The sequence below is a fragment of the Melozone crissalis genome, unplaced genomic scaffold (genome assembly GCF_028551555.1).
Source record: "Melozone crissalis strain CALT ecotype California unplaced genomic scaffold, PUWL_Pcris_2 ptg000042l_1, whole genome shotgun sequence".
NCBI classification, from domain to species: Eukaryota; Metazoa; Chordata; class Aves; order Passeriformes; family Passerellidae; genus Melozone; species Melozone crissalis.
In genome coordinates, this window is record NW_026535820.1 from 46,116,826 (window position 1) to 47,270,258 (window position 1,153,433).

At 35.5% G+C, this 1,153,433-nt stretch overlaps 1 protein-coding gene across 7 annotated transcripts; it reads right to left on the reverse strand.

Annotated features, from left to right (window-relative positions):
- Nucleotides 1-426,442: 426,442 nt before the first annotated feature.
- Nucleotides 426,443-907,559, reverse strand: CDH18 (cadherin 18). Of its 7 annotated transcripts, XM_054284627.1 has the most exons (15): nucleotides 907,245-907,559; nucleotides 799,757-799,851; nucleotides 706,376-706,461; nucleotides 596,817-596,893; nucleotides 579,637-580,117; nucleotides 547,606-547,900; nucleotides 540,997-541,116; nucleotides 486,913-487,080; nucleotides 475,028-475,215; nucleotides 471,033-471,286; nucleotides 457,967-458,103; nucleotides 445,722-445,843; nucleotides 439,181-439,298; nucleotides 428,899-429,150; nucleotides 426,443-427,700 (listed from the first exon to the last, which is right to left on the reverse strand). In XM_054284627.1, the coding sequence occupies exons 5-15, from the start codon at nucleotides 579,862-579,864 to the stop codon at nucleotides 427,198-427,200; spliced, it is 2,385 nt and encodes a 794-aa protein (XP_054140602.1). In that variant the 5' UTR covers nucleotides 579,865-580,117; nucleotides 596,817-596,893; nucleotides 706,376-706,461; nucleotides 799,757-799,851; nucleotides 907,245-907,559; the 3' UTR covers nucleotides 426,443-427,197. The 7 variants fall into 7 exon arrangements, with proteins under 7 accessions (XP_054140602.1, XP_054140604.1, XP_054140605.1 ...); XM_054284629.1 differs by lacking the exons at nucleotides 706,376-706,461; nucleotides 799,757-799,851; nucleotides 907,245-907,559 and adding exons at nucleotides 641,460-641,707; nucleotides 646,255-646,418 and having other exon boundaries at nucleotides 596,817-596,896; XM_054284630.1 differs by lacking the exons at nucleotides 706,376-706,461; nucleotides 799,757-799,851; nucleotides 907,245-907,559 and adding an exon at nucleotides 646,632-646,659.
- Between the last annotated feature and the right edge of the window lie 245,874 nt (nucleotides 907,560-1,153,433).

Here is a 1,153,433-nt window from a genome sequence, read left to right on the forward strand (position 1 = left end):
TGGACTCAGGCAGAAATGTTCACAAGTTCCAATCTGGACAAAAAGAGACATAAACAAGTTTTCTTAAATTGTTTTATGTTGCATGTTGGAATTTGTAAATGCAGATCATAGAGTATGCAACCACAAGTAAATCTGCTTATAGGGACTATTCCATCTTCTTGCCTCTTGTAAAATCTTACTTCAAATTAACTAACACTCAGTATTGATACTTGATCAAAATCCAAGTACCAGAAATAGGTTTATGTCAAGCAGTAGGTGTTCACCTCATACAGACAGAAAGAGATCTAAAATTTAAGAATTCACACAGATATTTTACTGTGTACATCCTTTCTTTCTACTCACACCTGATCATCTATTTTGTATTGGTACCTTCCATAGTATATCCTGTGCCCCTCAGCCATGGAGAAAAGAGATGAGAAATGAAACTATCTGAATAAAAATCCATCCCTGGGGGCCTTTGCTGTAAAAACTTTTAAAATGCGACTGCTGTAGCATTGGGAAGAAGGGATTAAGAAAGTCTGCGCTGTAAAATTGTCTTGTTCCTATCATTCTCACCACAGGATAGCACAGAGAAAATTAATTTAAAATCAGTTGGAAAAAATAATAAAAAAGGAAAAAAAACCCCAAACACATTTAAATAAAATCTGAACTTTGAAGTACTACTTTTTTAGAATAAACCCGTAATTTAACTAACACATTCTATATCCTAAAAGTCTCTCTTTTTTTGCCTGAGTTTAACTTTTTCCTTAATCTGTCAGTATGTTATTCTAAACCACTTTTCCCTTTTTAATTTTGGCATCTGTCACAATTCCATTTTGTCTTTATTAGATATTTATAGTGCAATAAGAAAAGATGTTTCTGTGAATATTATGCTCCTTGGAAAAAACGAAAAAACAGTAGCAGTCACAGTCAAATAAGTCATGTAGAGACAGAAGTCGAAGAGAAGATAAAAAATGAGGAAAATGAGTTTGACCAAAATATTATTACTTCCATTTAAAATGCTATATTTTCTGAAAGACATAGAAGATAAGATGACAATATATCTTATATGTGTTTTAGGTATCTCATTTGCTAAGTTTACATAGAGTGCCAAAAATTTGACATCAGTAAGAATTCTCCTTGTCTAGGGTAAGGCATGATCCATTATTATCCTGATGACTTATACTCCAAGAGCACAACTCTGAATAACTTTGAGAATAAAACTATCTTTTCCAAGCACATTTGAAGTATAAAAGACTGAAGCAAAATTGCAAAAGTAGTTCTAGCTGACACCTCTCTGACTACTGCAGCTTGTTTATTTAATTCAAGTTTGCTATTACTATGCAGCTCTATTGAGTTTCGTTTTAATGATATATGTATAATAAAGATTCCTTTCACTAGAATCTTCATCTCTGATGGAAATTCCTGTATATTTTTTTTCTTTTCTGTGCTTGGTAGTAAATTATTAAATTAGGATGACAGAATTATTAAGAGTAATATTTTCTTTTTGTGTAATTCAATATTCCTTCTAATTTATCTTCCTGTGTTAGCACTTTTAAAAATATGAATCCAGCTCTTCTGCTTCCAGAAGATCAGTTATTTAGCATGTAGCTGACAGCTACAATGATAGTCAACCCTTTTTTTTTTAATAATAAAAAAGAATTTGTATGGGGCCACATTAAAAATAGAATTTTGTGTCCTACTGATATTCATTAATGGATGCAAGATTAAAGGTAAGTCAGCTTTCTTGCTTGCTTTCTTTCTTCCTTCTTCCCACTTTTCTAAGACAAAATATTTCCCTCTGTTTTTTACTACATATTAAAGACTAGTTTGTTATATTGTTGGTGGATAATCCATCAGGGAAGAAACCTGATTTGGCTGGATTATGCCCTTAGTGATAAAATGTTTGTCACTATTTATGAGCAGTGAGTAGACTGAATGGACTCAGACACCAAAACAGTTCAATGAGTGTTATATAAGTAGTTTTGGGAGTCAATAACTTCCATGTTCTTTAAGGAAGATGGCATGAGGCAGAAAGAGAACAGCAAGGTGGGCCAGCCAAGAGGCAATATGCAGCTGGGACCTGGATGTTGGGTATGTGAAGAACTCTCTGGCCCTCTCCCCATGTTCTGTCCTGAATGTTTCTGTCTTTGATACCCTGGAGCCTCCCTCTGCTGACTGATGAAGTTGACTATGGGATTGGATAGGGAATACCCAGCTCCCAACTGGGTTACATGTTCTCAAGGCACTGGACACCAACCAGGCTGTAGCTGCTCCAAGACTCTCCACAGCTTTGCAACTACCGCAGAAAGTGGTGTATGCATGCTGCAGGAGCTCCTCTCTTGTACCCAATTGCCTTCCCTGGGCTATAGGGTTAGCAAGAGATTATATGCTTGATATCCTACCCTGGTGCCAGCCAGACCCGAGCCATGACAACCACCACAGTGCTGCAGTGCCAGGCTTAGGATGTAATGGATGTGTTTGATGGCATTGCCATTACCTGAACTATTTTTGCAACTTGTGTTCTGGAGATATTTAGTATTCTACATTGGGTTCAGTAAAGCATTTTGTCTTATTAAAGGGAAAGATGAAGGTAGGACAGATAAAATTAATTACTTAGAAGTTCATTCTGCATGTGTTTGGTTATTTCTTCCAGTGGCTCAGATTGGTATAAGAAATTATGAACCTTGATTACATGAGCTCCTTAGCTTTTATTTCTAAGGCAATCCTCTGATTTAGTGAACTTGCTGTGTCATGCATACTCTGTTGACAAAGCTTAATGGTGAGGTCTTGGGAGAAAATATTCTTCTTCCTTTCCAGTGTTCTGTTTACCTACTTCTTTGATCTTTGAGACTCTTTGTCTCTCTTTCTTTTTGATGTCATGTGAAGGAGGATGTCGCAGACATTTTTTCACAGAAATCCTTTCTTTCAGATTTCTGCATTTTCTGGGAAGCTGAGGGCCCCCAGAAAGAGAATGTAAACAATTGTTATCAGCTGCTGTGGAATGTAATAGGGTTCACCTTGATTGGCTCATTTTCTATGTTTATAATTAAGGGCCAATCACCAGTGCAAGCTAGGGGACTGAGTCCCTGGACACAACTTTGTTTTAGATTCTTTCTTTTCTATTCTTAGCCTAGCTAGCATCTGCAAACTTCTCTCTTTATTCTATTTAGCATAGTAATAATGTATTATATATCATATATCAATAAATCCAGCCTTCTGATCAAGAAACAAGATTCTCGTCTCTCTCACCACCAGCGACCCCACACAGGGTGCTGTAATAGGAGGAGGCAGATCAAAGAAATGTCAAAACAAGTATTGGAAAATTGACAAAGAAGTGGATCTACTGTGACAGAAAATAATATTAGATTTAATCAATAGTAGTATATACCAGACTCTTTCCGATGCTGATATAATGATTTTAATGGAGGGGACATGAAGGACTGGGCTTGTGGCTAAGTAGGAGTGATTTAGTTGTTAATCAGAGCTCTTTAAAACCATCCAGATACATTTGCTGGCAGTATCAGCCACCTTAGAGTGTGTACCGTCTTGTGCAGTGGATGGGTTGAAGTTTAAGGATAATTTTGAACTGTGTTATAAGGTATTTAAGTAATTTTTGTAAGTAAGAGAAGCAAAAAGCCATTAAATATTAAACTTACCTAAAATTAGTAGATAGGATGTATTCATTAAGAAATCGAAGTGTGTAGGAGATATAGGAGATGTAGCCATCACTTAGGAGTAGTTCAACAAAAGTGGTATATTGTGTTGGTATATTTCCATTTCACACCATTAGTTTAACAGCTATAAAGCAGCAAGGAACTCACTGTCAATGTAATCTTTGCTGTCGTTATGTTTTGGGATGCAGGTTTCTTAAATCTGGGTTTACACAGCTTTGCTTTCAAAAATTCTCAGACTTAAATTCTTAGTGGAGGCTGTAATGAGACTGTCACTTTCTGTTTGAATTAATCCACAGATTATACTAAATACATTTTTATTTTAAATCTGAGTCATTTTAATGTTGAAATTGCTTCAGTTGAAACAGTAGAATAATTTTTGAACCTCTCTTCCACTGTGTTCAGATTCCCATGGGAATTTAACCTTTACAAATATCACCATGTGAAGTGGGGGAAGCGTACTTAAACCACTAGAAAAAAAATCAGGAAGTCACAATAAAACAGTCATCCAGCAGCACTGTTTCATAATTCCTAATATTCACCTGACAGTCAAACTTGGATTTCATAATTGGCTTTTGTTGATAAGACTGCTATGTGGAGAAGAAGAAGACATGGGTAATTAAACAGGTGAAAGAAGCTTTATTCAGTTGCCTGCAGTTTCAAGAAGTGAAAGGCACACAAAAGAAAAAAACACTTTTAATCTACATACTCCTGTCTGAAATAAACCATGGTAATAATAGTAAAGAAAACCTAACCACTAAAAGCCTAGATAGAGGGATTTTAGTCTGTACAACTACCTGAAAAATAAAATGGGATTTCTAAAATAAATTCTGTTTTATAAAACTGTAAATAGATTGTGAATTTACATCATCATATTTAGAAGAGTATACTTAATAAACACCTAACTATGTAAAAAAATGTAGTGTCTTTTAAAGGTAATGCTAAATATAGGTTTTAAAAATGAGAGTTACAAAACATAAATTATTATTTTTCAGTGGAGATGATGATGTTTGAAATGTTGTTGTCTTTACATAAATTACAATGTGTAATTTGGAATTTGATTCAAAGGCATTTCAAATTAAAAAGCATCATAACTCCTTATCAACTGCAGTCTTACAAGAAACACAACTAGTACACTGTTGATCCCTTTTACATAGAGTGAGAACGTATTCATAGAAAAGGACAAATATTCCTACTTCATTCTCTTTTAGCAAGGTTACATATGATGGTAATATTATACATTGCATTCAGCAAATTTACAAACTCCCATGTATTCTGCCATCAGAGTTTTAGTGGAAGGGCTCTCCTTGTGCCTTCAGGAGGGGAGAAGAGAGGAGTCTGAAGTGCTTCAGGTATAAAAACAGAAGTGTGGAAGGGAAATAAGATACATTCAGAGTACAGCTCAATAGCTGCTAGATACAGTAAACCCCCTGGCCTTTGGCTCCAGAGTTCACAGCTGCAGCAACTTAGCTGACTTATCTGGGACTTAGTCTTCCAAAGTCTTTGCCAGACTCTGCACAAGGTTCAGGCAAAAGATGAACGCGTTTACGTTGAGTTTCACAAATTCAAAAAAAACCATTTTGATAACCATCTGTTATTAATTAGAAGTTGTTAATTTCTTTTTCTCTTCCATTTACAGAAATATCCTTCTCTTAACAATTCTATCTAATAATTATTCTGTTCATCTTGTATATATTCATGCATCTAGTGGGTCTAAACATCGCAATTCTCCAATTCATTTCCAGCTCACAATTGCTACTTTTAAATGCTATTATTAATCTATTTGAGATAAAAAGCCCAGATTTTTCTTCTGTTCCTCAAGCTTTTCAGATGAACTGTACCAAAATCACAAGAAAGTGTACAAGTCCCCATATTAATTGTATGTGATATTGAACAATTAACAGAAACCAACCATTTGCATTTTAATAACATTCTAACAATGTGGCAAATGAATCCATTAATCTTTATTAGCTGGGTATCAGACACTGGACTGCAGAGTTCACTGATGTGTATAGGTAAAAAGAGGAATGTAAATAATGTTTGGAATAATTTTTCCAGCAAAAAATACAAGTAGTAAGCCAAACTTGATTAACATGATGTAAGATACTGGTGTACACTCACATTAAGAAAAAAAGCAGAAGCTAGTAGGTTTAAATAGTATGATGTTTATCACAAAAAACAAGTGGCTGGGTCATCAAAGCAAAACTGATAATTACCATGTACCTTATGATACTAAACGAAAATAAAAGTTATGGAATTAGAATGAGGCTGTGCTCAGGAAGAAGGTCAGACTGCTGCTGATTTATCATCTAGAGTAAATCAAAGCTCAGCAGAAGAACAGCATGAAGTCTATATATTAATGTGAACAGATATTATTTTCTCCCACAGGCCTTGTTGCTGGGCCTGTTCTCTTTTATGCATTATAGTCAAAGTTGCACAACCAGAAGTTACTCACTAAATAGCCTATTTTAAGCTGAGGTCTTGGTTTCTGTAGAGAGTAGATCTTGATGTTTTGACCTCTAAAGATGAAATTTGACTGCATATATGATTGTTTACAGTGTTTGCAGCCATACTTATTATTTAATTACTGATTAGTTCTCAATTAATCTTCTCAGAGGAATTACAGGAGCAGCAAATTTTCAGCACTTCTGCACTACCCAAGGGAAGCAACTTTAGTCTCATTTCTTCCCTGATACTGAGATGAAAACTGAGTAAGTGGAGGACAACAGAAAATAACATAGCCTCACCTTTTTCCCTGAAAAGTTTTCTAGTCTTTTTTGCTCATGTCAATAATTAATAAGAGATCTCCCTCTGTTTATTTAAATCCACAAACTTTTCCAGTGGATTTCTCTCACCTTCCTCCATCCTGGAAAGGAGAGGGAGTGAGAGAGTGGCTGGGTGGGCATCTAGCAGCCAGTCAAGGTCAATTCACTGCGAAAGCTTGATATCTAATTTGTTTTTGAATAGCTATGGAATATGAAACCGGTGTTTTCATTGAACCTAAGCTGTTAAACTCCCTAAGTATCCTAACTGGTAGTGGCTTGCTACTAGTACATTATATATGGATCTTCACAAGCTTGAGAGGTGGTCCCATGGGAACCTCATGAAGTGTGAGATGCTGCAGCTGGTCTGGGACAGTCCCAAGCACAAATATAGGCTGTGCAGAAAACGGACTGAGAGCAGGCCTGAGGAGAAGATTGATGTGACCCAGAAATGTGCACTTGCAGCCCAGAAAGCCAAATGCATTCTGAGCAGCATCTGAAGAACCATGACCAAATGTCATGGTGATGTGTGGAAGTGGATAGAAGTGATTCTATCCTTCTGCTCCATTCTCAGGAGAACCCATATGGAGTCTGTGTTCAGCTCTGGGATTCTCAATGTAAGGACTTGGACCTGATGGAGTGAGTGCAGTGAGGGGCCATAAAGATGATCAGAGGGCTGGAGCCCTGCTGCTATGAGGACAGCCTGAAAAACTGAAGTTGTTCAGCTTGCAGAATTCAAGGCCCAGGGGAGGGCTCTTTTCAGCCTTCCAGTACCTAAAAGGGCCTACAAGGAAGCTGGAAAGGGACCTTTTAGAAGGTCATGTAGTGACACAACTAGGGAGAATATTTAAACTTGAAAGAGGGTAGGTTTAAATTAGATATATGAAAGAAATTCTTTACTGCAAGAGTGGTTAGAGTGGAACAGGTTGTCTGGAGAAGTAGTGGATGTCCTGTCCCTGGAAGTGTTCATGGTCATGTTGGATGAGGCTTTCAACAAGCTGGTCTAGTGAAGGTGTCCCTGCCCATGGAACCTGATGTTATTTAAGATGCCTTCCAACCTAAGCCATTCTATGATTCTTTGAAATTAAGACTTTAATTTTTTTAAATTTTGTGCATCAGTGTGTAACTCTTTTGAATTTCATCTGCCTCTTTGCTTCGGAATAATACATCTTTAGGCTCTTCCTGCAATTTTTCATGCCTGGTTTTCATTCTTCATACTCTGCATGATTCATTCATCAATGCTTTTTTTGACATTGCTAGTGAATAATTTTTTTCAGGTTATCTAAAAGTTATTTGATACGATCCACCACATGTCTCTCGGAAGGCCAATAGTGACTTCATCCACTGAAAGAAAAGACTACTTATTTCTAAGACTGGTTCCTTTCTTTTTACAGATTATTTCTCCCAATTGAACACTTTTGCCATTTTGACATGATTGCCTATTTTGCAGGAAGTTTATGCATACTTGATTCCTTTAAGATTATTTAATAAGTTGAGATCTCAAAAATGACCCCCATGATAACCTTTATAACTAAAGTTTAACTTAAAACCAATTCATATGTTATTAGCAGGTAAATAGTAACACATGACAAGAAAATAAAGCATACATTATTTTCCTGCAGGTTTTAGGATGGTTTCCTTTTTTTTAATTTTTATTTTTTTTCTAAGGAGAAAAAATGGGAAAGGTAAAGGCTCCCTTAATCATTATTTTTCTTCCTCATGCTGATTATTGCTATCCCTTCCAAAACAGTAACTGCTAAGTTTACATTTTTAACTTTTATATCTTTTGCACCCAAAAGTCATGGTTGTGGGGACATTATGTAAAATACTATGCCCTGACCTAAAAGACTAAATACAGGGATAAATACTTGTATGTATTGTTACTTAAAAAAAAAGAGGCACCAAAACACGGAATTTACCTGAAATTTTGGGTTGAGGCAGAATGGGGAAATTTGTCTCTATAGAATCTCACCAATCACTGTCTTCCTGTTTATATTTTCTTTCATATCAAACTCAGTATCATAATGATGTCAGGGCTTTAATATTGGATGTTACTTCAGTTTTGTAATGCAGAAGCAGACCATAAACATTTTGAAGAGAAAGCAAGAAATAAAGTGAAAAGTGTAATTTCTTTGTTATCTGATGACAATATTGTGTTGCATGCACAATCTGCCCAAGGCAAAATACTTTGAATATATTATTTTCAAAGCAAACATAATGTCTTTCAGCATGAAAACTATCATGAAATCTGAACTGAAATTTAAAATACTGGCAAGTAGCTCATTTTAGTTTTCACAGATTATGCACAATGCAACATTAGGAGGAATTTCCTTACAGGTGAAAATTTAATTTTACTCAATGCATGACATTTTCTAGCATCTTTCCTGACACAGTATTTCAGCACTTGTTATTGTGTTTATTGAATCATTGTACAATTTACTTGGGTAGCTTTACAGCACTTAGTGAGAGCTCAGCAGGAATGATTCTGATGCTAGAATGATCAGACTCCTAGAATGGATGCCATGGCAGCTCATACCAGCTGCTGGGCTGTGCCACTGGTCTGAGACAGAGTCACAGTGAAGTTAGTTTTATTCATCAGCATTCCTGTTGCAATTTTTCTTTATACTGCATCCCTGTCCTGGCTTCCTATGTCTGTTCTCAGTAATGCTTAATTTCTTTCCATGTTCTTCAGCAGCATTCAGATTCTTACTTCCATCCATCTTGAACCTGTCCAAAAGATGAGACATTAAATAAATGAGAAATTATGATGAAAGCACAATTTCCAGAAAGGCTGACCTTTCCAAGAACCGTCATGGTTATTCAGAAAAAGTTTCAGTAGATGTGACTGTCTTCCAAAACACTTTTTACTTTCTGAAGCATTTGTTCTTGTAATTGCTTCAAAGGTACTTAAAATTCAAGCAGACAAGGCATGGGATTCTGCTTCTCTCCAGTTCTGCACTGCATGTGAAAGAACCTGCCCTCAAAAAGAAGCAGTTTAATACATTATGTATGAGAAAATGTAGCAAAGTGGAAATTAGTGTATACAGTATGAACGTTTGAAAATTAAAACACCTGGCCATTTTAATGAATAGGATTTTACATAGCTGTATTGGGAAAAGATGTATTAAACAGAATATATTTTAAATATTCAAGTACAAATGCATTTTATACAGTGGGACTATAGAATAATGTGTTTGTATCTATTTTCTTGGAATACTATGTAATCACATGGCTCTGTAGAGAATCCTGTCCTTAGGATTCAGAAATATTTTTTTAAGAGAAAAATTAGTTTTATGTTTATTAGTAAAATTTTTCTCAGGTAGAGGTTTTCTCATGGAAATTTAAAAATTTTGAGAGATTTAATACTGAAACAATTCAGCGTTTTGACATGCTACAGATATAAGGAAATTTTTTAGCTAGCCAGAAGGATAAGATATATGTAATTTATGATGCCTCTACAGTTCATCCCATCAATAATGTCTGAAATTTTGTAAAAGTACAGAAGCATGTTTTCCACACATTTTACAAGGGTTTTAATGCATCTTGCCTAAAAGCAACTAGAGAAAGGCAAATTTTTGAGAAATATACAAGAATGTTTAATATAAGTATAGCTGCAAATTAAGAATGCTTCCAAAACAGGGAGTCTTACTATTAATGGTTAAGAAGCCTTCATGATGACATTTGCTCTGTAGAATTTTTGTGGCCATATTGTCAGTAGTGTGTGAAGGGCTAGCATCTTCTTATAAAATTATTTTCTGAAGTCTGTAATTGTTTGAAGCCATGGTTATGAGATCTTTGATCATAAGAAGAGGCCAGTTTTGTATAGCTATTAATTTATTTTTAGTAAGCAATTTGTGATCCTAATTTTCAATTTTGGCATAAAATTTTATGCTGATATTTTTCACATTTTTTTTTACTTTTCATCTTAATTTCCTAGTTTTCTGAGCTTGTTGCTAGTAGCATAAGTATTGTAGTAAAATATGTAAAAATCAAATCACTGCTGAATATATTTAGTTTTATTACAAAGAAGGGAGTATTTATTTTAGGGATTTTAACTACTTTCTGAAAAGCCATTAGTCTATAATGTTGTATAAAATCAAAATATGGTTAAAATTATCACTCCATTTCAGGTTATGTCAGTTTGTTTCCCTGGGAATGTGTGGGATTAAAAACATATCCATATATCTAACTGTTCTTCAGGAAGCTTATGAGAAGGGGTAACAATGTGATAGTATTTGTCAAAATATCTGTTGAAAAACACCATCCATTTCTTCCATGCACTCAAAACTCTCAGCAACATTTGCACTGATTTTGATTGCCCTTTTAAATGTTTTTGGACTGAGATCAGACCTGGAACATATCACCTGGAAAGGTTTTGCATGATAATGAAGCAGTAACTGAAAGAGTTTGATTATAATAAAAGATGAAATTCATCCATACTACATCCTTATTATCACAGATGCTATTGAGATCTGACTTACAATATTCTTTAGAACTCAAGTGTACCTGCTACGCGTTGCATTCATTACAAACGACATATTACTAATTTAATTTGAAGGAGGACTGATTCCAGTTATGATACCAACAGCTGTGAATGCAAAAGTACAGAGATGACTACATTATCATTAAAATTCATAGGAGGTGGGTTAAGCAGTTCACATTTTCATGACATTGTTTTCCTGTAGCAATCAGAATACTGTTAGACTTGATGAAAATGCGATATAGGAAAGAGCCTTAAACTGCCCTAGTATTTCACATTTTAAGGTGCCCAGTAAAATATTACAAAATTGATTATTTTTTAATTCCTTTTACATTTCTAGACAGTAAATCTAGAAAAGTCCAAGAATTCTTTAAATTGCCCAGTGTATGAGTGAAATGGGTCATCCTAATAGTAATTGGTGAAAATATAAATATAAATATAAATATAAATATAAATATAAATATAAATATAATATTGTTATATTGTTTCCATGCACCTTTCCTGCAAAGTTCAGGTGACTGGCAGTGTTTTATTCTATCTGCATTGGTGGATATTTTACATGTTTTAATGTTGAACAGGACTTGCTTCAACAAGTCATTTGCATTAACAGACTGATTCATTAAGTTGGAAAACACCAGAAGAAAGCTATTTATTTTTGAAAGAAAAAAGAGGTGTGTTATTGCAAAACTCTTGATTCCTTTCACACAAGACAGAAGCATCTCTAGTCAGTTTCATCCACACCAGCTGTTATTTTGATTTTAGCCATTCCCATAACATTGCTCTCCTTCTTTTCCCATTTGCATTGAACTGTTTAATTGGCCAGGGATCAAATCACTGTCCTAGGTCTATAATGCTAAACTGACCATTCTCAGGATTGTTATCCAGTGCTGCTGTCATCTGGTGTGGAATGGCTGTCAGCCATGCTGCCAAGCTCTCTTTTGGGAATGGTCCTTATCTGTGACAGCTCTTGAGGCACAACCAGAAATCGTTTGAGAGAGTGCTAGCTTGTTTAGGATGAAATCATGACAGGGACTCTTGAAACACTCTGAACATACACATGCACATAAAATTAACAAAAAAAAAATTGTGCCTATTCTGGCAGAGTTTAATTTATTAATATGGACATGGTAAAATAGAGTTGATGCTTATGGCACTGAAATTTACTGCCACTTGATCCCAAACTGAACCTTGCAACCAAGAGTTTTCCTCAAAGATCTTTGTCAATAAGGCAGAGGTATCAAGTGTCTAAGGAAACTCACTGCATTGGAAAATGAAATGCTGAAGAGAGGAGCATCCAGTCCTGAGGACAGAAAAGATGCTCATTCACTGCTGTGGGTCTCTTCCACATTGCTTCCTCCTAGAATTAGACATCGTCTTTATCTTTCAAAGACAGCCCCTTCTTCCCACTTATAGACCATGGAAACAGCAAGAATACAAATGAGCTGCTCTTAAACCTCTATATCTCCTGTTTCATAATACAGCAAAACTTTACACTAGCAATTTCATCCAAATCTAAAGTAGATCAAAACACAGCCTGTCTTTTAATTAAGCAGAGTAGATACCTGGTTCTAGAACAGAAATACATGGGCAAAAATTCTTGACCAAATTCTGCAGAGAGTAATCCAAAGTTAACTGAGTGGAAAGAGAAACCCCTCATGATTAAGATATTCACATACAGAAAAGAGGGAGGTCTGACATCCTGATTATACATATATATATATATATATATATATGTATATATGTAAATAACTAAAAGTTATAGGAACAGAAAATTTTAAGCTATGTAAAATTTTAAACTTATGGAAGCAATACATAGATTTTCAAAATATCCTTGTTTAGCTGAAGATAATAAATCTTACTTTCACAACACAGACAAATACAGGATGATCTACTGTAACTGCAATAAAGTTGCATTGCTTTCAAATGTTCATGCCCTGTTAATGAATACAAATGATATTTAGTGTGGGATGTCATTATGTCAACTACTGTTAAATTTCTATCAACTCTTCTACTCTGGAAATCAAATGAGCTATTCCTCATTCAAGTTTAGTCTTCCTACCCAGAATACCTCTTGCCTGAGACATCTTCCTCCCTAAGGAAAGGGACAGAGATGACTCTTACAGTGCAGTTCCTGTTGTGTTTCTCACACAAGATGGTCAAAACCCTTATTTAGCCAAAAATTAGGGCACTACCAATTAAGCCATATTTTTTGGTTTTATACCATGCTAGGGATAAACCACAATTGAATGATATATTAAATCAGAATTATTGTTATGTTAAATATCCAGTCAAGACCTTTATTTTAGAAAGCAGGAGGACAATATTTCACGATATCTGAATAAACCCAGGATAGCCTACTCAGGTCTCCAGCAAGGAATTTGAGCCAATGACAACTGTGAAATCCATTTTCCTCATCCCTTCCTGGTTTGTCCTTAGTATTACACTTGTGACTTCAGTGGAATTAAAGAACCAGTTGTTAGAGATAGAGTGAACAAGTAGCATCAGGCTACACAATCACTGTATACTGGTGCAGTTACTGAAAATCTGTAGTAAAATAATAATTAGCTTCCACACTTCTCAGGTACTACAGTATTATATATCAACTGTTAGATTAATTAGCTGATAAAGACAAAGAATTAGCAGTTCTTCAGTGTAGTCTGTTTGTCTAAAGGAAATCTCTTTAGACCTTTTTCTTACCTTTATTTGCTTCACTTCTTGAGTCTAAACAATCAAGGCTTTTCATCTTTGTTTCTGCTTCCTGTCTTCCTCAAAAGGGGAGTGATGGAGGGACACCTGGCATCCAGCCAAGGTCAACTCATATAGAACAGCTCAGCAGCTCTTACAAGGTGTATAGGTTCATTTTTAGAAAACACTTTGAAAATGTACTTTGCATGCTTGAAGACAGTGCTTAAATTTCTGACTGTCTTGGAATTCAGTGACAAAATATGAAACACTATTCTCAGAAATTTTAATTTAGAACTCTTAAAAAAAAATCAACAACCAACCAAAAAATCCCAACAACAACAACAACAACAACAACAACAACTAACCTCAACCCCCCCCCCCCCCAAAAAAAAAGAACTATAAACTTAAAACTCCTACAAATTCAGGGAAGAATATAAAGGTCTGGAAGATAATATCAGACCCTGAGGTCAGCTCATTTGGTCAGAGCACGGTGCTTATGACACCAAGTTTGTGGGTTCAATACTGTATGGGCCATTCACTGAAGAGTTGGACTTGATGATCCTTGTGGGTCCCTTTAGACCATTCTGTGATCTGATAAGAAGTCAAACAGCAGATGGAGAATTTCTAAAATAATATGCACTGTGGTTAAACTGAAAGCAAACATTTAAAAATCAGACAATTAGATTAGCTTGAAAATTTATTCATAGATTTATAGAAGTAGACACCAAAAGGATAAAGCTATTTTCATTGTGTTTGATCTTCTGTAGCTAAAGAATGACAATTCCTCACTTATGCAAGGAGGATAATTCTTTGTTATATAAATTGGAGAACAATATTGAATTCAATAACTCATGATTATGGAACCTTGTGTCTTAATGCAATGTAAATAATTTTGATTCTGGGAACATTTAATATAATTTATTTAATGCATAATGTTTGACAAAGGAAGATATCTTTTTGTGTCTTACAACTTTAGGTCTTACAAGTGCAAAAATGTATTTGCTTAGTCATAATATATTAATTCATTTAGTTAGCACATTTCTAAGTCAAAAGGCTCTGAAATTTTTTTGGGTAATGAGGGATGGAGTTTGCATATGCTGGAAAACTTTTCTATTTAATGTTAACATCAGTGAGCTAAGAACTGTTCTATTGCACAGTCTAAAGCTGGTGCAATTGAGCTTTTATTAATAAATTACTTTCAGTCCAATATAACAGTTGTTTTGTTTGATCTTTGATAATGAGCCCAAATAAACAATCTTCAGAACTATTTGAGTAGCACAAACACAATCACATAAAAATAAGACAAAGAAAATGCATAATGGATTATTAGAAAATCAATCTTTTACTAATTTTAAGTCTATTTCTGTTAAATATGTTACCAAAAGAGTTAACTTGGGCCCTCAAGTAGAATTGTTTAATGGGCTGAATGGTAATATTCTCCACTTATCCAGTAAGACTTCTAAAGAAAATTCAAAGGATAGGCTTCAAAAGCTTGGTCCAATATTGTAGGTCATGTTAGGAGAAAAAAAAAAAATCCATTGAATGGATGGAGTAAAATGCAGTAAATTTAGTTTTATTCTGAGGCTAATGAAATTGCTTTAGGCAATAACACGGCAGGGAGGATGTAAACATAGCAGAAGCCCCAAGGTCAATGCTATTATCCTTATGAAGGACTCATCCATAGTAAGAAGTCAGGGTACACTTGGGGCCCTACATGGATGGTGCAAATGTTCTGTGTTCTGGCTACCATGTGCCACTTCCCTGTGTACTCTTAACTATTTATTACTGGCAAAAAATGTACACAAACTTTTCATAGATAACTGAACTCACTAGGACCATATTTACAGCTCAGGCTGCAATGTAATGCAGGGATACTCAATCTAGCTTGGAATGAGCTGGCTTAATTACAAGAAATGTTGGAGCCTGAATAATAAAAGCAGATTGCGCTGTTCCATGGGCAGGGTAAAACAGTGATCTGTGAGCACCATGCTGGGAGGTGTATTGTTATAGGCATGAGGCAGGCATGATCTTTGCACACCACAAGTATGTGCTGTGGGTTCTTAGGAGCAACAGGAAACTAATTTACACTCTATTCACCTGTTCCTAAATTTCTGTGTGGGTAAATCCTAAAATTCCTGGGTAGGTACAGGTCTGCTGTTAAAAGGGTAAAGTCCAAGGTTCTTAACATTTTCTAAATTCTCAGAAAAAAAAAAAAAGAAATGCACAAATTGCCTTTGCTTTTCCATAGTTATTTTGTGACAGATATGGTGATTGAAGTCTTTAGAGACTTAACAAAGTAGTATGTGGAAAGAAGATGTGGCAGAAGTTTTATAGAGAATAGGCTAAACATTATAAATCTGTTATCAGCAAGCACCCAACAAGTCCATACCAATGAGGTAGGCCAAAGGTCAAACCAGAAAATCAAGCCTAGATCAAGGTGACATTAGATAAGGATGAAGATAGAGGGGCAATGCAGCCTTTTCTTGTTCAAGAAATTAACTAATATATCTTTTATTCCTTTCATAGGAAGGAAAGGAATAAAAGGAGTTTTTGGGTTCAAAAGCTCATCTGGTTGTTTTGGTTTTTCATTTTGTTTTTTTTTTACATTTCAGGGTTTTTTTCTTATTTTCACTTCATTAGTCCTTGTTTCTAACAGATTTTTGTTGGGCCTTCTCACCAAAACCAGAAGTTTCAGAATATTTGCAGCTAATTATTCTGCAATGTTCTAGTCTCAGTGAGAACATTGGAATGTTCAACATCTTGTATCCATATTCCTATTATATATCCCATATGATATTTGCCTTTTTTTTTTTTTTCCAGTGTTAACTGAAGTTGGTGACCCCCTGGAATACCTGCACCATTTTTCTTTTCCCTGCTCTATATAAGCAAACTTGACTGTTCTTTTAAGTGTATTAACTTTTCTCAGTTTCATTTGCAATACTCCCACCTTGTTATCCTAATGTTGTTTGTTCAGGGCTGCAAGTGGCTTTTTTATTTAACTCAGGAGGGTGTAGGAGCCTCCTGTTTATGACTTAATATATGAGCTAATTTTAATTAGGAGGCACTATGCCCTGCTGATTCATAGGCTTCAGCATCCCTGCAAGATCTATGTTTTTGTTCCTGTGATTGATATTACTTCTAGAATGTGACAGAAATCTCATTTTCGTCCCCCAAAAAATCAATTCCATTTAACTTTGCATACTCTATTTCAAGCTTCAGATAATTTTGAATTCTAATAGTCCTTTGATATTATTACAGTCCTCTGGTGCTGCTATTTCTAGCAATCATAATAAACACACCCTGAAAGATGGAATGCATTATTTCATGGATACTGTGTGAGGCAATAATTCACTTGTAACATAAACAACCCCCCCAAAACACAATACCTTAACATCTGAGCTGTATTGACAGTAACACAGATAGTATGTTGGAGGAAGTTTTAATGCACATTTTTAGCACTTTTTTGAGTGTTTCTGGAATATTGTATCTGGTTTGAGGCACCCCAAAATAAGAAATATGTTAATAAATTGGAGTAACCTGAAGTTTAGTGGGGCACAAAAGCACTGTTCAACTTCAAGAAGAGATGGCTACAGAGGCACATATTGAAAGAAACAATCCAAGCTTTCTACTATGGTGCATTTTCAGCCAAAAATGTGAGATTTACATTAGTAAATTTAAAGTGGTAGGTTCAGACTGGGCAGAAAAACAGATTGGATGTATTTCCCTGAGACTGGACTGGCTATTTTGGAACTTTTGGGGAATGCTGCACTTAAGACCTTCCATGTTCCCTTGTCTTCTTTGCTCTTCAGAGCTGCTCCTGTTTGATTCCACCTGCCTGCTCCCTGAACAAGCCTCAGGCTGTTTCCTTGATGCCTGAGGTCTGGGATCTGCTGTTTTATTTCTTCTTTGCCCTTGGGATCTTCATATCAATTCTTCATGCTCACTATGGCCAAGGCTGCCACAGATTGCTGCATCCTCACGGTATCATTATTCAACTTTAAACTGGAGCTCATCATAGTTGATGACCTTTGTGCTTTTAAAATTTGTACTCATAACAGAAGGAATACACTGAAGAGTATCTTCGGCACAGCTTAATATTAACTTATTTTTGGGGAATGTTTATTCATTTGTAGAAAATAGAAAAAAGTAAGAAAGTGACTGGAATTTAGATGTACACTTGTGGGTTTATTATATTTATTTGGTTTGTGATGGATTTTTATTGTTTTTTTGTTGGGGTTTTTGTTAGGGTTTTTTTTTAATTGATGGAGGATGCTAGATGAATATTTCTTGTAGCTGATGTAAATTTCCTCATCTTTCTCCAGCTTTTGAAGCAATGAAGTAGTAAGGCTCACGACTGTATGCATGTGCTGTTTCAATGCAGGAGGTCTCTGGCTTCTGCAGTCCTGTATCATCCTTAAATCATGTCTCCTTGAGATTGTGTGACCTGGCTCTCAAATAAATTGCTTTGTGTGGCAGGTAAAGCATGCTTGACATTGTTAATGACACATGGGGAGGCCATTAGAAAAGATAAGCACTGTTAAATAGACTCATAAATGGGTCTGGTTCATCCCTCACTCCAATTTTAATAATGTGTCAAAGCAGGAAACAATCTCCTGCATAAAACAGTGAGTCACAGATCATAGAATGCTAAGAGGTTCAAATGGACTTGAAGATCATCTGGTTCCCACCCCCCTGCAAGGGATGAGATGTTCATTATGAGTTGTTTGCTTTCCTGTTATACAAATTAAAACCATAACATTATCAGAATAGAAAGGTTTGGGAATTTATTCATTATAATGAATATAATGGGATCAGAGAATAGTATGTAACTAAACCAGCTTCATGGCCACTTGAATCAATTCAACACCTCCCAGCAATGTAGGAAAATTGAGGGCAAAGTTAAGTTTCTTTCTGCAGTGTTAGCTTGTACTAAGCTGCAACAGATTCTCTGTTATATATTGGGGATTACTGTCGTGGTTTAAAGAATTTGTGTATCATTAATTTCCTACAAAAATGTACTCTAGACAACTTTTGCTATTTAATTGCAGAATTTATTACAAATTCACGTGAAATACCCAGCTGATTCAGGTTCTTTTATGGTACCAAAACATCTGAGCATTCCTGATAAGCATTACTCCTTTAAAACTCTGGAAATAAATCAAAACTGTTCTCATTTTACAAGGGAGGTTCTGACTGACAGAGAAGTAAAGGGACTTACCACATTTTATATTAATAGGCCACGGATGAACAGCCAGCTAAGCCAAGTTTTCTAAGGAATTCCAGCACTCAACAGAGAAAAAGAACAGATCTTTGAACCATGAAAGAGTCCTTAGCAATATAAGATGTCGTGCTGCAGTAATTTTGTAGGTATATTGGCCTATATTTTCTGCATTTTGCTAAAAGTGGTCAGTGCCCCATTCTGCTACTGTACACTCCTATCTAGTGGTTCAACTAAATGTTTGCTTATTATAGGAGTGCATTTATCTAGTGTAAATGAATTGCACTGGTTTTAGTCATAATGTCCCCCACAAACAACTCCTGGAGCAAAAAAGAATATTTCTTTCATGGCAAAACACTCTTGCACATCTATCTCAGCTTACTCAGCTTGCACTTCTGCCTTTCTGGACCAACATAACTAAATCCTTCTCTGAGAATAGCCTATGTGAAAATATTCTGTGCAAATTGCCCTACTCTGTGGTGAATCCTTTGTGAACAGATGCTAAGTTATTCATCCGTGGGCAGCACTTTTCCCTCCAAGGTATTTCCTGATGATTTATGCATATTTGCCAGGATAATGCCACCTGCTTTCCTTGTATCCAGAGGGTAGATAGGCAGGGTAGGCAGACCCCTAACTCTTTCCTCCACTACAACCAGGATATCCGTTAGGATCACTTTTGTATCTATGTTCCTCCTTAAAGGTGCCACACATGATCCAGAATAAATCAACTTGATGTTTAGGAGAGTATTCATGGAACTGAATGTGAAGAATTCCCTTAATGTACTGGCAGCTGTGTTTTGCCTTGGTATGGCCAAAGGTAATAAATGAGTTAATTTCAAATTGTTTTCACATCGTGGAGGCAAGGGGACTAGAATAAGCAACCAGTGTATAATAGAAGTTCCCAATTTCTATATGCTGTTTGTCACTGCCAAAGAGAATGTGAAAGCATGTGTAGGAATGAGGTATGTGAAAACTAAACTGTGGTGTCAGAAGGTCATCATTACCAGTGACAGTGTTGTTTTTTTCTTGTTTTCAAAAATTTTCAGGAGTGGAGAGTGAAAGAATGGTTCTCAGGGAACAGTAGGACAGCCAGCTATGGATCATGTGCTAACTGTTAGGCTGGAATACAAATATACTTCCATTGATGAAGATCTATGTGTTTTCATTCTAATACTTAGAGGCTGAATTTCCTGAATTTTCAAAGTTCCTGAGTTTCATTTTCCATTTCCATCACCCAATTAAATACTCTTCAAGAAGGCAAATGGCTGTGGTGGACTGGTGTTTTGCAGTTTTCCTCTAAGTTAGGAAAGTTTAATCTTCCAGCTGGGAAGGGAAAAATCAGGGGGACTTAAGCTCACCAAACCTCATTAAAGGAATGAAATAACACAGAGAGAAATATCAGATACCTAATAATGTAATATTTGAATTTTAGGCTAATTAGTGATTTTAAGCAAGATCAAATAGATATCAAATTGCATAAAAAATAGCAGACCAATTTTTTTTTAGATGACAAGGTATAATTATATACTATTTCACTTTGTCCCTTTACCTAGGTAGTGCCAGTGGGTAGTCACTGCTTATTTAGTCACACAGCTTGTTCGGTGTATGAAGATAATTGCTTTTCAATGTGTAGGAATGTTGATTGTGCTTCTGTTGGCTTTGCAACCTCTGTTAAGTGCCCTGGGAATCTCTTTTCTTTGACAGTCTATATGTTGGCAGAGTTTGCCATATTGCCATGTTTTACATTCTCTATTTTCAATCTTAACTTTCTGGAAGATGGGAAGTGAAGTCAGAAAAACGCTGCGGGAGGGTCACTGCTAATGAATACATTATAAAGACAACCTCTGCTATGTCAGAAGTCTCTTACTTTGCTTCTAATGTCTCACATGTGCCTTGCTCCCATGGGTTAATGAAAACATTTTGTTGTAGTTGCTGAGCCTCAATTGTGAGGTGTTTCTTATCACTTTTCCATAAAGTGTAATGCTTTATAACATTAGAACATGAAAATATCCCTCTAATGCTATCTGTATACTCTGTTATCTGTAGCTATACTAAATTATTTTGTCTTCAGCTTAGAAAATCAGTGATTTTGTAAATATTTCATAGCAGTGAGTTTAGAATTATCTGAATGCAAATTGGAATCATCCATCACTGGATTCAACATTTGTTATCTGTAGAAGCTGGCTGTCTTATCGGTGAACTTTAAGGAGCAAAAGAGTTTAAGCAAACTGCTTCCTGAGATCTAATCAGTTTCCAATGGAGCTTTCCAAATTTCAGCTGTGTCCTCCATCTAATATAGCTGTGGAAACTAGCTATACCAGAGAGAAAATAAGGACATAGATCCTTCTTCTATTACATCTCCAGCTCATTTACTATTTCATTCACAAGACTATTTCCCCTGCCTCTTCTGCTGTGTTTTGTTCAACTACTGTTCCTGTTTTAAGTCCCTGAGAAGTGCATGTGTCAGAACTTTTGAAAATCAACTGTTAAGTGGTTTACCCATCTTTCAGAGGAGCACAGTATCTACCACAATAATCTCAGAGACCAGCTGCATATTTTTGAAATCAAACATCACTTCCCATTTGAAGGTTCCCGAAGCTTATATCAGTGAATATTATCTCATTGGGTGGCTCCTTTGCAATTGGTAATTGCCTCCACAAACAACCGAAATGTCAGGTGAGGCAGAAAAGGTGTTAATAGAATTTTTCTTTAAAGGAAACTAAAAATTGAATTAAACTGTTACTGGACAAACTAGTCAACATCCCTTAACACTTTTCACTTAAGATTAAGGCACTGAAAAAATACTTCGCTTTCACAGTTATTTGCAAAGCAGAGTATTTTCTCTTGTCTTGTGAATATTGGTGTTATTAGAAGTGAGAAAGCAAAGCACAGGAAGTGAACAGTGTTTTCTCTTTAGATCTTATTGTTATATATGTTGGGGTTTTTTTTAAATACTGTTAAAGAGTTTTAAGCAAGGGAAAACGTCTCAGTGATTATAGTATAGTTATCCCTGTCAGGGGAAGAAATTGCACTTCATCAAATACTTTCTCATGGATTTAGGGAATCTGTCACATTATTGTCCTTTCAGCCTCTTTAGCTGATAGTGAAATGATACATCTGGAGAGATGGAGTGCTGAAAGATATTTGTTTCTAAGCTTTTCTTTAAATATGAAAACAGAGGGAGAAAAGAAATTGAAACCTGCTTTGTGTTTCTGTTGTCTTCAACATGAAGGGCTACATCCTTTTTCTCTCCCATTTCATTTGCTTTCTACATAGAGGAAAAGCTATTTAAAAGCTGGAGACATACCAATGTTTTTGCTGAAATAAGTTTGCATGGTACATTTGGCAAATGGATTCAAATTTCATTCCCTATGTAACATTCTGTTGTGTTTATCCTAACTAACATGTAATAATGTTGGTTTTTTTCCTGAAAGTAGAATGAAAATGGTAGGAGAGGTAAATTAAGAAACGTGACAACTATTTATAATTTCATGTTGTTTAAGCATAAGCTAATTAGATCTTACTGTGCTTAATCCATCCATAAATGTGAGAACATTCACTGCTGATTAATTGCATCTCATAAGCATTCGGTTGCTGCACATTTGATTTAAAATGTCAAGGAACACAGTAAACATTTGTAAGTTTTCTTTTTTTGAACATGTATGCAATCCTTTTATAGAAGCAGCCAGAAGTTCTCTTCCATAGATAAAAGGACTACATTAAATATGCTTAGAAATAATTTTGAATATTATTCTACTCCTACCCTCTTTGATTAGCATATTGAAAGACTACTACCGTTGAAATATTTTCCTATTTTATGATCGACAAAATACTAACTATGCTAATCTAATCTCCTTTTTATGTTTTAATGAAGTTTTAGAGTGAGAGAGGTAGTAGACTAACATGGACATTCCTTCTTTCAGTTTAGAATAGCATATGAAAATGCTCAGATAGACTTTCTTATTGTGATCTTGGGAATATAATCCGTTCTGAACACCTCCAGAAGTGGTGAAATACTGACTTACACATACATTCAACTCTTAGACAAACTGTGTCCTAAGCTAATGGACTTCACTGTAGGAACTTTGTAAAATACTAATTTAGCTGAGAAGACTGAAAGTTTATTGGTTAGTGGGCAGAAGGCTCAGGAATGGCTCTTACTATTTTTGAACAAGCTCTACTCAAGAACAAAGCTGTTTGCATATTAGAGAAAAAAGAGGCTTTTAGAGGAAAACCTCTGTGGAGGTTTTTTGGTTGCTTTAGAGTTAGTATGCAGTATTTGTGAACAATAAGGTCTATACCCTAGTTATAAGTGATGACTAGTACCCCACCTCTCCATTTCCCTGGTTCTGATGAAAAAACCCAGTCTTCTTCTGAGAGTGCTATGCATGAATGAATTCTAATTCAGAGATATAACTAAAAATAATGATGAGAAATCCCTCTGTGGCCATACTTTCTTTACATGCATTCAAGGAAAAAAAAGTATGCTTCTAGATTTGTAAATATTGCCATAAACCCTAGAGTTATGGTGAAAAAAAATGCAGAAGCTGATATATTCCTCCTCATCATAATATTTAAATGTGTCGAACGTAATGTTTAGATGTCTGATTATTTGCTAAAGACAATGTTTTATTCTACCAGACATGAAACTATTTTTTACTCTCAAATAACTTCTTTACACTGCTTTCAAAGATTAAAAATTTATTAAAAATGTCATTGGAGAGTTAAAATTGAATTTACAAAAGTGGTAAATTTAATTATCTGAAAGTATGCATGCTCTTGGAAGAAATTATGAACAGCTATTGAGGTTTTCACTGATTCATATGCATACTTGCAATGAAGTTTTCAAGAAAATTAAACCAAATTGGTCATAGAATTATAAAATTACTTGGGTTGAAAGAGACCTTAAAGACCATCTAGTTCCAATTCCTTACCTTGGGCAGGAACAGCATTCACTAGATGAAGTCACTCAAAACTTTTAACCTGACCTGGAATATTTACAGTGATGGGACATTTACAGCCTCTCTAAGCAACCTGTTCCACTGCCTGACCATCCCTACAGTGAAAAATTTCTTTCTAATACCCAATCCAAACCCGCCCTTGTTCAATTTTAAGCCACTACCCTTGCCTTATTACTACGTATCCTTGTGAAAATTCTATCTCCAGCCTTCCTGCAGGCCCCCTTTAGGTACTGGGAGACCACAATAAAGTCTCCCCAGAGCCTTCTCTTCTCCGTATAATAAGCTGAATAACTGCAGCTCCGACAGCCTGTATTCATAGAAGTGCTCCAACAGTTTGATCATCTTTGTCACGCTCCTCTGGACTCACTCCAACCAGCCCACATCATACCTATGTTGTGGTTCCCAGAGCTGGACACATTACTCCAGGTGGGGTCTCATGAGATAGGAGTAGAGCTGGCAAAATCAGCTCCTCACCCTGCTGGTCATGCCCAGCCTGTATTTATGCCTGGGGTTGCCCTGATCCAGGTGCAGCACCTCACACTCGGTCTGGCTGAACTTCGTGAGGTTCCTATGGGCCTACCTCTCAAGCCTGTCATGGTCCTTCCGGAAAAGGGAACATCTGGGATCTCACACACTCCCAGAAGACAGAACAGGTGTCAAACCATCTGGCATGTTGTTGCTATATGTTGTTGTATAAGAGATAAAATGGGAATAAAGCACATGTCACTATATTCAGTCTAAAGTGGTCTCCAGACAGATGTTTCATATCTGTGCTACCTGTTTTACTCCTCAGTTTTCATGAAAGCTGTGTAAAGAGGGAGGTGGATGGTGGCTAGCTTTTCCTCCTGTTTATGATCATTGGCAAGAGAAGCTCAACAAAAACACTTCTGGTAGTGTTAGTTTACTTAATACAGAAAAATTTGATCATGCAATAATGTGTTTGCACAGAAAATAAATATTTGTGGATGATATTGTTGTTTTTGAGGTTTTAAGTAGGAAAAAAACCTAAACTGTGTAATAAGTGGAGAGAAAAAGGAATTTGTGTGGATAAAAGAGAAAAACATGATTTTACATCTGTTATGAATATTACCAGTGCAAAATGTTTTATGGATAATACAGAAATATTACTTTTCAATGTGTAGGTTACTGCCAAATTGGAAACCATCACTACAAAAAAATTTATTTTGAGCTAGCATTTTTTTATTTTTTAAGTTAATGGCTGAAGGAAATACTTTAAGAGAGTAAATGACAAATAATGTAAAAGTATAGTCTAGATGGGTTTCAGATCTCAATGTGGATACTCAAAGTGTCTGTGGGAATTAAATTCTATTCATGCAAGCCTATAGAATAGACAATTAAAGTGAGTAGGAGTATATCTCTTTGTGGAAATCTTTATGAACATTTATGTGTTTATGTGGAAGTTTTAGACTAACCAACCTCTCAGTTGCAGAATGGCATAAGAAATATCACAAAACTAATGGTACCTAGCAAAGTACAACCTAAATTGACAGTGCTGCTCTTCCTTAAATATTTTACTGCATCAAAAATTTTATGCAGTAAAGCACAGATTTCTGAAGCTCTGAGTAACAGATTTTAAATCTGGAACTGAACACAAACATTTCCTTGAAGACTACAAAAATCTTATTGATGTTTAGATCTATTTATGTTGAAAACAAATGAGGATGGAGTGTATGAAAAATGTCATTTAGCTGTGGTTGACTGTTTGAAGTGTCATTCCTCTTAAATTATGCAAAGTGGTGGAAAAGACAAAAAAAAAGTCAGTGTCAGACATGTTTATCATAGAAAAAACTTTTGGAAAAGGTATTTGTGCCTTTCCCTGAGAGTAACTGAGCAAGCTCATCTCAGATGGACCAACAGACTAATTTGGAGCCTGCAGAAGGAGTGAAGGAAATGGTTTTGTAGTAAGTAACATATTATCTGTGGTAACCAGAGGGAGTGTGCTGCAAGCAGAGGGGAGTGGGTAAAAAAAACCACTGTTTTTCTACACAGTCATCAAAGGGTAGACGTGATTTTCACGTTTTCTATTTTTTTCACTCTCATTAGGTTTTGACAGTCTCAGTCTTAGCTGTTTAATTACTTGCACTGAAAATCCATTATCTTTGAAAATTATCTCACCCTCTAAACCCCGCTTCTTGTGGAGTGTCCTGGAAGCTTTAAAAGAAAGGCTCAGACAATTGCTGCTCAGGCCCTGAAGCTGTGAGTCTGTATTGCTAGGTCTGTTAGTCAAATCATCCAGAATGGCTTGGAGCAAGTTAATAAATATTTCAAAACCAACAGAGGAATATTTTTATTTATGTTGCTGTTTGCAAACATATTAAAGAATTGTTCAGTGTCTGTCACAGACAACAGTATGCACTTTAGAAGAGTAGAAGAAAGGGTAGCATCATCTTTAGCTTGGTGAAAAGCTTCCTGGAGAAGTGGAGAAAATCCTTCTTCTTTGACTCTTCATAAAAGAAACAGAATTTCACAACTCTACTTTTTCTTTTCTAATCAGTCTTTCCATACACATAGTGCTTGTGGGATTTTGTTAACTGACTTATTGTTTCATCAGACTTTTAATAAATTTTTTTAGTAATAATTTGTCTTATTTCTGTTTTCATGTTGTGGAGTTCTTGACCTTGCTACTCTTTGTGGCTAGGTCTTAAATTTACAAGAAGTGAGACCATAATAGCTAAGCTGTCTTCAATAATGTTGAAAAATATTGTCTGCCACTTAGTTTAAAAAGCTGTTATAGTTTAAAAAGTTGTTATAGTATCTGTCCAGTTGTTGAAAACAATGAAGAAGTAGCTAAGCAAATAAGATATTGAACTCCACAGTGTTTGCTTTGAAACCAGGGTGGATGTTTTTACCATCTTGTCTGATGGTAAACTGGATTTGATAAAACTAGATTTCCACTTTCCCAAACTCAGATTGGGAAAAACATCAACAGTGTCCCTCACATGCTTTTCATTCACTTGGACTAACCCTAATTTCCAGCAGTCAGGGTACCTTTATCTGGAATAGCAGCAGTTTTTTTAACATCATATTTACCTTGACTTCCCATGTTGTCCCTTCTAAAAAATTTCCGGTGATTTTGGGTAGGAAACCAAGATTTACTTTAACATGGTTATCTTCCCTGTACTGGCAGTCTGGATAAGGAGCTAAGGACATTTTTTGGGCAGCCTTTCCCTCTTCTGTCTGTGACAGTGGTCGTTGCATTCTACCAGTGCTCTTGAGTGATGGCTGAGCCAAAAAGTGCTACTATTTACTAAACTTAAGTATTTTGCTTATGGGCTTTTAAGGCTTAAACATGGACTTTTAGTCCTCAGATGTTTTAGTGCCTCTGCTAATTTCTGCAATTGCAGCAGCTGAATAATAGATAAAACTGACCTGTGAATACACAGGAAAGGTTCTTTGCCACCCTGCGTCACATAATTACTCTAAAAGTAGTTCCTGGGAGATGCCCGTCTTAAAGAAAAAAATAACAAAGAACCCACAAAATCTGCACAAATAACTTAAACCTTTGTTAAGTTGATCAAACTTTGAACTTCACTAAGTTTTTTCTTTTTTTTTAAGTTCAGTAGAAGAGGAAATGAAATACAATGTAACATATAGCAGTATTAAAATACAACAGAATAAAGATCTTTGAGGCTTAGTTAAGCATTATCTGTTTGTTTTGGAGATTTGTTTATGACAGCGACAGCTGAAGTTCAACCTTGAGAGAAAGAATAAAAGCCAAACTACAAAGGTGAGTTTTTTTCTCTGGCACAGAATCAGTTAATATTGGCATTTTAAAGCAACTGGTAATATGATGAAGAAAATAGGTAGAATGCACTTCATGTTTACAAGGTACCTGCTCTCTCATTTTAACTCTGATTTTATTAAGATATGCTTTCTATCTGTAACTTACCCCTATGTATTTGTAAGGTTTATATCAGATCTTGTCAACATAAACTTTTGGAAATGCTGCAACACTACAGTATGAACTTAAACTCTTTAGGATGGCTGCAGTTTTACTGATAATGACATTTTTAATAGATGCATGAAGTACTAGTACAGAGATATACAGATGTGCATAGGAGGTCTGTACTTCTTTGACTACATCTGATATATTTATGAAAATCAGGCAGAGGTCAATTGCTTTACACACAACAGATAATTAATATGTATTAGCAAAACATAAGTTTTTCATTTTGGTTTTCCTCGCACAACTTTGTAGTGCCACAGAAATCTGCTGTTTTTCCAATATGTCATTAAAACATATCTGAAATAAAGCTTAAAGGATGAGCTAAAAACTTAGTCTGTAATTTACAAGCCTATACATTACAAAACACATGCAAAGAAGAGAGGGTCTCTTGTACTGAGTAAAGATTTAGTAGTATGGTCTTACAGGTTATAAGGCTACACCGGCTCTGGCACCTCAGGCAGCTTACTTTAAGTTACAAGGATGCATTGTTGGTTGGAGTGTGCTGAAGTATTATTGAAAAACCAGAAGAACACACACAGAGTACAAGAAAGTGTGTTAAAAGCAAGTAGTTAAAATATTTTTTTTTTAATTTTAATAAACTATTTTCACTGTTTTACCATTACTGTATTGTAAAGCCCAGTCCAGCTCCAACTCATGCCTGTGCTTCTCTTTGGAGTTCTGCTGCTTCTTTCAGAATAAATTCAAATAGACACTCTGGATTAAGTGTTACTTCATATCATTTTGCATCCCAGTTCATGACCTAGACCACATGGCTAGTCTAGAAACAAAATACCTTTCTCAGCTGTGCCTCTCACATGCAGGTTGAGCTGAAATATTTTATGTTTTCCCTCTCATCTCATTTTTGGAAAGCAATATTACTTTCCTGTATTACTGTTTTCCTTTATAAAATGATTACCACATCTCAATGAAATTAACTAGAATCACTGAAAAGTGTGTGAGGATCCATGTATTAATGCTGACATAAATATCAAAAGAGAATTGTGCTTCAATTTGTAATATGGGTTTAAGACACATGTTAAAAATATTGTAAAAATAAGGCTGGTTTTTCAACCCTGTACTGGTGAAAAATTGCAAATAGTTCTGGGGGGTCATTTGTTTGTTTGTTTGTTTTATTGTAGGCCACTAAGAAAGTTTTAAAGAATTTTATTGGATTAACTTCTATTACCTTTCTAAAAAAATCATCACTTAATTTACCTACTGATTAAACATCTTCTATGACTCTCTAAATCATTCTTAATTACAAAGGCTGTTTCCATAGTTACAATTTATATCTTAATTTCATAGTAGATTTCTTTCCATTTATTCAGCTCATTTCATTTGTCTACCTTATATTTTACTTGAACTACACATGAACTTCAGAGGTGCTTATCTCTTACAGCTTTTAGGAAGGAAAAACTGTATTAAGGCAGAGATAAAACTGTTTAGTATGCGGCAAGTTCAATTATCATGGATAGACTTCTTTCCTTAATACAAATACAGGCCTTTGAAGAGGATCTATAAGAAAATAAGCCAAAGAATCAATTAGATTCTCCTAGAATTGAATAAAAAGCCATAAGCAGCATTTAAAATGTGTTATAATTTTTATTAAATAGCCATGATTTTTCCTGTTTGTGAAAAACAGATAAGTCATGAAGGCATTTAAAACATTTCTAAACAACTTTAATGATCAAAGAAATCCATAAATATTTTCATTAAAGTTGAAAAATGTTGTTCTTTTCCCTTTATTAAGCATATTTCTTTACAAAGGGCAAATATATTTAGCCCAGGAGAGCCCTGGGCATGACCAGCAGGGTAAGGGAGAGGGTTCTGCCCCTCTAAGCCACTCTGGTGACTCCCACCAGTGCTGCATCAGCTCTGGGATCATCAGTACAGGAAAGACACGGACCTGTTGAAGCAGGTCCAGTGAAGGGACACGAAGCAGGAGCTCTACTCCCTCAAAAGATGAACAGAATGCTGGAGTAAATCTGCTAGATCGAAATTTTCTAGTCCGTAAACATTTAATAGAAATGATCCAGCAGCTCACTTGTGAAAAAAAATTTATTCTATGGCTGCACATGAAACCTTTAAAATCTGCTTCGTCCTTATTGTTACACAGTCATAGCCAAAAGGCTTTGAGGTTTTTTATTTGCTAAGTTTTTATACACTGAGTTCAGATTTGGCAGTCCCTGCTGTTTGTTATTGCAATGTTGAATTAGTCAAGAATGCTGGGAAAGAAGAGAAATGCCAAACTTGCAACAAACCTCCAACATTTTAAGTGATAGCTTATGACCAGTCTCATACTTGGCCAAAAAATAGACTGTGAAAACTATTTCCCACCATCCTTCTTAGTTTGAAAGTTGAATTGTTTCCTGGAATATCAAAACCAGTTGGGGCTAACCTTTTATCAATTTGTTGCTTAGTTAGCAGTGCTGAAATTACTACTGTCCTTCAGTATATCTGAAGGAGGGTGCAAAATAACTCTTTGGTTGCAAAGTTTAAGGTGTAAATTCTACTTTTTTCCCTTACTACTCAGCCAGTCCAGGGAGAAATCCTGTGCCCTGGAGCTTAAACTTTAGGAAATGTACAGACTGAACATTCACTGCAATCAGCAAACTGGCAAAACTGTGTGGTTCCAGAAGTCATATCAATCTAGCCATAGCTGGAATGTATTAAAGCTGGATCTATAAATGGCATGCTAGATTCTTTTTGTTTTTATGGCATTAGGTGACTGCATGATGTCAAAAAGGGTTTTCCGCACATTGATTGCAGACAATGCCATTGTGATGTTGTCTAAACTGTTTTAGTTTCCAGCACAGCAAGATGTATTTATTGTCTCTCTCTTCATTTTCCTCTTTATTCAGGTAGTTCATTCTGTGACACATTTATGAGAACTTTCCTTCTTTGAAGTACCTAGATTTTGCTTTAGGATATATCCCAATAAAAGAGTAAAGCAGTCTGATCCCTAAATTGCTTTCTAGACAGCAGGGAGTAAAGGTGAGGCAAAAGATAAATAAAGATCTTTTATTTAAGCTTGGCCAAAGGCAATGAAGAAAACACAGTGCATGCATATTTTGCTTTCACAGCATCCATGGCATTCTCAGAATTGCACATTTGCCACCATTTCATGATTTTGTGTCAACAGTGATGTATGTTCTAAAACCTTCTGGAGACAAATGAGGAATTCCTATTGATTATGATGGCTTTTTAAATGCTTGCACTTTCAGTTATTCTTGTCATTACGTCATGAAAAGATCATCTCCTTCTCCTGATCTCTCTTTTCCCAAAAAGGAAAAAGAAGTAGGTTTCTCCAAGGTAAAACCCTATAACTGATAACTTTCCTGAGTAAGGCTTTGACAGAGATATTTTTATTCTTAGATATTCATATGACCATTGTGAGTGTATAACTTATAAGTGAAGTTCAATTCTATTTAATTTCCTCCTCCTTGAGATTTGACTCCCAGATATTTTTTCTTTTTATTGGTAGGATTTGAAAGACTTTATATTGAATTGTCTGTTGCATGAAATTTAGGCAACACTCCATACTCTTTACCTTTCTAAATCTAGGTGACTTTCCATAATGAAGAGGCACTCTAAATCATCCTTCTTTATATATCTCCTCTCTGTGTGTTAATGTAATGTGCTTATTCTTTCTATGGATTCACATGAGAGTGAGTGATGTACTGGCAATGGAGTATGCCAGTGGCCCACAGACTACTTATATTGCCTGAGTCACTATCGAACATTGTTTTTATTGACTCGCAGTGAGGCTCTCTGATTGACAAAATGCAAGCTATGTGACTCAAATGTTCCCTAAAATAAAATAATCCAATGGAGGATAATCCATCAAATAGAATATTTACTTTAAATCCTCCAGAACTCGATTGCTTTTTGTTTTGGTTTTAAAATCACTTAAGAAAAATGAGGGAAGAGCTATATTCCCTCTAGCACTGAAAAAATCCTTAGATTTGATACTGATTTCCATGCATAATAATTATTTTAATTATTTTAATTTTTTTTTTTTTTGCAATGTAGAGTTGAGTTTGAATGTTACATGTGCAATACATATTTATTAAGGTAAGAGCTAGCATCTTGAAATACTTAGATTTGATCTATAAATTTAAAGCTTTCCAGCTTCCTTTTCATTATTGATTTTATGTAAGTGTAGAATATATGAGCATTTATCTGGTATTCTAATGAAACTGAAAAGGGGACTGGACTAGAGAAAGTAGCAAAAGCACTTTTGAAATGTTAATATGTGTTGTGGGTTAATCCCTCTGGCAGTTAAAACCCACACAGCTGCTTGCTCACTCCTCCTGCTGTAGGATGTGGGAGAGAATGGGAAGGATAAATGGGAGAACTTTTGGGTTAAGGTAAAGATAGCATTTAATAAGGAAAGCAAAAGCTGTGTGTGCATCAAAACAAAACAAGGAATTTATTCACTACTTCACATCATCATATAACCCCAAAATAGCAGGGCTTTATCATCCATAACAGTTAATTAAGGAGGCACATGCCGTAACTCTTAATATACCTCCCTTCCTTCTTTTTCGAGCTTTTATTGCTGAGCATGATGCCATTTGGTGTGTGATATCCCTGGAATGAAGCCTGTCTGCATAAATGGAAGTACTGAAGCATGATCCTAAAACAATGCAATTCTCCTAAGGGAAAGAAACGTCACATTTTTAGCCTCCTCAGCAAACCAGGTGGAGTCAGGTGGGCATCTGAGGTACAAAGTGGTTACTGAGTGTTGGGCATGTCCCTGGGGTGGGGGCAGAGTGTGACAGGATCCTTGCTTGCAGGAGGTGTGGGCTGGCTCACCAGGGCATGGGGCTGCAGGAGCAGGTATTGAGCCTCAGGGAGGATGAAGGGCTCAGGACCAACACAGAGGCTCCGTGGAGATGAACTCCTTAACCCCCAGCATCGCCCCACAGGCACAGCCAGAGTCTGCCCCAGGTCCCTGCTGGGCTTCCCTGTACCAGCTAAGCTGCAATGTGTGCCCAGCTGCGCAGGCAGATGGAAAAAGGACCACCTGTCCCAGACGTGTACTCTTCTAACTTCTTGCATCCCCCAGCCTACTCTATGATGGGGCAACAGGAAAAACCAAAAAAGATGCAGATGGTCTGTAAACACGGCTCAGTAACAGCTAAAATATCAATGTAGCAACAAAATCTCTAACAACGCCAAACCACTACTATATCAGCTGTATGAAGAAAACTAACTCTATCCCAGCCAAAACCAGTACAATCCTGCCCATAATATTGTATTTAATGTCTTGCAAGTAAAATGCTTGCTTAACCCAGCATAACATTCCCAAAATTTCTACCAATTATGCCTGAAAAATTGCATTCAGAGGACAACAACAAGGCTGGTGAAAGGGCTGAAAAAATGTCCTATGAGGAGCAGTGATGACTCTGAGCTTGTCTAGTGTGAGGAGAAGGAGGCTGAGGGGAGCACTTTGCTCTCGATAGCTTCCAGATGAGGGGAAGGGGAGACAGAAGTGCTTAGCTCTTCTCCCAGGTATCCAGCGGCAGGACACATGGCAATGGCTCAAAAAGGGGAGGTTGAGATCAGAGGTTCAGATTAGAGTGCAGGAAACATTTCTTTACCTAGAGGGTGGTCAACCACTGGAACAGGCTTCCTGGAAAGGTGACTGATGCCCCAAGACTGTCAGTGTTGAAGAGGCATTTGGACAAGACCCCTAAGTAATGTATGCTGGTCAGCCCTGAAGTGTCAGACTGCTGATTATTTAATATCTCTGGAATCATTAAGTTCTGTTCTGTTCTGTTCTGTTCTGTGAGTTCTTTGCTTGCGAATGTCACCATTTAGTTTCTCACACAAAGTTTTATTATTATTTGTCTACATTATCAGAATGCTCACAGCACTTATATCCTAAAACAGTTCCCTCTAAATCAGCCTGACTTATAATTAATGGACATTAAGGCAAAGACAAGTCTGCACCCTGGGTCTCAGTTTCAACTCACTTCTTCCTGCTCTCTAGGGCTGGAGTGTATGGAGTTATGTGGTCAGTCCATAAACCACTGGTCTGTACTGACACCTGATAAAGCAGGATAGGCTCAGGAAGAGAAAGTTTTGAGTAATTCTTCGTTTCTCAACTTAAGCATGTCTTAATGGTTTCCAAATGTATGCATTTATAATGAACATGGGGATTTCAGATGACATGAACTCAAGTTCAAAGGCTAAACTGCAGTCCCTATACCAAAGACCAGATTTATTCTAATGGAGATCTTCAAGTATTTAGCAATCTTCCCTTCTTGTTCCCCCACAGTCAATCTTGTTCTTAAAAACCTGAATTCTAATAAATGAATAAAGATGAGTGCTCCTCTTTCCTTCACAGACCTACACCTGGCCCCTCTTCCTCTGGCTGCCCCAATTTAGCTTAGTCAATATAAACGGAAGGGCCAAAACATGTCAAAGTCATCATGAAACACAAATAAAACCCTGTAATGAAAAACATTAAACAACACTAAAACATGGTCTAGCTTCTTTTTCTTTTTTCCCTGCTTTTAGAAATCTACTTGAAAATCTATATTTGTACTGCTGTCTTATAGCCACATAACATTCTTTGCCATTCTGTTATGACTTATTTTTATCTTTTCCCACAGGAATAAATGTGTATAATTCTATGTCCAGTTCTGTCAGTTCATTACTTTAAAAACAATTTATGTCAACAAGTTATGTATTTCAAAGCACCAAGCTCTTGCCTCAGAATGTTAGCACTTTTCTGGTCACAGACAGTTATCTTATACTACTGGCTAAGAAAAATCTGTCATATTGATCCTACTTGCTGTGATTGAAGTTGAAATATTATCTGAAGAGGCTAAGGAATGAATATGTCCTTATTGAGTTGCAAGTAGCAATTATGAACTGTCTTTCCTTGTTTGAGTAGAATATATTATCAGAAGAAAAAACTGAGACTTGTCCTCAAAGCAGCTATCATTAAAGTTTACTTCAAGGAAACAAACTTTCTCTGTTACCTGCTTCAGAGTGATGGTTGTAGCCTTCATTGCATTTAACTGCAGGTCTTTCAAGTTCAATTGACAAAACTGACATCAAAATGACAAAGAGAGTACTTTATCTATTTTGAGATGTAAGTAAGTTTTTTTGGGTTTTTTTTTTGTTCTAATAAAAAAGACATACTTTATGCTAAATGATCTCATAAATTCACTTTGTCTTATTCACCTTTTGCTATAATATTTTAAGCAAAGTGACATTTAAGGAGTCATATCTTACCTGCCAGAACAGATGAATTAGTTTAGAATGTACATTGAGCAGTTAATTTATAAAGGACTGCCTGTGTCACTGAAGAAAGTTGACTCTCATCCAGAAGCTCTATTCCCAGTATTAACCTGTACATGATGAAGTGTCTCATATTCTTAGCACATTAAGTTTCAGATATCATTCAACCTAATTCTCTTTTTCCTAACTTTTATAAGGATGTTTATAGTCCTTAAAGGTATAGCTGTCAATTTTCTCAGGCATGCAGTGAATGGAGGAATAAAATGGAAATGTGTGGCTTGACTACAGTTTTCAGTCACTTGCACTGTTTAGAGTAAGGATGCTGCGGCAGCTGGTGTGTCTAGGTCAGAAAGAACAATAGGAAAAAATGTTTAATTTTGCATACAAATTCCATAGATAGAAAGAAGTGCTTTTATTTATCTGTCTTTTTACTCTGCCTTGTGGAATAGAAATTTGAAATTACTTTTACTTGAGTGGTCTCTACAGCAATTTGTCTGCTATTTGGTAGTATAAACTCTGGAAGATAAATGAACTAGGGTCATGCCTGACGTTTTTCCTACTCAAGTGGGAGGGTTGAAGTACAATCTTGTCTATGTTCCAGATGTATTACATGCATATATGTGTATTAGAAATGAGAAAAATAGTCACAGTAATCCCAAAGTATTTCATAAGTCTTTCAAACATGGAGTGATACTTACGTGACACCATTTATTTGCTTTGGCTTACACACAATAGTTGAGCTGTTTTATATGGTCTTCACCAACACAAAATAAAACATGTTTATTTTAAGCATTAAAGTTCAGCTGACTAGTGAAAACTCATTAAGATACCTGGAACATTATACTTCGTTAAGATAGATGTAGAAAATCTGATACTTCATGGAAGGGGTTATGGGCTTAATGGAGTGATTGTTGAACCTCCTCATGAATTTACTTATCCTATAATTTTTTCCTGGAAAAAAAATAAATGTTTCTTCCCAACGCACCTTTTGCATGACTTTGAAAATGTGTTAAGGACCACTAAATTCAGCCCAAAAGTGATCATTTCATAACTGAGTCTTGTTTGCTGCCTCTCTCTTTCAATAAATGTTTTGAAATTATGTTAAAGGTTCCTCCTTTTCTTAGTGGGAAAGGCTGTTTACACATATTACTAAAGGTAAAATTATTGTTCCAGTGGAATAACTGCTTAAGATTTAAATGGTCAAAAAATGGCACAAATGCAAAAGTAAGAATTGAATGAGAACAGTAAAAAGTTCCATCAGAATTGCAAGTTATAAATTGTTAATGTTACACTAACAGGAGAATAAGTGCTCACCTTTGTAGTAAACCCAGTAAGAATTGTATTATTTTTCAGGATGTCTCTGGTATATGTCAGTTTTCAAGGAAAAAGTGCCATGTGGGAGAGTATTATAAATATTTTTTTCCTAGGTTGTTAAAGTGAAAGGACTAGATACTCTACAGCATCGAGTTTTCATTTCATGGTAGTTGTCCCAAAGTGTTAATTTGTCATGTTAGGACAAATAAGACAGGTATCTAGTCTAGTATTTGTAAGAAAGATGGTGAAGTCCATTTAATTCCTATTGCTGGTATGTTTTTGGACCTGAATTGTCTTTTTGGCTAGTTATTTCCCTTAGCTTCCCACAGTCCTCTCTACCCACTAATGCACTTGGTTATTTCAGGTGTGCTCAAAAATTGTAGTGTTATCAAAAGACAGGATGAATCACTGGACACTGAGCAGCAGGTGAATTTTTTTCACCGCAAGAGATGCAAAATCACTTAAAAACTGATGCTTTATTTTTCCACCTAAAAGTACTGAGTTTCATGTAGGAAAAAAAAATGTTATTTTGTTCCCTAACTGAATATAATTTGCTACTGGCTGACAGGAAACCTATCTACTGGGAAATAAACCTATCTTTTTTATCTTATTCTATGTTTTAGCCACACTACTTAATGGCAAAATCTTTTTTAGTATAATGAAATTATATACTAAATAGTCTGTAGTAATTAATTTTTTGGCAGTACAAATTTTGAATGCCCCAACAGAGGTCACATTGTTAGGTCACAGAATAAATTAAAGCTAGAACAGCATTCTAATCAAACCACTTCAATATTGGCCTTCAACACAGCAATGATAAGTGACCAGGTTGTTGAGACTGTAGATTACTTGTGCAGTCTAAATGAAGGCAGATGAAATTTTCCAGTGCAAGGTGCCATCCATGTTTTGGTCTCTGAACACTGCAGGGAACTCTGGGAGTGCACCTGCCAGTGTTAAATAATTTATGCCAATCTGAACCTGCATGGAACCAATGTGTGCCAGGCCCTTTCTGTCGTTATGAATTTCTCCATGCAACTGCTGGCAGTGCAGTGTTGGGGGTACCTCCCTTAATTTCTAAGGAGCCAGCTCAAGAATGAGAAGCTGCATTCTGTGCACAAAATCTGTGGTTAAATTGCCCAGGAAGTGTGTTCAGACAGCCATGGATAAACTACTTCTCCCTTTCAAGCCATCTGGGTTACAGCAAACACTGGTATTTCTGTGCTACAGTTAAAATTACTGTGTGAGGCCATTAAGAGATGACAAGCTGAGCATTAAGGCAACAATTTGCATCAAAGACTGAAGAACTTTCATGACCTTGATTTTACATAATACTACTTGGAACAAACTGAAAATAAAGCCCAGACTATGTGATATAATTAAGAAAAAAGTGAAAACCCCCCCCCAAAAAAAATTTAAAAAAACCAACCAAAAACAATATTGTGTTTTACTCAAATCTCTCTATAAAATGCTATTTGTTAATCATCCCATTTTTTGTGGTTCTTCTGAGAGGCTTTACATTCACATGGCTACACATTTAATTACATATATCAGTGGCATTTTATTAAGTCGTTTCTGATTTCTACCACTTGACAGCTTCTCTTTTGCTGTAGAAGATATTTCTTCTGAATAGTCCATAGCCATATTGGTGGGAAACTGCTTCTATTTCAAGGTGTGTAAAGGCCAGTCTGTAGATGCTCAGAAAGCTGGGATGGGTGCTGGATTTTTAAAGGTAAATTGCAGACAAAGGAAGATGTATTGCTTACGACACTGAGTGCACAGACTGTTTAATGTATCGTGGTTATTTTACTGCAAGGAGTTTTGTTCTGAATCGTTTTGTTTATTATCTGGATGTGTCTTTCAATTCCTTTACCATACTTTCTGGAGTTGACTGACTGCTCCTAAATTATGTTTGTCTCAGAAAAATAAAGAAGATTGAAGATAGAGATTCTAATTTTTAAACTGATCTGAAGTAATTCTGCTTATTATAGCCCTGATGCTGTATGTCACTTTTCAGTACTGGAACTGGTGTTTCTGATGTTAGTAATGTTTTGTTTATATTTATTTTGGGAACTTTTTCATTTTATTGCATTTGAGTCCTGTGCATTTAAAGATTTCCATGTTGCAGGGAAGTCTCTTTATTTTTTGTTATGCTTATTTAGGAGAGGGTTTTCTATTATCTGGGAGTGGAATCAACTTAGTATACTATCTTTATAAATCTAATTAACCACTTGTCTGCTTGATATGTACAATTACCAGGCTGATTCCATTTGTGAGAACCACAGTGGCCATTAGGTTTTTTGTTGTACTGATGTCTGTTGTATTTAGAAACATTAAAAGGCTTCTTCAGATAGATCTAAGATACTTTTCTTCCAGTTTCAATTGCTGCATCTCTGCTGTTGATTCCTGTTTAGTGTACATGAAGTGAGGAACAGCTTTTATTTTCCCCATGATTCCAGTCTTTCCTCTTAAACTGCAAACACCTGCTCCGAAGTGAAGTTTTATAAACTGAGGGAACTGAGGGGAAGAGTGAATTTTGTGATAGTTATTACTGGAATGAACATTGCTGCAAAGTTCTTTTTATTTATTTATTAATTCACTTATTATTTATTTATTTTATTATTATGTTGAATGGAATATAACAGGATTTTTTTAATGGCTCCACATAATTCTGAGGGCTTTCAATTTTGTTTTTTAATTTTTATTTTAAATTAAACTGAGAATCACTGAATTTGGACATCTGTAATACACAATTTAGACTAGTAAATGACCAGCCAACCAACCTGGTTTTAAGGCAGAAGTCTATTTTGAGCTGTTCATTGATGTGTTTGACAATTGCATGTTCAAAATCAAACCTTTTATACTTGGTGGTGATGACAGGTAACAAGGGAATGGTTTTCCACACAATTATTATTTGGAAATATATCTTCCACTCGTCTTCTGGCAGGAGTCACATTTAAATATTTAACTGTGACATTAGGATACTGTTGAATAAACAATGTATGAAGCAATTAAATTATGGTGCCTGAATGTGAATATTGGTCCTATCTCCTCAGTCAGCTGTCTTTTTCTAGGCTGAAGGAGCTTCGATGATTTTTTTTTGAATGTACAACGTCTCCTGATATCAAAGGACAAAAACTCTTGCAACAGTATTAAAATGGTAAGATTAGAAAGCAGTTATTTATTGGAAATTCCCAGGTGCCTCCCTAGTTATGATCTGTGGGCACACATGACACTGGATTACTACAGTCTTTATAAAGTTACCAAATTGGCATATTTAACAAATATTGTCCAATTAGAAAAGCACTTGGTTACATAATTTTCCCTTGGGTACTGCCCCACTGGAGTTGGCCCAGGGCTTCTTTGCCTCATTTCTTGTGTCTTCTCAGACTCTGGCTAGGAAACAACATGTTCTTCTTGTAGGTTGTCTTCTTGAAAATAAGACTAAACACTATTTCAGGAACATGTTAGAAGGTTAGCTTATTACTCTAAAGTCTAAGAGAGAGGATAGGAAAAATACCAGCAGCTATATAATTCCATATTAATAATCTACAGAGCTACAAATATATGAAAAATATGTAAAAGCTGAAATCTTTAGGCATCAACAGAATCTCTTCCAACTTTAGCTATCTTTTTCCACTCTTCTCTAAGCTTTATCCCCTCTGCTGCATCCTTTTGAAAGGTGGGAAGAGAATATTCACAGTTTACAGTTTGCAGCCACTGGAAACTTAAGCAAGCCCATAATGATATTCTATCTGTTACAAAGTTCCTTCCTAATTGTCCCTAAAACCCGAATTGCTTCTTAGACCACTGCTGGATCCTGAGTTGATATTTCCATGAATATCAAGCACTATCTAAGAGATCATAATCTTATTTCAGGGCAACATGACTTGGTGTTTTGGGGTGTGAATGTTTCTTTGACATTTAGGTATTTAATGTTCTACTGAATCCTACAGAAGTTCTTTGCAGTTCTTCAGGGATGACTTGTATTGTCCCTCTTTTGAACTACTTTATCATCATTCATAATCTTACTCTTCCCCTTTCTCAGTTTCTTTACAGTCTATACAACAGCACTGATCCTAGCATAAATTTGTAACTCTACTGGTGACCCTCTCTATGGTGAAACAAACAGTTTACTCTCACTTTCTCTGTTTTTTTGTATCCATTTTTATCCAATTTTTTAATCAATTACTTATCCATGCAGGTTCCTTTCTTCACAAGCCAGAGGCCCTTTACTTCCTAAAAAACACTCAATGAAAGCTTTCAAGTACAGTCTCATAAATTCAGTCTGCCTCTAATAATTTTGATCTTCATTATTCCTAGACTTGCTGAAATTTGCAGAGGAATCCAGTGATTCTGTGACAAATTATTATTATCCTTTTACACAAAAACTCATGTTCTCATCCCAAAATAAAATTTTTAGTCAGGTGACCAGACTTCTGGTCTTTTCATTTATACCTTCTATTATGATTTTCCCACTGAGCTTGTCAGGCTTAGAAACGTAGAGTTTCTTGAGTCTCTTTGACTATTTTACGGTTCTGTGCTCTGAAAGGGAAGAGGTCAGGTGTTAAGCTATTTCATTTTTAAGATCCCTAGATGATAACTACCTGGCCTCGGCAGTTTGTTTCCTTTTATTGATTTCTTCCACAACCTCTCTTGCCACCACTTCATCTTCTATTCTGCCCCTGCACATAAGGAAAAGCGCAGCAAGAACAAATACAGAAAAGTCCATTTCTGGTATGTATTTTCTTCTTACACAGCAGCTTTTATATTGGGATTTTTTACTACTCTTCCAGGTTATTTGGTATGCTTCCCTAGTAATTACTCATCTTTTGTCTCACGTGGCAACTGGAAAATGTGTAAACTTACCCAGAAATGAAAGAAACTTTAAACAGCCTCTGACATTTTATTCTAGGAAGGTGTAAGAACCATGACCATTACACAACTCTAATCTCTCCACTCTCCATGGTGACTTTAGTCTTACTGATTTAAGGTACAAATAAAAGATTCTATATAGAGGTCCGAGAAGTTTATTTTGCATATGTTGTGGTTGAACTCTAGCTGGAAGCTAAGTACCCCTCAGATGCTTGTTCACTTCCCCCACCCTCACCCATGCTGGGATGGGGAAGAGACTCAGAAAAGGGTAAAACACATAGGTTGGCATAAGAACAGTTTATCAATAAAAATATCAAAAGCAGGAGCATCAATAATAATAACAAGACAAAATAAGAGTTTTAAATAGTGTTTTTATTGAAGCACTTTGGTTAATATTGTGTATGCGTTTAACAATGTAAATAAATTATTCTTTGTGTGTATGACTTGGAGTATGTCTGCATAAGGAATTCTTGGGAAAAATATTTTAAGTTTAAAAAAAAATAGGAAGCTAACAGAGGCAACAGTATTAACTAACAGAAGCTTTTTCATCTTGCAGGAAATCCTATTAAAATATAAGAAGAAAAAAAACCCCAAACAACCCTGGTCAAATACTGGTATGGCTTTCTCAGTAAGGTTTTGGGATCTCCATCCTTGGATATATTCATAGCCTGAATGGACATGGTGCTGATCAACCTGCTCTGGATGATCAACTTCTTGCTAACAGGATTGGACTGGATAATCTCCAGAGGTCCCTTCCAATCTCAACCATTGTGTGTTTCTGTAGCAGAAAGTGTGATTACATTTCTTACTACAGTAGGCACATTGTGTTGTTTGTCTGATTCCTGTTATAGGGACTCAGTTTCAGAATTAATTAAGAAGAGGAAATAAAATTAAATGTGTTATCAAGAGAATATATTTTCTGAAAATGAGAAATCTGAGAGAGCTTACGGCAAATCCATTATTAAACAAATTTTGAATCTATGTTTTAATTTAAAATCTAAAATATAGTATGATTTTTACCTAAATCATCAAGAATTTGTGTTTGATATTTTATTTCAAATACTGTAAACAATATTATAGTTTTAGGCAAAAGCTTTCAATCTAGCATTGTTATGCATGTAGTTTATTTTGGTATGGAAATACAGATCCTGGTGCTATTTTCTGCCTTTGAAAAACCTGAAAGTTACGTTTAAATATTTATTTTATCAACTGAGGCTTTAAAATTATTTTTCCCTTCTCTTTTTTCACCTAAATAAATCATCATGGACAGTTTGTATTTTAATGTGCCTTTCTACCAAATCTGGATTTGCAGGGTTTTTTAAGAGGAGGAAGGGAGAAAAGTGCCTCTAAGAAGGAAGGTGAAGTGAATTAGTAATGATGAATGGTAGTTTTTCTTTAATGTTGTGCTATTTTAAAAGTAAAAGGAACAAGTCAAAGGAACTACCATGAAATTGAAATAAAATAAAAGTTTATAATGAAAACAGTAGAAAAATTGAGATTTTAATTTTTTTAGATTTACAGACAATTTGTTTTTTTACCAACCTTGGTCATAACTGATGCTGGATATTTTTTTTTCTTCTGTTGTAGTGTCTGAAATGCACTTTGCTATGCAATTGATGCTGTATGTGTGCCCTCTGCCCTTACACAAACTGAAGTATTGAATTAAAAGCTTTGAGTACTGTCAAGTTCTAATGTCATGGCAGGAAACATTTTCTTCTTTTGCAATCATGACACTTTTGTTACAGGGATAACGAATGCTTCTCCTGACAGATGCTCAAAATTCAAATCAGAACAAAAAAAAATTGTAATCTTGTAATTTATAATTTAAACTACTTTGGCCATAAATATTAGGCAAGGGCTCTAAACTGAAATAATTTAAATTTAATTGAACCATGGAGTTTGATTTGTTACCATAGTAAGCAGAGCATATTTGAGTGGTTTCTATAGTTTTGCTTTAGATAATGATGATATGCTTCATTTTTCCCCCAAGCAATGGGAAATTTTTGAACTCCTTGATTAGCTGAGTAGGTGTCTATAATGATAAAATGGTGTTAAGTGTATATTAAATGTATGACAATTAATGTGTAGGAGTGAAGTAGATTAAAATATGAAATTTGGAATTCTCTGATGTGGAAAATATCTTATTCATCTGTATTCTCATCATAATAACATCAGAACTCAGCTGATGGTGATTTGTTTAAAACCAGAAGAAGAATTAAACTAAAATGTTTGAAGTTCTAACATTCTCTCCATTTGCCATTTCTGTTCTTTAGACAAACTCTTGTGGGCAAGCCCTTGTTTGCTGCAAGGTAGTAGAAAAGACATGAAATGAAAGAAGACAACACATCAGTGATCCTCTACTGGGCTAAGAAGCAGGTGAGAGTGCATCTGGTACCCAAGGAAATATTTCCTGTATGCTTCCTGAGTGCTTCCCTTGAGTATCCTGTTGGTAAAGCAAACTCACTTGCTACAAGAAATTTTGGTAAAGGCACAAACCCACAAATCTATATGTTTCTAGAACTGATTTCATTTCTTTATTGCAGGCTGTTAATTTATTAAGATGGACAGGATGTTGGCTTGGCTGTTAGTTCAGGACCAACAGACCTTTATTTTTAAAAGAGTCTTAGAAGGTATTTACTGTCACATGTGTAGATTATTATTTAAGGGTATTTCTTTACAGTTGCAATCCTTAACTGAATTTTACATAATTCTTGAGTTTACCTAATCCTTGACATATCTTGGAAAAGTTCTAACTTCACTTTAGAACCATGTAAAAATTGTTTGAGATGAAGTAAAGCAAAGAGAAAGCACAGTCAAAATCACAGGCACTTTGATATTTCTTGTTAGTTGCAGGCAGAGTAGCAGTGTACTTAAGTAATCATAAAATCTTTGGAAGTCGGCATTTTCCCGTATATTAGGTGCAAGTTTTGGCAGCAGGTTGGGTTCTGCCGGCGCTGCCCGGGCCGGCCCCAGGCGGTGCCAGCGGCTGCAGCGGCCCCAGCGCAGGGCACGGCTGAGCCCCTGAGCCCCGGGGAAAGCCTGGGCAAGGGAGGGCAAAACGCTGCCCGGCAGCCGGGGCTGAGCCAGGGGAAGCGAGCGAGAAACAGCCCTGCGAGCCCCGAGGGGACAGCGGGAGCAGGGCCGGGGGCAGGAGAGAGCCGGCAGGGACGGCCCTGCGGCCTGCGGGAGAGCCCGGCCCGGCTGGGCCGGCCCTGCGGCCCCTGGGACCGAGCGTGCCCCCGGTAAAGCTGCGGCTGGCGGCCTTGTTGGGGGAATTCTGGACATACAGTGGTGTTCATGGCGTGCTTCTGGCGGTTTGGAAGCTTTGTGCACAGAGCTCTGTTGACCTAAATTCAGGGAACAGCAAAGTAACATGAAAGTAAAGCAAAGACCCTTCCTCAGAAATACACGTTTTCTGAGGAAGAGAGAATAAAGACAAATGAGGGGCAGAAAAAACAAGAAATGAAATGTCAAAGTAACATCTTGGGGTGTTTGATGACCATTTCAGCAGCAGCTGTATCCAACTCGCTGTTTCAAGGCAACATGCTCCCAGTGTCAATATTCCATTCTGTAATGCTTTTCTGCTGCACATTGCGCTGGTAAAAGTTAGATAACACATTTTTATGTCAATTGAATAATTTGCCTTACTGCCTCTCTTGTGGGATGATTATGACTAGTGATGAATTAATGGATTCTTTTCAAGTTAAGCAGCTTTTTAAGAAACAATCAAATGGTAACCTTCACCGGGGAAGAAAGCAGAACATTTTCTGTACTGAAGAAAGGGTACTCAATACTTTCAGAGGTGGCTTTCACTTAATACAAATACGTCAAGGAAATTACATTGGCTTCAGTGAGGCTGGAATCCCAGGGGAAGAGCATGTCATATATGAAATTTTATGGGAAGAAATACCCTAAAACCAAAAAAACCTGAAAACCACCAAATACCAAACCATGGCCAGACAATAAATAAAAACCAAAACAAGACCCAAGTTTTTAAGCTACTGCTGGGAAAATTACTGTTTAAGCTTTCTTTTGTATAGTTCTTGTAGCTCTCTGAAGAGAGTATTTGCCTTTGCATTCCTGAAAAGTAGGAATTCTGTCATTGAATGTGGGCAACATTTTTGGTGGAAAGTCATCTGTCGAAAAATATGTACTTTTAAACAAAAAACATTCCTAGTTTATTCAATGCATGAAATGGAGGGAATTACAACTTTTTGCATTTGGGATTATTTAATTTTTCTGTCTTGGAAGGATGGCTGAAAGATAAGTTCATCATGGAAAGTTCACGAAAACAGCTAAAGATTTAGAAAATTTCTCTTATAATTCAGTCTTTAAAAATTAAGTGGATATGTTTACTATGATTAGTGGGTTATTTGATGATAGTACTTCTATAGAGGAAAAAAAATAATTTAAGAGCTAAAAAAATAATTTAAGAGCTTCCCATTCTACCAGGAAAGAACATATAAGAGCCAGTAATGAAGCTAATGCTAGTTAACATTTCACATCAATATAGAATACAAAAATTTAAAGATGAGAGGAATAAAGAGAACAGTGTTTAGTCAGTTATATATCCTTTTGACTAACAGCTAATTTGAAGGAAAATACTACATTGAGACAGTTTCACTGTGACATTGTTGTCTGGTAAAGCAGAAAAGATCCCAATTCCTCAAGTAAAAATTAGTTTGGGAAAAAAAATGCTTTTCAGATATTTGTGCCAGAGGAAATTTAAAATTTGATTATAATTACAGCAACATAGCAAAAATAGATTAGTCACTGAGGGATCTTAGCTTTCTTGCAACAATAATATTTCTCAAGTACAAATTTTATTTTGCATTACTAATTTAGAAAAATCTATTAAAACTGAGCATTCAGCATGGATTTTACGTTAAAACTGGATCAAGAATTTATGAACATTTATTGTGACTATTGAAGCAGATAACGCTCTCCCAGACAGTTGCTAATACAATGCAACATTCTTTAAAATCATTCAATACATACATTTCCCCAAAGCAGACATTCTGTGAAGTATATTTGTCTGCAATCTTTTAATAAGTCACACAACTAGTTAGAGTCTAATGATTTTGCATAAGCAAATGTGGGCATGGAAGGTAGCCATGCCAAAGATATTTGGCCTTGCTTAATACCAATTCTTCGCCAGGAAAACTTGGACTTCAAGCAGTGAAATGTAATGTGGCCTTTCTCAGCTGCCACTTGAAATCTACATTCCCTGGTGCATGTTGATGTCCTCAGCAACAAAATTTTTCTTCAGGATTTATAGTCATGATACACCCCCAGATATGTGATGTGCTGACAAAGTGTAATGTTGGAGCTGTTCAGTAAACAACAATCTTGCAAAATGTGCTGAAAATTCCCTATTGCTCTTAAAAGTGGGCTCTGCAGTGCCATTACTGTGTGATACTTGCTGCTTGTCAGGATGCATGAGGAGGACACTGAGGACCACTGAGAAAAATGAGAAAAACCATAAACCGAAAATACTCTTTGATGATATTATTGAATTGTGGTCTCCTAATCACAAGACTAATTAGCAAAAATCAAAATCTTGACAGTGAAAGTGCCTTAAATACAAATGGAGAACTGCCAAGGATTAAGAATCAATCAGAGAGATTGCAGAATATCTCTGCAAAATGAAGAATGTTCTCTTGCCCAGGATACTTTCTGTGCCCAGGCAAGGAATTTGGAGCTTATGAAGTCAGAAAGAGCAATATCAGTGATCTGGATTTACCTCCCACATAATGCATTATATAAAAATGTCAAATATTAATTCCTGTTTGAAGCTGAGCATATTTGAAAAGTTTAAATTTCTAGACTTATTTCAAAAGTCTGCAGCAGTAGAAAAATTTGTAACAGTCACTGCCAGATTCAGGATTTTATGAGAAGAGGTTAACATAACTATTTAAATCTGCCTTTGCTATCTCTTGGTTCATTTGTTAGATACTTTTGTTGGAAACATGTCTCTCCCGTCACTTAAGTTTGCACCTGAAGCTCCTTACTGACTCTATGTCTTGGAAGACAGAGTTTGTTTTTCCTTTTCTTTTTCTATTTGACCTCCGATTAAAAGCGGGCTATTTTGATCTCTACCTCTAATTGCAAAAGAAATCATCAAAATGACACACTATTTTTAGCTAATACCTCATACAATTTTTATATTCTTTGATAATGCATGAATGGTTATTCATCTATCCATTAATGCTGGAAATCAGGTTTGAACATCAAATGAACCATTTGCTCTTTCCTAATTAAAATTTCTAGACAAATGCTACCAAAAAAACTTACGTGAAGTTTTGTTTACATGGAATTAAAAAGCATTACACCCAGAGTTGCTGGAAAATATTTTTAGTTTTAAGAACAATCACTAGATTTTAGACATTTTAAGTAGATTTAGCCATTCGATTTAGACATTTTTAGTAGATTTTAATCAGTAGACTTTAGATTTTTACTGTAGAGTGCGATGAGTATCAACATATTGTAAACATACTTGCCTTTAATTAATTCTTTCAAATACAACATCAGCAGAGAAGTGCATACATTTCTGTCAGAAATACCAGAAGAAAAAAAAAATGTATATTTTTAAAAAATGACAGTGATTTAGCACACTTTTAATTTATTAATATGAATAATAGAAATCTTAAGGTTCACTTAGACAAGATGTGTCATTTTTCTGACAAATAATGAATCCTTAAGGTATAAATCTACTTCTCATATCTGGAGAAGCATTTATGGCTAATATTAAACCTTTAAGAGTTAGAGGGGCACAGTAGGAAAAGTGGTGGAGAAGTATACATTTTAATCATATACATTTTAATTGTAAGAAATTAGTACAGAACAAATAATACTCTTGCAATAGAAAAAATAAAAACAGATGAGAAAAAACTAAATTCTTTGATGCTATTGCAAAAATATATTTTATAAGTAGTTTGGGGTCTGAATTCCAGGTATAATTAATTCAGAATATGTATTCAGATGAAGATTAGAGAAAATATTTAAAAGAATTGGAATATTTTACACTTTCTTAGATTTTTCTTATGAAGCCACATATAGATCAATGCTAATTTATTGTGCTTTGACATCAGTGCATGTGAAAAAAAAAGAGGCAGAAAAATATTTGAGGTTATTCAGGTCCTGATTTCTCTTTTTTCTTTCTTTTAAGGATATATATCTGAAATCAACACATAGGTATTGTTATACTGAGTGAAAGAAATATACTAAATTTTCTTACCCCTGACCTGCAAGAAATGGCTGAGAAGCTGTTCTGCAGAATTCCATATTTTTGGGGTACCACTGGGACTGCTTAGCAGACATTTTGATGTAAAGGTCAGGAAAGTTCTCAGTCATTGTATATTACATAAATATTTAATATGTAGTCTTTTGTGATCAAAATAGATTTAATTCCTCTATAATCCTAACTTAGTCAGTCTTTCTAAGCCTTTTCATGCCACTTACAGAAGACAACTTATGATTTTTATTTCTTTTAAAGTTATTATTCTACTCTATCTCTCTGGCAGTTCAGAATAGGGATTATTAGTGCATATGAAGTGGAAGTGATCTTTTGATTCTAGTTTTCCAACAATGTGTCATTTAGCGCACTTCTTGAACTTAGCAAATTCCAAGGAGCAGTCAGCTTTCTGCATGCCATTTACTCCTGCCTTTCTAGGTGAGAGGTTGTGTATATTCTTTCTGTGCTTCCACCTATTTCTGCCATATTTCTGTATAGTAATTCTTTCCTGTCACCTTTTGTGTCTCCAGGTGAAAACAGTCCTGTTCTTCTGGTCTTCACTTACAGGATAAGATTTCCATTTTCCATATTTCTGTTTGATGAACATGCATGCCCACAGCTGGACCTGATATTCCAAATAAGTCTCTAAGACCTCCTGCACTTACTAATTCTTGCTCTCTGATGAAAATATTTCTCCTAACATTAGGATTATATTTGTCTTTGCAACTGCACCAGAACGCTAATTTACAGTCATCCTATGCCATGTACCATGTTCAGTGCTTTTCTGTAATTTTCAACTCTAGAGCTTCATAACTGAAGGGTTTTGTGTTAACCAGAAAAGTGAGTTTAAATGTATTGTAGTAGATTTTTCTTTATTATTATTACAGACCTCGACAAGGGAGATACAAGAAATTTTGTGGCTTGACATTTTCCCCAAGCAAAGGAAGGAATGTTCAACACAAAGTCTAAATACATTTAATTGTTACTAGTGAAGTAATAAGGAGTTTCACATTTAATGCTGTTGTGATAGACCAATAAACAAAATAACTATATCTGATTAGAGATGAAGATGTACAAACTGAAAACTGCTCTTATAATATCCTGTATCTTTATATAAATATATATGTAGAATGAAATGGTCCAGCAATGCTCAAGTCTGGACTTTGAGTTCTTCTTTGGATATGAATGAAGTAAATAATCTAGAAGAGATTACTTGGTGCTGACAGAAAAAGTATTTTCAGAAGCAAGCATTAATTCTCCAAGTTGAGGCTGCTGGGCAGCTTTGACCACTGACAGTTTTATGCTCTAGACCTACCATGGTTTGCTGATAAAGATTTGGGGTTTTTTTCAGCCAATGTTAAATTCAAGAGCTCTAACAGATTAATTTAGTGTGCTATATGTAAAGCCTTCACAAATTATGTTGTTTTCTAAATATTTGTATATTATTGTTTTCAGAATATGTTTGAAAATATTTATTATCTTCAGTTTTCTCCTACTGCCCTTAATATTTCTTCTCCAAAAAAAATTGTTTGGTGACAAGTTGTATTCTTTCCAGATTATTTTGTCAATGTTTGTTCCTGAAGCATTTATTCTATGCAAAGGATACAAAGTGAAAACTTGGTTAATTGATGTTTTCTTAATTTTTAATTGGAACATTCTTCAGTAACCAGCATCAGTGGTCTCCTCCTGACATTCCTGAATTATGACATTCTAAAACTCAATTCCACACCCTATTAAAGTACTCATGTTTATCATGACTAGATATATTAAATGAGTTAATTTAGAAATAAGGCTTATCAAAGATGGGGTAAAATGTCTTATCCCTTGACTATTTAGAAGTGAGTGGAGGAGGAAAAAGAAATCATGAGTATGTCCATAAGTTTTTTCTTTGAGATAAGATTCTCTTTAAATCTTCTGTAACAACTTATAACATTTTTATTTCATCTGATTTAAAATTTAATGTCAATATAAAACACCTAAATGTCAAGTCATGGCCAACCATATTTAACAACTGCACAATTGAAAACTAGCTGATATTCCTATTTCAGCTCATTCTAAATAAATGGTCATCTGCACATCATAAACCAGCATCTCAGCAGGAAACAAAACAAGCGTGAATATATCTGTAACTGTATGCTTGGAAGGTTTTTTAATAAATAACAACACTGTGACAGAAATGTTGAATGTTTTCAGGACTTAAAAATGTGGTGTGCACTGTAACTGAATGTGTGTGTGTATGTATTTATATATATATATGTATATATATATATATTTGTGTGTGTGTGTGTATGTATACATCAGTGATTGTGGGATTGCCTTGATGGGGTGCCTGCAAGACTGACAAATCAAACCAATTAAAAAAGTTAAAACTGGATTGATTTTCATTAAGGGTACACATGAGCAGTGGTTTGTTTTTAATGACCATCAGTCATTAGATTCTCAGAGAACCAGTCCTTAACTATCTTGCTTGGATCAGTACTAAGTAAAGCTCACCAGGATTGATGCCGGCTCTCAATGCTGACTGTTGTCTTTGGTCCTCATTGGTCTTAGCCATGAACATTGAGGTCATCAGGCCTGAGAACTGGAAACAAAATGCATATAATTTTCCTTCATTTCCTTCCCTCACCCAGTGTAACGTTCTTATTTGGTTGGGTTTTTCCTTTTTTTGGTTGTTTTTTTGGGGGTGTATTTTTGTTTGCTTTCATTTTGGTTTTTTTGTTGGGTTTTTTGGTTGGTTGAATTTTTTGTACTTCTTGCATCCTCAAAAGAATAGAGGAAGATCCACGTGTTCCAGGACCTTTTTTGCTATTGCCAGATGTCTTTCTTGCTTCTTCCAACTCTTCAGTTCTTGAATTGCACATTTTGCAGCATACACATTTTTCTGTGCTCTGCTTGTGCAGCTGTAATGCTTTTTAATACAAGTTACTATGAACTTGCCTAATCAACATCTGCTTAGAGGGGCACCAACACCCTGATTGGTCTGCACTTGCTTTATGGAGCTCCTGGAGCTCATTCTCTGTGCCAAGGACAACAGGGACTACTGCTGTGCCCAGTATGCTGTGCTGACCTTGTCCCAGCTCTCCCGGGTCATGGCTACTCTGAATGTTGAAACAGAGGAAACTTTAAGTCAGTAATGAAATGAATATACTCAAAATCATCCACAGATTTAGAAACAGGACAAGAATTCCTCCTACATAATTTCAGTAGAAAGAAAGATTTTTTTGCCTTCACACACATATCGACTTCCATGCTTTTTTTTCTCAATTTGTTTTTATACTTATGTATCCCCATGGTATTTTAATGTCTTATGTGGCATTTGAAGAAAGTTGCAAATAGATCTAATATAGATATATAAGATATTCCTCCCTCAAAATATATGTCCTGTTTAAGTAGTCTACTACTACTGGTATTAATGGTAGCTGTGTTTCCTCTTTATTTTTTTTTGTCCTTTTCTTTCGTCCTACTCCTAAGGAGCAGTATCTGTGGTTAGTGTCTGAGAAAGATTATAGAAGAATTTAGGAATGAATACACTACAATAAAAAACTTTTTACAGTAGAGACAGTAATATAGATGAAATAATTATCTTGATTTAAAGAATATTAGACTGATTAAATACTGATGTAGTTTTCTTCACTCAAGAAAGCATAAAAAGCTTTTTATATAAGGCCAACTTTTTGAAAGTCTGCTTGAATTTCTTCCAGTCTAATCAGGTCCTTTGGAACTGTCTGACTCCTACAAAGAGAAATGTGTGTTGGATAATTTTTACTTCCATGGTTCCATCTCCTCTGTAAAATAGGAGTGCTGCTTCCTCAGACAGCTTTCAAGACTTTTTCAGGTATGTTATACACAGTAAATGCTAAGTAAAAAGCCTGGAGAATAAGATGTCAACAATATTAACCTCTGTGGAAGACTTTGTGAGGAATCATACCATTATAATCAGGTTAGCTGACAGTGACATGTTTTGGTTTATCCCAAGCTGGGAAAGGAGGGGTTTAACCCATCAACACTTCAGCTCTTAGGGCATTCCTGTTTTTCTTCTGTTTTTAGTAACAATATTACATCATGCATAATGTTGTCCAGTCATCTGGATGAAATTTAAATCAGGAAAGGAAAAAAAATATAAAATAACAACTTTGTCTGTGTTGTCATTTGGAAACTGTTCATGATTGGTTTGGGCAGACAGTGAAATTAATGTGTCAGAATGTTACCTGGATTTTTCAAAGCATCCTTAAAGTGGTTTCGAGCTTTAAATTCCAAGACACTGTAAGTAGTTCACTTTTAAAACTGACACTTGGGAGTATGAAATAATTAAAATTTAAGTATACTGAAGTTTTCCACGCAGCCTGGAATTTTTTCCATTCTCCTATGAAAATGCACAAATTTCAGAGATGACCAATAGGGTTTGATAAAGCTAAAAATTAAAATACAAAAAGAGGTAGGTTTAATAAATGAAAATCTAGCTGATTAAAATATAAAGACTAAGGATAAAATCCAAGAGGGCTTTATTTCCCATTACCTAGAATTGTAAAGGATTGTATGGAGAAATCCCTTTTCAAACTGATTTTTTAAGATTGATCATTCAGTCCTTTAGCTGCGTTGTAACTGATTGTGTACTTTAATGACATCCCCACCTTTTTGCTAGTTTTATTCTTAGCTTTATTTACTGTTTCTTGTTAGCCAGTGTACTTATTATCTCTTTCCTACAGAAACAGGCTTTTTAGATGAAATAGTAATCATAATTATTATATGTTATCATAATCTATCATTCTTCTCTTAAAGAAACAAAATTGGAGCTGTCCTTGTTGAAGAGGTAGTGGCTGTGTATTTCTAAAGAAAATGTCACAATGTATATACTTAAAAAACGTTTATGTCCATAATATCTACAAGACTAATGCAGAAAAGCATGGCTTCTTTTCCTCATCTCTCTGTTCAGAAGTATTCTCATTTGGAATATCTACAGAAATACCCTAAAAAATGAGGGAGACATGTTCAGTCTGAATTATTTTAATCTCAAAGTATGCAAACACTTTCTACTGTTGTTTTTCCAAATGTTCACCCAGCATTTCACTGGTTTTGCAGTGAGATGTGTTATTCAGTGGTGAGACAGGATAGAGTTAACCATCAGATTTGTCACATGTTTCTCCTGATAGCTCATTGCTCATATTTGTTTTCTCCTGTTATTACTAAATGGAAAATGCAAAATGTTATAACAGAGTTTAGAAAATGGGCACCGTATGCTTAATACTTTGTTTTTTATGACATGAACATGTGAAAAGTAACTAATGTACATGTAAACTAATGAACATGTAAAAAGTAACTAATCTTTTAAAAATCTATATATTCTGAATGAATGCAAAATTCTATGCTTCCTAGATCTTAAAGTGAGATCTTAAATGGTCTTTCATATTCCATCTTCAAAAGGAAACAAATAGAGGATACTGAGAAACGTAAAATTAACTGTTAACTGTAATTTCAGGTATGCTTTTTTCTCAAATACAATTCCATACAATACTTACTTGCATTATGTATGAGCCAAAGAAGTAAAGATAACATTTGGTGAATTTGGTAAGATTTTAAATCAGGAAAAGCAAACAAACAAATAAGCATTGAAATTTGTATTATTGGATGAGGTATAATAGTGGAAAAAATGGATGCCATTGATGTCAAGTCAGGAAAACATCCTAGGATATATAGTAGATAACCATATTTTTATTGAAATATGTATAATACTGTTTTTGTTAAAACATCAGGCTTTGTATAATAGTCTGTCTATAGTGCTTTTCCCCCTCTTTTAATGAATAAACATCAAAAAGTATACACTGTAACATATAACAGCTAGCAAAGTTTCATGTAATTTCTTTTGAATCAGGGAGGTGAGTTTTTCAGAAACATACCTTTATAGTTAGAAAAAGTGTTGTGTTTTCAAGGAATTTTCTTTACATAATTGGTTCTCTTTTATTTAATACAGTTTACTGCCAAAAATGACTAACAAATACGTTACTAGAACCTTTGATACAATTTTGTACTTGCTTGGTTCATTTGAATTCTGTCTGTTTCTAAATTCTATTTTTCTGTGGAGCAGAATCTTCTGTGCAAAGCCCAAATCTGTTGGGTTTTGTTTCTTAACTACTGCTTAAAGTAATGCTTTCCTCCCCTTAAAATAGTTTCCCTGTGAATTTCTATATGCAATTACTTGGGTATCTTTGAGTAACATTTTCAGTCTCACTCAGTTGAATTTATTTGCAGTTTCTTTATAAAGTAATGCCTTTAAGGTAAAGAAAAGACTTGGATATAAACTTCATTCCTAATCTGTCTATAGGGATACTATATTAACATATTTCATTTAAAAATTATATTACAGTTATATTAAAGTTATACTACATTTATACTACAGTTTCAGTACTGTTTATAACAATTTAAAAATATCATAATAAGAAAAATTTTTAAAAGGTATCTCTTTTACAAAAAATGCATCTGTCAGCTGTTGTCTGATTTGGAGATCATCACAGTTTGAAATTTATTCAATATATTGGATGTATCAGACAACAAATGATTCAAGACTTACTCTATTTTCCTCAGAATCAATAATTTATCTTTGCACAGAAGAAATAGATATTCTTAATAGTATATGTTTCTTAATGGAGATTTCTGACTCAGTGTGTTTAGGCATCTATTACATGAATGTATATTTCTGAAATGATATCAGAAAGCTGGTGTAAATTGCATGCATTAGAGGACTGGTGAAAGTTTAGTGGACATGCAAGGCTCAATGTCAAATAGGGTCCCAATATACCGCCCTTGCTATCTATAGATTGGATTGTGTTATCTTCTTTGTGTTCTTACTCCATTACCATTATCTCAACATTGAGGAAAATGCTTGTAATATGCATGCTACAAGCATCAAACAGTCTTTCTGAACCATCAGAAACTCAGTGGAAAACTCGTAATTTTAAAAAATGTGATGATTTTCATCAGCAGGCAAAATGCAATTGTAAAGGTATTGTATGTTGTTGGATTTAATATTCAAATTAACAGAAAAATATTGCAACTGTTCATAAAAGAATGTTGAATAAATGCCTTTTAATGGAAACTGTCACTGACACATCATTTTAATTTTGTTCATCTTGAGTAGCATAGAATCATAGAGGGCTTTGGGTTGGAAAGAGCATTAAAGATCATTAAGTTCCACATTTTCTGCCACATGAATGGACATTTCCACTAAACCATGTTGCTCAAACTCCCATCCACCCTGATTTTGAACCCTTCTGGGGACAGGACATCCACAGCTCATTTGAGCAACCTGTTGCAGTGCCTCAAATCCCTCACAGCAAAGAATTTATTTCTAATATTCAACCTAAATTCACCCTCTTTCAGTTTAGAATTTAGTTTATCCTCTCTCAGTCATCCTGTACAGTTTATTATTGTTACATTTTCAGTGGGTTTTGGGAAAGCTTCACAGGGCTGTTTGGTTTATTTGTGTCTGTTTGTTCTCTGAATGTTTTATACTTTGTGACTGAAAATCAAGAGAGAAAATCCAATCTATTGAAAAGGTAATAGAAATAAATTACACATTGACCAGCTTGCTCTTAAATACCTCAAAGAATATTTTGCACCTAGTCAGAAACTTTTACTTGGAAATGGTTCCCAATATCATGCTACTAACTATTCCAGCCTTAATACTCAGGCATTATTGCTCGTGGCCTTTCCACCTTTTACTGCCTGATATGACTCTTCATAATTTTTTGGATTTAGAGAGCTCCAGAGAATCCTAATGTCTTTGCAATTTGGAAGAAAAGGATGAATCCCTGAAATTATAGTCAGACTCATGTTGCCTGCTCCTATATTTTTCTAAACAACAACAAAAACCCCATATAACTTACATTTCTCTAATGTTTCATGGTTTAGAAACTCATGGATAACACCTATATTGAGAATTCATATAATGCCTTTATATTTGATTCTTTCAAGAGACAAAGTACTCTTGAAATTTCACACAAGACCATGCCTCTTATATTTGTTAATCAAAGAATCTGTGAAAAAATTAAAATGTGTGAACTGGAGTTTACAGGCAGGAACCTTATCATCTACTTAACAACACAGAGTTTTAATCTGACAGTCTTCCCCTGAAAAAAGAAATATTGCATGACTCGATGTGTCATCCTTAATCTCAATTTGATCCAGGTGATGTCTAACAAAAATAGGATTTGTTCCACATGCAAGGTGTATTGTGTATCATCACAGCCTGCAATATCTTTGTTCTGTAAAGATGTCATCCTATTTCTCTGAGAAAGTTTTTAAACTTCTGAATTTAAACTTTCTATTCATATCCACACTTTTGTTCTCTCCATATAAGTGTTTTTTTATTGGTTTTACATTTTCTCCTTATAGGTGTAATAGATATTTTGGGATAGAAGTAACCATATAATGGAAGCCTGATTTGGCTATTTTTTTTTCCTACATAGTGCCTGATTCTCAGAATAATTTGATTTGACTTATAATAAGGACTTCAAGGAAAATTAAAATTTATGAATTTTAGAGAAAAACCAATGTCTCCTAGGAGTGCTTTCCCCTCCAGATTTGAATATTAATGGCACAATAAATTACCAATATCCTATTAGTGCTTCAAAATTTGAATGTTTTGATTATATGGTTTGTTTACCAGAAAATAGTGGTAGTGGGCAAAAACCTTAAACAGTTAAATCCTAAAAAACAAAAGTGACAACATATCCTTGAATCAAGAGAATAGATTTATGGGTCTCTGGCGGGGGGGGGGGGGGGGGGGCGGGGGTTCTGAGATTTAGAGATTCTGTGTCCTTTTTATTTAGGCACTTTAATATCTAAAAAATTGAGAAGCAAAGCTTACACTACTGAAGGTGTAGTAGCAAGCTGAATCCACAGTACTTGCAGTGCTGAATCCACAGTACTTGCAGTGCTTCTAAAAATAAAAATATAAAAAAGATGATGTGTGGTCTGTGACTGCACTGCCCTTCTGCAGTAACTGTTTTCCCAAGAGAAAAATTGTAGTGAAGCAATACTATTCTAATTAATTGTTCTATTACTTTTTCCTTGTACTGCAGTCAGGGACTGACAATTCTCAATTATTTGCTCCATATGCACTCATAAGGCTTCACAGTAAGTACAGGGAACTTGCATTTTCTGGGACCTTATGGAAGGAATTCAATGAAAGGAAGTCTGAAATTTTCATTACAGGTTTTTTTTTTGCCTCCCCATTAAAATAATCAATGAGACTATAGCAGAAACGTAAATCCTAAAAGGAGAAAATAGCACTCTTTCATATAAGCAAAAGATTGTTAAAAATCAAATCCTCATTCTTAGCTGTATCCATATATTCTCTGCTGCTGTTGAATCTGTACCACTCTTTTTCCCAAATACTTACTGATGCATATATAAATGTATTTGGACACACTTTCTTTCATTGTATTTACCTTTGCAGCTTTAGAATCTTGACCTAGGCAAGAGACCTTTCAGAATATTTTGAAGAGGAAAAAAGTTTTTAGGAAGCTCACATACTAAATAGGTAATCAGCCAGTCATATTGAACCTGGGAATTTAGTATTAAACATTATTATTACCTATTGTGATGTACACTGCATTTATATGAAAACAAAATGTATTGGCTCTTCTTCTTGTCACATAGGTTAAGGTAGCAACTTTGGTGCTTCTTTTGGGTGTAGCTTTTTTATTAGTGAATATCATGAGAAGCACCAATCCAATGTACAACTTAACTCAGGCGAAAGGAAGAAAAAAGTGTCTTGTTTAAAGTCTCTTTTTATTTCTTTCCTTGTTGAAAAATGTAATTTGAACATAGCTGTCTGTGTAATCTCAGCTGAAGGTATCTAGATGAAATACTCAGGAAACATTGAGTTTCATTTTGGCAGTCCATTCATGCAAGCTGACACAGATAGGTTATTTTTCATATAAATGAGAAACTCTCTGGGCACAGAAAATATTTCCATTTTTCACAGGAATTCTCAAACTTCTGATTTGTAGTACAGAGTGGTAACAATGCATGTCGTCTACTGTAAGATAAGCAACTGCTCAGCTTCGGCATGAAGAAGCATACTTGTTTTAAATTATCAAACCCCTTGTAAACTGCTGTCTATTTAAAGTTGTCTTGTGTGCATTAGCAGCATTTACACAGAATTGCCTGTAATGACTTTACCTTGGCATTTTGCCACTGTAAACTATTTAGTAATTCTCCCTCTTAACCGATTGCCAATGGCAGCTGTCATGCTTATTTACTGTAGATGTAAGCTCCTAAAAGTTAATTCTAAAAGGTAAGTTGGTTCACCTCCTTGAGCAATTGAACAATTATTCCTCTTCCAAGAGCTTTGGTTCTGGTTCTGCACCTCCTGCCTGCAGTGGTAACTATCAGCATTTAGGCCTGCGCTTTAAAACTACAGTGTCTGTTTCTGGTTTACATAAAATCAACTTGTAATTATTGCTTCCATTCTTACTTCCATCTTTTACCTTCCTTATGCCTTCTATTCCATTCTTAAAGTTATTTCCCACTCATTAGCTGGGTATTTTCAGCTGGGGTGGAGAGACAGATATGAGGGTAAGCCAGAAAGATTCAACTCTCATGCTGATCCAGAGAGGCATAAAATGGTGAGACAGTCTAAAATAGCCAAGATCAAAGGAGAAAGCCAGGACATCTCAGGCACTTTGAATTATCCTTTTTTTTTGCTTAGAATTGAAAAACTGTCTTTAGGTTGATACAACAATATTATGAGGTTTTTAGTTTTTGTTTTCTTTTTTCATAATTTTTCCCCAGGTTACAGGAATTTGACAGTTCTTTAAGTTGAAATTTTGGTTATATATTATATTTTTTTTACAATGGACTATATTGATCAATGTTTAAATGGGCAACCTGACTCTTCTGTCCTTCCTTTTAAAAATGATATGGAGAAGGCAGAGGAAAAAAGTACTGAGGGAATAGTTTAGGCAAATGTTTTATAATTGCTTTGGTGAATAACTTCAAATTATCACCTTCTCAGATGTAAAAATTTTCATAAGGACTTAAAATTGCTACAGCACATTAAATGCATTATATTTGCAATGTATTAAAGCTTGATTTCTTTTTGGCCTAGAAGACGTTGTACTAATACAACTGGATATGTTTTAGGTTGGTAATCTTTTATAGTTACTAATATCCTTACTATTAGGATGAATTACTTTGCATCTCCACTACTCAGCGTAAAATTTTCTGATCATGTAATGAGATTTTCTGAGTTTTTCTATATTACTGAATCTAGCATTACTTGGAATATTTCATTATTGCTTTACAGACGTTTAAAGAGGGTGATGCATTTAATATATTGTACTCCCTTTTGAAAATTTTCCCTTATTATTCATTAATACTCATTGAGTCACTCAAAGGGCAGACTCCAAACAAATTTATTAGTCAAATTTTCACATATGTTACAAAGTTACATAGAGTTTAAGGAGCTGCAAACAAGTAATAAAAGTCAGCTGGTGAGATGATTATGGACATTAGAAGTTGTTACTAGGGAAATTATTTTTATTTCCACTTTTAGTAGTAGACTAGAAAATGTTAGACCTCTTATCCAAAAGAAGTCATGGAGAAGGAATTTTCAGACTTTTCTATTATGCCAATGGGCATCTGTTACAAATTTCACTGAAATCAGAAAAGTTTCTTGATCTTCTTTAGGTTTTCTAAGCTTCCTTCCTTATGATTTTCTTAGGCTGGGAACTGTGTAGGTTTTTTTTATCTGTGTTCTGTAGTTAGCGATACATTTTTTTGTTTCATCATAAATGAAGTCTGGAAAAAAGAGACTGAACGGGAAAAAACCAAAATATGTTGGCAGTAATGTGGAAATCAATAAAATTGAGCTATCAGCACCTATAAAAGTGGAAGAAATGTGCACATTTTTCCGTTACTCTCAGATTATATTGGACTCAAGGAAATGACATGAGAAACAAAGCAATTATTAGCCTATAAAATCATATAGAGATGGAAAAGATGCAGCAATGTGTTAATATTTCTGTTCAGCCTAGAGCTGAACAGTTTTTGATTGCCGCTAAGAGTTAAAGGAAGATGACAGGAAAAGCAGAGTACTGGAAAAGTTCAAATACTTCCACAACTGACAGTCTACAACATGATGTAGCAGTAAGAAAAATGTGTTTGTTATGTTGCTGGACCTTCATCTTAGCATCCTCACTGCTTTGGTGACCCAGATGAAGTGTTAACAGGATATATAGATCCTCCAGTAAACGTGTGAGAAGCCACACGGCATCTGTCACTGTCACAGAAAGCAAGTGCTGAGGGAAAGGGGTGGGGGTGAGCACTTGTCTTGCGGGCAGGCTCTGAACAACGCTTGAGGCAGCCTTGCCACGCCACTGGCGGCTGTTCGGGGGGTTTGCTCCTCAGCTGCACAGAGCTCTTCCAATCTCAGCAGTGACAGCCAGCTGACTCACAATACACACTTCACAGAGCTGGTATCTATCAGCTTTGCTCCAAAATTCAGTTACCATTTATTAAAAAAAACCAACAACAATAACAACCAAACTACCCCAGGAAGAATTTGTTTGAAGAGAGATGGCAGTTAACACAGGTATCAGGATGGGACATTTTGAAAAGTCTGTCTGTGTCTCAGACCAATATCTGATTCAGATGAACTTATTATTAATAATTGCATCTGTTTTTCCAGTCTAAAAATCCAAAGATACTCAGTTTCTTGATACTCGTATATTAAGTGCTATTGGAATACACTGGTTTCCTGTAGTTGTCAACAGTGGAAATGGGTTTATTAATTTCATTCATTTTTATAGTATAACTAACTGTAACCAATAGTGTTTTTGTATAACATTCATCTTTTGCTTTATATTATAAAATACCTATATATCCAAAGTTCAACCAAGTATTTTAATTGTACATATTTTAAAAACATGACGTTTTATTTTTTCAGGCATAGTAAAAATCCTTGTCTTCTCTGGAGCTAATTCTTATAATGGATGTGAAAAAAATTTCTTCAGAAGAATGCCGTATTCTCAGATAAAACTTACTTAAACTCAAATTGTAAACAAAAAATTTCCTGGAATGATGGCATCACAAGAGATTTTAAAAGCTGTCAATCCTTATTAAATTGAGCTTCTGAAGTTGATAAAAATTGGACCTTACTCCTACCAAAAAAGGTAATAATTGTTACCATAGTATTTTTTCCTACAAAATCTGCTTGATTGTAAATACTTGCCAGAAGAATAAATACATGCTAGAAAAACCTCTATCTGAAATATTTACCACAGCAGACAGCTAAGAGAAGTTACTCAGAAGAGCAGTCCCAGAGTTTTGCTCCATATAATTTTATAGGTAAGACTAATCTTTTTTTACTGTCTGTGTGGGGAGCCTGCAAAGTCTGGGTAGTTCAGTCAGGTGCATAAAATTGAGTAACATGAAACTCTTGATTGAAAGGAATAGGTAAAAATGCAATAAACAATGGCATTATGGATGTCACAGACACTTCAAAGTGTTTGATATAGCAAGCAAAAAAGGAAAGGTCACTAATATAAATCTGTAAATTTGAATGATCTTTTAAAAATCTGAGTTATATTCATAAATGGTTCTAAAAATCCTAGAATCTTAGAATAGTCTGGGCAGAAGGAGAACCTTAAAACTCATCTAGTCTAACTGCCCTGCAATGAGCAGGGACAGGGCATCCATTATTTCTGTGTGCAAAGTGTTCCAGTGTTTTAACACCCTCTCCATTAAAAAAACCCTCATATCTAAATATCTTCTAGTTCAAAACCATTACCCCTAGTGCTGTCACAACAGGGCCTGCTAAAATGTCTGTGCCCATCTTTCTTGTAGGCCCCTTTCAGTACTGAAAGGATGACATTCGGTTCCACTGAAGCCTTCTCATGGCTGAACAATCCCAGTTCCCTTAACATTTCCTCGTTGGAGAGGTGCTGCAGCCTCCTGATTGTTTTAGAGCCCTCCTCTGGACTTGCTCCTACAGATCTGTGTCCTTCCACCTCAAGGACCCCCAGAGCAGAGGGGCAGAATCCTCTCCTGAACACTGCTGGCCACACTGCTTTGGATGCAGCCCAGGACACTTTTGTCTTTCTGGGCTGTGAGTGTGCATTGCCAAGTCATGTCCAGTCTCTCCTCCACTTTCATCCTCAAGTTTGTCTTGGTAGGGCTGCTCTTCATCTCTTCATTCCCCAGCACCTATCGATACCAGGGATTACCCCAGCCCAGGAGTAGCACCTTAATAAACCTCAAGAAGTTCCCATGTGCCCACTTCTCAAGCTTGTCCAGGTCCTTCTGGATGGCACTCCATCCTTCAGGCTTATCAGCTGCAGCACTCAGCTTGGTGTTATCATCTGCAAATTTGCTGAGGCTGTGCTCTATCCCACTGCCAATGCCACTGATGAAGGCATCATCTGTTCCAGTCCCAGTGCAGACACCACTTGTCACGCTGGGACATTGCAACATTGACCACTATGCCCTGGATGAGACCATCCAACCAATTCCTCATCCCACAAGTAGTCAATATTCAACAATAACTTCTGATTCTTCAGTCATGCAGTGAATTTATATTTTTAAGCTTTCTTCCCTAAACAAAAGAATTGTCTATTAAAATGTTGTTCATATCTTGCAAATTATATTTAAATAAGTATATTTTTCATTAGTAAAGAATTGGTATTACTTTGCAGTAGTGGTTCAGAAGGTACTTCTGCAGGAACCCTTTTTATTTACATGTCAGGAAAGAGTGATCCAATTTTTCTCGTGTGTTCTGATGACTTGTCATAGCTAACCCTGTCAGAATTATGCTATATTTGGACTTAGTCCTTGAAGAAATGTTTTATAATCTTTCAGGCAATACTGAAGAGTCCTACTGCACTTTTAATGCTTTCATGAATTCATTGTAGCTAACACTTTTTGTCTTTACCCCTACTGAAAAGAGCATTGCTCTGACAGTGACAGTAAAAACAGACATTGGTGTGTCACTGTTGTGAATATGTACACTGTCTTGTTAGCTGCAACATAATTCTTAACATGTCTTCTGTCATTTATTTTACATGCCCTTAAAGTAACCTGGGTAGAGGCTCAATTCCTTACAGCTTGTGAACAGGGTGCATAAAAGAGTGGCTGCTATCCACACACTGCAGTCAACAGGAGAGGCAGAGAAAATGGAGTTGAGACACAATGCCCCTCTGACCCAAATCACAAAACAAGCGCAGCTAAACTAACATCATAATTTGTGCCACTAGAGGTCACAGCAAACTTACTACCTGCCCAGAGCAAAAGGAAATCAGAGAAAAAAATTTCAGAGACAATTATTTTCCTACTCTCTTTTCAGGACAGCACTGCTACTTGCAGACAATTCATAATAGGTTTGCTGCCATAGCCTCAGACTGATCATGTTGGAAGAAAATGAAAAATGAAAGACATACGCACCTTTTATTTCAGAACTAGAATGCCTAATTGCAATAAGAAAAATGTTACAGGGTTAATTGGGATGCTTTGGTATTTGGCCTTTACTATGCAACTTGAATAACTCAGAACTATAATGGAAAAATTGATCAAAAGACAGTTTTCTTCATATCTTTATAGCAGTTTTAGTTTTGACCTTAACTTAACTCTCTGGCTTTACTATAATAAAAGTTGACCAGGATGTTTTTCTGTAATATTTGAGTTTAATTATTATGGAAATCTGATGAAAAATAGGACCATTCTAGGTACTTTAAAGTAGACATAAAAAAAAAAAAAAAGTTCTATTAAAAGGTGAACCTTTTCGTTCACTTGTTTCCATTTGTTTTCTGCCATTTCTCCATGCAGTCTGGCAGGGCCTGCAATAAATTAATAATCTGTTTTCAGTTAATGGAAGCTCAGTATTTTACTTCATTTTTCCTTTGAATCACAAAATAATCTGGGATGGAGTTGGCTAACTCTCCATAGCTACTGCACACCAAAATTTCAATGTGAACAGAAGTTACAAGATGAAAACACCATACCTAGAGAAGAGACTACATTTTTCTGTGGAGCAGAAGCAAACAACCCCTGTTCTTGAGGTTGCCTAACTTGCCCTTAAGGCCCCGGATTTAGAGAGGTCTGAGTACTGTGCAGCACCACAAAAAAGTCACTGGACAAATGAAAGAACCTAAGCATAGAGGGTGTGCTTGATAAGCTTATAAAAACTAGCTCCTCAATAGGGAATTAAGCTTTGTTCTATTTGGCACTTTTAATTTTTTTTTAAATGTTCATTTCAGTAAACCCTTATTGTCTGCCTCACCCTTGATTGCTAAATATCTGTCTTTCTTCTTCCCCACACCAAACAGGTTTTACCTGTCAGATAAAAAAAACAGGAGAAGACTCCTCACACATTCAAAATATGTAAATATTTAATACAGAGATCAATATAAAATAATAATAAATCAGTCTAGATTAAGGGAAAGCCAAAGATTATAAACTTCCTGCCTCACCACTGATTTTTTAGAAAGGGGTATTGTCCATTCCCTTGTGCCCAACCTTTTTTTTGCGGAGAAAAACAGCTGACTTCCTCAGAAAGGAAATTATTTCCTTTTCTGATTTGAGAAAGTGAAAAGAGTAAGAATTTTAAAGAAGGTGGAATTTGGAGATATAAAGTTCTGCTGCTTGTTGAAAATTTAGAATAGTATGTGGGCTGACGCTGATTGACAGGATTTTTGTTTCATTTGGTGAATTTGCAACTTTCAAAATTGAAAAAGTTAAAGGAAGAATGGAAATGCATTCCTTCAGAGATATTAACATGGGACAAACGAGGCAGATTCTTTTAGGAGCTATCTGCATCTTGTTGCTTCTATGCATGTGCACTTTTTGCAAAGAACTGTAGCTCATTCCAAAACATATCTATAAGCTTCCCTCTTCCACTTGTTTCCTCTCAACCCTTTCCCTGACATATATATGCTATATATGCAAATGCAATCACATATGTTAAACCCACATCTGCATTTCTGAGTTAGGTATTAATGAAGTAACTCTCACTGCATGCAGAAACAGATCCAGATTGTTTGTAAACCCAAACAGATGACACTCAAAAAGTCTGTGCTGGGGAATTCTGCTTCATCCACATGTTGCCTGCAGAATAATTTCCTTTTATTTTCCTTCAATTTGGATCTTACTGGCTTAATACATTAAATTCTACTATTAGATGAGAGACAGAAACCAATTCTCTTCAATCTAGTGTTTATTTAGGATTCAGCTCTTTTACAGGTAGAAAAGTACAGTCCACTTTGCCATTCCCAGTGAGAAAATATTCCATAACTTTGTTCTTCTTACCCTGAATTTGCCTCTCTGAGCTTTTGCACAAGTTTTCAGATGGAACCAAGCTACACAAAGTTTTAAGGAGGCAGGTAAATGAGGGATTTATTATAAAACATAATTACATTCTTTTTTTCCCTCTGTCTTTTGAAATATTTCATAGGATTTGATTTGGATGTTTTGATTGATGTTAAACAGTAAAGTGACATTTCTCATAGAGCTCTACTTTATAATCACATTTCCAAGGTGGTCTCAGAGCTGGCTTTTTCTTCATGAAGTAAATACTTTTTTTCCCCAGATGGAATTTCTTCATATATGATGACTTTTACTTGAAGTTTTATTGTGTAGTCATTGACTTCATAAGTTTCTCACCTTAAGTTGTTCTCATTTGTTCTTGTCCATTCTGTTCTGAAAAAAAAAAAAAAAAAAAAAATTAGTAGAACACTTCTGTTCCTCACCCTGTTTTTCCAAATGTTAGGCACAACAAACCAAAGTGAAAATTGCCCAGTGGCCCTTCTCCACTCCTGCACTTTACTTCCCTACCTCCTAATCAATTATTTATCAGTGCAGTGACATTGCTTTTATGAGAGGGCTGTTTCATTCCTTTCAAAACCTTTTGTAAAGGCATTTTAGAAAAAACAGATAGATTGCATGAAATGGATGATCTCTGTTCCTGTATCTGTTGGACCCCCTGAGAGAATTCTAGTAGGGCTGAAAGTCATGATGTTTCCTTTATGGCCATTTTCATAGCACCTCTAAAAGATGCCAAGCCAGTTGTTACATGTCTCTCATGACTGAATCTAGGTCTCAATTTCTTCTCTTTAACCTAAATATTTCCAAAAAAAGTCACTGCTGATTTCTAATACTCTGATCTGTTTATTACACTCATTCAGTTCAAATAGGAGGATTAAGGTTCTTTTATACAGTTAAGGTTTCTTCTTTATAAGTGAAGTCTCTTTGATCTGCCTGCAGTAGAAACTGTTGCCCTTTTCACTTGGGCAGTAAAGAAGAGTCAGTATTGCACTTTTCCCATTTAGGCTCAGAATTTTCATTCATGTGGATTCTAACTTGCTTGTTGAGTTGTTAGTCTGCTCAACGAACTTGATTTTAATCTCTGTTTTAAAATGCAACAATCAAATACTTAATGTATTTCTAGACCCTGTTTAGACATATATTTTAACACACGAGCCCTTACGTCTTTAAGCAGGACATTTGTTCAGATCAACAGTCTGTGGGCTTAGTAAAGAAGAAAAAAAAATGGTTTTGTGATGATTATTGCTTCTTCTGCCTTTACGATATATCAATCCAGTTATCACACTTATTGCAGAGAATTGGAAAACAATCATTCCTTGTCATAGAAAACCCTCACCTTGTTCTCCAGTAGCACCTATCACCTAAGACCAAGGTCAAGCAAAGGTGGATTTACTTTTTTGGTGAAAGTAGGCTTATTTTGTTGATAAAGCTGTGCTATTAAGACTATCAGACTGATGGACCCAAAATAAAATTTGTGATTGAGTGATGTTTCTTTTCAGAGCATTTAGCCAGCAAAAGCCCTAGATTACAGCATTTGGTTCCAGTGCTTGCTTACATATATTGCACTTTACCCCATGGCTGATAAGAACAAGATGCATAAGCACTCCCTGAAGCAAGCAAATTTTTCTATTTACAGCAGAGATCCTGTCATCAGTGCGCCACAGAGTCAGGTTCTCTGCTTTTTGCTTCTCTTTCCTTGCTGTGCTTTGAAATGACTGGGGCCACTTTTCTTATGCATGATACCATAATCTGTGTTGTCTTTATACATGAATTTTGCTCTGAATACATTTTCTAAATAGGGCCCTGTGGGGGACTTATCTAAGTGGAGGCTTGTTTTGTGCATTTTGAATGATTTTACTTATGCCTAATATGCTCAGAACAGCCAAAGTAACATTGCTTTCGATATATCCAGTAGCGAAGCTTTACTAGCTTACATAATTGACACAAATAGAGGCAGCAATGGTTTCTAAAGCACCTAAGTTTCCAAGAGGGGATTCTGTGTTTGCTTGTTTGTTTGTTTTCCCTTTAGAGTTTGTCTAAACTCCCTATTAATATCTGTTGAAAATTCTTCCTATCATCATCAATTAAATTCAAGTTTAGCCTCCAATTTCCTGTTGTATTTGTGAAAACCTAACTTATTGTGCTTCGCTTGCTCATTTAGCAAATGAATGCACCATACAAATGCCCAGATTCTCTGCATGTATTTGTTTATTACTAGAATATAATGCAAATAGTAATGGTGACATTTTTTGTTTTACACAATATAATAAATTCAATGGTTCTGAATTTTAATGCATTGTTTTTGCTGTTTGTAAAACAAAATTTATGCTAAAAGAAAAGTGCCATTCTATTAGTTTTTTCATAGAGGGACAAAAGTGTCATGACATGATCTTGAGGTGGACTTTTCCTTGTCTTGCACCAACAATTTCATAGAAATAGCTGATGATGCAGAACCTAGAACACTTGTTTCTGTCCAGTATCTGTGCCAGACATCTCTCATATTCTTCTGTACACGCATTTCTAGTGTTCTCTTCTTGTCCTCCTCTAATTTAAAACTTTATTCATACTAATACTCTGAATGGTCCGATGATAATGTGTTGATGTTTATCAAATTCATTGTCTCTTACATGACAATCTCTGCAGAACAAATTGCTTCAGAAATTGCTTTTAGATGGTACTGATTTTCTTTGTGTATCTCTCCCCTTGGGTGATCAAACCTTACAGATGCTGTGCATTAATTTGGTGTTCTGCTGTGCGTACAACCACTGTGATACTACAGCACTGCTTTAACATTATTTTTTCTTCATCACAGCATGAATGGAAAAACCCAAACTATTTTTAAAAACCTCAGGAAGAGAGTAAGAATAAAAACATGCATTAGATATGAATCATGTGTTCTTACAAAGTAACTATCCTTGAAGTGAGAGGAAAGCTAAAGGGAGGGACTTTAAAGCTTTTTTCCATGTTAAAGTTGCTGGATTAGTCTTTAGATACTGAGTTAAGTTAAATATTTCTACACATCAAAAATTGTGGGCAATAGTAATATGAAGAACAAAATTATACTTAAGACAGCTCTGTGTGAGCGGATCTGTTTCAAATGTTCACCTGGCAAATATCAATGCTGGGCTATGTAGTGCTGCGTGAAAATTACACTGCCTCATTTTGAATGAGTTTCTACTTCTAACCCCAGGAGCAGGAAGGCATGGTCATGGTCATCTTGCTTCCATCACCTACATACTCACAACCACTGCTGGGGAATGTCTTTGTGATAATGTATTGCTGAGTGTGTCCTTGGGCATAATTTTTCATTGCGGTAGAAATACGACTTATGACCTTCCTGGCATTTCTCTGCCTTATTACAGATCACAATCTATTCTGTTTAATCTCTCACTCTCCTTTTGACTTCCTGCACTTTGTCCTCACTCTAGTGATGAAGGCTGCCATCGGCCTCTGCATGTGAAAGAGATGACAAGAAGCAGTGAACCCCAGGAAGATATTACTTTTACACTTCCAAAGTGAGGATTTGCTGGCATTTGTGCCTAGTCTTTGGCTCACCTCTGTCCTGCATTTAATGGAATCCTCCTCAACTGATTGATTGCCTTTAAAACTTGATTTTTCTCATCTGAATGGGAAGTCACCAACTGTGACCTCCTAAGGACAAAGTTTTTCCAAACATTTAAAGATGCATAGACGCATAGATGCATACATGTGTTCTTGTGCTTTCCAGAGTAAGGACAGACCAACCAAATTCCCAGAGTACATCAAATCAAAACGTAAATGGCAGCTCATAGCTGCATGAAGATAGAATAGAATTTGTTTTATTTTGTGTCATCTTCTAGGGCTTCTATAATGAATTATAACCTTCATTGTTCCAAATTTTTCTCAAATTGTTAAAAATAAAAAGGTACATCTCAGCATTCAATGAACTACAGTGTTCCATTTAAAGTCTCAAGGTCTCAGTGTTTAAGACATCATTTCTGCATGACTCATATAATTCTAAGTAAGTAAGAATACTTTTGACACACTATTATAAAACAGAAAAAGGGGAATGCATTCTCAAAAAAATATGTATGACTGAGTCTAAATACAGCCATATTAAGAATAAAAATGAACAGGAAAATATTAAATATGCTTGCCCTGAAGGAAATCCTTATTGCTAGTTTTTTTAAAGGATTTTCTGTTTGTATTTGATGAGAAGATGGTAAAACTATGCAGTCTTTTCCAAGAATTTCCTCTCTGTACATTTAAGAACAACATAGAAAATTGGCAAGTTTATGCTTTAATGTTTTGTTAAATCTGTATCAAAATCAGAGACTCTTTCATATGTGCAATCCATTTCCCTTTGCCCTAAAGGAGATAAAAATTAAACAAAACTCTATGCATTTAGATTTGTTTGTTTTCAATTTTCAGTACTAATAATTGTCTATGCTTCTTTGTCCATTTGTCCTTTATGAGTCTGACTTGATCGAAACATTTTTCCCTCCATCCTTGTTCCTTGTAAGTTAAAGATGGATCTGCACTATTCTTAAATGTTTGAATACTATTTTCTATTGCTTCTTTTTCATGTTAATAAGACAAATGCTTATAGATCAAGAATTTTTTTAAAGCTGTCTCTTTCATTTCTGATCGTAACTCTAAATAGGAATAGAGAAACAAATACAACCAAATTAATGCTACACAGGCTGGATTCTTTTAAGTTTTAATTTTGCAGAACTGAAAATAATTATGGGTAACCATCTAGAATCTGAAGCTGTCTGGAATAATGATACCATTTAAAATAATATTTTCCTAGTAAATGTCAAAAATCGGCATTCTGAGGTATGAAAATAAGAGTGGTTAAACACTCTCTTGTGCATTCAACCGCAAAAATCTGAAGAATATGAAGGCAAAAGAAAAGCAGAAATTAAAAATTACCAGCATGATTGATAAGAGCAGGGGAACAGTTATAAAAGGAACAGAACAATAAAGAGGGACAAATTATAAGACTATCTATTGTTTTTAAATTTTCTGTTAGGTACTTGTTAACTCTGCTATCTTTTTATAAAGTTGATAATAAAGTTTGAAAGAATCCTAATATTGCTGTAGATTCATTTCTTGACTGAGTTGAACAATACAATCAAAAAAAATGAAGGATTTTTCAATAAATTGTCGTAATGAAAGGTCATCCAATGTTTTCTGTTTCAACAATGTTTCAGAATGTTCAACAGCAGTGGCTATATATCAACATAAAAAAAATCAGGACACAAAGAGGTTTCTATCTAAAGTTATTTAAAAGTCTTTATGATTTTAAAAAGATTTGCTATTAATTAAAACTTATTTTTAAGAATTTTAGAAACAATGAGTAAGAAATAATATCTGTATTCCTTGTGGATGTCAAACCATGAAGTCCTCTTCTGATGTTCAGATAGGAAAGGCACAAGGACATCTGAAATAAGGGAAAATATTCAATCCAGTGAATAGATCAATAATTTCAATACTCTCAGACAAATAAAACTCATTTGCCTTGTATTTAGTGCTGAAGAGATAAGTTTGGAAGGTAGGCTGAATTTGCTAGGAGATAGCCTCTCTTTTTCTAGGATACAAAAATATCACTTACAGGACATCATTGATAGAAATAATTTTCATCTTTTCAACTCTGAAGCAATATAATATTTGTCACAACTGCATAATATTTAGTGTGTTTGCAGTTTTCATGATCTACTGAAATAATGTTAGGATCCCACTTGTGAAACAGTATTAGAGTCTGATTATTAAGGGATGATTTTTTTTGAATGAAGGTGCAAACAAGTCCTTATGCCAAAGTCAATAGTATGGATTTTATTTACCAGTATGTGAGGGAGAGAGGGCGATAGAGAGAGTGATAGAGATTATAGTCACCAGCATGTGAGTTTCACATCCCAGGTATCCAGACCCTTACATGAAGTTCTCACAACTTGGTGTGGCATGTGTGTATGCAGTTGCTTCCTTTCCTACAGTTTGCCATGGTGGGAATTTTTGTATGAATATATCTGCCAGATCTGCTTCATCAGGCCTGGCATCTTCCTCTTCCTCTGTCTGAGCTTTTCCCATAGTGTGCACAGTGGAATCTTGTCCAGTGTTTTAATTCCAAACCTTTCACCTCCATATAGGCCTGAAATTAGCACTTTCCTGTTTGCCATCTGAGACTGTTGAAGTAGCTCTTCTTGTGGGAACTTCCTTCTTTGTCACTATTTGAGACAATTATTGCATTCTTTAAGTGTATGAGTGACGGCTGTCTGTAGCTCCTTGCCAATGTGCTTCAGTTTCCACGAAGATTACTTTTGTCCAAAGACATGAGAGGATCATGATTTTTTTGTTGTTTTTGTTTTCTACCCTGATCTACTTTTTCTTCTTACGCCACCCTTCCAATTTCTTCTTCTCCTCTGTTTTTACTCTGCAGAAGCCGTACAAGACCCTGTTATGCAGCAGTCTCAATCACCAGCATCTCTATAACTTTCATGTCTCAAACATAACCAAGAGTGACAATGTACTTCAGAGGAAGTTCAAAAATTAAAAAGCATAAGTTTGCAGTGTCTGGCCTTAATTCAGCATCTAAGTCTGTTTTATTTTAATCAGCTCCACCTGCTTACTTTGCTTAGATTTAGTACCTTAACTTACTTTCTCAAATATACTAGAAGGGCGACATTTCTCCTATTTTGAATTACAGCAATATTGAAAATCATGGTTTTACAAACATCCTTTAAAAGAAAATGAAGAAAATCTCTTGGAACTTTCACTGAATTCTCAGACAATAGTGCTGAAATATTTATCCCTGCATTTTCCCTGTATCTTTCAGTAGGCTTTTTCTAACAAATAGGCTTTATTCAGTAAAGATTGCTGAGACACTACAGAAAAATTAAAATAGCCTGTTTGGAGTTGCTGGTCATAATTGCCAGGTAAAGGGAGCATAGATAACTCTTACATTTTTGCTAGTTAACTGCCTGCTACAATAATTTAAGACACACAATAAATATACTGTTCCAAGAGCACAATTTGTTGTGAAGCAGTGGGGAGAGGAAGACTTACTAAAGGCAATAGATAAACTCATGTCAGGTTTTTTAAGGTATAGATATTTAATTTTATTGCCTTGTCCTCATGAAGACTTTAATCAAATCTATGTTACAGTCCTCTTCTAATGGGAGGAAAATCCCAACATTTTGGGGTTTGTACTTTATTCGTCTTTTGGTCTTCCCTAGAACTGTTCATGCAGCTTAAAGAGGTAATTTATTTTTCCATTGAATCCCCACGATTTATTTTCAGCTTGGATTGGGTTTCTTAGCTTGTAGATTAACTGTAGGACAAAAAAAATCCAACTTGGATTAGCTTTGATTATTTTTTAAATATATTTCTATCAGCTACTTCTACTTTTCTTACATCATAGATCATAACAAAAAAACCCCCACAGGTATTGTAGATTAAGATCTAAAATCATATCCCAAAAAAAAAATTAAGACATTTCTGTCTTTTTCCATATAATTCATTATTCTGCAATATTGTAGACCTTATTGTAGAACTAATTTTGTTCTTGTCAAATCTTAACAACAAATTGGATTTCGAAGTGTTTAAAATAATTTTACATAAGGCATTTCTATATCTTTTTTTCTTCAAATAGCAAAAATATTATAAAAACTAGGATTATTTTTTTCCCTTTTCATCATCTTTTGCTTCTTCTGAAAACTGCTCTTGGGTGAAGGTACAAAGCATATTAGTAACATGGCATTTTTTGACAGTGAATATACTGTATCATTACCACATTATCAAAACATCTGTCTATAAGTTTTTAAAGAGTTAAAGAAGTAAAATTCAAAGTCCATGGATTTTTTGGCATTTTATTTCATTTTCCTGATTCCTTGAGAATTCAGAATGGAAATTTGCATTTAAAAATATAAAATTACTTCTGAGACACTAAAGTCTTATTTTCCACAACACTTTCATTTTTTTTTCTTTGAAAATATGTATTTGCTAATCAAACCAATTTGAAATACATCTTGAAAACAATTTTTTTGTAGATTGTTTACCCACCTCTGCCAAGATGAGTAGTCAGATTGAAATAAAAAGCTCAGTTTACACACTTGGAAAAATGAAGTATATTATACAAAGCCACTTATGGGAGTTTTTCTGAATTATCAGAGCTCAGTCCTTGGTCTCTATTTTTTTTTCAGCCTGTACCCTGATATTTTATCTTTGTTTGTACATTGGTGTCAGTTCTCACTTTGTTCTTATGGCTGTTCTGTGCAACAAACTGGACCCATTTTTGTAGTACATATAAAGTAATATAGCTCCACCCATTTCACTGCAAGGTGAATGACAAATGAGGATTTTCTTCCATCTGTCCATTTATTCATGCTCTTCTTTGCTTCCTTATTTGCACTCTGAATGTATTGGAAAAATCAAGCTGGTGACATTTTCAAAACGTCAAAAATTTGATTAATATATAATAGCAACAGTAATTTTTTCATTACATCAACACCAGCCATGTTCATATTTTATTTAGCTATCAGAGAACTTAACCAATTCTCCCATTTAGAAAACACGTACATATTGAAGTCCAGTCTCTTTAATTTTATTTTCCCTGGTTTGATCTCCACAAATAACCAATAATCGTAGAGTCATTTGGGTAGAAAAAGAAGTTTGTGATTATCAGGTCTAATCATTAATCCAGCACTGCCAAGTCCACCACTAAACTGCATCCCAATAGCCACATCTACATGTCTTTTTAATACTTTCAGGAATGGTGACTCCACCACTTCCCTGGGCATCCTGTTCCAATGCTCAGCAATCATTTCTGTGCGCAATTTTTTCCTCCTACTCAATCTAAATCTTCCCTTGAGCAACTATACGCCATTTCCTTTTGTCCTCTAGCTTGCCATCCGAGAGAAGAGACCAAAAACCACCTTTTGAAAGCCTTCTTTCAGGTAGTTGTAAAGAGTAACAATAATAATAGTAATAATAGTAATAATAGCAATAATAGTAATAATAGTAACAACAACAACAACAACCTTTTTTCCTCTAGGCTAAACAACCGCAGCTACTTCAGCTGCTCCCCATAAGACTTGTACTCCTGATCCTTCACCAGCTCAGCTCCAGCACATCAACACCTTTCTTTCAATGAGGGACCCAAAATGAGCACAGGATTCAAGATGTGGCCTCACCCTATTAACAAAAGCTAGTGAATGTAAAGCAGACTTCTTTAGTTTGGTCTAGATAGTTTAGAGAAATAGATTAAAACTGAAGATTAATTCTAAATTTGATACACATTCGCAAATTTGGGAGTTACTCCACTAACTTAGGAACACTGGGAAAGTTGAGGAAAGAATAACTACTGTGACACTTTGACTTTCTCTAATGTTTTTTACAGTCAGTTTTCAAGTCTCTAAGAAAAATTTTGTCCTAAAGGCTGATGTGAAGGAGAAAAATGAATCATGAATACACTGTAGCTAAATAAAATCAGGGAAGAAATGATGACAAAAAAGAATAGTGGAAAATTTTCCTGAGATTTCAAAAATCCTTTCAAACTGTGTAAGAATTGATTTCTAGTTCAGAACCTTTTTTCTTGAACTCATTAACTTGGGAGAAAGTAAACCATGGGTCTTGAGAGTGATTTTATGAAATTGTAGTGAATATGAACAAAAACCCCACAATAAAACAGATTGTTTTTCAAAAAAGATATGTCAAGTTTTCTGTATTCTAAGTCAGACTGGTGATAGTCATGAGAACACTATAGTGATAACTAAATTCCAAAAGTAGAGGGGTACATTGATACAAACAATCCTTCTGGGCAATGTAGGTTGATTCCTATTAGGAGTGCACAGAATTTTTTTCTTTTTACTGTAGTTTTTGAGATAAATCAAGTATTTTTTGTTATTACTTTAATTGTCCTGTATATCACATTTTGCATCTAAGTGGCTGAGTGATTGGGTTCTCTGTTTAGAGTGACATTACATTACCTTGGCTATTTCTTAAAAAAAACTACTTTTGCTTCTTTGGTTTAGATTAGAAAAAAAAATCAGTTCTTTCTGTATAATTTCTGAGTAATAGAATATCTTGCTACAAAAGCTGTGATAACAGGTCTTATCTATACTGCCATACAAACCTAATTATAAATACATTAGGGAAATGAGGGCTACTGTTCATGAACCTGGAGAATGGTGATGTGAAAAGAAAAATGCAGGGGGAAACTGGGAATGGTTTTGCCCAAATGTTTGCTATTCCCTTGCTATAAAAGCAATGACAGTCTGGGGTAGACATTTCCAGTAGAAAAAGTAGTACTGGGAAGCCTGGATAGCCGTAAAATTTGAGCTTGAGGTCAACTAATTCCCCAAAGTGATTTTATAAATCAGTCTTGCTGGAGCAGATTTCAAAGACTCAGGTGTTCTGGAATACTAAAACTTCATTTTCCCTATTTAGCTAATTACTCTCTTTTTAGCAGAGATTTTTTTATTATTGTAGTAATATGGGAAGTGAACAACACCACAGAAATTGTCCTGCATACCTATTTCATAGATATAAATATATCCCGCAAATACTATTTAAACAATTGGGAGACAGAAAATGAGATGATGCAACAAGATTATTTTGTAATCTCAGTTTTTGAGTTTACTTTATCTAAATTCTGTTAATAATGCAGTTCTCAGTGATCCTGAATGTCATCACTGTTACTTTGATAACTAAGATTGGCAGTTCTAACAAAAAAGCTGAGAGATGCATGCTTAATGAGACTGAACTTTTCCCATCTCTGGAGGTATTCCTCTTCAGGTCAGGACTTAGACACAAGGATAGGTTAGTCTAAGAGTGTCAGCATTATTGTTTCTAATCTAATACTCATTCTCTGGATTTACTAGTGCAGAAATTATTCTTCCAAGCTTTCAATTTGGCAAACCTCATTAGTACTAAAGATTTCTAATATGTATAGGAAAAAATATAAACCCTTTGCTTTCATTTACCATCTTGGTAATGTAGACAGAACAAGTTAAATACTGCAGAACAAGAATACCCTCCCAAAAAGTAACCTTTTCATGATAAATTCAGCTAGAATTGATAAGAGACTCCTAAAATCCTCCTGTTCCTTCCTGGTCAATCCTGCATCTACACCCTGGCAGAATTTTTACACATGCAAACAATTAAATTGCTCTTTTTAATTATTAGAGACCAAGCAGTGACCTATGATATTATTTATCCACCCAGTCCTGCCCTATGATTCCCACAGTTGCCACGTTCTAGCTCTTGAAGATCTGAGCAACACATTCCTCTCCCACAACCTTTACAATCTACTTTCATGCATTTTGGGAAGCACCCCTGAGCCATCACTGCATGCTTTACTCGATTTACAGTGTCCTCAGCACAAACTTGCTCCATGCAAATGTATTGAAAGTGTTCATTGTACATTTACCTGCTTGAGGAGAACAGTTTCACAAAAAATATTTTGAAAAAGCAATTAAATACATCAATTCCAATTAATTTCTGTCTTTAACATGTATGTTTTTTATCCCTGAATTGTCTATAGTAGACAGAATGAGATCAGACTTAAAAATCACATCTAAATTCATTCTTTCTCCATATTAATTTTATTCACCTAGGACTGGTTAAGAAGGGGTAAGGATGTACATCTCTTAAAAGCCTAAGATTTTTGAGGTGGCTCGTTGCCGCCACAATTAGAAAACTAGGAGAAAAGATATTGCACTGATCTCTGAGGCTTCTGGAATGGAATGAAATTGGTTGACTCGTGTTGTCCCAACTAATCCTAGTAAACCACTTCTATTCTTGGTACTGAGAGAACTGTGGGAGGCAAGCAGCTGCAGTGAATTTACCTGTGTGACCTGGAAGCCAATTTTCAATAGAAAATCAGAGCAAGTATTCTCAACTATCCTCAAGGTAAACACTAATAATCACAGGAATTTGGCGTCAGCTTACTGGCTTCATGTCTTCCAGTATCCTGTTGTAGCTGTGACCAGAATCTCCTGTTTAAAGCCTGACAAGAGAAGAACGAGACAGAATTTGTGAATCCATATTGAATTGCAGAGAGAAATGTCCTTACTGATCTAAGGTAGTCCCTTGCTACATCTAAAATATGTAGTATCTGACTGGGTTTATTTTTATCTCACCTGCTGACAAATCCTTTCTCCTTCCATCACAAAGTACTACAAGTGTAGTATTAAAAAGGACACAGATTCATCTTGTCTGCTACTACCTTTCTGTGAGTCATTTTTATGTATACGCTACTTTCTGATGAAACTGCAGGATGCATAATAGTCCAGTAGCAGTGGATAAAATCATTCAGTGCTACTATGTGTCATAGTTATTAATGTGCAAGAGTATTTTAATGCATAAGCAACACCACACAAATTGCCTCTCCTAAGAAGTAGGGCACTGTTCACTCCATTTAAACTTCAGCATAGGAGTAACGACACATTGGCATAATGGAGGAAATTATTCCTGTAAGTTGGGTTGCCTTAGAATGTCTAATGGGCTCTTTGAATATAATTGTCTTATTGAGTCTTCTGTTACCCTTCCTTCCTTCCTTCCTTCCTTCCTTCCTTCCTTCCTTCCTTCCTTCCTTCCTTCCTTCTCCACCCCTCTCTTTTTGCTTATGAATTATGAGAAGGGTAGTTTTTCCAGAGTCTGTACTGCATTAATATATAACTCTGAACTTCATATAAAGTGTCAAGAAGTTCTCTTCACAGTTTAGTTAGACAAAACAGTTATTTTTCAGCCCAGGAATCAAGGACATCATTGCGGCTTTGAGCCCAAAAAATATAAACAACAGCAAATAGAGGAAAGCAATCTGGGAGGATGGGAGCTTCAAAACCTGAAGGTGTAATTGGACAATTAACCCCAATATGTAAATGGACCAAAACTTATAGAAGTGTGAAAACTCATGAGGCAGTGTCCATCTTGGGTCCAGTGTCCATCTTTGGCCAGGCTCTTGTACTTCCTAAGGTGTATCCTTTGAAGACCATTTTTAATAAATACCTACTTTAACACTGTCTAGCCTCTGTTCTAGGTAGCCTCTGAAGGCATCAGTAGCTTTCCACTGTATTTATTTTTCAATTATCCTATTATGGATTTCTTGAACTTTGCTGGTTTTATCTGAAAGTTACAAGGATTTACACTGTCTTTATTTGCTCTGCAATGTCCTAGGAATTGCATTATATCAAAGACATTTGAGAAGAGACAGTAAAGTCCAAAGTAAGATCTGGGGCTCAAAGAAACAGTGGAGATTGTTAGAATGTTTGATTTTGATAAAATGAAGGTCAAACCTAAAAAGAGTAAAACATCATGGAAATCAGCTGAAGAATGCAGACTTCAGTGTCAACCTACAGACGCATACTTGCAGTCTGTGCTGGATTTCCAGTTGTGCCAGTTAAATAAAATTGTTTAAAAACTCAAGAATGGACTGCAATTGTCTGCCACTTCTCACCTGTACAATTGTAGCTCATGTTCACTCATAAACATTTCCTTTTAATGTATCACCAAATCACCTACTGAAAATCTGTGAGTTGGTGAAGGAGGGGAAGGTAACCCTTAAGGAACAAATGCAGGAAATGATGTTAAAAATTCCATGGAAACTGAATGTCTCCATGAGCCGTGGACAGCAACACTGGGCAGGACTGGGCACTGCTTCCTTCATCCATTCTGTTCTCAAATATTCTCAGTTCTGGCCATCCCCCTACCCTCCTCTCCCCTCCCTTGCCTTCCCTTGCCGCTCCCTTGCTTTCTCAAGTTCCCTTTATTGTCTTCATTTCTTGAGAGGGCATTTAAATATTTTTCACATTTTCCAATGTTTCCTGACTGTTCTTGAACCTGGTTATCTTTGATGACATAGAACAAAGTAAACTTTTTGGTTTTTGAGTCAATATTGACTAATTTCTGTAGACACTATGACATTTTCCCTGCATGTCTACATGCCAGCTCCTCATATGTGAACAGGAGGTGCTCACATATTAAAAATCTCTTCTGCCCTGCTGACAACCTATTTGTGCTGTATCTGTTGCTGCTGAGCTTACTGCTTTGTCTTTGTGAGTCGTTATTCTCTTTGATTCCTGTTGCTAAGAAGTGGCTGTAGTAAGCAAGCTGTTTATGTACTTGTGCTTGGAAAGGGAATCAGAACTGTTAAAAGTCTTTATTGTTTAAATCCTCCTGTGTAATATCATTCACGTCCCCTCATAATAGTGAGGATTATGGGATCTAATCATAACTCTATGGGCATGAATCTCAACCTTGATATATCTTGTAGCTGAGCTGCATAATATCTAAGAAGCATTCAGCTCCTGCTGTGCTCAACATCTGAGCAACAAGAGAAGTCTTCCCACAACTCATACGTCTATTGTTATCATTATTGATATTAAGACTTCATTATTTTAATGCTCAGGTAATGATTTTTTTCATTATATTGCTGCTCAATATACAGTTTCTGTCATCGTGGAGTTAATGTTTTTTAATCAAATAAGGGGAATCAGAAATTCTTTCTCATCTGCCGATTTTGGTATAATTAAGTAGTATATTTGTCTTTGGATGTTTTACTGCAAAAATGTGGCAGGCAGTCAAGTGTGCCATTTAGGAACATTAAATAATTCACTCCTCTGAAATTTTATCTAACAGCAGTCATTTTGAAACCCATTAGAAGGGGCTTCATCAATAAATAAATAGCATATGAGACAGTTTCCTATTATGCCAAAGGAACAATGTTATATTTAAAAGTGTTCAGATATATCTGCTTTCTGAATTTCATACATGAGAGATCTTTATGCTTCTCCATAACCTAGACTGCATTTTAATTTATTACATTTCTTGAAAACAGAGTACTTTTCTTATGCTTTGTCATTGCAGACTCTTCCTTAACTGTTATAACTACACAGTTGCCATTTCCAAATAGTCACTGTTTTTCATTAAAATCATTATTGGTGAAAACAAAAATCTAACTACTATGGAGTCCCAGACAAAATAATCAAAAGCAACTTTGAAACATTAGCCAGTTCAGTCCTTCTTCACTAGGAAAAGTTTTTCATAAATTTTCACTGGTGCTCCTTTCAATTATGAATTTTACCCTGAGTTTGTACTGAAACAAAACCGGACTTTTCAGCAGTCTGCCCTTGTCCACACACACACACACACACACACACACACACACACACACACGCACACACACACACACATACACGCAATTATGCAATTTGAACCCGTTTCAGAAGTTGTAAAAGAGCTGTACTTATTCTGGTTAGGACCACAGCCTGGATGTCTGGAGCCAAAGCCTCCAGGATATGCTGTGGCATTTGTATGCCCTCGGTCAACATGCTTATTGCAAAGGGCATGACAGTCAGATACAACACTACCCCACACACCTACCGTTCATTTTCTCTCTGCTTTGCCTATCATGACAGTACCAGTTGTAAGAGAACCTAAGTGGGAGCTGGCTAGCCTATCTCTTTTTCTGCACTGGAAAATGATTTTATCTGTGCTGAAGTAAGGTGGCAGCTCTCCTGTACAAGAAACAAATGAGGGAATAAGGAGTATGTGACCACTAGTCCTGAGTTGAACACGTATTGTCAGAAATTTAGATATCATCAGAGGAGTAGAAAACTGAATTAAGCTTGTCTATTTAATCCTTGTCTTCTGCATTATGCTTCACCAGGAGATGTCCAGGTCTAGGGTATTACTTTATAAGTATTTTCAGTATGAAGTTGTAAATCAATGATGAACAGAAACTTCAATTGAAAATTCAGTGAGAATTTGTAAGGTAAAAGGCAGATAGTAAACTTTGGTCAAAATTTGCACTTCTCTGCCTTATCAAAATGATATACCGTACTGGTCCTTTTGAAGATTAAGTTCCTTTACTTCTGTCCTTAAAAATGGTGTCTCATGAAAAATGCAAAACTTTTTTAAAATAAAGAATAAGAATTTGGCACCTATGACACATAATCTTGTATTCCTGCAGTAATACCTAGAAAACTGAAATATGCTGAAAGTTCTTCCTTTCCCAAATGTACTGGTAGGCTTCCAGAAGCTGGTTATAGATTTCTGAGACTTGTACATTTTTGTAGAAAATCGAATAACAATTTTTAAAGTTTGTAACAGTGTCTTTGAAGCAAAGCAATACTCTGCACACTACAAACTGACAAGAACAAACTGGGTTGTCACAGCTTTTATTAGCCTTTCTCCTTGACAGCACATCTCACTGACTGTTAGGCAACCTCCAAAATAATTTTGTGCATGATCTGAGATGTGATAAACTATCTCTCCCTGTTACTGATGTTCTCTCTCCGCTCAGAAGGGTGGTATTAAATCAGATGGAATCTGAAAGGCAGGTTATTCTTCAGCAGTACTAACACTCGGTGTGTCAAACAGTGCAAATCATGAGTTATGAAGAAGAGCATAACAAAAGGGAGTAAAAAACATATGCAAGGGAGAGAAGATTTGTTGATCACAGTAAAATCTCATACACTTGCTGGTGGTTTGTTTCTGTGGAGCCACTGAAAAGGGTATGAACTCTAAAGAAAAGGACGATTATGCATTGAATGATGTTTTAGAGTAAAAAAATGTATAGAGCATTTAGGTTTTTTTACTGGAGACAGCCTGATATACATTGGCTGTACATAGATATATATTGTAACTTAATGACCAGTCATCTCTATTGCTGTAAATCAAGTGTTCTTTTCAGACTCAAACTGATTGCCTTCTTTGGGGGAAAGTGGGGGCAGGAAATCAATTTCAAGGAAATTGATTTATTTACTGTCTTCTATTTTTTGGATAGTGGTAACATTTCTTCCCAAGACCGCAATTTTATTCTCCACTTGTATAAACTGGTAATAAGGCATTGCCTTACCGATTTTCAGAAAGAAGATTTGCAAATGATCTGCAAGTTACCATAATGTGATGGATATTTTGAAATTAGCCACGCTTTGCTCCTACACTGAAGTCTGTGATTAGTGCTGCTTTTGCCATCCTTGCTGTGTTGGTAAATCCCTTTAGACATACGTGGAATACACCAAACAATGTCACTCTGCCAATGTGGTTTATACCACCTTTCACAGTGATATACATCAAACAAACAATCTGCCTCACTTGTAAGCTTATCTCTTTACACATAAGTATGTTTTCCAGAATTAGCATGCATGAACTTCTCACATCTGCAGTAGCTGAGTTTCATATCATCAAAATTTCAGACTGCAGAGAGCACATTGCACAAACAGTCTTTGAGAAACTAGGACTCATTCTGTCTGATGGATTGAGGTAGGAAATCCAGTGTTGCCACTTCTGAACTCCTGGAAGGACCAGACAGAGTTTATGGTCACAGGTATTTGCTTCAGTGAATCTGATCCAGCACTTCTGTAGCTGATAAGCTAAGATGTGCTATGTTACTGTCTGCTTTTTTTTTTTTTTTTTTGTTTAAATTGTGAGATTATAATACCAATAATTTTATTAGAAAAGTAGGGGTTTTTGTTCCTTAATTAATATTGACAATGAGATATGCTGTGCCATTGATTTTTGCAAAGATTTTCAAAAATGAGTTTTTGTTAAAATAGCTCCATATGGCTGAAAAAAATTCCCAGCTGCAATTAAAAAGGATGAATGGAGTTTTACATATATTATATTTTTTAAATGGTAAATTTTTTAAATCTAAAATTTTATTTTTCTTATAAAAGTTCTAGGGATGCCAGGTGTAAATAGAATTAATCTAACCTATTTAAATATCGTTCTTACAGGTCAAACTGTTTCCTGTTATGGCATCATTTTTTATCACATTAACAAAAAGAACACAGAAATATTGTAAATGCAACAGTGATTGAAAATGCCAACAGAATCAAAACATGATTCCTTTTATGTCCTATTCTAGCTAAATTTCTTTCCATGTTTCCTTATATAAACAGACAAAAGAAAATTAATCTTACTTTACTGTTTCTTGTGGTTAAGCAATTAATTAGAAATATCCCTAAAATTCTAGACACCTAAATAAATCTTTTAAATACAAACCCATTTATTTTACCAGTCTCTGTGACTGTAATGTATACTAGGTTATTATGGAAATGTGCATTATTTCCTCAATACTTCTGTTGTTTCTCTTCCTGTCCTGATATGCTCAACAACAGGAAATGCCAAATCTTCTTTTAAGATTTATGTCATTTAATATCATATTTGTTTGAAGTTCAGTGCATACATGTTAAGTATAAACATATATCCCCTATAAGATCCGAATTTTCCATAATATTAACCTTTTCTTTGAGCTGTGTCGTCAAATCTGCAAAATAGCAGTTACTTGGGAGAAAATTTTGAGGAAAAATAAAATCTTCAGATTCAGAAGTCATAATTCTTATGTGCAATAATACAATACTCCTGTACTGAAGGTTTTAGACAGCCTGTTCCTACAAATGTGGCAAAAGCAAAATTGCCAGCATACTCTACTTATGCTCAAACACTCTGGATGTATCCAAAATGGCAGTTTCTCTTGGGTGTGCAGTGGCTTATGGAAAGGCAGCAGAACTGGTTGTAAGGGCAGACAGGGACCCTGAAAGACAAGCTGGTGACATAATTGGGGTTCTAGAGTGATTGAGTGCTACTCAATGGGTGCATCTTTCCTTTTTTCTGTAGGTTTGACCATGTAAAATCATCACTTCAATGCATTTTTGCTATGATTTCCTGCATGCAGCAAGTCACAGCTTCTAGCAGTATATTAACAGTGAATACACAGCTAACAGCTGACTGTAATAAGCAAACTTAAACAACCTGAAAGATTATGTATGGAAAAATGTACCTTCATAGTATATGTATCCATAGAGGGCACTTCATAAAACTAGATCTCAAGGAGGCAAGTTGTTTTAACAAGGCATTTTGCAAGCGTGTGCATAGTCATTGACTTGCAGTATATCCTTAACACATATTAAAGAAGTGTGTCTTAATTAAACTCTTTTTCATGACCATATTTGCATTTTAGTGTTTGTGTTCCTGCTTATGAAATAAAACAATGGATGTTTAATGTATTGCAATTCTACAGATGCACCCTTGTAGCTCTTTTATATTCCTGTAGTTAAAATTCCATTACCAGTTCTAATGTAATCTTCTAGTTTACACAAATGTTCACAGAACAAAATGTTGCAGTCTAGTATGCTGTCAATTAAAGTAACCACAAACTCAGTAAAAAATGCAATTGAATTCACCAGTTACAAGATTATTCCCATCTCTGATTTTTTTTGGTAGTTTGCATAAAAATACAAGCATAGTAGTAGAGCTCCACTGTTAACATTGTTTGCCCAACAGTTTGAACAGTTCTTTTATGAGGGTGAAAAACAGTTGTCATACTCTGTTGTGTGATCCTGCTTATGTATGAGAAGTAAAAATGCTTTTTATTTCCAGGAATGCCAGAAGAACGAGAAGGCACTAGGCAGTTACTGACTTTGATCAATTGTTAATAATATCATCTCTGTCTGCTGCCTCTCTTCTTGTTTACAACTGTTTCTTCATGTTTTCTAGTGTTTTTCTCTATCACAAAGATTTTATCCCTTATAGAAATCACTATGATGGTGTTCATTTGAGGGAATCTACTACCCTGTACAGTACTACCCTGTCATGTTTATAAATAGTTTTTATTGCTCTGAGTTCATTATCTGAAAAGTAGTCAAAATACTTCAAGACTTTAGAGAGAAGCATGATTCATTTTCAGATCAAAGTTAAGATAAATATATTTTTAATGCATACACTAATATTACATATTATGTAATATAATATATTACATATTATGTAATATAATTACTACATAATATGTAAACTACAATAATATGAATAATTATAGAAAATATATTGTAATATCTATCATGTTTAGTAAAAATAATAATACAGTAGTTGTAAATTAATATTAGATACATTATTATATATGTTTATATATTATATAATAATATATTATCAACCCTAAATTCCCAATACGCTATTCATAAGATATTCACACAAGCATATCAACTTCTGTAAGATACTTAATATTGTAGAACACACACAAAAAATGTATAAATAATGCTCTCTGATTATGATATTAAATATTTGAATAATAATTTAGTTCAAAATGTAATATACTTGACTGTGACACTTAAAAAACCCTCTCAGTGTTTCAGAGGAATAGAAAAAATGTGAGCTTTAGCCAAAAGATAATTAATTATTCAGAACTTAAATGAGGCAGCTATGTTTTCTCTATATATATTTTTCCATATTTCTTCCTCTTTCTCCAATTTATTATACTTTTACAGTCCTCTGTTACACATGATTTATATGAGAAACAGTATCCTGTGATTTCAGTGTTCAGCTGCTAGATAGTGATGTGTCCTAGGCACTTTCATCCATTTTTTCATCCATTTTCTCATATCTGTGACTCATGTATGTTTCTAATGTTTTTCTTCTAAGAGAGAAACAAACAAGCTTCTGTTTCCAGGGAAATGTGGTTCTCCTGTTTTCATTCATCTATTTCTTAAGGACAAGGAATCAGCCATTTAAACCCTTCCTGGGTGGCCTTTTTCAGGCTTTTCCATCTTTTAGAGTGAGACGTATGTTTTCAGCAGATATTTTCAGCAACTTTTTCATTTGCATTGGTCTGTTCCAATGAAACCAGAGGCTTGAAATTCCTCTATTAAAAAAAAAAAAAATGTTCTGTTTGGATTTAATATGCGCTTTTTAAATAAATGATAATACATATTATTTCTTTTTAAGTAAATAATTTTTTCACAAATGTTGCCCAAATGGCTAGATTCAATAGACTCATAACTTGTAGAGGAGTAACAAAAGGAAGAAAAGTATCTAAAACAGCTTGTTTGGAAAGGTTTCAAATATGGGATTACACATACAAAAATATAGAAGTTATAACTTCATAGGTGCGGGAAGCAAGACACCCACAGAGCAGTTTCACCAGGAGGAGAAGCAAAGAGGTTCAAGGAAAGAGTGCTACTCCATTTAAGAAAATAACTGGTTGTGGGTCTTGTTGATTGTATTGAAACTGATTAATTCAGGTCTATTTTTCAATTTAATTATTAACCCAGTTTGTGTTATGGAATGAGAAAAAAAAAAAAATTTTATTTCAGTGTTGTGGATTGCATTTCCAGGAGATTCATCTGAGTTGACAAAGTTCTTATTGATGTCTTTATTAGGGCTGCCAACATTGCTGCTTCCTTTGAAGTCTTTCAGGTTGATGGAACTCAGCATCTTTTACCTCTTCCTGTGTGCTGAGCATGGGCATGGGTCCTTCTGGTGTGGTGGTTCAGTCCTGGCTAGCAGACAAATGCCCACCCAGTCACTCCTTCAGAGGAGCACATGCAGGAAACAGGATGAACACAGGAAGATTATTTAGCAATTGTCATGGGGAAAACAGGGTCAACTTGCTAAAATTTGATTTACTCAAACAAAATTGATTTAATTTATTGACAACTGAAATAGAGTCAGATGGTGCAAAACACTTTTCCCCCCCAACCTCCATTTTTTCCCATGCTGAGCTTCATTTCTTCAATCCCAGTTCCTCTACCTTTTTTCTCCTGAAACAACACAGAGGGATGACTGAGGCTGGAAGGAACCTCTGGAGATCCTTTAACTAAATACACCACAAAAAAGTGAAAAAAGGCAACCAATTATTGAATCAATATTTGGTGCTTGTGGTTATAAAAAGAGACCAAAACAGAACATAAACAACGGTGGTGAGGTGTGAGCTATTCTTGCTTGGTTGGGAGTATTTTGGGAGTGGGGTTGTATTTGTGGGATGGGTTTGGGGGTATGGTTGACAGGGAGGGGTGGTATTCTGAAAATATTACCAGCTCTGTTCTCCGTTTTGCCATTTTTTTCTGCTTGTATTTTCCTAGCACCATGCTGACTTCAGCGACCAAACAGTGCTTACACTTCTTACTGGAGATCTGCTTTGCTCTGTATGGGGCCATCTGGATTAAGACACTGATTTTTTACAGTATCCATCCAAGAGGTTGTCTTCTAAGGTGAATTATTGGAGGCTTAGCCATCAGTGCAGTATGGAAAAAGGAGAAACTGAGAGCAGAAAGGTGGAGAGACAGTGAAATAGCGTGTAACTGAATGACAAATAAGTAGCACATCTGAATAGTCATGTTTGCAGATATATTGGAGAAAAGCAGAACTGGGCAGTCAAAAGCTCATGGTTTTCATAATGAAACATTTCTGGGCCAGCATCATGCTGATGTTCAGGATGAAGTTGATCTCAAGCCCTCTGGTCCTCAGGGATAAACCTGGCACACTGCTGACCCTCCAGTCTCAAGCCATGCTGGGAGTCAGTTGTCAATGGTTAGAAAAAAGGATTTCATACCATTTTCTGTGCACTATGATACAACAAGTCTTCCCCATGCAATCCCTTTCACCATAAAAACACGAGTACTGTGAAGTGACAAAGCAAGGAGATATCTATTACACTTTCCCTCATCTGATATAATGAATATGTCTGTAACTGGGGCCAATAGAATACATGAAATGAGAAAGAAACACAATTCAAATTAATGTTGCCATGTTTTAGTAATAGTAATTATTTTTTCACCAACAAATCCAGTTTGGATGGTTCCACTACACATAGTTTCATCATTCTTTGTTAACAATATGTTTTATCTATCCATTCTTTATACATCCACTGCAGTGACATATCATTCATGTTGTTATCTCCTCAAGAAACCTAGTCCTTTATCAATATTGGTTTAATGCTAAGTGTTTGTAGATTTTTTCTTGGCATTGAATGTATAACTTTTTTTCTCTTTTTTTGGCATGTTTCCAAACAATTTTATAATGATTTTTGACTATGCTAACTATATATAAACTATATATATAAGCTGAATCTTTTTTATAATCTCAAGTGTTTTCAAGGACTTCTCAATTATAGCTGAATTTTCCAAGTCTTGGATGTAGTAATTCTCCTGCATAATGTTCATCCAGGTGAATGAGCACAGATGAGTTATATTTAAGTCACTCATTTTAGAGGTGTGGGGGAAATCAAGTGTGGGGGAAATTTCCTTGAATAATTGTTTGTGACAAAGTTGCTGAAATTGTCAATGAACATTTCTCACAACTAGTTGCTTGAGAGTTGCACTTTATGCATAATTGTAGTATTCCTGCTGTATGCAATAGAAAGCATGGCTCACCATTATTTGCAGCACTTCTCCCAAAATGCATAAAAAGATAGAACATCTGAATGTATTCTCACGTATGATAGTGTCAAAGATATGTCTGGATTTTCATTCATTATAGATTTTAGAAGTACAAGTAGCTATAATTTCTCTGTCACAACCTTCACTTAACTCCTAGATCAAAACTTGGGAGAAGGGAATAGACAGTTTAAATTAATCTTCTCTCTAATCTCAGGTTTCATTTACCTTTGTCACTGTCCAGTAACTTTCTGGGTTTTAAAAGAGGAGAACTCTTTTTCCCTTTTTGCTGTGGGTGTCATACAATTAAAATGGGAAACATTCCTCTGGAATGGAGTAACTACAGTGTGTTAAGTTACCACGGTTTCTTCATTTGAAACCTAAATTTTCAACAAGTGTAATGAGGTTGCTGATTTATATTACTAGAGGAGAAAGCAATTATGAACGATGACCTCCCTAGGGCAACCTGCAAATGGGGAACCAATAAGTCAAAACTACTGGAAGAAGAAGGACAGTGTTTCTTCTCTTATTCTCAGGAGGATCTTGCACAGAACAGAAAGAAAGAAGAAAGAGACATCTCATCATCAGCCCTCTTTGTTTTGGGTTTTTTATTTTTAAGCAAGTTGGCTCATTTTAAATTGATGAGTCAGTTTCTCAGTTCTTTACTCTCTTTTTCACCACAAGTATCTCAAAAACAGAGATGAGGAACCACAGTGCTGCCTGTGCCAAACTGCAGGTTTGGGGAGAAGGAGGATAAATGAATAAAGACACAGAAGCAAAGACTTAGATAGGAAAGCAAAGGTGTGGAGTATATTTGATAGATGAAGGTTGAATTGTCTGGGGTAGAGCAAACACACTGGTTTAAAACTGTGGTGATTGTGGCACACATAATTTGCTATTTTCTTTAAAAATTAGAACAGAATGACTTTTCTCTAATTAGCCTTATAGGTTTCCATTTTTAATGAAAATAAATGCAGTGAATAGGAACACAGCCTTGAAACAAGACAGAGATTGTTACCAACTTCATTTCTATACTTAGAAAAACTGATATAATGAAGAAATGAGGCATTGGTCACTATATTTAGGTTTCTAAATTAAGTTGTCCTGAGTCTCAGCAAGTTGCTTTTGCCTCTCAGTGTTTTCATAGTGTGAAATTGAGCTGTTCTTAATCCTGGCTTGTCTTATTTTAAGCATCTAAGATATATAAGAAGAAATGCTGTGGAGAAGTCTTTCCTCTCAGGTGTCATTAAAGAAAGCACTGGGACAATCTGTCTTAGGCTTTTAAATGTGTAAGTGAACTCTGGTGTGATCCACTCAACCTCTTTCAAGATATTTAAGCAGATATCAAATTTTCTTTTCAGCTGGCTATTTAATTATGTACATTAAATCATTACCATGGGAAAAATAAAAATCATGAAATTAGTAAATTAAAAAAAAAAGCAATTGGAATCAATGGCATGGAGATTTCTCCGTAAAATCTTAACTCTTAAGTAAATAAAAAATTTAAAAATTGTCCTTGTCTCTAATGTTAGTTAGAAATAACTAGTAGGTGTCTGCTTCCTAAATTTTGTGCTGAGTTCTGGTATAGTTGTAAAATAACTATCACCATTTTCAGTTCTGACAACAAAAATAGCCTTTTAGGAGTTACTGCAAATGGGATGAAAGGGAAGACTTCTTTTTTTTTTCTCAATTAAATGCACTCTAAATTTTAGAAAGCTAAAAACCCCATCTTTTTCTATGAGTAGCAGCATACTTTCCCTTTTCAGCTTATTACCTTTTTTTTTTTTTCAATAGCATACAGCTGGAATTTGTAGCTTGTGGTTTAGATTTTTGCAACATTCATATTTTTAATTAAATATGGAATTCATCATCAAGACATGACAGTCTGCCTTTCTTATGAGAAGTGATAACGATTGATTTAGGTGTGTAGTTTTATATCATATGCTATCTTTCCAAAATGTTAAGGTGATTAGACTTTAATATTTCTTTTAGGATGTGCAGGATAAGAAAATCTTAAAAACACTGGCTTTTGTTCTCGGGAAAAAGACCTAGGAGGTATCACAGTAGACTGAAAATGTAATTTTCTTGCCCTACAAAAGTACATACAGCAATAATTCAGATTCATATTCCTGAAGCCCTAATAAATTGAACACAAAAATAATTGTTTCCCTCACGTTGCAGGATTGCAGATTTATTGACCTCTTAATAGTTAAAAATCTTCTTGTTTTAGTCAACATGATAATTCTACTTGTTGATCTTGGCATGCAATATAGTTCTTCCAGGTAGATGATAATGAAAAGTTTCTCTATCTTACTTTTGCTATATTTTTCTTTTATTTTATATTCCAAATATAGCACCAGTGCATTTATCTCTGTATGTAGTGCAAAAACCTAATTTGGTTGACTCAGTTTGTGAGTTATAACTCTGTATTACTTTACTGGATTTTTTTCTTGTCATGAAAGTTGGTTGGCTGTAGTAAGAATTCCTATTCCTACAAGGGAGAGTCAGGGGCACAAAATAGAAAAGTCATTCACTAAACCAAAGCTCAGCTTAGATATAGCAAGAAAAAAACTTGGTTTTGGAACATAAGAAAGTGAACAATAATATATTTCCTCTGTGAAGCATATTGTCTTTTTATATATGTAATGTTTCTCTCCCTTTTATTATTTCTTTTTTCATTTTACATAGAAGGAAATGAAAAAAAAAAAGAGACAGCAAGTGTGAATCCTCTGGCAAATCAGCAAGCAGATATATTTAATTTGGCATTTTAAAGTCAAGTTAAAAAAGAAAGTAAAGACAAAATTTCTGTGATGATTTTGTTGGAAGCTGCATTTAAGCTGCATCAGAAGGACTTTGTAAAATGATATATTTTGAATTAAAATTTGCTTCAGTTTTTTTAAGCCTGCTCTTCTTTCAGGTTTCTTGCACAGCTGAAATAATAGAATGAGGATACTCTAGATTGGATACACATAAAGGTATGGATACATGTGGCCTCGCCTTTCTTTTTTTTTTTTCCTAATTGATATTCCTATCTCCTTAACAATAAATTTCCCTTCTTCTAAATAAAGCTGAAGCTCTTTCAAAGGGTGCATTGTCTGACTCCACTAATGAAAAGCTGAATTTCTGTTTTGAAATGCTTGAGTCAACATGGATATATCACAGAAAGTTTAAGAGCTTCTTCCACTGTGATTAATAAAATCAAAGCTTTTTGAAATGTGCTATTCTCTGTGCAAATCATCAGACAGAAAATGGAGAGAGGAACTGGCAGCACCATCTGCCATGTTGCAAGCAGCATCAAATAAGGGTGACTAAAGAAAGTGAAAAGCAATTCATTTGCTCATCTCATCTTACCTCTCCTCCTTCTGCTGAGCAAAGTTGCTGATCAAACTATGCAACTAGAAAGATTAGTTGAAAGTGTGGTCTTTTCTCACCTGTCTTCTATTTCCGTATAAATTTTTGGTTATTTTATTTAGACTAGAATTTGACATGGTGAAAACAGTGGGAATGGGCACCTTCTTTGTTATCTGTTCCCACTGAACTTATGTTATTTCTTATTATTTAAAATAGGCCAGTCCTCTTAAATAAATGGCAAATGACTACATTTAATACAGACCTCCTTGGAATTTTACATACGTGAAGTACTAGGAGAAATTTTGTTAATGCATTAGAATACTGGAAGAAAGAATTCACTGATCTTGGAATTCATTATCCAGAAGAAAGGTTTTCAAGGGTACAGGAATCTTCCCAGGAATAGTTTATGCAATTAAGTACAGAAGAAAATCAGGATCACACTTCAGGCAGGGCTGAAATCAGTTCTTGTATGTCAAATGTGCATTTCTACTTGCACATTTTAAATACTGTTAAACTTTCTTAGGAATATAAGGCTATGCAATTCTTGATTTTAATGTGGATAGCAGGATTTATTGCAAGTAATCTTGATTAATACTGGTGATCAGATCAGGAGGCATTTTTAGAAGGGACACTTCTGGCTGGTCTATTAGAGATATTACTGCCAAAACACTGTTCAGAAGCCTATCGACTGGAGAAATGATTCTGAGAGTGGGCATAAGAAGCAAAATAAATGTTGTTCTCAGATTTGGTTCAAGGCTTGAGATTCAAGGGAAGGTTTCTGTTGACATAAGAAATGAGAACACAGCTATTCGTATGGTTTATGATGAGCAGTAGAATTTTAAGGCTGACTGATAGCCTTGATGTGAAGCAGGAGGTTTTAAATTTAAAATCTGTCAAGGAGAAGGTTAAGGCTTATGCTTTATTAGGAGTGAGGACAAGATACTAGAAAGTATTGTGTGTACAAATAGTGAGCCTATGCTTTGAACATGTTTTTCTGCATAACTTTTGCAGAAGTCTGACATCATGTTTTAGGGTAAAATAAAATGTCTCAGTTATTCTTTTCAATGATAAATGACATAAAAATTGTGAGAAAAGAATTCGTGTGAGAAAGATCATCAATGAGATCCCATTAGTTAACAAACTTTTGAAATTCCTTGCTAATTTTCTGAGTTACTGTTATGGGGTTTTTTGTTGTTTTGTATTTACAATTTATTTTAAGAGTAGTGCACTGTTTTTTTCCATTAGTTGTCACTGAGTTAATGTACATAAATATACAAAAAGTGAACTCTCCACATTGTGCACTTCTCACAATGGCAAACTTGACTTAAAAATTTCTTAAAAATTCCTTTCGGGGACATAGCACATATAACTTTCACTGTCCATAATTAATTACTTTCACTCTTTCTCTTTTATAGAATTAACATTTTTCATTGAATGCCAAGTAGTTATGTTGAAAATTAAAATTGATTAGAAAAGAGGATAAAATATCTGAAGCTCTTCAGCCATGCAGCTGTCAAATCTGAAATCTAGTGGAAAGTATTGTACAATTCCTGCATTTAAAAGAAATAAATGAAAGAATGTTTACATTGTTTGTTTGCATTGTCATCTTTACTGGTATACAGATGAGCAGACAGTATTTCAATTATAAATCCATTTCAACAACAATACCTATTCATTTTTGCTCATTAAAATAAAAAAAAACTTAATAACATATGATGTGACACTTGGATTTTTCTATAATTGCATATTTATTCATGAGGGACAATGCATATGCCAGATGTACAAAATAATAAGACTTTTTTTTTTTTTTGCATGGGTTTTAAAAAATATTTCTAGAAATAAAATGCATGCCTCTGTGTGTTTTTGTTTGTCACCTGTGTGTGTATAAATACAGCATGTGTGAGAGTATTCCAGACACATTCTTGTGTGCCTGCTGTCTGTTCATGTGTTTTCAAACTATTGTGATAATAAAGCCTAGTATATATTTAATGCTTTATAAATACAGCTTTGAAAGCAGTTAGCTGGACAGGTGGCATAGCAGCTGAAAGGTGTTGTTATAGGATGTGAACAAACAAAGTGTTCTTCAAGGTGATACTTAAAATCATACTCTAATGATCTATTGTGTTCACTGTTCTGAAAAACCTGTGGTACCTATTATTTTATTGTCCTTCCTTAGTGCTTCAGCCTTCTCAACTGTGATTCACAACTTTAGGTTGCATGCCAGATATTTAGAGTTGGTGAGATCAGCAATGAGATTAAAAATCTGAGCTCACATTATCTGTGTAGTGGCCACTCTTCCAGTATACAGAACCTCTGCCCTGACAAACCACACAAGAACTATAAAAAGCTGTATCATTCATGCCTTAATGGACTGTAGGGCATCAGAATAACAACATTAAACCCAGTCTGCTTCCTGAGCAAATGGCTTAAGCCTTCACTAGTGGAATTAGTTCCTTTCACTGGCAGAGGAAGCTGCCCGTAAACTGTGAATTTCTCCTTGGTTTTTATAACAGGTTTGTGGTTGTGATAGATTGATGGAAGAAACATTACAGAAGTATATGGCTGTGTTTTCCATCACTTTCACAGCAAGAAACTGGAAATCTGAATTCTGAACTTCTTTTCAGAATAGACTGCAGCAAGCCATCTTTGCTTCGTTCTCACACATTTGGTTTTGAGTGTGCCACACACAGACTGCTTAAATTTGATATTTGATAGCCTGAATAGATAAACTACAGAAATATATTAATATGGGATATCATGAAGCAAGGTGTAAGATTAATGCATTATGTTTTAAGAGTCTATGTATATTTGAAATTATTACAGTTCCTGTTCATCTGTGTTGTTTTACCTACAGAAGATGGGAGCAGGCATTTGGACATTCCTTAGAAGTACAAAAGCTCAACAGCTAAACTAACCTTAATCCTCCATTTCATTGGTTAAGAATTTAACATTGTTTTGATTTTATTTAGGACTGCTTTCTGTATGTTATTTTAGACATTCTGCAAGAAGAGATAATCTCTGACATAATATGAACTAGCTCTTTCTTTTTCCAAATAGCTCTAAGATGTTCCTTTAGGAGTCTCTTAAGACTTCATTTATTTCTTTCAGCCCTGTCTGATATTTGCAACTCAGATAGATGTGGAAAATGTACTTGCAATATTTGTAATCCTAAATGCATTTTTATTGGGTGAACTTGCTTTGATTACACATTAAATGATTCCCTAGCTTATCAGTAACAGTATCTTGGCTTCACCACCTACCTCTTGCTCATTTCAGGAACTCCATAGACAACCAGCTACCGTAGAATGTGTCCAAGTGTACTTGTCCTACACTCCTTCTGTGCCCCTATTTCTCACCATTTATTTGCAGAGCTGAAGCTCTGTTCTCAAATGGGGAACTCTTTGTGATGTACAGTCTTTGACTTTCCCTGAAACATTACTGTCATGGTACTCATTAGGTTCCTGGCAGTCCCCGTAGCACACACACAACATATCTCTGGTGAACTGACCTACACTGGAATGAGGCATGCCTTGCTCAAGTATCTCTGAGTCTCTCACAGCTCCATCTAATTTGTTTTGCTTTGTGTGCAGCTGAAGCACTGAGTGCAGCTGTAAACACTCTCTGGACCATAAATCCGGAGAGTGCAGCACATCCTGAGTTTTAATATGCCTGCTTTCAACAGCAACATCCTTACGTGACTGTTTTCCATATCATCTGCCAGCTGAGAAAAGGTAAAATTGTCTTGTAATAATGGTTTATTTACTTTATCCACATATTAATCTGCCTTCTGCAATCCAAAGAGTAGGTGAAGTGGCAGATGGACAGGGAAGGCTCTTAACTGCAAGGGTGCAGAGCAGCTCTGGGCATTTGTGATCTTTAAAGTACAGCCAATATTTTCCTCTGCAAATTTCTTCAGAGTCCCTGAGCTGTAACACCTTGCTTCACTGGAACCTCTGCTGCCAACCTTCCTTCATCAAGTGCACAGAATATTATGCCAAATCATGGCTAATTGCCTCAGAATGAATTCTTACTGTTTGCTTGCTTTAGTGCTTATATTGAAAATCCTGTCTTGGATGTGAAAGTATGTTAGCACCTTGTTAAAGACAGGAAATATTGCCAGGCACATATTTCCAGGTTATGAGGAAGAAGAGCAATTAGACATTTTTCTGTCACTGCAAAGTTCAGCATCAATAAAAGCTTTATCCCTGGTAGTTTACAGGCATGATCACATAAATACTTTGCAGGCTTATTACATTATCGGTTTCTAGCTGCTTGCACAGCCCTCTTCCTGGTAGGTGGAGAGTGAGAAGGCAGTGGGATTTTTCTCATGCATTTCATTCCATAACCTGGAAGTTACTTTGAGTTGTCACAAATCCTTTGCTTTCTCTAACACAAATTTGCAGACTTCACACTAAGATGTTAAAAGGTAAAGTAGACACTAGTTAATTTTAAGTTAAAGCCTAAGAGTTAATGTTAGCAGCAATAAAATCCACCAGAAAGCCAGGATATGCAGCTCTAGGCATCACCATGAGAACATTTTCTGAGTTTGGAGGATTATGCAGCATGAAACCTGGGGATTTCTGAGTAGGAAATCTGGTTCTGTTTAGTGTTTGTGAGTACACAGGGAATCATTTCTCTGTGCTGCCTTTACTTCACTCCCCCTTAATACCCAAAACTGCCACTTGCAAAGAGGTTATCCCCACCTATTAGTACCTTCTCACTTATATTATAAATTATTCCAGGAAGGTGTCAAATATTGACTAACTTCTTCCAGGAGTAGCAACACTAATAGTTTCTCGTAATTAGCCAGGCAGAAAAAGACAGGAAATTGGCTTGCAAATAATGAAAAGATGGGGGTATTTTTACATTTTGAAAAATATGACTGATTATGCCTTTTTTTCATCCAACCTATCCATGTAACTCCACTAAATTTGAGTTATACAGGTTTATATAATTTCAGGATTTTTTTTTCTCTGGAAAAATACATACTTCTGTTTCATTGTTCCATTGCTATTTCATATCAAATGGAAAATATTATGTAATTTATTAATCTAAAAATATGGTATTTAATATGCTCATATTTAGTTGTTACTACACACTATTTGAACAGACCAATACAATGAAATCTCATTGATATGAGTGCTTATGTTTCATTATATAAAAAAATGTAATCACAAACTTATTCTCATCTCATAACTATAGGTAGCTGTTAACATCCAGAATTATTAATACAGTGCCTCATACTAGTTTGTTTGTCACTATCACTACCACTGTGTTTTATTGCTGTTAAGGGACTTAAATTGCTTTTTCTTCTTGTGTTGTCTCATCTGTCAGTGCAAAATTTTTTATTTCTCTATTTGAATTTATTACAAATTCTCACCAAAGGTGCCTATAAAAGATTTCAGCATTCAAATATTTTTCTGTAAGTTCAAGTATTTGATACAAATTTGTTCTAAATTAGGCATGTTTTGATATTAAAGCTGCAGCCATCTGTATGCATTTTTAAATGGAACTTCTTCAACAATAAAGATTGATCATAAAATGTAAAACATGCGCTAAAATATGCATGATACCATTCTAAAATTAATAGTAAAATCTTATTTTGCTAGTCTCTGATTTATTAATTGATAATTCATCTCATCTTTTGTAAAAGCAAAGAGAAAAATTAAGCAACAAGGGCTTAAGCAAATTATTTTGATTAATTTTCTGTGTCTTTGGTTAGATAATAAAGCAATTCAAACAGCAAGGAAGCAGAAGGTTTTTTTATGAATACCATCTCATGGAGCCAAAAAATTCTTTGTCATGTGAATACATGTATAATACATGTGAATAAATATAAGAATTTATATTCATTATTGATGTTTTTAAGTTATGATATAAACAAGAGAGATAAAACAAATTAAGAAAGGTAAAAACAAAGCCTATATATATATTTTTAATATAGATATTCTCTATATAACTAGAAGTCATTGTATTTTGTTTGTCTCATTCCAGATATACTGGTAATTTTATTTAATTTGACAGTGTAAAAATAAATAAATAAATAAATAAATATCAGCATTGCATTTTTTTGTTTGTGGATCATATCATGGTATCTGAGTGTCTTACGACCTTTTGTTGAGTCTTGTGACTCAAAAGAAGCTTCTCCAGATCCAGATGTTGTATGACAGCCATGTTACTTGAAGAAGAGAGGAAAGAGTAATTTTATCACTGACTGTTTTACATATAGAATGAAAGACAGAATAGTATTTATTCTGATTCACATAATAATCTTATTATGTAACCAAATCTATGTACTTTGTGTCACCTTTCTCAATGATAGGTGATGTATAAACAAGAAACTGATTTATTCATCTTTTTTAATTCCAATAAAGCTGGTGCATGAATTTTTCTTTTCTTTCTTCTCAAAAGGTTATACATTAAAGAAAATGTCAGTTATCCTGGCTTGCAGGCATATGCTGTTCAGCTTTGCCTCAAAAGTAATCCTTTCTTATAAGTCTTCCTCCAGGATGCAGACAATTAGTTTAAGTGATTTTGAATTGTCAAGTAATGAAGGACTAGAAAGTATTATGTTTCATGGAGCTTATTTTTCTGCTAGCTATAAAAATTTACCATATATTGAGATTCAGTAGGAAAGATGAGAACAGAAGAAAGGACTTGAGGATATTTGTAGATGAAAAATTAGACATCAGCTCGTGGTGTTGACTTGCAGCCCACAAAGCCAAAAGTATCCTGGGCTGCATCTAAAAAAGTTGACAGCAGGTCAAGGGAGGTGATTTTCCCCCTTTGCTCTCATGTGAGACCCCACCTGGATTGCTACATCCAGTTCTGCAGTACAGGAAAGGCATGGGCCTGATGGAATGGATCCAGAGGAAGGCCACAAAAATAGTCAGTAGGATGGAACAACTTATAAAGAAAAGCTGAGAGAGTTTCCATTGCTCAGCCTGCAGAAGTGAAGGCTCCAAGGAGACCTTATTGCAACCTTTCAGTACTTGAAAGAGCCTTATAAGAAAGATGAAGAGGGACTTTTTCAAGCATCTATAGTAATAGGACAAGGCATAACCGTTTTAAACTGAAAGAAGGTAGATTTAAATTGAATATAATGAAGAATGTTTTTTGCTATGAGTGAAGAGACACTGGAAGAGGTTGTCCAGAGATATTGGGGATTTTCTCACTTTGGGTCAGGCTGGATGGAGCTGTAAGCAATCTGACATAGTGAAAGACATCCTTGGCCACAGCAGGGAGCTTGGAACAAAAGGGAACCTACAGATTTGCCAGTGTGGCCTCGGTGTTGGGGAGGGCCATGTGGCAGATGATCTTCCATGGCATCACAGGGCACATACAGGATAACCAGGTGATCAAGTCCACTCAGCATGGGTTTATGAGCAGCAGCTGCTGCTTGACTATCCTGATCACAGAATCACAGAATAATAGAGATTGGAAGAGACCTTCAAGATCATCTAATCCGACCATCAACCTAGCACTACCACAGTCACCCTTGGATGATCTACATCTCCCACACAGTGGATGAGAGAAAGGCTGTGCGTGCCATTTATCCAGTCTTTACTAAAGTCTTCTTCAAGAATAAGTATTTTAGGGTACAAAACTGTTGGAAAGGAACCATCCATATTAATAGTTTTTTTTTTACTCTTCTGTGGATAATAAGTTAGAAGCCAAAAGGAACATTTCCCTCACTAGAATATCAAATTGATATTTCAAACCTTGAGTTTTTCTTCCCTGTGATGCCTTTCATAGTAAATGGGCACTTCATAAGAAGTAATAAGGCAAGGTGTATTATATGAGCTATGTATATAATATGCACCTTAGTAGATGTAATTTTATTTCACTGCAGTAGAAGGGAGGGAAAATGGCATTTTCTTACCTATTGGGATCTGAATTAAGACATCATGGATTTCATTTTAGGTTTTATTTCAGGCTCAAGTTAACTACTGTTTACTGTTTCTTTTTTTTTTTTTTTTTTTTTTTTTTTTTTTTGCATTTATGCTGGTTTTCCATTTGGTTACCCAATGAGATACCAGAAACACTTCAATATGAACTTTGAAACCTCATCTGCATTCTGTGAAGGTCTTAGCCAAAGCTAACTATACCAGCTCTGAGGGAGGGTGAGAGAAGTCAGCAGTAAAATGTGGAGAGTGAAGTGGCACTATTCAGGTTGAAGAAGTGGCCCATGTTTGATTTACAAAATATTCAGAACTAAACATTGCTTTGAAAAACTGTCTCTTTCCTGCTGAACTCCTTTTAAGGGCTATATGATTTTGATATTTTTTAGTAAGAAGCAGCTTCCTTGAACTGTGTGTTGAGTTGATCTTTGACAAAGAACTGAGTACTTTCCAAATTTTGCTTTCCTGCTGGCAAAATAAAGTAATATTTATTTCCTGCTGGTATTACTGTTGTGTTTTAGGATACACGTGTCTGAGTCATAAGCCAAATTTCATGTTTCTCTGCTACTACTTCAAAATGATAGTGGTCTCAATGACATGTACCCATCCTTCTATCTTCCATTTTCCACTTGCTCAGCATGTCTTCCAATTACTTTTTTACAGTTTTCAGTTTATTCTCTCTTGTGCAGAAACTTTCATACCCAGGGAGAGTTCAAAGGTATTTGACAGCTGTGAATGTGTCTCCCTGCTGATGACAGAAAATCACAGTTCACCCAATTCGGGATGTGTTTCATTGACCTAAGCAATGCTAGTGTCCAGTCTAGCATGAAACTCCATGTTCCAGAGCAGTTCAGAAGCCTTATGCTTGTGATGATAGATAAAGCAGAGGACAAACACACATTGCCAATATCAGCAAGACTAACAAATATGCTAAATGAGACAGACCCAAGAAGAAATACTGAGCAGCTCCAGCATGATCTTGCAGTGAAACAGGCTTATAATTGACTGAATAGGGCCTTTCCACAAGGGCATGTAGTGATAGGACAAGAGGAAATGGCCTTTAGCTGAAGGAGAGCTGATTGAGATTAGGTATTAGGAAGAAGTGTTTTTTTTTTTTTTTTTTTCTGTGAGGGTCATGAGGCACTGGAATAGGTTTTTGAGAGAAGTTGTGGAATCCCCATCTCTGGAAATGTTCAAGGTCAGGCTGGATGGGGCTCTGAGGAACTGGGTGTGGTGTCCCTGACCACAGCAGAAGGGGTTGGAATTAGATGATCTTTGAAGTCTATTCAAATTCAGAACATCCTATTCTGTGGAAGCTGAAAAGTCTTCATGGCTCTGACTGACTTAGGTTTAAGCTGGAGAAAAATTCTTCCCTGTCCCCAAAGCTATTGATCAGGCTCTCATTGAGAAGGACACTGTGAGAGATATTACTACAAGTCCCATGTCTCAGACATGTCCATGTATCAGAGCACCTGCATGTCATTTCCTGGTCCTTTTTCCAGCTGTGCTGAACATCCTTTCCTTCACAAGAAGGTGAGAACTGATTGCTCTCATAATTTCTCTCATTTGAATAAGTTGACATGACAGCTTCAAATGTAGAAGATGGGAAGGAGAATACCCTTCCTTATCTTTGTAGAAGCAGCTGAAATCTTGAAGTGTGACATGAAAATACCATTTCTTTTTATATACCATCATGTTCAGTTTTCTTTTCCTGGGTTGGAATGGATGGGTGAACAAAATAAATAGCACAGTTCTGTCTTTGTCATTGCTTTACTTTGGTAAAAAAATTAAACTATCACACTATCAAAGAGTGCACTTTATTTTGTTAAGAAGTTAATGGGTTATCGTGGACCATTTGATGCTTAACAGCCAAAGTAAGAGTTAATAAGACTCCTAACTCAGTGCCAGACTTGAATACCTTAGGTATTGCATTACCCAGTGCATTTAGCAAAATAGAGCTTAAATTTGCACCCTCTGCTCATGAGGGCACGGACCCTGGGACAAGGGAAATGGAAAGGGCTTAGATGTCTTTTGACTTCTTTGACTTCATTTTCACAGGAAAATTGTACTCTCAGGCTGGCTGCTCAGAACCTTTTGACAGAAGCTGTGGGAATGATACACTCTCCAGAGCAGCAGGAGAAAGGGATAGAGTACCCAAGCAAGTTGAACATACACCTATGGGAGCAAATATGGCACTGGCAGAGCTCACCAATTGATGTGAGGCCCCTGATACTTAAAAGGTTACATGAAGTGAAGCGAAGTTTGTGATGGCAGGCCAAAAGCAAACATCTCACCCTCTTCAAGACAGGCCAAGAGGATGGGCAAAGAGACTACAAGACAGGAAATTTTTACACTTGTTTCTTTTCAATTTATATATTACCTTAGGCAGAACCAAATATGTTTCCAAATGACAGTACTCTGGCTACCTAATACTGGGTGTGTGTGTGAGAGTTAACATGCATGTATTCTGTTCTGCTCAAACACAAACTCAAGTAAACTGAACCTTGTGTGGTCTTTTGGAAATGTACTCATTCTAAGCGAGACAAGGAGTATTGCTTTCTGGGTTGCATTCCTAGCATACCTCTACTCTTCTTTTGGGAGCAGGAGAGATAGAAGGGTTGTTGCTAAGCAGCGGCTGTCACCAGAAAGGTCTATGTGTAATGCTGTGGTAGTGGATTAAGTGCCACTGAAGTACCTCTCTTCTGAAGACTTTCTGTCTGTTAACTGTTGATATAATTTACAGCCAAGGTATTCAGCCTAATGTGTACATCCACTTTCCCCTTTCCACCCATCTATATTGACTGTGATGTCTGGTGACTTAAGAGCTGTCTATATTTCTTGATGTTAGTATTCTGAGGAAGTCTGGCTCTAGAGCCAGGCTGGGCAGTGCTGGAGTAAAAGTCCACCTCTACTGACTTGCTACTCACTAATAGAATCCCCAGTCCTACCATTTTGTTAAGAAAAAACAGTCAGCTGTATGAATAACTCATTAATCCTTGTCTTTTTTTTCCCCATAAAAAATCTCTTTTCTTTCTCACAGACAGAGTTGTTACAGCAAACTCGCAAAATACTGGTTGCAGGAAATACTTCTGAGAACAATTTTTTTCTGCTCATGAGAAAGTTATTTCATTTAATGAAAACTCAAATCAGAACAAGTACTATCTTTCCCACAGGAAAATAAGCCTTGATTGGGCACCACCGACTTTTCTTAAACTGATTTTGAGGACTACAACCATACAGGCATGCTAATGCTGCATAGGTATTTTTAAAAGCTACAAAAAATATGATGTTATTTCTTACAGAACTTGTGTTCTGGTTTTGAATTACTGCCTACAAGAAATTCAGAGGTTTTATTGCATTCCGATGGGCAGAAATTACAGAAACACCCATGTAAGATGTAGTAATGTGCTTTGGAAAGAAAAACAACTAATGCCTTCTCATGCATATGGGTAGTTGTGACTAAGGAAAACCCTTCGACACTTGGAGACTTTTTAAGTTGTATTCAACCTTGATATTTGGCAGTGTATGTTGGAAAGGTGTGTTAGTTATGCACCATACCACAGATAAAATCTTGGAAAGAAATGAAACATAGAAAAAAATCACATCCATAGAGGATGCAGCTGCCTGAAATTTACCTGGGGAAGTGGTCCAGATGGCTATGGGAGTGATACTGTCCTCTGACTTGGAAAAGCTTGTCTTGCATTAATTGATATTGGGTGGTACAGACTGCAGGTGTGGATCTGCTTTCTAGACACCCCCTTATAATATATATTTTTTCAGCTCTGAATAGCTTCAACTATCGTTAAATTCTAAAACCCTCTTTATGGACAATTTAATGAGGACTGATTTTTTTGTTCTTCTTCTTCAGAGAATTTCTAGCTTGATCAGTTTTATCCTGAGATATGTTAAATTGCAGAACAAATTCCTCTGGAGTATGTCTGGCCACTGAAAAAAACCCCACAAAATATGGATACAATCGAAACCATGCTCTGAAATCTAAATTGATTTTACAGTTTAGTGTCCAGCAGCAAGTGCATAAAGACTTTGACAAATAGTGATTACAGTAGTTTAAACATTTTAAGACTCTGGTCTGCTGATTGATTTAGTCAGAACTTGGGGTGTAGTATCCCTCAGTACATGTTTCTGGAGGAAAATAGAAAGCAAGACCTGCATTTGGTTCCACTCCTGAGACACTGATACAAAAGGTGTAGTATTTCAGTCAAAGCTCACATCCTAACATGAGTGCAAAATATGTGTAAAATCTCCCGTTTTTAATGTCAGGGCAGTGAGAAACCGATAAACTGCATAAAGCTCAAATCAGATAAAATATATGTTATAGCATCTATCCTTAGTTAAATAATCAGTTATGCTGTCCCAAGGCAAGCTTAACTTGACTGAAGGCAACTGTAGTTGTACATATGTCTGGAAAAGGGAAAAGAGATAAGGAAATCTGATATGTGGAAATATGTGTTAAATTAGAGTTAGATTCTGCAGCCCACAGAGCTTTTTTTTTCTTTTTCCATTTTGTAAACCAATTTCTATTAATCAAAGTCCACATAAACAGTTTGCTGATTATGAGACCTTGTTGCAGCCTCTCTGTTCTCCCAAACATCGATCACCTTGACAGCCTTAAAGAAGATAGCGTGGTGAGTAAGGAACACTGAACAAACTGGCACCTTCCTTTCTGGTCGCTGGGGTGGCTCAGGCAGGGCAGGAGTGCACAGCAATAACATCAAAGGGCACTGGCACTCAGTGATATAAGAGATGTTTACTCCAATGCATACCTCCTGTTTTTTTAGTTTGCAATCCATCGTGCTTTACTACAACTTAGCTTTTTTAAACATTTTTGATATCACTATATTCACATTTTATTAAATTTGGGAAATTTTGCTTTAGTCAGTTTTTAGACCACAGGGACTCACAGGCTATGAAAGCTTATCTTCGTTTATCTAACTCTTTATTGAACAGAACTTATATATTTCTTTTAATTTAAATTGTCACTAGTATTGGGATCATCTCATCATTTAAATTTGAATTAAATATTTAAACAATTTCTCAAGCTGACCAATTTAATTTTTGCCTTAGGGATTGGGGCTTTAATGATGTTTTGGAACTTAAAATGGAGAAAAAAATTGAACTGAGCTCATGTAAAATAAGCCGAAGTTTTTACTTAAGACTTAACTTTTCTATTTAAAATAGTATAGTGTTAGCAAAAATGGCTACAGGTTTCTAATACTCCTTTTAGGGATTGCAGAGAGACATGACTAGCATATTAAAGATTGGCAGATTAGGATCTTTTGAAATTACAACTATGTTAGTGTGATTATTATTTATTTTGCAATACATTATGCATATATATGGTAATCTTTCCTTATATTCATCATTTTGTGATTTAATATTTAGATATATAATTCTGAAGTTATTTAGTGACAATATATTTGTGTAGAAGCAACACATCTCAAACTGGAAAATTATTGACTAAAATATAAAACCAAAATAGTAAGTTTCTTCTTTTCAACAACCAATTGAAATCTTTTTACTTTCCTGATTTCAATAAATCTTGCATCATTAAACTTCCTATGATTTTCTTTCTTCAGATTTGGAGGCAAAAGCTTTTTTACTTCCATTAGAGTTTGTACAAAAAGCTTTCAGTTATATTAATTTCAGTCATCCAAGAGCCATTCAATATTTACTTTTTCTTGTCATATTGAGCCATTTAATATTTACTTTTTCTTGATTATTCATTATTTATTATTATTGTTATTTCTTATTATTTATTATTTCTTTATAAATCTCAAATATTCAGACTTGGATATCTAAATATTTGAGACTTGGAGCTCTCATATTGAGTATATGATGGCACTGTGAAATGTCCTGGAGTATGTCTTTTGTTAAGGAAGGTAGGGCTAGAGGCTAGAGGTTACTAATATTTTGAGATCTGTGGAAAAGTATTGAAAAACCTCTAGTAAACCCCAAAAAATTAATAAATGAAAAATTTTTTTATAAAAGAAAATTATATTCTTTAGCTGTTGCCAGTGATAATCCATTATAATTTCCCCCTGTATATTTTGATGCACTTGATAAGGACAAGACCCTTACCTGTCCTGTCATGTCTAGGATGTGATGGTAAATCAGAGACGTTGAAGGTTATTCTGTGAGAAAGCTTAAACTGTACTTAACAAAACCCTTCCTAACTGAAGTTTAGGAGTGTGTGTGTGTATGTGTGTGTGTTTATTATTAATAACTCTGCAATTTCTCTATCTTTGCTTTAATTTCTCTGAAACCAGTGCAGCTCCTGGTAGCTCTGTGGAGTTTATTGTTGTTGCTTTTGAGAGAAAACCTGGGATAAAAAAGCCTTGCTGTGTGGTTCTTTTCAAGGAGATAATTTGGTTTGTTGCCAAACCAAAGCGGAAAATGACACAGTCTCAATGCCACGCTGAGCTCATCAGGGTGATATAGACTGAGTTCCAGAATCAGACACGTGTATCTGCCAATAAATGTTATTGAAAGCACAAAAAATGAAGGTAATAATATTAGATTTAATTTGAAAAATAGTAGCCATTCTTCTTCTGGTGTATCCACTCTATCCAAGACATAATTTTAAGGTGCTCTATCCTAGCATGCAACATTAACACAGGATTCTAACAAAGCATCAAAATATTCATTGCTCAGTTTCAGAAAGATGGTTTAAAATAAGATAGATATAGCAGCTTCCTTGCTGTGCAAAATTTCAGCTATGATTCTTATACTCTGTTCCCAGGTCTAAAAACTCTTCCAGTGCTCCCAGAAGCCCCTGTATACTCTCCTCTGGTGCAGTGGGATCTCTGCCTAAGCATTGTGTCTCTCTTCTGGGAGAGGCACTTGTTTCTCCCATGAGACCTCTTGATCAGGAGCAGTCAGACAGGATTCCCTGGACCAGAATTATTAATATTTTCGCCTTTATCTGCTATTCATGGAAATCTTTGGAAGAACTCTTGACTACCTCATGTGATTAATGGTATATGGATTGTGGTAGTTTGACAACAGGGCATGGCACGGAGATTTGTAATCCTGTCAGAACTGTAGTGGATCATACATGGAAAAGATGCATCTTTTTTTTTTTTTTTTTTTTTTTTTTTTTTTTTTTTTTTTTTTAAATTAAGGAACTGGAACTTCTCAGATATTAAGCTTGCCTTAAATAAATAAAGGCAATACATTGATTATAGAGTGAGAAGGTGATTGAAAGATAGAGCAAAAGCTAATCCACTTATTCTTATAGATGAGATCTGTGTACAGTTTATGACACTTTCACATTTGGTAAAAATATGAATGCAACTGTTTAACTCACCTTAAGACAAACAAGTATGTATGGCCACTTGCACTTTGCTAAGATGCTATACCCTCTTATATGGTCCCTGGCATATTTCACAGTTAAATTCTCTCTTGCGACATTGTGCAACTGTAATTTAACCTCTGTGATGCATATGTAGATTTTTAACAGTGAAAGAAGACTTCCTCTGCAATTCCATTTTCCACAGATAAAACAGTAAAGCTATCCTGCAAGTTGTGTGCTACCTATTCAATAATTATCTAGATATCTGAAGATGTTGATGTTTGAATAAGTCCTTATATATCAGATATCCAGCAGTTCCTTGTCTTGGATGTTTCTATTAGAGACTGTGAACTGGACCGTGAATTTAAAAGTCAGCACTACTGGGCAACTGATGGGAGTTAGTGAAAATCCCTTTCTAAATTCTTTGTGGTCTTGGTCTCTCTCCAGGTGCTATAACAATTCTGTTCAAAGGTGTTATTTTTTAAACCTGTATTCCCATGAGGTGGCATGTAGTTGCTGAGGGAGTGTTTTCAAGTTTAATCCCTCACCATGGAAAGCATTGTCATTCTTACATCTGGCATTCAGAACAGATTAGGTGGTCTGCTTTTCAAAAATCCTCCAAAAAAGAGGGAAATTACCAAGGGAAAATTTTGCTGGATAAGGAAAAATATAAAGGAAAACTGACAAAGATTAACAGACTTTATTATATATTAACATTATGTCAATTCCTGTGTTCACTTGTGTTTGCAAGTGCAAATGAAAATGGTAGGCTTTTAATTTATTCAGGTTTGTAGATTTTTTTAAAGTAATGGAATGCAATCAGCAAATGAGTCTTTGAATTAATGTTTAGTACACACAGAATACATCTGGAGACTTTGTAAGACTCATCAAAAGTAATTTTGAGCAGTTTCAGAGAAAATAATACCATCCAAGAATTTTTATTTTGGCTTTGTTGAGAAAATAAAATTATTGAGAAATAAGAAGAGAATGTGGTACAGTGGGATATGTAATTGACATTTATTTTGTTTTCTGGAAGCATTTACCAAAGTAGGTTAGTAATAAAAAAACAGCTAAAATTTTGATTATGTCTCAAGTGGTTTTCAAATTCAATATAGAGTACAAACGTGAAGTTGTCCACAGTACTTGTTAAGGTAAATACAATATTAAATAATTGAAGATAAATGTCCCCACAATTTTTTGATAACACTTTTTTTTACTAGGTGAGATAGTCTTTGTTTTCTTTTTCTACTTTCACTCAAAGATTTTTTCACAGAAACAGGATAAAGTGGAATTACATATGAGGTAGTTAAGCAAGATTATTCCAGTTTTGAGAAATCAAAAATATATTAATGTGCTTTATGTAACAGAATTACTTGCTTCGTCATAAATATAGTGTTTCCATTAGTATGAATATTAATAATGTCACTGACATGAATGGCAGTGACAGCAGAGAGTAGAGAAGATATTGGGTGCTAGACATTATTTTTGACCTGTTCTCATGTGGTTGTTTTCATTGGTGCACTCTGCTAATTCAGAACAGACACCAATAATTTTAGCACCACAGCTGGAAAGGGGGGAACTCCTGCTGCTCTTAGATGTAGAATACATCAGTGCATTGGGTCTGGCTGAGCTGTTGATTTTCTCTAATTTTACTACTCTTATCCAAACTAAATGCCAATATTAAAGAGTTCTTTTATTTTAATTTTTTTCTTACCTGAGATCACATTTAGAAATCCACTTTCTCACTTGAATCTTTAGAGCATTTACAGATTTTGTGTGTCAATATTTTTATTTTATTAGTAAAGGTTTCAAAATTAATGTCAGAGGAAAAAAATTCTGTGGTTGCTTCTTGCCTTGAGTAGTCTACTGCTCACTTTGAGAAAACTTTGTTTTCCTCCTCTGTCTGTAATAGAATTGCAACAGAACAGCACTGACTTGTCTTTCTTGTTTTGCTCATTGAATAGCCAATGTAAGATAAAAATTCACCTTATAGATTTTTCTCTTCCTTTGGACTATGTCTCTCTATTGCCTTTCAATGTTGAATTTTTATGAATGAAAACAAATTTCCCCACTTTTCTATGACTCTGTGTGTTTTTGTTTTCTTTCATGTAACTGCAGACACCATCTTCTATGTAGGGCCAAAAAATAATCAACAAAAAAAGAAGTGGCAATAATCTCTAGGTTAAAAGAGCAATACAAACCAGCTGTGCATGTAATTTTCTAATCCTTTTGGCTAAGAATACATTCAGATGTGACCTTGACCCTCAGCAGCACAAAAATTTGGACAAAACCATACCAGCCCCCTGCTGCTTTGTGTTCTGGGATCCATTATGGCTGTACTTGCTTGAAGTCTCAGTCAAAAACTATCATTATAAGGAACTATTGGGGTTTGAATCTGAGATACATCTACTCTTGCTTGGAATTCCAGAAATTCTTCGTATACTATGTCAGCTGTTGCATTATCTCCTTTATATTAAGTATTACTTTTGGTTTCCAAAAAAATTCCTGCAATACCAAGGAAAGAAAAGCTATTAAAACACAAACTCACTTGCATTTTGAACATTATATTTCACTAATTTTTTATGCCTTCAAAGTATGAAAGGAATTTTTATTCTTAGTTTACATGATAACAGTTTTTTTAATTAAAAATCACAAATTATATCCTTAGGTTTTTGAAAATCAAATAGCACAGAGAAAATATTTACAGTAATAAGCTTCTTGCCTCTACACAAAAAAATTTGTCTGAAATGCAAAGGTCTGCCTTTGTCACATTAAAAGACATTTTATGACTATCATCCTGACACAGCAAATGACAGCTTCTATTCAGAGATCTTAAGCTGACTGACCAAATCAGCTGTCTGAACAATTCTATTCACAGGAAAATCATTCCATTACTGCACATGACAACTCTTGAAATAATCAGTCACTATGAGGCCAAACAATCCATAGGTGGAGGTGATGGACAGTAGAAAAGCATAATTATATGGACTAAATGAAAATGTAATAATGGCTTTTGAAATAAAAGGACAGTTTTTAGTTGAACATGTTTATTTGAAAAAAGTTTTCCTACATTCTTGAGGGACTTACACAAAAGGAACAAGTAGTAGAGAAGCTGCATTTAATAGTGGATTAAAATCACAAATAGATATATGCTTTAAGCTACTCTTAGTCATGTGCATCTAATAAATAGATATATAAAGGACATCTTGTAGCTGAGAGAATGTACATATTATAACAGGACACCTCTCCTGTCAGTTTTTGTTCAATAACACTGGCAATTAAATGATTTCTGCTTTGTAAATTTCATGAAGTACTTCCGGAAGACAACTGCTAATCGAAATTACATATGAATATATGAAAACCTGAATGACAACTGATACTTGTTTATAACAGTTCTTGACATTTTTCCCTCCCCAATTTCTCTTGCCTGGTTCTGAGGCTATGTTTATATTTCTGAACTGATTATATTAATTAATGCTTTGAATGCAAATCAAAATCTGACATATTTGTCTTCCATTTTAGTGAAAGTAATATTGCATCTCAACTGCAGAGTAACTTATTTTATCAAGTTTGGAAATTAACTTTTTAAATATCAGATGTAGGAAGTAACATTTAAGGTACAGAGTAAAAACATGATAAAAAAAGTATATTCTTCTCCTTCTCCTTCTCCTTCTCCTTCTCCTTCTCCTTCTCCTTCTCCTTCTTCCTAAATTTTCTTACATAATTTGCCGAATCCCCTCCTAAACTATGTACAAAACCTCAAAGTTTGTTGTTTTCTCTAGAGAGTCATCCTGGCTCAAGCCGTGACAGAGTTAATTTTTGCAGTATCCAGTAAGGGGAATGACCAGGAACCAGAGGCTATTTTATGCCACCTTGCATAATTTTCAGGGGACAGGGAAATGCTGAATTCCTTCCCTTCTGAGTCAAGTATCATGGAAGAAGGAACAATCAGGGAATTTCCATGGAGGAGGAAACAATCAGGGAATTTCTGGGGAGCAAAGCCATCACATGTGAATCATTCACCTCTTTTCTTGTACAGTGTCATTACTGTCATTGCTGTTACTGTTAATTTTCTGAACTCATTGCTGTTTCCAGTAAATTGTTGTTATCTCAACCCATGATATTCCCCTTTTCTGAGTCCCATCCTCCCTTCCAGCCCACCACTGGGGGAGAGGGATGAGAGAACAGAGAATGAGCAAATGGTGCCTGGTTTTAAGTCTGTTTCAGAGCGAATGCTAAATTGGGGACTAGCGTTCCTCAATCACGACATAAATGGAAACACTTAAGAACACTCAGATTTCATCTTCCTTGCCTAACAGAGCAATTTCTCCCCAAAACAAGTCCAATAAGGTGAGTTCAGTAATGCATTTCTGAGATGCTTTTCATTCTCACAAAAGAGAACAAGCATTGTCATTACCATGGTCAGGGGTGGTGAACAATTTTCCATCAAAACTGTCTTTGTAAGGTCTTCAAAAGATTGAACAGCTTGTGTGAGACAAAATAGTAGCTCATATACACACATAAAGAAAAAAAATCCAAAATAACATTTTTTTGTGTTTGGAAGTCAGTTTCTCATTGAACTCTTTCAGACATAATTGCATCAAAAAGGTATTTGCCTTGCATGCTTGAGAAAGCTTATCCAAATCAACTGAGTGTGGAAATAAAAGGGATTTACCCAACATGTCAAAGTAAGATATCAATAAATGACCAACATGTTCCATTTCATTGCAAGACAATATCTTACATTGAACAATCCCCGGAGAAAGTATGGAAGCACAGGTAGCTGCTTTTAAATAAGTAATTCACTGTAGGGTTTTTTACAGTTTCTGCAGTCCCATGCATGTTAAATGCTAAATGTGCTAAAATGCATTAGCCCCAGTGTAGACACATATTCAGAATTAAAATGCTCCTAATTTAATTAAGATTAATTCACTTTGAAATCTGAAGTAGACTACATGGAATTAAAGGCATTGAAAATCTGAATAAAAGGATCAATGTGTGGCTTTAATTCATTTAATTACTCTACTTTAAAAGTTACTTCAGATTAACTTTCTTAAGTGTTTCTTGACAAATTCAATAGGTCTCGAGTCTTCAGATGTGACTTTATCATTAATTATGAAATTATCTGTTCCTTCCTTTGCAACCTAAAGAGCTTATGCACATGATGTAACTGTTCTGAAACCAACACAAAACAGAGAATAAAACCACAGAATTTTTTATACCCTGGCACTTCTTTTTCTCTGAAGATTTTCCAATCATTGAAAAGTAAACAGTAAATTTATTTGACAATAAAAAAAATAATCTATTAGTAGTTAGAATGTTGCAAATCATTCAAATTGTTTATCATCATTTAAAATGGGCTGTGTTTCACATGAATAAAAGGCAATATATGATATTTTTTATAATGATTTTCTCTCAGCAGATTAGGTTGTTTCTTAGTTTAGGGTGACAATGAATATTTGTATAATTAAATGTAGTGACAATATTTAGACCTGAGGCATAAAAGTGTCTTTTATATTATTTTTTTAAGTACACAAGGAGTTATTGTAACATTTCACATGACTAAACTGGAATAAAATTTGTGTTGCTGAAGTAGTGTCACATGAGTGGCAGAAGAATCCAGGATCATACCTCTTTTCAGGCTTTTGTTTAACCATGATTTCAAGGAAACATATTTTCCCCTTATTTGAATTTATTTGAAAGGCCTTATAATTTATTTAGGTGACAGAGATGAACCTTGTGTCAAATTATATGTAAAATCATAATTGTTAGCACCTGTTTCCCTTATGCCAAGGTAAGTCTCCAAAGGAATGGTTTAATGGAATTCAGATGGGTGTTCATCACTTTTTCTTGTAGGATGTCCTTTTCTGTTGTTTACACCATCATAAATCTATCAAGTCTTGACCTTAAATAGAGCTCCTGAGTGTCTCAGAGGATGTTCTTAAATAAAAGGACATTTTCTATTTGTTGGCTTTATAGCACGGAGGCAGCACTTGTTGGAAAATGTCATTTCCAGAGAGATAATAGGTGTCACTGTTAAAAGATAAGGCTATGTCAAATTCATGCTCTGCACATGTAGTTCAGAGCATGAATTTGCTTCATTGGTATTTGTTGGCCAGGTTGAAATATAAATGAAATATAAAATATGCTTACTAAATTTGAAGTTGAAACAAACCTGGAGAAAGCTGCGGGTGTGGAGGATAAGAAGATTAGAATTCAAAACCATCTGGATAGTTTGGGAAATGGCCTGAAAAACTGGAAGAATGTACAAAGTACTTTGCACAGGAATAATTAATAGCACATATACAGAAACAGGAGCAAAAGCTTGAGCAACTGTTATTTGAAAAAAAAATCAGAAAATTAGGATGTCACAAGGAGGTGAATAAATGGCAGCTACATTGAAAGAGGCACAAAGATTGTATTATGAAAAATATAAATAAAAAGATATGCAACAATGCATTTGAAATAAAGCTCCTATGGAAAAAAAATGTATGTAGACCCCTTCCACCGACACTGTGTAGCTTCAGAGAAGCCTAGAAAGTCTCTCTTTGCAGATATTTCATCCTGACCTGACTGTGCATGAGGGCCATATATACCAGAGCAACATTTACTCTTGAGTACACTCTCTTTGGCCTGCTCTGGATTGGTAATGCTTTCCTGAAAACACTACTGAAAATACTGGGGACTGTCCATTGAGAAAGAAGAGATTTGAACATTCCTTGGAAAATGTCCAATGATTTCACTAAAAAGTATGAGGGTTTGAGAGCATATCAAAAAATTAAATTTGTTACAAGAAAAAAGGGATACAGAAGGGATGAAGCACTCTCCAAGCATGTTAGAAGTTGATGCAAAAGGGAAGGGAAAGGTCCATCTTCAAAATCTACCATACCTAGAAACATGAAATAATGGACTTCTGTTGCAACAAAATGAAGTCAAGTAAAATATTAGGATAAAAAATTATCAATGAAACACTGAGTGTGCCTGGTGAAGAGGCAGTCACATCTCCATCACTAGTCATCGTAAGAAAAGGATGGGAAAGGGTCTGTGAGTACTGATGATGACTCATCTGGTATGGGGGAGGCAGTAATGCTGTCTCTTTGGAATGGGAGGAAAGAGTAATGCAGTCCACTTGCAATTTTTCATGTAATTTACTGGAACTTGCTGACACTTGCTTTGAAGCATACAGAAAAATGATTATGTTATTAAGTTTTTAAAAAGAATTTTATTTTCATTCAGGAGTGGTATTCAGCATTTTCTTAAATTCTTTTACTCTTTTTTTTTTTCTTTTTTGTACATTTTAGATACTTAGAACATATTCTCCATGTTTATTTATTTTAAATCCAGTGAAAATATTGATGTAACATAAAAGGTTTTTTTTTTCAACAGAGCCTCGCATTATAAAGATGAAGTTTTTTTCTTGGGTCTTTTTTTAAATTTTTAGATGAGTTCAACAGAAAGACACATTATTATTATGATATAAACAAAACATTAGGAGACCTATTTCAGGAGTAAGGATGTTCTGCATTTTTCTTACTCTTTCTTCCATCTTCATTTAGATAATTTAGATAACACATTGTCAGCTTTATTTACAAAATCCTGAAGCCATTGAAACAATTTTTTATTTGCAAAGTATCAGTGTTTGGAATGCTTTAGTTATGGATGAAGTATTTGAAAATATATTACTGTTATTTTCTTGTGTTTGGATTGCTTTCTTTGGCTCTGTCTTTGTTTAAATTAATTTATAAAAGTAACAGAAACCTCTTTTATACAAATGCCCATTTTGTTCAAATAATTTAAATGCTTGTACACCAAGATTATATTTTCTTGAGAAATTGGCTTTTATGCATAGACAGATAAATTATTTTAAATCCTTTTGCCAGAAATAACTTTTTGGCATTTTATAAGTTTTAATTTTAAAGATTATTTACTTATATTAAAAATACTATTATAGAGGAGATAAAAACCATGTAAAAAATTAACATGCAGTTATAGATCACCTGTAATGAGTATGGTTTCCTGAAAGGTATAAAGCACTGAAGTTGTGTCTGGTAGCTCTAAAGAGATTAACTTCTATTTCCTCGGATGTAACCCACAAGGTACTTATTACATAGGAACCTCTAATGACAAGATGGAACACTACTTCTTTTGAAATTTTACTTTAATTTGAGATTACATTGTCATCTATTGAAAAGGTGTATTGGATCAGAAGGTTAAAAACACACAGTTATAAGGCACTCCTTCTTCCAGAATACTTATACGCACAGAATACTTACACTTTCAATTTAGTGATAATGCAGATAAGTTTGAATACCAGGCTGAGTCATAGAATCTCTAATATTGTCTATGTCCTTTGTTTTCATCTAACCCAACGTGCTATCTGTCCATGAAAAAGACACTGGCTCTCCAACAGAAACCACAGATGTGATTATATGTCTCACTTTTCATGTTAGTTTTCCAGAAAAGTGCAAACCCAAATGCCAAACACATCTCCATAAATATAAATAAATGTCCTTCACAGAAATGCATTGTACCACACAAAGCAACTGAAGAATTATTGTCCTAGGTACTTTTATTTAGCAATCCATATATTAATAGGCAATTTTAGTCACAATGTTCATGAATCCATTCTCAGCCCATGAAATTGAGATGCTGCTATCAATTCATGCTTTGTACAGCAACAACACTCTTAAGTTATGTGTTGATTGACTTTGAATAGGAATTTTGAACAATCATTCACTTGTGGGGAAAAATGGCACACGACCTTTTAAACTGTAGCTGTAGCTGCAATGCAGTTGCAGTGGAGCCATAACTCTGTCACCTCCTAAATGGCATTTCTTTTGAGTTCTTGCTTTACATCCTTCTTCCTCTGAAACACTTTTGTGTTCTGAACTTTTTTAGTGTTGTATATAAACTGAATGTCTGCATCAATCATCCTGGTCAGAGGGAAAGGGTTTGAAAAGGCCAGCCAAATTAAGCATTAACCTTTTGTTTGTTAACCATTAAAAAATGGCTAAAAAAGCCACAGCCAGGAGCTGGACTAGGGACTTGCTTTGAGACTGCTGGTCTACAGCAGGCTGGTCAGGTTTCATCTGCCAGAGAAGAAGAAGAGCATCTTCAGCCATGGGCATGCCAAGTTGGTGAAGTGGGCTCTATCCATCCCACTCCTACCAGTTTGATGTTACTGCCAGAAAGTGATACCCTGAGCCTGGAAAGGGATCACAGGTCAGGAGGACAACACCTGAAGGGCAGTAGCCAAAAAAATTCCAGCCACCCCATCCAATAAGTCATTTCACTGGGAGCTCAACTTAAATTCCTCTATGCAAACTTGTATCTTGTGGGAAAAAAAAAAAAAAAAACAACAAAAAACCAAGAAAAGTTAGAGATGTGTATAGGGCTATTATCTTACTGGCATCATAGAGACATCATGGAATGGTTCTTGTGACTGGAGTGTTGGGTTGGAAGGATACAGGTTCTTTAGGAAGGACAGGCAGGGAGATGAGGAAGCAGTGTTGACATCTCTGTCCATGACCAGCTGGAGTGCATGGAGTGCTTCCTGAGTATAGATGAGGAGCTGATCAAGAGTTTATGAGTCAGGATTAAGTGGAGGACATGGACAGGTGGCATTATGGTGGAGATCTGCAAGGGGCCACATGACCAGGAATGTTAAATGGATAAAGCCCTCTATAGAGAGATAGAATCAACTTCACATTCACAAGTCCTGATCCTCATAGGGACTCCAAACACTAAAATATCTATTGGAAGGACAACACACAGGGCATAGGAAATCCAGGGGTGTCTTGAAATGCACTGAGGATAAATTCCTTCTCCAAGTGACAGAAGAGCCAGCAAGGAGAGGTGCTATGCTGGACCTTGTTCTCATCCATGGACATGATGATGAGGAATGTGGAGCTCAAGGGCAGCTGACCACGGAATGGGGACATTTAAGATTCTTAGGACTGGCAGGAAGTGCACAGCAAACTCATTCCCTGGACTTCAGAAGAGAAGGCCTTTGCCATTGGGGTCTGTTTGGTAGAGTACAATGGACTAAAGCCCTGCAAGGATGAGGGGTCCAAGGAATCTGGTTACTATTCTAGGATCACCTTCTCCAAGCTCAGGAATGATGAATTCCAGCAAAGAGGAAGAAAGGCAAAAAGACTGGGAAGCTTGCACGGATTAACAAGGAGCTCCTGGACAAATATAAACACTAAAAGGAAGTGAATAGTGGAAGGAAGGAAGGACAAGTAGTCTAGGAGGAATACAGAGAGGTAGTGTGAGCCATCAAGGATCAGGTTAGGAAAACAAAAGCCTTATAGCACTTAACCTGGCCATTCAGATAAAGGAAAAAAGGGTAAACTTCTATAGTTGAGTTGGTGATAAAAGGAAAACGGTGGAAAATATAGGCCCTCTTTGAAAGAAAACGTAAATCTGGTGACCTGGGACATAGGCAAGGCTGTCCCTTGACTCAATGACTTTTTTGCCTCAATCTTCACCAGTAAGTTCTCTAGCCACACTACTCAAATCCCAAAAAGCAAAAGCAGGGATTGGAAGAATGAAAAACCACATTTTGCAGAAGATCATGTTCTTTACTATCTAAGGAACTAAAGCTGCACAAGCCCATTGCACCTGCTGAGATGCACCCATAGGTGCAATGAGATGTACCTCATGGTCCTGAGAGAACACGCTGAGCAAGGTGATTGAACCAGTCATCTTGATATTTGAAAAGCTGTGGTAGTCCACAGTGAAGGACTTTTTTCCCCCCCTTGTCTTGTGCTCTGCCATTGAAGAGGTGCACAAAAGAAACTGTAAGGCACCATAGCTGATTGGGCACAGGGGACCCAAAGTTACCAAAAGGGATATTCCACACCACAGAATGCCATAATGGACACTTTTCTGTCCAGTAGCTTATTTTCACTAAAATATGTGAGATGCTATTTTTGTTTCCTATGTGTTTTTCCAGTGTTATTACAGTCAGCAGACATGAATACTGTGGGAAATGGAAGGATGGGCAGACATGGTTTGATAAACAGCGCATACGGAGAAACACAAGCTTAACCTCCAGCCCCTTTACAGACAGGAAATATCAGTTAAAGCAAAGTGGATTAAATTAATAAGTGCATCAGAATTTTAAGGCAGTATGAAATATATTACAGCATACCACAAAATGCATGCATTGCTGCAGTAAAGAATATCACTATGATTTCTGTCTTAGTCTGCAGAAGTCATACAACTCAGTATGTTTTACTTGTGAGTAATATAGGCCATTCCAAGAGAATTGTAATGAAGACTTATCATGCTATAAGACAGAAATTCTTATTAATACTTTACTTTTTCAGTTTTGGAGGGAATATTTCATCTCACTTTATTCTATGCCTTCAATGAACAACTGTGCAATGACCACAGGAGGCTTTGGAGAGCTTAAAATAGCTATTTTTGTATAAGTGCTGTTGTTTGATGTGTGTAGGTGAAATATTTGGAGGTCTGGAAGGAAATCCTTTTATGAATTATTCAAAAAATGAACTGCCTCTCCTTTTTCTGTAGGAAAGCTATACTGTACTAAGCAAAGAGATAATACATCTCTGGCTCAGAACAGAAACTTTGCTGTCTTAGGAACACACTATTTTTTCTGCTTGGTTGGTTGTTTGGTTGGTTGATTGGGTTTTAAATGCACAAAGAAATAATAAATGGTCTTTTTGATTTAACCTGCTCTGTTAGATGATTTGCTGTCAACTGAACTGTTCAAAATTACTGAAGTTCTAAGCATGTCCCAATGCTAGGTGATGTGCCAGTGCAAAGACAGGGTTTCTGAGCAGCCTTCCACCATATTTATCCATTTAAATGTTTAATCCATTTATATGCAGATTGCTAGCCTGGTCCTATTTTATCACACAGACTTAAACCTCCATAAAAACATAACAAAAATGAAACACTGAACAATTTAGGAGATTTTCCACTGTGTGAATATAAAGGCAGGTAAGCAAATCTGTGCTTCCACATACACATTCAAATAATGCATCCCAGGACAGATCTGGCTTGAAATTTGCATAAATAAATTAACATTTCTCTGTCACTAAAACAGTTGTCACTTTTCAACATACTGGGCTTATTAATGTAGGTGTAATGCCTTCATTTAATGTATGCTCTGATGGAATGACATTGATTTCCCACTTCAGTTTTAAACTTTTCAAGATAGATTTCTTTTTGTTTGTTTTGAGTAAAAAATTAGCCTAGCAATAGATAAATGTTATCTTTGTTGCATAAGGCACTATGTTAAAGGTACAGGAGTATGCAGGTTACAGAAAAGGGGTATTTACAGGACAAGAAATTTAATAATGAAAACATTTTTGTAGATTTTGTTGAGGGTTTAGCCATATTTATGAATGTCTATAATAAGAGAAAATTTATCTACTACAGTTCTTTCTCAGTTCATTTTTTTAATTCCTCAAGTTCATCTCCAAAAAACCTCCCATTTTGAAAACTTTTCCTTGAAATCCTGTTTTCATTAGTGGCATTGTTATCTCTGATTTTTTTTTTTTTTTTTTATATTGGGTTTCTACAGGAGTTTAGATGATTTTTGTTTATTCAAAATTTAATGAGAATACTAACACCATTGCCAATTTTAATTATTAAGCTTGAAAGGGCAAACATGATTTACATTAATTTTGCCCTCCTCATAACTAACTAGCATCTTAGCCTTGCGGCTATGCTTTCAGACATCTTTGCATTTCCATTTGACAGCAGAAGGCTGTTAGTCACTCTCTGGTGTGAAATTTGTTTCTTATTTTCTGACATTATAAGAGGGTCTTATGCTCTGAAGACTAATCAACCTTAACTACAGATTTCATACTCTGCACAGCTCAAAGCTTTAATTAAATGGCTTGCTAAAAAATATCGTTCATCACTGAGATTTTTTTCGATTCCTCCTTTGAATTGGTTCTGTGTTAGGCCAATTACTACTGGTGCATTGGTCAAGAATTTTATATATTAAAAATATACTTTATAAGGATCACAAGATTTCTGTTTATATAAACGCAGATAGATGATGCAGGATAACTTAAGTGGCAATTAACTTTTTTTCAAATATCTTCATTTCTCACAGCATTCATGTACATTCTAGCAGGAAAAAGTATCATAGACAGTTTTAGTTTCTGCACAATTAACCCATTGAGAATTTGCTACTATTGCTTGCAAAAAAAAAAAAAAGGCAAAAATATGTAGAAAAAAATGAACTCACACTATAGGTATGATTTTAATAGTTAGCATTAGAATGATGATAGCAGAGGTGACTTGTGGGTAGAGATAAACGGAGATGCCTAATAGGGGAAAGGAAAAGGGTTAGAGCCTTAACTCGAGATGGAACAAACAAGAAAGGAACTGCAAGGAAGCTGAAAATAACATAGTGCATGTGTGATAGCATAGCTGATAGTATGGAGAGAAACAGTGTATCTTAGACCCTCATTCTAATATGTGCATTTTTGATCCTATATTTTGGAGTAGCTTTTAGATGGGCCAGATAAAAAATGGTCTTGCAGATCTAATATTTTTTTTTTGGAACTGATTTCTTTTTTATCCTTTCTCTCCCAGAGAAGGTGGAAACTGGATGTCTCTGGTTCTGTGACTGTGTCTGAGCACATTTTCCCTTTTAGTGATACAGTCTGGGAATTCAGTATCTATGATTAATTTCTCTTTCATGGACATATCATCAATATCATCTTACTGACCTATTCTTAGGAAGAAGATTTCAGGTATGGAGTAAGTATGACTTTCCTTAGGTATATAAGTTTCCTAGAACTTATGGTTATTGTTATCACTTCCTAAGCAGCAGGTGTGACTAGGAATCCTTTTCTTTTACAGCTTGCACAGGTAGCTCTGCATAAAAACCATTAAACCTGAGGAAATTACTATGAACAAAGTGGACTCTATTAAAATTGGCAATTAGCATGAGTAACTGAGGAAAGGCACGGCACAAAAGGGAAAACAGGGACAGAAGTCAGCTGATAGTCTTTCAGATTAGCATCTGTGCTAGGGAGGGATATACTGACCTAATAACTCAATGATCATTTTATGATCTTCATAGCAGCCTAGCAATCTAAATAATGGACTGTAGCACTAAATCAATATAATTTGCAATTCTGCAATGTGACCTAGACTGCCAAGATAACTGACACATCAAGTTTCTTGGGGTTTGATTGGTTGGTTGGGTTTGTTTGTTTTTAATATTAATGAAAGAAATCCAATCTTTCCCATATGGTAAATAAATAATTGAAATAGAATGGTACTTACTTTGATGGGTGACTTTTATAAGTACATATTCAACAAAAACAAGGACGTTTTCTGAAGCAAATTCCTACCACAGCTAACCATGTAATTAGGATGTGGGAAAATTGAAGATTAAGGACCTTTAAGAGTATAAAGTTTGATTTGCTACTTCTTTTTATTTGCCACTCGTTTTCTTAAATAAGCATTTCTGTCCCTGTACCATTCCCATAACTAGCCATTTCTACCATTTATATTTATGTACTTATTTATTTCACTTAAATAAAGATAGCATTTAAGTCCCCTCATCTTTTCTCAACTCCTTCTCAATGCAAATCCTTACTTGCTTATTGTTCCTTAATATTTTATCTTCAAACACTTTCATGACATGGTCTTGAATTACAGAATCTTACTGATGTCACATTTCTGTGGTTTATTTAATCTTCAGCTGCCCCTTTGTACTTTTGGTCCTGTGCTCTTCTTTCTGTTTTGCTCATGTGTTTTCACAACTTCTTCTAACCTCATATTCTCTCTTGTTAGTGCTCCTTTCAGATTCTTTCTTATCTACCCTCTCACCCTTCCCACTGACTTAATTTTGTAGTTTTGCTTTATTATTTTTCTTAAATACTGTCCCAAATTTCAATCATAGTCTTGACAGATATTATTCATCCAGTAATCTATGTGTAAAGTTTCAACAGATTAAAAAATCTTTTTGAGAATGTTGTAAGATTTCCCTCTCTCTCCATTTTTCATTGTAATTTGCAGCCAATGGCAGATTTCCTAAGGGGGACAGATGCATGGCTTATATGTTTATGTGTTGTCTGTGTATGTCTTGCCAAGCTCACATCACTAATTTCATGAAAGGGTAGAATAACAGAATTGTAGAATCATTAGGCTTAGATGATACATTCAGTGCCATGTACAGCCATTTATTGAACACCTCCAAGGATGATGACTCCACCACCTCCTTGGGCTGAACATTTCAATGCTGAACAACCCCTTTCAGTGAAGTTGATGTCCTACCTGAACCTCCCTTGGTGCCACTTGAGGTTGTGTTCTCTTGTCCTGTTGCTTGCTGTCTGGGAGAAGATGCCGAAACTCAGCTGTCTACAAACCTCCTTTCAGGTAGTTGTAGAGAGAGATGAAGTATCCTCTGAGCCTTGGGTTTTCTCCAAACTAAATAAACCCACTCTCTCAGCTGCTCTTTGTAGGACTTACTTTTTCTACCCCATCACTCAAATCTAGGGCTAAACCAAGGTTCTTTTGCTCTGGATAAGTGTAAAGGAGAAAAGTCCAACCAAATATTCTCAAAAAGTAAAAATGCATGAAAGTTTACTGGCAAATTATAGAAAATTAAGGAACTTTGGCAAAAGAATAAATACTACATAACATCACTTATTAAAGCATAGACTGAGCCCATTGAACATAGAAAATCTTACAACTTAGTGGATGGTAATGTTCTGTGAGAAGAGAGAAGAAAAAGAAAGGGATAAAAACAGAAAGACGGGAAGGTTTTAGTAAAACAGACACATAGCTACCAACTCCTGGTTTAGGAGCATTGTAAAACTCCAAGATGAATGTAGGGTTAAAGGACAACATGCTCACCTTGTGGTGACTGTTCTTAAACCTTTCTGGCCCATCCTGTGCCTTCCTCCCAGGAGAGACTTCCAGTCTCTTGTCCACTCAGGCACTGGGTTGTGCAAATCTGGGGCTGCCTCCAGAGTGCCATGACAGATACTGTGGGGCTGGGGGGTACCAGGGGCAGGGTTCCACTTCACCACAGCAAGATCTGACTCACCCTCTACTACACATTCCAAGACCCCAAGATGTATTGAAACAGATCACATTTTCCAGTCTCTGAAACTTATTCACTAGACTCTTTGCCAGCTCTGTTGCCCTTCTCTGGACAGGCTCCAGCACCTCAAGGTCTGTCTCGTTGTCAGGGGCCCAGAACTGGACACAGGATTTGAGGTGTGACCCCACCAGTCCTGAATGCAGGGGGACAATCACTGCCCTGGTCCTGCTGGCCACACCATTGCTGATACAGGCCAGGATGCCTTTGGCCTTCTTGGCCACTTGGGCGCATGCTGAATCATGTTCAGCTGGCTGTCAACCAGCACCCCGAGGTCCTTTTCTACTGGGCCACTTTCCAGTCCGTCTTTCCCCAGCCTGTAGTACTGAAAGAATTCTTGTGACCCAAATCCAGGACCCAGCACTTCACCTTGTTGTACCTCATACAACTGGGCCTGGCCAATTGATCCAGCCTGTCCAGATCCCTCTGCAAAGCCTTCCTACCCTCTACCAGATCAACACTTCTGCCCAGCTTATGCCATCTGTGAACTTACTGAGGGTGGACTCATTCTCCTCATCCAGATCATTGATAAAGGTACTTAACAGGACTCACCTAAACTCTGAGCTCTGGGGAGCACTACTAATGCCCGGCCCCAGCTGTATGGAAATACATTTACCACCACTCTCTGTCCAAGCAATCCAGCAAGTTTTTAACCTAGCCAAGGTAAACACTGAATAAAAAGGAAGAGACTAGAAGAATCTTTCGAGTAAAAGTGTCTTTACAGGGCAGAATAAAAATCTAAATGAAAGAGAACATGGGCACTAAAATTTACAGAAAAGCTCTGTGTGACTGGATTCACATGTGTGCAAAAGTCAAGCACAAATAATTCTATACAGTTCATGTGTCTAACTTACAATGGAGAAACACAGCTACAATCGTTTATAGTACTTGTCTTTAAAGGATTTGCTGTGCTTTTTGTCATTAAAAGGATTTTCAACCTAGGACGCTGGATTTAATACCTATTTATGTCTTGTTATCAATATATATGACTCAGTATAGGGAATAATTTTCTTAAGCTGTGTCAAGTTGTTCTGATGAATGGTTGGTATCTGGGTAACTTTTATGTGTTCTTAAAGATAACACTTTGATTTATCACTAACTGAAGTGGGCATATGTAGACACGCTGGAGAAAATTAATTTCTTTTTGCAAGGACATGTCGAACAAATTAAAACATAAGAACAGCAGGCATATTTTGAAATATCTCTGTAAGTATTCTTAAGAAGTATAATTGTAATCATAAACCAGTTAAAAACAAATTATGTAGTTACACATCTGATACATAGACTATAGATATATATTTTTCGGTATTACTTGACTATGAATTTTGTAACAGCTCAGTAAATATTCTCTTTTGACTGGTGAAACTGTAGCCAGTGCTACAGAAAACATTGGAACACAAGAAAAAATATTTTGCTTTAATGAGGTTGTGCCTGTCTAATGAAAGACACTTCAGCATTTATACAGATAGCTTCACATCCAGCTACTTTGTTTGGTGATTAGAATCTGTAGCTCTAATTGGTTGTGCAGGACAGTTATCCTCCATTAACATTAGCCAGCACATTCTTCTGATATCCAGCATAAAAGAAAACTACAAGAGCTACTGCTTCTTATCATCCTGCCTACTGACTCTAAATTGGAATGGGTTGTATTATTTAATAAGTTGCACAAAGAAGTCAACAGTCCTCTTTCTCAAAGCTGGGTTTATCTTCCATAAAGCTTTGGATAATTTGGTTTATAATTTCTGCTTGGATTTTGCATATGCTGAAAATTTATTTTGAATTTAATTCCTATGCTGCAGATATACTCTAGATTAAAATGAGGAGAAAAGCAGAAAATTATAGCCATCTAAAGGACTAAACAGTGAATATGTTTCTTTTTTGGTTTTTTTTCTCCAACTGGTCAACATTCTACATTGATCCTACAATTGTATACAACCATAGCATTCTGTATCCCAGTCATTGGGAGAAACAGAAGATTTGTTTGCCCCCTTCTGTTTTGCATTTGAATGCAAAATCACTGCAATTACAGACACAGATGTGTACTTAGTCTTTTCAGTTAAAAAGAAGAACATCATGCTGTAAAAGATCCATGTTGGGGGGAAAATAATAACAAAAATAAGTGTTGTCAATTCAGTCCATTCAATTTGTAGAGTAGGTTGCTGGAATTCTCATAAATTTTTATATTCAAAATGTTTTTTAAAAAACACTGTTTGCACCAATGCAAACACAAGAATATATCATTAGAATTAAAATCTTATCTGTATAAAAAGAATTATTAATAGTTTGGTAACAGTGATAACAACATTTCATGGTCAAATTATGTAAAGTTAAAAACAGATGTACATGAAGTTTCTAGTGAATTTTTCTTTCTCTCTTGTCAACCTCATTTCACTTAGGTGTGAACCATCACTTTGGGGGAGCTTTCTCATCATCCTACATTCTTCATAAGCAGAGTATGATGATACTGTTAGTGGTTTCTCCTCACTGCAGGACATATTGGAGGGCACTTTATTTTTGCTAGCACAAGATGTCTTGGTCTTTCTTTATTGGTGTGTAAGTCCACATTATATTCAAATATACCATCTGTGATGTGTTTTTTTTTTTTTTTTTTATGGAGACTGGTGCTGCAAGTCTCCCAAGGGTGCCTTCCTTTTACCATTGATTAGCTCCTGGTGAATTGTTTAAAACCCTATAGACACTGCATGCCTGTAAATTCAGATCCCCTGCTGTAATCTCATGCTGGTTTTCTTCCATATTCTATTTTATCAGCATCATAGATATCTGTTCTCAGAATAGCTGCTGACAACAAATGGGCCCAACATCACACAATTGTACAAATCTGAACAAAAGCTAAAGAAAAATAACAGTAAGCTGGTCATTAGATAACTGCTAGTGCAGGTAAAAATAAATCTTCTGACATACACAGAATAGTCTGGGCAAAGCTTGACGAGTCCCAAGTCCTTTCTGTTAAACTATCACATTGCCTGTGTCCTGTTACAAACAATGTCAGAAAACACCATCAAAACAGAACAATAAACAAACTACCTAACAAAACCCCCATAGACTTGAGCTATTTTTTAATTCATTGTCTACTTCAGGGCATAGTGAGCTGTAAATTTGCTTCTTCTCTTCTCCAAATTTTGCAAGTACTGTCTAAACATCAAATTGATCATATTTGTCTCCTGGATGAGTGTTTCATCACTTTGAAGAAGCTGTGATGTGTACCTGACCTCAGTGTCAGCATAAGCTCATATATGGGTAAGGGGGGAGCGTGAGGTACAATTTTCCTTTGCTTTAGCTGGGCTTTCAACACCATCTCCCACAATTATTGTTTTAATCTGTTTTCATTGTAGGGTCTGGATTGCTAGACAGAAAGAGGGCTAAAAGATGTTACAGATTATTGGCCTCAGAGGGCAGTGATAAATAGGTAATGCTGGGGACACATAGAGTACAAAAATACATATCCAGTTTAACAGTGTTATCAGGGACTTGGAGGAGGTTACGGATAGCACAGTTACCAAGTAGGTGAAAAATGAGAAGTTCTTCCCCTGTGGAGCACCAGTGCAACAGCACAGGCTCATGCCTACCTGTCTGGGAGCTGCTCTGCTGGGAGGGACCTGGAAGCCTTGACCAACAAAAAGTGAATATGAGCCAGCAGTGTGCCCTGGCTGCAGAAATGGACAACAAACTGCAATCTGGACAGTATTCACAGTTGTACAGCCAGGACACCGAGAACTTTTTTGCTCTACTTGGCATCTATGAGATACCATCTTGGTACTGCATCCAGTCATGATGCCCGCATCCCCGTCCCTCCCAGGAAAGCCACCGACAAACTGAATCAGGCTTGGCAGAGAGACCTTAAACTGGTCAGAGATGGAGAAGTTTCCCTGGGAGAAGAGGCTGAGGCACTGGGACTTGCTCATTCTGAAGAAGAGGTTACACCAAGATGAACCCAACAGCAGCTTCTCAGCAGTTGTAAGGAGCTCATCAGAGACAAATTCAGGCTCTTTACTGTGGTACATGGTGGGAGAATGATAAGCAGTAGGCACTAGAAGAAACAGGTAAATCTTAGACTGGATGGAAGAAAAGGATTTTCTTCTCAAGGATATCAATCAGGAAAACAAATTTTCCAAAGATTTTGTATTTGCGATGTCAATATGAAGCTGGATAAGTGCTGAGCAATCTGACCTCAGACCTGACAATGCTATGAGAAGGAGGTTGGACAAGACACCTCCTGAAGTAATTTCCAACCTGAACTTTCCTGTGACTTCTGTATCTACTGTCTTAAACAACAGAACTAGAACAGTATTTACAGAAAATATTGTTATTAAACCTTGTATTTTTAGCCAAAATCAAAGTTATATCCTTAAAATTTGCGTATAGAACAATATCTGTTGGCATAAATGTATTAGTTCCATGTAATTCTAGCAATGGTCTGGAAAATATGTGGTTTAAGATGTGAATAAGTCTTTTATATTCTCTTCAGTCACTATAGAATGAAGTAATTAAAATCCATGTAAAATACCTGAGAGTAAAGTTCAATGAATATTCATAGCTTGATAATAAAGTCATTATATCTACTAGTTCTCAAAAGAGTTTTGCACATTGTAGCATTATGTAGTTTTTGATAAACTGGAATTTTATCCTATTTCTCTGCCTACATTTGAGCTTTTGCACTATTTTTGGGTGCTGTTGTAAGTAAAAACATTCTTCCTTCATGGACTGTTCATAAGCAAAAAAGATGATTTTTATGTGAAGATTCCAGCTTTTCACAGTTTGCTGGATCTACAGAACTAGAATTAAATATACACAACTGCTATTAAGATCTGTATCTGGAGAGCTATTAAAGGCTAGGTATTCATTTGCCTGTGTGCCATTGTAGTGGAATCAGCTGTGCAATAATGATCAGATTACTGCTGATACAGCTGTTGGGAGGAAAGGGTTAAAACTGAAAGATTTGGTGAGGAGGTAATAGTTTCATTCAAAGGCGCCTTGCAGCTGGGAGGGCTAAGAATATCACTGTGAGAAAACATGTATTGTGCCTACTGCTGATTATCCTCTGTCTGTTTTGAGAAGTAGAATTTCTGCAGAGATAACATAAATGTTATCAGATGCTTGAGAGGCATTTTCACAGACAGGCTTGAGCCTCCTGCTGGGAGAGAAAGCTCAAAAGCCCAGAGCTTGTAAAAGGCACAGAAGCTTTTTGATACAATGGGGCAAGCAGGGAGTCCCGTCCCCTGCCAGCCTCTGCTCAGGGCTAGGATGAAATGAGCCTAAGGGAGCCTGTGTCCCCGAGTGTCTCTGCTGTCCAGCACTGTTAGCAAGGAACCAAATCTGCTCTCTGCTTTTCAGTTGGGGCTTGGTGGTCACCCTGGTCACCTGCATGTGTTGATTCACACAATAATCAAACAATCACCTGTATGGGAGAAAGGACCTGGTATTAGACACTCACATAGGAGCCTACTTAAATTCATAAATACATGTATGTTGACTATAGCTTCACAAATACATTTGAATATTCTGCAATATTGGAAAAAGACATTTTGAAGTTCTCAGCCTTTGGTAACCTTCAGTAAGTGATGATATTCATGATATTTTGAGTTGAAAGTTATTGATCTACTGAATGATTGTGTTTAATAGTTCATTTCTGGCAGATATTAAAGGTAAGTGCATTAGGTTGAGGTGGAACTCTTGAAATACATTGCTTGTGAATAGGGTTTGTGTTTATGGACAAATCAGTGTTGTAAAGTCTGTATGAAATATTCTTATTATAATGTCCTTTATATATGTATGCAGAATTCTTATTCAGCCTATATTTAGTCCATCACAAATGAGGCAGGTAGTTCTTCCTTTCACAATTGTGGGCTGCAGGCCAGTGTTAAGTTCATAGGTCCCCAGACTTAATTGGGAATATGTCTGATCATAATAACTGTAAAATTCGATTTCGTCAGTTTGCAGTTGTGGTCCACGCTGTAAACCTGTCAGTGGAAACAGAGCAAGTAAGCACCCTGAGCTTCTTGTTCAGGGCCAAGATTTGATCACAGCTGCTGGGTGTTACTTCAAATTTTGCAGAAATCCTACTGTTGAGTAGCCTATGCTCTAACAATCGACACTAACCATCCTCATGTTAAAATTCCTTTATCTTTAGGTATGGAACTCATTTGCATTGAACATTTGTATGTGTTTCCCTCCCAGGAGCTATGGAGTACATTATTATATTAGTTGGGGTTGGTAGCACAGTTAAATGGAAAATTATGCTAGAGATAGACACAATATCAGTCTTTTCCATTAGGGGTGACATTTACAGTTAGACCTCAGAATAAACAAACAAAATAACTTGCAATACAAAACAGTCTAGAAGCCATTGTGTTAGAGTGTATTACTGAGTATATAGGTACTGTGAGACATTGCTAAATTCCTGGCTTTAGTTGCTAAGGGTATATCTGGTTTGGTGTAAGAAGTCACACCTTTAGTTTAAACATATTAGTTATTCAAAGAGGAATAGATAGGAAAAAAAAAATCTGTGCTACACTGATTGTTTATTAAATCTAAACTTCAAACTAGAGGTAACTGAATATTTTGATCATTACTCAAGAAGTTTATTGTCCAGTCCTGAAGGGAAAAACTTCAGTCATGAAACAAGGACTACAAACAGGAGTAGTAATGTAATCTGAAAGAGCTCATCTTTGGGTTTCATGGTGGGAAATGTAACCTTTAAGATCAAACAATGCCTCTAGGGTTTTCTTCCTAAGATAAGGCTGAAAGAGTAAACAGGTACAAAACAATCACTAAACTTGAAGTGATTCATGAACAAGAGCTGCAGACTCAGAGCAGAGGTAAAACACACACACATTTACTTACAGACAGAGTATCAGTTACTTTTGACAGCTGTGCTTGAAAAATGACCACACCAAACTCACTGCAGGTACTCAAGGCAGACACCTACACTGGGGTGCAGGGCTAGCAGGCTAATGTCTCTTGAAGAAGTGACAAAAAATTATTAATTCTGAGGCTAAATCAAGGTATGCTTTGCTCACAGAACAGGACTCATGATACAGTGCTCACTACTTCACATCTGCTGTTGCCAAGGAAAAGCTTGTTGACCAAAAGTATTTCAGTGAATACATTTCCTAGCATTACATTTCTGGTGTCTGTGTGATAAAGTATGCAAAATGATGCAGCTCGAAAGAAACTAATGAGCAGACACACGAACTGAATTACAAAGCAAATTTCAGGAAATAACTTCTTTCAAACACAGGCAGAATTGGGTAATCAGTCACAGATGACAAAGGCAATATTGCTTTTCAGAGTATGTACTGCATTGCAGCACATAATTAACACCTAACATTACAGAGCTCTAGAGGCAATTTTGCTACAGTCAGTGGAAAAGAAAAAATTGGTGATTTCAGACCTGGTCTGTGAACCTGAAATCTAATAGTATTTCTTCAGTGCAATAGGAAAAAATAAAGAAAGCGAATGCCTAGTTCCTTTGGTGCTAGCTACTTCTTTTTGTAAACTTACTTAAAGTCATGAAATTGTAATTTCTTCCAATTCCTATTCTAATCTTAGAAGTTTCTATATACATTTTATATGTAATCTGTCTTTCTCTGGGCCATTTATATCACAATCTATAATTGAAGAAAAGTGCTTCATTTTCTCCTCTTTCTCTTGTCCATTTATTTACCAGCTTGATTCCTGGATCAGGTATGAGATTTCCCTTGGAAGGCTCCAAGGGACATCTGTGAGGGCTTTTCCATCCTACTTAAAAGAGAAGTTCATAACTTCAGAGAAAATGGAATATCTGGCTATCAAACTGCAACCTAGTGAATAAGGGGTGAATTTCTCTAGTGTATTATTTCTTTAAATTTTTAATAGAAACTTAAATAAATATGTGCCAAATGAGGTTGATCCTAAGTTGTGATGGTCTAAGAGATGAAATAATTCAGACTGTTGATGAGGTTCTTTTTGATATATGGCAATATCTTGAACTTGCAAAAGTATCTATTGGAAAATGGAAAGGTATGTTTTCTTTCTTGAAGGAAAAGCATATATTGCATGTCAACAGTGAGGTCTACTGTGAAATTTAATGACAATACTCACTTGCATTTCAACACCAAAACCTCATTCTGAGTCATGCAGACTTTTCGACAGAGACTCACATTTTTGTACACTTCTTAAATTTACAAAGATACCAAAGATAACAGAATTTATGTCTTTTGTTTTTAAGGTGATTTCCAAAACATTTCTAAAGGAGTTATGTTGTCATTAATTCTGTATAGTATTTTAAGTATTTAAGATAATAATCTGAACGTTTTTAATAGTTAGGTTTGTTAAGACAAACCCTCAGAATTCCATAGCATTTGCATTTTCACATACTAGAAATTTACCTAGATCTGTTTACTCATGTATTTGGTTTGAATTATTTCAAGTTCTCAGAATTTTCGGTGTTCAAATGGCCATCTTTGGGACTCATTCGTGTTTATCTAATTTTTACCTTTTGCTTATTTCAAGAAAGAAAAGGCAAAGAAGAAAAATGAAAAATAAAAAAGTTTCTGTCAGAATAAGAAGGTTTAGACAGACATTCATCCTGGAGGTCAGGAAACCTCTCTCAAACAACTCTCCACCTTTTGTTGTCAATGTATTGACGTGTTGACAATTGGTGCCAATGGCACACCTCTGCAGTTAGCATCACCTCTACTACAGAACAGACTCAAAATGCTTTTGTGGGAATGTTTACACAGCTATGTATGTATGTATTTAAAGGCATATGACCAAATTTACTTAACCTGCACAAAGTTAAGAACTGGGAAACCACTTGAGAATGGAATCCAAAGTCTTCTCCAATCAATACTTGAGCATGAATATTGATTAAACATCATATTTAAGTGTCATTCATCAAGCTACCTTTCTGTTTTAACTGCAGGATTCCCAATGATATATGAACAGAATGCGAAGCGAAGTTCTGGAAAAAGAAATGAAATAAAAATTCAATCTATACATCTGTTAGTATTTTATTCATAGTGTGCAGAACATGATGTGGGGATAAGCTGCTTCTTCATTAAGTCCATCCAGTCAAGGACCTTTTGCAGTGCCAAAGGCAACAAGTAAAGAGGGAGATGATAACCAAAATCACATGGAGACGTAAGCTTAGTAAATCAGGGACAGAGGATACATGGTCAGATAATAAAGTCTCCAGTTACTAAGTGATAGGCCCTCAAGAAACTCAACATACAGCTTTGGAGAGGGCCACATGATAATTTTAACTGATAAGAAGAGGGAAATTAAAGGAATATTGAGGTTTGAGATATTCAGTTGACATTTATGGGTCCATGCAAAACTTAGGAGGAAATTTTTAAGCGAATGGTCATGAGGAAGAGCAAAGTTGCAGTAGTTTGGTGAAACTTCTCATTTCTAATGCTGTAGCTTTCAAAGGACAACTCTGTTTCTAACCAAAATGCCAAAGACCATACCAAAATTTTCTGGAAGAAGAACCTTTTCTCATAAGAATTTTTTTTCTTATTTAATATATTTGGTAGTGAAAAATAATGAATATAAAATAATTTAATGTCAACAAGAGAAGTAATATTAAAGTTCATTGAAAGCAAATATTTAATTAATTGACAGATAACAAGTATCAAAGGACTTCATCTCTTCTTACTCTCTTATTGTAGGGAAAGTCATATAGGTATATCCAAAATATACAATTTAAAAAGCTATATAACATCACAGAGTTTTTTTCCTGTGTTGAAGAATAAATTTCTCTTTGTATTTAAGACTTGTCATTTGTTTCCTAGTGCAGGAATCAATAAGTTCTGTAAAATTTAGTGTTTTCCTATAAAAGAGCAGTGGTCCTGCTGTAAAATTATATTCCTGAAAGTTGAGAAAAAGTTATTGTTTAAATAGTTGGGTTGGTTAATTGTTTTTTGGGGGGTGTTTTCTTTGTTTTTGTTTTTTTTTGGGGTTTTTTTTTTGTTTGTTTGTTTTTTGTTTTTTGGGGGTTTTTTGTGGGTTTTTTTTGTTTGTTTTTTGTTGGTTTCAGGGGATTTTTTTGTTTTGGTCTTTTTTGTTTTTTCTGGGTTTTTTTAGCTCTTTTTACATTTTTTTTATTAGGAGTTCTATGTAGACTTTTCTGGAGACAAAGTGAAATAGGTAACGTTTTACATTCTTTCAGACTTTGAGCAGAACCTGTTGCTTGTAGCACATCTTTCATTCTTTGATTTTTGGTGTTGAGACTGTAAAGCAGTTCAATGGAAAATTCTTTAAAAAGCGTTTGCAGCATTAAGAAATATCCAAGAAAATAGTTTGTAAAAAAGATATGTCACATAGTAAAAAAAGATATGTCACAAAGTATTCAATTAGAATTTTGCAACAATGGCTAGAATTTCAAAAATTTACCATTTTACTCCATCTTCAAACTCTTTTGAATTTGAAATCATTTCAAGTTTTCCCTGTCCTTCTCCTTATCAATTACTTTGTTGATACTGAAAATCCACTTTTTCAAGGGTTTTTTTTTATATGTTATATAATAAAAACCACTTTGCGTTAGAGTAGAATATCCACCTTTTTAGATTTTAAAATTGATAGATGTGTGAGGTAGAGCTGTATCTTTCTCGTGTTCTTTGTCCCAGACTTTAGATGCAAAATGAAAGCTTTATTATAAAAAAAATTCTCTCCTACAGCTGTAACTATTTTTTTTTTCTGAATCTTGTCAGTTATTGATGGCTTCATTTCTGAAAATGTTCATGTATTTTATAAAGTGAATTACTACCTACTTTACTTCTGCTGGTTGAACAAATTTGGAGGCAGTGAACAAATATCTAACATGCAATTTCTGTTGCAAGCACTTTTCTTCCACTATATTTTTTAAATAAAGAAATCATTATTAATCCAATTGTGCAAAATTGAACTCCTTACAGAATCTTCCTGGAGGTTTCTTCTTTCTATATATGCTGTTAATCCTGTTTGTGCAGAAAAAAGTGAATTATGCCTACAGCACTAATATTACTTAACCATGAGTAAAATCTGTTTCAATAGTATGAAAACAAATGCTCCCTTTTGAGAGTCAAAAGTGATCAAGAGTTAGTTTCCCTCATCCCTCATGTTCTTTTTGCTAAGTGGCCTATGCTACCATGAGAAATACTAAAAGCAGTGAAGTGAAGCCAGTGACACAAAAAGGAAGCATAAATTAAAAGACTGATAAGCAATGAAGTATTTACAATACATGTATTTTGTATGTCAGTTGTACCAGCTGGAAAGATGAGGTAAATTCTTTGCAAGGAGACATTGTACATTGACTTTAGTATTATTGAAAAATCACTTAAATGTGGTAAAATCCATACCAAACCAAACCAAATACTTACTGTAATGAAGTATTTTTTCTTCCATTATTTATGATCAGTACTTGTCTGCTGTGAGAGAACTGGGCTTCATTAGCCAAAATATTTTGATTCTATTAATTATTTATAAAGCTCTACAGGTGATTGCAAGGACAAGTCATTTTTCCAAATAAACAGATTTTTAAGTTTTCACATTCTTGCATTTTAAAGAGCATTTAAATCATTCTGAAATAAAAGGTGAAGATGGGATGAGTTACCTAGTGTGCAGATGAGTATTTTTTTACATCCAAAAGGACCCATGAGATTCTCTCACTCTCTGGAATTGAGTTGCATACAATTGACAATATTCATGGTTACAGATCTCCAGAAACCTATGAATTGCAATTTTTAGTTTTGTTACAAATTTTCATGTTTCCCTGTTTTAGTCCCCCAAATTATAACCTGGAGACAACCTTTAAAGTGCTTTGTGAGAAAAAGCTCTCTCAGTTATTAATTTAGTGTGGTACTGTGAGTTGAAACATATTTTGTTCAGAAGTTCCTATTGTGAATGTTTTAATTGTTCAGGTGTGTTAAAAGGCATTTGATGTTTTAAGGGATTGAGGGGAAACTAATGAAGTAACAGTGAGACTGAAGGAAGAGTAGTTTTAATTAGCACTTTTATTCCCACATTTGAGTATGTTCGGTCATGTTGTTGAATGTGACACTTTACCAAAAACTAGAATATTTTTGTTGAGCAAAATATGAATGTTCATTTTCATGCATCACCTCATGGCTTTCAGTCTTCTGAACAAACTGTGCACTGACTGGAGGACATTTATCTTTATGCATGCAGCATTTTCCATTGCCATTATTAAGCTTCACTTGTAGTTTGGTAGTGAGGCTATGGAGCAGCAGTTAATAAAATAACTTATTTCTTCAGTGTGACAATTCTAAATTCATTTTCTCTTACAGTGAACAAAAGTGAAAGAATCAACATTTAGCAACTCATAAGAATATCCATAATTGTAATCTTAGCTTTATGTGATGTACCTGTTGCTCACTTTTCAGTTATTATTGCTTATTCCCAGAAAATAGACTCCAGTTGTACCACTGTTCTAAATGTAGTGCTCACTGTTCTAAATGTAGTGCTCTTATAGGTGTATAATAAGTATAATTTCAAGTTAATATAATCAGTGTAATTTCAGGTCTGTTTATTCACAGAATGAGTTCACTCCACTTCAGTGAAATATGAAATGGCTGATCATATATTTTCATACTTCTTTCAGGACTCAGGTTAATTAGCAATATGAGTTCTTGTGAACATTTTATACCCATACTTCAAAGCTGGTATTTCACTGACATCCCATTCATGTCCATGGGTTTAGTGTCTATCTTTTCTAAAGCTATCTATGCTCTTTAAAGTGCTATTCCATCAGTTCACGGAGTGTTGTGTATTCCACAGCTACAAGAAAAATGAAGGTAAGCCTCAGGTTTCAGTTAATTTAAATCTCATAAACAACAACAACAAAAAAAGCAAATTGGAGTGAAGATAATTAGTATATAAAAGCAATTCATTTGGAAGATGGTAGACAACACAGTGACAGCCCTTTGTGGTTGTTTTGTCTGTTTAACATGTGGACTAATGTTAGAAAATAATACAATTTGGAGTGAATACGTCACTGGAACCATATCTAACATTTTGAAAAATGAGCCAGCACCTCTATAGTGTAGATCACAATAATTCTGTCCTGAGAAAAAAAAGGCATTGGTTTCAACTTTGAAGATTCATCATGTTTGACTCAAGAATGCTCAGATTATAGATGAATCACAATATAAAACATAAGAACATATGTTAAGCTGAAATCTAACAGACTCTTAAATATTTCAGAGAAACTTATAACCATGAATACTTTCTGGTGCTTATATTTACTATCTCATTCCTCCTGCTCCATTACTTTGAGATACAACCCTATAATAGATATTCTGGAAAACAGAGCTTTAAGAATCCATCATGAGCTACTTGCATCAGGTTATTACATTTTTTCAGTACCTCATTCCTTTCCAGACTAATGACCCCAGATTCAGACATTTCAGCTATGGATAAACCAAGGAAACAGGGCTAACACTCTGGGGGCACCACTTGGCATGCCCCTCCATGGCTGCTCTGCTTGCACTCACCCTGGGGTGGTTTTAGTCTCTGTCAAATTGGTGCACTCTGAAATGGTGCTCAGGCATGATTTCAGTGACCAGCACAGGACAGGGGCAATCCCCAGTTTGTAACATGGATTACTTCTGTCTGTCTGTTGTAGGAGAGAAAGGTATGTAGCTATATGAAGACAAGTTCAATTTCACTATTTGGCTTTACAGGCAGAGAACAGTTGCTGACCTGTTGTACTCAGTACCATGATTTTCAGCTTTTGTGGAAACATTGATAAATTCCTTTGAGCAATACATTTTAGAGTTTATCTCCTTTGTCCCACAACAGATTTTAATCTGAAAAGATAATCCCTGTGCCCTGTGTTTTCCGTCTTCCTCATGTTAAAAAAGAATTCCAACATTTACAGAAGAGGGTTTCCTTGCTTCTCTCTTATTGTTTTCAAGGGTGGCACATCCATCACCTCTCTGGGCTACCTGTTGCAATAATTCACCATCCCTATCATAAAAATATCTTCCTTGTATCTAATCTACCCTCTTCTAGTTTAAAGCTTTTATCCTTTGTCCAGTCACAACAGGTCCTGCTAGTAGACTTAATCCTTCTTACAGGGCTCCTCTAAACATTGAAAAGACACAATAAGGTCACCCCAGAGGCTTCTCTTCTTTCCCCTTCTACCCTGACAGACAGGCCTAGGCTGTATGTGAAGATAGGAAAGCCTACTTCCAGTGTGAACAGCCACTCTCAAGACTTTGCAGTTGAGGTAAAGAAAGCATGGACATGTTGGAAACTCTTTGAAAGAATCACTACTTGGAAAACTCCACTTTACTAAAACTTTGTGCTGTAGAACTATTGAAATGCTCATTTGTCGCCACATTTCTCTTCACAGAGAAAAGCAAGGCACAATTCTTCCCAAGGATATTTCTGGGTTTCACATTCTCTGAGTGTCAGAGAAAGGAAGAACAATTCTTATCATTTGCTGTGCTTGTGTTTTTGCCAAAGTAGAATGCAAGATGGAGATTGTTTACCCAAGGTGATGGTGTTTTCTTTCCTTGGCCTATGGGGGCCAAGCGTGTGTTTGTGTCGGGACTGTTGGCTGACAGTCACGAGATTCTGTGCAGTTGTGTGCAGAGTTGAGTGCTAGTCAGATTCAGTTTAGATGTAATGTAATATAGTGTAATATAGAATAGAAAAATGTAGTATGATAAAGTAATTAATTAGCCTTCTGATAAGATGGAGACAGATGCATTTCTCTCCCCTCATCTAGGTTGCCTGCAAATTCGATACTCATTGACTCTGGTATTAAAGAAACAAGTGTCTATAACCTGTTAAAGTTAAAATCTTTCTTTACAAAGTTTGATACGGATTCTTTGATGAGTGTTCTGGCCATGGATGCACAAATGTAAACCTCCTATGCTTAGATATTTGATCAAAGGAAATGTTCTTAGGTAAAAAGAAATTTTAAATTGTTTTAACTGATTCACATTGGTTATTAGTAGTCTCATTGCTCAAGGAAAAAAAACATACCAGAAAACTCATGGGGAGAGAGCCTTGAGGAAAAAGTAGTCACATGCTGATATTTGTTGGACAGCAGCAACCAAGGAATTGATGAATGAATATTATGAGATAAAACTTCAGAGAGAAGAATCAAATTAGCACAGAAAGAAGCAAATTAGAGAAATCTGATTATATGGTGCCTCAAGAATATATAGGCTTGAGAGAAGTCAGGATAAAAAAAAGCTTTTAGAATTAAATAGAACAATTTCTGGGCAATAGAAGCCATAGCATGTAAAGTAAATTTGAGCAGGAAAGTTCTTGAAATTAATTGGTCCACTTGGATGAACAACTGAAATCTGAGAGGAAAAAAATAGCAAAAATAAAATGTGTCATTGAAAGAAGCAAGACTAAAAACAACTTCAAGAAGTGAAACAGAGCCCTTAACTTGATTGTAGTGTCTAACCACATCAATTGGGAATGGATGCCAGCATTTCTGAAATGAAGAAAATAGTTCTTTAGTTCAGTAGTAGGTGTGAATGAAAAAGCCAGCCCCTAATCTACATTTATACACTTGCATATTAGCAAATTGACTCGTAACAAGGGCCATCAGTTTAAATATAAACAGATTTAAATATAACTTAAATTTAAATTTAAATATAATTATGCTGAGATTTAAGATACACTGCCTTGACTTCCACTGGAAATCAATTGACAACGTATTTAGTGATTAATACTTTCAAGAATTATTTATATTAGAAAAATTGCTTTCATACATCTAATATTTCTCTCCTGAACAGTAGGCATGAAGAACACTGTAAAGTACAAGATTTAAAATGTCTGACTGTGGTGAGGTGGTACTGTTAGGATGTATTTAGCTACATAACCCACAAGCACATCCAAGACCCAGATGCACACTACAAACTGACTTTTGCGAGAATGAAATCTGAAGATACATATTTTTCTCTATGATTTAGAAAAATAAAAGTAAAAGCCAGCTAGGGGCACGGTCCCAAACACACACTACTGGAAATGTTAGAACATTTCTGAACAATATTCTTAAAATAGCTGTTTGAGCATAATATACAGGCTCCCTAGTCTTTGGTAGCAGTAGTATCCAAAATGCCTTAGTACATTAAAGGCCACTTTATTAAAAGTACCTGGGAAATTAAAATTAAGAAAACTGACTGAGAATTCTTCAGTAATTGGATCATCATGTGCCAAACTGTGTACTCTCTTGTAAGTGACCCAGGTCAGGTCTTGTATAACAAAATTATTTTTCTTCATAATCTTCAAAAGGACAAAAGAATGTTGCTTTGCCTTATATATACACTTTTACTTTGAAGTGTCTGAAGTTTTCTTGTTTCTTTTGTCCCTATCCAATCACTTTTAGAGTTCATTGACTTTCAAGTGGTACTGTTACATGTAGACTCAATGACCCCATAAACTTATAAAGAATTTTCCAGAATTCTTATCTCTGTTCAATGAATCTGTTGGTAAGACCTACCATACTATGTGGTTCAGCCATGCAAGGAACCATCTTTTTCATAAGAATAAAAATGTATTTCAGGGACCATTAGTCTTTACCAGTTACCTTATAGGAGATAATTTTTTACCCCAAGAAAATTATAGAGAAGGGTGAATTCTGAGTACTGCTAGAAGGAGAGTAAAATTTTCTCTAGTGACTAGATGAAGCATTGCCTATTGGTTTTTTTTTGGTTTTTTGTTTGTTTTTTTTCAGAGGAACCAATTCCAGAGAATGAAAGGAGATACTACTGTATCTTAACAAGCTAATAACACCCAGTATTTTTCCTCATTATTCTAGATTAATATTTAACTGTTCTCAGAAAATTTCTGTCTTGCATAAGCACATGTGTACATTCTCTCCTTCTTTAAAAGAAACTGCTACGTGGTCTAGTTCTGATCCATCAATCTGCTTTGTGCAACTGCATCTAAGAAGAAAAACCTTCAAAAAGCAACACATCTGCCTACTGGTTTACTGAAGGATTCATCTTCAAAAAGAATCTTCAAATGTTATTTACAATTGCCAAGAAATTTGTATCCTGTTAATTTTCCTGTTCAGTTTTTTACTTTGTGGCAGGTTGCCACAATCTAAACCACCTTATGGTTAATGAGGTAGAGCTGATTTTCAAACATGGAAAATACTCATAAATATTCAAAAGAGAGAGATGTTGATTAAAGAGGAGTTTGGTAATCTATTCCATTACCTCCTATTGGGAACTGTAGTCCTAACACCCCCTTTACTTTTTTGAAGACCTGGCAGTTGGAGCTCAGTTAGTGACTTCAATACTCAGGCTCTGCTGTCTTTGCTGTTAAATTAGGCAGCACATGAAGGCACTATATTTTGAACTCAGAGTATATTTTAGCCATGTAAGCTAATTAATAAAGTGACATTTTAGTGGTACATTTTTTTCTTTGTTGTAAAAAATGTCACATGACTCTAGAACAAGGAATCAGCAAGATAATGAAGATAAAATTTTCAAATATAAGTAGAAAATAAATTTAATTTCATAGAATGGTAGATTTGTTAGGGTTTGAAGGGTCCTTAAAGATCATTTCATTCCAATCCCCCATCTCCCCATAGGCAGGGATGCCACTCACTAGATCAGACTGCTAAGGACTCCATCCAACACTGCCCTGGATACTTCCAAGGATGGGGCATCCACAACTTCTCTGGACAAACAGTTCTGGTGTTTCACCATCCTCTGAGTAAAGAATTTCTACCAAAATATATAAAGACATGAAATACAATCTCCAGTGTGCAAGTCCAGTGATGATTACTGATGTGGGGTAGAAATTTGTGTTTAAAGCAATTCAACCTTGATCCTCTATTGGTACACTATATTTAATATTATACCACATCTAAAAGACTCATGCTAATTACATATTGCCATTCAAACTAAGTGTGTGCACTATTTTCTGTAAATCAATAATGTTCCTCCTAAAATTGATTATATTTTTTTCTCATTGGACAAAACCAAAAATGTTCACACACATGTATCCCCTCCACCTATATCTGGCTATTTTGCCTATTTATAACTAGTAAATATCCCAAACTAAAAGCAGCCATAATTAGAATTAAGGTTTTAAAACTAATTTCACTATAAGATTTATGTTGCAGCTACATTTATGCTAAAATAATTGTTTGAAATCGCACAAATTAAAAATTGCTGTTTAACAGTAGTGTCAAAGAAAGCATATCAGTGTTCAAATGCTAAATAACATTAGCTTATTCAATTTCTTAGAGCCTGATTCAAAACTTTCCTGAAAAATTCATTAAAAGTCTCAGTTAATCTACTTTGGATTTATATTTATTTTTTGTTTTGTTCTGTTTTGTGTTTTTTAAAATTTTTTTTAATTTGTGTTTGTTTGTCTGAGGCTTTTTGATGTTTGCTTTTTTTTTTTTTTTTTTTTTAAATAAAGCGAGTTGAACATAATTCCGGTTGTCATAGTTGTAGTTTGAAGTTTTTGGGGGAGTACATTTTCAGTCAGGTCAAAATCTGAACTCTTAAGTGTAGTATTGTATATTTAGTATTATCTTGCTCACGAATCTTATTAAAACATCAGAGATTTTTAAATGTTTGTGTGTGCTGTGTGATATCACTAGTATTTTCTCCTTCCTTGAAGTCACAAATAATTTTATTATTTAACTGTGATCTTTGTGTAATTGTGTCAAATGTAAAACATTTAAAATTGCAATGTGTATAAAGAGTAAATTTTGCTCAGCCTTCTGGAAAGGTCCATGATAAGTAAACAAAGCTTACTTAGTGTTTTTAAGTTGCATTTCTTCTGAAATAAAATTAAGTAGGTTATGTGTTGGTCACAGACCTTTAGTTAGATATTCAATTTCTACTTAGAACTATTTCAATATTACCATTCTGTGCATTCAGTAGTCACATGCGCATATAAATGAGCATTTGGAAATGCAACACTTATAGTAACTGTATCTTAAATGTGTCTTTACATTTTTTTAGCTTCTAGTTAATAAAAAACCAATGTATATCTATACAGGGAATGACAGAATCCTGGTGACATCTTGCAAATCATTAAGATTTCTTTGCAATTGAAGCAATTTTTTTCTCATCTCTAAATACCTGTTTTCCTGACTCCAGAGCTGAACTGCATTAGCCAAGAGAGATAGAAGCCAGGTAGTCACCAGCTTTATATATATATATATAATGATACCTTTTTTTTTTAGGCTGTAACTGCTGGTCAGATTGCTCTGCTCTGCTGAGAGTCATTTCTCTTCCCATAGCTTGAAAATCACTCCTTTGATTTTCAAGCAGTTCCATTTCCAAGTTTCAAAGTGATAGGAACATAGAAAAATGTAGGAATGGCCATGATTAAAAGTTTATTTTTCAGGTGTACTTACTAGCATTGGATCTGCATTTACAAATGGAGCTGCATGTTCAGAGCAGAAATGGTTTGTGCCCCACTGGCTCAGAGCACAGGTGAAATTAGTATGACAGCTTCCTCATAACCCTACATTAAGGTCTTTTTTATTTTCTCATATTCAGCTGTAAACCTTTTTTTTACTTTCAGTGATTTTTTCAAGTCCACAGCATCTATTCTCTTCCACTGAATATGTTTCTGCAGATAGCACAGCACATTTCGGAAATAATATTTACCAATTTGAAATGAACTCAAAATGGACATGGGAAATGTGAGAACTTTTAAAGTTTGAAAATCACAATTTGTTCTCACTTTTGATCCAAGAGTCTCTAGTGAAAAAGATGCACAAAGTTACCATTGACTTTCTAACAGCTCTATGCTGAAATCCAATGTGTAGGCACTAAAGGCACAGACTGGTTAATTGCAGGTATGAAGCACTGATATATCTTGTGGTGTACAAAATTATGAAATTTTTTTTTGGTTTATACACAATTTTTTTGATCAAAGAAATTTAAAGATATGGTGTACCTGCTTTTTTCCCCCAAAATTTTTCCCTACATTTAAAATCCAAAAGTATTTAGAAAATTATTGTCACTCTGGATGCCTGGATAAGTGATAAAGTCATTGATTTCTGTGTATTTTTTCCCTAAGAACTATCATAACTATTTTCTTGAGTTATGATGCTAACTATGAAAACATCTGTATTGCATTGCAGGTAGTAATTATCCTAAGATTTCATTATTTTTAGCCACTTCTATATAAAAATCATAAGTAGACAATTGCAATTGTATGCTGGTACCTCATTTTGTGTTTCCTTTTTATTTTCTTTCTTTCCTTTATCTGATTTTAAAGCTTCTTTCACTGCAGCATCTTATTGCTATTAATTTTTTTGATGCAAACCTGTGTTCTTGGAAGGTCACATTTTAAATTTTGGAGACACTTTTCTGGCCATAAAGTGCAGTCTGCCATATTAAGGAAATATCATGGCATACAGTACTATGTGATTTTTTTTTTTCTCTTCATTATCAGTTCATTTTCTGAATTTCAGGGGATTATATCAGGTTCTGATGGCTCCAATTTAATATTTATCACAGCAGTAAAGGTGCACTGAAGTTCCTTATACATGAGAGGAATTTATTCATAACTGATTTCTGCCCTAATAAAAATGTTATCTGGTATTAGTACCCTTATATTTTGTATTTAAGGAGTCCAAAAATGCTTCCTGTGTGTTCTCCAAAACCAAAACGGGATAAACTAAGTCAATGGTTTTTTACATTTGTGCAGAATTTCCTGAGTTTGTCATCACAGAAGAATGCTTGCTCTTTTGTTCTGTGATTATATTTGAGTATTTAAATATTTAGTGCTGAGGTATTGACTGGACCAAAACCATGCTCTGACTGACTTACATCTGCAGAAATGCAGTATTTCTGCCTATTTTAACTGACAACAGCTTTCTCTCAATAAAAGAGCACTCTACAGAGAGATAAGACCTTTTTTCTGCCTTGTCTCTTTCACCTCCCAGTGCAAAAATGTGATATCTGTGGAGGTTATGACAGAAGTAAATAACACGATCTCCATTTTAATAACTCCTTGAAGCAGGGCCTGCTGGTTTTCCCATGCAAGGCACTTTCTTTTTTTGGATTTATTTTTTATGTCCTTCTTATCTGAAGCTAAACTATCTTCAGATTTTAGTTAGTGATTTTTGGAAATGGGAAGGATAACAATAGTTGTAATACACAGACCTGCTTTTAAACTGTGTAGGAAAGTTGTGGTAGGAAAGAAAGCGTCGAGGGGGATGAAATTTGAATGCTCTGAAAAACAAAGGGAAAGGAGAAAGTAAGGAGGAAATTCTGCCCTTTGGCTGTTATAGGTAATTTAATCAAAGTTGGAAAAAAGATAAAACTGCTTCTTAAATATTTAGTTGTAAAACGCACAATTAAAAAAGTTATTAAGGTTTAAATATCAGACAGAGTCCTCAAAACCACAATGAAAATCTTTAGGTATCTAATAGCTACCTGTAGGTACTTGAAATTTTGTCAGTGAGTTAGTGTCCAGACAATTTGCTTCCAAATCTTTCCCTATTTGGTAGCACTGAGGGGCTTAATGCATCCTGAATATTTGCCTTCAGCTGGAAACATCTGCATAGGCATTTCACACAGACCAATCCAGTAAGTGTGTCCAGAGTGAGAGAAGCAATGTGCATACCTCCTTTTACTAAAAAAAGCAAGTGGTGCTGCTTTCTCCTCCAGAATATCTGCTTCTACCCATACAAAATATAGTAATGAGCATTCAAAATCAGAATCAGTTCCTGTCTACTGTTGTTTGGACACTTCCAAAAAATTTCTTTTTATTCTTAAATTGACTCTCAAGTGGCTTACAACAAAATTGAACTCTGGCTAATGTTAATAAGTCTAGCAATACAAAAAAATTTTTGCTGTAAACATTTGCTATCATAAGTTTTGTAGTCACAAGGAAAAAAAACAAAAACTAATTCAGCTCCAGAACCACTGCCTAGAAGCAGTACAGTCTGATGCAAAACTATGATGTGATATGAGGATGGTTGAGATATGTGCATGGATGTTATTTATCTGAGATCACATAAAGCACAAAATGAGTTTACAGCATGAATGATCACTCTGACTCTGAATTACTGTTATTTAACTGCAACATCCTTCTGTAAGATTTTGTGGAGTTCAAAGGAATATATAGGCCTTTAGAAAGGACGTGGAAATGGAAAGTGATCTGTTATATGAGTGCAATCCATTGCAATAAAATGAAAAATTTTTAGTTGTATTTTGATGTATGTGATTGCAGCTTATGGGAATACATAGTTTTTCTAACTTTCCTGGTAGTTTTAGAGGCAGTTCCTCACATAATTGTTATCAAAATTATATTAAAAAATTGTATAATTTTATATTACTACAGAAAATTGTTGTTATTTAGATGGCTCTGGAGAATGGTCCAAACCTGTGCATTTCATCCCCCAAGTTTGTTATACACCCTTTGTACTCTGTTGACTTACTCTACCAGATGATTCTCCAGAATATTATCCAGTTTAAATTCCAAGAGTAGGGATGGTCCAGAGCATGCCTTTATCTACATAGTGATAAAGTGAATCTTTTTCATCTACAAAGTGAATCTTTGTCATTTCATATGCAAAGCTGCAGGTGTACTCCCTAAAAAATCCCGTGCATGGTACTCTACTTTTGGCTAATGAAGAACATTATTTGGAGGGCAGATATTCCTATGAGCACCATGTGTGTTGTTGCTGGTAATTTCACTGTGAATTTTCAGAATGATTCTAATCAAACCTACTATTCTAAACTTAAAACAATTTTTCAATGGGAAATTAGAGAAATATGATTAGTAATTTCTGGTCATTCTTAAATTCCTCTTCTACTACAATTCATCAAATTACAACAGTGTTTTATGCTTACTAATATTGGGGAAATCACAACCTCCCCATCCCAACTGAATCTTGAAGCAAATAAGAAGCAATCAAAACTGAGAAGAGTTCTCATGTTATTTTAAACTAGAAAAAACTTAATTATTACAAATTAATAATTTTTTTCTAATTGCTTCCTTAGATAGTTTTAATTGTTTGCTGTAATTTTTAGCAAATATGATTAAATATATAAAGACTGTCTCAGCTTGCTTCCATTTTAGTGTTTCTTTATTAAAGTAAGTGCAGATTTACCAATCAAGACAATTCTGCCAGACTGTCTTAGTGGTTTTAGTATTGAATGTCCTTGTTACAGTCCAAAGGCATAACACTTCAACATATAAATTTACATAGTTCATTAAGATAGCTGCATCCAACAGCAGAATTTTTTAATTTTACATATCTTTGTTACTCTTAAATTATTTGAAATATTGTATAAGGATAGAAAGAAGAAGAAGCAAGTGAAAAATTGCATTGGTCTTTGTACCTTTATTTCACATGCTATGTATGACAAACGTATTTTGTGGTTTTGCAAGAAAATAATGGCATGACAAATAATTATACTAGTTCTATTTTTATTTCTGGTTTTCCTCTCTGAATTTCTCTTTCAAACTCTTCCATTTCCCTGACCTGACCAGTTATGGTCATTTTCTTTTTCTGTGATGTTGCAAGCAAAGAGGTTTTTGCAATCGTTGTACAAAACATATCTCTTTGTGGTCACTCTCAATGTTAATTTGCTGCTCATGAGACAACATTGCCACTCAACAATGAATGGTTTGAGCAACACAAGGTTTAGGAGAACAAATTAATCAAGTACAAGAGCAGGGGTAACAAACTAAAAATAGCCTGCCTAAGAACTATTCCCCAGATCCATCTGAATAATTAAAGTCTTCCAGAGCAATATAACCATTGGCTAGAAATATTTTATAATAGTTATGTGAAGGATTTTCAATTAGCCTATTAATATATTTAGGAAAGTTATGCGTTTCTGCTTATTATCACCATGATTTCAGAAATTACGTTGCTTGTAATATATGCAGTAATATATGTCTATATTGTTAGCTGGGTGTGGGGCTGCTGATTTGCACAGAGGACTCTACCTTAAAAAACCCTGAAATTAAATGTGGGAAATATGTTTTACCTAGAAAAGCAGGTTTTACCCAGTTCAGTATGAATTCTGGATCAAGACTGACATGGTAGCAATTGAGTTTGCTCTACATTGGACACACAATTAGCAATAGCCCTTCTCTTAAATATTAATACAATTTACAGATTAGCTTCTAGTTATTTTTCTTAAGAAATATGTGTTCTGGATTGCAAGAGTAAAATGCCATACACGAGTAGCAACCTGAGCCTTGCCTGATTTTGGGAAAAAAAAGGCATCTTGTTTTTTCAATAGGAAGATTTTTGCTCTGTCTTAAGCTCAATATCTACAAGCATAGGCACCCAGTTACTAATTTTATAATTTTATAATTTGAGATTACTTTATAGTAACTAGTTTAGAGAATTCTGCACTGCTCATATTTGGTTTTTATTGCTTCTGGGTATATTGCTGTTGTCTTTTTGAGATGTAATTTATACCACATCACATCAGTAGTGCTTTCATGAGTGTTGGAACTATACAAAATAGAGTTGTGCTCTCTTTTAAGAAAGAAATCTGTCATCTTATTGCAATGAGAACTCAATATGAAAGGGAAAACCAGATTTTTTTTTGATAGAAATAATGTTTTCTTTTTCTGATGTTTACCAGGCAAAGATTTCATTTTAATTTCATCTGCTGTATGCTTTAAAACATTCCTACATGGGAAGAGATACTTGTACAAAAACTTTCTTTCTTTTATTTTCATAAAGTCATTGCAATAAACCTTCACCTGGTGCCAGTAAAGGTTTTCTAATACTCAAACCCCCGACTAATTGCTGCATATTTTATCATTGAACTTCAGACCAATTAAACAGTAGCGATATTTTTGCTGTTTCTAGAATTAGTCAAACAGTGGGATTCTCCTAGAAAAGACTGACACTGGGAAGTTGATCTCAATCATCACTGAGAAGGAAAAAAATGTTTTTTCAGTAGTTTGATGAGCTCAAATATTTTAATTGAGTTTGGGGTGTTTTTTGCAACATTTAAGCCCTGTATGTTGGAATTATTTTAGTGTATCAGAAATTTAACCAATACAGAATAATTGAAAACTTCATAAAATTTCCAATTATTCTGTTCATAAATTAGAAGATAGAAAACTATATAAATAATAAAGTTGAAAGAAAAATTATTAAGTTGTAAGTAATTACAATTAAATTTAGTAAATTTTAGTACTGTGTTTCTTTCATTTTCATTCATTTTTGGAAGACAGGTTTTAAAGTGATTCGAAGTGTCTAATTGTAAAATGAAGTTTGTGTATTCAGACTCAGACACGTATACAGTGACTGTTCTGAGTTGCAGGGAGGTTGATCTCTCTGTTTAAGAAAGGACATGTTAACACAATAATTTTTCAAGCATTCATGAGGATGTAATCACAAATAGAACATGATCTCTGATGTCCATGTAAAATGAAATCAGCAAATCAGTTCTAGGGAAACCATTTCTGAAGAGGAGTGAAATGTTTCCAACAAATCCCAAATTTTATTCTAAAAGTGTTGAAATAGGATTTTTCCCTAAATTTTCAGAACTATATGATTTCATTTTCTTGGTCATGGGTACACATGTATTAATGAAATATAACTAGTTTTTAATTACTTTAAAATTTGAATACATGCAAATACTGAAATATAAAATGTATTCCAGTACAAGGATAGATGGTGTAATGTAGAGGAAACCAGAGTTTTCCTCTATAAAACAGAAAGGACAAACAAATCTGTCAGCTCAGATCTACAGGAGCTGTATTTCTTTATTTTACTAGGTAAGGTATAAAAAAGTAGCTTTAAATATTTTATATTTTTTTTTTAATTTAGCAAGCGATTCTTGTAATTTCCCTCAGAAAAGTAGTATTGCTTCTTAAATAGAACTTGGGATATGTTTGAAATCACCAGTTCAACTCTCTTGATTGTTATTCAACATCATAACAACACTATTTCTTGCTACAATTTCTTGCATTCTTTAAAATAGCAATTTTGTCTTTTGGGCTTTCATCCTTCAAATGCTTATTGATTTCTTGTTTCACTCCAGGCATTAGACAAGCCAGAGATGTGTAATTTTCTAGAATTGTCATGGTTGTTTCTGAAGTCCCCACAGTTTACAAATGTTTATCTGGAAGATAGTTTCTTGAACTGAATCCCATATTCCAAGTATTAGTCCACTAGATATGCCCAGAGAAAAGTGCTGCCTGTTTTCTTTCTCTCAAGAAATCTCTGCATATCCAGCCCTAACTTGGAAAGAATTGGTTTGCCTTTTCCATCATCTCACATTGAAAACTTACAGTTCATTATCACAAGAACAAATTCTTTCTTTTTCTGTGGCTGTCCATCAGGGAGGTCTCCCTATCACACTGATAATTTGTTCTTCACATGGTTTCCTCCTCTTACCCTTTCAGCTCTCTGTTTCCAAGGTTGCATCTCAAAATTTCAAACATAAAGTAAATTAAGAAATAACAATTGTCAGAAATCCCAATACTCTGCATCATATATTGCCATACTGTAGCCATCACATGTACTCATTCACACAGTACATTGTAAGAGCCTTGAACAAAAATATGTCTTGGGAAAAACTCTGACCTACACATCAAAGAAAGAGATGTTGAGCCCCATTGAGCTGGCTCACTAAACCTGGAAATTTCTCTTGCTAATCTACAAAATAGGTAAAATTGCTTTCTGATTTTTTCAGACTGTGAAACAGAGAAAACACATCCATTACAGAAACATAACATGGTCTCCAACAAGAATTTCTCTCATTTCTCTCACACAGATTTTTGGCAAGCTAAAGCGGATAAGTAAAGATAACATCTTTTATCATATCAACTACTAGACTTATCACAAGTTAGAAAGGGTCCATAACTTTCAAAAGCATGCAGGTAGAAAGCAGCGATGGGAGCAGGATTGCACATTTGTTAAGGCATTTACAGATGTTTTGCAGGTCTGAGTCTCTGTAAAGCAACAGAAACATAAACTTAACAGCAAACACCCACAAAGCATTAAGGAGCCTTTGACAGAAACCAGAAGTTTTAATAGATGGCAGGACTAAAAAAGGGTCTGCCTTGGTTCAACTTCTTGTGATGTATGATTTAACTGTGCTGATTACAGAGCACAGCCTAAACCCAGAGAAGTAATTTGTAGCTATAGTCGTGACACAGAATGAAATTAAGATAGAACAGTAGTGATTTTCAGGGGAAACTGAATTCAATAAATAAAATGTCTGAATCTAGATATCTCCTGTGCAAAAAATACTTTTTATCTATTGACAGTTGTGGGCAATACAGATAAAATTATCCTAAACACCAGAGATTTTGCAGACTTTGCTGTCTTTACTGTTGCCAATTGAAAAGAAATGCCAAGCACAGTTTCAGGCCTGTGTGAAAACACTAAAAAACAATTTATTGTTCAGTGTTATTTTCTACTTGCATGCTTAAAAAACTAGTAGCGCCTGACCTTGTGCACCCTAAATGTATTTGTTACATGACATGTCTACTGAAGTTTTCCAAACTAATATTTCACTCTGTCTTTTTCACATGGAGAAATTTTATTTACATAGATAATTTTGGAAACTAAAGACAGATGGGTTTGCAAGTGGCCTCAATAAAAGAGCTATTTTTGACATGTAAAGTTTTTGTTAGATTTTAGCTTGTGTGAAGTAATAGCCTAAGGTGACAAAATACAGCTTTATTTTGCAATGTTTACAAGGTTTTATCATGTTGCATAGTACAATCCAAAGGCATCTTAATACCAAGCAAATATGAGAAATTAAACATTGACTTTTGTTCAGTTTGGAAAGAAGATGTTATTTATTCACTGGAACACTGGGTGTGGGGAGCGAGTACTAAGGGTCCAGTGTAAGACTCCCCCCTTGACTTCAAGTGAAATTTTGTCTATGATTTGGATTTCATGAGTTTCAAAACAAATGTAGTGTAATAATCACATGTAAAAGTAAGGGTGAGACTTAATGAATATTTAATGAAATATTTCCCCAGACAAATAAGAATTTCACATTTGTCTGGATTTGAATTAGTTTTGGGTTAGAATGCATAGCTTAACAAATATGTGCAAAAGCTCTGAACAAATTGCTTCTTGACATAAGGACAAAATAAAGATGGCCCCAAAATTGCTTATTGTAAGATCCTGTACTCTCAAGAATATGGTTGTGACTTATGTAAAAAGGAAATATCAATCCTCTTGACAAATATTTACAAACAAATCTGAATCTCTCTTTCCTCACATGTTAATGAGAAAGATTAATACACATGAGGAGTTGGGCATCTCTGTGTTTATCTCAGGACTCATGGAAGCTTTTTCACATCATGCAGTTGGTGATCTGGCAGCTTTTGTGATTGGTAGATCCCTCACAAAGGCAACTGTAAGGCAGATAGAAAGGTTTTAACATCTTTCTGACAAGCAAACAGCTGACAGCGTTCCCTGATGGTGTTGTTTGTGACATAGATTTGCCAAACACTGTCTCATTTACTTGAATATGTCAGCAGCTGGAACAGGGAACAAGATGGTGACTAATAATCCTGAATTAATTGTAGCTATTAATTTTAATTGGGGTTCAAAATGTTCCTATTTGGTGTACATTTAAATTTTAAATTTAAATTACTAATTAAGTTTCACTCTGTGTATATCTCATATGAAGCAATTACTGATACTTCTCTCTGAGATAAATACCTCAAAAGCAAACTGAAGAAAGATAATAATTTCCATCACAAACTGTATGCATTTAAATTTGGCATTCTCTTTATTCCAGTCAGGACTGGAAAGATTAAAAAAAAAAGCAAAACAATTGTTCTAATAAAATACATATTTTTATGAAGAAAAATTACTCATAATTTTCAGTACACTACACAATAATGCTTAGAATTTTAGGATTCTGGGGTTTGGTTAGTAAATTAGTTTTTTTGTTTGTAAAACAATTTGGCACAAAGGGATATCTCCTGATAGCCTGAAATCACATTAGTATTTGTCACCATTTTGGAAAAGTCAACCATCCGACCATGGAGAATTCTGTTATCTAGATGATTACTCCATGCATTTTGAACAATAAAAAAGGAGATTGCTAAAAAGGAATTGTTTTTGAACAGGATGAATTATGCACAGAAAAAAAAAAATATTTGATAAAATATTTACATAAAAAGAAAAGCAATATTAATTAAAAAAATAAACAATAAAAAATATAGTGGACTGTCATTACCTAAAGACTCCTAAGGCCCTAATAACATGTTTTTCCAAAAACTGTTGAGATATAAGTAATAATACAGTTTACCACTACAAGCAGCTCATCATATCATGCAGTAATATGGAGAAATGATCACCCTCTGAAAAGAAACAACTGAGAGTAAAAACATCCATGTTAAAATGTACAAGGTTATGTGGTGATACTGAGTAGAGATAGAAAACTAAACTCTTCCTTTCAGATCCTAGTAATCTAGTAGTAAAATCAAAATAATTGTCAGATGTTCTATATGACAGAACCCATCATATAGCTTGCATGTGAGATTTTTAATTTGTAGTAATATATGTCAGTCAATCAGTTAGTCCTTCTCTGTAGGTGACCATCTACTCATTTTACTATATCCAAAACATTTTTTCCTTTTTAATAAAAAATTCTATTTTTGCAAGTACCGCCATTAAAAAAATGTTGGTTTCCATGCTATATATCCAGAAAATTTAACAATAAAAGTTTTTTGCTAGAGAGAAATTTACTTCAGATTTTTGGGGTTGTTTTTTTGGTTTTTTTGGGTTTTTTTTTTGTTCAAAAAGTAAGAATGAGCTCTGTAACTACTCCCAAGTTGCTTATTAACTTTTTTCCCTTTGTATCTAAATTTACTAGAAAAAAGGTTGCAGAAGCCTTCCAGCTCATCTTCTGATTCTAGGTTGCTTGCATTTAACAATATATTTTTGTTGTACTGGTTTTGGCTAGGGTGGAGTTAATTTTCTTTGCAGCTGTTGTTATGGGGCCATGTTCCATGTTTGTGCTGAACATAGCATTGATAACAGGGATGTTTCAGTTCCTGCTGGGCAGTTTTGCACAGTGTCAAGGCCCTTTTGGCTCCTCACAGAACTCCATCAGCCAGGAGGTTGGGGGTGCAGAGGAGCTGGGACAGCCAGGACACCTGACCCCAGCTGAGCAAAGGCATATCCCAGACCACAGGAATACGGCATACAAAGGTAGGGGGGAAAAGAGGAAGGAAGGAAATTTGGAGTGATGTTGTTTGCCTTCCCAAATCACCATCTTGTGTGATGGAGCCCTGCTCTCCCAGGAATGGCAGAACACCTGCCTGCCCATGGGAATTGGTGAAGGATTCCTTGTTTCACTTTACTCGTGCATGGGTTTTACTTTCCCTATTATACTGTCTTTACCTCAACCCATTATTTTGCCCACTTTTACTCTTCTGATTCTCTCCCCCATCTTACTGAAGGGGTCAGTAAAAATGAACACTGGCATGGAGTTTAGTTACTTACTGGAGTTAAACCACTGCAAGCTTTTAGCAGGGACTTGTGCAGTTCTTTTATTCTGTTTATTTTATTTTATTTTATTTTATTTTATTTTATTTTATTTTATTTTATTTTATTTTATTTTGTTTGTGGAAACCCAGGGCACAGGGAATATTTCTTTGTCTGCTCTGAGGTGCCCTGTCCCCCAGTGGAGCCCTGACTTTTACCCTCATTCATGAAGAAAGTTTCCTAGACTTCAAGACTGCGTAGAATCCACAAAAGTGTGAAATAGATTATAGAGAGTAGTGTGGGTGTATCACTTGGTAAGAAATTTAAGCTTTGAGATTTTTAGTATGCTGTGGATGGAAGCAAGATGGAGGGCACAGGGTGTTGTCCTGGGTTTCTTCTTCCTGCTTCTTCTTCCTTCTTCTTCATGGGTGTGGGTGGCATTTTGTAATTGGGCAGAAAAGTCTGCATTGAGGGCTCTGTGGGACCAGTTATTGGGTTAAAAGGGAAAATAATCTGGGTGTCAGTTCTTAATTGGATAGTTTAGTCTTAAAAGACCTTGTAACAAGAGACTGTTAGCCATTTTGTGCCTTCTAATGAAAAGTTGCCAAACTCACAGTAGTGAGACTGTCTTGCTGTTAAGAAATAATAAACACTTGAGTCCAAACATGAACTACTGTCTCAAGTGCCTTCAATCCAGACCCAGGGAAACCGACCACTGGTACTGCCACATTTTATATTTTATTTTATTTTATTTTATTTTGTTTTATTTTATTTTATTTTGTTTTATTTTATTTTAATCTATTTTAAAATAAATATTAATGAAGTCATGATTATTTAATTCTGTACTGGGTCTTTATGTTCCTTATTTTTCATGCTGTAAATTTGGTGAACCAGTTAGGAATATCATTGACAACAGCTGAATTAATTTAAGAGCTTCTTATGCAAATTGTGAAGAAGAGCACACTGCCATGTTTAGGTTCAATTAAAAAAAATGATATTTTCTTTCCTTTCCATCTTGGGGTAGAAATAGAAAAATACAGATATATAAGAAGTAGGAAATGAAAACCCAGTTCTACCCCTGCTATATAGAACAAGTTCTTAATAGACTGTGAGACTAATACTGTGGGCATTAAGGAGTATATATGTATATGACATCACCAGTAGCATAGAAGGTTTTGTGACTGCAGGAGAAAATCTTATTTCTATTTGCTTGCAACATAGATTGATAGTTTTTGCTTGCTTGTTTACTTGTGGTTTTAAAAAAGAAAATAAATGTGGGAGTAAAAGTGTGATGGTGGCATAATGCTGAAATTGCAGGAATTTGCATATTACTGGGAATCTAATTAATAGGAATAAAAGAAATTAAGAAGGCAAGATGAATTCTGTTGAGAGAATGCAAAGTGTCCAGAGAAACCTAGAGAGTACTTTCTGCTCCTAAAAGACAAAAAATATACCCAGCTTATTTGTCTGTGAAGTTGAGTGGGTGATGACAGAATCAAATATAAAAACCCTTTCGTGCTACTGTGGAAGATGAACTGTGTGCTCCAGGCAAAACTCAAAACATACAAAAAGAAGGGCAGGTTTGATGAGGCAGAAGAGATCACAGATCTCTCCCTCAAACTGCTTTGTCACAAAAAAATCCCCCCATGCAAGTGAACCTGAATTTCAAAGATGAAAATTCAAGGAAATACAGTGTTGAATTAGAAAACATACATGAACAGCACAACCTAAATATCAAACTTTGCATTGATAATATCTTAAACCACAAGTGAATAAATATTTCTCATTTTATGGTTATAATTTGTATAATTAAGATTTTTTTCTTCTACACAGATTGTAAGGATCAGCTTATTATTGTCATTATCACCATCATTATCTTTATTCAGTCCTTTTCTGATGGGCACCAAATAAAAAAGCAATTTTTCTAAGGACAACATTAAATTATGAATGAATCAATATTTTATAAAAGATATTTTGGACTGAGAGACATTAGGACCCAACTAAGTCTCCTCTATAATTCTGTATTTTAAAGAAATTTTTGTATCACAAAAATATTATAAAAATTTCTATTTTCAATAGATAATTTTTGTTAATGAATTACCTTGGCTGAGCAGTCTCTATCTTGGAATAGCTTAATTTCATTTATTCTGCAAAATTACACCAAATATTTCAACATTAGTTGATTAAAATCTTGCGAAGATTCAACCATCTCTGGCTTCCATTTGTTTTTGGAGGTTTTTTTTGCATCAATCCATTTTCTTCACTTGTCTATAGGATTTCTACATTTCCAAAATATCTTAAGACATTATAGAAATAATTTTTAATTTATGCAATTGCATTGTGCAGGGTTCTATAAATAGATCTTTTTGCCTGTGGACCTAAAAAGTCTATTTAACAATATTTACCAAAAAAACCCCAAAAATAGGAAAATTATATTTCTCTTATTATGATTAGCAAAAAAGTTAGAGGCTGTAACTAGGGCACTGCAATGATTTAGTTCAATGAATAAACATCAATATTTACAGAAATGTTATAGAAATATCAGAAAAATTAATAGAAATATGAATAAGTATGAAAAAACTTAGTTTACTAAGATTTCTCAAAGGAAAGCAAAAATATCTTGTGACCAGGGTACAGCAAAGTAAATAGAAATTCTCAGAACTTCTCTTTTTTTTTCCTAGAGCATCTTGCATAAAGGCAGCGTTCATTAATTAGAATAATTGTTGGTAAGTATGAAAATGAGAATAAGAGGATCCATAGCAATAACAAAGCAATTTAGGTAGTTGCAGATTTTTTTTTTTTTTCCCACAGAATACCTGTTCTTAGACAAAACCAGAAATTCCAAACTTCAGAAAATTCTGAGCAAAAAATGCATTCTATGAAAATAATAAAGGGAGATCACACTCACACTAACAAATAGAAATTTCCATATTTGCCTGGAAAGAGATGTGAACTGAAGTATGGTCTGGAAGAAAAGATTTCACAGAGCCCAGAGGAAGACAAAGAAATATCCACTTTTATACCTACACCTGAACTATACACAGCTGAAGTAACTGAAATATTTTAGTGAGTGTTTGCACCAAAAAGTGATAGATGTTTCAGCTCATAAAATTATTTTTGTTTTGAGTGAACAATCCAACAAGAAACATAGCTAATTATTTCTCTACTATACTCACCTGTACTAGACATAAATTAAAAATAAATTAAATTAGAAAATTTTATTGGAAACCAGGGGAAAATAATGTCATATGAATTAATACTTCATTGTAGCTGCAATAAGATATTCTGACACAATCATTATGTTAGATCAAATGCTGTTTATGAACTCAGAATAATGATGTAAGAATCAATAAAAAGGTTCTGAATAGATGCGGACCACATTAGGAAAGAACAAACGAAAGCAACCCACTGAGTACAATAGAAACTTCTGCTTGTTGCTTATTGCATCTGATTTAATTGCTGATTATAATAAATACAAAATTACTTAGTGATTTATATGTAAGAAGTTCATCAGAAGATGAATTTTCCTAGGACTTACAATGCCATAAGGTAAATTAGACCAAAATTGTGGTAATGGTACTAATTAATTCAAATAGTGATAGTGATGACTGCGAATGGATTTTTTCATCATTCCCATTATAGAGTTCAATAAATTTCATTTCATTATTGTGTATAAAGCAGGTTTTTAAGGTTGTATAGCAACCTAATATTTTCTGTTGTCAAATGAGTTTGAAAATAAAAAGGGAAAGGAAAAGGAATGCAATTACTTTTGATCAAGAATTGCAGTGCTGTGGATCTCAATAAATCTGCACTCAGAACTCTTGATTTCTTCAATAATACAGTGATCATGGGAAGTCATTAAGAAAACTACATCAGAATTCTTCCAAATATAGATAGAGGTAATTGAGAAAAGCCATGGTCTCAATGATCTAGAAGATAATTGTTTCAAGTTTGGCACTGGTTGCGATGATCTTGAGAAAGACATTTAACTACTAAACCACTAACACTTGATGTTGGCTTTTCTGGCTTACATCACTTGATGCTGAGAATACTCTTAATTTATTTACATGATCATTGAATGTGTTGACTTTAATATAAATAGCATTTATCATATTTTATTTCAACACATATACCAAAAAGCAGTCAGAATTCATATGTAGATTATTCTACTTTTTTATGGACAAAACCAAAATATTCTTTCCTTTGCGCAAGAGGCCCAAGGAGATGTGCTGCTGAAGATGCTTGAAGAATTTATGCAGTTCTTGGTTCGGTGCCTTCTAGTGTCTTGACAAGATTGTGCCTCCAGCAAAGCAAGGGCATGCCTTCTGGAGGAGAGGGCAGGAGTGAGAGGCAAGGCACACAAAATTTGAGATATTAATATTTTAGTTGTGGGGTACTGCTGTGGGGTTTACATCTACTTTTGAAAAATATAATTTTGAAGTGCCAAATCAAAGGGTGCACTGCCTTTATTTACTCAGATAAATATAGGATAACTCATTATAAGACAAGTTATGGGCTATAGGAACCCTTCTGGCAGACCCAGCCCTGCCCAGATGTCACTGGAAACATCTCATAAAACATTGTCTGTTGCAAGTAACAGCAGAGTTACTGGGCCACAAGGTTATGTGTTCATTTAGTTCTGCTGTGGAGAGCAGAGCTATGAAGTTTTGCTTTCCATTTTCTATGTTTTCCCACTGATTCATCAACCCTCAGGTTGTCTGTCTTCCTTAAGTTCAGCCCTTTCCTTGAGACTTTGTTCCTGCCACCTCTCAGATATGGGCACACCTGCACAAAGATGATCCTCTCAGGCTTTGAAACATGCAGTTGGGATGGGAGACAAAATTGTTTGTAGGGATGATACCACTTCTGACATTTCCCTTGCCTACCTTCCAGGCAAGAAGATCATTTTCTGCCAAAATTTGACAGAATAGCACTTTTGTTCTTAAATAGTAAATGCTTCACTTCTATAGGAAAAAAAAATCCCTAGGATTCATCTATGCTCTTAATATCTCTGATAACTGCTATCTAACTACTATATATCTCTGCTAATATCTATCTAGCTGCTCCTAATATCTCAAGCTTTAAGTTCCCTGATGGTCACTTCAAAAGCTCTGAGAATGTATGCAACTATTTGCTTCTTTTCTTCCTTCCTTTGGTAGTTTTCTAGTGTTCTGATCAAAATGTTGAGTAAGTGATGTTGGATAAGAGAATTAACTAATTTAATTGCAACTATTTTTCCTTAATTATGGAGAAAATATTACTATGTCATAAATTGACAATTCAGTTTTAATTTTGATATTTATTTTCCTATGAGACACCTTTGACATTACTATTATTGATGAAATTAAAAAAAAAGATATATAACTTTTGTGGAAAGTGTGCTTATTTTAGAAGACAGCTCACAACAGATTAACGTATGAAAATATTGTGAGAATAATAATAATTCATCATTATATTTCATAAATAACTGGCAGCAGGATGGCAAGGATGATAAAAATGCCAGCTGTTCCCAATTAAGCATTTCATATGGGCTGAATTTCTGTTGATTTATTTATTCTGTAATTCACTTTTTTTTCCTCCAATTATGCAGTAACAGGAGCTGCAGTCCAACATGAGGAGCAAAGTCTGATTCTGCAATGCAAGGTTTCTTCTGTGGCTCTGAACCAGGTACACAGTGTGTCTCATGACAGCTATCATCCTGATTAAATTTTAATCCTCCAGCCAGGATCATACCTGAGGATTTGAAATCCTTTCAAAGTGTAAAGATATATTTGAAGATTTGATATCCTATGGACTTTTTCCAAGAGGGTCACATTTTAGTTGCTGCCGAACCCCAAATATTTCAGATAACGTAATGCTGTAAATCTATTCTTATTTAATTAAACAATTTAAATTAGCTGTCTCTGAAAAAAAATAGTAAAATTCTTGAGAGTATTTTTTATTTTGATCTTTCTGGTGGTTTGTTTTTTTGGGTTTTTTTTTGGAGTTTGGTTTTTTTGGCGCTTGTTTGCTTTGGATTTTTTAAGTTCGGTGAAGATATATAGCTATGTATGAAGTTTAAAATTTAAAGTATCCCTAACTTACTTTTTAATTGAGTTCAATGTACAAGTCTTGTAGGACAGGTTAATTGCATATCTCTTGGGACTGAAAACTATATGTATGGGTAGGTATATCTTTGCAACTAAGGGAATGCTCAAGGTGACCTGCTTGGTGGGAAACAATCTCCTTCCCCCCCCAAAAAAAAGATAAACACCAAGTAGGAGAAGTTAAGAAGTAACTAAAGGCAAGTAATAAGAAGATTTGAGATTCTGTATTTTAAGATTTATTTTGCAATTTAGAAAAACAAATTTTATTTTAGAATACTGAAAAATTAATTCTACAGTTTTTTGTCACATCTGTAATCCATTGATTCCTCACAGAAGAATTAAATGAAATAAAATTTTAAAATTATTTTTAAAATGCATTTCTGGTGTATGTATGCTATGTAAAGTCAAGACTAGTTTAATGGTTATCAAGTATTGTAAAAATGCTTGACATTAACATTACCTTCCATGGCCTCAATTGGTTATAAAGCAAAATGGTTTTGTAATAATAATACCACCTTCTTGACTAAAATTCTGCAGGATTTTTATATTGGATTCATACTAAATGTATAGGCATATTTCACTCATCAGTCAAATTCCAGGCAGCTAATTCAACATTAGCTTTGTAATAGAATGTCACATGCTGTTGCTCTGCAGAGCCCTCTGCATTTCCAGCAGTGTAAATCATTTATATGAGCTGGCAAAACAGTTGGTCAACTAACCGAATCCCAGGTTCTTATTTTCAGGCAATGCCCTGATGTCTTTGCATGTTTAACCATCAAGTTTTGAGCACAGCATATGGTGGCAATCTACTGCCAGTTTGAGTTTTTAACTGTTTAATTTATATGTTTTGGTTTTCAGTTATTGATTATATTCATTTCCCTGCAGAACTCTCATCAAGAATAGAAATCCTGTGTCCTATCCAGTGTTCAGATATATTGCATACTTGGTGGGTAACACATTTGAATTGAAATCAGAATTGTTTAGTGTTAAGTGCAACTTTTTCTGAATCCATTTCATCTTGTATCAAAATTACTGAATTTCATCTCCTATTATAAAGCACACTATGAATAAAAACATTTTACAAGACTTATAATGACAGTTGTCATTCTTTGTTCTTAACACAGTAAGAAAGAGTGGAATGCATATAATGTGGGGATGAATGCACTGAGTCCATACTCGCACACTTGCTCACTGGAAGAAGAGAGACAATTTTACCTTGCTCCTGGATTAATTTACAATAAAACACACTTTACTTCTCCTACATATGGAACCTTCTCAGAGTATGTCAAGATTTTTGCTGTGCATCCTTCAGTAATACTTCTGAAAATAGGTATGTGGGCCACTAGCTGATAACTTTACGATTAAAACAAATATGGATATTTAGAATTGAAACGTTCTTCATATTTTGCAGCATTTGAACTTTGTGTCTTTCCAGCATGTGTATCTTCTTTCAGTGATATTTTCAAGGAGATGCAATATTCAGTCACATTTTCCGGTGCCTTTTTGTTAGGGCATTGCTTCACTAACAAGCACTGAACCAGCACATCTACTGTCCTACAGCTCTAGGTCTGCTCCTTGCACTGTCAAGTCAGGCCACAAATCCTCATAGTTTATTGAGTTCTTTATAGCAACAGAAACTTATCAGCTTTTTCCAAATCCTTTAATACTTCTGAATTCAGATTAGTATCAACTCCAGAAGATTTGTAGGGAAGGCAGGGTAGTCTCCAAGTATTTGATTTTTAAGTAAGATGGTTTTCTCTGTAAGGGTGTTTTTAACTTTCCTTGGCTAGCACAAGGTTCAGAAGCCCAGTCAATGCAAAACCTCACATATGGTGAAATGACTGTCTATAACTGTTACATCCACACACTTTTCCAGTGTTTTTTAATATTTAGATTTAATTTTTTTCCCTTATTTACTATGTTCCTACTCCCAATTTAAGGTCTTAAGGTGATCTTTTCCCAATAAATAGCTGATCCTTTAAGCTCTTGAATGTAAAAACACAAAAAAACCAAGTACTCTCCCTTGCTTCCTGAATGGGCAATTTCATTTGAAAGGGATGTTTATATAGAGGAGTGATACTGAACTGTAAATTTCAGGTTAAGTGACCATTTATTTTGTTTTTCCATCTACTTCTGTTCCTCATTCCATTAAATGTAATGCAGATGCACTTGCTACATATAACTTATAATTGCAGTTTTATTTGTTTTGTAGTGGCCTTGCTATGATGTACTCTATTTGGAGTTTCACTGCATTGGCAAACTGATTAAAAATTATAAGGAATATGAAGGTATATGAATTTATTTTCTACTTGAAAGTTCAGTTTGGATATACAGAAGATGATTTTCATAATTTGTTAAGAAAATAGTCTAAAAGCTACTTAAACTCTTGTCCATATTTGTTGTCAACCAAAATGTGCCAATAAAAATGGTATTTTTATTCTAAATACATACACAGGTTTAGGCTAAGCAAATATTAATACAAGCATAGAAACAGCCTATTTAAGGAAGAAATAGGACCCAGATATTTTTTCTTCTAGTTATATTGCTAAATTTCCAATAATTTGAACAATATTTTATACAAAGTATATTCAAGTACCAATTAGTTCATTACTAGACTGAAATAATGTTTATCAAAACACTGTTTAGTTCAAGAAATTGCAATTTTTTTTTTATAAATAGTGATGCCTTAATGCATCAGCAGCTCATTGGCTGCATTGTCATTTTTTGTGGAATGACGTTCTAATACAAAGCTTCAGGCTGAGCCAAAATTTCTGACCATAAAAAAAAGCTTTAGTAGTCATTATAGAGTGTTAAGAAATTCAGTCAATGACTAAGTGATAGACCATCAAGGAGTAATAACATTAGATTAGAGGGCTTCAAGCACCTTTTTTAACTTCATTTTTTATTACAATGGATACCCAGCTGTTTTGCTCTGGTTCTCTCATGGTGTCACATGCTTTGTCTCATTCTCTTGCATTTCGAGCAAGGAGATCTGAAAAGACTTTTCGGACAGATGGTGATGTTGTGTCTGAGCTGTAATTCATATGCAATATCTGTCCAGAATTACATTTGTGCCATATGCACTGACTTTTACATTCCCTTTGGAAATGCTTTTAAGAGTAGGAACAAGCAAGATCTCAAAATATGTCATTCCTCTTCCCCCTATGGTTATACTAACTGCACTTCTGCAAGGTGCTAATGGACAAGGTGTCTCAAACCTCACATCACATCTCCATAAGGATGTGACCAGCCTCAACTGCTGAGGACAGGTCTCCTAGGATAACTAGTTGTGCAAAAGAGGGAAATTAACCTACAGTGAGATTTAATTGAAACAAAGTATTCAAATTTCAGCAAATATTCGCAGCCAGAAACATTATATCAATTGTCTTCCAAAAATCTATCCCTCTCAAAAATATTTTTTTTTAAATGTTATTTACAATGTCTTTTATGATACATTCTACCACTGCAAAACTTTAAGCAATTTCATTATTACGTGATGAAACATCAGGGCCAAAAAACATCATCCTGGATTCATCTAACAACATTTTTTCTGGTATTCAGATTGAATGTTTCTTTCAGAGTCTTGCTGAATAGAAATTTTTCTATTTGCATAGCAGGTAAGAAATAAATTAAATAAATAAATATTCTCTATGTATGTATGTGATAACAAATATATTCCATGGAAACTGACAGACTATAGTTTATGCTATTTTTTTTCTTGAGTGCAGTGAGAAAGCTGAAACTTCTATGTGCTAAATGCTTTTTGGGTGGCAAGGACATCCAATAAATTAATGGGAAGTCTCTAAAAAGAACAAGTGGTAAAGTTTTATCAGATTTTTAATCTTATTACAGTAATTTTATTTATCATCTTTTAATAATTGTCAGAATCTCTAGGGACTGGCATTTTTTTCATTTGTGGTCACATAATTTTTTGGGGGTTGTGTATTTATCCCTGATTTGTTTTTCTTATTTGTTTGTGGGGTTTTTGCACCAAGCTCAGCACTAAGGACCTTATCTCACCCTGGCCAGCCTCATGGAATCTGATTTTCTCTCTCACTGAGTTGATATGTATGAACTATTGCCAAGCCAACTTGATCTTTAATTATTCTGGATAGCAATGCTAGCATTATCCTGATTATGCATTTTGGGAGGAGGGATTGTGTGTATATATTATATTTAAATTACTTCAATTAAATTAAGAGAAAATGCATTCTTAATAATACAAGCTGCCAAAATCTATAAGGACAGAAACAAAGAAGGAATAAAACAAGATGACATTACTTCCAGCCAGTCATCTTTTGTTATTCAGTTTATTGTAGATACCATAGACTTTGCAAACATTTGTTTACATGTGTTTTGACTGCACATTTTTCCATCCGCCTTCTTCCTTCTTGGAAAGGAGAAGGAATTTCATAAAATCTGATCTCTGAAGTGAAAATAGTAAAGCAAATCCATGCTTCATTCTTTTATACAAGACTTTTCAAATTTTTCAGTGGTATTGCCTGCAAGAGATGTAAAGTATCAAGGAAAATTAGGACTTTTCATTAATGAAAATTATCTTGTAACCATTTATTTTCTGCCAAATTAGAACAATGTGTTCTGTAATTCTAACTATTATCTAAGTTTTATGTAAATATCCAACACGATTTCCCAAAAGGGTAAATTTATCATTGTACTAAGGATAGAGTTCAAAATAATATCTAATACTGCTTCTGCATCTGAAGAAAGAAAATGCACGTATTCTAGTGGCGTGAGTTTTTTAAAGCCACCTTAGAATTATTTATTAAAAAATAATGGCAAAATCTGGGAAATAGGGCAATCTACTAGATTGTTACTAGTTGTCTAGAGAAAACAACACGGATGCTAGTAGGGCACCTATAACTCAGTGGTTGATAATATCACCAGAGACAACACCAGAATTATTACCAGAGCAATAATCTCAGCAGAGTTCCACAGCTAAAATAGAATTTCTTGAATATTTAGGTAAATTCCCCTTTCATTATTGGAAGCATGCTGTTAGAAAAATTGAGAGCAAATACTACATTGTAACATTGACATATGGAATAATGAAGTTGGGAACTGGGAGCAAAAAGTAATGAGAAGCTAATGAAGAAACTGAAGCTTAATATACATTCATAAGTTGTGCTTCTGTGAACAGAAATAACCCACAGAACAGTACTGTAAACAGTAAATGATGAACAGAATTACATTTTAAAGCATCAGCCAAATTGCCTTTATTTAAATCAGAAACTTTCTAAATTCAAGGAAATGTAAACAAAGTTGTCATTAGCAGGGTGTTGCCCCAGTCAAGATTAAATAGATAGCTGTTCAATGAACAAAAGTTCAGATTTGAAATCATGAAGAGCTTGCTATTTCCTTTCTCTGTAGTGTTTCTTTAAGATAACATTCTGGCAGAATTAATACTGAGAATTGAAGTGGTAATGCAATAAACAAATGATGGTTAATCTAAACTCATACGTTGTATTTTAGGAAAGTTAAAAATATATTTTTAATTATGGCTGTAATTGAATAGTCGATGTCTGAAATGTTAATTTGGGAGATTCATAAGCTTATTGTAGCTGTATAAGGACATATGTGTTGATAGGAATATGTGGATATTTGAGAGGTGGAGTGTGGCTTGTTATTGAATGCAATATTGTTTTTACAGCATTATCATACTGGCAATAATGATGAGCCATAAGCCTTCACATGTTTGTGGAAAGAAAAGAAGAGTATTTCTAGTACTCAGCTTGCTGTTTTTCTGAAGGAGAAGGAAGAGTCTTAAATCCATAGTTTTACATACTTAATATGTTGGGGTTTTTAACCTGGATAAGATTACATAGAAATATATCTATACAAAATATGTCCCACTTTGAGAAATTATAATTTTATTTTACATTTTATTTCTCCCCAAAGTTGGTTGTATTGAACTGTACACTTGAACAGCTCTGTCAGCTCTAAATAAATATACACAGCAAAACTTTTTTAGTCCAAATAAAGTTTCCAAATGATATCCTTTCTCAGTATTCAAGCTGATAGGATACTTTGCAGGTAAGCATAAATAATCAGCTTTTTCCCCTAATGATTAGAAATTTATGCTAGGCATGCCAGAGAACATCAAACTCTACAAAGAGACGAAGCAAGGTGTAGAAGGTGGCGGATATGTCATAAAATAAATGGTAGAGTAATTTGTCAAAACTTTTTGTCACACTCAAAATATATGGATTTTAAGAGAAGGTCTCAGATGTGGGATGTTTTGCCAAATAAACAAGCTTTAACTGTGGTACATTATAGTGAATTTCTTCAGCATAGCAGTAAAGCATTCCAATTATGTTTGGATAGGAAAAAAACCTACAATGTCTATTATTTCTCCTGTTGATGCATATTAAACTATTGATTTAAATCTGCATCATTTTAACCAAAAAAACCCCAAACTTTTTTATAGATATTTGCATAGGATATATAAATGATTGGAATACGAAGACAAGAAAAAACGTAATAAGTGATGGGAAACATACAAAACATCCCTTGAATTAATTATTTTCATAATGGATAAATATTTCTATAAATGCAAGTATTTTAGATCTTTGACATGGAAATTCAGTGCAAATAAGAATAGCAATGGAAAGGGAAAAAAGGGAGATGAAATTAAGTCAGAAAAGAGAAAAGGTTCTGAGCAAATGACTGACTGAAACTAGTCTCATCAAAACATACCTAAATATGAAGTCTTGAAAAAAAACACTAAGGAAGTAAAGCTTATTTTGAATTGTTAGAATTTCACATCTCATTTGTCTTTGATATATTTTCTTTTTAATTTGTAGAAATAAAATCGTTTCCTTTTTTTTTTCTTTCAGTAAGTCTAACATTGAGAGATTTCCAACTGTTATGGGTAAATTCTTGCATACTGAAAAATTTTGGAGGTAAAAATGCATTTAAGAACTTTCTGATAAAACTATTCCCTCTTTGCCATCACTTTTGCTAAAATTGATCTCTTTCATCTGAGAACATGAATCCAATCATTCCCCTGATGAACCTGCTTCATTTTTCTCATGGAGGGTTAAGAGGTAAAAAGAGTCTTTTTTTTCTCACAGTGTTGAATATAAGCACTTCTGTCTATATGGTCAAACTTCTCACAAATGGTCATTCATGTATTCACAGGCATGATATTCTACCCTATTCTAGGAAAAAAAACCAAAACCAAACCAACTTAAAAACAAAACAAACTTGCTTGCAATAGTGTTTAGGTATAAATGGCTTGCTTCAAAAGGTTGAATATGATTTCCTGTCGGTGCTTCTCTGCCACGGATGTTATTGTTGCATCTACAAAATAATTTCAATTAAGGTAGCACTGCAGTAGTTTTTCTAAGAAGTCTTTGGTCTGGAGGAGGAGTTGAAATCTGTTGGAGATGGGCACACAATTGACTTTGTCTCTGAAGTACCACACAGTAAAGTATGCAGCATGGGGAACAAATGAGAGAAGTTTGAGATCTGTATGTTATACTTGCTTTGAGGTGAAAGAGATGTGGTGGGATAGGTCACACAACTGGAATGCTAGGACCTTGGATTAGATGATGAGCCATTTCAGAGTTCAGGATTGGTGGGCAGGCCATAACAGGTAGTCTTGCAGTGGGTACACCAATGACAACATCTGGCAGAGATTATTTAGGATCAGATGGTAAAAGACGCTCTTCTGAACTTGATGCTAAAGAAAAAGGCAGTTCTGGTGGGAAATCAGAAGGTTGGGTCAGCCTTGGCTGGAGATGATGAAGTTCAAAATTCTTCAGGAGATGGTGAAATTCAAAATTCTGGGATAGGGTGGCAAGATGGGAGTGGAAAACGAAGGTAACAAAAGCAAGATCACAGCCTTAAGCTTTTTTAGAAGTAGGTTTAGGCCTCTTTGGATCATTTCATTATATAAATTTGTAAACAGAAGAGGTGTCCAGGAGAATCAGATGGCAGATTGGTGGATGAATCAGTAGTTCTGATTGATTTTTGTGCAACTTCTGTTGGAAATTATGTATTTAATACTAGAAGTAGAGTGTCACCTGTTTTGCAGAAGATGAAAACATTACAGGGCAGAGTTTAAATGAAGGGCTGTTTTATTTTGATTAGGAGTTCCAAATGTTTGGGATTTTTCTTAGTCTGTTCTATCACAAACCCACACAAGGAAATAAAATATGCTGTGAAATTCAGTGACTCAGAGGTGCAATCCTGTCTCATTTTAGTGTGTCATAGGGAGTGTACATTTACTGTTTCAGAAACAAAGCAGAGAACTGCTGTTTAAACTTTGCATCTGAAAGAATGATAAAGGGTGAGTTGATGAACCTTCTTTTATGCATGACATTTATAGATATAAAATTCAGATGCTTTAAGCAGTTTCTCCATCATGATTGCAAATACCCTTGGAGACTGCACTATTGAACAAAATGGATTGTATATTCATAACACAATGAATAGCTGAATGTTACTGTGCTATATCACCATTCTTCCACATAGCAATATTCTCAGAATATTGCTTTGTACTTCCCTTGCTGTTAACCAGACTGAGGCAAACAATCATATATGCATTGATTCTTGCAGTGCTCCAGATCTGCAAAAAATAATGGATAATTTTTTGCATCTTGGATGACTAGATTAAGGACAGTACTCAGTAAAAAAGAGAGATTTGCCACAGTTGGCACTGACTGTCAGAGGCATCGAAGAGTATCTGAGAAATGTGGGATATGTCCAGCAATCTCAGGTAGTAGCGATGATGTTGATACAAAAAATGGAAAAAATAAAGTTAGCATATAAAACTACAGAAAAAACTGCCCACACAAAAAACCAAAAAATTAAAAATAATTACAGGACAGTGTTTGAAATATCAAATTCATGAAGAGTCTTTTACAATTTAAACTGAGGTCTTGATTTGAGGCAATAGTATTATAAACATGGGAGAGGATGAGGAACTCTTATGGCAATGCAGAAAACAATGCCTTTCTGACCTGACAATAAATTAATTCAAAGTAAAAATGATTATGTGACTATAGTCAAGGAATTTATTACAAGTTGAGTTAGTACCGAATAAAAAAAGAGAAAAATTTAACCAAAATATACAAAGGAAAATATAAAGGGGAGCTAGAACATCATTGTAAAAGCACTGTTAGAAGTGATTTGAACAGTGATGAAAATCTTTAGAAGGAGAACACTTGTTGCTTAGGAATTGAAAAATTTCTGAATTGCCAAAAAAATTCTAATGGGTTTTGAATGATTTAAGTAGTATCAGAACTTCTTAAGAAATGGAAGTAAAGAGATCTAGTAATGGTAAAATATAAAGTCCGTGCTGTCACATTTGATTTTACAGACAATCACCAAGATGAAAAGTTAATAAGTGTCAAAACACACGCATTAAAAAAACCCACCTGTCAACAGCAGGAAAAATGCCCTTAGCACGACAGGGGAAAAAATATCCAAAAACAGGGGCTATCCAAAAACATCAGAGTAGTAGAGATGAGCTGAGTGAACGAGCATAGATTTAACTGAAATATAAATGTATAAACTTCTGTATAAGGAGAAATCATAATTGGCAAGATTTTGGTCCTAGTGCCCCAGGCTAGTTTTGCTTTCATTACACTGAAAACAAAGCAGAGCAGGAAAACACTTGTTGAGTGAGTCCATGGCAGCTTCCAGAATTTGAGATGGAGCCAATCACAAACAGCACCTGAAGAGCTCATCTCCTACTATGATCATTGTTTTGAAATCCTGTTAAAGTTTTCTTTAAAATTGTCATACTGGATGGCTGGCTCTATCACTAAGACATCTTCTTCAGACCTGAATATACACGATATCTTTACATATACTGATAAAAGCCACAATACTGTATCTTTTGTTTGCCTTATATTAGCCAAGGTTTTGTACTGGGGTAAGTTGCTTAGTTTGGTGCAAGAGCTTCTATGTCAGGAAAAATATGTAGGCTTCAAAGAATGGAATAAGTATATATTTTTTACATTGACAAGGTTCTCCTTATGGTGCTGAAAAATATATCAGTTGTTGAAAGTAATATACTCCAAGTGTCATTTCAGTTACACCTCTAAAGAAAATTTTCTATGTCTCCTGTCACACAAAGAGTTTTCACATTGAATAGCACTGTTTTGTTCTAGGGAGATGCAGGGTTTCTATGTTCACAAGTAGTTTAATCCTTTTTACAGAATTCCATGTCAACAGAATTAGTTGTCATAGGTATCTCCAGCAAGACAAGTTAGTTTCAGGTGCTCTGAGAAGCTTAGATTTGTAGACATCTTACGTCCCAAATGAAATGTTAGAACCTGATTTTTATGTGTATTCTCAATGAGCAAAGAAATAGCCAATGGTAGAAGGTTCCTTTCCCCCTAGTGTGGCAGTGGTCCCTGCAGGCACTGTGGCTTTCAACAGTAACAGCAGCAGCAGCAGTGGCAGCAGCAGTAGCAGCTGCCCTTTCTTCCTTGACTTCAGCAAGAGTAGCAGCAATTGCAGTTTGATTCATGTCAAAAGAAACACTCTCTTTTTTCCCATAATGGAGGTGAGACTGGCTCCACTTCTGGCTTCTGAGGAATTGGCATTTTCTCCTGAAACCATGCCTTCTGCCATGATGTGAGTGGTATGGAATTAAACAGTGCTAGGAAACTCCACAACCTTTTTCCTCTCTACCCAGGACAACAGAGAAAAGTACTAATGTGTGATTCTGTGATTTAGTTTTTATAACACTTCCCCCTTAAACTTCTATAACGGGACTGTACTGCAGAACAACATATTTCAGTAAAATGATTCAGAAATATAAAGTGAAAGTTAGATACATTCCACAGGTTTTGTGCACCTGAACATCACCTAGAGAGTCTCTCCAGAAGTCACCACTTACTGCAGTAAGTAAAGACTAATTGTATTGCTTCTGGGTCTTATACAATAGAGAGACTTAAAAAATAAGCTCAGTTGATGAGGTATGCTCATTACATATTGAAATCAAATTAGTAGACAATTAAATCTATGAAGAAAGCACCTAAAATTTCATTGTGTAACTACTCTTTTCTATTAGGAGCAAAAGGGTATGATCTGCTATGAAATGCAATAATAAGAAAACACTATTTTTCATTGTTCCATAAAAGAAGATTTCTGTCTTACCTGGGAGCCTCTGCCAGTCATGGACACAAGCTGTGAAGGGTCACAGATCATCACAACACTGAAATCTGAGCTCAACAGGATGGATGTGTCATTCAGAGAAACAAACTTACCTCCCCCTCAAGAACAGTAGCTGTTGCAAGACAGCAGAATTTAGGGAGTGCAGAAATCATGAGATGTTCCATGATCTTATGCTCTGTAGGTCATGCCCCTCTCACCTATTTACCAGGTGAAAACAGCTTTGAACGTATTGGTGGCACCTCAAGGCCCTGCTGCTGTAACACTAACAATGACTTTGCTCTCTGACCTTTCCCAGGACTCAGAAACAGGCACCTGCTGAGTTACTGAGAGCACTCCATTTGGAACCAGGACCATGAATCAAGAAATAATCTGCATTCTGGATCATGCCATCTCATAAGGAATCCTAACAGGTTTGTGGCTTCCTCCTATGCATAAGGTCATCATAGATTTTTTTCCCTTTTATTCGGCACTCCAGTGAGACATGCTACGCTATTTAAACTCAGAATGCATTTCTCCACAAACATAAATACTTTAAAATGTCCTGTCTTTTTGAAGCAAAAGTAGACAGAAAAAAAAGCAGCAAACTTTATGCAAATGTGATGACCACAAAATTTTTACTGCCTAAAGGGGTAAAAGAGCAATAAATCTTTTGCAGTTTCTCTCAAACCATTAAAAGTAGCACTTCAAGAACTTTTTATTCAATGAAAAGCTTTTGCAGTGTGAGCACCCAGAGCAGTTCATGTGTTTAACTTATTAATTAGGCTGTGCAGGAGGGTGAGAAAAAGTGCCTTGAGAGGAAGGTAAAGGCATTCCACAGTCATGGCATAGTGTCAGAATGTCCACGCTTTTGTTCTAAATGGAACTAAATTAGATCAAATTATGCTGTCAAAGTAAAATGGAACTCAATTTTGCCTTTTCTTCTTTTTAAAACTATTTTCTTTATACTTAGTAATCATGACTTCAGAACATTTAGTTACAATTTTGGATTTACCAGAAAATATAATTTACTGGGAAAAGTTTACAATCTTCAAGGTTGGTAAAGGATGAGTTTTTGAACATTTGGAACACAGTCCTTGAAGAGGAAGCCCCAAAAGGGAACTTGAAGACAGGGAGTCCAAACTGCTGCTAAAAGCTGGTGAACTTGGACCAGGTTGCTCAAGGCTTTAGTTGCCTGGATGTGGAAAATTTGTATTTTATTTATTCTCTCCTGTTTATTTCTAAATATTTTGAAAATTGAAAAGCAATCAGAATTTTAAAGACTTTTTTACTTTAAGTTATAGTGTCTTCTAGTGTTATCAAATTTAACTGACAAACTAAACCTTCAGAGTCCCACCAATGAAGTTGAATGGATTCTCTGCAGAATGGAAAGTTCTCTTCAACAGATATTCTCTACTAAAAAAATACCCACAGAGAGTTGAGCTATTCCATTAAAACTGTCACAAAAAACAAAACATACAACAAAACCAAAAAAACCTACCACCACCAACAAAAAACAGTACCAACTACCAAAAAACAAGACAAAAAACAAAAAAAAACCCTCAAAAAACACCAGGAAATAATAGTTTATTTGAAGGAAATAAAGAACACCAAATTCCACTAAAAATTATATGTTTCCTTAGATAAAAAGTAACTAAATTTATGTTTTTGTTAACATACTGACACATTTTTCTGCAGCAGTACTGAATATGACTGAATATCTACTATAGATAAACACATACAATATTGAAAAAATACAACTTCTGGCATTTTACACAACTCTGTAGACTTGCCTCTAACCAGCTAACAATTTTCTATATTTTGAAAACATACAGTAAGTTTATTATAATAATACTAGACTAAAACCAAATAGTGAGCATAACAAAACCAAACAATGAACATAAAAAAACTACATATGAACACTGAATTAATTCAGTAGTGACCCATAGTAAGAATCTATTTGGGCCATGTAACTGACTTCCCCTTTTAAGGGTTTCTTCTTCTTTTTGGTCTAAAATGAAAAAGATATTTTTTTTCCCCCTGTAGGTCATGCCATAAATAATCTGCAAGGTACATGACTTCTGGTAAAGATTTGTATGTCCAGGTGACAATCAGTGAAGTTCTGTGTCATGTAGTGGTTTGCCCAGTTGGATGCAAGTGATTCAGGCATGAAGAGTGACCATCATTTGGGGAAAATTATGACTGGGATACATGGTTGTATGATGTGTGAACTACGGTTAATTCTCAACCGAAAACCTAAGACTTTGTTGATCGTGTATTTACTAAAGGTATCTAAAGCCATGTGCCTTCCTGCTATATTTATTTCAATTATTTCTTTATGCATGTATTAAAAGAAGACAAGAATTCACTTAGTAGCTTACTTGTCTTGATAGCTCATCAGTAAGAAATACATGAATTAAATGAACAGCAATCTTCATTGACATTATTTAAACTACGATGCACATAAATGAATCTACCCTTTCATTTGTCATTTAACATTTACCATTTTCTTTGACAGTTTCTGAAGTTGTTCCTGAATATTAATTATAACATCTTAAATATAATTTATATCTGTGTCAGAATGTTACTGTCATTAATATGAGCTTGTGTAAAAAGATTTTTTACTTTCATTTTTACCTAATGTCCATTTCCAGTTATCAAGTGTTAGAAAGAAAACACTTTGGGAGAAATAAGAGTTCAAATTGCCATTGTAGAAGACTTTATAGAGAATGAGACTTGTTTCCGCCTAAAATACAAATCACAAATTTTTTTCCTGGAAAGTTTCAATCACATCACCTTTGCACCAGTCCTGAATTTCCTTGAGAAAAAACAGTGATTTCCCATTAACTTTTCCTATAGCTCTGATTCAAGTATATTTCATAAGCCAGAGGGAGACCACTAGTATCTGCCAACACAGAAGAGGTTTGATTCTTATTTCAGATAGAGGATGAACCATTTAGAATATAAATATCTTTACTATGCAGTAAAACTTTACAAGCATTATGGTAGACTTTAAAATTGCATATATTACAAGCTTGATAATTGATAGAAGCACTTGAAAAATTTCACATTTTTAAATTTTTTATTTTGATAGATTTATTTTTTTTCTAACTCCATGAAGCATACAGTTTTCTGATTGTGAAAGTATTGTTGGTATCCACAGGGAAAAGAGAAACGTCTGTTTATACCTTTCACATGTGTTTCTAATAAAAAGCTTTCTTCTCTGTGAATTTTAGTCAAGAAACCATCCCAGGGAGATTTTATGAAGCTTGTATCCCCAGTCATCCATTCTGTTTATGATGGATATTGAGTTCTGTGCTTTTAAGACTAGATCTGAGAGGGAAGTGGAGGGGGAGAAGGAAAAGCAGTGGAATGTATTCACGGCTGTATTAAAAAACATAGAGATAAGAGCTAAAAAACATAGAGATAGAGATAAGAGCTTCAGAGCTCTCTCCCTTGGTGTATGTTGTCTCAGCAAGGACAGGGCATGGGAGAGAGCTCTCTTTTGCTCTAAGTTACATTTTTTAGCTAGCCGAGGCAGAGAAGTTCCCCTGACCATACCTTCTTATTTTCCTGGAGCTACTCAAACCTGCTCTGGACCGAAAACCCAGATAAAACCCTGTGAGCTCACGCCTGTGGCCCACTGGGGCCCAGGACACTGCATTCCAGCACTGGTGGGACTGAGAGATGCACAGTGAGCTCAGAAACACCCAGAGAGGATTCTCGCTGAACTACAGGACTTTCTGAATTTTCCACCTCTTCCGAAGAGTGAGAGGTTTCATTGTTTAATATGATATATTTTTTTTTATGTTTGTGCATATTTTGTTTGTTAAATAAACAGCTTTTTCCACTTTTCTCACAGGAGATTTATGTCACTCAAACTGGTGGGAAGAGAGGGCTTATTGAATTTGCTTTCTAGCAGGACCCCTTTGGAGGTTTCCTCCCAGATTTGTCCCAAACCAGGACAGAAACTTATCAAATTCTTTTCTTTCTCAATGAAGTAATGCATAACAATATCCAACTAATTAACTGCAATAATTTCAGAGAACATACTGACATCTTTCTGTGGTGCCTCTTCGTAAAAATGCAAGCCTATGGTCTATAACGTGAGAATTGTCAAGTAATACATTCGTGTTAATGAGAAGTTTGTAGGAAAGAGGCAAGGCCAAAGACAAGGATCATTATTTTTCTGTGACATTGTTCTCCACATAGGTCTTCACGTGTAATTATGATCAAAAATAACAGAACGTCAATTTCATTCCTGCTTGTGCCTGAAATGATATACCCATTCTGATGGTAATTGTACAGGCAAAAGCTATCCAATATAAGACATGAACATCAGGTAGCTGAATTCTATGGGGCCCTGGCTTATCTTCTACAGCACCAAGGAGGATACGACAAAACCATAAAAAATAACAATTCAAAATAATGTAAAACTACTAGAAACTAGATAATGTATGATTGTCTTAGAAGAAATATCCAACTCAACCAGGTGAGTCAATCTTCTCAGATCAAGGGCAGACTTTTCACTGATTTTGACAGGAGTTGAGTAAAGTCTACATAGGATGGTTTTCTTGCTGGTAGAAGTATGAAACATACAAGCAAAAATAAAAGTAAGGAAAAAAAGGTAAAAAGATAAAAGTAGGGAAAAAAATAAGATGAAACTGTTATGCCTATAGCAGAAAAAATAAGTGTCTCACTGAAATAAAAGACTGTATTGTAAGATGTTAAAATTTGCTCACTTAGTTAAAAGCCACAATAGTTAGGAAATTAAGCCTTTGCTGCCCTTTCAATTGACTAGGAGATGCTGGATGCAGTACTTTAGAGAAAATAATTGACATAATTGTTAAATTAATGACTGGAAGCCAACATCTTTTAAATTAATGCACGTAATTTGACAGCTATCTGTGCCTTGTATGTGTGTGTGTATTGCATTACAGAGAAGTTCAGTGAGTTCACAGCCTTCTGGGAGAGCTCTGTCTTCCATTTACCTGTATGTGAGGACATTAGCACTAAAAAGAAAACTACTTTGTCATTAACTTTTAGATAAGCCATTTTTATATTTTTGTTTTAATATGCTTATCATAGTTTTGTAAGCAAGCAAGGCTGGATAGTGCTAACAGTATCTAACTTAAAAAATCATATCCAATGAAGGAAGCATGCAGATAATTTTAAAATATTCACTGTATACAACAACAAACAAACAAACAAGCAAAAAACAAAATAAGAGACACAAATTACAAATAGATGTGTTTAAAAATGGTTCATTTTTTAGTTAGAAAAATTCAGGTTTTGAAACTTGTAATCCTGAATTCTATTTTTAATGTAAATGCCTGTAGCAATGTAGATTAACTAAAATCCTTGTAAAACACTTCTTATTTACTGCAGTTGCATCAATGAGCCTGTTTCTTCAAATGGCATCAGCATTTATCTATTTAAATAGATAAATATTATCAAAGAGCTGTAGACACCTATAAATGAAAGAATTATTTTGACATTTACGGGAATTTCTGTTTAATTTCTGAATAATTAATAGGAGCTTAAAAAAGTACAAAGATATCTAAATATAGCCTTCATTTTTGTATTGGGATACATACTTTTACCATATAGCTTTGAAGTGATTTTGTTATCTAGAATTTGTTTTAAAACCAAGCCAGGTCATTAATGACTAAAAATATCTGCTGTCTGTGATCAGACTTTAGTCAAAGGACTTGAATGTGAGTATTTCCAAATCCTGACTTTTCCAGGGATTAAATTATGCTAAGCTAGTATGATCACTTGCTCTTTAAAGATGATTCCACTAATACCTCAGATGAATTGGCAAGACTTACAATGTTCTACCATTCCTTTTATCTCTTTTGTGAACAGATGTGTAATTTCTTGCCTATGAGACAAGTGTGCTGTTTGTCAGGGCCACTGGATTCAGCTGAAATACAGAGACAGGGAAGTTCAGTGCACATGTAGAAGTAAATGAAGGATTTTAACATCAAATTTCTTTTAATTATGTTTTCCTAGCATTTTAAGAAAGGCATTGTAACATGGAAATAATAGAAAAAAACAGTCATTCATAAGCATATAATTAACCGGTTTTGAAACTGATCAGCAATGTGTGTTTTCTGTGTAAAATTTTTTGATACTCCAAAGAAAGAAGATAACATTTGTATAATGTTAGCTTATGGAATATCCATTATAAATGCAGTAGGGGTCGTTCAACGTGGAGCATGGTTGCATGTGAAACTGTTAATCTTGAAATAAATTTTTGAAGTCTCAACACTGGTCGTATTAAAAGCCAGGTTGGATAAATCCTGGAGCAACCTTGTCTGGTGGGATGTCATTTTTATATTGTGGCACCCAAAACTGGATTAAAGAGTAGCATGAAGAATTTTCTAGAGAGAGAATCTGAATAGAGCTGTGAATAGTTTTATGAGTAGGACTGCCCAGTGTGGAGAGAAAAAAATTTGTTATCTTAGGTCATAAGCAAAGGAAGGTTTCATATCCCACCATGAACCCTTATTGAATTACATCTTTGAATTTCTCACCAGAAAAAAAAGGTGACTAATTCAATAATGATTTTTTAAAATGTAATTGCACTACTTACTATATATGTATAAGCCTTCAGATCTAGTCTTGTAGTTGATATTAAGTCTTCTGGAATAAATTCTCTGCTTGTTGTACCAAGATGTGTGATGCTGAAGACACAGTGATGTGTGGCATGATGCTGTATGTATGCCATAAAAGCAGCCTGATGTGCTTACTTAAGGAAACCAAAGAACACGGATGAAATACCATGAAAGGGATCTCCCAAGAGAACTATATCTGCTAATATGTTAAACATAGGCAGAAGCTGGGAAATAATTTGTGCCACACTTCAGAGAGTCACTGATGGATGGGAGAGAGATGGTATAGACAAGTATATGCATTGGGCAAGAATTCTATTTAAAAAATGCATTAACTCTCACACTTTTCCTGCAAAAGCAGATGGCTGTGTAGCATATTGCAGTTCAAAGAAAACTCAGAGTGCCACAGGAGGATGTTCCCTTGAGTAATGAAGCTGGTTATATATTAAAAAAAAAAAAAGGATAGCTTACCAGTTGCCTGAAATAAAGCAGAAGGAGTGAGCCGTAGGCCTTATTAGAGACTGACTAATCTAATGTATTTGATAATGTCCTAATAAATGGCATTAAAGATAGTAGTGGATTGCTAACCTGCAACCCTGTGTTGTAATTTTATCTGCAGTTTAACATTGCCTTATCTGATGCCTGATGGAAGCTGCATCTTCCCTGAAATGCACTTTCAAGTTACATGTAATTTCTTTTTGAATAGATAAAGAGAAAATAACATTTATTTTTAAAAACACAAAAAATATATTCATAAAAATTCCATTATATTGAATTTAAGAGCAGGTGAAATGATGTGAAGCTGAGATAGTAATTGAATATACAAAAGCAAGATTAATAAGAAGATTTAGATTGACAGCCTTGAAAAAAACACAGCTGCCTGTTCACAATGTAAAGGGTCATTGGCTGTATTTATTGCAAACATAATTGTTTTGTTCTATGAAGCAAAGAAATAGCTTTGTTTATGAGTGCATATTTGGCAGTATTGTCTATGAGCATGGCAATAAAAAGCATACAACACATGAATTCCTTTCATATGTAAAACTTTTTTCACAAGTTTCTTTATCTATAAAATAATGAAAATAATACTAATAACTGGAGATAAAATTTGCCAGACAATGTAAAATAACAATGGTTCCCACATTTTCAGCTTCAAATTCCATGAGTATCTTTTGAATATATGTATTTGCAAAACTCCAGGATGAATAAAAGCATGCTGAATGGCTTTTAAAAAGTCACGGCATTCAGGTGCTACCCCCAATGACTGAAGAAAATGGAATGCTGCACACATTTTCAAACAGGATGATAAGGAGAACCCTGGGAACTACTGATCAGAAAGGCTCATCTTTGGAGCCATGAAACATGTCATCCTGGAAGACATGCTGAAGCATATGGAAAACAGGGAGGTGATGGAGGAAGTCATGGAGCACAATTCTCCCTCTTTTCTACACCTCATGAAATGTCACCTGAAGTAACAAATCCAGCTCTGGGATCCTCAATATAGAACAGACATAGACCTGTTGGAGTAGTTCCAAAGGAAGGAGACAAAAATTATGAGGGAGCTGGAGAAACTCCTGTGAAGAAAGGCTGGGAGAATTAGAGTTGTTCAGCCTGGAGAAGAGAAGACTCCGGGAAGACCTTATTTTGGTCTTTGAATACTTACAGGAGGATTACAAGAAATACAGATAAAGACTTTTTGCTAGGACATCTAATGACAAGTGCCATTGTTTTTAAATGGAAAGAGAGTAAATTTATATTAAATATAAGGAAGAAATTTTTTATTATGAGAGTGATGAGCCACTGGAATAGATTGTTCAGAGAAGAAATTAAAAAGTTATTTGGGAAAAAATGTATAATTGTTTTTTCCTCTAGCAGAATAGACAGAGAATTTCTTTTACCCTCCATAGAATCTAGACAGCTCTTGTCACAAAGGGTGATGGTTCACTAAGAGTTTAGTCCACTTAAAATGTTTTCCTGACTGTTTATTAAGTAATTAAGCAGAAGTTTTACTTCTTAGCCATTTATTAACTGTTAATTTAATGCAAATTGCTCCCATAATGTGTTACTATTTCCCATAGGTAAAGTTGAGCATGTGATAAAGTGGTCTAATTCCTTATAAAGTGGTTAAAAGCTGTGTTCCATTTCTCTGGGGTTTAGTTGTGTGTGGGTTTTTGAACTCCATTAACAAATTAGCTTTTCACATAAATCTGTGGTTACTATTGGTTCATGTTGTTCCTATTCATCATAATAGTTACTTCAATAAAAACTCTTTCCTATCTCACTAGATATTTGCTTTGTCACTGTGTATGTGGATGAAAAGCACTTCAGTATCATCTCAATGACTTTTACATGAATAGCTGAGTTAACAACCAGTACTGCACTCAGCAGGGAATGCCATTTGTTGTTTAAAAGACAATAAATTATACCAAGTCAGAGGTATGACAGAAATTCACTAACATAATACAAAAGTCATTAACTCACACTGAGACCTGGCTTATTTCCAGCGATTTGAGTGGAATTTAGCCAATGCTAAATTTGGCCCATTAACTTCTGCATGGTTTCTGCTGCACATAAGTTTGTTCATTCTGTATTCAAACATTTTATTACCAAGATTAATAGCCTCTTTCCTATTGCATTAATAATCCAATAGCATGACAAAGAATAGCTAGCACAATGTAAAATGCATAAACTCATTAAAAATAATGACTTTCACACAGTGAGTTGTGCTACTCAGGGATTGATTTCAAATCCTGGCTAAAATATATTGCTGTACTGGCAGAACGTCAAAGGTTTGTGGGATCTACAACAGACCCTGTAAACCATCTGAATATCATCATACATAGTATCTGTAAAGATTATCTACAGAATATCTTTCTAATTCTAAGAAATTACAACTTTTATTTATGTTATAAAAATTAACATATCAATATGACTGGATGGCTCCAAAATTCTTTGTTAGGTTATGAAATACTTAGCTTTTGATGCTATTTGGCCCAAAAGCCAGGAAGACTTTAATCTTCACTGGATTAGATGAAGAATTACTTGAATTAAATGTAGGCTTTCCTTTCTTCATTATATAATGTTTCTATTAATACTTTTTCACAAAAAGGTATGGTCCGTCTTGAGATAAGGTAATTGCTGAAACAGAATTTCAGGAACATATTGAGTATTTTTACCATGTTGATATTGGTCTTCAGTACTATTAAGTTTGCATTTCATTTTCAAAAAATGAGTTATCTTCATTTAGTTTTGAAAATGGCTTATCTGAATTTATGCTGATCTTGTATTTCTGAGCAGAACAACGCATAGCGGTAATGGTTATCAGGGAAAGAAAACAACCCCACAGGGTTCTGCACAGGGTATGAGGTAAAGCAGAGGGTGAAAATTTGTGCAACCAAAGCCCGGTTGGAGATAAAGCTGGTCGGAAAAGTGGGGTCAATAGAAAGGGTTTTTTTCAAATATATTAACTACAAAAGGCTTTGTAGAAATAACATCTGCCCCTTGCAGGAGGAGTATTGGTACCTCAAAAATAGGGATATAGGCAAGGTAGACGTGTGTAATGCTTTCTTTGCCTCTGTCTTCAGCACAGATGACAGACTAAGGGTGTCTCCGTGCCCTGAGCTGGATGATCCGTGGCTATGAGAATGATGAATTCATAGTGATTCCTGAATTTGCAGGGGATCTGCTGTGCCAGATGGATCCCTGAAAATCTATGGGCCCTGATAGGATTCATCCAAGAATGCTCAAAGACCTAGCTGATGCTGTTGCAAGGTCTCTCTCAAATGATGATTCTGAGTGATCCCTTCCAACTCAGCATATTTTATGATTGTTGTTCCTGTTTTGTATTAATTTTGCTTATCTGCATTGAGGGCCCAGAAAAAGGGCAAATCAAGTCTGTTTAATAATTTCTGATTACATTCTTATGCCATGGTCATGTTTTTAAGCACACATTTTGTTATAGCTCATGAGTTGGCTACAAAGTAACTTTGGTGGTCCCATTTGTGATATTGTAACAAAGGAATAAATGTATGGATTTCTTTACCTGTTCACCATAGCATAATTTGTGAATGTCTATTCAATTGCAATAATGTAATGAATGTGACAATGCAGTTTATCATTGAGTTCTACAATGAGTGTTTGCTTCTCATCACTTGAATGGAAGTAGAAATATTAAGACCTCAGCTGACAAAAAGACTGGTATGGATTGTGCAAAGCAGTTGACTTTCATGAACTTGCATAGTAATTCATCAAAAATTCTAAAAATCATGGGATTTCTTTTCCATTTCCCCAATTGTGTTGAAATAAAATACTTAAAATAAGAAGTCTTAAATTACATACTGTAAACGCAGTTCTTTTGCATGCAGTCATCACTACGATTCCTTAACTTGAAAATTGTAACACTATACGGGCTTGTTTATTAAGGAAAGGTTCAAAAAAGGAAAAAAGCTCAGCAGACAGAGAAAACATGACATGACTGCATAATACCCATACATGACAGTGCTTCACTACCACTTATTAAACTATAAAAACAGTCAAAAGGTCATTAGTTTCTAAAAAAACCAAATACCTAGCAGACAACCCCCTAGATGACCTGCCGGACTTCATTTCCAAGTTCTTTACTGTCATTAAAAGAGCTGAATTCAGTGTGATTAATTTGAAAAGCATTCTAGATCACTGTTAATTAGTCGTAGTATGCTTTTTACTCACCTGTCAGTGTTTCTTTCTTTTTGACTAATGCACTATGATGATAAGTAGTATGTTTTACCCCATGTTTTGCCAACTATGCTTTTCAGAATTTTAGTAATTTATTATCGTATATATTTATATTCCAGAGACACAGGTGTCATCTTGACAACCATTTTTCAGGATATAGCTTAGAAGGTATAGTGCTTAGCAGGTAGGCTTTACATTTTCAAATGTTTGTCCTCTTAAATCCATTTTCCAGATAAGATGATAACTTGAATCTGAACTCTTCTGAAATTGATGGGTCTTCAATTTTGTCTAAAAAAGTACCATGTAGGATTTGTAATATCAAAGACATTCTTAAGAAATATAGTCATGTAACATTTCTGTGGGAAGAATCAAGTATTATATCTAGATTTTTTGGCATGACTGAAAACCCAATACGTGTGTGAATAGACACAGAGTCCTGCAAAATGGATTCTGACCCAACCATTGCTCTGTCTACTGTTGTTTGTGGGCACAAGCAATGGGCATTAGAGACAGCTGGCCATGAGTATGATGAAAATAAGCTAACTGGTTGGAAGAACAGGGAATGTTCTCCAAAGCAGGTCAAAAATGTAGTACAGGTTAGCCAAAATCATGAGTAACAAGACTGTTAAAATGCTCAGACATACTTTCTAAAAGTGATGAGACTTTTGGCTGAAAAAGTAGAATATGGATGATGGTTGGAAATAATGAATGTCCCAGTGTTTTGAGGCATAACTGACTGGCTTTGATTAATATGAAGAATAGTTATTTTATTTAAACAGATTGTGTTAAAATATTTGGATATCAGTCAATTTATTTGCTAAGATCAGCTTTCTCCTGATTTTGACTTTCATATATATTATAAATATGGGCAGAGTGGAAGGGCTTTTTGTGTTTCACTGGACACATTGCATTACGTTTTATGACGAGCACTTGCACTTAAAATAATTTTCAAGTATGCCAACTACTCTACATGTAAAGTTCAAGCAGAGTATGTCACCTGTGGTGCAAAATCTATTCTGTTGATGGGACTTTCAACAGTAAGCAGCAAAACTGCATTTAGAAATATGGTTACCATTTAAAGAAATCTCAGAGAGATAAAGAGCATGTCTAATAATTTACATCTTCCTTACATGACAGTGAACAGGCATTCAAAGCATAACAAAGTTAAGTTGACATAATGAGGACATTGATCATTGAAGGTTTTCTGTAGCCAGATGCCTAATTTGATTTTTTGGTTTTGTTTTCTAAATGTATTACCCTAATTAGACATCCAAAAATGGATTTTGAAATTGAGTACCAGAGAATAATTCAAGGTTGATGATGAGTATTATGAACAGTTAAACTTTTTGTTCAGACATTTTGAAAATATGTATCATTACAGCTGTTTCTAAAAAGTGTAAAAAGGGGTAAAAAGGGTTAAAAAGGAGGAGGACTCTAGGAAGTATTGACCAATCATGCTCACCTCCATGCCCAATAACATAACAGAACATATCTTTCTGGAAAATATATTGAAATATATGGAAGATAGAGAGATGATTAGAGATGAGCTTCAAACTAAGCGTAGGTTTAGATTTCACATAAAGACAAAAATTTTTACAATACGGGTGGTGAGACAGTAGAGAAGCCATGATTTCCAGGTCACCAAAAGAGTTCAAAGTCAGGATGGATGGGGCTTTGAAGCAACTTGATCGAGAGAGTGATGTTCCCGGCCATAGCAAATGGTAGAACTAGATGATCTTTAAAGGCTGTTTTCAACTCAAACCATTCTGTCATTTTATACTATTCCTAAAAATTATATTTTTGTGTTGAAATAAATTGAGGAATTTAGTTAATCTCCACCATTTTTACTATTATTTAATCTAACTGCTAAGCACTGTAAAACAGTCTTGCTATCACTGGGGATAAAATGAAATTAATACATTAACTTCTACAAGTAGAGAGTGGAATAAAGAGTAATTGGAAGTTGTTAAAAAGAAACACTTTCAGCTGGTCAAAATTAATAGTTTATAACATGATCTTTTCTAATAATGATTGAAGAAGTTACTGAGCAGCAAATAAAATGTAACCTCTGACTACAATGGGCAGAAAAAGTAGAAGAATAATGGCCCCCTGATAATCATTTTGACATTGTTATTGTTCCAAATTAGAATTGAACTCGCTTTTCCTGGCAAAGTATTGCAGCTGTACTATAAATTCTTACACTTCTTACAAAGAGAATCAGTTTTTATAGTTTTAAAAATTTATTCAATCTTATAAGAGAATGCCCTGAAACGAATTCAACACTGTGGTCTCATAAAGATTAACATTAAATGTCCTTTTTATGGTATGGTAACAAAAGATAGACTTTGGCCCTGATTAAAACCATAGAAAGAACACATATGTTTACAGACATAAAACAAAACTGAGCAGAATTTCCTGGTCTGATGTCAGGTCTCATTATTATAGAAACATGGAATCATAGAACAGTTTGTGTTGGAAGGGACCTTAAAGGCCATACAGTTCCAACCCCACTGCTCTGGGCAGGGACACCTTCAACTGCAATAGGTTGTTCAGTGACCCATCCAAACTGACCCTAAACACTTCCAAGCATGGGACATCCACAGCTTCTCTAGGAAACCCAGTCCGATGTTTCACCATCCTTAAAGTAATAATTTCTTCACTATATCTATTTCAAGCCTATTCTCTTTCAGTTTGAAGCCATTCCCCTTTTTTCTGTCACTACATGCCCTTGTCAAAACTCTGCAACTTTCTTTTGGGCCGTTTTCAGGTACTGGAAAGCTGCTTTAAGATCTTCCTAGAGCCATGTCTTTTCCAAGCTGAACTTCCCCAGCTCTCTCAATCTGTCTTCATAGCTCTCTGATCATCTTTGTGACCTTCCTCTGGAGTCATTCTGAGGTATCCATGTCCTTCTCATGCTAATAGTCCCAAAGCTGAACACAGTTCTCCACAGCAGAGAAAGAGAATCACCTCCCTTAACCTGCTAGTCAGGTTTCTTTTGATACACCCCAAGATATGTTTGGCTTTCTGGTCTGAAATCCTACATTACCTGGTCATGTTGAGTTTCTTTTCAAATCACACATCCAAGTCTTTTTCTGCAGAACTGCTCTCAATCAATTTTCTGCCCAGTTTGGGACTTGTGATGGGGATTGCCCCGACCCACATGCAGGCTATTGCACTTGCCTTGTTGAACTTTATGAAATTCACACTGGCTTGTCTCTGAAGCCTGTCAAAGCCCCTGTGGACGGCATCCCTTCCTTCCAGCCTGTCAGTGAACAGATTTTGGGACTGTCAATAAATCTGCTGAGAGTGCACTCGATTTCACTGTCCTCGTCAGCAGCATATTAAACAGCACCGATTCCAGTATGGGTCTCTGAGGAACACCACTCATCACTACTCTCCACCTGGATCCTGAGATTTGACTGCAATTCTTTAAATGTGACAATACAGCCAATGTGATATCCACCAAGTGGATTATCCATGTCTCTCCAGTTTACAGACAAGGATGTCATGCAGGACCGTGTCAAATGGTACGCACTAGTGCAAGTAGATACTATAAGTTGCTCTTCAATTTCACCCTCCTGTACAAGGCCACTAACAATTTCAGACACACTATTTGTTGCAGACCAGCTTCTGTCTTATATATAGCCCTTTCAATTACACATTTTTTCATATGTACAAGTCCTTCTCTGTAAGCGAAAAAAAAATTGCCAGATTCCTTTGAGTGTCAGATTCCTTCCCTATACCAATATAATTCTTTAAGCACTAGAGACATTATTTCTGTGAAAGATATTTTTATCGGTGTTTGCAACTTATTGAAATTTAGTGTGTGCATTTATATGTTGGCAAATGTTTAAATAAGTGACTCCTCTATAGAAAAATTATTTACTTAAACGCATATGATATTATTGTTTTGTTCTGGGGAAAAAAATTAGTACAGTAATTTGGATTTTGCAATTGAAGTTAAAATATTGGAAGGAAATTGAATTTCTGTTATAAATTTGTCTGCATGTGCAGCCTTGTGTCATGAAAGATGGATGTCCTGAAAGTACATCTCCTGAATCCTATGCAAAGGCTGTTCTTAGCACTATCTCCCTTAACGCTTGTCTCAGAACTTATATTAAGAACGATTTATTCTATATAGTTCTGTATAGAATAAATATTCTATATATTCTTGCCTATACTGGATACTTGCCTCAGAACTATGTATTAAGTAAAGCTGAGGTCAAAATTGGGAGATAGATTCTGCCGTCTGATATACATGATATTGTTTCATTACCACTATGTGGGTCATCTACTTGCCTCTGAGGAGATTTTACTCAATCAAGTGACTTCACACAATATTACAGGAAAGGAAAATTTCCAAAATTTCAGGTACCAGAAATCTCTGGTTAGACTCAGAAGAAAAGGACCTGGAGGAAAGAACAGAGAGGGAACATAAAACTGAGACTGAGATAATGTGCGAGTGAGAAGTAAATCTGATGACCGAGGGGATGCATTAACCTCAGTAAACAAAGTTTCAAACCTGAAAACTAATGGATTGACAGTTTGGCAGTGAAAAAGAAGAGGAAAAAAAAATCTTGACAAGCAGACTGCCTGATGCATGAATGCTGGACCTTATATAATGAAAGTCATTAGAAGGAAACTTGGAATAAAGAGAAATCAATTGCTTGTGATGAAAGCATGGCAAGAATAGTTTGTCTTGATTGAATGAAGCACCTTGAAAATATTTTTTTATTAGAATCTGAGTGATGACAACACTATGTCAAACAGAAAAAAAAGCTTCATTACTCCTGAGGAACTGAAAAAAATCTATTAAATACGATCTTCCAGACAAAGAATGACTTTCTGGTAGATTTCCCACAAGTATTTTCAAGAAGTAACATACAGGTTTTTACTCAACAGATTTTCATAAATTTTGAGCAACTGTATAGCTGTCTTTTGGCAACATAAATGTACTATAAAATGTAATATTGGAATCTGGAATTACTTTTCCTTGGTGAAGTATCACAAACTTGATAATATTTCTCCACACAAAGATTTTAAATTTTCGCTTTTTGATCAACAATTAAAAACTAAATTGAGTTAATATATATATAAATTTTAAAAAACTGTAAACAAACAAATGCATACACTCTATTCTTTTTTATCTTTATTGTCAGTAGCATCTCCTGGTTGGTTTTGCATCTCTCTCTTTCAAAACAGAAGCAGTTTTCAGGCTGCTTTGTGCCTATATGCAGTCGTGGTGATCCATTCAACAGCACATGCTTACAGCTTTAGTGTTCAGTGAGCTGACACTCCTACCTCCTACCTAATTATGCCAAATAGGGCATAATTTCCTAAAAGGTGTGAAGTGCATATTGCATTCTGCTTTATCTTAGAAGAAAGTGTAGCAAATAATGTCTCTTTTTAAAGTCTGTTTGACATTTTTCATTGTAAAATATCATTTTCAATTGCTTAGATAAATTAAGGATCATGTGAGTGCATGGATAATCACATTTCTAAGAACTTGGTAAATTGATTCACAAAAGCAATGTCTTCCTAAACAGGAGCTCCAGATTTACAGAGAAATGGAACATTTCAGGGATGCAAGAATTGAGCAAAACTTCTCCTCTATTGACACGGATGATTCCCTGCTGAACTCTGCTTAACTTCAGTCTTGTTTTTGATTGTGCCAATGGAATGTGCTGGAGAAGCACCAAAAAATAAACTCATCTCAAATGTGGGGTGGGATGAGAATAAAATAATAAATGCAAGAGCTAGAAGTAAAGAGAAGGAAGGCAGAACTATAGAAAAACTGTGGGATGCCACTGGCAGAGACAGGAGCAAGAAGAGAGAACTTCATTTGATGTGAAAGGAGAAAGTAGTTGTGTGGTCTTGATGTATGGAAGTTAAAAAGATAGCTCTGTGTGTTGGTATGACAACAAGAAACAGCTTAGGAATATTCACCAGGAATTAATTTTCTTACAGTGTGTCTTTCTATCCTCATTCCTAAGTGGCTATTTGTACAGATTGCTGCAGTATGTCTGTTTGCAGTCCTGAATGTGAAATGTGTTTGCAGATTTGAATCTATCCTTGTAAGCTATTCCAGTACCTGGAATACATTTTCATGTTATTTTGTTTGTATTGAGGAAATAGCTGTGAAATCCTTTTCTAAAAGCATTCTACTTGCACACCCTTTAGAGGTCCAGTTGCTTAGAGAGTCTTTCAATGTCTGGAGGTATTAAGGTTTTTCATCATAAAAGTCTTCATTGTTGCACTTAAATTTTTAAGCCTAATGACAACCAGAAAAAAAAGAAAAAAACAGACAAAAGTCTGGAGTTTTTGGTGGTTTTGGGTTTTTTTTTGAAACGTGTTATTGAATATAAGAAATCACATTACAAATCTGTCATAAATGGATTTTGAGAGGATGAACTTAAGCACTCTAAAGATGAGATATAAAGCTACCTGTGTTATAACTTTTGCTTTTTCTTCCTTGTAAAGTGTATTCTACACTGAGAAGTTTCAGGTAGCTATAGAACAGACACAAATAAAATACCTTCAGTGTGAAAGTCTCACAGTTTTGATGCCTCATAATTATGCTGCAGGAAAGAAATATTATTTCCATTTTACAAGTAGCACATAAAAGTACAGAGATAAGTGTCTTGCCCAAAGCTGCAGAGGAAATCTGTGCTACAGGAGATAATTAAATGTCCCAATACCACTACTGGGCAAATGAACATTCTTCTGTTAACATTGTACAATATAATATTGGGATAGGTTCAGACGTTTACACACAAATCCTTATGCACATACAGACAGGACCTCTGGAAGGATTTATGTGCTGTTTAATATTGTTAAGCAAAAATTCAAAAAGTCAAAAGTTAAGTGTAACAGAAAAATTCCATGCTCTTTATTTAATACAGAGGAACCTAATCTCTTGTCCTACTATCCCACTTTTGAAACCTATGCTTTTTAAACTAAGGCACGATTTAACTGAAAGTCTCCTGTTGAAACCTTATACATGAATGCTGAGACATTTTAATCTATTAAGACAATAAAGTCAAAATTTATCCCACGAGAAATGTGTCAGGCAGCTACTTAGATCCTTCATTGTCTCAAAGGGAACAACTAAGATCACTTTCTGAATTGCAAATTTGCAGTAAATGTTACCAAGTTAAACTATAAATTTGTGTTTCTCGTATTTAAAGGATATCCTCAGTTGCATTGACACAAGTTTTTTGGGGGGCAATATGGCATGTTTAGGGAACAACTTAAGCATCCTAGAAAGAAGAAATTACAACAGAACAATTCGTACTTTAAACATTGCTACAGAATAGAAAATATATTATCAGTTCTTGTGTATGATAATCTCTTGCTGATGTCATTAAAATGATACAATCTTAGTGTTCAGGAAACAAATTTGGTTCACACAAAAGAGAAAAAGCTTGTCATATTTTATGCAGAGAGTAGTTCAATATTTGCTCTGTTCCCTAGTCTATCCTGCCTGGGAGATAATTCAATTAATTCTGCCCTTTTTTCTAGACTGTGGCCAATATTGACTGAAACAAGGAGGCTGAGATCAAGATTCCATTACCCATGTTTATGTGTCTGCAGTGCAGGCTAGCTAATTGTGTCTAAGCTCCTGCTGCAGTCCAACAGCAATAGAGAGTTAACACAGTCAATGAAGCAAAGAGAACTATTCAAATAGTCACATGAAAGTTATGGTGAGATAAGCGGTTCCCCATTGTCCACAGTCAACAAGATCTGCATCTGTAATAAGCAGCTAGCCTGCTAAAACTTATATTGTATGTACCTAAACTTGTGTGTGTCTGGATATAGAGCTGAATACTGCTCTAGGAGATCACAGTTACCAGGGAGCAAAGATTCTTCTAGTGGTGCATGCTTCAGTCTGTTGTGCATTTGTAGCCATCTTAGCCCATTGGCCACATGATTCATTGCCAGAGGAAGCAAAATTCCAGATGTTAGTCACTTTTGGAAGGTTTACATGTAATGTTACTGTTGTGGCATTAGAAAAGTAAAACAAGGCTCTGATAAGTCCAGGCCTAAGGACAACACATTGTTTGATAGCAGAAGTTCATCGATCTCTCAGGACTCAGGCTTTGGGTGACTTCTTTTTAAGACAGTGGCCGGATTTGAATATTATAGATTGTCTTCAGAAGTCCAAGGAAAGATGAATGCTGAATATACCTGTGTCCCTTCTCATACATAGTCTTTCTTCCTTTCCTAGGAGACCAAGATAGCAGACATCTGCACTTTTCAGCCATTTTTAGCCCAGATGCTGTCAATACTGAAGCATCATCTGTTGCCAAAGATCAGCATTTTGTTACAAGTATTCTGTTCCTTCTTCAAAGAAAGGGAGTATAAGTCTTACATGTCAAAACCTAGTTGGTACATAAGTTTTTTTTGTTATCTAACAGCTTTCAGTGCAATACAGTTAAAAACATGAAAGTGAATATAATCAAGTCCCATTGATATATTAATACTGAGGGGTGGAATATAAAAAGAAGATGCCACAACACTCACTAAAACCTTAAATAGATATAAAAATTCAACAGATTATTCTATAATATATATTATCAATATGAACACAGGAAATATTAAAACAAATTGAAACTACTGAATTGAATCTCTTTACACAAGTCGAGGTTTTAATCATCCTATTTTTATAACAATATAAAATCTCATTTTTCTTTTCATTTTGTAGGAGTATTCCAGAGAAAGGCCAAACATGTCAATTGCTATGTAGGCAGCAGTATTTTCAGATCTGAATATTTTATCTGGTTTTCTGGTCTTTATATTTCTTCAGATCTTCTCAGCATGTAGAATTTATACTGAGCACTGTGCTACTCCATCAGGATATCTCTGAAGTTAATCCAGAGTCATGCCATCATAATTTAGAGCAAAAAAATGCTTCACTATGCTCTCACAGAGGTTTTAAAAGGTCAGAATTCTCCATTAATTTATAAGAAATGTGGTCATTCTAATTCATGCCAATAAAGGTCTTTTTATTTCCATGTTCCAGTCTTATGCCATACAATAAGATTCTCTGAAATGTGAATTTATGGAGTAATAATTTATGCCTATATACTGTCATAGCTGTTGACCTTCAGCCTTACACTCAACACATTAACTCAGAATTACTGGGTAGTATGTTGAGCTTTATAGTGATTCATTTCTCAGCCGTGGTGGTGTAGGTGAGGGAAGGACCCAGACAACATCATCACAGTAAATTACTTCTCTACAGGTAAAAATACTGCATTGTTCTAGTAAATCCTTACTATTTCCTTATATAACTTTATGCATATAGAGAATAGAAGAGAAGGTTAGTTGAGAATATAAGAAAAGATTTGTCCTAGTGGTAACTGAAAATGTAAAATAAAATATTTTTGTTTAAGGCTTATATTGCTGTTTTGATTCCATCTGGGAGCTGAATGCTTCTCAGTGCTGATCCCACATGGGAAATGTCTTCCATCTTTACACTCATCAACAACAAAGCCATTTTCTTTTTAAGAATATATTATCAGCTAGAATTCTTTAGATGCAACTTCATTCTCAGAAAATAGCATTTCCACAGGTGCTACAAATATTTGTATAACATTAGCGAACTTTTAAAGCACCACCATAGGAATTCCTTCACCACTAAGTCTGGAAAGCTGTATTTCCTGCATATATATATGCATATATATATCCTTTATATGTTGAATTATTTTGCTTTTATATATGAAGTTTCCTTAAGTGAGTGATCATTTTTATATATTAACTACATTCCCAAATATGGTTTCCTTCATATCTAAAATTTTTTGGTCTCATATGTTGAAGCATAAACCAGATTCATCACGGATCACAGTACTTTAGGCAGTATGTGATCCAGGATATATATGTCTGCTTCTGTTCTCCTGTGTGAGATTTGGAAAACTTTCTCTCAGGAATGAAATTTCCTCTATCTCCCCAGATAAGTTAGTGGCAGGGCCCCGAGAGTGCCAACAGGCTCTGCAGACGTTCTCTACTGTGGATCTAGCCACCTGTGCTCCAGGCTAGCTCTGACTTGGTGCAGTTATTGGACTCTGCCTTCTGTGAAGGAGCTCTGAGAGTAAAATATTTGCCCCCATCTCATGGGATCTGTATGCGATCAAGGGCTCCGATCTTTTTCTTGAACTGAGCTGTGCTGTGATTGTGAGCCTCACTTTTCCACTTAGTGCCCTGATCACCTGCAATGAGACTTGCCTCATTCGCTTTGCTTCTCCTGGCCTGTGGCCACTCCAGCTCAGGAGGCCTTGTTGGGACACGGTGAGACTACATCCAGCTGGGCAGAGGAGGGTGAGGTGGGCGTCTGTGCAGCCCTTTGCACGAGCCAAGTTAGCACAGCTGTTAGCATAAACCTCGGAGCTGTAACCAACACTTTCTTAAGCAGAAAATACAAAATGTGGCCAACACCTTTTCCCAAACATCAGAATAAGCCTTGGATAGATTTTGTGTATTCAGTGAAATAGAAAGCTGAGCTATACAAACAACCTGCTGATCCTCCAGTCTAAACATGACCAGAAGTGTCCTGATCATCTTGATGACGGTACTGGCAATGGAAGCAACACATGAGGACACAACAGCACAAGCTGAAAACACTGGTTGTATGAGAGACTGGACTGCCAGTGTTCAATGACTCAATCAACCAAAATATTCTCAACTCAACCCCAACACTTCGAAAACTAAAGAGGACACTAAAAGGGGAGCGGCTGTGGAGGGAATCCAAAATCAAGAAGAACCTGAGAAACCTTGGGGGTTTATTATTTTTAGAAGCAGTTGTGCAATGTCTTTGTTTAGAGACTCATGGAAGATTTTCATAGTGAAATATAAAGAATTCCTGAGTATTACAGGAAATCTAATACTACCACAGTTTTAACTCTGCATTTCTTTTTCTTGTTGATACTGAGATAATTTTTTGTCTAGAAAAATGCAACTTGTGTTGCAATAAACATATTTAGGGAAGTAATGTTTTATAAATCTCATTAATCTACATTTCAACTAATAGCTAGTGTGGAGCTGTGTTTCATTTAGAAATGCATGAAATGAAAGTACAGTTCTCCAAGGAAAGAATATCACTGGCTTTAATATGGGTTAGGCTGCTGTGCTTCAAGGGCTTTGAATACCCATTTTAATTTTTTCTACAAATGATTTTTCATAGCAAAGGATATTGAATTAGGCTATACTTAAAGCAAAAAACAGAATTCTATGCTTTAGAACAAGTTAGATGTGTTAGTAGTAAAAGGATCTTTAGGTATTTTTAAATTGCTTAAATTGGATCACACATGCATTTGAGGTACCATTTTGCAAATTCTATATTTCATGAGAATGAAATAAATGTTACCCTACATCAATTTATCATTGTCTTCTAGTACAGCAATGCATTTAATCGTCACAAGAAGTAGCAACCCCTGATTATATTTTTAAGTGTAGATGGACTTTTAGATCTTCCCCAAGGGTTATATTTGCTGTGAGTATCAGCACCTTTTAAAAACTCTGCTTCAGTAGTTTGATGGTATCTTGCAGATATTGCATAAATTTCATAAATCTTATTCAGACCTAGAACTTCCTTGTTATTAATTTGAGAATGTTCAAAGACTAGATTAGGTGATTACAGACCATTAGAAGATTAATATCTTTCCAAAAGCAGCAGTTTCTCTCCCAGAAACACATCTGCCGGGACACCTCCTGCCCTGCTCCCGCTGTCCCCTCGGGGCTCGCAGGGCTGTTTCTCGCTCGCTTCCCCCGGCTCAGCCCCGGCTGCCGGGCAGCGTTTTGCCCTCCCTTGCCCAGGCTTTCCCCGGGGCTCAGGGGCTCAGCCGTGCCCTGCGCTGGGGCCGCTGCAGCCGCTGGCACCGCCTGGGGCCGGCCCGGGCAGCGCCGGCACAGCCCCGTGCCAGCACCTGAGTGTTGGCATTTGGTGCAGAATCAAATGCTGAATGGCTGAATATCACTTGCTTTGAAAATCCAAATAAACTGGTTCAGACACCTTCTATCATGGCCGCAAAACACCCCCAGCCCAGACTGTCCCTTCTTGGGGCTCCTAGGTCTAGTTTTACCATTCAAGTTCAATAGTTTCCATGGGTACATCATCAAAGCTGGAAATGGGGCTTCAGGCGATCAAACTATTACCTGCTATAACTCCTGTCATTGATACCCAATCATGGAACAGCCAAATTTCTTCCTGAAAATCTGTGTTTTCATTTTCAATTTGAAAGACAGATATAGCTATAATTTCAGTATTTAAATTTTCTTTATCATCCAACACCCAGCTGTGCCTGACACATTTCTGCAATATTTTTTTCCCTGAAGGAGGCAATGAGCTATTCAGTGAAATTTCTTGATTTCACAGCAAAGTAGCATAATCTCTGTAGAATTATTTTTTTTTCTTTTCTTTTCTCTTTTTTCTTTTTTAATGGGGAAAATCTCCTTCAATGCTCCCAGTGGTATTTTTTGCACAAGAGATGCATTTACTGAACAGTTTTGTAATTATCAATATTTATAAGACCATGGGAATTACTAGCACTCCATGGGGTGTTTAATTTCCACGTTCTTTAGCTTTTTATTTTTTGACTTTTTCAAGAGACTAGTGAGCTAGCTAGTGTGACTGGATCCACCTGAAAGATTTTTGTATCAAACAAAGGTGATGTCCAAATGTAATGTGGGCTGAACTACTTCCCCTTTTTATTTCTTCTGCATGATAAAAAGGAGTAAAACCAGAAGTGCTATTAATATGTATGGGAATAATGAAGCTTCAAGGAGGAAAACTTTATCATCCAAACACAAGTAAATGTGGTTTTCTTACCAAGTGATTAATATTTGAACAATATAAATTAAGGACAAGAAGAGTTCATTTGAGTTGCTCTACCTTCCCGATTATAAACAGAACAGACAAATAGAGAAGTTAATAGCAATGTCAAGGTGCAGTAGGAAAAATATTAAAGGATATTAAGCTGTCTCTGTGCTGAACAAATCAAAGTACAGCAAAATTGAGATGTGAAAACCCATGCTGACACAATATTGTTTAAGGGATTTGAAGCTCTAATTTTGTATTACTACAAAGAGTTCTAGATTACTTTTGGGAAACCTGTTTTGGTTTTTTTTTTTCAAAATATTTGGAAATTTAAAACAAGCTAAGGAAAGCCCGCTGTACAGAGTGAGGCTTTACATAGTTCTTTCAAGCTGATATCTCATATAAGTTATAAGCAAAAGAGGGCAGATACTGCTAACGAAAATAAAAAAAATGATAAATTTCAGTTCTCCTGTCAGTACTAGAAGAACGGCTAATTTTTATCTTTGATCTTCATTGAATCATTTTATGGTTAATTATATTATGATTAACAAAAGCCAATTAATTACAAATCAACCCTTGATTATAATTTGTCCTCCTCCTAAGGCTGTTGCACTGATTTCATTTTCTAAAAAACAATGATTGAGTAGAGGTAAACTGACGTTGTAGCGTAGAACTGAACTGAGTAACTGTTGGTTGTTCTGAAGTAATGTGAACTTCCATTGTGTTTAGAAAGCACATCCTAAGATAAAGATTAACCATATATTCAGAAATTGATGTTTTTGACAATGATTCTAAGTAGAAAGGTGGGGTCTTTTGACATTATTTTAATGCAGCACTCATGCATGTAATGCAACCTCGACTCTGAAGCCCTGGGGAGAGCTCAGAGTGTCTTTCTGATCTCTCTGGGTGTCCCTTGCCTCTCTTTTAAAGCCATCTTGGGCCAACCACCTCCATGAACCTGGGGTAACACATCCCAGTTTTGCTTCCAGCCCCCGGGTCTGAAAGAGACAGTGATGATCTAGGGCAGATCAGCATAGGAAACATATAGAATACCATACACATTTTTTTGGGTTACCCAGGACAAGTAACCCTGATGAGCAAAATCAATATTTTTCAGTGAGCTAAAAAGCTATTTTTTTCAGTCCTCTATTGAAGTTTTAAGAAAATGAAATGTCTAAGAACTGTTTTTAATAGTATGCTTTCATCTGTACTGTAAAGTACTTTCCACCTGGGAGTGAAAGCTGCCAGTTCTGCTAATAAAATTTAAAATTCCTTTTTTGTTCTAGAGGACCTAACTAGTTCTACAGCTAACATGAAGATCAGCAGAATTTTCCAAACACTCAGATGGTGAGTCTCCTACGGTTTCCTTGAAATCTGTCTCTGGAGAATTCCTTGAAAAATCACAGCCTTTATTTCAATGTGCATAAATGTTCCCAGTATTTCATTAGATGTTTGTGATAATATCATCAAGTCTGATAAAGAGAACTGATTATCTTTTAAAGACAACTTCAATTCCAATCTTATAGAAAAAAAGAAATGCACAGATAGTGAAATCCTGCTACCTCCGTTGCTCTTGTAGGAAAGCTCAGCAAAGCATCTGCCCATGTTACTGTGACTGCTTTGAAAACATAAAACTGCCAAAACTGTCTGTTGCTTCTTGGAGTTTTTTCCTTATTTAGGATAAGGATAACTATTCATCTCTTCCACTTTCCTTTCCCAGTGTAGTTCAGACACAAAATGTAACATTACTCTGTTTTCATTTTAATTCAAAGAAAGACAGAAGAAATTGATGTTACTTCATAGTTTATGGTGTGTCATAGAGGACCCTGTTATCCAAAAGAAAAGTGGAGGAACAATGATTTCGAGTCAGTTAAATTCTCCCATTATCTGAGCTTTCATTACAGTATCTTAGAACTCACAATTTCTGCATGATCCTTTTAAGGATTATCATGTAGAGGATGAAAATAAAAACTATAAATATATATAGTAACATATACATTTACCTTAATACTTTTCATTATTATTTTTTAAAGTATGGCTCTAATCTTCAGGGTGCTGGCAGTGTTGAGCTGCACATTGTGAAAGGAGCATGTGGTAGTGTTGAGTGCACTTCATGAAACAGCAGAAAACCCCATAGACATCAACCCTAATTAGATAAGATATGAAAATTGTCACCTTCATCACTACTAGGGATGGAAATTCTGTCAAAAATCTTCTACAGATATGCTAACTTGCAACTTGTATTGACTAATTAATTTCGCTTTCTGGTTATTGTCTTGGTAAATGATCATTAAGTATACATTCTAAAAAGATAATAGTTCCTATCTCTTTCAAAAGAAATCTGATGTCTAAAACGAGTTGCCTAATTGGAAAATTGCCAATTGTACTGAGTTCTCTCAAAGACCATAACTGGATGATTGCTACCTCTGTAGATAGATAGAAAGAAGAAAGATGTAATCTTTTTAGATAGTGGGTGTGCAACTGGCTCATGGGTGAAACACAAGAAGTTATACTGAATAGGGCTCTATTGCGTCCGGCAGGCAGTCATCAGCGGGGTTCCTCAGGGCTCCATTTTAGGCCCTTTGCTCTTTAACATCTTCATAAATGATTTGGATGTAAAACTCAAAGGAATTCCAAGAAAATTTGCTGAAAATAATTAGTTCGGAGGAGCTGTTGATTCCCTTAAAGTCAGAGAGTTCCTTCAGAGACCTCAACAAATTAGAGGGCTCAGCAACCACCAGTCACATAAAGTTTAACAAGGGTAAGCGCCAGATTCCACACCTGGAACAGGGAACCATGAGTGTATGGACTGATTGGGAAAGCAGAGGATGATGAATGCTGCAGAAAGGGACCTGGAGATCCTGGTCAGTGGCAAGGAGAACATGAGTCAGCAGTGCCCTGGCAGCCAGCAGGTCCAGCTGTGTCCTGGGGGGGCATCAGGCACAGCATCACAGCCAGGCAAGGGAGGAGATTTTCTTGCTCTGCTCTGCACTGGGATGCCCTCACCTTCAGTGCTGGGGGCAGTTGTCAAAAATAAAAAATGATTGTAATGGATCTACTGTTGCACAATAATTGCTAGTAGATATTTCTCTTAGCTATTAAATAGATAATCAACCAGTCTGAAATTCTCTGGGATTCTATTAATGTACTTTCTACCATCATGATTAACATTAAAATGAATGTATGCTACATGCAGGTGTTATAGAGTTTGCTAAGTTATTGGTTTGTGTCTTAGTGTCTCTTGATCTGTTTTTAAACATATTTATTATGCTACATAATATACTAGGGATTAGCAGAAAAGGCAGGATTACATTGCTGCTTCATGCCTCCATCAGTGTGTCCTTCCAGCTGGCCTGTGAGCCAGCTGCAATCTTTTCCTCAAGCAGCAACAGTCACTTCTTTTGAATAATTGATCTACCCTGCCACAGAAAATATTGGGTTTAGATGCTGCTGTTGAGTTTAAAATCAAATCAACAACAGTCACAGTTTCTTCAGTACAAAGGCCGTGAGCTCACATCAGGCACAGGAAGCAGCAACATAAAGATGTCAAGGCTTTAGCTCTCACAGCAGGTATACTGGCAGTGCATTCCCTCTCCACAGCACCTATGTTGGCTGCAACACTCCACGCCATAGAGAGCTACTGCAATTCTAATGGACCTGGGAATCTGGAAAGCTCTTGAGGTCATCTCAAGATCAATGTCATCTCCTAGTCTTTCGCCAACAGTGCTGCTTTCTTTTGTTCTGCTTGCCAGTTTTTAATGCCTGCAGCTTCTCATGATTTCTGTGCTACCCAGCTGAATTTCTAAAATACCTTCCCTTATAGATGAATCCTTCCTATTATAAACCATTTCTCCCACCTCTCTGAGCATGAGGATGAGAAACAGAGATGCCAGAAGGCTTCAGATGAAGACATGTATGCCAAAACCATGAATAGCTGCCTCAGCAAATGGGTACTAGGAACCATGGTAGCAATCACAGGATGACAGAAGCACTCACAGATCTTTTTAACGTAATTTTTGGACTCACACGTTTTTAGAAGACTGATACTCAACAGCAGCCATATAATTTTTGCATATAGCAAGCGGCTTTTCCCATGAGCTTGCCTTTCTATTTCAGCTCACAGACTCATGAGTGGGATCTCTTCAATACAGTCAGGGATGGGTTAAAGCTCTTCTTGACTGACACTACTAAAGTGTTGCAGACATCTTTTCATTAAAAATCCTCTCTTAGAATTTTTCTTCCTGAGAAGTTGAGAGGCTTCAGGAACAAAATGTAAACAATGGTTATCTGCTGCTGTGGAATGCAACAGGTCCATCTGTGATTGGCCCATCTTAGATGTATATAATTAATGGCCAATCACAGCCCAATTATCTTGGACTCTGTCTGAGACACAAACCTTTATTATTCATTCCTTTCTATTCTTAGCTTAACTAGCCTTCCAAGATGAAACTTTTTCTTCTATTCTTTTTAGTATAGTTTTGATGTTATATATATAATAAAAAAATAAATCAAGCCTTCTGAACATGGAGTCAACATTCTTGTCTCTTCCCTCACCTGAAAACCCCTGTGAACACCGTCACACACTACCTTTGGGAAAAATATGATCTTTCTGACTCATAGCAGAGAAACCAAGGACAATAGAAACCAAGATCATATTTAAAGCTGTAGATTAGGCAAATGACAACATTATAAAAAAGAATCCCTCTTGAAGTTAGCCTCAATACGGAGGATTTACAATTATTTAGTTGAAATCTAAGTCAGAAGATAAAGAAGGGCTTATGATAGTTTCTTTTCTGTCCATGGGACTGTCTTTTGTGAATTGATTTTTTTTTCTTTTAACACATGAAACTTTAAATCAATAGAACACACAACCATGAATTTTGCAGAACATTGAGTACATAACAATGGTACCCTAGTTTACCTTCTGAATTATACTTTTCTGAAAATATCTAATCTACAGTAAAACTGTAAAAAAATTAAATCAACCCAAAATTATCAGAAGTAGAAATGTATCACTTTTAAAAGCATGACTGTCCCCTAGACATATGTTTAATATAAACCAAAGAAGTTCCTTTCCTATGTAGTACTCAGATTTTTAGGCTCCATTCCAACTCATTTGAAAATTACTTGAAATATAATTCTCAATTATATTCTCTATAATAGCCCTGGTAGCCAGGACGGCCAACCCTGTCCTGGGGGGCATCAGGCACAGCATCATCAGCCAGGCAAGTGTTGTCCCACTCTGCTCTGCACTGAAGCGGCCTCTCCTCAAGTCCAGGGGGAGATTTGGGTGCCACAATATAAAAAAGAAATTAAACTCTTAGAGGGTGTCCAAGGGAGGGAAAATAGGATGATGAAGAGTCTAGAGTGGAAACTCTGTGGGGAATGACTGAGGTGAGTTGGAGTTCAGCCTGGAGAAGAGGACACTGAGAGGAGATCTCATTGTAGTCTTTGACAGCCTCACAAAAGGAATCAGAGAGGAAGACACTGATCTCTTCACCCTTGTGACCCATGATAGGACTTGACAAAACAGCATGAAGCTGATTCAGGGGACGTTTAGGTTGGCTATCAGAAAAAAGTTCTTCATCCCTCTGGGGTGTTTGGGCATTGGAACAGGGTCTCCAGGGAAGTGGTCACAGCACCAAGTCTGACAGAGTTCAAGAAGTGTTTGGACAATGCTCTCAGGAACGTGATGGGATTATTGTGGCGTCCTGCATAAGATCAGGAGTTGGACCTGATGATCCTGATCAGTCCATTCTGACACAGCATATTCTTTTATTTTGTGACTCTCTGATTCTGTTTCAAACATGTAGGATTTGACTGTTACTGTATTTCTTTCTGCATAAAAGAGAGTGGGATAAAGAGGCCAGGAGAAAATTGGTTTTTTGTTTTTGGGGTTCTTTTCAAGTAGAGTTAGATTATAAATGAGCATGAGAAGTACAAGTGCTGACTCAGACTTTGTTGGGTACTGTTGACCAGAAGAAGAGGCAGCTAGTTTTCCCTTTTCATAGATTGTAAACTACAGCAAAAACACTAATATTTCCTTAAATTATGCACTTATGGCAGAGAAATATCATTGCACTTTCCTAGTGTCCCTTGAATTCTTAAAATTGCCTCATTAATGCTTGCATTTGTCTTAAGTTCATTGATAGGGAGAAGGACAGCATATCAGCAGAGAGCAAAGAAGATTAATATTTTCTAATGAAGCAACATGAAGGACTATATCTAGGATGTATTTACCATATGTTCTGTAATGAATTCTTTTCACAACAGTTTTTTTTCAAAACATGGAAAATCTGAAATGGCATTTTAATTTTGAGTACTATAGAATTTAAATTACCTTCCCAAGGTATGGCTTTTCAATATTTAAACACTTCAGTGTTTACACAGTAGACACAAATTAGGCAATTTTGATCTGTTAAGTTGATGAAGTTGTAATGAAGCACACATTTTCATGTTCATTCACTTTCTAAATGCCTTTGAAGAAATATATGTGGGAAAGGTGCAAAATAATGTTTTTTCCTTCCCAGAAAATTACCACATTCTTTTAGAGAGGAAAATTTTGTTGGTGCTAAGCAACTATTTCAGTATTTTTGTCTCAATTTCTTTCTCTGCTACAAGTTTGCTGTGTAATTTTGGATATGCCATATAAAGATAGTTCAAAAGTTCTTCCAGCAGTAGCCCCTCTGGTGGAACTAGACTGCCTTCACATTCAATACAAAATTATGGAAGTCATTTTTTTAAGGGGGTCACCACTTCAGTTAACCATTAAGTAATTTTGTTTGTCCCTTAAGGTGTAGAAAATCAAACACCAGCAAGTCTGTTAGAAGGGCCATATCTCAATGCAATGTTGGTAAGGACCTCTGGGATCTAGTATCAGCACAACCTTCTTGAGACTTCTCAGCTCCAAACTCCTGTTGTTCTCCACAAAGTCTCAATGACTCAAGGCAACTGTGACTTCAGATGGGATTGCTAAAGGTTCCCGAGCCCAGCTGCAGTGCAGTTCTCTGCACTAATCCCAGCTACAGGCAGGCTCCTCCATCTTAGGCTAACCAACCTGCAGCCCCAGCAAATGTGACTGCTCCACTGCTGCAGAGACAGAAACACTAATTTTCTGGCTGTGATGTATTTGACAAATAATCCACATAGCATTTCCATGGATGTAGTTGAATTTGTCAGAGCAGTTGAAAGACAGACAGTGCATGTTTCTGATACCACAAAGGTGACTTCCTGACCTCAATTACTCTTTTTTTTTCCCCTCTAGTTTAATTCCCAGACTGCTTGGTAATTTTTCTTACCTTCTTGTCTCAGCAAACATTATTGTTTCTTTGTTGTTCTGGGCCAGAAATGAACTCTTACTGGTTTTTTGGGGTATCGCAATGGAATGTATTGCTTGCAGTTGTATTGCATCATTCATTTTAAAGCAACAGCTTTTAGAACTTTGTTCTTTATCAATAATAAAAAAAAAAAAAAATTCTGAAGCATTATTCAGGATCCATGGTAACAGATATTTATACACAAAATATGCAAGCAGTAATATCTGTTCCTGAGACATAATCACTCATTGTTGATTACATTATAAGTAAAAACTTACTATTTTCAATAACAAGTTTTTTATTATGAATACACATTAAATTTTATCAATGAGACCCTCATTTCAGTTACATAACAAAGGAAAATTAATTTTATGGGTTGAATAGAAACACAACAACATTTTATTTGCTTCTTCTATAAGGGAGTTTTCTACTCTCCTCCTGCTTTGCTCTGAATTTGCCCAAAGATATTTTATGCTGCAGAATTTGAGGTGAGTAACTAAAGAACAGACTTAGAAGGAGGAAGAATGATTACTTCAGAAGGCATTGTCTTCTGAGGAAACACAGAAGTTTTACGTATTCAAATTAATTTTATAATTCTGCTTTTTTCAGAGTAGAGATGAGACTAAGTCTGTATTGTGGTATATGTAAAACTTTAGGTTTATTTTGTATATCTTATTTTGGTAAAGTTCATAGAATATGCTGAGTTGGAAGGGACCCATCAGGATCAAGTCCAGTTCCTGACTCTCTGTGGGACACCCCAGGAATCACACCATGTGCCTGAGAGCATAGCTAAAATGCTTCCTGAACTCCGTCCAGCTTGGTGCTGTGACCACTTCTCTGGAGAACCTGTTCCACTGCTCAGCCATCCTCTGGGGGAAGAACATTTTTCTAATATCCAGCCTAAACGTTCCCTGACACTACTTCAGGCCATTCCCCTAGGTTCTGTCACTGGTCACCACAAAAGAGATCAGTGTCTGCCTCTCTTTTTCCCCTTGTGAGGAAGTTGTAGGCTTGATGAGGTCTCCACTCAGTTTCCTCTTCTCCAGCCTGAACAGATCAAGTGACCTCAGCAACTCCTCATACAGATTCCTCCACACCTTTCACCATCTTTGTTGCTCTCTCTAATGGTTTTTTATCTTTTTTATATAGTGGCACCCAAAACTTGTCAAATTGTATAATACCTGCATGCAGGAATCATTTTAATTTTAATTATGATAGTAGGAAGTAAGTGAATAGAATCCCAGAGAATTTCAGACTGGTTGATTATCTACTTAACAGCTAAAAGAAATATCTATTAGCAATATATACAAAATTATTGTGTAACAGTAGATCCATTACAATCATTTTTATTTATGACAACTGCCCCCAGATGAGGCCTCAGAGAAGGGCAGGATAATCCCCTCCCTTGCCCAGCTGGTGATGCTGGGCCTGATGCCCCCCAGGACAGGATTGGCCCTCCTGGCTGCCAGGGCACTGCTCACTCAGATTCAACTTGCCTCAGACCAGGATCCTGAGGTTCCTTCCCATGGTGCTGCTTTCCAGCCTCTCATTCTCTACGCTATACACACAACCAGGGTTGCCCAATTCCAGGTGCAGAATGCAGAAATTGCCCTTGTTAAACTTTATATAATATATTCCTACTATTATGTAGTATATAAGTTTTATATTGGTGCTGTGGTTTATCACTAGGTGAAGATGCAAATGTAGAGAATACGATTCATGTACTATAAAAATTGAGTGACACAGTGTGTTCTGTAAAATTAAAAAAGGGTATAAAGTTCAACTGAATTGTGAATGCACTTTTGATATTCTCCTAGTTGCAGCTATAACAGTGTTGTTAATTAAAAAATGTAAGCTTCAGGTACTCAGTGCCACAACTAACAGATGAATGTGTGATTAGAATCAAATGAAGGCAAATTGAATTAATTCCTCCTGGGGTATTATGGTGTATCTGGCATATACTCCATAGTCCCAAAGCTTAGAACATTGTCTGTTGCACTCTGTGAGACATCCCTGAAATGAAAGAATGTTTGGCAGAGGACCAGAAAGCCACAGGAGAACTTCTAGATTTAGCACTCAAAGAATGGCTGTGGTGCATAACTTTTTAGAATGCTTAAAAATTCTTTTATGCTCATGACAAGGAGTGTGATGTTTCCTCTGAAAAATCCATTCCAAGTTCATTGGGGTTTTTTGCTATTTTTGTTTTGTTTTGATTTTTTGTTAAGATGAGGGAAGGTGAGTAGAGTCTTAAATCTTTGCAACAATTCTGCTTATCCCAGCAAACAGAAGAAATGTCGACAGGCTGAATATACACTTTATGTCACTATGAACCCACGCTTTAAGCTGCTATTTACATGTAGTGATCACAGTGGTTTGTGTGATGATGAAAAAGTAGGTCAGATGTTAGTGTTGTTAAATCATGATTGATAGTGAGGCTACACAAAAAGGTAATCTGCTGATAAATCCTTGCCTCTGTAAAGAAATGAAATGTGGCCACATGGCTGGTAAGACTTACATGATGGTGTCACTCTATAATCTAGTTCCCTATCCAGTTAAGCATCTTATCGCCAAGCTGTGTCTTGGAGAGTCTCCTTCATTTCTATCTCTGAGGTAGGGAGCATTCATTTTCTGCCTCCCAGCTAGACAAGATTTTAAGTCAGAAAAGCTGAACATCTTATTGATTCATTGATCTAATGAGATCTGATTCAAATTCTAAGTTGACTCAATGCAACTCCAGTGTAAATTTGCTGAAGCACTACTGCTATTCTGTATTTACAAGACATAGAAGAACATGATAACATTATCATGTCAGGACTGAAACTTTGGTTGTACCCTGATACTTTTCTGCAGCTTGGACTTAGCAAGAAAGAAAATACAATCATATGGTTCCAAAGAAAGTAAACTACTTTAGTGGTGTGCACTTTTTATCTTTTTTCTTTAAAAGATAAGTCATTCAGTAGTCAATCAACCCATGATGATTATTCAGCATGATCCTTATTTGTCCCATTGGTTTCTTTCCATAGTTAAATAAAAGGAAAAATGAAAAAAAAAAAAAAAAAAAGAAACAGAGAGAAAAAGCCCCAAACAGTTAATGTTACGTATATTGTAATAATATATGAATATCACATGGCTGAGGCGCTCAACAATTTTTTGCCTCAGTATTCAATGGCAACCTCTCTCCCCACACTCTCCATCCCTGTGCCTGGAGAGCAGGGTGGGTGTTGGGGAAGCAAGGTTCTTCCCACTGAAAGTAAAGATCAAGCTCATGACCACTTGAAGACCCTGAAGGTACACAAAAGTTTGGAACCCAGAGTCTTGAGAGAATTGGTTGATTTAGTTGCCAAGCTACTTCCATAATATTTGAAAAGTCCCAGTTATCAGGTTAAGTCCCAGGTGACGGGAAAAATGGAAGCTTTGTGCCCATTCTAATAAAGGGTAGGATGGACGACTTGGGTTGGGGTAATCCCCAGTATCAACACACAATTGGGCATGAACAGGTAAAGAACAGCCCTTACAAGAAGGACTTGGGGTTGCTGATGGATGTGAAGCTGCATGTTAGCCATCAATGAGAGCTTCCAGCCTTGAAGGACAAGCTTGTTCTGGGATCCATCAAAAGAAGCGTGGCCAACAGGTTGAGGGAGGTGATCATGTTCCTCTGCTCTGGTGAGACCCCACCTGGAGAGCTGCATGCAGCTCTAGGGCCTCAGCACAGGAGGGACATGGACCTGTTGGAGTGAGTCCAGAGGAGAGATACAGAGATGATTAGAGGAATGGAAAATCCCTCCTGCAAGTAAAGCTGAGACAACGGGAATTGTTCAGCCTGGAAGGGGGAAGTCTTGGAGATAACCAAATTGCTGCCCTTCAGTACCTGAGGGAATGCTACAAGAAAACAGGTGAGGGACTTTTGACAAGGGTGTGTAGTGACAGGACAAGGAGGAATGCCTCCAAACTGAAAGGGAGTAGGTTTAGATTAGATATTAAGAAAAAATTCTTCACCGTGAGGGTGTTAAAACACTGGAACCAGTTGCTGAGAGCAGTTGTGGATGCCTCATCACTGAATTTTTCAAGGCCAGTTTGGATTGTTCAGTGAGAAACCTGATCTAATAGAAGGTGTTCTTGCCCACAACAGGGGTGCAGGAACTAGTTGATCTTTAAGGTCCCATCCAACCAAAGCCATTCTGTGGTCTACTTCATACCTATTGATAGTATTTGGACAAGCCATATGTTACTACTCTCTAACAAAATTTATTTTTTTCATGAACATAGGATTTCTATGCCAGCGAGTTATTTAATACCTTGGTGAGTGAAGGAAAGTTTAATTTTTAGTTTAATATATTTTTTGCCTCTGATAGTTTGTTCTGAAATTAGAAGGCAGCAAATGTCAAACATACCTACTTGCCTGATTTGTTATCAAGAGAGAGAATTGTGACTCACATTGCTATCATTTCCCAGTTGAGATTTTTCTTGGATTCTTATGACAACTATGAAAATGAACCAGTTATATGACATGTAAGTCTAATGGATTTGATAATATAATGTGTAGTACTAAGGTTCTGTTGCACTTCTATCTACTCAATCTACTTAAACTAGTTAAACTTCTGTTTTATTTCTAGTACACGTTTAGCTTCTACAGGAAACTCAGGTGGGTAAAACTGCATCTACGGCTGTGGAGAGAACTAACTAGTGTGCTGGCAAGATTGTTGTCTACAATCTTTGACAGATTGTGGAGATCCAGGGACTTCTCAATTTTTGGAGGAAGGAAAATGTTGCCCACGGCCAAAAGGATGATCTAGTGTTTGTTTAGGTCACCAGTCTCACTTCAGCTCTTGGGAACATCTTGCAGGAAGCCCTCTTGGAGGTCATTTCAGGGCACATGCAGAAGGGAAAAGTGACTGGGAAGAGTCAGCATGGATTTACTAAGGGTTAATCATATGAGATTTATTGCATTCTGAGATTTATATTGTCTTTAGCAGAGCTGTTGCAGTCTGGAGAACTAGACAATTAGGTGAGTAAAAATCTGGGTGGATGTTTGGCCCCCAAGAGTACTGCTTAAAGGGTCATACTCAACACCTTTGGCAAATGGAATACTATGGTGGTCTACGCTGGAATCTTTTTTGTTCAGTGTCATTGCCAACAGCTTCTATTTTTTCAGCACAGAATCACTGAACCAAAAGTGGGTTAATTAATAAAGTTAACTTTATGGGTCAGAGAACATTCACATTATCAAGGACCAGTGTCATCTCTGGTAAGTGTGACTAGTGATTTCAGAAACTGGTTTTACTGTAGACTATTAATTTATGGTATCAGACTAATGGGAGGTGTCTCACAACTCATAACAAATAGATGAAAGTCAGGACATCCAGTTGTTTTCTTTTGTTGGCCCAGTATCTTTTTTGAAGTATTGTTGTTGCATCTATGATTTAGTGGGTTTCAGTGAAGTTAGTGTTGTCATATAGGACATTTCAAAGGCTTCAGGTGTGCCTCTTTTGCTCATGTTTATTTGTTAACTGAAAATAAAGTTGCAAGATTAAATTGGTGTCAGTGTCTGAGATGTCCAGCTGTGTAATGTGCCCAGACCTGCATCCTAAAGATTTTTTTTTTCAAATGGGAATATATTTTTCTTCACTCCTTTCTTTCTTTCTTTCTTTCTTTCTTTCTTTCTTTCTTTCTTTCTTTCTTTCTTTCTTTCTTTCTTTCTTTCTTTCTTTCTTTCCTATTGATTAATTTGAAGATAAATTACTTTTCAGGTACAGTCTGTCAATGCAGTGTGATGAAAATGAAGCTGCTGCAGCCAACACTAGACACTACTGAAACAAAAAAGATAAATTAGTTAACAAACAGAAGGTTTTCTTTCTTTTCTGATGTTCTAAGGCAGAACTACATCAGAGAGTCCAAACAGATTTGGATAAAGGTATTTCTTTTTCATGTCCTATGTTCACAGGTAAATAATCAAGAGACCTATCCATGCAAAAAAGAAATTTGAAATGAAATATTTGTTTTTTGTAGAGGAATGATTTTAGGCTATTTTTCCAACTCTGCATGAAAACTCATGACTCATTAACTTTGCACAGTGCTTAGCTACAAGTACAGAGATCACACATTTTGCCTTTAGTTATTTTGGTTTTTTTCTTCATGAATTTTACAAAAAAAAAAAAAGAAAAGGCTTTTAAGAAAGTTTTAATTCAAAGACCCCATGAGTTTAAAAAAGATGGAAGGTATAGACAGAAATTCACTAATCTATTTCTAAATCTCTGTTGTAACTATACAATGACTATAAGAAGCATATTATATTATTTCCACCAAAATAATATGTTCTTTTCCAAAAACATAAACATGTTCTTTTCCATGCTTAGTTCTTGTTCTTTCAAAGTTGAGTTCTACTATTATCTCCTAGTGATGTCATCCATTTTCCATCACTGGAAGATTTTCTCACTACTCCTGAGAGTTCTTTTTTCAAGTAATGAGATCGAAGGTGAACAGATACTATCTTTAATACTCTTTTGGTACTACACTTGCAAACATGCTCCTCCTTCAGGTTAATTCCACTGACAAAATGCTTCTACTTTGAGGTATTTAAGGTATTCTTTTTTTCCTTCATTGTCCTAGATCTATTATACTGCATCACCACTTCAGACTGTTTTCCATATCAGGAAAAAAATACCCAAAATACCTTTTAGTGTCTTTTCTTCCAAGGTATATTCTAGGAGTGTTAAGACATGATAATCAGGTTTTAATAATGAATACTATATATTCTTGTGAGACTGTTAATAGCTTCCTTACTTTTTCTAAGAGACACATCATCTACAGTTCTCACATGGATATGGAACAATATCAAGAATAAGGTTTTTTTCATCTTGTTATCATGAGGAAATGATAAAATACGTTACTGGGATTTACCTACGGCATACGTTCCATCATGCCATTACCTGCAGCTGCTGGAGAAAAGCCCTGTAATGCTTGAGCATGCTTACCCTTATTTTCAAAAGCCTTGCTGGAGAGAAATGAAAACTCTGCCCCTTACTATATGAAGAAATGTGGAGAAGTTCCTTCCCTAAAAAAGAACTGAAAAACTGAAGAAAACAGATGAATTTTCCCTCGTTTCTCATTTAATTCATTGAAACTTGCACAACTTCTGTTGTGTCTACTAAGAGCTTCTCTGCCTAGTGCTTCCAAGGAGGAAGTAACTAAAAGCCTTCTGTTAATACTAACTAGTTAATTGTCATTGAGCAGTGGAAGCTTTTCCAAGTAAGAAGATTTTCATATATACTTTGTATGAAACATCTCATTATGACTGTAGTACTTAAAAAAAAAAATCAAACTGGGATTTTAGTATGATTTATGTTCAATTATCCATGAATACCTGGTAACTGACAAATGTTAACAGAGCAGAGCATAGCAGCAGCAAATGTAGTCTGCGACACAGATGCATCTATAGTCCACAGAGATTAGCGATTTCTTTGAGAAAACATCCAAGCAAGTCAACATAAAAAAACTGCCAGAAGGTCATGGCACTGGCTGCTGATGTCTGGCACTCCATGTGACTACTTTTTTGACCTTTCCTAACTGGCACTTAAGAACACCTTAAGTTCTAAGATTTCTTGACCTGTTGACCTGTTTTTCGTGTGGGTAATGCTCAACACCAAGTCAGTGAGTGAAGAGCTCCTATACTTATACAAACCTTAGACAACACAGCATTTTTTGTTTTGCTCAGGAAAGTTCTACAGCTTCAAGACAAATTCTATTTTCACAGAATAAAAAGTTTGTCCTCCTGCCCTTGACCTGCAGAAGCATTTTTTTGAAACTCACATTCCATTGAGCCTTGAAACCTCATATTATATCCCCTCTTTATGATTGTTAGTTCACATGTGGAGATGCTTGAATATCTCCTGATAGATTTTTTTTACTGTTAATACTGCACACTGCTCCAATGAAACTGAGATATTTTGTTGACACTAATAAAATAAATGAATAAGAAAAATTCAGGCAGCTGAAACAATTTTAGATTTGTGGAACTGAGGTTCTAAAGAAATAAATCAAATGTAAATTTTGATAGATTATAACTTTCTGCTCACAGAAATCATAATTTTTACTAAATCACCTCCATGCAAACAGATCCATTGAAGTGTTTGAAAGATCTACAAAATTATTTGATTTTTAAATTATTTTATGAGATTATAAATTAACTTGTGTGTTTTCCTAGGGCATAGATAATATCCTACATGTGAAGTAAAATTAATTGTGTGTAACAATTTTACCATTGAGATTTAAAATCAACGAACTTCACAGGAAACAGCTACAAGTAAGTGCAAGACAACTGCCTCTGAATGTCATGGCCTTTCCCAGTTGCTGTAGACATTCTGAATACTAGGTTCTTAGCTCCATTTTATTCTTAATGAAACACATAACTTGATTTCTGCCAGTACTAAAAACTATGTTACATAACAAAGGGGAACTATCTCTTAATTAGTTCATTTAATGGCTCACACTGTTGTTTCCAAGGAGCCCAATTCAACCAAATAAAATAAAATTTGCTTTTATCTTACAATATGTTGTCCTGCTTTTTAGTAAGTGACTAAAGATTGTTGAACAATGATACAGTGTCTCAGCATATGTATCCACAAGGAAATTCCACTGTAATAGGTGAAAAGGAATACATCAAAATGTCTATTTTTGACATATTTTCCCTTTTGCATAATTTGTCCATTTGATTTTTATTGATTTTTCAAATTTCATTATGTAATTAAAGTCATGTGCCACAGAAGAAAAAAATTAATGCCTAGAAGAACTGCACTGAATTCCACAGCTTTCCAATGGAGATATTAATGGTATTTGTTGAATTTATGAGATTTATCTGAGATGCATCTGATTTATTTATTTATTTATTTATTTACTCTAACTTGTATTCTTTTTTTTCTATAAGCATATCAAAATTTGCTCAGAATATGAAAATAAACTGTAATTTCAGAAATGTATCACCATCAATGTGACTCAGCCTTTAAAGATGAAGAGTTTTCATTGAAGCACATGTAGATGTCTACATGAAAAATAAACTTTAAAGAAGTACAGTTGTTTAATTTTGACAGTATAAATTATTATTCAAATCAGCTACTAGATGAACTATATTAAAGTATCTTTTAAACTTTTACTTTTCATGTTACAAATGCTGAACAGTTCCATTTTAAGCAGTTCTTTGATTTTCCCCAAGTTGTCTTGGTAAGTACATCAAAATATTGAAGAGATTTTAAATGTATGGAGGCTGTCAGATTAAGTCATAGGGCTTACAGTATGACCCAAAGTTGTATATCAAAGCAATGAAAGACAGAGCAATATCTCCACCTGTAAAAGAGAAAAAAAAGTTATAACTTTAATGAAATTTAATATTAATTAAATTTAATAAAATAATTAAAAACTAGAACACTAAAGGAACTGAAAATCTTATTTGTTTTCAGGAAAATTATAAGCAGAGCTATGATATTATGAAATGAAGAAGACCAAAGTTTAAAAAAAGAATACACTAAACACATGAAAGGAGCTCAAAATGGTTTCAGGATTTATGTAAATGACTACAAAAATTTATTATGTATTTAAAAATTTTAAGGATGAGTTCTATTTAATCCCTTTGTTGAGTGCTTTTCTTCCACAGCATTAGTTTTAGTGTCCTCACTTGACTTGATGTTGTTTTACAGTGTTATTACATGCTGATTTCCAGTAGATTTATTCTGTTTCATGCCATGGTAAATTAAATAGAAATCCATCTCACTAAGCTTCTTCATTGCAAGAAAGGCTACTAAGGAAGCAGAGCCCTTTTGCAAGTTATTTTAAATTTTTATCTAGCATCTATTATGTATGTCAGTAACATTTTTCCAATCTGAGTGTCACCCTTTGTCTGTAAAAATAACTTAGGCATGTTTTGTACATTATTTTCTCATAGAATTTTTGAACTGGTTGCATAAGATCAATATTGGCATCTGTATCATGTTGCAGCTTAGATTTTAACTAAGTATTTATTCTTCATGTTTCCCTAAGGATCTTTCTGTACTAAGGAAATAACTAGTTTTATTAAGCATTTGTTTGGTAGATACCAAGAGGAAAACCCAAATTATTTATTTGAGTCAAGTCCTATTAATGACATGTTTTTCTTTTCTGATTATGTTATGTGCCATTGCCACTTTTGATTTCAGATCCAATAGTAATAGTGAACTAAGTAAATATTTGCATCTGCTAGTAACAACCATAAATTGCATTCTAATTATACTCCATTTATAAGTCTTGAGAAGAATGCTAATGCATGCAGTTACATCAGACCTGTTTCAACAGAAACTTTTCATCACACAAATAAAGACTGGATGACAAAATCATAATTTGTTTAGCTTTATTTTGCAGGATTTTTTTTTTCTTTAATAAATTATGATAAAATTGAAATAAATGAGAAATCCAGTTGGGGGTGCATAGAATGATTCTACAACAATAGAAAATAAATATTAGGAGACAAATCTTCACAGAAAAGGTGGTTAAGCATTGGAACAAGCTTCCCTGGGAAGTGGTAGAATCACTATCTTTGAAAGTGTTCAAAAAACTTGTGGATGTGGCACTCAGGGATGTGGTTTAGTAGTGAATATGGCGGCTAATGGTTGGACTCAGTGATCTCAGGGGTCTTTTCCAGCTTTAATGATTCTATGATTTTATAAAATGCACACCCAAAAGACCTTGCAAATATCTAAAATTTTGATAATTGGAATCATTTTGCCTGTAGACATAGAATGATTTATCAAAAAATCTTCATTTGAGATTGGTTTAGACTAGATTTTGGCAGGTAATAAACACAGAAAACTTTACTATCTGCTTTCATTGAAGAGTCCTAGCTTGGGCTGTTCCGTCTGATTCTTTGATTTAAAGTGAGTCTTAAATTACTAGTGAAAAAAATCTCACAGTACTCATAACAGAACAACTGAACATATTGCAGCATTTTTTTTTCTAATTAGCTTTTTCTTGTTTAGTTGGTTGACTTTTTACTGGATTTAGAGGTCAGAACATATTTTTTTTTTCATTTTCTCTTTATGGTCTTTGTAACATAACCTTTTGAAACATGTAATATGTAGTTGTAAATAGCTTTAAAGTAAGTCTCTTAGAAATAGTGTTGCTGTCATAATGGCCTGAATTAATATAAAAGTAATCCTTATTAAACTGGAAAGAAATCATGAGTCCTTGATATAAAATGATCTGAAATAGAAGGAATTAACAAGATTTCCAAGGGGTTTTCCCACTTAACTCTTGTGTCATGTTAAATCTATAATTTTGTTTTCCATTGCAAAAAATATTGGACTTTGAGATTCTAATAGCAACTAAACGAGTACTATTTTTTCACAATGCACAATTGAGTAGGTATGTTTTAATTTTCCCTCAGAAAAATATTCTGTGGCTTCTAACCCTTCCTTCCTTCCTTCCTTGCTTCCTTCCTTCCTTCCTTCCTTGCTTCCTTCCTTCCTTCCTTCCTTCCTTCCTTCCTTCCTTCCGCCACTTCCGCCACTTCCGCCACTTCCTTCCTTCCTTCCTTCCTTCCTTCCTTCCTTCCTTCCTTCCTTCCTTCCGCCACTTCCGCCACTTCCGCCACTTCCGCCACTTCCGCCACTTCCTTCCTTCCTTCCTTCCTTCCTTCCTTCCTTCCTTCCTTCCTTCCTTCCTTCCTTCCTTCCTTCCGCCACTTCCGCCACTTCCGCCACTTCCGCCACTTCCGCCACTTCCGCCACTTCCTTCCTTCCTTCCGCCACTTCCTTCCGCCACTTCCTTCCGCCACTTCCTTCCGCCACTTCCTTCCTTCCGCCACTTCCTTCCTTCCGCCACTTCCTTCCTCCCTCCCTCCCTCTCTCCCTCCCTCCCTTCCTTCCTTATATGGAAGTACTATTTTTTGGGCGCACGAAGAGAAGCAGACAAAATAGACCAAGCTTCAGATATATGGCAGGTCAAAGTTTGTATGGACTTTTCCTATTTTTCCTTTCCAGAAATGTCAGTAACACAAAACCTACATACTTTTTATGCTTTTCTTGATTTTTTTTTTTTCTGGCCATCTGAACCAGGAACAGCTCAGTTGGACTTACTTCACGTTCAATCTGACCAGGAGTCTGACCCCTTGTTGTGGTTTAACCCCAGCCAGCTGCCAAGCCCCACACAGTCGCTCGCTCACTCTCCCACCAGTGGGATCAGGGAGAGAACTGGAAGAGTAAAAAGTAGAAAATTTGTGGATTGTGATAAAAAACAGTTTAATAGGGAAAACAAATGCTGCGCAAAAGCAAAGTAAAACAAGGGATTAATTCGCTGCTTCCCATGGTCTGCCAGGTGTTCAGCCATCTCCAGTAGAGCAGGGCTCCCTCAGGGGTAACAGCGACTTGGGAAAACAAATTCCAGCAGTCTTAATGCTGCCCCCTTCCGCCTTCCCTCCAATTTGTATATTGAGCATGATGTCACATGGTCTGGAATATACCTTTGGTCAGTTTGAGTCACCTGTCCCTGCTGTGTCTCCTCCCAAACACCCACAACTTCCTTGCCAATGGGGCAGTATGAAAAGCAGAAAAGGCTTAGGCTCTGTGTAAGCCCTGCTCAGCATTAACAAAACCAAATCTATCTCCATTCTGATTACTCTGTTCAAATCCAAGATCACAGCCCCATACCAGTCTCTGTGAAAAAAAATAACTCTGTGACAGTCAGAAACAATACACCTGTACAATATACTTGGGGGTAGCTTCAGTATTTGAGGATTTACCTATGGTACATGCAGTAATCCATTTTACAGTATATTTAGATGAAATTTGTATGCCCAGCAAAATTATATGAAAAAATAGATCTGTGGGTAACTATCATATGTAGAGAGAATAATGAGAGTGTCAAGGTAGTCATAGATATCTTGGTTCTACCCTGGAAGAAACTTAGTCTGCTAAGTTCTCAATCAATCTGGTAGAGTCAGAGGGTTTCTGATCTCTCTGTAAAATGATATTGAGAAGAGAGTCTTATAGTATAAGTACCCTTGGATTCAGGTTTATTAAATGTATGAAGTTGTGTAACTTTTATTTAATAAAATAATTGAAAAAAGAGCCAATCCATGCTTAACAAATATCTTCAGACTACATTTTCTCTCATTTATGCTAATGAATAATATGATGACTTTGTGCTTTTCATCTCAAACCTGAAGTATGAGTAAGGAAAAGGATTACAACTTTGTAATTTTTATTAATAAAATAGCTAAAATAGCTAAAATATCTTTATCGATATTTAAAAATAATGAGGAAGAACCCCTAAGATTATATAAAATTCCTGATCTATTAAAAAAAGTATGAGCATTTCCTGATATGTTTGACATCAGCATTTGATGAAAACAAATGAATGCCTACACATGCAAGAGCTAAGTCTGTGAAATAGGGGACATTTCTGAATTTACAAAAAAGAGGAAGTACTAGTGATTTGAATTATGCATTTTTTCTTTATTTTCATCAGCATTACAGGCAGTTTTGGCTGTTTTCAAGAAATAATTTGGTGCTTGGCTCATAAAACATAGACAAATGTAATAAATTTTAAAAAATCTTTGGAGAAATATTTGTCTGCCAAACAGTAATATAATTACTTAAATTTTAAAAAAAGCACTTCTACTGCACAGTGGAGAGAGGTGGATAAGGTTAATAATGTAGAAATAAGATAAGCATTGTTTATTGAGGGAAACTTACTACTGAGAAATTTGTTTTCACTCTAATAGTTGCAGAAAGATTTAAGCTCAATGTGATGAGAGTGCCGTTGAAAGATCTTCATATGGTAAAAATAATTAGATTTGTGTGGCTTTCAAATAATAGTAAAATTCTCTCATTTTCAATGCCAGTTTTCAGGTTGTTGATTTTTTCAAGATCAACTGTATCATTATCAAATTATAATAGAAGTACAGACAGAATAATAAAACACTCAAAATTTAACATACATTATATTGTAGAGCATAAGCAAAAATACCATCTTAACCAATTCAAATTTGAAATACTGGCTGGATGAAGCACTTAGATATAGTGTGTAATTATGGACTATATATATAATATAGAAAAAATATCAAACTTCTCAATAAGACTTTTCAAGCGAAGTTTTTTTGAACATAAATGCTATTTGGTAGATTTCATTGCAACTCAACTCACTTCTAATGAATCACACTTTCAGGTGCCCAGTTGGTCTCCCCTCTTTACCATCACCTTTATGAGCTAGCAGTCAATGCAGTCTCTCTTGGCTCTTTCCATCATGACAGACCATTGGATTTAACTCATGATGTTAATCACATGACCTCTTCCTAAGTTTTTGCATGATCATGTATACCGCAGCATTAAATAGTAGATTAATTTTCCAAAACTGGAAATTACTGTTTGCTTTGCACCATATAAACATGTAGAATGAATATGAATTTTGCATACATGACTTTGCTTCTCTATTTTTTCTTGATTCTTGTGTTCTCTTTTTAATATGTTTAATGATCATTCGAATTCAGCTTTATGAATTGGGAAATCCTACTGAATTCTTTCAGGAGAAAATAAATACAAATGGATTGCTGTTACATTCAGACAATGTTTGTTTTTTTTTTTATTTATCCAATCTTACAGGAAAATGAGTTGTTTGAATGAATTATTGAGTATTTCAGATGAAGATCCTATATTTTCCCACTTTTATTCTGTGGCCTGTTTTTTATTGAATTGCAGCTCTAGCAGTTCTCTTGGTGGTATCAAATTTACAAGGTGTGTTATATTGATAAATATTTTACTTATTTTTCTTAAGTGCTTATCAGATATTAAAACAATATTACCTCATTTAAGATTTGGTACAACCATTAAACAGAATATTGAACCATCATATATAATTTTAATGAATAAAATTGAGCACCTATATGTTAGAACTATCACAACTTGAACAAACACATGTCCAATCTAAATCAGACAACCTGAAAAATATACCTTGAAACTGATTATGGAGCACTTCTTTATTTCCCATTAATTTGAAACATTTCTTTAAAGATTAGCATTAGAATAAAAAACATGGAAGATTTCTCTTCAAATTTCTGTTTACTTCCAAATCAGGTTTAGTGAAGAGAAGTCAGAGCTTTTCAGTTTTGTTTACATCTTATTTGTGAATAAAGGGATGCTGGGGTCCAGCAGTTACTGTCATCAGAGCGCTGCTGATCTCCAGTAGCCCATGGCAGTTACCAGATAACCAGCCATCAATTGCTTATTGTCTTTCTTGTGGAAAATCAACTTTTCTATAAGCTGCTTAGTTCTTTTCTTCCCAAGCTATAAGGCTGCCATGCTCAAATAGAATCAGTCACATCAGTGCAGTTATATAGTTCATACTTAATTTAGAATTTAAGTGCTGCGTAACAAAATGTGATATATGCTTTATGTCTGTAGCATCTATTTTTTCCATAAAATGATTTGCACAATGTTTGTAATGCACTTGATCTCTTGTTCCTACATATGTGGCAGGAATGAAAGAACAAACATTTGAATGTGACAAGAAAAAAGTAGCACCAGCAACCCATCAACCAACTCACCAACCAACTAACCAACCAACCAACCAACCAACCAACCAACCAACCAACCCACTCCTCAAACTCCCCTCCTTCACCCCACTATTATAACTAGCAAGAGTGAAAACTCTTTTTTCTGTGTCAAAGAGGAGCAAAAAGAGTAGACATCCCTTACTGCAGAGGGAATGCTAGGAATTGCAAGGGTTTGTTGATATGTTGTGCATGGGGAAGAATATAAAAGTGCTGAATCAAGGTAGAATGTATTAATGTATAATGATGCATATGCTTTATAGTGTATTGATGTTGGAAGTTTTTTGATCTTAGCATTAACTTTCAAGATTTTTTTATAACAGTTTGCTCAGTGGAAGTCCCAAGAGCAAAATCTTCCTTTCCTCCTGCCTCATTTAAAACTACCACATTTGTCTTGCATTATTTTAAAGTATGTAACAGAACTGCATAGTATAACCAAAACTATTTTAAAAAAGATCCTACCATTGGGGATCAAATTCAGCAGTGTTTTTCTGTTAGTAATTCATACATTTTGCAACAGGCAATTGTTTGTGAAGTTCATTTGCATACCAGAAAGACCGACATTCCTTAAAGCGATTCCATTTTCCATGTCTTTTATTTTTGTGTTGCTACTATTGCACCTTGAGCACAACTGGCAATCTGTCATGATTATAATCACTAGATAAAATATAGCTATACCAAGTATTTTTGATTAAATAAAGGGGACAGAATGAAGACATGCATCCAAAGGAATGTAAAAGAATAACTTGAAATTAGCAAACTTGGAAAGTTTATTTTATACTCTGAAAAGAGTAAGCCCAAGGCTCACATTTTTAATTTATAGAATTCATTGAGGCAGGAAAGACATTCAACATGATTTCTCTCCTGACACCACATAATTTTCAGGTGCTAGATCCCTTCAAATTACAGCTGCAAGGTTGCCAGTGTGCATATGCCCCAGGCTTGGAAATATCTGAGTAAATTGGGCATACTCTAGAGATGAGCTTGCACATCAAGTTAACTGTGAGGTTTCATTATTTATTTGTGCCTGACTTGTCTTTGCTCAACTGCTTCCCACGCCTGCAGCCTTTGCTTCAGTTCTCCAAAGCTGACATACTTATCTATGGCTTTTTAAAATACAAATATTTTAACCAGAAGGGGGAAAAAGTAATTTAGGAATCCATCCCTGGTTTCTAATATTCTTAAAAAGCAAGTGTGTGAAAAGTTGGAGAGAGGCTATAGTGTGTTTTCTGCCTTCAAATAGGGAGGAGAAGGGTAAGAATAATGCCCTGTCCCACAGCATCCTCTCTTCTGTGTTTGATGTACAAAAAGATTTGATCTGTCACCCTTTGTCAGCAGGTGTGGCCATAGAAAGGGCTTCTGTAGGACTGCAGAGCTGCAGAAGAAGACTTAGCAGTTCAGTATTTTAATATAACAAATATAAATGCTGTGGACATGGCAGAAATGCAGGTTCAGATTGAAGCTTTGTTAAGTGCCAAATCATGGGAAAATAAAATCACATGCATACTCTTTTCCAGTTAAGTACACTGTGTTTTCATCTGTAGTCTCAGGATCCAGCTTAGTGATGTGCTCAGAACCCTCAAACATCCCTTTGATTGGGCCGCTCATCAGATTCACATGGCTAAAGCATGTCAGCTTCTGGAACCAGCAGGATGCCATCAATATTTTCAGCATCAGGTATTTTTGCTGTATGACAGATGAAGAAATTTACAAAAGCACATCAGCAGCAGAATAAATATGAGGAATGGTAGAGTTAAAAATAGGGGGATTCCCTACACTATTATCTTGCTGCTTATTTACTCAAATGAATGAGGAATAGTTTCCCATCTTGACCTTATGTCACAGCACAAATACCCACAGGAAGGAGATATAAAAGGAAAGAAAGGAACGGGAAATCACTCAGAAGGCATTACTTGCCCTAAGTCTTAAGAGATGCCTTTAAAATGCTGTTTACAATATATCACAATTCTATCCCCAGGTAGTCACATTTAATTCATTTTGGAAGCAGTAGAAACTGGGAATATTGCTTCTTCCACAAAGTTGCTTTATTTTGATTGCCTTATGCATAATTAGTTGTTTAGCAGATGTCCTAATTTTTTTCTGGCTTTTGAGGAACAAACCTATAAAATTTTTTTTAAGTGGGACCTTTCTTATTTTCCAGTTTTATTTGTTCCATAAGTTCTTTTAATTTGTTAGCAATTTTTCTCTTTGCTATCCATGCTTGTTTTATAAATGTATTCAACTTAATAACTGAGCTGTTAGAAGTATATGTGTACTGTCCAATTCTGATAAGAAACTCTGGCCTGGTAAACTGTAGGTCCTACTAAAGGAATACAAAGATGAAATAAGAAATACAGATACACAGTCTGTGCATTAATGATACATTAGGACAAACTATTACAAAAGTCCATTCAATAATAAAAAATTTGAAACAACTCAAAGGCATTCAGAGATACACAGTTGGAGAGTTTTATCCTTTTTTCCCTGATTGCTGTGAACCTTCTCTTGTAGTTGGCCAGGTCCTGCTGAAGCAGAGAATGCTGTAGCTGGAGAGTAGCATGTTTCCTCTTTGCTTAGGAGTTCAAACTTCATGTACACCGTCTGAGGTTCTAAAACTGAGATCAAAACCAGGAATCACCTTCTCCTTCAGACTTATATTAAATTTCACATGCTCAAATCTCAGCAGACATGTTTCAGCCAGTGTGGCTGCATAATTCTCCAACAGCATCATCCCAAGCCTTGTCTTCTAGTGAATTGATTAGATATAGCCTAGTAGAAGCCTGGGATTTTCACTCTGCAACCATTCCTTTATTGCTGATCTCCCTAACACTGGGAAAGATTGGAAGATCTATGCAAGCCTTTTGGTTAGATGGATCTGTTTCTTTTCTTTACACAGAAATTCTGTGTGATCATCATGTGCTTGCAGAAATAGCATATCCTACTATTTTATGCCAGCTTTTCTAGCTGAGAAATGTCACTTTACAGCAGATGCTAGAAAAGGAGAGCTATAGGAATCCAAAACACTGGAAACTTACTATACATGGTTTTGCTTCCACGGCAGGAAGCCTGACAGTCGTGTCTGTGACAGTGCTGGATGTATTAACTTTCCTTTGACCTCCATCCCAGAAGCCCTGAAGGTACCAAAACCTCTCCTTCTGTATTCCCAGGTCCTTCATGATGCCAAGAACATGCCACAGCTTTGAAAGTACTCATGGCTTGTGACTGGAATTTCAGATGACAGAGAAGTGTGGAGTGCAAATTCACTCATAGGAACCTTCCATCTTCATAATGTGCATAGCCAAACTTGGGAAACTGGACTTCAACCTGGACACATTTGACAAGGGCTACATCACGGTCTAGAAAGAGGGAAAGAGAAATATCTATTTGGGATTGTTTCAAGTGAGTTTGTGTCCATACTAAATCATTATCATAGACAAGCTTCTTTTTTCTTTTTTTTTTAAGACAGCTTTTAATCCTCATTTTGTAATGAGCTGAGATTGAAGCAGAGCTGTTTGAATAACGATTTATTAATTTCTGTCCCTTCCCTCACTTTTTATATCCTTAAAGATACTGAATCCTGGAGAGAATGTTGTGAAAGTATCTTTTCTTTCTAAAGCATTCTAAATTTAAATTGGAGGACAGGCAGTATTATGTAACATCAACTTCATGAAAGGCATGTAAAATTTTTTTTTTGTGCTATAACAACTAGGTATACTTCTATCCTTTTTGCACTGCCAGCGTGAGCTGGAGGAATGAAAGACTTGAGATGAGCAAAAATTTTCCTGAAGAAAAATATATACGCATATAACAAAGCAAAACTCCCAAAATTTTATAAAACTAATTAGTTTTAAAAAATCATTACCGAGCATAAGTAAACTTCCTCCTCCATATACACCATCCTTTTAAATCTTAACCTTTTTACAAAAAATTTTGAAGTAGGTGTATGTAGGAGTAAAATACGGTTACATTTGACTACATATGCCTAGCAGAAGCAGGAAATTATTTACTTTAACTGATCTGCTAATTATCTGCAAAAATAATAAAACTCATGAGTTAGAAATACAAATTCCCCAGAGTAATTTTCTGGAGTTTAGGCCAATTATAAGCTCATTATCATTTGTCTTCAGTCTCATAAAAATAAGGTGATAGGTAAGAAGAAGAAGGAAATAAAAGAGACAAAGAAACCAGTAAAGACAAAAATTTTCTTAGATGTGTGTTGGACTTGCTCTGTCAAATTATTAATAATTCTATGCCTTCTTGTTCCCTTCCTCCCTGTCTCTCCAGTAATTCTGATAACTAGTGATTATTTCTGTGGGAAGTCTAATGATGACAGAAATTATCTACAAAAATCCTTTAGACCCCATGCACTAGAAGGAAAATGAATACTGTGTAATAAATCTTGTTTTTCAGAGAATTCATGAAAAAAAAAAGTTTTTTAATAAAAAACATGAACTTTACAGTATGTATGCAACTGGTAGGAGAATGTTAGCATTTGGTAAAAATCACAAACTGTAAAAAGTTACAAAAAAAAATCAAAAATTTAACCTAATAGTATATTTAGACTAGATTTTATTTTCTTTTAGTCATTTTGTCAGTTTGCAGCAATCATGTGCCAGTTTGGAAGTACCTGTCTTATTTGCTTAGGCTAACTGACTAGCTGTCTGTAAAAAGTGCCTGGCAAGAATGAATCATTTTCACAGTTTGATTTGAGTCTCCTAATAAAATGTAACATGTTATTTCCCTCTGCAAGTGAAATACATTTAAAATTTAGGCCTGATCAAAGAGCAGTCAACTCTAAGGGATTTTTAATGGCCCGAAATATTTTCGTCTGCATAGCAGTTCTCTTTAATTCTGTGGTACAAAATATCATGCTACCAAGGAGATAACCCCCAATAGATTTGCTAAACCAAAACAGCAGAACCTTATCTCTACCTGAGCATGGTATATAATAAAAAAAAAAAAAAGGAACAGAAAAACAGAAACATAGTAACACAGTTAAAAAATTTAAAATAAATTTCACTGTGTGTCACAGAATATTTCAGGTGGCAGCTAAGCAACTTAGTAGCAGAAAATATAGCAGGCAAAATAAGTGATTTGATTTACAAAGGCATGCAAAAAATATACCTCAGCTCAAGTTTAGAATTTTCCCAAAGTTTTACCTTTTAAAAGCCAATAAGATTCAGATTTTGTTTGTGTGCTGGAAGTAAATACACAAAAAACCCACAGGTTTTGTATGTAAACTGTATTAAAAGCACAGTTTCATAGCTTTCTCCATTTAGAATCAGAGGTAAAAGGTTTTGCAGCATAACATGTTCATTATTCTGCAAAAAAGGAGCAAAGTACAGCTGCCAATGAGGTCCAAGATGCAGAGTGACGTTAACACTTCTCAATCAGGATTTGTTGAGAGTAAGGCCAGGACATGATTTTCACTTCTCAGGTATTGTTGACTGAATAATTAATTCTTAAATCTCTCTACCTGAAAAGTGAGAATTATTCTGCTCCTGTTGGTCTTCCTGGGTCTATAGAATTCAAATCATGACTGACAGAGTCCTTAGAGAGGGATATGCACTTATTAAGAGATAGACAAGAATAATGGGTAAATTGCTGTGGACAGAGCAAGATCCCCCCAGTCTGTGGCCATTCTTAATTGAGCTAAGTAATTTAAAGGAAACAAATGCTTGCATATGTTTAAAATCCCTTGCTTTCCAGACACAGAAGAATTTAAAAACTGTAAAGGAACCTCTCCTCCTCTCTAAGTCAGAGCTTCCCTTTCCTGAACATTTAGGAAAGTCAATCAGAATGGCACATCTGATTAGTTTAACAGTTCTAATCCCTTATTTCAGAATTTAGGGAGTTAATAAAGATAAATAAAATCTGTGTCCATACAAAAGTTTAGTGCAGTTAACCAATGAATTTTAAATTCACCCTTCAATTTAATTCAGCTTGACTTCACCAAGAGTCCCTGAAGATAGTAGAGATGTTATAAATCCCAGTTAAGAAGCTGATCTTCTGATATTTTCAGCCTACAGTGAAAAAATATGTTTAGGCAAAAATCTTGATTTTTATTTTGACTGAGGGCTGAGTGCTAAACTTTTGAGGGCCAAAGCCTTTTTATCCTGTTTGCAAAAAGAAAAAAACACCCTCTCCAAAAAAAACCAGCAACAAAAAGTCAAATCAAACCTTTCTAAGGTTATGAGACAATTTGAGACCACCTGAACATATAGGCTTTGTCTTTGTTTGCTTTGCTTTGTTTTTTAAATCTGAATTTTCTTTAATCTCATAGAAAATCAATACTGGCTTATTTAAGAGAGGTCCTGAGTGTTTGCCACTCACTTGAACTCTGTTGATTACACACTGGAAATTGAAGTTAAGAGTGTTAGGAAAATTAAAACTCTAGAGTTCAACTGTTGTAGAAATTCTCCTTTGCCTATGTCAACTGAATTAGAAGTAATGATCCTCATTTTGATTTCTTATGTGCCCTTTCCCTCCTGTTGAAAAATCAATATTTCTGCCAGATACCATCATGTAAAAATAAATATTAAATACCGTTTTCATGTAGGATTCAATATTTTACTTACTAACTTGGGAACATGAAAACATATAAGGGTAAGCTGTCAACTTGCTTGCAGATGAAACTAAATGAGAGGTTCCTTTGCTAGTTTTGTAGGTGTAATTTAATTATTTAAATATGTGAGGGGGAGATGGAGCTGTACATATATCTAACTCACACTTCAATACAGAAGGCATAATACTAAATTAATCCAGGATTAATGCTCCAATTGTCACTTTGTGTCATCTGCGCGTTTCTCTCTTCTGTTCAAGAGGGAAAAAGAATGATTGCATCTGTATAGCAGAGGCGATGCTAGAAGACATGTGGGTCAGCAAGAGGATGGAAGGAAAGGAAGGAGGCTGTGCCATCAGGAAATAATTTCCTATCCAAGAAAAAAATATGGGATATGGCCTCAGAAATGTAACCTCTAAGTGCATAAATAAGAATATTTATATTTTCACTCAATTTGAAGAACTTCAGGAATGTGGGAGGATTAGGAAAGTGAAATAAAGATGAGAGAAATAAGACTGCTTGCAGGTATCCTTGCAGCATAACTGTTTTTATGCAATTCCAAACTCTCACCAAGTTAGCAACAGATAACATAACCAAAGTTACCATCTCCATACTATTATCGAACATTGACATCTTTGGTCATTTGATATTCTTTGGTCAAAAAGAGAAAGCTTGGAAACTTTTATAGAAAATTCAATCCAATCTTTACAAATTGCATTAGTGAAAAGAAAAAGCAAGGGTAACTAATTAAGCAAAATATTCTCTATTAAAGAATCTACTGTTATTTAGAGAAAAAGCAACATAATTATTAAATAAAACATTATTAAACAAAAATAATAATTCATCCATGCTCAGTGTCTCAAATTAATGTAACTATTATTGAAGATGTTTTTGAAGAATCAGAGAAAATTTAATAATTAAGCACTTTGAATCCAGTGAAAAACTCCTAGTGAAATAATTCTTTAAAATAAAAATGTTTCAACTGCAAGAATCAGGAAATATTAAGTCTTTAAAAAATGACGTTTGCTGATAGTGATTTTTTTTGTTCTGCTATTTACGAACATTTCAATAGAAAACACTTTAGTTTAAAAGGAAGGGTTTGTATTACTTTAGTTTTACTTTACTAGAATGGTGAAGGTCTCCAAACATTAAAGTAAAAGTTGATAATAGAGTGCTTTCTGCAACCACAGCAGTGTTCAGAAGTACAAGTAATCATTATGAATTTATAGTCCCTGTGTTCTGTGCATGAAATATGAATTTTATATAGCAGAGAAATATTCATCTATGTGGTATACAATCATGTTTTCTATTTGCCATAAACTTTGTAGGAAATCTCAATGCTTTTTAAAAAACAAAAGGACATATGAGCACTCTGCAAGTTTTCTAGATCTACTTTTGCAGAAAGCTCAGAAAGCTAGGAGTATTTGCCTAGCCTTGACCACAGAAAGGTTATAAAATATAAAGTGCTCTTGAAAGCACTTTAAAAGGGAAAGGAGAAGAAAGTGGATTTTTTTGCTTCTTTTCCTGTATTCACTATGCATTGGTGCATAACCAAAGAGAAGACATCTGAATCAATCAATGATACGTGAATATATTTACACAATATTTGTTGAACGTGAGGAAATGGTTGAGTGGCCAAGCATGGAGTCTAGGTCTCATTTCTTCTGGTTCTTTACTGGTCCTTTCCCATTGCTTTGTAGAAAGCCTGTCCTACTGGACTGAGACATCCCTGAGGAGTGCTTTCTCTTCTGAGGGTAAACCTTCCCTGGAAAGAGACTTCACCAGTTCGTTCCCCTGCACTCTAATACCAAACTACTACAAGAAGTAAAGTTCCATGTGCACATGGATTCAACCCAGACCACAAAATGTTGGCATTGTCATGTCCCAAAAGACTATGGTAATGCAACTTCTGAAATTTCCTCACACTGTATGAAATGCAGAGTTTCATACCCTTGAGGCCTGCAAAAAAGAAGATATCCTAAGAAGACTTGAGATAGGGTTAGTGACTGGTTAAACCTCTGAACTTTTAGCTGATGATGGATGAATGGAAGATGTAGAATATGATCTGGATGAGGGGAGAGAGTAATGGCTAAAGGGAATGGACTCATACTTTGTGTAAAACAGCAAGAGAGAGAAAACTCATTTCAGCCACGGCTTATAATGGGCAATCCAGTGCTATCAAATCTGTGGCATTTGGGTGTACATGATGACTTTGGTTTTTAAACAGCTTGCTACATTTCCTGTGATGATAAGGATTTGTGATGCAAGGCTTGTCCCTTGAGAAATGAGGAGAATGATTGTATCAGCACCAGGGATGCACCAGAATTTTGCCTATTGTGCTCTCCCAAGGAATTTAAGTGAAATGCCCTCTTAAGTAGAGGGAAATGACAATGTGTCGTGAGATTCAGTCCTAGAAGTGTGACAGTCCACTCCTTCCTATTACCTCTGAAAGTTTTGCTATAAAATCCTTTGTCAAGTATTTGAGTACAAATTTGTTCCTCTCTCCAAAAGTCCTTGTTCTCTGGGAATATTGAGGTGAACTATTATTTTCCCAATTACACTAAAAAAGACGTTGGAGTGGTCATGGCAGAATATATTTAATGGGGAGGAAGAATAAATGGGAAACAGATGGTTACAGAATGTGCAGAAGTTGTCAGTTTTCCATTTTATCATTTTCATTGTTATCAATTGTTATGATTTATGAAGCAGAGAGTATGAAAGAATCTGGACATAAATTTGTTTATCAAAGATATCCAGGGATGTGATATTTGGAGTATTAAAGATTAAAATAATGAAATAGGGAATAAGGGTCTGGAAAATTAGCTTATGGAAGGACTATTCAGATCAGCTGCCATGAAGCAGGAATAAGAAATCCAAAATGCAAGTAAGCCATTCTGGTTTAAGCTTAGCTGCACAATTACTCACAGATAAATGTCACAAGAAAAAAAAAAAGAAAAGTCTTATGAGACCTTTTGCACAGAGATTTGCAAACTGATTACTTCACTCAGCTAGTCTTAGTAAAAAGCAAGTTGCTTTTCTGTCTGTCTAATGTCTAACCTTCTAGAGTATTATTATTAATAACATTTTTTTAAGGTGTATCTGAATTTGTTCAGGTCTATGCCTGAAAGCAATATACAAGTTTTAATTTCGACTCCTCCATTAGTATCCTCCATGTATCTTCTGGCCTATCACAGTTGTAAATTTCTAACACCAATCTTTTACTTAATTCTGCTCAAACACTTTTTCTGTTATCTGAAAAACTGATACTCAACTGCTGTCCTGGAAAAGGACAAAGAATTATTATCCCCACAGAATTCAAACATGGAAAGGGTTATGTGGAAAGGGTCATGGGGAGGGTTTTCTACATACTTCCAACTTTTTCCTTAAATGACAATAAAACATATTTCTTTACAAGATTAGGATAATATACAGAGTTGAATCTGGGATTCTTTTGTGTATCACAACTGCTATGTAAATCAGGTGCTGTGAATCTTTCCCTAGAGAGGTTTATTTCACTGAATATGAGAGTATAAAATTTTAAGCATTCTAGTGTTAGGCATTTTAATACCACCACTGTCCTACCACCTCCCCAGTTCATTAAGTGCAGAGCAAAACTGAGAACAACATGATGTAAATTGATGTAAACATGGTAGCAAGCAAAACTAAATTCTTGCTATGCATAGCAACATTTCACTCAGTAGCATCTTTGACACTTTAGAATTGAAATGTTCATCTGCTGCAAAGTCATTTACAGAGTAACAAAGCCAATGTTTGGTCTTTTCCCATCTGGAAGGGAATAACAATTTGCTCTTCTATCTTATCTCTTTGGATTAGTGCCCTGCATACCTCATTGGAAACAGTTAACACTTTCAGTCAAAGCTCTCTTAACCTACTGCCCAGGGATTCAATGAGTTTGAGTTTCCTATAACCTACTTTCTCACTCTCTTCCTCACACTGTACTAAATATGCACATCTTTCAAACTCTTCCTAAATATTTGTTTGGCAGAGAGGTGATTATAGTCATGACAGCATTTGGAAGTCTTCTGGGCTTTGATACTACTACCATCTGCCTCAAGTAACAACAGTTTCTGAGAATGTTCACTTATTCAATGCCATAGCAGCAGGCCAATATTGAATAAATATTCAGAGAAGGCAGCTTAAGTGATATGCCTGTATTTCACTCACTACTTTTATTGAAGCAACAGGTATTCTCAAGAAGAAAAAAACAGAGTGATGTCCAGATTGTGCTTTTATTGTTTTAAGTGAGTTTCCAAAATAATAAAAGTCTTCTGCTAGTCTGGAATGGTATAATAAACAAACACAATGGTTTGGCTCCAAACTTGACTGAAAAACTGAAAGTAATTCTGAGTGAGCGAGCAGCTGAAATTTAATCAACAAGCAAATTCAGCCACCGTGTGAATCCAAATGCCAATCTGTATACATCTGAGGGTTATTGAGAATACAAGGAATAGAACAACAAGAATGATGTAGGAATTGCTTGCAAAGTCAGTTGTCGAAAATTAAAAAGAATGGAGTAAGAAATATTTATAAAAAATACAGCTATTAGAAAGCAGTAAGTTAAGAACTTTATCTAAAGACTGACAGAGATGACTACAGTTTAAGGATTCAGAATAGTTTGCGCATTTCAAAGGTGATACACCCCAGAGAATTAAATTATTTTTCTGAGGTAATTTAAAAATTATTAAAAACCTAAAAATATAGAATCATTGCCTTTTATTTGTATAGCAGCTAAGATCTGGTGAATTTAGGTTCCTATAACAATGTACCTGCAAAACTAACTTGGAAATCAGTGATATGAATAGCAAAAATTTCCAGTTTCTGTGCGCAGACAGCAGAGAAACAGTTTCTAATTCTGTACAAAGCTCCCTTTTGGCTTGTATCCCCTTGTCTCAAGTTTTCAAATTTTATTTTATATTATTTGTTTTTAATTTTTTTTTAATTTTTATTTACTCTTTTACTGCTTTTACATTGCACCTAATTCCAGCTGAGTTCATGAGCTAGATACCCATGAGAAGGCTCCTGGGCACCTAGGAGCCTACATGTCAATCCACTAACAGGTTTTCCCTTACAAAATCCTCAAAGAATATTTCAGTCCTTTTTTGTCCATTGATGCAATCTACTTATGCTAGGCTCTTACACATGAAGATGGAACAGTTCAGTGTTTGGGGGATTAGTCTGGGGTTTGGGAATTGAGCTTTCAGTTTCTTCCTTGATCCTGTTAATATCTGAAGCAAAGCAGTTGGTCTTCCTGTGACCCAGGAGATTAAAATAATCATCTGGATGTTACACTCCAATCCTTACATATTTAAGTGTCTCAAAGAATGGAGCCATTATATTGTGAGAATAATTCAGCATCAGATAGGAAGCGCCGAATATTTCAGAAGGATCTGATGATTTCCTGCAGAATATGTTCATGCTATAAGAAAGGATGCAGACTTCCCTTATAAACCTTACCTTCTTCCACCTTTCTTCATCTGGCAATAGTATTAAGGGAAGTGATTGAGGGAATCCAGTGTGAGGAGAGAAAACAAAATTGTGAGCACAAAAATTATTTCAGAAAAAAGCCAAGCCTTTCTGTTGCTTACAGTAAAGCAACCCAGAAAGAAAGACAGTTATGAGAAAAGAGGCTTTGTAGCACAAAGAGGATCCAACTGCATTTCAAGCTTTCTTATATATTATTTTATTATAGTAACCCAGGACATGAACAGAATTTCTGGTCAACCTTAGCAGAGAACATGCTGATGTTATGCCATAAATAAGCGCTGTAATGTTTTTCATCAGAAGGTGAGCTGGACTTTCTTGGATTACAGTACCTCTCTCCTGAGGTAATTTCACTGGAGGTCTGCCCTGTAACCAAACAGAAGTTCCCATTGTGTGATGATAGTCTATTTAAATGAGAAAAAAAAAAAAAAAAAAAAAAAGAAGAGAGGAAGTTAAGCTGTAAAAAAAATCCACTTTATTTCATGAAGGTCCAAATATTGTCCACTGTTTGTGTACAGCTTGGTGATTGCAGCTATACCCAATGGACAGCATGGTGGAGGGTAAATTTATCTCCTTGTCAGAGCATGATTTTAACTTTTGTTGTCAAATTGCAGATTGCCTTTCATTAGCCTAGTATGGGCAAAAATAGCAAAGTAGCTGAAAGACCAGAAAACTCAACATGAGATGAAAAAACATCCTTAGGATGTATCTTGTCCCCATCAAGTTGTGTGCTGTCATGTCCATACTGTTCTGGGTTATTGGGCCAGAGAGTGGATAACTAACTTAAGTATGTCTGTGCATTTCCATTCCATATTGAAATTGTCAGTCTGCTCATTCAGAAGAAAATAAATATGCATTATTTCTTTTCTAGGAAGATAAAATTTACTTTGTTCCACGTCTCTGTTCTTTTAACCCAAATAAATAACTAGCACCATTAAAAAGCAAAAATAATATGTTGTCAATATGCCATTTATATATTCTCTCTGAAGAAAATATTTCAAATCATTGTGCTCTCTCAGTCTGCTGAAGTATAAAATTAATGAATGATTTGACAAAATATCTCTCCTAAGTTGGAGAATAAAGCAAAATCTGATGGATTGAGTTTACTGGGTTTTCTTCAAAAAAATTTTCATTCAATATATTCCAAATGAAAATAACCCATGTTTTATATGTGTATTTAGATTCAAAGACCAAATGAGAATAAAGTTTAAGGGTTTGTATGTTATATTCATTTATGCTGACCATTTTACTATCTGCTAGCTTTCAACTACATTTTTAGGTATGCCAAAGTTGCAAACAAACCCCAGACAGAGGAGGAAAGGCATTTATTTTCTATTACGTTTGTGTGAACAGGCAAGGGGAAATGGAAAGTCACATGCTGCAGAAAAGTTTGCTTCAGGAATTTCTTCTTATTATTTGTCATGCAGTACACAGAGTTCATCCTTGAAACAAAAACAGAGGGAAAATATGTTCACATGGGTGCATTTTTGACTTGAAAATGTATTTAAATGTTTACATTGAAGCCTTCTGCAGATATTTGTTGCATAATGCATAATCCCTTAAAATTATATCCATTTAAAAGATTACTCTTTAGAATAGTATCATTCTGATTTACCTTTCATAATTGCAGCTCTCTGTAACATTTCATGTATTTTTTTTAATAGCACCATGTTCAGTAACAGATTGCAGTGTAGATTGCACTGCTGCTCTACAGGCAGTTAAACACTGATAAGCACACAGCTGAAAGTTTTAATAACATTTGCTCATTTGTCTGGTTTTAATTTCAAAAATAAACTGTGTGTGATTTCAACCCAATTATTTGCTTTTTCATGAAATATCTTAATTGGTTTAGAGAGCTTAATGTATTGGTTAATTGAAATATTGCCTCACATTAACAATTCTATCAGATGCCCAAGAAGGCATTATTACACCATTTAAAAACAAAACAGAATAAAGAAGAAACTTAGCAAAGATCTGTGGAATGTATATTTTGTATCGTACAGATATTCCTAGGTTGCCCAAACTTTATAAGCACCTTTCAGCCAAGCTATGAAATGAGGGGGATGCTATCCATAATAGCAATAAGAAATGTGAAAATTATTGTATTCCTAGGTTTTCAGAGGTCTGTTATTTGTTATTAGTAACTCGTATAGAAGCTTTATTTTTGTTGCTTGTCTATGCTCATGTTCCTATTTCTGAGATTATTAGATTCTAAATAAAGACTTGCTGTGTGGTTACATTTATGGAATACTAGGATCCAGGTTTCTGATCCTACAAATAAATGTGCAGTGTTGTGCACGCCTGCTGACATCGAGCTCAAAAAGGTTTATGAAGTGCATTCCATACTGCTAGTAGAATGAAAACTCAATGCAGTCCCAGCAGTGCCCTGGGGTTTTGGCCACCTGGATCTCTTGTCCCTTCTGCAAGCATGGCTGGGTCAATAATGTACCAGTTTATTTTTTCCAGTTCAAAGATATCAGTTTTTTATCTAAACACCAGAGTTTCACATACAGTTGCAATAGCAGAAATTTGTTCATTTTTTTTTAAAAGAAATTGTAACTGCATAGTTACTTTAGCTCCTTAAGCATAGAAAATACTCCTGAGTTTAGGTGTAGTCCATATCTATACAGGTAACCAGTTTTTTTTTCCCTGCAGATATCCCTTATCGAATTTACTGACCTGATTGATTTCTTGATTTCAATGCAAACACTTAGTAGTAAAATATTGTGGGAATCTAACAACTTCTGTTTCCAGAAATGTCCTATATAACTGCTGCACTCAAAGATATATTTCCAACAACTTTAATCCACTAAATTCCAGGGAGTAACGTGGTGGAATGGCATCAGGCCAGTCATCCTCTGCTAGACAGTGCCTTACATTTGGAAATACCTGCTGCAGTCTCCTGGGAAAACAGAATGCTTGGCTAAGAAACAAGCAACATTTCTGTAAGATCTTTAGTTAATGACATCTGATATGGTCAAAAATGAAGGGTGAATTTCTTTATGCTGCAGAATTAGCACTATAATTTCCACTGATATTCAGCAACATAAAAAGGAGATAAGCAGATGTTATTTCTCTGATATGAATATACCTTTGCGTTTTCACAAGTACTTTCAACCATGAAATGTTTTTACCTCTCGGTGTGAGGGGACAAAAAGCAGAAATTCATTAACTAAATCTATATGAAGATGCAAATGAGAAAAAAGTGAGAGAAACTGCTGATTGTGGTTTGTGAGTGTTGAATATTTATAACTAAGCAAAAAATTGAAAAATATTATAAACAAAATCATCCCCTGAGGAGAATATATGGAAGAAGGAAGAGAAAGCCATAGCTAGAAAAAAAGGAGAGGCTGAGATATAGAACATGATATAATCATATAATCAATTTAATCAATTGACCAGTTCCCAGAGTAATTTGCAAACACTGATTTAGGTAAATTTTACATAACTCAATAGTTATTTAAATTGAAAAAAAAAAAAGAAAAAAAAGAAAAAAATATTAGGAACTGATTAGTAAAATTAAAGTAATATAAATTATACATATCACAATTAAGCATCAATCCAATTATCATAAAAAAAAGAAATCTTGTCAACTGACAAGCATAACTAAAGATTGAAATATCTCTCACTGTCTTCAAGAAGACAAAGCACATAAGTGATTTCTGTTATTAAACTAAAATTGTATATTTAATAATTTATCAACTATAAGTTTATATAGATTCAGCATGCATTCAAAAATATAATTAAACATAGTTCATATTTAAAAATCTCAAAGGGATATACAGACAATTTTAAAATAGCATATTATTGAAAAAATATTTTGAAGTCAGTATAATTTGAATTCAATTTATATATATATATCCCTTTTAAAGAACACTCCCATCTTTTTTAATAACACTTACACTAATATCACTACTGTGCTCCACAGGCAGAAAGGCCAAGAATCTCAAAAATAGATTCCTACAATGGGATGAAATATCTCCTGATTTAAACAAGACTATTTTCTCATTTAAAGGTTTTTATTCATGTTCATGATCTTAAGCTTTGCTATTGCTAGTATAAAGAGACAGACATTTATAAGGCGAGTTCATCTCACACAAAAGGAAATGTCTAAAATCAGTCAGATGACACATACCTTAACAACTTTTTTCCTCTGTTAACTGTGATCTTGGTTTACCAAGCATATACATATACAAGCAGCCACCACAGTTAACCCATCTGTTAGGAATACATAGAAAAACAGGACATATTATCTTCCCCAAAATCTTTTCTCAGTAATGCAAAAAACCCTGAAACTCAAGCAAATCACAAAAGCAGACAAATAACCCCAAAAACAAAAAGAAGGAAAAACATATTTACAGTTGAGATTTCTTTCCATTTATCAAAATGGAAAGAAGAAAGAATAAAATGTAAAGGGAATAAAAAATCCTGAGGCATTAGAATATCATACTTGTACATTTGCTACTATTCTGCTCTCATATTTTCATTTTGGTAATTATTTCTTCTAATTTTTTATTTTTGTAACATTATGAGTATTATTGTTAAAACATAAGATCTCTTATAGACAGTGTTCACTGGTATTGAGTGAATTTATTGAAATTTTTAATAAACATTAAACATATGTAATTTGTGAGTGACTTGTGAATTTGTAGGAAGCTGAGCATGAAAGAAGCCCGTAGCCAAACACAATATAATATATGCTGAAGTATATGCAATGTTTCTTCATTCCCAGGAAAACACCACATTAAACACAGTGGGCTTTTTGGTTGGTCTAGAGCAAGACAAGACTTCAATCTTTGGTCTTGAAACTGATGGAATTTGATCTTCTATGGCTCTGTTCCAATGAGATTAATGAATGATTAAATGAATTAATTGCATGTATTCATTAGTTAAAAAAAAGGCATGACCACATCAAATTATACAAGAATCTTTTCAAAATAATTGTAAGCTCCTTTATCATGTGCTCTCAAAAGTTCATTCTTTTTGAATCCATATTTTCAAACTTTTCCTATAACCATGAAGGCTAGAAATGTCTTTTTTTTTTAAGTGAAAAGTGTTTCTGGTATTGAAAACTCTGTGATTCTTGCCAGTGTGACAGGAAACAGTTCAGGAAGTGGGGCCTGCAAACTATGTTAAACTCCTCTCTACTCAAGTAAAAACTTTTATCTTCCAGGGAGTTTGTTCTAAAAGTCTGTAGGCACTGTTGGGACATTGTCAGTGGCTAATAGTATGGTGCATTCCAGTACCTAATCTCCACTGTGAAATCCCATGATATCTTGAACACTCTTGATCACAGGAACGAGATGGGAATCGAATTAGAAAAATGTAAAATGCAGAAATGCAAAATGTTTAATTCAAAAAAGATTATTTTGCTGTAACAGAACAAAACAAATGAATAAAAATAATATATAGATACACAGAATATTTAATGAAAGAAATAAAAACAAAGAGTCTGCTTTTAATTTTTTTCTTGTATTGACTTAGGTGTAAAAGTAGCAACAGTTAAATTCTTAATGAATTTAGAACTTTGACATGGCCAGTCTGGAAGAGATGAATCTCATTCAAGTTTTAAGTGTTGAGTTGTGATGACATGAAAACCTTCTCACATGTCCCAGTGAAAATTTCAAAATTAACTTAAATTTATTATTAGAGGAGCTAACCCCAGAACAGACCCCTTAATTTATTTTCTATCCGCATTGGTTACTAGCACGATGGAGTCTCAATGCAAGGCTAGAAATCCTAGGAATTGCTAAAAGGTCTACAGTTAAGTCTTCAAAAAATCTTCCAGGATGCTTATAAGCAGTCTGTCTCAAGGTGTGTGGCAGCATGCCAAGTGCCGGGCAGTGGCTGGGTTGGTGGCTATGCTCAGAGAGCTGGTGCTCCCCTGGGAGCAGAGGGTAGCTCAGCAGCACTTGGACTGCCCTTCCCCATGTGCTGTGTGGAGCACATGAAGGGCAAATATACTGCTCTTCTCTTAAACCCACTCTCAGGACACAGGACAGCATAGCCAAACTCACAAGGTCTCTTTACCAAAGCATCAGCTTTCACACATATAAAAGTGGAAGATGTGCTTCAAGAGGCATAGCACAGCACTGAAAGCCAAACAAGTAACCTGGAAATGAGATATTCTAGTTGTCTGTTGTGGAAAAAAAGTCAGATTAAAAAGCCTGTACATCAATCAGAAAAGAAGGGGAAGAAGTGGAGCACAAAGGATATTATCAACAATTAACAAACATATTTCAATGGCACAGGCAGCAGAACATAAATAATTTTTTCTTTTGTTAGTGCCAATTTAACAGTTTTTATGGATCCATAGATTTTGCATTGTTTCTGGCCATGCATCAAAATTTTCAGTGTATACCAAAATTGAACACCGGCTAGCCCCTTTAAGAACACTGTTAAAATCATATCCTTGCTCTAGGTGTTAGGTACCACAAAGTGATAAATGTGCCTTTATTTTTAGCACTTATGAAAACATATTTGTAAACAAAGTTATGTCTGGGAGCTATGTGGGCAAAAGACATGCAAACTGACTGATCTCAACCTCTTTCGTGAGAACATTGCTGAATGCTGGTGAAGTGAAAAATTGAGAAAAATGCAAATGATGTAAAATATTTCCTATCTCCTTGAACCAGCAACAGAACCTTCAGTGGCTAAAGCATGCTTATTGTCACTGAATGCCAATGGGAGTGCTCTGTGATTTGTTTGCACTTGTGAAATAAAATTTACATTTTTGGAATAAGGAGTGGATTCTATTGTTCTTTTAAGACAAGATCCCAGTTGTGAATTATAACTCCACAAGGCGCAATTCTGCCCAGATTCTTTTCATTGCTGACATGCAACTCGTAAGAAATTCAAATGTACTGATTATAACAGCAACAACACAAACCCTTAAACCTCTATATACACCTCTTTCTAGAGTACACAAACTATTTCTCAGTTGAAAGATACCAGCCAGTGGTTCTGAAAGAGACAGAAAACCGAATCCTAGGGTGCATCATATTCAGTGTAAACAGCTGGTCAACAAAATTGATTATTCCTTTCTATTCAGCAATGGTGCATCCTCATCTTGAGTAATATATGCAAGTCCGGGCCCCACAGTTTAGGAAAGATGTGGAAGTTCTTGAATTTGTCTGGAGGAAAGCAACAAGGCCGGTAAAAAAGTTGAAAATAATGCCCTATGAGGAGCAGATAAGGACTCTGGGCTTGTCTAGTTTGGAAGAAAGGAGCTAAGGGATGATGTCATTGCTCTATGCAGCTTCTTGAGGAGGTAGAGGTGAGAGGGAAGTGCTGACATCTTCTCCCTGGTATCCAGAGACAGGATGTGTGGATATGGTTCAAAGGGTGCCAGTGGAGGTTAGACTGGACACAAGGAAACATTTCTTTACTGAGAGGGTGGTCAAACTGTGTAGCAGGTTTGTTAGAGAGGTGGTGAATACCCCAAGTTTGCCAGTGTTGAAAAAGCATTTGGATAATGATTAAATTACATGCTTTAACTTTTGGATAATCATGAAGTGCTAAGACAGTTGGTCTAGGAGATCATGGTTCCATTTCAACTGAAATATTTTATTATTTTCTAAATGATATTAAGGAATATGGTTAAGTTGTCCTTAGTCACTTATTTTCTGGTATCTTTGACAAGAGTATTCATCTATATCAACTCGTTTGCTTTAAGTTGCATGGTGTGCATGTAAAAGTCATACAAGGTTATAGTTAGTACTTATGTAGATCAACACTAAATTTTCACCCCAGGGACATATAATCTGACATTTTCATTAGATTTATAACATTAAAAATTAATTTAGGATTGTAAGTCTTTATACAGTATCCAAGTTTCGTGCTTTGAAATGCTCTCAGCATCAGGAGCTGAAAAAATTTTACTGTGTATAGAAGACAGCATGAAGACTCATTTGTTACAGGGAAGAAGAAAAAGATTGAAGGATGTGTTGCATAATTAGAAAGAAATGGGATGATATCAGTGTTGTGAGGTGAGAGGAAGTTACATATTCCTATTTTCATGAGGATACTGGTTCAGGCTTTTCAGTGAAAGACTATTCAGGATTTTTTTTGTATTAAATTAAATTAAAATAAATCATCATGCTTGAGCCACTGTTCCTTCATATATGTCCATTTATATAAAACACTCAAAAAGTATTTGAAGGAGATAGACAATCAGAGAGACACACAAAGTAGTTATTAACCTTTTATTTTCTAGAAAAAAAAATTGCATTTGTTTTATTACATGCAAACTGAAAAATTAACCCATATAAGGTGATATCATGCAGGCTGAAGGTATGTAAAATGAAACGGTGATGTCTTGATGACTGTAGTGGGAAGCATAACTTACAAAAAATCTACTCTGACAGACAAAACAGGAATTTTCTTAGCCCTTCTTAATGTCCATTTGCCAGCATATTGAAAAATTTCAGCCATAGTCTATTTTGAAAAGTTCTATTTCTCGTTAGCTATTACAGCTCTGTTTCCTTCACCAGGACTGTATGACCAATAAGGATTTGAATTAACTATATCATTTATTTCTTAGGACCTCTGGCCAGGAGACATGTATAAGATCCTTAAAGAACTGTAGGCTCCTTTTTTTTTTTTTTTTTTTAATTATTAGGGATATTTTAAAACAGCTTAAATATTTAAGAATTCTTAAAATTAAGTCTTTAATTATAATGAAGAATATATATATTCTGAATATATATATTCTAAATACATATATGCATATTACAGTACATTCATTTTTCCCAAAATAAGTAAACATTTAGTTTATTATAGGGCTAAATTGTATACTTAGCTTGCTTGTTGCAATCAGAGAGGAAAAAAGAGAGCAAATACACAGTCCTTAGTTGAACCATTCTTTATCAGTATATACCTGTAGGCTTACCCTGTGTAGACTATGAAATCTAATCTTATTATACAAAATGACAAATGAAAACCTGAAAAGCTAAGTGTAGAAGATATTTTCTGTATTATGGGAGTGGAGATGGGGATGGAGGGAGAAAGGCAGGGCGAAAATGTAGGAGGAAAAGATAATTATAGTGTGTAGACAGTGAGGGAAATGTCAAAAAGCACACTATCAGTCCAAGATTAATAATTGCAGTTTAAAAAAACCCAAGCAACATCTCTCTTTTTTTCTTCATGTCTTATCACTCCTAGCTAGAAAGAGTTCTGATTATTTCTTAATCTGTCAAGAAAAAAAGAAATAATTATGTTTGTATCTCTAAGAAAAGAGGAAAACAAATACTTAGATTGCCCTTCCAAATGAGATGCTAGGCAAGGCTGGAAAGCAGAAATACAGCAATCATGCCAGTACAAGGTTTGCTGTGTTAAAAAAATTACTTACAGCAACTTTTGGGAGAAGTGTAGCAGGCTTGGTTCAAATGGGTTATAGTGAGTTGTTTTTAATTTATATCCATACTAGGATCCAATTCTCAAGTTTCACACAAGATATTACAATTGCATTACAAAACCAGCAGGATCCATGGTTTTGACTTAAGTCTGCAAGGTTCAGCTTGTCTTGAAAGCAAACTGTAATATATTTTGCTTCTACATAAGAAAAAAACCAACCAAACAAAATAAACCCAGATGACTCAGATCTACATAAAGAGATAACTCATTTAACAAAAGTAATGAAAGCAGTTTGCATAATCAAGCAATTGTCCCACCAATATATGGATATACTCTTCTTTTTGCAAATGGATCTCAGTTTATTTGACTTATTTGATACGGGCACGTTTATGGTGTTGTTAACATGTACATTGATTATAAACAGTGAGAGCATTTAGCATTTAAAATATTTCTGAAAGATAATATGGGAACATTGTTGGCTAATGATGTCTGTTCATTCATGTGTAGCTTTTATTTCCTGACTGGAAGCAACATGAAGATCTAGGAGGAAGTCAGAGGGTCTCTGGAGAGCTTGAAATTATTAACTACAAAGGAGAAGGTCATTTAAGAAATGTTAATTTTTTTTCTAGGTCAAAATTAGAAAAGACTCTTTAGACATGACAAGCTGTTGTGAACTTACCTGCTTAGTTGCATTTAACATCTTACCTACTTTTCAATGACTAACATGTTTGAGAAATAACCATTTGAGATCTACCCCTGAAGTGTCTTCCTGAGGTCTTAGAAACCCCCTCTGTTAGGCCCAACCTTAATTTCAGTCAAATACAGCCTCATCCTATTTCATGTGACAAAAATATTTATTTTTAAGGAAAACATTGATATCTTTGATTTCAAAATTCTTTTTCCAAGTGCGTGTGGTTTTGACTGCATAATGGGCTTGTGAGTAATAAATATAAGCACACACACAAAAATATATGTATTTATATATATGTATATATATACATGTGCAGAATACATTCTGCAAATATGAGGGTATGAACTATTTGTCTTGTACATTTAGTGGACAGGCATCCAACACCAGCTCATTACTTCTAATGTGACAGGGCTTATCTGGAAGACGTGATTATTCAACGATCTCATGTTTGCAGCAAAAAAACTTGTTCTTCCTAAACTTTCTCCATGTATATATGGGTGGAGATACTGTGTACTAGGTAGCATTTATTGGAATACAATATGCTGTGTGTTGCCAGAATTATTTGCTGTATTATGGTCCCACACTTTCGGCATTCACAGTGTCTCTGAGTCATCTGAGCTGTAGTATTATCAGGAGATGTGGTTTTGTTCAGCACGATAAGCCTGGCTAACTGCAGTGAAGCACCTCACCACTGTTTTTGCAAACTGGTCCAACCTCAACAGCAGGGAGAGATGAATCTCAATTTTGGACTCCCCTGCCCTGCCTGAGAGGAGAGGCAGTACTTGGATCTGTGCCGGGCTCGGGAGGAGTTGTGCCTGCAGACTTGTGATGCCCACTTCTGCCACTTCTGTTACATCTGCAACTTACTTATTGCCAAGCCATTCACAAGGAAAGGGATTTGGCTTTTGGTGTGAAATCTGCTTTCCAAACACCTGCTCCAATTTTTTTTTTTTTTCCCAGAAAACCAGCAGCCAGGTGGATGCTTATACCTTGTGGATGGGCTACAGCCATCAAGTCACCTGACGGGTGTCACTGAAAAATACCAGCCCCTAATGCTCATAAAAATATTCTGGATTTCTCAGAAGTTAAGAAAGACTGTCATTCCTCCCTGTCTTCATTTATTATCATGAATTGTGTGAACAAAAATTAAATAATAGCCTACAAAATTATGAATGCATAAGAAGAAAATGGCTACTGATATTAGAAAAAATTTTGATTCCAGCTTGTCAGTATTGTGGTCAGAATGATGATTTATAGTGTAGGTGAGAAGAAAAGGGTGAGGTGTACATACAAATAAAAATCTTACAGAATTGTGACTTCTGAAACATTTACTGTAAACAACTGCTCATGAACAGTCTTGCATGCATAACTATGAGGAGACAAGCAAACCAAAAATTATTACCATTTCAATCAGTTTTCAATTTGTTTCAATTCAGCTCAATCTATTTTTGTATAATTATTTTGAAATCCACTCAACTACAATAAAGGGTCTACTTGGTCAATTTCTCTGAAAATTGCCCTCTCTGCTCTTCCACAGTGCTGTTTGTGATTGCAGGAATTATTTTCACATAAAAAAATAATTTTTAAATCAGATTTTCAATGTTGGATTTGATTACCAGTGCAGTTCCTACTTTCCTAGCCTGTTCTCACAGACACTTCATCAGCCCTTGTGTCTGTCCTTCATTTCTCTGTCAAGGCACAGAAAATCACAACCACAGGAACGCTTTGCACAGCCACACCTGGCAGCTCACCTGTAGTTTGCTTCAATCCCCCAACAGAAGTTTTAGGGAAACTAAAACAAACCGATCCAAGACTACTTTTATTTCCCCACTTGAGCTACACTGAAATCATCAATCCTGCTTTGAATTTTCAGGTTGCAGTGTGGGATGAGTTCCCTGTGGACAGGTGAGATGCACACAAGGCAGAAGGCAGGTTTGCTAACTCCCCTGTGCAAGCACAGGCAGCTGTCTCTGTACACGTCAGTGAGCAGCCGAGCTGACGCCTTACCCATGACAAGGGTGTGTCTTCCTACCCATTGCCTGTATCTACTGCTTGCATTAGGTGATTAAGGACATAGTTAGTGTTTGCTGATCTAAACAGACTACATACAAACCCTTTATTACTCTAAAAGGACAAGCACTTTAAATTCCCCAACTGAAACCCCAAGGTTATTTAGACAGAGAAAATGTCCTCTCAGCAGCTGTTGCATGAAACGCTCTGTTTTGAGATATTTTGATGGCCCAGCTTAGAAGATGGGAAAAGTAGGAAAATGGAACTTTCTCCAGCATATATGGCCTTTGTTTAAAGGTTTATTTCTTAACTCCAATTCTTGCTATTAAAAAAAAAATAGCATGCCATAGGACCAACAAAAATCCATAATTAAGTCCAAATGGTTCACAATGGGCATAGCATTTCCACAGATGTAATTTTGACAATACCCAAAAGAAAAAAAATAGCTTAATCCCACATATGCCCTTAAAATGCCGGCAATAGGGACAGAAAACATTCCAGTTAACACACTGCACAACAGTTTCCTATTTATTGTTTTATACATTTGCAGAGAGTATATGCTATTTAATGTATTTTTGGCCTGTATTTAGGGCTGCTGACTGCTAACAATGTGAGGAGTCACATTCAACTCCTCTCTTGCTTAGTTGCATAATGTGCATTGCTCAGGGTGCAATGCACTTGGGCAGCCTCCGCAGCACACCGTTAGCATACCTAAAAATACACCAACTGGCAAAAAAGATGTATTCTTGTCCTCTTTCTGTGCTCGTTGTTTATGACATTATTTAGAAATCTAAAACGTGGATGTTTGTATTTTGCTTTTTTTCCCCAAATTTGCTGTACTATGGCAGGATTATTATCTACTGTAATATGCCAAGGAATCCTTTGCTTGTTGTTCTGCATTTCTTTAATCTGGATTTGTTCCTGGCTCTGTCTGGAGCAGAGCTTGCTTTCAGAAATTCCTCAGAAGACTTTGTTGCAGTAGCCTTTTCTTGCTCATACAGAAAAGATGCAGGTGTCTGTACTATCACTTCACTGTCACTGACATGCCAGCAGACACATTCAGCCCATTTTGATATTTCTTTGACAGGCAGGAGTAAAACCCTTCAAAATAAAAGCAGCTCTTTCCCCCCCTTCCCTGACTGCAGCAAATTTATTATTTCTTTAATAATAGTGGTGAATTTTTTCCTTTAAATTTTTATTTTCATCAACACCACCAGAAATGAAGAAGGTAAATAAAGCAGTGAGGTTACAAATGCTGATTTTGGTTTTTTCTTTATTTTTCTTTATTTTTTCTTTTTTGTTTTTTTTTTCCCCCCACTAGATGCATTTGCAGTAAACACAAGCTGTGATACTTTTAGCTTGTTGGTAATAATCCATTCATGATTTGTTTGGATGAGCCAACCTATTTCTAGGACTTTCTGTCCTCACATACTCCTAGCATTTATCCCCTGGGGATTCTGTACTTAAAAAAATCTTTAATATAATTTCATTAATACACTTTTCACTAGAGATCTCACCTTAAGCATTTTTAATAGATAAATAGAAAAACAACTTTTCTATACACCCTTGAATTTTTCCCTACATCATATTAACCTCCTTTTGAAGCTAGATCTGGGGATAAATAGTGCCTTTGAATTTCTAAATCAGATATTCTGCAAATTAACCTGTCATTTATGATCCCTTTGAATGCATCTGGGAAAATCATCTTCCGTCTCTCCATGGAATCCCAAAGGACTTAAACCACATTTATATCTCTAAACACATGCTGGAAACATAAGCCAGACTCCTTTGAAATCTCAGGTTTTTATAAGTTTTCTAGAATAGAACATTAAAGGCAAAAAATTATTAAAAGAAAAAACACCAAAAAAGCCAAACTAAAAGAGAGCTACCTGTGAACTTATAACCATATATACAGTCTGATAAAAAAAACATGCTTCATTTGATACTTATAAAATAATACTCCACAGACATTAATGCATTTCATATTAGCTGGCACATTGGTGGAGAAAGGAAAAGACAAAATAATTCCTGGAGAAAAAGGTTTTCTTTTTGGAGGAAATGGAAATACAAGCTACTACTAAAAGTTAAAATAGCCCTTTATTTTGCCCAAAGGCTGCTCCTATTCTTCTTGTATTGTGTTGGTCCCCAGAGCAGGTAAAATGCTTTAATATAGGTTGAAAATCCAGTGCATGCCAAGCTGCCTATAATGCCCTGTGTCCCAGACAGGTAATGCACAAACTCACCCCATGATGTCTCAGCATCCATGCACAAGCCTATGGCAATTGTGTGGAATTAGATAAAGAAAAATCAGAAAACCAACCTGAACCTGAGCAGTCATTCAATTATCCACTCACACAGCACACATATCTTTTCACAGTATATTTTCATGCTGAGTCCTGAAAAATGCAATATTTTTTTTTAGGCATGTGTTCATTATCCTTGCCATCGACTGATACAACAAAGATGTGTGGGAGGCAAGGCTTCTAAAAAACAAGGTACCTTTCACCTAATAAGTAGCCACAGTCAGGGAAAAAGATGTTTAAAGTGCTAAAATTGCATAAAGGTTCGAAAGGTGAACCAAAGCCAAAAAAACAAGTCAACAAAAAGATAAACAATTTAAATGAAACCAAATCATATACACACATAACACAAACAACCACCACCACCAACAAAATATACAACAGGGAGTGTGGGGAGAAAGAATTATTAGATCACTAAAAATGTGGATAGGATTCAGGCAGTCTCAGCTATAAATCACTAGAGACCAGCAAAGTACACTGGAAAATTGTCACCAGATGTTTCCCAGTTTCCTTTTTCTTCCAAAAGGTGCTCATTCTTTGTGCCATAAATAGAATAACAGGCTAGACCTCTTCTCCAACATACTAGAGCATGAGAGAACTAAGAAAAGAGATATGCAGGTCACAAATGGCAGTTTGGATTGCAAATATCACCGGCTGGGGTCTATGTACAAATCACAAACGGGACGGGACTGCTGAGGAACGTGGCTTGAGCTGTTTTATTTTTCAGCTTCAGTCCCATTACATGGTTATGACAATGGGAAGTGCCACCAGCTCACATCTCAGGCAGCAGATGAAGAACTTAATGTTACAAATGACTTTATAAGTTTTTTGACCAATCACACAAAGCAAAAGCATATTGACAGTAGCTCTATCCAACTACTATAAGCACACATACCTTTGGTTAAAACAATGCTTGCTTATTTCAAATACAATATCTACTTGTAAGCCTTAAAACATAGTGCACAGAGCTCCATTATTAAGCTTCAAACTTCCTAATATCTTGCTAGATAAAATTTTCTGTAGGTTATGGAGTTATTCTAGCCAAGCATTAATACACAGACCATTGTTCTATTTGTCTTGCTTTTCCACTTTTTAAATAATTTTTCTACTGACCTATCTCATGGCTGCTGCTTAGCTCTAATCACGGTTCTACTGTCTCTGAGGCCTGCCTTTTGCAGCTTTCCCAAAACCCTCCGATTTTGTGGATTCCCACAGCAAATTGAGATTATTGTTTCATGAATGAAATCAGTGATAAAGGATAATGAACGGTATGTGGGTGTGTAGTCACACTTGCTCTCACTGGTGTGTCCTACTAGTCTTAACCTCATCTATTTTAAGGTGGATTCCTGGTTTTCAGGTGGAGCTTTGGTCTAAGGACTGCCATTTAGCTTTGAAGCCACAATTTATACTAAAGACTTTTTTCTTCCCCTTACAACTTCAAAGAGGAAAAATGCTTTAAAATATCTTGCATACCATAATAGAGGAAAATGAAAACACATATTTATTTGGCAACAAATATATCAGATTATTTTCAAAACCAATCCAGAATATATTCTAATTTTATTTTCCAAACTGAAATCAGTATTCATGGACATTTTTGCATCTGTTATCTATAAAACTTCTTAGAATCAGATTAATGAAATAAGACAGAATTTGGAAAGACAACCCAGAGAGAGTATAGCATTTTCCCCAGAGTGTTGCCTGCTCTTAAAGACATTACCTGTTTTAGGTTACAATGTAAGATGTACTCAAAAGCATGTATTCTATCACCATCTTCATAAACTGTTTAAGCCAGGTAGGGCAGTGTTCCTCATCTCCTTCATGAATTTGATAACTCCAGGGAGATATCTTCTGTTAATGGGCCATTGAGTCTCACTCGAATGGATGACTCGAAATTACATCATCCTTTTGTGAGATGCTCTGCCCATGGGGAGGAAACAGCATCCCTACCTGGATATAATCTGAGATAACCTGGATATAATCTGAGATAACCTGGATATAATCACAGGCAGCCTTTTCCACTGTATTCCCAGAGGAAGACCAGACCCTTCTACAGGACCATTGCTTCAACAGAGCCACATCTATCACTCCAGGAGGCCTGCAGCTACCATTTAATTGGACTGCTACCAACCCTGACCAACAGGGTGTCATGTTGTTTTGTGACCCTGTTTTTTATACTATTGAATTTATTTTAATTTTCCTATTAAACTGTAGTTCTGACTTGAAGTCTTTCACTTGTTTGCTGTCAAACTAGCACACTGCCAAATATACTTTCCTCTTTAAAATACAGTTTTTTAACTGAAGCCACTTACTAGAAGCAAAAACATGTATTTTGAACTTTCAAAAACCTTAATTAACCACCTGGCTACTTAAACTGCACAGTAATGCTCACAGGAATCAAGAGGATTCTATTCTTATCAGGCGTGAGAGCAGTCATCTCCTCTACAGTATTGCCCTGTTCTACCTGCATATTCCATTCTTGCAGTGCAATAGAATTAATAGTTTCCTTAGTCGTGCAGGATGAAACAGGAATCTGAAAATGAGCTAAGAGTTTAGACTGTCCTTGCAATTTGGTACAACTGCTAACTGCACATAATTTTTCCCTAGGAAGAGTGTTCCCAGGTGCACTATTTAAAAATAGTTCCACTGGTTTATGTCATTACCATGGCTCCCTAAAGCTGCTCGTTAGTTGGATCAAAAGGTTTCCAGTGGTGAGAGCAAATCAAATTCTCTTAAGAAACTCATTCATAAGGCCAGAGTACTAGGTAAAGATCCAGCAATACATCCTTTATTTGCCCTAAATAAGGAAAGGTTAACAGGAGATATCACAGGGCCAGAACTTCACTTTGCAGCTTCTTAATAGCTTAAAGAGCTGCTCTAAAAAAGGTGATGTTTTAAAAAGGAAAGTTATCACACAGAGTATCTTTCCTCTGCCTACTTTTTCAGCTCCATCTTCTTCTTATCACATGGCACATATAAAAAATAGTCATATAAAGATGATGACAAATGAAATCTTTGCCCTAAACTGGGGTATATGGCTTGTCTTTTTCTTTAAAATCAGATTTCTTTTTTTCATAATCTTGACTGGAATTTTTATATTAGAAAAACTAAGTTGTGCACTAAAGACTTAGCATGCGGAAAGATAGCAGTGAGGGGAACAAAAGAGAGATGCAGATGGCTGAGCTGCAGAGATGCAATGGAAGAGAAGTGATACAAAAAAATACAGCAAGCATAAAAGATATACAGTAAAAAGAAAGGCAAATATATAATCACATGGGAAAAAAAAGGAAAAGTGTACCAATCCTTCTTCAAATATGTTTTTTGGGACCGAATCTTCCTGATGTGCTTACTTATATATTTGTATCTCACAATATCGGACTGGATTATCTCATTGATGAATCATCAATGTAAATAGCTTTGTATTCCCATATTCAATAGGGTCAAAAGTATGAAACACCTAAGTAATTGGTATTAAACTTTATACATTTTTACAAAACCAGATTTATAACCTCCAGTACATTAAAGGGAAATCAGGGAAATCATCAAAAGGCACTTTTTTGTGCTTGTTGGTGTGGGGATTGGTTTTTTCTTGTCTGTTTTTTTTTTTTTTCTGTTTAATCTTTTTGTCGTTGTGTTTGTCTGTGGGTTTCTTTAAGAAAAGAAAAAAATGTAGGAACATTTTTTATGCAGTGATGCTCTGAGTGCTACTGGACAAGGAATAACCAGACTAGCTGGATAATAACATCTCTATTTGCACCTGTATGAGGTAAGACCTCACCTTGAGTGCTGGGTCCAGTTCTGGGCTCCTCGGTTTAGGAAGGGCATTGAGATGCGGGATGAATCCAGAGGGCAGCGAGGCTGGTGAGGGGCTTGGAGCACAAGCCCTGTGAGGAATGACTGAGGGAGCTGGAGGTGTTCAGCCTGGAGAAAAGGAGACTCAGAGGTGACCTTATCACTCTCTACAACTCCCTGAAAGGTGATTGTAGTCAGATTGGAGTTGGTTTCTTTTGCCAGGCAGCAACTGACAGAACCAGAGGACAGAGTCATAAGCTGTGTCAGGAGAAATATAGGTTGGATATCAGGAAAAAGTTTTTTTACAGAAAGAATAATAAAGTTCTGGAATGGTCTGCCTTGGAGGTGGTGCAGCCACCATCCCTGGATGTGTTTAAAAAAGACTGGATGTGGCACTTAGTGCCATGGTTTAGTTGGGGTGTTAGGGCTGGGTTAGACTCAATGAGCTTGTAGGTCTCTTCCAGCCTTGTGATTCTGTGTGAAATCCCCAGACTGTTTCACCATACCAGTACTTGTGTTGACAGCAGTTAACGAGTACTTGACAAGGACAGTGGTTGTTTAAGTTAAGTTAACACTAAAGCAGAAACTTACAGGGAAAGAGAGCTTCAAGATCCTAATTCCTTTCTATTTGTAACTCTAGCATGATTTTATGTTGCCAACACACCTATACATGTACAATCAATAATAGAGTCCCTACAGAAAATTTATGAAATTCGTGAAGATGCATGCAAGATTATCTTAACTCTTGTTGGGTCATTTTATTCCTTTTGCATCATACTGCATTTTCCTTATTCTTATTCCTGTCACATTTCATTGCACTACTTTTAACATATTCACTTTTCATTGTAACTGGTCTGTTTGCAAAAAAGTTTCTCTGTTTAATCTCTAGAGATACCTGTCTCTTTAAAAGGAAACAAAATCCTGTCTAGGATTTGCAAAGAAATGAATAGATATTTTTATTTATTTAAAGATTTTATCAATATAGAAAAAAGAACACTTAGAAACTTAAATTGCATAGAAAAGCCTTAGTCACTACAGAACACAAGGATTTTGGATAACATTTATTGCAAGAGGCAAACAACTTAACAGATAACAGATGTAATAAAAGCAAAAAATACACAAAATATAATTTATTCCTGAATGATTACATCAGACTCTTCTCTACAGTGCTAACAATAGCCCACAGATCAGGGATCATTAGGAAGCATTTAGCTAGCTCAAGTGCCTAAACAGAGTGCCAGTGCTACTCTCTGCCCCTTACTGTACAACCAGCTGGTTCTCCACAAGGACGTGGGTATTCTCTTGGCTGTGCCTCACAGCCATGTGAGGATTTTTCAGACAACTAGAGCACCTTAAGTGGCACTGGATATCTGTGTTTGGGCAAGAGATTTGCTGCCCTCTGTCATGAAGCATATCACAGATACACTTTTACGACAGATGATAACATCTAATCACATTGACTGGATTTGCATTCTTAGAAGCAGCAATGTAAACAGCATCTGTATTTACAGCAAATGCAGCCTTCATCACACAGCCTTGGCTAAGCTATATATTCTCAGAAATCTCCCATGTTCTAGCTCAGATACTATGTTCCAGAGCCTGACTAAGGGCCCCTTAGAAAGCTCTGCAGTCCCAGCTACAGAAGAAATAGTCAAGAATTGGGTACTACCAAAGGGTTTCTTACAAAACTACCAGTTTCTTTTCTGTCTCTATCCTCCCTTCTTGCCCTCACAGAAGTCTGCCCCTCTAGTCACCAAAAGGTTTAAGGAAATAATCCTTAACTAGTGGGAGCAAGAAAGTGTCAAATGTAGAATAGGGAAAGAATCAGAAAGTATCTAAGGAGAAAAATTGGAAAAGACATGTTGTGGTAATTCTGACCTGAGTAATTTTTTTCCACACCCATATGTTTCCATATATGTGTCAACATTTATGCTATTGATCCAATACAGCCTATTGCAAAAGACTTGTGTAAACTTCTCTGCATCATTAAGCCATTTATATCAAGGGATGGATAAGAACTAACAGCATCAAAAATGAATATTCGCTTCCATAAAGAATGCTGGCATCTCATTAATATTTTTTCTTTGGAGATCATTATATTTTGAAATGAGAGTTCATCTAATATGACATTTTCTGTATGTTTCAATGTTTCCATTGTTTCTGGTCATTGCAAAGTATTTGTGCATAAGAAGAGTTTATTTTTCTTGTGTTCATTTGCTTCTACTGTCTTGTAATCATAACAGAACAATAAAATAGACAAGTGTCACAGTTAGTAGGTAAAAAAAAAAATTAAAATCTCCATACAGTTTTCAATTCTTCTGAGTGTAACATTCTGAAACACAGATGAACATACTCTTGTTGGCCATAGAAAAAGTATGGGAATGTTCACTGTCATTTTAGGGGGCAGCCTTTGGTGCTCTGCATGTCTGAATCTCACAACCCATCCAGGTGATTCAGTTCCATAGCAGACAACACTGTGGTGTGTGCAGGATCCCTCTGCTTGTGGGAACCTTCCTCAGTCAGATGAGCTTTCCCTGTCCTCCTGAGCAGAGACTTTCATCCACTTCATAACGTTCCTCATAGCATAAGAAGATTCCTTAAAAGAAAAGAAAGATGCTACAGTGGCACAGAATCAGCTACCAATATGCTGAAGTGTTTGTAAGTAGGAAATGTTTGTTAGCTCACTGCTGCTGGATCTCGTGGAATCATGGCAAGCTGATGCTTCAAACAGGAAAAGGAGAACAAGAAAATATCTGGGGAAGCTCTTCAAATACTTTGTAATGTTGTAATCTAAAAATCTGAAGCAAACTTTTCACAGAAAGAAAGCTATAGTGTCATCACCATGATATCTGCGACCATCTGGCTCTCAGAACTGCCCTGTATTCCAACCACACATAGCTGAATATTTTTAAGAAAAGCTCTGGGTGTTGTTGGACTGTCTCTGTTATTTGGTGTCAAGGACAATCTGTGCTGAAGAGGCCTTCCTGCAAGACTGCTATGTGGCTCCTGAATTATTTTCTGTATACAAGTCAAATCCTTGCTACTGGACAGGAGCCAGCTCTGTGAATGAATGAGTGAATGGCTCTGACAACAGCTTTCCAAACCTGAGAGCTGGAGCAGAAAGGTCAGTGTAGAGATATGGGTTATGATATGTGGATATAGAAGGGATGCTATTCTATGCTGAGAGAAGCATCACAAGTAATTTTGGTAACCATTCTAGATTAGGTTGGGTTTTGCTAAGTAGGAGCATGGACACTGTCCAATTTTTAATTTTATTTTAACACCGAAATGGTAGTAGTGAAGTGGTTAGTTATTAAAATCCTCCCATCTCCAATACTTAAAAGATTTATTTCTGACATTATTTACATAATCTAGCAGAGGACTGAAGATTTACCCCATAGCTGCAGTTTAAATAAGAGTTGTGAAGTTCCTTGCCTCCCTACTTCCTCAACAGTAGATGAAGCAACTGACCACTAAATCTGGAGCTGCTGTTATATTTCAGCATAGGCACAGGTTTTTCTATCCATCCTCCTAGAGCTGGTATTTGAAAGTCTCATTATGTGCAACAACTGTTCAACTCCACTTTCTAGTTAGTCCTTTGCTCCAGCCTTTCCATAAAAAAATAAAGATACTGGTAGTTGTATGTGAAGTTTAATCTTCCTTAGAAAGAATAATCAAAGACGTCCTGAGAATTCTTTTTTTTAACATTTAGTACATGCCATCCACTGTGATTGTGCTTTTTTGTAATAAAGCTTTCATTGGCATTAGTTGCTGACTTGATAATTGCACAGATACAATTCCAGAGGCTGAACTTCACAGCATTTTCCTCTTATGTGATTTATGATCATTGATAATTTCAGTTAGGAAAAGCTATTCATCTTGAAAGTGATCAGGAGAGAAAATTCCAGTCATTTTAATCAAGGAAATTGTCAAAAAGAGAAAGAAAATTAACCTCCGTTTTTCATGTCTGATCACAAGATAACCACAGGGCATCACATTTCAGGTTATCCTATTGCATTATTATCATCATGCATCAGATTGCTTGGGCACCCTTGTGAGTAACAAGAAGCCAGTGATGGTACTGTAATTTAACTTGTTTTTCATTCAGGTAGTAACTCAGAGTTACTTTTAGTAAATACTATTGTCCATTGGATTTCTGCCCCTATAAAATGCAAAAAGCCACATGCTGTTTGTGCAGAAAAAATAAAGATTGTCTACAACAAGGTTCAGTAAACATTTTTATTACCAGACTGATTTGATTTATTTCTAAATGATTTTTCTAATATTTGCATAAAATTTTTCATGTTTGAAGTTAGCAATGTATATAAAATGGTGAATTCGAACTTGTGATACTTGTGTTTTGGGGGATTCTTTTGTATTTTTATTTCTTTGTTTTTCTTGGGGCAATTTTAGCAACCTGTTCTTACTGATTTATAGCCCATCAAAAGACAATGAACTGTAACATAACAAATCTTGCTGTAACATAAGTCTGCATGTTATTTAAAACTACATTGAAATGTGATAATTATAATGAATATTAGGTTAATTAGCCTCCCTGTTCTATGTTCATTAGTAATATTTTTCTTCTGCAACTGTCATTATCAGTAAAGGCCTAGCCAGTTCACCTGTTGAGCAAGTATCTTTCCACTTCAGTAAAAATACAGAGCATGATAAATTACAGAAGACCAAAATATTTTGAGTTATGATTTATAGACAATAATTTAAAAAGTAAGTAGAAATATGAGATAGTTGTGACAATTAAAAAACCATGATTTTATTAAATAAGGGCTGGGTTGTCACATTCATCTTCAGATATTAATCCTCCTCACTAGACGCTTGAGCTCATTTATTTGGTTTAGAAATCTCCCCAAATTCAGATTTGTCTTCAGACAAGGATAAGAGAAGAGTGGGAGAAACAGAAAAAGTTATATACAACCTTCCTCTATGGGTCAAGAGTGACAGTAAAGGAAATTTTTCTCACATTTCAGTACATCCACTTACTCTCATGGTCAGAAAGAGATACAGCTGGATGAAAAACTGAGTACCAGTCAGTGTTGTGGGTTCAACTTTCTGGGTGTGCTCTCACGTTTCAGTCAAAAAAAAAATCTGTTGTAGGAGTTCTAGCAGTGCATGAATTCCAGTATCTCAAATATTGACAAATCACCAAATCTGGGAAAACAGTACTGTACCACTTTCAGGTATTCAAGGCAGCAACAGCACTGAGGGGTGCAGGGTCAGCCCCTGTGTGGAGCTGCCCCATACCTTACATAGTTGATTCCAGTGTCCCCCCAAAAATATTTGCAGAAACTTAATCATCATATTTAAAAATAACATACTCAACAAGTACAGGTATTCATGGGAAAGATAACTTGTAATTTGATAACATCCTTAACATCCTTAAGGATGTTATCAAATTACATCCTACATGTGGTTAGGATGTAATTTGATTGCCTCTTGAAGCACACTATAAACTTCTACCAGACAGTTTTTATAGGAGTTCCTATAAAATTTTTCTAGCCACTGAGCGGTGCACTTTTTTCTCATCTTTTAGGATTTATTAAATTTTTATGCAAAGGTTACTGCTTAAGTAGATCTAAGAAGGTCAAATTTCCATCCTGAAATTTGAGATCATAGGATGATAAGTTCATTCAATTTTGGACAAAATGAAAGTAGTCCGTGGCATGACAGGCAGAATCAGGAGCTGCCCACTGTAGACTATGCAAAGCCATCACTTCCAGAGCACAGCCTCACATAGCCCTTCAGGGTTTACTGCTGGTAGGTGGCTGTGGAGTTTGAGTGGGACCACAGGGCTTCTTTTACAATGAGCATTGCCCTGGTTCGCTTAGAGCACCAAAACAATGCTGCACTGATAAGTGTCAGTTCTCACTTTTAATTGTTTTTACAAGCATTCAAACTACCACTATTGAATAGATTAATTAACCTATTGCTTTTCTGAAGCAAACTTTTCTACTGCTGTTCAGGTGAATTGTAGATTGCTGTATCTCTACACTCTCTTCGAGTGCTTGCTTTGTAACTATAACTGTTTATGATGCTCTAAGTTTTGTTTGGTTTTTTTTTCCTGAAGAGCTGTAAAATGAGAATTGCAAGAGTGCTTGTGAAGCACAAACTGGTACACAAACACTGACTGTTTCTGAACTCTGCTTCTGTTCCAGAACAGTTCTGCTTTATTTTGACAGGCAAATTCTCATTTTACTATTTTGATAATAGCTTTGTGTATGCAAGTAATACATCCTGCTTGCTAGCAAGAGGAGTTCTTTGATAGAAGAAATGCGGAGCATAAAGGAAGGATAAACATTTGTCAGTTGTAGTCTGCTAATGTAACTTTCACTATTAAGTCTAAAATTTTATGTGATAGACATATAAAACATTTCATACAAACATAGTACAGTTATTCATATCCTATCCCCATCTGTGTTCAAGAATGTATAAATATTTGCACTTGTACCTTGCAATTCTCTGCGTATCTATCTATCTATCTATCTGTCTATCTATCTATCTATCTATCTATCTATCTATCTATCTCAATGTAATGTTGGCTATTTCCAAAACCATATGAGTATATCAACAATGTCTACGCCCACTTTGCCATTTTGTCCTTCCTAGATGTTTACTCTCAGAATTGTATTTCAAAGGATGAGTGTAAAAAATAGATATACATACACATATAAATGAACAAAAGACCATTTAATTAGTCAGGTTTATGTTTATCATGTTTAATTTATCTGAGCACGTACAAAAATTTATTTTGGTAACTCCTTCCCTCCTTAGAAAGTCATGTACAGCACTAAAATTTTCCAGAGAAAATTCGTTCATCACTTCTCATGGGTAGGCAAGTGCTCAGCCATACCCAGGAAAGCAGGACCTAATCACTAATTACAATGACTTGGCACGACAAATGTCATCACTTTGAATATCCCCCCCCTTCCTTCTTCCACCACCTTTATATGCTGAGCATGATGCCCTGCAGTGTGGAATGTGCTATGGTCTAGCTGAGAAGGCGGTGTTAGGTCATAGATTGGACTAAATGATCTCAAAGGTCTTTTCCACCCTCTTTGATTCTGTGGTTCTGTGAATATCTCTTGGGGCATCTGGGGTCAGCTGCTCTGGCAGTGTCCCTTCCCACCATCTTGTGCATTCCTGGCTCCCTCAATGGTGGGTGATGTGAGGAGCAGAAAGGGCCTTGACTCTGTGTAAGCCCTGCTCAGCAATACCTGAAACACCTTTGTGTTATCATCCCTGTTTACAGTATCAATCCAAAGCACAGCTCCACACAAGCCACTGTGAAAAAAAAAAACTCTATCTCAGCCGAACACAATACAACCGCAAAATTCTCTATACAGCCACAAAATTCTTACCTGAGATTACCACATTCAGGCATGTGAGAGGTGTTTTTTGCTTTAAAAGAAAATGAAAAATTTGATTATGTTTAACAGGCAGGACATACTTTTGCATTTTAAGAATCCAAGATTTAATTTCTAGGTGTCTTGCTTTGAGGATTCTTTTTTCTGTCAGCATATTCCACTTTACATGGAAAAACCATGAACTCTACAGTGTGCTTAGTGTTCATAAATAAACACCTTCTACCATCAGTGGCAGTCATGTTGCAAGCTGGATCATGAAAATGCTGACCAAAAAGAAGCCCAATGGCAATTATCAAAAATAAAGACATAAGTGCTGACTTTTAGTAAGTTGTTTTCATTTTATTTGGGAGGGTGTTGTGCTTCTGGTTTTTATTTTCTGCAACAAAATCTACCTTTCAAATTTTTCAGTGGGAAAAATAAATAGGAAGGAAGATTAAAAAAAATAAATGTATGTGTATGTATGTGTCCTTTTGCCTTCCAGGATCAATTCTGATATTCCAAGATCACATTCAGTAAGGCACATTCTGTTGTCAGTGTAATGATATTCTTTGTTCATACACAATCTATATATTTTTCTTTTTTTCAGTAAGTCTTCCTTTTTACACTGGGGTCAAAAGTACTCACATTGTGATTGAGGACTGGTTGGTTTCACAGCTTGTGAATTTAATGATGACCCATGTGAGGAATTACAGTATAACATTTATTAATTGTAATTTGTTGTTCACTCATTCAAGCCAACACTGCAGTGCATGGCAGTGTCTCTTGTCCATTTCAAAATGGAAAAAGGGGACTTCATTGTGGTGTTTGGACTTTAGATGGATTCCAGTTGCCCACCAAACTGCTCTATCCAAGCTCTATCTAACCCATCCACCACTGTTGATTTCAAGGATATTTCACTTTCATGGCTCTCTTGATTGCGGCATGTTTCCCTTTCATGGATAATCTGTGTAATGGCCTCTATGGTCAGGCCCAACTCTTTACTACAACCCCTTCTCCACGTGGCACAAAGTAAAGTAGCAGGAATGACATGAACCCAACAAAGAACGAATTTTTTGAGGAGCAAAGAGAACATGATGATGACCCCAGCTGGGCCAGTGTCGGTGTCCAAGGCTCAAATATGCTCTTTTCCTGCCCTGACCATCCATCCTGATGAAATGAAAGTCATGACCTGTTCCTGAATATCTGACGATGTGGAGGAAGCCCATGAAATGGGAAAATAGTATCTATCTGTGTAAGGATGGATGGTAGTAGCTAATGACAGTATAAATCTGAATGTTGGGTAGAGAATAAACTGTAATAAACCATTTTTTCTCCTTTTTTTTTTTTTTTGTTTGTGTTAATGCAAATTTTGTTTTCCCTTTCATAAACTGCTTTATCCTAACCTATGAGTCATTTTCCATTTCTCCCGTGTCTAGCTGGGAAGGTAAGTGATAGAGCAGCTTGGTGAGCACCTGGTGTCCAGTCAAGTCAAACTACCATACCTGTATGGAAAAGACTATCTTGACAGCATTTCCATTTGTCAAAAAGACACATAAATTGATTTGGTTTTGGTTTTAAAATAAATATGCCAACCATATTTGATAATGTCTAATAAAAATAATAGTTCTTATTCTAAGGAAAACTAATTAAAATATATATTAAATTGGGGAATTAATTCCTTTCTGTAAAGAACACAAAGTAGGATTCTGTACTGAAAAGGTTATATTTCTAATGAAACAGCATGTTACAATTTCTTGTGCATGTCTGTTGTACAGATGAGGAAGAAACATTTAATCAACCTATAAATAATTCGAAAAACATAAAAATCATACCATTCACAAAAAATGTAAAGCATTTTGCCCAAAATAAAATTCACATATGTCAGGTTGCATCTAAATTGCATTTCAATGCCTGAGATAAAAAACTTTAAAACAAAGTCTTATTATGGGAATACGTAAACAATTCTACTCTGTGCTGCAGTAACAGAGTCAATATTTAAAGCCATAATTAATTTACAAATTAAATAAAAATTATGTATTGCTCATAAATGTGACAAAATTCTAGCTAATGCTGTTACATTTGAAAAGCAGTGTCCTTCTTGGGTAGGTGAGGAGGATAGACTGGGGAAAACAGCTTATTCAGTGTTTACTTGCGTCTTGTGATCTCTAAGAGGGGCTACTTTATGTGGGTTATGGCATGCATTGAAAATCACGGTCTGCACTGTGTTGGAAATGTTTTTGTATCCAAATCCTCAGTGAGATGAAAATGGGAAATTAATATTATAGAGAAGTCTTGGAATCAGGCTGCCAGACCTGCTCCACAGCAATTGCTTTAGCTCTTGGGTTCTATTCCTGGGCCCTAAACACTTCCCAGAGAGATATTTTTCTGTCTTCTTTTCTAGGATATAGGTTAGGTTTTTCTCCAAACATATGTTCTATTTGCTTGTAGAAAATTTCTAAGTAAGGTTTTGGTATGTGAGCCTGTCATGCTCCAGAACAAAAGAAAACATTTAGGAAGGACCTTTCAGGGAAGTGAAAGGTATCCAGGTGGGACTCAGAACAACCTCAAAAAACAAAGTGAAAAATCTACACAGAGTGACATGCAATTGTTGCTTGACTGTAACTGATCTAAACCCAATCTTTTGTTTGCAGATATCAGGTCAGACTCCGCTTCAGTGAACTTCTGATAAAACAGGAAAGTGCAGAGGAAAGAATATTGTCAAGAGGCTGTTAAGATGTTGTTTTCAGAATGGATCTTCTGCTTCCTGAACCTTTGCAAAGATTCTTACAGCTGATTACAGTGAAGTAAGTCAGTTTATCTCAGCAGAATCAGTAGGAAAATATAAACAAACGTGCTGGTTTGGGCTGGGATAGAGTTAATTTTCTTCACAGTGGCTGCTCTGGGTTTGAGTCTTGGATTTGTGATGAACACAGGGGTAATAACAGAGATTTTTGTGTTGTTGCTGAGCAGGGCTTACACAGAGCCAAGGCCTTTTCTGCCTCCCATACACGCCACAGACATACATGTCAAGGATGTTGGGGGTGCTTGGGAGGTTGGGAGGAGGCACAGCCAAGACAGGTGACCCAAACCGACCAAAGGGATATTTCAGGCCATATTCAGTATATAAAATGGGGGAAGGAGGAAGGGGGAATGTTTGGAGTAATGGTGCTTGTCTGCCCAAATAACTGTTACACATGATGGAGTCCTGCTTTCCCAGAGATGGCTGAACACCTGCCCACCCAGGGAAAAGGTGAATTAACTGCCTGTTTGGCATTTGCCTTCCCTATTAAACTGACTTTATCTCAAACCATAACTTTTCTAACTTTCAAGTTTCCAATTCTGTCCCTGATCCTACTGGTGGGGAAAGTGTGTGACTGATAATGTAGTGCTTGGCTGCTGACTGGGATGAAACCATGACAATAATAAGTCATAAAAATAATAACAAATATCAAGAAAGACACAGAGATCTTGTTTTGAAAACACTCTCATGTTAATGCAGAATTGCAGAATCAAAACTTGTATGACATTTGGTAAATTCTGTACAGGTTAAAATATTGCAACATGCAAGTTTGAGGTGGTGAACTTGTTTGACTGACTACCTAAAGAAAATATACAGAACTGTTCTCTATTACACTGATTAAAGTTTAGATTAATTCAATCGTTCAAAACAAAAAAAAAAGAAAAAATGTAAACATGGCAGCTCATTAAAGGCTGAGAAATAAAATATTTTGCAATTCAATTTCAAAAGTAGGCTGTTTTGATGGCCAAAGCTGTTCTTGAACTATTTCTTGTTGTGGCTTAATGCATTCCTGTGTAGGAGCTGAAGGGTAAATGGTGATTAAATATGACTGAGACATTTTTCAGTTCATTGTTTTCCTCTGCAAAAGGTTATCACAGATAAAAGTTTCAGTCCTATGCTGACAGTCATGCCCAAGCTGGGACAGATGATCATTTCTAAAAATCAATAAAAGTAGAAATCTGGGCATTGACTAGACTAATATTGCAGGCTTGGCTTGCAGCTCCTTTGGTATTTCCAGTCGATTTATTAGCAGGTAATGGCACTGTACTCTCTGCAGTTCTCCTGAGCAATTTCACCATATCTCATCAATCAATCTGTCAGTGCATTTTAGAAATTCTACATATTTCTCATATAATTGCCCTTCACAATAAAGTTGCTAGAACATTCATTCATTGTCTTCCATTAAAGTCTAAGGACATCATTAGGATAACTTCCGAAATCCTTCAGGATATTTGCTTTCAGATAATGAGTATTAAATGCCAGCAGACATTCAACACATGATAAAAACTCTGGGCTGGGGAAAGAATGCAGAGAGGATAATGAATTTTAGAGAATGATTCCTGTGAGCAGCATTCATTTTGTTAGATTCTAATGAAAGAATATAGAGATAGCTTAGGCTGTTTTGTGTGGAACTTGAAAAGTTCTATTAAAGTAATATTTTAAAATATATTGACTCTGCATGAATCAAAATACTGATTCTTTTTGAACCAATTTAGGAAATTATGCATATACTTTTTTCTGAACTAGTAGTTTCAGTTAAAATTGGAGTCAGCTTTTGGCTACATGATTTATTTATATGTTTTTCTTTTCTTTTCTGATTCACATTCAAGCAAGCAGAAGCTCACACCTTCCCCTAACTGGTCTGCATAGATAAGTCAACACTTCCCAGAACTATGCTCTATGTATGACATCTTTTTTATTAATTATGAAGTCTGGCTTGCAGCCCTCATGGAGACAGCCATAGTAGAGTACACAGGTCTTTGTTACCACTCATGCTACTTTTCCTACAGAAATAACAATACCAAGAAACACACAGCAAAATATTTTTAATAAAATATATTTGAAATTAAAAGGGATCTGAAAGTTAAAGATGTATTAAAAATGCATAAACAATGTATCAAGATGTCTTGAAGATATTATTAAACAATTAAGAGCAATTTAACCTAAAATTGGTTTAATCATTTTTATGAGCCCAGAGGTATAGCTTTTTAAAAAAAAAATTTTTACATTTGTCACCTTTTCTGTCTTCTGATTCCCAAAGTAAAATATTATTATATCTTTTATTCTCAAAATTGTTCCTATTACATTAAGTAGCTATGAGCTGTTACAGTAAGTTCTTAAATATTTTTTTAAGTTGTCGACTTACCAGTGTTCTTCTCTGGCAATTTATAAAAAGAGACATTCAAATAACCCACAGGTCAAACTAGTCCAGAAATATTTTCCCCCGGTTAATAAATAGGTCTCTCTGCATTTGCTCACTGGGACATGACCAAAACCCTGAAAATTACATTTTCTATAGCAGGTTGCCCTTATTAGGTCTTTTTTAATGACTGAAATATGTGATTCCTTGCAGAATACAGACTCAGTGGTGAAAATGCTCTGGTATTTTACAGAATAGTGAGGGCAAATCAGTTTTCCTTTCACCTTGAAGTCTTATTTTTTGTGTTATCATAGTTTCCAACACTTCAATAATGGCACTGGTCTGGCATGCCTTAAGAGCTCACTATTATTTATCTTGGATGAAAATTAAAAAGGGTACAGATTTACACTGATAATAAATATAATCCTGCAAACTTAAATACTGTCTTTAACAGGTCCTCTAAATACAATCTGAGCATAAGGCTATGCTTATGGTCCGATTGTATTTATGCTTTTGGAGGGGGCTCGTTTGTTTTTTTGTTTGTTTGCATGGGGTTTTTTTTGGTTTTTTGTTTTTTTGTTTTATTCAAAATAACATGTTTGCTCGTTGAACTGAACCATTTAATTACATCTTTTGCTGAATGTAGTCATAATTAATGATCTGGATGAGGGGACTGAGTGGACCCTTTTTAAGTTTGCGATCATGTTGTTTGGGAGTATTGGTCTGCTTGAGGGTAGGAAGGCTCCACAGAGGGATCTAGACAGACTGGGTCAGTGGGTTGAGATAGAAAAGGACCTGGAGGTGCTGGTTGACAGTGGCTGAACAACATGTGGCTAGATGGCCAAGAAAGTTAGTGGCCCCCTGACCTGCACCACCAATGGTGTGGCCAGCAGGACCAGGGTGTGATTGTCCCCATGTACTCAGCACTGGTGAGGGCACACCTCAAATTCTGTGTTCAGTTTTGGGTCCCTCACTACGAGAAGGAGGGACTAGAACCAGTCCAGGAAAGGGCAATAGGCCTGGGGAAGGGTCTGAAGTTCAAGTCTGAGGAGGAGCAGCTGAGGGAGCTGGGGGTGTTCGGCCTGGAGAAAAGAAGGCTCAGGGGAGATCTGAGAGCTCTCTAAATCTGCCTGGAAAGGAGGTTATAGTGAAGTAGGGGATCAGTATCTTCTTCCAAGTGTCAAGCAAAATGCCAAGAGAAAATATCTTCAAGTTGCACCCGGGCAGATTTAGCTTGGATATTAGGAAAAATTTCTTCACTGAATAAGTGGTCAGACATTGAAACAGGTTGCCCAGGAAAGTGGTTTAGTCACAGTAAGATAATTAACATAGCAAGCTACTTACCTGATGATAGGTAGGCCAGTTTTCATTTTTCTGGAACCACAATAATACACTGGCCTCATATACCACAGAAAAAATGGAGAAAATGGTTCTAAACCTTTAGGCAGAGAGTTACGTAATTTTCCTTTCTTAAAATACAAATGACTTCATTTCAAGTTACAGAGAGAAATTCAGTAACACAGGTTAACTGGGCAACACTCAATGAAAATAACTACTGAGTTATTTTCTTGATATTTTACTATTTACAGCCCTCTTACCTGACTGTTTTTCATGGAACAAGTGCTGCACCAGCTACATGCTTCTGATTTCTAGTAACAGCTTGCATGTGGAGAATTTTGACCTACTGTGCCTTGCTGAAGCTGAATGATAATTTAGAAAATAGCTCTCTGACTGGATGGCAAGGAAACACTGCTTCTTGCTAGTAATTATGCCTTATGGGAAATGTATGTTTCTAAATTATCTGTAAAAGAAAACCAAATAAGAAGGCCCAGGACAATCACTGTGACTGTAGACCCATGTCCAATCTCTTTCTCAATGTGAAAAGCATCCACTTTACATACTGAGTTTAGATTCCCCAATCTGTTTTTGCAAGAATCACATCAATCCCCAATTCAATTAATAAATATAGCATTTGATGCATTAGAAATCCAACACTGGATCAGCCTGCAAACAATAATTTAAAAGCTATTCAATTACAGGGATCCCTAATAAAATCTCTTTTGTTTATGTGTCTTGAGAGGTACAAACCTTTCTGAAATTCGTAAATCTCTGCTTCAAAGATGATTACTACCTTTACCTTATAGAATAAAATGCCTAATACTAATTTTTTACAGCAAACAACAATCCATTTAAGCAGACAGTAAATATCCACATCTGCAATTAGCCAAACATAGATATTTCACAGTGAGTTCTCATGTTCACATGAATCTTTGGAAGTGACAAACTAATAAGCACTGAAAACATGATAGCAACAGTCATCACACCTCAGGAAATCAAAGAGCTCATTAGAGAAGGACAGTAGAGGAGGGACATTAGCAGTGAATGATATGAGTGGAGAGGATTCCTCTGCTACACGATCACTGAAGAAAATTTGGTGACACAGAAATGGGAACAGCTATTTTAAAGCAAGCAAATTACCAGTAAAGGAGTAAAGGATAAATCAGCAGTTTCTGCCAAGTTTGGGAGTGATTATTGACAGGGGCAGGGAGGACTGGGATGACACAGGCTAGCTGACGAGTGTATGAGCACCCACCTGACAAAAGTCAGGAACTGACAAGTCATTTAAAGAACCAGAAGAAAAAAATATCAGGACTGAAATCTGTCAGGACTCTATTTGAACAGCTATTCACTTTTCATAGAACTTTTCTTTCTAAAGATTATCTCACCAAACAAAAAATGTGAAAGAAGCTTCCTTTTCCAAATAACTTAGATTTGTCACTTGAAACACAGACTGAATGCCTGTGACCCTCTATGGGAATTCTTCATCATACTGTTCCACTTTTATAAGCCATTATTGTGTTCAGTTAGAAGATTCCAACGAATACAGTCTCTTTAGAACCAGTCTCTGTTTATTTTGTACTTTGCCATAACAAAACATTTATTACCTTGTACAATTTACAAGATAAGGCATTTGAAAAAAAGCAGACATCATAAAACATATCACAGAGCGTGTGTAATATGTACTTAGCACATGGAATCAGCATAGTCAGACTAAATGTTTGCAAATATTTACTGAAGAGGAGAGTTCTGCCCCAATCCTGCAATATTTGATTACCAATTGATTCAGTTTATGTTGACTTTTATGTTTTCTTTGGTAGGGACTACTCTGGCATAATGAAATACACATTATTTCCCCTGAGAAAAATTTCACATAAAATATTTATTTTCACATTTATTTTCACATTTCTATGTTAGTGCTCTATACTTAAAAAAAAACAACAACCTATAGTTTTGCATTCCTTTGTAAAAAATTTTGATGAAAAAATTAGGGAAAAGAATGAAAGACAAATATAAAATATCAAGGATATGTTAAAAATTAATTTAGGAATTAATTTGAACTTTACCAATTGTAAGATTTAGAAATTAGTCCTAAGTTGGAACAAGTCTAAATATGACATGATGACCTCCAGTTAACACTCCTCAAGTTTTCCTTTGTGAATATTTAAACCTTTTCATTTTCAGGGGAAGATTTTCAAAGGTTCTTCTCTCATTTATTTCCACTGCTACTGTTGAATCATGAAGATGTAAAGACGGATGGTAAATGGTTTCCATTTTGCAAGGCATACTGTGATAACATGTATTCATTGAATAATGTCTATGAAAAATATTTGGAAAAATAATTATTTTAGTTTAACTTTTATTATGGAACTTGGAATTCCGTAGTAGAACTAACACAATAAAATAGTTATCTTAAAGCAAGTTATGAGGTTTCTAAAATCCTCCACAATTTCTTTTGTGTTTTGTATGACAAGTCTGCCTAACTGGGTTGCTCATAAAGCAATGATCATGAAGCGTCAGATACTGCTGGCTGCAGTATACTGTGATATGCATTACTCTAAACAAATCTGCAGTTGTGATCCTGAATTTGGTGCAGATTATTTTGTATTTACAAACAAAAGAATCTGTTTCCAGTTTTCTTCATTACTTTTGTGTTATTTGTCCTATTTATTTACAGTAAAAGGTATGACATACCTCAACAGCTATAAATAGGTTCCATTTAATGTGTTCTGTGCAGTAAGATAACAGGATATATTCCAGGCAACCTGACATCAGCATTCAGAAAAGCTCCTAAAGCTCACATGTGCACTCCCTTGGAATCAAAGACAATACAGAAAAATTCTCGATGATTGAAGTGGTACTTGGTTATCTTTAGAAGCCTCCAAAATGAGCATTCTTTATAGGTGCATAGTGTTCCCTTCAAATTGACAGGCTGTATTTATGTTGAAAAGTTGAAAATGCTAATTTAATGTATCATTTCATGGAAAAATGTAACAAAACTGGTAACTGGTATGAAGCTGGAGAAGGATTACATTCCAAGAAGTTTAATGCTATTTTGCTTTTAACTTATGTAAAGTGTACACAACATCCTACAACTGAGACAAAAGCCTAGTTCAAATGCTACAAAATTCACAAGTCAAAGCTAGATATTGTCTACAAACACAAAGAAATACTGTGCTATTAAAAACCACAGGTATATAAGCTTCAGATAATATACTGCATGTCTGTGAATACACTCTTCAGAAGAACTAATGCTTAAAAATAATGTTTCATGGGCATATTAGGAAAAATAGTAGTAAGAAAACAGGCTATGTGTGGTGAAGTATTTAAAAGTGATCAATACTTGCTGAGAGAATTGTACAGAGAATTCTGTGGAGAGGTAGAGATCTCTTATGTTTCATTTGTTGATAGGTATTGAGTTGATGCATATTTTAATTTAAGAAAACCCAAACATTTTCTATTTGGGTCATGGTTATTTAAACACTCTTGTGACATGGAGCTTACAATATCTGAGCAGTGAAAAAAATATAAATTGATATAAAAGTAACCTGCCTGAGAAGACTAACAAAGTTTCAAACATTAGTTCTTCTATGGCCATTTTCTTAAACTTGTTTTGCCATTCATAAGCATCATCATAAAACAAATTAAGTTAAAAAGACCAGGAAATAAACATCATTTTTAGGCAACTGAAACACTGCAGAATGCATAATTTGATCATTTATCCTCCTCATCTTACTTTGGCAATAAATTTAAGTTTCCTGGACTTACAACCTTCTTCATCTTGCTGAACTGCTTGACACATATTTCTGCAGAGTTAATAGCTGCTTGTTTGCAATATTTTTCTCTTTCTATGTAAGGGGAGGTATTTTTCGGGCTGTGTTTTGTTCCAGATATAAGGTACAGTAAATGCATGCTCTTAAATAATTCCTTAAATGAACTCTATTTTTGTAAACTGGATTGGTACAGTGAAAGTGAGGTAGAAGAAAACTAGCCAAAGGACAGGAAGGATTTCTGAATAGTTTCCAAACTCTTAATGCTTTTAACCAGCCCAGCTGGATTTCTTTTTTTTTTTTTTGAAGTACTGATTCCTAATTGAACCATTGGCCTTTCTGGTGGAAGAACCATGGGAGAAGACTGGCACTAGTAAGTCTCCACTGTTCCTTTTGATCTGAAGATCTGTGAATGATGACATTACACCACCACAACTCATAAAGTTAGAGAACTGTGAAATCAAGACGTTGGGAAGACACAGTTTTAAGATTGGCCATCGAATAGAATTTTATCACATAAACACAGAATGGTTGAGATTAGAAGGGAACTCTGGAATTAATCACATCTGACCTCCTTTACATCTAGAGCCATTTGCTCAGAACCACATCCAGATGGGTTTTTTTAATACATACAAGGATGGTACCCCCACAACCTCTTCAGGAAACCAGTGTCAGTACTCAGTCACCCTCACAGTAAAAAAAGTGTTCCCTGTTGATCAGCAGAGTCCCCCATGATTCAGTTTGTAATTCTTAAAAGTCCCAATCACAAATTTGCCTGGAGAAGTACCAATCAAAGTACTCAGGAATTTGCTCCCCTTTATAATGCAATTTTCCTCAGCTATCTTTGATCAACATATTTAACACACAGACACACAGACACAAATATCAGTGTATATGTGTATATGATATTGCACCTATATGTGTACGTGTGCATGCATATATATATATATTAGTGTATATATAGGATACATGCATACATCACATATTTACAAATTTATACATGACCCAAAAGGTCCACAGCAGTGTGAGACTAAAGCAAAGGTGTGAACTGAAGACTGAGATACTGTTATTAAATTTTGAAGGAGAAAGTTTTTATGTAAATTCCTGGATACCCACACAGATTTTATGACAATTCATTTCTAAGGGTGCCAAGTCAATTTAAAAATATTTGATGGTATTAGAGTCAGGTGAAAAACTTTTAAGTAGATGAAAACTCTTTAAAACCCTAGATTCTTGTTAGCAGTGAGGTAAGGAAAAGTCATTGGTAACTGTATGTTTTTATTGGTAAATGCATCTTTTTACTGGACTATACAATTTATTTAAGCTATTTTAATTATAGTTAAATGATCACAGTATAAATATGTCATCAGTAACAACTAAGAAAAGGAAAGTCTGTAAAACTTAGTGTGAATTATGTTTACTGCTGTGCATTATTCTAGTACATTTACTTCAAAAAATAATCTATAAAATATTTATGAAATCCATTAAAATATATAAAGATGTACTGTGTGATATAAGCAGCAATAAAAGGAGGCTGCCTGTTGAAAATATATATATTTCAATTTTATAAACCATATTTCCAAGTAGAAATTAAAAAATCCATAATAAGCATAATTTAGCTGCACTTTGTGAATAAAATTGCCAGTATTTATTCCTCTATTGGTGACCACATTTGTTAAAATGCAAGCAGGAACCCATAAGTATGATCTATACAAATAAGTAATAATGTATTATTTAAACAAACTTGAGATCTCACTTTCATTCAAAATCTCTTTGCATTTGCTGTGTCTACATGTAGCTATATATTTAAGGCTCAAAAGAAAACTTGTTTTTCTTATATGTTATTAATAAATTTGTTTTATGTTTTACTCTATACACAGGAAGTACACAACAAACTTCTGTGAAAAGTAGTCTCAGTAGGCATATTAAATATGAGGCTAAACCAGATCATTAACCTTATCTAGTTTTGCCAGATATTTAAATCAATCATTAAATTAATTATTTTCTATTTATGCTAGTATCAATCAGATGAAAAGTGAAATTGAATCTACTTTTTATTTTATGTGAAGTACAGTTTTTTCAATTTGCTGAAAACATCTCAAAGACTTGGTTCTCTAGAGATCTGATTGCTATATAAAAAACCTCATTTGATTCTCCAAAACAAAGAGCAAAGACACTGAGAAATACTGAGATGTATCCGGCCTTTGAAAAATATACTAAATGTGACTTTACTAATATATCATTAATCCGACTTCACAACACTTAATCAAATCACAGCATTAGCCTGTTTCACAATAATTGAAATTATGCAAAATCATTTAAATGACCAAAAGTAATATAAAAACCAGATGGAAGTATCAGAAATGAAACACAGATTTCTAAGCTTCTGAGTAGAATCTCTGGCATCATTATGGGGCTTGAATCTTACTGTGATGTTCTGTAGTTCAAAGATGGTTGGATTTATCTTGTCTCAAGGCATCAAACTCTTTGTCTGCTTCATATTTCTTTAAATAATCTTAACTCTTTAATTTGACAAAGCTTTGTATAATACGAAGACATTTCAACAACTTTTTTTCTTGCATCATTTTTTGAAATGTCACATTTAAACCAGCATTTTACAGCTTCTTACTGTGCAACAGTCTTGGGTCCAGCTTGGGTCCATCAAGGCTACTAAATAAAAATGAAATCAAGACTTGTTCTCAATGTGATGACACAAGCAGAAACAAGGTTAATAGAAACTGAAGGCTTACAAAAATAGAACATAAAATTAGAAAAAATTTAAAAAATTAAATGCTTGGCCTGGTTCCCATTTGAAAGGATAGGTGTCATACTGTTTAATATTTTTTAAGGCTGGATAATCTGTAGGATTTATGCAAATGCAATGGCATATCTTTTGCTGCAATTATTCCTGCAGTGACTGTTTGTCAGTATTTATCAGAAGATCCAACCTTGTAAGATGTTTACAGCTTCTGATTGCTGTCTGAGAAACCCTAGATTTTGGTGGGGTTTTTCAGTGCCCTCTGAATTGAAACATATTTTGCAGAGCCAGCAGGTAGCATTGTTTTTCAGTTTGGGTTGTAGGCCTTGGAAAACTTGTCATGAGAAAGATGGCAACTTTGTAAATGAGGATGCAGTTTTTGAATTTCATCTAAGCCAGTAATATCATAAACCAGAACAAACCCACTAAAAACTGCACCAAGAGGGTAAAATTGTGAAAGACAAACTTGGCTGCCCATGGCAGACACGATAATTCTTCTGTTCGGCTGGAAGAGATTAGTCCTAGATCTCATCTGGGAATCAGGAAGTGACTGGTGAGGGCAGGAGAGCATTGTGATAAGCAAAATTGAGAAAGTCTTGATGTAGCAACAAAGAATGGCAAGAACCTGCACTCAAACAAGCTACTTTAAGTGCTGCCTTATTTTTAGTTGATGATGGGATAATTTTAATGGAAATTCTGTTTGTTGATTATGAAATGATACATTAATTAACTGGCCGATAATGTGTGTGTGATTTTGCTTTAAAGTGTCAGTCTTCAGTGTTGGGATAGCCATTCCCACCTTTTAAGAAAGGTAGTCCACATACAACACTAAGAGAGGTCCAAGAACAGACTAAAATAATTCTCAGATGATGGACACTGGTGCTCAGGCAACAAGGATGATTTATACAGCTCTTACCTCATCAATTAGGAAAGTCTGAAATTCATCACAGATCCATTTACTCAGTGACAGGTTACTCTCTTGAAAACCTGTGGCCATTTCTTCGGGTTTCAATCTTTTTCTGATAAAAAGTATTATTTCTGAAGCAATCTGTGCTGTAGTACTTTACAGCAGAAACATGAGTACTCCAGGTAGAATCATACTGAAAATAGTTTAGATTTGATGACAGTTGTGTGAACTTGAAATATTTGATGTCTCTATCCTATGTTCTATTATTGAATGTGATATGATGAACGGTGGACAACCCCAGACACCAGTTCCTTCCTAGTTTATTCAATGTACTTTTGTTCACTAACTTTGTTGCCTCCACTTCTAACTTAGTCAGATGATTTAAACTTACTGGTCCAAATAAAGAGCTCTTACAAAGGCTGATTTTTCTACAGACGGAGGAATTTTTGAATCCCACATTATTTTGTTTCATATGTTTCTGTTTAATATCACATCAGTAGTAGGTTTTAATGTAAACAGCTCATTTGCTTTGGATAAATGTTAAAATCAATATATATATAAAGATGAAATTTCCTTTTTACATCAATTTCAAAAGACATACTTGATGATACACTGAAATAGCATTATAAAATTTTACTGAGAGAGACTTGTTAAGTCTTAGCTTTTCAAGTTAAAATTAGATCATGATGTGAGTAAGGGCTTTTCTTTCCACATACAGTAGATGTAATCAATGATTATTAAATTAAACAAAAAAAAAAAAAAGAAGGCACCTATTTTAATGCCAAGTTGCCCTAAACACTCAGAATTTTCTTCACAATCTGTTTTAAAAATTTCAGTACAAATACATTTCAGTACAAATCTCAAAAGACTAAAATATGCAACACATCGTGGTAGGAGAAGAGACAAGATAGCTTACTGACCTGTCATAGACAGGAGATTGCATCAATATTTTCCCAGTTATTCTTCTCCGTCAATGCACAACTTGACATGTGCTCAATGGAGCACAAAGTACTCATTTACTTTTCAGGTTTTAAAAAGATGTGTATCTTTTCTATTTATATATATATATCACGTAGGTCTGCTTTGTATTTCAGAATTGTCACCTCTTCTTTTTTGTGACTATCCATAGTGGTTTCATGTCTTATAAAAATCTATGTGGTTATTTTGATTATATGTTTTTTGTGGAGGAATGTGTTCTGCTCAGAAGCTTCTAAAAAAGACACTTTTAAAGAATCCTTGTGGGTATTGTATGGCCTCTTCCATCCAAAACAAAATCTAAACATGGACACTATGAAGTCACTAGGCCAGTTGACATTTATCGGAATAAATTACATGAGACTCCATTTTCTTCATGGTGGAAAAAGCTCATTCTTTATTTACATAACTTGTTTTTATACAGTTTTAGAGACCTTGCATGTGGTTCCAATTGGTTAGTAGCTTTCTTGACAATTTCTTTATTGGTTAGTAAATGATATTTTATTTGCCTGTTAAATCTCTCTACTCTTGAATTGTTTGCATATTTTCTTCGCTGCTTCTCATGGGATAGATCTAATGTTTATGCAGGTGTGAGTTGTTTTTCACTTAGAAATAGTTTGTTATGTGAACGAACTGTTCACACCAGGATTGCTTTCACATGGGAACTTGCAGTGTTACCTTGACAAGGCTAGCCACTGACATGACAGAGCAGGCCTGATTTTATGAGACCTTTCATTATACTTTTTCTACCTTACTGCAACAGACATCCCTAATTTTTCCTGCTATTTTGGTTTGTCTGTGAAAAGGTACTTAATTTTACTCGTCGTCCTGTAAGTTTAGATGCTGGACCGTGCAGCAAAAACTGAGAATCAATCTCATTTAACAAACGAATAGATATTCTTGAAATAGTTCAAGTAATTTGTTGCAGTCTAATGGTGTCCAGTCTCTCTCTCACTCTTACCATTTTAAGACAGGGGAGAGAATTCAAAGTATAAAAGTAAGAAAACCCCATAAGTTGAGAAAAGGACAGTTTATGGAGAAAAAAAACCTTAAGCATGCACACAAACAAATCAAAATATGGAATTCGTTCACTACTTCTCATGGATAGGCAAGTGTTCAGCCATCTCCAGGAAACAAGGGCACATTACAGTTACTAGGGAAGGCAATTTTCATCTCTACTAATGTTTCTCTGTTCTTATTTTCCCATCTTTGTATTGTTGAACACTGGGTATGAAATAAACTTTTGGTCAATTGGGGTCACCTGTCTTAGCTGTGTCCTTTCCTAAACTCTTCTGCAGCCCCAGCCTACTCCATGTTGGGATAATATTTAATAATAATTCTTCATTAAACTATTGTCACCATTTTGTTAAGCAATAGAAAAATATGTGTTATGTATGTGTCTGCCCCAAAATCTCAACCAAAATCCAGAAAGAGCGCAAACAGAAAAAAAATTTTTACAAATTAGTAGTCATCTATTTCAAGGAATTAATGAAATAAATAAAGATAATAAATTTGAGCAAAATTATCAAGATTGATTCCTGGATTATTCATGAGAAGAAAAACTACAGCTCTTTTTTATAAGGAAATCTAAATTATTGTTGCCCTCCTTAAACTGTAATTACAGAACAATTTGGAGGAAAATATTTTATAAGGCCAGTAGAGCTATATTACAGACTACAGTTTCTGTCTAAAAAATATTATCTCTACCTGAATGGCAATGAGCTTATGCTTTCAGTGACTATGAACCAAATAATTTATCTTCACTAAGTTAGTGATTATTTTTTAAGACAAAATATTTTAGACCTATTGCTTTTTCAGTTTGTACCACCCCACAATTAAATTTCAAGCTTTGTTGTGGAAGTAAAAGTAAACTTAAAAAAAAAAAGAGAGCTGTGCAGCTCATTGCCTTTTCAGACTTGCCACCTCCTATGTGATTTCTGTGCATTTTCTGAATCGGTTATTTTCATGCAGCTGTGCAGATGATTCACACCAACTTTCAACCTTTGAAGAATATTAAGCAAAACAAAGCCATCCCTGGATGTTCTCATAGTTTCCCAGAGAAAAAATGTGCAAGGAGATACAGCAAAATGCTTTTACTTTCCATCGCATCATGACTAAATGGAATCAGAAGTTATCTGGGGTGATGCAACATAAGGCTACTAGAATAAAAGTGAAGGTCTTCATCAAGTTCTGTGCTACTACAACTGGACTGTGTCTGGTACTTAAGCATGAATAAATCTTTTTATTTTAAAGATCTATGCATAAAGGAGATATGCCTTTCTTATCAGGAGTTACATATAACCTCCATCTTTGCTTGTATCTTACTGGTACTCCATAAAGAACAGTTAAAATCTTCATCTATGGAAATACATAATATAATTTCCTATTCCCAAAACTGAATGAACTTTTTCCCCTAAAGCAATGCAACATTATAAGCAAAACTAATCAGAAATTGAAGTATTCTTTATATAAAATGTTCCTCTGCATTGCAGTACACATCCATGCTTTCTGTAGGAGTCTCTGTGGCTAATAATGATGCAGCAGCTCCGTGATCACCTAGGCACATGAAGTCTTTCTACTCTCCCTAATTCTTATTTTCAGAAAAAATCTAAACTCCATATCTTTGTTTGATATGCTGGTTTTCCAAAAAATTTAATCAATTAATACAGTTCTGGAAGGAGCTCAAAGGCTGAGAAATTCACACACCCTGAGTAGGCTAAGTCTGCATAAATGTAGGTGCAAGGGTACTGTGTTCTAGATCTGAGATCAAGTACCTCAGACTGCTACCAAACCTTTCCTATTACTGTCTGGACTGCAGCCCAGGGAGCACTACACAGGAGTTATATAATGTGTACTTCTTTCTCTTCTGTCTACATAATAAATTGCTCATAAATCAATAAAATTAAAGGTACTGGGTTGTCCCTTTAAAGTAGAAGAAGGATCAGAAAACAGATTGTTGCTAAATAAAAGGCTTAAGAAAATAAGACTTAGAGTCAGTACAGTCTCTTCAAACAGGAGTGAAACTGGCAAGAAAAGCATCTTCCTTCACTGCCTACACCCCGTGCTCAGGAGGGAGGAAAGCCTACTGCAGTGGAGGTGTTTTCTGTCCCTATTTTAACTTACTGCAAGTGAAAATCAGCATAGTAACTGCTATGTCCTGAACTGACTCGAACATCCAGAAATTGTCACAAGAGGATGTTTCTTCTCTTGCTCATCATTTGAATATTGAACTGTAAAAAGTGTTAAAATGAACACTGTGTATTTTATTTCAAGAGTTGAATCTTGAATACCATTTTTGCCTATTGGCTTTTGGAAAATTGATTTTGAGCGCTAGAGCAGTATTCTATGTAGATGAATATAGGCACAGTGAAACCACTTTTGCTGTTTTTAAAAAGATGCTGAAGCTATTCAGGACATGTAGTTAAAAAGCCATGTTTTTTCCTGCAGCATAGAAACAAAGGTAAAAAAAAATCCATAATGTATTTATAAAAGAAATAATGAGCTTTCACAGTTTTTATTTTGTGTACCAAAATCAGTGTGTCAATAATTCATTGTGGTTTCTACCAGGTCTGTGGAATGGTGTTCCCCAGTTTGGTGTTCTGATTGAAACACTTCAAACCATGCTCTGTTCACTCACTCACCCTACCCCTTCTCTTCCCCTGTGGTGGGATGGAAAGGAGAACTGGAGGCACAAAAAGTGAAGATCACAGTTTGAGATGAGAACAATTTACTGGGAGCAGCAGTGAGATGAGACACTGAGGGTAATGGCAGCAATGTTGATAAAAGTGTTCACCAGAAAGGCTTCCCACACGGAAACGGGTAATGCACAAAAGGATAATGCGCAAACTGCTGCAACTCTTCATGACCAAAGAGACCCTTTCCCCTTCCCCCACCAGTGATATAAGATTGTATAGGCTAGATCCTTCTGGCTGCTTCAAATATTCACCCTGTCCTGGCTGGAACCAGGACAAGGTGGTGTCCTGAACATTGTAAATTCAGATTCTTCTTGAAGACCTGCATTCTAGATGCTTCAAATGTGTAGCCTATCTATTTCTGTTTTTAATTCCTATGGGATTAAAAGGAGGGGAAAAAAAAAACAAAAGGTGACATTAGAAAGAAAAATTGAAATGCAAAATGTAATTGCAAATTATCTCTATAGTTAACAGTTTATTATTGATATAACTTTTAAAGGTAAGAATAATTTCTGGTAATACCTGGGAACAAAATAGACATGACACTAAAGTATACACAAAACCAATAACTTTATAGAGCAGCCCATGGTTTGTTGTATTTTTTTTTTTAAATTCTGTTCTTTTATTGAAATATTGGGTTTTTTTTCATATACATTTTTCACTAAAAACATATTTTCCTAGCTCCCTGGAGTATCTGAAAAAGATTATAAAATGCATCATCTGAAACAAACTTGTCACTTCTAGTTGAAAATCTATTATCAGTTTCTATAACACCTTTTGATGTAAAAAAAATAAAAAGATTCTTTTCACATCTCTCACATACACCTTTGCAAGCCATGCTCAATAAATTTTGTATTTAGCACATTGCTGTCTATAAGGAATAAATGAAAAAAATCTCTCTATATACAACCTTGATACTTTAACTATTTATCTTACAGAAAAACAGAACAAACTGAGAGAACACCACTTTGCCAATTAGCTTCTCACAAACACATCCACTACAGATATCTTGCCTAATAATTCAAGAATTATATATTATTTTTATACCTCTCTGACTAACTTATTTCTGTATTCATGATCTGTTCTCAAGATGGTAGTAAGGAACTTTCTTGAGTGTTTTTTTTTGGTTGGTTTTTTTGTGGCACTTGGGAATTTTAGGAAAGTTTTCTACTTAAACAGGTAAACAAGGAGCTATGTCTGTGTAATACTCATAGGGATACAACATTGTTTTCTTCTGTAAGGTTTCTGGAGAATAAAAAGTTCTGTTTGTTTGGAAAAAAAAAAAAAACCAAAACCAAAACACATATTTTGTCCGCAGCTTTCACAGTTATGTACTTGAATATCAAGTTATTATGGTATCTTCTCAAACTATAAGCTAGCAGTAGCAAGTTCTTAATGCATTCTGTATTGTGTCATATACTGACAAGTGTTTTTCATTGTCTCCTAGTGACTCTGCGATTTTATTTCAGGGCCTGATTTTATCCTCAAATAGTAGAATTAGAAACTTTGCAATAAGTAAGGAGATGTATTAAAGGAAAGAAGCTGTCCAGGGCTCTGAAGGCTATATTATTTTTAGTGAAAACTGAAGTCATGCTTCTCTGTGCACTCTAATTTTAGCAAAATTCAAGCTGCTTTGAAAAAAATAAAGAGAAAATGGTAGCTGGTGACCATGGAGGTTTGCTTTCACAAAACCATTTTCTTGACTATTTTGTTCCTGCTGTAATTGTTGTTAGTTCTGCAACAAATTAATTAGTGAAAATGGTAGTTCTCAATTTCACAAAGGGAATTTCATCTTGTTCAATTATTTTGAGAGCTTTTTGAGCTTCTTGGGCTTTAATGATCCAAAGATGTAATTTTAGGACAGAGGTTGAAAGTAGAAAATTAGAGCTGAATGGACTGTTTCAGAAAAATATGAGATTATTTTAATAAGCCACAATTAATTCAGCTGAACAAAACATAGATATCATTAATGTAAGTGTTCTGATTTACACTCCTGCAATAGTCATGCCACATGCTGGGTAATCCCAGCTCTCACCGACACAATTGCACCACAAGCTGCAGGATGGGTGGCATGGCTGTTTTCTCAGCTGCCACAGCTCACAGTCACACATCTTAAGGTAATAGGGAATGAGTGCCAGTGCAATTTGATATTCTCTTCTGGATTGTCATTTGTGTCTGCTGCAGATGGATGTTTTAACTGTTTGGCTAACATGGCCTGTTGTAGAGGGTGGGCAGGTAGGGAAATATGCTGCTTATAAAGCCCTTGCAGAGATTGACTGAGGTTGCAACTGAAAGCCTTTCATGCAAGAACAGGTTGACATTTGCATTATCACATTACAAGTGCACCCAAGAAAGCTTTATCATCCTAAAAGCAGCCTGTTTATCTAGGGAGGGAACAGCCCAGGGAAGTCAACACAGGCAGGATACTAGTAATACCTTTGCTGAGCAAGCAGCAGGTCTCTGTATGCACCTCCCTCTCCATTCAGAGCAGAAATTTGAAGTTAATGTAACTGAGACATTTCTTTACTCATAAAATATATTGCAATCCCATTGACCAAAATTGGAAGTAATCAATAAATATTTTATTATATAAATACATATTTAAAGATAATTATGTTAGTTATGAAGTAAGTTTAAAGTAAACTAAGTGTCAAAACTTAAATGTATTTCATAGATTCATACCTCTTTCTTGCTTCTGTCCCTATAGGACATACAGTATGAAAATAATGAAGCCTATGTAACTAATGACTTTAACTGTTTTAATAGTATTTATTCTATTTCAATCTGACACTTTGAAGAGTGTAACAAGAGAAATTCTTACAATTTGTCAGAAAATAGCATAGAAAATATCTGTAGTGTAAAGGCAGAAAATATTAACCTTAAAAAGATGTTTGGGAGATAAAATTGCAAAATTATGCTGATGAAAAATTCAATTAAAAATTAATTGAAAATAGTTCATATTCAGTATGTAGAGCTGCTAGTAAGAGGAGAGGTCTGTAGCCTCATGCATTCACAAATTCCCCATTGTTGGTGGAAGGAATCTGGAATCAATGTCACACTCACCTTCTGTCATGATTTTTCTGGCTTCAGGCCAGTGGTGTTATAGCATGTTGTGTCTATTGAATTCTTTTGAAATGGTGGACAGCAGGAACTGTCAGGAAATGGTTGCTGTCTTCCTGTCATGCTTGAATTTTGATGGGAACATAATTCTTATGTGATAAGAATATAATTCCTAATAAGCAAGAATGCAAACCTATCTCCATTAGCCATGACCCTTTAACTTAATTCATCCATGAGAAGTCCATCAGAGCAATTACTAACCAGTAAAGAATGATAACTCGTAAGTCCTATGCTGTTTGCTAAACATGTTAAATATGTAACAAACACCAAGATAGCACATTTCTGGAAACATATCTTCTGATATGAATTCATACATCTCTTATGCTTTGATTCTGCAAAAATTAGCATGTTTCAAAGGTTCATAACTGGAAACAATGCATTAAAATTTATATTTTAAAAAAATAATGTAAATTCATGCTTTAATTGAATGCAGCTTCCCACAGTACACGTGTATTAATATGCATATATATATGTATTTCTATATACATTGTATATAAAACTTAGTTGGCCTCTTGGCAGATGGTAAGTATAGACTTAATATTACTGCATTCTTAGGTTTATTTCTCATTTTGAATAGTGTCACTACAGCCTGCAAATGAAGAATAGGCTTTGGCCTTTGCAAAAGGTTTTTCTCTGTCTGTGGAAGCTCTAGATGTGCATTTCAACAGCAGCTACTGGGAAAAATGTTGTTATGCTTTGCTTATACTTTCTTGCCTGAGGAATACAGAAGCCTCTCAGAGTGGTGTCAACAGAATGGCTTTCAAGTTAATAGAAAAGTATAGTCAATCTGCTTGGTATTTCTGTCACAGAGCAAAAGGTAGAATTGCATTTAACCAAGCCTCTGTAGTGTTTATGCATGGTGTGTTCTAAGTGTCATGTCAAGCCCTAGATGAAAAGTAAACAGAAAGGTAAATGAAAAGGAATTCCTTAGAAAGAGTTCAAAACCACTCTGATTAAAAGCATTGCCTGCAGAACCCTGACAATGCAGTGCTGGGATGAAGCCTTTTTGGGCTCCAGTTAGGCAAATTCAGAAGTGTTCAGTTGACCTTGATGAAATTGTTGTCATCCTCAGATACTTTTCTGGGCTGCTATCTAAACAAACTCCAATGAAGTCACTCACAGTGTTCAAAGATCCTATTGATCTCACAGTCTGGAAAACTCATCTATCTTTACCATTTTAGGGTAACTTGGGACTGCTAATATATGATAGCTGAGCTACTTTTCACATGCAGATATTTTAAATGACAACGAGCAAGTCATCTGATCTGTGTAATTGTTGAGGTACAATGTACCTCTGTCTAAAATTGTCATATGAATAAATATCCTTTCAGGTCTCTTTGAAGGCTGCATACTGAAGCTAGATAACAAAGAATACCTTGGTAAAATTTACCAGATGGCAAAGCCTCTGTTCTCTTTTTATCTTTTTTGTCTCCTATCTTATATAATCCAAGTAATGAGAGTCATACTAAATATTGCAATTTGAAATTTTTATTTACAGACTTCAAATTTTAAGGTTATTCTTTTTTTCTTCCACTAAAGCATGCTCTGACCACCTTAATTTTACTAGAACATAACTTATTTCTGTGAACTGTAATCAAAACTACTGCTTTAGCTGTATATGCATTTATTTTTAATTCCCGTGTGTCTCTTTTACAAGCAGGAATTAGGCTTTTTATGGAGACACAGAAAGTTTACCTCAGTAAAGTTCTACTTGTGTGTCTTAGCCCACTAAATCAAATTCTATAAACTGACAAATGAAATGGTCTTCTTGAAAGCAGTGTCTCTACTGTTCAACACATTTTTTAACAAGAGGCATAAATGCAAATAATTCAGCCATTTCCTTCATTGTTATTAACAAAAGTATTTATTTTGCTCATAAAATTTTAAATACCTAGTGTATTATTGGCTTGCCTTATCAAGCTTGAAGTATGGGAGAAAAAAGCATATAATGGGAGACAAAAGGATATATATGGGAGAAAAAAAAGAATACAAGTTACAAATAGGATATCATGATTACAGATCCAAATACATTGTCATAAAATTATGCAAATGGGTCATATATATATGACAACAGGAATATGCATGTAAAATGCTGAATGAAAAAAAATTGACTCATACATTTGTCCTTAGATAATTCTAAAATCTTGAAAATTGACATGGAAAGTACAAATGTCTAAAAAGCACTTTCTACCTTCCCCCAAAGCATTAAGGGTGAGATCTTCTATCCATATTTTACTTGAACTTGACAGCTGCAATAGAAAGTCTGGATCACTTCTGTTGTCTTTCTCAGGGAAAAAAATATTGTGTTCTGGCTGGCTTATACACTATACTCAAGGCAACAAGCAGTGGGCTATGACACAGATCGATAGAGAACTTTTTATTGCACTCACCAATTGTCCTACAGTGTGGGAAGATTTACACAACACAAAGGTATTCATAAAATAAATAGGTTTTGAAATACTGCTTTTGTGTATCTGTAGATACTCTTATTTTTAATAAAGCAAAATTACTATTTAAGTAAAAATAAAACTAAGAATAAAGGTGACATTTCTTATTTATTTGGTTTATTCATGACCCATAAACGAATTGGAAGTGCACTATCTTGCTTTCATCAAATTGAGAAGTTATTTTGTCAAAGTAAAACATATATCATCCACTCACCAGAATTTTTACACTTGACCCATTATCAAGTAGGTTTTATAGATTTTGCTAGCAGTGTAGTCTCCTTGGAACACTTTGAGAGTCTGTGGGGAAGAAATTTAAAAAATACAAAACCTTACAGGCTTTTGTAAGAATTCTTTCATGTGCACAAACAGTAATAAACCAAAGGGAAGAAGAAAACCTGCAGTGCAACCATTTAGATCTACATGACTGTAAGCTTGTACAATAAAAACAAGCATAAATCTTGTACTGAGCTAAATGACAAACTGTGCTAATGTCATTAGGTCTGCATAGTGAATGTAAAGTGGGAAATTCACAAAGCTCTCCATGGTACCTCTTTTCAAATCATTATTTGCAATCTTCAAATCAAGAACACTCCAGTCAGACAAACAGGAATTATATTCACAGCTGTGCAATGTTATATGTGTGAAAGACTTTATAGATTGCAGTCTTTACATATTGATGGTATGCTAGCATGCTGCTCTTTAATGCACTATGCTTAGATGTTTGTTGCAGTGCCTGAATTAATGCATCATAAATGCACTTGTAATGTTGAATTTACTAAAAACTTTATATGGGCATCACCATTCTTTGCACCCTATGGCAGCTCGAGTTGTCAAGAGTAAATAATATGACAGGCAAGGGCAGTGTCAGAATAGTTTGGGAAACTGCCATAGCCAAGTGAAGGAAAAGTAAAAAGATAATGAATTATGAATGCAATGATTTAAAGTCCGTAGTCACTCAGGTTTTCTTAGGAGAACCTGAGGTACTTTGGATGATTTTCCTGTGCAACCAAGTTCATAATATTTGAATTTTCATAATCAAATTTGAAAAGATAAATGAATAAAAGTAACAGTGGCATTTAATTTAAAAGATGCAAAGGAATTACTGCAAAGTCAATTTAATGTGCTTGTCTTCAGCATGATAGAAAATTTGCTCTGTCAAAACTGGGATTATGAGAAAAAAAGTGACATTTACTAAATTATTTGATATAGCAGTGAAAGATAAGAACAGTCAAGTTCTGACAAGGAACAAATACTGATGGAGGAAAAGCTGATGTCTTAGAATCTATGTGTTCTCTGTATATAAGCTACTGATTAGGTAGTCAAGAATATAATTGTTTTCATTATTTTACAATGAAATCAAGGATTGTCAAACTGAATTCATGAGGAGAAAAGAGTTCCCCTAGCATATATGTGCATGTGTGTGTGCATGGATTATTTCCTGATTCCTTTTTCAACTTAGAAATGAAACAGCAGACACTTTTGACAAAATATTAATATTAAGATAGGAGGTAATATAAAAGTGGATTTTTTTAAAGCCTCCAGGAACAGTTATGGAAAGATGTCCACAAAAGCCCATCCATCATAGGAGTGTATACAGTTTTATAAGCTGGGTAAATTAGCATAAATGACAAAAAACCACCAATTATGAGCACAAGTGGTGATGCAATTCCCATCTCCCCAGGTCAAGCACCTTCTAAATCTTCCCCCTCTTGGATGGGACAGTACTTTGTTGATGAAAATGTGTCTGAAGAGCTGTTTTGCAACCTTGGTAGCCAGGACAAGATATCTAAGATAGAATAGGGATCCTTGGAATATGTCTTGTCTTTCTGCCCAGGGAAGGGACATGGAAAAGTGCTGGGAAAACTAGCTGGAGTACAATAATAGGCTACAGGGCTCCAAACATATGTGTAAAGAATATAGAGAATACATAAAAGAAAAAAAGACAAAAATCAAAATGACATCACCCCTGCTGCCACTTTTAAGCTTCTAGTCAATCAGTTTCCACTGTATTTGTTAGACATACAGCTCTCAAATATTGCCAGATTTCAAAACATTTCTTGGAAAGTTTCTGTAAATTTTTTAGTCAAGAGAAAATCCAGTTCTGTTTATTTCAGTGTTCATGGACCAAGTTGCTTTGGAAATATTTTTGGGTTTTCTAAAATTTGAATTGTGCCTTCAACACAAAATCAATTTAGTTGAGACGTTTATAGGTATTGTGTATAGGATTTGAAATCTAGAGCCTGGTCAAAGAGAGAGTAAATCATGCTAACTTCTTTGGTAGGGATTGAATAGTCTCAGTCTCAGCTGGGAGGCTGCCTATCAGCAATGGTGAACTTTCACTCAGAATTTCACACTTGTCTGAGACCCAAGGCACTCCAGCTCCTCTGAGGGGATCTGTACCATCTACCCTGGTGGGTGACGTCTCCAGCCAGAGGGAGATGGTGAAGGGAGAGTCTGCAATGCAGACCAGATCTGCCTCCAAAAGGTGTGCCCAAGTGAGGTACCTTCTGTCACAAGTGGCTGAGCATCAGGAGGCAGTGAGAAGACTGTGCAGGACCAAGGAGGCTGAGAAGGAGTTGGATAGCTGGTTCCAAGAGCAGTCTGCTGGACTGAACACGGACCCACAGCCCACGGACAAACAGCCAAAACCTCTTCCATCAAAACACACAGACAGGAGGAAGGAAGTATCCTAGAAGAATTGTAGCTTATAATGGCAAGGAGCTGCAGGAGGGAAGAGCCTCTTCACCACTCCTCAGATGGAAAATTAAAGACCTGTCACATCAGGAGAGCCACTGGAGCTGAATAAGGCAGCTCAATTTTCTCCCCCATGTAACAGCCAATGCAACTAAGGAAAGGTGACAGTTAATAGTAGCAGGCAACTCTTCTGAGAGGTACAGAGGCACCTATTTGCTGACCTGATGCAATTTCTGGAGAGGTGTCCTGCTTGACAGGGGCTTATATCACAGATATCACCCTGAGACTACCAAGCCCACTACACTCTGCTATTAGTCACTGCTGTTGTTTTATATTTTCCACTTCAAGATACATTTGTACTGAAATGTACTTTTTCCAAATGTAAGATTATTGTCCTTTGCTAGTTAGGAGTGTTCCCAAAAACCTCCACCTGAAGTGTCAGAATTCATCTGACAAAAGCAACACCATTCAGGAGACAATGTAGGTTATGACGTTTTGAACATTTAGGAAGAACAGGTACAAAAGGCAGCAGTTCCCATTCTTTCACAAGTCATATGACCTTATATTACGATGTGGTATCAGCTGTCTTCCACTCCTGAGCTGAAGGCAAAGTATATTTTTCTCAGCTGTGCTCCATTTGTGCTCTGCCTTATATTTAACCTAGTTAGATTTGATTGACATCCACCTTATTGGAGAAAACCCTGCACTTAGTTTAAATTTGCTGCAGGCCAGGCCAGGTCAATTACAAATGGTCCCAGAGATTTTCTACCTGAAAAAGTCACAAGTCAAACCTGGAGTTGGAATAATAACTCCAAAAAAGTGGATGTACATCTTTGATGTTGGGAAGGAAGTGCTGGATGTTGACTTGTGGCGATGGGCAAGATGGTTTCTTCTTTGAACAACCATGGACGGGTTAAGTGCAATAGAAAAAGGGATTAAACTATGTTTACTAATATTTCTTTGGTAACAGATTTATCAACAATAATGTACACAATCATAGTGTGACTTGGGTTGGAAGGAACTTTAAACATAATTTTCTTCCAATCCTTGTGTCATAGGATGCCTTCAACTAGACCAGGTTACTTGAAGTCCCATCTGACCTGGTCTTGAACTTTTTCAGGAATGGGATATACACAACTTCCCCCAACAACCTGTTCCAGTGTCTCTATAGCCTCACAGAGAAGGGTTATATTTAAACTAAATCTATCAGTTGAAAACTATTGCCCTTCATCCTTTCACTACACTCCCTGATAAAAGGAGTGTAAGACCTTTTTGTAAAAACCCTTTTAAGTACTGAAAGGATGCAATAAGGGCCCTGCATAACCTCCTCTTTGCCAGGCTGAGCTACCCGAACACTTAGCCTTTCTTCAAAGGAGACATACTCCAGCCTTCACTCATGTTCACAGCCCTTCTCTGGACTCACTCAAGCAGATCCATATCCTTTTTATGCTGAGGTCCCCATAGCTGGGTGCAGCTCTCCCAAGCAGGGTTTCAGGAGAATACAGCAGAGAAGGAGCTGAAGGCCATGCTTCATGACCTTCATCATCTCAAAAAAATTAAGAATTCAAACTTCTCATGTTTTCTGATATTCTATCTTGAAAGTAATTTTTGTCATTATATTGTTATTTATAATATTCTGATACTGACTTCTAATGTTTTCTGCCTTTGTAGCCTAATCTGAAAAATGAAAAATTCATTATGGGCAGAGAAACTTTGTAAAAAGTTCATCAAGAAAACTCCAATAAACAGCATAAATCAAGTGAAGGGCTGCGAAATTTGAATTTAATTTCTGTTCTTTAAAATGTATATATACTCTCATTTAGGTGTATGACTTAGGCAGCAGTTTATGCAAGAAATGTTTTACCTCTTTGGAACAATATTTCATTGTTATGGAGGAAAATATTTTTTCTTCAATACATTCCCTATTGTCTTTTACTTCAAAATAAAGTGCTTGTATATTATAGGCAGCATTTACAACATCATGTGAAGGAGAGCTATGTCAATTTTCAATACTAATTTCTACAATAACTTTATGTTGAGCAGCTTCTTGTAGGAAACAGCCTACAAAGTATGGGTATCAGAAGTTGACAGATTCATGTTGTAATGCTAAATCAAAATACAGGGAAATGGCACAGTACACAGTTAAGAAATTTATATTGAAGAAAAAGCCAACACCAAACCAAACAACAACATAACAGAAAATATTTCATCAGAGTAAAAAACCTCTTTTCAGTTTTCAGGCAGGAAATGGTTGATGCTATTGCAATATGTTTATTGATGCACATGTAAATTACTGATATCCATGTCAGAAGAATAGTTCTTATAATAGATTTACATAATATTTTTTCTTTTAATAACTAAAACAACTAAACGAAGAAGTAATTTCTTGTGAGAGGTGGAATACAGACTTCTGCATTCATTCTAAATTGTGGCTTTCTAGATTTTTCAATGTGACTGTAAGAAAATAAGGATTCAAAACAATATTTTAAAGGTATCTTAAAATTGAGACATTCATTTCTTATTGCACTGGATTGTGTTGCAATTTGCCTTGAAGGAAAAAGGATTATTTGCAAGGTGATTCTGGAAGATGTCAAAATATTAAAAGTGTCAAATCTACTGCCTGCACTAGTATTTTTCATAATTGGTGCAAAGTCAAAGACATCATTAGTTTTTTCTACACGGGAGGGTTCCACCAATATTTCACTGAAACACTTTGTGTTTAAATAATCAATAGCCTTTCTCTGAAATCAATTGACATTAATATATCTTTGTTAATGAACATGCTAATGTGTAACTATTCATTTAGATAAAGTGTTGCTGTGTAGATAAAGATTATTAATGCTCAGTAATGTAATTAAATTCTGTATGAAAATATAATGCCCTATTAACAATAACACAAGGAGACAAAGGTCTCACTTCTGTATTTTTTCTTTTAGCTTCAAAAAGTGGTAATGGGGTAAAAGATGCATTAAAATATAAGGTCATGATTCTGCAAACTCTTTCAGATATAGAGTAAATCATCATTGTCATACATGGCAAAAAATTACATTTTTTTCATTTTTAATGAATCAGAATGAATAGGTTTGTTTGGATGATCAATACTGAGAGTTTTAACTAATGAGACCCCATATCTTATAAATGCTACAATTAAGAAATGAAAGAATAAATGCATGAATAAATAATCTGCATAAAAATCCCAGTGTTCCTATACAAGCAAAAAGCTGTCACTCTAGATATCTAGAAAAAAATACTCTCATCATATAAATTGTGGAACTCAAATGCAATTTTTTTCAGGCTACTCTGTATGCAAAATGATTACAAACTATGCAGCAAAATTTCCCTATGTAGATAGGATATCTGCAATGCAGATCAGAGGAAGGAAATTCTGCCTACGTTTGCTATATATATATATATATATATATATATATATATATATGTATATGTATATATATATATATATGTTGATGCATGTTTATGCATTACTTACATGCCTCCTTGCAAAGAGAGCATCTTTCACAAAAATAGAGTATTTTTTATTTCATCTACACCTCTAAAAATAAGTGTGATTACTTTGGCACATGTCCACTGCTATAATCTCTGCTAATAGTTTCTATTCTTAGGCATTAAAGGCATGGAAAGTAGAAACATGTATTCTTTGATAATGCTTATTTGTTGAAGAGAGGCATAGTCTTTCACAGCTTCCCTTCTTCACCAACTATTTTGGTGATAGCTAATGCTCCCTCTCTCTGTCTTTCTATCCATTTAACTATCTGTTGCAGCTCTCATATATTCAAGGGTACTTACAATTATTATTCCCTTGACTTTACACTAGGTTTCAATGCTAAGGTGCCAGGCAGTTATTTCAGTTTCTTGAGTATAGCTATGCAAAATTAATGGCATCGAATAGTAGATTAGGTTTCAGAGTCAAAGTCTAGATTCCATTTCAACGGTTTAGATTCCATTTCAATGGAATTATTCATTACAACAATGACCTGAAACCCACCCCCCAAAACACCAAAGTGAAAGCCAACAAGAAAAAAAAGCCCATTTCATAAGCTTATCTTTTCCCCTCCAGATTTTCTATTCTCTTACAGAAAATTAAGAAATGCATGTTTCTTTCTGAAAAGTTAGAACCACTCAGAAAAGAGCAAAAGCAGCTTTTAATTTAGATTGCATCCAATATAAAAGCTACAACAGAGAATCAATAATCTTTCGAGGTTGCTGTGTCAGGCTGGATTTTTTCATCCTCAAATTGGAGATTGAATGCAGTGGCATCCTGAGGATTCCTCCTCTCAGAGAAAAAGGAGTCAAAGCATCTTAATTTCTGCATTTTGTCTCCGGGTGAAGCAGCAGACCCCAGAGTTTTTTTGCTGAGTTTGGACCTCCTGGAAATCAGAAAAAAAGAACTATTTCTCATAGATGCCACTGTCCAGATACTATGCTTCAGTGTTCTACTTCCTGTTTTCATTTAAAAATCTGCCTCACACAAATCCCTCTGTGCTGTCTTTGGTACCTGGACTGCCTGTTAGCAGCCCCTGCTATGTCAGCTGCTTGAAAACTTTCTCACCCTTATATTTAAAAACACTTAAACAATGAACTTTGTATTATCACCTTTCTCTTGTTGTTACCACTTTCAGATCCACTGGTGCTATTACAATGACATGGCTAAGTAAAGGAAGTTGTTGCAAGAAAAGCAGAGATAATTTAATTCAAATATTTATTTGATTGTGTTCTGTATTTTCTAATAATTTCTTCATTTCTTCTATTTCCTGTCATGCCCTTAAAACCCTTTTTTTTCTCCCTTGCACAAGATTCACTTCCATTTCTCATTGAACAGAAAAAATGCTGGGTTCAAAGTTTCAAGTTTATTGATTAGGTAGCTATTTATTACATTCTGGAGGGAATACAGGCAAGATTTACATTTACTTTTTCTTTACTAATGTATGTCTACTCACTCAATTTTTACTAGATTAATAGTAATAGAATATCTTTGACAACTCTACTCTCAGGAAGATTTAACTGAAATGACCAACAGATGCTAAGCAGATATTTACAAAAATACAGATGGAGAGACAATTTGGCTGCATGCATCTGATTGCTTCAAGAAGCTAGGGAGAAAATGCTGTGTTAAAACAGTTTGATACTGCAGATGGTTTACAAACCTTTTCTCCAAATCCTATTCATGGAGTTCTCTGGTAAAAACCTTACTGAAAATAGTAGATCAGAGCAACAATGAAATGAAAAATTCATATACCCATACAGATCTATGAATTCCTACCCCCAATTTAGAAATGTGCCTAGGTGACTTATTTCTGAGAGCACTAAAACTCTTCAGAAAGGGATAAAAGGATCAAAAATATCTTCTGCATGTTTTTTGAAATATTTGTTTATACTCTTCTACTTATGTTAATTTATACTGAGTTATTAATGAAGGGTAATTGACCAAAGCTTTCTTCAGATTAAAGAAAATATTAAACTGTATGAAGGGAAGCAGAGCACATGGTGGAAAATACGTTCCTTTGAAGACTTATGTACAATTGATTGGTGAGATCAGTAGCTGAAAATTCTGATTGGATACTGGTGTATCTATTCCAGTAAATTAACTAATACCAGGCACTGTTCCCAAGTAAAGAAAATCTGTTGTTTCTTTGTTTTGAAGTCATCAAAATTGTCCATGGCATTACTTTGGCTGATTGTGATTTGCATCCTTGCCAAAAGTTCCTGATTGTTTTTGCAGAGTCAACAAGGGGTATAAGCAGGTGAGGACAGGCTTTTTTAGTAGAGCCTCCTGCAATGGAGCAATGTGGTTTGGTTTTGAACAAGAAAAGGGCAGATTTAGATCAGGTATAAGCAAGAAAATTTTTGTGCAATGAGGGTAATGAAACACTGGAATGGGTGTCCCAGACCCAAAGATGCTCCATCTATGGAAACACTCAAGGTCAAGTTGGACGGGACTCTGAGCAACCTCAGCTGGTTGAAGATGTCCCTGCTCACTGCAGGGGGGTTGGACTAGATGACTTTTAAAGGTGACGTCCAATCCGAAATATTCTGTGAGTTTATGTCTCTTAAAAAGTAACTGTCAAAATAGAAATGAAGTATTCTTTCAAAGAAATCAAAAAATGCAAACTCCAGTGATATGATTGTTTCTGGATATGGGTTACATATCCATTATATGTCTGGATATCCATTACAACACTTCCTCAGTGGATTAAAATTTAATAGTCTTGAAGTATATGATGACTGAAGGATCCCAACACTGGAAAACTTGTTGGAAGAAGAAATCACTATGGAGTGCCTGTTTGACAGAATTGTGTAAATTGAAAGTGGCAATACTTATGAAATTGAAATGGCAGTAGCTTTGGGAAATTATTACTGACCTTTGGATGGGACAATATTACGTCTGCCAATCTCTTCCAGTGGATATCTTTGGAGTGAAGGATGTTTGCTTTAACCGTATTTTTTATCCTCTTAAGAGAGTAGAATAATGATTTAAGAATATAAAAGATGGCGCAATATAAAGATGATGCCCAGTTTACACCTTCTCAGATGTGTAACTCTTAGAAATAAAAGCCTAAAAAAAAAGCCATTAGCAACATGTTTCCAGCCACTCTGGTTTTTTAATAGTATAAATGTGGGTCATTTGGTTGTGTAGCTATCTGTGTATGGATCAGGACACTGGTTTGACCTCTGTGACTCTATGGGCTCATGAGATAATCGTGTGAGGAGCAGCCTTTTACTCACCATCATTTTTCCCCATTCAGAATGGCAGAAAAAAATTACTTTGAATAAACAGTAATAAGCAGCCATTATGCTTTCTTGATTCATCATGTGTCTCTTTTCATTCAAAATAGCTAAAATTTTGTAGCTGACTACTTTGAGTGATACTGTAAATCTGCTACATATAAGAATTAAAAATGAGGGGGGGGGGTGAGAATGTATATTTATAAGGTTTTTAAAGATTTAGAGTTCTATTAATGCCTATTTCAGAAACAGGTTTTTAGTATAACAACAATATTCATATGCATCAATGGTTCATAAATTATGTATACTGGGAGTTTTTTTTCTAGATTTTGATAGATTTTGTTACAGCAGTCCCTTTTAATAAATGAAAAATTATCTTCCTAGTACAGAAAGTCACATAGAACCTAGATATCATACTTAGAACATAAATCATAAACTGGCCCTCCATAACAGAAAAGATTTTATGTATCAAATGCTAAAGGTAATCAGTAATGTGTTAATGAATTTAAAAAAAATCCAAAGAAACAAAATCAAAGCAAAACCAAAACTAAAAATACCTAACAGAATGAAGGGCTTTGAGTCAATAATTCTTAGTCTTTATTTAAAAGTAAAATGAAGCTGCTTTGGCTTTGGAATTGAATATGCTACTGTTTCTAACTGTGAATCAAAGAAATAAAAAATGTTACAAAAATTATATCACTGTTTTCAAGTGACAGATCAGTATAACAAATTTGAAGTGGAGGATATAAAGTTCAAGAATTTTAAAATGTTAAACATTGACATTTGCCATCAATGTTGTTAAGGAAAAGTAACTTCCAAATTCATAAAAAATGTGTATGTGTCTACTAAATTTATTGTACTATGTTTGAACCCAGTACCTAATCACAGTAGAAGAAAAAAAAAGGGTAAAACCTACAAAATATTATCCCTCTCTGCAAGCTGAATAAAAGCTGGTGCCAAAAAGAGACAACACTGTAATGCTTCTATGTGGGAACTGCTGAATTGTGAGGTCATTTGTAATCCTCATTCATTTGAGTGCTAGTACGTAGGCAGCCAGGATATATTTACCAGGCCAGGTAATTGTAAAGTAGCTTTATATCAAGGATATGGCATTTACTTGACATGCAAAGAAAGACAGAGAGGAGGAAAACAGCTGGGGAGTGGCACCGAGATTTCTGGACTTGTGGAAGTGACCAGTGGTTACTCGGTCCTGTTTAGGGACCACAAGAAGGGATGCTTTCCACAAAGGGTGGCAAGACTGGTCCAATATCAGTGACATTGCACAGTGTCTTTGGTATGTAAGAACACCTGTAGAAAACAAAGCTTCATCAGTTCTGCTGTTTGGGGAGCAAGTTTGGTTTCAAATTGTTATGAACAGGGCTCAGTTAATAAACTGAAATACAGGTCTTCAAAATCAGTTAGTTTTATGGCCATCTGGCCACAAAAATCCAGACTGTGAGCACCATGACTCCTTCCTAGGGATTTGGAAGAGTTACTACTGCCACTCTTAATGCTGGGTGCTTGTAAGTAAAAAAACATACTGTTGAAAAGTACATTGCAATTGCTTTATCCAATGAAAGGAATTTATAGAAAATATATATAAACCAAAAAAACAACAAAATTGACTGGCTGGAATTAAACAAGTACAGTAAGAGACATGGACAGATCTGCAGGGCAACAATCTTACTGTCATCACTGAGACATAGTGAGATACCTCATATGGATGGAGTATTGAAACAAAAGGATATAGACCCTAGGAAGGTCAGGCAGGGAAGATGAGGAGGAATTGTCACTCTCTATGTCAATGACTAGAGTGTTCATTGACCTCTGCCTGAGGATGGATGAGGAGTTGAACCAGAGCTAATGGGTCAGCATAAAGGGAGGACAGGGACATTATAGTGGGCGTTTCCTATAGGCTGAGCAGTCAGGAATACTGAGTATGTGCAGCCCTCTATAAAGAGATAAGAGCAGCCTCATGTTCATAGGCCCCGACTTCATGTGGAATTTCAACCACACCAATATCTGCTGAAGGAAGAATACAGCAGGACACTAGTGATGCAACCCATTTCTGGAATGCATGGATGACAGCTTCCTTCCAAGTGGTAGAGAATCCCATGAGGAGAGATGCGATGCTGGAGCTCGCCCTCAGCAATGAGCAGGGATTTATCGGTAATGTGAAGCTTAAGGGCAGCCTTGGCTGAAGTGACAACAAAATGGTGGTGTCTCACAGTAAACTCACTCTCCTGGACTTCAGAAAAACAGACTTTGGCTCTTCAGGAGTCTCCCTGGTAGACTACCATGAAATAAAGCCCTGGAAGGAAGAGAGGCTGGAGAAAGCCAGTTGATATTCAAGAGTCATCCCCTCCAACCTCACCTGGCAAAGAGGAAGTCAGGCCAAAACACCAGAAGGTCTGCATATATGAATAAGGAAATCCTGGAAAAACCGAAGCAAAGATGAAGCCTATGAAGTGGAAGCAGAGAGAGGTAGCCTGGTGTTAAAATCTGACTACTGAGAGATGATTTTACCCAAATTAAGTTGCAAATGAGACCATATGCCAAAGTCAATAGTATAGAATTTAATTAACAGGAAAATATCAGGTAGAGAGATAGAAAGAAACAAAAAGGAGGGGGGTGGAGAGACAGAGTAAGCAGAAGATATCTGTCACCATGATATTTTCTGAAAAATCCTCTTTGCCCAGGATTCTCTCCTGGGAAGCTGAGAAGCCTCAGAGAGGAATGAAAACAATAATTATCTGATTGCTGCTCCTGTGTTTGCTGCTTTGGAAAGTGTCTTGGACATTTTTTTCCAGCAGGTGAATGTTTCATTGGTTCCATGTGAATTGTTTTAATTTCATGACCAATCACAGTCCAGCTGTGTCAAAGCTCTGAGGAGTCACGGGTTTTTATTATTCATTCTTGTCAAGATTTCTGATGTATTCTTTCTCTTTCTTTAGTATAGTTTTTTTATAGCATAATAATATGATATAATATAATATAATATAATATAATATAATATAATATAATACAATATATCATATCATATCATAAAATAATAAATCAGCCTTCTGAGAATATGGAGTCAAATTCTCATCTCTCACTTCATCCTGGGGGCCTCACAAACACCACAGATAGCCTCCACCCATGGATCAAATGGCATCTTGGTTGTCCTTTTTCACCCCGGTTTTCTTGGTGCTGTGAGTCCCAAGGTCATTCAAAACTTTTCACTATTTATATATTTTTGGACAGAAAGGAATTAATGTTTGTTTGCTACACACTTCTCTTATTCTATTGGTTAAATTATTCGGTTGCTTCTAATGCTAATTAGTCCTTTTGAGTCAAGGGGTTTTCTTGAGTCAGTGAGCCTCAGTGTCCCCCTGACATTATCACTTTTTACCTAAAATGATTTCAGCACTGTTGTTGAGTTTGTTTTCCTTGTGGATTCTTTGTGTCCATGATCAGTGATATATTCTTCTCTCCCAGCTTTGTTTAACCTCCCCAGAGGCTTGAGATAACACTTGGACAATAGTACCACCTTTATCTTATCACAGTGGCTTAATTTACAATTTTCAGGTATCCTTAGAGAAAAATTCAGCAGGTGGTGAGGGCTTCATGGGTCACAGGTGAGCAGTTGCTTCTTTACACAGCTTTCCACAGTGGGAGTTCTTTGGTGGAAACAATGATTGAGACAGGCAACTGTAATTTGAGACAGAAAACTCTGATCTCTTAAGTCTTTACACGGGGGAGGAATGGAGTGAGATTGTCTGAACAGACAGAGATCCAGTAAGCCCTGAAAGAATCAAACTTGGCCAGGGATATTAAGGTCAACAAGAAGGATTTCAATAAGTAACTTGGTGATAAAAGGATGATTACGGAAAAAGTGGGATCACTTTGGAAAGAAATATGAGACCTTTTTACCTGCGACATGGAGAAGGCTGAGGTACTCAATGGCTTTTTTCTCCTCAGTCTTTACTATCAAGTGCTCCAACCACACTACTCAAGTTTCAGAAAGACAGGTGCTGGTAGAATGAAAAACTGCACATTGTAGGAGAAAATCATGTTTGAGAACATTTATGGAACCCGAAGGTCCACAATTCCATGGGTCCTGGTCATATACACCCACAGAACTTGATGGAATTGTTGAAAGAGATGGATGAACCACTATCAATCATATTTAAGACATTTGGCATTCTGATGAAGCTCCCACTGGCTGGAAAAAAAAGAAACATAACCCCCATTTTTAAAAAGGGAAAAAAGGAAGATGTGGGAAACTATAAACGAGCGAGTCTAGTCTCTGTACCTGACATGATCATGGAGCAGAACCTTCTGAAAACTGTGCTGAGGCACATGGAAAACAAGGTGGTGGTTGGTCACACCCAGAATGATTTCACTAAAGGGAAAGTTTTCCTGAAAAACTTATTGGCCTTCTATGATGGAGTAGCAGCAGTGTTGGATAAGGGAAGAGTGACCGACATCATCTACCTTGTTGCACACAATGTTCTTATCTCTGAATTGGAGAGACATGAAATTGATAAATGGGCAATTCAGTGGGTTAAGGAGTTGTCTGGATGGTCACATTCTAAGAATTGTGGTCAAAGTGGAAAGGAGTAACAAAAGGAATTCTTTGGGGGTCATTATTGGGACTCCCACTTTTTAAGATCTTTGTCAGTGACACGGGCAGTGGTATCAAGTGCACTCTCTGCAAATTTTCAGACATCATCAAGCTGAGTAGTACGGTCGATGCGCTGGAAGGAAGGAATGCCATCCAGAGGGACCTTGACTGGTTTGGGAAGTGGGCCCATGCAACCCTCATGAACTTCAACAAATTCAAGTGTAGGGTCCTGCACATGGGTCTGGGCAATCCCAAGTACAAATACACGTTGGGAAGAGAACAGAGGAGAAGGGCTATGAGAAGAAGGGCTGGGGTGTGTTGGTAGATGAGAAGGTTGACATGATCTGGCAGTGCATATTTGCAGCCCAGAAAGCCAACCATATCCTGGGCTGCACCAAAAGAGGAGTGGCCAGCAGGTCTAAGGAGGTGATTCTCCTGCTCTACTCTACTCCACCCTACTCTCAGGAGGCCCCTCTTGGAGTGCTGCATGCAGCTCTGGACGGCCAAGCGCAGGAAGAACATGGACCTGTTGGAGCAGATCCAGAGCAGAGCCACCAAGCTGATGAGACAGCTGGAGCACTTCTTCTTTTGAAGACAGGCTGAGTGAGTTGGGGCTGTCCAGCCTGCAGAAAAAGAAGAGCTTCTTGAAGAACATTATAGCAACTTTCCAGTACCTAAAGGGGACCTTACTAGACAGCTAGAGAGGGACTTTTTATAAGAGTGTGTAGTGGTAGGAGAAGGGGCAGTGGTTTTAAATTTAAAGAAGGCATGTTTAAATTTAATATAAGGAAGAAATTTTTTACTGTGAGGATGGTAACTAATTTTTTTCTGTGAGACACTGGAAGAAGTTGCCCAGAGAAAGCCCTGCTCGGAAGTGTTCAAGGCTGGTTTGATGGGTGTTTGAACAACCTGGTCCAGCGGAAGGTGTCCCTGTCCATCATGGAGGTGTTGAAATGAGATTATCTTTGAGGTCCCTTTCAACCCAAACTGTTTTATACTTCTAAGATAGCATTGCCACTACAAACTGCTGAAAGTCAGCTTTCATACCCTGCATTGAAAGTACACCATGTTAACAATGGTTCTTTAATGATTTCTCACAAAATGGTCAGTGTTTGTTTTTAAACATAGCATATACATAATAAGCAAATTTCCAAGTTGCTTCTTAAATGATTCTGTGTTTATCACAATAATATAAATTGAATAAAATTGAATATGAATTTTTAAGCAAGAGATTTTTATCTACTATTTAGCTTTTCCACATAAACTCAGCTCACCTTGTTGAACGCATGGGGACTCTGTTTATTGGCTCTGTGTATAAGGTCTCTGTCAATTTCATATCAATAATCATATTTTCTACCACTCATTTGATTAATGGACTCTGTTCAGGCATCAGGAACAGATACCATGTAAGATCAGTCACGATCAGAGCCCAGTATTTGTCTGCCAGTGTAATCAACTATTCTTCTTATGATATATAAGAAATATTAATGGATACAGGCATATATTGGTGAAGTAAATGAGAGATTTTCCATGGAGCAATTGGCCTAGGTGCAAGTCCCATGATCTTGCCTAGACACTGTACTGATTGAAATCCTAAAATCAAATTAAATCCTAAACCAAAACTGAAATCCCAGAAACTGATCAGTCATGTTTCACCCACATATAAAGTCATTATGGATAGCTCAACACAGCCATACAAGCTTACACAGATTTATTTTTCAGCTGGTATCACAAGGTTTTAATTGTTCTTTTATATTGGGTGAAGAAATTGTTTACCTTTGTCTAGATAAGAGGGGTTTTTTAATCAAAAAGAGTACAAAAATACCTTTTCTGTGAACTGTCTTACAAGCTTTAAGCTCTGAATGTTTTTAGTTAGACTGTAGTTTCTAGATGCTTTTACCAATTGCACAAAGACAGAAAACAAATTAATTACTTTATAACAGAAGTAACTGCTGAATGATTAATATAATTTTTCCTCCAGTGTTAAGCCATTCTAAGAACACTGACTGCAAGACATTTTATTAGCTTTAGGTTGAAATGAAACATTACATTTTGCTTATTAATTATTCATGTATAGTGCTTATTTGTATTTGTTTATTTAATTACTTTAGAAAGGCATCTATTAATGTGGCAAATGGGAACCTCACGTTCAATTTGAGAACTTGTTTTTCCTACTGAGGATGCATTTAGTACATGGGGAAGATTTTAATCCATTGGAATAGAATAGACTGATTTTCCAACGCAGGACTAGAATGTGAGTAGGATGTAAGAGAAAAAGAATAAGTGGAAGGGACGTGTCATAAACCAGTTTGCCATGAATCCATCTCCTGAAAACTGGTGCTGTGACTGATACAAATGGTATCCTGCAGCAGGAAAATATAGGAAAATCAATGTTCAGCTTCTTGTCAAAACATATGGTTCAGTGTAGCAAAGAGTTTGCTAAAATTTGACTCCTGAACTCTTTTTCTTAAATCCAAAAAGTACATTTGAACATACAGTTTTGCAGTGTGCTGCAGACAATATAATTTAAGCTCACTCAGCCATTCAGGCTAATCAAGTTCTTTAGAAAAGATGATAATTTAGATAAATGCTAGATGGATGCTCTATATATTTTGCCACTTTTTGGAATTCAGCAATCAGTTAATGCAGTTAATTGGTACCAGTATTCAACATAAACCCTGTCATTTAAGAACTTTATTAGAACTTACTCAATGTTCTAAATAGCTATCTCCATTCCAAAATTAATTTTAATTAAGTGAAACCTAGTTGGCATAGCATTTCCAAGAAAGAGTTGTTTCCAAGTGGATGAAAATAATAACTATCATTCAGGAAACTGGAATCTAGGAAAGTGGCCAGGAATGTGTATAAGCCACCAAATAACTAACAAAAACTTCCCAGACAATTTTGCATCATGGGTCCTGGACATTCTCCTAACAATACAAAATTCTTAACAGCAAGTTCAGTAAGTGATGATGTATATACCAACGGTCCAGAAAATCTATGGAAGAAGATGGAACAATTTATTTCCTTAAGATAATAGTTGGAAAAGCAATGAACTTGAAAACTGTATTGGAATCTGGCCTTAAAACAGGAGATAATATTTAGAGAAGGCCTAGCAGCTGAGGACCATTGTTTTACTTTTAATTAATATTAACCTGTTATCACAGTAATTTCTTAAGCTTTCCATTAGAGTTTTAACTTAATTTGTACTACTGTTTATTAACAGCATAGAAAGACCAAGGGAGAAAATAACATTCTCTCATGTAAGAGTAATTTCTAAGTAACCTTGGGGTAGTTATCTTCCAAAAAAACACTTTTGTACAAAGCAAAGCAAATTGTACAGAGATTTAGTTAACTACTTCATGCAGCGCATATAAATACCCTTCAGACATAAATACAGACTTTAATGTCTATTATTGTTACTACAGAGCCCAAGAGCATGAGTTTGAAAGAGTTTTGGTATGACACAGACTACACACCAGGGATCCCTTCTAAGCATCTTTGTAAGCAAAGCAAGAGACAACTTGGTAGTTTTGATCAAAAATACAAACAGAAAAGCAAGCCAATTTTTAACGTCATGTTGAAATTTCCCTGTGGCATACAGAGAAAAAGTTCTGTTACAGTAAATGTGGTATATGTATCTGAAGCAGCAATTAGTGCAGAAAGAGATGTTCCACAATTTCCACAGCTTCACACTGCCAGCATGCTTTTCTCTGGCAATTAACAGCAAGAAATAATACCTTAAAAAGTGTCAAGGGGAAACAGAGACTTTGATAAAACTGCAAACAGTTTTTAAACAGGTTTGACACTATTGAAATAACCTTTCTCTTTTCCCATTTTCAATACTGTTATATTTTAACACCTTTTTGGTGTGCAACTGTGTCCTATCACGTTCAAATAACTAAATAAATCTGTTATATGTTAAGTACCACACTTCAAACATAAACATATTTCCACCAGAAAAAAATTAGTTGTGGAATTTTCTGAACACCAGGAATGTATCCCAAGGTGGAAAATCATTTTTAAATGTTACCTAGAGCCAAAAAAGCTTCAGTTTTTCTCCCTATATTTCAGGAACAGGGTGCTTAATAGTCAAGAACATTTCAGAATTGAGTGGTTAGCTCAGAGAACTTTCTCACTATGGCTATTCACCATGAAACGCTTCCAGATTCCAAAATGTTCATTCTGGGTTTATCTCCTAAACTCTTTCTCCAAAAAACAGTGCTACCTACATGTGGAAATAGCAATTGGTGTAAGAATATGAAATATAAGTAAAATTATTTTTGTGCTCAGTTCTTACACCACCATAGTCACTCTCTGAGTCAGCTATTTAAGTACAATATAATTTAGTTTATAGAGATCCTATGGGTATATGTCATCATAGTTATCTTCAAAAACACAGAGCTGCTCTACCTACTCCCTGCTCTGCTCCTCTGTAACTATAGCCCTCTTGACTTCACACTCTATTAAAAATGAGTGACCCTTTATGCATGTTTAGGTAGGCTAAATTAGGAAGGAAAAGAAGGGAAATGAACACAAGTGACAGAGAAAGACCAGGCAAGGCAAGGGACAAAAATGACATATATGGAGCTGCTGCATAGTATGGTAGCAGAACTCACTCATTCAAAAACTATATTTTCTGTCACAGGCTGAGTTGAAATCACAAGACTTCAAGAGGAGAGGAGGAAGTCAGGGATTGTTATCTGTCAGAATAGCTTATTCAGCTTGCAAACACTATCTGGAGGATCATGAGGCATTAAGGGGTAACCAAAATCTAATTACATTCCTTCAGAAGGCTGTACCTAGCACCATCCTTAGCCCATCCTATCATATACTCCAAAGAATTATCAAAAAAAGAGAATGGAAATTTTAAAAAGAGCTTTTAATAGAGTCTCTCCTTCAAATTGCTATGGATCTTGCATTAACATTCTAAAATGGATGTATATATTGCCCTATAATGATATTTATGTTAATATCCTCCCTTCAGCAGAAAAGGCTGAAGCTTGTACCCATATTCCACAGCATGTTTATTCTGAATGTAATATTGTTAGATTTAGTGTATTTTATTTTTAAATTTAGTGTATTTTATTAAAAAAGGGAAAGTCTTTAGTTTCTTCAATCATGTGTTGTGAACATTTTCATTCTTCCCTGTTTATAAAGAACTTTTTATCTCTTCAAAAAATAAGTTGACTAAAATACATTGTAACATTTTATTAACAACGTATGTGTTCCTTTTTCACTTCTAATAACAGGAAAAGAAAATTACACAGTGGCTAGTGTATCCACCATCTCTTTGTTTGGGTTTTGGTCTCTTTTTTTTAATAGGAGTAATTCCAATTAACATAATGAAGGATTTAAGAAAGCAATAAATTAGTATGTCTGATTTTTCCATGATGTTTTAAATACACATGGGGATTCAATCATCCTTTTATGGATGCAAATTAAAGACTTTTGAAAGCAAAGCAGAGTGGGGTTTTTTTTCTGTTTTGCTTGTTGATTAAATCATGGCTTCAGAATGCCTTGTATGTAAACCTCAGTTCTTCAAAACCATTAAAAAGCTGTGTATTTTTTTTTTAATTTAATTATATGTGTAGGTTGCCAAGGAATAAGAATAAAAGTCATAAATGAGAGTTTAACAATAAGAAAGAACATTTTCCAGCAAAAATTCTCAGAAGATTTTTTTTTCCTAGACATTGAAGGGAGGACAATTGAGAAAAAGGAAAACAGGACCTATTCATAATGATAAGAATGATCAGGGCAATATGCTTGCTGAGAAAAAAAAACCAAAAAAAACCAAACCAAAAAAACCAAAACCAAAACTAAACTTCCTAAGTTCTGAAATATCTCCCTGAAGAGAAAGTAAGCTAACAGTTTCTTATCTTGGTTTGTTGGTGAGGCAGAGAGTGGCAATGGAAGAACAAAATCAAGTCACAGGGGAATAAATCTATTTGCATTTAGATCCCTAAAGTCTAACTAAGCAACCGCTATGGGCCAGCCTTATCGTCAAAATATGAAATCTGCTGCCTTTTAAGAGATGGCAAATGCATTCTTGTGCATATGGCAGCTACAGTAGAAAAAGAGAAATAGTACAAAGAGCCAAGAAGGTATTACCATGCTAAACTTCATGTGAGTATGGGAAGGACAGATCTGTTTCACTCTTTCACCTAACAACAGAAATGTACAGAAAAAAAAAATAATGCAGAACGTGCAAATCAATATTTCTCAATCTGTATACCAGTGAGATAAGTTGCATCTCAAGACCGATGCTATCATTAGAATGGTAAAAGAATTCTGCAGTCAAGAAAAAAAATTTCTTGACATTTTCATTTGGTCTGCCACTTAGTCTACAGACAGATTAAAAGTCCAAGCACAGTCAAGTATGATTTTTCCATTTCTCCATGTAGCAGGATAAGGAACTAAGTAATATTATTCCTATACAAGTAGTTTTGATATCACACAGCATGAAAACATCTTCCAATGCACACTACTACAAAATCAATGTCCTAGGGTGACTCCTAAACCAAGAAAACCACTAAACCCAGGACTTTTAACAGATTATTTCTTTTCATTAGCTTTAGCCTCCCACTCTGTTTTCTCTTGGGAGTTCCTGGAAACTCCCTCTGCATCAATTTTTTATCATCCTTTATGACTTGTTTTCCCTCTCCATTGCATATCAATAAGTCTAGTCATAATGAAGTAATGGGGTGTACAGACAAGATCCAGGAAAGAAATTGATATTCCTCTGAGTCTCCAATTTACTTCTGTACTCTTCTACCTTCCAGATGTTAGCAGAAATTATGTCTTTGACTTGCCTCACCTTTTTTTCCCTTCTGCCAGCTAATCTGGAGCAGTGTAGCCCAGAAAAGAACTTCTCTATTTTATTCATCTGTGATAAAACTGTGAGCTTCTCTCCCCAGGAAAATTTAAAATGTTACCTGTACCTTTGAAAGTACCTTCCTAAGAAGTAGGAAGCTGTGACTCCTCAAAATACATTTTTTCAGGGTTGAAAAACATATTCTGGATGTTTTGAAAGTACCACCACCATGCTGGCACGTAAAAACTTGCCAGTTTACAGTTCAATAAGAGAGAGAAAAAATATGAAAGGAGTATGAGAGACATATACAGAACAAGCAGGTATAGCAAAACAGTGGCAGGATGGAGTGCAGAATATACAATGAATTACATGGGAGCATCTATATAGATAGAGAATTAGTGCATAAGAATGAGTCATCTCTTCAAACCTGGGAAATTATTATTTTTTTCAAACTTGGATTTGGTCTGCTGCATCTAATTTTGGGTAAATAACTTGTTTTCAGAAATTTGGAAGTAAAAATAAGATTTTGCACATTCATTTTTATCTCAAAACAGTTTAAGGAAAATCCTGGAGGCTTTTTGAAATTTGGTTTGAGACTCCAGGATGTGTTGGGTTCATGTTCACCTGGCAAAATGCCAGAAAATGCCAAAGCTTAGTGCAAAATAGATTTTACTATTTCTCTAAGGGACAGACTAAAGTACTTTCCAAGTGTTCTTTTTTATTCCAGAGTACTTTTGTAGGTTCTAAACTTATTTTCATCTACTGTACCAAAGTAAATACTCTCTGTTCTTTCCAAAGGAGCCCTATAAAGAGAGACAAGGGGAATTTGAGACCACAAAACATGTGCCTAATGGTAAAACAAAATGTGTATGGGGTGAATATTACCAGATAGAGAAGTGACAGCTTTGTGACAACTTGAAATGTGTCAACATGGAAATTAATTACATTGATAGTTTCCAGAAACAAAGCAAGTATCTGGTATAGGGAGGTGCTTCCTCATTCCCCTCTAGCATTACTACATTCAGATACCTCAGTAACAACCAAATGGATTATTATCAAACTTTTGAGGCACTTCACCTCTGGATTGGACACCAGTGTGAGAAATTTCTTTCTAAGAGTAAATGGCTTGGAAAGATATAAGCAGCAGAAATTAAGCACTTAAAATGGAAATTACATCTTAACCACAAACTGCTAAACTTGTACCTCTGTCACCTCAAGCTGTGAGAGCACATCTCAAAAAATATGCGACAACAGGCTGACTCAGTGCTCAGATGAGAGCCATTTAGGAAACACCCAAGCAGAAATTCAGCAGACAGCAGCATTCCCACTGGGCTGCTAGTGAAATAGTACCCATGACAGGTGTTTAACCCTTTCCAAGACAAGACATAGAATTATTGTCTTATCTGTCTAGTGATGTAGTTACTCTGACTGTACAGATGTGAAACCTAGTGTCTTGGATTGAGGCCAACTTACATAGTTTCTATCATCCCTCAACCTCATTTGGTTATGTAATTCTCTGTTTCTTGCTCTGGATGAGTCAAGGTTTAGCCATCAGTGGTCTACACTCTCATTTTGCAGCCATGCAGCAGGAGACTGCTAACTACAGAAGGCACTTCTCAGCCCTTGTCTTTGTCCCTAGACAAGGGATATCAAATCAAGTTTTCAGTCTGGTAGGCATGAAGTTGGAGTTTTAAACAAGACACCTCATTCCAATTATATGACTTTGACTGAAACAGAAAGGCAGGTCTGCTTCCTTTAACAACTTGATTGTCCAATGGGGAATCACATTTACATACTAGTAGGTAAATGGTATGGCTGAGCTTCAGTCAACCTGCCTAATATCCTTCAGCCTATTAAGATGACATAAAATTATTTTCCAATTTACAATGAACATTTTAATTTAACATCCATGCACATCTTTAAAAATGTCAGACTGTGACAATTATTATTATGTATGTAGAAAAGCTGTTAAAACATGAAAGAGATCTGGGGATCTATTTGCCTGTAATTTATTTTTTACATGAAAATGTGTCAAAAAAGTAAAGGACGTTTATAGAGTCTGATTTCCCCAATCCACAACAACTTCATCTGAAGTTAGTGTTTCTCTTTTTGAAAATATAAGCTCTGAATAGTTAATTCTGCAGTTGTACTGCTCCAAAATAGTCAGTAGTAAATTCAGTCTATGTTCAGGTGACAGCCTTAAGGCAAGGCCTTCCCACATGCCCTGCTATTTGTCTAAGCACTGGGCTTTTTCCTTTTTTTCTCTTTTGCATATGTTTTCTATGTCCTCTGGATAGTACTAGCTCAGAAGGACATTTCATAGAAATTTAATGGCCCTTGTCAAGTTGGTTGTTCCACAGACACACATACTCTCTTAACATGAACAAATGCTCATGCTGCTACTAAAACTCTTGGTTAGTATGCTCCTTAAATATCTGTAGACATTCTTGAACTTTGGCTTTCTGAGGAAATTAAACTTATACATTTGCATAGTTTATTCATCTGTCCATCTATCTCCCTATCCCTGATGCCTACTCTTTGGTTAATTTATTGATTAGTGTTCAACCACACTTGGCAACTGGAAAAGCCATTTCTAACATAAATAGAATTCTGAGCTCATAAACATTAGTCAGAGAGTAGAGCTGCAGTTACTGCAGGGACAGATGAAGTCATTGTTTGACTCTTCTACTAGTGAGAAAGGAATGAAATTAATTCACCCTACAATGTACATACCTCACATTAATCTTCTTTGGGTTCAGCAGTGAGAAGGAAATTGGGTTCAACAGGCCCTATATTTCTTCCTACCTCTTGACTGAGCAAGTTACATTCTGCTCTGCTGTGACTCTGTCTGCATTTTGGTCACCTTCTTCACTGTGATTTTACTCCTAAATAGAACTGCACGGTGCTAAATAATATCTGGGACCAGGGTGGTCTTTGGAAACTGGACAGGGAACATACAGTAAGACTTTAATGCCCTGGAGAAGTTACACCTCCAATCAATATTAACAGGATAAACCAACCATGACTCCTCCTCTTGTGTAAAGGATGGAGAATGAATTTTTTATGCATTTCATTAACTGTGCCACTTAAGCAAGTATAAGATGCGAGAATTCTCAGCCGCCAAAAGCAAGACCAGCTCTCACATATAGGATTCACAGTCACACTTCTGTTACCAGGGAAGCTCCTATGGCAATAATGGTCTGTGTTCACCCATTTGTCATAGCAGGCCGAAACCCATATATAAATAACTGAAAAAAACTACCCATATTTAAAAAACTTTAAAAAAACCCTACAATAAAGCACTTCAAATATGAAATACAAAACAAATCAAACAAAAAAAATCCACCAGAGAAATTTAAAAAGGTAGTCATCACAAATTATTTAGCAGGTTCAGCCAAAGCACTGTGGTGCACAGCCTGCATGTCAAAGCCATATGACTTATTTTCTTAAGTTCTGAAGAAAAAAGTAATGTAGCTTCAAACTGCATAGCTTTTGCTACAGGGACTTTATCTCACCAAGTGGTCTCAGCATTTCGATTCCATCTTCTAAAACCTAAAGCAGAACTTGATCAAATAACAAATTGATTTTAAAATCACTTCCATGACTTTCAAAAGCATTGCTCAATTTGGGATTCTCCGTTTATATTTATCTTCAGTTCCATTTCTGCTTTCAAATTCATGTTGCTGTTTGAGAATAGTTGGCCATTCTAAATAAAGGTACACACACTTGTCTTTGCAGTATGTGCTGACAAAAGGAGTGATTTCTGGCTTCAGGCTGAAATGCTCACTAAAACACAACCTAAATCTAACCCCATTTTACTTTCTGATGTTAGTTATTTAACATTATAGCAGAGTTTCCTTGGGTTTGTATTTAACTCTGCTATTCATGCTAAATGCTAGATATTGTGGAAAATAATTTCATTACATATAAAAATCAAGGTTTAATAATGAAAGAAAAAAGCGGAAGGAAGGAAGGAGGGAAGGAGGGAAGGAAGGAGGGAAGGAGGGAAGGAGGGAAGGAAGGAGGGAAGGAAGGAAGGAAGGAAGGAAGGAAGGAAGGAAGGAAGGAAGGAAGGAAGGAAGGAAGTGGAAAATTTTTCCCACAGCTTTTTGGTACACAGATCTCCTCCTAGCGAAGTTAATGACATTGATGCAGTACAAGGAAAATTATAACAATGTAGAATCTTTGTGGAACCATCAGTCAAAGGAAATACAGTTCCAGGATCCTCCCAGCTAGGAAGAGCAAACTTTCAGACAGAGACATTTCAAGGTATCATAAAAAAACAAAACTCAAGGAATTTGATTTTCATGGGCCAGGTTAGACTGTTATGATAATAGTTCATTACATACGTGCTATGCAGGGATAATTTTCATGTTGATAGAAAAGTTCATGGTAATTATAATTTTATGTTGAAATCTCAGCATTTTCTGAAAATATTCTAGAAAGCAAGCATGCCAGAGGGAGGAAAGAAAGTCATGTGCAAACATCATAGTCTTAATTTGTAAAGTGCAGTCTATACAACAATAAAATTAATTTAACACTGCTCTTCCAAGAAGATTAAACAAAAACTTCAGCCTGTATCCCAAGCTACTATTTTCTTTTTAATACTTGAGTTAAATGAGTGAAATTCAAGGTATTCTCAGGAGAAATAGTAAGGCAATTAGAATGCACTTGGAAATAACTGCATAGGTACCAAAAGACACAATTCCTGTAAGTAAAATCTGATTTGAAGAAAGCTAAAAATTTTGCAAAATATTTCAACATCAGAAAGGTATTTTCTTAGGCAAATAAAGGACGTAGGGATTTGCACACATCCTGGAGCAAGAGTAAATTATGGAGTCTGTGCAGCAATTGTGAGAGAGAGAAGTTTAGGTACTGTTTCAAAGTTTTTCACCCTTTCTTATATATTTTATCACCAAGGTGTCACCAGCCTTGCTGATGGCCTCAGCTTTGGCTACCAGCAGGTCTGTTTTGGAGCCGGATGGAATTGGCTCTGTACAACACAGGGGCGGCTGTGTCTTTCCACAACATCCACCTCTACAGTCTCTTGCTCATAAAAGCTTTCTGCATAAACCCAGTAAAAAATATCTATCACTCAAGTTTGAAATATCTTCTTATTAAAACCATGTACCTGTAAACAGAAACATAACTTCATTTTCTCATGAGCAACCTACATAGAGAAGGAGGAGAGACAACTGTTGCATTGCATCTGCAAAGTCCCTCAAGACAGAATAAATAAAAGAACAGCAGTAATGAGAAGTATTTATTCAGCCTGGTAGTTCTTCCTGCCTTCTTGGGGGCCAATGTGGATAAATGTTCTTCCCTCTGCATGTCTGTAGCAAGTTTCCTGAAGATGTGGACAACTCTGTAGGTTACAAACAAAATCTTTCTTTATTTGCTGTTTCAAAACTCAGGGGACAATATATGCATCAGCTCCTTTCACTAAGGTTTCCTGCTAACTGCTTAAATTATATTGTCTGGAAGATGAGACAATGTGAATGAGAAACTATAAAAGAGACTATGCTTTTTGGTTCATTACAGTGAAGGGCCAAATAATGGAGTGTGATTCATATAGCTGAACTCTATATAAAAGTTAGACTTTGTTTGCTGTTAGGGCAGTAATGCAGTAGACTGCTTATACAGATTTAATTGCACCCAAATGAAACAGCAGCCTTCAGAAAGATATCATTCACATCTATTTTTACATATGTGAAGGATGATTATGAAAAAAAGTCAAAAATAGAACAATGTGTGAGAGTAAAACAACAGGGTGCTGTTGCTGAGATGGCTTGTATCCAGCAACAGTACACACTTTCAAGTTATTCTTAAAACTGTACGATGCTATTTAGCATGTGTAAATATAGATGTACATTATATTCAGTATTAGGAAAGCAATACAGATTATGATAACAAAGAATCTACCATACTAAAACATCTGTTCATTGTATTGTATTAGTCCCATAAAGTTAGTTACAAGCCCATGAAAATCTCAGGCTTTTTTCTATAACCTGAAAATGTTTAATAAGAAAATTAAGGCCCAGGTTTCACATTATTGAAGCAAATAGAAAAATGTGCATTGACTTTGAGAGCATTGGTATGAATATTTCAAAATACTTGTTTGAAGCTCCAGATATTCAATTTTTTTGAATGACAATAACATTAGGATTAATATATTTGATATCAGAGGAAGGGGCTATTTTTGGAATAGCCTTGAAAAACAGCAATCTTTATTATCTATGACAGCTGAACATACCTCAGTGTTTTTAATTACATTCAGAATTAACATTTTCAAGTGTCAGATTCTGTTTTGCTCTTTTGATGTAAGCTTGATTATTGATTAACAAGCGAATAGATTAAGGAGCCTTTTTGATGTTCATTCAAATTCTTAGCTAAATATCATTGTCTAAATATGATGTATTTTTAATATTCCATTAATGTATTTGGAACAGAGGAGGGATTCATGTTTACAAAAACATTGAGGACTTCTTGCATTTTTAAGTAGACATTAATATTTAATATCTGAAGGTAGTCCTAGTGGTGAAAATAGGTATAATAATAATTCAAAATACTATTTGCAATGTCAGTTCCATTTTCAGTGGTGAGGGAAGTAGTGGGAAAGGAGAAAAAAGAGCTTTGTAGCAGCATATTTTTTACTTTTGTCACGCTAGGCAGTAATGGTCCATGAAGTAAGATTGCCATTGCTTCCTTAATATAATTCACCCTACCTTTCACTTGTACTTCCAGAAAATCAGTCTTGCTAAGTTACATAACACACAATAAGTGCTAGGCTTTTTACACAAGTAGAAAGGATAGTGATTGTCTCAGAGAATTTACTTCCTACTGTGTTTATTTCCACTGAAGCTAAAACAAAACTGATTGAAAAAAATAGAAGCTGGGATAATAGAAGAAATGAAAAGAAACATGAATACCAAAAAAAAAATTAAAAAATTGAAAGTTAGCAAGTTATGTAGTAGAGAAAAAATAAAAGTGTAAAAGAAAGACACAATCTCTATGTAAAGAATAATTATGGTACTGTCTCTAATGACCAAAAATTAGACACATCTCCTTGTCTATCAAAATAGGAGGGGAGGCTAGAGAACTACCACAGAAGCAGTGTCCTTTTTGTAGCTTCTGCTCCTAGTAAGTGCTGTTCTGAGGCTTCACCTTGTTGGTGTTTCATTCAACATCACTGGACAAGTTTCATCTCCCACAGCACCTGAGTGCTTTGCAGCATTATACATACTTATATCTTCACAAGACTTTCTCACAACTTACAGATGTTCCAAAAAAAGCAGCTGGCGATAAAATCAAAAATTTGAAGGAATTTTACTATTGAGAGTGGTTGTTCTGATCATTTAGGGAGGGAAATATATTTTCAGAGGGCTACTCAGTTATTGTCTACACAGAGCAAAGAGAGTGAGGTGGATGAAGGAATGGTGGGCACAGACAAGATGTTGGCAGCAGGTTATGCAGTAATGGTCCACTCTTTCTATTAGCTCCCACTGCCCACATGGGTATCTTATGCTGGATTGAAGATTCCTGGATTTTGGCATTGGTAGTAAAAATAGATGAAGGTCACATCCTTGTTTTCAAGTCAGAGAGAAATTTGTGCAAAGTAATTAGTTCTTTTGAAACAATAATCACACAAGATATCTGAATTTCTAATGACCAAAGTTCCTGAGGGTAATTCAAACTGGGAGCTTTTGGAAGTGAGGTAGGTCCCTCCTGTTGGGGGCAGAATGGGAAAATAATGATTCTATGAAGTACATTTCACTTAATTTTTATGATTTAGCTTAGAAAAGAAAAACACAATTGCATCAACTATAAAGCTTGGGAAAGCTAGAAAAGCAAACTATCTCTCTGCAATTTTTCACTTCTTTATAAACTGTTATTATGCTAGGAAGAGACAACACACAATAATCCACCAAGAAATAACAGTTTAATTTTCCTCTTCCAAATTCTTCTCTCTTTGGAAACAGAAGCTATTTCTGAACAAAAACATCCATTCTGTGATCTTAATAGCACATGCTTCTGTGCCAGCATGATATTATGAAAATTGCTTTCAGTTTCAGTAGGAGCTGCAATCCTGCAGCACCTCTAAAAATCCATCTGTTTTTTAACCTTAAAAGGAGAAACAATGTGCCCAATTCTGACTTATTGCAAATCAAATATATAGCAATGAATTAAGTAGAAATCAATATTCCTTAAAGCAAAAAATTAGAGTGTCTATATTCTGTAAAAACCCCAAACAAATTCACTTAGTTTTCACTGTACAAGAATAGTAACATGTGTTAAAAACTCTGTTATAAGAGAGGTTTACATTCAGAATTGACAGTCCTCCTTTTAATAGCCCAGTCATAGAGCAGCATGAGAGGAGGAAAATTACTAATATTTTTATTTTAGAGAGAAGGCAAAAACTACGGTGACTGATCTATTTTCAGTGGAGAGGAGATATTAATTATGAAGTCATGGTATAATATCATTCAGGGTATAAAGGCTATGATTTTAAGTTGTCAGCAGAAACACATGGTCTCAGGAAAGATAAGGAACAAACATGTTAGAAGCCTGAAGTTGACTTTATGAATACGTGTTCACTTCCTCCAACACCCTTCAACCTCAACCAAGAAAGAAGCAAATAAAAAACTAAACACTTATCTGGGATAGGAGCATTTCAGTAATCTTTTCTTGCTGCATTATACATACTTATATCTTCACAAGTATGAATTGTATAATTCATACTATTCTTCCAAATATGTCCTAAAACATCAGGAATACCCATCAAAAAGTCTCCTGAGATAGCTATACAATTGTTGGGAACTGTCACAAAAGTTGTGACACTGTCATACAGTGAAAAAATGGCTGTGGTATGCAGAACCAATCAAAGAGAAATTCTTTGTAATGCTAAGAAAAAGGAACTCTGTCTTCATCTGTTTATGGGGTTATTTCAGATAATTCAGCCACATTCTGAACTAAAAAGCTTAAAAGTTTTCAGCTAAGCTACAGAACAATCCCAGTCTAGGATTCCCATAGCCCAGTCACACAACAAGGTTTCTATACCTTAATTGTCATTTAAAACTGGGCATATTGCCCTAAAAGATTCACAAAATATCTGCCCCAGTCACTCATACACTTAGCTACTATTTCAGCAACTACCCAGGCCTCAGAAATCAAGAGAAATGGTTCAGTCCCTTGAAATTCCAAAACTCAATCAAGTTGTAGTAGCCGATATTGTATCTCAGTCTCGAATAGTATTAATTTTACCTTTGAAAAAGAGAGTAATTACAACTTAAGAGAAAAAATACTCTAGTTTCTGAACCTGATCCTCATTTTCAGCACTCAAGCAATAATTCAAGTAATATTTTCTTTCCACTTATTTTCATAATTGGATTTGTCTGTCAAGGTTTTGATATCCAGGGAAGGGGCTATGGGAGTGACTTCTGCAAGAAGATGATAGAAGCTTTCACCATGTCCCACAGAGCCAATGCCAGCCATCTCTCAGATGGACCCACTGCTGCTCAAGACTAAGCCCTTCAGCCACAGTGATAGTGCCTCAGGGATAACATATTTACATAGAGTGGAAAACAGTTGCATAACTTCAGAAGGACTTTGACAGGCTAGAGAGGTGGGCACAGAAGAATTATCTGGAATCCAACAAATGAAAATACAGGATCCTGCACCTAGTGAAGGATATCCCCGTGCACGAGGACTGGCTGGAGCTGAGCTGCTGGAAAACAGCTCTGTGGAGAAGGACCTGGGTGCCAAGAGCCAGAAGTGTGGCCAAGAAGCCCAAAAGTATCCTGGGGTGCATTGGAAGAGCTCCTCACTTTTGTGAGGACAGGCTGGGAGAGTTGGTCCTCTTCAGTCTCCTATAACCTGCATGTCTGAACAGTTATTTTCAGCAGGTTCACAAATTAGCATAAGTTCTTCTAAGCTTAAACTTTGCATACTGAGCATTTAAAAAAAGACTTTTAGACATTTTGTAATGGAATATAGCATTTCATTAGAAAACAGTCTAATTTGAGGAAATTTCTAATTTCTTTCAGTTAAGACTTTGTCATAGCAAGCCCTTGTTCATGGATTTGTTTGTTGGTTTATTGTAAACCAGCAGTAAATGGCTGAATATACATAAGAAAGCTACCTTTCTTCAGTAGATTGGAATTATAAATGCTATCATTTTAAACAAAGAAACCATATTCTGGCTTTGTCTCATAAGTATGAAAGTATTTTCTACTAAAGCATCTCCCTCCCATATATTCTAACTAAATGGGAAGAATGAGAATTATTAGCATAGTTTTGTACTCAGTAAATGACTACAATGTACCAGTGTGAGCAGGCTTTCATACTGATATCTATTATATGACTTTTTCTTTTTAAATTTAAACAAATTAGTGATAGTGTTATTATTCATACAGCATTCATGGTTTCAAATGCACTACCGTGCTTTGTTTTGTGTAAAAGTGTAACACTAGAGGAACCCTTTGGATGGAGTCCTGATATGCCATTGATTACAGTATTCTGCAAATCGCTTTTATTAAAGGCCACCTAACACAACCTAATGAACATCAAAGGTGGCTGAAAACATTTAAGCTGCAGAAGTTACAGCTGTCTTTAAGAATGGCTCTCAAACCCACAAAACATCTCTCAGCAGGGTAAGGAGGATGCTCAGGTTTTTTCCTTTGAATTGAAAAAAAAAATGGCATTAAAAATAATTTGCCTATTTGTCTTGGTCTGTACAAATATTATCAGGTAACTTCCAAGAAAATCTAAAACACTAGTATGGCTTTCTATTTTCAGCTTGAAATTGACAAATGCTTTAAATAACTACTTTCTAATTATAAGATTTTACAAGAATTCTCTTGGCAGGTTAATTTTGTCCTTTTTTGGTCAAGTTTTGAGTTCAAAACATCTGGAATGTTTGTGAAAGATTAATTTAAACATTTTGGTAAACGTACAAATTCAAACATGTTAAAAAAATCTAATACATCTTTCCATATGGTGTACGAATCGGTGGTGATTACAGTAGGTCAATCACATCTGACCAATATAACTTACAACTCAAAGTGCCACTTGAAAAAAATCAAACACTATGTCGCTATTTATTCAGTACACTAAAAATAATTAGTAGAAATTATTTTGATTTCAACACATTTACAAAAATAGAAAATTACAAGCAGTAAGGTCAACACCAATATAGAGCACCATTATGTATTTCATAAAATGCTGAGAGTTATTTGAAAAATCACGACAAGAAACAGAACTATTGCATTTCAGCAATATATTAATATGATTTTTAATAAGCAAGTTTTAAAAAGACACATAACTTCTATTACAAGAGAAATGAAAACAAATAGTCACGAGCTCTGTAAGTTCCATGTACAGTTTTCTATTTCATAATCATCCTTTACATTACCCTCAGTAGTCAAAAAGTTGTGCTCAGAACCGTGCCTTGACAATCATCAGATCTGAGCTCTTCCAGCACTGAGGAAGAGGGTCTATCCCAAGAATTTTTGCAGAAATCATTTTACTTACTGCTTGCCACTAAATAAGATAATTGTTTGCTTGTATACCGCATCTACTATGCCAACAGTGCAATGATGCCGGATTTCCACCAATTTGGAAAACAATGTACACTCGTTACAATTTTCCTGGAAGTTCATCCAAACATTTTGATGGTGAAATTAATAGCCCACCCAAAGTGCATCTGCACCAATGCAGGAGGAAGTTGTAAGTGACCTGCTGTGCCATTTAGGTACTTACAAATCTATGGGACTGGATGGAATACTTAGGGAGCTGTCAGAAGAGCTCATCAAGCCATTCTCCCCCATTTATAATAGTCCTGGTTAAGCAGGGAGGTCCCAGATGACTGGAGGTCCCAGATGACTGGTCACTGTGATGTCCATCTACAATAAGGGCCAGAAGAAGAATCTGGGGTACTACAGATCTGCAAGATTGACCTTGGTGCCAGGGAAGGTTACAGAACAGATCATCTTGAGCCCTGAATCACATGGCATATACAGGACAACCAAGGGATCGGATCTGGCCGGCATGGGTTTAAGAAAGTCAGGTCCTGCTTGACCAGCCTGATCTCCTTTCATGACCCGATAACCTGCCTAAGGAATGAGAAAAAGGCTGTGGATGTTGCCTGCCTGGACTTCAGCAAAGCCCTTGACGTTGTTTCTCACAGGAAAAGCTGTCAGCCCATGGTTTGAATAGGTGCACTGTTCACTGGGATAAAAATTGGCTGATGGCCAGTCTCAGTGGTCGTAAAAGGAATTCCACCCAGCTGGCATGCAGTAACTAGCAGTATTCCCCAAGGCTCTAAATTCCACCCAGTGCTGGTCAATATACTTATGGATGATCTGGGTGAGGGGATCAAGTGTACCCTTAGTAAGTCCACAGATGACACTAAGCTGGGCAGGAGGGTTGATCTGCTGAATGACACAAAGGTTCTGCTGAAGGGTCAGGACAGGTTGGATCAATGGTCTGAGGCAGTGTGCTGTTCAATAAAGTGAGATGCCAGGTCCTGCCCTTGTGTTGCAACAACCCATTCAGTGCCACAGGCTGGGGACAGTGGCTGGGAAGCAGCCAAGTGGAAAAGGACCTGGGAGTACTGGTCAGCAGTGGCTGAACATGAGCCAGCTGCACCCAGGTGGCCAAGAGGGCCAATGGCATCCTGGCCTATATCAGGAATAGTGTGGCCAGCTGGACCAGGAAAGTGATTTTCCCCTGTATTTGGCACTGGTGAGGCCACATCTCAAATCCCATGTTAAGTTTTGGGACCCTCAGTTCAGGGAAGATACAGTGCTGCAGCATGCACAGAGAGGGGCAACAAAGCTGGTGAAGGATCTGGAGAATGAATTATATGAGGGACAGCTGAGGGAGCTGGGGTTGTTGAGGCTGGAAAAAAGGAGGCTCAATTGTGACCTTATCGCTCTCTACAACTAACTGAAAGGAGGTGTTCGCAGGGTGAGAGTCAACCTTCCAGGCAATTAGCAGCAGGACAGGAGTATGTATCCTCAGGCTACATCAGGGGAGTCTCAGGTTGGAGATCAGGAAGAATTATTTTTATGTAAAGGGTTGTTAAGCATTGGAAGGAGCTGCCCAGGGAGATGATGGAGTCACCATCCCTTGAAGTGTTCAAGACACAACTGGACTCGGCACTTAGTACTAAGATTTAGTTGATGATAGTGTTCACTCAAAGGCTGGACTTGATCTTGGAAGTCTTTGACATCCTTAATAATTCTATGCTGATGTGTCAAAGAAGTAACTTATAGCCTATTAAAAAAAAAAAAAAAAGGCAAATCAGACATCATTAGCCTGCTTTTGTTATAGCTCCATTTTTTGTGTGCTTTCACAACACAAAGGAGAACACAAAGAAAGAAAGGGGGCCTAAACACAAATCATGGTTATACTTTACTTATCTATTTTTGTTCTGAAGTGAAATGAGGAAAAGGAGAAGGAATGATAACAGGCAAAGCAGGCACCTTTACTCTGGACTGAGAGCATTGTCAGTTCCAGGAATCAGCGCATTTGGTCACCAAAATCCCCAAACATTCCTGGCAATTCTTACAAAATCTAAATGAGAAAAATATACTACTGCAGAACTTCTAAAATTCTGGAGTTAAAACATGCTCATTTACATGTCAAAAAAGGGCAAATATCACTAGCCTGTAAAAGACAATGGAAATATAGACTATAATAATTTGCTTTATAATTTACACAGATTAAATAGTCCCTGACCCTACATGATACTTAATTTGATTAACACTATATATTTAAGTCCAATAATTCTGTGATAAAGAGAAAATATTCAACTTCAATATCATGGTGGAAATTAATCCTGTCCTGAGCATGATGTGTTATGTCATCTATATTACTCTGCTCCCTGTTTTTTAAGTTGTTCATCTATTTTGTCTATTCAGACATGAGCCAGGATCTGAATAATTGCATTTTTCACTATAGTTGAGGCAATGATATTATTCATTATTATTAGTTTTTTATTCAAATGAAGAAATGCAATTGGATATGTACCTTGTAAAAGAAAGAAAAGGGAAGCCTTTGCCCTATTACTAAATTATTTGCAATAAGATAAGGAAATTTAGATAACCCAAATTCTCATCATTTATAACATGTAAATTATAGCAAATTGAATATAATACTAGAAAATATAAAACACATTCTGGTTATGCCAGCTTAAAGAAAGAAAGATTTGTCTCAGCTAAATTTAATAAAGCAATCTTGGGTCTTCCTAACAAGTCAGACAAAGGAATATTAGAATATAGCATAGCTTCCTGAGGGTTTATGCAGGACATTGGACAGATTTTACATATTACTTGGAATCCCCTAAAACTATTTTTAAAATTCCTTTATGCAGTTAGCTTAACATTAAATCCCACATACCTATACAACCTTCAGCTATGCCTTCATATTTCATTTGTTAATATCTAAAGTATGATTATTTCAGACATTTCTAGTATTTCCCAAAAGAAGTTTCATAAACCCATCTGATTGCAACTATATATGGTTTAATCACATGTCTTTTCTCAGGCTAATCATTTGCCTTTTCCTAATAACCTTGTGGGCTACTGTTGATCTGAAAAAACAAGTTCCAGTTTGGCATGTTCCTCCCCTTGGGGTGGCACACTCCAGACTCAGTCATAAACAGTGATCCTTGTTGCCACCTCCCAAATGAAAATAGCACAAGCTCTTATCCAGTAGGTTGCCCCACTGCAGAGCCCTTGAGTTGTTAAAGATCATCTGCTTGACTAAGCTCTGAAACACAAGTATTCCCACAGTCAATACCATCCCCTTCAAAAGTTGCAGTTACCCACATCCTTTCTCTGCCTTCCAGCCTGAGTCATCTCACACCTTGTCCTGCAAGAACTTCAGACACTTTTGGGAGCGCTAGAGAGGAAGTCAGGGTTTAATTTGTGAATAAACAACAAATCTGACCTCAGATTCTACTTTGTGCAAGAGCATGCCTGGAAATACAGGCCCATCAGATGTTGTTTAATGTACCTAATGGTTTAATGCCAGATATTTGGATTGTTGAAAATCTGTTATGTCTTCTGTTCAATGTAAAATAGTTCATGACTCAGTGACCTTTTAAAATAACCCAGAATCAAATGCAATCCTACTTATATATTATCAACAAAACCCTGGGAAATTTCAACTTTGCAAGGCTTAAATATGGAACAAAAAGAATACTGTTGTTAAGGGGATTGTTTTGCCTGTAAGCCTATGATTATATTCCAATCAAAGCAGAACTCTCAGTGTACAAATTCATATAGATAAAATGTGACAAAGGATTTGCATGGACTCTTACCATGCAGGACTGCAGGATTTTGCATATCAGGTTCACAGGGTGTCACAGTGTGACTCATCAGGATTATGTGAAGACAACAGGCTCCTCATCTGCTGCAGCCGCTCTTTAGCAGTGACAGCCTGACTGAGTCACAGAAGCTACTGAAACCACAGCCTGCTTGGTATTAACAGACAGGGTGAGTTGTTTGGGTGTTTTTGTTATGCTTTTGTGGAGAGCACTGCCTCCTTACATAAGCCAAAGATACTCTAATGTTTTACTTTCTCTGGGGCTTTTAACAGAAGAGACCCTTCATCAAACCAAGAAGTCATCTGGAACTGAAACAAAAACTCATTTTGAGCTTTTCTATTTAGATTAATAGCTGAATCTAAAATGTTACTTTTAACTTAAATCATCTAATCATGTAGTACTTTCCACGTGAAGAAAAATACCTTGTCTGAAGATAAGAATAATTTACTTTGAACAAAATTAATAATTTTCTATAGTGCAGCACTGGCTAAATTGGATGAGGCATTTTATTTGCAAAAACTTGACAGATTAGAGGAACTTAATCTGAACTTCTAAACAATCTGAGAAACACTTTTTCTTTCTTTAAAACAGAGCTAAGCAAACTATTAATTTGAGGCATTTTATAATTTAACCAGATATGACTTAAAAAGAATTCATCATTGTCAGAAAGCCATTGTAATTATATGGAAATGACATCTTACACTCCTAGAAGGGACCATATCCATGAAGTGACTCTTACTATGTCTATGTTACGAAGTAATATGGAGGAATATGTGTACATCTGTGACCTGAGCAACTGGCACTCAGAACTTGATATTTCCCTGCTTTAAATGATTTAAACCTAACTCAGATCAGCCTAGGTCTGGGGACAAAATGCCCTCCGGAAAAAACGCCCAGGGGACAAAACCAGGTGCATTCCTGTGATTCATCTGCCAGTTTATTTTTCCAGATGGGAAATAAATCCATGTTCTTGAAGTCGATTTCATTATTGTGTCCAAAGGATGGTTCACGGGGGTACCTAGAATATTGATTTCTCCCAGTCCTAACTGTAGAAACAGCCACTACTTACTAAAGTGATTCAGTGTTTCAGGTATTCTCTCCATTTTCTTTTTCACATAATCCACTAGCATTTCCACACGACTCCCATGAATACTCACTTATAAATCGGAAAACATCACAGACCTCAAACGGGATATAAATGTTCAGTAAGGGAAAATTGTACTTACCTAAAATAAACATGAATTATCCTTCTTAAAAAAATGGAAAATATGAAAGTGATAGCAGCTACATCTTTAATTCAGGCTTTTGTTGGAAAACCTGGCCTTGCTGCTCACAGCTGGGTCTTGAAAGCCACTTTTGAAACCATTAGAGTTTCAAATGGTTTCAAAATTATTTCTGCCCAGTGGTAGACTGTGCTGTAAGTAAATATCTGTGTATGCATTTTTGTTTCTTCTTTCACGTTCATAAAACTTGGCTGATGAGTTTTAGTGTAACCTCTCTTTTCACTGAAATGTCCCCCTGTCTGCCTCAAAGCATTTTAGCTCCTTTGTGTCACAGGACTTGGAGAGGTGAAGAGAAGTGGGAATGGTGAGGCAGAGACAAGTTAAGTGGGGAACAAGGCTACACTCTCCTTGTAGCTGCCACTCCAGGCAGACGGACCTTTCCCTTTCTTAACATCAGTTTCTGGTATAAATCATAATTCACATACTGATTTGAATATGGCAAAAAAAAAGAAAAATATTCAAATTTGAATTCTTTCTCAGACATGTTGGCATGTATTGACAGCCACGGAGCTGAGTGAAACAATTTCCTACATGATTTAGATGGGAATATCATCATATATTTAATATTCAGCAGAGTGTTCTTTAACGCACAAAAGAACAGGACAAAATAAATGGTGATGACATGGAAATAATTGTCTGCCTGCAGGCAGTTAATAAACTAATTCAGTTTCTATTACGGCCTTAAACTTTCAGCAAGTTTTTACTTAATTTAATTAATACTCAACAAATAGCCTACAGCTAGGCAAATCACATCCCAGAGCAGCAATGCCAACTGGCATTTATTAATATATTTGCTGATGCCTACTTAACATCTTTAAAATAATTTCGGTAAAAAAACCACAGTAAACATAACCATCCCCTGTGACTATTCTGATTTATCAGGAATTTTGATTCAGTGGTCTTCCAACTGGAAACTTCTTGATTCTGCTCTTATACCTGTCCACTGCTAGATATGATAAAAACCTTATAAAATTATAGAAATCAGGAAATTTTATATGATATATATTATATTTATATGATTATTTATTATAATTTTCTTTGAAAAACTCATTTTAAGTTGCTCAAATATTCTTAGAGTAGGAAGCCTGGTTGACTTTTGTTTTTTATTTTTTTCTGCTAAGAAGAAAATCACATAATTAAAAAAACTTAAGTTTTTCTCTGTTCTTAACATCACTTTCCTGTAGTGAATTATTGCTCAACACATACATTTACATGTTGCCACCAACTGTATCTTCAATCTTTCCACAATTTCCTGCAGCATCTTGGTTAGCGTGACACATTTTTCGCAGTGCCAGAGATGATGAAAACCTGCAAGAAGGAACAACTAGTGCCTGTATTACAAAACTTGTCCTTGTTTATAAAACCTTTTCTATGTTTGTGGCAACCAGGCAAGTATCTCTACTTAAAGTAAAACCAAGTTCAGCACTTCAGCAAGGTTTATATTTTTTCCTTCCTTAACTGATGTATGGCTTACCTTCACTGAGATAAGAGCTCAAAAATTGTGCTCTTGATTCAGCATACACACAGAAGTATATTAGACAGGGAAGAAAACTGAAATACATTTGGCAGATTTAACTCCTTTAGCCTATCTCTTGCAGTTACGGGCAGTGCGTTGCATTGAAATTATTCTGTGAGGAAATTATGGTCTGGATTTTGACACAGCGTACATGAGGTATAGTGCAAAGTACAGAATCTGAAGTTTGGGGACTTTATGTAATATATTAAAGACCAGTATCCATAGGCTGAATATCTAAATAGATCAAATATTTTTGAATATGTTATTGATATTTGTCTCCAGCTACCACCAAAGTTCAACATGCTTCCACTAGTCCTGTCATTTCAAGTAAGAAACTTTGTGCCTTCATACACTACTTCAGTGTGTATCTGTATATCTATCTTCACTTGAATTCAATTGTTGAAACCCTTGACAGAAAACAGTGAAACTATAACTAAAGACTATTCTGTGTCTTAGTTATGAAAAAACACAGAACTGTGTTACATTCATATTCCTCTCTTTGCAGTAAGCACGCTCTTTGTTAAGTAAAGTTTTGCCAGCCTTTTTTTGATTTTCTTCAATCATCATAGAATTAAATGGATCCATTTAAACCTCCGTTGAATTTACTTTTGCATGGAGGGGCTTGACAGCTGGCCTGCAAGTAAAGCTGAGTTAATAGAAGAAATAGCAATTGGTGATTTTTGAGTGTATCCATAGAAAGGAAGAAGACAAGGCCATCAACATGGGAACAGATCAGAAAAGATACATGAAAATTTTTGTGAGCTAGAATACGTGCATAAATAGATGTGCATATGTGCCTTATTAAATTTCTGTAAAACTTTAGCCAATTTTATTGCTGCTAATTGCTTTGCACCAATGAATATAATAAGGTATTTGATGTAATTAATGACTGAAAATCCCACTTTGTTAAGAGTATATAAGCTGCAGAAGATGCAGAATAAAAACTGTTTCTTCTTGGACCCTGATCACATGTGTCTATGTCATGTCTGACCTAATGGTGACACTTTTATACGCTTATATGTATACATGCAGATTTAGGTGTCTTATAATATAGTTAAAACTTATTTGCTCAGGCTCTTTTGGCAAAATATAGTGCTTACAGTAGCAGCTTAGGCAGTATTGAAGTGAAGGGGAGAACGACCATCCTGGTAATGCATCGAACTCCAACTTTATTGATCAATCAATCACCTTAAATAACAGTGCTAACGAACGCCATGAATATTCTGTAATCCAATGTCATGATAGGCTAACAGAGAAACTTCTAACCACTCCTCTTGTTTTAGAATACCTACAATTGTTTATTAAAAACAGAAACCAAAACAGAAACCAGAAACTAAAACAGAAACCAGTGTTCCCAAAACTTCTACATCTGTTCTCAGGATGGCAGGCCTTCCCAGAGACGGTGTTCTGCTTGTTATGGGAAGACAATCTGAGAACTCCATTGTTTATAGAATGATGCCTGAGAGAGTCTAATTGTTTATACAAATCAGAAGGCTGAGAACTGTTAGAAACTGCTTTTACTTTTCCCCTATACTTTTCTCTCAATTGTATGTCTCATGGCCTTTTCTTTAAGTCAGTCTCCAACAAGGCAGGTGCACTGTGATTGTTCTGCTGAATAGGATTGCTTCAGTGTGAAGATCGAGATTTTCCTTTTCTTTCCTTCCTGCCACCCAGGCCCACACTTGCTCTCTTTAATTCTTAACATACTTTTGGTGCAGATTTTATTTAGCATGAAGCTATGGCATAAAGAAGCTCCACTGATCTCCAGTGTTACTAACAGTGTCTGTTAGTAGTATGATGAATGTTAAAATGCTGTGGAAACGCTAGGATCTATCTTTTATTACTTTCCATTTCCTTCCTGCAATATAATCCTATGGTGAGTGTATTCCTACCCAGTAAAGCCACATGAGAGGTCTAGCAGAGACATCTTCTTCACTTTGCACAGTCCCAGGATTTGATCAGGAGGTTCCAACAGGTTTTGCAACAGCCCAGCTGGATTTCTGGCATGTTTAACCTAACCAGGAGTCTTATTTGGTGTCGTGGTTTAATCCCAGCCAGCTGGCAAGCACCACACAGCCACTTGCTCACTACCCCATGAGTGGGAGAGGACTGAAAGGATAAAAAGTAGAAAATGCATGGATTGATACAAAAACAGTTTCATAGGGAAATCAAAAGCCATGCAGGCAAACAAAGCCAAATGGGGAGTTAATTCACCCCTCCCCATGGGCAGGCAGGTGTTCAGCCATCTCCAGGAGAACAGGGTCCCATCATGCATAATAGTTAAAAATTGCCCTCAATTTTTGTTTGCTTTCTTTTCACGTAAACAAATGAAGTAAGAGCATCTCAGGATCTCTCTTGGCTGAAAAGATGTATGTGAATCAACAATCTCTTCTTTCTCTCACTCCCTTTTGTTGTCATGGAAGTCTCTTTTGAAAGCACACTTTTGCTGCTTGACCTTAAAGACAAGCAAGCGTGAAAATAATCAGAGTTGCTTTGATATTTACATTATCTGTAATAAATTACCTCCACATTTCAAAACATCCACAGCAACACATTAAATACTAAAAGTTCAAAGCATTGGTCCTTTATATGTTCTGCATGCATAATAACACACAGGTTCACCAAGACACTATTTCAGTTACTTTAACTAATAGTAATGATACATGACATTTATAAAACTGAATGTTTCAAGCCAGAAAGGAACACAGTAGCTGGGACACATCGAAAAATGTTGAATTCCAAGGATGAAAACGGAGAAAGAGACAATCAGTCATTATTTATATTCTTAGCAGTAGAAATGCTAGGTACGAACATTTTACTGCTTTAAAAGGCACAGAATGCAACAGATATCTCATAGGTTGTTGTATTCTAAAGGGAACTGAGAAGAATATACTTAATTGCTACTTGTTAAGCAAAAGATGACAGTAAGAAAGAAGCGCTGCACGTATTATGCCTCTGGTTAATGAAAGGATTTCAGTAGTGGTCTTGGAGAGCCTTTGTGAAAGTTCAGCAGACTGAACTGAGAGTATTTGCAACAAGATTATACCATCAGATACCCTAACTAGATATTTTATCAATTATGTGGATATTTCAAGACTACTTTAAAGGAAAAGAGAATAGGTTTTCTAATTGTTTCATCCTCTCCATCATGCCTTTTAAATACAGAACTTGCTGTTAGAAGACAGAAAAGACAAAAAAAACCCTCCAAAAACAAAAACAAACAAAAAAACAAACAAAAAAACAAACAAAAAAACCCCAAAACAAAAACAAAAACAAAAACAACTAAAAAACTAAAAAACCAAAAAAACAAAAAACCAAAAAATAAAACCAAAACAGGATGCTATCAAACAGACATCAAATAGTGCAACTTAATAAGAAGGAATATATCTTAGAAGAGGAGCAATAAAGTGAAGAGAAATGGAGAATAAAACAGATTGGAAAAGCATATCAGGCTTATTTTTAATGGCAACTTGAGTTTTCAACTAAACAAGAATTTCCCAAAAAAATCTACTTTCTGATAAAAGCTTAGCTTTTCTACTGCAAAGTCAAGTCTTTCAATTGAAAAATACTCCTTAGATACCTTATTATTGCAATTTATACTCTCAGAGAGAACAAAACCCTGTATGTCATGCCTGCCATAATAAACTCTTCTATCAAGGAAAGAGATGATGCTGCTTTGATCTGATTTCAACAAAACCTCCTCCCATAGAAGGGAAATGGGAGCATATCTGCTTGAAAATTCCTTCAACATATCAAGGCAGGACTTCCAAATAATAACATTCAATTTTCCGACTGAGTTTTTAATGAAAAGAACTTGGCTTTGAGATAAGAAAGTTTTGCTGAATAAGACTATTTACTTTAGAGAGAGTGAGATTATGAAGAAAGGATACACAAAGTAGGAAACACTGTAAGTAAAACTACAGTGCTCAAAGCTTTCACCATATTGTTAATGCATTATTATTATTATGTAGTTTTACACAATTGGCTACAATGAGCTACTATCACAACTACAAAGAAACTATTCTAAAGGCAGAATGTTGTATCCTTACTGCTGATTTTACTAAAGACCTCAAGCAGAGAAAGGAAGAAGTTTCTGTAAAAGATGGTAAGCAGAGAAGGAGAAAGAGAATATACTTTGAAGGTCAAATCTGGATGAATTTTAAGATAAAGATCCATTATTGTTCATCAGAACAATATTGGACTTATTTCCAAGAAGGACATTTCAGGACCTTGCAACATGAAACATCATCTAGGACTTCTTATATTTTTGTTGAAAGATTTATGCAATCTTGATAGCATTGTTATAGCAACTGAAATTCTAGTCAGTTAGAAGCATCTAGAAACATTTTCAAGGTGAAACCTTGAAAAGCAAAATGAATACCTCTTCAAATGTTGGTGGAAAAACACTTGGATTTATAATTTGAATTTCATGCTAAACTTGAAAAATTCTGTCATGAAATAGTTCTTTTCACCAATAGAAGTTCTTTTCACTTCTCTTTTTCTCTGCAAAAAAAGAGAGCACATAACCTGGCTACAGCTTCTGAGTATTCTGACTGTAAAGAGAGTGTTCCCACAGTGAAGATGAGAAGACAATGCATTAATTTCCACTCCTTTTGTAATGTGTGGAAAGTTATTGGTTACAAAGGACCTCCATCTCTTTCTTCTATCTTGCTGTCACAGAGATGTTCTGAAAGTCTTAACTCTCCAGACTGCAGCATTTGCCTCTATGTGAAGGAATGCCTGACTGACTGAGCACTAAATCTACAACAGCAAGTTCTGCTTCACTTACAGTTCTATCAGAAAACTGTATTTCCTGGCCTCAACCAGGCCACTGCCTCTCACCTCTTACGGCTGTTCATAAAAGGAAGTCTGAATAGATCATGAAGCAGCTCCTGAGTCATTGCAGTTCTCTTCTAGATTATGAAGTTTAAATAAAGATTTTGCACTGAGATAAAAACTGTGCTCATTCAGGAACTGGTAAAGATTTCCCTTGGTCAATGCCTGAAAGCAGAGAAGAAAGCTTATATGAGCAGTAGCTATTTAAAGAGGAGAATTTTTATCCTCCTTAGCATCTGTAGGAGACCTTTCAAAAAAGCTACTTCAATAAGGATTCTCAGTGACTTCATAGTCCAGTAAGACGCAATGTTTTGTTCCTTTCTGTCATGTCAGCCCACTCAGCCACCAGTAAACTGACTGACAATTTTATTTGTACCTTCCAGATGATTTATTGACTCAAATACTTTGTGTGTTTTTATTAATAAATGCTGTCTACACTGTTAGTGTTTCTGAGTTTGTTAAGAATACCAAAAGATCTTTTTCCTCCAGTGTATAATATTATCTTGTTTTTGTGCACGGTTTCAAGTGGGACACAGAACAGAAAAGGAGTATATGAAGAAAAAAGAAATTACATGGAAAGTAGAGAACTCAGGCTGAATTAGGGATATCAAAGCAAGATTTTTCTGTCTGCTTTTATTACAAGAAAGTCAAGTTTAAAAGTTCTTGTATTGCTAGCAGCTCCAGGAAAATGTACAATTAATATTTCATACTGTCGAATATTATTTATAGAATGCCTTCAAGTTTAACATCATATTGCCTTGTCAGTACTCTATTTGGTTTGCTACAGCTACTAAATTTATAAAAATTAAGACTTGATTGAAAATAAAGTATGATGTAATAGCATCAAGTCCCACTATATACCAATTTGGGAAAAAAAAATAACCAACAGAGTTTAACTTCCCTTTCCTTTCTTCCCCTTCTTCTTTCTCTGCTTCACTCCTTCTGCACTATACTTTCCCAGATTATAAAGACCCTAAAAGTGAGAATTAGTTGGGGAAACTTGCCTCCTGTTGATGTAGACAGGATTGATCAATAGCTGGTTCTCCCACTTGTAATAATCTCATAAATGCATCTGTTTATGAGAAACTACGTCTGTCGATAAGGAAAGATTTTCCTATTTTCCTGGAAGCATGCAAGGGAAAAAGAAAAACAGAGGGTTTTTTACTAGTAATTAACATAATTTGACTATACACTCAGTACATTTATTTCAACCCCAAAGAACATAATTGCTTATATGACTAGCAAATCCTCCTCAGAGTTCTTGGGTACAGACTGTAAATATAATAAAGAGCTTCAAAGAAATTGATTTTTAGTTCAAAGTTTAGCAAAATAGTACCTCAAAATTATGCAGATTTAGCAGTTTCATACCATTAGTTCTATAGCTGAAAGAATGACCTCACTAGGAACAATGGTATAGACCCTGTCTGATAAGGCCCCTGCAGCGCCAGCCCAGGATTGCTTTGTGGCAAGCAGCCTAAAAGGAACACCCAGCACCTGCATCATTCTGACACTAAAATATCAACTGCTATTAATATAAACTTCGAGTTGTTTTTTTTTTCCTCCACTATCAATGTTATAAAATTTGTCACAATTTTCCAATATAATTTTCTTGCTCTTTTCAAGCAAAGTCAACAGTGGTCAGAGAAATTTAGCACTAAATTCTTGGCATCTTCTTGAGCAGTCAAACATACCAGCTAAGAGGCAACATTTCAGAGATGTTTAAGAGAATTTAACTTAACAGCTACTACTGGCTTTATCTGCAAGGTGCATGCATTAACACCTGTTCTGAGTTCTGAATGCTTGTCCTTATTAATATTTAGGTTATGTTTTACACCAAGAGTTCCCAGGGTAACTGCTTACATAAAAGGCCATACTCCATTTATTTCATCAGACATGTAGTGTGCATATTCGGAAATTTACAAATGCTTTGTAAATTTGCAATAGAATTGGAAGAATGTGTAAGGGTGATATCAACATTGACACAGACTTTTTGTAATATTTTCATGAAGGACTGTATCTTCAAACTTCTGAGAATATTACCCTGTTTTTCTGATCTGGTTTTCAAAACCCCAAGTAAGCATAAACTCAAGCCACAGAAGTTTATGGAGGAATTGAACTACTACCAACAAGGCAGGTAGAATTTTCCTGGCTAAGGAAAACAGCGATTGTTTCTCTCAATTCTAGTGTTTGGGAAGCTTCCCTGTCTGACCATCCAGGAGCCCCTCAGGCAGACACACACCAGCTCAGCTGGGACCAAGGGCCCTTCACAGCCCACACTCAGAGTCACACCAGGTCTCCTTCATGGCTAGACCCCAGATGTCCAAGAGCAGAGTCTCAGACATCCAGACCCTTCAGATGATTTAATCTTGGCCAAATAACAAAATAACAGCTCAAACTGAATGACTCCAAGGACGGAACGCGAACGAAGGAACTCCTTGGAGTTTATTCTCTTACAGTCTAAGCTTGAGAAATGTTAAGGGTTATTGGCTCCTGACTGCCTTTGAGTGTCCTGTGTCCAAGTCACAGATCCCTGGCATGGCAGTTCATGGCCCCTTGCTTGTGGCTCCCATCCAAAGCTCAACCTGCAGCTCCACTGCAGCTGCACCCTGAGCTACCTGGGCTAAATGCATTCCTCAACACTTGTCTGTATAGGAATTGACTACTTAATAATTCATTCTGATTCTTCTAAAACACATGACCTTTAAAAATCCTTATGTACCATGGTGCTAGGGTTAGAAGAATATGTTTAAACCCACAGAACTTGTTGTGTTGCAGAGTGTAGAGCTGCCAGAGGAAAGCATTTCAGTGGGCATTATGTTGTACTATCATTAGAAATTGAATTATTTTGAACCTTGTTTGAAGCAGTTAACACCATTTATCATCCAAGAAAAATACACAGGGACATCATGAGAAAAGTTAAAACAAATATTCAAAGTTGACATAGTAAATCTGTGCTTCAGAGTTAATTATCACTTGTCTTCTAAAACAAGCAGTTACCCAAAATTAAGAGCCCTACATGTTGTTTTTCTACAGATGAAATGAAAGGATGTGGTGTAACTTATATAAATCTCCTTTTAACAAATAGAGTATATAAAATCCTAGAACCTAGAAAGAGGAAAATATATTGTTGCTACCAAATCCAAGGTCCTTTACATTTTATAGTTGTTCATGTCTACCATTTTTCCCTTCTCAGTCAATGCTGATGGCAATTCAGAAATTTCCCCTGATATATTCCGAAGTGTTTGTCTTTCAATTTTATGGAATAGTTACAAAAACATGGGTCAACAAAAGTGTTGTTGTCAGGTTTTTTTCTCTTTTGGAATTCTTCTCTTAGGTGATGATCACTTCTCTTTTGAACAGGGTCATCAGGCACTGTTAGCTTGTTACAGCTGTGATAAATAAGGAAGAGTAATCCTACCTATCTGTACGCAGTAGCCTTAAATCAAAAGCATTTTCACATGCTATTAAGAAGAAAAACTTGCAATAAGGAGAAGATAATGGTGTTGGTGATATTTTCTCAGGCCTAATTTTTGAGAAGTATTATCATTGAAGAAAGCTTAAAATACTTAAGCACTGACTATCAAAGTAATTTTCCCTCATAATGCACCTATATCTCACTAAAAATATCACTTCTTCTTTGGGCTGGTTGCAGGCACACTGTGCATATGTAATTATTTACATGATGGAGAGTCTGACAGAACATTAGAATTACCAACATTGTATAAATTATTCAGTAATACAGGCAGGAATATTTTACCTGACATGCTGATATTGTGGAGTCCTACAAGGAGATTGTGGAGAGGAAAAGAAAAGCCACAGATCACTGTACAGAAGCAAAGAGAGGACTGATTAATACCAGATTAATTCAGTAGGAAACCAAGACAAGCTTTGTGTTCAAGAATGAAGAAAAAGCCTATTAATTTTATCTTCACAGTTATTTTGTGTTTTACCATCAGAGTGTCTTGATGACTCAGACACCAATGCATTTATCCTCACAAAACCCCAGAGACAGGTAGACAATGCTTTGAAAGCCATACCTCAGATAAAATGTAGAACATTTATGGTAAAAGCAGAACAGATCTGATGTCATCGCATCTTCCTTAAAAAGACCACCTCTTCTCATCCCTGTCTACTTCCACACATGAATTAAAATACATAGAACTGACTATTTGTTTCCTAACTGATTGACAATAAACTCATTATTTATTTTCCTTGTACAAGTACATAAGTGACACGTGAACAAGTGAAATAGCTTTGAATTCTGAAAAAAATTTCTTTTTTTCTATGTCTTTAGAGACAGCTACGGTAGTCATAACATAAAACCCATTGTACAGACTTTTTTCTCTAAAAAACACTTTAAATGAGAAATCTGATATTCTGTTCTAGCCTTGAGAAAATAAATAACTGCAAGCCTTCATGGGTACCAACATCACTGTCAGACTTGTTATTGGAAGAATGAGTGTTTGAATAGCTTTGCAATGTGGAATGATTTGTTTCTTCCTTGTGAAATTGTTCAGCATTGGAAAACTTAGCCCCAAATCCAGCTTCTAGTCTGCTGGAGATGGATCAGTTAATCGATGGTGTTCAGATTGTTCAGTGTGAATGTTCAGTGTAAATATTCTCATTCTCTTGCTAGGTGTCAAGTCCAAGGTACCTATACCTATGGAGTTAAACACCATGGAGACAAAATACAGCTGCTATTTCCAACAGAGACTTCCATTGCAGCAGCAGGACCTGATACAGCAATGGCTACATACCTGAAAACTGAGTGCATGTAAGGTAGCACCCCCTAATTGTTTATTTTTTCTAAAAAAAACCCCTGCAATAATGTACACGAATGACTGTATGTACACCAAATCTGTGGTATGGCTTTCAAAGCATTGTCTGAATAGCTCTGTGGGAGTGCAGTAATGAGTGAGGTGGTAGACAGCACGTTCATAGATCAGCTACATCATGTGCAACGGCAATGGTGGTAAACAAGGGGAAAGACAGCAGGGATATCAAGCAAGCGACTTGCTAACAGAAACTTTTTGGAGTAAAATGCTATTAGACAAAAAGAGGATGCTATAACCTATTGACTACAGTCTTCCTTTTTAATCATCTAAAATATAGTAATTATAGGGGATACTTGCTCCACAGTGGAAAGAAAAACAATAAACACCACAAAAATAACAAACCAATATTTACTGCACTATCCCTAAAAAAAAGTAAACCAGCAAATTGAACCCTTCAAGCACTATCTTACATTCAAAACTTCTTTGGTTTGGAATGAACAGAAGCCAGGAGAAATATCAAAGATCTCACAGTCAGGGGAAAAAAGCACCATTTGAAATAAAATCAGGTCTCCAATTTATATTTTCATTCATGGTCACATAGGCACAAAACAAAGTTTGGACACATTCAGGTCCTTTCAACATTAGCTCCAGTCACTTTATGTATAAGTTTGAACTCACAGCTCTCTCAAAGCATGTGGTGTGATTTCAGCCCATTTTCACAAATATTTTCTGAGGCACATCATGCTGAACTGCATTGCCCACTGTATGAACTTCCCTATAGTAAACAAGGCGATCCCCTTGGCAAGGAAAAAATGATGAGGAAGACTCTATATTATCAGAAGGCTAATTAATTATTATATTATGTTATTCTATACTATTACACTACACCTGAACTGAATCTGCACAAGCACTCAACTCCACTGAACAGAATCTCGTGACTGTCAGCTGGCAGTCCCGACACACATACACAGACAGACACACTCGTGGATTCACTTGGTTAATGAATCAAAACACTCACACCAGAATCTAATTACCAATTCCCTTCAGGTAAACAATCTTCTACAATGCATTCCACTTGTGAACAACAAGAGGAGCAGCAATTGAGATAAGAATTGTTTTTTCTTTCTCTGAGGTTCCTCACTGAGATTCCCAGAAATATCCTTGGGAAGTTGCGCCTTGCCTTTCTCTGTGAAGAGAAATGCGGCCCCACTTTCCAGTCTAAGAGTTTCATGCATTAAAAAGTGTATGGTTTTATTATGCTCTGATGAAATAATGCTTTCTCTTTGATGTAAAACTCTTCCCATTCTAGCTTCAGTTCTGGTTTAAAACCCTAAAACATGCAAGAAGACCTTTTTGATGGCTTCTAGTTTCATTGTCCTTTGTGCTTTCAAATAGAAAGAAAGAGATTACTGTTTGGCAGAAATTCTTATACATCTGTGGAATAGATATGGTTGTAAATTAGACAGAACATTACGATTATTTTCTATTTTCAAGTAGAAAATCTAGTTCTAGTACCATGAATGTCCATCCAATAAAAGCTACAGCTTTGTTTCATTGCTGGAAAAATTTACTATAATATTTGTTAACAAAAATAAAACTGTTATGTACAAGAAAGAAAACTGACAAGAGCTAAATCCAGGTAAGTTACACAAAGTGCAATTAGATTAAGATTTTAAGTGTATATTTTTTAAACTTTTTCATTACAGAGTAACTAAAATGTGATGAAATCTGCTTGTCAGATTACCTGGCATGATAGTTATTAATATATTATCTCAGTCAGAACTAAAAAAACCACAAATCTATGGCAATAAATCTAGAGACTCAGAACTTGAAGTGGAGGTTAAATTCAAATTTCTCAATGCAAATCCTTTTGTGCTCTCAGCCATGTGTCAGAGCTAAAATCAGAAGTCCAAACATCACACAGATTGAAATGTCAATGCTTCAGTTCATCTCTACTTACAACAGAATAAATGAATTTGATATTAAAAGATATGAGATGTTTTAAATATCATATTTCACATTAATATGCACTCCTCACCTTTCCTTCAAAGTGTATTTTTCACTCTTGTTTACAAATCAGTGGAAATACTGGGAATTCACAGAACAGAAAGAAAAAAAACCCAACAAAAACCACCTCAATGACAATGGAGATCATCAGCTGAGAATTTTACCAGCTATCTCAATTTTTGCTTTGACTCACTCATCTCAACAAAATAATTTGATCACGGCTCCACAGATCTTTCAAAAAAGCCTTTTTCTTTAGCTTATTTAAGTGATCAGGAAGAAATTTAGGACAAAGTTATTTTCTAGTCCTGAATGTTCATGCACAAGTTTGGGTTTAACAAGGTCTTAATATCATGAAAAAATATAATGAATCTCTTGCAGTAAGCACAATGATGATCATTGGGTTAGACGGGAGCTTTTGCATTTCTTTATACTTCCTGTGAGAGACAAACATCTGTGAACATTCTCCCTGTTACGAATCTTAAAAATTCAAATAATATTAATGTTATATCACATAAAACTGAAGTGATTTAATACATTTGGACTTCTAAAAGACAAAAATGCATCAAAAGCAGTGAAAGTAAAAATTATCTTGGAGTAGACACTATATTTCTGTATATTTATGCACAGACAATGTAATTTATTTATGTATCAATTGTATGCACATAAGAAAACCAGATCATTGAGAGTATAAAGCTCATATTAACTGTGTAATTTCTGCAAGGTTCCAATTATGGACCTACAACTTGTCTACAAATCAAAGAATTTGAAGCCTTTTAACCCAGATATAGCCATAACGCTGTAAAAATAACTGAAAGGGTAGAATTGTTTATTATTATATAACTCCATTGGTTAACAAGGACATTGTGTGGTTTCAGTGACTCTGAGAGGAGAAAAGTGAAAGTAGACAGGATTACAAGTCCACATTAGGACACAATGATTTTGGAGGCATCCATATACATATGTGTGTGTGTGTGTGTCTGTGTGTCTGTGTGTGTCTGTGTATGGCATTCATGCATATCTACATGAATTCAAAAATGAAAATCATATTTGCTTTCTACTGTTGAAGGAAATCTATCTCACCTTCTCCAACAGACCCCTGTTCCTTTATAGTATCCATCCTGGAATAAAATTTTTTCTATTGAACACAAGGAGGAAATGTTTTAAACCTGTGAGAAAAGTTCAGAGGAAAAGATGAAACACAAGCAAAAAAATCATTAGCTTCCACAAGCTCAACCACTGCTCTCTGATCATTCCAGATAGACTCTAGTGACAACATCTTGGCTTGCTACCACCAGAAATTGTCAGCCTACTCTTCTTCTGAAGGAGCCCCTAATTGCCTTCTGTTTCCCTTTATATTTTCAATATCTGAATGTGATAGTGAGAATAACAGGACAGTGATGTTTAAGATTCAGAGAAATATTTCATATTTTCCTGGCTACTGTGGAAATTATATAAATGATCATACAATTAAAATGGGTCTCTGAAAATTAAATTAATAATAAAGACCAAAAAATACATTTGAAAGCTGTGTTTGAATTTTGCAACATAAGGGAATGTTTAATTAAAAGATTCACAAACTACTTAATTAGTTCATGAGCTCTGTAAATAAAAAAATAACAGAAATCCATTTAAAAAAAGTAGCAAAAAAATATTTTGAAGACATTCAAACAGTTCACCTTTGTGCTATGTGGTTCAGTGGACTTCTGACCTAAAAGTTTGTGAAATGAATGCTTGTCTTTTTTACATAGTTCTCCTTGCAGTTCTGTATTTCCCCTTTCACATTTAAGCTTTTAGTACATCTGGTGTAAAGATAAATAGGGAAAGCTGTGAAAACAGTAGTCAGAGGATTAAATACCTCTTACTGGATTTAGTCTTAATCAGTATTTTCTAATTAATATTTTGCTATCCTTGTTGACATCATAAACATCTGCCCTCTCCACTCCTTGGCTAAATGGTTTCTGATTCTCCTGTTTCTAGAAACAAATTAACACAATTAAGTATGAAAGGTTGCTATCAAATTAGATATGTTAGTTGAAGATAGGAGCAATCTGACAGATGGAGCAAGTGACTCACTGAAAGTCCCTGCCCCAGTTTTCTCAGTAACACAAACTTTAGAGATTTTACTCTGAATTTCTCAACCCTATTTTTGTCCTAAACCCAATTTATCTTTCAGGTTTCTACCAAATAACTTCCAAATCTCCTTCAGTCTCCCCAGTAGCTCAGAACATACTCACAACAGATAATAATGTAGCCAATTATGGGATGGAAACTTTTTCTATTTATAAGTAGCTGAGACAAATTTCTGAGGAACTCCAGTCATGCCCCCTATCTAGAAAAGGCCAGATGCTCACTGTGGGTGCTGGATGATTATCTTGTTTCAAAGACCTAACCTCTACACAGACTTCCCTGGACTTTTGCAATAGAACACAGTAATATTCAAGTTTACTTTCTGTTTGCACAGCCATTACAAGTTTTCTTACATGTTTTTCGTTCCTTGTCATTTCCATGTTTCATCTGGAGAATCTTATTTTTAAAATGTAAAGTCACAAATATATAGCTGCATCAATGGCTGTCCTTTTAGGGAGGATGCTGGAATAACACACAAAAAAACTGTACTCCCACCCTTTTAAAGTTTTATGTTTGGATTTCTTTTTTTGTTAAACAACTGTGCTGAAATGTATGCAGAAGCAAAGGAGATGTAATCAAATGTTGCTGCCTCACATTGAAAAATAAGCTTGATTCATTGATTTGACTTTCTTTTTGTTTATTTGATGCAAAATAGAGTAACAATTTAAAATAGAGAGTTAGTCGCTACTTGTCAATAATTATTTAATTATTACTCCCTCATGATCTTTTACATAAAACAATATAATTTTAAACGCAATCATTTTGATTTGCTGTTTAGTCGTAATATCTTTCATATAGAACTAGTAAACTTAAACCTGAATTGGTCAAGCCTTTCATTATAAGACAGGAAAAAAAATTTTAGTTAACAAGAGATAGAGTATTTGACAGAAAAACCCCACTAATTTAGTTTAAAAAAAATCAACTTACTAGATGTAGGAGACCAATTCTGCATCACTGTGCTCTAAGTTACAGCAAAGGATAACTTAGATAAGGAATCAGGTTACTGGAAAAAATAATGCTGTTTGATATATGGATTCAGTTGTCTGTAAAGAGATCACAGACTAGTAAATGTTTACACCCACTTTTGTTGTCTTAATATTATTTTTAAGGTTGAGCTTACTGGCCACATGAAATATATTCAAAATTCTTTAATTATTTGGAAATTTTACCTCACAATTACTCTCTTAGTGTTCTGAGCATCAAGTTAACTAAATTACACGATACTATTTTCAAAGATCAGTTTTAACCAAGTGCTTCTCCCATTTATTAAGAAGCTGCCATTCCCACCTGCTAAGAAAATTAGTGTCCCTAGTTACAGTTTTTTACTTAGATTAGATATTAGGAAGAAATTCTTTACTGAGAGGGTGCTGAGGCCCTGGAACAGTTTACCCAGAGATACGGCACTTACCCTGTCCCTGGAAGCTGGATAGGTCTTTGAACTGCTTGGCCTGGTAGAAGGTGTCCCCTACCCATAGTGGTGCCTCATGTTTTAGCTTTTACATTTTTCAGACTCTGTGCTGCTTTAATGTGCAATTCTGACCTCCATATTAGGGGACAGTAGGCTCTCTTCACAGAATAGGTAGACAAAACAATTTCTTCTCTAGTTGGGGACCAAGGACAAATGATCCAAATCTCAGGGCCAAGAGCATAAACAATGGCAGAATGAAGAGAGAAAACAAGAAGGATGGGACTTCATAACCTAAAGCTATAATTGGACAATTAACTCCAATATTCAAATGGACTAGAACCTATAAAATTGTGAGACCCTGTGACCAGTCATCCATTTTGTGACCATTTTGGTTTCATCTTGGGTGTGGCCCTGATTGGGCTCTCGTGCTGCCCAAGGTGTAACCATTGATGCCTTTTAATAAATACCTATTTTATTCTTTAACTCTGTCTAGCCTCTGTTCTAGGTCAGCCTTCACAAGGCATCAATAGTAGGCAAGTGGGGAATAGGTGATCTTTGAGGTCCCTTCTAACACAAACCATTCTTTGATTCTTTGTGGTATTGATGGTAGCCATCTTTTGTCTCTTTGAATCACCCCAAGCAGGGTGTAGTTAAATATCTTTTTATTCCTCTAATTGTTATAATAATAAATTATGCTCAATAAAAGAAGAAAGTAGTTACGGAATATTTCAAAGTAGTTTTAGTGACTTAGGAAAATCAGTGTGACATAGCTAATATAAAAGCTTCAAAGTTCTGGGTTTTTTTAAATATTACTACTTAGAGATATATAGGACTTTGCCAACAGTAACTCAACAAAATTTAAAAGAATTGGCAGCTCAAAGGTTAGCTCCAAAGCTGCTTGCTAAAAAAGGCATTTGTTAAACTTAATTCTCATGCTGCTCTCCTGCCTTTGTTCTTCTTGACAGATCTTCCTCAGCCTCAAGATGATCCCACAACAGGTATGATCAGAATGTGTTTTCCTTCATCTTGCTCTCCCATACCCATGCCAGACCCCTATGACTGGCTCTTCCAGTTTGCATTTCACAAGGTGCCCTTACAGGTAATGGCTATGCAAGGTTTCAAGTTTGTTATCAGTAAATACTTTATATTTAAATCTAATTAATTTATGATGATTTGATTCACTTTTGGTGTGATTCATGTGACATTCATCATAAATGCTCTATGAAGAGAATTTTGCCGGTTTCTAGATACATATTCCTGAGAGTAGCTATATATTTCCATTTTAAAAAATATTGCCAGCTTAACAAAGAGAAATTTTGCCTTGGCTGACACTTTACTAATGGACTGAAATGAAAGGAAAAATCTCTTTAGTAAAGAACAAGCTCATTATTGAGGAAGTGGTTGGAGGTAGGATAGTTCAGATTAACTAAGGATCAAAACCAAATTCAGAAAAGCTGACAGAGAGGAAATGGTGTTTCTGTAGTGTCTTAATGGTTACCTCCTTTTTTTTGAAAAAAAAGTAACAGCAGTCATCACTTGAAACGTGAGTCAAATACAGAGTCAGACTATGTTTCTAGTGCAAATGGAGTTATTTGCATTTGGCTCTGTAAAGAAATAACCTTTTTTTAGGATTCCCCAAAATCCCCAAAAGTGAATGCTGATATCTGAGAATCTTTATGTTGGTCAGAAATGTTTTGTTTGTATATGCAGAAAAATAAAACAAATATGTAGATAAGAAAATGGGAGTCTAAAACTCTCAATTAGTTTCATGGCGAAGAGAATATAGAATCTCTATAATTATGTCCATACAGTCATCTAAGTTGAACAAAAAATAGAGGTACATAAAATATTCCAAATACTTTTTACTATTATCATCATTAGTGTTCCAAGCTTAATGCATACTTCATTATCTAGAAATTCATGTCATTTGCATTTTAATAGGATTTTATCTGGTTTTGCTGCATCCTTTCTTTGCCTATAATATTCAACAGCTAAAGAGAGCGAATAAAGATTATAGAATTCAAATATACTCACTTGAGTAACTTAGATTTCTTACTTCTTGTTAGTTAAATTTTGAAGCACCAAAATCTACATGACATGATAGTGATACAGGCAATTGATCAGCAAAATTATTTTTCCAAATTTTAAGGCAATTTTCATAATTTATATCAGTGACTTAAAATTTGTTTTCCTGAGAGAACACCCTACAGAAAAGAAATGGTTTTTTGCTTATTTATACGTTATCTGTGTACAAAGAGTACACAGCAATCACAAAATATCTTGAAGAATTTGCATATTTTTAATAGACCTCAAGTACACCATCAAATATATTCATTAATGTCTGCTTTGTAAAAAAGGGATGTTAATAGGCTTGCATTTTTGATAGCATCATTTACTTTTCTACTGAGAAGAAATGTATTTGAAGGAAATTAATGCTTTAAACAGAATTTTATTTTTCTATACTCTGATCCATTTCAAGATATTTCCTGTAACCCTTAAATCAGTGTTTACTCTTCTAAATCTGCAACACCTATTCCTGATAATATCAGTAATCTGAGTTACAAAAGAAATACAAAATCAGCACTTTATACTCTGGGCATCAAATTCTATAATTACAAGAGCTATCTCTGTATATGATTATTTTTATCTTAAAAAAAATCTGAAGGGAATGTACTCTGTTACATCAAAAATATGTTTCATTAATAAAAGATTCTTATCTTAAAAGTATAATCTCTATTTTTATCTGGTATCTTCTCTAAAATTATACAGCAGCTCTCATTGTAGATATAACTTCATAACAATGCTGAAGATGTTTTTTAATAGGGCAAATGTATCTGTTGCCAATGTTTAAAATTAATGACCTTTCTTATCTAGCTATAGCTCTTCATGGTAAAGAGGCATCAAAGTCATTAAACATTAGGGGAGTTATTGTATTCTCTAAAAGGTTATATTATTGCAGCATTGCACCATATATATACAGTCAACATTAGTTATTTCCACCATAAACTTGTCAGACACAATTTTTCATTAAAAAATCCTGAATACATATGAAGAAAATTTATCAAAGCAACCATTGAAAGTTAAGAATTATACAAAAGGCACCTTATTGTTTTCTTTATTTTTTCACCTGTGTTGAGTGAAAATTAGAAGGACTTTTCAATTTCTCTTATATTAAAGCAATGTTCTGACAACTTATTTCACACATTTCTTGGTGTGTTCTCCAATACTTTTCCCCCTTCCTTAAGGAAGCACACTAGTGTCTTACATATGAAATGAAAGCTTATATTTGGTTGAATAATTTGAAAGTGAAGGAATATCTCTCTTCTCTAAGTAACTGTAGCTTTCAGTCTTGTGTCAGCTCCCTAAGAATTTTGGAAATCTGTTTTTTAATCAGACACGTTATCATATAAAACCAGCATCTTTGTAAGTATGTAAAACGAATGATCTTCCTGTATTTGTTGTTAATGCATTGGTTACTGTGAAACTAGCAAAACCTAAGTCATGAAAGAATGAAAAAGAAATAATGCAACACGTTTTGGACCATTATTCTCTGTGCAATGCTTCTAGACAGCTTTCCTAATATGCTTACTTCTAGGTTTTCTACCTCAAACATCTTTAACATAGATAAAAATATTAAAGTTCTAAAAAAATCTGCAGATAAATGACACATGAACTCAGCATAAGGTACAGCAATATTTTATGAATTTGAAAGTGAGTTTTGAATTTCACCTATTACTTCTAACTGGTTTTAAATGGCAGAAGTCCTCATTGGAGAAACCACAAAAAAAGAATGAAGCAAAATCATCCAGAAAGGCATGTTTTACTAGATCATGGGGATTTTTGGTGGTAACTTCTAACTGAAATGCTAAAATTGGAAATTTATTATTATACTTCTTGACACTAGTGAGCATCATTAGGACAATACTCGACATCCAATCTGTTGGTTTCAGAAAATAATTGCCTGAGAAAGCTCAGTTTGGCAACACATGCTGCATGGTGTTTTTTGTCAAACCTTGTTCTTCACGGAACTTAAAAGTGGAGAATATCGCCAGTTAACTCAGAACAACTTTCTGAAGCTCACAGATAACAGTATTAAAATGATTTTCTTGAGATGTATATTTAATAGGAAGCAAGCAGCCTGACTGTTCTGAGGAACATTCTGTTTCTGCAATAAATGGGTTTTTAGGAGATGGTGCTTCTATGCTGTACTTAGATCCTAATTCTTTTTTCAAGTCGTAACATGAAAATCTTGCCCATGGGCAAGTCCAAATATGTTTACATAAATTTAATTCTAAAGTTTAAACATAATCCTTCTATGTCATATACTTGTTTACTGTTTATGATGCATCAATTTATTTATATATATCCTCCTATTTAATAATGATTTCGAGCTTTCTACCTCATCACTAAGGAAACATGACTGGGAATGAATTAATTATACTGTGGTGTCTGACTTTGAAAATTTACATTAGCCGTGCTCTCACAGTGTTTTGCGGAGAAAAGAAGAAACCTCACAACTTTATAAAAGTTGTAAAGCTCGGTGTGTTTATTATGGCGCCGGACACATGCGGAGAATGCTCTCCTCAAAAAAGGCATGCGTACCTCTGAGAACTTCAGATCTCCTTTTATCCCCCTCTCAAATACATATGCATGCAGTTTCACAATACGTTCATACATATTCATTTTTATGTGACTTTTACCACTAGTTCCTTTTTATCAGAAAGAATTCCGAGGTCAGGCTGGACAGAAGATGATAGAGAGAGAAGAAACTGCTGTAACTTCCTTACAGCAGTTCCTGTCTCCCTCTATCATCTTCTATCTCCTCCCCTTTATCTCTGTCCTTCGCTGAAGTACCTTCGCTGAGCTTAGGCCTTGCAGTCTGGCAAAATAACTACGATTTCTAACCACAGACTCAACTCAAAAATGTACATTTCACCTAAATTAAAATTAATTTCTATCCTGGAAAATTTTCACTTTGCTTCAACAGCATTTTCTTTTTAAAAAAGCAGTATAAATGCAAATAAAACCATAGACAATGGGATAAGACATTTATAAAACTTTACACATGAAAATTCTCCAGATTTAGGTGTATAGTTACTAACTAATTTTAGCTACAATAAATCAGTTAAAAGTAGGTAGTTAATGGAGGACAGTCAACTCAATATAGTGTTCCGTGATAGCAATTCTCCTGTTTCTAGAGTTGCAAAGCCTGATCTTTCAAAGTAGGTTAAGAAAACAGTAAGATCCCTTCCAGAATGAGAGAACAGCTGACAAGTACAGCTGCGGATTGCTTTGCTTTCCTGGGGCCTCGTTCAGATTTTACGGTTCTCTTGCTCTCTTAGTTGCTTTCCTTTCCTGTTGACTGAAAATGACTGAAGGAGTTGGTGTGTTAAAGAAACAATTAATGCATGAGAACATATGCTGCGTACATGAACCAAACCTGTGTAGAGCCCCACACTGCTTTAACTCCTTGTCATACCCCAGTATGGCTGTGGCAGGGGGAACACTGGCCTGTGCAGACAGCATTACTTCAAGACAGCGACCAAAATGTGGCTGAAGGGCAGCTGTGAAGCTGTTCTGAGATGATGCCAGGACAAGGGAGTATCCCTGGGCAGCACAGCACTTCAGAGTCCTCTTAGGGACAACAATTACAATTTCATCTGGCTGACCCACCTTCCCCTCTACTGCTTGTGAAATATGTCAGCATTTATGTTTAAATATGATCGCTAACAAAAGACTTCTTTCTGGAGCCTTGAGTTTCTTCTCATTACTTTGTCAGCACAGCTTCTTTCCACTCTTGCATGCTTTTCCCTTTCCTCTTTGAGGTGTGCAAACAAAGCAGCAATTCTGTATTTTCTTCTGCAGGCAGCTATAGGGATAAGGAGAGCCCCAGGCTCCAACTGTGAGCCATCCCTTATGATTTGTGACCCAGAGGTTCACAGCAGGGATTTAAATCTTGATCTTCCTATAACCCTGAAAATAAGACAGTCAATGCTGTAGTTATGTTGGGTTTTTTGTGTGTGTTTATTTGCACTTTGCTTCTTGTGGTTCTTCTCAATGTCAAGGCAAATTGACTGCTTACAGATCATAGTCACCTAGGTTTATGAACTTGCGCAGTGTTGTGCCAGGATACATTTATTTGATTTAACTATAGTCTTTCTTCTCTTTTTCTCAGAGTATTCCTGGCACAGACATAGATCTGGGTGCTGCGTTTTTAAGGCACTGAAGAGTATAATTTATCTTTATTTTTTGAAAGCATTTTTATACTGAATAAATAATATAAAACTGCTTGAACTTAAATTAATACAGTCATATGTAGAAATCTAGCACATAAGCAAAATTAGATTTAGAGCTTTGTTACAAATATAGCAAATAAAATTTGAATATCATTGCTTTAGAAAGAAAAGAGAACACTGTCAGAAATAAGATATATCCCAGATAGCATAGGTTTTATTTTTAAATCATCTAGTAAGAATTTTAGTAGGTATAGTTCAGCTAATAATTTATCAGATTTTTTTTTTAAATTTTTTTCCTGAAGGAACTAGAAATACATTACTTATAAATTCCTTTCTGTGTTATTCAAATAGTAAATTTAAGATATCCTGACAATAACTCAAACCCATGAATAATATAAATACTCTGATATCTGAAAAAAATACAGAAATTTTGTAGGAGAAAAAGCCTTCTCTACCTAAATGTTTTGTCAATCTTAATCTATCCTATGGAAAAGCTGAGAATATTCAGAAGAGCTAAGGCTTACCAACAAAACCATTAAGAATCATGCATGTGATTTCTTCTCTCTTTAATTCCTGTCCTTCACTTTAAAGAGATGACACACATAAATTAGGCTGCACCACATGTCTATGAGAGTCAAGGTCTTGGAAGTCTTGCCATATTTGTTTTTGGAGATATTCTTATGTGAGCTAAAGCTTAAAAAAAAGGTGTGCCATTATTTTCTTTCTATCCATACTTCTTTCTGAAGGTGGTAACATTTCAGTCTCACGATAAAGTACTGCCGCAGCAATTTACCACATTTTATGTCCTTTATGATCAGCAAGAGAGGATGCAACATGCGGAATTGTCTTGGTCTTTCTGGATCCTGTCAGCAGAGTCAAAAGTTCACAAAAGCACTAGCAAACTTCACAAAATCAAGCACCTTATCAACAAGCAATAATTTATTAAGCCAGTACACGTGCATCTTTTTTGGTAATGAAAAGTAGAATATTTACTTTGAAGAATGCTAGATAAATATACCAGATTTTGGATAAGAGCAAAAAGGTTAAAATTATTAATTTATTTCTATGATTATGCAGGTTCAGGTAGCTTAATTTAATGTGTAACTTAAAGGTAACTTCAGGTAACTTAATTTACATGTGAATGAAAACACATATTATTGTCTCTTTTTGGACTTATGCCTGGCTGAAAATCTAAAATCCTTCAATTATTGCAATCTTGTATTTACATATAAACTTTCTGTGGCATTTTCTTGAAATGCATATGCAGCTTCTTTTTTGGTAAAAAGAGGATCTGTGAAATTGCTCTTGCCCTTGCTACTAATGCATCAAGTATCTCCACATTTCTCACTTTTACTACTGATCTTCAAGAGCAAAATAAAGATTAAAAGCAATAACATTGCCTTCTCTCAGTTCCGCCTTAAAATTCATCTCATGTCACACCTGAAAAATATGGTATGAAATGTTCCATTGATTTAAAAAGAATTTGTCCAATAACCCACCCACTTAACTTGTGTATTTACTGCATTAAACTCTCTATGTTATTCTGTGGTATTCATTTAACAATCAGTACTGCTCTTAAGTAATTTGTTGTCCATCTTAGGAATTTTTCTATACACATTTCCTAGCACGCTGGAAATCTCATTCCTAAAGTCCTGAAAAGTATATTTTAGGATTACCACAAATCAAACAATGATCAGAAATTAATTTATTAAAATTAATTATTTAAATAGGGGACATAGTGGTATACAGTTATTGCATTCTCCAGAGTTTAAATTTAAAATATTACCCTCATCTACAAAAGGACTTGACTACCTACTTGCATAAAAAAAGGGAGAAAAAACCCAAATATATGAGTGCTCTCTGCCAATCATATAGAATATAGGTAATATCTCCCTTTTTATTTTCTTAAAAAGTCCAGGATTTTAATTTCTTCTCTATGCTTTAAGTTCCATTACAGTTCACACATCTGTAATCTGAATCTTTGTCATTAATAATTTTTATTAGCAGATTTATTTTTTATCCTCTTAATCAATATCAAAAACTCTGTGTACAAATAAATATCACCCCAGATACCAATCTGTGCATTTGTAATGATATTTTTTCCTGTAAGATTCATTTATGAAGATGTCATTGTAAATCCTTCCTTCAGCTATACTATAAATGCATAGTATTTATATGCATATACTTCCAATAGTTTGCCTTAAGCATATAATATCTGCCTGCAAAAATTATAGAGTGCCAATAAGAAATGCCTGCTGCTCACTTCATATATATATATATATATATATATATATATATATATATATATATATGCATGTGTTTTTGCATGCAACCCCATCTCCAAAACAACCCAATAATATAAAAAATATTAGAAAGTAATTCAAGTAACTGGAATATTATTTTCCTCAGTTAGGCCACAACATTTTTGAATATTTAGACATCTGATAAAATAATGCAGTCTTACTAAAAATAAATATACCACCATGTTACATGAGGAATTGACATGTATGCTTTGCTCTTTTCATCAGTTAGCTAACAGTAGCTGTTATTTGGGGTTTTAGATCAAAATGAACTTTATAAAATAAATGTTGCCTGTGGCAGAGGGAGGCAAGGGTAGTTTCTACAACCTCATTGATAATTACTGGTGATCTATTGGACAAGGAAGGAGAAGAAAGGAGATTTTAGAACTATAGACATCCTCCCTTATAAATTCCAACACAGTATCAATAGCTCCATATATGATAGTCCAGATGATCTGTTTTATACAGATTCTGCATTCAACTTGGTCTTAGCAGGAGATACTGCCTTGTATTTCCCTGGGTTAAACTTGGACTGCTCAGAATAATGAACCAGGACTTTTACAAAAGAATCCTAGAATACCATAAAAATGCCATAGGCCACCCAGAAGTAACAGATAAAAGAAAAAGAAAAAACCATCACTTTTCATAAGTCTTGGCAATGTTGAAGATCTGACATGTAACAGGTCCAGAATTCTCAATGCCCCTGTTACTTCAATTCCATTAAAAAAAAAAAAAAACACTTTTCATTACACAGAAATCATGACACAGTTTTGTCTTTTATCTCTTTAGCAGAAGAAAAAAAAATCAACTCTAACTCCTGTGAAGAAATAGATAGAAGCTCCTTTACTGGAGGCCAAGACACCCAGATCAAGATCTATTTCCAAAAACTGAGTCACTTGTTTGTCAGATCAGTAATAGAATTCTTGGAGACTCATTTTTTTTCTTCCTTTTTCTCATATAATTTTCACTGTATGAGTTAAAAGACTTTAATAAATCTAAGGTACGAAAAGGCTTATAATGAACCTGTCAAGGGGCTTGCTTGTAATTTGCCTGAAAGTATATTTTTTCCTGAGAATGTGATTCTGTCTTTATATAATTCTTCCTGAAATGTCCAATGCAGAACCCTGAAAATGGATGCTGACAATTTTGAATACCATCCACTGGTAGTTGCTATCCAAATATTCTGCCTGAAATGCCTTAGAATAGAGTTCAAGTGTAAATCAACTTCATCCTGCAAAGAAAAGTAATTTGATTTTTTTTCTGAAAAAAAAAAAAATCCTTTCTTCTGAATTGGTTGAACCTAGCAATGTACAAATGTATCTTTCTAATTGTTAGTGAGCTTTTAACACAATTTAAGTACTACTGTTCAAGGTACATCATTGTTTAAACCCTGATACTGTTTAGATAGTAATACAAATACTGTATCCCACAATCCATTTTACATAGACAATATCCAGCTGCTGTATGGATCTGTGATTATTCTTCACTACCTCTTTCAGTGCAGCACTTTGTTCAGCACACTTTGTTCTGAGAGCTTCTAGGGATGAATAAGGCTGGTGCTTCTCTCCCTAATATCCTCTGCAGGGAGTAGAATAATGGGAAGATGATCTGGTTTAGTGCAGCAGCCTTTACATTTTGTAAATCCCAAATTATACTCAGCAAGGAAGAGAACATGGCTGTTTGCCCTTGAAAGCAGTAGAGGGGTGATCTGTCTGGTTTCCTCTTGTTTCTAAAAGAGTAAAATAAGACAATACTTACTGTGTAGAAGTTCTCAGTTCACAAGATGCAGTGGATTTTTAGTTATATTTAACCCAATGATAGAGTCACCAGATCTAGTCCATAATTAAATGTCTTCAATTTAACATGGCTTCATAGGTGTTCTCAGCATGATGGATATATTTTCTTCATGTAATATGTTTCCTTCTATTCTAAGTTTTTATTGATTTCATGAAAAGACACTTTTCAAAATATTTTGATGGTTAAACACCTTTGATGGCTAATCACTGCTATTGAAAAATTATTGCCTCATCTTCTGTATTTTAGACACTGAGCAGTTTGAAGCAATCCAATGGCTACAGTGTAACTATCCTCTTTTATTACTAATACAACTGAGATTTCATTTATTATAATATGGAATAGCAGGATTTAAGATTATGATTAGTAATGCACTAATAAAAAAAAGCTTACCTGAGAAATTAAAATTAGATGGTTTATCTGATCTGCTCCAGAGCAAGATTTTTCAATATTTGGCTAGCATTTTTATCTCATCTCCCTATTCGGAAGCATGTATGAAGAATCATAGAAGCATATAATATATTGATTTCTGCAATTGCATTTACTTTGGTATTCATATACTAGTATATTAGATTTCCATGTTGCTTGCTGGGCTCCTGGAAAGTGATCCAGCATTAATTATAAAGCATCTGCACTAACAGGTGAAATATTTCTAAATGACATATTCTCTGCTTACTTTTCTCCCTGTAATATCAAAAGTTTGCCAACCAGTAATACAAACCACCCAAAATCTGTCTGGACATTAATGACCGAGCCTCTGGAAAGGTTAAATTTTTTCATTATAAGAGGCCTGATGGATCTCTCAGTTCAGACAATATATATCAAACACTACTCCTGAACACTGAACCAACTCTGCTGGGGTCACAACAGGTCTAAGAATATTTGGAAAAAGATTTAGAGCTTCTAGTGCTTTAAGAATATAAATTATTTTAAGGGACTACCAGAGATCTTTTCAAAAATAGTTTAGAATTTATTTATTTACTAGAAGATAAGTAGTTGTGAAAGTTTATTCCTCAGACACCTTCTTGCAAATGAAAGAAAGTAACATAACTACAAATATGACAACTCTAAGGGACACTTGTGAGGAGCCAATTCAGTTTTGTTGTCCTCAACAATGGTTGTCAGAGGCACATCAGGGAGGGTTGCAATGTGCCATGTCCAGGAGGCAGCCAGGAGAAGATGGAGGAAAGCCTTACCTCTGGGGGTCTGTGCCTGGTCACAAGTTCATATCTCACATGGGACAGTCAGTCAGCAGGGGAACACTGAAGGCACTGTACCCCAGAGACAGTCCCCAGTCAGACAGCAGATGTTCTCTGCCCACGGACTGTGATGGGACATCGGACTGAGCTGATGGTCTCCTGCCAGCAGGCACACTTTGGGAGGAGCCAGTGGCATAAAAAGTAACTGCACCCCAAGCTCCAGGGGCTGGTCTGTCCTTTGCCTTTTGAATTTTTGTGGGGCTTTTCCAACTTGCTTTTGGAGTCCTGCCTTTTGACTCTCCTGCTCTCGCTGCCTCCTGCTCTCCCTTGCGTCCCTGATCAGTGCCCTACTTCCTTCGTCCCAGTATCCCTGTACCTGCATCCAACCCTGCCCTCCTACAAGCCTGACCACAGCCCATCCTCCAGGCTCCTGGCTCTCCTGCCTGATCCCTCCTCACCTCGTGTCCAACTGCTGCAGAAGCAGTGCCCAGGCAGGCACCGCGCACAGCCTTGGGACATCGACAGCACTTGCTGACCTCTGGGGTTAACACTGTCTCCCCGCTCCCTCTCTCCCTTACATTTTTATTTCTCTTGCTCTGTCTTCTCTAGCCCTCTTTAGTAGAGTAACTCCTTTTATTTTGTCCTTTTTTGCTACCAATAATTGGTTCTCAGATACAATGTTTCCCTCATTTGGCCTAATTTTGTTCCCAACCATCCATCATTATCCTCACAGTCCCCAACATTGGCATGCAACAATATTATACTGTGCATTGATGCAATTTTTCAGCTGGGATTTTTTGCCTCTTGTGTTGAAGGATATTTTAAAAAATGCAGTGAAACAATAAGAAAAAAAAGGCCTTCAACCCTCTTATCCAGCCAATAGAAGGCAGCCGCACTTGCCCTCCCAGTTAGCCCTCTGCTGATCAGGAGAAGGGCCTGACAGACACTTCTGCACACAGATTTTTTTTATTAATTATGATCTTTGCTTAGATAATAACACTGAATATCACTGTGTCCTTTTTCTGATCCAAATAAAAATGACTGTAAAGTTTTTCTCACCTCCAATCTCAACTTAAAAGGGGCAGTTAGACAAGTCCTAGTTCACAGAGACTGGCCTGTCTGCTTCCTCCCAACAGCTGATCCATTTAAAGATTTAGATCCATTTCTAGAAAGTGGTAGTACCCTAGTTGTTTGACTTTGTTTTTTTGAGCCCCACTGAGAGCTGAGAGCTCTCATTGGGCCTCAAAAGTTGCTGAGAGCTACTATTGCCATGTCTTTAATATTATATAAAGTACACCTTAATAATTTGTAGCTGAGTAGTTCACCAAACTCCTAATTATAGATTATTGAAATGATAACACAGAAAAGCTTGCAGTTTTGGAGTATTTAGAATAGTTGTACCAAGATTATTTGTTTCATATTTTCTGACATTGTACTGGAAATAATGATATGCATTATTTATAAATCTTTCTAATTATCAAAGCAAAGGAATTTTTTTTTTCTTAGACAACATGTATGCTTAATTTGAGAGACCAATGAACTCTCTTGTACCCCATCCATTTGTGGAAGATTCAAATTTTCTGAAAGTCCATAGCTCTTATAAATCATTAAGAATACACATAATCATCTTCTAATTTATTTTGAAAGATCAGATCTTGGAAGTCTTTTCAGAATGTATATTCTCCTCTTTCCATGACAGCTGTTTCAAAATTTTTATTGTCCCAAAAGAAACAAAACTGTGCCTGGATTTTCAGTCCTAATCATATCACTTTGGGGCATGTGGAACAATCTGTTGCTTATTGTTCAGCACTAGCTAGTGGGATTTAGAAAGGATTGGAAAGATCTGTAAAGATGTTCACACAACCAAACTGATGAATTACTTGCACAAATATTGCAATACTGTAGTTCTTTATTTGCAGACAGATTAAACAAACACCAAGTAGATCAGTATCACTTGGTGTCCAGCTCTGGGCTTCCCAGTTTGGGAAAGATGTTGAGATGTTTGAACACATCCAGAGAAGGGCAACAAGGGTGGTGGAGAGCCTGGAACACAAGCACTATGAAAAACAGCTGAGGGAGCTGGGGTTGTTTACCCTAGAGAAGAAGAGGCTCAGGGAGACCTTATACTCTCTAAAACTACCTAAAAGGAGGTTTTAGCCCTGGTTGTGGTTGGTGTCTTCTCCCAGGTAGCCAGTGACAGAACGAGAGATCACAGACTTAAGCTGCACCAGGGGAGGTTTAGGCTGGAGATTAGGAAATAATTCCTTCACAGTAAGAGTAATTGGACACTGGAATGGGCTGCCCAGGGAGGTGATGGAGTCCCTGCCCATGGAAGTGTTTAAAAAATGACTGGATGTGGCATTCAGTGCCATGGTTTAGTTGATAATGTGGTGTTAGGTTTGAGGTTGGACTTGATGATCTCAAAGATGTTTTCAACGTGGTTAATTCTGTGATTCTGTGATCACAACTTAGCCAACCAAAAATATGGAATTTAACTCACTGTGTGTTACATTTTAATTAATACCTATTCTCCTCTTTCCCTTTGTAATGTGAGAAGCACCAAGAACAGCAACAGAAGAGCCCTACTGACAAGGGCCACGGCACAAGTCACATCCTCAGGTGGGTCAATACGAGAACTAGATTTCTCACAAAGGCTTCTTACCTTTTAGCCACACATGATTTGAAAACCTGAATACAGAAGTGTGTCATCATCATACGGAAGCTGTAGATAATGAAGTGATTAACAATAGCGTCAATTCTGAAGCATTTACTTTTCAAATGGGAAATGACATTATTTTAATGAATGGAGCTTTTTAACTTCAAAATGAGGAGTGGCAGAAATATTATGACTGATCAGGCATCATGCAAGTTGTGGAAGAGTAGATAAGCAGTCTCTATTCAGCACTCCTGCAAAAAAGTCACCGCTGTTTCTGTGAAGAACATGGTACCAGAAGAAGAGTCATAATTTCATTTGAGAAAAAGAGCTAACCATACATTGGGCAGATAAGAGAGCAAATGTTTTCATCACTTTTTCTGTGGTGACCCATTGGAGCAAACATGTAAATTAAAACACAGCAAAACACACTTTACTTAAAAAACACACATGAGACTACTGCCTCAACTGGGAATCTAGAAGAAAATGCATTTACACAAAAGAGAATTATATAAAGAAAGAAAAAACTTCTGTGCATTTTTAACATCTAGTTCCTATATTTTCTTTGTATTTTTGATACAATATGACTGTGGGTATAGAATGAAAAAAGGGAGATATCTGCTAATGTGAATATCACACATCATCACAAGTGGTTTGCTCTTAAACTGTATTTCACCAAAGAGGGAGAGAGAAGAAACATCATCTTCAAGGAAGATAAATCAAGCCTCAATCCAAGGCATGAGAGAAGCAAGGCTGATGCCATTCCATGTCCACAGGTTCGAATATTAGCATGGCTTGCATGAATACAGATATAAACAATGGTTTCATTCTGCTCTCATCTGTGTACAAACATGAAAAAAGTTCACTGGTGAAAATCTATTGATGCACAATGAGGATCTCTCCAGCAGCTGGGCTGAGTCTGTCCAGTTCCTGGGTCCTGCACCCCAGTCTCCCAAGCTGTGCTGGCCCTGGGCATAAAAAGTCCAACTCTGTTGCTGATATGGATTCTTGTACGCACACAGGCACACATAAACACACCCCTAGACCTGCCAGGGACTCCCTGGTACCCCACCTGAGCCCCTCTGCTCTCAGCTTTAGAGACGCACAGGTGCTCTCACACACACACACAGATGAGCTCTTATGTAACCTAAAACATTGCAACATGCAAATACTTATTTAAGCAGAGGGGAACATGAAAATGACGCTTTTGGTTGTTTGGTTTTCTTTTAATTTGGAGTAAAACACCAAAGAAGATTCCTGGGAAATCAGATAAAGCATAGCATTATAGAAGTGGGAGACAGAACTAAAGTGCTTTCTGTAAAAATAAAGAAGTTTTAAAAAAACAGAAAAATGTTGAGACTTCTATTTAATATAACATATGCACAATGCATTTGCATGTTAAAATAGTTTATGCAAATCTGGGCCAGTTATCATGTTCCTGACAGGTTTTTAATGTGAGATTAACTCAACAGCAATTCTTTGTACTGTAACATTATTTTTGCTATTTTGTCAGTTCTTTTATAAAAAAAAACTTGTCCGTTCCATTTCTTTAATATTTATATTTTTAATTAGGTCATAGAAATCATTGGTTTCTTTCAATAATGCATTTTCCCTAGAGTTTTCAATAAGAAGATAAAAAATTTACTTGTAAGGTTCCAACAATACCCAATTATACAATTCAAACTCTAAACTATAAATTCTTTTCAAAGTCGGGAGAACTTTGATTTAGTAATTTCTGCTCTATATCATTCTTGATTGTTTAGGCTACTAAATATCTACAAAGTCTCCAGGGAAGACATTATGCAAGTTACTTTTTTTCTTTCACCTTTGTAGGATGGCCTTTCACTAATTGTTCATACATCTGCTAATTGTGGCATTCCTAAGAGGCAAAAAGGTGACATCTGATTTGTGTCAGGTAGTGAATAGAAGTAAATGTTGCATGAGCACTGTCTTCTTGTTACTTTCGCAGAAATTCAAGTATCTTCCATAGAAAAATATTCATTCATTATAATACACGATAAATCCTTATCAGTTGTCTATCATTAATTAAAGGTTTATTCTTTTAATTCAACCTGAAAGACGTTTTTATTTTTAAAGTTTTAGTGATCATCCCAAAATAGCCCATCTTACATTTAATTTACCTTATATTGTAAATAGACTTGGAAACTTAGAAAAACAATTAATTGAACTCACACTCTAGGCCATTTAAGCAGGATTTGCCATACAAAAAACATGCATAAACACTAGGGTTCACATGATAAAAATTTCCAAAGCATGCTGCAACCTTCATCAGGGACTTCAGCCAAGGAGTCTTCTTCCTCAGAGTGCATCTTCCACCTCAAGATTTGTTGCTCCTCATCACCACGTCAGAAAGGCTGAAAGAAATTTTGTTAAAAGCCTAGCAAACCTTAATTGTTTGGGAGTATCTCTGACAGGCTGACTTTCTTTTTTTAAATTTAATATTAGTGTGGATTGATTAGTTATTTCAGAGAACAATGCTAAAGGAAATCAGAAGATTTTTTTTTATTATTAAATAAGTTTTTTGAAATTTTTGAAGGAGAAAACTCTATTGACATCTGCCTTAAAAATCATAACCTCAGTAAACATAAAAAAGGACTTCTGAAATGATAAACTTAAATTTTCTTTTCAGTCTTGGGCCTACTTAAACTCAACAACTAGAGTTATTTATATTTAATGTCATTTTGAGCTGATGCTACAGTTTATGCTAGTTCCAGGATGCTTATCTGAGAGCAGGCATCCACCTGTCCTGTGTTGGTGAGGATAGCTTTCGAGGATAAAGCAGAACAAATGCAGTATTAGAAAAGAAAGAAGCAGAGAAATACAAATTAGGTTTGGATATGAGTATGGGTTTGAAGGGCAAAGAAGGACAGGATTATTTCATGGGTACATTATCTCTCGGAAAAACATGCTTTCTCTAGCTCAGGAAATTCCTGAGGAGCTGGAACTGACAGGAACACAGATAATAAGAAGGATCACCTTAAAAAAACCATTGGTTGTTCTCTTTCTAAATATCCAACACTGGTCACTCTTCAGCAACTACAGGAGCGAGTCAAGGATTTGTTGGGCTTCATTAGGGTCTTACTGATCTGGCCAGTGGCTGTCCCTGCGGCTCAGACACTGGGCCCTGGGTTTGGCCTCAGCCCTCCTGGGCTGGTTGGAGAAGCCAAGGAAAAGGACAAATGGGTTTCTAGCAGCCTTTCCCAGACCCTAGGACAAAATGGGATCATACTTGAAGATATAGGAAAGAAGCATTTGTGTCTAGCAGAGTACAGCTCTGTTCAGAAAATGCTCTGCTCCAAACCCTGATCTTCTCCTGATCAAATTCTGTGAAATCTGCCAGAAAAGCGTTGCTTTTTGTTGGATTTCTGGGCTGTTTAGATGGTCTGGGAAAAAGCCCAAAGATGGCCTTGGGCCCCTGGGTTCGAAAGGACGAGAGGAAGCTTCAGATTTGTTCTCGGTCTCGGTGTTTATTAATTGCTTATCTAAAAGATTTTCTCTTGGCCTGACAGAGTTCTGCTCAGCAGTCAGCCATGGGCACACACTGAAAGCCCCTGGGGCGGTCACCTATCTTTATACCCGGAGTTACGTATACAATATTTATCATTTTTCTCCAATACCCTCTATCCTTATTAACCAGTGTTCCCCTAGTAAGGTCCAATCCTGGAGTGCCAACTCCACCGCAGAAGATGGAGGCCTAGAGGAAGAAGAAGAAGGAGAAGGGCACGCCCCAGTACCTCCATCTTGCCTCTCTAGACCCCCCTGTACAGGGATCTTAAACCCTGTATCTCACACTCCAATTAACTTATCCCTTCACCATTCACCCCAGTGAAATCCTCCCGTCCTCATACTGATGTCATCTCCCATGTGGGATCAAAGTCCAGCCACCAGACATTTCTGGCAACATTCCAGGACTCCCGAGCCCCCCAGTTCTGAGAGACTGAGATCCCACAGCTTTTCATAAAGCTCTTGTTCTGATCTCCATAAACACTTGTTATCAGGTTCCTTATTAGACCAAGTAGCAACATTCTGCATGCAGCCAAAGACTATAGCATTGCTGGTATCCTGTTAAGTATCAATGTAATGTTACGAAAACTAAGAAAATTGTTGTTTCGGTGAAGTTTTTAGAAAAAAGCTTAGGAAATGGCACACAAATTCTTTGTGCTGGAGTATTCACCACCCAGGGGAAAAGAAATGCAAGATTTAGGATCCTATATATTCTAAATTCAGAGGCCTATTAGATTTGCATCTTGATTCAGTCTTAATTATATGGTAGCAATGGTCTTTTCCCCTGTGTTTAGTTCTGTGCACTGGCAGGATAATGGTTAGTTAGCAAACAGCTGTTCAATATTTTGTTATGGTCTTGTGCATTTTGTTGATCTATACTGTATTTATTGCACAGTTTTCAAACTCTTTATAAACTCTTTATAAAAGAAATATTTATTTACCTCTGGAGTTTTGCATAAAACTAATCATTACACTATATTTAAGTGTTTCACAGGTATGAAACATTTTCACAATATCCCTGTGAGATGAAGGGCTGGTATGTATTATGCCATTGTTACAGATGGGGACAGACAATTTTAAATAAAAAAGTCTGCTTTTTCCTGGAGACCTGTCTGAGACACTTTGCACATGGTCTTTCAAAGTACTCTTCCTTTTCACTGCACTTTACACATTCAAAGCATAACCCCACCGACCTGGCCATATGTCAAACACCTTGCTGATCCCATCAGTAGAAGACTTCTACAGGAACTATACCCCTAGTCGCTTGCTATTCTTAACTCCCAGGCTTTTCTTGGTTATGTTTTGGTTTTTTTTAATTTTATTTTATTAATATATAAAAATCTCGTGTAGTCCTATATCTTTCCCTCTGACCTTTGTGTCATTTTTGTTGCCCTTCTCCTTAATTTCTGTATTAGAATTCTTGAGTTAGAGAACTCTAAAATAATCTGATATTTTTCATGCTTACATCTATGAGGAAGTGTAATTAATTTCATCCATTAAAACCCTTCATTATCTATATTAGATGGTTTTGTTTCTCTAGCAAATGAATCAACAGAGTAAATATATATCTACTTTTGTTTGTTTGTTTGTGATTGTTTGTTTGTTTGTTTTTTTTCTGCTGAAGCTTTCTAGATCACTTCTTTCTCTATTTCTCTTTATACTACATATTTCCCTATCCACCAAAATACAATGTAAACTGAATGATGTCTGTTGTACTGTGTTGCATATTCATTGCCCTTTTAATCTTACTGCAAAAATATTTAATTGATTGATTAAGACAAACAGCCCTAAACAGTTCACAAAATTGCATATACATTTGTCATTTGTGTGAAAAAAACCCAATACTAACAGGATTTTGAGTTTATTCAAACTTTTAAAAAACATGTATTTTACTTTGTTACACAAGATTTGTCAAACTTCATATGGATAAACATTTATAGCTAGATATTTACTGTTTTTAAATGCTGACAATATGGCCAGCACCTGAGTTAAACCCTTGAAGTCACTGAATGTTAGACTAACATTCTAATTGTAATAATGATGATAGTAGAATATTACTGGAAATTCAAGTTGAACCCGTGAAAAAGTGCATTTATATCTGGTCAATTTTTTTTAAGGATCGTTATCTTAAATAAGTCTGCTGTCTAAGTCAAAATCTAAACAACGTTTCCTGTAATACATATTTTATAAGACGAATTTTTAGATACAGTGTAAGATGCCGGAATGTTTCGCAGGGCTTATAGGATGTATAAAACTAGTTCTGTTGCATTTCAGTCAGGACTTTTTCTACTAGCTCTTTACCGACCAGAAAAAGTTTTAAATCTTGATTTTCTAGTCTCCACAGGTTTACTACTGCGTGTGACACATTCTCGTGCGCTCATTGCAAAAACCTGTCAAAAGACAATGACGGAGTTTTCTTCACCCTTTTCACGAGTGTATTTGCCTACAGAATGTGCATGCCACGATGAAACAGTCCTGGCATGTTTGATGTGACAGTGTGATCCCATATCCTTTCTCTCAGTGTGCCCTGCAGTTACACAGCTCTGTTTTTCCCTCGTATCATCAGCAGACACTTCAGTGGAACTGTGTGCATACCAAATACACATGGCAGCACAGGAATCTCAGCACAGTCCTGACACTGGCAAATTAAAGTATTATAACAACACTTGATTCACAGCAGGCCCTGCACTTTCAGACAATATTCATGGTGAAATTTTGGAAAATACAGTAACTTTCAAAAATTTCTCAGCATTTTCTGATTATTTTACTAGCCCTAGTTAATGTAAGGATAATTGTTTGAACTCAGGCAGCTTAAAGATGTTAAAAATTTCAGAGAACACAATAATGTGTACAACTGGGAGAACATAAAAAAAAAAACCCTATAATATGGAAATACACTGGTTTAAAAAGGAAATAAAAATAATAAAATCAGAAGCAGTCATTTTATTCGACATTCTTGAAATTCCCAGTTATCTGACATCTCAATAAATAACTGTCTTGCATCCCTTTATGAAAACTATTTGTACTCAGATATATAGTGACCTTCTTCTTAGTAGATCTGTACACATATTACTAAAGAGATAAACATCTTCATCCACAGATTACAGATTAATAGTGGGATACAATAATTTCCCTTCTTTGTTTAAGACCCATATACCAAACTTCAAATATATTCGTGAAAGAAATTGCTCAACTAGCAATATTTGTATAAAGCATTTTCCACATGCAAATTGCCTCAAAAACAGATATCTGGCTTCCAGTGTATATTGTTGTAAGAGCACCTATACTAATGGCAGCATCAAATAATCATTATAGGAAGTACTAAAGACAAATATATCCTTGCAACATTGAAAGAATGCTTTGGATTTCACATCAAAAATATTTTAGTTGACATGTTCATTACCTATTTCAATGAAAAATGGGTTATCTTTTATTTTCTGGCACTTTTTAAGTTCTTTAATTTCTCTTACCTCATCTTCCTATTATATAATTTTTTTATTGAGAAAATAAATATAGCAGAATCAAAAAAAAAGAGCCCAACAAAGGCATAAAGAACAGCATTTCCTGAAATGGAAAGGATTATTTTATATTGCATACATATATTCATAGTTCAGCCATTCAATTATTTTTTGCTTTTTTGCAGCCGCCTGTAGCCTGTTGGGAATGGCAGACACTACTGTGACTTGATACTTCTCTACTGATAAAAGGCAGAGATTATAACAATAAAATATTAAATACGCATATAACATTCATTAAAGAAAAATAATAATACTTTGAAATATATTTATATCAGATTTAAATAATCTAACACCTGAGAATTCAGTCAACCAAAAAAGCTATACAACTAAACATCATTCATGCCTTTTTCATGGCCTGTTCTTGTGAGCAAGTTGAAAGTGAATCAAAATTAGCCAATTTTAATGAATACCTTAGAATCATTCCACATTAATGTTAATTATTGCATCCATTTTGAAACATTTTCATCCTCTAAAACCTTCTGAATTGGAGAGGTCTGTAAACCCCTTTCAACTCCTCAACTCCAATTCCCTTTTACCATTAGTAAGACAGTTTCTCTATGACTTGACAAGAAGCTAGGGAGACTCCAATGGTCAGGAGTTTATATATATTGATAAAATGGGTTCTGGAGTCTGCTGCCTGATGACTGTGATCCATCTGCAGAGCTACACCTGAACAGCGAGTTGACTGTTCATGTGTAGCTCTGACAAGGGAGCATTTTTTTGAGTTAGCAAACCCATTGGATGTGTTTGTGCACACAGCGCCCTGCATGACCTGGGAGGTACACACAGGCTGTACCTGGAGCTGTGCTCAGTCTCAAGGCTTGGATAAGTGATCATCTGGACAGTCTCAGGGCATAAACATTCTAGCAGAATAGGCAAGGGTATGCACTTGAACAGAGGCATAGCTTGTTCTTTGCCTCTGGAGAGTAAGGAAGGCAGCTGTGAAATGAAAGTGTGATGAAACACGTTCAGCAGCTGGCATGGAGCTAAAGCCTGCTCAGTGCCAAGAATACTTCTGTTATTAATAATGCATGTCAGTGATGTGTGCACTTACCAATACCCTGACAAATTCTACTACCAGTATTGACTAATGGAAAAAAAAATTAAGATATTTAAAGTTTTCTTATTAATCATGTGCAGGAAATACCAAGTAAATGTTCCTCTAATGTATTGTTTGATTTGTCTTTTTTAACACTTTCATACAGCTGACTAGATATACAGATAACAGCTGGTTTTCTGGTTGCAAGCTCAGCAGCTGGAATATTAACCCTACCCACAGTGTGTGCTTTCAAAGGAAGGCTTCAGAGCTAATAATTTGGCAAGAAGGTGAGAGCAAACATGAGACTGCCAAAAGGTGTAATGTTCACTATCATACCCCTAGACAGCCTACCAAGCAGTAATGTCTGACATTAAATCACCATTGCTGTCAGTATTGTTAGGTTTAAATCTGAAAGATCTCTCAGTTAAATGGCTTTCATACTAATATGCATCCTGATTCAGTGGAGTCTGTCCCTCCAGAGACAGAGTCTGAATTTCTGATTTTTGTGATCCTATCCTTGTAACAGTCTTGATCCTGCAGCTCAGGATTAAGGTAGGACATCACATCTTACACGCTGCTATTTCTCTCTCTGTTGGGAGAGAGAAATACTGACTTGTTTCACCCAAAGGTTTAACTGTTTTTATACATTTGTTGGTGTGCATGATTTGGTGCTTCCAAGAAAACTTGAATTAAAATTTAAAGCAATAGTAGATAGATCCCAGGAAAACACTGTCCACTGTCCAATTTATATGTCCATATCTTCTATATATTATACCCAAATATTTGCAATAAAATGCTTGATATTGTTTCACCATTTTCAAAAAAAAAAAAAAAAAAAAAAAAGAGGTAACTGTACCAGAGAGGCAAAAAGAAAAAAAGAACCTGGCATAATGTTCCATAACGTTTCTATGTATTTTGTTGCTACCATAACATTTAAGAGAGATGAGGTCAAATAATATCTGCAGTGGAGCACATGGAACAGTAGAAAGAAGAATCCTTAAAATTTTTAATTCTACATTACTTAGAAGAACTATTATCAGTTAGACTTCACAATGGCTAGAGAGATTAGGAGCCCCTAAATCAGATGCAACACATGATCTTACTGACTTAAGTGGGTCTGCATTGATATATTAAATAAAATAAATTAATACCATTAAAAAGAAACTATGTAGTGATTAGAACATGACAGATGGCAAGACTTTTCTGCATGCTTCCTGGATTGCATTGAGCAAGTCTTCTGGCCTACCTCTAAAAAGAAAAGTATTATAAACTTTTAGAAATTATATCATTGCCAAAAGTTGGGGAGATTTGTATATAGACAACTCTTCAGTAAAAAACAATTCCTACTGCTGAACCAATGAGCCATTAGGATGTGCCATTTTAGTGTAGAAAAACATTCCTTCTCAATCTATTTGCCCAATTAACTTCTAAATTAAAGAAAATGAAAAATGCTAAACCTTCAACTAGACATAGAATTAAGTTTTTCTTTATTTTCTAGAGTTATAGTCAATCCATGACATTACAGGTGAATAAACTAAGTTGGTGGTCTATTTAAATGGACTCTCAGTGTTTCATTTCTTAGTCATTGTACTTTGTTATCAATTATTAATTCACATAGACACTTTGGATTAGATTAATTACACTAATAATATTAATGGTTATTATTCACATGAAGGGGATGGGATTTTGACGTTGTTTGAAGTTCTCTTTTGTTTTTGTTAAAATTTATTTTGAAGAGAAAATCATAGTTTCTATGATTTCCCCATTTTTAGCATTCAATGGAAGACTATTTGTCCACATGTCTTAGAGATATATGGCATAGTTTAACAGTATCAGCACTCCTGATGTTTCCAGTGTGTGAAAGCTATATTGATGTTTATGAAAAAACCTGCATGATATTCACTTGACAGCTTGGGTCGACCTTCCATGACACTTTTGACAAAATAGCTTTTCTTAAGGCTTTTATTTTGGAAATGACATCAGGGTGTAGCCAAAATAATTCAATATAATTGAAATAGCACACACATGGACTAATGCTCCATGCGTTCTCTGAGACAATGAGAAATCTGCTGACAAAGTAAGACTGACATTAGCAAAGTTAGTTAATTTGCTATGTTGTCCTCAGGGAGTAGTATTGATCCAAGCATAGTGAAGTGGATTGAAGGAGAAAGTATTTACAGCAGTATGCAGAGATTTCCTGACGTCTCAAGACAATGAATATTCTTGCAGTAATATTTGTCTGACATAAAGGTCTTCATTTTTGCTCACATTTCAATCATTACTCTTCTGACTGGTTTTTTCCTCTGCCTATGTGGTCTACTGGCTGAATTATTGCGTAGATATTGCATTAGTGTGAATCTGGACAAATGTCACACTTCACACACGGACTGTCCACTGTAGACCCATTACTGTAGGGAGCAGAAACACAATTTGTATAGGAATAGAGTTGGTATAGTGTCGCAGACATCTTTTCACGAAAAATCCTTTCTTTAGGATTTTCCCTTCTGGGAAGCTGAGGCCCCAGAAAAAGAATGCAAACAATGGGTATCTGCTGCTGTGAAATGCAACAGGTGCACCTGTGATTGGCCCATGTTGGATGTGTATAATTAATGGCCAATCAAGGACTGAGCTCTTTCTGGGACAGAGTCAGAGAGAGCTCCTTTGTTATCATTCTTTTCTATTCTATTCTTAGCTTAGCCAGCTTCTGAAGAAGGCTTTTCCTTTCTATTTCTTTTCAGTATAGTTATAATGTAATGTATATATCATAAAATTATAAATCATGCCTTCTGATCATGGAGTCAACATTCTTGTCTCTCTCTTCACCTGAAAACCCTTGTGACCACAGTCACAGTATAGGACCCATTCCTCACAGAGTGATCTGCAGCAGTCTCATAGTACGTGAGCAGGGTGAGCAGATCCAGTCTGCTCATAGTAGTCAGGTGTATGCAGGAGTCTACATCACCAGGCACGTCCATCCCAATGGGGCAGCTTTGAGTCAAGCCAGGAATCTGAGTTGGCAAGTCAGGGTCAGGATGTGCAGATCTAGAGGAGCAAAACTTACTGGTGAAGCATTACACTGTAACTTTGTTTTTCTTTGCCTGTTTTGAACATCAAGAGCATAAATCTGCACTGAAAATAGAAGAGCAAGCCATGGAAAATAAAATCTTGCATCTATATTACCTTTTGACAACCATCTTTGAGGTACACTTGCCCTGCTTTCTGTCCAGGTACAAACTCTTTATTTCCAAGACCCTGAGCAGCAATCCAAAACCCCTGGAGTTGAAAAGTAGAGAAAAAAACCTTTCATCTGGTGAGATAGTCCCCAGTCTGACATCTTCACAGGAGCTGTTTATGCTACTGTCTTGTATTATCCTGCTCTTAAGCCCACAGGATGGCAGAAATACATTTTGGCCTTGCAGTGAGTGCATAAAAAACCTCTGCATCTCTTGTTGTCAGCTTACACTTGACAGAGCTGAGCTTTTTGTTTGTTAGTGGGAAACCTGTCTTCAGCTTCTGCTGTTAGGGAAACCTGCAATCTGAGCAACCTGAGCCACTACTGCCTTGCCACCATGGACACATGAATGAGCAGCATACACAATGCCTAGATGGGCAGTTTGCACACATGCCTGATGTAATTTTATGTTTCAGCACTCACTGCTCACAGGTCGAGATCTCCATAAGTTCCCTGCCTCCATGACCCCCATGACCCCTTCAATTAGAGTGACCATCTCAACCAGCTGTGGTGGTTTTGGACAGGAAAATGTACAACTAACATATATACAAACAAGTAGAAAATACAGGCAGAACTTTTATTCTCTTCTTAAAAAGCATTTTCCAGACTGTGTGAGCTTATTTTTGTTACTAGTATCCAAACAAACACTGTCAAATTCCAAAGAGACAAGGCATGGAGCCTCTGACGTGTATACTTGAACTTTTAGAGTGTAAGGGAGAGGTAGCCTGTTCTGCTTTCCATTTATTTGGGTCAAGTCTTTGTATCTCAGTGGAACAAGCTCCAACATATGGGGACTGATAATCCCTCAAGCAGAGATCTCACAGCTCAGTATTGAAGGCATTTTTTAAGGTTGCATTTCAGTTGAAATTGCCTTTTTTTGCTTGCCTTTTCCTGTAGCGTTCTGGGAGATAACAGCATGAGTCACTCAGTGTCCTGTGTACAGTACTGTGTGTGGGATCAACAGGGCTGGGCTCAGTGACGGGCAGGTGTTATGGCAAGCAGGAAAACATGGTAAAGGCCTATTTTGGAAAAGATGCTGCCATCTTCCATAGCACCTCAGCCCAAAATACTCTGTAGGACACCAGAGACTTAAAAGCATTCAGTGGGAAAGCCATTAAAGTAATTCCTTCAGGCCAGAGCCACTTTATTACATGCAGGTTTTGTTAGCAGATACACAAATTTGCAATCTGAAAGAAATGTGTTCTAAGAGCGTCTAGATAAAACATGCAGTGCTCTTGGATGTTGTACCTTTAGCAACTCATTATGAACTGCTCAGTCTAGTTTTCAGACTTCTGAGTTTGGAATAGTGAAATAGAGTAGCTGTTTATCTGTGGAATACCAAACACTTAAAAGTTCACAGAGGTCTGATGCATGATTTAATCCTTGATTACAAATACATTCTAGCCTTAAAAAGAGAAGAATGAGAGCAACTTTTAACAACAGATCTTAAGGCATATGTCAAAAGGATTGGGCATGACTCATTTCTATGGTGCCAGTGACAGGACAAGGGGTAATGCGCACAAGGTAAAACACAGGAAATTCCAACTCAATATGATGAAAAACTTCTTTATTGTGAGGTTACAGAGCATTGGAACAGGCTTCTCAAAGAGGTTGTGGAGTCTTGGAGGCTTCTCTGGAGATACTCAAAACCTGCCAGGATGTGATCCTGTGTAACTTGTTCTGAGTGAAGATCCTTCAGCAGGGACTTTACACTAGATGACATCCAGACATCCTTTTCAATCTCAAAAATTCTCTCATTATATGGAATCAGAGAATATTATTGCAGTCTATTTAAGAGGAACTAGGACTCATTAATTTATAGGCTGTGATTAGTATACAAGATTCATTACTGCTGCTGAGAAGGAAAAACTGTAATTTAAAATCTAACAGTACGAAAAGCAGAGCAAATGAAAGCATTTTCCCAAAGGTGCATGATTATAAGATAAACGTACCTTGAGACTGAAATCATGCAGAGTTTTCTAAAACTTAATTAAGTGAAAGTCCAAGTGGTAGCAGAAAACCCAAATGGATAAATGACTTTTATTTTGGACCCTGCAGTGTTAGCTTACAGTTTCTTAAATATTAGCATACAGCGTGGTTTGTGTGCCAAAGAGGTGAAAATAGAGACAAACTTCAACAAATCTGCCTTCATTTCTGCAAGTTAACTATATAAAAATGCCAGAAAATCAGCTGACTTTTCCCTGTGACCAGTACTTTTCTGTCATGATTTATTTTTTTAATAAAACATAGCTACTATTTTCTCTATATGGTTTATTTAAATAATGAGAGCTGTACAAAAGAGGTGGGGCAAAAAGGAATAAAAAGAAAGAAAATTACTTTTCCCTTAAATTTCTAGGGGTCCCTAGGATGTGCATTTCAATCTCCAATAGGAAAAATTGACTCCTTATTCCGAAGGGAAACAAGAAAATCCATTATCTTTGCTAGAAAATAGGAATAGCTTAATCTTTTTCAATTTTAGCCAAGTGGTTCATTCTGATTGTTAACCAGTACATTGTACAGCCCATTGTTCTTTCTTGAAACTTTCCATCAAGCCTCCAGTTTTGATATTTTATATTCTGTCAGACTAATACTAGTGACAGAGTCTGTATTTTCTCATTTTCATCTAAAAATGTGCAAATACTAGATAAGAGAGTATTAGCCACAACTCTCTTCGTGTGTCTGGCTGACTATTGGTTTGGATAATGCTAATTTTGAAATCCCTGTAATTATGTAGGCATCTCCATGTACATTATGTTGCTATGACTTTGTTTCTCACTGTAGCCTTTTCTTCTGTTTCCCTTTTTCATTTATTAACAGCCACTGCATCATCCCATGTTTTTATTATACATTGAATATTATATATTGAATAAAACCAAATTATAAAAGCTTTTTAAAAATACATACACCTGTAAGTAACCTGTGGTTGCCTTTGCTCCTTCTGTACAATTCTTGACATTGAATAAATCACACATGAGGCTCCTTTTAAGGAGCAGATGTTCTCCTCCATGCACATACCTCCAGTATCCGTACAGGTGTCTTTCAGATCTGGTAGCTTCAAAACGAAGGAAGAAATTGTTGAGGTGAATAAAGAACTTCAAGAAAATCTTGGTCAACTACAACAGATCAGGAACAACAGCAGTAAGAGGCCCCATTATAACAGGTTTCTATCCAGTGAAATTAGAAGTATGGATGAACATAGGATTCTTATATTCTTATTTCAGATACTTCTTTTACACTGATTGTGGGCAGAGGAGGTAAATAATTCCCTGTATCTCTACAAGAGGCAAAAAATTCCTTGTATCTCTCAAGTATGTCCTTGATACGGGTGTAGAAATCCATACAACTATTCTAATTTTTTCCAGTACTTTTCTTATTTCAGCAAATATCTCATAATATCTTGGTTTATAAGGAATAGAGGAAGAGCATATAATTACTTATGCAATAATAAAATAATCACTTGCCTTAGAACTCACTGAGAACATTCTTCATTTTCTTTTCTTAAAAGTTAGAAAACCTGCTTATTTTTTCCTTCCCTGCAGTGGCTTAACTTCCTAACAAATCTTACCCTTTTGTACAGTTTATCTTTTCTTCTTCATCTTTTTGTTCTGTGCTTTATATCTGACATCTAATGGTGACCTTCATTTAAAGTCTGTACTGTGTTTAGTCTTTCCCTCAAAAATAGTGCTGAGAAGTGGATTTTAACAAAGTAAAGGATTTCCTTTGCAGCAATCCATTAACTTTACAAAGGACACAAAAAGCTGCTTACACTAATGAATGTCACTAAAGAGATAAAAAGAACTTTTTTTTTCCAATTCATAACATATGTGTAGCTTTGTTATCTCCAGGCCACTTATCAAGTTTCTGTCGGACATACAAAAAAAGGAAATTGTTTAAAAACGAAAATCGACAGGAAAAAACAGACTTTTTAGAAAGGTGATCTCTCTAAAGATTGGTATGAGGATTACCTGCATGACAATTTTTTTTTAATGAGGTGGTATGCTTTAATGTCAAAGGAATCTTTCGTGTGTCAAATCTTTCAATCACAGCCTCATAGAATCATTCAGGTTGGTAAAGGGTTCTACAAGCACCAAGTCTGATGCTAACCGAACACTGCCAAGTCTACCACTAGGCCATATCCCCAACCACTACATCTACAATCTTAATTTTTAAATACCTTCATAGTTAGTGACTCAGCCTGGACAGTCCATTCTGAAGATTAAGTTTTTTGGTTGATTTTTTCCCTAGTATCCAAATTAAATATCCACTGGCAGAATTAGAGTCTGTTTCCTCTTGTGCTATTGCTTGTGTTTTAGAAGAAATCAATACTCACCTCACTACAATCTTGTTTCAGGTACTTGTAGAGATCAATAAGATTTTTCCAATATGAAAAATATACATGAAAACGTGCTTTTTTTTCTGCCCAACTTAATCTGGGGAAGTTGCACACTCAAAATATATATAATCGTGAATAATATTTTCAATTCAGTATAAATAATAGCTTATGATATAAACATTGGTACAGTAAATTCTATGTGGTATACATTACCAAAAGTACTACAAAGAATATTTCTTATTTTATTTTATGTATGCAAGCAAGAAATTATTTTTGAGGGGAAAAAATAACAAAATTCTAAAGATAGTTACTTTGGAAAACAAACACTTATTCCTACTAAAGCTGAAATTTAGTCCTTAAATTTTAGATCTTAGCAGCCTATTACTAAACTAGTATGAGTACATTAAAAATGATAATAAGACAAAAGTAAAAAAATCGGTAAAGGACTGAAAGCAAACTTTTCTTTAAATAAATCTTATGTCCTCAGTCACTGAGAGAATTTTGTTTTAAGGTGTTCTGGTGACTTAAGTTGTTAGAAAAATCTGTGTTATCTTTTGGATTCTTCACTCCTGGAGTACTGTAAATAAGGAATCAGTTTTTGGATATGGAGGACATAGAAAAGAATGGAGGAGTTAAAAAAGAATGGAGGACATAGAAGAGTATGGATGACATAGTGGTCATATTCTAAGCATGCTTTTCCATAATCAAAAATCTACATCTGTATCAAACAATTCCTAGATTTCTAACCATCATGTAAAAACTGAGCATATTATACTGTATGCCACAATTCATTTTCGTGCACTAAACTCCTAAAACTACCTTAGGAAAGCCTGAGTTGATTCAGACTCCAGGATTCTCAGCTTAATATCATCAGTCTAAATGTTTTAAACTATTGTCAGAATGGGATAATGAGGATTCCATATTGATAACATAAGGCTCTGTAGAGGGGAACATCCTCCCCAGGGAAGTGGCCAAAGCACTAAGCCTGGCTTCAGGAAGTGTTTGGACAATGCTTTCGTATAGGACATTGCTTTTGCACATGGGGTGATTTTTGGGGTATCCTGCACAAGGTGAGGAGCTGGACTCAATGATCTTGATGGGTCTCTTCCATCTCAGCATATTTTATGATTCTGTAATTCTCTGAAATATTTTTCCATTGCTGATTGGTAAAGTACATGAGAAATTACTTGTGCTTAAAATATCCACCCAATAGATAAATTAATTTGATTGGTGTTTAGCATAGAAAGGAAGACAGAAGCTGAATCTACAATACAAATCCTTACTAACAGAAGCATAGGACAGTGCTTCCTGAGGAAGTGACATTCAATTTTGCAAGAAAACTACATCCAACACTTTTCAGACATGCTTTAGTTCTGGCTTTTTCTAATATATTTTTTAATACTGAACCAGACAGTGAGATGTAATTTGATTCTCACAGAAGAGAAGCATCAGAGTGAATAGTAAAAGCTGTAAATCTAGATAAAGCACCTCGTTACCTAAGGACATAATTTAAAAATTGTTTGAAAAAGCAGCATGACCTTTATCCTGGCAGGAAGGGAGGCTTTGGTTCATAGTAATGCTGGACTTGAATGGTTGTATGGCAGTTTTATCTCCTATTCTGCACACTTTGTTCTGTCAGGGTGTGTCTCAGTCTTTCAGCATCCAAAACTATCAGAAGAAGAGGAGAAGCAGATGCTCTCTCAGCTCTGACAGTTGCTTGAGCGGTTTCCAGTGATCAACTTAAATGGATGTGAGATAAAGATTTTGAGTTTGGCTGGGTGTTTCCTTCTTTTCTACAAGATCATTAATTTGTTTGGTAAGTACCCATAAAAACTGTATGGTATCGTAACCAGGGGTCCTTCACTGAGGTACTGAGTAGCAAATCAAGTAGCTTTTCTAAAGGTGGTCAGAAGGGAGTGGAAGGTATTTCCCAATCATTTCCTAAATGCAGGCAAAATTGCCTGTGTTTCCATAGGACATTAAGGCTTCAGTATGTTATTCAGTATGTTTTCGGTCATCCAGAAAAGGTTGTATTTTGGTTAGAATTGAAATACAATGTGTTTGATCTCTTGAAGTTACAAATAGACCTGAAATGTGGAATTAAAGGAGGATGACTCTAAGGAACTTCCTATAGCATTTGTCCTATCATTCAGATGTAGTTCAGATGGAATCAATGGAACTGACAGTGGAGATGGTATTTTCCTACTCTTCTACTCTATCCCTTTGTGTTAAAGCTCATAGCAGGTTTCCATAGGTCCTTACAATCTAAAACTATTTGCAGTCAGTGTCTGTAAAAAATGAAAAGCACCAGCACCTAGAAATACAGAGTAAGCGAGACAGAATCAGCAATATCTTTGTATTCCTCCCTTACAGAGAAGTAAAGACTGAAGTTGTTCCTGAGGTCCTGACTTCAAGGATAAAGAATAAAATCTCATACTTTAAAGGTCCAGGCACTTTTCTGAAAAGATTGAAAAAAAAGTGCTTCATCCACAGAACCTTAACTAGGAAGGTAAAGAGAGAGTGGTTTTTCAACTTCTCTTGAAGTATCAGATGGGAATCTAGAGGTAGAGGCAGGGCACTGAAAAAGGCAGAATCACGGTACTGGTGAAGTCCCAAAATTTTGGAAAATGGATACAAAGAATACTAAAGCATTGAGAACAAAACCTACCCTGTTTTCTCTTGGAAATATTTTTTTGAGGGTATAAATAAAGAAAGCAATTAGCTGAAAATTAGCTATATATGAGGTCATGCTGTCAGAATCCCTATATGTTAAACACCACTTTAGCATCTTTAAAGAAGCATGAAGAAAGGTATCAAAGACACCAGGTACAGGTTCATGTCCTGAGACCTCCTTGGGGATGAGGATAAATGAGAGGTTTTGTGGACACCAGCTGATGTGCCCTGAAAACTGAGCCATAGTCTTGATGAAGTTTCTGTGATCAGGCATGATGTATGCAAGGTTGTGAGTAGCAATTCTATCAACAGATGTTTGCTGAGTTCCAATAAAACCTTAAATGTCAACATATTCTGAAAGATTATAAAAAAAATAATTGCATCATGCTAGGCATCTCAATCAAAATAATGAATATGGGCTGACATCAGTGTTCATCTATGTCATCTGCAAATGCAGGTCTTACACAGGGCTTCTGTATTTCAAAATCCTAGACAGTCCAATAGAAACTAATATTTTTTCTGATATATTTATTCATTCTGTAGGAAGAAATTTTGCAACATAACATGCAGATTATTTATTTCCATGGAGAAAAACATGAAAAAACCTTAAAGGTTTTCATTTTCCCCAAAATGTTTTTATTCAATTGGTTTTGGTTTGCTGTCTGTTTTCCTTGTATATACAACAAAAGAGCTTCTCTTATCCAGTGTTAACTTTATTCTTTGACTAAAGTATGGATTTTTTAAAAAATTTATTAATTAGAGCTTTTTTTTCAATTCAGAATATCAGTAATTTTTTTTTTGTTTGTCTCTCTTATAATCACCCCTAGAGCTAATAAGCTAATTTGGTAACAGGAAGCCAAACTATTCACACCCAAAGGAAATTTAATTTCTTCCCCATTTACAAAAAATATATATGTACACACTTCTGGCACTTATTGAACTTATTTTTTGAAGTTATAAGGTGAGTTTCCCTTACTGAACATCCACCACTCTTCCTACATTTTCTTCACCTTTTTTTTTCTAAGTTATTATGTACTTTCTCAACTAAAAATACCAGAAAAATGTAATAATTTTCCTATTTATATTAAATGAGCTTCCAAAAGCTCAATCCTCTCCTGCAGGTGTTGGATCTAGGAAAGTGCATCAGTTGCAATGCAGCTGCAGTTAGGCAGCAAAGACACTGTATAGAAAAAAATAGAAATATTGCTTCAATTTCTATACTTTCATTTTAACATAAGTATTTTTTGCAGAACTTGTTTTATCACTATAAACAGGTATTTCAGTTGGAACTGTTAGGTCTTACTTACATTTGTTGTGAGATAAGATACTTAAAAAAATAGATTTGTCCATCTTTCCAGAAAAACATTTTGGCAATGTTCAAGGTAAAGAGTTGCACCTACAATTCAAGAGAGATGAGATATTTACTTATATTCTGTAGTTCCTCACTAGCAGTGTCATATCGTTATTCCAACTCTAGTCACAAAAAGCACAGTGGAAATCATTCTGCTACAAAAAAAGATTCTGCCATTTTTGTCACAGAGAATCACTTATTGTTTCTTACCCTCAGGGAGAGCCAGATTCCTCTAAAGGGTCTGATGAATCCCATGTGGTCTTTCCAAGCAAGACAAAACTCATTTATGCTCATTGCCTGCTAACTTTGCAGTGGGAACACAGGGCAGTCACCACGGGTCTCGTAGACCTTCAATAACTCATCACCATGATCCATGAACCTAAAAGAGAATTCTCACATTTGGACTGGAAAAGATACCATATAAAGTGCCTCAGCTCAGTACAGGGAAAAATACTCTGGGATATAGTCACACATTACAGCAGCAGCTTTGACTCACAGGTCAGAAAAACCATAGATTTCCATATAAATACTCGTATCCAGGCTAAATAAACTTAGTTACCAGAACTGCATGTCAATCATCATGTCTAGATTTGTAAAATACTAAATGGATATCAGAGCTATAGGAAAATTGCCTCAACTAGTGATCTCAAAATGTTTTAAGATCATTATGACTGATATTCATCTGGTGCTGATACTGGGACTGTTACTGTTCACCTTCTGAATTAATAGTCTGATGGAGAAGAAAACAACCTCAGGAAATACAAAGGTAATTCCAAGTTGAGGGTAGTGAATGATATGCTGAAAAATAGAGCTGTTATACAGAAAGCTCTTAGAAGCTGAGGGTTGAATGTACATCACACAATCAAACAAACCAAAGATATTTTTAGTTTTATCATTACCAATTTGATTTTTCTTTAGCATAATAAAATTCTGAAAAGTATTATTCTTTGTGTCCTAACCATAATTATCCTCATAAAGAAAACCATTTTAGTTCTGTGAGATATAGATTATGTGATCTGCTAATACTTTTCCCAATAATTGTGAAGCATTTGTCCAATCTCTACCACATTTAGCACAGAAGTAGAAAGCTCACGACTATTAAGTTCCAATAAGTCCCATGAAAACAGGCACAGGAATATAAAGATTATTGCCCCTACTACAAGAAAAAAGTTCTGTTTCAGCTCAGCAGGGCTGCCAGGCACACAGAACATAAAAGCTTTCATGGAGGAGAAAAAGTGTTGAGGACAAAAGCTAAGGTGCTAGAAGGCAAGATTGGAGACAGAGTAGTAACAGTTAGAGAAACAGCTAAAAAGCCTGTGTAATACATTCACATGAAATTGCATTTAGTCAGTTCTGCTCCTCATGAAATATCTTGGAGTTGGAAGTTTGAAAACATGTAGCACAAAGTGAGGAAAAGAACGGACACAGACTAAGCTTACAGAAAATGTAAATAAGTGACAAAGAAGAAACAAAGTATTCTCCCCATCCACAAAGAAAAAAGTACAAAGCCACTGTCATAAATTGGGTGTGAATCGTGATATTTCACAGAATCACAGAATATGGGGAGTTGGAAAGGACCCTCAAGGATCATCAGTCCAAATCCTGATCCTGCACGGAACACCCCAGGAGTCACACCATGTGCCTGAGAGTGTTGTCCAGACACTTCTTGAACTCTGTCAAGGTTGGTGCTGTGACCACTTCCCTGGGGAGCCTGTTCCAGTGCCCAACCACCCTCTGGGCAAACTTGTAATGTGTGATGACTGAAGAATCCCAATCCTGGAAAATTTATTGGAAGAATAAATAATTGATGTTACTACAGGGGCTCAGTATGATAAAATTGTGTGAAATGAAAGTGGCAACACTTGTACAATTAAAATGTCAGTAGCTTTGAGAAGTTATTACTGACCTTTGAATCAGCCAATATCACCTCTGCCAACCTCTTATAATGGAAATCTTCAGAACTGAAGAGCTTTTGATTTAAATATGGTATTTCTCCTCTTAAAGAGTGAAAATATAATCTGTGAAAGGAGTAGAATGTATACCTGATACATTGGATTCTACTTTTCCAAGATGCTACCCATAAAAATAAATTTTAAAAAAGTTAAAGAATAAAAAAGTGTTCAGAATTCTGAAATTTGAAATCCCTTGTTATCTTTCCAGCACACATCAGCATAGACTTTTAATCCTTTACACACATCATTTGCCTTTGCATGTTTCAGTTCTGTAGTCTGATCAGAGTAAACTTTCCTCTTTGTGGTCTACCAGAAATGACATAGCAGCTATGAAAATGTACTGCAAGTATCAGATACCTTTTCTGATGAAATGAAAGTACAGCTTGATTCAAGAAAATCATTGAAGTTTTTTAGCTCTGCCAGCTCTTGTCCTTCCTCCCTGGTAATTTAATTATTGTTCATGAGGAGATTCATCTGGATTTTTTAAAAATGGCATTCTTGGTTCAGTGGGCAATTGCAGGGTTAAAGCTGCATCTGCATCTTCATTCTGGCAAATGTCTATCCATTTTGTGCACCCGTAATGAAGCATGCTTTTTATTCCATGTTAGAAACACTGCAGCTTGCAAGATGGGAGAAGCAGATGTTTTCAGAAAGGTCTGGGGACATGTAAAATGAGCAAGATGGAATTAGAGTCTTTGAAGGAGGAACCCAGAATTAAGATCCTCAATTCCTTAAGGCTTTGTTTCAAAAAAATAAATATCAAGGCCTTTTCTTAATTTAGTACTAGAGGGTTTGAGCCACTACCCTTCTCCCAAGGTATTTAGTACCATCTTGGCTGATGAGGTCACCACAGATTGTGATAAGAAAATGTTTAGTGAAGTAACAGATGAGTATATGATTGGACGTGACAGAATGCTTGATTGTCTCTCATTAAAACATTTTCTGCTTTCTCCAATCTAAAAATTTAACTTTTACTGGTTTGAATTAGATGTCAAAACTAATGTTTGAGGCAGTCTATATGAAAGGGTAGGAGATATATTCAGATGACATAATGGACCACAGGATTTAATGTAAAGCTCCTATTTACTGGACTGCTTTGGATTATCAATGTGTAAAATTTCAGGGGATTTTTCCTAATAAGAATCAACCTTAGACAAAAACTTGCCACATTCTCAAATATTCCTTAAAAACCTATCAGGAATATTTCTGTGCTGAATTCAAACATCGTCTGCATTAGTAAGTTCACACTGGTGGAATTTACTTGCTCTTGTTCCACAGTGAACCTACACTGATATATCTTAAGTATGCTTACCTAAGGCTTTCAGTCTTGTTTAACTCCCTCAGAACAGTATAAGAGCAGATTTCTTTAAAGATAGTAACAATTAGTATTCTGCCAGACTAAGCAGAATAAAATAACAGCTAGGAAAAAAAATAATCCTTGACAAAAGCCCAAACTAAACCAGATGTTCACTGAATGAGATAGTAAAGCATGCTCATAATTCTGTCTTTGTTTCCAACACACCATGGCAACCTCAGTCTCCTGTAGAGTGATGTGCTGTCACTGTACAGCAAATGCTCTAATTTAGATGTCCTCAGTGCTCTCTTTGCAGAGTGCATAAAGTCATGAACCAAAGAAGACTCAAGGATGAATGTGGACAGTTCCCACGGTCTGTTCTACAGGCATTCTAGTCATGAACATGAGGCAGGTACTACACGAGGTGCTGGGAACACAACTCTACAAGAGGGAGAAGAATGAACTGCCTGGACACAAACTTCTACAAATCATTCTGTGTGTGGGCTGCTCAAGGACTCAGATGAGTGTCTTTATTAAGAAAGACATAATTTCTTTGTTTCATGCATTTTTAAATGTCTTTTGGAGATGAGATAGCCTACTCAAAATTGTTTTTCATTAAATATTCTTGAAGACAGGTAACAGTGATTTTTTCCTGGATTTGTCCAGATAAAGAGAATATCAGATGACATGAAAACATTGAAGACACTGACTTTAGGAAGATAAAGTCAGATATGTTTCTAATAATATTGCACATCAAGGTATTTATTGTGACACAAATTAATCAATCATTTTCCCAATTGATATCACATACTGGGGGTTTTTATTAAAGTTGCAATTCTGAAGGACAAAATAATAAAGAAGAAACTCCCTAGACAAAAAGAGAAGTTGTGGTGAAGCAGTACAATCCAATACTTGCTTGAAATCTTATGGATGATGCTCATTAGGGAGTGTCAGACAAGTAAGACCTCACCCAGAGATATTTGACCTTCAGGTAATTTTAGTGTCAATCTTGAGTTCTAAATATTAACTTCCAAATTTGTTGTAAAGATAACTGAATTAGTATAACAAAACTGTAACATCTTCACCTGTATTCCAAGAGTGAATGATAAAAAGATTAACTAATATCTACAGCAATACTGACAAATGAGAAATAAATGCTTCTAAATGATGTGCCTGACTTTCTGCCCCTCCATTAAGATGCAAATTGCAATTGTGTAAAATACGTTATGATGCATTAACATGTTTGCATGATTTTTCAAGGTTTCTAAGTAGTGCATGAGAGACTGAGTCCCAAGGAACAGTATTGAACAGTATTTCCTCTGTTCAGTCTTCCAGTGACAGAAATGGAAGGAAAGTGCAATCAGCACTGAAGGCATCATGGGGCTTTCAAAGACCTAGAGCAAGGCCTAAGGAAACAGTCCTCTACCAAATAGCAGTTTGTTGGTTTTTTTGTCTTTTTTTTTTTTTTTTTTTTTTTAATTTAGTAGTAAGCAATTATTTCCCAGGAAATCCTGCTGCAGGTTGAAAATTTGGAAGCAGAGCTATTACTGTTAGACTGGCTTTTCCTGCTCAAGAAAGAGTAGTGTTTCTTAGGCCAATTTAAAAAGCCTCTTTTAATTTTTGTCTGCTTCTTTCCTTTGCTCTGGATGGTCTTGTGCTTCAGTTGCAGGAGTCAGTTTTCCCAAAGTCTAGTTTCTACACACAGGAATGACTTGCATTAATAGTCCCTGACAAGGCAGGGCAGATTCTGGACCCCCTCTTCAGTGAGTGCTAACCTAGTGTAGCTTTGGCAACAGATGGAAGAATTCTTCTTGGACCGCTGCCTTCTTGCAATCTTATGCTCCTTTGCACGTAACACAGATTTAGAGAAGCATTTTATCAGGGCTTTTTTTTAAGTGTTCATTCAGCATATGAAATCATGTTCACTTGATCTGTTCTCCCTCAGATTTGGTTGGCTGATTGTTTTACTCATCTAAAGTCCACATCTGTTTGACACTGTGATGCAATTCCAGACCAAATATGTCCTGTTGAAGCCATTGAAGGATTGTCAATGTCCTTGTCAGCCTAGGATATCACTGTGAGAAAAGAAAAAAGGACAAATAAACAAACAGAAATATCCCACTTTTTTACAACACAGGTGTTTGAAGCATTTGCAAAAGGGAGCAAAATATAAAAAATTGAGACAGTAAAAGTCACTGCTATGAACTATATAAAAGGGTTCAATTGGTCAATTAAGGCTCAGTAGTTGTAAATAGTTGAAAAAAATCTACTAGTTTAATTTTGATAGGTACATTGAAGAAAGTATAAAAGTATTAGGTAGTTAATGTGATCATCCTTTTTTTAAAGTTACAGGCAGAAAATTGTCCTGCAGGTCATTCCATATCAGGCAATTCTGCTTTTGTTTCTAAGAAATTATGCTATCCTTCGTAAAAGTGCAGTTTGGGTCTATTTTTGCTTTCTGCTACGTGGGTGGCACTATCAAAGTACTTCCAACAGAATGTGATCTGAAATTTTATGTTTCAGTTGTTTTATATTTGTTTACTCTAGTTCTGAATTTTAGTTAAATATTTACACATTTTCCATAAAAATATTTATATCCACTTGCACTTGGATTTGTGGGGGAAGTTAAGCAATAAGCTTTTTCAGCAATAGCAAAGAATGTATAAAATATAAAATCAAATATATTTTTAAAATTTCAAAAAGAAATACAAATAAAATGAATTGTAGACCTTTTAAAGTAGGTAAACTTGGAATTAAATTACATATATTTAAACGTACCAACAGAAGGAATCTAGGACATATTTACCTATTTTCAATTTTTACATAAATAATTCTGATGTATTCCTTGAAGTTCTGACAAAACAACATGAAATATGGCTACAGATATTCCACATCACATGAATTAGGAAAACTTGCAAGGGCTGTTTTGCTGCAGAAACACATGACATTCATTGATCATTACTATGGACACTGTCATTTTAAAGAGAATGTCTTTGTCCTGCTCTTAACATTCTGAAAACATCTGAAAGATTGTCCCATAAGCACTGATTAGTTTCTTTGCTTATCAGCAGTTACTGTAAAAAAACCCCAAACAACAACAACAAAAAAAAACCTAACAGAGAAAACAAAAGAAAAGCAAAAAACACCCCCAGATATTACTGTATAGATATCAGTATATGTAGACAAGTTGCTCCATATCAAAAGAGTTCTTTCCAAAGCAGCTGGTAGGCATTGTCCTATCATGACAACTACTGGCAACTATTGGAATCTGCCAATATGGATAAAAAACCTGCTGCAAATGGTGCTTAGAAGTGTGGATATCCAGCAGGCAAAGGATAGCAAGCCTGACACTGAGGTGGTTTGTTTTGTGTTCCTGTGTAAAGCACTACATATTTGAAATTACCTATTCCATAGCAAAGAACAATGTTTTGTCCATTTTCCTATTATAAATGGAGTGACTCTGGCAAAACAAGAGAAAACACAGGATATTTGGAAAAGAGAACCTTGGTGCTTGACCTCTGGTGCCAAAATTGCTATTGCTTCCAGCTGGCTCTCATTTTTATCACAAAATATGTGGCAAGAAAAATCCTACAATGCATGAAATTAGAGTTAGGGCAAGGAAGATAAAATAACTGCCCATAAGGCTCATCAAGAGAAAATCTTGCTGTGATTTTGAGAGCAGTGTGAGCTGGATGTACAAGTGAGCACATTTATGGCTCATTTATCAAGTAATGAACCATCATATGATGTGATGAAGCTCCTTCTTCCCTTCAAGTCCACACAAATTGAAGAAGCTCTATAACAGGTCTTGTTTCCCAAAGCTTTTTCCTCTTGTCTAAACTTTCTTTACTTTGAAACATTGCCTACTAAGCAGCACAAACATCTCCTATGTTAAACATGATTACACTATTCATAAAATGAACGTTTCACAGACGGCTGCCATAGAAATTATATATTTAGAATCGAAATTGCTGCAATCAGACTGTACTGAAGTTTTAAATCCAACAGAACATAGATGTATTTTTCTCCTACTCCTGAAAAACAGAATTCACCTCAGAAAGAGCTATCTCAGTGAATGGACACAATTCTAAGTGCAAAGAGCAAGTATGGTTTTGTATACAACACACTTAATTTCCCTTCAAAAAACAGTTGGAAATATTGCTCTCTGTGATGGGTGGTATCTGATCTGCTCACAGTTAATATTTTCTAATAAAGAGCGTGGCTGGGCAGAAGAACTCCTGTTTTCCTTGCTCTGCCTGCTAACCTCTGCATCCAGCAAAACCCTCTAGAGAGCAAGGGCGAGTAATGCCTCTGCAGAGCATGCCTCACACTGCTCAAATGGGTGACTCTCCTATACACACAGGGGACAGGCAGCAACAGAAAATGAGCAGAAGAAACTGAAACACCTAAAGAACAATGGAACAAATAAATAGGCAAACGTCAGAAGTGACAGGATGGAAAAAGTGTTAGAGAACTAGACAAAGGGTGTGATTTTGCTGAAACAGAACAAATGGTAACTGAATATAGGACAAGTTAAAATATAAAGAATGAAGTGAGGAGATGGGATAGTTATTCTCAAGTCATTTTACTGTTTATCTTCCCATTAATTTGTCTAAGTGTCTGTGTTCAGAAAAGTGAAATCCTTTGTTGCAGTAAATCTTTATCTCCAGAGATGCAGAGCTGTAGTACATTCAATATATGGAAATGTGTATGAAAATTCTCTGCAGAATTCGGGCATAGTTCTAAAACCATGAACTTCAATACGGCCTATCCCTGATATGTTTAGAAGATTAGGTGACAGGAATATAAAAATCACGTCCCCTTCAAAGGAAAGAGTTAGTGTAAATGCTAATCTTGTTTCTCTCCCATAAAGGCACCAGGAATAATTGATTATGTCATGCTGCAGTAGTCTCCCTCTCTGTCAAACAAGACAAATATCCAAGTCATTTCTCAAAATTCATTATCAAAACAAACAGAGGGTCTGACAGTAATTTATAACACGTGACTGTATTACTGCAGTTTGGCAGTACATTCACCTTAAGAGTTTCACTTCCTTCCTCTGCTTACCTTTACAGTTCCCCTCACTTTGTTAAAATAGCTATAATCCAGACACCTGAATTGATCTTGGTTAAAAAAACAAACTCTGAAGGACCAAGGTTTGGGGAGGGATAGTGTTATTGTGGTATTCTCACTAAAATATTAACATTCCCTAGGTATCCATTTGGCCTCTGGCAGTGCAGAGTCAGCACTGAGAAGTGGTAAGAATTTCTTTATTTGGTGCTGCTGTTGAGTCCCTTGGCCCATGGAACTGCACCTTGAGGTAAGAGTCGTGGGACACTCACTTTGCAGTTTGTGAAGTCTTGATCCAGGGCAACACTGCTGGAATTCAGTGTTATTCACGGTATGGTTGTGTGCAACACCTGTTCAGCCCATCCTGAAGCGACTGATGGCACAAATAGGAGATGGAGGGGAAATTATACACTATTTAGACAAATTAGAATTTTATGAGAAAAAAAGAATGCTTAATTTCCTTATTCCATCTTAAATAACCCTCAGCTAAATGGCTGAATACTTTTAAGAAGAGCTACTTCAGTCTGATCTGTGATTTCTTTTCAGACAAACATCTGTACTAATAAACCCCCATATGTGTACAGTAAGACTGTGAAACCATGATGAACAGTGAATTTCCTTTTTCTTTTTTTTTTTGGTTCTGAATAAAAAAAAAAACAGTACAAAGGGTTTTTTTTAAATCACCATATTTCTGCAGGGAAAAAATATATCACTTATAATACAATTCTGTTCAGCTTTCCAACAACAAATCTAACAGTCCTTTCATCTTTCTCTCAACTAATTTTTATGCCCCCTTGGTTAGCAAGGATGTGCTTCGGAGTGTCAATTTTTGACCCTCTGTTCTTTTCAATTTAAAACAAGGTTTGGTGCTACTGGTCTTGGCTATTTGCCTTCTGTCCTTTGTCCTTCTAGAGGCAAATCAGGCATCAAGTGTTCTGCCAGCTGCTCCCCAAGGGAAGGTGAAAATATTGGCATTTTACCTGCCTTGGAAGAGGTTGTGAGAAGTTAATTGTTCAAGATCCCATGCACGGAAGGCACAGTAGAGATATAAATTATGAGTCTCTTTGCAGCAACAGAATGATAAAAGGCAGCGGCAAGGAGGGAGCGGCTGTGCAGATGTCTAATTGCTTGTATGCAACAGCTGTTTTGATTGAATTTGTGACAAGACCCTGGCATTAATGCAATGATTCTAATAACTGGACACACAAATGAAACCTAAATGAGGAGTTCCCATTGGCAGGACAAACTGAAACAAAAACTGAAATTAAATAACTCACCAAAGAAAAGAGAAATACCACATGAATGGCACTTAAAAAAAAAGAAAAAAAAAAAAAAAAAAAAACCAAAGACAAAACCAAGTTTGTGCTAGCAGCGTCACAAAAGATTAGAATTTTATTAAGTCTCCCGAGATTGAGAGTACCCTCCCACCTTTTTGAATGGGTGTTCTTCAAATTTCTGAAAATCATAAGTGGAACTCTGTGTTCTGGAACTGTTTTCAGAACAGGACAAGTCAAGTCCCAGTTATCTAGGTTCACCTAACCTCACCCATCTTAATGGAGAAGTAATCAATAGCTCCTTGCAAAAAATGTCCATTGTAGATAACTTTCAGAATGCTCTTCATTATCAATTTTCTTGACAGCTTTGATATAATGACAGTTTAGGTTTATTTTGAATAAAAGTTCTGGAAGTAGCAACTGAAATATAAGAAAAATTAACTAAACATACTCTTGATAGCTGCATATTGTCTGATTTTCAGATTATGTTTCTAAATGAACACATTTTTTTACTTGATCATAATTGGACCTGCATTTTTTTAACATAAAAGAAAAGAAGACTTCGATAAAATGTAAATAAGGATTCAGTGAAATACCAACAAAAATGTATCAGTGAAAATGAATGAGCTGGAGTGTCACTCTAGAGATAACATCTAGGATGTACTTAATTCATAATATTAATTATTGTTGGTCATAGATTTCCTAGTAAATATTTGCAATATTCAACTATAATTTTACTTTGGTGCTTTCCTTTGCTTCATTGTAAAACTTTACTTCATTTTCAAACTGTATCAATGCCAGAAGCTGCATTTTATGTTTATAAAAGAAAACAGGAAACCATATGATCTCCCCCAAAAAGAAAATCTAGGAAATCATTTAATAGTAGCTTTAATATAATAATTTTTTCCTAATTTTTAGGAAGTAGTATCTATTATTATATCATTTTTCTGTGCAAATGTTTTATTAGTACTTACACAATAATGTCTTTTCCTCTAGTAGGAGGGTGCAGCCTTACCCCAATGCTCAGTGATGTTGTGCAACAATCAATTTACCAGCTGGCAGTACTGCTACTACACCTAGAGAGGAGCCCCAGGTTGTCCAGGTTCCTTCTCCAAAATGCTGTGTCTGGCATCTATTTTCTCATGACAATGCAAATCTCACTGCAGAAAATACAATTTTGATTACCTAGGCTGTTTGTCTGCCAATGAGTAATTAATGCTGTTATCACCTAATCAGCTGTTGTTTAAATGCAGAATGCAAACTACCTCTGTCCTTGGCTTTGTTCTTTTCACTCTGAACACCAGTAAAGACAATAGGCTCTCCTATAAAAATTTCCCATACCTCAGACTCCTAAGCTATGGGAAATTTCAAGTGTTAGTACACAGATCAGGAAGAAGGTGTATTGTGAGAATTTACTTCTTGCTGTGCCTAAAGACTGAAACACTTAAGTATTGTGGTGTATGCATTTCCAAAGCTGCTTTTTCAAGACCTGTGTGAGAATATTTTTATTTGCGAGAATATTTTACTTACTGGTAAAGACTCCTTATAATACAAAATTATTTTAATAGACACTTCAAGGAACATTCAGCTCATGCCAGAAGACTGAATTTCTTCTGACATTACGCAGTTAACTTTTAGTTTATGCTGCAGTCTTCTCACTTATTTCACTTCAGAGAGCAGCTGATGGATTAGCCATTCCTGTGCCTTTTCTAGAGTAAGACCCAGTGCTAACAAAGCTGCAGTGATGAGGTCAGTGACAGCAGCATTAGCACTGGGGCAGCACATCCCAGGCTGGACACTGGGCTCTCACAGCACCCTCAAAGTATTTCCTCTGCAGCCTAAGACATATCAGCTGTCTGCTCAGTTTGCAGCAACACTGGCCAGGTTTTTAACTGTGGATCATCCTCTTGTGCTCTAAGAAGCTTCTTCCACCGACCTGATAAAAAAATTGATAGGCAACTCTAAGCTGTTCCTTTTCTCTTTTTTTTTCTCCTAGAAGTAGAAAGACAATATCTGTACAAGAAGGAGTCCTAGTTGGCAGTGTGGAAGACCCTGAGGGAAGATCATATTTTGAAGTTTTCTCACATTTTTTCTTTTATCTATTGATCAGTCAGAATTAGGTCATTCTCAATCTCTCATGCTAGGAAAAAAAGTAAAAAAAAAAACCCACCAAAATAATGAAAGTAACCTCTGTCATCTGAGAAGATCTGAGGCAGAACTTAGGTCTTCAATAACCACAATGGCTAACAGATCTATATGCTTTAAAAATAGTCTCTCTCTCTCTCACTCATCTAATCAATTAATTTGGTGCATTTGAATAAATGTATTTTTATATAGTTTGGAATTTTATTTATTTATTTGATTTTGGTTGTGGTTTTTTTGCTTTGGGGTGGGGGTTGTTGGGTTTTTTGTTGGAGTTTTTTTTTTTTTTTACAGAATTCTTGACTTTTTCCTTCCAAGCCTTTTCCAGAGGGATACAAGTAAGGAGCCTTTTCATCATCAAGCATACAGACAGTTACTGCTGGGAGCCTCAGATCAGATCTGTCTGGATTCCTGTACTACAGAGGTCTTTGACAGCTTTTCACAGTAAGATGCACTTCACCTCATGTTCAAAACCCTACTGTGTGCTTCAGTGCAGGTAACTCAGAAGGTCAGCCACCAGCAACAGGGTGAATTTTCATTATGCCTGGCCATAGGAGGTGACAGTAAGAGCTGGAAGATAACAGTAACAAACCCAAGATTTAACTGCTTAGTTGCATGTTAACGAGATACTTCAACTGAGTTTTTAAACACTGTAGACTGCCTCAGAAAAAAGACAGGAGTAAATTTCTGTTTAACTTCATTACTTATTTTAAGAGTTTACAGTAAAAAAGTTTTACTTTAGACACACAAGTTAAATATCTAAAATCAGAAACATAATCCCCATGTCTCACTGCTCCTCTGCACAAATACTTTTACTTTACTCTTATTAGTGAAGTAATGAATAGACTTCAAAATATTAGAAAAATCAGAACAATTCAACCACTGCAGACTCCCAGAGCTTGAACAAAGCTCTTAAAATGGCATTGACCAAAAGGCCAGCCTGTGAATCCTTCTGGGACCCAAGCTGATATCATTTTCATTTTTATTATCAGATCCGCAATTAGAAGAGCTCTTGGTGGTTTATTATTTTGGATTACAAAAGAAACCAAAATTATAAAAAACCTAATTTCCCTATGCATGTAAAAAATTTATCAAGTTAACTTTCAGTTAAAACACTGGTGATGTTTCTGACACCTTGTTTCTCTTGAAGATAAGTGTTTACTCTTATGTTCCATCCCCTACAGTATTGGAAATTGAAAGTAATTCCTGGTGGTTTGAGTCATATTTGGCGGTCTTAATAAGAACCACAGGTTTTTCAGTCTTGAAACTATTGAATCTGAATTCACCCTGGTACTGGTTGCTTCTCATCAGATCTAGTTTTACATAATTTACATTCTTTCTAGATACATGTTTGAAACCAGGTAAGTAACACTGGGAGTTCCTGATTTCCAAAACGGGTGAAAAAAATGAAAGCATAAAGATAGGAGTGTAAAAGTAAGACCCCCCTTGTCCACATATACAAGATCAACAGTAAGAAAAGCCTCCGTCCTACAGATTTCCTTTCAAATTTCTTCAGGAAATTCCAGCAGCTCTATATACAACTAGCACTACCTGGAGCATAAAACAATCTTTTTCTTTAGTCAAAAGACCAAGAGAGGCAGTCTTGTTTCAAAAGTTCAAGATACAATAAATTAAAATATTATGTGCTGAAAAAGACATCACACATCATAGTGTGGATGCCTGACCAGAGACTATTGCCTTCTCTTGCACAGTGTATTTCTTCAGTGTAAATCGGAACATTTGCTTTTATATTATATTTTAATATATTATATTAAATAATAGAAAATATAATAATATATATTATAATACATATTATAACATAAAATATATATTATAATATATAATATATTATAAATAATAATAATATATTTTAATATATATAATATATTATATTATAATATATTTTATTATTTATAAAATAGGTACTAAAATGCAGATATTATGTTTTAACAGAAAGGGTTACATCTTTATTGGGACTTGGATTCTGTTCTGCTAGCATACATAACGAGTAGTTTGATAATGATAATAATTGGCTAACTTACTCTTAAATAGGATCTTGACTAATGTCCATGGGCAGTTATTGGAAGAGAAAGTGTTAAGGAACCTTATAAAACCACAATTATGTGGACAAAGAAATAACCCCATAGTACCTCTATCCTTTCATTTTTTTAATTGGGCTTAGAAATTCCTTCAGAGTTCAGTGCCTGATGTCTGCTAATGAGATAGACTCTATTAACCGTCTCCTCATCATTAATATATTTGCTCCAGACAGAGTTGCTAAATTTGAAGAAAGTGTCATGTCAGAGTTCAACTTCCTGACTTTTTAATTTTTCTCCTGGGAAGAAATGATATGTGCCAGGCTCTTATCAGGCTTGATTGATAAGGATCCCTTGGTCAGTGTGTTGGAATGTTTTTGCTGACACAAAAAATGTTTCTAGAAACAAGCATTTCTATGAACAGCAGGAATAATGAAGCCTGACTTGATTTAAATTTATGGTTCAAAGGATTTTCTTATACTCACAAGAAGAGTCTCTATCGTGTGTTACAAAATGTCCTTATGCACCAGTGTTACTCTTTGGTGAGTTGGGGTGGATTATTTCCCAAACAGGGAAAGCTTAGCTCTATTTAGGGTATGTTTTTGTATCCAGGCATATAGTCTGATAAAGGAATTTTTAACTCCACTTGTTCACTTGTCAAATCTGGGGAAAAATCTTCATGTCATATCTCTGGTACCTGGCATAAAAGTGGTTGTGAGGCAGGGAAATATGCATAAACGTTTATCTCAGCAAGGGATACAGTCTCACTAGAGACTTGCTTTCTCTCTTTCTTAGAGACTCCAGCTTTAACCACCTAGCAATGGCAAAGCATCTAATGGGATGAAGAAAAATTAACTTTCTAAAACAATCTTCAAACATTTCCTTACCATTAAATTGAATTTTTTAAAATATATAATGCTTCATTTATTTAATTTTCTTTTGAGTTCTTCTTCGAAGCTTTCCTGGAGCTGAACAAAGGAATAAAAAATCCTCCAAATCCCTGAGTCAAATTTTTGCACTGTTAAATGGATCAAGGGAGGAACTCATTAAGCTAAAATTAATACTAAAGATCATATCTTAAAATCTAATATCTAATTTCCTTATCGTGGCATTCAGAGAAAAAAAGTAAATATATTGAGTCTCCTGTACCTCATTTGCATTATGTTGCAAAATAACAATTTTCAGTTCTATAAAAAGATGGAACACATAGACACTGCCGTCCGGTTTCACTAACTTAATTACAAATTTAACTAGAAATTTTGCAGTGCATACATCCTTAAGATTTCCTCTGCAAGACACCCTCAGAGACAGAACAAATAAGGAAGTGCCAATTTTTTAACCAAATGTTTAGAGCTAGCTGTTGTTAGTTGTTTAGGCTGTTCTTCATTTCCAGTTTGCCATATCTCAGCTGTCAGTTTCTGTCCAAGCCATCGTACTATGCAAAACAAAGTATTGTTATGGAGAATATTGCTTTATCCCATAATTACCATTTGTTTCACCATAGATCTTCATAATCCAGCTACTATTTGATTAAATGTATCAACTCCAATCCTTTATCCCCAGCTTCTCATCTTGTCTAGGAAATAAAAATTGCAAGTAAAAAAATAATGTTGCATCAAGCATTTTAAGAAACATATGTCTGACTAGACAGCATGAAATGCTATGGCAATTTCTGTCCCAAAATTACAAACAAACCAAACCAAACCAAACCAAACCAAAAAAAAAAAAAAAAAAAAAAAAAAAAAATACCCCAATCTCAACTGATTTTGGAACAAAAGATATAAACTTAGAACTAAAAATTGAAATTCCAAAACAGGAGTATTTCCAACATTCCTTTGGAATGTTGTTATTATTCAAAATAGTCTGCAGAAGGAGCAATCCATTTAAATCCTTATTTCTTTAATTTTTTTTTCTTTATTTGCTGTTCTTAGGTTCTGCATTTCTCTTTCCTTATAAGCAGTTGTTTGCATGAATGTCAGCAATTATCCTTATTTCTTTAAATAATACATTTTACAATAGTAGACACAATTTCGCATCCTCAGCTTACTTTTTTTTTTCAAAAGCTTCTCAGGCTTTAATTAGAGGAGGATGCGCAGACAGATTTTTTGAAGCAATTGAACTTAATATTTTATAAAAAATACTACAGCCCACAGGAAATGTTGCAAAACACAATTTTAAGTTTTATTGTGACAAATCATAATGAAAACATTAGATTGGGGAATAAGAGGTTCACACCACCATATCTGTTCTACAGACACAGTTTAAAAAACCTGATTTTTGAAACGCTAAGCTATTTGGCCAACTAATATTTTTGGCAATACTCTTTTGTATGTGCATAAAAGTTCTGCTTCCCATTCCATCCATTAAATAGTCAAGAGTAGGAATATATAGCTCATTTAAATTTAAAATGCAGTCACTATATCTCCATGTCCCTTAACCACTTTTGCCTCTTAACAAAGGCTGTTAAGTTCAGGAATATAAATGTATCCTGAAATGGATTAACCACACTCATGAGGAAAAATCAGTAAATTACCAAGTCTTTAAGATGGAGGGTGTCAATTTTTTATGTGAGAAGAAGGTTACACAGGAAAAATGAGTGAGGGGAAAAACAATGGTTGGGTGGATTTTCCTACAACTTTTACTTCCTCTTCCACATGATGCCCTGATGAAGTGGGCTACGTGTATCAGACTTATTCTTCTGACTGGAAACGTTATTATTACTACAAATACGAATGCAGAATTTTTTTAGAATGCTAGAATTTGTTTTTAGCAATTTTTAAGATAATTTGCTTAGAAAAGTATTACGAAAGTTGCAAGTCATTTCCCAAAAATATCTGACATAAAGCTTAAGAATTATTTCAATTTTTATATATTATATCTGTTCTAATCTGTATTTTCTCAGGAGGGCTTAGAAAGCCAAATTCAGCAAGTCCTTGATATTTTATTTCAACTTATAATTACAAACTTTTGAGTAAGTATTACTCTCTGTAATACAGTCACTCAACTAACAGAACGTACTCTTAAAAATACTAAAATCCTCCAGTTTCATTCCAACATAAAATTAGGGATTTTTTTATCAAAAGTTTCTTATTAGTGGAAATAGTTTGTTAGCTGTATCTGAGATAACTTCACTGCTTGTTTAACTGCAATTTTTCGGTCAGTGGCACTGTAAATATAGAATGAAGGTGCTAAAATACAAAAGAAGAAAACAAGTATGATTCCCCAGGTTTTTTTTTAAACTTTATGCTTTCTGAGTATGTATTATAGAAGACAAATTATTTGGTCTCACCATAATACACAGTATGTGACAGATGAAAAGTCTGCGTGATCAGACAAAAAGTTTTATTTTACCCAGTTTCATACATGTGAGAGTGAACAACTACAGTTAATTAAGGACAGACCCTTCTCCTCCTCTCTCTTTCTAACTTGTAGTTTGGAGTCTCCTAGAGCTTTGATTTTCACCTATAGTTTTATTTGCAAAAGTCACTGTTTGGTCTCTCCTCCATGTGCATGTTTAGTACTTTTTCAAATCAGTTTAGACTAAGCTGAATGTGGGGAAACAAACTTTACAGATTTTTTTAACATGCTCATAAATTATTCCTTACTGATCTTCTCTATGATGTTGCCATTTCTTATATCTAACAAATATTCCACATCCACCTTCCATGCTGAAGACACTTAGCCAGTGCAGGCTTTCCTCAAGAAACGTTTATTGAAAATTTATTAATTTTGTCGCTACTTCCTTTTTCCATGCATAATTGCAATCAATACATATGAGTAGGGAATTGTCATGCACATCATCAGTAAGATAGAATCACAGATTCATTAGGGTTGAAAGGGACCTCTGGAGATCACCTAATCAATCCCCCTGCCAAGGCTAAATCACTTAGGGCAGGTTACAACATAATGTGCTCAGGTTGGTTTTGCATGTCTGTAAAGAGGGACACTCCACAATCTCCCTGGGCAGCCTGTTCCAATGCTCTGCCACCCATAGAGTAAAGTTCTTCCTCATGTTGAGGTGCAGCTTGTGTTTTAGTTTATGGCCATTGCTTCTTCTCATGTCACTGGGCACCACAGATAAAGATCTGGCACCATTCTCTCGGCACCTGCCTTGGAGATATTTATATGCTCTCAGTCTTCTCTTCTCCAGATGACACAGGCCCACCTCCCTCAGTCTCTCCTCATCAGAAAAATGTTTCAGTACTCTCATACTCGAGGGGGTCTTTCACTTGACCCTCTCTAGTTGCTCCTTGCCTTTCTAATACTGAGGAGCTCAGAACTGGACACAGCACTCCAGATGTGGCCTCCTGGCCACAAAGACCTCAAACTGGATTTTACTCCTCTGATCATGACCCTCTGAGCTCTGTATTCCATTAGTTCTTGATCCACCACACTGTTCATTCATGTAACCCACATTTCCTGGCCTTGCCTATGAGGATGTTATGGGAGTAAGTGTCAAAAGCCTTGCTGAAGTCAAAGTAGACAACATCCACTGTTCTCCTCTCATTGACCTATTCTGCCATGACAGCCAGCCCAGCAGGCTGGACCTGGTTTCCCTGGCAGGTCCCAGTGATTTAAAACCTTGTCAAAACCCGTGGTTGTTTGAACAATGAGAAACTAATTTAAATGGATGCTGAAATTAACCAGAACTGAAGAGGACCTGTGGACAAACTGAGACACAATTGATGGAGACATCTAAGTGCTAGACCTGAAACAAAACAGAGCAGAAACATGGGAGCTCTGAAGGAGTTGGAGGCAAAATCAGAAGCTGAAATGAGCTGGAGCCATCCACAAACTGGAGCTGTCCATGACCTGGACCCAAAACAAACAGAGGCTCAAACAACTAACCCAAAGCTAACAGCCTGATGCCAGAGTTAATAATCAGAGCTGAATTCACTCTGAAGTCAGTTGTGATCATCATAAAAAAATGGTTGAAGTTAATTGCTCCTTAAAATATTTTCTGTTCTGTGAGCATCATGTCAATGGAAAGGTATACCAGTGAGCCAATGGATGAATGCAAAAAGCACAGACACTTGTATCTCACAGTCTAGGTTTCTTCCTGTGTAGTGGATGATGTGAAGGAAAGTTCAATAGTGTTTATAGAAAAAAATATGGAAAGATATCATGAATTGCCTTAAAGACGCTGTCAACCTGAAGTAGCTTATGATTCTTGTGTTTGTTCTCTAGGGTCAGAATAAGCTACAGACTTATAAAGATTAGCCCTTTTTATAACATCTGTTTGTGACCTTATTGAGAAATAGTCTATGATATTGATTCACTAAATAGAAATGCTTCATAAGACTGTGCATAAAAGGATGTCTCATTTTCTCACTAGGAAGTTTCTCAGGGGCTGTTAAATGGTTGCTCAACTTTAAGGTTGACCTTGCTTTGAATGGGATTTGGAACAGAGATCAAGGTAAATAGTTTTGTGACACTGTAGGAGAGGACAATTGTTCTGTCAAACCTCCCTTTACAAAATTGGTTTTCTAGCAACTCCCAAAGAAGACAGGAAGCTGTTAGTTTAGTTAAATGCTTCCCACAGTTCATCAACTTAATTAAGAGTGCCTACATATAGGAAATGGCATCTGCATATCTGCATATGAGATAGAGAGCAGTATCATTTGTTCTCTGTCCACTCAAAGTTTTCTCCTAAAACTAGGTTGTTTACATGGAGAAATAACACAGAAGATATAGGGTACAGAGTCCCTGCACCAGTGGATTGGGACACAAATCAATCTACACAAATCAAAAACATTTGGGAAAGATATTTCAGATCTAGTCTTGGTATAAAGAGTTTAAAGAATGATTTTCTTTCATTTCAGTTTCCAGCTGTGTTTTTGGAGTATAACATTTGTACTCAGCTGTCAAATAAAGGCTAAAATGCCAGACACCCTTGAAGTTGTTCAGCACATTATAGCTGCTGCTTCAACCTGTGACAAAACCTTTAAGGGGCATACAGAATTTCATCAGACCAACATTATGTGTAAAAACCACAAAACACTGAGACTGTCACATACTGTATACAGACAGATAGCATGGCATAGTGAGAATAGCAACTATCTCAGGACAAATGTTCCTAGAGGCTTTTGATTAGACCAAAAAAAAAAAGAAAAATATTTCAAAAATCAAGAAAAACTGCCAGTGCAGATTGAGAATGGAAGTGTTGATAAATGTAATGTTATCAACAATGATTACATCTTTCAGAGGCTACAGTAAAAATATATCAGTTCAATATACTACAGGCAACTTGAACTCTTTATGCTCATGTTGGAAAATGATGGGACACAAAACATTCAGTTTTCTGAATATGATAAGACACTCATGCTAACATACCTTGCCTTTCAGCAAGGTTGCCTTAGATTTAATGCCACTCTACCTGGCTTTTGAAACTCACACAGAGTTTGTTCAGGCAATATTTGTACTACAACATTTGGACATATCCTTAATGCCTTTCTCATGGGTAGTCCTCCAAGCCATAAGAGCAGTCCAAACAAGGAGATGGCTATGGTAAAACAATCAAAGGGAAGAAATAAGGAAGGTAACATTCTTGATAAGACAGCAACAAAATACCAGACATAACACAGAAAAAATTCTAATGAAATTGCACTGAAATTGAGTTTCCATCAGGGGAGAGAAACAATGGTACAGAGGAAAGTACAGAGGTAGACACTATAGGTAGGCTTATGCCTTAAGTTTTAGCTTTCATATTTTCCAAATTCTGTACTGCATTATTATATAACTCTGAACTTCATATAAAGTGTCAGCAAGTTTTCTTCACAGTTTTGTTAGACAAAACAATCCTTTTCCAGCCTGACAACCCAAGACATCACTGCAGCTTCAAGTCCAAAAAGTGTAAACAATGGCAAATTGAGGAGAGCAAACTGGGAGGATGGGACTTCATAAGCTGAAGCTGTAATTGAGCATTTAACCCCAATATGTAAACTGACCAAAACTTATTAAAGTGTGAAAACATGTGACCTGTCATCCATATTGGGTGTAGCCTCGACTGGACTCTTGTAGTGTCCAAGGTGTCCTTTGAAGGCCTTTTAATAAATGCCTGCTTTGTTCTTTAACTCTGTCTAGTTTCTGTTATAGGAAGCCTCTCAAGGCATCAAGGCCAGAGGAGAAATACTTGCCCATTTGCTGATGGTAAAGTGTCAGTTTACAAGGTCTGTGTGGATCTTTTCATTAACGTTTGGAAATTTCCTTAAAAATAATATTATATATGGTGAAATCAGACATACCTTAAAGGAATTCCTTTCATGAAGGGATAAACAGAGAGAAAGCTTTGCTCTTATCCCTGGGTCCTGGCAGAGCCCTGTGTCAAGAGATGAGCAGTACACATCTTGTATGTGTACACATCTTGCTCCTGCATAAGCGTTTTCCTCTTCCCCTCAATATGTCAGTAGCACAATGTTTCTGTTGGGCACGCAGAAGGCCAGACAGGATCTGGGAACAGTGGTATTTTGGGACATCATGTTTCTTGAGGTGAAGGAATGAGTGCTGCAGTCAGGTTTAAAAAAATATACCTAGAAAGACTGGCAAAAAATTTGGAGAATGAGATATAATTGAAATACTGATAAATGTAAGTAATAGTAGGAAAAGCCATTAAAATCTACTTGTCCTGTTTGCTATTCATGGGTACTGAAAGCACATCACAACATAACAGTTTGCTTGTTTTTGGAAATCTGTCAAAGGCCCTATCTGCCAGAGAGCACCAAAGCAGAGACTTTTAGGAGTTTTTTATTAAAACTGAACTAGTCCTTCAGGATGCAATGTGATGGGTGGAACTTAATCTGAAATTGGTGCTTTGCTACTATACTGCAATGTAAAGGCTCTAAGATTTGGAAGACATTCCAAGCTTATCTTTTTATTAGATTATTTAAAAAAAACCCCAAAAATAATAAAGTAAATAGGAAATTTTTTAATTTTCCCTGCATTTCTCAGTTTAATAAATTTGAGAGTGTTTTCTCACTCTTGCCTTCTTACTTATTCAATGTTGTGCAATACACATCATGAAGTAATTCTCCTATTCTATATTATTGTTTTTATTATGTCATTACATCTAGGTCCCCTTTAAAAATTCAGATTATAAGAAAATTTACAAATTTATGCAGGAAAATAACACAGAAGGAGCCTAATTGCATCATAGATCTTCCTACAGAGTTAGAAATAGCTTCATTACAACAGCCAAAATAAGATATCATGCAATTGGAAATTGATCTATATGGAGTTTTATCAATATTATAAGGAAGAATATTGATAAAACAGGAGAGAAAGAGCAAGAAGATCACTCAGAACACTTGGTTCCCCAGATAGAGTGAAGAAAATTAGTTCAAGTTCACAGCTTATGAGGCGGCACAGGGGTATTTGGGAGACATTGCCTTCAGACAAAGGAACTACTGACCAAAGAACAAGCAAGCTTACATTTGTAGTGTCAATATTATGTTGCCTGCCATGCATTAATTTAAAAATAGCTAATCCATGCTTCAGAGGTTTTACTCTCTACCCGATAAATAGAGAGGATCAGTAAACCTGTATTTACCCTGTTGTTCAAATCTTTTGAACAAAACTAGGGCTTTGAATGAGACTTCCCTTTTTTTCCAGTTTAAATTACATCACAAAAATGAGCCTCCACCTACTGTTTCATATATTGTATAGATTTTAGTGCACCATAAAAATTTGCCAAAGCCTTTAAAAAACGGTGTTTCAACAGGACTTTGTAGTTTAACTACTTAGTTTGAACTGCTTGGAGCAAAATTTTTCAGTCTTTTATGCATCTATCTTTTCTGCTTCTACTAGTGTTATCCCTGTGCCTCTAAGCACTGCAAGACAAGGAAATTAATAATATTAATTACTTAATGATAGTATGTTGCTTCTTATTTTTCCCCAATCTTAACATTATGACCAAATATTCCAAACTTGTCTATTTCTAGCTGATGAATTTTTCTTCACTGATATTCACCCTTACAAAGCATAATCATCACAGGAGAGAAGCATCCTTTCTGCTTTCATTAAGTACATCTGAGAGCAACTCTCTTTAAAATCCTAGGAGTAAAAACGCCAGTGTTGAAAGGAAAAAAGCATCTTATCTTTCAGAGAAGGCTTTCTTTCAGCTACTGACTGCTTGTTCCAGATTAATTTGAAGAATAAATGAATGAGTATGCAATTTTTAAGTTTTGCAAAATATTGGCTTGTATATATTTATCTATATAATGGAACCCTACTTTTTTTGTTACTATGTTTCATATACTGCTTAATGTCTTCCAAAAAAAATTACCCAAACCCACATTTATCCTATGCACCAAAATGTTTTCCATTCATAAGATACAACAGTAAGATTTTCTGCAGTTTTTGAGGATTTGAGTGATGCATGACAGTATTTTTGTTTTCTGTGCTAATATCATTGTACATCAGATTAACTACTGACCCTCCTAGCGGTGGAAGTATACAAATAACCTATTTTTTTTGACAGAACTACATCTTCTTTTGATCTTGCAATGATCACATGATTTACATAATTTCAAAAAAATAAATAACCAAAACCAAAAAAAACCACCCAAAATCCAAGAGAATAGCATCATTTTATACATACAATACATGAAGCATAAACACATGCATTAATAAAAGGTACCTTTTTTACTAGTATAATAATATCAAAGAACAACCAGAAATTCTGCACAGTTGGTTTAAAAAAAAATATGCACAGAATTTCTGCTTGTAATTTTGGATTACACTTTAAGACAGCAACAGATTTTAAATAAATACATTATTTCTTCCAGCTCCAGACATGTCATCTTCAACTACCAAGTTCACTTTTGAAGACAATAAATAGAAGAGGAAAATTATTATTTTTGGTGGTTGTTTTCAGGTCTCAACAATTATCTCTTAAGCAAGTACTAGGAGAGACAGAAAGCAGCTTTAATGTGTTTCCACTAGAGATCTAGCTCTGACTACTCTGTGATCCACCTCAGCTAAAGCAGACATTCTTAGTCTTTTTCTTCTAACTCAAAATCAGCTGCCAAGACTTCATGACACATGTATTTAGAGAAGACATCTCTTTTCAGAACTTACAAAAGTATTGCAAATTAATTTTTGCATTATTGCACCATATTTAAAAATTTTGCCATTAGTCTATCTCTCTTGAGCTCAGAAGACTGATGCTGAGATAAAAGAGAGACACAAAACTGGGAGCTCTGACTAATTGCTTGTCAGCAGAAATGCAGCAGTTCTTGATTGTATAGTTTCATTTTAAAAGATTAATTGAGTTGTCTGACTAGTTGATTTCCCCTAGTGACTTTTTTGAGGAAATGTTTTAGAAGCAAGATCATGTAGCACAAAAAAGTTAAAACAGGAATTGCAGATGAAGAATAGATTTGTCATGGTCCCAGGAGGTTAATTTAGTTCTGTATAAGAACAAGAAACTAGCATAAGAAAGTACTTTAATTTCATGAAGTCTTTTTTAAAAATATTTTTAATTCCCTGAACTATGCCCTTATTTGTCTAATGAGATATGGCAGATACAAAATGCATTACCTACTAATAGCTACATTTTTACAATAGAGCCATTGGCTTCCAAATTCCAGTGGGAATTGCAAAATAGTAAGCTGCAAAATAGTGAGCTAGACAAGTTGGAAAATTTAGATTTAGACTCACCAGAGAAATCTGAATGCCCGATCTATATAGTCACTGATTATAAAAATTCTATTTTTTCTTCTGGTAGACAGTATTTGCTGCAGCTGACAAGAATGAGATGCAATCACCCAACAAAACATGCTGTATATTTTATCAGCTACAAAAATAATACACAAAAAAAATAGCTTCTCAATAATTTTACTTTCCATTAACTAACTCATGCATCGTTGTTGTTTTCTATTCTACAGTCCCAGGTAATAGGGACTGTAGAATCCCTAGTCACTTCAGAGACTTCAATTTGGAGTCTTTGTCAGCAAATGGAATCCTCTGTGAGCCACTCAGGAAGGACCTGCAATGCATCTGCTGATGGGCTACCTCAGTTCCCTAGGAACTCTGCAAAATGCCATTTGACTGGAATATTCTAAAAGATCAGTAAAGTCAAATACAAGCAGAGTGAAGAGCTAAATTCGTATTAAACTGAAGATTTTCCTTTGCAACCTAAACTTTTGCTATCTTTAAATATCTTCTGAATATTTTCTTTCTTGGAGAAAGAAAGCTCCTTTTGCAACAGAACTGTTAACATTTTCTAAGAAGATTAAGAAATTTTCTGCATGAAGGGTAGAGTTTCAGGATCTAGGGACTGAATAAAATAATATACCATGATGAAAAAAATGTAAATAAGATTTCCCACATACACACACAAATGAAAAAGTTTCATCAAGCTGATATTTTGACTGTTTCAAAAAACCTTGCTTCCCCCTTATGCCCTTGCAGTAGCAGAGCCCTGAATTTTTCTCTTCATCCAGTTGTATTAAAAAGTAAGTTTTTTGCTGCTTTATTGTTTGAGATGTTGTATAACCCAAGGCAGTCATATATACAGTCCTAAAAATCTAGAGTCTTCAGCTCTATTTGGCTGCTGTGCACAGACTTGTCCTGTTCCTTATGCCTGATCATGATTCCTGCACTGTGGCAGCCAGAAACTGAATAGCAATTACTCATCCACCTGTAGGCATGGAGGTGGAAAAAAAGAAGCCTTATACCAGTATGCAGCACAGTGTACAGTTGTCTTTGAGCAGAGAAGGGTTCAGTATGTGGAATCTAATACCAAAAGCATCAAGTTTTTGAATCAAAAGTTGTGTATGCCCTGAGTCATGACAGTTGGCTTTAGGGCCAGCTATCTTCAAGATATCGTGTCTAAAAATACTTGAACTCCCTTGTCTATAACTCACTAATATCAATTGATTAAAAAAAAAAAGAAAATTAACAACACTATAAAAATTCATTTTTAAATGGATTAAAAACCACTAGAAATATTAAGAATATCTGCTGGGGTTTTGTTAGAATCTTTTCTCTGTTCATTCACCGTTGCAGTGGACATGCTCCCTTTTTCTTTGTATTAATATATTTTCTGCTTTCTTTGTAACAGTAGTTCATCCTACCTCATAAATTAAGGCATCAGGGAAGCATAACAACCCAACCAATTAATATGCCTAGTGGCTAGCCCTTCTAGGACCCATGTATAAATAAGAGAAAGAGCATCATCTAGTGAATGATTTGGGACACATAACTTCAGCTCCTATCTAAAATTACTCCATAGAGGAGTCTCTCTGCCTTTCAGCACTATCTGTGTATGTCAGACTCCAATCTCACAGTGATTAAAGTGAGCTGGTCTGAAACTCCCCTATGTTTTAAGGCAACACATGAAGCAAAAATCTGCAATCTTAACTCTGCATTTCAGTTTCAAAGCTATGTTTTCTGATTTTGATTAGTAGCTACCTAGGTTTAAATATGGGGCAGGGGAGTTATTTTGGTGAATTTTATCCCACAGCTGCTGAAGTATGACTTGGTGGTTGCCTAATGCTGCTAGGCCAAGAGTAACCAAATAGTATCAGTATATTACCTCCACATGATATGTTGCAAAAACCCCCTAGAAGCAAATCCTTCTTTTCTCCTGTCAGTATCTAGAGAACCAATTTCGAAGGAGAATTGCACTTTAACCTGGTTTTGTGAGGTCCTCACTCATGCACAAACATCTAACCTATCATTCCTGTAGTTACTTCCGAGACTCTAAATGCCTGGTGAACTTCGGATCACGTATATTTAATTATTGAAGAACTGTTTTGTTGATTGGCAGAGAAATGCTGCCTTGTCCCTTGATGTACTTCAGTCATACTGAGACCTCATACAGAAAATGAGAAGGTGCATAGGAGTTTTTACATAAACCATGAAAAAATCATTATGCAGGCACAGTACTGATCTTTTATTCCTTTTTCTTGCTGTTGCTGTCATTGTTTTCTATCTACATTTTTGGCTCAATCTCTTGTTTCTTCTGAATAATTGATTTTATGGTACCACATAATTCCAATGTATCCTCATTTCCTGCCTTTCCATTTAGAAGCTCTCTTATTTTTATTGTTTTCTTTCAAAATACTAAAAAGTCTTGCTTTTTTTTTTTTTTTTTTTCTTTTCCTACAGCCTTTAGTACTAGCCAAATAGTACCAACAAGTACTGCTCAGGGATGCTTGGACCAACAGTAAGAAGAGGAAAAGAAATCTTGGAAGAAAGGAGATAAATGCATTTTAATTTTCTGGGTCCTGTAAAGTTTCACCTCTGCTCACATTTAAAGCTCCACAGGCAAATGTGTTTTATTCCCAGAATCTCTACAAGTGTCTCTACACACAGTGAGGTTTCTGTCAAACATTCCAAGTGTCTGGTCTTCCAAACCAGAATGTAAAGGGCACTTTCAAAAATTAAGGTCTTTGTCAGCCTGCTTATTTCTAAAACATGTTTTGTTTGACTGCAAGAAAGTATTATTCCATCTCTGCCACTGATTGTGAATATGGCTTATTTCAGATGCAAATATTTTGGTATTATCAAGACTGAGTAAAGAAAACCAAGATAGTGCAGTGTAATTGTGGGTCAGATCAATTGTTTATACATGTAGTGCTATCACATGAAAATCATTCTAATGCCTGAGTGCCTCCAGTAGTGCATAAGCCATACATAAATGTTTGTCATATTTACCCTCTCAGCTTCAAGAGTTTGTCCACAGAAATGTTGCAGAATGGGGAAAAGAATATATTTGAATTTTTGATGTGAGCGATAGATATTTGGGATTTGTTAGTTTTTTTTAGCTTTCATTTTTAAAAAAAATTCAAGGATCTTAAAATTTAAAATTTAAATTATTTTAGACTGACTAGATCTGTCAGCCTTTTCATTTACTATATGTTGTCTTTCTCTTTCACACATTTAGTCAAGGAAAACTGTTGGGCCTATGTCTCATTTAATTTTTCTAGATAACATCTGGTCAAGCTAAAAAAATGTAGATATAACTTGCATGTAAAAGTAGTTCTCAAGAAATGCATTTTGAGATTGTTAATATTGTATTGTTAATCTCTTAAGAAAGGAAATTAAACGTTCTGTGCCTTTTCACTGATTTTTGCAAAATACGTTGTCACGTGTACAACCCTGTTTTGACCGTAAGAGTTCATGGCTTAGCTCATGCTGCTCTAAAGCAGAAAGCTCATAGAAAATGTACAATATATTTAGTCCTCCTATTTTTTTAAGTGGGATGGTATCTCTCCAGGAACATGACATGCAGCTCAATTGAATCCCTTATACTCTGCATAGTTAATGGTGAATTGTTCAAGTGATTAATTAGTAAATGTCACAGGCCAAGATTTGCAATTCCAGATAAGTCAAATCTGAATATTTAGGTGCTCTCAGTTACTTAGGCATTTGAAAATGAGATTTGGACTCCTGTGTCAATTACATGTTGCTGTTTAATTTGTCCTAAATATTTTTAAATATTTTGCCCAGAAATAGTGTGTAGCTTTTATAAATTATAGATTTTTTTACCTTCTTCATTAGTATTTCAATATATTTATACAGACATGTTGAAAGAATACTGAACTTCAAGTTACAAATAGTTTATTAGAATTCTATGTATTCATTACTTTACATAGGAGGAATATCTAGCTTAATCAGTAATTGCTGATATTTTCTGTATTTCATATCTGTCACTGTGCTAGCATAGTTCCTATATCATTACTTTTTGTTATGCCTGCTGACTACATCCTGACAAGTATGAATGTCATTTACTCATTAAAATTAAGAAAAAAAAAAATACAGTAGTGTATCATCCTCTATCTTTATTTCAATCTTCACACTGAGCATTTAGGGACTCTCCTGAATGAAAAAGTTTTTATGGTGTTATAAATGACTCACTGTTTTTTTTTCTGTTCAAAATATCAAAATTTCCTTTGTTGGGAAAAACAATGGGATACACAGGTATGTCACATAGATTTTATATTTAATACAGGATCTTACAACATTATTATGAAACATGCGAACAAAAACCAGATTAAAACAACAAATTTAAATGCCAGAAAGAAAGTAAGTAAATTATAGTAGAGTTTTTTTCTATTTGTAAATATTCTGAAAAAGTCTATATAATGCATCCAATTTCTGAGATGAAACTGAGTTGCATAATAAAAGGTACAACTGAATTCTGGGACACAGAAATGCAAGTGCTTGCAGCTACAATTCTAGAGAGATTTTTGGAAGGTTTAGACAGTAGTTTACCTTTCAGGAGCTTCTTACCACATCAGAGTATTGGAACACAGCACTCTGTATGAATTTAGATGTAGTATGACATCATAAATATTTAGTTTCCCAAATCTATTACTTTCTAAAGAAGCCATATGTCTTTGAAAAGGAAAGAAATATTCAATTTTTGTTCTTGTTAATCATGAAAAAATTGAAACAGAAGTATTTTAGGGTCAGACAATTCCATAAGCATATTTTTTTCTTTTATCCTGTTCGATCTGTTCCCATTAGAGCATTAACTTGCAGGTGGCTACATGATGCAGATGCAGATGTAGCTGTAAAGAATTTTGTGTTGGTTTCTATCTTTCAGCCAGTGAACATATGACTGAAATCAAGAGAAGGAGTTTTCTTTTATCCTTCTGTCTTACTTAAAGCTTAGGGATCAGGACTCTATTAGAAGTACACAGTAGGTGCACATGGGTAGTGATGGGAATTTCACTGCTTTCACTTCCAATATGCCCACAAGCCAAAGGCTGTGGTCTAGCAGAAAGCCAGTCCAGAAGGAAAGGCAAGATAAAACTCCCCCTGCCAGCCAGCAAAAAGGTGAGTCAAACCTATTAACTTACAGTGCAGAAACATTATCCTAGAACAACGTTACTCTCTTGGATGACACAGTCACCTCCCAGCTGAAGTTCTTCTGCTCAAGTATGAAAAAGCAGTGACAACTGAGTGAAACTAAATTCTGAGCTGCATTAGTGTTCATCACTAGAAAACTGGCCCATTTGTTTTTTCATTGCCAGAAACAGTTTATGACTACGTATAATTATGAGTCACCTTTGTCTAGAAGCATTTATGATTTTCTGCATACATATATTTATATATATCTATATATCTATATATCTATATATCTAGACATCTAGACATCTGTGTGTCTCTGTGCGTGTATGCATGTATATTGTATATATCTTGTGTGTGTGCAAGTGTGCATTAGAATAATCTGAAATAGGAAAAGTCTGTTTGTAAAAGCTGGGGAGAATAATGTAAGAAGCAACACATGAAAGAATTTTTAATAATTAGAGAAAGCAGGGGAGACTGGGACTTGTTAAGATGAGTCTTAGTGCAGTAAAGAATTGATAAAAGAGAATAAAAAATAAAATAGAGAAAGGACAAAGAAGAGAATGAACAATCATCCTCCAGCTCTATTTACATAGACTTAGAATCAGTGCATAAACCTTGGATGAGATGATTTTTAGGACAAAAGCTAAACAATGAAACCTCAGCCTCAAGGAGGTTATAATCCTAATAACATTTTTGTTATTAAAAATCTTAAAGAGGAGAACATTCACAAATATTGTATGTTTCTTCATGTGGAAAAAAAATCACTTTTGCAAATTTATTGGGTTTTGGGGAGTGCCATATTTTAGATCTTTCCCTCAGCAGGATAAGAGCAGTAAGATCAGAATGAGATTGTTGCACATTAGCATACCTAGGTAAAAATATGTACTGACATATTCATGTCTGATTTCTGAAGGTTCAGACAGTCAAGGGGGTTAAGGTCAATTCTGCAAGGTAGCTTAGAGGAAACATCTTACCACCTCTTCCTCCTCCTAGTCCTCTGAGGTACTCCAGACTTTTAAAATGCCAGGTGCTTCCTCCATGCTCCCTGGATTTATGTTCAAAAGTGTGTTATGAGCAAAACCAGAGCATATCTCATATACAGAACCATGGATTTACCAGTGATACTGGTGGCATTAATATGGCTCATATTGCCATATGGCAGAAGCCATTACTTTCTGAAGCAAAGTTATACCTACACAACACACCAGTAAGCAAAATCACTCAACCAAAATAAGAGGGGAAATTAATCACACAGTTAAATGATTAGTAGCGTACTTTACAGAAGTCACTATTACCTGAACTTCTTTCTCACTGTTTGGTCGCAAATGGTTTTGTGATCCCTCAGGCAAGTGCAGGTGAATGGAATCCATAATGGTCTGTCAACTACATGTTTATGGCGGAAACTTCTTCAGGTAATCTTCAAAATTTTTGATTTTTTTCTTCTTTTTTATGTTGGCATTTGTCAATATGCATCTTTTCCATTTGGTCTGCAATTCTATAGTGTAAAAATGCTTTTCTTATCATTGCTTGCTGGACCTTTGTGAGAAATGGTACAGGAAAGTACTGTCATATATGCTCTTGGTAAGCATTAGCTCAAACAATTAAGCATTGGATAAAGTAATTTAATAAAACAAGTTTGAATAAATGCAGAGATTAATAATAGTGAACAAGGTCTGTAGTTTAACAACAATCACCATTTTGTTTTTCGAGTCGACTTTAGCCACGCAAGTGTTTCATAGCTAGTGCAATAAAATATTAAAACAAATCAAGACAATTCCAGACTTCAATTTTACTTTAATATGTTTGGCACCTTCCCATGAGAGTACAGAGTTTCAGGGAAGAGATTTCATTTGAATTCACTCAGACTTGTGTTCTGCTAGTAATACGCGATATTCTGTCCTAAAAATTAAAAACAAGTGGATGAAACTGACTAAAGAAATCAAGGTTTACCCACAGTCTTTGGTGGGAATTACCATTATACGGGAAACATTAATGTTATGGAAAGTTTCTGCTAATATTTTGCTTGAGTGTGGTATTGTGTATCATCATCTGGACTTTAGTAGTAATATAATCAAATAAACATTATTTTCTAAAAGGCCACTGCCATCTGGTGATTAATGCCTGTTAAAAGCACAGTGATATTTCTTGTCAAGTGAGCCTTTTCTAAATCAATAACACTTAAGAAAGCCCATCTATTATAAATAACAACGTTTTACTTATTCAGTGTTTTCATTCCATTGAGTTTGTTGCAACTTTACTTACCATTTTAGCAAAGCTGGTCTGACATTCCTAACATCCTTGCTAGTGCATGCATAATTAATAGTAAGCAAACAAGTTCAGGAAAATTAATAGTGACAACCAAAGCGCCAAGACCATTTGCTCATCTCTTTTGCCTGTACACATCCAGAAATCTTTCTTAGAGACTAATGTAGACATAGCATGGTATCCTAGAATCTCATAAAAACAGGTCTGTCTCCAAGAGGAGAAAAGATTGGAAGGACTACATGGAAAGTTTGTCTGTGCTTTGGGTTTATCTGTACATATTACAGCTCTGGAGTAATTTCAATATCAACTCTAAATAGGTTCTTTCTCTGATTTTCTGGCTCCTAGAAAGAAGCCATTGTTGAGATATGCATTTCTTAATTTGTTAAATTTCTTAAATCTGAAAATACACAGAATTTCCACGTTTTTTTGGGTTTGGTTTGTTGGGTTTTTTTCTAATATGTTTGTCTGTATTGTTTTGGGATTTTTTTTTGTTTGTTTTGAAATATTGATGGTTGTATCTTTAGTTCAAAGAGCAGTTAAAAGATGGAGGACAAAATAAGAACAGGAAACATTTCTAAAAATCTTTAGATGCTGTTTAACTGCTTTGTGGTTTTAATGGAGGTCTTAACCCAAACCAGTTTGGTAAAAACAGTTCTCGTGACAAAATCTACCTGGGTTTTTGGAAAATGGTTTTGTGAAATATAAGATGACAGAAAACTAATCAGACACAAAGCAACAGGAATGCAAGACAGATCAGTGAGCAACTGCACTGGAGGCAGAGAATTTGTAAAGGAGTGAGGTATGAAGAATCAGTAGCGGGAGTGAGAACTACAGAAGGGTAAAATCCTTTTTCTACCACCAGACCCTTTCCACGTATTTTTGCATTGAAATGAGTTATTAAGGAAGAAATGGTGCCAGCAATGTCTGCAACTCTGTATCTAAATTCTCTTTGCCCACAGATTCAGGTCATTACTCCAGTCAATAATACCAAAAATTGCATGGTCTCATAGATTAGAACACAAATCTCTAGTGAATGTGTGTAAATTGCTGGATTTATTTATTTTTTATTATGATTTCTGGGCTATGGCAAAGTATTTGAGCTAATATATTTCACCCAGAAGTGTATTCCTAGAGAAGAATAGATGACTGGCAAATGAAGAACTTTAACCCTTCAGAAGTATGCTTCTGTGTATGAAATTATAAGTGTATAAAATAAAATAACATTTTTATTCACTTTCAGGTCTTTAAGTGAAAAGAATGACATGCCAGTATAACCTGTATGCGCATATATATGCCTGTATTTCACATGTGATATTTGCGACTTTAGAAAACAGTATGAAAAGCACTTCACTATAATGAAGAAGAACAAACAGCAAAACATTCACAAATATTAACTTCAAAAAGAGCTTCTGGGGTTACATATTTGCATTGAAATATCCATCTATTCAGCTGGCTTTTTTGTTCCTTACTTTTGAAAAAAAGCAACGAATTTTAGACTTGATTTCGATAGCCAAGTGAACACTTTATGAATTTTTAGGAAAACACTACTTTCTATAGTGCTTCAGAAACTTTTGTAAGTACCATGCATTTATTTTCTGATAATTCTTTGCATAATTTATAGCATAGATGTGGCGTCTACATCATCTGTAAACCAGCCTTATGAGGCATTTTTTACAGTTGCATCATTAATTCGACCTTATTCCAGGAAAGCATCTCTGATCATCAATGCAGTATATCTGTCACACATACAGTTTCACTTGAGCTGATGAGTTCCATGAGAACTTACACAATCCAGATTCATGAATAGTGCAGTTTATTGAAGCAACAGAGTAGCAAATGTTTCTAATTATTATGCAACAGTCAAATTGATTGTTATAGAAAATTCTATATATTAGGCATTCTCCTTCCTTTCGCTGAAATCATGTTTCCCACCAAGATTATAAACAATTTTTTGCACCTCTATGTTCAAGGATATTTAGTGTTCTTTAAATATCACTGTATTAGTTACTCTGGCTCTCACCCACTGAAGAAGAATTTGCATCACGTAGATATCAAATGCTTCAACCAATGTCATAAAAAGCTTGTTTTTAATAATATTCTTAAATTACTCTGGAAGGAGTAATGTGGGCAGTTTCTTTCTTGTGACCTGGAGCTCTAGTTTCTTATCAAAGATCTGAGGGTAGTGGTGGGGGACTACAGATGCTGCAAGCTATTGATGGAAAATACTAAAAGGCTGTAGTTATTTTCTACAAATCAAATAAATTTTCTTTATGCAACAAACTTTTCAAGATCAGCTGGCCACTCAGGAGGTTAAGTGAATTAATTGTCTAGCTGTGAGGGAAATGAGAGTTATCTATGTCAGTTCCCCCACAACCTCCCACTCCACTGAAGGATCTGCTTTAAATAACAACAAACAGGGTTTGGTTGGGTGTTTGCTCATCCACTGAGGCTTCTGTCTGATTTGTTTCTGACTGTTTTGCATAAAATTGTGCAAAATATCACTTGCATATCATTTTGTTTCTCCTTAGTTGATGTTAAAATAGAAATTAGTATCATAAATAGGATTTATACAACACTAATATTGAGTCCTGATGTTTTAGCTGGGCTTGCTTTAATATGAATTCTGAATATGAAGATACATGAAATCACAGTTGAAAAGAAGAACTCCATGAATTTTGATTTTTTTGGTAAAATATAATGAACAGATGACTATCATTACCAGCAGAATAAAAAAGAGAAAAAAAAATGCTTTGGCAATTAATTTCATAAAATAAACAAAAAAAAAGATGCTAGAATTAATGAGTTTTTATAATGCTGTCAATCACAAGCCTTTTTGGTTGCACTACATTTATGTAAGTTTTAAATTATTCAGGCTGTGCAACATAAAGTATTTCTAGAAGTGTACTCAAAACTTAATAGTCCAGTCCTACAAGTAGTTTGATTAGCCATGCATTATAGCTTAGTAAGTGTAAGACCTAAATTCCTGTAAAACATATAAATCAGTTTTTAAAATTATATTATTTATTCGTCCATGCTTAACTGCACAAGGCCAAAATTTTTGCATTTTCAAAAAACCATGATCTATTACTTTTTCAGCATTAAAGGTGAAATGAGAATTCTCTGTCTACTTGCATGAAAAGTTTTGTCTTCAGATAATAATCTAATCTGCAGAAGTCTGACTGCTTATGGAATTCGTGATCTTTTAAAGTGATCTTTTAGACAGAATTTGGTACTGTGTTGCCACACAGCTGCATATTGTTCTTTTGGATGCAAGCAAATGTTCCAACTATGCAGCAATAGTGAGACTGGATCAATCAGAGGTTTGCCTGTGTTCAGTGAAGTTCATTGTTTTCTGAACTTACACTACTTTCTTCATCATAAGAAATAAAATAGCACTGATATTTTAGGTAGATTTATGGCTGTGTAATACTTTTACACAGATGCTTCATCTGATATGGGAAGGCGTCCTTTAGTAGAATAGACACATTCATGGTTTTTTAAACAGCAAACGATAGAAATAGCTAAATAAAACCAGTCATATGTCAGAGATATATCTGGCAACCAGCAAAGGCTTTAAAAATAATTCTTGACTTTACGATTCAGAGAGTTACAGAATGAATAATTCAAAATTTAAACATTTGACTTATAATACAACTAATTTGTTAACTCTCTTGAGTTTGTCAAGTAAATATCAGTTTTTAATTTTAATCAATTATAAAGAAGTTTTATAAGTTGTCTTGAAATCAACCATGGTTCAGGTTTTCAGTACTGAATTTTTTAGATTTAGTGTCCCATCATAAGTATCTGATGAAGCAAGGACTCTACATCGTTCTGAACATTCTCTCTACTGAATAACATTACAATCTTGGCCAGCCCCCCTCCTGCTGATCTGGGCCGAAATCAAGACAAGATACAAGGCTTTGTCTTCTGAAAGCAAGGTTGGCAGCAGGCTATGAGCTTTGAAAAATGCAGGGAAAAATAATACACCATTTAAATTATAAAAAGAGTGACCAGTGCTGGAACAGATGTCTCGTCCACTTCCAATCATGTTTCTTTCCAATACACCTTATATTTTAATCTGAATCTTAATAATATTAAGGAATGTATCCCCATTCTACTAAGTTAATAAAAAAAATTCAGCTGAAATTCAGATTTTTTTAGTGAAATTTGGTATCATATCCTGTTGCTAGTGGGATCTATATGTATTATCTTTTTATATTGTGAATTCAGTGCTAATATGAATAATAACTTTCTTAATAATTTACTTGGTGTTTTCTTCAAAAAACATGCCACATTTAAGAAAAAAAAGTTAAAAGGTAATACTCTGACTTTCTTTTCAATGATCTATAATATCGAACAGTAGGTCTTCAGCTGCAGAATGAAATCTCATGCCATGCTCAAATACCAGCATACAAATAGTATAACATAACAGAAAATGACACATCATGGTTATTGCTGGCTCACTGGCTCAAAGAAAGAAAGAGGTGATATTAATTATAACCAGTGATGGTTTAGACAGGAGAGCTGCCAGGGAGGGGGAAAGTATACAGATACATAATGTCCAGAAGAGATCTAACATTGAAATAACTCCCTCTAATAAGAAAATTTGGCCTGTGACAAGAACAGTCCATTAGCTGACATGACCTGACTGGGTTTCTTCATGCTTCTAGCTGTATTATTAAGACAAATGAGAGACAGAGAAGCTATGACTGTGTAGTCAAGCAGATCACACCTGAGTGCATGTGCCAGATTAATACTTTTCACATTGCTTGACTAAAACAAAGGCCAAAGTTCAAGAAAGTCAGTCAAGCAAATGAGTGGATTATAGCTCAGGATGAAAAGATGGGGGAGAACAGGGAGGTATGATGAATGCTGTTTTACGAGAGGAATTACAAAAAAAATGTAGCTATTTTTAATAAAGTAATTAATTTTCCTTTTTGCCCCAGGTCATTTTACAAATGGAAAAAAAAAAGAAGTATATTTCAAAATATACTTCTTACCTTATAATTAAAGGCATGTGTTAAAACAATTACTGAGCTTTTACATTTCCCTCAATATATGAAAAAGAATGTATGCTTTGAAATGAGTTGGAGAAATAAGTGGAGGAAAATACAATCTATATTTCTCTAGGACAGGAAAGAAAAACAATAACGATATAGAAAAACTAAGAAAAACTGTAACTGTTAAAAGATTTTTTTCACTATTGATGCCAAATTAAAATCATATTCATAACATAATGCAAATATTACATAAATTGTTGTAAAAATCAAATTAGATTATTGTTTTTTCCCATTTAGACATGGAAACTTTAAACCAGAAGTAAAAAAAACACAGAGAACAGTGTTGTCAGCTTATTCATCAAAAACAACAGACAAGAATCAGTGTATTTATCTTTTTGCAGATAAATGTCACAGATTTTTGTAGTTCAAGATATGCTGCAGGGGTGGTGGTCAGAGCAGCTCAGGAAAGTCCAGAATAAAGAAACGAGATTTTTGAAAAGTTCCTCAGAATAAATAAAACTACTCTAGAATGAAAAATTATCAGATACATTCAAGAATTGCTAAAAAGAAACTATAATAAAAGCACAGCTTCAAAGTACCCCTTTTAAAAGAAATATGGGTGCCCTAATGAGAGATAAGATGTTTTTTCATGAACTGCAGATGACTATAGACAACTTACAAAGTGGATAATCACATCAGCTAAGGAAAAGATCTGCAGAATAGCATGCACATCAGGACCAAAAATCAAGGTAACCTCTTTGTTCCCTTCATTTGTCAGAATATTTATTAGGAAGTTCACTGACTACTTTTATGAGATAAAGCTCTTGCACAGCTAATGGTTCTAAACATTAATTTTTTATTTTGAAACGAATGGAAGATAAGTAATATCTCAGAAAACTAGAAATTGTTTAACTGGGGGATGAACAAATTCGCAGCAGTCCTGTTGAGAGGGATTTGAGGGTGCTGGTGGGTGAAAGGATGGACATGAGTCAATCACATCTTTTTGCAGCCCAGAAAGCCTCTCGTGTCCAGGGCTGCATCCGAAGCAGCATGGCCCTCAGGCTGGGGGGAGGGGATTCTGCCCCTTTGCTCCATCTCATATGACCTCACCTCGAACACTGCATCCAGCTCTGGGGTGCTCTGAGCAAGGGAAGATGATGGGGCAGGTCTAGAGGAGAGTGAAAAAAAATGATTAAGAGAATGGAAAACTTCCTATGAGAACAGGCTGGGACAGTTGGAGTTTCTCATCCTGGAGATGGGAATGCACCTTGGAAACCTTTTTGTGGCCTTTCAGATGTGGGAGTGGGCTTTAAAGAAACAAAGAGACAAAATTTTAGCAGGGCTTGTTGTGACAGAATAAGATGTAGTGGTTTTAAATTGAAATAGGATCAATTTGAATTAGATATTGAGGGTGGTGAAACCTCCATGTCCATATGTGGTAGATGCCTTATCCCTGGAAATGTTCAAAGGCAGAGTGGACTGGGCTGTAAGCAACCTGATCTAGTGGAGGATGTCCCTGCCCATTGGAAGATCACTGGAACTAGATGACTTTTAAAGATCCCATCCAACCCAAACCATTCTATGATTTTATGATTTTGCCTGTCTGAAACAATCAAACAAAAACACTCAAAATACTATGTATCAATCAGTTGAGGTCCAATTCATAGCAGAATTTTAAAGAACATAGTCCTACAACTTACTTATATCAGCCAAAACTCAGCTGGTGAAGAAATTTCTCTGTCTATCCAGTATTACACCTTCTACAATGCATTAGGTTTCATGAATAAGTAAAGACTGGGATGCTCTTTCGTGTGATATTCATGGGCAGGTTAGTGGAACATAACCTGACTGAAGTCTCAACCAAATGTATGCAGAACTTATCAGGAAACTGCTCAGAGAACAGCAAGCTGAACATCACAGTCAAAAGTACAAATAATGGGTTGAGTGCTTTTATACAGAAATTGGACCATAATCCTTTATTATTCACTATTTGCAAGCTCCATAATGATGGAATAGCAGGTACACTTAGCAAGTAAGCAAACTGCACCAAAACAGGAGATAATGAAAGCTGTGTTGGACAAGTATCCATTTTGTTCTGTTGTTTACACAGTTGTTAGATGCTCTGCTTCCAATGCCTACCATCGATGCTTTATGCACAGCCATGTCACAGTCACTGATCTGCAGACTGTAACCCTTCTTTTTCCTCTGCACTTTAGTCACTGAATGCTCTTTCCATGTAAATACTATACAGAAAACCTATAGTTCTGCTTCTGTTTCCAGAAAGGAGGGATAAGGTATGATGCAAATCACTTAAGGAGCTTTTACTTTAGTAATATCTTGTTGGGCTTTTCCCATCTGGTTTGTTTTTAGTTTGTTTTGGGGTTCAGGTTTTTTTTCATTAAAAGCCTTTATATGGATTAACCTTTAACTGAAATCCATGCTGAGTCACCATTTATTTTTCACTTGCATTTCTATATTTAAAAAATCAATATAAATTCTAGAATTAGCATATAGGCATGTCAAATATATTAAAGTACTAGTATATTCATGAAAATTCTGTAACTATACAAAGGGAAAAAAACTGAAACCTTTTAAAAGAGAACAACATTGGTTCTGATTTGGTTTAGTATTTAGTTGCTCAAATTGGGTAATGGCCAAGAAAACAGAGGGGAAAAAAGTACCCTGATGACCTGCTAATAAACTCTAGATCCTGAAATCAATGGCAGGCAAAGGGTCACTGTCTAATCAAGCCAACTAAAGGATTTTATAGCTTTCAGCTACTTTCAAAAACATGAGAGGCCACCAACTAAACAGAAAGAGAGTTTCAACTCTATTGACATAATGAGCAAAACCACTGTGTCTCCCTTTGGTGAACACATTAGTAAAACAGCAAGGAAATCAACTGATGCTTCAGCACAGAAAAAATATTTAAAGGAGCTGTAACTTTTCATGACTGTTCTGTGTGTCTATGTGACATGTAATCAATTCACAATGCCAAAGAAGAATATAGCACGATAGAGGGGTTTTTTTCAATTTGGTCTGTGCAAATCTGTACAATTAATTATTTCAAAAGTTACATTTGACATATTTGTACTCTTTAAGTCAGTTAATTTCAGAAAGTGGCTATATTTTCCAGAAAATGAAGTATGAATTTTCTTAGGAAAATTGTCTAAGAAATATAAAGCAAATTTTGAAATTTTATAGCAGGTTATTTCTAAAATTTTTAACAGGTCTGTACATACAAACAAGACAGTTCTTTCTAACCTACTTTTCTTTTCAAGTCTACTTTTGTCTTCAAGTTTAGTTTTAAAATTACAGTGGTTTTCTCAACAGTGAAGCAAAAAAATCCCAGATAAATTAGCACAAAATGAATTACATTCTAAAAACACAACTTAAAAATGAACTTACTCCCATTCAAACTGTAGGTGAATATTTAACACTTTTAAATACTCAGTATTACATCGGTATGGAACTTGAACACTCGACTGCTAAAGAATTTCAGTTGTCCCAGCTGAATGCCCCACATAGTTACCCTAATAATGCCTATAAACAGCCTTAGCTACCTGCTACCCAGAGACACTGTTCATGCACAAAGAATGAGCACTGAGTATGGACACCTTCCTTAAAATGCCTAACTGATGTGAGCTGAATGTGTACAGTTGCCAGTGTTTTTAATGGGAACTAACAGAACTAACAGTCCTTGGAAAGACCATAATCTGAAAAACTGCATTCCTTTGTCAGCTGCAGGAATAAATGTGATTTGGCAGCGTTCAACAGGTCATTTTAATGAGAACCCAAAGACAGGTAAGAGTCTTCACATTATCACAGTCAGCTAAGGGTACTAGGATGAAGTAGGATACAACCTGCTGAATGAACTTTAGATTTAGGGGGAGGAAAAGTATGTGAGTGATAAATGGATGCATCTGGATGTCACCTAACACTGTCTCTCAGATATAATGTTCTGAAAGTCATTTCCTCTATGGCAGTGGGTCAACACTATTAATGATGATTTAAGGTACAGAAAAGCAGCCTATATATCTGAGGCTTTTATTTAGCACACTTGCATAACAAAATTGAACTGATCCTGACAGAAATACTAAAAAATTTGAGTGAACTGGAGCGGTTTTTTAAAATGAAAGTTAGAGAATTTAGCCTAAAATCTGAATTTCATCACTCGTGGAGCCACTTTACTATGCATCGTTGACTCTTGACAGTGTTAACATATAAAGCCTTTTCCCTTCAGTGCAACACCTGAATTCTATTCAGAGAAGATATTTTTTATTTATGAATCTTGTTCAGGGGGAAAACATGGACTTTTAATTCAAGCTTCAAATGTGTTGCATGACTACTTTGCTAACACAACACATGGGAATAGTAATATCCATCAAGCGAAGCAAAAATGACTGAAACTATCTGAAAAGTGTTGCAAGAGCTTCTTTGAGCCTTGATCACTTCTGTGGAAAATATGAGGTAAAGGAGGCAATGTTTAAAATAGACCAAACAAAGAAATTTTTGATGTCTTGTTCTCTGTGCAAAACTACATGTGATTTTATACAATATTCTAAGCAATTAGATTTAAAGGCACAAGAAAATAGTATCTCTTTCTCTGCCTGAAATAAAATTTATATGGTCTTATGGCAAACACCATTACAAATGGTGATGTACAGTAACAACTTTCTCAGGAATTACACCATGTATTATGTTCCAAATACATATTATGCAATATTCATGATTTTGTCCTGCACATGCTGTGGAAGACTGTACAAAGAAATTTTTCAATACAGAGGGTTTTTTCTTGTGGGTCATAATTTTTATCATGTTATGTTTGAGACACTCCTCTATCTTCATTCACACTGAGAAATTGATCACACTTCTGTTTATGCTACTTCAGATTCAGTTTGAAGTTTATAGGAGTGGCAAAATCTAATGCCAAGGAGAGAATGACTTTTCCTCTCTGCAGTTCTCTTTGGCTTTCCTGCCAAGCAGAAAACCATTGAATATATTATCTGAGCTAGATGTATTAAATCACATCTGCTGCCCTCAAGCTATGAAAAGCAACAAAGTAAGAATAGCTAGGTGTTGGATGCCAGACACCAACCAAAACATCTCTATCACTCCCCTCTGCATCTGGACAGGGGAGAGAAAGTATAAGGAAGGATTCATAAGGTGAAGTAAGGACAGAGAAAGATCACTCATTATATACTGTCACAGAAAACAACAGACTTGAATTACAGATATTAATTGAATTTATTACTAGCGACAATCAGGATAATGAAAAGCAAAATAAGACCTTAAAAACTCTTCCCCTCCCACCCTCTCCTCCATCCCTTTCTCAGTGACAGAGTAGTAGTGGAGTAGAGGTTACAGACAGTTCATTACACGTTGTTTCTTTCTGCTGCTGATGGAGGGGAGTCCTTCCCCTGCTCTGGTAGTTCTTCACAAACTTTTCCAATGAGTCCATACCACAGGCAACAGTTCTCCACAAACTGCTGCAATATGGGTCATACTTCCATGGAATGCAGTCCTTAAGGCACAGTTCTTCAGGTCTATCAGGACCATTAGGTCATAAGTTCTACCTGGAAACCTCCTCCAGCACGGCCTCCACTCTCCACAGGTCCCTGCCAGGATCCTGCTCCAGCACCAGTGTCACACATGTTCATAGACTCCTCTCAGGCATTCTGCTGCTCTGGCCTGGATTTTCTCCATGAACTGCCGGTGTATTTCTGCATCCATGTGCTCCTCCATGGGCTGCAGGGGGACAGCTTCTTTACCATGGTCTGCACCACAGACCACAGGGGAATCTCAGCTCTGGCGCCTGCAGCACTTGCTCTTTCTCCTTCTCCACTGACCTCGGTGTCTGCAGAGATACTCACCTTACACATTCTCACCCTGCTCTGCTCCAGCTGCAATTACAGCTGCACAATTTTTTTTCTTCTTCTTCTTAAGTATGTTACCACACAGGGCTTACCATCATTTCTAATTAGCCCAGCCTTGGCTGGCAGTGGCTCTGTTCTGGGACTGTCTGGCATTTGCTCTGTTGGGCATGGAGGAAACTTCTAGAAGCTCCTCACAGAAGCCACCACCGTAGCCTCCCTGCACCTGCCCACACAAACCCAGTATGCTGAGCAAATGTTGCATCATCTGAAGCCATTTCTTGTCTGATCAGTAAACAGGTGGTACTCATAAGTTTACAGAATGCAAATTGTAGGCACAGTTAATTCAAAGGGCAGTCCAAAAAGCAGCAACTTTCTTATTGGCTTTTGTAGAAGTTAGCCTGGACAATATGAGATGAGACAGCCTTTTGGAAATAGCATAGAAGTCTCTGCAAAAGGAATGCAAGGCATGTTCAACTCATGGATGAGTCATGGCTGTGATGACCCTGGCCCAGATGTCCAGACTTTGACAGCAAGGGTGGGCTGCAGGGTTGATCCCTGGGTGAAGTGGACAGGATTGAGCCTGAGAGTGGCTGCTTAGTGGTGCCTGTAGCCGGGAAGTGCGGGGCTGTGGGGAGATGGAGACCATCCCTGATGCAGCATTGCTGGGACAGGGCTGACCCCTGTGCATGGTTGTCAAGTTAAATGCACAAGAACACATTAACATAAATCATTATGCAATTGTCTGCCCAAATATGATAGCAAAAATTAATCATTAAATTTTTGAAAGCCCTTGAGTTGCTAATGGTTTATTTTCCACAAATTGAACAATATAAGAAAAACAGAGAATTTCAGGAAGTGTTTTTCTGCTCTAGATTTCCTATTTGCTCATATTTCTGCCATGCCTGAGAGTCAAAGCATTCAGCAAGTTAAAATCAAGTTTACTTACAAATAAAAAACAAACTAGCCAGTGGAATTGTATTAGTGGAGTCTGGACCTTGTCCACCCAGTCTTGAAGCTAACAAAAGAAATCAAGCCTTCTATTAGGCAGAGGTCTAAGTGCCAAGCAACATAAACAAATACTTCAGCTCCAGGAGCACGGGAAAGCAGACCTTCTTATTCCCTCATGCTTATATTCCACGATAAGACATCAACAGCCATGACTCCCAAGTGCTGAACCGTGTGACTTCTTCACACAGAAACCTCTTTCTCAGTGCTGTCTCTCTAACAGCAGTGTGAATACACTGCAGTTGGATGTGTGACTCACAGCAAAAATTCATTTAGAAAGCCTGCCCTGCTGGGAAGCAGTTTCACTCCATCCAACAATATACAAAAGGTAGCTCATCATGCCGAGCTGCACAAAATTTAGAATTTAAAAGAAGAACTATTCTGATGTAGGTCAGGCTATCACTGTGTTTCTGCAGGACTGAAAGAGAAAACACATAATGATTTATAGGCAGTTATCTACATTTTGTCTCATATGTTAAAATAGAAATTTTTTGAATAAAGATGTTGAAATCTCACACATCAGTCATATTTTTCACATATATAATATTCTGAATGCTCTATAAGGCTCTTAGGTAATGTAGACGCATCAGTCATGACAAAAACATAGATTAGAACTGTGGCCACCTCAGTTAGTTTGAGACAGAAAATTAACTACCTCTGAGCATCCACCACCCACTGCCATTTCTACCCTAATATGCCCCCAACATCTTGTAATGCAAAACAATTTTTCTTCAGGAAGCCTATCAGGGTAGCACCTTTGAACAAAAAATAAAAATAAAAATTGAGTCTATTTCAAATGGAAACAGTAGAGCAAGGGAGCCATTCCAGAACAAAGGGCTCCCTTCAGTCTTGTGATTCATCCTAAAAACCAGACACATAAATATAAATACATCATACAGAAATAATCAAGCTCCAATATTATCCCAAATGGATAAAAAAGAATATCCCAGTCATTTAATATAAATCACCAATCAGAAAGACTTTTTTTCCATCTGATGGAAAAAAACCCCAACCTTCCTTCTATCAAATAAACAGAATAGTAAAGATGATGTATTGAAACTTTTTAGTGCAAGAATAAAACCTGTCTAGTTTGACACGAATGCGTGAAATTTGTTGCTCTGCTGTCAGTCTGCTTCTCTCTTCAGGCAACTGTTTCTTACTATTTATTCAAACCAAATTTGTAATTTTGCCATATATTTAATATGTTTAAAAGTAAACAATATATCAGGGAAAAGTATGTGTGCTGTGACTCTGTGGGAGGGGGGATTTGATTTACTGAGTAAAACTGGATCTGTAAACAGAACTTTGTAATATAAGGCTCTTACCTTAGAATACTAAGCTATTCTAAATGAAATGACAGAGTTATTTATTTATATGATCAATATTTTCATTTGCATTTTGTGTGAAGCACATTGCATACCTTATGCCTAACTGGGTTTTATGACTGTTTTGGCCAGTATATTGATGTGAGTTCTGTATAAATAAATAAGCTGTTAACCATGGGTGATAGCTGTCACACTTGCAAATGACATTGACAGAGGTAATAAAATGCTGTAAGTTAGATACAAGCCTGGGTAGAATGATGAACTTTAAAGACAAGAAACAAATAAATGTTTTACTGATCAAGAAGGAAAGAAGAAATAGATCACTGCAAAACAATCAACACCCCAAAGAATTTTTGTGTATTAGCTGTAAATGTATCGTAAGCAAAGAATGCCCTCTTCATTCTGTAAGAGGTAGTCAGAATTATAAGTTTTAATGTATTTACTTGATATGTTTACACACAGAAAGGCCTCCATAGAGCCATTTATAGTCCCAGTCCCATACATCTCTTTTACCATAATCAATATGATTATACTGTCTTTTGTTAAATGAAATGCATGCCTTTTTTTTTTTTCAGTAAGCAACAGGGTTTCTTTGTCTACAAAACAGTCTATTTTTTACATAAGCCCTATAAAATTTTATCAGTGAATTTAACTAAGAGTGATTTTTTAAAAAAGTTTAGGCTCTGGAAAAACGATAAGTAATTATAATAAAATCACTCACTAATTTACACGTAAGTAAATGTACTTTGGCTACACGTGTCTTGTCGTTCTGCATAATATGAATAATTTATTTGCTTATTACATAGACAATGTAAAATTTATAAGTTCATATGCTTCAAATATTAATTTCCTTTCTATCAATTTGTCATATTTGAAGAAAAAGATGTGATAGTTCAAAGTTTTCTTCTAAATTACCACTTTCAACAATGGATAGATTTAAATGGTTAGATTGGTTTACTCTGAATTTCTTAAATTTTAGCATATATAATTGGAATAATTAATTTCAAAGCTGGCTTTGAGGTATCCTAATACCAAAAAACACATAGCTGAGTTATTTTCTCAACAGGTATTTTGTCAGCTACAGTCTCATGCATAAAAGAGAAAAACCCCCTGAGCGTCACAGGCGATGTGATTAATAGTTGAGGAAGAGAGTGGTTCACATTTCTGCTCCTCTTTAAAAATTATTCTCTGAATATTTTATGTGGTTTGTCTGTAATCTCAGCTCTCAATAATTTAATTAAGCAATGACTCACTTCAGAGCATTTTGAATGGGATAATAGAAGCCGTTGGACTGTACAGGGTGAGTGGAGGCCAGCAGTTCATTGACTTCCATTTCATAACTCATTGGACTTTAAATGAACTTGTGGGTTCATTTTCCTGACTGGTATTATCTACGGATGAGCCAAGTCAGCTGAAGAAGGTTCATGAACTACTTCTGTCGCTGGGTGACTGGCAGATTCAAAAGATGCAGAAGAGGATGCAGGTAAGTATTACAGGGCTGGAAATTAAGTGATGGTTTCTTTGTATTCCAAACTGCTAGGCAGGACAATAGTTCAGTCAACAACACCGCAGCTAAAGAAGAAAAATGCAGTGTGACTTCCAAAGCCACATCTGTGATGGAAAAAAGACTGTATCGTCACTTGACTTTTACCACTTGGTTGTATGCCATGTAAAAAGCTATCTCTTTTTGTTTGTTTTGAATCTTTTAAATAAAAGCTTATTTTATAGGTCCTAGTTTTTTCTTTTCACTTTTCTATTGTGAAAAATAATAATAGTAGTTTTTTATTTATTTCCCACGTGTCAGCTGTAATTTTGAAATTTTTAACTTGTTAGATATTATTCCCATCACTCATTTCTTTTCCATATTGAAGAGCCCTAACTTTTAGAAACTCCTGATATGCATGCTGTTTTGCAACTATTAACCATTTTCTTGATTTCTGTGTGTTTCTCTTGTTTGTTGAATGTCACTAGCTTGTTTTACTGAGTAGTTGAAATATGGAATCACTCTGAATTTTTGAAATAGCATAATGAAACTTTTGTTTTTTCTCTTATTACCTAATACATTTTAATGCCAGATTTGTTTATATTGGTTTTTGTCACTACCTAGAAGATATTTAATTAGAAATAGTAACTCAAAATATTCTGCATGAGGAATAAATTTATTTTGAGTTCAAGGAGCAAGTGCCTTTTGGGTAGGTTTTGCTTTTGCCCATTACCTTGTATTTTTTCCATTTCAACCACAGCTTCAATTCATGCAGTAATAATCCACTGATTGCTTTTCCAGTAGTCACAATTGGGTTTTCTAGATTATCTTTGGCTATATCAGACAATTTTCTCCCTAAAAAAATGCCAAGCAGTACTCTTCACACTGAGAAACCTTATAAAGTAGACCTGTACTTTTTTTCCTGTTTTCAAATCTGTCTTTAAGATCATGTAGTTATAAGTTTGATGAAATATTTTTGATTTTTTATCAAAATCTTATTGGAAATCCAAATGACAAAATCATATTACCTTTATTCAAAGACTTATTGAGTCCTTCAAGAAAACCTAGAAGATTAACCTTCTGTATAAACTAGATTTACTCTTAACTTGCATGCCTAGGCATTGCCATGCCCACTTGATTTTGCTGTTTGTGGCAGTTTCTAGATGATTTCTAAGAATATTTTCAAAATAGAATGTGTAGGTTTTGGACCCCAGGTTCTTAAAGTACTTAACAAAACAGGATTTTCAAAGCAGAATATTAAAGTTGAGATTCTAAATCACTTAGATTTAAGATTCCATGTTATTGAGAAATTATGACTTGGAAGCTCCTGCAGCTTTTGTTTTAGCATCTTCTGTTCAGAGTACATTTATATATGGAGAGGGTTGATTTCAAGAAAGCATATATGAACAGTGAGGTCTAACTAATTCTAGACTGGAAAAAAAAAATCAATGCTTTACTAATATTAAGGTATTTTCTTAAGGACAGATAGGGAATGAATAGGAAAGTATATTTGTTTATGGATGCCTCATCATTTCTTTTTCATGGAACAGAATTTTGCTTTTAGTATAGTAAACTCAAGCAACAAGTTTTCTTCTACTGTACTGTTCTTATATACAAAATATTTGGCTTTGACTCTATATCATTGCATATACAGAGAGCTTTCTTATCAATAAATGAACTGCAGTTTCATGTCCATTATTACTGGATCCCTTATGGCTATTCCTCTTTCCTGTGTTCATTGTTTAGTTATCCTTTATCAATTTCAAAAAAGTGCAACAAGGACTTTTGCTCATCCATGAATTTTCCATCGTGAATAACCAGATATATCAAGCCACCCAGAAACATCAAGTTATTTATTCCACTTCTTCAAAAATGTTTCAATCTTATCTTTTCTTTAGTTCGTCTGTCTCTTGGCCTTCAATTACAAAACATCATCTATTTTATTTTTATTCATGTTGTTTCTGTCAACATTTGGATGAGAGTGTTTATCACCTCTTGCAGACGTTAAGGGTCCTGACGCAGCAAATTTCAGCTGGTGTTTGTTCAGCAGCAAGAAGTTCAGATCCCTATCACCCATAAGTTCTTTATTTCCACTGCAATCTGGGAACAACAGCAGTGATATAGCAAGGGTGGAAGCTGGAAATGGAATGTTGAGCTGAATACAGACATAATGCTTTTATGTAAAATTTGGATATGTCTGTTACAGGATTACTTGTCAAATCCCCATAGTCAAACAAGAGATTCAAAATAACTAGCAGCAGACAGGCATATGGTGATCATACTGAGTTACTATTTCTTTGGCACTGCCATCATGGAGGTTTTCTGTACCAAACCAAAGTGAGATTAGAAACCAATTTCCTGTAAAGTAGTCATTTACTGCTACCCATGTTTATATTTGACATTTCCATGTCAAATATGAACTTGTGATCTTGAAATGAAATGCTCAGAGTTTCATGTTGATTTCTTGAACCAAGTACATTTACCACCATACTCTTATTAAAAAGTCTCTCAAGAATGAGGTGCTTCCGATCAGTACCAGGGACCATGCAGCCTGCACCATCAACAGGAACTGCCCAAGGTGCAAATAGACAGATTGACCATCACAACCTCTCACATTCAGGATAAATCCTTTCAAGCAGTGATAATGTCTGTCATAAAATGCCTCAAAAATAGAGTGAGTCTTTTCACTTTCAGAGGCCAAAAGTTTTCTTTTCCACAGTAACACATAATAGCAGCATCTTCCTGGCTGTCAGAATAATGTAGAACTCTACCAGACACCAAGTATTCTTTCCACTCACTTAAATTAGGATGTTTCTGTCATCTGACCCATTTTATCAAAAGGTGTTCCTCCTTTCTAAAATATAACTTGAGAACAGACAGTTTGAATTCAAGTGTAAACTGCTGTCCAAAGTCACTCACATTTCAATTGACAGACTGCATCTTTGCATGTACACATTAAAACTATTAATTCATTGACCTGACAGTTGAGACTCCAGTGTGGAGGTTGAACATCCAAGACAGCCAAAGATTTTGCCCCTTTTCCTTTTAGGGATAAGTCTTAGACAGTAAGCTAAATATAGCATAAGGTCATGTATGGTGCATTTACGTTCTGTGTTTCATGCAATGTCTATATTTTTTGTGGGTTTATTTTTTCACACCTGGGTCTTTGGAACTTCCTTTTCACACAAGCTAAATAAAGTGTGAGCAACAAAGTAATATTAGAGTCACCTAACCTTAAATTTGGTTAGATTTGAAAGAAATAGAACAGAGTCAGCAAATGTTTTTCTTATGCACATCATGACCACAGCTTTCCCCAAAGCCTTCTGAGGTCTGAGAATATTTTGTGTGGGTACAAATCAGGCAAAAAGTAATAGATTCCTGTAAGTAGACACATAACTGTTTGCACCTGCAGCCATTTGGGTAGCTTTTGTCACTCTTCCTGCAATCTATAATCTTTATGAGAAAAATTAAAATCCTGCTCCAGAAGTAAGGAAGTTGTAGCAGCTTTTCATTAGAAAAGTACAGTCCAAAACTTCCTGCAAAACAAATGAAATACTTTCAATAATTCATGTCAAATTGAGAAGACAAGAACCTAGGTATACCATTGGGAATCTTCTTGTGTATGAGTGATCCAGTATGTTATTCGCAATATTGGAAAAAAAAAATTAGCATAACCCGAATAATATAAAGAAACACGATAAGAACCATATAAATAACTTTTAGTTATGTCCATTTTTCACTGGATTTTTTTCTGTATTTCCTAACCTATCCCAATTTTATATCACATATAATTTATGTTTGTATTAACTTGAAGGGGACTAGACATAAAATACTGCAATTTTCATTCATGAAATTAACAATAAAGATTGTAATACCTCACTGAATAATCTGACGTGTATCACTATGTACTTCATTTTGTGATACATTTCTAAAAATTTCTGTGTAATCACATCTGTCCTGTGGCATTTATTGTCTACTCTACTACTCTTCCATTGCTCTTCATGCTTCCTATAATTCTCTTTCCTCCCTTATAAGTCTTTACTTTGTAACATTGAAATCAGAAATCTTGCTTTTAAAGTAAGCAATTACTTACGGAAATAATATCATTTTCTCTGTGACCTCAGACACTAGAGTCTTGGACGATATAAATGCTAAAAACCAGCAAGATATTTTAAGTTATAATAAAAAGTTATTTGAATTTTGGAATATCATGCAGGGAAAAAAAAGGTAAGGAATTCAGCTGTGATGAAGTCCAATCTAAATGTTTGCCCCAGGGAAAAAAAATGAAGATTAGTACATCTGGCATCAGATACCATTGAAAAGTATTTCCATTTTTTCAGAGAGATAAATTCTTAAATTCCCTGGATATAACCTGAGTTATTATATTGCAGTGCTCCAAGCACTCAGTGCAAAAAGAGGGCCTTTGAGGGTAGGGGAAAAAAAAAAAAGGAAGAATAAAGCAGGATACAAAGTGAAAAAATGTATAAGCCATGTTTTCAGGATCCCTCATCCCCACAAATCTTGACTGAAAATAGGAATGTTGTTTTATTAAAAAAATAATCATTAAACAATCAGTAAAAATTCATTGAAACTTCTAATGGGATTAGAATTTCTAGTGGGATTATGATCAAGAAATACCTGAAGTGAGAGATCCCCATGTAACATCCTGCTCTGAAGTCTATTTTGCTCATCCATAATAAAGTGCTTTGACCAGTTAGTTATTGATTAATCACTTGCTGTAGTGTGTTCTGCTAGTTTATTTAATTACTCCCCCATTTTCTGTATCACTCCCCCATTTTCTGTAATGGTTCTGCTCTCCCAGTTTTTCCCGCCATTGTATTGTCTATAATTTGGTTACCTTGGTTACTCCTGCCACAGTTTATGTCAATCCTCTCTGTTATATGATTTCCCCTCCCCCGTGTTTCCTTATATGTGAATTTGTTCTTCTCCCTGGGCCCAGTCAATCACTCCCCACTCCTCCCAAGCTTCCAGAATCTTCTTTTACCTGGGAGTTATGATTGGCTGTGGCTCTGGGGCCCCTCCCTTCTAATGTAACTATTGGTTTCTCCCCAGTGCCTGTTATGTTAAGTCCACTCCCTTACCTTCCCCTATTGGTCCTTTGTAAACCCCCCTCCCTGAGATCCCTCCCCCCTTTATAACCCTGTTGCACCCTTTGTTTCTTCTCACTCTCTGGCAGATACGTTAGACTCAACGCCTGGGTGTCTGTCACTCCCTGGTTGACAATAAATCTGACAAGTCCCCAATGAGTGTCCGGACTCTTTACTCTCATCGGCCAGCAGCGATTCCGTCCGCTGTGAGCACAGCCCGAAGCCTTCCGACGCCGAGGGGTGCTCACACATTTGCAGTAGGGTGTTAGCCACCCTTCTGCTAGCTGGACAGACACCATATTAAGGCCACACCTTGCTGCAATCACTTGCAGATTTTGGTGAGAAGTTCTATCAAAGAACTGTTCTTCTGATACTGTTCCCATCAAATTCAACAGAATTGATTGCATAATATTCTGAGGAAATCACAAAAAGAAATTTTGTCAAAAAATGCAGTGAATCTTACAGAAAAAGTATAAAAACCCTATCGATAAATACATATGAAATGGATGAAATACATATGAAATGTACGTATGAATATATATATTTTTCAAGGACAAAATATCATGTGAGTATTACAGGCCTTTGTTTTTTAGCAGTAAATGGAATTGAATATGTTTATGTGGTGTTGGTTTCTGATACACTTATATAGCCTGAGTTTCTGTTTCACATACAATATTTGAGAGTTTTACTTTATATTTAACTTCCTTATCTCAGAAAATCACATGCTATACTTGCAGTTATATATAACCCATTTAGCCAAAACTTAAGGTATACTTTTGGCATCCTGCATTAAAAAAACCTGCTAAAAACAAGAAAGAAAGAACGGTAACATAATTATTTTTATTGATACCAATATCATATGCAAAAGAGTTGTTTTTCAGAGCTGATAATTCAATTTGCATCATAAAGAAATATATTTCCAAGTTTTCTTCTTTTAAATAGTTGGAGCAGCCAGAGATTAAAAAGATTTTGATCTCTCAATTACTATTCTCCATGTTACCATTTCTCAGATGAAAATTTGAAACTATCTGGAAAATGCAAATTTGATTTTTAAAAAAGGTAATATAATTTGCAAGTAGTACAGATTATGAGCTATGTTTACTTGTTTTTGAGAAATCCAAATGTGATTTATATGACATAATCAGGATCATACACTTTTTCACTTCAAGCATAGTTTTTGATCAATAGACCTAGACTAGCAGAAACAAAATAGTTTTAATAAGAGTGAGCTTTACTTTTCAAACAGAAGCAGTGTTTGATTTTTGCCCAGCTGAAATCCAATAATGAAGCTGGCTGTTAGATGTGTGTGCTTGAGCCTTCAAAACAGGGCTGAATTTTAATTGTAGGTGCTTTGTACCCAGATTGGTTCCAGAAAATAAAGGGAAGAATTGCTTTTAAATCAAAGATATAATTCAGATTTAAAGAAACAATGCATAATCTTAAGAATAAGGTAGGGAGAAATACAATTTGTTTCAAGACAGATAATGTGGATATGTAAAGTTGTGTGTAAAAACTTCAGAATATCTCAAAATTATGCTGACACTGTTAACCCCACAAATGTATTTATTAAGACCCATTTCTGCCCAGAATTCTAGCAGAAGAAGCAGCAGTTCTGATAATTGAGCAGTTCACTTATTTACATGTACCTATACAGAGCTTTGCATTGATCTCACCAGGCATCAGCGCATTGAACGTGCACGATGACAAGGTCCACTGTGGTGGGATTTCCTGTGGACCCTGGTTTTATTCAACTTTGGCTAGGAATTGATCACCTTCCAAGGTCTTTGTGCCCTATGATCCCCTAAGAGTGCTAATCCCAATGTCCATTTTTGCTTTGAGGGTGTCTCTGCTGGATGAGTATATTTCTGCGGGTACTGACTGCTTATCAGCTCTGTTGCATGTACTTCCAGAACAGACCAGATTATGAGACAGATAGCATGGAAATTCTGTTGGATCTTTGGGACTTCCTTGGTGGACTTGTGAGAAGTTGCAAGAACACAAAATGCCACATGGAATCGTGAAACCCACAGAAGAAGTCTGCTAAACTCACAAACCAAATGTTTTTGAAGTCTCTCTCCACCTAAGTATAAACAATACATTTGCCACGTATATAGAAGTAGTATAGACTCCAAACAAAAATCTAAATCAATCAACTAAAAATCAATTTCAGAATAATATAAGATGATAAAAAGCATTGTTAAGACAAAAAAAAAAATCAGGCTTGAATATAAAATATTTCTCAAAGTGTTTTTGAAAGTTTTAACACTTCAACTGAGGACTAAAACAAATACCACAAAACTTCCCTGAACTTGCTTTCAGATTCAGGCTGACAATATTTATCTTGCAAATACTATTTTACCATCTTTTTTTTTTGTTGTCTGTGTTTGTGGTGAGGCACTTGTGAAAATTGCTTACTGTGGTGGTACACAATCTTAATTGACTCATGGACAATAGAGTAAGTAGGGTCCAACAAGAAAATTCTACTTTTGTTCCCTCACTTCATGTTTGAATTTTATGACAGTTTGGGAAAGACAGCCTTGCTTGCAACAAGTTTGTTGTGAGCTATGGTGTCATTATTTTCTGAGATGTCATTTGTTGATAAAGTGTATTAATTCCTTTGAGAGAGAACGATTGACTCCTCTGCACTTTCATTACAGTTGCCTGAGCTTGAGCATTGTAAATGTCCTTGTCTACTTTTGCCTTTTGTGTCAACTTGGGATAACAACCATGACTTTTACCACCAATTTGGATTCATAGATGTGCAATTCCCCAATTCACTCATGTGGTTAATGTATTCGTCCTACAACACTGTATTTCAGTTTCAGGACAGTGATGGTTGGAGAGGAACAGTTGCCACAAGTAAAAGTAATGAACCATTTAGCAGCTATACTGCAGTCTGTTGTAAAGTATCTTATGGTGTCTCTCTCCATCCCCATCCATCTGTAGCAATAATAATGTGAGGCAGTCTTTGAAATAGTGGCACCACCAAGGGACAATACCAGGCATTTCATATCCAGTTCAAGTTCCCATATTGTTTCTGACATTGGCTCCATTAATACAACTGTGTCACACCCTGGTCATAAAATTGAGCGTCTGCAGATATTCCGGTTCCTTGGTGAGTGTAGGATACAGGAGTGAAGGCAAGATAACACATTCTGGTTGTGATGAGGAATACAATAACCCATCACCATAGCAAAGAGCACATTTTATTTGAAAAATACGAATAAAAGATTTTGTCCCTTTTGTTTATTAAAAGAAAATGTAACAATTTTCTATCAGTAACACTTGCATAAGGAGGTATACTTTACATTACTCTTTTGTTAAAAAAAATATATATATTTTTGGAGACTTTGGAAAAATAAGAATGGCCCAAAACTTGTAACACACTTCTACTGTTCCTTAGAATGCACCGTGCCATTTATACGTACTGCAAGTACAAGGTCTTAGCACTTTATAATCCACAAAGTAATGCTAGGCAGCATAATTTCATATTCTTCTTTGCATACAGAATATTCCCTTTGTTACCCTTGTGTGAGTTTATGAGTTTGTTTGGTTAATTCCAGACTGGTCCAATACTTATTTTTTTAAAGGATGATTTAAAAAAGTTTTAGACCACAAAAATTTTGTAATTCCTCTTAAATACCATAAATAATACTTTCCCATAGACATTTTCTTTCAGTATTCACAATTTAAACAATTGCATCAATTAGAATTAAAACTCAAAAATGTTTGCAGTTATTTTAGTTTTCTAAAAAGAATGCAAAAAAATAAAGTGCATAACAGAGTGAAATTACTTTCAACTTTTACAGTATTCTATGTGTATGTAATAAAAGGTAACACTGATAAACAAATTAATTTGTTTTCAATGTATGAATCTTAATCTAACGCCAGCTGAATTCAAGCTCTTTCTTGTCTTTAAAGTGCATTAAACTACATTTTTGACAGGTTTTAGTTTGACAATTAAGTTTCACATTTTTCAACTCTTATACTGACCATTTTTTTATTATTTTGACTTGTCAAGATTACAGCATACTGAGTGCCCTCACCATTACAAGAAAGAGGGTTTTTTAAAAGGAATGCAGCTAATTATTTTGGTGGAAATGTACTATTAGTTGAATGGTTGTTGTAGAAATCAAATTGTAAATAGAAAAGCCCTTAAGTATCACTTGCATGTGCCATTTAACTTTACTCAGTATTTTCAGTTTAAGTCAAACTGGCAGTTTTCAGCATTTAGTTGTTAAGCAGCAACAGGATTACTATTTAGGCTAATAGGAAAATACTTGAGAATATGAGTACACAAAAGATCCATGAAAGCTTTAAGCATAGTATATATAATCAGACTTAACCATAAATTGAGAAAAAGTTTGTCACAAAACTTTCACTGAATATGTGCTGTGTTTAAATCAGCAATGCTGCAATAATGATTGTGCCATCCAGTGTTAATTTTCTTTTACTTCAACATAGAATCTAGGTCAACAGCGAATTTCTCAAATATAGTTTAAATTTGGTTTTAGGATATAAACGACCAAAGGAAAAAAAAAATAAGATTGGGTTAATAAAATTGTAAACTTGTTATTTCTGCACTGTGAGGCCTTCTTCTGTGGCCCTGAAGATTTAACATTCTGTTACTTGTCATGCAAACAACACGACACTGTGATGTGTATTTGAGTAGAGCACAGTAAGCATAGCAAGCATGCAGACACATCATGATAGAAAAGCACATCTGGCGATCACTGTGGATGGGACGCACCAAACAGGACACACCGCAGCATCACAGAAGCAGCGTCTCAGTAACCCTGCAGCGTTTCAAAGGATTCAGGTTTCCTGGGGTGTGATGCATGTGCTGTGTAGCACCAAAGACAGCACCAGGAATGGCAAAAAGGGAAATATTTCTCTGAGTTATTATTAACTTCAACTGACCATTAGCATAAGGAATGACTATTTGCTTGTGTCACTGCACTTCTGTTGCCTGTAAGTCTGAATGTTCTGTGATGTAAATTAAAAAAAAACAATGGCACAAACACTGCTTTAAACACAAAATACAATTGATTTTCTCTGCTTTGGTGTAGGGCCAGAGGGAATAGACATAAAGATAACTAATACCCAGTTCTCAAAACTATAATACAACAATGAATGCAATTTTCATGCAGCTGTGATACAAAGTATTATGGTAGTAGTAATGCTGAAACATTTTGCTTTTAACACGCTACTCATACAGTATAAAAATTTAGATGTTGGCATAAAGCAAGTGTGACTTAAATAAAAAGAAAATTGCTCCTAATAAAATCACACAATACTACTTGCTTTATTTGGGACAAAACTGAAACATATCCTAGTTCTACCCCCAAAAAAGACAATAAAAGACAACCATTCTCAGCTTGTGTGTAACTCTTACTGCATCTAACTTCCCTCTACAGTAAGAATGCCTCCTTAAATGCTTTTCTAAAAGATTCTGTATTTCATAAAAAGCATATAAAAAATTACACAAATTATTAAACTACTTTCAAACCATCAGCAGAATATCTGAGGGTTCAGGTGTTTTTCCCTACTAAATTTTATGTGGGTTCAGATTCTGAAAGAAAGAAGAGTAATTACAAATTTTAAACAAAATAGTGTACAAAAAAAAAAGCAACTCTGGAACTACAGTACAATTAATACTTTTCAGAGTGTAAAAGTTGCTTACAAAGGTACTTGCTATTTTTTCCGGAAGGCTGTTTAAACCAAAAGCAGTCAACTACATCTCAGGAGAAAAAAAAAAATCTCTTCAAAGTAAACTGATCAGAAATTGCAGTCATGTCTAGGACCTATCCAACCATAGAGTAAAGAAAAGAAGGCTAAATTATCTAGTTCACCTGTGAGGCTCACAGTAGATCAGCAATAAATATAGACTCTTCTTTACTAAGCTGAATATAAGTGACATCTAAAATGCAGAGGGGGGAATCTAGTGCAGCATACAAATCTGTATCACTCTGCACTCCAGACAGCAGAGTAAGAAAAAAAGTACCCAGCTTCTACTCTGGATAGTTTTCCAATCAAATGCACACTGGAAGAAATCAATTTGCCTAAAGTGGAGCTAGAATTAAGAGCAGAGGACTGTTGATAATGATCGTGAGTATTATAGGTCACAATCTCTCATGAGATATTATGAGTTCCTGGTCCTCTCACAGTATTATCACCAGAAAGACAAAGAAAAGGTTAAAAATCCAAACAAAGGAAAAGAAAAATCCAAATCTGTTAGATGAGGTGCTAATCAGGCTGCTATGTTAAACAGAACTGTTTAGCAGTTCTGCTGCTGCAATGCTAAAAAAAGAAAAAAAAATTGCTGGATTAGGTGTTAAGCAGCTTGCTATGTTAAGGAGAACTATCATTTCTGCAATGCTTCGAAGTTACTAATGTAAAAAATCAATTTACTTTAATCCATAGGAACCACAGTAATGGTATATCTCTTTCACTGACTTAAAATGCTCTTGTTTCCATGATGCTTGAAATAGGGAAAAACCATCTTGTTCTGCTGCGGTGGCAAATGCTCTAAGAGAAATAAATATCAGTAGAATTGAATTTAAAAGAAAAACGCATCATCATCTTATTCTCCTTGCTTCAGTTTTCACTATCCCAATGTCTTACCAGCAGCCCTATTTTGCTTTTAGTCACACACAGAAATAGAAAAACATTGTGATTAAGAACTCTGGGTTTTAAACAGACTGTTGTAGCTTCTGGACTCAGACCAGCAAAAGATTTAAAAAGCTTCAGCTCTTGACACAAGTGAAGCACAGTGAACCAAAAAGCCATGTCGTTTAATGGTGCTGCCATTGTTGTTTTTACTGAAAAAGCCTATGCTTCATCTGCTTTGCTGCATAAAGTGTACTTTGGACCTATTCCATTTAGATGAATGATGTTTCCATGAAAAGACAAAAAAAAAAAAAAAGAAAAAAAGAAAAAGCACAACACTCGAAACAACTGCTCCTCCAGCACGCAGTAATAGAGCAGGTCTGGGGTTATGGGCTAGAGCTGAGTTTGAGATACAGATAATGATGCCCTCCATCTGTTAGCTGGTTATGGATGACAAGATTATGAAGGACATTACAAAATGACAGCTTCTCAATGCAACCTGCTAAGTCAATAAGATTAAATCATCAAAGGACCATTTATTTAAGAGGACAGGTGTGGCTTATCACCTCTGTAAAGGAAACAGACTGGTATCACTTCTCACACTGATAGTAAACCTCATTGTCTACCTCATGTTGGGATCACAAGGCCTAGAACACAGCTAGAAATGCAACATCACAACCACCTGCAAGACATTTGATCCTTTTTTAGCTCTCTTCTCAAACAGACATGACCATAAACTTACAGCAGCTTGGAGCTGTTATGCATATTGCAATAAAAATATCATTTCTTGGCTTTACTTTAGGTATTGTTGCAGATAAGGTACCAGACACTTTAATGAGCAATTAAAAAAAAATACACAAGGGACAATAGATTCTTTTTTCTGTATTTTCCAAAATTTGACTTTCTTTCAATTGGAGAACCCAGTTTCAAATATGAAAAGGGCACTTGTTCTACAGTAACTGCATACAACTTACTCAGTTCCAAGTACTGTATTCATTTTTTTTTTTTTTTGTTACCATTGTTGTCATTATCTGTCCAGTGGTTTAGGAACTTCTCTGTTCTGGGAATTACAACTAAGTTGTTCTTTCTGGTTCTATTTCCCCATAGAGTTCAGCTAGCTTCTTGAACTCGGGTCCCCAGTCTCCAAGGTAATTATAGTCCTGGTCAGAGTGTGTCGTTGCTGAATCCAGAGAGCTGATAGACCCAGCTTCTGATCGATGACCCTCATAGGCATATGTCTGCAGGGAGTCATATGGGGGCACGCTGGGGTCCAGATCAGCCTCTGCCAGTCTTTGATTAAGGAACTCCTGAACATCTATACTGTCAAGGCTTGAGGAGGGATGATGCCTGGACAGAGGCTTCACTTCAGGCCGAACATCCCTCCGGTATTTCAGCTCTTCAGCAGCAGATGGATTCCGCAGTGCTGTGATGTCAAATGCTTCCGTGTCTTCCTCTCCACCTCCCTCATCATCGTATGTCACAACATTTTCCCGGACATCTTCTTCTGAAATGATCAAAGGCTCCTTCTTGCTACGTCTTAGGGTGATGAAAAGGACCACAATTGCTAAAGAGAAAACTGCAGATATTAGAGTAGGTTTAAAGTTTCCATCTGAGTATGCTACAGAAATAGCAGATACTAAGTCAAAAATACAGAGGTGTAATATTTTCAGGCTGGTATTTTCAGTACTGGTATTCGGGATCATCTGCTACTTAGTTTAATAGGAATCTCATAAAGGAGATAAATGGAGATAACATTCTTTCAGGTAAATGAAAAATGAGCAACTAAAGTTAGCATTTTTCAGAAGCATAATCCAGGGCTTGCAGTGCTTCATTAAAACCAATGTTTAGCATATAAATTGAATTATTATGGAAAACATTTCTTTTTTTCTTATGAATATTCAATTTTGTGTAATAAAATACAAAATTACAAGATAAATGTATAACTGTATATTTTAAAATGGCCTTCTAACAAGAAAATACTGAAGCAAGCTGTAAAGAAAGTAGGTCTTAGAAAACGTAGTCTTTGGGGAAAAAGTCCTCAAAATATCCTCTCGGTTACAATGTAATTGCTATTATTTCTTGCCATCTCTGTGCAGAAAATCACATGAGTAGCACAGAGTCATGCACACAGCAAGTTGTGTCTCTGACAGGAAAAAACAAAACAAACCAAAACCAACCACAATATTAACTAATGGGTAACACAGGAATTGACCTGGAAAAATAAAAAGCCTAAAAAGAGTCAAGAGGAAATGCACTTGTAATGGCATTAATCTTATGAGTCTGCTTATAGCCTCCTATGTCCCTTGTCCCTGTGGATTATGTTGTGCATTGCTATCAGTTTATCCCACAATGGTAATTAAGAAATGGCTTTTGTAGAGTGCTAATGATGCTTCTTACAGCATAATGCATTTCAAAAAGCTTTGCCCATCTATTTTCTACAATTTTTCACTCTGTTCAAAACATGGTATTAGAGTCCTCTCTTTTTGAAATCTTTCCAAATTATGGATAAAAAAGATCTCCAGTGCTAATTACTTGATGGCCTCTGAAAAAATTTTCTACTGGATTCCAGATATTCAAAAATGTACTTTAAAGGCACTTTTCCCCTATGAACTCTAGCTAAACCTTTACCCTCTAATCACAGCTTTGTGTTTCTAATTGCCTCCTACTACCAGGCAACCACTGTTCCAAAAGCATGCCATACTGAAACCTTGCGCCCCGCCAGATTCCGAGAGGCATTGGAGGGACAGCACTACTTAGAATTGCAAATGGCTCACCAAGAAGGATGACAATGCAGAGCAGGATGGCAATTAAAGCTCCCGTGCTCAAGCCAGCTGAGGAGAGGAAAGCTTCAGCATGGCAAGTTCTCACTCGTCCGTCCCTCTCACAGGCACAAACCCGGATGGTGAGGGTGCTGCTGCTGCTGAGAGGGGGAACGCCGCCATCAGAAATCAAAACGGGGAGGTAATAGGTATCTTGGGTGGTTCGACTGTATCTCCTTCGTCTTGTCAGAATACTGGCCGTATTATCTACAATAGCAAAACAAGAACAACATTTCAGTGAAGTAGATGATGAAAAAAAACCAACACGTTATTTACTGTTTGTTTCCCATCAAATGGAAGCATGGGGCTTCCTAAAACTAGCAATCCCTAATCTGTGAAAACGCACAATCTAGAATTAAAATTTGCCAGGAGGCTTTTCTGGTCAATAGATGAGAAAGAGGAGGAGTTGAAAAGTAACTAACATTATATAAATAAGAGTACTTAACACTCTTGTCTTTTTATTGGAATCAAGACAACTTTGACAAACATTTTGGGCCCAATTTGCAAGTCTTTTCATGCTATACTATGCTGTTGGTAGCATATGAACCCTTGTCAAATTGAATACCTGGAATTATGAGGATAACTATTGTAAAATTTTTGCACAACACATCATCCAAAATCCTCTTGACACTCAGTAGAATATTTAAACTCATTTAGTAAAAATCTAAAATGAGACTTTCATGTTTTAGTATTTATTAAAGGTTTAAAAGTCTTAGTGAGCTTTCAGAAAACATCTGAAAGGACAGCGACCAAAGACACGTGCTTTGAAGAGGTCTGGAGGAAGAGGGACTTAATTGAAGTCCAATCAATTAAGATGCATAAAGAGCATGCAGGGGAAGAAATGTTGCACCAATAAATAATTATAGCCAATATTCATATGTGTAAAATTTATTTTCAGTTTATTACCACCACTATTTAATTACTAGCCTCTGAAAAAAAGTCCAAGATAAATAAAAAAAAAAATGGAAACAGTGAGAATTTGAAGCACAAGCAGTTATAGAGAGAGAGAGATGGAGCCTGATAGATGCAGAGACTTTAGAAGAAAAGAGATTTCTTCTTGTATTGCTTGTCACATGGTTTCCAAATTGTAGGGTTATGAGATTGGAGTATTTTAGCAAAAAATAGAAGGGTGATAAGTACTGAATACATCTGCCAGGTTCATCTTCCTATTACAAACAAACAAACAAGAAAATTTCTTATTTTTCCTTACCACTGTAGCTACACTATTAAATGGCTTTATCATAATCTATGGAAAAATGAAATCCATGTAACTCTGTGAAAATCTAGTGCAACAAAATAGCCAGTGTGGCATATATTTGCCCATTAGACTGCTGCACCCACATTTGAGTGAAAGAGTAGGGTTTTTGTTTAAACTGGATACAAGATCGGTTTCAGGTGGTTACTTTTTATGCTATACTTTCTGTCAAGCTCTGTGCAAAATTTAAAACATTAATTTTAACCCACTTTTGCCAACATTTTCTTTTGCATGGCATTTGACAGTGACATTTAGAAAAACTGGCAATATCACCCCACATTAGCATAATATCACAATATATTTGGTAACAGGCTTCACACAAGAAATACATATATGAGCTGGGAAATGATACAATTGCTGATAAACCAAGAACTCAGCACTGAAGTTCTTTAGCTCTACTTCTATACATAAGCAACACCCACAACACGCCTCCACACTCCCCCCTATTTTTGAAATATTGAATATCCGGCATGGTGAGTTTGTTATAAATTCATTAAGTGTTGTTCTTTTCACTTGGAGTGGGTGCAATATTCATTCAAGTTACAGAACCTTACTGCAACCACAATGAGGTGATAATTCTTTAATCTGAAAAATTTTGACAGAACATAAGACCACAGTGCTGTGGAAGACTATAAAATGTCCATGATATAACATTGCAAAGTTAATTGTTAGGTATACATCCTGCCCCCAAAATATTTTGCATTTTGTTGTTCTGGGCCAACTAGAACTCTCACATAACACCCGAGCACAGTCACTGTTATTAACATACACGAGTGACCCTTCTCATGCAGCATGGACAAGAGCGCACCAGGTTTTTTTCTTGCCTCAACATTATTCCAACAGTCTGCAGATCCTTAAGCATTCCTAAATACCTCATGCAGGCACCATGACACACTGTGGCATGTAAATTCCTTTTGCAATATGATAACAGTGTGTTGCTGAGCTGCAATACAAATTTCACATTATTTTGTAAATTCAGAAGAGAAAACCCCATTGATAATGAAGACATTGGGTTCTACAGAGTCAAGAGGAGGTGCAAGGCCGAGTGCTGTGCTTGTCACCTGTGAATTAAATTTTAAAAAGAGTGAATGATCCAGTGCACACTCCAGCAGCAGTGATGAAAATGCTTGCTGACAACAAAAGCATCAGAGACTGAGCATAATGAAGAAAAACTGAGGGCTCTTGATCAGGGATCTTGCAGTAATTTTAGCATAGAGACTATTGGCAAAGATGTAAAGGAAAGAACATTGAGATGTGAGAATGTATGCTACAAGGGTAAATGTGGACAGATGAGAGGAAAATTGTGAGGAAAAAATATTAAAGTTAAGAGAAAAAAGAAAAGAAGAGAAAAACATGAAGAAATGGGAAAATTATACAATTAAATTTTACAGTGAAAGAATGTGAAAAAAGCTATAATTAAACCTTGCTTATCTGGGAGGAAGGCCTTGTCAAAAAAAGAACTCATATTTTTATACTGTAAAGAATAAATACACATTTTTTAAAAAATAGACTTTTTTCTCTTTCAGAATTATATTTCTTTAATTCAATATTAAATTGTTTTTCTTGTACTTTTAACATTATACAACTAACTATAAGATACAATGAAATATTGGTATAAGACACAATTAAGGAAAAAGGGAACCAATACAAAATTTTTAATTTAAAAGAACTGACATGGTGAAGTTTGGTTTTTTAAATTCTCTTGGGTAGTAAGTAGATTTCTGTAGAAACAGACGTTGCATGAAATCCTCAGAAGTTTCTGTAATAACATGTCCCATGACAAACATTTTCAAAGAAACAGTGTGAAGTTTTTCCTTCAAATTTCACAAATTTTGACACAAATAAAATATACAAGTAAAATACTGGAAGGTACTATTTTTGTCTCATTAAATTTCTTAAAACCTTTTACAAAGGAGATATCTAATATTTTTTCAAGAAAGGAAACTGTGTCTGATTTTCCAAAGGTCACTGAGAATCAAGCATAGCAGATAATTATCAAAGCCAATCATATTGCCATAACTCAGAGATTATATCTCTGATGCTCTAGTCAGAACTCCATTCTTGAGGATAATCATATGCAAAGGTATACTAACATAATGAATGGAGAGAAAAAAGTTTCTTGCAGCCAAACTGCAATATTGACTGCATCCTGAAAACCAGCCAACATGCTGGTGTTCTGAGCTTTCAAATTTTAATTGCTTTTGTTCCTTGTCAAAAACCATTATAGAAACGTGTTGAGAGAAGAGCTAGAAAGACAGCAACTTTTAAGAGCTTTGCACAGAACAAAAATTCTCTCCATCTGTAAAAGCTATAGGAAGCCAAGTATAGAGTCTGACACTGATGACCTAGAAAAGAGTTTATTGAAAAGGGGAAAAAAGTTATATCAACAGAAGTAGTTTGAAAGGGAGCCAAGGGGTTATGCAGTGAGAAATTTCTTTGGTATCTGAAAAAAGATACAGCAAATAGTTGGGGAAGGCAAGCGTATAGAACAGCAGCAATAGCAATAGGATGAGGAGCTCTACAGATCTCATTCTTCTAGACCTGGAAGGAAAGATTTTTTTATCTCAATAGATTTAAATGGTGAACTTCACCCTTGGGGAGTATGATAAGAACCAGGACTCACTGGAGATTACAGGACTGACTGCTAAGGAAAATTAACTCTCACATAAGCAAATAAATATTTATCTAATACCCTGTGTTATACATTGCTCCATGTAATGATCTAAACTTTCTAATGATCTAAACTTACTCCTGTTTGGGCTGCTCTTTGTAAATACGTCAACTAGAAGTTAAGCTTTATCTTAAGTGAGTTTGAGGTTACCCATGGGAAATGCTACAGGGCTGTAACACAGCAACTCTTCACACTCTGAAGATGTCACAGTTTACTAATCCAGGCTGTACACTCTATACAAGGCTGTTATCACAGTCTTTTTTCCATAATCTCTGCCTTTTTACATTGAGCTTTTAAGCTAAATAAAGAAATGAGGGCATAGGAAAATCAAGGAAACAGAGATACAGTGGTAAGGCCATGGAAGCTGACTGCAGGAGTGCATCGGAGGATGCTCGTTTATTATTAACAATTTGAGAATTCCTTTGACACATTACACATTAAATGCAGACACAAGAGAAACGGAGGTAAAAGGAAAAAAAAGTAAAATCCTGTTTATGTCTTAAGGCATGTTTCAATTTTCAGTTCTGCTTGTGTCAGCAGTTCAACTACTATAAATTTTCTGAGAAGTCATAAACTAATTAAAACGAAAGAAGATATATTGGAATGATTTGCATTTCTTACATTTCTAAAGTTGGAGCTGCTAATTTGTTTATGTGAACTTCATGATATGCATTTCTGTTTCATTTCTTTATTGATAGCTCTTGTAAATATTTTTTCTCTTTTGCTGTCTTCAAAGCCATTGCCAATGGGCACGAAGCTATTGTAAGTTTCTAGTTCAGTGGGTAGCAAAAACGAAAAGTAACATAGAACTCATTTTTGGTCTGAAATATAGTTATTTGCTTATAGTTGGTGTTTGAATCACCAACAAGTTGCAGTCCAGAAAAGAAATGCAGATCCTCTACACTATGCACTAAAATAACTTTATGATCAGTCTTAGAGCTAAATTTTTTAAAATAAAAAAAATTTCAGAGATGTTCAGAGGCCTGAAGAGGGAAAATGTCTTCCCTCTACAGTAGCTGTTCCTGGTTTTCTGTTATAATCATGGTAGAATTCCTTTTTAACTTCCATATGTTGATTCTGTGATAATACCTACTCAGACACTTACTCCATTTACAGTAACAGTACTTCTGTGGACTGCACTTCAGTCACCATGTGTGATGTTAACTTTGCACTTTCTCAGATATCATTTCTCTCCAGTTACAACTTGTCCTCTTCACAGGATGATAATTTACAGAAGGTCAACAGTAATTCACAGTACCACATAACCAGAACAAGCACGACTCTGTGATGTAAATGAAAGCCGGAACTATGCGGGCGTTTTCCTCTTGTGATGGGTTGCAAAGTGGGGGCTTCAATCCAACCATTTTAAATGCCACTTTAGGTGTTCTAGAACAATTAAGTCATGGTCTGGTATCTGGCATTTTCATTTGCAACTTGCAAAGCTCTGAAGTTAATTCACAGGCACATTGTCCAATATGGTAGGAAGTAAGAAGGGCGGAATGATAAAGAGAAGAGTCTGTAAGAAATTCACACTGGGATGGAATCAATTACTCTCTGGAGGCTGTACTCTTTCTATATAACAGCAATGATGAGTAAAATTGATCTTTTTTTTTTACTATTTTTTGATCTGTGACACAGGGAGAAAGGTTAATATATATCACAGGCATGGGTGGATGAATACATTAAAAACTTCATTTTATACAGATGCCATTGAACTCATCATGCTCTAAATTTTACAGAAAAACACATCTCCACTTCTGTGGGTGTTAATGGATCTTCTGACATAAAATTAAGAAAACTGAATCTCCAGAATTATAGTATGAGAAAAATGGCATACCTTTATTCCAATTCCAGAATATTCTCCATCACTGGGCAATAATCATAGGGCCAGATCTTTGAGATAAGTGGGCAGAGGGGAAAAATTAATTGCAAATGCTTTTGTGATATGAAACCTTTGTCCTGAAGAAATAAAAGAAGAGGAAAACAAATGCTAAGCATTCTCTAGGGAGGTGTTCTTCATTGAAAGTAAGCTAAACTTAGACTGCTATCAGAAGTCAGCAATCTCAATTTATTGAAGTAAGAGAATGCACAGATCTCACTGGCAGTGTTGGGTGAATGTGTCCATTATCTGCATTAACCCTTCTTGTCTAGCAAATTTACAGTACCACTAAGCATCCATGGCAAATTGTATATCTTGTGATTAAAAAATTAGCACCAGCAAAACAGTGCTTTACAGTCAGAAATTTCTTAAATGTTCTAAGTGAACTGTTCTCTGAAGGTTCAATCTTTTTTCATCTCTTGAAAAATATTATGTAAGTTCTGAAAGAGAAGTTACTCTACATATTCGTGCTTGGAAATATGATAACAATGACACGTCCAGATGCATTTTCCATCAGACAAAAAAAAGAAAAAAACAAATATCTCCACAATTCCTTAGGTATCTGGAAAAATATTATTATTTTTAGGACAAGAAAAAAAAAGTACAATTCTAGAATTTGTAGAAATTGATCTATTGGGAAGAACTTCTGTTGCCTTTATTCTGATTTCCAAATAGAAAATGGATTTAGCCCCATATAGTTATGGAAAGTTTTTAATGGGATATGCAAAAGTAGATATTTTGGATTATGCAAAAAGTATAAGTTCATGATATTAGAAAAAGGATTACAAAATTATCAATGACAATATCCTAAAACAGAAAGTGAGAACAACACAGACAACAATTAAATGAGTTATGTAGAATCTGATTTACAATATAAAAGCACAGCAGAAAAAGTACTTGACTTTTCAGGTTTTAATAGAAATTGTAATCATTTTGTAGACAAAATAAATTGCAAAGAAACCTGTTTTCATTAAAAGAACTTCATAAGTACAATTTTCAAACAAAAAAGAAAGGCTTCCTCTGTGGGTTTGCTCTCTAAAGCTGCAGAAAATTATTACAACTTAATGCATTTTCTTAGCATAACAAAGAAATTCTATTCCAGCTCTTGTTCTGCCTTGTTTACATGAACACAGATACTGCATCATTTTGTTGTCTGTCCTCTTGTTCATACTTGTAAGCCTTTACTCTCTCTGAACACTACTTTTCAAGTATAGAATAAAACCTAAAGAGCAACAAAGAATCTCTTGTACCTTAAGAATACAGTAGAGAAAAACTATCATATTCTGTATTTTCCTTTTTTTTTCTTTCAAATGAAAATTGTGGCACAAGCAGAATACAGAAGGGGATCCAAGGAACTCTTAATTTTGGTGGATGTTATATTTGGTATAGCCCTGTCACTCTATCCTGACCTACATTTCCCTGAGGGTTTTAAACCCTGCATTATGAGGGTAAATATTCCACAAACAGAGATTTCATATTGTGGAGATTTTCATTTAGAAAATGCACAAGTTCAGGCCAAGAGATAAAAGCTTAACTGGTCAAATGATCAATTACAGAGACTGAGGCTTTAATACCTATTAAATTTGCTGAAGGCATAGAAGATTATTGAGCTGAATCAAAAACATGCTGGGATTGTATATTGCTGCAGTCTATACAGGTAGATAGGAACAAACTAGAGAATTTTCTGCTTGCACAAGCCATAGATTTCAGTCAAAGTGCCTAGATATAAGCATAAATATTTTAAGATCCAGTGCACTGCTGTGGAGTATACTGATAAGAAATGAATAGGGGTAAATACATGCAAAAGTGTATTTAGGGTTCAAGAACAAAACTGTTGTTTTGGGTTATGAAAACAAAGGGGGAAAAATGTCTATTGATATTTTTATGAAATTAAGGCCTTTTTCTGAAGAAATAAAAGAAGAAGATGACTTAGAATGAATGACTTAGGATGAATTAGAAGGTGACTGCAAGAGAAATATAATTTTGAAGAGACAGATACAGCTACTACTAACTACCACTTCCTATGTGAAAACAAGAATTTGGGTTTTATCATTCTACAAAACATTATAAAAAATTTTCTTAAGGCAATTTTTGTAGGTTTTTTTCTTTAAAAAAACATAATAAACAAACAAATAAAACCCTCCCAAAATACCAGCCTTTATATAATTTGGAAATCCAGAGCAGCTGTCTTCTGTTCAAAGTATTCTGATCATTTTTAATGCCTGATGCTCAAAAACATGAGTTTTCAAAAGTGCAAACTTTTCACAGACTTAAGAAATGCCTTTCCTGCCCACCTTCTTTCTGCTATTTCCTATAATAGAAAGCAACAGAAATACTATTTGTGAATAGAAGTAGATGAGAAATATGGAAGCTGTAAATGCTAGACAGCTGCATGTACTTCATAGGTATTTCACTACTTTTTTATGTATAGATTGTGTCATAAAAGGCAGTGTTTAAACAATAGATTCAAATTGCCTTGTACCAAGCAAAACATAATTATGTATTTACTTTTAAGATAAATTTCTTGTTATGTTTTGAGTTAAATAGTCATTTTTTAATTATATGGCAAATTTGGAAGTTGTAATTTTGGAGTTTCTGTATGTGTAAGAATGTTTATGCAAGATACTACAGGAAATGCATAATTTTGTACTTCCTTAGGTGAAATAGAAACACAATGCACAACAGGCTTTTGTCTTCAAAGACATCTTTTTCAGTTCCTTCCTCTACCCCTCCATTCCCATAAAATCCAATTTTGGGTAGTCCAAACAGTGCTTTCTGTTGATTGCTAAGTAATTTCTAGCTGATCTTGGGAAAGTAAATTAAAAAAAAAAAAAGCAACAAGTCCTTTTATCCAAAGTTGAATATTTCTATCCAAAATAGGACATTGCTGCATCAAATGTTTGTTAGAAGTTCAGGCTCTCTTATAAATCTGTGTAGTTAAATAATTTATGTAGCAATGAACAGACATAATACAGACCCAGCTTTAAATATGTTCAAAACTATAACACATCTACTTTGTCACAAATCACAGTTTTAGAAGAGCTATTCAAAAAAACTTCTTCATATAAATGTCTTGTATTGAAATGAACATGCACATGGTCTTTCGCATGAGAACACAGTCTAATACTCAAGGAGTTTATTGGAAACACAGACTAAAACACAGAAATATTTTAGTACCCCTCCATCATTTGAGGAACAAGAGTCTGGCTTTTTCTATAATGTTCCATCACAATATATTACTATTATATTATATTCCCAGATATATTAATCTGGGAAAGTGCTGGTCTCTCACTTAGGGAAAAGTTTTAATATATTATTTATCCCTTCAATATTTATGATTGTTTATTAATATTGTTATATATTTATTGATCTGTTTTGGAACTTGAATATGAAATCCATTTTTATATGCCAAATAAATGGCATTATTCTTTTTCTTCTGTAAGTATAGTTAAACATTGGAACAAATTCTTTAGGAAGATGATTCAATCTCCTTCCCTGATTGGTTTTACAAACAGATAAAAAATTCTGCAAAGAGTTGTTTCAATATCACTGTATGTACCAAATATAACAATGATGGAGCTAATGCATTACAGAGGACTTGTGATTTGTAAGATCTCAGAATGTATTCCACAGCAATACTACAAATACATAACTGAAAACAAGGCAAATCTCATACACTTCCACGTAGGCATACAAAGAAAGCCCCACAATACACACACACAAAATATCAGGAGGAAAATTTAGACAAACATTTAAACTTTACTCTTATTTTCATCAGGTTGCAAAGTGGAGATCACAAGGCAATATTTGATCAAGAGCAATGCTGAATTAGGTTTGTGTTTCAGAGGTTAGACAGTTTTTCATTCAAGAAATGTTCAGAAACACTTCTTGGGGAGACTCTGAGGGCTGTTTTCCATCTGGGACTACCTGCTATGAATTTCTGATTGCAATGTTTAGGAACAGTTTCTTAGGAAGGCATGAAGAAATAGACTATCATCCAGGGACCACAGAAGGACCTGCTCTTGATGTCATATCTGTAAAAGTAAGCATGAATTCCAATTTTTATGCCCCTTAATTTTTTTTCTCCTTTAAGCAATAATTGGCAATAACCTTGACAGTACGCAATCAGTGCTATTCACCTAAAAGCAGAACAAATTTACATGTTTTTCATTAATCTACTTTTCAAAAGCATTCCTGAAAGTATGAGGTATAAATGCTAAAATAAAGTAGAATATAAATACAAAATGCAATATATTATTATTCATAGTTTTCAAAATATTGTGTACATGTGTCCTTGATATCCAACAGCTCAGTGATGACATGTTTCAGTTTTCTGTTTCTGTAAGGAAATGCATGGAAATTGTTCTGTTCAATTCAGACAGCCCAGACAAAACAGAAGCCCATTTCTTTGAGATTTATATATTTGATTTACCTTCATTGTTCCTTAGAGTAAAGTTGGGATTCAAAGTAAGCCCTTCATCAAGAGAAAAATGGAATCTTGCGCCATTTGCAGAGTTATCTTTGTCAGTAGCAGTGATAGTCTGAATTACCTGAAATAAAAATTAGCAGTGAATGTGTTGAAATTTGAACTTGACCCACATAGTGCCTAACTTCAGCAGGATGCTCAAGTTTACCTTATTTTAATTTTCTACTTGACTGCTGCTGAATTCAACAGATGAAGTGACTGGGTCATTAACTTGATTTCTCTAGCAGGAAATATTTCAGAAACCACACTTCAGAACCAGGTAAAAGCATCTAAAGGATCTATATTTTCTGATCTTTTGATACAGTCAGGACCCAGTGTAGAGATTATCACCATCTGCATTGTATCCTGCTGACTTCCTGAATTACAGTTTTAGCTAAATGTCTGGTTTTATGGAGCCAAAATGGAGGCTGAACTGGGATGGTCTATGTGAAGTGTCATCTGCCTGCTGTCTTAATAATTGAATGTACTTCAATATTGGTAAAGAAAAACAACTAAAATATTTCTGCTAACCATATCTCTGCTTAAAATTTCCTGTTAAGAATCAGTTTTAAATTGCCAGAGAACAGAACAGGAAGAACAGAAGCCACTCCTGGTTTTAGTTTAGTTTGCCCAAAAGCAACAGAACTGGATGTAGCCAGAACCATGTCTGAGAGAGGTATTTTTGAAAGGTAGGACCTTTGCCTTCGAAAGCCCTGGTGGTGTTTTAAATTTACTTTCAACTAAAATTGATCTAAGTTCTTGGAATGTGGGACCAAACAGTATTTCTACCTCTGCTTTCATTTTCATGCTGTGTCTTGAAACTCAAGTGCGAAAGTGGAATCCAATAAAAGTTGTTCCTGTGATATAGGCAGTGAAGCCCACACAGACTGCTGCACAGAGCTGATAGATATCCTGAGGGAAACATAAAAGTGGGGAGGGAAAGTGCTCTTTTCATAAGAATTTTTCTGTTCAATGTTCTGCTATAGTCTGTCTGGACTGAACCTGAAACATACCCAGCACAGACTCCAGTGGCTTTGTCTGTTTTAAAACTGAAAGACACCTCAGAAATCTCTACCTCCATCAACATAAGAGAAGCGAAACAAATTTATTTTTTTAAACCATGTTCTGGTTTGGGCTGGGGTAGAGTCAATTTTCTTCACAGTAGCTGGTATGAGGCTGTGGTTTTAGTTTGTGCTGGAAAACGCGTTGGTAACACAGAGATGTTTCTGTCAGTGCTGAGCAGGGCTTGCAGAGCATCAAGGTCTTTTCTGTTTCTTGTAGGGCCTCACCAGCAGGGGCTGGGGGTGCAGGAAAAGTTGTGAGGCGGCACAGCCAGGACAGCTGACCCCAAGTGAACAGATGGGTTTTCCATACCATATGATGTCATGATGACTTATAAAGCTGGGGGAAGAAGAAGGAAGGAGGAGATGCTCTTCCAGAGATGGCTGAACTCCTGCCTGCCCATGGGAAGTGGTCATTTCCTTGCTTTTCTTTGTTTGCATGTGCGCTTTGGCTGTACCCATTACACTGGCTTTATCTCAGCCCACAAGCTCTCTCACTTCTACTTTCCTGATTCTCTTCCCAATTCCCCTGGTGGGGGAGTGAGTGAGTGGCTGTGTGGAGATGAGTTTTCACCTGGGGTTAAACCATGACAACTCAATAGGGTGTAATACCTATTCCATTTAATATATACAATAAAGTACATTGCATTGACTATACACATCTGAGACCAATTAACAGTACTTATGATGGTTGCCAATAATATTTTACTAGTTTGTCATAATACTTTTTGTTGAAGTGGAGGAAAGTAAAATCAATCTGAAAAAAATCTGAAATATCTAAAGGCATGCATATGACTTTTACCTAAGTCATGGCAATACTGATTGAAAATTTTGGCAAAAGCTAATTTTTCACTATTGAATTTTGCAAAGGTGGCACAACTGTTAGTAAAACTATCATGTAAAACCAGAAAGATAAGATTTTCTTAGCTATATATATTTAGTTCATAATGTTGAAATGATATTTGGCACAGCAAGGCAAAAAAAGGGGTGATGAAACACTATGTTCAAAATAATTGATTTCTGTTATTATTCAAATACTAAACATGTCATTAAATGCCATACAAATCTGTAAAAACTTCAGGTAAGACCATAGAAAAAAAAATTGTTTTGTTTAATATTTTTTGTAAATCCCCAGTGTTGTTTCTCAGTGAAATATAAGTCAATTTGCCATGCAGCTTCAGCTTTTATTTGACAGCATGGTGGATAAATTTTCATCCTGTTGCCCTATGCTACATAAAACATTCAGTGACATTTTACAGAATGCTGCTTGAAGAGCATGCCATTCTGCAACAAAAATACCTTTGATCAAGGAGCCAGTGACACATGACTTGTGTAAAAATTATTTGGTTTTAAGACAAACTTTATAACTCAAAATATACTGTCTATATTCCCTGATTTCATGCATGTAAATACAAGTATTCCCTGAATTCATGCATATATGTAAAAAGTATAGCACCACATAGTATAAAAGTTTTGCTTTTTCACCCAGAAAATAAATATTTTATGTTTACTAGGATAGGTCAAAACATTTTTAGAGGCCTGTTTTTAAACAAGAACTTCACACATTTTCAGAAAATATATCCAAGACATTCATTCACCAGTGAGAAATAAAAGCACACGCCATCTTGACACCCAAATGTACTATTAACCCTTTTCTAATTGATTGGCCAAGTACTTAATAGCCTATTAGCAGACTTTAACATGTACCATGCCAAGCCTGATTAAAATAAAAGACGTAATCTCAGCTTCAGTAAAGCCCAGCTGACAACACTGATAGGATGAAACTGAAGGGTCATGATATTTTTTTAAAGGCAAGACATGATGAGAAAAGAGAATTTCAAGAACTGAGGAGACCTAATTGAAGAAGACAGAGAGCAGGTGTTAAATTCTACTCAGAATCATTTTAAAATTGAATCAATAAACAAGCAAATATACACATGACAAACATAGCAGAGGCATTCCTTGCCAACTAACATTGATTTCCTTTTTAGAAGATGGCAAAATGTCATTTTCCTACATTGGCTAAATTTCACAGTCAATCACAAAATCAGTATATGTCAAGAAGTCAGTATTCTCCAAGTCTGAATGTCATCTAAGATCAAATCACAACTACTTTGTCTACTTTAATATAATATCCACCAAGCTTCACTTGGAATCTGTTGCAGATGCTTAGTCTCCCTTCTCACCTATATGATTACGAAGTGACCAAAGCTGTCACTTCAGCCTGGAAATGATTGTCTCCTCCTTTTGACATGCCTTAGGTTTGGTCATTTAGATTTAAGGCTTCAGCATTAAAAAGTTGAAGCTTTTTTTTTTTTTTTTCCAAAAAACAGAGCAGTGGAGTGGAAAAAGCAGGAGACAGGCTCTGCGATTAGATGATACCGTGAATTCACTCCATGAAAAGGTATTTTGATAATAAATAAGCAGAAACAAAAAGTCCTTCAATGACTGTTTACAGTTGAGTTTATCTCACACATAAAAATTTCAAAATAGATGTGCTAAGGAAAGAAATAGTGGATCTTACAGGACAGTGCAACATGGAAGCCCAAGTCAAGCAGATGTCCTTAGAAGTACTGAATTTGTTATTTAGGAATAAATCTTATGAAACATTCTCGTAGGATGATGGATAACTCAAAGTTATACTGTCTTTCAGTGATTCAGAGCCACCCAGCTGGGAACCCTTTATAGCATATGGAACACTTGTCTTCTTCTGCAATCAGTTTATTTGCCCCTCCCTAATATTTTTGAACACCATTTTATTTTTTTTTGGTTTTTTTTTCCTGAGATTAGGTTGTAACATCTGAGCAAGACACATACTTTTGTACTTGGTTTTGGCTTCTGTTTAGTGTTACAATTTTTCTGAAACCTTGTTGTGAATTGCAAATAAAAAATCTTTCATTACACACATGTGAAGGAGCCCTGTGAGTTGAAGAATACAACATGAAGCTGGTCCAGCCTTTGGTATTAAACTACAGCTTGCAGAGTCCCTCATGGCAGCACTAATCTCAGGTGTTAAATTGCTGTGTGGCTGAGGTCAGTGGTCATACAGACATACAACAGTAGCTCAGGGAAAAGCACAAGGCTGGCCCAAACAGTGAGCAAATGTTATTGTATCTCTTAAAGATCTTGCCCATAAATTATCATTTGTAAAACTGCTATTGGAGAATTAAAATTTTGCTACAAAACATTAGCTACTTACCAGCAACAACAGCCCCAGCAGCCCCAGCAAGAAACATTTCTGAGATAGCTTCAGATTTGCATAATTTACATTATTATTTATTAAAAGAATTTAATATTTATTGTTTAATAATGTATTTTTTAAAATATCAGGAAAAGTTGAATCAGTTGCAACTAATGCTTAAAAGAGATTTTTTTCTTACATTAGTTTTTTGCAAGTTCTAATTATTCTATATTTTCATTTATTTGAAGTTTTCAGAACATTGTTTTTAATTTAATAAGAGATATTCAGTTGACAGACAGACATACTTGGATTTTCCAGTGTCTCAATAAGAGCACTGAAGAACACTATACAATCATTAGATAAGAGGGAAGGTTCTTGCACACATAATTGCTCTGAAGACAGGAAATAGGATCTCTTCTGTAAATTGCATATTACACAAGGAGAGAAAGCCACAGTGACTTCCTGCTTACTCTGGACCACTTGTTGATCAGTGATCAATAATAAATGTCTTTTTATAAAGAGTGTGATTATCAGCCCACCAAATCTACTCATGATATTGAATTGTTCAAAGAAGAAAAGAGGAAGGGATGACATTAAAGACTTTGCAACACTCAGTAGCCAGGCAATACATAGACAGAGGAAATTCATTTTACATAACATAAAGTCTTAACTTCATACACATGACGGTGATCTCTGATCTGACTATTGCCTTTAATGATATTGGTGTTAGGGCAGGCATACTTTTGTGCATTCCATGCTTACTAGTGGTTAAAAAGCAAAGTCATTCTTAGAAATTGCATTGAAAATACTAAAGATCAAAGCAAAGATTATCCTATACTATGAAGCATGAAATATTACAAGAATTTTAAACCACTGCATACCTGCATCTTGAATCTTGATTCTGTCTCAAGGTGAATAGAGAGGAATTGGAGAAATTTTAGGGGAGGAAAAGATTAATGATCAAAAGTCTGGAAGGGCTTTATCATGGATTGCCCCAGCTAAGTAGGACTAACTCAGTCTGGACAAGAGACAGCTAAGGGACAATGTGCTAGAGATTTACGGATGGCACAGTGATAATAAATAGAGATCAACTGCACTCCCTCTTTCTCTCCCAAGAGAACTGGTAAATATTGATTGAAGGCAGTATGGAAAGATTAAAAAAAAAAAAGTCAGGTCTTATTGAAGCATGCAATTAAACTACAATATTTCTAGGTGCATGAAGCAGCAGATTCCAAAAATTTATGTTTTCTGTAGGAAAAGTTTGACAGGTTCATATGAGATGGTTATTAAAGAATTATTAAAAATACACAAACCATATTTAGATCAAGAAACGACCTGCAAATGTTCTCATACCAGGGAAGAATTTGTGTAAGTATCAAACACAACAGTTGGTCTTTTCTTTATTGTGCTTTAGGTGCCAGTTTTTGGCTGCTGGTGGAGTGAAGATAACTTTGATCAGGCTACAGTCAGATGATGTATGGCATTTTTATAGCCTCAGCTTTAAAAACAGAAATATGTCACTATGCATTTGTGTACACTCTTTTTAAGGATTTGATGAAAATAATGCTATTACTGGTAATACATTCCTCAGGAAACATATGAGCTCATAATTGAAACATACAACCTGTGCAATAATGTAAAACAAGCACAGTGCTGTGGGTAAGACTCAGTCTATGCAGAAAAGGAAAAGCACTTTGCAAAACTGTCAAACCCTGGGCTGCAATGACGTGCATCAATCAGAGGAGCAGTGGCTGGAGTATGATTCAGCTATTCAGTGGCAGTTCTGGCCCTCCCCATCCTCATAGTTGTGAAAACCCATTCAAGATCTTTTGTGTAACAACCCTTTATAGTCAAGGGCAACCAACAAGCAAAGTGAGGATGTGAGCCATGCTCACCAGCCACTTCAGTGAGCTGCATTTGAAACATTGCTACTATGTGGCACTTGGATGAGAGATGTTAAATCTGCTTTATTCACTTTGTTCAGGATAGTGGCTTGTCAAATTCTACCCCTTATCTGACAGGATTAAAGTTTTACCTGCCTTTACAGAAGATAGTTTGAGTATTTTTTTTGCAGCAACATGAAAAAGATATTGAACAAATGCCAAAATTTTCTCCCTTTTGCCTCATACAATTAAAATTTCAATCAAGTACAAAATGTTAAAGTAAAATCAGAAAGAGTTATGACATTTTCCAAACTTCTGACATATGTGACATTAACAAAGCAATTCTTCTTCTTCATTGTAAGAAATATAGCTGTGAGAGTTACCTGACCAGGCTTTGAATTTTCACAGACGACTACATCATAATCTCTGGCAAGCTCGGGAGGATTGTCATTGACATCCAGGATTCTAACACCAACTGGAACGTGGCTCACTAGCTCAGGATTGTCTGCAAAACACATAGGATGGTATTAAGTCTTTTAAAATACTCAATATTGCATGTAATCCTCAATTTGAAAGTGGTTTATTAAAACAATAACTAAATGAAAACTTGATGCATCTACAGAAATTTAGGTAACAACATAATAAAGCATGTTTGTTGCGCTTCATTAACTGTTTTGAAAAAATAGCAATTAAAATGAGTGGGAAGTACGGCATGAGTCAAGTCACTTAAATCAAATACAAGCTACTCTGGAAATGAAGTGGGAGGAAACTGTTGGACTTATACTGTTGCACTTTATGGTGAAAAATAATCAATTTCTTGCTAATTAATGTTAAACTGTCCTCATAGTATTGAATTAAATCTAATGCAAAAAATATGAAAGCATTTTTCTTTTTCACAGTTCCTTAAAGGGTTTAGAAAGTAAAATGCAAATATAATAAAAAAACACATAGGCATATATAAACTTTCCCTAAAATTGAGTTCTGGTTTCTCACAAGCTGCTATGACATTTCACACAGTAGTTAGTAAGTGTGGCTTTAGCAGAAGAAAAGAAAGTTCAGCAGAAGTGAGTCTGGTTTTTGCACAAAGAAAACAATATGTAAGTACCAATGCCCAAGGCTATGATCTGTACTTTAATGGCAGCTCACCCTCAGAAAGATTACACCCTCAAAAAAGCACAATAAGTAGAATCCTTTCAACAAGAATACACTTTCCATGAGAAAATGGAAAAGAATCACCACCACCCCGTAATTTCTTTCAGTCCATAACACCCTGTTCTTACTTCCAAGTACTAAGGTAATTTTATTTTGTTGAAAGAATTATGTATTTAAACTTTTTATGATTACCTAATACATGCCTTCTGAAGTCTGTACAAGTATCAATCAATTAGATGACAAACTTTATCTTGCATTCACCAACTAAATGAAATTATCAGTAGAAAACTGTAAAGTCAATCTTTCAAATGGAATAAAATGGAATGAGGTATTACAGATTGACATTTTAAAAGTTCATGTGTGTGCTCATGAGGAGAAAAAAGAAAAATAAAAGAGAGAGAAAAATTAGTAGTCAAAGCTTCATTCATGGTGAAACTTCATTCACCATGGTTATTTTGATCATAATTAATCCCTACCATGTTTCTGTTAAAAATGGTCATGTAGAAAATGCCTGATATTTGTCACACATTTAATGATCTCTGCTCAGAATTCTGGAAAGCATTGACTTGGCACATACTTGGCTTTAAAACCATCAGTGATGTAGGCTCCCAGTGAAGAAATATTTGAGAATGTTGAAGTTTTTAGAAAAATGAAGAGATCACTCTTTTTCTTTCATCACATGGGATTCTAGGCCAAGGAACTAGGTCTTAGAAGTTCCCTTAGATTTTTCACATTCTCTTTTTAAATAATATGTGCATATTCACACAATGTTTTTAATACTTTTGAAACCTAATAGAAAGGAGATAAAAAAAGTCAACAGAAGACTTAACTAACAGAGGAATGCTATTCCCAATTACCCTTAGCATTAGACATGCTCAGAAGGCATGTATAGGCTTGCAAATGCCATTATATTGCTGAAATTTTCCGTTACTTTGCAGCTTTACCCCAAATCTATAAATATCTTTGTAAAAGGTGAACTAGGAGACAAACTGGACTATCTCCACTGTTTTTGTGCAGGAATGAGGCTCTCTATTGCCATATAAAAAACACCTTTAGTAGAAAACTTTGAGGAAAGTTTAAATGCTGGGGATATATAAGTGAGGGAAGAATTACACTTGGCTGTCCACTAAGTATTTGGGAGAAGGGAGATATTTATCTATCTTTGCTGGTTTTTCTGAAGGAAGCAATCTTCTCTCCAGGAGTACATTCACAGTATGAGTAGTTATACAAAAAGATGTTTGTTCCTTTCTTGAAGGTAGGTCAAAAGACTGTGCAGAACAGCACAGGCAGTACAGATTTAACATTACTTACTGCTCACTTAAATTTAGCTTGCAACTCATTTAGGCAATGTCCTCTGTTAATGTAATCAGACAATGAAAATTAAAAAATCCTGTAATTACAATTACAGAATATCATATCTATGGCCCAAAGAAACTTTGGTTTTGAAATTTGTTGGGGAGGTTCTTGAACATAATTTGTAAGGTATATGAACTAGAAAGTTGTATACATGAAGGAAGACCACAATACACACAAAGAGACAAGATTCATAAACTATAATGAAAAATTTGAACATTTTAATACTACAGAAAATCTGTAAGAGTTTTAGCAAGAAGGCAACACAAGTTGTGATTATCAGATAATTGTAGGATTACTGAAAAATCTTAGTTGAAAGGTTTTTCTGGAAGTCACTGGTCCAGTTTCCAGCTCAAAGCAGGGCCATCTTCAAAGGTATGAGGGGGCAAAAAACATTCAAGAGGATGCAGAAAAAATCAGAGAGGGCACAGAATAGTGGGTACCATAGATAAAGGACTGCTCTGTAGGCCTGGCATATAGTTACCAGGGAAGAAAAAATCAAACTTTTTAGTCCAGTGCATGACAAAAAGAGTTAAAAACTTTTATTTCAGTACAGTGCTGCAGACCTCTTTGCCCTGCCTTGAATGTGTCCTCTCGTATGCCTGTCACCACTACCCAGAGCAATCTTATTCAGTCAGTTAGATTTGCAGTAGTTTTGGAGAGATATTTTATGGAGATTCAGAAAGTTTACTTTTATTTCTTTTGCAGCTGTTTTACAGTACGAAGAATTTATAAATACCTCATCAGTTCAAAAGAGCTCTTTACGCACAAGGATATATTAGTAACTCCCTGGAAGCCAGTACCTCATGGAATCCCTGACATTTGCAGGCAAATTTCCATACTGACAGGATACTCACTACAAAATGCTAATGGTACAGTATTAACACCACTTACCAAAACAGTCTTGAGCAGTGTGCATGCCTAAATTTGCATGCAAGGCGGCAGAACATTTTATAATAGGGGAAGAGAATGAGAAGGAATTGAAGGAAATAAATTTTTTTTTTCTCTTTCTTTTTTTAAGTTTTGATTTTGGGAATCAAAATATACTCCAGTCTTTTTCAAGAATACAATTCACCTGCAATGTCCAAACCAATCTAATAACTGGCACTTTTAATAGTACATTTTTCTTAGTAAGACAAATTTCTTGCAGTAGTATGGCAGATTTCCAGTTTCAAGATAATCATTGCTGACATACATTTCAGGCCTGTGCATCACAAAATATTCTGCGTCCTATTAGCATTTGCCTCAAGAATATATTTTTCGAAATGAATGCTCTCTGTTTTAAGGGGCAACTGAAGCAGAAACACTGCTCTGATTCACCTATGCTAGGGACTTATTTTCCTATGCTCGAGACTTTTCCCAGAATAAACAGTTCTTCTTCCAGAATACTAAACATCTGTAAAGTAAATAAATTTCATTATCCAGATCCTCATATTCAGATCGTCCATTGGCAAGTCCACTCTAAATATACAGAAGACCCAATTAAGAGCCAATGTGAAGCCTTGAATCTTCTCTTCTATTAGTTTCTGTGGGCAAACTTTTAAATCCCTATTTAGGAAGAAAGATTTTTAATATAGTTACTGATGACTGAGAATTTCTTTTCACACTAACAAAATTCCAATAGACTTCATAAAAAATATTTTATCTGAATGACTTTCAGAATGTAAGTCCTGACATCAACAAGCTTTTGGTTTGTTTGTTACTTGCTTTTTGATATAAGCCCATTTGACATCTTTTCAAGACTTTACAATGCAAACCAATACTTAGGAAATTCAGCTAGCTCTCTATACCATTACTTCTTAAAGAGAAGTACAAAAGACTCATCACATTCCTCTAATAAAGATTAGTTTTAACACATTAGAAGAATAAACATAGATGTAGGAAGTATAAAATATACTACCCAAAAAAACCCCTAAGTGATGTAAGAATGTCCAACATGCAAGTGGGAGTGGCAATATCAATAAAATACTGGGTTTAATTCAGGATGATGTATATGAGATAAACTAAATATTCTGGCAAGGAGAAAATTATGCAGAATCTAAGAATAAGTTTAATGTTCCAGTCTTTATTTTAAGGAAGTGGGTACTTCTAAATAGTGTTACCTGAAGATGGATAGCAAATGCTTTTATTTTTTTCTTGTAGCAAAATTTAACTTTTTACTAATAAATATAAAGTTGAAGGCACTGCTCACTTCTATCACAGCAGTAGTGATAGCAGCAGCAACTACAGAAGCAATAGTGATAATCATAGCACTGCAGTAGATCAAAAACATTTAGAGTTTTCAGGCTGGAAAACCTCTAATGGTGTAATTCAAGACAAATTCTCAGATGACGTTGGTGTTGACTGCCTGATTAGAACAGGGCACCACAAAACATCCAGGAATGTCACTTTTGACATTTCTGTCACAAAGCTTCAAAGGGAAGTAAATGCCATATGATTCCAAACTCTATCCCTTCTCTAGAGACTCACCTTGGTAGCTAAGAAGAGCCATGCCCTATTCCACTTTCAGATGACAATAACGTAGGAATATCTTCATTGTTGCTTTTCCCAAAGAAACAGGAGAAGAAACTCTAGCATGCCTAGAAGCCAATGACTAAGCCAATGTAAACAGGGAATAAGCATTGAAATTGGAATTAGAAGCATAATTCCTTGAGCAGGCTAGAGAACTAACTGCCTTTCAACAACTGTTAGATTTTTAAAATAGCTTTTTGGTAGGCCTTCTGTATTGCATTGGTAAGCACATTAAAAAAAAAAAACAAAAAACAGCAGAGGCTGCTAAATCCACATGATTTTTGAAAACGTCCAGAAATTGGTTTTCCGCCGCTTCTCTGGGCAGCTTGTTCCAGTGCCTGGCCACTCTGTCAGTGAAGAAATGTTTCCTAGTATCAAGATGGAATCTTTCCTGGTACAACTTAAAACTATTTCTGGTTGTCCTCTCACTTGTTACTTGGTAGAAGAAGCCAACCCCTACCTTGCTGGAACCTCTTCTCAGGCAGTGGAAGAGAGCAATAGCATTTTCCCCAAGGCTCCTCTTCTCCTGGCTAAATGGTTGGATTCCACGATCCTAGAAGTCTTTCCCACCCTTATAATACTATAAGTTCATATTGCTATGATGCATTAGTAGGCAGCTTGCCAAGCCTGAAAGTAAACTGTGCATCATTGCTAAGTTTGGACCGGGTACCAGTGCTGTGTCCAGCTCTCACCGGTAAAAAAGTAGCAGATATCCAGGTCATTGTCATTACACCATGACCAATACAGTCTCAAAACCCCGTAGTTTTGTTTTTAAAATCTACTTTAATCTCTTTCAGATTTAGGGAAATACTATTGGTGACATTTTTTTTTTTTTTCCAGATTCTATTTTCTGGAAAAAAAAATGTTACCAATACCAAAACTTTTTCTGAACCTAAACTAGAAGGCAGAATGCAAGTGACGTCAAAGATAAAGAATGAATGTGATTTTTTTTTTCCTTGTTGAAGTCAGGGTTTATGGTAATAATTTTATTTCTGTTTCTGTATTGTATCTATAATCATATCTATAAAAAACCAATACAAAACACAGTATTTCCCTCTAATGATACTAAAAAAAAATAATAAAATAGTGGATTTCATTCTTTAAGTCCATTCTCTATTGCTACAAAAAATTACTAGTTTTGAAAAAAAACAAACAACTGAGACCTAGATAAAAACCACTATGAGGACATTTTATATTTATTGTAAGAAAAAATTCAGTTCAAAATAAAACTGAGGCAGGAATCTTGCAACAAACTCACTGGTATGAAAAAATCATCCTGGTGTCCCCCAGATACAAATGGCTAGGAGTTTATAAAACTGCAACAGCATTTTGTTCTGATTTAGATGATTTCTTGAAGATATTGTAAAGAAAACATTTTCTAAAAACTTATTATTTGAGACAAGCTATTAGAGTCATTCTTGATTATGTGGAAAATTAAAAATAAGTTGACATAAATTCTTGTTCTCTTATTTTTAGTGTGCATGCCAGGAAGGTATTCCTCCAAAGACTTATTTCCTTCAGGCAATGCATATGTTTCTTTCATGTGTTTCTAAATAAACCAAAATCATTGTGTATTTCTGTCTTTTGATTTCACTTTTTGTAAAATAAATCAGCTTGCCTCAAAATACTATTAACAGAAATACTATTTATACTTTATGTCTCCCCTCCAGCTTCAGTGATCCTTCTCCATATGACAGCCTCATGCAGTGCTATCAGGAGTAATATATTTTTATACCCTACCCAAATCTTAGTAATTTCTTTTCTGCAAATATAAATTGTGAAAAAGAACTGCCAAATTCTTCTCATAACCTTGCTGTTTAATGATGGTAATATGGGTAGCAATATCCCTGTGATTCCTAATAATAGATATAAACACACCTCACAATAATAATACACTTTATCTGTTTATTTGTTGCAATTATAGGACTTCCATTATTCAGCAACTCAAGGGGGCTTATATTTCACTGCTGCATATTATTAGTTGTCTCTGTGGATGCTGTTTTCCTCTGAATTATGTAATTGTATGTTTCTGTTATCGTTTTTACCAAGACTTATTAAAAAACTACTTATGTTACAATTAGAAAAGACACTTTAATGTTATTTACTCTAGGTCTTTTTAAATGAAGGTTCCAAACTTTTATTCTGGTGAGTTATCCTAACTTTTCACATATTTAACTTCTGAGTAGGGTTTGTTGGCACTCTATTTAAATATGTCTAAAAGTTATTTCTTTGAGTAGTTTTTTGCAATTACTTTTTCCTGATATCCCTTCCATAGCACATAGGGTATTGCATAGTTTGTCATTAAATACTGCCCTACCTCAACCCCTTGGCATTTTTTCCTGTGAAGCTCATAATGAATGTTCATGGCAAAGTAAATGCAAAGACAAATATATTTGTTTGGTTGGGGTTTATTTTTTCCAATTTCTGATTTTTTTAACACCTTGGAGATATGTGGAATTTTTTTCTGTAAAATTGATTGCATAATGATGTCACTTCAGTATTTTGATTTCGAATCCATTACAGTGTCAAAGCTCTGTATATACAGGTTTCTTTAACGTGGTAATTTTTTGCTGACTCTTGATTGGATTTCATCAAGTTTGGGGGATGTGACAAAACCTGGCAAGAAACACCATTATTTCAGTTCTCTTCTATACAACCTCTCCACAGCTTTATAAATTAGGAATTCTTTATTGTCCCTTCAATCACAAGTTTTTGCACCCATTGCATTCAAGTTGGTCCTTTAAGTGAATAGAGGAAAATGATCTGATTTTCCATTTTCAGCCACTGCAGAGGATTTTGGAGACAATCAGGAGCACCTCAACTTGATTCCCAAACTGCTAATGATCTAATAAATCCAGAAAATCCATTCTACGCTCTGATATAATAACCAGCTACATAAGAGAAATATGTGACAACTTCCCAGTTAAAAGGTACCTTTAAAATATTTAAAATATAAGCACTTATCTTGTTTTTTAAAAAATCACGTTTCTAATTAGAAGCACAGTTATTATACATCTAAGTGTCAGTATTTTATGAACTCCGATAACCTTTTGATGTTAACATCACCTGAAAAACATATAAAGAAGCTGGTTTTCTCCATTTTCTTCTTTTATTTTCTTCTCCACATTAAAAAGATCCCAGTATCAAAAAATCAAAGAATTATTGATTTTGAAGGTGCCTCCATTGATCTGCAAGTCCAACTCCTTTGCTCAAAGCTGGATCTAGAGTGTACATTGCTCTGGCCATGTCCCATTGGGTTCTGAGTGTCTCCAAGACAGAGAATTCACAACCTCTCAATGTGACCTGTTCCAATTTTCGATCAATCTCACAGTAAAACCATTTTTCTTATTTGGTTTAAATGGAATTTTCTGTGCTTCAATTTATGCACATTGCCTCCTGTCATTTTACTGTATACTACTCAGATGAGTCTTTCCTGATGTTGATCATCTTTAGTCACCTCTTTGACTCCCCCTAACAGTTATTTAAACTTATTGATAAGCTCCTTCTGAGCCTTCACATCTCCAGGCTGAACAATCCAAGCTTTTTCAGCCTCTCCTCATATGACAGATATTCCAGCCTTCATGATTCTGCACTGGACTTAGTCCAGTATGTCCATGTCTTTTTTGGTATTGAGGAGCCCAGATCTGGAAGATTCCTTGTGTGGCCTCACCAGGGCTGTATGGAGGGGAAGGATCACCCCTCTCAGCCTGCTGACACCCACTGTTTTCTCACCCAGTGCAGAATGGCATTGGCCTCCATTGCCACAAGATCTCATCACTGGCTCACACCGAGCTTTCATCCACCAGGATCTCCACCATAACCTTCTTTCAAAAGCTGCTCATCTGCCAGTTGGCTGTGCATGTGAACTGGTGCATAGGATTATTCCTCTCTAAGTGTTCAACTTTGCATTTCCTATTATTAAATCTCTCTTCAAGATTTAATTTCCCTCTCATCAATCTCTCTTCATTTCCTGTTCAGCCATTTCTCTAACCTATTGAGATCTTTCTGGTTGTCAACACAACAGTCTGATGTACGAGCCTTTATTCCAGCTTTGTTTCATTTGCAAAGAGTGAGAGTGGTTGAGAAAGCACTCTATTCCACATATCACGTCATTAATGAGGAGGCTGTTATATCCTGCATAAGCCACCAGGAATAATTCCTAGTGATTGGACCCCACCTGCTAACTGGGCTGCTGGTTGAAGCCCTTTGAACCCGCCATTTCAGACAGTTTTCCATCCACTTCATCCTTCAGTTATCTAGCTCATTCTTCTATGTGTCTTGTTCTTACATGAATTTCTCTCAATCTTCCTTAATTCTTACCAGCTAGGGAGGTAATTTTGGAATTTGAATCACTTTGTATCATTGAGTGCTATCATTATAATGAATTCTAATTGACAGATTCTGTTAGTCCTCGAAATAGCTCAGCCTTAAGTTTTTCTACTTCCAAGGGACAGACTGTATTCTTGGTATTATTATGCTATGACTGTATTTCTTTCCTCTAAATCAGTCTTTCTTGTGTTATAAAACATTGTGCATTTGCTCTGTACTTTTCTATTCTCATCACTCTTGTCAAAGACTTGTTTAAAAACCTTTATTAGAATCAATCAAATTATATCTTCTCCCTCTTTCAAATAGACTTTTCTAATTTTTTTTCAAAGAATTCTAAGTCAATTAAATGGTAATCACCCTATATGAATCTGTATTTTAAAGTATTAGTACTACTCTTAGTATGACTTCTCCTTCCCCCATCTTAGATTTAGTCTTTAGATCCTTCAACATAAACTATAGTACTACTTTATCATCTTATTTCCTAATACTACAAAGAGATTTCAGGAAGCACTCCTATTGAGATAATCAAAGCAAATGCTTCTGAACACAAAAATGCTGCTGTTTAAGAACAATGCATGTTAAAGAAAGAAAAGGATTGCCCATTAATTTTTATAATAATGATGTGATTTAAGAAATAACAGCGCAAACAGAAAAAAGCCTGTGGATTATTACATCAGCATTACTCCTGCAGAGCAAAGTGGTAGGACTTCCTCAGATTTCAGAGGACACTTGACCAATGCAGACAGTATACATCACATACAGAGAGGAAAAGTGAAAGTAAATATCTTATGAAAGGTTGAGAAAGAATGAGGTTGAAGCATGAAGATATCACACAATTGGGGGTAGAAATATAATCTTGATTCTAAATTTCATTTATGTAAAATAAGCCCGGTTACAAATAGTGGCCAAAAGGATGATAGGTGGAAACTGAATTCTATCAGTGATATGTAGCACAAAGTGAAGAGAGGAAAACACTTCAAGAAAATAACTACAATCAACACTTTATACCCACAGAGCACCTCTTGTTGTTGAAGGGATACACTCTTTATGGGCCTTGGAGGTTCTGCTGTGTTCTTGGCCAAGCAAATGATGCCAGAAGCTGCAAATGCCTTCTGCTGTGTCAGATAAATTTGAGGAATACCAGCCCCACCGCTAAATAACACTTTTGTCATAGCCTTTGACTGATATTTCAGCTTTAGTCTTAGTTTTGCAGTACCTTGTGCTTGAGCTTAAAAGCAAAGACCATAAGACCAGATATGGAATAGGTAGCACTTAAGGGAAGAGCTTTGGCCATACACAACATATGCTCCTTGCTCCACCATAAATTCATTATTAAGTTCACAATGGATTTGGAAGAGAACAGTGTTGTAATTTCCAAATACGGCAAAAACCAAAATGTTTGAGGAAGTAGACAGAAGGAAATGCTGTCTGTCATTTAGGCTGCCTGTCAGTCTGTCTGTTATCCATCTCTTCCTCACTACTATATCTTCCTTTTTTCATAAGTGAATTGTTTTTCCAACTGACTCTATAGATTTACTTATTTTTTCAACCCCAACTTTAACTGTAACAAAGGCAGAGCAAGGGACAAAAAATCAGATTTGTGTTTTCCTGTAAAAATTTGCACCTGAAACAGAGACTTCTAAGCAGAGCACCTAACAAAAAAAAAAAAAAAAAAAAAATGACAAAGAAAAAGAAAAAGAAAAAAAAAAGTATAATTCCTATAATTTATTCCATTCTGTTTTAGTTTTAAACATAATCCTCCTTCTTCATACTATTCTCAGCATGATACATGTACCAGCACTCTTTTGATTATGTGAAACAAATAATGTGGAGAAAGCTATGTTTAAGTTTTATGCTATTGAGATTTTTTTCTGGAAAATTATATTTCAATGGTTTCCAAAAAAGGACTCATGAATACTCTTTTTTTTCAGTGTCCCTGTGTAGCTTTTAAATTTTGGTTGTTTTTTTTTTTTTTTTTTTAATTAACAGTATGCTCCTGGTTATGATTAAGCTTTAATTATATTTTATTTCATGCTGAATTCAGTTTTATGCTGAACTGAAATGACATTATACATATGTCAACACTGTCAAGCACACAGGAGTGTTAGTGTTTGCTTTTTCAAGGAGCTAATCATAAAATTCTAGATCCTATTATTTACTGTAGGGAAGTACTTAGCTCAAAATGTCAATTTATTCGTGAATGTAGGTATAATAATAGGAAACATTTTGTCGTCTTTATGAAATAAATTCATGCTTTTATTTTGTAGCATGTGCTAGTGCTGTAGTGGCAGAACAGATTAAATTTTAACCAAGAGTTGAAACAGATAAAAGCAGATCAGGCTAAATAATGTCAGTGGAACCTATTAGAGGTAAAACCTGTGTTTTATCATTAATAAAACAAACAAAAAAAAAAAGAAAATGAATATACATAAAAGTATTTCACAGTTTTGATCAAAATCACTGCCACTGAAAGATGGTATCATGAACAGTGCTTAGGAGGATTGAATCTATCAGTCCAGAATGGGACTTTTTTTTCTTCATTTGCCCTGTTGAGTTTTCTAAATTTAAAACTTTGAACATGGAAAAATGAAGACCCTGCAATAAAAAAGGTAAACTGAAAAGTTCTTTAAACTCTCCTTGCTTCAAGAAGAAATATTTGTCTCATCTCCTCAGCCAAATGGCTTTTGATCATTGCAGGGCTTATCTGAGGCAATGGAGATTCACCAAAGTTAGAGGACTTTCAAATGCACAGGTAAGTATTTATTATATCTTGGTAATTTGCCTATTAAAAGGCCAGAAACATAATCAGAAACTACTAGTCATTTGTGAAATATAACTTAACATGGGCATACAACTGGCATGCAATTTGCTAAAATAGTCGATAGTAGATACAAGAAGGAAAGATGAATTTCTCAGACAGTACTAAATATTGTTAACTTCTAAGACATATGAATTGTGAAACACCAATTGCACAAGCTGTTTATTTTAGGAGATTGAATGCTTAGAAATATTGCTGGGTAAGTTGGCAGCCTTCTGTCCCATGCAGAGAAATCTGGCAAATTTACACAGGTGGACTCACATAGGCATGTGATTTTGTTTCATTGTTCTGTGGAGTTAGAGTATTAACAAACACACAGAAAACTCTTCTTTATCTGGACTAGCTAAAAACCCACTGGTGTTCAAAAGAACATAACATATTAATGTAATCTTTCTCAAAATATGAGAGTGATTATTTTCTTTCTAATTTTTATTTTTCATACCATGTGCCAAATAAATTATTTACCTATCTCAGAAGCAGCCACTGTGATGTTGTACCAAGGTGTCTCCTCTCTGTCAAAGATCCTGGCAGTCTTAATGGTTCCAGTGCTAGCATCAATGGTGAAATACCTGTCTTCTTCTGTGTTATGATCAATGAAATATCTATGAGGAAATATAAAAATAAAAATATATTCATTGTAGTATATATAATCCAAAGTAACAGAAAGCTATATAACAATATTACTTTCAAGCTTTTAAAATCACAGACATTTAAAAAATAACCTGAAAAAAAAAAATATCATTTGGAGAAACCCAAAGTAATACCGTATTTAAGTTCTTTCATAATCTTTTATTTCTTTTGATATATAACAATATTTCCACCATGAGTGACTAAGATATAAATTGCTAACAGGTGGTATTTTGCACAGCAGTATCCTACCCTTTCAAAGGTAAAATACACAAGTATTTTGACTAAAAATCATGAAATGGAAAAGCAGAAAAGAAAGCAGAAACTAGGACATTATTATTCGGCTTATTTGCCTGTCACTGCAAACCAGTGCCATCAGCCTTGGTTCCTGTTTCAAAGCATGCCTCTCTGACATTAACTCGATGACAAGGTGACACATAAGCCATTTGGAACATCACCATTACAGAGAATCAGAAACATCTGGTTCCCAGAGCAGCCATTGACACTAACCTAGAAGAAAAACTAAAATTCCCTGCTTTGCTCCCTTGGCTTCGTGGCACTTTGCTGAGCAAGGAAGCTAAAAGCCTTGAAGTGGGTAATGGAAGCAGAGGGAAAGAACAAAAAAGAAAAGATTGACAAGACTTTTCTCAAAGCTGGAATTATTTAAAATGGCTTTTAACAAATGAAGCAATTACTCAACCCTTCCAAGCCTTCTTGACTAACTCCAGAAAAAAATAATTTAGGAAAGGAAAAATATTATTTTATATACCATAACTACTTTTCCTGATAATTTTTCATTCCTCTTTTCATTCTGTGAAATTCCATATATATCTAATTCATGGAAGGCATATAAAGGTCAAAATGATTTATTTGTCCCATCCAATTGCTCTTATTTTTTCATTACCACAATGTAATTCCTCGCTAATAAAAAGAGTGGCACACATAAAATTTGCCAAGCATAAAACAATTAAAAATAAGTATTATTTCTCTCACAATGTACTTATTTATACCAGTAGTGTAAACAAAAAGCAAGAAAACAAACAAGTATTTAATTGAATGATATGTTAAAGGTGGAAGTGATGTGAAAAAACAAAAGAAAGAAAGCATGTAGAAGGGAAAGCAGAAATCTGAGCGAGTCACCTTAACTGGTCAAAGGATTGGAGACTCAGTGGAAAAGCCAAATAGGATTTGGTGACTTAGGGTAGATCTTCCTTACTGGAAAGAACCCGAACCCACCTACAAGAAGTATTTACATCTGCCTTACAGTATGCTAACTTGCCTTTTGGAACTCCAGATTTTCTTGCCATGCCTCAAGTATTTTCAGCAGCTGAGGAACCATAGTTCAGTCACTGGAAATCAAAGCATCCAAACCTAGGATAGAATATCTTTCTTTGCACCTGTTCTCCATCTTTCCTTTCAACATCATGAAGAGTGAAAGCCCTGCTGAATGACTGTTGGAATAGTTGGAGAGACAGCAGACCTCAGTTCCTACCCATTTTACATTTTTCTGGAGCCAGGATTGTCCTTGCTGTTTCTGATAAACTAAGTCAGAAACTATTTTGCAGTTCATTATTACCAACATTTGAAAATAACTCATTCCAAAATATATCAGAAGTACCCAATAATGACACTTTGGATGTGCAAGATGGCAACTCAAGTTGCTTTGAGCAAGTGGACTAAGAAGATCTTGATTATGTAGGTGATGGAGCAATCTTCAAGAGTTTAAGTCAGGAAAATTTTTTCAAAGGACATTATTCACTGTATCACTAACTGAATGGAAAAAAACAACCAAAAAACAAAACAGTGATGTTGCCAGAAAAAGATAAAAAAAGTTAATGAATTTACACACAGCTGTCATTGCAGACACACTTCTGAAAGTTGTTGTGGTTCTCCATGCTTGCTAAACTCACGAGAGGAATTAAAAGAAAACTCCTGATGAACTTTCATCAGTCACTGATCATGAAATATTGGATGGTGCAGACATCCAAAGAAATTTATTTCGCTTTGAGGAATATTGGAATCCTCTGAGGATACATCCCAAAAAAGAACTAAAATGGACCACACAATTATCCTCTTGGCATTATTTTATATGGCCCCATTTGTACAAGCTATAATCACCTCTTTAAGACTGTGCCAGTCTCAGTGGAGAAGTTGTATCTCCCATGTCCACAGATAACATTGCCTTTAACTATTTAGAAAAACTTGGAGACAGAGTGGCATCAACCTCTAAAAATCCACAAAGCTGCCATATTTGCTACATCGTCATATAGACATCTGAACTTTGTCTAGAAGATAAATGTTTAAGGTGGAGAAATGCCCCCACACCTTACACCTTATGCTTGGAAGCCTAGGAAAACTGAACTAGGAAAATAGTTGGAATGTTTTGATCATAGTACTATTAATACAGAAATAATGAATGTTTGGTTGTGTTGGTCAATAAATCTACACAGTTACACAAGCATCTTGTACATGATGAACTAGAAGGTAAAAAGACAAAGTGTGGGGATCATAACTGTCCTTCAGTTTTCTTGGAGACCTTTTACTGGTAGAGATTACAAGTTATGCAAATATAAAATTTAATTATTTATCTCCTAGTATAGCTTTGTTTTTCTTGACTCTAGGAGCCTCCTGAGAACAACAAGGATTTGCTGAAAAAAAAAGATCAAATTATTTGCTGGAAAAAAGAAATCAAATATTCTTTCCTGACCTATTCTTATGGAATATGTACTGAAAATTCAATATGCACTGCAAATCCAAATCTTATAATGCAAGAGTCTTGTCCTGCAAACATTAATTACTCCGGACACTCTTTGCTTATTATCAACATCAGGCAGTGACTACAGTGACTATTCTGTTAGTCATTACTGTCATTAACCCCACAGGGCCATAAAAATAAGGCTATGTATTTTTTGTAGACTGTAGCTCAAAAATAGACAGAATTTCATATTGGGCTTCGATAAGAAAAAAACTTAAATCTTTATGAATGTCCAGCTGCTATTGTGTGTATAAGACTTATGACAAAATGTTACCTCTTCCTCTTAGCAAAGTACAGAAATAAAAGAAAAATATCTGTCCCAAAAATGAAGCTTGTGTAGAAAAGCTGATGCTTGATTTTTCTGATAAATTGTGATCATCTAACAATTCATTTTTCATAGACATTTTGTAAAAAATGGTATTTTTTTTTTTTTTAATATGAACATCTTTTTCCTAAATCAGTTATTTAAGTGTGTTCTACAGAAACTCAAATCTCCATTAAAGAATTTAAGATTGAATTAATAACTTCAATTGTATTTTCTGTGTCATTAATGAGAACAAAATAATCCTGTAGTAACTCATTGTACTAACACTCATACTTCAAATTTTGCTAGAATAATGAAATTTTTTACAAAATTTTCCACAGTAGCACTTCCCTTTCATGTGCTAACTTTTACATACAGTTTGAAATATTCACAGATTAACAATTCTTTTCTTCATCAATTAATGAATAAGGAGGTAATATTTTCTTAGGTTTTCCCATGATTAAAATATTCAACTCTTCTCCACTACTCCAGATTCTTCCTTAAAACTGTTTTGTGCATCACATCTAAAGTAGCTATTTGCACTTGTGTTCCCCAAATTTCACTAACATGTCAGTAAAGCAAGTTACAGAAGATATTCCCACACAGTAGAAAACCTAGGAATGCTAGTTTTGCTTCCAACTGCTTTAAAAATATTTTGTACAAGAACTCCCTTGGTAGAGCAACTCATTTTTGTCCTGCAAGAGGACATTTAGAACAAATTTCAATGCTTTTACAAAGTGATGAACAACTTAGATCTTTAAAAATATTAGTCACTCATTTATCTACATGTTGAAAATAAAGACCAGATATATCCATGAATAGAGCACAACCTTGAGTCAAGGATTCTTTACTTAAGCTTCTGAATTTACTTCATCTGATTAAAAAAATTATTTTCATCTGGATCATAGTGGCAACAGACAGTCATTCCCTTCTACTCCTACCCCTCCCTCCACATCTACTGATCTGCTTTTCAATGCTTTTTCTAGACCACAAAAAGATATAGTGCAAGTGTTGAATTTCAAGGAGTGATTTCAAGAGAGATTTTTCACCTTAAGTCAGTTGATGGCTTCTGCTCACTTAGAATGCATTAATTCAAAAATTAATTTAAAATATCAATTTGAGATTTTATTTATAGACATTTGCTCATGACAATGCCACATCATAGCATGCTTATAACCACTGCACATTAAATCTGCACATCAGAACTGCGTGACACATGTTAATAAAGAGACTTAATAACAAGACATGCCTAGATAAACAGCTCTCCAAAAACTATTTACATACAAACCAGCAACAAAAACCAATCTAATATAAACTTCATTAAAAAGAATCATGAATATATAAAACTTAATAGTCACACTATCTGAAGACAATCTGAAAAAAGTTAAATACCAAAACTGAATCCTGCTAACACTGGGAAATGCAACATATGCCATGTTTTTATTAGGCAATCTCAGTAAATGGAAGTGCATTCCCAGCTCCATCCATATCCTTCTGACCAAAGCAAGCCACTGGCTCTTCTGGCTTCGTTCCTCACCTCCTGCCTTTTAGTGAAGCAGCGAGCCAGTGATGACAGATATTCACCCATTTTTGCTGAAAACTGTCAGACTCCAATAAAGCAAAGATTTTAAAATAGTTTAGGAATATTAGTTCCATTTAGGAGGGCTTCTGAAGCTAAAAGGCATAAGCGTTTTCAGACTCTCTCTACCTAAATGATGTTTTAGTATTAACACCAGTCTATCACTGGACAGACAACTGGTATAGCCTGTTACTGTTCTGGCATGGCTCTCTCTAGTTACTGGGTTTTAAGGATGACCCTTGAGTTTGAACTTTTAAAATAGCTTTGAGATTTTAAGTTGCTTCTTTCTTTTTTTAATCAAATCTTTAACTTATCTTTTCATTGTGTTATTTTTCATTTATTACCCTATTTATCAACTGCAAGAATGAACTCTGTTACATATTTCTACCTTGGCTGCAAATCTCATATTGATAATAAACTTCCAAAGACAAATTTCAGCCAGATGTGAATTCAAGGAGCACAGTACTTCCTTGGACTTTTGAGACATAAGCAAATAGCCAGTTCTTAAATAACAAGTGGAGGTGCTTACAAAGAATTACTAAAAGAAAGTTCATGGGAATGGAACAGAACCTTGTCCAACCAGGCTGGACTATCTTCAAAGACTTATCAGTTAAAAGTCAAATGCCATTGTAAGGAAACCTGTTCAGTTAAAGATTTAAGCAAGAAACTTTACCCAAAAGAGATAAAGTACAGAAATTTTTATTTCATTTTACAAAATATCTTAGAAAAGGAAGAGTAAGCAATTGCATAGAGTGAGAAAAAGAGGTATACCATGACAAAGACTGAGAGAACCAACCAGCTGACGCTCTCTGTGTTTGACCAGCTGGTGAATAACAAGAAATGGCCCATGCTGGGACATAACTTGAGTGTGTGCCTTTTATCTTCTCTCTGCCTCCTGACAGCAGCACTCATGAGCCTGGGAACCAGCAGCAAAGCCTTGAAGCCAAATGAGGTGGTGGGGAGACATTCTGCTGCCATGACAGTCTTGCACTACAGTACATCCATTCCAGGGCCAATTTATTTCCCCATAGCTCAAACAAATTCAGCCAAAGCAATTGTGAAGTATGAGTCAGAAGTCATGCCAATCAGCAGGCAACCAATTTTCTCCCTGCAGCATGTCTGGTACATTAAGGAGACATTCAATGTTCCAGAGCTCCTTGGCTGAAGACTGCTACTGAGAGCTACAGCCCTCAACTGTGCTTTCCAGGTGTGAAAATTGAATACATTTGAAGATAGCTTGGAGAAGGTATCCCCTCTGTTTACTCTTCCTTTGCTTTCTTTTCAAACAGACATAGCATAACTTTGAGAAAGACACTGTTCCTCTCACAGCATTTAAAGGAAGCTGATTCAATATGCTGTTCCTGCTGAGTTCTCTCTGGTGCTGGCTGCCAGCTGACATCCACCAGCTGATCAGCAGTACCTTGTTGTTTCCATGCAGGACTCCTGGCTCACCTCTCATGCTGAAAGCTCAGCCAGAGTGGCACTTTTCCATGTCCTGGTCCTAGAGATGTGAGTTGCAGGATCCCAGGGGAAACAGGGGAATTCACAGCAGTGAAGCACTGCCTCTCAGGAGAGTCTCTGAGAGACAGTCACTGCTGGTTTGAATTTCATGCAGAAGTCAGCTTCGGCTCCAGTTCTTAATTCTATCCTCTAGCACACTGCTCACCTTGAGCACAAGAAATTTGAAACTCTTCATTTGAATGAAACAAATGTCTAGTTCTTTCTAGACACTCATCATTTCTAGCTGGCAGTTTCTCTCTGCATGTGTTAATCAGTGATCATTTTTCCAGCTAATTCTGCTAGTCAGTGTAGGCTAAGAACAGGCCACACCCTTCAAGGCATAATTCAGAATTCAAAGCAAAATAAATATTTGTCTTTTCACAACTTTATGAATTTCTTCACAGGATTATGACTGTCCAAAAGCATTTCAGGTAGATGTGTTGATGGCAGAACTATATTTTATTATATTTGGGTTGCTTGTTATTCAAAGAGATTAACATTCAGATGCTGATAAGTCAGTGTTACATGAGAAACACTTCTGTTTTCCCCTACAAGCTAGCTACAGCTACAGGTACTTCTCTAAACCTATGCCTACTTTTTTACCTACCAGCTAAAGAATGATATTCTACTTACAAACTATCTTATTTTCCCCTACATATTATACACTAAACCAAATAAAACCAAGATTGATATATTTATGCCTATTCAGGGAGTTGCATGAACCTATCAAAATGACTATACTCTAGAAACGTTTCAATATGAAGGCTGACTCCAAAACCATAAAAGATAGTAAATGTCTGAGACATTGTGAAGTCAGTAAAAATTCTAGAAACGTAAAGATAATGTTCTGGTATGAAAAATCTGTTTTTCATTGTCAAAAAGTTGATCTGAGGCATTTCCTCTCTCAGCACTCAGAGAGGGATGGAGGTGGCCCTGGTTGATGTGGGATTCTGACCACTATCCTAAGCTGGATTTTCCTAGTCAGAAGAGTTGTCAAAACACTTTACTAGTACCTGCTCGAGGACATGGACATGCTTGTTACTGGGAGACCTAGGATACATAATTTGACAGGAATCAAAACTTATTTGAGGCCTCAGGGGACAAAATAGCAAGAGACCTCTCGCCTCAACGCTGTAAAGAAAGGTTTTATAATATTTTCTCACTCTTTAATCAGGTGGAGTATTAGTGAAGAAAAATTCCCATCTCTCTCCAGCCATTCAAAATAAGGTGCTCTTCTTCTGTCTCAGTTTAATGACAGTTTTAGAGAGAACACTGGAAGATTATGAAGTTGTTGTGCTTTGAGGTCTTCTTTGAGGAGGGCAGATTTCTGCCTTTGTCTTCACCAGTGCAGGCCTGACAGGATCTGGAAAATCTCATATATTCTCCCCCAGGCATATGAATGAGGGATTATCCCTCTACATGATGGCACTGATCTCAGCGAGCTGCCCTAAGTGCAGCCTAGAGAGAATCATAGATTCATTTAATCATAGCCTGGGTTGGAAGGGATCTTGGATGTCATCCAGCTCCGACCTCTCTGAAATGGGCAGTGAGACCTTCTCCTAGAACAGATTGCTCAGAGCCTCATCCAACCAGACCTTATACATTTCCAGGTATGTGGCATCCACAACTTCTCTGGGAAACCTTTTCCAATGTCTTACTACCCTCACAGTGGAGAATTTTTTTGCTAATATCTAAGCTCTTTCAGTTTGAAGCCATTCTCTCTTGTCCTGCCACTACAAGCTTTTGTAAATAGTCCCTCCCCATCTTTCGTGTAGGCTCCCTTCAGATACTGGGAAGCAGCAATTATGTCACCCCAAGCAGTCTAACAGTCCACCCATTCCAACCATCTCGTCCCAGTTTAGAGAATATTATGTTGTGGGGGACTGTTTTAAAGGCTTTACAGAAGTCCAAATAAATGATATCTGTAACCCTTCCCTTGTCCACTGGTACAGTCACTCCATCAGGGCCACTAGACCAGTCAAGCAGGACTTGTCCTTAGGGAAGCCATACTGGCTGTACACAGGACAGCAGGAAATAAACTGGTTTTATTCCTCTTATATGCCATTCAAAGAGCAAGTAAGGCAAATTAAAAAAACTAGGATAAGGGGCTTCTGTATTTTCCAGAAGGGGAGCAGCCTTATCCCTTCTCTCTGCTGAGAGCATAGAGACTGAATTGATCTCAGAGAAGGGGGGAGGTGGGAGGGAACCTTAAAAATATAATTTAATTTTCAGCCCCTCCCTTAGGTCCTTTCATGAAGTTGTCTTGCACATCCCTTCAATTTGAATCACAAGTTGAGGTTTTATTCTACCTCTAGCAAATTTAAACTTTATATTAGAAAAGATTTTTTCCCAATATTTTATATCTTTAAGACTTTGAGAAATAATAACGGGAAAGCATAAAACTTATTGGTTATGTTCTTTCGTCTACGTATAAGCATGCCTCTTAAAATACCGTTTGCTAAAAATTAAGATTACTTTCCAAAGGCTGATGACAAAAAATATTCACCTTCAGATGAATCTAAAAGATGACTATCTTTTACAATCAATACAGCAAAAGTTGAAATAAGTTTCTCTACTGAATACAGGAATTGAAGACAAAAATCCTATACCATATCAATTGTTATAATCATATGCACCTGTAGCTCATTGATTTTTTAGTATTCTTACTGAAAGAAGGAAAGAGAAGTTTTTCAATTTAAATCAAAGTAGGAGAAGGGAACTATGAATTTATTGGAGCCTCTACATACCAGGTGTGGTGTTGGAAAGTTTTTGCACTCATTAGTATAAACATGTATTATAACCATTATGATATATCATCCATTTTAAGGCAACAACATAAGACCGTTAGAAAAGTGGGAAGCAGGATCATAGCTGAGATTATACTCTTATTCTTCACCAACCTAGCACAAAATTGAAAGTCAATTTTTAGGACAAAGAAATTGCAAATATTAAAATTAATTTTTAGTACAAAATTTTAAAAAGAAAAAAAGAAAACCAAAACCAAAGCAACAGTTTGGGTTTTTTTTCTGACTTCTGTTTTTTATAGCTGATCAATCTTTGTGAATAAAATACATTATAGTAAGACATACTACAACCTGATTAAGGTCCAGCAGAAAATTTACTTGAATTCCAAATTATTAATATAGCAAATCTGTCTTCCAGGAACAGAAAAAAAAAAAAAAAATATAAAGCTGTTTTTAGCCAAGCAATTGTAGACTTTCTGAAAAGGGAAGATGCTTATTTTTCTTATCGTTTGACACTGCTGTCACAGGCAGAGTCCTGATCAGGACCTGTACCCCATTCACCAGAAGTTTTCTGTTAGATACCAGGAAAAGAAAAATTCTTCCCAGAAATGCAAACAACCTAAGTTAAACATAATAAGTGGGTGTAAAAAAATTACTGGAGGGTGCAGAGGTCTTATCGTTAATGCTCAAAACAGTGATTTACCCCCTGCATCACTGCATGACAAAGTAGCACTCAAAGGAGTGATCTGATGTTACTGTATTTCTGTAATGGGGTGTCTTATTTCTCAAACACTACTCTTAAGTGTATAAGGTTAGCAAAAGCAAAGGCTTTCAGCTCTTCATAGTACATTATCAAGCCAGGGAGTTATTCTAGGGGAGCTGGTCTATGTCATGGAACTACTTTCACTATTGCATCAGAGCTGCAGAAAGTGTTATGGTCTTAAAACTACATCTGAGCTCTTTTCTGAATCACTGCCTTGGAGGTGGTTTGGGGAACAGCTACAGCATCACGTTCCCAAAAAAAAACATTCCCCTGGAAGCAGACCAGAGGCAGTTGGGAAGCTCCAAGGATCATGTGGAGGATGAGCTGTGCCTGGGCGGACCCACCACCCAAGGATCACCACCTACAGGAGGATGTCAGGGTTTCAGGAGGCGCTGCCCTGCCCTGAGGCAGCACTCACAGCCAGGTACCTTGCCAATTAAAAGCTGTTTGCACCCCTAATCGCCACACAGGTTTTCTGTGTATGATTACAGAAAGCAAAAAAGATAATTTCTAAGTAGATATACAGGGATTTAAAATGAATAATGGACTAAGAAAATATTGTAATTAGAGCATCTAATAGTCATGCTTTCTTCCACATTGTGTGGGAAGATATTTTTCAAGATCCACTTGCACATCAGATATTATTATAAGACGTGACTTAACGCTGACCTTTTCAAGCAACAAAAGATATGAGTATGGAGGCAGAATACTTGACACAAAGCAATGAAAGGGGATTAGTTTTTCATAAATGTTCCAACAGGGCAGTAATACCTGTGAATGCATGACAAATAAAGATTTAGACAATAATTTGTACGTAAATTTTTAAGTGATTTTCAAATTACTCAAAACTCCTTTATATTTAAAATTAATACATGATGAAGTTTTACTAAATTTATTTCTTATGCTTTCTATTATATCTTGCTTTTCGTATTTCAGTAGAATAATAATCTTATTCTAAAACAGAGCATTTTAAAAAGTTTCCCTGAAAATACATTTCTATATTTTTAAAGAAAAAAACCATCAATCAGCTTGAAAAGAAAAATCCTTTTGAACAGTCCAAATGGCCAGTGAGGTATTGAATAAAAAGACCCCATCGCTATTAGCTACATTTGTTATTACAGTTCTGCTAGGGTTTAAAGACTAAAACACTAGTACAAGCACTGGCAAAAAGTCAGTGCCTTCTGAAGACTGCTCAGCTCAGGAACAAGATGAAATCACTGTGATGAAATCGCACTGAGGAAATAAGGACAAAACCCACTTTGTCTCCCTTTACTGATAGCAGTAGATGATGCTATTTATTTTTGTGTTCAGTTCAAATAACCTAAAAAGATTTCAGCACTATTAATTACCTTAACTACACTTCCAACCATTATTCTGTATACAAGAATTGTTCCTGCCATCAAATTAAACTGTTATTTAATTAGGCAGTGAACAAATCAGATCACTGTATCTCTTTCAGCAGCTGAAGAGCAAAGTGAGATGGTTTCAAGTGTGTGTGCCTAAATGCTTCATCAATCTCATACACAGCAGCGAGTGTCCTCATAAAGTGGAAAGGATGCACAAGTGGATTGGGAAAGACTGATAAGCAAATCGCTGCTCTGTATCTTGCCCTGTAGCCTCACAGTATTTGGAGATGTATCTGAGCCATTTGGATAAGAAGTGCTGTTCTGTTACTCCCCCGCTACATAGAGATCAGCAGGTGAAGTCTTATCTCTGTCTATCTTCCCTGGAGATTGTGGTCTCTGCTTTCTATGAAAAGCCCTTGCAAAACCCCACCAATATGTAACTGAGAACTGGCTCCCTTTGGATCTTCATGGTTTGGTATACTACGTTAGCACTATATATTTTTCTCCATTGAGACATAGAAAAATGGAAAGAAATACTCAAAAATATATGTCAACTGAGGTAAAAACATGATTGACAAAAGTAAGAACAATTTTTTCCCTCAATTATATGAATAATATGGATACTTAATATTCTGTCCTCAATCACTAATTACAAATTCAAGTTTGGAAAAAAAAAGCAAATACAAAATCTCAGTATTGGAAAATATTTTTTCCTTTTGACCCCTCTATTTCCAGATTACTGCCTGTTTCCCCCAGAAAATCTACTTCTGACCTCCCTAGGCTTTGTACAAACTGCTGCTGCTTCCCTTTTGTCAGATTTATCTCTTTCTAGACAAAATTGTTATGGGAAACAGACAGCTGAATTATGGACCAGTTAGTCAAATATGCACTTGCCCTTCCTACTCCAAATTTCCATGACAATAATGGGTATGACTGTGTTAATAGCTTCAGCATCACAATATTAGAGCTACAGGAATTTGGCAGCTATTTTTAGCAAAATTTTATTATGTATGTTACAATTTAGGCACAAATACCATAGTGGAAATTTTTCAAAGGCAATAACTTGCCACTAAGAAATTGCATATATTGATCCTCTGACACAAAACATTTTGAATTTTAGACTATTATGACGAACCATAAAAATCGGATGTCTTCATTGCTATGAAAAGATTGTTTCACCTTACTATTACACATACCCAGCAGATTTCAACTCAGTCAGGAGACTAAATCTTCCTAACTAGCTGAGGAAAAACTGCTTTCCAAGGATATAATAAAATGATTTTTACAAAGGCTTTATTATTATGGCATGGAAAGGAAAAGCATCAAAAATCTTTTTGCAGATATTTTTCGGAGACTTTTTAGAGCCACTGCCACCTTTGACACATAAAGTTCTTACATTGTTCCGCAAAATTCATTATTGCACATATTTGATTCTTTTGACGCTCTACTGAAGCTGAAGCATGTTACAAAATATTGGGCTCACCCTCAACCAAAGTTTTGCAAAAACGATCCTACTTGTCTCTAAAAGGAAGATGTATCTAAACCTGTTGCTGTCTTGCACAAGCACCTGGGACAACTACAGTGAAACAAGTGTGCAGAGGGCCAGTGCAATTTTGACAGCAGGGGGAAAACCGTACTATGAAATTCTAAAGATTTACAGTAGGACACCACTGGAAAATCAGGCCTTTGCTCAGACCAGTGATGGGAATTATGGTGCAAATGAAATAAAGGCTGAAGGTTATGTTACTAAATCTAATCTATACAGACCGATCATGACACTGTTCCAACCTATGTTTTCCATTATGTACTAAAATAAACCATCTTCCTACATTCCAGATCTCATTGACCATTAAGCTTTTGAAATTCAATATCATGACTGAATAATTAATTCCTATAATTTGGATTTACTATACCTCACTAAACTGTTTGCAGCATCAGGATCATGTGCTGTTACTGTGCCAACAGGAGTCCCAATCTTTGCATTTTCATAAACTTCCATGACATAGGAAGGCATGGTGAAGAGCGGGGGTTCATCCACATCACCAACGATGACCTTCAACATTGTTACATCTTTGAATGGTCCCAGGTGCGAAAAGCGAAAATCCAGGTGAGTATTTGCTCCTTCTATATTAAGTGTATATGATTTCTTTTTTTCATAGTTGAGTGGCTGTTGGAAGAAAAAATAAATTCTCAGAGACATTCTGCTCTCCAGTTCAGCCTGCTAGCAACTTAACAACATCTTTTCTGTTTAACTTAAACATTTCTTCATGTCACTGGAAAGGCATGATATTCTCTGATATTCTGGCAGCCACTGTCATACCTTGTATATAGAAGGATATAAATGAAGCAGGATGGTTTCAATTTTTCTCTGCAACAGAATATTGAAAAAGATACTAGTTTTGGAAATAGCCCATGGTTTAGGATAAGTCTCAGATTCTACTTTCCTGATAATGTACTGTCTGAATTTTGTCACCTTTTGGTTTTAATCAGTAAATCCTAGGTCCTGAAAAAGGTAGAGACTGATGTAGACTGAATTAAAATAACTTCACGTCTTAAATAAAAAATGGTCATAGACAGTGACAGGGACGGCATTAAAATTCTTTTGGGCATCTCTTTTCTTCTCAACTGAATAAAAGCAACTTCTCACAGGAAAACACTTGCTCAATGTAAGAGAGCAGATGTAGACTGTCTATTTCCAATAGTTTCCAAACACAGTCATATCATTAAAGAAGTTGCATATGCACATATTTATTTTTAGAAAGAGAATTTTTATTTCCTCTATGGCATGGCAGAATTCCACTGATACCAGTATCATTCTGGCTTTTCATTGTCAGTGTGAATTTTATAGATGAAATCTACAATAAATTTTACTGATGGTGTACAAGAAAAATTCATCAGAATTTATATACACTTTATATATTTGTTTGATTTCTCCTTTGTATTGTTAAGGACAATTAATTCATTCTTTAAACTCTATCAGTATAAGGCTTTTGTGACCCTCTTATTCTCTGTTTCCCTTTCCTGAATGTAAAAATAAAAAGTTCTAAAAGCATGGAAATTACCTATAGCCTGGTAAATCTATTACTACACAAGAAAAAACAGCTAATTATCCTTCTCAAGTCAATTCATAACGAAATATACGTTTAATAAATTCTAACTCTGATGTCCATTAATTTATGGTGGTTTTGTTATGAGTAGCCAAATATTGACTAGTGATTTTCATTTCTCCATAGCATGCATATTCTAAGAATAAACAGGTTTAAAAAGGACTGCAACATTTATCTTTGATGTCTTTTTGGAAAACACAGTTTATATTGACAACAACTGAATTAACTCGTACAGGAAGATTCATTTATCTCAGAAAACACATGAGAGAAGACTACAAGACACAAAGTCTTGTAGTAACACAAACTCTTTATTTTATCTAGTTCTTTGATCAAACAATAACACTTTTTTAAAGTGAAAAATCTATTCAGATAATCAGAAAAAGCTGACATTTTAAATATAGTCAGATTAGTTTTTTGCTCTCATGTGCTTTTTTTCTTCCTATAACATCTCAATCATTAGCTGTAGATATAAGATGAAAGACAGACTTTTCTTGTGTCTCTAAATATGCAAAACATTTCTGTATTTACCTAAAATTATCCTTGAAGATCATTGTCTTCCCCGGAAAGAAAGCAAAACATTTATATTTTAGATTAATTAAAGAGAGTTTTTGTTCATGTTTTCTATTTTCCCAATTAATAACATCCTTTCATTACAATTACCAACATAACTTCAGTATGTAGTCATCGGCTATTATGATTTTTATGCCAAACTGAAAATGCCAAATGTAGCTCAAGTGACCACTTACAAGGCTAACTGGAATACGCTGCTCTGCACTAAACTGCAGTTTGAGTCTCTAATATGAGACTCCCAAAAGGAATCTCATATTAGGGTAACTGCAACTCCCAAAAAGAGTTACAGAATTTTATTGGAAATAACTGTTTCTTGAACATTTCCAATTTCATTACACAAAATTGAAGAGACATGGGCTGTTAGACACTTTTTCTGGGAAACCTGAATGATACTTGCTGACTTGAGGTCAGGAAAGTTCTAACACATGTTTCTGAAAATCTTGACAAAGGGGGGGCATGATGACCATTCTTTTTTTGAAGGATACAGAGAATAGTAGCTTTTACTGGGCTATTTTGTTTGGGTTTCCTCCAGTTTCCTACTCAAATGAGGAAATGCATGAGGTAAAGTGGAAATACTTCATGACAGTTTGTAATCAACCCTTAGTGGAAGGATCTTTGAGACTGAAGAATGGCTCCACAGGTTTGTCAGTAAGAAAGATAATGAAAGTACTGGATGTTTTGGGTCAGCCCAGAATGAGACTAAAAAAGATTCTAACACTCCCAGCTCTTGCATACAAGTAGAGGCACTGAAAAAAATTATTTATCCATCATAATCTTACATAAGGAAATCTTTAATATTTGGATGACGATTTCAGGTCATTAGACACAATAATATATTTACTTCTGGCTTTTCTGATGTGCCTACTGTAAATTCTTCTGCAGAAGTACTAGAAGATAAGTCATTCTATTTTACCGTTATAGAAGGCACTGGTATCTGATATGCAAAACCAAAACACTTCTGTCCTCATTTAAGATTATTTATTTTGGATGGGGTCTCAAAAAATTCAGCTTGAAACCCAATCTAAATTGAAAGCAATTACAGCACACAGCATATAATATACTTATTTAACTGCATACAAAATCTGAGTAAAAAATAAGAAAATAAAGTAAAAAAAAACCAAGGTCAATTTTTTAATACTGTACAAAGGGATAAGGTATCCAAGGAAATAACAGAGCTATTATACACAAATTTATGTATCTTTCAAGTGCCAAAGTTCTGCTCAACTGGAATATAACATTTCATGAGCAAAACTTACCTCCTCTTGTCTTGGTGTAAAAAATTACCTAAATTATTGTCATGTGTATGTAAAAGAACAGGCAACCCATGCTTTTGTCATATTCTAAATAATAGTGAAAAAATTTTTGAAGCTACTTTGCCAAAACTAATAAATGTGATTTAACAAAGTTTTCTATGTCTTTTATTTTGTTGGTAATTCTCCCTTTCTGCTTCATGTTTTGTATATTAGTAAATGTTGTAGTTAATGAACAGCACCCATGGTAAGGGTATAATGCTTATTTTAAAGAAGAAATACCAGATTAAATTTTTAGCTATAACAAGGCTATCATGAAATAAATTAAGCTTTACAAAAATGACAGTTTACTTATATGTGGTTGTAAAAGGTGCGTATTACATAACCTTTACAAAAGACACTGAGTTAAAGCTTTTTAAGATACTGAAAGAGATCTTTTAAATATTTATGAATCATAAAAATAATATTTCCTTGAGTAAGAAACTATTTTTGATATCTTAAGTACATATATATCAATGCGGAAGCAAAAAAAAAAAAATCATGCTTTAGATAGTTTTTATTTATTCTCCTCTTTCATATTTTCTCAGGATTTCATTTATCCAACCATTAATCAAGACCAGAATTCATATTAGTAATTTTGAACATATACTCACTTTTGATTTTTAGGGTGTATGGTTACATATATATATATCTACAAGACTCAATAACAACAAACCCACATAAGAACTCTCAGCTGACTGGGACAAATATAGGAACTACATATAAATGATAACCCTGCAATAGCTTGCCAAGTAACATTTTAAGTCTTTAGCACAATACTGGATCATTTAGATACCAACTGGAAAGTAAATCAAAGAATAACAGTCTATGAAAACTGAATTACACATTCATTGCCACTGATAAAATTTCTATGGCAAGATTTAAGCAGGCTGGGGACAAAAGTAGAATTTTCACCCAAATTTTACATCTTCTATGGCTTACCTTCTTCAGAGAGAGAATTCCTTCCCTGGTTTCTTTGTCAGTAGATATGGAGAATACCCCAGCGCCATCACCATTTATAATCGTGTACTTCATGTCTGCATTTGAGCCAGTGTCTGCATCATTTGCTTTGATTTTGCCAACTGCCGATCCAACTTGAGCCGACTCAGGAACATACAGTTGATAATGTTCTGAGGGGGAAAAAAAAGCAACATAATAGCTTGGACATTTTCTAGTCAAACTAAATTAGAGAACCATTACCTACTTGATAGATGTCTGACTCTGGAAGAGTATTTATGTATTTCATAAAGTGACAAATAAACCTATGAATCTATTTAAAACCCTGGAAGAATTCAAAAGTGAATTATATTTTACTTGGGATGCCTTCATTCCCTATTCAAGATTAAAATTACCTAATGTAAGATTTTAGTTTTCACAGCTATTGCTGTACATTGCATAATACAGAAGTCACTTCATAATAGTATTTTTACAAGTTTATATTCTCCATAACCAAAATATATTTATTTCACCAACTTACAATTAAATGCATGGTCAAGTGAGTAATTTTGAATTGAAAAATATGTTGCATTTTTTCCCAAAAATCCAAATATTTTTGCAACATTGCATCAAAATTTTCAACACATGATTTTTAGTAAAGAAAAATATAATAAATCTTAATTTTTTACCATTTGCACAAAAATGTCCACTGTCATCCACAGTAAATTAAAATAAACATGATGGGTACAAAGAAGTACTACACATTTAAGCTCAGAGACATTTTTCTTTACAACTCTTGCTCCTTTCAGTGTTTTTGCAACATGCTAGGTTAATAATTAGTAAGTGAAATATTTTTTGAAAGATAATTTTCTTAACTGTCTCTATGCTTTTGTGTGAAGTTTTCTAAAAGGTACAAAGTTTTCTGGTGCACAAGAAGCCACCACATGGAAATAAAAGTGGCAAAGAGACATAATGTCATTACGTAAACCTCAATTTCCACCTGCAACTAGGCCAGAAAAACAGCTTCAAGAAGATTTCCCCAATAATGCTACCCTTATAATATAGCAGGGATGATGAAATCTACCAGAACTGAAAAGAATAATTCACATCCAATAGAAGGTGTGCACATACCAACAACATGCTAATTTCCAATCTAATAAACCCCAATCCAAATGCCTCCCTAACAGTCTGCAGAGTTTACGTCACAGCCCAACCACCAACACAGTAAAAAAAGAAAAATAACTTCTGTCAATACAGATCTGAAACTCTACCGGGTTCCTTTTATGTTCGTTGAAGGCATTCTGTGGCAGCCAGTGCAATAGTGCAAAGCTGAGCGGCAGGACAGTGGATCAGCAGATTTGAAAGGGGACATATAAAAGTTAACATATTGTTAACTGTTTACTGGGTTGAAGCCAGGTAGCATGACTGCAGAAGTGCCCTTGTTAAGCATGTATAAAAAGAAAGGCAAAATTTAAATTGAATTCAGAGATTAAACCTGAGGTGTGGCAGAAACCCACTACTTGTTGGGTGGATTGAAGAAATGATCAACCTACAGAAGTGGCAATTGGAAAGGGAATAGATATCATCAGTAAAATACAAATGCCTTTATCATCATCTGCCAGAAAACTGAAGATTAATTATACATTTATATAATTTCTTGCACAACAGCTCCTAAACCTATTTGTTGTTTTGAATTAATTTTTTCATAGTAGTCCATAGGACTAGTAAACAACTAGCCGTGTGATAAGTGCACTAATCTTTATTAGTCTAAAGGAAAGGAGATTTCACAGAAAAATAAAAAAAAAATAGTCATTATTCATTTGGAAATCTAAAGGAACATAAGAAATGTCCAACAGAACAAGAGAAAAATTAGAACTTAACATGTAAAAAATAAAAATATCAACACTGATGTAACAGGACAATTACTTAATTCAATAAAAACTCATAGTTATTCTTTTGATGCAATTCTTTGATATGCATGTAAAAGCCACCTACACAAATTTCCAAATAAATGCCCTGCAAAATTTAGTGCTTACAGATGATGTCAACTGACACTTTTGTATTGCTGGTTGCTTTTTTTCATACATAAAATTATAATAATGGGATGAGATTAATTTCAAAATTTACTTAGTGTTAAAATAAAAGCAAAATATGTTTTTTTGAAATTTTTGCTCTTCCAAAAAGGAAGAGTTTAAGAATATTAGAATATTAAGAATACGCTACAAAATCAAGTCACATCAGGAACTGGACATGCTATAATTCATATAATAGGGTGAACTACTTGGAGACTTTCAAATAGTTAAGCTTGTGCAAATATATTTATATACACGACACTATGCTCTGCTTTATAATCACACTCCAAGTGTTAGCCATCTGTTTCAGAAATTTGTTTTACTGATACCTGCTTCAAAGATTCTGAAATACTAAAACTTCAAGCAAAATGAATATTCTAAATGACTCATGAATTATGTCAGTTTTTGTAGAACTGTAGAAATGTTAAAGAAAAATGTAAATAGAATTAAAAGAAAGCTGTTGAAAAAATAAAAAAACTCTTAGGTCAGAAATGTCTCCCAACAGGTGTTTAACCACTGTTTCATAGAGACAGGCTGACAATATCTCATAGAGACAAATAGATAAATACAAAAAAATATTATCTAAAAAGACCAAACATGCAAGAAGATAAAATTAAGCAACATGAAGGTTAAACTATATTGCATACTCTTTTTTTAGGCTAGTGGTAAAATTGGAAACGTTAAATACTAAATAGTTATAAACTTTACTGTTAGCAAGAGGAACTGACAAAAGGCTCAATCAAGCACTGAACAGACTTCCCAGAGAAAAGGTCACAGTACCAAGCTTGTTTGAGTCCAAGATGGATGTGACAATGCTCTCAGGCACATGCTGTAACTCCTTGGGTGCCTGGGAGCATTAGGTCTTCCATTGGACCTATTGACTCCCATGTGCTCTTTTAAACTCAGCACAACCTGTGATTCTAATCCTATGAATGTTTCCTTGGGCATTGGATAAAAGAAGTTTGATAGGATACTGTAAAATATAGGATGTGTATACTGTGAATTTACAGTTCTATACTGCAAACTATGAGTCTGTATCAACCCTCTAAAACAATTGATTGGGAAGATAGGAGCCCTGAGGATCAGGTATAACCAGCTTATAGCATAACTTTTCCACCAAATCTGACCATGTTGAACAGATTTTTCTTATTCTTCCAGCATTGCAGACTTCCAGGAGCTGTTGTGAAGCAGAAATCTTTTGGGGATGGTCTAATTTTTTCTAGAGGAGATGGCCTGTTTCTTACAGATCAAAAATCTTGGCTGATTCGGTTCTCAGCTTTTATCACATTCATTCACATGCCTTCCCTTTGCTCATGATATGAGGAATTTAATACTCTTTTCCAGGTAATGCACTGTATAGGGTACCACTTTTCAGGACTTTAATCTATGCTAATTGAAATGTTTTCCAAATTCAAGTACATGATTTTCATCTTTCAATAAACTTTACTGCCTATCTGTCATTATACTACAGAAATAATTTATTTATCTTTAGAACAGTAGACTTTAATTTCAGCCTACAGGCAACCTCCAATGCTGTATCTTACTCTCAGAAAAGAGAGTTCTCTCTGTCTGAACCTCTCAAAAAAGAAGTGTAACAGTATTTAATGAAAATGAATTAGCATACTATTGAAATTATTGTATTTATTAATCTGTTCTATTCTGTTGATAATTTTGATTTACTTTTATAGGTTACAATGTCTTGAACAGTAGACATTACCATATTTAACAATGGGAGGGAGAAAAGAGAGTACGAAACACCAACTTGGGAAAAAAGTGTTAATCACACTGGAGGGCAGGGCTGCTTCTCAGAGGGACCTGGACATGCTGGAGAAATGTCCTAAAACAACCTCATGACATTCAGAAAGAGCACCAGGGGAGGAATAATGCCGTTCATCAGTATGCGCTGGGGCCAGCCAGTTGTAAAGCAGTTTTGCAGAAAGGGACCTACAAAGGACCTTTCAAGGCTTTACTAGACAAGACTCTAAGTGACTTGATCTAACTGAACCTCCTTTAAACTGGGCTTTGGGTACTTTTTCGAGTCTCATGTGAACCTATGATCCTGTCGTTTACAAAGGTCTGTCTCTCATGTTTCACTGCCTGCCAAGTTTGATAAAACTAAAGCAGAGCTTCAGCTGTGGACTGTGCTCAATCTTCCTTGGTAGCTATCTTTCAGAAATCGCTATTCTTCATTCAGAGAGCTGCTTGTTTTCATTACCTGTAATAGGTTATTCTGGATTTCTCTTTAGCAACTGCAGTCTTTTTAGCAGCCTATTTGTCACAGTATGTCTTGGACATATGTCACATATTCCTTTACTCCACTTATTTTTAATGTAATAAAACCAATTTTAATCCATCATCACTATAAGTACAGAAACCTTTATGATTGCAGAAGTTCAGACAATTTTATATCTACTAATTTTGGTCTGAATATTTTTTTTGGTGACAACTTCTCTTTAATGAAACTAAACTAAGAAATTTTCAAGAGGTATGTTCGGCTTACTCCTCTTCCCTGCCAAAACCCCCAATGCTATTGCACTTTCTAAATGTATTTGAATTATAAGTGACGTTACTTTTTATTTGCAAATAAGACCATCAAAAACTTCAAAACTCAAACCCTTCAAACTTCTGCTTGCCTTGAACATCTGAAGAACATAGAAACCTTGGGTCAGTTTAGGAAAAAAACCCCAAATGTTCTTCTTTGATTCAAGAGACTTCTTTGGCTGAAACAAGACTTATAATCTCAATGTCTCTGCTTCTTACATCTCAGTGTAAAACAGGAGTTAGGATTGTGATTAAGATTTTAATCAGTGATGAGTTTATGTTTCATGACACTTTGCCTTTAGAGACAATAACTGAAAGTTCTTGAAAGCTTTCTGACTTCAGAATACTGAACTTTCAGTCTTGGAGAACAAAAATATTCTGCATTCTTGTAAAAGTTGTGATGTTTATGCTGCTCATAGCTAAAAGCAGAAACATAAAGAAAACTGACTTTCTCCAGGATTTTCAGATTTAACTACTTGCCTTTATGTATTGAATCTCCAAATACATATTTTCTTTGCAAATGACATGGGAAAAGCAACATATGCACTACATAATAATCGCTAATGGGGAACTTAATTGTTGGATGTGATCTGTAGCAGTCTCTAGAGGTTGTGCTCTGTTCAGCATATTTTATGCTATTTAAAAGGGAACCATGGCTGCATCAGGCAGCTTGGATAAAGCAGAGAGCAATAGCAATACCTGTATAAGGGTTAAATTCCATTTGGACTGTGTTTATTTTGTGGTTTGTATGCTTGCTTTTCCCTGGCACTAGCACAGCAAGGATTGTAAGTACACTGGGGTTTAACTTCATAAAGGACATGAAAATTAAGGCTTTCCAAAGAACACTCCCCAAAATGGAGCAGTCCTGCTCCCAGTTCTCTACTCTGAGAGAAAAACAAACAACATTCCCTCATTCCCAAAACCATTACAGTCATATTCAAAAACCCATAGAGAAATAAACAAACAAACCAATAAAACCTGCACATTTTTTTTACTATCTAGAGTGTTTTGAAATTATTTTTATATGATGATACATGTAATTAATAATGGATCTGGTACACAGAAATCCTTATGAACAATATTCAATAAAATGAAATAACACGCCATGGTACTGTTATGAGTAAAGATGATGCACCTAGGTGGTGCTAAAACTTAGTATGTAGACCACATATTTATTACCTTAATAATTAAAAGTCAGATTAATATTTAAACTGACTTTTACATAAATATATTTTTTCCCCCATCAAACTTCCTGGAATATTTAAATTCCATAAAAAATTCTGTCACCAAATTTTATTGTCATTAATTTTCATTAAAAGAGACTTTTATTATAAGATATTCAATACTCTTGAAAAGCATCGTATTTAGTTAATTATATTTTATAGTAAAAGCTGATTACAGAAGTCACACTTATTCTGCTCAGGAAAGAGAACATCATGAGATTTCCTATGTGATCAAATGTCATTAAATAACTCATGTCAGATTTCAGTGACATATGAAATAATTTGGTAGTTTTAACTTCAAATATTGTGCAAATATCACAGCGTACCATTCTTCTCACAAAAATAAGAAGGAAAAAGAAAATTAAACAAATCACTTTAGATAACATTTTCCAGTCTATGGAAGCATACACTCATTTGTGTACATTTGTGTACTTTTATTTCATATGTCTTAACTCCCTTTTGAACCAAATGAACATATCTCAAGTCATGTATTTCTCATATTTCCAAGGCAACCCCTAGATGAAGGATTGATTCTAGCACATTACAGAGATACACTATCTCTTACAAAGAGAGAAATTTTAAAAAATCACTTAGCAAGGCTTGTCTCTTTTACCACTCCCTAAAACAGCTTGTCATTGGGTAGCAGTCTTGCTAAACAGGTGATTTTAAATACTTCTAGAAAATCAAGCCCAAACATACTTCTCTGTTTAAAATTAATGCGTTCACCAGGTAATACAGGCACACAATGGCAGCTTTCCCCTGTTACCTTTGCTCCTGGCTGTCACAGTCAGGAGGAAGTTTCTGAAAACTGACAGAAAAAAAAAACTCTGATACCTGCACCTCATTCTGTTTCTAATGTAACACTTTAGCTACTTAAAAAAAAAAAAAAAAAGTCAGAGGCATTGGGATGATTCCCTGTAAAGTCAGAAAATCAGTATACTGAACACCAACTGTACTCACAAAGGAAGTGTCACTCACTAGGCATCCACTTTGAAACCTGAGCACTGACTTTGAAACCTCAATCAATTCAACATATATCCACCTTTAAAAAGATGCGAGAAGAAAAATACTTTTCAGCATCACAATTATGTTGTGCATCAAAATGTAATAGTCACACAAATGAGAAGTGATGAGCATCAAATAAGGAAAAGATATTAGTCTAATTATAATGAAAAAATCTTAATATATAAGCAACATTTAAAAGTAGAATAATTTCTGGACTGAAATTATTCCTAATACTCACTGGATACTGGATCATTGCTGGACTCATCCACATATAGAATCATAGAGTCACAGAATGGCTTTGGTAGGAAAGCAGCTTACAGACAATCTGTTTTTAACTCCTCCACCATGGACAGGGACACCTGGGTGCTCAGAGCCCCATCTAACCTGGCCTTGAACACTTCCAGGTATGGGACATCCAAAGCTTTTCTGGGCAACCTGGTCCAGTGCCTTCTGATATCTAGTCTAAACTTACTCTCTTTCCCTTTCAAAAATGCCCCCCCCTTCTGATATCATTACCTGACTATGTAAAAAGTTACTCTCCATCTTTTTTCTAAGTCCTTCCTATGTACTGGAAGGCTGCAGTGAGGCTGCTCTCTTGGAGCTTTCTCTTTTCCAGGCTGACAACCTGAGCTCTTTCAGGTTGCCTTCACCAGTGAGGTGTTCCAGACCTCTCTTCACCTTCATGGCCTTCCTCTGGACCACTCTAGCAGGTCCACATCCTTCTTATACTGAGGACTCCAGATCTGGACACAGCACTTCAAGGGGGGCTTCACAAGGGCAGGGTGGAGGGGGAAAATCACCTCCCTTGATCTGCTGGGTGCAAGTCTTTTGATGTAGCCCAGGATGCAGCTGGCTTTCTGGGCTGAAAGTGCACATTGACTACTCATGTCCAACTTTTCACCCACCAGAATCTCCAAGTTCTTCCCCTCAGGGGTGCTCTCACTGAGATCTTCTACTCTCTTTTCATGCCTGCGATTGCCCTGACCCAGGTGCAGACCTTCCACTTGGACTTCTTGAGCTGCATTAGGTTCATATGTTCCCACTTCTCAAGCCCATAAATGGAACAATGAACAGGATCTTGATTATACTGGATATGCAAAAAATCTAATTTAAAGAGGTACAGTTGATCAGATGTCAGCCATCTTATGAGAAACCAGTTATCGTGTCCTTATTTTACTTAATATCTGAGTTCCTGGGGACACAAAACTTTTGAAAACCTTTTAACTCAATACTCTTCAGTAATTTTTAACCCTTGTCCAATATCAGGCCAATCTAGTACAAGGACAGAGACCTAAAACTCATTATGATTCTAAAAGCCTCTTAGCCGCTACTGGCTGAAAAAAGGAGAAAAACCTGCTAAAAACAATCAGAGAAAATTTTTCTTTCCTCAACACATCGGGCAGGAGCCCAGTTGTAAAAGAGAAGGCAGACAGCACTGGATTCATCACCAGGTAGGGCAGGACAGGCTGCAGCACATGGCAGTGAGGAGTGAGAGGATGTTGACTTTTCATGACAGGAAATCATGACAGTTGTCATGACAGGAAATAATGAGGACTAGATGTATTACATGGAACTGGAGACACAGAAGGGACCACACTGGAGTATGACTTTCAAAAGAAAATGAGTAGCAGATACTTTTACACTAAGTTAACTAATGAGTTATGTAAACAAGGCCAGATAGTGGATACCTCAATAGCACTGAACAGAGTTGATGTCTCCTTCTAGGATGTGAGTTTACTTTTTCAGAACTAACAGGAGCGTCTTCATATCACATTCCTATTTAAACATGGCTGTGCACTTTTCATACAATGACATACAATTGTAAAAAGAGAGGCCAAACTAATTATGCATATGCATAATTTCACATTATGTTTACTATTGCCATGAAACTATCAAGCTTCAAAAATCAAGCTTTATAAAAATTGTTTTAAGCCATGAGTTGCATTTAAATTCTGCTTTATCATAAGGAACTGAGCTATTTGTATCAAAAACCAAAATCTACAAATTAGTGTAGACACAGCAACTCTAGATCTTCTACACACTGGCCAGAACATAATCATTAGCACTTGATGTACAAAGCATTTCAATAGAAGCCTTTGCTTAGTGTGATGGTCTTGATGCTATCAGAATCTCTTCATATTAAACAAAACACAGAGAATTTATTCATCTTAAGCAACACCAGAGAGAATTAATGAAAGAAAATATACAGAACATTCTGATGTAGCTCAAGGCTGATAACAGTGCTATTAGAAGATGGAATATCTTCTACCAAATTATGAAATAAATTTATGACTATGAAATTAGGGCCCTCAGTCATCAACCACACAGATCCATCAGTGATGAAATTAACAAGAACTGAGAGATGCAAAAATCTTCCTATGCAGAGCACTGTCTGTCAGCTTACATTGAATAGGTAATCCATTTATTATTTGACTCTCAAAGGAAAGGAAATTTATTATGATGTAAGAAAAACAAACCAGTATTATACAAGAGGCACAGGAAGTAATTGATAAGCAAAAAATATGTGAGGTTTCAGACTATTCTCCTGCTGAATTCACATTCCCCTTCCTACTTTTGAGACTACTGTTTTGCAATCAGAATTTTTCAGGTGTGTTTCCTGTACCAGAAATCAGACTGATAAAATTATCCAGTCCTGTTTCATATTATTCCTGCAAGATTTTTTTCATATATGGGAAAACTATTGCTCTTCTGTTAGGACTTTCTTTGAAAGAAAGTCAGGTCTTTTAGAATGAATGCAGAGAAAAACACAATAAACCCTTTCAAGCAGATATATTTATAACCCTTATTTCTGAGTTTTAATTAGGGATTTAAAGTGTTTCTTTAAGGGGAAAATTCGTGCATATCTTACTGCTGTTGCATGTCTAATGAACACTGATCTACTAAAGCCAGAAAAATATATCTTTTCAATATATACAACAAAGTATTTTTGTAAATAAAACAAATAATAATAGCATAAATCAGATGTACTTCCCAGCACGTTCTCAAGTAAGGTACTCATACAGTTAGAATCAGATTCAAAACTCACAAGTATGGTAACGGAGAAAAGGAAACTAACCAAAAGAAAGTCTGTGGTTTAGCTGAGGCTCAGCCTGTCCCAAGGGTTATACACTCGATATAGGCAGTTTTGGTTAGCACTTCCCTGGAATTCAATTCTGAATGTGACAAGCCTCAGTAAGTCTCATTTAGCATTCCGTCTAATAAGGAAATTGAAGAGAAATTTAACTGAAAATCATGGCACACAAAGGAAACAGACGAAAAAATAAACAAAGAAGTTATTTCTTTTAGGGTAAGACTCATGTATATAGTTCATGATGGTAAAATGGCCTTTTTAAGATCAACTGGATTTTCATTCTTTATTATTAACATGTAGCTACTGCTCATTGCAAGGGGTGTTCTTGAAAAGAAGTAAAGAAATAATGTCACTCATAACTGTGCATAGGAATCTTCTGTAAGGAAAGAAAGCAATGTTTGTATTCCACAAGAATTGTTTTAGAAATAATATTTTATCTTAAAAAGCATAAATATTAAAATACAATTTAATTCTGTCTGAATAAATTTTCATTAAATCTGAAATGTTTTGTCATTTTCAACGATATTAGAATCCTTTAGAATATATAAATTTTTACATGAACATTTTGTATTTCTTTGATTTCTGAAAAAATAATAATACAGATAAATAGACATGGCAATGTACATTTCTGCCTGCCAATCAATTTGCCATCTAAGTCCTTCCATTCAAAATAAAACAGGCCAGTTCTTGAAACCTAATAGATAGGGATCCATTCCTGCATCCATTGAGTTTGCAGAAAACTTAGGGCATTCTTTCTTTTTAATTCAGCTCTTGTTCAAAGATAAGCTTTTCCTTTTGCCTTTCAAATAATTAGGAAGTATTAAATATAATGATGAATGCAATGAAGAATTTGTGGAGCATAATATCAAAAATATTTTACTTAAGGGTATATTTCAAAAGCTTTATGTTTTCAAGTCTTTGTGAGGCACAGAGAAGATGCTCATTTCTGCAACACTCCTAATAAGCCTACTTGCTGTTTGGCCAGATTTTATACAATGTGTATTGCCAGGGAGCTTTGTTTTTCCTTGGAGCCTTGCGATCTCTACTGTTGTTTTAAATCTTTTAATTCAAACAGCTTAAAGCACTTCCTTGTGGATGTACCTTGACCTTCCAGCCCATTATGTTCTACAACAGCTCATGCGACGTCTGAGACCAGATTACAACATTCTCATTGGCCTTGAGCCAATATGCAGAGAAAATGCATTTATGTTCCAGAAGATTTTTACATAAATTGTCGGCTGAATTCAGAATTCCTACAAGATCCCAGCTACTGTGCCAGATCAATGTGTATCCAATGAGCTGAATAGAAATTAACTTCCTATTAGTGGCCACATTATGATATTCTATTCTGGTATTTACTCTTCATATATTCATGTGATAATATTGTTTGAAACCAATATCAGCAACTATGATAAAGTCAGGCTCCACCATTGCTTAACTATAATGAGAAACATCTTAGATTTTGACCATTTGAAATGTAATAATTGACCTTAAAATTTTGTTTGATATAGAGTAAGCAGAAGAAAAAATTTTGATAGATACATATGGAAGCAGCCAAAGGCATGTCAAATATTTTAATGAATTGCCTTTTGCTGTTATCTACCATAGGAACATCCTAATTACCTCATGGGATCAAAATCACACAATTTTCGAAATATGCATTTAACAGGGGCTGGAGAATAACTCACACATGAGAACAGTATACCTTTGTAACCCATCTCAATATTATTTAGCGGTTAGACTGAAAGAAATCTTTACTAGTTTCAGTATTTTAGCTATGCCATCTCTGTGTTTTATCCAGAAATGCTGGAAAATTAAAAAACATTGGTGAACCCAAATGCTTTCCAAGCTGCCTTTTTGCCATGAATTTGACTACTAACTGGATTTCACTAATAGCTTCTTACTTCACTGAAAATCAACATGATTTTCAAATCAGTTATATGTTGAAATTGTACATACTCTGAGGAAACCTGGGTGGATTGTCGTTGACATCTGTGAGTGTGATATTTACAGTTGTTGACCCTGACAGCCCTCCGACCTGCCCAGCCATATCTTTGGCTTGAATGACAACGGAATAATGCTCTCTGGCTTCCCTGTCCATATTGTGCAAGGCAGTTCTGATGACTCCTGTGAAGGAAAGAAAACAAACAAACAAACAAAACATCAGAATTAGCTTGTTCAAGCAGGAGCAAAGGCTGGGCATAACTTTTCTTTAAAGGAAGGGTGGAGCTAAGAGGTTAGTTGTTTGTGTCATATATATACGTTTATAAAACACAACTCCAGATGCCTCTAGACAATGTCTGCTGCATAATATGATGACATTGAAAAGTATTTGCTAAATCACTTATTATATAATTAAATAATTAATATAACCTATAACTTTCCTGATTCAAAGTTACATTGCCAAAATAACAGTGTTTTCTCATATAACTCTTCAAATACCTACTTAATAGAAAAACAATGAATTGGAACTCTTACCACAAGGAATAAGACATAAGGTATTTTCTAACAAAAGGTAATTTCTTAATTAATATCTCATGTATCTCTTAAAACTATCCAAAAGCTTGATTTTCCTATTTGACAAATCTCAAAAAAAAGTATTTTTTGGTTTTGGTACATGACAATAATTTTTTAGTGTTTGGCATCATTAATAATTGTAAAGTAAAAGATAATATTTTTATTGTTATTACTATGTTAGAGAGAAAAAACCAAAATGGAATGATCCTAAAGCTGCATTATTTTTTATCCATGATCATCAGAATTGCTTTTCACATTTAGTTACCCATACATGTAGAAGCAAAGATTAAAATAAAAGTAAGGAGAGACAACTTGATGGGCACAGCTTCAATTAGGAGACATTTTCCACCTGTGATGATATCTGTAAATTAAACCTGGCTAATTTCTTTGATCACAGACTGACAGAAAAGTCATGGAATTAAGTAAAGAGAAAGGCAGGAAACTACTGCATTCCGTGGACAGACCAGCTGGGAAGAAGCTTTTCAGAAAAGAATCTGGTGTGGGTCTCAGGCTGAACATGAGCCAGTGAAGTGTCCTTGCAGCAAACAAGGCCAGCATCTTGAAATGCATTGTCAGCCAGTCAAAGGAGGGGATCCTTCCCCTCTGCTCATCAAATCTGGAGTGCTGGGTGCAGTTCTAAGCACACCAGTGCATAAAAGATATTAATAGACTGGAGTGAGTTTTATAGAAATAAATAAAGAAATATGTAAAATGCCCAATTTATTAACATTACATTTTTATAGAGCTAAAATTTTAGCATAACTTCTATTGAAATCTGAAAGTGAACTCTTGCCACCAATAAGTAAATAGCATAACACCATCAGATTTTGCTTCTGGGTAAATTTTAATCATATAATAATTACTAATGCAAAGAATATTAAGTAGAGCCTTACTCTTTAAGAGAACTTTATGTATAGCACAATTCTCAAGCTTTTTTGACTCTCACAGTTTCAGATAATGTAAAAAAGTATTTTCCAGAGCATTATCTTTCTTGTATTTTAAAATTACATTCTTTGCATTTCTTCAATAAAACCATTTAAACATTACTACATACAAAATGGAAAATTTCATGTAGCTTATACCATTGTGTCCATTCACTTCTGAAAGCAAATCACACAAAAACAAGGAGATCTGTGCACAAAGAATTTTTTTAAGCATTCACGAAGTTTTAGAATTATTTTAACACAGTTTTGCACTGTAAGTTACTTTCCATCAGAAGTGTAGATTGGGACAAGCTGGCTAAAAATAGTATACAAGTCTGGTTTAGCTCATCAGTGTTTTTTTCCTCAAAATGATACTGTTTGCAACAGATATTTATTTTCAGAAATTGCAACATGATATATTGAAAATAACCACAACTTATACACATTGTAAATTTAGAAAAGAAAGTTTACAGAGTCACTTAGATAAAAGGAACTGCTATAATTTAAATATGCATTTTCATAAAAATAAATATGGTTTACAAAATCTATTACTACTGTTCTGAAAATATATTTTACTGATAAATAGGAATATGAGAATATCTTAGAACTGAGAATGTCCTGCTTTGACTTTTCAAATGAATTGTTTTGTTTTTTTACATTGAAACCAAAAGTATCATGCCTATGCATATGCATGTAAAAAATATGGGACTTTTTAAAAGAACCTTCCATTTCAACTTGTAACAGACCAAATGTAACATAGTAGAACATGCCTTCTACACTATCCTCCCTAGTACTAGCCACTTAATTTAAACAAACAAAAATTACCCTGATTTATGATTTCTTTTCTTTGCTTCAAGGGGTATGACACTTAATCAAGGCTTGTAGATAGTTAATTAGGATTTGTGGATGACTAATCATGACTAATCATTTCATCTCTCTCACTTGCAGAAGATTCCTCTTCTCTGAAAATTGAGAAAATTAAGTTGGGCCGGCTTTTAGTTTCAAAACCTTTTATGTAAAGTTTAGAGAAAGAAAACTAGTTTTAAAGTTTTGATGGGCTGCAGGCAGGGGGTGAGAGAAGATTTAGTTTCCTCTTTTTCCTGGGTTTCAGATCCATTTATACATCCTGAAATCATATCATCAGTATGAGGTATGTAACTAATGTGAGGACTCTAATGCTCTGTCCTTGTCACTAGCAGCTCCAAAAACTTCTGGCAGGGCAGCACTAAAATCATGCATAATCTCAAGTTTCACTATTGATCCCAAAATGTGTGAGGAGAACTTAGTTGCCTTTTCCACTAAGATAAAATTAAATGATCCAGCAGTTTCTTTTAAAGCAGGAATTGCTCCTAAGTATCTTCTGTATGCTTGGCAAGGATTGGTTACATCCCACAAGACAGGAAGTTAATCTTAAGAAAGATATTTTCCTGACTAAAACATTTACCAAAAAAAACTGAAAAAGAAAGCTGTCACAGGTTTTTTAAATTTAAACACAGTCCTAATTTTGCCTCATATTTTTTAGGCAGCACTGTGACCCTGTTAACCAAGTACTTCTCAGCTATGCCTTCAGTATTTATCCATCTTTGGTTGGAAAGGAAAAAAAAATAAATAAACCCCAAGATGTAGACGTCATTACAGGTACAACCCATATTATTTCTGGTATTAAGTAAAGAATTTCTACAGAAGTTTGACTGCTATGCCAAAAATCAAATACAACATATGGAAGGGTCAATCTATTGGAATGGAGCTGGGAAGAACACACAGGTTTGGACTTCTGCCCTCACAAATCCTCATACCTATTTCCATCTTAAAATTTTGAAAGATGGTTTTTTTCCCACATGAAAGGCTCTCCCAAAAAAACACATTTTCTTCTAACTTCTTTTATAAGTTTATTCGCCTCTAAAGCACACCAGTTTTGCTAGGGTTTTTAAATTTTAATATTTTTTTTTTGTTTGTGTGTGACAATTTCAATAGTTTTGGAAAACACTTTTTCCAATTTGAATTTATCTTTCTTGACCATATATGATGAGAAACCTACTTACTTTCCAATTAAGATTTTAATAGCATCTTTTTCAATTGCAACATTTTTATTTTTTATATGGACTACATTACATTGATGATTGATCTTTAATTGACTAATAAACCCATGGTATTTTTCCCCAGTGATACTTCCAAATGAATGAGATGAGAATTACTGTAGAACCATAGAATCTCTTAATGTGAATAGGACCAATAAGGATCAAGTCCTACCCCCTGTTACTCACAGGAATAACTAAAATGAAACAATATGTCTTGTAAGCACTTTTACTATCTAATGCTGTTAAACTTGATTATGCTTTTCTTGCTCTTGCCCAAAACTACATAAGCCTCCTTCTCAGTACTGACAGTTCTTCACAACCTATTGCAGTTAAGAAATTTCTTCATGATGGTCCTGTATTTATCCTCAAAGTATCAGATAAAACTGAGAAAAAAGAACTCTGAGATGAAATATTGGTATATCTACTATTGTGGATAGCTCCTTTTCTTTCCTTTTCCTCAACACCTCTGGATTTCAGAAAGCCCTGAAAATGACTTCATTTTTGGCAAGTTTTAATTCCATCTCAGGCTCTCTGAATTTATTCTTGTTACTGAATTGCAGTAAATACCTTTTCTTTTATACAAAATTTTAATAAAGGTACTTGTATGCTGTGCAGCATCTGACAATGTGTTAAGTTGTCTTTTTTAGCATTCTATGAAGAACCATTTAACTTACATAAAAGAAAAGCTACAACAGAAGGATCCACTGCAACTTAGACTGCAAAAATCAAGACTTTTTAAAGTTGATTTGTCTTCAAGTGCAGACAAATACTAAGAAAATATCTGCCACAGCCAGGTGCATAGCTACACATTTACTGAAGTATTTTAATATGTACTTACCCATTAGTCTGGTACATTTTAAAGAATTTATCTTATTACTTACACAAAATGAGAACTCATTTACATTCAGTAACCACCTCAGAATTTTAGTCATCTTTATTTTACAGCCTACTTCTGCATGATGTCTGAATTGCCCCAGATAAAATATGGTCTATTTTAATATTTTGAGCTCAGAGGATTTCTATCTAGTGGGGAAAACAAAAAGAAAACAGTCACACAACTCCACTTTAATGGCAAACTGTGTTTTGTCATGGGGAAGTATTTTTTTGATTGGAAAATTTTCATTCTGTTGTTGAAACATGAGCATGGTCAGTAGATATTTGATGAAGGGCCAGAAAGTCACATTTGATTCCCCATTTTCTAGTTTCTTATATATCTGTCTTGCCATGGTCATAGACAATTATGATTCAAATGCAATTCTAAATATCTACTTAATAGCCAACTAAATGTGGGAGTTTACAATTTACTGAGGGATTTGAAGTATTGTAGATGGTAATTTTATTAACATTATTCTTTCTTTTGGAATAAAAGCACTATTTTTATCACTGCTTTTTCTAGGGTATGAATTTAGCCTATTTTATTGTAACTTAATATTCTGAACATCTTGTATGTATTAAAACACATTTCAAATTCTAATATTATTCTACCTTGAAAGAGAAACCAATTTTTTCCATTTTAAGACAGATACTAAAAAAGTCAGAAAATACACTTTTTTTCTTAAAATTTCAAAATAAAATTAAAATTTAGAACTCTCAATAGACATTGACTAGAATTTGTGATTTACTTCAAAATATAACTGTAAGCAGAAATCTGCAATATAAAGCTTATGGTCTTAATCCACATTCTGAATTCTTCTATAATAAAGATGTTTTTTAATCCAGCCCTTTGACTCAGATCTGCTTTATATAACTAACATTTTGTTCCTTTACAAAGACATACCTACACACTTCATGGATGAAAGTCACAGCACTATAGAAATGACAATTAGTGGTCAATTTTCTTCTCTGGTCATGACTATAGTACTGAAAGACTTCCTTAAAGAAAATTAACATTGAAATGAAATACATGAATCCAACATTTAAGGACAACTGCTAAAAAAAACCAGTACTTAAAAATAAGAATACTTTAAAAGGAAAATAATAAACATTTTAAAGAAATAGGCTAGAATAGCATTGATTTGGTATTAAAATAAGGGGTGGGTTGACCAGACTCATTGTACTACAGTGAATACCCCAAAAGAAAAAAAAATCTTTTAAATAACTGTTAGTAAGAATAACCACCTCTAACATCTTCATGAGTAACAGACAGAAATTAAAAAATAAAAAAAGTATTTTGTTAATGCCTCCTAAATTAAGGAATCTGAAGAAATTTTCTCTAACTGAGTGAAAATACACCATTTTATGAGGCAATTGCATGGATACCAAATGTAATCACAGCACCTCTCAGTTTTAGTATTAGAACAATCACATTAATTAAATTAAAATTTTGCTGCCACAACAACCTCCAGAAAGAAGGGAATTGCACATTCCAATGTGCAATATGCAAGTGCTGTAATCAAAGGGATATCTATTACAGAAATCGTCATCCAAAATTTTTGCCAGTGGTTGTCTTTTGTTTATTTCTAAGCCACACAGAAAGAAGTTGAATAGAATTGGTCTTACACTGATCCCTGTAGAGTCCTGGAGGAATCTCTTCTTTTCATGACAATTCTGTCTTGGTGATAACTTTTTTCCTACCTCCCAGGTAGCCAATTCATAGCCATTTAATATGTGGCTTGTTGCTACTACTAATTGCTATCTATTTAAATAGAATTGCATGTGGCATGGCAATTATCTTCTCAATATAACCTGGCATTTCAAAAAAGAAAGAAATCAGGTTTGTTTAGCATGACCTATTTTCCAGAAAAACACATGGAAAGACATTACCGTTATCCCAATATTTTTAATTGGCTAAATCCTTTCTAATTTCTCTGTTTTTTCTTTTTTTTTCTCTTTGCCTAAATTTGCCAGCCTCATATTGCAAGTTTGTTTTGCTTGGCCTTTCAGGAACCTGACACACATTTAAATTCTGCAAAATTGTTTATCTACTTTACTCTGGGAGAATCTACTACCCTTCCTGGATTTGGAACTGAAAAAAATTATAATTGCCCCATAAATCTAATTCTGTTCCTAAAAAATCAACAATTCAGAGTCAAGAAAAAGAAATTCTGCCATGTTTTTTTTCATGTGCAAATTCTGCAAAAGAATCTGCAAAAAATGTTTCATTCCTCAGAAACTATTTATCAATATGCTAAGTCCTGAAAATGTGCAAGTAGTTTCTTTTGGAGTACAAATTGCACACAACTTCCTATGATGTTTCAGACACAGAAATACAGTTAAGCATTCTTTCAAGCAAATCTCCTACCTGAGTGGTTTTGACCTCTTTTAAAATTGTTTTTGCACTTTTGAACAGACTTTTTTTCCAACAAAATTGCTGAAGATGTGGTATGGAGAAGCAGAAGAAAGCCTAAAGACAGACTTAGAATAAAAACATTCATGTGTCTCGGTAACCTGACACTATACATTAATTCTCTGCATAATTGTGCTTGATTTACTAATTGTATTTTCATAGAAAAGATCTTGGTGATTTTGCACAGACTCATGAGTTCTTTGGAATTAGAACCCAAATTATTGGCATTTCTATAGTTCTGAAGAAACGTGGCTGGGAGCCAAAAGGGATAAATGGTCAGGGCCTCCACCTGTACCAACACGATGCCCAAACTCTGATATGTTCCTGCTGATGTAGTAGGCATGTGTTTGACATAAGGCCTGCAGAAGTATGATGCTACTTCTCTGTTGAAAATAGGTCTTTTTGAGTATTAATTTAAAAATGCACTTAAAAAAGCAAAGAAGAACCTGAACCTCAACGGACAGGGAACAGAATAATTGTTTGCTGAAAGATGGTAACAAGTGATGGCTGATTGTATAACAGAATGAAATGTTAGGCCAAGATAGCTGTGGAACCCACCTAGATACAGATATACATGATTAACATTTATCTTAATGCCATTTAGATATTGAGGCAGTCTCCACAACAGTTTACTTCTCAGATATGCAAGCAGAGGAACCGAGCAAATCATATCACTGTGGAGGCAAGGGCAAAGAATGCTGGAAGAGATTACTCATTCAGTGCAATTTCTTCAGATATAAACTTCTTATAGGTGTATTTAATCCTTTGTGAGAAGGAACAACCTAATGACACGTGACGAACAAAGCAATTAGGTAAAAAGGGGATGCATTCTGTAACACCTGAACAAGCAGATTGGAATTAGTACAAGAGTCTTCTCAAAGGAAATCACATTTGACAAGAAAGAGCTTAAAACAACCTAAAAACTAACTACTTATATTCACAAACATGTAAATCCTGCTCTCTTAAAATAGAATAGACTGCTGGACTGCTAATATTGAGCATTTCTTCTTGTAATCTTACACATCTTCTGGCTTACACAAAGCTATATTTAATCTACAGTTTGAATGAAAATTACAAAGGAAGATGCAGATGAAGATTAAAGCTGCTAATATTCCAGTAATAATCCAAAGCTCCTTATGACTTCCTTCATAATGAAACAAAATAAAGATGAAGCCACAGACTTTACTTCATATTTCCCATCTACTATTAGTAAATTAATTTGCTTTAATGCAAATTAAATTTTTTGTCTTTAATAAGTACATAATAATATATCTAAATAATTGGAGATAATTAACATAATTGCCCATGATTTCAAATTATATTTTGGCTTTTTTTCAAAGTAGATCACCTTGATAAGAGGTCAAGCAGAGAGACAATCACTATAAGCATAAATTCCTCCTTTCTAATAGGTTCAAAATAGTGTCCAGCTAATAAAAAAAAAAAAAACAAAACTGAATTCAACATACAGTCTTGAAAAGATTCCACAACTGGACTTTTTTCTGTTGAATAATTTGATTACAACTGACGGACGAGGTCAAGACATACAATTCAGATTATCTGTTAGTAAGAAAACCTGCTTAGCCAACACACCAAGCATTTACACATAGATTGTGTTCTTTTCTCCCTGGGATGCTCACTCCTCACACACCCACGGAGCATTCTACTGTGCTGCAGTGCTTCACTGACCTTTGCATAATATGTTAAGGACAGCAGTATGGCATCACATATAATTTTTATAAGTCACTTAGGGAGCAGCCTTACTGAGCACTTCAGCATGCTTCTCTGCAGAGTGTGAGTGAATTACATTGAGACTGGTGTCAATACACGAATGTGAATCATTTTCCATCTATCCCAAGTACCTGGATTACAAGGAAAACCATGCAGCTAATGTCCTATGACAGTGGCCATGCAAGCTAATACCTTTTCAAAGAAAAACTTTAATAAATTCAATACCCAGCAGAATTCCATTAATAAAAAAACCAATTCTTAATTGTGGGAAGTGCTAGATTTTGTGCATCAGAGTGTAAGTATGTATATATGATACAACAGCTGCCTTAAAATATGAGTAATTGGTTTCCTTAGAGGTCCTTGAAAGAAAAATTCAATTATTTTTTCCATATCTATGAAAAAAAAATTATCATTATGTTCTCTTGAAAAGCAAAATTAATGACCAAAAAAATTTAGAAATTCTTTGAAGCTTCCATACTTGTATAAAAATCCTTATCTATTCATGCAATAAAAAATATTAGTTCAAACTCTGCATAAGAGAAAAATATCTAAGAACTGTACTCTGGATAAACAGAAGGCTGACCAAGGAACCATGGCAGATAACACATAGATATTTTTGAATGCTGAAAATGTGTCTCTGGTAGCCTTAGGTGAACCACAATTTTCAGAATTTTCTTATGGACACAAAAATAATTGTGATATATAAATCAAATTTAAAGGAATCTCATAAAGGATGTGAAACATGTTCACAAATGATATTTTCTTCCACAGACCTGACATCCACAAAATCATTGTGTATTAGGTGACATAATAGGTGCCTATTGACCTCTGTAGAGATTCAATCAGGAATTATTGACCTGAAGTCAGATCAATCTAGTCAGAGAAAAGATAAATTTCTACCTGGAAGTACAATAAATCTTACAATTGGCTGAAAACAGCAGTCTTTGTTGTTCATTTGTTACAGTACACTGCTATCAAGAAAATGATTACTGGATTACTGAATTACTGGTGTAACTCGTCAAAAAGAGGTACCGTCACACTACTCCCACAATAAGTTAAAAAATTTTACAATAAGGTCACACAGAACATAAAATAAGACACAAATCAATTTTATACAGCTATTTCTCTTTCTAATTTGAGTCAATTCATTATTCAACAAAATGGTCAACTCCTGCTGTACCTATTAGTATTGAACACCTCTTGAAACAGGCATTGTCTGCATTTGAAATTATTCGGAATTTAGAAAAATCAAAAAATTGTAAATACCAGCTCTGACTGAGAAACTCGTACTGGAGCAAGACTTAGGAATAACTCTGCATATATTTTGTTATTTGTCCTGGAAAAGACATGACTTTGTCACCCAGACTGAGAGAAGTTATACCAGAACCCAGCCTCATGAATCCAATCACAAGTACCATAATTTCAAGCACCATATATTGCAAACTTCCAGGCTGGGTTCTGTAAAAAATAGGCAAGGAAAAAATAATCTTCTTTCCTTTTCTTGTTCCTACTTACCATTCTCATTTAAATTTTCTAAAAGTACATCACTCTTTGTTTTGTACCTTCAGGCTTAATTTTCTCTATGAGAAAAGAACAAAACCTACCAACTTAAGACTCAACTTACTTGCTCAGTCATCAATAAGCTTAATAAACATAATGCAAGGAAAGACCAGTAGCAGTGTCAGAGAGGTTTCTTCCTCCCTTGGGGTTCTATGTTGTTAAATTTCTTGCCCTCTGAGGACCTGGAATAATTTTTAAAAGTGGATCTCAATAGCCTCAGTCTGTCCTTTCCAAAGCAAATAAAATTTTATTAAATTATTTTCAAGTTCTCCATTTCCTATAAAAAATTAAGAGCAGGACAACACAGATAATAGGCCTACCTTGATTTACAGTTTGGTGCAAAAAGTCAGTGATTACTCTAAGTGCATGTTCTAAATAATGGCATAAAGATTCATTGAAACTTATTCAAATGTACTTGTAAACTAATCACTAAGAAATAAACTTTCAATTACAAAAAGCAAAGCCATGTTCCTTAGTGTGGCTGACCTTAAATTAATCTATTACTGCAGTTTTTAAATAGAAATGAAAAATAAAATAAAAAAAAAACCAAAACAAAACTGATTCCCTACTCTACTAACATTTATGAGGAGAAAGATTATTTTTTAAAGTTCTTGAAGAAGAAGGCTGTTTATTTAATATCAAATCACTCTCTGTTTTTAACTACCTATTGTCAAGCTAAATTATTATTCCTGGCCTAATTGTTCTTAACACCACTCCACAGGATATATAAAAATGCCCTGTTTCTAATTCCATGACAAAATGAAACAGCAATTCAGAGCAGTATACAAATTTTCATTCTGAATTCTTTCCAGCATTCTTCTTTAAATGAGTGAAGCACAGAGACATTTTTACCCAGCGTTTTCTTTATATATGTCTGTATAAGTCTATCCTCTACACTGAATCTACTATAATAAGCATTTCTCTGAAGACGTTGCTCCAGTTTCTAAATCCCTAGAATGACCTGAAATAATATAAAACAGCATAAGAAATCTACCTAGATAAGAATAAGATACCTACATATCTGATATGTAGTTGAAAAAAATTTATTTCATGTATTAGAATAAAAAGTAAAAATCCAGGGTACCAGGATGAATGGGGAGCCCCAAACAGAGTGGGCAGGAGGTTTTCAACTGCAGATATTGCACCTGTTATCACCTGTCATATTTGGAACTGCCAAATACTTTTCCTGTCCATCCTTCTTAAGACCTTCTTAAAGTACACACCCAATGAGGGTGAGCAGCATCTCATATTGTCAAGTTTGATAAATCCAGATACTTCATATCAAGGTAATGAAGTGCTGCTGATTGCCACCAGTAAAGAATCTTATCTGGTTTTTTTAGGCAAAAAAAGCTTCTTAGTACGATTAGGACTAAGTTGTAAATCCAGTCATCTAGCTGATGAGTTTTTGCTCCACAGGTGTTACTGGTGATGGAAGTTCACATCAGGGAAGAGCGTCTTCTATGAGCAAGGCTGCTGTTACAGTTCTGGAGAATCTGGATAATAATTATGTGTTGTTTATATCATAATGTTAATAAAATCACAGGCAAAGAACAAAATACCTATTTGAATCAATGTTTTGAGATCAAGAACAGGATACAGAGACAGCAATATTTGGGCTATTTGCTTCCTCTTAGGAGCAGGCAATGAAATTAAAATCTCTCTACCTCTACTTTCCATCATACATTTTAGACTCTCCAGAGTCTTTTACCATCTTGTCTTACTGGAGAAAGTTCAGCCTGCAAGTGAAGCACATTAACTGGTACAGGGTCACAGTGATGCTCCAATATACAGCATGCATTGATTACAGAAATAAGCTTTATGATTTGTGTACTTCTACCAATGAAATTGGACAAATGAACTGCATCTTTTGAGAAAATATTTAAGTAAACAAACACTGTGAGTGTGAAATAAAATTCTGACTTCCTAAAACTCAGCTATTTTAAATTCAATCAAATATTGAAAATTAAATAAATCTAAGTCAAGAGACAACTACAGAGAACCATGTATTTCCTGAATCTAGGACAGTTATTTGCAAAAAATTAGTTGTGGCAACTCAGGAAACTGAAAATTACAATGGAGCAGGTGTACTTTAAGGAATTTCACATTTGTACAGATGTTGTAGATATTTTTCTGCTGTATTTAAGTAGCTCTGCTGCTTCTGTAAGAAAACTTCTAATATATAATTGTCCATGACGTGAAAAAGGTGCACGGTAGCTGTTTTAGCATAAGTAGACACTGCCCATTTGTGTCAACAATAATTTCTAAATTTGTTTAGAAAATCTTGCTTTTTTTTTTTTTTTTTTTTTTTTTTTTTTTTTTTTTTTTTTGTGACAAACATTCTCCTGTGTATGGGATAATCTACAACTTGAACCCAGAGGATATACTATCCTAACGAATCCTTTTAAATACTTCCAAAGACATAAAAAAATTTGCATTCTGATTTTCAGGAGACAAAAAAGTAAACCTTAAACTTATATTTTGACATGCAGAAAACTTTCTCAGGGTGATCCATAACAGTAATACAATATCACATAGGGTTTTTTGTGAAATGTATTACAGAAGTCATTTACAGAAAGATTGAAGAACAGACTTTTAGTACCCTTTTTTAAAGATTTCATTTGTCAAAGGAAAATGATAAACATATCCTCAGGATCTTAAAATAATTTAATGTCCTATATATACATAGTTTGGAAAAGACATTACTATATTTCTCTGCTTGTAACAAATTCTCTTTTTTCAGGACAAGATATTTGAGGTTTCTAAAAGTTTTCTCAGAGCATTACATCTACAATTTTTGTTCTAATTCTGAAAAAATTGAAGCCCTAGCAAGATAATTTTCTTTACACAATAGCAAGACAATATAGATAAGAGGTGCAATTTTCAACTGTAAATGCCTTAAGTGGTCATTTGAAAACATGGCCTGCAATTAAGTGTGCTCACTTGTCTCTGCAAAATCAGCCCTAACCCTGGACAATGAAATTTTAAATAATTTTCTTCATCTTTAGATTCTTGTATCTATAAAACTGATTTGCAGAAGAATAAAAAAGCTTCATTCTTTCTGTAAAGAAGAGGACAGCAATTACACTAGGGAGAAAGAGAGGTTTGATCATTTATTATGTCCTGGCTAATACTGCTGCTTGTAAACTACTGAAAATTTATGACTGCCTAAGTGATATTGACCAAATAGCCGAACATTTAGGGCCAAAGTTCCAGCAGTCCAGTGTTGGTCTATTATTTGTCAGACAGTTCATCTTCCCTATCAGTGACAGGTGACAATCAAAACCAGGACCTGCCATGTCCAGGGAAATGAATGCATGTCCACAACAAACCCAGTGATTCACAGACCAGTAAATGAACTGACTACTTAGGCACACACTTGCAATTTTTATGTGCAATACATATCATGATGCATAGCAAATATTTAGGGATGATTAGCAAGCAGTCCAGGCCAGCTGGTTCCAGAGCAGCACCTTTGACCTGTAGCAATACTCGCTTTATATTTTCAAGTTTTTGAAAGGTGCTGCTTGGACTATGACTGTTGATATGCATATTGTATGTATATAATTCAAACACAGATTACCATTCCATTTTGGTTTCAGGAAAAATGCTTTACTTGAATGTGCAGAGGCACACAATATCTTCCCTTGCACTCTCTATGGTTGCAGCTCTGTGCCTTTTACAAGTTCTCACTATTTATTTGAGTTTTACAAATCCAGCACATACGGAACCTTTTTTGAAGTCATTGCAATTCCACATAGTTTTTTTTAATATATTTTTGAAAGCTATTTCTAGCAAAGGACTGAAGATATGTCTGTGTATGACAATCCTGCATAAACACTATAAATTCTCATAAATCTGTCAAAATGGATTTTTTATTTTCTTTTCTAAGACTATTGTTATTATACAGGCATATGAAAAGACTGACTTGTCACACCAGGGGTGTATGAATTAAATTCATACTTGATAATGGCACAAAGGATATCTTGATAATTATATATCTGTTTACTGAATTTAGTGAACACTATTCAAAGGGACATATTGAGCAAACAGTGACAAAATATATGAAGAACTTAACCTTTTCTCATACCTTAAAATGTGTTTAATTTTTTTTTAAATGCCAGCCCTGCAACTATGAAGTCTGAAAGCTACACAATGCTTTTTTTGTATTTGTGCCTCATTATTAAGACTACACTTTCACTGGAGGAAATATGGTCTCTTTTTAGTGGTGCAAAATGGATTACTAACAAATATACCGATATACTATACAGATATTTTACTGAGCAATACAAACCAAATGATGATGCCTGATGTTCTAAAGGTGCTTATGAAAATGCATTTGAATTTCCACCAACTTTCAGTGTCCTTCAGCTTTACATTGAACAATTCTTGAGTGTCAATTGAAGTGAGCTTGTTTAGGAACACATCACATTTCAAGAAATCCCCTGAAATATTCTAAACATTTAGTATAGATTTTTTTCACATAAGAACCCTTATTAAAGGTTGTTTTAACACTGAACTACACCATCATCTGTGAGTATTTCTGTATTGTTAAAAGGACTGCATTTTCTTCTTGTTTTTCTTTTTTTATTTCCTGTGTTGTGGTTTTTTTTTTTTTCCTGTGGCTACCTTAGTTTGCAGCGTGGTGATGTTCCCACTTCTCTGTTTAGGGACAATAAAATGAGTTTAATACAATAAACTTCTATGATCAAAGAGAATAATGGCTATAGCATAGAAATGCAAGAGTTGTCAATGACTTATCCAACAAGGACTCAAATAAAAAGGAAGAGAGAAAGAAAATAAAAGAAGGAAGAATATTTCATGCTCCTTTCATGCTGTATATGCATGTGTGTGTACCTGCGTAGTGTTCAATCCTTTCCTCCCTCCTTTTGAACTGGGGAAACAAAGGTTATGAAAAGAATACTTTTATCATGTGACAACCTAGCCTCTAATGTTCAGATTTACATAAATTAGAATCTTACACTGTAAACAATGTTGTAAAACTATACTAAAAACATAGACAAAAAAAACCCAAAAAAAAAGCCAATTTCTAACTAATGTTTCTATCCATCCTGGGTTTTTTTTCAAAGGTACATTCTGTATAACCTGTCCAAAACTTCATCCTGACAGGCTTTAAGAATTCTGTGCATTTTTCCCACCCATACACAGCAAATCTAACTAGCTGATGGTCCCAGTATAATATATTCCAGTTTAGATTTACTGTTGAGGTACTAAATAGATAATAAGCACCTACACAGCCAGTGTCATACACCCAGGGACTAAAGAGATCTTCCACTGTAAATTGAGTCTCTAGATGCTCCATGGTTTGGTGCATCCTGAAAGTAAAGAATTTACTGGCAATGCACAGAGCAACCGCAGTTTGTATACACGTAGGTGTCTAATACAGATGAATATATACTTCTGAAAGTACAAAATAGAAACAGGAGACTCCTCCCTCCAGTGAGTGAGATTTGTGTTTCTGCCTCCTAGTATATCTGTGTTTTGTTCTTTAACTGCTTTTCCCAGAAATCCATTCAGCCCATTCATTAATAACGGCTCAGGAGCAAGTAGCTTCTTTCCAGGCTAGGCTAATTCTTGCATCTTGAGAGAATATTCATCAGTCTCCTCAATAGTTCTTGACTGATTTTCTTCTGATATGTTATAGACTTAAATAAAAAAAAAAAGTTTGAATTTCGCATTTCTAATGAAACAGTTACATTTTCCCAGAAAAGAAACCCCAAACAAAATAAGTTTCACTTTTCCTCGGAGATGAGAAATAATCATTTTACGGTGAAAATCACTCTGGAAGCAATGAAATTATCATAGTCTATAACATTCCCTCTCCAATATATTTACCAGCCTGAATTAATCTTTAATTTCTACAGGAATACATTCTACAAGGATAATACCAGTTTAAAGTACTAAATCTTACTTCTGTAAGTGTATCTGCCCAAGTATAAAGTAAAACAATCACAGAGAAACAGGACTTCCTCTCCTAAGGAAGGATTAGCTGTGTTTGAACTATTACTGGCACATTTTGATCTGACAGGTTTTAAAGACATCTTTTAAGAAGATTGGTATTTCTTAACAGGCAATGCATTCCAGTGCTTTAAAAATCCCATTATAATTTTTCCTATTGACTAGCCTTAACATGTCTAGTAAAAGTTACAGTACAAATTCATTGTATCTTGTTATATTTTCCTTGAAACTGAAATTCAGTGAGATACAGATGGGTTAAAACACACATCGCTGACTATAAATATATTTTATGGGGTTATTTTTTAAATTTTTTATTTTCAATTTTATTAAAACGAGATTCAGAAAGTTAAGTTTAAGATAAATAGCTTGCTAAAAAAATCTATATATAAGCATACTATCATTAAATAGTATTACCCTCTTTTAAAAAAGTTATTTAATGAGAAGAAAAGCCATTTTTATATGTTTTTTTACAGTGTACTATCTATAACTACATTTCACCCCATTCATGGTTGTGTTAACTGCCAAGAATTTACTGCACCATACACTACAGTGTCACATACAGCTTTTGAGCAACATTGAAATAATTTTCCAGACCATTAGGTGCATTCCCCACTTAAAAGACTGAGATGCTTATAGTAATGCAGAAATAATTCAAACAAGTACACACAGCTGTAAACCCCGTCAAATGGCAAAACACCGGAAGGAAAATGAGTTTTCCTTCATCACTTACAATCCTCTACTTCAATGCAGTGTTTGTGTTTAGTATATGTATTTCTGACCAGATGGCATAATATCGCTTGACAACAACAGAGTATTTGCAAAGCCTAAAGAATAGAATCAAATTCTGGTTAAATAAACTGACTTCAGAAGGAATTTTGAAGGGAAGTGAAGGAGGCGTCATCACATGTTTCAAGTCTAAATGATATGTTTTCTCTGATTTTGTGGAAAATTGCCAGAGTTGCTATGGAATTGCTTTAAGTTAGTGAAGAACTGATAAGTCTTTGTGAGAAAAACATGAGCTAGGCCCCTTGGTGGTCTCATACTAGGCTCGGACCAGGCCTAACATTGGAAGGATATCTGGGGTGAAGAAGAGGTCTAAAAGCCTCTCAGTGAGGCACAGCAGTGCCTCACTGAGGAAGAAGGAATTTGGGGTAAAAAGACAGAGAAGGGGAAAAAAAGTATTTCTGGTGGATCAGTATGAATTGATGAAATCCATCTCTCCCAATCTTCTAAAGGGACGACTTTAGGTGAGCTTTGTCCCTCCAGCTGCATTGGAACAGACAAGGGAATAGTTTTTACAGACATTTATATGTATATGTAAATATATATATATTTATATGTATAGTGCTAATAGATCTGTTACTATATTTTGTCTCAAAACGTATAACACTCTGTAGTTACTGCATTCATCACCAGCAATCCTCAACCTGCCATTCTGTTGCTTCAATAAACTGCAGCACTTGTGAACCTGGATTCTGTCAGTTCTCATTGAACCTGGGCAGACCTTTGGCATCAGATTGGCAAACTGCACTATTTGTGAATCTGGGATTGCACGAGTTCCTATTGTATACAACCACATCTATAGTGACAAAACTGTGGTATTTGTGATTCTGTGGTTGTGAAAGCTCTGACTGAACTCCAGTAGACTTACAGTACGAGACTGGCTGTAATCAGAAACTAAGCCCAGCTTCTCACAGCCCCTCTCATCCCTGAGAACCAGCTGAAATGCAAAGGTTTTATTTTCTGCTACGCTTCTATAGCCTTAATGCAAGATGCATAAACCATATAGCTATTTTATGTGAATAAATGAATAAGAAAGTCAACTAGAAACTAAAATAATTTGTTTCATGCACAAATATGGCTTTGTGCCATTATCTCTATTCATCTCTGCGGTGATTTAAAACATGAAAAGGAAGTGAAATATCTTGACATATACACTTATGAAGAAACAAAGCAGTAGCACTCAACTTTGTGTATGTCCAAAATGATAAGTAGTAAGAATCCCCAAAGGGATAATTCCTCTGAAGCTTTCCCAGAGACACTTACTAAAGCTGCTTTAACACTAGGGGATTTACAGATTCCTCCAAATTTCTGAGGATCTAATAATTAATGTGCAAAGCATCCTAATTATTATTTTGCAAGGGATATCACAGCAGTTGAAACACTGAAAATTTTAGGCAGAAACCTTAATTTGTGCCTTCTAATGCAATTTGTTAAAAGTTAAAGAATGAAAGAAAAAAAGGTTTTTAATGACTGTAGTCTTTACTTTCTTTTTCATAATATGGTAGTGTTAGGTCATCAACTGGACTCAATCATCTCAAAGGTTTTTTCAAATCTAGTTAATTCTGTGATTCTGAGATTCTGTGATTCTGTGACTGTATGAAATGTTTTGATTTCAGTTATCCAAGATTTAAAAAAACCCAAAACATATCTTCTAACATAACCGTTGCCAACTGTGACGGAAAATTACATATACCCAAAAGCTTGAAAGGGATTTTTTTCTTTCACAAAATTCTTATTTTTACATATTGATGACTTTGTGAGGGAAAAAAAAAAGTGTGTGCGTAACTAAAATTCTTGATTATTGCAATATTCTGCCAGAGGTGACTGTTGGAAACTGTACAATTTTTTTTATATCTAGTACAGAATATAGCATGCAGCCTTGAAAAACTGTTCAATCATCATGCCTGTCTTTCAGGCTGACTGCCTAGAATGTGGTAGAATAACTTTAAATTGTTCAAGTTATTTTTTGTTAAAAGCATTTGATAGCATAGCCCCTAGCAATCTGTCATACTTCCTTCTTGAGTGGTGTCCTGAGAAGGAACTGCTTATATAAACTTGCTCTCTACAGATCACAGCTGAATCTCCTACTGCATAACAACAGGTGATTTTATCTGTGCTGACACATTTGCTTAGATTTGTCATTCCTATCACTTCCACTTCCACTCACCCTTCCCCATCTTATAATTATAATAATTTTTGTTACCAACCATAGCATTTTTTAATAAGCCATCTCTGACACTGAAGTGTGCTGACTGCGAGTTTTGCTTAGCTTTTAAATAGTTTGTTAAAACAGTAGAATCATTGACACATTTGTGTTGGAAGTGGCATTTAAAAATCATAAAGTCTAATCTCTCTGCAATGAGCAGGAGATTTTAACACAGATCAGTCTGTTCAGAGCCCTGCCCAAACTGACAATAAATGCCTCCAAAGGTAGAACATTCACCACCTCTCTGGGCAGCACTTTCCAGTGTTTCCCCACTCTCAATGTACAAAATTTCTTCCCTATATCCAGCCCATATCTACTCTCTTTCTGTTTAAAATCATTGCCACTTATTGGATTGAAAGAGCTTCTGCTAAGAAGTTTCTCTCCCTTTCTTATCAGCCCTGTTTATGTACTGGAAGGTTGCTGTAAGGTTGCCTTAGAGTCTTCTCCTTTCCAGCCTAAACAGCCCTATCTAAGTCTTTCCTTACAGGAGAGTTGTCCCAGGCCTCTGATCATCTTGATGATCCTCCTTTGGACTCATCCTAACAGGCCCATGTCCTTCCTGTGCTGGGGATGCCAGAGCTGGGTGCAATACAGCAGCAGGAGTCTCACCAGAGGAGAGCAGAGGAGCACTGTCACCTCCTTTCACCTGCTGGACAAGGATGGTTGGTTTTTCGGGCTGCAAGGGCATGCTGCCAGCTCATGCCCAGATATTCATCCACCAGTTAGGAATACATTGTCAGTACAAAATATTTTTCTTACTAGAGGTGAGACATAATAGAAGTTGCATTGGAACTTTGCATTGGAACTAAATATTGGAGAAATATAAATTTATAACCAGAGCTTAGCTTTGCAGCTAGATCCTATTCCTGTCTCTGATAACAAATACACTTCAGAACCAGAGGTCCAAGACATAGTTAAAACTAAGCTGGTGCAATACCCTTCAAAGTGATTCCATCAGGAACAAATTCAACACAAGTGCACAGATGTGCACCTATATAAGTCTGGAAAAAATGAAACAAATGAAAATTCAAGGTCTGCATAAGCTTACTGCTTACTGCAGAACTGGACATGAAGTGCTTTACAAATGCAAAAGAAAAGACTCTTTTCTGGTCAACCATGTAAAGGTTTCAAGTGGGAGGGAACAGACTTGCAAAGCCATTTTATCTTGTTTATTCCATTATATAAGTCTAATTTCAGCAACATTTGGCTTCATGGCTTCATTTAAACTTTCCTTGGTGATATATGTGTACTTAGTCAAAACCATCAATATTTTTTTTGGTTTTTTTTTTCTGTTATTAGCAATGCTTCCATTTTATTTATTAGAATCTGGAGGTATGTTAACAAGAAAATGAATGTGTTGCCCTCCACCCCACCCATCTTCCCTCCCTCACCACCCCCACCTATGAGAACTGCATCTACAGAATATGTTTTCTTTTTCGTCCATTATAAGGCAGGGATGAAGAAACCATAGGTATTGGATAACTGTCAAACACAGCAAGAGAAGATGATCTTTTAAACCAGCATGATCAGTTCACAGAACTCTGCTCTGTACAGTGTAGCTATTTTATGTTTGTCAAAGAAAAGGAGAAATGAAAAGGGATTGATAAGAGACGGATGAATTTACTCATTCTCCACTAGACAACATGGTACTGGAACTGAGGTTTTGAACAAGAAAAATTTGGTATTTGTTTACAGAATACATAGAATCTTAAACAGGTCTTGAATCTTACATAAGCATCATTTGGATAATATGCAATATCAGCCACTGGTTGCTAAACAATGGTGACAGTAACTTTACTTAAAAAAAAATGGCTTTCATTTTCTAATACTGTAGCGATAGTTTCCAACTAACCCTTAGTACTGAAGATCATTTTTATTTACTCTTTTCATTGTCTCTCATCTACACTCTGCTTTTCCTCCTAAGCCACTAATGCCTTTGCTCTAAAATCCAGTAAGTTAACCAAAGGCAGGCACTGGCAGATACATTCATCATACTAATTATGTGTTGCATGCTGTTTCTCCCATCAAGTGCCTCCCACATATTTGACAAAAACCTTTCAAATGAAGAAGAAGAAAAACGAAACCAAGTCTCAAAGCCAAGCTGTGCGATTGAGAAAATCACTTAACCTAGTGTCACTGAACTACAAAATCAATTAATGTATTCTATCATCTTCAGAAAGTGCTATCTAAAACCTGCAACAAATTATACTAGATTTCAATGGAAGTAATTTCTTCCATTTAGGATTAGAATGTAAGTAAATTGACCCATTCTCTACATGTTCACAGCATAAGGAAATAGGTCAGTTTTCCTCTGCAAGCCTTTCAAAAAGGTTTTAAATGGCATGCTAGGACTAACCAAAGTATAATTGGAATTCTGGTTCAGGAACACACAAAGGAATATTTAACTGAGGTGTAATTTCTATGTAAAGTAACTTTCCCTAGATGCATTAGGGAAATATAATTGAAATACATATAATTGAAACAGTAAAACTGACCACGCATGTAAACAGACTTAAAGAAAAAGTCAACCCACACGGTGTCTTTTCAAGTAAACAAATCTTCACAGTTATTTCATTACCATATTCAGTATCTCTGTTTTATTTCTGCTTTGGCTTTGCAGATATGAGCAATTATATTGGTATCAATTAGATGTCTGATTCTTTTTTCACACCACTTTGCCAAAATTCACCTGAAAGTGTATCTAAGCTTCACAGTGCAAACCACATTGTATGGATTATCCCTTGTCCCTTTCCTCTATTGATTTGTAAATATAGTTATTTTTAGAGTAAGCAGAAGCAGATTGTTATTATGTCCTTTAAAAAGAAAAGGTCTAAAAGCCAGGAAAATAATTTTACTGGACTCTCAGTGGGGCTTGTGCTAGATACTTAGCTCCAAATTTTGAACATGACTGCACTTCTATTTTACTTTGAATATTGTTGGAAGGCTTTTTGTTTCTCACTTGTTTCTGAATGGAACTCAAGCAGGTAATTTTTAGCTGTAACTCCTCACAGCAAAGGTAGAGACCATCTAAAGAATACCTGCTTTTAATAAACATTTTAGTTTGCTGAATTATCTAACATCGCATTTATTAACTTGAATAAACATAGGAGCTAAAAACTGGTAATTTTCAGGAGGAGATCTTGACTGAAAGCTACACAAACCAAATGTGGTTTTGCTGATGCATATAAAGTGCTGCAAAGCCACTTGAAAAAAACTTTACTTGGGTGTTAACTTATCTAAGACACTGATACCTAACTGACACTGTGAAGACTAATATTCTATTCTAAAAAAGAGAAAATATTTGAGCACAGATTTCTTTGCATTCCTTTCTTCTAAACAGGGCCTACACTTTTACTTCTTGCCAGAACCCATTTTCTTGCAGTAACTTCTATATAATAGCACTGATGAGATTGCCATTGACAGGTTTCATGATGTTCTTCAGTCTTCACTCTCTCTTAAATAAAGAGAAAAAAAATACCACTGCTCCATACCTTATCTTGGTAGGCAGGGCAAGGAACAGAATATGGATTCATTTCTTCTGCTGGCTCCTGAAGTGCCACACTTGGGGATAGCTTAAATATATGATCCACTAACATTGTATATGTCTAAATTCATTGCTAAATAAGGAAGTACACCAGTCCACCTTTGATTAGTTTTAAAGGGACAGCTACCTCACTTGGATTATCTAAACTCAGAACAGTAAAATTATTTCTAATATAATAAATATGCTAAATATCCTGATACAGATCAAAAATACATCCAAATAAGTACAAATTTAGCAGCTAGAAAAACACAAAAAAGACAGTAGATTTCAGAATCCTTTGTATAAAAATTTTGAATATGCTATTTGTGCATTTGGTGTAGCTTGTCCTTGTGTAGACAGTACATTACTATCCCAGGAATGGAATATAAGCAGACCAAAAGCAACTTAAAAGTTCTGACTTAGATAGTCAGATTAGATAGTCTTGAAAAATGTCACAGGGGAGAAAAAAAGAAGACCGTATCCAAAGGAAGTTTAAAAGTGCAATTTTTTGCTTACTTCAAAAATAAGCAATGGTTTATGGAGCTCTGTAATTCCTCCTTCATTCTCCTTTCTTCTATCCCAGAGGCCCCATATTACTGTGACCGCCATCCTAGATAAAAGAGCTTTGACACAACTTCAGGTGTCTGCCAGAAAAGAGTATTCCCAAGCCCCAAGGATAGATTCAATTTTTCCACAGTAGTGAATATTTATATGTTCAAAGGGGATTTGCTGCAGTTGAACAAGGAGGGAAATACTGCTATGTATTTTTTTGCTTTTGGAAGATTTTTTATATTCATCAAAAATGATGTTCACTAATCTGAATGAATCAGTAAAACAAGTAATGCATTTCAATTTATACACAAGCTCTGATCATTCACTTTAGAATCACTCCTGCATGAAAATCCTGTAATAACATTCCATCCTATTTTGAGCCATTGTATCTATTCTTTACATACATACATACATATTTAGAAACAAGTCTCAACACACTTATTTTCCTTCCTTTTGATACTTTTAAGAAGTACCGTCTATAAACCTTTACATAAGTATGGAAGTGTGAAATGGTAACTGTGAAAAACTATATTAGGATTAAAATCCTTACATCTTTGTGTTTTCTATGTGAACATCTGCAGGAATGCAAAAACAAGGGATATGAAAAGTCTACATGATTGATTGCTTAACTGTGAAGTGGATGCCACCCACATCAACAGTTGGCAATTTATTCTTAGTACAAATAGCTGGCAAGTCACATTTATGTTGGGCGGTTTCCTGTGTAGACAAACACTGCGCTGCGCTGATCTTGTTTACTGAGACCTAATGCCCCAAAAATTGTTTGTTGTTCATAGTTTGATTTTTGTTGTTACTGTTTCCCTTTGTTTATTTCTTTTCCTTTAATTTTTTAAGCTGTGATAAGATATGAAGTGATACAGTGGGAATATTTATCTTAAGAAAACACTTTTCCTCATCAGATGAGGCTCCATCTTTTTGAGAACTGGCTACTTGACACATTCATAGCCAGGAATGAATTCTTTACTCAGAGGGATGTACACTAGAAAATCAGGCAATAAATCTAAATGCTCTCCCTTGATGTAAAGGAGAAAAAACTCAGTATTAAAACAGTAAAAGTAAAGTATTTACTTTTGTGTTTTTATTACTGGTAAATGCATACACCTTGGATAGATTAGTTAAAGAGAGCAGTGCAGCTTACTGGTCCTATTCTTTTTGCCAGCGAAGGTCTGGTCTCTAGTAAATAATCAACAAATTGACAATCTCATGGTGTAAAACTACTTGATGGATCTTTCATTTTTCCACCATGCTGATGGAAAAGTTATCACTGTGAACATAAAGCATCACTGAGAAAACAGAAACAAACATCGATTTATGAACTATTTTTAAAATGCCTGTTGACAGAATATACTATTTTTTTTCTTAAAAGCTATCTATTCAAATATTTATGTGGCCATACCATAGAACTGAAATAAAGACATGCTTGATAGAGACATAAAATATTTTAAATTTCCCTTCCTGTCCGACCTTTATTGGCATATGGTAAGGTGTGTAACACTCTAGGCTGGTGGGCTTCTGTGCAGCAGCAGAACTGCTCTTCTGCAAGAATACTCTCAGTATAGAGACATCACTCATACTGTGAGCAGTTCAAATACTTATTCCAAGTAAACTGTTCCTGTATTCTTTATGACAGCTCAGATAAACCAGGAGAAACTATGGCATTACATGTGAGTAGCCTGTTTCTCGTTTCTCATGCTGCCATTTCATGTGTTGCCTGATCATTGAAAAAAGCACCCCTACTAAGAAGCTATGTAAATTGCATACAACAAATCATGTAGTTGTTGAATTAAATTAATTTACTAATCTTTCTATTCTATATTCTGTAACTTTTTTTAGAATTTTAATATCTTATTCTCAAATTTGTTCATAAATGTTGTTGTTAGTCTGCTTTTCCTCTCAATGCTGATATTATTGTCATATTAAATATAAATTTTATAAAGTTCATCTAAATGTCAGTTGAAAATATTTCTGTAAAGAGCATGCCACTTTCAGTACACGGCATATATATATATAAAGTTCTTCATAGTTTCCCCATTGCAGCTGTGGGGTTTTTTAACATTTGTAGCAGAATGCCTCGTAGCTACTCTTTTACTCTACAAGTCCTAAAATCATAGAATCATTTTGGTTGGAGAAGACCTCTAAGAACGTTATGTTCAACCATGAAGCCAGCACTGCCATGTCCACCAATAAACCATGTTCCCAAGTACCATATCTACGTGTTTTTAAAATACATCCAGAGATGAGGAGTTACTGCTTTGTGTTCTATTCAGTGAGGAGATTTTTTTCCTAATTTCCAATCTAAACCTCCTCTTGTGCAACTTGAGGCCATGTCCTTTTGTTCTATTTTTTTGTTAGAGACTGACTCACACCTTCTACAACCTTCTTTCAGGTAGTTATTGAGAGTTACAAGGTCTCACATCAGCTTCCTTTTCTCCAGGATAAACAACTCCAGCCAGGTAGCTTGCTCTGCAGTTCCCCCACTAGCATCCCTTTGAGCTTGTGTGATGGTTTTATCTGGGTTCCAAATCCTTTTGAATAACATGGATAACTTGGATACTGTTTGGCTGAGAGGATTTTCTCTTCCCTGTAAAACCTAAGTTGTGGCAACTATTGGTTTTGGATTTTTCCTTATTTGATATTTGTTTTGTTTTTCTTGCATCTGTGTTTTTTGTTTGTTTATTTGTGGGTTTTGCCTCTTTTAAATTCATGAAGCCACAGAACAGCTTGTGTTGGAAGGGACCTTTTACAAGTCATCTAGTCTAAACCCTATACAATCAAGAGCAGGGGCATCTTGATCCAGACACTGTCCAACCTGACCTTGAATGTTTCCAGGGATGGGACATTCAGCACCTTTCTGTACAACCTGTGTTAGTGTTTTACCAGCTTCACTGAAAAACAAACAAACAAACAAACAAAAAACCCCTACCCAATGAAAAAACCTTCCTTATAGCTAATCTAAACAAAATATGACATTTTATGGAATCTGGGAATCCACATTAATTAACTTTTCCATATGCAACAGACACAGAAAGCAATTTTCCTTTAGCTACAGTCTTTTTTTTGGATATTTGAGGACTCTTACAAGATTTATTTTTCCAGTCACTTCCTTCTGTGAAAAGAAGGACAAGGCTCTCAATTTGTCTTTTCAGGAAATGTTCCCTGAAATCTTTATCCTGCTTGTTAGTTTTACTGAACCCTTTTAGCCTCCATCATTTTTTGAGTACCAAGAACTTGGTGCAAGATTCAAGCTGAGGATACACCAAGGTCAAACAAAGTTGAAAGACTAGTATAATGGGTCTTCTAGTCATTTAATGAAAGCTTTTGTTAAGGGGGAGTGTTACAATGTAACACTTGCAGTCAACATTATATTCTAAGTTTCTACTAAGTTAATATTTTGTAACCTCTGTATTATACACAGTACTGATTACATTTTTTTTTTTTCAAACAGGAAATTTCAACTAAAATATAGCATCTTGGAAGATATTCATACAGGTATGATCAGAGGTAGCTTTTACACTTTCATTCAGATATGCAATCATGCTATCTTCTAAGCAATGAAATATCTTTTCACCTGATGAAGTGAAACCTTGCCTCTGGGATGCTGTAGATATTTCAATGGGACAAAAAGTGACAGAAGTACCCATTTCCTTCAAAGAACCATAATAGAACTCAAGACTGAGTAACAAAGATGCAGAAGGACATATTTAACTAGATGAACATATACAAACAATAATTTCAGAAAAAAACTTTCTATAGGAGAAGGAAAATTAGAATCAGAGTAAAAAATGTAAGCTATGCTGAAAAATTTATATTTTTGAGGATTTTAATGTTCCACAGACTCATCAACTTGGGCATGAAAGAGAAAAATTTTAATCTTTTACATATCTTTTTTCCTTTGGCATTTCTAATGGGAATTTTCTAAAGCCTTTCAAAATAGTACATTCTTCTAGTGTAACAAGTAAATATGGAAAAGGCAAGCAGTTCTCCTAATTAAATTATTCAATTAAATAATTTAATTTGTTTATCATCTAGGTCATATTAAAATTTTTTAAAGTGTAGAAAGCTAAGCTGTAAAGTTCTAGAAAAGCCATGGAAAAAGAGAAACTATGAGTTTGATTTGCTAACAAAGAGCAGGCTAGAGATCACTGTTACTCATTCATTCCTTGAACTCCAATAAAATGTAATCTATAAGGAAGTAATTTTTTTTTTAATAACTCATTAAAGACTGTTAAAGGATAAAGACTGTGGGCTGTTGGATATCTCCAAGGTATTTTTTATAAATAGGAGGCTTTGAATTTCTGCAGCAAATTTTGAAGTGAAAAACATTATACTTCAGTCATTCAAGTGAAAATACACCTGTCACCCAAACTAGTTTGGACCAGTACATGCTAAAGCCTAATGTAATTCTCCTCTCCATGTTAACTGGGCATTTGTGTACTCATCTGATTTTACTTTAAATGCCTTCAATAGTTAAGCTTGAGCTGGTTTGTCTAGATTTTCTATCAAACTAAAACAACTAGATCTAGGATTTTTTAGATGTTTTGATGAAATGAGAACTCACAGAAATTCTCATTTTCCCAAAACATGAAAGGATTTGAGACTGACTAGCTCAGACAAAGAAAGGTGGACTTGAACAATATTCACATTCTGCGAATGTGAATATTCACATTATAAATGTGAACATTCAATATTACAATATAAATGTGAACATTCACATTAGCATACAGCAATTTCTCAGCTGTTCCAGATCACTCTTTCTGGGTCCATTCTCTGTGCCATTTCCCACTCTGTTTGTTAGTATTAAGCAATATTCAATTTATTCAATCTACTAATAAGTTTTTGCTAATTTACTGCAAAAGGATCATATAAAGATCTAGCACCCGAACAAGATCCAACACCATGTTGTCAAACCTACTCGACAACATCTGCTGCTATTGTACCTTCCAGAAACAGCTAAGAAAACCTGAAAGATCAATAGCTGAGGTTTGCAAGAGTATTCTATAGCAGCAATAGTGGTGCAAATGTTACACTGGTCTGCTTATATGTCAGGAAAGCTGGGAGGTGAAAGGGAGGACTCAGTAGGCATATTTATGTTGTTATCAGGGATGTAGAAAAATGCAAAATGGATGCTCTGGCGGATTGCTCATGGCTTCACAGCAAGGAAACTCAAGCCCAGGGTCTCCATGGAAAACTGCCAAGGTGGTATACAAAACCTGAGATGCAGGTAAGGATTTGTGATCTCTCTATGTGGATGATAGTGTAGTGTAGATAGGAAGAATTTTTCAAACTGGAAGTAGGGAACTTTTTGAGACAAGAGAAACCTAAAGAAAACCATCTGTGTCTATACTTTATTAGTAATGGAGCCAAGCTGCTGGTGCTGAAAACTAAAAAGGTCACAGAACACCAACTCCTGCAAGAAGTTTTATAAAAACTTATAAAAACCTGGGCAGAAAGGTGAAAGATCAGCTTTAGTGCAGGGAAAGGTACAGTAATAAACCACAAAAAATAACCTAAACTTTGCCTATGTGTACTTGTGGTTACAACTGAGGAAAGCAAAGGTGTTAGTTAATGTTGGTGGGTTTAGATCACAGGAATAATGGCAGCTGCAAAAGAGAATTAAATTTTCAACACGTTTGGATATGTATTACGAATAGAAGAGAGGATGACATTGTGCCACTCATTATATCTTAATGTATCCATATTTTAAGTACTGAAGAAGTTCTGGCCTTCAAGTACAAAAACACACATCTTACAGTCCAAGGAAAGTCAGGAACAGAAATGAAGCAGTAGATTGATTGTTCAGTGTAAGTACTTTACAAGGAGGAACTAGAGAGGCTTTTTTTCTTTGATCTATTGACTGAGAACTGCAGGAAGATACACTCAAGGTTTATGAATGGGAAAGCTAATGCATTTTGCTGCAAGAAAACTAGGATTGTTATATCATTTTGTTTGTTTTTTTTTTACTGTACTATTATTCCGTATTTCTATCAAAGACAAAGGAGTGAAATCTCAAAGTCAGAAGACAGCACTAAGTTCTGCTGGGTAATAAAATGTAAGAAAATAAACACTAAACTGTTGTTCAGCAAATTCAACAACATTATAATTGAAAACAGCAAATGAAACTCCTAAGAGAGGCTAGTTTGAAAGAGGTAGAAATTACTTTGAAATGCAGGTAGTGAACTTTTGGAACTTGCTACCACAGAAGAGTAGTAGCAAGTTTAGAAATTGCTAAAGTTGCAGACAATAGATTCATAAAAAAGATATTGTAAAGACTAGGGCAATATGTGACAAACCCTTATAACCCTAATGCAACAGCTATGGATGCTGGGAAAGTATTATAGGAGCAAAAGGTGCCCAAGTTACCCTACTGACACTGTCATCCCTACTGTCAGTGGCAGGATACTGTGCTAGATGGACCACGAACCCAGAAAGCTTTTATAATATCTTGATTATTTAAGATGGCTTTGTTCAATAGGATTTTCTATTTTACATCTTTTCAGTCAAGACTGAATTATTCATGCATTCATGGTTCAGGTAAAATATAATCAAATATATCTAATAAAGTACAGGCTTAGGTCTGAGAGGTAAGTTCAGTTCTAAGAGATTATGGCAACTATTGCCAAAGGCAAGACTTACATAGATTTTCAATTCCACTCACTCAGGAATCAAAAACTCTGTGATGTTTTATAGTAATGTAAAAACTACTAACAACATACAAGACAAAGGAATACACACATACACACAAAGAGACAATAACTGAAGGCTTAAATGTCATGAGTGGGCAAACAAAGAACACTAGAATAATAGAAACAGAGGACAATCTGAAAGAAGATTTTATCTAACTCTTTCCCTTGGGTAGCTACTATGTGTGAAATGATAACCCAGGAACTTTGTTTTCCAGAAGCAGCAGAAGCTGGTAGAGAAGCAGTTGAGAATAAAAATGCAGCACAAATTACAGTAAACATGGCAGAGTTATTATATAGGACTTAAACACAGAAAACTGTTATTAATTTTGTTGAATGGATTTGCTTGTTTAGTTCACATGTATTTAAGTCTTCACTCTGTCAATAATCAATGCAAAAGACATCACCAGTTTAATCAGAAAGAAATTAATTTGACTTGAGGTGAAAATCAGAGTGTGAAAGGATACTGAATTCAAAATAGAAATAAATTGTACTCTCTCCTTCTACCTACATTTTTCTATTTACATGATTTAGTCCAGTACAATCCTTATTTTGGGAACTGAAATTTCAAAACCTTGTTTTCTAAAAAATATTTTGATGCTAAGGACCACTGAATTCATCACTTGAAGCAGCACATCTGTCATGAAGCAAAATCTTAGAATTTCTTGTATTCTACAGTTCAGAAAATCAGTTAATGACAAAAGCTAAGAAATACTGAAAATTTAATATATCAGTTTTTAATATATTCTAAAGAATAAAGATTAGTTTATAATTATTTATTTTACAGTAAATTACTAAATTATGATGATTATGACTTTTTTATGGAGTACTGCACCCAGCTGTGGAGATCTCAGTGCAAGACATGGAACTTTTGGAGTGAGTCAAAAAGAAGACCATAAAAACTGCAAGAGGGTTGAAGCACCTCTCCAGTGAGGGCAGGCTTTGAGTGTTGAGATTGTCCAGCCTCACTGTGGCCTTACTGCAGCCTTTCTTGAAGGAGGCCGAGAAGAAGGGTGGGGACACATATTTTAGCAAGAGTTGTAGCAGTAAGATGTACATAGCCATGGGAGTTTAACATTTTCACAAATTCAGAAGGAATAGAGGATACAAGAGAATAGAATGGACTGTTTCAGTTGGAAGGGACTTCTAATGATCATCCAGTCTAACTGCCTGACCAGCTCAGGGTCAACTAAGTTGAAACATGTTATTAAGGTCATCATCTAAATGTGTCTTCAATACTGACAAGCTTGGGGCATCGACCACCTCTCCCAGTCTAAAGCTTTCCTTGGCCAGTTTTGAACCATTGCCACACATCCTGTCACTGATTTCCAAGGAGAAGAGCTCAGCACCTACCTCTCTCTTTCAACTCCTCAGGAAGCTGTAGAGAGCAATGGGGTCACTACTCACCCTCCTTCTCTGCAAACTAGACAGAATCAAACCCCTCAGCTGCTCCTCACAGGACATCCCTTCCAGCTCTATCACCAACTTTGTTTCCTACCTCTGGGCACCTTGAATGACCTTCATGTCCTTCTTAAATGGTGGGGCCCAGAAGTTCAGACCGTACTCAAGGTGAGGTCACACCAACACTGAATAAGGTGGGATAATCACTGCTTTTACTGGCTGGAGATGCCCTTTCTGATGCACCCCAGGATGCAGGATCAGTCACCTCTGGACTGCCAGGGCACACACTGATGACTCATACTGAGCTGCTGCTGACCAGCACCTTCAGGTCTCTTTCTACAGGACTGTTCTCCAGAAAATACTCTCCCAGTTTGTAGCTGTGTCCAACATTACTCCATCCTAAATGCAGAATCTGATACTTGAACTTGTCAAATTTCATCCCATTAACCACTGCCAAAAGCACCAATCTGTCTAGATGACCACTGTAGAGCTTCCTGTCCCTCAAGAGAGTCAGCAGCACCTCTCACTTGGGCATCATCAGCAAACTTGCTAAAGGCGCATTCATTGGAGATGATTGATAAACAGATCAAATAAGATTGGCCCTAGAATTGCACCTGAGGAACATCACTGGTGACCATTAATGAATCATCAGCCAGATGTAATGCCATTTACCACTACCCTTTGAGCTCTGGCCCTTCAGCCTGTTCTTCCCCCAAGACACTGTGAACTTGCTCATGCCACAGCTGGGGAACTTCTCCAGAAGGATGCTGCAAAGGACAATATAAAAAGCCTTACTATGGACACATGGACTTGTCAACATTCATTTGATGCGGCTGATCCCTTACAATTTCAGCATCCACAAATGAACAGTCACTGTTCCCACACTTGTTGGTGCCCCTCTATTCTTCCTTTGACTGCCCAGTCTATTTTTCCTCTCCTTTTCCTTTCATGACCACACTCTCACAAATATCTGAGGAGTACTACTTTTCAGAAGAAATGTTTTCTTTGGAGATATATTTTCAAGGAACTGTACTTTGAAATGTTAAAGGTGTTACTCATTGGAAAACAATTCCATTAAGGATACAAAGCAAACATAGTTACTAAATAAAGACAGATCTTTTTTTGAGCGAGGGCTTTAAAATGATAAAAAAATTGCACTTCCTTATCATAATATATTTTTTAAATTTCATTAAAAAAAATTCCAATTTGCTGTCTGATTATGGTTGTGTCCAATAAATCATTAATAACTCACCACTCGTTGCAGTGCTGTTTCAATAATTTAAAACGCTTTCAATAAACAGTTAATTTTAAATGTAAATATTATCAATTTAATTAATATTACATATTTGGCTACTCTTTCTGAATATAGAAAATGTGGTACAAACCTACTGTAATAATAACAAAAGGTTCTAGAATCAGAACCGTTTCTTATAAATGCCACAAATGTCCTTTTCAGAGAAGAGCTTTTCAGAGAGGACAAAACAACCCTATGTTTGCCCTTCAATATAAAATATTTCATGAATAGTGAGTGGAATGGGAATCTGAGTTGGGACTTCCATCGCATGGGCATATTTTAGTAAACAAACTTTTAGATAAACTAATTTCAAAATGGAGTTAAAAATTTTCTTTGTAAAGGTATCAAAACAATAAAATTGCACTGTAGAATATTTTCCTTCATTTTGGGCAAAAACAATCATTGCCACTTCCATTTTTTAACCTGAAAGTGCAGCTAAACAATAACAGTCTGGTCTTTTTAATGATATTCTTTGTATGCAAAGCATAGGCTCAAACACCCTAAGCAAAGGAAAATATGAAACTCCATCTCCTACCTAATTCCCACTAGATAAAATGGACAAAGAAATCATCATCTTTCTATTGGCACTGTTGTAATTCCACTCCTAAATTTCTCAATTTTATTATGAATGAACTAATTGTATGTTTGGTGTCACAGGTTCTGAACCAATGACTGAACAAAAATATTTGATGGTTTATTTTCACTGAAGAATGGCGTTGAAAAAAAATCAGTTTTACGTTAATTTCTTCCATCCTTTTCCCAACTAATTATGCAATCAAACAAAATAAACAAATAACTCCCTTAACATTAAATTATCAACATTGAAAAGACCAATCTTTTTTCAGGCTCACTGCAATGTCCTGCTGTGGTGGCTACACTCACTGATGATATCATTTGGAGAAGCTAAACAGAGACACATGATCTATGCAAGTGTAAAAAGTACTCAATGTGTTCTTTTAGAATTAATTCCACATGATTTTTTTCAAAATTAAGCAGAAGTGTAGCTAAATGAAAGAAAGAACAAATAATACATTATTGGTATTAACAAAGCTGTCAAGCCAATAACTATAACAGCACAAAGTCATGACTTCATAGCTGAGAAAAAAGGCTTGACTCAGCTCCAGCTTGCACTGCTGTAATACTTACCATTTAACACATAAGCTAGAGTTTTGTCAGTATGACATCCCACTCCTACTGCCTGGGATGCACATCCCAAAATAAAGAGGTTCCTTCATCAACATACAGTGATAGCAGCCAAAACCACTGCTCCATAGCACAGCAGAAGATTTTCATTATGTTAGTGATATCAATTCCAAATTTGTTCTCTATTAGATAATTTAGTAAATGTGCAAACACTACATTTATTATCTTTATATCAGTGAGATAAGAATCAACAAAGTGGCAAGCTAAAGGTGTATGTATCTTCATATTGAGCTACAAAACCCCCTGAATCATAGAATCATAGGATGTTAAGGTGTTGGAAAGAGCTTCAAATATCATCCAGTCCCAATGCATTGCCCTGGGCAGAGACACCTCTCACTAGTCCAGGTTGCTCAAGCCCTTATCCAACCTGACTTTTAACACTGCCAGGAAAGGGGCAGCCATAACCTTCCTGGCCAGCCTGATCCAGTGCCTCACCACCCTTACAGTAACAAATTTTCATCCTAATATCTAAGCTAAATTTTCCCTCTTTCAATTTGTACCCATTACCCCTTGTCCTATCACTACAGCTCCTGACAAAGAAATCCAAGCTATTGTTTTTCAATGGTCTCATTAAAATTACCAGTCATTCACTTGTCTGGTTAATAAGAGTCACAAGATGGAATCACCTACTATTAGCATAAAATATGAATGGTAAAGATGATGGCTATCATCTTTTTGATGGCTATGAGGTTTTACAGGAGCATATGTACTATGAATAATTAAGAGCAAATATTGTGAAATCAGAGTAGTGAGATCATGCCTGGGATATACTAGCATGACTCTATTGGCTTTATTAGTATTGTGAGCTTTTTTTTATTTGTCCATGTGTAAATGGAAATAAGTCACCCCTTTTTAATGCAAAAATAATTAGACTATTTTTTACTTAACACAAAAAAAGACCCACATAAGGTGGTGAGTGAGAATGATGATGTTCTAACACATTTTCCAAGAAATCAACAATCAATGATTCCTTAAAATGTCAGACAAAATCACTACCTGGGTATAATTGGTATAATCTACTGTATGTTCCAATCATACTGAAACTTTTCCTGACCTGCTAAGATGCAAAAGAGTATGCAATTGCTCATTACCAAAGAGAAGAATGTCATGTCCAAGTAAAACCATTTCTGAAGAAATGACATTTGAATTATTAATAACAGAAAAGGGGAACATTTCTATAACGTGTATAACAAAAAATGTGCTGGGATTGTCAACAGCAACACATAAGGTAAACGTCTGCAATAAAATAATGAATGCCTACATGGGACTTCCCATGTCACACAGCCAACATAACAGTGTCCACTCACACAGTAAGAATCAAAATGGGGTATCTGGATTTTTGCTATTTATTAAATACACTTCCTGTCATCAGAGAATAAGAATATGTCAGGAAATAAGATACCAGAATATTTAGTATGATCCACTTTAAGTCCCTATAAGGACACCCAGAAGCAGAACAAGAACATTTTTGGTGCCAGTGAGATATTTCTTTTGTACCAGTTCTGATAGGAAAAGATTTTGTGAGGGCACATGGTTTCAAAACCAGCGAATATTAATTTCAAAGAAAGGTATTGCTTACATAAATACAGTCCTAAGGTCTTTACAGATGTAAAAGTCATAGACATTATAATGAAATACTACAATTCTACTTCAGATATGATTGTCACCCATTATTTCATTTTGTCTTGCCTAGACTAATACAGTAATTTCTCTAATGGCTTCTGCAAATTCCCATTTTTATAAAGCAGACTCCCGAAAGACACACAGTTCATATCTACCCCTAAGATTATTCTTATTTTTCTTCAATATCTCATTAAAGATAGTTTTAGCTCTTGCAATCCTGAAAATAAAAGTTTTCTAAATTTCTCAAAAAGTATTAGATGTTTTTCCTATTTTCTTATTTGCCAAACACCATTTTTTTCCTTAAATATAGTCATCTTGTTACTGGCAATATCTGATATTCCACCCTTTTGAAAGAACTTTTGCATTCTTTTGTACCTCATGGTTTCTTTTTTTTATAAAACCCATGCATAGTGTTTTATCTCCTATTAATAGCTTAGAAGGAAGAAATTTCTAAGTCAAATAAAAAAAAAAAATCATCTTTCACTTGAAGGATATCAAGACTTCATGAAGTGTAGGGGTTCACACATGTAAAACCACAGATTGAAACAGTTAAAAAATCCACTTGCACTATCTTAATCTATTTCATATACATTAGGACATTAGCCAATGCAAACACAGGTTAGTATTAAAGCTAAGCACGCATACAACTGTTTACAAGATCAGTTTTATCTTGGAGTTGCAGAAATTAATACACACAAGGAATAACAGTACAAAAAAAAAAAATCTACATTTACCAGTTCAAATAGGTCTGGATTATGAAAGTCATGAACTATGATTGTTTACCACTGATAATCAGAGCTATTTTTTATTATATTTGTTGATTTATTCTATCATGCTGAGTATAAATGTAAACACAAAATCTCATTTGAGAGAGTAGTTCTAGGTAGAGATTTCATAGCAGGTATTATAATCACATTGTATTGTATTTCACAGTCTCTAGTAAGGCTCTCTGATTGCTATCAGTTTTTGGCTGTTCAAGCCAGCATCGTCAAAATACAGAGTAGTCTAGGAGAAATCAAAAGGGAATTCAGGGCTCTGAGATGATTGGTTGAAGAAACAGGAACACAGATATCTTTTAACAAGGAATAATACTGATAGGAATAAGCAAATCCATCAGGTCAATGTGTGGCTCTGAGGCTGATGTAGGCAGAAAAATTTGGGGGTTTTTGACTGTGGGATGACCTATTCAGTACCGGTCCGCTGACATCATGCGGCTTTCTCAGAGGAGGAAAGGAGCTCTAGCACAAGAGTAGCAGAGCTCATTGACAGAGCTTGGAAGGGAGAAAGGGAAAATACCAGGCTTGCTAGTGGTAAACAAAAGGATGACATGCCAAATCCTGAGGAAATGAGCACTAATAGGATATCTCAATCTGCTGCACAAGGTGTTGTCTACAAAGTACCACACCTGAAATGTTTATACACTAATGCACACAGCATGAAGAACAAACAAGATGAGTTCAGAGCTTTGGCCCAGTCCCTGAGATTTGATATCACTGACATAAGTGAAACTTGTGGGGATGATTCCAGTGACTAGATTTCCCTGTTGGATGGTTACAGGCTGTTTAGGAGAGATAGACAAGGCAGAAGAGGCAGAGGGGTGGCATTGTATGTAATAGAAGGGTTAGAGTGTAGGGAGCTCACTGTTTGGTGCAACCCAGGCCAGAAGATGCTTAAAAAACTTAGATTACAGCTTTTTTGGAGCAGGTCCTAAAGGAGCCAATTTGGAAAGACGCCCTTCTTAACCTGCTGCTTGTCAACAGAGGGCTCTTAAGAGTGAAATTGTGGTCAGCAGCCATCTTGGCCACAAGGACCATTAAGTGAATGAGTTTAAAATCCTTGGTCAATGGAGGAAAAGTGCCAGAAAATGTTCAGCTCTAGACATGAGGACAACCAACTTCAGGCTGATCAGGGTACTAGTGAGTAAAGTCCCTGGGAAAATGTTTTTGGAATTGCTAGGGTTCATCAACGATGGTTACTTTTTAAACATCTCCTTCTAGGGGCACAGGATCAGGCTATTCCCAAGTGTCAGAAGTCAAGCAGGCAAGGCAGAAGGCTGGCTTGGCTAATTCTCTTGGAATTTAGATAGAAAAGGAAAATGTATGTCCAGTGAAAATCAGGTCACGTGTGGGAAGAATACAGAGATACTGCTTGTCACTGTAGGGAGAAAATTTATGCAGCCAGAGCTCAAATAGGAAACTAAGCTGGCCACAAATTTGAGGGACAATAAGAAGAATTTTTCATATATATTAATGCTGAAAGGCAGTGTAGAAATAACATCTGCCCATTACAGGATGAGGATGGGCATCTCACAAACAGGGACATAGACAAGGCAGAGATGTCTAAGGCATTCTTTGCCTCTGTCTTCAACACAGATCCAAGACAACTAAGAGCCTTGAGCTGAATGACCATGGTTGCAAGAATGACCACCAAGCTGAACATGAGCCACCAGGTGCCCAGGTGGCCAGGAAGGCCAATGGCATCCTGGCTTGTGTCAGCAATAGTGTGGCCAGTAGGACCAGGGCAGCAATTTTTCTCTGTACTTTGCACTTTGAATCTTGTGTTCAGTTCTGGCCCCCTCACTACATGAAAGACACTGAGGTTCTGGAGCGTAACCAGAAGACAATAAAGTTGGTCAAAAGTCTGGAGGTAATATGTGGAAGAGTTCAGTGGATTGGGGTTCTTTAGCCTGCAAAAAAGTTGGCTGAGGGGAGACCTTAGTAATCTCTACAGCTACCTGAAAGGAGGTTGTAGCCAGGTGGGTTTTGGTCTCTTCTCCCAGGCAGTCAGTGATAAACAAGAATAAATGGCCTCAAGAAAATGGCCCGTGCATCATGGGGGATGTAAGTTGGATATTAGGAAATTTGTTTGTGGAAAGGGTTTTCAGTCTTGAGAACAGGCTGCTAAAGAAATTGGCTGAGTCACCAAAATAAGTGTAGTTGTGTCATTTAGGGTCATGGTTTAGTGGTGGATTTGGCAGTGTTATGTTAATGGCTGGACTAGATGTTCTTATAGATCTTCTTCAACTTATAGAAATGTATTCTAAGGGATTCTAAATAATTATATAATCATATACTAGTGTCTTTCCCATTTGGATCTTGCTTTTAGTTTTGTTTTTTGGTTTTTTTTTTTCCTTTAACAGTGGCAGAAAAGTTATTTTGAGCATTCTACAACTTGAGCAAGTTTGTACTTGCTAGATTTTGTCAATTTTTCAGATTCACCTCTGATTTCTAGGGCTGACCTACTGCAGTTTCTGAGTCATGGTATCCATAAAGACCTCCAAAGATAGATTTTTATAGATCTTAATAGTAAGCCTATAGAGCTTTTTCTGAAATAACACAATCACCAGACATAACAGCTATATAATAGACCATTTCAGCTTAAATAACAAAATGTATCAAAGCCTATATGTCTCATAGTGGAACTGTTACTTAACCTCAATCATAGGTATTGTTATAAGCTCTTTTCAGAACACAGTACAAAAACCCCAAACATCTGAAAGCTGATCCTTTTTTCCAGTTAGGAGAATTTGCACCTTACATAATTAATTCAGAGTTAACAGCAGTCTAACCTACCACCTGCCACTAGCAATTTCTAACTTTAAACATCTTACTTCTTATGTTATGTTCTCAGCATTACACCCACATTTCCAACAAGCAGAATAGCAAAATTAGATCATTACGTATTACTTCATCAACAGTTACTGAATCATGGAACACAAACTAAAAATATATATGAGAATGGTCAGTAACATAAGAAATATATTCAAAAGACAAACTATGAGCTTATCTAAAGGTTTTCTGTAGAAGTTATTTTTCAAAGATAAATGCACCTTCTAATACACAAGGATGCTTTTCTGCTTTTTCTTGGGCAGTAAAGCGGGTGGTTGAGCAGAAAAACTTCTTCCTTCTCACTTTTCTGCTAGACAGGAATCCCTTCCACTTAACATCTTACACTAAACTATCTAAAAAATAGCAACTGCCAATCTCAACAGAAATTAATGCAAATCAGAGCTTTCATGTTGGATCAGACAAATTTTATTTAATTATTTCATAAGTGAAAATTTATCCCTACTAAGCACACCACAAACAATTCCATTTTGATTCAGAAAAAATCTTTTTACCACTTCTTGTAAGATAGTTATTCAAATTATCCTCATCAATAAACAGTTATCTTTAGCTAAAATTATAAGGATAAAAAAAAATCTCCATAATATTTATAAAATATGTTATCATGTGATATTTATAAAAGGATTGAAAAAAAAGGAAGTTTTAAAAAAATATTTCTTCTTCAAATAGACATTTTTTTCTATCTGTCAGTATTCCTAATGACAGAAAGGAGACACTGTAACAAACCAAACCACACATTATGAAAATAAAGTACAGTTAGATCCTGCATTCTTGTCTTAAAAATTTCTGCTTCAGTACTGAAAGGTTAGATTTCAGGAGCTTAATACAAATTTCACTGAATAGCAAAAGAAAATCCCTTTGAAATGAACAGAATTTAATCAGATTTTCTACCACTGACTTCTGTTACAGCTAAGTCATTGAAGTAGGCCATCAATGGGCAATGAAAAAGGAGCAATGCCATCATATTATATTTTGGATTAGACAACAGTTTACTAAGTCATTCTCTCAGAACAGTATCATTATCTATCTGTCTGTCTATCTATCTATCTATCTATCTATCTATCCATACATCCATCCATCCATCCATCCATCCATTGCTGTGAAATTAAATCTATATGAAACTGATTTGGACTGGAAATCAGAAGACCCTGCTATGGAACCCAATGACATTACAGTGTTGCACAGGCACTGTGATGATTATGACTGCAGAGAAGACCCTTTTTACCATAGAAATGAGGACCAGTGATCCTCAGACAGACTCCCTTGCCATTTGATGTATGCTGAAAGGCAGATGTATGCTGAAAGCCTCAGTGTCCATGTTATAAGAAACTGGCCAGCACAAACAAGTGCTAACATGGAGTGCAAGAATCATGCAGGCTGGGAGACCTTTAAGATTAATGATCTTAAGCACTTTAAGACTGTGGTCTGAACACGACCTGCTTCTTTCCACCTTGACCAGTCGAAAAGAAAAATGCCATCAAAGCCTTTTTCTGATCTTCTGTTGACTCTGTACCAGGCAGGGTTCTGCAAGCAGAGAATGTCCACAAAAGCCCACAGCTGCAGGGAACACCAGTTCAAAGGCTGGTTGGTCCGTTCACAAGCCTCTGCCCCCAGATCCTGCTTGCTCCTGAGGACAGGAAGGACAGATGTGGTCAGGGGACACTGACTGGTTGGAATGTGCTGGACTGTCCTTATGCGTATGGAAATTAAGTGAGCCCTAAAGAAAGTCCCAAAGTGAATTGAGATAACTATGGCACTCTTGGAGACAGATACTCTGATATTCTTTTGAGCCACAGGCACCTTGCAGCACAGCCAACATCATTGGCTGGGTTTTAAAAGTACCACAAAAGTTGCAAGTACTGCAAAAGGCATGTGTCTGGATATTCTTCAAGTCTTACATCCTGTAATAAAAAAATATTTTCCTCTCCATATTTGCACCAATGAGTATTTCAACTCATGCTCTACAAGGAGACGTTATTTGTCATAAAATGAATGGTACAAGATTCCTAACAATCCATAAAAGATAGATAGTAATGCAGATAAAATGTAAGGTAGATTAAAAAATCTTAAACCTTACATGAATTTAAAACTACGGTTACTTTTTAACCTATTTTTATGTTCTTATCATGTAGTACAGCCCTATCAAAAATGAAATTTTTAGTTATAATTTAGAATCTTTTAAGAAAAATGGCTGACTTAGGAGAAAATGTAAAGGACATTTCGTTTTGATTTGTTATTCTGCTTCTACCTAGGAATATGTGTCAGCAGCTGCATGAATCATTTTTAATTTCAAGGCCTTGAAATTCACCCTGAGGATTTCCATCAGAAAGGATCTTCAGAATGAAAAGAAGAAAAAATTTAAAATGCCACAGCATTGTGGCTGTAATTTGGCAACATCTGTTAGTTGTATTATTAATTGAAAATGAATCAAGAAGAAAAAAAAATCGTACTAGATTTTACAGGCAATCTAATGCAGTACTTGATGAATACAGTAGATCACCTACAAAAAAGGTTTGTGGAAGTTAGGGTGTTCCTAAAGTCTTGCCAGGTGGACAAAATTCCTGGGAAGCCAGAATAACCCACTTTCAAATGAAATATATTTGTGGGCATTTCACCTCTTGTATGGTTAGCTGGTCCACAAAAAGAGTCAGTTCCATGTATCTCAGTGCTTGTTTTGGTGGTAATATGTATCTGATATATAAACACTACAAAGTTCCCAAACAAGGGAACATATAAACCCAAACAAGTTCCTATACCAGGAGGCCATTCCTATGAGGAACCAGAATTTATAACTCTTCATATCTTTAAAGAACAATGCATCTTAAGAAAAACACATGGATGGTAATTATGTATCACCCTCTTTTCACCCTGTAGCAAAAAGTCACAGACTAAGCAACTCTATTTAAATTTTCATTTTTTAAAACAAAATTATTTTATATCTGCTCTTTTCTGAAAAGAAGCAACACCAGAAATGGATGTTTCAAAATTTATTAAAATAACAGATACTGATTTTAGGTATATTTGCTTAATGTTTTTGCAGCACTCCAAATTAAAAATTCATTTGCAAGATCTTTATCATGGAAAAACTATCAGCAAAAAAGAAGGTTCTACCTCAAGAAAAGCAGAAATACAGAATTTAAAAGAATGATGACTATCCAAAACCTATGTAAAGAAAAAGAATTTTAAAAAATGTTACACAAGTCAAATTAATTTGTACTACAAGTGCTTCATATTGCATTTTACTCACTCTTAGTTTCCTTAAAAAATGGGATATTAGCTGAACAAGAAGATGGTGTGATATGTGTTATTACATTTTTTAATTAATTGTATTATTTCTAATAGCTCAGCATACATTGCAACTGCTGTTTACCAGAGCATTTTGAAACTCTTGGACAATGTACTGCACTACATAAATATGAGGTTAGAAGAAAAAAATTGAGTACTTTAAAAAAAATTATGTAAAATGCATCTTTTTTTTTTTTTCAGAATCAGAAAATGCAATAATTAATATATATTATCAGGATTCTTGAGAATCTCTTGAAGGCAGTATCAGATCTGAAACAAATCTAATCAACTTACTAAAACAGAGGATTATAAGGAAAAATCCAGAAGCATGATTATATAGGAGTGCAAAGTTGTGTTGAAAAACTTAAAAACTTTGTTTAATTGGCCTAATTTAAAGCAGTATTCTTTTTTGCATTCTCTTCAAAAGGGCAAAGTAAACCAGAAACGGTGTCCCCTTTGAAAATAAAGGATTCCTCTTTAAAGCACAGAAGAATATTTTAGCAAATGTGAAGGGTTACACAAATAAACTTATATGTATTTCACTGATGCAGTTATTTTTATAGATGATTTTTACTGATCTATTTTGCCATGAATGTAACTTTTAATCAGAACTGATATTAATTGGATTAAAGCCTAGACTTGGGACATCCATTGAAGTGAAAGGTTCTATGCTGTGATACCAGCTGTTGCCATTTCAAGTTGAAGACAAAGAAAACAGAGAAAAAGAAAACCTCATCATAAGAGAGATTTCTGAGGAAGAAACAGCCTAAGCTTCTGAAGTCCCTGACTGTATTTTCATCTTCAGTTCAAGTAAAGTGAAGTCTAACTGACATAGTGGTTAGATATACAGGGAATTGTTGCATTTTCTGTTTGGACACTTTTAGATGCAATCTATTGATCTAAAATGCATTTCTTGAAAGAAGAGTTTGGGAGAGAAAAAAAATCTCATTTAATCTATCCACTTCCCTTAGGATTGATCCCATGATAGCTATATCTGCTTCTGGGACTGCAAGTGGTTCACCAAATTCCAGACAGATTTCTACTCTTGCACCTTTCCTAGTGTTACAGATAGAGTTGAATCTTTCCTTGAAAACATCATAAGCATGTTTTGAAAACTCTATGTAACAAAAATACTGAGACTTAGATAAGGAAATAGGAAGGAAATAAGGGCCTGCTAAGGAAATAGAAAGAGGATCAGCAAATTTAGAATACCTTAACATTGAATCATGGTCATAAATATAATAAAAAAATTCATGCTTTAGTCCTGAAGAGTGTAACAAGAGAAAAACAAGAAAAAACTATGTGAAAAGAAAAAAACCACATCCTTAGGGACCTAAATTATAGACTGCAGACAGAGCTTTACTTCTCTGCAATGGGTAGTGAACACAGATCTGCTTCTGCCTCTTCTAGCATGAGAATTTTCAGGGGCTTTACCTAAGGCTTAAAATATTTCATAAGCAATGTACTGACTGTGAATTTGAAAACCTCTGCGTTTTTTTTTATTTTTTTTTTTGTTTCTTTATTGACTGAGGGATGGATTTTAAAAATTATTTTGAAAATGTGAAGAAAAGCATCCACCTTACAAGAGTTTGTTGACAAGCAGCCCTTGCAGCACTGTCAGGGCACCAGAGGGCCTGGCAGCCACAGCCTGTTCCATCCCCAAACAGGGGCACTGGAGCAGCCCCAGTGCCAGGCCTTGGCACCTCCTTGGACCTGGGGACAGGCACAGGACCACCGCAGCCAGGCTGATACATTATGACTAATCTAATTCTTATAAAAAACCAAACCAAACAACTAATACTTACTATCATTCACAAATCAAGTTGCAGTATGTAGGTGTAAGCAAAGATAAGTTTAAAAAAAATTAAAAAAGAAAAAAATAAACAGAATCCTTTACTGGAAATACAGCCCCAGTGTCACAGGAAGTCTGGTTATAGTGTCTCCTAAATTTTACTTTTAGAAATATGATGGCAACTCATAAAGGCAGCTACAAAGGAGTGAATTTGCTGGTTACTGAGTTTGATCAGAGCCTATCTTCAGTCTCAGAGACCAGGGAAAGTCTATTTGTACTGATTCTGCTGCTGCTCCTGGGCTTGACATAGTTGGCAAGGGAATGAAAACACACTCCAGAGCCCATTCAGAAAAGATGGACACCACCAAGGGAAACAGAATAAATTTATTGCAAGACTTCACGTTCCCCACTTGCACAGGCATTGATGGTGGGAAGGTGGCGAAGTTGAATATTCAAAAGAAAAAAGAAATGCAAATAGAGAAGACACAACTGGCAAATGTTGAATTTCCAGAATAGGTCACAAGTTTATTGGTGTTTTCTGAAAGTAATTTATTTTTCCCTTTCTTGTCAGATATGAACTGAACTATAAGAGTCTCCTGTTGCAGACATCTTTGCATGAAAAATCCTTTCCTTAGGATTTTTCTTCCTGAGAAGCTGAGAGGCCTCAGGAACAAAATCCAAACAATGGTTATCTGCTGCTGTGGAATGCAACAGGTGCATCTGTGATTGGTCTCATCTGCTTGTTTGTAATTAATGGCCAATCACAGTCAGCTGGCTCAGACAGAGAGTTTGAGACAGCTGCCTTTGTTATCACTCTTTCCTATTCTATTCTTAGCTTATCTAGCCTTCTGATTAAACCTTTTCTTCTATTCTTTTAGAATATTTTTGATGCAATATATATCATAAAATAATAAATCAAGCCTTCTGAAACATGGAGTCAACATTCATGTCTCTTCCCTCATCTAAGAACCCCTGTGAACACCATCACAGTCTCCAAATGTCATCTTGGTGGTTATCACTGTAAAACTGGTGTAAAATTGGTTTAAATACATATTGTACTTCTTAGTTCATGTATATGGCAAATAGATATGGAGGTTTTGTTAAATTTATAAAGGTTTTGTTCAGTTTTTCTTGAGAGGCATCTCAACTGCAGAGGGATTATTTTTTTCTGGTTAATATTTCTTGAGGAGCATTTTCTTTATACATATTCTTTGGCAAATAATTGTCATCGTATTAGTTTTTTGTTCTGTATTACAAGACAAGGCATTATCAGACACATTTCTTCAAATTGTCACTGAAAATGTATGCATTGTTCTAAGAGATAAGACTGATGGGAAACCAGATGCTTACATATTTATTGACCTAATGTAAATTATTCATGAATTCTGAGAGTAACTATATTTTTAAATCACAGGATTTGTAAGAATTACAAAATAAAATAAACTTATTAATAAAAATTATATAAAAGAAAACAATATCCTCAGTCAGTTCTACATTTGTAATTTCCTTTTCACATGTCTACCACCACTGGTCTTGTCCATTCTAATATGAATTAGTATAAAATATCAAATATGAAAGGCAAAAATGTGACCTCAATGAAGCGTATTATTGAAACAATAACATTATTAACACAATATATCTGAAAAACCCCAACTAATAAGCCAAAAAATTAAAACAACATAAATCAGAACTTCAAGAAATTAGGTCCTTTAAAAATATATTTAACCAGTGTATCACCAACCATAAGCAGACATTTTACCATTACCAAATCAGTAGATAACAGCCCCTGGAATAGAACCTCAATGACACTTTGCCTCATTTTCACTGCCACCGCAAAGTTCCATTGTCACCTCTAACTGCATTTCTGAAATTATCATCCTCAACTATAGCAATATCCATAACAGTTTACAAAAGGGAAAATTAAACTGGAAAAGGGAAATGTGGATCAAGAAGGAGAGATAAGTATGAATCAAGACGCCTGTGTGAAGTTTAACTTAATGCCCGTTTCTGTATCTTGATTTCATTTCTGTAGCCAAAATTTCAAGAGTGTGTGTGGGAAGAATTTTTTTCAATGCCTTGGTGATTCTTTCTTCTAGAACTACATATGTAAATAATAACCCCTTGTCTAGAAAAAGGACACCTGTTACCTGGATTAAAGACAATAAAGCCTTTTTTCCACAACAGTAAAGATTGATATGTGAAAGCATTGTCAACATGTGGACTGGGGCAGAGCCTTTTTACAATCTAGTGCATTAATCTTCTCAGTCAGTGTCCTGATTCTGATCCCAGTTGAGCTAAAAATTACAGTAATGTATTATTTGCTTTAGGGTGAAATTTTATTCATTCCCTTTCCCTAAAGTTAAACACATTTTATCACACATGTAATTTTCATACTTTGTTTGGATGAATAAGTTTTCTATGTTTAAAAACAGAGAATTTAAATTATTGGTTCATATCTCCCTTGTGTAAAGTTCAAAGACACAGAGATAAACACATGTTTATAAAAATAGCTCTACTCTGGAAAAACAGACATTTTACAGGCACTTGCAATGTAATGTTTTCCTCATATCAAGATCTTTAACTTTTTCTAATAGATGCAGCATGGTATTTTAGACATATAAAATAGAGCAAACTCCTTACAGGCCTCAATGCCTCTGAAAATATGTGAATGCTTGGAAGTATGAAAAGCCAAGCCTAAAAAATATTAAGATTAGGAACCTTTTCCAATGTCTAATACAAAGTAAAAGCAGACTTTAAATGGTGAACAAAGACCAATTTTACATCTAAGAGAAAAACCATAAAAGATGTGGTGACAGAATCTATCCTACATGATTATGGATGTCTCACTGCTTTCAGTTCAGGGCTTTCAGTCTGGTAACACAAATAAAAACAGTGCTTCACCTGTGTGCTGACCTTGATTGGGATAGATAATTTTCTCCATAGCAGGTCATATGGTGCTGTTTTGGATTTCTGACACAAACAGTGCTGATGACACAGGGATGTTTTAGCCTTGTCAAGGAGTGCTTACAGCAACATGGACTTTTCTGCTTCTCACACCACTCCACCATTGACAAGGCTCAGGGTGCACAAGGAGCTCAGAAGGAATACAGCTGGAAGAGCTGACCCAAGGGACATCCCATATCACATGAAATCACAATCAGCAGGAAAAGTGGGGAGAAGAAGGAGAAAGAAAGGGCACTCAGAGTTGTGGCATTTGTCCCTGGCCACTTTAATGTGTGGTGGAGCTCTGCTTTCCTGGGGAGAGCTGAATTACTGCCTGCCCATGGGAAGTGGTGAATCAACTCCTTACTTTCCTTTGCTTGTGTACATTATTTTTACCTTCCCTATTAAAATGTCTTTATCTCAGTTGCACCACTTCTTTTCTCTCCCCCATTGCATTGTGTGGGGAGAGTGTAAGATGTTGTGTGTGGATGAGCTGTCTACTAGGCTTAGCCCAGATGAAGATATCATTATGTTTTAAGCGGAAAAACATGTCTGTGTATTTACAGATGAAAGATTAAAAATATATACACACGTAAATAAAAGCATGTCTACCAACAAAAGGAACACAGTACAGTAGTCGAATTCAATCTCCAAAACAGAGGGTTTATCTCACAGGAGAAGAAAAACAAGGTTAGAACATCAGGCAATCTTTTTTTCCCAGTTTGCTGCCTCTTATGCCTGTCCTTTTTAACTATATGATGAATGCTGGGAGAGAAAGTATTGGTAGATATCAAACAAAGAAAATACAGTGCCAGAACACTGTTCCTGACGTGTGACCAATCCATCTTGTGCCCTAGAAAGCCTGCTCCACAAAGTTTCCTGGAAGTGGATGCCAAAGATTGCATAAGGATATAAAAGAGGGATGATATACCACCAAATATCAGTAATCCTAAGAGTAAATGAGCTAGATTGAACAGAACATTCTGCCCCTCCTCTTTGTACACTTTTGATTAGAAAAGGACTTTCTGCATTGTTTCCATGATAATGGAAAACAAGGTCTAAGCAACAAGGTTTTTAGTGGAACCAATGCCCTCAGAAAGTCTCTGACTGTATCAAAATGTTGTCCCCAGAAACCTAAAAGAAGCAGCAGATCGTTCTGCTGTCTGATGGCTTGAGTTATTCTCCAAATGACTCTTGGGAAAACAGTAAGAGTATATCAATGTTTTGAACACAAAAGAAAACTGTGAGAATTAAGTCCATTGTTCAGAGAAGTTTTTTTTAAAGTGTCAGAACTGTAGGTGTAGAAAATTCAATATTTACTTTAAACTGAAAGCAAAAGACATTACAATATTTACTCTTAGCTTAGAGCTGACAGATGACACTCTCAAACAAGTGTTCATGACAATATTTTTAGATGATGCACATATTTCTGTTCCTGTAGGAATGGAAGAGCGCACTGCACAGTACCTGGTGGAATTAGAAAAACAAGGTAAGACTCTTTCAAATTTTGAGTTTGAATTCCTAGTGATCCTCTTGTCAGTGAAGTGCAGACATTGGAAAAGGTCTACACTAGAGAGGTAATTTCTGTTACAACATTTCAGAAATTCCTTGAGGGAAATCAAACCTATGTAAACCTGAATATGAAATACAGTTATTAGAACTTCAAGATAAAATTTCAGTAACTATGTAAAAAAATCATGTTATTTTAATCCTACACACTTTTAGAAAAATGTAACACTTATTACAATAACTAAACTTTCAAACTGATTCTTGACTGTGACCAGTCAGTATCAGTACCCTTGATACATACAATGGAGCTTTCACCAATAGCTATAAATAAGTGTTCTGCAATGCAAGAACATTTAAAATTCAGAAATTTCATCACAGGCATTTCTTTATCTAGCTCAAGCAGAATGTGTCATTAGTAAAATTTTATGCTTGACAACCCTTTCGGTGAAGATTTTTTTTCCTTAATATCTAACCTAAACCTTGCCTGGCCACTTTGTGGCCTTTTTTTATTGTCCCATGACTTGTTACTTGTGAGGAGAGACAGACTTCCACCATGGTACATTCCACCTCCTTTCAGGCAGTTGTAGAGAGCAATCAGATTTCCTCAGATCGTCCTTTTCTCCAGATAGGGCAACATAATTTCCCTCAGCTGCTCCTCACAACACTTGTGCTCCAGACCCTTCACCAGCTTCATTGTCCTTTACACACACATGGTGTCCAATTACAGTTTAAAAGCCCACCTGCAAAAACTGTGGGTAGATGAGGCAAAGTACCCTATAAGATGTCTACAGGAGCCTGGGAACTGGCTGTCGTGCCTTAGTTGTGGATTTTGGGCATTGTCATAAGATATTCCTTCAGATCAGAAGCATTCAACCTATGTTAGATACTGCTATAGCACTGTAAGGTCATTTAAAAATTATTGGAGCCTCTGAGCAGAAAGCAATGAGATTACTAAACAAAATTCATTTTCACATTCACTTAGCAGTCCAATATGAACTAACCTGCATTTCAGCAGGGAATCACTAAACCCAGTAAACATGCTTATTAAAGAGATGTTACTAAGATATTTCAACTAAAACAAGTAAGAATTCTTCATAAGAAAAATAGGGATGCTTGTTCAAGAATGTGGCAGAAATTGATTTTTTATAGTATTTTCTTGTGATATGATTTTCTATGTATGCAGGGACATAGGGTCATGAAATATCATTATTCCAATTAGGACAGTAGATTCTTATCTGGAATACCATGACAGGCTGTTCTACTAATGCATAAAAAGAGTGCTCTTGTTTTTTGAACTGGAACTCTTGTTTTTGGAACATGTGTATTTAGGCATTTCAAAAGATGCTCAGAATTTGAAGACAGGTAGCGTAGCAGATGCATATGTGAAAATGTGGGAGTACGAGAAGGGAGAACCATATTAAAACACTAAGTATCTGAATAAATTATTTGCTCTCCTGTAAACTAAAAACTTCACTTTTTATTTTCTCTTTACAGAGAAGTTAATGATACTATAAAAGTATAAGCATTTAACCTTTTCTAGGGTTCCCTGAATATTTTGATTTAAGAAAACATACAATCTTATATGAATAATCTTTGCAAATGTACATAAGATGTAGACATTTACTCCTTCCCTCTCTCTTGCCATAGTTACAAGAACATTCTTATTTATAAAATTTCAGCTGAGTGCTTTGCTGCAGATGGGGAGGAAAACAAATAGTAAACACTAGAGGCTATTGCAGGTAATTATTAATTACATAACTAGTTACTATTACACTCCACAGATAATTACCAAAAGTAATTAATAAACACAAATAGAGAGCAATTAATAGAAAGCCATTCAATATCAATTGATTTTGAAAGTCTTAAAACTTTAGGTTATGCATGGAAAGTAGTTTTGACACTCACAGCCAAAATTGCATAGTTGCAGCAAATTTCTATGCAGAGAATTCACAAATTTTCCCCAGAGGAAAACAAAACAAAACACAGGTCTTGCAGCAAATCAACTGATAAACTATATTGTTGGCAGTCTAATGGAGATGAGGTTGCTGCACCTTCCTATTTTTAATCCATGATTTAGAAGCAATGTCAGGTCAAGCGCTGTTCCCATAAGGCACATTCACAGATGCAAAGCGCAGCGGGTGACACGCCAATGGGACGGTTCAGCACTCAAACACAAACAGCACAAAAAGCCTCATTCTTCTCCAGCTGACCAGAAGGAAGGATGATTTATAATTGGAAATATACTCACAACAATCAGCATGGATTGCTCCTGTAACTTGCCATATTTGGTCTATCCAGTAACCTTGCACTTGGCGCCATCTGGACATCCAGCTCTGGGGCCTTCAGCTGCCCTCCAGCTCCAGGTACACATCCCCTTTTTATCCTGGACATTGTCCCACATCTCCACTCATCCCAGTACACTTATTGATCCCTCACAGCCTTACACACTGAGTACATCCAGTAGCAGTACCTTGACCCCTTGGGCACTCAGTTCCCAATGCCATCCAGCTGCTCCTGGCTCCCTGGTCTCCCCTTGCCTCACGCACAGAGATACACAACTACAAACAGGACTACCAAACCACACACCACACAGTTGCTCTAGATAACTGTGGTCTCGGCTCCTCCGACAGTTAACTCCTGAGCTTTCTGGTCTGGACATTGGGCCAAATGGACATCCATCACCCAAACCACTCATCCAGACTGCTGACCATGTAGTAATACCATACTGTAATACACCTACAGTCTGCATTTACCAGTTTGCTGACACCAGACGCACACCAGACCCCTTTAACTCATTGTTCTGCTCCAGCAGCCAGCGCTTAAATCTCCACTCACACAGGCATGCAAGAGCGAGACCTTTTACTCAGGAAATGGAGCATAATAAAATACAGAACAGACTGCTGATCCAGGGCAGGGCATGGCCAGATAACAGTGCTGAGCAAAGCCTGTTTGCATATGGCTGGCCCCTTTAATCCTCTTACCTCTCCATTCTCTCTTGCTTTTCTCTCCCCAGTCCATCTCAGTCATCCCTTTCCCTGTCCATGGTCCTTCCTGTAGATATCCAAGAGTAAGTCTGTACGAGTCCCATAATCTGCATCTCCTAATGTGTCCCAGAGCCCTATTAGCAGTAACTTTCTCAGTAGGAAGAGTGGTCAGAGCAGTGTCTCTTTTTGGTTCCTCCTGATGGGTTTCAGAACTGGTCCATAGGGTTGAGGTTGTCCTGGGTCAACCCTAGGGGGAGCTCAGGCTCCAGTCTGTTTAGGGCAGGAGTTTTACTCTCCCTGCACTGCTCCTCTGCCCCACTTTGTGTGGAGAAGAGCCTTTTATCAGGTAAGCTGACAAAGCTCTTCTGCCAAAAACACTTTTCCTGCTTCAGAGTTTGTAATTTGGTGCTGTTGCTTTATTACACTTTAAATGTATGAATTCTATAGCCTTATTCTATAATCTTATTTAAACTATTCTAACCTAGGCTTCTAAAAATCCATAACTTTATTGTCTTCAGATATTAAGTTGCTTAAAAGCAAGTATAGGCAGTACTAAGCTAGAAGTAGCAGACTTTTTAAGATTAGTATTCACATTAGAGCTTGATCTCTATTTCTGATAGCTTCAAGAAACTTTACTGATCATGATACCAGGCTGCATAAACAACATTCAGTCATGAATGTTGGGACTCTCCTCTTTGCCGTTTTTGGACCTCCTTTGTTGTAAAGGAAGTTCGTGCATGTAAGTGTAAATTCAGAACACTTCCAGAAAGTATACTTAAGCTGGAATTGAACAATTGAGGTATTAGGAAAAAAGGCAAAGAAATGCTTGAAAATTCAGAAGAGTGATGTTGTAAAAAATGAGTCTTAAACTCCAAAAATTCAAAGTGAAATTTTATCGTGAAAAATGCTATTCATCAAGAATTTCCCATCTTTTCCAATATTATTCTTCTTCCCATTTCATCATGGCAAATTAAATTAACTGCTGTTCTACAATTATAAAAAGGCAACATAAAAACCAAAAAGCTTCCTCCTGTTTTTTCATTGTCACACTATTTATCTCATTTTCATTTTTTCATAGACTATGGTATCGGGATAATTTTCATATTCTACACAAATATAAAAAAGAGTTTAAGTTCATAAAGTGTTATTAAATCCCTGTCAAAGCCTAAGGCTTGAGGAGTGAAAATAGACTACCATCTGTTGTTTCATTATACATACAACAATGCTATTTCTTGTGTGATATAGACTTGATACAGAGAATTTCCATTATGATTCCTCACTGACTGAATAGCAGCTCCAGACTACAAGGTCTATACCATTATAAAAATAAAAAATGCAGGTTATTGCTTCAGAGTGCCTAAACGGTTTTAGAAATATGAACTAGTTATATTTCTAAGGGCAAGAAGAATGTGAGGACTGTACCACAGATTTTCCATTCCAGGCCTTTCTTACATGACCCCCCAAATTTTTAGAAAATTTTAGGTTGAGACAGACCTTCCTCTGAGGATCAGGGAGTTTGGTCTCCTTATCAAAGCAGCGCTAACCTCAAAGCTCTCTGAGATGGCACAGATACACTTCTCTTGTAGTGAAACCAGGGTACATCTCCAGGTACCACAGAGACCAGTGTACACAAGCCAAGAAACTTAAGTGCAAAAACAGTAAAATGGAAACCATTTACACTATAGTTAATTCACTCCAGCACATTTAAAAAATCGATATTATTCCCTACAGTTAACTAGGGGAAAACGACACTGTTCAGTGTGCTTTTTTTTCCCCCCTCAGTATTAAAGCTTTGATATAGACAGGGAAAAACAGTCAAAATTTAAATAAAAATATACTCCCTTAAATTATATTTACCAATTATTGAGGACTTCAAATACACACTTAAAATGTATAATCATGTTAATATCATTATCATAATAATGCTCTTCAAAAAATCACAAACTAATAACAACTCCCATCCCCAAAAGAGATTTTTCCTCTCTTTAAATAAAACAGTTTGAATACATTATACATGACTTACACTTTATGGGAAAAAAAAAGATGATGCATAGAGTTTAAGCATAAATATTTAAGTTCATTATACTTCTCAAATCCTAGAATTAATTTTCAGTTAAATGGCAGTCCTGAGGTTTTATAAAAAACACAAATTATAACAATTTATATTGGCATGTGCTGAAGCATACATCCAATAATCCTCCCAAGCCTATCCTTCAGACAAAACAAAGCATTGAAAATCATGTGTTAGGCATACTTGAGTCACTTCCTAAACAGAGGCTTGAAAAGATGAAAGAGTGCTATTGCAGTTTGGCTGAATGTTTCACATCATGACATGATGCAGAATTAATTCTGTACACAGCAGGCTCATTTTAGTACTCAGCAAAACATAGCACCTTATAAATTTCATAGTGCTAAAGAAAGAAGCAGCCTACAAAAACACTAAGAAAAAAATCCACATATCTGCATTGTGTACATTGCATTTCACCTACCAAACTTAATTAACTTATGCAACATAATAGCTAAATCACTTCAACAGAAATATAAAATACCCACCTGTTTTGGGGTCAACAGAGAAATATGGCTGTCCCTGAAGAATACTGTACACTACTCTGGCACTGTTTCCATATGTGGGGTCATCTGCATCTGTGGCTGTCACCTGTAGAACAGATGTACCTGTATATATAAGAAAATAAACATTAACTTGCAATAAATAAAATTTTCCAACAAATATTTTCAAATACATTTTAAAAAGCTCCAAAATCCTCACATTCTAAAAAATAAGAGATTAATATCATGCTACCATTATATAATTTTTTAAGGAAAAATAATTGCATCAATTTGAAAAAAAATTGTCTTTATATGTGTATGCATAAATTGGTTACACACATACAAACTTAAACAGAAATTACAGAGATGTAAATATAAATAAATAGTAACTACATATTACACATATTTACATATGTTCTATACACATAGATCACAAACTTGGATATTGACTTCTAAATAACAGATTTATGGACTTCAGGATTATCTTTATGCGCAATACAAATTAATGTTGAAGTATTAAAAGTAACTTGTAAAAATGCCCCCAAATGAATAGAAGTTGCTAAATAAATATAAAAATTCAGCTATTAGAAGGCATCAAAGATGTGAAAATGAAATAACTTCTAGAACCTGTTTGGGGATGCAAATTAGAAATATGAGTTCAAAAGAAAATTATTTTTTATGCTAGTAATAAAGACCACTAGAAGAATAAAATCACAGTTTCTAGCATATCACTAGGTGGGATAAGTTAAGAGCAACCCTTTTGAGAAAATGAAATGCATAAGTACTGCACAGATAGAATGGAGACAAGTGATTTTTTTTCATTTTAGTGTATTTTTCAAGGCATGTAATGATGAAGCTTTGCTATCACTGCCAAACACTTCCCATAAGAAATCAGTGCATGTAAGACTGTGAGTTAATAAAGGCTCAGACTTCATTCTATTTGTTTATCTTTATGCAGACACAGCTTTATACAGGCTCCTTGGTCCAGCATTAAAATACCATGATAATAGAACAGGCTGCTCTCACATAACTTGGCATCTGAAAGCAGATTCTCATCTAAATTAACCACTGAGGTATCACATCAACTCTGAGGTGTTCAATTTCACATTTAGTGGAGAGGAGAAGTGTGTTTCTGAATTGAAACCCTTGATCTCCTTCATTTGTTGCACTTTGATTTTCCTTATAGAACTGTTTCAGAGCATGCTACCTAAATTTTTTCAGATGCGACTAAACCAGGAGATGTGCTTTAGCGGCACATCTGATTTATTCTGACTGCTAATAGGCACATAATCTCAGAGACCAGGCAAGAGCTAATCTAAAACAAGATTTCACAAATATATGTGGCATGGACATCATTTTCTCTTGTTCCAGTTGTTCAGCCTCTTAGATCAATTTCCATTGTACAGAAACATTTGTTAATGTGCACGTCCTCAGTATGCACTTGACTTAGAAGTATGCAAAGTCATGGAGTCTCACTTCAGGTGCAGCAAACTAACCATACAAACATCCACAGATTTGGTTTCTACCCTCTTTGAAAACTCTTCCTTCACTTTTACCATGTTAACTTGGACACCAAGAGCTGCTGTTTGTATCACTACTAGAGACTTAGTAAAAGTGTATGTAAGTGCTCTGCATACTTAAATACAGTGTCTCCTGCTTTCTGAAAAGCCCAGGTGTATTCAGTCTCACAAATAAATGTATTAACAAACCAAGTATAGGGATCCTTGCATGATTTTGAAGTGGAATACTGTAATAAAATCAAGCTGGAGCTAGTTGTATGTTCACAATTATTGAGATGTAAATGGTATAGGTAACTAAACTACTGTGTTTGTGTTCCTGCGGAAAGGTAAACAAATGTGAATGAAAGTTTGTTTTCTCTTGAAATGTTCCAGAAATCAGTTCAGGCCTATTTATTTGCTATCTAAACATAAAAAAAGAGGTCACATCCAGGAGCAGACATTTCCTCCTGCTAGTCCATGACATTGGAATGCTGTAACATATTTCTGCAGCCCAGTTTGCAAATAATTTCTTGCTTGAGAGGAACTTGTATGGTTCAATCTTGTGGAATCACTGAAGATTAATAGTTTATGGATGCAGAATGATTTTATTTTGTAGTCATGTAAAACAAAAGCATATCCATTCAAGTGGTATAGTCAGTCACCTACCCGAGTTTACTATCCAGAATGCTGGGCAACCTCTGTACCTTTTTGTCTATACTTTTTCCTTTTTCCAGGAAAACAGTTGCCAACAGTGTGAGTTTCCATTAGCACTTTTCCCCAGAATTCTAGGAAATCAAGATAGCTCTTGAACTTGATAAAAGTATTTCGGCTATTTCAGAACAAAAAAAAATCAGAAATATTGTTTTTTCATAATTCTCTCCTTCTTTGAAGACTTTCTTCTCTCTCCTTATTTTAAAAGAATCTTAGCACTTGTATAACTCATTGATGTGAGAGAAAAGAAACAAAATGAGTGAAAGGTATAATCTGACATAAGCAGCTGACTGGTGTTTTTATCATGAATGGAATGCCATTGTATCCAAAATTTGCCACAGTGATTTTTCTAATACAACTGTATTTCTCTCCCATGAAACACCTGATAATAGCAATTTAGCATCAAATAGTGGCAAAGTGCTCTCTTTCTACCTAAAAGAACCCTTAGAATCTCAAATTTTAACTCAACCTCTCACCCTACCTCAAACTCTCATTCAGTGGAATGAAGCACTTGAGAAGCTTAACTTCTTCACTGTCTCACACGAGCACACTCAGCATTTTATAAGATATCCCCATACCATCCTTTTGCCCAGTTCTTGTGTGATTTGCTGAGCACTGAGGAAAGGCAGTTTGTGAGAGCTGCAGGTTAGAATGCCTTTACAAAAAAAAAAAAAAAAAAAAAAAAGGAAAAGAGGGTACTTTTACCTTCCAACTACTTCTTTCAAAGTTAGTATCATTCAGGTTCATCATGATAGGCAAATCACAATTCTGGTTACATTTGTATCATTTAGATGCAGCATAATTTTTCGTTGTTGAGCTAGGTGTCATTAAGGATTTAGATAGAGAATTACACAGCAGTGCTCTTTTGCTATTTTAAATGTTAAAAAGTAAAAAAAAAAAAAAAAAAGTAATCAGCTACAAAAGATAAGGATCTAATTTCTCTGGACACCACAGGAGAGATATGAACATCAGATCCTTACCTTCTATTCTTCCTTTACCAACTTACTGCGAAAATTCCTGTCAAGAAAGTTTTGCTATGAAAGAAGTTTGTCACTCCAGTTAGGAAATAAAAGTGACATTTTTCGCCCAGCTGGAGTCTCTGCTTATTCAGAGTACAACTAGCATTTCATGTGCTCTCTGGCCACATTTCAGAGCTTACATTTTGGGCATTCTGTTTTCGTAGTTAATGCTTTATAAAGAGCTGTAAAAATGTTTGTATGGTCTGAATACCACTTTGTATGTTTTTATTTTTCTCCTAGTATTAAAAAATAATAAAATTATTCAAATGGGGAACAAAATTGTAATTTATTTCAAAATATCTCCATTTGGTTTTTCTCTTTTTTTTTTTTAATATACAGTTTGCAAGAAAAAAGTTTATGAAGTAGTATTTTCAAGAAAAGCTGAAAGGGAATACTGCAATTTGTCTCTCTGAAGACAAATTTTTGATTTTTAATGAGGCAGTTCCATAAAATACGTCTGTTGAGAATGTAAATATTTATGCATTACTTTTAATAGTTTTATATACTATTGAATCTCAAATGGATCAATATTTAACAAAAAAATTAAAAGAAATTATAAAAAGGTGAAGTTTAATAAATGCAGAGATAGTCTGCCTAACTAAAGGAATTCTTAGTACTGTCAGAAAACACTAACGAGTCAATGAAATGTGATTGAATTTCACAATATAGGAAGTTAAATAGGCATTTATAATAAAAATCATATTTATGAACAATATTGTCTTCCAGATTATCTGAAATTATGACTACCTCACACTGGAATACTCACAAAAGAAGTTTGCAAATGTCTACTGTGCCTATTAATTTCTTGAGCAGAATGTATTGAAAGTATCTTCTTATCAGAGAATCACAGAATTGTTAGGGTTGGAAGGGTTATCAGGAAGTCATTTAGTCTCACTTCTAAAATATCTCAGCATTAAAAATTTCCATGGAGATTTTCGCTCATTTTGCAGTTAACAACACATCTGGAAGTCTTTTACAGACTGAAAAATATTCTTATTTTCTTTTAATTTATATAAAGATGAATTTCATAAACCTTAAAGCAGACTACAGAAATCTCAGTGTAACTGAGTTTTTCACACTACCGAAGAAACAATTTCAGATATAAATTTTGGTTCTTGAGCCAAAGTTAATGGAAAAAAATCATTGAAGGCAAGGAATAGACATTTTCTTTCATCTCTCCCAGAATAGTACATAAACCATAAATAGTATGTTTATTTTGTGTCACAGTGAAAACTGTAGTCTAATATTTGCCAAAAACAAATTAACAAAACTTTTCTCTACTCACTTGTCAGTGACTTGAAAAAGAAAAGCTATAAAGGTCTTAAAGTTTTTTCAACTAAATTCAGTTCAAGTTGTGGGGAAAATACCAGCTAGGATCTTGAGGAGACAAACAAGAACCTGCTGTTGAAACTGTGCAAAATAATGGAGATCAAAAATAATGCCACTTAGCATGAGAACTGCTGCAGAGAGACAGTACCTTTGAAAGATTTTTAAATGATAATATAAAAATGAGAAGATATACTCAGAGTGAGAGCTCCTTAGAAATTCACAGAATAACATCAACAAGTTCAGTTATGTATAGACTCCACAGCTAAATGTCAAAAATTATGCTAATTATAGAATGAATAAAAGTGACAGAGGTATCTGCATCATTTGACACAAAGAATGCATCCTGTGGAGGTAGTAATAGAATTAGTCTTCCTGAAATTGCAGACAATAAAAATGCTTTCAGAGAGAGGAGAAAAAAGAAAATGGAGATAATAAATCTGCAATGAAAATGTAATGTATATCTACAGAATGCCTATATGCTAGAATATGAAAACTCAGGTTTATTCACAAAACACAAAAGTCTTGTGGAATAGATATTTTAATGATTTGCCTCAGGTACAACCAGTAAAGTATTTTATTTATAAAACATTGTCGTTGTTTTGGCTTGCTAATTTCAAATTTGATTAATTTTGAGGTTTCCTGGTTAATGTACTGATGAGTCTGGTGGTTTTCAGCATCAACATCAAAATGTTTTATGCAAAACATAAGCATTAATTCTCTATTTTACTAGTAAAACTTCATTGGTTTACCATAATCCACCCTGTTTTACAACACAAAATATCATCCCAGACTATTCAAATCATTCTTTGGAAAACAGTACCATGTCTGATGTAGCTGAACAGTAATATCAGTTTCTGATTACTGCAGAATTATGACTTACATTTATGGAAAAATGCTCAATATTGAGAAGATGAAAGAAAAATAAAAACTTCATGAATATAATACAAATAAAAAATTATTACATCAGCTACTTTGATTTTGAAGATAATATTGATCTCTCTTCCATTATCTTTCCTCCAATGCAGAAAATAAAATGCCTCTAAAGGTGAAGGATATAATCAATTAAAATGGTTTCCATTAAAGACAAAGAAAACCAAAGAAAGAGAAATATAGAGTTACACATTTTTGGAAACAGTTGGTAAAGGAAATTAATTCCTCATTAAGACAGCTTGTGGTGTAATGGGAGATAACTGAGATAAAAGCTTAGATGATACTGAAATGAACCGCAACTCTAGCAGTAAAGCTTTGTGCCACAGTGAATTATCAAAGACAGCTGAAGTGGTTTTGTGCAGAGCCAGAAGATTCTTACTGGAAGCTCTATGCATTCACTGTAGTAATTCACACAAACATGTATTGTTTGCATTGTCCTGGATTTATGATATTACTCACAGAAATGCTGCACTTTTGTCCTTGTAAAAAATTCTGCTGGCAATTCTTCTATTAGAGGAAAGTTATAAACTAACCCCAACAGCAGAGAAGTATTAAATAAAGAAAGCTGATTGCATAATGCAGCACCTCATAGAATAACAATATCTGAAGGATGTAACAGAGAAAACCAAAGATTGGTATCTTTTTGAACTTCAGTTCACTTTATAAGAAACTTGATATGTAAATATATGCCTAAAAAAATCTAGGGATCTACTGTTCCTTTGTGTTTAATTCTGTGAATTGTACAGGCTGCTTATGTAAACCTAAGAGAATGCCTTAAAGTTTGCAGTTGAATGAGGATATATGAATACACCTTTTTTCTAGAATGGAAACTACAATTTGCCAAAGAATGTATGTTAAAACATATATTAAAACATGTATATTAAAACAGTCAAGATTAATAGTGACTCTTCTCTTACAACCAGCATGTGTGTGTGCATACTGTTTCCTCACTGTGAATGTCACAACATATGGGTTGTATTTCATGTCTTGTTATCACCTCTTCTTCTCATCTCTTAGCTCCAATATATTTAACATACACTCAATGACGTGATGATAACTTTGGCAAACAGTACGTGGCATTTGCACTGGTTAAAAGACTGTTGAATGGCACAGTTTGTTTTCCTTACCCATTTCAGACATCTCTGGCACAGTAACAATGTATGGTCCATCTGTAAATTTTGGTGCATTGTCATTGATATCCTGCACTTTGATAATGAACTCAGATTCAGGCTCGAGTGGCTTGTTTGTCCGTCTGTCAATAGCTTGGGCATGAAGCACGTAGTGTGTCTTCTGCTCTCGATCTAAGCTTTTGGTTGAATGGATGTCTCCAGTTGTGTCATCAATAATAAATATAGTCCCTGCCCCTTCTCCAGTAAGAATGTATTTGACTGATCCATCACCTTTGTCGGAATTGGAATGCAGCTGGAAAATAAAAACACATAAAATCATATAAAACAAATTAATTATTTCATGAGGTATAAAAACTATGGTATTACTGTCAGCACCTTCCTATTTTGTTGTGACATCTCCCAGTTCTTGCCATAAATTGTCATATGATTTTTTTGGCAACACAGTCACTTTGTTGAGGGTAATTTTCCACCCAGCATAGTTAATTTCTTAAACTGGGATTTCTTGGGTTATGCATCCATTCTAGAAAACTTCCCTAAGTCAAGAATATTCTAGTAACTGTGATGGTTTTAGTTTTATTTGGTTTTCATTTTAGTCCTTTTCATCATTAGTTTGCAGCATTTATTGCTTGAAACCCTGTCTTAACCACTAAACCAGATGCATTCCCACTGAGAATTGTCTACTGCAATGACAGTAATTCAGTCCCACCTACATTTTCCTCTGTGGCCCAAAGGACAACATCATTTACTGTGAAAGGAAACTGCACACTGTGCCAATGGCAGATGTCTGTCCAGAATTACTCTATTCCACAAGAAAATATTGGCATTTTCTTTGGATTATGTTTGTTAATTTTTAGCTAGAAAGATATCTAACTTGCTTGTATTTAAACTGTTTATTGTTAAATGATGAAGTTTGAGAGGGACTTTCAACATGTTCATTGTTCATAATACCTTGTGCTATGAAATATAAATTAAATATATTATACTCTTCCTTTAGTACAGTAAAGTGTTATTTTGTTGGGGAAGTGCAGGGTGGGTGGAAAGAAAACCTGGTAAGTAGATTGGTATGTTAAAAGATAACATGAAATGGCTTTCCACTGCCTCACCGTTCCTAACATGACTTTAAAGAATTGCCTGTTTATAACCACATGAACATGTGTTCTTTGATAAGAAAGGATGATTTTTGTATAAACTGAGTTTTGCGAATTTGTTTTATTTTCATTTGAAACAACTTTAAGAACATAATGTATTTATTGAGGAGCATAATAAGAACAAAGTGATAGTGCAGAAATGAAAAGCCTCAGGTATTGTGCAGTTATACTGTGATGTGAAATCAGAAGGGAAACTTTCTTATTTTAAGAAGACATTTTTATCCTTATCCTACTGCCCTGAATATTTTTAATATCTGCAGTGTGTCATTACAAAATTTTGATATAGCACCTGAGCAAAGCAGAAAGAAAATAACAGATATTTTTAATTCATAAGATGCAAGGTGTTACTTTCCTGTTTTCATTCTCAGTTCAAAAACCATAGAGGGTTGAATAGAAAGGAAATAAGATTTGTGTGGTAGAAAACATCTTTTTCTTAAATTTAAAACACATGATACAGAGTTGATGGTATTTTCTCACACACAAGGTGTATCTTTTTTTCTGAGTCTTTGTCTTGCCTTTGAAACTATCTGCACTGTCTTTTGTAAAAGGAGTAAGCATATGGTTCTTGATGAGATTTTTAATATTTTTAAATAAATTCATGAAAGTATGGTGTTGCATATAATTTATATATTTTATGGGAGGGGCTTGGAAAAGGGAAATTTATAAATTGAAGGTTTTCAACTCATAAAAATTTCATCACAACTTCAGTCAATGCACTATATACTTATGTGAGTCACATGAAGATCTGACTGAATAACCAACACAAAACTGGGTCACTACTGTGGACCCTTTTTATTCTTTTCTTAAGTCAAAAAAAGAAAGAAGTAGCAAAAGGGTCTATTTGTTTGGCATGTTTTTATAGGGCAGCAGAACAGTCTTATACATTTCACTTACAGTAGTTATTGGCAAAGTATTGCTTCCTAGCCTTAGAATAACACTGTATTAACAAAGGAATAATTCACTCTATATAAAATACCAAGAACACAAACTTCCTATAGTCTGAATGTTATTTGATGTGATTTATTTCTAAAAGTAAGAGTAGTGGGTATTCTGGTATTCTAGAATAGCTTTACTGACACTTTAATTTCTCAAAAACAATTAGCATTGTAGGATCCTTTTGGGATAAAATGAGCCCTCAATGCTCGTGATTGCAAATGCCAACAGTAAGATGACAAATTTGAAAAGTTTATAAGGAGCTCAAAACTAATCCAAACTGAAAAAGATCTGAATGTTTTCCATCATACTTCTTTCCTTTTACCTCTACAGGGATATATGTAAAAGTATATTCAGGTATATCAAATAGAGATCCCAGAAAAAAATCACTGCATCTATAACTGGAATTATGAACACATGAATCAATTAAAAAATTGCCTGGTAAGTAATACACAGAATAAGGAATTGCTGTAGAATATAAAAAGTAAGGTTCTTCAAAACACCAAATATGAACATATGCATGCCATTCCAATCCCATACTGCATAAAGGCACATTCAGAAATTTGCTATGATGGCACGAAATGCATAGACCATTTCAAAAATTAATAACATTGGCTATTTTTTTATTGTGAAGAAATCACTCTTTACTTGTCATCAGTGAAGAAAATACAGATTTATTTTAAGTCAAGGTTTTTGCATCTAAAAGAAAAGTTAGGAAACACAAAAGATACTCAGCTGCTTTCATGGTCAACAAATTATTTGCTAAGCCTACTAAACATTGCCTTACTCAATAAACTTCAACTGAAAAATATAGGCAAGAGTATCATGAGAATAAACTATCTGCATATTAATAATCACTGAAAGCCTTCCATTTACAAATAGGAATTTTAAACTGCAGTTGTAAGGCAACAACTGAAAAGAAGTAAAAGCCAAAAGAATTTCCTGCTTCCTTACTTCCAGATATGTCTTATATTGTTTGAAATATAACACTTTGATTTATGCCTTTTAACTTTTAATGCTGAATTTTAAACTCACAAAGGGGGATTTTGCATAGCAAAATGGTATTTTCTTTGTCAGTTGTTTATATTTCAATTTTCCTGCAAAGTAAAGATTAAAGAACTGTTTGTCTTCTTTAATTCTTCCATCTTAGTACAAATTGGTCCAAGTGGAAAAATATCAAGACTTCTCTCGAATGCTTATTTGCAATATGTGTTGTGCTGAGAGAGCCCCTGGGAATCTCGACTTCAGACAATGTTTACTAGATTAACTAGAGATTTATGTCCCTGAGCATGGTGCACTTCTCTCTTTTCTCTCTGTACTATGAAATCATCTCTACAACAAGAGGTTTGCTCCACAAAAACATTTCCAAATAGAATAAATGTTATTCACCTCTTAGGTTACAAATACATGGTTTGGGAGAGCATATTTCTGCAGTGCTGCCCATAATAGTTTCTAAAAGACATTGAGGGGGCAAAATCCAGCTGAACAATAGTGGCCTTTCTCTCTGCTTGGAACTGCTATAGCTATTTCTCTTTCAGATTAATTTGGCACAGAGGAGAATGTCGTTAAGCAGTACAAATGCAAGCCAACCCATGTTTTGTTCAGACCCAACTGGTGTGACCTGGGGAATTCTTCTCAAACCAGATCCCTATAAAGGGTATGGCCCAGTCATGAGCCACTGGGGGAGTCTCCAGTGTCCCAGTGCCAGGGCGCTTCCTGACTCTGCTGATCTCTGACAGCAATGTCTCCAATTCTCCAAACTGCAGTCAGTGCAGAATTCTGAATTCCCTGTGGAAATGTGAACTCTAGTCTAAGTGATGGGCTGGAAACATTCTGCAAACACTAGCACTGATTTGGTTATGCTTCCAACAAGAATATATCTGTTTAGTATTCTGAATCTGTCCACAACCAGAAGCTGCCAGAAAGTATTCAACTTTCATCCCCTTCAGTCATTATTCTTGTCTTTATTTCTCTGATTTTTTTAGGGAAAGAAGAAGCTGAAAATGATAGCAGATGGACATATCTGGAATATCCCCTTTGCCAACCCAGTGACCTACGCTTCGTGACATATTTAGTAGCAAGTTGCATCCAGGAAGATTTATGATGGTTCCTCAGTCTTTAACTATCCCATATCAGCAGTGTATGACTGATTTTGCAGAAGAGTAACCAACAGTGTCCCTGTTTTGCTAAGACTTCAACATTTTTCTTCCATCGGTCCATTTAAAAACTCATTTTCTTTTCAAATTCCTGCAGAAACTGCAGAAGAGCTACATTAATCAACTGCATGATTTGCAGATAGATGCAAATATTTCAGTTAATAAGTATATTCTTTATATTCCTTTATTAATTTTGATGCTATGAATCCTTAAATACCTTTTTTGATGTGCTAGCATATTAACTGCTGTAAAATGAATTCACAGATTGAGGGTAATTACCCACCTAGTAAAGTGTTGTTACTGTTTGTAACTGAAAAATGATCAAGTGGCTAAAGCCTAATCACAGCCCAAGGGTCAGGTGACTGCTGCTTGGTCAGTGGCCTCATTCACTACCAATCCACTTCATGCACCTGCATTGTATTGGCTCATGCTTAGCCACGTCATACATCCAAATATTTAAACATACCTATTTGTCAAGCAACAAACCACACGTAGGCAGAAACTACTGGACAATAGGAAAGAGGCCCAATGGGAATAAAACACATCAATAGGAACTGCAAAACCAAAACTCAATCCAAAAATTGAGAAGAAAGCCAACATCCTACTTCCCCTGGGAATGCGGAATGTTAATAACTCGCAGTGATCACCATGCTCCCCTGCACTTGCCTCAGGAAAACAAGCTGCACCCAGGAAACCATGCATGACCAGAAGAGAAAAAGCCTGGATAAGAGGGGAATTTGTAAAGCAGAAAAGTTATCTGTTACTGATTTAACTGCATGACTGCTTGCTCCTGTTTGCTTTAGTTGAAAAATCTGCATTATTGGAGTGTAATGTGGGTGGCATTTTAAGTGGACTGCTTATGACTTTTACTGTATTTCCTAATTGGACTATCAATAAATTCTTTATATATGATCTGGATATACCTTGTTCTGGAAGCAAAAATATTATGAAGAATTTCCTTATATGAACTAAATTAAAATCCAAGGCTGATTTGAAAAAATCAAGAACTTGCACTAATCTAATGAATTTGATCTGAGCAAAAGTGGTTATGTACATAAACACTTAAAGTATTTTGAAACAACTGTAGATAATTAAAATTATTGTTGCAAAATAACAAAAAATAAAATAATTTGTACAGGATTCCAAAAGCAAAGACTGAATTATGGTAGTAACTCCCATAACTACCATTATGTCCCGAAGAAATATTGTGTTCAGTTCTGAGAGCACCACATTCTTTCAAGGAAAGCAGGAGAATCTCCCCCTCTTATTTTTATTGTCACTGTCAATAGTTTAACTTGACAAGAGGGACCCAGCACAACACTTCTGCAGTTATGTCTACCAAGGAGTGCCCAGCCCAGAGGAATGACAAAATTAGCTCAACATGAGGTATGAGCTTTAACAAAACATAGAGGATTGTATTAAGTTACTTTGCTTCTGTTACACAGAATGATTTATTGCCTCACTAAAACATCAAAATGTAGAGAGATATATAAAGAATTAATGGCAGAGCACTAACACACTGAGTAAAAATATTTTAATCTTCCCTCTAATAAGAACTACAATCATACTGACCTCCTTTGACGTTTATATAGACAAAACATTTAATTTAAAAGAAATGTTATAATTAGCAGTAAAAACTGCATTTAAAATATTTCTTAATGGTACACACTACAAAAGCAGTCTAGCTGATACTACTGAAATGTTCATTGTGTCTATGCAGTAAAAACATTGTCAGATTTGCTGCTGACTTGCTTCCCTTGGTCTCAACTATAATATATATTTTAATGAAAGACACAGCTCTGGGCAATGTCACACATTTTGATGGAATTTTCAGAGGGAATCATTAGTCAAGGAGATAAGTGTACTATCTGTAGCAGTGTCCACAAATTGACAAAAAAGTTATTCCAAACCCTTGTCAAACAGAGGAAGAACATAGAAAACCGCAATTTCCCCCATCTGCAGAATGAGTTTTCTGAGATAGAAGAAAAATAATTGGATTGCAATCATCCAAGAAAAACACAACTGAAACAATATTAACTTCACAATATAACACTATAGCACACAAACATCTGTTCTTGCAAGATGGTTCTGTTTGCAAGCGGCTTCTCTGAAGTCTGCTGCTTTGCTGCAGCCATTAGGGAGGCTGCAATGGCAGAAGTATGCAGGTGCATAAGCAACCACATCTGAAACAACATCAGGCGTACTAAAGCAGCCACAAGTGGTCAACACCAGCTTCTGTTTTCTCTCTAAACAAAAGAACTCCGGGGAATGAAAAAGAAAAAGGAAAAGAAAAAAAAAAGATAAGTAATTCTAAAACAACTCAATAAATTTTTTATGTATAAAAACCCTGTCATTTTGTTTTCAAAGAACACTACATATTTTTAAGAAAAATAGAATCCCAAATTGTTCTTTTAGTGTACTATGTGTCCATACTGAGAAATTTTTAAGATTGTGCAAAAAAACCAGGTTAGCTACTGTCCAATGGCTTCTATTTCAGGTGAAAAAGTTATTTCATTCTGAGGAAACTGAAAAGAATGCACTACCATGTGTCATCAAGGACTGCATATATCATTATACATACATCATAAGAAGGATTTAATCTCCATGTTTTTGTGAACTCCTATCAAAACATAATAAGGCATTTTCCAGGTAAAATATATACATGTTTTTATTATTGAGATTATTTTTTTTCTTTTGGTCATTTTATTTGTTAAGACTTCTTTGTTATATACTGTTGAAATATTAGGAAGTAGTATCATAACATTGAGTATCAGGATATTAACATATTGGGGTATTGATTCACTGCTTATGCAGTATTAAATCATGTTCTGGTTTTGCATCTGGAATGTTATTTCATCCCTTTCATGTGGTCTACAGCTTTCCTTGTTGTTGGGTGTAATTTATATTTGTAAATAAACTGCTTCTGCATAGATTTTCCATTACAACTCTCACATATGATCACTCTTCTTCTGCATCTCTCTTAAAAAAGAGTTTTTTTGGATTTTTTTTTTGTGTTGTTTTGCTTTTTTTTTTTTTTTTTTTTTTTTTTTGTGTACAGACACTTTCCTTCTTCCTCTAATGTAGAACTCTTCCTGTTTGCTAGAAACAAAAAGTACTACATGGCACAGTAAAAAAAGATCCCCAACATCACGTTGAGGGAACAAGTGAATGCTTCCATAAATTTGAAAGATAATCTGTGCCTGAAAATCCATTGATAATGAAAAATCCCAGCTCTGCTACTTTGAACACCTTTTTTGTGTAAGTCAGAGGGTTCATGATCAGAGCAGAAGCTTGTCACCAGCCCTCTCCACAGATATGTCATATAATGGCTGCAATAACAAAGTGACAAAGTGATCCGGACTGTTACAAAGATGACTATTCTTTCACAAGTAGGAAAAAAAAAATTGAAACTTATAAATGTCAGTGAATGGGAAGGTAAACAACTTTCCTTAATTTTACCATGCTTTTTGTGGACTGTTACAAAAACTTTTTGGATCCCATATATGTGTAAACTGGGGAAATTTAAGAATCTTTTCTATTTCCCTACTTCACACAGGCATTCCCAAGAATAAATGCAACTTCTGAGCTCGTGTGTTTTTTAATCAGGTAATTTTTACTATTAGCACATTTTTTTCAAAATGTTACTGCTTTTTTGTCTTTTTGTCTTATTTACCATAACCCACTGCACTCCATAAAAACTTGAACTGCCACTAACGCAAGTTTTTGATTTTAAGACATAACAGACCCCTCATTTTCACATTTACTTCAGTACAGCTTCCAGACTAGTAAAACACAAGTTCTGAAAATTTTTTAAAACAGTTTTATATAACAGTTATTGACTGACTGGTGTTTTGAACCAGCCCTCATGTAGAGGCCTGGTGTAATGTGCAAAGTTTTGCTGCATTTTGCAGCTGATAATACACTTGCAAGTTCTGCATGAAATCTTTTCACCACAGTATGGACAATTTCCATCTTTTCATGGACAGCAGCCATTCTTCATTGTGACTGACAACACATAATTTAACAATGGGAATAAGAAAATATGCTAGACTTTTTAAATAGCAACCAAAGAGACCAAGCCATCCAAATTTCTAGAGACTCATAGCTAAATTTGGAATATACTTAATTTGTCCTGTGTTTAATCCATGAAATATATGTTTTTAAAAGCAGTTGTAAAATATATTTCTATAATGAGATGTACAAGAAGTATCTGCAGATGACATAATGATGTAAAATTGTGCAACATTTGGTGTTCTAGCATTGCTCTAGTAAAAGAAATAGCATTTACATGAACGTTGCCCCATATGTTAAAAAATTGGAAAGCATGCAGAAGAATTTATCTTACATAGCTTTGGAGAAATGGATATTTTAAAATTAAATAATATATTCTCCTCAAAGTTCTACTTTTCTCACTGAAAAATACTTATGTTCTTTGCTGTCTATTGTAAAGTCACATATGTGTCATGCTTGAACTTGTTCTCCTTTTTCTGTAGGACAGATATATCTGGAGCATGGAATTGTCTTGGATTTAACACAGGAAAAATGTAGCTGAGAACTACTTTCTTCCAGTTGCCCTTTGACAGTGTTTAACAGAAAGTATTTCAACAAAGTAAGTCTTATTGTTTTACTAAAATGAACAGCAATATAATCTATCTGCATATTACTTTTAATACAAAATCTATGTTTCTGATTAAGAAAGAACTAAACTATGTTCGCTCTCATCTAATTCCAATAGGTAGCACCAATGTTCTCTTTCTGTACATTAAAGAATCCCAGACATGATGTTTCATTCACTGCTATCACTAACTAAAGTAAGGGATGAAAAGACATCTGTTAAAATTTGATCTCTCTCCAGGGCCAGTATTCAAACTATATTAAAAGCCAGAACCACACTATTCACACTTCAAGGCAATATATTCCTCTCCTTAGTGTTTCTTGTGGCTGTGCTGGTACATCAATATAGATGTAATTTATCATGAACATTTCGATGATTTCTCTCTTCAGAGATGCTCTGACACCTTCTCCCTTCCGAAAAACTGCTCAGGCAGAATAGGATTGCAATCCCTAAAACTATTGGCTGCCAATAAATGCTTACGTACAAATTATTCTTTAAAAAATATGTAAAATGACAGGGAAAATAATATAAAAATAGTTCATTCTGGGAGGCCATTAAAATGAGCATTTATAGATGTTCACTATACATTTTTTTTACTACACATTCTTGCTAGCAGTACAAGAGAGTGCCAATACAGAGCACATAGAGTCTTCTTTGGATGTAGAGTTTATTCACTAACACATTTTCCATAACAGACTGTTTTCTTTACATTTAAGTGCCTCAGGAGGAAGTGCACATATGTCGCAGCAGAAGATCCAGGGCTATGGTTCTGATGTTCCAGTGTCTTTTTTTTTTCTAACCTAATACTGTGAGGTCCAAAAATATTTATTCTTTTTAAGGAAAAAATGAAAATAATAAAACCATATTGCTTGATATTTCAAACACCCACTGAATACAAGTTTTCACTTAGTCATCCTAAAGTGAGTAAATATTACTCATATTGCCATAATCCTATGTATTCCATGTAAGGAATAATCTAGCAGGTTGCTATGTTCAGTGGTGCTATAGAGTCCTAACATAAGAATTCAGGGCAACAAAGATGACTACTATTTAGGCAGCAGAAATAAAAATCTGATTTTGACAAGAGGTCAACTTTTTTTCCCCCCTCAAAATATAATTTTCAAATTACATAATCAACTGGAAATATGTTCCTTGTGACCCAAACAATGTTGTGCTCTTAGAACTAAAGTAAACCCAGACAAATGTTGGAAACATAGGAAATATCCCTTTCTCTGAAGGCATGCTCAAGAAAACTCTGGGTAAAACCAGGAATGACTCCTGCTTCCCACCTCTTCTGTTAAGATATATAAAATTTTTGTTCAGATGTAAATTCACATCTTGGAGAATTTCACATATGTGTGAGAGGAGCAAGCTACAGAATAAGTATTCAACATCACAACAATACTGACAGTAGGAGTAAAACAAGAAAGATTACATCAAAACAGTTCCTCTGTAAATGCCAACGAAGTATATTTTTTCTTTCTTAGACCTAAGAAGGATAAATTTCTGACTTGATCTAACTTGTAGAGAGAAAAAAAAAATCTACATTCTAAAGGACACTTATAACTTCCCTTAGAGATTAGTAACACTAGCACTGCAGTAGTTTTACTTGGGAGTAACTTTTTCATCTATCTGGCTCACAACTAATTCCAAACGAAATTATACTAAAAATACTGCATGTCTTCTACGACTTGTCATAATGGATAGGAGATCAGCTTCAAAACTACATTTTGTTTCATTACTTAATACCTGACTTTTTTACAATACATAAAATCAGAAAAAAATTGATGTATTTTAAATGTTTTTATATATATAATCATCAAATGGATGCACATAAAAAAATCATACTAAAAGCTTATTCATACAAGTATCCTGTAGTCTGAATTACAAAGGTCGTTTTGGCTTACATACAGGAGAAGAGTTGTTTCTTCTTTAGATCCAAGTTTAGATTCAAATTGTATGGAAATAAACAAAAAGAGATAATACATTCTATTCTGAAGATGAGGCCTATTGAGCCAACCAGTGATGGTCCTTCAGCTTCCAATGACATCTGCAGACATCACATAGTTAAAATACTACTTAGTTAATACGTAGTACAAGTCTCCAAAGTTTTAATTCACACCAGGTCATGAAGGGCAGGGTAAGATGGTTTTTCAAAATGGTTATTATTAAATGAATTGCTTACTCAGGCTCAGCTATCTGTGTAAGGTCAGGGCAGGAGCAGTGAGCACTCAGGCAAGCTGCAGACTACTCAGTGGTACAGGAGATCAAAGGGAGAAGCTTTCTCAAGACTTCCAATTTTTCAGACCGGACTTACTTTTTGGGTTTTTTTTTTAAATTTTGTAAATTGGAGGTGGATTTTTTTATTGAACCTTTACTCCAAAGAGGGAAATCCCACTCCTCAGCCCAGAATATCACATCCTTATCTGATCAAGCTCTTTTCCTCGGGCTATCTTGCACCCCTCTGTTTTTTAAAAAGTTTGACCATGCCTCTTCACTTTCCCTTTTTACACTGTGTTCTTTTGTGCATCCTAGTGCAAACACTCTTGTTTGCATGTTCCATGTGCACTGCAGTTCCTACAATCCCACTTCCTGCAGCATTTACACTGAATGCACTGATAGACTGTCGTGACAATGACATATGAAAATTTTAAAATAAGATTTTGGCAGTAAAATTTTTTGCTGAATGATATGGAGAATTTTGGAAGGATCATTGGGTGCAAAACTCTGCAGTGAATAAAGAGTCATAAAACATATGTATGTTTTCAAATAGAAAAAAGTCCAAAGCTAAAGCTGTTTGTTTAAGAATTAGGGCAGCCAATGCGGAATTTTCATTAGAATAAGTAATTCAAAGTTAAGGAGACCTCTGTTTCAGGATCATCTGTGTTTCAGCTTTTCCTAAACAAATCCAAAGGCTCCACAGGCAGGCAAAAAATGCATTTTCAGTTTAAAAACACAACCTGCCCCTTCCCACCAGAATATCCACATTTAGATCTGTGAAGACAGGTGTACACATATTTATATATACAGCACACATACAATCTCTGTGAAGTTGAGAAAGACAGCTTAGATATCCAAGCATTTTAGAATAATTCACTCCCATTTTGTGGGTTTTTTTGGAATGGGGAATTAAGACATTTTCCACAATTCTACATAAATTTCTAATAGAAAGAAGAAAGCTTCCAGCAGTCATCTTAAAGCATTTGATATGGCTGTGATAACAGCTCTGCAGAAAAACACCAAGGACACATTCAGTAGAGCATGAGTTTGCCTGCCATTTATTTTCTCTCTGGAAGTGGTCCTTTCAGTATCATGCTGTTATTCAAATTAACATGTGAGGGGAATAGTTGCTTGCAAAATTCTGAAAATGCTCAAGGACAAATGAAGTCTTGTGAAAGCATAATTTAATTAATGACAACAACCCAGAAAGTGGTTTCACAGCCCAGAGTTGGGATTAGTACACCTAGTTTCTGACTAATTCCATTTATATCTTACAGCAGTAATGCTGTTGCTCTACCTCTGTCTATCTTTACCTCTTACACTACACGCAACTCGGGCTTTGTTTTATGAGTTTTTAAATTCTTTTCCTTCTCATGTAAATAATTATTTTTCAAGTTCCATTTGAACTTAAAACTTTTTTCCAGGGAAAATTGAAGGCCTGTGAAATAGGAACAAATTTCTACCTGATATTAAATCAGTAAATTTCTTTCTAGTAAATATGAATTTTTCCCACTTTCTCCTGACACACTGCAAGCACAGCTTACTGTATATGAATGCACCTAACAAAAGATTTTTCAGCTGGCCTTCAATGTCAGTTCCAGTATGTATTTAATAAGCAATAAAAGATTTTTTCCAGACTAGTCTGATCATGAAAAATACCAATTCTTGACAATCTCTCCAATAATAATGACAATATTGACAATAAAAATACTATTCTTTATGGTAGAGGAATCATTTTTTTTCACAGCTCTGTTCCCCTGACTCAAGCAAAAAGAGGAGAAAGGTGATATTTCAAAATCTTGGCTGGTGAGGTATCCAGGCTAGATCATCAGAAATACTCCCTACTAACCAAGTATTTAAAATAACTGGTTTTGGACACTCTTATAAAGGACTTCTCCAAGAAGCCTCTGCATGGAACAGACACCTCTCTGTGCAAAAGATGCATTGGCTCAGGGGATTCAGAAAAAAAATTAAGTGGGCCCTGGAATGTCCAGCATTAGTGTTATCACACCAGGAAATCTTGTGACATTTTCTGATGTCCTAATAATAAATATACACCTAAAAATCATGCTAAGATAGATAAAAGTTTCAATCTGATTAGTTATGAATGATTTCATTTTAGTTTGCAAAGATTCTACTTATTCCCCTAATAAATCCCCAACTCAATAACATAGTTTCAGTAGTTAATATACAAGTGAGTCTGGCTTATGGACAATTGTCTTAGACATAATTAAAAAAAAAAATTACAAAACAACCCACCAAATAACCACCCAAAATAATCAAAAAACCATCAAACAACAACCCCCAAACAGAGCAAAAAGCAGAATAACCCCAGCAGAACCCCACATCCCCCAAAAAATCCCCACAAAAACACAAAAATGAAAACATGAGAGAAAATGAATGAACAAATGAATAAAGAAATGAACAAGATGATGGAAAAGATTACTGATTAAATGAGACAGGGTAGACAAAACCCTGTTAGAAAAGGTTTGGTGTTAGCTGGTTCCATAACAGGCTATCATTATGGAATGAATGGTCTTTTGATGTTTCTTCCTGACCTAAAATTCTGTTGCTTTCTAATTTTTAAAAAGCATTTTGGCTATTTCATGTATAAATCATCTCCTTTCAGTCGGTTATCCTTCCTTGATTAGGGTAAGGTAAAGGTTCAATTCTATTAATAAATTAGACTCTAACTTTTAAAGGTAGCATTTATAAAGGGTAGAAAAGGGGTCTATTTTTTTCAGGGAATCATTATTTCATTACACATTAGCAACACTTAATTTATCTTGCAGACAGGAGTGCTGAAATACAACATATTTTCGCGATTCAAACAAAATCTTCAAGAAAAACCCACAAGCATAGAAACAAGGCAGCTAGTTTCTACTTCAAATTTCTAAAGAGGCGTAAGGCTTGAAAAATAACAGATTTATTCATTTTCTTATAGTTATTGAAATAGATATTTATGTTTAGGATTAGCCCCATATGAATTAAGGGCTTAAATACAAAAAAAAAGTGTGATCATACCACTAATGTTAGAGAATTGTCATGTGTTACTTCTCAGTTAGAGAATTTATCATGTGCTAATTATTTGTCTTTCTGAATCATATATATTGTATATACACATAACAGACAATATTCTGCTGTACTCTGCAAACACACAATACAAGGAAATCAGAAGAAATTCATCATTTGTGGAAAATACAAAAGAAATTTTTACTGAGGTGACATCTATGGAGGAACTTTTAAGTAAAATAGTTCATATAATAGTTAATAGTTAGTATGTAAAATAGTTACATACTTGCTATATGTGTAATTTTATCTCCTGCCCATCATTTCAACAAAGTGGGGAAACTTTCCTAAATAATTGGGAATCCTCCCATTTCGATGAGTTTCATATTTTCTCATTTTTCAGCAAATCATAACAAAAACTTCTTTCCCCTTTGGAGCTACAAAGCAGAACAGAAAGGAAAAAATCTAAAGCTCTTGGATATTTGTACACTGCTTAATACCCTAAACCTGGTATTTTATATTTTTTAACTTTTTGTAAAAAGGCAATATTAAAACTGTGAAAGGTAATGCCAGTCAGTAGAATTACTCAACTAATAGATACGATTGAAGATATAACAGTACCGAGATTTATTTAATTAATAATCCTTTCCATTGTTCTGGAAATCCAAAGATTTCAGAGACCTACAGTGTAATTTAAATTATGGTTCAATTATGGCTAAATTATGGTTCAAAATTGCAGTGGGTAACTTAATGGTAAATAAATGGTGAAGCTAAAACTGACTTGAAGTCTTACTTTCCTTTCACAGTCCTCATGCCTCCAATTCTGGCTGTTATTTCCAACTTGCCAAGTTATTTTGCACATAATTGTTCCTTGTTCTCTCTACCTGTCTTGTACAATGACTCACTATTGATCACTGTGGTGTTGTTCTGGCTGCCCTGAGCTATGAGAGAATGCACTTCTGCACTGCTCCTCACGGCAGGCTGAGACCCAAGAGTCTGCTTAGGGACTCAGCAGTGTCCTTTAGCAGTGCTATCTGCTGCTCCACCTTCTGACTCCAGTTGCTGCCTCCCTCCACTGCCACCCTGTACTCAGAATAGCATATAAACCCTCAAGGCAGAGGAAGAGGAAAAATATTAACAGGCAGTTTAACTTATTTTAACATGATGAGCATTTGTGAAAACAAAAGAGGAAACAATAAAAGTAAGCATCCAAAATTTAAAGACACCGATCAGCAAAATAAAGTAGCTCTACAGAAGATAATCCAATGTAAAAATGTCATGTCAGAATCTGACCCATAAAAATATTCTTGACACCTTTGACAGAATGAGAAACAAAAAGGAACAGTAAAACCTATGCAGAATGTGAAACTGGCCTTCTTGTCACACATGTTTGTTTAGTTTCAGCAGGAAAAGAAAAATTCTCCTCCTAAAATATGCATTTAATTTTGCAGTCATATAGTTAAATACAGAGTAGAATGGGGGCTTATTTATCCTCCCTCATGTAGAGATTCATAAACATGTACGAACTAATGTCTTTGGTTCTCAATTTACCTCCTTGTCAGGAAATAAAATTCACCATTAAAGGCAATAAATCAAGACATTTTCAACTCTCATATTCAACAAACATGATAGTTAATTAATTAATCAAGTTCTATTTGTTGTATGTATCACATGCACAATTAATCCAGCCACACAGCTTCTCAGCGTGTCCTCTGCTGGGCATCCCACCTCTGCAGAATGGGTGAGAATTGTTCCTTTACACTCTGAAATTCCAACTGTATGAATAGCGCAGATTCTTTTATCCATTACATCATCCAGATCCTGCTACTGCCACATAACAAAGACCTATCAAACAAAAGTCAATTCCAAATTTAGCTTTTGACTGTCAGCTGAATGTTAACAAAACCATAAAGCATTGATTTGATGCTTAGGAAATTTTCTCAAGTTAGTCAGGGTTCTGTGAAATTCTCAGAAATACTGATTATGATGAAGCCCAAAACTTTAATATTTTAATTTTATTTTTTCAGAACTCTAATACCTCAGATTTGCACTTTTGTTTTAACTTGAAAAGGAACAAGGAAAAACATAAATCTTAGTGATCTGCAGATATGGGAACTTCAAAGAATTACAAAAATTGTTCTCCATAGGTGTTAAACACAAGCCATCCATTTTATACTCATAGGTAAACATTTTAATCTGCTTCAAAATTCAAACATCTCCTATAACTAATACAAAGACTAAAGACATCTTCTGGCAAAAGGGACAGGACTTAAAGCACTGACCCGAAGCAGAAGGCATTCAAGAAAGGGATGGGATATCTCAATCGAACAAGTTTACTGCCATTTCAGGCCTGAAATCTGGCTGATCTGAGATTACATTCTACAGACACTGCATAGTGACCCCTTGGGTCTTTCCACACTTGCACTTTGTCTTGCTCCTGTAAGCTCTGTTCTGTATTTCCAATGCACTTTTTCTCCACATGTGATATTATTCAATGGCTAGCAGAAGAGAAACCAAACTCTACATGTCACCTTATAACAACATATGCTTCCATAAGACATCTTACTATACCAAGTTGAGTCATGTTTTCCCCTCTGGGAGAGCTTCACATGCTTAATTAATGACTGGTTTCTATCAAAAATGCCTCAGAGGGTGCATGAAACAAACACCAGCTAGTACAAGGATTTCAACATACAATTACATTGTATACAATTTCCTACAAATGTGTCAAAATCATACAATACAATTTAGAGAAAAACATCCAATGAATTGCTATTTTTTGCCATCTGAGAAGCCAGTCTGTGAAATTCAGATTATTGTCACATTAGGGTAGATTGCTAGAGCTTTCTCAGAAACTCAGTGTACCTGCATAAAATTCTATAATATGTTAATGGTACATTAGATGTTATTAATTATCATAGGGGATGCTACACCTACTCTCTAGAAAGCTGCAGATCTCCAACACTTTAGTGCTTAGGTTCTCTTAACAAGACAATAGAGATACACCTTTCTCTCTGCACAAAATCTTCACAAAGAAGAAGAACACAAGGAAATGGGAGGTGCAGAGCTCCCTTTTATCCTGCATGACTACCTGTTAATTATAGGCTTCAGTGGAGTGATGAACACTTCAGGATAAAACTCTGCTTGTTAAAGTCCCTTGTTTTGTGTTATTGGTTTATGCCTTCAGACATATTAGAATAGACACAGGTAGCAAGCCTGCATCTGTCTGATGTAAAATATATTTGTCTGTTGTGGTGACAAAATCCAGGAAAATAGAAGCCACTCAATGTGTACACATTTTAAATTTTTTTTCCCTTTTATATAATAGATGCTGGAATGGGGAGAAGGAGTTTCTTGATATAGGTGAACTAATCTTAAAATTAAGATTCAGAAAAATGCTGTGAAGGTGAATTAATTGATATTTCCCATGAATCTTTGGATGCAAGACTGTAGGCAATACAAACCAAAATCATTGCTTTAGCTATTCCTTTAGCCATTCCTGCTCCCCTTTAGCAGTACATGTAGCTTTAATATATTAATGCAACATACAGTCTTGAAACATACATTATCTTCCTATTTAGTACTTTTCAGAATGAAAAAGATTTGAAGAAAGGTGCATTGAATAGCTTTCCTTCAGCTTCTGGTGCCCACACACATAATGCTCACATATTTATATAATCTTACAAAAAGTGCCAGGGGAGCTGCAGTAATGTGAAGACTGAATCCTCTTAGCCTCCAAAGGGCCCACAAGAAGTTAGAGCAAGGTGATCCTTTGGAGTTACACATGAAACAAGGCAAAGAAAGATAAGGAGAAGGAATCTGGAAAGTGGAAACTGCAATGTGAGAAATTTTATGTGAATGGAATCCAGCTGAATAATGAAGGCTGAGGACAAAGCATTTCTGCAGATTATGAACAGACTTTTAATTTTGCCTCCACTTCCTTGATAGTACTGACAATGGGGGAGGTATGCAGGTGTTAGAAAACAAAGTAACTGGCAACAATTCAACAGAGGGGAATACCATGAGAAATTAGAAACATTTCCAAAGAAGTTTATTCAAGGTAAATCAGGAGGGCTGACAAACTGGAACACCCTCCCACACAGAGAAGATTCCTTTTCTGCACTTGGTATTCAAGAACTGAAACATTACAGATAATTTTTTTTGAATAAGAGTATTGTCTTATTACAGTTGTAAATTCTCAGGTTGTTGGTTGTGTTTTGTTTGGTTTGGTTTGTTTTGGGGTTTTTTTGGTGTGTTTTGTTGGCTTTGGTTTTGGTTTCTTTTTTTTTTTTTGTTGCAGGGGTGGGAAGGAGGGGAGGAGGATGGGAAGGATATTTATTATAGATATCAGAAATGGGTCTATCAATTTTCAAGAAATTTAACTTACTCATTATCTACTGGGCCAGAAGGGAAACTTCTACATTCCCTCTGGGTTGCCTGTGTGGCTTGATACTTGCATCACATTTCTACCTAGGGCTTTTTAAATCATGGTTTGCTACAAAGGGCTGACAGAGAAAAATATTTCTACTTAATAACTTTTTTTGTGAAGGAATCAGAAACATTACCCATCTGATTTCCACTCAAGTACACTTGTATATGCTGCCTAATTAGGTCTTATGCATACCTTCTGCACCTGGAATGGGGAAACCCCGGATGTTTAGACAGACTAGGGAATGAAATGCTGGAAATCAGTGCTGCAGAAAGAGACCTGGAGGTCCTGGTTGATGGCAAGTCGGACATGAGCCAGCAGTGCCCTGGCAGCCAGGAGGGCCAAGTGTGTCCTGGGGGGCATCAGGCAGAGCATGGCCAGGCAAGGGAGGGGATTGTCCTGCTCTGCTCTGAGCTGGGGCAGCCTCACCTTGAGTGCTGGGGGCAGTTTTGGGTGCTGCAATGTAAGAAAAGCATGGAGCTGTTAGAGAGTGTCCAAAGGAATCTATGAAGATGATGAAGGGCCTCGAGGGAAAGCCGTATGAGGAGCAGCTGAGATCACCTGGTCTGTTCGGCCTGGAGAACAGGAGACTGAGCAGACACCTCTTTGCAGTTACAAATTTCTTGAGGGGAAGAGGAAGGACCGATAGTGATCTCTTCTCTGTGGTGATCAGTATCAGAACCTGAGGGAATGTTCTGAAATTGTGTCAGGGGAGGTGTAGGCTGGATATTAGGAAAAGGTTCTTCACTCAGAGGGTGTTGGGGCACTGGAACCATTCCCCAGGGAAGTGGTCACAGCACCAACCCTGACAGAGTTCAAGAAGTGTCTGGACAATGCCCTCAGGTACATGGTGTGACTCTTGGGATGTTCCTGTGCAGGACCAGGAGTTGGACTAGGATGATCGTAGTGGGTCCCTTCCAACTCAGCATATTCTGTGATTCTGTGATTATATTAACCACATTAATAATTATCAATATCCCCATTGAAGTTAGGGAAGTATACTTGAGGGATGCAGCGGTGTCTCTTTAATAAAAACTATCACTTTCTGCAGTTGATTCACCAAAAGAAAAGTAATACATAGTAGATGAAAGACAGTAGAGTCTAAGGTAAAAGTTAATAGCTCTATAAGTAAGAAGACAGCCAAAGCTAAGAACAAATTACAGACTTTTCCCCTAAAAGGGTTTTTATTTTGAATAAATACATAGAAGTAAGTGGACTCTGGGTGTCACTGGTTTAGGGTTCATATACAGAGGCTTCTCAGTGGCATCTGATTTTCTAACTGATACCCAAAGTCAAAACTGGAAAGAAACAAATCAAACAAGATAACAATATTATTTAATTCCTAAACAATGCACTCAACTGGAGCTACTGAGTATCACTAGCACTTGTGAGACAGAAGAGTTTTTTTGTTTTGGGTTGGACTTTTCATTTCCCCAAACACTGTTGTCAATATTTAAAGAAATACTACCATATACTGCACATATTTCAGCCTTTACCTGTAACCTACATTAAAATTTTACACTGTCTTTATGATTAATGATTAAATAAACTTTGGATGAGTAAATTGTAAGTTTTCTTTAAGTATGAAAACTATTCCTTGAAATAAAGGAATGAAAGAATCCTTTATTGAAGGAAAGAATCATGTCACTATGTTTTCATGCAATGAAGATAGAAAATCCAGAAACTATTTCTTCCGAGTAAAATGTAAAACAAGACTTCCTAGTAGTCTTTTAGACATGTAGAGGAAAGGTTTTCTAAGAAAGGAGGATGGACTGGAAATTCTGAATTCATCACTGATATTCTCTGACACAGTCAAGCTTGGAATAATATTTAGTATCACAACAAACCCTTGTGATACAGGTGTGTGACAGGCAAAAGTGCTTTTTGTTAACATTTATCTGAGCTATCTGTATTTGTGGACATACTGCTCTGATTTATTGAATACATGGCCTTTCTGTCAATGTGCCATAATTTTTACCTGATGACTTACCTCAATTCATTATTGAGAGACTAATTAGGAGCACTGATGTGTCATTAAATATCGAATAATGCTATACTAAGCAGTTTCACAAATTTCATACATACATGAACAACTGCATTGTTTACTTTATTTTTGGCTGTCAACCTTTCTTTTTTTTAGTTGGTCTTTTTTTTTTTTTTTTTTTTGCTTTTGGGTTTTATGATTTTGGCAGCTTAGTTTGACTCTTACTGCTTGTTGGAGAGAAGGGAAAGAAAGTAAAAAGCCATTCTTGATTCATATTACTATATTACTTAAAACTGCTTAGGTCACTACCCAACCCACTTAATTTTATTTCAGCCAGAAGGGTTCTCCCCTATTCAGGTGTTTATTATACTACTTCCAAAGCCATAATTTCCCATAAAAAATCCTGTACCCAGGAAAAAAAACAGCTACAAAAGCATATAAAAACTCCAGAAATGAAGTTGCTAATTGGAAATATGGATTTTATCAAATAATGTGGCTAATAATCTAATTAGTCTCTTCTCATACAGAGACTGTTCTATACTTTACATCAGCCTGGTAGCTCTTCTCTGAAATATTTCTTTTGCTGTGGAAAGAGATAAGAATATGAAAACCACAATTTGCATTTGAGGTACAGGTGCACTGTGGTTTTAAAGAGTTACTGGTGGGGGATTTTTCCCTTCCCAATAATTTCTAATATTCAGTTTGTTCATTGGATTGTTTCCAAGTACTTAGCTGATGGAGTTTTATCTTAGAGATCATAGAACGTCACAGTTCTTTCAATGAGTTGTAACTGTTAATGCAGTTAAAACTACTCAACTCAGTTGCTGCTCATGTGCCTCATTCTATCTTTATCTGCACTGAATTTCAGTCATTCTTGGAAGGTCTTTCTGCTAGACTTCATTATGGTTGGTCCTTCCCTTTTTCTTCTCAGTAATAAAATTTGTCACCTAGCTATTTGTCACCTACCTGCTTCCCACAAATAGTTTAAAATGTTAAGTGGTATTGCTTTTCCTCACATGAAATTTTTGGGGAATCTTTTGAGATTGTTTTTTGTTTGTTTACTGTGTTGCCATAACTGCATACTTTGGTCCTCAGGCACCAAAGTAGTTTTATATATCTATATGCCAAAGTTATTTGGTTAGGTATTTCTTCCTGGGTTACTGCAGCAGGTATGTGTGATAATTACTGTTCATTTGTTGATTTTCTCCAGAGTCTCTCCGACAATGCCCCAGTTTGAGACTTCACCTTTGATACATTCCTCATAAAATAACTGTTCAAGGTCTCCTGAAGAGATTAAAAAGCATTCTTTTAGCTTTTCTGCAACAGTCTCGTTTTGTTTTCTTTAGGTTTTTAATGTCTCAGAAGTGTCTTCTGTTACAGTAGCCTCTGGTAGGCTTCCAGATCCTCATATTTCTAAAGAAGAATTTTTATTGCCTTTGTTTTTCCTCAAACTCACTTTAATGTGTTTTTTTGCTTCACAATTAACATGTAACATTTCTCAATCCTTTCTATTTCTCTCATTTGGAAACAGAGTTTTTTTAAAGGCTACACCTTTATTTGCCCTCACTACTGCATGATTTGGTCATCCCAACCTCCTTTAGCCCTTCACGTCTTTGTGTTGGGTATTTTGCATTAGCTTCATGCATTGCTTAAATTTTGATTTAGTTCCTCTTTTTTAGATTGATGACTAGATAACTTCTGAGGCAGATATTTTTTATGCCTATGACCTTTTGATATTAGGGTTCAAGCTCAATGTAAAATTCAACCTGTGTTCCAGGGAGTAAGTGAAGTCTCCCATCATTGCTGCAATTTTCCTGTCTTAGAATCTATCTGAACACTCAACACATCATCAGCAACTTTGTTATTTCAGTCAGCAGGATAATGATGATGTTCTCACAGTTTTAATACTGAAACATCTGAAACATCCATACAGATGTCAGATGCTGTTTAATTTGTTGAAAGTTGTGTTGCCATGATTTCCATCCAAGGTATTCAGAGAGAAAGTATTCATATATCTAGGGTGTGCAAACATTGCTTCTGTAATCTTTCCAAATTCAGAATTATACTTCTTTAAGTCACTATTGACTTTTACAATTAAGATTTATAGTTAATACTAGGTAGTATTACATACATACATATATATATATATGTATAAATATATATATATATATATATAAAAGGTAAAAATCTACCATATATTTCAAAATGGATTGTTATTATGGGCATTTATATTTAATGGAAATCCGTATTAGTTATAAACATTTATATTTGCTTTGCAACCTTATACAGAAATCCTTTCCTGAGCAGGCTTTCTTAATGTAAAGGAGGACGTTTGTTTGTTGGATAGCACCTCTTTTATCAGTATCACAAGAATGTCTCAAGTGGGACCTTTGAATATTATGAAAAGATCTCTTCAGTAGAACTGTAGTTATTAGTATGTCTTTCATATGAAACCTTGAAAAGCTCTCCTTTTTTATACTGATAACTTAAGTATCCATTATTAAAATTCACAGGAAGACAATAAAAAACCCCACACTTTGGCAACAGTTAAGGTTACACATATCTGACAACAAAACAGACAAGGACATGCAATGATCTCATGCCACACAAATTAATTGTACACTAAGGCTGACTTAAATCCAAAGTGTGAGTTTACAAATACAAGCTATTAACTCTGATGATTGGAATTTTTGTTTTGTTTGTAATCTGATGAAAAATTAAAAAAATATTAGAAGAGCTAAAATGAAGACCTGATACAAAGATATTTCTAGAACAGTTCTATCTCCTGTCTTGAATAGGTCCATACAGGCAACCTATCTTTTAGAAAACCTCAACAAAATTCTGGAGAGAACAGACTTTTTAGCAAATGGTCCCAAGATCACAAGAATACAAAGATGACTTTAAAATTATTCTGCTCTAATCTCAGATGTAAAGATTTATCACTGCTCAGGTTCTTGACTGTAAACCATTGTGCATAATCTGGATAACCTCATCTCTGCACTTTTTTTCCAAACAAAGAGGCTTGAGTTCTTCTTACTGTTATTTAAAGTATATTTAAATTGCAGATGATAAACTTGAGGGAATAACTATTTAAATGAGAACCAACTGCTTTCCAAGGACCAACCAGAGCTAATCCAGCTAGGCAAAAAAAAAATGTAAAAAAAACCATTCTGAAATAGTACTTTCATTTTTTACAGGCCAGAGATTTCCACTACAATAAGGATAAAAACTTAGAGTATTTTAGAAATTAAACATTTACAAAAATATTTAATCTCAATATTCATCACTGTGACTTTAGTTCCATAGACTGCATGTTATATGATTAGAAATGACAGAGAACTCTTAGATTTAAACCTTAGTTCTCCTACTTTACTTGTTATTGTCTCTCACATTTTTATTGCCATTAAAAATGTGCATGTGTTCTAGAACAAAAGAAATTACAATTTGGCATTAGATACAAATTTTCTATGAGAATTGAAGGATAACATCTAGCCAGTGTAACTTCTAAGGCAAAGAAGCAATTGCTGAGAAGGCACCACATTCAAAATCAACAAAACTGAATAATTATCTTTACAGCTGTACAGAATATGGTATACAAATCACCCTTGGCTACCTCCACTGAGTCTAGGAATATTGCAGTCTCATAATTGTCTGCTTCTCAGACATTTTGAGAGTATTTAATAAACTACTAGACCTGAAATTCCTATTCTGTTACAGCATTTTCACCTTAGAAAAGCAGGCCAGAAAAGCATGTTCTGCATGGTTTCATTTGTCACATAGGTATATCTAGATGAAAAAAGGCCTAATTTTGATGTTCAATTTACTTCACCTTTTTAAACTTTTGTAGCTTGTTATGCAGTAAATGAAATTATTTAGACTACAATTTGAATCATTCAACAGAAGTGTTCCTGTCAGTGTTTAAACAAGCCACGTCCAGATAATATGTATAATATATAATATAAAATATAATATATAATTTTACAAATACATCCTGAATGAGTTGATAAACTATATTGAATAGCAAATTGATGTAGCAAAATTTTTTAAAAGACAACAAGGCATGTAGGTGTTAAAAGTTACACAATGAACATGAATGAGCACCTCTCTGAAAATAAGGTCAAGAAGATACTTGAGAAGGAACTGGCATGCTAATGAACACTGGAGTTTATCAGCATACTTTCAGCTTCATTATCTATTGATTTACAGTTAGATGGTAAATATCCTTTAAAAACAAAGTTACTAAGATCATAATTAATATAAAAATATGCAGAATTATCTTTGTTTCCTCATTGTTTCATCTGATGGATGTAATTGGTGTAAAACCACTTTTCTTATGTTTTTGTTTATTTGTTTGTTTTTCTGGTTTGGTTTTTTTTTTTGGTTTTTTTGTTTGTTTGTTTGTTTTTGGTTTTTTTAACAGACACCAATTATATGGCCATCTTACATAGTTTTCATATAAAGACTGTCAGAGGCTAAGAGGTTATGCATTCAGAGTATGTAATGAGTTAAAGATGCAATTACAGAGCAGGCATGTTGTACCACATCATCTTCATGGTGAGTCAGTATTGGCTGACTCCTAATCACCAACCCAGCTGCTTCTTTCTTAAGATCACAGAGGGAGAAAATAAGATGTAGCAAAAATCATAGACTGGGAAAAACGGGGAGATCACTGACTAGTACCTATAACATGTTTAACTAGGGAAAATTCATTTAAATTTCCTGGCAATTAAAATAGAGTTGCATGTTGAGGAAAAAAAAAAATGCAAAAAAATTAGAAACAACTTCCCCCCACACCCAACTTGTTCCCAAGTTCACGTTCAGTCCTGACTGGTCTCTCTCTTCTCCCCTGGGGGCACAGGCACAAGGGGAATGGGGGTCAGCGGGCAGCCCACAGCAGCTCCCCTCTGCATCCTCTCTCCTCACATTTTCCTCTCCCAACGTTGAGTCCATTCCAGGGGCCGCAGGGCCGGCCCAGCCGGGCCGGGCTCTCCCGCAGGCCGCAGGGCCATCCCTGCCGGGTCTCTCCTGCCCCCGGCCCTGCTCCCGCTGTCCCCTCGGGGCTCGCAGGGCTGTTTCTCGCTCGCTTCCCCTGGCTCAGCCCCGGCTGCCGGGCAGCGTTTTGCCCTCCCTTGCCCAGGCTTTCCCCGGGGCGCAGGGGCTCAGCCGTGCCCTGCGCTGGGGCCGCTGCAGCCGCTGGCACCGCCTGGGGCCGGCCCGGGCAGCGCCGGCACAGCCCCGGCACGGCCGCGGCGCTGCTAGTACTTCGAAATGTTAAACCAATTCATGACCAGAGTAAGAAAAAAAAAAAAAAGAAAGGCGGGAACAAGGCTAGATTTTCTCTCAAAAAAATTACTGCTAAACCATTTAAGTGAGAAGTGGCAGTTCCACACAAAATATGTTGGTTTCATCAACGCCATTGTTCAGCGTAAAGAAGATTGGCTACTGGTGAGGCAAATTCATGAAGGAATGAGAAGTAAAAAAAAAAAAAAAAACAAAAAAAAACACCACCAACAACAACAAAAAAAAACCCACAAAAAAAAACCCACAAAAAAACAACCAGTTCTTCAGTCCATAATAGCTTCATGGAAGATTAGATCACCTTGACAAAATTATTTTGAACCGTTAATTTAAATAACAGTCTTCACATCAAGAGCTGATGTTTTGCAATATAGAACTGACAGACTCTATAAAGCTTCCTTAGAAAAACAGTTATTACTTTGACATATTAGACTTAATGTAGCTGTTTTGACTTAAAAGAGCCAGTTTCTTTTTGGTGCAATTTCATGTTGACTTAAATGAAGTTAAACAAGGTAAACACTTTATCCTATGTCTTTGGACTAGGACTGAACTTCAATATTTTCATGCTTTTCTGTTTCCTTGGTTGGTCTGTCAAGTCAAAATGCCCCTGTCAGTGCCATGCTTCAGGAAACCTGAGATATAGCTGGGCACACTGGAAGAAAGTCAGACTGATCTGGCTGATGAAAGCTCCCTCTTCTCTTGGATGTGATTTTCCCCCAGATGACCTTTAAATATTTAGAGATGCCACTTAAAAAAAACCCAACCCCCCCAAAAAAGGTCCACAGTATTTGTGGACTTGTAGAATTCAAGTACTATGCCTTCAACTTTTAAATGTGAAACCAAATGACATTTTTCAAATGAAGGTAGGAGGCAGCAAAGTTGTCTGTGCAAACAGAACTCAGGACAAAACAAGTACATATGCATGTCTTTTTATTTGGGAATGCTTTGAGTTTGGAAAGAATATTGAGTTAGCTTTTTTGTAAAAATTACAAAAGAAAAGGAGATGGCTAATGTGATATGGGGTCATATAATGTTGTGCTATACTGACATCAGGTTTATTATTCATGTTGTTCTTGCTACTACATTTTCCCTAGGTATAGAGGAAAATTATTTTATATAAATATATTATTTGTGAAGCTAGCAACCCAAAAGGTAGAAAGTGAGATGCATGTCATTTGAGAAGTTGTTTTCATTGCTGATGACGCTTGTCTACCTTACAGAGGCATGAAAATGGCTAACAAATCATGTGCAAATATTTAGACTATGTCATCCAAAATTTCCTTTCAATTTTCTCTGCTATAAAATAAAACTCCTTTTCATCAAAATAAATTTTGGAACTATTTGCTTGTGCTAAAAATGATGGAACATCTGATTTATTTTTTTATGTAAACATCTAGAATGGAATAAAAATGTTTTAATTGTTAAAAACCAATTTTGTTTTTTCCTTGGCACTTATTCTAAAACATACATGATGCCCCCTTACTGTCATTAAATCAGAGATGGGAAATTCTCTTGATCTAGTCAGGGAAGATTAGATTCACTTTCTTGTATCAGAACTAACTTATTGCAATAACATGTCACATATTACTTTGAAAAAATAATTTTTAATGTCAAGTCTGTTATGCTGTATTTATATTTTCAAGAATAAAATAATGAATTAAAAGAATTGCTATCTTGTAAATCCAATATAACACCTGGAATTCCTTTCCTAATCTAACTTTCAGTAGAAACATTTCAAGGCATATTAAAAATTGTTACTTTCTTCTCCCCTTTCCTATATTCACACTAATTTCCAACTGATCTATACTTCCTTATCTCTATCAATATTAATATCAAACTGTTTTTGCACTACAGGTAAACATGTAAGAACTAAGTGAAGTGCCATCCCCCAAACTAGGGAAGAAAAAACCACTTGAAAACCAATGCAGATCTGAATACCTGAACAGTCTTTCTTATTTACTGTTCAGAAGTCATCTGAAATGGATTAAGAGGTATAGGTTTGGTATTTCAGAGATCCAAAGGGTTCACAGATAAATTTTCAGTCGTGTGCATCATATTCTTCTGCTATTCAGTCTTAATAGCATGACTCACTCAGCCCCAAATCCACAGTGACCTTCATTTTATCACTGCTTATTTACTTCCCTCTCCAAAGAAAAAGCACAGCAAATGTGTAGTTATGACTTGCTTCCAGTACAACTGATTTTTAGAAATACCCTTTTAAGAAGGAGCAGACCCTCTGGAGACAGAGGTGTGAAGGTTCAAAATGAAGAATGTTATGGATGGAAACACATAGTCTTCTTCATTCATTTCCTAAAATTCTTTATTTGCTATTTTTTTTCCAAATGTTGAGATATGAGTTATCTAACCTAGAAACAACATGCAGAAAAGGCAAGAGAAATGTAAACGATATCAGCTATGACAACTGAGAGATGTAAAATCTTGCAGTATTACAGCCCAAATTTTTCTAGATTTCTAGAGGAAAATCTTCATTCCTCTGATCTGGTGCAGTAGGTAACTGACTCATCGTCAGATCCTAGTGCATTCACTAACCTTGCCCGTTTCTGCACTCATGGCTATTATTTCATTAGAAATTTACATCAGTGACACACAAAAGATAAGAAGTCTCATATGACTGAAAGCTCAGTCTATGCATTCAAGTTACTTATCTGAGGCAATGATATTTTATCTTCCTTTCTCAAATTTCCACAGATTCTGCATCGCAAACACACCCACACAGACACACACACACACATACTTTCACCTGCAGATGAATAGTTTCTCTGAATTAACACTTCCAGATACCACTGATCATTCATAAGTTTTCCAGAAACCATCCACAAATAATTATTAATTTTGGTAAAAGAAGTCACTGTGGTTTTAAACACTTTAAAGATACCTTTTTAAACACAAAACTATTTTTTTGGGTTCTTTCATCAGTGAAACATATTTTGAAACACTGAAGACTTACCCCATGTGCAACAGCAGGGAATCAGCCTCAATAATCTCAGAACCACAGACAATATCTACAAAAGGATCATTTTCCATTTCTACAATAAGCTAATCTTTCCAGGACCTGTGTCTCACCAGGTTCCTAGAAAAACCTTGAGTATGGTTAATAGGGATTAATTTTATACAGAATTCTCCAAATAACATTTTCTTCAAGAAAAGAAAAAATGACTGAGAAATGGGAGGATGCTTTATATTAAAATATAATAATAATTTGTTGTCCTAACACTGTTTTTATGATGATGGCAGTGAATTAATCCATCCTCTTGACAATCATTTCACAGTAAGAATGAGAAAGCTTCGCATTTTCACAGCTGGCCTACCCTATTCTTGTCCTCACTGTGCATTTCCATGACAATGACTGTGAGCATTATAACACCATGGTACATCATGACTCTGCTTTCTGTGATGTTACTCCCAAACTGGGTGTGAAATATGTGAAAGGACAGATCTGAAATGGAAGAACTGTCACCAGTGAAGCAGAGTAGTCTACAGAATTAATAATTGACTGAATTGACAGCATGCTACCACCCAACAGAAATCTGGAATTGAAGGGCACTGACTTCCTTTATAACTGAGGGGCTTTGTGTCATAATTACTTGTCAAATTAAAGGTGTGTAAAATGAGAACTTGATCAGGTGTGTACAATTTAGTGCAAAATTAGTAAAAAATATATTTTTCTAAAATGTCTGGGGTTTTGTGTTAAATGACCACTACTGAAATTTTGGTAACTATTGATATTATGACAGTCTCAGTTCAGGCTTCCCCCCTCCTTTTTTTTTTTCTTTTTAAATGAAAGTATATGCCTGAGCTAATATAATTGATCTTTTCTTCAAATCAGGTCATCAGAATAATCAAACCAAATGAAAAATAGAGTACAGTTGCTTTAAAGTTCCCCAAAGCTTTTGCAAAGACAAGCTTACTAATGTTGTGAAATACTCACAGTAGAAAATTATGAGCACCAGAGGGAATTATTTGAGGAAAATGGGAGAAAAACTGGTAAGTATAGAGGGATAAATGTTCTCAAACAAGGCATGCAGTCACATTTTGACCACAAAGGATTGAAAGAAATTCTATTCATTGATCTCTGTAAATGTGGCATTAATAGAGTGGTCAGAGGATGAAAGGAAATATATAATAGTTTCATGAGAACATAAAATGGAAAGGGACCATGCTTTAGCTCACTGAATCCAGGCTTCTGTTCTGGCATGCAATCATGTCTATAAATGCTTTCATAAAGACAAATATGCTGTACCTTGAAACACCTTCAGCTTTTTTTTTCTTTTCTTTTCCTGTTAGTAACCTCTTTCAGAATCTGATTTATTCTTGTTTTCATTCTAAATTTACTAAACATGAATTCTAAATTAACTCACAGTCACCAAAACCTTATTTTTTCAAGTAAAATTGCAATCAATCTAAATAATTTTTATTTTTCATTGTGCTTTATTTGGAGGTGTATTTATAGACTATCATGTACCCACTTCTATTATTTATGGAAATAATTAAACAAACATATTTTATTCTCCAATACTATCCCACCCATAATGTTCAATTCTTTCTGTACAGCTTCACATATAAATCATTTTTCTTGGCTGAAAGTAACCAGAATCGCATATAGGTCAACACTATTTTCCACAGTGTCTTCAGTGCCCTTTATCCCTTTTTTTATATATATCAGCTTTTGCAGCTTAGTATTACATTCACCTTCTTTAAGACTTGACACTAGATCTGGTAACCAGTTCTTTCTCTTCCTCTCTCAGTTACAATAAATCACTAGTGATTTACAATAAATCACAGAAATTCATCACATTGTTTTCTATTCCCAAGGTTTATTCTTTATTTCTATATCCAAACCATATTCAAAATATCTAGCTCTTTCCAGACAATGTTTTCATTCTTCTGCAAAGCTTTGCATCAACAATATTTTTGCAACATATTTTTCTATTCCAAAATAATTTATGAAAAAGTTAAGTAGTGTAAAGCTGTCTGAATGCATATCTCCTCATCCCCTTAACCCTTTTAAAAGCTTCTCTTTCAATGCAAATCATTACCTCCATTTAGAAAGGTCCTTTCTCAGTTTACATTTTCTTCACATAGCTCAATAATTTTTGGCATTCTGAAATACTTAATATTTTACTAAGTTTGGTATAACAGAACATTTTTTTCAGCCTTTGAGTTAACAGACTCTTAAATAAAGTTGTTCCACTTCCTATTTTTAGTTCAGAAGATACTATTCAAATTTGGAAGCCCTCACTACCAGATATGTGTGATTTCAGAGGCTACTGGTTCCCTTGCATCACTTTCTACAATATAATTTTCAGAATTCTAATTTCAAGGGAAACTAAAATGAATTTTTTTTTCCATGCCCTCTTCCCCATTAACCATCTTACTTTACCCCTAATATTCTATGTATTTCTCTGATTTCATTAAGGAAATTAAGACTCATGTAGATTATCTAATAAAAAAATTCTGTCATAATGCAGCAAGAAAGTCTTCAAGGAGAGCAAAACTTCCTCTGTCATATATCATGGGTCACAGTTATATAGAGAATTGTGTGTTATTTAATGCAAGTTAAAACCCAAGCTCTACAGACAGCATTACATATGATGGATCAGACTTCAGCTGCCCAGGCTTCAGTTCAATTACATTAGTCTGAACATTATATGTGAAGCTCACTCTATATATCAGAATATAAATGCAGAGCTTGTTCTTACAGACTTTTGAGGAACTCTAAGTAACACACCTTGTATCTCCTAGTATGAAAAAAGCCACAGAGGATTTCCTTTTGGAGACCTTTTCCACACTCAGAGTGGAATGAATACCCTATGGAGCTTAGACTGAATTTGTAATATTCCCTGAAGCAGAACTGGAAACAATTCTGAAATAATCTGGAAAAGCCATTAGCAGTGACCCCATGCATTTAGGATTCTGGAAATTGATGTAACAGGATCAATTGCACACACTCTGTTTAGCTGAGCTCAGAATAAAAACTATTTTATCATATTTTAGAGTCTTCATCCTATATACTTTTATTTATCCTTTTGATAATAAACAAAGTATTCACAGGTAACTGGCAAGTTCACTGTAAATCTATGTGGCAATCCAAGAGGTGTCTTCCCTCAAAAGAAGAGGTGCCATCTAAGGACATAAATGATCTGCCTCTTATCAGTGCCACATTTCTGGGAATGGGAAAATAACAAACCAAAACCAAAGGAGAACAACCACCTTACCTTTCCTACATACTGAGGATCTGGTCCCATGTGTTCTTCTAAAACAAAGAACTGATTCCACACCCATCCACGCTTTGGACGATGATGCACTTCTGTTTCGCCTTCTATGTGTTTGGTTTGATTTCTGGTCACCTTGATGGAGCCATGGTGAGCAGCTCCACAACACCTCTGTACAAAACAGAGACAAACTAGGACTGGGCAGATACAAGATGTACTTGTAATTCTCATTGTAGGATAAGATTCCTGTTCAAGGTTTTCTTTCTCTTGTCCTTTTAAGCTGTAATCCTTCAATAAGTTCCCGAGAGTGAAGGCGAAGTCTGCTTCAGAAATACAGTCCAAATTAGGTTTTTCTGCTTGTTCATGGTTTAGCTGCCCATTTGGGAAAGCTCAAATTATATTTACATTATGAAAAGCTGACTGGAAAAATTGATATTTCTTCTGAGGTCTTCACAATAGAGTTCCACGGCCGACCATTTTCTATCTAATATGAAAAGGAAAGAAAGACACTTACTCATCATTAAAACCAGCAATTTTTAGTTTCTGACCTTAGATTACACTCAAAGTTGTACTAAGCACTCAGTCAAAGACTGCCATTGGAACTAAAATTTCATTTCAATGCTTCCTGTAAAAGTATTTCCTGATTTTTATGTTAAAATACAGTAAGACAGCATGACTCCCACAAGCTGTGAAAACACTCCTAATTAAAACCTGGATGATTCAGAACAGTTGCTTTGGCTTTTACCTACAAATCATTGACCTGGTCTGGCAGTAGAACAAAATCACTGCTACAGTGTCATTAAATAGTGATCGCTAAATCATTTCACATGAGTTTTTGATGTTCTATACACCACACAGATATCCAGCTTGATGAAAAATATCTAGTCTATAATGGGTTTTGAAAGAATGCCACCAAAATGGGCTTTTAAAATTCTGAGTCAATACTACAGCATACTGACAGGAAGCTTCAGTCAAAATGTGCATTTTTACACATTTTATATAAAGCACACCTTGTGCTTTATATAAATTCAAACCAACATCATCTAGGACATCATAAAATTATGTCATACTGACAGGAATTTCATGTTGTTTTGATATCAGTATTCTCAGTATATTGGCAATATTTTCTCAGCCTCAAAAAGGAAAATGTAACCTCTTTTATTACAATAATAAAATGTGAATATATGTGGAAGTTGATGTAGTGCTTAAAGCCAAGTACCTTGAAAGTAAAATATTTCTTCAACCTTAGAGAAACAGTTACATTAAAGTAACCATTTGTTCAGTTATCTGATGATGTCAAAGATTGTCTCCATATCAGTCAGTCCATCAGGAGTCTGAAAACATGCAATTGAAACTACAAAAATTGGACTCTTCCTATATTGGTCTTCTTTGAGTATCATAAAGCTACATAAACATAAACATAAACTACATAAACAGAAACAAAATTAAACTAATTTTCTTTCTAGGTTTCATAGGAACCCAACAGAATAAATTCAAAATCCCTAAAGAAGAACCAAAAAAGAATTTAGAAATCAGACAGAAAAAATACTGCAGTGGAAGAAAATTTATTAGTTGTCTTTTGGCTGAAATTTTTTTTGAACTTATGTTTCTCTCAAGTCCATAATAATAATGGAATCCCAAACCTCTTAGCTGGAAACAATTCCTTATCAGAACAATGGAAGAATACTTCAAGACCACTGTACATTAGAAATAGACAGAAAAGACGTTATTTTCTCCTACTAAAGGTCTAGAATAAGCATTTAATAAAGACCTGACACCCACCCCAAAAGAAACCTCAAATCTACCTTGAAGACAGCAGAGTGTGTCTGCAGGGGAAAGTTCAGACGGAAACAGCTCACACAGTTAACACAGAGGAGACAGAAAAGCAAAGACTAGGCAAGAAACAGAAGAAAAACAGAGGAGAAAAAAAAAAGAAATGAACTTTCTGAAATCCTTTGAATTGAAGCTAACATACTAGGATGCTGCCTGCTCATTGCTCTTGTCTGCAGCTTCAGAGTCAGTGTCTTGATTTATGACTTTTGTTATAAAGATTCATGCAGCTGCACAGTAGACTTGTGTTATAGCAATCTCCTGGGAGCCCTCATGAAAATGAGTTGTGTAGCTCAAGAGACTGTCAGAGTGAGTTAAAATTAAAATAATCAAATAAGGTGAGATGGGAAAGTTCCAACAACATTGCTGGAAATGATTACAGCACAGTAGTTACTGCTTAGTGTAAGACCCTATAATGAATTCCCAGTAAACTAACAGGAGCACAGTGATGCAAAATGTGTATATTTCACCACCACAAGGAGATGCATCTTTTGTAATGGATCTTGCCCTGAATCTCAGTGTCCTCTGTCTTCCATCAAATTGAATCCCATTTGAATTCTTCTGAATGATCGAGTTTTGCAGATGCACATTTAGCACAATTCCACTTATTTTTTATACATCCCTTTTAAGTTCCATGGTGACCGAGTGGCAATTAGCTATGGAGCTTGTAATAATTAAAATTGTTTATATGCTTTCTGACTTCTCTCTATGCCCTCTGCCCTGTAAATCTCCTCCTATCAGAAAAAAAAAAAAAATTGACTATCAAAATCTGAGCAGTTTCAAATCGCTATCATTTATATTTAAACACCCCAAAAAAAATCTTACGTCCTGGACTGCCTGTGTTTATTGCCTATTGCCAATATTTTATCCTTCAGCATGGAAGAAACAATGGTGTATTCACCTGGAGATCAAAGGCAGAATAATGCACTAGGGTCAGAAAGGAAAATTGAATGTGATTTTTTTGTTACATCCTTTGAATAAGAGTTTGATAGATTGCCAAGAGAACATACAGTACTCCTGAAGACCTCAGGTAGCTGGCAGAAAAAACAGTGACATTTCTAGGTAGATGAAGGAAAGTTGTTCATCTGTAGTTGATCTCCATTCTCTATTTCCAAGGCTGGTAGAGCTGAGCTATGGGAAGTTACACAATAAACTGAAGCACCAAGTTCTTCTCAGCCTAGGTAATAGAGAGACAATATAGAATTGTCTGTCTTCTGCACATGCTAGTCAATCTAAAAGAAGTAGTGACAAAACTGTTTTGGAATGCATTTAAAACTGTATTACATGTGACTATTTTGCCTTTTTGTTGTTTTAGTTGCACCTATGTGTATGAGACTGAAAACTAAGAAAACTAATTAAGAAAATGCTCTTGAAATACTTAAATAGTGATTCCAATAACCAAAAAATGTTTTAACTATAGTTCTATATTGGCAGACCTTCTAGAAATGGGAAACTGGACTCCCTTTTTATTTCAATAGTGTAAGGAAATTTCCATTAATTGGTAAGATAATTGCATGAGATATCAAACTCCTAAATTATTGCTAAATTTATTTGTAGGTATATTACTATTCTGAAACATAGTCTTTATCACTCTGGAAATTGATCAGTTTCCTAAAGAAATATAAAGAAAAAAGCATTGAATGCCCGTCTCCTCAACTCTTTAAGCCACCAATTCTAGCTGATGGCTGTACAGTGTTGAGGGGGGTTATTTCTTGTACCACTTTTTCACAGTTACACACAGCATTTGATAAAGAACATATCTATCAGTAAAAACCCAAAAAATGTCTGTAGTAATCTAATACCAACTATTAATTTACCTATTAAATTATTCTACATAAACTCCCCTGTACAAAATAAATAGAAACAACAACCAAAATAAAAAAAACAATAAAGGCACCTCCATGAAAAATAAAAACTGTTCTTTCATATATGGCAACAGAAATTCTCTTGTGTGAACAAAAGAGTGGATAGGGGAATAGAAAAAAAAAAAAAAACAAGCCAAAAAACAAACAATCCAACATTATAAAAAAAGAAAACAGCATGAGAAAAAATAAGATATAAAAGAGACACTGAGAAATCACTGGAAAACAAATCAAGACAGAGACGCAGATTGGAAAGTTCAAGTGGAAACAGCTGAAGCTGTAAGAGAAGATGTAAAAAATCCAACAGTACAGTGTTTATGAAATGTAAGAAATATATTTAATGCAGTTCAAGAGAAAGACAGTTGAATAAAGGAAATATGAATTGGGAACAAAAATTATGGAACAAAATTCCACAAGGAATATGGATTTCTGGAAATGGTATGCTGAAAATGGCAAGGGAAATAGAAAGCTAGTATATTTTTCCCTACCATTTTTATATTGCATACCCAAAAAGCTCTTATAACTTTCACATTTTCGCATATAATTCACAGATTAAGGCAACTGCTAACACATTTGATATAAAAAAATTAAAAAATATATACCATATGAAGAAATAAAATAGTATAAGAACAACTGTAGAGGCTTAATGACTACAAGTTGTTATGCAGTATGTGCAAAAAGCTGGGATATTCTTAGATTCAATTTACAATCAGAGAAACACATTATACAAAATTAATTACTTAGATGAGTACATGACTCTTGCTGACATTGCCCAAATGAAAATCAAGAAGAGGAAAAGAAATGCCCTCCTTTTTGTTTTTTTTCTTACCCATTATCTCCTATCTACCTACAAGGAAAGAAACACTTATACCTAAAGCTCAGGAAGAAACAACAAACAGCAGACATATCCTGAAATGCTATTAAAGGCAAATCACATATTTTTTGGCATTCTAAAACAGCAAAACCAAAACAACAGAGAAATCTTTCTCATGGGTAGGCAAGCTAGCTGGTCCTCTGAAAAGAAGTTTACATAACAGAAAGACAATTTGGCATTACAGATGTGGGTTTTACATGCCCTAATGTTGTAATTAGATACCAAAAAATAGTCACTGCAAAGGTAAAAATAAGTTTCTCTGCCCATGGGATTTTTTAAAGGTAACAGTAGAATTTAGCTGCAGAGTCATCATTAAGTTGTTTTAAATTATTTCAGATAGCAAAGTGTGATGGAATTTTCAACACCATCCTGACTGACATATACACATCAAATAATCCACACTTATGAGACTCCATTCCTCTTACTGCCTTGGAGCTCCATGGAGAAAATGTCAGAAGACTCCATAAATTCTACAGGTTGTAGCACCTAGGATTTCTTCCAGAAGTGTTCATAATCCAGGCTATTTTTTCAAGCGTAAAGCCTTTCTCTTTTTCACTTTCCAATTTTTCTTCCATTTGAGGCATATACTATTTTCAAATATTCCTTTTACCTTCAGTTACATATTACATAAGGTTTATTGATAATTATTTTTTTCTAAATTAATATTTCTTGTTTAGTGACTCAGCTCCAGTAGCTTTGAAGTGACAGAAACTGATATATTACTATTCCGTAAAGACCACAGAAAATAAATCTTAGCCATCTTTTTGGATTATCAACTGCTGAATAAGTAATTAGCTTATAATTATTTCACTAGTTTTCAGAGGTTTAATTGAAAGATAGTGGATTTGTTCATATTTGCACTGTTTGGTTTTAGACAGCTTGTACCTAAACCTCTAACCCAGCACAAGTACGGATTCTTCTTTCTTTCTAGCACATAACGTTAGTCAGATGTTTTCCTTTGTAAAAATATTATATTGTGTTAATAATATCTTGAGACTAAAAAATGAAGAAGATAAGACCAGAGATGACTTTCCATTCAAGCATTAACACCCTGAATTTTCTAGGGTGTTTTTGTTGTTGGATTTTTTTTAAGTTCTACTTTGTCAAGGTGAAATAGAAAATTTCAAACTTTACTTTAAAATCCTAGCTGCAGCCCTAGCAATCAACCAGAATTGGTTTAAGTCCTAGATAAAAGTTAATTTTCTTTTTCTTTTATTTTTATCTCAAGTATTAGAAATAATTACACTTTTCAGAGTCTAGACTGCCTGTTAATTTACTAAGCATTAAAAACTTACCTGGTTGGCTGGAACAGGTTGCATCAGTTAAAGCTGGGGTCACAAAAGAAAATAGACATCATATGAATAAGAGCTTTTGCAACCTCATTACTGTCTACAACTTCCTCACAAGGGGAAGCAGAGGGGCAGACACTGATCTCTTCTCTCTGCTGATCAGTGACCTGAGAAAATGATGTGTACTTGTCAAGGAAGGTCACAACCACCTGAGGGATGGTTGGGCACTGGAACAGCCTTCCCAGAGAAGTGGTCACAGCATCAAGCCTGTCAGAGTTCCAAAAATATTTGGACCATGCTCTCAGGCACATGGTGTGACACCTGGGGATGTCCTGTGCAGCGCCAGGAACTGGAGTTTGGTGGTCCTTTTTGGTCCCTTCAAACTCGAGATACTCCATGATTCTACAATTAGTAGTAGAAGTAGTATCACATTCCTTAGAGAAGGAAGCATGAACTGTAGCTCCAATTTTGTTATGAAGAGAATTTTAAGGAAAGCCTAGCAGCACTTGCAATTAAAAGAGCGCAGAAATGCTGAACCAGTGCAAGCAGTTCTGGCCAAACACCTTCCCGCCTGGATTAAAGGAGATTAGTCATGTGTTTTATCTAGTTGGGCTTCACTGGGAAAGAAAACCCACTGGAATCCTACCTAGCTGTATCATGAAGATGAATGAAGTGTGAAAAGCCAAAAGAGGCTTAGAAGATAAATAGTCACCAAAAAAAAAAAAAAATCCCATATTCGGAAGGTTTTTATGTTGGGAAAAAAACTCCTGAATATTTACTGGGCTAACATCTGATTTATCATTCCTTTTTTGAAAAATAAGACAGTCAAGACTGTTGTTTACCAATGTCTTAAAATAGCAGATTTAATAGGAGTTCAACAAATTTGTAACAATAAATGTGGAGTCATGATCAGGGTACTTTCTTCTGGGACTGTGCATAGCTTATCACTAAACACAAGCTTTAATGGATTTCTTAATGGATAGCATTAACTGAAGCACCACTCACAAAAATGAAAACCAGCCACGTTACACTAGGTGACTAATCCAGCACCTTACATGGCCAAGGAGATTCATTCTAAATAGTCCAAATAAAGGATTCTAGGCACACTGACTCCCAATATAATACAACAATTAAAAACCAAAAGAAAACTACAAACACAAGGAAGGAACAAACCACAAAACTCTCTAAATATTTCAAAAAATGTTATTAAAAGAAAAATGGTTTTGCTTTCTTCAATAACAGGAATAAAATTTTTTTATAAGTTGTGGGGAGGGGGGGTTCTAGTGTTTTTTGTATACAAAAATATTACATTTTTATATACAAACAATCCATGCTCCATAACAAAACACTATCAGCCCTTGAAATTTTCGTTAGAAGCAGGTTTATCATTGCCAGGCCCAAACAGATGGGTCACATAAGATCCTTACCTGCTGAAAATATATCAGAACGACTATGCAATCAAAGTTGTGTTGTCATAGTAGGATTTTTAAAAGTTTAAGTTTATATAATTGATACTTTGGTTAGATGATGCAAGACTTGCTTTGGAGCAAGATGAGCTGTGCTCTGCTATGCTGTCTTTTACACTAAATGTGAGTGGTTAACTCTAGAGATTATTTATGACTCCTTTATTTTTGAAAAAACATATTGAAGATGGCTATTAAAAAGCATTCTTATATTCATAAATAGGTACAGGAAATTATTAAACACTACTAAAAATCCATGGATTTGGCGCCTTGATGACCAAAGACATTTTACGAAAGAGAGTTAAATGAGTTACGAAATAGATCTTTCTTGAACAAAAATGGATTTGAAAAGTTTGCAAACAAGTTTGTAAAAGTTCTTAATCTGCAAAGAGCACTGCATGTACACAGGCAGATAATGAGCACTGCATGTACACAGGCTATAATGAACAGATAATCTAAACATGACATTAAAACAAGATTAAGGGATGCAGTACCATCCTCAGTTGGCATAAAAATTGTTTTGCTTATCATAAACAGGGATATGGAAACTACAGGATAAAAGAAATGAAATGGCATAACCAATGACTGAAGAAATATTTTTGCAACTCGACCCAAATGATTTGCACAGAGAGTGACTGTCAGAAGCACAACACAGTAACAACACAATTAGTCAGATAAAATCCAGCCACTGTTTCTGTAAATATAATTGCACACACAGTCATGCTAGCCATTACCTGCTGTGAAAGGAACAACTGTGAAACACAGAGAGATGATTCATTAATCTGACTCATGTATCTCTCTGTTCCTCAGCCAGAGAGGAAACTATCTACATTTATATCTGAGGTCCATGTACTAGTCAAGGGTAATACAGGCATGCAAGGCAGTGCAAAGGTCCCATTTTATTCCCAAAGCAGCAGAGGCTTTTCATATGTGCTATTTCTCTTCCCAAGGAACTTGCTAGCAGAAAAAGATCTCACTGATTTCTTGACTCATTCCTCTCATATATTAAGGTCAGGTCGCCAATCAGGGAACAAAGCAAATACATGAGACACTGATGAAAATTACTTAGTTTAAATAGAAAGAACTTGCAATAACCCACTTCTGTACAGTCCACATGTACTGTTTGTCTTAACAAATTATTTCTCAAAAATGAATAGCAAGAGCTCCTCTGAGCACTATGGTAGCATCCCATTGACTAGCAAAAAATAGATGGAAGAGTGATCTGATGCAGATGTTTGAGGCTTCAGAAGCAGTAAAAGGCGTTTACCTCTTGTTCTTTGCTAGCACTTCAGCACTGCCCTTTAAACTTCTCAAAATCATGTACACTATTAATAAAAATCTTGTTACAGAAATCTTAATAATACATAATGTACAGTATTTTTTTTGGGTTTCTAGGCTGCACACAACTGTTTAACTGCAGAGGAATTTGTTGTCTGGGTTAGGCTAACTGAATAAGTATTCAGAAAACAGCAAATATGGCAAAAAAAGAGGCAACAGATAAGTCAGAGACAGAGCCAAGAGGAATGGCTTAATTTCACAGAGACCTGTGAGAGAAGCAGATGAATTCCACAGGTCATCCCAGAAGCATATGGGGGCTCTTTTGGACAGTCAAGTCTTGCAAAGTCCACACTGCCCAGATGACTATCTGAGTATGACTCTCTAAAGCTGAGACTATCTAGGTAATGCTACCAAAGAGACTGAGCTTCAGTGTACTTGTAGAAAAACTAAGGCAAATAATGAAAAGGTAATTATAGGCCCTGGTTATCACATAACACTTTAACTCAGATGTCCTTAAGTCTGTGATTGCTCCTGTGAAATTTCTTCGGCCAAACATACTAGAATCTGTTAACCACACAACTTCACTACTCTGATGTCTCCACTAGATATGCATGTCGTACAGGTGTGTACCTATGTGAACAAAATTACTACAAGCTTCCATCTTTCAGGAGTTGCACTGGTCTGTTTCACTTTAGAAATAAATCTTCCCTGATTAATTAATTTTTGCCCAGTTTTCCATTTCCAGTACTCAAAGCTATGGACACGAAAAAAAAAAAGAAAAAAAAAAGAAAACTCCACAACCAAAAACCTCAATCATAAAAACTGTTTATAGGCACTATCAAGAAGAACTTCTTTTTTTGAGGGTGACCAAGCACTGGAATGAATTGCTGAGGAGTCTGTGTACTCTCCCTCCCTGGAGATATTCAAGAACCATCTGGAGAAAATCCTGTGCAATGTTCTCCAGGATGACATTGCTTGAGCTGGGAGGCTGGACCAGACAACCCACTGTGCTTCATTCCAACCTGGCCCAGTCTTTGGTTCTTAAATCTTGCATTTTTTCTGTCAGAAAGTGAAAATTGTCTTGTATGCATGCTGGTTTGTATTGTATACATATATGAATTTTTTTTTTTCTTTCTTTAAGTGGAGGGGATCCATAAGCAGAATGAATGGAATGCCTTCTCTGTCTTAAGAAACTGTGCATTAGACAACATGGTATTTGTAAAACAGGTAAAAATAACTATAAAAATGACAGTGTACTTGTTAAATAACAATGTTCAGTTATCAGTGGAAGTCAATATTGACATAAGAAAGACAGTGACATTTTCTTGTGTTTGTCTGACTATTTGATACCTTGTTTTTTCTAACATCTATGCATATCGTCACAACTTTTATTCTCAGGAAGACAGGATGACACCAAAACAACAACAAAAAATTCAACTCTCAATTTTTATTCATGTAACAGTGTCTATGAACACATACTATTTCATTATATTAATTAATTAATGCTGTTATATTAATCTTTAAGAAATTAGTTTTGTGCTAATACTAAAACACACAAAATCATGTTCATTCTTACTCATCTTTTCAGAGCAGAAAGACTTATTTTTATTTCAGATTGCTTTTTACTGTTTTTCCTAAGCTTCTTTTCTGAGGCAGAGAGACAGTTCCTCATTCCAGCAAGGTAGGCTTTTATAACTTTTGTGTTACTCTTTTTTTTTTTTCTTTCCTAGATATGTCACCTCAGTTCTTCCTTAAAAAGTTCTATGTTATTCTAGAAAAGTTGTTTTTAAATTAAACAAAGTCAGACCTTACTAATGGTCTTAAGATTCATTTGAGTTTCACACAGTGGACAATTTTCACAAACTAGTTTAAAACTTAAATAGCAAACTGTGTTAAATATACTAATCCCACGGATGGCCATAGACTTTGTATATGCAAGTTTATTTCACGCTTGTGAAAATTTTAGCTTTCATTCTTGTCCTGACTACTTCACAGGAATGTATAAACAGGTAGATAAGCAGAGATTTAATGTTCAAGACACAACACCAGCAAATCCTCAGAAACAGAAGGGGAAGGAGAATCTAGGTTAATCAGTAGGATCATGTCTTAGGTTCTGATTGAGCAAACAAAAAAAGAGCTACTTAAATCTAGGCCTATTAAAGAAAAGCTCATTCACATTAATTGGCTTGTCTGACTAAAACTTAGCTTAAAATGGAACATTTTAAAAATCATATTATTGGTATTTTATGGTGCTAGAAGAACAGTTTCTATGCACAGATAAGATTATAAGTATAAATTCACCAGGAAAAATAAGGAATGCAGAAATCAAGTTTCAAAATAAGTCTGTCTTCAATTATCACAATAGTAGTCTAATGACAAGTGAAACCTTGTAAGATCATTTTGATATTGTCCATAAATGCATGGTATTTTTCATAAAAGCACGGTACATGATACAAGACTTTCTACTGTGAGTTGGAGACCTTCAAGAAATCATTCACAGTGTGCTTAATAGGAAAAAAAATTGGACTCTGCATTCAGAGAGAGCCTCAAACGGTAACCTGCATGTTTTCTGGAGTTAGCCTTTTTTCTGCAAGTGAGCAGGATGAGGGTTTAGTGATGTTGAGCATCACTAAATGAGCATCAGAAAAAGAACTGAAGGACTAGCAAAACTGCACTCTCACTTTAATGGAGATGGAAAGCATTTCACAGCAAGAATCCATATCTGGGCAAGGACTTGTATCTCATTCCCATTTTGAGCCTTATTCAACAGTTCTTACACTGTGCTCAGAGAACTCTATTCAAGCAAGTCATGAAAATGGTGGACTGAGATATCTAAATAAACATGAAAACTATCTTGAATAAGTTTTAATAAGTTATATCCTACTTATGAAAGCAGTCATCCAGCAAAGTTACTAGAGAGAGAATAATTTAAAGAGAGATAGAACAATGAAAAAGAAATTTTAATGTGCAACAGCTTCCCAGTTTGTTTTTGATTTTTTTGTGTTTTGTTTTTTTTTGTTTTTAAATGAGGCTTGGAATGTATGGAATGGAAACAATCAAGACAAATAATAACTAAAATTGTGTACCTATAATTTCACCTGTAACCTGCTACTTTTGATTTAATTTAATAAATATTTCATTGTCAAAAGTACATGAATTTCCTCATATTCTAACATAGAGCTACTATTACTAGATATGGATTGGGTTGTTTGTGAGACTACTAGCAAAACCCCATCAGCCTTTAGGAATAAAAAGGATTCAGTTATCAACAAGCAATAATCTTCAGACAGACAGATCATTATCAAAAAAAAAAAAAAAAAAACCAAAACAAAAACAAACAAACCAAAAACTAACCACAGTGATTAGAAAAGCTTAAAAAGCTAATAAAAGTTCATAATCCTGATCTGATGCAGATTTAATAGTATTAAAGAAGCTTTAAACCTCTTTCTTCTTCATAGAGAAATTGCATAGGAGGCTAAGGCAACTTAGCAGATAGGAGACTAAGGGGGCTGCTCTTTAACCCCAGCTGATCTTTAACCTCAGGTGACAGCTGATGGAATATGAGCTTGAATTGCAACTATCTTTCACTCTAAGACCCATCCTATGCAGGAGAAACAGCCATGAAATATTTTGTTTGTTTTCTGAGGCAACATCACTTCTCAAGGAGCAGAACAAAGCTGAATTTTTTTTTCGTGGTTATGAAATCACCTCCTACACACCATCATCACCAGAAACATCATGCAGCTTGCTGTAAATTTAAAACTTGAATACAAGGTTTTTTTTCTAAAACTCTGAATTGTGAGGTGCTGACTTTATTGGGTTTGTACACATCTTGATATTGAACAGTCTGTAAAAGATACCTGTGTCAGATTTAAGCAACACTGACAGGTGTTAAGCACTTGTGCCTGCCCCTTGCACGAAAATGAAGAGCTCTTATATGATTGTTGCAATAATGCAGATTTGCACATGAGAAGGAAAAGAGGCACATGAAAAGATACATACACTGAACAAAATATCCAGTAAGAATATTCCAGTAAAGAATATCCAGTGCTTAATCCAAAAGTAATGAAAATAAATAATACTGAAGAACTAAAACAATTCTGAATTGACACTGATGAATTATTAGAGTAATAATATTTTGTAGTATTTCCCCTAAATAACGGGAAGCAAAAAAGGCAGTTATCTGTTTTACTATTCCAAAGGATTAAATATTCTGTTTCTGTAATCTAAAGAACCTATTTCTACAAGGTATGAAATTTATAAAATAGTGAGTTCTATGTTTTCTAGATTATATTAGCTTTTGTAGCAATTTTCCTAATACTTTCTACCACATTTCATGAAAACAGATATTCTTGACTTCCATTAGTTATACAAATAGAGAGAAAATAGTAAAAAGGAGTTCAATGTTATACTGCACTACAACCATTACTCTTGGAAAACACTGGGGAAAGGACTGAAATTCATTAAACTGAAGTCTTGTCTTCTACAAATGTTTTCATAATCAATTGTATTGATCAGTTTGGACTCCAAATTTTAAATTAATAAAAAGTGTGTTGTGCGGGGTTTTTTTTAGATTTTCTATTTCAAAATCTGAGTTTATGTTTTCTTTAGAAACATACAAAGCCCAGTTGAATTACAAAATGTATATATAATTAAAAATAAAAAGGACAAAAAATAAAGAGGAAAAACTTAATCAGGATTCAAAATACATCCAGCATAACTTCTTGACGTTTATATTTCCAGTTATTCTGTCTGTAAACAGGAAATATGGATAAGAGCAATTCTTTTTGGGAACAGAATCTCTCCAGCTCTGACAGCAAAGGACAGAGCTTGAGCTCCACAATATGACCAGGCATTTGGGTTAAAGGCCAGTGCTCTCTGTACTGTGCTCAGACACCACATGTGCACTCACACATGTGTAAGCCAATTTTCTAAGAACTCATCCCAGTGTATTTGCACTATACCAGGGATTTTGTCAATCAGGGACATCTCCTGCTGTAAAAAAAGGTTAAGAACAGACCAATATATTATCAAGAGGCAGAGTTCAACCCTGTTCATTTCAACATGTGTTCAAACAAATGTCTAAGAAACACAGCCTGCTATGAGGAAACAGGAGTTTAATGCATGAACAAGGACATTTGGTATGTAGTTTTCCCATTTAAAAGAGATTATTAAAGGATAAGTATATGCTATATATAGACTGTAAGATGCCCTTAACACACCTTGGATAGAAAATCATTCAAATATGCCATGTTCATAGACTACTGAAAGAAACAATTAACTTATTTTAGCTAACAGATAAAAATAAATGCAAAGCACTCATATATGTCAATAATATTTGGTCCTGAACACTACCTAGCCATAATTTCTTCCAGTAAATATCCTAATAATTTTTACCACACCCTCCAAGTCTTTTGCCTTATATATACATGAAAGAAAGCAAATTTTCTACTGTCAGTAACTAAATTTTACCAAAAACTTAATTATATAGCTAAACATCTTGTGGATTGTAGTGAGGTTTTTTCCTCCCTTTCATCTTCAACCCTTCACTGTTTTTATTATATGGACTGTAATAAATCAAAATGTTTTTTTATGCAATCTGGTTATATACATACATGATCTTATCCTAAACACAGGCATTCTAAATACAGGGAAAAATCTCTCCGCATTTCTAAAATTCACTTTCTGATGCACATCTAATTTCTCTTGATAGCAAAGAAAAAAACCAAAACAAAAACACCACCTCTTCATAAAGCAATATTTTAGAATAAAGAAGTTATAAACAGGAAGGGTTCCATCTCATCTCCTACAGCTGCCTTTAGCAATGGTGTTATGAAAGTAAGGTACTAGAGGCCACACTTTTTTCTAATTCATTTTTTTATTGCATTTTCACCAGGGAGAAAGAAAATGAGACTCCAGGGAAGCTGACTACACATTCTAGTGCTAAGACACAACCTACAAGATGAGAATTGTTTGATATGTAAAAAAATAACTGAAAAAATAACTGACTGAAAGCAAACAATTTATAGTACAGCTCTACTTCTACCTATTTCAACACTCAACCATAAAATCCAATGCATCAAAAATTTACATGTCAAAATATCATGAATCACCAGAATAACATCAACGCAAAAAAAATCCAGCTCAATTTAGTTTATCAGTATTTCTTAAATAAACACAGTAACAGCTATGTACTACTGATGTCAATATACTCCCACTCTGCACAATTACAGACCATCAGAACAACTGTTCATCACTGACTGAACACTCTCAGTAATCATGAACCTTCTCATATGCACAGGCAAGGCCTCAAACAGCTAATGTCAAAGTAATCAGTCTTTATCCCTCACACAAACAAACTCATCGTACGTGTTGTGTCCTGAAAAATAATCTTTAGGGAAATACAGGAGAAAATATTGTACATGCCCATAACACAAGTACTTTGTAGCATCTCTTCAAATAAATTCTTTAATAAGAGCATAATTAGTGCCAAGTGCGTAGGAAAACATTTAGATAGCAACTCCTCTGATCCTGCTAGGCAGGGCAAGATTTCTACAAGTAACCTAGGATCAGAATTTTGTTTCTGACAATAAGATCACCAGCTATTTACTGCTCACAAAATTCTGGTAAAGGGATTATAAGCCTTGCAATCGTCATCATTCTCTCCAATATCTTACTGAGATCTTTTGGTTTCACTTCTACGATACTTGCAATTCAGTGACTGACTGCTGTGTACAACGCAGCCTTGACATTGATTACTAATGCAGTATTGCAGCTACATCCCCATGGCAACTTGCTTTCAGATAATTTCTATAAGCCATATTTCTACCAACCACAGGAGATGTCCTATAATATCACAGTGATTCCTAAAATATGAAATATTTATTTAAAAAAAAAAAAAGCAAAACACGCCACTTATTGTTCCATTAAAATCCCACAACCCTTCTAGCTTGTGTAATTTATCAATTTTCTCACTTTTTCAGTTCCACTCTTCCTCTCTAGCAAACCAGTATTCATCACTTAGCAGCTGAAGCTAGCTTCCATCCAAAACCCAAGGAGACAGCATAGGAAGGTGTGCAATCCCTCAGAGGCAGAAGTATTGAAACTAAATTTTGTGGATGGAAAAACTTGTAGCTAGACAAGACAGAGAATTTCTTTCAACACTCTGAAATGGTCAAATTTGTGGTCCCCTTCCTCTGGTTTTCCTCTCATTTCCTGCCATCTCTATTCAATCTAGTTCACTTAATGGACAGAAAACCCTTCATCTCTTTTAGCTGAATCAGTATTTCTCTGGCTATTGTGCTGCATGTGACTTCCCAAGGAAAAAAATGAGCGCCAGACATGGTACAAAAATGAGAGAGAAACATAGCTGAGAGCCATAAATATACTAACAGTGAACAAGAAGATTGATTTGACTGGGTCTAATCTGCTTCCTAGGTATATCCACTTTAAAAAAAAAGAAAATACTCTACGCTCTTTCCAGCTAGTCCTATTCCACTAAAACATGACACTGTTCTTTTAATTTCCTACATGCTGTTTGCTGCTGTAAAAGGATCAGTATTCTGTGTATTCAAAAATATGCAGGGAGCAGTTTGTTCCACTGTCAGGGGGGTCTTATGGCATTCTCCTTCCCTGCACTTGTGTATAAACAAAATACCCTAGAGTATATTAAAGCCATGTTCATATTTCCTCAGCTAACAGAAGAACAACCTAGTGCTATGAACTTCTGTCTCCGCTGCTGTAATATTTTTAATTGCAAAAAAAGTAAAACTTTCATTTTAAACTAATTTGTTCAATAATCAAATTTTTAATGCATTATATACTAAGTGTAAGGTTTAAATAGTTTTCTTGTGTTACTATCCTCAAACAACAGTTTAAAAGCATAATACACTCACAAATATGTTTAAATGTTTCTAAGGCCGAGCTTCATTGATTAGAGTTCATTAGGATAGCTCAGCTTCTCACATCCAAATCTATCCTGTAATATTCATTATTATACAGTGCTTTTTGCTAAAGAGATAGTTTCTGCTGTGGAGAAATTGAAAGCAGTTAACACCTGCATTTTGAAATTGAAATTTTAATTTGACATTAATCAAAAAAGCATTAAAATTAACAGACAAGCATGCTGCAAACAAAGCTGACAGTCATTTTTAGTATATAGAGTGCAGCGTTTTTAATAGCATGCAAATACTGTTGACAGGCATGTCTTTATTCAATTAGTTCCTAGTTTCCAAGGGCAGAGTAGTGTGCACACATCCAAACTGCGTTTTCTAATTTTAGAGGCTTTGTATATTGAATATTTCAAACTACTTAGTATCCAAATCAATTTAACAGAATGCCACTTAAGGTACTTTTCAGTTTTGGCTTTCAATAATTTACGTTGTATACCTCAACACTGCTCATGACCTGATCCATAATTACATCCAAGCAGATCTCTTGGCCTTCTTTTTGAAGTATTTCAGAGTAGTTATACTTCTAGGTGTGCACATTTTTGGATGCCTCTCAGTATTATAAAAGTTTTGTGCCAATCCATCTGCATATCCTATTTACTTCTGTGGCTAAAATAGCAGGTAAAACTGGCACTTACTGTTCAATGGTTACAGGGCACTTCTCCACTCCTCCTTTTCCAAATGGTTTGCCAAATCAAACCTACTGCCTCCTTAGCTGCTGGGAAACAAAAACAAAGAACCCACACACACGTCAGAATTCAAGGAACTGAGGGAGAGGGTATTGTACTAAAAAAATCTCTTAGGGAAAGGAAAGAGCAGTGTAACAGCGGTATTAACACCAACTTTTTCTCATAACAGCTAACAAGAATGTGAACAAAAGATCTCAGGAGAGCTGTGGTGGGACACAGTCAACATCTTTAGGCAACAAGAACAAAAAAATACCAAAAAATTATATTAAAAATAAAAAAAAGAAGCATAAAGCCAGCTTAATTGTTTGTCTTTTTACCAAACTGTGAACTATCAAGAGCTCAAAAATTATTTATATTTTTCTAATGCATTCTCCTCTGGTCAACTGTATTAAAGGATTAGCCAAGGTTTGTCTACAGCCATCAATCATATCAGTATCTTTTTTTTTATTTGCAAATGAAAATGTTTACACCTAGATACAAAATAAAGCTTCTTTGAAAATGCTTTTGCTTTATTTATTTTTTTATATAAAACCTGAAAATTTCCACTGGAGAAAATGCAATTAAAAAAAGGCAATTGTAAGAAACACATTTTCTGAAGTACCTGAAAGCTGCTGATTGCTTAACATTCCCCAGGGGTTTGAGTAAGCAATGCAGTGCTAACATTGGCTATTCAACAGAGTTATTAATAGTTGTGATTCTAGCACAAATAAATTGTGCTGGTATTATTCCTATAACACCTAGTGGGATGCAGGACCTACAATTTACAGTAAGCCTCATTTACAAAACTCCAGATAGCAACTTAAAAAATTAAAGTTTAAAGAGTCATTTCAAACATAACATATATTAGACATGCCACTGTGTTGAGCACAATTCTGTTTCACAAGGTATGTAAAATGCATCATGACTAAAACATGAAATAGGAACAGTCTGCTTTCTAAAAGTCAGTATCATTCTCACACTCTTGTCAAGACCACACCAGCTACAAAATGTTTTTCTATTCACAGCAGCTGGTGGCAATACTGACAGACAACATGAAGACCCCTTCATGTGTTGCACGGCACAATCACTCCTTGCACGCTGCAAAGAGACAGCCTCTGTACTGCAGAGATGGAAATGTATTTAAAAATGTACTAAAAGATGTATTTTTGAAGAGAAACCTTCCCTACATGAAAATAGCTATTATTTCCATATTAGAAGCAGAAAAATGAGGCATGCCCAATTTCATGAGGTAAAATCTACATGCAAGCAGCAGTCAGATAAAATGAGATCTGAATCTCTATTCCTTCTACTTGAGTAACTGTGCACAGGACAGAAACACAGATGAGCTGCTATCAACGTCATATCCTTGCCAAGCTACAACTAAACTTTTATCAAGAAAATAATTTATTTATTTTTCATTGGCAGAAATACTTTTTTCAACTTTCTGTTATTCACAATTGTATTCTTGCACTGCAGGAAACCTGAATTTAGAGATGAGAGATCCTGTTAAAAAAAAAAAAAAGCCTCTTTTCTGAAGATAGAGTACTTAATCAAGTGCTTAATTAATTTGCCTTCCTCACCTATTTCAATTTAATGTTATAATTCTCATCTCCAGAATGACACCTGCCAGTACAGGTGTTTTACTTGGCATTTCTGTGTGTGCTCCTGCAAAATGAAAACAGAGTTGGAGTTGGGACAAAATGGAGGGGCACAAATCAAGACATTATTGGAGTTGTTCCATGCTCTGATCCCCAAGTCTATTCCAGGGAAAATAAAATATTATTGCTACTATATTTTAGAAGAGACCTGGGAAAAATGTCAAGTAATAGAAAGGGTGAAATACTTTTGTATCTTTTTTATCAGAACTCCTAGAGAGAAAAAGGTGAAGGAATTTGCAAATCACCAACAGAAAAACCAAAGAGGAAAAGTAAGGCCATGGGGCTATGGACCAGTTTTGCCATTAGATCACAGGGAAAAGCACAAGTGAGATATGCTGCAAGACTCCTGTCTTCTACTGTAGATAACATTGAGTGATTATAAGAAAGGTGGTGACAAATCTTTTACTAGGCCCTCTTGATATCAAAAAAAGGAAGGTGATTTTAAACTAAAAGAAGGTAAATTTTGACTGGATGCAAGGAAGAAGCTTTTTACAATGATGTGGTGAAGCACTGGAACAGGTTTTTCAGAGAGGTTGTGGACACCATACCGCTGGAAACATTCAAGGTCAGGTTGGATGGGACTAGTAAAAAAAGCATGCCTCATTCCATCAGTGACTGTAACTACGCTTATTTCAATCAAATAGAGAAACATTCACCTTCTCACAGTGACAGAAAGAGATATGAGTTTATAACTTTGTTTAAAAGCATTAGGGTAGTTCCTGCAGGTTTTTTGGGTTCAGGTCAGTGATTTATCTGTTTGTCCTAAAATGAGAATGGGCTCCACAATTTCTACTAGACACTTTTGCAGCATCAAGTATCATCTGTCTAGTTTTTAGAATAATCCACTAACTTTGCTTATTTCTCTCTGGTCTCCAGCTTGCCTTCCTCATCCTGCATCCTTTCTTTATTATGTAAGAGTTTACTGATGTTACTGATATACTTACTAATCAAGAATAGACACCTTCCAGAAATGGCTTAGCTTTACCAGTGTATATTTTATTCTTGGGCAGAAATAAAAATCTTATTAAATGATTTCAGATACCAATTACTTTATTTGAAAACATCCATGTGTTGTATCTCTTAAAAGATGCTGAATGCTCTGTACTCCTACAGATGTTTTTCATAATCTTGCAATTTGTGTAATTCTTAATGAAGAATATAGTTAGTATGAACTGTCCATCTGCTTTGTATCATTATTAATATTTTATCAATTGTACTGTTGAAAATTACAGTGTAGCATCACAAATCCAGTTACAATACCCGTAATTATAATCTCTGCTGACAGAATGATCCAAAATGATCCTCTGGAAGTCTAAAACATTTATAAAATTTGGGCACAGGAGAAAGGAAAACAGTTTAACTAACAGATGTATTTTCAGTGCTTGCTGAGGAAAGATTCATATATTCAAATATTCATCAGTCCTACCAGTGACTGACAGAGGTAATTTTTAGGAAACAACTTCTGGGAACCAAATTAAACTGCTGAAATGCTGTTTCTGAAAAGGTTATTTAGATTATTTCTTAAGTCACGTCTCCCACTATACAGAAGTTATTATTACTAGGAAGAAACAAACACTGTATGTGCTTAGTCCTTTCACTTATGATTAAAGAAAAAAACAAGCGTCTTAAACAATTCAGTACATCTTTTGACCACGTGCTAGATAAAATAGGGTGCAATCAAAGCCTTGACTTGAAATGTGAGAGGCTTCATTCCTTGAGTGGCTTCAGTAATTGCAGTGGGCTTACTGGCGAAACGGGCTAAAGCTCATTGTACAGAGCAGAACACACAGCACTAAATTTTGTGGTCTGCTACACACCCCTGAGCAGAGCAAGGAGTTATATTTAACTCATATTTCAGTTGTGCCAACAAAAAAAGCTCCTGGCAGATTAAGAAAAGAAGTAAAGTTCAACACTACCTTCTGTGTCTTGAAGAAAATACAAGATACAGATAACAATTTAAAATAATATGACATATATTATCAAGTAAGTTTGAAGTGAGCAAGACAAGGTTTTTCATTTTTCTCTAATTCTTGCCTGAGATACAGCAGAGTAAGATCACTAAGATCATTTTCCTTTAGCAAAGCTTAAGGTTGGAAGCTTTCAGGTCTCTGTTAGGTGCTTACATCCCCCGGTGTGATGTTCTTGTTTCTATACTTAGCTGGAATCCCACTGAGCAAATGGATTGCATGTGCAAGTGCGGAACAAAGTCAGGCTATTAGTGTGACAACTTTCCTTCCTCCACTGGCTGGGAGAAAGGAAAAAAGATTTGAAGTATAAAAGAATAACTATAAATCATTTCAGGGAATATATTTGCCATGCAAATGTGCAGCAGGTTTTAGAAGGCCATTATCTAAGGGTTACACATAATCAACATTAACTATATGCTTACACAACATAAAACCATTAAATTTCAAGTACAGGAAATAAGCAAGTCACTTACAAGCTAAGTAAGTCACTTAACTCTCTCTTCAGTGTAGTTTAGTCACTGTGAGAACAGAACAAATAAAATTAGCTACCATCTGACATCAGTATTTTTAAATTCTCAGAGCAAGGGAAAAAACCAAAGTACATTGATGTAAAGTAACCTCTGAAACCTCCAGGCTGTTTTTGCATTCCTTGCACAGGAATCTTTAAACCCAATGGCACTTTGGTGCCTTATGCTATGACACTGACACATGAACACATGGTGTAGGCAGACTTCTAACTCCATGGATATAACACCCACATGGCCTGGAAAACCTGTGATTTACAACACTCTAATAGAAATTCAGGCAATGGTCTACAAAAACTTTCTATGAAATGACTCAAACCCAACATATTTCTGATTAAGTATTTGCCTTGAGGCAAATATGACTTCTGCAACTCTGTCTTTTTTGGAAAACTAGTCTTCAGGAATCACAAGCCTCTTTTTCCAATGGTAAAGTCTGGAGTAAGGAAGACATTGGTGGAAAAGAACCATATTAGGGAAAGTTTAAATAATCTGAACACACATAAGCCCATGAAGTCTGATAGAAAGCACCCACAACTATGTTGGGTTATTGTGTAGCAACCAGAAGAAGTTCTTGAAGACTGAAAGAAAGCAAATATCACTCCAAAATTCAAGAGGGACAAGGGGAAGATCCAGGAATTTATAGGTTCATCAACCTCACTTCCACCACTGGGATGGAGCATCGAATACTGGAAAATGTTTCCAGAAACGTGAAAGACAAATTATCGGGAGCAGTCAGCTGGATTTATGAAGTGGAAATTGTGATTAACCATCCTGATTCCCTCAATAAATGAGGAGACCAGCTTGGTGGCTGAGGGGGGAGCAGTGGGTGTTGATTACTTCATCCTCATCAGGGAGGCTTTTGACACTGCTGTAACATCTTCACAGACAAGCAGACAAAGTATGGGTTATGCAAGAGCACTGAGGTGGATTGAAACCTGGCTGATGGGCCAGGCAGAGAGGGTTGTGGTGAGCAGCACAGAGTCCAGCTGGAAGCCAGTGCTGTACCCCAGGTGCCACAGCACGATTTAGATCTTCGTAAATGACCTGAAAAATGGGACATAGTCCACTCTTCTGGAGATTGCAGGTGATATAAAACCAGTGGTGGGTGTGGGGAGCCTAGATGAACCAGATGGTTGTACTGCCACTCAGGAGGATGTCAACAGGCAGGGGAAATAGATAGAGAGCAATGCCAGGAATTTCAGCAAGAAAAAACACCAAGTCCTGCAACTGGGGAGGAATATATTCACACAAATGACAGATTATTCACAGAAAAAAAATATTTAATGCCCAATTCCCTTAGGTTGTTGTATAGAAGTGTGGTATATGCTATAAGTATGCTAGATGGTCTCTTGCGAACTGTTATGCTTGGATTCAAACACAGGAAAGTAATCTTGGTTTCTGCTGTTCTATGAGGGTTTTTTTGTCACATATTGAAAGTTTTCAAGTGACCAAAATCCCTCTGGCAATGCATACTAATGAATATAATGATTCATATAATGACATGACTTAGCTTTACCCTTCAAGAGCCAGGGCTGCTCTGTCTACAGAGCAAACATATGCATTCTCCTGATACAGAAATTGTAAACTAAATGTGCAGCCTTGCAGGGAATTCCAGGGACTTGTCCACAGGTAAAATCTTCTATATAGCTCTGATGATGCAAACCCTTAGTGAAAAATAGACTATATGGCTGAATGATTTCTCTATATCATAGATTTTAAACCTTCAAGAAAATATTGTACCAAGAAAGGGATTGGTGAAAGGGATTTGTTCTGATATCAAGAGTACAGAGTTAGACAGTAATTCAATCAAAATGCTTCAATTTCTCTGTGTAAGTCCTTCAGAATTAGACCCCTAACACGGTTCAGGTCAGCATTCTCAGCAGTAATGCCAATAAATAAGTACAAACTGGTAATTTCTTTATCAACTTTTTTGCATACTTTCATATATCATGAACACTTGCTGCTGTTTCTTGTGCTCCTGTTAGTTTACTTTCACATTATATGTAGATAGGGGTGATCTCGGCACGTAATACATCTGGTCCCAATGAAATATTATCATTCAGTTGTTCTACAGAGATATTTGCAACACACAGTTTTAAAGTACAGATTGTTATAGTGTTAACTTATATGCAAAGAAATGTGAGAGGCCACCAAGTGTGCTTTATAAATTACCTTACCAAACCTGTTGAGCAAGTGTAATTTGATGTTTAATACAAGCAGAAAGAGTGTAAGATTGCCTGCCATTCTGACATCATATATATAATTCAGTTCAAGGAATAAGGAACAAACAATTTGATGCAAGGCTTGTGCAGCAAGGATACTGCAACGCTCCTCACTTTAGCTTAATAAACTATGTGGTCTAGACTGTTTTGAATGCTATAGACAGATGCAAGCACTTGAATTTAACCTTAACTTTGCTTTAGTTAGGTTTGATTAGTGGCAACTGAGTAACAGAAGCTTTAATGTGTCTAAAGTGTATGAACCAGGTCCTGGAACAGCCTAACAAGAACTCCAGACACAGATTTCTTCCTCCTTCTCTGAGGCTGCAGTGAGGATGGATATACCAAGTTGATACTACAGGGCCAATGGAAACAGAAGCATCTCCTAGTGACTGCTGTTAACCTTGAGGAACCTCTGGAATGCAGTAAGATTTTCTGGTAAACACTTAAGCCTCTAGCTTTATGGAAGTATAACTGTTATAGATTTTGCATTGAGGTTTGACATCTAGATGCTTTAGAGCAAATAATGGAATTATAAATGGCAGTAAAGGTTTAAATCAGCTGCAAATATTATTCTTTTACACTAATCTCTACTTTCCCTAAAACAGGATTTACTTCAAAGAATTCAGAAAAAGGTAAGCAAAAACTTATTAATGGACATAGTCAAAGCTGGCTTTCTAAAATAATTTCAATCCCAAATGCACAATTGTTCTCTTGACAGAAGCGTTTCTACAAAAAATGTTGATCAGATACACAAAAATTAAATATTATCATTTTTTGTATATAGCAGGAAGAAATATTTTTAAAAATGTTCTTCAGCGGTGTAAAGTTTTCAAAGATGTTTGTGTAAATCCACAAACCATATACTTACAATCTCAAAGTTTTTACATCCTACATTTACAAGTGCTGCAATGCAGAAAGAAAGGACTACTCATATAAATTCAGGCTTGAATAATTAGGGGACAGGCTCTAAAATAATTCAAGATTATTTTAATAAAGATCACTTAGATAATAACTAAATAACATTATATAAGGTAGAGCTAAAAAAATGCTTTCCTGTTGCTAGAAAAGACCATCTGCAAGGATAATTAACTCACAAGGCTGGCTAACTGGGATACTTAACTAAGCACAATTAGTCATTAAAGAGGTTAAGTTCTCTTAGTCCTGCTTTCTCATTTTTTCCTTATTATTTTATATTGTTGCACATTTTTCCACTAAACAGTAACCTTCATTAATTTTCCAGTGTTTTCCATGCAGTCCTAAAATCACATGAAAAATAGAGATCTGCAAGGAAGATAGTTCAGTGACTTGACATGGTGCTCTTCGATGGCAGTCACCATTGTAATCTCAAGGATGTGGAAATAGCTCTTGTTTTTGTGTTAGGAAACTGCCATTTCAAACAACAGATGAGTTTCCTTGAATATTCACTGTATTGCTTCCCTTTTCTTTGCTACAGCTATGACACAACCTGTTCCTATTTAAACAGTGTGCAAGTCAGATGGAGGAACCTGGTAATGAGTTTTCTTTTGAGCTGAACACAGAGTTGCAGTTGGGATGCAAACGAGATACTGGTTTGAATGCTCACCTTGGAAGTTAACCTATCCTCCCTCCTAGTGTATATTCTAACACAGAGCTAGCCCTCAGAAAAAGCAAATGCTTTTGCTCAAACAGTTTCCCAAATAAGGACCTTTAGACATTATGTTCATAATTTATGATCAAAAAGAAGGGACAAAATGTTGACCAAAGACTTGAATAGCCAGTAACAAAATATGCTGGGAAAAAAAAAAAAGAAAAAAAAGAAAATAGCTCCTTTTTTCAATACAACTTCTGTGGTGCTTAGAAGAGAGATATCTGCATAGGTACCTCAAATAATTAAAGCACACACAAAAAAAGAAAACAAAAAATTTTACAAAAAAACCCCAAAACCAGAACAAAACAAACAAACAAACAAAACCCCAACAAAACACTACCCTGAAAAATGTATTCATTTACCTCTGTATTATGTACCAATTCACAATTGTTTAGTTGATTTTTAAGTTAACAGGGAGGGACTGCCATTCCTCTCTTGAGTATTTTAACTCCATCAATTTACCCCCAAGCCTGAAAAAAATAAAACACACAAAGCTTGCTCCAGCTTCTCTTGCTGTCTGGGTGGGTCTCTCCATAAAGTGATTCTCCATCACTGAAAATCATTATCTATTCTAATGTCAGGTCCCAGAGCCTTATAGCTCAACAGAGTAAAATAATTTCAATCTTAATTTCCCTCATAGGACAGATTCTAAAGGCATTCACTGTTTCTACCAAACATGTAATTCTCACTGATCCAGAAAACCATTCCTTGCCCACAGCTTACATCCCTTTTTGAGCTGGACATTCCCATCTCTCAGTATAACTCAAAGATAAATGCCCTTGAATTGTACAGCCATGTTTTTGCATCTGTGACTGAAATTGTTCAGGAAAAGAATTTGACATTCTTTTTGCAAAAGCCAGAGATGCTGCTGGTTCACACAGCATGAAGCTGACTTGAGCTCAATGAGAAAATCGTCTGCCAATTTCAAAATCTTCCCAACTCCTCCTCTCCACTCCACCCTCAAAGATTACTGCAAAGTAGTTGAGTCAATCAATCAAGTTTACCATTTTGTAAGAAATTATTAGAGGATTCTCAGGTACACCACATCCTATCATGTCTGAAAGTCATTAGCCTGCAATGTTTTGAGTAAAATAATGCAAACTGAAAATTGCAGAATACACAAGAATAAAACTGTAAAAAAATAATTATCACATGCTGCTTGATGTTAGAATAGCCCTTCAATATGTATAAGACTATTTCTTGTTTCATCTATGTTTAAATTATATTCATTCCATGGAGGGCATGTTCTTAGAAAATTTCCATTCACTTATGGAACTAAGTTTCATTGGCTTCAAAGTATTTATTTCCTCTCAACTGTATCATTACTTTCAAGTAACTATCAGCTGAATATGCTCAAATATGTAATTTTAGGCTGCACTATAAAGAAATCTGTAAATAGGACATCTTCCCAGCAGATTTTTAACTGACAGCTAATGGGAAGTAAAATTATAGCTACAGTCTGATCCTCTGTCCTGCACAAAGTCTTACAATAAATCTCGCAGTAAGGTCACCTCCCTCAGTCCATCTCAAGGTAGAAAACAACAACACCACAGCCATTAATGTGTCCCTGGCTATAATTTTGACAATTTTGACAGTCAAGCCTCTAAGGTTTATAAAGATGCTGTTGAAGTTGCAGTTAACACATAAAAATTTTGTATCTCCTCTACTTCAGTATCAACAATTATCAATAAATTTCTATAAATTCTTCTTTCTTTTAATTGGCATAAATAATGCTTATACTCCTTTACTGACATAATATAAATACATACATGTACTTCAGACACATCAAAAGAAATTAAGTTTTATCTAAAAAATTGTTAAAGGCTGGACACTAAGTACAGTACAATCATTAGAGTTAAAGAGAAACAGGCCTGTTTTGTTCTTAATAGAGAAATAAACCTCTAGCTATTATTTATGTATTTCCTTAGAGCCCAGAGTTCCTAGCAAATTAGCAGCATTGGAATATTTTGTCCAGATAAGAGTAGATTACTCAGTTCACTGGATTAAAAAAAAACCACAACAAACCAAACCAACAAAAAAACCTCAATGCCTCTGTTAAAATCCATGTCAGCCTTAATTACTACTGGGAGTTTATTTATTTATATCCTCAGATATTCAAATATTTTACTAGAAAGAAAATACACTTATACTGCTAGAAAAATTAGTAACTAAGAATGCTTACTGGAAATTCATTTTGAAGTTAACTAGGAATATTTTTGTTGTTTCTTTCTGTTTAAATTGTGCAGTGAAATGACAAAGTGATATTAAAATCCTGGGTCTACTTCCAATAAAGTCATAATTTTTTTTCATAAGAATGGAGAAAATGGTTTTCACTTAATGATGTTCTGACGTAACAAAAATATTTGTCATACAAAATGCTGTATTGATCTTTCAGCAACTGTGAAAAATCAAAATATGGTCAAAACCCCAGCACTATATGATTGGTTTTCATTCCATTAATTTGTGGACCCATCATAAATAATTAGCAAATATTGAATTTTTTTGACAGTAGAGTGCAATTCAGATAAAGTCAGAAGCATCTAAAGTGCTTATCTCAATATTTCTGCATACAGCATTTTTCTGAAAAACAGAAGGTAGAACTCAGGAGCTCCTAACAAGAGCTTTTCACACATCTATTTGCGCTAAAAACAAAGTGGCAGTGCTGCATTTCAGTTTCTATCTGTTTTTTTAGAAATACAGTAAAGTTTCACATTCAAACAATAAAGCAAACTTTAAGATTAAAAGTTAGGTGCTTTAAATATTTATTTTATACTCATGACACTTTGTTTTGTTTTTGTTTTTTTTTTTTTTACAGTCAATCTTATTTTAAGCAGTGTCCAAAGAGCAGTAGAGTTATGTAGTCTCATGGGACCTCTTTTCAAAGTAAGGACAAGGAGATCAGGTTATTCAGGTACTTGTCCAGTCAAGTTTAGCATATCTTTAATGTGGAGATTGCACACCACACTGGGAATCCCGTTCCACTATTTGGCTGTTCTCATTATATATATGTTTTTTCTGACCAAAATTTCTCATGCACCACCTGTACCCATTGTATTTTGCTATTTTGTCATGCACCATTAAGATTCCATCTCCATCTTTGTACACTTCTCTGTCATTTAGTATGTGAAGAGAGCAATAAGACCTTCCCTGCAGCTTATCTTCTTAGGACTGTACAAACCCAGCTCTCTTAACCTCTTCTCATTCATTCTGTACTCCGATCACCCCCACCATCTCAGTAGCTTCTTCAGTTTGCTCCAAGGCATCAATGTATTTTATGTAAATGGGGTGCTCAAACCACACACAATACTCCAGACCAGTCCCACAGGTGCTTAATAGAGGTAGAGGCTTACCGCCTCAGCCTACTGGCTTCTTTCTTACTAACATTCTGCAGAATGCAATTGTCATTCTTTTCGTGGCTTGCTTTACCAGGACCTGCCCATGACCTTCTCTGCAAAGATGTTTTCTGCCCTGCTGGCACAGAGCCCATACTGCTGCATGGCAGATTATTCCAACCCAGATCCAAGACTCAGCATTCACCTTTGTTGAAATTCATGAACTTTTTGTCAGCTTGACCTTTTTCATATCCTTTGTCACTAAGTCCTGTGCCCCATTGAGCAATGGGCCCAATTTTTTCTAGGCTGCCTTTTGCTGCCAATGTACTCACAAAAGTCAGTCTTGTTTCTTTTATAGTTCTTGATCCAACTGAGCTACTGCTTTCCTAACCTCACATCTACATGCTTGGGCAATAGTTGGCTTGGGCAATGTTGGTAATAACCAGGAAGCCCATCCCAGATTCTACCTTCTGTGTACATTCTAGTTTTGCTCATCTTCAGGCAAGATTCTGCTGTTCACCGCAATGGGTCTTCTGCAATACCTGTGTGGCTTCTTTCTGCACGCTGGCATAGACCACTCAAACTGGTGATATTGTCTTTAAAAGGTCAATCAGCTCCCCATGGTGATTCTGTTCTCCAGTTCAGACTCTTATGGGAAGCTGCCAAGAAGATTCCTGAACAAGCCAAAGGTGTTTCTCCCCAGGTCCATGTAATTCTATTTGCCTTGGTAATTTTGGTTTTTTTAGAATTTTAAACTTTGCAGTCTTGTGGTCACTGCAATTAAGGACCCTTCCCATCTTTAAATTGCTTGCACTCTGTCATGCTATGTTGCCCTTCCAGCAGATACCAAATTGGTAAGATTTTCCATGATTTTCCTAGTCACAAGACTTCCTTAAGCTGGTCAGAGAATTTATCTACTCTCTCCTTTTGGGCATGTGGTTTGTAGCAGATGCCTTCCACTATGGAACCAAGGCTAGTCTGTCCCATAACCACTACTGATGCTATGGCACAGCTCTTTAGTGGCTTGTGACTGCACCAAGATGAAGCTCTGTGCAATCAAGCCACTCCTTAGCACAGATGATTACAGCTACTTCTAACATAAAATGCCACAGTGCTCATTCGTTATGAAAAGAACTATTCCTGCACTAATTAACTTGCCTGAACCTCAAAGACTGTTCTAGCTTCCAAACACTTTTGCAATTCAAACAATTCATTTTAATCCTACAACTCTATGGGAATAGAAACCTCAGGTGCTGAGTTTTTTCTCTCTTTTTGATCCACTGCTTAAATACCATGAAATCACATAGATTTTTTTCTTGTCTCTCAGTGGATAAAAACATCAAAACTTTCAAACCTATTTCACATAGAATATGACAGGTAACATTTTACTCAGAGGTGTCATATGGTTAAACACAAGTGACATTTGTATCTGCTTCTATGTATGACTGAAAGATACAGAACCATTCATTTAATCTAAACTGGTTTGTTAAATCCTACCAGGTACATCACTTACCTAAACCAACTGGCTTTTTAAAATTTGTTATACCCCTTTATTTTCTTTTATTCACTCAACCCCCTCAAGTGGCAGGCAGATGGTCAACTAGAGAAATAAAAAGGATGATGGAGGTTTAGTTTTGGTGGTTTGCTTTTTTTTACAAATAAAATATTTTTCAGTATAAATATAATTGGGATGAAAAAAATGGATTTGTATAACACAGGGGAATAAATAAAAGGCAATGTAAATGGCAATAAATAAATGTCCCACTGTATCTTTATACTGTCTCATACACCGCATGTGCAGATATTCTCCCATGAGAAGCGCACATAGGTTTTTTTTTTTTTCCAGCTTCTCTTTCCTTCCCTTTTGCACACTAATTTAAAAATACTGATGCCTTTTGAATAGAAATATGGATTATCAAGATGGTGAATTTTGATGCCTGAAAGTTTTTGTAACTCTTACAGAAGCTAAGCTAACCCAGAGCACTAAATTATTGGAGGTCAGCTTTTTGAGAAAAAAAAAAAAGACAGCTACTTTTAATTTGGTTTCTGAGTCTGGAAAGTACAATTAAATAATGTTTTAGATCCTTCTTGCATGCTAAAGGAAATATCCTCTTGCTGTTATTTTTAAATTTAAGCTAGAATTCTAAAATAAATTTATCGTTGCCAGAAACTGGAGCTTAAGAAAGCACACATAACAGGGGAAGGAAGCATTGATGGAATGTTTTTCTCTCACACTTTCAGGAGCTGACTAGCCTATAGGCCAACTGACTCTTCTAGAAAACCTATTTTAAAATAAAAAATAAGAGGAACAGAGTGAAAGAATGTAAAAAGGCTACAAAAGTGAAAAAATGTTTATAAAAAATGTATAAACACATTACTTCCTCCTTTATTCTCAGGGTTGCCCCATATTCAATTTGCTGTTCATTCACCTGTGCAGGCTGGAACACATAGTCTCAGTCTTTGCTGTTTGCTTACATTCTGTCTTGGATAACCAAGACCCCCTGCATATGGATCTGCAGCTTGCTGCCATATAAATATTTGGTGGGTGGACTGGACTTTGCAGCTGGTCCAAAGAGATAGTGATCATGGCCACAGTTTAAACTGCACCCAAAATACATGTTTAGAACAGACAAGTCCACTCTGAACTCTAAATCCATAATTGGTGAACCCCATTAAGATCCTCCCTGGGGTTCTGCAGCACCTTCAGAGGCATTGTTCGTGGATAAGAAGCATGAAGATCACGTTTGAGGAAGCTGGATTTATTCAGCTCAAAAATGTTAACTAGGGAGAGAAGGATCATTACAAGTGAGCTCAAATAAAGCTACAACTGTAACCAAGGATGAAAGAAAAATTATTTTGCATGTTCTTCAGTGGACTTTTTTACCATATCTGCTAAAGACATAGCCATAAGCAAATCACCTCACAGTCACTTTTGAGTCCACAGATAGTCTTATTTATAATGAACATAACTTGCATGGCTTTAAATGTTGAGTAGAAAGCAGTGCTCAATAATAAGCTCACAGAAGAAAATAAAATTATCTTGCAGATATATTACTTGATGAAATACATTGAATTTTTCAAATAATAAGGAAGCTTATCAAATGTGAGATGCAAAGTGTAGCAACCATGCAGAGAGGTCAAATTATGTAGGCTTAGCCTTCTGTGTGTTTGCTTCTTTGGACTCTCTCTAAATTACAGAAATAAAAATTAATAATTTATTGTATCTATACAGGAATACAAGTTCTCATTCAGCTAAGCTAGCACACACTTCTTGTGGTTTGCTTTATTTTGAAAACGTTTATAAAATATTAACAAAGGCATCAAAAGAAATTTTTTTTAAAAAGCAGTGTTATTTTTAGGTCTTTGATATACTCACTTGAACACTCCACAATAAGTAAAGGGTAATGCTGACCATGTTTTCCCTGCTTAGAAAAGATTCACAGTGACTTGGGCATAATCACATCCACACCAGTAAGAAAATTTTCTCTTGTTCTCAAGGCTCACCATTAAGGCAAATTTTAGAAACAATAGTGTTGATTTGTCCTTCTTTAAGAACAAATTTCACAATCTGCTGCTGCCATAATTCCAGAAAAAAGGCATATGTAAAACAAAAAAATTCCTTCAAGAGGCAAACAATATTTTTCTTTGCTTTAACTTTAGCTTTTCCCTAGATTGTATCCTATAACAGAAATAAATATTTGTTTTGTCATCATAATATCTCTTTAACATCTAAGTCTGCATAACACCAAAGTAAATAATCATGTTTGCAGGACAACACCTGAAAATACAACAGCACACAAGATTCTGTTAATGTATTAAATCTAGCTCACAAAACGAGTTCAAGACAAAAGTATCCTCCATCAGAGAACCCATCCCCTCTCTGCAGCTTTTCTTATGTGCATTCATCATATATGACTTTAATTTGGGTGACAGCTGCTGTGAAATGAGATTATTAGAGAAATATCCTCAGAAGTGATGCTACTTGCTGAGAGAAAACAGCATGGTATTTTTGCTTATTTGGACAAAGCAAAGTATCTTGTGTGTGTAATACTAATTCACCAAAGTTACAAAACATAGATATAAATAACTATGATAACTATAGATATAATTAATGTGAATTACATAAATAGGCTGAAACAGTCCTTCAGACCTGGCTGTACAGAACAGAGAATACTGAATTAAAATAAAATTGGAATCTCTATGTACAACAGCACCTGTGTCCTTGTTGTCCACACACATAATAGTGGAAAACATGGAACTGGGAAAAGGTCACAAGAGAAGGAAGAAGTACACATTTTTTAATAGCCACTTATTTATATCTGGATATGCACGAGTTTCTATCCATCTATGTGTATCCATTATATATTATACATCAATTTTTTTCAGGTTTTGCCTTCTCACTGTATTTGTATTCCTGCATATAAATAGCTTTTCTGTACCTTAGAGTACTATTCTCAGTGGTTTCTCTCCCATTTCTTCCATTCAAATAGAGCAGAAAATATAGGAGCCCTCTGCATTCGAATTGGAGGGCTCATTTACAGGAATATGTAATTGAATTAAAGATACACTTTTTCCAGTTAATTCTGATAAAGTGGTTCAGTTGGGACTGCAGCAGTGCATTTCATCCACAGTGAACACTGCTGCACTTTTGGCAACACAAGGTTCAGGACAGGGTTCATCCTGCTTTCTCAGGGAGTTGGGTCTTAAAATCAGAACCCTGGATCAAAAGGGGTTCCTTCCACTGAGATCCACCTCAGGTCATTTAAAACCTGTCCATTGTTAGTCATTTCAGGAAGCTGAATGAGCAACACACATCCTTAGCCTGCTTCAGGAGTGACCATTTCTGTGAGGGTGTGGGAGTCACTACTACAAAGGCAGCACAGTGTGAGCAGACTGAGGCACAGACCTCTTACTGTAGTGCAGAGAAGACTTTTCCTATTTTCTTTTCTCTCTGCTAACACAAAACAGAGCCAACTGTTTTCACACTGGTTTAAAAACTGAATGGCCTTTGAAATAGTTTATATTACTGCAACCTTACCTTTTTTTTTTTTTTTTTTTTTTTGCTCCTGTGACTTAATATTTTAAGGGAATTAAAAAATTAGGACCCCTTTTATATATGTATATAGCAAGGTCCAGTAGAAAAAGGTCTTTCTTCTCCTCAGGCCATTGAAGCAAATTCTTCATGTGTGAAATGCAAATGGAATCAAATTCAAGTATAGGATCAGTAAGTAACTGACACTGTCCTTATGACAAAAGGATCAATATAAATCACATTCTATAAAAACATCTTTGATGATTTTGTGTGGTGAAGGCTTTGAGTGTTTTGATTTTTGCTTCTTTAAGTATCAAATCTAAAATGCAATGAGATAATCACATAGAGAGCAACTAATCCTTCAGCTTTCCCTGTTTACAATTATGCATTGCAGTTTGTGTATGGATTGACATGTAAAAAGTAGCAGAGAGAAGAATGGAAAATGGTAGGAAATAAGGGTCTGTGAGAACCACATTTCTACACAACATCAACAAGCCTCTTAACGCCTCAATATCCAAGAATCACAGAGAGGGTTGGGTTGGAAGGTACCACAGTGGCCATCTGATCCAACCACACTGCTCAAGCAGGGTCATCCTAGAGCACATGGCACAGGATTGTGTCCAGACAGTTCTTGAATATCTCCATAATTTCCATAGTTTCTTGGATGGAGTTATGGAACTGCAAACTCTGGACAATCAATTTAGTCAATATAGGATAAATAGAATTCCAGTGATGGTGCTGCCCAAGAAGACAAGCATTTCTTTAACAAAGGGGCAGAGCAATCACAGACAGTCTGAGGTGACAGCTGTGGTTTTGATGCCTATAATACAGGGGGAAGAAGGTTGTTTTTGGACCAATTAGTTTACAGGGTATTTGTTTGCCAAATCATTGTGATTGGTATGATTTAGGAAGCATCTTCTTCCATCCTTTTTTCTATATAGCCTGTAACTCCTAAGAACTCGAGAATTTTTTCTATGAATATCATAATAAACATGTTGTAAAAAGAGAAAAAATGGATTAATTTGAATTTTATGATCTGGTGGAGAAAACCAGGAGTAAATGCTTGTCATGTTGTAATCAGTTTTGTTGGTATGATTGACTTCATTAACATTAACTTAACATCCCTGTTTCTTGCGGTTTTTGTTTTCTTCCTCCCTCAAAAAAATTCTGAAGAAATAGCTCACAGCTTTTTAAAAAATGGAGGAGAAAAGACACATCAGAGCAAAATAAGTTACTAGGTTCATAAAATTCTTGATTCCTTGGAGAAAAAAAAGCCATGCAGATGAGGAGGACCCCTTACTTTGTGCTAGTGACAGTGAAAGAAATTTTGTGTGAAACTCAGGAAAATATAGTATAAGTGCAAATAGCCAGAGAAGTCCTAAACATTTCATGAATATAAAAGGAATTATTTTTGAGATTTTGCACAGGTAAAATACCCACTTTCCCTTTCAGTCATGCTCACACTTCCAAGTGGACTGAGGAGGGGATAGGAATGGGAGGAAGATTTTCTGAGAAAATCCCATGTATTGCAAGGTTCTTCAGGGTTCTAGGTTAAAAGACTCTGTTCCTCTGATGCCAGGAATCATGGCTGAATGTCCACTGGTCCCAGGAATTTTAGAAATTACTCTTGGCTGACAGATAAAAAGGAGCAAAACTCAAACCTCACTATAACCAAATTATTAACTAAGAAGGCAACCTGCCTAGATGTTTTCTTCTGTAACAGGTCCTGCAACTGCTTTATCACAAAATGTGTGATTTCAAATAAAAGAGAAAACGTTCAATGAAGCCTACTCTAATGAGCTCAGACAACTTGCATAGAACTGAGCTGAGCAGATGGAATTTCAGTTCTTGGCTGTAGACAACATTTCATTTCAATGGTCCTGTGTTATTCAAATGTAAGTCTATAATATTTAATCTTGAGGTTCCTTGAATTGCAAAGAAGGTACCTTAAAACATAAGTCTGCAGCATGCATACAATTTTTGCACACACACCTTAACACACACATTATACAGCAATGATTCATTACTTTTTAATTGTATTGTACATTCTCCTTTATCTGCCTCAAAATATTTCTGATTCAATCTGGATTATAAGGGCACAAAATCCAGAAGAGAAGCTCAAAGCATTTACTACATAAAATAGCAAAAAGTACCTAATTTCCAAGACAAAAAGGTGTTTTATTTTAAACTTCCATTCACCCTTTCAATTACCTTATTTCTCACTAACACATTAACACTATCCTAAAATTAAAGAACATGGTCTTTAAGAAAGAGTGGGAAAAAAAACCAAAATGAGGAATGCACATGTTTATATCAGTAGCAGTTTTATCATTCTATTATGCTGATCCCTGTAATATTCTCTAATATTAAAAAAAAAATTGTATTAGGTGGAGGCTGAAAAAAAATTTTGCTTCCATGCCTCTGAAACTGTAAAATTAAGGGATTTTGGTTTCCTCTTCATTTGACCTGAATTCCTGATTTTTTCACCTTCATGTTTGTTTGCTTTGGTTTGTTTTTTTTAACTACTAAGCATTTGCATGGAATTCCATCAACCTTAATATTTTTTAAATAAGCAGGCAATTTTCAGGTTTTTTACTAGTAATTAAATAAATGTTGTTCCAAATATTGTTCCATTGAAAATTTAGGGTATTGAGGAGCAATAGCTTAAATAACCATGAAGGATCATAGCCAAAGAAAATTCATGATCATAACACTATGTATTTTGCCAAGAGTCAAAGCAAATCCACCATCTTCACAAGAAAATTACTACAGAGAATGGGTCCCTGGTCCCAAGTCTTTCTGTTTTCTACTCACATAGCCACCAACTTCATCAGGTGAGAATATTTTTGTTGTAGAAAGCATGAATTCTGTAGAAAATTGCTGTTGTATACATCTACATTAGAATGTTACCTTCTTATTTTCAATTTTTTTCCAAAATATTTGAAAAGATATTTTTAAGCAAAAATCAATAATTTGATTATTTCAATTACTAGAAGCTACATTTTCCAGTTTTCATTTCATTCTAAGACAATATTTTCCCATTATGACCACCAAAAATAGAAAAAAAAAATTTATAAATCCAATGGTTCAAGTACCAGACATGGAAAATCAGAGTATAGATTTGACAATTGATAATAAAAAGAAAAATCAGAAACTTTAAATAACAACAACAAAAAAATCTAATTCTGTATAATATGTCAAATCTCTTGTACTCGGAAAGCGCCTCCTCATTGAAGTCTTATTTTACCAAGTAGTTCTTTTGTCACAGGCTAGCAGCAAGGTTGTATTTATTTATTCAGTAATGCACAAGAAAGTGTAATAATTTTCAAAATAAATAGTTGTATTCTATAAGACCATTGGAAGTCAGAGAAAAAGGCAATATAATAATACAAGGTGGGAAAAATGTGCTCCATTGTAGAAATAGCTAATCCTGCAAAACAAAACTCTATTAATAGGAGATGAATAATCAAAGAAAAAAATACTATCTACTTCCTTTGTTGTTTGTATTTGAAGCAAATATTTTATGGACATATATAAACTTAGAAAAATAAATTATGTTCAAATATTTTTCCTATTGAGAGCTAGGATGTAACATTATAAGAAATGTTCTAATTATATTGATGTTCTGATAAGAGAGAAAATTGGCTTCCATATGAAAATAATGCAGCTGTAGTTTTCTGTCAGGTTACAGGAAAACACCTGCTGTTTCCATAAGTGACCCCATTGACAATAGGCCCCTCTACTACAGCTTGGGATTTTGATGGTGATCAGAGCACCATACCACAACCCAGAGTGAGTGTTCCATGCTCCAGAGCAAACGGCCCAGCTGGATAAGGGCCCAGAGCTTAAGGTATCTGATTTCTATCTTCATGATTAGTGACAAGGTATAAATTGAATACTTAAAGGAGTGCAAATGTTCTCAGACTGATTCTTAGTATGCAAAAATCATCCTACTAAATTATCTTCTTGGCTGACATTGTGAAATGTGTGATCTGGCAGAAGGTACGGCTTTAGCTTTGCTTAAATGAATGCATCAACTTTCACAATGTTGTAGGAATGGAACTACAATATTCTGTGATGGTACTGAAGATAAAGTGTGTCATTGTCACTGTGAGTTATTTCATGCATAGGATGCAGAAAAGAACAAGACATTTGTACAAAATACTCAGTTAATTGCAGAAAAATTTCCACTCTCCAAAACAGAACAGATTATTTACTTTATTTATTGAGGAGGCAGATCAATTTTACTGCTGTGATATAATTCATATTTTTTCAAATAATAATTTTATAAAGGCATTATGCCTGTTTCTTCTCCCCCATTTTGCTTTGGAAGTTTCTGTACATACCTGTACAGAACCATGCACTTCCTATGATATACTAACAGTCATAGTAAATAATCAACTCAGCTATAGATAAAATTGAATTGCACAATGAAGAGTTCACTCACAGTACTAAATGCATAGCCCAAACTATAACTTTGTTTAAACTTGAGAAAAGACTCAGAGATAGCATAAGCCTTTAGAAATATATATGTACTTTAAAACCAATAGAACCAAAAGAAAAACAACAAAATAATACCAACAACAAACCAAACAAAAAAGAAATTAAGCAAGTAAACCACTGGAAATTTTGGAGCACATGATATGTTGGCTACTCTCTGCAGATGTTGTAGGTGAGAAGTCTCTATAAAAGACTGAGAGAATGTTGTAGAAGAAGTGGTAACTACAAGTTAGCCACTCATATTCTTGAAAAGATGTGATATATAACATTAAGAATAATCCACAAGGAAGAATATCCCCTTTTTGATATCTATCCTTGTCTTAAAAGTTTCCATTGCCACTACTAGATACACCATGCAGACTACATTTTTGACTTAGTGTTAGCCCAGCTACCCTGTCATTCAGTAGAACAGTAAATTGATGACAGGGGCTTTTCAAAATTTGGTTGAAGTGTTTCAAGTAGAGGCAGAGTAGTTGATCTCAAAAATGTAGCTGAAACACTCCCTGTACTTAATTCTGCTAATTTTTCTATGTTTGTTTCTATTACATTTCATGTAATACAGGACTAGCACCATGACCTCTCTCTAGAATCTTCTCTTCTCTCACTTTCACTATCAAGGACAATAACTCATAGAAGTAGGAATAATTTTCTCTCATTTCTGATAGCATTACAAAGAGTACTTAGGAAATGAATCTGTTTTGAACCACAAAAAATACATTTTTTATATGTGTGCATTTTATAGAAAACCATGTTCATAGTAAGCATTTAGGATATGAGGATTTCTCTTACCTTTTTATTTTTTTACTAAATGAAAAATATTGAATTTGACCTTACAAGTTAAACTCATGAGTTGCGATTACCTAAGGTATACTGCAGGTAAACACTTGTTTTTATTGGTTGCTATGAAAATTAAGTGGCAGGCTTATTACACAGTCCTTTCTGATTGTTTGCTTCTTGGTTTTTTCTTCTTAAGAAGAAAATTGGCCATAAATCACAATCTTTCTGCAAGTTTGTTTTTTTTTTGTGTGGTGACAACTTCTGGCTGATATAGAATTTGCCTATTTCCTTGTTTCAATATATCCATTTAGTTATGCTGGACAAAAAACCCAGCATATCCAGGACTATTCTTAAACTAATTTGTCCGAATAATAATTAGTGCTGTGTCCTAGAAAGTGATATCAAACAAGACTTATACTGACACATATCCTCTGATCACACTCACTTGCTAAATCAGAAGTTTCTATTTATCCCCTTTTACTTACCTATTAAGACTTCACAGTAGCTCTCACCAATCTATCTTTAACACATCTTTAACTGTGCAAGTACAAATCCAACATCCATTTCTCACTTCCTGAAAAGGAGTCAATGATACTACTCAGTCTGGTCAAGTAGAACTATAAGTTCTTAAATAATGGTAAGGAGAGGAAACTGAGGGCTTTATAATACTTTCAAATGATGAGGAGAAAGAAATAGCCCAAGATTTAAGAAAATTACCTTGCTTTCTGAAGAACAAGGAAGAGTCTCATAAGATCTATGGTAGCTGCAGATACAGAAAAAAAAAATTGAGCAAGGGAAACACTTGATTTAAACTCCTTTCCTGTAAGACCTTGCAGTCCATTGCAAATTTGCAGGGTACCCGTGTCAATAGTCTCAATGACAGGAGCTTAAACTTTGTGAGGCATTAAGTTCAACACTGTAGGATCCAGAAAGTATTTCATATGTAGATTCAAGTGCAAGTGTATTTTGGTTAATGATAGCTGGATATCATTCTGAAAGACTGGGGAATCACACATACACAATAATCCCTAACAGCCATAATGCTGTCAGATAAAGTTTTCCATTAGTATGTTTTGGTAGTAGTGCTGTTATGCATGCTATCAAGACACTGTTAAGTAGCTCTTGCCTATGTTAAGACAGAATATGTATAATTCATTGTCTTGAACAGAGTCTTTTGTTTGCATCTAAGAAAAAAAAAATATTTTTAAGCCATTTTTAACTCTGTAAATCGATATGTTTAAATAGGTATTTGACTGAAAATTGTGTTTCACATGATATAAATAATGTTTCCCTAACATCTTCCATAAGATATTAAAATTCTTTTTTTAACAGCCCATAAATTCTCATACCTCTGGCGGACTCCTTCTCTTATGTCCACATTCACCCCCTTCAGCTGGTATCAAAGAATAAAGCATTTCTACTTTTTTTCAATTTTGAGGTTTGTTTTCTGTATTTAAAGCACATTTTCTTACTGTGTTCTCATATCAGAAGGTTCTAAACACTTTCCATATCTAGAATTTGATTTCAGTTATCAGTATTCCATTCAGAATTATATTTTACTTCAGCTTCTGGATGATAAATTCTAATTCATTCAAATTACAATTCTAAAATTTGCTACATAGGTTTTCAGCTACTTCTAATGAATAAACATACTGTAAGAGAAGAAGAAAATAATCAAAATAATAATACTCCAGAAGTTTCAACAAAATCCGATAGAGGAAATAACAAAATCTCCTTCCATATGTACTAGCATAATTGAGGAATAACTTTACCATTTTGTGGAAGCACTCTGGTATAACATTAAATGGCTTCTAGTCCAGGAATGAATAAGAAAGAAAATTCCTTTCACAATTTTTCACTGGCAAATTAAAAACAACAACAACAACAAAAAAAAAAGACAAAAAAACCCCAAAAAACCAACAAAAAACCCAACCACAGATATAGAAGATATTTATAAAATCATACTTTTACAGGAGGAATAGCAAAAATGCATCATTTGAAGTCCGTTTTAATTCCCAACCATCTTAACTTTGAAGACTGTCTCTTTGTGATGCAATTAACACCTTTTTTCACAGCAGCCCTGGAAAGATCAGAACCACATAGCTATATCATAATATATAGCTAAATCAAAATAACTCAAGTTTTTTCCCGATTGTGAGATATTTAGTAGAAGGTGTTATCACACAGCAATCTTTTCTCCTAGAAGTAGTACTTATTTTTGTAAAATTGATAGGATATTTTACATCTTTGAGCCTTCTAGCCATCTGTGAAACTTGGCAAGAACTGGCCAATGGTTGAAAAAGTTGTTAGCAGTGGAGGAGGGCAGGATAACAGATAGACATACAGACAGTATGTATTATTAGATTAGGTGTTAGACCATACCTGAATTAGACTATGGGTGTTAGCAATGGTTTTATTACTTGAGAATTTTCCATGTCTGTTAGAAATCATCTCCATATGCCAATAAATGTAATTTTAACTAAAATACAGATTGCAACTCTTGCATCTGAGTGTCATTGTATGTGTGGTTCCCCTCCTTACAGAAGAAGCTCAAAATAAAATCCATAAAAGAAATTGAATTGTATTAAATTATCTCAGCTCAGGTATCAACCAAACATATGGAGCATGCAGTCACATTGGCTGAATCAAAATTAGGGTTAGGTCTTTTGGATGCATTCCTTTAACTGACAAAACACCCTCCTGTGTGCAACTAACTACTGTCTGATCATTACAACTGCAAAATAATCAGAGTATTGCTAAAAACTGCAATACTCAATGAGTACAAGGGTGTCTGGTACCCAAAGCAGTCTGTTCCCTATCCAGTAAAGGACCTAATTATGATCTTTATTATGCACAAGCTGCTTCTAGTAAGTGACATTTGGAAGTGGGATTAACTAGGAAATATATATTCAGGTCCTTGCCAAGAAACAGGTTCTGCTGGTAGAAGAAACATCATCTGAAATCGTATTTCAATACTGCAAAATAGTCAAACAAATGATAATACTATCTGCCTCACTTTGTTCATTAGCCAGTACAAACCTCATAAATTTTATACAGTTATTTGAGCAATCAGTACACACTATCTCAAGTTATAATTACCCACTAGATATTAGAAGTTTCTCTGTTCCAGGCAATTTAATTGGTTGAATAATGTTGGCTCTCTTTCATAGCGAAGATTCACAAAATTTCATCAAAATACATTCAGACAAACTCTGTTGTTCTTTAATGTCCAGGACAAAATGTAAGAACAAAGTATAAGGGGATTACTATTTTTCTGTTTCTTGGGAGTAACATATAGAAACATGTTGTATATATGTGACACCATACTACTGAGAGTACCTCTTTTGTTTTGTTTCTTTTTTTTCCTAAGAAAGAAATCAAAAATGTATAAATGGAAAATTTAAAAGTTATTAAGGAATAAAGAGGGTTAAGTATGTAAGGTGCTCCTCATAATTCAAGTCTGTATAAAGATGTACTACTGAATGACTTGAAGAAGATGCTTTCAGAAGTTAGCCCCAAGAGAGTAAGAAAAAGGAAGAGAGACAAACCATGCTGTGTGGTTAGTCCAACAGCTCAGGTGCATAACCCCAGTACAGATTTACACACACAACTTTAGTCTAATAAACTTTTTATGAACTGTGGAAAAGGAAAAGCAGTGTTATAAAAGAAAATAGGTTTTTAAAAAGTGTCAGGACATGCCTAGCCTTCAAAATTTCTCCATACAAAGGTATGTTGAATCCCAAGATTCTGTAGGGGTCAGGAACACTGCCTTTAACTAGTGTCTGGAAAATGCATTAAACTTCCCTCTCAAATGCCATTTCAACAATATTTTCTATCTACTATCAGTGAGAAAATATTCTTTGAAATAAACACTGTACAGGGTCATAGAGAAGAAATTTGCAGAAATAGCAACTACAGCAGAGCTAAGTTAATAAATTGGATGTTCCTGTAAATGATTTTTAAGTTTACACTTTCACTTTCCACCTCTGAAAACTGACATAATTTGCAAACTTTTTCTGCCAGAGATCTTGTTGTGCAACTCTTTTCATGTAGCAGCATTTGTCACAATCACAAGCTTTTCAGGCAAAAAAACCCCAAAAAAACCCCAAAAAAACAAACAAAAAAAACCAACAAAAAACCCCAACAAAACCAAACTCCAGTCTGTGTGACAAATAGCAGGATATTTCTTGTGGAAAAATCTGCAAATTACTTCCTTCCTGGATCTGATGACTCACAGGACACCACAAAACCCTTTTCCCAAGCATAGGAGACACAGCAAATGGAGAATAGCAACTTTGAAAAGGTGCAAATTAAGTGTTTTCATTAAGATCTGCTTATCAGAAGTAGCACAGTACTAAATAGCAGCATAGATTCTGCATAGCATTCACTCAGTGTCTTTTCATAACTCACCAGTCTCTTTTTGAAGGTAACCAACAATATGTCAAGAGGAAATGGGCTCAGGTTGCACCAGGAGTCGTTTAGACTGGATAGTGGGAAGAAGTTCTTCACTGAAAGGGTGGTCAGACATTGTAACAGGCTGCCCAGGGAAGTGGTGGAGTCATCATCCCTGGCAGCGTCAGGGTAATGTTTTGAATCAGTGATCTTGAAGGTCTTTTCCAACATAAATGACACTTTGACCTTTCAAGCCTTTCTCTAAGAAGTTACACATGTACCATCTGTGACCAGAGGCAACACAATGAAGATATATTTTCTATTAAATAAAAAGAAAAACAAAACCAAAACAATTTTCCACAATCTTCTCAGCTAATTCTCCCATTTACATATTACAAAATTCTGTAAGATCTGTCTGACCAAGGCCAACCCTTCCAGAGACACTTCCATCCCTAGATCAGTAAAAGGTAGCATGTTCCTTTCCTTTCACTGAAATTTTCATATTACTGCCATGCTACTAAGAGTGACACCTTAAGGCATCATGCTGACAAATACATTCAATTTTCTGTTACTCCTGATTCCATTGACAAACATTTGTTTTCCGCACCAACTATGCCATGATTTGGTCTCACTCATAAATTTTCTTTCAAACTCAGAAAAATTAGAGTTTTGATTCATTTTATCACTGTGCTGTAATTATGACAATAATATCAAGTCCAAATGAAAGCACTAGCAAGAGGAAATGAATTGGATTTTAAGTTTTCAATGGCATTTTATCTTTCCAGCAAAAGGAAAACTAGCAAATGATGCAATGTGGTGCACAGAAATTAAATTATCAAGAAGCCACTATATGTCTTTCCATTACTCATTTAACAAAGGATATGTTGGAAAGTTTCAGAGTTCTTATTAGCAGTGATGTGGCTGTTTATGAATATTGACATTATAAGCCATTCATTAGTCTCAGAACTAGGAGGGTGTGGCATCATATAACCTATAAACTTACTTAGACTGCAAAATTTTGCTAAGAATTTTTTATGAATTAATACTAAGTGGTGTCTTTCACAGCTTTATAAAAGAAATTATCTCTTTCTTTACTCCATTGAAACATATTTACTGAGTTATGGACTCCCCAGCATGAAAAATTTAACTGATTGAGTTAAAATTACTAACTATTGATTTCTCTTGACTTTGAAAACTTGGTGACATCTGTTGGCTGACATTTTCAGCTTGATAATATTTAAAGTGGCTCTGCAAAAGGAAAGACAAAATCCCGTAATATCCCATCCCTATTACATCCATGTCATTGTGTTGCCAGTAATGTTGAATGAGGTGATCCTTTCTCTCCACAGAACACTGGAGTGACCACACCTGGGCTTCTGGATCCAATTCGGGGCTGCCCAGTACAAGAGAGACATGGACATATTGGAGAGAGTTCAACATATTGAGAGACATGGAGAGAGCTCAACAAATGACCATGAAGACTGTGAAGGGACTGGAGCATCTCTCCTACAAGAAAAAGCTGAGAGAACCAGAACAGGCCAGCCTAGAGAAGAAAATGTTCAGACTGGATCCTAACAAGGAGTATAAATATCTGAAGGAAAAGAATGAATAAGAGGGAAACACTATTCTGAGTGCTGCCTGGCGACAGGGCAAGAGGTAACAGGCACAAACTGAAAAATAGGAAATTCCAAATGAACATGAGAAAACACATCTTCACTGCAGTAAGGCAGGCTGTTCAGTAAGGTCAAAAATCTTCTTCTGTGGAAATATTCACCATCCAACTGGACCTGTTCCAGGCAAGATGCTGCAGCTGATCATGGTTGAGCTGGGGGAGCAGACTAGCTGATCTCAAGAGGTCCTTTCCAACCCACAGGATTCTTTGACTCCCTAAATTTAAAAGGTCTTCTATCAAAGGCATTTCCAGGTACCCATACACACAGCACCACACTAAGAATTATATTTAAGTAACAAATGTTCTAAAGAACTATGACATGCAGCAAACAAAGGCTTCTTCATTTTAATTTCATCAGTACATTACCCCTCTCCTTGTATTGCACTAACAAGGGCCTGCAGGTGGTATCATAATGCAAAAAATGAATAAAAGAAAATATTAATGGCCATAAGGTGAAATATAAAAAAAAATAAAAATCTTGGTCAGCTTACCATCTGCCTGTGCACGTATAGAGGCAAAAGTGTGCGAATGTAAGTTTTTATATTGTTTGAGTTTTCTAATTTTTTAAGAACATCTCTATAAAACTCTAAGCAATAATGATCCAATGATTGTGAGCATGCAGTATAGTGAAAGAAAAAAGTCTTAAAATTTCTTCATAATTATCAGAATCCAGGTGAAATTTCTCTAAGCTTGGTTGGCATGCGCCAGAAGTCTTTCAAGCCATGCAGACAAGTTTTAGAAGTATACTTCTGCACAATACTTAACTGTACCACAGATAAAACATCAACAACAGCTCCTTACTGTGAGCTCCAGGCACTCAATTAGATTGTGCCTTTGGTATAATTAGGCTGATAGACATTATAAAGCAGTTGCACTAAAACTAATGTACACTATCCCAGCCTAACAGAACAGGAATAATCATTCTGATAAGCCTGACTCTTTAGACATCCTGAGGTAAAATAAATCATTCCTGTGGTAAAATAAAGCCTGCAGCCCCAAAGAATCTTTACATTTGAGAGTTTGACATAAAATTCTTCCAGTATAATCTCCTAGATTTCAGGCTCACATTTGCAGCTCTACTCCTACATCTCTAGAGGAGGACCTAGATTTCATTTTGATCCGGTGACTATAAAATCTGATTTATAGTTTTGTCAGTAAGTGATAAAACAAAAGAGAACAACATTTAAAATAAAGTGGGTGAACAGTGAAGATGTTTAGAGTTGTGGCTAGATATGTCTGTGATCTTTTGTGACTAAATAAACTTTTTTAGCATAAATACATTTCATTTATATATATGTACATTGACATCTCCATATATGAAATTCCATGCAGTCATTGACATAATTTAACACCCTTTTTGTCACACCAATCAAAGAAGACAAGAGCTTCAGAAGCTGACTCAAGATCCTACGCAAATATTTTACTCCTGAACTGGATAAATCTAATAATCTCAGACATTTCTGATCATGAACATACCCATTGTTTTTCAATTACAGTTTTACTAGACAGGAGGGATAAAAAAATCCACATAATTGCCATAACTACACTTTCAATCATGTGAATCTATAATTAAAGCTGTATGTTTATGCAGTTTTATTACAAAACCACTTCAAACATGAGCAGGTTTTCCTCTTCAGTGGGGAAAGACAATTAAGTAAAACAGACAACTTACTTAGGTTACCACTTCTACCCACACTTGCAAAAAGGCCACTTGCTGAATTATCAGAGTAGTGCAAGTTATGTACTTATTTTCTATCTTTTTATGTGTACACAAACACTACATCTCAGACACCATTTTGTGACAAAAACAGATAAAGGATGACATGAAGTGTCGACACCTTTCCATATGGTATTTACCAAAAAAAAAGATATGCTTTTATATATATATGGAAAATGTATCACATATACACAGACTATATTGCTCTTCAGCACCAGCAATCAATGGGGCTAAGAAAATCTATTCACTTTACATGTGCATGCCAACCTAATCAGTAGTAGGTAAAAGACCTTGCTGAAAACATATAAGATAATTGGGGAATGAGAAGAATGCAAGTTGTAAAAAAAAAAAAATTTAAAGTTTTAAGGCATAATAAAATGTACTTCAAAAGGCAAAACATGAAAACAAAGGTAAAGTGATTAACAGAGATGACTTTGAACATTTGGTATAGACTGCATCATTTTGCACAAACTGGCCTTAAAGCAAAGTTTGTACAAATCTAATCTTAGTTTGTATATTAAAATACAACTTTTTAATCTTAATGTTTATCTAAACTCAAGAAACATACTTTTTTCAACTTACCAAGCAGAAACAAAATGCAGGTTTCTGATATAGCACATCATTGCACTTTTGAGAAGACATTGTCAATTTTGAAGCCGTTAATGTGTTCTACAAGTTAGGTAAGAATGTATTAACAAACCACATAATTGGTTAAAAGGCAACAAATTGAATTTAAATAGACATCCTTTCCAAATGCCAACTAGTTAATCACGTCAGGACATAATATGTTTTTCACTCAGAAAATGAGAGCAAGGTGCACTTTTGAAATGTCTGTCTTTGGCTGTACAGCATGTAATTCGAAAGAACTGTATTTATGACCTACATTCAAGTAGAGAGGTGAAAAACACCATAAATCATCACAATTCACAGTAGTATATATCAAATATTTGATTAACTTCATTACATAAATGCTGACTGCCTTTCTGTCAATATTCTGTTCACTTACATGATGGAGTAAATCCATACAATGAGTAAACACCACACAAGATTACAGAAGCATTGACATATGTTATTGAATTGCATCACAGCTGCATGACACCAACACCTGAGAGTGTTAAGCTAGGAGCTTGCCTCCTGTATCTCAGGCTTATCTGAAATACATATCTCCATCAGCTTTACCCTTCCTTTCACGCAATGGAAAAAATCTATACAAAATTTAAAAATCAGCAAGAATGTCCACAGCCAGCATAATTCATAATCAGTCTTTATTAACCCAAAATTTAAGATCTGCTGACAATATATCTGTGACACGAAATGCACCTCTAATTTGAAAACCAAAATGTTGCAATCATAAAAGGTGCAGTCCCTTATTTAGATGTATCTAACATATTTAGTATTAAATTATCCTTCTTTATTATCCTAATGAGAAATGTTCGATTTTATTTTTAATGGTGGTGGGTGCTAGTTACTCAAAAATATAGTTTGAAGAGTTTTGAAAAAATGAACAAATGACTGGGCTAAATCTCTCAGTTCTAGATTCTTTCTAACACATTTTGAACAGTGCAATGGTCTGATTAACCAGCACAACAAAGGAAGAGATATCTAAATGAAAAAATATCCTTATAATAGTCCAATGTGTAATCAGATCATTTATCATTAGTATAAATATTAATTACCTTAAAAAAAAACATTTTATTTGGGGGATTGTTTTGTGGTTTTACTTTTGTTAAACACAAGAAGTCCTTCACAGAGTTACAAGAAAACTTCATTCATTGGTATTTCCCCTGGATGTGCCTTGCACAGCAAATCCTAAGGCCTACTCTAAGAGTGTAACTGAAATACTACAATTTCATACCAAAATTTTAATCTCTCTGACATAGGATATTTATGATAACAAAAATCATAAATATACTGCAGCCAAACCCTGAAATAATTACTGATTTTAAAATACTATGAAAAATATTGTTGCATGTATTAAATTATTAAATTGCTTTTAGGCAGCAGTGAGAAAATAATATAAGGTTCATTTTTCCCCCTTTCTCTTTTTTGATTACTTTGCTGCTCTTACTGACACAGTCTAATACATACTATATTAATGACCTAACCAAGAAAAATTTTCTAGATTATTAGCTACTTTCAGATTTTGAGACATACTTCTCTTTTTTTTGCTCCTTACACAACATTAAGTTTCAAGAATTTGGGTAATTTGAATTTCCTTCAGTGTTAACCTTAATCGAGACATTTGTTTTCCTTTAAAATATCCTATATCACAAAACATGTAAAGTGTCCCTGACACAACCTATGTCCTAATGTAGTGAGTCACATTCCTTTTTATTGACCACTTTGGCCAAAAAATTAAGACAATGGAAGTGGATAGGATAGTTGTTTAAACATTTAAAGATTCTACAGAAATATAAAAACCTTTTCCTATGTCCTGAATACTCACACAAGTCGTTGCATGTTTTTTGCATATTTAGGTAGACTCTTAACAATCACTGCAAGACTCTTTTTCCCTGGTAAGGTTTTCATACAAGTTCTGAAAGCAGCCTACATGAAATTTTTTACCATTGAAAGCTCTAGAGAGATCTCTTCTTGTGGTCATCTGCAATCCTGAGCCAGGACAACACACTCAACAAATCCAGTTTCTTCTTTTTTAGTTTTACTTTTTCAAATAAAACTAAAACACAACAAAACCAACAAAGCAGTAACAATAAATCTAATTATAAAATTGTACTTGTGAAAGAAAAAATGCTTAACCACTTTATGGCAAGGTTAAATCTTAACTACAGATGCCTTGCTTTAGGCTCTTCTTACATTGCTGGTTGATTTTTTTCGGACAAAACCTTGTCACTGTGTAAGCACTGCTAGTTTTCACAGCCAAACTGTACTTTGGACTTAGGTCCAAAGAACTTAATTTCTTTCCCTTTCAATATGTAGTCCTGAAAATAGCTTCTAACCTATCCAGAAGACATGCTTGACATCTTGACATTTTTCACTCTTTGGCATTCCTTTATCATTGTTTCGCCTCTTCAGATGTGACTTTGTTTGACAAGGTTATCCTACAACAAGCTACTTTTGGATTTGTGATAATAGAAAAGGAAAAAGAAAAGCCTTTCTTCTAAAAGATATAACAACAAAAAGATCTTCATGGAGGAAAAAAAGGGAAAGATTTAAAAAAATAAATATTTCTTTCACAAGTTGTAGTTGCTAAACCACCTATAGTCAAGGAACCATCCATTTGAGAAGAAAATATGACCTTCCACTCTCTGCCTTTTATCTTGGCCGTGCTTTGTGGGTATTTTTATAGATCTAACAACTGAACCTTTCCATTTCATGTCAGCTGTGTCACATATATTGTAAGGAAAGAAGCTACAACATTGAGTCTTAGATGCTCTTTTAGCCTTTGTCACCTATTTGCCAGCAGGTTACCCAGTTCTGATTCTCTGCGGGTTTATCTGGATGTCCAGCATTAGAGACTGACTTATTCCACCACTGGAACAGAATTGGACACACTACATAAAGTTAAGAATCCGTGAAAGTAGAGATCAATGCCTAGATCTTTCTCTCTTTATGATTTTCAGCAAGTCTGTAACACTTATCAAGTATGATCAGTAATAACTTTTACAAAGGAAATCTCTCAGATCTCTGGTACGAAACTAAACTTGATCTGCAGAGTAAACTTTCTGTGATTACAGTGATTGTCAAATATTTGTGTTCTGAAAAACTGTGACCTGAGTGCAAACATAAACATTGCTGCATCTAACTAAGGCATAAAACAGATCTGAGCCAGGAAAGAAATATCCTATGATTTTATCAGCTTCAACCAGTTACCTGCATCTACTGCTAAAATAAATGAAAATGTTACAGTCTCTCAAAAGTGTACTTTTTTAAGCTATAACCTTTTTTTTCCTTTCCCTTAATAACTAGACTGGTACATGTAGCTACAAAAACTTTTTCATTATTTAATGGGTCTGCTCTAGACCCATTAGAACATGGAAACTATATGTACAAATTTAGTGAATTTAATTTAAATTATTCTTATATTTATTAAAAATAATAATCATAGGGTGAGATAAAGACACACAGCACCTGTGCCTTTCCATATATTTTCTGTGAGAGTTTATCAGAAAGTCAGCCTTCATATGAGCTCATACAAGCATATGTCCACCAAGGTTTGTACCCTCTTTTATCTTCCACAGTAAGCATGCATTTCTGGAAGACACGCCAAAGAACTTTTAACCATATTGCCACCACAACATCACTGGAAGCAAACCATGACCAACGCCTCAGTAATTTCCAGGATAATATCTGACTAGCCAATTTCTGAGGAGAAAAAAAAAAGTAAATCTTTAGACTCAACATTAATTCAACTGCCCTGTGACCTACAGATACAACAATGACTTTTGAAAACAATGATGTAGAATTTCAGGTAACACCAGGAACTACCCAAAAGTAATTTAAAAAAAATCTGAAGAGAGATTTCTGGCCATGTTTTCAAGCTGTTTCCAAGCTACATTCTATGCAGCTGTTTTGACCTCACTGATGTTGCATCAGGAATTAATAAGCAAAATTTCTGGGTCATTATCTTCAGAGTTAATTTTTGGGAGACCTGTTCATTAAGCAGGGTTCTTTCCTCAGTTCTCTAAATTTATTTAAAATAAAAACTAATCTCCTATTGAGGCATCACTGCCCACTTGCTCACGGGCTAAAAATATAATGTTACAAGGAAGAAAACTTTCATTTGGATCCCATCACAGCAAGACAAAAGCAAAAAAGAAAATCTAGAAAGAAATATTTTTATCCTCAAATCTATGACATATTTTGCTAGTTTTCCACCCATCTTTTCACACTTCTAGAACTACACAGTTGTTGCTAGCTTTCTTTTTTGGCTGACAAAGTCAAAAAACAAAAAGTTACCATCCACAACATGCCCCAGTTGCTCGTTAACATCTCTCTTCTCATGGACCCTCAGGTCTACTAGCTTAACTTCATGCACAGTCAGAGCTGGTGCTGATCAAAATGCTTAGTGTCAAATTAAGCTTGGCTTTTCAGTTCAAGATATTTGACAGAAACACAGTAAAGAGAAGCTACAAATGCAATTCTACTGTCAGACAGGTGGCTATAATAATTTCTGTCAGGATGCAGTGAAGAGCAGCCGAGGTATGCTCAGAGCTGTAATCTTTCCACCAAGCTCAGTAGCAACCAAGTCAGCATTTCAGACCACAGCCTCAAAGTTCTGGAGTCCGATCAGAGGAAGGAGTGGCAGATTATCACAGAATCCTAAACCTTTTCAGAGATTGGCTATGGCTTAAGAAAAAACCTCTGTCTTATGAAGCTAAAAAATGAGAACAGAACTCCTTAGTTTTCCATATGGGCTCGCATTTATGGAATAATCAAAACCAGTAAAAATAGGCAACCATGAGAATTCTCACAAGGCAGATTTTTTCCAGGACTGGCTACATTAATACAATGCTACAGGAAGTAGCTGATGTGAAGCATTGACTGGACCCAACAGCATATAAAATTCACTTTGCAATTCTTCCCCTCCCTTGGTCATCTTATGGTTACAAAAGCCAGCTCCAGAGCTTATGTGTTGGGTACGTGCAAACACTGTCTCTGGGAACCCAGTTGTTGCCAAATCCCATAGACACTGGGTAAAAGCTAGGCAGTGGTTCAGTCCCTTTGGATATTTATCTAACAACGACCAATCATTAAACACAAGCAAATGTTGACTACAACACAAGCTAAAAATTTCTCTCTTGCAAGTAAGGAAACAGCAAATTCACCTTCTTCTTGGGCTCCAAACCCATGGTTTAGCCAAAACTATGTGCTTCCTCTCTGCTTACTTCAAATAAAATTTATTCTCTGCTAATTTCACAACAACTAAAAATAAAAAAGATCTTACTGAGATAGCAATGGAAATATTCATTTAACATAGTCACTTTCCAGAAACTGGATTAGGAGTTGTTTGCAGTCCAAGTTCTGTACAAGAGATCATAAATTTCAGATGGAAATATCAAAGGCACTTTCAAATGTTAACTCAGTAGTTTTAACCCTTCAAGCTAGATAAAAGACAGGCTGTCATTAATTAACACCAGAGAAATACTATGTTTCCTTTCTCCACGGTCTGCAATCTGTCATACATTCAAAATAAAACACACTGCTTCCATGGAAAAGAAAGAAAAGGCAAGAGTGAAGCTTTTACTTTGGTAATTTCTGTCTGGATTGAATACACTCTGATTTTTATGCTGGAAAGAAAACAAAACTCTAAATTGCTATTCTCACTCAAAAAGTAGAAAAGGAGTTAGGTGTCTCTAAGAGGCACTACAACACCAAAAATTATATACTCCTGAAGGTATGTGCTCCTTCCAAAAAAATAGAAACATTTGCTTATTTTGAAGTAGCTGGCCAGAGCTGGCAGTTTAACTCAATTATGATTCTATCAAGTGCCAGCTAGTACATTCAATATTATTTGAGAGAAGATGAAATATAGTAGTCCATGCAAATCAGAATGGAAAGGTCTCTCACTAAGCTGATGCTGAGCTGCACCTTGTCCATGAATAGGTCAAACATTCCAGATAAAGAAAAATCTAATGCATTAAAACTAAAGGATAAAATCAACTTAGCAGGATTTTTTAAAAGTCCTTTGTTTCAAAAACACACACTCCTGCAGAACTTAAAGCAGAAAAGCACATAACATAGTATCATTATTTTTGTAAAAGGTCACAAGTAATTAAAAAGATTATATTAATGTAATGTCTGCATTGTTTTCTGTGTCCATCTGCGAGACCTATTTTCTCTACACTATTTAGCATATGCTGGGAAGAGATAATAATAAGGTTGTTTGAGATTTCTCCAAAGGTTGCACAATGCACAAACATGTAACATTTATTTAGGATTATCAAAAGCTACAGTGAAAATTAGGAAATTATTAAATGCATACAGAAATGGAGCACTAGAGCTGGTCCTTTAGGGGAGTTGATGCTTCCTTATGCTTAATGCCAGCTAGGCCCCAACCCACTAAAAAAAGCACTACAGATTAGTGTTTTCTGCCAGGCCATTCTGTAAATTAACGCTCTTAATTGTACTGGCATGCTGCTCGAGGGGAAAAACTAATTCTAAACTCAGAGAAATCAGAAGAAGGACTTTAATTCCGCTCTACTAAGCAAGAGGGTTATCTTAGATAAGGAAATATTTTAAGAACACAAAGAATGTTCCTGTCATCATTATTTTCTAGAATGATCTGGTGTCCAGATGATCTGAGCAATTTTGTTTTAAGAGCTTAAACTTCATTCGTCCAGATAATAGTCCAGTGCCAAACAAGTCTTTGATTGTCCTGGCCATCACTTTTTTTTTTTCCTCTATCTTAACCCAAGATCATATAAATATTTTGCTTCACCTTCACAGGTTCATCCTTTCCTTTGGCCTTAATGATGTAAAATTCTATAATTCAATTCTACTCTTGCCATTATGAAAAACAAGATACTTACCCTTCTTTTGCTCCAAGTTTTGAATTCTTCCATTCACTTATGCTCTTGCCTCTCCACAAATACTCTTACGTTTCTCAAAACTATATTTTTTTGGAAGAAGGGTACTTGATTTAATAATCAGTGCACATAAAAAATATCCTCTAAAAAATAGCTCTATTTCTCTAACTTGGTTTCTCCAATTACTGAAGTTTGAAGTGGATGTTCACATCCAAAGTGACTAGAAATGAGCACTTAATAGATTCAATACATTTCCAAGTCAGGCAAATATAGTCCTGAAGACTTAGAACTGAATTTATCCCTGTGAAATCACCAATAGCTCTACAGACCTCTACAGATTGCTATTTCTAAAAAATAGCAAATGATAAAGTCAACACTTACTGCAAATAAGACTGCAGAGTGAGCAATAAGAGTAAAAATGTAGGTAGAAAGGAATTTTGGAGATCAAAAAAGTCCAGATTCCTCCCCAAGGCATGGCTACCTTCTAAGTTTTATTGGGTTGTTTTTGGGCCATGTCCAGATGAATTTTAAAACATCTAAGTCTGAAGGTCTCTCTCTGAGCAACTTGTCCCAGAGCTTAACCTTGCTCCCTGTGAAAAGCTACCTCTTCAAATTCAACAGGAATCTCCTTCATGGACACTTGTGGCCACCATCCTGTGCCCCATTGCTGTGCACCTCCCAGGGGAGCCTGGCTCTGACCCCTCCACTGCTGATTCTAGCTCCCCGCAGTGCCCTTTCTCTTGTCTCCTGGCAATACAACTGCCAGAAACTCAAGGCCTCCCACTCATCACTATATTTTCTTGACCTCCTTCTTCTTTTGGAGCCCTACAAATTTGGCACAGCTGCTCCACTGCAATAGAAGAGGAGAATTGTGTGCCTCAACTTTACCCCTGTGCCTGCCCTTCCTTGGTGTCAGGGCAATTTCCACCTGTAATCCATATCCCACCAGATTCCTGAGCCTCTTTCCATGTAACTATTGGCAGCTGGGCTCTATCACTGCACTGGGAAATCACAAATTAGATGCAGAACTTCTGCTGAGCTGTCTTTGTGAAGCATATTTATATAGAGTTTTAAGATGATACTCCTGTCCTAAGAAACTTAAGCCTAAACTAGGTGAGACAAGTAGGTGAGAAAGGATAAAAATTACCTGTTCAAGAAAGACTACTAGTTAAAAAGAAGGCCGGTTAAAAGTTCTGAGACAGATTCAGAGGGACCATGAAGACAAATGAAAATTCAGGAGCTTCTGTTCAAAGTGTGGGAGACAGATAACTGAGAAACTCAAATGCAGAAATGAGTGATAGAAATAAATAAAGCAATAATATTAGAGGGCTACCTCACTGTAAGGCATAAGAATAAAAGAAAGATTGAAAGCAAATTAAGATTATGTACAACCTTAGGCCTGCCACTCACATCTTCATTCAGCTATTTATTTTTTCACTTCTGAGATTCCAATTAAGCAACATCAAAGATACCACAGGGCACTGGAGGTACAAAAAGGTCTTCAAAAGGAAAAGTAGTACTGCAGTGTGTCTGTACTATCTGTCAAGGAAGAGTTCAATAAGCCTCTACTGCACTTGAACAATGAGAAGTGAAAAGTATGACCTTAAAATATAAGTGATGGAAAGAAGTAAGCATGTGCCTGAAAGGAAATCTCAAATTCATCATCCTAAGCTTTCAAAGACAAACTTTAAACAAAATGGAGGGAGCTGAAAATACCTATTCATTTTGCTTGTGAGAAAAACCAATCTCTCATGCCTTTAGGCAGTACGGAATTATGTGGTCTTTTGAGCTGAAATAGTGCAAACTGTAGAGGATCAGACTGAATAAATGTTAAGATACCAGTCTCACAGGACCTTTGGGAATCTATGCAATAACAATATTTTTGAGATGTCACACACAGGAATGGTGTATTTGTTGTAGTTATATACAACTTGCAGAGTAACCAAATAAAAATGAAAGGATGTGTATGCAACAAGGAATAGAGTAAAAGACAAAGGAAATATCTGCATGGGATATAGAAAGACCCATCATTTTAAGGTAAGTTGTAAAGAAAGAATGCAAAACAAACAAGCAAAGAAAAAAACCACAAACCACCCAAAAAACCCCCACACCAAACTGATACCTTTCAACTGAGCTATGCTATAAGAAACACTAAGTGGAAAAACATTAATCTATTTCAAGTGCTGAAAAGTTGCTCTGGTTAGTGGGGCTCTTTTCCCCAGTTTAGGTAAAGATTTGACATGCAGAATTCATTTAGTCCTTATAGCAAGAAAAAATTTCCTTATCCTAAATAAAGTAGACCGTTTCCTAAATCTGTAAATTTTTACACACCACTACTGTTACAGCCGATGCAGAGCTGTGGATATATATATATATATATGTCTGAAGAAGGCGTTTTGAATAAGTCCTCCTGTCGACCTTGTTGCAAAGAACTTCCTTCCTGAAGACAAATTTTTGGTGCACTTTACTCAGGCTACAAGAATGGTGGCAGCTGTGCAGAAGCCCTCTGGTCTCTGTGATGGGAAGCTTAATACCAACAGGGTCCACCTCTGCAGAATTTCTTTCTGTGCTGTTAAGCGGAAGTATCAATAAAAAGATGAGGGCTGAGGATCTCAGTATATCTCAAGGTTAAGATTCAGCTCAGTATGCAAATACATTTTGCCCTGGTGGGTGAGCCAAAATTAGGCAGAAGATAGGTATAATTTTCAATATCTAGTATATTGCTTATAATATCATAAAAAAGTATTTACAAACCCTGATTATTTGGTCTAAGCCTGTAATCCTCTTTAGGAGTAAGATATCTACTGCATAAATAGCTTCTTGAGGGGGAAAAAAATCAACTCCTTTATGTGGCAAACTGTAAAACTAACTACATCTTCTTGTGAAAAAAAAGAGATAAGAAGGCATAAAGGAGCTGACTCTAATTGACACCTTTCCTACAATAATCTGGAACAATACTTCAAGAAGAGCAAAAAACAGGTTTAGTCATGCCCTTCTTTTTTTGTATCATATGCCAAAAAAGGCTTCAATCTCTTTCTTAAATGACATACTTTTACTTCCTTATTGAATTCTTTATTTCATCTCTTTTATCCTTTACTTTCTACCCTTTTTTAATCAATTGCTAAAATTGGTCAGCAGAATTGCACATCAGGTACACAACACTTCCTTTTATTGGCATGAGATACATGGGAGACAGGAGTTGAAAAGGCCAGTCATTATGTGCAGTCCAGAAGCTATCATTTCCTGCAGACAATATATGTTCACAGTATAGCAGGAATGAGGCCAAATTTGATTTAAACTATCCATTTGAAGTTCCTTTTTTCTGCAATTATTCAAAGTCCATCTTTGTTCCAAATATAATGTTTTCTAATGTCCAGACTCTACAAAAATGGAGCAAAAGTACTTGGACCTTTAATGTAGCTACAGCTAAAATAAAGACAGATGTAAAAACATAGAGTGGGCAGTAATGAAAAAGCCATTAAAAAGTGTAAAGACATAATGGAAAAAGTGGGGAACTGGGAACATAAGAACTCAGCAGGAATAACAAATGCCCCATCCTCAGATGCCATGGAGGTTCACCATGACCTTCCTGAGTGTAGCTGTCTGGTGTTCAGGGACTCAGCAGGACCTCACACTGAAGTAATCAGGCATTATAACATTCTGCCTGTGAGTAGTTTACCTATCTAATGTTTCTATCAGAAAATAAATAATTGCTGTGTAGTCATAAATTCAGTAAATTTCTGCTTGCAAGTCTTTGGGGATGATAAGAGTTGTTCAAATAAAAGTGTCACAGTAGAGAAAGAGTATAGAAAAGAAAAGAATGGTTTGATTAAAGATTTATCTATCAGTTTGAATTTACTAACACTGAACTTTTTAGAATAAGAAAATGAAGTTGACCTTCAGGTTTGCAAAAGATAAACAACTTTGCCAATTCAGAAAATCAGTTGATATTTTTAAGTCTCAATGTTGATAAAACAGTATTTTTCAAACAGCCCCCTCAGTTTGAATCTATCTTTAGTGGCAACATCACAAAAGCATAGAGAAGAGCAAAGTGTTTCCTTTAGGGCTAACACTGCATGTAGATATTACAGAAATGTCACTATAAAAAGCTTTGTAGATTGCTGGTGATCTTCTTGTGACACCAAAGATTGACTAGACAGATTGACAGGCTAAAGACTTTGTCTGCAAGTCAATTTGCATGATATTCTTTTTCCAGTTCTCATTTTCCTGAACACAGTTCTTGCCAGAATATTGAAAACCTTCAGAACACAAAAAACAATTCTACATTGATGTGCCTCTAATTAGTTTGCAGATCCTATAAACCTACTTAAATATTAACTAATATTTTTCAAAAAACATAAGCCTGAATCTAAAAAGTGCAGATTTTTTTTTTTTTTGGGGGGGGGGGGATGTGGTGAATTACCAAATTTAAAAGCTGCAATTTAATACAAACTTTTTTAATGAAACCACTCATCTTTCACCTGATATAAAATGTGAATGCTAAATATACAAGCACCTATGTTTTGGGATTTTTCCAAAGTTAAGGAAAGTAATGTTCTTCTTTTAAAAGCAAAGTTATAGCTGTATGTTGCAAAACAGTATGTGCTCACAAGTCCCAAAACTTTTGACAAATCCAATTAAATGAATCATGTGCATGGAGACACTCTGAGTTTTGCTTTGTGGGGGAGTCATAACAGTCATTAAAACATATTAAGCTCCACAATAAATAGAGCGAGTGCTCATTATAATATAAGGAGTAAATTATCACACAATGGTTCTGTGGAGGAAACTCACTGCATTTCAAGACTGTTATGCCTCTTTGTAATTAAAAAAAAAAAATTAAAAAAACCAAAAAGAAAGCAAACAAGCAACAAACAAAAATCCAAACAAACACAAATGGGGACATCTCCTGTTTCAGTTCAGAACTAGAAAACTTATAGGTAGGTATAGCCATGTCATAGCATAGCAAACACACTACAATAGTGTAACAATATAATCCCACTGGCTTCAGTAGCACAGTAGGTAATAATAGCTTTAGGAAATCAGTCATCACCTGACCTATATAGTCTGAAAGAACTCAAGTTCATTAGCCTTCAAGTCACAATGCAAGGCTACATAGTCAGTTGTCTTCCTGCTGGCTTTCCTTGTGAGGTATTGATAAACCTCCTGAAAAGGTTTTCATCTAGGAGGCTACTTTTCAAAGGTTCTTACAAAGGAACATCCCTCTGGTCATCTTTTCCATTCATCTGCCTCATGGCTAAAGAAAGATTATCAAAATAATGGTGCCCTATTTTTCTTTCCCTGCATCCAGGCTGTTGTTCCCCTAGCTTTCTCTGCTTTAGATCCAGAACATGACAAACCTTCCTATAAAATGGCATAGCTCTCTAATCCAGCAGAAAATTAACCCAGGGGAAAAAAAAATTACTAGGGAAAAACAGCAACTTGTTGGCTGAATATTTTTGCATACATTCTCTGTAAGCTCCTTCATGCTCTCTTATGACGATCAATTCTCTGGTAACACATATCCATATACTAACTCCTCCTTAATAGACCAAGAGGTATCTAACATTATGTTTCTCTCTAATAGTTTAAAACATGGTATTAGAATGATGCAGTTGATTGAGTGGGATCTGATAAATATAAAGACCTCTTCCAGGAAAATATTCATGCAACGTGATCACTCCCCCTAAGTCCTCTAAACCTAATGTCCAATTTATAGCACACAAATGCCATGCACAGTCAAGCCAATGCATTTCTGCAGTCCCAGCAGAAAGTCGGAGACTGAACCACAGCACTTGGCCACTGTGGAACCCATTCCCTATCTAAAAGCTGTGCACAGTCTGCTTGTCCATAATGGGCCTGCTAAACACCTGGGAAGAGGCACCTGCTGCTTGAAGGGAGTTATGGCAGCAGGTCACATCATCTGTGCCGGGATCAGCAGCTATCTTCCCACTCTGCTGCCTCTTGGCACAATTCTGGCGCACCCACTCTGTTAATACACAGGGAATTATGCACTGTACACCTCGGACAGCTGTCCTGAGGGTACACAAGATAACACTGAAAGAAGCCCACCCGGCTAGAAATGTTGAGTTCCATTTGAAAACGTGTTAGCTTGCTGGTTGTCCTGACATTTTCCAAAATCACTTAGAAGGGTTTCTACTACAAAACTACACAGGACTTAAAAATGTTAGTTACCCATTCATTGAAAATGAATGAGTATAAGAACAAGCATTATACTTTTCCACAAGTTTTCTAGAATAAGTTTCTTAGATTATTCATAACTTAAAAAAAATAGAAAAAACCAACTAAACATGCAATGATAAATGGGCTGATTATTTTACACCTTCCCTCTTGCAAATAGAAAAATATTTAAGATCTCTCTAGCCTGAATAGTCAAGATAATAACTCTGAGCTCAAATTCACTAATATGAATGCAAGAATTCATGCTTTAATGAACAGCAAATATATAACAAATTTTCTTCATCAGCAAAGTGTGTGGAAATTGCGTGTAATAAATGATGCGTAGCTTTTTTCTTGATTTTATTACTCCAGTAAGAAAGCTTATTATTTATTGAAAGACCAAATGTAAAGAATACAAGAAATAGAGATTGAGGACTGTAGTCCAGGCATCAATGACTTTCCCAGTATTTTTATATATTGTCAGTTGCCATGAGCAGTTAATGGCTAACATGCTACAGTGCTCATATGCCCTAGTTTTATTTCACCTCTTCTGAAAGCCAAAATTTTACATTTAGAGCAGTCAGCACTTCCCAGGTGCTAATACAATACATCAGTGTTAAAAATAGATTTTTACACTCAAATTAAATCTTTCTCACCATTGAATGAGCTACAGGAGCTACCTCCCTTATAGGAACTACTGTTTTCTTCAAATATGCACAAACACATGCATATGCACTCCAACACCCCAAAAATTAATAGCAGCATTATTGGCCTGACACCATTACTAACCTACCAAATTTTTCAGTAATAATAGGAAGATTCTCTTCTGAAGGAGGACATGTATTTTACACATAGAACAGGACTTACAGAGACAGTCTGAAACTTGCCTCTGAATATTTCAAATACTTGCCCTGCAATAATAGAGATTTTATTCATGTTGCTATTTTTCAAAATTATTTGTTCTATCGCTTGTCATGTTATCAACAGCAGAGCAGGACTGAAAGTTTGAATACTGAAGCTTGAGATATGGGCTTCAGTATTCAATTCACCTCAACATGAAGCATCATCTTAAATCTCCTTCAAAGAGCTGCCCAATACATAAATGTTTACAATTCAAAGACAAATCAAGATTATTTTCTCTGGGCAAAGTATAATTACTGAAAATGAAAGCAACCATAGTGTCCTGAACCAAAAGGTTGTCCTTCACAGCTGTCATACCACCCAGCAAGAACAAGATGTAAAATAAACAGAATTCAAGCCCAAATGTATGACTTTGTAGGACAATATATTACTGATTTGGTTAAGTTGACAAATCATAGAATTCAAATAAATCATTTCATATAATAATGAAAATGCACATTCCCATCTGTGACCATAAGACATCTCGCGCCAAAAACTTGCTCAGTCTAGTGCCACACAATGTTACTCATAATTTTTACATGCCTTTAGAGTACCAAACATTGTACTTTTTAAAAGTTGATATTGATTTCTTTGTACCTTCTCAAAGAATATGTGCGTAAAATTACTATATATACACCCATAATTGTGCTGTAAGAGCTTAATGGCAATTATGAAACAACACAGTGCATGAGGGAGACACTGGAACAGGCTGCCCAAGGAAGGTGTCAATGTCCCATCCCTTGCAGTGTTCAAGGCTTTGAGTAACCTGGTCTAGTGAAAGATGGCTAAACCCGTGGCAGGGCAGAGCAAGTTGGATTAGAGGTTCTTCAAAAGTCTCTTTCAACCCAAACCATTTCATGATTCTATTATACACCTGGAAATACCAAAATGAAGAGTCAATCAAATAGAGTTGGTTGTTTTCAACAGAATACTGAACAGGGAGAAGATATGCTAGGAAGCATTTAGACCACCTATACTGAAGCATATACTTCTATATCACTAGCAGGGAGAGGCAGATTTCTCCAAAGAATGGTTCAAAGCAGTTGTTGTACATTAAAAACTTGAAGATATTTCATAAGGAAAAGACTGCTGGTCCTACCACATCACTCATCCCATCTGCTAAGTCAAGACAATGTGGCTGATCCCTTCTGTAAAGTACTTTCAGGATTCAATACTATAAAGTATTTTCAGGGTTCAATATTGCAGTGGACTGTGCAGTACTACAGTACAAGGAGAAAAGAACAAAATATCTCACAGATCCTTACTACAGTCCTAGCGCGTAGAAATGCAGCTGGTGCCTCAGCTAGCTTGTGTATTTTTATACCACACTTCACAAGCAGCCTTGAAAATTTGGCCTTGTAAGCACTGGATAAATTGTACTGAAACCTAGGTAAGGTGAAGTGAGAATGGAATAATTTGTCTGTGACCTAAATATACTCCCTTTTGCAAGAAGATCTGTTTAAAAGAAGCAAACAATTTCACAAGGAGTAGGGAGTAAAGTAATGCTTTGTCCTTTCTATAACAAACCCAGCTTTACCTCTACTCAGTTTTGAATAAATTCCATAAAAATATAAATGGCAATTGCCATCAAGCAAAACTGTATTTCTTACAGGCCTCAAGAAACTGCAGAATGTATTTTCATTATATAAGGACTGCAGATGTGCAAATGCTACCAAGTTGCCTGTCGATTACTTATAAAGCTTCATGATTATGTTATCCTGATTGTGTTCAGTCCACAAAGACATTACTTAAAAAAAAACCCCAGTCCCCAAAAGAAACCCCTGAAACAACAACTTCCTCCACATAAGCACAACCCCTAAACAGGAGATCAGCCTTATTCACTCCTTTCAACCTCAAACTTTTTTATTCTAAATTCTGTTGATTCTTAAAACCAGTCAAAAAAAAAAAATTAATGGTACATTATTAAAACCATTTTTTAAAACATTTCAGCATTAACTGTTTTCTGGATAAAGCCAGGTTTTGGAGGGAAAAAAAAATCTTATCATGCCAATCTTTGTTGTCCCTTATACGATACATTATTTGTTTAGCCCTCAATTCAGAAACTTCTTCAAAATTCCACTTCCATTCTTTGAATTTCCAAATTCCATGTGGCTTCATTTGCTGGAAATGGATGGCAAAATTGTGTATAATTCAAAACAGAAGGAATAGAGTAATGAAGACAATACACTTCAGTATTAGGTTCTGCAATTTTTTTTTAAACAGTATCATATAATATTCATTGTTCATTCTACACTTATTATGCAATGCTCACGTCATACATGAAGTTACAGAGTGATTTAGGGACTAGTCCAAGGCTGCCAATCAAGTATATGATGAAGTTTAAGCACTTTGCCCTGATTTATCACCAGATCATACACATACTATTTAAACTGCAGCTCTACTGATAATGGAAAATAAGTTTTCCACCATAATTATGCTAGTGAGATATATGTGCTGGCTTACATACACCTGTGCAGATTATTCTGGGGTTTTCATATGGAGTTTCTTCTTATGACGTTTGCACATGTATCATCTTCTCAGAAAAGATGCATAAAATCTCTTCTATGAATGCAATCACTTTATGTTGTTGGAGGGGGTTTGCTATGTATTTTGTGTACTTCCTGCCCTGTCAGCTGCCACCTTTATTTTGCATTGCCTATAAGCAATGAAACTGTGCCCCATGGTGTCATGATGGCAGATTTGAGGGCAGATTTAGGCCCCTTTGCAGGAAAGGTCTGCCAGGGCTAACTAGCTGTTAGCTGTCCAAACAGGAGCTCATGTTCATCTGCATGGAACAGATGACTCACTGGTATTTAGCTGGTTTTATTCAATCTGATAAGACTGATAATTTTTAGCACTAATTGTATTAACAGAAATGCAGCTCTTGACCAGGAGCAGGAGCTATAGTTAACAGAATTTTTCATACCTTTCAAGTTTCATTTATCAGCCAGAGATAAAGGTTGAAATCTTCCATATGACCATATTGAGAACTAGTAATTCAATTGCTCATATTTTTAATGTTTAGAGCTCATATGTTAAATGTTTAAGAGTTCAGAGACAAAATTGTTAAAAACAAAAAAAAAGTCACTTTTAAGTACAGATTATTCCCTGAAGGCCATTATGTAAATTTTACGCACCACAGGAATGTCAGTTCTGGTGCAGTAACAACTGTGCCTCTCTGGCATGCACACATGCACCCTCATACACTAATTTTGGATGTTGAAGACATTTATCCCCAGTTGTTTTATAACTTCGCATATGTTCACCAGAGCTACTACTATGAATTAGCACAGCATGCACCAACAAAGTGGCTGAGTTACAGTCTCTGCATTGCAGGACAAAAACACTAAACAACATTTTTTAATGTAGATAGTTAAGAACAATGCTCTCAAATTAAGCTACTTGAAGAATTAAACTAGACAAAGTATAAAAAATTTTGACTGGCATTTTGTCCTAATAGTAGAGCCAACAATGCTATCCTAGAAAGTCTTTCAGGATCTTCAGCACCTGCAAGTTGAAGGCATTTAGTTTTGGATCTCATCTGTAAATGGTTCAGTCAGCAGCACAGTGCCCCCTAAGACATGCTTGTGCACTGAATTTGCTCCTATTTAAAGGAAAGTGCTGTCTGACACACTATTTCTCCAGTCAATTAAAAAAAAAAAAAAGAAGCGGGTAAAAGTGAATGTGTTGGTTTGGTTGTTTTCTTGATTCATTTTGTAGGTTTTTTGTTGGATTGTTTGCTTTCTGTTTGATTGACATTTTCTAAGCAGAAAGGAAAAAGTAGGATGATTAGTAACTTTAACTACAAAAGTAAAACATTACATAGTTTCCATAGGTATACATAACAAGAAAAAAAGAGTCACACCTTAATTTGCATTAGGTAACTATGCCGTACTATGTCTTCTTCAGAAAAATATGAAATTAAATGAAATAAAATGAAATATTCTGTCAAAGGCAGTGAAGTAGGTTAAAGAAGCCTTTTGGTTATTTCTCTGAATCTTCTTACCTTTAGAGTTAGGCAAAATGCCAAACATGGCAAACTTTTAAATTAATTTTATATTTGCCCCAAAAACAAACATTTACTACTATTCAGTAGAAGGACAATTTATGCAGAAGGAAGGCTTCAGTGTTTTCACACAACTGTGTATGGCTGACTGCAGCACAGAAGTAAAGATTTGGAAAGGAAGGAGCTATGCCTAGTGTCTCGGAATGAAAAATACATTCTGTATCTTGAATATAGGAAGTGATTTTATCACCTGTACTAACTGAAGTCATAATTTTACCTGTGTTTTCCATTGTATTTCCTTTGATTGTGAAAAACTAATGGGGCATTGATGCACATGAAATTGAATTTATCCCAACCCCTAATCTGAATGATAAACTACATTGAAATATGAGAAATGCTCATACTGTTTTACAGAGATCCAGTCAGAGAAACACATGCAGGCATCTACGTTTGCCATATTTCATTGGCTTCTGTACCCTGTCCTCCTTGTATCTTGTCACTCCTGTACACAAAACAGACTCACAGGCACACACAGACGCATACACACACACACAGGTTCAGGACTATGTTGTTTTCAGAGACACACATTAGCAAAGTCATCCTAGGGAACTCCTTGCTTGCCAAAACACTCAGTTCCAGACCACTGACAGTTCCATCAGTCAAAATGTGGTGTGAACTAAAGGTACATGGGTAGTTTTTGTTCATTAGGTGAGGTACTATTGGGGTGGGCTAGGAGGAGATGAAGAGAGGATTTATTTCTGCCTGTGCATTATTTACAGTGCCCTTTACACAAAGTAAAGTTAGGTGACTGCTTAAGCTTTAACAAGCAGCTAAAGGCAAATCTGCAGGAGGTCTGCTTTTGCTGCAATTTCAATCCTCAGTTATCACATATAATGTTACAAACATGGGGGGGGGGGGAGGGGGGGACCCAAACCCCTGAAATTGCTATTCAAATACCAAGCTTAATGTTCTCCACATATAGTTCACCATGGCATGCGGTTTTATTGTATAAAAAGGCTCACACATGTGAGTTGAGCCAAAGAATAATCTGCCTGCCATCACCATTAAAATGCATCTGCACATTATCCCCGTAAGTTAAGGAGCAGAACTGTAGGTATTACGAACACGGTCACACACAAACACATACACAGAGCGCCGCTACCTTTCTACGCCTGTATTTTGCAGGTCCCTTTGCAACTGCCTCGGATAAGCAAACACGTTCCTACAGCACCACAAGGGTAAGGCTTGCGTACCAGCGGCAACTTTAACACAGACAAATTACAGGTTGTGCACCCACTACGACAGCATTATCGCACAAAATATTTTGCGCTACTTAGAAGGCTGTGTCAGCGGCACCGCTGTCCAGAAATATCCATGTTGCCACATATTAAAGTGTCATTTTATTTAAGCCTTACCTTGGCTGACTTGCCCTAACTGGTGACAAGGCACTTTAATTTATAAGAAGCAAATGGGGACTTTTCGCAGTGCTGGCGGCACAGCTGCTCGCCGTCCTCAGAGAGGTACCCGGGCCCGGCTCCGCATCCCTCGGAGCCCCGAGCGCCGCGCCGCCGCTCCTGCAGCGCCGGCAGCCCGGGCGATTGGCCGCGCCGCCGCCGCCCCCGCCCCGCTCCGCGCCCGCCTCCCCTCCCCGCCCGCCCCCGCGCTTCTCCCCTCCCCGCCTTGTTTTCTCCCTTGCCAGCACTTCGGGGATGCGAGCAGCCTCCTGCGCGCGATGGCAGCGCCGGGCTAGCCCCGGCTCTCGGGCAGATGCGCGATTCAGCCATCTACATACCGATCCATCCATCCATCCATCCATCCATCCATCCATCCATCCATCCGTGCATCCATCCATCCATCCATCCGTCCGTCCGTCCTCCCGTACCGATATAACCGGTGGGTTCGGGCACAGGGATATCTTTGTCCGGTAACTGCGCGGCGGCTGCGAAGCCCCCCTGTTCGTGCTTGAGGTGCAGAAGAAGGACGGCTCCAGCTTGGTGACAGCGAGCCCCTGAATTCGGTGCCGGGAAGGGGGGCCGGGAGCCGGGAGGGCTGGGCTGCCGAGCCGGGCGGGAGTGCACAGAAGGGGCGCACCACCGAAAGCGGGCAGTACGGTACTGCTGTGGCAAGCTGGCGATAAATTTTCCTATTTCTGTGCAAAGTCGTCACAGCCTGCTAAACATTCCACTGCTGGCTCGTTCATCAGCCGTCCACACGGTCCGGCTGTAAGATTCAGACTGAATGATGCCCTTTAATGCCTCTTTCCAATCGTGGTGGGGCACAGGAGGTGTCACGTTAGCAGCCCGTCCCCTACCAGATCAGTCCCACTCCTTTAAAGATTTCCTGCCCTCTGACATCCCTGTATTCATATCACTACATCAGTCACTGTAAGCTGGTGGATAATTTGTGCCCTTTCAGGCTGGTCTGGATCAAGGCAGGCTGGTTGATGCAAAAGTAACTCAAAAATCTGGACCTTGTATAACATCTTTACTCCAAACACACCTTATTCGGAATTAAGATTAATGGCATTCTCCTGATTCTGGGTTTCAGGAATGGGGCAACCGTGTCAGACTCTGCTTACTCAACCCACTAAAGCAGCATATTAAAAATGTAATTAACATATGAGTGAAAGCCCTGGCACATTCCCTGCTGGTGCAAAGGGGCTTTGCTTCCAGCCAGCAGGACATGTATCCTGGAGTGAGCCATGAAACCAGAGTGTGCCTGAGTCCCAAAGCTCCAGCAGGAAACAACAGGATGAAAGAAAAGAAAGCTACTGCCTTTTTTTTTTTTTTTTTTTTTTTTTTTTTCCTTAATGTATTACGGTCAGAAGCAGCATCTGAAGTATAAATGATAGGTACCCCATGTAAAAATGATCTAGATTTGAAAAGCAGAGCTGAAAAGAGTAATTCTGCAATTTAACGTAACCGGAAGGAAAGCTGTTACGCCAGATTAGATGGAAAGAACAACACTGCTCACTGAGATCACTTGGGCTGCTGGATTTTGAGAACTTTTCAAACAAAATCGCTCTGAGCTGCTCAGCGACATACATTAAAAATGATTTTGCTAGCAGGATAGGGAATTGAAGGCAAGAAGCAGCTAGTTGTTTGAATTTGGGGGATGTAAGCTCTTGGAGGGAATGAAATGGAAGCTGTTTCAATTTGCTATTTATACGTCCTCTGGCTTGCAGCTGCAGCACATATGAATCAATGCTTTAATACACAGTCTTCAGAGTGTTCTCTCTCATGCAACTTCTGTTAGGTAGTGCATAGCTCCAGATTCAGACAGATCTCATGATCTGGGGGATGGGCTGCTTCTACCCAGATGCTTTCACTATTTTACTGCACTATGGCAGAAGCAAATTTTAAATCTCTTTGCCAGGGAAGTAGTTGTGTTAGTAACAGGGAGGGGGAAAAAGGAATCAAAAAAGGAGTGAAAAGACACATTTCCTTTCATTCTCTGAAACTCCAGACGATATAACATGAAAACGAATTCATGTCAAACCATCCTCCAAAGATTCCCACCTCAGTGCATAAACTGAAAGAGATAAAATACAGGGTTACCTTTCAGCCTACCTACCCTTGGATGACATGCTGCTTAGGTGTAACAACCCAGGGATATGGCTGGAAACGCAGCATTTTATTTTAAGGTCTTTTCTCAGTAATTTCCAGTGAATAAGACAAAATTATGAATATTCACCAGATACTCAGAACATGTGTCATCAAATCATTTGTTTCTGCAATAAGATGTTTGACAAGCAGAGGGAAGTCTTGATGCTTCGAAAAGCATTTAGAAGGTGAAAATCTGCAATTCTTTCTTCATATATACATATAAAATAAATACATGCACATGCACTTGTATTGACATATTTCAGAGACTTCTCAGAGGCAAGAGTAAAGAATATCTGTTTAAAGAGATTATATCCACTGTTGCAGGCTAATTTGATATACAATGATCAAAGTTTTCGTAAGAATTCAAAATTATGCCATTTCAAGGAAAAAGCTGACAGTTTGAAAAAACTAGCCTCAATGAACTCTGACATTTCTTTTAAGCCTACATTTTAAGACTAAATACTGAGATTTGGTGTTACTGATGTTAGGTCAATCCTTTCATCAGTTTGAATGCTAAAAGAATTTGAATTTGTCATGGGGAAAAAAAGTCTGATGAAAAGAATCTCAAAATGAAGTTACTGTCTGGGACTGCAGCAGTATCCCCAAAGGGATTCCATGGAAATTTGGATATAACCCTTGAAGTCATTGTATGCATGGGTCTTGCCTAAGGAATCTAGCAAACTTACACAATTCTAGCAATATATCAAAATACAGAACTTCATCAATCACGTTCAATAAGTTCCCTTCCCAGACTGAAGAGCTCCTGACAATGATTGCAGGGGTAGAAGAGAAGAAGAGGCTCTTTTTGTCCCTTCTGACTTGGGGACTGGCTATGTTTAAAAGCAGTACTGAAAAGGACATAGACTAGTTATGAAGGAAATCTACAGCTGTACCAAAAGGAAGCTAGTTTCTGCAGATTAAAACAAAAAAAATGTTTTGCAGCTCCAGTTAATAGGTAATAGAATAAGCTCATAAAATCAGTCTCTCTTTGGGGGTGTTTAATGTGCTAAACATGAATTGATTGTCTTGCAGGTAACTGCTAGAGAACTATTCATCCAGCTAACAGTCAACCAATTAGAAAAACACTAAGTGGTTCATTTATACAAAAAGTAATGAAAATTCCAGCTCATTTATAGATTACAAAGTTTCTGTATGCAAGACAGATATATGAGGAATGGCTAAGATCACATTGAGATAATGATGTTGCAAAGTTTAAGTCCAACTCTTTCTTAAACTTGTGTACTCTAATAGCTACAGCTGCAGCTGAAGGAAATTTGCTCAGTCCCTGCCACGTACCTCTGCTCACACACTGAGAGCAATTGCACTGGGAATTTTCATATTCTTGTTCAAAAGCACCAGGGAATAACATAGTAATCCTTACTTCCAGCAGCATCTTCTTAGTCTGCTCAAAATTACAAACCCCTTCCCTTTTTCCTAGTTTTGAAAGAGTGAAAACAAAGGATTCTACAATTTCCTGCCAAAAATTTCACATTCACTAATCATTATTTTTCTTCTCAGCTGCAGCACATAAGAGCTGGTCCCAAATATATTTGACACTCTTCACCAATATCTGTTTCTTGTCTTAGTAGATGAACATTTTAATTGGCTTTTATTAATAAATATTTTCACAGCTACTAATTTATGCAGAAATGAATTTTCTTAAAATTTGTATGTGGTTTACTAATGACAATTCTTTAGAAATGGTCATCCCAAAATATATCACCAAGTGGAATTAATATTGGGCCTTGAGTTAAAAAGCATTAGTATGTCAAGTTGAATATAAAAATAATGTATATAGTTTGATGATGAATCACAATGAGACATAATTGACTCACCACACTACTGCTATTTCAATTTTGAAGAGGACTTAAATATAGTAAAATATAAAAATGCAAAAATAATTTTGACATCAAATTGTTACATTGTTACAATATTGTTACATTTTCATCTCTAGGTAGCTAACAGAAAATAATACCAGAATAGATCATGGCAGTAAAAGTTTTCATATTCTGATGCATAACAGTGAGACAGAAATTTTTAACTTGCCTAGTAAATGAACATACAACTGAGCTATCTTCATGCTCCTAATGAAGACTCTCTGGAGGTTTCTCATACCATGCCTCCATTTTATTTTTAATTTGGTAATGTGCACAATATTCAGAGGAAATACGATTAAGACAATTTATTTTGCATACTGCCTCTGAATATTCTGTAAGGCCTGCATTTCCTCTAGAAAATCTAAATAGTTGATTAAAAAAAGTAAATTTTTAATACAGGTTAGCAAATTCTACACTATACTAATTGCAGAGGGAATGACACTGCTGATACTGGCTTGGCTCCTTTCTACACTAAGCATCACTGGAGTATTTTCTAATAAAACAACAACAGCTGTTCCTAGATATATGATGCCAGTAACAGTTGCCAGTCACAAAAACTTGCGATAATATAGTCACTTGCCTTTAGTATTCCATGAAACAGCAGGCAAAATATACTGACAGGACTTGGAGAAAACAACATAATGCCTGGCATTTTGCTACCTGTTACCATAAAACTCTGAGCTAATCAGTCCTTTCTGAATGCAGGAAAGATGGAGAAAATATAAAGGGCCGCAAAAGAAGAGCATGGCGTGTCAATCTCTGTGTCTGCATGGAAACAGACAAGAAATAAGGCTCAGCTGAAGTCAGTGCGGTAATTAACTTAGACATTAGTAGACCTTTCTGCCCATCCTGTGGAATTTCACACTAATGTTTATAAGAGACACTGTTCAATCAAGAAACTGGCTTAATTGGGGTGTTTCCTGGGAAACTAATACAGTTGTGTAATTGTGGATCATGCACTGACCAGTGTAAAATGGGATACGTCTTGGTAATTGTATTATGTTTGTGTATAATGGGTGACATTTTTGTAAGTTTAAATCTGTCAATGAAATTATCTTGAAATTTGAAATTAATGTAGGCAAAAATAAACCTTTTTCATACACAGACTGGTATTAAATCCTCTCAAGATTCTCTCTGAATTGTTGCGAATGGTTATTCAGATACTCTGTATAAAACATCAGATACAAATATTTCCTATTTCAAATTATGAACACTGTATTTGGTGGAGTTTGGCTTTTACAGCTGGTAGTGAGATAAAACCTTCTTTTCCACTGCAACTATCGCTTTAATAAAGTATTGCTTAGTGGTAGAGAAATACTAACAAGCAAAGGCTTCTGGGACAATTTAGAGACAAGTTTTCATAATATAATCCAAAAGGACATTATTTCTGGGGCATATTATGTATTTTTTATCTTTACTAAGATGAAATTGCTTCTCAGACTCAGCCCACAGTATGCTAAGGGCAGATCAAAAAAAGGGTAAATATAATATGTTACAAGATGATGATGTGACTTCTACTGAAGTTGGAATATCCTTTCCATTGAAACCATAATGCTGAATGATGCTGAAGATATGTGAAGGAAAAATTGGGTAATTTTTGATATAGAATCTTCACTGAAACTTAGCAGTCCTTCTGTACTCTATCCTATTCTCCTTGTACTATAGCTGTATGTTTTTCCAGTCATTCTTTTTTAGCACTTCTTCCAGGATGAAGATGTGTACAGATGTCGTTTTGCTCCTTCCAAAAAGCTGCATGACCAACAACATACTTAAATATAGCAATATATGTAAATAGTTTCATGCCCAGGCAGTGGGCACCACTGAGAGGAGTCTGGTTTTCTCTTCCTTACCTCCCCTGCTTCATCAGGTATTTTTTACATTTTTACATTTACTCCCAGAGCCTTTTTGTCTCCTGGCCAAACAGCACTGCCTATCTGCTTCACCTGATATGGTGGATATTCTGATCCATGAATGAGGTACATGACTGCTTGCTGCACTTGCTCTAGTACATGATCACTCATGAGTTGGGTACTGAGGGGCTAAGAATGGGACTCAGCACTCCAAATGGTCTCACCAGGACCAAGGCAATGGACAACTCCCCTTAAGTTGCTGGTAATGCTTTTCTAATGCAGCCCAGGATTCTGTTGGCCTTCTTTGTCACAAGGGGAGAAATTTGCACTATATTTTAGTAGCCATGTTTTGTAATTATACTGAGCACTAACACAGGACAAAGTTGAATTTTGAAATTTGCTGAGCTTTGTAGTAGAGCTCCAGTCGTTGAATCACTTATAATTTGTGGGACAACAGTGTTTAGTGCATGGATGTAGAGGCAGTTAATGTCTAATTCCAGTGGTTCTCTTAACTGGATTAAACTAATTTACAATTAGAGTAGGAAAAAGGATTCATCTTTTTTTTCTGAAAGAGGAAGAAACAGCGGAAGTGAAACAAAGGATAAACTTCTTGGTCACTTCCAAATTCTGAAAGCTGTTGTTGGGTTGACAACATTTTTATTTAGAAGTGTCAAATGAGAAAATAAGATTAAAAGCCATATAATACCGTCCACATCAGCACCCTTCAGCACTGTGTCTGATGGGGATTCTTCCCCATGAAGGCTAATGTGTAGGTACAGCATCCTTCCTATTCTGCAGTGCCTAGCCTTGTGTGTCTATCCCTCTCCAGTGTGCTTGACACAAGTAGTAGATAATAAGATTATTTTGAAGGTTTAAAAATTCCAGTGGGGTTAAGTTTCTAGTATCACCAAAGTAAAAGCCCCTCCCTGCTGCCCCTCTGTGTCATTCCCCTAGCCAGGCAATATGACAACTGAAGAAATGGAAATGAGCGTCAAGAAGCAATTTGATTCTGACTCTCTTTATTTTTATGTTAAGAAATACTGCAGTTCCACAAGCCTACTACATGCTTCCATGTAGGTAATGTCATGGATGCCATTTATTTAATAGAACCACCATCTACTGGAATGCTTCTCAGGATGTGCTTTTCTTTTGCCATTTACTTATTAGTGCCCACTGTAATTAGTTAGAATTAAGAAAAAATCAAGTTCATGACTAGTATGATCTGTTTAATAGGCCAAATAAGCAACAAGAAATAACCTCGTGTTAGATGGTGACAAACAATGAAGCAGAGACATATGTTTGTTCTATTCCCCAAGCATAAACAGTACACAGAGTTTCCCTGACTAATAAATTTACTTTCATTTTAATTAAAACAGAACATTTAGTTACATTTCCTCTGTTCTGTCAAAGAATTAAATAGATAAATGGCTAGCAGGAGAAAAAATGACAACATTTTCTTTAGTGCTCCAACTGAACTCATAACCGATTACTACCCATCTGTTCACTAAAGGTGTAGGAAAGGCACATCATATAAAGTGTTATTCCCATAAAAAGGCTTACTGAAATACTTTGGTTTTGATCCCGTATCTTCCAAAATGAAAAAAAAGTTTTTGAAAAAGTAAAATTCGTCAATTCTGTTTTGATATAGCATTAGATAAGCTGTTGTCATTGTTTTACTCTTCTGATTCTTTCTACCATTAAATCAAAGCTCCTGGAGAGTGGCTCTCCTTGAGGAAAGGATTGCAATGGCAATTCTATAGATTCTAGCCAAGAAGGAACCATTAAGTGGCAGTCACATGCAAGACGAGACAAAAGACTCCACTCACTTTCTCTGATAGTAAGCCCAACAACTGAGGTTTGATTGATAAATATAGTGCAGGAAGGTTCTAATTTTGCTTTAAGAAACTGAAGAACTGAATTATCAGTCATTTCTCTTATAATTCTAATGGTTAACAGCTCCTGTATTTGGTAACTCAATTTACTGGCTTCAGGAGTTTTTAAGAAAATATGTTCCATCTGCTGATAAAATGCCTCATTCTTTCAATCATTTTAGAGGTGTGGAGGTAAACGGGAGAAATGCAAAATGGGACAGGATACATCCAGCAGTGTTGAATGGAGTGACTGTTGTCATTGGGGAGATACTCCCTGCTACAGAATAACTGAAAGGTTTGGTTTGGAAGAGACCTTTAAAGGTCATCTAGTTTAAACCTTCCTGCCATGGGCAGGCACAGCAGAAAGCTAGATCATGGTCCTCAAAGCACCATGTAAGATAGACTTGAATACTCCCACAAGTGAGCATCCTCAGCTTCTCTGAGGAACTTATGCCTGTGCCTCACCACCCTCCCAGTGAAGAAAAACCCAATCTAAACCTACCCTCTTTTCTCTTAAAGGCATTGTCCCTTGTCATAGTACTACATGCCGTTGCCATAATCTGCAGGCATCTTTACATACTGGAAGAGTGCAGTAAAGTCTCTCCAGAGACTCCTCTCCTGGCTGAACAACCACAACTCTCTCAGCCAATCTTCACAGGGGAGGTGTTTCAGCCCTTTGATCATCTTCATTTCCAAAAACAGTAAGAAGGAATATGCACAGAACCACAAAGCTGGTCAACCTTCCTTGCATCTCTATGTAATTTATAAAGCAAGTCCCCAGAAAGCTTTTCAGGACAGCAGCCTGACTTGGACTGGCAAGTATGGATTCATCAAGAGGAAATCTTTCCTGATGGACTTGTCCTCTCTGATGAAACAAGTAGATGTAGACATCAGGACAAATACCTTCCTTCAACCTGAGTAAAGCTTTTGACACGTTCTCTCCCAATATCCCCAAAGTCATACTAAGGACTTTATTGGTTGCATAGAACATAAGGTAGTGAAAGTCTGGCTGGACTGCAAGACTCTGAGAACCACATGGATCAAGAGTCAATATTGGTCTAGACACTATTTAGCACCTTTGTCAACAACATGAGCAATAGGATAGTATGCAAGTTGACAGATGAAGCTGTATTGGAGGTTTCTTTGAAACTGCAAAACCAAGCTAGATATTTTAAAAACAGACCAGGACTTCCTTTTTCCTTTCCTGTATTGACAATAGCAAAATATTTGACACATTAGTCACCTATAATAGCTTTGCATGCCAGTCACCCAATGAACCAGCCAGTCTTATTTCTCAGTGTGGTAAGAAATTATTGTCTCAGTTGGCTGTGCTAAAGACCATCAAGTCAAATTCTTATATTTATAGGATATGCAATGAGAAAAAAAAAAGCAGAAATTTTTATGTATTACTAAAAGGGCTAGACTTACCTGTATGGAAGCAAAAACCAGACTATGCATTAAGAAAACTACTGGGTTTACAATATTCATTTTTAGTGCAACAGAAAAGCATGATCTAAACGCATAGCGCCATTAAAACTTTGGCAAGGAAGAGTTAACAAGTTTTTCCTTGAAGAATTTTTAAGATAAAAATACTTAACACATTTTTTTCAAAGCTTAAAGTTTATTTCTTCTCTCTTTCTAGCCCTTTATAATATAGGGCTATAGATCACTGATCCTTTCTAATTCTTCAGAATTACTCAACAGAAATGGAGCTTTATTGCTGTAAATGAAAACTCAGTGTACACTATGCATAAATTTATGCATATAACATTTTTCTGCCTGTGTTTTAACACTTACAGTATGTGGACTATTGTATGTTCAGATGTTTTAAGCTTATACTAGGTAATATTAATTTCATTTAATATTAATTTGATTTTGACCTTACTACAAAATATTTCTGATGTTGTACCGCATCTAAAAATATTTTTATCAGTGGCATTTAATGGAATCAGTACATCACCATAAGCACCTAAATAAATAGGAAAAATCGATCTCCAGCACTGTTCTTTTTTGTCCCAATGCAATATCAGTATTAATAAGCACACATTATTAAATTCCAACACAGACATTATTAAATTTAAAGTTTTATTTCCATGTTCAAGACCTAAGTCCTTTAATATGCCTTTTAATTAATAATGTGTTTTTTAATTTCTTTATTTCTGCTGTAGCTTTTTTTAAGCCCATCTTCTGTAAAAAGATTCTTAATTATCACCAAAGTTGGAAGATAAACCACTCTTTATCTAATGTTAGTTATTAATGTGCCTTTGTTAATTTTATGGAAATCTAAGTTCAAAGAACCTGTTACAGAACATACATTTTCAAAACTAGTCAGGGGACAACTCAGACTTTTCTGCCTGGAAAGTGTTGAACTTTTCTGAAGTCCTCATATTACTAAGGGGAAAGAAGAAAGATCCAGAAGCAGAAACACTGCTTGAGAGCAGCTGCCTTTCAAGGTTGTCCAAAACCTTTCCCATGCCTAGAGGGGGAAGCACAAAGAAGATGATGCACAAAGTGCATCAGCCATCTGCACTGATGTGATCCCGAGGGGAGCTGCACACCTGAGGGCAGCAAGGCATGCAGCAATCACAAAATCTGCTGGCGCTGCATGCAGTGCTCCAACCACCGCAGGCCAACCCAGGGGTAGGCACGCAGGGGAAAGGTGCTTGAAGACCTATGGCCCAGGTCAAGGGCTTATACTTGCAAGACAATAACTGATACACAGAAATTTTCTTCTACTTTTTTTTCTCTTTGTTTTTAACCTGATCTCACTTTTACTTCCCATGAGTAGGGTTTGCTCCTTGTTTTTTACAGTGGAAAACAGCTCTTAGAACCTCCTGCTGAGCAGTGAGTTCAGCAGTACAACAGAACAGGGAAACACGCTACCCTTAGCTTCTTTAAAGGGTCAGCAAGCACTGGGGAAAGATCTGGAAGGGAGAACACATCAGAAGACAAAACCATCTAGCTTTCAGACCAGCAAAAGCCAGCTCCGCAACTGATAGATATGATAGCTTCAAACTGCTGATAGCAGGGAGAAGCATTCATATAAATGCCTGAATTTAAAAAGTGTACAGTCAACCTAAAAGCCTTGGTAGAACTTTGACAAGAGCTAGGAAAAGGGATTTTTAAATTTTTTTTTTTAAAAAAGTCTCATTTCTTTTACTATACTCTTCCCCCAAACAAAACCAATGATATATAATGCAAAAACTTTTTAGATAAAACCAAACACTAGTGCCTGATACAGGAAAGAGAACCATTTTATTTATAAACCTGCCATCATTTTAGCATTTTAAACAAATGCAACTGAAACAAAGTAATAACTATAATAATCACACACAGACAGGAAAATGTGCAAATAAAAACCATCACTGAATAGTTTTAAGAAATTATTTGTTTTTCAGCAAAAATTCACAGTAATTCCTGAAAATCAGTTTTCTTCTTAGCTATACCTAAGAAAAATCTTAGTTGTATTCTGCAATGGAAAGAAAGTCAATCATCTGTATGTTGAAATTGGTTCTAGTTTGGAATGTCTTCTATGTTATAGGGCTTATCAAAATAGGATCCCATGTCTTCACTGCTGATATGATCTTGTGAGTTTTCAAACAAAAAAAATCTAATAGACCTAGCTAGGAAAAGAATGAGCAAGAAATGATGTCTATTGATGCATAATATGCCAAAATTTAGGACTGTTAAATTGATGACTCATGTCAGTCTACTGTGACTAAAAAATGTTAATTGACTTGTAAAACAGATACTATTTCATAATGTCAAGGAAATACCAAGAACTAGTCATGACTGATTATTTTTAGAGATTCAAATTATATTAGTGGCTCAGAGATACCACCATTTTTGTGCACATGGAAGTTTCTTCCCATGCAGTTCTCAGGTAAAACAAAAACATTTCCTGAAGATATTACTGTCATACTTTAAAGTAGATAAAGTGTCTTTATAACATGGAAGGTATCAATATACTTTAAGCGCTGGTCTGTCTTTTCAGCTATCACATTTTCTTGAAAACTAGCATGTTGAACCGATGTTTTGAGTGAGAGGCTCTAGAGAAAAAATGAACAAAATGCTCTTCATTCACAATCTCTTAAACAATAAAATTTTGTTGATGATTTCAGAGATTACACTCCTGGCTTGCCTGATAAGTTGGATATAACTGCCAGTATAATAAAGTTTAGTCAGTGTCAATGATGACATCCTGAAAATTGAAGGCTCTCTAGACACTCTCCTCCACGTTTCATAGCTGCCAGATGAAAGATGCATGATCATCAACAATACACTTTTGCTTTTTCCTATTGAGATTGTCTTCAGACAAATTCTGAAATCAGTTTATTTCTTTCCTCTGATTTAAGAAGTAGTCAAAACAGACTGTAAGGCCTCCAATTATGAAATTCTTATTTTTATAGTATCTTTAGCTTCATTATGACCCTCTCCTTCTTTTGCCTTTTCCCACCATTTGTTTTCTGAGTATCAGAATGTGGGAAAATGGCTGGGGGGTTCAGAGAAAACTGAGAAGTTATATTCACACTCTAACAGGAGTTAGTGTAGAAATTTTCAGGTGAAATGCAGTTGCACTCCTGGATGGGACGCAGTCCTCATGCCTGATTTCCCCCCACAAGTCATGATAAGGGAAATGAAATGGAGGGTGGACTAGAGCGGATACACTGCAGCCAGGCTTTGTTAAAATCCTTGCGAGGGAGGGATCTTGGTAGCACCTTGTAGCTGATAATCCCCGTATGAGGATTTGTTAATCAAGGATACCGTTAACAACAGTATGAGGTGTTAATCAAGGGAGAAAAAAGATGCCTTGCTGTTGAACCAGCAACCATGGTGAGATCACAGATGTCATACTGATGCACACTTCTATGCCAAAGCTACCTGTCTCCAAGGTTACCACCACCCCTCACAGAGAAGCATTCTATATTTTATTGACTATATCTTAGAATTTTACACCAATCAGTGACAAACGCATGTACTACTGGAGTTACTCCAGCTCCACCAAGACTTAAAAAAATAGTATAAAAGTAAGTTAAGAACGGGACAAAATTAGGGAAGACTCCTTTTTCATTTTTGGAATCAATTGATGGGCTGAACCTCTCTTCTTCCCCTTCTATCAGGTAAGAACTGTACTCTTATGTGAATGATTATCTCAAGCCAGCTTGTGTTAGGGATTAGAGCTTCTCAGTATATTGCTTTGAATACATTTTTCAGTCAGACACTAACACTGACAATTCATGAACCTTAACTTGTCACAATCACATTAATAAAGAGTGTTCTGTAAACTTGGTTGGTGTGGGTGCTTCATGGGTGCTGGCAGTCGCTGTCAGCAGGTGACATACTCAAATAAAGATGTGGAGACCTAGGAGGGGGTCTCTCTGCTGGCTTTTGAGCCTGATCAAGTCAGTCCAACCACTCCCTGATCCAGAAGACTGTTTGGTGAAGGGTCCCCATAACTGCATGCTGACAGACTGGTTGGGCACAGGATCTAGGCTTTCTTGGGATGCTGACTGTCTTTATCAACACAGAAGGTTTGAGGAAATGCCTTTACAGAGTGTCTTTTGTATCTCCTGTATTCCATTGCTAATAGAAAATGAGAGCTTCAATATCATTTTTTCAATGGAACATGTGGTCATTATTTTTATCACTTTGTGAAATTTTAAATTTTTTTTATTTAAATTCCACTGATTTCAGGGTTATCATAAGCCACAAAAGAGACACTGGTGCTTTATACAGTTTTCATTTTTGTCATCATTACACCAGATTAGCCCCTGGATTCTAAAAACTTTCATATAGATGACCTAATTATTTGAGTGAGCAGCTTCTATGACTGCAGCGACTTTCCGTGTGCTTGCAGGACGTCTAAAAGGTTTCTGCTGATCTGCTTGCAATAGTACACTTTTAGAACATTTATATAGTTTACATTTTACAAATGTTATCAAAAACTTCACCTTTCAGACACATACCGCTATTTCCTAATTAGATAAAATAATGTTTTCGTGTTTTGCAGGAATCACTTGTGACAAAAAACCTTTTTGTTGGAATCTGTGTATTTCCTACAATGCTAAAAGAAAAATCCCCAGCAGCAAACTGGAGATCATTTTGTAGTGAACAGTAGAGATACACTAAAATAATTTATGCTTAATATTTTACAAATTCAAGATCAAGTCTAGTATGGTATTACACTGAGAAACCCCATAGCACATTCAATTCACTATTAACGTCACTGAATCTACAATAAGTGAGAGTATACCGACTCTTTACTTCTCAGCTAAGATTTAAATCATCTACTTTGAACTGTGTCAACATGATTAATTACAGAAAGAACTCATTAGTGGGACCTCCTAAAAATACAGAGATTAATGGAATGGGAATTGGGAATTAAATTCTGCTACTGTTAACAAATTTCACTGTTGTTTCCACATGCCATTTAAAAATTTACATTATCGTTGGTGTCCATCTAGCAGTTGGGTGACTATAGAAAGATGGAAATGTGTTAGCAGATTAAAGACATACAAAATAACACTTATATCTTCAGCATACAAATTAGAGATAAAATAGTCATGCTGTGGGGATTTATTTTCTGTATGTGAAAAGTATTACAGTGTTCTAGAAGCAAACAACTATCAGACAATGTAGCTCTACAAGGATACATGAGTATACATCTGATGGCCAAATCCAGAAAAAATACTTGGGATCACATAGTGATAAAATGAAGATACTGAGATGCACTCAAAAAAGGGACTCACTGAAATGATTTAAGGTAACTTCTCTCTATATCTGCCAAAGGATCTTATGCAATAAAAGGTATTTAAGGTTTATTTCATTATTTCTGTCGTATTGCAAGGGTTGAAACAGAGATATATTTTTATTTTATTCCCTTGAAAAATTATCCCATTCATTCCCTAGTCTTTTCTATACAGGCTACTTTTTGACAGAAATAGTAAAACTTTATTGTTAAGCCTTTTTGTCTGCCACCAGATCTTGCCCAATTTCAGTGAACTCCATGTGCACTTAGTAATAGAATTTCATCTTTATCTTTCAGTATTGATATTTTTAATAAGTGTTAAATAAAGGTAGGTTCAGAACTTTCAGATATTGTTGTTATTCATACTATATCCTCTTTGCCTATTTTTAGTATCAATGTAAAAATTCATCCCACTAGCTGTTTTTCATTCTCCTCTCTGCATTTTTTCCCTTTGTTCTCAGTATAGGAAATGCAAACTTGAAAATATTTACTGGTTTTTGTTGTTTTGTTGGTTTTTTTTTTTTCCCTGTGGATATTTCTTTCCTTTGCTCTAACATTTTGAAATTCACGCAACTTCTTACATGCATTTGTACTACTGGCACCTTATTTTTTTGGGGTTTTTTGGCTGAGTAAGGTTGCTACAGTGTTATGTTATTCCTTGAAGACCAAGAAAAGACCTCTTTTAGCTATAAAAGCTGTGTTGGAATAAAATTCATATTTTGGGCTCCTTACCTATGCTCTTCGTTTTCAAAGGAATGGGTAGATTAAAAAGTTAAAAGAAAAAAGTTCCATCCCTTTTCCCTCTTTGTAATTGTCACTTCAAACAATTGTTGCTGAATACGAAGATTCTTTAAAGTTGGCTGTACTGAAGACGAGGAGAATGTGATTGACAACTTTAATCCCCAAATACAATGGCCCATTCTATTGCCAAAGTACAGCAAGTTCTTTGTGGTCTCCACAGAGCTTTCTTGAGAATTGATGGGGACCATAAAGTGAGCTACTGCTTTCATTACATTGCACTTCAAATGAAAGCAGCTTCAGTCGCATCTTCTCTGATATAAATGCAAACCTAAATTTACTTGTGCAATTCTACACAAAATAGTACATCACACAAATGTTTGCAAGATAATGAGTGACAAAACAGCAAGAATGAGTGCTCTTTTTGGCATAAGTGAAGGCTACTACCAACATAAATGATTCTGAAATTGGCTTAGGGTGACTAGTCTTTGGGAAATGACCTAGCAGAAAGGCATAGAAAAATTTCCATGAATTCAAAACACATTAAATAAAAATTCTCAAGGGAAATGATTGACTGATAGGGCAAGAATGGAAATTCTTTGCTTCACAAGAAGGAAAGAAAGTTTGTTTGGGATGATCTGAAGAGACAGAAACAGATGAAGTCATCCCACATGAAACATTCTCTAAAATAACCTAGAGAAACAAAGATCTCAGCCTCCTCAAATATTTTTTTGCATCCATTTTTACTGAGCCTGACTGACCCTTCAGACTTGACTATCTTTTGCCCATTTTGCAGAGATACAACAAGAAGGATAAAAAGGTTACAATATAACAAGTCATTCTAACTTAAATTGAATAACTGAGAAATTTGACTTTTGATACTGTGGTATACCATGTTCTTCAGATTAAATGATGCAAATCAGATGTTTGGGATATTTATTATCTCTTACCCCCGTATATAATACTAAAGCTCATTCCTTGAAAAAAATGGGATTTAAATATTTCTTTAAATTCTTTGATGAAAATGCATATCTTCTTTTTAAAAAATAAACCAAAGGGGGGAAAAAAGCCTGTAAGGAAAAGTAATTTACAAGAAGCTCCTTCATCAAAATGAGTGCTAATTCCCAACTAGTCAGACACAATAGGAGCTGATGAAACAGCAAAATTATACAGTGATCATTAAGACGATACAGTTGTACTTTTGTAAGTAGATCCCATTTTCTATGCTTCCAAAGCACGGGAGCACAAGTTAACATACATACGTAGACAGTCTTGAAGGGAGGGTGCAAAGGGGAGGGAGCCCAGTGGTGCCTGGTGGCAGGACCAGAGGCAATGGTCACACACTGAAATGCAGGAGGTTCCCTTTGAACATCAAGAAACAATTGGTCAGCTGCGAGTGTTGTGGTGCATGTCCAACCATCAGTGATCTCTCTGACCCAGCTAGCAGCAGAGTGGCCAGAGGTGGGCTGGCAACAACACCCCAAGGGATCTGTGGGGCACACAGGGAAACCCTCTGGTCTTGGGAACACAATGGTGGTGGGGTTGTGTGGCACAGTCACAAGGAAGGGACGGGTACAGCTGAAGTGCCAAAACTGAAGGTATTTATTAAATAAATAAAAAGGCTACAAACGCAGGTGCAAAACAAAACATAAAGAGGCTGCTTCAGAAGAGCCTGAAGTGGGGCCAATGCACACATACACACACACGCACATATATATACAGATATAGATAGATATAGATGATAGATGTAGATGATAGATATAGATATAGATGATATATATAGAAATAGAAATAGAAATAGATATAGATATAGATATAGATATAGATATAGATATAGATATAGATATATTAAATATAGATACACACAGTCTCTCACAGAATGTTCTAAAAGCCTTCTGGCCAACCATGGGCTGTTGATCTGCATGGCCACTACCTCCCAATTGGTCAAAGAGTCCTTTGCTCCTCACTATAAGCTGCCTGGATGTCATTAGTTGAGGCTTCTTATTTCTTGAGGCTTGTTGTTGGTCGGCTGTGGTGTGGCTGTGTGGCCAATCTCCAGCCCATCCCCTCCAGGACAAGCTCACACTTTGAGAATGGCCAAACAGTGGCAAAGTTTTGCCAGAGAGATGTGAAGTAGCCATCCCTGTGAATACGCAAAAGTTGTCTGGACATGGTCTTGGAGAACAAGGTCCAGGTGTTCCTGCTTGAACATGGGTTTTGGATTGGGTGACCTTCAGAGGTCTCAGCAAGCTTGAGCTCTCCTAGGATTCTGGGATTCTGTTGCTTTGATCTAAAGTTGTTTCTGTTTGTTGCAAAGCATGCGCAATCTAATCAGTTTTCATGTTATATCAATTTATTGAATTTCAGCCGTTAGCATATAAAAGGCTATCCTCATCCTGGGCAGTTGCAGCCTCTGTGATGTGTGGTGTGTGCCTGATTCCCCTCCTTGTTCTGATGTTATCTCCCTCCCCAAAGTGTGAGGCAAACCTTTAGGAAGTATTCCACTAGAAATTGGTAACTGCTTCTACTTCCTGTCATTCCTAACATCTTGTGTTTTTCACTGTGTTTGGGCACCACTGCTCTTTTTTCAGTATTTATTATTTTCCTTTTTTTCCTTGTTACATTTCCATCAGTAATTACCCATCAGTTTCCCTGTAAAATGCCTCTTCTTGAGTCATTTAAAAATAAGAGGAAAACCAGAAATTTGATCAATTCCATGTATCTGTTCCCCTACTCTAAGTGAAATGCCAATACAGAAGTTATTTTACAGGGGGAATCTATCAACTAGTGCACTAGTTACTGCACCGGGGCAAGGAGGGCACAAAACAACAAGGCTCTTCATTTTAAGTCTGAGTAAGTCAAGCAAAAGTTGGAACCTAAATGTTAGAGGTGAAACCCTAACTGTGAGCTTTTTCCCCATATTCTGTCCTACTGACCTGGTGTTAAGAAATTCTGGTAAAAGTTTCTGAGAAAGAGATGTGTTCTTAAAGTTTAAATTTGTTTCAAGGTGCAGACATTTCCCAGGCTCTCAGATTGCTACAGAATTGAAGCTGTCAATTACCTTCCAATATTTAAATATAATTCATGACCTTTTTCATACTTTATCCATCCAATTTTTGAAATTTCAGGTATTTTAAATATAGTTCTATATGTTCTACACTATGACAGAACAAAGATACTATACCAAAAATAAACAAGGTTTAGGACAAAAGATTTGAAAGGGATTGTTTATTCAGCAATTATTCAATTGCAAACATTCCCTCTCATCCAGTTCTTGAACAATTCATATGTTGTGGAAATTCACACGTTGTGAAAATTCACACAATCTGAAAGATAACCTGAAAGACAGCACTGGATCTTTAGGAAAGCTACCCTGTCTTCTAGCAGATGGTTAAAATACTTTACCAATCAAAAGGCCCTTAGTGTGGAGAAAGCATAGAAAATTTAAAAGAACACAGTATTTTCATGACTACAGAAGTCATCAGTATTCTGTATTTTAGCGATGCTGATGTAGGGACTATAAAGTGCAAAAGCTGCAACCCATGGGCTCAAGGCAGTAAAGGGAAAAAATAAATGCAGTGGGAAGAAAAATAAACAAGTAATGACTGGTGCAGACAGGAAAGCACACACAGATATGCAGACTCTGAGCATGCTATGGCTGCTCAGTAGATCTGCATTATCACAGTCCAGCAGGAATCATTAGATCTGCTTCTCTGCTCTAAACTACAGGCCTGTGAGTGTAGAACAAATTGAATGAAATAAGTATTTTAAGGGAAAAAGAGGAAAAATACAAGATACAAACAAACAAAAAAACCACCCAGAAGTCTCCCACAATGTCCCAAACTAAAAAAACACGCCAAGAAAAGGATTAAAAATTCTCTTTTTGAAATCTACTTCATCTTTACAATAATCTATTTTCCTTGTCTTTATTAATTCAGTTTTATTAATTATCTTGACAGCTAGAATGTGTACAGAAGTAAAATGGTAATTTTGGACAACTTTCAATCACGCACATTGTCACACTTTGTCACTAAGGCTGGTAAAACCTGTAATTTTGAGCTATCTTGTCTATTGACTCTGTTCCTATATCTAAAGATCATGCTGGACTAGATTGAACTCTTCAACTCTCATTTCAGGGGACTTATTTTTCTCATCTTGGATAATTCTTTTACCTTCTTTTTAGAAGTGTTACATAGCTCTCCTCACATTGTTTTTGTCAATAAATTGACCTGAGAGATACATTATATTTTAATAGTGGCCTTTCTATGTATGCACAGAAATAATATCACTTTTTCATTTCTGTTTTTTGGTCCCATTCCTTCACATTCAAGGGGCAATTCAGCTTTTTTTCCTTTGTCATGTTAGGGTATTGTAACTTATTTTTGAGGCAATTTTCTGTGATGATTCATTAGCAGTTTCCAGAGAGAGCAATTTTCAGAAAAAAATGTGCCATCATAAGAGAAGACTGGATCATGAAAGAACTTAATTTTGGAGTATTAAATTTCCTTCTGTTGAATTGCTCTACTTTCATTAGGAGATAGATTAGAGGATCATTCTACTAGCTGTGTCTTGCCTTTCTCATAATTTACTTTATAACCAATATATATTTCACCTGTATGATCTCCCAGTATTTATTTGACCTGCAATTTACCAATACAAGATTATGGACAAATCCTAATTACTCAGACTTCTACTAAACATGAAAAAGTTGCCTCGATTCCTAGGTAGTTATTTTTCTTTTCCCTCAGGTAATTCTGAAGTTTAATGAACAATTTAACAATTTCATTTTTGAATCTGCCTAATATGAGATGGTACATAAAACAAGTTTTCTTAAATCAAAGTACTGCTGATAAAGCAGATAATTTAGAGAATTTGAGTAGGCTGTATGAACTCAAACACATGTTGATACAAACAATTCGATGTTTGACACAGACACCAGAATATCTTGTTTATAAACACATAATTTATGCAACTAAGGTGGGTTCACTTTGATGACATACAGTATTTCCTAAACTCTATTATGACACTCAATGATTTCTGGGGATCTGCATCAGAGTAACTAGTCTATACAGATTCCAAAGCTTTATCTTTTTCTATCTATCCCTTCTTCTAAGACTTAAACTTCTTTAAAAATAATACTAGCAGTTTAAAATAATTCAAAACACTCTTGAAAGATGTCATGTTCTCATGAAAGATGCCAAGTTTCTCATGGGTTCCTGTTTGAATACCTTTAATTTCAGCTGATGCTATGTCCTCCTTTACTACAGATGAAACTCTTCAGTTATTTGAGAAAGAGGGCATCTGTTCTTCTGTTTACAGAGGTTTCTGCCTAAAAGTAGTCTAATCTGGGGAGTAGTCTACATCTGACTACAGAATCTACAAAAGAATTGCAAAACCAGAACAGTTTCTGGGTTTCCCTAGGTCTGTCCAGTGTTAGTGTAGTAAAGCAAAAATTAATTCTGGCCTTAAGGCAGGGAAGAAGACCAGCTGTCAGTACAGAGATGGAATAAGCATTTCTAAGTGGGAATCAGTTCCTCTTCTACTTGAAGAAGGCTGCTATAAAAATATCCTAGTCAAATATATTTCTGTTCCAAGAATATATGGCATAAATTTTAAGAAGAGTCATCATATGAAATTGAGAAGACAGCTTTATACAAATTTAGGTAGGCAAGAAAATAATGTAATTAGCATATACATTTAGGATAAATTTTATGAATGTTGCATTTGTTTTCAAAATATGTTGACACTTTGCACGTACAAATTACAAAATTGAATTACCCATGTGTATAAAAAGCTACATTTAGGAAAAATATATTTCAATCCAGAATTCACTGTATAAAGTGTTTCTTTCGTAGGTGCCAGAAGTAATGCACAAGATGTAAGAAGCTGAAATAAAAATTACTGAAGTCAAAAGTCTTCCCCCATGCCAATAACAGAAAACAAAATATTTTTAATATGAAGAGTTCGGTCATTTTTTTGAAGGAGAATTCAATGTAGTCTTCAGTCAATCAAATTATGTTTAAAGGCAGGATATGCAATAATTTAAAAATTATAATTAAGTTCCACCTAATAAAGACTGTATGCACAAATTTTGAAAGAAATGAAGTATTGATATTCATCCTGTAGCTACAGAAATACTACAAAAATTGAATGTGACAGATCAAACTCTCAGAGTTGGTCTTCTCCTTATTCAACCCCCATTAGGCCAATTTCTGCCTGCAAAATATAAAGCAACCAAATTCAAATAATGACACACGGCAGAGATCTCAAAAAGAATGCTGGCTTACATATTCCTAAGTACAGACTCAGTTCTTAAAAAAAAATTAGGCTTAAAAAAAAAAAAATAGTATGAACTTGGATTTTAGCTACAGTTCTATTTTATTACAGCAATTCTTAAGACCTATTAGTCTCTTCCCATAATTTATTTATTTTATTCATAATATCTTGTCTTATATTTTACCTTCACAGTAGTTTTTATATTCTCTGTGTTGTAAGGAAAAGGTATTTTCAGGCTAATATGTTTTATTCCATTAGGTAAGGTATACCATTAACTGGAAGAAGGGTGTCAGTTCCTAATACTAACTGTCCAGTAGCTTGTGAGATTTCTTTTGGTAGATTCAGCTTTGATTTTTATGATCTGCAACATCTTTACCTTTAATACCTCTTGGGTGCCAGCATTTTTATTTCTATTGAAGAATAGAAAATGCAGCTATACGAGATGACTTTTTAGAGCTCTTTAAACCCTGTATTTTTCATTGTTCCAATCTAGTGGCTGAATGTTTATTATTATTGTTAATATGGGAAAGCAATAGAGGGCAGGCTAATTACCGCTCAGCACAGGTAAGGGTGGTTGTTATATATTGTTAAGCACCAGATGGTAGATGACATTTATGTTTGCAGCCAAGTGAGAAGTCATTAGCAGGACTGGTTCACTAGGCAGCACGAGGACTCTCTATCACTGCAGTGTCTACCTTCAGACAAGAAATAACACTAGGATTCCAACTTTCCCACTTAGGTGGAAAAGGGAAAAGATATGATGAAATGTCCATTAGATCTGTAGAATGCTTTTACTAAACTGTTCTGACCAAAGCAGAAAGACATAGGTATATCTGGCTGGATAATGACATCAGGATTAAGAATAAAAAGAAAAAACAGAAAAAAAGAAAAAGAAAAAAGAGACAGAGAAAGGGAAAAGTTAAGTTCTTACCAACGTAACACAGGCTTTCCAATTCTACACTTCCCATTTAAAAATATGGCTGTTACCACTTTTGCATTTTTTGTGACTTGCCAAAGAGAAATATATTGTAAAAGGATAAGGATCCAAACAGTGAAATATTGCACATATTGCAGAGTTGTCATAATAGCAATGGGCATCCATTTTATTTCACACGTAAATCTCTATACTACAAAGGCAAAAGGCTTGCTAACATTCTTAATGTAAGCTTATTTCTTCTCTATTTCTCCCAAATTCCTGGATGTTCTTCCTTCTGTTATCTTGAAAATATAGCAAGAAGTCAGGAAAGAGTACAACATGTAATCTCAAAGCAAGAATTGCTGCTAATATAACAGCAGTAAACACATGGTAATTTGGAAAAAGACTGGCGTCTGCTGTTTTTGATTATACTACTCTGGATTGCTTTGGATTTTGTTCTATGTCAAAAAACTGCTGAACAATGGAGCATAGGTTCTTTGGTTTTGATCAGTTAATTATTAAAATGACAAAGGAAGGGCTTTGTTTGAAAAGGATTTTGATAGCACATTACAATTTTTACTCCCACTTTCTTATTATAAGCAAGATTTTTCTAATTTCCAAAATCTCAGCAGATACTCCCTTGGAAACAGTCAAAATCAAAGCACATCCAAAGTGAATAGGAATTTAGAAATAAATCCAAACAGAAAATTCTTTTAGACATTTATTTAATCAAAAAACAATGTTTGTACTAATTATAGGCCAAGCAATTGTACAATTTCCCTACGTTCTGGCTAAAGAGACACTGCACTGGTAGAGATGTCAAAAACTAAAACCAAAGACTTTCCAAGCACTAAAGCTCAGCTAAACAGCACTAGTTCACAATTAAATAAAACAATTCAGCATATAACCCCAATTAGCCAGACATCTGGAAAGACATAATAAGAAAACTTTAGATAATTAGAGAAATCTGCTGGAAGGCCTATAAATTTCCTGATCCCAAACACAGAGTCCAAACTTGCTAACAGCCTCTCCTGCTTTTTTGCCAAGGCTCAGTGAATGAAGTTGCATTTGACACTGGAATGCATGCCTCATAAAGAGGATCAAATTCTGATGCAATGACTCAAGTTCATAAATTCCTCTATGGTCATGTCTCACTAGTCCAGTCTTGTGTTCTGAACTAAACATGAAAACCCAATTTTCTTTCTACAGATTCCTAACAACCGGGAGATTAGGAATTTGAAGAGATCAGGAAATGAGAGAGTTTAGGAAAGCAAGAGGGTGACAACAAATTACAGCCAAAATTATAGTGTTATTTAAATTTATGCTTTTTCTGACACAGCAAAAGCAGTGGAACTGAAATTCCATTCCTGGCGATCACTACTACCATAACTGATTAACTACGATTAGATTTCCAGATGTGTCAGGTACCCACTCACGTCAAACACACTGACCTGCACATAATCCCTATTTCTATGTGCTATCTACTATCCTTAGAGTACTCTATGTACTCCATTTGTACAAGACTCCTTCAGCCTACAAAGCTTTGCTTGTTCAATTTGGTTTGGAGGGAACTAGATGGCAGAGGAGGGAAGGAAAGGAAAGCCCAAAGGTCAAAAATAAAACCTAAGGAGACACTGTTCTATCAATTCCCCAGCAAGCCCACAAGTCACCAGCTGTCCAGTTTTGAGCAGAGACTGTTTGGCACCTCCTAAGGCAGATGACTGCAGAAATGTCAGCTTAGACTTAAAATTTTCTTCATAGTATAATCATCCCAAGCACTACCTTTCTGTTCAGTTTGGTAAATGTCCTCCATGTTTCAAAAAAGCCAGGCTCCTGTTAAAGAACAGAATTCTGCAAGCAAATGTTTTTCCCCTCCTGAAGAAAAGCCAGGGCTTTAGTGTTCCTCTGCTACTATCCAGAATCGATTTACCCTTAAGCCTCCCTTGCTCTGTCTGAATGATAACTTTTGATTTTTACTTGAGAAGTAAAAAAAAAAAAAAAAAAAAAAAGAACCAAAAAAACCCCCAAAAAACCACCCAAATCAAATGTGATTGATTGATTGATAGTTATGTAGATTATTTCATACCACTAAGTTAGGATGTGCCTTTCAATCCTAATGGTTTTATTGTATTAAAATACAAGGATGACAAGTTGCCATATGTACAACACATTCAGTAAATGAAATATCACTGGATGCTGATCTGTGTCACTCAGTGATGTAAATGTTGAGCACAAAATTCTCCCATTCACGTAAGGAGGATGCAACCCCTATGGCTTGATACAGTTATGGTGCAGCTGAGGAGACAGGCTGCACATGACATTTGGGATTGAGGAATTTGAAGAAGGCTGCTGAACTGTGTTGGGAATAAATGGGCTGATAATATATAGCTCAGAGGTAGAAGTGAGAGGCTAAATCCCTATAACTCCTTTCTAAATTACCTTGTCCAGTAAAGGTACATCTGCATACAAGACATCAAGCATGAGAAAATGAAGAATAAATTCAAATCATATTACCAAGTTTGCTCCTAAATACTCCTGGACTCAACACCAGACAACTGCCATATCCTTTACCAAAAAAGTCAGCAAACTTATCACATACGACTTAAATCCCTGTTCCTTTCCCACAGTTTTTTCTTAAAGTGACTGAACGCCATAAACTATGCCTGAATAAAGTGATTTTTGTAAGAGTTAAAAAAAAGTAATAGAAATTCTAAGAATCTTAATCTTAAAAAATTACAAGAATGTTTTTCCACCCTCTTGCTATTTTCTTGCTATTTCTGTAGTCCTGAAGTTGGTAGAAACAACCCACTTGATATATTCATTGTGAAGTTCACACTCAGTACACTTGGGTACAATTAACACTCAGAATTACCACTGCCAGAAGATTTGTATCAAATGATAAAGAATGGTATGTGCAAGATGTGATGTCTCTGCTTGCACAGAAACTTATTCACTGGACTAAGCCTGTTCCTGCTATCTCTAGGGAGAGCTGAAATTTAACATGCGCCAAGTACTGGAGAAGACTACTTTCGTTTTTTTAAGGTGATCAAATACATTTTAAGATGCAAACTGTCTGAATCAAACCAGAAGCAATGATCTTTTTCTTCCTCCGTGACTGGGTCACTGTCAGTGTTAAGTGAATTAAATGCATAATTTATTAAATGCTTTCTCTGAGCACTGAAATCTGCCAGAATATAAATAGATTCAGTTTGCCATCGTTATATCATAAGGAGAGGATCATTTTAATTATTTTCTTCCTTTTTCTGTTCAATGCTGTCCACAGGATAATTTTTACAGACATGCTTCAACTGCTCTTTTATGAGTGGAAACTAGTCTGTTTATTCCCACAAGATCCAGGTTTTGCAAGTCCTACCTCATAGACACTTGAGGAAAGGGCTCCCAAATACTTTGTGGGCATCATGTATTGATTGTCTCATTGATAAATGGTTATTTTGAAGGATGAGGTTCAGAATTTATCCCAAATCCTTATTCTACCCAATTCTCAAAATCAAATTATAGTCCTACTCCAAGACAAAAAAAGGAAACTTCAGGGGAACAACTCTTGCAAGGCTATAGGTTTCATGCTAAAGACGATTGACTCTGACAATGACAACATTCAAGAAAATGTGAGGCTGGCACAATGCACTAAGCCACAAATTGTTTTATGTAAACAATCCCTCCACGGGATAACTACTGTTCTTACTGTTAGTAAGAAAATTAACATAAATTTTTATTGCTGGTTTTAACTTCTCTGAGATTACTTTTGTCTTGCTGTCATGTAGGTAGACTTGTTTTTTCAGAGAGAACTCCCTGTCCCTGCAGAGTTGACATGCTGGGATCATCTGGGAAGAAAAAAAGAAAGAAGGGAAGCACACTAATTCAATTAGTGGGGACACCCAGGAGGACTGACACTGCCTTCCTTTGCTGAAATCTATTTTTCTCCTGTTGGCCTTTTGCCACCTCATCTGTTGGAAAGCAAAATTATGACCTCAGATCATTCACCTGTTTTCTAGTGTCTTAAAGAAATAAATTGATTTTTGGTCTTTAATGCAGATGGTGAAAAAAGGCAGCTAGTTTGAAATTAAGTTTTGAGATTCCTAAGAGCAAGTTCTAGCTTTAAAGGGTATGCATACACCCATACATTCTTCCCATAAAAAATTCAAGATAAAATTATTCTATATATGAAAAATGTATTTGAAGAGCATAAATGTGAACTTAATATTCGGTGTAAAGTTGACAGATTACACAGCTCTGTTTTCCTCAACACATTGTAAAGAAAAGACCTTAAAGGCTGAAAGAAAAAAGAGCAGAGGAAGAAAGACCAAGGGCTGAGGAATGTGCCTTCAGAGGCTGTGTCTTTCTTTCTTTCTTTGGGCTTCTACATGGCCTTCTTCCATCATCTGCAGCACTTGTAAACACCCCTATTAATGAGACAGAGCCAGCTGTGCAGAGTGGGTAAAAAATGTACCTTGTAACGTCTACCTGCTCCTCTGAAGCTCTAAAAATCTCTCTAAGGCCAACCCCTCAGCCCCAACTTCACAGATGAAGAAATTTTTCTTGAAGACATGAAGTTTTATGACTGAAGCCACATTGTCTTGCTTTGCCATTTAGAAAAGCCACATATTTTGCTCCCATTGCAAGCACCCTACCTTTAACGTTTTGTTCATCTTAATATGATGAGAATAAAATTTGAAATTTCTTAGCATATTGTTATTGGAATCAAAGATATCTCTACTAGAACTAATGATTAAGAGGTGGCAAAAGAATTAGAATTTCCTCTTTTAATTTTTTTTCCCACAAAGAGATGCAACTGTCTTCTCCCACACTTCTGTCCCCTTATAAACACCAAGACATCATCTGGCATTTTGCTGGGAGGGAGTTTTTCTTACTTCTGAGGGTAGGAGGAAAACAGAATTGGGGGATTTCTTTTCATGTCATTAAAACCAGAAATATATAGTGCTTTGGAAAAACCCAACAACCTTCACACATGAAGATGAAAGCATCTCAGCTTTATGACAGCTTGTCAATTTTACAGAAGGAGTAAAACAATATCACGAGATTACCTTTAATTGGCTAACATGTAGTATGTGTGCACAAATAGTAAATAAAAAAATATTGATATGAAGGGATTTTTCATTTAAGCAAATTGTAACTATTTAAATCTTGTTTAATTCCTCTACAGAGCACAGCATCATGCTTTCTGATCCTGTAGACCAAATTGAAGAAATTTATTTTCAACAGACAAATAAATAACACTTGACCAACAAAGTATATGTAATAGCTCCTAAAAATAGTCACAGAAAATGTAACATTTACATAGGATCTAGTCCTATCTCAATAAAAGCTGCTTCCATTTTAATTTTTTTTTTGTGATGAGCACTTTTATGTCATTAGGCACACATCTCTACCAACATTTTCACATTTGTGCTCCAGATGCAGGCAAACAGTGTCACAGTGCTTAATTAGAACCACAGCTGTAAAGTGATGGAGTATCCAAAAGTACAATTACTGTTATAGCTAGGGGCTACAGTAGTCCATGAAATTTGCATCCAGACACTGTAGCTGTTAATGAAGCTTCTGATTACCTATATTCTGCATTTTCTTTTGTGAGAAGCTGACTGCAGCAGGAATCACATCTTTGCATGTCTCTATTGCTCATTTATCCTATCCCAAAGTTCCTTCCTTCTACCCCCTGCAGTCCTGTAGGTTTCTAAAACACTAAGACAATTGTTCTTTTTTCAGACAAGGTTAACAATCTTTTCACAAATAGCGTTACTATTATGCTCTTCTGATATCATTATAGAAATGCAAATGCTATTATTCATTGCTACTAAGAGCGTCTTGCTGAACATGAGAAACTTTACAGGTGGTTTTCAGTTTGAAAAAGGAATACTGATTCACAATAGGGTTTAGATATCAGCAGTCTACTTCCAAGATTAATGAGAATATCAAATTAAAAATGAACCCTATCTACCAGTTTAATTAAGCAAATCATGCTTGCTGATTTTCTTCTCCACTTCAGAGGAGAACACGGTTGTCTTGCCCAATTTCACTTCTAGCAGCTATCCTCACTTAGTCTGAACACTGCTACTTCAATGAGATTGTCTCCAGCACACCATGCCATGCTCTGATATCAGGTCCACCATATATCCTAATACAGTAAAAATAATTCAACTGCATTTACTGATTTTTAGCAATTGTGGATGTATGAATACAGATACTACCAGTCCATCAACTGCCACGTCAGACACACACCTGCCCTCTCCACTCCAGATACAGAGCCCTGCACTGCTCATTGTAAAAGCCCAACTCTAGTGATAATTCCAATCTCTTGCTCGTGTTAAATCAAACCCCCAGTGCAGTGCTGCTGAAACCCCAGAGAAAAACAACATCATGGTAGTTGCCTTTGACTTTTAAAATTTTTTAATATTTTAAGCTTAGTAGAAAGAGTTAATCATTGCTAACTCCCTGCCCATCTGTAGGACTACTTTTGCCATCCATTTATACTGCATTTCTGTGACAATTATAATTCTTTACCTATGAAAGGTGTGTCTACAACATAGAAAACAAAAATTAGTATTATTCATGTCAGACATCTGTAGAAAATGAAATTTGTAATACCAAGCATTATCCTAAGAAATCTGCTCAAGAAGCCCTCCAAAAAAGAAATAGTGCTTTACCACACAATTTGTACGATGGATTAAAAAGTTTAATTCCACTCAATTGTCAAATAGCAGAAAATCTGAAAATTAGCCATCAGCAATTGGAAGTGAAGGAATTATTAACAAAAACAATTAATGTAATACAAATGATTCCCTGAACCTTCTGTGGTATTAGCATTAGATGTACACTGACAACCTGAAAAATCATATTAAATGAAGATGAAAAAATTGGCATGTTACATGATAAAATTAAAGTGTTACTGAATCTCCATCCAGGGGATCAGTTTAGCCATTTTAATCACATTTAAATAAATTAATGAGATTTTGACCATAAGTCAGTGTTTCTATAAGAAGAGTCAGAAAGAATTACAAGAAACAAGAAACAACCAAATCCAGGCAATTATGTATTTCAAAAGCACAATTTTGCGAAATACCTATTTTTAGAGAGTGGAGTGGTTACTACTGTGTAATATGAATTTTATAGTGGATAATGAATACATTACACAATCAATTAATGAATTCTCCATTACATTTTTCTTGCTTGTGTGTTTATTTAACCCAATAAAACATTTTTGATGTGTAAAAACTGAATAATAATAAAAAATATTTTTAAAACAGTGTATGCTTTAATATACAGCAATAATTTCCAGTATTAAATAAAGCAATGATACAGGCATGAATTTTCATAGACATTGATTCAATAAACAGCAGCATTCTGTATTCTGGATGCAGTGCCACAACTAAAAAATTAAGCAGTAGATGTGAAATATGCTTTTAAATTTCCACATATTAAACCTATGGAATGTTCTTCAGAGATATCACACTATGAAGCTGTGCCCAGCAAAATTTGAACCTCAAATAGGAGTTGAAGCATTTGATTGCTTAGAGCTCTAAAGCAGCACCACAGTCTGTCAATTTTCAACTCAGAAAACTAAATGCCTGCTCCAATCTAAGAAAATACTGAAATAAATTCAAAGCAACAGTTTTGTAATTGAGCTAAAATATACTGATTATTACTCTCAGATGTCATTTGGCAGCTTAACATAAATGGTCAAGATTTAGTAAATCCTTTCCTGGCAGTCCATAATCACACATGGGAATTTTTTTTACTGGCAAGGAAATTCTTATCTTTGTGCTGTTTCTGCTGCTGTTGGACGGTTCCTGCTATCCAGTTCTCTCTCTATTTTTGTATAACACCCAACAGACACTACATGAAGCATTTTGACCTAGTTAACAGAAAATATCAAGGAAAAAAAGAGCAAAGGGTGAGGGATAGGTGATAGGTTTTAATCTGTTTTCTGTTCAGTTTTTTAAACTATCCCATTGTGGTGCCAGAGGAATACCAATGCCAGCAATGAGGAAAGCAACACAAGAGTGAGACAAGAAGAACAATAAACCACTCTTTCAGCAACATCCCAAATTTTGCTCTTTGTTGTACTGTAAAAGTACACTAGAGAATCTTCAAGTACCAAGAGGCACATAAAGAGTAAGTGTGAAGAACACTTTCATCTTAATTCCCATGCTCTCAGTATTTCATTTTGCCATATTATGTTGCATATTTCTTTAATTTTTAATCACCAGAATGCCATATCTTTGCATTGGTAATTTAATTTTAAATAATCACAGTATTAAAACCATAAAATTATCTATATTACTGTTTAATTACTTAATGCTAAGTAAATTTTAAATATGCTGAGTATCAAGACACAAGTATAACTGCCTTGAAGATCTTGTGTTACAGCATTTTATATGAAGCTAGATATGTCAATACTTCATTTTCTCTACTAATTGATTGAAACGACATACAAAGAAGAAAAATTTCATAGTAAATAAGATTAAGCAACTGCCTTTTAAGAAAAGACTTAACAAGCTATGATTCCAGCTTTCAGGGACTTGAAAGGAGCACAACCAGGGTTTATTAACTCTTGCAGCGGTATGAAGAACATGCAGCTCTTACTTATTCTATCCTGACAAAACCAATGTACATGGTGCCTGACAAACTGTTTGGAGATTGCTTAAAGAAAGGGAAGAATGTGCCACTCTACACAGCAAGCACAGAATGGTTGAAAGGTGGAGCCGTGGAAGACTCTGAGAGCAAGATGTATTGCCATGCTCAAAAGCAGATCTGACAAAACTGGCAGATGAAGTCAAAAAGTGTTAACCCTGGGAGGGTCCACAGGAGATGGCCAAAGTCACCTGCCTTCCCCCTCTTCCCTTTCAAATATCTTCTCCTACCACCACTAGGAGAGCAGTGGTGCAGGAGAACATTTAGGCACTTCCAACTTGTCATGGTCCCTTCCTTGGGAGACAAAACTCTGAATGAAGGGAGCACTGCTCTGACAAATCCCAGAAATCCTGCTTTCTCATCTTCTCCTGCAGTGCTTGCCACAGCACTGAATTACTCTTTAATTGTTAGTTTTCCATAATGCTTGCATTTTTTAGATGTGACAGAGCAAAAGCAAAGATTACTTCAATTATTCTTAAGTCGAAGAGAAAATCTAAACTTTTCATTGTGAAATTAAGAACACATCTGCATGATATATTTCCTATTTGCATTAATTTAAATAATTTTCTACTTTCATTCATTGGTAAGACAATCATACAGACTGATAAATTATGGACTGTTATACCTTTGCATTTTTCACTGCAGTGCCATGCCCCAAACCAATATTCTCTTCCACTGTTTTAAGATAGCTCCTTCTAAAATGCAAACCTAGAATACCTTTACTGGTTTCAGACAGGTATAATTTGCTTATTTTTCAAAGCTGATACATATCCTTGTACAGTACTATTCATTCGCTAGTGGTTTTCTCTTAGACCATGATAAGATGGAAAATATTTCCATGTTTACAGGATTGATCTGCCTATTTCTATATGTGGCACTTTTTAATGGAAAATTAGCTGCATTTGTTTTGTGGGACAGCATAGGCTGTTATATTCCAGAGTGGGATTCTTTAACGTTACAGATACTTGTTCACTACTAAATTTAAAATTTGAATTGCCTTTGAAGCAATTGGTTTGGTAAAACTCCTAGACGAATTGGTAGGTGATTCTAGTTTTTAAAAAGGAGGTGTTTTCTCCTTCTAATTTTTGTGCTGGGAGTGATTCAATAAGCACACAAAGATAATGTGTAAGATCCCATTCTGATCCAAACACATTCTTCCAAATTCCTTCCATCTACAAACGTGGAGGTGTCAAATCTTCTTTCCATAGGATACTTTTCTTGGTCTTCCACAAATATTCAGAAAAGTGAACACTGTTTTCTATAGGCATGTTTATTTTTTTCTCAGTTAAATTGTTTTTATTTTTTTTAAGCCAGGTACTTGTCAAAGGTAAACAGAATATGGAAAGTTTAAAGTGCTACAAAAAAGCACGTGGAAATTTTCTTAGAATGATTCTATTACAATTTTTCCACTTGGTTTATCTATGAAATTCTTAGCAACTGCAGGAGCTGACCATAGTGATTGAAACAGGGTGATGTTCTGCAGAAGTCGCGCCAATAAATGTGTTTAATTCTGACAAAAAAAGACAAGGAAAGGTGAAAGAGTTTGTTTAATCATGCTTTACTCGAGCCCCAGTGCCTAAAATATCTGGCCCAGGAGAACATGGCTAAATTTTTGTTTCCTAAAAGGAGTACTGCACATCGATTGTCTGCATACTTTTCAATTTAAAATATATTACAAAAGTAAAAATTGTGAAATATGATTTACATTCATCACAACAATAGAAAGATTGTATTTTTGTGCCACAATTTACTCCTTTGACAATAATTGAAATCTTTAATGCAATTTCATAAGGAGTATTTGGCTCAACAATAGGAATATAGACTAGACAAACTAACCAGGAGAAGAGGAGGAAATCCAGTAGAAGAGGAAGAACTACAAGAATATAGTTTCTGTGCTTTCTGAAGTGTCTATACAATATGACCACTGGAAGCCGTGTTTTCCCTCTTCCTTATTTCCCAGTGATATTTCTAAGGACTATCTATTTCCAAATCTGCATGACTCAGGGACTCTGCCATAGGTTAAGAATTATTTCTGCAGCTAATTCTTGACACTGTTTTAGAGAGTACACTTGCATGAATTGTAGCATGCAAATTTCTATGAAACCATAGAAACTCTGACAAACTGTGTCATAAATAGAACTCATGAGATGGATGTCATCACCATAAATGATAGCTGAACATTTGAACTTGCTTTCTGTACATATTTTCTTTTCCCCCGTCTTTGCTCTGCAATGAATTATAGTATTCAAGAAGATTAGCTGGGAAACCACGAAGCCCAAAGATAAAGTTTAGAAAATATAACTGAAGCAGACTGTATTCTTCTATATAAGGTTATCCCATATAGAAAAAACTGTTCCCTTGCTCTATGTCCCATGACAACATCAATATCTGCATAGTAGAATTGGAGGCATTCATATCTGTCTTGTACCTCCTTAGTCTGCAGGAGAGGGGGAAGGTAAGAAGGGAAAGGAAGAAATGGGGAGGGAAAGAAGGGAGCAATACACAACACAGAACAATATAAAGAAAAAAAAATGAAACAGAAATTTACTAGCAAGCTCAGCAACATGACTGACTATACAGTAGATGCACTGATTTGACTGCACTGGTTTTAAACAAAATTAAAAAATAAAATCTTGCCAAAAGATACTCAATTATAATCCCACATGTTTAAAGAAATTACAGAAAACAGGTTTATTACCACCACTCTCACTCTTTAATAACTCTGCTTTAAGATGTCCAAAAAGATTTAGATATTAACATCAAAATAAAGAAGAGCTTTTTATCAACAAAATACCAACAAAATTGCCTGAAACCCCTGCAGACTTCTGGTTCCTTCTAAATAATTAACAAGATGCATGCTAGTAATCTGACACAGTTAATGGCATAAAAATAAATGTGTTCAAAATTTTATAACATTTTTCTAAGTCTTTCAAAACAACTAGGAATACTGACTTCTGATGTACCAACCAAAGTCAGTATTTGCTGAGCTCTAAAGGCAAGTATTTTATTTCCATCAATGCAGTGATTCTGACTATCAAAGAAATTCAAACCACGCTAAAGGAGATCAGAAAAACTACTGTCAGTGGCATTTCTTTAAACTTGTATTGATGTAACAGGATTAATATATCCTTGGGGATATGATCACGCCAGCTGTCTTTCACAAAAAAATATCCTACACAAAGCAATAAGCATGAATCTAATACCATCTGAAAGGACTGAGGTGTCCATTACTGTCCATTTTCTTCCACCTCTCCTGCCCAAATCACAAAACTGATTTCTAAGAGATGATTGCTAAAATACAATCTGCTGCAATGACAGTCTTTCTCCCATGAAATTATATGAATATGCCAGAAAACAGTATCCTGCATGCTTGAATGTAAAGCAGTTTGATGCCAGGAGCAATCCATGCCTTCATTGCCACCTTCTGATTCACAACGCTCTGTTGGTTCACATCCTGTGATTAAATTTCACCTGTAAATCTAGGGCTGAACGATCTGTCTGATTGGTTTACATTTCCCCATCATCCTCTTGGCATGGGGGGGTCTCTGTGGAGTGACATTCTCCATCAGAGGATTGAAATATTTCATTGCAACCAGCGCAGATACCTGCAGGCACCAACAGGCCTTAATTGCCCAGACCCATCTCAGCAGGGACCCTCATTAATGCCCCCATGCACATGGATCTGGTGCATCTAGACCAGAACTGAGCCAGGTGCACTTCTCAGAGGTACAACATTTCCCAGTCCTGCTCCTGCTTGTTCCTTCACTCTCATTAGGATTTTCCAGGCTGGCTTCAGGCCTGACTTGCTAACTCAGCTTTTTTTGGGTTGCTGACTGCTGGATGGTCTTGCCTGTCCACCAGAGGGGATTCACTCCCAGATTCCCCACTCTTGTGGACCAGTCTCAAAACCCATATTGGAGCAACATGAAGAGGGCTGCTCCTCCAGTAAATATAGTCTTATCACCATTTCATTATCAATGGGATCTTTCTTGATTTTCAGATCCTTTAAAGCAAGCATGTTTATAAAAAAAAGCCTTAAGGTATTTAGAACATCTGTGAAAACATAAGTAGACCATAAACGATCATATTTTTCTAGAGTCTTAAATGTATTCCTTCATTAGTTGATAAAAACAGGGAATATGCTTCCCTTCCATCCTCCCAAGAAATGTAAGCATCAAAGGGCATTCATATTTTATATGATCTTTCTTTTGCCTACTTAGTCCATGCCCTTTTTTCTACAGATATGAAAACTTTACTACATGAAGTTGTCTCTCTGTCCTTAATCACAGTGGGAAGTTTACTGTGATTCTGATTGCATTGAGAAACTTCCCTGTGAAGTTCAAGACAGCATCTTCTAAAGATTGTTCCCTGGTTTCTGCTTTCAACAAAACTACCCAGACAACCATAGAGGGGTTTTAGGAGTATTTGTACAGAGTACAATGACATCAGTCTTCAGCAATTTTATCTACATTTTCCCTTCTCCAGCAACACCACTCAGCACAAATAAGTCTAAAGGGCTGGGTGGAATTCACCCAAAGGTACTCAGGAAGCTGGTGGAAGTGCTCACAGGGACACTTGCAATAATTTACCCTCACTCTTGTCTAAATGGGGAAGTTCCTGTGGACTTGAGACTTGCCAGTGGGCTGTCCATCCATAAGGAGGGTCAGAAACAGGATCTGGAGAGCTGCAGGCCTTTCAGCCTGACCTCAGTGCCAGGAAAGATTACAAGTATCATCTAAAATGTCATCAGCACAGCATGTGCAGGACAACCAGGGAACAAGGCCTAGCCAGCGCGGATTTATGAAAAGCAGGTCGTGCTTGACCAACCTGCTCTCTTTCTGTGACAAAGTGACTGGATCAGTGGATGTTCTTTACCTGAATTTAAGCAAAACTTCTGACACTCTTTCCTGCAATGTTCTGGAGAAACTGGGTTCTCATGTATAGGTATACACTTCTCTGAGAAAAAAAAAATAGCAAACAACTGTTTAGGCTGGGCCTAAAGTGTGGTGGTGATTGTAATTAGGTCCAATTGGCAGCTGGTCAAAATTATTTTTCCTCAGGGTTCAGGTAAGGGGATAGGCAGTTTTAATATCTCTACCAGTGATCTGGATGAGGGAAATGAGTTCATCCCAAGTCAATTTGCAAATGACACCAAGCTGGGCTGGAGTGTTGTTGTGTTGGAGAATAGGAAGGCTCTACACAGGCTGGATTGATGGGTTGAGGCTTCAACAAGGCCAAGTGCTGGGTCCTGCACTTGGGGCACAACTCCAGGCAGCACTGCAGGCTGGGTGCAGAGTAGCTGAGAAACAGCCCAGTGGAAAAGGACCTGGGGACACTTAAAAGACAGTCCCGTCTTAATTGGAGGTTTTGAGGGATCTAGCGCTTCAGTTTCTTCATTATGTTCATATTTCTTCATCATTCATTAGATTTCTGAAACAAGGCAAGGGGTAAGACACTGGTTCCCTTGCCGGTATCCCTCCAATCTCATTTCACCTACTGAAGAATCGCCTTCTGTTATTTGATAATGCACTTTAAAAAAGTATCAAAAGTAAATTAAAATTACATTTTTTAATGCAAAATCTTGAAGAAGTTCAGGGGAAAAAAAAAGGTTTTTTAGAAAAATATTTAATATTGCAAACTTTCATAGAGCACTATTTGCATTCCTCAGTATAATCAGGACACAGATTGTTTCCAGAGATTTGTTTCTTGAAAATATGTCCAATTCCAACTGCATGTAACATCAGAGTAAAATTGGAATGTTGACCATTCCTGGTGGCCCAAACAGTATTTGAGAAAAGAGGAAAAATCCCCAACCACTACCAACAAAAAAGCCTCACCCTAGAGCACTTTGAAAACTTAATTGTGTGTTAGCAACAGGAGAAATTAAAAATATAAAATTTAAAATACATTATTAGTCTCCAGCAAATGAAAAATTATCACTTACAGTATGAACTTCATAGTTGCAAATTTATATAAAAATTATGCTTTGAAGAGAACAACATACAAACAATATTTGCAAGCAAATTAAAATCAATAGAACATGTCACTTTTAGTTTGAAGTTAGTCTCTAGACAATATTTCTACATAAAAATGGTTCAGGATCTTTTTGCTATTTAATGCAGAAGACTAACCAGATCTACTTGTAAATATTCTTAATTAAAATATTTCTCAAGTAATTACATAGCAGAGGGTCACTTTTACTGTAGCACAGACATATGCATCTCTAGCTGAGGATCACAACTACTTTTTTGATAGGGCAGAAGTATCAAAATACAATTAATCACTCCAAAGATATTTACATGAAGAAGTACACAAGCCATTTAGATTTTTGCATGAAATGGTTTAATAAATAAGCAAATCCAGAGAAATTTGGTCAATTTATTATGATGCACATGCACAATGTCCCCTATCATTAGGAGATGGTCAAGGTCTACAAAATGTAGTTACCACAAGTGGTCCTTTTACAAAACTACATCACTATCTTGTTGCTTGAAGCACAATGTCTTATCATGCTCAAATTCCTGTATCCAGGAAACAGGAATAAAACTATCTCAAATTGCACATACATTGTGATTATAGAGTACTTGGAGGTCTATAAATCAGAATAGTTTTCTACAGCAATTTGGAGATAGGGTGGCAATGCAAGGAAACAATGTAAATATTCAGGCCAGTGAAAATCCCCAAGTGTTATAAGAAGGAAATAGTCAGCTTTTGAGAGTTTGCAGCTTTATTTACAGACCACACACTGCATTCTTAAGTTCTAAGCCCTCCTGCTTGCATGGTACACTAGCAAGAACTACAGATACTGGTTACTTTAGGAAGAGGACTAGAGACAGATTACAAAGAGAAGCTATTAGTGTTGTGGACTCTACAACCACAATGTACATTTTTCATGACATCTACTTCTGATTTCATCCTGTGATGAAGCACCACATAACAGCCACAAAATGTGGGGCCATGCAGGGAAGACCTTTCGGTTTGTTCTTCTCTAAAATGGAATAATGTTGAAAGTGCTCAGTGATGCAAAGCAAAAAAGTGACAGTTGTTAAAAACAGACCTGCTTCAAACATACTCCCACAGATATTTTGCAAATAAACAACAGGTTAAATTTCAAATTGATGAATTTGAATGTAAATATATGTATGTAAACCTCTTAAATTTCACAGTGAACTTCTTTAACCCTTGTTAAAAGGTATAGGTGGGTAAGAATATCACCTTTATTGACATTCTCTGAATGTCTTTAAGTAGAGCTCAAATCTCTGAAAAGTAAACTGATGTCTACATTGAAAAAATTATCTAAAATTAGACAACTGAGTTCTGATATTTACTTAAGAACAAAAGAATTCCTCTCTAGAACACATCAAGGATTACCAACCTATCAGTATATATGTACTTAAATTTAGACATCTGACAGTGAAATGATGAAATGTTTTTTCAACTACTGCATCTAATTGGGTGGAAGGTTTGCAGATTTTCTACTCTGTCCTGAGAATATAAATATAATAAGTAAACATTCTCAATTTATTTAATAAATCCTAGAGAAAGATTATTAAATATTAAGAATTACCTTCCTGTACTGTGCTTAGGTACATTAATAGATGTATCTGGGTTTTCACAAAAACTGAGAAATTGAATGTGGCCTGTGATCAAAAATGTCTACAATAGGAAAAAATTTTCTGAAACTATTCTATATGATTTTATGGGTTTTTTCCCCAAAAAAAGTTTAAAACTACATTAGAAGTCAATACCCTATTAAAAAATTAAGTCCCCTACACAAGAGGAAATTCTCATTTACTTTAGCACATACCTTTTACTCTTTATAAGCTAAACTTAAAAGAAGAATGAAGAAACTGAGATGATGTGCTTATTAGGCATGTCAGAGGAGTTCAAAGAAGATCCAGGGGAAAACAACCATTTGAAAGCTAAATTCCAAATTCTCCAGAATTCTTAGAAAGTCACAGAGAATTTCAGCTCATATCTGGTTTCCAGTTCCTGAATCACTCAGTTTTGTCTGCAGCAATTTCAGAGGGATTTTCACTTGTCACAATTATGCAGTCTTGCATCTGTATATCTTAGCTGGTCAATAATTAAAAAAAAAACAAAAAAAAACCAAAACTATCCAACTATGCAAGTTTGTTTTCACTGCAATTATACAAAAATGTAAAACCTACTGTGGTCTTATATCAGGTTTTTCACTTTTATTTGTGAAAAATAGGCATTTTCACAAGTGAAACAGTGCCATCTTGTGTATTATGGACTTTTTTGCTTGTCAAATAAATATTTTTTCCCAAGGGACAATCATATATTTTTTTTTTTCCCCTGAGAATAATACCAAGTCCCATAGATAAATTTTGAAATTTACTGATGAAAATAGTAGCTCAAGTTTTACAGCAAGCCATATTAAAATCATGTCTTCCATTGAAACAAGTGAAATGAAACCAGTTTTCAAATTAAACACCACATGGAAGTTAGATTCAATTCTTCACAAACATATTTTAATCATGCAATTTCTTAGACTGCGGTCTCCCTCCATAATGGTTGAGATTCACTTTTTAGCAAGAACTTTTAACTTTAGTTTATATGGGATGTATCTCCATTTATTTGATGTTCCTTAGTACCTAGGTAAGTCCTTATCATACAATTTTGAAAGTATTCCTGGCCATCATTTAAATGAAAAAGGTAGCCAAAAAAAATTCTAATTTTCAGTTTATACGTACTGTTCTAAACTCTTATTGTTGTAGAATACTGGAAATATTATAACATTCATATATCATGTAGAAATGAGCAAGTAATAATTTTAATTAATGGTTCACATTTGCATTCCTTTGAATGTCAAAAAAACCTGAACCTCACAAAAAAGCCCTTTAAGAAAACTCTGTTTAAGAAATATTTTTATGGATTCAGAATATTAAATAATTCTAGAGCAGCTCTTGATTAATGCTTTCATAAGTTTTAAATTTTGTGGTGACATGTACTGTCTATAAATTGGGTAGTTGTCTTAACAGTTGACAATTCAATGCTTTTTTGAAATGTCAGTATTTCTTATATATCTTGTAAATTGGAACAAATTTAGGAAACTTTCAAAACATAAACAGTTTTGTAATCACAGAAAAACACACTGCATTATCCATACTTCAAATAAAAACAATTATTGTCTGAAAGGAAGATTTCTGGGGAATAAAACAATAGGCAAACGACAAGATTGAATGTCATGAGTTGAAATGCACCCTAAAGGTAATTATGACCTGAATCATGTTTAGATTAGGAAATAAAAACTGTATATCACAGGCATAATATCTGGAGTACTCCATGTCACACTTCTAACTTGCTGTGCTGAAACTGCTAGAAATGTTACTCTAGAAAAATTTGTATTCAAAGACCAAATATAATTTGACACATTGCATATCAAGGAGTTTACTGAGATTAAGGAATAAAGAATAGAAACCTTTATATCTTCTCTCTGTTTCCCATGCACTGCATAATAGACACATTTCCAAACCAATGAAACTAAGGTAATCAAGACTCATTTTCTGCTCACACTTTACTTGCAAATCACAACCCTTAAGATATTCTAAAATTTTCAGGCAAGAAATCTAGAATCTCACTAAGGAAAGCAAACTCTCAAAAGGTTCAAACTGATATTAACACATTTCAAAATATTAAATATGTCACTCAGCTCCTAGAAGCAATCCTGGTGGTGGGAGTTCTACGCCCCAGAACTGCAGAAGAGCACTGACACAGAGATGAGATTTCAACTAACTTAATCTTCTCTGGGCATAGCTTGACACAAGGGGTAAAAGGTACTGAAGTAAAGTAACACTGAAATGAACAGCAGCTGCTGTTAACAGAGAGAGTGCTTGCTGTAGGTAAATAAAATTGCTTTGCATGGAGGAGATGATGAAAGCAAGTGTCTCTAGGTGAAAACTTTAGACTCATGGGCTTAGTTCTCAGTTTTGCTAAGTTTTTATCGCTACAAGCGACATATCCACTATATATTTCTGCATATGCAAATGCACATAAACACACACATATACATATATGTGTGTCTTTTGTGTATGCATATTAGGTCAAAATGTAAAAATGTTACAACTTAAAGACTTTTTTTTTTCAAGGAGAGGTTGGAAAATTTAGGCAGAGAGCCTTAGATCTTAAGGTCCAAAGTCTTTTGAACAACTTGTTCAGTACTTTACCACACCCCTGTCCTACCTGTGCCTTTATTTTTCAAGAGTAGAAATAGGCTTACAAGTCCATATAAAGTTTATTATTTAAAAAGATGAAGTTTTAAAAGTTTCTTAGCATATCACTAGAACAAATCAAAAAGTCGTCACTAAAAAAAGTATCCATTAAAAGAAAGCCAAAGCATACCTTTGATGAAGGTAAGTTTGATTTTGCTTTTCAATCACATTCCAGTAATTTCCACACAGGAATTTTGTTATTGAAATGCAAAAGTAGATACTTAAGGATCAAAAGCCAACTATAATGTAGGTAAAAAATACAGATTTTTCTAGCTGTACTGCATGTACTAGAGGTCACTACATGCTAATATACTCTAGCTACTTTACATAGAATAAAAAAAAAAAACAGAAAAACCCCCCTAAACTTTACAGTCACTCAGCATTAAATACCATTTTGCTTTTGTATATAAGTTCAACATTAAATTGCATTTAAAATACATTATCGAAATATGCTTGTGTAGCTTGCATATTACTGTTTGAAAGTTGCAGAAATAAGAGTAATTCATTTATCTGATTATCTGTGATGATTAACAAGACACACAACAGGCATACACTAGAAAGAAAAGAGGTGTTACTCCATAAGCATATACTGACTGTATTCAGATTTCAATCAAGCTCACAAGAAAGTGAGTTCCATGTTATGATTATAACACACATTATTTTCTGCATTAGCTACCAAATAAGAACCCATCACAATAATAAGCAGTAAACTATAAGCTTTAAGAAGCATGCAAGTGCTACTACAACCTCAAAACATGAAATTCTAATATTTGCATAAATCATATTCAACCTAGTGTTTGTGTACCTGGGATATTTTTAGTGACAGGCAACCTCTTAAAATAAGTAAAATTTTTAAAAGGACTATTAGGAAACTCAAGAGCTGGTTTTACCTTTATAATTACATTATTTTCTTTTTATGTTTGTGCCTCATGTAGTAAAGATTTCTGACCATATAAATTAATTTTGTAGTTAGAGGAATTTGTATATACTTGCATTACCAAGGCTGTCTTATTAAAAATTCCTAGGTAAATCATTCAAAAATCTGTCTACCAGTCACAAAAAATCAATTTTGTCTAAGAAGTCAGAGTTGATTTTAAAAGAGTTTTCAAAACACTGCTGATTATTTCTTTACTTTTCTTTAGATTTATTTTACTTCTTTTTACATCCATGGCCTGAAAACTCAGGCAAATTGGAAATAACTTGTAAAAACAAGTATGTCTGTCTCTTTTTAAAAGTAAAAAATGCTAAGACAAGAGGAAACAGTCTCAGATTGCACCAAGGGTGGTTTAGACTGGACCTTAGGAAAAAATTCTTCCCAAAAGGATTTTCAAGCACTGGAACAGGGTGCCCGGGGAAGTGGCAGAGTCACTGTCCCTGGAGGTATTTAAAAAGAGTGTAGATGTGGCACTCAGGACCTGGTTTAGTGATGAACTTGGTAGTGCTGGGTTAATGGCTGGACTTGATCTTAGAGGTCTTTTCCAATCTAAACAATTCCATTGTTCTAGGATACTAAGGTAAGATTGTGGCGATAGAGAAGCAAATGAGGCTTCACCAGCTAATAGATTATATCCTTTGTCTTAACTTGAGTAGTAAATTATTGGAAAAATACAGTTTAAGTATGAGAACTATCAGGAGAAATTCTTTACTTCCAACTAATTTACTACCTACATACATCCACTGTGTTCATTGCCTAAGGCAGACAGATGCTCTTTCACACATTTTCTAAGTCTAATCTCCAGTAAAAACAAATTTTTTAAAAGTCAGGTTTGGGCAGGAGGTTATTAAGAGGGAACAGTAAAATAATTTTTCCATGTAATGGAAATGTAGTCTTTCAGTCACAGCAGGTAAGATCTTGGTTAACAAAATAATACTGCAGATATTGTGAAAACAGATTTCAGAGCAGGCTGTCAATGAGCCACACACTTCAGAGGAAAAGGTATAATAACATTGAAACCCACTAGATTTAGAGGAGAGAGATATTGCCTGTAATCTCACCTGCCACTAGATAGAGAAGTGGGTCATATCCTAGTGTGACTGATTAGTAAGCTTCAGCTTTAACTTTTAGGTTTGGTTAACTATTGACTAATAACTTTTCTAATTATATTATTTACCAATATTGTGCATACAACATGTCTTAAAACTATTTTGTAGCCTGTAAAATGAGGGCAACTCACATACTTGTAACAAATAATGTACATCTAAGGAATATGCTCATTTATTATTTCAATATTTTGTCAGATAAAATAACCATTGAGAGGACTTCTGAAATTACAATAGTACAATAGAACTGGAATCTAGCTTCTCATATGTTTTTCTTCAATATTTACTTTTTTTTCCCCTCTTCAGTATCATAAAGCACCAAGAAAGAATTAAAATCTTGCATAAAAACCTTATGTGAACTAATACTGTTGACTCAGTAAGATGCTGCTGGACCAGATTACATCAATTGGCCCTCTTTCGTTACCCATCCTTAAAATGTGTCACCATCTTACATTAAATCAGATCATAATGCCTTTAAATTAAGCTCACCATTCAGAATCATTGTGTTTTTTTTTAATTAGTAATAGAATCGGATGAGTTGCAGGGGATCCACAAGGATTACCATGTACAACCCCTGGCCCTGCATAGGACATCCCAAAAATCACACCTGAGAGCACTGTGCAAATACTGCTTGAACTCTGTCAGGCTTGGTGCTGTGATCGCTTTCCTGGGGAGCCTGTTCCAGTACTCAGCCATCTCTAGGTGAAAAACTTTCCCCTGACATCTAACCTAAACCTCCTTCAGCTCAGTTTCATGGTGTTTCTTCAAGTTCTGTCATGGGTCACAAGAGTGAAAAGATCAGTACCTGCCCCTCTGCTTCCCCTTGAAGTCCACAGTGAGGTCTCCCCTCAGTCTTCTCTTCCCCAGGCTGAACAGACCAAGTGTCCTCATCCACTCCTTGTACATCTTCCCCTCCAAGCTCTTCACCATCCTTACTGCCCTCCTTTGGAAGCTCCTTAGCAGTTTAATGTCATTTTGTATTGTGGCACCCAAAACTGCACACAGAACTCTATGTGAGGCTGCTCCAGTGCAGAGCAGAGCAGAGAGGGACCAGTATTAGGTAGCTCTGTTCTCAGAAATGGTTCTTAAAAACTCTGCTTGAGTTGGGAAAAGTTGTACAGACAGTAATAATTCATCTACAGAGGTACCCCAAACAAACAAACAAACAAATAAACATTCCAAAGAAAACAAAATTCTAAGAAACCAAACAGATATTCTGGTTTGAATGAAAGTTCAGCGCTCAAATTTTGTGCTCTTTCATTTAATATTTTCCCTCAGGAGTAATGATCAAATTGTTTTCACAACTCCAGTATAAACAAGTATCAACATTTTTTATCAAATAAAATATGTAATAAGCTGTCTGTTCTCACTAGGTTACTCGTCAATGAAGACTAGGTGTGTGAAAACCGAGTGAACACTACACCTGAATATTGGGAAGCCCAATTTGAAGAATGATCAATCAATGTGATTTCTAGAGTGCAAGAGGGAAAGACTGGTAGCACTTGCAGTGCTTTGCTGGTGCAGGGACACGACTGGACCTTCACAGCCTTCCTAAAGAGCACTCACCTCATGCAGTCCACTACATTTTGGTGAAGAGGACAACACTGAGATTATGATAATGTTGAACTCCTCTCATGTCTATTAGCCGGTTTTCCACATAAATATCTTTCAAAATGCTGAAGAATATGTATGTCAACCTAATTTTCTCTTTTTATCTGTGTTTTGATAACACAATTATCAGCCATTGCTATGGTGCGTTTGATCTGGCATTTTAAGGAGATTCTAATGAGATGCAATAAAGCTTAGACACTGCAGATGATAAACATAGCTGAGCCAGTATTTCCAATCTCCTCATCTACCATTCACAACATATCATGTGCAAAGATTGCACAGCACTACACACATAAGTGAAATACTTGAGATCAAATTAGTTCTCATAACAAACACACATACAATTAGGACAAATATGCTGATTATTGGAAGAACATCTGCAAAAAAAAAAAGAAATAAAACTCTAGGCAATTAAATATTTAAAATATTCATGGCAGAGGAAATAGAAAACATAAACACTAAGACCAGCATTGCTGCTGACTTGAAATATCTTCAACCCAGACTGGTGTGTTATGTCACTGAATATATATAGAAACAGTATATCATAGTTACTATCATTAACTTTGTATTTCATAAGGAAATTGCTGTTTAGATCTTACAATTAAGATAATGACCTACTTATTTTAGAAACAGGATGAAGAGGGAGAAACCATAGCATTTCTAAATACATTTGTGAACACAATTTTTTTTATCTCATATAAATATAACTGAACTAAACCCAAAAAAATTAATCTTACTGCCTAATCTATATCTTTTGCAATTATGAAACTGGTCCAGTTTCTCTAATCTCACGAAATTTGGTTCTCTACAAGCAGAGAATTCAAACTTAATTCTAGCCTCATCACTCATCACGGCACATTTCTTGAAGAACAGTACCAGAGGAATATCTTCTCAAAAGGTATTTTTTCAATGGAAAGACAGAAATGTGAACCACAAAACCTTAAGCAAGGTATTAAGCGGGGGGGGGGGGGAGGGGGGGGGGGGGCGAAGTGATTCAACTTTTACATTAGAATAAAAGAGACTGGAAGCTCCAAAGTATAGGCTGTAACAAAAGATGTAAAGAGCTAAATGTTCTTCACAGTGATGTATTTAAACTACTCTCCTATTATATAATTTTATTCACTAAAGGAAAGCAAATTGGAGCTCTAGCTGGTGTTCAAGTGCACCTCTAAAATGGGATTCATGCCGTGTTATCATTCACATTTTTGTAAAGGTTCCAATGTCTTGCTCATCTCACTTTATCATCTTCACGTAGGATTTTTTTTGTGTGTATTTTAGTAGATAATGTTAATAATATAGGCTTTTAATATACCATAAAATTCAAGTTCTGAAAACATATTGAAGAGTTTCAAATGTGCCATAAAACAAATTATCTGTCCAATTGTTCTACTTCCCAAGTAAAGGGCTTCACTTATCTCACACACTATAGCAACTCCTGCTTTGGGGAAGCATTTCTTGATATTTAGCTTTGTATCTCCTATTACTGCAGTGTGCCTAAGTAGTTAGTGACAATTTATCATTTCAGGAGTCCTGAATGTTACATCTTTTATTCAAATTAGTGCTTGTTAACAGTCTGTTATCCAAATATCCATGCCTAAAATCATCCTTATTTATATCATTCATGCTTGAGACAATTGACTGCTGTCACTGGAAACACATAGTAGGTAGAGCTTTAATGAGACATGGTAAAACAGGTCGCCCATTCATTAGGATCTCTGAAAGTCAATTTTAAAATTCCCTGAGGCCTCTCACTATGTAACAGAATACAAAATCCACCACATATGATGAAGACGGCTTCTCCAGATGATTAAAAAATAAACTCCTCAGACATGTTCTGATGTAACTCATCCTTTACTATACATATATGTTTAGGTGTAATAATTAAAGTATAAGCCCACTGATCAATTTTATGCAATAAATTTCTGAATATTGAATGGAATCTTTCATACCAGTATTTCAGGATTAGTTAAGTTTTGAAAACACAGGCACTATCACCATTTGAACTATTCAGTGTGTCCTATAGCAACTGTTCCAACAGGGCCACAATCACACACTAGACTTTGGGATTCTTGGTGTCTTGCTCCCCTTTGTGGAGGTGGACAATCAAGGGTGTCCTGAATGACACACATCATTGCTGAATGGAGTCCCAGTGGGTCAATGGACTTAAATACTGGTGAAGAGGGCAGTGAAGAAGACAGAGCCTGGCTCATCTCTGTGGTGCCCAGTGACAGGCCAGCAGATAATGGGCACAAATTAAAGTGCAATAAAATATATTTAAACCTAAGAAATAACAAAAATTTTCACTACAGAGGTTACTAAACTGTTACAGATTCTGAAAATATTAATATCCTTGGAGATATTCAGGACCTGAGTAGACACAGTCCCAGAAAAACCTGACTTAGTTAATCCAGCTCTACACTTTCTACTGCACTTTTTTCTCCTCCTTATCCTTTGTATTCTTTATAGAAATCCAAATATCTCAAGAGATTTGGGCACCAGCAAATATAAAAAAATTATAGGGAGCGAATTCCTTGCATACTAACAACTTCTGAAGCAGTTGTTATTAGCAGGTTAGCATTAGCCAGTGTAGTTACATTACCAAAGGACCTGGTCAAACTAGTGGAAAAATATTTTAGAACTTCTGCACAAATCTTCCAGCACTGCTACCACATAATGAAGAGCTTTAAGTTTAGGCCTGATGCCAAAATTCTTTGAAAAATATGAAAAGTGCTTGTCAGTTACTAATTGCCTTTATTCTTCTTTTTCTCCTTAATACAAAAAGTCAAATGTCATTGTTTTGAACCTGAGTTACTAAAGTTTATTAAGAAGGCTATGGCTCAAAGAAAGGTGGAACTTTCTTCCTGAAGACCATTTTAACTTTCATTATTTTTAAGATTCAATAACTTGTCCCTAATATCAGGGTATGCCACCTCTGCTCTTAGGTTTTTTTCACTGCTTTGAAAACTGGCTAATATTTAAAATGTGGATCTGTGAAAATCGCAATGTATCGTGTCAAAAGGATGTGTCTGTTGAATGCTGCTGGGATGAGTGCTAGGTCATGTTTTAATTAAGTTCCTCATTAACAATGTGAAAAAAATAAAGTATAAAGGCCATGCTAATGAGATTAACAGATCCAAAATGGAATGTACCTTACATACCAAGCAATATAGGAGTGTGTGGAATGTTGCAAAGGAAAATATCTTGTTGATTTGGAATAGTTTCCATTTTCTGGCAGAAATTTGAAAAATCAAGAGCAGAAATAAAATTTTAACTCAATGGGGTTTTTTGGGCTTTTTTTGGTTTGTTTTTTTTTTTTCCGAACCAATGTAAAAATGACTAAGAAAAAACAGTAATTGAATGGATAGATAATTGAGATGCATGAAGAGCATAAAAAAAGTATCCTAGATTTAAACTGGCATTATTGAACTAAGAAAGTTTATAGCACTCCAAGAGGCATTCTATTACTGATTTTCAACATACTTTTTCACTTACAAGAGAAACATTAGGAATTAATTAGGAATTAATTCTTCATCAAGATATGTTTGAATGCCATAATGAGAAAAATGCTATGGCAATAGTAAGAAAATACTTTCAAGAGTTAGGTGAAAAACATGTTTCTCTCATGCAGATGTATCTAAGTAAATACATGAACCAAAACCAAACATTTTTAAATTTACAATAGGAAACAGACCTTCCATGTTTCCTTATTATATTATCATTATATGACCCAAATATTTCTAACATTTTTGTTGAATTTCATCTCTACTGAAATTGAGGGGAAAGCTTGTTGGCCCTTTGATTTTTAAAACTTTTTGAAAGTTACAGTTTGGATGAAATGCAAAACTTGGCACTAGAATTAATAAAAGGCCACCAGTTTTTCCTGAGATACTGAGCAATTATTTTTAAATTTAGTTCACTTTTAGAATTTTCCTTCAAAAAATAAAATTTGAATCAAAGTCCATGACAGTTTCATAAGCGTTTGCAATAATATTAACTGTTATAGAAAATAAAAGAAAATAAATTACAAAATGCATGAAAGCTATATAAACTGTATTGATATATTAAATACATGCTTTCTTTTGCTATTGGTGCCCACAGATGATGAAAATGAATTTTAAATTTTCTTGTCAGTTACAGTTAATGCAATCTGATTCATGTTACAGGAATGTGGTTTGCGCTTAATTTACCTTAAGCAGAGGCTAAATTTCTATAACCTTTGCAGTTCTTTTAACACTTTTTCTTACTCAGGAACCTTAATGAATTCCTCTTTCTATCACTAAATTACATGGATCTGCATTTAATTATGAGAGCACTTACTAATTTAAATAGAGGATAAATGAACTCTCATTTAACCTTAACACCACTTGAAAACCGTAGATGTCAAAGATGAATAATAAGTGTTCAAAGCTTAAACCTTCTTCCTCTGGACCTGCTAGAGTCACTCTATCAAGAAGAAACACAATTAGATTGTGAGAATTTGGCGGACTATGCAACTATGACCAAGTAACTTCTTGTTCCGTAGATCGTTGATCATGTAATGTAACAAAGTGTAAATTATATAGGCAATTGAAAAGTACCACATCAGAGAATTTTCAGATCACCTGAGGAAGACCTTGTAGAAGGATAATTTTAATTTGATCCATGAAATGGAAGCCTGGACATTATATGTTAATTAGAAAACTCCCCATCAAGAGAATAAAAAAGAATTTTTAAGAAGTGATTTCACTAAGTTGATTCAACCTTCAGAGGCTGTCCTTAGTACACATGCATTTCCCCTTTTACTTCCCTTAGCAGTAAATATAACAAAAGACGGAATTTAAGAAATTCAATGTATCCCAGAAAAGGCAGAATGAAACAATGCTGCTCAATACCAGTGCTTTCATTATTTGATTTGCTTTATCTTCTTTAAGATATTTATTTAGCTCTGTATCATATTCTGATTGCAATTTATAGGCATTCCAGTCTTCAAACAAACAAAAAAAAGAAAACCAAAAAATGGCAAAGACCAAATCAGACACCCCTGACTTGTTACACAAAAAAAAGTCAAATCTCATTCAATGAAACATCATACTCACTGTCAAATTCGAAACCAATGACCTTTTAAAGAAAAACTTCCTGAAATACACAAACAATAACAAAAAGGTTTAAGTACAATATGTCTGTTGTATTTCTCAAGCTGAAGCTATTTATACACATAACATTCCACACACTTTCAATTTACTATAGAAAAACATATGGCAACATGTTTCCTTCAAATTCTGATCCCTTCTAAATGAAATACCATTCTGCAATTTTTGGGGAAATGGGACAAGGAAGGACTTTGTGTCGTGCCTGGAATATTATCAAACCACACATTCTCAAACTAAAGGAAAAAAAAAAACAACAACAAAAGCCAATGGAGATATAAACGACCCTCTCTTCTCAACCATCACTCACTGGAAGGAAAGTTACCTATAATATATTGTCACTTTAAAAGAGTCAGTTCAATGTTACTTAGAAACAGGAATTAATATATTAGTGAAAGATTTCTGGGATGGATGAGATTTTCCCCCTTCACATGCTTTAGCTACAATGTTCAGTCCTCTGTCAATTATATATTATTAAAAACATAATCTAGCTTGATTGCAGAAGGAGTCTAGGTATATTTCAACAGCGAAGTCATGTGCATATAGAGCCTTGAGTGGGTGCTTGCCTGAAAATGTTTCTATTCTACCCTCGTCTTTACCAGTGACCTTCTGTTTCTCAATTCCTGCATGTCTATTTTTAAAACCTCAAGTAATGTGTTGTTATTATCTGTGCTTTTTATTTTAGAAACTTACTCCTTTATTACCTTTTAAAATTAAGATTAGTCAGCCTCCCCAAAAATAGTCACTCAACCTTTGACCCACAACAGTCACAATTGTAAGATGATATATAAATCACCTTGGACTATAAATAAAACACATCTGCTTTACCCACTGATAAATTGGATTAATTTTATTTTTTTTAATTTACTGTAAACATTCAATGTAACAAAAATTTGCATCCCATTAGGAAAGATCCTAAGAATAATTATGCATTGTGAAATTTAGCAATTCAGATTTACACTAAAGGATCATATCCACTGCCAATGTTCAGTATAAATTTTTTTAATAGGGATTATTCATGTCTATCAATTATTAAACTCTTCATGTATAATGCATTTCTTTTTCAAATTTTGATGATGTATAAGCCTGCTTTCGAAAAAGTTACTTTTGTGTATCCACTTATTTCTGTATATTGAAACATGAGGTCCAGTTGAATTCAGTGGGGCTAAGAGGGGCTGAAATCTATGCAGTCCTCTTCTCTTTTCTAGGTATCAATAATTATTTTACTAGTGTAATATAGCACATTGCAGGGATGCACAACGCCTTTTAATTCAGCCATCTTGAGGAATTTTGGGATCTAAATAATGAGGAACTAAAATCTTCCATATATTCTGAAAAAGTTTGATACTAATGAAAATAAAAGGTCCTTACTGCCACTATGTGCACAAAATGTAAACCAAACAGTTCATAAATAGATCACCGGTTTAATTCAATTAGAAAAATTACTGAAATATTCAGTGAAAAGTTTGGCATGTGATTTTTTTCAACTTAAAATTCTTCATTGCATCAAGGAAAAATGGATTAACCTATAGCAGAAGGTTTAATAGAAATAAGTCCTGAGGAGTCACATAATCATCTCAAGACAAAAAAGATTAAAAAAAAAAAAAAGGAAAAAAAATAAAGAAAACAAAATCAGCATGAAGAAATAGTCAACACAATTGCAAAGCAGTCTGCCAGTAAAGGATAGTCTAGAAAAACTAAGGATTTCTAAGAAAATAAAACTCTGTCCTGGGACTTGCTCTTTGCAGAGCTGTACTGACACCAGCCAAAGTCAGTGACGAAAAGACATTGGGATCCCTTTAAGAAAACTTTAGGCACTGCTATAGAAAGTGGGTTAAAAAATAACAAGCGTATACAAAGACCCACCTACATGAGACTAGAGCAAAACTAAAAGTAACTGACTGCTTAATTTATTTCTGAAATGTTGGTACAAATTCTCCTGAATAAAAGGTTTTAAACAGACAAGTAAAACTTGTGGGAGCCGACCAGCAGATATTTACAGATAATTGTGAAAGACCAATGATTTTTCTCCTCGCTGACACGTGCTTCAGGAGAGGAGGAAGGTGAGAAAGGAGAGTGAGAAATCTCCCATCCACATGTTTTAAAATCTGAGGAAAAACATGGAAATTTCTTTTTTCATTTGTTTTGTTTTGTTTTTTAAGGTGGTAAGGTGGTTTTGTTCTTAGGCTTTTTTGGAATTTTTTTTGGTCGGTTAGTTGGTTGGGTTTTTTTGTTATTTTTGTTAAGGTGATCCTACATACTTCTGAAAGCCACAGGAACAGAACTAATGATGACATAGATGTATCTAGCTCTTCATGTGAATATGTCTTCACAGCATAAAATAGAAATGTCCAAATATTTATATTCATCTCATTAGACCGCATGAAGTATCAAGCTTATCTCTCTTTTATCCATTCAAACTACTGTATGGCTGGAAATTTTGGACAGCAGCTGTGTTTTCACTCATTGGTCAATTTCTGCTCACAATTTTAACTCTGGAAGAAAATAAGATAAAAACCCCTGGCTAATGATGGCCTGTGAAGGGTTGTTAGTATCTACTACTTTTCTTTTTTAAATTATAGCTCATTTCTAGAGACATATGTTGCAAAGAAACACAAGCAATTTTAGAAGAGACTACTTTTTGAAGCATGGGTGTTTAGCTAAATTAATTTCTGCTTTCTCTCCCTCTACCTGATGAATGGTAACTCATGAGATTTGGATACATTCAGATTTATTACTGAGCCACAAACTAACAAAGAATTCAGTCTTTAGAGTTGAGCACAAAAGAAGGCACTTTGGAAAACAATTTTTCCAATGATTCTAGCCTTAAAAATCAAATGGATTCAGGTATTAAAAAAAAACCAACCCAAAACTTTGAGACATGCATTGTATCTAATTTCTGCTTCTTCCCCTGTTAGATCAGGCGCCAGTAAGCCATTCATCTTGTTCATTACAGCTTCTGTATAATTTTGGATTAGAGCTTTCAGTCTTGGATTAAGCCTATTCTTAGTGCTTCTAAATCAGTGTATTTGATTTTCTTCTTGTCAGGAGCAATACTGTAGCAGAATTTCATAGGGTGTCCCTACTATTTTCTATGTGTCATCAAACATGACACTAAGACCTCTCAACAGAAACAACTTCAAGACTTACACAGGCGTTAATTTGTCAGTGCATTTTATGATACTCAGGACTTACAAATGGCAAATAGTAGATGAAAACCTGTATGTATGGAACAGCATCAAAATGTTATTTACACAATGTTTCCTCATTTATTTGAAAGCAAATATATATATATATATATATATATATATATATATGTGTGTGTCAATTTTTACTTCTTGCAGATATGTCTGTCTGAGGACTTTTACAGGATATCAAAAGGACAAGCAAATCTTTACACATGGCACACATGAAATAAGTTCTTACTCACAATTGTAATAGAAATCTCTAAGATTAATCTCATTCATAAGTATCACTTACCAAAAAATTGTACAAATCTTTATTCTATTCTCACACCCAGGTATTTATTTTCATGCTGCAGCCTGCTCCTATGATCAGGTCTGAGTTCTTACAGACTTGTCCAACCTTACTCCTTGTAGCCCTCTCAAGAATAACGGTAATTTTATATCACTCAGCAGTCTCTCTCAAGCACACATATATCTTATGATATAATGCTAAGAAAAATATACTTCCCTGTTTTTTTCATTCTTAACAACAAAATTCCTAAAATCTCAAAAGTCATGTTTTAAAAAATTCATCCTATAAATTTAAATCAATTTTGAGTAAACACTGTCTCCAAAACTTAAAAGGAAATTTAAAAAAAAAGGAAGAGTCTCCCTAGCAACAAAATAATAAAAAGCACTAATGACTGCATCAATCTCTTTCAGCTGCAACATATAGTACCTCAATCATAATAGATTTTATAGGGACGAGTGAAAGGTTCTTGCTGTGTTTTGCAGTGTTTCACAGAGGCAGCCTTGTATGTTCAGTTTAAATCACAGCAAATTTTTTTAAATAAAGGACCATTCTAAGCTGTGTCCTTTGCTGGATTTATGAGCTTTCTATATATAGATATATAAGGAACTAATCTCATTATTTCTTTCCGTTGATCTCTTTGAATCACATGCTCTTTGGATCATGCCAAGATCTCTGCCCATTTGACCATGCATTACAACATCTCTTTCCCTGCTTAATCTCAAAGTATCTTGTCAGTATTTAGATTTACTTTTTCTGCCTAAAAATTTTAAATGCACCATCATTTTACTCACAACAGGTCCTGTTCCAGACTAGTTCTAAAATAGTTTCTTTAAATTAGACACATGGACTGCAAGCATGTCTGTTTCCTTATGTGCTCTGTGTTCTTCCTTCCTATTAGTCTCCAGTTGGAGATATATTTATGTGAGTATATTGGTAAATAATTCAGACAGTGTCAAGTCTACAGCTTGTTTAATTAGTTACTTTTCCCAGTCCAGGAAGCAGAATTTTCTATGTGTCAACATCTTAATCTCTATTAAGTAATGAAGCTGAGGGTGATGTCACCTAGGAAGCTAAGTGCTGATATCAATCAGTCCTGTGACCTAATTACAGACCCATTAAAACTGACACAGAATACAGAACACAGACAGATGCTCTGTGTCTAGTAGATATTTCCTTTCTGGTTTTCCCTCTTTTACCTCAAGTTAATTGTGTGCTATCTATAGATGGCTGAGATATTATCTCAAGAGCAGGGACTGATCAGCTTCAGCATTCAAAAACTGATCCATTAAAAATAAATAGAAGAAATTCCCTGGAGCATAAGCCAAATCTGGACACTGTGATTTTAGAGTAGTAGGAAAAAATAAAGCTAATCCATATTTCTTTTCAGACAACCTTACAACTTAATTTAAACACTGTTTTATTTGAACATGAATGTCTTTTAGAATTAAACTCACTTCACAGTAAGAGAAGGACAAACTATTCTTTCCATCAGAAGAGACATTCTTTTTAAAATAATTTCATATTTTGAAAGAGTTATACTACACTATTTAGCTGTTTCATAAGAAAGCAATGTAAGAAACTCCAACCTTAACTGTAAGAAGCAAGCATCAAAAACCACAAGCAATTATTTGTTGGAAAAAAAAATCATATTACTAGCAAATCCATAAAACTAGAAGACAGAAATAAAAAAAAATTGGGTAAAAACGGATGTTTGTGGATTTGTATATACTAGAATTCAAGTGCTGTTAGTCGTATTTGCTAAGTAACTCCCATATATTTTCTGAAAGAAAAAAACCCATATCTGCAGTTTTTTCGCTTCCTGCAATTTCCTTGGAGCAGCTGAAAACCAATAAATACTTTGAATTATATATGTCAAGGAAAAACTGGCAATAGAAATCTGAATGTCTGTGTTTTTTTGGATTTATTTAAATAAATTTTAAATAAATTAAATTACTAGAAATAGATTTTAAATAAATTCTTTAAACCAAAGACTGTGAAAGCACAGACAGCAGATCAGCACGTGCCCGTGGTAGCCAGTTAGAATCAAACTCCTGTGTACAAACTGACCCCAGCTGATCAGATCACGCCCGGGGCACACTTTGCAGGTGAGGAACAAGCCTGCCTTTCACTCTCAGGGTGCTCCCAGGCATACAGCTTTCTCTCTGCAGCAGAGCCCAGCCAAAGCAGTGCCCATTGCCAAGGGCCAGGACGGGACCCTGGATCACCACTGGCTGCCCCCGGCAGCCCCAGGGTGGTGGAGCTGCACCCCTCTGCCTCTGCTTGAAGGTGCACCGCTTCCACACAGGCAGGTTGGCATCCTGGCCATTTCAGGTTGGAATCATATGCTACTTACATCAGCTGAAAAAACAGTGTAATTAATTCTTCCCCTTCTTCCTGATTCCTCCTGCTGCTGCATTTCACGTGCAATCCTCACCTGCACTTCTGCTGCTTTAGTCCTAGAGTGGAAGCACCTGCCACTCCATTTACAGAGGAAAGCTATCTGATGAGTATATAATGATTTTCTTTATGACTCCAAAAGGGAGCACACAGGCTACTTTGAGCTGTGACTGGTTTCACAAAATACTTAGCTTTTCTACTTTTAAACAAGAATGGTTGCACAAAAGAAAACTGCAGACAGGTTCCAAATAATCCAGCTTCTTGTTCAGACTAGTCATAGCAATGACTGACTTTTCACTAAGTTGTGATCTAGTGTTTAGAAATTTGCCTTGAAATCCTTCTCTCATATTTGGATGAGATGGTTGAATATCTACTATTTTAATACTTTTTCAAGAACACTTGCATATTGTGGTTGTTACACAACCAAATTAATAATATGTTCTGACACACATAAGAAATATGAAATGGTCTCAAAATATTTTCTTTTCTCAAGACATACAGTGTGAATTTTTTTTAATAATTCCACTGCCTTTTACATTATTATCTCAAATTAAATCAAATCCTTTTAAACCTGAGAATAATATGGATCAATTTATACTGATTTTGAAGTCAGAAATTATTTTGAAGACAGACAGAAATTTTTTTGCAACATAATTTCAGTTTTTAAATTACTTTCAAAGTGGAAAACCTTGAAAAGCTCATATAGTCAAAATTGAGGTTGGCAGTTTTGTGTACACTTCAGTAAACTTCTTGATTTAAAATATTTTTCAACTCCATTTCACAAAAGACTCATGACATTTTGCAATATGTATGAATTTTCTGGGAAGTAATATACAAATCAGTCTTGCAGTAGGCTGAAATCCAAGGTTGACACAAAGTACATTACTCTAGGCAATTAATTTCTTCATTTCTATCTTGAAAAGTAAGGCAAACATCTAGCAACACCTGCAAGAAGGCTGAGTTCCTTTAGCCCCATCATAATTACACATCTGTCACAAGGTAGCTCTGAAACTTTCATTTGCATTTATCAAGTCAGGCTTTTAAATAGACATGAAAATATAGGCTGCTCCATGTATAAACCACTTTTATGAAGTAATTTTGAAAGGTAAATATACCAAAAGAATGTAGTAGGCATGCAGTACTTTAGCAAAATTGTACATATGCTTATAACCATATAAAAAGGCAAAATATGCATAAGAGCAATGAGAAGATCAGGTAACTTCATTCTAAATCAGAGATGTAAAATTAGATATCTCAGTTTGGAAAAGACAAATCTAAGTTGGGCCATTAGGCATGGAGCAACATAATTGAAATGTATAAGCTACAAACAGAAATATGAGTCATCTGGTAGAGAGCCTCTGTGGCATTTGCAAGTTTCTGTTTACTCAGATCATTAAGGTTTATTAAATCAGTAATTTCAAAAGCTCCAGTATGAGCTTTGTTAGCAGTTCCTTACATTGCTTGCTCAAGGCCTGTATCACCAGGAGAAGATTTGAAAGTATATCTTCAGGTAGCCATAAACTCATTTTTTAAACTCTAACATGGTGTCTCAGAGAAAGATTTTATATATATACATATGCATATACATACACACACACACACACATATATATATATATATACATATATATGTATATATATACACACACACACACATGTACAAGAATTATTTGCTACTAAAACTACCTTTCCCTTATTCTGAATATTATACCCAGAAAGACTCTCACATGGAAAAGTCAGAGACTTCTCTGCCACCAAGGACAATGTTTACACTTCTATAAAGACTCAGAAATGTTGAACTGCAGATTAAATAATTCACTCAAAATCCATTTGAAATCAGATGGTAACCTGTCTATCACATAATATCTAAAATGACAGAAATACTAAACTGAGTAAGATTAAATAATCTGGCAGATGGAATGAGAAAAGGCAGGCATGATATACTTCTTTTGTTTTTCCTCATACTGTACTATTTTTTGTCTGCTGTTTTACAGTTATTTCTCTATAACTGAGAGAAAGTGAAGATTTTCTAAAGGCTTAACAAACATATAATAACAAACACTTTATGCAGGGGAACACTCAGGGATCAGGCTAGACAAAAACATAAATATCGCAAATAGATCCGAAGTTAAAGCAGACTGATTAAAAATTAATAAATATTTTACTTGGTATCTTTCTTCAGACAGATCTAGTGAAGTGAGATCTATCTTTTTTTACACATTTTTCCTCATGACTCAATATAAAAATACTGCCTTACCATGCTTCTGAAAGCTACATGTATTTAACACAGATATGACGAACTTCTATCCTTAGACTACAAATCAAATACAATCTGCAAGACAAAGTGTGCCCTGAGGAACAAGTATGTTGCTCAATGGGAGTCAAGAAAAGGCCAAGGAGATTTTTAATTTAATAAAAACCACTTTTCCCAGATGTCACTGGCACGTGTGTAGAGTCTCATCAAATTTTCCATAACAGTTTTAAATTCCTTTCTCCAATACAAAATTTAGGTATGCTGAGAGATAAAAGAATAGTAGGGTAAAATATGTGAATATTTGCTGATTTCCCTCTTTTTGCTGTATATTACTGTACTTCAAATATTGTTTCTCCAGGAAAAAAACTGACAATAAAAGAGAAGTACTTGTGGTTACAAATGCTAGGAGGCAAAAACTCTGAATCTATTCACTGTGAATGATGTTACACAAAGTTAGTGTACAGAACTCAACTTCTCAATTCCAAAGGCTTCAAACCTGTTATTGAACATCTAAACATCTAAAGCAAAGAAAAAGAAAATAAATCTGGAGGTCAACAGTCTTGAACGGGTATGTGGTTTTAAAGGGAGCCGAAATAAATATTGTCTTTCAGGGAAGAGGAAACTGAGTTTGTGTTTGTGTTTTTTGGGTTTTTTTGGGGTTTTCTTTAGTAGAAAATTATTTTTGGACAAAATCTGTGCATCACACTATAGGCTTGCAGAACTTAACAGCCATGAGATGTTTGTCTCACTAGTCAAACTTCTACATGCTCCTTCTAACAGATTGAATGTGAACAAAATGACACAGATCTGGTGGGAATGTAGAAGAGACAAGAGTATATGCTGGCGAAATATATCTCCTGCAAAAAGAAGAAGCTTCAGGTGAGGATTGAAGTAACAAAAGATAGAGGAATTGTGGTTTTACTGTTATGAGAAAATACATCTCTAGGACAAAAAAAAAAAATCTTTGAAATGTAATATATTGAACGGAAGAGAAAACTAGGGATGGAAGGCATTCCAAGAAAAATAAACTACAAAAGAATATTTCCCAAATGTAATAAAAATAATGCTTTCCAGTGCTTTTTGAATGTATGAAGACTTCAATTTTCTCTTTTTAAGCTCCTGAACATGCTAAGTGAATACTAGACCTAAAATGAAATTAGCATCAGCTCCATTTCCTTAGTTCCCCGCAAGCTTTGCTGGTACATTTACAAAACTGGAATCCAATTTACTGAGTTCAAACATTTTAAAACTGAAAACCAGTGTTAAATAGTCTAATTTTTAAACTTGTGAAAAGGCAGTGATGAATTTCTTTGGTTTATCTTCCATTAATCTGTCTACTTACTGATGACTTTCTATTGTCTTCCTTATAGAGTTATTCATAATTTCTTTCTATACATTCTCTTTAACATCTCACTGATAGAAACGTTTATTGTAGCTATTTAAATCATAGTAATATGTATTGCATATAAATTTTTTGACACTTTTTTCCTGAACATTCTTATTTGGAAATTTTTCTCAGTACCTACAGCACATAAAGAAAGCAGCAATTGTTAATTCAGAAAGAACATAGAAAGCTTCTAGATTTTTAACTTTGCAGGTAGGTATGTCTAATTTTCTAGACAGAAAGATAGTGTCAGATATAACAGAAGCACATTTACAACTAATTTCCCATACTTATTGAAAAACACCTATATATATATTTTTTTTTTTTTTTTTTTGGAGTTCTCTTTCAAATGAATTACATTGGAAGATGTGAAATAGTCACTAATGTTAAAAAGCTTTCACCATTAGTCTCATACATAGCTTCAAGATTAATAAATAATTAACAACATTTCCAAAACAAACATACCTCAAAGACACCGGTGTCTTAATTCTTCAGGAGAATTACTACTTCAGCTGCCTTTTTGTCTTCTGGTCTTGAATTTGTTTTGTAGCCTAGAAAAATAAATCTCAGCTTACTTTCAAACTGAAAGCATAAGGCTAGACCCAAAGGAAAAAAAAAACAACAAACAACACTTAATAGCATTGCAGTTAATTCTGCTCTAATCCTACCTCATTATCTTAAGCAAATAAATCTCTAAAAAGGATTACCTTTTTAAAAGCAAATTAGAAAACTGAATGTCATCTGTGCAGAGAGACATTCTTTTAAAATGCAATCAGCAAGGAAGCTCATAAATAGGCCACTATATAAAAATATTCCTATCGGGCAATCCTTAGCAGATTTTCAGCAGATGTGTATGTAACTATGATTTCACAAATTCCTAAAATAAAATGTGTCAACATAGTTTACCACAAACATTCAAGAGTCTAAAAAAAATATACTCATTTAGATTCTAGAGAAAGAACAATATCATAAAGATATGTTCTTTATGTATCTTCAACTGCAAGTGCTCTTGCCCATCCACCCATGTCAAGAATGGTAAATGCAGGGACTGACTGGGAGAATGGAAACACTAAGCCCACTGTAGAAGAGGATCAGGTTCAAGACCAAGGAACCTCAATGTTCACAAGTCCCTGGGACCCAATGAGATTAATTTGCAGGTCCTGAGGGACCTGGCAGACAAAGCTGCTAAGCCATTATCCATTATTTCTGAGAAAAAGTGGCAGTCAGATTTGTGCTTACAGCTACAAATCCAATGGAACCTTTGACTGCATCTAAGGGAGTGTTGCCAGTAGACCGAAGTAGGTGATTCTCACCCCCTACTCTGCTCTTGGGACACCCTCTGCACAGTTCTGGTGTTCCCAAATTAGGAAGGACATGCAACTGTTGGATCCAGTCTAGAGGGTCACCAAGAGGACTGGAGAACCTCCTCTATGAAGCTAGGATGAGAAAGCTGAGGCTGCTCAGCCTGGAGAACAGAAAATTATGTGAAAATCTCACAACAACATTCCACTGTCTTTCCTTACAGTGAAGCTGGAGAGAGACTCTTCATCAGGAACTGTAGTGATGGGATAAGGGGTAATGGGTACAAAATGAAAGAGGTGAAATTTAGATTAGACATTAGGAAGAAATTTTTTACTGTGAGGCTGGTGAGACACAGGAACATGTTGCCCAGAGAGGTTGTGGATATCCCAACACTGGCAACATTCAAAGTCAGGTTGGACAAGGCCTGGAACAGCCTGGTGTAGTGGGAGTTGTTGGGACTTGATGCTCTTTAAGGTGCCTCCCAACCCTTTAACACTCAATGATTCTATGCAAAACATAGCAAGTGCAGCTATTTAAATGTCACACTTCCCACTCCTGCACACCATTATAATTTTTGATTTACTGAGGAGAATTATAAAAAACTCAACAAGCAGGGTTGTTATGTTTTTACTTTATTTCAATAGCCATGTAAAATTCAGGAAGCATAGACACTAGGTGCATCCTAATACTCATTACACATTTTTAGAAATGCACATAGAGTATATAAGCAGCAAAGAAGCAGCAGCCACTATCAAGAGAAACCAAACTAGTGAAGTCATTATCATTGTTAGAATGTTTTGAGTATTCTCAGAAAAAAAATACCAATTTTAAGGTCTTTTTGATATATTTCAGTTAGAAATAGAAATCATGGGTTATCATAGTCCTAAGAAAGAATACCACATCAATACCTCTACAAAATAAATGTTTCATTAAGAAAAAACTAGTCTGTGATTCTGTGATAGCTTTATTACTAACTTAAAAGAAAACAACAGACATTAATAAAATGAAATTGTCATTTGTATTTTTAGCTTAATTTGTATTGAACTTCTCAGTTTCACTTTAAAATACTCCTCTTATCTTGATCATCCTGAGAGTTACTCCTTTCTTCAAATTATTTCATTTATCTATACCAATACAAAAAAGTTATGCTAAATAAAAATAACACAGAAGACAGCTTGCTTGAAGGGAATATGTATATAACAAATCTAAGTGAACTCAGCTTTGGAGGTTGGTTGTGGTATATAAGGAAGAAACTAATGAAGAAAGTATTAAAATGAAAGTAATAGAAGATAAAAAATAGCCAAGACAGAAATGAAAAAACAACTAAAAAGGGTTAATAAGGGTTTCATTTGTACCCACAAGCCAGCAATGTAATAGGGCAGAAAGAAGTCAGGAAACTATTTTCTGTCAATAGCTGCTTCCAAGTCTTTTACTTCAGTGTTCCTCAAGAACAAAACATATAGTCACACATTCATTTGAATACATGAAAGGCAATGCATGATACACAAGGTAAAACAAGGCATCCAGCATTCACAATAATAGAAATAGTGTAAATTATGCTATAATTCAAGATTCTCTAATAGCTAGGAACTATGTACTTATAGTTTGCAAAATTAAATAATTGCACTGCTACCATTAAAGCAAATCTTGATTTATAACTATTTTTATGTCAAAGTGGCCATGACTTGAGGGTTTTGTATTACTTTTTCAATGGTACTATAATGGAACTCATACAATTTTTCTTATTCTTCCTTTGATAACAATTTTTGAGTCTTGCAAGTTTCAAGATTAACTGATGTCTCTTCAGTCAAAGTCTATTTTCATCTGAGTGCTAGAACATTTCCATGATACATTGAAAACAAGATAATGGAGGGACAGTGGGAAAAATAACGCTTGATTGAAAGACGAATATTGCCTGAATATTGCTTTTAATCAATATTTAGGTGAAAAACGTCAACAAAGCAGATCTCTTCATACTTATATCTTTATTTTTTAAATACTAAAAGGATTCAAAAGAGTTGTTTCATTGAACAAGAGCACATATTTAAAAGCAGTTTCGAGTCTCATAAAAATACTTCTATCTTTGTATTGTTACAGTAGTTGGAGTATTTTCGTCAGATTTGTACGCTTTATGGTGTTTGCTGAGATTTGATGCTGGTTATGTCTCTGTGATTACATATTTAAGAAGAAAATCAAAGCAAAGTGCACACAGTTTTTGTTCTACTAGTCAGAGAAGAGGAGGACGAGGAGGTGGGAACATGTGAGGGAAACCACATGGAGACACCAAGGTCAGTGCAGAAGGAGGGGCAGGAGGTGCTCCATGTGCCAGAGCTGAGGTTCCTCTGCAGGCTGTGGTGAGACCATGGTGAAGCAGCTGTGCCCCCACAGCCCGTGGGGATCCATGGGGGATGCAGAGATCCACCCACAGCCCGTGGGGATCCATGGGGGATGCAGAGATCCACCCACAGCCCGTAGGGATCCATGGGGGATGCAGAGATCCACCCACAGCCCGTGGGGATCCATGGGGGATGCAGAGATCCACCCACAGCCCATGGGGATCCATGGGGGATGCAGAGATTCACCCACAGCCCGTAGGGATCCATGGGGGATGCAGAGATTCACCCACAGCCCGTGGGGATCCATGGGGGATGCAGAGATCCACCCACAGCCCATGGGGATTCATGGGGGATGCAGAGATCCACCCACAGCCCGTGGGGATCCACGGGGGATGCAGAGATCCATGCACAGCCCATGGGGATCCATGGGGGATGCAGAGATCCACCCGCAGCCCGTGGGGATCCATGGGGGATGCAGAGATCCACCCACAGCCCATGGGGATCCATGGGGGATGCAGAGATCCACCCACAGCCCGTGGGGATCCACGGGGGATGCAGAGATCCACCCACGGCCTTTGGGGGAGGTGCCCATGACAGAGTGGGTGAATGCCTGGAGGAGGCTGTGATCCAGTGGGAGACCCAGTGGCGAGAGGGGCCCTGCTTCCAGACTGGAGCCTGGCCTTGGAGGACTGCACGCTGTGGAAGAGTGACACACACAACAGCAGTTTTGGGAGGACTCTGTGCCTGTGGGAGGGACTCACGTTGCAGCAGTTTTGGCAGGAGTACTGCTCATGAGATTGGAACCATGTGGGAGAAGGGGAGCTACCTCTCATGGGAGGAACACCACAGTCTCACAGGGGAAGGACTCCTCTTCCTGGGCAGTGAAAGAAAAACTCAGGCGATGAACTGATCAAAACTCCCACATCCTGTCTCCCTGTCGCCCTGGTGGGAAGGAGGGAACGTTTGGGGAAAAAACATGGGTTTTAAGGGCTTATTATACTTGTCATTTTCATCCTCTGATTCTGTTAGTAATGAATTCACTTTGTACCTTTAAGTTAAGCCTGTTTTATAGGAAATGTGCCCTGTGTTGACAGAGTGACAAAGCTATCCTTTGTCCCCTCAAAAAGGAAAGAAGCCCAGAAGTTTCCCTCCTCAATTAGGTGAAAAGACATCCCATAGGGCCTGGGGGACTTCACCTTAAAGTTAAGGATAGCTAATTGGACAGGGGCCAAAAAGTCTCGCCTGGGCAATTTACTAGAAAAATAAGAGAAAAAAGAAAAATAAGAGAAAAAAGAAACTAATTTCTTTTGTGAGGTGTTTTACCAGGAGCAAGAACCTCTTGCACCTTGCTCGTTTTTTCTCTGTTTGTTACTTTGCCTTTTATTAAACCCTTTTCTTTCCAACACTGCAACAGAAGCCATCCTGCTGATTTTTATGCCTCCAAGGGTAGCTGAGCTATCTTGGGTGTGTTATAGACCTCCAAGAGCTCATGAGACCTGGCTTGAGGCGGCAACTATTACACTGTTTTACCCTTGAAGTGTTTGCTCCTAGTCCTTTTCTCAACTCACGAACCCTTTGTGATTTTTTTTTGTCCTCTGTCCAGCTGTGGCAGGGGAGGGTGAGTGACTGGCTTCCTGGGTGCCTGGCATTTGGCCAGTATCAAATCACTACATTTGGTCAAAATTTTAAAAGCTGACATTTTCTACTCACTTTGAGAGATACAACTTCAGTACTACATGCATCTGTATTAGCCAAACATTTAAAGAAAAATATAAAGTAATTATTCCTAATGATATTACATTGAAAGTAACCCATGGATTTAATCTAGTCCCTCTTGACATTTGAAGATCCATATTTATTGTCAGAAAGGTTTTACCCTTAGAAAACCTTTTGGTTTCCTTTCTCCAGTCATTTTATTGCTGTAGTGCACAATTGTGTGCAAGGTTAAAATAATTACTGATCAATTTGTACCTAACATTTAGAAAATTTGAATTTTAGTGACATCTGGAATTCCCCTAAGGGAAATTTCTGCCAAATACCCATACTAATTGAAATGATTAAAAAAAAAAAAAAAAAAAAAAAAAAAAGAAAAAAAGAAAAAAAAAAGGAAAAAAACAACAAAAATACAGAACTGGGTCAGTTGTGTTATGAAGTACAGAAACATAATTTCAAGCATCATTGTGGTTCTATGTCCTTGGAAAATATAATTTATTGGTTTCAGTAAAAATAAAAATGAAATACTTTCTTTTACAAATTCTCCAATGCCTTGAATCATGTGACATGTCAAGTTATGGCTTCTAAGTTAGAAAAAACACTATTACTATAAACAGACTGATTAAACTCACAATGAATTTATGTCTACCAAACAAAAAAAAAAAAAAACCTCCAAACAAAACAGCCAGAAGGTAACAATGTTAATCAGACTATGGGAGTACAATTTACTATTTTTTTTGTTATCCAGATTGTGAGATTTTACTAGCTAGTAGTCTCACCCACCCTTTCATTAAAGCTCAGTTTGTTTAACCACTGTGAATGTGTAACATTGCAATACACAGATGAAAAGGATATGCCCAAGCTAACAAAAAGTAGAAAAGGCAGTTTTAAAGTCACAGTTTTCTCTTGATGCTCCTAAAGAGATAAAAAGTCATAAATATCTTGGCATATCTTTACCTACAGAAAAAGCAAACTTGGAAATAATAGAGACAATAACTAAAGTCTTCAGCTATTGCTTACCTATAAACTAAAATCTATAATCAATTACTTTTTCTCAAACAACTGAAGGTACAACTAAAACCACAAGAAAATTCACTTTCTTGAGGCAAGAAGCTGAATAATTTTGCTGCCAAATATTTGGTTTATTATCACCTGGCAAAGGAAAGAGAAGAAGACCTTAAGCACCAGCACAGAAGAACTATGTTAACATGGTGGCATTGACATCACTTAGATGTCTATATAACAATACAAAACTAAACTAACCAAAAAAAGGCAATTATCCTAAAACCAAAACAGTTTGATATTTTTAAAGGCAAAATAATAAAAAAAAAGAATGAAAATCCCTTCAAGTAACTCTTGATCAGTAACATGTGCTAACTAAGACAATGACAGGGAGACAGTTTGCACACTTTATCAATCTAAATGCATTTACGGGATAATCTCCTGAACTGTAGCCTGTGTTCAAAACAGTACCCTCACAGATCTGTAAAGGATTTTAAGCTGAAGTGATGTGAAATATACAATGGTTGACTATGTATACAGGATTTTTCTTAGTTTCTGACACTATTTTTCCTTTACATCTGTTAAATAGATAGATTTCTAGTTGAACTCTTAAATTCTTTTATTAATGCCAGAGAGAGCAAAGTTCATATGAAAATGCTCCCTGTGAAAATGAGGATCAAGGTTCCTCATACCTATATTTTTACTGCTATCAGCATAATTTTCCTTCTCTTATTTTCCCTTATAACTTGCTTTTCACTAAACACAGAGCTGAATTAAACAAAAATGAGTGTGAAGCAACTTAAAATCCTTCATTTTCTAATGTTCAGGGAGGTGCAACTGATTCTTTCCATTTGTTTCCACTTATAGCGAAGAGTAACTTGATGCTGTTAGAAGGACTTCAAGAATATTTCAATTTTCACTCTAGATGCGTATTTTCAGCCAACCTAATGAACACTTTTTTACACTCAAATGCACAATCAGGTGGCAGATACCTGAGATCCTGAACAGTAATGAGTTCTGAACTTTGCTTGCCACTTTTCAGTGGGTATGTTCAGTTTAATTCCCACTATAATGAAACATCTAAACATAACTAAGATAAAAACTTGTCAGATTTTAAGCTTGATTTTATTTTACTAATCTGCTTGACAATAAAAGAGCTAATGAACACAGATTTAGGAAAAAACACAAAAAACCACAATAGAGTATTTCAGTTGGAAGGGACCAGCAATGATCAAGTCCAACTACCTGACAACCTCATAGCTGGCCAAATGTTAAAGCATATTAACAAGGGCATTGCCCAAACATTTCTTCAACACTGACAGTCTTGGGTTATCAACCACTTTTCTAGGAAGCCTGTTCCTGCGGTTGACCACCACCTAAGTAAAGAAATGTTTCCCAATGTCCAGAGCAAACCTACCCTGACCTTCCCATGAGTCCCAGAAGAGATCAGCACTTCCTTCTTCTATTTCCCACCTCAGGAAGCTGGAAAGAGCCACTCAGCCTTCTTTTCTCCAAACTGGACAAGTCCAAAGTCTTCAGCAGTTCCTTTCATCCATCCCTTTCACCAACTTTTTTGCATTCTTCTGAATACATTCAAGGCCCTTCAAAAATTTCCTAAATTGTGGGGCCCAGAACTGTGCACATTACTCAAGGGGAGGCTGCACCAATGCTGAATACAAGGAACTAATCACCTCTTTTGATCTAAGAACACATTTACAATTAGTTCTTACCATGCTAGTTCCACAGAGCATTACTAACTATGAAAGTTCCTCTCTTGCTGCAAGTTAAATAACCTATGATGTATTTTTTTAAATTTCTCTCTTATTTTAGAAAATTTTATTAAATGGAAATAATAAATAAATATTATAACTATTATATAATTAACAATATAATATTTGTGTTATAAATATAATCCTTCTTTCTATTAATAACATGTTATTTCGATTTTATAATTAAGGATATGCATTTAAAAGGGAAAATCCTACCTATCATATGATATACATAAGTCATTAACATCTGTGTGGGCATGGAAGCCTTTACAATGGAACACTGACATTAATTTTATTTCTTTACTGAAAAGGAATGAGGTATTCAGAATTTTTACTTAGAATTCTAATGAATCATTGAACATTTAGCAGACTTTTCATCATTAAGAAGAACAAATGAAGCAAAGGAGTACTCTTGTTTTATGATATCTAATCTTTGTATTCACTTTTGAAAAGGCATTCTTAAAAATTTTTTCTCATATGTCTGCTTCTCTAAAGATCCATAGAAATACTCAAAAAATATGGAAATTAACTCTACTGCTACACCAATTAAATTTAACTATATGAGATCAGGGACAAAATGTTGGTGAATATAAATGCAACTGTATCACTGAAATGGAAATGTGAGCACAAGAGGTTCTTGAAAATTGTGTATAGAGCAGTTCAAGAGAAAAGCTGTGTGGAAGTCAAGTGGACCAATAAAATAAAAGCATTTTGAGTAGAAATGAGATCCATAAAAATATTAATTTTAATGTATTGAGTTTAAGGCTCTACGGCCTTATGTACATGTTGATTCACAGAAATTAGAGAAATCCTACAATACTAAGGTGTTCTTTTCAGCTAAATTTTTAGAACCTAGATCTTTTCTTGTCAAGAACATGGCCTTAGTTTTTTTCCAATTTTTGATATAATTATTTCTCTTCATATTATATTAATATATGATCTCAATTATTTGGAACCAGTGTAGCATCAGAAAATTTTCCTAGACAAAAGAGGAATTCAGTTATTTAGTGAAAGGACAACAGATTCCAGCTGGAATTCTGTCTCTGCCACTACTGTGGAGAGGACAGCAGCATTGATTTTTCTATTTTGTTCCCATGCACAAGCTCAAATTTATATTCAGAGGTGTGCAAAGGAGAAAGGACTTGAAGGGTGAAGGGAGCAAATGCAAATGAAATGTTGAGTCACCGTCCCTGGAGATATTTAAGAGATGTGTAGGTATGATACTCAGGGATATGTAGATATGATACTCAGAAGTGCATTTTATTCTCCTAATGATTCTATTATTCTATGAAGATAGAAATTAAACATGACTGTTGTAATGTTTTTCCTTCTAAGCAAACATCTTCTTAAATTTTTGGTGCTTAGTAGCATTTTGCTGTTTACACATTAATTCTCAACATTGAATGTAAAATGCCACCTACAGATTTAAATACATCTGTATTATGCTTTGTTCATATAATTTGATATGATTTCAAGACCTGAATGAAATACCCCATTTTCACTTAAACACGTTGCTTAGAAAAGCAATTAACCATTGAAGTCCATACTATCAAAAACAATTCCTCATGGTCTATGCAAACATGCCCTGGAAGTAAAAAACTAGAAGCATAATGTGGGCATAGGCACCAGCAGGGTTCAGGTGTCTGTAATGATGACAAAATTTACTAGAAAAAGGCCATTTTCACTAGTACTTACTCATATATATAAACTGAAAAACAGCATTTAGAGATCACATTAGAATTCCATTGGAAAAAGTGACCCTTCACTTACTAAAGCTTTACATCTAATTTACAAGGAAGCCATACTAAATTAGTTGTCTAAATCTCTGGCTGAAATAGATCATAGCTGTGTCTTACCAATTAACCTTTCAATGTACAAAACCCCAAGTGATTTCGAGCAATTTTGTTTCCAGCTCATTGTAAATGGAAAGTGTTCTCAAACATTCAGTACAACTCAACTAGTGATCTCAATTCATTTTAAAAAAATTTTCTTCCCTTAATGAGATGGAAAAGAGAAAAAAGAAAGCAGATTTTACTATTTTAAATCTAATTTTACTCACATATGTACAGATAACCACCATAATTTTTACATACATTAAGTCCTTAATAACAAAATCAGATCAAAGTAAAAACATTCAATACTGCTATTATCAGAACATTGAACAGCTTCCCAAAACAAAATTTGATCAAATTCAGTGAAGCTTACATACATTTTCTCAAATGCACAAATATACTCTGTTGTTAAAATTCAAGATTTGCTTGCTCCCTGTTCTGTCTGAGACTTCTGTCTGCAGTGACATTTTAATTTACAGTACCAAAAGGATACAACTAAATATCTAGCATGAACAGAAAACCAGACTTACTAAACTGCAAACACACAAGAAAGTGGAATATAATTGTATTATGCAGAAATGCGACAAAGTAGAAAGCAGAGGAACAGCTCTAAGTTCACCATATCAGCACCATAAATTTTCTTCAGATAATGGTAATGAAAGCAAAAACTGGTATGGGCTTATATTCCTGTCAAAAAATCAAGAGTTATAGCATATAATTTCCCTCGGATATATAGAGGCAAAAGCTTTTCTTTATGTCACACTGCTTGAAGTCTGATAGTGTTCATTGCATAGAAAGAAACATCCCAAGATAAAGGAAGCAAACACTTTTTTTTAAGCCATGACTTAGAAGATAATTTCTGAACTCACAGGAGGTCTCACAGCATATTTTAAATTGCACACTGACATACATTTCATCTTCATAAAGTGTAATTGGGTCTTGGTCTGTTCAGTGAGGTTAAAAAACAATTTTTGATTTCCCACAAAATTACTCTAGGCTGAAAACAATCTGTGACTTGAAGGAAAGGAAACAGCTTTGAACTTTGAACTTGAAACAGCTGAAGACTTTATTTAGAGTATGGTGCTGACTGTAATTGTCTGCATATCAGGAGAGCATAGCAGCCTGTGCCTATCTTAGGAGCAAAAGCAAAAAGATTCAAATACAGCAGTCCTTGTACTAAGAAAATATTAATTTTTTTTTTCCCCTCAGGAAGTATTTTTAAATTTCAAAAATACAGTAAAGCAAAAATTAAAACTGTAAAGAAAAAAAATCTAGATTTCTCTGTCAGCTGAAACAAAATTTTGAGGTGAGAAATCTCAAGGATGAGTAACCTGATTAAAAATTTACTGCTGTATGATCATGAGTAGTTTTGGTAGATTTTGCTTCAGTTTTCTAACCTATCAAATGTGAATAGCAATTTCTTTTTCCCTTGTCTTGCATTCCCTTTTTTTGGCTCATGAGGTGCTCAGACTCTTGCTGGGGCTTGCATAGGATGATGCTAAAAGACTATCCTTGGGTTTTCAGCATACCACAATCAGAAATGCAACAAACAAAAGATGATTGCTTATTGTGGCAGATAAAAAGACTGTACTCAAGGCTTAAATGTTTATTAAGTCAAATCTGAAAATTGATTAAAAGTAATGTTCTCCTTCAATCTGACATATTCAAAGAAGAAAAGAACTGCAAGCCTGAGGCAAGACATAGTTCCATTAGAGACATCACATAATGCCTAAAAATGTGAGAAATAGAACCAGAAGCAGTGAGATTCTTGTATTATATAATAAGCATACAATCCCACCTATTTTGGAAAGTGCTCTTGTCCTATTTGAGATAAAAATCAGGTGAAAGACAAAATTTCCTCTAAGAAAGTAGAAAGTCACTTGCTTCACTTATTTTGCTTGGAATTTTCTCTCCTCTGCAGCAAATGAGACGTACACTATTCAGAAAAATCTGAATGGTCTTGGATGGTTTCTGATTTCTAAAGTTTACAAATGTATCCTTCAATAAACCTGGAACTTTCTCATTGAATAAAGCACACCTGAGAAGAAAGATTTCTCCATTTTCTGCTAATATTATTGAACATTGTTATTTCTTCAGGTGACCAAGGAAATGGAAGATACCAAGGCTCTGCATGTTCTAGCCTATATTTTCTCTTTTTAGTTTGAGACAGTAGACGTAAGTTTCTATACACAAAAAATCAGACTTTGTCCTGAGTTCTTCTCAAAACAAAAAATACATTGATTGTCAAGAGAGCACTCTCAATACCACTATGGACATTTTAGAATAGTCAGAAATACAAGAAAGATTTAATGTTTAGGAGGCTGCTAGTCTAATACCAATAGAAAAAGGTATGTCTATACAAGTAAGCTATTAAAACAAAGTTACTTAAATCAATGTAAATTTAAAAAAAAAGAAAAAAGAAAAACTCTCAGACATATTTAAATATTTTTAAGAGAAAAAAAATCTTATTTGTATATTTTAGACAGTTTTTTATTTACTCCTAATGAAACATTCCGTTATTCTACACTTCTGTGACCAGTGGAATCTTCTGTGTGTTCCTTTCTCTGAGATAGGTTTTATCTGTTAGCTCTGAATCCTTTCATCTGCTGGCTTTGTACTACTTTATATCTATTTGTACACAGTTCTTTTTATTGATCTGTTTATTTGGGTTGTCCAACTCTGCTGTGCAGGTTACACCATTTATCTGTAACAACACTCCTAAAGGAGCCCAGGGCACCTTCAGCCTTTGTGTTTCACTTTATATCCACCTGTAGTTCCTTCCAAGCTGCTTTCCAACTAATCAGCCCCCTCACATAGTCTTCCTCACTACACTGCCTTGGTTTATTCCTTCTCCTGTGCATGACCTCACATTTTCCCTTGTTGAACTTAATGAGGTTCCTGTCAGGCCATTTCTCCAGGTTCCTCTGGAAGTCATCACTGGCTCTGGTCATCCGCTGCTCCCTGTGTTGTGACATCAACAAACCAGCTGAGGTTACACTTTGCCCCATCATCCAGATCTTTAATGAAGATTGTAAGAACATCTGAACCCTGTGTTGACCTCTGGGGTCCACTGCCAGCTACTGAACCCCAGCGAGACTTACTACCACTGGCCACCACAGTCTGGGCCTTTAGCCAGCTTACAGTCCATCTCAATGTCTGTTCATCCAATCCATTCTTTTTCAGCTTCTCTATGAGGATCTTACAGGCAAGAGTGTAAAAAACCTTGTTGACACCTAGGTAGCCTTAATGACCACCCAGTGCTCCACACTCATCTACTGAGACTGTCATTTTCTCATGTAAGTTTATCAGTTTGGTCAAACATTACCTCCCATCACAGCCCATGGACTTATGTATGTCCATTTGCTTAATTGTTCCCTGACCTGATTGTCTTCCATGAGTACATTTTCCTTGCACCAGGGTTTTCCCTGACTTCAGTAATTAAGATTTCTGAAGAATGATTTTGCCAGTTACAACTAAGAGGAATTCAGAACCTCAGCCTTTTCCATGTCTTGTGTCAGCAGGTTCATTCAGCAGTAGGCCCACATATTCCCTATTCTTCATTTCATCACCTATGTACACATTGCAATCCTTCTCATTCTCTTTTGATATCCCTGACCAGATTCTATTCAATCTGGGCTTGGTCCCTCATAACTGCATTTCTGCTCAAATATTGCCTCTGTACTCCTCCCAGATCATCTGTCCCTGCTTCTACCTTCCGTATGCTTCCTTTTTGTGTTTGAGTTTGCTTAGGAGATCCTAGCTCATTTATGAACTGTTGCTGATATTTTTGGCTGACCTTCTGATTTAGGTCTGGACTGAGAACAATGACATCTAAAACAGATAAAGCATTTATCAAATGGTTACTCAGAAGCGTAACCCATGGGTGATAAATTCACAAAACTATGCAGACACCTTTTAATATTATTTAAGTAAAACATGCAGGAAATCAACATAGGCAGAAGGTAGACTCTACCAGTAGCACCATCTTAATTTTATTCTCAAGTCACTGTCAGAGCAAAAAAGCAAAATAAAAAAATATTTTAAAAAAGGAGTGCAGCTGCTGAAGAGATTAGAGAAATTTAATGTTCTGTGAAATACTATTGAAGAGTTTGCTCTTGTGTCTTCCAAAAGCCTTTATCATGGTATTTCTCTGCCACTTTTTTTCCTGAAAATTGTTAAAAAGATCTCTCCAAGGACTGGTAGAGTCCAACATGTGAAGCTTCGACAACTGCTGTATGATCCTTCTACCCAAACAGCTAAGAGCTTTCAAAAAACACATACTGGAAAAACTCTCTTATTAGTAATTCACCTTTGCTTAAGTGCACAACTTATTGCTTTTCAGACTGCAGGTAGTTAGTCCAATTCCCAATAAAGTGAGACTTTATGTACATTCAAGAAGTACTTAAACTAAAGCAAGTGATTTAATGCTGCTGTCTGAATCATTAGTGTGCTTGCAGGGGACTCCCAAATCACTAGTTCAAGAACTACTACTCAGTCATTAAGGAATTTTTCAAAGTGCTGCACCAGCACTCAGGGAACTTCAAAGCATAAAGAACTTTTTCTGTACCCAGCAAGCTACTGACACTTTTCAATTACTGTGACATTTTACTCATATTTTGCAAAAATGTGAGAACTGCGCAATGTAAGGAAGAAATAAACCACCAAACCCTCAGAACTCATGTAGTATTTTTGATTATGTATTAAGTTTTGCAACAACTGCAGTTACCCATAATATTATTCAGTTGTGAGCAGAGTTTGTGACCCCCCCTCTTCAGGGACATTCAATATAGCAGTAGAACAATGAATTACTACCTCAGCCAGGGTACTAAGTCTGATTTGTGAAAGATATGTGTACAAGAGGGGCACAGAATAGTGCCAGCGACTGTTTTCTGACAGAGGAAACTTTTCTCATTTTACTATTTCCTCTCTTGAAATCACAATGCAAACATGAATAATCCAAACAAACTGTTTTCTGTTTTCATACACACAAATTTTAAAGCATATACCCCCACACTACATAAATAGCATGCTGATAATTCTGAATGAAACAGTTATGTTTTTAGCATCCTTTCATTTCTGTAGGTAGCATGGGTCTGGCATCCATTTTCTCTAAAAATCTTATGTAAAATAAAAATAATTTAAGCTTGGGAAAAAGCATGGCAAAAAAATTCATCACCACCACCTGCTGCATTGAACTCTCCCACTTAAAAAATGATGCCTTCAAACTGACATGTAAATGAATATTACATCTTTTCTATCTAGTTCCAAATTTATTTGCTATTTGTACATCCCAAAGGCCATTTTTGTGAAGTCTCCCTTAAATCCTTATGCACTCTGGATGCTGGTTTTATCTTCTCTGAAATAAGATCTTACAAATTCCAAGCACAATTATTCCAAATAATTCTGCAGGTATGATGACTGTAGAGGGAGAACAGATTTAGTTACCTTTTTATTATTTTTTTTTTTAATTAGCAGTCTGAATTATTTTAAGAACTGCTATTTAGGATATGTCTCATATTTCTACTCTTGTGCTTCTGGAATAACTAGCAAGTAGGAATAAAGGTTAGGATAGTTATTAAGCACAATATTCTTGCTGAAAACTTCTTAATTTTCTATGGAAGAATACAAAAATTATAGGCCAAGAACTTGCTACTGTTTTGCTGTTCTATTTTTTATAATGGAGTAAGAACTTATTGAGAAAAATACAGCAATACAGGGTAACTTTCATCTGCATGGTAAAGGGGATGCTTTTCATCTTAAGGACTGTCAAGATAGTGAACACCATATGAAAACTCCTTCTCTTACCCCATGACACTGAAAATTATCAAAAGAGAATGTAAGAACTATCAAAGGAGAATGTAAACAAAAAATACATGGGAACTCAAAAAATATTGTGTATCTGTTAAAAAAAGCAAGATCAAAGTCTAAATTCGTTCTGGTTTTACTAAGGGTGTAGAACTCCCAGGCTACATTACAGTATCCCCTGTGAGTTCACGTAACTCAGCACCATAAAGATTTATTAGAGTCAACATCTCAAGCTTCTCACTGGCACTGAAACAATGGAAAGTATCTGTACAAACGTTAACAAAAAAAAATTAGAGTGAATTTGTCTAGTGATTCATTTTCTTGCCATTATAGCTCCTACATTTTGTACTGTGTTCATCTTAGTAAGGCCCTTCTTAAATATAACCTAAGTGCCTGCATTTACTCATAACATTCTTATAATTACTAGCACATTCAAAGGGTTTGGAAAATAGAATCTGATAAGGGTTATGTTTACACACACTCTTTCAGTCTCCCTGAAGTAGCTGAATAGATTGAAGATGGATTAATCTGACAAACTTTAGATCTTTAAAATGCTTTAAGCAGCTAGTCATTTAGACACCCCCTTTATGGTCAGCAGAGGGATCAGATATCTCTAACAGGTCAGAAAAACTGTTTACATCTTTCCATCAGATATAAAGGCTATAGTCAGCCTCTCCAGAAAAAATAGTTTTTAGATAAATACTCTAAACATCCTCATAATGGACTGTGAGCACCTTTTTAACTTGTGAAGCTGAAGTTCTAGCTCTGCCTCCCAGGAATTTCAGAACAATGTTACCCCTACAGTTCTGATATTCTGTATTGCCTCACAACAGGTGGAAATGTTCCAGAATTGAATAGCTGAGGCATATTCTCTCAAAAATATTTTACTGCAGCTGAATTCAGTCTCGGAAGCCAAACCATACATAGACAAATTCCTCCTCTAATATCATATATCATTCCCTGCCTCTGAATGACACATCTTTATAAAGGTTTTCACTAGGTAGTGATTCCCCTTTCTTCAATTTTTCTCTCCCTAGAATTATATGGTTTTATGTACATTTTTGGGTTTTTTACAAAACACATCTCAATCTAAAACTCTGAATGCATACTTAAAAGATCTTTCAGAAAAAAATTTAGGTCACGTGCCCATTATTTAAGATAGAAATCAAAATTTGCTATAGCATGCCAATTCTGTAGGTCTGTTTTCTTTAAAAATTACATGGTGCATCCAGTGAAAGCAGAGGAGCTTTTTGATACCTGTACATTAGCAGTCATCACTAAAAACACAGCATGAACAAGTTGTTTCACAGAGAAAAACATCTAAATTATTCTTCCTTCAGATTTGTATTTGTCCTTATTTTTATGACAATGCCATCAGCTCCCCAACATCCCTACTACATCCCTTCTAAACAAAAGATTGCATGTGCTGTGCCTGCAGCTATTTGTGCACTGAAAGGGTAGTTAGACAAACTACAGTGATCGGTTGATTAGCTGCTACAAATACAAAGTGTGATGCTCAGGTCCTGTCCTGTCTGTCCTCCCCTCAAGGGAACAGCAAAACTACTCCCACATTCAACCCATTAATGAGTTTCCCCACAAACCATGTACAAACCTAATGACCCTCGAGACTTCCTCACTTTGACCTTCACTACGTGCTGGCAAATCAATTCAGCGGGGACTAGCAAGCAGAAGCAGGCAGCCTTGCTAAGCCGCATTAGGGAAGGAAAACAGGCCAGGAGCAAGCGAAGCTTACAGTGGAAGTGCGGATGAAGAATTCATTTTCTACAGAAGTTGTAAAATAGTCGTCACCAACTGTAGGACAATGCACACTGATGGAGTATAATCGCTATGCAGATCCTGTTCTGCCGCTCTGCCGAGATGGTGTTGATTGACTGAGCCCAGCACAGCACTGTGCATGAGAAACAGTTACAAAATTGTTCTTCACACTATGCTTGCCATATGGGCATGCCTTTTGCTTAAATAAGCTATATGAGGTGTCAGTACAATTTTAGCACACTTGAAAACAGAATGAAAATTCAAAGCCTACAATTGCATCCATAAGACCATATGGCCATAACTGTAGAATTTACACGGGGTGAATGCAATAGGTAATCCAAAATTTTTCCCAGAATTCTGATATTATTTAAAAAAAATAAGCTTAATAATTTCTCACTTGAATTTTAATCATTCAGTATCTTTTTAATGAAATGGCATATGAGTAATATAAAAAAATCAATACAGTGTGTCTTAAGTAACAGAGAAAAACCTAAAAAAGACAACTACAGATCTCAGTGCTACTCAAAGAAAACCTAATAAATCACAAAAGTTTAAAAGAAAAAAACCTCCACTTTTCTACTTAAGAACTCATAAATTTTAAAGAGATGACTTATGAAGAATTGTAATTTTTTCCCACCACCAACTGTAGCTGAATTTTATTCTGTCATAAACATTCAAGGCAAAATAAGTAATTTCAAATAATCTAAGATTAATTTATTGGATCAGCATTCTCATTTTATAATTCAATGTACAAGGTAATAAAAATATATAAATTAGTAACTGAAACGATTTTCTTTCACTTGAAGAGTTTACAAATTATTTTCCTATTTAAGCCAAAATAAGTGCACGCTTTTAACTGACTGCAGGTATACATGGTCTGAATTCTTCAATAATTAATATATATCACTTTTTTTTTCTGGTAATAAAAAAGTTTTTTATATATTTGACCCATCCTTGCAGAAAACTGGTCAAAATCTAAATAATGGAGTTGGAAGTTGAGCTTTTAATTAAAAATTAATAAACAAAAATATGCTAATAATATTTGATAATATGCTAATTTATTCACAGAAGATAATTCTCACAAGCTTACAAAAATAAAACTGAAATTAAAGAATCGGCTGACTGAAAGGAAATGGAAATATAGGAAGAAATATCATGAACAGCATACCAGAGTATAAGATGTATAAATGCAAAAATACATTTCTAACACATATTAGAAACTTTAAAACAACATGCTTTTTAAATTTATTTGTGAATTAAAAAATATTACTTTTGAGATCAAATATATCAATTTATAGCAATCAAATAAATTCCAATTAATTGTCAATATCATTTGCAGACTGTGGGAACATCCTAGCAAAATATATTAAAAACTACATGCAATTAAAAATGTACTGGTTTCTTTCCTAAAAGAGTTTATATAAATAAAAAAATTATAAGAGATAATGAAAATTACTCTTCAAAACTACTGAGTAACCAGCTTGTTTCAGAAAACAGTAAGAACATAGATTGCATTTCTGTGTGATGTCAGCAGTCCTACTCTGGAAAAATAAGGCAGTTCTGCATTTGCTTCTTCTTGGTCTCTTCTTGTAAGAGGAAATTTCTCCAAACTGTCTCCAACTTCTTGTCATTAGACCAAAGGTGAAATAGTGACTTATTTTCTTCTCCTTTGAGTTTACAGCTCTTCTGAAAGATAGAGGTTTACCTCACTAGACCGATTAATCAATTCATTGAAACAAACAGAACATCCTAGGTAGCCTTCTGATGCTTTAAGAAGAAAAATACAGTTTGCCAAACAGACTTGATATTCTTGACTTTATAAGCTAAGCAGATTTTCTCTTCCAGTTCCAAACACACTTATATCAACTTGTTAGACATCACTACTTCAGCATCCTTCAAACTTCAGGTGCTTCTTGGTCAAAGATAATTATCTTTTCTGTTGGGAGGAGTACTTCATACACCATTATCTCACAACCTTAAAATAAATAAGCAATTCACAGTGGTGAAGGGAAAATTAAGTAAAAGAAGGAGCACAGCTATTAAGAATGAGAGAAGATCAAAAAAACCCCACCAAACACAAACCCACAAAGAAAACTCACTTGTATCTTGAAACCAATCCAGAAAACTGAGTAGTGCTTTCCCCAGAGACAAACTATGAATAGGATAATGAATGCAATTATACCATTTCATTATCCAGGCAAGTACTCCCTTTTCTAAGATGTGATACACGTGTCAATTCAAGTCTAGACTGAACTTCAAATGCATGGCTTAGGTAAATAACTTCATTCAAGGTGTGGAAAGCACACCCTCAATTACGCTACAAACGATACACAGCTGGCAATAGGATTAGTAACAGCTGCAACCAAACTGGTACAGACCATTATTTTATTTTATCTTTCACATGAATCATGCTGATAGTCTAACCAGCTGCAACAGTTAGATTCTTTATTTTGTACTACACACCACCTAAATCTCAGTTTCTAAAGATTTTTTAGTAAAGAGTATGTGTTCCTGTATGCTTGGCTGAAATTTATCAGCATAAAATACAACAATAATTAAGTGAATGAAGCCAGGGCATTAACATCAATAGCTTGCATTCTACATTCTGTAGTCTCATGAAGGAAACATTAATGATTGTAGTTAGTAAATGATTGGAAATCAAGTAACATCATGGCCTTTGAAAAAGACAAGCAAAACATTCTCATCAATACCTATGGTTTAACTGATAAATGTGAGGCTGACTCAGAGCAATACTAATAGATTACTTTCCTTGGATCATTACTTGGTAAAAAGGTAGTGTGTTGGGCAAGATACTTTTTTATAAAGCATGTTTTTCACTAGAAAACACAATCAAAAAATATGTATATCACAAAGAAAACCCAAAAACTTCTGAAGAAATTAAATGGAATAACATCAAACTCTCCCTTTTTCCTCAACAACAGCCAAAAATTGCTTTTGTATTTCTTACTGTTGCTCTACTCAGTTCTGATCACTTTTAAACTTAGTAAAATGTCACTGAAGAATATTTTTTGAGAATTAGTAATTTACGCTTATTCTTGTATTTTATTCCAAATTTTGAGATAAGGGGGGAAAACCCCAAATGCCAAGTTTTGGTGATTATTTCTATTCTTAACTTCCAATTAACAGGTTTCACTGGCAGTTTTTAGCTGCTTGACTAAACATAGAACTAGTTTGTACACACAGCTGATTATTGTCACTCCAAAGCTCCTCAGCTAAAATCTCAAGGTTTGAACAAACAACATGTTCTTGACACTGTTATGTGGTCCCAAATTTATATTTTTTTGTCATGAATTTTTTTCTCTAGTTATAAAAATTGTATAACCTCACAAACTTGGTATTATAGAACAGCCTACGTTTAATATCAAAATTTCTTACACAAATTCAAAGATACTGGGAGTCTACATCTCCAGGCTAATTTGAAGACCAGTATATTCTTTCCTGCTCATCATAGATACCAACAGTTATTTTAATAAATATCCATAACCCCATCCAGCAAGCAGAAAGCTAACACAGAGTTCTCCCAGAAGCCAGGGCATCTCCAAAACAAGAAACACTCCTGAACTGCACTTTTTGATGCTTTCTGTGTGAGATGAAAGGGAGGGGATGCTGTAGCAGCTTGTTTTGCTATCACAGGGCACTGGGGCTGCGGAAGGCAGGCCAAGGGGAGCGTGCCACTGTACCAACACTGCTCTCTCCAAACCTTTCCCATCTGGGCCACCCACAGGAACTTGGCCTCAAATGCACCTCAATCTTGCATCCAAGGTGACATTAGAGTTGAGAGACCCACAAACTCTACAGCTCCTGAGACTCCAGGACTGAAGGCTTTTGCCCTAGTGTCCCTGAATCTGTAGGTTTTGTGACTCTCTGAACCCCAAACTCAGTGCATTTTAAATTACAGCTTAATTTACATGGCTGGTAAACAATCTTTGAAATAATCTACACAATAATTTTAAAATGTAAAGAAAAGATAAAACTGAGGAAAAAACTCTAATACAACCCATTTTATGGACCTAAATGAATTCCCTGCCAAGTAAATTAGTAAAATGGCCATTTCACACATTCATAGATATTTGAAGACAATAAGAGTATGAAAAAAAATTATTTCTGTAGCCAAAATAAACATGACATCTCTTCCCAATCTTCAAGCGACTCTGACTTGACAGTTTATTACACCTAAAGGTCTTTTTCTAAGTATTTTAGGGACTGAAATTTTAAAGCTGTTAATAGTAACTTGTGAACCACAACAGAATTAGATTAGTTATCATTTGATTAGAAAAAAAATTCAAAGAATTTCTTTAGATATTAGTTCACTCTTTAATTAATTCTAAATTTACCACCTGTAGACTTTCTGAAGATGCCCTAAGCAATCTGTTCAATTCATTAGTTCCCGTTTCTCTTCAAATAGCTCTTTGCTTATTGCAGCTGCTTCATTTTCTGAAGGCAGTGACACTGAAGTTCTTTTAAATTCACAGTCTTGTACCACACAAGTTTCTGGTGGGATGAGCATTCCTCCTCCTACATTTTTACCTGTCACATTACAAGAAGTAACCAACTATTAACAGAAAGAGAGGAGCTACAGTTAAACTTTACAAGGTTCATAGAACAGATTGGCATGGATTTCAAAGGATGCTGATTCCTTTTATTAAAAGAAATGCCACTATTGAAAGAGAAGGAAGGGTCTCTATTTTGTTCAAAAGCTCCACAAAACTGCAAAATTGAAACAAAAAGTTACATAACAGAGCCAGGGCCAAGACTCTGAATATATTTATAGGTCAGTTATGTAGGCAGAAAAAAAATTGTCTTGCATGACTCTCCTTAACCAAATACAGAGGTTTTTGCAGTTCATATACAGTTAGATAAAGTAGTCTAGAAATTTCTAAAAGCAAAAATCATGAAAATAGAACTTAAAGCTTTCCACTTCCTCCTATATGCAGAATTTCAGACATTTTATTCAAGCACTTTTGAGTATTTAAGTGTTTGTATAAAGTAACCTAGTGGTCTGACTGTAGAAAACAAATCCTTTGCTGAAATGATTAATCTTCTCTCAAACTGATACACATTATTTTGATTCACAACAAACTGTCTCTGGAAATCTAGTCTTTTGAGATTCACATATGCAAAGCTGTTGTAATGACAACACAGGTCTATGTATCAGCAGAGCATCAAATCAGTAATCACATTGCTTGCCCTGATGATAAGCTGAAGTTCTGCAGAAATGAGCTGGATACACAAAAGCAGAGAGACAGAAAATTAAGCCAAAACCAGCTACTCCAGTGAAGGTCATTCTTTACTGATATAAATGAAAAAACACCACTGAACATCTAGAATTATTTCAAGATACATTTTAGTAATGATTTGGAAGAGAAGCAAAAATGTGTAATTTTTACTGAGTATAAAGGAATAACATATTATTCTACCTGAGCATAACCTGACAATACTCTCATTGGTCAGTTTGCAATATCATTCTACTGTGCTCATGATCAGTTCTAATTTTATGTGCAGCCTTTTTTAGAAGAAATTTGCTTCATTTTATTCAAAGATACTTTTCCTTAAAGAAAGAACAAAGCATACCAGCCAGCAAAAAGTAAAAAGGGTGGAAATTACTTTTGTCTCTATACAAAACACTGTTGATCTTTCACCAGTGTTTTGCCTAGAATAACCTATAAAATGTTGGTCTAGCTGTCCAATGCATTTGAATTCAAGGAAAAGCCTAAAAAACTAGTAACATATTGATGGAATTGCAGGGAATTTTCATAAAAGAAAACGAAAAGAACTTAACATAATCAAGGCCAAGAAGCTTTGACTGCTCTCCAGAATTGCCCTATTGCCAAATGTTACAGATTTGGGACAGCAGGAAATTACTCAAAATAAAAGAAATTAAGGATAATTAAAGCTAACTTTAATAATAAATTTTAAAACTCCCAATCTCTCACAAACAGAATCTTCCATTTCTGGCCAGCAGCCATAGTCCATAATGCTAGGGATGTCACTATTAAAGTGCACTTCCAGTAATCCACTGGCTAGGTAAACTCCTTGGACACCTACAAACAGTTTATTAGTGTTCTTGATTAAACTGATAACATTCCCATATCCACCTGAAGCCACATCTAGTTCAGACTTGAGTATTGACTTCTCAGTTCTCACTGTGTGTTGCTCACCCATTGGCAACTTGACCACGTCTGCACAATAATGAAACACACTTTTCCTTGGCATTTCTACTCTCTCTTCCCTCTTTTCCCACCGGCCTTGGCATACAAAGATTGCAGTGTGCGGCCTCCAGCTCCACAGTCAAACACCTGCCCTGCCTTGCTGGGCATGAAGTGCACTGGGATAACTTTGGAATCCATCCAGCATGCTCAAGGCAAGGCCTTAAGCCTCTCCAAGGCTGCCCATAAGAGCCCTGGACACAGATTGGCAGAAAAGATAAAAGGGAGATAGGTCTTGTAATCATCTTCAAAAAGTGTCAAAAAGAACAGTCCTTGAAACCTATGGGCTCATGAACCCCAATCTCACACCTGGGAGAAATCACAAAGTGTCCTCTTGGTTTGCAGTCCTTCAGCCCTGCAGAGTGAGCCTTGAGATACCAAAGGGCAGGGCAAGGACAATGAGAACATCAGAAAAACAGATATGTTCTTGCAAATTTTGTGTGTATCTCATTTTAAGGGAATATACTGAACTGAACCACAAGTTTTAGCATTTTCATAACTGGAATAATAATAATAATAATATTTTTGTTAGATTAAAAATTATAGCACTCAACAATACTGTCTCCAATTGATGGAAATTGAAGCTTGGAATTGCAACAATTTTATACTTATCATTTTCACTTCCCACTCAATTGTCTTCTTACAGAGATAAAAAAATAATTAAACTAAGTATTAACATGATGATACTGAAATGCTTTATCTACATCTGATAACTTCTCTTTTTGTCTTACATTACTTTCCTATATCAATGCTATTCTAATGAGGACCCTTTCCTACTGATAAGCTAAGGACATAGTTGATTTGTTATATCTTGAAATAAGCAATTAATTTAAATACTTCTAAAATGTTGATCATTACTAACTGTTTTATCATACAGTCACTCCTGAATATTTGTTCCTATGCTGCTCCAATCACTTAGGGAACTAAATATCTGGTTATACTGGGAGGTGGAGAAAGTCAGGGTTCCATTTCAAAACTTGTTCTCATAGGGGAAGGATACCACTAATAAGCTGAATGATAGAAGCTGAAGCATCCAAACATTTCTGTATTCAGAAATCATCTGGGCAATGTGCTGCCAAGGACCACTTCCTGACAGACGCAAGAAATTCTTAGCGAGGTGACTGCACTTTCAGGAACTTTGTGGAAGCAACACTTCATATTTTTCATAGTCACAATGAGTGAGCAATTTTCCATCATGGAAAGGAACAAAATCTCACACAGACAAATTTTCAGTCATTATCACAATGGAAAAAAAAACCAAACCAAAACAAAACAAAACAACCCACCAAAACAAACAAACCAAACCCCAAAACCAGAAAACACACACAAAGCAAACCAAAAACTTGGGAAGATGGATTATGTGACCAAAGTTCAAATACTGTAAGGACGAACATATATATACCACATATATAGTCAGCTTTCATTTCATCTGTTATTATATTTTAAAAAGTCGAGAATCAGAGTTCACTGAGACTGAACTTTTTATCTGGCATCTGGTATATCTTGTTTCATTTACCTCATAATTCCATATAAGCAAAAATATCTCTCTTTGTTTTTTTCCATTCAGAAACAATAAGACTACTTTAAAGAGACAATTTTTTCTCAATAAATGTCATAATTTTTCACTGGGGAAGATTCCTGTATCTTCATACTAATTAAAAAACCTCAGACTAACTCAGCAATATCTAACAGCAAAAACACCAAACACATTGTTTCAAATGAAATTATGGAAATGCTCATGAATATTTCAGGCAAATTTCAGTGTCAAGGGATAAAAGTTCATAAAATTTCACAGCCTGAAGACATGATTAACTTTTAGAAATAGCTCCTCTTTACTAAAACACAAGAGATTAATTCAGTGCTGCAAAGTAAGGCACTTTAATGTGAGAACTGGGCTGTTCAAATTACAGGAAGGTACCCCTCAGAGATCACTAACAAAGGCAGTTGAAGCCAATGGATGTGTCATGTCAGTAGTTAATCCTCCACTAACAGCAGTTATTGAAAGACCCTACTGAGGATATAGGTTTTCCACCCTCAGTTCCTATCTCTGTGGTGAGAAACCCAGATGCTAACCAGGTGTTTATCTCAAGTCCTCCAAAACTACTTTTAGAATTTAAGAGGAAAACTATTTAAGCAACAAGAAACCATTACACCAAGGCAACACTGAGTTTTAGGTTTGCAAGGCAGTATTAAAGGTTATCTTCAAATAAAATTTGTAATGGTTGCACTCTGTATGAACAGAGACACAATGAAGATTGCGCAACCTGCTTCTCTGGCAGCAAGTGCTGCAGCCCCTTAAAATAGTATCATGATAACGAGTTTGGCTGCTGTGAACTCAGAAAATCAGACTTCTTCATAGTGGAATAAAATTTGCTGGTTTCCTGTTATGGGTTGAAAACAACCCTAAAAACCCCAAAATGAAAAGCACCTAATCTTTTCTTACATATTCTACTCAATGACACCCTAAATGTCTACACGTCTTCAAAACTGGTACACCATAATGCTTCTTTTCCCATTTAAGATTGGCATCTCATCAGAAACTTCAGCAAGTCTGCAACTAAAGAAATGATCAGCGCCTCTAAAGAACTGTGACTTTTTCCCATCTGTTGAACAAGCAATAATATTTTATTATATGCACCTGTAGGCATGAGATTTAAAAGCACTTTGGGTTCCAATGTTGATTTTTTCCCCCTGTCCCAGTAGAAATATGTTTCTCATTTAACTGTTGTATGATTTCTTTTCTTCAGAGATGTACTTCTGTCCTGAGAGATTCCTTAACAGATTTTAATAGTTGGGTTCTAAAGTTTAGATTTTGACTGTTCCTTGACTGTGTGTGTGAAATGTACAAAGCTAAATTAAGTGTGCTCAAACCCAAAGTTTCTTTTTTTTTTACTTTTGAAGTATATATGATATAAAGGGAGATTGCATTATTGATCAGAACAGATGGCAGCTTATTTTACCTTTTTAATGTATTAATATTTTTATTACAATTATAAAGTCAGATTTGCTCCGTAACTCTTTCAAAGAGAACAAATCAATTTTAGGCACAGAAGTTGACAATTTATAGGAGAAAACAAAAATAAATTTAACAATAAAAATATTATTAAAAAAATTCCAGTAAATTATGTGTACATACATTTAAAATAATTACTTTAAAACTTATATGTTTGGTATAAAACAATTACTTTTACAATTAAATTTAGTTTTTAGAAAATAAGTGCAAAGTTTATTTATTTAGAGAGGTTGTTTTCAGTAAAATTCCTTTAAAAAAAATTCAATATTTTTTTTTTCTGCAAGATGCCATAACTGTTTTAGTTTTACTCCTCATTCCAGACCCTCAGGAATATGTTCGAATGCCCTAACAGAATTAGTTAAAAAGGAATGCATGCAGTTTTGGGAATTAATCTTTAAAATAGCCTATCCTGCTTGAAGTGTCATCAGTAACAGGTACTTTTCTGGCTAATGATATTCCCATTATTCTCCATTTAAGGTTCCATTGAAATAGTTTTCTTTGGGTTGTTTTCTGTACTGGAAAACAATAGTGCCTATTACATTTTCTCTGCTACAGAGAAGAGCCATTCTGTGATATGAGCTAGTTCAGATGAAAGTTCTTTTCTTTATAGTGGTTTCATTTTAGGATAATTTAGTATTAGAATTTTATTGGGTTTTTTGTTAGGAAAGTATTCAATCAACAACTCTCCATGTTAAAAATAAAACTGCAAGAGTAAAAAGTAAAAGATAAAGAACACATAAAATGCAGAAAACAAAATCCCTAATTGTTGAAAATATCATCCTGAGAGTGGCATTGCAGCCATTTAATGGCTTATATATGATGTTTAAAAAAATAGAAAGTAAAGCAAAGCTCAGTTTTGCTTCTGCTGTGTTTTTGTTTTCCTACACACTGACTCATGTTCCACAAGAAATCCAATCCAATATGCAGTGCCAGTACATAAGTACAGTAAGACATGCAATAAGACAGTGCATAAGACAATAAATCAAAATTCACACTTCACTGAGCTTAAGTATTCTTTTGAGCCTTTGCCAAGATGGTTTTCAGCCTAAATTGATAGGATGCCAGAAAGCCTGATGAGAGGTGGACAAAATATTTTTTCTATGACAGCAATCATGTCCTTTATATGACAGAATAGTTCACATGTATTTTGAAAGATATTTAAAGTTAAAAATTAATTTTAAAAGATCTTTTCTTTACTGGGAAAACAAAAAAGCACCCATTCTGTGTTGAAATTAATATTTTATCTCTCTCTGAACCACTCGCTCATTAAAATGGCTTTCCATTTAAAAATCTGATAATCTATCTTAAAAGCAATAAAATCAGGAATTGTTCCAATTCTTCTCTTGTTGCAATCTCTAACTATAATCACAATCCAAATGTAACAAAAACTATGATGATACATTCCAGGAACACAGAACATAGCACTGATCTTTGAAACACTCAGGGAGGAGTAAATGAACATAGGCATGACCATGATGTCCTAAACACTTTTTTGATAAATTCCTCCCTGAACTGACTAGATGAAGTTTTATGCTTTCTTTGTATGAGTCCGTAAGAAGCTCTCTAAACACTTTTTTATTCATCCAATATGATTCAATATCCAAGAAAGGTGTTTGGTAGAAAACACAATAATTATAAGAGAAAGACCAAGTACTAGATCTGATGTATTTTTTAGCTTTGTTTGAAATTCAGAGTAGGATAGCATTACACACATACACATTGATGTTTTATGAAAATGTTCCCTTGTGCAGAGCCAGGTACACATTTAACAAGCTGAACTGCATTTCTTCTGTTCACAATGAAAGCAGATAACTCAAGAATTGGGGTAGGTACCCTGCTGCCCCATTAAACTCACTGTGAAATAAAACTAACCACATAATCAAAAGTCAATTTAAGTGAAAATATATGCACCAGACCCTTAAGGATGTGTCCACATATTCTGGATTTATTTACTCCCTGCAAGGGCACATATACAGCATACAGTTGCTGTATGACAAAAGCAATGCAACTTTCCAAATTCTTAATTAAAAGACAATGAAAAATATTTTCTTTTTCTTTTCAGTATGAAACCTTGAATGAAAGAATATAGATGGATTTACTTTCATCTAGATTTCTTGCCTCTCTTTTAACCAATATTTACTTTAAGATGTAAGACATTCTTTTCATTAGATTTGTTTTCATTCAATAACACCTTTCCAGCCATACAGCATGGAAGTCATGCAATACTCTACCAATTTTCCTCCTTTTTTTTTCTCATACTCATTAAATCTTCATTCCTTAGAACTAATTATCTAAAAGTGAAATAAAGTATATACAAATTTTGTAAGATGCTCATTGAACACACAGTTATGTCAAGAACTAGAAGCAGCACTTCATGAGAATCTAAAATCCGAAGTTCAACACCTGTTTTAAAACTATTCCCTTGTTGTTTTAATGATTTTTCAACCTCAGAATATTTATTTATTTTATGCCTCTGTTTCATTAAGTATGAAATCATCCCAAATTATTGTGCTATTTTATAACCCATACTCTAAAACACATATATCAAATCCTGGAATTTACAAAATATATTTGAGAATCTCATACTGTGGCTATTCTAATTATCAAGCTGCAGCAGAAGGCACTGAAACAATGAAGCAGCTCTGGAAGGAACAGATTAAATCTGAGATTGCTAATATAGGTCTAATTGCCACAAGATATTTAGGAGGTCAAAAGCACAGATGTGTGCAGCTTCATAAGGACAACACTATCTTAATGAGATGGATCTTTTTCACTGAAGCCTAAGCCTAAGCGTGTATGAACTACAGAAGTTAGTAAAAGCTGATTGGTAGAAAACAATATATGAGGAAGATCCCTTAGTCCGTGTTCTTCTCTTATATTCTTCCATAATCACTAGTAACTTGTCACTGCCAGAGATATGATAGTTGCCCACATGTAATATTAGTTTGACAGTGTCTGACAAATCTTAAGCTGCATTTCTACTGCTGTGCTCATGTCATGTCACATCATGTCATGTCGTGTCACTTTCTTACAAATGTTATTCAGCAAAATCACAGCCTCACAGACTCTTAACTTTTCAAATGGGAGACCACCACAGGCACATTTTGATATAAACCAGTTTAGCACCTCCCCAGGTTAATAAGTTTGTGTATCACCAGAGTTTCAGAGTTCTCCAAAGGAAGCTCATCACACAAGACAGACATGCCAAAATCATATTTTAACTTTGCAGAAAGACACACTTACAGGGAGTCAGACTATGAGTCAATCAAGGAATATATGTTTTTTCCATGAATAAACCCTCTTCAGTGCTCATCAACAATATTGAAAAGTTGATCATAATCAAACTTTAAAAAATAGGATTATCAGTCCATAAAAATTGTCAGCCTTAGATATTTTGTGATCAGTAGGTGTCCTCATTATTAAAGTAACTAAAGTTTCTGGAATAAGTCTGCAGATTTTGTCAGCAGAACAGAGAAGTTAATATTACTGCTGAAATATTCAATCTATATACTTTAAAACAGATATCCAAAGAGGCTTCAAAAACTTCCCATTACAGAGAGAAAATAACAATATTATTTGAAGTTACTAGTCTATCCTGTCAGAGCAGTTAGCAGTTAAAATCAAATTAGATTTGACAATCAGGATTTCAACTGCAAACTCATTTTGGGTAATTAATGTAATTAACAGACTGAAACACAGAAAACAATGTATTAGCATCATGAACATATTGTTTGCTCAGATGAAGCATTTTCACTGTGCTGTTTCAATGCTGTGGCTTTTGTTTCAGATACACTACAATAACTGTGTCATCTTACTGATAGAGCAGAGGGAGGAAAATGTCTACATTACTGTCAATTTTTTTTAAAGGACGAAAACATAATTAATAGTTATAAACATTCACTGCTTAATATTGTGAAGAGCTACACACAAACGTTGAGCATCTACTTCTAAAATTCTCTCATTGCAGTATGGAAATACCAAAGCTTGATTCTATGCCAAACAACCCTTATTGTAGACAGTAAAACCTCAAAGATTGGCAAGGATAATCACCCTGTTGGAGAAAGAGCATTTTCTAAGAGAAAAGTTCTTTTAAGAGACATTATGATTCAGGAAAATGGAACAAGAACTCTGGAACAATGTGTTGTACACATTACAAAAATACATATTACATTGATTATAAAGACATAATAAAAGTTGTTGCTACCTCATTGCTAGTCAGTACAAACTCCCAGAAGTGTGCTAACTTAAAAATTTAATGCAAATCTAAAAAAAATATCTGTATCTCCATTACACATTCTTTTTGTTTCCTCAAGAAAACAACATAAAGTGCAAGCTGAATCATATGAGGAACAGGAGTAAGATTTGCTTCTACAAAGGTCTTCGGCAAACTTTCAGAATATTGTGTCTGTTTCTTACTACTACTTACTCCACAAATCATCGCTGGGAATAAGTCAGTCATTGTCACAAAACACTAAACATCTACAGTTCAATCTAAAGAAGTTGTGTGTAAAGATGCAGTATTTTATCATGAGGAAGGGCCAGGCGACAACATGATCAAATGAAATTAATTAGTTCTGACTAAAAAACAGCTTTTTTTTCTAAGCAAAGGTCATACAAAGCATTGTCAGTCTACTGGAAGAAAAGGAGATTGCAAAACTGAATGGAAAGTTTTTCTTCTGAAGGAACAACCTCCGGTATGACTGTTTCACTGGTTCCTAAAAAGCATAAGTGCTTTTTCCAAACATGGGTAAAAACAACATTTATCTCAAAAAAACTGCCTTTTTTTCCCCTCCCCAGTTTTTTTCTTTAGTTACCTTGGCTGGTGCAGAAAACATAGATGACAGCAAAAATCCAGCAAAACGAATCCATTAAATACATATATACCTTCTTTTTTCTTTTTTTTTGGACAAGGAACAGTGAACGCTCTAGGTATTTTTCATTAAATTTTAGAGAATATACAAGCTTTTATTCTAAATCCAAGCGCACTATAGAGAGTAAGAGTATCTTCTGCCTGGTTTATATATGGATTCTTTCAACATTTCAGGGATCTGTGTTGCTTTGAAAGTCTACTTATGTGAGCTTGAGTGTTTAAATAGCTAGCAAACTATGTCAACGCTAACTCAAGGGAACACTGATATGGTTAAACATGATACTATTATTTTCATAAAGCCCTGAATTTCACAATACTTCCCTTTATAAAAGCAATCCTGCATACTGCTACAACACACCATCACTCTGCAACAGCCTCCTGAATGGCCTTCATTGGTTTTTAGTTCCATTACTATGAACAGGAAGCTGAAATTAGTTATACAAGCAGCTATCTTCCTACAGCTCTACAACACGTACCCTGGTGACCTTGATTGATCACTCAGCCCCAGAATTGTGTAAAATCTGCCCTCATTTCATGCAGCAGGAACCCACCCTCAGGAGGCTGCACTGGAGCAGCTCACAGGAACATCTCAATTTCCTTGCAGAGTAATTTGCTATCACAGCCCTCCATGTTACTGACGTGTTCCACTCAGTGCAGAGGCCCCTTCAGTGTGCCCAGCTAGTTCTGCATATTGATGATGATGATTTCAACCGTCCCAATCTTTGATCTCTGTTCTGATAGTAAATTCAATTTAGAGATTAAATGTTTTGCTGGTCTGAGTGAACAGGTACAAAAAGAATGCTTAAAAGCTACTTTGAGCTACATGAATTTAAAAAATTCAGATGAGGCAGGATGTAAGACAATGATATAAAATGGCTTTATACTAGTTTTAGTAGCAGATCAAGCACTGCAGAAAGTTAAAATTAAAAAAATAATTAATTCAGTAGCTTAAAATAAACAACTACAAAGCCATTTATGATTTTCCAGAAAGACCGGGGCTTTACAGCTACAGCAAAATGAAATACTCTACAGGAAGTGGAGAGCTGAAACACTAAATTGGCTTTCCCCAATGTTGGCAGAAGCTGATTTTCATCTCCTCATTTTACTGATAAAGAAAGAGTAGAAATGCCTATTGTTTTCCACCCACATCTTGGAAAACAAGGCAATTTGAGACTCTGAACTCAGTGATTTTTCTTCCTATCAGAAATGATCTATAAGTTTCATTACTCTATGATCTTTGAATCCTCAGGCAGAAGTTCTGTTACATAAAATAAGCCTCCTGGACACTGAAACAAAACCAGACATGCACAGAATTCCAAGCAAACATAAACATCTCAATAGAAAGCCTTATTGAATTTTTTTCTACTTATCTGAGCTCTGCCTGTAGAGCTGTTACCCATTGTCAGCTTGCCAGCAGGTTCTATAGTCATACAATTTGTTCATTCTCAAGCACAAATACTTTCCTTAAAAGCAAAACAAAATTCAAGGAAAAATCCCCAGCTCTCCACAGTGAAGAACCAAGCAATCCAAGCACTTCCCTCCGGCAGCGTAAACCATTCTCTTTTCATTGTCTGTTGGGCTGGAAGATGGTTTTCATGCTCCTCATATGCTTGTTTTCTTGCTTCACTGGAGGGCAGGCACAGTGATATAACTTAATGGGGATTAAGGTAAAAAAAATTCTAATATTTGTTATTCTCATTATTGAAGTGTCATAATAAAAAAAAGGACATGTCTTAGAACTTGAGATGCGCTGATTATTAGCAGTCACGTATTTCACTGAGACCTCATTTGCAGGTCATAGAAATGATTAATAAAGTAGCTAATTTATTGTTCTTTGCTCTTTAGGGATGAAACAAATAATTCAGTAGTTAGAAACATATAGATGGTAAGTGTAGCACACTAGTTACAGCAGAATCACAGGGAAGCTGCGATTGCTCCTACACTGGCTTTGTTTTCACAGTCTTTGTCAATTATACCGTGCAAGTCAGAGAAGAACTTCTTTTAAAGAAAAGTATGAGAAGATAAAAGTATTGAAAAGGAAGGGTTCCTAGTGACTCAGATTATCATTTTAGACATATTTCCATTATAAAACAGAAAACCTTCCATGTAGCAAGAGCAATTTTTGCTAGACAGGAAGACCACTCAAAATAGGCATACAGCGTTTGGTGGTTTTTTTCTGTTTAAAGTACAGTATGCTGTAACATAAAGCTCATGACCACAGCAAGCAACTAGTACATCCAGTTGTTGGCCATATCCTGAGGTAGTTCTAAAATTCAAGCCTTTTTTTTTTTTTTCAAAAAGGGAAAATAAAACACAAAACAAACAAAAAACCCAAGAAACTTCTGCATTTTATATTTGCAATAAGTACAAAAGTGAAGCAATTCCAGAAACTGACAGGGGTTGAGGCAGCAAAGTGTCCTGCAAAGGACTCTGATTTCAAACAGTTGCCTACCTCTTTTGGTATGCCAAATTCAATAGGCATCTTGATTACTTTGGGAATTTCTCAATCACTGGAACATAAAGTTGTGTCTTGGTCCTGATTATTGCTCAGTATAATTATTAAAATGCTATACAAAATGAAAAGGCCAAAAGCAAGAACAACTCTCATGGAAAGAGTACACATAGTCTTGTATGAAAACAAGACTATGAAAACCAAAATTGATAAGAAGTTGAAAAAACTCAGGTTCTGATTCTCATTCTCACTGACTCAGTGCAGAACTAGAAACTCTCTCTGAGATTCCTGCCTTGATTACTGACTGGTTTTGTGTCTGTGTGACTTCCATCTACAACCTGAAAGGTTATGTCCAACAAAACCATTTTTATCTCACTGCTTGTCCATACTTTTAAATACCTTTTTCCATCTATTTGTCTATTTTATCTGCCTTTTCCCCCCAAATTTTTCTTCTGAAGAAAAGGAAAAAGGATAAAAAACAAAAGAACAAAAACGAAACCAGGTCAAACTCGCAATGTTAGGTATAATGCAAAACAAAGTATTTTATGGTTTTTTAAAGAGAAATTTTAAGCAAGAATTCTTGCAATAAGATACAAGTTATAATTCTAAATGTCCAATTGTTCATCTGAAAAATTTTAAAATCTCACCCAATCAACCAAGTTTCAAATGACTTTAAACATTACACTGAATTGAAAGGTAATATCTATAATGCAGGAATAGTAATATAGAAAAAGTTTTGACAATAATACATTGTCTTTCTATTGGTATATAAGAAAGAAAAAGGAACCTGGACAATGATTATGTAAATTAGAATTCTGTCTCTACTTTTATCATGTATTCTACACAGGACTTAATATCAAATCTAGAGCTACCTTCCTATTTTAGCCAAAGGATAAATCAACTGAACTTGTGTTTCAGTACTTCTAATTTGAAGGTGGCAATCTCCTGGTTCTCCTTGCAATCACTTGAGAGGTTTTCCTTTTAACACTATTATTATCATTTTAAGCAAGACAGCAAAAATGTTAATAATCAGACAGAACAATATACAGTTATGACACCAATACCAACCCTTTAATTAAAAAAAAAGAAATTGATTTTCTGTCTATCAAAAGCTTCATGATCACTTTCAGGCTTGACATGCTCACTGTGAATATACTGCTCTCTTTATACTATACTATAATAATGGCCAAAAAAATGTTTTCATAATTGTATCTAAATACTAACATCACAAAATTGTTTTAAAGGCTTACATTCATATTTTAAATTATAAGCATTTGAAGCTCTGAGTAAAATCCTTTGAAGTCTAATAAAATAAACTATTCTGGTATTAGTTTTATTATGCAAAAGAAGTGAAAATTTAACTTTTTTGTTAAATTTAATAAAATGCAGTTATGAAAAGAATATGTTGGAATAATACTGCATTGTGATATTGAGAAATACATTCATTATTCAGTTTACATTTCAAAAATTAATTCAGAACACAGCACACTCTCAGAGATCTCTGAAAAAATAGTAACGATAATATTTCCAAATGTTCATATACATGAAAAATTTTTCTTGGCCAAATGACATGTATTTTGCAAGCAGGTCATGGTCCATAGAGACAGAACTTTTTTGTAAAGTGAGAGCAGCTGACTGCAGAAGTGAGGAAAACCAATTCCAGCAGCAGGCAGGTGGGCAGGCAGTGCTGGAGAATGAGGGCAACAGCAAATGGAAACGTTCATCTATAGACACCATAAGGCCAACATACAAAAACACTCTGGTAGAGCAGACAATTCCCACAGCAGTGAAAACTGAACTGTTGGGAGAGCTGTTTCACCAGAAGACAGCCAGGTACACACTGAACATCCAAGATAAACACTTAGAGATTAACTTTCTTTTATTTTGTAAGTGTTTTTTATTTGTCTACCACTCTATTGCTGAATGAAGAGAAGGACAACAGGCATGAAAATCAAGCTATACGTCATAGTGTTGAATCTAGAGGAAATAAGACTTATCACAAATTTTCAACTGAAATAGTTAAAGGGTTGAAGCAGACCACATTTTTATCCATAAACTGGTAATATCTCTCACAATCTCTATTCTATGAATATTCAGAGGAAATTTTAGAACCCTATTTCCAGCTATAAGGAGAACTGCAGTCAAGCCTTTTGTATTCAGTACTGCCAGATAGTCCCTACATTTCACATAGCTGCAGACCAAAAAACAAATGGGATGCCTCAAAATCTGGAGATTGTAAAATTTTATCTAATAAACTATTTATGTCCTCCCCAGTGCAACCTCAACCATTAAATGAAATCAACTAATCAGATGTCTTATACATCTTCCAGTTAGATAAATTAATGATGGGCAGGAAGCAAATCTTTCCAAAACAAATTAACTACAGAGACATATTTGGTAAATATATCTCTTTTAATCAAGTGTAAACCTGATATTCTCTAAATAGCAATACAATATTCAAAAAGTCATCCATTTTGGTAATTTACAACCATATGGGATGAAGAAAATTCTGGATCTTTTTGAGTTTCAGTATCTGACAAACTTCAAAACAAGGACAAAGATGATAATATGATGTGGAATTCTTAAAATGCAAAGTCTATACTCCAATATTTTGTATCATATTGTGTTGAACTGTCATTCTTAAATTTTCTGTTGTGACCATCAAATTCTCAGTTACAGGGCAAAAATTATCTAATACTCCCAAAAATATCATTATGTTATCCATCTGTGGAAGACTAGGGCAAGAAAAAACCACCATCAGATGTGCAGTCTGGTTTAGGAGGCATTTTTTATTCTATTTACGAGAATATCAATCTATTAATAAACCAACAGAGCAACAACTCATTTAATATAAGATATCGTCTAGCTCAGTCAGTAGCAACACCAGTTCTAACACTTATTTCCATAATTTCCATAAAGGCTGAGATGTGAGACGTTCAGTATGGGAAAGATCAATAATGCAAATAGTACGGAAAAAATTAATATTACAGAATAGTTTCAGAAGGCAATGCTAGGGAGGAGCCCATAATGCATTCAACAGCCACACATAGTTCTACAGCTGTAATCTCTACCAGGTATCAGTGATACACGGATTTATCACTCTCCATACAAAGACTGGTAGAAGTTTTTTGTCTTTCACTCACACAGGTCCTCACATCTACTTAGAAATCTACTAGGTGTTATCACCTGTGACAGTGACCCACCCACACAGACCAGCTCACATGCTGCCTAATTAAATATTTTCATTTACTTGAAATATGATATATTTCTTGGAAAGTGCCCTGCCAATAAATTATAAAAAAAGGGGTTGCTTTGTGGAGGGTTTTTGGTAACAAGTGACCTTTTGAACAAGTGACATTTTTTGGTAACAAGTGACCTTTTGAAACGTGACTATAACCTCTGTATGAAACCCAGAGCATTTAATATTTCAGTAATAACTACAAAAGTAAAATTTTCCTAATTTTAAAAGTCAGGAAAAAAAAGAAAATAAAAAGAAGAAAATTATTTCATTGCTAAAAGAGTTTCTGGGCAAGTACCTTTCCATGAAAGAGTACATCTTCTATTACATGAGTTATAGTTTAAGATATCTTCATCTCCAAAGCATAACCATCATGAAGGGGCATGTCTCATTATTTTGTGGCATTCAATGCTTTCAAAATGAAATATCTCCTGTAACTTTGTAACTGTTTAAGCAGGAGGGGAAAAATGATTGAAAACTTTGATTACACAACCTTCAGGATCAAATGATGAATCTCTTTTGTACTTCCCTCTATTGTGTATTATAGAAATTGAGCAATTAACTGTAAGCAAATATTCATTATAGTTCTCTGGTAATTTATATACGGAGTAATTTCTCGCAAAGTCAAACATATCAGTTTTAGGCTATGATCACAAATCTAATTCATATTCTCTGTGTTTTCATTGCTGGCTTAAAATTTTTAACCTATATTTCAACATAAAATAGTCTCTAATATTTTGATAGGTTTTTAGGAAACATCAGTAACATGAAACAAAATTATGCCCTTTTTCAGTCAGATCTGCCATATTTTTTTGTAACTAAAAGAGATGCTAAGATCCTGTTGGTAATACACAAAGCCATTTCTTTCACAACCAGCACCACCAAAAGGTGTATCTTTCATAGGTAAATATCAGCAAAAAAACCTAGTTGCCTTTCCACCTTAATCAAACAACTTGTGTGGATCTGTGACCATGGATCACACTGTTGTATGGCTTAATTGTGTCTGCAGAAGACACATTATTTTCTTCATTTTCACATTTCTTAGAAACAACTGTAGCTTTCACCATTGTTCAATTTTAAAGATACACCAGAATTATTTTTATTACCTAATGCCATCTTAGATTCCAAAATGTTGACTTCTTCTGGACAAAGCACAGATAAAAGCCTTAAAGAAGCTATTGTTTTCTTAACTGATCTACTTTTCCACTTTTTTATGGTTCAGTTTGGGGATTTTTTTTTTTCCTTTTTTTAAAAGAAATTTTCCCATTGCTACATTTTAGGTGATAGAAATAGATGAAAGAGTGGGAAAACAGATGGAAAAGAAGATGAGGGCGGAATGGTTCACGTGGAAATGCAACTTAACCAAGTAAAAATGAATAAATTTTGTTCTCAACTTCAGTTTAGGATCACAGCACTAAACATCTTTCATGTAGTAGGATAATACAAAGCATTTTGTTTATTTGCATTCCACCACACAAATACTTATCTGTGAAAAACATGCAGTATAAAATAAAAAGCCTGATTTAAAAAAGCAATGCTAATTACTATTCTTCTAGATGGAATAAATTTACTGGAAAATGCACTTCAAATGAATTTTTCATTTCATTTAAGGATTGAAAACACTTCCTTTTCAAGTTTCTGATAATACAAAGGAATTTTTGGTTTTAAAATGACTTTGTAATCACTGTTTGAGGTCTAAGACAGAAAGTGATCTAAACATCAGCAAGCAATACTTGGAAAAGAGCAAAGTGCCTCATACTCATTTATTCTAAAGTCCTCCAAAAGTGGTAAAAAATGGCAGCATTCTTCTTCAGTATTCCTATTTCTTTACATCACAATATAGCTTTTTTTCAGTTTACAAGCCATGTGTCCTATTTAGAGCATGAATCAATCTCTACCAGTGTTTGAGAGCATCCTTCAACTCATTCTTCCATGTTTTCACCAATTCTTAAGCTTAAAGAAAGGTAACTTATTTTCCCAGTTCTACTCTATGGCTTTGACCCCCTCCTACGTAAAGAACCCAGAAAACATTCTGATCACGTAAGAGTGATACAGGGTAACATCCTTCTTCATTGATATTCTGCTGAACCTGAATGAAATTTCACAAAGAACTCTGATAAGATCTTCACCTGGAAAATTCCAGGGTCTGCTATGAAAAGTTGAGTTGCTACCCACATTAAAAATTCCACTCATGAGCACTCTATTCACTTAGCTTAGTGTCCTTATGAAGACAAGCATTTATTGATTTCAAATTAATTATTTTGCAAAAGAATTTTTTTGGCATGCCACGTGCTTCTCAAGCAAAATAGGGCACCCAGAGGAAAACATACATATTAAGAGACAAAGAATAAAACATGAAGCCACTGCCACAATTTTATTTGCAATATAAAAATTGTTTGGTTTTGGGAATATTAAATGAGAACATTCTCTCCCTTTTTTTCCCTCTCTTTGCACTTTGTGAATTGTATGTTTTGTTTAAAAGCAGTTACTTCGACATAATTACATGCAGAAAACCTTTTTCAGTCAACAATTACAGTGTTCACTGTCACTCTTCAAAGATTTGATAATCAATACAGCTTTCTCTTATTTTTGAAATGGATGAAGTAAGTAAATGTTTTCTAAAGCAAAAGACACCTAACTGAATTGAAGAATTTAGTGTCCATCCCAGATACCAGAAAAAAAGTATTCTTTCAGCAGATCTTAGATCTGAGAAGATATAAGAAGGTGTCCTCAGTTCACTAATAGAAGAAAACAAAAAAAATTGCTCAGCTCTTCATTTTTTCTGTCTTCTCATGTATAAAGCCTTACATAGATGTTCTCATTTTAAAAAATATACTTAGTAAGTTCTCAGTTTTTCTTCTTCCCAGTTCACCCAATTTATTGATGGGATTTAGAGTTCTGTATCGTTTCCCAAATACATCAGATGCAACTCCTTTTCTGATGTCAGTCCTGTCCAATGCAAATTATTTCTTCTTTTCCAAAGGCCAACAGGCCAGATACTCTCACCTCGCTATGCCATGTCTCATTTTTGTCCATATTTTCTTTTATTGATTTTGTATTCTTTTGTGTGAATTGGGATTTGACCATCTTCTTTCAGAATATTCTTTCTCCTCAACAATTAGAGCTGACAGCTGAATAAAATGTAACTCAGAGTTGAAATTATGGCAAGAGATTTTTTTTTTGCTGCTTGCTGCAATACAAAGAAACATGAATACAAAAGGAAAATGTGGACTTTTAAAGAAGTGTTTACATAATTTTAAAGTAAAAAATGCCCCAAAACCAGTTTTGTTACACTATCCTCGTAAGGATATGCTTGTACAGATGTAGTGCATTGAGTGTTTACAGGGCAAGTCTGCTATGGGACTTGGTATGCAAAGTAACTATTTTTGAAAAAAAGAAACTTTGTGTTAAAATATTCATTAAATAGTAATTAAAGTAATCATAGAATTAGGCAATGGTTTGGATTGGAAGGAACCTTAAATATTATCTAGTTCCAACAACCCTACCATGGACAGGGACACCTTCCACTAGGCCAGGTCAGTCAGAGCCACATCCAAGCTGGCATTGAACACTTCCAGGGGCAGGGCATCCACAACTTCTCCAGTGTAACCTGTTCCAGTGCCTCACCACTTTCACATTAAAGAATCTATTTCTGATATTTAAATTAAATCTATCCTGTTTCAGTTTAAAGACATTGTCCTTTGGCCTAACATGCACACCATTGTCAGAAGTCCCTCCTCAGCTCTCCAGCAGAGTTCCTGCAAGTTCTGGAAGGGTGCAGTAAGGTTTCCTTGGAGCCTTCTCTTCTCCAGGCTGTACAAGCCCAGCTGTCTCAGCCTGTCCTCATAGGAGGGGTGCTCCAGTCCTCTGCTTATCTTCATGGCCCCCCTCTGGACTCACTCAAATAGGTCCACGCCCTCTTGTGTAATGGTAGGTTATGATACGTCTCAATCAATGGGGACATATTGCTTGCAAAGTTCTTTCAGCCTTTGACTAAAGCATTTTCATAAAACAGGAGTAAAATTACATAGAAAGTTATGAGTACTGCTGTATTCCTTCTGCTTACTTAAAGCAAAGAAGAGTATCTTTATTGTCATTTGTCACGGTTCATAAACTTGTCATCTTCTGGATTAGCTTCTGTCCTCTGTAAAAATTAGTCTGAATTCATTTCTACTTAAATAGAATTACCTAGGACATATCAGAGGTCATAACTGTTGCTTGTTCCTTCTTATGTGAACAGTCTTTTGTTATTTATGTATAAATGCCATTTTTGATAGTAGATTTCCACATACCTTTTCCCTTGGCTGCAAAGCTGCAATAGACCATTCAGATAAATTAGAAAAACCAGCAGAGATTACAAACTGGCAGTTGTCATATGGACAGCTGTGCAGCACTGCTTCACTCAGCAGACTTTCCAGGGGTTCACAATCCGTTATTCACTCTACTTGCTTTAGAAAGAGCAACTTCTGAAGTTATGTGCTATTCTCAGATAAATACGTTGTAAAAGGCTGAAGATTTAATATACTCTGTCATCATTAGTATCGATAAAGATTTAAGAGGCTGAGTTTCAGAGAAAAAGGTAGCTGGAAGAAACTAAAACAATTGTTGTGCTTCCTTCAATTATTTAACAAAGAGGACCAAATCCTAACTTTGGTGGTCATTAAAGATATCACAGTGCCAAGTGTTTAAGTTTCTCCTGAATACTTAGATTTATGCAATATATATATTACTGAATTTATTATATTTGAAAGTATTGCCAAAGTTGCAATCAAAATCAGTATTTTTCTATCTTGATGGTCTGTGATAGATTGACCTTGGCTAGCTACCAGACAGTCATCCAGTCACTCTCTTCACACCCCCTTCTCAACAGAACAGGGGGAGAAAATAACATGAGGTAAAGTGTGTTACACTCAAGGTATCAAAGGAAAGCAAATATTTTAACCCTTTGCCATCATTTTTCTCAGCTGAATAATATAAGACTCAAATGGAAAGACAGAAGTTCAATTCATCTGATCATGATTTTACAACAGAATATAGAGATAGTAACACCTAACTTTGACAGGAAGCTAAGCATTGTCTTTCTCTACCTTTCCTGCTGATATGTTTGACTTTTTAAAAATGTGATTGTTACTTTTAAAAAGCAGAACTATTTTTTTCTCCTATTCATTACACTGAAATTGTTTCAAATTCAGGGCTGGGCTATCACTTGTCAAATTGTCCCAGGCCACACTTCGAGGCAAAATATCTGAAAATACTTCACGAACATTTGTTCACACTTCTCATTTTGGAGGCAGTCATTATATAAAATATTAATGATCTCCTAAAAAACGAACAATACTATTAACTTCATTCCCAAATAGTTATTCTTAAAGCATTTTGCCTCATTTTTATCCACTTCTATTTTATAACATTATGATTTTTTTTTCCTACTAATTGTTTCCCACGGTACATTGCATCAAGTGCATTGCTGACATAGATCGCTAGAATTTCCTTTTAGGTATCAGAAAAGAAGTCAACATCATGTAAATCCTTGCTGCATTTAACCTGAAATAGGATTTATGCATACTTGCTGACCAATAGTTCATTTTATTGCTCCCAGTTATATCTGACGTTTCAGAGTATATTCATATTTGGGGAAATGTGAAAATTTTTAAATTTGTGAAGCATGTCTTTGTGAACAGTTTGAAAATAATATTTTCTTCCCATTACCTTTTAAATTTTCTCACAGAAGGACAGTGGACTACTAAATAGAAATTAAAAAAATTTCATATTGAGAATCTGACATTTATAGTAATAAATTTCATGACAAGGGCTAAAATTGTATGCAGTTCTTTCATTATTTGGTCTAACAAGGCCTTAATTTTTTTTTATCTTAATGAGCGTGGTTGTTTTGCAAATGAAAGTATCACATTCAAGTCCAACTTTGAGGTAAAATGTTTAAGAGCATAAATTTAGATCTGTAGGTTAACTTTGTCTGTGTCACATAAAAGCATATTTGGGCTTGACTAAGGACTGTCCAATAGTGATTATTAGATATCAGTTGGGAATTGCATTAAAACTTGGCACAGACACAAGTTGCTCAGAAAGAGTCTGAAGAAGTAATAGGTAATTTACAGGAATATGTATCCATTTGGTATCCCTTAGAATTTCCACAGTTGATAGCAAAACCATTGAGTTCAAAACCAACATCACTTAAACTGGACGATGAAAGTAAGCAAATATAAGCTGATGGATCAAAGTGTTGTCTTCAGTTGCTTTTGTTTTTCATCCTTGTTATCCTTTACAGACATTACTGAACAGAAAAATATGTTTTCTTTTGATAGGATTTTTTGGAACAGACAATGTTAAAATAATCTTTCACTAGAATTAGAGCTAAATATTTATTTCAAAACAAAAACTAATTTGCATCCAAAAATAATTACTTTTAAATTATGAATGAATTTGTTTAATTTTTCTCAATTCTGAGAAAAGGTTTGAATAAGCTTTGGCATAATTCTGAGTCTAATATTAAGTTATTGCTTTAATTATAAAATCCAAGCAAAGAAACAAAACTAAGACAGAACAGATAAGTAGATGATACCTTTCTTGACACTAATCCCACCATCAGAGAAGCCCACAAAATAATGATATTGCTATAAATCAGAAAAAAAAACCCCCCTCAACCCAAAATCTCACTCCCTTGCAGAGGAGTGGCTTACCCATTTATTTTTAAGTCGAAATATTTAAATAAGTAGCCAAAATTTCTACAATAAGTTGTGAAATGGCATAACAAAGTGTCCAGAGCAAAAAGGTCTAAAATGATCAACTAATCAAAAGAAAATTAGCAAAACACTTGAAAGAGCACTTTGAGTTTTGTAATTGATATCTTTGAAATAAATACAATGAGTTGGTGTAGCGAGATATTTTTGCTTGATTTCACCACATTGTCTCAGAAGCACTTGAAAATCAAAAAAGTTAAGAAATTATCAGAAAATACCAGATCCAGGAGACAAACTATTGCCATTCAGAGAATGTAGCATTAACAGAACTGATACACAAGATTTAAGAACAGCATTATAAATACTTCAAAAGAAAAATAGACTCAACATTAAAACTAACAATCAAACCCCTGCTAAGTAATGACCATTCATTCATTCAGCACCTTACAATGTTGGAGGTGTTTAAAATCAGAACAGGATGTAATTTTCTCTCAGTTTTGCCAAGGCAAACTCCATCTAAGACTTGAAAAAATATTCAATTACTTCTCGCAACAGTAGAGGAGTATAGCTAATCTTTGTCTTCCAAGGGAAAGCCCAAACAGTGAAATGGTATAAAAGCTAGAACAAAATAAATTCAATGTATATAATTCAAGTGCAAATGTTATCACTATCTAGAGCTACAAATCACTGTAAAACCGCATAAAACCCGTGAATTTTGAATAAGTGAAGATAATCACTTGACTCAAACAAAATATAATATTAATCAATATTGAGTGGATACAACTTGAAAGTATGTACTGATGTTTTTATGATAATAAATTACCTTTCCAGCAATTAATTACAAATTTGTCCATATAAATGAAACAAGGGGGAAAAAAAAACTTCAGTGCACAGGAATTTCACAGTCTGAAGCAATGGAAACTGTAATAACACAAGAAAGTTCATCTGCCGTTAGCAACTTCCTGTATTATTTGCAAAATATGATCTTCATGACAGAGAGATTTAACTACAGGAGAGACTGTAAATACACATTTTTTTCCTATCATGGACCTGGTATATCAAGGCAGCATTCCAGAAATCAGACACATTATCTGAATTACCCCTAAGTGGGATCTGAATGTCTGCTGTCAAATAATGCCTGGAGTCATGAAGACAGCAGTGATTGCAAAATGGTCTTGTTGCTTCTGGTATTTATTAGTATTTAGTTTGTGTGATCATGAAAATCCTTCTTTAGTACTCCCAACGTATTTTTAATAAATTAGTGGTCTCGATCACTTTCTCCTATTTGTAGGATCTACTACTGCTTCTGTATAACCTCAGATATTCTTATCCATTTGAAAAAAGTGAAGTTGGGTCTGCATTTGGTTTTAAAGATCAGACAATTTTAACAATTTTACAGCTTTTATACAGTCACTGACCCACCGCAACCAACTTTCTTCCGTATGTTGCAATCACACATTGAAATGAAATGTGTGGAATTGACTCTTTCTGGTCATATTGCCATCCTACTCACTATGGGAACAGCATCGTTTTCACTCCTATTTTCTTATGATTACATACCAGTCTCAATACTCACAAAAGGCCAATTGATATTGTTGGGTGTGTGTTTACAGATGAAAGAGGAGTATCATTAATCTTTTTCTTAAAGACAAAGCCACTTTTTTTTTTGGTTATACACCTGCAACCACTACAAATTTAATATTAATGAATGCATGCATATAAATAGAGGCCCCAATGAACACTTAGGGGGTTTTTTGATCTGTCTGACATTTCAGAATTAGATTGAAAGATACACTTCTGACATAAATAATAACCATATCTGGTAGCGTTCTATTGCCACAGAATACAAAACTAAAGGGGGTGAGAATCCCTGAAAGCAGATATGTACCAAAACTATATTTCATTTTTAAATTCTTCATTTATCTTGTAATAATCTTTACAGAAATAACTTCTTTATATTAAAAAAAAAATCAGCCATCCTTAAAAAAATTACTCCATTGTCCTATAATACACATTTATTTATATTATTCCTAGATTTAGTAAATAGGGAATTTTTTTATTCTGTTGATCTGATTCTCATCTACCATCTCCCCATAGCATATTGATACTTTTGGCTAAAAATGCGCAACAAAATATGAATTTAGACTAAAGCTTTAATTTAAATAAAATGAGAAAATTTTGAATTAATGGTGTGGTTGATTTTCAAGGATGGTGATATTTTCAGTTTATGTGGGTTTAATTTTGTTTTCAACAAAATATATTTCTTTCTGGACAAGATACATTGTCCATATATATCAATCAGAGATCAATCAATGATTGGCTACTAGAATACTTTTTTACTGGAATCTTACAGAATTTCTGAAGAAACAGTCTCTTTATAATTTGTTCAAGAACAAGCATAAAAAATATATAATTTAAACATTCATTCATATCCTCTATATATATTTATCACTATGCATAAGTTTCTCATTTTTTACCCAACAAACTTTATTTAAACTTGGTGCTCTCATTTGTAGAAGCAGATCCTTGGTATATATCACAGTTGGACCCTAAGTGCTAGGAATAATCAACTTTTGTTTTGGATAAAGTCTCCCCCCACTCACATCTCACAAGAAGGTTTTCAGCCATTTCAGAAATACACATGGAAGATTTCACAGTATCAAAGAATCTTGATTCACCACAGCATGTCTCAAGAGGTAGCACTATCAGGAACAACATTAATACTTATGAAGGGGAACAAATGTTCAGATAAATAATTAAAAGAGGGAACTTTAGGGACTAAAAGGAGAATTTTTTATATATATATATATATTGCACACTGTTTTCTCCCTGTCTCAGAACACAATCTTAATAAAACAGTGACAATTCAATGTGACATGAATTCTGACATTTCTATGTTGCAGATTTTTTTTAAAAAGCAACACAAGCAAGTCTAAAAAACTCCTGTGTGGGAGCTGATGCATGCCTCTGGTGCAAACTCTATGTGAGTCTGTCTGCCACAGACAGCTATGTGAGAAGCCAAAGCTGTGAAAGAAATATTTTTACTTTTTGTAAAAGAACAAGTGATAACTTTTAGTTCAAAATTTTATTCGAATATGCATAAATTATTCAAACCATATACATAGCAAGAAAGGAAGCAAAGCATAAACTAGATTTACTGACACACAAAATGTATAAAAGAGTTAGACAGTGACCACTTAATTCTTCCACACTTGAACCAACCTACTCAACTTATGACGTGTATTTCTCTATAATGTCTGTCTCATAACTGCACAAACCTCTCTGATAGTATGAATACTCTGATGAGTCACTACCCATTTTTATAAAAACAAAGCAAACAAAAAAACAGACAAAAAAATCCCAAAATAAGAAAACCTTTTAAAGCATCAGAACAACTCAACCCTGTCCATGTGAATTTTGCCACTGAAATTTTATTGTGTCATTGAATGAGACCACTGGATGCCACTAGTAATTTTTTTATGTTAAGATGCTGTATTTCTTTTTGCTTACACTTTAAAAACCACTGTATTTAAATAGATCAGAACATAACAGACTACTTGTGCTGCATAGTAGCTTTGGCTTCAATAGAAATTAAACAAAATCATCTACATTAAAAAAAGTTCAGCTGTACTTTTGTCAGCAGAAATAAATAATTCTGGCAAATATAGAAAAGGGAAAAAATTGACTAAGAAGGCAACAAAAGTTCTTTGGAAGCATATTAGTGGGGAAAGTGAAGCACAAATGCTCAAACATGCATATATATGGCAGTATTTCACATGAGTCTGAAGTTTTTCATCTGATAGATGTTGAATTACATAATGTGCTATGTAGTTGTGTAACAAGCTGTTTTGAAAACTTATGTATCAACTGGAAATTTTTGAACAGACTTGAGGAGTGGATTGCAGAACAGTCTGAAAGCTCTGGATTCATGAACAGAATTAACCAGCATGACTTCGAATCACATTGAAGACTGTAGAAAAAACAATGGTTTTCCTCTTTTTTTTCCTCAGGTAAGTAGAGTTCAACAGTGGACTGTTTTGAAAATATTACTGCTTCAGGCAATATTATCTGTGTTTATAATTTGACTTATTGAAAGACAAGGTTATAGGGAAAGATAAATTTTATTTTTTGAGATTCAACAGGTCTGCAAACTACATGTAAGTTAACGCATATGAACGTCGGCCACCATGTCATGGGTTACAATGTAAGATGCAGCCAAAAGTACGTATCATCCCACTGTCTCTTAAAACCAGGTGATGCAGTGTTCTTTGTCTCTTCCATGACCCATCACTCATAACTCCCTCCAAAAGAGTATCTTCTGTTAATGGGCTCTTAATGAAGCCTCACTGCATGACTCCAAAATAACAACATCCCATTGCGAGATGCACTACTCAGGAGAGGAACCAAGACTTCCTACCTGGATATAATCTGAGATTTAGAACACCACAAGCAAATTTATCCACTGAATTCCCAGAGGACAAGAGCTCTATAACCACCACTGGATCTTCAGAGGAAGACCAAAACTTTCTACAGGATCACTGTTTCAACAGAACCACATTTGTCACTCCAGGAGGGCTTCAGCCACCAGACTGCCACTGACCCTGATCAACACGGTGTCAGGGTGTAGTCTGACCCTGTCAGTGTTTCTGTATTATTCCATTTATTTTAATTCCCCTATTAAATTGTATTTCTGATTTGAGATCTCCCACTGGTTTGCTTTCAAAGTAGTACACACCAGAAATCTATAATCAAATAATAAAAAGAAACATTTTTACTGGTTACCTAAATGCTCATCTGATTTGAGTTCTAAATTTCTTTCCCAAGAAGACCTAGATACTGTCTGTAAAAGCAACATCTTGAATAACAAAAAACAAGTCTAATATTTAAAATACTTTTTAAAAGCAAAGTGCCCTTATAGCCCTAACATTACTTGTAATCAACTATAAAATTTACTGAAACTGAGGCAAAAGAGATGCATCCTTTAAAAACATTATCAGAAGTGAATTTAAGCAGCTGCTGTGCTACTTAGGACAAGACGACCTACTTGGTAGATTTTGATCTCCAGCAAAGAGGATTCTAGCCAGCTTCTAGATAATGTGAGTGAATGTTCATTTTTAGCACACTGAATAATTTTTTCCCTTGAAATTTTAGTTCATTTTCTCTTGTCCTGTTATCAGTAAATATGTAGATTACTGATAATTAATTTTTTTGTACCAGCAGCTCTCAGTAGGTTGCTGTGCACCAACATGCTGTGACTACCAGAAACACCAACAGTGGAAATATTAATTTCATACCTACATTTCTAAACATCCCTATTATGTTCAGCTTTAAAGACTTTTTTGCTTTACACTGAACAAATGCAGGTCCTCCAACTTTTTCTTAGCAACTGATGGTATTTAAATACCATTCTCACTGTGTGCAGGTGTATGATCTCTGAATTTCTTTCAGCTTTTAAAGCACAATGTTTTGTTTCATATAAATTTTATGGCCTAACTTCCCTGCTTTCTGCAGATTTGTAGCACTCTGACTTTTGCAGTCTATGTGGGCCAAAGAAACCCCCTCCCTATAAAGGCAAGAATTTAATAGTGTATGAACTTATACCTTAAGACTCTGACCAAGTAAATATGATTACCACAGATATTATTATGCAGAAAAGACTGCTGTTACATATAAAGACATCTAAATAATGAAATCGTGGCACAGTGAAACTTCATATGCAGATACTTGCTTGCATTCTATCCCTTATTCTTTGACATTAACATCATTCTTCCCCTGGCCCTTTTGAAGTTATGAAAATGCCTTCTTCCTCCTCACTCTAGGACCCTCTAGGGAGTATTTCTGTATAACTTCTAGCATTCTATACACCTTGATTTATTCACTGATCCACATTTCTCCATGACATCCAAATGTACACTTTAAAGCATATTTTACATACACTCATTACTTCCCTACGTAACATTTCTGTTTTCCAAACCTGTTTTTTCCAAGGCTACGTTCCTTAAACGGTCCTTAATGGCCCACTGGTGAGTGTTTCATAGCTTTGGATCCTCAATTTCATATCTATATTCCTTTCTCCTGAATTTTTATTTACAGGTCATAGAAAAAATATTCTTCATTAAGTAACTTTTGTTACTATTACCTATCAACTATAGAAATCTAACTACATTATTGACAGTACATACTACATTATTAGCAGTACATTTTACACCATATGATAATTTAAGGCTAAGTTAAAAGTGAAAAAATTAGGTACAGTTTCCTGACTATTAGACAATATCTAACACAGTAAACCGATATTCAGACAAGCCTAAAGCAAGTCTAGGCAAAGCAAGCCTGCAGTTCCTAGCCTGGAGACCTTGCACACTGAACATAAAAGGCTGCAATCCAACTATCAGCAATAGCAATCCTTGCTGTCTTCATAACACTCCACATGAAATATTATTAGAAACAAGAAAAGTCAAATGATCATCACTTAGGTGTATGAAATAACTCTCACATTGTATTAAAGAAGAAAATCACCAATGAGTTATAACCCTAACCCTGAGAGTTTTTAACCTATAATGATGTAAATTACTCCTCCCAAGAATGCATAACTCATAAAGGAGAACTCTCACCTCTCGAAAGGAATGACATTAGGTTTAAGTAATACATATGCTAGAAAAAATTGCATCACACTCTGGCTACAACAATCTTCTCATGCAAGAAATATGCCAAAAATTCTGGCATAACTTTCAATAAAGATAGAATTTTTCACCAAGTACTTTTAGGATTATCATTGAGAGATCTTTTAACTAGGGATTCTCACCATGTGGAAAAAAAAGTCACAAGCAGTTGCCATCCCCTGCCAAAAGCATAAAAATACCCACCTGAAATTTGTTTGCTTATTTTTTTATCTTCACCAATATGCCTAAATAAACATAGATGTGAATTTTAGGTAAATTGTGTCTAATCATTAGAATGAAAACAAACAGGTGAACCCTGTATCTTAATGAGGTTCAAATTGTATTATTCACCTACCAAAAACTTAAGGGGGAAAAAATTGTCCAATTGCTGAATTGAATGTTGTAAAAAATATCCTGTATTAAAGAAAAATGCCAAGCTTCTATCACTTTATCTTTTAATCTTGAATGAATTTTACTCTCTAATGAGTCAATTTAGCTCCTACTGGTACCTTTAACAACAAATAAATAGTGTTTTGTTCCTGCATTTCTTTCCTCCTAAACATCAACTCTGACAACTGGATGTTAGAAAAGAATTTATCTTTCAGATGCAATTTGTAGAAATGTGTGGATGATTTTTACTTTCTCTTACATTTAACAAATCTAGCAGTGCATGATCTTTGTGCATTCAGGTACATCCATGATGCCTTCAGCGCTCGCTGCTTTCTTTCTGCACCACAAGATATCCATGACATTAAGTTATTAAGTTGGAATTCCCATGACATTCAGTTATTAAGTTTTTCATATTATTTACAGATGCTTCCGGCCTGAATTTTACTTTTTAAGCCCAAATGGCTTAACAGAAACTTCATTTATGCTTATTTAAATGCTGACCTTAAATAGATAATGAAATAAAAAATTAAACAAATAAAACATATAAATAGAAGCCAGCTTCCATAGGAAAAATCTAGTGTCAGATTTTAATTTTATTGAAAATATTAAGAATTATTTCAGAATTATCTATGCACTTTTAAAATTTACGTCTCTTTATGCTACTAAAATTCATATTGCTTTAAAGAAGCTATTAAATGCTGCACAAAGTCCAGACTAAAAGGGCAGTGTGGAGAAAAAGCAACCAAAAGACCAAGTAGAAATAATTTGGACATTTAGCAAATAAATAAAAAGAACTTGTAAGTATTTTCATTAATAAAAAGATTTTGCTACCTTTATGTACAAGAAAAAGAGCAAAAGATCTACAATGCCTTCATTAAAGTTTACCATATGTTTTACCCAATACTGCAAAATTATAGAATCAGAAAATCATTAAGGTTGGAAAAGACCACTAAAACCATCAAGCCCAACCATTAAAAAAGCATTGAATTATTATCAACCAGTAGAACTAAGCTAGGCAAGAGATGGATAGCCAGCATCCTCAGGCTAACTTCAGTCCTCTCTACAGCTGCATTTTTTGCATAGTCAGGAATTCCCTTTTTCCCTAGCATCTTCCCAAGAACTGCTATTCCTTCTTCATGGCATGAGGCTGAGTCAGGGGAGGTTTAAGCTGGATACCAGGAAAAAGTTTTTCCCACAAAGGGTGGTTGATCAGGCTCCCCAGGGAAGTGGTCCCAGCACCAAGCCTGACAGAGCTCTATACATGTTTGAACAACTCAGTGACATGGTGTGACTCTTGGGGATGTTCTGTGTAGGACCAGGAGTGGGACTCAATCCTGATGGGTTCATTCCAAATCTACAATTCTATGATCCTTTTTGCCAGAAGCTCTAGGTAACTGCATATATTAAAAATAATATTGCTTGATGTCAAGTACATTTTACTTATATTATTACTAAGTAAACATAAATTAAACCTTTAATTGTTTTTTAAACAATGGAGCATTATCAGTCAAATCCACCTCATAAACTGCATGGAAATAATAGATTTTTCACTCTTGAAACACACAGGACTCAACTATAATAACCTAACTGTACTAACCTGAAATATAAGTTTAAGTTCAAAAAACTAGTGCTGCTTTGGTAGTCCTCTTTGAGAGGCACATACCTAAAGGGGCTCAAAAATCCAACAGGGTTACTCTCTACATAAACATAGTTTGAAATCAAAAGCATGTTTAGAAGAGAATAGGAAAACTATTCATTTAAAGGAAAGGTTGTAATGGGTAAAATGTTATTTTTATCCAAATAAAACCGAAACAAAACACCTTGAAGAAAAATATATTTCATGAATAATCACAGACTAATTGCCACAACAGGGAGAAAACAGTCTACTGACCATTACTCAAAGGAAGAAGAGTCATCCTTCCCTAAGCAATGGAGACTTTGGGGATTCACAAAAATCCTGGTGATGCAAGTCCCAAGGCCTTAAAACACTTTATAGGTTGTGTTACTCAGAGCCAAATGGGTTCAGATACATGGGGGATGAGGTGCTTTTGGAAACCAGGACTAGGAAGAATGGGGCTATGTGTGACTGTTCATCATTTGATACCAGTAAACTTTTATCACACTGACAAAATTGAAATCATAGAGTGTGTAAAAATTTTTCCCATGATCAGTAAGTGTTGGAAGACAGCACATAGATCAATAGCAAATTTAGTTAGCATTTATATATCCTTTATTTAAAAGTAAACTGTTAAAACTCTGGCAGAAAGTAGCATTTTCTTGTCATCTTTATAGACCCCTCACAATTCTTGGTTATCTAGTAAGAGTTTTTTTCAAAGGAATAAAAGTCCTAAAGCAATGCACACAATTCATCAACTAAATGGGCAGTCATAAAGAAAATACTCAGAGAAACATTAATATGAGCTATACTTCTGTGTTGCATGTGACAATTAATACAAAATAACTGGTTTAAAGAAAACATATTACATTTCCAGTGTAGAGAAGATAAATTATTAGAGTTGTCTGATTTTCATTATTTTTCTACTACAATACTTGACTGATATTTTGTATGTAAACTGACTACCATTGAATGTCATTTATTGTCCTCTTTATTAATTCTTCTAATTATCAATTAAGTACTAAGCATGTTAATTAAAATTGTTTACTGTTATGGAACAGACAGCATAACCTTCTCAGAAAAATAACTGAATTGCAGCATGTGTTTCACTGGAAATAATAATTGTTTTCAACAGGGACAAAACATTCAGGAAAAACAAAATGATGAATGTAGTACATTTGTGATACAACAGTATAATTACTTTACTTAGCAAAACATTACAAGAAGATTTACTTTTTTCTCCTGAATTAAATGTCCAAATGAAGTTATATTTTACTCTAAGCACTTCGTTAATTTTGGTAATTATTTACTTTATTAAACTCCTTCAATACTCCTGTTTGATTCTGCATGTTTAGTAGTGTTTGCTACTTAAATATCACACAGTAATAAATCTTAAAGGCCAACTACAAAGTAGAAAAACATTAAGACTCTTGAGTGTATTATGCTTGTCAGAGACCATAGAGCTCAATATTATCTTATGTTAGTTTTGCTCAGCTAAACATACCCACATTCTGATTGTGTTGCAGTCACAGTTCCCAAGAACAATCCCAGTCCACATAACTAAAAAAGCACCACAAGAAATGAAGAACCCTTAGTTTCATCCTTTACTATTAGATACTGGATATTTGTATCCGTACAAATCCATTTGGATTGTGGTTATTTGTAGATCAAATGTGTTTCTTCCCTCAAATAGTATTAATGAAGGAGTATCAAAATAAGACAATGATATAAAAACTGGTAGAAATTCTCAGTTCTTTAGATTAGGTGCAGAAGAAAAAGGACAGAGAAGGTATTTTGTCATTTATATCTGAGATTATATTTGAGAACATGCTTCTCAGTTTTCTCAACAGAAAACTGCTCAAGCTTCATAATTTTATGATAAGTCAAATTATTGATACTGTGTAAAATATATTAAAAAAGTTTTAATTGGAATGGCAAACTGAAGAAGACTGTAAGATTCTGGACTACCAATACATACAATTTCTTAATAGTTTGTGTGTTTCTCATATGAATTAAGCATTACTAATTCCAAATATCTCTGCTAGGAACCAACTGATTATGAATACTCACAAAATGCTGTAATGTGTAACTATGAATACACACTATAAAATAATGAATAGTGAATTATGCCATTTAGCCATGAAGGGCTATGGTTGTGTGAACTAATCACGAAAACAAATCCCACATGAACCTACCCACCATGACTATTCTAGTATCACAATATGCAGAAGAAACATTTGCAATGTATTATAGGTTTTAGCAATAAAGAACTTAGTCTTTCACACATGGGAGATAGTTCCTATTCCAGCAAAGAGATTATTCTCTCTTTTTTCAAGTTTGTAAAGCATATGAACTTTTCCCCTTTGCTCCTCATCTCCTCTGCCCATCACATTTTCCTTCATCTCCAGAAAGTAAGAGAGGTTCATCTTCCTTTCAGGTAGGACAAAGAGCATTAGAGACCCATTCTCCTCTGTCTTCCCTCATCCCACCCCGGCTCTGGTGCAGGTTCTGCCATAACATTTTAGTGCTCCATCTCCAGCACTTGATTTTCAGACACAGACCAGAACAGCACACAATAGTTATAGTTTTAGACTGCCAAAATCTGAAATAGATGTGACATGATCTTGCCTTGCTCCCAGACATGCTCCTGCCTCATGCTTCTTTTATCTTCCTTGATGATGTCGCTGATTTTGTTTCCTTCATCCCTACTTGATTAAGGATAATCTTCTAGATGCGTTTTCTCGCTACTAAGTACTCCAAAGTAGTCATAAAATCTAGTACAAAGCAGTTTTGGCCAAAGTAAGTTATTTCCTACATAACAGCCCTAATAAATCATTTAAGTAAAAGAGAATGCCATATACTACTGCTATATATATTTTATCTTTATTTTTGTGGTGGTAAATTACAGTATTTAAAATTCTGGTAAATGCTCATCTTTATGTCCCATATGGAGAAAACATGGTGACTTTAATAATTTAGAGAAGGTGAGATCCCATAAATTCCTTTCTTTCTGTCCAGAGGGCGGGGGGGGGGAACACAAACCCACAAACCAAAAAAAACCCCAATCTATTTAATTACTCTGTGTGTATGTATTTTTTCACCTCAGTATGATGCAGTAACATAGATGCTCCTGACATCAGTAGCTTTAAATGTGTATTCTTTTTAAACTCAAACATTTTTAAAGCTACTGTCAGTGTTCTCTGAACTGTTTTCCCTCACATTTACCCTTACATTATCCAAAAGTTTTATCTTTAATTTTTTTTAAAGGAAAAGGGTCTTCATTTTTAAATACAATAATCTTCATTTTTAAATACAACCAGAGGCCTTATAGATAAAAGAACAACAACTTTTTAGCTCTGTTTTTCCCATCTTTCTTGTTGAGGGAAGGAGGTGCATGCACACATCTGTGCATGTATTTTAGAAAGGAAACTTGCTTTCTGCTCAACACAATAAAATTTATGGGCATATTCAGCATTACAGCAGCCCCAAGCCTTTGATAAATTTAACTCCTCCTTGATTCATATAGACAAGGTTGAAACCATGCTTAAAAAAAAACTCCACCCAAAACAAAAATCATAAATGTAAAAAAACAAACAAAAACAACAATAACAAAAAAACAACAAAAAAACTCAAAAAAAACCAATCTATGAACCAAACAAAAAACTCTGAACAAAACAACCCCTATCACTCCATTTTCTGGAGCATAAGTTCTTCTGTGCAGAAAGGTACTTCTCCTTGACACCAGAAACTGAACTTTGAGTCTGAATATTATTTTTCAGCCATATTTTAAAAGCCATGTTTGGAAATAGACGGAATTCCTGGATAGCTGGTTATTTCATTCTGCAGATGGTCTCGAATGATGCCACCAGTACTCTATTCTATGTATCCTAATACTTATTTTGTATTTATTTATTAAATCTTTAATGTACTAATTGGTACTGTTTTGAACATAAGCATACCCATTTACCCCTTTTTATGGAATTTTCATTCCTTAGACTTCGCTGACTACTAAAAGTCTATATTTGCCAGCTTTTAATTTTCCCTTTCTCTGCAGTTCTTACAAACAAGTTAAAAATTGTCAACACAAAACTCAACTGCACAATAAAATTGAGATGACTAATTTAAAAACAACTAAAATATAAAAACCCCCTGAATATTCGGGCAGGTTTCTTTTCACAAAGAACCAAAACCCAATTTTTAAAAGGCCACAGAAACTGATACTTTTATTCTGTAAGACAATTTACACACACCTAATTCCAAAGGTGGTTCAAAACAGTACCAACATCAATGTAGGTTACTATACCATGCAAGGCACTAAAATATGACAGTGTAGAAAGATCCAAATCTTGAGGTGAAACTTCAGACATTATTTCTCTGTGCTATCTTCAGATTTTTACAACAGAAACTTGAAAAATAATAATGAAACCACAACCTTTTTAAGAGTCATTACAACTGTAGAAAGTGTGTTAGGTGCTTAAATGAAGAAAGGGTTTGTGCATATATATGTATGCAGCTTTGTGTCATACAACCAACAGTATTAACTGATCAAGAATCAATAATGAAACTAAATTATAATTCAAAGATCCCTCCAATGAATTCTCATAAATGAGCACATGAATAGTGAGCTCATCGCTGTGCAATCCTTCCAGACCCCTGACCACATTTATGGCCTCAGTTGCTGTCCGCCAACTCTGCTAGAATTGTACCTGCTATGAAGCTACCAAAGAGGAGTAGGCAGCACACTGTAGCTGGTGACTGCTTCTCTCTTGCTTAAAACCCTGCATCAATCTGTCATGAGACTCTGGAAGAGGGTGCTCTTTGTGTCATCATGCAAAGTTAGGTGAGCTCTCTTGAGTGAGGAGAGGATGCACTGCAGCATCACACACAAGCTCATAGATACACATTTCACAAGCCTACGCTGTCATCTGCTTTCACAGTGGATCAACATTTCCCTGTGTGTTTGTCACACAAAACTCTAAACTGTTTCCATTTGCAGTTTGTACTTTTTCAGACCCTGAGTTTTGACTTTTTACAATGCGCAAGTGAGGTAAAGATAGCATTTATTTTGACATTTTCTCAAAGTGTAGGTCTTCTTGAAAATCATAATAAGCATATGAAGAACAAGGCATTTAAAGCAGCAAATAAATTAAGACACTTATGAGGTTAAACAGACTTATTTCAGTATAGAAAGACATGTCTGAATTAATCCCAGGTAACTTTCTTGAGACTGATAAAATTATACCTAAAAGGACTTGATACTCCATCTCCGCTTTCACATCTTCCTTTAAATAACTTTTATAGAGTTTTCTTTATATTTTCACAATAACATCTGAGAGAACTTTCCAAAACACTATTAGAATCATCATGCATAATCCTCTCGCCTTAAAAGAATCCAAACAAAAAAAAATCCCAAGTCAAAATATATTTATGCAGATCCTTAATTATTGTCATCTTACTGCAAAACTCCCATACCTTCTTGGTGATTTTTGATATTTTGATAGGCAGGTCTTTGCAGCACTAGCTTTTTTTTTTTGTTAGTTTGTTTTGTTTTTTTTGGTTTTTTGTTTTTTTTGGTTTTTTGTTTTTTTTTTTCTCCTCACAGCACAGCCAACAAACTCCAACTTACTCCTCAACCAGCTAGCCCACTTTTTATAGCACTCATCCTCATTGGACACAGCTGTGGCCTGTTAAGGGCAGGCCTGTTCCTAATCTTTGGGATTAATACAGCTGCAACTCCTCAGGGGTGAGACTACCTTCTGCACTATCTTCATTTTCTTACATTCTATTCCCCCACACTTAATCATAGCTCTTTTACTCCTTAGAGTACAATATGTCATAGTTCTTTCAATCCAACTGTCAGTGTATTGGAAAACAATTGAAAACAAGGAATTGGACTGGCCAAAGGAAGACTTTATATTTTCTACTGTAGACAATAACGGGGATCATAACAGCAGTAACTATAATCTATTGTCTGACTGGAATCATTACTTGGACGAAAAAGGTCATAAAAGCATTTAAAAATATAAATTAAGGAGCATAAAGTTGTTTTTTTTCTTTAGCAAGCTATTTGCAACTTCAGAAACATTATTACAATAGAGTGGTGGTTCTATGCTAAGTAAGGATGTTGCAATATAGAAAACAATAACTGACTCAGAAAATATGTAATTTTTCTTTTGTAAGTGACCCCTTAGTGGTGTGGGTATTCAGGAAGGTGCAAGCAAAAAAGGTCCACTAAACAGTTTAATAATTTCCACAGACTAAGGACAATGCCTAGTATTGTCCATGAAGCTAAATATGTAACAATCCTGCAGTAATTAGTCTTGTAAAACTAGGATGCTTTGAGAAACTAGCCATAAAAAAAAAAATAAAATAAGAATATTTCCTTAAACACAAAAGAAAACTGAAATGGCTGCTGAGGGCTGGTAGTTCCTGGCTTCCAGTATAATGAACACCACAGGGACATGAATGCACAGTTTCACATTTTTCTGGGAAACAAAAGAATGAGGAGTTCCGCCCTATTAGGAATAGCAGGAAATTTTAACTCTATGCTCCTCATGTCGAAGAGGGGTGCCTCGGGCTTATCAGGACAGCTGCCCTATTCATTAAGAAAACTGCATGAATGTTTTTCAGAATTGTCACTTGGTTGCGAGACCCCTCCATCTTTTGAACCAGAAAAATATCAACTTTGTTAAGACACTGAAAATGTGGCAGCAGAACCTAAAAACCCCAAACTTTTCTGAATTTATAAAAAACAAAAACATATAAAAGTTGAAATCAAATAAACATCAACAATGAAAACTTACTTGAAAGAATTTGGATTCTTAAAAATTTCTACTGCACTGCAAAAATCTATTTGCCAGGGAAGACCATCATGCATAGTGTTATAAAGATCTCAAGCACACAGTTACTCCCCCGTTCATATTTCTTTTCATGTATTTGATATACAGAAGCCCATTTTGCACTCATCAATTTAATCTCAGAAACCTCGGGAAGTAAAATAATTACATCAGGTTCTGAAACAAAGTCCCTGGACATCTGGAACAAGAATTAGGGCACTTACTGTCAGCTGGCTATTCACATGTTGATGTTTTAGAAAAGAACAACTTTTGAAAGGCCTCTATTTCTCTAAGCTAAGTTCAGGATGTTATTCAGCCAGTCTCTTCTCCACCTCCTTCTTCAACCACTGTCAAAATAAAGGATCAGTTTTTTGGGAAAGGCAGCCCCTCTCATTCATCTGTACAGTGGCAGTGGTGCTGGTCAAGAAGGAGGCAGAAAAACAGCTGAGAGCAGGGAATATCCCTCTTTAGTAGCAGGTTGTGTTTATATTAAAATTTAAACTAGTCATAGAAACTTACAGAAGATTATTTATTTTTAGGCAGTTAAAATGTAGTCCAAATTCTCCTGTATCCAGGATCTCATTATTGATTGTTCATTGCTATTATTTAAACAATTGTCTGGTAAACGTCAGGACGGGAAACCTTTGGAGTGATGCAGAAGTTTTTCAAAGAGTTATCAGGAAAAAGAATTGAAAAAAATTTAGACTGAAATGCTTAATTGATTTTGGTTGATTAATGACAAGCATTTCAGAAAGATTCAAAGTGATTTTAGAAGCTATCCTTTCAAGACGCATACATGATCCATTAGCAGTTCCTCAGCAGATACATTGATTTCATAAAACTGGTATGATTTTGTAGCAAAAAGAAAGCATTTCTTGCATATAACCTGTTACTATTTTTGCTATTTTTTAATTGCAGTCATAATTTTATTCAGTATTGAATACTGACAGCTGTGAGGTTTCAGAAATTACAGGATTGCTTTAAGTTAAAATATGAGATTTTAGACAAAGGCACCTACTTTCTCTTAATATGAATTCATGTTTTCAGGCAGCCAGGAACTAAGGCCTTTTATCTTAAATATAAGTAAAATGGGCCTAGGACCTGAAATTTTAAAAATGTCATGTTGAGGGACTCATGATTACTCTTGAAAGTTGAATGAAAGATCAGAACCGCAGTGCTAAGATGTGTATTTACTTTGCAATGAACAGAAGTACCCAAACAAACCAAAACTGTTTTACAGTTTTATGTAACACCTTGTGATGATAAAAACAAACAAAAAAAACCCCATGCATATGTAACTCTGAAAAATCAAAGTGCTTTAAAATTAATTGCATAAAAATATGAGTATCTCTGTAGCAATTATTACCAAGTTCTCTGACATTGCACACATGGCACAGAAGAGGGCAAAAAAATTATTTTCCTTCCCATGGAAACCTAGAACTAGTAAGGCTTATCCACCATTCCATATTAATTGCATGTTTGTGAGAAAATCAAGAAAATCTACAAGAGTTACATGGCTAAAAGTCACGCTTTTAAATAATAAATATTAAGGCATGATTAATTAATCTATCATTCAATTTTAAATGTAGCAAAGAAAAGTTTGATGAAGCTTGCATGCTTGTAAAAGCCGAATATATTCCAATAGGACTGGTGTATTCTCTAAAAATTTTACTTTTTTTTTTCCCCAGTGCAACAGCTGCAACAAGAATGTGAAGGAAAAGCTGTCAATTGAAGACAAATTATGTAACAAAGAAATGTTATCACATGCTATAAAATCAGTGACTGACAACTTAAAAGTAATTACACCTTGCATGGTACATACCCAGAATCACAGTCTCTTCCACCAGTCTTCCTTGGCTGGAACAGGGAACAGCCATTTGCAATAATAAAAGTCATTTTTTATATCTTAACTGCTTTACATCTGTTCTCAAGAACACTTTTTTAGGCATTCAATATTACAGTGTTCAGATCCTGCTAGTATAGATTTAATAGAGAAAAGCATGGGGAAAAAAGGCTTATTCATTGCAGAAGTATGCACTTTTTTCACTTAGAATTTGTCATGTTATTGCCAGTAATTTTAGTAAAGAATTTGGGAGTGCAAGGTCTGTTCAGAATGTATTTTACCTTAAAAATAACACTAAGCACTTGTTCTTCAATACATGTTTAAAGAAAAAAATCCAAAATGTATTGTTTTATGATAATGAAAATCTCAACAAATCTCATCACTAAATTACATGAATTGGTAAATGAGACAGAAAAGAAAATGTACGGCAAAGTGTGAAAGTCATCTATTGACACTGTTACCCACATAATTAGGACTAAAATTGACTGCAGAGAAGTGCAGAAAGACTGTACAAATCCACATTATTATCATAGAACCAAAAGTGAATGAGGATAAATTTAAAATGTAAGTTAAAAAAAAAATCAATCCTAGCTTCACAAATAAAATAATGTATGCTGAGTTACTCATTAAAAATTTAAGGCCAAGTTCGTGAGTTTTTAATAGAAAACTTTCCAGGAAAAAGTTTTCTTTTTAACAATAATTCACAATTCTACTCAAATATCAAGAAATACAAGGATGTTTTAGGAGAGGGAGAAAATAAAAAGAACCCAAGAATAATATGATTCCTTCATGCATGGGAATTGTGGATTTTGTAGAACTATGCTGTTCAGTTGTGGTCTCCTATCTTCGAAAGAATGTAGTATAACAAGGCAGAAAAATGAAAAAGATTATCAAATTATATAAAACTTTACACAGAAAGAATTAGTTTAGACAGATATGTCATACTATGTAATAAATGTATGTCTTTTAGGGGATAGATAATGATTGATTACACAGTCTTTCAGGAATGAAGCTTTATGAAATGAGGCTTTTAAGGACCATAATCGAAAAAATATAAAAGTAGATGCTACATGGAGTTGGCTTAAAAAGAAAGGTAAAAAATTTCTATAGATACATAAAATTTACATGGATTCAACAGAGGAAATAGAAGAGACTTACATGATGGTAACAAGGTACCTAGATACCACATCTAGTAACTGAGAACATCTTAAGGCTGAGATAATATTAGAAAAATTTCATATAGGCCAATCATATTTATGTATTTCTCCCCTACACATTTGTTTACAGGCAGTTTTGGACACAGAATACTGAGCTCTTGGAACTTTGAGGTGTTTTCAGAAGTAAAAACTACAAGAATTTTTTTTTTTTCATGTTAAAAAGTAGCATCTGCTGAACTCTAAACCTACTTACAATTATTACCTTTTCTGACTATATGCCAAAGGCCAGGCTTTGGAAAAAAGATATTCTACTTTGGGTCCATTTAGTTCTGAAGTTATATGAAAAAGCTGGTAATCACTGTGTACTCTACAGTAATTGTGATAACTTCCTTAAAGTATTTGGGTAGAAAATGAAATCAGATGAAAAAATAACAAGGTATTAATAAGAAATGTCAGGAAAACGTGTCTGCTGTAAAACCATCAATTGAGCCTAAATTTCACTCTATCAAAGCATTTTTATTCATTAGCTCTGCAAAAATTCTCAGACATCAAGAACGATGATGTTCTGCAGGCTCTTAACTTACTTCATGTGAGAAATTACTGATTTCTCAGCCTAGTTTTTATTTTATGTTATCAAGTATTTGGATTTTCTGGTCTTAGGCCAAGATACCACAGAAATACATTGATGCAATCAATATATTTCCACTGAATATTTTAACTTTGTATAATCATTTATTCACCATTATAAATAGCCAGGAATTTTCCTCCTGACCTTTCTCAAGCTATTACCTGGTGTGGTTGGATAAATACTTCTACAATACATAATTAAATTATTGTAATATAATACAGACTAACATGATCAATTGAAAGTCATGTAAATACTGAAAACAAATATAAAAAAAATATTTGCCAAGTCTCATTTCTTACTTAACTTTTTGTACAGTACTTTAGTCAGAATATGAAAAGCCTTTATGCTACTAAAAATAGACACTCATAGACATACCTAACATTTCTTAAAATTTGCTAAGTAAGATAAGAAGTTTTGTGGTTCTCTGCTGTAGAAACTTCTTCCAGGCCGTTTTTTTGTAAAAGTACAGACTTCCACAATTTACACCTGGATTTAGTTACTTTGAAAAAAACAAGGCTTGATGTTTTAAATTCAATAATATATAAAATGTAATAAAACCAAAACAAACCAATCTAGAGTAAAATCAAAAGTTTCTCAGTAGTTTCCAGGAGAAAGTGGATTAGATGAAAAGTTGGTTGCCCTTGGAATTATCTATCTTTTAATAAATGACACCCAGCCTAAAAATTCGGTTCACACTTTCATCATGGTGCCATAGTTACATTACATTGAATACTTCATAATCATAATTTTATATGATATACACTGTGTAATATGCACTTCTAACATGGAAGCAATTTGACCTGTTCAAGGAAAAATTTCTGAAGAAAGAATACTTGAGAAAAAGTTAACATCAAGCACATAGCACTATTCATTTACTATATTTTTCAAGAGATAATATTCAGCCACTTTTAGTGACTCTACACATCTCACAATGGCATTGAAATCATATGGTGCCTTTACTAGAAAAATTATTAACACTGTCAAGGTCACAGTAATACAATATTTAAAAGTCTAGCAGGCCTTACACAAAATATATTAGGCATCTTTTTTTATTTCCTTAAAAAAAAAAAAAAAAAAAAAGCCCAAAAGATGCTAGACAATACCACACATCCTATAACAATCGTGCTAACTTTACATGTGTCTATATTGAGACAGGAAATTTTAATTTCTATAATATCTTTAATTATAGATTAGAATCTACCCAATGTAATTCAAGTATACACCTTCATGAGCTAATCTATCAGCTACAAACTCTCTCCTAACTAAGTTTTCCCAAACAAGACTTTTCCATGCATCCCACAACTGAAAAACAAATAGGACTAATTCTCTTCATAGGAATGGCTGATGAGTCATGGTTAGGAAACTGTAGCTAAACCTCCTTTTTTTAAAAGATTGTCTTGTATGTGATATATAGCACACATGAAGGAAGAAAATTGACTCTAATTCCAAGGAAATTTAAAGCATAAAAGATCAAAGATATTGTAGCTTGGGTTATGAAATGCTACATGCAAAGAAAGTGCTGTGTTACAAACTGAGGCTCTGATCTATGCATAAGATAGAGTAGAAGTCTTCTAAGGATGACTGTAAAACAAACAAAAAATATGATAATATTAATTTATAATTAGAATATTAATATTGCAATTAGGACAATACCTGTGTTACTGAGGCACAAGCACTGATGATATTTTTAGAAATGCTCCACTGTGTGTAATCAGGGAAAATTATTTTCTTTATACTTGTTTGCAAATCACAGCACCTTTTTTTCTTTTGCAGAGACTTACAGGTGTTCCCCAGAAAGAACATTCCCACATTTTCAGCATAATGGCTCCTGTCACAGTCTATTACTCTCACCACGACATGTCTGGTATTTCCATTTGATGCACCTGCCCCAATCACTCCTATCTGGCAGGAAAAGGATGCAGCATTAAGCTGTGACTGAGATGGTTGTTACTTTACAGGATTCCTTCACTTTTCTCTGGAATGCATGTACACACTCACACAAACTCTATGGGATATATGTACACACACACATGCTGTGGGACACATGCACTCACTCACCCACACTGTGGGATACATGTACACAATTTGGGATACATGTACTCACTCACACACACTGTGGCATACATGTACACACTCACACACTCCCCACCTGGCTCAGAAGAGCAGAAGGAGAGATTCTAGGAACATTGATATCATTTTACCTGGTCTTCATTGATTTATCCCTTGAGTCGGTGCTTGGAAGCTGGAGAATGGAAATCAAAGGTCTGAATCACACAGTTCAGAATCATTAAAATAAAACTTTCTAAAGCCTGTTATGCATTCCTATTTTTTTTTCACTCTGTGTTAATGCATTATATAACATGAGCCATTATCTGACTGGCACAAAATTTCTCTATTTGGGTTTCCATTAGCAGAAGATGATGATTGAACAATATTGGTCTGGCTCTTCCTCTGTCTCAGTGAATATGTTAAATCATTTTCATTAAAGATTTTCTTTATATCTTTTTGCAAAGAGGCATGTTCTGAACCGTATTCATTGAAATCTTTTTCATAAATAAGATTAGGATAATACCTTTTTCTTTTTTTTTCCAAAAACAATCCCTACACTTAAGAGTTGAAGTGCTCATGAAATATAATTACTTCATATTTTACAGAGAAACTAGAATGTAATATGGCAGTTAGATGAAATAAAATGAAATATAGAAATATTTTTGCATTCTTAATATTCAAATCTATTCTTTGCAAAGCAACAGTCTTTCCTTTTTATTTCCTAATATTGCATACTATTAGATGAAAGGATTTTGTTGCTGCTCCTCTTTTTTTCTTGCAAATTTCTTTCCAATAAAGTTTAAAATTTAACAATGGATGAGTATTCAGAGTTTTTAATAAAAGAGAAGTCAGAGAAAGTTATGAGAGATATCGTATATATATTTGTTTAAAACAACACGCATTTCCTGGTTTGTATGATAAGCATAAATTTTCATTTGAAACCAACAGCCCTTTACATGCAAAACTCTGCTTGCCATAGAGAAACATTTTGCTGGTTTTCATAGGCAAATACATTTTTGCTACATAAGTATGTTTAGTCTGAAAATCTGAATAGGTATCTCAGCCTTTATTTTTAAACAACAGGAAAATGTGGATCCCTGGCAGCTGTAGTTCATGCAAGAGGCACAAACAAAAACTAATTAACTGAATTTTAATATATTGAAAACCCATTTCAATATGTATATTTTTCTTCTTGTGAGACCTCTCACTTTATAACTGTTTCAAACTAAAGCAGACACCTGAGGTTTTAATTAACTCAGAACATTAGATACCAAAGAACTTCAGAAGAAAGCAGAGGTTATTTTATTAATTCATAAAGCTTAATCATCCATAAATTTGTGTACTACATCTCCACAGTCCCTTACATTTCCAAGATCAACTGGTTTTCTGGCTCCCTTCAGACTGTCCTTTCTGCACTAGCCATTCATCTACATAAGAATTCCTGACTGCAGGCATGGGCTTCATTACATTCGTCTGTCATACTGGGGTTTTGAGTTCATTCTGGAAGGTACGAGAGCGTAGAGAAAAGTCTGAAAATCAGTATTGCTGCAATTTCGTAAGTATTTTTAGAAAACTGAGGTAAAACGAGACTCAAGTACACCAAAAACCCCCAAAATTACAAAATATATTTAGGAAAGCAGAATGGTAAGTGTTGTACCACTAATTTTCATTAAGCGTATGAATCATTGCAGATGTGTTAAAAAAACCTTTATTGGGAGGGAAGATAATGTGGGCATCTGAAATATTCACACATCATTTTTAGTGTCTGATTCTCACATAATCTATATAAATTAGGATTTTAAACAAACAACAAAAAACTAAACATGCTTAGTTTATACCTACAGTAATTTATCTAGGTTTGGAGAGTAAATGACTGAATAACTTCAGGTAATAGGACTCATTCATGTTAATGGACACTAAATCAGATTTTAATTATGATACTTAAAATGTCAACATCATTAACCTTCTTAATTCTTTCACTGTCAAAGGAGGGGTAAAAGCAAGTATGTATCATACTAAGAATAACAAAAGCTACTCTTGCAGACTGCTCTTTAGGGACAGATTTTATAGTAGATGGTAGGGCTGAAGAAGAAGGTACCACATTTTAATCACCCAACCTAAATTTTTAAACAGTCTAAAAATATTACTATTAGATTTAAAGTTAGAATAAATTTGCATCCAGAATTCTAATTATAAATCTTACTAATTGACCTGTCTATTAAGGGGACAAGTAGACTCATTCAAGGAAAATTCTGTTCGTCCCAAAGAGAACAAAGTGATCCCTCTGTAAGCAAAGATCTGGTTCATGACCACCTGAGGAACCTGAACATATGTACATCTATGATGAGATGTCCTGAGGAAATTGGTTGATGTAGCTGCCAAGCCACTCTCCATGATATTCGAAAAGTCATGGCAGTCAGGTGGAGTCCCAGGAGACTGGAAAAAGGGAAGATTTGCACCAATCTTTAAAAAGGGTACAAAGGAGGACCCAGGGAACCCATCAGCATCACCTCTGTGCCTGGGAAGATCATCCTAGAAGCTTTGCTAAGACACATGGAGCACAAAGAGGTGATTCAGGACAGCCAGCATGTCTTCATCCAAGGCAAGTCTTGCCTGACCAGTGGCCATCTATGATGGAGCTGACTACCTCAGTGAACAAGGAAAGTTTTACAGATGTCATTAACCTTGACTTCTGTAAAGTCAATAATATCCTTCTTTCTAAATTGGCAAGAGATGGGTTTGGTGGGCGGATAAGGTTTGTTTGGTGGATAAGGAATTTGTAGGACGATGACATCCAGAGGGTAGTGGTCAATGGCTCAGAGTCCCAGCTGACATCAGTGACAACACAGGGGCCCATATTGGGACCAGTGTTATTTATTAGCCTAATCAATGGCAAACCAGAGGCATCAGGTGCACCCTCAGCAATTTGCGGATGACACCAAGCTGAGTGGTGCAGTTGACACATCTGAATGACAAGATGGCATCCAGAGGGAGCTGACAAGCTCAAGAGCTGAGAACATGGGAATCTCATAAAGTTTAGCAAGACTAATTGTGATGTGCTTAACCTGGCTTGGGGCAACCTCCCAGTATCAACCCAGACTGGGAGAAGAAGAGATGGAGACCAGCCGTACTGAGAAGGGCATTGGGGTGCTGGTGGGTGAGAGGCTGGACATGACCCAGCCATGGGCACTCCCAGCCCAGAAAGCCAAACATGTCCTGGGCTGCATCCAAAGCAGCGTGGGCAGCAGGGCGAGGGAGGGGATTCTGCCCCTCTGCTCTGCTCTGGTGAGACCCCACCTGCAGTGCTGCATCAGCTCTGGGAGTCTCAGCGCAGGAATGGCATCAACCTGTCCTGAAGAGGGACACCAAGATGATAGGAGGGATGAAGCAGCTCTCTTACAATGAAAGGCTGAAAGAACTGGGATTGTTCTGTCTGGAAAAGAAAAGACTTCGGGGTTACCTAATTTCAGCCCCACAGTATCTGAAGAGAGCCTACAAAAAAGCTGGAAATGGACTTCTAACACAGGCATGTAGTGACAGGACAAGGCTTGAGAGTACAGTTGCAAAGACTGATATTCTGGAATGAGAGTGGAGAAAGCAAAGCTATCTCTTTCTTTGGATCTTGATCAGTGGACCTAGGCAAGACACAATGGAGGCAGAATAAAACCAGAAAATGCTTGAAAGACTATAAAAGATGGAATGTGAGGAATCTTAACCTCTCCATGAACTCTGAGGCTCCCAGTCAATCTCAAAATTCAAATCTGAAAGCCCTAAATCCCAAGTAAGGCACTGTTTTTGAAGGTTGTCTGGGAGAAGCATGTCACGCTCTGGGTCAACAACAGTACAAGATCAGCTAGAGTGGTAATGCTGCAGTGCTAGCCTTGATAAAGTACTCCACAATTTTCTACGGCATTGGCACTTTATATACTGTTGGAGCTACAAGTAAAAGTTACTTTCCAGTTTTGGAAAGTAACTGAGCCTAGAAAGAGACACCTTGTTTTTCTGTGAAGAATAAAGAACGACAATGCACAGTTTTACAAGGGAAAGACAGCACTATTCTCTGTTCCTAATTTTCAGGGGGAAAAAAAAAGTATTACAAAGTTGCTCACACTCATAGAATACATATCTAAACATATATATATATAGTTTAGATTATCATTGAGTAAATTATGGATAAACATGCACAAGACACATATTTGTGAGTTTGCTTTTTGTAATGCTCACTTCTCTCTACTGGTCTACACTTGGACTAGGTCTGACCAAAAAAAAAACAAAAACCTGAGTGCACAGAAAAAGAGATAATATCTGTTAATTCTTCATTAGCTGTGGGTCATGATGGAGAACCAGAGTATCAAGCTGATGTCAAATTTGCCAAAAAAAAATTGTATATCTGAGTTATTCATAATACATGAAAAAATGGTTCATCACACTGTAAGAATCCTGCCTTCTTCCTCATCCACTAATAAAACCTGGTAGGAGGTTTTTAAAACTATAGATAGCACTGCATGCACTGTTTTTCAAAATGGTACACTAATTAAGGCTTTCATTTGTTATTACTATTTGAAGAGTCATTCAATTGTTACAAGAATTTTTTAGTCAAAGTATTTAAAAGTCACAAATTGTGCAATATGCCTCTGGACATTTTATCTGAAAAATCACCATTCTCAGTAATCCAACCAGCATCACACTAAAGATGATCCACACAGCTTACAAATGAAGCAGCTATGCCAACAGAAACTTTTGAGTGAATGTGGTGCTCTTTTGCAGGAAGGCAGAGTAATTAATCTTAGAAATCCAAAAATTTAAATTATACCAAGCCTTTGGTTAGAATTCTTTGACTTAATTGAGTACTACTTTGCTGTCAGAGCAAAACAGCACAGCTATCAAGAAAACAAAGTGGAGAGAATTAACTGAAGTAAAGAAAAAGACCTACCCGTTATTTTTCATTAACAATAAAAAAAAAATTCCATTTACAAAATGAGAATAATAAAATTTCAAGGCAATATTCAATATTCTCTTCTACTTAATGAAAAAAAATCTTCCACATACTCCTTTATTTTTTAGACTGTTCCCAGCACTGAAACATGGGATCACCAGAACCCAACTACTTGAACACAGGAAGTCATGTGAGGAGACAAAGGTTACTAGAAATCCTTGCTGTGTATTCTTGGAGAAAAATGTACCCAACTGAAATCTTATAGATCGGGAAATAACTATACCAAACAGGTCCTTCATTGAGGAAAGAAGAAAAATATTAGGAGAATAAAATAAACAAAAAAATTACAACAAATGCCAGGTGGCTGTCCTTTACCTGAAATTGTTTTCTAAATTTATAAAAAGAAATAACTGACCTAAATTTAGTAAATATTATGCCACAAAAAACCATTCTCACTAAATAGTTTTAGCATGATTGTTCTATAGATAAGATTGAATTGACAGATGATGAATTTTATTTACTTCCTTTGCAACATACATATGTGCATTAAATCTTACTTGCATTTAATCAAAAGCCATTAAAGGTATGAAGTAAAAGAATACTTTGTATTTTGGAATAACTGAAACAAAACATTGAAACGTGGTCCAAGAATATTGACTTCTATTGACTTCAGGGATTCTGAGAGTGACTACCTAATGCCTTGCTTGTTCTGCAAACAATATGCATAGAAAATGGAAATAATTGTAAAAAAACAGGAATGTGTCCCCACCAAAATGTAAAATGTTTCTATGAAGAGACACTGCTTTTTTTCCCCTTTGGAAAGAGATCAATTAAGTAGCATTTGGTGTATAGATGAAAGATAAGAACCTCCTGTTCTCAAGGTCTCTTAACTCAATAAGGAAAAGACATTTAAGTTCATCTCATGAGAAATTTACTTATTGGAAAGCTTGATTTTTTTCACTTTTTCATGTGTATGCATATATTTGCTTTGCCTTAATTACAGTAACAAAGTGTTCATACACAAGAGTATTATGCATTTTCATATCCTAAAAAGATACAATCTTTTCTGTAATTGTCATGTACATACTAAAATCTTTCCAGAAAGCCTCAATAAAATCTACAATTAAAAAAATTAGGCAAGATTTTTCTGAATATTTCTGTTATATAACTGAAATTCCAAATATGCTCTATATTAAGTTGTGAGTGACATCAAATGTTGAATTATTCACACAGATAAACCATTAATACATTCCATCAGTTCTAATTTACATTTTTTATTTACCTGGATGATCCACTTTGTGATTACAATCAACAGAAAGCTACCTGAATAATTCTCTTTTTACATTAATTTTTTAGCTCTGTCTGGATCATTCTTTATACAGATGACATAAAGGTAGAATGTCCAATGGCATCAAGAATGAAAAAAAGAAGGTTCCTTTTTTGGGAATAAAAAACATGATGTATGAAATCATTTAGCAAAATCTCCATTTGTAATTCAGCCCGTAAAATTTGATTATCTGATCTACTGGAATTTATTCAATTGCAGTCTAATGCTGTTACTAATCTATGTAATTTTAATTCAATTTACTTTGTTTATTATAAGTTTGGTAGAATACTGTCCTAATTTTGTCTTTGCATTCACAACTAGTTTTTTCCTAGTTTTTATGTCACTAGTCAGACCTATCTTGTCTGACTAGATAGTTTGGTCTTTTCTGTAGCTGCACCCACTTTCAGAAGGTATTAACTTTAGTTACTCATTATAAAGAAAATAAATAAATAAATCAAAATCATAAAAAAATGAAAACAATTCACATACAATATAATGCCAGCATACCCAAGAAAACAGCTTTGAAGAATCTTAATGGCAAACAATAAATCAGAAAATTAAGTGAGAGAAAATATATGTCATTGTAAATAAAAAAAACCTTTTTCTGCCATTACATGAGGAAAAAAGAGTCAAAGGAGGTAGCAGAAGATAAAGAGGAGACACAAGTGAGATTTTCCCACACAAGATTTTAAGAACATTTAATTCCCCTTAATCTGATCCATGCCATAATCTTTGGTTGCCGTAAAAATGATACTAGTATCTATCATGTGTCAGTCTTGGGGCTTCTCTAATCTACAGCTTCACGGTCACAGTTGTTTTCAGGAACTGTCAATGTAATCATAAGTGGTCCAAACTAATGGACCACTATCCTAATATTCAACCTTGTGATTCCTTCTGCCCCAAGTAAGTTTAATTCTAGTGATACATTCTTACAGCAGTTGATTAGCTGGGTTATACTCCAAAAAGGAAGCAAGCACTAGACACTACTGCTGTAATCAGCCAGAGAACTTACAGCCTTATGTAAGTTAAGTGCCTCATTCATTACAGTTTATTTAAATACAAATCTGTCTGTGAAATCATGATTTGTGGTACACATTACAACTATTGACTGTGGAGCCTTTCAATCTAATCAAGGATTATTTGATCTTCCAGCTCTTCTTAACACCAAGTCCAAAATTCAAGAAATCTTTTCAGTCAAAAGGGGAATGGAACTAATCTAAGCCCTCACAGTATTTCTGCTGCACCTCATTAATTCAGATACAGCACCAGTGCTCAGGCTCTCTGGCAAAGAGGTAAGATATTACATGTTCTTCAGTGCCTTTTGTGCTTCCACAGAAGACAGCTCATTCTGATGCTGCAGCATCCACCTGGAGTCACCCATATATTGCTAACAAATTTACACAATGGCATCCTTCCTTCTATGTGCTTCCTCTGATAAGACTGACCAGCAGCCACGATATTCCCTGTTGCTGGGTGTGATGCATGGATAGACTGAGGGAAGTCAAAGGATAAGAATGGAAGTTTCTTTAGTTGCCTGTAACCCAAACTGCCTGCCATAGACAGGGATTTGTTGTTTCTGGTACACTTCTGTATCCTCCTAACCAGGAGTTACAGTCCCACTCACACTATTTCTGTGCCAGTGGGAATAACAATGAGTGCAAATCCCCTTACTAAATTCTAGTCTGCATTACAGCTTAAGAGTGGGACAGAGAATGAAAACAAAGCTGCTGAATACATGTGGTTTGCAAACAAGCAGGCTGCTGGAAGAGGACAGCCTCTGCTAAGACAGTTGTTTGCTATTTAAAATGTAGAAAACAAAATAATATATAATAAAAAATTCTTTCAGAAAAGATTTTGTTGTTAGACAGTTCAAAGTCTGCCACCAGACATAATTTCTTCTATTAATTTGTAGCCCAATCACTTGCTAATATAGCTAAGTTATGCAAAGCTCTTGAAAAGCAGTTCTACTGGCAACTTCAAAAGCTGAATCATGAAATTTCTTGTGCAGTGATGATGAAAACATAAACATTTTCCACTGAGAAATTGAAGTAATGCAAACATTCCAATCAATTCCCTTTCTTATACAGTTCCAGTATTATGGAATCAGAGAATGGTTTAGGTTGGAAGGAACCTCTGGAGGTCATCTGGTCCAACTCTTTACTCAATTTGACACATTTGGAGAAGATTGCTTAGCATTGTGTCCAGTCAGTTTTTGGTTGTTTCCAAGGATGTAGAATCTACAATGTCTCTGGTCAACATTTGCCAGTACTTGGTCACCTTCACAATAAATAAGCTTTTCCTTGTGTTCAGACAGAATCTCCAGGGAACAGAAAAATAATGATATGGTAATGTATTTTCATAGATTAATTTAAATTATTTGCTAAAAAAGTAAAAGAAGAAAAATACACTGGAAGTTAAACAATTTCAAATTACATATCATTAAGGAATTTCCCCCAGGAGATCTAAGCATGATGGCCAGAGGAGATGATAATCCACACTTATGTTATTCACTAAAGTTTCCCTTGTATGTATTCAACAATAATGAAATCTAATTAACTATCCACAATCCAAGGTTTACTTAAGGTTTAAAAGAGATAATATTCTCTTGAGTAAGATTTATTTCTGTTGAAATTTCCAAATCAAGCTCAGACTACCACAACATATCCAGACATTGAACAGTAAGAGTTCATAACTAAAATAACTTGCAAGAACTCATTTGGCACATAAGCAGCTGAAGACTTATCACCAAGAGTAGAACTACGTAAAATTCTGGAGAGCAAGGGCTGTTATCAGGCTTTTCCTATGTGTCTAATAGAATCATGCAGAATGTAGAACACCGTGTCCTATGATGGATCTTACCTTCTCTTCCACATTTGTTACACAGCCACAGTTGCTATTTAGGTTTCCTGCCAGCTTAAATTCAATGCTAAAAATAATTCTTGGTTATTAAAGGCTTCTCTTCCAATGTCTTAGTTTGACATATAAAATAGAAAAATGTTTGCTTACTGACCAGAAACACTATTAAGTCACTTTTTTTTTTTTAGTTCTAGAAGTAAGACATAACTGAGACGATCGCTTTTACCTTTAAAACAATGTAGATATGTAGATAAGGCTCTTGGAATATGATCTAAGTTTATCACTCCCATTGGCAAAGGAAGCAAATATGTTGGTCTACTACTGTAGCTGTTACAGTCATGGTGTATTTCTTCAGCACAAAACAAAGCACTGCAAAATAATGATGTGTACCTCATGTATGCTCAGCAGAACTGTAAGATGAAGAGTGGTGAAGGCGAGATAAAATATAGTTACCTTGTGAACAGTGAGAGCTGGCAGTTTTACAGACTGAAATATTTAATCCACTAAGACCAGAGTTCCTCCATTAACTGCACCAAAGAAGTCTTCACTAACGCTCGTAATGCAAATAAACACTTTGAAATGGGTGTTACCTGCTAAAGAGTGAATATATCTCCAAAAGAATTGCTATCCACTAAAATATTCACACTGGTAAAATGCCATTAGCCTACACTTAATATCTGTATGCCTGTATTTTACAGGTTAATTTACATATTTCAAGGACACTCATTGCATAGCCAATAACACTGATTAGGAGAAATTAAGTTATTTGAAACTGTGTTACAAAAGAAATCCCAACTCATTAATTACATCAAGAATGACCTTGGTATTAAAGATTTATTCACTATCCTCTATGACATTCAGATAAAGTTGACTGCACTATACATCAAGCACCGTGATACTCTGAAGTGCAGAGTCATAAATCTGTACCTGTTTATGTATTTACTGACTCATATGGTAGAAAACCCAAGTGCTTATTACTTCCAACACTGCTATGCATAAACAGACTCTGAGGAGAATGCATTTATGGCAGACTGCATCTAGTCAGCGAGAAGTCACAAAGGAGAAATAAAAGGTTGCCAGAAATCATCCTGTCTGCTCTACAGGACACAAAAGTAATTTTCTTGTGGACAAAACAGCACTTTATGCAGACCATATAATCCCTATAAATTCTTTCACAGAGAAAAAGTAGTGTTTTATATCCAAGATTTGAAAGTCATTCTGCAGGGAAAAAAAAACAACGAAAAAACAAAACACTGAATTATGTTCTAACAATATAGTGGTAAAGGTTGTTGTTAAATTTGTATTAAAATGTTATCAGTCCCCCCTGAATTCTTCAAAAACAGAGGCAAAAAAATTCAGGAAAAGAAAGACAAGAACAAAGCATAGCAGTGGTAAAACAGTTAAGGCAACAGCAGAGGCAGAAGAAGACTATGACCTTACATAGACTGGGCAGATAGTACGAAGTTCTGAAAAGGCAGCATATTTAACAGACAAGTAACCTAAAACAAATAATGTTGAAATTTATGACACACATCTGCATATGAGAGTTACTTGTTGTTTCTCAGTAACCTACAATAAAGAGCCAAGAGGCAGAAAAAATTACAATTATTACACTGATCCCAAAAATCCATCTTTTCTGACATAATTTGTTAATGAATATGAATGAAGATCATTGTGCTCCCTTTATTATTCTCTTTAGGATACAAAACAAAATAAAATCTCCCAACACAACTTTTTGTTTGAAGAGCTAAAACTTGACCAGTTTAGAAATGCCACCAGTGCTACATGGAAAAAGTACACAAGATCTTTATTTGAGTTCCACAGACATTAGTGGAGATATCTTCCACACAGCAGAACTCCATCAAGCCCTTTACCCTGCAGCTACTGCATGGTTTTTGACATTAGACTTATTATTGATTTGTAAAATTGTCTATCTGTAAAAGATTCACAATCAGGAATAATTTATAAATCTCAGAGCTATTAACTCAAACAAACTACATGTGTATTCCCAGAAATGTTGGCTAATTTTCTTAAAGAAAGCAGAGCAAAAATTTGCCTAAGTTTCTACCAGTTTAATGTTGGAAACAAGGCTGTAGGAATCAGTAGAGTCTTATTTTAGAATTGAAGAAACATCTGAGATTGAAAAGAGCTCTTCCAGGATGAACTTCTATTTGTTTCAGCATTACATCATATAATTTCCACAAAAAAATGATTTAATCTTCACTGAAAACAACCAGGTTTTGTGTCTCTCATTATACTTAAAGCTTAATCAAAGTAAGGACTTAGAGTAGAGAAGTAAATGAATGAAATAAAGTCATGGCCAGTTAACAAATGTGTTCAATTTAAAAGTGCCAAAATATATATCTAAAGAATGAAAATTTACAGCAGAGTTGGACCAATATCCAACTCTTCATATGCATGCAAATATGTGCATATATGTGTATGTACATATGCATAAATGTACACAGACAAAGACACAAATATATGTCATGGTCATGTGGAGGCATGTTTTTCTGTTATCCAAAACACCTGAAATGCAGGAAACAACCTGGTTCCATATCCTCTGTCTCAAAAGCAACCCATGCAGTTTTCTGACTATGCTGTGCTACCATTCATGTTCAGAAAAAAAAAAACAAAAAAAACCCCCCCAAAAAAAAAACAAAAAAAACCCAAAAAAACCCAAAACAAACAAACAAACAAAAAAAACCCTTCTGTTACGTAACTCCGTACCTTTACCTATTCAGGTACTAATATTTTATTCCTGTGTTCTACTTCTGTCATCTGCCAGAAGCTCACTTGTCTATTCTGTTGCTACATATTCGTTGTGGCTCTGTTTCCATTTCTCTTATCATTGTCATTGTTCTTTTATTCCTTCCCTTCCAAGTTCTGCTCTTCCACGTAGGTTGTTGAGCAAATTTAAGGAACAATGAAGTTTTTAGTTTTTAGAAAAGCTAAAGTTTTTAGCTTTTCACATTTAATTCTTCATTGTTTCCAGCCAATAACCGCTAACATATTTCCCTACATTCTGTCTTTTAAAGTAGTAAGTAGTCTCCCTCTCTTTCTTCTTCTTGCCCTTCTTTTTTTGCAGTCTAAAATGCAAATCCCCTCCTTTATTGCTTGGATTTGAGAGCTGTTACTGCTTATATTTTTAAGTCTTTTGCCTTGACACTTCTCACTGACAGTGGTAAAAAAGATCAGCGCTTATTTCTCATGCCTTCAGCAATAATGCTTGTGTCTATATATATAACACAGTTTCCCTGTAAAACAGTACCTAAAATTTAAGCTGAGCATGATCGGAGTTACTTCTGGAGGGAGACAACTTGCTGCTATTTCCTCAAGGGCAAAGGTCTGACACCTGCAATACAGAAGTTACTGGACTAATCTTCATATGCATAACCTCCAATGTTTTGACAGTGAAATAATTATAATAGTAAAGATAATAATAATAAATAAAGCACCCAAGAAATTGTTACAGCATGCATGCTGCCTTTTAAGACCTTGCAGCAGCCATATGGCAAATAGAGACAACTTCCTCCACTAGCTTTTCTGAGAATTCTTTTACTGATCATTCTTCTTCTCTGGGTGCATACTAAATAGAACACCAAGATCTGATCACCTTTGTAAGCAGAGAGATCCAAAACTTAACATTAGATCTTTACTTCTTTTATTAAGCTCTAGGAAAAAATTATATTTTTAGCAATCTATTAGAAATATAGAATCATTTACATTGAAAAAGACCCTTAAGATTTAGTCTAATTGTTAACAAGACCCTTAAGATTTAGTCTAATTGTTAACACTACCAACCTAGTCTTACAGTAGCCTGCTCTTCTGCGTTATATAAAATTATATTAAAAAAAACAAACCAAAACAAAACCAAACCATGGTCCTTTCTTCTTGTTGTACTTGTAAGATATAACCTTAGTAATTGTCAGGTAATTTTGTTCCTTGCCTTACAGTAAATGATATCCTTCTCCTGCTGCTGCTAAGTTGCATGATCCCTGCAGTGTGGGTGATTACTCTCTGTGTGCTATTACAATGTACGATGTAGAGAAACATTGAGAGAAATCATAGGAAATGCTAGCTCTTTTTCAATCGAGTTTATTGTTAAATTTGTTACTGTGGTTGAAAACGGACAGAAATGGGATTTATCCATTGTTGAACAGATTGCTATAGGAAATCTGAGATGCCAACTATAACAAAATTTCCAATTTACAGTAAACACACATAAGAAGATCGAATGGGACTCTGGGACACTTCAAATAATGTGGTTATTACACTCTATTGGAAGAACAATGAATTCACTGGACAATAATTTTTCTCTTTCTTTACAACAGATACAAAGCAGTATTACATGTTTGCATTAGCACCTCTGAAATGATAATGCATATGCAAGATCAGATTATTCCCCACAAATTTTTCATTAGTCAGTAGAAGAAAAGAATTTAAATAACTTTAAGTGTTCTTTTCATAACTAGAAACATCAATCTTTCCTCTCACATGAAAACCATCTCTCTTATGCATGTGTTTTTTCCATTTAGTTGTGAAATTAGTAAATAAATATGTGCATAATGCTATCTAAACACATATTTTTTGAAATTAAGACTAAGGTGAGACAAGGGATATGATGATGTTTAAGTATCTCTGAAAATGACTAGGAGAATTTCTGTTGGCACACTACTATATTTCAATTATCATGCTAAAATTTACATGTCCCCTGGAAAAAATCACTTAAATGGTCTAAGTTTACTTTGAATACATTTAAACATTTAGAATAGAACCATTCTGAGAAGTTTTCTCCTCTTTATTCCCCTAAAATAGTTCTGATGCAAGTCTTGTGACAGTAGCTAGAATTTACTACAACTAGCATAACGTATCCAAGCAGCTGAAGTGGTAGATTAGATGAAGTTCAACTTCTAAGCCACATAATGATTAAAGTGAGATGGTTAAAGAAGCTGATTGAGTATGTGAGATTACTTTTATCGTAGAATAAAATAATGGAATGGTTTGGGCTGAAAGAGGGCTTTAACAGTTGTCTAGGCCAGCCCTCCTACCATGGTCAGGGACATCTGCAATTAGATGAGGTTGACCTTGAATGTTTCCTCAGATGAAGCATCTACCATGTTTCTGGACAGCCTGTTCACATCCTTCACCGCCCTCATCATAAAAAAAAAAGTCTTCCTTACATCTAGTCTGAATCTAGTATTGTTTAATTTAAAACAATTAACCCTTGTTCTTTCACAACCAACTCTGCTGAAAAGTTCATCTCTGTCTTCCTTATAAGATCCCTTTAGGTACAGAAAGGCTGCAACAAAGTCTGCCTGAAGTTTTCTCAAGGCTGAACAAACCCAGATCTCTCAGCCTATCCTCACAGGAGAGGTGGTTCATCCTCTGTGATCATTTTTGGGGCCTTCCTCTGGCCCCCCTCAAACAGGTGCATATCTTCCTCTTGCTGGGGGCCCCACAGCTGGATGCAGTAGTCCATGTGGAATCTTATGAGGGCAAAGTAGACAGGAACACTCTCCTCCCTAGACCTGTTGGTCACACTCTGTTTTCTACAGCCCAGGATGCTGTTGGCTCTCTGGGCTGAGTGTGCACATGGCCAGCTCATGTTCAACTTCTCACCCATCAACCACTCCAAGCCTGTGTCTGCAGGGCTGCTCTCAATCCGTTCATCCCCAGCCTGCATCAGCAGTGCAGTTTGCCCTAACCTGGGTGCAGCACCTTGTACTTGGCCTTCTTGAACCTTATGAGATTTCCCACTTCCCAGGCTTGTCCAGCCCCCTCTGGATGGCAGCCCATTCTTCAGGCATCTAATATTCCCCACTTGGGTTGGGGTCATTCAGCTTGGCAAATAATTGTCATAGCTATTGCTTGTCATTGTATATAACAGTAAGCATGGTATACAAATGGGGGTTTATCCATCTACTTTTAACAGTTTACTAACCTTTCATCTAAGTGTCATGTTCTAGTTTAAGTGTGCTATTTTAAGAGACACTCTAGGTTTCTGTCTGGTTTGAATTCCCCTTGCCCTCCAGTTTATATTTGGCTCTCTTTTCCCCCCGCTCTGTTGAGTATTTTCCTCTGAAGTTTTCATCAGACCTTCAAGATCACTATGGCAGGTTGCCTAATCTGCATCTTCTTTAAACTAAATATTTTATAATTTTATCATATTTTCTAATCACAGCAAAAGTCAAAGAAGGAAAGCTGAAAAATGATTAGATTGAAACTGCAATCCCTTGAGCTAAATTCTCAACACCTTCAGTGGAAAGAAGGAATACTCTGTCATTTCCACACCTGCTTTCATCTGCTCTCTCAGGTTCTTCCTGCTGTGAACACCCTAAAGGCTATTTCTCCTCTGAGTATATAGATCTCTTTTTAAGCTGCCATCCTATACACTTAACATTCTGTGCACTTCAGTGCACTTACCATTTGCTTTTTGCTGCAGCTATAAATAATACTAAGGGAATATCAGTGTCGAGGTGTCTTATCCACACATATGCAATGGGATCAGCAGGTTTTACAAAACATTTATCAACATAACATTTGGAGTTTTCACTCTGCTTTCATTTGGAAAAACAAGCGCTGCTACGAAGGGTTTGCTCTAGACAAAGTGGTATTCAATTATTCAAATTACTTTAGGCTATATTAGTTTTACTAAGAATTGTTCATTTTATTAATGTTGAACACTGTTGACATCTAAACAGCAATAATTCACTGCCTAGACAAAGATTTGTGAGTAAATATAATAAAGTAAACAAGAAGATAGAGCTAATTTATTGAACAAATAATATACATGGCTTGCTAAACTGCTGAAGTCCTTCTGGAAGTGAAATAATTCTTTTGTAGTCCAGACACATTGTATAATGCAATTAGATGCTAGTGATTAAAAACAACAAAAAAAGTAATTGGCAAAATCCTTTTAAAACAAATATTTTCTGTAGTGGAGAGGAGGATGGAACCAGTTATTGCAAGCAGAAGGAGGAAAGAAATTTGAAAATTAAGTCAGGGGTTCTGTATCTGCCTAAAATGGGATTTCTACATATCTACATACAAGTCATATCCCTCCTACCCTTCAAGATGCCATGGACTTTTCTGCAAAATTCAAAAAATGAGGATGTTTTTTACTATCCAAGCTTAATTAAAGTTATGGAAAACCCTATCTTAAAGCAAATAATTAATTTCTTAAGGCAGCTTAAGTTATCTTAGCTTTAGAATTTGCCATATTTACTCAGATGATAGTATCTTATGCCAGATACCTGGCTTCTGAAGTCTACCAATTTCTGCCGAGTCGTTTTAACAGACCCAAAACCAGCTTTAATTAAATGTTTTGCTTCATCTAACATTTGTAGATCTTTCTGTAATTCAAAATAAAACCAGTCTGTGATTTGAATGGGGTTTTCAAAAAATGCCTCCCACAGATTACCATAATTTATTCAATAGAGTAATCTCCAGGCAAGTATCAAGCTTTTTTTGACTGTCCATATTACTACTCAAGTCTTTTGCAAGAATATAAGACTTAAAGAAGCAATGAAACTCCCATTTCCCCAAAAGATTACATTCACACCAGCATAAAGAAGAGGGAAGATGGATAATAGTATTTAAGAAAGTAGCTGACACTGCCTCCTCTTCCCAAAGGAATAAAAGAGCATCATATTTTCATTTTTTCCTCAGACAATAACCTATCAAACAGAGGCTTGCAGCCTTCAATATCTAATCTTTGGAAAACCAATATTAAATATATTTAGGTATACATTTAGAAATTGTCATGAGCCAAGTTGAAAAAGCTCTGAAATACAGAGCAGGTGATTAAGAGAAATCAAATTGTTGAGAAATATTTATTTCTATGATATGTGTGCTAATACTAAAAATATTTAATAATGTTTTCAATAATGCAGCTAGTCAAATGGTGTGTATCCTTGACTGCAGTAATAACCTGATATTAAATTTCAGTTAATTATCCTAGCTGTCCTTACCATGTAGTTTAAAGTGTAACGGGTCTACTCATTTAAAAAAAAATAAAAAGCCCCAAACCCTAAAAGCAATATTCTGTACTCATTCAAACATTATAGACATTTTCCATCATTTTTCTTGTACTGAAGTTGTTTAAGACTACCTATTGATTATTTCACTTGACCAAGATCATAAGTAGACTTATAATCTGTATTTATTTTGAATCATTCAATCATGTGTAGCTGGAAAAAAAAAATGTGATTCAAGGACAAGTATCAAGAAGAGATTTCCCTGGACTTGTTTGTTGATTTTACCAATAGACACAGCAGTATTATGAAATAAATGACAATGATAAGTGTGTCCCATAAGAAGCAACAGATGAATAAAGTTTAAGAAGAAAATCAGTGGTGACATTCAGCAATTGTATCTATGTGAGCAAGTCCCTCTACAGTAATATAATAACACAGATAAGCTTTATAGAATCTCATAATAAAATAGTTTTTCAACAGAAAAAAAATTTAAAAATGGGGGGAATCAATACATGTCACTTTTAATTAATATTAATGCTATGATAATTTGGTGTAAACAGCTGTGTTAACTTTATTTAATAATTCATCTTCTGTTAAAAAAAAAACATTTACTTCTCTTTGATTTTATTTAAAATTTTCATGCACAGTTTTACAAAAAAAATTTTAAAACTGTTGGTAATCCTGTATGAAAAAGAAAATGTTTCCTTTTTCTTCATGGAAGACTTCTTATGCAGATCTTTATGCAGAAAAATGTTGTAATATCTCCAAGTTAGACTTCTTTAGGAAATGACAAACAGTAGCATATCCTCCCAATCCCTGGCACAAGAGTTGCATATACATGAAATTTTAGCCTGGGAAGTCTGCCCTCAGTAAATGCATTTAATGTGTGGTCATGGTCTTTTCTATGCTTTCACTCATAGCCATCTGCTAGGTGGGCACTGTTCCCATTCACAAGTGAATTGGAAATTTTCCTTAGAGTATTCATGGCAAAAAACAGGAAAAAATTAGCCAAGGCTTTCCCCTTCTACCAGAATCTCTTTTCTTTTTTCTGCTTATAAACCATTGACATAAAGGCCTCAGCAGACTGAGAAAGTATGTCTCAGAAAACAATTTCTGAAAGGTAGAAAAACATGCAATGAAAACCAAAATTCCTGCTACCAGAAGGTCTTGTTGCAACGGCACTGTAGAGAATAATAACTAGCTATGGTGAGAAAAGATATAAATAAGAAAGTATCAGTGTGATAGGACATTCTTCACAAATAAAATTCTATGGCAGGAAATAACATTGGAGAATAAACTTTATTCTAGAGATAAGGGACGTTCTTCTAGAGATAAGGGACATTCTTCATTTATGGAAACACTGTATGAGTACCAGTGTTTCCATAAATGAATTTGCTAATCTGAATTCCTTCATATCTGTGTAATTAGACATCAGTGTAATTAGATACTGTGTAATTAGACCAGCAAATAGATTCCCAAACACCTTTGAATGCAGGGTCTTAAACTAAGCTGAGTAAACTAAAACTATGGAAAACAAAATGAGCAGGGATCTGCCTGTGAAGATTTTGGTTACAGTGTTAACAAACCAGTAGGTCTGAATTCACCAGTGAAGTTACAAGGAGGAAAGTTGAAGTTTCAGTGAGTATATGGTAAAAAAAGGAGCTTATGGGAGAGCCATGTACCTTTCTTCCTCACATACAAAATTGCTATTTTTCTTTGCTGTGAACTGTTTGATTCTGTAAGAGGGTGATGATGACAAATCTTCTAAACTATTTCCATGGCTTTTGTCTTTATATCTTCCAGGCAAAACAGAGAACGAAGTGAATTAGTGTAACTGTGATTAACTTAAGGGCCAAAACTGAATTTTCTCTTTTGGTAAAGAACAAAAAAGAGGTTAAATTACCTTTTGAAAATGAAGGAGTACACAACTGAGGCAAAGCAGTGATGGCTAGGAAAAAAACATGAATAAACCTACTAAAATGGGAATTGGTTCTCCAACCATGATTTGATAACACAACATTTTCATTGCCTAAGAATACATTCTGCCTTCAACACTGTTCCTACTTTATTGCATTTTATATTCAAAAGCCAAGCAACTTATTCTCAGAGCACTGAAGAAGAGAGCATTACTAATGTTAATACTGTGAGAGATTATTTAAATCAATTTCTGCTTCTGGGAGTCAGAATGGGCTTGCAGGTTTTGGGAAGCTCTACATTTCCAAAATGACACTATCCCACACAGCACTTTATAAAATGAAATGCAACCATGCAAATGGAAAACAAAACACTATAATTTTCCTTCCTTCCTTCCTTCCTTCCTTCCTTCCTTCCTTCCTTCCTTCCTTCCTTCCTTCCTTCCTTCCCTGCCTCCCTCCCTCTTCTCTTTCTTTCACCCTACTCCTTTTTAAGATTCCACTGCTTTGGGTTGATACTATAAGAAAAGAGACTGGTTTATACCAATTTCCATGTTGTGTGTATAATGTATTAATAAAACTTTTTAAGTATTTGTGGACCCTCTGACTTTTGCCATTGCTTTTTGGCTATGGACATCTACAAGTCTTGGGTTCTCCCTTCCCCTTCAGGCTGGAATGCCTCACTGCCTAATGCTCATTACCATACAGCATCTCTTAAAGCATACTACAGAAAACACAGAGAAAAAAAGCATTTTAACATGCATTTGGGAGAACCCAAATATAGAAGGCTAATGAAAATATGTTTGAAATCAGGTCACAGCCTTAATGTTGTGTTCAAAAGACAGTCTCTGCAGAGAAACACGGCTCTAAAGAAAACTATATATCCAATGAGTTTTTCAAGAAGGCTCTGCTTAGGAAGTGTTCATACACATAGGCTTGTGCATGCAGCCTGGAGTGAGTCTCTCAGTAAATCTCATCTCATTTAAAAAATATTTTGCATGAGGTACTCATCTCTAAATAAAAGCAGACAAACATAATCAAATAATTCTGGAACTTCTATCCATTTTTCCTCTGTCCCATAACTTTTCAAGAACCAGATTGTTTCTTATTCTAAACCAGAAAAGTGATTTCATCCGATATATGTTGCAATTATTGTCCACAGAAAAAAGTTAAATCATTTCTTCAAATCTTCATCCAGTATCTAGATGTTGGATGGTACCAATTTACCTTTTGGAAGGATAATATCTTTAATATGTTGTCCTGAGGTGACTTTATGACGCTGAATTGTATCCTCATTCATCTGTTTAGCCCAGAAATAAGTTTTGCATCTTTAAAAGTAGATCTGAGAGTGAAGGAAGAGAGAAGGAGAAGCAGTGGATTGTCTGAGACAGCTGCATTCAAAAACATAAAAATAAGAGCTTTAGCCTTCCTTCTCACAGTCTGTGTTGCCTACAGCATGGACAGCAGGAGAGAGCTCTCCTTTGCTTTTAGTTATTTTTTTCAGCTAGATGAGGCAGAGAAGTTCCCTGGACTGTGGCTTTTCTTTTTTCTTGGAACTGGTCAGTCCTGTTCTGCACCAAAACCCAAAAAATCACAGCGAGCTCACGGCTGTGGCCCACTGGGGCCTGGGACATGGCATTTTCCAGTGCAGTAGGGACTGATAAGAGATTGAGTGAGCCAAGCTACACTCCATTAAAAGGACTTTCTGAGTTTACCATCTCTGCAGAACAGTAAGAGATTTTATTGTTTAATACGATTCAATTTTTATTCTTGTGAATACTTTGCTTGTTAAATAAACAGGTTTTTTCCACTTTTTCTCCAAGGAAATATTTTCCTGAACCAACTGGAGGATGGGCTGCTCGAATATGCTTTCTAGAGGGACCCCTTTGGAGGGTTCCTCCCAAATTTGTCCTAACTGGAACTTATGTATATTTATATTAGTAAGGATTAATTATTTTCTTGTCACAATGTTTAGACAAGGCTAAGCACATATCACAGTGAGCTGTAACAATCTCACAAGAATATTTTCAGCAATTATCATAACTAGATACAACTCAGGAGTCCATCAAGGGATACTTAACTGGTTTGAAATAATTATCTAATCATAAAGACTGTGCATAATTAATAACAAACAAAATCTGCAAATAGTCAGCTGTCTCCCATTAATCAGTACTGTGTAAATCATCTGTATCATCTAGTTATGTAAAAATTGTGTGAAGAGCCTGAGGAAATAATAAAATTTTACAATGATGTCTTGTGCTAAGTACTCCTTCAAAAGGAATAAACATTGAAAAAAAGTCCATGATGATAAGATGGTGGAAATGAATAGCCCTCTTTCAATAGCAGGCAGATAGAGTAACCTAGCTCATTTCCATTCCTCTCATTGGACTCCTCCTGATTTTCCAAAAGACCGAGTCAGGATCAGTGCTAGGAGCGAAAACAGAGTCCCTTCTTTGCCTGAAATTCTCTTAAACTCTGCCTGGAACACAAAGACTCACAAGGCCAGAAAAAACATGAAAGAACAAAGATGGCATGAAAAATATCCTGACGTAGATTTGGGGTAATAAATTGAATTTTATCCTTCTGTGATTTTTTTTTTAATGTTTCTCATGGCATTAGAGAAAGTAAGATCAAAAGAGGCAGATATTCCTTAGAAACACAAAAACTACAGGAGCTGACTTTGTATCTTATTCACTTACTTTGCTCCCTTATTTTTTCTAACTGCTGTAATTCCTCTTCTCTTGATTATACATTCTAATAAGAACATTCCATTTTTAACCTTACTTAAAAACCAAACAAAACAACTCTCCCAAAACCCCTAGAAATCTGCTTTCTCTAGCTGAAAAGCCGATAGAGTTATCATGCTTTAAGAAGCACACAGATTCCCGCTAATCCATTTCTAACAATTGTTTAAAAATATAGACTATTCTTCCTATTCCTGCAGGAATACATAGCTCAGACAGATTTTTTGTCAGTAAAGACAGAGGGAATGTTTTAAATAATCAAAAGTAAACTTCTTCTGAAATGCATTATTTTCCCACTCCCAACACACATTGCAAATCAATATTCATTCTGTGTGTTTTTCCCAGCACATCCTCTGCACAGTGTTCAAACAATCTTTAATGAATCCTGCACTCTATACTTATTCACTATGGCTTTCTTTGTACATTCAGAAAGGGACACACGACTGAAAATTACAGCAGACAGAAATATAAGGTGTGTTAGGAAGAGATAAGTTATTTTCAGAAAAGTAATTTCAATTACTACTAACAATCTGTGCCAGGGTCGCTCTGCGGGCTTCAAAGAGTTCTTGTAAGAGCAAAGACAATGTTTTACTCACTGTCAGCAACTGTAGTTATGCAGGAATTAGCTGATATGAACCACCATATAGATGAAAATAGCATTTATACTTGGAGTGCAAAAGAAAATGAGATGCTCTGTTACCTAAATTAGTTGAATTAAATTTTCATTGCCCTCACTGAATATTAATCACTCACACAGTTTGTCTTCATATAGCACCCAAAATCTTCTCTAGTTCTTATACATATGTACCTCAAATCCCTTTCCTTTTGCATATATTTAGAATCATATATCACAGAATGAGAGAGTAAGCTGGGTTGGAAGGAGCCCCCATTCGAGTCCAACTCCCGGCTCTGCACAGCAGCAGCCCCAAGAGTCACACCATGTGCCTGAGAGAATTATCCAAATGCTTCTTGAGCTCTGCCAGGCTGGTGCTGTGATTACTTCCCTGGGCAGCCTGTTCCAGTGCCCAAACACCCTCTGGGGTGAAGAAAACTCTTCTAATATCCAACCTAAACCTCCCCTGACACAAGTTCAAGCCATTCCCTCAGATACTATCACTGGTCACTAGACTGAAGACTTCTCTTCATCTTCCCCTCAAAAGAAAATTGCAGACTGCAATCAATGAGGTCCCCCCTCAGTCTCCTCTTTTCCAGGTTGAACAGAACAAGTGACCTCAGCCACCACTCATAGGGCTTCCCCTCAAGGCCTTCCAACATCCTTGTTGCCCTCCATTGGACATTCTCTAATAGTTCAATATAAACTGCACATATTATTCAAGGTGATGCTGCCCCTGTGCAGATGGAGTTAAGGGTTAAACACAATACAGTCTAAAGGAAGAGGGAATGATGCTGTCAAAGAGAATACTACTGTATATAGTATTGCAATTTACAATTCTAATAGTCCTTGTATATTAGTTTTACAGAATGTGTAAACTCGAAGCATGAAAGTATTTTCCTAAATACAAGCTTTTATTTTTTTTCTGTTTAAGTCAAAAATCTATACCTGAACAAGCCAACCCCTAATCTAAACAGCACCACCTTAGTGGTCAAAAATTATTGCAATATCTGAAGAGTGCACCTTATGGTGGAGAAATGCAACGGTATTTACTTTTTTAAAAATTATTAACCAATAGTCCTTAGGAGCTAAAAGGTAGAGTTGCCTGTCTCAAACACTGTTAAGGCCGCAGAAGGGAGGAATTTATGCTAGGAAAGTGCCAATTCCAGGCCTGGCAGAGGCTTGGCAGAGATCTGGCTAGTTCATCCTGTTCAAGGAAATCAGACAAAATTCCCCCATTGAGAGACTGTGAGAAGAAGCAACTGCTCATATGGATGTCATTGCTCAAACAAAGGTTCCCCCAAGTTATGGGAGAGATGGAATCTGTCACCACCATGACCACAACAGACCCCCACACCGGCCTGTGTGGATACATGGAACTTGGGCTGTATAAAGGTGGTACAAGGGCTCAGAAGATAAATTCAATGATGTCAGACCGAGGGGGAGGTTAACAAAGCTTGGAAAGAGGGATAGGCGATTGATAATGGGTACAGAGAATGCAAAATTGAGGGATCACAAAGATATTTGGCATAACTCCCAAGATAAGAAAGAAAATATTAAAACCATCTCAGCAACTGTCCTGAAATCAATTCCAGCTGGGTAAAAGGTAATTCCAGCAGTGGGAGATTGCAACCACTGAGTCAGGGACCACCGACCCAAGAAACCCACTGACTCAAAAGAAGAGAAAGAAAGACTGAGCACGCAGATTAATTACATAAGGAATGAGGGAATAATTTAACCAACAGAAGATAGAATACTAGTTATTAAGGAAATTGTGTAACATGTAGCCAAGAAGTATTACTTTCCCTGTTTGCTAAAATTTATAAATAGTGAAAAGATTTGATAGTGGTGGATTCTGTGGACTCAGCACCTCTTTCTGCACAAAACCTACCAGCAGAAGACTGAGCTGAGTCCCTTGTCTCACCACCAAGAACCCCAAAATGATGGAGAACACCACTCACCTCTCTCTCCCCATCCCTCTTTTCCTCACTTCTGTGCCTCATCTCCAGCTCTCCCTCTGCTCTCTCTCCCTCCCCCACACCATGCCAGGTGTTCTGCCTCTCCCTCTCCCTTTTCTAGTTCTTTCTGACTCTCTATCTCACATTTATTGTTAAAAAACTCCATATGGGTGACTTTGGCATATGGTCTTGTTTGCACCTTAATTTGAACAGAGGCATATTCTGCTTGTTGTATCTTAAAATTAGTGAAAAGAAAAATTCACTCTGTCCTTTTTTATGTCTAGAGGTTTGCGAATGATAATATTTAGCATCCTAGTCAGTTGCTTTATAAATGCTTATGGGCAAAATCCAAAATTGTACTCATTATTTCTCATTATGACTCTTAAGAAAGAGGAAAAGTTTCATGGATCCCAAGCATGAGAGTTGCTATCCATTTTTTCTGTGGAAGAGATTAAATCCAAAAAGTAGAGCATAGGGTGCAAATGTTGATCAGAAACTATGTTAAGTCTTCTTATTTTTTAACCAACTGAAAAAGAGGTTAATGGGTATATTTCTTCAAAGCTTAAATACATTTCTACTAACTACTTTTCTTCATAAGTTCATTTGCTATTTGCTGAATATACTTTGTAAAGTCAAATGATGAGTTTTGGACTGTGCCTGGCTCTTGTAGTTCATCATCAGAAAGAAGCAAATTAGAAAATCTCTGCCTGCATTCCCTTAATGCAAACTGGTGATGCAGTCTGGGTAGGAATTATTGTCTTCTGTCTCTGTTACATATATCATTCAATTAAGTCTTCACTATGTTTCTGTGGAACTTCTATGTTTTTAAAGACACATATTTATTTCTAGACAGAAGATTCTTTGTCTCATTTGTTTTCATATATAGCAAGGTACTAGTTCCTAATGTAGCATCCTATGACACTCCTGTGACAATTCAGTTGAATTGAAAGCATATATTAAAAGTGCTTCCATGTATTCACAATTCACCCATTGAATTTTTTAAATGCATCTTGCTTTTTAGACTATTCACATTTCTTCAGGACGCATCAGAGCAGCTGAGCTACGCACCAGTTCATGGCAAGTTGTCCTAAAGAATCTCAAATTATCTGAATCAATACCAAAAAGCCAAGATAGCTGTCCACAGACTAACTCATCCTTCCTGGCCAGTGGAGGTCCTTCAAATAGAGGTGATATAACATTTCTTATAACCATAACAATTCTTCTGGTGGTACAAGAAACCAACACCATAAAAAGTTGTCTTTATTTCACTCATGGCCCGTTTGCCTTCAAACTAAAATGAGTGAATGGTGGCCAACAACTACTTTTCCTTTAAGTTCAGGAAAGTCAAGTGCAGGTAATGCTTGTTTTCTCATATTTTAGTATAATCTTTTACTTAAATGTAAGAATGTTTTTACTAAAAAAACAAATATTTGTGAGAGATGGATTGTTTGTTTCTTTTCTAAAAACACTATGACAGGTATTTACTGAGCATTTACAACTTATTTTTGGTTCACTGAGCATCATATCTGTAAAACTCTGTACTAAAATTAAAAATATTAATAGAAATTTTAGCACTAACTCAGATGGAAGTTGTTTTGTTGCTTTTGCAACTAGTAATTCAAGGTCACACATCCAAATTTTCTTATTTTCATCTACGTAAAAGGAACAGAAAATATGGACAACAGACAAAATAGTATCAAAGATATGTTGAAAACTTGTATTAAGTGTTCAGGGAATCAGAGAAAGACATTTTTAGATGAAAATGAGACTGCTAAGACAATATGAAAACTTATACTGATTACTTATTCCATGCTTCATTACTTAATTAATCTACTACTCGCCTAAACATACTTTCAGAATACATAGCACATCATAATAAAAGTGACCAGGGTCTGTTTTGCTCAGTAAAAAAAGTATGGGAAAGGAAGACAGCTAAATCTTATTACAGCAAAGCTTGTCTCCTGCTGACATGAAAGGGAACTGCACAGCTAAAGCTCTTCAAAGGTTTTGAAGATGTACAGCATTGTAATAGTAGTCAAAGAGATCGTGAATTTGGGAATGTGTCATCTGATGAGTCCCTCATATCTGAATGCCTTTATTCCACCTCTCTGTGTTACACTTTAACCTCCTCAAAGAGATCATGCCAGTGTCACACCACTCAAGCAGCAGCATCTTTAACCATGAGTCACTGACATAAATCACACTTGCTTTTTTAGCACACCAGAAAAAAAAACAACTGGCTTTGTTCCCTATAAGAGATTTTTCACTTTTATGTTAATGTGATAAAAGAAAATACAAAAGCAAACCAAAAATATTCAACATTTAAAAGAGTATAAAAAAACTTGACATTCAATGACATTGAAAAAGACACCTGTAACATTCAGATCCTTAAAACAGTCTTCTCTAATTTGGCCATACATGACTGACACAATGAACACTGCTGCTATTTAGACACAGTACGAACAAAATGGGATATAGTAAGAAAAAATTAATATTATCTATATTAAATTTCTCAGTCTATGAGCAGGTGCATGATTGAATGTGTTCCCTTTTTTTTGTATGTTTGAGGATGGAGCATATGTAAGCATTTTGTGTAACCTTTTGAATGATGCAGACGTGCACTCTAATATAATAATCCTGAACTTATAAATTGAATTAACTTGTTACAAAGCAAGAAAAAATCTGTAACTTTTAAATCTATACATTCAGACAGCATTTAAAGCCTTAGAGACATAAAAAATCCCAAGAATCCCAAATTAATCCAGGGCAAGACTAGCTGTGCAAAATTTTCTTGATAGGTCAGCTGGTTAAAAAACTTAAATTTTATTTCTGCAGTTTCTAGTACTTGAATCCTCTTTTATTTTTTCACTGAGTTTAAGGTAAATTTTGCTTCCCAACTTTAGGTTAGATACTGTCTTCAATGAGTGCTAACCAAATTAAACATTTGAATTTCATCATCCTTCCTCATAATTCAACCAGTTCCATCAGCATCTATTTTTGTTAGGTTAAATTCATAAAAGAGCATCAAAATGAGGACATAATTCTCACTTTCGTATTTTATAAGTTAGGCAGCAATGAATGACACAGTCAGTCAGAGCTATCAAATCCTAAAGTAAAAAAAACTTGGTTCTTGTTCCTTATAGAGGAATACTTCTTTATTTTTGATACAGCCAAGTGGTAAAAGAAGATTATGTTTTTGAGCTGACTAATTGGAAATTATTTCCATCACAAAAATTTAATTTTCTGTTTCATCAAAGAGCAAATAAATAAATAAGCATTGCTGGTTTTCATGGACTATGATTTTTTAAAACACAGAATATTTTGTAAATGGATTCAAATGCATAATTTTGAGACAAGTTCAAGCATTGCCACTCAGAATGAAGCAATTTTTAACTGAAAATTAAAATAACATTTATGCATTCTTTGAGAAAAATCAAAATCAAAATCACTACATTATTGTGAGAAGTGACATAAAGAGTGCATTAATTGTCTAATCTTTATCAGCATAATTTTTAAAATGTTAAGTCTGTAATCTGAGTAGAATATGTAAGTATAATTTAAATGTTACAGCTAGCTTCCCCCTATTTTGTAGTTTTACAGTTTGTGGTTTTTATTATAGCTTTCCTATTTAAAGTGCTTTCCCACCAACCCAATTTTTTTCTTTAGGTTTAGAAATTAAGTGAAAGAATAGATGTTAAAAGCCATTATGCCAGACAACAGGAATAAGAAGATATTAGAGGATCTGCCTTACCCGAGTCTCTTACTCTTCATCTAATTAAATTAAAAATACTTAAGACTATATGTATGAAGAACAAAGTATGTGATATAGTAAGAAAAATGAGACAATCAAAAAGTCAGTCAGGTGGATGATAATAATAGAACCTGACTGTTTGAGTACCGTTTAACTGGCTTTATCTACTTTAGTAATTGATTGCCAGACACCATTCTTGACCACTTTTACCAGGCTAATAGCACAACATGTTTAGATGATCCAACCAATTCTTAGTTCTCTTTATGCTTCATAGTTGGGAGTAATACAGATCACTGAATAGCATTCTGAGAAATACTGAAAGGAATACCAAGAAAATGTTCCTTTGGGTTTTGGCTTTTTTTGCTGAAATACTTATAAACACTGACTTAAATGGTTATAGACTGCAAAGGAGCATCAGACATTAGAGAAAAATGTGTTTATAGAAAAGAAAATCAAAATTATGGTGAAATAATTTTTGTTATTTACCTAAGACAGCACAAACACTTCATTGGACTTGAATGAACAAAACACATATACGAAAACACAAGATACTTACTTGATGACTAGCCAAGACCTTAGAAATGTGTTTTCCACCGAACAGTCTTGCAAGCCTCCACTGAAGACGCCAAAATCCTGATTCAGTAGCTTTCACTGAAACAGAACAACAAAGTTTTAAACATGGTCAGGAAATATTGCTTTTCTTGGCATGATACTGTAGCAAACAGAAAACAATATAGACATTGGACTTTCCTTTGCAGAAGAACATAGAGATGTTAAGATGTGTATCCTGGTAAACCCCTAGAGTCTGAATTACGGTAATGCACGGATTTTTATTCTTAAGCAGGTGTTCAAAACTGGAACTCTAATTGAAATAATTAAATGTACAGCAGCGGTATTTTCAAGGTTTGTAAGTAGCTTGAAAATAACACGCAAATTCATTTTTCATGCCAAATACCAGAAAATGAGTTAATTTGAAAACCTTTTGAGTACAATCAAATTAATTACTGTCTTAGAGAAATAAAGAGGCATTGCTTCTGAAACTTCAGAAATCACTAAAAGTACTCAAACAATAAAAATAATCTAGTCCTGATTTTGGAAAAATTTAGAACTAAATCTGTTATAGAGATTCTTTTTCTTCATTTATATATGTTGCTTACCAGGGCTCCTCGAATATGCCCTATATCAATGTAATCTCATTTAACAGTTTTCATAGTTATTGTCACTTAACTAATCTCCCAGTACATGATGCCAATAATAATAAATGCATCATCCAAGAAAAAGTTAAATAAAGATGTATTAAATCACCAAGAAATTATTTGGCATTGTTTTTGTAAGGACCCTATCAGAATATCCAATGACATATATGTACATTCCTAGTTAGTGTGAATCCATAATTGGAATCTAGTTATACAATATAAGAACTGAAATAAACTTACCTCTTACCTTTTTTTTTTTTTTCACTTGATAAGCTTTAGTGTCTATGGATCTATGACATTGAAACAATCTGCTTCATATGGAGGACAAGTCAGTTTTAAAAAATATGTGAGACAGAGAATTACCCACTGTACTGTAAATTCTACTAGTAAATATGTGAACTTGCTTTACCAGGAAGCTTTGTTAGCTTTATTAAAATGCAACGCTTGCTTTAAAATACTCATGAATCATTCATAAGAAATAGGAAAACTACAGGCAAGCCTAACCCTTGGTTTCATATGTAGGTGTTTTGTTTTGCCCCCCAACAAGATATCATTTTTCAAGTCAAGAAACCTTGCTACTGACACACAAGTTTTCAAATATACCCTAAAGTCTGTGAACAAATGTTCGGGTCAAGTATCATCAGAAATTGCAAAAATGGGTCCACAATAATGTCACTTTTACTGCCTCTCATTTGCCTCCTTGTAATATAACTGATATCAGAAATCTCTAGTTACCCCAGAGAAACTATGAATAGTAACAGCTAGAAAGCCAGCAGCACCTGCATTGCACAGTGTAAACCATTTATAGATAAAGTGCCAACTGTCCCAGAAAAAGAGTGCTGATACTTGGTTATAACTGAAATGTGTTACCAGTGACGCGGCTTAATTGCACGAGGGCCTGTAACTCCTTCATACAACAGAAAATGTATGAGTTTGGATTAGTTTTTCCTTTTAAAGTATTATAAGATTTGCAGTCCGGTCTGGTTTTTTCCACTTCAGAATTTGTAAATTTCTTCATTGCTAAATTCTGTTTTAACATTTGCTATTGTTTTCTGCCTTACATCCTCTGATCTCTCCCTTCATTTCTTTCAATATTTCACTGGGATAATTGATCTCTGGCTAGGGTTAATCTTACAGGAACTGTTATTGATATCTTTATGAATTATAATTCTATTAAGAATGACCACTGAGTTGTTCTTTGATCCTGATGTGTTTCCTACGAGTATTAAGGTTCTGTTGAAACACTGAGATATGTATAATTCATCATATCATTACTAATAATATATTAAGCTCATTTGATTGCCATTGTGATTTCAAACAAATAATACATTGTAGTTATTATTAATATTAATATTATTAACATTAATTTTATTGTCAATACTAACCATCAATTGCTGTTGTCATTATTAATTAGTTTTAGAGCTTTTTTCCTCTAAGCTACAGTATTCACAGTGACTAGAACCCAACACATTAAGCCATTGTGATGTTTTTATTTTTTTACTTTTATTAGTGTGCTTTCTTAAGATCCCAAATTTGTCCAAGAGTTTTTCTTCCTGCTCTGCACTATTTCTGGGAATTCACAACCAATTTTTTTCCTTTTGATGTGATGTGTAATTAACTACCTGGTATAGACTGGTAATGATGTGCAAGAGTCCATTTTTCTTTTTCTGGGTTTGCAAATGTTCTGCTCAATGGCATAATAAATAAGCCTAATATGCATTATAAATACTAAAATGTATCATAATAGGGGAAAAAAAAAAGCTCTTGATATATTAGAAATTACAAAATTTTTGTTCAAAGGGCAAATGAACATTAGTGGTCAGCTACCAACTTCTTTTAGACAAACATTCAGAGTGAGAGCACATTATAGGTGAGACTGGCTAAATATAGATGCCTAATGATATCCAAATGGAACAGTCAGATATAAAAGTGGATTCTAATAGTTGACCTTTTGAGGTGGTCATCTGGCCATGAGTAAATATCACATGACATCCAACATGACATTAAGGCAGCTAAATCCCACTCAGCTATGCTGTGATGTTTTGAAACCAGATTTGAGATGAGTCCTGAGTATGCCAAGAGCAGTGGAATGAATTCACTAGAAAAAATATCTTTCCCTTTTAGAGGATGACTCCAAGAGGTGGAGTGTCACAGATTCTCAAGAGGAGATTAAAAAATGGCAGTGAAATTCTGGTGATTTTGAGACAATAGGAAAAAGAAAAAGAAAAAACAGGAAGAAATAACCCCAAAACCAAAAAAAACCCCAAAACCAAACCACCACAACCAAAAAAACCCAAAAAAACTAAGGGACTTTATTAACACAGCAAGCGTGCTTTCCCAGACTAATTTCCCCTTGATTACTCAACTGAATAATGTGCTGGGCCTACTGCTAGCTCTGCACTCTGCCTTCCAAAGCTGGTGAAGAATGCAAATCTCCAGCTTCAGGGTGAGATGTTCTTGCCCTTTAGAGCATGGGATACAAAAAGATAATCTTAGATATGTCAGAGTTGGGTAGCATACACAAAAGGACTGGTGACCTGAGAGGATGCATACAACCACAGATTTTGTAACTCCTCCCTCCTCACTTGCTTTGAAGTGCTATATATTTGAAGATACTTTTTCTTCTAGCGTTCTTAACATTAAAGGGGATATTTATCTAGAGAAGGCAGCTTAATTACAGAGAATTCATATTCCAGGATCATTTAACATTATTCTCAAAGTAAGTGAGATTAATGCTAAAGAACACACAATAGATTTTTTTTTAGTTCTGCAAAACACCTACCAGACTTTCAAAGAAAAATTACCTCAACTCTTACCTCTCACAAGCAAAGCAATCCTTTGTAAAATTCCTCATCAAGCAACACCATATGATATGCTCAAAATTGTTAATAAACTAATGCTCAAAATTGTTAATAAACTAAGGTAATAAAAATATGTAGCAAATTTCAGTTGCACACTTCAGTCTGTAAAGTTTATTTACACTAAATAAATTTCATGTCTAACCACATGGCCCTGTGATGCAGTGCTGTCATTGTCATTAGGTAAATAATAAGCCATTACCTCTCCACAGAGCCTGTACAGTCTCCATCTCTAGAATTATTCAAAACCCCGTTTTTTTGTGGGGCTCAACCATCTGCTGTCAACCAAGTGGTTTGAGAAACCCATTGGTCTACAAAACCTCCAAATTTCATTGATATTAATACAAATAAAATGTACACACACACCAGGCCATATATTGTCTTTCCTTGTAAGGGATATATTCTGTATTTCCTTGTAAGGGATGATAATAATTAGGTAAATATTTTCCTTTTCATTGTTTTATGAATTTTTTTGGCTGAATTCTGAATTCCATGAAACTGGATGGGCAAATTCCCAGTGAATTTCATGTGGAGAATTTTTATCCTTTTTGCATTAGACAAAGCACATGTTGAAATCAGGATTTTTAGTTTTTGATCATATAAGTTCATGTGATTGCCACTGTGTTTTGAAGCAAATGTTTCCATATGCACTAAGGCATGTACAGGCGTGCCTAAACTGAAGCACTCTGCACACCTGAACTTTAGTAAGGCCTTCAAAATTATCTCCCACAACATTCCCCTTGAAATCTGTGAGGAATGGCCAGTACCCCAGGTCCTGTGGAGCTTTTCAGAAGTACCTTGCAAGTTGGAGACAGGGACAGAGAAGAACTATCTGAAGTTCAACAAAAAAAATTGCAGGGTCCCTCACTTGGAGGACACATGGACCAGGACAGGCTGGGGCAGCTCTCTGAAGAAGAACTTGGGAGTTCTGACAAACAACAAACTGTTCATGAGCCAGCAGTGTGTCTTTATGGCCAAGAAGGCCAATGGTACCCTGAGGTGCATTAGGAGTAGCATTATGGGTCAAGGGAGGTGATCCTGAATCTCTACTCAGCCCTGGTGAAGCCACTTCTGGAGTGCTGTGCCCTATTCTGGGCTCCTCAGTACCAGTGAGACATGGGGCTCCTGGAGCAGGTCCAGCAGAAGGCTGTGAAGATGATTAAGAGATGGGAACATCTCTGTTGTGAGGAAAGGCTGAGGGTATCAGGCCTGTTCAGCCTCAAGAAGAAAAAACAGATGGGACCATATACATGTCTATAAGTATCTGAAGGGAGGATGCCAAGAGGATGGAGCCAGGCTCTGCTCAGTGGGGCCAAGCAATAGGGCAAGAGGCAGAAATGGATGCACAGGAAGTTTCACTGGATAAGAGGAAGAACTTCTTTATTGTGCAGATAGCTGTGCATAAGAGAAGACAGCCCAGAGAGGTGGTGGAGTCTCGCTCACTGGAGATCCTCAAGAGCAGTCTGGATGCAACCTTGTGCAATGTGCTCTAGGATCACACTGCTTGAGCAGGGCAGTTGTATCCCATAGGACCCACTGTGATCCCTTCCAACCTGTCTCATTCTGTGCTTCTGAGAAACAGGATACTTGTGGCTCAAACAGGGGCACTCATGCCTGGGTAAAAAGCTGACTGAATGACTGGGAGCAGAGAGAGGTGGTGAATGGAGTTGCATCCAGCTGGTGGTTGATCACAAGGGCTCTGTACTCAGACCAGTTCTGTTTAATCCCTTTATTGATGATCTGATGATCTGAACAAGGAGATTGAGTGCACTCTCAGTTTGCAGATGACGCCAAGTTGTGTGACAGTGGTCACAAGGGTTGCAGGTGAAGAGAGAGACGAGAATGTTGATTCCATGTTCAGAAGGCTTGATTTATTATTTTATGATATATATATATTCTACATTATAACTATACTAAGAAGAATAGAAAGGAAAAGTTCTCAGAAGGCTAGCTAAGCTAAGAATAGGAAAAAATGAATAACAAAGATGTGTCACTCGGCAGAGAGCGAGACCCAGCTCTGCCGTGAGTGGTCAGTAAATCCAAACATACACAGGAGAGCAATCACGGATCCACCTGTTGCATTCCACAGCAGCAGATAACCATTGTTTACACTTTGTTGCTGAAACTTCTCAGCTTCAGCAGGAAAAATCCTAATGAAAGGATTTTAATGAAAATATGTCTGTGACAAAGCTAGGCAGGAGTGTTGATCTGCTTGAGGGTAGGGCGGCTTTGTAGATGGATCTGGAGAAAATGGCCTCAAGTTGCACCAGGGAAGGTTTAGATTAGATATTAGGAAAAAATTATTCTCTGAAAGATTGGTCAGGACAAGCCCTGGCAGGAATAGGCTGCCCAGGAAGGTAGAATCAACATCCCAGGAAGTGTTCAAATGATGTGTGGATGAGACATTTCGGGAGATGGTTTAATGGTGAAAAAAGTAGTGCCAGATCCTAAGGGTATTTTCCAACCTTAATAACTCTATGATACTGTGTGGATGCCTAATACAAGAGAGGGTGCTAACATGCTCAGCATTAGCTTTGGGATGAACTTGGATTCAACAGCAGGTGATTAAGAAGTTTTATGTTTAAATAAAGTTCATATTAGGAGATCTGATAGAAAGCAGAGGTGTCATCTTCTGCATAATACAACAAAAGTTTTCAAATGCTTCTGATTTCAATTATTTTTCATGTGAAACTATGAAAAAGTCAGTACAGACAAAAAAAAAGAGAAGTTATGGACAGCTGGATCCAGTATTTCTTTGCTAAGGCTTTTGTTTCTACTGTCTCAAAAGTGAGTCATCTATTAAGTCAACATTAGAACTCAGATCTCATTTGTATCTGTCTTTCTTTAGGACTTGAAATCTGAACAGGCCAGTATAAGCAGCTCTATCTGCAGGGTATAAGAAGGAATTCTTAGTATGTCTTTAGCATTAACATTTCTTACATTAACATTTCTTACATTAACATTTCTTACAAAGCATCTACTGACATCTTACAAATCTTCAGTGCTAAAGGTTTTCTAAAGTAAAAATCGTAATGGATTTTTACACACATTACCTTTTAAGTCTTCTTTTGTGTGGGAAATACTTTCTGCTTGACGTCTAAAACATTGAAGAAATGGTGCAGTGGAGAGCATTTGACAACTCAACAATCAGAACAGGTCAAAACAGCAGTGCTCAGAAAGCTTGCTGAAATATCTGAATGTGTTGTTATTGTTTTGTTTGTTTTTAGTATTGTTCTAGAAGTCTTATCACAACAGAAAAAAAAGACTGACAAAAAAATGGCCCTAAAAATGGAGGAAATGGCAAAAGTTAGAACAGGCTTTCTATATGTCTACAATACATACATTCTCCTTCAGTAGAAACCTGATGAATATTTTTTAGGAATGGAATTAAACCTTAGCTTACATACTGGATACAATTAAAACAGCTTTTTCATAGTGTTATTTCAGATAGGGATCTGGGAACTGAGGAGAGGAAAGGAAGAAATTATTTCAAAAGAGGCTCGGAAAAAATGGCTCCAACACAGGACCAGAATAGTGTAAAAGAACATCACTTACATTTAAGTATTTACATAGACGCAGAAAGGTGATGTTGACAGATTCCCCAGCATTTTCAAAAAAAGTAAGTTCTGTTTAAAAGGTCGCAATTGGACAATCTGCAGAATAAATCCAGAGAGTAGAAGGGGACTTGATCTACTAGGAATGTATGGGGAAAAAAAAATCTAGCAGCTTTAAATTGTCCTTTAAATTGTAAGTGTATTAAACAAGCAAAAAAAAAAAAAAGTGCTGTAAACTGGAATATAGACATATTTGAATAACACAAACAACAGTGTGTTTATATTTTTCAACACTGTGATAGCATAACCACAGAATAGGCAAGCATTTTGCTTAAGTGACTAATTTGTGTAGAGAGTAACTTACTAACAATTACTTACGCAAATTAGGAGGAGAGGCTAAGGCAACTGGGGTTGTTTATCCTGGAAAAAAGGAGGCTCACAAGAGACCCTATTGCTGTCTGGCAGGATGGGGATTGGCCTTTCCTCCCACAGAACTAATGACAGGATAAGAAGGCATAGACTCAGGTTGCTCTGGGAGGGGAGGTACAGCTTAGGAATCAGAAGGAATTTCTTCATGGAACAGGTTGTTAAGCACTGGAATGGACTGCCCAGGGGGGAGGTGGTGGAGTCACCATCCTGGGAGTGTTAAAAAATGACTGGACACAGCACATAGTACTTTGGTCTAGTTGACAAACTGCAGATCAGCCAAAGGTTGGATTTGATGATCTTGGCATCCCTTTCCAGCCTTAATGATTCTGTGATTCTGTACAGCATTGAAATAAAAAATCATTTTATATACCTAAAGAAGGAGCTAAAGAAATAAAAGTGAACTTTGACGGCATTCTAGTACTTTCTAGAAACATGAGGCACACTATATAATAAAGAAGAAAAATGTCATCTATAGGAGAATGTCTAAAATTCATCACAAAACCAGAAAGTAATCACAAAAAGGGGAATTTTCCAGACACAGATTCTTGCAAAGAATGAAACAGGTATGAGTAGTTAAAATATTAAATCAACAAATACAGATAAAATTTTTTCCGGAATCTGAAATTATATGAACATCAAATTTTAATCAGTAGAAGGAGAAAGGGAGTTTAACAAGCTTAATGGGAAAATACATGGATCTAGAACTGGATTAACTACCAGCAGTGAAGAGCAAATTAGTAGTACAGAAAGAAGGATTTAGGCCACTGGTACACTCAGGGAAAGCATTCAAGTGAATCTCTAAGAAAAGAGATATTATCAAGAAAAAAAACCATAATGTCAAGAGTTTATACTAGAATCTTAGACAATATAATACAAATGATTTAAATATTAGTGCAAAACAAACACACACAGGGGCAGAATTGGAGGAAAGAAGGAAACAAAGCAAGAATATAAAAAACCATGGTGCAATTGCCGTGTTATACAGCATAGTTATTGAATTATAAATAACTTTAAAAATTAAAAACAAATATAAATAATTACTATAAAATAAGAAGAGATAATTCAAAATATCGATTATGAAATTCAGAACAGTTCATAAGGACAGAAGAATCAAGTGAATCAAAGTAACTTCAGAAGGGGAAAAAAGAGGGGTTTACCGACAGCTGTATTGTTGAAACCTTCCCTGTAACACTTTTGATTTGGATGACTGAGTGTTCCCCCCCACGCCTTCCTCCTGCATTGTGTAGGAAGCAGTGTAGCTCCACACAGATGCAGCCCCACACTTAGACAATATACTCTGAGACAACTGCCCAAAGTCATCTTGCCAAAGCAAGCAGAGCCCAAGCATTGGGCCCAGCCCTCGTTAGCTCACAACGATGGCTTTAGACTTGATTGCAGCTTAAATGGTTACACTGAAAATCAGCACAGTTGAAATTTTCCCAGTAAGTTGACACTAAACTTTCCCAGGAAATGGAATTTCTTGAAATGCATCACAAAGTTCCTTCAACTCTGAAAACACCAGCTAACATTTTATTTACCTGTAAATCACTGAAACAGTAGGAAATTTTTTCATAAATGGTTTTGAAGAGGACACTAAGGAAGACTTGATTATAGAAAATACTTCCACAGCTGCCTTGAAAGCCTGAAGGGACTTGCACTGTGAGGGATGTTGTCAAGGACAGAGTCTCAGCGTCTAAGTCAAACATCCTTACATCTCATCAACATATAAAATATACATCAAAAGTGTGTGTCAGAAGGATGGTTCCAGACATTTTCAGTCGTGTCCAGTGACAGGACGAGGAGTAATGGCCATAAACTAAACCACAAATAGTTCCCCCTAAACACAAGGAAAAACTTTACACTGAGGGGTGGCAAAGTACTGCCAGGTAGCCCAGAGAGGTTGAGGAATCTCCCTCTCCTGAGATATTCCAAACCTGCCAGGTGACCCGTTCCTGTGTCACCTGCTCAAAGTGAACGTGCCTTGGCAGATGCTTTGGACTAGATGGTTTGGACTAGATGACTTCCAACATTAGGTACCTTCCAACACTAATGATTCTGTGATTTTGTGATCTCAAGCAACAGAGAGAGAGACTGAATGAACTACATCTTAACAATATATCAAAATTGAAAATAAAAATCATCTCTGGCATCAGAAACCATAGTTCTGATGCAAAGACTTTCAAAAATAGTGATAAATTTTGCAGCTGAAATAAAGGCAAAAAGATTCAGAGCAAAACCTTGAGCCTCATCAATAATGACAGTAGAGTACCAATTAAAAGTTATCTATGTGTTCTGAAAACTAGATTGCACCTGGTCTGTTTGAATGCAATTAACGAAGCAGACTACTATAAGTAGCAGGAAGCAGCAAGAAACTTTGCAAGATGAAATGAGTACTACAATTATCAAGGTTCTCCTTTTCTCATTTCAAAATTCTGAAATAAATACTATACTAATAAACCCAAACTAGACTCTATTATTTTATCTCAATAGTTTTCTTTGATAAGGCAATTGATTTTTTAATTGGAAAAAAATACAATTGGTCTCACCCATCTAGATTTTGATGATTAGCATGATAAAATGTTTTTAGGAGTTGCTACTTAAATCTAAGAATATGTGTATCAGTGAAAGAATTTTAAAATTACTAAGAAGAGGGTAAACAGAGAATATTAGGTTAGTGGTGAAGATTAAGGTTAGAGAAAAATTCCTATTCTGCTACCTCAAGGACTTCTTTTGGGACTTGTATTTTTCATTTACCTTGCCTGAAAAATCAAGATTTTTGAATAAAATACAGTTTAAAGAAAAGTGCAAGCAATATATTTAGGATTTACTGTCAGATGACTGGAACATCATAACTGGAAAATTATACAATTGGAAACGATATTTTTCATCCTGAAAAAGACATTTAGCTTCTTTCTACTAAGGAATTTCTAGTTTCTTTCATTGTTTTACAACAGTTATATTTGTTTTTACAGTTACACATATTTTATTTACAGTGTTTATTTGTTTTGATGCAGTTTTACATTCCTGCATCAGAATGGAGGAAAAAACTGAAGAACTGCCTTACAATGTGTCTGCAAATCCTATCTCCATTTCTGGCATATATCCTCCAGAGGTTATTTGCATTTTGTAGTATCTATATGCCAGAACTGTGCTGGGTTTTGTCCAGCAATGAAATGACTTGAGAGTTCTGACACTTCATCCACAAAATTACACAAACTACAGGGGTACCAAGATAGTTGACATTTCAGGTATGTTTTCTTGGGGAGACCTTTCAATGGCCTTTTTCTCTTCATTTCACTGCTGTTGCTACACTAAACAAACTTGAACAAAACTCTTCAAAAGGGATAGTATAAAAACATGACATCACTGCTGTGTGCAAAATCTGCTGCCATTGTGTTGCCTTTTTCCCAGCCTGGAAATGAAACTCAAGACAATTTTAGTAAAGAGGTAATAATACAAGAGCAGATCTTTATTTGAAGGCCTTCAGGGGCAGTTATGGAAAGATGTCCACAAAAGCCCACCCCTACAAGGATGAGTATATTTTTATAGGTTTTTAAGAAATTAGTATAGTTGATAAAAAGCACTAATTAGGAGTGATGCAATCCCCCCCCATGTCAAGCTCCTTCTCTGGAGCCCCCCTGAGCACCAGCTGTACTTTGTCCATGAAATGTATCTACCTCAAAGAGCTGTTCTTGGCCTTGGCTCCCAGGAAGAACCAAGATAGCACCCGGGCCTTGTATCCTCTGGGACTTGGAGCTCTGGAATTTTTGTCTTTCTGCCTAGGGAAAGGCTATGGAGAATTACTGGGAAAACTAGGCACTTGTTTTGAAAAAGGCTACAGAGCTACAAATATATGTGTGAAGGATACAGAGAACATACAAAAGAAAAAAAGGCAAAAAACGAATGGCATCAATTGCAGGATTAAATTACTTGGGGAAACCAAACACTTGGTCAATCATGATGCTTTTATTTTAATATGGCAATGAAATGTTCCTGCTAAATTTGTTAGTTGTGAGTAATGGCAAAGCTGGTTTATGATTAATTTTCATTACCATATTATTTAGCTCTATGCTACAAAAAATTGTACCTAATTTTATATCTAAAATCAATATTCATCTCAACTAGAAAGGAACAGCAATAAACACCTGCAGCACTTGCTCAAGGACAAATGAGGCAAATCAAACTTATTTCTTTTAACATGATTCAGACTCAATTTGTATCAGAAAGCAGCATCAATATATCTTACTAGCAAACACATCCTCTGAACAAGTACAGCAGAGCCTTCCTAAAAATCTAATACAATTTGGAGTTTTTACAGTTTTTGGTCATAATGGCTCACACTGTTATATAAAGACTTTCAGTAGCCAACAAAAGGTCATAATTTAAAAAGAAAAATATATTTATGTAGGCCTACATCATCTGAATCTATGTATTTCTGCGTACATGGAAATATTTAGGTTTTAAAAAGTACCAAGAAGAATTGTGTTCTGAACGATCATAGATTTAGCCTCCTTATTGAACAAACAACAAACAAACAAAAAAAACCAAACCAAAAACCAAACGTCCACCCAGAGTATCTAAACAACATAATATTTTATTTCTTTGGTCATTTAATAGGAAACCTAACATCTTCCCCATGAAAAGCTCTTAAGAGCAAAAGACGAGAATCTCATTATTTGGACTGCATACAGAAGGGAAGGAATAGTTAAAAATGTGATGAGGCTTCGTGTTATTCAAAAACAAAATCACTGTTCTCCAAGAACATTTTTCATTGTATAACTAGATTGTTGTTTGCTGCAATGACTATATAGTAACATATGAGAGAGTAAGTGCTTTCCAAGCTGTTATTTTATAGAAACAAGGCATTAATATTGATTCCTACATGCAACACCAGCTTATTTACAGAAGAGTGCCAAGAGATTGGTTTTCTCTTTCTCCCTATCTCTGTTTCTCCTTCTTTTTTGGTGTTATGATCACTGTATATTTCTATGCAAAACCAAGAAAGAATGGAAACTGATTTGATACAGTTACCAGAAAATTCTGCTTTGTACAAGTACTCAGGAGCAGCAGCTGTTTCCAATAGGCAGGTGGATAAACTATAGTCCTTTTTTGCCAGGACTAAATTGTAGTAATGAGAATCTGAGTGGAGACTCCTTGTTCAGACAATGCTCATTTTAATTGTAATGCCAGCAGGCCTTATAAGAAATCAGGCAAATAATATGAGTACGCTTGAGTCCCTTGTGAATAAATTACTTACGTAATTCACTTATGTAATAATATAGTGAATCTGAAGTTACCTAAACTGCTGAAGACTATGGAAGATTAGAGAGTCCTTTCTACTGGAAAGAGTATGACCTTTCCTTTGATTTATCATGCAAGGAAAATAGTTTTGTGCCTGTGAATTGAAAAACAGCAACTGGCTGACCTCCATATTTTAACATACCAAGTAGTGTTTTCTGACTAAGCAATTACCAATTGTTCCAAAAGAAAAAGAAAAAAATATCTTTGAAATGAAATTACCAGTATATATCCTTGCTCAGTGTCAAGAAATTTCAAGTTTGCACTGTAAAATGTCTTCATGGCCATAAAAATATGGATTCATTTTCAGTTCCCTAGGTGCAACTATTTACTTTATAGCTCTTAAAAATTCTTTGTAGCACCAAAAAGAATTGTCATGGATTAATCAAAGCACTAGATAGAATGGCTCATTAGAATGGCATACAGAAGAAAACCCAGTGAAACCAAAACATGAAGAAGTGTTATTACAGTGTAGTGGCTCAAATGAAGAAATGAAAAAGCTTCATTTTGGCAGTATGGGTTGAAAACTGAGTTCTTCAATAAGGTCTCCTTTCTTTCAGTTTAACGAGATTCTTAACACTGATTTCAGTGCTACAAGCATGCCAAAAGAGAATGCTGTACTTTCAGGGATCATGTTGTTTGCTATGTATTATATTTTTCCTTACCACAGAGGTGAAAAACCAAATCGAATCAGTAGTTTTCCACACTGTTATTGGATGTTGCACTATCTAATGCTTTTAATGAGGAAATTTATTTATTATTTATTAAGCTTTCATAAAATATTATTAACTGGAAAAAAAACTGTCCTGTAACCCTTAGTGAAATAACCTTTCCCAGACAAAAGGATATTTGCAATGCTGCTTTAGTATTATTATATTACACTTAGTAAATGTAGCTGAAAGACTACAGTCCTATTGTCTGAAGCATGCATACATGTGTGATCCTGAAAGAAAATGGAGAAGGGTTCCCTTCTTAAATGAGAATGCATCTAATTGTTATGTCACATGACACAAACCTGTTTAGGTAAATCAAAACTAGTATTGTTTAGATATAAAGACTCAGTAAAATAAAATGACATTAAATTTTATTGTTTAAAAACTCACAGAGCAAAAAGCAACCTAAGTAATTCTACACTGAACTTACATAAAATGCAAAGAGAAAGTACCCCACCATTATTTTCCAAGTTATCTCCTCCTTGGTGCCCTGGAGAATGGTCTCATTGCACAAAAGAAAGGTGTTGATAAGGAGAAAAGCAAGCACATCATACCCAGACTATCTTCTCTGCTTTTGAAGACTCAGGTTTAGAAGGGAACAAAAACAATTACAATTTTTGTTAGCCAGTGCTATCTTTATAAGAATATATGATAAAGCCATGCACATTTTTAAGAGAAACACTTTATATAAAATCAAAACTGTGTTGTTAACTAGATTTTTACAAATTATCATTTAATAACAAAATATTTCATTTAAACTGCCCTGACAGTAATGCGAGATCTTGCTTTTCCTCATTTGTTACCATGCTGGCTATGACAATTATCTTAAGGAGTTTCAGGTAAAGCTACAGTTCTAACTGGATTTGTTAAAAGTGTATGTCAACCCATAACATCCTTTGTAATTTATGTATTTCTTTCTCTAATTGGTAAGGTTTCATTATCTTACTTTGCAAATGATCATGATTTACTGCTGAATACATGGAAAACAGTCCCTTTATGTAGCAAGCAGTCAAATCTATCAGCATAGAGTATTATAAGCAAAAGAATTAAACCACTAAACTGCACCTATGAAAATTATTTGAAAATTTGATTAAGATTGTCTCACAGTACTGATACTCTCCTCATGTTAGAAGGAGGGTATGACTCAAGCTGACCTCAGTGGGAACTACCATCATTGAGTTACATATACAATTAGACAAATTAAATTTAAATGTGGCCTCAATTTTAATACTATATATTTTAAAATAATTCAGAAAATATGTGTTGCACTTTCACAGAGAAAAATGCTAACGCATCTCTACAACAACTGCAGAGCCATCTGGAAGGTAGTGTTTGTGCTGTAAGCATGCACATCTACTGCACATCTACTGCCTGAACTTTCCTTATATAGAGCTGCAGCTGCTTCACAGCTGCTGAGGCAGCAGCTTCCTCAGCACACACAAGGTCCCCAGAGGTCTTCACCTAGTCTAACCTGTGTGGCATGTTTTATTTTAAAGCCTAGGGAGAATGCTCTTGGCACCAAACTCTGTGTCACCCACAGAGTGTTTTCAGAATGTCTTGGCTTTTTTTTTCCATTACGGTGATCAGAATGGAAAACCTCCTGGGCCTTTCTGCTCCACAGCTGTAAAGAAGCCTTTTGATTGCTGGGGCCATAACCTGCTGATAACAAGGCTTGCAACATGCTGGCAATCCTCCTGAAATTGCACCATTTGTTCTCCTCCCTGCATCAACATGAACTTTAAAATATGGGATATCTTGAACGCCTATGCCTCAATAAAACCTCTTTCAAATGAACTAAGTATGTGTTCCTAGTTCCAAAACAAAAAAGGGAAAAGAAAACAGAAGCAATTTATTGACACACATACATATAGGGGATAGGTTTTAATGTACATGCTGGCTGCATTTTCTACATATTATATTACACTGGGAAACACATCTGCATCCTCAGTTTTTTCACTGCATGGGTCTTATTTGCGCAAGGAGACCTTATGTTATATATGGTACTCCCTATAACCATGCTAATGGGAGGTTCAGGTCTGGGACAGGAAGCCAAGTGAATTAAGCTCCACTGGAAACCTTCCCAAATTCCAGGATGCTCACTTGTAAGCCATCATTTCCCAGTATTACCCATTTCATTTTCATTCAGTTAAACAAACAAAGTGGATGCATATGCTACATGTAATAATTTTCTTTTCCATTATTAAAGATAAAGAAACTACTTGCAAAATAATTCTCATTCCTTACAAAGGAAATACTGCAGCAGGTAGTATTTGAAGACTGATTTCTTTCCAATATGTGAAACTCTCATCCACCACCCAGTACCCTTTAGACTTCTCTTCCTCCTCAAAACCACCTTTGTCATTCTGGCTTGGGATTCTTCATAGAGCTGAGTTGAAAATTCATACTGGAAATCTTCTGCTGAGAACAACCTATACATTTACCATCTGGAGTCTCTACAAGTGTCATACCATGTGACAGCAAAGTCTAAGTCTAGATGAAGTGCCTGTTTTTAAACTGGATAGTAAAAGGTCTATGCCCAAACTCTGCAATTTGTTATTATATACGGGAATGTGAAGTCATTGCGTGTTCACTTTTCTTTCATGTAACCATCATGCCACCTTACAGTAAGATACTCAATACCAATATTAGTTTTTGGACTCAAAATTTCTCTGGAATAAAATGATTACACTTTTAATTTGGCATGAAAATCATAATCACCTTCTGAATTATTATTTATTATTGTACATTACTTAGTGTTCGAACAAACTACATAATTTTATTTTCCATCTGCTTTTGTGCATTGTATTACAGGGAGCACTTAAAGTAACACCATTATGCAACAGTTTTGGGATCCATTGTTATGAAAGGTAGTACCTAGAGAGCTGCAGTATCAGGAAATCACTTTATTGCAATGTACTTTATCACAAGTATTTGATTAGTTTAAACTGATGCTTTGATCAGACAATGTAACTGCCTGTCTTTTTCCTATCTCAATCTGGATTTTAGAGTGTTGCCTATGGTACTCTATCATTTAAGCTGAAGTAATGGAAGCATGTGTAATACACATGATAAATCAGATTGGGCAGGTTTTAGAAAAAATTTGTTTTAAAATTGATATGGCAATGTTTTCTCTAATCTCCCTATTAAGTGAAGGGAAAAAACCAGTTTATCTTAACTCCTGCTAGTTAATTCCAATGTAGTTCATTGAGCAGTAATGTGAATGAATAGATTGGCTCACAAAACAGAGAAAAAAAGAAGAAATCATCAGAAGAGAATAAAGAATAGGAACGTCTCATGGTATTGTTGCAAATAGGTAAAACCTTGCTAAAAAAGGCCTTGTAAAATCATGGCTCAGGCCTGCTACTTTGGCTAAGAACAGCTAACAGCTGGCCTGAGAAGTACCCGTGAGAAAAGGAATTTGTACCCGTGGGAATCATTCTTTACCCATGAAAAAATAATGTAAACATCTTTAGGGAAAAAAGTTTTTGGTGAGCATGTATTCTAGCAACTACTACCCAATGAACTCAGTAGCAACAAGTTACTAACCAGTTAGAATTAAACATGATAATTTTAGAAAATTATATAGATATGAGCTGTGAACAAGAAAGATGGGCTACTGCTGCATGAAGGAAGGGTGTCTTGTCCTTCTCAACTGCAACAAGGTATCATCACTGGGTTAAATGCAGACTGGAATAATGCTATCACAACAACAATTTAAACGTGTATATACAATGAAAAATTTCAAAGATTCTGAATGAACAAGTTTATCCCAACTTTTCCCTGAAAATGCAACAATGGAAAATGAGTTGAATTGCCATGTCGATTTCCTGAATTAATACCATAAAACCTGACTTAATTTAAAACTAATAAAAGGAAAAATTTGCAAGCTTCCAAAACTTTTAATGTTAAGGTAAAATATTAGTACAGAAAGGAGAATACTAAGCCCTGGCACAGATTAAAAAAAACAATTAGCTGGTATAAAAACTAATTTTAATTATAAGTTGAAAATGTATAGAAGAAAACATGAAGAAGATTACATTTAGTTCATGAAATAAAATCATACATGTAGAGTAAAAATAACTGTAGAAGTCTGTTGATAACATACTTTGAAGCTAAGTACATTAAAGACTACACTGTATTGAAATTAAATCATCACAAAAAAAATTTAAAAACTTGAAACTTGAGTGCTGAAGTCCTAATTGTTATAAAAATTTTCTTGAATGATACTCAAGCATAATAATATGCTAAGAGCCAGAGTGTTGAGCAGTAGCAGCTAACAAATATGAAGTAAAATATTTCAAGCACTTACTGAAGACCTTTCCAATTTTGCCAACATAACAAATCTGTGCAATCTCTTTGACCTGACAGACTGTTGATGAGTTATTACTAAAATAAACCAAACCAAACCTAACAAAAAACCCAACCCAAACCTAAACACCTACACAAAAGCAACACATAAATGTCAGGAAAGAACATAACACAACTTCCCTAATCAAATAAATCTACTTTCCTATTAAACTTGATAGTTACAGAAGACTGATTCTAGTTACATCAGACAAAGTGAAGAGCCTATTCTTTCACAGAATCACAAAACTGAATAGGTTGAAAAAGACCTTTGGGATAATTGGATTCCACCCATTAAGTAACACCACTCTGTCAAGTAGACCATGGCACTGGCTGCATCAAGTCTTTTCTTAAATAGCTCCAGGGACAGCAACTCTACCACTTCCCCAAGCATCCCATTCCAATGCCCAGTCACCCTTTCTTTGTGAGGAACAAACATACACAAAAAGCTCAGCTAATTTTGGATTGTCTTACACAATGAGACATCTTCCATATGCAGAAGGAAAGAGAATGAAAAATTCTTCTGCAATTACAGATTATATGTTGCACAGACCTCTGAAAAGAGACTAAATTTCACAGTGATTCCTAGTGCTCCCAAATCTGAATAAATTCCTTATCAACAAAACCAAATATCACAGGATATAATCAATTCATCTTTTGAATCTGTGACTTGTCAGCTACAACTAATTTATCATGAAATCCACAATAAAGATAATGAGAAATGATTTTGGGAACAAACTGGAGGTATATCCAAAGGATAGATATTCTCTCAAGACAATATCAAATGAAACAGATCTCAGAGATGTACCCAATTCACTGAGTTTGCAAAACCAAAAAGCAACTGAGTCAGATAAATTTATTAACAGTTGAACTGAAAACCAGTTTTAATTCTTGTACCCATCTCCCCATTTACCTGTATACTACCAGAAGCATGCCATAAGAGCCTTCTGCAGAAACCTAAAAATGCCTGGTTTTGCAACACAACAAACAAAATCTGTGACGGATTGAGAGTGTGAAGAGTCTTCTTTCTTTTTACTTCAACCTGCTGTCCTGGTCTGCCTTTGAGCCAAAGAGAGCTGTTGGGAAAGCCTTGTGCCTGCCTGAAGGACTATTTCCTTTACCAATCTTGGCATTGAGATGAGCTAAAGAGTTCATAATCTGAAGTGTCAAGTTTGAAATATTGCAGGCCATTTTCCTTGCAAAGACCTTAATTATGTTCCTTCTTGGAGGTATGAATTAGTCTAAATCACTATCTTTTTTCCAATTTATTTTCTTTTATTCTGTAGCATGTAGATAAACCTGACATAATAATTCTTGTAGAGATTTGAAATAAAACATAAGGTACAAGAAAGGCACATTTAATTGCAGGCATAGTGAACACAAAAAATTGAACCATCAGATTATACGTGGGAACAAAAAAAGAAGCATTATGTAAATCTCTGGATAAATAAGGGGCACCAAATAGAGTAGAAAATAACAGACAGTTTAGGAAAGCAGTTGGAGCACTAAAATAAATAAGACAATAAACTTTTTCAGAGGACAAGCTAGCTTAGAGATAATTCTCTCTTGCTGTGAACCATTTACAAGAAAGTTAAAACTAGGCAAGGTGAAGTAAAAGGCAGAGCAAGATCAATTTCATTTCCTTTCATTTCCACAAAGTGAAGCAACATTTCAAATTGTCATAAACCACTTGTTGTTAATTGCCATTATTGATCACTTTAGTTGTGTGGCTGTGTTCCAGATAGTCTCTGCTACTCAGCTGTGCTGTAACATGAGACATGTTTTGATTCATGCATTCTTAAATTGAAATTGAGCCCCGCATTTTCAATATCTGTGTACCATACCTAGCCCACAGTTAAGGTCTCAGCCCAGGTGTTTAGCTGCTTTGAACCCATCCTGAGCAAATGTTGCCTTCTGTATTTAGAATAACCCACCAGTGAAAACAAATAAACCACATTTGGTTCTCCCTTTCTCAGGGACATTCTGAAACACCTTGAAGATTGATGCCTACAGAAAAACAAGCTGACAAGTCAGTAATGACATTCATTTAAGAGTGTTTTTCTTCATGGAAAGTTGCTTTGAATTTTTTGAATGTTTTCACTTATTAATATAGAGTGGTAGAACTGGAAGGCAGCAATACATTTTTTCTACTTGATTTCTAGAAGCAAAATAGACTTGGAGATGTCAGAAGTGCTGCACATTTTCATGGTCTTTCTGAATACATTAGCACAAAGCTAAGGCAAAGCCTGAGTTTCAAGGTCTTTAAAAAATGATTCTGACTAAAAAGAACTTACTGAATTGAAATTTAGATATGCATTCAAACCTTAAACCTCCAACAAACATCCAGTATAAGCAAAGAGAAAATACCGGGTTCTTATGATTGAAGCAAAACTCACATCAAGTGAATCATTATACAGAACATGCTTGTGCAAACAGAGCACATTGCACTGCCAGTTATGAAGGCATTTAAATACGTGCTGAGATACTTGGGCAGAAATCCTGTCTTGGATTGCCAACAAAAAGCAGGGCAAAGCCTATAAAAAGAGGCACTGACACATGAGTAAAGGACCAGTTTCCAGTGAGGTATATATCCAATGTTAGCCTACTGTGGTTACAAATAAAATGCATTATCTTTAGATCAGATTTTGCAAAACGAGAAAGTGTCCCTTGAACTAGTACTCAATACAACACAAATGACTGAATATGTTTTTCCTACATAAAAGTTAAAAATGAGCATAATTTTTGGTGATAAGATTGAAACTACATAGAAAACAGGAAAAAAATTTCATATATCTCACTAAAAATACTGAGAATTAGGCTGCTTTCCAATTTTGGCATTCCAGAGTATCTGAGGAGGAAAATACACAGTTTTGGTTGAGGACTTAAAACCATGTTTAACAGTGAAAAAAATATTTTCTTTTCAAATATTTGTGTAAAAATTGTTTCATATTTCCCCAAAGTACAAGAAAACATGCAACTGCCACATAAATCTAAGTGTGTAAGACATTTTTATTTTGGGGTGGGTTGACTTCATGGCAAAGTCAGGTATGTTTTGGTATAACTTTCCAGAGTAGTTAAAAACATTGCTAACCCTAACAACATCTCTCATAGAATTTCTCACCAAGTCTTATGGTTGTTGCACACTAATAGGTGAAGAAAGATTAGAGATTAACACTGACATGCTGCTGCACAAGCACAGCTTCAACTTTTGGTCTCTACTGAATGGCAAACAACTTACTGAGCTGAGTCAGAAATAAGTTTAAGTTGGATATTTTGTACTAAAATCATCAAAATTGCTTTTGCCATGAGTAGCTGTGCAGACCTAAGAGCCCAATGTCTCATCTCCAGCCTAATCTGTAACATAGAAGAAGTGGAGAATTTCAGCTCATGGTTCCAGAAATAACCAGAAATGCACAGTTCTGTGAAGCAGAAACCTGACATAATCAAATAACTCTTCAGTAAAGTTAGGATTTCATGCAGAGGACTTCACCAGGGCTAGATTAACCTACACATACTTTGTTAAATTATCCTACCACCATGCATGGAAAGAATATTGTTCAATAAAGGTTATTAGTCTTCATCAGTTTTGCCTCAGCATCCAAAAACCCTGAAAATCAAGTGTGGGCTTTAAATTTTAAATGCAAATGAATAATGGTTGCTTACAGATGTATGAGTCCCAACTTATAGAAATAATTCTAATCAAGTCATACACAAATCATTTCTTTCTCAGATTTTCACCTTTAACATCAAAGACAGTGTGAGCATGTGTTCAGATTGCCTTCATCAGGAATCAGAACATACAGACATACATTCTTTGTTATTTAGTAACTTAACCTCAGCCTGGCATTTCCTCTTCTGCTTTCACTGGGTCACACGGAAAGCTGTGTATGCAATGCACTGCCACACAGCTGATCCAGAATCTTTAAACCAGCATGTTATTTTAGTTCAGAAATATACTCCATAGACTAAATGACTGCAGCTGTCTTCTCAACACCTTCACTTTTTCTGATGTCTAATGCAAAAATACTTAATTTAATTTTTGATAATAATAAGAACAATATGTCATTGTTACATTTACTTTTCCAGAGCAGAGGGAAATGTTGCCAAATGACCAGTACAAATGAGTACATATATTTAGGACTGTCAAATAGCTGCAGAGAAAAGGGAACTCATTGCAATACCGCTATGAGGACACCATTTACATGCAAGGGGAAATGCAGTTTTCAAGTTAGTCAGTATCAAACTGGTTTTTAAATTTAGTCATCTAAATCCAGTGTTCCTCTAGTCTATGAGGATCTAGGAAATGTATCTTTTACTGCTAGCAGTGAATTTCAGAGCTTGTTTAGTAGGATTTTGGTTTTTCTTACACATAAAAACAACCACGTCTCCCATTTTAAAAAGAAAATGAATTTTCATTCATGCTTCATGTATAAATTTTTTTTTAAAGTTTCTATTTTTAATGAGGACATATCAATTACCAGACATAGAGTTGTAATCCATGTACTGAACTGAGTTCTAGCTTTTCAAAGAATAAGAAATATATTTTTTTCCCTAGTTTCCTGCTGTATTACAAGTTCTAAGAGCTGATCCTTAACAGGGAAGAACAAGGTTAAATTTCTCATTAAACATTAATTCAAGATTTAGTTCCTGAATAAAATAATTCTTTATTCTTTAGCAAATTTGTGCATTGCCCCTGAGGTATCACAGCCCATTTAAACTAGAACTAGCACTAATAGCTTTACATGTATATCTGCATGTCTATATTAATACATTAAGGTCAAATTACAGTATATCAAGTGCTGTTAGTAATTAACTGTGGTCCTGATCCAACTCCTCTGAAGTAATTGCAAGTCTTTGCTGATTTTAACAGGAAGTTGAATGAAGTAGAAAGTTTAGGATAAATGTACAAAAATACACAAAATAAAAAATCATTGTGTTTGAATGGATATAGGGATAAATTTTCATTGTAGTTACTTTGTAGATACTGTGTGAGTTTTCCTAAAATGTATTATTATTCAAATACAAAAGAGTCTACTTTTCATTTTCAAATTAAGAACCTGAACTATCATACCACAGCTATCAAAGGTACTTTAAGTCCCTATTTCAGTTTATAGCTGTTTACTCAGCCTCAGCTGCAAAGCACAACATAAAACTACTCTTCATATGCATCCTTATTTAAACTGCCTTGTTCTCTGGGGACTGTTCAATTTATATGACCCATATGGTGTATTGCAAAGCCTCTATATTCACATTGAGTTTAAAATATAAATATGGGAATTAAGTGGAAAAGTAATGCTTGTATGCATCTGTTTCCTATCTCCAGACAAAATTGGTGACATTTATGTATACCTTTTTCAGTCTGGATGATCTTAAATGTCATGAAGTTGTGCTTTGTCCCCCATATATGAAGCTATAGGAATCAACATAATTTTAGTTTTATAAATACCAGCAAGTAGGTACATACCATAAACCCACTCCAATAAGCAAGAATAAGGAAAAAACATTGTTAATGATGGGCTGAAGAAATTAAAATCCTATATTGAAAAGGCACTGGAAAGACCCCGTTATGCACATTAAAAAAATAAATTACAACCTATTTATATATGAAAAGAATTGTTGCCCATCTTCCCAACTATCTGGTCTTCCCTTTTATTGCTCAAACCCTGTAGAACAGATCCAGTATCTCTTCAGACAGGAGTGAGATGCTTGTAATTCTTATGAGACGGCATAAGATTTTACTGTTTAACATACATAACTTCAAGATAATGATTTCTCACCTATTACATTTTAAACAGGTCACATTAAATTCCATATCTTTGCGTAAAGATCACCCATTGCCATTTTAGTAGTCATACATTCCAACCTCTAGCAAACTGTCTCATATGAATGTCATTATATTCACTCATCCTGTGGGCATACTAAATGCAGAAGGTGTGTTGTAAATGTACTAATCACTGTCTCAATAATCATAAATGATAGCAGACAAGTGTGAATGTAGTCAGGCGCTAGTTCTGTCCTTGTATCAGCAATTCCTACCCTTTTTTTTGACACTGAAGATGCTGATAAGACAAGACAATGCCTGAATCCATCATCCAGGCGCTTTGCAAAATTCCTGTTCTGGTTCACTCAAATGTGGTTTCACAACTACATTTGCTGCCCATTCTCTTTTTACATATCTGGGTGCACAATACCATAGAAGCAAAGAAGCGGGGGATAATATCAGGCAGCCTTACAGGCATCCTAGAAAAAGACCAGTTAGCACACTTAGCCTGCTTTTTGAAGTTCCAAATCAAGAGCATCCCAGGTCTTCAATGACTTGGAAGGAATTCAACCTCTGTAATAGTTATGAGACTATGCATTGTATTTTCATTACCAACCACATTGAGCAATTGTGCACTTCAGCACTTACATTTTTATGGAACTACAAAGATTCAGGTTCTTAATATAGAAAGTATTCAACACAATTACTAATTTTAGTGTGTTTAGCTTAAACACAGTTCATTTTGAGGTTGTTCTGAGAGGTTTGGTAAAGATAGAGAATATCAGCTTTCTAGCCTCAAAAACTTTTCCAGAAGACCATAATGTTGTGGGGGTTTTGGTTTAGATTGGTTTAGGTGGTTGGTTTGGGTTTCTTTTGTGATACAAGCCAGTTTAAGAGAAATTTAAAAAAAATAAATGGACAAAAAGATAAACAAAAAAGAAACAGATGCCATATTTTTCTCCATACTCTATTTAGAAATGTTTTGGTTTGCGAGCACCTTTGGTTGTGTGTTGTGAGAGTTAAGAACTTGGTGAAGTGTACTGTGTACATTTAAGGGCTCGTAAGCCAACACCTTGTGAGTCTAAAGCAGTGGGCTGGCTGATGGGGCTATGGAGACTGTACACTAAAAGACTGACACATGTCTGGTGTCTTTGTTCAGCCCGAGAAGAATCCATAACAAACATCACATCCTCTACCAGTGAGTTGTGACAAATACTAATAAATGAGATAGGCTTACTTATTTCCTTAAAGAGAACCAAATTTACACCTCAGACTAGCCTTCTCTGGTCAATTTATTACAAGTAATTTCAGGGTCATCAGATAAAAAGATTTAATATGGAAGGTCTTCCTGTTTAGCATTATATCTTAGTATACCATAAAGAAAGAGTATAGAGGTGTTTATGTGTCTACAGATGCAAGAACAAATACAGGCTACAAGAAATACTGTACCATTTTGTAGCTCAGATTGTGTGCAATGCCAGATACAGAGAGAGAGAGAGATGAACAAATATTAGATTCTACGGGTCAGTGGCAGTGAGGTGCAGGTCTGAGTCCAACCTCTTTTCTTGGTCCTTTCTAAGGGACCAAGACAGAACAAGCAGTTATAGCATCTCAGTTAGATGTGATGAGTTGGGTGTGGATTTAAAGTCTATTAGGGAGAAAAAAAAAACTAGTTTTCACCACTTACTTATATTCTAAATCTAAAAATCAAATAAAAAGCAACAAAAGGAAAAAAAACCCCAACCAACAAAAACAACAAAACAAAACTCCTTCCTTCCCATTCTCTCCGGCATTATACAAACATAACTCTTCACCCTGTTTCCTTTCAATAAAACTCTTAAATTAGGAATGGCAAAAATTAGTTCAGCTTGCTTTTGCTTCAATTCAACAAACATGATAAACAAGAGTAACTGGCCTGCACTGAGTTGAAATTTATTTGATTCTTTAAATAGACCTTCATTATTACTCATATTGAGCAAAGTAAAATTGAGCTCATGTTAATACAGAAGGCTAAAATTTATTAATTATATGTTATGGAACAAATCTTTCTTTTTATCTGCTAAAAATTATCTAGAGCCATATCTTTTGTTAGTGCCTTCTCTCTGCAATAATTCCTTGATTAAAACTCATTTGGAACAATGACTTTGTAATTCAAGGGGTTTTTGTCTGGATAGAAGTCCACATGGGAGGTCTGTTCTCTGACTGAATAACAGTAGCTCTGAGAATTGCAATCCCAGTGTGACTACTTCAATTGAGAATGAGAAGGTAATTTGTGAGAAAACACTGTATTATCTACATTCACTGTGTTTAAAAACAACCCAAATATAACAAAGCCAAAACAAACAAAAAGGAAACCCATAATAAGTTAATGTGCACAGCACATTCTAATTTTAGAGCATGTGTCTGGAACACACAGAGTGTCTTATTTTGTTTCTTTAGCTTTTTCTAAAGAAAACAACTTCCTAAAATCTGCAGCTTCAAAATACCTTGGGAAAAAGTTCAGTTGGATGCAAACAGTCAATAATTTATTAAGGCACTTCAGCCCTATACTGTGAATGCTACAAATCCAAAGCAGTGCAAAGAAAAATAAACAAACAAAAAAAAAAAAAAAGCCAACCTCCAGACTCTTGGAAAAATTACTATTTTTCTGCCCATCAACTGTCTGCACAGAGACTATATTTTTTAACATATATTTTTGATCCCTGCATTGCATGTTGCTCTAAAAATACAGTTCAAGTTCACACTGAACTTTGTGAATCACCCATATCTGTATAGCCCATTAAAACTACAGTTGAAATGATGCTACAAAATATCCTTTGCTAAAAAACACATTGAATTAATCTAATAAGGAAAAAGCAGGTGAATACCAGTAGATGGGATCCATGAATGAGGGAGGAATTAATGTACTTTTGACAGGAGAATACCTCTGCCCCACAGCCAACACCTGATAGGTGGGACCTTTTCCCATATCCAGAAGGGCCAATGCCAGCCAGCTCCAAGATGGCCCTGCCATTGGCCAAGGCTAATCTTATCAGTGACAGTGGTACTGGGAAAACATATTTAAGAAAGGGAAGAAAGTTACTGGGCAGAAGCTGTTGCAGCCAGAGAAGAGAGGAGTGAGAACATTTGAGAGAAGCACCTCTGCAGACACCAGGGTCCATGGGGAACGAGGGGGAGGAGGTGCTCCAGGTGTTGGAGCAGATTCCTGTGAAGATAGTGGTGAAGACTGCGGTGGGACTGGCTGTGCTCCTGCAGCCCACAGAGGTCCACAGTGGAGCAGAGATTCTCCTACAGACCCTGGAGGAGCCCATGCTGGCACAGATGGATGCCCAAAGGCAGCTGTGACCCTGTGAGCAGCCAGTGTTAGAGCAGGCTCCTGGCAGGAGCTGCAGACCATTGGAAAGAGGAGCCCACGCTGAAGCAGCTTTGCTGGCAAGACTTCTCCATGGGGTCCCATGCAGAAGCAGTCTCTTCCTGAAGGACTGCACCCTGTGGAAGAGACAAAGGTGGAGCAGTTTGGGAGGAACTGCAGCTCATGGGAAGACTCATGCTGGAGAAGTAAATAGAGGACTGTCTCCTGTGGGAGGGACCCCTTGCTGGAACTGTTTATTGATTGATTAATTAAGTGTTGATGTCCTTGTCTTCTCCTTTGGCAGGAAAGAAAAAACTGAACAGACACATTCTTTTTTTTTTTTTTTTCCTGTACTGTTGAAATTTTTCAGAATTGTTTTGTCAGGTGTTTGCATGATAGTGCTACCTACACATTAAATTTTCAGCTTCATTAGCTACTAACCAAACTCATATAAAATAAATTTTCTACCTCAAGACCATACTCATGAAAAATTAAAAGCATTGGCTTGAGGTAATACCAGCTAAACTGTTCTTCATAATTAGAGTTGAAATTGGCTTATGCTGTGTAAAGTAATACAATAGAATATTTTCACCAAGAAGTTGTTTGATCATGCAATCACAGGGAAAAAAATATCTTATTTTCAATTTTTAAGAGTACATGTGTAAATAAATTGGAGATGTTTCCATATTATATTTTTAAAATTGCTTACATAATAAATAAAGTAAAGTCTTTATAAGTCAAAGGTAAGCAATATTCTGAAAACCATTAACACAGGAAGGAATAAACTACTGGTATGAATACAGGGTAATTAGAATTCTGAGTCAAGCGCTTCATAAATGACTGCAGTAGCAATGGTGATACCTCCGTAGTAGAACCAGCTTTGGCATTGGCATAGATTTAGACTGGCACAAAAAGCATGAAATTACAGTGTTCCTTATGCAATTTTGGCACTGAAAGTGACTGAAAGATTTAGCCACTGCCAGCCTTAGGATAGAGGAGATGAGTATGACTCTATCTGTTTCCATACTGGACAAGCCTTTTTCCTCTGAAGGAAAATGTTAGTTTTAGGTCATTATGTAATACACAAAACAGCTACAGTAATTGACTATAGTATTCAATTCTTGTAAAATACAGTTTAATTTGAAAATGTGTTGCTTTAAAAAAAAAAAAAAAGTTTTCTTTTGTTGGCAAATGTGTTGTTCCCTGGAGCTTGGTACAAAATGACTTGGTAATGTTTGCTGAAAGGTATTTAAAGCATTTAAAGCAGATATGACTTTGAAAGCAGTTTTTCTTATCTGAGACATTTCAGTCAGATCAAGTCATCAGTACTGAAAAATGAGACTGGCATGAAGATGCTTTGGTAAACATTATCATATTTATGATATGATGGTCAGTTATGGCTAATAATTTCCTTGACCTAAGTTACAGGACCATGTTATTTAATATCCGTACTTGCATAAAAGGACTGGATACCTATTGTACATCTATTAATATTCTGCAAATTAATAGAGAAAAGAGAACATAATGGATAAAATAACACTTGCATAAAGGCTTGAAAATATATTACCATTATTAGTATTTCATGGGGAGATATCAGGTTTGTGCTTTTAAGGAATGGAACCCAACGGGGAATTTTATTTTACCCCTCTTAGTGTACCTTTCACTATGTTTAATTACATTTGTATGTAGTGCTTTATTATTCGCGATAGTCACAGTGTAGTGTAAAAACTTAGGAGTAAATGTAAAAATTACAGATCTAATCAAGTGCCAGTGGTCAAGTAAAGGGAAAAAAATGTAAAATGAACTTTGATAAGCATGAGCAGTGGTGATGCCGAAAGGCATCATTGGTGTGAATGTCCTATGAATAGGTTCCTAGATATTTGGATGGAAAAGTCTTTCTGGAAATATATTCTGAAAATGCAGTTAGCCAATGAATGATAAATTCTGTGGAGTAGCGGCTGGAGAGCAGTGCTGCAGAAAGGGAACTGAGAGTCCTGGTCAATCATAAGTTGAACACGAGCCAGCAGTGCCCTGGCAGCCAGGAGGGCCAAGTGTGTCCTGGGGGGCATCAGGCATCATGTGGCCAGCCAGGCAAAGGAGGGGATTGTTCTGCTCTGCTCTGCACTGGGACAGCCTCACCTCAAGTGCTGAGAGCATTGTCCAAACGCTTCTTGAGCTCTGCCAGGCTTGGTGCTCTGACCGCTTCCCTGGGGAGCTTGTTCTGGTGTCCAACCATCCTCTGGGTGAAGAACCCTTTCCTAATACACAGCCTAAACCACCTGTGACAAAACTTCAGGTCACTCCTTTGGGTCCTGTCACCAGCCACTACAAAGAAGAGATCAATGTCTGCCCATCCCCTTCCCCTCATAAGAAAATTGTTGACTGCATTGAGCTCACCCCTCATTCTCCTCTTCTCCAGGCTGAACAAACCAAGTGACCTCAGCTGCTCCCCTTAGGACCTCCCCTCAATGCCCCTCACCATCCTCATTGTCTTCTTTGGCACAGTCTCTAATAGTTTAATGTTTTTCTTACATTGTGGCACCCAAAACTGCTGCCAGCACTCGAGGTGAGAGTGCAGAGCAGAGCAGGACAATCCTCTCCCTTGCCCAGCTGGTGATGCTGTGCCTGGTGAGCCCCACGACAGAGTTGGCCCTTCTGGCTGCCAAGGCACTGCTGACACACATTTAACTTGTGATTGACCAGGACCCCCAGGTCCCTTTCAGCAGTACTGCTCTCCAACCTCTCATTCCCTAGTTTAGACATATGTCCCATTGGTTACCTCATTCTGGATTCAGGATCCCTTGTTGAACTGTCTCACTCATGGCACAAAGTGAGAGGTGGAGGACAGGGCAAAAGGGAAGCGGGGAGAAGACAAAATTAGTAGCTTTGCTAAATTTTCCAGTTAGCCACAGGCTAAATAAAATTAATAGGAGCAATATGTTCCAAAAAATAAGCCAAAGGAAGATACTCATTCCCTGTATTAAGGGATAAACTAGAGACTGAATGGGATCAAATCTCTGTTGTCAAGTTTATTTCTGCCCTTTAATCAGGATTATCTGGTTTCATGTATTTTAGCCATTTACATGACCTATTCTTTGGGACCTAAGCATCTCATAGCAATAAATAAGCATGTGCAAAAGTCATATAAATGTGGCAGTACTAGTAACTGTGTTTCACAATTTGAAAATTGTGGTTTATGCAATTTCCTACAGACTCTATGCAGGCAGACAGGAGGGCTGACCTCTAAATGCCAAATAACAGGCTGATCAGTAGGTCACCCATCCTCTGTATATTGCTAGAGACACACCTCTAAGTGAATAAACACGTAAAGGCTAGTCTAAAGCATCAATGAACTGTAGTCACTATCACTCTGATCCCATGCTTCTCATGTATTTGAAAAGGCCTTAACACAGTCACAGTCCCCTGAGAACACCCAAATCTTGAGACCTTTCATTCTAGCTGGCATACAGGTTAGACACATCTCTATACTTCCACCAAGCATACCCAGAGCAAGCCTCCAAGCGTGGGACAATGGCATGTGTGTTTCACCCACAGCCAATTTAAGTGCATTACCTTCATTTAAGCATCTGTTTCCTTCTAATTAGAAGTAAAGAACATTCCATCAAGAATGAAAATATCCAAAACATTTCATTAGATCTGAAAGGGCTTCTAACCTCCATCAAGCATGTCAGAGACACTTTCCATTTATCTTTTATGCAAAATGACTTGCAGGTAATTGCACTCTCTTCAATTAATATAAAAGTATTTTCACTAGAACTACCAATAGTGACAAAGGCATCATTCTGAAAAATTATTTTTGACAGCAATTCAACATGACTTTGAGAAAGCAAATTTAAAATAATCCAGAGGCACTGGTAGAAACACAGAGTTAGAAACACTTAATATGAAGCAGTCTTACATTCAAATATGAAGTATATACACAGGAAAGACAATCATGGAACAGATACACATTTATTGTTTAAAGCCAGTGACAATTTCTTCTTGACTTCAGTGAAAGAAAAGCCAGATCAAAACCAGAATCTTCAGCAGCAATTTATTTGTGCTGTACAAAAAGTAGTCCCATCAATCAGAAGCCTATACAGAGCCAAAAAGAAACCAACATTTCAAGCACTTTTGAAAAAGAGATGATAAAGCTTTCTGATCATGAACCAATAGATTCTAATACACAAATTCACCCTACTTGAGGGCACCTCCAGTAGGACCCTGTGATACAAGAGATTACTTGAGAATCACTTTTAAAATATCAGTCTTGGCTTCATTATTCTATTCAGAAGATAGAGAGTGTGTCATCGTTGCATGTCAGTAAATTTCAACACTGGCCAAAAATTTTGAACAAATATTTAACAAATTCATCTTGCAATTTTTTTTTAAGAGCAATGAAGCTATGCCTACTTTGAAGTCTTCTCCAGGTACTGGGAAACAGTGAAAAAGCTAGGGAGATATTTTCCACAGACCTATTCTGCCCCTATCATCCTACTACAAATTCTCAGTGTGTTAAATAACATTGTCCAGTTTTTTAGGGTCCCTGTTACCCTACTTAAGTGTCTCTGCTTTATAATCCTCAGTCTTAATTCATACAAGAGCATGGAAATGATGTATTTTTTTTCTGGGGTCTCTGAGAAGGAGCTGCTTCACATAGTAGGAATTAAAAAAAAGGTTTTATTTGGATTGAGAGAGACAGAATTGGCAAACACTCTTTGTTCTTTAAAAACAGGACCAGAGCTAGATTTCACGAAATACTGAATTACAACTTTTATTAGATATTTAATAAACCGCTAGGTTAGGAATATTCTTGCAAGAAGACTAAATTTCAAAATATCTATTAGTCCATTTAAGTTACAGTGAAATCCAGCTGAGGTCAATAGAAATACTCTTGCGGATTCCTAGCCTTTGGCTTGGATTCACAGCAGTTTTCTAATTTCTGAACTATACACTCCTGTTTGGTTAAAATAAATAACTAAATAAATCTTAGTGAAAAGTGGTATATTTTTCCTCTTTTCATAGAAAGATAATTTCTCAATTTTGGTTGCACTGTTAACACATAAAAAGCCTGATTCACGGAAAAATAATCAATACTTTTACTGTCAGCTTAGAAAAAGCCACAAAGTACAACTACTTAAAATGTAATTTCTTAGTTTCAGACTAACAATTCATGTACAAAGATACACTGCAAAGCAAATTAAGTGGGGAAGTAAAATATAGTATAATACTAGGAAGATATTTTTTCAATTCAACTAAATAATCACGTAATTCCTTTAAAATATTTTTCCTGTTTCACCTGAAGACTCCCTGATTGGTTTTAAGTCAAGATACTTTGACATTGTGTATGAGCAGCTACCTCATTAAAGTGCAGTGGGAGCAAAAGTGCTCATGTTTCACTCTTCTCAATTGATCTCTTGACTGGCTTCCATTCCATTTATTTCAAATCTAACACTGACATTTTACAGGTAAATTTCAAATCAGGATATTCTACTTTTTGAATCCCATGCACACAACTATTTAGTGTTCTTATCACACATGATTCTTTCTACTCTGGCTACATTAGATATGTTTTAGGAATTTTTTGGTTGGTGTGTCAGTTGGTTTGCAAGGATTTCTTGAGTCAGATCTGTGGCAAGGAAACTACAATTGTGCAGTTCTTAAAATAGTGCAATTATCACAGTTTGTTTTTTTTTTAAATTACCATCTTACATGTTTCAAAGATGCAAGCCTATTCCTCAGTTTCTCTTGTAATTTGAAAGAGTGGAAAGAGACAATACCTTGCTAACATTTTCCTGAAAATAGGAAAAAATGACAGAAGTTAACATCTATCTAAGAATTTAGATTTGCTACATTAATGTGACCTTTCATTCTTGTTCTATGCATTTTCCTCTTTATTCTACTCCAGAATCAATAATTTTTTGTTGCATTTTATCTGTCCTCAAAGTGTGTGATGTCTTTCAGGGTGAAGATGTGAAGGCATAACAAAGACTATAATACATTTCACTGTGCCTTCCTTTTATACTGCACAGAAATTTCTCATAGGCATATTTCTGTCTTATTAGAAGAACTACTAGATTCACTTAACTGCAGCTACTAGTACTACTTAATTTTATGAGGCAGACTTTTCTGTGGAGGAAAAAAAATCAGTGAAGTTCTTAGGAGCAGCAATATAATATCTTGTACACTCATAACAGATCTGGGTTTCAGCAGAGCTAAATTTAAGCCCTTCAAAGCTCTTCTTGGAAGAATCCCATGAGAACAGGCCCTGCAGGGAAGAGGGATCCAAGAAAGTTGGTTGATATTCAAGGATCACTTCCTCCAGACTCAAGAATGATGTGTCTCAATGAGCTCAATACAAGAGAGACATGGAGCTCCTGTAACAGGTCCATCGTTGAGTGACAAAGACATTTAAGAGATTGCAACATCTCTGGTATAATGAAAGATTGAGGGATCTGGGTCTGTTCAGCACTGAGGAGAGACAACAGAGAGACGAGCTTAAAAATTACTCTAAGAATCTGAAGGGACATTGACAAGAGGATGAAGCCAGCCTCTTCTTGGTGCAGACAAGCAATAGCAGGAGAATCAACAGGCAGAAACTGATGAGGAGGAGATTCCACTGGAATAAGAAAAAAATCTTTGTTACTGTGCAGATACCTGTGTGCTGGAGCTGATTGCCCTGAGAGGTTGTGGAGTCTCCCACTCTTGAGATATTCAAGAGACATCTAGACACAGTCCTGTGCCATGTGCTCTAGGATGACCCTGCTTGAACTGGGAGGTTGGATCAGATGACCCAGAGGGGTCCCTTCCAACCTGACCTAGTCTCATCAGAATTTTTCCAGATGTGAGTTTTTGCACACACATGGGAAAACACTTTGACGCAGTTTGCATTCTGGATATCGCTGTACATTATGGTTATTCACTTAGAAAATACAAAAATCAAAACTAAACTAAATTATCCCACAACAGAAAAAATTGTTCATTTTATCTCAAGAAACAAACAATGCCCCAAAAACATTATTACAGCTTCCAGATATTTTGGAAGTTTGGATTTTTTGCCCATCTCAATATTAACACTGGGTATGATAGTTACTTTTTGATGGGAATGGCCACAATTTATCTTCAACAAGAAAATGAATGTAAACTTTTTCATAGTGAAAGGAAATCAGATAGAAAAGAACATGGAGGAGAAGAGATTTCTCCCTTCAGGCAGTTCAGAGTAGAACCATCTACCAGTCAGTTACTGTGACAGAAGAAATACAATTTATTTTTCAGGCTCTGCTTGGATTTTATGTCAAGTACTAAATTCGTACCGGATATACACTTGAATAGAAGGCAAAAAGAATAATGCCTTGGCTTTAGTTTTAATTTTTTTTACTCTCCTGTCCATAAAACTGGACCAGTTAACTATTCTGTAATATCACCTGAGGGAGAATAAACTAATCTGAATTTCCAACAGAAATCTTTATTTCTGCTCAAATTCACAAGTGCTCTTAGACTTAGATTTTAGATGTTCTATCAGAATGAAGATTGAATGAATGCCCATTCCTTGCGTTCTTCTCCACTGCACAGTAATGATATCAAACTGGTATTTACTACAGCACTGTATGCTACATATTTCTTTCCTAAGAAGGGTTCTTTTCTGTTATCACGGAAAATGTTGTAGACTTACCCTTTTTAAGCCTAACATTTCATCCAGGTTCAGTATCAATAACACTGTACATGGTTTTGTCTTGTGACATTGAATTCACTATGGAGGGATGTGCTGCTTTTTGTCATTTTCATCCTTGTAACTAGCAAAACATTTTTAGAAAGTATTTGCTAACCTGAAGGATCAATGATGCTTAAAGGAGCACAGATTAAAATTGGGCTGCATTTCAACCCTCTGTAAAATATCATAACGTCCTTTCTGTTCTTCCTAAATACTCACATGAAAAGTCCAATAATTTTGAGAAATAGAAGCTCCACTATTTCTACTTTATCTTTTGCAGACTTATCTTTGAATAATAAGAATTGGGGTTTCCCCTATATAGAGGTGTTACTGACTTTAAAATTTGATTTTTGGGGAAAAAAGCCCTCTATTATATTTTCCACTTCTTCCAACAAGCAAAAAGCTAAAAAGCCAAAACAAACAAACAAACAACAAAAAAAAAAACAAACAAACACATCAAAACCCAAAGCAAGCAAAAAAATCTTTCTCTTTTAAGATAACTGTTTAATTTTAGGATTGATATTTTGCAGAGAGCAGTTTTATCTCAGTCTTTACCATTAAAAAAAATAAATCATATATGCTGAATGACCATAAAGATTTGCATAAGTATTTAAAAAATTTTGACTTTTCTCTTTCATTCAAAAATATTTGTAACTTTGAGAATCCCCACTGCATGTTGCTCATAAATCAGTATCACTTATAAGATACCTGGACATTGTCAGTATAATGTTAATACAATAAAAGTTTGACTTTTGAATCCTGCTGAATTCATCTCTTTTGTAATAGACTTCTTGAACTGAGTCAGCAGAAGTTGGTTAATTGTAATAATTAACAAGCTGTGAACCTCAGCTCTCAGCATAGACTTAGTTGGGTCTCCAGAGAAGGTAAGGAATGAGGAAAAAAAAAGAAAGCAGATAACCTCTGAACAAGCACAATTCTCAGGAATGTGAGGTCAGAATGAGAGTTATCATTTTTTGCTGGAGCACCACTAAATGGCAACAGTGAACTGTAAGAACAAATACTTTTATCAGTCAAAAAGCATAAGTATCTTTTGAAATTCTGGTATGAAATCAGCACCCACTGTCTCAAGTCTACTTCATTATTAATTTAGATTGTCCTCCTAATTTTTAAAGACTGCCTAAAATAGATAATTTGGATTATCACTCAAGTAACCGCTGCTGGTTCTCTTATAAAAAGAGTATCTTATATTTAGTTTGTTTTAATTATATTTTTTTAGATAGGGTTGTGGAGAAGAAAGCTCATTTTTTTTATTTATTACATTAATAGTGCCTAAATGCTCCCTGAGGACAACAGCTTCTAGCTAAGTGGGAATACTGCAGTCACCCTGAGCATCTTCCTTTTTGAGCAGCACAGCGACCATGGCTGGAAGACTATTATGCACCAAGGAGTTGTGATCAAGATACTATTTGAGTCATCCCTGGCTCATGCTGTGCCACATGCACAGCCTGGTATTGAGGTCATATCCCATGGGCTCAATATAAATTTCAGCTTTGATGGTTACAGGGGAACCTGTTCACAGCTCCCTGTTAGTACCAGTGATTCTATTTCTGGATTGAAAACCCTTTCAAGGCAGCGCAAATTAGGGTTACCAGCATCACAAGGGATGTAATGTTATTGATACTATTCTTTCTATCTCTAATAAATGGCATGTTAGCAATACTTTACAGCGTCTGAATGCCTTTCTCACTTGGATGATCTCTAGAGATTATCTAGTTCAATCCCTTTGCCAAGGCAGGGTCACTAACAGCAGGTTATCGAGAGAAGCATCTAGGGGGGTTTTAAATGTCTCCAGAGAGGGAGATCACATCAAATGTCTGTGTGCTAATGGTACTAGACATGGTATGAAGGAGGGAAAAGAAGGGCTACCAGTCCTTTTTATTCCTTCTCTTTATTTAGAACAAGAAAACTCTAAGTATGACAGCTTCATGTATGAGCCAGGTTGTTTCTGTATTTGGAGGCATCTGGAAAAAGAAAGTCACATGAGAGAAGTCAGAATGATAAAAGATGCACCCATACTAACAGTATAATGAGGTTTAAAAAAAAAGGAAGAAATCACACGTTACCATGAAATTAATGATCACTAAGGATGGGACAGTGAAGACAAATATGACTGCAGTTTCAGATTCTTTAATAACAGCAGCAACAGGGGGAAAAATGCACCAACAAACACCTCCTCCTCTGAACTTTGAAATATAAGATTGAATTTGTCAGCAAAATTTCTGTTGCTGTTTATGTCACACAAACTCCCTCTTCCCTCCTATGAACACAGTATCTGATTTCTCATTACCATTTTTCAACAGAAGGCCTAATCCAAGTGCTTCTCCCAGGGGCTGGGATCAGCACTGCTCCTTTCTCTGCCATGTAGTGCGACATACGGCTGTTACAGGCAGCCCCCGAGAGCTGACCTCATTGCCCCCAGGCTTTCACCAGGTAACCTGGCTGTCCAGAATTGATTTTTAGTGACTAACACCAGTGACCTCTGATTTAATGTTATTCATAAGTCTCAGATATTACAGTTCATAGACTGAATGAAAAATTAGAATTAAAATGCAAAACAACCCCAAAACCCAACATGAATGTCTGCAAAGAAAGTGTTATCAACAAGACTCCAAAGTGTGTTTTCAATATTAGTGTTCCAAGGGTTTTATTAGCTATTATATTGCTAAAAAATATTATAAATTATAAATGTCTTTTTTTTCTGGCATTTCATAAAGCCGACAAAGTTTTATAATCAATTTTGGAAAACTATGTACATGTGTTTTCTCTTTTACAAAACACAGCAAACATTTGCAAACAAGGTAATTGCAAGTACAAAACCATCAAGTAAATTATTCTTTTTATTCAAGAATTGAAATACCTGAGCAAAAATTAATTCTTCCAAATATATTTAAATTCAAGATGAATGTAAATATCTCCACCAAAGCCTATTTAGCAGGACATATGTTTTCACCTCAAGAGCACGCTGATATTCACAGAACCACTTAATGGTCTAAATTAATCAAATATTTCTTTCAGGATCCTACATGCCTTATCCATTCACCAGTTCAGATCTTGGGTCTTTGAAGATGCCCTCTTCCTCTCTAGCTAGCCTGTCCTGAAATTTGTTAGCAGGTCCTATCTCTGCTACATACAGAATGGAGAACAAGGTCACATAGAAAATAGACAGGAAAAAAAATTAGTGAGAAGGGAGGACAGACTACAGTAGTCAGGCACAGGACTTGGTCTCACAGGCACACTGATCAGCAGCTTATATGCAGCTGCAACTTTTTCTCTCCTCTCCTCTTTTACTTGCTGCTCTCTGATCCAACGCAGTTCCTACCTTTCCCTGCCTTTTCCCTTTCCCTTCTCTTAAAGATCCTGGAATAGTTCTCCACATGTACACAATGCCCTCAGAATATTTGTAGAAGTTTTGTAAAATCCCACAAACGTCGACAAAATTCCAATAAAAACTCTTTCTCTGGAGGCACAAAAATTATCTTGTTTCCCTAGTTTTTTCTCAACTAGAAGTTCCAATTGAACTTCTCCAAAGGCCCAAGTGGTTTCTTCAGTTTTCCTTTGATCAGTAACCAGAGATATGATCTTTCTTACTTTCTCTGTTGTCTCCTCACCCTTTTGGCTTACCTGTCTGGGTATCTTTTTTATTACTTATTCTGCCTCTTGTCTTTGCCTCTTACACTGATGAACCATCAACTATGTACTGATAAATCCCATATCCTTATGTTATCTTCAACTGACTAAGTTATCCATCTTCATGTAGTCAGACTTGCATTATAAATATGACTACAAGATTATGTATTATAAAGTTTTTCTGACAAAAAAAAAGTAGTGATAGACACATCAATATAGTGCAAATCTGTGGGAATCAATTAGGTTTCACTTATGAGGGTATAACAGAATACTTCTGCTTTACACCAAACATGCAAATGAAAGGTGCAGTCTACTGCTTTGTCAAACCTTGCTTTACTGATATGATAAATCATTGTCAGTGTCAGGACAGGTGTAATGAAAGATGAAAAAAAAAATCTGTTATTTCTATTGTGCAGCTGTGTGAGAAGGCAGAATGTTATCTTGCTCTCAGTCTAGATTCTCAAATAAATTAAATATACAAGATTTTTAAGCTAATCTATAGTTTTTGATCAGTCAGGTTATTATCAGTCAACTTTAAGAGTGGGTACATAATTCAAATCCCAGAATTTGTTTGAAAAACTGCTTAGTAGATACATATTGAAGAGAGATACAAATCATTGTCCTTACTGAGGAAAGGTAGGAAAATCACAACTGTTTAATACTCTTAGTATCTGGCTATTGAGTTATCCTGTGGCTAACAGTCAGCCTGTCATAAAATACCTGGCTTAGCTCCCCAGAAGTCTCTGCTTGTATCTTTTCCCTTGTGAGAACATCAAAAGACACATGGGCGATTTTGGAGTTGCTACAGCACAGGATAGAGGTGAAGGGAAGCCAACTTATACCAGAAGAAGAGATCACAGAATTCATTTCCAGTTAACAATCATACTGAGAAAAGGCCAAACAAAAAGCAAACAAAAAACCAACAACAACAAAAAACCACACAAGAAAAAAAAACAAAACACACAAAAACCAAACAACAGAAAAATCCCAACCACAAACCCTCAACAAACCAACCCACAAAGGAAAATAAAAAATACAACTCCCCCAAAATACTTCTTCCTTTGCACATTTATCTCAAGGGTTTGTTTGTTTTATCTTTGGAGGTAGGATGGAATTTGTTTGTAAGTGGTTAAATCACTCAGTGTAAATGATTATCCACCAGAGTAGCTCGTCCACCACAAATTAATAAAAGACTACATAAGATCCATTTCCATCAACTTCATTATTACTCAGCCTCCAATATTCTGAGACCAATGCAGCCATGTAACCCATCTGCGTACATCTACAAAGGCCTTTTTCTGTTGTAGCATTATGCCTCTTTGCCTTGAGGTCCAGAAAGGATAGAGAAAAATAAAATGACTTCTCACCATTACAAATACAGTTGTTTCTTCTCTGTATTTGTACTGAGATATAAACAAGGTGACACAAAAAATTCACTTATGTAGCTGGCACAATAAAAAATGCATTGTCTGGAATGTCTAAACACTAAAAAAAACCAAACTTTAATTTTCCTTTTATCACCTGGAAAAAGAAAAAAGGGCTTGCTGTCATGAAGTATAAAATTCATTATCTGATATGATCTAGGTTTTAAAAAACCCAACAACACATTTCATAATACAGCGCTTGGTTTCTTCAGGAAAATCAGGATTAGAATATGTAATATTTGCTTGAGTGCATGCCCTGTCTCTTTTGGTTACAATGATGAAATGAGATCCAGATCTCTTCAGCAAATTTCCTTTTCCTGTTTAAACTGCCAATCTATAATGAAATGTAGCACCAAGTAAATTTTGTTGTAAAAAAACAAATCAGTGCATTTTCTCTAAGTACACCAAGTTGAGACACTCTAGGGTAAAATATGGCCCCACACAGAATTATTCAGGAAAACAAAGACATTTGAAATAGTACAATTTATTACAGTTCTGCAGTTACATGTCCTGAAGCTGTATTACACCAAATTGTGGTTTTAAAAAGTGCTGATTTAAGCAGCATTTGAAGAGGTTTTGTTGATCATGTTTTGCAAGATCTTGAGGTGCCTAATAAGGCATCCTCTTCTAGCTAGTGAGAATTCTTTGGTATGGCTTCTCTATTTTGGGAATAAGACTTTGAAGCATTTTGCTGTGTTTTATGAAGTACACATATACTGAAATATAATTCAGTACAGAAATAAAAAGAAACTGTGAATTATTCAGCTGAAATTTATTAGGTGATAGATGTTAAGTGTTTTCAGCTATTGCGGCACTGATTCTAACAGACCTACAGGAAATCCAAATCACCTCACTAGTTACTTTGTTCTGCATGGATTTACAGCACACAATTATAGCAATGCAATTTGTAGTTTTGTGCCATTTCTCTCACCATGTTAAACTCTCTCTCAAGAGGCCTGAGACACAATCCACATTATGTCCTACATATTATATCTCCCTAACTGGCCTTTTCCAGACAAGCACTTACTACTCATAGTGCCAATTCACCTGAAGGAGCAGCCACATCAGGACACACCACAAGCCAGTGGTATCTGCTCTATTTATTGACACAAACTTACCCATATTATGCTATCCTGTAAATAATCACAGATGCTGTATGGGCAGAAAAATGAAATGAAAGTGCACAATAGAAGAAAAAAGAATGTTGCTTAGCAATTTGAAGCATTAAAGAGAAAAGTTAATCAGACAATATAGAAAAGTTTCAGTCAAAACTGCAGGTCACAGTAAAGCTCAGAATGGAAGGCAAAAATCATTTTCTCACAGCCAGCCATCACATATGATACCTTTCATCATATCAAATGACCACGTTCTGAAAATATTAACATTTAATAAGCAAAATAAAACAGAAATTATAGTATCCTAAAGCTGCTATATTTATAAGTTGGAGGAAGTCCCAAATTTTGCAAGAAAACATTCTTCATTGACATTCAATTTCAAAGGAGTTCCATTTGCACATTGCTTTTTGTCCAGTCTCAGTCCCTTCGAACCTCTTTGTAACCAAAATTGCTCAATGAACATTCAGCTAAAGAATGGGACCTGTTGCCACTATAATAATTCATGGGGTAGTACATCAACTTAGTTCTGCTTTTCATCTTTCCCAGGAGAAAAAATGTGTCATCTTCTATTTCCTGTATTTTTCTAAGTGAAAGAGACTTACAGGAGGTTGGACTGATCTTGCCAGTTACCTGTATGCAGGCTTAGCACTGCCTGTTGCACTGTGTTCATTTGATGGATGTTGTAGCGCAGACAGAAAACAAAACAATTACAAGGCAACACCAAAGAAATCCATTACAGTTCACAGAGAGGGACAGAAGCAGCAAAATTGAAGTTAAAATTGTAAAGCAACTTCAAGACTGAACACCATGTCTTGGGCACACCAACCCCAGAGCAGACTGAGAAGACCTCCTTAAAAACACAGCAAGGACATATTGAAAATCAGATCCTGTAGCAGCAAGGGGAGATTAGCAGCTCAGGCCCAGCCATATGTGGGTGCTGCAGGCAGCAAGGGAGAATGTCTGTGCATGAGGAAGAGAATGGCTGCATAGTGACCTGAAACAGAGCATTTTGGCAAATGTCAAGGTGAAATTTCAGCATGGTAGCACATGACTGAGCTCAGCAAGGAGGAATATATATGTGGCACGTGGAAGAGCAAAAGCAAGGCACTCTGTCAAGCGGTGGGTGGTATGTTATGCTCAAACAAGTACAGTAAGCAGCAGACCATGCTCTGTAAATAAGACTAATTTCTGATGTTTCTACCACATTTGTAAGAGAACCTTCCTTAATTTCAAGACACAGCTTACTGTTTCACGCACTTTGACAAAAGCATATAAATGACATACCTTACACGGGATAAATATGGAGAGAGGGAGATTTTTCTCTCATTTTGTCTCTCTTTCTCCAAACATCTATTAAAACTAAGAAAGATAACTCCTTCTATCTAATTATTTAATATTTTGTTGATTAAAATACATGAGATTGAGTTACCGTATGTGCAAATGTGCAGATAGAAATGTTCCAGCAGATCAAATAGAATGGTCAGAATGGTGTTGGGAGATCTAGGCTAGTTTGCAATAAACCCTAAATATTTAGAAAATAAAAACCTATGAGTAAAATTCTCTTGCTATTGGAAGCCTGCTCTATCTAAAACATATTGCTATACTCCTGGTACCAATGTCTTCATTGAATGTTCTGTGTTTTGTGGCCCTCCCCATCTTTAACTGGCATTGCAGAAAGTAAATTACATTCTTTATATTATATTTCACTCTCTGTTTTACAGTCATCTTCTCCAGTGGTTTGAAGTTCTTTTGCATAATATGTACTATAACTCATATCCATACTACTTAAAATTAAAAAATCCAGCTATCCAGCTATGCAGTTTTTCAAAGCACTACAAAATTTTTAAACATATCTGTCAGCACTTCTGTATTTAGCAAACTAATAAATACACTACATTCAAAGGAAAATTTTAAAAAAACAAAACAAAGCAAAACAAAAAAGCAACAAAACCCAAAATGGCACAGGCAGATACACTTTCAAGCTCTATAAAAGATCTGCAGGATTCATTCATGTAGTTTCTGCTCTTAATTCCTCTTTGTATCAGCTATTAAACAAAAGGTAAAAACTTTTGTTTTTACAATATACACTGTAATTATATGTAATATATAATATATATTATATATATCATATACAAGTGTATAATATATAATATATAATATATAATATGAAATATACAATATACAATATATAACATATAACATATAACATGTAATATATAATATATAATTTATAATATATTATATATTATATATTATATATTATATATTATATATTATGTCATATATCATATGTCATATGTCATATGTCATATATCATATATAATGTATAATATATAATGTATAATGTATAATATATATTATGTACAAGTGTATATTTAAAAAAGTTATACTCATAATATAAGGTAAATGCATTATAAAGCTGAAAGTTCAGATAGTTAAACTGCCTTTAAATATGAATTTAATAAAAAACAAAACAGATTTTTTCACTCGTAAAAATATGAAAATGTTGCAGAAAGTTGGCAGAACCCATTGAAATTACCTCCCTGCACAGCTATCAAAACCACAAGAAATTAGTCAGCCAAAGGAAGTCTCTATAAGTTTTATACAGAGACAAAGTTCTGTGAGGAGCATGCATGACCTCTTGCACCATTAGCGCAGGTAGCTCGGGGTGCAGCTGCAGAGGGAGCAGCAAGCTGAGCTCTCGATGGGATCCCCAGGCAAGAAGCTGAGAAGGGCTGACCCTGGGCCTGGGGACCCTTGGTCCAGCCAGGGCACTGGACACTGAGAGGTGTCAGGAGCTGAAGGCCCAAATAATTTTTTACCCTTGGACTGTGAGGGTAGAAAAGCCCAGCGGATCCTTTATTCTGGGTCCTTCCTCAGAGGCACCAGATCAAGATGTTATTTGCTATTTTGTTATTTATTTATTAGACCAAGATTAAATCGTCTGAAGGATCTGGATGTCTGAGACACTGCTCTTGGACACCTGGGGCCGAGCCAGCGAGGAGGCCGGGTGTGACTAAGTGTGGGCTGTGTAGCTGTGAGGGGACCTCAGTCCCAACTCAGCTGGTGTGAATGTGTCTGCCAGAGGCGCTCCTGGATGGTCAGACAGGAAAATTTCCCTGACACTTACTAAAGTGTAAGGGAAAAATCCTACAGCTGGCATTTTATGGTCACAATTTCTTTTTAACCCAGGAAAAGCTACCTCCTTGGTGTCACACTCAATTTTCTAAGTAGTCATCAATAAAAGCTCAAGGATATGCCATGATTTTTGTTGAACAGTAAGGGTGCAAACTTTGCTTTAGATTTCCAGAAAAAAACCCAATTTCTCCACACATAAAAACAAACAAACAAAGAAAACCCAGCAATAACCCGAAGGGTGTACTATTATTTAATCAAAATTTAAAAAAACAGTGTTTTGCTTAATGTAAAAGCATTTATTTCAAGGCCAGTAAAATTCAGCTAGCAATTCTGTCTCAAATGTGGATACCTTTCTGGCTACACAGAGACAATTATGTCAAAGAGAGAGCAGACACCATTCTGCTGTAATCATGTTAGTTCCCCACAGCAGTGTGATTTTTGCAGACTGCATGGACTGAATACCAAGTGAGCCCTGATGCTCTAGATACCACCAGTGTGGAACCAGAAATGGATTAGAATAACAAAGGAAAACCTTCTGGCATTCAGTACAAAATTTATTTTGCCCATGTGGACCCATATGGCTCTGTCACTGAATAAGAAAGGGAAGTCAATTCAATAATAATGTTAAAATTACTGTCATGCATTCTACTGATTAGGTAGGAATAATATATCCATTTTAAAGTTCTGGTGTTTCCTGACCAAATTAATCCTCTTTGTACTCTAGGACCAGTGAAATAAGGCATAAAAATGAGACAAACATTGCTAGACATACTAACAATTCTGGGCAGAACATGCAGTACGCTGCCTACAACATGCACGCCTTACTAGGAGTAGTATAAGCACACTAAAAGTGAGTGCTACCCTTGTTTTGTGCCCAGTAGGATGAAATATGTCCTTTGCAATAGTTTGCAAGAGGTAAATCCCAGAGCTGTAAAATTGTACTGCCAGACTTCATTTTGGGTGAAATTCCTGCTTGGAAGAAATCATTATAAATATTTTCAGTAGATTTTTAAACTCCTTCCCAATCCTTGTGAATGATAAGGAATCAAAAGCATTATCACTAGATCATGGGGGGATATTTTAGATTGCCACTTAGTAATACAATGCACATTAAAAGTTTGGAAATAAATGTCTTATTTTGGAAGAATATATATATTTCAAGTACTTCTGGGTTATGGATACGATTTTGGGTGGCAGAGGTAAAATAAAATGTTAGGAAGAAATTATTTCAGTTAAAATTACTCTAAAGTCATTACAGCAGCATGAGTGCATGAGATGTTGAAACGGTAATGCCAACAATGATTTAAAACCTTCTAGTGGTGAGCTGAGGTTGCTCCAGGACTAAACATTTTGATAATTTTCATCCTTTGAATTTTAAAGATGTAATAACTCTGAAATATATCAACAAGATTAAGGTAGAACATAATATCATGGACTTTTTTACCAGTTGGATCATGTTTGAGCAAATTCCTCTGTTTTGCGAGGCAAGATTTTGCCCTTACTATTACTGAGACATGGCAGCTATTCATGCTGATAAACACATTATGAAAGATGAGTCTCCTCCAGAAAGGATTGCTAATTTTCGGAAGAGTTCTCCAATTCTCAAGGCTAAGTACTTCTTAAAATATGAAATATTGTGAAATGTCTCTTTTCCTGTTTCACAGATATTTTTTAAAGTTTTCACTAAAAACTGGAGAAGTCAGAAGTGGGGTGGAGGGCACAAGCACAGATTAGTGAGGTAAATCTCTGTTAGACTTTGAACTGCCTTTAAGGAAGCCCACTGAATAGTCCTCACCTGGTCCAAAACAGTTCTTTTGAAACTTTTCACTTGAGAGAACATCTTGCTCAGTCAGAATTAGAGGTTTCCACCAGTCATTATCCTGTTAAATTTTGCTGAATGATGAATCATCATTCCTTGGAAATAATTTCATTAAATTAAGCATAAATTGAACAACATTTTCATCCAGACTAACAGCCAAACGAGTTTTGGTCAAAATTGCAGAAGCTCTACTTCCTGCTGTTCTCTCTCGTTTGAAAACTAACTTGAAAGATTAATTAATATTCCCTAAAAAACTTGTTACATTTCTTGAGCCTTTGTATTATATATTCTTCAATATGGGTGACAACCTGCATGAAGCACAAAGTAGCAGAGAAGACACCAAGTAAAAAAGCTACTTTAGATGCCCTTGAGAACACACATGTCCTGTAGCCTCTGCAGTGAGGCCTTGCCTTCCATGATGCTCTCCAGTTTTCATGCTCAAAATGTTTCCAAGCACATATGGTAGGGAACAGGGGCAGGAGGTGAATGCTTTTCAGCTCTTTTCCCAACATGCTGCAACAAAGTCAAACTCGGCAACTGGATTGTACTCCCCAGCCTGAATCCAGATACAGACACAATCTGAGACTGCAACACAGAAAGCTGCTAATGATTTCTAGAAAACCATCATTTGACCTCTTTTACAAACTGATCTGAAAAATTAGTCATTTTTCATGTGATAACTGTAAGGTTAGTGAAGTATTCATTATCTATTTATAGGAAAGAAGTGTAGTCACCAAACGCCGTACATAACCTTTTAGAAATTTTTTCTTATTTTGTTGATAAAAATTTACTAAGGGCTTGGGTGAAGCAAATATACTCCTCATAATTTTGCTGAGGTCTCCAAATTGTATAAATATTGTGTGTATACAGAGCACACTTTCTCTAAATACTTATCTTTCATTCAGTATCAGACAATGGGCCAAGAGGGAATGTACATAGACAGTGCCTAAGCACAACTGTGAATTCTGCTTGCAAGGACTGTAATTGTCTTTCATTTACAAGTGCCATGGCTACTCCTTGTCTAACCATATAACAGGCATTTGTTCTGTAAAATTTATTGCAGATGAGTGATTAAACAGCAAAAAAGCATGATTTTTTAATATCTATGTTGGAGAATTTTTTTTTGGTGGTCTGGAATTTCTTCACTATTTCAAAGTTCTTCAAATGCAATCTTTTTGAAGGATGAGCCACCGTTGTTTTAAACAGCTCCTGTGGTATTTAGCTGCATTTGGTTTACTGAGTCACATGGTACTGGTTCTCTTTCCTAATTCATCAAGGCACTTTCACTTCAATGCCAAGACTCATTTGCTTAAAGTAGTCAAGTTGTCAACTGCTAAATATCCAGCTTTTGATGCAATATAAAACATAGAAATGTGCATTTTTTTTAATATATTATACTGATACAAGAAGAAGGAAGATCCCAAGAAGGTGACCCAGTTAATGGAGGATGGTAACCACATGGAAAAGGCTGAGGTACTCACTGCTTTCTTTAGCCCAGCTTTCCTCGCATCCTTCAGGACACCATACCAGAACACTGAGTTCTGGTATACTGTAAAAAAAATGGTAGAACAATCTAGCTAGCCTTTTGAGGTTCCTTCCTACATAGATTATTCTGTGATTAGAAATTTCTGTCACTATAATACACAGGGCTTTAAAGTATACATCTGAACAGTGAAAGGAAATCCATAAGAGTTGTGGTAACTGTATGTACAGCTTCTGTTATAAATGACCACAGAATAAATTGTAGTATTCATTATGAATTAGAAGAGTATCCTTAGTGAAAGAGCTGAGCTTTCATTAATGTCGGTCTGGCATTTGCAAAATTGATTTGTTTTGACATTTAAAACACTTCTGTTGTAGTGTGGGCTCATGTCTGACATTAGGCAAACTAAATTACGGTGGTTTTGCTTAAAAGTTTCCCATAAAACACTGTTATTTTACAACGCAGGTGACATCTGTTCTAGCAGAATCAGTCATGTTTTACAAGAACATAGCAGGTATACTGACTTATGTGGAAACAAAATCCTCATGTGAAGAATATTCAAAGCATTAAATGCTGGCCACTGAAAAGAAATGAATATTCATAAATCTTGAAGGTTTAGTCATAAAACTTGGAATCCAATTAAATGTTTGAGGTAATACATCAGAAATTTTATCTGAAATTTTATCTTAATAGAAAAAAATTGTTTTGATTTTAAGAAGAAATAGGAATAACCTGAGATGTCATGGAATAGACTAGTCCAGATATTGGAACTCTTATTTTAGCAGTATGCAGGTCTTTCACTTGCAATGGTTTATATTTGTAATACATAAACAGATCAAGTAAAAAAGAGATGGCTGATTTCCTTCTGAGTGAATCACATCTAAATAATTATTGATTATTATTTTTTTCTGATGGTTTATATTAATTTAAATGTTATTTTGGATTCAGTTTTCTATTACATAACCACAGTCTATAACGAAACACAGGGTTCTTCTGGAAGTTGTATTTAAAAGATACACAACACAGGATCTAAAATGGTTACCCTCAGTGTTCCATGCTTTGCTTTTTTAACAGATTAAAACTCCATAAAAATAGTTCAAGCAATCTTTGTCATTAATCATACATACATGGAAAATTCAAACAAAAAAAACTAGCATGCCTTCTTTTTTTACCTGCTTTTTCTCCTTTCTTGGTAAAGCTGGACGGTTGCAGAGAAGCACAATTCTTCCTAAGAGTAACCATATGGGAAGTTCCCACTCCTGGGTGGGGACCACGGCAGGGGACACTCTCTATCCATATGAACCAGCACACTCCATCTTACCTTTCTTTTAGCTCAGGAGTGACAACAAAGCCCAATGGAGCCTTTTACTTCCCTTGCTTTTGGTATTTCCTCCCACGTTATGGTACTTGGCTTGTTTGTCAGCTACCTGGGATTTACAGATGGTCTCCCAATACTCTCCTAGACAGATCCAAAATTGTTTAATTTCCAAGATCTGTTGAAATCAAACCAATGTGGCAAATAAAGATAGTGCACATGTGATGTGACTTGTCTTCACTTGCTCCTTTCCTAAAGTTTTGGCTCAACAATGTCAATATCACAGAACTCCATGAGGAATTGTGCCAAGCTAGAAATGTACTTCAGTCTATTTCTTTCTTTTCCAAGCTAAACATTGCAGTGAGTGCCTGTGTGCATGTTATTCTTTCACATAATGATCTTTTTCATGTCTTATAACTTATCTCTGTTACAAAGTGCACTCATTTTATATCTCAAAATGGGTTTTGACATTAACATGATATTCAAGGTGAAGTCCTGTCATCAGCTCCATGACATTTACTTTCGCAGCTGCTTTCCAAAATGTTGTCTTCAGTATTTCTTGTCTGCTCTTTTAATGAACTGTCTGCTTTGACATACAGCTCTTTTGCAGAATTACTGCAATTAAATTTAAATAACAACTTAAATATAAATATAATTAACTGAAGTTATTTTTTTCTGGAGCAAACTGCATACTACTGTCAATCATATACACTACCTCCACTAGCTTGTTCTTGTTCTTGGATCACCTTTTCCCCTAATCTTTTCCAAACTTAGTGAAATCAGTATACTTTTTTGAAAGTTATGACTTCTTCCCCCTCAGCCTATTCTGTTTTTGTTTGCAATCTCATAAAGGAATATCTAATATTAAGCTTGTGAGGACACAAATGTAATTTGTTTTATTCTGATGGGTATTTCTGGAACCTACATTATCTATAGCCTTGCACCTTTAAAACCCTTGGTAAATGAAACAGAAAGATCCTAGCAGTATGTCCTCATCTAGCAGCCTCACCTTATGTTTTTTGTCAATACATTTGCAATTGTGTACTTGCATTTTAAAAGCACATGCACAAAAAGATAAAATTAAAAATAAAAGATGAAAGACCTGTCCTATTAAAAATTGAAGTTAAGCCCACAATTAAATTATTTTTCCCATTACATTAACTTAAATAAAATCATGGTTTAATCTCTAAAATATACATTAAAACAGTACATTTTAAGCACTTTTAAAATTGAAAATCAAGCAAGATCAATCAGATTACTCTTAGATGATGGAGTAACAGTTTTCATATCTGGTAGATGACAATAATAATAATAATAATAATAATAATAATAATAATAATAATAGTAATGTATTTTAGGGTTGGAATGAAACAGTTCAAGGGCTGAAATACATGAATTTGCATTTTAATGCATTTCTGCAGATTGATATGTCAAGCCAAGGACATGGTACGTTTACTCAGGCAGAGTGAACCAATATTTATTTATGAAATTTCAGTTTTAGAGAGAAAAGACTTCTATCAAAGATGTTTTATGTACTCCTCTTATTTGATATTTTTCACTACTAATGACATGACAATAACTGAAGTTCAGGGACAGTTAAAAACTCAAAGCAACATCATGAAATATGATTAGAAAACTCTATTAAATTTGCAATTAACTGTGTCAAGAGTAGCTTAATAAAAGACTTGATTTTTATTCTTTTTAACCTGCAGTTCTCATCTTACACTAATGGAGACATAAGAAATCAGTAGTCTCAGCATCATTTCCAAGAGTGTTAAATCATTGTCCTCAAGAAGACAATTATTGTAGTAATTAATATGTGCCTTTACTGATCTGAAAGAGTAATACTACTTATATTTTCTAACCATGCTAAGAAATCCATAAACATTTAAAATGTTCCAGATGATGCACTATTGGTTTCCTTGCCATTTTCACTTCCAGTGTCTAATGAACATCTAAAAACAAAGCGATAATTTGAAAGTCCACAGGTAATTACTGGAAAGTAAACTGAAATATTATTCTATGACTTTTACACCGCTCACTATATGATTGCCATTGTTATTCAACACCTGTAGTTGCTTTTTCACAGAATCAATAAGAATATGCAGTCTATCAAAATGAGAAAATTTTGGTAGCCTGATACCATATAAAATGTGTATCAGTAGTCTAGAAATTACATATAATTTTGTCTAGTGAAGTAGCGCATTTACATTTTCTTAAAAGTTTTGTTAAGAATTAAATGTTAATGCCTCTAGATCTTAAAAAACCCCAAAAACCCCACAACATCCCCCCAAAACAAAAAAAAACCACAACCAACAAACCAACCAAAACAAACAAGGACAAAGGATCTTGTAAGTACTTTCCACTCCCTAAATTCAAACATTTCGAGGAAGTGTCTCAAATCTGGTGGTGCAAATGCTCTGAAGTGAACTTCCTATCAGCAGATTTTGTAGCAAACACTTCCCAGAAAGGAACATCTGTGGTGCTTCCAGTAAACAAACAGAAAAGCTGAGTTTAGCCTTTGCTTATACTTGCCATCATGTTGCTAGTAATTTCTGTTCTCCTTCTCCCACCACAGATTTTTAAAATCCCAGTATTACTTAATTCAAGAGAAACTGAAATTCAACTGACAGTGTGGAGACCCATGATAAAACTCCACTTGAAAGTATCTTTCTATTGGAAAGCAGAAGTTTGAAAATATTAATTTACCAAATTCAGAATGTGGGGAAATTTCAATCAGCTTTGACACAAATAAAAGTTTGTTATCATTCCATACCATATAAGCATCATATTAACATATTACATTTTCATTTCCTCATTTTCCTATTACCCTTGCCAAAAGGTATACTTGGCTGTAATAGATTACCTTCCAAACATCTAGAGCTGCTAATTTTTCAACTAAAACACCTCTATAACCAGATGCCCTACTAAATACTGTTTTAGAGAGATTACCACAAGTTAGTAGTCTCCGAATGCACAGAGCAGAGCAGAGGCACACATGGATCACCACAGGATCCATACATTTATCCTGCTTGAATTCCTGGACTTGTTTTCAATTTGTTTAGAAAAAGGAAAGTAAATTAAAGTATCTCCAAGTAAAAAATCTTATAAGAAAAAATCCCCCAAATCACTACCCACGTTACTAGTCACAATATTGTCTCTGGAAAATGCTAATAGGTCTCTCAGCTGTCCACATGCACAGGGGCAGGATTCACATTAAATTACTTCTTATCAAATCATAGCTTATTCACAAAATGACAGCTTGGTATCTAGAAAAATCATACAGCCAATAGAGCCAATTTCATATCAAAAAGAAGTTCCAAAATTGTTATATAAATAACTCTAGATGCACACTAATGGAATACAGGAAAAGAAGAATGGCAAGCTCACATTGTCATCTTATGAGCAGGTCATTCACTAAATATATGTATAGATAGAGCAAGAATTTTTAGTGTTATACAAGCTGAATGTAAATTATGATACAATTCAGAAGGATTAGCACTTTTTCTTTACATAGTTTCAAAAATAACCATTTTTCTTAGTAGTTCTTCTAAATGCACAAGCAGTAACATCTTATGTGCCATGGGAGAAGTTTGCTATAAAAAAAAAAGAAGATGAGATATGAGAAATCAGCAACCAGATGTACTTCACAATGATCTATTTTGCTCTGTATTATGAAACCTGGAGTCAGGACTGTAAATCCCAATAGAAGAAAAAATATTTTAAAAAATATAAATAAAACCCACTTTGGAATGAAATTTTATTCTACTCCACTGGGATTATTTCCGAATAGAAACAAGGGGAATGTTTATAAATATAACAAAATTTATAATAAAACCACGACTCTTGATTCTTCTGTACTTTCCTTTGACAATTTTGTGAACCACAAAAGCTCAAAAGGAAAGCTGTTGATTATAATAACTGGGATTTATACAAACACCAGGCATGTATGAATGAAGTTGCATGGAATAAAAAACATAGGCAGAAAAAGATCTTCTGGCTTGTCCTACTGAAAAGCAGTGGCAGCTGCTATTTCCAAGAAGACAGTTAGTACAAAATATAACAAGTACTTCAATAAAGCTATAAAGAAGCCATAGTTAGCACCTTTCTGACACCTAGAGAGTTTGGGTTTATTGTCAGCTTGGTAGGACATACAGTCCTAATAGAATTCAGGTATGACTTCTCACAAACAACGCCACTTTCTTTTTTCATTGATGGGCTTCAACAAGTTATAAACAGAAACAAACAAACAAAACCTGCAAAACCAAACAAAGGAAGTAAACAAAAATAATTTGTAAAAAATCACAAAAACTCCTATCACCCTGCATATTACATGGCTATTACATTTCTAAGAACAAGCCAAAATTATTCTTCTGCATTTTGACTCCATCAGATAATTTCTGCTTCTTACTTGGCATGAGAATGGCAATCAAAATGAAATAATCTTATCAACTCCATATGACCAAAGTTCTCCTACTCTGATGTTGAACTTCAGATTCAGCAAAATCAAGACAATGAAATCTAATTCCCATATTAATTTCATGCTTGTTTTCTTACCTGAAAATATCTGCTAAGATGGCAATTAATGAGTATCTCATACTGAATTTTATCATAAAGACACTTTTTTTTCTAGAGTGTATCTTAAGATAACAAAGAGGTTATTTTTTACTTGATGGACATGTATGGAGAGGAAAGTAATTTTTTTTTTTTCCTAGAGAAAGAGAGTAGAATAAATCAATATTACAATAGGTGAAACTATTATAATGATATATAAAATGTTGATACTTTGTACAATTCCGCATAAGAACTGGCATTTAAATGCATTACTGAAAAGGAGGATATACTGATATGTACATAATATGCTGGGGAGAAAATTGATCTATATTTAAAAATGTGCACATTCAGTTTCTAGGAATTTGGAAAATCAAGTGAAGTAAAAAGTTTTCACATTACTATGTACATGCAGAATCAAAACCTTTGGAATAAACTGATCTGATCTAAGCCTATGGAGTTTTTCATCCTACTCTAAAACAATTAATACAAATGCTTTTAATTTAATACATTATATTAGATGAGAACTAAAAATACAGGCTACTCGGTCAGAGAAACAGTGACCAAAATATATAACCAAGGAAATGATCCTAATGGCTTGCTGTGCACTGATACTGAAATAAAATAAAGATATGGAAAAAATAGTGCATACACATAGAAGCAGGACTGGTTCAAAACACATGGAAACAGAGAAATTGCTATTATGGAAATCTTTGTTTGGCCCTTAAGAAATTCACTCTAAGTGCAACTTTTTTTCAGTACATTTCCTGAATAAATTGACCTTCTGAAAATCAGCTTAGGACTTCTGCCACAATCTCACTTATTTGCTGACTTTTCATACTCAGCACTTCACTACAACATAATTTACATTTTTATTTACATTTAAGGAATTCTAAAAGATGGACAGATATTTTAAGAGTCACTCAAGAAAATAGTATAGTCTTTAATGAAAAGTAAGGTTGCTCTAGAATCAATAAAAAATAACTGACACTAGGGGCCAGATTCAAAGCCCATTGATGTCAAAGCAAAGATCAGTCTTTTAAATCTTGGTTTTTATCACTTTAAACCTCAAAATACAGATATCTCATAATATCTGACTTAATATATAAGATTTCAATTCACTTAGCAAAATTAAAGTGAAACATTTTGATAAAGATAATTAAACAGCAGAAAAAAATCACTTTGCTAAGATATTTATGTATGTAAATTTTTAAAAATAGTTATATAAACAGCTGAGAGATGATTTTCTAGAGATGGAGGAATGGTTCAAATAGCCAAAGAAGCTCTAGACTTGTCTCAGTTTAGTGAGTGAAATCTGAGTGACCACTGAGTAAGAAAACAACAAAGAAAAACCAGCATCTCTTTTAGACCCTTCAGGAGGACTTCAGAGCTGTCTTCTCAGACTCTTAGGAAGATAAGTATATTTTTCTCTGCTCACATTCCAAGCTAGCAGGAAGGACACCAGCCAACCTTCCTCTAAAAAACATGTACACAAAGCTGCTGAGACATCAAGACACAGAAAATATAGCTTCTCTTTCAAGCACAGTGGCATAGCTCCAGTAATCTTTCACATCAGATAAATCTAAGTAAACATGATAGCTGCTTCTGTTAAGCCAGTGGGCTCAAATTCCAAATATATATGAACAGACTGTGATGTATCTGATATCTCATTATGTATCCCTTTCCTAAGCCAGTAACTAATTCTTTATTGCTAAGTGTGTGGCAGACTGGGATTTTGAAAACTCATTTGATTATAATGTGAAAATTCCTCATCACCAAAGGCAAGCTTGCCCTACACAGAAGGAAACTTCATGATCTCCTAATAGCTAAACACATTTCTGTTGAACTTTTCATCATGTGAGCAGGTCTTCTGCAGCTCATTAAATTGGAATTCCTACAGAGAACAACCTCCGGGTTGTTGGGTAAACTGTATAGCTTTTAACTGTGTTAATATCTGAAGTGTCAAAAGTTACTTACATAACACTCCTATTACCTAAAAAAAAAAAAAATCCACAAAGCAAACTATTGAAAACACAATCCCAAATAAGCAAACAAAGAATGAAAGCCAAAACACAAACAAAAAAGAAAGCCACTGTAGCCTCAGCAGAACAGATAGCTTTTTTGCCTTCCCTGTATGCATCATGCATCCTCTCAGAATAATGGATGCACTCGGAGCTGCTGCTGTTAGGACACATTGTTAACCATTGCCAATTATCTTCATTTCCACTAGAGGGAATGGGAGTTGAAAGCAGCTGACACTGCAAAAGACTGAAACTTTAAATTAGGCATAAATTGCAATGCAGTAGGCAGAAATTGCAGTCGTAACAGTCTTAATAAATACTGGCATGTGTTGAAGTGCATGCTACCCACTGCCTTCCACAGTGCAAACAGCCTGGCACTCCCTGGTCACCATGGAAACCACAAGATGCTCCCATTTTAAATTCTGCTGCAGTGCTGAGGCATCATTTCCACTGCACAATGACACGTGTTTATTATCGAAGAATTCTGCTACCACATCATCATATTGCAAGGTCAAAAAAATAAGGAAATTTACAGCACACAAAAATTCTGTTCAGTTTTCAAGTGTCTGCCTCACGGATACTAATGCTAGACACAGAGTACTATGAATAGAAAATGTGCCACCAGCATTCTGAAGTAAAAAAAAAACCACATGCCATTCCTTCTTTGCTTTTCTGTGGGGAAAGAAAAGATATTTTCTGTTCTTTAATACACAAGATTTTGTGAACTGAAATGTTCTATACTGCCCTGTACAATGTCATTCTTGCACACTTGGAAGAAAAGCAACAGTCTTGCTTGGTTTCCTTTGCAGAATATTACTAAATACTTCGCAGAAAGTTATTAAAAGTGGCATTGTAAAAAAAGAACGTATGCTTACTCTATGAGATCCATGAGATCCAGATATGCAATTAGCCAGCTTGTCACATATTGAGTGGTTGTGAACTGTTGTGCCTGTGACTACTTGAACAGCAAGGTTGAGCCCCAAGCATAATATCATCTTAGCATGCCAAAACAGAGATCTTTGTTCAGCATACACCTTCTTGTGCACACCTGTGTACATAATCTTGACAATGGACACCGTTCATTCATACATCTCAGAATTTATATGATTTTCTTAGCAAATTCAGGCTGCATGCAATTGCAATAATGATTGTGCATGAAAAAAAACCCCATGCCTTTGTCTGGAAGTATTTTTAAAGTTTCATGCATTGCTATTTCTATTCTTACATAATTCTAAAACTACTTCTGCTGCTGAGGGCAAAAATCTCCCCTGGTCTTTCAGACAAAATTATAAATATGTTTGAGGATATGATTATAGTTTTATCAGGGCTTTAAATTACTTGAATGAATAGACTGCAATATGTAACATGAATACAAACTTGTGTAACAAAAGCTATTCTTAGTCCTTCTCAACAATTTTATTTTCCAACACTTCAACATATACATTAGATGCATAGAATGCTTATTTACTTTTTCCAATCTATCCCTCCACTTCTGGTGGGACTTTAACTCCCCAACACATTATAATTGAGCTCAAACCATCAAACATTACTAATGTTTACCAATTTGACATTTTTAATCATCCCTGCACTTCCAGGATATCTTAGATGCTTGCTTCTTCTCTTAACTTCATGTGATGTCTGATGTTACAAGTCACTTGACATTATAACTCTTTGATGATGTTTCAGAGAATAGGAAAAAGTCCCCATACAGTCTCTACTTGAGCCACCTCAATGAAAAAATCTAATATAAATAATTTATACCAAAATTGCAGCATAATTTAAAAAAAATGAGAAGAAGATAGGTAACTTTTATTGATTACCTTCTTGGTGTGTGAAAACAACTAAATTCCTCAGAAGAGTAATCCAAAAAACAAACAACCAAAAAAAGGGGGATGCTACTTTCACATAACTAGTAAAGCATGAAGAAAACGGATGTGAAAAATCTCATCTTCAGAATCTTGTTGCCTCCAAACAAAGACTTAAATCCTCCATTCTAAAAAGACATTTTAAAATTCCTTCAGAAGCTGCCACACAGTGGTTCAGATGCTTAATCAAATGGTAAACATTCTGGATTTAGATCCATTCTTCAAAAAGATTTTAACCAAGTAGATATTCTACCCCTGTATCTAAGGGAACATGATATTTGCTATGGTGAGAGTTCTTTTTACTCCTGCTTCATTTATATGTGACAGAGGTGGAATTTTTGAGTAGTACTCTCTAAACAGAGGTCTTACAGTATTGCTAGTATTCATTTGCACAAAATTAGCTGAAAATTAAAGCATAATCCAGAGACAACCATCTTTACACAACCAAGGATTCGAAGCAAATTTTTAAAAATGTTGAGTCTTACCTGTCCTAGTTTCTAAAAGGGCATAAATGCTGAAGCAAAGAAATAAAATCTCCCATCTCCTGTGGAGGTGACTGATAGGACAGAACACTCTATCACAAGTTCAAATATTGGATTTGTTGCTAATCCCTGCAATATACAGGGACTGCCCCAGCTCAATCAAATGCAGTTTGAAATGTCATTGAAACTTCTCGCCCATCAGAGAATGACTCACCAGATGCCAAGGCTCTGAAAACCTGTCTGCAATCAGCAAAAGATTAAGTCCAAAGATTCACCTTTTACACATACAAGGGGGACAGAAAGGTCTCCCAGGATAATGGCTCAATTATCCTCACTATCCTCTTCCCAGTACACTCCCTCACACCAAAGCACTCTGGCCATTTGTCAGGTAAGTGTTAAGAAAAAGCTGGTTTCAGAGAAGAAAAGCCTCACTTGTTTCTCCAGTGTGGAAGACTGAAAATTATGCTACAAAATTGTCCATTCCTATCACTGTGAGACTAAATATTGAATATTCAAAAAATAAGGTTAATAAGAAGTAGCTTAAATAAGCATGGAACAATAGCCTCCTGATGTCCTTGAAAACATTCTCTTTTTTTTATGAATTATTATATCCTTAGTCTACTACATCATTTTTTATTAATAAAAAACATGCTAGAACCTTAAAAGTTGTTCCCACAATAGTTGTGTTCTGACATACAAGATACAGTATTTTCCCTGTCATTTTCTGAAGCAATCAACAGTAAGAGTGATTCTGTAGTCACTGCTCATGGGATAATTTCTATAAAAGAACTAGTAAAAAATTATGTTCTTTTATGACTGTAAATGCATTTGGTTATGTATGCCCTAATTATTTTTAAAATGCTGCCTAGGAATGTGATGTTCACAGTTTAAATGGGAAAAAAAAATCACTCAAATCTTATTATGCATTCAGTGTTGGCTGTTCACTAAAACAAGAAGGTGTCTCTGCTAATCTCAAACTTTGAGTCAAAACTTTAGGAATTACCTTTGACATCTTAAGTAAAACATTCACTAATACAAAACTAACATCTCAGTTTATGGTCCGATTGATCACTGTTTTTATTGTGAGATTTCAATTGTAAATAATTCACTTACAGGCCAACTACAGGTTTCCTTTTTCTACATGTTTTGGTCTGTACGGATAAAATTCAAACAAATTGAAAATTGAATGCATTTCAGAGTGCCTTCGGAAGGCCTCTATCTTCAATAATTAAATAGAGATGCAAAGGCCAAAACAAAATATATGTCTGTGCAAGTGAAAGTGTCCTACTGAACTACTCCTCCAATGTATATATGGTTCCAAGAGTTAGAAACCAGTTATCTAATTAGGTAATCACCAATGCAGCAGTTTATCTTAAGGTATCTTAATTTAAAGATGCGCTTTTTCAACCTTTTAAATTTACATTCCTTCAAGAATTTCCACATATAAAGCACATCATAATTGCAGAGACTCTGCAAATAACTGCCCACTAGCAAGACATCAATAAGAACAATTTTGCATGTGTTTCCAACTACTTGAGAAACAGTACAATGACTTCAAAGTTTAGAAATGTCAGAATAAATATATCTAGTATTTGTAGATGAGACAATAGGCATTGGCCAGAATTTGCAGGTTTTATTCCTGTCTTTCAAAAATGCTCATCCTCACACTAGAGTTTCTACAACATCATCATTATCACATAATAGAGAGTAAATATCTTTCGCTCCCTTAAATCACTGTTCCATATATTCTTCGGCAAGAAAGTGTGAAGGAAGCAGACAAAATGAATTTTTTTATTTATCCTTAGCTTCTTCTCCAAAGGAAGAGTGTGTTTGCCTATAAGTGCCAGATACACAGAAAATCCTGCTATGATCATGGGCCACTGTGGAAGATTTCAAGCAGAACAGACTACAACAGCTTTCACTTACCCTGACTGTCAGCCGTCAGAACTGTATCAGACTCGACAGGCATGCTCACAGACAGAGACTTAATCTGAAGTAAACTTTAATACCTTCAGCTTCTCAATTTTAATTCACCTTATTTTAATTCAGCAAAGCCCTGCATGAGCTACTAAAATATAGGCCATAATATTGGCCTAGGTCTGGTCGCTTCTGCCTCTGAAATTCGTGCACACTCTCCATTTCACTGTAATATTGGCTAACTGTACCTCCCTGTTACTATATCTGCTTTCCTCAAACACAATATCCTATCTCTTCTGTCCAGAAAGAGGGGAAATCTGAAAAAAAGCCCTTCCTGGAAGATCTGTGATTCCCAGAACAAACAGATGGAGATGGAAATCTAGATGAGAACTGCGATGATAATTGTAGCAAAGTGTTAAGTTTTGCTATGCAGAATCCTGCACAGAATTTACAAGTCTCTATAAATCAAATGCTTTTAAAGGAGCTGTACAGATATTTCCTCTCACAAATAAAGAAGTAATCATTCCGTATCTCCTGTTTCCTAGAAAAAAAAGATTTCTTCAAAGTCAACAACACAGGCCAAATAGTTCCATAAGGTCTCAACTGCATAGTCACCTCCCACATGAAGAACTAGCCTAATTTATCCAATAGAACAAAAGTAAGTAATAAATTTTCAAATGAGACTTAGAGATTATCTATTCTTAGAAATTATTCATGTAATCATATTTTAAATGTACTGCAATGGCTGACATTATGTATTCAAGAAAGAAACAACACAAATGGCACACTTCGGAGCTAAAAAAAAGCATCAGGTTCCAGCAGTTTTGCAAAACTATTAGAGAATTCTGATTTAATTAATTTTTTATAAGATGGTAAAAAATGTGTTTCTGTTTTTGTTATGATTTATTCTGCCCTCCTGCTGTTGTCTCCTCTTATACATTTCTCTCACATCTTCTTTACAATGTTTATCCTTTTCTTCCCCCATGGCTTATTTCAAGCTATTTAGAGTGTCCTACTCCTGCTGTATCACCACTGACAGCTCTTGTACAGTCTTCAATTATTGCATTATTTTAAAAGGCCTGAAATATTTTAACAAGAATTTAGATTTTCCTGTTTAATTATTTATATGTGATAAATGTAAAAATAATGCAAGACATTATACTTCAAGAATACAAAAACTTTCTCTGCATTGTAGTTCTTATTTGTAATTTATCTTAAGTAAAATTGTCCTTAAGAAGCCCTTTTTACTTCTACGTAAGTGACTTAAAAGTCACTAGAGATATGACTTCCAAAATCAGCAATGAATGACTGAATGATTGACAAACATATGGAAGTTCAAAACTGGGAGGCTGTTTTTATCTGCTTGAGGCAGCAGCAAGCATGCTGGAAGGTGAACACACTTGCTAAAGGGATTTCAGTATTACAACATTAGATTTCAGTCTTCCTGAAAACAAACTGGTCATTTGGATATTAAAAAAAACTGACCAAACAAAAAATCCCAGCAGTTTACAAAAGACACAAAGACAAAAAGAAAAAAAAAAAATACAAAACCATTCAAACTTAGAAAAGCACCTGATGTGCTGGTTTTTGCTGAGGTTAATTTTCTTCACAGTAGCTCATATGGGGACCCATTGTGCTGAGCCCAGGGTTGATATTACAGAGGTATTTTTGTTATTTCCGAGCAGATCTTACAAAAAAACCAAAGCCTTTTCTGCCCCTCACACCATTCCACCATCAGAGACACTGGGTGAGCACAAGAACTTGGGGGAGGGACCCAGCCTGGACAGCTGACCCCAAATGACACAAGGGATATTCCTGACCACACTGGTGTCATGCTGGGTATGAAAAGCTGGAGAAAAGAAGGAGGAAGTGGCACATTTAGCATGATGCTGTCTGTCTTGCCAAGTAGCTTCTACCTGTGATGGGGCCCTGATTCCCTGGAAATGGCTGATCACCTGCCTGCCCATGGAAATGGTAGCCTATGGCATTTGACTTGTTTGTTTAACTGGCTTTAGAAGTGGAAAAACCTGTGGGTTGAGTTACTGTTCTGATTCTCTCCCTGATCCTGCTCGTGGGGGAGTAAGCAAGGAGCTGAGTGGTTCTTGGTTGCTGTCTGGGGTTAAACTAGGATATCTGATCAATTGCCTCATTATTTATTAAAGGCCCCAGCTGACCTCAGTGCAATATTTACCTTGAGTTGAACAGGGCTGTTTTTCCCCTGAAAGTCACATGTAAAATTTAACACATATAAAATTTGAGAATAGGAAATCTAAATCAATTGAATCTGATAAGCTATGACCTCACACTTTTGTAGCTAACCTTTCTTGTACATTTGTAGCTCTGCACAAAAATAGGCCTTTTCTTGCCCAGGGAAGCCTCAACTAACTTAAAAAAAAAAAAACCCAACGAAACAAAAAAAAACACAGAAACCTCAAAAACAAAAGAACAAATGAACAAAAATATTGTTCTTTTTGTTAGATACAAAAATATACAAATTTTTGGACTAATCAGACTCTTTTAACAGAAAACAACATAATGATAAACTGCATCATTCTTTATCATAACAGTGGTGAAAAGTACTGTATCCTTTTAGGAAACTATCCACAGACGTACAATACAAAAAAGGAAAGGCTTTCTGCAGTATAATAATGGAACATATCCTAATTTACTTCATCTTTATTGTAATAAAGATCTTTCTTAACTGTTTTCAGTTACAAAAACACCAACATGTTCAGAAACAAGCACCTCTGGAGATAATCAATCACATTAGCATGTGACAGCCATACAGCATCTTCCATCCAAGGCCCTCATCACTGATGCCCACATGAAACAGAGAATTTAGTTATTCCCATCCACTTAATGCAGTCAAAATCCAAGATCATCTGAGTGATGGGAGAGAATCCAGAAACCCTGACAACCAGTTGAGGAAGTTAATCCAAAGACATTCTTCTCTAAAATCAGTTATTCTTTACATAGTTGCTCACATTTTTTATACATCGTGTAACAAAAAAAAATTCATTTCAAAAATGAATAAATATTTAGAAAATAAAGAAAATAGAAGTAGAAAAGAAATGTTTATATTTCTGGGTTTCAACCCATTAATTTACATTTCAAGTGTTTTTCCAACTTTTTTCTCAAACAAAAGCAAAACTAGTTTTTATCTAATTATACCACAGCTATTCAAAAGAAAAAAAAAAACCCCTTCAAATATAAAAAATATACCTTTTATGGTTGGTTTAAAGAAAACAAAAAACAAAACAAAACAAAACAAAACAAAGCAAAACAAAAACCCCAAAAACTTGTTAGTTTTAATTACTCAAAAATGTGATATTATCCTGACAGGCCTAATGACACACTGTAGTGGTAGAAGATCAAGAGCATAATACATCTTCAGAGTCAATAATTTGAAACAGTTAAGCTGATTTCTTATTTCTCACTTCCTTGAAGCTTTTTGTCTAATTTGTAAAATTCTGTTTAGAGACGGTGTAAGGGATAGGAGGAAGAAAAGGCTCCTGCAGCTTTAGACTGCAAAGCATAACACATATTTTTATTTAGAAAACAGGCTTACATATTCAGACATTCCAAAGGGCCCAATTTAAAGACCAAAAAAAAAACAACCAATTTTTTTTAAGTACTGTCTTAAGAAATGTCTTTCCCGAAACTAGCTGCAATCATCCTCAAATCACCACTGTTAGCCCTAACATGTCAAAATACGCAACTTAATGAAAAAATGTGTGTGTGTCCTTGATGGAGGCTGCTTGGCATAGCCCACCTCATTCTCACACACTTTAATGTAGAACGTCCCAAGTAAGACATACATCACCTGCAAACCTAGAGAATTTCCACACCAAGGCATTTCTTGAGCAACTTAGATACAATCACTTATCTATACAGTCTCATCATCTGAAGCTCGTGAGTTCGATCCTCACACGGGGCACCAAAATGCGGGGGTCAGGTATATATGGGAAAATATATGTCCAGTTGTGTCAGGAACCCACGCATTACCGAGGAACCCACTTGCCGCTGCAACTACGTCCAGATATGGACAACACTGGACAAACCAGACCAGTGAAGAACTTTTTTTATTTTTAGCACATCAGTCTCAGGACATTGTTAGACAATGGAGACAGGATGTTAACAGCTCGCTGATGCACAGGGAATGCCAAGGAGGTGGAGCTTTACAGCATAGCATAAAACCATCTCAGCCTAGAGTTCAGCCAATCATACATAGAGCAACACATATTGACGAGCATTCTATCCAGTCTTATAAAACACACGTAATGGTAGTTAAAACAAAGACTGGTTCATAAGAGACAAAGAACAGAGCTCTATTCATGCTAACTTTCTAAAGATATACATTAAATAACCTTGTTCCCATCCATAAGCCAATTCTACAGAGGCCTATTGTTATTTGTCACGTATGCTCTACTGCTTGGGAAACTTTTCTGCTGTATCTGCAATGCTAACAAAACTTCAGTCTGAGGCCCATACTTTTTTAACCATTTCCTAAAAACCCTCTAACTTTATGGATTCCAACAGTTCAGCTGAGCAGGGAGTTTCATAAACTGGAAAGCTATTGACTTTAGATGGATCTCATTTCCCTCATTGATTTCAAGTTTTCAGTTTGTTGAACGCACCTTTTATCTGGTGTTGCCACTAGCTGCAAAACATCTTAAAAAGCTGTCTTACTGTTACAATTACTAATTGTATTTGGAACAATTAAGCTGTGTACTTTAGAGATAGTAGATTTATTATAAAAAATGTGATGTAGTGGGCAAGTATTACAGTTATATGTCCTTATTTCATAAATATAGTATAGTAATTGTCCATTCCATCTAAAATACTACCAACTTATTATAGTCTGTACTGAAGATTATTCCCTTGAACTCTGGACTATATTATTTGCTCTTAAAACTTCACTTTTACAAACAGTCACAGTGGTTATCACATAACAGTAAACATAAATATTCAATTATGCCTTTAGAATGGATAGAATTAAAGTAAATACTTCCACCCTTCCACTAAATCTTCCAGGCTTAGAATAGATTTATATACTTCATCTATTTCTTTTTAAGCAGACTTCACTTGAAAAGATTTAGGGAAAAAAAGTCATGCAATGATGACTTGATATGTGTAAACCTTTTTCTCTATTCAGAGAATTGATACTTAACAGCATTAGTGAAACCTCTGAACAAAAACAAGCAAACTCCAATCCTTGGGCTGAATTAATGGTGGCTGTTAATGGTTACCAAAGACACTAGAGGACATGACGATATTTTAATGCAGTGGGGGCTGAAGTAAGCCTTCCCTAAGTTGTTTTCATTGGGTAATGTTGCACTTGACCTTTTCTGTCCTACTACATAAAACCTTTATATGTATTTCTTCAAATTTTACAGATTTTTTTTCTTTTTCACATTATTAGAACATTACAAAAATCTTTTTATAGTAAACTTGAGAATTTGTCCTTTATGGTCATTAAAAATGCAGATATTCTTAAAGCACACATCTACATATGTAAGGAGTCATATTTCTGCCTTCTGGCGTAGTGATTTAGGAAGTGCCCTCAAGAAATAGAGAATATTTTTCATTATGCAGAAAATTGCTCTGCATATCAATTGTATAAGTAATTTATTTTGAATTGACATTTCATTATAAAATCTTTATTTTACAAGAGTTCCAAAAACATTTGAAATTATGATTTCAAATCATTGAAATGGATGTTTCAATGTTGGACATTGAACATCACTGTTGGAATACACAATCTATTCATTAAGCAGGAAAGTTTAGGAAAAGAAAGGGTTTCAAATGCTATGTGAACTGGAAGAAACAGCTTTTTGTACAACACTCTCAGAATTCTGAAAGATCGTGACATATGGGTTACTGTCATGTACAATATTAAGAACTGGTAAGAGGTTATGTAGTAGCTGGATCTATGTAGAAGATATGTATTGTCATTTTTCTATATTTCTAAGCCATCATAATTCAGTTAATGCCAACAAATATATATCCAATATCAAACACCTTACAAAATCTATGCCCTAATATTTGCATAATGGGTGTTTTCAGGATTAAAAGCATTTTGTAATATATTATGCTCTAAAAATTTGATAATAATCTGAAACAGTTTTTTAAGAAGTAAAAGAGCAACTACTGAATTATAGAGCTTACATGACTGAGCTTTCATAAGTCAAGCACTTCTGAACATATTTTAAGTTTTAATACAGAGTGTACTGAAGTATGACAAGAACAAAATGTTGTCAGTGATAATTAAAAGAAACAGATTTCCAACACACACAGAGCCTAATGTATCTGTATAGATGTTCTTCACTCCTTTCTCCTTCAATCTATCTGTACATATATATTTGTGCCTTGGCTGACATGGAAAGGAATGGGAAAATTGTTCTCCTTATTATAAAACAGTTTGAATTGAAGAACAGCTCCCAAGACTCCTTCAGACTAACATTGTTTTAGGCATTATGCTACAAGCTGTCCAACGTCTCTAAAAGATGTTCTACATTCTTACCGAGAGATTATACCCCTTTCCTTGAAATCGTGACAGAAATTATTTTCTTTCTCTAATATGAAGTTTATTAGATTCAAATTACTACACCATTTTCCATCTTCACACTTTACTCTTATGCTACGCAGACTGCCGTGTCTCTAAAGAAATACCTGAGTACAGTGAGCTGTAATACCTGGGTTCATCAAGCCAAGGAAGAAAGGGAGTGCACAGTGATCTAAAACCTCTGTTACAGTTGGATTAGATCAATTTGTGTCCAACTGCCATTTTTAGTTTCATATTAGATGGCTGCTTCTTCTGCTGCACTCTAAATATAACACATCTGGTATCAAAACAGAATGAGGTGTAGCATTCTAGAAATACACAAAATATAAGATTTACTATTTTGTAAACTTACAGATTTATGCATTTATCCATCTATGTAAAGACAAGAAAAAATGTCCTGAAACACAAAATACATGAAATATTTTTTTTTATATTGGGTGGACTCCAAGCATTAAAAATTAAGCAGTGTTAGATTGGAGTTTAACACATGCCCAACAAGAACAGTTCTTTTACAATCCTTTTGTTTTACAAACTTCCTTTTCTAGTTACCTCCTTTGATGAACAAGTTGATAAAACTATCCTCAAAAACTAAGAATCAGCCTAATGGAAAGTCTACAGAGATAATGAAAGGGCTTCTTGGGTTATTATAGCATAAACTCATCTAAATTCATTTTCCCATTCTGACAGACCAATGAAGAGCTGATGGTGTGGGATTTGAGGCACTGCTAAAAGTGTGGAGTTCTCATTTGATTGTGGAGAAGGATAGGGAGTAATTCCATTTGAGAAGTTGCAAAAGTTTTCTGATCAGTAAAAGAAAACCAAATCCACAAAGAGCACACAAAGAAAAACCCCATATCTCCTGGTGATTCCTGGATATTCAGTGAGCTGCAAAAACACTATCTGCATTATACTTCCAGTACTTGCAATATGGAACACCATTTTCTTCAAGTAGATGTGTATTTGTTTTCATTAAGTTTCTACAATTTTATATGGTATAATGAAATCACATATGAAAACAAAGAAGAATTTCTCTAGAAAATTTCAAGAATAAATAAAGGAAGCAGTACACTACCTATCCAAAATGGCTAGCAAGTAAGTACATCAGCATTTATTTGATTTGATAAGCTGAATTAAGAGGATGTACACAATTTACTGGGGAGTTCCGAAAGAGAACAACACATGCGGAAGAAGTAATTATTCACTAGCAGAAGATTGCTAGGGCTTCCAAAACAGTATTACTATTCCAAAACAGGAATAGTATTTGGTCTTTAATGGGCAAAATAAATTTATACTGGGTCTCCTAAATAAATTTATACTGGGTCTCCTATTTTCCTCCTATGAAGAGACAGGAAGGTGGCCAATGGAGAAAAAGGGTTGGGAGAAGGCAAATCACTCAGAGACAAACAAGTACAAACTAGGGGTGAACTTCATGTTTTTTGACTGCCTCTAATTAAAACAAAAAGTCTTTGAAGACTTTTCTTTCTTCCTAGAATTAAACCCTTGGAAAAGGACATCAGTTTTGTGCTGGACTGTTATTACAGCTTTTTGGCCTTATTGCCAGTAAAACTTTAACTAAAATCCAACTCCCAGTAATGGTATCTTATAATTGGAGCTGTGCCCCACCTCATGTGGTAAACTAATTGCTCAGTGTGCAATTATGTAAGGCAAGGTCTTAAAAAAATTCACATACCTGGAAAATAATCTGGGGAAATAATTTTGTCTTATTTCAAATGTGAAAAATTGATAGAATTATAATTTTGTTGCATTTCTTCCTAGGTATAATAACAAAAAATTGTGAATTCTTCCAGCATGATATGGACTACATTTCTTTCATCTCTTCTTTCACTCTATTGCTGCTGATTACAGTGAAAATAACTACAATGAAATAACACCTGGAAACTTAAGGATGCACAAACAACTGCAGTCACTTTTTTACAAGTCAAGTTTTTTTACAACTTTCCTTTGTTCAAGTTAATGAACTTACTATGGAAAACGAGATGCAGAGGAATCAGCCATGCAGAAGTATAAAAATATGATTAAATAAATGGAGAAATTAGTTTTTTATAAATTACAAAGATGACACACATGCTTTACCTTGGAAGAGTGCTAGGTTGCTAGTTTCATATCATTGGAAAACACTTCACAACCATTTTGAAAATAGGCAAGTAACTATATGTAAAATGTTGTAAAGACAAAAATAACATCTTTGAGCAGAATGATTGGGCAGGAGATTATTTCTCCCATTGTGGCATATGCATTAATATGCTCTTAAAAATATAACAATGAAACAAATAAATGGATTGATTGCTTTGCTCTCCAAGATAGCATTGGCCAGCTAAGTCACAGAAAACACCTCACAGATACATTAGAAACCAAAGACCGTCTTACAATTAAGCATTAAATTAACTGTCATTGTAAGAAAGTAGACATAACAGTGAGAAAGACTCTAACATTGACAAATTGTCCTTAAGATATTTGCTGACAAGCTTCAACAGCCAAAACCTCTCCTTGGTTCTTGTAAAAATGTCAACTGTATTTGTGTGCTTCCTGCCTCCAACCCAATTTACAGTACCACCTGCGATTTATCTGTATGGGGGTAAACTCCGCCCAAGGGTTCAATTGTCTTTGTTGTGGGGTTCTGTTTTGTTTTGTTTTTAAAGGGTTTTCAGTTGGGCATAAAGGGTTTTTGGTTGGAGGGTGAGAGAGGATGTTAGGGGTGGTGATTATCAAGTACCATTACCAGCACAACAGGTTTTTTTAGTATTTACATGTATATTTAAGGACATATACATATTTAATGACCTATATCTTTTTCCCTCCAATATGCAGAAAATTGCTTCTTTGAGAAGTTCTGCAACTCATTGATGTAAGTTCCACATGGTAAAATAACTCTTAGGTCAAAGCTTAATTCAGTTATGTAAAGTAAATTAAAAAAATAAGAACTGCAGTCTTTCCAAATGAATGAATAACAAGAGCAGAATGGATTCTGTCATCTAGAGAAAAGTATAAAATTCTATTTGTCTTCAAACTTACACATAACATACAAAGAATAATTTATGCAACTTAATAATTTACAGCATAATAATGATTTGTAAAACTGAATCATTGATGAAAGAATGCTAGTCTTTAAAGGAATACTAAATGAGAACATTCACTCCAGCATACAGCAATTTCACCTTATTTACAGAATTAATACTAGAATCAAACCTCTCTCTTAGAACAGTAATTACCCCAGGAGAAGGCTCTTCTCAATAAATAAAGGGCTGTAGCTGCCTGTAAAATAATGTCTACTTACACAAAAAAATATATAATACACTATCTTTGTTTTCTTTTTCCTACTCCCCAGTGTTCACCTCCTTCCATTGTTACCATTGATGTTTCTTGTTCAGACTGGCTCTTTACACTTCACTCCATGTATTCAGACAGCCCCTAATGAAAGTATAATTTACCCTACTTTAGAAAAATAAGTTTTCTTATAGATTACTTGTGATTCACTTCACCACAAGATTGTATGCTTCAGAGGCAGCAGAATATAAAAATTCTCTTGGGAACGTTGGCAAAATGTACATGTTGGCATATACGGTCATGGGACTATGAACTTTATCTTTGATGAACAGACAAAAAAGTAGAAAACATGCCCCGTTCTGGAATCAACACCCATAAGACCATTCAAAATATGGGTGCACGTGGCACTTGGGGATATGGTTTATTGGTTAACGAGACTGTTCTGGGCTAATGATTGGACTTAATAATCATAGAGGTCTTTTCCACTTCAACAAATCTACGGTTTTGAATCTATGATTCAAAACTAATTTACTGGTTTGGAAATTTCTCTTAGGTCTTGCAATGTATTCATTTATATGGATGAGGAAATGGTAATGCAATCATGAGCTGATGCATCTCCCGATATCCAAGGAATGGAAAGATATAAATAAACAAGCAAAAAACTTTCAGAATAGGATCTCTGTGTGTTTTCTCCAACCTGTCCATTCTGTTTGGTTTTGTTTGTTCATTTGAGAGAAGCCTACAAAATGAAATAAATGCAATATACACAGATTTCCCAACACTGTCACAAAAAATGAAATAGAGGATGATATATTTTCTGCATGTGCAACCTTTCTTGGTCCCAGCAGTTTGGGCTCACAACATGCTTGCAGAACTACATTAAAGTGAATGTGCACTGGCCATTTTTCTGGCATTTTTCAGGAAACAATCTATGTGCTAAGGAAAAGATAAATGAGGGAGTGTGGTAGAATCCAGTTAAAACAACATATAAATGCAAAGTTACGTACTGAATCTTTAACAAGAGTGTAGCGGAAAAGGTGTCTGAGGCCAGGGATGTGTTAATTAATGCATTTTTTTAAAAAATATCCATTAGGTAGATGGAAGCAAACAAAGGATATTTACTTCCCTTCCCACATGCTATCATATGGTGTCCAATAACAGCAACTAAAAAATAAACCAGATTGTTGAATTCTGTTTTATGACAACACTGAAGTTTAATTTTATCCTCTTACCCTTCTTGTTGAGCAAAGATAGTCCAACTAAAGAAAATATATGGAAAAATTATCCTCAAGTTAGCAAAACTTACATTTATAGTTAACTGCAAAAGGAATTCTAAAATGTTTTATATTAATGCAACTTCATTTCTGCTTTTAAGTAAATACAATAATTTCATCTTTAGTACAGCTGGATGAGGGTGTTAGCTCCAAATGGTTCCTGATTTAATATTTTTCTCTCCCAGAGTGAAAATCCTTGGCCAGTGGAACCTAAACTATTGTTCAGTTCCCCAGTAAATTATTTGAGCATCCAGAGAACACACAACATAGCCCACTAAAAAAAAGACCACTTTGAAAACTGACATCAAGCAGGCTCCAAAAGGAAAAAGAATTTTTCAGGAAGATATCACTTGGAGTGACTTGTCCTATCCAGGACTGAAGAACTGAGTACAAATGAAACAGAATTAATACTATAAAGAATAGCTGATATAGTCATTTTTTCATCATAAATATCATCCCAAAAATGTCGACGTGAAAACACATCTCCACAAAACTGTGCTTTCAAATGCTTTTTTTTGACTAAATATTTTCCCACAAAGGATTCTTGACTGAAACAACCAGTTACAGCCAGCCCTAAAAAGAGTCAAGTTATAGCCTTTGTTTATGCTCTCACCACTCATTTTCCCATGAAGCATGCATCCCTGAGTGCATCAAGCCCAGAGAAGCAGTACCACACATCACTCTATTATATCATGTAAACATAAGAAAGCTAATGATGAAACAGCATGTCCTCTAACAATTCAATTACATGAAAGAGTAGAATAAGCATAATATTTTCTCTGCCTGAATGATTTATAATGGGAAGCAAAAGAAAGAGAAACTTCATTTTGTAACCATTATTTGGTAGTTTACAGAAATGTCGCACTACACTGGCAAAATTGATCTGCAATTTTCTATGAAAAGACATCTTTCCAAGTGGTTCTGAGCAAGGTGATAATACACAGTATAATGAGGAACAAATTATTTCATGTAGTTCTGGAGGGGCAAGCACTCTTCTCCCCCTTCCTGAATCAGTTACACCATTCAAAGTATGTTAAAACCAAAATGATATAAGCACCCTTTTAGCTGCTGATTTAATCATGGAGATGGAGGGTATACTAGAAGATATTGGTGAATTTTAACACATCTATCTGTTATACAGCTTAAACAAAAGGTGTAATACTTATGAGAACACATATTATGAGCATCATGTCCCATCTCCACAACACAAATTCAAAAGCAAAAGGAGCTAACCATTACTTAATACATTTGCAGATTTCACAGTATTGTAGTATCATAGAAAGTCTTGGGTTGGAAGGGTTCTTAAAGGTTGTCTTGTTCTAACCCCACTGCCATATTATCTCAGTGTGGCATCTCAGCTGGATGGCATAATTGGGTTTAGAAAGAAAATAAGAAAATGAAGACAGAAGGGGTGCAGACATAGCTGACTCCTCTGATGGCATTGTCTGCCTTAATACATTTACTTAGAGTGTTAGTTAGTAACTAACCATTTACATACAGAATTAGATTATGAGTATTCTTGGGAAAGATAATAAACTGAAGCTGCACAGAAAACCATTTGGTAAGCACAGAGTTTAAAATTCTGACATTTTATAAGTTATTTTCAAACCCTGCTCTTAAAATTAACACATCAAAATCTGCTCAAGCTGACCAACCAGAAAATAGATTAAGAAAGTAAGCATTACAAATTTTGAGACCTGAATCTGGCATATTAAAACTATTCTGTCAATTCAATTGCAATCAGACTTTTTAATTTTATTTAAGCAATCTTTATAATCTACACACAATAATGTCTATAATTTTCTTAGCATCATTTCCAACATACAGATGAAGATCCACAGTCACATGAATTTCCAGATGGCTGGTAATCACCCGAAATAGAGAGGTGTGACTGATAGACCAGAGGTTGTGTTGCTATCCCATGGGACCTGAATAGGCGAGAGAACTTGGCTGACAGGAACCAAATGAAGTTCAACAAAAGAAAGTTCAGCAAGACATTCATCTGGAGAAGACCAGCACAAGCTGAGGGACATCTAACTGGAAAGTAGCTTGGAAGGAAGGACCTGAAAATGTTTTTAGACATACAAAATGAACAAGCGCTAACAGTATGTCCTTTTAGCAAAGCAGGCCAGTGGTATCCTGAGCTGCATCAGGAAGAATGTTGTTCCTAGGTTGAGGAAGTTGATGCTTCACCTCTACTCTGCACTGGTGAGGATGCACCTGGAGTATTCTGTCCACTTAATAGAATCATAAAATGTTCTGGGTTACAAGGGACCTCCAGGGTCTCCCAGTGCAGCAAGGACATGGACAAACTGGAAAGAATCAAATTAAGATTCACAGATGACAAAGGAATTAGAACATCTCACCCCAAAGATAAGCTGAATGGACTTCCCAAGGTCTTAATTTCAAATGTTAACTGTTACTGAAAATAATCAGCAAATATTTTCTACAGGACTTTCAAATTCAGAATCACCATCATGGAAGAAGCAGAGGACTTCTGCTGTGAGAGACCAAGACTAAAACTTTCCAGGGACATCAAAATTATCAAAACACTTGCCAGAGACCACTTTGCAACCACCTTATGTTTTAGTGACCAGTCAGCCTTCTACCCAATTTATATGGGATAGCCTCCTCACTCAATAGAAATGTTAGGTGTCTTGCTTCTTCATTAGTTACACACACTCATACATCTTCTTCAAAAATTTGTAAGGGGTTTGAGCAACATGTAACGATTATGCCTGGTAACTTTAAGACTAATGAAAAGCATAATAAATATCTTAATATTTAGAAGTAAAATAAGCATTAACTACATTATAAATATGTTTAATAGATTTTCATGCAATTGCAGATATTTACATCTTGGTTATGTACACAAAACTTGTATTAAATGCCAGATAATCTTCAAATGTAGCATAAGCTGCCAAAAAATGGAAAAAAAAATCACTGGTATTGATCTTGTTTCTAACTACAAGTAACTTGCTATTTTGCTCAAAATAGCTTGTCTTGTCTAAAAACACATCAGGTATTCCAGATGCAGACAGCAAGACTGAGTTGATGCATTTTGAGGATACATTCTTATTACAGTCCTTAATCTTGAGGAAAGGTGCTGTCATTTCGCAATCTATGACTAGCCAAGAGCTTCCATGTCTGCAGCAGAAAGAATACTCTCCTAGTGCCTCATAGAGAGTTGTTTAGATTCATAGTTTTCACATTTCATCCTTTTCCTTTAAGATTTGCAACACAAAAAAAATTGATCATGGTATGCATCTTATGTAAGTAATTTGACATGATCTTAACCGATACAATGATGTCCCTGAAGTTGCTTGTTAAACAAAGTCCTAGGCTCTTAACATGGAAGACTTCTTTCCCTAAGAGATTCCTTCACAATTCAGGACACAGTCAAATTTTACTCTGTTCTAATACCAAAACTTTCTGTAATCCAAAGCTACAATGAAAATCAGAATTTATGAGCACTCTTTTATTTTTTTTTTCCCCTCAGGGGTAGCCATATAACTATGGCATTCGCGTGTGGTCTTTGATCACAGCGTAACAGAAACTGCATACTGTGCTAAGAAAATGCATCAGAAAGAACCAGTGTGCTGTTTCCTCCAGCTCTTTGATCATTTTGGTAGATTTCAGAATTTGAAAAAAAAGACCTTTGGAAAAACTCATTGCTAACTCCAAACACATTTAACTGACTTCATTAGCCAAAGAATGACTATTTAAGTAAACACATTAAAAACATGAGCAGCAACAAACAAGAAAGCAAAATTCTATCATAAACCCCCCCCCCCCCCCCCCCCCCAAAACTATAAGAAACCTAGAAAAGACAAAAGAAAATTTCTATTTGCTAGGGTTTTGGGCTGTCTTTTCTTTTGGGTGTTGTTTTGTCATGTTTTTTGCTTGTTTTAACTTGGACTATGATTTAATACTTTTATCACCTGAGAGTATTGCAATTCATTAGTTCTGTTCATGGTTAGGTTTAATGAATAAAAAATATTGCTATACAGGAAGAAACAAGATTTAACACTACATTATAAAATAGTAATCCCTAAGAATTTCTCTTAAGAATTGTTGTTCTTTACAAGTTTTCTTTAATCAACTTGAAATGGAAAGACCAAGAGAAACTAGGATCATGTATGTTACTTTCTTCAATGCCAGTATTGCAAGGATCCTATTTTTCTCATACCCTAGCCTAAACACATCAGGTTTTATATGAGGAACTTGCAATTAATTAATCCAAACAATTGTTTCATCTATTTGCACTTATACTTTAAGACAACATTATTTTAGCAGAGATACACACATACGTATGCATACACACACAAAGACACACAGACACACACACAGAGAGACACAAAATATCAAAAAGGTCTCACTGGATTTATATGCTTTAAACCCAGAAATATGCACTGCTGCCATTTTTGAAAACAGTAACTTATTTCTAGGTGTGTTCACAGTCAACATCTTCACACAATTCCCTAAATATTTTATCAAAAACTCTTTTGCTATTACCCCTACCCGCCTGAGTGACTTCTGAGCTTTTTCTTTCCCAGCTTCTTGATTATGGATGAGCTCAAAGAAACAGATTGCTATCCATGCTCTAGATAAGGTCCAGGTATGGTTCAAATGTTTTCAAAATGCATGCAATCTTGTGAAAGGCAGTATTTTCTTTTGTGTAGTATCTTTTACTGTTTCCTAAAGGAAACTTTAGGCTTCATCTTTTTGAGACATAATGCACAGCAGTTACAGCAGCTGTATTTCAGATGCTACTGGAGAAAATAGCTGTTCTAATATTTCCCATATTCAAATTAATACTTAAAGAATTTAAACTATTTATTTGAGATTCATTGGAGCTCTTTTATTTCACAGACCTGAAACATGAAAAATCCTAATTTGTACATGAAATAAGAATATATTCTTACATAGAAGTCTACCTAAGTGAATGTCTTACCAAAGTGAATAAAATAATTTAGTTCACAGTTCTACTTCACAGTTCTACTCATATTGACAAAGGAAACTGACTTTCACCAACACTAATATACAATTACTTAGACTTTATAACTTTCATGCTTTCATCTCACAACAGGCTTGGAAGTCAATGAAACAATCACATATATATATATATATATATATAACCTTAGGTGGAGTCCCATTTTCTTCTCAGTACAGGGCATTGTATTTCCTCTACTCTGCATCACTCCAAAAGTACATGCTCAAACACCATAGCCTTTGATTCCTTATTTCCTTTCTCGACACCTTTATAAAGTGTCAGCTGGCATTCCTGGGTTTGGCGTTTCTCTTTTCAGCAATAGGAAAACCTGCTCCCTCGCCTTATGCCAGGAGTGCGGGTGACCTATAAATTTTGGTATTTCTTGTCTAAGTAAATTTGGTGTTGGATAAAACAGAAATTAACCCAGACTCCTACAGTAAAATTCTACAGTGTAAATTGCTGAGCAATTGTTGAATTGCTTAATGTTCTGGAGAAGAAATCCACTGCTTCCACAGTACTCCTTCTCTTAACTCCCCTAGGAAGATTTTTTGTAATAGAATCAAGTTAAACTTCAGTTTAGTTTTAATATCAGTGCCTATAACATTTGACACCAAATTTGGTACTTACTGATATCTAGATGTTGGGAAAACAAAGAAAAGATTACTGTCTTTTACTAAAAGTTTTGCGTCCCTAATTACATTTATTCAATTACTTGTAGTAGAGGAAAAATCTCTTTTTAACTAATGAAAAAAAGCTTCAGAATTTTCAGTTATGGAGTTTGTGCAATGTATTAAAAATATTTAGACTTCTAAATTAGGCATTTTGTGACATCATAACTATGAGCACATGTTACATTTCTTTAATAATAAATTACGACAGCTTAGTAATGTGAAATTTGTTCTTTTTAATCAATTTCACAACCTTTTCTTGCCATCATAGGAATCAATAGATTGGGCTTAAGATGGCCCAGACAGAGAGAAGACTGGGAGATGGACAAAATGAAGGTTGAAGGTGGTCAAAGAAGAAAAAGATTAGGATCAGGAAGAGGAAGGAATAAAAACAGTGTGGGGGGATGAAGAAATAAGGCTATGTTCATTTCTGATCTTCATTCTTATACTTTACCTTGCAAACTTTAAGTTATTTGTTTTATAAAAATATATAGGTTGGATCAATTTGTTGCATCTATTACATGTAAAGTAACCCAGTGGGAACCTCAAATTTGGTTGATTTATGTTTTTGGGGAGGTTTGTTTGTGTGTTTGCTTTGTTTGTTTTTTGTTTTGTTTGGTTTGAGTTTTTTTTTTTTTCGGCACAACATGAATGTTTCAGGGAAAGTTTTGCTATAGTTAACATAAATTCAAGAGGAACAAAGCAGGAGAAACACTTCAGCAAACAGCCACTCACCAAGTACCCAGGGTATTGACACAGTTGATGAAACTGGTGTTGTCTCAAGCCAAAATTGGGACAGGCCCCAATTAATAATTTTGAGCTAACAAAGTCCAATAATCCAACTTTACCTTTCCTCCTTGAAAAACATGAGAACTTGTATCATCCTAATAGTTTACACAATAACTGGAAATTCACAGAACTTCTGTAAAGTGGAAGAAAAATTTTCAGTCTTTAAATGTTTTTATCCTCAAGACCAACTCAAGACATACAAATGGACTTGGAAAGCAAAGCCATATCTTTATCCCTAGTTATCTTTGCTTTGTCGTGTCTGCCGACATTCACTACGTTTTTCTTAGTGAATAGTTTATCAAACACAACCAAATTTGGGAAAAAAAAAGAAAAAATATCAAACTACTTACACTGGTAGACATTGACTTTGAGCAGTCCACTGGCTTTGAGGGGTGTAAATGATAGTATCATTTAATTTCATTTTCTAGAGTAACAGCAGATTGATAGTATTACAATTCAAAACTGCAAAATTCTACACTACCCAATTTTTTCTTCATATTAAATACTTTATCTTTTCTGCCATGCTTAATATGTGGGGTGTTGCAAAAATGAAACCTTTCCCAATCATCACTGAAAACCCTGGCTCATCTGCTTTTTTTAGTCATAAATAATGAGCCAGTTTGCATGATTAATACAGGAAGAAGACTTTGTACAAGCTGCATAGTTTAATTGAAGCATAAATCATGCAGCTGGTTATAACTTAGAACTATTACAATAATAAATGATTATATTTTCTCTACTTGCTTTGCATGCTTAATGTAAAACTAAATTAATGCTCGTCTGGTAGCCCCTACATAACGGTGGTTGTAATCAGCTGCCAAGATGCCATTAATCTAGCTGACAGGTGGTTCAGAAAGTTGAAGTACCTATGCTTTTTAGAAATAATTATTAGTGAAAATCCACAGAGAATCTCATGTTCAGTGAATAATTGCAAATCTGTGGTTAATTCTAAACATAAAGGTACTCCTACTGTTTCAGCATTGACTCTGACACACAAATAACTCCCTCCCTCCCTATGCTTAGAACTGCTATTTAATGATTGGGTAAAAAAACAAACAACAGTTGCTTAGTCTTAAAAATTCAGTTTTTGGAATCAACTATATTCAATTCCGATCTCTATTCTTAATCCAAAAACTATCACAAGGTATGTTTCAATATAGGCCCTACTTTCTGAGAGTTCAATGGGGCTTTTTAGCAATTAAGAAAAAAAAACCACAAACCACAAACAAATCCATACCAAATTGTCTGCTCTGGGAATTGTTAAATGTTAAAGGGGAAAATTCTTGAAATTCACCCACTGTAGTGCTCAGTCACTTAGTAACTTTTTTAAATGCAGGCATCTCATACAGAGGAAAAATCACTACCTTTGGCAGAGTGAAAATTTTCCTTTCTAGCACAGATAAGCTTCCGTAACCATGCAAAAATCTCCCTTAGAAAACTGTTAAGAATAATTTTTACATGCTACATTCACACTTTACATGGTAGTTATATTCATGTTTCACACTAGAAACCCCAAACCAAGAAAATGTTTTCTCCAAAGTATTTCAAATTTTTATATGTGCTTATTAGTGTGTGCTTATTGTCTGTAAGACTCCTGCAGCCAATCTTCCAAGTTAATTTTTTGCCTTCATCAAGGTAATGCCAAAGATCTTGGGGAGGAAACCTCTGAGAATTTTAGAAGAATTCCCCAACTTTTCCTCTTTTAAGAAGACAAGTAGGTGAAGTAATGACTGTGGAATGTTGACCTTGGCTGGACACCAAGTGCCAGTGGGAAGTGGGAGAAAATGAAATTGAGAAAACCTCTTGTGGATCAAGATAAAGACAGTTTACTAAACAAAAGCAATGGTTACATGTATGCAAGAAAATAAAAAAAAAAAATCTCTATTTCCCACCAGCAAGGAATGCTCATTCATTTGCTGGGAAGCACAGCTTCAGAATGTGGAGCAGTTGGTCAGGAAGGAAAATATTGTAAGAATTGAATTCCCCAGTTCCACTTCCTTTTTCTTAACTTTTGTATTTGAGCTGACATCATGTGACGTGGAATAACCTCTCTGGTCTGACTGGTTCAGCTGACTTGGTTATGTCCTTTCCCAAAATCTTGTCCACTATCTGGATGACTGGTGATGAGGCAGTGCTGGTGCTGCGCCAGACTACTCAGCAGAAGCCAAAACAGTGGCATTCATTAAAAGTTTGAAGTCCTAATTAAATGGCACAGGAAGAAATTCAAAATTCTACAATTGCTAAAACAAAGAAACACATTACAATAATTTTGAGGACTTGTTCTCCTTTCTCAAGACTCAAGCTGGGCTGGATTGCAAAGGTTAAGTAAGACCAATTCAAACTTAAACACCATGACTTATTAATTCTATTCACACCTATCTTGATCAGCTTGGCAATATTTTGCATAATTTCTGCAGAGCTCATTCCTCAGTTTTTGTCCAGTGCCCATAAAAATAAGATGAGAAAGATTGGGTGGCTATGCCTACTTTCTAGCATTTTGATTAAGATACTTCAGACAAAAATCTGCTCCTTTAAAGAGAGCATCCTTTTATTTCAAGAAGCATTAAGAAATTCCAAGAGTTCACCTAAGGATGCCTTGCAAGGATACCACTGCTAGCTAGAACTGAGTTGTCAAATAATGTTCTGCATATACCTTTCATTTCAAGGAAAGGAAAATAAAAATCAAGCCCCAAAACATTAAAAATCTAGAGTATACCTACTGCACCACAGGAATCTTACTAAGTCAGAGATGAAAAAGGTTTTCCTTCCAATATATTTAGCATCAAACACAAGCTTCCCAGGGACATTTCTCACATTTTGTCAAGGTTAAGAGCTTCTGTTACCATCCCTTTTACAGGATTGCTAAAGACCATTCACAGGGTACCTGACTGCAAGGAGCAAGCAAACATTATAACTCTCACTTGGAGACTTCTTTCCTCATAAGCCTAATGCACATAAATCTTAAATAAAACAGACTTCTTTGACCTTCTCAAGTCCTTTTTAACCTCATATCCAGGTTATTATTACATGAGAAGTGCTATTGAGTAAAAGAACTATCTAACTTAAGCTTAATAATGCAAGACTACAAGAAAAAACAAAAAAAACAAAAACAAAAAAACCAAACCCCAGGAATTAAAACAGACAAACAGACCAACAGAGTTGTTTTCTAAATATTCCGATGAGTACAGTTTCTTTGATGAACGTTTCTTTGGTGAGCTATAAGGACTTGATTCAACTGATTTTTTTTTTTAATCAAAGTTGAATAAAATAGTAACATCAAATTGCTAAAACAAACTAAGCTTCAAGCATGGGACAAATAGCACTCTACACACAAGTCAAAAATATATACTAAATGATAGCACAACAATTGGCTAGAACTAAAATTACTTCATCAAAGCCACATATTTCAGATATCAGGATTATAATGTTGCCTTCAATCCCCTTTCTAGATTATTACATCATTTAACTATGAGAGACATAAAGAAATATTTGATATGGATTGCAATACTAATAGAAATAGTACAGACTTTTTAATGTTCTTATAAAATAGAGCCAACAACCAAAAGGATGATTTCATAAATGAAGTCATTATCATAACTAATTTATCAACTTCTAGAAACACTGAAATTGATGAATGTTGGAAATTTCCAGAACACATTTCCAGAATATATTACTTCCTTCAACTACCTTCAGCCAGAGGGGCAAGAAAATCTAGGACAGTCACTTTCAACTTTCATCCAGTTTTGTCCAAACTTCCTCACATCATCTATGGACTGAATAATATCTAAATTGTAATTACAAATTTTCAGCCTTCAATGTCAATTTTTCCACAGCATAATATCAATTAAGTATATATATTTAACCATACTTTCCTTAAAAAGCTAAAAGAATCCTTGCAAGTAATCCGTGCAAGTTTTTAAAAGTATCTGTGACTAGAATAAACTTATTTCCAGTTTATCCACATGGAATTGTCCACAGTGCATAACAAATAATGTCCCCATATTCTCAAAACCTAATTTATTGAGCTATGGATAAAATTTTTTTGAACTTTCAAGTGAATGTTGCATATGTAAACCTTCATATATAGTTTGTGTGCATTAACTTTTTTATTTATTGTCACTTGATACATTCCTCCTAAGCATCAGTCGCAAGGTACATGGCAACATTTGCAAAGCACCTATCATTTTATCAACTTGCATATATATTGCAGACAAGTAAAATTTCTCCAAATTAACTATTGAAAAAGTTGTGATATATCTAGAATATTCCCTCAGAAAGTAATTAATTTGATTTTTGTATTTCCAGAGCCACAGCATTTACTGTAAATTGTCCCGGTCTTTATTGACACAGGTAGTCCAGATGAACTCCAGGGGCACTGCATGTTATATTGTGACCCACCAAGTGCATTAAATAGAACCAGGCAGGGTTCAACAGAGTTCAGATTAGATCCTAATCATCACAGCAATGCATAAATTATGTCACACATCAAGTTGTATTGATTGTCTAATCACTTAACACTGTAAACCTGTGCCAAATGCATGTTAACAAATTATTGTCAAAAAGGTCAATCTTGTATAACAAATTAGGTGACGTTCCCTGTAAGTGGCACTACTTAACCAAATTCACTTTGATGGATATATATCTACAGGCTTGTGTATTAGGAAACTAAATGGTCTAATTTTTACTGAGGGTTCCTAGAAGATGATGACTTGTGCAATCAGACAGCTTCTTTAAACAATTAAAGAACTTGAATGTTAACTTTTGGAATGTCACTTTGAAACACCCTCGTTTGCATGCAACATCATGTTGGGCCTACTCAAATTTGCAGGTCATCAGGTAATGAAAAGAAATGGAATTTTAGAAATAGACTTTACCTTTTCAAAAGTTTATCAGTGCTCCCAGATATTTTTCTAAGAATGCTAGCATTAGCAACAACCTCTTTTCCTTTCTGGGTAAAAAGCCTGAATAATTTTCTGAAACCTAAGGCTCTGCAAACACTGAATGGTGTTCCTAACTTCCAAGAAGAAAGAAAGGGGATTCAGAACCACTCAAAAAATATTTTCAAAATGTTAGCAAGATGTGGTAGAATTTACTAACATGAAATAGCTGGGGGAGGTAGTAGGAGAAAAAAAGATTTCCCTTATACTACAGAGAAAAAGGAAACAATAACAAAAGTCAATACAATAAAAAAAGTTTTCTTTGTAAAGATTAATTTAAATTTCTCTGAAGCTCCAACACTCTAAGGACATATTTCTAAAACAAATTTCTAGTGGAGAATTAAATCTGCACTCACTGATGTAATCATTTTTATAAAATGTCTTCTAAAAGTACATGTATTAAAAAAGTAGGAATTATAATAATAATTCTACAGTTGGATAATACCTTTATGCAATTCATTTAAATATTAAAAGTTTTGATCAATACTACATGAAGAGAAATATGATTTTAAAAGTAACATCTTTAGGATAAGAGACAAGGCTGTACGAAAACACTACCACTCCTAAACCCCATTTGCTTCTGAAAAATGGTGGCAGTAATATGTTGAAAATAAGGATAGTTCAAGGTATCCTGGAAGAGCTTGGAACCTGATTAAAAGTACATTAAATCATCTTTTTCAAGTGCAGAAATCAATGTTTGCTTTTCAAGGAAAGATTCTATTTCAGCATAAACGCAAATTTTGTGAAGCAGTATCTCTAATAGACAATACATTTTTAATGGAATTTCAAATTGTTTATTTCCAAAAATTTATCCAGGTATTTAAATAGTTATTATTTGTATAATTAAAAGCACACTTTGTTTTGTAATAAAAGCTGCAAAAATAATCAGTGTAATAAAAAAATAAAATTATGTAATAAATGTAATAACATTGCAAAGAAGGGCAAGAATAAATTTTCCCCGTAATTTGATTGTGCAAGTAAATTAAATTAGCATATAAAATGTATTTGCAGACAGAACAATGCTCTGCCAAAGAAACCAAGGTATTTGGCTGTTGGTTGGGGCAACTTTCCTATGAAGAAAGGCTGAGAGAAGTGAAAGAATTCAGTTCAGGAAAGAGAAGGCCTCAGGGAAACCTTATTGTGACCTTTCAGTACCTATAAGTTTGACTTATGATAAAGGCACAGGCACATTTTATCAAGGACTGTAGTGACAGTACAAAAGGCAACATTCTAATCCATTTATATTGAACATGAGGAAGAAAACCTTTTAAGATAAAGGTGGTGGTAACCTGGGGTGGGTTGCCCAGACAAACTGTGTTCAAGACCAGGGTGGACGGGACTTTGAGCAAACTGGTCTAGCAGAAGGTGTCCTTGCCCATGGCAGGGATTTGGAGCTTTACAGGTCCATTCTCACTCAAATCATTCAACCATGCTATGACTTCTTGTAGTAAAGAAGTGATTTATTTGATTTTCACAGCTAAAGATTGAGAGAATATGAAAAATGAACTTTCTCAAACGGAGTAACTTAAACAGAGAGTCTTTTAATGAGTTCCCTATTAAGGAAGCATCAAGGAAACTTGTAACATATATAGGGTTACACACAAGACTTCATAACTTTTAAGATCTTTTTTCCTTCTTTAGTCCTAAAACATGATTAATTTTAAAAAAGTCATAATCATTTCTCTGGACATATTCTGTGGCAATTGTTATGTGAATCACAGTTCTGTTTTTCCTGTCAATATACACTCTAATTTATTTTTAAAAATTAAAGACATAATAGGCTATAATCAAGGTAAAAGGTTTTATTTCTATTTATGTCTGTGGTGGATTGACTTTGGCACACCACCAGGCCCAACCCAACTACTCTCTTATTCTTCCACTTCAGCAGAGAAGGGGAAAAAAGAAAACAAAAAAAAAAATCTTGTGCTTCACAATAAAAACAGGAAGATCACCATAACACCCAAAATCAAGAAAACTTGAGGAAAAATAATTTAATTTACTAGCAACTAAAAATAAAGTAGAATGCTGAGAAACAAAACAAAAACTAAACCACACTTTGTCCTCCCTCTCTCATTCTCCCTAACAAGGTGGCACAAAGGGAATGGGAAAAACCTGGATGACTGAAGCTGGGAGGGACCTCCTGAGATCATTTGGTACTCTGCTCAGACAGAGACACCTATGAGAATCTATAAAATCAGAAGGTTTTAGGAAAGCTGCAAAAGACAGGCCTCAGAGACAGCAGAACTGTGATAGAGCTAAGCAGTAGTTATAAGATTGGTTAGTAGAAAAATTTTGTAAGAAGTAGAAAAGTAAGGACAAGTAGAACAAGGGTCTGTATATTAATGGCTGTCTAGAATAAATCTTTAAGCTGCATAAAAGTATATTTAGCAAGATATTAGGAAGTTCTAAGCTTAACAACAGAGCTTTGTTCGTTGTGTTTTAAGGCTTATAAGTAGGTATTGTATTTGAAATAAGCAAGCATTGTTTTAACTGAAGGTACGTGTGCTCATAGTGGTTAGATGGAACTGCTGTCAATATATTTTGCTTTGTGTGATTAGTTAAAAAACTCTTAAAGTTGTAACTTTAAGTTCTTTGTCTGCTGCTTGGGATGTGAGTCGATGGCATTTTCTTATTGTCATGACTATGTAATGAGACTGATGTTGGAAACTAAATTTAAGACACTTTCTTAGCAGTCTTGTCTTGTTCATGATTTGTACATAGCTGTACACATTTGTACATAAACCCATTGCCGGTTGCACAGGATAATGTCCAGGCAGCATTGAATATGTCCAGTGATCGATGCCACACAGCCGCCCTGGGAAACCTGTGCTCACTCATCCTCACAGGGAAAAGTTTTTCCTGATGTTCAGAGGAAACCTTCTGTGTTGTATATTGTGCACATTGCCTCTGGTCAGCGCTGGAGAGGAAACCGGACTCTGCTGCCTTTGTAGCCTTGCTGCAGGTGTTTTATGCACATTGATGAGGTCTCATGGAGTTTTCCTCATCCTCAACAGTCTCAGCCCTCTCAACCTTTCTTTGCAGGCAAGATGCTCCAGTCCTTTTATCAACCTTGTGACCCTTTCCAATTCGCGTCCTTGCTGTTCTCGGAAGCACTGAAGTGAACAAAGAACTCCGGGTGCAGTCCCCCCAGTGCTGAGTAGAGGGGAAAGATCACCTCCTTTAGCCCAGGGACAGCACTCCTCTTACTTCAGCCCAGGATGCACAAGTTACACATTCAGCATTTAGAGTGCATTTGTGAAAAAATAAAAAGCTAAAGGTCAACCTCTAGGTTTTTAGCAAGCCATATGGATGGAGGCATATGTGCTTAATGTAGCATGTTGTCCAGAGTAATGACAGAAGAATCATTGGGGCATGAAGCCATAACCTCTAGACAGTTAATCACAATCATTAATCACTGTACCACATTCTTTTTTGTTTTCTGTCTTCCAAGATGGAAGTGCTGACAGAAACAGATTTCATTGTTTGTTTACTGCACAAATTAAGTTCAAAATACCATCACACCTTGTTGGTGATGGGGGAAGAAAAGCTAAATAGTTGATTTTACTTAAAGAGTGAATGTCTCACAAATCAGTTTCACATGATAAAAGAGCATGGTTGCTGGTTGACAGTCAGATTAGACCAGCTAGTACCCAAATTTATCATTATTCCACACTTCTAAAGTAAGACTGGTGATGAATATCCAGGTCATAACAGAAAGATGTTCTAGTTGACAAACACATACTTTAACTTGCTTAATATTCTTACAATCAGCAGCAGAGGACAAGGAAGAATAAAAATGGAAGCCTCAACATTCTCCTTGACAGAGGTGAACTGACTGTACAGAGACACTAAATTGTCATTAATCTTGCTATCCTGTTTTGTGAATAACGAAAGGAATCAACTGAATGCTATCCTTGCATGGCAAAAAAAAAACAACCCAAATTTGCAATTTCTCATCTCTGCCAATAACCCCTTAAACAAAAAATTTACTTTGAAAAAAGAAAAACATGCATAATTCTAAGTAGTAAGAAGATCTGTCTTTGCATAACTAAATAAAAAAATTAATGTAATATTGTAATGATCATACAGTTTTAAAAATACATTCCCTTTTAATTTAAACTTTAAAAGTTTTTATTTTGTGCAGAACACAGTGGAACTTATCCAACAGGAGAAGGGGAGATTTATTTTCTTTTATGAATAATGAAGATTGTCAATTGCATTGCATGAATGGCAGTAGTTGCAAACTTCAAATGTGCTGTGAACACCTTCAGAAAAGGGCTGGGGGTGTGTGTGTGCAGGAATTATGCAGTGTGTTAATTGTTGCATTTGTGGGGGGCTTTTTCCAGACAATGCGCAGAGCTAAATAACCAAAAAAACATCTAGATACATTTTTTTAAGCTAAGAAAATATGTTTGGGTAATGGCTTTGCCAAGAAGCATGTCCTCAGTCCACCAGTGTTCCTATGTTTCAGATAAATAAGTGAATTTCAGGCCAAGCCCAGGAATCAGCAGTACTGGCTTTTTTAAGTGAAGAATGAGCATACTGCAGTACCAGTTAGATCATTTTTCTTCCTCTCAAAATGTCACAAATATTTCATTCCCAAATTCCAATTGTCTTGATAAAGCCTTCTGTCTCTATGTTCCTAAAGTTACAGCACACTTTCTCAGTAGATCAACTTGGTGTGACTTGTTTTCTTACTAAGCAGCATCCTTAAAAAAATAGCTGAAGGAGGATTCAAAATAATTTTCCAGGGTGAATTTAAGCATTGGTTCTTCTGTTGGCAACTAGCTAGGGAGTAAAAACTCCTTTGCTTAGATGTTCAAAAGTGGAGCTAAATCATTTGCTTTTTATGAAAGTAAACTGCAGGCACTCATCACTACTTCTTTAATACGGTTTAGCAGCCTTTTAGCACTGGACAGCACTTTTCTTCTCCCAGTACATAGTGGTCATTCATGAATTGGTTCAAGACACTGCAAGACTAAGATGACTGCAGCCCTCTTCTCTTTGTCAGACCTTTCTTAAAGGTCAATTATAAACAGAGGAAGGACAAAACACTTCTTGGATCTATAGTTTCTATGAAGTGCGAGCCATCATATAAATCAATAAAGTATCAAAAGTCATGCATTAATTATGACATCTTCAATATATTTAGCTTTTTGCAATGTTTATATGAGGTTTGAAGAGAGATTACAATTTTGAAAACATGTTACATCTGTGGCTAATTTTTCACTAAATACTTAGGATAAAAATCAAATGATTTCTAACTGTTTCCTCCAGTTTCTTAATGGTTATTTCAATTCCTAATTTTTTTTTCCTTTGTAAACTTTAAAAAAGCCTTAACATCCTTTGCTCAATGATGAGTTATGCTGCTTCATTTTGACACTGTTTCAGTCTCAGCTGGGGGGTAGAGAAAAGAAACTATGTGGGGGAAAGAAAACCAAATAAAATTTCAGAATTCTTGACACATCACTGAAATCTTAGTCTGACTAATTAAAAAGCATATACAGAGGATAAAAAAAGACATACATAATTAAAGGAAGATGAAATGCAGGCTGTTTGAGATGTCAATGATGTCAGTTTTCAATTGTGAAAGACTTTAACAGAAATAGGAAATTTTATATTATTTAAAAATGCATATTTAAGTTTTCCACATGGAAATATTTGTCAGTTGAACATTCTACTGAGCAAGAGGTAAACATGAGCTAAAAAGAATTGTTTTGCACTTTATTTCAAATTTAAAAGTGACATCAAGACATCACAGAACCTGTAAATAAAAGAAAATAAAGAATTCTGCAATGGGTTTCTTAGGACTTTTCATTAACTGCATGTGTCACAAAGCAATTCCAGAAAACAAATGTTTAAATTTGCAAGACAAGCTCAAGTGACAGGTATTAAGATATCATGATTATTCATTGTATTCTTTCTCAAAGGATTGAAAATTGACTAGGCTTACTGTTTCTTTGAAATTATCTTAAACATACACAGTACTTCTGGACATTTGGAAAGGTAGGTCATAGATGTGGGTCCAATACACAACACATCAATAATTTCAGCACTAAGTGCTTTTCCAAACCATTTCCCAACATTTTCCAGATTACAGTAACTAAGAGACCAGATGAGGACAATGTAAGAGCATTCAATTGCCAAAGAAATATTAAACTGCTATCTAAGTTTATATATAAACAGAAAAATGTTTATGATTAGACTAGTCATCAGATTTATCATTAGGAAGAAATAGTCTCCCAAAATCTAACAGTATGTTTTCAGCATTTTTAGTTTTCTCCTGTATTACAAATTTCCTGCAGTTATTGAAGATTTTCACCCAAGACAGGTGCATGCCAAGTTTGAGCTCTGCTGTAAAGTACAACAGTTGCCTTTACAGTATCTTTCTTTTGACTTCTAATTTGCTGCAGAGCATTCCAAAGAATTCTGTGATCATTCATAAACTCTGTTAGATTGAACAAACATCTCTTGCCTTCTTGCTTGTGGTACCACAGGACAGGATGAGACAGCAAGGTCCATATGACAGCTAAGATGTGATCAGAAGCTCCAGAGGACTAGTTCATAACAGGGAAACAAACCATCTGAGGATCTCCCAGTTTTCTGTCCTCTCTATCCTTCTATGTTGGATCTATGTCAAGCTCTAAGTAATATTTTTTTTGAGAAAAACTGAAAAAATGTCTTGTAGTTTTTCATGTTTATCTACTTATTAAGGCAGAAGTGTAAACAATAAATTATTGCAAAGCTGCTTGTCACTAGAACACAATTAATTGATATTCACATTAGCCGCTTTCAACCCTTCAGGCACCATCCATGGGGTTCAGAGTGACTTGCTCTGAAGAATGGAACCCCAGCACCTCAATACTGATTTTGCAACAATGAAATTAGTTTCAGCAAATGTTTTAATTAGCACAAATAGGACATTTTTTCAGTTTCAGGAAATTGGATTTCTTATTTTAGCGTCCATCTTCTGCTTTCCTTAATATGTAGAATGAGAGGAAGCAACTGCAAACCCAGAAACAGGGTCTGCAAGTGAAAGCTGAAAAAGTAGGCTATAAGGTACAGGTATACAGCACTTTTCATTCCCTTCCCTTTAATCCTTATCTGCTAGCCATGCTAGTCCCTTTCCACACTGTTGCCCTGGCACCACAAGTCACCTTTATATACATGTACATGTGCATGAAGCATTTATCAAGCTCTTCCTAGTAAAAATTCCACCTTTAACAAGAGAGGTCAAGATTCACAAACACATGGGAGTAGAGAAACAACTTTTGCAGCTGGCCCTCTGCAGCAATAGGACTCTATTTATTTTTTATTTCTTCTTTTGTCTTCCAATTTCCTTTTGCCAACTGGGGCCCAGCTTTCCTCTAACTATTTTGGGCATTTCCAGAATTTTGATGTCTCAAGATTTGTCCCAGAAAAGAAAACTCTCCAGAGAATATGTAATCCCAGACTTGTAAAAGCTGCAACTGTTAGTTTATGGTGTAGACACAATTTGCTGTACAAAAGTAGTAAAATGTCTTTGAAATGGAAGCAAATAAAACCTGTGGAATGAGTCAGGGATCATAAACACAGGGACAGCTTTACTCACCCACTGTGTGTGATTCATTTTGTTGAGAACTGACAACGTAACCTGAAAAGAAACCTTTTTCCTTGCAGCAGTTGCTGTAGCATACCTGTTACATTCCTAAGATATAAAAATGCTTGGTTATACGCTTACAGTAGTTACAGCACAAAGCTGTACAGATAATTTTAAGCTTTATTTTTCTTTGTGCACAGTTCTTTTGTTTGCTTTTAATTATTTCTGATGGTGCAAGTGTTCACAACCACAAAAAATATCAGGCATGAAACACACAATATCAAATTTATGATTAGGCTGCTGCGCTCGAATGCATCTTGCAAGTTTTCCTCCATGTGTTGTCATTTCTGATGGCATAAACACACCTGAGAATGAAAAGTACTTTAAAGAAAGCCTGTTGAGTTTAACAAGGGCATCTGGTACAACTGATGTTGTTCTTCACCCTAAAGATTAATATAGGACATCATCCTGTGTTCCTTCTATATGATTATAATTTTTTTTTTGCCTGCCTCTTAATGATCACATTAAATTTGCCACTAGTAAAGTTCATGTCTAGCTTAATAGCAGAAAGCCTCCATATTTTCTTATTGAAAATATATATAAACCAGATACTTCAGTGTTACATGTCATACAAAGACAAAAAATCGTTAGTTTTGTTAGTGGTGTACTCTCAGAACTTGCCTAGATTTGAAAAACTCCTGAAAGACAAAGCAGCTCAATATATTTTTTCTGGGCAAAATACTTTTTTTTCCCCCTGGTAAATGATACATTTTTTTCCTGTCAAATACTTGATGTCTGCTAGTGTAAAACTACACAAAAGTATCTTTTCAAATTACAATTTTCACAAGAAGTCCTTCAAACACAAGGAGACAGTATTTCTTAAATATTCTCATTATTTAGAAGAAAATCTGAATAAAAATTTCACAAACCAGATTAAATAATTCATTTGAAAAACAAAGAAGTCTGCCTTCAGAAAGGACTTGATGTTCCTTGTGAGACCCTTACAAATCAGAATATTCTGTGATTCTGTAAAGGCATCTTTGCACATGTATTCAATTGCCTTCTACCTCCAAGAAAATGGTATGACATAATAATATTGCAAGTACATTGCATTACCTACCATCTATGAAAACAGAACTCATGGGAAACTGAGTACCAGTTGTGTTTTTACTGTCCATGGGCTTGTATATGCTAGAAAATATTTTAAAGCTTTACTAAGCTAGAATATTTATCTTCATATCCCATACCCCAACATTTTGGAGTGTTAAACACACAGTGTAGTTTTATGTTTATTTTCCTCACACATGAAAAACAGACATGATAAAGAAAAATCAACATTTGACAGAGACTCTGAGCTACCTATCAATTCGGAGTCCCCACTCAAGCTTCCTGATTTTGAAATGCGCACTTCATTTGTTGATAATATATCTTGTTTCACCATAAAGCACTGATAGTAGCAGCTGAACAGTATTAAAATATCAGTGAAATTTTTTATCTGATCCAATGATGCTTTTAAAAAACTCCTGATTGACACAGGGCTGAGATAAAGCCACTATGGCATAAAAAGAGCATTAAAATAATCACAGGATCTGAGCTGTGAAGACATGAGAGTAACTAATTTTTAATAAAAAATCAGTGAGTTACGAGTAAGACAGAGAAGATCATCATGATTTACTTGACTGATCCTCTTTCATAGCATAGAGCCAAAAGCCCGAAAACAACCAAACAACCAAAAAAAAATCAGAGAATTGAATCTATTATTTCTGCACACATCTCCCAATATTTATATAAACTGTAATATTAAACTTGAAAGGTACTCAGTCTTTATATAAAATTGCCGTGTGATGAATAATACTTCACCATAGAGAGGTGGCTTAATTTTAACTAATTGTAATTAGTGTTATAATTTCAGTATCAATACATGCTTCCATATTTGTATTCTACACATAACTGAGACAAGATTTGAGCCTAAGAATTAATGTGGCTGTACGTGTCACTAATGCTGATACCAGTGACATAATCGTGCAGTTTTGCCTCAGAATCAATGTTACTTTGTCAAATTTTCATTCCTCCTGATAAAGGGAAATTTGGCAGTGGAAACTGGCAAATGTTAAAAACTTACCATATCAGTGTTAATTAAAAAACAGCATCTACTCAAGATCCCCTCATCCATGTAGCATAACTCATAAATTATATTACACTCTGATATAGATTAGAGTTTAAATGCTAAGTCTATGCCATCTTGGAGTTTGTACTATATCAGAATGAGTCCACTAGTTGTAGGAAATTGTAGGCTATCATCTTATGCATGTACAATAGAAAATTCCACAGGCACAGAGAGAAAGTTTTAAGAGCATGTAAAAAAAAAATTCAGATTCACTGAGGGAATTTTTCTAAATAACAACTGCTCTTCCTTAGACACATTCATATGTCCTCCTAACTTGCAAAGAAATCCTTTGTTCATCTTCCATAAAGTTTTCTATGCATGCAATTCAGGATTCTCTCTTGTAGGCTGGCACCTGTATCCCAGACTGGAAAGCAACACCTGGGTTGCACTGTTACCAAAATATGCAGATATTTAGCTGGAAAGAAAAAAGGAAGTATTCTACAACAACACAAATATATGGGAAAGACTTCAGTCCAGAAGAAAACTATAGCAACAGGCAGCTGTATAAAATAAGACATAATATGGATAAGTAACAGCTCCTACACTGACCATGTCCCACTTGCCATTTTGATGGCAGACTTCTACGCATTCCACCAGCATTTGGAAATATTTCACAAGGTAAGTTAAAAAATTATCATTTGAGTACTTGGTTATTATATTAAAATCCAGTAGGAAAATTAAATGCTCTTAATAATAAAGTCTTTTATCATTTGGCTCACAAAAACTTCCTAGACTGCTGGCTTTTTGAATTCAGTGAATGGCTGTGCATAATAGCACTTGTTATTGAAAAAAAATCCATGCAAATCTTTACAGCTTGTAAACAGCACCACAATGAAGTAAAAGCTCTGCTCTTACTTGTTAAATAAAAACCTGAGTCACAATTTATATTTAAGTTATGGACCCTTTGCTATATGAAGTTGAACTGAAGAAATATGAAAAACTGAAGAAGTTGATCTTCAGATAGCAGACTTTTCATTTGGCCCAAGGTAAGAGACGACACAAGGTCCAAAATTTCAGTTTGGTTTTGGTTTGGGCTATTATTTCTTTGATTAGGTTTCGATTTTTTTGTCTTTAGAACAAAGAAAGGAATTTATCTGCTTTGATTTACTTAAATCATGGGGCTTTCTACTAAATTTGAGTCCATCTGAAATACAAGAATTATAGAAAGTTACCCATTTGTATGTATACTTGAAGAAACATAGAAAACATACATTTCAATGGCAGCAGAGCAAAGAGATTGTGGTTTTTTTTTCTAGAAATCGCCTACATCTTCTTTCACTGTCCCACCACAGATAATTTTTTTTTTAACAGATTGATCTATAAGGCTTTGTTGAAAAAAAAAATACTGAGAACTTAGTGAGCCAGAAAAATATTTAGAGATTTAAAATCTTAAATATATTTATAGGTGACTCAATAAAGACAGAAAGCAAGGAGAACCAGAGTATATTTTGAGTGCCTTTTAAGTACCTTCATCACCAGTCCACAATTCTCCAGTTAGAGGAAAACATGACAAAACTGTATTTTCCCAATCAAATAATCCTAAATAATCCACTGAGAATTAGTCCTGGCAATGTTTTTTTTCAGTTTAACATTTGATAAAGAAGAGGGTAGGTTTGTACTATGTGTAAAACTTATGTCTAATATAGGTTTGGGGGTTTTTTTTCCAGTTATTCCAGTTTAGCTGATGTCACTGAGTATTACTAAACAATCATTTGAACAAAACACAGAATTTAATTAATCACTTATAGTGAGACTTAGGTACTAGATTTAGGGAGTGAGAACATAAAGGATACTGTTTTCACTCCCATTATACAATTTTGTAAACAGTACAATTTTGTAAACAGTACTTTCGAAACAGTTCAAATGGCATCAGTTATGAGTCCATTAATTCATTATCAGCCTTCTTGGATCCTTCCCCCTGAACCTGGGAATTGCAGGAAAGCTCCTTCTCCATTACAGGATAACCTTTTTTCAATCAATATGACATATTGTGCTTGAGAGATGGGGCAAAACTAATCTCTGAATGTGAGCCTATGCCATAAAGTCATTGTCATTTCATGAACAGCCCATCATTTTTCTACATTTTTGTAAGAGACTGACAGTTTGAATAAAAAATAAAAATAATTTTGGAAAACTAAAGACTTCTGAAACGAGGAGGTCATGGATAGTTACCAAAGTGCAATGGGAATCGCTGGCGCCAGGTCTGGCAGCAATGAGGAATGACAGCTTGTCCAAGGGCTACTCTGGCCACTGTCAATGGGATCGCAGGATTAAGTGAGGCAAAGGCCAGGGACTCCCTCCATCTGCCAGAAGCCTTGCTGAATTAACTCAGCACGAGTCCGTGAAAGATGCATCAGCTGCATATCTCTCTGAGGCTCTCCCAATGTTGTTTCCTTTGGATTTGCTAAACAAATAGCATTCCAAGCCTGAAACACTCAGATTGGACAGGTTTACCAGCAACATAGGAGTGCCTTTCAATGTGATTTAGTATTTTGGTAAAAAGAGGGAAGGGAAATGCAACACAACCACCACAACTCCAGCCTTCAGAGCTGGATACTTTTTACTTCCTTATCATCACCTGGAAGTGTCCAAGATACAACACAGGCCTCAGCCCAAGGATCCACAGCATGGCCTTACTTAGCAAATAGCGTTGCCACTTGCAACTCTTATGCTATGAGTCTGGTCGACTAGCAGTCCTGCATTCACCACCTCCAGGGTCTGCCCCTACCTCTTCCCCTATTCTCCTAAATAATTTCTTATCTAACATAAGTTAACCTTAGTGACTGGGATCTCATCCAACACAAACGGGTCATGGTTGAAGTTTCTCAGGAAAGTTTCCCTGAGATTTAACTCCCTGGTTCTGCAAAAGCCTCACTCTTGGCCCCTCCAAGGCTGGCTGTCCCCTCAGCAAGTGTAGCCAGGATCACCAAAATAATCCACGTACAGCAAACCCAGCAGCAAACCGAGACCCCCGCCCTGGTACCAGGGCAGGGGATACAAACAGCAGGGTACACGGCCACAGCACAGTCCTCTCAAGGGAGGGCCCCACAAAAGAGTAGAAAACAAAACAGGTGACTCACAGGGCTCTCCTCACCTCCTCACAGCCCCCTCCTTGCCACTCCTTTCCCTCACAGGACAGGAGATTGCTCCCTCGGCCATGCTGTGGCACAAGAATGCCCTCCATCACCCTGGCCCCTGCCCTGCTGTCCCATGAGTGGCTCCTTCCCACACCAGCAGCAATTTTCCAGTAGGTTCCATAGGCAGCCCCAATCTCGACTTCTGTCCCTCAGCCATGTCAGGGTGTTACTCTCCCCACAAAGAGAGCTTTGGGAGGAGGCTGAAACAAAACAACCCTTTGCTCACCTGCAAGGGACATTCAGCTACAGTCAGTGAGATGAGATAAGAAGCATGGGAGATAAAGCCATATTTTGCTCTCTGCTTCAGTAAAATACTGGCCATCAGTTTGTGCATTGCTTCCAACACATTTAAGGGAAGTAGTTTTCCCTAACTTGAAGCCATCCTAACAGCAACTTCTTGTATCATTACACCAATTATGTTATTGATGAACACATCTATGAGAGTCTCGTAGGTTAAAAAGAGATGCTTCTAGTTATTAAGCTGTATTCAGGTACAATCAGTTTCAACTGCAGCCTCTCACTTCTCTGTAAGTAGAAAATGTTAGAGAGACTGGTGGATTTTCTCTTTGTTTGGTGAGTATTTTCCAGCAGGGGAACAGATTTCCTCAGCTAGAAGAAAACAGTAATGACTAGTTCCTCCCCTAGTTTGCCCAGAAGGGTCATCATTATAAATTACATTATTGACTGGTGGCTCTGCACAGCACCCTGTGTGCTTCAGTGGTCTGAGTAATCAACATGCTAAATGCAGGTGAGGAGGTCATTTGCAGCAAAATGTTACTGCTGGACAGGAAAACTGTTTTATCCAAATGCAGAGTTTGTTTCCATTTCAGTTTTCTTGGTGGATAAATTTTAATTTTGAGAATCCTGGGGCATTGGGACTTTTCAATTTTCAAACAGAAGCTTCTGAGACGTGGTTATAGGGACACTGATATCTACAACTGTAGCTATCTATATGCAATTGTGTGATTACTTGTAAATAAATTGTAGCTGTAATTCCCATGGAAGTTATATCTTTGCATGTCAAATACAATTCTCAGGCTAGACAATGCATAGGAAAATAGGCAAAGTCAAAATTAAGGCATCCAAAAAAACTTAATTGAATTTTATGAAGATTTTATTCTCTCTATACATTAAGGGCACTATTCTTTAGGTAATTCTAAAACTATCCTCAAATCACACTCAAACATGCCAAACTGTAATTGGCAAAATGACCAATATTCAAAGGAAATTTAAAATGAGTCTTTAGGTTTTGTTCTAAGTAATTTTTAATGTATGTCACTATGTTGAGAAACCAACACTACATGATAAAAAAGGAGCATTCCAAAGTTCAAATTTAGATCTTGAATTTTTTGTTGGTTGATTTAGTCCATAATTTGTACTATGGCAAAAATCTTGCATCTCTGATGACATAGAGACATTAAATATTATTTCACATCTGGAAAGTTTTAAGCTGTTGTAGAGCATTTTAAAGAGTAGGCTTTTTTAGAACAGAACAGAACATTTTTTTAATAGAGGCTTTCTGAATTTTATGAGTTATATCTAGAAGAATTATATTTACATCTATTCTCTAAAAGCATAATATCTCTAGCACTATTTTCTTCCAGAGAAAAGAATGGGAGAAAGAGAGTAGAAATGTCCATTAATACAAAAGGATAGCATGCAGACTTGTAAGAAAATATAATAGGGATGGTGGCATTATATTTCTGTGGTCCTTGTCAAGATTAACAATCCTATGTGCATGGTTTGTATTAAAGAACTGATTTATTGTTTGAAAAAGAATTGTAAGGTCAAGCAGCAATAAAGACTAGGGCCTTCTTTACATCTTCCTTTCCATTTCCTAAACAAGGAGCTTTACAGAGAGATATTTTTTAAAATTATTTGTTAAAACTGTGTACAAAATTGTTAAGAATATATATACTTTTGTATCTAATAGTGTGAGTAGTGCACAGTATTAGGCACAAGGTACAGCACCTGTGCTCATGATTATAAAAAAAATATAGTCAAAACACCTCAGTGTGGTACAAGATCACAAAATTAAATTACTGTTGGCTTCAATACTTTAAACTATTATGAACTAATAATAATTAAAAGTCGTGGAAATTATTATGACAAAATATCATCTGACATGTAGTAGATTAGCCAAAATTTCTATGCCACTTTATGCCAGCAATGTTTTTCTAGCTCAGAGGAATCAACCATTCTGATTCTTGGAACACTAAAAGCAAATGATTTTTAGGATCTGATTTCAAGAGAAATAGATTGTCTGTGAGAATTAGGGACTTGTTTAGGTAATTTAATCAATGACTTTGATTATTCATGTTAAGTTTTGGAGGATATGCATGAAATTTCTGCTGTACTGCGCATTTTATCTGAAATAAAACTAAGAGTGGTGGATCTAATGATTGTTTGACATCTCAAAAGGAAATTTTGAGTAGCGACTCAGTTGTGCAAACATGTGCATCTAAAATGAAAAGAGAGATTTTTAAAATGTCATATAAAAGAGCTCTATATCTTATTTAGGTTCAAAATAATGCTACCAAGACATTATTTGTGAAATGTGTTACAATTTTGCTTACTACTGTCTTTATTAAAAGGTAACTTAATTTTAATTTTTAGGTAGACATTACAGTGTCCCAGTTCATCCACTAGCTATAGTTTTGAACATAGTTGTGGTTTTTTATTCCCAAAAAATTATACCTTAATGTTTGTAAGACTTCATGTACTGTATTTCCAAGTACATGCTATCATTACTGAGAGCAGAGCACATTGGTTATGTTGAATTTTCACAGCTGACACATAATGAGAAAGCACAAAATTGCAGCTCAATCCAGAGAGGTTCACACATCATCTACAAAAAAAGCATGCCACAGGGTGACCTAATTATATTTAATTTTATACCCAAGTTGATAATTTATTGAAGGGTGTGGAAATTAAACAAACTCATTAATAAAATAAAGCTTTTTCAAAAGGCAGAACAGCATATTCTGTGCACATGAAATATTTATCTAAGTGTAGAGCACCTATCACTTTAGTGACTAGAAACTCATAAACTAAAAAAGCAATTAAAAAAAAAAACCAACAAAAAACCACAAACAAATATAACCAAACCTCTTATTTTCTTTCAACATTCTTATCCTCCCAAAATTAGAAATTCCAAATAGCTACAGACTGCAATGGCTGACCTTATGTACTTTTCCTAAAAAAAGATACTGTTTCCTGCCCTGCCCACTTTGGCCCACCATTTCTCCCCAAAAAGAGAAAGGAAAGAAAAAAAAAGAAAAAAAAATTCTTCTCAAAAGAAGGGAAAACTGGAGAAAAGTGATGCAGACTGTGATAAATGAACTGCCCAGGGAAGGGAAGGGAAGGGAAGGGAAGGGAAGGGAATGTTACACAGCTTTCTAGTCATGGATACAGGAGACTCGAAAAGAAGTTTTAGTTTTACGATAGGCATCTTCGGCATGGAACACTTGAAACTGTGCCATCCAAGAAAATGCCAATTCTTTTTAGCACAAGTTCTCCACTTGCAAAATTGTGTAAAATCAATGGCAAAAGTATCAGGGACCATAAACTCTCCAAATACAAAGGTGCAGCGCCAGCACATCCCTCCTATGTGGACCCAGCACCGTATCCCACCACAGCTGGGTTGGAAGAGGTCAGGCTGAAAGAGTTGGAGCTGTCACTGTCAGGTAGGGTTTTTTTACTCTCAGATGCATACACATTTTCTACATGGAATACTTTCACATACTGTACAGAATTTCTCTCTGGATTTTAGCATAAATCTAAAACATCTTCAGCTGTCTTATGGAAGTGAAGATGATGAATAGTTATAGGTGTAGGAAAAACTGATATTCCTGATATATTCATAGATAGTAAGATTGGTCCACAAATCACTGTCTGAAAAATGTTGATGGCTAAAGTAATTTTGGTTCCTCTTGAGAATGTTAATTTATGACAGAATCAAAGAAAATACATGATGGTAAACCAGAATGGAGATTCACAGTATATAGTTTATTTCTTAGTAAATATCTATTGGCATTCTCTTATGCCAAGATTTATACAAGGTACTGAAAGATATCTCTCCTTGATGAAAAGAATTTGAACTGTTTTGCATGATAAAAGCTTGTGGATGAGTTAATCTTGAGGTCCTGTAAATCTTGACATTCACTCCTCCAACACTCTAGTGTAGATCAACCCAGAGAGTGACAGCAGTTCTTGCAGTAGGGCTTCTCCAAAACTTTTAGGCAGGAATACTTAGTTGTAAAAACAGGTGAAGAAGTTAATGAGTTTCAGATACATGTATATATATATATATATATATATACACATGAACAACAACAACAAAAAAGTAGAAGTCTAGATGCCTAAGAGAATTATAGAATCATCAGACAGGATTTTGGTTTAGATTGATATGTAATATAGTTGGACAGGTTTTATACACGTTTTTCTCTCTGTGCAGTATAATTTCATTTCATTCTTTAAAGTTACTAAGAAGTTTGATATCCCAGGCATGCTGCATTTGCTGCACTTGGGCAAGACATTGAAAAGATGAGCTAGAGTGAGGTTGAGATTGCACCTCACTTTGGAAGCAGGTATGTATAATTATTTAGTTGTTCCCCTGGAAGGAAACCTACTAACGTGTGCTATTTCAGAGTAAGGTGCAACACCTGTTTGAACAATTTTCCTAAACAGTATAAAAATTGTGATAAGAACTATTGTATAATTGTATATCTGCATCAATTCAATAATGTTGTCTTCCTGATCCCATCCATCCCAAAGGACTCTAAGCTTTTTCCCAAGATTTCATGGCAGCCAAACAGTATATAGATACAGAATGCAAAAGAAACATCTTTTCCCAAAGTGTTCTCCCTGATCTTCAGAATAATATCAGATGTCTGACACATCTGCTTGATCATGCTCCCTGAATCATGCAATTCAGGGACAATTTTCCATTTTTGATGGACACTGTAGAGCTTTTGTACTTTGCTCCAGCTTTGCTGGTGATAAAACACCTCATAATAGCTGTAATCCCAGGCATTGATATTTGTTTTATCGGCATAAGGTAATAAAGAGCAGGTACTGATGACATTGTTGTAATTTTGCTAGTTAGATTCTGTACATATATACAGATGTACGACAGTGCCTAGATTAATGGACAAACATCCAAGACTGAGTCCCTTGAATATCACCCAGGCTCACCTGAGGCCGCTTCAAATTTCCTGTGTCTCCAAATAAGGCAGGGAACTTGAAAGCATGTTTCCCCATCAGAAGTTACTCATGATTTCATTTAAGAAGATAGGTTCAAATTCTGATTCCACACACAGTATTAAAAAGTTATAGCTTGTCATAAGTTAATTTATAAACGCCCCGATATGTTTGTATTATTTAATTGAGTTCAATAAAATGCACCAGCAGAAGGATTTTCCAGATGAGCTTGTTCTTATTTGCACATTAATTTCAGAACTGCCCTTACACATCAGTACAGCTGTGACGCATAGAATTAGGAATCATTAATGCATCTTAAGAAGCTGGGAAGAGCAAAACACTACAATTTATTTTCAGAAGTTTTTAGAAGTTGGTGAAGTCCATGTACCCCTATGAAGTAGACTTCTAGAACTGAAATTTACAGAATTTAAAGAATATTATATATTTTTACTTTCTGATATACATAATTTCCATATGCTGCAAAATATTTTACTATCATTAAGTATTCTGGGACACAAAGATCATTACATAGTATTAAAAACAAATATTACAACATTACAACATTACATAATATTACACCTTCTGATCATTACAAAGTATGAAGAACAAAACTATTGTTTCACTATGTTTAACAAAAAAAAATTATCATCATTTACTAATTTTTGACAGTTCATTATGTTTACCTTAACAGCTTGCCCAAAAGTGAATTTGACAGGGGTTTGGTGTGAGATATTTTTTGGTGTTTTTTTGTTGCTGTTGTTTAGTTTGTTTGGGTTTGTTTTTGTTTATTTCATTTTTGTTCTTTAGTTAGTTTGTTTGTTTGGTTTGGTTTGTTTTTATGTTTAATACTTGATAATTGGAGGGAAAGGGCAAAACTTTCAGTTGTATACCTAAATCAGTCACAAAATGTTCTGAGGGTGAAAAAGGTGTATAAATACTCAAGGTGTTACCATAGGTTTGTCACTGCTGTAAAGTGCTGTAAGCACATTAATTGTCAGTGTTACAGATCCACCAGAGGACAATGAGTTACTTCTCTCTATCAGCTGCTCTGCAGAACTTTGTTCACTCACTTGATACTCCACAGACCAGTGTTAACAGTCACTGATCAGACCAGGATTTATCCCTGTCTTTTTCCTGAGCCAAACGTAATCAATGTTTTGCAAAGCAACAACACATTTCGTTCACTTCAAAATATTTTGAAATTCAAACAAACCGAAAAAATTAGAGTTTTTCTCAAAACTGTGCCATGTGTTTTGAAGGTAGTTTCTTGCATGCTGCTCAGCAAAGCCATTCAAAGCTGTTATTACATCACAGCATTCAAGCAGATTATGCGAACAAAGTGTTTTCAATATCAGGGAAAACAGTATTTTGTTAAGATCCTGGTATCTGATGATCTGCATTTCTTGGTGACATCTGTCTTATAACTTGTACTTTCAAGTGGCTTCCCAACAAACAAACCCTTTTGTTTCATGGTACTCAAGGAATATGTTTGAGTTTTACATGGCTGTATTCCTAAAAATTACAAATTTTCTCTAACAGGGAAACTATATACTTCTGTATATACTTATATAAACTATATACTTCTGTGTGGAATACAGACAGTGAAGGATAAGATTAAATATAGGTACGTGCACACATGTGTGCACACATATAACAGACTCATTTAATTGAATGGCTTAGGTTGGAAGTGACCCTAAAGATCATCTAGTTCCAGCACCCCCACCATGGGCAAGGATGCCATCATCTATATATAAATTAATATATGTATATTAGGATTGTATATAAATTTGAGGAAGCTGCAGGTGCTGTTTCAATGCAATTTCATTTGCTTTGTATTTTTTTTCCAGTAAAAAAAAAATTAAAAACAAACAAAAGATTTTGCTTTCCATTGTATTATGAAGTGAATTTTAAATTGCATTGCTATTACTTCTCTATAAAATATTTTGACAGTACATGTAAAAATTGTTTTTGCAAACTTCTCTACTTCTAAAATCTAGTAATTTGAATTTTTGCCTTCATATATTATACAAAACATAAAATAGGGAAAACACCTAAGTATTTCTTATTTGACTACATGTCTGAAGAACTGTTGTTTCTGTCTTTAAACATTCGTCAGAGATTAATTATTTGTTCATGCTTAATAAAGCACACCAGACTCTTGCAGTTGTCATTAGCTGAAGTGACTTCTGTCAACTTTGAGTGACTTCTGTTTGCCATGATAATATTTTACATTTATATAACAGTTTTCATTCAAAAGTCTTTCAAAGTGCTTTGCTTAGTGTGTTTATATAAGGGATAAATTAACCAACCAGTAAATTAGAGTTACCTGTGGAGTGGAGCTCTGCAGAAACTTTGTGCCAGACTCTTACATGGGTTTAATTTTTTATCTTTTACATAAAATTTCACTGATTTCAAGGAAGCAAAACATATAATTAAATTAAACTGCGTTTTATAGAGGAGAAAAGAGTCTTGCTACTAGGGTGCTTGACTCCAACCAAGAAGTGGTCTTTGCTCCTTGCTTCTGCTACACTTCCTGTCATTCCTCCAGCAATTTGTTTGGTCTCATTTGAACCTTAAAAAAAGTCACATGATCATAGAATATCTTGAGTTGGAAGACAACCAAAAGAATCATCAAAGTTCAACTCCTGGCTCTGCACAGGACAACCTAAGGATCACACCATGCGTCTGAGAGCATTGTCCAAATGCTTCTTGAGCTCTGTTGGGCTTGGTGCCATGACCACTTCCCTGGGGAGCCTGTTCTGGTCCCCAGCTACCATCTAGGTCAAAAAAGTTTTCCTAATATCCAGCCTAAACCTCCCCTGAGAAGACTTCATGTCATTCCCTCAGGTCCTGTCACTGGTGACCACATAGAAGAGTTCAGAGCCTGCCTCTCCTCTTCCCCTCACAAGGAAGTTGTATCTGCAGTGAGGTCTCCCCTCAGTCTCCTCCTCTCCGGGCTGAACAGACCAAGTGACCTCAGCCCCTCTTTGTGTGCCGTCCCCATCCATCCACCTTTCACCATCTTTATGGACCTCCTTTGGATGCTCCCTGATGGCTTTATACCTTTTTTATATTATGGTACCCAAAAATGCACACAAGGCTCCAGGTAAGATCATTGCAGTGCAGAATAGAGTGGAGCGATCACCTCCTTTGACTGACTGGCAATGCTGTGCCTGAGGAATTACTAATAATAATAATGCCATCTCAGCTTTGATGACTGTTCATGTGTACAAAATTAATTACTTGAAATGCAAGCAAATCATAGTTAACTTTAGCCACCTTTTAGTAATGAATAAGCCCTCTTCTACAAACAGAAAGATAATTTGTATGATGCTGAATTTGCAATGTGCTAATAATATATCTATTGGAGATAATCTTAGAGTTTGAAGCATCAATTATCTACCTAAGAAATAATACTTGATTTATTCCATATTGTTAGCAATTTCATTATATTAGATGAACTGTCTAGGTACAGCAAAAAACAAAGTATCTTGAGGTTCTGGTTGGAATTTCTAGATGCTGTTTAGTAGAACAAAGTTCTTTATTGATACATCACAAGACAGTTGCTATAAGAGGATGCAAAATGAGAGATTATTCAGATGTGCAGTAAAACCCAGAAATAACATTTTTTTTTAACTTTTCTTTTTTCATTTCAACTTGACTGGATTATACTTCTTCACGGTGAATGTCAAACATCACAAAGTGTGTCAGTCCTTTTTATTTTCTTTTATTTTTTTCTTGAATGGAGTTGGCAGTATTGGAATCTCCCCAAGCAATACAATTTAAAGTAGTAAGTTGGTTTAGTGTGGGTAAAATAATTTACGAACGTGGGAATTTTTTTCATTCAAGGATGGCAGGAATAAAAAAATTCTTCAAAACTGGAACAGGGGTACAATTATTTTGCTTCTCTTTTGACATTCATGTTTCTCCTGGCCTCACCTCAGCATGACATGACAGTGTTTACAACTACCTTGCTGTGCTTTAGAACATATTAAATTCTTTTCCTTAGCCTTCAGTAGATTATTCTAGAGTTCTTTCTGAAGAATCCCAAGTATCACAAGTCATTGCACAAAGTTTACAACCCACAAGAAATAGCAAAAAACTTCACAAATGGTTTCAGGTCCAGTGGTCCAATGAATTTACAGAAACTAAAGGGTAATAGGCAGAACAAAGGTGTTGAATTTGGCCCACGGTAACTTCAGTGCAGCTGCTCATATGAGTAAATGTTTTCAGAATTGAAACTTTCTCATTTTGTGAAATAAAGAGTGATCCAAAAACCCTGATCACAAAGCAAGTTGTGTAAGGGAAGAGTATGTCACTTCTAGATACTCTAGGTTCTTTTCAGTCCAATATAACAGTGTGCAATGGATTTTTTTTTTTTTTTTAAAGCTAGTTGCACCAATATTCCCAGTTATTCAGATAAATAGACTTTAGCTTCTTGGACATAAGTGATGTTTCATATTCATATTAGTAATCCTAGGGATTACTTTAAAATTTTTGCTGAATGTGTTTCCTGCTTCTCCTTTGTGGGACACAAAGTAGCTTCTACACCTAACCATTAATTGACAGTAAAAGTTTTCAACTATGTGCAATAAAAATACCCAAAATAAACAGAACCCTCTCCAACAACTGAACAAAAAAATAGAGAGATTGTTAGCTGCTCTATATTATTAAAATAATTCACATCCAAAATAAATTAATTCAAGAATTATTTCTTTTGGTAAAAAAGTCTAGGAGCTACCTGTATCTTTGTGTTGCAGCTTGCTGTGTGATAGCATAGGAGGAAAGAGCCCCCTAATGGCTTTAAGTTAGCTAGGAAAATAAAAACAAATTTTGCCTTCTGTGACTTCAAGCTGGAAAGGAATACAGCATTAATTTTCAAAAGGTCAAACTAATCTTTTGAGAAAAAGGTGACATAACTGAATCAGTTTAAAGTGTTGCAAAAAGTCCAGATTAACATTAACAACATCAAAGACCTGAAAGAAAATGCACAGTTTGTAATACACAAACTCTTAACTCTTTCTCATTTGTGTATTTTTATGTATTTTTTCTGGATCTGACAAAAGAAGATGATTAAAATATTTAATGTGGAAATGAATAACATATCTTATGCGTAGAAAAATATGAATGTCAACTTAACTAATTGTTTGGTTTTCGATTCTCTTTTGAGCTTTAGATACATAAATTTAAGGCTCAAATGAAATATTACCATTGCAAAACCCCCTGCTTTTTATTGTTATTTGGAGTTTCATGGCTTAGATGTAACCTGACTAGTAACAGACATCAATCTCGAGGGAAAAAAAATTGCTGTCTTTGAAATCACAGAATTACCATGATTATTTTTTCTAATCAGAAAATTATAAGGTACATTTAAAGAGCACAGTATAGTGAACAAGACTTTTCAGAGAGAAAAGAGAGATATTATAAGAGATGTAGGAAAGCTTTTGAGCATACATAAAGGACTTTTTTTGCTAGTCAAATTGCACATGAAATATACTGAGGCAGGCCTTAAGCTCTGTAAGAATACAAAGTGGATTAGACATTCAATTATCTTAGCTCTTTATAAAATACTGTCTATGCTTGATAAATCTAGCTTTCAATACCCATGTCTTTGTCTCAGTGTTAAAATTTTCAGTCAGATAATTAAAATATAAAGTGTTTCCTTCCATTATTTATGGTCAGATACTGCACTCTGACTCCATAGTCAGTGTGGGGAGCGCTCACCTTTGGCAATATTTTATGGAGTAAAATACCACAAAATAAAGCTATGGTGGCAAAATTTACCCCCAAGAGAAGGTCTGGCTACCTGGAAAGAGTTTCAGAAGGAAACATCAAAATTGCTTACATTTATGTATATAAGAAATAACATAAACCCTATTCATATAGAAGATACAAGGTATTAAAAGAGCACAGATGCTATAGTTGAAGTAAGATTTTAGTTTGGGGTCATCAGCTTAGTTTGTTTTGCCAATGTTTATTCATATGATACATTATAGCAGACAAAACTTTCTCTTAAGCATTGCATATTTTTATCCTTGTGGTCACTTAGATATCCCCTTGAAATTATTGTTAGTTTGTAAAAAAATCTTTATATACCCAAGGTCCTTAATTCCTATACGTCTTTTAAAAATTACAAATAATCATTTTGACAACTCCACTTCTTATTTGGGTTTTTGAGAAGCCTTTAATTATTTAAGTATGCTGTTTTATGGAAATTTATTAAAAATTTCTTGGTAAAGGAAGTGAAGAAAGTGCTTTTCTATAGTTGTGATTCTTTAGTCATTGGATAAATTGGATTACATGTAGGTCCACCTCCTAGTAGCAAGACCTTGCTATAGGCAGTTTCCTAACTGGCCAAAGCATTGGAACACTGTACTTGGCTGTCAAAGTTTACCTAAATGCTTGCCTTAATAGATTGTTGCCTCTACTTCACCCAGAGGGAATAATCACAATATGTGGCATACGAAAAACTCTGCAGTATGGAACAAGGAGCAGAGTGCACAAACTGATGAGGAAGGTGGTGCACGTTGTCGCAGCTGGAAGCAATGTGCTGCTAATGAAGGAGCTGTCTTAGTGTTATGCTCCCCTGGCCTGTAAACACCCAGTCAATCAACTTCCTGACGTACATACTTCAAACCCAAAAGCGGGGTTATTTCAGATATAGTCTATCACCTTCAAAATCACAGCAATCTATCAGAACCTACCACCTATGACAGCAAAACCACTTAAAACACAGCTGAAGGAAATACATAGAAACTTTATGTGGAGCTCTGCAGTTAGGAGACGGTAGAGTCAATGTCATAGCAAAACAGGCAATCAGTCCATGGGATGGCTGCTTCAAACATACAGCGCAGTGTAACAGAACATCCTAGGTTTCATATTTCAAGTCATAAGCCTTGATCTTTGCTTTGCAGGCAGAATGCTAGTAATAACTACAACATAGCTAAAAAATGGCAGTCTAATGATAAATTATTTAAGGCTGACCATATTTGCTCAGCAGCAGCATGTTTGCAGTGAAAAGACAGATACTATTTCAAACTGCTGACAAGCACTGAGAAATCCTTCAGGTAAATACTCTCTCTACCTGGCATCACAATATGTACACTAATGGATCAATAACATGGGAGAGCTTGCGTGCCATTATTACTCCAGACTGTTTAGCATGTATGGGACAAGTTATATCAAAACACTATCCAAGTAGTCAGAAATGATCTTTTCTGTTTCATTCCATCCACCTTCAGGGTTAAGCATGATAAATGCAATGCACAAACCATGTCCTGTGAATTGTCTTTATGGGTACATAACAATTGTTACATACAATCTGCGAGGGAAAGAAATACAAGTGCAAAAATGCATTCTGAGAATAAATGCCAAAGCTTGTATTTAACATGCAAGATACAAAAAGAATAATTCCTTTCTTATCTGCTCAGAAAAGCAAATGATAATTTCCTTACCTGGAAGATCAAACTCTGTATATCATCAATAATATGTGAGGTAAGGGGAGAGAATGAATTTTTGTCTTCCGTAATAAGCCTTTCTTCAGAGAAGCAGAACATGAGAGATGTAATTGTAAGTGAAACGAACTATTCCAAGATCCAGTCTGTCATCAATTGCACTGGCTTAGAGCTGGCATCCTCTTGCAAATGAAAAAAAGGGTAGCTCAGCAAGTTCTCCACTGAAGGAGCTCAATATCAGTGTTATCAGGCACCACCTGTCACACACTGATGCTACAGTGGGTACGGTCTCCCTCTGTTGCACGCTTTCTCTCGCTTGCTCTCTCTCTCTCTCACCCTGACGTTCACTCAGCTCTGAATCAGAGCTCCTTCTGCGGCTGTATAATCAATCCAGCCTGTCTCAATCTAATAGGCCTCTCTTTAACCAGCCAATCAATAGCACACATTCCGCTGCTGCTCCCCAGGGTCTTTACCAGGAGCAGTACAAACAATAAGAGTTTAGCCAGCAGTTTAACTAAGTATTTTTCATTATTTTATCTCTGTTAAAGAAAAATTGTTTAGGAGAGCCCAGATTCAAAGCTATCTTTCTCTGTGTTTTTCGTGATAGTTATATAAACACACACATTGCACTGCAGTAGCATTCTGAACACTTAAAAAATTTTACCCATTTTATATGTTTTAGAATGCATGTTTAAAAAGAAAGAAAATAAAACACACACACACTCTCTCCCCCCATGGTCCAGTCTAGAGATGAAGGTGTATGCCAAGCCTCAGGCTTTGTGTTCTGAAAAATCCAGTAGTGTGTTTTGTAACTGGAATTGTTTATGGCAATTGAGGAAATTTAACATAGCCAAGAATCAGGAGATTTGGGCTTCACAGACTGTGTTCCTAACCCCTGTCAGCTGGATCTAACTTCTTTCCTACACTATCTGTGTTTCACCTTGTGTGCCTAGTGGGAGGCTATGTGGGTTTTGTTCTTTGTTTGTTTGGGGATTTTGTTTATTTCTTTGTTTGCTTGGAGGTTTGTGGTTGTTTGGGGTCTTTTTTTTTAAGAATTTGTATGGAAACATCATAAATTCAGATACAAGAGGTGAAGATACAGTATCTATTCAGCAGATTCACATGGGACAGGTAGAATATTGGTCAGAATTAACTGATAGCATTAAATATCTGCAGTATGCTGCAAGCATACCTTATCTTAATCGGCATTTTACTCCCTACATATGCAAGAAATAGATTATCACAAAATTTCAGGAAGGATATTGTGCAAAGTGAGTATTTTTATGCAATAGACTGGCATGCTTTTTCCATTTTTTAAAATTTAATTTTATTTATATTTCAGGGAAGCTAAATCATAAGGACATTGATTTAAGGCCCATTCACTGTAGTTGCAGGTGAAAATTATGAACGAAATCTCAAGTTCAAGCAAACTGTGGGAGAGTACCAACCATCCTTTGAAGTCCAGAAGGTAGGTTACATCAGTCACAGGTGTTTCTGCATGGCAGGACATTGACACTATTGTGTCACAAAAACATGAGTTCAATGCATTCAGTGATTTTCCAGAGAACATACTGTCCCATCTTTACTGGTTCCCTCATATATGATTCTTGCAGAAATTCATCTGAATGTGGTAACAAAATGACAGCTTTGATTTTTTACCTTTTCAGTGTTTGGACTATCCATCAGTCTTAGGATCTCAATAGTTTTATTCCATTAAGACCTTCTCACTAAGGTCTTGTTCTGAGAACAGAAATTTGCAATCCAGATGTTTATTCCATGGCTAAAATTGCCCCCTTAGAGAGCTAGCATATGTCAAGCCCTTTACCCAAGTATCAACACTGTAGCCTAACATCAAAATCTGGCATAAGCATAAGGAGGTAAATGTACTCATAATTGAATAAAATTTTCTTGTGACAGCCTGGTTGATAGGCATTTCCACTTAACTCATGGGATTTCTTGTGCGATATCTTACGCAACCCTTGGTCAAAAAGGGTTTCTTCTTTCCAGTCCCTTTATCAAAAAATCTCCCACTGTACTGGTATCATGTAGTTTCTGCCTTATATAACCTACCTAGCAGACTATCCAGACTTCTTTGATAAAAAAAAAGCTGGTGCTACTAAGTCATCAATTTTATGTAAGTGTCTTGAATTACTATCTTGAAAATTCTAGTCAGACTGAAGGGGAAAGACAGCAAGAAGAAAGAGAGCAGCTGTTAAACTGGAGTTTGCAATACAGGAAGGAAATATATGGTGCTCATAAACAATAAGAGGTATCTCTAAGCCCATTCAGAGAAACAGAGCTACCAGGAAAAAATTCCATTTACTCTGAGTGTTTACACAAGAGTGTGTGTAAGGTCATGTGATGGCAGAAAATAACAATACATTTATGCACTTGAATCTCTTTCAATGCACATACCAAAAAAAAAAAAAAAGGAAACAACCAATGAATTCATATTATTCACAGCAAGTTCAACTCATCCATTCTTCATGTGAAATATCACAGTATCAACTAACAATTTCTGATTTCCCAGATGCATATGGAATACCTCATTAATTGCAGCCTACAAAACACATTTAACAGATGTCTCAAGTGTTTTGAGTGCTCTGGATCAGCTAAGTGATTTTCATGGATAGAGAAAAAGATTGACACAAGAAAATAAAAGCAAAGATCAATAGAATTTTTTTGAATGTAGATGTGGTGGTGAAAGTGTGAGAGTCTGTACAGGCCTGTAGGATGGAAAAGGGACAAATAGGGTGTTCTGCCCTTGAAGAGAGGGTGGAAGCAGGGAGGTGTAGGACAGTGCAAAGTTTTTTGTGGGTCTCAGAGAAAAAGGCCCAGTAACACATGGTGTAATGAAATAGCTGTTTAAACAGAAGATTATAAAAAGGACCATACATCCTTGCATTCCTTGTCTCCTGACAACCTTTTTTCTCACACAGCACAGACCAAGGGCAGACTTTCCTACAGCACCATGTGTCAATTCCATTCATGGAAAGGTCCTTTTTTCCCTTCCGTGTTGGTGAACCCTTTATTTTGCTTATGCGAAAGAGAGTCACATATCATCTCCTGATATTTTGTAATGACATCTCTGTCTGTCCTAACACTCACCTGCACAGCACAAACTGATGGGGGACATGCCAACAGGGGACATTCCCTTAAAGCAGCTGCTCACATTAGCATTAGGGCTGCTCAAGCCCTAAGCCTGGGGCCCAACAGAGCAGGCATGGATTATCCAGAGCCACTGTGTGGAATGCAGTGTTATCCACAGGGCTCCCAACACAGATGGGAGGAGCACTGTTACATGTACTGGGGTAGGAGCTCACTTTTCAAGTGTCTCTCTGATATTCTTCTTTCTGACTGGTTTCCGCAGCTAATCAAATCTACTGCATGCAAACCAAACAGCAATTATATGGGAGCTAGGTACTATTGCAAAATTGTGCAGTTTGATATTTTAGTGTCTGGTTTTTGTTTTCAGGCAAAGGCAGGATTGTCAGGGTCACATTTTTAGAGGATGACTGTGAATCTCAGAAACTGGACTTTAATATAAATAAAAAAAAAATTATTTACAGAATATTTACTGAAATATTTATTATATTTTAGGAAAACAAATGTTATCACAGAGTTGTCCATAGGTAGCTTTAGATTCTACATATGCTCTGTGGAACTTTCATTTGTACTGAATGTATGTGGAAATATCCCCTTAGCATTCATGTATGTTGTGAAGTATGATAAATTGTTTCAAGAATGTATTGATTCAACATATCACATAATGATGATTTAGAACTGTGCTTATTTATTTTCAGTGGATAAAAAAATTGGTTGTTATCTAGTTAAATATATGTTTAATACTGAAGGGATTAATGTTGAGATGAGTGTGAAACATTGAGCTAAACGATGCCAAAGTAGCCTAGAAAAAAAGGCACAGTTTATAAACTTTATTAAGAAGCTCTGGGCATCCATCTGGTTTTCATTTTATTTTGCTTGTTCTGGGGAAAGTAAAAAGCAATTATGTCATAGAACACCTCTATTTGCAATCATCATCTTATCAAGTGTAATTCTGTATGAGAAATTGTTTTTTCACTATTTCACATTCAGCTAAGAAGAGGAAATATTTGTGGTTCCTACACAATGATTCTAAAAATAATCAAGGTAGTTCTTCTCTATCCAATGATCAAAGGAAAGTCAGAATATTAAATATGCAGCTTCATGAGACTACATCTTGTGAACATCTAATAACGAGCAGCAGATTTGCCTATTCATAGAGATGCCTTTGATAAATTCCCTCAAAGAAAATAAAAAGTCAGGATTCAACATTGTACACCTTTCACAGGAAAGAATTAAATGGGCTTTCCACATTGCACATAAACACAGATTCTATTGATTTTACTGTTGCTGAGTGCATCATTCAGGTTTCAAGTTCTGCCAAGCTTTAACACATTCTTAAAGTTCTCAGGCTACTCACAGACTGGAAATTAGGCACTCCATATTCAATGTAGAAACCTAAAGTATTATTAATTTCTACTGATGCTTAAGAAAAGTCTTTTTTTGACAGATGAGGGAAAAAAAGACTTGTTTCAAATTCTCAAATGTAAATACAAGAATACTGAGGATAGATTTTGTCAATTTTATTTCATATTTCCTTAGAAAAATTCTCTTTCAGATCTGGAAGTGCATGCTTAGGAAAGAAGCCAAGGTACAAGTGCTGAGAGATAAGTAAGATAATGATACTTAATTCTTTGTTTTCTATATAGTATTTGTCATTATTCCTCAGTGATGCTAAGCGATAGGACAAGAGACAATGGGCAGAAAATAATGAACAAGAAGTTGCACCTGAACATGAAGAAAAACTTCTTTATTGTGAGGATGATAGAGCACTGGAAGAGGTTATCCTGAGAGGTTGTAGAGTCTTTCTAAGTGGAGATATTCAAGAACTCTCTGGAAACAATCCTGTGCCACATGCTCTAGGAAGACCTTGCCTGAGCAGGGAGGTTGGACCAGATGACCCACTGTGGTCCTTTTCTTCATTGAATAGGAAACTGTTACAATTTAATTAGACTCTTTTTTTTTCTATTTTAAGATATAGAAGATAGTATTTAAGTTTTAGAGATACTTAATTCAGTTTTTGCAAATGTGCTGGTGAATTAGAGAAGGTAAATATCCATTTATTAAAGACTTGGACTTCAGCCATGAAAGTTATGCATATGAACATGGTATAATATAATGCATGTCCATAAATCACAATATACCTTATTTTCTATCTGAATGCTTTAGTGAACTTCAGGGTGAGCATTGTTATTAAAGTGCAAACCAATGTAAATGAAATTTTTTGTTGTCATCACTGTTAATATTTATACTATCATTGTTTTCTTGGTCAGACAAATAATAACTAAAATATGATGCAAACCAAATATGTAACATTTCTAGGGCTATGTTTGCATTCTCTCTGTAAAGGTCATCCACTCCAAATTTTTGAACACTTCTCTGGGAATCTACCAAACCTACTTTAAATTGATGTCAGTATATGATCTATTTAAGACAACAGAAGTTGATCTTTTTCACAGAATTCAGAACCTTCAAAGGGCCTCACTGATGTTAGTGAATGAAATGGGCTGTGCTGTTCTCAAAGCCTGCTGAAATGGAAAAGCTCATAACCAAGCACCTAGGGGTTTTTCTTCCTCAGCAAACACCTACATTTTTTTCTTCCTCTAAACATCATGTCCACATCTAATCTACTTCTTGGAATGTTTGTAATAATTTCTGAATGTTGCATAAACACTGTTTGGTAGAGTTAGCCTAGGTCAAGATTTTCTTAGACATTTAAAATGCAGGTAATTGTTGAATTCAACTATGTAAAAATTCCTGAGTCCCAGAACAATAGAATTAAATTTCTCTGAGCTTTTCAGTAAAACACAGAAAAAAAAAATAATTACTGTATTTAAAAATAAAAGGATCTTCATGAAAATTTACAGTTGCTGTAGGGCCTGTAGCTTCAGAAATTAAATATTTGCATGGAGACCTAATTCTCTTTGGAAGTAGTTTCTCTTCCCTAAAACACTGATAATAGTGAAGTCTGAAAGTGACTTACATATAGAGAGAGTAACCTATATACATTACTAGGATACATTTAATCTATCAGTACGACCTTCAGGTACTGACTGAAGTTCCCAGCATGACAGCTGAATTTTGTTTGTTTGTTATTTTTTTTTTTTTCAAGTTCAGAATGTTGTTAAAGGGCAAAAATTAAATTCTCTCTCTTCGTGTCAGTCTTTGTCCCATCTCTTGGTATCCCATGCCCAGATTTTGGAGCCTCCTAGGTGTCCACTTCTCTAGGCTCTCTTGAGCTATCTTGCATCATCCTGGCATGATCAAAAGTACCTAAGTCTAAACAAAATAACTATGGAAGCTACTATGCCTTTAAAACTAAGCTTGCCCTATAAAAAGGCAAGTCAAAGAAATTATCTGGGGAAGAAAGAAATTCTGCAGTAGTTAACCTAATTAAAACAAAGCTGAGGTTCAAAGTCACACAAACCTAAGTTCTGAGGAGCAAGAGGTTGTTATAAAATCTGAGACCTGCCTCTAGCAATTGCCACAGATTATGACGGGACTGCCAATTACATAATTTTTCTCACAACCCATATTCTGTAGTTTTATTGTTCTTGATACTGAAGTTTTGCAAAACATAGGCAAATTAAATGTGCTGTTATTATATACAAAACCAGCTCCCCAGTGCTAGAGGCACACATTGAAAGACCTTTGCCTAACACAAAACATCGTGCAGCAACCTCAGAAAATTGTAAACTTCTGATTTTTAATTTTCATTAAGGGTCAAGAGATGGAGGGTCTTTCAGCAGCATTTTGCTAAGTAACATTGTCCTGCAAGTCTTAGAAGGACCAAGCTGGGAAAAATTTGAAAGGACAAATGCAATAGTACAAATGTTGAGTTTGCCAGGAATTTTGAATGTTGCTTTTCCTGCTTTTCCTCTTGGACTGTGTCCTATGTCATCTTGAGTCATTGATGACGTTTGCCTGCACACACTCAATTCTCCCCTATTATGGGCTGTGTTGTCAAAGAATTATGTATTTTGATTAAATTCTTGTTATTTGGAGCTTGATAAGAACTATTATTTTGTTTTGAGTAGTGTGTTATGTACATTTTCATACCTTTTCACAAAAAATTCTTAAAAGCAATGTGTTTATAGACTGCGCGGCTGTCAGTGTTCAACTTTTTCTGTTTCTAAAATGTATATCATAGTTTCTTCTTGGTAATGTATAAACATTAAATTTCAGAAGAAAATTTCTATGGAAGAAAATTATTTAAATTTCCTTATCTTTTATTATCATTAGTGGCACTGCAGTAATGGTAGTCAAAATGCTATGCACTGTACAATGCATACATAGAACAGTCTAAATGATGATTTTAAGTTGAAAATGTACTTACTGCACAAGGAGGACCAAAATGTAATTAGTGTTATAGCGCAAATAATATCTCTCCCTATGCTTCTGTGAAGTATTTTTTGCAATTTGTCATTGAATTAGGCCCACAGAATTTTGCCTATGTGCATGGAAGAAACAAATACCCTGAAAGATTTTTTTTGTTGGGGTTTCAAATTCTGCCAAAGAGGCCTATCAAAAAGATTTAACTTTAGCCTGTGATATTCCTGTCATCCAACATTTAAACTCACAATATTCAAATATTTATCTATTGAACAATGCAGACAATAGAAAATGCTCCAGGCACAAAGAGCAAGAGAAGCTGACAAAACACAGCTAATACTCAGAACTGAGCTCCGTATTATGTCATCAATTTGAATAGGATATATTATTTTTCCAGTGTATGTCAAATAAAATTTAGAGGACCTAAATAGAAACTATAAACCAACTTAATTCTTTAAAACAGATTTTGAGTTTATTTCTCCAGCTTGCCCAGAGAAAGCCCAGGGAAACATGACCCTGAATTGCCTACTGTTGAAGATAGGGTTTTACATGTGAATGCCACACTAGTAGTGAAGCAAAAAGATAATGTGCACAGAGTCTCAGTGTATTTCCTAATGCAGGAAATTATGTGCCCTGTGTAGCAGAGAAGGCTCTAAATGACACAGGAGAAACCTATCCTCTGTCATGCTTCATTGCAAGTACTCACTGATTTTTTTACTTCTTGGAGTCATATTCATAATCTTTCTGATTTAAGGCAGTTTAAATTTTCCTCAGAATTTCACTAGCAAAAAAACCAACCAAAACTAAAACAAATAAAAAAACCATAACCAAAACAAATCAAACAAAAGGAAAAATAGCCCCAAAAAAATATAACATGCCAGTCATCTTTAAAATAGAATCGCCTGCCAAATAGAGTATGAATTACCTAGCAAAGAGGTCAGATGGTAATATATTTCAATATATTTATAAATACATATTTTAATGTACTTAATACAGAGAAACTTACAAATGTAAGGTTGCAAATACATCTAAACCACATCCAGTGACTGCTGTCATTGAACCTGAAATACAATAAAAGCCGTGAGAATAAGGTTAATAGGATTTTGATTAACAGAATAATTTTCAATCCTAATTAGTCATCATGTATATTTATTGTCAAAAATACCTGGTTTTACATAATCAGGAATATTCAGCACAAGATTAACAACTGACCATCAAGAAAATTGATTGAAGTTTGGTAGAGTTTCGTGGCTTCCTAGATGTCTCTCCAGGATCTTAACCCTACTCAGTTATGATGGATTTAGATTTTGATATAAAGAGAGATACAAGTGCTTCTTCTTGTGCAGTGAAGGGCAGACTAGCAATTAACCCCAAATGAGTAAAAAGGAATAAATAAAAATGGAAGAGCAGCCTAAAATATGTCAAGTCTTCTATTTCTTCCTTGGAGACAAAGAAAACAACTAAACTTGCTTGTATTTGGTTTTGAGTTGGCCTCATCAAATCCTGCTCAGCTCTCTACATTTTGCCCTCAGAGGGTTAGAATATGTTTTCTTGGAGAATTCTCTCCTTGACTGAAGAATCATTACCTTAATGGGAATTCCTATGTTATGTGTCAGGATCTGGAGTTCACCTCCCTCCTTCTAGGAATTTAGCTGACTGCCAGGTTGGCATGTAGAAAGAGCTGCTGTGGAGCACTGGAAGAAGCCTCAGCAGATGTTCCCTTCCACCACCTTTGCTTGGGACCTGCTGCAAGATCTCCTGTAAGCTGCACTGCGCCTGCTCTGGCACTTTAGATGCTTTTATATCTCCCTGATCCTCTTCTGAAGGCTTGATTTACTTTTAAATCTTGGGCTTTTCTTCTTACTTTGATATTTCTAAGTGATTGCTGATCCTGCATATCTCAGAACCATTTTCCTTGCTCAGGCACTGTGGACTGTGTCCATGTTGGTCACTGTCCTGCTGGTTGTGAGGGGGTCCTCTGTGCCTGTCTCACTTTGTTTTGCAGATGAGTCCCTTCTTATTTCTCTGTTACAGATAGTTCAGGTGGGAGACAAGAACAAAGACATCAGCTTAAAAACAGCAGAGCTGAGCCCCTACTGAGGTTTGTTCTGGCTTTTTGCAACAACTTTAATCATCAAGCTGACCCTGAGTCCAGCAAGATAATCTTGTTAAAGGGGAAAGTGCACTTCTGGACCTGGGAGTATGTTACCTCATCTTTTCACTGGAGACAGTGGCAAACAAATACTTTGTTTAAGATTATTTTTAAGTTTCTTTTTTTCCCCAAATTTTTTTTTTTTTATTTTCAACTTTCCTTACAGTTACAAAGGGCATGTTGTTTGCTGTCTGATTTTTTATTTCTTTTTCTTCATGGAGACTGGCAGAAGTTTTTTCTGTTCTCCTAGTCAGGATCACCTTAAAGGTATTAGAGTTCCATCTTGGTGAGGTTTTTTTGGTTTGTTACTTTGGTTTTTTGGTTTTGGGTTTCAGATTTTACTCCCAAAATGAGAAAAGCAAGGAATAAAATTACTGTAATTGCCTTATCATCTCTTTATTTCTCTCTTCTCCCTCTCCAGCTCTCCAAGGCTCATCCTCTGCAGGCAGAGCAGTTCCATCCCTTTCAGCCTCTCATGCAGCGCTTTAACAATTTTTATGGTCCCTTACCAGACACATTCCAATGTGTCCATGTTTTTTTTCATGCTGTGAAGTCCAGGAATGGACCCAGAACTCTAGGTGTGACCTTATCAGTAAACTGGAACAGTCATTTCCCCTTGACTAGCTGACAGTACTCTTGTAGTGCAGTTCCAAATGCTGTTGACCTTCTTGCTTCTGGAAACATCACTGGAACATGTTAAATTTGTAGTCTTCCCAGATCCTGATTTCCTTCAAGGCTGAATTCCAGCCTGTTGTCCTCCAGCATGTACTGCTGCAGGGTCTGAATTGCCCATCTGAATGGCAGCACAACCATGGTGCATGAACAGCTCCCTAAAGTTTTGAATCATCCACAGCCTTGATCATCACCCAGGTCAGGAATAAAGATCTTTAACTTATTGTCCCCTTTATTAGTCCCTGAGTCACACTAACCTAATCCCTGCAAGCTTTGAAAATATCTTTATATTTATCCTAACTCATGTCCCTGTGTCCATCTCTTGTATGCTCTATTTTTACATTTGTGTTTTGTTGAGGCTCTCTTGTTTGTACATATAGGCATATAATTTATATGATTGTGAAGGTAAAATCTTGCCCTGCCAATTGTGTCTTGTTTTTATTTTTCATGTCTCTTCTGATGGAGAGAGTACTTACAGAAGAGGGGCATTTGACAGTGCTGAAATGCATTTTATCCTAGGATGAAGCAGTTGATCCCTGGGCAAGAAGCAATGTAGTTATTTGGAATTCATTGAGAAGGATATAGTGCAAAACATGAATTTAGTACTTTGCCTGGAGTTTGGAGATAAAAAGTCAGTGCCTTAACATTAAAAAAGGCTTAGTAAGCTTCAGGGGAAAGGAGGAAAGAGTGCTTGAGGTTCACTTGCAAGAACATCTTTTCTAAATTGTGATTCTGCAGGACTGCATAGAAAAGTGCTGTTAAGTCACTCTGACTGATAACCTGGCCTGTTAGGGAGGGAAAGGACACATCTTTATCTGATATATGCTCAGTCTCACAGAATAGTCCCTTTTCTTTATTGCCAATGACAACTTAATGATTTCCCTTTTTCTTGTCTTACTGCAGGAAACAAACAACACATTTCTTGCCCTTCTCCCAGCTCTCTATTTAGATTTCAAGATGATACCCAAAATGTCTCCTATTTGTGGTCCATGGCAGTACATTTTTGTTTTGTAAGGGACATCTTTCTTCACAATATTTAAATAAAATATGAAGCATCGCCAAAAGAAAATAAACAAGACACTTCAAAACTAACTTGTTTCTTCTTTTAGCTAAAGTGGTGATACTCTGCAGTGACTAGTATGGTTTAATGCAGATACAGTTGTGACATAGAAATATTGGCAGTAGGTCTGCACTGCGAAAGAATTATGAGTCACAGTATGCCTGATGGCTGCACTGCATTGTTCTCTAATTGTGTCCTGTTGTTCCTTGGACCATTTCTATCAAATGTTTCCCTGTGTTGTATCAGGTCATATAATACTGAACCTCATTACAGAACACTGTCTCAGTTTAGAAACAAATTTAGGAAAAGACACTCCGGAAGGAGTTGTCTCCTCTAAAAGGGTTCCAACAATCCCTTTCCACCAATAGGAGATTAATACTAATGGTGAAAGTGAAAAAAAAATCCCAACATAGTTTATTAACAGAACACTCACAAGGCAAGGGGCGAAAAAGTAATTAAATGCTGGATATTAAACTGTCAGATATTAAACCTTATCCCCACACACACCAGAACAAAACCCCAGAATTCCAGGGCAAAAAGAACTGGCTCATGCCACGTGCTGGAAGGTGACACCAGTGTCTATCTCAGGGAAAAATAAAAACCAAACCGGAGTTTCATGCAGCAGTTTGGGCAACAGATTAAAATCTGATAAGCCTTTGGCATCAACCTCCTCTCCACAGCAGATGAAACAGCTGGGCTAGAACCTCTGGGTGTGCTTTTGCTCCATGGTTTGGCTTTCTCGAGGTTTGGGGGCGGAACGGAGTGGTCTCTCTCCTGCTGATCCTGACCAACCCCTCTCCTGCAGGTCCTGTTTTTTCTGGTCTTGGACTAACAAGCTGCCACCTCAAAAAATTGCAGAACAATTGCTACTGGAAAGGAAAAAAAACCAGGAAAGGAAAAAAAACTTCTTGCCTGGCCTAACAAAACCAAGGAAAATCCAGATCGCATCACATCCCTGAAGCCTGGCGAGCGAGGTTTTGGGAAAGCTGCCAAAGAGCTTAAATCTCTCCTTTCCCCCAGCCACACCTAAAAGATACAGCAAGGGCTTTTGGGCATAAAGCAGAGGATCCGGTAATAGACTAAACATCATAAGTCACCCCAAAACAAACATCTAGATAAAGGTGACATCCACAAGTTCATAGGCCTTGAGGGGATGCATACACAACTGCAGAGAAAGCTGGTGGACATCACAGATGAGTGACAGTGGTCTTGCAATGTCAGCAGCCAGCTTCCTCAGCACTCATAGCTGCACCCCATCAGGGCACATGGACTTGTGTACGCCAAATTTGCCTAAATATTCCCTGACATGATCTTCCACCAAGGCTACATCTTGGGGTTTGAGTGAGAAAGATGTATGAATTTCACCTTTTTTATATTTAAGTAATTCTGGCTTCTTGTTTTTGGCTTTTTTGTTTTTGTTTTTTTTTGTTTTGTTTTGTTTTTGTTTTTTGGTTTTTCTTATACACTTTTAATATAAGATATACTTTAGATAAAGAAATTCTCCCTGTAGCTTCTTTTTGTCTAAGTATCGGATGCAATATGCGCGTGTTCTAACTTTCAAAGTTACCTCCAGAATCCTGAGAATTATTGGAAAAATGGCAATATATTTTAATCTCTTAAGGAAAATGCCTATTTACTTGAGAACCTTTGAGGACCAGGGTCAAAAACTTCATTATTGTAAAATCTACACTAATATTTCTCTTGAGTGTATCTCTTGAAAGAGAGCTGCATCTTTCAAGACAATTTCTCAAAGTATTTCCACTATTTAAATGTATTGGAAAAAGATTTTTAGGGAAAGGATTCTGCTGCTGTTTACCATAAATGAAGAGGAAACAAGAGTATTTACCATATATTTACAAATTGTGGTACTATCCCTCTAACCATTTGACAAAAATAGCAGCACAACACTTTTTAAACTTCTTCACTGGCTTTCATGCTCCAGTGTTCATACAACTATTTTTATGCCAGTGTCATTAGATCAGCATTTTCTCTGCTCAGTTTAGGCTAGTCAAAACTTGTCTTCCTTATTGTTCTTTACTGCAACAATTGCTTTCCCCTTTGGGTCATTTACTTTAGAGTCATGTCATATTGCTGACAACATAAAGCATGCATATAACAACATTCCAAGTGTTGTTTCTTTATTTATTTAATTTTTACATTGCATTCATGAACATTACTCTGCCCTACCACTGTGTTTTAATTACTGTACAGTGTATTTTAAACAAACGGGAGGGTTTTTTGCAGGATCTTTCCATGTGTTGCCACTGATATCTGTATTTTGCAAACATATGCAAACACTTCATATGAGAAAATTTATATTCTCCAGTCAACAGTTTTTAAAAAAATCCAATTTCTGAAATCAAAGAGAGCAACAAAAGTAAAAAGTGCCTAAATATATTGGAAGAGATGAGAAAAAACTGTGATTTAATTTTTGCTTAGAAAAATAATAATACTTTATCTTTGAACACTGTCTTTCAAGGATTATTGAAAATATCAAAACCTGTTGGAAATAAAGATTAGATTATTTTTTTTAAATCTAAAATAACCTTCACACAATAGGAAGATACCAGTTCTTTACTGGAACAAGAGACTAAGTGAGGAAGAGGGAGGGAGAGAGCAGTTAATTTAAGAACAATAAAAGAATTCTCTGTCTTCATTTTATACAATGAATGGGAAAAATAATCAGAAAGAAAGTAAAAGTTTCTGCTATTGAGATGATGAGAATTTTGTATAGTATTGCACTAATAATAGTTTACAATAATTTGATTATGGTTAGGCAGATGGTGTGCTTCTAGTGCCATGTGAAAGAACTACATGTTGCTCAGGTTGGGAAGGATAGAAATAACAACATACTTGTAAGGATATTTGAACTATTTCTGTGACTGTGTACCTTTGAAATTACTTTATATTTCCTGTATTCTCAGGAAAAAAAAGTAATCTGTAGAGAGTTCATCTTAAAATTGGATCAGAATAGCAGTCTTAGACTTGAGTCCTGTTAAATGTTTGTTAAGTTCTTTACACATAAGGCAATAATATTGTGCCAGTTTTCAGAGGAGACAGAGATGAGACAGTAGCAATGCACAAACTCAACTACAGAATTCTATTATCATGGAAAAAATGGTTAATGCATTTTAATGTGTTTCTCTGGCAAATGGCACAATAGTAGTGATAGGAATCTATCCTTTTTTTCTTCTGAAAAATGTGGGACGTGGAAATATTGACAAGAATTCTTGAAAAAATGTGTCTAGATGAGTGGTGTAAGGAAAGAAAGAAAGGTGGAAAAGAACAGCAGTGAAAGATACTCTGAGAATTGAAAACAATTTTGCAGAATCTCCCTAAGGTATGGTTAGGATAGCGAGAATTTCTAAGGTTTTTTTTTAAGTTTCTTGAGGAGTTATTGGATGGTCATAGTTCGCATGTTTTTATCAGGCAATTTTTTGCACTATCTACTGCAGGAAGAGGGAGCAGCAGAGAGTCTGTAATGAAAAGACCTTGAGGATATCAAGAATTTGCTCTGAAAATAGTAGACATAGAAGGCAGAGTGCTGCTGACATTCCTCACTGGAGTAAATTGTCAAAGGACCAGGCAGTGTAGAAACTGTACATATCCTCAAAGGTAACAGTACCATCAGGATCAACAACTGGAGAGTTAGAAGTGTTCACAGGTTTTTAAGAAAAAGAACGTGAATGATTTTTGTTGTGGTTGTTGTTGTTTAAGAAAAACTTCAGCATGTTGAAGTTTTCCTAATGGCTTCTCTGAGAGAATGATGAACACTAGAGCAATGCTGATTATTCCAGTCTGAAAAGGAAGAGGCACTTGATATTTGAAAAGAGCATTCTTCTGTATCAAGGAGAATAGAGAAATCATCCTTCATTCTTCCAAGAGAAAAAAAAAAAAAATGAAAAAGAATAAAGGAAAAAAGTACAAATTTTCAGTTCAAAGTGAATGTTTCCAAGAATTACCATATAAACACATTTACTATTTTGTTGCCATATGGTCACTCTGTGCTTCTGGTGATTCTGGATTCCATGCTAAATTCAAATTCTCCCTCAGAAACATATAAAAAAATCAAATGTCATAATTCCCCAGAAAAACGTGAGATTAATTCTTAGCCACCTAACAGGGTGGGTTTATTTAATTTATCTATTCTGGAGCCTATTAGGCTTTCATTTCCTGAACTATCACATCTTCATTGGAATGAATTTTTATTGTCCAGCTCTTCTTGACCATCAGATTAAATACTAACTGTTAGAAACAAAACACACTTTCATGATCGATCTCCTAGGCCCCCTCTCATACATAGTACCCTCCAGGTAACTGAATTGTGGGAATCGTGGACTGCACAATTCAGGAGTCATTTCTTCATCATGTTTTTTCAGTAAGAAAAAACTAACTCAGTTATAGAAGTGGGTTTGTTACAGGTTGTGCAGCAAAACTCGTCCAATAAAAATCTGACTTACAAATTTGATTAACGCTGTGCAACCTGTTCTGAGGGTAATATTAAATGTAGGCTTATGTGAACTATGCAGTATAAATTGCTTTAATGTGACAGTGGAACTGACCATCTCTCTCTGAATTACAGTTGTGGTTGAACCTTTTTACTTTTAAATTAATTATTTTAGTGACTCTGAACACAGGAAACATCTTTCACTTCATAATCTCATAGGACTTGCTTCAGGAGCTTGGCAAAAAAGAGGGATTTTCAAAGCTTTTTAAATATATTGCATAGTTTCTAGATACAGTGTATCCTTTTCTTGGCTGATTTCAATTGAATTAGACTTCTCACAGTTCTTCGATGGGACAGTACTGACACAAGAGTGTATTGAGAAATATTTTTATGTTGATTGATAGCACAGTGGGGCTGAAGAGAGAAGCAGTAACTTATTTTTATAAACAGACACTGGAATAGTTTCCCACGTTCTTTGTTCAAGTGTTTCAGGAAAGATATATGAAGTAGAAAATGGGGCAATACAAGTTTTAGTATTCCTAACATATTTGTCCTTGAAAGGAGCCAGGCAGAGGTTCTGCAGCGTCATACTGGCTGAACCCCAGGGTACAGCTGCTGCACTGCAGAGAGGAGTGCAGCAACAGCAGAGCCTGTAAAAACAAACACATGTGAAGCCTGAACTGATGAGTGCTCTAAAGATGACAGCAAATTTTATGTGGCAGATATAACCTTTGCCTTGAAGCTGTTCAAAAGAGGAATGTCTAGCAACATCACATGCCTTTGCAAGTTATTTGGAAGGCCAGAGATGGAAATACAGCAATTTAGATAAATTCTTTTCTAGCTCAAATGAATGGTGGTAAAATGTATAATTAGTACATCCTCCTGAGACAAAATATGATCAGAACCCATTGAGACAACTAAAAACTCTTTTCCTGTCAAATGAAAAACATTGACTTTGATTACAAGTGTTATTTTCATATTTGTATACTGAATCATTAGTATTATTTAGCATTTTTGACTATTTGCTTTTGTCTGGATTCCCAAACACTGGAATGAAAGAATGGCCCTGGAACCTCTTTTTCCTGATAAAAAAAATCTGCTGAGTGAGTGTGTGTAGTCTCTTCATCTGCTATGTGACAAAAATTTCTGATAGAACAGTGTAAAGACACATGCTTTCAAGAAGACATCAATTAAAAATACATACTTGGGTTTTTTTCTCAAATAATTATTAATTCCTTTTTTATGTTACCTTGTAGTATTGGTGCAGATTAATCAGAGTTTTTTTAAAACACCAGAATAGAAAAGTAGAAAATTGAAATTTCTGCATGTTAATAGTACTTTAATTTTTTACTACTTACCTCTCTAGCTTTCTGGATTTCAAATTACTACACCCCACAAATCAGAGTAGTATGCACTTTAAAGAAAATGTATTTGAAACAGCAATTAATTTGTACAGCAGGAAGCCTTCTAAAAGACTAAATTACTCATACTAATAGATTTTAAAGGGGGTTTTATTTAATTGTTTTTGAGAGTTTTATTGAACTGTGAAAAAATTTAAAAATTTGTCATAATTCTTCATTTTAATCAGAAAAAGTTGCAGCAATTTGGCATATCTATGCCAGATATATCCAGATAACTTAAAGACTTTTAGGAATAATAGAAAAGTTATTTAGTTGCATGGATATGACTCCTGATTATTCTTTCCATCTTCTTGACAGAACTGAGTTTAAATATTATTGATAATCTGCTTGCCAATATGGTATGATGGCAAAAGACATGGTCTGAAGAGGAAAAGGGACCAAAAACATTTTCACATTTATTGTAAGGAACTTGTGAGGGATCAGTTACAAAATGTGGATCCGAGAAGGAGTATGTCAAATTCAAATGGTCTTTTAAGTTTACAACCTGAAAAATCTGAGTTTAGTATTTATCTAGAGTGACGCAAATCTAAGTATATTATTTACTTTTCTTAGACTTTCAGTTCAGACTAGAATCCTTCAATACTCCTAATATCTTTCTCAATTTAAACTTTTTCTGATTAACAGTGAGTATATGTTTGAATGATAGCATAAATTCAGTGTGAATTTCTCTCTGTGTTTCTATGTTTCTGGTAATTGAATGAAGATTTTGTGAATTTTAATGAACATCAGAATATCAACAAAATAACCAGAGTGATTAATAAAAATAACTTTCAAGTAGATTTTAAAGAAATCACCAAAATTAAGAGTACCTCCAAATGTATGACTATAAAAATAGGATATTTTATCTGGAAAAAAATTAGTAACAAATATAAAAATTTTTTTTAACTTACTTTTTACCAGACAAGATGAGCATCAAAGGATTGGAAACGACTAATTTTTTCAACTGAGAGAAAAATATACCTACCATAATCTATTTTCTAGTTACAATCTGAAACTCTATAGTAATTTTTTAGACAGTGGAAGACACCCTAAAAAGTTAAAAATATGCTTTCATATTTAAGGACTATATTTTGAAATTTCAAGCTGTTGTTTTGGTCAATAGCCTTTTCTACAAAAATTGCAATGGATTAAATTACTGTCTAAATTTAAAAAGAGAGACGGACAAGGCCATCTTATTTTTGGAAAACATTTATAAGACATCGATTTCACCAACAATAGATTAAAAAATCTGGTCATGTAGTGTAGCATCATGCTCTGTGTTCAAGTTCACAGAGTTATCTCATTGTAGATGAATTAGAAATTTTTGTTGTTGTTATCAATCATTATCATGAAAAAAGTCTTGAACACATGATTATTGCAAAACTCAGGCTCTCTGCTTGCCGACAAACTAAGAAATTTTTGTCCCCATGTTGAAGGCAGCCAGCAGTGTCTGAGCTACCTCTAGAGGAGTATCTGCCAGGCTGGCGCTGCGACCACTTCCCTGGGAAGCATGTTCCAGTTCCCTGTCACTCTTTGGATGAAAAACCTTTTCCTGATATCTGACCTAAACCTTCCATGATACAACTTCAGGCACTTCCCTTGGTAACCACAGAGAAAAGATTCGTACCTGCCTTTCCTCTTCCCCTCACAAGGAAATTGTAACTACAATGAGGTCTGCCTTCAGTCTCCTCTTCTCCAGGTTCAACAGACCAAGTGACCTCAGTTGCCCCTCATACAGCTTCCCATCAAGGCCTCCCACCTTTCTCATTGTCTTCCTTTGGACATTCTCCAGTACTTTAATGTAATTTTTATATTGTGCAACCCAAAACTGCCCACGGCACTCGAGTAGAGCAGGACAATCCCCTCCCATGCCTGGCTGGTGATGCTGTGCCTGATGCACCCCAGGACAGGGTTGACCCTCCTGGCTGTCAGGGCACTGCTGATTCATATTCAACTTGCCATCAACCAGGACCCCCAGGTCCCTTTCCATGGCACAGATTTCCCCAGCCTCTCATTCCCCAGTCTGTCTGTACATCCAGAGTTGCACCATGCCAGGTTCAGAATATAGCACTTGTTGTTATTAAACTTCCTATAGTTGATGATTGCTCAGCCCTCTAGTCTGTCCAGGTCTCTCTGCACAATCTCTTCACCCTCAAGGTAATTATTAGAAATTTAGTATCATCAGCAAATTCAGTATAAAACTTAATATAATCACTTATTATATAAATATTTGTTTTCTCTTTTAGTTTCTCTTCCTCTTGAACTGCAGTTAGTCTGTTCTTAATGCAGCAGAATAGTGACTCAAAATGTTTACAAGTTCCATTAAATGATGCTCACACTTTTGCATGGTTTGTTTTGGAGGATAAGTATGTCCAAGTGTTCTTTGTTTTCAGCTCCTTTTTTATGCCTGCTATTTGGAAGTCATGCTTCTGTTAGTGGATTAAAATACCTTCTCTTTAGTTGCACACCTCATTAAATTTATTTCCTTCTTCTCTCCACAGATCTCTTTCTCTCTACCTACCATTTAGTTTCTCATGGGTGAAAGCCAATTATTTTACTCTGAATATTGGCAAGATAAAAACTGTTTTCATACCCTCTGATTCTTTATCTTTTATACTGACTCTTGAGTTCAAGAACACATGGTCTTTTTTCATGTTTTAAGAGCATCAACTAAAATCATAACTGCATTAAAATCTATGTCAAATGCCTCTACAATTTAAAAGATGGCAAGATTTCTCCAATGTTTTGCAGAAGTATCTGCCTTATGAAATGCCACTGCATTATCCTTTGTTGTCCTGAGCATTACTCATGACTTCATCTGTTTCCAAAGAATACTGCAATCTTCTAAATTGTATTCCCAAGTAAAATTCCTATAGTAAGAGATACAGTGTGCTATTGGATTTTAAGTGCATGTTTATGGCATTTAATAACCTTATTTCAGGTCAAAATAAAGTATTCAAAACAATAATGGTTTACACAACACTTTAGACATATTCCTCATTTTATTGGAACTTATCAGATTATTTGTGTCCTACAATATTCAGCTGATATCAATATTTCCAGTAGTAAGAAAATATAGGGGAAAAATTTCAATGGCACCACATATTATTGAGGTAAAGATATATGGGAGAACCTTCGGCTTTGCAGTCCTGCAGAGCAGTGGCTCTACAGCTGGCCTTGAGTCACTAAAGGGAAGGGCATTCAGCCTCAAAATCGATGAAATTTTATTGTCTTTCTTTGCATGGATATGTTATGCACAATATTTTTAAAAATTTAAACAATGAAAAGAAATTGATTCTGCGGTTACTCTTGGGTACTCACTAGTGACTGCAACCTGATAAAGTACATGTTAAATGTCAACTATTAAAATGAAAGACTGTGTGTTTTTCTTTGGTACAATGCCTAAATAAATAAATATAAAGTTTACATTCAGCTTTGCTTTATGGGGCAACTGTTTTATATTCTGTGATGATATGTTGAAACACCATGAACACAGAAAACCTAATTAAATACCAAAGTAAAATTAAAAGCAAAAGAAAGACTGAGAAAATTTAAAATAAAAGGGAAATGCATTCTAAATAATATCAAGTGATATCATTTTTCTCAGAGGTATGTACAGTGCAAGGAGGGATTTGTCCTCTATTTTTTTTTAACTTGCCCTCTAAGCGGAGTCAGGAACAAAGGACAAAAACTGAAAGTAGTTGACATCACTTTTCTGCTCTGTACCTTTTGATAGTTAATATTTTTAATTACAGGTTTAATTACAGGTTCTCCTTGTTGCTGATGTAAAAATACGTATTTTCTGTAGAACCAAGTAAAGACGCATATGAGCAATAAATAATCAGCATGTCTCTCAAACCAAACATGAAATATTAGGACTATGTGGAATACATGTTTGCTAGATCCAGTTCCCATCAGACTTTATTTTTGCAGGTGTCACTGCAACAACTGATTATCTACTAGATGGGAAATCATTAATGTCTCATTTTCTAATTCATTTCCTGATTTGGATAATTTATTGCATTTTCATCTACCTCCTGCTTATCTTCCTTGTACTTAGAATGTTAATTTCTGTTTCAAATCAACTTCCATTGAAGTCAGCACATTCATAAGTAAATATAAGTCTTTTAACAATTGTGTTCCCTCTAGAATCAATTCTGTTTTTTCCTGAAATGTTAAGACAGTGAATTTCTTTATCTATATATTTTCTAATGCATTTCTCATTGAAGACTTTTGCCTCAATATATTAGCATGGTCATTGCTATCCAAAAACAAGAGAAAATTTTATCTGTAACTACTGACTCATATTTTTCCCTTTAGATTTTCAAAGTTCTTCAAGAGAATCCAAACTAGAATGATGTTTTAATTATTATTTTGTGCTTTTTTTCTTTGTAAAAAGATTACTAAGGTAATACTCATTTCTTTTGACTAAGCCAAAAGTCATAATTCAAACTCCCTTTGTAATGAAGAGAGGAAATATGCCTATAATAACTTTTATTGGTACAAAAATTTTTGTCATTAAATTTCTAAAATATATTCTTAGTTCAAATTAGGATCCTGAAAGTATATGAATATGTCTTTCTTAATGGTATCAGTTTGGAAAATTATATTTATGGAAAGCTTGGATTTTGATAAACAGAAATAACAACTGGTGCAAGCTTCATATTCTAGGCTTGATTCTTCTTTCCTCTTTTTCTTTTTCTCACAGTTAATAATGACTCATGCAAGGCTTAATTTCAGATGTGTCTGGATGTTTTTCCCTGTTTGCTTTTTGGTGCTTATTTAAAATGCTCATCACATGGCAGAGAAGTTGCAAAAGGAAATGTTTTTTCCTCAAAGCTTTATGTTTTACTAAAAAGAAAAATGAATCTGCTTTTTTTTCCAGCATTCTGATAATGGCATTATAGAAGGAAAACCATGCAAAGCCAGATTTTAAGATTAATCCCTATAGATCCACAGTGTTAGTGTTAAAACACAATACCCCATCATCTTACTCCCTAAAATTAAATGAGAGGCTCTCAGCAAATTCATATCTGTGCCTTGTCATTTTTGACATTCTGGTATATAACATAACCTTCCAAAATAAGGTTTGCTTATACATAAATCTTGTATTTGTTGTCAGCTTCCAATAGCTATTGCTCCTCAAATTTACCTTCAACATTTTTGGCATACTGTTAATTTTGTAGTCTTTAAGATGATCATTGTACTGTGTTACTTTGAGAAATAATTTTAGTGCCTGCAACTATTTGTGCATATCTCAAGTAGGATTTCATTTCTCAGGTGTTTCAGTTTCTATAAATGATAAATGGACATTCACACATTGTGTTCTTCTTAGGACTGATAGCTGTCATTTTCAAAATCTCTTCATGCTACTTTCTCATAGTCTTTGCTTTTACTTTGTACATTGCGGCTGTTGCCTGTAGTGTCTTGCATTATTTCACAAGGCAAATATAGGCTAACCGGAATAGCTGAAAAGACTTTATATTTATAGATTTTGCTTGTGTTTCCTGATAAAAATATAATCAGTCTTTTTTTTTTATTAGAAATTCTTTATTTTCTTTGTTTTTTTGTAGCAACACAATATATCCTTGATTCCTTATGGCATTTGTGTCTCCCTCCTCAGTGTGCATATAATAATAATAAATCAGTCATAGTAATTTTAAAGAGAGTAATATATATATATATATATATATATATATATATATATATGTGTGTGTGTATATGGTCAACATGGATATTCCGGAAATCCAAGTCAAATTCTTGAGAAAGGGGTGAAAAAACAGCAACAGGTGAAAATAAACTCTGGGGTTTTGGTCATGGTAAAGGAGAGAAAAAAAATAGAAAGAGCAACATAACTACTAGAAGGGTATATGCAGAAGATTGTTCTTCATATGTGAAATCAGACATAGGCCTGAACTGCCCTGCTTGCATTCAGACTGGAATTACACAAAATAGTGTTTCAGGTAAGCTCTGCTCTAGTACATGAGTTTCTAGTTTTATCATGCATTTTGCTTAGATAAGTCATTGTGAGATTTTTAGCATTCAAATTAATTAAAAAACAGAAAAATATTTAAAAAGTATTTCAGTAAATAGATATATTTTCTCTAGTTTAATAAAGTTGTTTTTTTTTTTTTTAAGAGAACTGCTTACAAGATATCTAGATCCACTTCCTCTGGTTGAATTTTTTAGAGAAAAATTACCATGACACATAATTCAGCTGTGCACACTCACTGCATAGAGTGCCTAATGCTAAAGACATTTAGCAGAGGAAGACTGTTTCAGGCTCTGTTCCTGAACCCACAGAACTGTCAAAGCCAATCTTGTACATAATACAATTGCCCTGCAGTATTTCAAGGCACTACTACTTTCTTCTGGTAACTTGACATTGATTTTTAAGACATACATTATTATTTTATTTCTTAAAGCTGTGGCAGTAATGGGCTACAAACCAAGGCACTACCAGTTTAAGCACAAGATTCATTAATGAGTTTGTACAAGTCTCTAATCCTTTAAGATGTTTATACTGCTCCCATTTCATTGCACTTCAATTTATTTGCAGTATTTACGAAACAATTCTCAAAATATGCACAATATTAAGAAATAAGTTACAGTGATATGGAGCAAAAGAGGACACAAGATGCAAGGAAATGAAGACTTTCAAAAGTTTTCTCTACTAAACAAACAGCCAAATTTTATTTGGGGTTTTATTTTTTTGTGGGTTTTTTTGGTGGTTTTTTTTTTTGTGCTTGTTTGTTTGTTTGCTTGTTTGGTATTTTGTGTGGGGGTTTTATTTGTATTTTTTTGTTTGTTTTTTTTGTTTTGGTAGGGGAGGTTTTGCTGGTTTTTGGGTTTTTTTCGGTCTGGTTTGGGATTTTTTTTGGCAGTGGGTTTTGTTTTTTCATTTCTTTTTTTTTCCCTTCAAAGAATCAAAGCTGGCTAGGGACCTAAATATACTTCAGATCTGATCAGCAGCTTCATGTTCTCCATAACCACAAGACAATTAGCACCATTGACTTGAATGCTCACTGCAAACTCACAGTGCATATTTGCTTGGTATTAATATGCCTGGTGGTGGAGTCTTTAAAAGTTAATCCCTTGACTGCTAAGAAGTAATGTTTTTCAAACCTGGCTGAGAAATAAAGAAGTGAACAAGAGTATAGACCTTAAACCTGCTCAATTAACACTGAACATTTGTAATTATGCATTATAAATTTATATTTAAAAAGTAGTTCTGCATAAAGTACAGAACAATATCCAGCTCAGAAAGTACACAAAACTGGGGAAAATATATCTAAGCATGCCTGACCTGAAAGGCACCCAAATCATAGAAATTAGTACAAAAAGGAGGCTAAAGCCATTGATTCTATGATTTTGAGGGCAGAGGAGACGAGTCATTAAAAAAGACAATAAAAAAAAAACCCCAAAACATGATGGGCAACATTTTCTATTCTGTTTACTGTTACTAAAACCCAAAAGTTACCACAAGTAGCAGCTACTGATTAGTGGTGGTGATTAGGCAGAGCAGATAGTGGAGCAGAAGTGGCTATTATTCCTGTGGCGTGGCAAGATTTTGCTGCTGGGCAAGATCCTGGACAGACTGCAGAAGTATTTAAATATTTTTTAAGCAATTCTAAGTACATTTTTCTGTTGCACATTATTGAATGAGTAATTACATATTGGTCTCTACATTTCCATTTTTATCTTTTTCTTTTCTTCTGAAGTTCTGATTTAATCATGCCTGCAAAGACCAGTCTCTGTGATTTATGAGTTGAATCAGTAATATTCTAGGTACCATTACTGTATGTAATGGTGTATTGTGAAGTTTCTGTCATGACTGGACTACACCTTATTTGTCAGCTGTCCTCACCAGCTCCGTTCACAGAACTTAAAGGCTACAGACAGCACAAGCATGTCAAGGTTGATATGGAGCCTTTCCTTAAATTTACCTGCAACCATTGATTTCTCACAGCAAGTGGCCAACTTGGTGTTTGTCTGCAACATAAAGGAATTCCTGTTGCTTCATCCAGAAAAGTCACTTCACTGGGGCCACAACTCAAGGCCTCTACAGAAAAACATGCAGCATAAGGTACGAGTAAAACCAGTTAGAGATGTGCACACACCTACAAGGTTGTGATCTTACTGGCATCACAGAGACATGGTTTGGTGGTTCCTGTTACTGGAATATTGGAATGGAAGAACACCAGCTTTTCCGGAAAGACAAGCAGGGAAGATGAGGAGGTTGTGTTGCCCTCTCTATCAATGACCGGCCGGAATGCATGGAGCTTTGCTTGGATGTAGACAAGGAGCCAGCCTAGATCTTATGGGTCAGGATTAAAGCAAGAACAGAGACAGGTGACATTATGTTGGGGAAACACTACAGGCTCCCTATCAGGATGACAACATGGATGAAGCCCTCTATAGAGTGATAAGAACAGCCTTGTTTTCACATGGTCTTTCTAGTCCACATGGGGGACTGGCACTACCCAAATTATCTGTTGGAGGCGCAATACTGCAGGGCTTAAGCCATCCAGGATAGTCCTGGAATGCATTGAGGATAAATTCCGTCTCTAGATGATAAAGAAACCAATGAGGAGAGGTGCTGGAACACAAGGAGAGGCTGGTGGAGAATGCAAAGCTCAAGGACAGCTCAAGGGCTGCAGTGACCATGGAATGGTACTAATATCCTTAGGGCAACAAGGAGGGTTCACAGTAAACTCATTATGCTGGGTTTGGGAGCATAGACTGTGGCCTCTTCAGGACTCCGCTTGCTAGATATCATGGGATAGAACCCTGGAGGGAAGAAACACACAATAAAGACATTTAATATTCAGGACCACCTTCTCCAAGCTTATGATGAAGAAGTCAAGCAAAGCCACCAGGAGGCCTTCATGGATATGTAAGGAGCTCCTAGACAGACTCTCAAGAGGAAAGCCTACAGGGATGGAAGTAAGGAAGCCTACAGGTAGGAAGGCAGGAATATGAACAGTCAGGAACTTGTTAGGAAAGGTGAAGCCTGCTAGAATTAAATCTGGTCAGGGACATCAAGGACAACATGGTAAACAACTATTGGTGATAACAAGACCAGGGAAACGTGATCCCTCTCCTGATGGAAGTAGAAAACTTAATTACCTGAGATGTGAAGAAGTCTGGGGTAATCAAGCACTTTTTTGTCTCTGTCTTCCTTGGCAAGGTCTCCAGCCACACCACCCAAGCCCCAGAAGGCAAAGGCAAGGACTGAGAAGCCCCTGCTGTAAGAGAGTAGTTTTGGGACCCTCTAAGGAAACAGAAGGTGCACAAGTCCATGAAACCTCATGAGATGTACCCACAGGTCCTGAGGGAACTAGTGGAGAAACTGGCTAAGGTACTATTCATCATATTTGAGAAGCTGTGGCAATTTAGTGAAGTTCCCATCTTGTGGAAAAGGAAAACATAAGCCCCGTTTTAAAAAACGGAAAGGAGAAACACCCATGGAACTACAGGTCTGGTAGTCTCATCTCTTTTCCTGGCAAGGCAATGGAGCAGATCCTCCCGTAAATTATGCTCAGACATATGTAAAATAACCAACTCTATCCTGGGCTGGTCAAAAGAAGTGTCACCAGGAGGTCGAGCAAGGTGATTCTCCCCCTCTGATATTCTATCATGAGATCCCACCTGGAATGTGGCATTGAAGTCTGGTGGTCCCAACAAAGGAAGGATGTGGGCTTTTTGGAGTGCATGCAGAGGAGGACCGCAAAGATGATCAAAAGGCTGAAGTGCCTCTCTTATAAGGCCAGGCTGAAAGAGTTGGGGTTTTTCATCCTGGAGAAGAGAAGGCTTCAAGGAGACCTTGTGGCAGCTTTCAGTTTCCTGAAAAGGACCTACAAGAAAGCTGGAGACAGATTATTTACAAAAGCATGTGGTCTTATGACAAGGGGAAATGGCTTTAAACTGAAAGAGGGTCAGTTTAGATTAGGTATTAGGAAGGAATTGTTCACTGTGAGGGTGATGAGGCACTGGAAGGAGTTGCCCAATGAAACTGTGGATGCCCTACAATGGAAGTTTTCAAGGCCAGGTTGGATGGCCTCTGAAAAACCTGGTGTAGTGAAGCGTGTCCCTGTCCGTGGCAGAGGTGCTGGAAGTATATGATCTTTAAAGTCCTTTCCAGTTCATGCCATTCTGTGATTCTATCAAGTTTTGATTTGACCTAGGCACAAAGAAGGAATTAATTGACAGCAAATTTAACCGCAACCATAATTTCTGCCCTAGATAATATTGCTTTTCTGCTTGTAATTCATAGAGAAGCAAACTCTTTCAAATAGCAATCTTGTGTGTCAGCAGCTATAAAGGCAGAAAGCTGCCACACATGTGCAACAAATTGTTTCATTTTCAATTAGCTTTGATCAGAAACTCTGAGATATACTTTTCTTGGTTTGCAAGTATAGCTTCCATCTGCTTAATAAGAATTTGGAGAAAATGACAGGCACAGGAGAAGTCACTATCTATTAAGTGTGTCATCATCATCCCAGTTACTTAATCTACAATAGATTCATTTTAATTCTACCAGACTTGCAATCAGAAGTTGCTTGTTTTCAGTTTTACAGAAATCTGTGCCTGAATGCAGAGTTGTAAGTTAGAGTTTCCAGAGGAATAATATTTTGGCTTCATCACATTTTCCTTAACAGTCTGCTAACAAATATTTTGCTACTTCCTTATGGCCAACTCCAATCTAAATTGACATCTGAAGTGTTGGACTTCCTTTGTTTTGTTTTGTTTCACCCCCCTCCATCATCCCAAATTCCATTTCATATAATGTCAACCCATTATGGTATCATGTATAAGGGTTATAAACTTGAAGCTTGAAGTGGCAGTGGTGTTGCTAGAAGTGCAATACTTAACATCTGAAATGCAGTCTGTTGTGACTGAACATGAGCAGCCTGCATTAAAAAGATACCATATTTTAAAACTATGCCTAATCTGGTTCATATGCTTAAATTCTAGTTAATAAATAGGGGAGTCATGTATGCATGATTAACAGAGTAGTAGATTTTACTGGACAGCTAGGACTACTCCTATGAAGTTTCTTGTTTAAAAAAAAAATCAAATTATTATATTCCTCATATAGCACTGTTATGCAACACTTCCTGGAGATTTTGCCACGGACAGAAAAGTGATTCTCAATTTGCTGAACTATGTGGACAAATATTTGCAGGCAATGAATTTTCAGAGGTAACATAGTATATCTCAAGTATATCTCAGTAAAAAGTGGCATTGGGAAAACATTTATCACTTAATTTTTTATAAAAAGTCTAAAAAACATATACACTCCCAGTGATTTTTCAGAGACAAGTACCTGTGCAAGCATCCTTTGTTTTCTTGCTTTATGTTTTTAGGTTTTGTGGTTCTGTTTGAGGATGATTGACATAACAACTAATGAACAATGAGGTATATATAATCTTTTACATTACAACTATTCCACATGTCAGCTCTCAGCACTTCCAGTTCAAACACCACACTTATCTGTTGGTCTTCATGGATTTGTGTGCCATAGGTCTTGACAAAACAGAATCCATTATTATATAAAAAGAGAAGTATGGACAGAATGATACAGTTAATAATTTAAATGTCTTGAACCTAAGTATTCTATTAGCCATAGTGGAGTTTTACCAGCATGAACCAATAGCATAACAAACATAAATAGTGCTCATTTGTGGAGAAATTTTATTGTTATTATATTTTGGATTTGCTAGGAAATAGAAGAAAAAGTGTAGGGAAAAAAAAGACATTGCACTCATAGGCAGAGGAAAGTAACAAAAGATAACTATCAGGAGCAAGCACTATATAAACATTTATCAATATGATCTAGGCTGGAGGCTTATTTCTTGAACTTGATGTACAATGAATCACTTTCTTGAAAATAGTTACTTACATGGCCTCAAATCTTGTTATAAACATGCCACATCTTGCCACTAACATACCAGCTAAACCCACAGAATAATACAAATCCTTCTGAAGTCATAATGTTTGGCTGTACACTGAAGTTAAAATACCACAAGAGAAAGGCATGAAGGGAAGACTTAATGCTGGCTGGCAAGCACATTCCTCAGCCCTTGAAGGATTCTAGTATTAGCCTTTCAGAATATTTCCATGGGCCTTGCCTGCATCATGTACAAAAAAATTCCACTAAACCCTAATAATTTCTGTAGACTACTACTAATTTAGTAATAAAAAAGAGACGACAGATTTCTTCCTATGTTATCTTTACTACGCTTCAGGTAATTGCGTCAGTTTTGGTTATGTTTATTGTTTTGGGAGTTAACTATTTAATCAAGGAATCATACAATGATTTGATTTATAAGCAACCTTAAAGCCATCCATTTGCAACTGCCTTGCCATGGACAGGGATACTTTTCACTAGACCAGGGTGGTCAGAGCTCCATCCAGCCTGGCCTCGGACACTTGGGGATCAGGCATCCACAGCTTCTCTGGGACGACATGTTCCTGTGCCTCACCACCCTCACAGTAAAGAATTCCTTCTTAATAACCAATCTAAACCTACCACCTTTCCGTTTTGAGACATTACCACTTGTTCTAGAATTTCATGCCCTTTCAAATACTTCCTCTCTATCTTTCTTGTAGGCCCCATTCAGGAACTGAAAGGCTGCTATAAAGTCTCCCCAGAGCATTCTCTTCTCCAGGTTAAAATGCCCCAACTCTCTCAGCTTTTCCTCATAGAAAAGGTGCTCCAGCACTCTGATCATCTTCATGTCCCTCCTCTGAACTCCCTCAGCAGGTTCCTGCACCTATGTTGAGGCTCCAGTCCTGGATACAGCACTCTGCCTGGGGCCTCATTAGAGCAGAAGGGCAGAATCACCTCCCTCACCTTTTGGTCGCACTTCTTGGTGTGATGCAGTTCAAGATTCAATTAGCGCTCTGAGACGCAACCACACTTTGATTGCTCGTGTCCAAGGCAAGGTAATACTAATTACATTATGCTTAGTAAGTTTCTAGTTCATGGGTGCAACAGATCTATGCATTCTCTACAGTTTACACACATTATCTCTGTCCTCTCTTCCAAGTACACTAATTCTTTTCCTAAAATTCTGATCAGTATAGATTTTTCTGTGATGCTTCTCTTTAAAGACTTTTCTAATCATCCTAATAAGTTCAGAAAAGCATGTTTTTATACCATGCAAAATCCAGCATACACACACACACACACACACACACACACATACACACACATACACACACACATATATATATGTGTGTGTGTGTGTGTATGTACGTATTTCATAGGTTTATGCTTTAATTGCAGTTACTCTAAAAAGTAGTAGTGACTCCAATACTTGGATTTCAGTGTTATGATTTTACTAAGGCTCTGAGTGCCAATTATCAATTATTGAAATATTTTCAAAAAATTAACAAGTAATTTTCATAATTATTCTATAAACTTCAGCAGGTAGTTAATTTTACTGTCATAATCTATTTGTGATAATCCAAGATATTATCTAACACTTCTAAGAATCAAAAGCACTAGACCAGTCCCCAGCTTACTTACAATAAGTCAGACTCCAGCCAAATTCACAGAATTCGATTCCCAAAAGGAATCAGATGTAGCTCACAGACTTGGAATTCATAAAGCCACAGTTCCCTGGTGCTCTTCTGTACAATTTGTGTAAAACTTTTTGTTAATGCATAGTTTTTAAACCAGTGATGATGCTAGTTACAGTTTGATGGATTAGGCTTTGAGGACACATTCATTAAATGACTGCTAAGCGCTAATTAAAGTCTAACTAACGTTTTTTTTCCCATAACACTAGGGATTTTATGATTTTTTCCACCTCTCTCGTATATGAATAATTTTTAAAGCAAATAGGTTTATACCACTCGTGTTTGAAGAGTAGCTTACTGAATACTAATTGCTAATTCTGGTACATAGCTAAAATATTTCTTAAAAACTCCAGCAGAAGAGAATATTTCTGAACATCTGGCTTCTTCTCAACTGGCAAATAATTTACTACTAAGACCCTGAGCTTCCCCCAGTAGAAGAAACTTCAAGTCAAATATCTTCTCAAATGCTGAGTACTTCAAAGATATTTGTAACAAATTGTTTTCAGAAAGAATATTTACTTTAACCAGCTTAAGGGAAAATTACAGATGTTCAATTGTGCCTTTTCTGAATCTATGGAAATGAAAGTCTTGCTAGGAAAGGAAAAAATATATTTTACTTCGTATCTATTTTACTGTAAATATTTGGCTATAAAAGTAGCATGATGAGAAAGTATACTTTAAAGGATAAAGAATTAATGGAAAATTTCCCCCCTTCATAACATACATAAGTATAAGGAGAAAAAGAATTGCTAATTATTTTTTGTAGTGGCATAAAATATCTCAAATCAAATTAAATTCTCCCTGTTTCAGATTTATATAATTGGAGCAAAAGACAGTCACTGGCAAGAAACAGATTTTCATTATAAATATGAAAGAGAGAGTTTTTCATAGATCTCAGAATGAAGAAAGACATTTTATTCTGACAAATTACATGAGTGACTATATACATTTCTAGCACTGTATAGAGGCATTCTGCAGACAAGAATTTCAGTTGAACATACGAGGTCAGAAGCATTTCACTATATTTGGATTGATGAAGACATAGCTTAAATGATTTGTCAAAGTTCACAGAGCAACCAACCAATGAACGAGCATAGAACTCCTGAACATTTCATAATTTAAATACTTTTTTTCTAAATATATAGCTTTTGTCTAACTTTATATTGCTGATGTAACTTCTGAAATCAATTTCTTTTTGCTGCAAATCAAACAGACACTGTTTTCTTTTTATCCTTCAACATCTTAGAAATACGTGCAATGCCTTGGACCGTGTCCACACAAAAATGAAAGCCTTGCTCTCTTACAGACAAAGTTTCATGTCCGTGAAATAGAAAACTTTTAAGAAGAATGTTGTAAATGTATTATTTTAAACCTTTGGAAATGATTCCTTGTGTAGTATAGGAAGATGTTCACTGTTGCTAAGATTGATTCTTACTCCTCTCATATAATGATTCATCAAAACTTGATGGATTATAGGGGAGATAAGGGATTTAATGTAAGATTCTCTGTGGGGTGATCCTTTATTTCCAGGATTTTCTTCAGCCAGCTCAACAGCTTCCTAAACTCCATCTAAACCTGTAGAAGCTTCTCTGGTGGCTAGGAGGAATGTTAGCCAAGCCTGGCCATCTGCTGCCCTCAGACGACTGTGCCTGCAGAGGACTGTGCTTGTATGGAAGCTCTCAGATCTTGTGAGGCTTTCGTCTTTTTACCAGATATCTGGCCAAGTGCATTTGACTGAACTTGAGACATCCGACTCTCTTCCTTTAACGGCCAGACCTTGGGACTCCTAGAAATTTCTTTGCTTGAAATAGATGAATTTCAAAGCAGGGAATGATGATTTTCCTCTCCTTTCAGGGATACCACATGACCCAGCATTTCCTTAACAGGAATGACCATTTATGACATATACAGCCTAGGAAAAATACCTAAATATATTTTGTTTACTAAGTGGATGATTTCTTATTTAGAAGTGAAATAATTGGGTTAATTTATCTTCTGAAAGACAGTGTGTAAAGTGTTGTCATTTCAAAGTTAAATTGAAATCTGCACAGTACAAAAGGTGGCAGACTGGGAAGCAATACTACACGTGCTTCTTTTGCTTCCAGATAAGAAATGCACTTTCTGTTTTGAGGTGTGAATGAACTACATGGTTGAGTTAATATGGACAAGCATCAATTTCATGTTTGTTCCTTTTTTATTTTGGGGAAGATATTTCTAGTATGATTATGAAAAGCTATTGGTTGAACCAAAATGTTGTGGGATTTTGCTTGTTTGGTGTTTTTTGGTTTTAGTAGTTTTTTTGTGGTTGCTCCTGTGTGGATGATTCCAAGAAAGACATTCCAGTTCTCAGTGTTATCTCATAGTAACACAACTTTTGAGGGAACTTAACTGCTTGTGGAAGATGAGTGGGCCCTTGGACTTCCCCAGAATGATTCTGACCAGTATGGGTTACCAAAGGGCTCTGCAGACCAAAGGATAAGTCCAGTTTTCAGAAGTTAAAAACCTATTTCCTGTGGGAATTTTTGGAAAAAAAATTAATGTATAGGTGGTACTGTAGAGGCAGAAATGTCAAGAATATCCGGCTAGTATCATCTAAGATGTGCAATCTAGTTCTAAATACACTAATTTGGGTGTAAGAAGCATTGGGTGTAAGAAGCAGGACAGCTAAAATGATTCCTAAAATAAACTTGTTCTTTCAAGAATCAAAAGAAGGTATTTTTAGAGTACAAGAGAGAAAGGTTGCCTGTCTCTGTGGCCATTAACTCATTATGACACTACTCTGTTGTGATGATAGATTGACCCTTTAAATAAAGGTTTTGCCTCTGATCTTTTCCTGCTAAATTTGTGCAATCTGATTATAGTTAATTGGGAACCTTGTCCCTGGATTTGCTTCCCCTTTGATAGCAGTACAAAAATTTATCTTCTTTGAGACAGAGAGATATTTTGTCCTAGAGCTGGTGAGCCTATGAGTTTTACCTTAGATTCACAGTCTTCCATTTGATATGAGATTAATAAAAACACCTTATGTGTAAGACAACGAATATTAATTTTAGTTTACTCTGAATTAGCTCCATTTACTCAAACCTCCTGTATGCCATGGCCTTCATTTTCTTGAACCTTCATGGCTTACCAAAATAAGTATAAGTAAAATAACATCAAAATTGTCTGGTAAAGTAATGTTGGTAATCATCTTTAATATTTGACCCTAATATTATTATTATAAGCATTTTTCCCCATATTTTCATCTGAGTTTATAGAGATTTAAAAGATTACATAGTTTTCAGTCTTATTGAGGGTCAACATATGGTTTTACTATGGTTGCCTTTTAAATCCATGGTCCAATTCTAACTTAAAAACGTTACCTTGTTTTTTTGTTTTTTTTTCTTCGAAAAACAGTATTTTAAATTATATTTATGATTCAATTATGATTTTATTATTTGATCTGGTAAATGATTGGTGTTTTATTAATTGCTGATACACTTCATCAGTAACTAACTGTTTATTTACCCAAGATCCTGGTTTTAGCATTTAGAAATTTTATTTCCTTTTTTTTTCTAATCACTGCATCTTATTTCCATGAGGGTTTGAAATACCATATTACTACCAGCTATATCACCAATCTGAGTACTAGATACACTGAAACGACACATTTCTTCACCTTCATTACCTCTGGGACACATTTCTGAAGAATGGACCTGCTTAATGTGGATTCAGACCCTTCTATGAATGTCTTCCACAGTATCAAATTTTACCCTTGATCCCTTCTACTGGCAATCTGATAATGAAGTTTGCTGTAACATACAGAAATCCAGGTGGATTATCCTTTTGGGGTTTTTTCTTTTTCATTTTCACTTTCAGCTTGGATTTCCTGATGTCATCAGGTATGTCTCCATATACCTGTTGAGAGACAGGTCTCAAAGTGTTTCCAGTTACTCACGTTATATAATCATACAGCTGCTAGCAAATTTTGAGAAATACAGACATCCTCAACAACTTTTGGTTGTTGGCTAGCAGGCTTGGGTAATCATATAGATTCTGCAAGTACAGTGTGTAATATCAATATTTTAGGTAGAATTTGGCTGCAGGCTTCATGTAGAAAACATTCTGACTAGAATTTAAATTTATTTTTTCTAAAGATATACCAGTATAAGTAATACAATTGCTTTTTAATACTTTGCAGTGTTTCTTTTTTGTTTTGTTTTGTTTTCATTTGGTTTTGTTTTTTTGTTGAATGAGTCCAGGTAGAATGAGAATTCTGTAAGCTCTTTGCCAGAGCATTTTTCTGTAATCCTGTTGTTGACAACTGATTTTTGTTTTATTTAGAACTGAATAGAATTTTTTTAGCAGTTTACTTAGTTACTAGAATGGTTGATATTTCTCAAATTTTCGAGGCTAATACATGGATTTATAGGTGTATGATTCAATCCTGATTCTTTGGCAGGCCTGAGAACAGTAACTGCTGTGAATTTTCACAAAACACTTAAATTGAAACATGATGTCCAATTACCTTCCATGCATTCTGCTAATGAAAATGTTTCCATTTGCAGTATCCCAAATTCTTGAAAATTAGAAGTTTAAATCTGGTAAGATTTCTAGTTTGATAAATAATCTGCCTTTTTTTCTTCAAAAGAATCATCATTCCATAAATTTGAGTAATATTTCTTTACATTATCATTCTTTAATTACATAATCATCACATATATAAGTTTCCTAAATAGGTCTGTAGAAAAAGAAATTGCCATGTCATATGGGGTTTGCAAAGTTCTTTGGAGTTTTTGGTGCCATTTGACATTTGTAAAGTAAATTCTTCCTATTCATTATAATGAAATCCTGGTCTAATTGTGTTGGGCACCTTGAATTCCTATGAATTCCCTACTAATACACGGGTTAAACAGTGTTCATGCAAGATTAAACACAACATGCTTTACACAGTCCATTTTTGTTCATATAGAAGTCATGACATTGCTGAAGAAATGTCTTGATCATCAGAAAAATGCACCAAAATATTATTCTTCCCAAATTTTGCAATTTTATTCCAGTTCTTTTCATCCTCTGTACTAAAACACTACACTTTTCTATAGGGTATGCTGAGGTTATGCTTCTGTTGATCACCGGTCTTCTAAGAAGTTTCTAGTTTGAACTAGATATTTGATTTCAAATTTACAACTTTAAATATCATCTGAAAGCATCATGTTAAAGTGGACATCCCAATTTAAGGTTGTTGACATAGCTAATATCATAATTTTTCCTTACAAATGTGTAAATTCACTTCTTTTACCTGGCATAAAATGACAGTATTTGTCTTTCAATCCTGCAAAATGGTCAAAACAGATATTAAAATACCTTAATATGTAGGTAATATATATGTAATTTCCTGATTTTTTTTTTACTCAGTATTTTGGGAACTTTTTTATTCTATTTGGAAAAAAAAAATAACAACAACCAAAACCAAATGGGTATGATGGACATGTACAGGGAAAACAAGCGTTACCCAAACAAAATAAATGACCAGGTCAAAGTTGATTTCAATTATATCAAGGAAGGAGCTGAGTATTTCCCATTTTGTAAGGGGAAACACCTGTTCTGAAACATCTACAGCCTAGATATAATGAGTAGGTGTGTGAATTGACGCATTCAGGTAGCCAGGACAACCACCAAGCCACAGCTGAAGAGCAGATTTACTTCATTACATTGCTAGCAACACTGGGCATCAGAGATCCGTGGGGTCACAGGCCCCATTAGGTTTAGTTCTTCCTAAAGGCTGGGGCAGGGAAGTCCATTACCTGCCCCCATAGAAAAAAGGCATCTGCAGCTAAACCTAAGGCTGTGCTTTTGTGATTCCTCTCTCCCAGCAGAAGGCTCACACAGGTCTGAGAGAGTGTGCTGTCTCTACAGAAGAATTCTACCTCTCAAAACAGGCAGAGGATGAGCGACACTGGGCATAATAAATAGGATTTTCCCACACCAATATTATTAGCACTGCCAGCTGCAAGGTCACTATGAGCTAAAACTCTTCCCCCTTCCTCACAAAATCTTCTAGTTTTAACCCTTTCCTCCCAACAGTAGAGAAACAGAGAAAACTGTAGGTTGACTTGGAAAGTGTTGCTGAACTGTGGAGGTGCCATAGAGGGACAGATGTAATGAAGACTAATGGACCCAGAAAGTAAGAACCACCCTTGGAACTGGGTGGGAGTCTGCAGATGCAGGCTTTGTTTTTTGAATCAGGGAACATAGCTGAAGCCCAAAGGGAAAGCTGCACCTCTATTTTTCTGCCTTTCCTTTTCCTGCAGAAATACAAATCAGAGCTCTTCATGGAAGGGTTTAAGGGCACATTAACCTACACAGGGAAAATGCTTCCTCATAGCATGTAATCTTCTAAACCTTGAGCTTTACTTAAGCTCTGTTGAGTATGAAGTTGGAAGACCTAAACTGACAAAAATGACAAAATATAAGCAGGGATGATGGACTATCAAGCCTAAATGAAGTGAGTGCTCTCTGCTATCATTATAAACAGAAACAAATATTTTGTAGGTCTTTGTGTTTTCCAGTGTCTAGGGACTGCAGGGCATCCATAGGTCAAAGCAGCAGTCCACTGCTTTTCAAAGCACTTTATGTTGAAACCTGTTTTATCTACACTAGAAAGGGAAACTGAAGGCAACTGATGGGGTAGTGCCTCCACACAGAGTACATATCAACTATAAAATGCACCACTGGTTTAAAATGAAACCCTGTATTGTTCTATATCAATAAATTGATATGTTTATGGCGGCTCCATTCATCACAGATGGGGCAAAAATGATAAAGTGTCTGTCAAACTGTTACAACTCAGGGCTTGAACAAAAGCAAACACAAAAGGTAATGGCAGAAGAGGTGTGAAAATAGAAACTCAGAGAAGAAGCATTAAAGTGACTCAGACAATAGAAAAAAATATCCAGTTACTAAGACTGCTGGAAGGTTAACAAAATAGTTTATACCAATTAATGATTAAAGCATGAGAAATCAGAACACTAAGAAAACAACAGGAGTAATTTCTCTGACCACTGATAACCCTACTTTGTTTTCATAATGGTATGTAAAAGAAAGTAAGTGCAAAGGGTACAGAGTTGAGGTAGCCTGAGAGAGAAGATATATTCCTGTCTTTAAAATATTGATCAAACTCATAAATTCAACTGCTTTACATTCACTGTAAATCTGTTGGTTTTCATAAGCTTTAAGGAAGCTTTATTTAATTTTAACAGATAAAATTCTATATACACATGAAAATCATTGTAATTTCGTCAAAGAGAAAAGTGAAAGTTAAAAAAATTTCCAAAATATGTGTTTTCACAAAAAAGAGAAGTAATTGTCTTCTGTATAGAAAGAAAAAGAGCTTAAAATGTGGAACAATGTAGTACATAGAACACCTACTAAGAATCTGACTTACGCATGAATTTTGAAACAATTACTTTCCTCCATGCACACAATTTTGCCATCAGAACAATGACTGTGATGGAAAAAAGGCCTCACTTGTTCTCTGTTTCAGCAGAAAATAAGCTGCAAGGTTAAAGATGAATGAAGTATAACCTATGACTTTCTTAACAATTTACTTTGACTACAAAGGAGTAATTAGCTGATACAGTCCATACATCAAAGAATGAAAACACGCATTTTACTTTAATAGAGCTTTATACGTTTTAAAAAAATTAGCAAGAATGTTAGACTCATGTCTATAAGCAATAAAACATTCTGTTATGTGTTCTCTCTATTACTCAGGCAAAATGAAAAGCTAAAAATTGTGAGCAATTCATTCATGCCTCTGGGGAAATAAAAGAAACTAAAGTGAACAGGGGTTTTAAATGAGTTTATGTCCTGCCTGACCTTTACAAAGAACTCTTAATAATACCAACAGAGATGATTATCAAATAAATTAGATTTGTCCAAACACAGGTGCGCAGTTTTGAGTTCCATGTAATTATAAATATAAGATTCATTGTTACTAGTGACTGGTAGTAGTGATGCTTAGTCTGAATTAAATCCTCTACCTTAGGCAAATGTGCACCTTATCAAGAGAGCATTCTTGCCTTGAACTGCTTACAGTCTAAGACCTACATCCCAGAAACATTTATGTGGGAGATAGCTGCAAGTGTCTGTGTGGTCCCATTGTTCTTCCCATTTTGCACTTGGTGTCACTGCAATCAGACATATTTGCATTTAAAAATTTGGGTTCACATAGGCGAGACAGATAAAGAACAAGGAGAAAAATGTATTTTCTTCCATATGTAAACAAGTGGCAGAGAAACCACTCAAGGCATTAGGTTATGGTTTGGCTGTAATCATATTTCCAGTAAATTCTTGAAAATCATAACTGGAAGCCAAATGAAATTAGTGCATGTAACAGGCTGCATCTCTTTTGTGTATTCAGGTTTCCTTTTTAAGCCTGAAGCAAAAAAAATAGCTCTGTTGTGTCTGTTACAGAAAGGGGACCAAGAACCTGGATTCCAAGGCTCTCAGAAAACTTCTGGGTATGGTAATTTAAATATATCCTCTAGTAGCTGAGGAAGGAGTATGAGTCGCAGCCTCACCAAATGTCTCTCTGTATTTTGTGTTCTGGTGTTTAGACCCTGGGAATTCAAAAACTGGATTTAGTTATGGAATTCTGCAAACAGCAAAATATATGCAGTACAATAATCCTGTTCTGCATATATTTGGGGTTGGTTTGTGGGGTTTTGTAGTTTTCTGGTGTTTGGCTTTTATTTTTTTCTTTCTTTTTTTCATTTTTTTTTTCATCTTTACAAATGTTGCATAAAAAGAAGTACCAATTCAATAATCTCTGGAGTTGAGAGGAATGTAATGGATCCCGTTCAGCTAGTGGAAATCAAATGCAGAAAGCTTTGGAAAAGAATGGAATTTTTACCTAAGACAATCTTTCTTCTTAGATATGATTAAATACACTTTCTCTCTCATTACAGACAAAGGAGAATAGCATGAAATGGGGAAAAAAAAAAGGCGTCTTTATGTCTGTTTTAATATTCTCTAGTAAAAGTAGAAGACAGACTGTGCTGCAGATTGAAGGGAATTTGGCCTTGAAAATATCCTCTGAAAACATCCTTTAGAGTAGGAGATGCTTCTGGTGGGCTCAGGTTTATTGAAATTGCTTCATAGGAACTGTGGGTGAAATGATGTTAACACAGCTTTGAAGGAAATCAAATAGAAATCAAATCTCTAAGCAGAAGTGCACTGTGATCCAGATTCCATTCCAGCTGCAGTGTCCTTCTATTGACTTGCTCCAGACTTTTAGAAGCACTAAACCAGTAGAAGACTGCTGGAAAAATCCCCAGGTGGAAATTAGGCCATCTGAGTCTGCGCCACAGACTGCAGATGACTGCGTCACCACTGGTGATTAATTCACTGTCAAAACCCAGCAGCAAACAGACAAAAAGCAAGACATACATACTGACAAAGGAGAAAGTGAATGGAAAGAGTGCTAAAGATAAAATATTTTCTTTTGTTATATGTGTGTAAGTTATATCACTTGCTGTGGAAATATTATTGGGAACCTTATTTCAGGGCATTATGTCCGTAATGAACTTTTATCCTTTCCATCATCACAGATTTATATTTGGCCCTTTTGTCTCCATCTCATCAAGTGCTCACTCAGTGAGCAGAAGAAAGAAAGAGAAACATTTTTGCAGGTTTTTTTTGACGTTTGATATTTCTGTGGTGCGCTCACTATAAGATCCGAGGAACTTCAGGGAAAGAAATTGTGACAAATTTAATGCTAAGGACTAAAACATGCACTTGTGACTAATTCATGTCATTTGCCCATAACCAAACCTGAATATTATCTTTACCTTTTAAATTTGCCTTTCTTTTCCAGTATTGTTATCAAGTCTTTGAAAGTATGTGAGTCAATTTTGAAATATTCTAAAACAGAAGTATAAAATCATAGCTCACAGAATTAAAGGGTTTGTAAAATGCTTCCAGAGGTCATCTCCAACAATACATAGAGGTTTTCTCAGTGTCAGTTGAGCTTTTTTTATCTATGTTTTTTTCCCCAATATTCCACTATACCTATTTCTGTCTGTCAGAGAGTTCATGGTTGCAGTATACAAGAAGAAATGCTAACTGGATATTAATATCAGGAAAACAGTGACAGACAGGCTAACCCAAATGGAATACAAACCTGAGCATCATCAACATACAAAGAATTATTACAATTCATATCTGTGTTTCTGTGGCTTGAACAGGGTCTCTGTCCTTTCCGAGATGAAGTATGGGAGGGTAAGAATGGAATACAATAAAGTTTAAACAATGAAACTTGCTAGATTAAACTAGTAATTTTCTTGCAATTACAGGATAATTCTTTCTTCTTTCTATTTTAGTGCTTTAAACTAAAAAATTATTTATAATGTACTGGGGAAAGAGGTGTGGGAAAACAATTTTGTTTTATTCACATCACTGACTTGTAGATTCTTAAAAATCTTTATTGTTATGGAATATTAGCATCAGTTGCCTACTTCTTCAGGTGAATTGAAAGCTTCAACATGAGGATATGTTTGAATGCAGCAATACCATGGCTTTTGCTGACTGATATGCACATGAAAAAAGAACTGCTTCAAAAGTAAAATATTCTTAGAGAACATCTACCTTTTGAATGGAAGCTAGCAAGGCTTGTCACCACTAAAATGCTGGACTTCTTGTTATCCATGTATTTCAGTTCCAGCATCAAGGAGGATATAACAGAGAAGCTCTCACCTTTGCTACAGAGGAGTAGCAGCTAATATGCTTTAGGGTATTAGGAAGGATCTGAATGAATAAGCTGAATAAACTATCTCTAAGCTGTTGTCTTAAATGCAAATTATGACAACTTTCAAGTTTCTTGAGATCCTAGTGAGCTATCATAGCAGCTGGGAAATAATAAGATACTGTACAAGCTTTATGTCCCCTACTTCTCACAGTAGAATAAGCAGTATTTCCTAATCTGCCATAGTCCATGGGCAACCATGTTGGAAAGGTATCATACTGGGTGCAATACAGTATTTTGGCGCTCCTTTGCCTTTGATTTCCTTCTTTTTACTCTTCTTTGGCTCTTCAAGCTAGCTTGTTGAGCTAGCTTGTTGTTTACGGTCTTGGAGACAGGGATCACTTTGGTCTGGAATTTTCTCTCTTCTTTTTCTCTACTGTTTCAGCTAGATTTGTTGAGATAGGTATTTGTGTTCAGCTAGGTCTGCTGGAGGGCTAATATGAAGCAGTGGTGCAGTGCTAAATTAAAGCCTACAGCCAAACAGGTGTGACAAAAAAATACCAGATAATAAACTGTCTCTACATTCTTAAAAAAAAAAAAAAAAAAAAAAAAAAAAAAAACAAAAACAACAAGAAAAGAAAACCAAACCAAACCAAAATAATAAAAAAAAAAAAGTGGAAAAATAAATATAGGTGACAAGAAATTAAGATTTGTTCTAGCTTCCATAAAAATTTATCCTTGTTCCCTGCTTGGTGTCACTTCCTTATACTCATCTCTGAAAAAAAAACTGCAAGGGACTGCATGCATTTCTCTATATGCAAACTGTATATAGATAGAAACTGGCTGTTACACAAATATTTATCAATAATTTACAAACACACTTGAAGGAACGCCTTGTATGGTTGCATGTAATCCTCTGGAGGTAAAATATTTATTTTAAAAGACTTTTCATGTGGAGAAACAAGATTAACTGTTCACCAACATGCAGTAATTATTTAGATCTCTCAAACACCACAAATTGTTATGGGATCTAATTAAGTCACCATTACCCTACAGAAATCTTCTAAGGAGTGTCATGGTTTGACCCTGGTTGGACATCCTGTGCCCACCAAAGCCACTCACTCCCTTCTAAATTCCACAGAGGAGAGAAAATACAATTAAAAGCTCAGTGGTTGAGATAAGGATGAGGAGAGATCACTCAGCAAATACTGTCATGGGCAAAACAAACTCAAGGAAATTAATTTAGTTTATTATCAAGCAAATCAAAGTAGAACAATAAGGAGTAAAACGCTTTCCTCCCATCCTTCTCTTCTTCCTGGGCTCAGCTTCACATCTGACTTCACTGCCATTATCCCCCAAGTGGCACACATACATGGGAAATAGAGGTTGTGGTCAGTTCAATACATGCTCTCTAATCCACTGCCCCTTCTGCATACTCTCCCCATGCTCCAGCACAAGGTCCCTTTTGTGGGACACAATTCTCCCTGAGCTTCCCTAATGGGGGATCCTTCCCACTGGCTGCAGTTCTTCACAAACTGATCCAGCATGGGCTCCCACAGGGTCACAACTCCTGACAGCAAACTTGCTCCGGTGTGAGATTCCACCATGCCCCATGCCCTGTCAGGAATCTGCTCCATCATGGATGTCCCATTGCTTCCTTCATTCATCCACCTGCTCCAACATGGGGTCCTCCAGGAGCTGCAGGTGTTTACCTGCTCCACCATTAACCTCCATGGACTGCAGGGGACAGCCCTCCTCACCATGGCCTTCACCTCATGCTCCCTTTTGTGTTCTGCAGTTTTGTAACTGCTTTTTATAGTTGCAGCAGCTTATTAAGTCAATCCCAGAAAATCCTTCCTCAAATACACGTTTTCTGAGAAGCTACAGCTATTTCACAGATGTGAAAGGAATGAATGACAAATAAAAGTCTAGCATTGCCCTTAGTTTGAAAAAAAAATCAAAACAAGCAACAAACTAATCTTGTACCCATCTATTCAACTTATTGTGAATTCAGTTGTTAAAAGAATTTGGAATTGTTCATACTTTTGCCATATGGTCAGAACAGAAAAGTCCCACTAAAGTGTTTCGAAACACTAAGAAAAATCAAACTAGGTAATTTCCACCATACTGAAGAAAGACTTGAAAGATTCCTTGGAAATTTTCAATTAAAAAAAGAAATATTTAATGATTATGAAAATGTCTGTAGTAGAAGAAGCAGACTGTTCTTTGGTACATCCCTGCAAATGACACTCCAGACTATTTCAATATTTCGTATTTGGAATCGTTAATAAATCTTTTTTCAGTTTTATTGTACCTGATTATATGCTCATCACTAATAAAGTGCCAAGGTAACTTACCATGCTTTGCTTTCCAAGAGAGGAGACATTCTAATTACTTTAGAATTATTGAATTAGTTCCAAAGAGTGTGTATCCCATAGATTGTCTTCTTTCTTTCTTCTTTTAGAATTTTAATTCATGCTGATATTTCAGCTTTTGAAATGACAATTTGGAAATTCTTTCCATACACATAGAAGTTTTTAAACATTTATGCACAGAATTATTTCCATGTTATTTCCATGTTAGCTTAGAAGAATAGACTTGCCCTTTCATTAAAAAAATATTTTTATTGAGCAACAATCAATATTAGCTTATATGAGATAGTTAAAGCACTTTTCCTTAATTTTTCAGACAAATTTTTTTCTGAAGATGTCAACTTTTGAGCAAGGGTAGGCACATTCATTTGCTTCAATTTGCTCACAAACAAAAAAAAATGGGTGTAAAACATTACTAAATGCGTTAAGACTTTTGGCTTACTGTAGAAGAACTCTGATGATGTTTTATTATGAGAGGCTTTTTATCTACATTCATATGAAACTATCTAGAATTGCTAAACTGTGGCAACAGGTAGTAAAATTCTATTATTCCTGAACTGCCCATTAGGTTTACCCATCAAACACAAATAAAGTTAAGAAAGATGTGTTAAAGTACTTTTTCTCAGGAAAAAAAACCAAACATGGGGGCATGGAAGTTAAAAGCTCTTAGAATCCTATGGGATAGGTATGTCCAGGTGAGGCCTTAAGCAGGTTGATGCTGACTTGAGCCAGTAGGAGACATTTTGGCTTGTGTGTCTGGGGCAGGGCTAAAGCCACTTTTTTTAGCAGCACTCAAAACCAAAGTTTAAATATCATCTATTGATATTCTGTGTCTTCCAGACACAAATCTGGTGATTTAGTCTTACAGCTAGGATGAATAAGAGTTCCTTGTACTTGGTCTAAGCAAACTTTCAGAAATTGCAGTGGGATACTATGTGTCATACAGTCTTAAAAACACTAAAGTAGAAACACTTTAATATATTTCCATGCATATCTCCTATAAGGCAAAACCTTGCATACATCAATACATCAGGTGTACACATCAGTCGTATTTAAGCCTAGTTCAAATTCAAGGAAAGTGGTTTTGGAATTTTACCTGTTTCACTTAATTCAATGCATAGAAAGACCAGAATAAAAAGAGAACAGCAAACTTAAGAGGTCATTATAGAGCAGAGAAGCTTTAAGAAATGTGGTGGTCACTGCAGCCTATGATTTGGTCCTTTCAAAGACCTACAACTTTCCATCTGAGTAGATGAATATTCATTACTTTTTTCTTGAGACTAGACTACAAGAAGGCACAAATTGTGATTTTTCTAGAAGCAGATCCAGGTTTTCTAATTTGTAGGCCTGCAGGCATCTCTCACTTTTGAGAGTCCCATAAAGAATTCAAACAACATCACCTCAGGGCTGTTTCATCTTGAGTAATTTGCGTGAATCGGAACTACTTGGCTGCTCTTGCTGGCTCCAGCTGTGCTTTTCCTGTTTGCATTCGAGCTGTATAATACCGTAAAATGAAGTGGAAGCTGAACACCTGTGTGATTCCTTGTTAAATATAAACCATATGAGAAACCCCTCAAAACAGCTAGCCTTACAAAACCATCTACTAAAAATTAATTAGATTAACAGTACTGAAAATGAGATTAACATGTAGAATTAGTGGAAGAAGGCAAACTACTTTCACTATATATAACATGGCTGGTAGAATTTTAAATTTTTAGGAGATTCTTCAGTTCAATTAAGGCACTGAAAATATTGAAAGTGAATTGCTTTTGTGTATTATGTTCAATGGAAACACATAAAACACAAGTAACTTATGTTACTTGCAAAAGTACTTCCATAATTTCTTCCAAGCTGAAGATCTTCTTAGTATGTAAGTTTCCCAGCCTTGCAGCAAGGGAAGGAATTGAAAACCAAAATAAGAAATTCAGAATCATAATATAATCCAAGGTGGCCCAAATTGCCCTTCAGACATAACAGCCAAGTACTAAGCATTCCTTAGAGCTACAGCTCAACTTTTTGAAATAAACCGTCATAAAAATAATTGCATTCTTTTTGACTGTCTTGTGTTAAAAGTCCCTGTAAGTCAAAATGTATATTTGCCTAAAAATGTAAATAATAATAATCTGATTTTTTTATTAAGGATTGTTATATTTTTTTTTTAATTTCAAACCTTTCATTTTAAATATGATTACTCCCTTTTATAGTTTAATTAGACTTTGCTTATCCCTACATATTCCCAAATGAGAGCTTCTCATTTATTGCCATTGAATTGGTGCCATAGCTCATACAGCATTGCTGACTTGAGATGTTAAGCTTTAACGTGAAGCAACAATACACTTTATTTCCAAAAGTGTAATCATTGTTAAATTGATAAAATAGAATATATGGTGCTGAAAACATTTCTGTGTAATATGAATCCTGGTTCATATTCATGACATAAAAATAAAATACCTGTGTGATGACCTGATGGAACATAATAGATTGTAAGAATAAGGATGCATAGCTTCATTCTTTAGAGGTTATTCTTTTTCAAAATAAGCTAAATACATGATAGTGCTGCATAGTTGGAATTCTAAAACAGCTTTCTCTTTGGAAGGAATGTAACAATGCTCTGAAATAACTACCAAACACATAATAGTGCACTTGAATAGTGTACATGGGAAATGGTGCTCAAGTACTAGTCAGTGAATATGCTGAGATGAATGCCTTTTTATAAGCTACCTGTGAATGATACATAATTGTGATATTTTTCTCTGGGTCCATATATTGTATAACACAGGAGTAAATAAAAATGCCCTAGAAAGAATTGATAATTGAAAATAACTCTCACACTTGTATTCATATTTTGGGCTTTTAACTGCCCTTGTTGTTTTGAGCATCACATGACATCTTTTCTTCCTGTCTCAGAACCTAATTCAAATGTCTGGTATGCCACCTAAGTCTGTATTGTTTAAGTTATGTTTATCTAAAGGCACTTGTTGCATCTCCTTGATCTTCAGAGTGATTTAAGCAGAAACTTGAAGAATAATAATAAGTGTGAGATTAAATTAAATTATCCAGTAGGGTCAACACAAGATTTGGACCTACTGGAATGAGTCCAGAGGAGGGCCACTAAGTTGATCCTAGGGCTGCAAGCATCTCTCCTATAAAGACAGGCTGAAAGCATTGGGGATATTCAGGAAAAGAGAAGGCTTCAGAGTGACTTTACAAAAGCCCTCCTGTACTTGAAGAGGGCCTACAAGAAATGTGTTGAGGGAATTTTTCACAAGGGCATGCAGTCATAGAACAGGGGGCAATGACTTTAAGACGAAGGAAGATAGTTTGAGGTTAGATATTATGAATTCATTTTTTACTGTAAGGGTGGTGATGCACTGAAACAGATTCCCCAGGGAGGTTGTGGACTCCTCATCCCTGGAGGCATTCAAGACCAGGCTGGATGGGACTCTCAGTAATGTGGTCTAATGGAAGGCTTTCTGTCTGTGGCAGGGGATTTGGAACTAGATGATTTTTGGTTGGTAGATTTTGGAGCCAGATGATTTTTGTCCTGCCTTGGTCCTTTCCAACACAGGTCATTCTATGATTCTATGATATATAATTAAGGTTCACATTTAGTCTGTTAGAACACAGATAAATATTAAAGGCCACTCCAGATTTTTATATAAGAACTAAAAAACTTAAATAAGAATCTTAAAATTTACAGCATGCTGAGGAGGGTACAGCATGGAGAAGGGGCATATTTCTGAAACACTATTAAAATTTCTTGTTTAATTTTCAATTATGTGTTAATATTTATCATCTGAAAAAACTTGGCTTCATTGCTTCCATTCAGTTTGAATTTATAATACAGAAAGATTGACATTCAAAAAGAATACAAATTGTCTTAATACACACTAATTATGGCTTAATCAGGTTTAAATGCATTCAGCTCTATTTTGATCCCACAGTGCTTTATTATATCATGTGAATACTGTTCTTGTGTAGAAACCATTTCACCATGGCATCACTGCTTTCTCTTAATGTAGAAATCAGTCTGCTTCCTGCTCACCTGGGAATCATTACCAGAAAACTGGTAGCTGCTTCAGAAAAATAAGCATTCTCCTAATGAATTGCTGTGCCGTAAACAAGTGAAGAAGTTTCCCAATTTGCCTTTTTTAAACATATTTTCAACATTCTCTGAATCTTTTTCATTTTCTCGATAGGTTATTCATTTTTGCTAAAGGACCTCATATATATGTCAGTAACCTTCCTATGCTTAAACAGCCGATGGCTGTCATATTTTTAAGTTTCCTCCTGAAGAAAGTCCTCTATCATGGAATCATTAAATGGTTTGGGTTGAAAGAGACTATAAAGATTGTGTAATTTCAACACCCCTGCTATAGGCAGACACTCTTTCCATTAGACCTGTTTTCTCAAAGCTCCATCTAACCTGTCCTTTAATGCTTCCATGGATGGGGCATCCACAGCTTGTCTAGGCAACTTCTGCTAGTGCTGCTTCACCATCCAAGAGAAGAATTTATACCTGATATTTCATGTGAATCTACCCTCTTTGTGTTTGAAGCCATTCCCCTTTGTCCTATCGCTATAGGACACCTTTGCAAAGTTTCCATCTTGTCTTGTAATGTCTCTTCAGTTAATGGAAGGTGATATGATGTTTCCCCAGAACCTTCTTTTCTCCAGGCTGAATAATTCCAATTCTCTCCTCTTGTCTTCAAAGGAGAGGTGATCCAGCCTGTTGGCCATCTTTGTCACCCTCTACTGGACTCAGTCGAAAACATCTACATCCCTCCCCTGATTGGGACCCCAGAGCTGGATGCAGCACTCCTGGTGGGGTGTCACAACTGCAGAGTAGAGGGGCCATTCCGCCCTTTCCCTGCTGGTCACACTGCTTTCAATGCAGCCCAGGATGCAGCTGGTTCTCTGGGCTGCAGATGCACATTGATCTGTCATTTTGAACTTCTCATCCATGAATGTTCCAAAGTCCTTCTCCTCAGGGCTCCCCATCCACTTTCTGCCCAGCCTGTATTTGTGCTTGGGGTTGTCCTGACCCAGGACCTTGGCCTTATACTTGGCCTCGTTGAATTTTGTAAGGTTTTCACAGGCCCACCTCTCAAACCTGTCAAGGCCCCTCTGGATTTTGCATCCCTTCATTCCACCATGTGGACTGCACCACACAGCTTGGTGTCATCAGCAAATTTACTGAGAATGAGCTCAATCCCACTGTACATGTCACTGACAAAGATGCTACATGGTGCTGATCCTAATAACAATGCCCAAGGAATGTCACTTGCTGTTGATCTCTACTTGGACATCAAGCCGTTGACTGCAAATCTTTGAGGATGACCATGCAGTCAATTTCTTATCTACTGTGTGTCCCATGTGTCAAATCCATGTGTCTTCACTTTAGGGACAAAGACAGCAAGCAGGACAGCATCAAATGCTTTGCACGAGACCAGATAAATTAGGTCAATTTCCCTTTTCTCATCCACCAATGTTCCAGTCCCATCGTAGAAAGCCACCAAATTTTTCAGGTGTGACTTTTCCTTGCTGAAGCCACATAGACTGTCCCCAGTCACTTCCTTATTTTCCATGTGCCTTCATTTACTCTTGTAATATATACAAAGCAGTAACAAATCTTCCAAAATTCCCATTAACAAATTCTCTGTCTTACATTTTTTTGAACTGGGGCCACTGCAGAACTCGGCAGAACTTGTCGATACAGTAGAACTGCAGAGACTTTGGAAATTTAGAGTTCTGTCACTGAAAACCCATTTCCTTTGGTATTTTCAATTAATAGTGAGTGAACTAATTAAGCTTTTGGACATTTTATGGTTGCTACAAATCTACTCTGATTTAGTAGCACTGACATGAAAGCTAATTTTCAACTTGATATCACAGAGGAAGAGTTATGTTTGCAACATATTTAATGGAGAAACAGTGGCAGTATACTTTATCACAGCAGTATTACAGATATTTTTTCCCCTTTGGGTCTGACACAATGTTGTTCTTAATCATGGTCTTATCAAAGTGAATAAGGAAGGATTTCTCATATATTTCAACAAAATTGCATTTGGGTTCTTTTTCTGTCCTTTCTGTGCTGCTTTATGTAGGAGAGATTTCATCCCAGCTATATCAACAGTGAGAGTTTTTTAGAAGTCATGATGGGCTGAAAGTGTCAATTTTGCAGTCAATACAATTTATGATATCCCATTTTGACATATTTTTTCAATACGAACAAATTTTATTTAAGGCAATTTATTTTAACCATCTGGGGAAAGGAATTAGAATTTCTCTTTCCAGGCTTTGATACAAAATGCTAAACATTTTAGCTCTTATTTCTTTCTTGTGTGTTGATTAGGTAATGGTATGATTCAGTGAAAAACATTCCTGTATAAACTATGATACTTTTCAGTGATGAAATAACCATAATTTTATTCCCATATCAGGTATTTTCATGTACTTTATGAGTACTTTCCTAATTTACTTGACTAAAATCTGTTACTATATGCTTTTTACAGTCTCTAGTTTGCTGAATTAATGGAGTCAGTCTCATTGCATGGCTTCTCTGTGTCATCAGCACATCATGATTATAGATGTATGGATGTCTGTTGACTCTCTTGTTTTCTCAATACAACTATATGAATGATTGTCAGTCTGGAAAGACAACAGAGACATTTCAACACAATAAAGTAGAGACAAATGGGAAAATAGTACAGTTGATGTTATAAAACAGTAAGCTGGAGTAATTTTGGATAGCACTATTAATGTAAGTGAAAAGCAGTAGAATATGTGACCGAAGAAATGCTATATTAGTAATTGATAAAGTTCATTCACCAAAGTACACATGAGTATATTAACATAATTTGGGACAAAAATAGAGGGTTGATATAAAAATATATGTCCCACTCAGCCTTCATTTTCTGCTGTAATATGTACAAAGCAATCATTGACCAACCTTTCAAAATGCTCACTAAGGAACCAACAATATATCAATACTTAAGAAGAAGCTGGACAAAACCCACAGCAATATGGGATGAAGAATTACATTTCAGTCAGAATAATATTCAGAGCAGCCTCTTGGGAATGAAGATATTGCCTAACTGCTGCAAAACATGCGTAGAGTTTCTATTTCTTCTGCTTACACATCAGCAGACCAGGCTTCCCTAGATCTATTGAGGTTCTTCTGGAATGTCATTAAATTGCAGCAATTTCCAAACCTGGCAACACTGCTTTGGCTTTCATGCCCTATTTGTTACTGGGTTACTCTTCTATTCTACTGTTCTCAGATTTAGAGATCAATTTTTGTCAAATACAGTGTGATTTATTTGGTTGTTTAAGAGTGCTTCTTTACTTTTTATTTCAAAGCTTTTTTTCCTTAAGCTTCTTTGAATCAACAAATATTTTGTTAGCCTTGCTCATCTCTCAATATAGGCTACATTTTCCTTAAGCTTATTCGCATCTATAAATATTTTGTTAGCCTTGTTCATGTCTGAATACAGGTTACATTTTTAGTAATTCCATGCCTTTTGTTTACATTCAATATCATGTTCTGAAGCTGTATTCAGTATAAATGAAAATAATTGTATCCCTAATAAATATCAGGTTTATGAATTTCTGCCATGGAATGGAGAACTGACAATTTTGAATTTATCTCTGAATGGCCAAGGTGCTGTTGTGTTTTCACAAATGGGAATAAGTGATAAGGAAATGGTCAATGAATGAGGAAGAACAAACAAACAAGGAAAAAACCAAAAAACAAATACCAACACCAACAAAAAAGAGCTAACTGCATGTATAGGATTTTTCCTTCTCTTTTGAAGTGCCCATTTCTCTGAAAAAATTTAGGAAGTGTGCTAAAAGTAAATCACTGTAACTTTTCTTGAAGTATTTTAATGTTAAATCTGAAGATTTTTGTAACATTACCACCACTCCAAAGATGCACTATATTTTCTTTCAAGGTTTAGCTTTTGGACTCCTTTAAGTACGTGTAAGTTTTATCTTTTCTGAGGAAAAATACAATCTAAATATCCTTTTGCTAGCAGACAGAGTCATGACCCGAAGCCTTTGATGCAATGGAAACCTTGTGTTCCAGACTGTCTCTAATAGAAAAAGTTTCTACTAAAAGAAAAAACGGTCAGACAGAAAAACTTTGACTGCACATTAAATAAGTTTGAATTAATGGATTTTTAAAAACCTATGGATCAAATCTTCATCCAGAGGTGAAATGTGCTGCCTGAGAGTGAAAAGCAATAAGCAGGATTAATGTTTTGATTTGTCAAAGTATTTCTGACAGCAATCCAAAACCAGCCATTCTACTAACCCTCTTTTTTGTGGTCATCTCGTACTGAATGAAAACCTCAGGTACTTTCCTAGGGCTATTCCCAGGGTGAGTATGGAGCAAGGGTAATTAACTCAGTTTGTTGCGTGCAATTTCATTAGTTAGACAGAAGATGAATGGAGTCTGAAGAATGCTATATTTACTCAGGTAACAAATATGTTGAAGGAATGAATGCACTACACAGAAATTTTCTTTTGAAACTTAGCTTAGTCTGCCTCTGTTTATTTGTAGACTCTTATTTAATCAGCTTGTGGATTTAATTTCTTTTTGATGTGTTTAGTGACAGTCTGTGTATCCTCTCCCTCTTTAGAGATCAGTAGGTTATTGCTTCTTGTTTAACAAGCAGCCTTTTGTGAATCCTAGGAAGACTCTGAAGGATCATCCTGTAGCATGAATAAATAAAAAAAGCTTTAAATATGTTGGGTATCAAGAAAGCCATACCAGTTCTGAGCACAAAGCTCAAAATTAAAAAAAATGAGGTATTCTTTAATGACTTCTCTCTAGCTTCAGTGTGCTTTTGTACTCACATTGTTAGGTTTTTTCCCCTAGAGTAATCCATGAAGATATCATATATTCCAACAAGATCCTTGTTTTACTACTTATTGATAACTGCTCTAAGAAATAGGTCTTTAGTTTTGGCCAATCACTCTGCCTGCATTGCTTTTCCTAGATAACACACTACTGTCATTTTACTGTTCTTAAAAGTTATTACCATTCTCTAATAAAGCAATTGTCCTGGTTGTAGTAAAAGCAATATCTTGAATCTGTCAGAAAGTGATAGTAAACATGGAAAAATAATACCCATTTAATAGCTGAAGAATGAAGAATAGGGTAGGCATGAGCAAAGGATAGGGGGCAGAGGTTTTATATGCCAGTATGCAGAGCAAGTTTATCCTCATCATTTGCTTTGCCAATTCACAGAGAGTGAAATAACCAGAGGCATGGAAGAAAGAACATATATAACAAGGTCCTCTTCCACATTATCACTTTGAGAAACAACAGATGCATGAAACTTGTCAGATTTCCTTATAGAGCAAGCTATAATTAATTATTTTACTGTTCTCAGACTACCTTATATTTTAGCAATGTGGTTTCCTTATAAGGTTAACACTGCCACTTTTGACACTGATACTAAACCTCAGAAGGACTTTACCATTAAATGTGGTAATAATTGCCTGCTGAGGCCACAGAGAGGTGTTTTTGTCAGAGCTGGTACCCATAATTTAGAATTTAGGGGTTGCATTTAAAATGTTCATTTTCCCATAAAAGTTTCCATTAGGGAAACCTAGACCATCTACATTTACATGAAATAGACTGGCCTTTGGAAATAACAGAGAATTTTATCAATTTTACTAGCTTGACATTGGATCAAATAGTCATACAAACTACATTCCATGGATCATTTTGCTGTACGAGAAGGTTTAGTATCTTTCAGTTAAGAATCTTGTAAAGAAACTGTATAGTGTGGGCTTTTATTACCAGGTGATGTAAGATCTAGAAGTAGAATCACATTTTGTGATCTGCTGCTCTGCACTGAAATTGCCTTCTGGCTAGTGTGAAACCCAAGAGCACCAGAATTTGAAAGAAACTTCACTGTAATGCAACATTTAGATTACAGTATATTCCCCAGTAGCTGTAGGCATTTTGCATTGAATTGTAGTCACAATAGAGGTAATAATTTTTTAAAGAAAATAAAATCCCCAAATATTTTTAGCAATAGAGTGTATTGCTTCTGTTGAAAGTGGCAATGCATTTGAAGTTTGTCCATCCCCATGTGTAAAATAATTTTATTTGCTTGTATATCTCTTTTCATATGGATATCATTCAGTGGAGCAGAATCTATATGTCAGTTAGGTATTTATATATGAGTTGAAAGGAATAAAAAAAAAGAAACCAATTCCAAAATCAAAATCTCTTTTACCAATGGGCAGTAGATTGGGAAAACAACCTTTTTGCTTGTTTATTTGTTTAGTCTGAAATTGTGCTTTTTATAAGAGCTCTCTGAGGCATAGAATTCTTATTTTCTTATCACTCCACGGAGGATGTAAATGCTTGATAAGGTCATTCAAGTCTTGGGAGGCAAGACATGTTCTAATGATCAGAGTGAACTGTGCATGTGTAACAGATGGTTCCTTTCTTTATAGAATCTTTTAATCTCAGTTTTTCTTTGTTTATGGGTTTTATGCTTTCTGATTTTTTCTTTATTTTATTTTTATGATGGGGTTAAAATGAAAAAAGAAATGCAGTTTGGGGAGGCAATTAAATGACATGGTGAAAACTGGGGAAAAGAAATGCTATTCATCAGGGGGTTTCTTTTGGTTTTTTTTCTACTTTTGCTTACATTGATTTTGTTTTTCTGAAACACTGAAGGAAAGGAGGTAAATTACTCTTAAAAAACATGTTGGGCAAAGCCAAAACACAGATGTAATTCATGAAGTTGTGTGCTGGTTTTGACTGCATTAGAATTAATTTTCTTCAGAGTGGCTGGTATGGGGCCATGCTTTGGATTTTTGCTGGGAACAGTCATGATAATTCAAGGATGTTTAAGATACTGCTTAACAGGGCTTGCACAATAGCAAGTCCCTTTTTCTTTCCCATGCTGCCACACTGGTGAGGAGGCTGGGGTTGTGTGGAAACGTGGGAGGAGGCATCTAGAGTACTGTATATAGCTCTGGGCTCCAGCATTTCAGGCCGATGTAAAGGTCTGGAACAAAGGACAGCAAAGCTGGTGATAGGGCTGAACAGAATGTCCTGTGGGAAGCAGCTGAGGACTTTGGATTCACTCAGTTTGGAGAAAAGGAGGCTGAGGCATCACCTTATTGCTCCCTACAACTTACTGAGGATGGGGTGTGGAGATGGATGCTCTGATCTCTTCTCCCTCATATCCAGAGACAGGATGTGTGGAAATGGAAATGGTTCAAAGGTGCACCAGGCATGGTTTTGACTGTACCTTAAAAAGCATTTTTTAACTAAGAGGGTGATTAAACCCTGGAGAGGTGATCAATGCCCCAGACATGTCAGTGTTGAACTGGCATTTGGATAATGCCCTTTATAACATGCTCTAGCTTTTGGTCAGCCCTGAAATGGTCAGGCAATTGGACTAAATGATCATTTTAGGTCCCTTCCAAATGAAACTGTTCTATTCTATTCTATTCTATTCCATTCCATTCCATTCCATTCCATTCCACTCCATTTCATTCCATCTCACTCCATGTTATTCTCTTCTACAGGGCTGGAAACAGGTATTGCTTCTAATTTGTATGCTTTTATGTAATTTTTTCAAAATTTGGGGGGAGAAAAAATTGTAGAATTTCAGTTATAAATATTTACTTCGCACCTTACTACTGTTTTCTGCATTAATGCAACTTGTTAAAAAAAGTTGAATGCAAAGCCTGTGCTAGGAGACAGTATTAAAATCTTCTCTTGAATTGGAACTGGAGGGAGCTTATACTGAATGGCATCCTGAGGAAAAACCAGTGTAGCTAGGAATGCAAACCAATCTCAAAACCAAACTGAACAGATAATGGTCAGTTCTGAGAATAAAATCCTTTCAAATAAATATACAGTAATTGAAATAAAAATATTTCTGCAAATCAATTCACCAGCTATGAAAATGCAGTATATATTTTTTTCTTTCCTCATAGGAGATAAAAAATGGTGACTCAAACTCTCATAAAATGGCACAAGAATCCATATTTATTACTCAGTGAAACTAATTATAACTAAATCCTTTCTTTATTTTCCATGCATGTGAATCCAAAAGTTACACAGGAGGAAAAAATTGTCTTTTGAAGTTAGCTACTGTGAAGCCAAAGTAGCTCTGCTGATTTTTTTCAAACACCTGATTGTTTCAAACAAGAGAGAAGCATATATTTTTAATTCTTACTTTTGGTCCAGACATAGTCTTATCCCATTTTCACTGCTATAACCTTTGAGTCATTTTATACAGTACATTAAATGGCAAGACTAAAGCTTTGCCACATATGGTTTGGTCTTTTCTTGTTTTATGACATGTGTTTTTTTCACATGCTCCACTGATGTCACAAGATTATTTCCTTCCCAAATTTTTCAGCATTCTGTTTCTCAAGACTTCACAAAAATAGAGTAGTTTTGAAGTTAATTCCATATTAATTCCATATGGCTATTTTGGATGAAAATGTGATTTCCTTTCTATCTCTCTAAAAACATAATTTAGGAAAGATGCCTTTATTTAAATACTATAGTATAAAATGTTTCAGAAATTAGTCACTAAAAAAAATTGTGTTTGGTCTTTTGGTTTTCAGTGGTGTAAGTTTCTTCAGTTCGTTTGGTTGGTTGGTTTGTTTTTTGTTTTGTTTTGCTTTGTTTTTTGGTTTTTATTCTTTTGCGTTTTGGAAGCAGGTTGGAGTCACACAATCACAAAGACATAAACTGTTCTGATGTTTCTTTTTTTTTTGTAATAAAAACATGAAGTTTTTGATCACTGAAGAGTAATTATACATTTACACCAGAATGGCGAAAAATAGCTTTCTGAAGATATTGTTAACAACAGTAGTCCAAATAAAATCTTAAAAAAAACTCTATGGAATCAGATACATCTGAGAAATCTGCATCCTAACAAGGCCATTAACCTTTTCTGAGTGCCCCAGCTCAGGCGTGTATGAGGTTGCCAGCTCTATCCTGCATGCCTACTATGCTATCATCTCTCCAAAGAAACTTGCAAAATCATCCTTCCCCTTCAGGGAAGGTTTGTCCCCAGGTGAGTGCCTGTGAGTGTTTGAGGCATTTTTCTTTTTGAATCATTCCCTTGATCCACAGTACACTAATGACTGTGAGAATTAAACTGGACAGTATAGGGTGCTCTCCAGGAAACACTGAATTATTGTCTGAGGAAACAAATTTTAAAGCTGAGAAAAATCATTACCCTGTTTTCATAGTGTATCGCAAGCGTTATATTTTACCCAGCTAGCCCCTAATAGATTTCTGAGATTAAACATTGATAAAAGGCAAAGAAGCCCCACTGTTCCAGTTGTAAAGATCTTTTTAATACAGATAGTCTCTGCATGGTCCTATTCAACTTCTCAGTTAGGAGGACTATTTTTTACAGCATGGATCGAAGTTCTAGTTCACACAGAGCAGGCATCCATAGATGCTAATTAAAACATGAACAAACATTAATAGGCTGACATCTTCTTTAAACTGTCACTATTTTTTTTATAAACAATATATCCTAACCCAATTAGAAGTTGCAATAGTTAAATATTACTAGTTGAACATTTTCTCTGTTATGTGGAATATCCTATTAAATTATCATAATAGTTTCTTTGGCTGTAAAAATAGAAGCAGCTGCAACTTCTGTTATTATTACTAGGAGAAATCAAGATGTAGCTTCTGTTCATTCTCCAGGACAAAAATTTAAATATAGTCTAATTAAGCTGTAATCATTTTTATCTCCAATCACTTTGGTAGCAAGCTAGTAATGTTAAACCATAAACTGTGAACCATATGTTCACAGTTAGGCTGTTCAGGAAGGGAGCTGCCTCTATCAGCAGTTTGTACATCAGCTGCACTTGTGCCATGTTTTGCCACCTTGCTGGGTGAAAAGAATGAATGCAAAGAAGAGTCATCTGAAGATAGGGAGCAGCTGACTAAGCATCAAGTTTAATGAGAACATTGAGAGCTATCAGGAGCAGTTGGAAGGGGAAAATGGCACAGATGAACTCATCCACTTACCTCCAAAATAACTGTGACAGTAAATCAGAAAGAAAGTTGCAAAATGGTTAGACTATATACCTAGAAACAGATGAAAAAATGATAAGACTAAATGCTTTAGTCTAGAGACCTGAAAGCCAAGGTGAATGATTTTACTTTCTGGTATGCCTTCCACAGTAAATCAAGACAAAAGATGATAATTTTGAGATAGACTTAATATTCTTCATGGAAAGTAATACTAGAATATGTTGCAAAGTTGTGCTGGAAAAAGCATAATACAGAGATGTTTTTGTTACTGCTGAGCATAGCTTACATAGAGCCACAGCCTTTTGCTTCTTGTGTTGCCCTCCCAGTGCAGAGGCTGGTGGTGCGCAGAAAGATGGGAGAGGACACAGCTGGGACAGCTGACTCCAAAGGATCAAAAGGATATTCCCTACCATATGGAATCATACCCTGTAGATAAGCCTGGGGGAAGAAAGAGTAATAGGGAATTATTTGGCATGATGGTATTTGTCTTCTCAAGTAGCTGTTACCTGTGACAGAGTCCTTGGGTGATGGCTGAATACCTGATGAGTTTTTCCACTTTTTCTTCCCCAATTCCCTTCTACATGGAACCAGTGGAGGGGAAGTGAGTGAGCAGCTGCATGGTGCTTGATTGCTAGCTGGGTCTAAAACATGACACATGGGTCTGTATTTGTGGTTGTAAATATAGATTGCATTTAAAAAGTAATGAAATAAGGCTAGAATTCTATTTTTTCATTTATAATAAAGTCTTTAAAAAGCATTTGGTTTCCAGTTTGCCCTTTCTCCTAATGTCCTTCCCTTTATCTTACCTGAAAACTTCATCATGCGGAACCCTACTGCTGAAAGAGGGGATAACTATGCAAAATGTTGCAATTTGTGTTCATGAAGTCACAGAGACTTTTAACTGGTTGAGTTTTTGGCTTTTGGTTTTTTGTGTGGTTTTTTTTTGGTTTTTTTTTTTTTACTTCAAGAGTGAGAAAGAAAATGTGTGCTGATGAATACAAGATTCCTCCTATGTTACCTTGGTATGCTCTTTTTCCAAATGGTTTCCATCTGGTCTCTTTTCAGCTATAGTTCTTACCCCAGGCTCATACTCCTTGCCTCAGTAATTTTCAGACTTTATCTGAATATCTCTGGATATCTCATTTTGCTTCTTCCAACTTCTTTTCTGTTTTTTTACTCATGTAGGCTAATTTGAGCATATTTGACATATTTTCCTTCTCCCCCAATCCATGCAAACTTTTCTTTAAATTTCTCATGTAATTGTCCTTTGATATAGTTTCTACCCTCCTTCTTCTGGTCTCATCAAACAATTTTTTTTTTCTTTTTTTTTTTTTTTGCTTTCTCCATGTCTTAGTACCCAGGTTCTTTGTACAGCCAGTCCAATCCAGCTCCCAGCACTAACTTCTTTTTCCCAGTGATGTGCTCTGAGGTAGCCTAAGACCTTTTCATCAATTTACCCTTGCCCTCTTTTTATTCACAGTAATTATTCCAGGTACCTTCTTTGGCATGTTCCTTAGTCCTGAGAGAGGAAAGTCTTAGTCTTTTTTGAGGTATTCAGACTATTCACAAAAGGTATCATTTCAGTGCTCAAAAAGAGATTCTAAGTGGTCATGTCCTTGAGTATGTTCTTGTGCAGCAAATATACAGGAGGATAGTGTGAAATACAGATAAATTTAGCAAACCATCAGTCTTCCACTTTTTTTTTTACTTTCCTCTATGCAGTCTGACACTATGTCTTACAATGATTGGTGGGAGAAAATGTCACATTCTTGTCTGAATCAAAATTAAGCAAAAGAGATATATTGCAATTTCTGTGTAAAACATATCATTCATGTTATGTTGGAGTGAAAATTTAAGTTTTGTTTCAAATGTATTCTAATAATGAAATAATAATTTATTTTAAAGCTGATTTGAAAGCGATTGTGTTCAATAACATCTAACTGGGACTTAGTTTTTCTTTTCTGTCTTCCCTGTTAATCTTAGTATCACAATCTATATATTTATAATATCCTGAAAACTTTGTCTATGTATGTGTGTGTGTGTGGTAGTGTATACTGGTGCCAGCTTGTAAGTGATAAGACAAATTCTCACTAAATTAATTTCAGCTAAACTTGTATCATATATTCTAAATTAGTACTTTTTTTATGTTCTTCATTATGTTATAATTCATGAAATGAATGGAATGATCTTTCTTAGAAATTAGAAATTAAGAACAATATAAGTGATTACCAAGATTGGCTTTCTTAGAAGTGGTTAGCAGAAATAACAGGGCAAAATAAGAAAAGGTATAAATAATCCCCTAAAGTGAACTATGCAATGCAAGGCAGAAGGATCCTTTCATAAAATCCTTGCTATCCTTGTAATGTTTGCTTGCCCCTTCTTCCAAAGGTGGCAAACTGTCCTTTATTGTGGCATTCCAGCCAAAACTCTTTGTGGATTCAGGATGGTTTTCTTCCCTGCCAGCTTGTTTTTCAGCACAGGGAGAATACCTGCTCCTGTGACTTTAAGATTTCCTCCATGAAGTATATTCAGATTTTCTGGACTCCTTTGCTCTTCAGGAATACTTCTCAATGGGCATTTTCTCCTAAACAGTTTGCCCTCTTGAAGTCCAAGGTAGCAGTTCTATTAACCAACATCTAACCCACCATGTTCCTGCTTAGATTTTCATGGTTTTTCTTCTACTGCATTCCATTAATCTATAGAATTGCTTATTTGTTTTGAAAAAATGTTATTCAACAGCTGTTCTGAGATGAGATATATATTTCATATAGTTATAAAGTTTGTGAGGAAAAGGGATAGATATAAAAATATGTCAAATTTCCTGATATGAACCTGCATCTTAAATTGCTGTCAAATACATCAAGGAGATAGTAGCTTCTTCCTGGCATTTTTTTTGTTTAATTCACTCATTGTTCTGTGATGGTTGACTATCACATGTACTTGTTAATTACTACTGTTACTGCTCAATTATTGTAACTACAAAATCTATTTTTTTAATCATCCTTATTATAACTATTTATATATATATTTATATATAACTATTACTATGAAAGTAATTCCTTAGATAGAATAAGTTCTACTTTGAGTAGAAATGACTTTCACGACTGTAAAACAGGCTTACTCAGTTTCTACAAAACATGTGTTAAAAGAATGAACATGCCTGCTTAGACTGCCTAATGCTTAGGGACACTATTGTTTCATGTTTTTCTTTAGAGATAATACAGAATAATATAACCAACATTAAAAATTACTTATTTGAAGGAAAAACTGCAAAGACACTTATTAGCTGTTGACTTAGCCTGCATTTCCTATTAAAAGCTTCAAATTATAAATTTATTTTTAGCTAAAAAAAGCCCACAAAAATGTTTCTTTTAGCCTGTTGCTTAGAGAGCAGAAGCAACATGCCTTATAGCTTACAATATTATATTCTGCTAAAAGTCTGTGGCTGAGATTTCTCCCTCTTTTCCTTCTCCATAATGTTATTGCCTAATATTTAAGTTCTGCTTGCAGATATGAGCTAAGAATGCTCTGTTGTTGGGTTAGTTGATGAGGACAGACTGCTTTAACTGTGCATATGTTTTGTGCAGAGATGGCTGGAAGATCTGCTCAATAGCCCACAATGTAACTCATTGTGGGAGAGAGTTGCTCTGAAGAATAGGATCTTGGCATAGTCAGGCTATGAAAAGAAAGGAGAATATTCAGGAAATCAGTGGTCAGTGAGGATAAAAGGTAGGATGTAGCATATGAGGTCACAGCAGAGTAATTTTCAATTCTATGATTTTTTTTCTGTCTGATAAAACTGGAGATGTACATTTCAAAAAGTTTTCAGTTATAAGTGATGATAATTTCATTTATAAGTGATGAACATAGTTCCACAAGCTCTGTCACGATTTTTTGGTGGGTTGTCTCAGTTATGAAGCTCCAAGTTGTTCTAAGTTTATCACTAAACCTAAACTTTTGTAGATGCTGTGTGTTTTACTTTCATATCTTGTCTTTTATTGCTTGCTCCCCAATAGGATGTCGTATTGTCTGTTCATATTTGTTCTCTGTGAGCTGAAAATTTATTTTCTTTTGTAGAGCAGCAGGTATGGTTTTTCAGGCTGAGTTTGACTTTAGGCTGTTAACAGGAAAACGTTTTCCTCTTCACCCACTTCTCATCAACAAAAAATAAAGGAAAAAGGGGAAAAAAATAGAAAAAAGTTTGATTAAAAAGAGATGTGAAAATGAAAGGTTTAACATCTATAAATAAAAAACAATGATACCTTTTGCATTTACTCACACTAGCAGCGTGCAATTTCTCAGTCTTGTGTGACTGCTTTTGTTCCCTCTGGCAAAAGGAAAAGACTTGAGCTCTGCATGGATTGGAGGGCTGAGCCTCATCTGTTTTAGAAGGACTTTGTGCAATACTGAGGATCTGTCTTTATAAAATGTTTTATAGAGCTGAAATATCAGGTCAAGGAGAGGCTCCATTCAGTACCCTTCACATAGATGCTCTTACTGCTATTAGCTGATTTCAAGTCCTCTTAGATGTGAATTCAATATTCTGTCATTAATTATATCTAAAAACTGTGTTACACTTTAATTTGTTGTTGGACCCATGTTGTAAGAAATGCCAAGGACAATAAGGTCAAATATAATGTGCCTTACTATGACAAGAAATTACCTGTTTGGGAGAAAGGCAGCTTTATTACACAATCACAGAATATGCTGACTTGCAAGAGACTTGCAAGGATCATTGAGTCCAACTTCTGGACCTTTACAAGGCTACCCAAATATAACATCATGTGCCTGAGAGCATTGCCCAAATGCTCCTTGAGCTCTGTCAGGGTTGGTGCTGTGGCCACTTCCCTGGGCAGCCTGTTCCAGTGCCCAAACACCCCCTGGGGTGAAGAACTTCCTAATATCCAAGCTAAACTTTCCCTGAAACTACTTCAGGCCATTCCCTCAGGTCCTGGTCAACACAGAGAGGAGTTCAGAGCCTGCCCCTCCTCTTCCCCTCATAAGGAAATTGTTGACTGCAGTGACATCTCCCCTTAGTCTCCTCTTCTCCAGGCTGAACAGACCAGGTGACCTTAGCTGCACCTCATACAGCTTCCCTTCTACACTCTTCACCGTCTTTGTTGCCCTCCTTTGGACACTCTCTAACAGCTCAATGCCTTTCTTACACTGTGTCACCCAAACCTGCCCCCAGCACTCAAGGTGAGGCTGCCCCAGCTCAGAGCAGAGCAGGACAATCCCCTGCCTTGCCCTGCTGGTGATGCTGTGCCTGATGCCCCAGGACAGGGTTGGCCCTCCTGGCTGCCAGGGCACTGCTGGCTCATGTTTAGCTTTCTGTTGACCAGGACCCCCAGGTCCCTTTCCACAGCGCTACTTTCCAGCATCTTATTCCTCATGTTATGCAATGGTTAGTTGTCTCTATCTTCTGTGGTGGACTTAGCTCGTGCCATAGTATGGATTTAGAGAATGTGTTTACAAACATCCACTAGTCTTTTAAAAGACAACACAGCCTAAAATGAAAATAAAAGTAATATGAAAAATTTATTACCAGAAAGCATCAATACAAAAAAACATGTTATCTTAAATATTCATATCATGCAAAGCCTATTCCTCCATCCATTTGATTTCTGCCCAGGGATAAAGATCAGGCTTTAAAAGGATGGATTCCTGGTCTCTTTTGAAATAAAAGTAATTAATTAAAAGACTTTGTCCCAATTCAGGTCAGACAATTCAGGCACAGCCTGAATTATGCTCTAGTTGTGCCATGGTCTTATCCTGTCTCAAGCTCTCCCTGAGCAGTCGCTGAACTTTCATGGATTAACCTCAGTCCTGAATTGTTGACCTTGCCTTTGGTTGACGATCACAGGACTGTTGTTGGAACCTGTTGTTTTTGCCATCTGACATTACTTATCCTTCTTTAGAGGCTACAAGACGATGCCCTGTCAGGGAGGGTATTGCCTGTGCTGTCAGAGTTGGCTCCTACCTTGTCATTCTTTGAAGTGCAACCTCACTCTTGCTGCCCTCTAATAGAAGTTTCCGAAACCAGATCACAGGTACCCACCTCTGCAATGAAATCATTAGCTAAACCTCATGAAAGTCAATACCAAAAGCAGGACAACAGTCTGTGACCAGTTACAGCTTTATGATGCACATGCTGCTCCTCCTGTGAATAACTTACCATTAGAGTGGTACAGAACTGCACCTGGCAGAGACCCACAAATTAAAGTGAGAGACAGTGTGGGAGTCTAATACCCTCTGATCAAGTCCTTTTGGATACTCCATGCATGGAAGATAAAATGCTTAACTTATTCAAAGTCAATGCTAAACAGTGAATTTTTGATACTCAGACAAAAAGTGATAAGTGTTTTTTTAAATGAATACAGAATTTACAGGGTGAAATTTTGGTGAAGAAGAATTTTGAAACGGGAAGGAAAGAAGGTAGAGGCAGGCAGTGTCCAGGTTTACTGAAATTAACAAACACAAGATAGACATCTTTCACCTGATGTTCCTTGTAGAAGTTAATTACAGCAGTGTCTCATGTCTAGGCATCTTGTCCTGGGCAATCTTCCATGCTGAATGACAGATATTTGAATAATTCTGAAGCCTGCAGTTCTGACACTACTCTTCACAGACAGGATCTGGCCCCACTCTTTCTTGAGTCCTGCTCACAGAATGGTCTGAAAAGCATGGCCATGAGGAGTTCAGCATCTCTCTCGCCTGTGACACGCCTTCTGGTGTGGTCTGTTTGATTTGAACTTCTCAGTGCAAGAAATACAGTAATGTTCTGGGGTGGGTCAAGAAGAGGGCCACAAATATGGTAGTGGGCTGTAGTATGACATGAAATTAGGGACTGAGAAAAATGAATTTGTCCAATATAAAGAACTGAAAATGAGGAGGAAATTTTAAGTCTGACTACAACTCTGTTGAGAGACCACGTTGAATACAGGGTCAGATTTTCTGTGTATGTTCACAGTAGAAGGATGAGATACCAAAAACACAGGTTGCAAAAAGAGGCTAGACCTGCTTGATGTAAGGAATTTTTTACCATGAGGATGTTCAAATAGTGGAACAAGTACCTCAGGAGGTTTTGAGATCTTTGAAATTCAACTAAACATAACCCTGAACCACCTGCTTTGACCGGTCTGACTTTTAGCAATGTCTTGGACAACAGGAATTCTGGAGGTCCCTTCCAATCTGTGAGATTCTAATCTCATTTCCTTTCTTGGACAAATGTCACACTTCAGAGGTTTAGTTGATGTAAATTACAAACATAATTATTCTTAAAAGGAATAACTTTGAATATTTGACATTAGGAAAGGATTTGCCTGTTTGATAAATTGTGGGAATTGTGATGATTTTTAATCTCAATACTGGAAAAGGAGACAATTTTTTAGGGGGGGGGGGTGTTTATCTAAGATGAATGCATTGAATATTTAATATAAAGATTTAAAACCTGCAAATTTTAGTTTTAGTAACAGTATGATGTAATAAAAACAAACTACAATGTCTGCACAGAGTAAAAATATTATGGTTTTCTTCATGATGCAGCTATTATATTAGTCTTCACAAGCTCCTTATAATTTTACATCAACTGAATTTATTCTTCACTTCTCTATTTACTATATACAAATCTTAGTTAACATAGAATGCTTTTACCTGTTTTTTTTGGAAAAAAATGTGTGAACAGAGCTTTTTTTCAGAGCCTTATGCTTGAAGAATGATGATGAAAGTAAAGAACTCTTTGTCAGTTACATGACTAGCAGGAAACAGTCATGTCTTATATCAAGTAAATAATTTACTGCAATATGAATATTCTTTTGATCATGTACTTCTGATAATGTACTCCATTTCTAACTTGCATTGTATCAAACCCAGCTCTCAGGAAATAATTTGTTTTACTATTGAGAACATTTGGGTATGCAATAGTAACTAAGATAGAAATACTACATTTTAGTGAAGAAACTCATGCAAGACATCTTAAGAATTCTGTCCTGAGGTACTTTGAAACATTTTGTGACTGTTCTAAAAAAGGAAACAGCCACTTTTTTGGGGAGGGGGAAGTGCAGACTAGACAAAACATTTCAAAAATAACAGCTTTTGTACAATTATCTCTGCTGCAATGTCTTGAATGTGTCATTATGTCAAGTGCAGTGATTTACTGAACAAATATTTACATTTTTTCCAACTCTTTGCTAACAACAACATATTAAGCTCTGATTAGCTATTCTCTATTGTAACAGCTGAGAGATGTTCTATTTCCACTATTTTCGTGATTCAATGAGAAAGAATTGGTTAGACTATGTAAGTAATGAAAAAAGAGAAATAATGATTAATTTATGAGTCTGCATATTTCTCAGAAGGAAAATTTCAGGCGCGTTATGCAGAGTTTTTGTTATTTAAGTTTAAAATATGCATAAGAAAAACCTGTTCAGCTAGCTTTTCAAAGCCAAATTATCAATGGAATTGATATTTGTACAGTCATATTTCATTTAGAATCCTGACTACTTTACTTAAAGCTCCAGTTCTATACCTAAGAACCTCACCTACCGGCCAAAACTGTGAGGCACAATGGAGTATTGTAAGCAAAATGTTGATATTTCTCAATTACTGAATGCTATCACAGGCTTGAAGAGGCTTAAAACATTTACTTTCAATCCTCTTGTTTAACTCTGAAGACCCTGCCTCTGAATTTTTTTTGAAGAACAGAGGTGATAAAGTATTGTTGTGTTTTCATCTAGCTTTTTTAAAACCTCCTGGTATTTTATCTCAAAAGTAATTATTGTAAGTACCAAAGCGGGAAAATTAGTCATGTAGAAAAATATGACTGAAATGGGAACAATACTTAGTGAAAATTAGAATAGCAAGCTACTATTTCTCAAGGAAAAAAAAAAAAAAGCCTGTATATATGTCTTGATTTAAAAGACATAGGCCTGCCAAGGAAGGTGTGAATCTCCCTTGGAATGGACATGTGACTCCCTTCCCTCCACATTATTATAACTTTGAAATTAAGGAGCTTTCAGGCAAAGATTATGGGAAAACGAATAGAAGTCCTTTAATAGTATCTATACATGGCAAACTGTCAGAACCCAGGACATTGCTCTGACTGCCCTGGAGGACTCGAGACCCTGGAAAAGAGCTCAGAGACCTTGGCAGAGTCAAAGATACCTGTGCCTTCGATCTTAGCCCATGGAAACAATTACCAACTTGGTGTGAAGAGTTACAAGCAACAAAGGTTTGAATAGAATGATAGTGAATTCATCAGAGTGGAAAAGTAGAATTATGGGGATTTTAGAATGAGGGGTCAAGAGCAAGATGGATGAATCTGGGACTATTCTGTCTTTCTTCTTCTTCTTAACCTCCATCTTCTGCTGTGATGGTGGCACTTTTGGATTGGTTTAGAGTAGAGACAAGCTGTATAACGTAGGTGATAGGTATTGGAAAATTGGTGTAAATAAAGTACGCATAGTTTTTAGTATAAAAACATAACACCACCCTGAGGGCAGTCAGTGTGCCCCAACCTGACCTGCCAGAGAGACCTCAGCGGGTCAGAAAGACAATGTATTAGATAAAAGCAAATAAACAACCTTGAAAACGAGAGCCAAGGAATCCCGTTTTCTTCTTTGGTTTTGGGGATGGGAGAAAAATACTTTCTAACACCTTGGGGTCATCTCAACACCAGAGACCTCATCAGCAAACAAACAGCAATGGCAGCAGCAACAAAGAGAACACAAACCCAGCCCCATACTTCTCTCGGCAGCAGGCACTTTCCCTGTGGGTGCAGTTCCGGTCACAGCCAGCAGGGGCACTGGTGGTTCCCGGTGGGCAGTATGGGTGTGATGATTCCTCCACAGCTGCAGGGGTGCTGTGGCACAAGTTCAGCCATCTCTCTCACATGGACAATGGTGGGGTGCCAGCGGAAGAGATGGAAAAGTGGCTTCTGTTAGAAACCCACAGGGGCAGCTGGTCCCAGTGCCCCTCTGTATGGTGAAATGGACTGTAGCAGGAACCTTGGAGCAGTGGCCAGAATGGCATAGGGGAGCAGATCCCGGGGTAGCAAACAAAATGTAGGAGAAGTTCCACAGCCGTATCAGGAACTGCGAGGGATCGGGCAGACATAGGATATCAGGTTGAAGTATAGCAAAAAACCTGAGGCAGAGGCAGGAAACAGCAGCCATGCAAACAGCTGGTAGACACTCCCTGGGAGGGAGTCAGGTGTCAGGGTCCCAGGTTCTTCCCTGGGACATCCAAGTAAATAGTGAGGGTCCTTTCCAGTGTAAGCAGGTGATCTAAAAAGTCCCAGTTCAATGACCGCTCTTACAAGCAAAGCCTCACTCACAGTAGGAGAAGCAGTAAAAGGGCTGAACTTCACAGTGGGAGAGAATTCTCCCACAGCACCAACAGCACCATCTCCTCCTCAGTCCTGAGAGAGACAGAGAGAGAGGAACTGAGATCAGCCCCCTTACCCACCCAGCCAAAATCTCACAGTATCTCTGCCCTTCCCAAGAAAAAATCCCCAGCCAAAATAGTGCAGCCAGCTGCACCCCTTCCCCCCACCTTGGCCACTTTTGTCTCTTAAGTATTGGTTCTTCGCATCTCTTAGGCAACAAATGGAAGAAAATTCCCCGAGAGAAAGAAAAGGGGAAAAAACCCGGAAAAAGTCCTAACCTCCAACAATATAGTGATATGAACGTTGTGGCAGACATTAGTGTACTTTTCTTTCTCCCTATAACTGTGTAAAGATGATCATTAGTAGTGATCCATCAGCATCCAGATCCTTCACCAGGAGCAGGGTGTCTTACATAGATGCTAAGTACATTTGGGAGGTTTGCTGGAAACTGTTTTTGCCTACTCCCATGATTACATTCCTTTAATGAGCAGTGAAGTACCATTAATGGCTTGTTAACAGCCATTGAGTCCCCTGTGTTTATCTGTCTTGCATTAAATTCTAGGGTCATAATAGAGATTTCATTCTACACCATTTAATTAAGCTATTGTCACACCCTGAGTACAACCTCTTCTCTCCACCTTCCATGGGTTTTGCAGTCTGGGCTCAGGGCCAGGTTTGGTGCAATTGTGAGGTTTAGCACCTGTCTAATGGTGATAGGACTAATTGTGCAAATGTTCTGGGAGAAATTTGTGGTGGGGAACCATGTTTGAGCCCCAACAGGGTTTCCTCAACATTTGTTACTATAGTTAGTTGTACATGAACCAATAGCCAAAACATAATTGATAAAACCAAGAAAAAGCTAGAGGTATCTTGGGTTTTGTGTTGCTGAAATGGTTCCCGAGGTATTAAAAAGTCCTTTTTCCCAGTCTTGTGACCAAAGAAGAAGTCAAGATTCCTCGGCTCTGGTTTCCAAGGTTGTTTATTTTCTGTTATCTAATACATTCTTTCTCCAACCCGCTGAGGTCTGGCAGGTCGGTCCATGGCACACTGACCGCCCTTGGGGCGGTTTTAGTTTTATATATTAAGAACTACGTGTACTTTATTTACAATAATTTTCCAGTACCTATCATCTATGTTAGACAGTCTGTCTCTACTCTAAACCAATCCAAAAGTGTCACCATTACAGCAGAAGAAGGAGGACAAGAAGAAGAAGGAGGAGGAGGAGGAGGAGGATGAGGACGAGGACATGCCCAGGTTCCTCCAACTTGCCTCTTGAGCCCCCATTCTAAATCCCCAAAATTCTACTTTTTCACCCTTTGGCAAATTAACTATTCTTCTACTCTAACCCTTGTGGCCTGTAAATCATCACACAAAGTTGGTAAATATTTCCATGGGCTGAGATCAAAGGAACAGCTCTCTTTGACTCCGTGCCAAGGTCTCTGAGCCTCCTGCCAGGGTCTCGAGCCCTCCAGGGCAGTCAGAGGAATATCCTGAGTTCTGGAGGAAGTATAGAAGGGTATATAAATGAAGCAGTGGTTTAATGACTGCTGTTACATTTAGAAAAGCAAAGACTTCGCTACAGACATACCAAGATGAGTTCAAGTGCATCCTGACACCACCTGAGGGCCATGAGCCTGACAAAAAGCTTGTGGTCTCTTACTGGCAGTGTCATCGCCATCTCTTGTGGGCTACCCTGCTACACTACTTTGTTCATCTTTCAACACCTTCCCATTTATTGATCTTTACAATAGTCTTTGTCTCTTCTGTTAACCAGATAAAACACATAGCAAACTGCTGAAAAAAAAAATGGCTGATTTTGGGGACTGCAAGAAGAGTGGTTACCTTTTCTTTCAGCAGGAAGATGAGAATTATAGTACATTTTGACCTTTAGAAATAGTATTCCCTTGTTAGAAAAGGAAAAGGTAAGAGCTACACTGTCATGTCTATCCTTAAATGACTAGGCAGATTTCTATTTAGATTGGTCTCAACAGAAGCCTAGGGCTCATTTCATATATTTTATACATTTTCCAATGTTCTGTCCAAATAACTTTGGTTATCTTTCTCTCAAGTTGATACAGTTCTTTTACTTTTTTTCTCAGTATCAATATTGTTGACGAATGATTTTTTCTCTGTGGCTCATGCTGTACTCTATTATATCCTTCCTTTTTTTCAGGATTAAATCTAAAAAGCAGAAATCCCAGGTAAATACATCTTGTGGCTTCACAGGGATGATTCCCTCAATTCTGATTTGCAATGCATCATTGTCCTGAGGTTGACTATCATAGTAACAAGAATGGTAAAGTTACACTTTAAATTTGGCATGTTAATTCTCCTATTTCCTAAAGATGTTTTAAAACCTTTCAGAAAAGCAACTAATGCCCCAACCTACTGAAATTTTAGGTAGGTGAGTAAACATCCTAGCTGGTGCACAGCTATAATTACTTTGGGAATACTAGATATTATAGGTAGAGTTTTTGAAACATGGGTATGGATGCACTCAGGTGGACTATGGCACCCAGTCAGCATGCCACTTTCAAGACCATTCACCACAAGTGCGTTGTTACCTGATGTGAAAATCAGTTTGAGCTATGGTTTATCAATTTCTAGAAGCACTTTGATAAAAGGGTTTTGGGTACCAGTATATGCAAGTCTATATGATCTGTATGATCTGATGTTAGTGCACTCTGAATGTGTGTTCTTCCTTTTCTCTCATCAGCAGCCATGCCCATATCTGAATGTGAATGTGTTTTCTGCTGCATGTCCACCACAGTCTTCATTGCAAAAGGCTACTTCATTCAGTTTTCCTTCAGTGGCAGTTCTGGGAAACATTAGTCTGTTGATGCTTTTCAAACGGGTTTATCTTACTCAAAATTTAGATTTCAAAAGTATTCAAAGTATTATACCTGAGAATTGAATGAGATACAGTACTGTTTATTTTCCCAGTGTTGCATCTATCTTGGTTAGAACACTGAGGCAATACTAATTTCAGTTGATCTCATGTCTTGTTTTCATTCATAGCTTCTCTTTCCTGAACAGCTGCATCCTAGGATATTGTTCCTTATCCTATAATCATGCAGTTGATTGTTCCTACTTCAATACAGTATTTTGCAGTTTGAATTAATTTTGTATAGTTTTTTTCTCCTCAGAAATTTGAAAAAAACCAAAAAACATTCTAGACTCACATTTGTAGTCACATACAGGCAATTAGACCAAGTTATTTTGTATTGTACTGTGTGCCCAGTTTGATATGCTTCGGTTTTCAAGACTACTGAGTACATTTTAACAAGTTGTGTTCTCTTAGAAATGCCTATTCCTGTCACAACTTGATAAGCTTCCCGTGAGGTTATCTTCTTTATATTTCTGAAGAATATATTCACCTGATATTGTAGTGATTCCTTAAGTCCCTTTTTGCTTTGGCTGCAAAAATTTGGGATTCTATAGGTTTTATACATGCTTATGTTGCATGTAGGCAAAAAACAGGACAAGCCTGCAATTCAAAGAAGTTGCTAAATGCTCTGTTTTCAGTTTGAGATTAAGAATGGTGAGTGTTACATGCAAGTGGGTTTTTGCCTCCTTTCTCTGAATACAGCTTCTCAGTCTTGCTGAGATCCTATTGGTTTTGTTATTCTACGCTTTTAGGTAGACATAAGAAAAAACTTTTCAGCCTATGCACAGTACCAGTTTCCAGAGGTTTAATGTCTTATTTTTTTTTTTCCTTGTCCCAGTCATATAACTGTAAAAAGTTCCAACAGCAATGAATGCAATGTTTTCTCACCACAAATCTGCTAAATTGCAGTTACCAATCAAGTCTTTGCTATACGAGAATTTTTTGATTGGTTATAACACAGTTTCTTCCACAGTTATCCAGTATTAATGTTTAACAAGGGTACTATTTTTTGTTTCAAGACTTAAATTCATTTATGTTCCGTGTCTTCTGTATATAGCCAGAGGCCTTGACATTTCATCTAAAAAAGGTTTCCTACTACACAACCTACTAAAATAACTAGTTTTGTTTTAATTATATTCAGTATCCATTCCAAACCTAATTCTGTTTTCTGAAGAGACTTTTGGGAAGGTGCCACACACAAAATCTTAGATTTCTCTAATGCACAGCAGGTAATTATGAGACCAGTTATAATTATATTCTTAAAACCAAATAATTCCAGTAAGACATGAGCCATTGAAAGCATGATATTATCACCAGCCAAGCGAAGTCAAGTGTATCTGTGTATGCTAATTCTCTTCTTAATTGTGGTTACTGTACAGTTCTTTCAAAACCGTTGATTTAGTATTTCCTCTCTTTCTGCAGTGAACTCTTTTTTCCTAAAAATATCAACAATTATCTACCCATACATTTTGACTGATCTTATTGCTTTATTTATTGCTCAGCTTCATTCGTATAAGGCATTGTCAAATCTCTTTAATCTTGGAACTGGGAACTGACCAACTCAATTTCAAAGAGTATTGAATTGTTGTTATTTTGTGCCTGATTAGATGCAATTCCTTCAAGAAAGTTGCATAGTATTTCTCCTATTTCCTGAATTGAGTTTTCTCCTTCATAACGTTTGGAATACTTGTGAACATTTGGCCTATGAACCTCTGAGAAAGGAGTAATTTGAACACAACTGATAATTTTATGTACTTTAAAGTTTTTTTTTTCCTTTCAGAGCCAAAAAATTGTCTTTCCTAGAGAAAAACCAAGGAGTGTCTTAAAGAGGATGTTGTCAAAATCAGAAGTAGATTTCTACACCTTTATAGATCACCTCCTTTATTTCAGTCAGTAATAGGTCACAATAGCTGCTTCACTCAGCCACGGAATGGAGGTATAATTGCATGCACTTGATCAAAGTACATCTAGAAGTAGGAATATGGATATTACTCTCATATTTTATTGCTACTCTGCCTGGTTTTGACCAAATCTGTGGGATATACATGCTTTTTTACCTGGACAGCTGTGAAAACTTTGGCAAGTAGTGTCAGAATCTTGGTTACTCTACTATGTTAGTTGGCACTCCCTGCCATACTTGAGTTCTACAGAAAATAAGGGCATGAGGCCTCAATGAAACTGGGCAACTTCAGGATTTTAATAATTTATGGAAGAGTGGTTCAGCAATACAGTCCTGAAGACAGAGCTATATATTGAGGCAGTTGAGCCTTCCAAAGAAAACTATGTCCTTCACATATCTACAATTAGTTATTCATGTCTGGGAGAATGAAGAACTTCAGCTTTTCTCAAAGACAACTCCCTTTGGAATTTATATATTTCATTTTGCCATGGAACAATAGTGACTGCTATTAGTGAAAGTTAAACAAAACGCTGTTGTTGGTTTCCCATGTGTGAAGAAGTGACTGTGGAGATATTATATTTACTGGGTGTCTTGTGTCTAGAACTCACAGTGAAAAGCTTGGAATACTTTTGAGAGTGTCCTGGTTTAGGGCAAATTTTGTTAGGAAACTTCTGAAGTGGTCTTTTCTAGAAAGCAAAGTCAAGCAGCCCTTCTCCCAGTCAGTTTGGGAGGTAAACCTCTTTCAAGAAAGGTAAACTAAAACTGTATATTTAACAAAGAAAGTACTCACAAACATGGAAAAATGAAAAGTATTAAAAAATAAAACCTCTCGCTGTTCTGAAGAAATGACAAATTCAGAAAGTCCTTGTCATGGGCTGTAGTTTGACTTGCTATTTCTCTTATCAGTCCCTCATGCACTGGAAAATGCGGCATCCTGGGCCCTGCTGGGTCACAGATATGAGCTCCTGGTGTTTTTCTGTTTTCAGTCCAGAGCAGGACTGATCAGTCCAAGAAGAATAAAAAACCACAGTCTGGGGAACTTTTCTGCCTCAGCTAGCTAAAAATCTAACTAAAAGCAAAGGAGAGCTCTCTCCCACTGTCTGTGCTGAAAACAATGCACACCAAGAGAAAAGGAATTCAAGGGAGTAAAAATGAAGTTTCTGCACACACAAAATTGCGTGCCGCCACTTCCTCCTCCCTTTACTCTTGGATCCAGTTTTAAAGGTGTAGAACTTATTTCTGGGCTAAACAGACAAATGGGGATACAATTCAGCATCACAGTCACCCCAGGACAGAGATTAAAACAGAAAATCAAGGATCTCCTCTAGGAACAGTGATGACATGGTTTTAATCAGCCATTGAGGCACCAATGCACAAGTCCTTAATTTTCAGGACCGAAATTGGATGCAGCCTTTCCATAGTTGTGTAATGTTTAAATGTTCTGAGAATAAAGAGAAACTGCAGTTAACCCCAGTCATGTTTGAGGAAACAGAATTTTACCAAAATTTTTTTTCCTGTATTGGTGAAGCACATCTACATGGTGCAGTGAAATTTAGCAAGTGTTAAGAGAATATTTCTCCATCTGTTTGACATGAGAATGACTTGGTTTGGATACAAGAGAGGCATTAATAGCAGCTACTTGAATTTGAGCAAATTGTAGAAAGAATAACTTAAGGCTACATCCTGAATAGAAACACTGAAAATGGAGCCACACTTTGTGACAAACCTGTGTGAACTGAAAATAAAGAGGAAAATTCTACTGGCTTCTGATGGCTGTATATTGAACTAGTCAGCCCAAGGATGAGAATAACTGAGCAGTCTGTGTAGCTTCAAAACTTCTACACAACTGAAATTGGATCCACGGGGTTGTTGAGATTGAAGTGCAGGACCTGACACTTGAACCTATTGAACCTCATACCACTGGCCTTGTCCCATTAATCCAGCCTGTCCAGAGCCTTCTTACCTTCCAGCAGATTAACACTCTTGCCCAGTTTAGTGTCGTCTGCAAACTCACCAAGGGGACACTTGATCCCCTGGTCCAGATAATTCACAAAGATGCTAAACAAGACTGGAACAAATACTGAGCCTTGGGCAACACCAGTGGTGACCGGCCACCAGCTGGATTTAACCTCTTTCACCAGCACTCCTTAAGCCTGGCCATCCAGCCAGGTTTTTACTCAGCAATGAGTCTGCCATGAGCAGCCAGCTTGTCCAAGAGAATGCTGTGGGAAATGGCTTCAGAAGTCTTATTAAAGTCTGTGTAGCCAATATTCCAAGTCTTCCTCTCCTGGAGGATTTTCTTCTCTCACCTCTTCCTGTATAATCTTCTTTGCCCTTTCACCTTCTTATACTTCACTGTGCCTATTTTGTACATGTGCCCTACATATAAGCAGGCAGTGTTAGAAGGTCCTTCAGTTTGGAGCCATCTGGGAGAGTTGTGGCAGTACTTCCCCTGAGCATTTTTTATTATCAAAACCAAATGGTTGTATGCTCTTCTTTTTACTTCCTGACAATGCTCCTGGGTTTTGGAGAAGGAAATTGGAGATAAAAACTATGTAGCAGAAAGGTTTACAAAGAAAAAAAAATAGGTATTAAAAAATATAGGGAAAAAGGAAACCTTCAAAAGAAAATTCAGTTGACTTATGGAGTTAGCAAATGTAATATATAGCTTAGAGTTTATGTAAGATGGTGAAAAGTAGCTAAATAGAGTGTGTGTCTGAAGATTCAGGTAATCAGAATGAAGGTTTTGGAGTTTAGATACACAATGATTTTATTGAAAGCCAAGATTTAATAAAATCTGAAAAAAAAATTATACAGCATGAATCAAAATAGAAGTTAAAGCTATTCTGTATCTTTATTTGTGCAAATGATAATCTCAATTAATATTCTGAAATGCTTTGGATTTACTCCATTCAGTTGCTCTTTCAATTTTGCTATTCACCTTTCCTAAAGAGCTGAGATAAAAAACCCCCTCTAATAGTACTCTCAGATGTATAACCCTCGTATCACCCTTGGAAACTTCAGGATCTACAATTTTGCTATTTGTAAGTACATTGCATGTACTGCCCTTGTGTTTATTCCTCTAGGGTTTTCTGAGAGGGAGGATGTGCTCATTGAACTTTATGGTATTTCTTGTTTGCTATTTAAGAAATTTAGTACTGATAATATTATCCCGGTTTTGTTAAGCATAGAAATACACGTACCCATGATTTTTACCTGCAAAAGGAATTCATCCAAGTCAGGCAGGTAAATTTTAAAAAATACAATAATACTCTTATAGCTGTATTTGTCTTTATCTCTAAGGATTAAATGTCAACATTTTTAATGCGTATTTTTAATAAAATTGTGAGCAAGGTATATCCAGCAGAAGGGTTGAAGGAGGTTTTCTCCTCCTTTACTCAGAACTCATGAAACCACCTGGAGTACTGTATCTGGCTCTGGGCCCCCAACATAAGGAGGAGATGGATCTGTTGGACAAAGTCCAGAGGAGAGACACTGATCAAACATCTGGAGCATCTCTCCTATGAAGACAGGCTGAGTTGGGGTTCTTCTACAGGGAGAATTGAGACCTTCAAGCAGCTTTACGTTACCTACATGGTCTACATGAGATCTGGAGGGAGACTTTCAACAAGGGCATGTAGTGATATGGCAAGGAGGAATGCCTTTAAACTGAAAGACTGTAGGTTTAGATGAGATATTGGGAGGAAATTATTCACTGTGAGGGTGGTGAGGCACTGGAACAGGCTTCCCAGAGATGTTTGGGATGCTCCATCTGTGGAAGTGTTCAAGGCTAGGATTTGGATGGAGCTTTGAGCAACCTGATCGATTTGACACCTTGTAAGGTCTCATCTGGACTAAGTTCTCAAAAAAGTAGAGCAACTGGCTTTCTTATCTTCCTTGTCTCTCATCTGAGGCTCCTAGCGGAAGAACACAGGAGCACTAGGCTATCAAGTTCTTGTTACAGAAGAGATATGTAAGAGCAACAGCCTATTTTCATCTGTAGGAAGTAAAAAAAGAACCAGACAAATAGACATTGTCATTTCACTGGTGCTTCTGTAAGAGCTCTTCTACTGCTGCCTCTCAAAAAAGGGGTCAGGGAGATATTTCTGGTTTTGCTTTATCCAGTTGCTGCATCTTGGTGCTGGCTGTTGCTGAGCTGCAAAGATCAGAGTGAGGTGATTTCTGTGCATTTCAGTGTTGGTCCCATTAACAGATGATCTCTGTTCTACATCCTTCATCTCTTGTTTAATTGAAGTTCCTAAATGTCTGTCTGTTATGTGAACCCTAGATGTCTTCATCACACTTGCTCCTTTATTTGTATTACTTTTGTGCTTTTGCATGATTTACATATAAAATCTGTGACATTTTTGCACTTCAACAGCCATAAACCAATGTTACAATAATAGAAAATAAATCTATACTTGCTGAATGCTGATTTAAGCATACTTTAAAAAATTTCATAAACCACTGGTGTGCTGATTTGTTGTATCAGGCTGTTGATATATTCAAAGCACACAGAAGATGAGGTGAAGGTGAAAAGAAGAAAGTATTTTTCTTGAACTCAGCATGACAGGCATAATTTTTCTGTTACTCTTTCAGCGAGCTACTGACAAAGTTGGTCACTAAAAACTTTGAGCCTGAATCCAAATAATAAAAGCATTGACTTTGAAAAGACCTAAGCATGCAAATAACTTTCATCTCATGAATACTACTATTGATTTTGATGAGACTGTAAAAGTTCATAAAGTCCTGTGGCAGCATAAGCTTTAGGATCCAAGCCCCAGGCCAGAGATGATCTCATTATTTTTGTGTTAGAGATTCTATAAGACAACAAAGAACATATCTCACAATTCAGTTCACATTTGTCAATGGTACTTTCTTTTTATTATTTTCCTTTCCATGTATAGAATTTCATTTTTAGCACAGATAGAATGAAGACTGGCAAAGGACCTAATTTTGCCTTTGGCTAAGAAATATAATGAAAATTAAAAAAGCTCTTAGTCATGTCAATAAAAACATGCACATGCTGAATATGTCAGAATATATTAATTGCGTGCTACTTAGACAATTGATAAAAAAATTACTAATCCTATGATGACAACCTGTGGAAAAAAATATGTGAATATCTTTTCAAGTACTAGGTATTTCTGAAGTGAAACTAAGCTGTCTTAAGCTGTTTCTTAATAATTGAAGTTTCTGCGAAGGCAATTGTGTCAAAATCTGGTGAGTTGCACCACTTTTTGACTCTGATAGATCATAATCTGAAACATATCCATCTACTGTGTAACTCTGTAATAGCTGTCTGGAGGACTTCATCTTGTTCCTGAATCATAAAATATAAATGAGAGAGGGAAGGCACAGGGTTCCTTGACCTTAGTCAGGTTTTGTAAGAATCCAAGGAACTGTGTATGTATAACAGCCATATGTCACAGTTTTTAAGTCAGACTTAATGGCTGACAGGTCATATTTATTTATAATACCTAAAAATACTGTACCAGATGAAAATAGGCACACTACCAAAGCATACCTCAAGTCATGAAACCTTGACATATATTTCTTATTTTTGTCTTTGCTGCATCAATATCGCAGTAGTCTGTACATTTAGACTGTCTAAAATATGGAAAGGGAAAATAGAGGCATTTTTCATGCACTTCATATGGCTTCCTTGGTGGTTCGTTGTTTCCAGTATAAAGTTAGGTAATGTGGAATTCGGAAGTGTATTTGGAAAACACAGCTGGGCAAGTGTGCCAGTTGACCATCTGTGAATGTTAGCATGAATTTAAACTGGCATTGGTCATAACTAGCTGAAGGTAATGCAACTTAGAGGACTTGTTTCTCCTCCAGAAAGAAAAGAAATGCTTGAAAGTTCTGCCACAAAAAGTCTCACATCCAATCTTATATCTTCATGAATGGTGATCAGAAGATTATTTTGTCTGAGCTCAACTAAAAGAGAGTTGTTTTCTTACAAATCAATCAAATTCTTTATTTACTTGTCTTTTTTACTGAAATTACTTGATGCTGTTGATATAAAAGCTCTTTATGTGAGGTTTTTTTTTTTATGAATAGTCTTTTAGTAAAAAGAGAACAATATAAAAGCTGGCAGAATTATAGGACTGGAAGGCAAAATTTTTAATTTTTCAAAATTCTCTGCTTCTGTTTAACTCCCCATTTGATAAAAATCGTTCTATTGCATTCTTAGTAGCAACATTTACTAGCTAGAACACAAATTCTTTATATTTCTTCTATAATCTGAACTTTAACTATTAAAGTAATTGCCAAAATCATATACTTATTCTTCTGGTACTGAAACTTTTTGATTTCAATGTATCCCTGTTTTGCTTAGTTTCAATGATTATCAGAGTTTTCCAGAATCATGGTGGAAATCTTTTAACAAACTCTTTTGCCTTCTCTTTTTCTACATTGCTTCTATTTTTAAAAACACTATTAATATTTCACTTGTTGAGAATTCCTATTTCCAATTGACTTTGAATAAAACCATCAAGCACATTTCAAATTGGTGACTGAAAATTAATACCTTAATCCCATAATTGATAAGTAAATTAAAATGCTACAAAAAAGTTTGCATGCAAAAACTACTGCATTTTTCAATTTGAATATTTCTCTTTCTTTGTCACTTAGTTTTGTGAACTTGGTCTTAGAGCTTTTTTTTCAGTTTGCTTTCAAGCACTTACTGCAGATTTTTACTGATCTGAAAACTGATTTCAAATTTGATGGGTAGCATTTAGTCACACTTTTTATTATCATTTGTGCATTTCAATGGAGACCGTACCCTTTTGCCAGATGATCTTTTACTGCTATGTTGTTCAAATAGGTTGTTGCTTCCAGGTTGAATTTGAGTCAATGCAACCACCTGGTGTTTATTAATGATAGTTTTTATACTGGTTCAGATACACATTCCTTAGAAAATAACTTCTCCACATCACAAATAACAAAAAGTGATCGCTGCAATCCTTGATTTTAATGCCTCAGGTACCTAGAACTGCCAGAAAAATGCATGTTGAGTCTGTATTGAGTACAAGGAGCTAGACCACAAATGGAATGAGGAACTAACTTCTTCTTCTCTCATAAGAGAAAATTATCAAGTTTTACCATAACAAATTGAGCAGCCTTCCTACTGAAAACCATGTATTTTGATGAAGGTATTGTAAACCCTAGAAAGGAATCACTAAGATTGTTTTCGTGAAGTGCAGTACCAAAAGGAATCCTATCAGGAGGCACAGACAGTACACATAGACATGTGCATCTGCATTAATTGGCCGACTCTTTCTGCTGAAGTAGGAACAGGCAATTAAAAGATTAATTACAACAGAGAAGGGTAATGTATTCAAAAGTCCTATAATAAGAGCCCCTCATGGATGCTGAATTCTATGGATGCAAATTTTTAAGCAGCACAAAGAAATAGTAACAATAAGTAGAAGGCATGCTGCTGACCTTGTAGAATACTAAAAATATATCACATTTGACAATGACCTATTACAATAGGAAAAAGAGTGCGCAGGAATTAGTTTGACTTCATAAAATTATTTTTTAAAATATTTTTGTGTGTGCTCTTCACCCAGTATCCCTCTTCTTAAGGTGGACTTATCAACTTGATGTTTATTAGTTCTAGTTTTCAGTTTAATGTACCTTATTAAGAAACCTTCAGTAGCTAGAGAAAAACATGAATTTGCCAGTGTAGTTCAGTTCAGATCCAGTTCATATATTTTACATGTTTTATTTTCTCCATTATTTTAACTGTTTGGGATTTTTTTTAGTACAACTTCTATTTTCTTCATAATACTCATGTTAGGCAATATTTTTTAGCATTTTGTTATTATCAGTGTAGCATAGTTGGGAAAAAAATTCCTAAAGTTTTATACTGATGGATTGACTTTAGAACAATACATAGTACATTTTTAATTTCCGAGACTTACCTTTTATTTCAGGACCTTTAAAATATCTTATACGTGTCTACCACTATATTTTTATAAAGATATTTAAATTTGTGTTACTTGATGTTAATAAAAATCCATTTGTAGTGAAGTTGTCTATTGTTTTTGGCTGTGATGAGAAATACTTTTCTTCATAGCAGCTGCTATGGAGCTCTATTTTGGATTTGTGACCAAAACAGCATTGATAACCTAGGGATGTTTGAGTTGTTGCCGAGCTGGGCTTACACAGCATTTTTCCTTTTCACACACCCACAGTGAGGAGACAGAGGAACACAAGAGTTTCTGAAGTTTAATGTCTCAAAACATTTGCCCATTTGTGGAGGCACCAGGGTGATTTGCTGAGGCCAGGTTTAAAGCTCCCAGGGGGAGGAGGTGAGTTTTGGGTGTGTAATGGCCAGTCTGCCTGTGGACTGAGGAGCGGAACTGGCGCTGACTGGAGGCTACAAGGCAGGCTTTGAGGCACATGAGAGACAAATCCTGCAAGTCAAGATGGTGCCTCTTATCACGCTACCTGTCCTCCTTCATAGAACTCAGTGGTGAAATTCCCCCCTCGTGTCTCTAGGGAAGGTCTGATGGGGCATAACTGCCTCAACCACACTGACATGAGAGGCAGCTGCTCTGTTTTAGAAGGTGTCAAAAACCATCAAAGGTCCCCAAAGCACCTCCAGACTCATTTCTGAGGCCTTGCACCAGAGGACTGAAAGCTTCTCACTCCTAGAGGAGGTACCAGACTGTTCCCAACTTAGCCTGAGTGTAATTTAACTTGATAGACTTTGTATTTTGTGTGGTTCCTACCCCAGTCCTGATGGACAACCACTTTCACCAAGGGAAAACTAAGCTGCACCAATCAAGTCTCATCAGAAGATCAATGGTGATTATGTATATTTCCACTCATATCCTTTCTTTCTCTTCCTTATACATTTTCCTAGGTAATACTTTTATGAGTCATATTGCTATATTGCTATAGATAATAGTAACCGAAAGGCTACATAACTACTTTCCATTGCAACTAAATTGTTCTAGAATAAACCCTACATATATATATATGTATGTACAAATACTGATCATTCATTCTGACATCAGTCATACTGTCATTACCCTTTAATCCACCCCAAGGGATCTATTAATAAAAATCTGTGTTGCTGTCACCACTGTGGGGACAGCTCATAGCAGTAGGAGGGATGTCCAAAGTGATGGCATTTATTTCCCAAGTCATCGTTTCAAGTGTGATGGCTCCCTGCTCTCCCATGGATGGCTGAAGGCCTGCCTGGTGAGTCAATTCCTTGCTCTGCTTTACTTGTGCACTTGGCTTTTACTTTCACTTTTACTTTCCTTATCAAACTGTTTTTCTCTCCATCCACGAGTTTTCTCACTGTTACTCTTCCACTTCCACATCCCACCAGGGTTGAGTGCATGAGTTGCAATTTGGGGCTGAGCTGCCAGCTGAGGTTAAGACAAGACAAGCTCTAAATGCAGGATGAACATTTCAGGCTTTGATTCTTGAATAATTACTAAAAATTAGGTATAAAACCATCCTTCTCTCTACTACTTCTATTAATACTATCCATTTTTATGAATTCACTGAATTTTGCTTCAAAGAAACAATAATTAAAAAAAACCAAGCCTTTTGTATAATAAAAAATTTTTATTTTTCTTATGAATATGTATGTTATGACATAGGAACAACCTAAGAGCTTTCACACAACTATTAAGTATGTCTGAGGACCTTTAGATTGAATCCAGTCTCTGCAACTTTATTTATAATCATCATCAAATGAAGGCATAGACATGTCCTATCTTTAACTGTCAGTAGAAGTCAATAAGTTTATAAACCATGCCTAAAAAATCCTAAATAATAACAAAAAAAAATAGCTCTCTGAACTATTCAATAAATTACTGTCTTACTGTCAATGAATTGTAGAGGTTTCTTCAGCTTCATAGCACATAACCACATGGTTGTTTGCAGCTGTGGAATAGCTAAATCAAAAAATTAATAGCTTTGCATGTTAACGCCATTTCTTATCCCCATTTTTAAATAACTTCATTAATTGGAGTTGTTCATTTAGTCTATGAGAAGATAAACACTAGGTAGTGTTCATCTTAGGTCATGGCAGCTTTTTAATTACTTGAAAAATTTAAAACAGGGACCTGCACAATTAAGATCTGCATAAACCTTTTCCAAATAAGCAGAATAAACTTAACTAAAATTAAATCCTAACCATTACTTCTGTAGATTAAATTCTTTTGTTGTCTCTCTTACATACACGTTCAACACATCTAATGACCCCCTTACCAACATGCAGGCGCCTTGAAATTTAGACTTATGGATGCAATTATCTTCAGTTCTGTTTATCCTCAGTCCTCCATGTGTTTACATCACAACAAAAATAAATAATTAAATTAAGATGAACAGGTTAATGAAAAAAACCTGTCTTAGCAGCAAACAAAATTTTGACTAATTTTGACAATATAATGTAACTATATGGTATCAGGTAAAACTCCCTTTCTTCAGTGTGCTAATCAGCCTTGCCACTTCTCTTTTCTGATTATTGGTGAGGAAAAGTAACCCAAGTAATATTTAGCTAGTGAGAACTCTGTAGTAATGTATGCTTTGTACACACATGTGTATGTGACCACTGCACCTCTTGGCTGTGACAGCAATATCTCCTGTCAAGTCACTGTGTTGCTGGGAGTGGCATTTCCTGTCTCTAGGAAGATACAGTTGGTGAGTTTATACTTATTTCTTTCAATTAGGTGGCCTTAGTGGCTACTGCTTCTCTTCTGCCTGTGATTCCAGAAAACACCAGAAGTGCAGCATATCTTGTATCTTTATTAGATATTTTTTAGTGTAAATGTTCTTTTCATGAATGCTTTTTTCTTTCTTCATACATTCTTCCCTACTACTAGACCTTAAACTGAATAAATGGCAAGGGATCTCAAGGGCCGAAAGATGTTTTCACTAGACTCTCATAATTCACCTCTGTACTTGGCAGTTCATAACAAATAAGATCATTACCTCTTTTTGAAAACAAACTAAGGGGGAAAATTTCTCTGCTTTGTTTCTTAATGACATGTTCAATGTAGAAAATAAGATATGTATCAAAAGCTATGCCTCGGAAATTCTGATACCATATGTCAGAATCTGATAAATTTAATCATCAAGTCCTTTTGCAGAAGTGTATTTTCACATGGCAAACAAAAATATGATTTATAAATTGTAGAAAAAGACAAGTTGAGAAAGATGTCTCTGACTCACAATTTATATTATTGCAGGGAAATGTATTGCTTAGGTGCAGCAGTTTAATAACTTCATTTAAAGTTCTTTAGCATCTGGAATATAGGGTCACAGGCTCTCCAGATGGAACACTTATGTTTTTTTCTCTGCAATTTGAACTTTCTGTAGCATTCAGGCTTGAATCCAGCTTGGTTTTACCATTGTCCAGACTTTGGCAATATGTCCTGGAATTCTGTACTGAACAATAATAAAAATTATGTCTCAGTAAAAATGTAAATCTTCTAGACTGGTACATTGTGCTGAAGCATACTTTATTTCATTTTTTCTCTCTCCTTGCATCAGCACAGATCCAAGAAAGAGATGGATTCCAAACTCTCACCCCCCAAAAAAAGCTTTCTATGACCTGCTTAAGATGGTACAACTTAGCCATGTGCTATCTGGAAATCTGTTTATGACTTATCTACCGTACACATTACTGAAAAAAAAGACTCTTTTTAAAAAAAGTTGTAATAAAAGCCAAAGTGATTGCTCCTTTTTACCTCTTATATTTAAAGGAAATTATGATAATTCTTCATGCACTACTGTTAAGATTGCTATGTGCTACAGCCTGTCTGTATGATTAGCCAGCTTAACAAAATGCCTTTCTGGCTGGTTTACTTCAAGTCTGACTGAGAAACAATTAGCTGACTTGGGGATTTATTTAATCTCACCAAGTAACCTGCTTAGAAAATGTGTTCAAATTCAAAGAATTTCTCAACACAAGCAGAGAAGCTACTCACAATATCTTTGAAGGAGTCAGAGAAACCAGGGATTCAGTTGCCTGCTCTTTTAATTTCAGTTGCCTGCTCTCTGATTTTGTAACTGTGGAGGCACTTCAGCTTTCAGGAGGACAAATGAATTATGTCTTCACCCTTCTGCATTTTTATCTTCCTCTGAGCCAAAATAAAATGTCAAAATAACTGTAAGTAAAAGGGTTTGTTGCTGAAATGGCAGAGAGAAAGTGAAAACCCAAATATGGTTATTTTGATAAAAGAAACTGCATGAAAATAGAGTGCAACTTATTTTTATACTTTTAAGTTCCTTATCTAATAGAAGATGATAACAATACGTTCCTGCTTTTTTCAAAATCATGCATTATATAAAATAATTAAAAATGGTTTATGTAGATAATTACTTATAAAGATTGGGAATGAAACATCTAGGGATTTTATTCTCTTCTGAACTATTTGCAAGAAGCATTTTGGTACCATTTTAAGAGGAACTTGACAAGAGGAGCTTGACATAACCTATCTAGACTATTAGATGTCCAGAATAGATACAAATGTAGATCTAAGTAATTATGAAAATTTGTATAAGTTATGAAAAGGTAATTTAGATCAAGAAGTTAACATTTTTCTGGATTCCAGAAGTACCATAACTTTTTTTTCCTGCCAAATTGATACTTGAGATTTAAAGCTAACATTTTTTATTGTATATCAAATTCAATAATTATCATTAAATGTTTCTCTATTTCAAAGTTTTACTAAAACATGTTTTTCCTTATGAGGAGAAAAGATGATACAGAGAAAACACTTTTTAAACTCAAAAAAGTATGAGTTTCAAAATTATCTGTGATCTCTCTGCAAGAACTTGCACAAAGGAGCAGAATATTTCATTGTGGGCACTTCTTGAAGTCAGTCTTCTTCCTGTTTATTATTCCTGTTTTATAGAAAACTATTGGGAGATAAGGTTCCTTGGCTTTCTGTGCAGATGGCATTCCTGTTTGTCCCTTAGACCAAGTGTATATCTCATCCCAGTTTTCACAATGTCATACTGGAATCTGAAATTTCGCCAAAACTGAATGCAGTGCAAGGTTAAGATCATGGCATTTGAAGGGAAGAAGCAATTTGACACAAGACCACTACATCAAAACCCTCCTGTTTCTGTATGGTGTTTGCATGCTGCTAGTCTAGACTGCACAATGTTTTTTTGATATCTGTTCTTAACATATTTTAGAATGTGCTTGTATAGACAGATGGTTGGTTCGGTGGCTGAAATAAAAAAAATAACTTTTTTTCCCTTTTCTTTAAGTCACACAGATTATCTGAATTGACCCAAGTGATATGTATGATTTGCAAATATTACACATCTGTATTTCTTCTGTGAGTAAATCACTCTCTCAGAAACAGTTCAGATGAATTTCATTTTGGACAAAGAAATTATTCATCTGAAAATTTTCTCCCAATCCTGACTAGTATTGCACAATATTAGACTCCTGAAGTCCAAACACACTGATTTCTTTGATTCATGCCTATTAAATAATATATATTCTTAGGAAACTGCTGGGTAGAAACACCACATCCCCATTTTTTAACATGTAGGGTAACAATGGCATTTAAAATTCTTTTTTCTATACTTTGGTGTCTCTCATAGACCCTGGAGAGAATTCTCCCTTTAATATTCAGAGCCCTTTATAGGACTAGACTGTGCCATTTCAGACTGGATAACATTTTCTTTTCCTCAGGTTAACCCTGATTATTGGTGTGACCTGATGATAGATGGGTAGAAAATTGCAGAAATAAGGTAATGAATGTTAATTTTGGCCTTTCTTCACTACTGCAATAGTCTCTCCATTTTATCAAGCAGAACTTGTGAAGGTTGAACAGCTTTTAGCAGTTGTAAAGAAAAAATGCACATTATTTGTTTGATTTTGCATTTGATATGCAGCTAGTGGTTAAAACATCTCTGACAAGCATCAGATTTTGACAACAATTTGTCACAATATTAGGAGGAAGAAGGTAGTAAAATATGTTCTAATTTGACTACTTAGATATCCTGATGTGTTGTCTGAGAATCCAAGCAAGAATTCAGTAATTTTGTCTTTCCTTGGAATATCAGATCTATTAGAAAACAATAGGAGTCAGCTGCATTCCCTGAGGCTTCTCACGCATCCGATTTCCCTCTCAGTAACCTTTCAAAATCAGTCACAGATGGTCTTATTCTAGATTATACTGGCATTTAACCTTTGTAAACTTGGACACTGGAGAGAATTAAAAAAGCAAAGTGTAAAAAAGAGATACAATCTTCCATTTCAAAATGTTATCATTTCTGAAAGCAGCAACAATTTCATGACCTATAAAGTTCAATGTTGTGCTATCTTACTTTGACCTTCACTTCTCTAGTCTTTTAACCTTGATCATTGTTTATGCTTGTCCATATTATTTCTTAATTTCTTACTCTTTAAAAGTTTTTTTAATGAGGAATACATATTTGCATGTAACTTGAGATGTTATGAGTTCATGGACAAAGAATTCCACAATATTAGTTAGGGATATAAAGCCCTGTTGAAATACACTGAACTACTCTAATTAACTGCAGTGGGCTATGTGGCCCCTTAATACTGAATTCAACTTGAATCTGGTAGATTTGGTCACCATAACAGAGTTCAAACTGTGATTCTAAAATCAAGGTCTTCCTTAAGCAAAGGATCATAATAATATATAATATTTAGCAGGTAACCAAAAAGAGAAAAGTTGAGAAAACCTTCTTTGTATTCTTAAAGATGTTAACCTGTGATAAACTGTGTTTATCTCAAGCTGAGAGTTTTTCCACCCTTTCCATTCCTTTCCCATCCCACTGATAGGCAGTGAATGAGCAGCTGGGTGGGGCTGAGCTGTCTACATTTGTACAGTAGTCCACAGCACAAGCCAGAGCTGCTACCATAACTAACAAAAGGATAGAAGAGCCCAAACATTGTCTACGTGTCAAAAACCCCAAACCCTCAAAACCCAAAACCAACAAAAACCTGCTATAATTGTGAGGTGATAATATAAGCATCTCAAAGACAAAGGTCTAATAAAATAAAATATGCCTTCAGAATCCAGCAGAATTGTAATTTTCCCAGCTAATTATCACTTGATATATGTTTTAAAAAGTATAACCTTCCACAGGAAAAAAAAAAAAAAAATCAAAACCAACAAACAACCCCTCCCCACCAAGCAAATAAACAATCCCAAACCACAGACTCATTTCTGTTTAAAATTTTGCTTGTAAAATAGGAGAGGAACACAGGACAGTTGGAAAAAATCTGGTTTGTTTTTTTTTTTTGACTGGTTTCCATTGTGAGCAGATTAATCATCTCTCCCTAGTACCATGGTCAGAACATCTAGAGAGTTAGAAAGTAGAAAAATCTCACATGAGACTATTTCCTTGGGAAGAGACCTTCTGAGCTTCAGAGATTCCTGTTGCAATGTGTTGCCTGACTTTTAAGGTTTCTCTGTCATCTTACAGCTACACTGGTGTTGTGTTCTATTTCATACAGTAATAAAATGGGGACAGAAAATTACTCAATTATTGTCATGATCTCATGAATAAGAGTTGGTCCATACAGATGACAAAGATCTACCACATAGCTATCTTTTATGTCTGTTTTCATTCTCTTTTCTATGCTTTTTTGTAGTTTTCATCCCAAAGTTTAATTCCAATGTGTATGGATCATGATGAGGAGAGGTAGAAAGAACTGGTAGAAGGTAATCTTACGCATACATCATGCATCCACTGCTGCTTCTAAACTTTCACTTTAGAATTCATTTGCAGTATCTTCTGCAATTCCTATAGAAGTGGTAAATGATGTATGAAATGAAATATTTTTGTTGACTGATTATACTGAGAATTCAGAGAATAGTGTTATAGCCACTGCTGAGGCATATTTATCTTATTTGCAATAATACTTGATATTAAGACAAGCTGTCAAGAATTTACTTGACTAAAAATTTTATAAAATTAGGGCAAGGCAGTTTTAAGACAAATAGACTGTTCTCAGGAAAATCAAGAGAAAAGAAAAGCAGTATTGTCACTGAATAACCCAATTGTTAGGCTTTATCTTGGAAGTAGGTCACTTTTTCTGAGGAAAGATGAGATTGCCCTAGAGATGGAGTAATGTAAGGTTAAGGGAATGATTCAGGTATTAAAAATCCTTATTAGAAGTAAAGCTTGCACCTATTATGAGAGGCAGAGATCAGGGACTATAATACCATGTCATAATTATTATGATTACAAGAGAAATAGAATTCAACCAGATGAAGAATCAAATGTGTATTTCTTATATGTAAATCTGTGTTCTGTGGTTTACCTGTTTTTCTTGAATAGACTCTTAAAAATTTTTCTTTTGAAGTACTGAGAGAAGAAGACTCAAAGTAGCCTATTAGCAATAGACTAGCTTGACTTCATCAGCTTGTGTGAACTGGTAGGGCTAGAGTGTGTGAAGAGTAGATTTAAAATAATTATTTTTCAGTAGTCTGTCTTACTCTTAAATAGCAACAATAATAGCAAAATGTTTTCTATGAAGGTGAGTGAATATACACACATGCACAAATGCTGAAATCTACAGTTTTGTGATATAATCTGCTCACTTTATCTACTCAGATTTGCTTTCATCTTCACAGCTGCTGTGACCTGTGTCACTGCTGTTGAGGTCCTTAACTTACTGGTCTAACTGGTGCTCTCTGGTGCTGCTCTTTTGACCTCTGCACTTGAAACTGTCAGCGCTGAGAACTGACAGGTTTTTGCAAAACTGAAGTCAAACACTTATTTCTCTGCTTTAGAGATGCACACCTTGTTTCACCTGTTTTTCTATTCTCTAATTTAGAGATGATAAGAAGAAATCATTACATCACAAACGCTGATGCTGGGGTTTTTTATTCCCATTCCTGGAGATTTTCAGTAGAACTTAGTGACTTCACTCTTGTGTCCTTAAAGCAGTCAATACATCTTCCCATGTTTTAATGATACCTTGAATGCTTACTGTGGTAATTGCCTACCTAGTTCCTTGAGTTCATGAAAAAGATCCAATTATAGGATAACAAATATTGTAAAACAGAGAAATGTGGAAATGTTTCCACATTTCTTCCAAACTGTAATTTTTTCAGGGGTTGGCTTTCTGGAAAACGCTCATTGCCCATCCTACATATTTTCTGGAGTCTCAGAGTATAAACTGAAATCTACCATCAAAGACATGGTGTATTACTCAGAATATGGTTTCCAATTTTTTTTTTTGTTTGTTTTTCACAAGAAAGTGAAAAAATATATATAGACACCCACTCTTAATTGTTCTTAATCATACTAGTCAGAACTAAAAGGAAAAATGCTTTATAAATTCCTAATTTCTCTTCGGTATCAAGCAAATTTTTTAAAATACAGTACTCACCTTTCCAAGTAACAGAACCATGACACGCAAACTTATATCTTTTTTATCTGTGATGAAGACATAATTACTTAATACCAGAAAAGAAATTTTAAGTAAAATGTTTATAGTTTATTTCTTCTTGTTCTCCCACAGTTTCATCTGCTTTTTCCCCCTCTTTTCATTTTAAGCCTACTTTTCCCGTTCTTCACTTGGTAATAGCTGATGCTGTATTTTGATGAACTTGATCTCATTAAGTGTTAGTGTCTGGTACAGCCCCAGTAGCCCTCAATAAGACTCATTGGAGGCACAGAGCAGATCGAAAAGCAATTAGCATTCTGGCTTGTGATAATTACCCACAGTATGGGAGGCTTATCCAAGATGTAGTTTCCACTGTGTCTAATAATAGGATTCTTTAAACACTGGTATATTTTCATGGAGACACCAATGCTCTCATTTCAATTCTGTCACTTATCTCAGATAGGGGAAATAAACATCCCTCACATTTTTTTTCATCATAAAGAAAAGTACATTGCTGCTCTGACAGCTTGTAGTGTCACCTAAAAGTCACCTTGAATCATGTTTTAATCAACTGGAACAAGGCAACATCTCATTTATTTCTGCAGTTTCCTTGCTCTGCAATGCACTGATTGCCGAGACAGAGAAATCCAAATTGAGCTCTGATTAAAATGGAATGAGGATGCAGATGCTGCTGTTGGTTCAGAGGGGCACTCTGCTCTGTGCTAGGAAAGGTCAAGGTGATTCAAGTTCCAATTAAAACAGAAAGATTTACTGCAGTTTGTGAATATGTTGCATTCAAGCAACTTCGTGCCGTGACAGATTGAATAATTTCTGAATCATTTGCCTTTAATCTATTATCTTTTATTATCAAAAGAGCTTGCTTAAAAACAAAGTCAGTATTTTTACATTCTTCAGTAAGATCTAATCCTGTTCTCATTAAAGTATTGTTTCATAATCTTGCAATCATCCATCACTTCTCATTTGTAATCTGTACTTTAAAGTGGTTTGACATTTTTGTCAATTTTAATTTACTGTTGATTTTTAACGTCTGTATAAATAATTAGTTCAAATGCTTTTATTTTTAACTTAATCCAATGATACAATATATAAATGAATCAGTAGTTGCCTAGATGGGCTAGAGATGAGACACCTATGTTGTTTCAATTCCTAGCTAAATATAGCTAAAGACCAAGTGATTACAATAATAATTCACATCACACAGAGATTTTAAAAATAGACATTGATGCTTGAATTGCAGTATATGAAATTATAACTCATTTTTACACCTGGGCTGTGTCAGTTACATGACAATCCATTTATTGGTAACATTTTACAATGGATGAAGTTTCCTATTAATTCAAGTGCACTACAGTAAACTCGATGCCCATAAATATGAAAGAAACAACATGATATTATTCCTAGGTACAGAAAGCATGTTTAGAGTTTTGGGAGAGCAGTTCTGCCATGTTATTGAGCTAGAAAATGTAATACTGTCTGTAACCTTCCAGGAAGTAGACAGGAAAAGACTGAGGTGTGAGCTAATTTAAATACTGATTCTACCTGGACACTAATCTGAACACTCTAGAAAAACATGGTAGTTATTTTTATTTTTTTTCTTTTTCTGAGAATATTGAAAATACTGACAATACTGTGATGAGACAATTTTTCTGAATTAATAACTGATATGAACAACAACACAATCTCAGTGCAGCTCCTTACCCTTACACCAGAGGAAACCGCACCTGACAGACCTTCATAAACTGAGCATGAGATTGGAAGTTTGATGACATAAGAAAAATGTGAGAGTTACTCCATTTGTCAACCTGTGCAAAAGTACTAAGCAGGAAATTGTTGGGGCCAAAAAAAAAGGTCTTGTTGGAGACACCTGGGGGGATAGATTTTGGAATAGTAATACTGAAAATGGCATGGTGACCCAGTTACAGCCAGTGACTTCTGAAGGAAGGAGAGTTTTCATGAGGGGCAGAAAGAGCTATGGCATGTTCCCACAGACTCTGTTCTCCAGGCAACCAGGGAATCCTGGCTTTTTGACAGCCTAGCAGTATAGCAACAGAGCAGTCATGTGTGCCCTGTCCTTGGGAGGGGCAGGGAGACTGCTCAGTGGAAGAATGAATCCAGGCCATGTTAACCTCACTTGCTCTCAGGATACATCAGAAAATATTTCTTTTCTCCCACTCCTTATGCTCATTTACCGTTCTCTTTCTAACAACGTGGTAAATCAAAGGTTCAGTCTTTCTGGATGACTTTGCTTGTTACGTAGGTTTGCTTTTATAGACTAGGTGTGGTGAGATTGCAGACTTTGGCTCACTTGTAGTTTCAGTCCTCGACCTAGACTATTATTCAAAGAAAATAGTATTTACACTGTATTAGAAAATTAGGCTTATCAATCAGGCATTTGTTGAGTGGTCTGTCATTGACACAAACTGCAGTCCCCAAATAACATAAATAAGCTCTGATCTCCATAGACTTGGGAAGATATAATAATTTAACTGGTGGAGGTACATGGAGGTAACAAGTGTTCTAATGCCCATTGTGCCTCTGAAAATCTTCCCCTTATACTAAAACTACTTTTTACTTTATGACCCATTTAAAATTTCCTGTTCAAATATTTCAGGATATTACATTATATCTCATTTTTCTAGAGGTTGATATAGATTAAAATGGATTGCTTGAGTCTACTGACATTAGCAAGAGGAAGTCCACGCATTTATAAAATAGAGCTTATCTTATGCTCTACTCAAAATTTAAAATATTTCTCAGACCAGTTTTACAAATTCAGTGGAAAATATTTACCATACAGGCATTAGCATTAAATATTTCCATCCATATTTGAATATTACTAATGAAAAAATGAGAAATGAAATGTATTGAATATAGTGACTTAATAATATAATCCACAAATTGGCTAGCATGATACCTGATATTTTAATTCAATCTAAGGGCTTTAATTTTGAGGCTGACTAAATACTCTTTGTAATTCAATAGATGTAGGTGTTTAGCCAGATATTTCAATGTTTTTTCACTTTACTGAGGCTACAATTCTGTTAGGAAATGAAGTTGTGTAAAATTTATTTTTTGCTCCTGGCAGCAGGGAACATGCTGCCATTTTGGTGTGTCCCCTTTCTGTGATGCATTACTTTAGGTTCTTATGTGCACCCTCATATCTTATTGCATGCAAAGTTCTTTCCATGTTGCAAAACATGCTGGGGGATGTGTCTGCTTCCCTTAGCCCCAGTGCCATCTCCTCTTAACCTGTCCTATTCAGCTTAAATTCAGCTACCCTTTGGATGCTTTGAATTATAGGAAGCTCTAGCTCTTCGGGACAGTAAAATATTCCAGAGTCTTAGTACATTTGGCATGCCTTTGAGGAAGAAATGTATTGATACTAACCAGGCATCTTAAATCATTCTTCGATGAACCTAACTCAAAATGTTTTTGACAGCATATAAAACCAGACAGAAGATACAAATATCTGATATAGGTAGAAAAAAAAAGAAAGAAGAAACCATGTTTGATCTATTTTCAGTAAGAAAGATTTCTTTCCTCCTCCTTCAATCAATTTCTTCTTCCCTCTCTTAACTGAGACTGACCTTGCTGCTAGTGAGCCACACTGAGGAGTGGTGGCTTTGTGGAGCCTTTCTAAACAACTTATTTTTCAGGGAAATCATAATGCTGGCTTCAGAGTTTAGCTCACTTCCCTTAGAAAATCAGGTAATGTCCTCCAGGTATGCTGCTTCAAGAGCCCCTAGCCCATGCCATTCCCCAGTCTTTGTACAAGTGTTGTCTGGGCAGGTGCTCATTTGGTGTGTTCCATGCCAAGGCATAGAAAAATATATGCAAACATATGTCAGCACTCAAATTTAGGACCTGGCCAGTTATGCTTTACTAGCAAAAGCAAAGCCTCAGAGTACAAAAAATGTATTTATTATTTTTTTATCATCATGGAAAAGTAATAGCATTACACTTGGAAACTCAAAAAATCTCATGGTTTTGGTGGTTTTTTCTTAAATGCCTTTGAAATGTTGATTTTATTAAAAGGATTTATAATAATCTACCTCATAGCCTGGAACAAAATCCATTGTCCCTGAAATACTGTCATTATCATTGGCTATTATCAAGGAGGGATTATATGGACCAATGGCACACTGAGTTTCCTCAATATGCTTGTGAACAGTGTCTTTAAAAAAGAGTATTTCATACTGTAGGAAACATTTTGTGCTTTATTAGCTAGTGGGAAAAGGAGGACATGAAAAGGCTGACTTCAATTTTATTTAAATTCAATTTTATTTGAATTTATTATAATTTATAAGTCTGGATAATCTACTTTAATGTTGGTTGTACTAACAATTAATGTCAAGCTTATACACAGATGGTGCAGTCCCCCTCTGCTTTAGAAAGGACTTATATCTGAAATCTTAACAGCAGCATTGATTACTTATATGCTAAATATTCAAAGTTTCAGTTACTTAAGAAAATTAAAAAAAAAAAAAAGGCTAAAATGTTTAAATTGCCTAAAAAAATTGCCTCATTTACCATTCTGCACTTGTTGCCATTTTATTTGCAAAAGCTGAATTGCATCTTATAAATTAGGAAGCATAATTTTACTTCCTACAAAAAAGGCTGTGAACTAAATGCTAGGTTAAAGTGTGTGTTCAATTACAGATTTTGGATATTACAGATTTGGGGTTAGGAAGAACTTCAGTCCAGATTCTCAGATGATTTTTTCTGAACATCCACTGGTAGAAGTCAAATTTGTTATGCACTTTTTATTACAGGCCTTAGCCTCATCAGACATTTTTAGGATATTGCTTAAAATGTGTGTGCTGAAACTGAATACTGGTGTAAGAAATTAAACCCTGAGGAGTTTTGTTTTTCTTTCCACTCTGCTGGAGCAATAGCCATGTTGTATTTGAGTTCAAAATATCTTTGCTGCAGAGAAGCTCAGATGAGTTCTGATGCTTGTTTCTGCTGGAGTTTATTTTGTGTGCCCTTGCCTACTGTGCAGGTTCCATGAAAGGTGCAGTCCTACACACTGAGGGTGATCATGCTTTTCTATGGTGAAAAAATATGGCTTATGACTCTCCAGTGCATATCCTTGCATGTAAATGGATGCCGAGCACTTGTTGTCTCTTGAAATATCTGTAATTTTATTTTGCCAAAGATTCAGGCCCAGATTCTGCATCTCACAGCATACTTGCATTTTGCTGAAGCAGAAAAGTTTCTACCTTTTTACATTGCACATTAGGGTCTCTCTTATTTGAAGGGAAAACCTGTCCTTTTGTGAAAATTTGTGCTATAAAAATGTTCTATTTTTTTTTTCTTTACAGAAAAAAATGGTTTCATACTCTCTTGGAAACTGTGAACTGATGATTTAATATGTATGATTGCTGCTGTAATTTTTCCTTTCTTCTTTGACAATACTCTAATATAAGAAAGAGCTAGATGCCTGGTTCTTTTATATTTCTTTGAGGCTGTCAGGAGTTTGAGATAGAGCTTCAGTAATTTAGAAAGACTAGATTGATGTGAAGCAAATCTTAACTTGGATTACTTCAGCCTTGCACGCTGTCCACAGTAACTACATATTTCTGTCTTTCCTTTGAACTCTGAATATAGAACAAGTTTCTACTTGCAAAGCTGATTGTTAGCTAATTCAGTGTGTAAATTACATGATGGCTGAAATATTTCAGTGGGATGCTTTGAGTAACAGAATAAATTGCCGCCAATAATGTCAAATGTCTGCTCTTGTAAGACTCAGACTTTTACTTTATTCTTCTTTTTTCTTCAGAGAGAACAAAGAAGTACTGTTGATATGGATAAACGTAAAAAATAAGGCTATAGATCACCAGCTGATATAAAGTAATAAAGACCTATTTACCTTGAAATTTTAGAATGCATTTAAACTCAGTTGAGACTCTGACCCTGTAATTTTTTTCTGCTTTCCAGTATCATACACTATGACCTTGCTTAAATTTGTTCTCATGAACCTTCCTTGATTGAATGAAAAAGGAAATCTGATGATGTGTTCAATACACTGAGATGAATGTGTAGAATTTACTGCTTTAAAGAAAGTCTATGCCTCTTAAATGTCTCCCTTTCCTTTCCTTTCCTTTCCTTTCCTTTCCTTTCCTTTCCTTTCCTTTCCTTTCCTTTCCTTTCCTTTCCTTTCCTTTCCTTTCCTTTCCTTTCCTTTCCTTTCCTTTCCTTTCCTTTCCTTTCCTTTCCTTTCCTTTCCCTCCCCCTCCCCCTTCCCCTTCCCCTTCCCCTTTCTTCTGGAACACTCAGTTATGGGATAACTTTACTCATATCCTATGGTCAGTGGTTTGAGTTGGAAGAGAAATCGTTTAGTATTACATGCCTTGGAAATTTTGTGTCATGTATCTGGTTATGCTTTTATTATTGTCAAACCTTTTCTAAAGTCTCTAACTTTTAATACCACTTTTATCTAACAGACTTTTTTTCCTGGCAGCGGGAATATATCTGCACTTCTCCTACTCCTACAGAGAAAACAGAATTATCTAGGGTCATTTAAAAACTACAAAATTGTTATTTCTAGCCATGTGTTTCTTTTTTTCAGACACAATTAGTTGATCAGTAATGTACCTAATTATTCCCTCACTTTTAAGTATCAGTTTTAAAATGTGGCATGACCCAGAGAATTTGAAATAATTTTTTAACTAAAGTTTTAGATAGAATTTAGCATCATTAGATAGCACAAAATCAAAAAAATCAAAGACAACTAACTTAGACATGCAGAATCACTATGTCTAAAATGATTGGCTTTGGCAAATCTTTTACATTTTCATGCATCAAAAAAGAACAAAGGATGTTGAAACAAATGGACAGCTGGGGGAGGGAAAGGAGAAAATTTAATTCTTTGTAGTATATGTATATCAGCCTATGATGGATAGACTTGATGCCTAACATCACAAATTTAATAAAGGAAAGTTCACGCTTCATATCACAAAATTATCACCTTCTAGGGCAAGAAAGCTTTTCCCCTTGTGCAGCCTTGTAAAAATTGGCTAGCTGGACACCTGGGAAGAATTAAATCACTAAGTACCCTTCAACTATAAAAACATGGATTTTCTCCTCATTATGCTGTTCTCAAAGAATTAATACCTTGAATTGTTTAAAACCTCCAGAAGCTCTGCAGTGAATCATGGGTCTAGGAGAAGAAGGATGTAAGTGGTGGACATAACCTCTACCTCTGGTCTAAAAATGATCTTCATAACATATCATCTGAGTCTCATGGGATAGCTCAAAATGCGATCTCACATTTTTGATGCAGTACTACTTATTAAATAATATCTTGGGTCAAAGCTGGGTTTCTCATCTTCTTTGGGGTTTTAACGATGTTATAAAAGTTTCTGACAAGAAATATCTTTTTATAAACGGAAGATGTCAAGATCCATTTTTTGCTACAAGGCTGCAATATTTTCAGGTAAAATAGAAATGTGTTTTAAAATATCTTCAAGCAGTATTACAGGAATTTAGAATGACATGCCAAAAATAGCTTTTCTGTGAAGAAAATTGTTTTTTAAACCAAAGCATTGCATAGAAATCATTCTGGTCTCCAAGATATTTGATAAATTGTTGCTGAATATTTTGTGAGTCAATCAATAAATACAATTGTTGAGAACAGTCATATATTCTACATCTTGTCACTTTGTAGCCTATTTTTTTATTTGATAGCTTTGTTTCTTGAAACTCATTGTAAACCTCTTTAAAAAAAAGTGATCTCTTTATCAGCTGGAAATTGGGAAACTGCCATATATTTTTTCATATCTTTTGCTATCAGCAGATCAAACTCCCATTAGAAACACTTCCAGTTGTTTATTCTAATGCATGAAAACTAGAAAATTAGCAGCAAAAAAAGTCAATATTAGTTTTCATGTTCCCAATAGATATTCAGTTGAGATGTAAATAGGTATAGATATCTAAAGACATGCATGTATCTAAATGTGTGCTTATGTGTTTGTTTTTTTTTTTCTTTCTTTCTTTAGGAGAAATTCTTTCCAAAGCTCTTAGTGTCTTTGTTTTGTTTTCTTCAAAAATTGCAGCATTGACTAATTTCATCTTCAGTCACACAGAACTACTATATATTTCTATATATAAAGCTTCAACTGGGGAGAGAATGCAAGATATATTTTCTGATGATAAAAATCATTACGACTTTTTTGATCTTATCATTGCAACTATCATGTTTTTATACACCAGAATTAGGGTATGTTTACTTGAGTAGTTGTTTAATTCGACTTGCTCACATGGTGTTACTTTATGCCAAACCACACCACTGAAAACACCTCTGTACTTTAGAGATGCTTAAAGAAAGCCATATTTAACACCAGGGTGTGATGAGATATTCAAATGATGTTCTTTTAATTTAAAGCTGAATTTTTATTTCTTTCCTCAGTGTCAGCATTTTCAACTCAGAAATACAAAATTGTGAGTACAAATTTACCAATTTACATACAAGAGTAAGATAATCCAATGCTTATTAAATTAAATGGAGATATTCTTCCTGAACTTAGTAGAAAGCACTGAGACTAGAACCAGCAGAAAAGTCAGTTTACGGGAGAAAAGTATAAAACCCTTTGTTTATTGGAAAGTAACTGGTGAGCTAGTGATCAGTGCTGCAACATGGAAAGGTCATTTCACCATAGCTTTCCTTATTGCCACCAACTCAACAATACATGAGTGAGAGAAAAATGCTTAAGAACATTCCAACACCATCTGGCCTATAAATCCCAAGCCATATCTCTGAAAATTGTCTAGTCACAGCACGTACTTTCTTCTATAAGGTTTCTATATTTTTTTTAATATTTGTTCCTATTATCTACCTCTGCATATGTTCCTCTGAGTAAACTACAGGTGAAAGAATTTTCCTGGCTCCAGTTGGAAAAGACACTTTGTAAGAGAGCAACTTATATAAAGAGCTGCTGGCTACTGAGGCTGTTTGTCTTCTAGGCTGAATGCAAGATCAGAAATCGATACAGGCAACAAAGCCAAGTGAAAAGACTCTATTGGGGTTTATATGGTTCCAGAGGGAGATTCTGGTCCTTCCTTCAGTGATATATTAAGAGTCTTGATGTAAATAGTTTTAAAGAAGCATTTATAAATGCTTCCCCTGCCAAATAAAAGTAGATTTAAATGCCAGTATAGCTAGTTTGCCTTCCTGGAGACAATCTTCTGGTTGTTGTTTTTTTTGTCTATTATTTCATGGAAATAATGACTAGAAAAGAGAAAATAGTTGGGGTCAGGAACAAAAGCTGAACAGTAATAGGGATCACTTGGAATAGTATTTCTAAATAAATGAGAATATAATGTTCTATAAAGAATTATAAAACATCAATAGTGTCATTGGGATAAATAGAAAAATTACTCAAGAAAGTTACTTTCATTTCAATTCATGGAAGATAAGGTCTGAAACATAACAGAATGTTGCTAACACAGAACAATGTTGCTAACACAGAAGAAGCCTACGAGTGTTTGCTACTTACTGTAGTAATTACTCTCTACTTTCTCTCAGATTTCTTTTAAAGTAATTGGAATCAGGATCTTAACACTTCTATATTTCAGTAAATGAAAATTATTCCTTTTCCTTTGTTGTTCCAGATCTTCACAAGATCTTCTTCACTTTTCCCTCTTGAATTTCAAAAGCAACAGCTTAAATTTTGGCTATAGAGTAAAGCAGTATTAAAAACTGGCTTGTCTTGATATATGTATGTATCAGCACATTTAGCAAATTTCTTTTCCCTACCAGACTGTTTTTACTGTTACTTTCAACTAGCCTGAATGGAAGGAAAATATTTGGGCATAAGCAGATGGTGTTGGCTAGTGAGAACTACTTACAGTGACAACATAATGTTAACAAGCTGAATGTCTCAGTACATTTACATTATAAGATGGAAATTGGAGTAAATATTTTTAATATGAACTATTTTTAGTGTAGTGAGCACTTTATGCTGAAGTAACTGAAGTCGGTGGCTATCCCACTCTTGGCAATGAAGCACTGATTCTTTGTAACTGTGGGTGTGCATGCATAATTAGTTCCATCAAGGTAGTGACTAAGTCTTAACTAATGATGGAAATTCTGTCATTTAATCTAGTTATACTTGGAGACATGCCTTACTCTGAGAGTTCAAAGCTTTAAAGAGACAGACAATCTCATAGATGACAGAGAAAAAAAGAGAATTACATAATTGCGTACATTTTAGAAATAAAAGAGAGTTTGTTTTGAGTTAATCATAGATAGAGTTATTGTGTGTTTTAAACCCAGTTAGCAATGAAGCCTGACACAGACACTTGCTAGTTCTCCCTTGGTTGAATGAAGAAAAGCATCAAAAGGGTAAAAGTGAGAGAACTTGTGAGTTGAGATAATGACAGTTTAATAAGTAAAGCAAAAGCCACACACACCAACAAAGCAAAACAAGAAAAAACAAGGAATTCCTTCACAACTGCCCATGGGCAGGGAGGTGTTCAGCCAGAAAAGTTTTCACTGCTCCATCATGTACAACAGTGACTTGGGAAGACAAAAGCCATCACTTCAAATGTCCCCTTTCCTTGTCCCCTTTCCTTCTTCTTCCCCCCAAATTTATATGCTGAGCATGATACCACATAGTGTGGAATATCCCTTGGGTCACTTGAGTTCAGGTTTCCCAGATTTGTCTCCTCCCAACTTCCTGTGCACCCCTGGCCTCCTTGCTGTCAGAGCAGCATAAGATGCAGAAAAGATTCTGTGCAAACACTACTTAACAATATCGGAAATATGTGCATTATCAACCTTGTTTCCAGCACAAATCCAAAGCATAGACTCATATTAGCTACTATGAAGAAAATTATCTCTTCCAAAACCTGAACAACTGCATTAATATCTTAGTTGTGAATGGCACATGAGCTTCATACATTCCAGTGGCATCTACAGTCCCATCTGACAGCTCTCATAAAGTCCTTACAGAGAGAAATGGATTGGATTTCCTGTGGGTCTGCCTTAGCAGACCTTTGCTATAGATTTTGATGCATTCATTTTTGAATGAATAATTAGAAAGGTCAGAGCTCAACAGAGACCTTAGGCAATGTTCAATATCTTACCAGTAGTGGACCTAAAATGTTCCTGTGAATGCAGAATGTGTATCTGAACTATTTTGAAGAAAGTAGGTCAAACAGTAAGCTTTTACCTCAAGACACTTGAATTCAGAAAATTTTATTGAATTCTAGCTCATTCCAAGTGCTGACTGAAAGAAAGGCTGACAATTGCTTTAGAAAGGGTAGGATGCTTCCTGTGTGTATGACTAGATTAGTGAGACATGCCTTTGCCTGAATTAAGGTGCAAATGAGACCACATGCCTAAGTCAATAACATAGATTTTATTTAACAGTAAATGTGAGGTGGGAGGAGAGATGTCCTCATCTTAATTCCCCCTGTGGTGGTTTATCCTATGGCAATTTCCTTCTGGACTGACAGAGCACATGGCTACCTCACACTGAACTGCTGCTGACCAGCATCCCCAGATCCCATTCTGCAGGGCTGCCCTCCAGCCCCTCCTCTCCCAGTCTGTAAACAAGTACAGTGTTGCTCCAACCTAGGTGCAAATCCATCACTTGGACCTGACAGAATTTTATCTCTTATTGGTGTTATCTCTTTCACAATTGGCGAGTCCTTGATTTTTCGGCTGTTTTCTGATTGTTGGGTTGCTGTGTAAAATGAGCCACAGGTGTATGGCAGGTAGAGGCTCTCAACCTGGCTGGTACTGTTGCCCGATTGATAAATGACACAAAACTCGAATAAGTTTTGTGGGTGCTTTATTAAGGGCCCGGGGAGCTGGGGGGACTCACGTCCCAAAAACCCGAGCCCCCGATTTCACATATGGGTGCTTCCCTCTTATACATGCGATTCACAACAAAGTCTCCAAGAAACAGTTCCCCTTTCCCTTGCCTAGTCTCCAAGAAACAGTTCCCCGTTCCTCTTGCCTAATCACAGGCCTCTTGTGATACATTCCTTAGTTCACAAGCAAGATCATAAATCTTCTGCTTATCTTATTCTGAGAGCATTGTATGCTGCCTTCAGACAGGTTAGCATTCTTACTTTCCTGCACTAGTTTAATTATTTATTAAATTCCTAAGACTACCTGCTAGGTTACACACAAACCCAACACACACACTATCAACGGCTACAAAACTGCAAAACTGCTTTTAACAAACCAATTCACACGCAACTCATAACTAAACTATAATTACACATTTTGCTAAATTTCATTTCTTTTCCAACAGTACAGGCAGCAGCATCTGGAGTCTGCTCCAGACTATGTAGGAGCTCAGGTGGTGATGCTCCAGAGAGCATGGTGTCCTGTCTGGGAATGATACCTAGGCACATCTAGGCACATCAGAGGCTCTGGCCCAGATGAGTATCATGGATCTGGAGCAGCTAGGACTGCCTGTGGAACACAGCAGTCTCACTTGCAGGGAATGAGTGGTGGTAAAAGCCCTGCAATTTTGGGTGGAAATTTGTCCCCCACTTGGGTCATGACAACCCCAAGCAATGCTACAGACTTGGGAAAGAGAGGCTGGAAAGATGACCAGCAAGAAAAAGACTTGGAGGTGCTGGTTAACAGCCAGCTGAACATGAGCCAGCATGCCTAGGTGGCCAGCATGCCCTGGCCTCTATCAGCAGTACTGTAGCCAGCAGGACCAGGGCAGTGATTTTCCCCCTGCATCCATACTGGTAAGGCTGCATTTCAAATCCTGTGTTCAGTTCTGGGACCCTCACAGCAAGAAAGAGTGAGGTGCTGGAGTGTGTCCAGAGAAGGGCAGTGTAGCTCCTGAAATGTCTAGGGCGTAATTCTCTTCAGGAACAGCAGACAGAACTGGGGTTGTTTATCCTGGAGTGAAGGAGCCTCAGGGAAGACCTTATTGCTCTCTACTACTACCTGAAAGACTGAGAGTAGGACTATCTTAAAAGTAATTTCTAATCTAAATCACTATATGATTCTGTGAAATATTACAGGGGGCAGATGAGCAGGCTGTGTGCTATTAGAAAGGAAAAACCAGGGTTAATTGAGGCTTCATAGAAACGTTACAGACAGAAGAGCCTAACTTCTTCCCCCATTGGGAAGATCTTTTCCTAGAGAAGGAAAGGTATATAGAGAGGCTATGTTTGAGTCACTCATGGATGGAGATCTGCAAGATGGCTTGAAGCTGCTGATTTTCTGGAGTAAGAGAAAGGCTTCTCTGATGTCAGATCTGATCTTATAGACATGGATACTGCACCACAGTAGCCATACAAAGGAACAACCTCTCCTAAGGAGGATCTATGGGAGAGCTGGACTTTATAAGACTGTCAGCACCAAGATGGGGATCTTCTTTTGATGGGAGCCGAAGCATTTAGCTACTCAGCAGATATACCGTCACAGAAAGTTTACTGCTTGCCATAGATTTAAAGTCCATGTTTTTGGTGTGGCAGAGAGACTGCAGAGGACCTGAGACTATTATTAATGAGAAAGTCACAGACATAACTTGTGTCATTGTGAGGCTGTTTGCTATCATCTACAGCTGGTCATGGAACCAGGAGAAGCCCTTGATGACTGGAAACAGAAAGAGAGGCATTGCATTTGTTTTATAGAGTGAGTAGGAATGTCAGTGGAACTCCAGGTAGGGGCTGATTCACCACACTTCACCCTTTGTAAAACTATTATGTGAATAAAACACATACTGGCTGTGTTAAAGTGGTGGGTATGCATGAGTTTCCCAAGGGTAAATAAATCTTCACTAATCTGACTACCCTTTAATACAAGTCTAGTGTTTGCAAATGAGTTTATGGATATCAGAGAGTAGTGTTTTTTTTTTTTTTTCTTCCAGGACTGCAAAGGCTTTTAACCCTGTCCATCAGAGCATCAGAACATCTCTGTGTTTCAGAGAGAGATGTTACAGTGTAGAAGGGTGGATTAGTAGCTTGGTAGAGTGCTGGCTCTGTGGATGAATCTGAAGGAAAGGGGTTAACAGTGTGTATTCTACCTGGAGGTTAGTTGCAAGTGGAGCTCCTCTGAGTTTTAACTTGCGGGTTATCTTGTTTCATGTTTTCATCAATACTCTAGACAAGGTGAGAAAATTCACCTTTATCAAGTTTGTGCATGACATCAAACTGGTTCACAGCTTGTGTACTCCAGGAATGGGATCTGAATGCCATCTCTGAATGATTGAATGTTGTTATCTAAGGTGTAAGCAGGTTGGCTTACACCTTAGATAATAACATTGGCATGGGGACCAATGCTGTTCTCTGTTATAATTGGAAACTTTTTGTTTCTGTGGCAGTTAGTTCAAGGAAATTTGCATAAAATCTGGACTGTGCTTAAGGTAACTTCTGATGGCAAGCTTTTATGATCATGGCTGTAAGTGTTGTTCATGGAACATTTGTACTTTGATCTATAGTTTAGCTGTATGTACACTTTTACACACACATATGCATTTTGACATAAAGTGGTGTGTCACTCTAAATCACAACAGTTTAGTGATATCTGTTCTAGTTTTTCATTGCATCAGTCAGTATTTCCAGTTAACCTAGCTGTGCTCATCAACCCTGTTTTGATAACCTGGGCTTCTTAGGTGAAGAACTGAATGTGGCATCAAGCTGTCTGAACCACTGTTCAACGCGTTGCTTCATCCATAGAGTTCAGGGCAACAGTGTGGATGTCACATTAAATTCCAGAAATAGTGCGAACATGTTGGCATGATTTCTGCATGCTAGTCTGGACTTTCAGTGCTGTCCTGAAGTAAATCCATTGCTTTCTGTTCCAACATGAGTATAGGCATTAATTGCCGTTGTGTTGACACTATCAATTTCCCATTATATAGATGTGATAAGCTAAGCATGAGAGAGTAAGGCTGCTAATTCTGTTCAGAGCTTTACAGTGGCATGACTTAGAACACTGCAAAATTTGGTTGCAGATCTGAAGTTGGTTTTCAATTCCATTACTATTTTTTCAGAGTAGCTCTGTATAATTATCTCTGTAGAAAAGAAGCTTTCGACACAATTAAAAACCTAAGCTGATGACTGCTATAAGGGATTTTTTAAATTGCTTTCATCAAGTTGGGCAAATTTCACATTACATTTTTAAAGTCACTGTTTACAAAAATCTCATAATTAAAAGCACTTGCAAAAATGTTAGTACTCTTTGAACCAAGGAGTAAAGGGCATGCAATTTTTTAAATAAACTGTTGAAGCTACACTTCCAGCCTGGAAAAGGCTGTTACATTTGTAGGATAGGACTCATGCTGATTTTCATAAGCACTTATGATAGGCATGTATTCAGTGGTTCTTAAAAATCAAATCACATGAGCTGGATAGAGTGCTGTGCTGTAAACTCTAATGATTAAGTGCCTGTAACTTATTTATTGCCTGGTGACAGATACCTGGCATCATATGAAATGCCAGAATTATCCAGACAGGGTTCTGGAGACTGTTCCAAAAGAGCCTAGGTCTGCTGCAAGTCCTGAATAATACTAGGTAAAATAACTTGGTTAAATGCTCTGCTGGTTTATGGCTGTGATAAATGTTCTTTCATAGCAGCTCATATGGTGCTGTGTTTTGGATTTGTGACCAAAGCAGTTTCGATAATACAGGGAAGATTTAGGTATTGCTGAGGTGCTTTCCTCCTTCTCCCCCCATCCCACCAGCAAGTAGTCTGGGGATGTACAAGGACTTCGAACATTCCCCCAGCTGCATGTGCTGCCTATGATGTCATATAGCATGGAATATCCTTTGGGTCAGCTCAGGTCAGCTGTCCCAGCTGTGTCCCCTTCTAAGTGATGGTGTTAGACTTCCCAAGTAACTGCTCGGCTTGATGAATCCTGACGTTCCTTGGAATAGCTGAACACCTACCTGCCAATGGGAAGTGTTGGATGAATGCCTCATTTTGCTTGGTTTGTGCATGGCTTTTGCTTTCCCTACTAAAGTTTCTTTGTCTCAATCCATAAATTTTCTCGTTGCTATCCTTCCCTTTATCTCCAATGCCACTGTGGGAAATGAGTGAGCAGCTCTGTGGGGCTGAGTTGCATGCTGAGCTTAATTCACAAAGAATTATTTTTGTTTAACACCCAAATTAAGTGTGCATGTCCATTTACTGTGAAACAGATAGATGGGGGAGGTGATCTGAGCCACAATCTCAAGCAAAATTTCCTATCTTCAGGAAAACCCCGGAGAATATTCAAAGTTCACAGGCCAACTTATATCCTCCTTGATAGATGATTCTTAAAATTAACATGAGTACAAATTTAAAATCCAAAACACTTACCTTTAATTACAGCTATGAGGCATCTAATCAAATTTGATAAATAATTATTAATTTTCCTTGTTGACTGCATACAAATTGTAAATTATAAGTTGTAATTTATATCACTTTACTAGGATTTATTTGATTAATTCTACCATATTTTTGTTGGGTTCTAGTTCAATTGAAAATTAGGATAACTTACAAGTACAACAATGCACTGAATGTCACTGTGTGTAGAAACAGGAGTGTTAAAAACATCAATGTGATTTAACGTTTGTTTGTGCATGTGGCTTGAAGCCTCAGATTGAAAACCTGAGGAAAATGTAGAAGCAGCTTCTGCTTTAATCTTTTTGTCAGAATGCAAGTCCAACTGGGCAAACATTGGTATGGAAAGGAATCAGGAAAAGTGTTGAAACAAATCGTAGCAAGAGAAAGAAGTGGCAGCCCTGAAGTCAACTGAGAAGTGGGAACCACGTAAAAGGCCCAGGGTTGCTGCAATAAAGTTTCAGTGTCTGGTCATAGTCTGAAGAGATCAGAGATCTCTGCTTCCAGTTCTTTTTTGTGGCCTTTCTGAGTCCAGGTGTTTGGTCTCTCTGGCAGGTTTTTCTGTGAAGGGGCAGAAAGCCAGATACAACTGTAGAGGAATGAAAAACCAAACATGAGAGGATGTCTGTTCTGCTGCTCTCAGGAATGAGCTGAATAAAGGGATTATATGCTGGGAACCACAGCTCTGAGGCTGAGCTTTTGGCACAGAAAGTCCTGCAGTGTGACTGTACAGAGCCTCCACTGCAGGCTATGTAAAGTAAGGGAAAAAGGAATGTGACATGGTGGAAAGACTCCATTGTTGCCAGCAAGGGAAGGGTCAGGGCAAAGCGTTGAAACAAAGGACAATAAGTGCCCTTGATACAGTAAATGCTGCTGAGTGCAATGGAACAGAACTTTGCAAGTCAGGAGACATGGTAATGGTTATTGCCATTGATTATTGACATCAACCTGTATTAAGGACTGGGAACTCTTAGGCTGTGAGTGAATCAACCATACTAGCAGTAGGTTTTTGGAGTCAGAGGCATCAGAAGTACACTTTGCCTATACAAGGACTCTACTTTTGGAAGATAGGGAAGAATGAAGAATAATATTACCAGTGTATTCAGCACAGGAAATCATAATTTCAGCCTGTAGCTCTCTACCAGCAACACAAATAAATCGTGCCATTGGTATCCTGCTCTTCCCAATGATCTTACTTCAAATTCTAATTGTTCTTGTGGATATCAGGTTTGTTAGAGCTTTAGTTTTGCCATGTTTCCCTTCCAAGTAGGATGCAGGAACTTTAGTGAGGTGCAGCATAGATATTCACAACTGAAATGTCTGGATTCTCTTTATAGGATCTGCATATACAATTAATTAAAAAATAGTTAATCTGTTTGGGATGTTTTCTTGCTCTGACTGAATATGTTATGAGACCTTTGTCTCAAAAAGTAGTTTGGGCAGCTTTCTGCAGTGTAGACACTGAAACTATCAGCTAGATATTCATTCCTGATGTCTTTGGATTTTTATCTGATATTGCCAGATCAAAAATTCTTCTGTATTTTATTTTTTATGTCCTGTGTAAATTGCAGTGAGTCAGTTTAAATCAGGTACCCATCCTGTCTCTTACTGATACCATATCATTAATTTCATTTAAAAAATAAGAAAGTCAGGATGAAAAGAGCATGGTTGTTTGGTTATTTTACAAGGACACTTCAAGAAATGAGTATACTAGAAAATTTTGAAGTCATACATGCTCTGTCTTAAAAATTATGACCTTAAGGTTTATTTGACATGTAATATATTAGCAAAGATCAGCTTGCACTGAAGTCCCAACCTAAGTCCAGAGTTATAACCTTATTCCATAATGTGCACATTCCTGAATATATAGTAATTGCTATGTTATATGAATTTCTAGATTTGCTTCAGTATAAATTTACTCTGAGCCAGAGGAAAATTCTTCTCTTGGTGAAATCCAGATAAAAGATCTTTAGTTTTGGAGGACACAAAATATACAAATTTGAGTGTGTATGAATGTGAAGACTGAAACATCATGTGGGTGGAGGGTTGTGTGATATAGGGATAAGCTGTCAGATGTTGGGTATATCGGGTGCAATGGGGCAGGAGGAAAAAAATCTGGATGTTGGATAGTTTTTACCCATGGTTTCACCAAAGCAAGTGAAATCTTATTTAGGGCACATCTAATCTCGTGAATTAGCTACTCACACTAAGTAGTTTGATTTAAAAACCATGTGACAATAGTTATTTCCTCCTATGATAGTTTCAGTAGGTCTCAAATAACTTGGAGTTCTGTTCTCATGCAGCAGAGCCCATGAGACAGACTTCAGTGGCAGCAAATTTCTCATGCATTTACTAAAACAATCTGCTTCCATCCTGATGCAAAAGAGATTTTCCTCTTTACTGACCATCTGCTTCATGTTTGGAGACAATACATCTCCATCTATGTATCTTGTTAAAAAAATCCCAACCCCATTGTGACTTTGAGTATGACAGTACGTGAATCTTAGAAAAAGCAGGAAAAACATACATATCAGAGAAAATAAGTGTTTCTTTACAAAATGTTTAAAGAAACTGTGCAGCTTCTTGCTGCAGAATATTCTGTTTAGCTAAAAGTGAGGTCAGGGAAGTGATCAAAATCATGGAAGAAAAAGCATTTAAGTTATAGAATGTAGAGGTTTTCTACATCTGACTTATTTCAAAGCTCTTCATGAAAAGAGACAGAATTATAAACCCTTTTTATCCAGGACAGCCTGAATTTCATGAAGAAATTACGTGACTTATTTAAATCCATGAGCACTCTGAACTAAAAAATTAATCTAGTCCAAGTGGTCTTTGTAGTATATCTTTGTTTTGTCTAAGTTGTTTTATATCATCTAGATCAGACATAATCTGAGTGGTCATTTACGTTGTCCCTACATATGTATTGGTCATCTGGCACCTCATAATTATTCCCTTTTCCAATATTAGAACTGTTAAGGGTATTGTTTCCAACATTTGTTTACACTGCTATACTACACTCATAAGAAAGTATTCAGTTTATAATTCAAGAGAACATATGGTGTGCAACCCAAAAAAAGAAGTTTGACCTGTCAAAACTCAGGGTTATTTAAGCTGAATTTCTGGACCCTTGTCTTTCTGTTATCCAATTCAGATTCCAAAGTCAGATGATTGTGGTTCAATTTGAAACGTGAGAGGGACCCAGCAGTAGTTTTCTGTGTCCAAGCCTTAACATAATTGGAAGCTGGCTGATGATGTTTTAATTTGTCCATTTGCTTGCAAAAACCTCCTGTCTTCATCACTATGTCTCTTCGTAATGGGAAGTCAGCAAGTCCATAAAATGCTGAGGTTTCCATGCCATAAACTGCAGCTTTTGTCCTGCACACGTAAAACTTAACACTAAAAATGGCAACTAAGTTCTAGCTGAGGAAGGATAGTATATCTTCTTTAATTCTTTCCATAAGGGTTTCTGCCCATTGGTGTATTTATTTAAACATACATACATAAGACACATCAAGTTGAAATTAGAATGGACAAAATTATGAAGGTAAATAAAATCAGTAAATTACTTTTATTTAAATTCCTCTCTTGCTTAAGGAAGAAATTGAGCTCATTAAAAATCAATTGTATATGCTTATTGGCAGTCAAAGGTCTTTCATTGATATTGACCTTGAAAGTCAAAGATTAATTTTTGAAATTCCAAGGATTATGTGGGTTAATAATTTTGATAAAACATCACAACATTTGGGTAAATCTCCCAATTAGATAGAGCAACTAACCAGAATCTTCAATTGTCTCTATGGTGCCAAGCCAAATCCTCATGCAACTTATTATGAGTGGCCTTGAACAGATGCCAAGGGAGGAGGAAAAGAATGTGGTGATTATTTTCAAATTATCTTGACTCAGGGAATAGGAGCATGCTAACCTCTACCATAGAACATTGAAATATTTTGGGTAAGGTAATTTCTAGATTTGGCATTCCACATAGAGACTGATGCTGTTTGTTTTCGTTTTTTTTTAATATGTTCTCTGTATTCTTCACACATATGTGTGTAGCTCTTTAGCCTATTGTATCACTGACTAATTTTCTCTGTAATTTTCCATGGTCTTTCCCTAGGCAGAAAAACTTAGCAAATTCCAGAGCTCCAAGCCCCAGGGACTACAAGGTCCCAGTACTATCTTGGTTCTTCCTGGGAACCAAGGCCAAGAACAACTCTTTGAGGTACATTTCATGGACAAAGTACAGCTGGTGCTGAGGGGGAGCTCCAGAGAAGGAGCTACACCTGGAGGAGGAATTGCATCACCATTTGTCCTCCTAACTGGTGCTTTTTATCAATTATGCTAATTTCTTAAAAGCTATAAAGATATATTCCCTGGAGGGGGTGGGCTTTTGTGGACATCTTTCCATAACTGTCCCTGAAGGTCTTCAAATTAAAGATCCCCTTTTTATATTATCTCCTTACTAAAGTTATCTTGAGTTTCATTTCCAGGTTGAAAAAAGGCAACAAGGTGCTAAAAGAAAAAATGCTTAAAATTTTGATGTACTAACTGAAAGTGATATTTTGAAATCACTCAAAATAGAAATGTGAATAGGGAAATACGAAGCCTAATTTCTCTTAAAATGTTTACACTTTCACATACAGTTTCACAATTTTCCTTTTTTCTTCTTTAGTTTAAAAGACTGCTTTTGTTTCAGGTGGGGAATTGTTTCTGTGAATAGTTATTAATAGTGTAAAAATCCCCTGATGCCATAGCTTGTACTATGTTTTTGCATAAAGGAACCCCCTGAAAATGTTTGCATTACTCTGTCATACCAAAAAAGATGGTTCCTGCTCTTCAAATATCTTCTAGTTAGACAAGAACTGTTATAAATTCATATTGAAATGACAGCATAGAGTATGTGCACTATGACAATTGAAATGCTAGAAATAGTACAATATGGAGTGTGTGAGCATCGTAGTCCCTGGGTGACTTTTACAGCCTTTGTCAAGTGGATTGACTAGTTTATATTTGAAGAAAGATTTTTTTTAGGTAAGACTAATGACAATTTTAGTAAACAAGTCAATAAAGTTCAACTTTTTCAAAGTTATATATGACCTGTTTTGTTAGAAGATTTCATGGAACTATTGAATTGACTATATTAGAACATTTTATTTCACTGCCCCTCCATCCTACTGTTTGCACTCTTAAGACTCATGGAAAGTCTGAGTATCACAGAATTTTAATGTGTCCCACTCCACTGTTACTGGGACTCATGTAAACTGTGATATCTTCCTGGGATTAATGCTGCACTTTCACACCTGGTTTTATTGTTCTTCTGATCATTTTGACAATGATCTCCACGTAAGTGTAGTGGATACCTGATATTAGCTTGATTTTGGAACACATTACCATGTTGGTGCAGATTCCATAGTCTAGTGCGTGTGCAAACCTTAAACCTTAGTTCCCATTTGTTGCAGTTTACTTGGAAGTGTCAGTCTTTTTCCAGCTATTTCTACCAGACAGACTGTTTCTACCAGATATCCTGGCTAATAATGCTTGCACTTTGCCCTCAGTTAACTTTTCTGATTTCTAGGATTGGCTCAGCTTATTCTTGTTTAATGAAACATGTTAGTTCATGCTACCAGTCCCCCTGTGAATTCTTTCAGAACTTCAAGAGAACATTTCCTTCTGAAGTTTAATCTTTTCTGTCCTACTGTAAGAGACAGACAGGTTATTTTAAATTGTTTCTCTTAAGAATGCAAATTCATCTTTGCTACAGAAGGAGCCAGTTACTCAATTTACTAGGCTAACACTGAGCTTCCATCCTGAAATGCCTTTCTTCTTTCCCACTGGGAGATTACCTCACAGTGGGAAATGAGTCTTAAACTTGCATGAAGCCTTTCATTCTATATCAGTCTGGTAAGTTTACTTAGTTTATAAATGGGATAAATATGTGTACCTACCACTGGCTCTTGACAGAACACAGGCATGGTTATAATTAATCACTCTGGGGAGGCACTGGATTAAGGAATATTGATCCCTAATGTCTCTAAGAAGGATGTTATACATGCATGGCATTGCCTTGTTGACTGTAAGTTTTATAATTAAAGGATTATGAAATAAGATTACAGTTAGAGTTAATAAGAAAAGGTTTGAATGACAATGTACTTATCTCCTTAGCAATAATACTGAATTCTTCTTGCTTGAGACATTTAAAAACAGACAAGGCAGCTGACCTTTTCATCTGTGACTCCTGGTTTGATTTCAAACAGACTCATCAAGCATTTGTCTTCGATATTTTTATTTTTAGAAATGAATTTTTACCGTGTGTTAGAACTTACTTTGCAGAGAATACACAAAGAAATTTTTTAACAATCTAAATTTAATAATGATCCCTTTTGATTGAGGGCATTATACATTTAATATCCTGAATTAGAAGGGCAGTTAATTGAAAAGACTGGTAACTTAGTGTCAATATTTTTGCTTTCATACTGCTGCCTGTTCTCCATCCTGAAAATCAAACTCAAGTAAATTTTAGTAAGGAGGTAATATAAAAGGGGATCTTTAATGATTTAAAGGCCTTTAGGAGCTGTTATTGAAAGATGTCCACAGAAGCCCATGCCCCCAGCGGTGAGTGTATTTTTACAGGTTTTAGGAAACTATCATAATTGATAAAAAGCACCAGTTAGGAGGACAAGTGGTGATGCAATTCCCCCCCAGGTCAAGCCCCTTCTCTGGAGATCCTCCTCAGCACCAGCTGTACTTTGTCCATGAAATGTATCTTGAAGAATAGTTCTTGGCCTTTTTATCCCAGGAAGAGCCAAGATAGCACTGGGACCTTGTAGACCCTGAGGCTTGGAGCTCTGGAATTTGCTTGGTCTTTCTGCCCACGGAAAGACCATGGAAAATTACAGAGAAAACTAGTCAGTGATACAATAGGCTAAAGAGTTGCACATATATGTGTGAAGAATATAGAGAACATATAAAAGAAACAAAAGGCAAAACCCAAAAGTATACACCTATTTTTATTTATGGCATCCTAAAATTCACAGATTACAATAGAAAATAGATCTATGGCCTTTAATTGCTTTCAGCTTCTAGCTGCAAAATTTATCACGAGAGAACTACCTTGTGGGGAAGTATAAAGCAAAAACATGTATATGTTTGAGAATGGATTCCAAAAGAAGTGCTTCTGAGTAACATCTTTCACAGAACAAGTCGTTCTTCTGTTTTGGGTGGGTTCAAGTAAACGGGGAGGACTATTAAAAATCCCCACATTTGCAACATCATGGTATATTATCTTAAGATGTCATTTTTTGCAAACTGATATTGGTGGTTTAAGAAGAGCATTAGTAAAGAGAAAAATGTCGCCATATAGAAGGTAAGAATTTCTGTAAAACGAAGTGAATTAAACTGTTAAGTAACAACTGTAGAAACTGTAGAAATCTTAGAAACACATAATAAATGAGATTCTTTGTTACCTGCAGAAGAATAGATAACAAAAATATCAGCAAGAAGGGTAATACTCAGTTTTGCAATTGTTATCCCTCCTGTCTCCTGTGCATTTGCAAAGATCTGCCCAATTAACTCCATGTTTCAATAATGAATAGCCCCAAGCCTATGAAATGTCTCAAAGTTCATATTAAACGTGTGCAGATTAAGAGGGCTCATGAACTTGATGAGCAAGGATGAGTGCCTGTCAACAGAATCTGCTGAGAATTAAGTATGAATAGCAGAATAAAGAGACAACTTAAGGAGATTACAAGTGGGATCGATGACTGTGCAGTGTAAGGACAGATTGTTTAGGGATCCTTTCTTCCCTGAATAAATTAATCAAAAGCAGCAGTGTTACAGCTTGCCAAATGAATTTAAACTATAAAGTTGGTTATAGCCATAAAGTCATCAATAAAACAGAATTAAGTCCTGTAAAGTGTTGCCATGTATTTTGTGAAACAGGAGATCCCTAGGCTGACTTTCAGCTCTCCGAGGGTCCAGAAACATAAAATGTATCACAAAGGGTGCCTCTGCAGCCCCCTCTTTTGTGGGCACTCTGCCGTGCAAATTCAAGCTAGAGGATCATTGAAGTCTACTAAGGCTTGAAAGCTTTAGAGTGGCGCAACTGCATGAATATCCCAGCTATGCTATTGCAGGATGAAAAACTTGGATGTCTCCTTGTTTTTCTTGTTACTCACTTTTGAGCAGAGTCTACCCATGAGAAGCTCCTTATTTGGGCAATCTTCTCCCAGGCTCCAAAGTAGAAAGGCTCCAAATCTGGAAACTCACAGAGCTATTGAAGGAAAAGAATGTCATGTGCTCTTAGATGCCCTCAAATTAATGCCTGGGTGAAATTTACCCTCTTGTAGGAGGTACAAATGTGGACAAGAAAAGGCATAGAATTTCTAAGTGCTCAACAGCCTGAATAGAAGTCTGCAGGCTGACACAGGCTTGCACAGAAACAGAATGTCCAGCAGCAAGAAAGGGATAAAACTTGAAAGAAAGATGGGGAAAGGAAATCAGCTTCAATGTGCTGAAAATGTAATTGGTCCATTCCCAGGGCCCTATTCCTCCAAAGAAAGAACCTGAGAAGTGTGACAATTTGTGAACATTTAGGTTACCTTTGTTACTTTTATTGAGTTACTCTGCATTGTTCATATGCGTCAGAAATAAGTTATGCAAATGACAACTACTCTGGGGTTGAAAAACATAGATTAAATGATAAGATTATTAAAACACTGAGGACAGAGGGTCTTCAAAAATATTTCAGCTCCAATTTCAAAAGTATTGGTAGGTCTTCCTTCCTTCCTTCCTTCCTTCCTTCCTTCCTTCCTTCCTTCCTTCCTTCCTTCCTGATTTTTTGCTGTTGAAAGCATGAGCAGTGAAAAATACATCTGCATTTATTTTGCGTATAAATGGAGACCTTATATGTCCCAGTTACATGGTTAGGATGATATGAATGGAGGGAATTACCAAAAAGATTTCCTTCATACCTTTTAGTAACTTTCAAGCCTCAGTAGAAAATACTGGGTCTGGTTTCATTTTTGTGCTTATGTACGTTCACAACTACTGTTATATTTAAAAATGTTGCATGTCAACTGTGACTCATTCCTTCTATTAATCACTTGCAGCTGAAATTTCTTCTTACTGTAAAATTAATGACTGGTGAAATAGTCCTTTTCCACTTGTTTCCAACTGAGGGTAATAGAAAATGTAAATAAAGAAGTGAAGAGAGAGATTAAGTCTCTGACTAATACGAACCAGAAAAGTTCTGCTGAATTTGGTGGAATAGTTTCCAAGGGTGGGATTTTGGATGTGTTAGTGTTCAAAAACACATAATCACGGGGGATTATATGCGGTGCTTTTTATTAAGAGCTCTGGGAATCGAGGTATATTCAACCCAAATCTGACTCCGACCATACATCCGAAATGATCATGTTTTATACTCTATCGTTACATAACTTTCATGTTAATTATTAAACTTATATTATTCTATTGTATACATAAATTTAGCCCCTCTCTGAATTTCCAACATAGTTTCTCACTATTCTTCTTATAGTTATATAAAAATTACATTTAATTACTGAACAATCATCACATCTAGCAATTATATAATTTATCATACTGCTTACGGAGGTGCAGTTGATCTGGGAAAGCACAAAGCCTAACATTTTAGATTCTATCTTTAACTTTTTCCAGGGTTCCACTATCAGATGCACCTGTGAGATGCAGTCAGACTTCTGTTATGTCTGAGCAAGTAGCCTGTAAAGTAGTTTTACCACATTGTGTTTCCTTCTCAATAATTTTTTCACTTAAAAAAAGGTCCAATTTACAGTAATTCTTGCCATACAGGTTAAGTGTGAAATTATTGTATATCTTATATGAAATAATCCTGTCTGACTTTATTTCCTAGGTAAATCTTAAAAAAAAAAGTAAAAATGAATTTACATAATTTACATTAGAGATATTAGTGACTGCAGAGGACTCAGATTAATTTATTCTGCTGTAACATGACTGAGGCCAAAAGAGTCATGTAAGAGAATAAATTCACCCACAATGTTGCTACTTTTTCCCTATTACATGCTGTGTCTTGCCATGCAGCTAAAGAACATAATTTAATCACAATCTTTGGATATTCTTACGTATTCTTTTTCTGGGTGGAAGTGCATACTTCATGCTTATTCTTGTGGCATTGTTACTCTTAACCTATACACAACCTTGATCTTTAAACAGATAAAATAACTTTACATATGAAAAAATTTTAATTCTGCCCGAGGGTATCAGTTCTACTTGGTCAGGACTTTTGAGGCAAAATAAAAATCTTTTCAAACACAAAAAAAGCCTATGTGAGTTAGCTTGAATTTGTGGAGAGAGAGAGGGAAAAGGAAAAAAAGAATGCCCATGATTTCCTATTACAATGAGACATGGAAATAAAAAAAAACAGAAACACTAACTTTTTAAGTGCATCATTCCAGCAAGATGAAGGAGAGGAAAATACAAGGGGAAAAAAAAAAAAGGCATAGCAATCACCACTGTCCCACAGGAGACATATAATCTTGAGTGCCACTTTGGATTTGCTCCTCAAAAGAACTGTGTCCCTGTGGCAGTTCTGAAGCTTGAAAAGCTTTGTTCTCAGCTGGAGTGACAGACTTGGCTTTATTATTGATGTTCAAATACTTCTTTGCAACTTGAATGATTCCTTAAGAATGTTGGTGGGGGCTTGCTGCTTCTTGAGAGATGTATCAAAAATGGCAGTCACACAAAAGTCTTCAGTCAAGTTTCTTTTGTCATTTAAAATTTGAGAACTGTATAATTATGAATCTCCCTGTATTTTGAAAATGTAAACAAAGCCTCTGTCAGTGTAATTGTGGTTGAAATTCTTGAGATGCAATTGCAGAATTTCAGACAAGAGCAAGTTGCAGTGTTTTTTTCCCTTAAAGATCTGAAGAGAGAGGTAAACAATGTTGATATATTTTACTGTTCCTTTACAAAAAGACAAGTACTCTCTTTCTTTATCTCTTACAATAATATATATTTATTAAGCCCTTTAAAATTCATGCCATATAAATAAGCAGCTGGACAACAGGAGAGTTGGGAAATAGCTCAACATTGTTCCCAGCTCTTTATGTTTTGAAAGAGTGATTCCTTATGTTTCCATACTCTTTTTCATGTAGAGACTTGCAAAAAACAAATATTTACTTTGATGAAGGATTTTGATCCTTATAATGGTTGAAAGTTTAAACTTCACATTCTAACAGTACTGTATGCTTTAATTTTTACTAAACTCTTTGAAATTATATTTGTTAATATGTTTAAAGGTAATAAAGCTTATTAGGTTTGAAATTTATTTTAAATATTGCAATCTGTCCCTTCAATGGAAAAAATTCATTTCTATGATCTGACCACTACAAATGAATAACTTGTACCCAAGTGTTTTAAAATAATCCATTGTACCAAAAGCAGTAGAACTTGGCACACTGCCCAGAAAAGTGGTGGTTGATCCATCCCTGAAATTTCAAGAGTGGGTCAGATGGGGCTCAGAGCAACCTGGTCTAGTGAAAGGTATCCCTGCCCATGGCAGGGCAGTTGGAATTAGATGATCTTTAAGGTCCCTTCCAAGTCAAACCATCCTGTGATTTTATGACTTCAAAAGATAAGTAGGTAATGCTCTCATAATGCTTTACATTGTTGTGCTTCTTTTCGCTGGGATGGAGTTAGTTTTCTTCATAGTAGCTAGAAGGGAGGCACGTTTTGAATTTTTGCTGGAAATAGGGTCGATAAGAAAGATATGTTTTAGTTATTTCAGAGCAGGGCTTACACAGAATCAAGGCCTTTTCTGTTTCTTGTACTACCCTGGCAGTGAGGAAGTTTAGTGTGAACAACAATCTGAGAAGGGACAGGAATGGGGAGGACACCTGACCCCAACTGACCCAAGGGTTATTGCAGACCTGTCATGTTCAGTATATAAAGCTGTGGGAGAGGAAGAAAGTGTGGGATATATGGAGGGATGATGTTTGCCTTCCCAAGTTACGGCTGTGTGTAATGGACCCTGCTCTCCTGGAGATGGCTGAACATACACCTGCCTATGGGAAAGGGCGAATAAATTCATCACTTCGCTATGCTTGTGTTTGTGGCTTTTGCTTTACTATTTAAACTGGCTTTAGTTCAGCTCACAAGTTTGCTCATCTGTATCCTTCTGATCCTTTCCCTCACACAGGTGGAAGGAGAGTGAGCAAACAGCTCCATGGGGTTTGTTTTCTCGTTGGGGTTAAGCCACAAAAATTGTATAGATGACATTGTTTTGTTCCAGTAAAATGGGGTTCCATCTGTATCTTTGCTCTTCAGTCATAAATGACATCTCATGAGACTAACAAAAATCTCTGGTGGTTTTCCTAATAAATTTTCTGAAATAAGGCTTCCTGTTAAGCAATTGCACATTTTATTCTCTGCTATTTTATATAGTCTGTTTTCACACAGATTTCAGTCTTTTCTGCGGTATCTTGTTCTTCTGTTACAGACTCAAGAAGCAGAGAGAAAAAGAAAATAATTCTGTCCTTAGGCTGTTACCAGACTTACAGATATACCTACTTTTATTTTTTCAGCAAAAAAGCAAAATAATTTAAAGTCTCAAGTTTTTAAAGCCCATATTTTAGGGAAATAATCTCAAGTAGCATTCTTAACTGTGTGTTCTGTTCTTTAATTCAGCTTGTGTGTGTGACATTTGTACTTTCATTCAACTTAAGATAATTATGCTGAAAATTATGCATATATAAAATGAAAGGGTCTAACACTTTCAGTTGTGTCCAAAGGGTTATTTTCAGCTATTTCAGGAGGTTAATATTAACATGATATTTTTGAAATAGGGTAGCTGTAAATTCTTGTATATTTTTAGCTGTTCGTATCTTAGAGGGTGCACTTGATGCTCTTATTCATAAAATTGATAAAGATATTAGGTAGGAATTGTCCCAATACTGAGCCCTAGGTAGCACCTCTTGTGACTGGCCACCAACTTTTAACAAGCATTACACTGGGCCTGGCCATCCAGTCAGTTTTTTTACCCACTGAAGAACATGCACCTCTAATATATGAGCAGGCAGTTTCTCCAGAAGGATGCTGTGGGGGTGATGTGAGATCATTTAAGTAAATGGCTTTCAAGCAGCATTTTCAGGCTAGCTAAAAAATATATATATTATCTTACTTCACAATCCTGACCATTGTAGGAAACAGCAGTAAAATGCTGGTACAAGGGATGGTACCTTAATAAATTAGAGGAACTTTAAACTTTTCTTCTGTACAGCAGATAAAACTCAACAAAAGTAGTATATTTTTAATATATAGATAAAAAAAAAATATTTGCCAGACTTCTATAGCTCATCAGTTTTATAAAGTAGGGGATAGTTCTGTCAGTACAGCTGACTGCTGTAGAGGATTTGAATCCTGCAATAGGCCATTCAACCTCAACATCTCTGCAGCTATAGCAGTTGTCATTAACATTCTACTAGAATGAAGTAGACTAGATTTTGTAGCATGCATAAGTTAGAAGCAGTGAATATTGGACAATCAGTGCTTTCTCAGCATAGCTTGGCACACTTTTCTCTTTAGTCAGGATATTTAAATAGAGGTTCTTCAAACAAAATTTAAAGGAACAAAACCAAAATACATTTCAGATGTTTATCTACAATTGCAAAGAATGAAAGCGGAAATTTTCTAAAAGGTTTGTAACTTTTCTCAAGCTAGTACTTTAAAAATTATTGTTATTGCTTCAAATATTTGTTATACATAGATAGTTTGAAAGAATGGAGATATTTTCTCTACGTTTCCATATGTGCTTGTCCATAAAACAAGGAGAGACACATGGACATGAATTAACCTGTTCAGTCTCAGGGGGTTCAGGAGCATGATAGGTTACCAGGGATTGTAGAATGGCAAAGTCCTAACTCTTCATGGTGACTGCATCATTTGGACATAAGGTAAGACATTCAGGATCAAACTTTTTTAAACAATAATGATTTGTACTGTATTGGGCTTGCATGGCAAGGTTTTGATAGTGGATGGGTACAGGGGTGGCTTCTATGAGAAGATGCCAAAAGCTTCCCATGTCCAGTTCCAGCTGGTTCCATGACAGACCTGGCACATCAGTGATTTTAGCAGCCCCTCTGTGATTTAAGAAGGGGGAAAAAAATCTGCACAACAGCAGCTGGAAGAGTGAGCATATGTGGGAGGAATAGCTCTGCAGACACCCAGATCAGTGGAGAAGGAGGGGAGAAGGTGCTCCAGCCACCAGAGCTGAGATTCTCCTGCAGCACATGGTGCTGACCCTGGTGAGGCAGCTGTGCCCCTGCAGCCCATGAAGGTCCATGAGGGAGCAGAGACCCACCTGCAGCCCATGAAAGACTCCACACAGAAGCAGGTGGAAGTGCCTGAAAGACACTGTGGCCCTGTGGAAAGCTTGTGCTGCACCAGGCTCATGTCAGGACCTGTGACCCTGTGGAGGGGAGCCCATGCTGCAACAGGTGTTCCTGCAGGACCTGCGACCCTGTGGGGGACCCACACTGGAGCATTCTCTTCCTGAAGGGCTGCACCCTGTGGAAGGGACCCACACTGGAGCAGACTGTCTCCCATTGGAGGGAAGATGGCAAGGCAATGTGTGATGAACTGATTGCAGCCCCCATTCCCTGCCCCCCTGCACCACTTGGGAAAAGGAGGTAGAGAGATTCAAGAAGGAAACTGGACCTGAGAAGAGAGGGGGAGATGGAATGTGTTTTAAGATCTATTTATATTTCTATGATCCTGCTCTGATTTGATTGCTGATAAATTCAATTAATTCCCCCAAGCAGAGTCAGTTTTGCCCATGACAGTAATTGGTGAGTGAACACTCCCTGTCCTTAACTCAATGCACAAGCCTTTAATTATATTTTCCCTTTTCAGTTGACGAGAAAGAATTTCTTAATGGTTTAGTGTGCACCTGTTTCCAGCCAAGGTTAACCCACCTCACATACCCACGCTTCTTTCCTGCATGGGAAACATTTTGTCTCACTGTTACAGAAACAGAAGCTGGAAGAATAAAGCCCAGGCTGAGTACAGAGTCTGAAGGTTTTCTTGTCCTATAGAGTTAGTTACTCTCTTGCTATTTTATATATTAAAAAACAATTAAAATATTGTGTCAAATTGAAAAGTACTTCAATTCAGCATTTTCTGTGGATAGCGAAGCCCTGAAGGTCTGCGTGCACCCCATTAGTTTTCTCTGTCAAGTAAGTATAAGAAAACTTTGTGGACTTATGCTATAGAGATTGAAGGCAGCAGCATTTCAAAATTAAAAGAGGACAATAATTGTTCCAGACTGTTGTGAGTACTACAGCATTAATGTCTCTCTTTCTTAATCATCTTTTTTACTGCAAAAAGAAGTAACTGGGATAATACATGTCTGAAGGATGTGGAAGGAGAATTTTCCTAAACCAACTGTTCAGTAGCCAGTGACTGGGGTTTGCTATACCTTCAAGATTTAAGGAACAAAGAATTTTTTTCTTTGGGTCTTTTCTACTTTCTCCTTGAATTTGCAAGAGCTTAGCCCGAATCAACTCCTTGATCCTTTTTGCTTAAAACAATTTTACTATAGGTTTCTTCACTCTGATGAAGGAAAAAGTATGATCTGTTTTTAAGTACTCTAAAAAGCATTTTACAAATGCTTAATGTGGAATTAATAGTTTTCTGCTTTCCTGTGGTGCTGTGTTTATACTTCAAGAACTCATGGCACTGCCAAGGAGGAAATAGAATAAGCACAAGAAAATTTTTACAAATTGTAGAGATAAAGATTATTTTATATTTATATATTTTTTTTTTCCTTTCATAAAGAAGGCAAGCCTAGTGGGAGAGATTCAGCTTTACCTAAGTCCACCTGTCCACACTCATGTTTTCAGTGTCTCCTCTCCTTTGTTGTTCATGGATAGCCATACAGTGGGAAAAATCGCACTATTAATAGCATAAGAATCAACTTTTCAAATTAGCAAAAACAGTAATTCTTTTTTTTTCCAGAAACTATTTATTGGTTGATTTCTGAAGATTGTTCAAACCTTTAATTCTACTGATAATGACTTAGCAGTGTCTCTTTTGAAAAGTGATGTTCATGTATAAATTGTACATTACCTTGGAGTACAGCAGGGAATGTAGTAACAATAATGTCATCCTCTGAACTCTCTATTATTCCTCACAAATATGAAAACAAATTTGTGCATTCACTATAAAGCCTGGCTGGAGGCCATCACTCATTTCAGGATAACTGTAATTCTGTTGCTCTGTATGGCTCACTGAAACTTTAGAGTGCAATTTTTCTTTTATTCAACTACTTTGTTTTGAAACTTACACTGCTGTGCTTTGCCTACTTCCTTTCCCAAATTCATGGCAAGAGACTAGTCAGCAGAAATGGAGCTCACAGACAGTCATTAGATTTGCTCCAACATAGCTTCAATGCAGATACCCAGACTTGTGCAATCCCTTGTGCTGTACAGAAAGTATTTCACAGCTGTCTGCTCTCTACAGCCATGAAGAATGTACCATCTCTTGGGATGTTCACAGGCCTACCTGGAGCAATAGCTAAACATAAAGGCTTTTCATAATGCTGTTATGAGCAAGCACAATGGGAATATGTTTGGCTGTTAAGGTAGTACAACTGAGGAACTTTTAGGTTTTTTCCTTTAAGTAATGTGTGCCGAACTGCTTTCAATGCATGGACTTCTCATCAGACTTCACCAAGTTCCCATTCTTATATCGTCTTCAATGTGTTTTCATGCTTTAGAGCAGTCCTTTGATATGAAATTTAGACTTTATTTTCTTGTATGGATTTACCAGAAATAACAGTATGATAGAGTATACTTTTCATATGAAATACACATGAGATATTTTACTATTCAGGTGTTGAAGGTACTTGTAATTATCCAGTTGACTTTTGCTATAATAAGGCTTTTTTTTAGCTGATAGATAGTTGAGTTCTGTGAAGAAAAGCATCGCCAGTCCTTGCCTTTCCCATTCTGCATTGTAATTAGGGATACTGAAATAACTCTGCAGTTCCCTGATTTTGTGTATTGTCTTGCAAATCTCTTTCATGGCCTGTTTGTCAAAACCAGCAAAGCAGGAAAACTAGCTTTGAATAGTGTTTCATGGTGCAGAAAGAATAGTTGTTCTACCTGCTACAAATATTACAAAAGCTCTCAGTGTAGAGCCATTTGTGCAGTAGTTTAGAAGCCATTGAAATTGTTTTTAGAATTATATTCACTGTTGGCAAGAACAATGAGACTTTTACTTGTATTTACTCTTTTTTATGAGCATTCTTATTCAGTGAAAGACTTTTTATTAGGTATTTCATTCAGGAATTATTCATTATGAAAGTATATTCAATGCAAAAGTATCAATTAATGGGTTATGCTCTAAACTTTTTATTGATTGAAGCCTGTAGGCACAAATTAACTTTTTTTTTTCAGAACAATGCAGATGTTTTTGTGTTATATATATATATATAAATATGTATGTGTGCACAGCTTTCTGAACTTTGGTTGCTGTTTGGGTGAGGGATAAGCTGGAATGCATGGGGCTCTCCCTGGCAACTGGTGATGAGTCAGAAAAGAACTGGTAGGTCAGGATTAAAGGCTAGACTAATGTATAAAGGTGTAAAATCATCTGGTTAGGAAGAGATGTATGAGATCTTCTTCAGAAAAAAAATGGAAATAACCTTGTGATTGTAAGCCTTTGGGCCTTGTAAGGATTTTCCTGACACAGGTGATAAAGGAGTTCATGGGGCAGATGCTCTGTTGTACCTGACACGTTCTGAACAGAGAATGGATTGAGAGCAGCCCTGTGCAGAAGGACTAGGGCAATCTCATGGATGAAAAACTGTACATGAGCAAGCAATATTCACTTGAAGCCCAGAAAGCCAACTATATTCTAGGCTGAATTAAAGGAAGCATGGCCAGCAGGTCGATGGAGGTGATTCTGCCCCTGTACTCTGCTCTTATGAGATCTGGAATGCTGCATCCAGCTCGGGGGGCCAAAATATGCGGCCATGGACCTGTTGGAGTGTTGCAGTGTGTTGCATTTTCCTGTTTTACTTCCCAGTCCCTTCCCAGGTGTGGCAATACCCCTCTCCCTTCCTCCTCACCCCCTTGCTGAGTGAGTTCTGTCAATCAGGCTTAACATTCCAGCAAGGCCTCGTGTAGTTGGTCAGGTTCAAAGGATGCAATTCAGGCCTGGGGTCATTGGCCCGTCTAGGTGTCCCTCGTCCCCTGAGACCCTCCTCCCACCTGGTTGGTGCTCATCTGTCCCTTCCCCTCCCCCTGTCCCTGGGCTTAAATTGAGCCTGGGCCATGTGCTCGGGATTCTATTGGAGCTGTTACCTAAGATTCAGACCTCTGTGACCATGGAATAAACTCTGGATATTAACCCTCCAACAGAATCTGTCTCCTTTTCCTCCTCACCTTAGCCTGAAGCCTTCCCACCTGAGGTAAACTGAGTTTCTACAAGCCTGGACTTGTTTCAGAGCCCAGCTGCAACCTCCAGCCAGCCAAAAGTGTCTCTGAGGTGAAATACCACAGCTGCCACCTTTGGCCAAGCAGCAAGGGTAAGACGAGCCCAGGCACAATCTACCTGGTAATATTTGGATCTTATTCCAATATTGGAGTGCATCCAGAGGAGGGCACAAAGATGAACAAAGGTCTGAAGCACCTCTCCTATGAGCACAAACTAAGACAGTTGGGATTTACAGCCTGGAGAACTGAAGGCTCTGGGGAGGCCTTATAGAACTTTCTAGCACCAAAAGAGAGCCTACAAGAAAGGTGGAGCAGGACATTTTACAAGAGCATGTAGTGATAGGACAACAGGAATGTTTTTTATCTGTAAGATAAAAAGGGGTAGTTTTATGTTTGATATTAGTTAGAAGTTCTTTCCTGTGAGGGTGGTGACAACTAGAACATGTTGCCCACAGAGATTGTGGATGCCCCATTCCTGGAAATGTTCAAAGTCAGGCTGGGGAGGTCTTTGAGCAACTTGGCCTGGTGAAAACTCTCCTTGCCCATGGCAAATGCTTTGGAACTTGTTCATCTTTAAGGTCCCTTCCAACCAAAGCCTTTTTATGATTCCATGATTTTGAATAGTCCCACACTTAGAGACTTTTGTACATACAGCTTCTTAGAAGTTCTGCACTGGTCTGGAATCTCAGTATGTACAGGGTTTATCTCCCTATTTTTTATTCTTCTCTGGAAACAATGTGTCTTCCATGGTATATAGACTTTGAAGCCAAAAATTCCTTGTCTACTGATTTTTTCAAAGTTTGCTAGCACCATGCATAGAACTTGAGATTTCAAGAGTTTCAATTTTGCCCTTTAAACTACTTGTTCTTTCAAAGTGGACACAGAAAAGTTTTGTTTGAGGCCTACAAAACAACAATAGAGGAGTGTTCTCAGTTGGCAGAAGACTGCACTTCAGGTGAGACACTCAGTCTGGTGGCGGTTTACAGGATGCCATGGCATAGACACCAGTTTGTTTCAAGAAGGAAAGTTTGAAGAGACATTGCACTTAATTGACAGTATTAAATAGACAGTCCATTGCAGAAAATCAGGCATTGCACTGAAGTATATTTCAAGTGTTTTGAATGAAAATAATTTCATCTGTAACTTTTAAAATAAGGTCTGTTTTTAAGACTTTACAGACTTTGGGCTTTTTTTTGTGTTTTATTATTTCTAAAAAGATACATAAACACAGAGTCTGACTTTTGTTACTGTATTTATTTTGACAACCTATTAGTAGACTCTGAGTAGTCAGTGAAATGTGACTTTCAGTGATTTGGAGGCTGCAGGAGATATTGAAATGTGAAGGAAGTTGTCTATGACAATCAGTGAAGTTATGGACGCCTGTTTTGAAAACTAATACAAAGAAAATCTTCTGGTCATCCAGGCTACATAAGTTTCATTGGGCACATATAACAGCATGCTCCTTCACTGCACAGACCAAAAATCAGACACAGACATAGGTTACAGAGCACAGAATGTATATTCCTTACACAGGTTAGTATAACTCTTGAAACTTGTCCAGTGCTCTGTATTGTTGCCATCTTACTCTATGTGTTCAAAGGAGTTCTTCTGGGAAAAGATACAAGAGAATACCTGTTAGATGAGGAAGCTAATGAGACAAAATAATTACTCCATGGGGTCTCTTATAAAGACTAAGTCTAAATTTCAAAGCAAGTGCCCTCTGTGCTGCGCTCTGCATATCTTGCGTGAGTAGGATGTGGACACGCTCTTTTGAATGTCTTCATTCACTGATTATTTAAAACTGCTGTTGTTACATTTCCAAGCCTTATAATGTATTTTATGTGGACAAGTTTTACCTGTCTTTATTTAGTATGGGTCCACATGTCAATCCATACCCATTGAAGTTCTCCTTCATCAATGCCAATATGGAATGCCATTGGCACATTTTTAAACAAGAGTAAATATTTGTTGTCATGCTTACTGAGAGGAGCACATCAATATGCTGTTCTGCCTGAAAAGGAGTTCAACTGCCTAAAAAATAGTTTACTTCTTTTGTCTTACTGTTTTATTTTCTTTTCCTATTTGGAGCACTGTTTTGCTGCCCACCAAGTGAGAGTGTTCTATTGCTCCCTGGCTTTCTGCAGTCTTGTAGACAGGTTTCTTCCCAGAAAAGGGAAGCATCAGCTATAAAAACATATGTATATCAAGTATCTAGGTAGCCTTACCAATTTGGTGTGTTAAAAAGGGATTTATAGGTTGGATCTTTTAAATACATCAGGTCCTTGAAGAGTTTGCATAAGGCTCAGGAGAGAGGTAGCCCTTGCTGCAGTCTGCCTCTAGATGTGTTGTAGCAGAGACATATTTGCCTTCACAAATCTGCCTTATTCTCTGTAAGCAAACCAATATCATGGTCAAAGTTGTAGTGTAACGGAGAAATCTAGAAAAATAAAAAACTGCTAAAAATAGCACTTGTTATTAGCCATCATATAGTGCCTTGATTACATTGAAATAAAAGGAAAGTAAATGTGCTGTATAGAATGTGCTGATTTGTCAAATGAGATTTTGCATACTGGATTTGAAGTACGCCTTTCTTTATCTGACAATGCTAATATCAGAAGGGACAGTTGTGATATAAAACAATGTAAATAAGTCCTGTTTCTTTGCCATCTGTATTTCCCATGTAAATGGATTTAATTTCACCTCAAATTCTGACATCATGAGGCCACCTATATGCCTGGGGACAATAGTGTGTGCAAGTGAGTTGGAGATGGATGAATAGGACTTCAAATAGGGGATTTCTAAGACTTGCTGAGCACAGAGAGTAAGAAAGACCTTATAGAAACAGGAAATGTAATGTTTGAATAATAAATCAAATATTGCATTAGTGATTCTTTGCAATGTTGGAAAAGAAGTAAGAAATTAGAGGAATCAAAAAATAAATGGAAGGCTTAACCAAAGTAAAAAGGAATGAGGTGTGTAGGTAAGGTAAAATGTTGAGTAAAGAGAGGATGTGGGAATGCACAAACTAAATTATACCAGATTATACTTTGAAAAGGCTAAGTCACAGTGAAATGTTTTCTCAGTAATAGCTTGTTTGGTGTGGCCTATATTAGGTTTCAAAAGAGGGGAACTGAATCACTATCTTAATGTCCTACTGCAAGAAGCCAATACGTTTTCTGGGTAATGTTAATTTATTGGTTTGTTTTATTCTTAAAAACTGTTGAAAAGAATAGATTTTTGAGGTTTTGATAGATTACATCAGTAAAGCAGCTGATTTTTTTTTTCCCATTACATATAATACATATGCCAAAATGCTCAGAGATATTTGAAGTTCTTTTCTGTAGTTACTCTTTTTCAGGATATTACTGAAATCATAAAAACTTTTGAAATTCTTTGGAAATGAACCAAGATCAAGGGAATAAAATTTTCTTACTAAGATTTTATATTTATTTATTCATTTCATTAAAATTACACCTCACAGTATATTAATTTTCAGTGTGTGTGTTTCATTATACCTCAAAGATATAATATCATATAATATAATAATACTTGATATGTAGCAATGGGACATGACTAGCACTATTGGTTCCTGTTACCATGAAAATGAGACTACTTCAGATAATAGAGCTTTGCTTAAATAGCCTAGAAATAGTTCTAGTTTTTGTTGCTTTCCTAGCTGCCTTTGGCAAATAGCAGACTTCAGATATTAGTCTTTGCAAATGAATGAAAACCAAAAATAATATAATGTAAATGTAACATAAATAGTGATTGGCGACTTTCAAATTTATAAATGAGAACATTGAAAAATTTCAAGTGTTTCTAAGTAGATTTAGGTCAAATGCAACCATCGTACGAATTAGCTTATTATTTAGCTATGTCTACCTTCATATCTACTAAGGCAGCTGTTTGAGTGACAAAGAGGAGTTAAAACCATGTACTTCAAATGAAATAACAATTTACATAGTCAATCTTTATTTAGTTATGAGGTGAGACTCTAACAGTGTTTTACTGAAGGGGATACAGTGATTTTGTTTTCAAAAAAAACCAATTTGCCTGTATCCAGTAATGCTAAATGGTACTTGAAAGTTATCTAATCTGAAAATAAAATGAAATTCTACCTATCCAAGATTTGCTTTGCTGCCCATTCTGTGATGACTGTGTACTTGCTTAGAAAACCTAAAAATATTTACAGAATATTTTCCATCAACAGGAAAAAAACCAGTGACTTAGTGAGCATTGTAAAGAATTATTCAACTACTGGAAGCAGACTTCATTCAGTAATACTAATATCCAACATATTTCTTGGGTATAGTTTGGTGTCATTGAAAATTACAAGGAACTGAAACAAACAAACAAAAAAACCTAAAAAACAAAAAACCAGGGTCTGCTAAAAATTTTAAGATTGCAGATATCATATATTTATGTATGCATGTTTAAGTAACTTTGATTGAAACTTCTTCTTTTAATAAGTATTGTGGGAATTTTCATCTCTACTGCCAGTGCAATTTTCTCATCAGTTTTCCAGAAGTCAGCTTCACCTAATGCATCACTTTGGCTTTCAACAACATTAAAGAGGCAAATAGCTCCTGGTAATCTTTTCCAGTTTGTATTTCTGTGCTTATATATTCAAACTGTGCTCATTTAGATTTTTGTGTTCCTTAGACCTCTGGGTATCCTGGAGAAGGATCCATCTTCAGATTGCAAAGCAGTTTTTGCCTCTTGGGCAATCTACAGACTTGAACATTGAATTAAAATTGAGTATCTAGAGGCTTTATCTTCTGCATTGCTTTCATTTATGGAATATCACATACATTGGGACACACAGCTAAATTTGGCTATCTCAGCAGAGATGAATGACTTCCTCACTGCTATAAGAAATACAAAAAAGCTGAAAAACATATTTTTTCCCTTTGTTATTTAAGTGGTCTTATGACCAAACCTCTCTCTGTTAGAATAAGAGAACATTTAGTGCAATTTTGTGGTGAAACAAAGTTGTAGGAGAATTTTTCATTTCTCCTAGCACCTTACTGTGACTAAATTAGAGTCTGTTACCTCAGATGTGGGGTAGGGGAGAGAGGGCAAATCCATCAAATGGAACGCAACATTCCTCCCCTGGAAATAAATATGATATAATCTCTTTCAGAGTTTTCTGTATGAGAATGATAGAACACTGAAATAGTTGAAGACCTATTCTGAAAAATTTGAAGTAGGTCAATGTTTGTAATATATAGGCCCTGTTCATTTTTGTCTAACAGAAAGTTAATGCTATAGTTATGGTCATGTTTCTATAATTTAAAAGTAGCCTTTTAGAAACTCAATATTTCATTATTGGTTATTAAAAATTTGCATAATAATATTTTTTCCTGTCGAACATGTTAAAAATTACTTCCTGCTAACCGAAAAACAACCTATTTCAGTTTGAAAATGTTTGCATTTTTAAAATGTGTGAGATTTTAAATGAGCTTTTAATTATGGTTTTGAAAGTTTGTTGGAGTTTTTTAAATAGATTTTGCAATACTCTATTGTGGAAATCTGTCATGGTTTCAACCCAGCCATTACCTAAGTATTGCACAGACTCTTATTCTCCCTACCCTCACCCCTAGTGGGAAGGAAAATAGAAGGAAAAAAGTAAACCTCATGGGTTGAGATAAAACCAGTTTAATAATTGAAACTTTATAAAATATAACAACAACAACAATGATAATGAAAATAATATTAACAGGAAAAGCAGCAACAACAATAACAATAAAAGTAACAAAAATTGTAATGAAATGGGGAGAGAGAGAGAGAGATAAAGGGAGAAATAAACCACAAAGAAATAAGAAATTGACCGTACGATTGCTCACTGCCCATTGAACAATGCCCAGCCCATACCCAAGCAGAAATCAGCAGATTCTGGCCAACTCTCCCCGATTTATGTACTGTGCATGACGTTCTGTGGCATGGAATATCCCTTTGGCCAGTTCAGTTCAGCTGTCCTGGCCATGCTCTCTCCTGGCCTCCTGTGCACCTGCTCCCTGGCAGAGCCTGAGACACTGAGAAGTCCTTGAATTAGGGTCAGGAGTACACAGCAACAACTGAAACATCAGTTTGTTATCGGCATTGCTTTTGCACTAAATCCAGAACACAGCACTGCATCAGCTACTAAGAAGAAAATTAACTCTATCCCAATGGAAACCAAGACAAAATCTTTTCAAAACAATTGCAGACATTCATTGAACATTGTTGGCTGACTCATGTCTCTTCTACATGACTAGAGTTTGTTAAAACAAGAATGTTGTTGCTCACAGAACCTCAATAATCCCATTTGTAGCTCAAGTATATGTGAACCAGGTTTTGCCCCCAAAACATCTTAGTGTAGGTGACTTAGGCTTTCTAGATGACCCCATCACTTCCATTGTGCAACTTTTCCTAACTTAAAAAAAAAAAAAAAAAGAATTAAAGGAAGATAATTGTCTTGGGAGAAGGAAGAGTGAACCTACAAACATGTTCATCAAGTTTAAACTAGGAGTACAATGTAAAAAGAGGTTGACAATATATTCTTTATAACCACTCAATTTTTTTATCCAAAGAGAACCTCTGTGAACTGTCTGGTGAAATAGATAAGCTTCATACAATCTGCAATTTAATGCAGTACTAAGCAGAAGCTTATGCTTCTTGCTGACAGACAAACTGTAGCAGTTACAAATATAGAGCCTGGAAGGGCTTGCTTATACACCTAGAAAGAAATGTTTGTTGAAACTATTTCAGAATTTGGGGTTTTTCTGGCTCTGAAATTTTGTGTAAAAATAAAGAAAGATCAAGAATTGAGATATACTACATTTCTCGGAACCCTTGTAACCATGCTTTGAATAAAATTACAAAATAATGAAAATGGTAAAGGAAATAACTGTTATACTTAGTTACAAGTGAAGGTTATCAACAGTAATATAGTCAAAAGTTAACAAGAGTCTAATGGATGTTTTTTAAGTTATTATTTTAAAATAAATTGCTTGCAATAAACCCTCTTGCAGGCAGTGTTAATGGATTGCATTTACACAGTGGTCTATTCAGAGCAATTTTTATACCATAATATGTGTGTTTCTGTAGTTCATACAGAATACAGAATGAGTCTCAGCCAAGCTACATTCCAACAACACTGTGTTTAATAGCTCTGTTCATTATTCTACTTCGGCATTTGCTGTAATGCACTACCTGCACTACCTGCCTGAGCTGTAGCTGCTTTATCATTCAACCAGCAATCTTTAGGGAGGAATCAAGCATCTTGAAATGTGTACAGTAACATGTATTACAGCCAGAGATTTACAACTTTCTGTTTCACTAGAAGCCATTCAAGCAGCAGAACCCTTTAGCCTACTGGAGATGAGTGCTCATGCCACTATCAAATGCAGAAGTTAGTCTAACCATTTAATACCTCAAAATGCTTCCTTTTTGATTTCTGTACAAAAATTGTTTAAAGCAAAAATCCTCAGCAACCTTGTATTGCTGGTTTATGAAGCTAATGCCACAATGCATGAATGCTAGGACACTAAAGTCTGCATTTGTTCTAAGTATAAGGATTGGCTTTGAACAGAATTATAGGACTTGGTATTTTAAGTCACTTGCACTTGGAGGCTCCTTTTGTGGTCATATCATCACACTATGGCTGCACAGATCTCTCTGACAGCTTCAAAAAGCCAAAAGGAAATTCACGTATACATTTTTGCTGGTTTCTTGAAAGATTGGCTACCTCACTGCAGACGTTCATGTCAGTAATGTCATTGGCTCATGGAAGTAAAATTCATGTTGTTACTGCTGTTGTGTGGTTATTTTCCCTCTCATTTTTATGAGTTCAAAATTGTATGTGTAGCAGGATGCTCCAGGAAAGTTTTAGAAACTATTCACAACATAATTAGCTTCAGTGAACTGCTTGTTTCATAATGTACAAGTAGTTTTTTTTGGCATAGGTGCAGTTACTTATTTTTCTAAATTCTGTGTAGTAGCATAACCAGCAAACACTCTTTTGAGCTCAAATGATAACAGAGTTTGTTTAATTTATATGTCAGTCTATATAACCTGACTGGCACTCTTTTTATCATGTATTTTTATGATTCCATTATGAACTACATGACAGTCTAATTGAATTTAATCCTTTAATGACAATGCTTAGGACTGCCTATCAGAAGCAAGAGCTTTTTATAATTCTAAATCTATTCTAAATTGATCACAAAATATAATAATATTTAAAAAATTTTAGTGATTCTGAAAAAACAGGTCAGGCCATCAGCTGTACAGAACACAAAATTCTGAGAACACCTATGTTCTAAAGTGAGATCGAGCAACTGTCAGAATAATGTGGATTTCATGCTGTGGTATTTAGGACCATGATAAGCACATCACAATTCTAAAATATCAGGTATCAGTGTTATAAGTAGAGATTTGTGATAGAAGAGAAAGAGAAATTTTTTAAATTTATATGAATGGAGAAAGAAGGGATATGTCTAGTTGTACAATCATCAGATAGACAAAATTTCAGGAATGTTTGGATTTTGATGGTACCTGGATAAGCAGAAGTGGATATCTCTTGTCACTTGTTATAACTAATTTTTAATCATTACTGGACCACACTATCCACTACACTATCCACTACAGGATATGTTTCAGTGCTGTAGGCTGGACTACTTGGACTCAATTATTTTGGTGGTTGATGGTGATGTAACAGTATGAGTGTAAGTGAATGTTTTGTGTTAAAACAAACTCATCTTTCCCTCTTGTTGGATCTTACACTGAGTTTTGCTACATCTGTTAGTTTCACAATATTTTTATGGGTATCAAATTACTTATACCTCTTAGATTTTCTGCACTTAAATTTCTTTTCAAATGAGAAGGTCTCCATATCTGCAGAAGACTCTTATGACAACTGGATAGGTGTGTGAATTGCTCCCTTCCTTAGGAACTAATCAAAAACCTAGAGTTCTAAATTATTAGAATTGTTGGGAATTAAACTAATTTTGGTCTGTAATAATCCTAAACATGTTGAGGCTGTAATTTATCACAAGCCTGCATCTGATGTAGTGGATACAGACTCCACATGAAATACTTCACCTTGACGTGGGTGCTGAGTTTTTGGCTTGTCTTTGTATACATCCATCTGCTAGACTGTCTGTATGCTTGGTCACCAGGTGACAAAGAAATTAAAGTGTTGTGGTGTGTTCATGAGGATCCCCTTGGTGGCAAGCAGTCTTAAATGAGGACCACAGTTGTGACTAATGAAGGCAGTCTGCTGCCAAAATCTTGTTGTTCCTCCCAGCTCATACTTTCTCACTGATGTATCGTTTCTGAGAAAAGACCACAAAGGAGAAATATATTTTCATTATTCCCTTTGAGAGAACCATATGATTTCTAAACTCTTTTAAGGCTCTGCACTTTCCTACAACTTTCCTAGAAGAAGTTTTAGATTCTGTTGTGCTTAAATCACAGGGCCTTGTCACTTAGATCTGATTTAGAGTTTAAAAGGTTCATTTCTGTTAACTGTGCATTTATGTTGCAAAGTTAATGTGCAGGTGAAGAGTAGAGAATACTTGTTATTAGGTGAAGCAGAAAAAGAAATTTAATTTTTTTTTACCAGCCTTGTGCTTATAAGCCACAGAGGAGTGTATTATTCTGCACACTCTTTTCATGAAATGAATCAGTTTCCTAGGAAGATAACATAGGTCCATAAAAAGCAGCAGAAATTGAACTATTTTATGGAATTTTATTGTTAGAAATAATAGGTTCTGGATGAGACACAATTGAATCATACAGTGGTACATCATTAATTACTAAATAATACACTTTTAATTGAATTTATTTGTCCACGTCCCTTTGTTTCTGTTTCAATAGAGATGGTATATGACAGTTCTTCAATGATAGCAAAGACTTCATATTTGTGACATTTGACTAAAAAAAAAGGAGCTTATTCATTTAAATGAATGACTAAATGTTTATTGGACCAATATTATTCAAGGTTGAGAATAGGTGTAAGTTAGCAAGAGAAGGACTCCTAGCTGGTCACAGAACTCTGGTAATGGTGTGAGTATGCCAGATGTATGCTCTTATTCCCCCTTTCTTTCTTAAATACATTTTTAAGATACTATACTTAAAAATTTTAATCCCACATGAAGTGTACCTTCATGTACTAAAGTACAGAAGTCTCCCTGTTTTTCCCCAGTGTTTGCACAGAATTGTGCAGCTGAGAGAGGTAACTAAGAGTCCTTGAAAAGTCTGCCTTTGTTTAGGCAAGTAGGTATGCAGAGATTATATGCCTAATATTAAACCATCTCTTTAGAAAAAAATACTTTCCAGATGCCCCACTCACATCAACACATATCTAGAAATGATGACACAGGATAGCTTGGAAGCTGTGTAGACACAAGGCTACACAACTACTTAATTCTCTGATCCTTGCCTCCTGATATCTACAGTAATCTGAAAAGCTGGTAATCAAAATAATTCTACACTGTTTCCATTGTGACATTTTTATTCAGATAGATCTCAGGAAAAGAATATAAATGACCAGCTCTAAAAATAAAACAACCATACCATCAATTAAATAAATACCACTTGTAGATATTTTCAAAATGCTAAGTTTCAAAACTGTCAAATTACTTCTTTTATACAAAAGTATGCCTGTGTTTTTTCTAGAGGGAAGAAAGGTGGAGAGGGTGCAAAGAGGGGAAAAAACAGAACATAACAAAACAAACAAGAAAATCCAAATACAAATCCTTTAAAATGGCTTTCTAGATTGCATGCAAAGTCTCAAGTGATACAAAACTTACAAGATGAATGTATTTTAAGAAAATGAAAAGCTAAGACCACAAAAAAACAGTCAGAATGGTTTTTGCATAACTTGAATAAAATTTTGGATAATTCTCTGATGAGTTTTAAAAAACCACCTAAAAGAGAAACTATAATCATAGGATGAAACAGGAGATTTCTAGTGGAGAAAATAAAATGTTCAAGTTGTGAAGACAATTGAAATGGCATTACAAATGCTCAGCTTGATACTGGCATAAATTAATGTCATTACATTCTATTTGTTGGCTAAGAACTTCAATAGCAAAGAATGTATTAGAAAGCTACATGAAAATTTCCAGTTCAGAAACCTTTGATTAATAAGATCATGAGAAACCCTTGTACTTGCATGTCTGTATTTTATTTCTTTTTGCATTTATATTTCCAAAATCTTGTTCTAGCATCCAAAATTTATTAAGTTTAAACTTTTCTTGAATGCAAATCTTAACTGAACCCGGAATGGTAGAACATATAGGTCACAATACCAATAATAGATACAGAAAATTGAAAGAGTCTCTCAGTTAAGTGTCAGAACCCAGACTGCACCATGCCATATTGACTGTCCTGAGTAGTGTCCCTTGGATTCTGACTGAGGGTCCAGGACCACATTTCAGGCCAGGTGCCTCCTCCTTGTCAGAACCCTGCTGGAGCTGTGCTTTCTCAAGCTCTGTCTCTGGATTAATAGTTTCCAATCATGTTTCCAGATATGTTTCTGACCCCATCTCCTGACTACATTCATCAGGTGGGCTCTGAACTCAATTGAGTGTTTCAGTTTGTCTGGGACAGACAGTGCAGCCTGTCGCCTTGCCCTGCTCACAACTTCCAGGTGTTGTACTGGCGAGCTGGGCGAGCTGGGATCACTCATGGCTTCCATCTCATCCTCCCTCCCATGTGAAGGGGTACCACTCACTGACATTTAAATTCTAATTATTATGTCAGCATTTTAGCATTAAAACATGCGCAATATTTTAACTATGTGGATTAGTTATTGAAGATTTTAATATAATGCACCATACAGCAATTTTGATTTTTTTTTTTTTTTTTCTATTCTATAACCTACTGGGAGTTAGGAAAAAAAAAAGGTGAAGTGAAAAAGGTTTTTCTTTTTAATTATGGAGTGAGGACTTCAATATCAGAGAAGGCTTACAATCCATATGATACTAAGACCAGGTATTTGAAGAATTGGGAATGATATCATCAGCTGCCAACATGGGTTTAAAAAGAGAAAATCTTGTCAAGGTCTCTGGAAGTGTTTTTGGAAAAATATTCAGAAGTAAATCTCAGGGAGAGAGAAAAATGTAGTCTATATTTTGTGGAATTTATATTTATATTGTATAGATTTTATAGAAGATATATATTTTATATACAGTCTATTTTATTTCATAGACTTCTTCATAGAAGTCTATATTTATAAAATATTTATATATTTTAATGTATATTGATACACTAAAGTATCCCTTGACCTAATCTAAACCTTCAAAAGAATGAGTATTAATTTTAGCATAGAGTCCTTGGTCAAAGGTTTACTAGAAGTAAGAAGCTGGATTGTTATAATTAGCCATATCTAGCTGTCTTCTGCAAATGTGAGCATTGGCAGTAGCTTTACCGAACACATATATTCAAATAATGATTTTTGAACCTAGTGTAAGCTGTTATAAACACTCACAGAAAGTATTTAAAGAATGAACAGACTGCAAAGTAACAAAGTTCTGTAAAGGAGCAAATATAGAATAAAAATATTTCAAAATCTAAAGCTATTCATGCTGTTCATCCAACAGCGAGTGAAAAGAGTAGAACAAAAGGAAGTAAAAAGATTTTCTGAGAAATTATGTACATATTGAACATAATGTGTGATGAGAAGGATAGTTTGTGTCAAGTGCAGAAAATACAGCTAAAGGAATTGAGTTGAACATTAGTCAACAGCAGTCATCAAGATTTACTTATGGATTTTTTTCCTTATCTAGGAGTACAGCCTCTGGGACGAGAGTCAGAATAAGTGAAAATTGTGTAGATTTAGAGAAAATGAAGTTATAGTAACTTAATTTGGAGCAGAAAATAAAGAGAGAAATATCTTTAATATTAACTGCCTGTACATTGTCAGGTCTAAATAACTATTTCTAATGTGACATCCATAAAATTACATTCAGAAAATTATTTTGTTTGTACTGAGCATCAGGGATAGCAGACTGAAAGCTAACCTGCGTCCTTACTCTGTCCAGATAACAAAGGAGAATAGATTAATGCCAAAAGGCATTTGTTTTCCTTATGATCTGTTTCAGGACTAATGGGAAGGTACAAGGGATGCTGATTTTTTCCCAGAGAAAACTAATGGAAGTATTTTGGGCATGCGATGGATATTTAAATTTTCACTAAGTAAAATGAGCAGTTTATGAAGGTTTGGCAATCTTTCTACTTGGAGTTTTCAGTTGTGGTGGTTTCAGTTTTAAACTGGGCAGAAACACCAATTATTTGTAGTGGTTTTGGTTTTCCAATCTGAGCTTTCCCAGCCAATGGACCAATTTATGAAGTGGGTTTATTGATGGCTAAACATCAGTGCATCCACTAGAATATATTTACTCATTTTCTGCTGTGAGATCAGATTAGGATAAGAGCAAAGCAGGCTCAAAACTTGAAAGGGTATTAAGAAAATTTCATTAACAGAACTAAAGAATAGTAAGAATCAGAATAAAACCTTCAGAACACTTCTCCTTCCCCCAAACATTATTTTCTCTCTCACTGACAAGGTAAAGAGAGAAAACTTGGGATTTTCAGTTTACCACCTTTAGAACAGTCTTTTTTCAGTTCACTTAGGGAGAGGAGTCTCTCTTGCAATTCCATGGAGACTTCTCCACAAGGAACAGTTCTCTCGTGGCTCAATGACCTAGTCGATCAACTGTCCGGGAGATGGATATCTGTTCTCTATAGGAACATCTTGACTTACAGCCTTCCCCACAACAATGGTTTTTGAGGTCTCACTCTTTGGCTAATGGGGTAGACTTTTAAGGATGAGCTTTTCAGAAGTAAGATTTCTCATCATCTATCTCTGAGATCATCTTCATCTCTGGGAACAGAGGTCGTCTTCTTCCTTCCCTGGGGACAAAGGGTCTTCATCACTCTTATTTCTCTCTCTGTTCAAACTTCTCATTTGAACAACATCTGCTATGCTTCAGCATAGGTGCCTTTGCTGAAGTCTACAGTGTGAACTCACCCCCATGGTTTTTTTTTATTAATTGCAGGGATATTCCATTGTGTCATAGTCCTTCACCATGGCCTTACAAAAGATTTTCAGCCCAAGACAAGGCATCTCGTCATTCTCCTCCCATCTGGGATTTGACTCCTTCTTTATTGACCTTGGTGTCTTCATGTTGTCTTCTATGTGTCTTCACTGTTCTTTTCTCTCACAAGAGAGATGATTGAAGGTCTACAAGTCCCATCAGTGCAGTAGGAGAGTTAATATCTCACCCAGGCCTGTGCATGGCTGTGTGATCCCTGCTGGGCAGTCAGAGATGTTTACAGTGGAGGATTTTTCAGTGGCCACGCTGTGGGAGGTGGAAGAAGTGACTGGGATCTCAGCAGTCCTCACTGTGGCCCAGCCCAGCCCAGAGCTGCTCCCGGGGACCGGCACACCCCAGTTTGTCCTGGGCTGGCAGCAGGGCAGGGCTCAGTGTTGGCAAGATGTTAATGGCCATGGCCCGGCCCTGCCTCAGCCGGGGCCCTGCGGCCTCTGCTCCCCAACCCGGCCACCTGGCTGGGAAGGGGGGTGGGGGGAACTTCTCTCTTCAGAGGTCAGAAAGCAAGAGAGCTTTCCTGGCCTTCTTCATTTGAAAATGTGAATGTCACAGAGGTGTGTTCAGCTCTTCAACTGGCTTATCAGCATGCCTATTCTCTGAGCCAGTCAGCTGTTGGCTTTACCAGGCATGAAGGAAGCTCTTAGCAGCTTCTCTTAGAACATCACCTCTGTGGCTGGCTCCTTCCCTCCTCACCAAAAATCCATTCATGCAAAACCAGCACATCAGTTTACCTACAGGTCAAACTTGCTGACATACAACTTCAGCATTTTTATTGCGTTTGTTTGTGACTGCAGAACTGCTCTTGAAGGAAAGAGTGAACTCCAACTGTAACAATAAACAAATTTTTTCAAAAAGTTAATATATGAAAACTAGGTAAAAATAGCACTGGCAATGATTAAGTGCATCAATATCAGTTTTGTTTGTTGGTGCATTAAGCTGAAATGGATTAGATAAAAGGTTAAATTCTGAATATTCAATATCTCTTCACTGCCTCCTGAAGTGAAAATAAGAAAAGTAATCTTATGCATTTTGCTGGCATATATTAATACTGACAATAATGATAACACGGAAAGAAATTGAACTGCATTACCTGCAGAAATTTTTTCAGTCAGTGCAGTCACTCCCTTTTATGCTTCCTTTGGTCAATTACGCAACACTAAGAAGATACTAAAAGGGACAAAGCATCAAAGGATAACAAAATTCATACAGAGGACTATTTTAAAAGCCTGGATCAACTAAATGGAAAATATTTATTTCTTTTTCCATTAGAAAGGGGGATTAATATTTGAAGGTGTTTTTCTTTTAATCTTGTGTTTAGTGTAAGATACAGGACACATTCACATTGAAGTAGGATAAGATATTATAGATTTTTTACCACAATTCTGCACTGTTAGGATGTTACTGTATTGGCTGAAGCATAGAGATTCAACCTCAAATTTGAAAGGATTTGTAAGGAAATGGTACAAATCAAATATGCCAGAGACATAATTTCAGATTCTCCTCTTCTGTTGCTTCTTCTGGTTTTGACCAAGCTACATTAAAGACATGAAATCCCATAATTTATAAAACATCTGGCAAAGTGTCAAATGAAATGTACTGGATTAAAGTGAGGAATAATTACTTACTCAATTGCTGTGTGAATGCCAGTTTGAAGAACTGCCTATACGAGACAAGAGTTTGCACTTAAATGGAAAATAATAGGGAAAGGTCTTGCTAAATGTGTTTTTTAAACTTCTCCTCGGGAAATGTATTTTCTGTTTAAAATCATCACAATAGGAAAAGTATAAATGGGCTAAAGATACCTGCAGGCAAAAAGGTAAGCAGTTTTAAGGAAGCAGGGAAATAATAGTATCAGCTAGGAAGAACTAAGGAACCTGAATGTTCATGACAGTACAAGTGGCATAACACTGAACATTATAGCACTTAGAGAGGAGTAACAATTATATTGACTGCACACTGGGACCCTGACATGTGTATTAAGGAGGAAAACATCTGCGTTCTTGTGTACCACAGCATAGGTCTAGGTCATTAATATGAGGAGGACCATTGAGTCTGACTTGTGCCCCCGCATCTCCCCAAGAATCACACCATGTGCCTGAGATCGTTGTCCAAACACTTGAACTCTGTCGTGTTTGGTGCTAAGATCACTTCCCTGCGGAGCCTGTTTCATGTGTTTGACCACCCTTCGAGTAAGGAACTTTTTCCTAGTATTCCACCTAGACCTTCCCTGACAGCTTTATGCCGTTCCTATCACAGGTGATTAGAGAGAAACAGCACTCACCCCTCTGCTTCCCTTGTAAGGAGGCTGTGACAACAATGAGGTCTCCCCTCAGTGTCCTCTGCAAGAATGAAGCCTTAGTCTGTGTAAAACATTTACAACACAAGGAAGTATTAATACAAGAAGGCACTAGAATATCTTGGTGTGAAATAGCATGAAGGATTTCTGCCATGTGAACCCTTAAAATAAGACAGAACATAAGAGTGTGTGTGTGGGTATGCATATATATATGTATGAACAAAAATTCTACTGGGTAATGCAAATGATTTTGTTGCCCCATGTTTTTACTTATGTCAGCAGAATGAGATTAAAAATGCATGTTTAGTTAACACACCAGACTCTGACATATCATACTGGTAATGCATCAGACTATGAGAACAGCTCCATCATTAAATCACTGGGGAAAAGTAAGGGAGTGGAATGTCAGAGAGCAAAACTCTTTAACCAGAGGAAAAGAGTAGCATGCAAACTGACATGGATACTCCAGAGAAAGTTCAAATGTATTTGACTGTTTTCTTCCCTTCTAATGGAATTTTCTGCTCAGAACTTTGAGATACATAGTGCATGCACAAAGACAATGCAATGAATGAATTTGGTAGGTTGATTTAGTGTGTTTTCTTTTGCAACAGTGTCAATGCATATATGCAAATGTCTAGGGAAGAGCAGACAGAATTCAAATAAAGGTTTGGATGGAAAATTCTAGTTCACACAGCCATCCAGCCCCCCTCTAGACAAAATGAAGGATCAGGGAGAGTCTGTTGAAAGGGGATTTTTTTGACTTGTGTCTGGACAAATTGAAATAGAGCAATGTAATAAAACCTAAACAAAACAAAAATCCAAAGACATTGTCTGAGATGGAATATGAATGTTTTGAAAACAGCAGAAGTACAACTGATATGCAAGTGAAGAAAAGGGGATAAATATACAAGCATAGATTGTGCTAGAAGAAACAAAAGACCACATAAATAATACTAGTACTGTTCATTTCTATGTGAACAACACATAGCTTCAACTGTGCTTTTTATCTTAGAATATAAGACAAAATAGTAGCTTTATTCAGTATATGAATCTCACTTAAAAGATTTAAATTCCTCCTAAAGAGAACATGATGGGTTACACCGTAAGACAAAAGTATGTCAGTTTTATTGAATGGAAAGTTTTAAACCTACTTCTGCTTGAAAGTCTTGTGTTTTACATTTTTAATCACTCCATCCTTCTGGAACTAAAATTCTGCCTCCTTTCCTTATTATATTCTAAACCCCAAAATTACACAGAAGTGCAATTTGCAGGCAAAGAAATTGAGATAGTTGCTTCAGGCCTTTATTTTTCATTAGCTGAAAGATCATAAATTGTCAGTGTGACAACTGCCTCTGCCTGCCTTGCCATACTTAACTCCTTGTCACTCCCAGAAGCTGCCTGCCCTTGCTGTTGCCTGATATTTTATGCCTGGTGATATATGGCTCCTTATATTTCAAGCTAAGGAAAAGTACGAATGAGCTTATTCAGAATGATTCCTTTATGATGCAGGGAAGGAAATTAGCCTTCCCTATGTAGGAGAGACTGTAGAACAAAGAAAGTTACTAGTAAATAAAAAACCACCTTAATTTTGTTAAGGACTGGAATTCTTCAGGCTCAAGAAGCTCTGAGCATACATAATATAACAGTGTAAGGAGATTCAGTTTCAGGAAAAAAGATCATATCAGAGTTGAGTTACCACCATAAAATCATTCATGCAACTTATAATTCTAGGGAGTAAGGCCTACATGTTGTACTGCTGGGATCGCAGAACCAGCCCTAGGCAGGACTTGGCTTTCTGATACATTAACAGAGGAGATTTCATAGCAATGAGTAGGATTCTCTGAGTGTCTCTAAAAGAAACAAACAAGAGCTCCTTAGGTTTTTTCCTTCTTAAGTAGTTGCTTTGCCCTTTTACATGAAATATGGGAAAATATCAGTTAAATTAATGTAATTCTCCAGCGTGGCATGTACAGATGTTGGAAGGGAAACAAAAGAGCAGAGTGACATCTAAAAGGCTTAAGGGAGTTAATAAGGTGTGGTGGCCTGATAGATAAAAGTGATATTTAGGAAGGAAAAAAGGACTGCTTTCTGTTAACTATATTTCAATTGCTATTGACAATTGACACCCTTGATTGTAATAACAGAATGATTTGATAAAACCTTAAAAATTACTTTCAGAACCTTTCAGGAATAAAAGGAATCTCACATAGCTATGTGAATTCAGAAGGCTTAATGAAGATGGAAAAATTGCTTAGTATAATCCTTAATAATCTAAAATAAAGATGTCAAGAAAATAAATAAAGGAATTTAGGTGAGAGATGCCTATGGAGAGCTACTATGACCAGGCAAGTAAATACAGTTGCTTAGTACTTTACTTCCTTGTTCTTAATATCCAATCTCTTGAAGTACCCGAAATTGCGCAAAATGAAAGTTAAAATAGATTTATAATCCAAATAAATTAATCATTAAGTTTCTGCAATCATTCTTCTATAAATGGATTGCAAATATATTTGTTTTCAATTAAAAGAGTTCTATTTCATTTTCAATATTTCACATTTTCACTATTCACATTCACTATTTTCTTTGAAATATATGAATTTGTATATATAGTAGGAACAAAAAATCTGTATATATAGTAGGAACAAGAAATATTTCTGAAAGCCACTTTTTTATGGGAGAGATCTGCTGAGGGACTGTTCATTTTTTAAGAGAGATCTGTTCAGTTTGAGACTATTAAATATTTAATTTAATATTTTGGTCATTCACTAGTGAGAATAAACAGTGTGTTAATGGAATTCAGAGACTAAACTAAATTTAATATGCTGAAATTCCAATAAATCATACTAAAAATGAAAAGAAAAAAACCTAAACCATAGTCTTGAAATGGCTGTGGTAATATGATCAACAGATTGAACATGAGATGCAATGAAATAAGGTCAATACAATGACCAGTATCATTGACTCTGCTTTACTACTCAGCTGAAACAATATTTATGGCCCCATTTAACGTAGGAATTGTAGCATGTGATTAATATTTATTGAGTAGTCCATTTGATACTATCTAAAATAATGTAATTCTACTAAGGTCTTTGATATGCTAAGTTGTTGCAATCGTTAATAAACATTACATAGAAAATACAAAATTATTACTACTCCAAATTTCTTGAAAATTATGCTTGTCCTTTCAAGTTTTGCATATGCTGCAGTTGTTTGAGTTACAATCAGAACCCTCATGAGACAGATTAGATTACAAATTTCAATAAATGTAGTCTAGGTACACAGTTTATGGTAATTGGGAGTGCGGGTGTGGCAGAGCCTCATCCCTAATGGGCTACAGTTGTGAAAAGCAGGTGAGCAGCATTGAAAGCAATGAGACATGGAGCGCCCAAGTTCACTGGCCAGTCACAAAAAGGAACAGAAGGCACACAAGTGTAAGGCATGTAGATGGGGGATATAAAAGGTTGGGTGGGCTAAGGAACAAGGTGCAGTGATACTTGAAATCTTCTGAAGTTGTATGGTGTTACACTGTATGGGAATACTCTGTGAATCCTGGTCCATCTTGACTGCAACATATGCTGCGACAATATAGTGTTTATAATACCCCAGAGGTTAAACACTGGAAAAATATTAGGAATAACTTTGATTGGAAGGTTTAAAAGTTCCAGCAATGTCATTTAATAAAACGTTTCTATCTCATCTACAGCAACATCCACAATGAAGTTGTTCTGGAAACATTTCTTCTCCTTTTCTTACCAAGGTTTCTGTGTCTGATATGAACAGTGTTAACTTTTTGTAGAAAAAGTGTACACCCAGTAAAAATATTGCTGGTACAGTGTATTAGATGGCTAACTAATTCTACCAGAAGGAACACTTCTCAGCAAATGTAATGACTCTCTTTACACAAAACTTTCAATAATTAAGTGAACACAGCCTTTCTTCTAGTTTAAGCAGCACCCAGAAATGTGCTTGTGTGTTAAGTGTTCAGAAAAGGTTATGCAGCCCAGAATAACTCTTCATACTATGTGAGATCCAGAACATTTAAGAGCTCATACCTAGACCCTGAGATCCTGAGACCAAAAAATTACATGGAATCCAGGGAAAAATCCTTCTGAACTCTTTTGTAGGTTTTCCAGATAACCACATCTTATTTTAAGAAGCTTCATTTCAAAAACTTTTCTCCCATTTTTACAATCCTTCTGTTTGCAGTTCAGGAAACGTTTAGAGGTTGAGTGAAAGAGTAGCTTCAACACTCACACACACCCCAGCCTCTCCTCCCCATCCCAATTAGTTGTCTGGAGGTGAACAAGATCCAGGCAGGGGACAGAACCAGGCCAGCTGACCCAGATTAATGAAATAGATATTCCATACCCTATGGCATCAACTCAGACATAAAACGTTAAGGAAAAGAGGGCATTTGCTATTTACGATGTTTGCCTTCCAGAGCAAACACTATGCTTGCTGGATCCCTGCTTTCCAGCCAGCCAGAGGCTGGACATCATTTCCTGGTGGGAAGTGGAAAACAAAATTTTTACGCTTTTTCTTTGCTTATGCTTTGGTAAACTGCCTTGTCAGAAACTAGGAGACTTTTTCATTTTACTTTCTCTCCCCTGTTCAGCTGAGACGGGGGAGTGATTGAGCTGCTTGGTTGGCACCTGGCCTCCAGCTAAGGTCAACCTACCACAAGTGTGCAGTTAGTTACTCAAGATTGGAATTGCAGTCATAAAGTTAGATTTTATGCTCTTCCATTACTAAGTACATGTTTCTAAAATTAATCTGTCCATGTAGATTAGCTAAAAGCATTGGAGGTCAAAGTAATTTCACAGAGATTACATCTTCCAAGATTTTGTTTTATGCAAATCAATATGAATAAGAGTTGTTAGCTTCTTTTATTAATAGTGTCATTTGATAATTCACTTTATAAATCTGCATTAATTTTCCACTTATTTTTTCCCAGAAGTATGCTTATTGTAAAAGCTTTGCTTTTTTTTTTTTCCTTTCTTTTTTTTTTTTTAATGCCAGGGCACTTCCATGTTTGGGGAATAGTATTTACAAAAAGATTTTTTTTTTCCATAAATTTTAATGATAAATTTTTAAATGTCCCATTCCATATCACTTGACATAACAATTATCTAAAAAATATTTTCCTGCTGGAATTGTCTTCTGTTGTACAGCAAATTGTTTAAGTTTGCTGTACAAGCAAATTGTGAAGTTTTCCCTTCGCAGGATAAAGTTTTCATATGTTAACTCTCAGGTTATTTCTGATAGCATTTTAAATTTTGAAATAATACTGTACTTCATGTCTATTCATGTCTAAAGGACTACTTTTGATATTGTTTTGTAATTTTCTAGATATTATCTGTAACTGTTACTATGGTCATCAAATCTGTAATGTAGGTAAAACATTGTCCAATACAATAATTAATAACTAAAGCCTCTTTACCTTCATGACATAAATATGCAATTAATGTGAGAGACAATTTTTTTTATTCTCTATTCTCTCTAGATTACTGACACATATTTCTTTATAACAATTTTGGTTTCAGCTTAAATTTGGATTTATGCTTGCATGTAGACTTTTGACACAACAGATAAATGCTTTTTTGTGATCTCAAATTCAGATGGAAACTTCTATATCTGGTAATCAACATTTAGCTGAATATGCAGTTCTGTGTCTTCCTTCTGCCCTTTGCATGTTCTTATCTAATCTTGCATGAATTGATTCAAAGTATTTTGAACTTTGCAACAAATATTCTAGGTTACTTGATATATGTAGATTTGTCTTAACCATTAATGTGACCATTCAGAAGGTCAAAATTATATATTCCTATCTGCAAAGGTACTAATGCAATTAAACAGATGTGCTTGACATTTTAAAATGTTTACTGGTGTACATTATTATCCAGTGTAATGAATTATCCTGCCAAGAAATATAAGTAGATTTTATTTTTGTTTGTTTAAGTGTGAATAGGACTCTATTATCTTAGAATCATAGAGTATCAGGTGGAAGGGGACTTCAGGGATGATGTGGTCCAACCTTTCTTGGCAAGAGCATGATCTAGACAAGATGGCCCAGCTAAATCCCCCAATGTTCTTCATTGGGGAATCCACCACTTCCCCGGGAAGATTATTGCAATGGATTATTGTCTCATTGTGAAAAAATTTTCCTTTTTTGTCTGCTAGAATCATCCCAGGAGTAACTTGTACCTGTGACTTCTTGTCAGAAGGAAGTCTCCATCTCTTCTGTAGCTACCCTTTCAACACTGGAACATGCTATGAAGGATTTCCTAAACCTTCTTTTTTCAGGTTGTACGAATCAAGTTCTCACAGTCTTTCCTCATAAGGCGTGTTTTGCAGACCTTTGATTATCTCTAGTGCCCTTCTCTGGACCCTCTCCAGACTCTTCATATCTCTTTTTGAATGTTAGGTACCAAAACTGAACACAATATTTCAGGTCTCCTGATTGGGGAATTAATAGAGCTATAGGCAAATTTATTCACACATGTTCTCTTGTTCTAAGGTCATTAATAGTTCAGTCTAAGTATCTGCTATTTATTGTGATGTCACTGCTATGTTCTCAAAATGTACATATTTTACATAAATGTATAAGGATGTATCATTCCTAGAATTCTCCCACTTATTATATATCAAACTTCAATATTCTTCTTTCACTCCGCTGCAGAACCAGCTCTTGCATTATTATCTCTCAAATTAATTTCAGTATTTGCCCCACTCTCACCTTTCTGTCTTTTCTTATTTTTCTAATGTTAAAATAATTTATTGGAATCTATTTTGTAACCCCTTAGCATTTTAGTTTCCCAGTAAAAAAGATGGTTTCAAAGCCTACATCTACTGCATCTCAGTTATGCCTGGATTTCCTTCTCTGTTTCCGCAGTGATTGTTTTTTATATATAGATGAGAGCACGCCCTTTTTTTCTCGTTGTTTATTAATTTTTCCAGTGATGGTTTTTTAACTCTCTTCTTTAATTTCTAACATTCTCATACCCCTTTATTATTGTGCTGTTTTTGTGTTTTGCCTTGGTTTTAGATTACCTTTTAAATTACAACATCATATAAGTATCACTTTTTATGTGGCTGCCTTGTTTTTATTTTGGGTTTTTTGTTTAATATAAATGGATCTTTTACCAAGCTTTTCAAAGAAATTTTAGTCAGCATGATCTTTACAGGCATTTAATTCACAAATTTGCTTTATTAATCATATCATGAATCAAATTAAACCTGTTATTAAGTAAAACATGTTTTATAAATTCTGTTTAAGTCCTTTACTAAAATGATATGTTTATGTATTTTTCCTGATTTTGATGTAATGCACTGTCTTAATATGGAAACTTTGTAACATGTGAAGAGTACATCTCATCCTCTAAATCAATTTCTCATTTGAATGGCCTGAAGACAATACATATGCTCTGGCCAACATTTCATACAACTAAAGCTGCAATTATTATTAAATGCAAAGATTCTTAAACTTTGAAGTGTTATTAAAAAATGTACGTCTGTGTCCCTATCACTAAAACCAAGAAAGACTGAATTCCTGGGCATACTCTCCTGGAAAGTGAAGACAGTATATTATGCCCTATCTCTTAACATTTCCACATTTCATATTTGCTTCTGACTGTCAAACTAAATGAAATTTGCTATGATAAATGTTTTAACTTCTATCTTCATAAGTCAGTTCTAAATCTCTGACCAGTTTCCTTATTGAGCCCTGGAGACTTATAGCAATTATTGCTATCATATTTTTTTCTTGTCAGCTTGATCTATCCTCACAGTTTGGGCAGACTCTGCCTTTCTGGTCATTTTGCAGAACAGATACTCTAGATGTTTTTCTTTGTGTTTTTCTTTCATCAGAACTGTACATTGGACTAAACTATATCTCTTACAAACAGCTTCCTGTTAGAAGTGGCTTCTAGAAACAGCTCATCTCATGAAGCTTTTTTGAGTTCACACACAGGCTACCCACTCCAACCTACTGAGAATGCAACAAAATTCATACTGGGCCAGACAAGAAAATCAGTTTCCCATGTACTTTCTCCATACACATCACCAAACTTCCCCGGTTTCAGTCGCTGTGAGGGTAGGGTACACAAATGGAGGCACCGCAAAATTTCAGCACAACACAGACTTGCCAGCAGTGAAGAAAACAAGGTGTAAAATGCATCAGGAAATACATAAAATTACTCCAAATAGATCCAGAGCGAGGAGGAAGAAACCATCAATATGATAAATAAACTTTAACTTCCCAGGAAAGGATGAAAGAAATACTGTGGTTTTGCTTTACTTTCCCTATAGCCCAGACTTCACTCTTCCAGACTGAAGACATAAGCCTTAGGGTCTGGAGAGCAGAGGAATGACTATTACACTAAAAAGATGCAGTTATTGGGAAATGTGAATAGTTTAAACGATATTAATATTAATTGTATCAATTTTTTTATAGGATAGCATTATTTTCTTTGAGATTTTCTTCCTCTATAATTAGACCTGGAGTTCTCTAATTCACTAATAAATTAGGATTCCAGTAACTAATTTTTAAGATGAGTGGGGATGGGCTTTTTTCCAAAGAGCAGTCCATAACAGTATTTTAAGTCTTATGTTAGTTACTTTCTGTTATTACAGAACACTTTCAGATTTGACCAACCTGAACCACATGTTCTGAAAAATTCAGTTGCAGCATACTGACTTGGTGGGGATAGTCCTCTTGTTCAAGAAAAAAAAAGGCTGATTCTCATTTCTCTATCTGAAGCTTTTTTCCCAGTCTTTACCAGTTCTTTGTACTCTAAATGGCTTAGATTCACAATAGCCCAGGATCATTATCCATTCTTGCTTCTGGCCTTTGGTTTTCTTTTCACATGGCACTGAATGTATTTAATGAGCAGGTGTTCAATGACATCCCCAGTTGCAGTGACACCAAGCTGTAACCTTCCTCCTGTCACTTCAGACCTCATTTGGCACAACACAGTGGTGTGATCTTGATTCAATTTTATTATGAAGTCTGTTGCTAAGGAATGAGAAAGGACATGAGCTAAAGCCATGTATGACAATAAAAGGGAGAACGCAGAAATGAAATTTCTGAGATGGTGACAGCATCTCAAGGATTCAAGAGAAAATAAGAATCTATGAGATACCAAGGAAAAGGCTGTCAGCCTGCAGATAGCAATTTGGCTAACATGGGATTTGCCCATTATGAGAAGAGGTGGAGATGGCCTTTTCCTGATTTTGTTGGAATGGCTGGCCAGTATATAACTTGATAGCAGAGTTTTGCTGCAGGATGTGAAAAATGCCTGAATAAATTGATACACTGGTAAAGGCTCTGATTCCTAACTGTCAGGTCCATGTCTTGGTGACTGACTGGTAAAGGATGACTCTTTGGGTTTTTTTTCTCCAGTTACTTGCATAAACAAAACCACAGGAATACTCTGTTCTCCAGCATCTAGCATGGTCAGCAGATACAATTCCTAAGAGCACTATCGAAGTCTACAGCAGCAAGGATTTTGATCAGACTCATTTCCTCTCTATACAACAGCCACCATATATTGACAAAACAACCTTTTGTTTCTTGTTGATATGAGAGTATCCATTCTCATCACCCGCTGGTGCAGGAAGTCGATATTCAAATCTGGTGCTACGTAGACGTTATCTAGTTATATGTTTGCTCCCTAGAGATGCAAATCCATGCATAAGTCTATACACTGGAAGAAAAGACCTGAACAGTGTATAGAAAATATGTCCTTTCATGGAATTTCCTCCAGTCACAGGCTCATCTCCCATTCATCCATACTTGGGCAGGGAGCACAGTTAGAATGTGTTGCCCAAGGTGTCTTTATTGTGAAGACGTGGCAATCATATGCTGGTAGTATTCAGAAACTCAGGATAGTCAGGGAGATGTATCCCACCTTTCCTCCAGACATTGCAATTTCAAGTACTCATGAGAATTAGTACTACTGCTGTCTGTTACTGGAGCAGTGCATGAGCTATCCCCTTATTTTTCAGCTGAAGAGCCACTCTTTACAGTTGGTGTGTGGGCCGGATAATCCATCATCCAAATCTACCTCTTGAACAGAGCAAATCAGCTATTGCAGACTCCAATAAAATGATACATGGACAAATGTCCTGACACCAATAGGTGATGGTATCAATGAAATCACACTCTTCACATCAGAGTCCATAAAGGAGCATTATATATTTTCTGAATCTAAAATGCATTTGGAATGGATTGTTGCTTCGAATGCATATTGATAATGATTGATAATGAATAAGAACTATGCACTGTCAACATGTATTGCTCTTGAAAATCAGTATAGTAGGTATTTTGAAGCATGGAAATGATCTGATTGTTCAGTTTGTTAAACACTGGCATAAATGTCTAAGTCTGTAACAGGTGAATATCTTTATAACTGCATTCATTTGTGACACCAGCAGAACACTTCACTAGAATTCCAATGATCGTCATCCAAGTTCCAGGATGTTGATGTTTCTTGGAATTAGACAATTGCTCTTCCTGATTAGAAAGGAACCCTTTTTAATATGAAAAAACTGTTTATCACGTTGATCTGGTAAAGTGTATGAAAGACATTTCTGCTAGGAATTTCTCTTGGTTAAAGTTCCTCAGGATCAAGTTCTTCCCTTCTTCTAGGTTAAAGAAATATGGCTTTTCTGTTTGTTCTCCAAGCAGTATTTCAATCCTGTTCATCCAATGCAAGGTTACAGAACACCATTCTGTTGTCTTCATCAAAAGTCTTATGATTAACTAGAGTTCACACTTTGGGATCCTCTTCCTTAGGCAGCACTTGCATATCCTTCCTGGTAAGCATAGCCTTTACACTTATGGGTACTTTTTTTTCTGTCATACTTTTCTTTGTATACAGTATTCTTGTATTTATTATTCCTGCAAGACATCTTTTGTAAGATTCAGACTTACTGGTGAGTACCTCCAAAATGCTTTTTTTTGAGTTCAATTAGTCCATGAAATTGACTTCATTTCTTCCCCCACGCCTAAATCTGTTATTTTTTAAGTTATGGTGTGGCATACTAGATGCTAGCAATTTGCTATATTGCTGTATGGTACATTGAAGAGAAATTTTACGAATTGGGTTTGCAATTTTATTATAACTATTCAGTTTTATTTCAGAACCCTTGGGGGAAAATTAATAAACAGAAAAGAATGCAAAATTGCAATTAGAATTTGAAGCCTCTTGAACATTCTCAGTGAATTGTTTTATTCTCTTAATCTGACAGTCATGTTGTCTACATTTGAAATTTTGAAAAATATTATGTTCCTCATAATTGTAATAAACTGTATTTTCAGCTATTAGTTAACCATTAGCATTTGCCTGGTTAGGATAACTTATGCAATTGTCGTCAGTTATGTTTGTTATTGTCAATGACATACCCTGGAAAAAACTGCATTTAGAACCTCTATCACCTCATTGCTGAAACTTTTGTGTGTACATTCAATACAATTTAATCCTTAGAGAAATAAGAGTCCTCTCAGATTTTAAGTTTTAACCTAATAGAAAAAACTTGATATTTGTCATCTCAGTTTTGCATAGTCAGTGTGTTCTAATAGTGATTGAGTGCCTCTTAACTCATTAATTTATTTGTTCATGTTCAGCAGTGCAAGGGATTAAGCAGTGGGCTGAAGAAAGCTTGATTTAAAAAACCCTCTATTTTTAAACCTTGCAAATAAAAACACAGCTGGGACCTACATGTCTTTCATAAATAGGATGAAAGAAAGCTAGGAAAAGAATTCAGAAATGTATCTTGATTTTAATAATAGTATTTTGTTGGTTTCAGATATTTATGTTAGTAAATCTCATTAATCCTAATAGTGTGTAATAAAAAACATTGTTACCAGCTTGTAAAGTTTAATATGTGTTATTGGTGCAGGCATTAGTGTGCATCATCATATTTTCTCTATATAGTTATTTTTACTTTCTCATCTAAAAGTATTCAGCTCTTAATATTTGTTTAGGGGAAGCCTATTATCCAGCATTTTCCTGAGGTGAAGCATAGCAAAAGCTCTGCATGACTTGAAGAGAAGCTGAAGATTGTAGGCATATTGCCCAAGATTCTAGCCTGAATTCAGGGCAGAACAGGAATGTTTTCCAAGCGCATCAGTGTGCTTTCCTCCTGCATCTGACCTGGAACAGCAAAGTTTGACATCTCATCTGTACAGCAAGGCTCAACAGAAGCATTCTCTGTAAGAAGCTGTGAGTTAGCAGGAGTTTCTCCACGAGTTTTATAAGAGATGCTCCAGCCTGAGTATCATCTGCCATCTGTGTCTTCTGAGGATGAAGCAGTTTGTTCTGGTTTGAATTCATTTGTGGAAAAGTGCTTGATTAAGCTAAGGTTTTTCAATCTTGTTTGGCTCGATTTTACAGACTGAATATTTGTTTCTGAAAATGTTCCTTTCTAAATTAAATTCTTAGGCTTGCCTTTTTTTCCCTTTTCACTCTGTTTTCCCTCTGGCTTTGCTTATTTTGTATGTGAGTATTTGTTTCTAACAGTTAGCAGGGCTACATTCCAGACCTTAAAGAACTTTTCTTCTCAAAACCTTACAGTTTTATTTGCAGCAGTAACAGGAAGCCTGGTTGTAAGTTGGGATGGAAGAGAACCAAATGTGTTACATGGTCTGACATAGTTTTCTGTGGAATCTGGAGAAAACCTCTGTAATTCCTTATTTCTTCCTTCCTTATCTTTAAAATATAGAGGTGGACCTGGAGTTATTTTGAAGATAACCATAGCTTATATGCATCAATTTGAAAGTGGTAATCACTTTCATAAAATTAAATCTGTCTCTGACTTGGTAACAATGTGCAAAACCATATTATAAATTAGAAATCCTTACCTAGGTGCAGAGATATGAACACATTCATGCAAGTTGAGCTGCTGAGTAACAGTATGTGCTACTTTAATAAATGAAGACTAAAACCAGCAAGATTAATGTAGAGTTCCATAATGTCTCTTGAAGAAAATTACTTTGGGAGATACAAAACATTGCAGAAAAAATACAAACATTGCACGTTTTTTTTTTTATCATGGTTATTTCAGAAGAAGTTTCATCACTAATCTAGACATATATTAGATTTCTCCTTTATTCTGCTAATGGATAAAGAAATAGAGTGCCATTATATGCAACTAAAAAGATATTGATTGAGCTTGTTAAATACAGAGTAGGGATATTGCATTTTCGGTGCTATTGGATTGACTAAGCCTAGATGCATTCAAAGTGTGAACATTCTAAATTGCATTTATTAATGAAAACTTTGTGCAAATTTTTTCCACTGACATAAAGGTCTATAGAATTTATAAAATATAATATTTTATATTTGAGAGTGGTGATTACTGAGTAGAACAAAGAACTTCCAGCTGAAGTTTCAATTAGATTTCTAAACTGCTAAGACAGTGCAAAGAAAAAAAAACAACCAAAAACATTTAGCATATTCTTTCATAACAACAACTTTTACTTGCTTTTTTTTTATTTATAAGGAAAACACTTAAAAAAAAATTTCAAGGAATCTAGGGGAATGTAAAAAAAACTCCTCAACCTGGGTATGGAAGCAGATGATACAACAGTCTGTTATAATTGCTTTTAAAAATATTATTTAAAATAAATGCAATACTCTTAGCAAGGCCTTAAGAAGTTCCCATGTTGTCTTTAGCAACAGAAATTCTTTATATAGTCTGTTCTTTGCATCATAATATGTGTCTAATCTTTCACAATGAAATGGATATGATTAAGAACCATCATCAAAACTTATTCAGACTTTATTTTTAAGAAACTTTGTAAGGGCCGATATAATTATTTGTTTGATTACTTTGCTGCACTCCTACACAATAGATAATCAGTCTCTGATGCTAACAGCATATGTGTTTTTAACTGTTTTATTCATGAACACTGCAGCCAGCAGCATTACTTTTAAGTTGTTATGTAGGTAGAGTGTGCCTTTATAGAGAAAGGAGACAAACTGTTCCAGCTGTGAAATGCTGGCTGTAAAACAGCACTGCTGTGGAGGGCATGACAGAACAGGGGGGGATTTTAACTTACTCTTTTCTTAAAATATGGAGTGCTAGCCTGTGACACTTTGTATGTAGATAAAGATATGCAGCAATAGTTTTTTTCATTCAAAGGGTGAAGTAGAATATAGTGGAAGAGAAAAAGTATTGGGTTTTCTAGATGAAAACCAAAAGTTTTTCAGGGTACATGAGCAAATTGGAAGGGAAAGTGTTAATTTCCTACTTGAAATAAAATATTGAACTTTCAAATATCAATTTCATTGTTGCCCTTAAGAACTTAAATGATATCAAATAAAAAAAAAATCAGGATCAATTATTTTTTAAAAATATATATTTATAAAATATCCTAATATAGGCAGTTTCAGGTTTTCATTTAAATAGAATTAATCAAAAACTATTTAGTTAATTTTTCATATAGGTATGAAACTTCACATTTAGCTAGTAATGTATTTGCCAAACCTTACTGAAAAAAGAGTTTTTCTCAGCAATTGTATATTACTGAGAAAAAAAGCAAACCAAATAAACATCAAAAAATTGGGTGTGTTCACAGTTCTAGAAATTCTGTCCTTTCTTTCTCAAAATTTCACATGAAAATCTGGCTCAAAACCAAAAAGTGGCTGTAAGGTAAGAGGAGGACCTTCCAAAAACTTAGAGGTGTGGGAAGGGTTATTCCCAAGAGTCTGCAACTCGCTGCCAGTCGTGCTCTGAGTTTGCTCCAATTGCACAGCCTCCCAGGGGTGCTGTAGCTGAAGGGAAATTCCTGTTTGGATGTTAGATGGGTCTTTAGGCTATTTGCACTGAGAATGCTTCTGGGAATGGTTGCACCAAAACTGTTTGCAGCAGGCTATTGACAAATCCCTGTTTTATAAGGTAAGCCCAGAGGACTCAAGATGCACTTGTGAGAGAGCTGCTGGTGATAGTCATTCCATTCACACTGGAGAGTATGTGATTCAAACATGTAACAGGAGAAATACTTGATTCTACTTCTCTGTTGTGACACTGCATTTCAGTGAGAGAACTGGTTTCTGTTTGTGTTCTTGTGACCAATAGCGCTTTATTCCGTAATGGTGCCATATCTGGAGTCCATCAGTAAAAATTATTTTAATTTTGTCTTTTAATCCTCTACTTCTGTAACTTTTTCAATATAATATGCCATCCAGATCATCTAAAAGATAGAAGCATAACAATTGTGTTTCTAATACTATTGAAAATACTTCTCTTATATAACACAAGATATGATAAATAATCTCTCTGCACTGTGCAGGTTTATTTTGAAACTGTAAGTGCTGCTGAATTGAGTACTTTACCACAGCTTGAAATTACAGAGGGACCTTGTACAGTAGCTACATATTACTACCTACTTTGTAGCAGCTAAAAGTAATCATGATTTATTAGTAATATAGCAAACTGGAAAGTGGATGTGATTAACAGCTGGGGAAAGTGAGGGAGGTTCAGCAAACAAATGCTACAGTACGTAAAATAATTCCTAAAGTTCTGCTTTACTAGTCCTGGAGTTTTTACTTACCAAAAAGACTTTGGGGAAAGCCTTGGAGGTACTTTGTTGTGAACATTTTTATCAGAAAAGAAGATAGATAACCTGTCAAACAGGGCAGCATCAAACTGACAAGTAAGTACAGCTGTGTGTTTGGTCCCTAAAAGAGTGTAAAACTCAAAAGGAATTTTTAGAGTGTGCCATGGAAAAATACCCAGACAGTAGAAGGTTTCAGTAAAGCATTCCACAGTGTTTTAAAATCCTTGAAAATCTTACAATATCTCTTTTTCATAATGTCTATTTACATTTTAAAATGTGGCTGTAGCTAGTAGAAATTTACAGAAGTAAGAACACATATTTTCAAATCAGAAAATTTTAAAACTAGAGTTTCATTCTTGTGCTGAAAGAACTTCCTCTCATTCAGTCCAGTGCTACTGAGATAGTTGAGTCTCTCTATAGTAGGAGATTGCCACAATTTAAGTGTTATCAATATAATTATTTATAAGCAACAAGATAATTAAATTATCAATAAATCTGAACACAGTCATGCCATAAAAAATGATAATCAAATCAAACGTTCCAACAATAATATACAAAGCAGATTTTTTTCAAAGTGATTGAACTGCATGATTTTAGTACAAGATGTCATATATTGATTATGTTGCTAGAGAGTTATTTTTCTAACTACTTTATTGAAATTTAATTGAAATTTTAAAGAAGGGTTGAAATTATATCTTTTCTCCTAGAAAGCAATAGTGAGGAAAGATTCAAATGAGAAAGAGGAAATAATAGGTAGCATCACGAGTGAAAATGACAGTCATAGAAAGGTAAACAAAATTCAAATAATTAAAGGGTAAGAGAAAAAGATCTAAGAAAATATAGTACAGAAACCATTGTTATTACCTATTTCAATTTTCTAATAAATTTAGTGACAAATTTTAATTTGGGCTTCCCTTGAAAAAAAAAGACTTCTGAGGTCTTCGTTTTTCATTTTGTGTGTATTGAAGTCTTTCTTCATAATCTTGCTCAAACACAATAGGATTGCAAAAAATCTGAGTAAGAACTCTGATGAACGTTGAGTAAAGTAAACCTTGATGGCAAACTTATAAAGTTCAGCATATAGAAGGAGGCAGGAAATACAACACAAATAGAACCAATTAAAAAAACAGTCAGGGAAGTATGGATTTACTAGGGAGAGAAGTTTTGTTAGTTTATTTGATCTAAATCCTTCTTTTTCTTTGTTCATTCAAAGACATGACAGCATTTTTAATTTAAAACAAAAGGCTCTTTTAAATAACACAATGGTTTAGAAAGTCATTATGAAGCACTGGTATTCAGAGCAATATCAACATTTTAATAATTTTTTATTTAAATAAAATTATTCCTTCAAACATATTGTTTTGTTTAGTAAGTTCTGCTGGTTAAGGTCTAAAAATTAATTTTTGCTTTCTCCATCATTTATGCTTATGTATTTTATCCTCAGAGTTCTGTAATAATTTAATCTAATCGAAAATTAATAAAAAATATAGATGAAGTAAAGTGAAATCCTAAATTTTGCAACTGTTTTTCATAACCATTAAGATGACAGTTTGAAAGAAATAGTGATTGCTGTTCTGACTGATGAGTCATGCTCTCTAATGTAAAGGTTATGATTTAAAATTACCAGAAATTATTTAATTACAGCCATATTCAGAGTTGCATGTATCTATAACATTGCATTCAGACAACAGTCTTTTTATACTTCTTCATTAATAATATCAGTGTCAAACATTGAGCTGTAACTCAGTAATATTTTCCCTGAAAGTCTAAATTCAAGAGCTTCTGTTTAACATATATTTTTAATACACTAACTTTTCTTGCCTTTCATTAGTAAGATTGGTACGTTATCCAGCAATATGCAAATTTAAAAAATATTAAAATCTGTTGGGCTTTCCATGGGGGCTATTTTTTTGTTTGTTTTGGATCGGAGATGGTTGGTTGGTTGTTTGGTTGGTTGGTTAGTTTGTTGATGTTTTTTGTGCAGCAGAGAACAGAATTGAAAAGGTAGAAATTTTAAAAAAAGAAGTACTACAGGCATTTCAATGTTACATTGTGAAATTATTTTTACAGGCATTTATTTTAATAATTATTGCTACCTGGTTTATGTACTGTGGTATAAATCAAATAAAAATATTTAATTAGCAGGAATAGATATATTCATATAAAACACTTTTTCTGAAACTTAGATTATTGATAAATTTCATATGATATCTAATTTTATGATTCAGTATAAGATCCGAGGTAAAACAACAGAATTTCTTGGTAAGTGAAATTTCTTGTGTCTAGCCTGATTGACTGTAAGAATACAAAAGATGCAAATGCTACAAGTCCATCCAATTTCCCCAAGGAGTCAAAACTGGACTATCATTTGTGTCTCCTTTTTAGTCTTTGAGTATAGGTGCAATTAAGGCTATGATGTAGCAACAAGATTTAACAGCTCTTATTTATGCTAAGAAGGGAGCCCAAGTTATTTATCAGTATTTTCTGCCTGTTTATATCCTTACCTATTTTGAGATAGGTCAGCTGGCATATGGTTTGACTTAATTTTGCACATTTGGTTGGCCTAAAATAGCCTGCTTCTGTGCTAATATTCTGGTGGGGTCCTGAAGCATTTTTATAGTTTTCTTAGATTTTTTCCTCCCAGAAACTTTTGTGTTGACATTTCAGGTGCCAGTGGGGTCTACTGAGCATTAAGGTGTTTTGTTATTTGCTCTGCTAGTCAGGGGCGGGAGCTGCTGCTTCTGCTTAGTCTGGAGGAAAGTATTGGAGGTGTGAACAGATACGCATGGGTGGATTGTGCTTTCATTTTAATTTAGCTCTTGGTTCTGTCATCCTTTGAAGTGGAAAGACTGCTTGATACCTTGTTGAGGTGACTTGTGAAGCTGAACATCCCTTTTTCTCTGTTGCTGAGCTTTGGGAGTTGGTGTGGTACTAGCCTGTAACAGATATCGCTTGAGTTCTTATGTATATCAAGCATTTATTCCTGGAAATGAAAATTTAGAGTTCATATGAAGGATTTGTTCCAGTCACATTAGCCTGTAATTAAAACTGGAACTTAGGTTTCACTCTGTGGTGGGTTCACCTTGGCTGGAGTCAGATGTCCAACAAGCTGCTCTATCTCTCCCCGTCTCACTTGTCAGAGGGAAGAAGATATGACAAAAGTCCTGGGGAATGACATTAAGACAGGGAGAGATCTCATCACCATCATGGGCAAAACAGACTTGACGCAGACAAAATAATTTAGATTATTGCAAATGAAATGACAGTAGGATAATGAGAAATAAACCTGAATCTTGGAACACCTTCTCCCCACCCTCCCTCCCTTCTTCCCAAACTTAACTTTACTCCAGATTTTCTCTATGTCCTTGCCAGGTGGTGGGGAAATGGGGGTTGTAACCACTCCACATGCTGTCTCTGCCATGTTTCCTCCTCACATTCCTCACCTGCTCCAGTGTGAGTCTCCTGTAGGGTCACAAGTCCTACCATAAAACCTCCTCCATCACTGACTCCTCTACCCTCAGGTCCACAAGTCTTTTCAGAAGCCAGCTCAAGCATTGTTTTCTCTCAGGGTCGCAGTTTCCCCTCTCCAGCTGCAAATGTTCTTGTGCAGTTTTTTCCCTGCTTCATGAAATATTTTATCCTAGGCTTGCTACCACCATCACTGATGGGCATGGTCTTGGCCAGCAGCAGGTCCACCCTGGAGCTGGCTGGCATCAGGCCTGTTGGAAATGTAGGAAACTGCTGGCAGCTTCTCAGAGAAACCACCCCTGCTGCCCCCCTGTTACCAAAACCTGGCCACTCAGACCCAATACACACTCCCTGCACATAACTATTCTTGCTCATGTAAGAGATTTTTGATAGTTTTTAGGCAAAAGATTGATTGTGGCGGAAGAAAAATGAATGTTTTGTTTTTGCAGGGTTTCGTTTGGTTTTCTGTTATCCTGTGACTTAACAGAAAGTTTGTAAAATGATGTGTGAGGACATGTATTATCCCAGCAGTTTCACCTTCTAGCACTCTGGAGAGTGTTGTCTTGGATAAATCAAGACTGAACAATGAGGCTTTTTTTGATATCTGAAGCCTGGGAGATGTTTGTCTCTTTTTTTTTTTTCTTTTTTTTTTTTTTTTTTTTTTCTTTTTTTCAATGTATTTGTTAATTAAGTGCTTATGCAGCAAGAATGAGTGGCATTCTTTCACTTGTATTTTTTTGTTGATTTCCAGGATCAAAAAGTAATTGTAAATATTATTGTTAATGCATATATATCATGATGGATATCTTTACATGCAGTAATTTTGTAAGCATTTCCAAGGTAGTGTGCAAATTCAAAATATAAATTATAACACTTTAAGGAGTAGTGTGATATTTTCTTCTGACATGATATTTGATATATCCTCAGGTTCGCATTAACTTCCATAACAGATTTATGAATGTTTTTCTTCATCTTTTATAGAATTATTAATTTCTTGTAGGTATTTTGATAGGTTTTAATAGCGGTGTTCAAATGTTGCTAATTTTATGTCAAGATTGGTTTTTGGACTAAAGTGCACAGAGTTAGGCAATGCTACACTCTCAATTTTCTCTCTAAAGATCGATGGTGTTATACCTGTTGATTTTCAGGTACAGGACACAGGCAATGTAGTAGGACCCATCTCCTCAGTTACAGATGTATGTGTTGAAAATCCAAGCATCCATTTTAACCAGTAAGTGATGAAGAATGTTTTTTTTGTTGTTTTTTTTTTTTTTTTTGTAGTTTTTTCTTTTTTTGTTTAACTCCAACATAATTCTCTAGCCAAACCACAGATTTGATAGGGATGGGAAAGGAAGTGTGGTCAGAATGAGCAGGAAGCATCTGTGCTGTCCCTCTGCTGGGCAGTGAAACTGGTTAATCTGGTAAAATCTTCAGTGGAGGTTCAGCCCCAGTTCTTCACACATGAGTTCCTTGTTGCCTTGCTTCTTTTTTTTCAGTGAAGTAAGTCTTGAATGCTGCCTGCTGAGACTGAGGCACGGTGTGTCGGAGCTGGTTATGATGTTAACCCTCAGGTTATCTGACTCTGTTCCATGGAGGCTGTGGAGTAGTCTGTGTGTCTTATAGAAAGGAATCCTTCCTTTATTCTGGCTAATCCGCATGATAACTTTGGTTGTTCAGGTCCCTACAATGGGCTTCCCCAGGGGTGTGTAAAATGGAAATTCCTTCCTCATCTTGATGTGAGGGAGAAATATCAGCCTCAGGACCATGTTACTCATTGGATGGATCTGCCTCCTGTCACCCAGCAGGACAATACCAGCTTCCTCTGAGCTGGAAGCAGAATAGGAACTTCATGATGTTCACCACTGGTACCCCTCTCTATGGCTTTATTAGCTTTAAAATTTATCCATTCAACTTACAGTTGAAGGAGCTGACATCTATTAAATATTCAATTTGTATTAAATTATTTTATAATTTTTGCAGATTATTGTCTATAGAGCACAGATTAGTAATTATGTAATGAAGTGGTAAAAACACACATGCTTCTATACAAAATAATATTTTTCTCTTAGTTTTAAAAAAATTCTCTCAGTATTTTTAGTGCACAGAAACTTTTATGTAACATTTTTCAAATGTTTATGTAACATTTTTTGATTTAGGATGCCTATCATTTTTGCTCTTTTGAATTGTGAATGATTGCTTTGTAGTTCACAGACTATTTAATGGAAGTCTGTTTCATTTAGTGTGCTAAATGATGATCACTACAATTCAAACAAAATATAACTGGGTTAGATTCCAGGTCTTGTGTGCGTAGCAGCTCAGATGATCTTAAAAGTTGCTTCTCAATTTAGATCTGATGTAGCTCTGTTAAAATTGTTAAAAATCAAAAAGTGTGATTAGTGTGTCTCTCACAGTCCCCTTTGACATGAGCACTGGTACAGTGCTCTGCAAACCAGTTCACCATGCCTGATGCAGCAGCAGTTGCACATCATCATCCCCTTTGCAGTTGTTTGTTCCCTTATTCCCTGTATGGTGCTCTTCCTTAGGTTTTGCTGCTTGAACATTTTCATTTAAAAGCTTTATTAAATTGTAAAGTTTGTAGTGTTTCTTTTTTTGGCGTTATTAAGGGAGGCCAGTAAAAAAACCACGTAAAATGTAAATAATTTATTCATTCTGATGAACAAGTTCCTTAAGGGCTAAAAGGAGCTTCAGCTTCTATTCATTGTAGCACTGTGACAATGAATCATTAGTAATGCCCAGTTTGTCAAAGTCCCAGGCATGTAGCTTCCAAAAGCAACAGATACCAAACCAGCAGTAGTTTGTTTTGGTTTGGTTTGGTTTGGTTTGGTTTTTTCCTTCATCAATTTTGTGAACTCAAATTGTCTTTCTGGAGTCCCCATAGCAATTTACAAATGATGTATGAAATCAAATATTCCTACCTGCACAGTGCACAAGGGAAAAAAAAAAAAAAAAGAAATAGCTTTCCAATCAGTGCTCTGACATGCTATTTCACTTATACTTGATATCCAGTCAGACAATGCCAAAAATAAGATATTAGTTCCAGATGCTGGGAAAAATCCCATTTACAAAAATCTTTGTCACACTTTTCTTCTTCAGCTTTCCTGTTTGTTACCTCAGAACTAATAATCTTGATAGTTTTGTCATTTGGCAAACAGATTTGTTAATTCAAGATTGTTTTCAGAAATTTTGAAGTGATTTTTCTCTTATTTTTCTCACTGATCATAACTTGGGGAAGTGTATGTGTTGGATGATCTCTCAAAGTGTATTTCTCTACTCTGTAATTCATTAAGATTACCTATGCATTTTTTCTCCCCTGTTTTGCTTTCATTGTATTTGGTATCCTAGATATTTTTCATCCTTCGCTGTAAGCAGAATAAAAACCTTTTTCAGTGTTATCTTGTCTTGTTTCCATGGTTCTTTTAATTTAAATAGAAAAACTACAGTTTTTCTTTCTATTTGACATGGAATAATTAATACAGAGAGGTTATAATTGGTATACTGTCTTAGGTTATATAAAACTCTGCATTTTATTACTCTCTTTTTTAGTTAAGAAAATAATTCTGTTTTGCTTAATAGGATCAAAGGTGAGCTGGTAGACTTAAATAGGTGATATGTTAATTAACTTATGATAGGTCTCCAGAATTTAATATCTGCTTAGATGCTCTTAATGCAAACTGTTTCTTTTGAATTCAGATATGAAAACAAGCAAACAGATAAAAAACACAAATAAAACAATACAAAAACCAGGAAAAGGATAAGGTAAATGCTGTGTGTTCATCATAGAATCACACAATAGTTTGGCTTGGAAGAGAACTTTACAGGTGGAATGACATCAAATTAAGCACATTTTTTTTTATTTGAGGTTTAAAAGGAATTCCTTTATAACAAGGTAAGGCCCTTGTCTTCAGGTTTCTGTGCGCCGGTTCCCTGAGAACTATAAACACCTTTGGAAAGATGTGCCAACATAATGTACTAATGAACGAGGCAATTCCTACATCTCACAAAATTGTGGAAGTCATTGGACATCAGTGGGTATCTTCTTCCTTTCCAAACAGTTGGGAAATACTCTCTGGTGGATGGTGGGGTCAATAACCTACTGAGGCAGATACTCCTTCCAGTCACCAGCTGCATACAGCCAAGAAACATACAGAAACATGGTGAGTTATTGTGCAGATCTCCACACAAGCATAGCTATGCTGTTGTATAACTTCTGAAACCTGAGGAAGGATGTATTAACATTTCTCAGCTAACTCTTCATAGCACCACATCATGCAGTGTAATAGAAAAAAACAGGACTGTGATGATATTCTTCTTGGAAAGTCCCTGTCAACCCTTAAGTATATTAATCCACTTTTTTTTTAATAGTCAGCATTGAGGGAGATAAAACACTTTTGGGAAGGGAAAATATTCTTGCCTCTCCTTTTTCTTCAGGGTTAAAGATATTTACTTACCCCAAGATTTTAATGACAGAACTGGTTTTTATCAGGATTTTATAATTTTTTAACAAGAACTTCAGAACATGAGAAAGAATATCTATAAGTAAAAAACTCTATTGATGGGTTTTCTTAGACCCACTATTATCCTATAGAAATCAAGCATGATTAGTTATCCTGATGTCTGATAAGGTGTCAGGCTGTACTAAACATGTTCTGGGGCAATTCTGTCCTTTCCTGACTGGGTATTTGATGCCTGAAGAAAACTGGCATATGAGTTCAGCCAGCTTCGGAATATAAGCAGCTGTATATCCTCTTTTCTGCCAGGCTTCCTGGTTGAATGCAGCTGCTAGGAACATAAAGTGTGTGAGATGCCAGTGTTTTTGGCAAATAGTTCAAATTTTCCACAGGAAAACCAGCTAAAAATGTTTGCAGGTCAGACTTTGGTTAGAAGTTATCAAAAATACCTTGTGACAGATATTTATGCCTTTTTTTTCCCAAACTCCTTCCTTTCTGCTTTTGTTGAGACTCTGGTTAACCATGCCCATGCAAAAGTAGGCATCCCTTTAAACTGAATCTTCAAATGGATATTCCATTTGATTTCAGTCAACCATAGTGCAATTTAGTTTATCTTCCTGGTAGTAAACTTCCCCTTCCACTGCCTGTATCAGTAATGGTCTTTATTTAAGGTAAGATTCCATGTGCCTGACAGATCAATAACTCAGATCAAATTAACCATGTACCTTGAAATTCGATTTCCAACAACTAGAGTATTTTTTTAATCAAAGTCACAAAGGCATTTCTGAAACACTGTGTAGGTTGTAACTCACTTGCATGTCACCCAGAGACAGTACAAAAGAACAATGGGCAGAATTGAAACACAAAAAGATCCATCTGAATATGAGGAATAACTTCTCTACTATGAGGATGACAGAATAGAGGCACAGGCTGCCCAGAGAGGTTGAGGAATGTCCTTCTTTGTAGGTGTTTGAAACCCATCTGGATGCAATCCTGTGCAACTTGCTCTAGGTAAAACTGCCTTGCATGAGTGGTTTGACAGGAGGATCTCCAGAAGTCCCTTCCACCCCCAACCATTCTGTCATTCTCGTTCATCCCAAACACACAATGCATGTTTGTGCACTCTCTGCACTAAGAAAACTGCAAACAAAGCTGTAAAAACAATGAATGTGTGGTCTCTGTGCACTATTTATTTTCAGATCACCCATTATCTGAAATGGGTGATCTGAAAATAAATAATGTATAGAGACCACACATTCATTGTGTGGGAAAAATCTTGACTCTCTTAATATTCTCAGACTCTACTCTCCATCCTTTTTGGGGGCAGATAGAGAAAAATCTGCTAAGAATTAATCCACTTAGATTCAGATTTTACTTTATGTGGTCTTTGTAGCTCACATAGGAAAAAAAATAGTTTGGGATTTGACTGTCTTTAGCATGGATTGAATGGGTTCAGGAAACATACTGTTATCATAAAGAAATTTATTTGCCACAGGTAAGAAAATTAGCTCCTGCTGTGATCTTCATGATGAAGTAACCTTTAGAAGCCATAGATAGATGAATTTCTATAAAATTCCTCAGAGATTAACCTCATACACCTCTTGGGGAGAAGAAAGAAAATAAAAAAGATCTCTTTATATGCCACAATGGCTTGAAGTTGCATCTAGAGACAGTTTCAGCTTGATTAGCTCATCTGCTTTGTCATACATTAGATCCTGTGTTCTCTTTGTGCTTTCTATATCTATGCACATAGACATTTCTCTTATGTACTTACCCACACCTGCTGCATGACTCCTTTCAGCTGACAAACCTTTTCACATAAGGAATTATCCTTTAGTATGTATATGCATTTTATATAGTAAAATGGGGTTCCATTGTGTTTGAATAAGAAAAAATTAAAGGTTCAAAAAGTATACTGTGTCAATCTCACACTCATTTGGCAGTGTATCTAGTAAAAGAGTAACTTTTGTCCTGTGAATATGGGGGGATTTCTTGTTTCATTTCATTAATGCAAGGTACAGAGAAGAAATTTTCACATGGCAGATGTAATATGAACTTTGATTTGTCAATGTTGATTTTGTTTGACTACAATTAAGGAGCACAAAGGAGATGCATTACCTAAGGTTCAGAAAAGGGCATTATTATAAGAGAAAAAACATTGTTGTGGGTCAGACCAAAGATTTATCTGTCCTACTAACCCATGCCAGCCAGAGCTTATAGATCAAATGTCTAATAATAAGGACAGGGCAAATAAGGGTTTTCATTTGAACTGTTTTCAATTTTGAAGTAGTTTTTTCTCACAGGACATTGTGAACCAAATGTGGTTTCACAGTGTTTTGCTTCCATGTAATGTAACCAGCCTCCAGTTCACCCTGGAGGCTCTGTAAACTCAGCATTTGCAACATCTTGTGGCACTCTTGCTTTGCTTGAGCCACTGGCTCCTTTGTTTTGAAACTGGCTTATACTAGATTCATTTTATGCTCCCAGTTCTTATATTGGAAGAGAGTGTGCAATTTCTTCATGTCTACTGTGTCTATGTCTGTTTGATTTTATGGTCCTCTGTTATCTCTATCTCTCTTTTCAAGAGACAAGAGTCTTTTGAAGATGCCAAGCCATTCTGTTGCTTTTCATGTGGGAATAATCCAGTGCCACTGGACATTCTTACCAACATGCTCTGGATCTTTTCCTGTCTTACCAGATCTTACTTTGAAGGACTTAAAAAGAAGCATAATAATGTTTCTGTTTAATTCGTTGTGCCTTTCCTAATAATTTCTCTTTAGGTTTTTGACTACTACTGAGTACTGAGCAGAGAGCTGCTGATTTAACAGAGCTGTGAAAATCCCACAGTGCCCACCTAGTCAGCTCAGGGCTCATTATTTCATGTGTACATCACTTGCATATGCACACTTCCCTTGTGCTTCACTTTACATTTACCTATTCACTCGGATTTCTGCTGCTGCTCTCTCTGTTCCAGTTGAGCATACTTGTCATGTTACAATAGAGCAGAGAAATCACAAACCTGGATAGCTTGCTTGTTCTTTTTCTCTCCTGACAGGCAGTTAGAATTCCTAGGATTTGAAAATGTTGATTTAAATGTTTAAATGTTTAAATGTTAAAATATTGCCTGTAAACATACAATGTATAAATAACTGATGCTGAAACTTGAAGATTGTTATTTCTAAAAACACAGGTATCAGATTCCTTGCCTAGTATTTCTTCCATCAATCCTTTCCTGTCTTTGGCAAGTCCACAGAGTAACATCATGCACTATACACAGCTCCTACCTGGCTCTTCAATGTATGCTCCAAAGTATGCTTCAAGCAATATAACATGGCTCACTCTACTTTTGATGAATTTTCTTTCAACTACAGATGTTTTTTTCTATGTTACTATGATGTTTATATATAGAATTAATATCTTCAGTATGATTTAATAAATTATTTCCTCTGTGATACTTTATTTTACCTTTTCTGCCTATTTTTCATTTTCTTCTTTTCTTTTGGAGTACTTTGCCATTAATGTTGTACAAGGAATTCTGGCCAGTTTCATTGAGACTTTCATCACTTTCATTCTAGCACTTCTTTTACGAATTGGTTTTATTAGTAAAAATTATTTAAATATTCCTAACAGCTCACTGTCAGTGCTTTTTAAGCTGATATTTACAGCTTTGCCTAAAGGCATAGAAAGGTTTTAGTGCTGTTTACCATACTATTAAATTTCTCAATTGGCACAATACTATGTGTGTTATACAATGTCTTCAGGGAGAAGAAAAGAATGATTTATCTAGGTCAGGTCTTATAGTCATTGATTGATTTTTAGCTTGAGTATGAGAAAAATTGCATCTGTTTGAGGAAGTAGGTGCTCTGGTGATTCAAAAGTCTCTGACTGAAAAAGAGATCTATTATAAAAACTGTGTTCACCTCATAGAAGTTGTTCACAAGCTATTTCTTGTATCTATTGAACTTTAAAAAATGTTTACCACAACTCTAAACATTATGTGCAATTATTCACTTTCTCCCATTTAAACTCAGAAATTACTTTGAAAGGTATATCTTTAGAGCTCAGAATCTTCAGCTTTCATTTTTTTCCCAGCTGTGGAGCTGATCAGAACTCCTTTCATCTAGAAGTGCACACACAAAGTTTTAAAATAATTAAAGTATTTTAATTTGCACAGTGTTCTGTTTGTTGTGTTGTAAAGCCTTCATCAAACTTATCTCTTGCTATAAGATAGTTGCAAAACAATTTAGGCTGGAAAGGATTCTAGAGTTCTCTAGTCCAACTTCCCATGCAAAGCTGGGCCTGCTACAAAATCAGATGATGATGCTCAGGACTTTATGCAGTGGAGTCTTGAAAACCTACAAGGACAGAGACTACACAGACTCTCTGGTCAACTACTCCATTTTCCCAAGGTGATTTTTTTTTCCTTATGTCCACACCTTTCCTGCCATGATTCATGTGCTTCTGCCAGGTGCGGGTATGAAGAGGCAACTTCCATCATCTCAGTAACCAGCACACAGGTATGGGCAGGCTACCATTGCAAGAAAAGCAAGTAATTCAGCCTTATTTTTGTCTGCTCTCACTTCAGCCAAATGTCCCATAGAATAATACAGCCAGGTTTTCTCTAGACAGGTTTTTCCTGTTAATAGAGCATTTGAAGCTCTAGTTGTGTTTGACATCACTTGCAAGCATCAACTCTAGATGATCCTTGTATTTCCTCACACTGTCCCTGCTTGTCTGAGCAATAGTCTCCCTTGTAAACTGTTCCTGCTTCCCCATTCTGTGGACTGGAGCTTTTGCTTTGGAACACAGTCATGAGTTCCTTGTTAAAATGATCTGCTAATCAGTTTATTTTCCTGATTATTTTGAGGGACCAATCTTGAATTAATAGATTGTTCTTAAGATTCATCAGCTTTTACAATCTCTTTTTCCCTCCAGAGCTGCCTCTCTTAAGGTCACTCATACCAATTTCTTTATGAAGCCAAATTTTTCAGTTCTAGAGTCCTGAATCTACAGTATGGTACTCGCCACCTTCTAATCCCTCCCCTGGGGATCTTGGGCTTTTCCATTTCACAGTCACCACCGACAAAGCTGCCACTGATTATTGTGTTCCAAAACAGTCCATCCCTGTTAGTGAATAGCAGACCCACTGTGCATTTGCCCCGTCATTGCTTGTATCAAGGAATTATCCCTGACACCTCCCCAACAACTCAGCTACTTGGTTCTAGCTGTGTTGTCCTTCCAATAGATTGCAGAAAGATGAAAATCCATCTGATAAATCTGGCTCTATGATTTAGAGATCTTCTTAAATTGTTTTAAAGAAGACATGTTATGCTGAAGAGTGGTTTGTATCTGTCTCCTACCACAAGAGTATCCATACTGGCACCTCCTTTGATCCTATTTCTCCTTTGAAGCTGGTCATTATAAAGAAGGGTAGAAAAAGTCTTTGGAAGAAAAAAGAATTAGTAGACTGACTAATTATCATTTATATAATTTGACAATCAATCTTGAAAGGCTAACCATGTACACTAACAGTTTGTAAAGTTTTTGCACACTTCACAGTATATATTACCAGTAGACCTTAAACTTTTAATAACATGTTTTTGTCTGTCTACTAAGTAAAAGTCATATATCCATATAGCATGTGCCTAACATGGTTTTGGAGGAAATTCTGAGAAACCTGGTATAAGTATCTGCCTTAAAATATTGGCATGCTCGAGTGTTATATTCATTGTAGGCTTCCTTGCCTCTCTTTAAAAGCATCTTTCTTTTCCAACAGCTTTCTTTGCATTTCTCTTCCATGATTCCTCTTAAAAATTCACGGAAAGAGACACTGAGCATTATTTGGAATTGTCATTGTAGTAGGATGACTCCTTCTATGTCCTTTTCTTATATATTTGAAAATAGTTAAAGATCTTTTTGGTTTTTTTGTTAAGTAACAGTGACTAACAGATAGTGGCATAACTGAATTTTTCAATTAATAATAGTGAAATGTTTTTGATAGTCTGAAGGTTTTTGAAGATAACTTGAAGAAGAACTGTGTAGATTTTTCACATTTTTGCTTATGCATAATTGTACTTCTTTTGATTCTCAATACTGTCAAATCATCTAATTCACACAATACAGCGATCATCATGCCTTGCTATTTCTATTTGAATTTGTCATCACTTAGTTATAACTCACATTTTAGCTCATCTTTTCTTGACAGTCTTTCTAAAATTGAAGAGGACATTTATTTGCAGAGAGGGTTCTCACATGACATCTTTGTGTTCTCTTGCATACATGGGGGGAAAGAAGAATTAATAGTTGTGGCAGTTTTCCTCTATATGCCAGAAGAAGCTAATATATTTAGAGATCGAGGTTCTACTTATAGCAGTGAATTAACTTTTTTTTTCCATGCAGTTCAATTTAAACTCACTTTTCTATAATTCTCCATTTTAAGTTTGCAAATAATTGCTATTTGAAAAATGAACACATAGTAGAGAATTGATAAATAAGCAATCTAATCTTAAATGCATTTTTATTCTATTAGCTACCATGCATCCAAAAGGGCTCCACTATATTCTGGTGTATACCCTGGGGTGCTAGAAATCTATTGGCATTGAGTTCTTGCACAATCCATTTATTTAGTTTCACTATTAATTTTAGCAGAGCTTGGTGTTTCATAAGTATGTAAGGTTTCTGTTTAATCTGAAGAACTTGATTGCCCAACCACCTCGAGGTTTAGCCATTCCATAGCTGAGGAGATGTGAGTTGCTAACCTTGCTCTTGAAACAAACAGCCTGAAAATGTAACTTTCAGGAACAGTAGACAAATAGTAGATAATAGAGGTCTGAAACTGATCTGTTGTTAGTAGTCTTAACAGAAGTGTAATGTGGAAAAACACACAGACGCATGTAATTAGCTATTTTTTTTAATAGACCTTTAGTATCAAATTACATTGAGTAAACAACAAAGTAAAATTTGGCTAGGAGATGCAAGAAGTCTGTAGGGCTGAAGTTCTGTTGGATATTGCAGAATTCTGCTGAAAAATAATTCTTTATAAAGAAAAACCTGTAACTAGCATTATCATGTTTCATTTTGAGTTACCAACATTATTAAGGAATCTCAATTATGACACAGTTTAATATCTCTGAGATATTAAGCCTGTGGCTTTATCTCTGCTGAATCTTGTGGTGTTTCTTGTACAGAAAAACTTTTTGTCAAGAAACAGAGAAATGTTACTTTAATGAATATACAAGGTCGTGATATTGTAAAATTCATTTTCATAAAGAGAGATGTTTTTTCTGAAAGACCAGCTTCTCAGGATTTTGAGGATTTTTTTTTTTGAGAACTCAGCTGGGCCTTCACATTTGTGGCAGCTTTTCAAATTAGCGACACTAATAAAGTTATAGCATTTTTAACAAATGAGAAAATTTAAAATTAATCCAATATATCCAAATGCATGTAATAAGCAGAAAAAAAGATATTTCAGCTTCTTCCTAATATCCACTGCTACATTTTATATGTGCTTTACTAAAGCAGGATTGGAGTAAAAGAATTGCTACTATTTCTGTGAATTTTTCTAGTACTAATGACTGCATCAGAATTAGACAGATGACTATCACATGTAATTTATACTTCATTTTAGAAAAAAAATCAAACTTCTTTTTTGTTTAGTTGTTTTTTAAATACAAGATTATGATCTTTTAGTTCAGTACCGATTTTTCATTTATCTGCTTATGTGGGGGGCATTTTATATATTGTTTTGTGGTCATCGATAGTATTGTGTTCAGAAAAAAAATGTTGAATTTTTAATTAAAATTGCCTGATGCTTTCTAGGTTCTGTACACCAAAGTAGTACTAAAGAACTAGTCTGTCCTTGATCCTCACCATTTGTACATCTAGATGATGGGAAGTGGGAATTTCACCCATGAGGCTCAAGGGAAAAAAAGTGTTTGCTGGTGAGTTGGGGATATTTTGTTGTTGTTGTTGTTTTGTTGCTGTTGTTTTTGTTGTTGTTTTGTTGCTGTTGTTGTTGTTGTTTCCCCCAAACACCCTTTCTTTCCTCTGCTAGAGAAAGAGAATGATTTCTGGCTATCATAACTACATGTGGATTTTGAATATGTTGTTTCTAGAGTGGAAGAAGCTCAAAAAGAGATTTCAAGCTACAAAGATTTATCCAGATTCTGAATAGTTTTAGTTTTTTATCTTGAAATGCTAAGTGCAGTATAAGCTACAAGAATGTTTCTTTATTTCAGAGGAGGGTTTCCTGTGGTTTGGGTTTTTTGGGCTTTTGTACCCTTTTTTGATTTATATATGGTGTTGTGAAAAGCTATATATTTAAAATGGCCTATGCACCGGTTGTTAATGCTCCACTATATTTGAGCAGCTCTCGAGATAACTTCGTTTTCCTAGAGTAATACCACATTCTCTAGTTCCACTTTCCTTTAGCAAAATATGCTTGGACTATTCACGATCACTAAAAGAAACAGAAAACAGCTATTTTTTTGTTCTGAATACTGGAATGATTGGGTCAGTCATCTTTTGATTTGCATCTTATATTTAATTGGCTAGGAGGCATCAAAAAGACAATCATTACAGGCACATCAGTCTATACTCCATTTCTACACCATGAATGAGAATGACACAATCTTTTCAGAATTTGTTTTTTTATTTAAATCATTTTATTTAATTCTCATATTTATTTTATTTTTTAAAAATGTCCTATACTTTTGAAGTGTTTTATTTATTCATATACTTTGGATAAATATTATGTTTTCATGCAAAGAACTGCTGTTTCTCCAACCTTAACACGGACATTACATACACCTTTAGAAGCCAATGAAATAGTCTTGGGATTTTGTGCAAGATTTTGTTCTTTGATATTACTGCTCTTCAGGAATTTGTGGTTGTGTTTTGGGGTTTGAATCTGACTTGGTTTTTACTGATTTTTTTTTTACATTTTCCTACAGCTCCTTTCTTCAGTAGATCTTAGCAAATATCTATATTTTTCTAGAGAAATACTTTTTCCTCTTTTTCTTTATATTTCCTATTTTTCTCTTTACTTTGTTCCAGTGGATTTTTCAAACATAGAAATGACACAGATATATTCAATCACTATAAGTTATTAAAAAAATCTTGAATGTGATTATGAAAGCATAAAAGAGGTCCATTCCATTTTCTTACCTGTTTGGTTTTTGCTGTGTAAAGAGAAGATATTTATGTTTTATTATTCTTTTTGTTTTAGTGTACTACTGCAAAGATTAAAATAAAATTAATTAACCTCCTATCAACAACTCTCTGAAGTCGTACTTCTAGTTATTCAGGAAATCAATAAAGTTACAGCTCCTGAATATGTCAAACTTCATCTTGAATTTTAGTTTTAATTTTGTCTGAAAGGGTAATGTGGTGGAACTGTGCTGTGGTTTTGATCTTCTCACATATATTAAATCTGGATAGATTATGCCTTTAAAGTACAGCATTAACCTTGTGATGCAATGAAACCTCTGAATAAAAGTACTCTTTTATTAAAAAGAAAAATTAAAGGGAGCACTTACTGTCATAAACCAGCTGTAACACATCATTGAGTTTCTATAGCAAATCTTTTCATGGTTGGATTCCAGCTCTGTATTGGACTGACCTATGCAGAAAACATATTCTTGCTCCATTCACAAAGTGCTTGATTCTTTTTTTAGGTTCACAAAGGCCAATATCAGTTAAAGGAGAAGATAAATAATAATGACAGCTCAACAAAACAAGTTTTTATTTCTTGAATAATCTCTGGATTATCCTAGATTCATTAGGATGCTGGGAAAGTAATCTGTGGGAGTGGATCGAATGTCTGACCTTCAAGAGATAGTTACTTTCATTTGGACACCAGCAAGGAACAGTAGTCTAGGAGAGAAAAGCATAAACTCATATAAATCTGCCTTTGTTGAACTGACATATGGGAATCATAGAATAGTTTAGATTTGAACTTAACTATCCTTAACTATCACTTAGTTCCAAAGCCTCTGCCATGGGCTGGGACATCTTCCACTAGAACAGGTCCTGTCCAATCTGTCCTTGAACACTTCTAGGGAGACAGCAACAACAACTGCTCTGGGAAATCTATATCAGTGCCTAACCACCCTCAAAATAAAGAATTTCTTCCTAATGTTTAATCTAAATCTCTCTTTCAGTTTAAGCCATTTCTCTTGATCTTGTCACTAAATGTCCTTATAAATGTGGGAATCTGAGATGCTATTTTGAGACATCTTGAGCCCCTTCTCTAGGAGTGTTTAAGGCAAGGTTTGATAAGTACAGTATTACATACACCTATGATGTTGAAATAGCAGATGAAGGAGTCTTACTCTCCTTGCTGTGTGGAGACATTTCATTCATCTTTGGAATTTTGTAATAGACATAAAGTAAGTTGTGAACAGGTTTAAGTCCAGGGTTCTGTATATCTACATGTACAGAAAAGACATTTTAAAGTATATTTAAAAATTATTTAAAAATTATTTAAGAATTGCCAAAACAAACTTAGAAAAATTCTTTCTTCTGTTAATTTGCTTTATTAGATTACAACAAAGTGCGTGTGAGCGTGTGAATTGATTAATTACTGCTTGTTAAGTGTTTTGCACATATCTGCATATTATAAGCAGACTTAAGATACTCCTTTCATGAAGTAGAAATATAAAAAAGCAAAATCAAGTTAGAAAAAATTATTCAGCATTTGAAAAATGCTTGGTCATGTCAGTGAGCAATGAATGAGCTTTAACTATCCCTTCCAATGACTTCAGAAGTTTACCTGTGGAGTTTTCACAAATTTCTGTAAGACAGCAACTAAGGAGTTACCTTTTTAATATGGATATGAAAATCATATATAAGATAAAAGATACACAAGTCAAATGATGCCTGTCAGAAATTTAGTAATTGCTTAAACAATGTTGAAACAGGGACTTACACCATGTTGCATTAGGGTCTGTTAAAGAATCTTGAATACTGAAGAGAAAGACAGTAAACCTATGCAAAATAGCATGGATGACCTTGGTGACAATTTTCATTGTTGTTCTATCCTTGTATGGTACTCACTGCACACTACTTGTGTTCCTCAAGTTTGCAGCAATTTAGCAATGCTTACCTATTGCAACTGATGCAACTAAGTTTTGGATATTGAAAATCTCTTTGTGAGGATCATAACCTTCTCCTTCAGGTTGCAGATGATACTGTATTTGGTATTATATGTTTCTGAAACTAATCTGACCTAAGAAGTGGTTTTGCTTTTTTTTTTTTTTTTTTTTTTTTTTTTTTGTGAAAGATAAATTTAATGTTTCTGACATTTTTTTTCTCCCTGCTTATAAATTAGATGATATGGGAGAAGCAAATGAGTATTCATATTGCTCTCAAATGGAAAATATTTCATGTTCTGTGATGGAGTCATCAAATCTAAATATGTAACCTTTCTGCTAACCTAGCTTTCAATGATAATTGTCTGACATACAGGTGAATCACACTGTCTTAAAATAGAATTAATGAGCATTTCCATTGAGGGAGCAATCTACTACATTATTAAAGAGCATCTGTGTTCTTTCAATTATGGTAATTTCACTGTTTTAAATAGTGTTTTACATTTCCTGATGGGAATGTAACTATACCCAGCATATGCTTGTTAAGCCGCTTAGCAAACACAGTTGTATTAGCAAAATCCAAGGTGTGTAGTTTCCTCCCAAATTCTCAAAACCTACAAAATAAAAGTTCCAACTACAAGAGCAAAATCCCAGATACAGTGCACACTATTCACAAGTCAAGTCCAACAACTTGGAAGTCTACATGAGTGTTCTTCATCCTTTATTTCACAGCATGCTTTCAAGGGATTCGCAAACAGTAGCCAAGGAGGAGTATATATGTATAAATAAAGTTTTGTCTGTGTATGTGAAATTTTCAAAGGGCTCTATCTAGTCATTAAAAATCATTACAAAACTATTTGGTTTTCAGTTGTATTTACTAGAGGTGAGCAGTAGTTATTCTAGTATAGCAGTAGTAACTATTTTCTGGGTTAACGGGTTCCCTTGACTCAGAAGGATTTGGAAAGTTCTTCAATACCTTGAAAGACAGTAGTGTTTCAGAATAAAGTTAAGGAATCTATACCAGAAAGCCAGGGCCTATGACAGTCTCTTTTCTAGTTGAACTCATGGGATAGAAGCCTATCTGTGTCTTACAAATGGCATCTGGAGCTTGGTAGAGTTGGAGACTGAAAAGAAGGATGTAGTCTCTCAATAGTCTCTCAAGTAAAGGAAATAACCCATCTTTTTATATGATACTTAGAGGCCGTGAAGAAGATCTGCATAGTAAAATTTGAAAATGAAGAAAGGTCATTTATTTTCTAGTTAAGTCATCCTGTTACTGATGGTATTTAAATGGATCCTGACAGCTTATTATAGAAGGGTGGTCATTTCATTGATGCCTGGGACTAAAAGATACTTGAGCATGGCAAACTGCATTGTTTGTAGTGTTTGTTTATTTGTTTGTTTGCTTGACATGCATTGCTGAATGGTAGAAATTTGCTTTCAAATACCTCATAGAGTGGGTATTCAAAACAAAATAAATTGTAACATTCAAGGAAGGAAGCTGCAATAAAGAATCACAGCAATATGTGAAGTATAGGCAGTTATTCTGTATTTCCTTGTGGAACTGTACTGCTTTGAAAATGTATATCCTAAATAATTTTTTCTAAATTATAGCAAAGAATAAACATAGTGATTTTATTTTTCAAATATCTTACCAGAAAAATTGAAGGGCCTCAGCTACTATTACATGGTCTGGACAGCTTAACATCTCACTTGAAGAAGCAGTATTAATTTCTTAATGCAATGTAAAGGACCTGCAGGACCCAAAAATTTTTATTGAGTAATGTTGTAATTTCAAGAAGACTCAAAGTTTTGTCTTCTTTTTTTCATGTCTTCAGAGATACAAACCATCCTTTTCCTTGATATGCACAGTTCAGTATTAAAGTCTGTGATAAGACAATTAACTTGTCGAGATAAACAATTCACTTCCGATTTATGGGTATGATAAGAAATGTTAAAGTGGCTGCTGAAGCCAAACAAGTGAAAGAAAGTGTTCTCTTTGATGAAGAGCCACAAGTTCCTATCAAAGTAGTCTGTGTCGTGAAAGGTGTTAATATAGTCCCTCTGAACTTCAATGAACCTGGAATATTAATTTCACTTTCAAGAATACACTACATATTTTCCCTTTTATCCTGAGCTTCATAAAACTAAACATGACTTCATAATAATTATCAAAATATTTTTAATATATAACTGGATTTTAGTTTCTACTGAAACTCCGAGTAGTCAGAGCATAGTATGAAAGCTCTTTATTTAACATAAAAAGATATAATGACATTCACAAAATTATAGGAGATGTCATCATAGATATGACACTAGATCTTTTAAAAATTATTCGGGTTTCTCTATTAAAAAAAGGATTCTGTATATAATATCGCAGTTCTTGCTGTTTTCATTTGATGTAAGTCCAAGGAAATAATTTAGAGTTCTTGTGTATGATAGAAACCAAACTTTACCAGATCTCCCTCATTATTGACTCGGAATAATAAATTCATCACAGAGCATCAATAAGTTTCCTTTGCATAAAAAATCTAAACTCTACTGCTGTACTGTGAGTAGATCTTTGATAGCTTTAAATATTTACACCATATAGGGAAAATACGATACCATGAAGAAGCCTTTCCAGGCTATGGAATAAGAACTTGTGTAGAGTTTTAGGCCACATTTTTCTCTGCTTTAATTAAATCAAAATAATCATGACATCTAAGTCACCTTAACATAAAAGTAAATGAAGATGAATACAGACTTTTTCTTGCGATACACTTGATTTAACTTCATAGTCTTCTGTGGGGGATATTTTTTGTTGTTCACAGTTCATTTGAACAAGGTTATCAAGCAGTTTTGAAATTTTTAGCTGACAGTATGAAAATTTATGAAATACATCTATTAGATATAATATTTTACTTCTACAGTGTAGATAAAATCTTTCTGTAACTAAAAATAAATGGTTACCACATTTAATTGAGGAGTACTTTTCTATGTTCTGGTCAACTGTTTAGTTTAAGCAGATACAGTACTGTGAGCGCATGATGCAACAAACTTTAATTCAAAGTTCTTTAAATAGCCTGGCAGTGCAGGAATGGTTTTCAACATGCATTGTCATTTCTACAGACATAAGTCTCCACTCACTGTATTTGGGTGACCTGAAAATAGATTTAGCCTGTGTAGCCTCATCTACATTTGTACAAGTATTGATACAAGTATTTGAACCTATAGCAAGCCCTTGGTACACATTGGATTTTTCCTTCAAAGGAAAGGAAATATCTGCTAATTATCTTAAGTTAGATTTATAAGAAATAGTCATCCACATGGAGGAAAGAAGGTCATCTTAGGTAGTTCAGCAAGGGCTCATTATAACTTGTCCTGCTGTAAACATACACCAGATATCAAAGTATATGATTAACGAAATCTGTCCCTCTCTTGCCTTATTGCATTGTTTTCATCATAATGTTAGTGCTGTGATTGTTTCTATCATGGAAACACAGTTTAGGCTGTTGCCTTTGGGAGGAGAAGGGGTTTTGAATCAGAAGATCAAATATGGAAGTTAGAAAAACTGGTCAAAGGACTTATTGGGAAATACTGGCAAGGTGTAAAATGTGATAAACAGGTGAGTGAAGTGCTGTAGCTAAACTTGGAATGAAAATATAGATACTATCCCAAAAAAAGAAGAGAGGAAAATTAAAGGTCTCTCTTAAGTGGGTGATTCTGTTAGAATGTAACTTGTCAGCCTCTGAATATCTACCATTTAAAAGTAATATGAATTTTTACAGAATTTTGCTAATGCTTTATAGAGTTTGTCTGATCATCGTTTCTCTTGTAAAAATGTTTTGGTTTTTTTTTTGTTTTGTTTTTTGTTTGTTTGTTTGTTTGTTTGTTTTTAATTATTGTCTTCTTGTAGCTATAAGCTATAGTATTAGCAAGGTTCCTGATTTAGTAAGCACTCCTTAGTGACTACTATAAAGTGGATGGCCACCTGTCCTAAGACAAAAAGGTTGTTAATGTCAATAGATTTGCCATGTTAGATGTTCATTGGTTTACAAGTATTCAAGCATTCTGTCTTTCTCATCCTTCTCTCATTGTTCTTGGAATGCTGGGAAAATAAGGAAGAAAGCAGAGCAAAGCAACATGCTATCTCCAACTAGCAAATTAGCAATTCAAATGAAATTCAGGACTACAAACTCTTTTCAGAATAAGGAATAGGAAATTGTTTAACATTCAAGTTCTGTTTGCATTAACTGTAGCTGTTTAAATTTTATATAATTTAATATACAATTTTATAGAGCTGTAACTAGTTTCTTGCAGAGTAAAGCAAATAGAGGTTTGGTATCCTGGATTAATATTTAACAATATAAGTGTGGTATATGGTTAATGAAAAGTAAGAACATTGCTTAGAATTTTTCACGGACCGTTGGACAAACAAAATCTTATAACCTACAAGACAACATAATTTATTATTTCTATTTTACAGCTGATTAAATTAAAACAATGGGGAGTGACATTAGGGTTGTTACACTCTTGTGTGTGAATTGCTTCACCCACAGAGTACTGGAAACAATAAATCACTGTTATTTGTGATTAAAATGCTTACGTTTTTTATAATCACAAAAGCAGTACTACATAAGGATAGTTTATCACTACAAATATTATCTTACTATGCGTTATTATGAAAAAAAAAGATGAAAAATTAGAGATGGTTGTTCAGAATGCTGAGGAGCTAAAAATCTGTTTAGTTGTTTTGTTGATCTTTTCTTCAGAGTGGCATGGTGAATATGAAATGAATGCTTGTTATGAGCAAGACCACAAGGCTATAGCAAACCTACATTAGAACAATTGAAAAGAGGAAACAAACTTTCTCAGCATTTCTCAACAGAGACACAAATTTTGAATTTGGCACAAAATAATTCATCAATGGGTTTTTTTTTTTGTTACAGAGTTCATATGTAACTCATAATCCAATATGGAATAATGGAATATTCTGAGTTAAAAGAAAGCCATAGAGATCAGAGTACAACTCCTGGCTCTGTACAGGACAACCCAAAGATTGTACCATGTGCCTCGCAGTGTTGTCCAAATACTCCTTGAACTCGGTCAGGCTGGTGCTGTGACCACTGCGGATTGAGATATTGAAGAGACCTGGCCCTAAAGTGGAGCCCTGTAGAACCCCACTAGTGGCAAACCTGATTTAAAGCCATTTACTATAATATTTTGTCCAGAAGGATACTGCGAGAGACAGTACAGAAAAGTTTACTGAAATCCAAAAGAAGCTTTAACTTAACCTTTTCAATATATAATCTTTGTAATTTTTATCCTATTTTTGAAAATTATCTTAGTGACTTTAATAGCATTGTGACAAGGTTCCTTTTAGAAGATTAAATACAATACTTAAACCAAACTCCTCAAAGTGAAATTTAAAAAATTTTTCTTCATGTATTGTAGAAGTACTATGATTTTTTGAGGTATGAATGATTTTGTGCATTCCTGTGTCATAAAAAAATCACCTATACACAAACAAAACTACCAACTACAAGCCCTCAATTTCATTTCTTAATATCAGGAAGATAAGATTTTCATTTTGGAAGTTTTTTAGCTACAGAAATATCATACATTGTTTATTTTCAGAAACTCATGCATGCCATCTGATATGCAGTCCATACTGAAAATTTTACTCAATTCTTTTGGAGGCAAATGCTGTAGAAGTATTTAATTCACAGCATTTATATCAGGAAAGAAAGTTAGTTTAATAAATAAGAAGAGTCAGCATAGGGAGGAAATTGGGCAGGAAATTTTGATGACTAATTGAGGAACTAAGAGATTAAGAATGCAAAAGTCTGCTGCTAATGACTACACACTGGAGAACTGAAAAATGAGGGGATAATATGCTTCCATCAAACTAACACTGCTCTTCAATACTATTGAGACTATTAAGACTTTTTTGAAATTTTGTGAGGATTGTTTCCACTAAATCTAGGTATGCATGACAAATGGATCTTTGTCAAATAGATTTATGGAAGTAATGTCCAATCCAATAATAGCTTTCTTTTCTTATTTGATCAATGTTATTAAGCTTTGTAGATTTTTTTTTTTTTAATATGTACTAAACCCTTTGAAGCTTATATTTTAAACTGATTACAAAGTTTCATCACATCTCGTTACAATTGGAAACCTCTAAATGTTGTATTGTGTCTGATGGTTGCTTAAGTGCCACTTCAGAAGGTACAGAAAGAAATAAGATTTTGTATGGTTTTTCGAAACATAGTGCTATGTTTTGAAAATTTTTATTTGATGCAAATTGGCCTTTTATCATCTGATAAACTACATTACAATAGTTTAATTTTCAGTGATGCATTGCACAGTGAGACCACTGAATAAAGTAGTCCTCCAGATACTTCAGCTGTTCTTTCCTTGGCTTTCAGCTTTTGATAAATATTAATATGTATTTCCTCAGATTAATCAAGCATTTAAATCACTCAAAATTCTTTTTTGTAAAAAGCAAAAAAAATCAGCATCAAAAAATTATTAAAGAAATTTTAAGTAGAAATAAATCCACTAGCCACATTTATTTTAGGTCTTTCCATATATTACAAGAGTAATTAAATTTTTCTTGAAAGTTTGTGGTAGTGACTGGACTCTTATGACAGGTACAGCTCTCCAAGAGAGACTTCTTTACTGTGAATCAAGTCCCATATCCCAAAGTATCTAATACATCATTTTCTAATGACAGTGCAGTTGCAAAGTTCTATGAGAAGAACATAAAAAAGGAGTTAAAATTACAAGTGGAAGACATGAAAGTTTTCTCAGGTATGGGAATGACTGAAATCAGCTCATCGATTGGTCCTTTCTTTCCATAGCAGTCAATTCTGTAAAGCAAGTCTGCACTGGGTGTGGAAGGGAAAACTAAGGATTCTGTGGAGGCCACTCTCCACCCTCACTGCTTCTGTGATCCTATCCATCACAGCAGCGCATTCACTTTGGGGAAAATGACATATACTACCTGATCATTTTACTCTTATGCAGAAATATAAGTGATTTTTTGTTTTTCTTCACAGAGCTGCATTTGGCCTTTTACCTGACATACTGAAAAGATTAAATGTACTTGATATCATAATGAAGAAGGGAATTTACTTTTCTAGGATAAATGGAGAATGTTTGGTTTAATTCCACACCATGCCAGGGTTTGGTTCATTTCTATAAAGTGTAGATCAAACATAAAACTAAATCCTTTTAAGTGGGTAAAAGTTAAGTAATATGGGAAGATATTGGGAATTCTTTGTTCTAAACGCATAAATTTCCATAAAATAAAAACCTGTGAGCAACATTAATCCAAAAACATTTGTTAAAAATCTTTGTTTTAGTGAGCACTATGAGTTTCTTTCCTCTGTTTTTCTCTTTGGATTACAGACTGAAGACGTAGAAGTAGAAGAAGAAACTAACTCAATATAATACTATTTCAAATAGTATTATTTTAATTGCACCAGTTGCTATGCAATTAGAAAACAACTATTCATGTTAGAAGAATGAAAGATATTAATCTTGGAAAATTAGTGTTATTTGTTTGGTTTGAGTTATTGCTTTAACTGGATTTTCAGATTGTAAAAAATAACAACCTTTGTATTATTTATTGGCTCACCAGAAAACTTAGAAGCCTGTAACCCAGTGCCATAAACCAAACTGTTTATTGTATATATTTTGTATTTACAGTAAAACAGTAGTGTCTTGGAAGACAGGGAGTTGATTTAAGGCAAGAGATTAACAAGAAGAATAGAACTATTAGTAGGTATTTTATGCTGCATTGATATTTCTTTCTTAGTATAGAGGCTATTAAATTGCAAATTTCTTTAAAAGAACAACTCAGTACTTTATCCCTTGCTCATGAAAATATAAGATATTTTTGATGCTATTACCAAATACAAAACTAGTCTTTTTTAAAAAATGCAGGTTATTTTCCTTTCTTTGTCTCTAATATTACAGACTTTCGCTGTTTTAAATTGTTTGTTTCACTACATTCAAAAACTGGGGAAAAAACAAAAGGAGAAGAAAGTCTTTGAAAATTTTGTCTCAAGTTAAATATTGTTTCATTTAGACTGAAATAAAATTAATGATTTAAGAGACCACCTCTATTTCGCAGTAGTCTCTTGTGATGTATATCAAAGGACATAGTGTTTGTAGTATCATATATCATCTTCCAATACATTAATTTCTAACACACTAGGAAGCATAGTGCTGCTGCACTTTGCAGGCTGTGTTCCCTGTTTCATCAGAGAAATGTCATTCTCCTTTGCACCAATCCCACTAACTGGTCACAACATAGGCAATACTTTCTATAAATTCATGTGAAATAGTCTATATTGCTTCATAAAAAACCAATTTTTTCCCTTCTTGAAGGGACGTTTTCAGTTTAAATTCAAATTCAGGAGATGGCTGAATGGTGCCTAGGAATGGACATCCCTTAGTTTATCTAAAAGGACATTTTTAGCTTTGGTGGATTTGGTACTTTCAAGCTATCTGGCTTCTCAGATAACTTAAAAGTACCAAATTCTTTCAAGTTACCTTCAAGTACCTCCTTTTGGCTTCCTAGGAGCCTAAAGGAGGCAGCACAACTCCTTGTGGTGTCATTGGTGAAGGAGGCAGTTTTCTGGATGCCATACAGCAAAAACTATCTTAATTTATCTTATTTATGAAATTTTGATACTGACGGTCTCTTACTGAATTGCTCTCCTTTTGTAAGAGACTGGGAATCTCTTACTGTTAATTTGTGATGGAAAAATGTTACTAAAAATATTTTTATTGCCAGTAAATATGATCTGACTCTCCAGTTAGCACTGGAATGAACAAATTATTTTTGTTTTTATTCACATGTCGGAAGGAGGAAAAGAATTAAATATAGAAGGGTTTAGCTACTTGCATTTAAATGGGTAAATAACTGTTTCTCTGAACATTTTTGACTGTCAAATAGTCTAGTAATTACCAGACTTCTACATATATTGTATATGAACCAGGGTTAGATGCTAAACAGTAAAATTGAATATTTATGGAGTGCTGTTTGTCTATAAATACAGAAAACTTGTTATTATCACTAAAGGTACTTGTTAAAGATACTTGTTATTTAGAGATGACTAGATAAATAGTAGCTTATGTATTGATATTATTGATATTTTCTATGGTGTTTTTTTTTACTTTTTAGTTAATTCTGCTGAGGACCTGACCCAGGTTGAGTCTGACTCATTAGAAATCCCATCTCCCTTTACAGCAAGCCAGAAAGGGCCTAGTACTTGCAAGGTCTTACCCAATCCTGCCTTTCTCAAATGATGTAAAATAGTGCTACCATACAGGTGCTGGACCTGGCTCAGGATGTCAACTTCTCCAGTGCAGAGTGTACATCCATAGGGATCATGCTCATGTCTGCTTTTCATAATCACCATATTAAATTCAGCTCTGCCTTTTCTCCTGCCCAGGTGCTGATGTGAATGGATGATAAGTTTGGCCTCCAGCCTGGACCAGGAACTATTTCTTCAAAGCAATACAAATAAATCCACTAATCTTCTTCTTCAATTTATCCTGATTTTATTTGTTTTGTTTTTGTTTTCTTTGTTGTGTTTTTTTCCCTGTTACATAAGTCATAATTAATTTAGCCATGTAATTTGTATTTATGTTTACCTTTTCATAGTGAAAACTGTATTTAGAATTAAGTCTTAAGGTTCATTATTAACTCTGCATAGGTTGCAGCTCACAGAAAAATTGAAATTCAAAACAAGCTTAGAGTTTTACATGTGAAACAAGAAAATTCCTAATTTTCTTTTCACTTGATTCCAAAGTATATTGTTAGTTGTCTCAATTAATTTTGGGTTTTATGTAATGAAAAGGTCCATCCATCTGATTTGTTTTACAGTTGAATTCAGGAAAACTTGTGTTGCTTCATTTTTCATGTATATATAAAAATATTAGAGCATTTATTCTGGAGTGATACTCTGAAGTAAAGGTTAAATTGTAAGTGCTGTCAGTAAAAAAAAGACTATGAACAATATTTAAAATATTTTAGAGTCTTAATCTGTTCATTCACATTTCTTTTTAATATGGTCATGTGACTTATTTTTTGCATCTTTTTATTTCTATCCTAAAAAAACCATTTTTATTTGTAACAAAACTTTGCATCTTACAACCTGAGAAATTTTGATGCTAATAACAGTCCATTATTGATCTATACAGAGACATTAGTGATTAATGTTGACAGAAATAAAAATGAAATCTAAGTAATTTTCTGTACATGCATTAGTCTCTGTAATATAGGAAATATATCATACATTTTGACAGAAATTAGTAAAGTTGGGATAAACTCTGTGCTGTTTATTAAGGGTTTTCTGCTAGTTTGGGGTGAGTATTAGGGTTTTTTTCTCAGAAAACGTGCTGGCAAACGTCTAACTTAAATGATAGGCAAGATTTTTAAGGGTTTTTTTGTTGTTTCTTTAGGAAAAGAAAAAATAATGATGGAGAATTTCCCTTCGCCCTTCCTCACCAAGTTATGTTTTTTGCAATAAAAAGCAGTAACTTTTTCTGCAGTCTGATGTATAGAAGGAATTATATAAAGTGTCAAAGAACGCTATTATTTGTCTTTTCAAAATGGTTTCTGTATGCTCTCCCCTGTTTTTTTCATCTCACTAATTTAAGAGGGTCTCATGGAAGCACTTCCCTCATTTTCAGTAAGCAACATCATTCTAATTATGTGTGTATGTGTGTGCCCACGTGCATGCACAGGAGAAACCGGTTAGTGCTCTGACCTTGGTTTGCTAATCCTTCAACAGACCTTTCCAGTTGCATGGCCTAAGCTTGCTTACAGCTTTGTTCTGTGGAGGTGTGTGTTTGTGTTTTGCTTTTTTTTTCTTTCTAATTTTGTAGTGCTCATTAAATAAAGGTTCTGTTAATTGTTTATCATCGGCATTGTTTATCCAGGCTGGCAGCTTTCCAGCTCAGCAACTTTAGCAAAACTGTGTGACCATTAAGCCTTTGTACTTTGCTGCTGAAACCTTATGAGCCAGAAATAATAAGTGTCTATTAATCACCTAAAGTTGTGCATTAGTGCATCCTTCTCCTGTGGTGACCCTTCTCAACTGGAGAAGATGCAAAGGTGACCAATAATATTGTCATTGACACTTGCAATTCATGTAAAGTGTGGTGAGTTGGTCCTGTAAACTGTTCTGTCTTAAATTCCTGATGAATTTAGTGGATCTTAATCTCTCACTATTTAGTCCTTCCTATCCTATCTTAAATATTTCAGCAATGCAAATTTCTGTCATCAAGGCCCATGCTTCTGTGATTGATACAGGCATGAGTTGCATCTGAAATTCTCTTGACAAGTTACCTGAAACTAAAATTATATTCTGTTTGTGGAGAAGGAACTTAGTTTTTCCCGTGTCTTTTTTCCCCATTAAGAGAAACCCAGGAATAAAACCCCCCTCTGTTCTGTTCCTGTAAAGTAGTTATATTTGCCACATTTTTATTCAGGTTTTCAAGGTAAGATTTAGCAAGTCAGGTGTTCTCCATTAACTGGGAAAAACTGTTGGGATGGGAAAAATCGTACTGCTAGACTTTAGATGCTGTTTTGTGGACCTCAGGTACAGCCTGTGCTGGTGTGTGATGGTGTAGGGTGGCTATCTGTGCTATCTTGAAAAACAGCAACAGAGAGCAGCATTTGATTGGTAGCAATTTGACTAGGATGTCCTTGCACAGAATAAATGTCAGCATCTAAAACAGTACATTTCTTCTACTCTTTTTCCAAGCATAATATCTGATGTAGATATATCTGTTTTAGAGACAACTTAAGAGATGAATTAAAGTTCAGCCTCATATCCTGGCGGTGTTCATGCATCTTGTTTAAGTGGGCATCCTTTTGCTCTTTTGGCCTTTTTATTCCAAATAGACATATCCTAGGCCGTTCCTATTAAGAATAACTTGGAGTGGAACAGTGTTTTGAGGTGCTTTTCATGATGCAAACTCAAGGTTTATGGTCTTCCATTCTACAATACACAAGATTAATATTTTCTATTAATGTTCAATCTCAGTAGTATCCCAAGCATTTTGTGTTAGATGTATATTTTTTGAAGGAAAAAAGGAATATAAAATGTATTTAAATTATTAGTGGCTGTAGCACAACATGCTACACAACAACTAACGCTATAAAAAATACTCTAACATCATTCGTCTGCCAAAAGGGTAAGACATGCACAAAGCATTACTTAGAAGATCTAGTGACCTAGGAAGAAGAAATGCATAATTAAAACTTCCTTCATAAGCATTTAGATTTTACTAAATTCTGTGCTGTATGATAATTTGCTGCAGCTAATGTTAATACTAATCAATACTAATACTAATACATACTAATACTAAAACGTACCACTATTAATACTAGTAGTAGTACTATAATGATAAAAATACTCCCCCCAAAATAAACCTACAAAACAAAAAGGCAGGTGAAACACAGCTTTATTTTCCTTAAGTTCCAGAATTGTTAAATATTTGGATAGTTTGAGTCTTTGTATACACAAAAGCCCTTAAACTACATTTTCTTTTTTCTACCTTATCTCAAATTGAACTTCTGATACAACGCATAGTGAGCCAATATGTTATTGACAACTTGTGAGCGAGGTGCCTGACGCTTTGGGTGCACCCATAAAAAACTTCTAATGCATTCAAATGGGACTGTTTAAAACATGTTCTTCTCTTTCCCGTGTTTTATTTGTTTTGAACTGAACTAGATGATGTTAAGGTGAGAAATAATTATGAGCCCAATCTCGTGGGGCACGCACTCAGTGTACTTAATTTACTCTGACTTCAGGCCATATTGCCTGGAAAAAAAGCCAAAGAAGCAAAATCTAATGAGACCTGAATACACTAATTAAACATCCCAAGCCAAAGGGTTGATATTTATAAACAACTGTTATATTTGAAGCAACTCTATTTTATTATTGTTTTTTTAAGTATTTCTCTATATTACTTAGTGGCTTTCAAGTCACCTTTTAGTTCTGTACTCTCAATAATGCTTTTTGAGGGGAAAATTCTTGGGCTATTGTTGCCCTTTTTCATGGGTAATGATACAATTAACCTGTGCTGAAACAACCTTCAAACTTTTAAAGATTTTTTTTTTTTCTTATCAGGTCTAATAATTCACTTCTATGGACCCTTGATCTATGTGCTTGATATTTTCAATAAAATGGCAAGTCCATGTGGAAACAGATGCAGTGAAGCATCCAGTCATGAACTTGACCTTTTTTTTATTCTTCTGGTTTGATAACATTTTTACAATACGGGAAATCATTTTTAACTTAGCCAAAGTGACATTTTTACTTTTTCCATGTACAAACAAAAGTAGAAATGTAATTTCATTTTGCCTTACTTTTCCCACTGAACTGGCTAGACCTTTTCAAATACCTTTTTGGATTATCAAAAGAAAACAAACATTGTTTTCTTCATTGCTGGGCTGTATTTCTGTACTCTTACATAGTGTGGTGATTCTATAATTTAAGAAGGTACATAAAAATGTGACTAGCCAGCTCTTTCTCCCAACACAATTGTGACAATGACCAAAGTAATACCTTTTTGTATTATGAAATATTTATAAAGCATATTTTGTAGCATATTGAACATATTTTTGACAGAAAAATACAGAAAAGTATGATATTATACCAGCCTTCTGCAACTAAATTTATTTAGTTTGTTTTGCCTTTTTGAGCTACTCCTCTGGGAACACCTTCAAACATATTTTGCAAAGTCACAAAACAGCTGAGGTGTGCAGCAATCTCTGGAGGACATCTCATCTAATCTTTCCCTTAGTCCCAGGAAGGGTCAGCTAGAGTCAGTTGTTCAGAAATTTGTCTACTCGAGTTTTTAATATCTCTAAGGGTGGTGATAGCACAAGCTCTCTGGGAAATGTGTTCCAGTATTTGATCATCATCATGACAAAAGGTGTTTCTTTCTTTTTTTTCTTTTGTTTTTAGATGCAGTTCTCTATTATTTCAGTTTTTGTCTGTTACATGTTGTCCTTTCACTGGGTACCAATGAGACAAATCAATCTCTCTCCATTCCGGAGTGTATAAATACACAGAAATCCTTCTTCAGCCTTCTCTTTCAGATGCTAAGCAGTCCCAGATCTCTCAGCCTCTCCCTGTACGACAGAGGCTTCAAGACTTTAATCTACTTCATGTCCTTAAGTCATGCTGATGCCATTTTGGGTTTTGCCTTTTTTTCTATTATATGATCCCTGTATTCCTTGCACATGTATTTATAGCTCTGTAGCCTATTGTATTAGTTGCTAGTTTCCCCTGCAACTTCCCATGGCCTTTCCTTAGGCAGAAAGATAAAACAAACCCCAGAGCTCCAAGCTCCAGGGGGTACAAGGCCCCACTGCTATCTTGGTTTTTTCTGGGAACCAAGGCCAAGAACAACTCTTCAAGATACATTTAATGGACAAATTACAGCTGGTGCTGAGGGGGAGACTCCAGAGAAGGGGCTTGACTTGGGGGGGAATTATATCACCATTTGTCCTCCTAATTTATGCTTTTTATCAATTATGCTAATTTCCTAAAACCTGTAAAAATATACTCACCCCTGGAGGATGAGTGGGCTTTTGTGGACATCTTTCCATAACTGGCCCTGAAAGCCTTTGTTAAAGATCCTCTTTTCTATTGCCTCCTTACTTAAATTATCTTGAGTTTCATTTCTAGGTTGGGAAAAAGGCAAAAAATGCCATAGAAAAGAAAGCTCTTTCTAGGGCACAGATGCAAAAAAATCAGACTTCCTAGAGGACAATATGTCTCTTACACGTATTTTGTTCACTTATGTTCCTGCATTGTCTACAGAACTTTGTTACTTCTAGTGCTGTTTAAATCAAGAAATCTGGATCTGGAGTCTCTATATGGAATGCCTAAGTGTTGTAGATTTAGTTCTTATTGTGTATAAATAATCATAATTTGTGGTGCAAGGGATTCCTGTCATGTTCATGGGTGGATGTTAAAGCATCATGCCTAAAGTGCTACCAGCATTCCCTTTGGGCTTTGGGGAATGCATCAGCAAAGAGTTTTGCATTTTTGCTGGTGAGCCAGCAAAACTTGCTTCTAAGTGCTTTAATCAGCAGGGTTAAAACACAGTCCAACAGCCAGTGATACGCATGGCTCTTTATGCAGACTTTTGCTGTGAATGTAAAGCATTGATTAAGGGACTGTAATGACTTTCTTTTGTTAAAAATGTTTGTAAATGCTTATGAGACTAAGTGCCAGTGCAGTAATAAATCTGAATATCACAAAATTATATTTTATTCAGAAATATTTAGCAGTTTTAACATTTAATACTGATACTGCATTACTTCGTATGTTCCTACTGCCTAGTAAGTATAAATTCCATGTTGCAATAGAAATTTCACATCAGAATACTGACACTTCTCTTAAAATTTCTCAAAGGATGCAAAAAATAAATAGAAAAATAGAAATATTGAAATTAACACTTTATATCTCTCAAGACTTTATTTTAGAGGATATCAATTGACATGTAAATTTTACCTCTACTATTTAGAGTTTGTGCATTCATATGCTGATTAAAATCAGAATTTTAGGTTTTATATGGAGAGATATAAGAACTGGCTTGGCTTTAGTATTTCTCAGTGTTTTATTTCAATGAAAACATCTAGTTTTTTGAAAAGTTTCTGCTGTTGACAACTTCCTTTTCCAAGATCTTTGCCAAAATTGCATAAAGGTTTATTGTAAAAAATATTGAAAGAACAGATTAAAATCTATAAAGGTGAAGAGAGAAATGTGCTTTACTTCTCCTTACACATCTTTTATGTGATTATGTTTATCTCTTTAGCCTCTGCTTTTCAAGGAGGTAACAGGTACTTTCTACCATAATCTCATTCTTTTATTTCTGTTATCTTTTTTTTAAACTGCAATGTGTGTCTTTAGTACTAGTGCAAAAGGCACTTGTAGATTTTTAGTCAACTCAGTGATATATCTAGCCACAGCTCTCTAGAGCTGCTTCTAATAATTTTCTAATAAATTAGCATTTCACATAAGTTCTAATAGACTTATATCTGTTTAATTAGATGTTAGATGGTTACAGATGCCACTTACAGATCCTCATGTTTCTGAAGATGAAACACCAGAGAAAGCTGTGGGCTTGTGAGAATTTCCTTATAAGGATTAGTTTTTGGTATTCCAGCTTGAACCAGGGAAAATGGATTGTTTGCAGCTCTCACAAAAGGTTAACAAGGCTTGGGACACAACTTGAACAGAGGGCTAGTAGGGGCTTTTTTTTGAAGTTGTTTCATACAGATCACTTGATCAGTATTTGAAGGGGTACATAGCAACATATATTTTAAAATTATTTCCATTTCTCTTTCAATAATTTCTTTTTTATTTCCATATTATTTCCATATCCCTTTGGAGATATGGCAGCATATTTCTTCTCTACTTAAAATATATTTACCCAGTATATACTACATTACACAAGGTCACTGTATTTAGTCTGAAAGAATATTACATTCAGCCATGATTCATATTACACAAGTTTTTAGTTATCCAACTCTTCTAGCATATTCTGACCCTTTTAACACCTATAATCTCATTTAAACACATTTGTTTTCAGCTGACCAACTGAAAAGAGTTGTGACTGTTTTTAAAGAGGAGGAAGATTTCTAATACACAGGCAAAAATAATCAGAAATGTGAAATTGGATCTGGTTTTCTCTCAAATCACTTTCAATTATTGAACTTTTCCGTAAACCTCCAAATATAGTAAAAATAAAATGTCTTAAGGCCAACATTTTAAAATTTATATATAATTTAGACATTTTAGCAGAAGAGTATGCCAGACCTTTTATAAATGAGCTAATTTCAGAGATCTTTTGTTCTTTTTATTTTGATCTTTGGTTTTATTATCATTTTGGGTTTTGTGTGGTCTGAATGATTTGTACATGATTTTACTAAATTCACTGCTTAGAATTCACTGCTGCTTGCTTTTTTTGGGGGGGTGTGGGGGGGTGGGGAATTGGAAGAGGAAGGGAATCTAGATCATCATATTTCTAAAATCATTGTAAATACCAGTGTCTTAACTGCCATATTTGAATCTTACTCTTAAACAGAAAAATAAACCCTCACTCTTTCTTGTGCAGATTCTGAACAATATAAAAAATCCATGTTTTGATAGCACTTCTGATGACAAAAGTCTAAGGTTTAATGTGAATATTACCTAGCTGGTTTGCAACTGCAAAGGGTAGCACTGCATTTCAAAAGAAAATAAACATAAGATTCAGCAAATACCTAAATGTGTTTAGTAATAGTATGACCCTATGCCATTTATTGCAGACAAAAAGCGTTAGGAAACTCACAAATAAACATGTCCTCAAAAGATTGCTTGTCCGGTTGAAATGACTTAGTTCTTAATTTTGCAGAAAAAGAGACTAAATAGTCTACAAAATGGTAGAGCATAAGGGAGCCTCTGGATTATATATGTTTTTGGCCACATGAAGGTAGGGCCTGTGTTTCTGAAACATGCTCCGTCTTGGGCTTGCAGTACCAGAGAATCCACAAAACTCCAGGTAAATACCTCCAAGGATTTATTGTAACCTGCAAAGACAAAAAGATGACATGGATAAGGGTATCATTAATGACATGGATGAGGGTATTGTCATTAGCAAATTTGCAAACTACACTAAGTTGGGAGCATGTGTCGATCCATTGGAAGGTAGGAGGACTCTGCAGAGAGACCTGGAATGGTTGGATGGATGGGCAGAGTCCAATAAGATGAAGTTAAGTCCGAGTGCTGAGTCCTGCATTTTGGACACAATAACCTCCTGCAACATTATAGGCTGGGGATGGTGTGGCTGGACAGTGCCCGGGCAGAAAGGGACCTGGGGGTGCTGGTGACAGCCAGCTGAACATGAGCCAGCAGTGTGCCCTGGGGGCCAAGAAGGCCAATGGCATCCTGGCCTGTGTCAGGAACAGTGTGGCCAGCAGGAGCAGGGAGGTCATGATTCCACTGTACTTGTCACTGGTGAGGCCACACCTCAAGTGCTGTGTCCAGTTCTGGCCCCTCAGTTTGGGAAGGACGTCGAGGCACTTGAGCATGTCCAGAGGAGGCAACGAGGCTGGAGAGGGGCTTGGAGCACAAACCCTGTGAGGAACAACTGAGGGAGCTGGGGGTGTTTAGCCTGGAGAAAAGGAGACTCAGGGGTGACCTTATCACTCTCTACAACTTCCTGAAGGGTGATTGTTACCAGGTGGGATTTGGTCTTTTTCTCCAGACAACAACTGACAGAACCTGAGGACACAGTCTCAAGCTCCACCAAAGGAAATTTAAGCTGGATGTTAAGAAATAGTTTTTACAGAAAAAGTGATAAAGTACTGGAATGGTCTGCCCAGGAAGGTGGGAAGGTGGAGTCACCATTCCTGGATGTGTTTAAAAAAAGATTGGATGTGGTACTCAGTGCCATGGTTGAGTTGAGGTGTTAAGGCTGGGTTGGACTCGATGATCTTGTAGGTCTCTTCCATCCTAGTGATTCTGAGTGAAATGTATGTACTTTTGTGTAATAGCTTTCTGTTGCTGTGTCTCATTATGTCTTCATCTGTTCAATTATGTGGTCCTCTATTGAAGTAATCACATGCAAATTTGGGATGGGAAAACATCTTTACAAAAATGGACAGATTTTTATTGCGGTCTTACCAGAGATTAGCTGTTTCAAATAATTATCAATTTTTCCAGCTTGCTTCTGAATCTAATCCATGGTTTTCTTAACACCTTTCCAATAAAGATTCCAGAAATTCTGTATGTGGTAACTGATAAAGTTGGACATCAACTTTTACTTGAGATTCTGACATTTATAGGTGTGTTGCATTTTGCTTTTAAACTTGATGCTCTGTTTAAAGCTAATACTGAGTTATTTCTGAACACCCATGAGGTTATTCTGAATTAACATCAAAAATATATAGAGTTGGAACCATCAGATCACTGGTGAGATATTCATATTATGTGATCACTGATCTGTATATACCCAATATTTTAATCTTTCTAAGTCTGCAGTTTGAATTTTTGATGTTGATTGAGGTATCCTTATTAGCCAACACTAACTTACAGTTTGGAAAACACTTCTGTGACAATTTTCAGTAAGAGGTTTTTATTTTGCCTAAGTGAGAATTTTACAGGAAAATTCCAAAGCATTACATAATTATTCCAAAAACTCAAACCAAAAAAAAAGTTGGAGATTTAATTCTTGTGCAGACATGCGCAATAGCTGACACAATTCTTTTCACCAAGTAGTTTATTCTCTTAGAAATGCAGTATCAATCCATCTGTTAGAATGGGGATGCATTCATATGGTAGTACCCAAAATCAGACCATGTCAAATGGTTGCAAGCAAATCCTCTTAGCTTTGAAAGTAACTAGTCAGTGGTACTGTGCTAAGTAATGTCATTGCCTGTAAATTGTCCACTTCAGGGCTGTACTTCACTTCTATTATTCCTGCTAAAGAGTATTTATTTATAGAGGAATTATTAACTTTTATATGTTCTGTAGAAAATAATTGTGATAGTAACTTGATCACCTCAAATTGAATTCTGGAAATAGCTTCTCAAATAAGCAAGAACAGAAACACATTATCAAAAGAACTGGTGTCCCATCAGTAAAGATTTATTTGTTTACTTGCATTTGAATAAAGGACACTTCAGCCCCAAATTTACAGTTGGATACTTGTCATCTAAGCTCTTTTTTTCTATGACTTTTCTCTATGGAATTGTGTATCTTTCCTCCTCTGCTCTTGTAGCAACTAAAATAACCACAGGCAGTGACTTTGAAGTAAGAAAACAAAGCAGCAAGAGGCAATCCTTTCCTATAATGGTTATTTGCAGGAGGCATGTAGCTGTGATAATTCACTTGTTGAAATTGTGTGACTTAAGACAGAGTTAGAGTGGTAAAGATTTCCAAAGCATGACAGGGATAAACTGATTTCTCTTGCAAAAACCCACCACCTTTATACATATGAACGCCAAACCCCCAGATTCTGAGTGTCAATTAGGTACTTTTAAACTACTCCAACTATAATAAAATCTACAAATGGCAGAGTAGAATTGGATTTGAATATGTTAAACAGATATTTAAGTTGCATCATTCTAGATAGTTAAAAAGGAAGACTTTTTTCTTATTTTTAGCTCCATTTTTCTTTGTGTAGATTGAAATAGGATAAGATTTGGAGCAAGTTATGAGGGATATCCTGACTACACAACTTGCCACAACGTTACAATTTATTGTGGTACCAAGGATTGCGTATTTGCACTACAGAATAAACCAGCAAAAATAGTAAAGATTAGAACAGACAAAATGGCTACCAATGATAGAGCAAATCCAAAAATTCTTTAGCTACTTTGCTGTTCTTTAAATTTGTTTTATTAACTTACCTTTTGAGTTATACCTAGGTGAAGAGATGTTTTAGAATAGATGTAGGAGACAATATTGATTATCTTAAAGCAAGAAAAGAAGAAATTAAGCAAAACTTGGAGGAAATTCCATCAAAAAGGCTGTGATTTTCCTATGCTTTCAGACTTTTGGTTATTTATTTTTCTAACTTAAATTTCTAGTTATGTTTTGAAATCATATCAAAAGCATGGGAATAAGAGCAAGCAAGGAAAAAACCCCACATTTATGGGCTTCTGCATGTTTTAAAAGCATGCAGTGAGGATGTTTCTATGAATATTTCACACTGCTTTATTAAAGTACTGGAATTATTTCATAAATATAAAGTCCTCGGCAATCAGATCTGTTAGTTTGGTCTTTTCATTCCACTCTCTCTTATATTTCCTCATGAAATAACATTTTAACCACGTCATATTTGATAATTGCAGTTGTCCATCATGTGTTTTATTAAAATTTGATTATCAAGTCTATTTAAAAACTTCAGGTGCTCTTTGTGAAAGAGACTTTACCGAAGCCCTTTTCTCATACAAGAAACCATCTGGAAAATTATGCAATACTAAAAAATATAAAATTAGTAGCCCCTCACTACACCTATTTTTTAAACAGTTGTAATATTTTAATTGGCATATGAAAGTAAAAATTGAGAGGCAGTTTGAATGTAGCTGTCGAAAAAAAAAATATTGACCCTCCTGTAATGTGAGTTTAAGAGATGTACTTCTGTCCTGTGTGCTCAATCAAAGCTCTGGCTAAAAGCATTGGCCATTCATGTGGAAGGAGAAGCAAAAATAATGGTGAGGGTGTGTGGAAAGTCAGCTATCAAGAGATTTATGTCTTTGCACAACAATTTAAAATAATAAACTCTCTTTTTTTTTTTTCCCCACACACACTTCTGTTGTTCATGTTTATGCAACGGCATGAGAGCTGCCAGGTATTGTACAAAGTCACAACTGAAATAAACTCATAGAACTCAGTGTGAATGCATATGTTTTCACTGGTGGTGTTTTTACTTTTTCTTCTTTTTTTTTTTTTTTTTTTTTTTTAATTTAGTAATCCTTGTCATAGTCTGCATGGTTGAAGAAATCCAGTTTTCTCCCTTCACTTAATATTGACCTGGTGCTAAGTATCTCAGGATGAAGTAATATCTGTATAGTACCAGATTATCTCTTGCAGTAAATTAGGCCAAAAACAGTTTTTTCATAGTATTACTTATATTTTGGAATCTTATCAAGTACTTGTGAAATTATTTATCTGGATGTTGAAGATTGTCTCAAGGGCTTAGAGAGAGAAGTTCTGTCCCCCAACCATCTTTTTGGAGGGATTGCTAGCTAATGAGTACAAGAGGAGTGACTTTTATGTCGCCTGTTCTCCTGTGAAGTACAGGAGAAAAGTATTGCCACTTTGCTGCATCCCAGACCCAAACTAAGTTAAAATGCAATGTTCAACCCACTGGAAGATAGAGCATTCCACTCAGTCCTATGCTTTTTCCTAATGGCTGTCATTGCTTTTCCTATTTTGAGGAAGCTGTGGTGTGGATATAGGCAGCGGTAGCTCAGCATGAAGGAGCAGCAATCCCTGCCCAGCTGTTGGTGTCTGTGCTGCCTGGGCCTGCAAGGAGGAGGCCCATTGGCAGTGTAAGCCACTCCCATGGTTTAAATCTTGGGTCAAGACCTCCCTTTTTAGTTGAGTTGATTCAATTTTCATTTTAGAATGAATAAATTAATGAATGAATGAATACTGTTTTCCTTCCTTGGTTATCACTTTGTTCCATTTTTACATCCCAAACAAGCTCCATCTCTCAAGGATTCATGCCTTTAGCCACTGGTAATTTGTCCTTGGACGATTGTTTACAGACCTGGCTCTTTGTGCTTGTCTTTCAAAGTCACTGCTGCCACCCCATCCGTCACATTGCAATTTTATTTCTCACAGATTATTTTATTCTACAAAGAACTTCTTACTACTGCTGATCAGAATATATATTATATGCATTTCACCCTGTAAATGAATTGCTGCCTTCCAACTGCATTGCATCAAATGTAAGAAAGCAATAAATAATTATATTCCTTTGAGTGAAATAATCCTAGAAGTGTGTTCTTCTTTCCCTAAGTGTTCACTTCAGTGCGCAGCCAGGTTTCTTTTATTCTTTTGTTTTGAGGGGCAAAAACATCGTGTAAAGAAAGAATGAGTTGAAGGTTGCCAGACAGTACAATAGCAAAACCAGTCCCTTTCCATGTTTCCTTCCTCTCCTGCAGGCAGAATTTGCAGACACCAGGAGGGGACTGTTAGCAGCATCTCTTCTTCCTACAGGTCTAACAAACAAATCATCTCCCCCTCCTTTCATAGTCACATTATTATGGAGACTACAAAATCCAGCAGAGAATTAAGAACCAAATAATTACATGCAGCCAGGGAGGCAGCAGTGTGACTTTGTAGGTAGTCAGACTAAAGGACTGAGCTGGTTTGCTGTTGATCTCCTCCATCCCTGAGCAGTCTAGAGTCTATTCCATAGCAGTTGGAGTAGGATAGACTGACATACCCTGAAGTATCCTGGTTGCTGATGGCTGCAGCAAAAGCAAATTGAATTACTAACCAATGAAACTGCCAGGATCTACCTTTTAACCTTTTACATGGTTCCTCTGTCAATACTGAGTGTCTGTTTAACTACTCTGGAACAATTTGGTGGAAGTTTAAAAAATTTTCTGTAATAGCCCAAGGGCTTGTGCTAGGCTTGCCTGGAATAGAGCCAATTTACTTCAATTTACCTCATAGTATCTGCAATTGTTCCATGTTTTGGATTTGTGGTTTAAACAGTACCATTAACATAGGAGTGCAAATACTATGAAAAATGCTTAAATGGTGTCAAGGCCATTTCTGTTTCTCACCTGGCAGCTCTCAGTGCCCCACCAGCAAGCAGAGCGTGCACAAGAAGCTGTGAAAGGACACAAACAGGACAGCTGACCTCAATTGAGCAAAGGGATATTTCACATAATATGATGTCATGCTCAGAAATAAAATCTGTGGAAAGGAGGAGCATGGCACACTCAAAGAATTACAGCATGTGTCCTCCCAAGTAACATTACTAGTGATGGAGCCCTGTTTTCATGGGGATCATCAAACTCCTGCCACCCATCAGGAATTAGTGCATTAATTCCTTATGTTGCTTTGCTTCTGTGTGCAGCTTTTGCTATAAAACTGTTTTAATCTCAATGTACAAGTTTCTCACTGTAATCCTTCCCATTCTCTTCCGAATCCAGCTTGAGTGAGCAGCAGAATGGAGCTCAGTGGTCTGTTGGGGTTAGCTCACGACAGTGCTACAGCATGAAAATAAAGAAAAATCTATCCATATAAATATATGTTAGAATAAAGTAACGATTTGTAATATATACATCTTTCACTCCAGAATTAACATGGCAGCAGGGTATAAAATGGTCAGATTTTTCACACAGGAATTAGTAAATAACTGCCACTTTCTCAGCCTCTCTACAGCACTTTTAGGTTTTTAATTTGCCTAAGTGTAGAAAGTATCCTGCAGTTTGCTCACTATATATTTCAGAGTGGATAGGAATTTCTTTTTGGTTAAAGGCTTGAAAATTAACTATTGGGCTCTTGTCACTCACTTTCCTTCAGTCTTGAGTGTGAGTTTGGAGTATTAAAAAGATTTAGATGTGAGATTTGTTCATTAGTGATGAAACTGAACATCTCGTTAAACAAATCTTTGCAGAAAAAAAACAAGCAAAACATTCATATTTCTCTATATGCTTAAATCTCTAGCTAAGTAGAGATCTTCCTTTTTAATGATAGCTGTTGGGGAAAGCGGGGTGGACACTAAAGCAAAATCGAAAAATACAGGGAAGCAGAACAAAGTGCGTATGATACTGAAATGCACTTTTTTTCTGAAATTTTTTAAGCCCTGAGAATTTTTTCTGACTATGCCTAGAACGGTGTTCTTCTTCAAATTCAACTTCCCTTATTTTACCCTCTACTGTGTTGGTATTACTTTATGCAGAAATCTGGGTGTAAAGGTTAATAGAATTGCTCAGTTGGTGATAACACTCAAATCAGTAACTGCCTCTGGATCCTGAACAGTACTGAAATTATACTATTAATATCGGCTTCAATGCTTACTTCAGCAGTGGTCACATTTTTCCCCTAGAGAAATAATCAGCAGAAGAACAAATTGGAGATGTATTTGCAGATTTAAAAGGCTTACCCCCTACAAATCCCATACCCAGCTGAATTGTGGTCAGGTGGAAGGAACTGTGTTGTCCTCTGAGAACCATCAGGCAGCATTTCCAGGTCTGATCTGAAATGTTTAAATCTGTTTTTGTACTTTGGAGTTTTTTCTTGGGAATCCAGTCCTGCTTTATGGAGGAGTGAAAAACATCTCAGATTCTCTGCCATATTTGCTGCATTTTCCTTTTGCATGTATTTGTGTAGGGATTAAACAATCCCTACACGTTGATAAAAAGGGCAGTACAGACTGTTTCTGTCCTTGGAGTTCTTTCCTGAAAAAGTAATTGGAATTCTGCAGTAAAACAGACTGCCCAACATCCTTGTTTTTTCTAACTCATTTGCATAGCTTCCTGAAAAGAAAAATCCCTTAATCTCTAAATTTTATTTTTTTAGCAAAATTTTAGCAGTCATTGACAATTTGAAATTTTAAGAATGGCTTCATTAATGCTCTGATACCAAATACATAACAAGGATATTCATTGTAACAAATGTGATTGGAGCTAGACTTCTTATTTTTTGCTTTAATTTTGGCAGTGCAATCCTGGTCCAGTTGAATACAGTGACCAAATTTCCATTAACCTCAGTAATGCAGAACTTTGCCTGAGGAGTTTCTATTGCCATTACTAATAGAGGTATAAGCCCCCAATAATGCAGTCAAGGTCTATCGAGTTCAGATTCTGTGTTGTGACATGTTTTGGCAATATTCAGGAAGCAGATCGCAATATATAAAACATTGCAATGTGTTAAGGATTTTATTCTTTTTACATCTCCATTAAATTATAACAGTAATATATGCTTGTTCAGTATGGTAATCCCATTCTTCAGTGGCAACATGCAGCTTCTCCTTTCAGGAGGCTCAGAATGAGTGCATGATCACTTCAAAGACTCAGTATTGCAGCGTGAAATCATGGCAGTGCTTTTCTTGCATTCAGGCTACGTTCTCCCTCCTAACTAATCTGGCTGTGTTCATCAAATAGCAATCTGTTTCTGCATCTGAGTGCTGTGGAAGTAAAATCTGTCCTTCAAAAGGGAGAATTAGTCTCATTTCTCTACCAGACACTAAAATGCTCATAATAAAGCTTAAACTAACTCACCCTTGACTATATGCACTAATCAAAACTGATGTCATTCCAGGCAATTGAGATGTATGAGACTGATTTTAAAGCAGGTGCTCATGTCTTCAAAATAACCACTGTGTTGTTATTTGCTGGATTTTTCTTTCTAAATTAGTGTTCTAATCAGGGGTAGAGAATGTACTGAAAGATAAAATAACTAGCTACAAGTAGTAAATTAAAACAGAAGATCTGTGTTTTGGATTAACATTTTCGTGGTTGTTTCCTTAAATTTCCACCACTCACATTTAAGTGTATTAAATCACTACAGCATCTCGATCTGTAATATGCTGACAAAAGGGGTCACAAACCTTACTGTGTAATTGCAAAGAATCCTGCCATAGTACCTCTAAATCTGCAAAGTCATCAAGGGCAATACATGGTGGATGAGTAAGCAAGCAGAAAACAAATAGTACTGAAAATTGAGTATGACCTGATTGAATTTTTTTTTTTTTTGAGAAGGTATCTACAAGCAAGATGTGAACAGAAAACACAGCATCACTCTAGAGCTTGAAATGAAAGGCAGAGAATTACCTGTTTTTATTAGAATAAATCATCAGATAAGGTAAAGGTAAGCACAAACTACCAACAAAACCAACAAAATATTTGGTGTCAGACAGCAACAGATTTTAATTTATATTATAGAAACGATATATACTAGGCCAGCACAAGCAAGTTTATTTTCCACAACAACAGCTTTTATGTAGAGTGAGATTTAGTAGAGATCTCATTTCTTTAGCACATCTGAGACTCCTGGCTGAAGGGTCCAAACCCACACGACTGAATATATTTCTTGTTGAGCAGAGAGTCTGTACAGATTTTGATCTGCATGGAAATTATATTATGAGAGGACAGTGTGCTTGCAACTGACTGCCACATGGGTCTGTGTATTGGGTTTGCATGGCCAGATTTTGGTAGTGATGGGGACTACAGGTGTGGCTTCTGTGAGAAACTGCTGGAAACTTCCCCTATGTCCCACACAACCCATGCCAGGCAGCTCCAAGACAGACCCTCTGCTGGCCAACGCAAAGCCCATCAGAGACTGTGATAACACCTTTGGGATAAAGGCTTTTTAAGAAGGGATAAAAAAAATGTACTGCACATCAGTAGCTAGGAGAGAGGAGTGAGAGGAGCAGCCTTACGTGCACCAAGGTCATGAAGAAGGAGGGGGAGGAGGTTTTCTGAGTGCTAAAGCAGAGATGGCCCTGCAGCTCATGGGGAGGAAAACTGTCCCCCTGTGACTCATGGAGGTCCATGGTTGAGCAGAGATCCACCTGCAGCCCGTTGTGGTCCCCACACTGTAGGAGGTAGGTATACCCAGGGTAGGCTGTGATCCTATGGGAATCCCATGCTGGAGCAGGCTTCTGGCAAGACTTGAGGCTCTGTGGAGAGAGCAACCCACTCTGGAGTAGCATATTCCTGAAAGTAGCATGTTCTAAGACAGGCTGGAGCACTTTGTGAAGAACTGAAGCCCACTGGAAGCACTCACATTCCAGAAGTTCATGGAGAGCTCCCATAGGAGACACCCCATGGCAGAGCAGGGCAAGAGTGTGCAGAGGTGTCCTTCTGAGGAGTAAGGTCAGGCTGAGACAATGTATGTTGAAATGGCTGCAGCCTCCATTCCCTGACACCAGTTACAGGGGGAGGAGGTAATGAATTCTGGAGTGAAGTTAAGCCCAGAAATGATGGAGCAGTGGGCAGAAGATGATTTTAAGATGTGGGTTTATTTCTCATTATTCTACTCTGATTTGATTGGAGATAAATCAAACTAATTTCCTCAAGCTGAATCTGTTTTGCCTCTCACAGTAGCTTTTAAATGATCTCTGCCTGTCTATCTTCACCCCTGAGCTTTTTGTTATAGTTTTGATTCCCTGCTCAGCTAAGAAGGGGAGTGATAGAACAGCTTTGGCCTCCAGTCAGGGTCACCCCAATATAATATGACACAATGTATTCCCTAGGTAAATGTCAGGAGTCCTATCTCTCTCCAGTTGATGTGATAAATGGAAACCAAAGCTACAGAGCAAAATAGGATGCCTCTGAAAGAAAAGCAGTGTCCATAATATCTCTCACAGAGCCAGTTTCCTTTTTCATCTTTTTTTATTTTAAGGGAAGAGAGAAACTCTGATACAAAACTGAATTAATGGCTTCATTGCTGTGGGTTTTTACTTGCAAATAGTCTAATATGGCTCAAAGAACAGTGGGAGGGTTTCAACCCTAAAAGATTACATAAGTAACAGGCATTTTCCAGTATCTTCCTTAGAATATTCTTGCCTTATCTTAGAAAGCAATTTTTTTCTACCACCTATATAATCTTTTGGAATGCTCTGGGCAGGTATTTCGTGGTCCCTCCATTCTTTGAAGTGAATTTTCTGCTTCCTCTGTTCATGTATTCTGTCCTTCTTGGTAGCCAGAGGTGAACAGCCAATATTTTTGTCATTATTTTTTCCATTCAGACTCTGTTCCCTCATTCAATTCCATTCACATTTTTATGTTCTGCAATGTTTCATTCTCAGCAGTCAGAATTAGTTTTGTGACCATCGGCCATCCAATACCCATTAGACCCAGAGAGGAAATATAAAAATTGCTTGGAAGGTATTGATGGTGTGAGTATCTACAAAGGGAATTTCTCCATTGAAAGCTTATCTGAGCTAATTAGCACTGGGATCAGAGTGTTCCAGTTAGCCTAACCTGAGTATAAGAATTCCCACAGCAAGGCCTTCTGTGTGTTGCTGTCCCTGAACCAATGCACGTGTGTGCCCAGGAGAGCAAAGCCCTGCTGCTTTGTGCTGCTGGGCTCTGGGATTTGTACCTGTGCAGCTGAAAAAGAAACGGTGAGAAAAGGTCTTGCTTTGGAAAGGACAGTGCTGCGGCAATCCATGCCACTCTTGTTTCTCAAGACAGGTCCTGGGCTAAACTAAAGGACTCAATAGCTGTTAGTTCATACAAGTAGCTGAAATTCAGCATGCCTAGGGTCAAATAAGCATATAGTAAGGTTGTTAATAGATTAAAATAGGGGAATTTTAGGATTAAAATCAAGTTCTGTACTGGATATATTCTGGTTTACATAATTTATAATCTGATATCTGGTCATACATATGACCAAATAAAAATGCCTCCATGTAGTTGAACTGTCCATCTTTACACTGAAAAAAAACCAAGTAAACATCTACATAAGAATCTATCCTATTGCTATATGCATCAAATCTTATGGAAAGCCTTGTAAATTATATTAGTTTTATTTATATTTTTCATTTATAATAATGAAGAAAGTTCAGGGTAATATTTAGTGAAAGCTGATAGGTATTTGGAACAAAATTAAATATGATGATGCTTATATACTAATTTATTGACTGGTGAAACTTTTTAATAAGCTGATAGTTTCTAGTCACTGGCAATTAATCATCACTTATAATGTTAAATCTCTTAAGAGTAATATGTTTGCTCTCAAAATCTAGACAAAAAAAAAATTCAGTGATCTATCTCCAAATGAAATTGGAGAATAATTGTGTTTGGAAGGGAACACTGGGGGTTATCTGGTCCAATCTCTTCCTGCTCAAGCAGAGTTACAAATACAGGATACCTAGGATCATGTCCAGACATCTTTTGACTGACAGTCCAGTCACTCTTCAAGGATGGAGACTCCACAGCCTGCCTGGGAAAACTGTGTCAGGGTTCACTCATCTGCACAATGACAAGGTGTCTCCTGATGTTCATAAGGAACCTCCTGTGTTTCAGTTTATTACTGCTGATTCAGATCCTGGGCACCCCTGAGAATAGCCTGATTCCATTCCATTTCTGCCCTTGCTTCACTGACATACAGTGAAAAGATCCCTCCAGAGACATCACTTCTCCAGGCTGGACAGTCCCAACTCATTCAGACTCTCTTCATATGGGAAATGTTTCAGACCATCACCTTCCTGGCTCTTTGCTGTATCAGTGTGTCCATGTCCCTCTGGTGCTGAGGAGCTGAGAAGCCCAGAACTAGACACTTCCCCACCAGTGCTGAGTAGAAGGGAATTATCCCATCCCTCGGTCTTCTGGAAGCACTTGTACTCATGCAGCAGATGACACTGTCAGGCTTCTTTGACACAACAGCATATTACTGACTTGCATTCAACTTGAGTGTCCACCAGAAATTTTCTGCTAAGCTGCTTCCCAGCTGGATATCCCTTAGCATCTATTGGTGCGTGGGTTTGCTCCTTCCCAGGTAGAGATTTCATATTCCCATTTGTTGAATTTCATGTGCTTCCTGTCAGCCCATTTCTTCAGCCTGACCATGTCCTTCTGGATGCCAACAAAATCTTCTGGTGTATGAACCAGATGCCAGTGCAATCTTCTGGTGTATGAACTCCCTCAGTTTTATGTGATCGGCACAAATACAGTTAATGAAATTTCATGAATTAACCAAAAATAACTATATAAGTCTTACCAAGCATATCCCTAATGAGAACGATAAGATATAAGGGCAATCTTCTCATAATGATGAATGTGGTCAGTAATTGTACATTTTTTTCATTCACTTAGAATAGAATAGGACATTAGATCCAATAGAAAAATCCCAGTTTAACCTGCAACTATATGAGCCATTATTTTTGTCAGCATTGGGAGTTTTCTGTATGATGAAACATGAGCAGGAAGGAACAAAAAAATAATACATGTGTAATAGAAAGATTATATTAGTAGCAGTTGCTCAAAAGGCCTTCTGATAATAAGTTAAAAATGAGCTTTGCTATCATGAAAGGAAATACCAGATAGGAGTTTCTAGTTATTACCCTATTAGAAAATAACATTGCAATGAAAAGCTGGCAAAATGGTGGAAATGTCCATTTTTACAATGACAAAGGTAGCAGCTTTTAATTCTAACTGCTTATCATTAAAAGAAAAATCTGAAGAAGCTAACCGCCCTGCCTGTAGCTTCCATGCAAAATGGTGTTTAACGCAATACAGATAACATTTCAGTTGACTATACTTATATTAAAAGCTCTCAAAAACTGTAGATGACTCGTGATTCAGTTTGAAAATGGTATGTTTGATAGCAGAAAGATTGCTCTCAGGTTTCTTTGCTTGGAACAGGATCTTGCTCCTGACATGTAGTTAGATGGCTCTCGGCAGAGGTTCATATTCCCAAACCTCCTTATATTTGGACAGGCAAGCCTTCTCCTCAAATATCAACGATGTTCATATAGAAGATTTAATTATATCTATGGGTCACTTGTAAATGACTTAAAAATGGGAGGGTTTTTCACAATATTACAATCAAATTGTCAGCTAATTTAGGGCTCAATTTGAAATTAGAAGGCAATGCAAATAAAGCCTAAAACAAATTTGAAATTTTCTACCAACCCCTTATCATGTTCGGGATAAGAACTGAATTTAAGGGTATGCTTTTTAAAATGCTTTGAGTGCTTGAGGATTTATGCAGTAACCAAAACTTACAGCAACCTCAAGTTTAATGGAATGACTTATAAAATATAATTTTTGTCTAACTAAAATTGTGTTTAAGAAAAACATGGTTCAGGACAGGGTACTCCAAATTTATTGCTTCTGGGAATGATATACAGTAACTTCTTTGGAATAACTAGTCAATAAAATGGCCATAAAATATCACATTATTATTTTAGGACCAAAAAAACAAAAGCTGGAAAAAAAGAGTATATTCACATATGCTCTGGGTTTAAAAAAAAGAAACCAATGGGTTTTAGTGCCTGTCTTAGTCTACCAGAGAACTTGACATCCTCAGACTGAGATGAGTGAAAAAAGTAAAAAAGTGTGGAAAGTAGGGGAAAGGATGATGTTTAGTGGAAAAAGTAAAAATACTTGTCAATTACTAATTGTAAATTTTAACATAGTCTGCAAAATTCAGATTATAATGATTTAAATATAATGCTACACTTTACACATATCTTGCACATACATCATGTAGATTGTAAAATACATCACAATTCCATGTTTACTATATGAACAAAATATTGAAATCAAAAGCTCTCTTTAGACAGAGGTGAAAGATTAGATTTTACATTGGTTTTTGTAGCCATATGGTAAGCAAATACACTAAACTATATTCTTCAAATGCATACACGTTTAATTTCTTTAATAATTCTTCACAATCTGTAACATTTTATGGATTTTTTTGCATACGAATTCTTTATTTTATCTCATGAACCTTTTTTTTATCTGAACCTTGAAATTGTCTAAGTAATTTGCAGTCTGTAACATTTCCATCCCACAGTGTTAGTGGCTGAATATGTTTCAAGAATGGTTTTCAACTTCATCATTACTGCATTTAAGAACACATTTTGTGTAATAGTGATTGACAACAGCAAACGATAATAAAGTTTTGGAGAGAGAAGGGTGTTCACACATTTGGCCTCTAAATGGACCCATATCTTGGGATATTAAAAAAAGAACCTGAAGCCCTTATGGATTAGTCTCTGGTTTCAGATATCAATTTTAAGGTTTCAGATAACAATATTGATTATTTTATTTGCTTAAGTAGAAAACAGTATTTATACTTCTCTAACTTACTTCTGATGACTGTGTAAAGAAAGGATCAAAATATTTCTAAAATGTATAGTGATGCTAACTTGTTCATTTTCAGGACGTAGTAGACAAAAATTACAGTGGATCATTTTTATAAAATCCACAAAGGGGAGGCCTAATTGGTAATTTTTTCAGAGATTTTTTGATGAGATATCTCTGCATGAATCTCTGGTATATCTTCACATGTAATTAATTTAATCCCTTCCCTTTCCTTCCCTTCCCTTCCCTTCCCTTCCCTTCCCTTCCCTTCCCGGAACCTTCCCGGAACCTTCCCTCTCCCTCTTCCATATTTTTTCACCATTAATTCCACAGGTCACCGGGTCTTAGTAAACAAAGATACCCAGTGCTTTCAAAAGTTGTGTTTTATGCTGCTAAATAATGCAGTGTTTTCCAAAGGGGAAAAAATGTTCTCTCTTTAAAGGCACTCTGTGAAATTCAAAAGGCTTCATAGTGGGTTTTAAAGCTATTAAACAGCCTATAGCAAGTACTGTTATGTAATCTTATAAACCACCATTTGTGGCAAGCTGGTTTTCCCTAGGGTGCATAGATAAATAGGTTTCTTTAATGCTCTCATGCAGGAAGAAAAAAAAGAAACTTATAATCTGCAGATATAAAGCCAGGAAAACTTTTTTTTTAAGCAGTAGAGAGAGAAGGGTTAGTAAGGTGGGAAGGCTTCGCACATCTGATGGTATAGTTCTTCAGAAATCCCAGATATGCCTATTGACTTTAAATTACCAGTCTGGAGAAAAAGGTCTTTTATAAAATTCATGTTTTTAAAAAGTTTTCAACTTACTAATGGGCACAATACTTTCCTAGCTGGAGTTCATGGTGGCCATCAATATTAGTAGGAGGAAATCTGAGCTACTTGGTCTTGTTGTGGTATTTTGAGTTATTTTTGTTTTGTTTTAGGGTGGTTTGTTTGTTGTTAGGTTTTTTGGGGTATTTTTGTTTGATTGGGTTTTTTTGGTTTTCCCCCATTAATTTAGCAGTATTTTCATGAAGAGCACTATTTAAATGAAGAGATATCAGATACCATTTTATATCTAGTATAAAACTCTTCTGTAAAGGAAGAAAGCAGCTTCCTGGTCCATCGTGTCCGTCTAGATGTTTTCTAAGAATACTTGTACAAATTCTGTACCATACCTCAACTTTTTATGCATCAGGATATCTGAAAGTAGCTGTAAGGATTTCATCATTTAACATGGAGCATGCAAACTGGAACTTTCATGGAGTACCATGCTATCATTTTCAAGCAGAAATATTTGAATTTTATAGAAGAAAAGTGCATGCTCTTGAGTTACAAAAATTTATTTATTGACTTTACACAAGCGAGGTTTTTGGGAAAAAATATTTATTCCAAATAAAGGATGAATAAAATTATATATTTGATCAAATAAAAAACCTCTGATTTCTGAGGGAGTGGGATAAGAAACATACCAATTGATGGTCAGGTGGGTTTTCCCTCTATTGGCTTTATGCATTTAAATATGCTTCCCTAGAATATGCTTGGTTGCGTTCCCAAGTGTAAGGATGCCACTTTTTCTGCAGCTATTTCTTTCTGATGTTACTTAACACTGCCAGTGTGGACTATACTGACTCAGGGGAAGAAAGATATTCTTGCTATGAGTACACGTGGATTGTCAGATAGTGAAAGTCTTCTATATGAATGTATGCTTATATTGTGGTAATATCTGTCAGTTGGTTTTTCAATTGTTTTTTGTTGTTTTGATTTTTGGGTTTTTTTGATGTCTAGCTCGTTATGGCTGTGTTGGTTTTGTTTATAGTTGCTTTCTTCTCCCTAAATACCAATTTTCAACCTTCCTCCGATTAATAAATCACAGTTGTCTCCTTTTTATTGTGTTCTTCTTTCTCAGTTTCAAAGAGGAAAATGATAATCAACTGAGGGATAATCAACTGTCTCTGCCTTTGCTAGTGGAGAGCATGATGGAGAAAAAATGGGATAAATCTTTTTCTCCTTCAGTGTAAAGCAGAGGTTACCCTAGGGCTGAACAGAAACCACACAGAAAAATATTGCATTTTTGATATTGGGAACTCAAAGGATATATAAGTTCATACTATGCCAAATTCTTCTTCCACAAAATGTTTGGTTTAGATTTTTTAAAAATTATTTTGGTTTAAAATGGTAGCAGTAATAGAAAATGGAGGTTTATCTGTATGTTTAGGCTAATGCCTTAACTCTTTAATGTTACACTTAAAACTATTAATATTTCTGAGGCTGTAAACAGAAAAAACCTTTTTACTGTTTGTCATTTTAGGGTTGGAAGGAGGGTAAGTTAGCCCTTTCTGACACTTTATCATGAATCTATGATGAAAATTTTGTTCTCATAATTCCATCCTTGGTAAATAATTAGGCTTATACCACCTAAACTAACAATTCCTTTTTCAAATGCAATACAATTTGGTTTTTGGGAATCTATGTCAGTATTAAATGATGAAGGAAATGAGTAATAGCAACAAAGGTATTATTCAATCTCACACTTTTACTATTAGTGCATTTTTTTAAGAATAGCATATAAAATTCCAATAGGCAAAAATCCAAAATAGACTTTTTTGGACAAAAAATAAACCAAATTTCCACCTTACTTTCTAAAATTTTTTTTTCTGAGAGACAGAAAAATTATGGACAATTAGCAGTACAGTGTGTCAATCTCTTCTAGATCCCACTTATGCCCCAAATAGAGAGCTTGGGTGTGTAAAACCTGCTGGAACACCATAGTAGAGATATATATAGATGCTGTAGGAACCATATCTTAGTGGAATCCTGCTGGTGGCTCAGTCTAGCAATGGAACTATCCTCTTTGTCTTATGTAGACTTTGTCTTGGAGGGCGTGGGAAGATGAGGGTAAAAAAAGATAATGGTACAGAAATTACTGGGGAAAATACGATTGCTACTCTCTGGATGCAACACAGTCACCATACCCAGCCTCCCACACATAATACTAAAGGAGATTAGATCATTAGATGAAGAGTGGAGTGGAGACACCACAAACAGGCTCTGTTGAAACCCCTGCAGAGGAGAGAACTCGGTGTGCTTCATATTTGATAAACTTTACACAGCTGACAACCAAGGGAGATAAAGGAAAATGCTCTGCTGCTGAATCTGCAGCTGTAGTGAAATAACTTTCCTTGGACTGGTGCATATTCTCATCCTAAGGTTACCTCAGGTATTATCCTGAGATATCCACCCCAAGGTACAATGACTCTGCACTGAGTAAGATGGATTACTAAAGTAACTCAAGCTCCTACTAAACAAAAATAAAGAGTAACAAGTGAATTAGGTATGGGGAAGAGTTGGAGAAGGCTCCATTGTAACCTTTGGGATCAGTCAACAGGCTAATCCTGTCTTTTCTGTGGTTGAGAGGCCTGTTGGGTAAAATATACACTCAGTAAATGCTGAATGATGATCTCACACTTGATTTTGAGGGGATTAGATCTTGTCTGCACAGTGCTTTGAATTAATACATTGCTTTGAACACATTTTAGAAGTCAGACATGATCATAGCAATCCTTTAACCTTAACTCATCACAGTTTTATTGAGTTTCATTCTGTGAAATGTGAGTCCTTCAAGAGCACTGACAGTCGCTGGCAGTAGGTAAAGGTGTGGAGAACCAGTAGGGGATCTCGTCTGGTTGGAGTGTGACCCTGAAAAAGTTGGTCAAGCTACCCTCCAATCCAGTGAACCACTCAGTGAAGGCACTCCATAATAGGATGCTGACAGGTTGACTGGGCAGAAGGGTCTCAGCCTTCCAGGGGTTCTGACAGACTAGTAAATATGAAGGGTTTGAGTAAATCTCTTTTGATGTAACAGAGGGGCAGGAATTTACTTCACTTGGACAGAAGCAAAGACTGAGCTAAAAAACATGTATTATATTTTATATGGAATTGATATTTAGGAGAGAACAGAGAAAAGAGCTAGTTTTCTGTGTACATGTAAACAGAATATATCTTTCAGAAGCATAAATAATTGTTTCTAGTTCTTTTAGGCAGTCTTCATTAAGGGGAATGAAGACAGAATCTGTTTGTTTGAAAACCATGAAGAATTAGTAGAACTAGATGTAAATATTTTCCACAAAGATGAAGATTTTGTGCCTGTCAAGTACTCCAATAGTAACTGTGGCAGATGCTGTTCATATAAAAAAATATATTTTTGTAGAAAGACACTTTGGACACATCTTGAAGTTGCGCTCAACAATTTTAGCATTGGGAAAAGTCACTAACTTAAATTTATTCCACATACACACAACCTTCCTAATCAGTAAGGTGTTAAATCTTTTCAGCAAACTTGTCTCAGATTCTTTTTTTTTTCCTTCAGTGATGAATCAGAAGCTTAAATATTTTCCTTAGAAAATTTAAGATCTGTTATTATACTCCTGGTTTTTAATGACATTGCAAGTGTGACATATCTTTGCAAAATGACTAAAAGTAGAAATCCATATAGCCAATATATTTAGGGTGGAATTTATTTTTTCATATTTAATTTTTTAAAATAACTTTTATCTCAGTTATTGACTTAAATGGTCTCCAAAGCTTATTTTTTTACTTTAAAAGTAATCTTCCTGTCATAAACTGAAGCAGGGAAAAACTTGTACTATATCCAGAAACTGACTTTTTTCAAAATAATTTGCTAAAGATTCAAGGGCTTTTTTTTTTTTTTTCATTTTCACTTTCTGATTTTCATTTTCTGACGAGCAAAGCTCTCCTTGTAGCTATTTAAAAGACTGTCAGAAGTCTTTTGTGTTTCTAGTAAACCTGTGGCTTATTTTTAAATTGAATGACTGGCTTGCTTTTCAGATTATTATGCTTCTTTGTTAGTTCTGTGCTGGAAATCAACTTAGTGAAAGGGACCTGTCATAATTTGTGAAAGAATATTTCACTTCAAGGGCTTTGCTCCTTGTTGATTACTTCACTATTGGGATTTCCAGATTTTATTTTTATAATGAGTATGTAATATTTAGGTCCAATATGTTATCCTTTTATCTGTTTTTCCTCAATATCAACTTCTGCTTTATGCAGAGCTCTCTTGTATAGTTGCACACATTTTTCCATAAGTGCTGCTCCTTCCCTTGCAGTTTAATTCTCCCTGTGAAGTCCCAGGTGCCAGTGATGTCAGTAGGACTTGAATTTTAAAAAAATAAAAAATAATTTTAAAAATCAGAAGCACAAAATTAATTTGCATGCTTGTGATGTTTTCCTGGAACTATCTGTGTAACAAGTATGAAATAATTATTCATTTCACTACCTCCATCAACTGCAGGGACTAAATACAGCCATTGCAAAAAATTAGTAACAGACATGTTACTTTGTTTGAATCAGGTTCTCTGAAGGCGAGTGCATACAACTACTGTATTTCTTTATAAAATATTGCTGTGAAGAAACACCATAGAATGGTACAGGGGAAAAGGAAAAACGTGGTACAGGAAAAAAGGAAAAGCTGCCTAAATTCACTGACTCAGATGAAAAGTTAGTTGTAAAGGGATTGAATTCCTCTTTCCTAATGGACATTTCAAGTAATAGATGATAAGTCTTTCCACGGGATATTCTTCTTATTATATGGAATGTTATTTGAAAAGTACAAGGATGAGAATATTTTAGTTTAGTCTACTGTTTTCATTTAAATAGCCTAGCAAGTGGTGAAAGACCTTATGAAAGGAATGTTTATATGTAAGTGTGAATTTTCACCCGTGCAGATCAGCCAGCTGACTTTCTCTGAATCCCATCCACTGCTTGCATCTTTCTACTTTTAAATGTGCCCACGGAATGGACGCATTCAAAGCCATGCGTTTGTCTCCCATGGTCTATGGAGTCTGTACTGGAGCCAGGCCAGTTGGAGCTGAGGTGAGTCTACCTGTACTAGAAATTACTCTTCTTACCTTTAGATCAAGTACTTTTCCCTACAGCTCATATTCTCCCTTTCACTTAACATTCTGTGAAGACAGTTTGCTAACTTCATGTTTTTATTGCTGTTAAATGACGAGCTCCCAAACACATTGATTGCTGTAATTTCAGCCCAATGATATGTAACAACATATTGTAATGCTTTGTTCCTCTAGATTCTCTTTTACAATTCCTTTTCAGTAATTCCGTGTGAATATCAAACTTTCATTACAATACTTAAGCACATCTCAGACCATGCCAGTCAAATCTTTTAAGGACAGCAGTGCACTTGTTCCCCGGATGTCACAAAAACTTTGCAGCTTTTTTGTTGTATCTTCTATGTCTGTCTAAGTTTGATGTACAATAGGACCTATTAGCTGCACAAAACAGGAAAATGAAGATAAATGTCAAAATTGTCCCTTCCTTTTTTTGATAACTAGCCTACTGTAGGGGCACTGCAGAAAGCTACGGAAAGAGTATGATCAAGACTTTACAGGTCAGGCTTTCTCTCTTATTTGGTGAATGTCCTTAGAACCGTTTTGATGGGCAGCATTGCTAACTGAAGGCAACCCAACAAGGAATGATGAAGTATTCTAAATTTAGGGATAACTTTAGGTATCTCACTTTTTCATACTGCATAGCATACCAGTACAATGTATCTTGAATTTTATGTTAATTGCTACATATTGCTTTAGCTCTTTCTATGGATAATTCCAGTCTGGGGTGAGGCACCTGCCTGTGGCTGAGGGGCACAACCATCCAGGCCCTGCACTGGGGACACTGGAGCCACTAGGATCATCTGTGCTTGGGTGTCCCACAGAGAGACAGCACCTGCAGACCTTCCAGTGCTGCTGATGGCACCTTGTCAGGTAAACCCAGCACAAATGAGTACTTTTAAATAAAAGCCGGAGTCCAATTTTATCCTCTGTGAGACAAAGTAAAGGGGAGCAACATCTTTCCCCTGACACTCTGTTAAAAGGTCACTGTCCAAGGAATAAAAGCATTGCTTCTATGCTCATAGTCCAAAGGAAATTCCCATCAGAAGGAGGGCACTAAAAAGGTGTACCCCTAAAAGGTGGGAGAAGGAGGGCACTACTGACTGAGCTGCGTTGTTTATATAGTGCTATGTAACCTATCATCAACCAAATGCATTATCACGCCTGGCAGCTATGCTACTTCCAAATGTCCAGTGAGATGGTTCTCTAGGTGTCATTACTGTGAAGTACAAAATCACAGTAGAGCTACAGATCACAGCGAGACATGTACATTTAACTTGGTCTGCTCTTTTTGCATTTTTGGATTTACTAGATCGAAACCTCAGAAATCTTAGTACTGCCAAAAATTATCTGTTGATTCTCTGTACTAGAAAAAAATCATTAGGCAATGTTCAAGTATCCCTAATGCTCCTAAATATCAAAATATCTGCTTTGCATTGTTGAATAGATGGGTTTGTTTAGCTTCACTTTTCAGCTGTTGGGTTTAATAAACTCTTTTGTACCAACCCTCTGCAATCAAACTTCTTTTCCCTTGGAGGCTTTTCCCACTTGTAAACGAATTATCTTTTTATTCTTTCTGACATATTAAATAGATTGAGCTCCGGAAAGACTATAAAGCATGTTCTTCAGTCCTTTAGTTATTCTTTTCATAATGATTTTGTTCTAGTTTGCCAGCAGACTTTTTGAAAAAAGTATCCTCTGTCACACTCCAAGATTCCTTTGTAATAACTTCTTGTTTGAGTTTGATACTTCTTGAGTTTTAACCTAAGGGCAGATAGTTAGACTTGAAATAATTTATAAACAGAATTTTTGTAATTATTTTTTTCAGTGTTACAGAGTTTTTCTTTTCTAGTGTAGGATTTTTGTTTTTTTTTTAATCTGAAGCTGTGAGATGATGCAGTAGGCATAAAAAATCCCAGTACAAACGTCCCTCAAAATACCCTCAATACCTGAAAGCTCTTCACATTGCCAGATTTGCCTGCAGGTATCCTCTATTATAGACCCCAAAAAGTGTCCCTTTGTCATATGTGTTCTTTCTTCTTCCAAGTGCATCTTGAGGAACCCAGAACTGAACACGGGACTTGAGGTGTGGCCTCATGAGTGCTGAGTAAAGAGGGAAAATCACAGTCCTGTCCTTCTGGGCACACTATTGCTGATACAGGCCAGGATGCCATTGACCTTCTTGGCCACCTGGGAGGGCTGGCTCATGTCCAGCTGCTGTTGACCAGCATTCCCAGGTTCTTTTCCATTGGACCACTTTCCAGCCCCTCTGTCCCCAGTCTGTAGCACTGCCTGGGGTTGTTGTAGCCAAAGTACAGGCTACAACTTGCACTTGGCACTTGGCCTTGTTGAACCTCATACCACTGGGCTTGGCCCGTCAATCCAGCCTGTCCAGATCCCTCTGCAGTGGTTTGCCTTCAGCAAGAACTGGTGAGGTCATAAAGGTAGTGAGGGATTTCTGGGCTGTTCAGATGGTCTGGGGAAAAGCCCAAAGATGGCCTTGGGCCCCCGGGTTCGAAAGGACGAGAGGAAGCTTCAGATTTGTTCTTGGTCTTGGTGTTTATTAATTGCTTATCTAAAAGATTTTCTCTTGGCCTGACAGAGTTCTGCTCAGCAGTCAGCCATGGGCACACACTGAAAGCCCCTGGGGCGGTCACCTATCTTTATACCCGGAGTTACGTATACAATATTTATCATTTTTCTCCAATACCCTCTACCCTTATTAACCAGTGTTCCCCTAGTAAGGTCCAATCCCGGAGTGCCAACATCACCACAGAAGATGGAGGCCTAGAGGAAGAAGAAGAAGGAGAAGGGCACGCCCCAATCCCTCCATCTTGCCTCTCTAGACCCCCCTGTACAGGGATCTTAAACCCTGTATCTCACACTCCAATTAACTTGTCCCTTCACCATTCACCCCAGTGAAATCCTCCCGTCCTCATACTGATGTCATCTCCCATGTGGGATCAAAGTCCAGCCACCAGACATTTCTGGCAGCATTCCAGGACTCCCGAGCCCCCCAGGGGGGGTCTTGCTCACCCTGCACCCCAGTTCTGAGAGACTGAGATCCCACAAGGTAGCATTGCCACTGTGTAACACTGCTAGTTGGAATCCTACCATCACTATTACACCTCAGCTGCAAATTTCTTGTAGGCTGGAGAGCAAATAATTGCATAAAAACTCTTTACAAAATCCTAAGCGGATATCTTGAATCTACTTTCAAACTAAATTGGGTAAATTCTGTACGGAAAAGTGTGTTTACTGTTTCATGATAAATATTTTCTTATATTGCCCATCTGTGCCTTAAGTCGGATCCTCTGATACTTGCTGAATGGACAGAACATAAAAATAATAACACTTTTTCAGATAGAGGCAAAATCAATGTAATGACAAAAAATGCTTGCACATGCAAAGCCATGCACTTATGCAAGGATATCAGATCATTCTGGGCATATTTACCACTTTACATTTGTGGTTGCCAGGTTTCTGTGGACATTTCTGGATTCTGATGTCCAAAGTTGGAACTCATAGAATATCTAGATTTACACTTTGTCTCAAGGAGTCAGAGTGATCTGAAATATGCTGTCATCCTCGACAATGCTCTGCACACTGCTGGAGCTGGGCAAAACACAATATACACAATGTACTTCTTGCAAAGCATGATCGCTTTTTAAGAAGAAATGTCCTTTTCAGAAATGCAAAAAAACCACCAAACGAAATCCAAGAAAACACAGAGAACCAAAACCAAACCAAAACAAACAAAACCAAAACCAAACCAAACTACCCAAAACCCCCCAAATCCAGCACATGGAAGAAAGGATAGTCTTGTCATAAACTTTTAAACAAATCATGCTGGGCATCACTTAAGTAGCAGAAACCATTAAAAAAAAAAAATTGTGCTGTATCTTATTCCCTTCCATTCACTGATTTTAGTACAGAAAATAGTTGCAAAAAAATTAAAATGTAGGTAAATTGGATAATACCCTTGAGTTTTAATAGATTATTTTGGTTTGGTTGTTTTTTTGGGTTGGATGTGGAGATTTGTTATGTCGTTGTTTTTTACAGGGGGTATCGATAGCCTATCATTAGTGCTGAAGAATGAGGTGAAGAAAGCATTAAACTGCTTTGCTTTGTGTGTCCCTGTTGGTGAGGTCGCCATCCTTATTTTTGGTCTCCTTTTTGCTATAACTTAAAATTTTCTTTTTTTCTTGTCCCCAAATATAGCATGCACTGCTACAATGAAAATTTCTGACAGCAGTGCATGGTCACGGCTTTTCCTGTGAAAGTTTCAGTAACTTAATGCCAAATAAATCAGATAATTTTCAAATTGGATAAAAGTGTGATAAAGGTTCGTTATCCAGCCAAATTGCTACTGGCAACTGGGGGTTTTGCCAGTTACTAATAGCTAGAAGTGGTTTAAAAATGGAGATAGGTAAATTACATGAAATGTTGTAGCAACTCTTACTTCAGGGAATTATGCTCTGAAGTGCTTTGGAGATTTCTCCTCCTGCAAACAATTTGGGAATGTTTGCTTGAGAGACTCAAAAACTGAAAGAGTAAATATTGCAAACACTTGGCAGAAAAGAAAGGGAATGTTACCATGCCAATGAGATAAGACCCAAAGAGGGTCTTGCAGAGGCAGGATAGCATTTTTCTGGGACCAGCTTCCTTATCCTGGATAACAACTATCTCTTAACCCAAGTTTGAGACAGCATTGCACTTGCGTGTCTGACAGAGAGAGTGGGATTGAAAACAAAAGACTCCCCCTGTCCACTTCTGAAAAGTTCAAAAATAACAAATTGTGCATATGCAAGGGCTAACCTATAAATAGCACAACTGAGAGGGGGCTGGGTGTTCACCCACCATCCAAAGGAAATGAACCAGTGATGTCTCTGGAACTCTGCCTAGTGATCCTGACCTTTTCCTCTATTTTCTTTTCTTTCATTCTTCTTCTCTTCCTCTCCTTACAAATCTATATTGCTTCTGTGGTGGGGTCTTCAGCCTGGCATAAGGTTAAAAGTATAAAACACTGCTACTATGGGCTGATCATAATTTGTTGTCATGTGCTGTTATGAAAAGTTAAAGTCAGAAAACTTGGCATTTCCCTTCTGCTCAGGAAATTTTAAGTCATTGCCACCATGGGCCATTCAAACTACCCTAATGTTTAAGGTTTAAATAATTTTTGCCATCAATAAAACTTTCTAATTGACCATTGGGCATTGTTTTGCCTTAAATTAGCACAAGAGTCTCCTGTGCCTTTGTGCCTGAACACATCACTGTATGTCTTATCTGCAATATTTTGAAAATTATTGTTTTAATCTCACAAGTAAGAGTTTGGAGGATGGGACATCAAGTCATGTACAACCCATTCTGTATTTGTAATGATCTATATTCTGTTTACTGATTCTGCAGGACTATGAGAGGCTTTTTATTCTACATTCAGTAATAAAGAAACACAAATATATTCCTGACAGAAGAGCACTCATTTCAACAAAGTCATCACATCCCTCCCCCAGGAAAACCAGGGTAAATCATCCAAGCCTCTCATAAACAAAAACAATGGCATATTGAGAGACCATTTTATAAATTGTTTATATTGAGGAATACCTTCTCTGATACGTGGAAATGTGTGGGGCACATCTGAGTATTATTTCTTTCTATTTAAAACTGTTAATCAAAGTGTCAAAATAAATCCTTTATTTTTGGAAGCTTTATTTAAGCTTAATATATTTAACACAGATTTCTGCATTTGCTTAAACATATTCTAAGTATTCAGCATGGCCATAATTTCAAAGAAGTCCCACTACTATTTGTGGCATATGATCTGTCATGCACTGACAGTTTTCTATGACAAATATGTTGTCCTTTCTCTTGAAAGAAAGTTGGGTACCCCAGGGATAGATGTGAATATGGGGATATAGGGCTTTTAAAATTTAGAATTTAGCATCACTGAATTTAGTGACTTATTGGTGAGAGTCATGATAAGCATATTTTTGCATGTAGGTTTCTTAAATTATTTTTATAGCCAAATTTTACTTTAAAGCTTGCCAAGCATCCATGAAAATGCTAATAAATTTTTAGGGCTCTTAAATAACAGGTCTTCTCTTAGAATGTATATCTTTGGTATGAATCACACAGAACTCTTAGAAGATGCTGGGAATGTGCAGCTGCATGCATATTCCCAGACTTCAGCAAAGTTTTGAAAGAATTTGAAACTGCAAAAAAATTTTGTGACTCAAAAGTCAGAGTTTGCATACGTACGTGAAACACAGATATAAGCTGGAATTCTGCAGATGCATAACCTCTTCTTTTGAAAACATCCAAGTGGTTCTGGAAGCACGTGCATTTTTGGCATTTTGTTCAAATTCTACTATATCATTATAGGAAGCCAATAAATTTAATCTGTATTTAAACAATGAAGATTAAATAAATTCTCTATAAATCTTTTCTGGAATAACAGAATCTCTTTGTCTTTCCTTCAGAGGATGAAGGTGATTGAGTGAGAATATTTCTTAGAAAACAACAGGCAAACACAATTAGGAAAGCCACAAAACACTGGGTCCTTCTTCTAAATTTTTAAAGTATATTTTGAAGGATGGAAAATTCTTAAGGTAATAAGTGCTCAACATGTTTCTCTAATTCTACAGATGTAAACTGGACAGTTCTTTCAGTGGCAAAAATGAAAAGAAAAACAACAAAAGGGTGAATGAAAGAATATCTTGGGCATTCATAATAGAATCACTTTGAAATTGGCACATATTTATTTAATTTTATTTTTAGCTGAGCTGGGAAATAGCAAAATTAGCGAAACCTCTTTGCTCTGTGGATGGAAAAACATTTGGATTTTCATGGGGAGGACAGACCAGTGTTGTATACATTTGTAATTTTATTTTCATAATTGTTGGAAAAAATGAAATCCTGCTGAGTCACTTCATTAAAATAATAGAAATACATATCTGAATTTCCTCTTTAGCCAAATCAGGATGAATCCTGCTGCCATTATTTTGAAGTAATGCACCTCACCCTGAAAGTGTTCCATGAGAAACAGTGGGAAAAAGTGTAAAGCAACCTTAAAGCAATGTCCAGCAATAATTCAGATGCTAAGAATGAATTCATTTCTTGAACAGTACTGCATTCAGGTTTTAACTTTTGCTAGAATGGTTTAACAGAACCTGGTCCTTGGCAGTAAAATTAAATGGTGGCAAAATATCTGAAGGCTGTTTTTTGTAGTATCAGGTGCATTCGGAGTTGGACTCCGTGGTTCTTATGGATCCCTTCCAAATCAGCATATTCTACAGTTCTATGATTCTACCTAATTATTCCTTCTTTTTTCATGCTTTCATGCATTATTTTTGTACTTTGTGTTCAGCCCTTACTGATATTGACAATCTATATTTCATGGCCAAAACCACTTGTTTCTTTATTAAGACACCAAAAGATACTTCCTCACACACATGCATTTTGTGTGTTGCGATAATATGGTAAGAAAAGAATTAAAAATTATTACTTACTGGTAGAATGTCCTATTTGAACTTTTGAACTTCTGGAATAGGTGCTGCATACCACGTTGGAATAGAAATATATGATGCTATTTCCTAAGGCTATCCAGCATATAGCCCCATAGACTTTTTTACACACATAAACAAACTGAATTGAATTTTAGTATATTTCCTTCTAAATTGACTTTGTTGAATAGGTACAACTCTGGTTATTCTTAATTAGAATGCATTCATTTAGCTTGTTAGAGAATTAAACTAAATCAATATAATTCACTTATACTGATTTAAGAGAGTTGAATTGATGCAATTCCTTGGTGTGCAGCTTTTTTCAACTATTGAGAAGAAATGTATAGAAGTTCATGTCATTTCTATGTGTTTATGAGCTTATAATTAGCTTTTTCACACCTTTAATTGGAAGAAAACCAGCTAAAATTGGGAACTGTCTTATAATAAATTAAGAAAAAAAGAAAAAAAGAAAGCATGTACCATATTCATGTTTAATATGGGAAATTAAAGCCACTTGCTTAGGGCTGGTGTCTAGTCTTAGCCCATGGCAATCATGACTTATTCAGAATTTCTCAGATAAGGTGTCTCACTACCCCAAGGAGCCCCACCACTTGTAGAGCATTAGTAATCTTAATCTATGTTTATCTTACATAATACAGTTTCAGTTGTCTGTTAATAAATTTCAGTGTGGGTTACAGAAGGCAGAGGAATTTACAGAAATAATCTAGCATTTGGACTTAAGATGAAACAGTATGAAGGTATTCCATCCTTCATAATACAGTCATGATTTAAATGGTGTGTGAAAATTTAAACCTAGTAACTTGGTATGTTTAGTGAAACACAAAAAATTATCATCCTATTTCTTCGCTACCTCCATTGTAGTTCTATTAAGGATATGGTATGTTTTCTGAATTTAGGCTCTTGCTTGCAGGATAAAAGAATTGTAATCATCAAGAAAGTTACCATTAAATTCCCTTAAAATAATGATAATTTTCCCCTTTTATTTGAGTTCTGATTAGAAGTATTCTTGACCAGAAAAAATAAGATATTTAAAGAAACCTTGATGGCATCATTTTTATCTTTGTATTTTTTAAATCACAAGACTTGCTCTAAACAGCTGCAAAGAATACTTGCTCAAAACTTTTACTTCAGATTAAGGACAATTATTTTCATAGCAGGGTGCTATAAATATATATTTTCCTACTAAATAAATTAAAGAATATTTAAATAAAGTAAATAATATTAATTTTATAGAACATTTAGGGGAACTCAGTTTTTTTGGCCTCTACTTCATGTTAATTTAAGAAAAAGAGGAAATTCTTTAATGAGTTAGCCACTTAACTGTTTTCAGTTTCTTTATTGTTCTTTTGATGGTTGGCTTTGGACTCTAATTCATGGTTTCCTCCAGCTTCAGCACATCATTGCAGAACAACACAGGGGAAAATTTTAGATATTCATCTACTGTAGCTAAATGTCTGCAAATTATAGTATTTTACAAGATGAAGAGACATTTAATTTTTTGTCCATACTAATACCTACTTATAAAGTGAATGAAATAAATTGAATTTTTAAGCACATGAGTTAGGAGGGACTCATTTGACCCTTCCAACTCCTCATTTGACAAAACCTAGACATCACTTAGGGGATAATGAGGCAATGATCTGGTTGATCTCAACAATATAAAAGAAATGGTTCATATTAGTAATAATACCTAACTTTTTTATATTTTGTATACTTCTCTTTGCAAAATTAATTCAGTGTTAAATAATTCACTTGGTATCTCCATTCCTATTAATAGGGGCTAAAATAAAGCAAAATCATATTACCTGAACTATCCTTGCAAAGATGAAAAACATTCAGCACATTCATTTTTTTTTGACAGCAACTAGTAAAGTACATGCTCTTGCAAAAAAAAAAAAAAAAAGGGAAAAACCTAAAACCCAAATCCCACCTGAAACAGGTAAAAGGATCCTGTTGAGTCAATAATACTTGATTTACTTGATTTTGTTACAGAGCATGGCTGCTTTCTCTTTCTTCATATTCTTTTCTAAATATTGCTGGTATAAATGTTGCTGTTCCAGGCATAATAAAAGAACATTCCTGTAGTTTCTTTGCTCTACAGTGACATTTAGATCATTAAAGCTTCTTTGATGGATGCTTCCTAGTGGGCAAATCTGTTATACCTGAAAACTCTGATCATAGGGTTTCTACAGCATATATTATTATCCTTTCTGATGTTTAGAAACTTCACTTAGGCATGAATTTCAACGATAGTTATTTTTGTCTCAAGAAATAACACATTTACTTTCCATTCAATTTTCAGGCTTCCTTTAAGTAACTTCCCCCCTCCCCACTCTCGACTTCCCCCTCATTCAGGAAATTACTTCTGCCTTAGAAACAGAAAATAATGTTCTTCCTTGCTGACTTGTGAGGAGATGTGCATCCAAACCTAATTTTGTGACATCAGACAAAATCCATGCTGAAATAAAGGGGAGGCATAGGACTTATGCTTGAACTCTAAGAAAAATACTTTATAAGCTTAAATCCACTTCAGTTGAGATTTAGTTTCTATAGACTGATCTTCTGTGTAAGTGCCATGAATAGTGCAAGCCAGGTGGAATGATTCTCTGGTTAATTAACTGCAGTTTCCAGAAGAACAACCATTCATTTTATTTCAGCTTGAGCACAGGGCGTTTTGCCAAGACTCATACATTGTAAATACTTGGCTGTTCTGATAATACAGAATTTCTGATTTGCGTTTGCTGATTGAACAGTGAGCGGACTTGGCTGTGAGCCCTCCATCTTGCAGGGACTGCAAGCTCTATTCCTATCCTTAAAGGAATGCCTAGACTTATTACAGGTAAGTGAGATGTTTTGTTTGGCCACTGCCTTTACACTGTCAGGACTGTCTGAAGGACCCCTTGGGTTGCAGTGTTTCATTGTTACCTCCCACTTTTATGCTCCTACACATCTGTACCCTCCACACCTGGAGTACACTCCATCTTCTCAAGAGCTGTTCATCCCCTCCACCTCAAGGATGTTTAAGATAGCTATTCACTGGCTTTTGCTTACATGATTCATGAGAAAGAAAGAGAAATTTTCTGTGACTTCTTGATGCAAATAGGAAGCTTAGAACAGTTGATCTCAATGGCAGAGAGAGCAATTTACACCCCCACCCCCAAAGGCTAACAGAGCCATATCACTTGATTAAAAATAAAGATTTAAAAGAAAAGAAAGTAATGCATCCTTCCCCCCTCTTGGAGAAAATAATAAAATATTTCAGTCACACAGTTAAGTAGTATGTGGAAAATCATACTACTTAAACTGAAACAGATTAAACTCATATCAGCTGTAATACAGGATAACGTATCATGAAGAAGGATGATGGTTATGACACAGGTAGCCATGATGCTTGTTTTGAGAATCCACTATACTGCATGTCTTTAATTCTATCTGTCAAATTCTAATTACAGAAAAAAATAATTAAATAGGGCAAGAGGAATAGAAGGGTGAGGGAGGATAATCCCGTCTGGTACACAGAGCATAAAGGCAACCTCAGGCCTTTTTCCCTTGCCAGGAACATGATCAGATATCTGGAACATGACAAGCTTATGTGTTGTGACTGTTTGCAGTCAGGGTGGTGGGGCACTGGAACAGGTTGCTCAGGGAAGTTGTGGACACATCATTCCTGTCAGAGTTCAAGACTAGGTTGGATGGTACCCTGAGCAATCTGATCTACTGGAAGCAATCCCTGACTATGGCAGGGGGTTGGAACTAGTCCTTAGGGTCACCTCCAGCCCAAATCATTCTATGATTCTAATATGCTGGCCAAAACCATTTCTGTACCCGTGTTCTTAGTTTAGTTGGAGATGCTTCTCTTAAGCTGATTGTGCTTTGGGAGAGTTAAATAAGTTACTGGATAAATAGAGCTCAGGTAGACTTTTAACGTTTCAATATCTAATTACTAAAGAACTTCACTAATCTGATTCACACCTTAGCAAATCTCTTGCTAAGTGATTTCCCCTGTTCTCAATGCTGAATTCTCCTGTACTCCTTACAAGGCAGCTGTTTTATAAAGGCATGATGATTTTATGAGGCTGTGCTTCTCAAGTGATGGAGTGATTGATGTAGTGTGGGGGCCTCAGGCAGGAAAGTCCATTTCCTTTTGTGACATGAGAACTTATGCTGGTCATTATGCAAATAAAAGTATAAAAGCTTAAACTCCCTGCAGCTCTTAATTCACAGAAGTTTATTAGGGAGTTCATCTGTCTGGCTTTTTTCATCTTCCACAAGGAACTACCAAGTTGTCTTCTGCTGGGTTTATGTTCGCAGTCTCTGGGAACACAGCTGCCTGCTGGCACTTGCTGCTGCTAGAGCAGCAGGAGTTTGTGAGAAGGAATTCTGACAAGCTTAATTGCTAAAAGTATTGGGGCTGCCTGCTGCTGAAGATGGTCACAATATCCCCAGGCTTTTTTCTTTCACTTCTTTTTTCCTTTCGCCTTCAAAGGAAGAGCTTTCCTCTTTTGAAAAAAAAATGTTGGAACTGTAACTTACAGCTCAGTTGCTCATTTATCAGTATTCTCACATAAATTTAAAATATAATTACCTAAAAGCACTAAAAGAAAATTGTCAATTTGGTTTAAAAACCTGTATGCCAGGTCTCTGACATCCTTGCTTGTAACAACTAAGATTAGTAGAGAGGGAGCTGCTTGTAGGGAAGGGAGAGATACTGACTTTTTTTAATCTTCCATCACACTATCTGCAGATAGCTGTATGCAAGAAAAATGCCTTTTCAGATAAGCCTAAAACTTATTTAACAGATTAGAATCTTTTCCAAAATAGCATATGTTAAATGCCAAACATGTCTGAATGGTTATGAGCAAAAAGTAATACCAGGCTAATGTGATAAGATAAAATAAACAGAACCATTTTTCAAGTTGTGCTCAGAAGTAGTACAGACTAAAACACTGGAAATAGGTAACTTAGGCTATTGCTTTCTGTACAAGGTTTGTAATATCAGTGAAAAATTATGTTTCCCTTTTCTTTTTGGTATTGTGAGCTAAAACTAGTTCTATTTTATTAATAGTCTACATGTGATAGGCCATCTAGAGCAAGATCAGCAGGCTGGAAGGAGAATGCTCACATGGGTTTTGCATGATACACTGGGGCATGGCCTTTATTGTGTAAATAATGACAAATGATAAGTCCCCACACTGAAATAGCTAAAATAGGAAAGAATACCTTGGCTTTTTCTGGGCACTTTCTGCTAAGATTTCTACATGGGGAGATAGTGGGTGCTTCTATTTATTAAGCTTGTTGGGTCTCTGAGGAGGTTTATCTTAAAAAATATGGGTCTGTTGCTGGATTCCCTATGGATTCTGGTAGTTTTCTTGATGGTGAAAGTAGCCTGGGGCATCATTCTGCACAGTAAATATAGGAGTTTTAATTGAGTGGAATGAGAAACTGTGGCAGGCAAGTGAGAAGATTTTGTAATATTAAATCTCAAAATTCTCATCATAATGGAAGCGCACATTAAAGCATTGTTGATTGGTGTGTGGAAGGCATGCTTAGCTCTTTGTTGTATTTAATTTTTGGTTTTGTATCCTTTCCTTTCCAAGCCAGCCCTACAGTACACTATTTGGGGATATATAACAAAGGCTCAGCCAGTGAGCAGAGGCTCTGAGTTAACTCCTGCAAGCAACTAAGCACCACATAGCCACTTTTCTTTCCCTGATCAGTAGGATGGGGGAAAGAATTGGAGGGGCAAAGTGGGTTGATAATCATCCTTAAATAGAGGGGGAAGAAAAAAACATATGTGCTTGCAAGCAGATCAAAAGTTGCTACTTCCCAACAGCAGGCAGGTGTTTGGCCACCTCAACCATGAATGACAGTGACTTGGGAAAATTGCTGCCATTACTCCAAGCATCCCACCCTTCTTCCTTCCTCCAGCTTTATGTGCTGAGCATGATGCCGTATGTAGGGAGCCTCTTTCTTTGGTCAGTTGGAGTCAGCTGTCCTGGCTGTTCTCCCTCCTGATTTCTTGTCATTCCAGTGTGCTCACTGGCAGAGTATCTGAAGCAGAAAAGACCTTGGTACTGTGTAAATACTGCACAGCAATGGCTAAAACATCTCTGTGTTATCAAAACAAGTCCAAAGAGTCGCCTAATAGCAGGTGCCATAAAGAAAATTACTTCTATCTCAAAAAATCAGTACATCAGACAAGAGAAAACGTGGACATTCTCAGACAAAGATTTAATCCTACCTGTATGAGCAGGGAGCTAGATAGACCTGTTCTGCGAAGTGTACAGACACACTGCGTAGGGTTCATATACTGTAATTCAATAAATGACCAAGCTTGTCAGCACTGGTTGGCTTGTGTTCCACTGTGCCTCTTGAGAAGCTGTTTTAGACCCTCACATCATAAATGATTGGGAGCTTTCTTCTAGTCACCAGCTTGATTTATTCAGCCCTTGTTCTTCTGCCAGCCTCCTTGTTTAGCTGAATTATCTCTTTCTCCCCAGTATTTGCATCCTGATTTATTTGCAGGGAATCCTTCCATTCCATCTTAGCCTTTGGTATGGTTAATCAAGCCAAGTTTCTTTAATTCATTTATGTCAATATGAATTTGAGAAAGATTAACATGTGTGACAGAATTACACTCAGCATTCTAAATAGAATTTTTCCTCTAGCAGTCACATGGTCTTGGCACGTGTAGGTCTTCTAGAAGAGCTTTGCTTGCTAGACACAAGGGTTTTTGGTGTTGTTTTGGTTTTTTGGGGGGTTTTATTGGTTTGGTTTTTTTTTGTTGTTTTGTCTTTTTTTTGTTTGTTTTGTTTCTTGTTTTTTGTTTGGTTTTTTTTATTGTTGTTGTTGTTTTTGGTGTGGTTTTTTTTGTTTTGTTTTGTTTTGGTTTTTTGGTTTTTTGTTTTTTTTTTTTTTTTAATAAATACATCACAGATTCCAGGACTGAAATAAACAAAACAAGCACTTCCCTTGGGCACTAGAATGTTACAGCTAATAAAGAGGCATGGCTTTCTGTTAATTTTGACACATTTTTTGTCTAAATTCTGAACAAATCTTAATTGAATTACTTTGTGGTCAAATAACATACACCGAGTTTTGTCTTATTGAGGAGCTTGGTTAAAAAATTTCTTGTTACTTCCTAAAGATGTTATTTAATTCTGGGTGATGTCTGTTCATCCTGGCCAAAAAATGGTACATTAGTCTACTATATTAAGGTGCCACTCACATTTGGATCAGACTTGAATACTTTTCTGCCTTTTTGGTGTACTTTTTGGTCACTTCAGATAGCATGACCTATAGTCATCCACACAAATAGACACTTTTAATGAGATTCTTGAATGTTCCCATACCAAACCTTCTGAGTCTAGATGTCTTGCAACAATCCTAGGAGAAAATTTTCTATGTCTTTTCATAAGGTTTTCCAATTTTTGCTGCATTATTGTGGGGGTTTTTTAAGCTAAGAATGGCAGTGATTCTTTTACTGTACTGAGAGATTTCATTTTATCATTGTATAAGAAAATACAGTTTCTTTGTATGAATATGCCATTGTTGTAAAAAACACCCCACTTGAACCATAATGTGAAATGCAGTAAGTTGATTAGCTCTTGCAACTTAGCATATTGACAAGGAAGGGTGAAGTTGTTACTACAACAGTAACTTTTCTATAAAGGTCACTTTCACGGTATAACAAAATGAAAGAGGTTGGAGATCAGTCACAAACAGAAAAAAAATGTAATTACTATAGTGTCTTCTCTTCATCTTTAAAGAACTACACAGAATTATTTAATTAAGAAGCTTGAGTCCTGCATATTTTTTGATACAAAGATTGATTTAGGATGCAATTTGCAGTCAAAAATGCTTTATGCAATGAAGTATATTATGCAGCTATGAAAAGTAAATAAAATGGCTGACAAGAACATTTTTATTAAATGGAAATAAAAAAGCTCGGAGACAGTAAGCACAGTACTTAATATAAAACTAGACCAATAATATTTTCCTGTGTTTTCTTCAGAGGAAGCAGCTGCTAGGTCAGCTTGTTGTTTTTTTTCTCCTGCAATAACTGACAGTCACTGTTCTAGGTTTTTAAAGTCTTGATGGGGGATAAGGCTGCATTTAAGCTGAGTAGGTGCATTGATCTCACCTGCTTCAGATTTTGTTGTGTCTCACACTGCCAACCTCTGTTCTTGCTGTTCTGCACTACCCATTGCTCTGCTTCTCATCCCTTTAGACATGCTTCACACAACCTCTCCCCCGCCCTCCTGCTCTCTCTCCCTCTGCTTTCTACATCTAGCATTTCTCTTGCTAGATGTGCTTCAGAGTGCTATTTTCTCACTTCATTTTATACACCAGCCATTCTAGCCAACTTCAGAGCTTTCCTGGTGCGGTGGTTTGACCTCAGGCAGCAGCTGAGCACTCAGCAGCCATCCCATCACAATGTAAGGGAGAGAATTTGAAGATCATCAAGAAAACCTTGTGAGTCACTACAGTTTAATAAGTGAAGGAGGCAGCGAGGGTATGAAGAAAAGAAAAAAAAAAAGGTGGAAGAAAACACCAAATCAAACTCCAAGTTATGCTAACGTAATCCCTCATCACCAGCAGGAGGATGTCCAGCTATGCTCTGAGCAGTGGCTCCTTTGGAATAACTCACAGTTATTGTTGAGCATGATGATGCATGGTGTGATGCAGATCTCTGTGCTCAGTTCAGTCACTTGTCCCAGCAGGGTCCCCTCACAGACTCCTGCCCACCCTCAGCCTATTGTGGCTGTGGGATTGGGGGTGACACAGAATGATGGACAGTAGGCCTGGATGCTGTTTGTTAACACCTAAAATGCCATCATCAACTCCCTCCCAGTCACCACCCTATGGAACAGCATCATATGGCCTAGCACTATAGCTCTTGCTTAACAAGCAATTCTTAAAGTCAGAATTTTCTTCTTCTAACATCTTGCTTTTTTTGTTTATAGCCTTTCTGTTGCAACACTGTATGCTATTAACAAATATTGCTTTTACAATTATTCCAGGTATTCCTGTATTTTAGAACTGTATATTACTGTAAACTCAGAACTTGTGTACCCTCCCAAACAAAATGCCTCTCAAATATTACATGACATGCAAATCAATTATGCTTTAGACTTGCTCATTGATCCTTCCAGCTTAGCTTTCTTTTCCTTGACTAATTGTCAAGAATAGGCCTCTTCACTCCTCAGCATACTCTTCTTCAGGCTTCTTGAAGCTGAGGGAAGGTGTGGCGAAAGTTTCTTCTACTTCAGTCCTCAACAGTTTTTCCTAAGGATAGGAAACAGTCTTTGTTTAACTAAGGGATTGACTGAACTCTCCTTGAATAAGCATGAGGCTGAAAAAGAATTGCAGATGGAAGATGAAGCCTGCGAGGATGGTCTCAAAATAATCTTGAAGGGAATATTTACCACAGGAGTTAACATTCTCCACCATGAGACAATTGAAGGACACCAGTATCACTGGAGGTGTCCTCTAAGGGTGGTGCTCCAGGAGATGCTTTTTTTTACCCTATGGCTGAGCTTTCTGACAGGCTTTGTGGCAGCTATAGCTGGTACAAAGCTTGAAATATTTTACCACATTTTCAGAAGAAAGGAGGAGAAAGAGGGAACACAGCAAGGTAGCTGAATGAGGCACAGGAAGGTGGTTTTGAGGTAACTCAGGAGTTAATATTTTAGGAATAGTTCTGCTTTCATTTCTTCATTGTATCCTTTATGCACATTTATATATTTTAATTGATGTGGATGTCATAGAAAAATGCTTGTTACATTTCATATTAGTTATTTTTAAGTGGATGACTTAAGTTAAAAGCAAGGTTTTGCCCATTTAAAGACATGCTGAATTTCTGTAGATGCTGCTTGAAGGAACAACCTATGAGCTCCAGGTGCCCACCACGGCTTCTGCCGTATGAACCAGATGGATGTTCAGGGAACAGGGGCATCAGGAATGTGGTCCAGTGGCTGCTGATGACAGCTCAGAGCTTTGTGGAGCTGGCAGGGCATGGGGAAATAAGTTAAAATCCTATGGGTTGTAGAAAGCCTGAAAGAGTCACAGGGTATCTTTGGATGTAAGAAATAGCTTTTTCTCTCTGTGCCTAGAGGTTTTAAGATACATCTATCAGGAACAGCAAGGCACACATATTTTATAGCAGGCAGCACAGTTAAGTACTATGGAATATATGTTCTGAGCAAGGATCCACCAGGGATGTATACAGTATGACTTATGTATACTTTATACATACTTCTAAGTAAATTTACCAACTAAGAGATTCTTATGTTAATAACTGCTATAGATTACTGACTTGCTGGTACTTGCTTGGCATCACTACTTACAATGTAAAAGATTATATTATTTATTCACTCCTCAAAATGACATGTTGTGAAGGTTATATAACTGAAAGGCTAAATTTGGAGCCTTCAATTTACATCACCTGTATGTGTCTTAGGAGCAAATCATATCATCTGAACAAAAAGAAAACATAGAGGCATATAAAAAAATCTTCACATTTTTGAATGATCTTGGGGAAGCAGATGGACATTAGACAGTAAATGCAGAAATATGAGGATTAGATTCTTCTTTGCAGAAGGTCAGTCAGGATAAAACTCAGAGTCCTTGTTGGTGTTAGGAGCTATAATTCCTGTCATTAATAAGAGAGAACTTTGTGTTACGTGCCTAGACTATTCTGTACCATGATGGCTGTCTATTGTATGCTAATAAAATTTCTTTCTGTTTTATGCATATTTGCCATTTTTAAATTTTTAACATTAAAAAGAACTTATTAAAAAATTTAAAACTTTCCTTACAAAAATATTTTTATACCTTTTAATATAATTAAATGAATTAATGGACTGTATAAACTGTTTACTGGAGATCCTAAATAATATTCTACTACAGCCCAGTATCTTATTAGTTTTGTATTTTAGCAGCTCAGAGTTCTAGACTACCTGTATAAAATTTCTTCTGTGAAATTAAGGGTATGTAACATGCTAAAAATATCCTGGAAGTATATTCACTTTTAAGAAGTTATTGTGTCTTCTCCTCAACTATAGAATTCTTGGCATAGTCCACCTACACATGCCATTAATAAATATTTATTCAGGGAGGAACAAATGAACTGTGATTTTTGAGTCCTAGGTAAGATAAAAATCCATCTGCTTTTCAGTAATTTTCATCTTGCTTAGCTGGAAATTCTTTCTATATTTATTATTTTCACTTTTAAAATGAGAAATAAAAACTTCACACAAACCATTTTGCTGCATGTCAAGATGCAATACGCATATCTAGAATATATTAGGTAAGCCACTTCCTCAAAAGTAGTGAAGATGATGACTAAGGAATGCTACTCAAATTCTGTAGTATTCTGCAGGGTAATTAGATGCTCGTGGAGTTGTTCCATGACCAGATTTATGAGCCTCTTCATGCTCAGTGTGGTGAAAAGGTAATTCTGTTTCAGAAGGCCTTGTATGACCATTTCTCCCTCTAGTGGGGTTGAAAACAAGGTCATAATCAGAGAAATCCAAGTAGAAATCACTGGTTTCTGGTGTTCGAACATCACATGTAGACTCTATACAAATTCAGTGGCAAGTAGAATGTTTCAAAGGCAAAGGTTTAGAAGTCATAAGTTAGGTGCATACTAGTATGCATAAGCTTTTGTGAATATAGAACACTGAAGAGGCTGCACAAGCTATTTACTTGAGGTCCAAATTTGGGGAATTATGTATTTTGGGAAAGCAGGAAAAATCAAGGTCCATTACTACCAAAAATATTTATTATCTCTGTTGAAAATATAACCCATCTTTTGAAAGGAGAATCTTTTCCTGACACCTCAAACCAACAGCTATACATCTTCCTTTCTGACAGAAAAGAAATCAACTTTTCATCAAGTACTTTTGCCATGTACCAGAAAAAAGCACATTGTACTTCTTTTTTACTTTCTTGATTAGTGTATTGGATATGGTCCTTGTAGCAGCCTTTCTCTTTTTCCCGTATAACTAGTGTTCAGAGTGGGATTCAGAATGGTATTTTGGCACATGAGGCCCATAACATTCTGCTCTTTTCCACTCTTCTGAGCCCTCTGTGCCCATGAAAGCACTATTGTGGGAGTGGACCCTCCCTGAGAATATGTAGCAAATGTCAGGTTTAGAAATTGAGGTGTCTGAGACCAGACTGATATACTTGGGGAACTTTCTCTTTATAGGAGTATATGATTCCAGCTGGACACCTCGACTGAACATGCTGCACAGTGCAGTGGGCTTGTCCTTAGCTGTGCACAATCACAGGCTTAGTCAGCAAGTTCACTAGAATCCTCAAAATCCCCTGAATTTGTATAAATTAAGCTCTTCATTCAGCATCTCCCTCTGATGGCATCTGGTACAGGACATAACATTTAGCCTTCAAATGAAAACACATTGAGGGGTGGGTGCAGGCTGAAACAACAAACTCAAGTGAGGGACAGTGGAAAATGGAAGCAAGCGCATGCTTCAGTGAGGTTTAAGAAATGTGCTGAGTTCTAGAGGATATTTAAAATCGTGCAGCACCTTAAGAAAATTTTAGAAAACCTTAAACCACTGTGATATTTCCATTAGTAACAGCTCTGCTAAGCAGTGGAAGTGGCTTTTAAAAACCCACGAAAATTAATGACAGGAAGACTTTTCAGGTGGTTATTGTAAAATTGTTTTCTGCATTCTTTTTGAGTGGTAGGTGAAATCTTTATCACATTGAAAAGAATATATTTCAAAGTTTGTCTTTACATTGACTACTACGAAAAGTATCAGTGCTAACCTGAGTCACTCAACTGTGTCCCCTCTTTGGTAGAAATGTGATTCATTGTAATAAAACTGAACTGGAGTGCATGTGTGTCATCTCTGCTCCTCCAGGACTACTCCAATGTCTTCTCTACCGAAGCACATTCTCACTGTGGACAACCTTTGTGGTTGTTTTTAATCGTGTACCATGGTAAACCAGACAGAGCAGCAAAAATTTACATTAGCCAAAAAGGCAGGGATTTCTAAGGCCTTTGCTCTCTACAATAAATGGTTGCTCAAATCCTGACACCCTTTATCCTTTTGTGATATATGATTTTTGAGTAATTTGCCCCATTGCAGCAGGCTAGAGAAGTAAATCTATTGTCTTCTATATTATTCTGAAGAATTACAGTAGCATGACAAATATTCTTGCTCAGAATATCTCTATTTTGTGATTGTACTGGACAGCTTCTCTCCTTTTTACTTCCCAGACTTGACATAAGAAATGTTCCGTACAGTCCAGGTAAAGTTTGTTTGAGTCCTTTTTTTCTCCCAAACATCTGGCTCTAGTCAGATGGCTGGGGGAAGCACAGAATGGCATTTCCAGTGAAAAATGAGTCAGTAAAAAGCAGTTTATGTGCTACCAGGACTGTCTGAGAAGGTGTTTTTTCAAAGAAGGAAGTGTCTCTGAAATATCACATTATATATATGGTGCAGTTTACTTGTTTGGGGAATGGTAATCTTAGGAAGGTATCTATGGGGGGAAAGAATCAGCCTTCCAAAGACAGGTTCTTGTAGCAGTTGAAGAGGCATTGGAAATTCTCAGTACTTTAATTGTTTTTAATTTTTAGGATAAACTTTTGAGGCTGATTGATTTTTTTGTTTTTCTGGTTGATTTGTGTATTCAGAGAATATTTTTCAGTATTTTTACTGCTCCCTTTTGAAACACTTTCTAAAAGTCTTTTTTTGATCACCAATCCACTACTTTCTGCTTTCTTGCAGTCAATTTTCTCTTCCTGTGCCATATCTCATGTCTTACTCTAAGTCACTCCGTGCAATGAAATACATTAACAGGTTTTTGTCCCTAAAATATTCACAGTTCATATTAATCTTCTTTTCTAAATCCCTTTATTTTTTCCTTCTTTTTCTTTTTTATTTTCATTTTTTCCCTGTTCTATTCATATCCTTACTCATCTTTGCCTTATTTGAATTTTAAAATATTTCAGGAAAGGGCTTTGTCCTTCTGCAATCTCATTCAAAGATCATGCAAAGTTAATAGGCTGTATGAATGTTTCATAATAATAATAATAATAATAATAATAGCATTCATGGAGATGTGGGGTTTTTTTATAATAATGAGAATTCTGTAGCTGTGTTAATAGTCTATGATATTGCTGCTTGAAATACTGACATTCAGGATCAAACTTTCTGAAATAATATACTTTTCCCCACTTATCTTTACGACGAATATGTTGTCTAAATATATGCCTGGCATTGACTATACTGTGCAATGCGTGCAGGCAGACTCCTAAATCTGTATGGTAGCTACCTACATAAATCTTGCTGATACTGCTGTCAGCAGAAGGGCTTATATATGTGTTACAGGAGTCTGCAAATCAGGCACATAAATACCTGTCTACCCAGGAGTTTTCTTGCAAAATTAGAGATACAGAAATGGAAGTTTGGATTAATCTGGCATGCCGCAGTAGAGTTGTAAACAAGGAAGACATACAGCTGCTCTCTGAAGCAGGCAAAATTTTTGTTCCTATCAGATTGTGTGTTGTGTACAAGCAATGACAGCCTTGTTGATGACTTTAATCTTAAGCAATTTAACATTTGCTGGCAAGTTTATTTCATTCAACTGACAAAGAATTTTGCAACTAACAATTACCTAATTTGGAGAATTTGGGAAGCAACCCCCGTCCCTTCAGCTTCCCTTCAGTTAGGCATCCAATCCACAAGGATTTCTTGCTCCCCAGTTTCCTTTCCATCCAGGTGATTAGGCTGAGGGAGGCAGACTGTAACTGACTCCTTGCTTTTAAACATTTGATGTTACTATCTTCTAAATGGCCAGCTGTGTGAATACCCTGATTCCAGTAACGTTGGCTTCCAACCGGCTCATGGGTGGTTGGATTTGTTGCCATGTGAGCAAGCTGAAAAAATTACTGTTCTGCTTAGATTAGCTGCTAGAAAAAAATAATATAAATTTTTTTACTTCTCTTTTCAAGAGAAGAAAGGTTGAAGTAGACAGAAACTCATGTAGGAAGCAGTAACAGAAAGTTAGAATGCAGCAGAGACTATAAACTAAGGAGAACACGCTGTGTGGACTTGTAAAGATTATTTAAGGAAGGCACTTTAGCAGTCTCTCAGAAAGTCATACTCCACACTTGCATTTGCACTGGCAGTCAGATTTTATGTTTGTCTGCTGTGAACAACACTGTCATCACCAGTTTCTAGTGTGCATCTCATCCTTTTCAGTTTTGTTACTTCTTCAGTGCTAAGTATAAAATAATATTTCTGACTTCCTAGCTCTTTCAATAATCTGTTGGCACTCTTGTTAGTATTTTGGGTTTTTTTGGGAGGTGGGTCTTTCCTGTATTATCACTCAAAAAACACTCTGCGTTTTTCTTTACACAGATATCACTAATTTTCATTTTAAGGCGATCAGATGACTCATTACTTGACTTTTAATTTTATTGCAAGAACCCTTCCTTGTTAAGCAGCATAGTGTCCAACAGTCTTGTGTTTCTTTTGACAGATTTCTAGAAGATTTTATTTATATCTACTTTAAATGTATATTTTGTAGGTGTTTAAACAATAGGTTGTGTAAATAACACATGGGTATGTACATGTTTGATAAACACACACATATACATTTTTCATGGGCTTACTGTTGTCCAGCTGCAGTTCCCATGGACACTGTTAGAGTTTACTGTTAGCTTGAGACATTTCTTTGAAGAAATCTGGTTTGTGAAATTTTCAGTAAGATGAAGATAACATTTTCTCATTCTCGCTTAAATTGTCTAAACTGAACAACAGCATTTACAGTAAAGAAATTGAAGTTGAGTGTTATGCTTCAACACTGTAGTTGATCTTTACCATCACTGGTATTGATCTTCCTCCTGCTCTCTTAACCATTTGAAGATAGAACTTTAATTACACATCTAACATCATAAGCATTAGATGTCTTTCTTTTCACATTTGTTCCAGTTAGCCACCAATGCTTGTAATTTAGATTTCTCTGTAAATTCTGACTACTCTTTTCATACCTCTTCATTTACCACCCCTCTAGCAGTGTCTGTGTAAATTACCATGCCATTCCATTCTACTGTTCCCTGGCTGAGAATGAAACCCTGACCCCCAGAGAAATCAGTGGCAAGTACATCAGCTTTGCTAAGCACACAGTTACATCCTACCAATTCTGTATCCTGCCATCCCTTGATTTGACACACAATGTCCTATGTCAGGATTTTAGACCAGAACATTTATTATTAAAAGCAAGGAATCTGCCATTTGCTCTCTGATTCTATAAAAACTTTCATAGAATTTGGATCAAATTTTATTGGACATCTGAAGAAAAGTCAAATTACTGTCTTTTCCAGAAAGAGAAGCCAGCACAGATGACTCCTTTTTGTGTTAACCAGAACTTGAATGGCACTAGGCAACATGCACACAAACCCTGCAGACCTCGGCTACTAAAATTCACTTTTTAATTGTTTTTGTCCTGCTATGATGTCAGACTGAATTGTAAGTATACTATCTTTCCCATTCTTGTTCTTGGTATTTCAGACAGCTGCTGAGAAAGATAAAACTAGATATGAACAGAGCTTTGAAGTATCACATTTTATCAATAAAAAGTACTGCAGTACATTTTATGTGTCGTGCAAGCTCCAGAGACATGTGTCATATTGTTAAGGGGTCATAGGTTTTTGAGTAGATACTTTCATAGTAAGATAAAAAAAGGACATTAGGAGTCTTTAGAAAACAATCAAATATTCTTGGCTACTAATTATCATCCTCAGTTTGGTAACACCTTTTTAATACAATGAAGCTTCTTATGTCAGTGAGACAGCTTTTAAAATAAAATATTACTCAGCATAACAGTAATAGAGAGAACACTGTCAGATTCTAGCTCATAATTACTGTTTACAATGAAGAAAAGCAAGTCTTTCATTTGCAGTTTTGAAAAAATTACAATTTTTCAATATTCTGTAGTATTTTGTTGCTTTATTTTCTGAGATGTGTCATAATTTATCACTGTATAGTCTTTTCCTTATGTTTCTTACATGATTCTGGCCAAATTAAGTTTTCTTCTAACTTCCTCATTTATTATTCCAATTTAAAAAATCCTCTAAACAACTATCAGCCCTTCTATGCATAATAATTATATCAGAACTTTATTTTTTCTTTAATAGTGCAGTCACTTACTAGCCCTTCTTTTTAGCATTGAAATAAGTAAGTTATGTGAGTAGATTCAATTAGATGCTCTTTGCTGTTAAAAGAATGATTAAGTACTTTCTTATACCTTTAACAGAATGATTAAAGGTATAAGAAAGTACAAAAAGGAAGTAAAAGGCAGCTGACTTTCATGAACTCCAGCTAGCTGTTCTGAGAGTTATTTTGTATATAGATGGATTCTCATTCCTCTGTCTGAAGACATAGACAATATATGTATTTATTGCGTGCATTAGTACATAAGTGTGTTTCGCGTCTGCATCTGCCTATCTGTTGATCGGACTCTTTTCTTTCTACTTTCTGCAGCCCTGCACTAACCACCTACAATTGTAATGGTACTCTGTTGAAGATTTAATTACCTGTATGTAGTTGCTGTTTCTCAGACTGTTTCAGACTATAATTACCTGAAACTTAAATAACGTTGCTCTGTGTGTGTGCCTGTGGTGTGTGTGCATATGCTCAATGGAGGAACTCAACCAAGAACAATATAATGATTATCAGCTAGGTCTGATCTTTACCTACCTCTGTAGCTATTCAAAATCAATATGGCAGAAATGTAAGATTAATTACTATTTACTTTGCTAATGTCTGCTTTATATACTTTATATCTGTTATCTGCAACCATGAAAAATGTTGGGCTTTTTAAAGCCTAATTGAATTATTGTTCAGAAGTTTTCTGAACAAGAGGATCATGATAGAATTTCTTTAAAATATATAACCAAATTATGTAGCCATTGTAATACACTATTTATTTAATAATACAAATATTATGTCAGAACATCATGCAACTTTTTTGTTTTTACAAGGGTGGGGGAATAATTAATCATCTGACAGTTTTGCAGTGAGAAAGTTGTCTCTGTGTTTATGAAGTGATTAGATGAATCCCATCAAGCAGTCATTGAAATTTGAAGGAACATCTAGAGGTCACCTAGTTGCTGCAGTTACTTGAGACTTTTTCTTGTAGGGTTTTGCCCAACTTAAGAGAAAAAAAAAAGACTGCACATCATCCTTCTTATGTTTGACCACTTCAGAGTTGAAAAAAAAAATAGTTGATTTTTTTTTCCTACAGTTAAGTGGAATTTTGTGTATTTCAGTTTGTACCCATTGCTGCTTGCTCATTGTGCTGTTTTCAACTGGGACAGAGTTCATTTTTTTCAGAGTAGTAGGTAAAGTTCTGTGGCTTTAGGGTTTAAAATTTGAATAATATTAATTACACACTGATGTTCTCCTAGGCATCACTGAGAAGAGTCTGACTGCCATCTTTATTCCTTTCATCAGGTACTTATACACAGTGATCAGATTCCATTGATACTTTGCTCCTTCAGGCTGAAGAGTCCCAGCTCTCTCAATCTTCCTTCACATGAAAAAAATGAGAGTTTTCTAATCATTGGCATTGGTAATTTGCTGCGCTAATACCAGTAACTGTGCTACGACCCTTTTGTTCAGAGGTACCCATCATGCCTTAAATTTTAGCTTTCATATTTTCCAGATTATGTACTGCATTAGTGTATAATTCTGAACTTCATATAAAGTTTTAGCAAGTCCTCTTCACAGTTTAGTTAGGCAAAACAATCCTTTTCCAGCCTGGGAACCAAAGACACTGTTGCAGCCTCAGGCCCAAAAAGCACAAACAGCAGCAAATTGAGGAGAGCAAATTGGGAGGATGGGACTTCATAACCTGAAGCTGTAATTGGACAATTAACCCCAATATGTAAATGGACCAAAACATATAAAAGTGTGAGAACTTGTGAGCCAGCATCCATCTTGGGTGCAGCCATGGCCAGGCTCTTGTGCTGCCCAAAGTGCATCCTTTGAAGACCTTTTTAATAAATACCTACTTTATTCCTTTAACACTGTCTAGCCTCTGTTCTAGGTAGCCCCTCAAGGCTATCCAGACCACAGGTTTTAAGATGTGTCTCCCAAGGGCTGAGCAGAGAGAAGGGTTCACCTCCCTCAGCCTGCTGATGATACTCCCATTGATGGAGCGAAGGATGGATGCTATTGATGGTCTTTGTTGCAAAGGGATATCACCAGATCATGTTCTGCTTGGAGTCCACCAGGACATCCAGATCTCTTTCTACCAGCTTGGTTTCCAACCAGTCAGACCCAGCCTGTAGTGTTTTGTGAAGTTATTTGTTCCCAGGTGCTAGCTATTCTGTCACCAGGCCATTGAACATCTGTTTGTTAACTGTGTGAGGTTCCAGTCAGCGCATTTCTCCAGCCTGTTGAGGCTCCTCCAAATGGCAGCACACCCACCTGATGCTATTCTTCCCAGTTATTTTTATCATCATCAAAATTGCTGAGGGTGCCTTCTGGCCAATCATTTAGGTCATTATGAAGAGGTTAGACAGTAGTAGGTGCCATATCAATGCCTAGTGACACCACTAGTTACTGGCTTCCAGATGAATCATATGCCATTTGACAAAATCCTTTGAGCCCAGAAGTTTAGAGTCAGTCAGCCCTCCCTCCTTGCTCTCCATTCATCTGGTATGAACTTAATTGGTTTGTCTGTGAGGATGTTATGGGGGATTTTACTGAAAGTTTTGCTAAAATCAAGATAAATGATATCCACTGCTCTCCTTTATTCCACTGGTCCAGTTATGTCGTCAAAGAAGGTTATCAGGTGGTTAATCGTGGTTTTTCCTTCGTAAATCCATTCTCCTGTACTTAGTACTGAAAGCCATTCCATATCCAGACATGCTGCTTGCTCCACCACCTATACAGGGGTGGAGGAGAGGCCTACTCACCAGCGATTCCCTGGATTTTTTTTGTTTTTTCCTTCCTGCTGATGGCTGTGACATTTGCTTTCTCCCTGTCTCTGGCTATGTCCCCCAGTTGTCAGAACATTTACACCACATCTCAGAGTAGCCTCACAGTGACATCAGCCAGCTCTCAGGACTAGGGGGTGCATTTCATCAGATCCCAAGCCCTGTCTACCTCCAGTTTGTTTAATCATACCTTAATTGGATACTGGATCCCTGGGGGTAAATCTTCCTTGCTCTAGACTTTCCTACGAGTCACCACCTAATGCAACTTGTTACAAGTGTTGCTGTGGTCGAATTTTCATGATGGTGAGATGGTTTCAGACCATTCCTGGGTGGAAGGTTTCCCTACATAGTGGGTAATATAATATTGCCCCATTTTCTGATGGTGTTAATTGAATATAACTATGCAGATATGTCCTTTAAAACCTCATACAGATTGATAACGATGATTGCAACATTTCTTTCTAATTGGAACTATGGCTAACCCCTAGAAGGAGCATTTGGAAATATTAAAGAAGTGATGAAATGTCACATATCACACTTCCTGGACAGATTTATCTGATTCCTGTTTACATTTACGATGAAATGAAAAAAAAAATGCAGATGCTTTCATGTATCCATTTATTACAAGTTGGTAAAACAAATTTATTGTGGAAACAGGATTCATTTTTTAATAAGCCCCAGCAAAGGGCTGACTTACAGTAATCTGATAAAAATAATTAAGGAAGAGGAGACTTTAGGTAATACACTCAGCAGGAATACTTGTCTCCTTCTTAGTAGTTTTCAGACCCTTCAGTGTGAGGCTGCTAACTTGATACTCCAGGTGTTGTGATTTATGTTAGTCATGCTGTGCATCTTTGGGAATTGAAATATTCATCCATGTCACTGAACTAACAGAGATGGATTTTTCTCATTAACTGAATCCCAACAAGATAATCATTGTAGACTTGAAATGGATCTGTATATTTGAAGTTTATTATTCATTCCACCTAGGAAAAGCCTTTAGCTAATCATATTTTAATGACCTAAGAGACTTCAAGGGAATTATAATTAATATTCAGAAAGTAGCTGCATTTTCTCCTGGAATGTGCAGTTTAATTAAAAGGAGCAAGCTGAAAAACAAAACAGTTTTAACAAGGTTATTTTCTATTGAAATCTCTTAGTGAAGAGAGTTATTTCTATAAAAAAAGAAAGTAGTTGCTTCTAAAAGTTGAATAGAGACCAATCAGTAAAACCTGAAAAATAGTTTTTGATTTTATATATGTTTTCTTTCCACAGTCTTAATGTTTTTAAGTTAAAGGATTACAAAATGTCATACTACAATGTCATACTTTTCATTCAGTTTGTAAGGAAATGATTTATGACTATAAAGATTTTAATAAAGAACACTTTTCTTTCACATGAGTCTTTAATGGGGTTGTGAAAGGTATTCTTCCTATATAGTTTATAGCCTAAATATATCTTTTTTGGAACAGCTGTTTCCTGAATCTTGTCTCCCTGTAGGTTTGTACTCCTACAGTGGAGCATATCTTTGCTTTATCATACCATGTAATGGACTCAACCTCTGAACTCTTGGCACGAACTGCATTTGTAATTTTAAGTTTCAATCTCTGTTATGTTGGGCCTTATTTGTTTAACCAGGAGTGGAAGGTACAATTAGTCCATGATACCATGACAATGGAGCAGTGTTGCTATAGGAATCAGTGGTTGTATTTTCCCAGTTCACTGGACTGTGCAGACTCCACCAGTTTGAATTTATGTAACATTGGATTTAATCTGAGTTCTACTGTGCAATACGAAAATGAGTAAGAGGATGACCTATTGTTCACTGCAGTGGATACTCAGCTCAGTGAAATTAGAATGATGATCTGACTTTAGCTGATGTACATATAAAACATGAAAACTTTTAGCTACCTGATATATATTTATAATATATATTCATTATATATTTTGGTATTATATATTCATGATGGCATAGAAGGAATCTGAGAAATTCTACAAAATATCTGGTCTCCTTTCTGGCTATGAAATAATTTTCATCTAATGTTGAAAGTGCTGGAGAGAAGAAATATTAGTTAATCCTAGGCTACTGAGGGCTTTTATCCTAAATTTTAGGGGGATAAAAAAAAAGAAAAATATGCAGTTGGTAGAAATTAGATTTACCCAAAAAAGCTCCCTATAGTTTTCACAATATAGTTTGCATTCAGGGAAAGATGGTAGCAAATGTACCAGTCATTGCAGTTCCTGATAATTCATTATAACCTTAAAAAAAATTGAATATTTCAAGTAAAATATTATTTTACAAGATTCAATGCAGTTTTCTGTGGAGATTTTCACTTTAACACACACTTTTTCCTCACATCACCTTCAGGAGTGTCTCAGTGGGTGATTTTCTGAGTGATGTATGAAGTTAAAAAACCTGATTAGACAAACATTTTTGAAATAGAATAAACATATTCTATTTCAAATATGTTTGTCTAATCAGGTTTTTCAAATAAACATAAAAAATGTTTCTTAGGTGTAACTTGAGATACCAGAACCACTTTGATACGTATATAGCTGGAGATGCTTAAGACAACACTTCAATCTTGCAGATAGCTCTGACAACTCTTCCTGAGTTTTAAATATGTGCATATTCAAATGAATTTAATATCTGTTGTAACTTTCTTTACATTCTTTCCACTAATTTTTCAAGGTTTATAGATAGCTTTGCAGCAATTGTAAAGTAGATGGGAATTTTTGTTGTGACACAAGTTTTGTGCCCTATCCCATATCCATTATGAGCTTCCCTGCAAATGAAGAAGGGGGAAAGGAAAGGTGGAAAAATATAGTGGAAGGAAGATTAGAGCTCAGACCCCTGAGGCAATTGCTTAGTTTCTGTATGTGTAATTCTTGATGTCTTATTTCAGAGGGAATGTAAAACCTAAAAGCCTAAAATCTTCTCTGAGAAAATAGCTTTCACTTCATACATTTTTAGATAGTAACTTGGGGATATTTTGAAATAATCAGAAATTGACCAATCCCAGGATACAACTCCGGTGGTTGTCTCTCTTACAGATTTGCAAAGACACTATACCACTGCTAAAAACATCTCATGTGTCTTTGCTGGTATTATTTGAAACCTGGGAGTTCTTCTGGCTATCCCAGAAGGTAATTCAATGACTATAAGATATATTTAGTGACTTCTAGTTGACAATATAGTTGGAGTATTTTACTAAATTAGTTATCTAGCTATTTTATAGTCACTATCAACGGTTCTCAGAGATTATCGGCTTGAGCTTGCAGTTGATCATTGAGATCAGGGAGACACAGAATTCTCCACTTCTTTATCTTTCAGTTTGTGTTGTGCTCACTAAAACATTATGCATGGCATGAGTGTTCTTACAGCTATGCATTCTGTGTATTTAATTTCCTACCAATATACTCCAGAGTCTCAACTTCTCGTGCTTTTCAAATGAATGATACTAACTTCAGCTAGTTTTCACTGTAGCATACTCTGGCTCAAGTGAATAGTTGCAAGTAATTGCAAAGAGGTTTAGAGTAAAGTTTAGTTTACAGAGAGTTGTGGTAGGCCCAGTAGTCCTTCATAGGATTTAAAAGAACTCAAAAAGTTGTGTTACTGCATACTGTGGAAATCACATCTAGGAAAGTGCACACATAACTAAGTTACATGTCTTGAATTACCTTTTTTTTTTTTTTCCTCAGTCTGTGCAGTTTTCTTGCAACTTCCCAAGTGTGGAACCATTCTTTCTTGCCAAAACCAGTTTTTCTTGCAGTACTGGATTTTCTTATTAAAAAAAATAATAATTTGAACCATTTTTTTCTCCCTATGATTTTTTTTAAAAAAGTATATGCATTATTTAAATTACTGTAAGTCATATTCATATACAGCATAGAAGACTCAGGACTTTGAATGATGAAGTGAACAATTTTAGAATTAATTTCTGAGGTATCTATTCTATCCTTTCTTACCTTTTGGCTTTTTTCTTTCCACAACTTTTTCAAGTTTAGCAAGAATAAGATTGTGTCACCTGAATGCCTTAGGATATGTCACAGTTAGAGGGGACTAGATGATCTTTAAGATCATCTTCTTAAAGATGATCTTTAAGAATTGAATTTGACCTTTTAATCCTTAATTCTATTTTTCTATATTTTTTCAGGTTTTCTTGTTTACTACCAAAAGCCCCGAAACATTTCAAATGAATATTTTAATTTCATAAACTATT

Coding starts and splice junctions, on each gene's coding strand:
- CDH18 (XM_054284627.1), bottom strand. CDS start 579,864: ATGAGAATTACAAGTACATCTTGTATCTGCCCAGTCCTAGTTTGTCTC. Junction 487,081..540,996: donor CTCTGTTGACCCCAAAACAG/GTGGGTATTTTA, acceptor TTTCCTTCACAG/GAGTCATCAGAACTGCCTTG. Junction 429,151..439,180: donor TACTCTAAGGAACAATGAAG/GTAAATCAAATA, acceptor TTGCTATTGTAG/ATAATACGGCCAGTATTCTG.